At 33.3% G+C, this 1,153,433-nt stretch overlaps 4 protein-coding genes and 1 non-coding gene across 21 annotated transcripts; 2 read left to right on the forward strand and 3 right to left on the reverse strand.

The window, feature by feature from the left end:
* The first annotated feature begins 58,917 nt into the window (after nt 1-58,917).
* Nucleotides 58,918-789,514, forward strand: raskol (Ras GTPase-activating protein raskol). 11 transcript variants are annotated; one of them, XM_085825453.1, is made up of 28 exons: nt 58,918-59,190; nt 291,208-291,347; nt 306,199-306,321; nt 378,282-378,465; nt 718,498-718,601; nt 749,376-749,473; nt 752,563-752,784; nt 754,281-754,382; nt 754,610-754,711; nt 756,916-757,001; nt 757,121-757,175; nt 761,751-761,868; nt 764,133-764,198; nt 764,286-764,382; nt 765,004-765,083; nt 765,553-765,615; nt 765,976-766,091; nt 766,205-766,353; nt 766,582-766,657; nt 767,923-768,013; nt 769,151-769,270; nt 769,377-769,714; nt 771,411-771,867; nt 776,622-776,907; nt 778,572-778,935; nt 781,503-781,611; nt 781,794-781,996; nt 787,359-789,514. In XM_085825453.1, the coding sequence occupies exons 1-28, from the start codon at nt 59,121-59,123 to the stop codon at nt 787,624-787,626; spliced, it is 4,287 nt and encodes a 1,428-aa protein (XP_085681579.1). In that variant the 5' UTR covers nt 58,918-59,120; the 3' UTR covers nt 787,627-789,514. The 11 variants fall into 11 exon arrangements, with proteins under 11 accessions (XP_085681579.1, XP_085681578.1, XP_085681580.1 ...); XM_085825452.1 differs by having other exon boundaries at nt 58,919-59,190; nt 771,408-771,867; XM_085825454.1 differs by lacking the exon at nt 306,199-306,321 and having other exon boundaries at nt 58,920-59,190; nt 771,408-771,867.
* TRNAS-CGA (transfer RNA serine (anticodon CGA)) lies at nt 576,938-577,010 on the reverse strand. Its single transcript has one exon. It is a non-coding gene; the product is annotated as a tRNA-Ser (tRNA).
* On the reverse strand, nt 781,604-826,091 carry LOC118195565 (beta-galactosidase-1-like protein 2). Of its 3 annotated transcripts, XR_004759287.2 has the most exons (3): nt 825,919-826,076; nt 789,972-790,113; nt 781,604-781,884 (listed from the first exon to the last, which is right to left on the reverse strand). XR_004759287.2 is itself a non-coding variant. In XM_035366894.2 (2 exons), exon 2 carries the CDS (start codon nt 805,761-805,763, stop codon nt 803,826-803,828), a length of 1,938 nt encoding a protein of 645 aa, XP_035222785.2. In that variant the 5' UTR covers nt 805,764-805,781; nt 825,919-826,091; the 3' UTR covers nt 803,746-803,825. The 3 variants fall into 3 exon arrangements, 1 of the variants encoding a protein (XP_035222785.2); XM_035366894.2 differs by lacking the exons at nt 781,604-781,884; nt 789,972-790,113 and adding an exon at nt 803,746-805,781 and having other exon boundaries at nt 825,919-826,091; XR_004759289.2 differs by lacking the exons at nt 781,604-781,884; nt 789,972-790,113 and adding an exon at nt 812,757-816,000 and having other exon boundaries at nt 825,919-826,091.
* A 45,472-nt stretch (nt 826,092-871,563) lies between these two features.
* On the reverse strand, nt 871,564-929,697 carry SCOT (Succinyl-CoA:3-ketoacid CoA transferase). 5 transcript variants are annotated; one of them, XM_085825459.1, is made up of 15 exons: nt 929,629-929,697; nt 923,582-923,690; nt 916,818-916,951; nt 904,560-904,652; nt 902,548-902,697; nt 896,388-896,494; nt 896,231-896,291; nt 891,093-891,200; nt 890,008-890,116; nt 888,614-888,708; nt 888,046-888,167; nt 881,126-881,201; nt 876,080-876,256; nt 872,294-872,395; nt 871,564-871,922 (listed from the first exon to the last, which is right to left on the reverse strand). In XM_085825459.1, the coding sequence occupies exons 1-15, from the start codon at nt 929,680-929,682 to the stop codon at nt 871,887-871,889; spliced, it is 1,533 nt and encodes a 510-aa protein (XP_085681585.1). In that variant the 5' UTR covers nt 929,683-929,697; the 3' UTR covers nt 871,564-871,886. The 5 variants fall into 5 exon arrangements, with proteins under 5 accessions (XP_085681585.1, XP_035226638.1, XP_035226636.1 ...); XM_035370747.2 differs by lacking the exon at nt 929,629-929,697 and adding an exon at nt 929,427-929,492; XM_035370745.2 differs by lacking the exon at nt 929,629-929,697 and adding an exon at nt 923,777-924,784 and having other exon boundaries at nt 923,582-923,699.
* A 140,979-nt stretch (nt 929,698-1,070,676) lies between these two features.
* Lsm11 (U6 snRNA-associated Sm-like protein LSm11) lies at nt 1,070,677-1,110,758 on the forward strand. The gene is made up of 3 exons (XM_085825461.1): nt 1,070,677-1,071,023; nt 1,099,505-1,099,627; nt 1,110,072-1,110,758. The coding sequence occupies exons 1-3, from the start codon at nt 1,070,847-1,070,849 to the stop codon at nt 1,110,474-1,110,476; spliced, it is 705 nt and encodes a 234-aa protein (XP_085681587.1). The 5' UTR covers nt 1,070,677-1,070,846; the 3' UTR covers nt 1,110,477-1,110,758.
* The last annotated feature ends 42,675 nt before the right edge of the window (nt 1,110,759-1,153,433 follow it).

A 1,153,433-nucleotide genomic window follows, 5' to 3' on the forward strand; every position in this document is an offset into this window, starting at 1 on the left:
AACCACAAACTCTTAACAGTATTTCAAATTATTTTTATTTATTACCCGATCCCTGAAAGAAAATAGGTTAGGTTAGGTTATTTAATTTCGGCAAAGCCTCGAGGGCTATCTGCCTAAGGGGAGGAATGCCTTCGTGGAGGACTTTCTAAGGGGAACTAGCTCGTATACACGTTACACATGGGGAAAACAACGAAAACACCCATGCAGCCAGCCCGTTCGCGGGATTCGAACCTCGGACCGAACTACCAGTGCTCAGCGACGTTACCGCTCGGCCGCTGGTGGGCGACAGTATTCCAAAAACTGAATTCTGCGAAGGGGTCAATCAGCTGTAAACATGGCAAGTGTTGTATATATTGACAAGGATCGCATAAGTCTTACCAGTATACGATCTATCCTAATAAAATTTCTATAGGATTAACCTTAATAAAACTTTTAACGACAGATCGTAAGTTATAATGAAAATTGACTGATAGATTGTGCATAAGATATTACCAGTATTAAGCAAGTAAAGTACACTATTGTTTACTTGTGAAAATAAGATATTCTGATATTTTAATTCCAAGCTTCAAGAGAATATAGAGTACTAGAACAATACTGCATTAGGTACTGTATGACAGGGGTATGCAACGTGTTTATTCTGTAATCGGCTTTTTAAAGAAAATATTTAGCTGTGGTCCACTTTCAAATTCGCAACAGCTACTGTGATATGATGTCTGTACCGATCAATAAAAAATATTCGAACACAGCAATCAGTTACAAATTGTTTGTAATGGACAAGTTGAAATGTCGGGCCGCGCAGCCAGCACAGTGGCTAGTGACCCTGACTGCCGTAGCGATGGGACCGGGTTCGAATCCCAGTTCTCACTTGCTGTTCTAGGTGCCAATTCTCACTTGCTGCTCGTTTATTATCTAGTTTACTTCTTTATTTTAAGAAGGGGATATTGAATTGCGGATATGGGGACAGCTTTGCTTTCAGTATAAAAATGCTTGAAAAACATGCATCGGAAATGCAAAAAAATAAAATTTAATTTTCATTTCGAATTGTTTAAGACTATACATAATATATTAAGGTGGAAGGTTTATTATTATTATTTGTTTTAGAAAGAAAGCTGCTTTAAAAAAAAAAAAAAAAAAAAAAAAAAACATGTACCCATTACTTAATATATAATGTAGCCATGATTTTTAAATAAAAACCGCACGAATTGTCGAATGCGTGAAGCTATGTAACCTGATATTTCAGCAGCAAAACGCGCCGATTGCAAGTGATTTTCCCCATCTGTGAAAATATGCGAGTTTCATATCTAAAGTTCCCCACGAAGGCATTGTTTCTCAGCTCTCGTATAGTGTGCCTTTGTTAATATAAATTCAAATCCGTATTCAAGAAGTTCACCAATGGCTCTGAATGCTGATACTTCGATACGGATTCAGATCCCGGAGAACGAGCTCACTAGGTGTTATTTTCACAGTTTTTCCTTATGTGTAACGCTACGTAACGTGAACACGAGAAAATTTCCCTTAGAAAGTCCTCTCTAAAGGTATTCCTCCTTAACTTTTGCCTTCTATACCATGACTACCAACTATATAAAAATAATTTCAATTTGTTATTTTTTATAAGATACAACGCAACAAAATGAAATATCAGGTTGAATAGCAAAATAGAAATAATAAAAACAGGCTTTTGTCTTCCTATATATGTATACTTAAAAATATCCCCATGCTGTAGAAATAATAGCATGCGATAACGAAGTTAAGAAATAGTACGAGCAAAATGAGCCATTGTAAAATATTTTACGACGATTTTAATTAATATCTTAATATATTTTTACTACCATCTTTTATTATTTATCCTGATGGGTAACATCAGGATAAGTAATAAAAGATGTTTTTTCAGTATCATATACTATGTATCTCCCTTGCAGAATTTCTTTATAACTCTTCTAGCTCTTCATGATCTGTTCAGAAAGAAACAATCATTAAATTAAACATCAGATAGACTGCATTCGCACTGTAACCTGTTATTATGATTTAAGCCTTTATTATAAATTTAACCTTCTGTTATGTTAATTTAAATACCCGCAAGGTAGTACAAGTTTCTTGTAGCACATACTGTGCCCGTTCTGTTTAATTTAAGACTAAATGCAAAGGTTATTTTAACCTTCAATATTTGTGATTTATTTAAGACTCGGCGGTAACTCGCTGGCAGTCTAGGAAAGTCTGCATGACTTAAATACAAGTTTCCGGTTACAGTAGAACCTTACAATACGACAATTTTTATTTGTATATGTATTTTTTCCCATTTTCCCTAATTTTTAGCAATTTCTCGTCTGAAATGCTTTTCTGACAGCTTAACTATATTTTTGAGTGCACTGCACTGACAGCTGTGTAAAAATTGTCTGTGGTATACAAATTTCTAAATATCAGTTGAAATGTTATTATGCAATAGTGGGTGCAGAAAAAAATTTCCTTCGTTTAAAAGAAAATTGTAACTTCAAGTTCTGAGTGTTACAAACTAGACGGGGAATATTTGGGCTAATCATGTAATTATTCACTAACAAGCAAAAAGAAAGAGAAAAGATACCCCTCGCAATTACACAGCCTCCAGCTTGCTCCAAATCTGTGGTCCCAGATGTTGCATTTTACATTAAGCATGTTTTCGCGTGCCGCCTGCTACCGTGTGTTTCGGACTCATTTAATTTGACGGGCGCCAGTGTTGATGGCGTGGGAGGACCGAGAGGCACCAACACTTCGTCACAGCTTTCATTAACCTGAGCCATTGAGTTGTATCCTGTTTGCCCTCATCCTTGCTCAAGATGTTCTGTAAAAAGATGTCTGCCGTTCGACATTAACAGTAGGTGCCGCTTAATGTGATCACATCTGTCCATTTTCGTACCATTAATCGAATGGCTGTATTACATGATGAGAAAAAATACGAATGGAATTACGAGTGGAATATATTACACGAATGGAATTTAAATAATTAAATATAAACATATAAATAAATATTTTCACATAGAAAGAAAGATATAAATAAGTGTGAAATAAAGAAACATATAAATAAATATTTTCACATCATTTTAATTAGGAAAATACAGAAGATTATACATGAATTGTTCATATAATGTGTTTAATACAAAAGTTAACTTATAAGCAATTATAAGGTATTTTCTCCCTTCTTTCTGCCTTCGTGGTGTAATGATATCACACTCGGCGCGTATTCGAGAGGTCCAAGGTTCGAGTCCCGGCGAGGACACTGCATATATTTCATGTCTCCTGCTTTCAAAAAAAAAAAAAAAAAAAAAAAAAAAAATCTAATGACTCTACAGTAGCGCCCAAACTAAAAAGTGGTGAATGATGATTCTTCAGTACCAGGATTTGGCGACTGGTCCCTCAAACCCCAGTCGCCCTTTAAAAGGGGAGTATATTGTCTCCCTCCTTTCTGCGTACCTTCGTGGTAGCACACTCCGCGCGTATTCCAGAAGTCCAGGTTCGAGTCCCGGCTAGGATATTGCTCATTTTTCACGTTTTCAGCATTAAAAACCTAATTACTCTACAACAGTTCATAACGTTTCTAGAAATCATTTGTACCCCTAATCTCAATATCAATCAACCAAAATATACGACCTCACTTGACAGATTTTATATTTATTTTGACTTCATTTGGCAAATTTATCTTTTATTTGGTGACTTTATTTTAGTTTCAAAAATTTATTCTATAATAGTTTGATCGTATTAGCTCAGGGTTTCTTAAGCATGGGGGATTTCACCTTTCGGGGGAATGCAACCAGCCTTTTATTTACCTGTTAAATATTTAATTTATCAATCTAGAAAATTACTTTTGTTCAATTTTTGGTATTAATCAACATTTTCGATACTTTTTCACGTTTTATTTATAAAAAATCTATCAAAAATAATCCAAGTATATAAATACATGCGTATATTTGTTTTTTCGAGATTTGGAAAGGGAGGAGGGATTGGATTGGATTGGATTATTAAATTATGGCAAAGCACACGAGGGCTATCTGCCTAAAGGGAGGGATGCCTTCGTGGAGGACTTTCTAAGGGAAACTGGCTTGTATACACGTTACACATGGGGAAAACCACGAAAACTCCCATGCAGCCAGCCCATTCGCGGGATTCGAAACTCTGGAAAGGGGGAGGGAAATGATCGTCTAGCAATGATGAAAAAGTTGCATAGGGCAAAAAAGGCTCATTGTATTTACCAAGTTGTTGATCCCAATAAGCGGTGCATTTTCCATGTTTTCGCATACAAGCCCGCGGAACTTCAACAAATCGATAAGAATATCCGACTGATGCCGTGATCACACCAGGATTTGGCGATTGGGTGTGAAAGGGTGCATCTACTAAGGGTGCCTTCTGTATTGTAAATGAAAGTTGCTTGAATTTTGAATTTCGTTCATGTTAATTAACCAGCTATGTTATGTTTTGCATTTGTGCTTTTACTTCTCCCATTCACTTCCCCGCCAGAATGCGAATTTCGTTCGCGTATGTTTAAAGTTAGGGTTTTGAGACTGTAAAGCGCGTTTTATCTCGTGGCCGCGTTACTAAGTTGCTATTTTAGATAAGAGTTCTTGTCTTCGGCCTTGCATTATAATTGCCGATATCTGAATTTCAAGGCTTTAAGCTCTGAGCCAACTTCGCGTTAAGTTGACTGTGTAGACTCCGGCTATTAGTTTATTTGAATTTAAATTTTACATTTGATTTACTGTTACTTTAACTTGGCACAAGCGGTTGCCTGTGTTCTAAGCACAAATTGCGCCTTCTGTTTGTTCTTATTTAGTTTTAAATAAAAGGTCTTTTACACCCTTCCAAAATTTCAGTTGTTACTTTAGACTTACGATAATTCGCTTCAGGTCTACCAAGAGTTTAAACACTTTGTATATATGTATGATAGCCAAACACGTTAAATTTCACAAGCTGAGCTACATCAAAAGCGAGATCATCATTAAAATAATGTCACAATTTCACAGCTATGTCGGAATGGGGAAAAAAAAATACATGTAAACTAAAAGCTTTTCTTTGAATATAACAAACGTGGTGATGTATTTATTATCAGTGCACGCTATAAATGCTGATAACAGAATAATATGGTAAATACCGTCAATCCCGACTGACCGGTTATGGGTTAGCCGAAAGCTTATTAAAAAAATAGTTTTTAAAGTGAAAAAACTGTGAACACAAACCATCACTCAAAACAAAACTACTTAAAGAAAAAATCCTCATTTAACAGCAATGATAGCAAATGGTATCTTAAAAAGTATTTGGGAGCTAATTGAATGCAGAGTAATACATGACTAAATTCTATGTAATCTTAATATATAAACACTGCGCAGTTAAAAAAAAAAGTTCAATGGGAAATATTCTTCCATAATGTCATATATAATTCAATTTCTAATGATATTTATTCTTCTATTATTTACTGGGCACACTTGAGGTCGAGCGGCAAAGGAACTGAACAATGGTAATTAAACAAAAAACTGACTTATAATTAACAAGGCCCAGTCACAAATCCTGACGATCGGACTGGCTGCATGGGTCCTTTCGTGGTAAAGAATGTGTATATCAGATGTGAGCCAGATTCCTTCGGAAAGTTTTCCAAGGCGAATAATAGTCTCTACGTGCTTTGTCATAATCAAATAAACCTAATCGTTATTTGCAGTGGTTTTTTTTTTTTTTTTTTTTTTTTTTTTTTCCAAGTACTGATTTAGTTTACGTTATCAAAGTAACTTGATCTCCAAATTAAATCACTTGAAGCCATAAGTAAATTAATATTCTTTTATTAAGAAACCAGGTACTTTAAATAACTTTAAAAAGACAATTTTTTTTAATGCTTTTGTATTACAAGCCTTTTAAAAACAAATGTTTTGTTTAAAAAAAAAAAAAAAAAAAAGACTGCTTTAAAACCTAATGATTTTTAAAAAAGTTAATGTGGACACCACATGACTTGCTTGTACGGCCTATTAAATTATATACTTTTTTTTTTTTTTTTTGGCTGCATTTCATTTAAGCTTATTTCCTCAGATTTCATTAGAGATATATTTCTCATTCAAGTAATTCAGTTCTCACTTCGCGGCATGGCAAAAATACATAAAAACTCAAAGTATCTTCGTTAAAAATTGTAAAATACAGAGAAACGTAACACTAAATACAGTTAAAATATTTTTTTTAAATTATAATTAAAATTTAGAGTTTCTACCCCAAAGAAGCAATTCACCAGCGGGCAAGAAAGCAGATTTTTCGGTGCAGAAAACTGAAAGTTTAATTTTGGTCCCACTGAGCAAAAAGATACTGAAGGTGTAGAAACTGACTTAATTCACTATTCTACTAAAGAGTTTCAAATATAAACAAATGGTGGATACGTCAGACTTAGTAGCACTTAAACAAAATATGATTAACTAAAGGTATGGAAACCTTAACCGTCATTCATGATGATTTACTGTACCTTCAACAATTTTGTTTTATTTCTTGTGATTCTTCGAGTTGAGTACCTTTCACTGAATTTAAATGAATATTTAATTCAGTTTTTGTACTGGTTTAGTTAGAAAGCTACTTACTTATTTACTAGGATTTAGATTCAGATAGTCTAAGATTTCCAATTTGTTAATGCATAATTTCACTCCGTAGTAAATAGTAAAAATAATGAATTGCGATAAAATTCATTTTCTTATTATATAGATTTACGCTCATATCATATGTTGGCCATCCTAGACTATGCAACTAAGTATGGACCTTGGCAACATCCTTTTATGTGATGCCTTTTCCACTGGAGAAATCGATAATTCCTCGATTATTATACTGGATAGTTTGAATTCCGCTGCTCTTGACAGTTCCATTACCGCAGTCAATTTGGCATTCGCAATTATATGTATTAATCTGAGCTTTAAATCAATTAAGGAGAGATAAAATTCTCATATAAAATTTATTATCAAAGTATTATCTGTGATATGAAAATGCATTTCTCACTTTCAATTTAATTACTGAATTGACGCATTGTTGGAGAAAACGATTTCGTATAAATAAATTTTCCAGTATTTCTTAAGCAAATTAAATTCATTAATTATTCATGTCGGGAGGGGATAACATAAGTATTATGCTTCTAATTATCATATACGCTCGTGTAATGTCCGCGAATTTATTTGCAGTGCGAAATATAAAGGAAAAATATTGACATTAGCATGTTTGCGACTGAAAAATTACCGCATTCAATTACTGCATTTGTGCAAATGTAGGGAAAAGGTTGGTTTGGTTTATATGATTACGGCAAAACCTCGAGGGCTATTTGCCTATGGGGAGAACATTCTAAGGAAAACTGGTTGGTATGCAAGTTACACATAGGGGAAAACCATGAAAACGACCATGCAGCCAGCCCGTTCGCGAGATTCGAAACTCGGACCGAACTACCAGTGTTCAGCGACTTTACAGCTCACCCATTGGTGGGCTGTAGGAAAAAGATGAATTAGATTTTGTGCATTGTATAAAATTAACGGATATTATTAGCTAGGCGGAGTGTATCGGAAAGTATAAAGTAACGGCAGGGATTACATTCAGCTGGGGGTACTTCTCAATAGTGTCCGCTGAAAATGTAGGGAAAGAAAACATCGTGGAGAAAATAATGTAAGGGGAAAACATCGGAGGAGAAAAGATAGCAGGCAGAAAGCATCGCAGTTCCAAAACATCGTGGGTGAAAAGAAAGGGATACAAATATTTTGCAGTTTCAAAGCATCGCTTTACAAAATAAAATGGTTAAATAATGTCATCATCTTACGACGATAACATCGCAGAAGTGCCTTTTCTGATTCTTAAAGTTTCATTTGACTCGAAGTAAGCAATAATTTTACCTCTACAATTCGTATTTTTCTATTAACTAACAAATTTTTACCGAAAACGTTAGAAGGAAACTCAAACTTTCAAAATCTGGAAATTTGTAAGTATTAATTCTATGCATAGCAATTTTAAGCTTATGTTGCTACTAAAAGTCATTATTTAATTAATCTCTATCATAAAGATATATTATCAGATATTCCTTTAAAAATGTAGCCTAAAAAGATTAGGAGAGGAAATTATACAAGTTTAAAACGATATTAATTGCTTACATGTAGCATTAATTTTCACGTTTTTTAGATTTTGAGTGCTTAAATTTTCTTCTTGCTTTTTCAGCAAAAATTTATTAGTTAATATAAAAATGTAGAAATAAAAATGTTATTTATTTCTTCTTTTTCGAAAAGTTGCTTAACTTTTTTTAAGTCTTTAAACTCATGTTATCGTCATTCATATATATAGCTTTATTTTTCACCACGATATTTTCTCTGACAATTTTTTAAAACTGGAAAATTTTTGTACATTTCTCTACTTGTGATGTCTTAGAACTCCGATGTTTTCGCCTTGCTTTCTTTTCTCCGACGACGTTTTGTACCATGACTGTTCCCTCTTGCGTTATTTTCTCAGCGACATTTTCGACAGCCTTGTTTTTGCAGCGACGTTTTCACTTGCAACCCTTCTTAGTTTTTGAGTAAAATTGTAATTCCAGTCGGAGCCCCAAATAAGATGATCTCATGAATTTTACTTTATTATTTAATTACTTGTCATCAGTATAATTTATTTATTTATCTCTTTGTAATTTAGTTAATATTAATTATTTCTTATTTTACTTGTTTCTTTTTGTTTACTTTTTCCGATCGTCTTCACAAGGGTTCGAAGCTTCTAATTTTAAAAACTAAGCCCAAATTAGCAGGCATGTCAAATGCTATGAATAGAAATAAATATGATTTTATTAAGAGCAGGAAGCAATCCCGATCAAGATAGGGGGAAAAACAGTGAAATCGATTAATTACCGCATTACAAATTTTTGAAGGATAAAACTTTATTACTGATCATTATAAGGAATTTACAATATTCTAAATATAAAGTAATAATTTCTGAAAATACTCAATCTATCTGGGAAAGAGCACCTTTTAATTTTTTTGGTCATAATCTAGACACTCATCTTCAGAGCTAAATGAAGAGTCTCTTGAAACTTCTTCTAAATCAGCATCTGAGTTCTAATACAACAAATTGTCCTCTGTACCATGCAGTGAATTACTAATGACACACTTTTTAAATGATTTAACCACAATCTCTGTTTTCACAGCATACCCTAAAGCTCTGACCCATTCACAAACTGAAATGAATGTAATCAAAAACTGAGTATCAACGTGTAAGACGCACCCGATTTTTCAGGCCTATTTTCAAAAAAAAAAGTGCCTCTTAATATACACCGGCAAATACGGTATTTGTCAAACGATGAGTGATGCGAAGAATTGCCGTTATGCATACGAAAACCGTGTATATGTATAGCCTCTACTATTATGATGACGTCAAAAACTGCTTTGGATAATGTGTTTCAAAGTAATTGTTAAAATACTGCCCCATTAAAGCAGTTTTAGATAGCGAAGATAGATCCAGGATCTTTCCAATGAAGAGCAAACGTTTTCAGAGTTTTTGTGAAAACATATTATCAAGTTGCTATGATAATATGTTTTCAAAAACAGACGCCTCATAGAAGTGTATTTACTTAATAAAGAAGAGACTGAATTATTGGAGAATAGTTGTCTATTTATTTCATTGGATCGCTTCTACACGAGGTTCGCGGCAAATATTTTACTCAAGTAGCAACACTTTTTATTTGCTAGAACACGAAATCCACTTACTGAAAACTATAAACACCTCTTCAAGTTATTAAAAAATAGTCGTTGAAGATGGAAATAAAAAAGCTCCTCTTCGAATTAAAATAACAGATTTCGGATTTTTGAATGCACAATTGTACGGATGAAAGGTGTTTGCCATGACCTATTTGACAGTCACGAATTAAAATTTAGTTTTACCGTCACCTGGACTAAAATCAAAAGTGATAGTAATGACATTTGATCTTTCATTCTGTCAGCCGGTAGACATTCGAAATTAAAACACACAATACTTAAGTATTAAATTTCGTTTCGTAAACAATGGTTTATGAAGGCTAAATGTGCTCTGAAAGTGTGAAGCATTGCTAGGCAGTGAAATTTCAAAGAAGGGTTTCTTATCTAGAGTAGGGGGCGGGAGTTTTAATACTTCAAAAGGATTTGTTGGACCTCGGATTGGTAAAGTCAAGCAGTAAGAAAAGGTTCATAACAAAGACGAATTCATACGGCATCACTGAAATCACATGGCATAAAAGGTTCAATGTAAGCCCCGTGGACGAGCAGTAAAATGTTCCGAAACCAAAATTCTCTTTCTTATTTATATTTATTAAATATAACAATAAAAATTTAAATATTAATAAACAAATATAGTGGATCCTCGGTGTAACGTTCGCTTTTTAATATGTCCAACTTGGTATGCATTCTGTCCGGATGCGAAAATTTTTATTTGGTACACATTTATTTGGAATATAACTCAAATTCGATGAATCACAACTACGCGCACTACAACTGCTCACTTCTTTCGAGACAATGCTACGACTGCCCTTGAACATAGGTATGCCTGTTCTGTACACAACCTGCATTATAACTATGAATTTTCAAGTAATTTTGTATTTTTGGCCTAAGTTTTTGGTAAATGCATTAATAATGAGTTTCAGGAAAGTTAATGAGAAGAGTCAAGTAACGAAGAAAATGGTTAAGATTATCATTGAGGTGAAAAGATATTTTTGGAAAATATGAAGATGACTTTGTATCTGGAACTTAGCGATTGCGTACCGTTTGCTAAGTACGATGGTGTCTACGATTGTGAAAAATAAAGACGATGAAAAATTTGCTCAATAAGAAGTTGATTTCCAAGCGAAGATCAGAGACGTTAGAATATGTTCAAAAATTGTTTTTCACCCGGATAACAGAAAAACCGTTATGTACAGCAAGTATCATGTGCAGTGCGTCATTTAAGTTCTGTATATATATTTTATTCACTGCATTTGTGTTTTAACATTAAACAGGGTTATTTTCCAATTATTTCTTATCGGAAACATTCGTTTGGTGTAGGTCCAAGAATCTGGAACTGGTTAATCATATATGCTGAAGTACAACTGTATTATGCGTTTATTAAATTGGTTTGATGTTTTTAACTGTATTTTTGTTTTAATCTGTGTTTTAATATTTTCTTTTTAATTTTAACTGTATTTTTGTTTGTCTGAGTTGGGTGTGCTGTGTTAACCACAAGGCCGATTATTATTGGCTAGGAGGGTTGCAGCTCACTAATATATTACATTACATTACATCAAAAGTCTACCAACAAAATGCCAAGCAACAACTGAATAAAAATAAATGTAATTCATTGAAATTTTTAGATACTCAGAAGTATGACATAAACTACTTCTGTAGAAAAATGCGAAGATAAACACTCAAAAAACAAGCATAAAGGATTTTTGGCGGCGAAAACGCTGTTTAGTGGAGGTCTATTGTACGGATTATGACAACCGCAGTTGGAAACACATGCCTAACAGTGTCGGTTCATCCCCAGAATAAGATCTTGTGGCTGGTGTATGGCGAGTTGGAGTATTTGTGTCTATTCACGGAGCCTCAGATAGGATAGTGGTTAGTTTCGCTGACTGCAGCACCGAAGGGCGCGGGTTCGAATCCTGAGAAGACACAGATATTTGTAAGCGTATATTGTACTGTCTGTCTGGCAAGAAGACACTCAAAATACCCGACGAGGCCATATTCTGTCTAGAGGTTGGAGGTACAGAAAGAAAAGTGTGGGACCCTCTTGGGGTGTTCTCTCTCGGAATTCTGTCCGGAGAGGAAACTTAACAATTAGCAAAATCGGACGATACCTAAATATGCCCGAGAATAGATGCAAAGGTGACGACCTTGCTTCAATCTGTGCCTTACTGCTCACCGAGCAGACAGACATATTCTTAGCTCATAAAGGTGGTTTCGAGAAGAGTCATGGAGAGAAATCAAACGTCTTCAAGACGTGTTCAGTGGAATGCAAATCGAGTAGTCTCGACTGCCTAAAAAGTGTTTCACGAAGCTATATCTTTTCTTTTTCTCGTTCTTCCTATAATCCTTTACGTAACCGTCATAAGATGGTAGTGCCTTTTTTTTTTTTTTTTTTTTTCATTTCCTTATTTCTTTTAAAATAATGCTCATGACTTTTCTGAATCGGTAGATCTAGAATTCATCAGTTTTAAGTGATATATAATACTTTATTCCTTTAAAAATCGAAACTATGATTTGATTTTTAAAAATTTTATTTGCAGGAAGTTTTTTTTAATATGATCATCAGCATATGTAATTATGTTTTTTATTATTTATTTTCAAATTCAGTTTTTAAAATATTTGTAAATGATTTTAGTAAGAAAATTTAATCCACATTAATTCCTCAAATCAAAAGTCTCGGAGCCCTATGGAAGGTTGTTAGAAAAGGCAAACACTAATAAATTTTTAATTAATAACCGAAACTAAATATGTTGGAAGTTTCTTGTGACGGCGCTGAAACATGACGTCATGAAACTCAGCTATATAAGTAGCCATTAGCAAGGTGCTTTCCATATTTTCAATGGCTGCGTTTTCGTTTATAGAGTGCCTTTGGTTTTCTGTTCTGTGTTTCAGTTCCCTCAATTCATACGTTGCGTGCGCGCTTTCTGTATGAGTTTATCAAGTAGTTCTTATAACAGACAATTTGAACAAAGTGATTTGGAATCAGAATACTGCCTGAGTTTGGAAAAAGAAGACCACTTGGTATGCTGAAGCCAAAAAGCCATTTTTCCTTATTAAGATTGTTTAAAGCAGTGGTCTCAAATTTCATGCGAGCTAAATGCACTATCTGAAAACAGATAACAGGTCAATTTTTTTAACAAAATGAAAAGTTTTATTAAAAAAAAATAATAATTATTTTAAATCACTATTAAATTTCGCTTACTAAACATTTATCAAGACATACATAAATAATAGTAATAATAAAAATATCACAAAGGGAAAAATACTTATATTTATTTTCTTTGTGAAATCTAAAGTTTGGTATCTATTAGGAATTTTGGTTGGTTTTACATTTTGTGATTCAAATATACTAACAGCTAAATATTAAGCTCTTTTAGACTGGCATTTTCAAATAATTCTAACATGTTTAATTAATTATTAAGTAATTTTTTAAAAATTTGAACTTAAAATAAACAAATTATGAAAAATTTCTAAGTTTTCAGAGAAAATTTATAAAGTCGGACAAAACTTGAGAGTAAATAATAACAACCTAGTTTCTTTTCCTTATTTATTACATTTTTCTTCCACGCACAAATAAAAATATATTGTTACGAAATGTCAAGGCTCGGTAAGATAGCTTCCCCGCAAAGCAGGTTAGGGTTGCCAGAAAAGGGCAAGGGAAGGCAGGTTGCCATATTCGGCGAGAAATCGCTCATTTGGCGATACGCCATAGACGGATGGAAAAACTTCTGGAATGTATTTTTACTGGTTTGGCCCAGAATGTTCTCGAATATAAGGCAAAAGCTATATAAACCCTACTGGTAGGCGGAGAGTCAGTTCGTGTGGAGTTAATGTCTCGTCTAGCGAGTCGATCAAGTTGATAGTCGGTCAGCGAGTGAGTGTCCCCTAGTTTAGTGCCGAGTTGGTCGTCGAGTGCATCGAGAGAATCTCTTAGTGTATCGTGAGGTAGAACATCGTCGAGTTAGAGTACATCGTCTTAGAGTGTGTTGAGCTCCAGGAACGACTGAACCGAGTCGGGATCTGTATTCTAGTGTATCGTCGACTGCATCATGAGTTATAGCGTGGAGAGTCTCGAGAGTACGTAGAGTTCCGAGAACGACCGAGCAGAGTCGGGAGCTGTACTCTGATACTCTGTGAAGCTGTCTTCACCGTTATAGCCTGATAGTGTAAAGGCTGAGTCGCTAATTGTTGCAGCTTGTTTATAGTAGTTCTTCGATGACTGTAACCGTAAGTTTGGAGCTGTGTTGAATAATACTGGCCAACAACTGTTTCGATACTTCATCAAGTGTCGTCGTTATTCTCTCCAAATCCATGAACTCGTACGTAAGAAAGCGTAACAATATGTTTGTATATAAATAATTGTAAACATTTTTATCACTCACTTCTGTTTAACATTTGATGGCGTTTCGATTCTTATAAAGTTTGCAGCCTTGGAGAAAAATTACTAGAAATTATCTTAATCGCCGTTTGGTAGCAGCTCTTCGGTCAATCGGTTTCTTCTCTTATTAATTTTCAATTGTGAAGAAATCAGTGTTCACATATAAATGTATTCCCAAGCAAAGTGATTATTCTTAGTGCAAAATTTCGTAACTGGGATTATTTTTTGACAAGTATGAATAAAAGTTTGCAAAATCTCTATCTTCCAATACTTGAATAAGATTTATATCACATTGTAAATTAATTAGCTCCATTTAATGCATTTTTCTGGCGCATAATTCATGTTCCTTTTTACTGGAAATAAAAGTAATTACAACTCGGATTTCAAGTTAAGTAAAATCTTCAGATCTTTGCAATACCGTATTTTCTATAAATACATAATTGAAATGCATTCGCGAAGCTGCATGCGGCGCGAAGGCAGCCAGTTCGAGACCACATGTTTAAAGACGTTAAGGATTCTTTGTCGCATCGTGGTTGTGTCATAGCTATAGGTCTCCCTTTCTGATTTTCTCTTCACTTATAAAATGAAATATAAAGAGACAAAAAAAATATAATAAATTAAATTAAATGGATGCGAAATAGTTAAATAATTGAAGATAATTTTATTTAATGCTCCGACTGGAATTATAATTTTATTTAAAAACATTAAATCTGGGTTTCGATCTAATTTAAATGTCTAATTTATTTATACTCCTGTTGTGCTGGTTAGACAATATCTATCGCAAACAGCAAAAGTATGCTGTGTGCGATAATATCTTTTGCTGGATGCTGAAAGTCGAGGAGAAGCCTAGAATCAATAAATTCCTACAGAATGTGAATTACAGCGAAATTTAACATAAGCAAGAGAATTATATTATCACTTATTCTTATTAAATAATGAAGAATCTATATATGTGTATGCATGTTTGTATGTTCCTCGCCTTCTGGGAAAAGAGCGGCACCTAAAGCCACCAAATTTTGATCACACGTGTATCGAAGCCCAATTTTGACTTACGAATTTGTTTTATATACACTCGTATTTCTTATTTTTTGCGAATTTAAAGAGATTTTCATCAAAAGCTCAGCAGTATGAAAGTTTTTTGTTACCACTCGGCGAAACGTAATGTTTTTCTTTGGAATTTAATCGACAGACTTCGTGATTTTAAAGAAATGTATTGCCACTATTTGAGTTAAAATATTTTTGTCTTCTACGCAGCAGTATTTTGTCGTTCAGAAACATAAGATAAGACTTAATTTTTCTTTAAAATTTATTTTGTTACAATTTAACAAACTTTAAACTTGTTATAATCTAACAAAGCAGGTTCATTTCAATTATTGTTAATTACTAGTTGGACCCGTGAAATTTTCTTAGCTGGATTTATGAAAAACATTATATATATTTCATTTTATGATAACTTTTCAGACTGCTGATTGTGCAAGTTAACCTACAAAAAAGTTAATAAATGTATAATAAGCTCTATTATACGTCCAGACATAAACAAACGGTCAAAAGTCGGATTGCTTGACAGAATTCGAAAGACAGCTCTTATTTCTGCCAAATAGATTTGTTTACCAAATATACCATAATGCCGTAACAAAAATTGCTTTCTGTTATAAATATAAAGACCTTTATTTAGGCATTATCTATTTGTATTTGCGGTCAAGTATCTGATTCTACATTTCCCTTTAAATGCAGCTTTTTAAATTATTTGTTTTTGAATTGTTTATCAGTTTCAGTCTCAACCTTCGTAGATTCATTCTTACTTTAAATGCAGCTTTTTAAATTATTTGTTTTTGAATTGTTTATCAGTTTCAGTCTCAACCTTCGTAGATTCATTCTTACTTTAAATGCGGCAAAACTGTAACTGGACAACAATCCGGCTGTGTTTCTTTCCTTTAAAGAATATTTTTCAATTGAGATAGCGATCGCTTATAAGGTCATTCCACAATGAACAAAAGAGAATCAGATAACATTTAAATAAGGAAATTTCGTCAACCTTCCGAAGGCTGAATCATGTTTATTTTCATGTTCTGGAAGTGATGAAGATTATAAAGGTACTTTCTCCATCCTTCCAGCATACCTTCGTGGTGTAACGGTAGCACACTCGGCGCATATTCGAGACGTCCAGGTTTGAGTTCCGGTGAGGGCTTTGCTTATTTTTAACGTCTGACTGAGCGCCGACTGAGATAACCACTGACCTGACTTTGTTGTAAAAGTATCACAGTGTGCTTTGATTATCTCAGTACTTTTACTGAGATAATCAAAGTACACTTATAGTTAATTTACACATTGACTGGATTTTCAATGTCATTTTAAACTGCTTTACAATATTATTTTTATCAAATACATAAAAACTGGATAGTAATATGCTTACATTACGATAGTTTTGCTCTTACAGTCCTGTTACTATTCTACGGAGTGAGCTGTTTTTCTAGAGTTGATTTTCAGTTGTTGTAGTATTTTGATTTGCTATTAAAATTATACTGCGAAGATACAATTCTCAAGGGAGGGGAAAATTTCTTAGTACCTTGCTGAGCATAGCCTGATCACCTCCTCTATCTTAGTTTTCGTCTGCTTGTTGCCGAAGGTATTATCCTCCTATTGCGGCCAGTATTCACTGCTTGGCATTTTTAAATGCAGTTTATGGGTTTGTAGGCAGTTGAAGAGGAAGTGGTTTGCTGCTTTAAAAAAAAAAAAAAAAAAAAAAAAAAAAAAGAAGAAGAAGAAGAAGAAGAAGAAGAAACCTAATGACCATTGGGAGCCCGATCTAAAACGTGGTGAACAGTAATTCGTCACTACCAGGATTTCGTGATTGGAATCCCCAATCTCCAGTTACCCTTTAAAAGGGAGAGAATATAAGGTATTTTCTTCCTCCTTCCAGCATGCATTACTGGTGTAACGGTAGCACTCGAGAGATCAAGGTTTCAGTCACGGCAAGGGGGCATTGTTCATTTTTTCAAGTCTCCTGCTTCCCCCCCCAAAAAAAACGTTCTGAATCTATAAGGTAGTGAGTGAAAGTAATTTTTTAATAAATTTTTTGAAGAAAATAATTGTAATTAAATAATACACAATGTCTCCCAAAAGTGTTCGCACACTTTAAAAATTTGCAGAAAAAGCGCTATAACCTAGAACTGAATTCGAATATAAAGCCCAGCATTTTTGCATATCATCTCCGTGGGATTTTGAATAAAACCAACCTATTTAATTTCTAATACTGACTTATTTTCTTTTTCTAAAATTGACAATGTAAGGAGCCATAGATAACACACGCCACAAAAGTGATCGTACGCCGAAACGTTTTCGAAAAATTTCATAAATAAAATTATCGTCTACTACTTATTTTTATTTTTGAATTTTAGTGACGTTTAAAAATTGTTTGGCTTTATTTTTGCTTGCTTGCCTCGATATTTTTTATTTAATGTTTAAAAATGGATCGTAGTCGCAAGGAAACAATGAACAGCATTCGAAAATTGATCATTTTTACTTTCTTGTACGAAGTGAAAAGGAAGTATTGTAATCGCGAAAAGTTTCAGGCAACATATTTCAACGAAAATATCCATTTTGACCGCTATCGAATGCAATTTAACGATGTTTTTGCGTGATATCTGTGCGTAAGGACAGAATAAAAGACACTTTTCCTCCAAAAAAATTATAAAACTGCTTTAAAATAAATTCTGAAGAGAATTTTTCCTGGCGTCTGTACGAACGTATGTACGTACGTGCGTACGTATCTCGCATAACTCAAAAACGAGTAACCTCAGAACGTTGAAATTTTGCATTTTTTTAGGACTGCTATAACATGTAGATGTGCACCTCGTATTTTGGTTGCAATCGGCCGCACCAAACGTATATAAATATATTTATATATATATATATATCCACTCTGTTACCCGGATCAGTGATCTCAGTATCTTTACTCTTATATGTTTGTAAATTATAAATTTTTTGCTTTAAAAATGACTTAATTATGTTGTTTTTATCTTCCGGTTAAGGTTTTTATGCCTTTCGTAATTCTGGAAGCAATATTTGTTGAATCATCAACAATTTAAAAGCTGTTTAAGTGCGGTTAAGTTTTAAATAACATGGCGGACATATTTGTTTACATTTGAAACAGCAGAATTGTAGATTTGTTGCCAATCTAGAGAGACTAAGCTTCGAAACACAAAAATAACGCCTTCATTTATTATTGCGAATTAAATCATGCTTAATCCTTTCTGCAATTTTTTCGAGGAAATAAGTGTTTAAGATTTACTTCGTAATTTTTAATGCAGATATTTTGAGTTTTTATGTATTTTTGCTTTGTCGCGAAGTGAGAGCTGAATTAATTGAATGAGAAATACTAAATCGTCTGTGAAAAACTGTTTCTTTTCTGTTTTGTTTGCTTAATTTCTTTCACACATCGTTTTTGCTTTATTACAGTATTTGAATAGAACATGTGGCAACGATAATTCTTCAAATGATATAAATTTTGTGCATTCAGAGTGTCGTTATAGTAAACAAATATAGTGAATTTTAAAGAGTGCATTTATTCTATTGTGGTTTATGCGCTGTCGACGAAGTATATTTAATTCAATCCAATCAATTTAAATGAAATTCAAGAAAAAAATGCGTATAATTTAATATTCCGTACAAGGAAGTCATGTGGTGTACACATCAGGTTTTTTATCATAAGGATGGAAATTCGATTCGGGATATCGTTTATTTAATAAATTTATCCCATTATGTGGCAAAATGCTCTAAAGAAGAAAATCGAGTCCAAAATATAGTAAGAAAAGGTTGTCCGGCAAAGAGGACACGACGTGATTCAACGTGATCGGAGATTTATAATTAGAAAATCTGTGAAAAATCTACGTTTGAGTGCTGTAAAGATTTCTACAGAATTTTCTGAAAACTTTTCTACTTCAATTTCACTTAAAATTTTTCCATGAATATCCAGATCAAGTGGATTACATAGGCACTATGCTCAAAAATATTTTTTGGAAGTGCAAAAATTTGAAAACTTAGGCTTTTCTTCTCAAAATCAATGGTAAGTAAGCCTGAAGCATACTGGAATCCTGTCTTTTTTGCAGGTGAAAGCAAAGTTAACATTTTTGGTTCCGACGGGCTTATAACTGTATGGGGAGAGAGGGAAAAAAAAGAAAAAAGAAAGAACGAGGAGTTCAATCCCAAGACCTTGGTTGGAACAGTAAAGCATGGCGGTGGAGGTATTCTTGTGTGAGGGTGCAAGTCAGCATCATTATTAAATAATTTAATATTTATTGACGGCACAATTAACCATACTCTTTATTTAAATATTTTAAAAGCTAATTTAAAATTATGCACCCAAAATTTGGATACTGTTAACAACTTTATTTTTTTTTATCAGGATAACAATCTTAAACACCCGACACCTCAACTTTAGCTTTTTGGGTATCTACATTTGTGCACAAATTCTAAAAATACCACCTCAGTAACCAGATTTAAATCCCACAAAGCACATTTGGAGAGAATTTGAGGTTAGAGTACGACGACACAACATTAAAATAAAAACCGATCAATAAAAACATTAATGATGGAAGAATGGAGGAATATTGATGCAGATATTATAAAGAACTAGTGAACTCTATGCCCAGACGTTTGAAAACAAGATATACTACAAAATATTAACTGACAGAAATACTACAATATTTACTACAATGTGCAAATTTCTTTAAAGCGTAAGAAGACTTTTGTGAGGTAACTTTTCTGTTACTTTTTGATTATTAATTTTCCAAAAAGAAGTTTTAGTATGTTCATAAAATAATTCTTTAGTTTTACTAAGGAAAATTTATAGATGTTATTAAAAAGTTTTATTCTAAAATATTAATTTTTAATAATAAATGAAGCAATATTTCACTGAAACTCGGAAGTGTACGAACACTTTTGGGAGCCACTGTAAATGAATAGTTTTGGCGATTCTAAAAAAATTACGTAAGGCATATAGTGTATCCAAAAGCTAGCACGATTACGTAATTGGTCTTTATAGCTCCAGTCCAAGAAATGAGTCAAACAGCGCATATTTTCACGTTTTGATAATTTTGATACTTTTATATGAAAATGAAATTTTTATGTTGGCGAATAAAATTAATGATTAATAAACAAACTATTTTTCAACGCTAAAGTTTAAAAAAAAAAGGTCATCAGAGAACTCACGTTCATCCAACCAAAATCAACTGAGATATCTTCAATTACTCGTAAAATATTTGGGACTTGCATAGAAAAATATCAGAGCTGTAATATGAGTCTTAAAGTCTTCCTCGTAGAAATGGTACCGGAAATGTATGAAATGCCAGTATTCTGTAGAAGACCTAGGGATTATATATGGCACCTAAGCATTCTGTAAAATGAGAAATGCTATTTAGACAAAGTATGGAAAAAGGTCTTGATAAGGAGATTATTTAAAATACATATATTCCTCAAAAATGCAAATGCTGTTTTGATAAAGAAACAAAAGAGTTAAATTAAAAACTTTTATTCAAAATACGTAAAAAAGAATAAATGTTGTACAAAACAAAGCGTATGCTTTTCTTATTAAAGAAAATAATATATGAAATGTATGGAGTTACTGAATGAATAAATAAAATGTGCGTATTATGTATGAATGTGTAGGATCTGGAAACTAGGTTGAAGTCCTGAAGACTCTGCTAGACAAGTCAGCGAGTTATCGCTACGTCTGAAATATTACAGAGTCCTGAGAAAGTTTTAACATAATCTTTTTTCTATTTAACTTTGAATTTAAAACACAAGGTATAGTTTGCGTGGCTTTTAAATTAACAATAACAGACACTTAAATTAAAACGGTGATGAAGTAGTCTAAGATTACACATTCAATAAACTAAGCCAGGGGTTCTCAACCGGTGGTACTCGTACCACTGGTGGTCGTACGCAAAAGAAAAATAGATGGTACGCAAAGAAGCAAAGTATTTTTAACTAGTAAATTCAAAAATTAAAACCTCAACATCCTGATTGAGGTTTTTCTCTAACACTCCTAAATTTATGCGATCTGAGTTTTGTTCAAGAGTGGCGGTGGTAGTAGTTCTTTGATTGGTGGTACTAAAGGTTTTAAATTTTTTCTTAGATGGTACGCGTTAGTCAAAAGGTTAAAAACACTGAACTAAGCTATAAGCTGACTCAATATGCTACCGGAGCTCAAGTTTAAAACATCGGCTAGCGAGAGAATGCCAAAAGCCTTAATAATCACTCTTAAATATCGCTGGCTGGAAATCCTAACAGCGTGATGCAGTTGTCAGAAGATCTGTGCAAGATAATGATACTAATTATCAACTTGCTTATATGGCTCCGAAGGGAACTTTAAGCCAGATAAGAAAATTACCGACTGATCGACTTAGCTGGCAGGTGAAACTCCAAGAAAGTGAGGTAAAAGTGGGAAGACCATTGTCCTTCTTTACTGCATGTGTGTTAATCTAAGGAAAAGCCAGAGAAGCAAAAATCACGCAGCGCAAGAAAACGAGTAAACATTGGCAGTCAAAGCTAAGTTACGAAGATGTGATCTTTAAAAGCATGTGAGTAACAAATGGTCTGATCAAATTAACTTCTGGGATGATTTGGTAACTAAGACCTTGTGAAAAATTTGCAGTATCACGATTAAGTCTAGTTTAGAAGAAATGCTTATTTAGTAATGTGGTCCATTATAGGGTCGATTTTCAAGTCATCTTGAATCACTTTGTGTCTAATCAAGTAATTTGCATTGATATTTCTTCTCAGAATCTTATTATGTACTACCTAAAGTTTGTGGCAGTCTGCCTTTGAGTTGACGCCGAAGTTCCAGGTACATAGAATAGACTTGGTCTTATAATGTGTAAATATATCCTTCTAATTTTGTTGAGAATAGTCCAGAGTTATTTCAAAGGAGTACAGAAAGTTGGTTGGTGATACCACAGGCTCTTCCTATGACGTGCTTAATATGAAAAATCATGTGAGCCTCTGATTAATGATAATCCCTAGATAACTTACATTACTTACACGGTTCACGATTTCCTCAAATAAAGAGAGGTTGCTCAATGCTATATTCCGAATCTTGCGCGTCCTTAGCAATTGATACTGATTCTCCATTTTGTGCATCAGTCCTCAATATCTGAAACAAAATCCTGGAGTTTAGAGATGACATTAGAGCTTACGGCTATCGCCGTATCATCGGCATAACAAGCTAGCATAGAGTTTATGATCCAGTTTATATCTTGGAAAATCGATTAAGTAAAACTGGTAGAAGATGGGCGCAAGACAGAGCACTCTTGCTAGTATGTGTTTGAAGGCTGAATAAGCAGTTCCTTGCCTGACATTAAAAGTTAGGTCGGTAAGGAAGGAATTGAAGAGAAGACTAATTTTCCAATTAAATTTCAACTTGATCAGTTTGTAGATCAAATTCTTATGCTAGAGGCGGTCGAATGCTTTCGCCAAGTGTAGCGTAAGGAATACCGTGCATTGCTTAAGATGCAGTGCAGCCGTGATAAATTCAGCTAGCCTGACTAGTTGCTTCGAAGTAAACAGTCGCTTCCTGAATCCGTATTGATTGGATAGAAGTAGCTGAAGATATGGATTCATCGTTTTGAAGATAATGCGTTCATAAATTTTGCTGAGATTGAAAAGCAAACTTATAGAGTGAAAATTTTCCACTTTGGTGCTGTCCTTTCTAGTCTTGGCGAGAACAAAGACTGGGACACTCTTCCAATGATTGAGAAAATAATTTAGAATCAGACAAGCATTGATAATTCCAGCGAATTTGATGATAGTGTTGGAAGGTTAATTGCGTAACATGTTGTCGGTAATTCCGTCAAGGCCCGGGTCCCCTTTAACGTCCAACTTACATATTATATATTGAATTTCATCAGGAATAGAGACACGGATCCAAGAATCAACAAAGTCTTCAACTTGTGGGATGAACTCTGAGACCATCAGTGTCACGTTATGGGTGCATTGCTGTTCTAGGTGTTTAGAGAAAGCTGTCACTCTGTCAGTATTTGAGTATGCATTAGAGTTCGTAGAAGTAATAGGCTGATTACACTTATGCTTGTTCTTAAGATATTTAAGAAATTTCTAGAAGGATCCATCATTTAGCTCTATATTTGCAATTTTTTTCTTCTCACTTTTCAGTACAGAATTGCTCAATTTCTTTTTTAATCGTCTTGTCAATGCGATTTAACTCTGTTTTGATTTCCGGATCCCACTTAAGTTTTCATGCCCTATGTAGGCGGTTAATAAGTTGCTTAATGTTTTGGGGAAATTTCTTTATAAAATTCTCTAGTCATGATATTGGTGGCGTCATGATAAGCAGTGTTTAAGCACACGGTAAATTCATCAGTTGTTTTATCGATAAAGATATTTCAGAGACCTTTATTTTTAGGCGGGTTTTTCTTGAGGATACTATGGAAAAGCAACCAGTCTGTATGAAGCTATGATTGTGGAGGGGATTATAAGTGCGTGAAGGGTTTTCGACTATTTGCGTGCTGGTACTCATTTATGACATTCAGAGTGTTTCTCGCAAGTTTTGGGTACATTTTATAAGATATTATGTAAAACGAGTAGCCACGGATATCTGACGGAATGAGATGGAGAATTGCCGGTAAATTGAAAGCAGACCAGTCATAGCGCAGGTGGATATAGAGCACAATGCAACGCCCATTGTCGTCTGAAATTAGTGGAAATAGTTTCAGGGCAGTGGATCCTTATCGAGAACACCTGGACAAGATTGACCAAGATCTACAATGACGAATGAGGATCGTTATTTGGCAGTTTCAGCGCGGCGGCACAGGAGTGCAGCAGCGAGTGCTGCAGCTTCACAACTTTCACGTGACCTGAATGCTACCACTGGAACCCGAGTTTCACAATATAAATTTACACAAAGTTTTCGTAAGATAGGATTGTATGTCAGAAGACCTGTTGTTTGCTTACTATGTAGAGACATTAGCTTAATTCTGAGGCCGAAGCTACGAAAAATTAGCAACGCCTTCGCCGGGAATCGAGACGAGGACCTCTGGAATACACCCCCAGCGTGCAGAACACCATACCACGAAGGCACGCCAAGAAGGTGGGAGAAATACCTTATAACCACTCACTGCAGAATACAAGGCAGCGCGTTTAGTACAGTGCAGACAGTATGCGCCTTGGATCAGACTTCAGTGAATCATCGAGCTTTTTTGCAGATAAGTCGAGATTCAGCATGGACACTAATACTCGACGTACTTGCATCTAGAGAGAGCCTGGAATACGATACCATTCCTTCCTCATCAAGGAAAAGGGTCATTACGGTGGTGGTGGTATAAGTGTTCGGGCAGGCTTTAAGTTGGATGGCTATATACCGCTGCATGTATTTGACAAAGGTTCCCTGACTGCTGTGAGGTACAGAGAGGAGATTTTAGAGACCTATGTTCGACTTTTCATGATCACAGTTGGCCCTGAATTACTGTTAACGGACGACAATGCCAGCCTACATTGGGCTCAGCTTGTCGACCATGACCTAGAAAGTGAGGATGTTTGCTGCACGGGTTGGCCAGCAGGATCTCCTGACCTTAACCCTATAGAGCATATCTGGTACGTCCTTGGAAGGGCAATTTCATCTCGCCATCCCCCCTCCGAGAACCATTTCGGAGTTAAAACTGTCTTGCTGCAGGAATGGGATCGCCTGCCAAGGGACTCCTCAACTACCTTCTGTCCAGTATGCCGTCAAGCTACACGATCTATATGGGCGCGAAAGGGTACCATACCCCATATTAGACTCATTTTCAATTCGATATCACTGCGTGGATTTTGTACATTCCTGAATTAAAAGCTTTACTAATGATTATGCATATATAAAATGATTTTGAATTGTACATCTCTTTCTCTTTTATAAATGTATATATTACGAAATTTCATTAAAATTTGTCCATTACTTTCTCAGAAATTTGATGTAATGGGAAAAATCTCTTAATTTTGCGTACGAGTGTATATACATATTCATAACTTGTTTACTTACCGTGAATGATTAAAAGCTTTTAAACTGAAACTGTCATATTCACTTTACGATATTTGCAGGTTACAAATACAAAGTCACATTTTCTGTCACCCCTGGCCTTGGGATAAATTTCGTAAAGTTCTGTTCGTTATTCGTTAAAATAAAAGAATCGCAAGCAGTTCTGCAAGTTTCTTTTATTTTATCATAATTTCGCAATTTCTACGAAAAATCGGACAAATTAATAGTTAATCCGGGCGATGATTCGGAAATCCAGCTTGTCCGGGTGAAAACAGTCTTGGTGGCAACAATATTCCTAATGTTGAGAATTTTATAGAGTCTCACCTTCTTGAGAAGCATACATTAAGTTCAGACTGTGGAAGACTAAAGCGAGTTATGGCTATATCGTGTAAGAAAACAGAGAACGTAAGAAGGATGTAAAAGACCCTTTTATTAAGAACTCAAACAGTTAACAGAAGGTACTTCTGTTAGGCAAAGGCTACGCAGAAACAGAAATGATTAACTCACAAAGTGGCTGAAACCTATACTGGTGTCATAAGTGCTATTAGCAAGAGTAACGTAACGCAGAAAACAGACTGTTATCTTCGAATTTCCAGTAGTAACGTGGCCTTCGGCAAGCGGAACACGTCCTGTCTAAGCCATTTAAAACTTCTCTTTGAATACTATTTCTTTCTATCTCATTTGAATACGCGCTAGCTAAAATTAGCAATCTAGCAGGAAAAAGGAAATGGAGAATGACATTAAAAATCATAGCGTAACATAACTGGTTAGGTAAAGTAAATAAATACCTTACAACTGTTACAAAATTCAACTCCAATGGAGTTAGAATTTTGTTTAATTTTAAGCATGAAGAAGTATCACCTTTTAAGGTTTAAAGTGCGATTGTTGTAAACGTAATAAAAGACACAACAAATTTCTTTTTATAATATCTATTTTAAAGTAGACGTAATAATTATAATGAGATTCGTTTGTTAATTAAAAAAAAGGGAAAAAGGGGAAAAAATCTCAAATCTTTCATATTTTACATTAAGCCCGTTTCTTTTTATTTACAAACAAAAAACAAGTTTCGAGAGCATTTGGGCAAATGTTGCTTTGGGCTAAGAATCTTTGGAAATAGCATATCTTTAAAATTTCCGATAGACAGTCCCTAACGCTAGAGTCCTCTCCCCCCCCCCGTACAGTGTTGTCACTGCTCGCTTCGAAATCATTCAGTTTGTTAATCAAAAATTCGTTAACATTTTACAAAATATGAAGTAGACAATAAACCAAATTCCAAATTCGGGCTTGCAGGTGCTCATATTCGGGTGGAGGACTACGTTATTTAAAATTTGATGCCTCTAGGTACCGTTGATTTTTCACAGTGTGAGAAACGTACATACGTTCATGCAGATTCTTCATTACTTAATTTCTTTAAATATAATACAGGCCGCTAATGTTTGGTGGCAACAATTTGAAAAGTGATACAGCGCGTTTTCAACGCAAAATGCCATTTCGAGACCAATAAACCCTTCTGTGCTAACGCCCCTTTGGACTAAAAATCTGAAAGTTCTCAGATTTTAACGGTCGCCCAGAACGATTTGTTAAGTTTTTTGTACGCTCTAGCTGAGCTCGTAGTCTACCAGTCTGTTGTTGCACTCACTTCTGCTAACCCATTTATTTTTTTGTCTTTTTAGCTTTATTATTAAGCATCATTATCTTCGCAATTACGTCATACACAATTCAACAGCAAAATTACAAAAATTATAAAAGAAGCATGTGTTTAGAATTCGCGATAATAAAGTGTCGACATACATTTTCCTATTTTTTCCAGAATTTTCTCAGTTGTACAATGTACAGTTTTCTTAATAAGATGGTTTGCAAAACGTTTTTTTGTCTTTTTGTTATTTACGTTTGTGTGTTAAATTTATTAATTAAATATCATGTTCTTCGCACTTACTCCACATAAAATTCAGCTGAATAGCAAAATTACATAATATTTAAAAATAGCATATCTTTAGAATTTCCCATATACAATCTCGCGCGCTGGAGATAACAATGTTTTAATCCGTACAACGTTGCCACTGCTCGCTTTCAGATCGTTGTTTGTTAAAAATTCATTTACGTTTTTCATAATACGAAATACAAAATTCGGGCTTCCAGGTACACATGTTCGGACGGAGGACTACATTATTCAAAACTTTATGTCCCTAGGTTACCGTCGTTTTTTCACAGTGAGTGAAACAGCCATATGTTCATGCATATTCTTTATTTATCTTCGTTAAAAGTAATACAAGGTGATAATATTTCCTGGTAACACTTTGAAAAGTGATTCAGACATTTAAAGTCATTCGCCGCCAAATCCTGTTTTGAGATTAATAGCCTATCGGGCTAACGCGTTTTTGGGTTAACAAATTCGAAATTTACAATTCCAACTTCCAGTTGTACATGCTCGGAAGGAGAACTACGTTGTTCAAAACTGGATGGCCTAGGTACCTTTTTTTTCCCACAGTGCGTACATATATAGTACATTAAGATTCTTCATTATTTAATTTCATTAAAAATAACACAAGGCGATAATAATGGTGGCAACAATTTGAAAAATGATACGCCGTTTATAGTGAACCAACACATTCCATCTCGAGAGTAATATCCAAATTTTGGCTAATAATAACAATAACAATAAATCTGAAAATCTTCAGATACTTGTACCTCAAAACTATAATATAACTGTCTCAAAAGGGCTGTTTTAAATGTTAATAAGTTTTATAGTAGAGATTATCAATAGATATGCCCCATATGGAATAACGAAACTTTTTATGGGGTACTAAATGAATATGTATTTAGACAAACACGGAAACGTTATATATCTTCTAGGTATTTGAACAGTGAAAAAATATGTAATTTTAGTATGTAAAATATTAACTGTTTTAAATTAGATTTATCATGAAATACATTTTGCTTTAATCAATCAGATTAAAAAGCAATAAATAAATAAATAATCTGAAAGGTTTCAGATTTTAAATTACGTCCAAAGGGGCGTTTTTTAAACATTTTGTGTGTTACCTTTATTTATTAAATATCATGTTATTTGCATTTAAACCATAAAATTCAGTTCAATAGCAATGTCGCAAAATAATTTTAAAACGAGCATATCTTTAGAATTTCCGATACGCAGTTCCGCGCCCGATAGAGATAAAACGGTTTCTTTCCTCCGACGTAGAGAGGCCTACGTAGAGCGCCCGAGCGGTAAAGTCGCTGAACACTGGTAGTTCGGTCCGAGGTTCGAATCCCGTGAACGGGCTGGCTGTATGAGTGTTTTCGTGGTTTTCCCCATGTGTAACGCATATACGAGCCACTTTCCCTTAGAAAGTCCTCCACGAAGGCATCCCTCCCCTCAGGCAGATAGCCCTAGTGTGCTTTGCCGTAATTAAATACACCTCCGACGTAGAGTGTTGTCATTGCTGGCTTTTAAATCGTTGAGTTTGTAACTCAAAGATTCCTTAAAGTTTTAAAAATATGAAATCGATAATAATAAAACTTCCAAATTCCAAATTTGGTCTTCCACATACCCATATTCGTAGCAGGATTACGTCATTCAAAATTCGATAGCTGTATGTACCGTTGTTTTATCACAATGCGAGAAATAGACAAACATTTATGCAGATTTTTCATTGTTTAATTTCTTCAAATATAATGCAAGTCTCTAACATTTTGTGGCAACAGTTTGAAAAGTGAAACGGACATTTATAATGATCGCAAAATCACAATAGTCCTTCAGGGACAAAGCCCCTTTGGACTAATAATAATGTTATTAAGAACTGCATTATATTATTAAATTACAGATTATTCAATTTGAAAGATAAACATTATTAAATTTTTAAATTAATTACATTATTAAATTTGTAAGTGAAGTGTAAGATAAACATCTTACACTTTACTGAATGGCAACAATTTCGAATGAAGAGTGAAACAACACAAATCTCGTTTCGAGATTAAATTCTTTTGAGCTAACAAAAAAAAAAAAAAAAAAAAAAAGTAATAAAACATGAATTTAACAAACCATTTTTGAAAACTTTTGTTCATATCTTTAGCCTAATGGTTATGCTTCATTTATTGATATGTAAATATTTGTATTATGATTAAATTGCATATGATGAATCTTATAGGTAAACGTGTAAGGGGGTTGATGAAAAATGAATGGTTAAAATAAACCTTTCTTTTATAAAGTGTCGATGTAAAAAAAAAAAATAAAAATAAAAAAATAAAGAAAGAGGTTAGGAAGTCCCCGATTTAATGAGTAGAGGGCCATTAAATTCTTTAATTCCAAGTTTGAGACAAATTAAAAAATAAATTAGTGGAAAATGACAGGTGGCCGGTTATGAATTGCTACTCAATCAGAAGCTAATCTGATAAGATTAGGCTATCAGTAAAGGCGATAGGTACTTCAAAAACAATAGAGTCATAAAATAATATCAGAGGTAGCGTGAAAATGCTCGACGCACTTTTACAAAATTATAATCTAAATGTTATCGATATAAATATTTATAACGTTGTATTGTGGCTATTTAATATGTTATATGGTATAATTAATATAACGGACATAGATAATCTTATCGCAATCATTTATTATAGGCACATATTTTTTTTTTTAGATCTGGCACGCAAAACGGTGCTTTCATTTAAATACAAAAGAAAGACTTGGTGCTCTTTCTTAGTAAATAAAGTAGTTAAAAGAATAATAGATAAAAAAAAAATTCTTTCAAACATTAAAGCACAAAAAATTAATATTTTATGCCTTTTTTAGTTATTAATATTTTATACATTTTTATTTATTAATCTTTTTATTATATTTTCTATATAATTAATATCTTGTGTATTTTTTATTTATTAAAAATTAATATTTTATGCACTATGCTATTAAACTACAATGGTTGTATTTTGACTTTTACTGAAGGGAAAAAAAATTAATTTGTAGAACAGACACTCATCCTAAAACCTTCAGGTCTCATTTCGGGTTTTCCCCACTTCAGGCTTTCTGGAGGTGGTAACAAAAATCGTGCCATTCCAGGTTTTTTTCCACTTCTTCAAGTTTCTAGATGAAAACATCAAAATCGTAACATTTCAGGCTTTCTCTTTTTAGCCTTTTATTATGGTTCGTGGGAAGACATTGGAGGTAACATTTGTGATTTTGTCTGAGATACATGGTTTTGATAAAAATTTTAAGTTTCTCGGAAGTAAAAGCGAAAGAAGGAAAACCGAAAAAAAAGAGACTTCTTTTAAAGTGCATAAAAAACAATTATTTCGGCTGGAAAAGAAGTCATATCCTTTGTTTTAATATTATATAGCAATTGCGTTCGGAAGATGGTTGTAAAAAATTAATTTTACTATCAATGGCATAATATGCTCTAAATGATAAAAATCAAATTTTAAAAAAATCTGTAAAATAATGAATCTATTTTATTAAAAACTGCAATAGCTGTAGTACTGATAATTTTCACGAAGCACTGTATTTTTAATACAAATTTAATGCTAAACAAATTATCAGAAGTTTTCATTTTTCACTTTCTGTGCTTCGGTTTTTACTTTCAATACTTCTTCTTCAAGATGTAGACTTCTCAAAATATTTTAGCCGCGATTCTACTTCAAGATACAACACGATTCTACTTCAAGATACAACATGATTCTACTTCAAGATACAACACGATTCTACTTCAAGATAATAATAATACCGAACTGTATTCAAATTTTGAAAACATCTTGTTTTATGTATTAATTGTGATCACCAATCTCATTAATGGTTTATCTCAGTAGTGCCTAAACTAAGCTTAAAAGCTAAAACATCGTTGTGACATCATCTTGTAGAGATTTCAAAGTCACGGGACCTACGCTGACCATGAATAAAAAAGCTGAACAGGGAAACGTTCGTACTATCAAAACTGACTGAAATGGCACGATTGCGACGGTAGGTTGCGAGTTGCAATTGGTCTTCTCAGAGCGCCCAGACATGCTCTATAGGATTGAGGTCTGGAGACCTGGCTGGCCAATCCATTCGGCGAATATCTTCACTCTAGAGAAGTCCGTCGGCCAGAAGAGCTCTATGTGACCTCGCGTTATCCTCCTGTAAGGTGAACTCGGGGCCCACTGCACCACGGAAAAGGCGATCATAGGGCTCCAAGACCTCGTCCATATACCTCACACCAGTCACAGAGCCTCCAAAGACGTGGAGAGGTGTGCGGCCATCCAACATGATGCCTGACTAAACCGCCACCGCCATAATTGTTGATTTCGCGGACATTGGAGGTTAGGTAGCGAGTCCCTGGCTCTCTCCATATGAAAGTACGGCGAGAATCGGTGTTTAGGCTAAAACGGGACTCGTTGGTGACCAGAACGGTCGCCCATTGCTCCGTACATCACTATGCTGCTTAAACCATACTAATCGGACTCTCCTGTCCGTAGACGTGAGCGGGACGCAAACAGCCGGTCTTCTGGAAAATAACCCTCTCTCATTCAGTCCTTTGGAAATAGTCACCCTTGTTACACGGGTTCCTGCGGCTGCATACAGGTCTCGAGAAAGCTGAGAAGCTGTAGCCCCTCTGTTACGCCTCGCTAAAATGGACAAATAGCGATCATCTCTGACTGCCTTGGCTCTTGAACTTGCCAGGCTTTCTCTCGATGGATCCAATATCCTGGAACTGTTTTCTTAGGTTACACACGACGCTGGAAGTTAAATTAAACTCTGCATATCTGACTTGGGATTGGCCTGCCTCTAGCCTTCCCATAACTCGCCATCTCATTCCACCATCTAAACGTTGGGGGTTACTCAATTTTACCATTACGATGTAAATTTAACCGATTTTTGCAAGATAACACCAAAAAAAAGCGAACGCACTTTGTCACACCCTCCATGCGCTTATAAAGCTTGTTTTTCTATCGGCTCCACCTACACACACGTGTACACTTACGTATTTGCCGTACAATATTTGCATTTTTATCTAGAAGCAGTGGTTTTTCCTTCAGTTCAGTTCTTTTCATGCAATTCGATAAAATATGCAAATTCTGTACTTCTTTTTATAAAACTGAACTACAATTTCAAGGGAAACAAATTTAGAACTCCTAACGTTTTAGTTTAACAATAAGCAGACTTTGTACTACTCTAGAAATACGAACTTTCCCTAGAAATACGAACTCATGAGAATATGAGACGTTCAAGTAAAATCCCCTCACTCACATGCGGAAACCTTTTCCTTTAAGAAGAGCAATAAATTTGGGGGAGTTTGTTTAGAAAGGCGTAAATTTCTTGCCATGCCTTAACTAGCAACTTTACATTCATCCTTAGGAATCAGATTCAAGACTCATTTTACCTCTAACACACATCCACTTGACAGACACACAGACAAAGCTGATGGCTATAATTATATCAGCAGAGAGCCGAAGTCAAAGAGAACGTTCTATCTCACAAAGATTCCCCTCACTTTTTGTTTCCACCCACTCATACCCTCCCGCCCTCATTCTGTTTCACCCTCTTTTTAGTATTATCTTAATTTTCATCAGCTGTACTTTAAGTATATTTAATTTTTGTAATGATCAGAGCTTAAATTGAGCCGGAGCACACCGGAGCCGTAAATTAGAAGGCTTCGGTACTTTATTTATGTAACTGAATAACAATTTCAGTAGAAATTTTATCTCGAAAATTTTATTTTTAGCAATAAAATTATATTAAAAATCGCTCGTTGAATTTTAATTTATCTCTTTATATTTAATTTAATTATTTAATTACTTTAATCTTAAATTATTTCAATAAATAATTATCAATTAAATTACATTTAATTAATTATATAATTATTTATCGATTAAATAACAATTTATAAACACTAATTAAATATATATTAATTAATTTGATAATAATTTTAAAATTATTAATGAGTTTAATAGTCATTTTATTTATTTATTTACTCTTGCTCCTCTTTGCTGAGGATTTTCAACAGGGCTCCGACACTTCTAATTTTAGAAATTAAGCTCTCTGTCATCGTATTAATAAATAAGGTACATGGTGCAAGAAATTCTACAGTAGAAAACAAATTTATCATTTTATAAAACACAATTATGCTTCATATTACGATAAATTATGCTTGTACTTGGACGCCTGTTGGCCACACTTACATTATACACAAACAAGATTCTAATGCTACTTTACGATAAATATTTGATTGGCTTCTTTAGAAATATGTATGAACTTACCCTTGTAACATTACAAGTCTTCCTTGTAAATACTACTCTATTTTATCTGCAAGAATGTTTCTAAACTTCATTATTATCATAATGATACATTCTCATTATTTCTTAAACCTCATCTGGGATTAAGTTCGGATAATGGGCAATCATGGAAAGGTAAGATAACTCGTAAAGTAATTAATTATTCGTGTTCAAAAGCTCTATACGGGTGGTCCTTTAAATGTCGCATAAATTCTGCATAGCGATAATCCTTGCTCTAAAAGGATAAAAAGTTTCCAAACAACCGTTCATTTACGGTCCATGCTTTCCAACGATTATACTTGAATGCAGAATTAATGATATCACATTCTGTTAACTTTCAGTGAAGCCTCTCAGAGCGACCATTTTTCTTAGACTTTTGCATAGGCTTTTCTTAAGCTTTTGCATGTGAAATGCCTCATATGGATAATTCTTAAGTTCACATAGATATTGCGACCGAGGAAGGAGCTTCGAGGGCGGATTAATGGGCTTCTATTGCTCTTGTCACGTTAAGTCGTCTTTGAAGGATGTTATTTATATTTTGTTTTGTAGCGTCCAGCATGTATTTGTATGCCTTTCAAACACTTTTAACCAGATAGGGAAATTTTCACAGGAAATCTATGATGTTTTAATTATTCTGTAGTGGAAAGCAGGGACAAAAAAATTTTCAACCGTCATGCTTGAAGCCCGGTAAGGGTCACGTGACACATGCGACATGCGACGGAGGACGTGGGCATCACCCCTCTACCAATACGGTTAATCGGTATAGCGCCACGTCCACCTTTATCTAGATAACCATACGTGCTCATTATGCTAATATACTAATACATAAACATGCATACAAATTTGGTACTTAATACAGTGGCGTTAAAGCTAATTAATGTTAGACACTGGATAATACATTGCCATGTTACAAGGTGTATGCAAAAGCATGGATACGTTAGCATATATACATAACGTGTGTACTCATATGTTGAGTGCACTATGATCCTTTGAAGCATTATCATTAGATACACAAGACATATACATACTGAAATATTAGATGCGCAATGTTATGCTGGAATAAGTAATTAGTACAGTGAATTAAAAGTTAGACCCTAAATTAGTACTGCGTGGTACAGTGTCTAGCTACTGAATTATTTGTACTGTTTCCTAAGTACATTAACCCAATGTACAAAGGTATTAAAACACGTGTATTAGGTACACAGTAATTAGTGGATACCCAAGCGTTAGGTAAGTGCTACTTTAACATACATTAACAATAGGTACTTAATACAATGCTGAACAGAAACACGTGTATTAGGTACACAGTAATTAGTGGATACCCAAGCGTTAGGTAAGTGCTACTTTAACATACATTAACAATAGGTACTTAATACAATGCTGAACAGATAATTAGTGCAATTAATTTTAGATTGGGGCTCTAGTTTGATCTTTGCGATACGGTGCCGTGTTACAGGATAAAATGTGAAGATGCATACTTACATTATCATATATACAGAACATAAATTCATATACATATATACAGACATTTAGTGTACAGACACATTAGGTACATGATTATTCAGTGTGTAATAGATGTATATTAACTATACAGTGCCAAGATATGTGATAACGCTAGTAGATACATGGGTACAATTACATATAAACAAGGACATACACAGTTACATATAGACAAAAGCGTATATACGCTTATATTTGGTACATAATAGTCATTGGTGACATAAACATTTGGTACTTACTTCATATACTTACATAAACTCTAGATCCATAAAATAATGTTATAACTAGTAATAGGTGCTTATTAATTTCATAATAGGACACTAGGTTGATATTTTGCCTTACTGTGTCACGTTACGTAGAAATGTATGCGGGTGCATGGGTACAACTTCCTATTTACAATGCTGTACTGTACTACCTATTTACAATACTTATATCATTCGATTCCATAATCAATAGGTACATGGCACATTTATATACATGAGCAGATGGTACATTGTAGAGTGCCGTTGAGGATAATTGATGCAATTAATTTTACAGTATTTTTAAAATAATGCATTTATACGCAATTATAAGGTGCATAATTGTCATTGGGTACATATACATTAGGCGCATAATACATATACATATTCATATATTAGTTTCTTAATACAATGCAAGGGCAAGTAATTGGTGCTGTTATTTTTACATGTTACATGATGCTGTAGGCGATGGATGGATAAACTAATATATATACTAACATACATATACGCAACTTTTAGGCACATAATAATCACTAGATTCTCAGACATTAGGTACATTGTATACATATATATATATATATATAAACAGATGGTTCATAATACAGTGCTATAGAAAGTAATAAATGCAGTTAATTTTATAGTAAGATTCTAGTTTAACATTATGCGAAACGGCTTCATGTTACACGGTGTTAAATACTGACGCATGAACAGTAATATTTCTACTTGTTAATACTATATATATATAAATATACAAATATTAGGTGCATAATTAACATAAGATACATAATTATTAGGTGCATTATGCATATACGTACATAATAAGTGACACAACAGAAAATACTACTTGGAGCCCACTGTCCTTTCTGGAAGCCCATCCCTCGGTTGCGATACCGATGTGCATTTACGAATTATGCGACTCACATTTCAGAAAGATATTGTTACGTGCTTACTGGTTCGTAATAGACTGAATGCACAAGTCCAATAATAGGTTAATAAAAATTAATTTTTATCAAAAGAAATATTTCAGAACTCTGGAATTTTCCACAGAAATATTCGTACAAGTGTTCACAGTATGACGCAGTATAATTAGTAGTTACACTCCAAAGTACTAAAAACGTAAAACACAACGCAATGCAAAGCTTGTCTAAAGAGAAAGCTAATCCGATCTGACGCTGAACTCGCAACAAGAACAACAACAGCTACCTAAACAACTGAGAGCAGATGTTCAGTCTTCGTCCTTAAATAGTTTTCAGCCACTGCGAGATACTTCTAGTACTTTTGTGCTTCTCGAAATTACAAGAAAGCAATAAGAGGATGGAATTACGGTTACAGCTGACATAGTGTTCAATTACATTTATTTAATTTCAATACTTATTACCGAGATACCCATTTACTAAATGTTAAATGCACGTGTCTCTATATTCTTACTTTTCCGGCATAGCTTTCTCTTACAATTTGTCTCGCGCTACATTTGTAAGGATCTTAAGTTTTACTAACGTTTATTTTATTTTAAATCTTTACTATCACTTCTTATTTTCTACTTCCGGCCAGAATTATAAGCGTTAAGGTTTTTATGCAAAGTTTGTCTGGCGAACGCCAAGTATTTAAGTTGTGGCTTTTTGCCAAGCGAGAGAGAGGAAGCAGTGAGTCGAAGCAGGCCGCTTACCTTAGAAGTTACGCAGTTGCTTGTTGCCTTCCAGGCCAGAGGTTTTAATCCTCTTGATAAATTTTAAACGTATTGTAGTGTTCACAGTTCCCTGTACTACATACGCTTCCTGTTAATATAAAGCCAATCTTCCACGTTTATTATTCTAAAGTTAAATTAGAGTTTAGTTTTATTTTTATACTTTTACGTTTTGACCCCAAGTAGCGGGTCGGTGTATTCCGAAGTACGGAAGTCATTGTAAATAGAGAAAAATAAAGGGTTTTGTATACCCTTCTTGTGTATCCTGTTTACTTCCCACAGTTTTGAACATAGCTTTAGTAAGCTCTCTGTTCCGAGTCAGGTCCTTGCATGTTCCCGAAGAAGGTTAGAAGGAACATTGACCCTGATAGTGGCGCCCAACGAAGAAGAATAACCATGGCAGAGTTTCAAGAAGAACCTGTGCTGCCTGCAGAAACGGCTCAGAATCCAGAAATGCCAGCTGCCGCCCTGGAAGGATTTGGTTACATCGTCCAGACCATGCGCGCTTCGATGAAACCAGAAGCAACATTTAATGGAAACTCACCGGTAACCAGTTTTTTGGAAAAATTGGATGACCACTTCATGCTCTACCCCGTGCACGAGTTTCAAAAAGTTACCTTACCTACCAGCGCTTTGAGGGGCCAAGCGCTTAACTGGTTCAAATGTATAGGCAGAAGTCTCTTGGGTCAAGCAGGAAGTCCCACCTATACTTACGAAAATTTCAAGACTGCCCTACTAAAAGCCTTCCCTGTTGTAAGGGATCGAGCGAAATTAGAAACGGAACTTTTTAGTATATATCAACAAAGAATCGAAAACCTCTCAAGCTTTATTTTAAGAAAAATTCACGTCTTCAAGCTCTTGTATGGAAACCGTCCGGATCCTGAGATAATTCAAGTGATTTTGCCGAGGTTACTGCCCCAAGTGCAAGACTTTATTGAATTAAGAAATTCGACTACCCTGGAAAAGTTATTTGAGCTAGCAATCCAGTTTGAAAGTAGAAGAACGGCGGACGTCGAAAGAAGACGCCAATATCAATAGCGAAACCAATTTGGTACGCCAAGACTACAGCAAACTCAAGCACACGGCTACGGAGGCAAAGCGAATCAGTGGGCAAGGAAACCCGAGCATTCAAAAACAGCCGGCGAACGTCGACAGTTCAATAGCAATCCAGGAAAAAAAGTCTCAAGGCCAGGGGAAAAAGAAGGAAAGCACGGAAATGAAAAATAATTTAAACTAAAACGGATTTCTGCTGACGGGAGGGTGCGGAAATCCGAAGGCCAAGAAAACCCCTCTTCCTACAAGTTAAATACAGTAATGGTGAAAAATTTGACTCTTCCGAAGATTGAAGTGTTGGTGAATAATATCCCAGCCACCGCACTCCTGGATACAGGCGCGCAGTGTTCCTGTGTGGCAGAAGATTTTTTTAGGAAGTATTTTCGCAAATACCGCATATATAATATTCGGATAATACGACAGTGTTAGCGGCGCAAGGAGAAAAATGTAAGTGCATAGGTAAAGTACCGTTGTATATCCGTATCAAGGACGAACAAGTAAAGGTGATGTTTTTTATAGTAAAGAATCTGCAAGCACATATAATCTTAGGATTAGATTTCCTTTCAGACGCACAAGCAACACTGGATTTTAATGAAGCGTCCCTTAAGCTGACAATGAAACCAGTGCGTACAGAAAAGGCTGAACCGCCAATGTTAAAACTTGACCACCTCCCTAATGACGAGCAAGGAAGAATCCGACAAGTGGTAAGTGAATTTGCTTCGTTATTTAGTGATATTCCAGGATTTACTCAGGTTACTAACCATAGTATTGACACCGGAGATTCAATGCCAGTTCGCCACAAAGCATACCGGTATGATAAGAATAAGGAAAAAATTATAGAATGGCATATTACCGATATGCTACGTAAAAAGATCATAACGCCCATCTCAAGTAGTTATGCTAGCCCGGTGGTTTTATGTAAGAAAAATAATGACTATCCTTTGACGCATCCAAAAAGGTGGAGATTCGCTATTGATTACCGTAAATTAAACTCCATAACTAAATATCCGGTATATCCGTTACCGATCATTGAAGAAATTCTAAGGAACGTAAAATCAACCAAATTTATGACGACTTTAGACTTAACGACTGGTTATTTTCAAATAGGGGTTAGGCCTGAGGACGTGCCTAAGACTGCTTTTATAACCAAGTCTGGCACTTATGCATTTTTGCGTATGCCGTTTGGCCCTTCAGGGGCCCCGGCAACATTTCAGCGATGCATGGACATTGTGTTAAGACCTGTTCTTGGAAAGTCCACATTTATCTATTTAGACGATATCATTATTACTAGTGATAATCTCGACCAACATGTACAGGATTTAAGACAGGTGTTTTCTTTATTAAATGAGGCCGGTCTAAAAGTTAATGTCGAAAAGTGCAAATTTGCAGCCCCTGAATTAAAATATTTAGGTTACAAAATATCTCAAAAAGGAATCGAGACAGATGAATCAAAAATAATCGCTGTAGAAAAATATCCGACTCCAAACTGGGCAAAGAAGCTTTCTTCTTTTGTAGGACTTTGTTCATATTATAGGTCCTTTATAAAAGATTTTGCATCTATCGCTGAGCCATTGTTAAAATTAAAAAGGAAAAAGGCAAGATTCTCGTGGACGGCCGAAGCCAATAGTGCTTTCGAAAAATTAAAACAAGCATTAACGCAAGCCCCTGTGTTGAAATTTCCTGAAAAGGATGAGAATTTAGAAATTTCAGCGGATGCTTCGGATTATGCGGTAGGAGCGGTACCTTCGCAAAATCAGCAGCCCGTGGCATTTTTTAGCCGAACTTTAAGTCAAACACAAAGAAACTATTCCGCGACCGAGAGAGAGGCACTTGCAGTTCTGTTAGCAGTGCAAAAGTTCCGAGTCTATTTTGGAAAGGCGCCGATAACAGTGTACTCTGATCATGCGGCGGTAACTAGATTGTACTCAGGGAGAAACTTATCCCCAAGGTTAATAAGATGGGCACTCAAGCTGCAAGAATATAATCTGGTAATCAAGCATACCCCCGGAAAGGAAAATATCGTAGCAGATGCCCTATCAAGAATTAAAATAGATGAACAAGGTAATACCGTAAAGGTGGCAATGCTCACAGCATGTACAATAAATTCCCGAGAAACTGTAATAACCGAACTGGGTAAGGATCCTGAGTTTGGAAGCATTTATGAGTATTTGAAGGATCCTGAAAATTTTAGCCACCAAGATATTGTGGCGATAAGAAATAGGGCGGCCCATTACGAACTAATAGATGGTCTATTATTCTATACAAAAACTACGAATTCCAACAACGAATTTCGACCTGTTATCCCAGCTAGTCTTAGATTAAATATCCTGCAGGAGCTCCATGACAGCCCTTTAGCTTCTCATGCTGGTATTCGAAAAACTATCCAACGCGTACGCGAGGCAGTCTACTTTCCTGAACTGCAAAAGTTAACAAGGGCGTATGTCCAGTCCTGCCCAACATGTCAAGCAGTTAATTATATTAATTTCCGCCCGGCCGGGTTTCTAAATAGTATTAAATCCGAATTTCCAAATGAAATAATTGGCATCGATTTATTGGGCCCTTTCCCAAAAAGTCAGTTAAATAAAAGTTGCTATCTCCTTGTTATGGTTGATCGTTTTAGTAAGTGGACCGAAATTGTTCCCTTAAAACGAGCCTCCGCGAAATTAGTTACTGATTCTATTTTAAATAAATATATTTTAAAATACGGGGCGCCCCTAAAAGTTATATCGGATAATGGTCCTCAATTTGTAAGTAATATATTTGAAGACATGTGCCAAAAACTGGGCATACGTCATTTAAAAATGGTCCCGTATCGGCCGCAATCAAATATAGCGGAACGGGTCAATAGAAATATAGTGAAAATTATCCGTAGTTATGTTAAAAATTTTCATAAAAGCTGGGATAACTATGTCAATGAATTTGCTTTCGCCCTTAGGACCGCAAAACATGATACAACGGGCAAAACTCCTGCTGAGTTATTTCTAGGCAGAAAGATTATAACGCCGTTAGATAAATTATTTTATGTGCAACAAAGAGCCCCAGAATTTAAAATGGGTCATATAGAAAAACTAATTAAGGAAGCAAAGAATAATACGGAAGTAGCACACAGAAAACAGAAGCTCTATTATGATTTGAAACGACGGGGAGTAACTTATAAAGTAGGGGATGAAGTTTTAAAAATTAAGCATTCACTTTCTTCAGCACCAGAAGATAAGACTGCCAAATTTTTTCCACGATTTGAAGGACCATATGTTATAGAAAAAATAACTCACGCTGTAGTAGTGTTAAAAGCCAGAAATGGTGAAACCTGCTCCGCAAACATTGATCAAATCAAACCCTACTTCGATCGTAATAAAATGCAAATATTTTCAGATCTTTTGCAGGATCCGGCACGGCAGACACCGCAGGCACAAGCTCCAGATGTGGAAAAACGACAAGTACAAGGGCAAGCCATTAAGAGGCAGGAGCAAGTGAAAAGAAAATTTCCCCGCAGGAAAATTGAAGGTAGCAAGAAAAAGAAGCCGTTCCACCGTCCAGAAAAGAGATTTCACGAACACCCCCAGAATGAAAAAGGGAGAAGGACGACGTATGTGAAGAGAACCAGGAGAAATGACGGCAACTATAACCCGGCTCTAAAACGGAAGATCTACTCATCCGATAGGACTCTCCGCAGCAAATGTCGCCGAACTGCGGAAGGGCCACCAGCGACGGAGGAAAAGTTACAAGGAAAATTTGAACGGCCAGCAACGAGCTCCAAGCAGGAACACGACAGAAGTTTCCCGGTTCCGCCAAGACCAGCTGCCATCAAACGGCCAAGACCACAAGCAGAGGAGAAAAAGAAGGTATTCAAGGGTGACCGAACTGGTGAAAAAAGGAAGCTTCCAGAGGAAGGCACTGAAGGGCGAGCCCGTACAAGAAGGAGGATAAATCAAACTACTATCTGCAATACATTTAAGGACTGGGCCCAGAAAAGGATGTCCGAATATCACAAAGATAAGTAAAATTTTATGTTACTTTGCAAACTTAAGTTAATCTTTCATTCTTACTGCAAGTGGCAGATTTCAAGAAGTTTTACCTCATGCGAGGTCTACCTTTATCGCCAAAAGGGCGAGAAATGAGTTCTTACCGATTTTGGTATTATGTTTTTCAATTACTCGCGCGTAAAACTAAAGTTGATGTATAATAGCGTTGTGTAAAGACTTAAATATTGTAAAAAGTTATTGTATAAATTTTATTTAAAACATTCTAGCAAGAAAGAAGTTTTAGTCTGAAAGACTTTTTCAAATGTATTATTTCAATGTAGAAAGAATTGGCACTTGCTTTGAAAAGAATAATTAACAATGAATAATTAACAGAAGTTAACAATGTACTACTAATGTATGTTTTCAAATGTGTAAAATTAACGGCATGTTGATATGTTCTTATATACAATGTGAACTGTTATTTTAAATGTTAAGAAATACCGTGATATGGTAAAAGTGAATGTTAAAATTTTTTTTATTTGTGTGACTGTAAAAAGTCTAGATCATGGTGAATATGTGTTAAAGGTTGAATGATGTAGTTAGGCTCTCTGACGCTACACTTCAGAGTTAGCCACTTTCAGAATAGTACCTCAGGGTTTAGAGTTGAAATTAGGGTGTGTTAAGAGGTCTTGTTATGTTGAATTTTAACACGTTAGTGTTTTGATTGTAGGAGGAAGTGTGGAACACGTAGACAGAAACACATTCGTGTTTAGTGTTCTTTTACAACACATGTCAGAGAGCACGGGGAGAGATAATTAAAATAGTCATGAATGAAATAAGAATGTTAAGAGAAGTATAATTATATATGTTACTTGCCATTTCATTGTGTAACATTTCATTAAACTAAGGAACCAGATTTGAATAAGAGCTCCTGTTTAGATGCAGTACAGATGAAAAAAAAATTGTGTATCCTGGGAGCTGCTATTGTAAAAACAAATTTCTTTCTTTTAAATTTCTAGTTTCTAGCGAAAAATATTTGTAAAAGATTGGCCTCGCGTTAGATTCTAGAGCTAAAAGTTTTCAACAAGGTCGTTTTAGACCTCAGTTTCAAACTAATTAACTCTGGCGGGAAGTATGTAAGGATCTTAAGTTTTACTAACGTTTATTTTATTTTAAATCTTTACTATCACTTCTTATTTTCTACTTCCGGCCAGAATTATAAGCGTTAAGGTTTTTATGCAAAGTTTGTCTGGTGAACGCCAAGTATTTAAGTTGTGGCTTTTTGCCAAGCGAGAGAGAGGAAGCAGTGAGTCGAAGAAGGCCGCTTACCTTAGAAGTTACGCAGTTGCTTGTTGCCTTCCAGGCCAGAGGTTTTAATCCTCTTGATAAATTTTAAACGTATTGTAGTGTTCACAGTTCCCTGTACTACATACGCTTCCTGTTAATATAAAGCCAATCTTCCACGTTTATTATTCTAAAGTTAAATTAGAGTTTAGTTTTATTTTCATACTTTTACGTTTTGACCCCAAGTAGCGGGTCGGTGTATTCCGAAGTACGGAAGTCATTGTAAATAGAGAAAAATAAAGGGTTTTGTATACCCTTCTTGTGTATCCTGTTTACTTCCCACAGTTTTGAACATAGCTTTAGTAAGCTCTCTGTTCCGAGTCAGGTCCTTGCATGTTCCCGAAGAAGGTTAGAAGGAACATTGACCCTGATACATTAAACAGAAAAATGCAACAATTTTACTTATAATTTTACTAAAATTACCTGTATAAGTACAAATTTCGTAACAATATGCGTTTTTAAAATTATTTTGTGATATTGAAAATGAATTTTATGGTTTAAGTGCGAAGAACATGATATTTAGTTAATAAAGATAACAAGTAATTTTTTTTGGGGGGGACACACAAAATGTTCCCCCCCAAGGGCGTAATATAAAATCTGAAAACGTTCGTTTTAAAGTGGCTACATTGTTGTAAAGCTTATTTAATAGGTATTGGAATAAAGAAGTATCATCAGCTGCTATGTTATAGCCTTGAAGAGTCATAAATAAAACGCAGGTTAAGCCTTCAGAAATCAGCGGATGTTCAGTGTGTACGCCATCTTCATGCAAATTAATGCGTTCAAGGTGAAGTTTGATGTTAAAGTCAAGGACGTTAAGGAGAGTTTGAAATTGCCTCCGAGTTAAGAAAGTGGGCGCTCTCATAAGGAAAGTTTAAAAAAAATGTCTTTTGCTGCTATTAATTATGACATGAAAATTTGACTTACAGAAATTTCTTAAATGTTTCATATCCTTCTCCAACATACAGTAACAACAGAGAAGAATCAACAAATATACCCTTAATGAGAAAATGAGGTTTCATAATTTTAAAGAAAAGATTTATATTCAAGATAACTATTAGAAGAATGCGCAAGTAAAGAATGGTTGGTTCGTTACTTTAATATGACAAACTATACAAGAGCTATCTCTGTAAGGCAAGGGATGCCCTTCCTGGGGGACATTTTAAGGGAAACTGGTTCGCATTTACGTTAAACAAGGAGAAAATTACAAAAAGTACCATGCAGCTTGCCCGTTCGCCTGGGTTCGAGCCCAGGATGAACTATCAGTATCAGCATTCATCAGAAGGCTTTGCATAAGAAGCTAATCAAAGCAATAAAAAACATTCTAATATGCCATTAAAATATAAAAGCAAAGTTAATAAAATTAGTAATTTGCAGTTCTAACATTAGAAGGATGAGATTTTCAATTTCATGCCATTTTATTTCCTACTAAATGCGCGGAACAGATTGTAGATAATTTTACAAACTAAAGAGAATGAGTAATTTAAATGTATAATAAAAGAAAAAGTGTTGGTTTGTGCATTAGCACTGAAGGCATAATGAGTAGGTTTCCTCAGGCGCAGTTTTCATTAAAGAATCATAAGTCAAAAAATTAACTACGAAATCTTTATTTAATAAAATAGGAGAATTTTGCTTAACTTAAGCATAACAAAGAGTAATAATCTTCACAGACATTAAAATACTGAATTATCGAAAAGAAGATAACTTACATACAAATATAAGTCATACATCTTCAAGCATACCTAGTTAGGCAATAAGAAAAAACAGGAACATACTTTGACACCGTACCTGAAAAGAGAAAGTTCTAACTGAATTATACCTTTGGCCGTGATATAAGTAGCTAGGGTGGAAATCGAATATACTGCATTGCACGCGAACTTTACTTTCTCTCGCCAATATATATATATCTTGGCGCACGTTCGTTTCGTATGCCTTTCGAGTTTCATTATGCAAAATACCTAAATTTATGCTAACAAAAAGTGTAACAAACTCGTCACTGGGCGACTCGCAGACTATTCTGTAGTTTAGTTCACCCACTGATGGTAGAGCTCTTGTTGGAAGCGTGCTAGGAAAGTTCCATTCCCATTTTAGGGAAGAAAATAATGTTTTCTAAGATTCTCCGCTCCCGTGTAAACACAGACCTTCCTTCTTAATTAATTATCGAAAACATTCTGTTTTTCTTTTAATTTATTCTATTTTTAATGTACTTACGTATTATCCTATCCGCTGTGAAATTTGTCTACTATCGAACTATGAAAATTTGAGAAGATCCTGAGAAGATGCGGCAATCATTCCTACGGAATTCGGAAGGAAGTGACGCTTCTTTAATAAAGAGTCAATATTCGATATGCTTCGTTTTTTTCCTCTTCGTAAAAAGACTTTCGCCAAATTTCCACTATTTTGTTAGGCTTTCCGATTTTATCGAAAGCTCCGTTTAGAACGCTATGAATACAGACTTCCCTCAGGTAACGGTTTCAATTAATTACTGTTTTGTCGGCCATCTGTAAATAATTATATTGTCTCCATCAGAGCTGTGACTACATATTTTTTCACCTGAGGCAAAGATGTCAATGCGCGCTCCCACATACGATGCAAAGCGTCCAGCCAATTTCCAAAAAATAAAACGAAAAAAAAAAAAAAAAAAAAAAAAAAAGGAGGGAAAAAGAGACCGCACGTACATACACGTATATACATACAGTACAAGTTAAATATTTTCGTACATTTTTATACGCATAATTCTTTCACTGTTATATTTTAGATCATAATAACCAAACTCTCAAAGTAATAATTGATATTATTATTATGAATAATATTATCAATTTTATGAATATTAATATTATTATTATAATTAATTTTATTGATTATATAATTAATTATTAATTCGCTTTTCTTTTTTCAGAAATTTTTTAGCTAATTCGCTAAAGAATTTCTGAAAAATGACAACAATTTCGAAATGAAAAGCTTTTAAAAAATCCTTTCTGATAAATGGCAAATAATATAAATAGTAACGTCACAAAACTTGAAAACATTGCACTTATTGTTTCAAGTGTACATCAGTATATACTTCTTGTACATCAGATTTCACTCGATTACACACGACATCATCACTTACACTAACAAATTCCTCAAAACTAACACCAAGATGTACGCAATGTCTTGTTCATTCGTGATGTTCATTCGTGTATTTCATTCGAGAGGTGGAGTGATATCGTTATCACCGTCTAGCTCATCAACAGGATTAGCATCTTTACGTCTTTAGGTTCTGCTGAAACAGTTCTTGTATGTGTTGCGATGACACGGATTTTCAGGGCTTGGCGATAGCTTTTATTGCATTAAGCACACTCTAAATTAGCGTTTCCGCTTCCTTTTCAGCAGCGCGAATTACAACTCTGACACATCTCCTTGCGATAAAACCTCTTCGTAACTGCAATAATGCCTTGATCCAAAAGCCGAAAACGCATTTGGTGGGGAAAGTGAACCTTTACATTGGTTATGTTCAGATCATGTATGCTATAGGTGTATACCTGTCCAGTATCACAACATGTATTCAATTAAACAAGAAGGAACATTTCTGATCGCATACCTACCAGAGAAACAGCATTGGAAACATGAAAATCTTTGAAAGTTCGCGTTAAATGACAAAAATCTAACGAAACAATGGACTAAAAAAACAGTTCGTAATTTGTGTTAATCGAAATTCGCATTAACCGATACAATTTCCTGTAAGATCACATGCATCGCTGCCGGGATCAAAATTTTGTTCATGTTAACCGAGTGTTCGCCGTAAGCGAATTCGTGTTAAGAGGGTTTTACTGTATTTACAAAAATTCCGTATTACATTTATCATAAACTAGTACATCAAAGTGCAGTACTTTTAATATTTAACAACACAGCATTAATATAACTAACATAAATATATAAAGTTATTAAGAAATAGAAAAGAAGGGAACTTCAAATGTCCAAACTAACTGGAACCATTGCTTATCTGTGTATTCAAAAACTCTGGATAACTTAATTGTCTTTTTCTTTAAAGAAAATATATTTATACAAGAATTTTATTTACCTATCATTGTAGCGGTTAAAAGAATAAACAGATAATAGACCCTTCACAATGCCACTCAACCAGATACGGACGGTCGATAACGAAAATCTATTTTCAACATAAGACATTGTTTAATATAAATGAAGTCAAGAATAAAACTGATAATTAGTTATATCAAAGCCGCTTACTTTGTTTGCTGCTGTATACAATGAAAATATAATATGTAAAATAAACCCAAAAGGGATTCTAACTAAAACACGTTAAATATAAAGTATCTTTTAGCTTCCTTGAGGGCTTTAATTTTTGATCAAATTCAAATAAACGTGGTACCGTAGCTTTTACCTATTGAAGTAGCTAAACTATGTACATAAAAATGTAGTACATAATCCTACACATTAAGACAATTCTTTGTTACTTTAAACTCTGTATAATTAGAATTATAGTGTGCAATTAAAATTCATGCAGTGCGTGAATAAATGATTAAATACACGGATTTTGCATAGACCTACGTAGAAGAAGTTACAGTAATTGCAGCTGTTGTGTGCAGCTCTTTCCTGTTCTTGTCGCTCGCATCATTCAGTCCTCCGATAAATCCTAATTTCAGCTTCTCTTTATCTACCGTAATTCTTTGCATATTTCCTCCTCCCTTTTTTACTAATTTTAAAGTCAGAAAATCGAGATGGGAAACATTATGAGAATAATGTAATTTCTGAGGAACGTGATTCCAGTAAGAATGTAACAAATAAAAAGTAGGCATTGAAAAACTAAAGTAACTAACATTGGTAACTAATATAATATTATTTCTTTAAAAGAAACTAAGAATACACAACTATATTAACATTACAATATCTGACGGGAATTACTCCGAAATCGTTTCGCGGGCTTATTTGCCTTGTGAGGACCAGGAGTACCTTACATGAATGATTCTTGAACGCAGTTCTCAAGAAGAAAATCGGAAGAACTAAGAAGAGGGGATGAAAACAAAACCCGGATTTCGAAAAATCGAACACACGCATTCAGCCGTAGATAATGCCGTGATGAGCTGGAAAGTAAATAACAGAAGTAAGGTGAAATCACACATTTGAAGAGTTTCTTAAGAGTGAGAACACCTGCCGCGTGTGGGTAGCTTAACGAAAAATCTGCATAAAATGCTACGTCCGCCCCAACAACGTCTAATTGCGCGATCATCTCGCGCATTGGTGCTCAAGGAACGTTCCGTGCCACTGACGGCGACTGACTATGACTTAGCTGAACCACTGGTTTCACCAATGGACAACTGCCATATCGTTTTAACAAATAAGCCGGCCGATACTCCTGTTCGACTAACTGGCCTCTTTTAGCCCTATGATGCTGCCCCTCTACATCTTTAGATATCCTTTGTAACAGTATCGTGTATCAAAGCCATCAGGGGCAATTGTAAATACTAGTCACTCGCCGCACCTACCTTTTTGCATTCTACTAGCTGCACAATTCAGATGAGCTTTGTATCACTCTACAATGCTGACTAGCACTGCAAGTTTAAGCATTTACACAACTCACCAAACCACATTTGCATGCCACATTTCGTAGTTGCGGCTCAGTTTTTTTTCTCTGGGTGCATATATTTTTTTTGCAACAGAGTGTACAAATGAATGCACTGAATAAAAATATAAATAATCAAGAGAATGCAATTTATCAATAAAATAGCCCTCAAAGGGGTATGTATAACAGAGGAAAGCGCAAAAAGAGGGGATACAGTAATTATATTTTATGATTCATCTACAGTAGCCTAATCTGCATCTTCATTTACACAAACATCCAGGGCTTTTATATTTTGCATAACAGTGTCGGCATTTGATACTTCAGAACCTCTATCAACTTTCTTGATCACAACGGTATTTTATCCTTTTAAAGCAATATGTTAGCATTTTAATTCTAAATGTAACATATCTTTTAATGTATGCATAACAGAGATGAACTCAACTTCTCTTTCGTCGCATCAGATCAGAACGGATCCAACACTGAAATGAATCGGTATAGACTCACCGCTCACTAATAATAACACTGATGAAAAAATTCCGGAACGAGGGGTGAGTCAAGACCATTTAGTCACGATAGAGCGAAGAGTGGAAAGAATCGAACGAACAGTGGAATCAAAAATGGTGAGTTTGCAGCGAACAGTGAAAAGAATCAAATGAGAAGTGGGATCGGAAGAATCGACTCAATCAGACGCTAACTCTCTGAATTGATTTCTTTCAACTGTAGTTTTGAGATTCCCTAAAACCGTCTTTTTATGAAGATCAAACAATATAATTCTAGAACTAAAATTTGGAAATGATGAAAATTAAACTGAGTTTTAACATAGGAGGATAAACATTCGTAATATATCGTAGCCGTAACATAACATAAGGCTCCAAAAATTTTGTAAAAGCTGCGCTAAGGAAGTTCGTAAAATCAAAATAAATTTGAATAAAGAAATTCATTAAAGTAAGAATTTTGTCTAAACATTCTATGCTGAGCAAATTAAACCCCGAAATACCTCTTCCGGTGTACATGAAACAAACTAATACAGGATGTATATTCAGCAAGGGATGTTATACGTTATTTGCATTCTGCGGAACATCATCTATTTACTTGCCTTTGTCAGCACTGATTTAAACGCTGAAATGCCTTCAAGTAATACACATCATTACAATGATGAGGAACAAACAAATTTGTCTAATTTGGTCTCTAAAATCCGGTCTTTTATTAGAGAAGAATTAAAATTTGTTTTCATTGCGATCACGTTTTTCAACAAGGTCGCGAGGACTGACAGTCGACATGCGACGAGAATTACAGAGTTCCTTAAATTATTCTCTAGATCGTATGTGACAGACGATCGCTTCTATAAAAGGCGAAAAACTAGCCGCAAATGGGTGATAAAAAACAAGCAAATAATAATGCAGGATCATTAAGCATTCGCGATAAGAAATTCGGCCTTAATCCCATTAAAAAAGAATAGACTAATTTTTTAACAGTAAATGCGTTTAGGTGGTTTGGAAACTTGTAATCTAACACTATCAATTTTCATGATTTATCGTCAGCTTAGAGAAGTTTGATAAGGAAATGAATGAAGAAATTTGATATTTATTTTTCAGGTGAGTGTAAATAATTAAATAAACCTGATCTTAAAATAATACGAAGCATTTGAAAGACGGATTAGATTTCAGAATGGAGGGAAACATATGATGCTAAATGGGCTAATACTACAGTAACGCAGGAAAAATATAATGCTTCTATGAGAGATAATTCTCTTTTTACTTCCTTGTACGAAGTAAAATGGAAGTATTGTAATCGCGAAAAGTTTCAGGCAGCATATTTCAACGAAAATATCCCATTTTGAACTTTTTCAAATGCAATTTAACGATGTATTTCCGTGATATCTCTATGTAGGGACAGAATAAAACACTCTTTTCCTCCAAAAAAATTATAAAGCTGCTTTAAAATGAATTCTGAAGAGAATTTTTCGTGGCGTCTGTACGAACGTATGTACGTATCTCGCATAACTCAAAAACGAGTAGCCTCAGAACATTGAAATTTTGTATATAGGACTGTATGTATAGGACTGAACGTTGAAATTTTGTATATAGCATAAATTTTGTATATAGTATAAATTTTGTATATAGCTTAAATTATGTCTTAAATGTTAATTTTGTTATAAAAATGAGGTACAGTATAACATTTGTTATAAAATGAGGTACAGTTCGATAGCAAGCAACATCCGAATGTTATCATTTGGATGTTGCTTGCTGTCCGCCCATTTGCTTAGGAAAACATTAATCAAACATTTAGAATTAAGCGAAAAAAAAAGGAACCTTATTTTGGCGTAGATTTTTGAGTAACTCTGCTCGATTTTTAAGGTAATCAGACACAAGTCTCTCTTCTTTGAGGAAGGGGGGTTCTGCACAATTGTTTCTGTATTTTCCTTGCTTTGGGAGGGGGGATTCATAAAAACATTTACTGAGGATGCTTTTCTTTGCCTAATTACTTCCTTGTACTAAGTAAAAAGGAAGTATTGTAATCGCGAAAAGTTTCAGGCAGCATATTTCAACGAAAATATCCCATTTTGAACTCTTTCAAATGCAATTTAACGATGTATTTCCGTGATATCTCTATGTAGGGACAGAATAAAACACTCTTTTCCTCCAAAAAAATTATAAAACTGCTTTAAAATGAATTATGAAGAGAATTTTTCGTGGCGTCTGTACGAACGTATGTACGTATCTCGCATAACTCAAAAACGAGTAGCCTCAGAACGTTGAAATTTTGTATATAGGACTGCTATAACATGTAGATGTGCATCTCGTATTTTGGTTGCAATCGGCCGCACCAAACGTATATAAATATATTTATGTATATATCCACTCTGTTACTCGGCTCAGTGATCTCAGTTTCTTTACTCTTATATGTTTGTAAATTGTACATTTTTTGCTTTAAAAATGATTGAATTATATTTTTTTTTTATCTTCCGGTTAAGGTTATATGCCTTTAGTAAATCTGTATGCAATATTTTTAGAAATATCAACAATTTAAAATTTTTAAGTTGTTTAAGTGCCGCTAAGCCTAATAATTTTTTTGATGGCGGCCAGTGCTTGTTTACATTTGAAACAGCAGAGTAGTGGATTTGTTGCCAATCTAGAGAAACGTAGCTTCGGAACAACAAAGTTAACGCCTTCATTTATTATTGCGAATTAAATCATGCTTAATCCTTTCTCGAATTTTTTCGAAGAACTAAGTGCTTAAGATTTACTTCGTAACTTTTAATACAGATATTTCGAGTTTTTATTTATTTTTGCCTTGTCGCGAAGTGATAACTGAATTAATTCAATGAGGAATACTCAATCGTCTGTGAAAAACTGTTTCTTATTTATTTTGGTTGCTTAATTTCTTTTATGCATCGTTCTAGCTTTATTATAGTATTTGAATAGAACATGTGGCAACGATTAGATAATTCTTTAAATGATATAAATTTTGTGCATTCTGAGTTATAATATGAACGAAATATAATACTGTTAAGTGAACCTAGCGCCAGAGTGTCGCTATGGTAAACAAATAAAGTGAATTTTAAAGAATGCATTTATTCTATTGTGGTTTATGCGCTGTCGGCGAAGTAGGTTTAGTTCAATCCATAAGTTTAAACGAAATGCAAGAAAATAAGCGTATAATTTAATATTCCGTACAAGAAAATCATGTGGTGTACACATCAGATTTTTTAATTTCTTGTACGAAGTAAAAAGGAAGTATTGTAATCGCGAAAAATTTCGAATATCATATTTCAACGAAAATATCCATTTTAACCGCTATTGAATGCAATTTAACTATGTTTTTGCATGACATCTGTACGTAAGGACAGAATAAAGGATTATTTTTACCCAAACGAATTATAAAACTGATTTAAAATGGATTCAGAAGAGATTTTTTAGTGACGTCTGTAAGTACGTATGTATGTATCTCGCATAACTCAAAAACGAATAGTGTCAGAATGTTGAAATTTTGTATGTAGGTTTGCTATAACATATAGATGTGTACCTCTCTTTTTGATTGCAATGGGACGCACCAAAAACATATAAATAATATATATATATTTACTGCTCTGCATTGGTTCTTGATTCCTTCTATTCACGGAAATATTTGGACTAGCTTGACTTGCCGTTTTGGCAGCAGCTTATTACTTGAGTAAAGGACGTAACATCTTCGTATTTATTTCTTAATTATTGTTCATTGAACGGGAGTTGGTTTGTTCCCCTTGAAAAGTCAACTAATTTCCGATCAATGGCAATGATTACTTGCTTCTAATTTCATTACTTGCTTTTGATTTATTTCTTTTTACAATTGAAATTTTGTTATTCATGATTTAATTCAAGTTCCCGTTAAACATTTTTAACAATTTACATAAGTTACTTTAAAACTGTTTTCGGAATTGAACTTACTAACCATGGATTCACTCTTTTAAGATAATTCTACTAAAATTAATCTTAGGAGATAATATAATCAATATTTCTTTAGTAAATAAATTATTATTAACTTACTTTTCAGCAGTTGCGCAAGTAGTAGAATAACTACTACTTGCACTAAGTGAATTTAAGATCATACAACATTTTATATATATATATACACACACATGTGGTTTATACTCGGCTCAGTGAGCTCAGTTTCTTTATTCTTATATGTTTGTAAATTGGGCATTTTTGCTTCAAAAAAGGATTGAATTATGTTATTCTTATCTTTCGGTTAAGGTTTTTATGCCTTTAGTTAACCTGCATGTTATAGTATAATTATCAACAATTTAAAAGTTGATTAAGTGCGGCTAAGCCTAATTTTTTTACCATAGCAACCATGTTTGTTTACATTTGAAACAACAAAATAGTGAATTTGTTGTCAATCTAGAGAAAGTAAGCTTCGCAACAAAAAGTAACGTCTTCTTTTATTGTTACGAATTAAATTACGCTTAATCCGTTTTGGAATTATCATTTAAGTTATTAAATTATCTCATATATTGACCCAGCATAGTGTCCACAACAAAATAATAAAGTTTCTAAGCCTTCAGTGTCTTTTTGCCGAGTGAAACCAAAAGTAAACTTTCAGTTTTGTGCACCGAAAAATATGTCTTTTTGCCCGCTGGTCGAATTTCTTGTTTTTGCGCAGAAACTAATTTTAATTGTAATTTTTTTTTTTAAAACTGTATTTGGTGTTTTATGCTTTTCTATATCTTTAAATTTTTAATGAAGCTATTTTGTGTTTTTAGCATTTTTGCCTTGCCGCGAAGTGAGAACTGAATTAATTGAATGAGAAATACATCTCTAATGAAATTCGAGGAAATAAGTTTTTCATATTAGCAGAAAATACTTACTGTCACCAGTCTATTTCGGACAGAGTAGAATTTTACGAGTTGTACATGCGCATTAGGTAAGCAGCGCTGAATCATATGTGATAAACTGTTTATTTTTTATTTGTTTAATTTCTTTTACACATCGCTTTAAATTTACTATACTATTTGAATGGAACATGTGGCAACGATTAAATAATTCTTCAGATGATATACAGTGTCTCACAAAAGTGATGGGACACTTGTGCGTTACAAAAGGAAACTGTAGTAAAATAAATTTAAAAAACATGTAAAAATGTTTTGTGGGTGTGTTTCATACTTAAATTTAGTAAAAATATTACATAACATATATGCCGAGGTCAATTTAATAAAACTACAATTGTTGAGAAATATCAATTTAATAAAAATACAATTGTTTAGAACGGAGCAAAAAATGGCTCACATAAGTGATGGGACACTTACTTTTCCATCAAATATTTATCCAAAAATTTTACTTTTTAAAAGATTTTAATGTTTTGTTGGATTTCCTTTTACTTTTAAAACATGATTTAATCTTCTTGGGATGGATTCGACTAATTTTTTTTTTTTTTTTTTTTTTTGTGATTTCACCCCATTCTTCTTGAAGCGCCGATTTTAATTGTTGTTTTGAAGAAATGGTGTGTTTGCGAATTCTTCATTCCAATTCTTGCCAAATATTCCCTATGTGATTTAAGTTTGGAGATTGTGGTGGTGTTTTTATTATTTCAGGACAGTTATACAGCAGCCCGAGTCTAACGTTCAAAGCAGTGTGCTTGGGGTCATTGTCCTGGTAGAATTTAAAATCGTTATGAAGGTTCAATTTTCGTGCTGAAGATTTCAAATTTTGATTTAAAATGTCAATATATTTGTACTGATCCATTATACTGTCAATAAAAACAAGATTACCAACTCCAGCGAACGACATACCATAACTCCTCCTCCACCATGTTTTACTGTTGGCAATAAGTTCTGTTTGCGAAATTCTTCCCTGACTTTTCTCCACACCAAGATTCTACCGTCAGAACCAAATATATTAAATTTACTCTCATCAGCAAATATAATTTCATTCCAGTAATCAGAATTCTTATTTATATTGGATTTTGCGAAAGCCAGTCTGAGTTTTCTATTCTTTTCACTTACAAAGAATTTTTTCCTGGCTGCTCTACCGTGATATCCAGGAGATCGAATTACTCTTCTAATAGTCTCAGGATTAACAATTACTCTATATAATGCTTGTAAATCAGCAGCAACTTTAGGAGCACTCATTCTTGGATTTTTTTAATATTTCGAACGATAATTCGCTTTATTCCATTGGATAGCTTTGATGGTCGGCCAGGTCTTCTTTTATCCTGAATCATATGATTCTTTTTATATCGTTTAATGATACTGAAAACTGTTGAATGACTCAAGTTAACTGTTTCAGCAATTTCTCTAATAGATTTTCCACGTTCAATATGCAAATTTTCGAATTTCAGGCAAAGTTTCTTTTCGTTTAGAATTCATAGCTGCACAGAGCTAAAAACACGAAAATTCCAAAACAAACTGGAGAGAAATACTGCAGACAATTTTATAAATTATTGCCAATTGCTTTTGAGTAAAAATACAAACCCCAAAAAATATTTTTATTGTAGCACTTTGTAGTATCTAATGGTGTCCCATCACTTATGTGAGCCATTTTTTGCTCCGTTCTAAACAATTGTATTTTTATTAAATTAATATTTTAATATTTTGAGAAAATGTATGTTATGTAATAATTGTTACTAAATTTAAGTATGAAACACAACTACAAAAAATTTTTACAAGTTTTTTTAATTTATTTTATTACAGTTTCCTTTTGTAAAGCGAAAGTGTCCCATCACTTTTGTGAGACACTGTATATTTTTTTTCATTCTGTGTTACAAAATGAATGAGATTAAACTCTGTTAAGTGAACGTAGCGCTATAGTATCACTATGGTAAATAAGTATAGTAAATTTTAAAAAGCGCATTTATTCTATTGTGGTTTATGCGCTATCGACGAAGTATATTTAATTGAATTCCGTAAGTTTAAATTAAATGCAGGAAAAAAATGAGTCTAATTTAATTCTGTACAAGGAAGTCATGTAGTGTAAACATCAGATTTTTTAAATAATGGTTTAATCGCAAACTGTATTACTATTATTTTTTAATCAAAAATATTCTTAAACAATTTTTATCCTGTTAATCTTCTTTTGGTAACTGCATAAAGAAATTAATGGGTAAATTTGCTTTTTATATACTGGAAATTATGTTCTGTATGAGTTGAAAGCGAAATGTCGCTTATTAGTCATATAAAAAAAGTGTCAAATCAGACATTGGATGTTGCTTCTTTGAATGCAAATATCCGAGTTTACTGCGAATGTTTATACAATGGCTCGTATTTGTTTGCGGACACTTATATTTTTGAAATCTACTTTCATAGATCTTCTACTAAATATTGAAACATAGACTCCGAATTTTTTGCTAATATTTTATTTTATATCTATTTTATGTCAGGATTATTGCAAAACAAATGTCTTCAAAATATTACGGGTAACAAAATAATTTATCAAATTGCGAATCGCTACAAATTAACACGTTCTTTCAGATTAATTATTCGTCATTTTAAAGATGGCATTCGAAATACTCAAAAAATCCTTGCTTGAAGCCGTCAATTATCGTCGACATTTTAAAATGATAAAAGTAGCGTGGAACTGTTTTAAATGCTTAAAGTCTGGACCACATTCCAAGCTAACATCAAGAAATCATAAATTTATTCAACGAAAAATTAAACAAGACGCAAAATTTAGTGCTTTAAAACTCGCAGCGAATTTAAAAGAAGGTTTTGTAATAAAATTAACCCTGAATTGTTAGAAGAGTCATTATAAGGCACATGAATACAATGGGCGAACAGCAAGAAAGAAATTACTTCTCAACAAGAAAACAAGGAAAATATGCCTAGTGTTTGCAAAATCTATTGTAAGTAAAGATTTATCATATTGGAACAATGTTACCTTTGCAGTCGAGTCAAAATTTCAATTAGGTCCGACAAATTGCTATGTGGCAAAAGCCGAACGAAGAGCTGAATTTGAAAAACCTGTTGCCTACAAGAGCAAGCATAACGTTTTGGAGATGTTTCGCTGCCTTTGGGAATAAGAAACTTAGTGTTTATTGAAAATAACATGGATTAGTATAAATATTCTTAACGAAAACCTAAAAGCATCTGCAGGAAATACTGGAATGCAGAATAGGTTCAAGTTCTATTAGAATAACTATTCTAAATCTGCAGTTCTAAATGCTCCCTTGAGATTAGTATCGTTTGGTAATTGTCAGATCGCCCCCAAATTCTCAGGATTTAAATCATATCGATCATAAATAGAGAGAATTGGAGGAAAAAATAAGGAAACACGATAGATCTTCAAAACGTTCTGCTAGAAGCAGTTCTTAACGGTGACAACCATTGAAATACTGAATATCTCCTTATTTTCATATTTTTATTAAATATAATCTGTTTATACAAAGTGCTCAAATATTTACGTGAATTCTTTTAGGAATAGAAAAATTAATTAGTTAATAGGTAATTGAACGGCTTTATATGTGTATACGCAATGAAAAAGTAAAATTAAAGAGACAGACTTGATTTTTCTTGAAAATTTTATTCTTTTAAAGTATAAGAGGTTGTAATAATAATTAGTAGTTCTTAATTTTCGAAAGATTAAATATTTTTTAGAATTCAAACCTAATTTATACATTCGCTAACTATTTTAAACCCATCACTCTTATTCGCATTAAGGTGAGGCCGTTGGAAGAAGCAGAAATTACGGAAAAGAATACACTTAAAAATAATGTGTTACTTAAAAAATACCTTACAAAGTGTGTTTGCAAAATCTATATTATCAAATTTCATTACCGCAGATTTAAAATTTTGCATCAACAATACATTTTTTATTTAAAGAAAAAATATCTCCACGACTTATTATTATTCTTATATAAAAGAATTCAAGCATTTGGAAAAATTAGAAAACCATCTATCTCTATTAAAAAAAAATCAAAAAGCTTTCAGATTTTATACTACACGCAAAGGGGAATTTTTTTTTTTTTTTTTTTTTCATTTACGCACAAGTTTCGACAGCATTTGGACTAATGCCCCTTTGGGCTAAAAATATTTAAAAACAGCATGTCTTTAAAATTTACGATAGGCAATCGGGCGCCCTGCATATAAGAATGTTTTATTCCGTACAGTATTGCCACTACTCGCTTTGAAATCGTCGAGTTTGTTAGTTAAAAATCCGTTAAAATTTTACAAAATATAAAATAGATAATAAAACTAATTCGAAATTCAAAATTCGGACTTTCAGGTGCCCATATTCCGTGGACGACTACGTTATTCAAAATTTGATAGCTCCAGATATCCCCCCTTTTTTTTCACATTCCAAGAAACATACATATATTCATACAAAGTGTTCATTATTTATTTATTTTTTTTAATATAATATAGGGCAATAATATTTGGTGGTAAGAATTCGAAAAGTGATTCAACGCTTTTAGTGATTCGACGCAAAATGTTTCGAAACTAAAGCCCTTCTGGACTGACGACTGTTTAGGCTAAAAAATCGCTCCTCTTCATAATAAGAATACATTTTTGAAAAATTACTTCTTTTTATATTAAAAATGAATATTTATTTACTTATTTATTTATTAATTTTTTGCTTTAAAATGTTAGAAAAAGAAGCCATCTCTTGCCGACTTTAAAACTTCTTTTCGGGTTTTTCTTCTCTTAATCTTTTTTCCTAGAGACCACATCTTAGCGGCTATTCGCCACTCACGTGCGCAAAGCGTAAAATAAATAAATACGCGAGCGCCACCTACAAGGGGCCGACACACGACAAGCGAGCGGCCACCGCAGACGATTATTGCGACTCCAGCTGAGCTGAAAGGTGCGAGAGATTTGAAAATTCAGTGTCTCCTTTAATATTTTGATGTTCGACTCGTTGGAAAAGAGCCAATGATTCCTTTTGCTCGGGAATGATGATCGGTACACCATAGAACATTCTTGGATATACCACGAAAACATATTTTTCTGTGTGAGGTGCACCAAAACAGTTAAATCAGCATTATGTATTCTCGCAGATCTGGGATGTTATATGAATATCCGACGAGAGTCGAAGGATGGCTTAATACAATCGGTAAGAATTATTAAAACTCTTCCATTATTGAAATTTTATTTTTTAAGAAAAACGTTGGACGCAAATCTATATGATACTCATTGTACGAGAAACCTACTCGACTACAGGCGGATCAGAGTACGTTTTTGACGGCTTCTTCATATTTGACGTTTCCGTACCTCATGAGAGGCGTTCGTTAGGCTTAGCAAATGCTGATGTGCGAGATAGTTTAGTAAATACATAGGTTTAACTTAAATGATCTACATGCAATACATAGCGGTTGAAAACCATAGATTCTTTTTATATGTAAAAAGGAAAGCTTATAGCTTTCGAAGGTCTTTTGATTTAATTATATAATCAAAACTTCAAGAATGATGTAGTTTAGAACGCTGAAAAAAATCGCTTTTTTCTCTCCCCTAAGGAAAATAATTTTGGAAGAACTATGTATAGGAAAGGGTTTATATGATAAATGTTTATAAACGAATATGTCTTATAAAATAATATATTTAGTATAAAAATGGAGATTATGAACATTTAATTTTTAAATTATGAATAAACTAAATTAAGGAAAATATTTAATTGATAAAATAAATAATCATTTATTTCGTATAACAAAATTTCTTGAAGTCTCTCATGCTATTCACATTTCCTGTTTCGAATACTATTAATATATTGTTGTTGACGTATCCATTAGAAGGTTGAAGTCATAAATTCAAGAAATATTTACGAATTTGAACATTTAACTACATGTTTATTTTGATTTGAAATTCTGGCGTTAGGAAATTTGTTTAAAAGTCTTTGTTTATTGAAATATTCTAAATCTGTAAAAACGTGAAAAACTTTGCGAAATCGAATTTACGTTGAATAATTTTAACTCTAAAATTTATATACATGCAGATTTTGATGTTAAAAGTGTCTTTAACGGAATCTTCCCAAAATTTTGACCGTTACGTTCCGTACACAATGTATTTTATAATCCACTTGGAATTATCTCTTAAATTGCAGAAATGTAACAGTTCCAATGTCTTACAGTATTTCCTTAGTAAATATGAGCACTTGTTTCGCCAGATAAAGAAATAGAGATGAACTGTCTCATATTTAAAAAGGAATTTCTTAGAAAAATAATTGTATTCATTTCTTGAGGTAAATATTTACCATACAATATTGGAGTAACTAAGTGAATGATATAAGATGAAAGATTTCAATTTTTTTACCTGGTATTTGAAAAGATCCAAAAATGAATATTGTGAAACACTGAGTTGGGGGGGGTCGGAAAAACAATTTACAGTCTCATTTTCTAAGAGTCCAGTGTACCGGACCATTAAGACCATTTCTATTTGTTTTACTGGTATCTTAAAATTGAATACTGAAAAGTTACTTTTAACAAACAGAAAATTAAACTAATACTTAAAATACGTAGAAATGTCGCATTAAAAAATTTTTATTCTACCTATATTGTGTTGAAATTTTATTCTGAATATTCTTTTATAGATGTGATTAGATGTGGATTAGTTTTTACTCTAGTAAAACAAACAGAAATTCCGATAATACTTCATTGCAAATTTAATAAGCGATTACTTATCAAAGCGTTTAAATACGAACGAAGCCAACACACTTCCGTCGCTTCCTGCTGTGTTTTGAATTACGTAATCACTGGCCAACCTTCATCAACGGTGGCATTATTTTTAAAGAGCTGATTATATTTTCCTTATTTAAACTCCTTGATTTTTATGCTTCGCTGAATGTTAACAACTTTTTGTACTCACAACAGGCCATTCTCTACGCATAGTTCAGAAAAGAAAAGCCATCTTTAACTAATAATAAATTATTAAAAGAAAAATATTTTAATAGATGTCTTGCTTTGGTAATGAAATTCATTTTTTCCGACTGAACGTATTAGTAATCGTTGCTGGACTTTATAATTTTTAAAACCTGCGTATTTGTGGGAAAAAAAATTGATGATTTATTGCTAATAGTTATGTTTCTGCAATTCGTAGTGAGCCATTCATGTGTACATTTCGTCACTGGTCAGTGACTATGAATATTAGCTGTAACAGTATTATTGGTTCTACAGAATATGGACCTGAGAATACAGAAGTCAGCAATTCTGAAAGGATTTTTAAGCCGAGGGACACCCCCCCCCCCACATCGATCATCCGGGCACTTGCTGAAAAACATTCGTCGGTAATGATAGAACATTTTGTCGGAAATGCAACTCTTTTGATTCGTCTCATTGCTGAAAAATTTCCCCAAGATGCATCACAGAAGCTGTAGAAATATTGCAACCGCAAGGACGAGGTGAAAGATACTCACAGGGCTTAATTTATGTAATGGAAAACCGAACATTTGTCTTAGATTTCTACGATCAGGGATGCCCCTAAATCCTTCTCTAATATTTAAAATCTGTAAAATTTTAAATGATTTATTTTTTCAATTGTAATAAATGTATACAGCAAAAAGCAGGAAAAATATTTAAAATTTCCTATTTTAATTTTTGTGTCGTTCTCTCTTCAAAATCTAATGCATGCACTCTCTTACACCCTTACTGACTGATATCTTTTGGAAAAGCATATATTTGTAAACTTAGACTAATTCGTACAATTAATCTCTGTTATTATGTCTACATGATAAAAATGATCTGTGGGCGAAAGTTGTGGTTTTCGCGACTTTTTACTTCCTTGTACGAAGTAAAGGAAGTATAATAATCGCGAAAAATTTTGGCGATCATAATTTCAACGAAAATATCCATTTTGACCTCTATCGAATGCAATTTAACGATGATTTTGAGTGACAAGGACAGAAAAAAGTACTTTTTTTCCCAAGACGGATTGTAAATTGGATTTAAAATGCGTTCAGAAGAGACTTTTTTCATGACGTCTGTACGTACGTATCTCGCAAACACAAAAAAGAATAATTTCAGAGGGTTGAAATTTTGTATATAGGATTGCTATAACATGTAGTTGTGTACCTCCCATTTTGGCTATAATCGGCCACACCAAAAGTATATAAATATATATATATATATACCCGCTGCGTTACTCGGCTCGGTGAGTTCAGTCTTTTTATTCTTATATATTGGTAAATTGTGCATTTTGTGCTTTAAAAATGATGAAAATTAAAAATGATTGAATGTTCTTATCTTCAGGTTAAGGTTTTTTTTTGCCTTTAGTTAATCTGCATGCAATAGTAGAATTATCAACAATTTGTAAGTTGTGTAAGTGCAGCTAAGCCTAAGGAAGCAGTCATATTTGTTTGCATTCGAAACTTGGCAGAATAGTGAACTAAGTCGGTTTCTGCACCTTCTGTGTCGTTTTGCCGAGTGGAGTCAAAAGTAAACGTTCAGTTTTGTGCACCGAAAAAAACTGCCTTCTTGCCCGCTAGACATATTACTTGTCTTTGCTTAGAAACTCTAATTTTAATTGTAAAAACTGTTTTTTTTTTTAAACTGTTTTAACTGTATTTAGTGTTTTATATTTTTCCATATCTTTCAATTTTTAATGACGGTCTTTTGAGTTTTTATGTATTTTTGCCTTTCCGCGAATTGAGAAATGAATTAATTGAACGAGAAATATATATCTCCAATTAAATTCGAGGAAATAAGTTTAAATGAAATGCAGCAAAAAATGTGTATAATTAAATAGGCTGTACAAGGAAGTCAAGTGGTGTCCACATCAGATTTTTTTAAAAAGGATTCCCAGACTATTGATATTCATCATGAATCGGCAACATATTATTAACATAAGACAAGAAAATATACTTTAACATTTTAAAATACAAATTTTAATTATTAAATAAGGATTATGGTTTACATTAAAATAATAAAATACATTCGTCTGCAAATCTTTCTGTAATTTTTTTGCTCTGTTCTTCTCTCCAAGTACACAGCGATCTGTTTTCGCTTAAAAAAAAGGTCAGAAAATTGCGGACTCGACAACGGCGGCCATCTACGAAAAGCATCTCCTCGTTGTTTACCGTTAGAAATTTTATGGCAAAATTTTGTATTCCCGCAGAAATTTTATCACAGTATCTTTCATTGCTGGCAAATTTCACAAGTCCATATTTAAACATTAAAGCAAAAAAATATCACGATTTTTTTTAGTAAAAAACCTTTGGAACTTGGAATATAATATAAAGAATGTATACGAAAATGGTCTATACTTGATTATATTATACTGCTGAACAATTTAATTGCATTACTTTGGCCTTTTTCTTTGTAATTCAATTAATTAAGGTTTGCAATAAACTTAATTAAAATTCTTAAGACTTTTCTCTATACTTTTTATTTAAGCAATTTTAAAAGAAATTATTAGATTATTTTACGAAATTTTTTATTTAATTCGCATCAGTAATGTCTGCTAAATTTAAAGGATAAAAACCCACGAGGTCCTGCTTTCAGATTTTGACCTGGTAAATCGGGCGTTCCATACAGCTCTGCCTTACGCTGGAATCGAACCCACACTTGACTTACGGCTGGCAATCAACCCGGCTTACTATATCATCCAAACCGCCAATACTCGATACAAGAATACGGCAATCACTAAGTACTCAAAATTCGATTCTTGATTCATAAAATTTCAGACTGCTTTCAGTAACCTCGCTGTCTATCGATAATGGCACAGAAAAGCAGAAACAGCGTTAAAAAGGGTCAGTTTAATGAAACAGAATGAAAATATTTTAACTTTTTGCATATTTTACTTCCCTTTTTATCAAATCCATATTAGTATTTATTCGCTTGGTGCAAATCAATTGACCCCTTGCGATCGTTGCCACACGCAATAATACACCTTTAACAACAGATAGAATGTGGCATATATAGATCCCTCATGAAACAGAAGGCAGTTGAACCGAAGTGCATTGAAATGACTAATTAAGGATGCAGACAGATACGAAAGAGAAGAGGAAAAGAAAAAGTATCAAGGTAAGATACAGTTTCAATTGAAGGAAGTAGATAACATAATAACGGAAGCCGCCATTTTGCTTCCAGCTGATAAATGTCAATAAGTGTGGTCGGCGACCAGTAGTTCTCTTTCCCAATGACAATTTAATCATTTTTACAAGGCGGCAGCGTAAATATTTCTGCTTTGCAAAGCTTGAATGATAAGAGGCACTTTACCGATAAAAGGTTTCAAGTGCGTTGAAGTAGCTGGTGATTCTGGTTGCTCTCCACAATATTTTTATTTATAATATGAATTCATTTCTAAAGGTCCAAAAATTCTTTGCTTTGCAGTTTTGCTGTATTCTAAATTCACCAAAATTGAGATTGAAAAACTGAGCTTTTTATTGTTTGCAAAATATGAACAGAGAGAGGTTGTCAGAGAATAAACAGCTAAGCAGATGCTTTGGAATAATTCTGTTGCGCTAAGCATGAAATTTATATTCTTCGAAATGGCAAAGCAGTTTTAGAAACTATAGTAGTCAAGAAATACATTTTTAGTGCTCTAAAATATAAGTTTTTTTTAAAGCTTTTTAGCTTAAAAACATGTAATGAGCTTATGATATTTTCGAAAGATCGATTTTTGCATCATTTTGTTTTTACAAAGGAGTGTTTCAGATTAGAGATAAAAAATTAAGCGTGTTTTCCAGCTTTAATAATATTTTGCCTTCCTGTAACACTGAATTATATTCTCATTTTTAAATGAAATGAATTATTTTACAAAAAGCGAAAATTCTAGAAAAGAATATTTTCAATTCATTTGTCATAATATTAGTCGACTTCGTACTATTCTGCAGCTTCATTGTGTTCAGGTTAATCGATTTATCGATTCATCATAACTGAGCTAACTTCATTATGATTATATGTGCCTCGACTCTATTCCTAGTTTGCCTTTTCGTTTCTCTTTTGTTTTAAGAGAAAGAAATTTAGATATTAGAATTTTGATAAATAGTTCTTATTTACTTAGATTTGCGATACATAATTGAGATAATAACTAAAGATATTGAGATAATAACTATAATAAAAAATAAAGTTCTAGGCAACATATTAGTGAACTCGTACACAACAGATGTATAATTCTGGAACAGCTGATCGCTAAACGATAATTTCATTCATTAATGTTTCTTTATTTTTTATTTATTTATTAGGAAAATATAATTCGAATGTTCAACAAATTATAATGCCATTTTAGTTAGAAAATGGTTTATTTTATTAACAAAAAGGAAAAAAAAATAGATGCATAAACATTTTAAGGAATTCGATTAAAAATGTCATTCAAAAGTTATTTTAATGTCATCATTTAAAATATATTCGATTAAATTCTTTCTCAGATGATATATGTTAGATTAAAAAATACAACAACAAAAAATCTGAAAGCTTTCAGATTTTACATTACGTCCAAAGGGACGTTTTTATAACCTTTTGTGTGTTACCTTTATTTATTAAATGTTCTTTGTACTTAAACCATAAAATTCAATTCAACAGCAATATCGCAAAATAATTTTTAAATGAGCATATATTTAGAATTTCCGATAAACAGTCTCGCGCGCTGGAGATTTTTTTTTTTTCGTACAATTTCGCCATTGCTCGTTTTGGAATCATTGAATTTGTTAATCAAAAATTCGTTGAAGTGTTACAAAATATGAAATCGATAATAAAACAAGTTTCAAATTCCAAATTAGGGCTTCCGGATGCCCATATTCGGTCGAAGATTACATTATTCAAAATTTGATGGCTCTAGGTACCGTTGTTTTATCACAATGCGAGAAACATACATACATTTATGGAGATTCTTCATTATTTAATTTCTTTAAATATAAAATAGAGCAATAATATTTGGCGGCAACAATTTAACGAAGTGAAACGACATATAAAGTTTTCAAAGCAAAATGCCAAAACGATATTAATAGTTCTTCTGGGCTAAAATTATCCACATAATATATCGACCAAGAATTTTAAATTTTACGTTTTCAGTAACGGAAGTGATGATTTTGGAGGAGTCAGAGCTTTTTGTTACTGACAAATGTTGTATAATCTGAAAGATTTTAATTAAAAATAAATAAATATTTGTCGTAACCACAATCTTTATTCCCATCAAAAAAAATTTTTTTTTGGAAGTGTTTGCGTTTTCAAGATTTGTTTCATGTAATTGATGTAATGTGATTTCTCATTATTACGGGTATTATACTCAACCAAATCGCCATAATTAATCGAATAATTCTGCAGTGAATATGACTTAGTATACTTTATCCCTTTTCTTTAGTCATTGAAGCTTTTATTTTCTATCACACATTATACTCAGCCGACTTTGTTCGTGATCACGAATATAATATTCGGCTTAGTTTTTGGTCACATTTACGTCTTTTCACGCGGCAACGAATGCGCTGCGTATAATTGGTTTGGAGAAGCAAACGATCGTAGTCAATAACTTTTACTTTCTCCTTTGTGTAACGGAGGATAAAAAAAGAAACACTTTCTTATTTCCATAATCCTTTGAATCGAAAAAAAAAAAAAAAAAAAGTAACAGCTTTCTGTCTGTTATCTTGAGCTTGTAGACCACCACTAAAGAAGTCGAAAAAGAGAAAACTTTCCTCTCGCTCAAATGAGATAATAATTCACACTTTGCGTCCAGAGGGTGTTGTCTTGCTGTAATTCTTAGTGTGGTGGTTCATCGAGTGCTCGATTCCTTAATCTATTTTTATGCTTTTATTGTCCCGTTTCGTTCTTTTTTCTTTCATGTCTTCCCAACTTTTCTTTATGCTTTTCTGCTTCTTTGGGTTATTATTATTCTATTATGTGAGCTGGTCAGGAACAGGGGAGTATATAAGAGGGCTCTGTATGTCGTGGTAACGTCCCGCATCGAGGGGATATATTGGTTATTTCCGTTCGGCCATTGAGTCGCCTGGAAGGCCATTTTTTTGGTAAATATGATTCATTTCCATTTAGTGAGTTAATAATTTGGGTGCTTCAGATAGTACCCATTTTTGACCTGTGGAATGGTACGATATGTCAAAAGCTGATCAAGTTACGAATGAGAGATATTTCTGCTATTTAGGTGTATTTTTAGACGCTTTTTAGATGTACTGAGATGGAACGAGTCTTAAATTTTCTCGAATCTGAATACTATTAGGTTCTTGAAACCTTTATATGAGAATAATAACTAGAAAAGTAACAAATTACTTCATTTTTTTTTTTTTTAGCTGAAGAAAAAGGGTCTTTATTTAAAGCCATCGAAACTTGTCCTGCAAATTTATGAATACTACGCCCGTTATGTTGTTGCCTTAACACCTCCAGCAACAGCTCTATTTGTTAAGGAGATGAAAATGAAATTTAGAAAATGAGGGGCATATTTCTTGAAACCTAAAGTTCATTTTCTGAGCATTATTTGGAGAAGAGGAAAGTTGAGTAATATTTCAGATTTTTTTTTTTTTAAAATCAAAGAAAGTACAGAGAAGAATAGAATATTTTAAGAAATTACATATAAGTAAACACCAAATATGCAGTTTTATTAAAAAAATTAAACTTGTTTATGTAAACGTTCATGAAGTATCAGAGTACATAATTATTCTAAAAATATATATTTTATCATATTTTTTGTTATATCATGTTTTTTTTAAATTTAAATATTATTTATGTTTATCAGACAAATACGAATTATCTATCAATATAATTTTCTTAAAGGAAACCCGGGTGGCAACATCGTATTTTAGATAGATTTTTAGCAACAGTAAAAAGTGTTGTATAGGAATAGTTTTAATGGAGATGTGCGACGGGCTTTTAAGGTTACTTGTTACGGGTAATATTAGTGATGAAATACCACTAAAATTGCAAAAACTATTTTTTAAAAATTATTTTAGTTTTATTTATATATTTATAGATTTTAAATTTTATGAATGCTTCTATTGAATAGGAAAAAAAAATATCTTTTAAAGGTTTTGAGGTAAAAGGTATCTCTAACCTGTTTCAAGATTTGTGGAATTTCTAACACCCATCTCTGATAAAAACATATATATATATATATATATATATATATATATATATATATGTGTGTGTGTGTGTGTGTGTAACAATCGTTGAACCCAGCCCTGCTCAGAATTTTTAATTTTTGCTGTTTCTGCTTACGGGCATTTCGTTTGTTATTTTTGAATGTTTTACTTAGCATAGAATCAAACATAAAAAAAATAATTCACGAGATGCGTGTAAAATATGGTTTGAAGGAAATAATGTGTACTGTATGATATAAATATAATGAAAATTATCATATAAAAACCATTATTCAATATTTTACAAAAGGAACGCATGCCAAACCATTATTCTTAAAAATACCAAAATTATTTTTCTCGAAAGAGCGAGTTTGAAGTTTCGTTATTTTGGCATGGTGGAGACGATTTTTAGGTCGAAGGAAGCTTTGAATAAATCACATAATTTTTTTTTTTTTTTTTTTTTAACTAAAAACACAACAGGCCAAATCGGTAACAGTAATAACGTTAAATCGTTTCAACAGCTTTTTTTTTTTTTTTTTTTTTTTTTTAAAAAAAAAAAAAGATCTGTTCTTGATAGTTTAATAGATAATTTTGTAACTGTGAGATGACAGACTATGGAGATTCCTATCAGAACATCTCTCGCGCTTTACTGTCAAGAAATGACAGGCGTCTGATATTTCGATCGTATCAAAATCGATTGTCATTTTTGAAATGAAGATGTTGCTGTTTTTAAAAAGTATCTATTTTCGATATGATATTTGTTTTTAGGGTTGCCAGGTGATGCTATTCTTTTGTCTTAACTTTAGCAATGTCTGATGTTCTTTATCCAAGCTGTCATCCTTTGTCTGGTATGACTGTAAAGAATTTCCCTTTCTTTTTCTAAATAACTGTGTCAGTTCTATTTTTTTTTTCTAATTAACTTTCTAACTACCTACTTTTTTTTAATTATCTTTCTAACGAACTCTGACTAATGCCCAACTACTATATCTGTTGGTTGTTTCAAGCTCAAACTGTGTGCGGGTCGAATGCACGATCTGAAAATAGCTGACGAGCTAGAATTTTTTTTCAACAAAATGAAATTTTTTTCTTAATAAAATCAATATTTTAAGTAAATTTTAAATTTCCCTTTCTAAATATTTAAAACATGGATAAACAATAGTAATAATATCGCAAATTTATATTTATTTTTTACCTGAAATCTGAGGTTCGGTATCTGCAACACATTTTTGTTGGTTATATTTTGTAATTAAATTATAGTGAGTTGACAGCTAAATATTAAATTTTCCGATTCACGTTTATTTCAATAAATCCTGACATGCTTAATTAATCATGAAATAGTTGACTTCAATTTAAACTAAATAAAATTATTAAAACTTTCAAAGAAAATTTTCCATATGGAACAAAATTTGAAAATAAATATCACTACTATTTCTCTTATTTATTAAATTTTCTTCGACGCACAAATAAAAATTTCATTCTGATGCCATTTCGATTCTGAAGTTTGCAGCCTTGGATAGAAATTATTTTTCTTTCTAGCGATGGGTAATTCCTTGTTGATTTTAGTTATGAGAACACTTCATGCTAAGCGATGGGTGAAGTGAAAGTAGTAGTAGTTATTAGCTAGTAGGTAGTAGATGTAGTTATTATGAGCAATAATAATTGTTGCCTACAGATCTTTGGTACGGAGTGTAGATGCTCATTGATTCTTTTCTGGTTAATTTTCATCTGTGAAAAAAGTGTTAACATGTAAATGTCTTCCCAAACAAAACGATTATTATTAGTGCAAAAATTCGTAACCGAGTTCGTTTATTTTTTGACAAGCACGAATAAAATTTAATAAAATCTGTGTATTCAAATCTTTCAATAAGATTTATATCACGTTATAAATTAATTACCTCCATTTATAGATTTTTTGTGCATTATTCATGTTTGTTTTTAATGGTAATGTACATTTGAAATAATATTTGTTACAGTTTCTGTGTATATTGTTTAAGACACATAGAGGATATGGACTAATTCATATGTGCGACTGCTGTTGAAGGGGGAAAAGATAGAATGAAAAGGTTAGAGATAGAATGAAGAGGTTGGTATGCTTGTAAGCCGGACCACATGACTAGTATTAGGTGGGAGAATTTCCCACGCTCAAGCCATCAGTAAATTTAATTTGATAACTGGCAGTTAAAAGCGCTTTAGTATTTATTGTTATCGAAAAAAGGTTCTAACATCATATACGTCGAGGTGCAAAATTTTTAAGCATTCAGACGTCTTTGTGGAATTTTTTTCCCCTTCCTAATACTTTACTTTTTTGTCACATTTTATTCACATAGTAATGTAACTTTTAATATTCTGATATATATTTTTAATACCTTATTTTTATTTCAGGAATGAAACGTATAAACAAACTCCAGAGCTTTTAAAATTGAAATTCTTTTTGTCTTGAATTTTAATGTTATTCAGTAAAGAAAGATTTAATTTTATGATCTGTCAAAAACTGATATTCATATAAATGTGTGTATGCACGTAAAATAAAAAAAAATGTGTAAATCAAAATTCTAATTTAAATGTCCAGTAGCCCGCAATTATGAGATGTAAAAGCAGGAAGCAGTAATTGCAGAAGTAACACATCTAATAAAAAGCAGGCTTGGCAAATTTAAGTAATATTCCTTTTATTTTAATTAAAAATTTTGGGGGTACAAATAATTTGGCACGTTAATCGTGCCTGTTCCAGAACATTTAATTTTTTTATATCGTACCAGTGAGAGCGCAGCACCGCAGCAATCTAGTTAGGCCGAGTGGCAGAGGCGGAGTGCGATGTGTTGATGACGAAGCATTAATTCAGAGTGGGTTACTTTCCGTTTCAATACATTCTGATTAGATAATTAATTAATAATGCTCTAGGAATGATATTGGCTATTTTATTTCTGTTTACATCACGAGCGTTATGTAAAAGTCGTGTGATACGGATTAATCTAGAAATGACGCAGTCAGTAAATTTGTTATGAGCAATTACTATTTTTAGAATAAAAAGGGGTAATACTCAAATTAAAACGATGAGTTTAGGATATATTGCAAATATATATATAAATTTAAATCCTTTAAAGTTCGAATTAAATTGGAATCAAAGCAAGGAAATTCTTCAACGATATTATAGGGAAAAACCTACCAAATTTACCAATGGGAAAATGACAAAAAACCTTTCAGTTTATTTTACTTCAATCTTGCTGCTACAGCACGGGACGGATTTAAAATTTTTGTTTTTAATTTTTAGCCTATTATTATGTTTCTTTTTGTATAATAAAATACGATGTCTACGCTAAGAAATGATTGGCGATCTCAAAATTCACTATTCTAGATTTTATGTTCTCCCTCTTAGTTTATCCTTTCTCCCAAATTCGAAATCTTTCCAAATTACATAACACTGCTTGAAAAGGGAACTAAAATCTAAAATTAACTAATCGCAGCTTAGCTGTACATTAGCACTTACCTAGTACAAACACTGCTTCGCGAGAAACGTCGCTTCTGTTTCTTCTTCTGCCATGCAAACCCTTTGCTGCTAAGCTTACTTATCTAAGACGACGTCGTACTTTAAATCCCGTGTACATACAAATTATAGTTAGACAGATTCGACTACCAGAAATTAAATAGCCGGGTTCTTTCTACGCATTAATACATCGTATATGTATGTAATTATGTAAGAAATATGTGCAATTAAGTATATTCTGTAATGAATTTGGAACCAAAACCACAAGGACACGAAAGAAATAAAATTTAAAACCAGTAAAATTCCTAAATCTCCCAATAGAAATGTAAAATAACCCATCAAGTCAGTATTTTAAAACCAGAAGAAATCCCGAAAACAACAGAAATACATAAAAATACATATAAAAGGAATACGATTAAAATTTGTTTAAATGTTATCAAGAGGAGGTAGATCAGATTCAATAAATCTCTCCTTCTAGGAAACCTACTGTATTTCTATTCATCCAAAAATTCCGAATGCCTCCTCTACACAGTCGCCTTCCTGTTATATGAAATAAAAATACAGAAAAACAAATTTAATTGAAATGAATTCAATGCCTCACAAAGCAAATGTAAAATATTTACTATATTAAAATTCAAATTAAAACGTAATACTTTACAAAATATATTTATAATTAACTGAGAGCAAAAATTTTTTATTGCGACATTAGGGATTTTATTGGTTTTAAATTTCATTTCTTTCATGTCTTCGTGGCTTTGGTTCTAAATTTCTTATCTATCTATAATTGATTCATTTTTCAGCAGCATGTGTGTATTACGTAGTTCACTTTTTTTTTTTTTTTTTTTTTTTTAAAATCTTCAGATATAATTTTTTGTTTGAAGTGTTATGTTGTAAACTGAAATTTCCAGATTGCAACCCACGGTCTCTCGCAATTATAATTTACACCATCTGAAAGAAGTTTCTGCGCGCTAAGTGAATTAATAACCAAGAAATTGATTTTTGAATAATCAAGCTTTTCAATCTGTTAGAAGAATTATATTTGCCATTTAATATTGCTCAAAAGGTTTCTTGGTAGATAATAAAATATTGCTTTTTGTCAAAGTTAAAAAAAATACAATAAATTTATATGCATGCATATGACTCCAGATGTTCTTGATTTACAAGCATCGGCATTCGTCTACGAAATATAATTTGATTTACATTGTTCGACATAACACTATTTGAAAATCGTTATAAAATATAAATGTTTGGGCATATTTCTATATAGTATAATCTTTTCTCCCAACACTTTTGTTTTGCTTAAAATAATTTTAAAAAGTTAGACCGGGCAGAGCTAAGATTTAATATATTTCATCGCAGAATGGTTCTGTTTGGTTGATATTAAAGTAAGAAATAATTATGTCTCCGCGCAGATGTTTAGATATTATTTTATTCATGTTCTCTAATATTTTCCTAATTTGCCGTAGAACTAAAAATGTGATCATTGATAGCATCTAACTTTTCTTCAGTTTTAATATTTTGTTAATTTTGGAGGGTATTCGAAAGTGAAAGAAGAAACCCAACACCGGTTTTTCTGCATTCTAAAAACACAATAAGATTAATTCTATCAAGGATAGGGTGAATCTTAATAAACAATGACGTCGAAAGCTTGTTAAACATGCAGATGGTAAATGTGGACTTGTATTCTTTCCCTACTATGCAATTTTATTCCCGTATCTTCCTTAAAAGGTTAATCGACAAAGGTCGAATCTTGCGAAGTAAGCATGTTGCAATACAAATAATGGTTTGGTGATCACATAAAGCTCTTTGTTGTTTTGTCGAGTTGTTCTGGATTTAATATGGTGATTATTGCGTTTAAATTTTGTGTAGTCACTAGTAGATGGAATCTCTGTTTTAAAGCGATGCCTTGTGTTTTCGCAAATATCAATTACTAAATATCAGCCGAATTTAATTTTTCACGTATATTTATTCATCCTTTTTTTAAAATCTTCATGTTTTCGAAATGTGTTGCTCGAATAAATATGAGTAGTTTATTCAAAAAGTTATGAAAATTAACTCGCGTAAGTATCCGGACACTTTGAACTAGTAATTTACATTTAACAGAAACATGAAAATAATCCAATTCAATACCAATTTCGTTCAATACGTTCTTAGATATCCTTTAGCTAAAGTGACACTTTTCATACTCTTTGGCGTGGATTTAATTATTATTATTATTTTTTTTTTTTTAGTGTTTTGCTCTTTCTCTGTAAGTATTGTTTTTAATACTGCTTTCAAAGAAATGTTAGTCTTTTCTCCACCTCACTCCAGCCATGTTTGGTAGGATTTAAGTCGGAAGAATACGGAGGAATTTGGCTAACTTCAGAACAACTATGTAATAGCTACAAACGAACATATACGGCTGTATGTTTAAGATCATTACTCTAATAGAACTTGAATCTCTTTTGTATTCTATGTTTTCTTGTAGATGCTTTCCAGGATTTCATTAAAAATATTAGTATATTCACATTTATCCACATTAATTTCTATAAAAAGTAAATTTCTTATCCCATGCTTGACAGTTGACAATAGTTTTCTCGAATTTCAATTCTTCATTTGGCTTACGGCTCACAGGAACTTGTCCATCGGACCCAAATACATCAAATTTTGACTCACCTGCAAGTGTAACTTTAGTTCAATATGATAAATCTTTTTTTATCATGGATTTTGCAAACGCTGGGCGTATTTTCATTGTTTTCTCGTTGATGAAGAATGTTAGTTTTGAAGTTGATGAAGATGTTAGTTTAAATGTCTGTTCATCTATTTTGGAAGACCTTTAAAATATGAACCCCTTCAGACTTTTTTTTTGAAAGTGAAATGAAGATATTTAAAGTGTTATTGCTCAGTTAAGTCTATTCATATAGCTTTTCTTTGTTTCAATTAAATCTCTTCATATATCGACTTCTTTTGTATATTGTATAATATAATGAAACTTGTTCAAGGTCAAATGGCCTAAAACTGAAAGTTTCTTTTTACAGGTGTTTACCAGCGGCTAAATGGATAAGGACTCTGAACATTAGTAAATCAATAACGATCCGGAACTCGGCGAAAATGCTGGCTGCATAGGTGTTTCATGGTTTCCCTCATGCTCAACATGAGTACCAGCTCCTCCAAGAAGGCATCCCATTTTTTAGTTAGGCCTCCTTTGCCATGAGCAAAATCGAATTTCCTCATGGACGCTGTTTCCGGCAGTAAAATTCATTCTGACGATATACACTGCAAAAAAAAAAAAAAAAAAAAAAAGGGGGGGGGGACAGTTTTATATTTCCCGTTCTACTAGGCCGATTGATAAAATTCAAATTGTTTTTCATGTCTCGAAAGCGCGATTTAGGATAACTGTTAGATTTATATATAGCATTGTTCTAACAGAGGTTTTTTTTTTTTACACACAAATCGGACTTTTTCTGAAATAACATACCGATTTTTTCCATATTTCGAATCTACGACTCAAATTATGCCTAAATATTAAATTTTGTAAAAGTTGGTGCGAAATTTACTTAGAAATTCAAATTTTTATCTTGGCGCAATTTTTTCAGTTTGCGCCATGAAAAATTCACTTGGCGAACTTCTTAATATATGGCAACCTATTTTCCTTTGCCTTCCATTGTGCAGGAGCGGGAAAAAATTCACATCGTTTTTACTTTCAATTAATTTTAACAAAGTGCCTAAACCACATTTGATGTTATTATCGCTTTCAACAAATATGCCAAATTTCAAAACGCGCCAATATATAAATTCACGTATATCTTCGGAAATTTTGAACAAAAAAATTGTAATTTTTTGCAGGTATGTTTAGAAATACATGTACTTTAAGATGATAGTAAAATTTTTTATATATTATAATTCAAGAATTTTTTTCGAAAAATTTATAAAATCTATTTAAAAATGCAAATTTAAAAAATAAATCATATAAAATGGGTGTATTTTATTTGAAATGAACCTGAATTTCGAAATGTGAAAGGAAGAATCAAATAAATTTAATAGAAAAAGAGAGATTAAGAAATACATACCAAACTCAATTAACAATGAGGAGTTAAAATTCTGAGAGCTAATTTTTCAAAAACTACTTGTGCGATTTTTACAAAAACTTATTAGTTTGGCTTAATTTGAGGCGTAAAATCGAAATATGGAAAAAAATTGGTATGTTATTTCAGAAAAAGTCCGATTTTGTGACAAAATTCCTATATTAGAAGAATGCTATTTATAAATCTGATACATATCCCAAGTCGCTCTTTCGAGACATGAAAAAAGCAATTTGAATTTCGTCAATCGGCCCAGTAGAACGGGAGATATAGAACTATCTCTTTTTGGGGAGGGGGGTAGTATACTTGTACTGATAACAGTTTTGGGAGTTAAACTGTAAGGAAGACTTTTGAAGTAGGGCTCCGCAAATCCCTTAGAATCCCGAACAAACTTTTAAAAGACAAACTTATTTCTGATGGGAAAAACTGAGGAATTTATTTTTTAATCTAAAATTCCAGTAAGCGACATGCTACTTAAATAATGCTAACTATTGCAATAATTAGAGTTAATTGCTAATTGTCTTTCATGTCAAATATCCATTTCTAATCTTGTATTTATATTGAGACTGTGAAGCAAAGCAAACAGCAAAATCCAATTAGTAAAATTATGTTTAATTACTGTAATAATTAATATAAGGACGTCATTTGGCATTCTCATTGTTGAAGTGTTAACTACTTTCCCTCCGTCCCAGTTCCGATCCCTCATTTGTAACGGAATGTTATTTTAGAAATAAAAACAAGGGGGGGGGATCTTCAAAGTCACTTGTTTGAGAAACACTACTTCATAAAGTTATATTGTGGCGTGCTACAGGTGCCAAAGCATTCTATTGAAATACCCTCCAGTTTTAAAATTGTGGGATCCAGTCAATTAATTAAAGCGGGGTGTCGATTGTAGAATATAACAAGTTGCCAGTATAATTATCCTAATTACAGTCCTGTGTCATTACTCAAAACAATTAAGAGAATATTTCCCCTCACCCCCACCCCCACCCCCACCCCCACGTATAAGAAGAATGGACCCACCTCCGCGTTGATTGCGATCTCAAAAGATTTTTCTTGCAGGAATGTTTGGATGTTATTATTTTTAACCTTCGCGCGTCTATCGTCTGCTGCGCGCAGTGCGCGATTCTCCTCTTTGTCCGTTGTTCTGTTTTTTCATTATCGCGCGGTTTGTGTTTCTGGTCCGTTGAACACTAGATAACCCTAATGAGGCCTCAGAAGGGAAAAAAATGAAATTATGAAATTATTTTTGTTGTTTTATTTTCTACTATTTGTCTGCCTTGTGATGTTTCGTTTGTCTTTACCTTTGGGCACTGGTGAGAAATTCCATTGAGATTTTGTTTCTGTTCTCTTTCTTATTCTTACTTTTTTTTTTCCTTTTTGTGCATAGGAAATGTTTGATGATAGACTGCTAAGATACATTCCATTCTAAAATAGAGTTAAAAAAAGTTGCTTCAATTTTTTTCAATGCCATTTATAAGATTCTGTTGAAGACATATTGATCTTAATACAATGGAAACAACGATTCAAAATAACCTATTGTATTTTTACACATTTTCAGCTATTTATAATCACTACTTTTCCTCGTTTTAAAACCCGTTAAAGTAAGGGTTTTTAGCCAGGGAGAAATCCCCCTTCCCTGGGGGGGAATGTAGTCAGATTTTTATTTACCTGTTAAGTATTTAGTTCTATTTTCTGAGTATAAAAAAAACCTACTTTTATTCATGTTTTGAAATTTATCAAAATTTTCTATACTTTGTCTTATTAATTTATAAAACGCATTTAAAAAACATATATTTAAATAAATGTATAGGTATTTTTCGAGTTTTGAAAAAGAGGAGGGGGGAGGACGATCGTGTAGCAGTGGTGGAAAGAGGTGCATGAGGGCAAAAAAGATTTGAAAAAGAACCACTGCGTTAAAGGCTTACATTTGATTATTTAAAATGGCAAAGCACACAAGAGTTTTGTACTTAAGAGGAGAGATGCCTTCATGGAGGACTTTATAAATGTCTTTCTTTCGTATTCATGTTACACAGGAGGAAAACCATGAAAACGTACCACGCAGCCAAACCGTTTATCTGGATTCGAGCCCGAGTCAAGCTGCCAGTATTAACGGTCTTAACGATTCGGCCATAGATGGGGCACCCGTTAAAGGGACCGACTTTAATTTCACGGATTAAATTTCTTTTTAAGTCGATTTAAAACTAGCTCCACCAGTGGCTGAGCTGTTAAAAGTGTCTGAGCACGGAATAGTCTGACTCGAATTCAAATCCTGGCGAATGGCTGGCTTCATGGTTGGTTATGTGGTTTGGTTCAGGTATAACATGAATATAAGTCCTTTAATATGCTTTAAAACGTCCTCCATAAAGGAATCCTGCTGACAATGTGCTTTACCATAGTTTAAATAATTTGCCGCCCAGACGGGAAAGTGGTTAGTGACTCTGACTGTCGTACCGAAGGCCCGGGTTCAAATTGTGCAGAACATATGGTTGTATAGAGTCCATCTCTTCATAGGAGGCAACGATGGCCCACCCATTAGGGCCTCCATAATAAAGAGGCCACAGCTTCCGTCCGTAGTAATGGCCAAAGTCTCTAAAAATGGCTAAAGCACGCTATTTGTGTGTGGGGGAGGAGTTTAAATAATTCTAATCATCTAAAAATTTGCCCAATCTCCGCGTAATTTTAGAGCAGCTGAATTTAAGTTCAGTTGCTAAAGCCTGGTTATATCTCTCAATATTGGAAAGAAAAGTCGAATTTAAAGTAACAAATATATTTTTTACTTGCTTATTCAGTGCTGGCCATTCTTGAAGCCAGAAGTACTGGCCATTTGATTGTGGACGCACCTATAGGACGCTACCGTTGCCTCCTATGAAGGGACGGACAGTTGATACCGTGTCTTCTCTGAGACTCGAACCCAGTCCCTTTGGTACCGCAATAGGCTCCCCTATCCACTATGCCATTTGGACAGCAGTAACTAACAAATATATGAGATTCGTCTATTATAAGTTGTATCCGCGTTTATTTGGGATTAACATTCGGGCATTCCAGAAGGTGAGACCTTGGTTTGAATCTCGAATCAGGAATACTTCTTTCTTTTTATTAGTATTGTTACCTCTTTACTTTTTTTTTTTTTTTTTTTTTGCAAAAAATAAAAAGAAAGAACACGGGAAATGAAATAATTTTTTTATGAATATTTGATGATATTATCTCCCACTTTCCATGCAATGTAAATCTTCTGACATTTTCTTAAAATTCATCATTTTGGTAGCTTTATCTAGCCTTTGTGACCCCTAAATGTGTTATGACACATGTCGTTCAAAAATGAAATTGTCTCACTAATGTCAAGTTATTAAAAGTTGCATTCTCCGAATTCTAGAAAATTAACCTGTAAAACAATTTCTAAAAAATTACGTTGTCAAACGCTAAAGAATAAAATTTTTTATTTGCTGTAGATTCAGGGTTTTGTCAAATCAACCCACATGCGATGATATTTTTATAGTTTAAAGTAGTGAGTGGTTATACTTACGAAAATTAATTTCAACGAAATATGCTGCACCCTTTTTATGAATATTTCTAAAACAAAAAATGTTAAATAGTTATTTTTTCTGTCCCCTTAACAGATGAATTTTCTCTAACACGAGCATCCCCAAACAAAATCATCTCGTATCTTTGAAGTTCGTATTAGAAAGAGTTTAATGTGTATATACCTGTATATGCTGTAATATAAAAATATGTAAGATGAAATCCTATCTTTTATTTGTAACAGCCACTTAAGTTTCCTATTTAATTTGATGATTTCAAGCCTAAAAATAGTAACATGCTTATAATATATCGCTTTAAACTGTGGGATTTCAAAATTAATTCACGTCATATAATTTTTACATAAAGCTCATGACGCATGCACTTACATAATGCTTCGGCCAGTAGTAGTATTAAAATTTGAAAACTAGCCAGCAGGATTAGCCAATAAGAATGAAGTCAAACCATATCACTGTATTCTTACGAATTTTGTATACATGTAAATAAATTTAATGACATTATATGTAAATCGTAGTATATCTTGTATAATGTAACGTGAAATGCCTCAAGAATCGAAGCTCCATCGGAGAAATAAGATTACAGGGGATATTCTATTTAACATTGAGGTAAATGACTCTCTCTCCAAATTGGCGACGTAACGTCGAGTTGGTTTGACGACTAAAAAAGATGGTTTTGGCGACAAGGGTTTGGCGTTTCAAGAGGGCTTTGGCGACTAATTTTCGCCGTCAAATTTGGTGAGAAATCACTAAAAGTCGACAAATTTGGCGACATTCTGGTCTGATCCCTATATAACTGTAACTATTCAGACCTATATAGCTGTAACTGTGCATGCCTTCTAGCAGTTTCGAGAAATCGAAGCTATTGGGAAATTTCTCGGCGGCTTGTGGAAAACTGTTTAAGACCGAAGAGAGCATCTGGTTTAGTTTAGTTCAGTAATGAGTTCAGAGTTTAGCTCGGAGTATTGAGAGATCACTGTGCGAGCTTATGAAATTAGCCATTTTATATTGTCTTGTATTTAACGTTATTAGTAGTTTGAACTGGTAACTACTGATTTAGCTTTGTTGCATTGACAAGAGCTGTACGAGTACCTTTTGTGAAAAGTTTTAGAACTGTTAAGTGTTTTCTTTGGAAAAATAAATTTCATTAAGCTGTCATCGGTTCTATGTGCATTCCATCCATTATGTACCCCGCATGTAACAGTATTATTCTTAACCAAAATGATATAGTCATTTCCTACACCATCCGTTTCCCAAATTTTTTATTGCATAAATACTTGCGTATACACCAAAGTTAAATTTCATATTTGCAGAATGATCAAATCATACGTCGTATTCATTGAAAAATCAACGAACACATTTTCTTTGAAATCAAGCCATGAATAAATAATTTTTGTGCTTTTTAGAACTCTTTCTATCTTTAGTTCTGAAAAGGAAGTAAAAAAATAAGATGATTTTCTTGTTCTTTCATTTCATGGCAAGGCTAACAAGGTCATCTAACCTTGTCACAAACTTGTTAGACATATGTCGCTCGACTGCAATAAGATACTCGTAACATATTTTAAAAAGTAATCATAAGGAAAAAAAGTATACTTCAAAGGTTTATCGTAGTAGCGATCTGATTTTTATACTCATAAGCAGTTTGTATACATATACCCGCCAGCAGAAAAGAGTTTTGAATACATAAAAGAAAAGTTAGAAAATCGCATTCCAATTCGCCTTAGGCTGTGTTTTTCACGTGAATATATTTGAAAATCTACATCTGTGTTTGAAAGGGAAAATGCATGGAGTTAAAAATCTGAAACAGGATTACTGCGGAACTTCTTTGTTTCTAAAAAAGCGATCGATTTTCCTAAGACTTTGTTTGTTCCGTTTATGTAAACTCATTCTTTTTCTTTAGCTAGGAAGTAGTTCAGTTTTGTGCTGCTAAGCGTATATCACTGTGTTAAGAAAATATATTTAATTATGAAAGTACAGATACAAACATATGGAATTCTAGCTATGTTAAGAAAGAAAATATGGTAACATAAAAAAATATTACAATACTTGAAAAGGTATTAGGCTAAACAATGAAACCGTGATACATAATATCTACATAATATCTAAGTATCATAAACCGTGAACATGCAAGAATGCAAAAGATGAATTATATTATAATAAATCATCCTTTGAAAACTGCAGTATACAAAAAGCAATAACCTTTTAATAATGTTGTTAAGTTCCAAAAGTATAAAACGATTACTTATAGTCAGTTACTTTAACATAAGAACTTCGTGGTTATTTTCCGCCGCTCGACTTGTTTCGTAACCATGCGAAAACAGATGAAGCAGACGATTTGACTCTCCTAATTTTATTTTTCTCCACTCGTTTTTGTTTACCATGTTTCGTTTCATGAAAAGCGCGAGAGTAAAGACTGACTTAAACATTACAGGAAAATAAATGTAATTCGGTGATGGCGACACGCTTAACGATCAACAGAAATAGAGAAAGAGAGAGCCATGAAGCAACAGCCATTATTAATGGACTATAACAAGGAAAGTTACCAAACTTCTATGGAAGATTCTGTTCTACTTCCCAAAGTTTTATCACGAAATTCGCAGGAGTGATTAAGAATGAAAACATATTTTCAGGTGAAATGTATGCTATTTTTCAATTCTTCATAACTATCAGAACAGGGCGTAAAATGTGACGTGAGGGCCTGTAATAGGCCACTGCAGACAGACATGGTGTCAGTAAGATTTGTTACATTTTGTCGTCAAGGGACTATATACTTCTGAAATTTGATGCAGACTGCGCAAACAAAAAAAGAAATGCGTCAGTTCTGTATCTCCTGTTCTCTACTGGGCCGATTGACGAAATTCATGTTGCATTTTCATGTCTCGAAAGCGCGACTTAGGATATATATTAGATTTATATATACCATTGTTCTAACGTAGATATTTTGACACAAAATGGGACTTTTTCTGAAATAACATACCAATTTTTTTCCATACTTCGATTCTACGACTCAAATTATGCCTCAATATTAAATTTTGTAAAATTTTATGCGAGATTTACGAAGAAATTCAAAAATTTATCTTGGCGCAATTTTTTAAGTTCCCCAAGAACTTCTTAATATATGGCAATCTATTTTCCTTTCCCTTCCATTGTGCAGAAGCGGGGAAAAAGTCGCAGCGTTCCTAGCTTTTTACATCGTGCATGAGCGGAAAAAAAGTCACATCGTTTTTACTTTCAATTAATTTTAACAAAGTGCCTAACCCACATTTGATGCTATTATCGCTTTCAAGAAATATGCCAAATTAGAGCTTTCAACAAATATGCCAAATTTGAAAACGAGCCAATATATAAATTCACGTATATCTTCGGAAATTTTGAATAAAAAAACTTTTGCAGGTATGCTTAGAAATACATGTACTTTAAGATGATGGTAAAAATTTTATAGATTATAATTTAAAATTTTATTTCGAAAAATTTATAAAAAGTATTTAAAAATACAAATTTTAGTAATAAATTATTAAAAATGTGCGAATTATATTTGGATTAGGCTTAAATTTCGAATTCTGGAAGAATGAATTCAGTTTAATAAAAATAGAAATACTAATAAATATATAACAGATTCAATTAACACTGAGGAGCTAAAATTTTGAGAGTTAATTTTTTGAAAACTACTCCTGCGATTTTTTCAAAACTTGGCAGTTTGGCATAATTTGAGTCATAGAATCGAAATATGGAAAACAAATTGGCATGTCATTTCAGAAAAAAGTCCGATTTTGTGTCAAAATACTTATATTAAAACAATGCTATATATAAATATAATACATATCCTAAGTCGCGCTTTCGAGACATGAAAAACACAAGTTGAATTTCGTCAATCGACTCAGTAGAACGGAAGATATAGAACTGTCCTCCCCCCCCCCCCGCAGTGTACGTATGATGGTGCACTCATGCCAATTTTTGTTCTACTATACGGCTAGTCTGAAGGACCGTAACAATGTATTGCATTTTATTCTGTGCTGTGTTGTATCTTGGGCCTTTACAAGCGAATGATTTATATGATTGCGGAAAACTAAACGATAGAACAGCTGAAGGCCGTAGTTTTTTCATTCCTTTTGCCTGGGCGCCAAATTTTAAATACATCTTTTCTTAAAATACAACTTTGCAACTTCAAAATATGAAATTCAACGCTTGTTTGAGGTAAAGAATAAAAAAAAATCTGCTTAAGAAATGGAAAGTTGAAAGAAAGATTAGAACCTGCATCAGAACCCTGACCTGAATTTGCTTGCATTACTACTTCTTTTAAGTTTTTCTTTCACAGAATCCTTTTTCAAGTGGTATCATTTTATCTGGATTGGCAGCTTTTTCTGTGATTTCAGTGTCACTAAAACTGTACAGCATGTTTAACCTATTTTCCTCATTATTTTTATCTGATCCAATGTATTCATATTACTATTAGAATATCAATGACATTTTACGTGCCCTCTGTTGATCATAAATAATGTAAATTTTCTTACCCGAAAATTGAAAGAAAATAATTGTAAATAAAAAAAAAGTACACCGATGAAAAGAATTAGTTGCATTTGGTTTAAATTTAATCATTCAAATTTGTATTTTTATAAATTTATTTTTATTGCTGTTATTTAATTGCTATCTTTTTTTCAATTTTTTAGATGTTCATAATGTATGACTAACATTCCTGATTTGTTGAAAATTCCATAATAATTGATAACTGTATCAGTATCATCCATAATAAAGCTTAAAATTTGCTTGCGAAAAATTTTCAGTATCATCATTTAACGGAAATATCTATTTGGACGAATTTTTTTTTTTTTTTTTTTTTTTTTGGCGTGACGTCCTTACGTCAGGACAGAATAAAAACCTCCCCCCCCCCTTTAAAAAAAATGTAAAATCGATTTAAGATGAATTTTTCTCGTGACGTCTGTATTTTTGACGGACGTACTACTTCGTGATGTATGTATGTATTTTCACGTAACGATTAGCCGTAGAACGTTGAGATTTTATACGTAGGATTGCTACAATATCCAGTTCCGCACCTCTACCCTTGTCGGGCTTAAAAATCCTTACCCAGAATTTATTTTCGCAATCATTGGTCGTAATCATATACTTCTAGTTACAGAAGTGTTTTAAATGACGAAAATATTCATATTTTATCAACATCAAATTAAAAAAAAATATTTTGGACTAATACCGAAATCTAACTTTTAATGAGGCCTCCCAGTTCCTGTACTTATATTTGGGAAAGTTTTATATTCGTTACGAAAAAATAAAATTAGAAGCTTGACTGCCGTACGAAAAAAATCGACCGGGATATTTGGTTTCAAAATCTGCAATTTTGGATCATATTTTCTCGTTGCTTGAAGGATCGGTTAATTGAGTTAGAATAATTCGGAGAAATAAGTCCGAAATGATGTTAAATAAAGTGCTGCAAAAAATGTGTATAATTTAATAGGCCATATAAGGAAGTCATGTGGTGTCTACATTAGAATATTTAATAGAACATTAGTAGAATAGAACATTGTTATAAATAATACAGTTCACTGTCAGACCTTTCTTTCAAGGCAAGAACTATTCAAGCATCTACAGCAAAACTATTCTTACTGAAGTGTTGAAATTTAGAACCTTCATGTATAGAAATTAATTAGGAATACCGTCTTCAGTCTTTTTTTTTTTTTTTTTTTTTTCACATTAACCTTCAAGACACAGTTTGATAAGTGCCTGAATAGCACCCAAAGCAACTCCGTCTGTATACCTTTGTAAGAAATTTTATCCAAAGCCCGTCCAGTAATGTTTTCTTTTCAATATTCTTCTTGCAATGGAAGCAATGAAAGTAACAAGCTTGTTATTGTGTAATCTGGTATTTTCAGGGGTTTTCTTCCCAGATATCATTATCTCCATTCGTGTTATTATCTTCAAACACTACCGATATCCCATCAAACCACTGTCGCTTGTAAATCATCTTGGAAACCATAATGATGCCTTGCTTCACTGAGCTGGTAAGGTAGGTAGTTATTTTATGGCAAAGTCGAGCACTTGATTTTATCATCCATGGTGATTTTTACATTTGGTGCTGCAAGTTCATTATCAACATTCAGAAATATTTTACATGAGCTTCCAAAAAGATCAGTATTTCCTTTCTCGTTATGTTTTCGCTTCTTTGAATCTTGAAGTCAATTACAAAGAGCTTGTGAGGTTAATTTTTATTATAATTTCTTTTGAGAATCAAGTATTTTGCTCGCTGCAATAGAAAGTCATATGCACATACTCTCTTTTAGTTTCTGCGATTTGCATTGTACCTTTTTCGATTATAGGAGATTTCAGTTAATAAATTTCGTAGCCACTGACACATAGTGTTGATAATATTTTTTTATTTTAATTGTAATTTTGGCAGTGTGAGTATTTATTAAGGTTAGTAATCGATAAACTTGCCAAAATAGTTAAATTGTATCAACAATACATTTTAAAGTTCTGGATTATCAGTTTCCAACTGTCTAAAGCCACTGAACACTAACTAGTCGTTTTGACCTGGGCTCTATTTCGGCAACAAAATGGACTGAAGCATAGATATATTTTCGGTTTTCACTCAATATGAATATTTTTCCTCGTAAAATCTTTCTCGTTTTCTCACGTATGATTAACCTAACCTAAATAATACTGGAAGAATTATATGAAAACGCTGGAGAAGTTTCTTACAGAAAGCTTCAGCGTAGTCTTCATAATAGTAACTGCGAGGTAGAGATTGTCGTCTTATCTATCATGGTTTCATTTATCCGCCCTTCCACAAGACTACGAAGAATTATGGATAGGAAAAAATGCAGAAGGCGTTGTTCATGAATCTCTGTGTATTCTGCCAGTGCGCCCAAAATACTTTCTCAGTTTTTGACTTACAATTTCTTCGAGAAACGGTGTTCTCAAATTTTGGTTGAGAATTCCTTCGAAAAGGTGTTTGACGGTCTCGTAATCGTTTTCCACACCACTTATTTACACGGTATGGTTTGGGGTCGACTGATCTCGCACGGATCTGCCCTGTCAAGATATGACAGAACATGAATCCAAGCAAATTGACATACAGACTGTACCTGCTGAGCGATACTGGCGGCCCACCAGCGGCTGAGCAGTAAAAGCCGCCGAACACTGGTAGTTCGGTCCGGGGCTCGAGTCCCGCCGAACAGACTGGTTGCAGGGGCGTTTTCGTGGTTTTACCTATGTGTGGTTAGGACCCAGTTTCCATTAAAAACTCCTCTAGGAGAATGTGCCGTAAGTACCTTACGGCTGAGCTCGTAATAAATTTTAAAAAAATAAAAAAAATTAAAAAAAAACTGGTTGGAACCAATTAAAATCAGCCCTTTAAACTTCTGTTCATCATATTATTTATTCGAATACTTCACACAACGAAATACGGGCTGTGTATGTTACTTAATAACCTTATTTTTTTAAACACTTGCTTCGCCCATTTTTGTTAAATGTTTTTACAATAAATGGCAAATTGCTTGTATGATTCTTCAAATAAAGCGACTTCTTTATAATTTTTTTTAATGTCTGAAAACAAATTCTCAGTAGTTTAACTGTTCAAGAATAATTATTTTAAAATTGTCGTACCATCTCGGATTCTCTCCGTGTCTTTTACTCCTCTCTTCAGTTATTTTGTACATATGTGGAAATGCAGCATTATGAACCGTAACATCTGACTGAATTATAGTTCAGAATAATGCTGAATAACAATAAATAAGGCCTTTAACAACATATAATTCTTTTTGAAGTTGATTTTTTAAAACAAACAGTCCTCCACGAACAGTCCTCCACGAAGGCATCCCTTCCCTTAGGCAGATAGCCTTCGAAGCTTTGCCGTAATTAAATAACCTAAACCTAAATTTCTTTAGTGAACTGTTCTAATAGTTTATGAAATAATTTTCTCTTTCGTCTCTTCTCCCAACTTTCCTCCCAACGGTGAGAAAACTTTGGCACTTACGTACTCTCGCAACCACCTTAGTAGAAGTCACCAAATTTTCAGAATACGCCAACAGGCAACTATGTTCATAACAGCATTTCAGTCAAACAACATCGCCATTCTCAAATACGATCTTTTTACTGTATTCCAAATTCCCACGGTTTTTATAGACAAATCGTGGTGCTTTTTGCCTTCAACTTAATTTTAAATATACGCTTGAGGAATTTGCCAGCAGTGAAAGAATCTGCGGTAAAGGTTCTGCAGGAATGTAACATTTTATTGCAAAATCTTTAAGGGAACAAGCTGAGATGAGTTTGAAAGATAGCGGGTGCTCTAGTTAGTGCAATAATTCTTTGACTTTTTTAAGCCAAAACAAATCACTGTATATATGCGGAGAACAACACCACTAAAAATTAGAGAAGGATTTCGCGAAAAATCTAAGTGTTCTATTTTTTATTATATCAGATAATCCATATTTAATAATTAAAATTCGTATTTTAAAATATTATTTCTTTTGATACATTGATAATGTTTGCGTACTTGCGATAAGTATTGATAGTTTGAGAATTAAAACAAAAAGTCACTAAATTCGCTAATTGCCCTGGATAAATAATTTTTATCTTTTCATTCGTTGACCGCCATATTGTGCTAAGGCTGTCGCGTTAATACGTAAGTACCGAACTTGTACATTGCTGGTTAATGATAATCAATTTTAATTCTTTATGAGATATGATTTCTTTTTTCAAAAATGTTCTTGGATTAAATTAACTGTAAAATAACCATACATAAAAAAGTATCCAAAATAATACTAGATAATTCTCTCTAACGTAATTTTAATTTGAATATGTAACCTAACAATGCATTTTTGAAATTCTTCAATACTGTAAATATCCTAAGTGATTTTGATATTCGCTTCGCATTAAAATTATTAAAATGGTTTAAATTTAGTATATTTTAGAATAAAAAATGTTGAAAACACTAAAATATCACACACGGAAAAAAAAAAAAAAAAAAAAAAATCTGTAACCGCAGCAAATAACACCATTTTGAATTTATTAAAATTAATCCTCGTGTTGTTATGTCAGAAATTATAAGTGGTTCTTAGCTAATGCAAACAGAAATACTGAGGTAATTGATTATGCAAAAGCACACAGGATGTCTTCCAAAAGAAAATAACAATTGAATTTCTCAAGCATTTTTGCTTTTTGTAGTTTATTTTTGGATCTTTGTGGGTGGTTATACCAATCTCTTTTGTTTTTAATTAAATAACTTTTGGAATATCTAGTTTTCATGAATCATTTATGTCAAAAATAAATTATAATTCACATTCGCTGAAATACAGTGTTTATGCATTTTTAGAGCGTTTCGATAAAGAATTAAAAGAAAACATTTGTAAATGGAATAAAAATTTCTGACAACAGCCTTATATTATGTGGAATGAGAAATATCGTCTGCTGCTTTTCAATTTATCCTTCTTTCAAAATGTCGCGCGTAAATAAGTTGTGGAATGAAGGATAAGCTTTATTGCTTTGCAAAGAGAAATATTCCTATTCCATAAATCAAAAACGTTGTGAAATGCTTGGTAGTAAAATTTCGAACTGTAAAATAACCAAAATTATTAATCGGAAAGGGAAAATTCGTCAATCATTACTTCTGAACGGAAAGAAGACTCCAAACGGATACTCGAAAAAGGTATACTCCAAACGAATATCCAAACTCTAAATAGATAGACTCCAAACTGATACCCGAACGACGTGTTTCTAATGTACTGTATCTAACAAGAAAAAATCTGCTGCCCCATATATGAACTTCAGAGTCTTTAAATACATGTGTAGAAACAATAAATAAAATAATAAACCAAGATTAAAAAAAATCATACTTTTCACCAGCTTTTATCGAGGCATAAGGCTGAACGCAGAACAGTTTATGGAACCCTGTATGAAAACAATTTAACAGGAGATAAATGGAAATACCTTTGGACCAGTTGATGCAGCATGAGTTTACCTAAATGTCTGCAACAAAAGAATGTCTATTTATTATCGAAAACGAAGTGAAAAAATGTACCAGCCTGGCTCCGTCAATGTAAAGAAAGTTTCAGTAAAGGATTCATATTTGTCATTGGATTCTCTTACAGTGGGAAACTAAAAACAAGAAGAGTGAGAAAATAATTTTAAATCAACTCAACTACTCTCAAGAAAATGTTTTATGTACGATATTTGCTGAAGAAATTCCATTTTGTTGTCTCAACGGAACTTGAAGACAAAGCCATAAGCCATACTTCGAAAAGTACCATTGCATTCCTCGAAAAAATGAAGACTGATACAGGTATTACAAATATAACTTTTCAATATATCCCTACGAAATCTCCTGACGTTTCATCTATGAATTGTTCTGCCTTTGGTTTCTTGAAAGGAGCTTTTTGTAAACTCAAACCTACCGCCATGAATATGGACTCTGGAAAGTAGTGGAAGAGGAATGGAAGTCAGTACCTCTGGAAATTTTAAAGAAAATCATGATCACCTTCTATCATGGCAATCACGAAGCAGACTAATCGAACATTTAAAAAATACTCTTTACATTTTAAACATTATTTACAGGGCCTCGAAATCGTGCATAAAACATGTAAACACCATTAATAACTGAAAGAAAATGCTCGGAGAATACATATTTTCATTTGTTGAGGGAAATTAACTGTGATGCAGCATTAACGGAGCGTGGGAAAAATTACCATAAACTGAAAACTATAATTAAAATTTTAAAATAAAATTAAGAAACATAAAGTAAATGAATAATATTAAATTCAGTCGATTTGTGCATTATTTATTTATTTTTATTATTATTTGCGTAGCACATAAATTTTGTCAGGTTTAAGGGGCAGAGAAAAAAGCGCAATTTATGTTCTGTAGAACACGACACGGCTCTTTTTGTCGACAAATTATAGCTGCTTGCCTTTCTAAGCTGCCCTCGCATGATTCGGCATTCCAGCACGTGCACACATTCTTTTTTTTTTTTTTTTTTTTTTTTTTACTTTTGAATTTTATTGCTTATTTTAGTTGTTATTTTTATCTGAAATCTTTTTATAACCCTATCACATCTTTGCCATCTTGGCCTCCCACTCCGAACTTTTTTCCTTTCTCTTTTCTTTAAATAAATGAGGAAGGAAGAATTCTTTGAGAATTTTTTTCCTCTTAATTCGTTTTCTAAATATGATCCAAATTCGAATATAGTTAATTGAAAATGTTACGAATTATTGCAAAACTTTCTTTTAATGTTTAACTTGATAAAATAACTGATATCTTGAAGACAAAATATATTCAAATATCATTATGCTTCTTCCCTCCCCCCGAAAAAAACTATTGTAGTTTTATTTATACTGAACTCCAGATAATCCGTGTTATTTAATGCGCGAATCATCCAAAAACGTTTCTGTAAATTTGTAATTAAAACAATGATGTGTGGAAAAAAGTTCACAAATTTAAATATAATTAATTATTACAGAGCGTGTTTGCACATTTTTAGAACGATGGGCAGTTTAATTAATGTTTAAAATGTAAAGAGTATTTTTTTAAATGTTCGATCTGATAGCCTTTTTTTCTGGACTGTAAGTCTGCATCGTGATTTCCATAACAAAAAAGCTTTTCTTAAAATATCCAGGGGTATTGATTTCCATTCCTTGTCTACTACTTTCCAGAATACATCAGTCGTGGTGGATTTGCTCTACGAAAAAGGTCTTTTCCAAAGACCAAAGGCACAGTAAGTCTGTTAATGAAACATCAGGAAACTTTGCAAAAATACATTGGAACGGCATATGTGCAATACCTGAATCAGTAATCATAAAAATATTCTGCTATATAAAGGGTGCAAGTTTTCATTTTTTACACTTCTCTATACATTGCTTCTAAAACTCTACAGTTGTTGTCATTTTCTCAGAAATTGCGAATACTGTTAAGGTCAAAATAGAGGACAGAAATTACCAAATGACAGAGACCAAGAAAAACACCAAGAATCTTGATTTCGATTAAAGGAACTTACAAGTCTTCGAACCATCGGTCAGAAAAGAAAATAAGGAACTGAGCATGCCAGTCTTTTAGTAAATGATGAAATAAAGGAAGATGAAGAATTAAAAATATCTTCAACTAACATAAACTGTGAGGAATTTAACGTTTGTTTAGTTATAGATGAAAAAATTTAAATTACAGAATGAAATAAGATATCTACTAGCCGTCTTTCGTCATTTAAAACACTTTTGTAATTGGAAGTATATGACTAGGAGCAACGACTGAGAAAATAAAGACCGAGGAAGGAGTTTTAAACCGAGTAAGAGGACACATGCGCAACTATGTATTATAACAGTCAGTACACAATTTCAGCGTTCTACAGCTGCTCGTTTTTGAGTTATGTGAGATATATACATGTATACATACGTACGTACAAACATATGTACAGACTTCACGAAGCAATCCCGTTTGAATCCATATTGCAATCCGTTTTGGAAAAAAAAAGAGTTCTTTTCTCTGCTCGTACGTACAGACGTCACCCAAAAAAATCGTCCTAATGGACTCGGGGATGGTCAAAATATATATGATATTCGAAATTTTTTGCGATTATAATACTTCCTTTACTTCGTGCAAGGAAGTAAAAATTAATCATTTTTAGAAAAAAATAAAGGTAAATAAAAGCTTACATTTTTTCAGTTGCTAACAGATTTTTTAAACAAAAAGTAAAACATCTTCTGCCCTGATGCTTTTTTTCCTGTTCTCTTTAATTACAACTATTTAAAATGTCTTTTTAAATTTAACTTTAAAAATTTAGCTGTGGGATTCCTGAAACTTCATATCGAAATGGTAAAAGCCATTGTTGTTCCTTTTGTTTCACGTATGGCATCTCTTCCCTCAAAATACAACTTATCTTTCGTACTTTCTTGTTAGAGTGGGCTGTATGAGGAAGTCATGCTTTAGTTTGTTTTCGTGTAATTTATGATATTTTTTCACATAGCGATGTGTATAATTCCTGCTTATCTTGTGGGCTGAGAGTGGAATCTGACGATAAATATTTTTTCAAAGCTTAATTAAGAATAGTAGGATCACATCCAACTTTTTATTTAGGAACAGTTGCGATGTATCTGTAGTTGTATCCGTAGCTAATTCCAAACGTGCTTCGAATTTGAATTGATATATCTTTCATACGTTGCTCTTAGTTAGATCGGAGAAATAAGTTTTGTTGTGGTAAAAGTATATAATTGTATCGTTTTGTATGCAGAATCTGCTTTTCTTCAACGTTTTTAATTTTCTTTGTTATTTTATTACATTACAATAATGCATAATTAATTATCAAATTTGCCTTACATTGTTCATGTATTAAATGGGCAGTTAAAAACCTTATTTGCAGTTTATTTACGGTATTTAAATTTTCCATTTAATTAGGGAAAACTTAAATAATTACGACCGCTTTTTCTCTTTTTTAAAGGTGTAAAATTGTTTTGAAAGACACTTTTCTTTTATCTATAGATCAAACCTTTAAAATTATTTTTCAGCAAATACCAGGAATTCCATTGACAGTGTCAGCTAAATCTGCATGTTTGATGGTTTATATTGCAGCCATTATTAAATAATATTATAAAGTTATGTAGACAATAGTGTATAGGTAAGATGTTCAGTTCGATATAAACAATAGCAAATATTTTTTTTAGTCCAAAAGGGGGGTAGCCCAAAAGGGCTCCTAGTCTCAAAACGGTATTTTGCCACCAAATATGATCGCCCTGTATTATATCTAAAGAAATTAAATAATGAGGAATCTGCATGAATGTATATGTGTTTCTCCCATTGAGGAAAAACAACGGTATCTAGAGCCATCAAATTTTGAATAACGCAGTCGTCCAGCGGAATATGGGCACTTGCAAGTCCGAATTTTGAATTTCGAACTTGTTTTATTATCGGTTTTATATTTTGTAAAATTTTAACGAATTTATGAGTAACAAACTCAAGGATTTCAGAGCGAGCATGGCAACACTGTACGGAAAAGCATTTTTATCTCCAGCGCGAGAGACTGGCTATCGGAAATTCTGAAGGATATGCTGTTTTGAAATAGTTCATGATATTGTTGTTGAATTGAATTTTATATAATTTAAGTGGGAAGAACATGATATTTAATAAATAAAGGTAACATACAAAACATTAGAAAACGCTGCTTTGGGCATAATATAAAATCTGAAAGGTTTCAGATTTTTTAATGCGAAATTTTATTTAAAATATTAATGCAACAAACGTTTATAAAATCATTACATGGTAATAAACAATAAATAATGTATTAATGTTAAACCTTAAAAGGGCAAAATAATATTAGGAGGTATGTTTTGAAGCGGAATGATATATTTCGACAGCGAAATACATGCAAACTTTCAGTATAAATAATTTGACATTTTGTTCCTAGTAAAATTTATTGTACAGTGCATATATTTTATTTTTAGAAACTGCTCATCAATACGTTTAATGTTTATAAGCTAAGATTTCAGGTTTGTTTGTTTGATAGATTTCTCTAAATTACCTTAATCTCTAAATTAAAAAAAAAATAACTTGAAAAACCAAAGAAATCGCTTTATTAACTGCATTTAAATTTTTTTTTAACTTTCTTATATCATAAACGTGTTTTTAACAACTGCCCTTTCATTCTGCGTTTCTTTTTGTTTTGTGTTTCAAAGATTCTTGCTTTCTGAGTGATTATTTAAATCAAGGATTACCAGACTTTTTCTTGCATTCGTCCCCTTTTAAAAGAATGGTTTTCTTCATCGAGCCCTTACACTTTTCTCTATAATATACAGCATACAACCTAATCATAATACAAATAATTGCACATAAAGAACTTAAGATAGCAGTTAAACTAAGAATATGACCAAAAGTTTTGAAAAATGATTTATTAAGTTTACGGTTCATTATTTTCTGTATCATTTTTATTTTTAATTTTGCAAACACCAACAATTTTTCAGAAATAAAATCACAGGTTTTAATTAAAAAAATCGATTTTAATCAATGTGATAGCTACTCTGAATGTATTGACGTAATTGTTTTTAAATATTTGGCATAAAACTGCCTAACTTAATTTTTAAATTGCGTCGTTCAAAAGTAGTTAACCTGATTCTTGGCTTCCGTCGTAAATTATTGAATTACTAGGTAAGAAGATGGAAAAATCAATGCTGTTGGTTCAATGACAGCTTTTCTTTTGGGATATTTCCCTCGGATGACTTTGAAATTTCAAAATTTAGCGTACCTATGTATTATTGAATACCTTCTTTCAATGCAATCAATTTTCTTGCATCATATTTTTAGAAAATTTTCTTCTTATAAGGAAATTTACTCATCCCTTAATGTTATCATTCGGTTAATGTTAACAAAATACTCATGGATAAAGATGATCACATTAGGTGTATATTAAAGTATCCATTGAATGTCATTGCATGAGTTATGTTTTAAGCATAATGTTTGTTGTAATGAAATTTGTGCTGTATTTTTAATTTTATGGCCTGTATAAAATATATTTATGATTCATGTTATTTTACGAGCTTCCATAGGCTGAGGTTCGTCTGCTGTTGTGTAATAAGGGTTCGAGGGTTCAGCGGTATTTCCGGGAATCCAGTAAGCTATTTCCGGACTCGCCGAAAATATTCGACATTACTTCTGCCATTTTTCACTTGCAGACTGTTAGTAGAAAAATACCGAAATTATTTGTGAGTAAATGCCCTTCTCACTTGAAAATTTAATTGAAAGTTAGTTTTTTTCAAGTGATATGTATTGCTTAATTTATTGAAAAAGAATGAAAAATTATGTGTTAAATATTTATGTGTTAATAATTTTTCAGTAATCTGAAGCATTGTTAATAGAAAATACTTTGTAATGTAAAAATGTTGTTTTAAATCTTAAATATTGTTATATTTCTTTTAATTATGGCAAAGCGTGGTTTATTTTAAACTCAAATACCGAGAAATATTCTATTCCCAAAATGAATATTAGGTTAGCTATTGAAACGAAACAGGGTGTTAAAACAGAAGGTTTAAAAATATTAGATTCGAAGAAGAATACTTAGTACGCGAAACAAAAATTTATAAATGTTAAAACAGAAGGTTTTAAAATTATCTAATTTGTGTATGATAAATAAGAGTGCTTAGTAAACATAGCAAAATATTGATTATGCCAAAAACAGAATCATTACGCTACTGCACAATCTCCATGATCGAAGGAAGAAACATAACAAGCTGTTGCCAATTCATAAATTCTGAATTAGAGTTCAAAATCTAAGTATTCTTTACACATTGACAACGGAGAAGAATGTCATTATGGGTGTGGTGTTCACATTTACGCTTCATTAAGCAAAACACGCTCACGTGTCTCTGACATTAGGAAAGTAAAAGAATGATGTCCACTTTGAAAGTGTTTATTGTTTTACATTCGTTTATTTGTATTTGTATTATTTTATATTCATTTCTGTCATATTATTTTGCAGTCATTTATCATGTTTGTATTACAATATTAAGAAGAAGTAATGTCAATGTCGTATCGCAATTATTAAGTCTGATCCGATTCTCAAAATGTTGCAGATATTTATCTCAAATTAGAAATCTTAGAATATAATCTACGAAAATAATAAATACACTACGTGACATTGAAAATACAGTATCATGAACGCATGCGCAGAGAGTGATGGAAAATCGGCAAAAAGAGGCACACCGCAAATCACAGTAACGATACTCGAATAAAAAGAGCAACTATACAGTATGCTCAATAAGATGTAGAACCTCCGTCGGCGGTGGTACGCGTCTCTTTGCGTCTAGGTACAGATGGCAAAGAGACGCATGTAATGCGGCCTGGCGTTAACCTGCTGGTAAATGTTTCGGCATCCCCTTAAAGAAGGGTAGTGTTACCGGAAGAAGCGCACCATGAATGTTCAGTGTCTCCTAAAGACCATTTAGTTGTACAATCTTCTAACTTATTTATGGCAATGATGAGACATTGGTGAATATTCCTTCTACCCATCATGCACGCCAAAGAAAATCTTCGTTTCCGCCGTGTTAATACCCATCGTCTTCATCATTTGTTTTACATCTTCAACATCTTAATGGTCCGTGATGCAATAAAATGCAATAAATTACGATGATAAGAACTTTATGAACATTTCACGCACATATACGTGCAAAGATTTCCTTCTCTTACTGTACTCATAAAAGCTGCGTGTGCTAAATCTGAAGTAAATATATTTTGTTTATAGACAGAAACAAATAAAATCTGAATTCTCTTTGAAGCTTTTAACTGTGACAATCGGTCATTTTGTGTCTACTATTATATTTTTATTTTGCTGGGTTTGTAATGCAGTTTTGTGTTTGTAAAATTTTATTGGTAACAGAATATTTTTTAGGTTTTTATTAAATCGTTTAAAATAATAATGAATATTCTATTATATATTTAAAATAATTCTAATGAATTCTAATGCTAAAAATTTAATAGTGCTCTTTATTTTAAAATTGTGATAAAACTATTGTTTATTTATTAAAATTGATCTAAAACTGTATATTCTGATGACGCATGAATAAATTTCACTCCACATAAATATTTTATGTGCGTATGTAAACATTATACTTGTTGTATTGTAATTATGCGCTTTGTATTGTAATTCATTAAATTTCATGTAAGAATCTGATGTTTGTCAGTAGATATGCTGCATAAGCAAAATATTATACGTATTAGTTATCGCATTTGAAATCATGCGCTTTTCTGCTGAACCTGAACAAAAAAAAAAAGGGATGTAGCGCATGTAAAAAATATAGCATTATTTTTTTACCTTTATTTCATGCCCTTAAAAGGAATTTAGAACTAAAAAATTGCAGCTCATATAAAAAAATAGAACATTACTTTTCTAATTTTATTTAATGCCGTAAAAGGTCATTTTCCAAACGGATCATTTTTGTTAAATATTTATTTCTCTGTTTCTGAAAGACATTTATAACTGCGCTTAGGTATACTTTCATTATACTTCTTAGAGGGGGGAAAAAGTCTATTAAAATCTACCTCTCTGCGATCAATAAACAGCAGCATTGTTCTTTTCTTTCCCCTCATTCCCCCATTTATCGGAGCGATTCGGTTTCCATAGGAACAAAGTATCAATTGATTACAAAACGAATGAGCTCCGGCATCATGAGCAACTGGCTTTTTGAAAGAGAGAACAGGGATGTCGGGTGACGAACGCAAAGAGGCTCGGGAATAACGGTGGCGAAATGAGCGTGGCAGACAGTAAAGGTGCAAGCTTCGACCGCAAGTTCGTTTTAGATACCGTGTTTTAATTTCTAGTAATTTAGCTTCAATTGCGGCTTGTTATATAAACATCAAAAGAAAAGCTTATGGAAACTAAATGCAGGCAATTTATGATAAGTTAAGAAAAATCCATTTATGGGATCATTCTTTTCATTGAGCTCCCAAGGTCCATCGTTTTGATTCGTAATTATTGCTGTTAATTATCATGCATAGAATTATCTATGTAATTAAATAATTAAATCAATAATTAGAAAGCTTCTGTTCATATGAACAAGCCGGCATGGTGTCAAGTATTTTTTGGAATATTATTTTTACACTATAATCTGTTACTTTAAAATAGGCACTTCTAGATTTTTAGGACTCTCCCTTATTTACAGTCGTTACGCTTGTCATTATCACCGGGCAGCATGTATTTTCTACAACTTATTTCAGAGGGTAGTTCAAGTGAACGCTCGCTTGTGCGCTTTTAACGAAAAGCACGCTGCATGGAAAGGAAGAACAATTATTTGCGTACGTTAGAACAGTTATTGCCTAGGGGATTCGACTTTCTTCCGCAGCTGTCGTTACCATGTTTACGAAGAAAACTAGGGAGAAAATCGCCTTCAAGTGTTTATTTAACAGACTGTAGTGATTAGTCTCATTATTTGCGTAATCATGTACACCTCTTAAGAAAAAAATTAATTATTCTTTATATTTATGCATATAGAAATTAACTATTCTATATGTATACACGTCATTTCATAGCATGGTGACATGCCATTTGCGTAGTTTTGAATTTCTGAATTGGTAATGAACTATAAGGGGAATATGATTTCTTTTCTGGGGGAAGGAAACAACAAAACGATACAACAAAACACTGGATATTCACACAGAAAGGTGTATTTAACAAGGAATACATTCTGTTAAGCGGCAAAATATTAAATTTCTAATATTAAATATTTCCAGTATTTTCTTTTCAGCTAGTTAATTTTTCTAATAAGAATTTTCTAGTTTTTAAATAATATATATAAACGGAAAGCCTCAACTGTCGCAATAGCATAAAGGATGATGGACTAGCAAAAATAATTTTTCGTACGTGAAACAACTGCAAGCTTTTGAAAGTAAATCATTTTTTATGTTTGGGACAGTTTTATACATTTTAATGTACATATGCCAAAAATTAGAATGCAAGTGAATTCTAAAAATTATCGAGTATATTATTTACACCTCTGAAAGCTATCTTTGAAAAAGATTTAACTCTGTGAATGAAAGCGCCGACCTCAGAAATATCATATTATATCGTATTTCAGAGGGAAAACCTATGTACAATAGAGGAAGGAGAAGATGATGAGAATATTTTTAAAATTTTCAAAATCTAGTGCTAGAAAGCTAGGGGGTAAATATGCGAAAATATACGATCTTGAGCAAATGCGATATTGAGCAATACGACGTGTATAGGCAGTCGAAACAATTTATAATTCACGGGCAAGGATGTCAAACTCGCGGCCCACAACAAATATTTTTGCGGCCCGGCCAATATATCGGCAAATAATAATATATAATAATAAAATAACATATCGACGAAGAAAAAAATGAAATGTTTACTGCTAAGTAATTAACGATAATTTATTCAGTGTTGTTAGATTACTCACAGCGAGCTGACACACACACACTACTTAAATTACAAATGCGTGTGAGTAGCTTGCGTTCAGCTACCTTTGGCTTTTGGGGTACACGTGGCAAAATTAAATTCTGTAGCTACAGATGGTGCTCCATCAATGACCGGGAAAAACAAGGGCTTCGTAACATTACTAAGAAAAAAACTTAGTGAAATTCACGGTTCAAACATTCATCATATGCATTATATTATACATCAAGAAGTTCTAAATAAGTTCGAAAGTAATAAATATGGAGAATGTTTTGTCATATATAAAAAAAGTTATAAATTTTATAAGATCTCGAGGTTTAAATTAGCGTCAATTCACTGCTTTCTTAAGTGAGTTAGATAGTGAACATTCGGGTTTGTCTTACTATACCGAGGTACGTTGGTTATCTTGCTCCAAGATTCTCAAACAATTCTGGGATTTGAAAGAAGAAATATGTCAGTTTTTAAAAACGAAAAATCAAGACGTAAGTTTGTTTTACGATTCAATATGGATACAAGATTTATCTTTCTTGAGAAACAACTGGTTGATATAACCAAACACTTAACCGATTTAAATTTATCGTTACAAGGAAAAGATCATATCATTACGAACATGTTTGACATAATTAAAGCATTCAAATGTCAACTAGTTCTTTGGGAAAAACAACTTAAAAATGAAGATTTGACGCACTTCCCGACGTGCAGCATGAATAAATCAAGTTTAGATGATACTTGTTCGTATCAAAAATACGCAGAAAAAATTGCAAATTTAACAACTGAATTTGAAACGAGGTTTAATGATTTTAGTTCCCTCGAAGACTTTTTTTTTTTTTTTCCTGTTTTCTTCGATTTTTCTCACTAAGTATTGACTCAGTACCCAGCCATATGCAAATGGAGGTGATCAAGATTCAATGCAAATGAAATTTGAAAGCAAAATTCATTGAAGTGGGCGTGCCTGAATTTTACAAATATTTACCAGCCAGGTTTGAAAATACTCGAAAATTCGCATATGAAATTATTTCCATGTTTGGTAGCACTTATCGGTGCGAGCAGTTATTTTCAGTCATGAAAGGTAATAAGTCTCCTATTAGAAACCGTATTAATGATGCTCACCTTGGGTCAGCGTTGAAAGTTATCACTGTAAACAAAATTTCTCCCGAAATAGGAAAGATAATAGCAGAGAAGAGATGTCAAGTATCAGGACGTAAACATTAAATTTTTCTTGTTCTTTTCTATATAAATATATATGTTTATTATTGTATTATTCGAAATAAATCTACGTTTCTATGAATATTGATTTTTTTTTTTTTCGGCCCGCCTAAACCTTGTTTGTTTGGCCCAAGTGTACCTATGAGTTTGACATCCCTGTTCACGGGTAATATCATAAAGAGTATGGATGGGGCTAGTTTCACCATAACGCATGAATGAAAGAAAATGAAAAATGGAAGATGGTTTGTCATCCAGAGTGAAAAAAGGAAACAATCAATAAAAAAACTATGTGTCTTCTGCGAGACGTTTTGATGCTCCCGAGAGAGAAGCTATGACCGATACGGATGTTGAACATTTCATTTATTGAACCGCGCCCGTTTCTTCTAGAAAGTTCTGCTTATCACTTATCGTTGGCATCACCGATTATTGCTCTGCATTCGAAATATTTAAACTGAGCTGAATTATGTATACATTCGCTATTTTATCTTGATAGGAATACAAGTCATTTATCTTAATAAATAAAATGTACTTGTATCCGCCATCTAGCTTTCTATATATCAAGATATGTCTTGGATATATACAGTGAAGTTTCTCATAACAACCACCTGCAGAGATCAGTAATATTTATGAGAATATGATTAGTTAACGATACTGAACGCTCTGAACTCCAAGAGTGACATTCTGTAAGGCATACATAAGACCAAAACTGTTAGGAAAGTTTTGCTGTATTATACAGAGTTAAAAAGAAAGTCCGAAGGCATCCTTTTATTTTTGAATGATCGTTTATGTCTTATCGCTAAAAGTAGCCTAACAAAAATTTAGGGATGTTATCAGATGTATTTCTGTACTGAATTGAGTAGAATTAAATGATCGTGTACAAAGTTGTTCCAACTCAACTAATTTTTATTAATATGACATCCAAATATGCACTTAAGCCTAGTAATTACTAATTATATGTAACCGAGTATAAACCAGTTACAGTATGCATTACTTTCATAGTAGCATTATTATCATGGAGGAAATTTTGCCATATTTGTGGATCATTCTTTTTACGCTTTTCTGCTTTTTCTCAGATTCTGCCACATGTGTTAAGCTGATAATCCATGTGTCTCCAGTTACTGCCGTCATGTTGAGATTTAAAATGGCAAAGGCATATCCCTAGACAACTCCAGAATCATTCGAATACAGGTATCCTTCATGTAACATGGTAGATAGGTTCCTAGAAAATACCGTGTTGTGTGAAACTGTGTTACACGAGGTTAACAACTATTACAAAATAGAGGGATATATTCCAAAAATTTTTAAAACAAAATATTTTTTAATTGTTCTTACTGTTTTTGATTTAAGTTAATTGCAACGTGCAACGTGAGATGATTAATTGCAACTTTTTTCAACGTGAGATGCCTTTTCTGCTTTAAACAAATGATTCAAAATTTCTATTTTCGTCTCCCAAAGAAATAAATTGCCTCTTAAAAGTTAATTCTTACTTCTAGACATTTTTTGAGACATATGAACATTAAAGGAAACATAATTTCGCAATAATTAATCCTAAAAACGACAAAGCAAATTAGTAACATGTGCATAATATTTAAAAAAAAAGTATTCTCGAAAATCGCAACTACGTGATTTATGCAATCTATCAACTGAACGCTTGTAGTATAAGATACATAATATGTAAATGATGGGCACAACTCAGTTTCAAAAGAGTTTTGATGAGAGAATTCCCGGAATTTATTTTTTTATTGATTGTGTACGTATATAAATAGGTGGCATAATACATACACACACTGTGGAATAATACGTAATTTAATTGTGTAAATGTTTAAAATAAAAATACTGTTATCGAAGTATAAACATACATAATGTGTTAAAAGAGGTTTTACGCATTTCATAAACGTGTTAACATGAAACCGTGTGGCCGTGCAATGCGAGGGTTTTCTTAAGTTTCTTATCGTGTAAGAGCGAATTCGTGTCAGGGGAGGGATACCTGCACTGGAACATTTAGGTTCCTCAGATCGAAGTAGTTATTAGCAATCTATGCGATAAAATGTAAGGAATATACGCAAGGCCACCGCCAAAGCCGCTGCGCTGGCAATAGAATTTATTCGTGGTAAAATTTCAGGGAAATTTAAATGTAGGAGGGGGCAGCTGATATGGCAAACATGCGAAATAAAGCCTAGCGCCGGCCACTGGATATACAAATCTGTATAAAGTAACATGTGCCATTTACCGTGTCAATCGCGGCGGGGGGGGGACAAATACCAATGGTTATGCCAGAGATAAATGCATTCATTATGCCAAAGATGCTTGACAAGATGCACTTTGAGTCAAGTGCAATCATTATGCCAGAGATGCTTGACAAGATGCACTTTAAGACAAGTGCAATTTGCTAGAGACAGTCCTAACGTGTGAACAGTCTGTGACACCATTCATTTTGAAATGAAAGGAATGCGTCTAGAACTTTATTTTGAATGCTGTATATAGAAGATACAGAATAACTAAAATTTTTCATTCGATAGCACTATATTCTTATGCATGATGTGTACCACGTTATAAGCGGCAAGGTTGTGAGAAAGCTATATGCCATTCTAGTAAGATAAGTGAACACAAGTAGCTTGCGTGGAGTTCGCAACAGGCCGGTTGATTTTTATGATTTTTTTCATGACAATATGAGCCAGTTTCTTTCAGACTTTCCTATATTAATTAACCAATCAGTTAACCCAAAACCGTAAGATTAACAAGGTGTTCGTTTTGCTTAGAACTGTGGGTAGAACATGCAATACGCATATATATTGGCAGCATTATTGTTATCAAATGCATGCAAGAAAACCAGCGGACAGTCTCCGGCGATCTTCAAATCAGTAGATTTTTATCATGTTTTTATCTTTCGGTTATGCCTGTGCAATTACGCGAACGTTTTTGGTAATGTTCAGAAAGACATCATCATGGAGTCAGACATGGAGTAACAATTTATACAGATAAATTGTTACTCCATTACTGAGAGATTTTGAACCTAAATTCTGGATCTCACGTTGGGAGGACTTTTCATCTTCAATCCTTTGAAATCGTTCCACATCTTTGAGATGAGGCGGTCTGTTTCGGACGTTTCTATGCGGTATTCAACAGACAAAGTACCTTTAATCTGATTTGTCAGTTGAGTAACTGTGTTAACGCCAAGAGAAGTTTCATTGGAATGGGTTCAACATATCAAGTCGTAAAGCGTACAATCTTCGATTGGAAATATTTAGGTTATTTTGTTCATCGTTTAACTGAAGAATCTACTAATAGCATAAATGTCAGTTCAATTTTCTTCAGAACATCTCTGCGAAGACATATTGTGCCCACCAGCGGCCGAGCGGTAAAGTCGCTGAACACTGGTAGTTCGGTTCGAGGTCCGAGGTTCGAATCCCGCGAACGGGCTGGCTGCATGGGCGTTTTCGTGGTTTTCCCCATGTGTAACGTGTATACGAGCTAGTTCCCCTTAGAAAGTCCTCCACGAAGGCATTCCTCCCCTTAGGCAGATAGCCCTCGAGGCTTTGCCATAATACACACACACACACACACGAAGACATATTTCGTAGATATGTAGCTTTCGAATGTTCTGATAAACAAAACATTCGGTGAGTGGATTTTGAAAGCTTCTGTTCAAGTAAAAAAGATTAGCGAGTTATAAATGTTTTCGTATTTTGAGATGGCTAAACGAAAAACAAATTTATATTCATGTTTTTAAGTATTGCTATATATGTACTCTTAACGATCATAATCTTTAAATCTATGACTCCATTCCAAAATATAAAATCTAACAAAAACCAAATTTAAAATATAAAATATTTTAGATCTGTTTTATTTTACTTTCCGTTAAACTTTATTGCAGTTTTGCTGCCAAAATGCGACTTACTAAGCATCATTCTCGGTACGTAGAAATCTACAAAGCTGGTTTAGTTTATCATCTCTTCATGTGAGTTTTTCTTGCTTGTTTTACATGTTTAAATACATAATGGTGCTGACGTACTCAGAGGCTAGAGTAAGAACAAAATTTAATGTCACACATATTTAAATGAGAACAGTTCTGCAACAGAAGCGTTAAAAACTTCATGGATGATATCTAGCAAATTAAAGAGATTATGGGTATGTCTCTTAAATCTCGTTTCTTTACATTAACTAAAATGTTTAATTTACAAATAAAATACAGTGCTGCGTTTATTTTTCTTAGAAAATTCAGATCAATTTTTGATTATGCATGTTTTTCTTTTGCCATTTGCATACCCAAGCATTAACGCGGATAATTGGTATTTCAGTCACACGGATAATTGGTATTTCAGTTACACGGATAGTTGGTATAGTGAAGTTTAGGGAGATTAGAAAATTTGTTGTAATACCTGCTGTGGGTTCCGTGACGTCAATTATCATAAAAATAAGTTATTGCCTTTGTTCTATGCAGTTAATTATCACCACCAGATTATTTAACTATCAAACAAAGAGGCACTGAATTAAAACACTTCAAGTTTATTCTACTTCACCTCTTGTGAGTGACTAAATTGAAATATAGAAGCATAAAATTTAAAGAGAGAAGAGAAACACACAAGAGTGAAACGTCAAATTAAGCAAAGCAACAACCATTTGCTTGGCGTAGATTTTAGTCAAGACCTTATCGATTTCGAAGGCAAACAGGTACAGGTTCCTTTTCATCAGGAGTAAAGTCTGCAACGAAGGGAAATCCACGGTTGTATTTACAATCAAAAAGATTAAAGCTAATGAGAAGATAGCGCCATCAGTCGGCAGAAATAGTAACGAAAATTGAAAAATTAAGTTAATAGAATTTTAAAATCGTTAGAAAGGAATAAATTGGATTTAAAATCATTAAAAGCAATCTAATCAGAAATAAGCTAAATCTTTGTGAATGTGAAAAGCTTCAATAAAATCCAATTCGCCAATGGAAAAAGCTTAATTTTTGCAGACCCAAAATCAAAATTTTGATTAAACCTCCAACTATGATTAGCTATGGAAAACTTAATAATTTCGCCTTTTCGGACAGAAGATTCGTGTTCCTTGATGCGAAATTTTAACATTCTTTTATTTTGGTCGATTTATCTCGAACCAGACTATCAAGATACACTATAAATTCCCCAAGAATTAAAGTCAGGAATGGAATCTTTAAGAATCGAACCATGGATTTTATTGATGAACCAGAAAATGACTTGCAAATCGAACTTCTGGACGTCCATTCAATTTTGTAACTGACAGAAGGATGAAATGGAAGCACGACGAGGTTATTAATGCTATTTGTAACAGCGGAATGTCTTCTTTGAGGGCAAAGTGAAAATTTTTAAAGGCTCTATCAATGACCGCGGAAGAAAGTGCTTCGTCAATGGTAAATGTTTTCAATTAATTGAGGTTATTAGCAAGCAGAAATTCTGAGAAACAAACTTTGAGAGCTCAAAATATATAAAAGCAAAAAGAAGCCCTTCTTCTTCTTCTTCTTTTTCTTTTCTTTTTCTTTTTTTTTTTTTTTTTGTTTGCTTTTCTGGTATGGTTTAGTATGGAGGAGCAACAAACAGAAAAGGATTTACGGTAAACCCCAGTTTTGAAGTTCATAGCTGGTTATGAGAATATAATACGCCATGAATCTTATCAGCTAACAATAAAATAATATAATAATAAAATCTGATAGTAATGCAATAATAAAATTTAACAGCGAACAAGGACCTGGTTTCAACAGAAAACGTCGTTTTAGAATGGATGTAAATTCAACAGTGCATTAAATCTCATTCCACTGGAGACTATAAACCGCGATAGAATTTCAAACGCACATTTACCAAACATGATCTAACCTCATTCTAAAATATCTTCGACAAGATCAGTATTGGCTTCGCCAACTAACTCCTTTCTTCAGTCGGCGAAATGCAGACCAAACTCTTAACAATCTCATTCATAAATTTCTACCTTTACACTGCCATTCAAATGTACATAAATTCTGGAATGAGTGAACCTCGTGGCGAAGAGGCAGAGAGGAAAGAAATAAATTAAAATAACATTTCTTTAGTAAAACATTAACATAAAAGCCACAAACTGTCATTAGGTTTTCCATTCATTGAGAAATCGTCATCCCTAACTTCCATATAGTTTTAGGGCAAGCGGTACTTAAAATAATTCTTTATGTTAAATTATGTACTAATATACTATTTCATTGCTTTTATATCCATAAGCATACTTCTTTTGTTATTTTTTCTTTGATTTTGTATATCTCTATCTGTCCTCTCCTTTACTGTCTAGTACTGGTGTCTCATCGTTAGGGTTTTAGATTCAAAACTTTAAATATATCCATCGTAGTTGAAACTAAATTTCTTCCTAGCTAGCTAGTCTCCATTCCCCGCTTGGAAGAGTCAGAGGGTGAGGCAAAGCGAAATTCCCCTCGGGATGCTGTGGATGCGAAAGAGCGATTCCATCCTCCTTCGATTCTTTCCCCACGCACGTGACCTGTTCATTTCTCCCCACCCTCTTCTCAATGAACTTCCACTAAAGATGAGGGGAAGGGGACAGAAGCTTGTCCATTTTGTCATGGACTTGATGTGCTTAACCATCTGACTCAGGGCTGAAAGTGGATACTAATACGAGTAGTAATAATGTATGAATAATATCAGTTAGGGATTAATAGCTGATGTAAATAGTTTTCGTGTTTAAAAATTCTCTTTATGAATAGTTTCGACAGGAAGAATTGGTTATACTTTTTCTATATTATTAAGTTATTGTGAAAGATTTTGCTCTTAGTGAAGAACAAATAAACTACAGTAAACAGCCGCTATAGTTCTGAGTGATACGTGGAAATTCCGGCGCTGAAGATATGAGACTGGATTCGAAGTCCCACTATAATAATCTTCTTGAACCATAAGTCGCATTATAATAATGTTCAATTACTTTCCTGAAAGGATGAGTTTGGTAAAATGACCAGAGCTATCCTTTAATAGTTGTATATATTTATAGGAGTTTATAAATACACTAGTAAATTCCCGTTGCTCTAAGGCAATCGAACAAGCGAACGCGTGAAACTTTGCCCAGAAGCTGATGCCACTACTAACACTGGAAATAATAACTAAAGTAACAATAAATAATAATTAAAGTAAGCAACGCATGCCTTAAAGCTCATTACATCTCATAATATCTTAAAACTAGCATTAAAACAGTTTGCTGAAGGCAAATTATAAAATTGGATTATAATAATAAGGCTTATAATAGCCTATCGATTTTATTTTAATCTCAAAATTCACATTTTCAAATATATAAAAATAACATCTTACCTGGTTTCCAAAATAAAAGTCTTAAAACTTCGGATTCGATTTTAAGTTGATTTACGAATCGTTACCATTCTTAGCTTCAAAGCAAAGAATAATTTAATTAAATAGTTTTACATTTTCTTGTGTTTTCAAATACTGAGTTAGTATTTTTGTGTGTCAACCGCGTGAATAAACTTTCTGAATAAATTTGCCAGAAGAGCAAAAACCAACTAAAACATTAAACCTTTCTTTACAATTCCAAGCAGTAACATTTGTCACAGGTAAAGATATCTGGAGCAAATCAATCTAATAGATAGATAGAAATTATATAACAAATATTAATAAAAGTATGGTAGCTTTTAACACACTCCAAACGTAAACATTTTTTAGCTGAATGTGTCCACGACACTCACAGTTTTTTCCCCTTCACCTTTTCTAATATAAGATTTTAAGTATAATTACGTTTAATAAAGGCGATTGTGGAGTTCATATTTGGTGTTTCGAAAGCAACTTAGGTTACAAAATTTATCAAAATTTGTTTATAATAAAAATGTAAATTTGTGGAATTTAGTCAGGATTTGTTGAAGATCATTATACTGCAATTTTCGTAGTTACTTATATGTGAATCGACACTTCAACTTCTTTACCGTGAAAGAAGTTATGCTGCCATTTTTAATACTAGCGGAGCTTCTATACTTAGATACTTGCTTTTTGTAAGAAGAGAACATAGATATCTATGTTTTGTAGGAATATATCTGAGGGATATTGCTACAAGTGAAATTATTCGAAGGATCTTTTGGTATTTTACACTGTACACATTAGACATATTCACATTGTGTACATAAGACATTAAAATATAGAACATTAATGCTATTTCACTTGAATAATACCTAAAAAATTCTGAATTGTTATAGCATGTAAAACTCACTGTGTAATCATCCAGCCCGTAAAGATTAGGAAAGAGTTTTCCCTGTATTCGATTCGTGTAGCCCATTTTCAAAAACAAGGTCGGTAAAACTTTCCAGTAAAACTAATATGAAGATTTCTTTAGCATGTTTAAAATTTTGAACTATCTCTTTGTGCGCATTATTATTAATTTCAATGACTTTAAATATCAACTTAAGTCTCATAATTATAGAATGTAACATAACTATGATGCAAGGCCACTGAAGATATAAAAATATGGCATGAAAGTAACACATACGGGATTGCCTTTCCCTGAATTCGGCCCTCCCCATTACGCCTAAGATGTCTGTTTGAATTTGGTACGCATTTTAGCATAGCGTCAGTTTAAATAGGTGTCAAAAATTAACAAAAATGTCATATTTTAGTTCATATTTTTCTTACAGTATTTTGTTCAGTTTTCCTATTTTTTCCTTGAAACTTCCGGAAGTACACGATGCCAGTTAAGTTAGATTGAGAATAATGCATCTAACAACAGAGAGAACTGTAACCGCTGTAATCGTTCTCTAATAACGATGCAAAAAATACGATTCATGGTCATACATTTTTCACTGTGATGCGATATGGAACTCACATCAAAAATTTCGATAGAAAAATAAGCTAATTCTCTCTCACGCAGTTTTTAATGATTTTTGTCTTTCTAATCAAATAGTCGTAAAAGCTCAAGATCCATCTAATATTTCTCCTATATTCAATTTTAGTCGATTAAATGTAGCAAAAAATTGATCATAATTGATCAGAAATCAATAACGCGAACAAACAAACACACAAACAGACATTCTTCTTTATATGTATAGATTTTGTAAAACTTACAAATTTCTGATTAACAAACTCTACGATTTGAAAGCGAGCAGTAGCAAAACTTTTCGAAATAAAGCATTTTTATTTCCAACGCCAGAAATTGTTGCCACTCGGAAAAGTGAATACGAAAATTATCGCTTTCAGCGATTTTAATTAATATTTCAGCTGATTAAAGTCGTACGAAGATGGGAATAGTGGAAATGGCTTCCCGCGAATTTATGGAATCGGGAATAATGTATTTAATGTTTGGTAATGCTATTTTTATTTCATCGTAAAACTTAGAAATTTCTTATTAACAAACTCAAGTGTTTGAAAGCCAGCAGTGGCAACAACTTTCGAAATAAAGCAGATTTGCATCTCCAGGTTGCGAGACTGGTGTCACTCCGAAAAATGAGGGCGAAAATTATCGTTTTTCCCAGTTTTTAATTAATATCTCTGAATTTGCCCCCCTTTTTAAAAAAAAAAAAAGTTGACGTCGACCTTTTCCAGGACCCAGAAAAGAATCGTAGAAAGTTTGGCGACGATAGTTATAGTAGTGAATGAGTTATTAGAAGACAAACAAACAGACTTTCTTTTTTATATATAGAGATAAATTAAATTAATAAGGAGACTTTTAAAGTGCTAATTGGGTTTAAAAGGCATCAGTAATGTTCTCTGATCAGGCACAAATATATCTTTGTCTGACCGGGGCATACATATTTCACTTTGCTAAATAAAAAGCAATCTGCAAAAATTTTAATACTGCTTGCTTCCATTTGCATTGTACTTTTCTTCTGCATTGGTTTTTTACTCGCAGTTAAGCGTAATTTTGAGTTAAAGCCAGCTAATTTGTTGTACAAAAGATTTTATGAAGGAGGAAGAACCTTGCTCTAGCAAATGGCTATCGCATACTTGACGGCAGGAAATAAATCTAAACACATTTTTCACTTAACATGTGGTTTATGGTGGGTGGACTACGAACTTCAATTTTTTCAAATTCTATATCATTTGAGTATCTCAAAAAGAATGGCAAAATATTTTTACACTTTCTGTATTGCGCGTTCTTTTATCTTCCGTAGATGCGCTTTAGGTAAAGAAATCTCTAACCGAGCTTATGGTAGATATTTTTTTTTTTTTTGGGGGGGGGGGTTACTTTCTGGCGTCTGCACGTGTCGGTTGCACGGTTATTTTTATGGATTTTCTCTTATGTTCGTAGTTTCTAAATTGTATCCTTTTTTTTCCTTTCAGTCCTATATTATTAAGACCTGTATGCTCTTAAATAGAAACAAAACATTTGACGATAAATTGTCAAACAAAGGGTTCATCTCGAAACAGGATGTAATTTACTTACATCATGTTACATCGTCACCAGACTTAGAAAGAGATAATTCTTTGAGATAACGCAAGCTGCGATCGTTTGAATGAGTAAAATACGTTTTTTCTTTGTTGAATAACGTCACGATTAAAAACGCTGGTCTTTTAAAACTAACAAATGAACAGCTGATCCAAGTTAGGTTTGTTTGCAAACAGACTTTCTGTTTCGCTACATAAAAGATTTCGACAAATTTTCTAGATTTGTGTAGTAGTTCGTTCATACACGCGTCTTTCTTCATTTCAGCTTATTTCTATATTTAAGACCCCCATAAAAACCCCCATTTCTTGCTGTATTTTTGTTTACAGCAATTAAATGTAGCGTTAGTTGAACTTATCATCATGACAATACTATTATAAGCAGGACATTGAGGTGACATGTGCTATGACATTTGCATTCTACCATCTGCATCGTCTTCTGACTAGCATTAATAGAGACTTGGAACACCTGTCAAAATAATCCAATCCGTGCATGGCGTACCTAATTTTACATCTGTTAACTGACGAGATCTGACAAATTGAGGGCACGTACTGAATGAGACGCGGTCCTTTGCCGTCTCGATTTGTCTGGCGGAATCCTCATTTGTTGGCGATCTGCCAGAAATGATTGAAGAATGGTATTACGCATCGACGCCTCTTCATTTATTTGCCCGATTCTGAATGGCAACTGCTTCCCTTCTATCTATTGGAGGGAATTGGTTGTCATCATTACTTCTGGTCTTGGGCATTCACATCGTTTGATATCTTTAACGTTGAAAGTTTTTCAGTAATAAATCGTCTGATATATTTTCAACAAATTTTAGGATTTTGTTTGAGGTTCAAGTAACTATCTAATCTTCATTTCTATAAGAGAGTTACTTAGTTTTACAAGATCGTGCAGCGTTCTCCCTCCTCTTGTATTTATAGGAAGTAGTGGTGTGAGATCAAAACTGTTACAGGTTAATCATACAGCAATGTATCTAGTTGTACATATGCAAAATTTATGTTACTTTTGTGTCGATGAAATGGAAATTTTTAAATTATAAGGCTGTTTATTAATTTTAGTTTTTAAACTGAACTAATATAAAAAAGGACAAAAATATATAAGGTCATCATCGTCTGCACATCGAAACTTTGAGATGGAGCCGTAAAAAACTGATGATTATGTAGGGTACTTTCTTATGAGAGTGGCCGCCACGCTTAATCTCGAACACTGACAAATTTCATCGAATCTGAAATGCAGAAATTTCTGATGTTGCCGAAAGCTTATACGGTTGTCGCTTTAACAAGGAATTACCATATTGAATTTTTTAGAGATCCTGTTTTGAGATAAAATCTGTTTACTTCGAAGAGAGACCGAAAACCCTTGAAATTAGGTGATAGAAATGACTTCACGGAGAAAATAAATGTCAAACAACGCGCTTGGTACTTTTGTTGTTTGAAATTTGAGCAATTGTTTTTAATATTTTAAACTGTACCATCCTATAAATATTTGATTGACTAAATTATAGCCCTAAATTGCAAAAGAAAAAATGTAATTATTCAATATTTGCTTTTTAAATTACAGCATTTGCAGTTTCGTGGGAAATAGGTGCTTACATATTAACGCAACCGCCTTGGCGCAATTTGGCGATATTTTACAGATGAAAAGGTAAAAGCTGCGTATAAAAAAACCGTTAACTTGCACCCGATTTGCGGTTTTTTAAAAGAAGATTCCCAAACTATCGATATTTATTGCAAGCTGGCAGACATTATCAACTTATAAAGAGAAAACAGATTTTAGCAACTTAAAATACAAATTTGAGTTATTAAATAAGTATTACGTTATACATTAAAAATAAAATACTTGCATTTTTCTCCAAATCTTTCTGTAACTTTTTTGTGCTATTCTTCTCCCCAAGTACACAGCGATCTGTTTACGCCTAAAAAGAAGATCTCAGAGAATTGCAAAGATATGGCATTGCACAAACTCCCGGTAACATCGACTATGTACATAATGCATGTCTTCGTTGTTCAGTTTAGAGATTTTGCGTCAAAATTTTGTGTTCCTGAACAAATTTTAATGCAGTTTTTCGTATCGCTAGTAAATTCTACAAGTGCATATTTTAAAATTAAGTATAAAATATCACGGTTTGTTTATAAAAGCCGTTGGAATACAACAAAACGCATGCGAGAATGGCGACGTTGCTTGATTGAAGAACTGTTATGAGTATAGTTGCAGGTTTGGCACATTTTGAAAATTTGGCAACTTCTACTAAGGTAGTTGCGATAACTCGTAAGTATCGGGAAATATTATTTAGGAGCTCAGTCTTATATATTTGATTCTGTGAATGAGTTCTTGGCATTTATGTATGTATCAAAATTTTTAAAGCAGTTACAGACAAAATTATAAAAATACTTTTTAAGGCAACAGTAAGCAAAGATATAACAACATTTGTTTAAAAATCCTCCATTGGTTGGTATGTATTAGATGGCATCCAAAGTTACAACACTCTATCACTAGAAGGTATTGATATAAGACACTAGAGATTTATAATAAATAAGCTGAAATTTCAATAAGGCATTTTATATTAATTTAATTACCGTATTAAATTACAAATATATTAATTCTGTAAGATTATAAATTTTGTTATGTTTTGTAATAATCCAAACTTTAACAAATCTTGGTAGACGTTAAACGAGTTACTGCTAACTCTAAAATAACAACTGAGCCTTGAGAAATGTGTAAAAGATCCATTTATTTAGACTAAGAAGACCAGAACGCACACCTGGTACTTACAAGTTCAGTCAGCACCTGTGGGGAGATAACTTAAAATAACAGTCAAATATAAAATTAAATTCAAGTAAGCTAACAGCCAAACCCTGCACAAATCAGTTTAACATGAATTAACGCGGCAATTATAATGCAAGGCCGAAGACTATAAATCTTATCTGATCTAATTGGTTTTCCCCATGTGTAACGTGTATACGAGCCAGTTTCCCTTAGAAAGTCCTCCACGAAGGCATTCCTCCCTTTAGGCAGATAGCCCTCGAGACTTTTCCATAATCACACACACACACACACACACTTATCTGATCTAGCAGTCTAGTAACGTAGCGTCGAGAGGCAGAACATCTCACCCTTACAATCTACAAACCTAACTATAAGTACTCGCGAACTTGCATTCTAGCGAGAAAACGAAAGGCAGAAGTGGCAGTAAAGGTCCAAAACATAAAATAACTGTTTTTTTTTTTTTTTTTTTTTTTTTAATTTACATAAAGGAACCTTACAAGATCGTTAATATTTTATAATTCGTAAGGGAAGTTTTTGGATTATTATATTTTTTCGTTATATCTTTACAGTATGGATATTAATAATGATATTTGTTGGCAATTTTAACCTACATTTCGAAAAACTTCTATGAGAATCGTAAGAGTTCTTGAGATGCATGTACAGGTAGTAGAGAATTATGGCAGGGTTTACAGATGTTTTTGAGTTCGTTCAGACAGGTGGCAGGTAGTAGGTACTTTTACTTATCGAGAGATAGGGGGCCTTACGGGGTTGGTTGTGTATCATAATGCCTCAAAGTGCAGCAGCCCCCTGCGTGGATATAGATCCATCATACAACAGGTAAAAGGCCCGCTTCAGACTGATGTAACCGGGGGGGGATTAGTTCCAAGCTCAACATCTGCTCTATTTTTTTTTAACTTTTTTGTTGTGCAGCTTTCTTTTCTTTTCTTCCCCCCCCCCATCTCGCCTTTCGGAAGTTTGCGATTTTCCCGTTGGGGTTGTCATTCTACTGCCATTTCTGCGCGGTCCATAAGGGCAACGTTATGCTGAGGGACAGTGTATGAGATGGAAAATGCAATAAAATTTTTTCAGTACATATTAAATCCGTTTCTTAACTCGTATTTTCTTTTCTTTAAGACCTCATATTATGTAATACGAGCTTTGTTTTCATGACGCTCATTATGCATGGCTGACACGGTGGTAAAAGAACAGTTGTGTCGCAAATTGTTTTAGAGTCTGAAGCATTATTAATCTTCAAAATTTCATGGTAGAAGTATTTAAACTTTGCGATAAGTTATAAAGCTTTTATAATTAGTTGAAGCATTTATCTCTTTTTATTGCTAATATTTCCCGGTGTAAAGTAAATGTTCTTTTAAAAATGTGCATCTGCAGAATTTTTAACTGCTCATTATATCTGCATAAAACGTGCGATTTCTAAAGCGAAATAATGCGTTAGTGCCATCGCAGTCGTAAATAGGTTATGCAACACTCTATTGATTGTACTAAAGCGCTGAAGAGCTATTTGGCTAACAGAAAGAGACGCCTTCGTGGATGATTTTCTAGAGGAATTCACTCGTATTCACATTACACCAGGGAAAACCACGAAAATGTCAGCCAGCTTGTTCTCCTGGATTTGAATTCGGTGAAATCATTATTTTCCAGAAGTGTTGCGTCTGGATCACTAGTGGGACGTTCAGCTGGTAGGACAGTGATTTTTAACCATTGCGCCGCGTCACTTTTGTGTGCCGCAAAATTCTTAAAACGTGCCATCAAATTTTAGAAATGTATATAATAAAAATCATAATGGGTTTAATCCGGTACACATGAGAATAATAATAATGGGTTTAATACGGTGCACATAAGAATTTGCAAAATTCGGTTTTTAAGACATTAATAAGCACGCCAGTTGTGGTATCCAGGCCGATTTTGGAGCCGAATACTTCAGCATTTGAATTAACTTTAAACGAAGAGGAAGAACTAATTTCGCTTTCTAATAATCGAGATTTAATTTTAAAATATTCGGAAGAATCAGCTAATTCATTTTGGATTAACATTAAATGATCCCATGATGGCCAAAAAAGCTTTAAAAATATTATTACAGTTTTCTACATCTTATTTGTGTGAATTCGGATTTTCAGTGTTAACCAACATAACAACGAAAAAAAAGATCGAGATTGTTAAATGTACTAGAAAACGATATGAGAGTAGCATTGTCCTTTTCACGACCAAATATAAATGAAAATATCAAAAAACATGTAGCTCAAATTTCTCATTAGAACTATTCTTATTATTAACTTTAGGAAGATGTTAATGCTTGGATTATGTAATTGCCTTCCGTAAAATCTTTAGGCTTAAAGCCCCGTCTACACCAGGAGACATATCTCTGAACAAATCTCTGTCACGGAAATGCCTCCTGACAGCATTTCGTCTACACCGGGAGATTTTGTATCCAAATTGCTGTAAGCTGCTAAACCAAGAGTAGTCAAAACAGATGACGTGATTTGTATCCAGTAGGAATCTCCATCGGTTTCACAATAGACATAATAATTTGTAAAGTTTCCATACCTTTATTTTTCAGGACTTAATTTTAAAAATAAGTCGTAATAATATTAATAATAATAATAATAAACAGAAAGCTTAATACCAGACAGAAAGTAACAGTGCTGGATGCTTTAAAGACTAACAAAAGTGATCGGAGATCGAGAAACGAAGCTTTAGAGATAATGAAAATATAAAGGAAGATGCGCCCTTAAAGTCCCGTCTAAGCAAGACATTATCTCCGAAAATAAGTATCTCTGCACATCTGCGGCACCTTTGCCAATCCGTCCACACAGGGAAACATATTTCCGGCGAATCAGATACATGTCTGCGGCGTCAGATTTTTAAGTTATTTATAAAATAATATTAGCCATGCATATTACATTTTATGCTACATATGAAGTAATCGATTTATTTTCTTCTTTAATGTGAATGAATGATAATATATACATGCATTACGTTTCAAAATTAATCGCTTTCCTTTTTCCCTACGTTAATTTTATTTTTTTAATTTACACTTATTATTTATTTTTCATATTTTGCTCTTTAATTGGCATTTTTAATCAGTTTTGATGTATGCGTGTAGAGACTTGATGTATGATGTATTACTTCATTAATGATGTATACTTAAGCCTCCTGTTTATTATCATTATTAATATTATTGCAACTTATTTTAAAAATTAAGTCCTGAGAAATAAAGATATTGAAACTTCACAAAATTATTGTGAAACTGATGGTAAATGAAACGCTATCAGAAGGCATGTCTGCGTGGAGATTTGTTTGGAGATACATCTTCTTGTGTAGACGGGGCTAATGAGCCACTGCACTCTGCTTGCGCTTCACCGTGTTTCTCACAAACTTTTGTCCAGTATGGTTTGTTTCTGCGTAGGTTTTTAACTTCTTTTTAAAGTGTGGCATCGCATCGGGGTTGGAAACGCTTATACTGTAACTTACTCCTCTTTAATACTTAATATTTAGCTAGCAGTACCTTCGAATTACAAAAAGTATCCAAAAAAAATTTCTTGCAAATACCAACCTTTAGATTTCAGACAGAAAATAAATATAAATAAGAATTTTTTCCTTTATACCGTTACTTTTTATGAATGTTTTGATAAATATTTAGGAATAAAGTTTGTTTAAAAATTTCATTAAAAAGAACTTAATTAGTCCGCGGACTGTTTTTAGATCGCGCATTCGCCTCGCGTGCAATCTCAGTCTGAGAGCTCTGTTATAAGTTATTCGCTGCCAAGTTTTATAAATGACAGGTAAGCAATAGAAAATATTAAAATATTGTTTCCAGAACCCCCCCCCCCACGAGTGTTAATTATTTCGCATAGGTTACTTTAAAATGCTTTGCAAATCACATGTAGCCAGCTTGGCTGTTCGTAACTCGAGAAATCATTCGTAACCCGAGTCTTTTATTTATTCATTCATGTATTTTTTATTCAGATAATTTGTTCGTGAGTCAAATTGTTCTTGAAGTGAATCGTTTGTGATCCGAGGTTCCACTGTATAAAAATGAATGTTTTTTAGAGCAGGGATTTCATAATTTTCTTCAGTAACTCCTTACGTCAGTTTGAATAAAAGTGGTAGAGCTTACACGTGTAGAGATGGATAAGAGGGTAGTGCCCTAATGAATAAAGAATTCTTCAAAAACAACAAAAAAAATTTTTTTTTTGACAGCGTAAAAAAATTTGCTCATATTCTATAATGGACAAGAAAATTGTTATATCCTGCGTAAAAGAATACGGGTGTGGCTTTTATAACCACAATTATTTTAGGATCATATGAATTGTTTATTTATCTTGTAGGTGAAAACTGCCAGTCTGCTGTCAGCAATCAACGTCCTACGTCGGATGTTCTTACACTTAGGATGGGTTTAATTCGAAGTTTTAACAACGGGCGAGGCTTTGATGTGTTGCTGAATTAATTTTATGAATGCCGGTATCATGTCATCAGTAAGTTCATTCTGATAAACCTTTCTGAGCATAACAGAACCAACCACTTTGTCAAGTCATTATAGAAGCCACGTCACTTTAATAGCTTGGTTGAACCTGCAGGATCTCTGTAAGAAGTTGTTGATCTATAAAAAAAAATTAATAATAAAAAAAAAGTAGTCAGCCTTCTTTAAAACGGATGTTTTCGTGTAGTTACAGTTATTACGGGAAATGACTCACATTTGTATTAATACACAATTCGAAACTGCGGAAGTTATGAGTAACCAGTTTCTTCGTTTTGGTGTTCAATTGTATATCAATGATTACCTCATTATGTGGTAATAATTAAATTGAAATGTAAAATGTGGGGCATGCTTACAACTGCGAACTTCTTAAAACCTTATTATTTTGTAATTGTGCAAGTTTTTGCTATTTCGTGTGATGCAGAATTTTTAATTTGTGCTTCTGTTTACAATACGATGGCCACTCTCAAGTTTTCGAGATATAGCTAAATGATGCAAATTAAAATTTAACCAAATCTTAGGTGTCTTCCAACCTCATCGCAATTTGTAGGCGAAATTGCCGTAGATTATATGTATCGAACTATCCATTTCTTGGAATCTATGAAAAATGTGCTTTTATAGCTTCATCAGTCTCATCTTCGGAATGAAAATCTATGGCCACGTTAATTATGTTTTAGATTACAAAATTGCCAAATGTCACAAGTAGCAAGATCAGGAAAACATTGTATATATTATATAATTTTGATGTGGTTTCCTTCAATAAATTCGTGTGCCAGCCTTGCTGTATGATAAAATGCGTTATCGTACTGAAGCATGGATCCCTAATATCCACTTCTTGAGACTTTCTAGAAGACGCTTGATGGTGTACAAGCTAGATGTAACTAATGCTCTGTCCCTTCAAATTAATGGTTTAGACCGTTTTTGTACTTCTGAAGAAGAGCATTATTATTTTTTCCATTGCTCGTTGTTCATAGTTGGGGGTCATCTTCAAAGATCTGTGCTTTACTTTCTTGAAGTGTTGAAAAATCAAAAATCGGCATGTGCATTTTATCAGCAGATGTTAATTTTAGAAATAAAGCGTCATCCACCATCATTAAGTAATTTTAGGGTTTCTTTACTGATTCTGACACTCTCCGGTTTCTGGTATTCTGTTAATTTATGAAAGACAAATAATTTGTTCATATACATTCTCCAACGATTTTATGTGTAGCTGGAAATCCAGTGTTGTTAATTTTCTTCTATATCATTTGATAACCTCGGCGATTATCATAGACTAAGTTTTTCGTGTGGCCGACACAGGACTTCTGTATGCTCTTCATCCGGGAGAGAATTTCGACCTCTGCGAAAGTCTATAAACCATTTGAATACCGTGGCACAGGATGGAGCTTCCTTTCTATGCCCTAATTTTAGATGTTGAAGGCATTCTTCTTGATTTACCTCCACTTTAAAATAATCGAAAATCATCATAGCGTAATAATTCTAATGCGTCATCTCCATTTTCCTTTCTTTCAAAATTTATTATAGTTATTATAAAAAATTATCGTCTGCGAACATAAAACAGTTCAAATTTACATATTTAACAAATTCATTTACAGCGCATATTGTCCGCCCCTTTCTCAGAATTCCAGAGTTGCCTACATACTTATATCATAATACCATGAAACATAGTTTACATCTTTTAAAGAACGAGTACCTCCAAATTTTAAAATGGATTCATCCCAGTAGTGATTGCTTTCGTCACATAAAAGACAAATCCTCGCAATAGATAACACATTTAATAATAATATTTGAAATAATAATAATAGTAAAATTAATAATTGTAGCAATAACATTTGACAATGATTGTAACACTAATTAATATTATTAAGAGTAATAATGCAGGTTTTGTAAGAATTCGAAGTACAGTATATATTCGCTTTAAGTACGTCCAATTTTGCTATTGATTCTTTTTTTTACGCACGCAACCCTTTTTTTACCTCTTTCGAGACAATATTAACAACTGCCCATTAACCATCAGTATGCCTGTTGCTACTATTCAGTAAATAATCTGTGCTGTAACTCTGATTTTCAAATGGTTTTTTTTTTTTTTTTTTTTTTTTTTTGTGTGTGTGTGTGTGTGTGTGTGTGTGTTTGTAAATCTATTACCTATCAGCTTTAAAAAGGTTAACGTGAAAAGTCAAGCGACGAATTTAGGATTAATATAAAGGAAAAAGGAGGTTGTTGAGAAATTTAAGTATGGTATCGGTATCCGGAACTTGGCCATTGCACATCGTACGTAGAGAACGAATTTATTGACGATTGTGAAAAATGAAAACGCTATTAAATCGGCTTAAGTTGCGACAGTATGAATTAGTTTTCGGGCAAAGATTAGAGACTTTACTTTATATTCCTTTTGATCTGAATCACAGAAAAACAGGAGAGCAACCCGGGGGACGGGACGAGTGTCCCATCCTCTTCCCCTAACATCAACCTCTCAAGAGGACTTTTGGCTCGTATAGTTTTAGTGTCCCCATGTTGCGCAGCTAATATACATTTACAAACATCCATGCCTTCTCCGGGATTCGAATGCGGGCGCTTCGGTACGGCAGTCAGAGTCACTAACCACTCTCCCGGTTGGGCGGTTTTTTACTAGACTTCATACTGGTTAAATTTAAATGACAATGCGAGTTTTTATTATTATTATTTATTTTATTAATAGGCACGCATATATTGAGGAATATTAAAACTCTGTATGAAGTTCATATGAAGAACCTTCAATAAAAAATAAATTAATTAATAAATAAAAATAAAAGGAAAGAAAGGAAGTCTGAATGGATTCAGATTTTAACGTCGCAGCAGAGGATTTGTAATAATTTTTTATGCCTTCGTAGAGCTTTCTAGTGGGTTACCAATTTGCTCTTGCACCTAACAGTTTTTTTTTATTTATTTTTTAATTTTTTTTATTGTTGTTTTATTTTTAGGCATCGCTTTCTTCGCACTTGTACCACATAAAGTTCAAGAGTCAAATGACAAAATATTTCAAAACAGCATGCTTTAGAATTCCCTAGTGTTAGGGGTTGCGATACTCTTTTTTATATCGCTGTATAATTTCTTTGAAACTAGCCGCCTTAAAGAGTTATTATAAAAGAGAAAAAAAGTATTTAATGATTTTGACGAGCCCAGTAAGTGTCATTTCATTAAAATATTTAATATTTCTAATTAGACATCTAATGTTTTAATTTCAGTTTTATTTAAATCAATGATATTAAAAAGTAGAAAAGGTGGTTTTTAAGGACTTCGTTTATTGCTTGTCACTTACTCGGTTTGCTACTCAGTAACAGAAAAATTAAATTAGAAAGTTGAATATCTTACTCTTTATTGAATGGCAAAACGTGCGTGGAGATAATAAAAATTGAGTCGCAACACATTGCTTTCAAATAATCAAATTTGTATATTAAATCTGAAAGATAAATATCTTAAATTTTACTGAATGGCAACAATTTGGTTCGCTTGAGATAAAAGTGTTTTATTTGGAACGTTGTTGTCAATTCTCGCTTTCAAATCGCCGAGTTTGTTACACAAAAATTCATTAAATTTGTACAGTATGTGAAATAACAAAAACTAATTAGAAATCCAAATTTCGGGCTCCGAGGTGCCCATGTTCTAGTGGAAGACTATGTAAAAATTCGGTGGGTTTTTTTCGGTGTCATTTCCCCACAATCCGTGGAATATATATACATGTGGTAATTCGCTCCTATTATCAGGTTCAATGTTTCTTCTAACCTTCTTCGGAAACATACAATGACCTGACTAGAACAGAGAGCTTACTAAAGCTATGTTCACTAATTGTAGTAAGTAGACAGGATACAGACGAAGGGTATACAAAACCCTTTATTTTTTCTTTATATACAATGACTTCCGTACTTCGGAATACAATGACCCTCCACTCGGGGTCTAACTTAAAAGATATCAAAATAAAACTAAACTCTAATTTAACTTTAGAATAAGATTGGCCTTATAATAACAGGAAGCGTATGTAGCACAGAGACTGTGAACACTACAATACGTTTAATTTATCAAGAGGATTAAAACCTCTGGCCTGGAAGGCAAAGTAGCAACTGCGTAACTTCTAAGGTAAGCGGCCTGCTTCGAACTCACGGCTTCCTCTCTTCTGCTTGGCAAAAAGGCCACACTTAAATACTTGGCGTTCGCCAGACAACTTTGCATAAACTCCTTCACGCTTATAATTCTGGCCGGAAGTAGAAAATAAGAAGTGATAGTAAAGATTTAAAATAAAATAAACGTTAGTAAAACTTAAGATCCTTACACTATAACTCGTCCGCCTTTTCCTAAATCTGGCAACAGCTACAGTAGGGAGATACTTCTTCAAGCTGCGTGAGAAAATGGACAGACTTGCATTCCGATGAGGTTATAACATGGCGATGGATGTAACTGAATTATGCTGCTCGACGATGTTGATTGATGATATAATTCCGTTTCACGATGAATAGAACTTTTTATCTTACTTCCTTTCACTCTGTACATACCATAATCATGTTTATTCTTTCATCATTAAATACTTCTATTCTAAAATGCCACTGCCTTCCTTTATTTTAATCCTAACCTCATCCCACATGGAGGCTCGTCCGGGATCAGTTTGAACAAGCATGTGCTGATCAAGCAAACGAGAAAACACCTGCTAAAAGTGCAAAAATTCCCGAAGAACAGAAAAATAATCCAAGGAAACTACTTGTTTCTGACATTCCAGTTGAAGCTTTTGAGGCAACAAAGAATGCTGAAATACTTGGAATCAAAATTACTGTTTCATACACCTTATCCGCTTCACACCCAAAAAAACGCAAGAAGAAAGCCTGGAAGTATAAACGAAGAAAATTTAAACAAACTTCAAAGACAATGAAATTGCTGACTTAGCAAGATGATGAAAAGCCTGCATTATGCATTGAAGTTCAACGGAACCTCCTCCATTTACAGCAAGCACATATACGACAGTATAAGAAACGTCGCAAACCTGCCTGCAAATACAAACTTGGACACCAAATGCCAATCCAGCCTGAACTGAAACTTCCACTTGGACTGAATCTTCGACTTGAACTGAAACTTAAACTTAAACTTCGTCCCAAATTCTTCGGTCCTTATGAGACCGTACATCCCTCTGATTGTTACGAAGTACGAAAGATACGCCATGAAGGAACCATTATGATAAGATGAACTGGTGGTGCACAAAGCTAACATTCGCCACCTGCACATTGATTTTTTTTCACTTTCTCTGCTTTTTGTTTTTCTCCTTTCTTTTCAGATCAACCCCCAGGCGAGGACGCCCGGCAAGGCAGAATGGCCGTGTGGTAATTCGCTCCTATAACTCGTCCGCCTTTTCCTAAATCTGGCAACAGCTACAGTAGCGAGATACTTCTTCAAGCTGCGTGAGAAAATCGACAGACTTGCAATCCGATGAGGTTATAACATGGCGATGGATGTAACTGAACTATGCTGCTCGACGATGTTGCTTGATGATATAATTCCGTTTCACGATAAATAGAACTTTTTATCTTACTTCCTTTCACTCTGTACATACCATAATCATGTTTATTCTTTCATCATTAAATACCTTTAAAATGCCACTGCCTTCCTCTATTTTAATCCTAACCACATCCCACATACATACAAACAAATTCTTCATTATTAATTTTTTTAAATATACATAGGATATCATTTGGTGGCAACAATTTGAAAAGTCTTTCTGGCACAAAAGTGATACGAACAAAAAATGAGTTTTGAGACTAATAGCACATCTGATGCTTAAAAAAAAGGTAAGACCTTTTTTGGTGACCCATATACCTTATCGCAGCCACTTCAACTTATTTTTACTCCATAACGTACATGCATTTATATTTGTAATGTGTATTCTCTCCTCCCCCGCCTTGCTTTACGCCTGGCTGGATGTAGACTGCTGTTGCCACTGTCTGATCACAACGGTCTGCGGTAACGACATCCCCCCTTCCCTCTCTTTTCCAACTGCCACACCGAAATTGTTATTGATTTACCGGGTATCGCAAAAAAAGTAATCTTCAAATATCCAACCTCATATGTGTTCGAGTTTCTTATTTATTTATTGTGAGCTATTTCTATTTTATTCTGTGCATGGGAGTTTTAAAATTTTTTCACATTCTATAACAATTCCTTACGCACAGGAAGCTATAAATTTAATTGCATATATTATTAAAACACTACTTTGATTTGCTAGCAGTTTACCTTGGAACAAAAAAGCACTGTGGATTTGGTTAGCCATTGTTTTGCTGAAAAAATAAACACTTTTTTTTGGGGGGGGGTGATATTTCTTCGTTTTCTTAGTAAAAATATCTCCACATACAAGTAATCATATAATGATATTTAGGGAGATTACAAAAGATATCGGATGGGATTTTCACATAAGTCATTTTGGTATGTGAAAAAAAGCTGAAAAAGCTAAGTTCTCGGATAGCAACCAAAATTAAAATTCCGAACAACTAAAGCCGCGAAACGCTGATAGTTGGTTTGGATTCTGTTTGCTGCAGGTGAACGAGCTGCATGAGAATTTCATGGTTTTCTCATGCATAACATGATAATGTGAACAGGAGCCAGTTTTCTTTGAAACATCCTCCACGAAAGTATCTTTGCCTTAGGAAGATGCCCTGTACTTCTTTGCCGTAATCAAATAATTGAGTTCTAACGATTTAATATAAAAGTATGCCAGTTTTGCTAAGTGTGTGTGTGTGTGTGTGTATTATGGCAAAGCCTCGAGGGCTATCTGCCTAAGAGAAGGGATGCCTTCGTGGAGGACTTTCTAAGGGAAACTGGCTCGTATACACGTTACACATGGGGAAAACCACGAAAACACCCATGCAGCCAGCCCGTTCGCGGGATTCGAACCTCGGACCGAACTACCAGTGTTCAGCGACTTTACCGCTCGGCCGCTGGTGGGCCCCAGTTTTGCTAAGAAAGTTCTTCCCTATGAGAAGTAAGAAAGTTCATAAGACAGGTTGCTATAAGTATAAATAAATGATAGTAGATATTGGCGCAACAGCTCGTTATTCATTTGTTAATTTAGAAAAAAAAAAAAAAAAAAAAATATGCGGAATATTGTACTAAAGTACAATAGATTAGTATAATATTACGAAGAAATTTCTGAAATAAGTTCGAAAGAATTTCAGAGGTCGTTTTAATAAGAACAGAAAATATAGTAAATTGATACAATGTAAAGAAATATGTATAATAAATAAAACATAATATGGTAAGCAGAGATTGCAATCAAATTTCTAAAAAATACTTACATACAGGCTGCACAATGTAAAAATAAATAGCGCCAGCTCACATATTAAGTCTAAAATTCAACTCTGTAAAGAATGAAATAGTTCCCAGAAAAAGATAATAAATGTTCTGTGAATAATTTGTTTAATTTGCGAAAGTGTTTGTTGCGGTTTTCTATGCCCAGTATGTATTATCTAAGCTGAAAATTGCTTTACATGATTAATTTTTTGATGAAGCATGGAGTTTTAGTTATGTATTTCAACTAAGAATTCCTGTCACTTGGTAGCTTTTTGAGAACAGATAACGATTTAGATTTACCCGAGCCCCTAGCGGTCGAGTGGTAAAATCAGTGCATACTGTAGTTCGACCCAGATTCATATATTGGCGAACAGACTGGTTGCATGGGAATTTGTGTGTTTCCCCCTTGTGTAACGTGGATGTGGATCAGTTTTCCTTAGAGAGTCCTTCACGTAGGCATCCTTTCCTGTTGGTAGATAGGCCTCTATCTTTTGCTGTAACCCAACTAACAGAATACAATCCGATCGAATATTCCACGTATGCATAGCTCTGAGAAAAAGAGGTTTCTTGAAGGAAGAGAGACAGTGACTTATTATAAATTGATTTATTTAATTAGTATAGAATAACTATTTATTATTTACTTTTGGTAGGAAATTAAAGATCCTTCAATGAGAAAATGTTTCTCCCAGTCTTGTTAGCAAGCGTCTGCGGCAAATTTAAGTAGCATCTAATTTAAATATAATTTTTTGATTAAATAACAACTTATTTCATTTGGTAGGTTTGGCTTGGTTCATTTAAATATAGAAAAGCACACGACGACTGTTTGCCTAAGAGATGCCTGCATTGAGAACTTTCAAAGGGAAAACTGACTCTTATCCACATTACATATGAGGAAATCCACGAAAACGCCCTGTTTACTGGAATTCGAACTCGTATCAAATTACTAGTGTTCAGCGACTTTACCACTCGGCTTCTGGTGGGCTTCAGTTAGTAGGATATCCTTATTACGCTGCTTCTTTAGAGAGCTGGTCAACTCTTTCATTTCTCACTCGACAGATTTGAGCTTTAATTCGAGTAAGTTTGTTTCATGTTAATGTCCCCTAGTTAGATAACTCCAATGAATTTTTGCCATACTCAAGCAACCCATTTAAAATAAAAGAAAGCTAATTTTTTTCAAAATGGACTTTAAGAATGCAAATGTAGCAATCGTCCACAGAGGTGAAAATGAGTGATATATATTTTTACCACTAAATGTTCAGTTCTTGGAAACCATTTTTATGATAAATTTTGTAATATAATAAATCAGTATCTCGAGAAAATTATTTTATTTCAAGGTGAGGTATGATACTAAAAGATTTTTGTGATAAATAATTGAGCAGATGTACCCATTTCGCAGTTATCTAGATGCACCAACTCTTTAAAAAACATTTAATTTAAGAATAAGGAATACAGAGAGCTGTTAGGATACTACGATATTTTTCACTGATAGGTACGCAGGTGTGGAATTACTGTATGTTCAGGTAGATTAAATTTTCTGAACGGTGTTGCATATCTGTTTCTATACCCTTAATGTAATAATGTTTATCAATGATTCTCATGTCCCCTTTTATTTCGTCCCATGACTACATCGTCGACCGATCTCGAACGCACAATTTGGTTTCAAATATTCATTTTTACAATCGAGTTTTTGCTTACTGGGAACATTACCTCTCTCTCCTAATGACACCTTTCTACTACAGTATCTTACTGACCCCGGATCCAATGCCCTGATCCCTTATCACTCCCGAGAGAGGTTACGGTTGAAATGGAAAGCCAATAAGAGAAAACTACCGCGACCGGAAGGGCAGATCAGTGTGGGAAGTCAGAATACCTTGGGAGATGGGAATTGTACTTTAGTTCACCACCGTTGTATTATTTGTGCAGATAGTGATTACGTGCTTACCCAGAGCGTGTGGTTTCATTAAATATTGAATCCTGTATCATGGATGGCGATCGGCTTTTTGCTACTAACTCGGTATACTAGTCGGTCGAGTGCCTCAGGCTAATTTATATATAGTAGGCAATAAAGTTGCTGTTGTGAGTAGAAAGTTTTTCTATAGCATACAAATGTCTTTCAGTCAAAAAACAGAGTTGTCGGAATTGTGTGGAATGTTTAATGAGAGATCAAGAGGAACTTGATACTAGTTGTTATTTATTACTAGAGATATATTTTAAAAAGGAATTTCACGTGACATTAAAATAGAGTGTCCATCGTCGTAAGAAATTTTATAGAATACAGTAGAACCCCTCTTAATCGGCAAGAATAAGACCTCACCGATTCCGGATAACCGATTTTTTTCGGCTAACTAAATATATATTTATAAAACTTACCTGTTTATGTTTGGTGATGCCGTTTGTAGAAACTGGCAGCATGCAGAGTCTGTCTGCTGTTTTTTTTTTTTTTTTTTTTTTTTTTTTTTTTTTTTTTTTAATTTATGAGCAAGAAATAAATAAATAATATTGAAAATCCTACAGATTTTTTAAAATTATACGCATTACTTTAAATCTGAGGAAAACTAATTTGAAAAATATTTTAAAATTACCATATATTCACGTGAAAATTACGAATTTCTTAGTGGAAAGACATATAGCTTTGATTGTCTGCCTGCTTATTTTTACTGAACTTTTAAAAATTCACTTTGTTTACAATGAAACTTGATAGCATTATACATATACACGGATATAGATGAACATTTCTTAGCAAATGTTGTGAAAGTCTGCTGTTCTTCGTCAACTTATTTTCACGTAACTCTGTTATTTTGAGAATTGTCTTCATCTTCATCCTATCCGTCTTCCTCCTTTCTTCTTTCTCAGTACATGCTCGATTATTTCATCGTCATCTTGAAAGACTGTGACGAGAACAGAATCCTCTAAGCTCGCACCTCCTTTTTTTTATTGAAACTAATCTCCGAATATGTAACTAAATCCAAGATGTCGGACACGGCACTGAACTTGTTTTGAAACTAAGAGAACTTTCGTCACTCATAATCTACGGACGAGATCATGGGCAGTAATTTACATCAACAGTGACGTACTATCCCTTACATATTTTCGGGCAAGAGCCAAGGAAAGTATAACATCTTTCAAAGTGAATTGCTTTTGAAAGCCATGAACACTACCTTTAAAATTTATACATGGACGCATAAAAAGGGATCTTAGTTCATCTTCATATTCTGTATAACTCATCGGCTAGATAAAGTGTTACGTTGGGCAGTTGAGACGCAACACAAATGTTTTCTACATTCAAATCTTCGTATTGTTAGCCCATTACATATTTTTTATCTTTTAGTCCTAAATTTCAGATTAAAATTCAGACCTTCAAAAGTGTTATTGACACTGCGGGTTACGAGAGATTTTACTGAATTCTGGAAAAATACCTTTGAGGTAAATCCTTGCTTAGCGATAAATGAGTACAATCAAATACTTCCATTTCAATAATATGATTGGTAGCATGAATTCTGACGGTTTTGTTCTTGTCCGGTGCTTTACAATAAGTGATCTGTTGATGTAATGCAATGATTTTTAAATGAATAACAAGGTATTATATTAATGCTGAATTTATACGACATTATAAAACACAAGAGTACATTTGTCAGAAGTGTCTAGAAAGAGTTTATTCCGTCGTCAAACATTCTGAGTGCCAAATAATCTCTTACAATCTTCCATACAGTATCAACTTCATTTCTTTGTATACTTTCCGAAAAAGCTGCATAAAAGTATAAAAGAAAATTTAAAATACCTTTGTGTACTAATAGTGTAGGTAGTTTGCCATATTTCTATGCTCTGCTTACTGCTCTATCTATTTGAGTTTTAGCGTGGATTTTGTAGTTTCTGTGCTATGTTAAACTTAAATTTACAAGGATTTAAATATACAGTTATACAGCTCGTGTAAGTGAGTTTGCATTTGTTTCTAACAAATGCAATGAATCTTTTTGCTTTTCTGTCTTTAATATTTAAAATTCTATGATTTAAAATCAGTTAATCCCTGTAAGTTTTTACCATCTGCACGCCTAATTATTCTTAATTCAAACATTCTTGCTTCATACTTAATTTGATCAACAAAAAGGTCAGTTTAGGTTTGTAGTAATTTGCTAAATGCACATGATAAAACTGGAAGTGAAAGGCTACTAATTTAGGATGAGTATGGGGGGGGGGCTAGAGTAAGAAATCAACTTTGATGATTTCAGTAATTCAATGGAATAAAAATATCTCAGAAGGATGGCATCAGAAGAATGGAACCAGAAGAATAGAATGGAATATCTCAGAAGGATAAAATGGTGAGGTCCTAAATGATTTACAAGATTTTCACTCAGAATGTTTGCCGACATCATAACAGTGTAAATAATACTTGTATCTTTCTTCAATTTCTTCTAGCTTCTGTGAATTCACAAATTGAATAGAACTGGCTATGAATGGTTTTGAATATCAACTATTCTGGTAATTACAAACAAAGATAATTACCAACCACATTAACAGAGAGATCAACATTATGTGTATTTTTTATGTAGTTGCATGGTGCATGCTGTAAAAAATTCGTTTTAACTTTAAGATAAAATTAAACGAATGCAATATTACCGAGAAAATTGGGTGTGTAAAATGCCAGCTTTCGGTTTGAACCTGGGATATAAAAGATAAGAATCGAAGAAACTAAGTTCACAGCAGCGCATGCGCGTATCTCATAGATCATCACCCAGAATTTTCGATTAGGTTAGTCATTTGAGTAGGCCTAAGAGGAGGGATGCCTTTGTAAAGGACTTCCTAAGCGAAATTGTTCACATTAAATGTGGAAAAATATGAAAACCAATCATGCCGCCAGCTAAATCGCCTAGTATCGAACCAAGAACCAAGTCCCGGTGCTCAGCAGTCTTAACTACTTGGCTACTGGTTGGGGCCATAACTTTGGTTGGGAATGACAATATTTGAGTCAATATCAAAGTCAATATTTGAGGTTGCAATTTTTAACGTAGAAACATTTCTTCCCATATAATCATAAAATTCCCTTAAAATACTGTTGCGCATTTTGAGGATTGAATTTTTCAAATCAGAATTTATGAAAGACTAAATTTCTTCCCCATATATATTCTCTAACTCAGTTTTTAATAACCATATTTATCGAGCGGATTTAAAGGAAGAATAATTCAAGCAGACATAAATTATGCAAATAATTTGTTGCTCATATCTTTAATTTACACCATCATCTACTGTCTCATGTTGCTTGAAAGGAATTCTTTGTTGCCTGCTGTTGAATTAAATATAACCTACTACAAGCTATGCAGGTGCTGAAGGTATTAACACATGCATGACTAGTAGTAGGTTGCTTTTTATTTATTTATTTATTTATTTATTTTTTTATTTGCAAACACCTGCAGTACGTCAACGTTAAGCTGTCTAGTAGCCGATTAAGGTTTCTGGTAGTGAGGAGCATTGTTTGCTGATTTCTTAATATTCTTATCGCGTAATACATCTACAGTCTCTCAATATGTCAGGTTTCGCAACTTCTTATAATGCCTGTTTTAGATTTTTCACACTCTAATGTTTACTTTTGCAATTCATTGTACGTATTTATAAACTGGAGATTATTTGCAATCCATTGTACGTGCTTATAAAGTACACATCAATGCAAGCGATTTCATTTTTAAATTTGTTAAAGATCGTAGATATTCGGAACATTTCATTTTTAGGAAATGTGTCTAAGCCATGTCTGTTAGCTGATATCTGTCCTTTTAATTATAAATAAGTTCACATTTGGTATTTCATTAATAGATACTCTTGTTTGTATTGGAGGACGTGGATTTTTATTTTAACATACCTAATTTGTATTCTGAATCAGCAGTTTCCTTTAAATAAAACTAAGTATATATGAAAGATTGAATAGGTTATATATGATTAGTGATCAGAGTCATTAAGGTAGGTTATGTTATTTGAGAAAACGCACAAAAGCTGTCTGCTGGAAGTGAGAGATGTCTTCTGGTGGACTCTGCGTTACCCATGGGCAAATTCACGAAACCCAGCCATGCAACCAACCCGTTCTCCGAGATTGGAAACCTGGTCAAACTATTTGTGTTAGGCGGTCTTTAACACTTGGCCGCTAGATGGGCCTATTGAATTAGGCAGATGATATAATAATAATATTCTAAAAGATATGCTTAAGTTTCTTGTGGTAATGAACGCTTTTTAAAAACGTTCCATTATACTTTTATTATCCGCTTTTGTATAATTTGTAGCAAATTCAAAATTCAGGTTCTCTGGAACTTCTGAAATATTTTTTTTTAGTATTATTGTTAAAAAATTTTATCAACTTTGTACTATTAAAATTTTTTGATCATTAAATAGATAAGTTCACTTACCTTCTAAATAGGGCTGCCCTGAACTGCCTGCTTTCCCTTCTTGTAGGTATCCGTCTCTATGATGAACTTCGATTCACTTCGAAACACAGCTATAAACTTTTAAGAAATTTTAATTCGTATGAAAGATATCTACAAAATATTTACAAGTTATAATGATTACAAGCATAATTTATACGGAGACGGTCTATCTTTATACATCTGTTAGACGCGTCAGCCATTCAACTGACTACTTTTAGTCTCTTTCGCCAGAGGGCGTTCGTGGAAGTAAAGTTCTAGTAAGCAAACGCGACACTCCCACCTTGAGGTCCAGTATCAACAGAGGATGGACCTCAACTGACCTGTAGTTCAAGTCTTTTGAGATTTCGTCATACGTCGAGTTCTGTACCTCACTTGCACATCTGACTCAGGTGTAAAGTTGAGTTCAAGAGGTATGAGGTTCTTAGTAGGTCTTATAATCTCCCCTTGTGCAATTTTCAGTTTCACTAATCTAATGTGTCCGTCGTGGGATGGAAAAATTTCCACGATTCTAGCTAAGGGCCAGTTTATCCTTTTTTCGTTGTTGGACACAATTACAAGATCACCAACTTTCACAGAAGATGGTTCGCGGATGAATTTTGAGCTTTGTTTTAGTTGCCCTAAATATTCTGATCGAAATCTTTTTCGTAAATCTTTTCTCAATTTGGCTCTGTAAAGGTATCTTTTATTGAGGGATTTAGAATCCAAAAGATCTAATTCAGGAACTCCAGTCTCTGGAATTTCTGTTAGAAACATTGCTGGGGTGAGAGCTCTTAAATCCTTTACGTCTTCTGACAAATACGTGAGAGGACGGTTGTTCATAATGCTCTCGCAATCACAAATGATTGTCAACAATTCTTCGTAGTTCAGAGAAGATTTTCCTAGTACCTTTCGAAGAATTCTCTTTAGTACTCCAATTAATCTTTCCCACCACCCTCCCCACCATGGCGAGGAAGGGGGAATAAATTTCCATTCAATTTTCTTAACTGTTGCATTTTCTAAGATAGAATTCCAATCTATGGTCTTAAACAAATTATTTGATCCAACAAAATTGGTTCCATTGTCGGAGTATACAGTGACAGGTCTACCCCTTCGAGCGATGAATCGCCTGAACGCGTGCAGGAAACTTTCGGTTGATAGAGATGAGACTAGCTCTAAGTGAACTGCTCTATATATTGCGCAAGTAAAAATGACGATCCATGTTTTTTGGCCTCCTTTTAAAATTAAGGGACCCGTCAAATCAACACCAATAATCTCAAAAATTAAAGCATCTCTTATTCTTTCTTCAGGTAGTGGCGCTTGAGGAATCTTATATGAATCAGAGTCGAACCTTCGACATCGTACACAGTTTTGGATAACCTTGCGTACTGTCTTCCTACTCTTTATTATCCAATATTTTTCACGCAAAGCGCACATAACGAATTGTACTCCAGCGTGACTTAGCCTTTCATGTTCAGATTTGATCAGTTTTAAGACTAATGGATGTTCTGAGGGAAGTAAAACTGGGTAACGAAAGTCAGCGTCATCGTCTCTCTGAAAGATACGTGTTTTCACTTTTATAAGGCCATTGGAGTCCATGATAGGTTCTAGAGCACGTATTCTTTTATCTTTCAATCCTTCGAAAGATTCTTGTTGGATGAGTCGGAAAACCACTGTTTCAGCTCCTTTTAGTTCTTCGACTGAAATTCTCCCATGAGTTCTTTCAGATGGTGGTGTTGTAGCATTTTTAACGAATCTAAAGATCCAAGATACGACCTTTATGATCTTTTCGAATTTTGAAATATTGTCAAAAAGGTTAAATTTATCTGTATTCGTGTTATTGCTGGCTGAAACCACAGTTCGTTTTCTCTCTCCATTTACTATATCGAAGTCAGGATGTTCTCCATCTGCAATAGGCCACTCTTCTGGAGGTCGATAAATCCAATCTGGTCCTTTCCACCATTCGGATTTCCTCAATTCTTTTGCAGAGCAACCGCGTGATGGCAAATCCGAAGGATTAAACTTTCCGGGAATGTGATGCCAGTGATCTGGGTTACTCAATTTTCGAATCTCATTTACTCGATTGGCTATAAAAGTGGACCAATTTTCTTTCTGTTTTATCCAAAAGAGAGCATTTGTGGAATCCGTCCAGTAAAAAACTGGAGCCTCTTTTAGTTTCAAGTCTTCTCTTATTGTATAAGAGAGCCTGGCTCCAATAGTGCAAGCGAGTATCTCTAGTCGAGGTATGGTGAGTGCTTTTAGGGGAGCTTCTCTCGCTTTAGATTGTATCAATTGACAAGTGACTCCACTCTCACCGCTGTGTCTAAGGAAAATGCAGGTCGCATACGCGTCCTTGCTTGCGTCCGAAAATACATGCAGAGTGGTACTTTCGTCTATTTTGGGAAGCAATCTAGGAATTTTGAGGTCTTTCAAATATTTTAACTGAGATGACCATGTGAAAAATTTCCTTGCTAGATCATTCGGCAGATTAGTATCCCAGTTAATTTTCTGTTTCCAGCACTCTTGCAGAATCAGTTTAGGCATGAGAGTAACTGGACTAGTAAACCCAATTGGGTCAAAGATTTTACTCAATTCGGAAAGAACAGATCTTTTGCTCAATACAGGGTTTTCTTCATATTTTACGTGACAAGACAAAGTATCGTCAAACAAGTCCCATTTCAATCCCAATACTGACACAACATCTTCATAATCTTTATGAGAAAGGTTTAGAATTGAAGTTTCATTTTTAAGTCTATTATGTTTCCAACCTCTTAGGTCAAATTTTGCAGTAGCCATGATTTCTCTAGATTCTTTGATAAATGAGTTTAATTCTTCAATTGATTCCACGCTCGCTACGCAGTTATCCACATACATGGCTTTCTTTAGCTTTGAAGCTATTTCCTGATGATGTTTTGGTACATTTTCCAAATGGTAGTTAATCGTGGCAGCGAGTAAAAAGGGGCTGGCGTTTACGCCGAATACAACCCTTCGGTGCCGATATATAGTCAGTTTTTCAGGCTGTCCTTTCTCCCACCATAGGAAGCGGAGAAAATCTCGATCCGCTGGATTCACACCTATCTGAAGAAATGCTCTTTTTATATCCGAAATTACTCCATACTTCCCCTCTCGAAATTTTGTCAAAATTTTGGGGATCAATTCAAGATAATTAGGACCCTTTTCCAGACAGTCGTTCAGAGATACCGAATTTTTCTCCTTTGCAGATGCGTCGAACACTGGTCGAATTTTGGTAGTCGAATTTTCCCGAAACACGTGTCTATGTGGCAGATAATGCCCTTTGATCTTTTCTGCCTCCGAAATATCGACAGGTTCAATTATTCCCTCTTCTACCCAATCCATTAAAACAGTTTCGTAGGCTTCTAAGGAATTCTTTGTCTGAAGGGTTTTCACGCAAGACTTCAGACGCTTTTCTGCAAGGATTCTATTATCTGGCAACTCAGGATGAATTTGAAGCCATGGAAGTGATACCTGATACCTTCCAGTGTCATCTCTTTCTAAAGTACGGATGAAATAATTTTCTGTAGCCTTTTCTATTTCTTGTTTTGTTTGCGAAAGAGCTGGTTCAGTTATTCCGATAGAATCAAGAGACCACAAGTCACAAATTTTTCTGTCACTAATGTGTAGTGATAAAAGAATTTCATTAAAATTCTTTCCCTTTACCTTTGTTCTCCCTAATATTGTCCAACCAAGGTGTGTATTCATCGCTACTAAACTCTCCGTTACGTGTATTATTTCCCCTGTAAAGAGTTTTCCGGCATAATCTGCTCCTACAAGCATGTGTATTTCGTTAGGGTGTTTTTCAAATAAACAAGAATTCTCATTAGTTACATCACTGGGAAAAATTTTGTAACCTCTTAGTTTCTTTAAGCATTCCCTATCCTCCAATTTTGGAATATGTGAGCATATGGTTTTTTGGCTGAAAACTTCCATTTCGCATGTGAATCCTGTTTCTGGATTATTTAACTTAATCAGATACTTGTTGTGATTTTCCCTTTTTTCTATCCCTCCAAAAAGCCCATGAGTCACACTTTCCTGACCTAAAGATTTTAGTTTTAATTTCTCCGCAAGAAATGTGCTGATATATGATCTGCTACTTCCGGTATCCAGAATTATTGGTGTAAAATTGCTTTCACCATCTCCGTAAACATTGGCAATTAAAGTTTGCAAGATTACACTTTCATAGGATGAATTATTCGTTAAGGCCTTATTTTCAATTTGTTCTTCCTTAATTTCTCCGTTTTCGTTTTTAAAACACATTATAGTGGCATGTCGTTGTTTACATAATTCACACCTTATTCTAGAAGTGCAAATAAAACTAAGATGCCGTGGGCGTAAACAGCGATAACAGATCCCTTTCGCTTTGCATTTCTCCCTTTTTTTCTCAGTAGACCATAAAGATGCTTGTTTACACGTTATAGACTCGTGATCAGAAGAGTCGCAGAAAACACATGGTGTTTGTCCCCCCCCCCCCGCAAACTTGCGTTCGTTAACTCCGAAGCTGTGTGTTTCGCAATAGGTCTGGGTTCACTCAGTTTGTTATGCTTTTGCGGCGCCGCCTTTGGCTGGACCGTCTGGAATGTACGTTCCCGCGCAACTAATTGCTCAGAAAGAAATTCCACTAGGTGACTCAAATCGTAATTTGATTTCCGAACTGTTTTATTATACTCCAAAACCAAATCTGCGGGCAATGTTTTAAGCAAAATAGGTGTTAATAAAGCTCCATATGTTTCTGGGGTCATATTTAATGATTCAAGACATCGAATATGTTTCTGTATATAATTGAATAACTTACGGAAATTTTGAATGTCATTAGAATCCTTTAGAGGTCTTATTTTCAGTAATTTATCTATATGGGCGTTGATCAGTACATCTTTATTTCCAAATCTTTCTGTGAGGAGTTTAACTGAAGTTTCGTAATTTTCTTCGGTTAAATCGAAACCGTCAATGGTGTTATAAGCAGTACCTCCCAAAAAGGATTTCAAATAATTAAATTTGCTTATAGCGTCAAGCGTTTTATTTTGGTGTATGGCTGATGAAAAAGTGTTCCAAAATGTCAGCCATTCGCAGCTCTCGCCATAAAACTTCGGAATCGTAAGTTTAGGAAGCTTCACATTATGACTTTCGATTTTAACGTTTTCTATAATACTTTCACTTAACTGTTCAGTGTTCCGTAACACATTAAATTTTTGTTGTTCTATATTAATTTCTTTCAATTTTTTGTTAGCTTTGTATTTAAATGTAGTTATTCTTTCACGATATTCGTCAACACCGTTTAATTCCTGGTCTAGATCCTTTATGTTTATTAATTTTTCTATATCGGCATCTATTTGTTTTAACTCTTCGATTTTTCATTTAAGAGTTCTAAAGAAATTTCTAGCTCCTCTGCATTCACTTCTGTTTTTGGTAATTCAGTTTCGATTCGGCCAATTAATTTTGTAACGGCAGCCCTTATGTGGCCGCGTTTCCTTTTCAATGTATCGATGAATTCCGTCATTATTTAATATTCAACAATTCAACAACTATCAGCAATCCACTAATTATTTATGCTTATGTATTATCTATATAACTGATATCAATTTAGACAGTTTCAATAGTTAGGAAAACAGCAGTTACTGGCAGTCCCTGTTCGGGGCGCCATGTTAAAAAATTTTATCAACTTTGTACTATTAAAATTTTTTGATCATTAAATAGATAAGTGAAAGTTCACTTACCTTCTAAATAGGGCTGCCCTGAACTGCCTGCTTTTCCTTCTTGTAGGTATCCGTCTCTATGATGAACTTCGATTCACTTCGAAACACAGCTATAAACTTTTAAGAAATTTTAATTCGTATGAAAGATATCTACAAAATATTTACAAGTTATAATGATTACAAGCATAATTTATACGGAGACGGTCTATCTTTATACATCTGTTAGACGCGTCAGCCGTTCAACTGACTACTTTTAGTCTCTTTCGCCAGAGGGCGTTCGTGGAAGTAAAGTTCTAGTAAGCAAACGCGACAATTATGTTTTGTATTCTTCAAACCGTTTTTCTTCATAAGTCCCTTCATACTGGGATAGGCAGGTAGCCCTCGAGTGCTTTGCCATAATCAAATAAACCATACCAGACCCTTCATTCTGTGCATTAGTCGTAATACGACCTCAAGCCTTTTATCCTATTTCTCCAGAAACTTGCCTCCTGTCCATTCACCGAAAACTGGATGGCATTTTCCACCTCTCTGGCATCGAATCATTGTGGGTGAACAGCATATTCGAAAGAAGAAAAAAATGAAAGAAAAAGCACTTGGTTCTAAGTGTGACTTGCAAAGTGGATAATCCATTTATTTCCAGTCTAAGGAAATTGATGAGAGTAGAATGCAGGCTAGTGTGCGTTGCCTTAAAAACAGTACCACATTTTTATGTGAACAGTTGGTGCTTCTTTTTTAAACTCCAGGATACAAATTTGTACATTCTAATAATATACTTCTGAGTTTAGCTTTCGAAACCTTTTTCCCACAGATAAAATTCCACATCTAACCCCAAACGCCGTATGTATGATCTTGGTAGTTGGAATTAATTGAATTTTCTATTTTAAGGTCTTCGGAGTACCTTCATTTCCTATAAATTTTTTGATTCAGTTGTATAGTTGCATGGGATATTATATTTCATTCCCTGGAAGAATGTGACTAAAATTTGTCACCTTCGTGATAGTATCAAGTTAGTTCAGCATGGCATCAGTTCGTTTCTTATTGTGTTTCTTTTGCAACCAACAGAGAGCACATCTTCCGTGAGTTCAAATCGCTTTTTGACAATATTGAATAGAAATGTTGTAATATCCGTCAAAAGTACATGAACAAAATCCTGAAACCAGCGATTCTTGTGAATTTTTCCGCTTAATAATCATCGCAAAACCATTTTTCAAAAAAGATGTCTTCTCGGTTTCGCTGTAAATCATAAACATTATTGTGACAATCGTTAAATTATCTCACTCATTTTCTCATCTTTGAATCAGATACGAAATATGGTCCATAAATTTCTCAAATTCGACGGCGAATCTCTGCCGGTGACGTGCTTCTGACGTACAGAAGAAAACAACAGATCGTATCTCGTATTTGGCGGATTTTGAGTTCTTTAAGTATTTTAAAATCTAAATGGTATAAAGTATTTTTGAAATTTGAAACTCGGTACAACATTCATGAGCTATGGTGAAAGCACATGTTGCGACACTGTTACAAATGTTAACTATTCAGAAATTAAGTTACTGATGAGCGTCATTCGAAATAATCAGGAAACAGTGTAAGATTATTTTAATTTTTGCTTCGAACTGCTAAAATTCTGATTGTGTGTACTAGCAGCGCTTTAAAAAGGTTGTTATTATTATAATTATTGTTAGGATTATACAGTTATTTTTACGAAGCCTGAAATTCCGATGTAAATAGGACAACATTTCTATATTCAAAATCATGATATATTAACTTTAATATGAGAAAAAATAAGTGCGTTTACATTTGAATATTTTTGTGCTATTTGATTACGGATATCGTATGCACATACCCACTCCAAATTTATTTATTAATTTATTTTCAAAACAAGGTGCAAGTCTGGTCAGTGTGAGAGGGACTTTTTGATATTTTAATTCATTTTGTGTGTTTAAAAAAATCTGAAATCAGAGAGGGGTAGGACGTAAATATAACTTTATTGTTTCATCTTATTATGACAAAGCACACAAGGGTTATCTACCTAAGGGAAGGGGTGCCTTAGTGGAGGTTTTTTTTTTGGGGGGGGGAGAATATGACTTGAAGAAATGAGGCAAAAATCTGAAAAAAGATCACAATAACATTTTATATCTCCTTCATATGTTAACCTATGTCTGTGTTATGTCTTAGTATTATATCACTTTTAAGGGAAAGGGATTTTTCAGAGTCTCAGCATTATGTCACCTTTAAGGAAAAGTCCAAATTTCTGGATCGTAAAGAAATAATTTAAATCATGAAAGCAGTTTTCATCGTAGTCTTTCCTCCTTTATTTAAACGTAATTTCTACGATACTTTCTTTGAATTCTAATCAATGAATGAATAAAAAGAATGAACTCATTTACGGATATCGCAAGAAGTGGTCGGTGTCGTTTTTTTTTTATTAATATTTTTATTTATTCCTAAAACATGCAGTAGTTTTTAGAGTAGAGAAAGTGTGTTCATTTTATACACGCCAATGCGGAAAACTCGGAGAAAAGCAAGGAACCAATCATATAACCTTCCGCAAAAATCATTAATTTTCTCCGTAAACGAGTTTGCGATGCGTGAACTTGGGATTTTCGAGATCGTGGCCTTTGCATCTTATACGGGTCACCCGTGACGTCATCATTCGAAATGTTTGTCGTAGGTGGTAAAAGAGGTCACGCGGAATTTCTGTTAAAGTGCTGCATCTCTCTGCGTTTTCCAAGTACCCGTGAGAAGCAGTCAGCAACTGCTTCTAGGATTACACGGCAATTGCGTGTAGGTCTTTGGTAGAACGGAGCGGGAGAGTCGCTCGAAATGGAGCTGGAAAGCTCTTTGCTTCTGCTTTATTTTGCGGAACACAAAAAATCAATTCTCTGTTTTTGAGTTGATACTCGAGATGTAATGATTATTTCTTTCTTTCTATTTTTGCTTTCTTGAACGAAGTAAAAATGTATTGCAGTCGCTAAAATTTTTCATTAACAGATTTTAACGGAAATTTCCATTTCCACCGTTGCCGAATCCTTTTTGACTATTTGTTTGCCTGACGTCTGTACGTACGGACAGAATAAAAGAACTCTTTATTCCAAAACAGATTGTGAAATGGATTCAAAACAGATTTAAAATGGATTTTTTTCGTGAAGTCTGTACGCACATACTTACATAGGTACCTAGCACGTAGTTACATATGTATCTAATATAAATCAAAAACGATTCAAAAGAGTGGAATGTTCAAATTTTTTATATGAGACTGCTGTAGCATGTAGTTGTGCACCTCCCTTTTCTATTGCAGTCGCAGTAACAAAAGTGTGCGTGTTACACCAAACCCCTTATCTGGCGTAAAATTCCTTACCTGACCTTTAATTTCGCAATCGTTGCTCGTAATCATATGCTTCCAATTATAGAAATGTTTTAAATGAGGAAAATATTCATATTTTGGCAATGTCAACTTTAATAAAAAATTAATTTTGGACAAATAACGAAATCTAATTTTTAATGCGGTGCTTCCGGTTCCCATACTTATATTTGGGAAAGTTTTATACCCGTTATGAAAAATTAAAATTACTCTACGACAAAAAAGGGACCGGGGTATTTAATTTCAAAATTTTCAATTTAGGATGCTATTTTCAACTTACCGTGAAGGATCCGTTAATTGAGTTAGAATAATTCGAAGAATTATGCTTAAATTAAGTGAAGCAAAAAATACGTATAATTTCATAGGCTTTACAAGGAAGTCATACGGTGTCCACATCAGATTTTTTTATTTTGTTGGCCTAAAAGTCAACAGCTAAGTGGATTAATTAATATTTGGTCAAGCATTTCAATTTTTTTCCCCAGTTGAAGTGAGGTATTTGGGTTTCTGAACTAAGTCGGTTGTTTGAGCTGTCTAAGTGTATAGCGTTTGGTTCCACTACCCTTTTGTTATTATGACAAAAATTCCTCTGAGCTATCGTTGATCCACAACTGGACGCGCCGACTAGTAAAATCTTAGCTAAGATATTAATTATTTAAGTCTTTTATTGGTACTAAAATCAATAAATAATATTTTTATTACTCACCCAAATTAAGGAGACCTTTTATCTATTTGTTGACAAAGAACAACTTAAACACACATTTAATGACTACACTGACTACCAATAAGTATTTGGACACCTGTGATATAAAAGAAAAACTAACTTTATTCAAAATCAATAGTTGGTAGAGCATCCACGAGAGGTAATTACAGCGTGGACCCTCCGGGGCATACTTTTCACAAGTCTTTGTATGACAGCTAGTGGTATTTTCTTCAACTCGGCTTGGAGAAGACATAGAAGTTCCTTCACCGATTTTGCACGGGTAGTGCACCCCTGAATTCGGCGATGAAACTCGTCCTAGAGGTTCTCGACAGGGTTCAGGTCTGGACTCTGGGCAGGCCAGTCCATTCGATGAACTCCATTGGCACCATACCTGCCCTTGGTTAACATCGAAACATGACAACTGGCATTGTCGTCCTGAAAGTAACAGGGGTCCAACCCGTAAAACTGCCACAACGTAGGAAGCACATTGTCATCCAAAATAGTGCAGTAGGCATCGGAGTTGAGCTTCCCATGAATGGGGTCCAAGGGTCGCAGCCCATACCAGGAGAAACACCCCCAGACCATAATTCCACCTCCGCCGAATTTGACTGTTGGCACAATGCATTCTGGCAGGAGACGTTCTCCAGGTAGACGCCAGACCCAGACCCTGCCATCCGAACGGTAAAGGGTGAACCTTGATTCGTCACTCCAAAGAACCCGTTTCCACTGATTTACGGTCCAATTTCGATGAGCTTTGCACCACATTAACCGAGCAGCGCGGTTGGACTTTGTGGTCAAAGGCTTATGGGCAGCAGCACGACCATGAAAACGAAGGAGATGTGCTTCCTTACGGATGGTATTCATTGAAACAATACTCCCGGATGCATATTTCACAAGTGCACATCTGTGTAGCCACCGAGGGAGTGGCTTTTAGGATGGACCAATGAGCATCCAGTAATATTTCTGTCATGTCACATGACCTTTCGCATGCTTTAAGCAAGATGGTTGAAAATATTCTGCCACGCAATTTTCTGTACAAAATAATTAAAGCATCGTCGATTGCTTCTGAAACTTTTCATTGCGAGGTTAAATCAATTATAGGAAATTATGAAGATTTCACTACCTGGCTGAAATAAATACAAACACATGTTGGATACTTCGTAAAAATATCGATGTGAAATACTACTTAATAAGGGTAAATAACATGAAGAAAGAAATATGTGATAAACATCTAAGCCCAAATGCAATCTTTACATAAAACTATGCGTATGAGAAAAATATTTACACCAATTATACATGTAAATAGAAGTCAGCACTTTTTATTGCACTCTATATGAAAAAGATGTTCTATAATAATAACCAATGCAGAATTTTATTCAAAGTGAAATTTACTAATTTGCATTCATATACATTTAGTTTGTTACGCATTTAATAACTGCTCCCTCTTAAATGTACTGTCTACACAAGAAAAAACTCATCAAACAGAGTGAATTTATCGTATTCACAATGAGTATTTTCAATTTATTCACATAATTTTTAACGTTAGCAATGAATATAATCAGATCATATGTATTCTGAATCTTACACTTTAAGATCAAAAGAATGCAAGAACTGAAATAAGAGAACACTAGATTCTTTGTAACACTTTCCATCATTCTCAGCTGAATTAAAAAATATATAAACTTGAATTCTCTTAATCCACATAATATGCCGTGAACATCAATCCTAATATTAATGCGTAATAAAAATCGCGAAAGTGAAATGTCAGCGATGAACTCAGAAAAGGAAATCAGCACCAGATTTTCTACTATTACGCCATATATTTATAACTGCGAAACAAATGCAAATTAAAACGTAAACAACATACACTCACACGCACGAAGATTTAGCGTCACCCAAGAGCAATAATAGCTCATTGGTTCATTTTCGAAACCCCTCCCTCAGTGGCTACGCTGATGTGCACTTGTGGAATATGCCTCCCGGATGCCTGTTGAAACTCCTCGCGGATGAGGGCCATCGGATGGGTGCGGTTCTTCCGAATTTCTCTAGACAGCACTCGTCTGAACAGCAACTATCTCCCAATTTCGTTGGTCTGCCGACTCGGGGCACATTTCGACAATTACCGCTCACCTTCCACTACTTAATCACATAGGCCACTGTCGATTTTGGGTCCTTCAGATCGCTAGATATGTCCCTTAAGGATCGGCCACATTTGTGATACCCGATAACTATACCTTTCTCGAAATCAGAGAGCTCCGAACTGCGACGCATCTTGCATGTGACTAAAGCCGATACTGTTTCCTACACGATATATACCGGCGAAGTCCGTGACGTACCTTAGGACCGCAGATATCGTCATTTGCATAGGTGTCCAAATACTTATTGGTAGTCAGTGTATTAGTAATTATGCATACAAGGTCTAGCTAAAATCTAGTCTAGCTAAAAGTCTGATTAAATATTAGCTGTCTGAATATCGCTATGTGCTTGCAACAAACGGAACTGTGTGCTAAAAAAACATTTTGATTCTAGTCTGCTAACCGCGTTAGGATGAATTTAGTTGTTAAGGAGAAAATTATCGTTTGATGTTGAATTTTATTTATATTTGTATTGGAATGGTATTTGGAACAGACATGTGAGATAAGTTTTGTTTTAAAGGTGGCAGAATTGCTAACGAAACGTACCAAATGACGCTTACGGTGAGAATGTTTGTCGCGTTCTAACGTATTCTTATTGTTTGGTAGATTTCGAGATGGTAGAGATGATATAAAAGATGACGAAAGAGCAGAACGCCCTCGTACAAATCAAAGTGGCTTGAACATCGAATTTGTCCGTGCTGCGTTAAATCAAGATCGTGTGCACGTTTTGTTCCGCATTCATTAACAACAGAACAAAAGGATGATCGAATGGCGGCTTCTTAGAACCTTCTTGGCATGCGAAATAGCAACCCAGACTTTTAAAAAAAATTCCTCACAGGTGATGATTCGGGTGCTTCGCCTACGATCTAGAAACGAAGAGACAGAGTGCAGAGTGAGTTGGCCCAAACTCGCCGAAGCCAAAGAAAGTACGTTATCAATTTTCCAAAAATCCAGGGTAAAGACAAAATTGGCAGTTTTTTTCGGAGGATTGATTCACCAGGATTTCGTTCCTAAAGAAAAGATGTAAATGCGTTATCTTATACGAATGTATTGGATCGACTATTAAAACGTATCGCACGTGTACGGCCAGACTTTCATGCAAACAAAAATTGGTTCTTGCTACACGATAATGCGCAGTCTCATAATGCAGCTGTCATTCGCGCGTTTTTTTGGGGGGGGGATTATAACTATATTACAGTCCTCTCCCCAATCCTCCAAGCTTATCATCAGCAGATTACTTTTGTTTCCAAAACTGAAAATTAAAGCTGAAAGACCATCGATTTCAAGATATCAAAACTATCCAACAAAACATTACGAGAGAATTAAGAGGCATTCTAGAATGAATAAAATGAATGAATTTCTAAAATTCTAAAATGAATTTTGCATTCTGTTTTGCAGCTTGTAAAATCTGAGAAAGCACGTTCAGCAGCACCAAGAATGCACAAAATTACCTTCATAAGCTAAATTAGCTATTGGAACAAAAGACAAACACCTCATTCATAAAAATATATATTTCTGCAACCAGAAATTATCGGTGAACGTTGTTGAAATTTAAAAAAAAAAAAAAAAAGCTACATTTAACGTCGTGGCATGATAATATCATATGATAAGCCTAATGCTTATTCAAGATAAAGCATTAATTCTTTCTGAGGTTACAAAATAGACACGTAATTAAAACCAGTTGAAACGATACTCGGTCATATTTCTAACCAACATTTATTGACCGCTGTTGCGTAAGATAAGAATAGAACTTAGGCACTAGAGTACCATTACGAGTCTCTTTGCATTCAGATTTAAACAAATAAAGTCCTGCCCGTCAATATTTATAATTTTGCTAAGGCGTGTATTTTGCTTCTAAGAGCTTCATTATTACTTGTTCTTCATCGCGAAAAAAATATGTGAATTAGCAACTTCGACAGTTTTGTCGGTCCTTCGAGAACAGTGAAATATTATACGAATATTTCACTGTTCGAACGAATAAATTTTTATTCACCATGTAGAGTTCCTCACTTTGTAATTGTAAGTTAATGTTGGAAGTGAAGAATCTAAGAACTTGTAGGGTTTATATTTATTTTAACTAACATTTATTTTAAGTTTAAGCTATCTTTCCTGTCAAGCCTTACTTTCCCATGGAACTGCCAATGCCAGAGTATGTAAATTTTAGTAGAGCGCGCAAAGTATTCAAATTTTTAGCAGAAGTATTTTTGAGTTAAATAGAAGGGAAACGAGTTCGTAAGTGTGCTTTCTTGATTCACGAGCGTGAAGGTTGCTAGGTAGAAATTGAAGAACCCCGCGTTTCGGCCTGTGTGCTTGCTTCGGCAGTTAGTTGAATCTTTCAACTTTTTATTCAGAAAGTTTGCTGAAATCTCAGCTGTATCTTAGAACGCGGTTAAGTTAATCACGTTTAGAGAGCCTCGTAGGTAGTGACTTGTTATTATTCATTTTTAGTTGTACTTTCTTATTTTTATTTAACCGCCGGGTCGGCGTAGTTTTTGAGCGTCAAGTGAACGCATCTGTAACTTCTAAAGTGGAATAAAAAGGGAGTTAAACCCTTCTTAAGAGTTTATGTACTTTCCAGTTCATAGCAGTCACTACTATTGTTGCGGGCAAGTTGGGGGCCACGCAACACTACAAACTGATAAGCGAATAATCGCTTAAGTTCGGTGACAAGAAACAACAAGATAGAAGGGTAACTAACCCTTTATTATTTCAATAAGATTTAACAAAACTCCGCCTGGGAGTGTACAAACAAAGCCCGTACTTTGGCTGGAACTTAAAAGAATAAGAATTAAACTAAAACTAAGATTAAGTAAAGAAATATAGCCGAAGCTATCAAGGTTCAAATCGAGTTGGCCCCTTAACTTATTTGACTACGAAGCTTAGCAAGAGCCTGAGTACGGCCGAGCGTAATAGCAGCTTTGAGAAAGAGAGTGGCCAAAAAGCAGACGCGCGTAAATCAGAAATTCTGATTCTCTCTTCCTCTGTAAGTAACTTCGTGGTTTAAATACCGCTCCTCATTAAATATTCAGCAAAATTCCAAAACTACGTTCTGGCCGGAAGTAGTAAGTTGAAGTTAAGAATTTGACAGGAAAGGAACTTTAACTTAAAATTTAACTGTTAATAAAATTAACATAATCCTTACAACCAGTTGTAGCACTCGTATCTTTTATTTAATGGAAAACTCTGTAGAACCCAGATGGACGCGGTTGCGTGATGAATCCAATCAACGTTTTGTCGTTATCTGTTAATGAATCATTATATATGTATAGTAAAATCAGGATCTCCAAGAATGAATGGAGATATTTCTGGAAGTTCATGTGAAGTCTATGTAATAGGAAATGGACTGAAATGGACTTTTTAAAATTCAGCCCAGTCACCCAGAAAGATTATGCGCATGTGTATATGAATGTCGCCTCATTATGGATAAAACCATGTCCCATAAAAACTTTTATAAATTGTCAAAGTTGCCGAGAATTGGGTGCTGCGAAAATCCACGTGTGATACATGAGTACATTCGATATTTTCGTAAGGTCTGTGTATGAAGGGGCCAAACTTTTTCTTTGATCCTTTCTTCTTCATTGAAATTAATCTCAATTACAATATGTACTTGAACAAGCTATTGATGTTTCTGTTCCTAAAAGCATGCGAATGGAAGTGAAAGATACTGAGATGTTGATTTTTTCAACAAGATGGAGCTCGAACCTACTTATTATTATATTATTCAGTTTATAGAGTATTGATCTGTTATTTTGAAAAATTGTAGGAGTGATACAGAATTAAGCAGAAATATTTTGGAATGCAAATGAAATGGCCCTGTATGGGATCAAATATCGTTAAGGGAAAGATAGAAATTTTTGAATAAAATTAGTTACAACTTTATGCAGCATTTTAACAGAGAAAATAATTAGCATTTTAAATCAGCAGCGTAAATCTTGTGCGTGTCGAGTTGAATAATTAGTTTCCAGGACAGTGGATTGGCGGAAATGGATTATCCTTTACTCTGCAAGAAGTCCTGATCTTCTTCACTAGACTTCTTCCGCTGGGACCTTGCCAATAATGAGGTTTACAGTAAAAAAGTTGATAATCTTGACCACATGAAGGAAATTTACACCACACTCTTTTACAACAGCATAGACCGTAATTGAAAACTCTATGATATCTCTTGAGGTGCTGTTAATGGTGCAAATACTGAAAGTTATTTATTATGCTCATGATCGTTTTCAGTGATTGAATAAAGGCACTTTCAATCCATTCCATGTAATAAATACTTTACAGGGAATTTATAAAATCCCAACTTTCATTTTCGGAGACCTGGTATTTTCTTGTTCAGATCTGAATTCAGTCTAGAATTTGAGTCTAGGGGAATCGTGTCTGCGCCGTACTCTTTTGAGGTAGATAGACTAATTTCTTTTAATTTTTGCATGGATGGTTTGTATTCTCATGCATTTTTCTTTCCTCGGGTTTGGTAATGGTAATTATAGCAGGTTAGTCACTTATCCATTGCCACTCTTTATGGCACCTTTCCTATGGCGAAATAGAAGACAATAAATTAAACAGTCCACGATTTTTAATTTAAACCGTGGGAAGTATTACAGAAATGTGTAAAGATTCCTGTGTGAATAAATTGAGAATAAAACCGATTCTTCGATATTCAATTTGTAGAGTACTGATCTGTTATTTTGAAAAATTTTAGGAGTGTTACAGAATTAAGCAGAAATATTTTTGAATGTAAATGAAATGGCCCTGTATGGAATCAAATATCGTTCAAGGAAAAGATAGAAATTTTTGAATAAAATTAGTTACAACTTTATGCAGCATTTTAACAGAGAAAATAATTAGCATTTTAAATCAGCAGCGTTTGGTATCTATTTCTCGACGAAATGAAATAATAAAATTATGAGTAAATACGAGTACAAAGTAACTCTGGTTAATCAGCGCGTTTTGATAATAGGTACTTTACGAATATAAAACGCGAATGAACAAGAGCAATCTTTAAGGCTAGAGCTTACAGCAGTCGCCGGCGCCGTTTTAAGAATTTTATTTCCTGTTATCTGTAAAGAAAAATCCATCCATTAACACGGCACTGGAACTGCATTTCTATTGCAGCCATAAAATCTCGTCTTTCGCTTACGGTATCTAAAATCAGCGAGTAATCTTTTTACGCGTAGATTTTCAGATAAGTTTAAAAGTAAATAAACGTTCAGGAAAGAAACCAGAAAGCGAAAGAAAGGGTTCAAAAGTTGAAGTCGTGAGGGAATAACAGCATCTATGGTACTTTTCTGTACTGGTAATCGTCATGTTTTCCGAGAAATAGAAATAGTAGCTTGAAACACAGGAGTTTTTAAAGGAGATTTATTCTTTTTTTTTCTATCTTAGGGGAAATACCATTTCCCCGAAAGCGGCGTGGGAAGATGTTTAAGGACTGAGTTTAAGAAACGAAAATCCGTAAAAGTAACTTTTTTCTGTGTCATTTATTTTGTTCTAAGTTTTGAGATTTTTGTGGGTGCTGTATTATTCAAAATGCACTTAATCGATCTATATTCAAGTTGATATCAGGGAAAGCTAGGTGCCAGCTAAAGTATCGCAGTGGTAACGTAACAAGAAGATACGGGTTTGAACTCCTGAAGCCACACTTCAGAGTGGCGCCCGAGTGATATACAAGTTTAGAGATTGATATGGTCCTGTATAGCATAAGTTCCTGTCATGCATTGTCTCGAAACAGATAGCTACTTAAGTTAACTTAGTAAGAGTTAACTTAGTAAGAGTTAACTAAGTTAACTTAGTAAGAGTTCAGTCCAGATTCAAAGTGCCTAGTCGAAGTGGAAGTCAGTAACGCACCAATGGCTTGGTTCGAAACTTGGCTGAAGGCTATATATTTTGTGACTGTAGTGGCTAATCAGCAGTTTGTCAGAAAAATCTATTGGTGTGATAGCGAAACTCTCCGGCACAGTCTCTTGAAGTGCTTTAGTTTTGTCAATGGTCAGAATAATGATGACTGATTTGATGGCTACAGGTGTTGGGCTGTGTCTATCAGCGTGTGGTAAAAATCGGACTTGATATTCCACTTTCGTTTATAGGCTCTTAAATTCATCTATAAACGATCAGATCACACTTTAGATTTGTATATAAGCACATTTCTTCACAAATATAAGCAGCCGACCAGCTGTCGAGCGGTAAAGTCGCTGAACACTGGTACTTCGGTCCGTGGTTCGAATCCTGCGAACGGGCTGGCTGCATGGGTGTTTTTGTGGTTTCTTCATGTGTAACGTGTATACGAACCATTTTCCCTTAGAAAGACCTCCACGAAATATTAATTAATCTTTAGCCACGAAATCATTCGTGTCACATTCAATAATTAGCATTTTAGTAATTAGAATCTGAGAAAGTATCTTCATTACGCCACAACTACTGAAAATTGAGTTTAAGTGATCCAGGCAAAGGCCATCCGAAGAGCTATTTCCATGAAAAGTAGGAATGCGTAGAAGACTATATAAGGAAAACTGGCTCGCATTCTTGTTAAACATGAGGAAAACTACAGAACAATTCACGCAAATACCCCATTCATCGGTATTTTAGTCCTGGTCAAACTACTAGTTGACGAGTTGAGCGATCCTACCGCTCTCCCGTTGGGAGGCTTTAAAAAAGTTTTGTTTCGTTTAATTGTGGTAAAGCACTCGATGGCTATCTGTTTAGAGGTTTAAAAGGAAGAAATGTAAATTGATACATGGACAGCTTTTATAAAATATTTTGCTTTTCCAGGAAAAGTTGCAAATTAATTGGCATGTAATCAAGATAAAAATAATATTACTAATGTATCTAGATATTTTTTTGGTGTACTAATAAATGACTTTAGTTGGAACTTAGAATTTATATCTAATAATTTTCAATTAAGGGTTTTATTTTATTTTATTTTATTTATTTATTTAATTTATTTATTTTTATTTATTTATTTTTTTGTTTGTTTGTTTGTTGATTGAGAGCGTCACAAACTACTCGGATTTTATTGGTTTTAGTTTTATTGTTAGGTTTCGGTTTGCTGTATTTACTGCGAAGGATTTACTATGCTTATGTTCCTTTCTCTAATCATTTGCGCTGCATAGATAAAAGAGAAACCTGCGTTAATAACTTCACAATTGTCGGCAAAATCACATTGCACTGGTCACAGTACCACTTGAGGACTTTGTAAATTACCGTTACAGTTTTTGTTAATTAACTTTTGAAACATTTTTCCCATACTTTCTTTTGTTGAAGTTGGTAGCATTTAACCTAAGCAATCCAAACTCAATTTAACTTACGTACTTTACTTTAGAAGTACATGTAGAGTAAAAGCATATTTATCGTAATGTGTAGGATCTGTGCAACAGTGTATTAAATATCGTCAGTTTTATAAATTTTCTTTGAAATTGCAGTAAAATACGATTTTCCACAAATTGAAGGGAGTTTGGATTAAAAATCTGGGAAGTTTTAAACAATTTATCCCTCTTTATAAATCTGTGCTCTGACTTTTAGATCAACTCTTTCATCGTTCTCTGAACTTTATTATTGAAGAGAGTAAGGTTCACTATCCAGTTTCAGATGCCTTCAGCGATCGATAGGTTGAAGTAGAGAAGCCCCCGAAATCGCGGAATCGATCCTGCACTTCCGGACAATGGGGGAAGAGCAGACTTTTAAAGCTACTTTGCATCAGCCCCCCCCGTCTCCCTCCCATTGTCGCCATTTTGGTCGCTTTTCAAGGCAGCATCCTTTTTCCTCTGCCTCGCCAACTATCTGAAGAGACATTTGAAACAGGAATGAGATTTCTGAAGCTTTTCTGGGAAGGTACAAGAAGGTTCTCAAGGAGTTCATTAGTCCTCTTTTGGAAAGACTTCGTACATAAATTTATAAACATGTTCGGAATGTCTAACTTGTTAACACTATAAATATATGTAGTAGGGGAGTTGAAGATGCTAAATAACAGTTCCAACTTTGTTTTCCACACCACAGAACATTTAATAAAGATAATCAGAAAAGGTACAAATTAGATTAAATACAAGTGCCGTTTGATACAAAGAGGATTATGTATAGCTTTTACCAGTCTTATCACATAACCGATTAGTGCCTACTCGCATTTGCTGATGTATTAAACAGAACAGTCCAATTTACCACCTTCGCGTGGAAAACTACAGTTCCTTATTCTACACCTTCACGTGCAGCTCACCACCTTCGCGTGGGATAACACAAGAGTCTCTCTGTCTATGTCATACTCATCTTTCACCTCGCTGCTGGCGCATCGGTGAGGCCCTCTGGTGGTTGTGTCGCACTTACGGATACTACATATATGTATATATAATTTATTTCCTAAACAGTATTGATTGATTATATTATCTCCTAAGTTTAATTAAAGTAGAATTATTTTAAAAGTGTGCATCCATACTGGTAAATTATATTTTGAAAGATGTTTTGAAGTAATTTGAAAGTAAAATGTTAATAATGTTTTAACGGGGACTGGAGTTAAATCATCACGAAGAATAATATTTGAATTGTAAAAGGAAAAATTAAAACATGTAATCATTGTCATTGATCGGAAATTAGTTGACTTTTCAAAGGGAACAAACCAACTCCCGTTCAATGAACAATAATTGATAAAAATACGTAAATACGAAAGTGTTTCGTCTTTACTCGAGTTATAAGTTAAAGCCAAACCGGCAATTCTAGTCAGGCCAAATATTTCCGCGAATAGTAGGAATTATGAACCAATGCTGATACTCAAAGAACTTATTCTCATGAAGCATTTTAGTCAATTCAATTTGGAGTAAAAATCAATTACTGTAGAGAAATCCTGTAAAACTCGAGTAACCGTCCCCGACACTTTCATCTTTATGCATTTGAGTACTATATTATTTGTAGAAATTAAACATTGGAAATTGTCATTATGAAATCGAATTCAATAATCAATATAAGTTGGATGACTGTCAGTTGAAAGATTTGTATATAGTGTAATTACTCAATTGTATATATTGTAAAAAGCTAATTGTCTTCAGACATATACTGTTACTAAAAAAATGGGCCTATTTCCTGCCTTTAGACTGTCTATTAGCTCTTGGACAGCGAAAATGCCTTTTTCCTTTCTTAAAATTCTTAATCATTGCGACACGACAATTAGCCAGAAATTAATTAATTTCCATTCACTAGTATTTTCAAAAAAAAAAAAATCTTAACAAAAAAATTCTTAACAGACGGTCTCTCTCAGATAAAAACTCCACAAAATACATCCCTCAAGAATTCCAAGTCCCACCCACTACCATAAATTACTTCACCGACTGATACACCGACCATAAATTACCGAAGTCTTACCGACTGATATTATTCAAATCCCCTACTGCCGCTAAGAATTTTCGGACACCCTACACTTCTGAGTCAGACACGAAGAGAACACTTTGGCAACTTCCCCACTAGAAAGAATGTAAGTTACTTAATACCTTTCTGGCCTTTATATCTTCATGTACATTCACTGATCTTATTTATATTATTTTCTATATTATTTTTATATTTTCTTTGATTTGTTTTTACAAAGTTTGCATTATTTATCTTTTTTATAATCTTCTATGTTTATTTCAACTTTACTTTGAATTCGATTTCATAATGACAATTTCCAATGTTTAATTTCTACAAATAATATATTACTCAAATGCATAAAGATGAAAGTGTCGGGGACGGTTACTCGAGTTTTACAGGATTTCTCTACAGTAATTGATTTTTACTCCAAATTGAATTGACTAAAATGCTTCATGAGAATAAGTTCTTTGAGTATCAGCATTGGTTCATAATTCCTACTATTCGCGGAAATATTTAGCCTGACTAGAATTGCCGGTTTGGCTTTAACTTATAACTCGAGTAAAGACGAAACACTTTCGTATTTACGTATTTTTATCAATTATTGTTCATTGAACGGGAGTTGGTTTGTTCCCCTTGAAAAGTCAACTAATTTCCGATCAATGACAATGATTACATGTTTTAATTTTTCCTTTTACAATTGAAATATTATTCTTCGTGATGATTTAACTCCAGTCCCCGTTAAAACATTATTAACATTTTACTTTCAAATTACTTCAAAACATCTTTCAAAATATAACTTACCAGTATGGATGCACACTTTTAAAATAATTCTACTTTAATTAAACTTAGGAGATAATATAATCAATTAATCAATACTGTTTAGGAAATAAATTATTATTAACTAACTTTGCAGCAATTGCGCAAGTAATAATAACTTGTATTCGCACTAAATGGATTTAAGATCATACAATATATGATATATATATATATATATAATAAATATAAAAATAAACAGCTTTTCTTAAAACTAACATCTTAAAGCCCAGAGTCAAGAGTTTGGTTAAACTAGTATAAATGTAAAAAGCTGTTAATCTCCTGCTTGGAGAAATTAAAATGCCAATGGATAGTTGCAATTAATGTACACGATGATAGAAATACAGTGTCTGTATAATAATTTATCAAAGTATTCCACCCGTATTAACGAAGGCACTTAAAGTTTGGATATTTTATTTTTAGACCAAAGGGGCAATTTCCGCAGAAGGGCTGTTAATTTCGTTTTGGCATTTTGCGTTGGTTCACTATAAACGGCGTTTCACTTTTCAAATTGTTGTCACCAAATATTAGAGCCCTGGATTACGTTTAAAGAAATTAAATGTGCATGAACGTATGTATGTTTCTCGTACTGCGAAAAAACAACGGGACCTAGAGACATCAAATTTTGAGTAACGTAGTCCTCCATTCGAATATGGGCATCTGGAAGCCCAAATTTAAAATTTGTTTTATTATCTATTTCATATTTTGTGAAACTTTAACGAATTTTTGATTAAGAAACAACGTTTTGAAAGCGAGCAACGGCAACACTGTAAAGGGCGGGTACATTTCTATCTCCAGAGCCCAAGACTGTGTATTGGAAATTCTAAAGTTATGCTGTTTTTAAATTATTTTGTGATTTTGCTGTTGAATTGAATTTTATCCTTTAAGTGCGAAGAACATAGTATTTAATAAATAAAGGCAACGCACGAAACATAAAAAAAAACGCCCTCTTTGGCTTAATATAAACATTCAGATTTTGTATTCTTATATTCTTTAGCATGTGCATCTTCATGTATTTCGTTATATTTTGTTAAAACCCAAGAAGTTGTCTGTCACGTGTAAGTTTAAAGTATTTGTTAAAGCTAGGTATTAGCTTTTATTCTAAAACGGTCTTTGACGACTACATCATAAAGTTTTCATTACAAAAATTAAAAGGCCTCTTTGTTCAAAAATTAGTTTGGTTTATTTATAAAGCTCTTTATTATGCTTTTAAACATAGACGAGAATAGATATGTCTCTTTAAAGATGTGTATTTGTAGGATTCATACTTTAGACCATTTTTGCGTATACAGCTGTGAGTGGATCTTTCAATAAACTGCAAACGAGTCTATTTACGCAGCTGAGTTCTAGCTGGAGCTGATGACGAAGATTTCTTCAGCAACTAACAACCCATTTCTACTTGGGGGGTCATTGCTAAAGAAGTGAATGAAGTTTCTGTTTATAGCACCGTGCGTCTGTCATTCGGTCTTAAGTGGAATTTTATTTTCCCGTTAAAGGGATTACACGGGATATGTCAGGGTATATACAGTAAAAAGAACCCTCCACCATGAACTTTGTTTGCAATATTTAACACAGCTTGATTTACGGACTGACTTGTGAATTCGTATTAATTCTGCCTGTTATACTGAATTAAATGACTAGAAGAAAAGCAGATACATTATCTCTAGACTTATGTTAAAGAGTCCAGAAAACTCAGGTTGGCTTATCAGTGGCATTTATCTGAGTGGATAAGCTCACTGAACATTGGTAATCTGTCTTGGATTCAAATCCTCCCGAACAAGCTGCTGCATCGGTGCTTTAGTGGCTTTCCTCTCATCTAGTGTGAATTAAGAAAATAGCAAGATTTTGGTTTTATTCTAAAACTGTCCTCGACTGCATCATAACGTTTCTACTTACCAGAATACCTCTTTGTTCAAAAATTGGTTAGGTTTAATTATAGAGTTCCTTGTGATAGGATATTGACGAAAACGGCTTATTTGTCTCTTTAAAGATCTATCTCTGCAGGATTCGAACTTTGGTCAAGCACCTATAGCAAGGTCAAGCACCTATAGCAAGGTCAAGCACCAAGCTTTGCTATATATCCACTTAGCTACGGATCCCTTAAAAAGGTCCTCTACGAAAGCATCAGAATTTTTAAGCGGATTTCCCTCATGTACTTTGCCGTATTCGACGAAAAAAACGATAAAAAGCGGAATAAATATTTCGTATAATCCATGAAATTTCGCAAGTTATTTTTTTATTTTTTAGTTGGAAACTATTAGTTTTAAGATGATACTTATTTCGTGACATTATAGATATTGTTTAATTACTTTGCCAGTTACGCAGTTGCATCGACAGCCGAGTAGATAGGGCTCAGTGAACACTAATATTTGGTCTCGGGCTCGATATCGATATCTGAACGGAGTGGCTACAGTAAGTTTCGTGGGGTTATTCGAGTGAAATATAAATATGAGCTACTTTTCTTTGAGAAGGCTTGATAGGCTTTGAGAAGGCAGATATACACATTCTAAGGTACTGGTCTCTTGAGTATTTTTGAAAATGAATAACCTAACCTATCTTCCGCGAAACTGCATAAAAATTTATGTAAACAAATACCAAAATGTAATTATTAGGGTGTGGTAATGTTGCTGAATTTCTCAGATCTTGTCTCTTGTCTTCTGTTTTTTTGTGCACCAATTTTTTTTTCTTCCCCCCCCCCCTTTTTTTTTTTTTTTTTTTTTTGTGTGTGTGTGTGTGTGTGTGTGTGTCGTAAAACATTTCTAAAAAGAATTGTTGCAAAACATTTGAGAAATCAGTCTGGGGCGAGGCAGGTAGTTAAACTTCAAAACAAAAGCCTCGGCGCAACATTTTTCTTTTTTCTTTTCCAAGTCATTCAAATCTCTAGTATTCGCCACTATTATCCTTCTCTTCCTACTCAGAATCGCAGTCATAAATAGTGCTTCACCCATAACTGTCTGGAAACAAAAAAAAAAATTCATTTGTTTTTGGAAAAGCAGACAGTTAAAATTGGTGTGCCTACCGGATCATTTCGAGCACGAAAACGTGCCCGCTTTTGATCATTGTGCGTGTGTGGGTGTGTTGTTGTGGCATAGCTATTTTTGAGGAATTTTTGATTACGTTATTCCGATCAGACGAAAAGCTGCCAAAGTAGACAAAGGGTAAACCGAAGCGACGCGTCGTCTACCGGTATTCTGCGCGTGCTGTGTGCGATGACGTCATACATAGAAGATCTCCGTTTTGCGCAAGCGGGTGGCAGTGTGCTTGGCACTTTCCCGCATCCGCTTCTACTCACAGCATCCGTTGCGTTGAAATTGACCATATTCGAGAGTTGTACGTAAAGGGGGGGGAGGCAGATATTGCTGTTTGTCGAAGGAACTACTTGAAAGATTGTCGGAAAAAGCTGAAATTAAAAATTGTACTCCGCTGCATGAAATTCCCTACTATTGCTGCATCATGACTGAACTCCGTTTTTAACCCAAATGGGCTATTAGTCTCGAACCACGACTTGCGTTGATTTACTTGTTTTATTCTTCATTTGACTCTGTTGCCATTCTGCAAAATGTAAGATATTTATCTTCCAAATTGAATTTGTCAGATATAGTTTGACAAACAAAGCTACAGATCGTGTGTACACACTTTTAGAACGATTTCGATATTATTTAATTAAAGAGTATTTTATAAATGTCCGATCGGATACTCCTTTATTTATGGACTGCAATGTGATTAATATGATAGAAGGACTTTCATGATAAAAGGCTGTTCTACTATTTTACAGAGTCCGTCAATCATGGCGGGTTTGCAATACGATAAAAGAGCTCTTTTCGCCAAACCACCGGTGAAACATCAGGGAACTTCCCAGGAATAGTTGAAAAGCTATAAATACAGTAACTATATCCGTTTTTATTTTTTCGAGGATTGCAATGGTACTTTTGGAAGTATGTTTTGTTGCTTTTCTTGCTGAAGTTTCACTCTTAAAAGTGATTGGGTTAAAGAAACTGAATTTCTTCTGTAAATATCGGACACAAAATGTTTTCTTGATAGTACATTGAGTTGATTTTAATCTCTCCCCTCCTCGTCTTATTTTTTATTTCACATTCTAAGAGAATCCTGCGACAGTCATAAATCCCTTACTGACACTTTATCTGCATTGACGAAATCGGGTTTATATATTTTTTCCTCTTCGTTTTCTATAATAAATTTCTTTTTATTTTTGTTGTTGCAGCCATTTAGGTATGCCCATACTTCATCAAAGGTCACAATGTATTTCCATTTAGCTTCTGCAAAAGAGTTTTCATAAAGATTGTTCTGCGCTGAGCCGCATGCCTCGGCAAAAGCTGACCCATTAGGTTTTCTACATTTTTTAATTTGTGAATCTTAGTCTATTATTTTTTTTATTGTTGCTACAGATGTACTTAAAACTTTGCAATTGTTTTTTGCGTCAGCATATTTTTTCATCTTACCAGCGATTTAACATAAGAAATATTAGAAACAGTACTAGCTTTTTTGGGTATTCGTTTGGAGTCCCTTTTTCCATGTAAGAGTAATGATTGACGGTTTTTACCTGATAATGTTGCTTACTTTGGACTTCTAAACTTTAATACCATGCTTTACGTTTATGAATTATGGAATAGGAACCATTTCTTCGCAAAGAGCAAAAACATATCCTTCAATCTATAGCTTGTTTAGATGAAATGTTTTGAGAAAAGAATAAATTTAAAAGTAGCAGGCGATTTTGCTCATTTCAAATATTAAACTGTTGCAAGAATTTTTATTCCAAAAACATTTCTTTTTTCTAGTTCTTTATCGAAAACGTTTTGAAAATTGTAAACACCCTCTGTATGTAACAGCCACAGATGCATATTTTAAGAATGTAATTATTTTTTTTTTTTTTTACTTTTGAATCGAACAGACTTAAATAAAGGTGCATTGAATTCATGATATATCTAATTAAAAACTTTCAGTATTTTTATGGAATGACATTATATATTTTTTCAGTTTTAAAATATACAGAAGGTATAGAATGTTCCCATGTTAGTCTAAATCAGGGATTCCCAACCTTTACGTGCATCGATCCTTTTCAAAGAAATGGTTTTCTTCATCTACTACCTTACATTTTTCTCTATATACACAACATAATCATAATAGAAACAACTGCACTTAAATAACTAAGATAGAAATTACAAAGAATATAAACACAAGTTTTGAAACAATGGTTCATTAGATTTACGTCTAATTCTTTTCGTATTATTATTTTTTAGTTTTACAAATAAGCTTTCCGAAACAAAATCACCTATTCTAGTTGCCCAAAAGTGATATACATACATATTTGAATTTAACAAATGTTCTTTATTCGTATAAAGCAAATATAAAATTCAAATTTAATTAAGAAATTTTAATTGCAAAGAAATAAAAATGAAAATAATTATTATTGCTGCGAACTAATTTACAATATCATTTAAATTCTAAGAGCATATGTAAATTAATTGCACTAATCTAAAACCGTGAAAAAATGTTTCAAAAAATAAAAAGTTATTATTCTTAAAAATTGCATAAGTGAATAACTGTCGAGCAGGCAGGAGACAGATTTAACAATTGAAAGTTGCCCCCATACCTAACCCTTCAATTACTCAATACGTGTTTCGTCATCCATATAGGCAAGGGTAAAAGTAAAATCAAATGTTGTGAATTACAAAAAAAGAAATTAAAACTGTGGAATTTTGAGAAAATAGCAAATGAATGACTAGAGTTAAAATTAATTAAATTAATTAAAAGTCAATTAAGAGTAGAAAACCAAATTTTTTAGAAAGCCAAAGTAATTTAGAAACTCTTGCCTACAGGAAACTTTATGTAATGTTGTGCTTTTGGCGGAAGATAACCACAATTCACGTTTAGCCATGGCCGAAAAAACTGCTGCCTAGAGATGACAGGACATCATGGCGTAGTGGATAATCGGATGGAATTTTAGAAGAAGCACGACCAGCTTGATAGTTAAACATCATTTATTCTTGAATGACGAACTTCTTAACACATAACTGTTAAACGTGCCTCATAATTTCAGGTATGCAATTACATTTCAATTAATGGCGAATAGTAAGCAGAGGCTGAGCGGCACGCTGTCAGCAGACAGGCGAAAGAGAGAGACTACGCAGTTAGCTATTTATCCTAGACAGGTGCAGAAAGTATTCTAAGCTATGATTGGTTAATTTTAGCTTTAGTTATCTTTTTCAAGCGGTGTTACGTAACATCTCGAATTTGGGAGAACAGGTGAATTTAGGGGGAGAACATAAAATCTAGAATCGTTAATTTTAAGGTCGCCAATTATTTTCTTAAAGCAGTTATCGTATTTTGTTATATTTTAGATATCCCCCCTCCGTTCGAAAGAAAGGATGGGAGAGCAGGGTGGCGGAAAAAGTATTAATATATTAGCGAAGCAAGAGAGAGTTTATCATATGAGAAAGCCTGCAAGGACATAGCCTGTAAGTTTACCTATGCCCTGTCATTATTTATAACCTTTCTCATAAACAGATTATGAATTACTTAAACAACTAACTTACAATTATTGCAACAGCAATATAACCCGGTATTGCAACAGCAATTCCCGGCACCACAGAGAACGCCTTCTCCGATGGGCAGGCGTTACAGGTACACACCGTACAGGGCGTCGTGCAAACAGACCACCACCGTGCAGTCTTCTGGCCACGGTAAAACGCGATATCGGTCGTCCAGTCGCCTGTGTCGTGTGTCTAGCGATTTCTCCCGCTGTCTGCCGCCTGTTTCTTCTGGCCTGTAAGGCAATATACCGGTCATCTGCGGGGGTGGTTCCTCGTGGACGACCACTACTAAACACCCGGAAGCTGTTCCTGTAGTTTGAAATTGTCTCCAAAGTCGTGAAACGATGCTGTGAGCAATTCCGAACTCTGCAGCCACACTTGTCACACTGCGACCTTCCTCCAACTTCCCAATGATTCGACCTCGGGTAAAAGCATTCAGATGTCATCTAACAGATTGATTATTCGCCATTTCTCTCTGAGGCAGCAACTCGATGTGATTTTAACTGCTATACGGCGTGCAATCTCTTTGCCAGAAATACTGATCTTATACCGACAACATGCTTTATACTACTCAGACACTCCCCCATTACGTCTACCTGCATATCTGCACATGTGCTACCGTACATCACCTTACTTAATCTCCTGATTGGTCTTTCTGTCCGCTCTGCCTCTTCATTCAGCTGATATGCTAATTTTTCGACTTCGCCCTTAATTTTTGCACACCAGTGTAAAAGCGGCGTATTTCCATTTAGGAACAACTTTAGTTTTTATTCATTCTTATACTAATGAATCCTTGTGTGGTACGCATTCATAAATGGGATCACTAGAATATTAATAAATAACTGTATGTATTTATGAGATAGTTAGAGTGTATAAAATTAATGTTGGGTTGGCATAACGTAATGGGAGAAAACGAAAGTTGTAGCAATATTCTAACATCATTAAGATAATGTTTTTTTTTTTTTTTTTTTTTTTTTTTTTTAAAGTTTTCTTTTACTAAGACAAATTTTGTGATTTTATCTTAAGTGAGTGAGTTATATTAAGAAGTGTACTTTATCCGAATATTATCCTTCGTTTTATAAAATATGCAATATATCCTCTCAATTAAAATAGTCTGCACAGCAAAACGAGGCGTAGTCAAGTATTAATGTAAACTTCGACTCGAGTGTAATTTGTAAAACTTTTTTTGACATAACCCTTTTCGGAATACTCCCTTCTAAGTGACAGTGTCTCATTTTTATCGATATGATGTGATATGCAGATTTATCGATTACATTTTCAACTATATAGTAAGAGCACTAAAAATATTTGACTCCGTCTAGCAGCAGCGTGAAAGGTGTCCTAGTTTTGGGCGTATGCTGATGATGTCGTCTGCCTCTATCAGCTTTGACTATCCACCTATTCCATGGGGAGAAATTTTATTCTCTTTCGTCTTCTTTAGATCCTACCCTACCCTAATCTCAAGGACTTTTGCAAAGAGTCTGGCTAGTCTAAAGTGTCCAAAAATAGGATCGTTTTTCATTTAAATGATGTGAATTAAAGAAATTTGTGCGTCCAAGATGAAAGGAAGATTCTGAGATGAATATGCCGCATCCGTTAAGAAGAATCGTTATTTCAAAAAATTTTATTGATTTTTAAAATATATTAAATAATTTTAATGCATTTTCCCTTTATTATTATTATTATTATTATTATTATTATTATTATTATTGTAATCAATGGGGTATCGGTTATGCGATGGTGCAAATTCAGCTTCGACTTCTTAATCCTCATTGATACCGTTTAAATTTTCATCGACTTCCAGGAGGTCAGTACCGACCCCATTGGGAATCTTTGGCCTAATTCTTGGGCCAAAGATTGGCAACATTATGCCCATTGATAATATTTAGTTTTATGGATTTGAGTAATAAAATGGTGATTCTTAAACTCTCAATACCACTGAAAATGTCTTTAGAAAAAAGACACTTGTCATGGGATTTATACTTCTGTGAACTGCAAAATGTCGGCTTTGATTTTCAATCAGAAAAAATCATTGCGGTAAAAGCAGAAAGAATTGTTTGCAATTATGGCTGTTTTCTAGATTTTATTATATAGCTCAGTGGTTGGTTGGTGGTTTAATTCGGATTACCGAGAGTCAGTATTTGGTGACTATGAAGGCCCGCACTACTTCCGATCTTGAGTAAGCTGAGGTACTTGACTCGCACCTGAAGTCCCTTTTAGTGAGCAAAAGCACATGAGCATGGTACCGTCCGCATTGCCTCATTCTTTGCCATTCTGAGGTCCTACATCCGTGACAGTCGCGATATCACAGTCTGTCTTCATCAAGTTAGACAAATTGTCTTCAAGGGAAAGCCATTTTTATTAACTTCCTTCAAGATGGCATTGCTACAAGACTGCTGCCATATCGCTATGCTATGTAGAACTTAAAAGGTTAAACTCATTTGCCACAAGCATTAGTCTAATTCTCTGTGCATGAATTCTGGTTCCATATTTTCTTATCAATACCAAAACACTAAGTAAATACGATAGTATAAAACAACTAAAGATATATATCTTTAACTTCAAATCCAAGTATAGAAATAATACATTCACTTCCGCTTGAAGGATTGAAAGAAAACAGTTATTCATAAGTTGAAATATGGATATATATTCTGTTGAAATAGGCAAAACAATGACAGCATTGATTAATATAAGAAATAACATATTAGTTTAAATAAAATTTGTTATTCTATCGAGATTTTTTCGAACATTACTTAAAACATGATTAAATTTGCTCTGCTGTGTGAGTTGATTCATTATTCGAAGAAAATGTAATTAAAATTATAAACTGTATTATTTTACGAAATGTAATTTCTTAGGGGTAGAACACGTCAAAAAAACCACAGCAATTTGCTTTATCAAAAATCCTCAAATGCCTCAAGGAATGGTAGGGGGGCTAGAAAAATAGTAACATTGCATCCTTTCCTTCATGACCCCCAGAAATGTTGAGTTGGAATTAAAATTCACCCCAGCGAATGAATTTATTGCTCCTCTAATTGAAAGTGGCGTCTTGACGGAAGGAGCTCTTCCTGTCGCCATAGCAACGGATCTCTTCTTTCTTTTTGCCAGAATGTTGGCAAATGACGGTTGGTGGGAGTTGGGAGACGACTTTATTTTCAAGCTTTTTGGCAGCTACTTTTTTTGTTAGTTTGGAATGGATCTGCAACTTCTAAAAGAGAATTTTGTAATTAATGATGAACTGAAATATATATTAGATTCACTTAAAAAAGTGCTTTGCTAATATCGATGTGAATTTTGGTTGAATGATTCCAGTTTTTCTTTTTCTTTTCTTTTTTTTCCTTCTTTTAGATAAAGTATTGATTAATTATGAAGAAGTGTATGATTTTATGTCGTATTTAATGTATTTTCTATGAAACCTTTTTAATTTAATGTTTGAAGATATTCTTTCTTAAAAATATGTAACGTGACGTGAAGTGAGAATATCATTTTATGCAATTTTTTTTTTTTTTTTTTTTTAAAGTAAAAGGCCACACCCACTGCTAAGTAGATATTTTGTCGGAGTTTCTTTGGGAGATAAGATTCTTAAAAGTGAGACTGTTATTAGAATTTCAAGCCTCAAATAAAACAAACGCTTGTGTAGCATGGCAACATGACATCCCATGCAGTTCTTTCGCCGTTGAACCACAACCCCCTTCTTTCCAAAACTGCACAAATAAATGTACACTTATTTAAATTTAATTCTTTTTTAATGTGTTTTATAAATTAAACAAGAAAAAGTATAGAAAATACGTGTAAATATCAAAACTTTAATAAAAGTAGTTTCTTATGTTCATATAAAAATTCATATAAAATTTTGTTGTTATATAAAGTTGTTCATATAAAATGTTTATGTTCATTCTAAATATTTAATAGGTAAACAAAATGCTGACCGCATATGTCCTGCAGACATTTCCAAGACACCATATGGGATAAATAGGCTTGAAATTTAGTGGAGTACATGTCCCAATGGTTTTCTTTGATTACACTGGTACTTTAGTGTACTTTGTATTTTGGCAGAATATTGCTTTTTCTATTTTATTTGACCTACTAATGCCCTAATTTAACTTTTTTTGAAAAGAAAAAAACTGGTTTTGAAAGGGTTATAGCCTGTTAATGCATATGCTTGAAACCTCTCACGGCATTTTATGTGTGTACTATTTCGATAACTATTTTAAACATTTACAAAACTAAATTATGTACTATGCCATTGTGGTTCATACACACTAACAACCTATTTATTTATACAAACTAGAGTAAAATAAATTCCGGGGAATACCCGGATTCTCTCACGTTGAAATTCTTTTGAAACTGAGTTGTGCCCCTCATTTATCTATACAGTATGTATCGTGTACTTCAGGTGTTCGGTTGGTAGACTGCATAAATTAGGCAGTTATGATTGTGGGTAAACCCTTTTTTAGAAACTTTTCATGACTAATTTGATTTGTCGCTTTTAGGAGTAATTATTATGGAATAACATATCAGTATCAAATTATGTCTGAAAATAAGAAAACAGCCTTAAGGGAAAAAAATATTTCTTTGGGAGATGAAAATACACATTTTGAATCGTTTTTAAAAGAAGAAAAGTCATCTGATGTTGCAAAATGCCTAAATTTAAATAAGGCAACAAAACAAACAAAAAAAAATTAAAAGTTTCCGGAACGCATCCCTCTATTTTGTAACGGTTGTTAGTCTTGTATAGTAGGGTTTCACATAACGCGGTGTTTTCTAGGATCCTATCTACCATACAGGAGTAATACGTGTATTATTTTTAACATATATAAAAGTACATATGTGAGATAAGAATATGTAAAGCAAACTTTTAATTTTTGTTTTTGACGGAAATACTTATCAATATCTTTGAAACTATTATATGTAACCAAAACAAAAGTATCAAATGACATATTTTCTGAACTAGAAAAGTTAAGTTAAAAACTTTAATAAATTCCAGTCCTCAGTTTCGATAAATTTGCAGATATACGTAAAATGACAAGACCTCGCCTAGTAAAAAATCTGGAAATGTACTTAATTTATCTTTTCCAGAAATTATTTTTGCGATACTCCGTTTCTCAAAATACATAAGCCATATGTCAATAGGTATGTTTATAACGGAACAGGTATATCTCTAAGGGCATGTAAATTTTTCTTTACCCAAGGAAGCGATTTCGATCATTTCTTCGGACATTTTTTAAACTTTGGGTCTTAGAAGCATTTGTAATTTTGAGGAAGAATTAATAAATTTCTTAATCGTGAAGATGATAAAAATAATTTAAACAGATAAAAACAACATTAAATAACCCTTAAAAATAAATTAAGAAATCAAAAACTCTCACGAAACCTGTAACTTCAAAGCCATTTAAAATATAGAGAGAGGAGACAGAGGAGGCGGAAAAATAGTTAAGAATTTCATTTCTTGTTTTAATTGATTAGTAAAAGTATCCGGATATAGATGATTTAATATACACTATATTGCAGTTGTTAAAAAAGAATATCACGAGAAATTGAAACGTCTGTAAAAAAAAGCTAGCTTCGGAGAATCTTTTTTTTTTTTTTTTTTTTCCTCGCAGAAGTTTCATCTTCGAAAATAAATATAAGCGAGAATTTAAATTGAATTGTATTTGCCTGTCCTTTAAAAATTTTTCCTATTTTATGTCAACGCAAACAGGGGATGCAGACGATTCTATTAAGGTTTGTCTCTCTGCATATCGATTTTGCCATTTTATTTGAGTCATCATATCAGGGCAGGGGGTGGATGGAATGGAAGTGAATGCTCTCTAAATCTCTGCCAGGCAGACGAGCCGAATTCAAACATCCTCGTGTAGAGGGAGAAGAGAAGCCAAATTCGATGATTGATGGTGCAGAAGAGCGATCTTCACGCCCCCTGTATAGTGGAACACAAGTACTCGCTTCTGTTCGAGGGCAGAAACCCCAGGGAAGAGCTTTGTTAATTTTTATTTTTTATATATTTGTTCACTGGCAGCGAAGATTACACTTCTATTTTTCATCGAGTTGAAAAACCATTCACTGGGAGGGCAATAAATAGTAAATGTGGCCAAAATCATTTTTGTATAAGGGCACGTGAATAAAACGTGATTTTGTTTTACTTCGATCAGAAAGGAAGTGTTAAAGAAATATGTGGAAAACGCCTCAGCTGGATATTGTTTGACTCAGTGTAATCTGTGAATGTAGGTGACAGAGATCTATGTCATCATTTTGAACAACTGATTCAGTAAATCCTTCAGTTATAGGCGTTGTAACTAATAGACAGTACTTAAGATATTTTATTTATGTTACAAAAGTGCTTTCCTAATCAACAAAACAGAAGACAAAAGTTTAGAAAGATACTGTCTTCTAAACTTACACCATTTTGCAACGATTGTTAATTTATACATAAGTATTATTAACAAAATATCGCGACTGGAACACATTATAACGGGTCGATTGCAAAATTTATAACTTTATTTCCTGTATATAATATCGTCTGCTTCCAAAATAAAATCTTACGTCTGTGACGAAATTTTGTATTAACATAAGGACTGCAATATAAGTATAAACTACTATCAACTCTGTGTATAAACTTCTTTTCAGTACCAGAGGTGTTATTAGTCCTTAAAACTCACTTTTTATCCGTATCACTTTTTAGATTGTTATGTTATCGAAATATATTATTTAAAAAAATAAAATAATGAAAAATCTGTATGCCTGTATATACTATGTTCTTCACACTGTGAAAAAACGACTACAATTTAGAGCCATCAAAATTTTCCTCCACGCGAACATAGGCACCTCGAAACCCGAATTTCAAATTACAATATTATTTTTGGTTCATTTCATATTTTGCACAAATTTAACGAATTTTTTTGACAGACTAAATAATTTGAATGTGAGCAGTGGCGACACTGTACAGAATGAAACATTTTTATCTCCAGCACGCGAGACTCTCTGTCGGAAATTTTTTTTAAATATTTTGTGATTTTGCCGTTGAATCAAATGATATGTTAGCTAAGTGGGAAGAATGTGATATATAAATAAAAGTTAACACACAAAACGTTAATAATAAAAAGACCAAAAAGAAAAACAGAACACTGATATGTACTGCGAAAAGACTTTATATACATATATATTCACTCCTGCTTATATATAAAACAGGAGTGAATGCAAGACCAGACTAGTAGACTGCGAGCTCAGCGAGGGCGTAAAATGCTCAGCGAACCCTTTTGGGTGACCGTTAAAATTTAAAACCTTTCAGATTTTTTTAAGAGTAGATTTGAATTTTATTCCCGACTAAATAAATTTTCCTCATATGCATTGTTAGCATTTAATTAGCGATTAATCAGTTTTTTTGGCCTTACTGACCTATTACTTTAAACTATTGGTTTTTAGCTGTGATTATAGATTTTCTGCTACTGGAAATGGGAACATGATAAATGTGATTTCGAATTTAACTTATAGAACTAATTTTGATATAAAATAAGATGATGCCATTGCAGCTTCTTCTGTAAATGGAACAGTTACATAAACAAAAAGAAATAATTATTTCTTTTGATCCTAGAGAAGTGTCTTCACAATTGTCATGTAGAGAGAAAATTTATTGTCATTATACCAAACTGAATTCTATTCGCAAGTTTCCTATATCTTCGACGTTTGATAAAACACCCAAGACTTATCTTCAAGTTGTGTCCTTGACTAATTGCGCATAGGTCCACCAACCTGTAAAAAGCAAACGAGCGAATCTCAAGGACATCTCTAGAATCGATAACTGTTATGTTGTCCGTGCCAGCCTATAGATGGAAACAAGAATATTTTCCTCGACTTGCACGAATGTACTATGGCTACCTTGACTGACCTTAGTCATTCATTTTAGTCAAGAAAAGAAAGAAATGAGTAAATGGGAGTGCCAGTCATGATTTGAAGGAGTTGTATATGGGAAGGCAGCTTGACGTAAACGATAAAGATTGTTCTTCTTTAACTGTTACTGTCTTGAGTTCACACTTGAGCTTGACACGAGTGAGAATAACAGCGAATGGAATCTGTTTCCTATTTGAGTGGTTCCGCATTCTGCAAAAGTTTCGAGTTTATTGTTGTATTTTTATCTTTAATTTATTAATTGCTTCTTTTGAAAATAATTTTACGTCTCTGCAGTTAAAAATTATGTTAACATATTTTGCTTCTGTACTTTCATTTGTGGCGCAATATATAAAAACAACTGAGATCACTAATATATTACCGGCAATGTATGGAAGTTTACATGTTATAGAATACCTAGACATTTCATAGAATGCCGAAAATTGGCCGCCAATATATGAAAATATTAATATTTTATATATTTCCTTGTTATTCGGTAGAATGCCAATTCACAAGCTGGCAAAGTATGAAATACATCTCCGATTCGTTTCCATACATTTAATACATTCACACGTAACCCATAAATTTATTAACATTTGATGCATTCATTACATAATTTCATACAATTCATACATTTTCATGCACTGTTTTGCTTAATAAGAATGATATAAATTTTGTTTTATATAATTATAATATATATGTATATATATATATGTGTGTGTAATAATAAAATTCCATAGAGAGTACACTTAAAATTCTGTATGTTCTTTTCATTTTTGATGGCGACGTTCTCTTATTTGAAAGTACGTGGAATTAAATTCACAGCCCCGTCGTCAAGTTGTTTTTTCCGCCTTTTCTACGCGTACAGTTTTAGAATGTTCTCGAAATATTTAAAGCGAACTGGATTGGCTGACGTGGCTGACGTCATTTCTTTGAAGCTCCGCCTTTCCAGAGGCTATAAAAGGACTCCCAAAAGAATATCGGGTGCTTTTTCTTAAATGTCACGATGCAGTAAACTTCATACAAAAAGTTATTAGTAATTCTTTTTATTTACTTCGGATATCTGATTTTGTAACTGCTATTTCTCCTGAATAATAATAAATGGATCCTGTTTTTTTAAACTTATCGTCTGATAATTTAAGCTACGACTAAATCACACATATATATATCATATATATATATATATATATTCAACTAAATCACATATATATATATATTCAACAATCACAAGAAAATTAAACGAGATTCTCGCAAGACCATATTGTTCAAGTTTTTGTAATTTTGATTCATAACGGAACGGATCTCGTACATAACATATTAGACTGAATTATAAACTAAATATAATCAGGTAATCCTAGAAAAAGAATAAACTAAAACCTAGTAAGCCAAGAAAAAATGTTACAAAAAAAATAAATTGTAAAGTTTTGTTTTTATAAACATTTGCCGCAAGGACTGCCGGGAAAAGCATTCAGACGACTGTTAATCACGCCGTCTGATCACATATGATCATTTTATTTTTAACATTCGGCGTGATTAACGGTCGTCTGATCACATAATCATTTTATTTTTAACAACTTTCATTTTCCTTTACGCATTTTGAATAAAAGTTTTTTTATCTCACTCTTTCATTATTTTTTCAAAATAGCAATTGTGTTTTTGAGGTATCCACTTCGCCTTCCTGTTGACAACGTGTCGCTTAGACTCTGCTGGCTATTCTCCGTTATCTAAAATGCAATAGCGTATCTTAAATTATGGGGCGCGTTTATCACCCCTAGTCTTCTACCAGGTATGAAGATATGTGCTAAGAAATTCGTCATCCAAAAATGAATTATGTTTAATTATCAAGTCGGTCGTGCTTCTTCTAAAATTCCATCCAAAAATCAATCATATTAGAATTAGCTAGGACAGTTTCCCTTAAATCTTCCACAAAGTATTCAAAATTTCAAAATTATTTTTTATTTTTTGAAACTGAAAAATTCATTGTATTGTTTCATTATACGATGGTGGATCCCCCCAAAAAAAGGTTTCAAGGGTAATCATTTTTTTTTTATTAATACTAGACAGAAAATACAAAATGGAATTAAAAGGCATACTTGCCTATCATTTTTCCACATAGTCTTCAAATTTATTTAGACATTTATCTGAACACAGGACAAACTTGTTTAACCTGGCTTTGTAGAAATCACGTCCCTGCCCATTGGGCCTGTTCTCAGTGGCTGTTTTCACATCACTGTCTGAAGAGAACCTCATTCCAGATAAATGTTCTTTCACCAGATAAATGTTTTTTAAGTTTTGGAAATAGTCACTGGGCTCTAAATCTGCCCTATATGGGGGTGACTCCAGATTTCCGACTTAAACTTGAGGGGGATGCTGGAGGATGACACCATCGCTCAACATGCCATGGCGTTTGCGTCGGGATGGCTTCGTGTAACCTTGTCTAAGTGGCATAATAACGATCGGCAGTAACGGTATGGTCACCTTCTAGATAATCGAAAAGGACAAAGAATCACGTCTCGCACATCCAAGCGAGACCCCTTTTCTAAACGTCTTGCCATTTCAATCGCTCTGACGCGTCTGCAGACTTACTCTAACTACCCGCGCAACCGCTGTTAGACAACTGGTACCATCTGCCTACACTCTGGAAATAAAGTACTCCCTCCACAATAATTAGTTTTCAGATGCTGATGCTTGTAACCTTTTTTTTTTTTTTTTTTTTTTTTTTTTTTTTTTTTTTTGGATCCACTTACGTAAATAACAGGATAAAAGAGTTTAAGTTTTATCTTACCTTACATTTTAATTCCAGTCGACGAAGAATGAGACAATATTAATTGAATTCGTTTAATCTGTCTAGCAATATACGCTTGCTTTAGAAATAACCATAAATGAAACCATATATATATATATATTCTCCGCTTAAATTATACATAAATACAAGAAGACAATCCTCAAATTAATTGCAAATTGATTAGCAAATTTTACATAAATATATCTAAGATTTCAATTTCAAACATCCTCGCTCAGATCCTGTTCCAACGGGCCTTTGTGCGTCATACTACAAGAAACTGTCTGCAGTTGCGTCGTCATTCTGTGTTCAATTGGTGGATTTTGGAAAGCTTGTTATGGCGAAGTAGTAGTGCATATTAGTGGGAGAAAAGAAAAGAATTACTAAAATCAGGCGTATGATATTTTTATACAAGTTTAGCCTACGCCGCTCGATACAACAAATGTAAATTAACTCCAGTGTGCTGCTTCCAATAATAAATTTAATGTTAGAAAGAAAATAATACATGCACTACTCTAAAACCTCATCTCTTCTGAGAATGAATCAATGTTATTAATTATTCTTTTAATTCAGGTTAATTATTGATAACACAAAACTCCTTTTCATGTTCATCGGTGAATTCCAGAATTGGAAATTAATATTTATTTTTTTAATGAATTTCTAAATTTTCGTAGCTAATTTGGCTCTTCTTCTATTTGTTCACGTGAGGCAAACGCCTCACCTTTGTTTCGGCTCTTGGTAGTACATAATATAACACCTTAGAAATATCTCTGCAATCATTCTGTTATTATTATTTAAACTTTAATTTCAGTTAACAGAATACACAGAATATAATTAAAAGTAAATTCAGAGCTGCAATATTTTACATCTTTTCAAAATTTTCTAAATATGTATTAATGAAGATCAAAATATGTATTTTTAAAAGAATTTATGTCATATGAAATATTGAAAAAGAATTTAATCCGTATTTTATGTATGTACCTGTGGTGTCCCATAATTTTCATGAATAACATCGCAAGTCGAAATCACATTGCGTTAATTAATTACTGTAAATTAACTACTGTACTGTGTTAAAACAAAGCACTCTATCTTTCGTAAGTTAATGTCAGAAATGATGCAGCATTCCTGTAAAAAGCTGTGGTTTTACGGGAATGCTACATCATACCTTTAAATAACAACACATGAAGTAATCATATAGAGGAATACAAAATAAGAATGAGTAAGTATCAAATTTCTCTTAAAAAATAGGACATCATTTTGTAAAAGTTACTGTGAGCCATTGAGAAGTTATTTAGGAGCTTAAATATTTTCGGAGTGTTCGCAACGACTGCCTGATGATCAATACCTTTCGAGTTTAACTCGCATTGAGAAAAGAAACTTGAAACACATATCATGCATCACATTTTGCTTGTAATCAACCTGGGTCAGGAAGACTCACCTAAAAAGCCAGATCTAATATTTATCACATTTTAGTGAAATATCTGTGTAGTAAATAAAGCTCCCCCAAGAAAAAGTTTGACTTCGTTACAGTTCTAAGTTGATATCCGAATTTTTAAAAATTATTGTGACTAGAAGGAAATATAATGTTTTCGATAGAAGCTGTAAAAAGTTCACTTTATAAGAACCCAAGTTTTCTTCCTTCCTCCAGTTATATGATAGTGAGGATTCTAAGTAGAACATGATGAGAATTGCCTCCAAAGGGCAATCGTGTTCTTCGATTCCAGTGGAGTTATTTAAAAGTATTTGTTTTGGGAATTATATGTAGTTATTTTGAAAAGTTTTTGCTCACGAATTCGTAAGTTTCATCTTGAATACTGACTGCAAGGCACGGATCGCTCTTCTACTACAGTGCATCCTGTTACAGGCTATTGACTCTTCATGACCCTTTGGCTTCCAAAGGAATTATTTTGCTTCGTCACCCTCCTCCTCCATTCCATTTCTGTGGCTGGAACTACTTGATGTTCTGACACTAGCACTGAAATTGAAAGGAGCTTTCTTCGATGATACTAAGTTTCAAATGATTTCTCAACGGTGACGGCATTTTTTGCAAGACAGCTTCTGTTCGGCAAGACAGAAACTTTCACAAAAGTGGGACCGTCCTTGTGAAGATCAATTTTTAACTTGAAGAAAGAAACATTGAAAAGTGGCAGCACTTTTATGCCGGGGCACCGCTATGTAAGCAATCCTTTTTATTTCATTGCACAAAGTAAAGGAAGTATTGTAAGCCCTAAAAATTTCGGATGTCATATTTAGACAGAAATATTCATTTTGACCGCTCCCGAACCCATTTGGAAGATTTTTTTTCGTGACATCTGTGCATACGTACGTGTGTATCTCGCATAATTCAAAAACGATTATCCATAGAACGTTGAAATTTTCTATATGAGACTGCTATAACACCTAGTTGTGCACCTCCCTTTTTATTGCAATCGGCAGTACCAAAAGTATCTATATATGTACACCTACACTCTTAGCAGGCTTAAAAATCCTTACCGACCTTTATTTCCGCAATCGTTGGTCCTAGTCATATATTTCTAATTACAGAAGTGACGAAAATAATCATATTTTGGCAATGTCAAATTTTAAAAAAAAATTGAATTTAGACTAAAAACAGAATCTAACTTTTATTACGGTCTCCCGGTTCTCATATTTATATTTGGAAAAAATTTATAATCGTTATGAAAAAATAAAATTGTAAGAAGTTTGACTCCCGTACGACAAAAATATGCCGAGATATTTATTTATATTTAGATTATTTTTAAATGTGTTTCATAAATCAAACAAGAAAAGCTATAGAAAATGTTGATAAATACCAAAATGTGAGTAAAAGTAGTTCTTTTATATCCATAAACTAAAATGAAATACGTTATAGATTAATAAAAAGATGATCACATTCCCCCGTAAAACTATAAAATTGTCTCCGGTTGAGAAACTCTGGTTTATGTAGATGCGCAATCGACATATTTTGATGAAAGTGTACTAAACATCTTCATTATTGTGTAGCTTATTATAAGTGGTTTTGTTACATCATATAATGAAACTAGGGTACGTGTATACGCTATGCCTAGATATTAGGGGGGAGAATTAATGAAAGAATTATACGAGTTTATTTTATTACAAATTAAGTGCAAATAGTTTTTGTAATGTTGAAATTTATTGTCTTGTTTTTAAAAAAGTAAATCACACGCCTTTTACATGTCTGCATTTGTCTAGGAATACGAAGAAAAACAACGAAGATTTACTTTAGAACCAGCGTCTGTTGCTCTTTTTATTAATCCGCACAACGGGGATATTATTTATTAACCAATTAGTTATTTAGCTTAATTAAATTTGAGTAGAACAATAAACACTGCAAGGTTAATCTCGTTCGAGCTGATTACCGATAATTTTTTATCCTTAATTCGGAAAGTGGAACATCAGACAGCGCAAACAGTGTCAATAGTTATATATTATTTTTCGTGAACAAACAATTGTTTTTGCTGGAATGCCTAATGCAGAATTAATTAAAACTTCCTTTTATGAAATTAAACAATAACAAAAGAAGGAATGTGAGATTGTGTCATCCGCTGTAGAAAGTAAATATCCATTTTTTACTTTAATTTGCATTCCTTGTTATTTATTTCTCTTTGCTTTTACCGATTTTTTTTTTAACTTGGGAAGAAGCAAATCGAGAGTCCAATTACAAGAGGAGATAATAATATTCCTCCGAATCATAAACGATCTGGAAACAAATGTTCTGTAATTTATCGCGAGTGCTTTTAACGTTAGCCTGTAAAGAAGAGCTGAGTTGAGGGGAGGCAGAACTGCTGCCTGATAACGCGTTTCCGCCGGCGGGTGATAATTTTCGTTCGTGTTCTTCAACGCTCTGTGGGTAAAAAAAATAAATAAAAATGAGAAATAAAAAAAGAAGTAGACAGGCAGTCTGAGCTAAATAACGGGAAGAATAGGACAACTCCGTGCAGCACGTGAATTCGGCGAAAAAGAGATGCTTAAAAAAAATATGAAAGGGGAAACATTACGCAAAACAATCGTTCCAAAAATGTTCAGTATCGTGTTAAACGGAAGTGGTTAGATATTCGCTCCAAAGCCCTCTGGCGTCTAATTATATACTCAAATTATATATTTGATGATTCTGCGTTAGGAAACCTTTTTTAACGACCACAGTGCTGTTGTAATAATTTTTCTGTTTTGACTGCCATGTGTTTTTTTATTTTACAGCAGTTAAGTTAAATTTTTCGGGTGTACGCATCCGTGCAACATTTAATAAGCTGAACATTTCGTAAGTCATTCCAAATGGTTCTCGAAAGTTCGTGATGTTACAGCTTTTATTCAATGTACCGAGCATGCATAACTACCATAATAGTATTTAGTGCTTTGGAAATGGAGAATTCAACTGATATGATGTGGAAACTGTGACATCTTATATATATACCGCAGCGATTCTTAAGGATTATCTCACACACAATAACTTCAGAAACAAAGGATACTTGCTGTTAGTCTGAACTGAATATTGCTTTGTATAGGAAAATGTTGGCATGTCCTCAGTTTTTAAATTGACTGTAATTGCAGCAGTGTTCGGTATTTTCAGTTTTTGGAGTCGCTGTATAGTTTGTTTTTAATTCATGTGTGTTTTGAACTGAATATTGGCAAGGATATGATTAACTTGAATCTATAAACCGCCACTCGCAGACGTAAGCATGCTATAAGGCAGCTAAAATTGGATAGCAGCCTTGTTTTTATTATATCGAATCCTCTATTAGGACTTGAATTTTGTATCTTGTTGTCTTTACCTTGAACAAGAGCATATTCGTAAACCCTTTTTGCGTGGATGATGTTTGCCGAAAGAAGGTTCGAGATTTACGGATTGCTGTGTTCAAAATCTTGGCAGTTCCAGGTGCCGCTGCTTTTACATAATGTGAGGAACCGTACAAACATACAGATTCTTCATTATTTAATAGTGGAAGTGATTGTGGCCGTCTTAAAGTGTGAATAATGCACTCACTATGTTTCATTTTTTCATTATTATTACGAGTTAACAGCCCCCAATAACCGCTATCTATTAGCATCATCTCTCCTGCCTTCGAGCGTCCTCTTAAGTGGTTCCCTTCTCGGCCTAGGGGCACTATATATCACTTTCGTACGTATTCAAAAACTGAACTGTAGAGTCATTAGGTTTGTCGAAGCCGAAAACATGCAAAATGTATAATCACTCGCAGGGATTCGAACACCAGACATCCCGACTGCTAGCCGGACGTACTTCCGGTTACATCACAAATGCACGGTATGATGTGGCTTATTTGATTATAGCAAAAAATTCATCGAGGGCTATCTGACTAAGGGAAGGGATGCCTTCGTGGAGGAATTTCTAATTGAAACTGGTTTGTGCACGCGATAAGGAAGAAGAAAATGCCTTACAGAACAACATACTTCATGTACACTAGTACAGTTAAATTTACAGTACATCCCTCGAAGTGAAAATTACGCACCGAATGTGTGGAGTCGAGCTGTAAATGAAAAGGGACGAAACAATGAGCTGCAGAAAAGGGAAAGTCACCTTGGGATCAGCACTTCCTGTTTTTTACTAAAACTGTAAAGCCCTAAATAACTTCCAGATGTCTAAAAGCATAAAGATGTGAGAAATAATCAAATCTGAGTAATCTCTTTCACGACTGAGATTATTTATTTAAAGTTTGGTTAAAGCATGAATTTCTGATATTTATAACACATTAATTTCGATAGTAAAATTTCAATATATTATATTATCAATATTCAATATATTATATTATTTTTTTAAAGTTTGGTTAAAGCATGAATTTCTGATATTTCTAACACGTTAATTTCGATAGTAAAATTTCAATATATTATATTAACATCATACTTCTGTTTTCTTAGAAGAAAGGGAAGGACATGAACCGATATTTCTTAAATATTCACCTTGGTAAATGAAAGTGCTTTATCTTAATTTTAACATAAACGCCGTCGGTTATTTTAGTCTTCCAGACTGCATGTGTTTACATCTCACCGAGACCATTTCTCTAAACAGACCTGAATTTGCGAAAGTTAACTTTATATTGCTTTTCCTATTAGATCTTCCGCGGTTGGTGAAGTTAATTATAGCTTTAAGGAAAGCTTTTGGAAACTGCAAGAACCGTGTATGGTGACGTCATCTTGGTCTATCTCCATGGGAACTGCGAGTTCTTTATTAAGGCGCAAATAACCATTTTTCTATTGCGTCGCAAGGCGAAACGGAGGAAGTTTGAATGTCCTTTTGCTCGTTAACTCCTGACAAAGATGACTCTAACGAGCGACCCAATTTTGTGAATAATAATCTTTTATTCTTCTTTCAATTATCTTTTCTGTAATGACATAGGAAAGAATTTGCTAGTTGAGTCCAGAAAGTGATTTCTTATTGAGGCGTATTGTTTCAATACAAATAATTGCTCGGAAAAACTTCTGAGGCGATTAAATTCGGTTGAAAATGGCGCTGTTATCTCGTACTCAAGAGACTGAACCATTTGAACAAATTGGCAAATGATAAGATTATAATATTACTATTTTAAAGCTTTTCTTCGTGTGTGCTAAGAATTAACGCTTTGGAATCTTTCAGTTGAATTAAAATATTTTACAAAAAAATAGTTTTCATTTTCTCCCTGATAAAAGATTTTGAAAAGCTTCAAATTTAATTAAATTTTGAAATCAAAATATAAAAGAGGAGAGGCAGCGTTAATTTAGAAATAACCTCTTCTCTCCTCCTTATGGCAGCAGAAAGAACATTTAGAAAATATTTGCAAAGTTTCCAGACCTGCCGTATTTATGCAATTGTCTCTATTTCAGTAGGTTTTAAAATACAGCTTTTCCATTTGTACTAGCCCACTAGTGACCGAGTAAAAAGAACTGCTAAACACTAGTTGTTGCATCAGGTTCTTCTATTTACAATAAAATTAATGTAAAATTCCTTACCTGCTGCATCTTCAGTGTTCTCGACGCCAGGCTTCTAATAATCACGTTTTCCAGTAAGAGTTTCTATTACAATTAGCAGGCCATCTTGTCTTTTAATTATTTATTGAAATAAAAAGCTAATATACACTATTTACAAGGTAGGTGATAACTATTTTAAGACAGTACATTTTTAGTTCTGAGTCTTTACGCTCCTCCGAGCGGTTCCAATCTCGACTGGTTCTCGGAACTTAATTACAGCAAAAGTAAAGGAAGAGATGCCCGCCACCTAGTGGCAAGAATGTGACATCCTCCCACCTTTTGATTTTACCTCGATAAAATGGGAAAATCAAAACAAAATTTATAATAATCAAACAAAAATTCAAGTACAACTTTCACAAATATGAAAGGTAACTAATGCTCTAAAATTAATACTTACAAAGAAGGATTGCACATCTAAACATTTTCTGCATTACATTCATACCATATCCAGATAACATGTTCCAATTGACTACTGTTAGGACAATTAAATTTCTAAAATACTGAAAAGAAACAAAAATTAGTATAGCAATTTAAAAATATGTAAGAGGTTTTACAGTTTTACGTCCATATCTAGTTTGATAGTTCATATCACTGTAACACTTATCCGCAGAGTTTTTTTATGTTCATGGTGAAGTCACTAAACAAGTTAGGTCTATCAAGTTCGAGAGGATAAATACGTTTCACAGGTCTTAGGAGTTCACCCGTTGCAGTTTTCACTTTGACAACACGTACTTCGTTGTCTTTCCCAGGTTATAGTTCTACAACACGACCCATTGGCCAATCTATTCTCTTCTTGTTGTCGCTGCCGACAAACACCAAGTCATTTTTGTTGATAGTCCGAGTAGATCGTTTAGATGGTTTTTGCACTAGGATAGCTAAATATTCATCACGAAATCTTTTGCGAAAATGTTCTCTTAAGTTCTGCAAGAACTTGTATCTTTTTGTCAGATTAATGGTATCCAGGTAGTCTAAGTCAGGCACTCCGACGTCTTGCACATCTTGTAGAAACATTGAAGGAGTTAGTACCGTAAGATCATTTGGATCTTCTGAAAGGTACGTAAGGGGTCTTGAGTTGATTACTGATTCTGGTATCACAAAGTATAGTCAACATTTCCTCATAAGAGACACAGGACTTGCCGAGAACATTTCTCAACATCTTCTTCCCTGTTTGTACCAACCTCTCCCACCAACCGCCCCACCATGAAGCAGTTGGGGGATTAAACTTCCACTGTATTCTCATACTAGTTGAATTACATTCTATTTCTTTCCAATCTATCGATCTTAAAAGATTTTCAGTTCCAACGAAATTAGTGCCATTGTCGCTGTAAATAATACTTGGACGACCTCTTCTGGCAATAAATCTCCTTAATCCCAAGATGAACGCATTTGTTGATAAACTTTCTATCAGTTCAAGATGTATCGCGCGATAGACCGCGCAAGTAAAGAGCAAGATCCATGCCTTTTTTCCTTTTCGTAAATAAAGAGGACCGGCTACATCGACTCCGGTCACTTCAAACACCAGAGCATCTCTAACTCGATCTTCAGGAAGAGGTGCTGGAACAGTCTCTATATTCTTTGCGCTGTATCTTCTACAGCGAACACACTTCATAAGAACTTTACGTACTGTTTTTCTTCCTCTCAGGACCCAGAATTTCTGTCGAATATTGGCTAGTACGAATTGCACACCAGCGTGGGATAGTCGCAAATGGTAATCTAAAATTAACTTATAAACTAAGTCATGATTTGAGGGCAATACAATTGGACAGAGAAAATTTTCTTCTTCCTCTCTTCTAGTAATCTTGGTCTTTAACCGAATAAGGCCATCTGAGTCAAGAAAGGTACAAAGGTTGCTAACTTTAAGTTCTTTGCCAAATGCTTCTATTTGTATTATCTTGCATATTTTCTTTTCTACAGTTTCTATTTCAGGGACCGTGAGTTCTCCTGATTGTTTAGAATCTGGTCTTCTGCAGTTGTTGATAAATCTGCATATCCAAGCAGTTATTCTTAACATTTTATGGTAAGATGAATATTTCTCAAAAAAATGTTCTACCCTTTGCGTATTTAGTGCAGAAATGACTGATTTCCTTTTTTCTGAATTTACTATTTCCATATCCGGTATTTCCCTTTGTCTAGGCCATTCTTCCTGATTTTTCTTCAGCCAGTCGGGGCCCTCCCACCATCTAACTGCTAAAAGTTGTTTAGCGGTGCAACCTCTTGATGGGAGGTCAGCTGGATTTTTTGTTCCAGCAATATGTTTCCACGTTTTTGGATCTGTCAGTTTTCTAATCTCCCTGACTCTGTTTTCCACAAAGACAGCCCAGACAATCTCTTCCCTTTGAATCCATGTCAAAACTGTTGTAGAATCTGTCCAAAAATGCGTTTCCATATTTTGCCATTGTAAACCATTTAAAACAGAAGAGCATAGTCTGGCACCTATCGTGGCAGCTATCAATTCCAGACGAGGGATCGTAATAGATTTTACGGGAGCTACTCTAGACTTCGATGCCAACAGATGAACTTCAACTCCAGAATTCGTCACAGTTCTCAAGAAAACTGCAGCAGCATACGCATTACTACTGGCATCACAGAATGTGTGAATGCTGCAGAACTTCCTATTGTCCTTGCTGGAATGTATCCAACGTAGGAGGGATATTTCTTTTAAGAGAAAAAGGCTTTTATACCAATTCACAAAATTTTGTTTTGTACTCTCGTCAACTTCAGTCTCCCAAGAAATTCCTGTTTTCCATAGGTTCTGCAACAATATTTTAGGATACAAGAGAACAGGACTCACAATACCAATAGGATCAAATATTTTGTGTGTTACAGCGAGAATTGTTCTCTTCGTTATTATACCCATTTCAAAATCTTCTAGCCAATTCAGATTCAAAGTTAAATTATCTTTCTGACAGTTCTATAACAGACCCAATACGGGTGAAATAGTTTCCTGTTTCAGGTTATCTTCATTATGTAACCAACCTCGAAGATTAAACTTTCCTTCATTCATTATTTCTCGAGATTTTTCGATGAACTGAATCATCTCGGATTCTTTGTCAAAACTGGCAACAACGTTATCTACGTAGAAGCTACGCAAGAGTTTAGCTATTATCTCCGTATCATATGAAGAATTTTTCATGTACTTTTGTAGATGGAATTCTATAACAGCTGCCAAAAGGAAAGGACTACTCTTAACCCCAAATACTACCCTAGTATGACGAAATATTTTCGTTTTCCTTTCTTCCACATCATTCCACCAGAAAAACCGAAGCCAGTCTCTATCTTGAGGCCTTACACTGATCTGTAAGAAAGCCTTTTCAATGTCTGCTATAGCAGCAAACTTGCCTTCCCGAAATCTCAACAAAAGAGATGGAATTAGTTCTATCAAATTTGGTTCACACTCCAAACACTGATTTAGAGAAGGAGACGATTGTTTCCTCGCAGACGCATCAAACACCGGTCGAATTGGTGTTGAGCTATTTTCTTTGATCACCGGTCTATGCGGTAAATAATGTCCATAGTCAACCGCAATATTTTCTTTAACTTCTTCGATCACTCCTAAGTTACACCAGTCATTAAAAACTGCATTGTATGAAGAAAATAAATTTTGAGATAAAAGTTTCTGGGTGGTAGATTGTAGATGTTTCAACGCTAAATCCTTGTGCGTGGAGAGTGGTACAAGATTCTCCGCCCACGGAAGTGCGACTTCATAACGCCCCTCTTCGTTTAGAGATACAGAATTTTCGAACTGCAATTTTGTTTGCAAATCCCTTTCCTCTCTAGCCTTCTTTGTAACTGGATCTGTTATTCCGATAACATCAAGCCTCCACAGTTCTGACAGCGTGGCATCAGAAATATGTAAAGATAACGAAAGCGTGGAAAAGGAATTTTCTATTTCATAATTGTCAGTGTTCGCTTTCCCCATGACTGTCCACCCAAGTCTTGTACTTACAGCAACTAATCTTCCCCAAGGAAGAACTTCGATTTTACCTGTAAATAAATTTGCAGCAACATCTGCCCCTAACAACAAATGAATCTCTTGGGGGTTCTCTTGGAATAATCTGCAATTTTCAAAAACATCACTGACGTAAATTCCTCTTCTTCTAAGTTCCCTAATCCAGTGTATATTTTTGATTTTAGGGACCGAAGAACATATTTTTCTTTCATCCAATACATTGATTTCGCAATTATACCGTTTATCTACGCTACCCAATTTTATTCTATAACGTTTATGTTTTTCCGAAACTTCTATGCCACCGAAAAGTCCGTGGGTTACACTTTGTTTACCTAAGCTTCTTAATTGTAACCTTTCTGCTGCATACCTGCTTATGTATGAGTTTTGACTTCCGGTGTCAATTATCGCTCGAACAAATTGGTTATTCCCTCTTCCATATATGCGAACAATTAAAGTTTGCAAATATACTTCTGAACATCCTGCTTGATTTGAAAGTACTTTATTTTCTATCTGTTCGTCTTTTTTAATTTCCGAAACCTCGACAGAAGGATTTTGTTTATTACACATAATAGTTGCATGTTGTTTTTTACAAATAGAACAAGTTATTTTTGTTCTGCAGTTTTGAGCCAAATGGTGTAATTTTAGGCATTTATAGCAAGCACATTTTCTTTTTAAAATGTCCTTTTTTTCTTGTAATGATAAGCCGGAAACGAAACTACAGTCATAAATCTTGTAGAATTGATTACAGAAGACGCAGTTCATATTTTCCTCTCTGCATTCGGATTTTGTAAACAAATCTGTAGCGCTCGGAATCTTTGGTTTATTATGTCTATTTGAGAGACCATATGCGCTTTTCGTTGCAGGGGGGGAAGAAGACTGTCGCCGATCGGATACTTTTTGCTGTTGCGAAACCGTTGACCTCGTGCGTTCGCGGGATGAAAGTTCTGCGTGTAAAAATGACATTAAATCTTTTATATTATAATCGGTGCGAACATTTTGTGTTCTGTGAAATTCAAGCGTTAATTCTGAAGGCAATAACTTCAAAATCATCGGACACAGCAAAGCGCTGTAAGATTCCGATACAACATCTAACGCTTCGAGACATCTAATCTGCGTTTGTACTTTATCATACAAGTTACGAAATGTTTTTATGTCATTCGCATTTTTTAATGATTCAACATTCAGCAAATTATTCATGTGCGCATTAATAAGAATGTCTCTCCTTCCAAAACGGTCGTGTAAGATTTGAATTGCTGAATCATAATGCTTTGGCGATAACGGAAGTCCTTGAACGCAGCTAGCAGCTGTTCCTCCTAAATATGCTTTCAGGTAATTAAATTTGTCTACTTTGTTCAATGATTCGTTATTATGTATTGAGGACTCAAAACTATTCCAAAAAGTAAGCCATTGACTACTATTCCCATAAAACACAGGAATCGAAAGTTTTGGTAATTTAACATTAGGTGTGTCTTTTATATTTTGCTGAGTGTTAGGTGCATTTAAGTCATGATTAAGTTCCTTAATCCGTTTCTTAAGCCTGAATTTCCATAACGTTATCTTCTCGCGATATTGTTCTGTAATTTCGAATTCATTTTCGAATTCGTCTACACTCAGAATTGGTTCAACTTCTACATCGGCATTAGATAACGTTTCGGTTTTAGCATTAAGCTGTTCTAACAATTCTTCGAGCTCATTAATACTACCTTCAGATTTATTTAATTCACTTTCGATTTTCTTAAATAGTTTTGTAACGGCAGTTCTTAAGATACTTCTTTTCTTTTTTAATTTATCTACTTCATCCATTATCTTTCTTAGATTCAAACATTTACACAAAAAATATACGTCTCATGAAAAACAAATATTTAACTCTTACTTAGAAAACAAAATTATTCTTTTGCTGAATACTTCAAGAACAAGTATTAAAATCTTCAATTTTAATATTCAGCTTTTGAATTCACTTTATTAGAACTTTTCAAAAAACCTGGCGTCCCTGTTCGGGCGCCATAAAAATGTTGCATCAGGTTCTTCTATTTACAATAAAATTAATGTAAAATTCCTTACCTGCTGCATCTTCAGTGTTCTCGACGCCAGGCTTCTAATAATCACGTTTTCCAGTAAGAGTTTCTATTACAATTAGCAGGCCATCTTGTCTTTTAATTATTTATTGAAATAAAAAGCTAATATACACTATTTACAAGGTAGGTGATAACTATTTTAAGACAGTACATTTTTAGTTCTGAGTCTTTACGCTCCTCCGAGCGGTTCCAATCTCGACTGGTTCTCGGAACTTAATTACAGCAAAAGTAAAGGAAGAGATGCCCGCCACCTAGTGGCAAGAATGTGACACTAGTAGTTCAACTTCTATTCGAATCTCAATGAGCGGGTTGGCAGCATGGAGTTTTTCTGGCTTTGTCAATGTTTAGCATGGATGAATATGAATTAATTTCTTATAAAAAGACCATCATGAAGGCATCCTTTTTCAAGGTGGATAATTTCCGTGTGTTTTGTTATGTTAGACAAGAAGAAGGGAGAACCACGATTTTAATAAAGGGCGGGTTTTTCAGTTGTATGAAGGATAAGATCCTGAACATTGGTAGTTCGATACAAGTTCAGGTGAGTGGTCCGCGTGATAAGACATTAAGAACGAGAGAGATTCGATATAGAGGGGAGTAGAAATAAGGATATCTTATTAGATATTGGAATGTAGGTTTCTTTTAAAGAAATAATACCGTGATAATTACCGGTAGTTTATACATGACTACTTCTAATTTGTTATGTTTTTACTGTAACTGAGGTTTTCGGAAATTAAATTACTCTCTGAACTTTCTCCTCTCGATTTTGGGACGATAAAATTAGTTGAGAAAAGGCGGGAAGATATGCAATGAAATTCAGTTTTTATTTTCATCATATTTAAATTTTTGTCGTCTTTCATTTTCATCAACGCCATCGGTTACTTTTGTCTTCCAGACTGCAGAGTTATTAGTTGCCTTCCATTCTGCATGACTGTATGAGGGATTCCGTTATGCAATAGCCCCATGGAGATTTAATAATTGAAACTACTGGGATTAATATTTTTTCTCCTGTTCCAATGGATTTCTTTCTAAGTTAGCCCAAATGGTTTGTGCTCATCATTAAATTCTTTTCTTTAAACGGAATTTTTTTCATAATATTTACTTAGATTTTCCATTGTCCAAAATTATATGCTCTTTGTGGAACTTTGTGGCTGCCGATATGAGCAGTTTAAATTTGTCATATGTCATTATCATATGCCCTATGACACATAGCGTAAAACTGAATGTAAGAAAAACATAAATTGGCATAAAATTTGATTTCAGCAGAAGCGCTTTCAGTAATTCAAAATTGTTTGCGTTCGCACCTACAATCAAAGAAGAAATATAGAACTTGGACAAGAAGACGATGGTGTCTGAATTACTGAAATCTCTTCTGCTAATATAAAATATTTGTCAACCATCGTTGTTTTTCCTCCACTTAATTTTAAATGAGTTTTCTCCGTTTTATGCACAAATGAGCGTATTTTAAAGCTTTAAAAAAATTTAGATTCGTAAGAATGTATTTGATTTAAAATACGCGGTTTTACATATTCCTTTACCAGTTACTTGCGGGGAAAAAATTTCTAACAAAGTATCTTTTGACAGCCAATCCTGCATTTCTCTAATCACGCTATCTGCTTGCGATAGATATGACGTAATCTTTTTGGTTCATCTTTGAAAAGATTCTTTCTCTTTGCTGATAATAAGATTAGTATTTGATTGGAGATGATAAGTGATTTTATTTTATTATAGCGTGCTATCCACTAATAACTCTGCATTTTACCTTGCGCAATAACAGCTTTGTATGTTACCAGTGCTCTTATTTCGATGTTGGATTTCAGAGATGTTCATTGTTGGGAGAAATGAAATTGAGGATTAGCTCTATAACCTTATATTTCCTTTCTTCTTAGTAGAAGTTTTAATGGCTCGCGCTCATGATTTATTTACCGCAAAATCTGAGCGAGATACAACAGATGTATCATTAAATGATGTGATTTAAAATTTTTCAGCTTCGGGCGAGACTGTGGTAACCCACAAAGATAATTTCTAATTTCTCCTATTGAAGAAAATAATAATAAATATTAAAAATATAAATGAGGTTTTATGAGGCGGAAATGTAAGCTTAGGGTTCAACTGCTACGTACATTTACTTTTTTCATTATTATTTCAAGAATATTTAAATTCGTGTGCACCACATAGTATTAGACAATTCTTACAGAGGTAAGTGTAAAAAAAAAAAAAAAATGCAACATAACATAAAGTAAATTAAAGTTATAAATTCACGGCTGAAAATGTAAGAAATAAATATGTAAAATGAAGAGAATATCATTTTATTATGAACACACACATTGAAATGGAAGGAAACTTAATGTTGAAAGAGTTTAAATAAGAAATCAGTTTTTTTCTTTCTTCCGTAAGCATAGCCCACCAGCGGCCGAGCAGTAATGTCCTAACCAGTAGTAGCTCGGTCCAGGGTTCAAAGAAGCACAAGCAGCCGAGCGGTAAAATTCCTAATCAGTGGGTAGTTCGGTCCGGGTTCGAATCCCGATGAACAGGCTGGCTTCACGGGGATAATATCCCTTTAGACAGAGAGCCCACATGTGCTTTGCCGTAATCAACTAAACCAAACCAAACCTTCCGTAAGCTGTAAAGAGCAGAACAACGAATGTTCGACAGTTTGCACTCTTTCCCGAAGCTACAGTAACGCAAGTGTTAGGTAGGCCAAATATCTTGAGATATGTGTGTGTGTGTGTGTGTGTGTGTGTGATTATGGCAAAGCCAGTGCTATCTGCCTAAGGAGAGGGGTGCCTTCGTGGAGGACTTTACAAAGAAAACTGGTCGTATACACGTTACACATGGGGAAAATCACGAAAACGCCCATGCAGCCATCCCGTTCGCGGAATTCGAACCTCGGACCGAACTACCAGTGTTCAGCGACTTTACCGCTCGGCCGCTTGTGAGCCCATCTTGAGATATGAGTTGAAATTACTGAGTCCAGGTAAAAATTTAGTGATTTTAAAATTGCAGAAACATTTTTATTATTCATTCTGTTAGGAACTGAAGGAAAAAAATAATTCAGTCAAACAGGCAGTAGAAGAATTTCTATATAACTTTTTCATCTTACAAACTGTTTATCCTAGTTTTACTTCTTAAAGAATGACTTAGGTAGTGTCATTTGAGTGTTAACTTGGAAGTTTTGTAGTTTGTTTTGCCAACCAATCAGCCCTTTCATTTCCTAGATTGCCAGTGTGACTACATACTACATGAGAGGAAATGACTTCAACACCTTTGTTACTGAGATCTTTAAAAATCGCGGGAAAAGTGAAGTAAATTTATTACAGAAGTTATACATAAGAGAATATAAGGATGAAATAGAATCAATGCAAATAAGAAAGTTACCACTTAAAATGATTAGACGCCCACCAGCGGCCGAGCGGTAAAGTCGCTGAACACTGGTAGTTCGGTCCGAGGTTCGAGTCCCGCGAACGGGCTGGCTGCATGGGTGTTTTCGTGGTTTTCCCCATGTGTAACGTGTATACGAGCCAGTTTCCCTTAGAAAGTCCTCCACGAAGGCATCCCTCCCCTTAGGCAGATAGCCCTAGTGTGCTTTGCCATAATCTCAATAAACCAAACTAAACTAAAATGATTAGATATTTACTTAATTCATTCACTAATGCACACAATAATTCGGCTTGGAAAACACTGCAATTTTCAGTACCTTCCGTTTCTCGAAGTTGCTGAAAGGCATATACTAGTTACATATAAAGTCCGAATATGGTTGCAGTTACATATAGGGATCAGTTACAGTTATTCAATTACAGTTACACAGGGATACGACCAAAAATGTCGCCAAATTTGGCGAATAATACCAGAGAAAAATTAGCGCTAAAACCATTGCCGGCTTGACGATATCTCTCAAATTTAGCAAGATAGCCATTTACCTCAATATTAAATGATTTGCCCCTGTAATCTTATTTTATCGGCGGAGCTTCACCTTCCTATTGAAGCATTTCATGTTATATTATACGAGAGGTACTACCATTTCATTAAAATTATTTACATATATGCATATGCTATTACTTATATACATATATTATTTACATATATTCGTAACAATATCGTTAATATCAGTGATTAATGGGGGCAATTTTCTCGTCAAACAGCAAAAAATCGTGTGAGAGATAAGGCAAAATATTTTTTCACTTTGTTTAAATCCTTCAAATCTTCACCTTTGATAGCTTAGCAGCTTTCCTATAATTCTTGAATCTAAATTTATGCAATCCGCCATTGAATTTAAACATATACACATCATCTCCTGAACTAAGATTCGTTCTGCATTTCACTGTCTATGCACAGAGTAAAGCTCCTTATTTTCGTTGCAAAATATGCATTAAACTTTAAAGAATGGAACAATGGCAAAAACTAGTTATGGGAAGAGTTGAATGGACTGACTTTTCAACTCAATGATTCAACGCTATTTTTCTTCACGATTTCGGTTAAACGAAGTTCGGTTGAGTGGGGTTTTTACTGTACCACCAAACTGGTCGTTTTTATATCGTTATTATATCATTTATCTTTTTTCCCGGAAAAGCGCGCTATTACAAGTAATTTTATAAAATTTCAATTCTTCTTGTCAAGCTGAACAACGAGAGGATAATGGCTCAATTTCTTTCTCATTGTTCGAATAGTATAGAAGTCATTCATGCAAAACTTATGCTTTGTTTTCGGACATGTACCTTACGACTGCATAAAGAAGCGTTATCACTCGCTGATGATAATCGGTGCCTGCGTTCGCAACTTCCCCGGTTAAACTTTATCTAAATATCGTAATGTAGATCATACATCAATATCAGATTTCTCTAAGAAAGCATGGGTGAATTATTTACACTGCAGTGTAGTCAATTCGTGCAGATCGCTATAATCTCTACTCTTTATGTAAAACAGCTGCATTTGAACGGGGGAAAACAGATTTCTCATCGTTGTCTTCTTTTCGTTCGACATCCATTCGATATGCCATAGTAAAGTATATTCTAGTTTTATGTGATGTGTAGGATATTCTGCACGTAAAGCGCTTTCCATCGAAAAGCAGGAAGTTGAAATAAGAGTCTAAATCTGAATGCTGATCGCTCATTTATCTTTACTCTCTCGCATGCCGGCATGCTTGTTTAGAAAATGTGGCTTTTAGAAAGATTATATTGGATAAGAAGCGATGGTAAGTATCATAGGAAATGTATGACGGGTGCAGTTTCTCGATACAATAGACTAAGGTTTATTTGTTATTGAAATTTTTATTTATTTCTTTAGTAGTATGGTTTCCTTCGAATGGCATTAAAGTAAACAGAGTCGTTTCTTGGTTAGCTTTCTTCTTGTAAACTTATGAGTTTTATGTATCAATTTATGTTTAGATTTTCATGTTTACATAATGTTTTCTTCGAGATAAATCCATTACCAAATGCAGTATCTAAAGTTACATAGGTTTTGGGACTATCCACCACAATGAAGTAAATGCACTCTTCACTATACAAAATAATCTGCTTTAGATCGTAACGATAGACATTTCTTCAGTGGAAGAGAAAATGAAAAAACAGTGACACCAGAAATAAAAAAAATTGTTGCTCATTATGCCGAATCTTTAAAGTGTCTTTTTAATTTTAATAATACAATGAGTCCTTTCGACAACGAGTACTCGCAGTTTCAATTCATAAATGCTGGCTTTTTAATGGTGGTCATCTTATGGAAGCGATCACAAGGAGAAGGTACTTTGCAACAGAATAACAACAATGCTGTTAATAAAAGGTAATTACTTTCTTATTAAAATGTGGTAATAAAATAATGATAATAATTTTTCCAGTCATATTACTTTTTTTTATTTCCTAACGCATAGAAATTATGTTTAGCTTATTCATAGTTTAATCGAATGAAGTAAACTCTATTGCTGTTGATTTGTGTAAGCGGCCGAGCGGAAAAGTCGCTGAACACTGGTGGTTCGACCTGGGCTGGCTGCATGGGCGTTTACGTAGTTTTCTCTATATGTGATATGGATACGAGCTAGATTCTTTTAGAAAACTCTCCTCTAGGGCATCCTTCCTTTTAAGCAGATAGACCTAGTGGGCCTTGCCATAATCAGATAAACCTTATCAAACCAGTCTGTGTGTTCGCTGTAGTACTAGCTCTTTAAATTTCATTCCAAAACTTTTTCTTTTTGTTGTTAGCTTGGCTTTTTTTGTTTGAAGAAATTTTTTTTTATTGACTAAGATTAATCATTTCTAGCTTTTGATCTAAAATGAGAAACAGTCTTCTTTTCCTTTGATCATTTTCGGATAAATGTTCTAAACTGTATTTCCGAAAAGTAAAAAATACCTTCAGATAATTCGATTCCCACATAACGTATCGATGAAAGTGGTATCCTTTATATGATTTGTGTTATCGTTTGACAACAAATCGCTGGCAAATCACTAAATATGCCATACCATTTCTTACCAAAACCGTAAATTAATAAGGAACAGCTTCGGTGTCTTATGGAATCTCTTATGGTTATGTATGCCTACTAGTTAATCTAATAAACCTATTCCTCAAATAGTAAGTTATAAGGTATTTTCTCCCTCGTTTCCGCGCGCCTTCGGGGTGTAATTGAAAGCATACTCGACGCGTATTCGAGAGTTCCAGCGTTCGAGTCGCGGAGAGGGCATTGCACGTCTCCTGCTTCAAAATACGAGTAACCTAATGACTCTACAAAGTTTAAGAGCGTTATAAGCTGACGTTTAATTGGCTGTTTGAGGGATGAGATCGGCAATCAGTTTTTGCAGTTTAATTATCATTTAAGACGTCATACATTTCGATAATTTAGTTATGTTAAATTTACGTAAGTAATTTTTTTAGTCGTAATGTTTCAGATATGCTAGAGAAAGAACGCAAATTACTGTTTCGATCATTATTATGAATTGATTGCATTTTTTAAATAATGGAATGAAATTTTTGAAGTGAATGAAAATAATATGCTCTTATCCCTCGTCGTTTACTAATAATTAATTTCGTAAGCTTTCTTTTTAATGTTTTAGATACCTTTTATATGTGCCCAATTAGACTTGTAAGACTATTTTTTAAATTAACCAGTTATTTATAATTTCAGCCTTTGCTATAATTTCTCATTTCCGTTTCCTCACCAGAATGCGAATGATATGAAATGAGTTAGATAGAAATGAGTTAGATAATATTTAAACTGAGTTTTTGGAGGTTAAGACAAAGCGTGTTTCCGGCCTGCTCATGCACGCTACGTTTAGTTCCTGCTAGCTTTGATAGTTGCAGTTATTTGGCTTTGCGTTTTGGGCTGCCAATAAATCGATTTTGATGCTCCGATTAGAGCCAGCTTATACCAGAGCCAGATTAAAACCTTTTCATGCCTTAGAGTTACTTCAGACATAGCTATATTTCGCTTCACATCTAATGGGCTTAATAGTTCCAGATAGAGTAGGACTTTCTAACTGAAACTTAATGCAATATGATTTTTCATAGAAGTGATGCGATTACCTTCTATTTGGAAGGGGTGCTTACGACTCGGTGACTAGGCTCCCTTTTCACCCGTTTTTGCAGAACAGTGTTACAGTTACTTACAGAATTAGGTTTCAGGTTAGAAATAATTGAATAGTAGCCATTGGTTGAACGCTAGCTTTGGAGACATGAGTGCGACATTCCTCTGTTTTAGAAATTTTGTGATTCATTGTCAATAGTAAAACGTTGTATGGAATTAAAAATTTACGGAAAACATAAAAGCGTATTCTTCCTCCCCTCCTCTCCCCCTCCGACTTAGATTCATGTACTTTGATTTTGAACATGTTCGTTGAAACTAATTTGAAAAGAACAATCTATTCTTTCGATAAGAAACATGAATACAATAGATACAAAGTTTTACATTGAGTATCTTTAATTTATCTCTTCAAACATTTTAAAAACCGGTATTATTGAAATGTGGTATCATTTTCTCTGTTATTGCCCCCACTCACCTGATTCTGTCATTCAAGCTTGATTGCAGAAGACTGGATTCACTGTTCTCAAGATGGATAGCTCCCAAGCCATACGTAAACGAAATGTAAGGAGTCTGACAGAAAGAATTATTTGGGGGTGAAATATCCCAAGTGCAGAAGAATATTCATCCTACAGAACACGAATTGAAGCAGCCTCTTTTTCATTTTGTTCCGATTAACGTCTGTGTGCCCCTGACATTTGTCGATGATATCCTGCGCTGTTTTGCGTTTGCGTGCTAAATCAAAGTCACCTACATCACAGTTTCTTTTTTATGTCATTCAGCGGAAAGTGCGGTTTTTGAAACTGTCGATTGTTTATTCGAAGAATCTAGGATATTTTTATTGGCCCATCTTCTTTACTTTTTATACGACAACATAAAAGGATGTTTAGCTTTATAAAAAGCGGCTGATTATAAGACGGCATTAAAGGTTGTCTAACTTTATAAAATAGCAACTTATTTATTAAATTTAATAAATGAGCTTTTTGTTATTTGTCTGACACGGTTAATGGAAAGAATGTGGCTGCGCTGGTATTTTCTTTAGTTTCCTGTGTTCTGTCTTAATTCACAACGCTGTTGTGTTTTTAGCTTGCTCCTTTGTTTGAAGCAAACTCACATCGCTAAAATGATATGGCATTTCCTCTCGATGGGTATTCGGCATTTGAGTGGTTTTTGAATGAAGTAAATCATTTATCATCTACTTGGGCTCCATGAGGATCAGTTTGGGAACTTTAGAGATGCATACAGAATTCAGAAAATTATGAAACAATTAAGAATGGCTGACGTCACTACACAGTACTTCAGTTCTAAGTCTCGATATGCCAATGTATCTTTTAGGGGGAATAATGCAATCTAGGGATTTAAGTTGCTGTCTAACGGGTTTTTTTTTTAAACCTTTTATTTATTATAAGTACCTAGAAATGTTCGCAATCGTTATCGTTATCACTTGGATGCATTATAATTTTAATGTATATCAATTAGATAAACAATGTAAAATAAGTATTAAAAGCACTGTATAAATAAGTATAAAAAAATAAAAATTTTAATTATTAACAAATGCGTATAATTTTTAAATTGTCCAGTTTCTTGATTAACAATAAACTGATTTATATTTAAAAGATCGATTAGAGATCTTGCACTTCACCGAATGGTGATGTTTTGAAAATTCACTATAAATTAAAGATCTTATGTTTTGCTAGGTAGCAACTCTTGCTAAGAGTTGTTTCTAGATATTCCCCCCCCCCCCATCGTTTTGTCTTTCATTTTCCGAGGCATGTTTGCGTGTGAGAATTATAGATTGCCAGGACAGGATTTTCTATGAGAGCAGTATACATCATTCGTGGTATTAAAATAACGCGCAAGCTTTTCTAAGAAAAAAAGTGTAAGTGCTCAATACGTATATTTCTAAGCTTTTTTATAGTAAAACCCAGCCGCACCTTCCCCGCAGTATTTTCACTACGTTCTGACATTTTAATAAAATGTATATCTTTATATATTGTTGCTTTTCTACGGGTTCAAAGATTTGGAATGATTGACGACAATACTAGACGAAAAATCTAAACACAATTTATTCGCCAGTATTTCACAGAAGAGTTCCAAAGACAGGTTTACGTTCATCGAAAAGCTACGACAAGCGCGCTGAAACACAACTCGCAATGCACTCGACGATACAATCGATAGCCTCAACGATGCACACTCTTGGTGCACCTACTCGCGATACACTACTCCACAAAACTGACGATACACTCTCGTGATGCACTCACTCGAGACACTCTGCTACTCCGGGTACAGGGGTGGTTTATATAACTTTTGGCCTGCCTTCGAGAACATTCTAGGCCCACCCGGTAAGAAATCGTTCTAAAACGTTCTGTATCCATCTATGGCATATCGCCAAATGGGCAATTTCGCGCCGAATCTGGAAACCCTGTGTTCTTTTGCCATTTTTTGGCAACTCTAAACCCGTTTAGCGGGGAAGCTATCCTACCGCAGGGAGATTTCGTAACAATATTATTTAAAATTTTTTGTTTTAATTTAGATAAAAATGTATTCATAATTCGAAAATATTTAATTCTTTATCCATATTAAGGAAAAATCTTTGCATCGCAAATTTGAAATGTGAATTAACAAATATGATTAACCCTTTCTTGGAGCCGTTGTAAATGTTATACACTTTTAGGTTTAGGTTAGGTTATTGGAATATGGCAAAGAGCACAAAGACTATCTGCATAAGGAGATGAATGTTTTCGTGGAGTACGTTTCTAAGACATACTGGCTCATATTCACGTCACATATGAAGAAAAACCACAAAAAACAACCATGTAACCAGCCGTTTGCCTGGGATCAAATCGTAGTTGAATTCACAACAATCAGAGGGTCTTAACTTTTCGGTAATTGGTGGGACACTATAATCCTTTTAGGAAAGCACTTTTGAAGTAGTTATTATTATTATTTTGTTTTGTTTTTAAGATTCAGATTGTCATGTTTCTGCTATAGTTAATAAAATTAGAGGTCATTAAATTTCCCGACGTATGCTAAATTTCAAATTATTTGCCAAATTTCAGAATTCTTTTCAGTCACCTTTTAATAGTATAATTTTATTACGTAATATCGAAAAACTCAAAATCTACAAGATGCCGTCTCATTTATTTATCGTATTTTTTTTTTTTTTTTTTGTGTGTGTATATATATATAAGAAAACATTTTATACTGTCAGCTGCCGATCATGACGTCATTAATTCAATGTAAGCATTTAGCACTTGAGGGGCCCTAACCTGCAATTTAATCGGAAGACACAAATTAGGAAGCATTCGAGACCACGCGCGCACACACCCTTTAAAAGCGTTTCTGAAGGATGGACGGCGGGGAAGGTGGAATAGGATGCGCCTGACAGGTTACAACGAAAGGGGGTGGGGAGAATATTCGAAATAGTCGGGCTCGCTACCTGTGGATCATTAACCGAACCGGATGTATAAATACAGCTGAGCATCAGCTCGCCGATCCAGGATGGAAAGTTTTGATCGATTGGCAATTTTTTTATTTCTTTGTTTTATTAACTCTTTTTTTTTTTTTTTTTTTTTTTTTTTTTGTACCTTCTTCCTCTTTCCCTTTCTCTGACCAGCTGTATGGAAACCGGCTGAACTTCGTCCAGGGGTACTGAACCAGTCCTGGCGAAATTTTCCCTCCCCCTTCTTTCTTTCCAATTCGCGTGTAGAGAAAGCATTCGTACTTCCTGCTCCGCTGAGAAATGTCATTAATTTATTACTTAACAACAAGATCATTACTGATATTAAGAAGCGGTAGGTGTGTGTTATGAAAATCGTAGGTTTGCATCGGTAGAGTATACGCGACGTGCTTTGAAATTCAAAAATAGACGTTGCTGTGTCGTATCATCTGTAGTATGTTCATACTGCAAGGTAAATTAAGCGATTGTTATCTAAAAATAAAAAATATTAAGTCTTGTAACGATAATTATTATCATAAATTGTCAAATTGCTGTCACAAATCATCAGCGTAAAACGAAACTTTGTGCGAAAAATACAGAAAGGAAGAGAAAAGTGCGCAGCATAACAGCAATGGTATCAGGGAAGTAATATTATTTGGGAGTTGTTTTCAGTCATCTCTACAGATAATAAAAGAAAGAGTGTGTCTGTGTGTCTTTCAGCTATGCTGCGCGTAAGCTACGATGCAGCTAGATCCAGGCTACGAAATTTGGTACATACATGGTGCATCTAGATAAGAGCCAGTGTACCTCGAAGCGATTTTTTTTTTCAAAATTCGAATCAGATTATTTTTTTTTTACTTTATTTTTTCGAATTTATCGTATCATTTTGAATAGTCTCATTCTTTTAGAAATAAGGTTTTGGTTTTCATTCAGTGCTTTGTATACTGGAATGCTCACTGTTGAAAATATGAGAAAGAAATGCTTTTTTCTTTTAATTTTTTTATTTTTGAACACGCAATACGCACATTGCAATCTTCTTATTCTGACGCGTATGTGTCTCGCGAGGCACAACAGAAAGAATTTCCTTTCCCCCCCCTTCTCTCTCTTTATTAGCTAATGGCAAAGACGTTTGTATACTTTGAATTATGTCATCTACAAAGCACAATTTTGATTGGCTATTGCTTTCTGATGATAGTTTCATTCTTTTAGAAATGTGGTTTTGGCAACAGTTTTTCATTCATTTCTTTGGATACTGGACTGCTGACTGTTTTCTCTTGAAATTATGAGATTTATTGCTTATTTCATTGTAATTTTTTATATTATGTTTTAATTATGTATAATTTTAATTATATAAAAAATTTTGCGTTATTTTTTTAGGAAACAATGTTTTTAACTTTCTTCATACCATTAGAATTCTTAAGATTTTGGAACGGGAAATTGGTTAGTTTATTTATTTGGATAATTAATATTTGTATTAAGGGATATTATTTATTTCATTGTAATTTTGTTATATGTAATACAATTTTAAATTTTTTTTTAATTAAGTTGTTCTGCAGAGTAAAATTCTGCGCAGTTTTTAAATTTAACGTTTGGTGTTCCCTTTAGGTATTTTCCCAGTACATTTAAATGCCAGACGAAGCCGCGTAGCTGCTAGTAACAATATATAATTGAACAATGCTCTGTATGCTTATACTTGATCATGAACCATTAACCCCGTCAGATGTGAAGCGAATTATCGCTCTGTCTGCCATGAGAAAGGTTTAACAACCTTTTTTTATTAAACAGTTAGAGCATAAGTGAACGTTCCCGTGATAATTTTATCAACCACAACTCATAGTGATGTAACTAAAATAATAGTCAAATTTTAAATTTGAAATGTAGAATAGTAATCAAAGACTACACAATTAAATTTTTATCGCTTGCTGAGCTCAATAAGTCTACCCACGTAACAAGTTCAAATATCGGCAACAATAACGCAAAGCCGAATAATTACAAATTTATCAAAGCTGGCAAAGGAACCATCTTAAAATTTTGGTGCTCTGAACATATATCTTCGAAAATTTTGTAGAGTCATTAGGCATATTTTTGGAAGCAGGCATGTTGAAAAATGAGCAACCGCCTTCGCCGGGAATCGAACCACGGACCCCTGGAATACCGGCCCAGCGTGCTACCGTTACACGACGAAGGCACGCTAGGGAAGTGGGAGAAATACCTTATAGACTATCCCTTTTTAAAGGGCGACTAGGGTTTTAGGGGACCTAGTCTCCAAATCTTGGGTGCGGAGAATCATCATCCAAAACCCTTTTAGTTCGAGCGCCACTTGTAGAGTCATTAGGCATATTTTTGGAAGCAGGCATGTTGAAAAATGAGCAACCGCCTTCGCCGGGAATCGAACCACAGACCTCTGGAATACCGGCCCAGCGTGCTACCGTTACACCACGAAGGCACGCTGGGAAGTGGGAGAAATACCTTGTAATTTGACTAAAAACTGCTTTCTGTTATCTGATATTACTGTGTGGAGCTCCACATTTTAGTATAAATTTCTTTTAAGAAGAATCTGCAACAATTTTAGCAGAAGCTCTTTTTAAGGGAATTATTTCTACCTACTTTGAAAAATGATCAGCGATTACGAGCAAATACCAATTTTCATTTTTCTCACTGCGTGGGTAGGAACCTAGTAGGTCATTTCCTATTAATTCATTGGGTAAAGTAGCTTTTATGCTATTTAAGTACCCGCCAGAACTTAATTAATATTATTTACTAACTATTAAATATTGCAGGACTGACAGCGCCATCTAGAATCTATAGGAGCACCATACAATAAAAAACAAAAAATTCGAACTAATTTTTGTTCCCGTGGTTCAATGACATTGTTCAAGTTCTCGTACAAATTTTATTCTGTAATATCATTTATAACTAAGTTTCTTCATTATTAAGGGGATTTGTTATTGCGTTCTTTTTCATTTTGTACTTTAATTTAATTTATGTTACTGGATTAGCTTATTCTACAGTGGTTAAACTGCTTAAAAGTATTGGCAAATTGTCAATAGTAGTTTTTTGTTCATTACAGTATGAATTATTTCTCTTTTGAATACCAGAATATGCGCTATTAGTCTCAAATCCTCCTTATACATAAAGCTAAAAGGATAGAAAGTTAATGATGAAAAGATTAAAAAAATGTAAGTCAAAGAAAGTCAGAATTATATTAAAAATTTATATTAAGAAAATTGAACAAACTGGGAAAAAAAAAAAAAAAAAAAAAAAAAAAAAAAGATCTTCTGGCTGTTGAATTTTATTTGTTGTAAGTGCGGGAAACAAATGATGTTTAAAAGTGAAGTTAAAAAGAGCAGAGACGTTGTGTTAGCAGGAGTAAGTCCAGGAGCTGATTGGTAAACTGCAAGCTTAGCGAGAGCGTGTCCTTAACAAACTCTCTTATGGGATGTTAAAGTCTGAATCCTTTCAGATTTATTATTGTGTCTATATTATTGCATTATTATTAATATTGTACTTAACCTTCCTCGTCCTCGGATTAACCATGATTCTGAATTATCTAAATTACCGTTGATGTCGTCTCGGTATTATTCCAGTGAATTGGAAGTTGACATATTTTCTATTTGGATCATGGATATATAGCTATGGACCTTGGCTCGACGAGAGCATAAAAAACCTTAACCGACTCTCTGATGTGAAGTCTGAATCCTTTCAGATTTATTATTATTACTGCACATACATTACTGTTATTTTGCGTATATTATTATTATTGTATTTTTTATTGTTCTTGGATAAACCAGGATTCTGAATTATTTAAATTACCATGGACGCCGTCCCCCGTATTATCATTTCGGCAAGTTGGAAAATGACGTACGTTCTGTTTGGACCATGGCTATTGCTATGGTTTAAACAGCAATTTTGTTGTAGCCTTACCTCAACCCTTGTGACACCATGCAGAATGTTTTCTTTTCTATTTCTATGTAGAATGTAGTCTTTTTGTTACATGTGGACTTTTTATTTGTTCTTTAAATGCTTGCGTTTAAAGTTTAAATGCTTGCGTTATTATATGCACAAGAAACTTTCGTGCAGTTGTTACATTCTTACCTATACTATCAGTATCGTGGTAATTTATTACATTCTACCATTCGCTTTGTATAAATGTCAAATAATTATTCAAAATAGCCAAAAGCAGTGACAAAAAAGTTTTGATGAAGAAAAGCCGAGTTGATATTTTGAAAAAATATAAGTCTTTCGTAATTCTGCTACAGATTATCATGCATGTACTTTGTTAGATGCGGCTAATTGGATTCGGTACCTACATTATTTAAAAACAGAAGATTTCGGAGCTGTGGATGTAACCCCTTTTTCAGCCACAATGGGATTTTGTGTTCTTGCGACAACACGGAAAGGATTGTGTCTCAGTGCTCCCTAATCTCGTTACCGTACTCTGTTCTACACATCCTTCGTCTTGCGCCAACGTCAAGGTATTACAGAATCGATTGATGGAGGAGAAATTGTCGGCTATACCCTCCAGCATGTACTGCTTAATTCAAGGGAACACGCAACGTTGGAAGCCTTGTCCACCTTAAAGACTTCCATTTCCGTTCGGACTTCAGCAATTTCTGGATCTGGAGGAACAGCCGTATTTATTCATATTTGAACCCGCAATTTCTATATTTGCAATTGAGTTATTCTTTTTCTGACGTTTATTCCGTTACCTTTGTGCGTTCTTTTATCTTTATCGTCCCCATTTTTCGTCCGAAAATTTAAGATCGTATCAGAAAGTACAAAATTTCCACCAGTTTCCGTTAGACTAACTGTCCTTGCATTTTTTACCTTAATTATAACCAACCAACATTGTAATTCCTTTAATCGTCGTTCCTTTAATCGACGTCTTACGTAAAATAATCGATTTTTTTTCCAATCTGGTATTTTTTTTTAGTTGCGTGTCCTTCATGTTGAGAATCATAAAACTGAAAATTACAATTCATGATGATGGTTGCCTAATAAATAACGCAAAAGATTTTTAAATAATTAAATGCTTTCTAAATCACATATTAAAATTAGCTTGCGCATTTATTTAATAAAAATATGTAACATGTATGTATCTGTTGAATGTTTTTATTAATACGTTGACTTATTTAATTTTTTAACACATTCGCGCTAACTTTGACATTATATCTGAAAAATTAAACTTAGCCATTAACTACTGATACCGTCTTTTTTAATATTTAAATAGATGTTTAATCTCACAAAGTCTACCTGAAAGGAGTAAAATAAAATTTGATAAAATTAATTTCTGATTTTGAAACTTGTTTAATCATAGAACATTTAATTTTTTTTTAATTAGACTGACGATAAATAGAAAGGAAATAAGAAATCTGACAGATATGTATCGGCTGTTAACAGCTAAAATCATTTGTTTGCTGTGTTATTGAATTTGGACTTTTGTGACACAACTTTTGTAGTAAATTATAATGTCCCCTAATAATCTTTAAAGAAACTGATGTGGACACGGCATAACTTTCTTGTACGACTTGTAAACGTATGCACATTTTTTGCTTATTTCCTGGAATTATTCTAACTTAATTAACTGATTCCTCAAGGCAAGTTCAAAATGACACCAAAAACTGCATATTTTGAAATGAGGTATTTCGGTCAGTTTTTGTTGTACAGGGGTCAAACGTCTTCAAAAAGTCACAAAGACTTCATTTTACAATCCATTTTGGAATAAAGAACCCTTTATTAGATCCAAACGTACAGATATCAGGTCAAAAAAAATAGTCAAAACGGATTCCAGAATGGATATTTCCTCTAAAAAGTGTTCTTCAAATATACTAAGCAAATAAATATTCTACGACGGGAGGGGAAAAGGGAAATATGTTAATTAGTGCATACATGACAGAAGCGAAAATTAATATAGCATCTTTTCTGAATACAGTTATATTTACAATAAATTGACTACATGTATAGAACATTTCCGCATTCATTCTATAAAACTGAAGTAGATTTTTTTTTTTTAATTTTTTATTCTTTTTATGAAGGTACTCATTTCTAGAAACAGAACTATTAAAATTCTTAACTAAATTAAATGCCTTAAAAATATTTTAATTTAATTTCCTTTGCATGTATTTTATTTTGATGTTCTAGTAATTCTTTTCTCAGACAATTTCTTTCTCTTCTTTTACAGGTAAGAAATTTAAAGTTTTTCTCACAGAAAATTGCCAGCTTGCCCATTTTGAAGAGTAATGTATATTTATTTCTCATAAAATACTATAAGTGAACTGATAATAAAACTGGAGGTTCTTTTCCAAGATACATTTTAATATAAAAACTTTAAAGAAAAAGGGAAAAAAAAATAAATTCATGTGTGAACATTATTTTCAATGCAGAAAATACTGTATTTGTCTGAGACTGTAATCTTCTCAAAAATTTAATTTAAAAATTGCATTTTTAAAATCTTGTACTTTAAATTGTATAAAATATGTTAAAATTAAAATGTATTGTACATTTATATGTTTGAAGTTAACCAGCTTCAGTTTGCGTCTTGTTCAGTTTTGTATCCTTCGTGGAGCCTACTGCCCATCTTCCTAGGTACGGTTATCTTAAAGTATGCTGTAATACCGCTCAGCGTTAGTAATTCGATCCTGGTTTGGTTCCCAAAGGTTCCTCTGCATAGATTTCCGTGGTTTTCCTCATGTGTAATGTAAATACGAACTAATATCTGTAAGAGCGTTCTCCACGACGACATCCGTTCCTTAAAAAAGATAGCCCTCTTGAATTTATAAGGTATTTTCTCCTGCATGCCTTCGTGGTATAACGGCAGCACGCTCGTCGCGTATTCGAGAGGTCCAGGTTCGAGTCCCGGCTAGGAAATTGCTCATTTTTCGTGTTTCCTACTTCAAAAGGCCTAAAAGCTCTGCAGTGGCTCCCGAACTAAAAGGGTGCTGGATGATGATGCTTCAAAACCAGGATTTGGCGATTGGGTTGCCTAATCCTCAGTCGCCCTTTAAAAGGGGGAGTATATAAGGTAATTTCTCCCTCCTTTTTGCATGCCTTCGTAGGGTAACGGTAGCACATTCGGCATGTATTCGAGAGGTCCAGATTCGAGTCCCGGCGAGGGCATTGCTCATTTTTCGTGTTTCCTACTTCAAAAATCCTGACTCTACAAGTTTTGACATAAATCCAAACTCATATTGTCTTGAAATAGCAATAAAAGTTGCAGATTCCAGAGATATATCTATCCCCCAATAAAAGAGGTAAGTGATAAAGAGGTCGTGTCTGGTTCGATCAGATTTCAGATGACAGCGTTGTATCACCTTTGGATTGATAGCTACGTGCATCGCACTTGGTATCATCTATCTCGTAATTTCTATATGAAGACATGAAAAGATGACTGTCAGCTTCATAGTACAACGATATTGTATTAATCCGTATTAATACGTGAGCGAGTTGTTTTATTCGATTGCCTGTAAACAATTTATTATAAGTATAGTCAACTCGTCTTATAATTAACTTCTGTGGACTGGTAAAAGATCACATCCATATAGCAAATAATCGTTATAACAAATGTTACTAGAAAATCATCAGAAAAGAATTTGTTTTCATGATACTCCATTAAAATCAGGTAATCAAATTAGTATTGTAAATTATATGCTTAAATGCAGTTTAAATAATTCATTCAAATTCAAAAAATTAAAACCTTTAAGTAAACAAACTTTAAGCATTATGGAGAGTGAGATACTAGTTAAAAGATCTGGTATTGAGAGTAATCAAGACGAGTCCTTACCACCCAGTGCTAAACTTACAAGAAGGCTGAATTTTAGTACGGTACAAAATACTTTCAAATTCGGTCTTAATTTTATCTAAATAAAACACTTTTATATCGCAGTATGGTAATTCTGATGCGAAATAATTCCAATAGAGATTCTTCCAATAGGAGAAAATTTGGTGTTCAGAATAAATATGTAGAAAATGGCTGGATTTACTTACGTTTAAATAATTCTTCATTGCCTTCAGGGGAAAAAATCATTTCACTGAAGTAAAGAAAGACATTTTATTCCTATATTAAAGAAAAGTCTGACGTGGACACCACGTGACCTTCTTATGGCCTATTAAATTATGCACGTTTTTTGCTGCACTTCATTTAAATTTATATCCTGGAATTATTCTAACTTGAATTACCGATCTTCAAAGCGAGTTGAAAATGACATCAAAAGTTTCAATGTATTGAAATTTAATACCCTGGTCAATTTTTATCGTACGGTAGTCAAACTTTAAGGAAGTAAAAAAAGTGTTAAACTTTGTCAAATTGACGAATCATTATATTGAACAGCAAGTTACACTTGGAATGTTAATGATAAAACAAAATATGTTAATGAAATTGGAAGAGAAAAAAATTAAATCATATTATCGTGAACAGCACACAGGGAAACTGCTGACGCTGTTGAGATTATCTCTAGAATGTGCCACGCTGAAAAAGGAAAGTGATGATTAATCAATCCCCTGTGTTTCAACCCTGGAGTGTCAAAATCACATGTAGTTTGACAGTGATGTATCACGTGGGATGTCTAGCATTAGGTTTGGTTTAACTACATTTCATAATCGCATGAGTTCACTATCCATACCGAAGCAAGCTGTGACAGATACAGCAAAGAAACGGATGAAGCAGAAGATAGTGACATGAATGTGCATTTTGAGAATTTGGATGAAGCGATTTCAACGAAAACTTAGAAGTCTGAACAGCCATCCCGAGCAGTTCTTAGAGGAAAAATGTGATTCTACAGCGTACAGCAGAACTATGGCGATACATTTCAATTAAGAGTAGTGTGTTATTTTATACAGGCAAATGCTGAATGGTAGATTAAGCGTGTAACTTCATTTTTACATTTCAAACAAGAATTGTTTGCCCGAAGTACTGTGATTAGCCAAAACGGCACTGAATATGAACAGCTAGTTATAGACACAGATGGAGAGGAGTATACTGCGGGAAGGGGCTGACCGCCCCGAGCTTCTGATCAGGGAAGGAGTCTCCGAAGAACATTAAGTGTTTAATGTATGTACACTGCGAGAAAAAAAGGAGGGGAACAGTTCTATGTCTCCTGGTCTGCTGGGCCGATGGATGAAATTCAAACTGCGTTTTTCATGTCTCGAAAGCCCGACTTGAGTAACAACCACAGAAGAAGGGTAAAATAAACCCTTTATTATTCGTCAACACAAATGCACGTACTTCGTGCTTACAATAACACCGAAGACTTGCAGTAGAACTTCAGAATAATTTCACAATAAATTCAAAGATGAACAGTAGTGCTGGACTAACAATTTAATTTAAGGCTAACGAGGCTGACTCAATATCCTACCCGGCGATATATTTATTAAATAGCCAAAAGAGCATATCAGGAACTCAGCGTAACAGCAAGAACAACTCGTAACGTGCGCTGGCTAGCGAAATCACGCTCTGAATAAACTATGCATTTCATCTGTTTAAATATTCTTTTCACCTGGCTTTAAATTTGCATCCTGGCGTAGGCAAATGAGAGGTTCAGGAAAGGTACCAAACTGAAAAGAATTTGTTATGTAAAATAAGGAAAACCCTACAGCAAGTATTGTCATCAAACGATGCGAACAAATGTGTCGCCATATTTATAACTCATCCTGTCTACTGCTTGTTAAAACTGCAAAATAAGTTGAAGGGGCTATTGTTTTTGTTAGAAAAAATGTGAGAATTGATTTAATACCGTATTTCCTGGGGTATTTTTTCCTCCTCTTACCTCTTTAATTCTAAAAACATTCGTATAATTTTCCCCTTCCTCAATGCGTTCAGACAATGTTCTTCCGTAAATTTTAAAATGGATTCGTCTACTTAATGATTGTTTTCGTCTTACTAACGTAACAAATCTTTACAAACTATCTGAGAAGTTCATCCCCAACCTTTCCTTTGTAATTGTTGTCAGCCTAATACAAGAATAAAATTTATGCCTATTAATATGCCACATTTAATGCTATTTTATTTGTTAATTTTGAAATTTATGTAAGCCCAACACAAAGACCGACCTATCATAGCGATGCTAACGTAAAGTGGCGTTCAATCTATGATTTTGCCTAGTCTTCTGCACCTTTTCTATATATTTATGAATGATTTGAGGCTAAGGAGTACTAAAAACAACAATAAGAATGGATAATATTCAAATTACAGGGAAGTACAAATTAAGATATCATATTATAAGGTATTTATCCCATCTTCTTAGCATGCCTTCGTGGTGTAGAGGTTTCCACGCTCGACGCGTATTTGAGAAGTCCGTGGTTTGAGTCCTGGCGAGGACATTGTTCATTTTTCATCTCTCTTGCTTTAAAAAAAGTACGTAATATCCCTACAATATTATATATTGTAATGTTAATATATTATGCTACCTGTAGTTTATCTTTGACTGTTTTTATCTTTGACTGTAGTTTATCTATCCTTCGGGAATTAAATGATTCGCATAATTTCCCTTTCTCGATTTTCGAAGATAAAATTAGAAAAAAAAGGGTGGTTATATGATAACTACTCCAAATAGGAAGCAAAATCGAACCGTTCAGTTTATAACAGTTTTCTAGCCTCATTGATAGTATGACAGATTAATGTAAAACAACGAATGCGAAAAAGGAAAGACAACACTATGGACATTTGTAACGATAGTTGTATATATATATATTTATATATTTTCGTTTACAGTAATAATAAAAATTTATGTTTACTATGCTCATCTAATTAATTCTTAATTTTCATGCTTTTTGTGGACGTGAAAGTGAAATTAATTTTCAACATAAGTTAAGAGCAGACGGAGTTGTTTTGCCTCCTTTTTCTGTCTCCCCACCACCTGCGAAGAGATTTGCACGCATTCTAGTAATTTTTCATGTTGTTGACACGTTGCTCGGACTTGATAAATGGTTAAGATCAAATAGATAACATGGTTCTCTTCTCTGGCCAATCAAACCCATTGTACGGGGTATTGTGAACTGTGATTCTCGAAACAAATTTTCGGTTTGTTATCCCCTGCTCTTAACCTTGAACCCCTTTACTCACCCTAATTTTGTAGGCAGACGACGAGGTACTGTACGTTTCCTTAGATAGAATCTCAAAAATTATAGTGTTCATTTTGTTGGGTAGAATTTACATGTCTGATGTTTATTTCTTAGGATGGGGTTCTACCGAAGAAGCGGAACGAAAGTTTTCAAGAAGTTTGAAGAGATGATATATTTTTTTAGCCCAAAAGGAGTATTACTCTCGAAATGGGATTTTGGGTCGGTTCACTATATATGAAATTCACTACAGATGTAAATATATAATTCAATATATAAATAATATGAAATATTCACTATACATTTCGGTCTCGTCAACAATATGAAACTTATTGTTGAAGTGATTGCAAGTATTGTTGCAACACTTTTCATATTGTTGCAACCAAGTATTATCATCTTGTATTATTTTTTAATAAATTAAATAATGAAGAATCAGAATCCATGTATGTATGTTCCTCGCATTGTGAGAAAAACGGTACTTAGAGCCATCCTATTTTGCATAATGTAGTCCACCTGGAACATGTTTACCTAGAAGTCCGAATTTTCTATTTTATACTTTGTAAAACTTTAATGAATTTTTGATTAACAAACTCAAAGATTTGAAAAATGATCAGTGGATATACAGGATGGGATGAGTACTTTGCAGAATAAAAAACATTTTTATCTCCAGTGCGCTAGACTTCCTGTGGGAAATTCTAAAGATATGCTGTTTTTAAATACTTCGTGATTTGGTTTTGAATGGAATTTTATGTGACGCAAGTGCGAAAAACGTGATATTTAATAAATAAAATTAACAGACAAATAGTTAATAATAAAAGGACAAAAGAAAGAGTTTTCGAAGAATTCTAAACATATGCTGATATGCTCCTTTTAAAATTTTCGTATTTTTTCTGTTGAATTGTATATGGCGTAAGTGCGAAATAAATGATGCCTGATAATAAAGCTAAAAAGACGAAAAGAAGTGGGTTAGAGTGAGTGCAACAAAGGACTGCTAGACTGAGAGCTCAGCGAGGGCATACAACACCTTAAGAAATCCTTTTAGATGATTGTTAAGATCAGAAACCATTTCAGAATTTTATTTGTGTTTTTATTTATTTATTTATTTATTTTGTAAATCAAATTATTTTTAACCCTTACTTAAATTTAAAAGTTTGGGTGGTTCTTCTTAAATGGTCGACTTGAATTTCCACATAGAAAGTGATACCCGCATGACTGTGCTTTAATCTCTCATTTTAAATTAAGCAAAATTCGACCATATTTTGATGCTGGTGTTTGGAAGAAGTTTAATGTCTTTCGAGAGAATTAGAAGCGCGTCCTGCTTCAAGAAGCAAAATGTTCCGTTTCCCAAAAATGCGTCAAGTAAATACACACACGCACACAAGCAAACAAACAAAAAAAGAGGGCGGGATGAAAAGATGTAATAATTTTAGCAACTGAATAAAATAGGAAGGAAAAGTTTTTTTTTTTTTAATTACATGCTCCACCATTAGGCCCTATACGGAAAGGGAGGGATGCCCTGTGGAAGGGCTTTTTAAAGGAAACGCTCGTATCCACGTTACACATGGTGAAAACCACGGAAACGCCCATGCAGCCATCCCGTTCGCTGAGACGCGAACCCCAGACCGAACTACCAGTATTCGCGGTTTTTACCGTTTGGCCTGTGGTAGGCTTAAAACATTTTTGAGCAATAACTGTTGATAGCCCAAAAATGAAGCTCACGATTACAGGTTTATCCTAAACTAATATTTCCTATGTATTCTTGCATGCTGATTTCATATAATATGTTATCCTGATTTGTTATGACTGACAGTTTTTGAACGATAACTTTATTATAATCTTTTAAATAATTCGTAAAAAAGCGTAGAAATATCCAAGGTTTAATTCGGCGTTAGAGTTTAGATTATCAAAAATTTGTTTCGATTGCTTTTCACGGTCTTGTTTCTAAATTCTACATTTTGTTTTCAATTAAAGTGTTAACCATCATCGGAACTCGCGCAGTAAAACAATATTACGAAAGAAAAGAAATTAACAGTTTCAATTACTCCCAGCGTATCTTTCTGCGCATTTATTATTATCATTGTTGTTATTATTGCTGTTTTATATATGTTTTATTTTAATTTAATTAATTGTTTATTATTATTTATGTTTTCCTTTTTTTAGCATTTCTTTGAATTTAATATATTTTTGCTTTGAGAACAATCATAATACTCAGAAAGTATGTTAAATCTATTAACTCTTTCTGCTGAATGTGTGATGAATTTGCATTTGAGGCTCAGAAACATTACCAGTACGGAAGAAATCTGTGTATCCTTTTTTAGATCCAGGAAGAAATATACGCTTATATGTTTTTAATGACTGAAAATAATTTCTATTTTCTTTGGAATTTTGCTTAGATACGTATGTAATTCCTTTGAAAAAAGGGACGGCATAAAGAGGAGGAAATTCCTAAAATATTGATAAAAATGAGCATCATTACTAATTTAATGGCATACTTGCACATTTTGAAAAAATGCATTTTCTTCCTCTGTGCATTGATGTAAGACTTATGAAAGACTTTGTCAAAACAGAGGCTTAAAATATGTTAAAATCTACCTATTTGATGGGGGGTTAAAATTTTTATCCAGCAAAATATTTTTTAGTATCGTAAACTAAGATTTTTTTTTTAACATCAGCTCTGTGTATCCAGTTAAAAAAAGAGTGAAGGATAGTTTTTTCAAAATATATATAAGCTTTTTTTTCCCCCCAGAAAGAGTAAGATGGCAGATTTTCAAAAAAATAATGGATGATCTTTTGCAGTAGTTACGCATTTTGTATTCTCACCTGCGCGATTTCTTTCCTGCTAATCTCGGAGCAGTGCGCGGTAAACATGGTAACTGTTTTTCACTCGTAAATTTCTGATAGTGAGAAGGAGTCTAAATATGCATGCTGTCTTTTAAAGAACCTTTTTAATTTTTTGTGGTCAACATATTAATGAGGTAGCTAATCTGGTCTGTCCACTGGTTAAAGAAGACCACTCAGGAAAAAGTTGCGCGCTCCCTCATTTTAGGTAACTTTTTAACTTCACTGCATTCAGATAAATCTTAAATACATGTCCCCCCCCAAACAAAAAACTTGGATTAAATGTTTTATTCAGCAACATAAATACTTTTGAGTTCACATATTTTTAGTCTTTTTATAAAGAAAGTGTAAAATTCTGTTGCTTGATATGATCAGCTGTAAATGATGCACTGTTCCCCCCTCCTCTTCCTGAAGATTTATTTTTCCGTAAATGAAATTTTAATGTTTTTAGCTCAAAGGAGCATTAGCCCCGAAGGGCTATAAATCTCAAAACGACATTTTGTGGCATTTCACTATAAACGTCGGATCACTTTTTAAATTGTTGCCACCAAATGTTATCGCCATGTATTACATTTAAAGAAACTAAATAATCAAGAATCTGCTTGAATGTATGTATGTTTCTTACATTACAAAAAAAATGACAGCACCTAGAGCCATCAAATTTTAATAACATAGTCCTCTACCCGACCATGGGAATTAAGCTCGAATTTTGACTTTCGAATTTGTCTTATTACCTATTTCATATTTTGTGAAACTTTAGCGAGTTTTTGATTAACAAACTCAACGATTTCAAAGCGAGCAATGGCAACATTGTACGAAAAAAAAACATTTTTATCTCCAGCGCGCGAGACGGTGTATCAGAAATTCTAAACATGTGCTGTTTTCAAATATTTTTATATTGCTGCTGAATTGAATTTTATGTGGTTTAAGTGCGAAGAACATGATATTTAATAAATAAAGGTAACGTACAAAACGTTAAAAAAAACGCTCGTTTGGGCGTAATATAAAACCTGAAAGCTTCGAGATTTTTTAAAATTTATTTTTTGCGAGAAAGAAGGGAAAAAATATGTTAAGAATATCCATAACTTTGACAAAGATTTAAAAAAAAAATTGTTCGTTAATCCGGAAATTAAAAAATTCTGGATAACCCAACCATTTCACAAAGAACTATTAAATTTTCGTAATGCATTATAAATCCACGCTGATAAGAAATGCAGTGAATTCTGAAAAAAATTAAATTACAACCTGATATAGTGTTGAAATTTTATTAATGAGTCAGAAAATAATTAAAAAGTTTAACTTATTAAAATTGAATTTGATAACTAATACACAGGGGAAAATAGAATGACAGTAAGATTATTATGATAAATAAAGTGCAAAACATTTTTTTTTTGTGGGTAAGAAGACAACATTTTAAAAGCTATGTCAATAACGGAGATTAAAAAACATTATTAATGATAATAGTTACCACAAACTGTGAAGCATCTTTGAGACGCCAAACTACGGTTATAGATTATTTAGGTCTTTTGTGGAGGTGATCGTCTTTCCGAAGTAACATTCAATATCGATATTTTGGTGTTCAGCAGTAGAAGGCAATTTCTACATAAGACATTCTACATAAGACAGGTAAGTAGCCATATTAGAGAGGTATGTAGAGAGAGAGAGAGACGTAGGTAGTCGTCTCATAGAGGTAGGTGGTCGTTTTAGAGAGGTAATAGAGGTTCACCATAGTTTAATTACGGAGCAAGAGAATATTATGGAGAAAATGAAACATCGGTTTTAAACTGCTGTTAAACTATTTGTAACAACAAAAGAACTCATCAAAATTTCTACAAATGCGTTATTTTTAACTGCTTTATGTATTACATAGCATGGTCATAAAATGTGCTATTTAAGTGAGAAGGTCTAGTTTATTAGACTTAAAAAATTAAATATCGTCTAGTTATTTCTTGTATCAAACTTCTTTCGCAAGTCATTGAAAACATTAACTATTTCATCCTTTTAACGTTTAAATCATTAAAAATTCTTTGATATTCAGCACTATTAATATGGATTGCTGAAATTGCAATTTCGAAATGCTGAAAGTCTGTTTTTATAGGAAAAAAGTTTGTTTATATTTTTTAAAAATCCGATGTAGACACTATGTGACTTCTTTGTATGTTTATTATACACATTTTTAGCTACGCTTTATTTAAACTTATTTCATTTGAATGTGAGATAGTATTCTCCAATTCTTTAATAAAGTGGACAGTTACAAAATTGCTAAACTATTGGTTTTATTATCAAATATTTATATAAACCTAACTGAAATATGAATATATGAAAGTCCCTTTATTACTCTTTAAGTAAAAGTAAGTCTTTTGTCTATCTAATAACATGTTTTATTGTGATGTAGCTATCAACAAATGAGAACAAAAACAAAACAATGGAAGGTTACTAATTTTTAATTGACATTTATAAGATATTTTTACTGAATTTAAAAAACCTTTCGAGTAATACGCCTTTTGCGCATTGACGATTGCGGCCGAAATGATCACACAAATAACCATAATGTCTTAACTAAACTTTTACATCTTATGCTGATAAAATAAAAAATTATTGTGTGGGATTTTATAAATAAAACAGTGACATTTTAAAGAAGTAAGTATGCTACTGTTATATTCATACCTGTTAGAAGGATGGCAAATATAATTTCCCAATGCAGAAAGTAGATTTATAATTTTTCACATTTTTAAGAATTGTAGGTTTCTACTGTAACTGGGGACTGAATGCCTGCAGACCCTATTAGACTGCTAGCGAGTTTTTACCGAATCTTAAACGAATCACAGATACTGAAGAAGGTTAAAATAACCTTTCCTATTTAGTCTTAACTTGAACAGTACTACAACGGACTCCGCTGCCTTGCTGATATTTAAATTAATTAACAGAAAGTTAAATTTCGAATGTAGATAACGTAGTTGGAGACTATACATAAAATACACTATTAAAATGGCTCAGAAGTTTACTGGCGCTTATTTAACACATCGGCTAGCAAGATGCTAAAGCCGGAATACGAATTTAAGCAGAGCTTTCTACATTAAGTAACAGCAAGACGCAGATGCTAGGAGCTGCCATCTAAGCATTCAAAACCCTTAACTTAAGTACGCAAAAAACTAATTTGCATTCTTGTGAAGAATACGGAAGGAAGTTATAGTAAACGCTTGAATCTTAATAATTAATTAAAATAAAATACCTCACAAAATCACTACGTATGTCTTACTTTTAGGTGGCTGTTCTTAGAAGTGTCTGATCAACAGAAAGACAGAGCGAAATTTTTGCCACATTAATTTTCGACATTAATAGATTTTTGAAATGAATTTTAGATTATATTAGAATTAATAGATTTTTCTTTCTAAATGCATTTTTATTTAAAATACATAAAGGAAATAATATTCTTGTGCAATTAACCAAAACAAGGAGGTGTAAGAAAGAAAAATCTTAATATTTATGAAAATTATCCATAGTATAAAGGCTCACTTTATAGTCGCACTGCTTTCTATAGCCTTACTTTATATTATACTAGTGCAGAAAAATGAAATCCTAGTATAAAGAACAGCTTTAGCTTTTAAAATGGAGAAGACGTAGAAAATGAATTAAGAAGAACATTTATTTCCCTTTGTCCAGCTTCTTCCCTTTTCTTAATAAAACCGGCACAGTTTCTTTTCTATATTTAAACACACCTGCTATTCGGGTGATGGAGAACATTGCGTTCTAGATGAGATATTTTTCTGTTTCTGATGTTCGAAAAGTGCGGGTGGAAAAATAAAAAAAAAAAAAAAGTTGGGTTCATAAAAAAAATCAGGCCTCTTTTTAAATCCCTAGTCATTTTAAAGTAACTTTATTGTTCTAAGTTAAGGGGAACATCAAAAAATTAATTTTCTTAAAAATCAATGGAATTGTTGAATTATTTGAAAACTGAATGAAAGTAAGAAGAATAAAAACTCTGTCTTTTAAATTAATACAGTAAACCTTTGTCGGACGCGGACTTGCGCAAAACAATTTCTCTTATACGCGGTATCTTAACTGTTTCTATTTAATTTGCCCAACGCTAGAATTTCATTCATACGCGGTTCAATGTTCAACATCAAAATTGATCACTGGCATCAGTTCTGTCAAGAAGTTACCAGCAATTCTAAAGGATTCCCATCGATTGAAAATGAAGCCAAAAGAAATCGTACAGATTGCAAAAGCAATTGACGGCGAAGGTATTTCAGATATAGAGGAAGAAATCAAAGAATTATTGGGAAAATGTCGAAGGGAGAATCGGATGGTGAAAGCAGCACCAACGACAGTGAAAGCAGTGATATTAAAAAAGAATCTAAAACGTCTTTCAATAAAGCAAACTGTTATAAAAAACACAGGAACTGCCCGATTGTGTAATGGAGATTGAATCAAACGAAGAATGAGAAGCATTGAAAAGCTATGCACTCCTTTTGAAAGCATTGAAAAATATCCTCCTCCGCGAAACTTTTAAATTGCGTCATTTATTGTCCCAAACAAAAAAACCACCAGCTTTAAAATATTGTATCGTGTACCTATTATGCAGTAATAAATATTTTTTCAATTAACATTTGTTTTATTGTTTACCTCTTAATTACAACAGTATTTATGTTAAAATAACACGTCGAACAGATATTAATTTAGAAGTCAATCAACAAAAATCAGCTTAATATTTGCGAATTTTCGCAGGACTAGTTTGGATGGTTTTACCGAACCATCATCCTCAGCTTCCAAAGTGTTTTACATTTGCACTTTGTCAGCTGAGAATGATGGTTTGGTAAAACTATCGAAACTAGTCCTGTTAAAATTTTCAAATATAACGCTGATTTTTTATTGTTTGACTTCTAAATTAGTATTTAGGTTTGTTTGAATTATATATACTTTCTTAATCTGAATTATATCTAACCTCATTTTGTCCATAGAAAGTGAACTTTGCGAAATGCGATTTTATCGTACCCGCAATATATGAATGACCTAACCTCCGCATTTGGCAAAGGCATATTGTAAAAACCGTCAAATTTTTTTTGATAGAAAATAAATTTTTAATGATTATTGTGAAAATATGACTCTGCAAGTGGCTCTCGAACTAAAAGGTGGTGGACGATAATTCATCGTCATCAGGATTTAGTAGTCACTGAGTCCTTTAATCACCATTCGCCTCTTGAAAAGGGGGATTATGTAAGGTATTTTGTCCGGGAGGTCCGCTGTTCGTATCTCGGGAAGGGAATACAAATGTTTCACGACTCTACATCGACAAACTTAATGAATGTACATTTTAATGTCATTTATAGCTTAGTGTCTTCATTCTTAGTGATGATTGTTTCCCATTGTTTAGAATTTTTCCTTTTCATGATGAATATTAATTTAATTTACGTGAATTTATTCTCGAGAATAAACTGCTTGAAATGAATTGTTAAGGGTATTTTTACTTTTATTATAATATGGGTTATTTCTGTTTCCTGTGTTTTGTAACTTTCCCATGATTTAGAGCTAACTGTAAACGTCGTCTACTGTATTAATCTGGTTAAACGGGAGTTGACTGTATATATAATATAGTGAGAACTCTAGAAGAAGGGCATAAAAAAAATTCGAAATCCTTTTGTTCCTCTGTGAAGGGCTCCTTAGGGATATATGTTCGGCGTTACATTTTTTTTGAATGTTTTTAAAACATTAATCATTTTTAAAGATGGTCAGTATCATAAGTTTCGCTGTAAGCCTTTATATCAGGAGTGGACAAAAGCAGGCCTGCGACCAAATGTGGCCCATCTAATTTCTAAATAGGCGTGTTATGAAATCCTCTGCTACTGCATTTTCATCAGCAGGACGAGTGCAGTGTATATGCATGTATAGACGCATGACTATGCCAACGATCAACATAAGCTAAGAACACAAGATATGCTAAAAAGCATGTACATCCGGCGAAGAATATAGTCTCATCTCCAGCAGTTTTTATGTAGAAATTAAACCATAACGTATGAATATGTTGAGATAAAAAATAGTGACCAAAAAAAGGAAACTTAGAGAAAGAAAAATCCCCTCTTTAAACATTTGTTTGAAAATTATTACATATTAACATGTCAATCATTCGATAACCAATAAAGATAGATCGCGTTTTTAGCATGATAATTTTTTAATGCTGTAGTTTTTTAATTATAATTTTAATCTTGTTAAAATTTTAACCGGGAAAGTGTGTTCCCCTACCCTCAAATCGTATCCTGCAAACAGTAGGGGTACCTCAAAAGATCGGCACGAATGTTGCAGTGAAAAGACGTTTTTGGCCAGCGGCTAAAAAGCATTTGCCCACATCTGCTTTAATAACATAGTTTCGGTAGCTGTAATAAAGTAAGATGGCGGTGAACACGCGTGAAGTAAGGTGTGGGTTTCATCAGCTTTGGGTGGCAAAATTTAAATTGCTTCGTCTTCCAATTTATCTTGCACCGTGTTTCTGACAGTTTCGAAGATGCGGATCTTCAGATCCCTCGACACCCCATTCCAAAATCATTTCTCATCCCTGGCATTACTTTAGGCTGTCGTCCACAGAAATGACAGTATTTCCCCGCGAAATGTATTCAAAGGCAACAGTGCCCGTATCCATGGCAACGTCCTCTGGCGATGACTCAGTCTGCCCTTGTGGTTGTGACACGTAATGTGACACAATAGAAATGTCGCTTGTAGTCCCCGGATGGAGATGAGACCTTCAACCCCTATGGATCGAGATGTAGATGTTGAGATATATATCGTTTGTTTACGTTTTGGTCTATCAGTAGACGATTGGAGAGTGTTACGCAATGCAGTGTAGAGGTAGTAATAATCATCCTTTCTCTGTAAGGAAATTCCAACCACAAATTGCGCCTAAAACAATGCTTTAATATAATATATACTTTTTCTCCCATTTTAGTTTAATAATGGAATCCATCAAAATCTCAAATTTGCGAAATTAGCAAACTTCTAAAATTCCAAGTAGATTTTTATTTAAATAAAATAGTTTAAAAAAGTTTTTAAAGAATTTTATATGGAGTAATTTCTTTAGAGCAAAGGTTCTCAACGGAATCGGTATTGATCCAATGAAGGTGAATGGAATTTTGAAGGTGTCAGTAATGATCAGAGGTTCGATTGGAAGTCGATTATTGCTATAAAGCCATATCATGTAGTTAGGAAGAAATCGTATGAAATAAATATAAGGGAGAAATATACAAAAATATTTAATATTTTTTAAATTAATAATATATTTTTAAAATGTATATTTTTATGTGCAGTAAGTGCAATACAGAAAAGGAAAACGTCGGAAGACATGAAAAATAAAGAAATATACGAAGAAAGCAAAACGTCGCAAATATTATTTGTTACATACAAGGACACATGGAAAATTTAAAAGAAGGTTTAACGTTCGCTGACATTGAAAATTTGAATGTGGCAGCATAGCTTGTAGAACGCTGAATGGCGAATGCTCATTATTAATATTATGGTGCAAGATGAGTTGGTTGCATTCAAAAGATGTTCAAGCACAAATCGGAGAAATATGCCAAATTAAAAGCTGTTACAAAAATAAAACTATTGACTTTACCGTATTTTTACCTAATTTAAGCAAGCTTTAGTCAAGTCAGTAATTTACAACAGAAAACAAGAAACTAGTTGAATATTTCTGTACGAGGTGATTTACGAATTAAATTAAGGAATTCTAGGCCAAATATTTAAGAAAACTGCACCAGTACATCAAGCGTAACCATCATGTTATTAAAATCGAACTTTTGTGCAGTTAGAGTACATGGTTTTGGTTCTGATTTTTTTATAAAATTAAAAATGATAATAATTAGAAAAGTAATAAACAATCTTTTTCTAGACTTTCGTTCATATCCTTAATCTGTTACCTTGAAGTTTATGCGCAATTATTTGTATTTTGATTATTTTGTATATTAAATAGTATAAAGAAAACTATAAAGAGTTCGATGAAGAAAGCCATTTTTTAAAACGGTCGATGCAAGGGAAAGGTGTATAGAATCTCTGCTGTAAAGTATTAAAAATTGCTTAAAATATCCTAAAGAGAAAATGTTATGTTCAAGGCTCATTGTCTGGATGCATTTGTCATTGAAAACAATCCCCTACCCTTGGAGAATTCTTTCGAAATTCGTCTTGATTTATGAAACCTGAATTTTTATCAGGTAAGGTATTGTGTACCTAATTTTCATTGAAAAATTAATACATTTAATTCCGAAAACACTTTTTGCTAACTAAAATGTGTTTTGTTGTTGTTTTCTAAAACTGATTTGGAGACTTCAAAGTTTCTACGACCAAGAAGACAGTATTCCAAAGTTGAGAAATTAAAAGTTCTTACCAGTTTTAATTGGAACGCAAAAATACAGGTACATTAAACTTTTCATGTAAAACATAAATATTATTTTAAAATCAGTTCTGCATGTCAAACGGGAATATAGCTTCGAGTCATGAACTTGGAAAAAAATGCTTCAATGATTATAATGAAAGAATTTATATAGGAATAAAAGAAGAAGAGCAACTAATATGTTAATATCAGGTCACCCTTGGTTAAGGGGCTAATTTCCCTGAACACTGGCAGTTCGATTGAGGTTTGATTCCAGCCGTTCCGCTGCATCGGTATTTCCTTGTATAATACAAAATGATACAAATTTCACACTCGGATAAAATTTTCAAACTTATGGAAATTTTAAAATGTATATTAATGGCAAATTGTTTCAGTGGGTACGTTACAAGTAATATAGCACTTGAAATTTCATTTGCAGTTTATGTTGTTAGCTTTAAAAACCATTTCTTTGGTGCAAGATGGAGGTTTAGTTTTCCTAAACGGAATGATTGAGCATTATTTTGCAACAGATAAATTTGTTTGCGATGCCGTCTTTTATGCTATTTGTTGGTGACAGTAACTTTTATTCCTGACTTCATCCATTTTGTTTGAGCTCAGAAGAAACGAACGAACATTGCTGGGCCTTCAAGTGGACACATGCCGTCTAATCAGAACCACATGACTTCGCGGCATTATACGCAGCATTTTTCTAATATAATTACACGATTAAAAATTAGGATTTTTTCTTAATTTTAGTTATATTTCGACGTTTTTGAATTGTAGGGTTCTACTGTAACTGGAAGCTTGTAATAAAGTCCTGATGATCCTACTAAGTTAACAGCAAGTTAACGCTGAGTCTGAAATAATTCACAAAGTACTGTAGAAGGTTAAAATAACTTTTTTATTTGGTCTTAAATTGAACAGAACAGGAGGCACACCTTGTGCTGCAGAAGAAACTTCCACTACTTATAGATATTAACATTAGCATAACAAAAGATGAATTCAAACGTATATAACGTAGTTTTAAATATTAAATAGATTACTTAAGTTGGCTGAGGAATTTTCAGGCGCGTGTTTTAAAGCATCGGTAGGAAGACGCTATATAACTATATAAGCAGAAGCCAGAATATAACTTTAAATAGAGCTGGCGAGAGGAAATAGCTGCAAGATGCGGCTACCAGAAGCTCTAATCTAAACATTCAGAACCTCACCTTAAATACACAAAAGTCTAATTTGCATTCGGGTGACAAATACGGAAAGGAGAAGTTATAGTAAAAATTTAAATCATAATAACTGGTTAGTTAACATAAAATACCTTACAAAGTATCAAAATTATTATCTTAATAAGCAGGTACACAATAATTTCCGTCTCGTTCAATGTATCGCCGTTGCATATGTACATAGTAGTAATATTTTAAGTGTAATTTGCTAAATTTGCCATAAAGTAGAAATTTTTAATTACTCTAAATTTTCTCTCTTTCTTAAAATTTGGATTTATTAAATTTAGATTGTGTATTAAATATGATAAAAGGGACAATAAATACATCAGAATCGTATAGTATCTCAAAAATGTTTTCTTAGAAAATGAATTTTCGCTTCCATTATTACAAACTTAAAAAGCGAAAAGGAGATAAAGAAGCACAACTGAATCTTTAAAGCCTAGAGATTTCATTATAAATCTTATTTGAGTTGGATGGTCTTTTCTTAACTCCCGGGGAAAGATAGTGTCCTTCTCCAGCACCATTAAAAAAATCTGATGTGTACACCACATGACTTCCTTGTACGGAATATTAAATTATACGCATTTTTTCTTGCATTTCATTTAAACTTATTGGATTGAATTAAATCTACTTCGCCGACAGCGCATAAACCACAATAGAATAAATGCATTCTTTAAAATTCATTCTAGTATTTGTTTATCATAGCGACACTCTGGCGCTAGATTCACTTAACAGTATTATATTTCGTTCATATTATAACTCATAATGCACAAAATTTATATGATTTAAAGAATAGAATTATTTAATCGTTACCACATGTTCTATTCAAATACTATAATAAAGCTAGAATGATGTATAAAAGAAATTAAGCAAACAAAACAAAAAAAGAAACAGTTTTTCACAGACGATTGAGTATTTCTCATTCAATTAATTCAGTTCTCACTTCGAGAGAAGGCAAAAATACATAAAAACTCAAAATATCTGTATTAAAAATTACGAAGTAAATCTTAAACACTTATTTCCTCGAAAAAATTCCAGAAAGGATTAAGCATGATTTAATTGGCAATAATAAATGAAGGCGTTATCTTTGTTGTTGCGAAGCTAAGTTTCTTTAGATTGGCAACAAATCCACTAGTCTGCTGTTTCAAATGTAAACAATCAATGGCCGCCATCAAAAAAAGGCTTAGGGGCACTTAAATAGTGCATACAGATTTACTAAAGGTATAAAACCCTTAACCGGAAGATAAAAACAACATAATTCAATCATTTTTAAAGCAAAAAATGTACAATTTACAAACATATAAGAGTAAAGAAACTGAGATCACTGAGCCGGGTAACAGAGTGGATATAAATATATTTATATACGTTTGGTGCGGCCGATAGCAACCAAAATACGAGGAGCACATCTGCATGTTATAGTAGTCCTATATACAAAATTTCAACGTTCTGAGGCTACTCATTTTTGAGTTATGCGAGATACGTACATACGTTCGTACAGACGCCAAGAAAAATTCTCTTCAGAATTCATTTTAAAGCAGTTTTATAATTTTTTTGGAGGAAACGAGTCTTTTATTCTGTCCTTACGTACAGATACTACGCAAAAACGTCATTAAATTGCATTCCATAGAGGTCAAAATGGATATTTTCGTTGAAATATGCTGCCTGAAACTTTTCGCGATTACAATACTTCCCTTTTACTTCGTACAAGGAAGTAAAAAAGGAACAATGTCTTCTTATTATCAGCTTTTTCAATTTTGGAAATGTCTGCTTGGAAACAGATATTTAAAATGTTAGCTGTTTGAAATTTGTTTGCAGTTTGTAGTTAACAATTTAAATCTTTGCAGTTTTAGGGACTTTCTTATTAAGTATTGTATTTGTTCTTTAGAATGTATGTAAGCATTTAAGTGGCTGGGAACAGTTTTTTGAGTGGTATTAAAATAATGGTCTCTAAAGACAGATTGCACCACTTCATGGAAAAAAATGGTCTGTAGGTTACCCCCTTTTTTTTTTTTTTTTTTTTTTTTTTTTTTTTTTTTTTTTGCTTTGTTGACCTAAGTAGGAATTGACTTAAAAATGTTTTTTTATATTACTTGTTTTTAAAATTAAAGGTATAGAACTTTACAAATTGCTCTGTCTTTTGGGAAACCTATGAAGATCTCCTATTGGATACAATTCACGTCATCTGCTTTGACTACTTTGATTGCTCAGAGGGGTTAAATACAAAATAACTATACTTTAACTGTACTGAGGTTTAATTGTACTTCTTTCTGAAATTAATGTTGCTATGGCCGTAATGAACATTTTTCAATTCATGCAAATGACTGACGTTTTGCCTAAGAATCGTAAGCTAAACATCCATCTCCAGTCATTATTGTTTGAAACTTCAAGATAAAATACGTACAAACTTATTGCTATTCTTTGTTCAATTTTCGAATCCTTGACAATAAGTATTCCTGGATCAAAGTAAACGATTGACCCTATGGATCAAAGCAAACGGTTGACGCTATGAGAGCCTTCTCACGATTGACTGATCAGAAACTCTACAGCAGCTGTTCGAAAAAGTGTAAATTACGAACTACGAAATTATGGATTAAAATTTATCAAAAAATACCAAACTTAAGGAAAGTTTGAATCTAAACCTAAACAGTTCTATACTTCAGGACAAACTGCATTCTCAACTTTAAAGATCTCTTTAGATCATCAACGTTTAGGCTCCCGTCTTAGATTTGTTTATCTTTTCAAATAAGGAATACCCTACTAAGATAGTATATAAACAAATATTTACATATACAAACTGCTCTTATTCCTTTCTTTAGAACAGAGTTTAGAATGCGCCCTGAATGAACTTATCATGTTCTCTTCCGACGTAAAATCGGTTGATATTTTTTTAAATACATCCTGATATATAATACTTTGACTCGGTATATATTTTGCTTTGACTTCTTATGCTTTTTCAACTGAAAATGTTACGAAAACAGATTTTTCAAAAGGTTGCGCTTGCATAAGTTTATGTTTTGTAATCATTTATAAACTTAAATGTCGCCTGAGAGAGAGTATATCCTATATGTTAGACTTACGGCGTTTTACCGAAGTAACGATCAGTGACAAAAGATTAGCTACACAGAAAATTATATCCGTAAGCAAACTATATTTTAGGAAAAGCAACTTGAAATTTCTCCATAGTTATAAACTCTTATCGTTTGGTAGGTTTTCTAAATTTAAAAACTGTTTAAAAAAATTAGTTATGAACCTTCGTAGACTGCCTGTGTAGTTTAACTCACCATCAATATATTCCTCTGTAGCTGTCATTCTGTAGCTTTTATCATGTCTGTAACTGTGAAATTATTCCCGAATACTTAGGCTGAATAAGCTAGTTTTTCTATTTTATACTAGAGTTTGAGTTTATGATCTTTGATAGTGCTCTAACGTGGAACAAGGAAATGAAGTTTACTGATTAATTTCCTAGAAAATTTGAGCTTTTAGCATCATCTTTTCATCTATTTTTCCTTGTTGAAGTATGATAAATGTTTCATAATCGTAGCCTTGTCTGGTGTTCTTCGGATTTTTCATTTCCGCGCATTTGTTTGTACGTGATGTGTACTCCTAAATGATTCGCTTGAAAAACCATACATACAGTTTTGTATTTTTCAATATTATGTAACACAGAAGTAAAAATGTGGGAAAAACCAGCTTGATTGATATAATTTCGCAAATTAAATGTTTGCAATTCATCAATTCAAGAAATCTCTGCGAAAGGAGTGGCTTTTAGGAATTGTTTACAATGTTTGATTCTAAATAGGGAAAAGGGGATCCTAAATCCTTTAATAAAATATAATTTAATGAAGGAATGTTCTATGATATTGAATTGTGCATATCTTTAACACTTATAGAAGTGCATGTAATAGCGTAAAATTGCATTAATTAAAATTGATTTTCTTCTGTTACTGGAATAAAGAATTACAGTAATGACCTAAAATTCTATTTTGTATCTTGAAAGTAATATTTACAAATCAGTCATTTTTGCATGCCGCAGAAGGATGCTCTGGTGGATTAAGTGCCTCTGATGGATTAAGTGCCTCTGATGCCTTATGAAACAGAGTTATGATACAGTATAAAGTTATAAGTTAGGTTAAGTTATGGAAAAGCATACAAATGAAAACTGGCTTCACGTTACATATGGGTAAGAGTGCGAGAAATACCCATACAGCCTACCTATTCGGCTGGATTCGAACCGGGGGGGGAGGAGCCTACCTCCATTCAGAGGCTTTAAATAATTTGCCATTGGTGTTTTATCTATAGCTTTGTTCTAAGTTCGTCTAAATTAGGGAAAATTATAAAAAAATCCAAAGGTTTACATAAAATATAAAGTTATTTTACCGAAATGCGCCTGCGTAATTAAGTATTTTTTATAAATTTTTCGAAATTGATTTTGAATTATTATCTATGAAATTTTCACCATCTTAAAGTAGATGTATTTCTAAGTATACAGTATTTCTAAGCATACATACCTGCAAAAAATTACAGTCTTTTATTCAAAATTTACGAAGAGTGACTATTTATATATTGGCGCGTTTTGAAGTTTGCATATTTGTTAAATTTTTAAACTGTTTTTCTGGATCTATTGGGGCTTTGTCGCAATGTGCAAAATCAAACAAAGATTCAATATTTAAAATTTCTACCAAATATTGAGCCTTAATCGCAGTACTCGTAAGTCCACTCTTCATGTAACGAATCAAGAACTTTTCCACTTTTTTTGAAAATTTGATAAATTTTCAAATTTTGCGTGAAAATGTTTAAAACATCGTCTACCTGCCTCTCTTTCTTAAAAGGAATAACTCGGCCAGTTGACAATGAATGGGAATACCTGGTCTTTGCTGTTGGTTAATAGGTATTACCAGATTAAAGACATAGAATAGAGTGATTTAGTGTCTCTTTCCCCTCTCTCACTGTGACATTGTCGCTCTTCAGAATAATTTAACTAGGTGTCCTCCAAAAATCGGCGTCCTTAGACAGTTTCGTGTTCCGTCTATGCTTGGAACTGGATTGGACCTGGATATCGGAAAATCATACGAGTTAACTCGGGAGCAACCTAGTAACAAGAGTAGATACAAAATAAGCAACGCAACTTCATTCAGAATTGGTTGCATTGCTCTGGGTTGACTTGATATAAATTAATCATTGCCGGAGAAGAAAGTCAGAGAAGTTGTTCTTTTTACCAGGTATAATTATCTCGAACAGTCATGCATATTTTACACCGCTGATCCATATTTCGAACGAGACTGCTGCAATATGAATGTACTATGTCAGCGTCGTTTTGAATTGTATAGCATTTCGAATGGATGTGGAAATGTTGCAAGGTGTTCGTCATGTCTATTCAATGGGATTTCATTTGGAGGAATGAGCGAGACAGTGCAGTAGATATATAGATGTCTTCATTTTCAATAACATATCAGCTGCTAAAATGCCATGAGATGTTTATAAATGGTAAACTTGGAATCTTAAGTCTCGGACAGATATAGGGGAAAATGTTTTCATTACAGTTACATAGACGTGGGAAGGAGAACTTTTGTGTTAAAGCCCATTTACTAACAGAAAATGTCAAGATTTCTTCTCAGATGGTTACTATCGCTTTGTCATTTTTGATTGGTGAAGAGATGTAACATAATGTGATTACGTAAAATGTTTCTAGCATTTGCATTATGCAGTCGTATTTTTACTGAGCCGTATCCATTACTAATTTTCGGAGTAAAACCGAAAAGTTGCAGAAGATGTGCTATATCAAATCTGGCTAAAAAGGTAAAACAGAACAGTCGCGTATTTTTTCCCCAATTCATTCCTGACCTGATCGCAAATACGTACATTTTGCTGTTCAATTAAATCTTTAGAATTTCCGATACACAGTCTCACGCGCTGGAGATAAAAAAAGTATTTTTCTTTTCGTACAGTGTCGTAATTGCTCGCTTTTAAATCGTTGAGTTTGTTAATAAAAATTCGTTAAAGTTTTACAAAATATGAAATCGATATTAAAAAAAATTTCCAGATTCTAAATTTAGGCCTTTCAAGTGCCCATATTCGAGCGGAGGACTACATTATTCAAAATTTGATGTCTCTAGGTACCGTTGTTTTTTCACAGTGCGAGAAACGTGCATACATTCATGCAAATTCTTCATTATTTAATTTCTTTAAATATAATGAATGGCTCTAATATTTAGTGGCAACAATCTGAAAAGTGAAACCCTGTTTTATAGTGGACGACGCGAAATGACAAAACGAAATTAATACCCCGTCTGGGAAAATTGCCCCTTTGGGCTAAAAACGCTTTGTAGCTCATCTTACTAAGAAAACTAAACATTGATATGATGATCTGAGAAAAGACTTTAAAAAAATAGAAAAACGTGTGCTAACACTTAACACAACATCGGGAATTCTAAACATATGCTGTTATGCTGCTTTTAAAATGTTTGTGATTTTACTGTTGAATTGTATATGTTGTAAGAGCGAAGAAAACGATGCTTTATATAATAATGCTAAAAAGACAAAAAGAACTAGCAGGCGGGAGTGCAATAGCGAACTGGTAGACTGTTAGCTCAGGAAGAGCGTAAAAATGCCCTAACAAATCCTTTTGGGCGACCATTAAAACCTGAAACCCTTTTAGATTTTCCTTTCCACTAATATTTTTGAAATTTTTAACAGATAGTATAATTTTATAATATTCTTGGCGGATTTAAGATTAGCTGTATCTGCGATGTCGTGCAATTTAATTTAAATTTTCATAAATTCGGCACAATTTTTAGTTTATTCATGCCTCGTGCAACAAAAACGTTTTCGTATTTTTCGTTTTTGATATCTTTATTTTCACAGTTATTTTTATTTTATTTTTTCCCCGCCGCGCAACAGATTCACGATCCTCAAGATCTTTTCGTTATCCCTGAGGTGAGAAATTTTTTGTTGCTTCATTTCTTTAAAATAGCCGATGCGCAAAAAAGCGTAACGATTAAGCGATTTTTCTGCTTTATTCGCCTCATGAAGCTGACGTTAATTATTAATTAATGCTGGCAGCATTCTCTTCTAGAATTGTTCAACTATGCAACATAGTTTCTGTTTCAGAAGTGGTCATCTATCATGTTTAATTTAGAGAAAATTTTTTTGCCAACTTTTTCTCTAATTTCAAGAGGATGTGTTATTTTTTTAATCGATTGCTGCATTTTTGTAATTAATTTTGATGAATGATCATGTATGTGAACGCTAAATAGTTGCGTGAAAATATTCTGTAATTAAACACTTTTTCTGCCTCAGTTTTGTACGCTCAATTAAAAAGAAAAATTCTTTTTCGTAGTTTTTTCTTTACGATTTTTTTACTACGTAGTTGTAAATATCTTGTAAATGTAACAAATAACAGGAGTTCTCTGGCCATGTGATGATAGGCGAACTCAGGCCGTTGTGATGATAGGTTCTTCGGAATGGAATGATGCAGTCACCAGGGTGCCTGTGCATGAGGCACCAACTCTGTCGACTAATTAATTTTTTCGAATCATGTCAGGTCAAAAAATGCCCGGTAAGTTTTGAATCCAAAAAATTAGAAATTTCACACGGTTACGTTTTGATAGTAGATAGAAGTGATAAAAGATAGGTTTGGTTGGCTAATCTTTGGAATATGGTAACAGGCAGTTTGGCGACATTTTGGTAAGGCGATAAAGGTTACTAGCTAGGACTTTAGCAGTGTACATGAATAAAGTCAAGAGTGTGCGCAATGCCATTTTTGTGCAATTCTGGGATGTTTTTTTTAAGTGAAAATAGGTCGACGTGTACATGGATGATACCGTGTATGTGCAATCCTTAAAAATACGGCAAGCAGTGGGCGATTCTGCAGTTTCTCCCAATTTCGCACCTAATCTTCGTCATGATTAAGCACTTTTGTTCCATAAAAGTTCTAGCATAAACGTAATTCGGCTAGCAGATTGTTGGAAAAAAATGTTGAGTAAAAAAAAAAAAAAAAAAAAAGACTTTACTTCGTGAAAACAAAATGGCGTCCAAACAAAAACTAGCAGGTTGCTGTAGCTGGGTTGGTCGCCAAATTTTCGCCAAAAAATCGCCGTTACCATAATCCAAAGATTAACCGTTTGGTTTTATGTAATTACGGCAAAGCCTGGAGGGCTATTTGCATAAGGGGAGGGGTGCTTTCGTAGTGGACTTTCTAAGGGAAACTGACTTGTATACACGTTGAACATGGGTAAAAACACGAAAATGCCTATGCAGCCAGCCCAATTGTTTGATTCGAATCCCGGATCGAACTACCAGTGTTCAGCAACTTTACGCTCGGCCCCTGGTGGTTTAATAAAAGATAGGAAAGGCAACTAATAATTACTGTCTTTAGGTCATATTTACAATGAACATTGCCCTGCGCGGTTTGTATTATAAGCATGACGTATCATATTTATAATTGCTAATGCATTCATTATCAATTTGGAAGATTTTTAAAGGTATTTCTCGGCTAGCTTATAGTATATATAAGGTGTACCAACAGAAGCGCCAGATTTAATATTATCGTAAAAATAATGCTATCATCTTTATGGAAGTCCACAACTATTCACTTAGATCTTCACAGAAGCATCCCGCCATCCTGAAGAAAATTGCGTTCTTCATCGCAGGAACTGAATTTGATAAGGGTACTAGGCACCTTTTCTGTTTTGATGGGCAGTGGCCAACTCGCAAAAGGTGTTGGCACCTTTATTCAAGTCTGCGTTTAAAATCTTGGCACATTTGGGAAAATCAGCTGCGCTGGTTAAAACATTCCCATCCGCTCATGAGTATATGTGTAATTTTCACGAATAAAAGCATATTTAAAAACTCCAGAAGTTTTGAGATTTTAATGTTAGCCCAAAAGGGTTCTTTTAAAGTTTAATATGGTTTCTCGGTTGCGATTCGATAGAGATGGCCCAGGTGGAGTAGCGAAATATTTTAATAGGATACTAGATAAAAATTAACATAAGAACGTTACGTATCTTTATATTTCAAAAGTGAAAATTAGATTACTATATATTTATATAAAAATAATGAACGCTTTTAATTAGATGTATCATAAATTAAATGCATTTTTATTTAAATCAGTCAGATTCAAAAGTAAAAAACATATTCTTTAGCAGACAGAATAAATTTGAAAGATAAATATTTAAAATTTTGCCGAAAGGCAATAAATTCGAATGAAAAGTGAAACAACGCAAAATCGCTTTTAGAGATTAATAGCCGTTTTAGACTAATAATTACATAAAAAATATACAACAATTGTACACAAGTTTAAAAGAAAGTGAAATACAAATACATACAAATTTACAATAATACGCACGTGAACATACGTACAGCAATTGACAAATATCCAAAACAAATGTAGAAGAAGAAGCACAAAATAAAATTAAATATCTGCTGTATTCACTTCAGTACATAACTTACTTTGCCACGGGATGATATTAAAAAAATTTTAACAGAAAAGAAAAGGTCTTAAATAATAATTGAATAAAACAGAACTGAATTTTATTCCACGAGGTGCAAAGCAGTGAAACTTGTTAGTTGGATAAAAAAGATATTTTATTTACACTCTTTTATGAGTTTGACTTTATTCAGCTTCGAGGAAAAAAGGCTTCTCCCCCTGTTCTCTTTCGAATTTCCCTTTATTTCTTCTCTTTTATATACCTACTATCAAGACGTTGGACGACTTCGTGACGTCAGCCTTCGTAAAAAATTATACTGTTCGAGAATCTCGTTTTTCATCCTCCGGAGTAGAAGTATTCTGCCATTCATCCTAATTTTCCTTCTTCCTTTGGATCACGCATTCCTCCCCCTCCCTCTAGTTTGTGTTCCATTCATAAGAAATTATTAACCTTACGTGCATGTAACGTGCGTGAGGTCAAACCGAAAATGTGTTTGTTACTTTCTCTGGGCAACGTTTTTTGAACTCACTGGAAAGAAAGGATGAAAAAATATTTTCTTTGTTACCAAATATTCTTTCTCCTGAATTTTTAATGTTTTTAAACCCAAAATAATAGTGAATCTCAAATCTGTATTTTAAAGAAAACGCTTAAATTATGTCTTAAATGTTAATTTTGTTATAAAAATGAGGTACAGTATAACATTTGTTATAAAATGAGGTACAGTTCGATAGCAAGCAACATCCGAATGTTATCATTTGGATGTTGCTTGCTGTCCGCCCATTTGCTTAGGAAAACATTAATCAAACATTTAGAATTAAGCGAAAAAAAAAGGAACCTTATTTTGGCGTAGATTTTTGAGTAACTCTGCTCGATTTTTAAGGTAATCAGACACAAGTCTCTCTTCTTTGAGGAAGGGGGGTTCTGCACAATTGTTTCTGTATTTTCCTTGCTTTGGGAGGGGGGATTCATAAAAACATTTACTGAGGATGCTTTTCTTTGCCTAATTACTTCCTTGTACTAAGTAAAAAGGAAGTATTGTAATCGCGAAAAGTTTCAGGCAGCATATTTCAACGAAAATATCCCATTTTGAACGCTTTCAAATGCAATTTAACGATGTATTTCCGTGATATCTCTATGTAGGGACAGAATAAAACACTCTTTTCCTCCAAAAAAATTATAAAACTGCTTTAAAATGAATTATGAAGAGAATTTTTCGTGGCGTCTGTACGAACGTATGTACGTATCTCGCATAACTCAAAAACGAGTAGCCTCAGAACGTTGAAATTTTGTATATAGGACTGCTATAACATGTAGATGTGCATCTCGTATTTTGGTTGCAATCGGCCGCACCAAACGTATATAAATATATTTATATATATATCCACTTTGTTACCCGGCTCAGTGATCTCAGTTTCTTTACTCTTATATGTTTGTAAATTGTACATTTTTTGCTGTAGAAATGATTGAATTATGTTGTTCTTATCTTCCAGTTGAGGTTTTTATCCTTTAATAAATCTGTATGCAATATTTTTAGAAATATCAACAATTTAAAATTTTTAAGTTGTTTAAGTGCCGCTAAGCCTAATAATTTTTTTGATGGCGGCCATTGCTCTTGTTTACATTTGAAACAGCATTATAGCGGATTTGTTGCCAATCTAGAGAAACGTAGCTTCGCAACAACAAAGATAACGCCTTCATTTATTATTTAAATCATGCTTAATCCTTTCTGGAATTTTTTCGAGGAAATAAGCGTTTAAGATTTACTTCGTAATTTTTAATACAGATATTTTGAGTTTTTATGTATTTTTGCCTTGTCGCGAAGATAAAACTGAATTAATTGAATGAGAAATACTCAATCGTTTGTGAAAAACTGTTACTTTTTTTTTTTTTTTTTTTTTGTTTGCTTAATTTCTTTTATACATAGTTCTAGCTTTATTATAGTATTTGAATAGAACATATGGCAACGATTAGATAATTCTTTAAATGATATAAATGTTCTGCATTCTGAGTTATAATATGAACGAAATATAATACTGTTAAGTAAACCTAGCGCCAGAGTGTCGCTATGGTAAGCAAAGTGAATTTTAAAGAATGCATTTATTCTATTGTGGTTTATGTGCTGTCGGCGAAGTACGTTTAATTCAATCTAATAAGTTTAAATGAAATGCAAGAAAAAATGCGTGTAATTTAATATTCCGTACAAGGAAGTCATGTCTTGTACACATCAGATTTTTTTTATTTTCGTATTGTCATGCTCTCTTTCAACGCGAAATGCCCTCCTAGTATTAAGATTAGGAATACAGCATCGGTCAAATAATTTGCAGCAGTGATGAATCACATTATGAAATAAACTTTTGTCCATACTTATAAAATAAACTTTTGCTTTAAAAACATTGTGAACAAACAGTTCATAAAAAAATTTTTACCTTTTCCTACTTAAAATACATTAAAAATACAGATTGACGTGTTTTTGATTATATTTATATTAAGTTGGTTAAGTTACATAGCTGTTTTCAAGGACTATCCCCCCCTCGTCGTTTAACGTTACCATTCGGTTACTTTTATCAAAATAGCCACGGATAAGGCCAGGCTTATACTAGTACTAATTTTTCTTTAATTAGTTTAATATCATTTATTAACTAGTCAACTATTTCATTTAGTGTAATTATGTTATTGAAGCACTAATATTTCAATTTTTCATAGAATCGTTTGCCGCTAGCCTCTTATTTTGGTTATTATCATTATTATTATTATTCGTCTTCCCAAATTTTTATAGCTCATTTCACTGTTTCGCCAAAGCAATGTTATGCACCGCGCGAAGACACTTCAATCATGAATTTCTTATATACATTACATAATCATTTATTTAAATTTACATTGTTTTGTACCATGCTATATAAATTGAACAACAAGTTTGGAAGATGCTGATAAATACCAATAAAGTAATTTGAATAAAAATAGTTTTTTATATTTATACACCAAAACTAAATTCGTAACAGCCAAATGAAAGGCTGACCGCATTCCGTCGTCTGAAACTAGGAAATACACTGGTTGAGAATCCTTGCCGCGTAAGTTTTCTGCCTATGAAGAGGGATGCCTTGATGGAAAACTTTCTAAGGAAAACCTTTCCGTATTCGGTCCACATATGAGGCAAAAACCATGAAAAACCTCTGGATTCGAACCCCGGTTCAAACTACCAGTATTTAGCAGTCTTAAACACTTGGCTAGTTGTAAGACTACTTTTTTAGGAATTGCAGCATTTGTCTTGTACACTTTTATGAATTAAATGTAAGCTTAACGAAGTGATTATTCGCAGATGCTGTGCTCGACTCCAGGTCACAGCACAGCGAAATTGTTAGATTTTTCTTCTCTTCAAATCTGCTAAGTTTATCTTCATCAAGTGCTGCAGCTTGTAACTGTGGATCCTTCATTACTGAATAGTAGAGATTCGAAATGTGTGTAGCTGTGTTATCTTAGTTGGCATTGGTCATTTTCTGAAGAGGCTGCCATAGAAGGTTTCATTTTGACGGTTCTGAACATCACCGATAATCCTATTTTCTAAGGCGACCGACCATCTTCACAGAACACCAGGATCGTCTGCAACTGTAGCTGATCGTCTTAGGGATGAATTTTTCACAAGAGAAATATCTTGTAGACAGGTTGATAGTCGTTAAATTGTGTAATTATATGTGTTTAATACAGAATACCTCCCAGAATATCAGCTATTATTTTGTAACGTTAAGTTTTTATGTATCTATGTAAAACTAAACATATATAGTGGTTCCAGTTCAGCGGAGATATTTTTTGATATCATACTCTGTCTATTTGAAGGGCTTATTTAACAATAGGAACTGAAATGGCTTCTCTAGAGGAAATGGGTTCAAGAAAAATTTTTATAGCTTTTTTTCTTCGCAATAAATTCAGCTTCGTTTTCCATCGCTGATCCAGGAAAAACCAAACTTCCACCCACCCACCGTTTAGCAAAAGAAAAAGGGGAGGAGGCTAAGGCATGGGTGAAATATCGCTTTGGGAATAGTTGCCATGACTACCCATTTGTTCCTTCGCCTTCTTTTCTTTTCTCTGCGGAGTGTTGCCATGATCAGGAAAGGAATGTTTCTTCAAACGTGACAAAGTACAGCTATAGAACAAATACGGGAGTGAATAAATCGCCGTTATATCGAATTTTCTTGTTTTCTGTGTTAAATGCATTTGTGATAAAATACCTGCTGCGTTCTGATTTTTTGTAACACAGAATTCATATTTGAAACTACACATAGCATTCGATATGTACTAACCGTAGAATTCATCGTTTGTAATGTTCCAATAAAGTCTGTGAGCAGCAAATGATGAAGGTTTTGAAGGTGAACCTTGAAGTGGTAATAAGCAGAAGCCATATTAATCAAAAATAATTATTAATTCATTAAAAGTCAAGAAACTTAATAACAGACTGTAATTAGACTTTTTGGTAAATCAAAAAGTTTATTATTTATGCTTTGAACTATTATTTGCTGTTTTAAACATGTAATGATAACCTTAATTAGCTATCTGCTCTTTATTGTCAGCGGCCGACCGGTAAAGTCGGTGAACAATGGAAGATCGGCCCAGTGTTCGAACCCCGGCGAACGTGCTGGCTCCATGGGCGTTTTCGAGGTTTTTCCCATGTGTAACGTGTATACGACCTAGTTTCCCTTGCAGAGTTCTCCACGAAGGCATTTCTCTCCTTAGACAGTAGGTGCTCAGTGCTTCGTCATAACCAAATAAACCAAACCAAAACCTCTATTCATTGCCTGCGGAACACTGGTGCTCTGCGAAAAGCCACTACAAACGCTGTGTAAAGAAATTAACCAGACAATAAAAGTTTCAAAAGAAATATCAACACAAAGTAAAACAATTTTTGCTTGAAACTGTAATCAGCAAATTTGAATGACAATGTATGTTATCTGTGATCGTAAACTTAATACATGTCTAATTGCTATGAAAAGTTACGTCATATATTACTAGACCGAGTGGTGTAGAAAACTCAAATCAAATTATATCGCAATGCCTATGAAATTAAATATAGTATTGAATTAAGTAGTTTAAACAGTTAATTACATCCTTGCGCGAAGTAAATGAAGTAATTTGTATGAAGCTGGTAAAGTGAAGGAAGTATTGAAATCGCGAAAAATTTTGAATGTTAAATTTCAACGGAAATATCTATACTGACCGTTACTGAAATCATTTTGCTATTTCTTTGCATGACCTCTGTACGTAAGGACAGAACAAAAGACTCTTTTTTCCAAAATGGATTGTCATACTTTTCAGCGAAATTTTCAAATTTTCTTCTCTTCAAAATTGCTAATCTGCATTCGTCAAGTTCTGCACCTAAATGATAATTCTTCATCAATTTGGGTTAACCAACCAAGGGTCATCGGTGTTTGAATATAAAAATATAGCGAACGTTGAGCCCATACGTTCTTTTAGTGTCTCTTAGCATAGTGTGTCTGTTATTCGGAAATCCTGGGTTCAATTCCTGGCGATGGTATGAGGACATTTTTCAAAACTTTCGAGTTCCCTAAAACCATATCTTTACAACTTCTTAATTTGTTTAAAGAAATTGTAAAATGGATTCAGGAGGGATTTAAAATGGAATTTTTCTTGACGTTTGTACGTGCGTATATTTGTATCTCACATAACTCAAAAACGATTAGCCGTAGAAGGTTGAAATTTTGTGTATGGGCTGCTATAACATGTAGTCATGCACCTCCCTTTATTTATAGCAATCCACAATACCAAAATTTTATATATTCACCCATTTCCCTTTGGCTTAAAAATCCTTAACTAGCCTTTATTTTCGCAATCGTTGGTCGTAGTCATATACTTCGAATTGATGAAGTATTTTAAAAGACGAAAATACTCGTGTTTTAGCAATTTGAAGTTCAGCATGTTGCCATTTAGTAAAGGCTAAGATGGTTTCGAATTTAATCTGGAGCCTTATGGAGTAATAAACTGAGCGATTTAAAAGCAATAAAAGCAATTTCATGTCATACCTTGTTGAGATAGGATTTTCAACGATACTTATTATCGAAAGAAAGGGACGTGAAAGCCTGGAAAATTTAGGAGACGCGTGTGGCTTTATCATTTATTAGTTCAAATAAAGACATTAACCCAAGTGGTCTATTAATCTAGAAACGGGATTTTGCGTTGAATCACTTAATACTTTTCAAACTGCGTTGAAATCCTTTTGAAATTGTTGCGATGAAATATTATCGCCCTACATTATTTTCAAAGAAACTAAATAATGAAGAATCTGCATGAATGTACGTGTGTTTCGCATTGTAAAAAAAGACCGTATCTAGAGCCATCAAATTTTGAATAATGTACTTCTTCATCCGAGCATGTGCACCTGGAAGCCCGAATTTTGAATTTAGTATTTACTTTATAATCTACTTCATTCTTTTGTAAAACTTTAATGAAACTTTGATTAAGAAACTCAACGATTTGAGCGAGCAGTAGCAACAATGTGCGGAATAAAACATTTTTAACACCAGCGCGCGAGACTGTCTATCGGAAATGCTAAAGATATGCTGTTTTTAAATATTTTGTGATAATGCTGTTAAATTGAATTTTATATGGCTTAAATGCGAAGAACCAGATGTGTAATGAATAAAATTAACACACAAAACGTTAATAATAAAAAGACGAAAAAGAGAAAGTTTTCAAGCCATCTTACTAAGAAAACTGAACGTTGATATTATAAACTGAGAAAAGACTGAAAAAAATAGAGAAATGTATGCTGGCACTTAACACTTAATCGGAAATTTTGGACATAGTCGTTATGCTGCTTTTAAAATTCTTATAAGTTTGTGTATGGCGTAATTGCGAAGAAAATGATGTTTAACAATAAAGCTAAAATGAAAAAAAAAAAAAAAACTGAAAGCTTTCATATTTTATATTACGCACAAATGGACGTTTTTTAACGCTTTGCGTGTTATGTCTTTTTTTTAAAAAATATCATGTTCTTCCCATTTAAACCACATAAAATTGAATTCAACAAAAATACTTTAAAAACAGCATATTTTTATTCCCGAACGGCAGTCTCGCGTGTTAAAGATAATTTTTTTTTTCCCCGTACGTTGTTGCCATTGCTCGTTTTGAAATCGCTGAGTTTGTTAATCAAAATTCGTTAAAGGTTTACAAAATGTGAAATCTCTGACCCAGGGCTATGAAATATGGTATATAGGTGCATCTAGACAAGAGCCAGTGAACCTTGAAGCGATTTTTTCAAATTCGAAACAGATTTTTGTTATTTTATCTTTTCGTTTTTATCGTATCATTTTGAATAGTTTCATTCTTTTAGAAATGGGGTTTTCGCAACAGTTTTTCGTTCAATCGTATACTGGACTTCTGACTTGAAAATCAGCACTGTTGCCATTTGGAAAAATGATAGCGATAATTCTGTGTAGTTTTTAAATTTAATGTTTCTCTTGGATACCGGACGTTTGTTGAGAGAAGGCAACGGGAAGTTGGTTAATTTATTTATTAGGATAATTAATATTTGTATTAAGGAATATTGCTTAGTTCATTGTAATTTTGTTATATGTAATACATTTCTTTTAAAATATGTGGGTTTTGGGTGGGGATGAAGTTGTTCTGCAGAGTAAAATTCTGCGCAGTTCTTAAAATTAACGTTTGGTGTTCCCTTCAGGCATTTTTCCGGTACATTAAAAAGCGAAATGAAGGCTGGTCGCGTAGCTGCTCCGATAATAAAACAAATTCAAGCCTCTAGGTGCCCATATACGGGTGGAGTATTACGTTATTCAAAGTTGAATGTCTCTAGGTACCATCGTATTTTTCGCAATGGGAGAAACATGCATACATTCATGCAGATTCTTCATTATTTAATTCAACAGGGCGATAATATTTGGTGGCAACAATTTGAAAAATGATACAGCCGTTTATAATGAATCGACGCAAAATGCAGTTTCGAGACTAATAGCCCATATGAGCTAACTCCCCTTCGAGCTTAAAAATTTATTATCAGGAATGAGTGCAACAGCAAACTGACAGGGGGCAAACTCTTGAGCGAATTTAAATCTGAAACCTCTTAGATTTTTTTTCCTTCTTCATATTGCTCGAAATCCGAAAAGATCGTCAAGCTTATGTTTCTTATTTTGAGTTATTTAAGTGCTCTAATTTTTAATGAATTTTTAAATAAATATGCTTACATCAATCAATACTAGTATTTTATTCTTTTATAAAAGTACCTCTTTGAAGCAGGAGTGGCTAACTTCGGCGCGCACACTTTGCCCGTAACATACCCCTCTAATTTTTTTTCAGTATTAGAGTTATTTTTGAAAGCTGTCCTTTTTCTTTTCATTGCGCCCTTGATGCTGCTGCACTGTAAGTGCTCTGCGCAAAGTAATATCAGAGTTTATTGTTCCCTAATCTCAAAAAAATTAAGAACCAGGGCTCTAAACTATACCTGTTTTGCCTTCCCACCTAAACTACCTAAACTTTAATAACACGGGCAAGCAATAAAACTCAATTAAAAACCTTCATTAAAACTACGTATAATACACTGACTACCAATAAGTATTTGGACACCTATGCAAATGACGATATCTGCGGTCCTAAGGTACGTCACGGACTCCGCCGGTATATATCGTCTAGGAAACAGCATCGGCTTTAGTCGCATACAAAATGTCTTGCAGTTCGGAGCTCTCTGATTTCGAGAAAGGTATAATTATCGGGTATCACAAATGTGGCCGATCCTAAAGGGACATATCTAGCTATCTGAAGTACCCAAAATCGACAGTGGCCTATGTGATTAAGAAGTGGAAGGTGAGTGGTGATTGTCGGAATGTGCCCCGAGTCGGCAGAGCAACGAAACTGGGAGATAGAGACCGACGAGCGCTGTCCTGAGAAATTCCCAACCGATGGCCGCACCCAACCGATGGCCCTCATCCGCGAGGAGTTTCAACAGGCATCCGGGAGTATTATTTCAATGAATACCATCTGTAAGGAAACTCATCTGCTTGGTTTTCATGGTCGTGTTGCTGCCGATAAGCCTTTGATCACAAAGTCCAATCGCGCTGCTCGGTTAATGTGGTGCAAAGCACATCGAAATTGGACCGTAAATCAGTGGAAACGGGTTCTTTGGAGTGACGAATCAAGGTTCAACCTTTACCGTTCGGATGGCAGGGTCTGGCGTCTACCTGGAGAATGTCTCCTGCCAGAATACATTCTGCCAACTGTCAAGTTCGGCGGAGGTGGAATTATGGTCTGGGGGTGCTGCTCCTGGTATGGGCTGGGATCCTTGGTCGCCATTCATGGTAAACTCAACTCCGATGCCTACTGCACTATTTTGGATGACAATGTGCTTCCTACGTTGTGGCAGTTTTACGGGTTGTATCCCTGTTACTTTCAGGACGACAATGCCAGTTGTCATGTTTCGATGTTAACCAAGGGTAGGTATGGTGCCAATGGAGTTCATCGAATGGACTGGCCTGCCCAGAATCCAGACTTGAACCCTATCGAGAACCTCTGGGACGAGTTGCATCGCCGAATTCAAGGGTGCACTACCCGTGCAAAATCGGTGAAGGAACTTCTATGTCTTCTCCAAGCCGAGTGGAAGAAAATACCACTATCTGTCATACAAAGACTTGTGGAAAGTATGCTCCGGAGGGTCCACGCTGTAATTACCTCTCGTGGAGGCTCTACCATCTATTGATTTTGAATAAAGTTAGTTTTTCTTTTCTATCACAGGTGTCCAAATACTTATTGGTAGTCAGTGTAGTACAACTAAAAATTAATAAATACTAGTTACCGCTCACTTAGCCGGGTTTTAGGAACTTATGTATGTTAAAGCAGTAAACCTCTAAATAATGGATTTAACAGTGCTACAGTTATATGTCTAATAGTTGAACATATCGCAAATAAAATACTCTTAGTTATAATTAGTATTCGATGTAATTTAGTTGATTCATCACAGCTGGAAGGAAAGAAATTTTAATTTATTAAAATCCGTACTCTTCCTTTGTTATAGTTAAGTGGTGGTTAATACCGCTGAATACTAGAAACTGCATTCAGGTTCGAATCCAGGCGAACGGATTGGTTGCTGGTTAGTTTTTGCGGTTTTCCCAATATCTAAGGTGAATATATTTAATTTTCCATAGAAAATCCTCTACGAAGGCCTCTCTTCCCTTAGGCAGATAGCCCTCGAGTGCTTTGCCATCTTCGAATAACCTAACCTCAATGTAAGAAACGTATATTATGTAATATTTCAAAGTAAGAGGAAATGCAAATTCACTCACGGTGCATATGTCTCACCAGGCACTTTTTACCTGCTCGTCCCGATGTATTCGAAAGATTACAAAACTCTTTACCTGCTATCATATATATGGTAACTAGTATTTCACGTTGGCGCATTCAAATGCAAGTCGGCAGATTCATTTGTTTTCAAATGAAACGCCTGAACTCGTTTATATTCATCAACAGTAGCACCAAAACGGCAAGAACAGCACACTTCCTTCCTTGCAATTGAACGCAAATATGTCTCGACATAAATCTACGCGAGAGGCGCAAGCAGTTAGCTGTTTGAATTATTCATGAGAAAACTCGCGACTCTTTAAGGATATAAGTGATATGGGTTCTGTATTTTAATGATTTCTGCAATTGTTGTTGCGCAACTGAGAGTTGTCTTGCATAGCAGCCCACTATACTACCAATCGTTGTCTTTCTTTTTGATTAAGGATGTTGTTTTCACTTCAGATATCTATGTAGTACTTTGGGAGTTTGGGAAGTACTGACGTGGAGTTCTCATAAGGTCTTTCACCTCATAGGCCGGTCTGTCACATGCAGTTGGTTCTTCTTTAGAACGGTTGGTAATGGGGTATACATATAAAACACGGCTGTTGTTGTAAATGCGGCTCGCTTCAGAAGTTTCTTTAGTTTTGTAGAATATGTTTATATTTATTTCACTTTTTAAAAAGTAAATGCATGTCTAGGTAACTTTATTGTGCCTGTTCCCTGTATGTATTTGTCTAATGACGTGCTAAACGTTGTAGGATTTTATCCTATCAAATGTTTCTATGTTAATCGGATTATACTATTTACATAATTAAAAAAAAACTAGCAGGGTATCTTTAATTTCTCTTTAGATGGTTTTATAGCTTATCGAATTGCGTGCGTTAATATATTTTAGTTTTCTTATTATGACACGAACTGAATGATATCTAAGAATACTGTCATTCACTTTAGAGAAATTATAATCACTAACCAAATTTTTTTTCTATAATGTGAATTAATCGAGGGATTCAAGTGTGTTACTGTCCCATTATGAGGAGCTAAATGTTCCAGAGGCATTAATTAGATGATCTAAGAACGATGACATCCCACAATGACGATGTAGAAAATGTTTAAGTCTATTTCAATTCTGCTAGGTATTACAGATATCTAGCTTTATAATGATGGAATTAGATATACTTATGACGTACACTAGTTTGCAAAATTTAAGTAACGAATTGATTTTTCAGCATAAACATTGGAATTTCTGAAAAAGGCTTTTCGCGGTTAGTACAATGAAAAGCCAACTTAGTAGCAAAGTGATGCATAAGCAAATATCAGCACCATGACTAAAAAAGGCGAAGTTTTTTTCAGAGGGTACGTCAGGGCATGCAAAACGCCAGGAGTTAGCGCGAGCAGTGCAAAGCAACTTAAAACGAAGAAAAGAAGGCGAAATTCCAGGCATTTTTCTGCAAGTGAGGTTGTTTGTGCAGTGTGGCTAAAAAAAAAAAAAAAAAAAAAAAAAAAAAAAAAAAAACATCAGGACGCCTTTACACGTAAGAGAAGTTTAGAATTGATAAAAATGTTATTTCACGAGGTTGGAAAGCCTTCCAAACGACAGGTACCGTTGTAAGAAAGTTTCACGGTGATCAGCACAGTAAAACAACGGTGACTGATGAAGGACGAAAAGAGATCTAAATGAAACTGCAAGCTCAGCAGTTGCGATAGGCAGTCGGTCTACAGATGTCCTGTTTTACTGTGGCCAGACGTCTCCATAAAGGTGACCTCTTCGCTTGCCATTCTGAACGCTGCATACCCCTGATAGCAGCCCTCGGCGGCACCCTTTACATTGATGCAGGAAAACAAAGACTGGGCACCTCATCAATGTAGTAACGTCCTCTCTACCGATGAGAGTCATTTCACTGACAGATGTTTGATGACAGATGTTTCTCGGCGCTAGATGATATCAAAAGAGATAGGGACACGCTTTCATCCCATAACATCAAGGAAAGAGACCGTTGGTGTACTTCTGGTGTGCTTGTATGGGAAGGCATTACGATGAACGGACGGGCAAAGTTCTAAATTTTCGGTAATGTTTTGATCACTGGAGATCCTTACGTTGATGAAGTTATCTACGTGCGTCTTTTCCGGGGTGCCATTGGTCCGAACTTTGTTTTTAAGATGGCATTGCACGGCCACATAGAATTAATGCTGCTGAGGAGCTCTTGGAAAGCAAAAATATCCACGGAATGGATTGGTCAGCGTTTTCCCTTGATTTAAATCTCATTGAGTATGTGTAGTATACCTTAGGGAGACTCCTGATAGTACAATCGTCCCCTCCAAAGAACAACAGACAACTAAATCGGATGCTCCTTAAAGAATGGAACTCTTGCCCCAAGAACTGTTAGATAATCTGGTACCTAGTATCGACAGACGGTGCAACGCAATCATTACAGTTGGGAGAGGTAATATCCCTTACTAAGGTTCTTTGGTTTGTTGTTCTGCTTCTTGGCCTGACCGTTTCCTGTACCAAGGCCATTCATTTTTGTCTGTACATTATCAAATTAATAAAAAATTCAAAAATGTGTGTTTATTCTCTAAAGTAATAATTGCAAGTACAGTCTTATTATAATTCCAAAAATTATTTTAAGCGATATAATGGGATGGATTCGTTATTAAATTGAGTTGTTATGTTTTTCTATTATATTCATAATAAAAAACCAAATTGTCCATTTCAGTTACAAATGCAGAATACATAGGTTGTAAGGAATTTTTTCCTTCCTTACTGAGTGCCATCGGGGTGTAATTGGTAGTATGTTTAGCTAACAATCTGATGACGCGGTATTCAAATCTCGACAACGACACTTCTAAGTTTTTAGATTTCCTGCTCTAAACATTTAATGCTGTATAAAGTAAAAAGGATCTCTTATTACGCCGTAATAAGAGATTATATCCCCTTCTATATATGCGTTGCGTGAAATTCAGATAAATGTCTTAAGTTAATATTTGTAATCTATTTTATAAGAATTTTAATTAATTATGTAAAATAAAAAATTTATAATGTATTTATTTGCGACTTCTTCTGCTATTAAAAGTATTCATGATTATAAAACATGACCTTCAACTTTAATTATTGAATTAGTTTTCATAAATCAGCATATTCCTGTTATTCTTCGCATTAAGACGTTTCTGTAATGACTTATATTTGGTTCTCAGCCTTAAAAAGAAACATCAGAATCCTTTTTATCTCTCGCTCCGTCTTTCTTCCCGCATTCGCAGATAAAATATGGAATAAATGATTCCATTTCATAATTCCATTGCATATTTTGTAAATTCCATTTCATATTCGTAAATCAGTTATTAGTGTGTTGTACTTTAATTGAAATCTGTGGAAGAGCTCATTGTAAAAAATTTTTTTAAAAAGTTAATTTTACTTTCGCTATTTTAAAATTTCGTATTTACAGGATGCATGATGTGGCAATCAAAACGGGACATCATGTAGTATCATGAAATGAGAAGGATGTCATGCATTAAGATTAATGACTGTTAAATGATACCGCAAGACATTCATGCAACCGCGATTTACAGTCTTGTGTAATTAGGTCCCTTACTGGTCAGTCAACGGACCTACTTATTACAGATCTTGTCTCGATTCTTCAGCAAATTCTTTGGGCGTCTTTGCTGAACCATTAATATTTCTTTCCTTCTGAAGACCGTAACCTTTCTATCCAAGAGATCTACTGCCACGCCTCGGGATTCATTGTTTATTAGGCTGTACGTGCAGGTTTGCGGAGTAGGAGAAGGATGGGGAAGGTGTTTGTGGAATCACGAACGTCAAAGATGAGATAATCATCGGTAGCCTCCTGCCACACTTTCCAACTTATTCTTCAGCTTAGGCGGACGTTTCCCGCATGCTTAATAATCGTCGACACCCGCGTGCTATCTATCACGTGCCATGGGCCCGCTCTTTGTGTGGTGATATGGATATCACGACCTTCTTTCTACTTTTGCGGAAAGAAAGATGGTGAGAAAGAAGAGAATGCCTTTTGGGTGATTTCGAGATGCGAATACCAGAAGGAATAAGTAAGAAGGCTATGTCGTGGTGTTTGCTGTTTGACGAATTCTTAATTTCGCCATTTTTTGTTTTAACAGGTTCACCCCTTACGATATTTATAGTTGGTTGTGGAGTAACTATGTTTCTTGTATAGATAGGTTGTAAATCTTATGATTGGATATGAACTTGGCTATGGAATAGTAGTAGAGTCTGCGGAAATATTGTTAGAGAGTCCATTTAAATCACCAATAAACTCAAATTTATGCTAGAATATAGTTAAAAAAATTAGATTATCTGTTGAAATAAATTTATTGCACAATATTTTTCATACTTTTCTTGCCGTACTTTTAAAGTTTTACCATTCCACCAGTGGTCAAGTAGTTAAAACCATTGAATGCTGGTATTGAATCTGGTTTCGATTCCATCTTAGGCTAACCAGCTGACTCGTGGCTGATTTTGTAGTTTTCCGTTTGTCTAACATTAATACAAGCCAGTTTTCTTCAGAAAGTCTTCCACGAAGGCATCCCTTCTCTTAGTTAGATAGATCTCTTGGCTTTGCCATATACAAATAACCTAATTTAACCTAACCTTTAAAGTGTTACCTAGCATAGCGGTTTTTAATAAATTGGGCCAAAATATGCTTTATGATTAAGTTGCTTTATCGTCGGAAGAGACAAACGGTTCAGAGTTCAACGGTGGGAAGGAAAGTCGCAGTACAGTTCCCTCTTCCATCACAGGAAAATCGGTGGTGTTTTTCCTTTGAAGCTCTGAAATAAATTCAAAGACTCTTTAGGTATCTTGGTTTTAACACAGTGTTTTTTTAATAAAGAAAATAGTCTTTATATAGCGAGTCAGTCTTCTGTGAAAAGAATTATCTGTGAGATATTATATTGAAGACTGCAACAGCCTTTGCTTTAGGCAACAAAAGTTGCAAATTCACATAACGGATTATTTACTTTTCTGCACATTACCCAAAAGGTGTTCAATAATCTTCGAAATTAAGGTTTTTAATTTCGAAGATTATCAAACAAGGTCGATGTTTATCTGATACCCTTTCTTATATTTCAAAGGGAAATCCACGCAGTACTCTCTGGAGAATTATAACCGTAGGGAATCAGGGTTTGGATAGGAATCCAGTCACTACACGATGGGCGTAGGCGTTCACTTATCTGTAACTCAAAATATTCCAAAGCTGCACTATGGAATAGAGTAAATGTACGATAGACGCAAGAGTACACTTATTAATAACTGAATATATGCCAAAGCTGCACTGTGGAATAAAAGTGTACTTCGGTCTCCTGGAGACAGGCATCTCGTAGTTAATTGTATTTAAAATTTGTACGTAATAAATCTATACTACTTATGTCCGAATAAATTTATTATTTGTGTTAAGTTCGAAACTGCGTCTACCTTTTTTGGAGTATGAGAAATAAAGAAACAAACCAGAACAGTCGATATTCACTGTAAATTTGACAACGGATTGTATTGTATGATAAAAAGATTTATTAAATGTCTTGCTTAAGCAGCCGATTGGCTAAAACCACTGAACAGTAGTAATTCGACTTGAGTTCCAGTCCCGACGAATGAGCTGGTTGCAAAAGGGTTTCTGTAGTTTTCCTCTTGTGTAACGTAATAACGAGGTAGTTTCCATGAGAAAAGTTTCTCCGAAGAAGTGCCTTTCTGCATAAAGAGAGGATGCCATTGTAGAATTTTTGTGGCAAACTGTCTCTATTCAAGTTACACAAATTTTTCTTATGAGTAACACGCGGCCGAGCGGTCCGAAACCGCTGATCGCTGGTAGTTCGAACCCCGATCCATGAGTTGATGCCATAATCAAAACAATCCAAGTTAGGTTAGATTAGTTGAAGTTTTCTATATGCATATTTATGTAAAGCAAGGTATGCCTTCGTAGAGGACCTTCTAAGGTAAACTGTCTCTATTCGTATTACTCGCAAAAACCAACCATGCAGCCGACGCGTTCATCCGGCTACAAACTCGGATCGAACTACCAGTATTCGGGGGTCTTAAGTCCCTTGGTCACTGTTGTGATTCAAAATAAGCGGAAGTTTCTAATTGTCTTATGAAGCTTTCCCTAATAAGTAAATGCTGTAAGAAATAAAAAGGTACATAGCTTCAAAAATTTACTGCTTATTAAAAAGATATATTTTTAAATGGATTTTTCACAAAGATTCAAAGTTCTGTTGCGAAAATTAAAACTGCGCGAGTCAAATCTTAAATACGTGAATAAATCATTCCGTTGATTACAATGAATAGCCGAAACGAGGTTTAAGTGATTTTCCTGTCCGCACTTGTTGCATCACGTATTTGTCTTGCCTCAGCTGCGCCTGAGGTTTAATTGCCTTTAATGATCCGTAAAAGTGCATGCACCTTGAATAACTGTAATTGAGGCAATTTGACCAGACACCTTTTATTTATCATTTCTTTCTTTCTTATTCTAGCCGACGTTTCAGCACTTGCAACACCAATAAGTGTTACAGTGAGGTCGATGTACATAAATGCTTTTATCCTCAAAAAAGCTTAGTGATTTCGTAACATCCGTTTATAGTATGCATATTGTTTACCTGAAGACTGATGTATCGAAATGGAAATTATATTTTTATTTATTTGTATAAGTCTGTCAAAAACAATTTTAAAAAAATCATATGTAGAGTCATTAGGTTTTTTGATGTTACAGACGTGAAAAGTATGCGGTGCACTCGTCGGCACTCTAAGGTAGACCTCTCGAATACCCGCCGAGAGTGCTACCGTTAACACCACGAAGGCATACTGGAAAGGCATGCATTAAAAGGTTTTTTTTTCCCCTTGTCATTTTAAGCAATTTCTTAAATTTCTGAATCTTGAGACCTAACTTACTAATTTACTAATAGATAAATTTTAGTGCAGGCGACCCGCAAATTAACTAGCTTAAATAATACAAAACCTTGTAAAATCAAATTATAGTTTTTAAATTTTACAGCTGATAGAACTGTCCAGATTTTTTTTTTTTTTTTTTTTTTTTTTACAATTCGAAGCTTAGGCAGCAACTTACAAAGACTAGAACACAAATTTTCTTAAGCACAAATTTCGATTTCAGTAAACAGAAATTAATCATTAACAACATAAGCTGTGATAATTATATTGACGAATTTGAAACATAACCTAAGGAATGACTAACTAAATTAAGTCTTAACCAATTTAGTATCATATTAACGTATTTAAATAACTCTTCAATAAAATCTACTTGTCAACTGTTTACCTTAGTTGCGTACCCAATCCGGCCCACCTATGGCCAAATAGATGAATCGATAAATACTGGCAGTTTGACCCAGGTTTTAATTTCGACGATTGCTTTCAACGTGTCGGCGTTTTCGTGATTTATCTGAGTGTAATGTGAATAGAAGTCAAGTTTCCTTTAAAACATTCTCCACGACAGCAACCCTTCCCTTAGGCAGATATGCTTGTGCGTTTTGTCATAATTAATTAAATGACGTTCAGCAAATGCATTTTCGCGGCAAAGGCAAGTAGCTTTACACTCTGTCTTTCCCCTGAAGTTCATTTATTATGTTCGTTGAGATCTTTATGTGGGGGGTCTTGGCTCTAATGGAAAGCACTTAAGACAGTCAATTCTTAGAACACTGCGCCGAAGCAACATTTGATCATCTCTCCTTTCGTCCTAAATGAAACAAGAGGTCAGCCTAAAACTGGACAACACTGACCTACTGTGCAACTTCCGACCTAAAACTGGACAGTGGATGATGCCCGCAGAGCTTCAGGCCCGGTTCTGGAGCTCTTAAAATGTAGTCTAAAGATGCATGCGGAACTTCTCTCTGGTGCCTATTATGGGTTTTAAATTTATATGTACAATCTCGCAATTGCTGTCCTTGATTGTAATCGGTAAATACGTTAAATTTGCCTGTACGTTTCAGTGGTTGCTGAGTCTTCTTAAATGCTAGATAAATTTGCATTCTTCTGGAGAGGCATAAATTGGAAAGAATGAACAAATATTAATAGAATTTTTAACAAAAACTGGTGAGACTAGCGTAAAATCCTACAATTTGTCCTAATGGTAGTTAACTTTATTTTTGAATCGTATTAAACCTAACAGCAAAATAATTACAGATTTAATTTGTAAATGCATTTATGAGTTTAACTTGCTTTGGGATCATAAACTAGTTCTAAACTTTTAATAGACTTAGAGCGAATTATCGCTGTATCCGAAGTAACTGCAGTGACTTAAAAAGGTTAAAACAACTTGTTTATTAAAACAAAACTTGAACATACGTAAGTTCACGTCTTGTGCTGACTAAATCAACCATCACTGGTGTCAGTGTAATTAAAGTAGCGATCAAATTCAAATTTAAAACGTGGACTAGTAGCTACTCCTCCAAAGACAACACAATGATATTTAAATTCAAGATGGCTCAGAAAATTCTAACTGGTATAAAAGTTTAAATGCCTGAAGCAAATAACGCAAAGCCAAATAATTAGAAAATTACCAGAGATGGCAGAATTATATTAACGTGGCCTCAAGAGGTAGAAAGACGCTATCTATTACAATCCCCAAAATCTCAGCTTAAATACTATATCTAACTGATTTACATCTCTGGTGAGGAAACGGAAAGGAGAAGTTATCGTAAAGAAGTCTAAACTATGATAATTGTTTAGTTTTAAATAACATCCCTACGCAATTAAAAATTTAAGTCGGTTAATCTATTCAAAACATTGGAAAATTTCGAAATTGTGAAGATTTAGTATTGCTAATAAAAGTTTAGCTGAAATGTGAGTTTCTAATTTACGCATACGTGGCTACGGTTCTGGTTGATTTACTCAATTCTAGCGATAATCGCAAGTGTTTGAAATCAATAACAAAAACAACTGCTTATTCAATGTGAGTAACCTTGGCTGTAGTTACAAACTAAACAGCGTAACGTAGAAGGCTATTTATGACAGCTCGAAATTCGAATAAGTTAACAAAGATCTGAAAATAACAACTGACCACCTCATATAAATGAATCAAGAAATTTTAAGCAGATCTGCTGTCGCGCATACTTGCTCATTTTTCTAAATTAAATAAAGCTCTTTGTGTAATTCTGTATGTAATTCCTTTTTAAAAAATGATATTATGAGTTTTTGTGAGCAAAAGAGCTTACTTTTTTAAAAATAAGAGTTCAAAGAATTAATAAGTCATTAAAAATCACAACGATCCCTCTCATTCATCTTAATTTCTCTGAAAGACTTTTAGAAATATATTATAATCAAATGTTTTTGATATTTACGAATTCTAGAACAAATTACATCAACAATGGTTTGTAAAATTGTAGTGATGAGGTTATATAATTCACTATAATGGGAGAATGCAATGAGACCAATGTCAAAATCGTACTTGCATGAATGTTGACTAAGGATTTAAATTATTTTTCAGCATTGGTAAATGGTCTTTCTAAATGCTCAAATTCCGAACTCATATTTTAAAAAATGCAGGTTAATTTTCGTAACAGAAAAAAAAAATAAGTAGCTCAATGAACAGTAAGTTTTAATTAATGATTTTTTCATTATATAAAATATTCTTTTAGAGAGTATCTTTTAATAAAATAATCAAATACTTATATATCAGATTTAGATGTATATGGTCACAGTTCTTATTTATTAATATATTATATCATTATATGAAAAAAAGGAATAATTGATTTAAAATATATACACATATAAGAAATTCGCTTGCAAATATTTTTAGAAATTATTACATCTATTTTTGACATCTGAAATTTCATTTCCTTTCATCGCTTGTAACTAAATTCTTTTTTACGGATTAAAGAATTACAAAATGGCAAACATGATTCAGCAAAAAAACTGTGAGACTTTGTGCTAATTAACTAATTATTATCATTTGAACATTTCCTATAACTTCTTTTTTCCTTAGTTCTTCCCAGAATGTAAATTAGTTGTGTGGGTACTCGAGACGAGGTTTTGAATATTTTAGGGTTAGAGCTTTTGGGAGTCTTGCTCATAGTTTACGTCCCATCACCAGCTGTACTACGGTCTTGGCAATGGTTGTTTCGCCTTTAGCCACTTTGTTAGCCGATTTTAAAAAGCACACCGTTAAATATTTGAGCCAGCTTAAGTAGTAGTTTCCGACTACGATACTTGAATTTAAATTTCAATTTATGTTATGTTAAATATTGCAAGTGGCGGAGTTTTGTTTTCTAAGCACAAGTGGTACCATCATTTAAATTTAAAGATTTAACAAAAAAGTAATTATAACTTTCTCGGGACTGCCGTGTTAATCGGGAGTAGAGCGATAACTCTAATGTCAGTGAAGTAGATTCTGAAAGACATTGATTTAAGCCTCTCTAGACATAACAATACCCGTATGCATTAAATATCTTTTTCCCCAACGGAACTTTTGCCCCAAAAATGCTTGAAATGTTCCGAAAAGCGTTTGAGGCCAACATATTGTTACAAATATTGTACATAGATAGATGATTTTAGTACAATTATATGTGAAATTGTTGTATTTTTCGGCGTAATGTAACATGAAAAATTTGAAGAGATAAGTTATCTCGGAAACGCAAGAATACAGGGGCAAATCTATTTAACATCTGAGTTAATGGGTCTCTCGGTAATTTGGCGAGATATCGCCAAGCTGGTTACGGTTACGAAGACTTAATTTTTGTCGGTCTCTGTATCACCGTAATAGGTATTGTAATTAAATAAATGCAATTGATCACTATATTAGCTGTAACCGTAATTCGACCCTCATATTGCCTTCCAGTAATTTCGAGAAGCAGAAAATAGTAGAAGTATCTCGGCGGCCGGGTGAAAACTATATAAGGGCGAAGAGATCATCTGTTCTCAGTTTCTGCTACGAGTTGTTAGTTCAGGGTGAGGAGTTTGGAGATATCTCTGGGTTAGCTTTCTCTTTACTTTGTGTGTAATATTCTTAGTAGTTTGAAGTGTACTTCAAACTACTACAAATATTACACTTCAAACTACTAAGTACACTTCAAACTACTAAGAATATGACTGTACTCTGTGATACTATGAACGCCTGTACGAATATTTCTGCGGAAAAATTACAGAGTTCTGAAATGTTTCTTTTCCTAAAATAAATTTTTTCAACTTATCATTGGAAATATGTGCATTTAATCTATTGCGAACCCCTACACACGCAATATCAGAAACGAGAGTTTTTTAGTGGCATCAGATGTTTAGGCGGAAAATGCGTCGAAGATGGATCAACCGCTTCAAATGACGAACAAGACGTCAGTCAAATCAAAGATTTGGCCGCCAACCATCACATGAAGCAAAATTAAGGATATTATTAAACAAATTTCAGTGTCATTGCGGAACAAATTTGAAAGATGATTTGTGCTTACCGCTTGTCACTTTTCGGGTTAAAAAACGATGGAATGTTTATAAAAGCAAAAACGTATTAGGAATGCTTTCTTAAAGAATCCTAGGAAATGCTTTCTTAAGACAAGTTTTTCTTAATGCATTATTATCGGTGGCGAAAACACTTTTTCAAACAAAAACGGCTAAGTAATCGTACGAATGTCGCTCGAAAGGTGAAGCAAGGTTGGAAAAGTACATCTCTGATTTCTATCAGACTGTTAATTGAGAATATTAAAGTGGCTCACACTTGTTTTGAGGCAGTTGTGTTTTTCAGTTTTATTTGAAAATACCACTTACTTCATATAGCGGAAAGACTTTGTTTTCATTTGCGTATACTCATATTTTAAATTTGCGTATTTACGTACGCAACGGCCAATTTATGGATGCACAGTACGTCATCTGCGTACTTGCGTACTGTGAATAAGTATATTGGCCAGTTCAGATTTTTAAATTCATGGCGAATGATCATGATTTAACGGATAATTTCATCATTCCACTCCAAACAAAAAAATTACCACTGTATATATTACTTGGTTGCTGCAAATGCAGTGGCCGATTTTAAGGTCGTGAATACCTGTTTACAGAATACCTGTTTAGTTAATCTCGAGCGGTGTTAATGCGTTGTTACGAACTTGTGACTAAGTAATTTATACTATTTTTGGAAAAATCAGTGTCTCTGGAAATAATAACCCCCCCCCCCCACTGCTCGACAAGTTGATGCATCGTCGGAAAAGCTTTCTTGAACAGCTTAAAGTTCCGTAAGTATAACAAAAAAACAAAAAACAAAAAATATCTGTGAGGGAAATGTCAGAAGTGTGCTGCTGCTAATGATGTCAAAAAATTGTGTATTATTTTCTATCCCAAACTGTTGATTTGCTGTCTCTGCCGTAAACGTTGGTTACTTCAAGCCCAATTTGCCATTCACTTGTCGCACATATGTATAATATCGAGTTGCTGCTGGATAGCATTAGTAGACAACTACTTATATAATATGTATATTTAACATGTTTGGATGCAACATGCCTTTGGAATCTTTCCAAAGGCATTGAGAGCGTCTTTTACTCCCACTCTGTGCTAAGAACGCGTACAATTTCGAAGAATGTCCATTTCTCATTTAGTCACAGTTCGTTGCAGGATCTTTATTTGTTTTAGAAACAGAATACACGTTCAAACGCTTTGCTGAGTTTTCATCTGTGGATTTGTGAGCTCTCTTACTTACTTTTCCTATTTCTATCAAGTGACAAATGTCTTGCGATCTTTTGCCCAGTCTGCCGCGGATCTGATTACGTTAAATGCTTCAGCTCATTAAAATCAATGAACGAATGACGATAGCTGCGTGATTTCGCTTAATAGCATGAGATCTCCTAAGCGAAATTTTTAATATTAGATGCAAACGGATCTGTCATTAGTTGTTTCTCTGTTGAATTAACCCCACCAGCGGTCGAATGGTCAAATATCTGAGCACTGGTAATTCGATCTGTATTCCATTCCAGGCAAAAGGGCTGGCTACTGGGGCATTTCCGCGGTTTGCCTTGTGTGCAACGTGGGTACGAGCCAGTTTTCCTTAAAGCGTCTGGTGAATCCGTCCCTTCGCGTTCTTTGCCGTTACCAATGAAAGCAAAATAAACCAATCCTCCACTGAGTGCTTTAGTGTAGAATTTCCCAATTAAAATTCGCAAAGGAATAAGAATCTTCATTAAATGATTTCCGTGATAGATTTTTATGCCAGCAGTATTCGATGTTCAGTGCTCTTTGAATGAAATAATTGTAGTTGCATCACTCATGTGTGACGTTGTCACATGGCATAAGAAACTTGGATAGACCTGAACGGTTGCTTTCTGCGCAAATAATAGACATCCGATATCATTAAATAATTATTTTATTTGCAATAACCCGGTATTTTTCAAGTCATTTAAATTACTTGATATATTTTCTTCCAATTATGAACCGATGGTCTTCTTATATCCCTACCTATTACATCCTTAATAGTATTGACAGTTAAGTCACGTTGAATATCAAGAACAGAATCCGTTGATTTTAAAGAGTGTTTTAAAATACCAAAAAAGTAGAAAACCTCCAGCAGAAAGATGCCCCCTTTCCTGCGCACCTTCCTATATTTTTGCCTTAATCCGATTTATCCTCTTAAGAAAACTGTACCATAAACTTTTGTTACCAATATAAACATTTTCCAAAATCGTACAGCTAAATGCAAGAGGTAGATATACATTAGTATTTTCCCAGATTTTTCTTAACATAAAATATTATCGGTGCTGGGTTGAAAACATATTTGAAAAGTTCATATGTTGCTTCCCCGAGAATTAGATTAGACTGCGCCTGGAATATGAAGGTTATCTTGTTAGCTTAGGAATAAAAATTCTTGGAACGTACTATAAAGAAAATTCTATGGCGGTGCCGCTTTTTAAAGGCAAGAAAAACGTGAAAACTTTTCACAAGTTCTTTCTTGATGGCGCATATGCTTTTAGATCAAATTAAATTTGCAACATAAATCTGAATAAGATTACCAAAGTCTCTCAGTAAAGGCCTTTGCGAGTATCTGTGAGCCAATGCGTGTGAGCGAAATGTAATTTATTTTCTTGTGTGCATTAGAATTTTAGATAACTGGAACTCCAATTATGCGGATCTGTTGTAGCTGTTTCTCGGGCAAGTGAAATCAAGCTTGTTATTAGTATCTATAGCTTGTTAAAAATGATCGCCACAATACTCATCATTACCCCTAATATATAATATCAATGAACTTGGTTCATTTAGTTAAAATAATTATTGTTCCAACAGTTAGTATTCATACCTTCCCAAAATTAAATTTCTTCGCATACAAAGCATGTAAAATGTAATATCAAGGTTTGATATGAATTAAAATGGTAAAAATCATTATTATCAAAAATCAAATCAAAATTTAATTTTATAAATGGATGAAATGGGAATGAAACATTATTTTTACTTTATTTTCCTTTGTTTTATTTATTAGCCCAAAGGTGCGTCAGCCCAGAAAGGCTATCAATCTCGAAACGGTATTTTGCGCCGAAACACTGTAAACGGCTGTATCACTTTTCAAATTGTTGCCAACTGTTGTCGAAAAACGATTGTTGTCTATAAATCGCTTGGAAACTAAACTAAGAAAGAGCCAATAAATGGGGAAGCAAAGTTAAATACAGGGTCTGTCAGAAAAATGTACACGTTCTTTAAGAGGTAGTGTCTGCGTATTAGTTTCGAAGTTGAAGTGAATTAATTATCTTTACACTACGTAATATATGGTATGAATTGAATTATCTTTACAACATGCTTGCTCAACACATGTCTGTACTCTTGTGACTGTAATATGTGACGTATCGCATGAGAGTGAATCAAAATGGCCTTGGGGGATCTTGAAGAACGACATGTAACGCAGAAAATAGGTTATGTTGTTAAGTTTTTTATCAGGACATTACAGTGGCATGTTCAGCAATCCCTGTACACGCATTGATCAACGTAGTTCAAGCAACCCCATAGCGGGCCAAATATTGCTCTTCTAATTGCTTAATTCAGTTCTTTATGAATCCATTGCAATGCCATTTTCATCTTGTTCATACCTGATTTTGCACGCAGACTACCGAAATTAGCAACATCAGCGCGCATCTATTGTTGCAGTGTATTTGCGCATATATACACATGAGTATTACCAATCAACCTAAGCTAAGAGCACTAGCAGATAACATATGCATCCTCCGAAGAATGTACTCTTGTCATTTTTCACAGCTTTAAATTAGAAATTAAACTGTAGAGTCATTAGGTTATTTTGAAGCAGGAAGACGTGAAAAGTGTGCAGTGCCCTTTCTAGGACTCAAACTTGGATCCCTCGAATACGCGCCGAGTGTGCTACCATTAGGCATGCAGAAAGGAGGGAGGAAATACGTTATATAACTCCCCCTTTTAAAGAGCAACTGGTAATTAAGGTAGCCAATTGCTAAATCATGGCGGTGAAGATTCATCATCCATCACCTTTTAGTTCGAACGCCACTATAGTGTCATTAGATTATTATTTTGATGTCAGCAAACAGAAGAAATGAGCACTGCCTTCGCGGTACTCAAATCCTGGACCTCTCGAATACGCACCGAGTGTGCTACCGTTACAGCACAAAAACATGCAGAAAGGAGGGAGAAAATACCTCCTTTCTGCATGGGGGAAAATACCTCAAAATAGGAATATTGTTGAGATCAGAAAAGGAAACTTACTGAAAGAATATTTCACCTATAAATTTTAATTTGAAAAGGAAAAAATATCAATCATTCGACGATCGATAAAAACAGATCCCGCTTTTGGCATATTTGTAATTTATTTAAATTGCAATTTTTTTTTTAATCAGAGATCAGAAAAGGAAACTTACTGAAAGAATATTTCACCTATAAATTTTAATTTGAAAAGGAAAAAATATCAATCATTCGACGATCGATAAAAACAGATCCCGCTTTTGGCATATTTGTAATTTATTTAAATTGCAATTTTTTTTTTAAATTTTCTACGAGAGAAAAGTATTTCTCCTCTCAAATCCTGTCGTGGAAACAATACGGACACCGCAAAAGATCGTTACGGCTTCTAGAATCAAGTTCGGTTAGCGCACTGTAAAGAATTTTCTTTCTTTAAGATGTGTATACATTTTTCTGCTAGACCCTGTATTTAGGTTTCAAATTTGAAAATGTAGGATCCAGAATAGTAGAAAAACTGAGAGATCTCGATATAAAAAGCTTCAGCTTTAGGTAATCAGTGGGCAGACACCATAAAATATCATGACGTTTAATGATGCGATGATAGTTTTTCTGAAACAGGAAATTTGCCTCCGCTTTTTCATCCTGACTTTCTTTGCTTGTAATTGTTAGCTACGAATCTTCCCATTTTTCTTTCAGTAAACAGCAGACCGTGCCTCTTGACACTGTCGTGATTTATATGCTGATAGCTGTCTGATCTGGTAAACAAAACAACAGTATTTATTTCGCCATCCTTCAAAGTTTTTTTTTGATGGTAAGAGGCCGATTAGAAAGTCTTTTGCCTTTACTGAACCTCTGTCTTCTGAAGTTATCTTTTATTTTACAGAAACTTCACAAGATAGCAGGCAAGGCTAAACGTAATATTCAATAAAATCTCAGTTATGGAAAGCTGAGATGCTGTTTCTGAAAATTTCCAAGGATAGATAAAATAGTGAAAGTTTCTGATGGAATTTTTTGGCAAGAATTTAGCATATACTAGGTTCGGGCCACCAGCGGCCGAACGGTAAAGTCTCTGAAGACTGGTAGTTCAGTCCGAGGTTCGAATCCCGCGAACATCTGGCTGCATGGGCGTTTTCATGGGTTTACCCATGTATACGTGTATACGAGACAGTTCCCTTAGAAAGTCCTCCACGAAGGCATCCCTCTCCTTAGGCAGATAGCTCTTGAGGTTTGGTCGTAATCCACTAAACTAAACCATTCTAGATTCACTACAAGCACAAGAAGATACGTGCATTAAATTACGAAATAGTAGATTGAAGATCCAACTTTAATTTAGATCCTTTCAATTTTATGGATATTTCCTTGTGATTGCACTCCTTGCACTCGTTGGGAGTGTCCTAATTTGAAGTCTAATAAGTAGGATCTGATGAATAACTACAACTCTGGTCTCAGGTCGTAGATTTTAGATAAGCTCCAAATCTCGTAGTATCTCATAATTCAGTTTTTTCGTCTCAAAAACGAAGAAAGTAAAAGTTAAGGCTGTCTGAAAGAGTGCTGTACTTGAGACTCGTAACAAAATACTATTTGTTGCCGCCTTCCAAAACATTGGATACGTCATTTCAAGAGAGTATTGTGTGATCTTTAAAAGGCTAAACCTGATAAAAGTTTGACCTAGTTATTCGACTTTTGACCATGGATTGCTCAAAAGTCTTGGTTTCCGTTGAGAAGATACTTTGTATGCTGTAACTGAAACAAAAATTTGTTAACCTAGGGGTTCCCAACCTTGTGCTCACGGGCACCATGGCGCCCTCCGATCGTTTAACGTGTTCTCACCGATTTGCATTCACAACAAAAATGTTTTAATTTTCACTAAAATTCTATGTGAAAGTTTTCTCATTTTTACTGAAATAGAAATTGCGGTCAACACAGAGACTGACAGGATCTGTGGATTGTAAAGAAGAGAATAAAAAGATAATCTGTAAAATTTCGTACAGGCTGGTCTTTTACGTACTGTTAATGAACTTGCAGTAGACGCTGCTTAATATGATCACATTTGTTCATGACTATTTTTATAACATTAACCGATGAAAAAAATATCCTTCAAAATAGCAACGGAATTAAACTCATTTAATATAGAAATATCAAGGCACATGGAAATAGGAATTTTCACTATATTTTAACGAAGAATATGCAAAAGTTTGTTTATGAACTGTTCATAATATCTTGCTGCAGTTCATTAAAAATTGTTCATAACATTTCTGTAAATTATCTGACCGATAACATGCCCGTAAATATTTGGAAGGCATCCTTCACGGGAAGAGAATATGATAAGGTAAAATTTTAAATCAAACAAAACAGCAGCCTTTTAGTTTGTCGTACATACTGTCAAGGAATATATATATATACAATGAAAATCGTTTAACACGAAACTGGGAGGACTGAAATATTTTTTCGTGTTAAAAGATATTGAAAAAAAAATATATTCGACAGAATCAAGTTTATTAGAGTACATTTTATTTGCATAGATATGTTTATATATATATATGTATTTAATAAAAATTAAGGAAACAAAAGCATCCACAAGAACTTAAATTTAATACCAAATTTTAAAGTTTTTTGTAAAACAAAACATTTATTGAGTTTTTGGAATATAATTTGATATTTTTCTTTGCATTGCCTTTTTTAGCATCAAATTTATAACAAATTGTTCAATGTCGTCCCTTCTGTTATTCATTTTGAGTCTAAATAACTGCACATACTTTTCATTGTCTTCCTCATTTCGGATGACAGGGGAACAAGAGCTGCGTTATTCATTTCATTTTCGTCGTCGGAATTTGTATTAATGATAGTTTTTGAGCTTTGAACAAACTCCAAAATATCTTTGTCTGCTATAATTGGGGCTGTGCACACATTATCATCAACTACTGCAGCAAATTCTTCCGATAATACAGTAGGACAGTCCATTAATACAGAAACTTTCTCAAACATTTCATTAAGTGTCAGCTCAGTTTCAATAGCCTCCTTCTCCTTCTCCATTTCTTTTGGCGCCAAAGAATCTGATACTTTTGAGAATCGTACATGACGGAAACAATTTGATTCGTCCTTGGAGTCACTCACTGAATTCCATGCAGAGTGCAACGTATGAAGGGACAGAGACATGCAGAGTGCAATATACGAAACAAAGTCACTGATTTTTACTCACAATGCGATGATTAGTCGTCACCGAATTCCAAAGCCAACTGAAGAGAGATGAGATGCTTCTGTGGCGTTTGTAAGGGTAAAGGTGAAAGTAGCTTAGATAAACAAAACTAGCGTGTGCCACAGGCTATTCCGAGGGTATTTCAAAGCCAAGTCAGCCTACTTTCCACGAAACATGTGAAACCACCTCTCTTTCATTTCACACTCCGCTTAAATTTCGCCTGCGAGGCCGGTGTTTTCCGTATTTTGTTCATTCCCAGAAAGGATATCTTTTCGTGTTAAGCGATTTTTATTTCATATTAAAAGCAAGTAAATGCATGAAAATACATTGTAGTTTGTCGGGACCGTTGCATTATTTCGTGTTAACCGATATTTCGTCTTAAGCGTTTTCGCGTTAAACGTATATCACTGTACATATTAATTCTGCAGAATATTTTCTTCTTAAGAAGAAATTCTTGTGTTTGATCACCTTGAAAATCGATAGCGTTACGTAAAAATCGATATCGAACTGAGGTTGCTTTCTTGCTTAATTTTAAACGGTTGACTGAAATCAAAACCAAGCTGTTTGGCGATTTAACCTTTCACTTGGCAATGTTTCAAGCTATTTTCACCTTATTTGCGACGTATCTTCAGTTTAAAAAATTTATTCTGTAATATTTTGATCAAATTAACCAAACTGTTGATCGCAAGGAGCGATTATTTTCCAAGTTTTTGTATACAGACGGGTGAGACTTTGCACCATTTGATAACAATATCCGAAAGATAACATTAACCTGGATCACATTAAGCGGCGTCCACTGCATCAGTCCTGCGTTTAACATTTCGCTGAAATCTCTGTTCAAGCTTAGACTGTACGCATTGTCTTATTATATCACCTGTCTTTGAATAAGACAGAGAAACAAACGGTAATCTTGTCTTAAAAAGACTGGACTGTGCCGATGCCAAGATGTTCTTTTCCGCATATTTTATATATAAATGATAAGACATATATTATCTGTATGTACAGGGCAGGGGGTGTTGAAGGTCGTAATTCAGATGTGCTTTGCTTTACGCATGCGTCCCCGAGTCGGGGCGTTGCTCTTTCCCGCAATCTGAGCGTCCGATTTATGAGTCGAATTCTGAGAAACTCACCTAAAAACGATAACGCGCGGATGGTCGACCTCCTTTGAATAATGCTTCTCGCTCTGCCCCCGCTACTTACTTTGCATGGTCGGTGACGCAACACCACAATTTCAGAGGAAGTGGAAATCTCAGTTGTTCCGTTGCCAAAATCAACACGTAAGCCGTTTTATTCTTAACTCCCGAATATTTAGCTAAAGAAGAAGTAAAGAAGATACGCTATTGTTCCGTGTGGTTGAAATATAGAGATGTTTTTTGTAGAGGTAATTTTTTGTTTTTGCAGAAACGGAAACCTTTTCTTGGTAGGTGTAGAAATTCTTTTGAATTGAGTGGTTTAGAAATCGTAAATTTTCAGAAGCATTTTTTAGTTTTATGCACACACACACATATATTCGTTCATACGTGCACACTCACAAACACAAAAACACTCAACACAAATGTATGTATTCGCGTGTGGGGGTGGGAATACTATTGACATGAGAACAAGTGACCGCATAGTATCGTTTATTAAAACTTTGTAGTTACATTAAAATGACAATATAAAACTTCTGTCTACTACAGGGATTTATAGTTTCCGGGGGGGGGGGATTCGGTCAGCCTTTTATCCAACTGTTAAATACTTAGTTTTAGTTTGACGAATAAAAAAAAAAAAAAAAAAACTACTTATATTCAAGTTTTGGTAATTATGAGCATTTTCGACACTTTCTGTAGTTTAATTTATAATACACTTTAAAAAATCATCTAAATTTAGAAAAATATATATATTAATTTTTCGAGTTTTAGAAATGAGGGGGGTGATTTTATAGGAATGCAGGAGGGGACACATGAGGGGAAAAAACATTGAGAACCCCTGGTTTAGCGGTATTAAAATCGAAACACTCTAATAAATATGTAAAGTTAAATCTAAGTAACTATTAAAGTATTCCTATTTAACTTCCCATGCTTTTGACGAATTCTCATCTTCACATTTAACAAATTCTGTCGCTGTTGAAACTCGGCCTAATTCGCTGACGGAATAGAAGTTACAGGGAAGAATTAATTTAAAAATATAATTTGTGCTTGTAAGAGCAAAATCTCAGCTCCGAATATTGTAAATTATAACTGTGTGAATTATAGCCAAATTATAACTGAATGATAAGGGAAATATTTATGCCATGCTCCTGCCTGCTTAATTCTATTTACTTTGTAAACTACTAACAACTACAACGCCCGTCTGAGCTATAACTCACTGTTTTTCTTTCGGTAATAACAAGGATAATTCAGTAATATTCAGCGATAGTAGGTCTTCATAAAGTACAAGAAGTTAAAAAATGCAATTTTTAACAAAAATTCTTTATTAAAAAGTCTTTAAACACCTTGAAAGGTTGTTATTTTTTTATTATTATTACATTAAAGGTACCGTTTCTATTCCTCAGAAATAAAGATCAGAAATGCAAGAACATGTTGTTATCGGTCGATAAGATTTTAAATCCTTCATTTATCTCCCATATTATAAAAGTGTTTCGCACACTAACGTAATAAAATGAATCATCTGAAAGAAATCTCGGCTTCTTAATAACATTTGACATCAAGAATTGTTAATATTATTAATTATTTATAGTATTATGGTATAACTGATAAGAAAAAGCTTCTAACGCCATTTTAATATTTCTAAACTTATTATCTTATTGTAAACTTTCTAATTCTACTTGTTGTATATAATATTTTATACGTAAAAAATAAAAATGTAGTGGTAGCGATGCAATTCATTTCATCTTTAAAGTTAAATAAATTTAATTTTGTTAGCTAGAGACAGTATTTTATTATTTTAAGAAAAGGAACGAAATTTTACAAATATAATTATTTCATTTCTTTATAATTTTGCGAATTTAAAATAATAAGAAAACCCCTTTCAAAGTATTAGATTTACAAAATTATTTTTTAAGCAAAAAATAAATTGTTTTTACGCGTATCAGCAATGTGGATACCTTTTGTCCAATCACAGATCAAAATTTCAACGAAGAACCGACTCTATATATATCTCGCTGCAGCTGAATGCGTTACTTTAGTCTCCCACTTCCCCTTGTTATACTAACTCATAACGGCTTATTGTTGTCTAAAGTCTGAAAATGTAAGCTTCAAAAAATTGTAAAATGCTTATCACTGCTTTTGATTATATGCGAAGAAGAATATGTGTATTAAGAATTAGTTGTCCAGCAACTAATTCTTAATACACATTCTCCTGTCTTGTCTTCGTCCACCTCTATCTATCAATGTCATCTTTGTATCCATGCAGAAAAGCCTTCGACAAGATCTTACTGCACCACTATATGCAATTCATTGTAGCTATCGTTTAGTCATCATGATATTTCAGATTATTTTATATATATATATATATATGTGCTGTGTAAATTGAAAAACAATTAAAGACGAAAAACATTTAAAAAAATGTCTGAAAGGTTTCAAATTTTGACAGTCGTCCAAAAGAGTTTGTAAAGGTTTTTTTTTTACGTTATCGCTGAGCTCCTAGTTCTACCAGTCTGCTGCTGCACTTACTCGTCCTAGCCTTTTTAGCCCAAAGGGCGTTAGTCCAGGAGGGCTATTAATTTCGTTTAGGCATTTTGCGTTGAAAACTTTAAATGTCCATTTCATTTTTCAAATTGTTGCCACCGAATATTATCGCCCTGTGTTAAATTTAAAGAAATTAAGTAATGAAGAATCTGCATAACTGTATGAATGTTTCTCGCAGTGTGATAAAATAACGGTACCTAGAGCCATCCAATTCTGAATAACATAATCCTCCACCGAATATGGGCATCTGGAAACCCTAATTTGGAATTTTTTTATTATGGGTTTCATATTTTTTAACTCTTTAACAATTTTTTGATTGCCAAACTCAACGATTGCAAAGGGAGCAATGGCAACACTGTAGCGCCGAGTTCGTCATCGAGTGCATCGAGAGAGTCTTTTAGTGTATCGCCAATTAGTGCATCGTCGAGTTTCGTCTTAGACTGTGCTGAGTCGAGAGCTATACTCTTGTGCATCGCGAGTTGTAGCGTGGAGAGTCTCGAGAGAACGTGGAATCTCGAGAGAACGTGTATCGCCAATTAGTGCATCGTCGAGTTTCGTCTTAGACTGTGCTGAGTCGAGAGCTATACTCTTGTGCATCGCGAGTTGTAGCGTGGAGAGTCTCGAGAGAACGTGGAATTCCGAGAACGACCAAGCAAAGTCGGAAGCTGTACTCTGGTGCTTTGCAGTGAAGCTGTCTCCGCCGTTATTGCCTGCCAGCATGATGGCTGTGTCGCTGAACGTGTCAGCGTGTTTATAACAGTTCGACGGCTGTAAAAGTGCTTTGGAGCTGTCCTGATTGATATTGGTAAATAAAGTGTGTTTCGATACTTCATCAAGTGTCGTCGTTATTCACTCCAAATCTACAAAACTCGTACGAACGTGAAGGAAGAAAATAACGTAACAACTGGGGTCAGAAAAGAAAAATGCAACAATATTTTTCTCCAGCACGCGATACTGTGTATCGGAAGTTCTAAAGATATGCTCTTTTTAAATTATTTTGCGATATTGCCGTTGAATTGAATTTTATGGTTAAATTCCGAAGAACATGATATTTTATAAATAAAAGTAACTTTAAAAAAACGCCCCTTTAGGCTAATATAAAATCTGAAAGTTTTTTTTTTTTTTTTTAAACTTGTTGTTTTATTATTAAAGCTTTATCGCAGGTACAGCGAAAACGAGTCGAAACCCGTTGCAGGTGTGAAATTATGCAGATGTCATTGCTTCGAGGCGGGGAATTTAAATTTCTGAGTGAAAGAATTGCGGAGGTCGCAACTTTTCCTTCTCCGGTGAAAAGGAAGACAAGTTTCAGGTTAAGGTCACGGGGGTCGGATATCATCTATCTGCGATGTTTATCTTCCACCTGCTCCATCTACGAAAAGATACCCGAGATCTTCACGCGAAACCGTGTATCAACATAACCTCGACACCACTACCATTCAGTATCCTGCTGCTGTTTCAAGTTAAAACGAATTTAGTTTCGTTGTTGTTATATTAAGCTGACTGTACCTGCGTTTCGAATGGATAATCCTTCTCTCTCTCTCTGTGTTTGTGGGTTTTTTTTTTTTTTTTTTTTTTATTTATGTCTAGCCATTTCAATAAAAAAAGTAAAAAGTAAATTTTTGTCTCGTTTTTAATATGAACTTTAAATGAGGAAAAGCTGTAAACTTGTATTCGATCTGTGGACTTTTATCAGATCTATAATTTTGAAGTAGTTTGGTGCATTAAATAAAGAAAATATTCTTGCATCCGAAATAAAATGGGTTTAGAGCTAAGCTTTTTACAATATTAGCGAGTTCATTCCTCTTGATGTCCTGTTTTAGTCTTTCCCATTTCAAGCTTTCTGGAGGTGATAACATAAATCTTGGCATTTAAGTCTTTTTCTTTTCCTTCTGCAGGTGTTTTGGATGAGAATATTAAGAATCACTCTATTTCAGCCTTTCTACCTTTAAGCATTAATTGCAGCTGGTGAGGAAGCATTGTAGGGGGGGGGCAGATTTTCAAAGAAAGGGGATATAATAAATAAAGCCCGCATAATTATTTCATTTAGAGCTGTGCTCAGTTTTAATTATATCTCTGTCAAGGAAAACTCCGATTTATTCATGCAAATGCTGAAACTGAATTTTTGAAAAATTCAATTACTTCATTCTTTATTTTCCAATAAATACTGCACTTGTTGATAAAATACTTTCTCTCGTGATGGGTATGCTTCCAAAGGAGAAATTTAGGCTAAGTGTAAAAATAATAGAAACACCGAAGTTTGCTGTGTAAGATAGCTTCATCAGAGAAACATTCAAGGTAAGATGTTGGCGAAATATGGTTTACCTCGAAAGTCAACATAAAATTTTCATATGGGCTCTGTGAGAGAAAAATAATATATAGAAAGTTAAAACTATGTCGTAAAACATTTTCTTCCATTTTTATCTTTAAATGGTTAACCGTTCTCTCGTTTGTGCTATCCAAATATCTCGCTTTTGTCTCAAGGAAATAGGGTCGACTTATTATGGATCCTAACTAATTACGTGAAACTAAAGACTTTAAAAATATGTTTATTTAAAAGCGATTCAGAATTTTCTTCTCGGTTAGGAAATTTGGCGAAGGCAATTGAGAAATCGGTAACCTTTCAACAGGTTTAAAGACAAAAATTTTAGCATTTGTCAGTAAAGCTGTATCAAATGGATTAAAAAAAGAAAAAAAAAATTCAAATTCATCATGGAATGAAGAAGAGGTAGGCTTACGGAAGACTTTTATTATGGAAGATTTACTTTTTTTTATCATAATGATCGATTTAAAAAGAAATTCTAATGTGAAATCATTTTTATTATATGTTATTATATTTTTATGCTGAGATTTTGGAAAAAAAAAAAAGTTGCTTACACTTTCTTAAAGGTGTTTTGCCAAGAGAATCTTATTTATATGAGCTTGATATATTGGTGTTCTACAGGGAAAATAGGTGAGTGGTCTAAATACTGTATCTTAAAATAAGTCTATAGAAGTAAGTTTAGCGTTTGAAATGATTTTATCTTAATTTCTCAAATTTGGGCTCATTATATTACGCTACCGTAACATTTATCATCCAGGCTACTTGACAAGGGCTTTATCTTTCACATGGACTTGCAAATATTCAGTCTGCAGGGTGTTGTCATTTAATTTCATAATCATATCTTTAATTTATATTTCTGCATGAAAAACTGAGCGACTTATGAATAACGAAAAAAATTTTTAGCAATTTAATATTCCTTTTGTTTTTAAATAACACATCCCATTGATAATGATATGAATTGATAATGAATTGATATGAAATGATAATGATATAATTGACAACAGTATTATGATTAATAAAAGGACTTGCAAGGGTGACACGAGTAATGAATGTTAAAATGTTAATGTTAAATTAGCATTAGGTTTCTGTACCCAATCTTTAGAAAGAAAACAAACATGAGTCATCAAAATAAAAAAATTCTACATAGCAAAAGTCTAAAAAGGTAAACATGCACTACTGTATGAACTAAAAATAGAGACCCAGCCCTCGGCAACTTATGATCACGGGTCACCGAGTAACCCATTTTATAATGTCAAGTGCCCCACTTGAATTCAGAAAATAAAGTATAGTATGTAAAAGTAAATAATAAAACATAAATCTGAAACAAGCATTTCAAGAATACATAAAAAATAAACCTAAAATAAATAAAACACTGATATTTTTGTTTGATTACAAAATTGCAGCAACGAACATACAATTTTATTTTTTTAAATAAAAATTGTAACAGCATTTAAGAAATCGATAAGTTTCGATCGCCGATAGATAATCCATAATTTAAAAAAAAACTTTTTCACTTCGTCAGCATTCATAAATTTTCATTTCATTTCATAAATGCGCCCACCAGCGGCCGAGCGGTAAAGTCGCTGAACACTGGTAGTTCGGTCCGAGGTTCGAATCCCGCGAACGGGCTGGCTGCATGGGTGTTTTCGTGGTTTTCCCCATGTGTAACGTGTATACGAGCCAGTTTCCCTTAGAAAGTCCTCCACGAAGGCACCCCTCCCCTTAGGCAGATAGCCCTCGTGTGCTTTGCCGTAATTAAATACATCACATCACATCATTTCATAAATGCGAGCAAATATTTTCACATATGAAATTTCTTTTAAGTAAGACCAGGAGCTCCTTAACTACCGAAAATTCAAATACACGAGTTCGTCTTAAGACAACTAACTATAAACCAGATTTAACTAAATTGACGTCATAAGTTCAGCATCAGGGGAGCCACTGATATGGAAGAGAAGAGTGAAGTTCGTTCCGCTATATTTGTTTTTATAATATATATATTATGTTTAAAGTTTAAACCGTATTGTAATTGAATTAGAAGATGTCAAAGGGGACTACACGATAAATTTTACAAGAGCAGCAAAAAACTACCCCATTCCTTACAAGAATGTCAGAAGACGTTTAAAAAACGCTGAATTATATAAGTTCTAGTTACACCGATCTCATTGTTGGCATCTTCTAATATTTGTTGTAAGGAATGTTTTTTTTTTTCCCTGTTGTTGTTGTTGTTGCTCTTGTAAAATTTGACTTTTGTCGTTTAGCTCCTTTTTTCGTCTATCCTATTCAATTTTTTTCTAAATAAAACTTATCTTATTATTTCTCAAGGAAGACTTCTAAAATGTAAGTTCCACTGACCCAAAACGCATAACGTCTTAACATTCGTTATAATAATAATCCGAATGTCTTAAAATACACATTTTGTTGATTTTGACCCGCAAACAATAAAAAATAAATAAATAAAATCTGAAAGGTTTCAGATTTTAAATTATGTCCAAAGGATCGTTTTTCTAACGTTTTGTGTGTTACCTTTATTTATTAAATATCGTGTTCTACGTACTCAAACCATAAAATTCAGTTCAACAGCACTATCGCAAAACAATTTTAAAATGAGTATATCTTTAGAATAGCTTTAGAATTACCTTGAGTCTCGCGCGCTGGAGATAAAAATGTTTTTATTTTTCGTACAGTGTTACCATCGTTCGCTTTGAAATCGTTTAGTTTTTAAATCAAAAATTCGTTGAAGTGTTACAAAATCTGAAATCGATAATAAAACAAATTTCAAATTCAAATTAGGGCTTCCACATGCCCATATTCTATGCAAGATTACGTTATTCAAATTTTGATGGCTCTAGGTACCGTTGTTTTATCACAATGCGAGAAACATAGGTACATTTATGCAGATTCTTCATTATTTAATTTCTTTAAATATAAGAAAGGGAGATAATATATGGTGGCAACGATTTGAAAAATGATTCAGCCTTTTAAAGTTTTCTACGCAAAATGCCAAAACGAAATTAATAGTCCTTCAGGGCAAATTGCCCCTTTGGAATAAAAATGTTGCCGAAGCCGATCTAAGCTTTCAAATTAAAATCGGGCTTTTCAAAATTAAAATTTCCATTTCAGTCAAATTTTGTTTAATTCATCCTTCCGGAAAATGGCGTCAAATTCCGCAAATGGAAACCATAAAATTCCATGCTATGTGACATGTGTGAAAAATACAAGAAAAGAAAAGAAGAAGAAGAAGAAAATGAAACTGTCTCAAGAAATGGCTTCATTAACATTTGCATTGGAACCCACCCTAACCGTAACCGTAATTGATTACCTGTAGTTTAGAATAACACATTTCGAGCTCATTCCTTTCTCGTATCGTCTGACACCTACGCCGGCATCTTCGAATTCCCGCTCGGGAACTAAATTAGAAGACGACGACACCGTGTCCCAAATTGCAAGGGCATGGGTTACGAACATTCACAAACTTCCGCAGTCGAATGTCCTCGCAAAAATGACACGAAGAGTGTTTAAATCGCGATTATTACATAACAGAACGTTCATCCGTCACCGGCACAGTTCGTTCTCTACCATCTGCTGCTTAGTGCATGTCGTTGGTATCGTCGGCGGTAGAAGGTCCCCTGCCGATAATGAGACATTTATTTTTAGAGCCGGCTTATTATAACTTTCGAGCAATGAATAAATTTGGGAAAGATGAGATGCGAGAGTGAATTGTGGGTAATTTTTTGCTCTTATTGCCTCGATGTAATGGCGAAGCTTAGTAGATGTTTTCTTCGCAGAAAGTGCATTAACTGTGAAGAGCTCGAGTGTTGAAGGCTTTGTAGGTTTATAACTCATTTCTTCAACTAACAGTTCTTACATTGTTAAGATTAAAAATCTTTTATGTTGTCTTCTTATCGAATATTCCAAAATAAAAGAATTTTTTTTAAATACAAGGTATTAAAAATGATTGCCAAATGATAAAATAAATGAAACATTTTAAGAAAGTCGAAAGAATTAGTTCGAATAAAATTAAATAGTTGATTGTTATGCGGTTAGTTGAAGATTTTTTTTCTTCTTTCTCTTTTTTAAATTTCTAATGGCAGATTACAAACAAACTGTAGACAGAATAAGCAAAGATGAAAGGGAATAGAAAAACTAAAAAAGAGTCCACTTGGTTGCCGTCCCAGTATGTCTCTCAGAGTGGTTTGGTTTGGTTTATTTCATTATGACAAAGCATTCGAGGGCTATCTGCCTGAGAGGAAGGATGCGTTCGTGGAGGACTTTCTAAGGGAAACTGGCTTGCATACAAGTTACGCATGGGGAAAACCACGGAAACGCCCATACAGCCAGTCCGTTCGCCGGGATTCAAACCTCGGACCGAATTACCAGGGTTCAGCGACTTTACCGCTCGGCCGCTGGTGGGTTCTGTCCAGCATTTAGTGGACTCAGAATGTGAGGCACCCATTTCCTCTTGGAGGTTGCACAATTTACAAACTGGGATTGAGATAATGTTCATCGTTTCAGATGTTTTAAAAGGCAATCATGGCCAACAACAGGACGAAAGATAGCAACAGATTTCTTTCTGGGCCATAAAGGAGTGTCAAAAATTCCGTTAATGCATGCTTTACGTCTGTTCCTTTCGGTAACGTCTTTCCAAAAGGCGTCTGCGTAGTAATTTTGTATTACTCTTTTGGCAGTGTAAAAAGGGATGTGGTTGTCAGTTATTTGGAGAAATTCTTTGCCAACAAATCTGCCTTATCATTTCCATAAAGGCCACAGTGTTATGGTGTCTACTGCATGGCAACTTCTTTGCCCTCCTAAGCTAAGTTGAAAGCTTAGAAACTGCTGACATTTCAAAACATCTACAGATATTGGTGACTGAAAAGAAGAAATGGCTTGTAAAGCAGCGTTATAATTAGAGAGTTTGACAACCTTTGAAAAATGTTCAAGTTGACATTGGAGTCGGGATATAGAAGATACAAAGAAAATTAAAATCTTTTTTAGCTGCTAATACACTAAACCCTTGCCGCACGTGGGGATGACGTCATTAATACATTGCGCGCACGGTAAAATCGCGTTCCGCAGATCTCCACTTTCCATGGAAAACATGAGTTAAGTATAACATAGATTACGAAAGTATGCATAATTTAAACAAGCCTAAATATTGTTGTAATTCAAAGGAAAAAAAGCGAAGCAATGTTAACTGAAAATATTTTTATTACTGTTTAATTAGTACGTGGTGCAATTAATTTTGTAAAAAGCTGGTGATTTTTGCTTGGAACAATGACTGACGCAACTCTTTAAAAGTTTCGCGGTTATGAGCGCAGAGTTTTCCAATGCCTCTCATAAAGTGTTTTCTTAGTTCATTTGGACCTACAAGCGGCCGAGCTCGGTCCGGGGTTCGAATCCCAGCTGGCTGTATAGGCATTTTCGTGGTTTTCTTCATGTGCAACTTATATACCAGCATCTTTCTCTTAGAAAGTCCTCAACGAAGGCATCCCTTCCCAGACAGATAGCTCTCGGGTGCTTTGCTATAATTAAATAACCAAACGAAACTTTCTTCATTTGGGTCAGTCTTCACTGCAAAATCAAACAGTTTCTGTGCCTCCCCCCCTTTTTTTTAGGAATCATTTAACTTTTTGTAAGTTAAAGCCGCTTTATCGTCTTCATTAACACTACTTTCACTGTCGGCTGGTGGTTTAAGATCATTCAGTTTTTCATTTGCCATTTCTCAGATTATTAATACATAAACAACTCCTTTCCTTTATTAATTCGTAAACAATTTCTTTCACGTCTCAAGATTCTTCGCCGCCAGTTATTTTTGCAATTTGTACGATTCCTTGTCTTCATTTTCAGTCGATCGAAATCCTTTAAAAATGTTGATAACTTCTAGCCAAAACTGATACCAGCAAGCGTTGATGAATGAGCGTTAAACCACATATGAATGAAATTCTAGCATTGGGCAAATTAAATGGAAACAATCAAGATAATGTGTATAAGCGAAATCGCGTTCCTCAAATCCACCCTCGGCACAAATTTGCTGTATAACATTAGAGTTTGTGAGGTCGGCATTTTACGGTAGGAAAGTTGTAAGAGTTTTGAGGTTCGTTACGGAAAATTCATATTCAAAGAGACGGTCAGAGATATTGATTTTGTATCAGTTTCCTCATTTGGAATATTCCTACGTACAATATATGAAAATATTATAATATTCTAATATTAGGATTAATTAATGCAAAACCTATAACTCAATGAATTTAATAAAGAATAACTAAGTATTTTTTAAAAGAAAAGACACTCTTAAATAATTAATTCAGTTATTTAATTCTAAATTTTTCTTATGAGCAACTTTAGAAACTTGTTCGCAAGTGCGTTATAAATCATCGCCGTAATTCGAGAACTTCATTTATACTTGTAGTTTAAGAATCTGTTGTCCAAAAAGGAGCACTGAACCCTGTTTTGACAAAAGCTTCTTTAAAAGAACCACCTCAAGTGTTTCTTAGAACATAAATGAATATCAATATTTAACGTTAACATAAGATATAAACAACTATAATTGTAGATAGCTTTAAATTTTTTGGACTAAGAAAATGAAAAATACACGGAGTCCTCGCCGGGATTCGAACTACAGATCTCGGACTTAGATAGTGAATCGTGAGGTTGTATATTAGGTATTACTGCAAGTATTCGACATACACCTTAAGAAGGCGACGTCTTTGAATAATTTAAAGCGCGAAGCGTTGGTATGGAAGTGTCCAGTGCCGCCATCTAGCGACACGGAAAGGAGTATCTCTTAGTTTCCATCGATTTGGGCGCTTAATCTACGATCGGGTTCAAAATCGTTGAAAAATACATAGTTCCTTTTTACTCTCGTCTGAAATACGAAATTTCTCCCTGTCTATATATCTTTTCTTTGTACCTAAGCTTAATTTTTCGCTCTGCTAGCCGAAAGACTTAGCGGGTGCAAAACATGACTCTGTTTACTTTACCTGTTTTCTCTTATGCTAGTTTAGTGTGCCGCGAAATCTTGGAAATTGTATAGGACTGTTCCAGCTAGTTATTATTTCCTGTTATTGATTATTAGATATATTTTAAATAAATAAATTAAATGTTCTACGTCTAGGAGTAAATTAATCTTGATGGTCAGAATTCAAGAAGATTTCATCATCTTTCATGATAATGTTAAGAATATCTGTTGGGGGTCTCCTCCTCTTTTTTTTTTTTTTTTTTTTTTTTTTTTTTTTTTTTTTTACGAACAGGGAGGATTTATTAATGAGTTATAAGAAATTAAATTCTGTTTCTTCGATTTTTTTCGGTTTTTTTCGTTTATCACTACTATTGTTCTGGAATGCTTCGCTGTATTTCCTTCTTGGTCGGTTGAAAGTTGATTTTAGCTATTCATGTGAGATCTTCTGCAGAAAATATAGACCGAAGTTTTTTCTTTGGGTATTGGACAATGACCGATTCTATGGTTTTTTGACCATTTCACACATCATGTTAAATTGAAATTTAGATGCTGAGTATGGTCAAATCTTCGATAATTGTAGCATTGCGTTCTTGGGTTTAACCCTTTAATGAGTACGTTAAAGCTTATGATGTTATCTTCTGGAAATATGGCAAGTCCGTCCTTATTTGTGTTCACTTCTAAGAAGTAGATAGGGAGTTTTCTAATTTTTTTTCTTCCGTTTTTCTTTAAGAACTGTTTATTCTGATTATTGGGAAGTACCCTATACTTCCGTGTATAAACGAAGAGTATTTGGAAGTTTTTCTAAAGCTAAATTACGAGAGTCGACTTATATACGAATTCACTATTCTCCACAAGCGATAAAGCTCCAAATATCGCTTTTTTTTTTAATTTATTATTATTTTTTTTCAGCTTAAGTTTATGGGGAGAAAATTTTCAAATGAATGAAATATTCGCTTTATAAAAATGGGTTGTTTATTTTCTCAAGCGTTTATAAGTTTGGTTACGTCATCGCGAAAACGAATAATCTGATGTTAGCGAAATTGGCATCCCGCATTCTCTACTTTCAAACTTATTTTTCATTTACGGAGAAATGCAGATCTGCCATTCTGTTGTTAGAATTTTCAATCAAACGCGATGACATGCAGTTTGAAATTTGCCGTATAAGAATTTCTCTTCTCCCTCATCTTTGAGGCAAAACAAAACAAAACAAAAAAAAAAAAAAAAAAAAAAAAAATGGCACAGAAAATAAGACTAGCACAGATACCCTAAATAGTATACAAGACAACAAATGAATAGAAAAAAATGTTCTAGCTTCAGATAAGGTTTACAAGAGTTAAAACTATCCTCGGTGACGTCTGGCTTTTCCTCTGTGACTTGATTGGAAAGTAAGCCGCCGTTTTGAAGGCTTGACAACGTTTTTGCCCTCATGGCGACATGTTTGAACGTAATAGGATTTCCTCTCAATTTCGGCTTCTATACGGGTTTTGAATTTTGGATAAATTTTTGAAGAATAAATGCACCCTCGCCTTACACGGATTAGCTTATATTCGGAAATATATGGTAAGTGTTCTAAAACCTCTTTAGGATTGTGCGCGATGCTATTCAGAATGGTTTTTACTGTTTTTTCATTTTGTCTCTAGAAAGTGTGAAATAGAATATTCTGACGTCACAGAATCTCCTGAATTTTTTTTAAAGTCACGAGAATTTTCAACTTGGATGAAAATTCGTGATTTTTACATTTCGACTGCATTTCGGTGCATATAAAATATGGTGCGACTTGGGTGCATATAAAATATGGTGCGACTTGGGTGCATATAAAATGAGGCTTTTTTCTGAAGTTCACCATTTTAAATTGCTCTCAGTAATAAATATTGCAGAGATTCTTCCTTTTAGTTTTACTTGTTCTTTTTAGGGTTTAGGGTTTTTTTAGTGTTGCCACATAAGTTGAGAAAGATATTTCACGTAAATATGTTGTTCTGAGTGGTATTAAAATGTTTACAGCTGTTTGAGAAACTTTTAGGTATTCTTCGTGAATCTACAACCAAAAATTTAGTAACTACTTTTGCTTAAACTTGGATTTTACGTCGAATCTCTTGATATGCCGATAAGTTGTTCCCTTATCGTTGAACAATTTTTAACACTGTCATCTAAATGTTATTCATTTTTCATTAGCAAACTGTTAATTTTGCAGAACATTGCACGTCATTCCCTTTGACATATGGTGACCACATTTTAAGTTTTAAAACTAATATAACTAAATATGTGTTTATTAGTCAACTAGTGTGAGTACTTTATAATTTTCTTTTCAAATTTGTATTTTGACTCATGGAACCCTGGAAATTGACTCGCGGAACTTCAGGTTTCCGCGGAGCACAGTTTGAAAACCGCTGTCTTGAACAAAGGTTTAACTGCTTACAGTAAGGTCACAAGTTATCCCAAACGTCCGCCTGTTTCAGATACAGCATTTCGTACCGACTTTTAAAGCTCTCGTTTGTGCGTATCCTATGTTGAGAATCGTTAGTCAATGCACTATTCAATGACTGCAAAGCATGCTGGTTGTCACATGGTCATGTTAATTTATTTATTACTTGTTAAAAGTAATGGTTGTCATCGTTCAAGATACAGAGCTGCTAAGTTCAGTATAAAGAGCTGCTAGGTTTTCCATTAAAATGTCGTCTGTGTAAATACTGTCCTCGTAGCTAAAGTTTCCAGCGCTCGAGGACAACTGAAGAATTTGCGCCCCTTTCTGTGTGACAAGAATGGAAAACATTTCATTGAAAAAATTTCGTAGCATCAATTTGGCGCCCCTTGGATGTTGCGCCCGGGGAAAGGTGTACCCCCTTGCCCCACCCTAGCTACGCCACTGTGTCCTCGTAAATGCGGTTGTAAATAAAATGTGGAACCCGATCCTTGAAAAGTTGGAAGAACTTTCTCTCATTTTTAATATTCTGTCACAAACTGTGGTAAAAGATGCCATCATATATTCATTTTTGAAGTTTGGTGAGCTATAAATGATTGTTAAGAATTGTAAGACACTTTCGTGGCAACTACTTCTCTAAGATGATCATCTCTGAAAGCGAGCGATTAGTGTTTCTGAGATTGAACATTACCTCTTTAAAGTAATTACTGTTCTAAAGGTGCAAAATCATCTGATACATGTATGGTGTTTAAGGAAGATTCACTATATTTAATTCTATTGTTTATCAGTAACTAGTAAACTCCAATTCTATAACGAATCGAATAATGTTTAAAATGAAAATAAAAAGCATTGTAGTATCCTGTCCAACGGTCAGCCCTTTTTTCAGGTCATTTTCAACATTTTTTTTTTTTTTTTCCGTTAATATGTTAAATTGTCGAACGCACGGAGAGAAATAAAAACTTTTAAATGCTGAATGATTCCTCTCACACTGTTTTCGATTACTCTCATTTTCGAAAACTTTACTTTTAAACGTAAACATTGATTAGCTAAGCAAGTCCATGCCGCACACAATGATAGGTCGGTTCGGGATTCGAATCCCGGGTTGGCTGCATGGGCGTTTTCGTGGTGTTCCCCATGTGTAACGTGCATACGAGCCCGTTTCCTTTAGAAAGTCCTCCACGAAGCTATTCCTCCCTCAACGCAGATAGCCCTCGAGTCGTTTGTTATAATCAAATAAACCGAAACCATGCTGCACACATGTTTTTCTCTTCACCTTTCTGAATTGTACATTAACCAAGACACTGATGTAATTACTAAAGCTGAAAATAACACTAAATGAACGCGAAGTAATAATAACTAAAGTAGGTAACTCGCGCGTTTAATCTCATTCATCTCACAAAATCTTAAAAACTAACATCACAACCTTTCGCAGATAGCAGGTAATGGCCGTCAGATTGCAGATCATGATCGCAGGTATCATGGCAGAAATTAGGTGGTCATAATAATAATTTCTAATAACATCTTGTTAATTATATTATTGGAATCTTAATATTCGCACTTACATATAAAAAATAACCTTAACTGTTTTGAGGTCGCTAGACTCTATACTAAAGACAACTTTACAACAACAACAACAACTTTATTTCGTGGACTGTATCATAACTAAAAATCTAAATCGAAAATGATAAATTCCCGACCATACGGGATCAAAAACATGTATGCTACGCTAGGAGTTCGAATCTTAACTAACTAAAATTGCGCAGAAACAATGCGCTGTACATAACTTATATTGCCGCGTAGGAGGCCACATTAACTATTTTCCAAAATAAAAGTTTTAAAAATTAGGATTTCATTTTTAATTCCTTTACAAATCGTGCCCACCCTCCGGTTCTAAACAAAGAATAATTATATTAAACATTTTGATATTTTTTCAGTGTTTTCTAATACTGAGTTAGTATTTTTGTACGTTAACAGTTTGCATAAACTTTGTGAATAAACAGGCCAGAAGTTCTTCCCCCCCTCCCCCCGATCACCCCAAAAAAGAAAAAAGAACCAAAAGTGCAGAACCTTTTTTTACAACTCCAAGCCGTACCAATTTTTACAGGCGAAAAAGATATCAAGGGCAAATTCGTTTACTTTCATCAGTTTACATCCCAATTGTAAATAGTGTAGAGCAGTGTGTCTCAACTGGATTTACCCCAAGAACCGGTAAAATACTTCGGTACGTTCTCGCGGACTTATTAATTCGAAAGTTTCGGAAGTTTATTAATTCGACCCATTGGCACAATTTTTCACATAAATAATTCATCGATCATATTATGTACTAAACTAGTAAATTATTTTTATTGTAATGTAGGTGCTGTTGTAATATCGGTTGTCGGCCGATGACACTTTGGATTTTGGACACATAACTGGATATTTCGCGGACTGGCAAATATTTCTTGCGGACCAGCGGCTGAGAAACACTGGTGTAGAGAATATATGAAAAAGGGTGGCAACACTTTATAATGTATTTCCTCCCTCCTTTCCGTATGCCTCCATGGTGTAATTGAAAGCACACTTGAAGTGTAATCGAGAGGTCCAGTGTTCGAGTCCCGGCTAGGGCATTGCACATTTTGTAAGACTCTTGCTTCAAAAAAAACCTAATGACTTTACAAGTGACGCCCGATATAAAAGATGGTGGATGATAATTCGTCACAACCAGGATTTGGCCACTGTAATTGCTAGTCGTTTCACGTCTCCTGATTCAAAAACGCCTTATGACTCTACAAGTTAACACACTGTAAACATGAACATTGATCAACTGACTGCGTTCAAGGCGCTGGCATTTTTTTATGTTCGCTCTTTCTCAAATTTATCATATTAAAGAATTTTACGTCAAAATTAATCGATGTATAAATAAAGGACTAAAACTAACATTTTTGTTACTAAGTGCCATGTGATTCGAAAGTCACGTACATCGACCTCATATATCATCGGAAATTTCGTTTCCAGTTCATGGTGTTCCCTTTATAAACTGCTTTTTTTTTTTTCTGCAACATGCACAAGAGTTTTTCATAAAGCTGAAGTAATTTTTAGGACCGACTCTTCCTTCGCAAAGTATTCTTACGAAAAAGTTGTTGACAGGTTTCAAGAGTGTTGGTTGTGCATTAGCACTGAAGGCGTAATGAGTACGTTTCCTCAAGCACAGAATTAAAGAATCATAAGTCAAAAAGTTAACTACGAAATCTTTATTTAATAAAATAGGATATAATTTTGCTTAACTTAAGCATAACAAAAAAGTAATAATCTTCACGGACATTAAAACTTGAAGTATTGAAAAGAATAACTTACATAGAATCTTCATCAGTCCTAAATATCAGGCTTACCTATTTTAGGCAATAAGAAAAAAGAAAGCAACAGGAACATACTTTGGACATCGTACCTGAAAAAGAGAAAGTACTACTGGATTAGACCTTTGGCCAGGTACAAGTAGCTAGGATGAAAATCAAATATACTGCATTATTCACGAACTTTTCTTTCTCTCGCCAATATATATATTGGCGCACGTTCGTTTCGTATGCCTTTCGAGTTTCATTATGCAAAATACCTAAATTTATGCTAACATTGCCCCTGTTTTGTTAATGAAACTCGTATCAATTGCAATTCATTCCTGCAAAACTGAAATTTAGCGTTAGGAATTGGTTTAGTCATAATATCAGCAACCATTTGCTCTGTTGAAAGATTAGCAAGTTTTACTATTCCTTTGTTATTCAAGTCGCGTATATGATGAACTTTTGTATCAATATGTTTTGTGCGCGAACTGAATTTTTCAGATTCTACAAGTCTTATAGTAGACTGATTATCTTCAAATACCTTTATCGGTAGAGTTTGGGGTAGATTGAAATCTTCTGTTAATTTTAATAGCCATAATAGTTCTTGCGTAGCTTGCGATAGTGCAGCATATTCAGCTTCTGCTGAGGATAAAGAAACACAAGTTTGTTTTCTTGAAAACCACGAAATACATTTTTTTCCTAATAAAATAACACTTCCTGATGTAGATTTTCTATCTTCAATATCTTGTCCCCAATCAGCATCTGAATAAACTGTAATATTAGGTTCTTCACTCGACGAAGTTTGTAAGGGTAGATTCTTTGTCGTGTTTAAGTATCTAATGATTCTTTTAACAGCATTCCAGTCCTTTTGACGTGGATTATTACACCTTCTGCTGAGTATGTGAGTTGAAGCTGTGATATCTGGTCTTGTGATAGACGATATATACAAAAGACTTCCAATAGCTTGGCGAAATTTATCATTTGAAGTTAGATTTTCTTCCTTGTTTAGGTTATAATAGTTTGTTTCCATTGGTGTGCTAGCAGGTTTCGCTTCTTCAAGTTGAAATTGCTTGACAAGTTGATTTATTTTATTTTTCTGTGATAAGAGATAACTTCCATCTTCCTTGTGATTTATTTCCATGCCTAAGAAATATTTAGCTTCACCAAGATGCGTTATTTGGTAACGTTTCTTTAAATCATTAATTGTTTGAAGAATTAGTCCTTCTTCTGTAGAACTTATTAGGATGTCATCAACATACACTATTAAATTAATTATTTTATCACGAACTACTTTTGTGAAAAGACACGGATCTGCTTTGCTTTGACTGAACCGAAGATTCTTCGATGTATTTTAAATTTCTGCATTCCAGCACCTAGCTGCTTGTTTGAGACCATAAATCGACTTCTGTAATTTACAAACTTTATGTCTTTCTTCCGGAACCACGAATCCTTCTGGTTGTTCCATATATATTTCTTCATTTAAGTTGCCGTACAAAAAGGCTGTTTTAACATCTACTTGATGTACCTTGGCATTATTATACGCTGCCCATGCTAAGAAAACTCTTATCGTAGTGTGTTTCACTAGTGGTGAAAAGGTTTCATCATAATCACTGCCGTATTTTTGAGTAAATCCTTTGGCTACTAAGCGTGCTTTGTATTTTATATTTTTACCAGTTTCATCATATTTTGTCTTAAAGACCCATACTGCATGTTTTCCTGGTGATAATTCTGTAAGTGTGTAGGTTTCATTTTCTTTTAGAGAATGTATTTCTTCTTTCATAGCCTTGATCCAAGCTTCTTGTTCACGTTTTGGTAAGTTTAGAATTTCTTCAAAGCTTTCTGAATCTTTATTTTTAGGTAAGATTGATTCTTCGTCTTCTGCTTTATAAGAGAATCTTTCCGGTGGGACCCCTTTAGTTGATCTGCTAGAAACCCTTCTTTCTACATTTTCTTCACATTTAATTAACTCTTCAGATCTTTTTGAATCTTCTGTAAAATCATCGCCAAGAGATGTTTCTTCATTATTTTCTTCATCTTCTTGCGAGTTATTGAAGTGAATTAATTCTAAATCTTCAGCATTATTTTCTGCATGTTTGTCAGATAAAGATGAGTTTTCTGAAAATTTAACAGTTCTACTTACTATTATTTTCCTTCCACCTACATAAATCCTGTATCTCTTACTTCGTAAATCGTATCCTACGAATATTCCTTCTTCAGCCCTGTTGTCGAATTTACGCCGTTTTTGTTTGTTTACATAATAAAATGCTTTACAGCCAAATACTCGTAAGTGACTTAAGTTTGGTTTTCTACCATTCCACAATTCATATGGTGTTCTATCTGTGGCTTTAGTTGGTAACCTATTTTGAAGATATGCAGCAGTAGCTGCTGCTTCGGCCCAGAATCCTTTCGGTAATTTAGAGTTTATTAGCATAGCTTTTGTCATTTCTATTAAAGAGCGATTTTTCCTTTCTGCGACGCCGTTCTGTGCCGGACAAAAAGGAACCGAAGTTTCATGGAAAATACCAAGTTTCGTTAAATAATTTTCAGTAGTTTTGTTACAGTATTCTGCACCGTTGTCGGATCTGAGAACCTTTATTTTCTTTCTAAATTTATTTGTTGTCGATGCAACATACTGTTTAAGTTTGTCGAATACTTCATCTTTTGAAGTAATAAAATAAATTTGAGTATAACGCGAATAGTCATCAATGAAAGTTACGAAATATCTTTTCCCTCCTAAGCTGTTGACTTCAATTGGCCCCCACACATCTGTGTGCGCTAAATCCAGTGGATTTTTAGATCTAAAACTAGTTTTAGGATAAGGTTTTTCAGTTAGTTTCGCTTTTACACAAGTAGAACATTCCACACTATGAGTGCATTTGCCAAGTTTAATGCCATCTGCCAAATCATTTTTCTCAAGTGTTTTTATGGCATCTATATTTCTGTGGCCTAATCTTTGATGCCATTTTAGGATACAGTTCGTATTAGAACATGAAATATCATTCGCTAAGTATGCATTCTCGTCAATTGAGTTTACGGTCAATTTATGTAAACCTTGCTGAGCGTTGCCTTCGGCTACGAGTATATTGTTGCGCTTTATGTAACACTTATTATTATCAAACGTAACAATGCAACCTTTATTCGTAACAGATTGAACAGAAAGTAAATTACTATCTAAACCTGGTACATACAATACATTTTCTAATTTTTTATTTGTGTAACCTGACCCTTTAAGTTTTGAATTTTAAAATAACCTTCACCAATACCATAAGAATTAAATTTAGCACCATTGGCTATAGTTACTATTTGTTTATTAGAGTCATTTAACTGAGAGAAAAAATTCTTATTACTCGTCATATGAGTTGAGGCTCCTGAGTCGATAACCCATTCTTGCGTTTGCGCGTTTTTATGTTTATTTTCCACTTTTAGAACTCGATTAAACTGAATCTGCGAATTTTCAGTTTCAATACTTTTAAGATACTTATTTTCTTTAAGTTTTGTTACACTTTGCGTATTTGCTATTTGGCATGCATTACTTTTATAATTTTGAGGATAATTTCTTACTTTACTGTTATTTACATCTATTTTCGCGGAAGTTCTAGCGTCGCGTTTTAAATGAAAACAGTCATTTATCGTATGGTTATTTCTCTTACAATAAGTACAATATCGTGATTTATTTTCGCTTTTACTTTTTAAAGCAACTGAATCATATTTTTGAACTTTCTTAGTTTCCACACGTCTACAATACTCATCTATTAGTTTGTGTTTAACATATTCTAGCGACAATTCAGCTTCCGATTTACTTTCTATTGCAGTTATTAAGGAGTTGTATGAATTTGGTAAAGAACATAGTAATATTGCTATTAAGTTATTTTCTTTAATTTCTTCACTTATACTACGCAGCTTTTCAGCCAATTCTAGTACTCCTTTGATATGTCCCTGCATTTTAGAACTTTCATTATTTCTAATGGAATATAGTTTTCTAAAAAGAAATAACTTGTTTATTAAATTTACACGTTCATGGACACATTTTAACTTCTGCCAAACTTCTTTTGCAGATTTACTATGCAAAACATGAACAATTTGCGAATCCGAAATATTTAGGCATATTAAAGCTTTAGCTTTACGATCATTCTTTAACCAAATATCAGTAACAGTTTCCGGTTTTTCTTCGAATACAACATCATCTAAACCTTCTTTTATTAAAAGTTGTTCTATTTTAAATTTCCACACTGAATAATTTTCATCTGTTAATTTTTCTATACAAATTGATTCTTTTAGAATAGACATAATTATTCGTTACAGTTATTCTTTTAAACTTTGTAACTAGTATTTTCAACAAAGAGTTTTAACACTTTATGCCCCTGGAATCTTACAACATTTCAGTTTTTTTAGAAGCATTTCCACAAGGCAATTTTCTCAAGCTTATTAACTTAATCAGTCTCATAATCTTTTGTTGGTTCATTAGCACTAAAGGCGTAATGAGTACGTTTCCTCAAGCACAGAATTAAAGAATCATAAGTCAAAAAGTTAACTACGAAATCTTTATTTAATAAAATAGGATATAATTTTGCTTAACTTAAGCATAACAAAAAAGTAATAATCTTCACGGACATTAAAACTTGAAGTATTGAAAAGAATAACTTACATAGAATCTTCATCAGTCCTAAATATCAGGCTTACCTATTTTAGGCAATAAGAAAAAAGAAAGCAACAGGAACATACTTTGGACATTGTACCTGAAAAAGAGAAAGTACTACTGGATTAGACCTTTGGCCAGGTACAAGTAGCTAGGGTGAAAATCAAATATACTGCATTGCTTACGAACTTGACTGACTGACTGACTGACTGATAACTTATAGCCAGAATACCACTGAGATCAGTAGTTTATCTGGCTCAATCAAATTTATGCCGGATGGGCACAATAACATAGAACTATCTTCACATAATGTCCGCAGTAAGAAGGAGAAAGACGGATAAAGAATAGGAAGACCAGCAACGCAAGAGCTCACTAGCAAGTAACCGGCCCGGTAAAGGCGTGACTAAGTGGGAGTCATAAAATGAGTGTAGAATGTGAATAAAACTAGTGAATTTAAGAAATACACAGTACAATAAATGAGTAAGATACAAAATTAAGAATGCTAATAAACACATTGGGTACATTATTTACAGGTGGGCACTAGGTGGGAAAGTTCGGGTCCCTGATAAGGTGGGCCGCAAGTGGGCACAGTTTGGCGTCCTCATTCAATATTTCGTAGGTAAAGATATCAAAATTTCTCATATGGTCACAGTTCAGAGCTTTCGTGAAGAATTTTCTGTTGATCTTATTCAGGTGCTCTTCTAGAGTGTCCAGTTTTAAGTCACAGTGCAGTGTAGCATCGCTCACAAAAAAGTGAGCATGGGTGATAAGCCTTAAGACTTTGTTTTGCATGATTTGAAGTCTTTTTATATCCTCCTTGGTAGCCATGCACCAGGCCGGCGAAGCATAAGTCATCAATGGCCTAATTGCCGTGATATAAACTAGCCTCTTTTTCCTGAGGTCTAAGCTAGAATAATTACCCAATATAGGGATGAGACTATTTACAACAGTGAAAATTTTTCTTCTGACCTCTGTTATATGATCTCCCCATTTTAATCTTTCATTTAGCATTACTCCTAAATATTTCGCCTTACTAACTCTAGGAATCTCTTCAGAGAATAAGAAGAGCTTGCTATTAATAGTCAACTGTGTATTTTCCCTCCATATCAATAATAATTGCGACTTGCTGGCATTAATAGCAATTCTCCAAGTAGTACACCACTTTTCTTACCACTGGTAGAAGCTCCTGTAATTTCTTGATTGCATGGTGTGCGTTTACGGACTTTACGGCTAATGCCGTATCGTCCGCATAGCACCCAAGAAAGTAATTTCTGCCAATGTGAGTCCTAGGGAAGTCATGAACATAAAAAAAATACAGGACGGGCCCTAAAATGGACCCCTGTGGGACGCCTGCATTCATGGTGCGTAAACTGGAGATGTCCTTTCCAATAGATACAGTGAATTTCCTATTAGTGATGAAAGACATAATTAGCTGAATCAGCTATCTATCCATAGGGAGATTTATAAGTTTATAAGTAAGCCCCTCATGCCAGACGCGGTCGAATGAAAGCTTACGAACTTTTCTTTCTCTCGCCAATATATATCTTAGCGCACGTTCGTTTCGTATGAAGAGTTTCATTATGCAAAATATCTAAATTTATGCTAACCTTCCCGAAGGTTCGTGTACTAAACAAGGCTGTGATTTTCTGTTTGTTTAACTAGTTTCGAGAAACTGAAAGAGTTCACGCATAAGATATTAATTTTTCAAATTTTGAACTTAATTAAAATCTTTTCGTACTAAGTAAAAGTTATTTTTCTCTATTCTCTTTATTATTCTTATACGAAGTATTCTAGACACTGTTAGGATTCGCATTTGGATTCCAGAATATTTAGGATTCGTCCCTCTCGATTAAGATCCATTTCGGCAATCGTACGATATCTTTTGGCTCAGACACGGTCATTATTTCGATCCGTACATTATTCAACCACTTCTATTCAAATTCTTTTTTATAATTACCTGTCAACATTTTATATTTCATGGTTGGCAACACCTGATAAAAGACGAAAACCCCGAGGTCATCTCTATATAGATGTGGTACGTCCTTCGTCGATCTTTTCTTAAATACATCATTCACACTGAATCAAAACATTCAAATTGTGCGTGGGAGGCTACGTATTGTTCCCATCGACAGGTGTCAACGATCTCTGCTCGGGGGGCGAGTTGAAGGGCGTGCCTCGCATAATTAACTCCCACTATGTGGAAAGAAGAGACGGTAGTGATCTCTGGTTATCCCGTGCCTCGACTTCTAATTAGGCCCCAGTGCTTCGTTTCACCTGGAAAAGACCATGAATAGTAATGAACCTTTGACAGTTATTTAACCCTCCAGTTTCTCTTTGTCAAATGGCGCGAGCAGTGCAGGAATAAAGATTGTATTCTGACAGGTTTGGTAGCGGAAAAGAGAAAAGGATACATTTAAACATGTAGACTTAAACATTGTTGGAATAATTTATCTTATTTCTTGAAATTAATAATTTACTTATCTTAGTGAATGATTATATTAAATTTAAGAATGTTTCGATTATATTTATCATTTGAGCATTCATGTAAGTATTCCCCATAAAGATACATATATTTAAGGTGGTCGTAATACTGAGGATGTTTACAGATCTTTAAAAACAATTTCAGTTAAAAAAAAAAATTTTTTTTTCAAATCAATTATTTTGGAATAAAAGTATCTTCCAACAACTTATTAACTGAAGCAAGAAATATCGTCTGCTAATTTTAAGCTTATTCTTCCTTCCAAATGTCACATGTAAGCTTTTGACTGAAGGATATGTTTCTGCGCTTTCCGAATAGAAGTATTTCTATTTCGTAGTTGAAAAACACTCTGTAATGCGTGGTATTAAAATTTCTAAATGCAAAATAAGCAATATTTTTAATCGGAAAGGGAAAAACCGTCAATCATTACCTCTACTTGGAAAGAAGACTCCGAATACACCTAAAAGGTACTCTTTGTTTGTAATGTTGTAATAATATGAGTAAATCCGCTGACGCAGAAATCAATTGCAAAGTTTATATATATGCGTGTGTGTGTAGCAACAATAAATAAAATAATAAACTATGCTTTTTTATATTCCGAAGCAAGGTAGTTATCCAGATGCAAAGATAAATTACTACAAGCTTTTGTCGAGACATGGGGTATAACGCAGAATTATTTGTGAAAAGAACCCTGTATGAAAATTATTTAACAAGAGATAAAATGGGGAAATACATCCTGACTCTTGATGAAGCATAGGTTTACCTAAATGATTGGGGGGAGGGGAAGTCTTTTATTTTTGAAAAACAAACAGCGAAACTAAAAATGTAGTAATCCGGTTCTGTCAATGCAAAGAAAGTTTCAGTAAGGGGTAATGATTGTCACAGGATTCTTTGCAATGGAAAATTGAAAAGTAAGGAGAGTGGAAAAAAAACTTTAAAATCAACTCAGCGTGCTATCAACAGAAAGTTTTACGTCCAATATTGAAAGAAGAAATGCAATTTCTTCTTTATCTCAATGATTTTCAAAGGTTGAAACTTCATCAGCACAAAGAAACAAGCCATACTTCGAGAAGTACCGCTGCATTCCTTGAACAAATGTAGACTGACACAGGTATTGCAAATATACTTTTTCTGTTCTGGCCTCGCCATGGGGGGGGGGACGTATTTCTGCAAAGTTACCTGACATTTCACCAATGGACTATTATGTACTAGTCCTCTAGTTTCTTGAAAAGAATTTTTTCTAAGAGTCACAATTGATGGACTCTGGAAAGGAAAGGAAGGTGAATGAAATTCAATACCCCTGGAAATCTTACGAAAATCCTTTCTGTCATGAAAATCACGATGTAGACGTATGCAGATGATGTGGTTGTTCTAACCGGCGCGGCCAACTTACGTAAAAATACTGGCACAATTTTGCAAGTTGTGTACTGTTCGCCAAAGCACAGGAGTGGTCTGGTTAAAGCCTTAAAGTTTCCTGGCACTTTTATTTTATTGAAATCCATTTCGTTAACTACGAGATCAAGCACCTAGGACAGCAATAAATAATATACTTACCTCAGTATAATTTTTATCATTATAATATTGCAATTATATTTATTTATACATTCTATTTCATCATATATCTAACTAGTTATTGTTATAAACATTATTAAACAATTATTATTAGTTATTAAAGAAAGACCAGCACTTTAATAACTACCATCCGGTAGTTATAAAGAAATAATAGCAGTAAGCGGAATAAATAATTCTGAAGTTTGTTTATTACACTTACTGAAAATTGGTCAAAGCTTACTGAAAGTTGGTCAGTCAGAAACGAAATTTGAACAGCTGAAAGCAGTAAATTCCGGAAAAAGAGACGATTGCTTTTTTCAACTACTAGAATTTTGATATGACGTCACAAATGTGGTAAATTTTGTCATATGAAAACCTTGATATTTAAGGAGCGGATTTAAAGTAATAACATTCTGTTATTGCTTTAATTTCGTTCCTCAAATATCAAAGGTTATTAATGTCCTGTTAGTAAGAGCATTAATAACTTTGTCGTGCTTCCATTTCATCCTTATATCAATTACAGATGCTCCAGAAGTTCAGTTTTCAAGTCATGTTTTCACCTATCAATAAAATCCATGGTCCATATCTTAAAGATTCCATTTCTAACTTCTTGGGGACTTTATAGCATAGCTTGTCATTATGGTTTGAGATATATTGGCCAAAATAAAAAAGCATTAAGTTTCGCAGTTACTCGTGAGCATATACGAAAGCTGAGCGTTCACTCACACCTCATCTGACACTTAACAGACTTAAAAATTGCATTTTTTTAGGAGATAGCAAATATTACGCAGGATATTTTATATCGCGTTATGTCCTGTGTGATGGCAACAAGGCCTAAATTGGCATGCAGGATGTTTCTAACTTTGTAATAATAAAGTAAGACTTGTTTCATAATCCGATACTGAACTATGTAATTGTGTTCAAATGTATTTATTGTGTACAATAAATGTGTTAACATATTTTGAAAATAGGTAACATTAAATACTTTAAAAAAAAGTGCAGTTTCCCCCCCCCCGAATTTGATGTAGGGTATTTCTTCACATACTTTTTCCCGCTAGTTTTTTAGCGTCAGGTTCAGAAAAATTTTTAAATATTCGTGTAATTTTCCCCTTCTACTCAGTGCATTTGGAAAATGAACTTCCCTAAATTTAAAAATGGATTAGTCCGCGTCGTCTTGCTAACAAAGACAAATCGTCGCAAACTATCTGGAAGTTTCAAGCCTAAAGGTAAAGGTAAAGGTAAAAGTATGGGGGACACCAGCGATGTACCATAGGTCAACTGGTAATGCCTTCCCATACTAACTCTTTGAGAGAAAAAAAAAGGGGGGGTTGGGGCGGGTAATTGCAAGTTTTATAAGAATTTGCATAGACCTAAAGTTTGCCTATTATGGTACATCGTGCAATTCCACAGTACGCCCCGCATCCAGTATTTATTAAAAATAATGGTGTAGGGCATAAGTAGATTACAAAATATTAAGAATACAATTTGAGATTCACAAGATAAATTGAACATCTGATTTGGTGCAACAAAAATAGGAGATAAACATAATTAATAAACAAATAAACATAATGAGATAATTATAATTAGTACTGGCAACACAATGTTAAATGAATTGTTATAATAATGCTAAAGAGGTAGGTGTCCATGGGTTATTTCAGATATATTGGTTTATTGCAGTTTATAAAGTTCACGAGCGGATCCATTTTGTCCATAATCACAGCATGTAAAAGTTCAACCTTTCCATTCCAATTGTTGAACTTTATGCCAACTTAACAGACGAACCGACCAGTCACATAGAAACAAACACGAATTGACCGGCTGCCCATTCCCTTTGTTTAATTATTTATTAAGGATTTGAATTCTAAAGAGTGGGAGAAACAATAGTAAGAACAGACGAGACTCAAAAGTTACAAGAAAGTAAAAACAAAAATATCGTATAAGATGATGTATTGTTAATATTCTTTTAAAGAAATAATATTGTGATAGTTACCAATAATTATCCATTACTACTTCTCATTTGTTATGTTCTTACTGTGACCGCATCGTTTGGAAATTAAAGTATTCGCATAATTTTTCCCTCTCAATTTTCGGACGGTAAAATTAGTGAAAAAAAAAAAAAAAAAAAGGTGGGGAATACATGAAGAAACGTAGTATTTCCTTCATGGAAGTTGTTGCTTTGGAAAACTTAACTTGTGTTTATCTTACCTGTGCTTTTCTTGTGCACTAGGAAAGCGGTGAAAACTATTTATTCAGCTACGTCTCCCCAGATCCGAAATTTTGACGAAATTACCGCATTTACTTCAATATAAGCCCCTCTCTAATATAAAATCCTTATATATTTTAAGGTAAATTTTAAGAAATAAAAATGTAAATATTTGGTAATTGTGTGGTCCTGATTAGAAATCACTTCTTTCTGATTAGAATGAGATATAAGCTTCCTAATTAAATACAGTAATTTACCATGCCAAAGAAAGAAAACTTAGTAAAAAATGAGTGCTATATTATTATCTGTTTGTTTCAAATATACCAGTAACCAGAATTGTGAATACAGACCTCAACGCTGTGCTCGATGTGGCTATTGTAATTACAATAATACAGTTTATATACAGCAGTAATACAGTTTATATTGTTGTGTAAAGATTTGTAATGGATTGAATACGCACAGAGCCGATGATAGCTTAATAAATTTTGTTTTCCCAAAAGAAACACTGAACAGTTTTGGAACTTTCCACAAAAGCACTCGTACAGCTGTTCTCAGTACCGCAGAACACAATCGATAGTTATACTTCAGTCTCCTAAGAACGTTAAATACAACGCAATGGAAAGGCATCCAAAGAGAGAAGCTCTCTCGGAGATTTCAATACTCCAAAGTCAGCTCTGAACTAAAAAATGAGAACTGATGCTCTGTTCGGTCTTATATAGTTTTAAAGCTTTCTTCCGGCCACAGAGAAACTTCCATTTAACGAAATTAGTGGAAGGTATATACGGTGAAAGTTACATTTAAGGGCCGGATACAATTACAGTTACGTTTAGGGATCAATTAGTTATTCAATTACGATAGCAATTAAAGTTATAGAGGGACCGGACCAAAATGTCACCAAGTTTGGAGGATTTTGGCGATTTCTCGCCACATTTGGCGACAAATATTAGTCGCAAAAACCATCGCCAACTCACCGATATCTCGCCAGTTTAACGAGATAGGCATTTCCCTGAATGTTAAATAGGCTTACCCCTGTAACCTTATTTTTCTGGCAGCGCTTCGTTTTTTCAAGCAATTCATGTTTCTTTATACAAAAGATACTGCAGTTTCGCATATGATTTCACTAAAATCATTTACATATATACAGAGTTCTTAACAATATGTACGATAACTTATCAGTTTGGTTTAGTATTTAAATAGCGAAATTATGCTACATAATTCGATTATTAAACACCTTTCTCTCATTCTGCGATCTCATTTATCCAATACTCGTTTATAAGACAATGTAAGTGTTCGGTTACGGTATCGATTTAGCCAAAAGTGGACTGAAACATGTTATAAGAAAAGAATGTAAATAAATAATGCTGTAGTTTTCTTCTTGGATTTCATTTTGGGTTAATATGTTTTTGGAAGCAGAAAACTCTACACGTTCACTGCGCCCTGTCCAGACATCGAACCCCTTTACAAATCGAATTATCTGCTGGATATAGCAGTTAGAAGCGCTTATAAAATTGCTTTAGACACTTTAAGGTCATCCCTCCCCCCCACAAAAAAAAAAAACGTGCACCATAAACGTGAGAATGACTGCGGTGGAAAAGCGTTCGGATTCCATGAAAACATCTACTAATACTAAGTTTGCTTTTTTTTTTTTTTTGCCTGATTTGTAATTTTATATTGGCCTGTTGTTCTCTTTCAGTGAGAGATGCCCTCGGAGCATTAACAGCATGGATCAAATAATTCCTAGGAACGCTGCGAACAGTTCTTAAATGGTGTGGTGTGGTGTATTTACGGCAAAGCACACTAGGGCTATCTGCCTAAGGGGAGGGATGCCTTTCGTGGAGGACTTTCTAAGGGAAACTGGCTCGTATACACGTTACACATGGGGAAAACCACGAAAACACCCATGCAGCCAGCCCGTTCGCGGGATTCGAACCTCGGACCGAACTACCAGCGTTCAGCGACTTTACCGCTCGGCCGCTGGTGGGCCCAGTTCTTAAATGACATTTAGCCTTAAAGACATTGTGAACTACCTGATAAACAAGTTATCACCCTTTCCTAATTAAAATACCGTGAATGTACCTACGTACATGTTTCTGGTTATATTTGTAACAAGTTAGGTAAATTCCATTGCTATTTTAAAAGGCATTTTTTATCATATAATGTTGTCATTCGGTTAATATGTAATTTATAACCTGTCCTTCCAAACTATGTTAAGAAAATATGTCAGGGTTCGTAGAATTAAAAATCTGATATCTTTCAATGTTAAGCTCATTTCCAACTACGAAATATAATAAACAAGCTTCAAAATTTTAATTTTTTTTTTCACAAAAATATTATTTTTATTGAATCAGTTTTTGTTGTAAGCAGATAACTGCATTGTTTGAAGAATAAAATAATTTGATGACTTTTGTGACATAATTTAATTCTGTGAAATAATTGGTTTATTTTTTAAAGTGACTAGCCATCAATGTGTTTAAATGATGAATTGAAAAAATGAATTTTCATAAATTTTATTTAAAAAATTCAGTCGTAAAAGATTTAAATTTTGAATAAGGGAAATAACTTGGGGCATAAAATGACGCAGACGAAATTTATAATGCTTTATATATAATACAAAAGTTACGTTTAGTTATCTGGTTTTCTGTCTTAATTTAAATCTTTAAAATAAAAATACATTAATAAAGAAAATTATGTTAATAAGATGCATGTTGATAGAAATTTCGTAATTAATACTTGTTATTAATATAATGTAAACAAATGTATGCATTATTCATTCGATCCCAATGATGTGTACTGTATCTTCATTGGTTGCTGAAAGATGGCAGCACTACCTTCTTAAAGGAGCTGTCTCGAGCTTTTCTGTAATAAATACATTTCAAAATGTAAGAAAAATAAGTGTTTAACAATAATCTACTATCTATAACTATCATAAATTCTATGTATTCGTTTAGCTTTCTTTATTTGTATAAATAAACATAGTTTTTTGTGGGTTTTGTCAGAGTTTAAATTGAGCCGGAGCCCGGCTCCAGTACTTTTTAGTTTTTGTGATAATTATAATTCTAGCCGGAGCGCACTGGAACCCTAAATAAGAAGGCGCGTCTTTTATGTAACTGAGCAATAATTTCAGTAGAAATTTGATCTCGAAAATTTTATTTTTTGCAATAAAATTATATTACAAATCGCTTATTAAATTTTAATTTATTTCTTTATATTTTATTTAATTTTTATTATTTAACTATTTTAATAATAATTAATTTATTTTTAATTATTTAATATTCAATAAATATATTAATTAAATAGTGATTAATTAATTTGGTAATAACTAAATATTTAATTTTTAAATTATGAATGATTTTAATAGTCATTTATTTATTTATTTACTTACTTTTGTTCCTCTTTGCTGACGGTCTTCCGTAGGGTTCCGGCACTTCTAATTTCAGAAATTAAGCCTTTTTTTTATTTATTTATTTATTTATTTATTTATTTATTTATTTATTTATTTATTTATTTATATCTGTACAAGATTTAAGAAAAGGATGAAAAGGATTGTAATTTTTGTTTTAAAATATTTTTCAGTTGAGAGTACTTTATTAACACTTGCGTGAACAAAAGGAAACCACTCCCATACCTACTTTTAAAAAATAATGAATGTATTTATTATTTGTTTTTATCCTTAATTTTGTGTTACACAGGAAATTCACAGATTTAAAAATGTACGTTATTATACTTCTTGTTAGATTTTATGGTTAAGGTAAAGATAATATCAAATAAAAATACATATTAACGAAAGTTTCATTGCAATATTTACTAATGTATCGTTTTAGGATTTTTAATGTTAAAAAATAAGCGAAGAAAATGGATTAGGATGTTTTAAACACATTTTGTTTTAATACATAAAATTATTTTACACAAATATATTAAGAAAAAATTTCTTTATTAAATTTTTGAGCTTATTTTTCGAGTTTATTCAAGATTTTAAAATTCATATTTAAGTATTTATGGTTTGAAAACTAAATATTATTTCTAATTTGATTCCAGCCGCAAAGCCAATTAAATCGTTATATTCCATATTTTATTAGGAAAAAAAAAAGCATTAAGATTTTTCGTTTACATGCTCTTGAAGATATTTTGCTAACTAATTTTCCGAAATGATAAATCTAAAATAATAAGGGTAAAAAATGAAAATTAATATTTCTAATAATATGTTTTGCGCATACATAAAAATTTAAAGTTGTTTATGAACTTACATTGGTTATATTTTACTTACAAGCTCAAAACCATACGTTTCTACCAACACAAAATTGTAATTGTATTTTATAATGCGTCGAGAGAAGTTATGTATTCATTTCAGGTTGTAGTTTTTTTTTTTTTTCATAACGTCTGCAATTGTTACATTTATATTACAATTCAAATATACAAAGAATTTGAAGGTATGAATATCTATTTTGTTGCAGGTATTAATTCATCCTAGCCATTCAGATAAATGGAGGAAAATGAATAAATCTAACTTTCAACTATTTTTCTTGCACATCTAGTTGGCATTTGAACAAAAAAATGTGGCAAGATAAATAATTGCATTATTTTATCATTTTATTTGATGAAAAAGATCTGGTAATGAAACCTCCCAAACAAATATTTTTAACATTTAATTTCGCACATATGCTTATTCGAAAATGCGGGATTAATTCTAATGTAAAGTTTTCTTAAAATCATGTTTTTCTTGCTATTAAATTCTAGAAAGAATTCTTAGTTTATAATATTATTGATTTACGTTGATATGAATTGAATTATTTTTAAGATCATGTGCATTAATACTTTTTATGTAAATTTATTAATTTTTTTAAAATAAAGTAAATATATTTAGAGGTATTTGTTATGCTTTAAATGACTGTTTTGTTTTTTTACAGACAAAGAAGCTCTGGTAGGACGTCTCAAAAATAACAGATGGCGCCACTGCAAATCGCAGCCAATTAGTTGGAAACCTTATTATTGTGTTCTTCTACAAGATGATCGAAGTTTCACTCATTTTCCAACAGAAGAAATGAGCGTAAGTCTATTAAAATTTTCGAATTTAAATGCATTTTTTTCTCTGGATAATCAACCAAATAATGTACTACGCAACTACACTGCGTATTTCAAAACGTCCGAGATTCAATGCTGTGTCCACGTCGTAAACTTCGGGCAACTTCACTATCTGGAAACGTCGTCAGGACTTACTTTAAACTTATGACTTACTTATTGAAATGTTAATTTGCGATCAGGATGTATTCATATTTTCCACCGTAACACCTCTGGGGTGACTGTCGTCGGTTTTCCCGCGACAGCCCCCAATATCTCCCTCTATCTCGTTAGGATTGCATTTCCAACCCTACATTGCTATGGGATTCTGTGTCGTCTAGATGTACCCTATTTCTCCTAGAATTTTATTCTTCTAGTTTTATTAAATCGTAACATCTTGTTGTGTGGTGCAGTATACTGTTAAGTATTCTCGCTGAATCGCTAGGTTTAGCGGAGGGATTCAAGCGGGTAGTACATCTTTAAACACCTTCACGGAACCTAGTTCAGAGTTGCCCCATCTAATATCGATAGAGAAATTGAGGCAGTGTCGGAAATATTCATCTCTTGTACTAGCAGAAAATAATTAAAAATACGGAAACTAAGAATTAATTGCTGTTCGTTATTGCGGAATTCTGGAATTGGCTGATGAGCATAATTGGATGTTAAAAAGAAAAAAAATATTCAGATAGGTAAACTCATGGAAAGTTGCTGTGAATGTTATATTTTGGTAGAGATTTTATTTATCTTCAGTGAAATGAATTCACATCACGTCGCGTGCTTATTTACGTGAAATGGAATAGTAATAGAACCCGAAGCAAAAGCTGTCTATCATCGATCGAAATGTATATTGTGTATTCTTTCTCTTTTTAACTAGGCTGAATTTGCCGAAACATTTTAGTTTAATTGTGTCTTGTCTGTGTATTCATTATTGTTCGGTCCGATATCGACGTTGATTAGTACAAATTGGCAAAGATATTGATAAAGCTAATGATGATCATTATTGTGTATTTCGGATTCTTTTCGCTGACAGAAATGAGAATAACGTGCCCTCTTTTGTCTTATCTAAATGTTTTCGGGCAGTTCCCTTTGGTTTGCAGCTGCTGCTTCGTTACGCAGTCGTTGTTACGTCACAGTTACGTAGTGAATAATTAATTTTGATTTTTTAACATTTCTTCTAAAGAAATGGTAATTTTTTATTTCCTTAATTAATTGTTTTAGAGGTTCACAGTAAGCTCCCCAATTTTCTATTAAATCGAATAAGCGAGCGCGTAAAATTCCTCTCTCCTCGTCTTTTTTTTTTTTTTTTTTCTTGTCCCTTTTGTATCATATTAACCCAAAATCTGATGTCAATGCTAAACGCTGAACATCATAACTAAAAAACAACGAATAAGGGGGGGGGAATGTGAAACGTTCCGGATTTCAGATTTTAGCGATCGCCTAAAATTGTTTGTTAAAGTTTTTTACGTTTGCTGAGCAAGGAGTCTACCAACACGATCCTGGAGGTCTCTTCTTCTACCCTCCTTTTTTTTTTTTTTTTTTAACTATTATTAAGTATTTTTTTTTTTTTTTTTTTTCGTTTTTACACCATATGCAATTTAAGAGCAAAATTCCAATAGCCTTTTTGGGCTAATAATAATTCAAGTAAAAAAATATCTAAAATAGGCAGCTCCCGCCTTAAAACTCATTCATCTCTTAATATCTTAGAAGTAACATCAAAACAGTTTGCAGAAGGCAAATCATAAAATAAGGTCACACTAATAAGGCTTGTAATATCCTATTGATTATATAATTGCAATCTTAAAATTCCTAGTTTTAAGTATGCAAAATTAACATCTTGCCCGCTTTCCATAATAACAGTCTTTAAACTTAGGATTCTATATAAAATCGCTTTACAAATCGTTGCCGCTCTCGGCTCCGAAACAAAGAATAAATATATTGAATATTTTGATATTTTCCAGTGTTTCCAGATACCGAATTAGTATTTTGGGGCGTCAGTTTGTGTAAATTTTGTGAATAGACATGCCCGAGTAGTAAAAAAAAAAAATCTGATGTGTACACCACATGACATCCTTGTACGGAATATTAAATTATACGCATTTTTTCTTGCATCTTATTTAAACTTATTAGATTGAATTAAACCTACTTCGCCGACAGCGCATAAACCACAATAGAATAAATGCATTCTTTAAAATTCACTTTGTTTACTATAGCGACACTCTGGTGCTAGGTTTACTTAACAGTATTATATTTCCTTCATATTATAACTCAGAATGCACAAATTGTATATCATTTAAATAATTATCTAATCGTTGCCACATGTTCTATTCAAATACTATAATAAAGCTAGAACTATGTATAAAAAAAATTAAGCGAACAAAACAAAACAAAAAAAAAAAAAACAGTTTTTCACAGACGATTGAGTATTTCTCATTGAATTAATTCAGTTCTCACTTCGCGAGAAGGCAAAAATACATAAAACTCAAAATATCTATATTAAAAATTACGAAGTAAATCTTAAACGCTTATTTCCTCGAAAAAATTTCAGAAAGGATTAAGCATGATTTAAATAATAAATGAAGGCGTTATCTTTGTTGTTGCGAAGCTAAGTTTCTCTAGATTGGCAACAAATCCGCTATAATGCTGTTTCAAATGTAAACAATCAATGGCCGCCATCAAAAAAATTATTAGGCTTAGCGGCACTTAAACAACTTAAAAATTTTAAATTGTTGATATTTCTAAAAATATTGCATACAGATTTATTAAAGGATAAAAAGCTCAACTGGAAGATAAGAACAACATAATTCAATCATTTCTAAAGCAAAAAATGTACAATTTACAAACATATAAGAGTAAAGAAACTGAGATCACTGAGCCGGGTAACAGAGTGGATATATATATAAATATATTTATATACGTTTGGTGCGGCCGATTGCAACCAAAATACGAGGTGCACATCTACATGTTATAGCAGTCCTATATACAAAATTTCAACGTTCTGAGGCTACTCGTTTTTGAGTTATGCGAGATACGTACGTACGCACGTACGTACATACGTTCGTACAGACGCCACGAAAAATTCTCTTCAGAATTCATTTTAAATCAGGTTTTTAGTTTTTTTGGAGGAAAAGAGTCTTTTATTCTGTCCTTACGTACAGATATCGCGCAAAAACATCGTTAAATTGCATTCGAAAGCGGTCAAAGTGGATATTTTCGTTGAAATATGCTGTCTGAAGCTTTTCGCGATTACAGTACTCCCTTTTTACTTCGTACAAGGAAGTAAAAAAGAATAAAAGATTTTGAAGCTTTTTTACAACTCCAAGCAAAGACAATTTTTACAGGTGAAGCAAATTCGGATCTTCATCAGTTGCATCCCAAATATAATTTGTGTAGAGAATGTCAAAAATAGTATAGCAACACTTTATAAACGTAAGCATTGATTAGATGAGTGCGTCCACGCCACATACATTGTTTTTTCTCTTTTCATTTTCTAATTTATATTAGAAAAGGCGAAGAAAAAATTTCTCCATGACTCAGCTGTGGTTTTACTTCCCAAGTTGTGTTTTTGGTGAATGAAGATTAGCTATAGCATAGTGTTTGCGCATATTGATCGTAGCATCTTTGGGGCGTGGTACGAATTGAGCTTTTTTTTTTTTTTTTCCAACAACAGAGCAACTAAATTTTATTTACAAGCTTACATGAAGGTTTTCAATATGCAGATATTACAAATTTAGCTTGAAATTCCCCATGAACTTTTCAATGAATCTGAAAACGAAAGTTAGTTCCTCCGAGCTTCCAAAATACACTGCTCGTTGTTCTACCTCGAAACATCTACGCGTACAATCTGCTGTTGGTAGACTGCGTAACTGAATTTACTACTTGTAATATAGCAGAGGTGCGCGCTGCACGACAATATGTTAACTTAAATACCAGCCACTTAGCTTTGAAAACTTAGCTTTCCTCCATAGGGCCACTTTTCCTAAGGAAGATAACCGTCGAATAATAAATAACCATACCGTTTACTATAATAACCTAACCTGATCTAAGTCAACTTAGAAATAAGATTTATGTTTTAAGGACTATATTTGATTTAAAATAATATCATTTCGGATCAGTATGTTGCCACATTATTTTTCTAAAAAATGAAATAAAACATGTAAAAATTATCTAAAACTTTGTAAGTGTCACAGGTGCTGGTAGAAGCTAGGGTAGGCGCATTTGTAGTGCCACAGGTATAACTAACTGTTAAACTTCAACTCCTGTTTTAATGGAGTACAACTCGCGAGAGGGGGCCCGCACAAGAGTCGGCCACACCTCTCTTCCTACCATTAGCCTTCGATAGGATTCCTGCTGGCGTGTATTTTGAGTGACCCTTGCCGCATAGGCACTATACGCTTACGAACGTCCATGTCTACTCCGGGTTTCGAACCCGGGTACGGAAGTCAGTATCACTAACAACCAAGCACAAGCTTCTTGCCGTAATGGTTTCAGAACCTGAAACATAACAGGGTTACTCGGCAAGAAGTTAAATGCTGAAATAGATGATAGTGCCAGAAAACATGCCTCGTGTGGGAAATTACTCGAAGTTGAATTCATTTTTCTACATTTGCATTTAGTATTGGTATTAGTAGTAACAATGTTTATGTATTTATATATCTTGAATATTGTATATATCTAGTATTTGTATTACATGGTAACCATTGCATCTTCTGCGTAATATGCACATCCTGCACTTATATTTAGTATTTTGAAATTCAGAGGCTGCGCCCGTGTAATTTCGGGCCGTGTGGTCAAGACGGCTGAATATTGGTAGCTGGATTGAGGTTCGAACCCAGGCTAGTAGACTGACTTCGTGAATGTTTTTCGTGACTTTTCTTATATGTAAAGTGAAGACGAACCGGTTTCCCTTATGAATTCCTCCACGAAGGCATCCGTCTCCAAGCAAATAGCCCTTGTGTCTGTAAAGAATTTTAAAGATGGCTATATGCGCAGACAGTACTTGATTAATGTTTTGATCAGCTCAGTATGTGGAAAGAAACTCTGACTCGTCTTTTAAATAAATGTTTAATTGTTGTGTTTTGAATTTTCATAAACTGGAGTCAATGGCTCATTTATTCATCCATTGCGCCGATTGTTAACAGGCAATAATCTTGCAAAATCCCAGCGGCTGCCCGGTGAGATACCTGGCCCGCAAAGCGGGTCGAAAACGAAGCTCAGCGGAGCGGAGAAAGAAGTCCGCCGGTTAAGCAGTGTGAGTCAACGGCGGGCTTCGGTGGCCAGAGAGTGGCAGGTAAATGCGATGTTGCTATATTTGGCGCAAAATCGCCCATTTGGCGGCGAAATTGACGATATGTCACAGACGGAGTGAGAACATTCTAAAATGCATTTTTAGCGGTTTTCTCAAGAATACTCTCAAAGGTAGGTTAAGGCTATATATTTCTGCCTGTGCGGGGAGAAAGTAATATATTGAAAGAGATTAGCTTGAGGGCGATGGACCGAGTCGGGAGCTGTTCTTTAGTGCTTTGCCGTGAAGTTGTTACCGTTATAGCTTGAAGGCTGTGTTGTTGAGTGTTTTAGCGTGTTTGTTGTAACTTTTCGACGAGTGTAAACGTGTCTTAGGAACTGCCCTGTGTAATATTGCTAACTGGCGAATAAATTATGTTCTGATTCTTCATCAAGTGTTGTCATCAATTACTCCAAATACGCGAATCCGTAGAACGCAACAGTATGTTTGCCTATTGTCTTTTTTTTTTTTTTTTTTTTTTCAAAATTTTTACATTAATAGATTACATAATAATAGTTTCCATGATTTTTTTAAGTAGGACGAATTTTACCAATTCCAGGTCTCTTAAATCTGAAGTTCCGAAGAAATTATATTTAGTGTGCAGGAGTAAAATTAGGACTAGTGGAAAACTGGATAACTCTTTTTTGTATCGTAATTTTATAAAAGCAATAGTATTCTGTTTAAATAAATATTTCTAAAATGTTATACCATTAAGGCCCTTTAAAGTAGTTAACTTGTGAAATCCTTTAAATTTTTCTTCCCCGTGTCGAGCCGGATAGGGAAATAGCGCAACGCATACCAACAGCCTGCTCATTGCTCAGCTCGTATTTAGAGACGAATTTTTCGCTCATACTTTTCTCGTATTTCGAATTTCTCGTATATAGAGGTGCTCGTATCTCGAGGTTACAGTGTACATTGAATACGTCTCAAGACAACCGTCACCCTAAGTACCCGTTACCTCTGAAAGTGATCTTTATTTCTGAAAAACGTAATTAAATAACAGTAATTAATTATCATCATCGACAAATATATCCTCTAAGACCAGCATCTCAACGGAAGTCCTAAATCTTTTGGAATCGTGGATGATCATCTTATGAAGGCTGCATTATTAGAATAAAAACTTGCACAGCAACTAGCTGTTTAAGATATCCAACTCTGAAACTGATTGGTATTTATGAAAATAAAATTCAATAGTAATGATATTGAGCGTGACCGATGTTCTGTAAAGCGAACACCTCTTCAGAAACCAAAGCAGTCTAGGAAATCTTAGGGATGTTTTTGTAAATATATTTTTGAGCATTTTGATTAACATTTGCAAACCGGACAAAAGCTGCGCTAGGAAATACCGTATTCCACTGAATCTGTAGAAAAAAATCGATATATTTCTCCGGAAAAATAAATTCGGGGACAATGGACACTCCGCTGAATTTCTTTCTAACAACGTAGGAAGCCACTCTTCGTTACTCACCGCGGTAATGCCATCCGAGAAGGACTTTCCCCATAAAATATGTCCCTTCTCAAGGCGACCATTAATCCGTTTTATGGTAGGGCTATTTTCTCATCACCCTCACAGGACATTTTTCTTTTATATCCACCGCCCAATAAGGTGTGCAGGAGAATTATCCGTCGCTCTTGTTTCTTCTTTGAAACGTGTTACTTGTCATTTTCCGGTCCACTGTTTTCCAAAGTTCGGTCATGCGACTATAAACGCCTGCGATTTTGGTGGCTTTTAAGTTTTGCCGAAAAGGCGTAAAGATCAGATGCTCTTTCGCTTGGTTTGAATGTCGATGAACGTTGATCGGCTGTTACACAGAAGGAACGAAAAAGTTGGCTGAAGTTTAATTGAATCGTTCGTTGAAGCAAGTGGGCTGATTTTGCTTTTCCGATTTGAAATAAAAAGAGAAAATCTCTCTGGATTCAGATGAAAATTTGTTAGTTTGGTGCCATAGATTTTACTTTCCCTAACCTGGTTCTGGTATCTATTTGATTTCTGTTTAATCTGTGAATGACGTTCTTTGATTAGTAATTGTTGCACGAGTTGTTATTAGCGATTTCTAGCATTCGCGTAAATAAATTTGTAAAACATCGTAAATTAAACTTTTTACCAGTTACAATATGATAAATCATACCTTTTAAATTTTAGAATTTGAGCGACGAAACTAAGAATGATCATCGATGCCTTGCATGTGAAGCAAAGTGAGAGAATCGACTTCATTGTTTGCGGTATTTACAGAAGACATTTTTTTGCTCCTGAAAAAGAGGGACCTGTATTTGAACATCCTCAAAATCGATAGACCTTATTTAAAACCTAAGCTAAACTTTCTTCTTTGCCTAATTTTAAATAGTTGACTAAAATCGAAAACAAGCCGTTTGGCAATACTTTTCTAACACTTGGTAATTTTTATAAACTATTTGAACCTTTTTGGCACTTTAATTCAGTAAATTTTAGATAATGCTTTAATAATGTTAACCGATTTGTTGATTCCAATAAGCGATGTATTTTCCGTGTTTTCGTGTTCAAACGGTCGAAACTTCGGCAATCCGCTAACAGAACTCGAATGATAGCATTACTTGCGATCACTTTAAGCGACGTCTGCTGTGTTACGCTTTTCAGTACAGGAAATGCGAAAAAAAAGTCCCCTCGCCGGAATTCGAACTACGAAATACAACTTCAGTGGACAGCATAAGTCAGGAGATTTGCAAGGAGATTTCCCTTCCATCATTTGTAAAATTTGTATCAGGTCCTTCATAACCAAAGTGATAGTTCATAAGAATTGTTTTTTTATTTGAAATATTATTTTCTAAATGCAAACTAGGAAAAACTTATTCTTTTCTAAATGCTATATAAAATCATGTTAGGGCTAAACATTTAATTTTTTTTAAAAAAAAATAGGGCGTAACGCAGCTGTTTTCTTGTTATTGTAACATTAAAAAATTAAATTATTCATTCATCAATTTCACGAGCTTCTTCTTCCTGTTTTATAATCATGAAGTTAGTGTTACCTTACAGTTTGAATCCTGTGGCCAAAGACCGTAAAGATTTCGTGAAGGTCTTGGATAGAATACAGAAGTTTTATTTCAAAAACAACCCAGGTGGTCATCTATTGTATATCTGCTTTTTTTCTTTTTTTCTCCCAAGAATCATTTGAATACGCCCTTTCTTGAGTTAAGTATTTTGTCATGCTATTAACGTTCTGCTTTATAATTTCAGCAAGGCAGGGGCTAAGGCAAAAACAGTTTTTGCCATGTTTATCGTCGTCTGGAATTAGTTCTTTAGAAAAGTTACGAAAGGGAACCAGTCCTCGTCCGCAAAATCGATTTCACGCGCCACGTGAATTTTTTCATAAAAATGATTGCTTATCCGCCCCAAGGTAAATGTCCTCGCCAAAACGATGATGCGGGAAACATTTACGTTCTGTTCATTGCATACGCCGCCTACAGGATGCTTTTCCCCTTTTTATGTTGTCATAAAACATTATGTAGTATCCAGTTTGTTTTTGAGGGAAAAAACAGAAAAATAATCTCATGCATAACAGAGAAAATCAAATTAAATCAGGAAAACGTGTATTTCTTTTTCTCTCTCTCTTTTGTTATTAATTTTTCATATTTATTTTTATTTAAAGATTTATTTTTTAAACACCGGGGGAAAAAAGCGAGTCAAAGAAGTCTCTAGTAATTAATCAAAGACAGAAAAATAGCAGTAAAAATCCGTTCCTCCCTTTTATTTATTTATTTATTTATTTAAATCAAGTTCATAATAATAAACCTGCATCTGCAAACATTCATACGTAGCTATCTATCTATACTTAACACTACAGCGGTGTTCATGTAAAAATAACACGCAAAGATTTTGTTGCAAAAAAACGAAAGTCAACATTATTGTTGCCATTGAAGTAGAATTTCTTTTATACTTTGGTTTATATAAAAAAATCTGATGAGGGCATCACACTAATTTCCTTGTCGGCATATTAAATTATACACTTTTTTTGTGTGTGTCGGCTGCACTTCATTTAAACTTATTTCCTGGAATTATTCTAACTTAATTAATTGACCTCTCGGAGTATGTTCAAAATGACGTCCACTGTTCCAAAATTTTAAATGAAATATAACTGTCAATTTATGTCGTGTATAAAACTTCTAAAATATAACCTGGAGACCGCATTAAAAGTTAGATTTGGTTATTTGTCAAAAGTTAAATATCCCAATATTACGTTACAAGAGGGGGAAGATCAGATTCAGTTGAATTCCTCTTCCCAAGAAAACCGCTGTTACTGTGTTATTATTTAATTATAATAGTTCATCCGAAATTCTGAATTTTAATTGTATTCCTTTTCCTATTATATGAATTTTCGGGATTTATTCTGTTTTTCCTTCTGGTTTAAAAACACTAAGTTGATGGTTGAGGGACTATTATTTTTGTCTTGCGATTTTGTGTCGAATCACTCTGAATGTCCGTTTCCCTTTTCAGACATAAAACCATTAACTATTATCGCCCTGTATTACATTTGAAGAAATTAAATAATGAAGTATCTGCATAAATGTATGTATGTTTCTCGCAATGTGGTAAAACAACGGTACCTAGAACCACCCAATTTGGAATGACGTAATCCTACTGCGAATATGGGCATCTGGAAGCCCAAATTTGAAATCTGGAATTTGTTTTATTATAGATTTTATATTTTGTAAAACTTAACGAATTTTTGATTAACAAACTCAAGGATTTCAAAGCGAACAATGACAACGTTGTACAGAAAAAAAAAAAAAAAAAAAAAAAAAAAAAAAAAACCATTTTTATCTCCAGTGCGTGAGACTACGTATAGGAAATTCTAAAGATATGCTCAGTTTAAAATTGTTTTGCGATATTGCTCTTCTTGAACAGAATTTTATGGTTTAAATGCGAAGAACGTAATATTTAATAAATAAAGGTAACACACAAAATGCTAAAAAAAAAACGCTTCTTTGGATGTAATTTAAAATCTGAAATCTTTCAAACTTTTATATTTAATTTTTTTGTTTATATATTTTTTTTACATTTATTAATGGGAAATTTAATGATTTTTAAATTTTATTTCTTTCTTGTGTTTGTGGTTTTGGTTCTAAATTTCTTACTATTTTGTCTACATATATATATATAGAGAGAAAATAGTAAGAAATTTAGAACCTAATTCACAAAGGCATGAAAGAAATGAAATTCAAAAACAGTAAAATCCCAAAATTTCCCAATAAAAATGTATCAACTAAGTGTTTTCAAACCACAAAAATTCCCCAAAACAACCGAAATATATAAAATAGCAAAAGATATACAATTAAAATTTGATTCAACGGAGGCGTTCAGAATTTTCGTAGGAACTATTATAATTAGATAATTTAAGATTGGTCATAGACTAATTTTGGATGAACAGAAACGCAGTGATTTTCCTGGGAGGAGGGATTCACTTGAATCTGATCATATTAACTTCGTCTTGATAACCGTTGAATCAGATTTAAATTGTATTTCTCTTCCTATTTTATATATTACTGTTCTTTTGGGGAATAATTCTGGTTTGTAAACATTTTTTTTTTTTTTTTTTTTTTTTATTTATTTAATTTTTATTTGGAAATTGTGGAATTTTACTGCTTTTGTATTTCATTTCTTTCATGTCTTTGTGAATTAGGTTCTAAATTTTTTACTATTTTGTTTATAAATTTTGCTATTTTGTCTATAAAAATAGGTTTTGAAAAAAATAATAGTCCTTTATTCTGTCCGTACGTACAGATGTCGCATAAAAGAATCTTCCAAGTGGATTCGGTATGGTCAAAATGTACATATAATTTAATAATGTACAATAATAATTTAATAATGTTAAAATATGGTAACCGAAATTTTTGGCGATTACAATACTTGCAACTCCGTGCAAGGAGTTAAAAGGGGTAATGCTTGTTATTCCTCAAATTCCGGTTTTACGCCTGAAAAGAACATTTTAAATCAACTGTAGAGTTAGAAATATGTTTTTCGTCTTCTCTCCAGTGTTTTTTGTGATCACTCATCTGTGTCTTTTGTGCACTGTCTTACAGATACAATTATTTATATCTCTTTGCATATCGTGACTAATAAAGATCGAATGTTTCTTTCTGCGATTAGTTAGTTGGTTTAACCCTTTGGCTTATAACCACGAGTCTGACTCGTAGTAAAGAATTTGTGTCATAAACAAAATCCACCAGTCTGACTCTTGGTGGTGAATTTGTTGTGCATAAAATACCGCTTAATATTATTAGAACAAGTTATTGGAGTTATTCTATATCGAATATTTTTCTTTTGATTGTAACGTCGGTATTTTTTTTTTTTTTTTTTTTTTTTTTTTGATTTGTTTCTGACGAAACTGGATGATCTTTTACTTTAGTTCCTCGTAAAGCTTCGTTACGTTCACACGTTTCAAATATAATTTCGTATAAAGAATTAAAAAACTCTTATACCCATCATGCAATTATTTTTGCCAACTGATGAATTGATTATGATTACACCCTAGACGTCTTAAAATTACTATTTTTACCTAAACATTGTTTATTATTTCACAGTTTCTTTCGTTACACTGAAATATATATATCACGAAAAGTATACGTTTCGCACCAGTTCGGGTACACAGTTGAACAAATGAATAGCACTGCGCGCGACCGACTTTCTTGTTTACTATAGCTCGCGCAATTGGCAGATATCGTGTAGGTTAAGGGGTTAAAAGTGCCTTTTCAGAATCTCTATTTTCCATGTTTCTCAAAGGTGCGCTTACTAATTTCCTTGCGTGTAAAAAAAAAAGTATGTTAACATTGGCATGGTGGTCTCTCTGACGCGATACGTTGTTTACCAAATTTTTATTTATAATGCCATAGATGTAAATTATTAGCTTCATTAAATATAATAGCCAACGGAGCCCCTGTTCTCTGATGTATAATAATAATAATAATAATAATAATAATAATAATAATAATAATAACAGGTGCCCTGCGGCAAAAGTTAATAAAATTTATTATTGTTATTATCACGTCTGACTTCAACAAACTGGCGACCTCCGGAGTATTTTTACATGGAATGAATACTTTTGCCATAAATTAATTATTACAGGCACAAGTGGATGAGACACAGGAATTTTACTATAGGGTTGTACAGCTATAGTCCTACCACACTAACTGAGCAGCTGCGCCTCAGTATTCAGGGAAAATACCCCGGGAGGCGTTCCGAGGGTCTCTCATACCTCTTCTCGTACCACCAACCACTGGAGAGAACTTCCGGCTCACTTTGTGTTTTGAATGTTCCCTTGCCACGCAGATACTACAAACTTACAAACATCCATGCCTTCTCTGGGATTCGAACCCGGGCCCATCGATACGGCAGTCTGCCTCACTATCTGCTATACCGTCTGGGTGGCAAATTAATTAGTAGTATTATAAGAAGATTTGGAAATTTTAATGATTAAAAAAATCCATCATAAAGGCACCTCTTTCGTGTGATACTTTGTGGTGCACGAGGATTTATTTTTCTTTAAATAAAAAAAAAAACGCACCTCTTATCTCGGGCAGCTAGCCCTCGTGTGTTGTGCCATATACATTGAATTTAATTTAACCTTGTTTATAGTGTATATGGACCAGTAACTGTTACTCATGGTAAGAATAATTAAATTTCCATTTTTGAAAGTTTACATGCTATGCAAAGATACCAGTAAACACTTTTTATTGTGAAAGAATTCGAATTGGATATTTTGATGGATTTGCACGTTTTACTATAGAAGGGTGGTACTTCGTAAGAATACCTTTCACGTATCAAACTGCACCTGAAAGATCAGATAGCGACTTTTTTTTAAACTTGCTTATTTTTCTCAGCTGGGAAAGTGGGCAGAGTTAAAAACGAACGCTTTGTTTATATTTAAACAATTTGTAATTTGTTTTCCATTTGCAGCGATTAATGTAATCTCTTTTTATCTTCTCCTCAACGTATATGATATAACATGTGTTTAGGCTGCTTATAAAAGAACATTTCGTGTTTTAAAACTTCCCGATGGCGTGCAGTTATCAGAATCTAACAGAGGGCTTTCGGAAGAAGAAAAGAAGAACAGAAAACGAAGTACAATCTTTATATATATATGAGTAAAGATGCGACTGCTAGATATACATCGCCGAAAAAAGCACGTTTCGAATTTCTTTCGAATCACGGTTGCGGTTTGCGTGTTGTATAGAAAATTGGAGCGTGCTTGTGTGTTTTCGAGATGGAAAGAAACGTTCGCGCAAAAAATTACCGCAGGTGTGCATTTTCCCATTGCGCTTTCGAGTGTTGGTAGTTCATCGTCATCGCCATTGGCTTGTTATGTTTTTTCGATGTTTAAGACTGTATGTGTTGCAGCATTTTGATGCGTACCGTTGTTTATTGAAAGTCATTCTAAGAGGCTTTTGCTTCTTTCTTAACTATAACTTGTCTGGAAAATGTCAGGTTATCTTAACTATCGTCTGGTTTCTTTGCCGAATGTCACTTTTATTGGTGCACAGACGTTTTTACAGTGACTTAGCCATCTGCAGAATGAGAATCGGTTGGAATTCTGTGACATCAGGTGACGATCGTTCCAGAAGTCGTCTGCGGGGACGAAGCGGTTTGTTCATAAATCGAAATCATAACGAAATCTTTCCGTAAATCATTTCTGGATTACTTTCTTCGTAGCGAATCTTTTTTTAATATATATCTCACTTAATAGAGAAAGTCCTTATAACTTCATTTTCCAATCGTTGAACGATTAAAACGTAATTTTACTGCAACAGAATAACTTCAGTTCATGGTCAAACTGTGGAATCAAACTGCAACCGCTTATATTGTTGGAGAAAATGATTGATGACACGCTATGTTCATTCTGGAGAATTTTCAATTAAAAAGCAATTGTGGTTGTTGTTTATACAGTATTTATACAAAAAAATATCTAAATTTTAATGTATGGATTCAGTATGGCAGGAAACGAAATCAATTAACGTAACTATTAAAAATCTATAAATTGTAGACAGAGATTAAAAAAATGAACTAAAACTTAACAACTTCTAAAGACTACAGTAGTAATTATGGAACTCGGTAATAAGTACTCAAATTTGAACACTAACACATTCGAATATCAGTCACAATAATTTAAGAATTGACACAAATTAATTAACATAATGCTAACAAATTAAATTGACTTATCGCAGTGTCGACATCCGATTTCCAACTAATGATGCTAACAAAATTAGCGCAGGACTGAAGATTTCAGAAATACCATAGCTTGACATTCCTATCTAGATATTAATTAAATTTGCTTACTTGTAGAGTGGGGTTGAGTTGTGAAGAAAGACGAAAACGTTATTACTGAATTTAAAACAGAAATCGGTAGTTAATTTAAAATCTTTTTCTTCAGTATTGATATTTATTATAGGTGTCTCATATATTCATTAAATAAATATGATGAACTTTTTTAATGCTATATTTTCAATCTTTTCTTGATTCTTCTGCTTTCTCGCCCCTATAAATAGTGATCGCTAAATCTGATTTTAATTGAATTTGTAATTCCGATTGCAGGACTGGAGGTGTAATTTGAGGCAGTGGTCCCCAACATTTTGCCATGCTGAGACCCCTTTTGTGCCAAAGAAAACTGACCAGTCCCAAGCGGTTTTCACCCCCGTCCCGCCTCCAGGCTGCCGTGTAATTATAATTATTTATTTTCTATTTGTCCTTCCCAACTTAAACATTCTTTTCTGATAAATTATTTACTGTATATGTTTAAAAATGTACCCTATGAGAAGTTCTTTAAACTGCATTAATTATGGATTTTATATAGGATAGATCAGACCAACTACTTTAGCAATAATCCTCTTCATGAAGCTGGGATTTTTGATTAGCTTTCGGACCGATATTATACGATTCATGGACTTTTCTATGTCTGTTACTGATCTCTTGAAAACAATTATACAGTTTTGTTTCTGTTTATTTATTTTTATTTTATTAATTTTTATATTTTGACATATATTTATAGTAAATATAAAACTTTTAATGGGTTCTTTGAAGATTTAAAAAAAAAAAAAAAAAAAACTTATTTCCCAATTTTGTTTTTAAAAAGTTGATTCCTCAATTCTCAATGAAATGAAAGGATAAAAATAATAAATCATGTAGTAAGCAAGAGATTAAATAATTCTCTTTACAAAATTCATATACAGATTTATATTACGAATAGTGGGCGCCTAAATGACGAAATCGAATAATCGAATTTCATTGTCAAAAGTATATTGTTTAATTTATTTAATAATAGCAAAGCACCAAGGGCTATCTGCTCAAGGGAATGGATGCCTTCGTGGAGGACGTTCTGAGGGAAACTGGGTCGTATACTCGTGACACATGGCATTCGTTACACTAAATACACTCATATCCTCGTTATACATCACATTCCGTACACGAAAAGGCCTATGCAGCCTACATGTTCACCGGGATTCAAATCCCGGACTAACCTACCAACGACTTTAACGTTCTGGCTCTTGTAGCCCATTTATCTTTATATCTATATAAGCCATTATCTTTATAAACTTATCAACGATAACCCTGGCTTTTAGTATTTGTGATGTAAAATTGTAGAGGAAATTTGTTAAGAGAATTATTTAATATCTTTTTCCCATTAAGCTACGTAACAAGTTACTTTCTCCTTTTTGTTCATTAATCCTCTTATGCTTGGTTCTAAATAAAAACTTTTTATTTATTTATTTATTAGTTCAAAAGGGCTATTACTCTCGAGACTCGTTTTGCTTTGTTTCAATTTAATGCGTTGTTTCACTTTTCATTCGAGTCTGTTATCAATCGGCAAAATGTAAGATATTTATTTACCTTTTAAATTTAATCTCTCTGCTACTGGTGCGCAAACTAAGCTATTTGAAAGCAATAAATGCGGTTTTTAAGAATTCTTTTTACTTTTGAATCAGATTAATTTAAATAAAAATGCCTTTAATTCATTCTAACGTTGCATATTTTTTTATTTTTTAAAAATACAGAAGATATGTAACGTTCTCATTTTAGTCTCAATGTATATTCATCTAGTATCTTATAAAATGTTCGATTTGTATCGATAATCTCTGGTAATAAACTGTGTTAAATTTTAAAAGAGCCGTTCTGGGCGAATGCTGAAATTTGAAACATATCAGGTTTTTTCTAGTTTTATTTATCTATTTATTTTGTATGTGTGATTCATCATTCATCTTTTACGCGTTTTTGTGAGATAATCCATTTTTTTATTTATTTTAAGTTGGGTTTCATTTTGGGTCATAGATGTTATCTAAGCAAAATGAAAATAATGACACTCAGGGCTCTGAAGACAAAAGGTTTTTTTTTTTTTTTTTTTTTTTTTTTTTTTTCAAAATTTATCCAAGTAACTCTGTCTTAATAAAGTTTTTAAAACCATTTGAATTGCCGATATATTAAAGTCAAACAGTGTTTTTTTTGACAGCCATCTAAAATGTGCCTTTTCTAAATTTCTTCCACCTCTGATTCCGGCTTCTCGTCTGGAATTACAACTTTTTATTCGCTACTAAATATCTTCTTGAAAATATATAATTGGTAGTTTTGCTTAAACCGACTATTCAGATATTAGATTACTGCTATTCTAAGAATTGTTTGAGATTCTACAACCTTTCGATGGTATTCAGTGTCTAGGTTAGTAATCTCTATGCCGTGTTCTTTTGAATCAGAAAGCTAGTATTCGAGATAATTTAAATTGACCAAAGGAACCATTTCTCAGAAGAGTTAATTTGTAGTCAGTGATGTATAAACAAAGCAAGCAGGCGTACAAAATATAATTAGGTTCAATTCTTTGTTTCATTTGTAACTATTCTCTAATGGTTTAGCTTCTTTAGATGTATAAGTATTAATTTATGAGTTTAAGAAGAGGCAAATAGAAATACTTAGTGTTTACTTTATAGGGTGCAAGCACGCGTATCTGAGTAATTAGGAGCTAAGAGAGGTTAATATGTTAGAGTGCTTGGTAATCGTTTTCGTTTTAAAAATACTCTTTAAGTAATTGAGTTCCTGGAACCTTGAATAAAAATTATATTTTTGTAGTAATTATTACGCCGATTAGCAAATTTGCAATGTTGTTTGGTTGAAAAATTGCATATAATAAGCCAATTATTATTATTAGTGCTATTTTGAGTTAAAAAAAATTCTTTTCTTTCGTGGATGTCTTATCATATCCGATATACTAGACGCTTTCGCGGTTAGCAGCCTGAAATAGTTATTATAAAGAAGAAACAATTTATTATATGAATTCAACTAAAGTAATTTCAAGAGTCTTACTAAATACTTCGGAATATTTTTGTATGTTACTCGCATTGTGGAAAAACAACATCTAAACCCACCAAATTCTGAATTAGATTATGTAATTTATCATTACCTTTTGCATAATTTTATATGGAAATCCGAAAACAAAATACAGTTGACTATTGAACAACATCGAAATTAGCATCTTCCCCCCCCTCCCCGTCAGCTCGCGCGCTTTTCGAAAACAGACAACCATGCCACTATTCAAAGTCCAACTACTTCCTACACCCGATATTGACAAAATTTACGACCTCACACACTACTCATTATTCATAGTTCAAGTTGAAAAAAACAACAGCAAAAATCTCATACCACAATGCCATAACAGCCAGAAATAGTACCACTCCACCGAAAATTGTTTCCTTGCTGCACTTTGGGTGAAATACGACGGAGAACACAAAACTTCACTCTGCCAAGGACTTATCGAAAACCCAATCTGTGTAAACTGTAGTAATTCACATCCAACGTCATACCATGGTTGTGTAAAATTCCCCAAACCAAAATCAAATACACCACAAACTCCAAGAAAACTGTATTCTGAAATAGTCGCAAACAAAACTCAAAAACCACCAAAAGATATACAACAAACCGCTAACACTAACCAAGATCAATCCACTCAAACAAACACTGTCTCACACATAAAAAACACTAAATCTCCCACAAATATTCACTCATTAGGATTTTTAGAACTTTTTAAAGCCATAAAAGAATTCGAACCTATTTTGGGTATTCAACTTTCGAAACTGATTTACTTAATTAATAAATACCTCGATCAAATCAGAGCTGCAGAAAATGTAATGGAAAAAATGTATATAATATTCTTAATGTTTGAAGAGCTCAATAATACTAATAATAACTAACTTCACTAACCATTTATTGATATACATCTAATCTTTCACGTATTATTAAAAAATAATATATATATATATATATATTCAAAATAAAAGAAATTAAATGTGAATTAAAAAGTCTATGACTTACGCTAAAGCTGCAAAGTAATAAACTAATAATTCATAATAATAAAAAAAACTTTCCATATACCATCTCCAAGGAACACAAATTCAATTTAAAACCATGAATGAAAAAAAATTTTTTTAGTCAGAATTTTAATATTAATAGTAATTTAAATTAGTATTTACAAATTATTTTTAGTCAAAATTTTAATAGAATAATTAGTATTTTTAAATACTAATTTAAATTACTATTAAAATTCTGACTAAAAATTTTTTTTTCATTGTTTTAAACTGAATTTGTCTTCCTTGGAGATGCTTTATGAAAAGTTTTCGTATTATAATTATATATATATATATATAATGTTGTATGATCTTAAATTCACTTAGTGCGAAATCAAGTTATTCTACTACTTGTGCAATAGCTGCAAAGTAAGTTAATAATAATTTATTTACTAAAGAAATATTTATATATATAATAGCTTTACTTATTTATCTCACTTTACAAGATAACAGTGGGCCAAATAACTTTATCCCTCCCTACCCCTTCCCTTACATTCGGCATACTTCAAACTTAGTATGGCAATGAAAAGAGTCCCCTTCCCCTAGCACACTGTGGATCACACTGTACCCAATCACCTACTCCTTAGCAGCCAATAGCGATCCTTCCCTACGACCTGCACCAGCCTTACGACTTCTCACCTGATTCAGCGTCGCGACTTTGTTCATACCGCCAGCACGGTACTCAGCTCCTGCTACTCTCATGAAAGTATATTTTTGTACGGGTCTTCATCGTCATCAATAATGAACACATCCAAGCCATCTTATCGTTCGATTTTCCAATTGCTTATCTTAGGACTTTTCATTCATCTTTCTTAATTCTTTTTAATGCTAGATTAACATTCGATAAGTGCAAAAAGTGTTTTGCTGGTTTAGGGCTATGCCCAGGCGCCCTAGAAAAACTGAACGATAGTTCACCGACGAAAAACCGCATAACATTTATCTACCCCCAAACTCCTCAATCCTAAACCCGTATCCTCAGTTTACTGTGTTCCCCAAAAAAAAAAAAAAAAAAAAAAAAAAAAAAACAAGCACACGATTATACTGTTATCCTTAAAAGTGTCTGTCGTATATTTTGAGAAAGTCTAGAACAATGAAAAATACCGTACAACACAACGTACATTTGTTTGTTTGTTGAATCAATTATCGCAAAGTACATTACTTTAGTCCCTACTAAAGGGGACTTTAGTTTCTTTTAGTAGGGAATATGATCTTCCCTGACTGCTTTGCAGGTTTCACATCATTTGTCCATTCTGAATATGAGGTTGCCAATGAGTTGTTGAGGCATTGCTACCCATTCCTCTTAACACCAATCACAGTTTCGGAATCATTACTGGCAAGTTACGTGCTGCCACTCGTCTTCCTAGAAAGTTCAATACATGCTCGACTGGATTTAGATCCAGAAATCTTCCCCGTTAATCCATGTATTCAATATCCTCACTCTCCAACAGTTTTTCGACAGCAACTGTGCGATGAGGTGGAGCACTGTCATCCATGAAGAGGAACTAAGGACCCAAAACACCTCTGAAAAGACGCATGTAAGGAAAGAAAACGTCGCTACAATAGCAGCGATGACTGAACCTCCTTGGAAGATGTGAAGGTCGGTACGGCTACCAAGCATTATGTTTCCCTAATCGAGAACTCCGCGACCTCCAAAACCGGTCCCTTTTGATTATGTTGAAGGGGTTATTGCATGTTCCCCGCTTTCTCCAAATGTGTATGCGTCTAGAATGGCAACTCAGATTAAATCTGCTCTCATCCGTAAAGAGTACTCGACGACATTAATTATCTATCTAATTCTGGTGCTCCTGCAACACAGAAAAATGCCTTCTCCGATGAGTTCGCGTTAATGGTATACACCATACAGGTCGTTGTGCAAACAGACCACCATTTTGCAGCTTCCTGGCCATGGTAAAACACAATATCTGTCATCCAATCGCCTGTTCCATGTGTCTTGAGATTTCTCCCGCTGTTTGCTGACAGTTACTTCTTGCCTATAGGGTAGTATACCGGTCGTCCGCTGCTGTGGTTGCTCGTAGACGACCACTGCTCAACCGTCAGACAACTGTTTCTATACTTTGAAATGCTCTGCAAAGTCGTGAATCAATGCTGTGAGCAATCCCGAACTCCACAGCCATACTTGTCATACTTCGACCTTCCTCAATCTTTCCAATTGCAGATTCTACCTCGGGTAAAAGCATCCAGATGTCGTCAACAGATTTATTCTTCGACATTTCACACTGATTCAGCAACTCGACGTCGTTTAAACTGATATATGCCGTGGTATAGCTCCCCAAAAATGCTGACCTCCGGCGATTTTTAAACCCCTCCGACACTCCTCCATTATGTCTAGCTGCATATATGTGCATGTGCTAATGTACCTGACCCTAGTCGATCTCCTGATCAGTCTTTTAGTTCGCTCTTCCTCTTCGTTCCACTGATAAGCTAATTTTGAACTTCGTCATTAATGTTTGCACACCAATGTACGTGTTCGGTTGGAAGACTATGTGTGTCCAAAATTTGGTAACTCTAAATGCCGCCACTTTCTGTAGTACGCGAAATAAACATACATACATACATACATACAATACATGCGTGCATGCATGCAGATAGTTTCTTCATTATTTAATAATGGATATTTGTGTACATTTTATAGCAGAAAAATAAAGCACATTATCATCTACATACAATTTACTTGTTAACAATGTACTCTGTTTTTCACTATTTCGAAGTCACGGGATTTGAGTTTGAGAGTTTTTTCACAACTGTGGCAGATTTCTGAGTATTTTTCAGACAAATTCACCGAAAAAAATTCAAAATTAAAGTGCAGTTACTCAGTTTAAACCCGCGTTGTTCAGGAGTCAGCCATAGTTAATTTATCTTGGCACAATGTTTTTTTTTATTATTATTATTGTTTTCGTTTTCTTAGAAATATTTCCGTGGTTTCTTTCTAACATCATGCTCTTCTTTATTGTTTAATTTTACATTTCCTTGTAATTGTTTATTCAAGCACTTAGTATTAAAATTTTACTCCTTTGCTTAATTACTCTCGCGTACTTACTTTACATCCGTTTTAAAGCTCCGTACTTTTTAATCGAAATTTTTTTAATTCGACGAGGTGCGTGAGGCAATTAAATATCACCTGAAACATTCAAAACATAATGTTTCAAATAAATAAATAAATATTCTTTTGAAACGCAATCATAATTATTTATAATTTTTCTTGTTATTATTCTTTTCTTTTTTCTTGAAATGAAGTAATAGAAGAGAATGATATAAAGAAATAAAAGTAATTTTTAAGGAGAAAAAATTATAAATAAATAAATACAATAGAGAGTGAGATTTCGAACGCGCAAACGCCGGGTAGCATTTTTAGCCTATCAGAACTGTTCCCGCGGTGTGACGTCATGCACCTTTCTTTTGTTTACTTTCATCTTTGATCTCACCTAGCCAGTTTACTGAAACATTTAATTTTCATTCAGAGTTCCCTTCTGGAGCTCATTCTATTCGGTTGTGTTGCGCTTGTAACTTTCATCTTAAAAGAATCTCGTGCTCGAATTTTTTTGGTTTACAGTTTGTGATCGATCTCGAAAAAATGACAGTTTCCCTGCAGCCGTATTCGCGAGCATTTGGTGTATTTCGCCGAATCGTCTTATTTTGATTTAATGCTTTTATTAAAGACATTTCTCTTATATTTTCTGAAAACCAAAAAACTGTACGTTTTGTGAACGTCTCGATGAATTTCTAAATTTCGAAGCCATTTGGATAAATTTACAAATCGAATTTTTACTGAATATTTTCGAATGAAAAAAATAGCTAATATTTTTTATTATAATTTCAGAGGAATAGAATTTTTATTGCTCACTGTATATTTGATAAATCAAAAAGAAACTTAAAACATTACTTAATCATCGACTATAAACATTGTGATTAATTTTTAACATCTATAACGCAATTGAGAGTTGACTTTTTGGTTGTTTTTATAAATTTATCTCTTCAGTAAAAAATAATCCTTAAAAACAAACACAATCCTGGATTTATTAATAAATAATAGAAATTAGCTTTTATTATCACGTTTTCTATTATTCCAAAAATTCTTCCGAGAACTTCAAATTTTTATCACATTAAAGTTGCAAGATTTAATTTTTGAAGCACCATATTTATCTTCTTTACAAGATAAATAAAACAAAAAACTAATTTGATTTATTTGGAGAGATAGCTTCAGATTTTGTCTGCTCAGTTGGGATCTGGTTTTTGTTTCCAGTTGAAGTATGGAATGTAAAATTATGCGTTGATGTCTGGTATTCTGAAATTATGATATCATTTTGAAGATCTGGCAACTTATAAAGACTCGACTGCGAAGAATCTCTTTCCCTTTCAACAACGTGATATATTTTACTGAAATTAAAAAAATAATAATAAAAAAGAAGAAACGTAACATCTGCAACATAAATATTACAGAATTATTCCCCATCTCAGATTTTATTTATGGCATTTAGTCGTAGCTTTTTCGTCTCGAATTTAAATGTGGTTTTTTAAGAATGTAATGTCGTCGAAGCAGAAAAGTTCTAAGCTGCTTAAAGAAGTTACTATTCGTTAGTTCATCTGAAATCTAAACAGAGACATAACTAGCATCATGTGCACTTGTTCTGTAGACCTTTGCGGTTTGCAGTGGTGTGCGGAAGATCAAGGTTCACCTGTATTACCTTACGAAAGACCTTCGGAAAAATTTTTAAGCAAACTTTTTCTGCTTTCTCCTCGAATACCGAGGGCACGACTGAAAAAATGGAAGAATCATCGAAACGTAAGTAAAGATCATTATTGCTCATTATGATATGTTTAGAAGTATAATTTTTTTGCTCTTTAAGCTTCTAAAATAATTAATAGCAGATAAATAATGCCTTTTTTTTGTATATGTAGTCTTCTTTTTAAAATGTTGTTATAACTTCAGATAAATTTACTCCGATGATTTGCTTATTATTGATTCAAAATGTATGCAACAGTTGTGGCAGTCTTGCTTAAAAAGATATTATTTATCTTGTGATTCTTAAATTAGTACTGGTATATTAGATCTGTAAAGGATTTCCGATTCCGTACTAAATTCTCTTCGAAATGATGTCCGTTTATAGTGTTTACAAGTAGCATTATTTTTTAAAGTGCCTCAAATATTCTAAATATATGTTCACGTGAATACTTTTCTCTAAGAATTTTTATTTACAGCTTTAAGAAATGTGCATTTTAAAGTGAATGTGTTTATGTAAGTTGTCTCTTAATTTTTTTTATTCTGCATTAAGTTGTTTCCTTCCTTGTTGCCTTCCATACAGAAAGCTCTTGAAAATTAGTCCTGTGTAAATAACCGTATGCTGTTTGTTCTTAGATAAAAATTTGTCAATTCTCAATTTACTTAAGTGAAAATTTTCTTTTATCATTAAATTGGCAGCTCGTTCATTGTTGGTGTAAGTGCGTTAACAACTTAAATGGTCCTGTCGATGATGATATCTAATTCTCGTCTAACAGTACATTATGGTACATTATATCAGCTGTAGACCTACGGCTGTAAAGGCCCGGGGCGGAAATCTTCGTGGGAACTTCCTTATTGGAGTAATCACTATACAATAATTCAACCCAAATATACAATTCCTGTTTATTTAATTAGAATTAAATTGTTAAAATTATTTGGAATTTTTTTAAAAAGCATTTGTGTCAATAAAATTTTTAATAAAAGTTCTAAAAATTGGTCGCCCCCCTCCCGATTTTGCGAGCTCTGACTTTTGAAATTTTATAGCTTTATCAAAATTAATATTTCTAGCTCCTGTATTTTTAATGGTAAGGCCTGTCAAATCGTTGCCTCATTGCTGATCGAGGATAGCTTTCAATCAGCTTCAACTTCTTTCGCTAGAAAGGAAGCTTCTTTCTTCAATTTGTTTCTCTAGCTAGTAGCAACTGAAATACACGCTGTCAAAAAAAAGGTCTTTACTGTAATTATAAGTTAGGGACTGATTCTTGGAAGTCCATTTCGCAATAATATTTACCATTTTCTAGCTCCATCCTTTTTTTGTAAAGTTTCTTCGGAAGCCCTCCCGATCAGAGGCTCGGGTGGTCCGCCTCCTCCCCTGCATCATATAATACAGTACAACAATCTTACAATACAATGCAATACAAATACAGTAACGATTCTGTAATATGCAAACTTTGCAAAATGACAGACATTCATTATATTGTACAGTACTTTAACGATGCTTTGCAATATGTTAACTTTGGAAAAGAATAAAATTTTAATTATGCATTATAATAATTTAAGCTAATAGTGACATATATTAACTATGCAAAATAATTTATTAGCTTTACAACACAATAGATAATTAATTAAGTAATTCACTGTTAATTAACTAAGGACAATACACGATGCACAATTAATCTTTATATACATTGAATAGTCCACTGAACGGCACGGGATGATTTCGCTAAAAAAGCTCAAATTTAACCTTGCATTTTTTTTTAAATTTTAATGCCAGTATATCGAGCTACTTTATATCTGTATTTATGTACTTTTAATATATTGTCTTGATTTGTTGGACATATTTCAAGATGCATGAATATATACTTTCTTAAGGACATCAGAAGTAATATCCTAGAGATAGAGAAATACGAGACTTGTAAATGTTACGTCGAACACTGTGCTAAGCGTCTGTGGATATACTTCACTGTCAGTGTTCGTGGTCTGGGTGGAATATGCGTATTCTGTGAGAAACTGAGGACAATGTCTAAAGTTAATCCAAAATCGCGATTAATCCGAGTTCGGTTAAAAAACGCAGGAAAAAAAGTAACCGAACTCGGAAAACTGAAATAGCGGTGAAAAATAAAACCGGATCACCAAGTCTGAAAACTTACCATCCCTGACTTTTCGAAACGAAGTTATTTGATTATTTCATTATAATACGTATTTTAGAGGTGCATGCACATTTTGCAATGAAAACAAGTAATCTCAGTATATAACTTGCAGCAGTTCTGAACTGTGAAGTAAATTCCTATTTAGAGGATGACTGCAAGTTTCTACATTCATTGATGGATTACGCTATTAAAGTTTTTGTTACACGAAAAGAATTTCCTGGACATCGCTAAATTATCAAAAATGAGAACACTAAATATTTCCGCAAAAGTATAAAAAAAAAAAGAATTTTTCAGAGCATCACGAGTAAATTTTTGCTTTTCAAAGAAGAAATTTTTAAGTGACCATGATCAGTGACTTTAATGATCCTCCGGTGGAGGATTTCTAAAACTGCGTACTTATGTTCAGACGTCTTAAATTCAGGAAGAAATATTTTTTGTAATCGTGTGTATTCAACAGGAAAAGGAGCTTATTTGTTACATGGGGGTTACCTTACGTTTCGTTGAAGAAACAAACGAATCAAAATCAACTGATACACAATTACTAATGATATCGCGAAATGGAGGTGATTAGTAACAAGTGTATTATAAATTCTTGTCGTACGCGGATTTGCAGACAAGGATTTCGCATATCCGTACACATTTATCCATTTAATTTGTCTAACGCTAGAATTTCGTTTTCATTTGCTTCAACGTTTGTTCGTCAACACTGTATGCTTGATGGTACCAGCTCTGGCCATAAATTATCAACAGTTCCCAAGGATTAACAATCGTACAAATTGCGAAAGCAATTGGCGGCGAAAGATTTTCAGAGAGGGAAGAAGTCAAAGATTAAGTCGAGAAATGACGAATGAAGAACTATATGATTTTATGACATCGGCGGACGATGAAAGCAATGTTAAAATAGAAAAAGATTAATTTATTTAATTTTCAAGAAACTAAACGAATTTTTTAAAAAAAGCATAGCAATTGTCTGTTCTTAGTGTGGAGACTGACCTAAATGAAGAAAGCAGAAGAGACTTTGTGAGAGTGGCACCGAAAACCTCGTGATATTTTTGCTCAAAAATCGCGAAATTTTTTAAATGTTGCGTCACTGATTATCCCAAGCAAAAATTGCCGTTTATAACGTATTTATTAAGCAGTAACAAAAACCCTTTGAATTCATTTCTTCCTTTTAATTACAACAATATATAGGCTTCTTTAAGTTGTGCGCGCTTTCTTAATCTGAATTATCACATTTTTCCATGGAATGTTAACTTTGCAGAGCGCAATTTTGTCGTCGCGCAATATATAGTAATGACTCAACCTCGCGTTCGGCAGTGATTTATTATTGTACATAAATAACATTATTAAAAGGTGATCAAACTTATTTGAAATTAAGTAGCTATGGAAATCTTCTGTCATATAGGTGTGTAAGTTTGTTGCGCTTTTTGCTGAGTATTGCTACTCATTTCTAGCTTTAACTGCCAGAAATAGCTACTAAGGGGTAATACGAAATGGCCTCATCCCATTTAATTCGAATAAACCGAGTACCATTTTACATCCAATTCCTAGTAATTTGAAATCCCAATAGAGTCCATTCTGTGACTTCAATTTGAGCCGAGATCACGCCGAAAGTGCTTTAGTAGGAGCGAAAGTAATCAATCCTACGTCGATGAATTGAATGTGGCGTGCCAGCGGGCACACCGCACAGATTAAGTGAAGCATTACGGTTGGGTTTGTGCAAACGATTCGTGTTGGTGCCATTGCTCTAATAATTTTCGGTGTGAAGTGCGATAACTCATTTTTGCTTGCCCTCCTCGACGCCCGATTGTGAAGGCTGTTTTCTTTATTCTGAGTAATGGTTTTTGGAGAGGAAAAGGAAAAGTTTTTTGGAGAGATGATTGTTGTTGGATTTGAAAGTGTATGTTTTTTTCCCCCTCTCTCTTATACTTACCATTTAGTGAAGCGGTGAAGTTATGGAAGGAAGCAGCTTTCAAATTCGATATATTTTCATGCAGTTACTTCAGAACTTCAGAAACGCACTTCAGAAAGATATTATTACACAAATCTTACCTTTTCTAGGATAGAAAGAGAAAATAACCAAATTAAAATGAAAACCTTTGATTTTATTGCAAATTAAAATTTTAACGCATACATTATTTATACATGTAAGAGAATCTGTGGTTTTAGAAAACATGTATCTGTTTTCTAAAACCATTTGTTAAGATAATATAAAATAGTAGATGGCTCATCTTTAATTATTCCTACTATTTAGGAGTTATTTTTTCATAAAAGCAAAATTGCTGAGGAAGGCTGCTGAATGTTTTCCTAGTATACCTCTAATATTAAAAGTATAATGCGAATAATAAACTTGTACGCTACGATTATACCTATTTTGCATCTACATACCTTCTTAACTCTAATTAGAAGATCCTTTATTTGAAAGCTTGTTTTAAAGAGTACGAAGTTGTAAATTTAGACTAATAAGTGCCCAAGATTTAGAGATTCTAGATCGCAGGAACGAATAAAGATACGTCAGCAGATGTATTGGCCGTTGAAGATGTCCCGAGGGCCAGGTATCATGAAACAAGGAGAAAGAAGAAAGGAGACAAAATAAAAAAACTGAAAGGGTACAGATTTCAACAGCCGCTTAAAAGAGCTCTTTAAAATTTAACATGGTTTAGCAATAGAGATTATTGATAAAGATAGCTGAGGTGGAATAACGAAACATTCTATAGGATACAAACGAATATACATTCCAACTAACGTGGGAACGTCACAACCTCTTCTGTATATTTGAAAACTGAAAACATATCTGAAGCCATTTTATACAAATATTGATTATTCTTAATTAGCTATATCATGACTTCACTGCTTTTTTATTTAAAATCATTCCGATTACAAAATAATATTTTTAACAATTGCATCTATTGCTATTGCCAGTTAATCAACAGCAGAGAGATTAAGTTTCAAAGATAAATATCTTTTTTTTGCCAAATGACAACTGACTCGAATGAAAAGTGAAGCAACGCGAAATCGTGCTTTGAGACTAATGACCTTTTCGGACTAAACTGAATGGTACAGAACCGTCGAAATTACAAGAATAGTTTTTCTTTTTTTAGTCCATAGGGCGTTAACCCAGAAGGGCTGTTAATTTCGTTTTGGCATTTTGCGTTGATTCACTTTTCAAACTGATGCCACCAAATATTACAGCCCAGTATATATTATATTTAAAGAAATTAAATAATGGAGAATCTGCCTAAATGTATATATGCTTCTCGCATTGTGATAAAACAACGATACCTACAGCCATCAAAATTTGAATCACGTAATCCTCCACCGAATATGGGCATGTGGAAGCCCTAATTTGGAATTTGTTTTATTATCTATTTCATGTTTTGTCAGACATTAAAAAATTTTTGATTAACAACGATTTCAAAGCGAGCAATGGCAACATTGTGCGGGAAAAAAAAAAATTATCTCCAGCGCGCAAGACTGTCTATCGGAAATTCTAAAAATACGCTCATTTTGAAATTATTTTGCAATATTGCTGTTGAATTGAATTTTATGGTTTATGTGCGAAGGACGTGATATTTAATAAAAAAAAAAAAAAGGTAACACACAAAACGTTAAGAAAAAGCATCTTTGGGCGTAATGTAAAATCTAAAAGCTTACAGTTTTTGGGGGGGAGGGAGCGAGGGTAATAATTTTCATTGATTATATTTACATATTATGTCAAAAAACTATAACTCTGTACTCATATGCATTTGCTCAATTCCTCCTTCAGTTAGATGCCTATTATCCGAACTCGTACTACTCACACTGTGCAGTTGTTCGAACACATTAGGCTCAAACTCAAAACTCAGGTAAGAACGACTTTGGAAGAAGGTGCAATTTTTTTTTTTTTTTTTTTTTTTAAGAGAGGTGAATGGTGGGGGTGGGAGCTATATAATTGTTGGCGAAAATTTCTACGAAGTGTTGAAAGCAAAATTTAAACAACAATAAAGAAAGTGATAAGGAACTGAACCACGTAATAATGAACATCGAGACGATATGGTCAATTAAAAATGGCTTATGAAAAGAATCTGAGAGAATCTAAATTACGATACAAATGAACATTAATGAGTGATTAAATGTCGATTCATATGGTGCTGCATATCAGATTTATAAACTGGTGAGATTATATCATCATATATTAAAGATGAACTAGAAATTGAGGAATGTGATAGCGATTATTGCAGTAATTATTATTCAGACGCACCAGATGCAAATAGATGCCTGTTGCTAGAGTGGCAGGAACATTAATCTGTTTCAAATATGCAACACGAATACAAACCAGTTACCCTTAGAAAGCCCTTCGCGGAGGCATTTTTCTTCTCTTAAGCTGATAGTCGTAATGCGCTTTGCCATAATCAGATAATTCAAAGGTTCTCAAATTTTATAAATTTTGTACCGCTTCAATAAAAATAAAAAATGAATGTACAATCATGTATCAATATATGTGCCAAAAGGGATGTCATTTTACATAAAACTATTGTGTAAAAATTTTACCTCCTAAAATAATGTAATGTACTACTTGGGGTATATGTATCATTAGCTTGAAAAACCCTGAAGTAATCCAGTTCCGGTTCTCTAGCTGAAAAGAATTTGCAGAATGAGCGCAGACAGAATACTATTTTCTTTCAAGCAAAAATAATTTTTAAATGCTTACTAAAAAGTATATTTAATTAAGCTCTCAGTTAAGGGATAGAAACCAATCTATGTTGTTATTTTCGCGAGTGGCCCTTTTCTTTATTGTTTGATAATTTTACATTTGCCTTGTCTTTCAAGTTATCCGGACTTACTCTTGTTAGGTACAGATAATTGACGCTCCTTTATTTCAAATCATCCTTTCGTAATTGTGAATCAGTATTAGAGACAGTTATTCACAAAGTATTAGTCACAAACAACACATATTCGAGAACTCACACGTTTATTTTCCATGTGGAGAGAATTTCTAGTCTGCGATCATCACTAATGGAATTTAATTCTTAGCCTAACGTTTTCTAACAAAAGGTATTCTCGCATCATGTGTCTTCATGTTTTTAATATAACACATATTCACCAGCCCTCCTCAGCAATTTTGCTTTTAGGAAAAAATAACTCGTAATTTGGTAGTACAGTTACTTTTAAGTATCTTGTCATGTAGAGGAACGTGTAATGGTAAATCTAATAGCACACTAATAATACAAAATAATATTTAACGGTTACATAATTAGTGCAAAGAGTGGCTAATAAGTATAATATCGCAGAATCTCCCCAAACGCAGAACAACGAGCAGTATATTCAGCTCTCTTCTAATATATAATTATTTTTGTGTTTTCTCCTTGCAGTTAGTGTTGGGGATATTAGGCAATGATAAACATAGCCGTGATCTTGTGTAGATAGTGTGGCTCCAAATGCAACTGCCGTCTCAAAATCTTCCAGATGGTTGCCTGTAGAATACCAAGCTTGCGGATAGCGCGCTTTGCCGATTTTTTGTTGGCTTACATGCGAATTGTCTGTTAGAAACGCTTGGCGATCTAATGCTCTTGCCTTCATCAGTGACTCTGAAATAGTGGCACTATTGCAAAATGCTTTAGTGACTATATCCTTCTACTTTTGAAATGCTGGGAGAGCTGTGTATGGCGCTTATGACCAGAGATAATTTTAAATAAAAGAAATAGTTTCTTTTCATGCAGTAACCGAAACATTTTTAGGAGAAATAATAAGCTTTTCAGGTAGGATGCAATACATTTCCATATTTTTTTTCAGTTGAATAACTGCGATGAAACGTTCCGAGAACTCTTTAAGTACCCCTTTCATTAATATGTATGATCAGAGAATTTTCAGGCAAGGATTTGTCTCCGTATTTATCCCTTTAGCTGCTTTTATGCTAAAGATGACTATTTGAATAAAAAAATAATTCGGAAGAGAAAAATCATTACAAAGACGGAATAAATCAATTGATTCTCTGAAATATCCTCCAGCTTGAGACTCCCATGAAGTCGCTTACAGCAACCCAACTTGCAGTTTCTTTTACAGGCATGTTTTTACGATTCCCATCAGATACTTGTATAAGAATGCGTAATAGCATGCTTAAATAAAGGTTAGGTAATAAAAAGATATGAACGGAATCATTTCTGCAGCGACCGTGCGTGAGATATATTGAGTATATGCGGGCATTTTGCATGATGGATTCGGGAGACCGCATGCAATGGGGAAGGTCATTCGTGATTTCGAGTAATTCATTATTTTCTGTTTTATGCAGGAGTAAAAATGGTAATAAAAATTCATTCGGGAAGACTCTTGTAATGTAAATGTGGAAAAATATCAACACTTGAAGGAACCATGGATTATAAAACAGTAAATATTATTTGTTATATGTTGCGTTTGTTTTAATACCTGGTCAAAAACAAATCTTTGACAGGTATTAAAAATTTAATTTAAATTAATAGTTTAAATATTGTCATAAAAATATATAATGTAATGCGTTTGATACGTGTTTTACTAATTATACTAATGGTATAGTCATTAATATTATTATTCAGAAATACCTATAGTGTCTTCCAAAATGATTGGATACTTTTAGTTCCTAAAAATAATGTCAAAAGTTTTTAATTTATTAAACTGAAATTATATTATGTAGTTTACTTTGGAATTTCTTTATATGGTTCACTTTTTATGTATTCACTTAGTCTTCTTTTAATGCTAAATACTTTTCTATCTATTAAAAATTAATACTTTCTTCTTGAAACTTCAAATAAAATCATTTTAAGAAACTACTACCTTTAAATTTTTGACATTATTGCACATCGTTGAAAAGTAAAATCAAAATATTCTCGTCTGCTTAAATTTTTTGAGTATATTTTTTTATAATTTGTTTTATTTTAATATTTGTTCTATTATGGCTGCTTTGAAAATAACTGCAATCAGAAATTTTTTTAATTGATTCTTAATTTTGGACCAGGAAAAAAAATCTTCGTTATAGCGTCTCGTGTTTTTCTCAAGCATAAACTAACGAGCCATTAGAAGACCACGTGAGGAATTATCCTCTGATCTTAAGTACGACAAAGTCCAGAGAAGATACAAGGAACTCTTTATTAACTCACTATAATCACAGATAGCGCTGACTCGTGCTTACAGAAGCCAACACTTTTTGCTTAACTCAAAATGGTAACGATGAACTTAAAATTAAATTTAGTCAGTTTAACCGAACGGCTCACAGGATAATTTAACGCGCAGGGTGGTTCTGACTCGTAAAAATCGGCGTAAACAAGCTTAATGGCTAGAATTGCTCAACACCACAGAAATCGAATCGCTAATAAATCAAGATTGCAACGTGGCCTTCAAGCAAGCTTAACGCGTTCTAAAATCACCTTCCAAAAACCTTCCCTACTTTTTTCTACCTCATATGAATACACGCGCGCTTGCTTATTAACATTCTGGCTAGAAAGCGTGGGTTGAAAACGATAATCAAAGGAAAGCTGCTTTAAAGTAACAATTAACTGTTAGATCAGTTAAATGAATCGTCACAACGTATTAGAAAAGTTGCTTGGATGGTTAATTTAGACCATTCACATGTTTATAATCTTACGAAGCAGGTATATAAAACATTAAAAAATTGGCAATAGAAAAACGGCATGGGAAGGCCATCCAATTATGGAATATAGCGTAATTTTGTCATAAATATTAAAATAAACGAAGACTCAGTTCTCAAAACCCTTTTATTTTACTTTTTACGTGCTCCGAGCTTAAGGCACTACACGGAAAGGGAGTTATGCCCCTTGGAGGTCTTTTGAAGGGAAACTAGATCGTATCCACGATATAACCACGTTACACGGGGAAAACCACAAAAACGCCCATGCAGTCATGCCCGTTCGCTAAAACTCGAACCCCGGACCGAACAACCAGTGTTCAGCGCGTTTACCGCCCGGCCGCTGGTGGGCCTTCTCAAAACCTTGAAACAGAAGTTTATTAAGCATGTGGAATACCTGTTAATACAAAATTTGTGACCCCATACGTTTAGTTTCTTCTTTATCATCTTTTCTGGATTTGCTATTCTTTTATTGTGAAGTTTGTAAGGCTAAGTATGTATTCGTAAAACTTATGCATTGTATTTTAATACCTGATGCTCTAAATTGTAAGTTTTCAAACTCTACCTCTGTATTTGTTAATCTGTCAACACAATTAAATAATTATACAACTTAATTAAACCCCCTCCTGGAATGGAAGAATAAAACTCTATATCTTTCTTGTTGAAATTGATTTTATCCAATTCTTTATTTACTGTTAATTTTACCGTATATTTCCGTACGTTAATTTTACCGTGTATATATTCGGTATATATAATTTTACCATATATATATATTTACCATATACCATATTTTACCTCTTTTAATTTTAGTAATTTTATCTTTTGAAAATCGAGAGCAGAAAATTATCCGAATTATTTAATTTCCTAAGGATGTGGTTATAGCAAGAACAAAATAAATGATGTTGTCTCTGCTATTCCTTGGCTTCAGGTCATCCATAAATAGTGTTACAAATTTTGTGTATATGTAAATAATATTAGTGAAATTATATGGGAAACTGCAGTATCTTTTGTGTAATGGAATATGAAATGTTTGAAAAAGCGAAGCTCTGCTGGAAAAATGAGGTTCCAAGGGTAAATTTATTTAACACTGAGGTAAGCGAGCTTCACTGTTTAAACACACTTTGCACTGCGTTGTGTTTAACATTCTTAGTAGTTGAAAGTGATAACTACTGATTGCACTGTGTCAACACTGAGAAGAGCTGTACGAGTACATTTGTGGAAAGTTGTTAACTGTTGGCGTTTGCTTTTGAAAAATAAATTTTATCAAGAAGGTAACTGAGCAGCCGATTCGGCAAAATCGTAGACTGGATGTCTGTTCGTGTTTGCTGCGCTGCGCTGTGATGGGTCAGTTCTTGTATTTAGTTGACATAAATTTCAACATTTCAAAGGGAAAGGTTCGGCGTGACCTTCGCAGGTAGTTTGTGAGGGTTTGTCTTTGTTATTAAGAAGACCATTCTAAAATTTAGGGAAGCTCATTTTTGAAGGCATTCAGGAAGCAGAAAAATACGCAAATATTTTTGAATTTTCCAAACCTGGTGCTAAAAAAGCTATCGGGCTGAAATACGGTATTAGACCATATTTATTATTAGACCTTGCATACCTATTTGCAAATCTAGTATTCTTTCCCCTTTTGACACCTGATAGCAAGAGTCTGTTCACATATTGGCAACTCACGCTGCATTTGCTCTTGTTATTCTTGTATATTTTCATGATATTTTTTTAAAGTGTTTTAACGAGAGCTATTAAATAAAATTTTCAGACCATCTAAACGTTTATGACAGAAGATTTGAGACGAATAATAAAGATGACGTATTTTATATATAAATTTAAAACTCTTTTGGTTACATCACGTGTGGTTGTCGACGGGATTTGCGAAATACCGATTAATGTATATGCTGTATGTTGAGGAAACCTACAACTTTTATGAAACAGAAAAAATAGCGTTTCGAATGTGTGACTTGAACTGTCTTTCCTTTTCCTTTAAAAAATTTGTTTCATTTTCCCCTTCGAACAACTATTTTTGCTTTGTATTTTCCTTATAACTTTTTAATTTAATATTTATTCGCGAGCGACTGGAATCTTGAATGATTCATTAATTAATGACTAAAGTATGCATATTTAAGTGTTCATAACTGAAAATCACACAAGTAAAAGGTCCCAAGTAAGCGAAATGCATAATTCGAGTTAGCAGAATTTAGTTGAAATTTTTATTTTCCTAATTTAAATTTTGAAAAATTGCACAATGTACTACCAGAATGAATAAAGAATGCAAGTCATCTAAAAAAATGATTTTTTTAATTGGGGGTTTTTACTATAACCATTATTAACTAAAACTCACTTGTTATAAATTCCTCACTTATTTAAAAGAAACGTTTTTATGTGGAACCTTTAAGAAACAGTTATTCATTATTATGAAAGAAGAAGGGAATTGTTTTAACTTTGTTACAAATTACTTTCAACAATTACGAATATAATGTAATAAAAATTAATTAAATGTTACGTAGTTAATAACGTAGAATTTAATAAAATGTTACGTAGTTCTGCTGGGCATGCCCCAGTTAATATGAGAAGTAATATTCAAAACAGAGTTACCATTTCATTCATTTAAATTGCATGAAACCACAAATTCACAACGCATTTTTACCTCTCGCGAAACAATGTACTTAAGGGAGATTATGTTTGCGGTCCAAAAATTTGATGGTGAATTTTCAGAGTGAATAACCACGAATCAAGGTTCTCACAACACGTTTTGACTATTTTTACAATGATGTTTGTTGTTTTGTGTGCAGTATACGTTTGACGATTAGCAGGTTTAGAGCCCTTAACATACATGATCTGAACTTAACCAATGTAAAGGTTCACTTTTTCCCCCAAAATGCAACAAGTCGTTTTCAACTTTTGCATCAAGGCATTATAGCAATTATGGAGAGGTCTTCTATCAAGTGATTTGTAAAACCTGCAATTCGCGCTGCTAAAAAGGAGACGGAAACACAAACTTGGAGTGTGCTTTGCAATAAAAGCTACCGCCACATTCTAGAAATCCATATCATCACAACACATACAAAACTGTTTTAGCTGAGTTTGGAGACATTCAGACACTAATCCGATTGACGAGTGAGATGGAAACAACAATACCACTTCGCCTGATGAATGGGAATATAAGACACTGCAAATCCTGCTGTTAGTTTTGAGGAGTTTTTTGTTAGTGCAGATGAAAGTGTTGCAGTGTGTGCTGCAGTGGAATTTGATGTAGAAGCAGTAGGCTCTGAGCTGCAAGAAATGTCACCAGGCAAACGTGAGGAGGACAATATCATTCTCCCCATCTCTCACTTAATGTTATAGGCTTTGAACACAGTAGAACATTTTGCTGCAACATCCAAATTAACTGCTAGTTTTACGGAAATAAAGTTGATTGTGAAATTACTAGGTATTTTCATTCTTGTCCGCGACAGCAAGGTGTACAGAAATTTTTCACCAAAATTATCTGGGAATGCATTTTTTCAAGTTACAATATAGTTATTAATGTAGTACTTTAGGGTTTTGTATAACGACATGCATAATATATTGTAGTACTTACGTAACTGTAAATTATTAATGTGTACAAATAATTGTTCAAAAATTAAAATTTGAATCCCCAGTAATAAGAGTTTTTTTAACACTAGCTGTTGAGTTTTTGCAGTCCCTTGAGATTTGTGTTAAGGAACATTTACTGTATTTGAAATCATGACTGTAACAAAGATCAGAATTTAAGAACTATTTTGCATTTACAAAAACATCTTGTTTTCCTTATAATGATGCATATGAAAATAATAATGTTTAAGTGGAGTATTGAAAAGTTTAGTTTATGAAAAATGTGCTCAGTGTTTAATGTAACACTAATTCCTAAAATATTAGGTTTAAAAAATAAGGGATTAAAAAAGGGGGAGAAAAATTAAAAGAAAAAAAAACTTTCGGTCATTAACTTCGGTCCTAACCAAGCAAAATAAAATCCATTGACAAAATTATGCTACAGAAAATGCCGACAAAAAGGACAGAAAGAATCTGCAAGCAGAACGTAGAAGCCCTTGGCAAGTATTGCTGCTGCACAAAAAAATTCCTTAAGCCTTTAATTAATATTCTACGTACCTTCGCCCATAGCTGATTTTCAAAATGTTACTCGACCAAGCTTAAAATCTTTTAATTTGTGAATCGAATTTAATAAGTTTGGTATTGATTAACATATTGAAAGATTTAAAATCAATGCATGTATTTCTTGGTAATAAAAATCTTTATTTCACATTTTTAATAAGGCATCTAATTGATGTCAATCAAAATGCATTTGATTTGTAAGATATGCGGCAGATAGTTTTTATGAACGTTTGTAGCTTTGTTGTCATTAGTGAAAGATGTTTCTTACGCCATATGTGCTATGTAACTGGTACAAAATTTTGTTAATGATATTTCACTTTTCTTTAAAAAATCTTTGAAATTTTTAATGGTACACGCTTTATTTCTAATCTAAATTGAAGTCTTCACACTGCACTTCTGCATTTTAATTTGAGTATGATGAACTGTTATTCGTAAAAAGTGTTATCCGATCTGGCTTGGTCACAGTTAGTTCGGATAAGCGATATTCTTTTATATGCAGTTGAATGGACACATCTTCACTTTTTATAACGATATTACATACCTTTTTTGGCATGCTAAAATAAATCCTAGTTGCAGAGTTTTGGAATGTAAACAAGTAATAGAAAAGACACTATGTACAGCCGTGTAAGACGTTACCCTTATGCCCATGAAAGCTTCGTAGAAGAGGGGGGCCTACACCAACGGCCGAGCGGTAAAGTCGCTTAACACTGGTAGTTCGGTCCAAGGCTCGAATCCCGGCGAACGGGCTGGCTGCATGGGCGTTTTCGTGGCTTTCTCCATGTGTAACGTCTATGCGAGCCCGCTTCCCTTAGAAAAACCTCTACGAAGGCATCCCTTTCCTTAGGGAGATAGCCCTTCAGGCTTTGCCGCAATCACATAAATCAAACTTTGTAGAAGAGGAAAAGGGTATCGGCTGAAAGTAGCAGCCTTACTCGTTCGTGATTTAGCATTCGCTGATTGTTACGTTTTGATAGATGCTTTTGAACCTCATTCTAACGACACGTGTAGTAAAAGGAAGTTTATTTCAATAACTGCTTTTCCGCCTCGGATTTCAGAGTTATTTCTTTCTTTTCTGAAAGACGAGAATTCAATTTCAAGGAAAGGAAGGAATTTCAAGGATCTAAATGAGGCTGCACTTGCTGTGAAAGCTTCATTGTCACTTAACATTTTACCAGCGTTTCTTAGGTTTTTGATGATACTGAAATGGAATTTGTTATGAGATTTATGCTCAGGTTAAAATTCTGGCTTTTTAAATAATCCGCTTTCCTATCTATTGTTTATTGCCTTTTATTAATAACCTAATTTATAAGTACACAGTATCATGAATCAGCTTACGTATTATAAGGTAATTCAAGACATATATTGTAAATTATCAACGAAAACTACGTGAATAATATTTTTTCACGTTAGTTTTTACTGTTCTAGATCAGTAGTTCTCAAACTGTTTTGCCCCATGTACGCTTTTCACCGCTGCTAGATCATTTCTTTCCTTTCCTTTCCAGAACTCGAAAAATGGATATATCCATTGATTTAGATTTAGAAAACTTTTTAACGGATTTTTATAAATTAAACACCAAAAAGTGTAGAAAATGATGATAACTTGAATAAAAGTAGTTTTATATACTCATAAACTTAACAATTAAATAAAAGGCATTCGTACGTAGGTAAGGGACATGTAGTATACATAGGTAAGGGAGGTAATGTTTTTGGTCCAAAAATTTGATAATGTGTCTTCAGTGAATAAGCGCAGTATTAGAATTTCCACAACACATTTCTACTATTTTTGCACTGATGCCTGTTTCTTTATGTGTCTGTACATGTGTGATGTTTCTTCGTCCACTGTAATACGTATGTCAGACTTCCAAAAATTTCTATTTTCCGAATTTATACTTTCTGCATTCATATAAAGAGTTGATAATATTATGGATAAAATTGAACAAGAAGGGCTACTTAAAGTCCTTAGCAATGTTTTAAGACATCTGGAAGTGGTACTTTACTTGAATCCCATAACAGTTTAGCATCAATAACATAATATTGCTTATGCAATATTATGTTATTGATATATATTAAGGTAACATAATATTGCTTATGCAAACCATAATATATTGTTCGGATTGAACGAGCATTGTTTACTGATACCTAAATATTGTTGGGATATATGTGCTGATCAAGATGAATTTAGAATTTAAAAAATCTTGTGTGGACATTACATGACTTCCTTGTACAGCCTATTAAATAGTCTTTTAGAGAAACAATATACTGATATTAAATATATTTCGATATTTACAACAATAGACTGATATTAAATATTGTTAGATTAACTACATATAGAATCTCTTATTGTATATGCAGCTGGATTTCGTTATTTCTCGACAATTAATATTTTTTTAATTTGGCATTGCTAAATATATGCATATTTTCATCATTTAAAACACTTCTGTGATTGGAAGTATATTATGACTAAACCAACGACTGCGAAAATAAAGGCCGAATAAGGGCTTTTAAGAAACTTTAACAGAAAAAGACGTAGTAATGTTGATGGCGTAGAACGTAAATACAAAATGAAAAGAAATATTGGCAGTCGAGTAAGATTAAATATTCAACTTTATTTTAATTGTCATTTGCAGTCGCTATTTACTTGGCCTTCTAATCGTGTCTATTCAAGAATATCTACATTTCTGATGCTCTTGCAATAGGAAGAGAGCAGAGCGAAATAGCGTCTTAATAGGAAGAGAGGCAGAAGCTGAAGTGCACATTTTTCCAATAGGGAAGCTCACCGGCAGAAAGTTTTGGTTTAGATTGCTGATTAAGAGAAAGGTTTCAGTTCTCGAAATTTTGAGTTCAGGTTCCGAATCAGTTACATCATCAGCGTTACGCAAGCCGTGTGACCTGTGTGTGTGTGTGTGTGTGTGTGATCAGCATTACGCAAGTCATCTAAAAATGACGCAGTTCAGAAAAATTATTACTATTTTTAGAATACAGAGAGGAAATACCCAAAATTAAAAAGGAGGAATTAAGAGGCTACTGCTAAATTAAATTATAAAGCTGATTTTTCCTATTTTTTTATCTTACATACACACACACGTTCAGTACTGTTAATTGCATAAAAAAAGGAGGTGCACATCTAAATGTTATAACAGTTATATACAAAGTTTCAATGTTCTTTCAATATTTTTGAGTTATGCGAGATGCATATATCTACACACGTACAGATGTCTGAATTTTTTTTTTTTTTTTTTTTTTTTTTTTTGTTTTGAATCCACTTTTTAAATACATTTTACAGTCTGTCTTGGAAAAAAGAGTCTTTTATTCTGTCCTCACTTGCAGACGTCATTCAAAAACAGTCTTCCAAATGGATTTCGAAACAGTCAAAGTAGATATTTCCGTTGAAATATGATACTGGAAATTTTCGCGATTACAATACTTCCTTTACTTCATCAAAGGAAGTAAAAAATAAAGGGGCAAACACATATTTGATTATATTGGTATAAATTTAGGAAAAACCTGTTCTGACGCATGACCAATCATACCTGACAAAAGGCAATACAAAATTTTGTATTACATTTCTTTCTTTTTATTGGAACAAGAAATCAAATTTCGTTTATAAATTTAAATAGATATTCGTTATATTTCGTTTTATACGATCAACGGAAGTGGTGCTTTATTTAGAGCTTGCTGCTGTTTTAAACATGGAACTGGTTGGATGTCATATGCTGGTTATATCAGACATTTTTGTAACGTGTTCTTAAAATTATATTATTATTATTATTATTATAATTATATATGACCTTTTATAATGTGTTTTTAAAATGGAAATTGTTAACAATTTCCATTTTAAAATAATAGTCGATTTTCTTTTCAAAAAAAAATCCCACGAAATATTTTCTTTTGAGGGAATTTCAAGTTTAAAAAAAATGTAAGTTTTATGTATTTTCTCTTTCTTTTTTCTCCTTTTCATCTTACGATTTTTTTTTTCCCGTTTTCGTAACCTTGGGTGTTGCATTTGGTTTTTCGTTAAAGTTTCGTTTAACATTTGATGTATTGTTGAAAATCGGGAACCGCTTAAAACTAACTGGGCAGTTTTTTAACGCCCATGCGTTGTCGTAATTAGCTTTTCATCGCAGTTCATACCTCTGTAATTCATTCATTGACTTCTTAATTTCTTTCTTTGAAATCCGGCGCATAAAGTCGTCTGTCTGCTGCGGTAATTAAAACGCGGATAATAGTAACGCTTTTCTATAGACTGTATGCCAGTGGATTTCTTTCATTCTTGTTCCGCTTCTTTTCTACATTTCTTCTTTAAGTAGGAAATGTTTTGCAGACTTCTATTCAAGCTCTCTGCGATTGCGCAAAATGAAAATAAAAGTTCAAATGTCTTTCTTTTTAAGAATGTAAGAGAAAATGTATCAATCTTTTAAAAACATTTCTTTTGCTAAGTACTTTTTGCTTCTTCTAATTGGCGATAATTGCGTATGATTATTTATCAATTTATCATTTTTTTTTTCGTTTGTGTGCTGTTCTTGTTTTTGAACTCGCTTTCTTCTTCGTAACTTTTCCAGCTATTTTAAGGCATTTTCTTTTTTTCTTTTTTACCTTTAATAATATTGGCCTTTAATAATTGGTAGGCATGTAATTTGTTTTCCTCCTTCTTAAAGAATTGTAAAGATAAACGAGATAAATTTTAAAAATGAAGATAATGTGATTTAACAGAGGTCATAAAATTTAACTTGAAAATTATTAATTTATAGTTCTAGTTACTTTAATATTAATTGAATATCGAAATAAGACTTATTTCCTTTTGTTATCGTTGTAGGGAATAGTTGTCCAGAAAAAGAAAATTACTATTCTTAGAATGCAAAGAAGAATAAATACCAAATAAGAAATGAGAAATTAAGAGGATATTGCTAAATTAAATTATAAAGCTGATTTACATATTTTTAGCTTATATATATATGTGTGTGTGTGTGTGTAAGATATAACAAAATACGATAGCTGCTTTTAAAATGATTGGCAACCTCAAAATTAACTATTCTAGATTTGGTGCTCTCTTCCTAAATTCATCTGTTCTCCCAAATTCGAGATCTTTCCATGTTTTATAACACAGCTTGAAAAGAGTAACTAAAACTAAACCAATCGTAGTCTCTACAATTGCTTCTGCGATATAAATACCGCTGGCGAGTTAATTACATTATTCCATTCCTCTCCCTAAATGCTACTCTGCCAACTCCGCACTGCTAAGCTTCTCTGCCTACGTCTTACTTTTAAAATCAGTGTACATAAAAATTTTCGTTTTGAAATATGATTGGATAAATCCCTTATCTACAAAAATAATCTGATATGATGTATAATGGAATAAAATTATATTTTGAAATGGCTACATCTGGAAGTTTGTGGTTTATACATCCGTCTAATTTAACTACATAGACTTCAAGCTGCAACGCACCAAAATATCCATCCCGGCAATGACGACTGACAGATGTTTTATACGTGTTATGCAAAAATAAAAATACAAGAAGTTTTACTCACGTACGACAAAAATTGACCGCGATATTTAATTTCAAAATTTGCACTTTTGATGTTATTTTCAACTTACCTTAAGTTAGAATAATTCGAGGAAATAAGTTTAAAAGAAGTGCAGCAAAAAGTGTGTATAATTTAATACGCCGTACAAGGAAATTATGTGGTGTCCACATCATATTTTCTTATACGTATTTTATTTTCATTTCTTTTATCGAAAATGGTATCGCTTTCATGTATTTATTGGAATCGCTATTCCATGTAATATGTATCAGCCCACATTACGTTATGTGAATTATACATGAATTCTCTGTTTCTTCGGAGCTTTTTCAGAAAAACTTGCGCTACTTCTAACACATTCTGAATACTTAGCTGGAGACTGCAAAGCTTACATTTCAGTGGGAAAGGATTCTACACGAAAATCTAACGTACTATTGAATCGAAAACCAAAAGTTTTGCATTCTCTGTGCTAGGCGTCCAGCTTTTATTGATATGTGTGATATTTCATTATCTTTATTTATTTGGGATTAAGACCAGGTAATTTTAGAATTGCTAACTACACATTAAGAAGTAATTGTACTAGTGACTATTGTCATGAACTAAGAGTTTTTAAAAGGTACTGTATCTTGTTTTATTGTCTCAAAATATCTAAATTTTGTACGTTCTATGTGTTAAAGTACGCTTTCAATCGGAATGGCTGCTTTCGTTGAGCGTCCTATTTTTACATTAGTGTAGCTGCATTAATGGTTTGTTTGTTTGTTTGCGAATGAAATGCTTTAGTGAGAGAACGATTACGACCGTAACCGGAACTTGGCTAGAGGGGACGCAGTTTGCCGTGCATTAAAAATGTGGTGCCAAGACTTCCTTGTGTGTTCATATTGTGTTGTATTCAATTAGCAAATAACGCAAAGGTTATTAAGTTGTTTAATGAAGCAGCACTTTTATCGTTATTTTTTTTTAATATCTGTCGTGTAGTTTTTTTAAATTAATGGACGTAAGTTCTTTTAATTGAATCCCAGACCATTTATTATACATTCCTTCTTATTATTATTACCACCACTATTGTATATTATTTATGATATTATTATTATTAAAAAAGCTTGTTACATCGCATTCATTAATTTTAAATGCATTTTATCCTTTACAACATTTTCTTGAATTTTTCTTACAATTTTGTACAGAACCTTAATTCCGAGAACAATAAAAAATAACGAAGTTTTCATATTTTTTGTAACTTTTGTTATTTATATTTCAAAAACCTTTATTCCAGTGCATAATTACGATTCTTCGAAACGTACAATTGTTCGCAGAATTGTTGATAAGCCTTGATGCAAAAGTTTTTTATCTTCCAAAGCTGTAACAATATTTTGCTTCCCTGATTGTGACAGTACTTTAAATAGCAACCACGTTGACGTATTTATCTTCTCGGCCAGCCACCTAAAACAGTAATTTTAAAGAATGTATGTACAGAGTGATTCTAAGTTGTTTTTACAAATTAAGAGGAGTGATAGTACTCATGGAGATGAGCAATAATTACCACAGAACATAGGGTCGCATTCTACTCTGAGAGGCAGAAAAGAGGAATATTAGAATTTCAACCAGAACTTACAACAGCGTTGGGAAAGCGAATGAATGAGACCAACAGTTGCGCAATCAGTTTAGTGAAAAACTCACAGAGAGTGTACAAAACGGATAAAACTGAAAACTTGGCTTTCGAGTGTTAATTCGAGTTCACACTTTGATGGCAATCACTCAAATGCACATCTTTGGTTGGCAAGGTCTCAACCTCGCAAACGATTGCAACAAGTTAATTATCTATATTATTAGGGAGAAATTATCTATTAGGGGAAAAAAAACTGCTACCTTGATATCAAGTATCAAGGTAACAGTTTTTCCCCCCTTCGCCATCTTTTATCCTATCCTCCTGGACTTACTGTGCTGCGCTCATTCTACTTGAAGCGCCCTTCTATGGGACACGAAGTTATGACAGCCAGAAAACAGCATGAAATTTTCATGCTAATCTCAACATACAGCGGAAGTTGGAGTTAATTGATTATATTCGGCCCTTGATTACATAATTAACTTGTTGCAATCGTTTGCGAAGTTGAGACCTTGCCAACCAAAGATGTGCATTTGAGTGTTTGCCATCAAAGTCTGAACTCAAATTAACACTCGAAAGCCACGTTTTCGGTTTTATCTGTTTTGTGCACTCTCTGTGAGTTTTTCACTAAACTGATTGTGCAACGTTTGCTCTCGTTCACTCGCTCTCCCAACACTATTAATAAGTTCAGATTGGAATTATAATATTCCTATTTTCTACCTCTCAGAGTGGAATGCGACCCTGTATTCTATGGTAATTATTGCTCATCTGAATGAGTTTCTATCACCCCTCTTAATTTGTAAAAACAATTTAGAATCGCCCAGTATATTCTTTATACAAAGGTTTTAGATAAAAAGTAAGATATTTAGAATCAAATCCTCAAATTCCCGAAAGAAATACATAAGTAATCAGCCAAAGGTCATAAGTAGCATTTATAATCTCAAAGAAATAAGACTATTTGATAAAAGAAGAGAATTTAGGATTTCTACAATTAAACTTATAAACTGGAACACCAGCGTCTTTAAAAAAGTTGTAGAAAATACAATTTTTATCAAATTACCAAAATTAAAGTACTTAAAATTGAATAACTACGGCAAGAAATTTTTCTTCTTACTAAATTTTTACAAGAAAAGGAAATTCCGAATATATTCATTAACAGTCTACCATAAAAAGCTATAATACTGTATAGCCTATAAAATTTTTTAATCTAGTGAATATTTTATCTCTAAGTTCAGATAGAGAATGATGTTTAAAATATTTTATAGTATTTTTTATATTTGTATATATTGTATTACTATACAATTTTTCTTGGCTATACTTTTATTAACAGATGAACGACTTAGGATATCCTACTATATCCTAAGTCGTCATAATAAGCTCATGACGTGACGACTTTATTCTTTTCAAATTTTTGTTTGCTTTTTTTTCTTCCTTTCCCTTACTTTTCTAACCTTGATATTGAAAAATAAGCAAAATTATTCATTGGAAAAGAGAAACTGTCAGTCATTGCTTTTACATGGAAAGAAGTCTCCAAACGAATATCCGTAAAAGGCACGCCCTGTTTCTTAGGTACTGTATCTAACAAGAGGAAATCTGCTGGTGCAGAAATCAGTTGCAAAGTCTTAACTACATCTGTGGTAACAATAAATAAAATAATAAACCTAGATTTACAACTTAAAAAACAAAAAACATAAGGTTCACCAGCTTTTACCGAAGCATGTGGCTCAGTAAAGAATAATTTGTAGAATCCTGTACGAAAACTATTTAGAAAGAGATAAATGGAAATAGATTGTGACCCTTGATGAAGCATATGGATTTATCTAAATGATTGCAACAAATAAAGGTCTATTTGTTATAGAAAACGAAGAGAAAAAATGTACTACCCTGATTCCGTCGAAGCAAAGAAAGTTTCAGCGAGGGGTTTATGATTTTCGGAGAATTTTTCTTACAGTGGAAAATTAAAAAAACGAGGAGAGGAAAAAAAGTGTTAAAATCAACGTACTTTCAAGAACAAGTTTTAGTTCCGATATTTGCTTAAGAAATTCCATTTCTTTATCCCGATGACTTTCAGAGAGCGAAACTTCATCAAGGCAAAGTAACTAGTCATACTTCGAAAAGTACAACTGCATTCTTCGAAAAAATGAAGATTGATTCAAGTATTGTATATATTATATATACATTTATATATATATGTAGAATTTGACTTAATTCACAGCATGAGAGCACGAAGTAATAGTTAAATGGTTTATTTAATAGAAAGAAATAAAAGTAAATAAAGATGAAGTTAACGGATTAACATAATGATGTAAAGGCATAACATCGAAAGCACAATTAAAGTTCATAAACTCTTGAAGACGTCTGCCTTCCACTCTCGACCAGGTCTCAGCGCTGTCTGGGATGATTCTTACTGCGCTGGGCTGTGATGCTATACTGATGACGTCATAATCCTGGTATTCTAATTCAGCATTGGACGTTGATGACTCCCACATATATATACCTTTTTCACGTATTTTTGCGAATTTCCCTGACGTTTCACCTATCGACTACTGTGCCTCTGGTCTTTTTTACGTTTTCTAAGCGCAAACCCGGCGTGATTGGTGGAGAAAGTAGTGGATGAGGATTTTAAATCAATATCCTTAAATTTTACTTACTCTTTACGTTTTGCGCATGAATTAAACTACCCCGAAATAATCATTCTAAAAATGCGTAAACATCCTCTGTATCTTACGCTTTGGCAAGTGGCAATAACGCATTGCTTTTATTTTATCGAAGTTGTTACTTAAAGTGTCACTAAATTAGCACAAAATGTGAAACAATTGAGAAACAAGATCGAAATTCTAAATTTGGGCTTCCAGGTACACATGTTTGGCTGAAGGAGTATGTGTATTTAAAATTTGGTGGTTTTAGGTGCCTCTCTATTTCCCCAATGCGAGGAACATGCATACAGATTCTTAATTATTTAATAACAGGGAAGAAGTCTGTAAATGAGCTGTTTCCACTGCATCTTCGAAGCTAAACTCTAGCTAAAAACGAAATGCATTGCTAAATTTTGGAGAGCTTTAATAAGTAGAAAAATATATTTTTTTTAAGTGTTCCTGAATCATTTTTGAAATGATGTTCAGTAAAAATTCCATATAAAACATACTTGAGTTTTATAAGCTCAAAACTCTTTTTATGTTTTTTCCCCACAAAAATTTTTTAAAAAATTATCAAAGCATGCTAAATAATTAATATCTTTTTCAAGTCGCTTGCAATTGTAAGCAATGCATTGTTGTAATTTGGAAATATAAATGAAGTGCTGTGAGAATTGATTGCTGCTGTTTATTTTCGGCGTACGTGTGTTTTTCTGAGCATATGAAATGATTTTTTTAAATAACATCTCAAATAGTCTCTAAGGTGTTATTAATGTGGGTAGTCTTATAGAGATTTCAAATTTGTTTCTTCGATTTTTTTTTTTTTTTTTTTTTTTTTTTTGTGTGTGTGTGTGTGTGTGTGTTACTTTCTATAGTTACCAAATTTTTCTGGAATTCTCTTCTCAGAAGTCCAAATAAAATAACGTCTAAGACCCAGAATGCTGTAAGATTGGCTCAGTGCATAAATCCGGGCCGTTTTTACCATACTATAATTTTCCGTGCCGTTTTTACCATGCTATGATTTTATTAGTGTAACATACACTACAATATACTATAAAACAATATAAAATGCAATAACAAGACATTGATAAGCTACGTCATAAATCACTAATCACTCACTCATTCACTTAGTGATGTAATCACCATCTTTGTCAAAGACCGCCTGCCAGCGTTTAGGTAGGAGTTCAGTGCCTCTTGTGTAGAATTGTTGTAGGGAGAGACCGAAAAAGGTGCGAATCGAAAGGGAGGTAAATGTGTCGTAAGTGTTCATTTTTCTCTGCTTTACACTCTATATTGATTAGCCTTGAAAATGGTCAAAACGAGCTGCTAACCAAAGATAGGCTTCTGCTCGCAACATTTTAAACTCCGAATTGAAGAGTAACGCTTGATTAACGAAAAGCGAAAGTTTCACAACCAACGAAAATTGCCAACCTAATGAAAAATGGCGCGGACTTGCGCACCGACCCAGGATAAGCAGCATTCACGTAAATTCTTATGCATGACTTTTACCCGTGTGTAATATAGGCATAATTGTACTGGATCGCACAGAAAAATCACCCTACAAATCCAGGTCTTTGAACTATCCTCCTTTTTTTTTCTGTCCTTCTTTATTTCAGTTAGAATCACTTTCTGCTTTCTCAATCACAGCACTGACCCTAGACCCTGAAATATGCTGGGACAGCTTCTTTTAAAATTATCGACTCCCTTTCGTAACTTCCTGCACCTAACGATATACGCTGTGCAGCACCATATTTATTGAAATAATCCCAGCTGTTTTCGCGACTTGGAAGAGAAAAGAAAAGAATGAAAGGATGAGACAAGAAGAATGTCCAACCCAGAGATTAGCGCTCTACAACGTAATGGACCATCTCAAGTCGAGGTCAAGAGGTTAAAAACGAGTTAGATGCCTTGGGAACGGAAGTCGAAAAATTCTCTCTGCGCTCTTGTCTGTGTTGCCTGATATCCAGGTGCAATAAAAATAAGAAGAATCGTTTGGTGACTGACTGGCCGTTATTAAAATTTAGCATTTTTTCCTTCCTTAACTTGAGGAAGAAGAATTTTGAGCTCTTCGGTACAGTTTTGTCATTCTAATTTCATACAATTAGTAGCAATTCCAGCTTCTATTATTATATAATTTATTGACTTGTTTACTCTGTAATTTACCTAATCAGTTTTGGCTACGGTTACTTGAAAGGAAATGTAATTAAAGCTGCGGACTAGCTAGTTAGTTAGCACAATTTACCTCTAGAATTTCGATATCTTTATAAATATCGAATAGGTGTCATTTAAATTGTATAATATTCTGCAAAGTCTAAAAAACGTTAAAAAGTATAAATATAAGATTATTTGAAAATTTATACTATTAAAATCTGTGCGCGTCTGTCTGTTTGTTTGTGGCATTATCTCCACCGGAACGGCGGGGAGTTGAGACTCTGCAACATGGCTTGTAAAATATAGATATATTTTGGGTAGATAAATGTATTATACATTTTTTCGCAATAATATACGAATTTTTGAGCCATGCTGCCTGGGAGTGTATATTGGACAACATCAGGACATGTATCTGAAAGAAATGGCACTCTCGATCCAGTCTGTTCAATTTTTCCCTTACTTAATGCTGGCAGTGTGAATTTTTGAGATTCTTGTTAACTGATCACTATCGAAAAGCACTCCATCAATCAGCATTCACATCTTGCGTAAGACCAGATCCTTTTCATCCTATCACTTTGCCGAGATAAGTGGTTGTGCGTATGAAGAATTATACCCATTCGTGTAATCCAAGTCCAGGAGGTTCTGTATCTCCTCTGGCGGTCTGAAAACTTTTTATCTGTATTGTTTTCAAACGCAATGAACCATAAAACAGTAGTGTTCTTGCTTCTTTTATATGACTGATAAGGAACTGGCAGTCTTTCTAACTAGATGAGCTGCTTGGTATGGTGGGTGTAGGGAACGAAGGAAAAGGGTCTTTAGATAATAAGTGATGATCCCCGACTAGACAGATATTCGACTGTTGGAAAAATGGTATTGTTTTCTTTTGTTTTCAAGGTAAGGATGTCTGTCTGAGTTATGGTCTGGTGAATATCTTCCTAGAATTTCGTGGTGTCGTGTCTTTTCACTTTTGCTTTCGTTCGAAGATGACCTGTTACTCTGTGAGATTTAATTTTCCGCACAGTTGAAGTGAAGAAATTTCATGAAAAATTTAACTTCATTGCGTTGCGTGCATTGTTTGATATAAAAAAAAGTTTTAATGCAGAGCGCTAAAGCTTTGTAATGCATGTATTATGTGGAGGCTTATATAGTAATCTACACAAATAACGTTAGTATTCTGATTCTTTTTTCTGTTCTGTAAGGGCATACGGCAAGCATAGAGGTGAAGATGATCACGTAAAATGAAGGTGAACGCGGTAACTATACCAGTTAACCATATGATAGAGGGATGGCAGCCGCGATCTCTCATCACTCCCTGACTCTGTAAGCAGATATAACTGTGGTTAAAAGGCAAAGAAAACATTTTACTTTTAGCAAATTTAAGAGTAAATCTTTTCAAATTTTTAAAACTAACTTGTATAATTTGGTCCCTAATGATACAATTTATTGATTATATAAGCACTATTCCGAATATTGGAGTGTTTTCTCTGAATTTTCCCCAAAATACATTGAACTAAAAATAAAACGCTGTAAAAAGTACATCGTAAATCAAATAATTATTAGGCTGTATTGTAACAGTTAATATTGCAACAGTTTGAATGAATAAAACGAAAACAGAAGCAGTTTATTTACACAGTTATTAATGCAAATCAAAAACTGATATTCTGGTAATTTAAACTGAAAATCTTTTTACTGTTATCTTGAAAGCATATGAACATTGACACTGAAATAACTATAAACATAGATATTTAATTCAAATTTATTAAGCTTTTTAGTTGTATTGATGTATATGCACTTAAAAGTTGCCTAAAATAACTCAAAAAATAAAATGCAAATAGTCCTTTGCATATTACTTTAATTAACGGATGTGTTCCGTACTTGTAACTTTATCGTTTGGCTAACGGAGCACTTTCCCGTCGCATTTTTGTTATTGTGCATTTATTATGTTAACCTGTTACATCTGGCAACGATAAATAATGTAAATGTTTAGTCTCTGATAATTGGCAAATAAGATACATTATTCTTCTACGCAGTAGAACGCTAACGCAACATGTATTCGCTGAATTAACGCTGCCTCTGTTCTCGCTAAGAATAAATAATTAAATTATATTGTTAATTACGCATCTCATTTCTTACTACTCTAAACTACGCTAAACAATGCTCACTACATCGCACAGGATGTTTCAAAAATATAACGTTATTTTGGATGATTTCGTAAAGTACAGTTAAATGAACTAGTTAAAATTACTCAAATAAAAAATAATGCTTAAATACATAAAGCAAAAGTCAATTTCACTGGTAAAACTTTCGAGGAAATTGCTTGCACATTTACCAAGACATTTTTTTCTGTGTAGTGGGGCTCTTTGAGGCACTAACATAATGTTTTTTCAAAAGTTAACCATATCCGCCAATATTCTTACCCTTGACGATAGGTAATTATGCTGCACAGTTAACAAATAAATAAAGTACTCAATTAAATTTTTGTGTTATGATTTATAATTACAAAAGAAGCTGATTCGTGTTCAAATTGCTGATGCTAAACAAGGAATTAACTGAATGTATACTCTATTATATAATATTCCAACACTTATTAATGATTTATAAAATGTACAGTTCCTTCTGTTCAACTCGGAAATATCTCAACAAGGGATTACATTTTTTACATGAATTGTAGAGAATAAAAAGATGGGTAGCGGCAAATAACACAACAACGGAGAGTTACAAACTATTTTAGCAATGCTATCATTAATGAGAAAACTGCCAGATCAGTTGGATGTTCTCCAGAGAGTTTATTTAACAAGAGAAGCAAATAATTTACCTGAATTCAGCGGCGGCGGGTTATCTAAAATAACTTTAAGACAGAAAAGAAAGCTTCATCGAATATCTGGAGAGAAAACACTTTTTTCCGCCGAAGTTTCAAAGTGAAACCGATCATTATACTCTATATGGCCGTAACTGTACGTCAAGTTGTTACATGTGCATGGATTCGTAACAGATTAATTGCACCCAGGACCGATGATAGCTTGATAAAATTTATTTTCTCCTAAAGAAGCATTTTAAAGTTATGGAATTATTCACACAAAAGTACTCGTACAGTTCTTCTCAGTACGACAGAGCATAACCAGTAATTACGATTTCAAACACTAAGATCGTTAAACACAACGCAATGCAAAGCGAAAGCTTGCACGATGGTTTCTCAGTACTGAACTAAAATTAACTAAACTATTCGAGGCTCCATACTCTCCCCGGTCTTATATAGTTTTCCACCATCCGCCTAAAAATTTCCAGTACATCAATCTCTCGAAATTTCATGGAGAATTCGTGAAAATTCATGGAGAGTCGCAGTTACATAAGGGTGGATACAGTAATATTGCACAGGTATCAAACCAGTCACAGTTACACAGAAATCGGACCAAAAGTCGCCAAATGGTCTCCAAGCTTGGCGACTATTGGCGATTTCTCGCAGAATTTGGCCACAAAACGCTAGAACCATCGTCAGTTTGGAATTGGCGAGATAGGCATTTACCTTAATGTTAAATAGACTTGTAAACCCATTTTTCCGGTGATGCTTCACAGTGCGAGGCGTTTCATGCTACATTATACAAGAGACACAACAATTTACATATCATTTCACTAAAATTATGTCTATACAATATTCGTGATAATATTTGACAGTGATAAGTGCTTATATATATATAAATTATAAGGTATTTCTCCTGCCTTCTTAGCATGGCTTAGTGGTGTAGTGGTCAGCAGACTCGGCGCGTTTTCGAGAGGTTCAAGGCTCGAGTCCCGGCGAGGGCATTGCTCATTTTTCATCTCTCTTGCTTTCAAAAATACCTAATGTCTATACAGTGGCACCCGAACTAAAAAAGATGGTGGATGATGATTCTCCACCACCAGGATTTGGCGAATGGGTCCCCTAATCCCCAGTCGCCCTTTAAAAGGGGGAGTATATAAGGTATTTCTCCCGTCTTCTTAGTATGCCTTCGTGTTGTAGTAGTGGTCAGCACACTCGGCGCGTATTCGAGAGGTCCGTGGTTGGAGTCCCGCCCAGGGCACTGCTCATTTTTCACAACTTCTGCTTCCAAAAAATCCTAATGACTCTACAATATATGAAGCGGATTTAGGGGCTAGCGAAATGTTTATAATAAGACTTATTGTTTCCCTGCCTTTGCCTATATGCAAGATATTCGGAAACACTGGCTACACGTTTTGTTTTCGTTAAGCTATTGATTCTCTAACGAATTGGATAATGCTTTAAATTAAAATAACCAACCAACATATCTGAGCCCTGTCTAGCATTGAACTCTTGTTTTCAGTTCCTAATGATCTGTCTGGAAAAATTTCTTAATGTCTTAATAGGTGTTGTTTTGATACTTGATGTTTACTTGTCAAGCGCACGGAGAAAATCAAAAATTTTTTGACTGCTCTCTCTCAGATAGATTTTGATTGCTTCATTTTCGAAAACATTACTCGTAAACTTAAATATTGATCAGCTAAGTGCGTCCGTACCGTATACATTTTTTATCTCTTCGCATTTCATTTCCTTTTACTTTGCAATTTTTTTTCTTTTCGCCTTTCTAAATCATATTAACCAAGATGTTACCAAGAGATTAACCAAGATGCCGATGTTACTGCTAACGATGGAAATAATAGCTATAATAACTGCTAACGATGGAAATAATAGCTAAAATAAATAATAGCTAAAATAAATAATAGCTAAAATAACAATAAATAGTAACTAAGTAGGCAACTTAAAGCTCATTAATCCCATAATAGCTTATAAACATCAAAATTATTCTCAGAAGGCAAACCGTAAAATTATATCATAATAATAAGGCTTCTAATATGTCATTGATTGCATTATTGGGATTTTAAAATTTACAGTTTTAAAGATGTAAAAATAAAGCCTTACCTGTCTTCCAAAGTAAAAGTTTTAAAACTTACAATTCCATTTTTTAAATTGCTTTACAAATTGTTGCCATTCATATCTTAGAAACAAAAAAAAAAATTAAGCATTTTGATATTCACCTGTGTTTTCAAATACTGAGGGTTTTTTTTTTTTTTTTTTTTTTTTTTTTTTTTTTTGATTTAACAGTTCATATAAACTTTGTAAATAAACATTCCAGAAGAGGAGAGGGGGAAAAAATCAGATTTTTTTTTTTTTTTTTTTTTTTTTTACAGCCACAAGCAGTAACAATTTTTGCAGATGAAGATATCCGGCAGTCCTGATACTTTCATCAGTTTACATCCCAAATATAGATAGTATAGTATAGTGAATATAGTATAAAAAAAAAGGTATTGCGCCTTCACTCTTGTAAACGGGAGCATTGTTCAACTGACTGCGTCGATGGCGCACACATTATTTTCTGGTCACCTTTCGTATTATAAGATTGGTAATACATAATTGATTAAGAGAAGGTAGCAACTAATGTTTGCCCTTGAAAGAGTTTGTGAAAATACCATTTAACTATTTATATAATTCCCTTAAAGAACTCCAAATGTTAAATTTTAAAGAATAAAAAAGAAAAATTTCTGCACCATAAAGTGAAAAATTCGCGGAGATGATCTTAAAAAATATTTTTAATGTATCAGCTGCAAATTTAGTATCATGAGCTGCTTTAAAAATTTTTTCAAAAAAAAAAAAAAAAAAAAAAAAACCTAAACTATGTTGGAAATAGCCACTAAAAAGTGACTTAATTCTGTAATTTTATTCACAGATATCTCCAGCTAGATTTAAGGTGGCGGAATGCGCTGTTTTGTAAGCACTTTCTATTTTTCTCATGGGTAATGCAGTCATGAGCAGATTTCTTTCGAAAATTTCCTCAACGAAGGCATTCTCTTTTTAAGCATATAGCCTTTGAGTGCCATCAAGATAAATCAATCGGTCATTTTTATCATTTTAAGCGCGGTATGTATTCATGTAAAGTTTGTATCACATTGAAATGGCTGTTGTGTGAGTTATTATATAGCAGTAAAACTACCGGTTTTCAGCGATCTTACCCATTTCGGCCATTGGTGGGCCAGTCGGAATTAGAACCCGGGTTGAACTGCCGATTTCAGAGAATAATAAAAACCATTTTATCGTTGTATATCTTCATCATTTACGTATATCCATTGATCCTCGAGCTGTCTTTCGAAATTTAGAATTCTGCTTTCCATCGTGGTAAGATAGAATTTAAATTTCAGACACATTCTTAAATTAAAGGAAATACTCATTTCTTTCCTTCTCTCTTTCGGTCTAATTGGCTTTTTTAGAACATTTTAAAAATTCAATTCCCTGCAATTTAATAACTACAATTTCAATAATAATGATAATAATACTGGACAGTGGAACAGAAATTTTATTCATTTGGCGGTTAATAATGAGGTACGGAGAGGACGCTCTAAATCTGCCTTACCGTATATCTATTAGTTTGCCCTGTCGTTCAATTTGTTTCCCATTGCGATAGGGGCGGAGAAAATAACGGTTTACGGTTAATAATTACTCTGAGTTTGGCGTAAAAGAGAGGGAAAGCGAAAGAATAACAACAACCATTTTTACATTTTTTTTTGGGGGGGGGGAAAAGAGAAAACAACATAAAAATTTCGTCCGTCAAGAGGATGCGATGATAACGAAAAGCCATCGGTATAATAAAAGCGCTGGGCCAGTTGCGTTGAACTCTGGTTACGGGGTTGCTGTTGGCGATGGCTCTTCGGGTGTATGGATCAAAACTCGCCGAAGAAATTTCCAAAGTTTGTAGTATTTGTGTTGTTTTCATTGAACATATGATCATGTTTCAGAAACTGACGGACGAGTAAGAATTTAAAAACAGCTTTTGGCAAGTATCGCCAACACGAAACAATTTATTTTTCTTGAGCATTCTCAACTAAGCTGCCTTTTGATCAGTTTGTTACTGATAAACAGACTGAGCCGTTTAAGTGACCTCTTAATAATTTAAATCTTTATATCTTTATTTTACATTTTTAAAGTAAATAATGTAATTGATAAATTAAAACACATTTCATTTGTAATACATTCAAGTGATAATTTTTGATAAATATTTGCAATTTTGTCATCATATAAGTATTATAAGGCGTTTCTAATGTCATGTGTTACATAACTGATAGAGTACGTTTTTCTAAGAACGTTTGTGATGTCATAATACTTTTTGATGGAATAAACAGTATTATAACACCCTCCAATTTTTCGGTTACGGCCTGATTCCACAATGTGATTGTTAGAAATATCTTTTACAGGGATACACCAGCAATTTCTGAATTTGCAAAACGACGGGTTAATAATGCCTTTGGAGTATATAACCAAACGGAAAATATTACCTGTAGTTTTTCTTTGCAAACAGATTAACGTATTGGAAGATATTTTGTTTAAGAGTGTACTAATAAAAATTTTAAATTAAAAGAATATTGAAATTTATATATGAATAAAAGTATCTCATGAAATTACATTTTGTATAAACTGGCATTAACACAGTAGACGTTAAAAAAAATTTTTTAAATGGAATTTGACTTCCCTCCCACTCCTCCACATAGTAAAATTTAAATTTTGTTAAATCTATGTCTCCTAGCTAGCTAAATTATTAAAATTTCCCTACCTGTCTCCTAATTTTTTATTTAACTAGATCCACCACGATTATTTTAAATATTCGAAAACACGTAGGGGCTCGTAATTACGTTACACATCTATAAAACCACGAAAACGCCCATTCATCCAGCCCATTCGCCGGGAATTAAACCCTGGACCGAATTACAGGTGTTCAGTGACTTTACCACTCCACCGCTGGTGGGCCTGAGTAAGACAAGAGCCCTGAAGTTTGGTGTCCCTGAACAGGTAGCTCTACCTCAAGGCACAGGAGTATCCTGCAGATTCTGAATACTGTTCTCAGGCGGAATATGTTTACTGTTCGAAGAGAACACGTCCTCTTGAAACATTTTAGAATCCCTCGAAATATATATTCTACAAAATCAGTATCAATATATGGTCAGTTTTGTTTTAGTTCAAAAAAAGTTCAAATTTGCATGCTTCAGCTGTGTCCATGAAAGAAGCTTCTCTGCGTCTAATTAATCTATCTTAATTAGCTTAAAATGCAGCGAATCCTCTTTAAGACTCTTTAAGGCTTCATATGATTTTGGTTTTCTGCGGAGAGGATTTTCTTTAAAGAGGTCGCCAATACCGACAGTTATCTACTGTCTTATGATGTTACTGGTCGTCTTAAGGAGATGGTAGCCACGGGAGACTTCACTGTACATTTCGATGTTTTTAGCACAGATAATTATTTCGAGACGTTATCAAAGTGAAAGCTGATGTCAGCAGAAAAGTAAAGATTCCATGAAGCAGTTTAAGAGAGAGAAACAAAATTTCGTGTGTACGGTAGCAGCCAGTGGTATAGCTAGAACTTTTGTCTCCCCCCCCGGGGTGGTCTCTGAGTTTGCCGCCTTTACTGATATAAATTCAAATATTTATAAAATATGTCAAAATGACATGTAGGGAGTAAATTAAAACTCTATGTTTATTTTTGATGAAAAACTTTAGTTCCAACATTTTAAAGTTACATTTTTATTTTGCTTTATTTTTGTTCTCAAAACCAACAGTGGCATTGTAGAGGTCTATTAGATTATTCCAATTGACATTACAGGAAGATTTCTTAAATACAAAATAAATAGTTATAGCTCTTAATTACTTCTTAAATGATTTCTACTTAGAAAATGCTTCTAACAATCAGCAGCCCACCAGCGGCCGAGCGGTAAAGATGCTGAACACTGGTAGTTCGGTCCGAGGTTCGAATCCCGCGAATGGGCTGGCTGCATGGGCGTTTTCGTGGTTTTCCCCATGTGTAACGTATATACGAGCCAGTTTCCCTTAGAAAGTCCTCCACGAAGGCATCCCTCCCTTTAGGCAGATAGCCCTTTGCCATAATTAAATAATCCAATACAATCCTAACAATCAGCAACACTTACAGCAATGGAGAGGAAAGTTATAATATTTGAAATATGTAGTGTTAAAATATTTGAAACTTTGTTCTGGAGATTGCATTTTAGAATAAACTGCAAAAATTCAAAATAGCCGCCGCTGCATATTCCCGTTTCGGTTTCCCTAGCAATAACGGAAATAAAACTCTGAAATATTCCTCTCTTAATGAGGAACTCTTCCTAATGAGAGTCACCGTGATCATAGCTTTGTTGATATTCGTAATTGTTTTCAAACGTTTCACTGGAATTAGGAAGTATATAAAAAATATGTAGCTGTTGCAATCATGTGATGTCTGTGAATACTTTATCTTGGAGTAAAAACTATTTTTCTCTTCAGTTTAATTTCGTATGAGAATTTAAAATATTATTATTCTTCACCTTTCTCGACGATTCACATGATTAACCCCTGTAGAACAATGTTTCACTCTAAAAATGTGCCTCCCGGGGAAAAATGCCCTACCTCTCTAGCTGCGCCGCTGATAGCAGCTACGTAATTCTGAGAACGTAAACAAGCATCGAACATCACCCATAGCTATATTATGTAAGGTCAGTTCTAAAAGAAAAACAAAATCACTTGTAACCGTAGTTCTTTGTTATTGGAAGTTTTACAATCTTTTCGAAACTAAAGAAAGAAAATTTTATAATATAAAAGCACAATCTTTTAAGGCATAACATCTCAACCTGTGGTATGCGTCAGGGTTATGCGAAAATTTTATCAGTTATGGGCGAAAAATAGCAAAGCTTTATAATAAATACTAATAAAATCAAAAAACGCAAAAAATTTTAATTTGATATTGAATAGAAAAAAAATCAATTTGACTAATTCCGATGTGAATGTATTCAAAACAATTCTGAAATGTATTTAAAAGCAACGTATTCAATACAATTTATTAATTTTGTGGTATAAAAGTAATAGCATCGTAAGATACATTGCGTGAATACTGCGGGTTTATACGTTCTTAAGGGAGAAGTTAGGCGTACTCTATTAATTACAGTCTTGTCTCACGGAGGAAGGAATCGGTCTGTCTCATTAAGAGGTACACGAAATAATTAAATCTCGTTAAGAGGTATGCGAAAAAAAAAAAAAAAAAAGGTTGGAAACCGCAGTTTTAAGACCTAGTAAAAGACAAACTATCTCTTTTGAGAAAACGGAAAAATACTGGGCATATTTGTCGATACCTTTGCCAAATGCGCGATATTTTGCCAAATGTGTCGGACTCTCGTTTAAGTGATGCCCCTGCAGAGCGAAAGGGGTGATTAGAGCTGCCCAAAAGCCGTGGGAAAGCATCCACCCTCATCAAGGTTTGGTCCCTCGATCTCCGTTTCGACCAAAAGAGGTGGGGAGCATTAAAAAAAAAAAAAGAAAGAAAGAAAGAAATTCTGCATTTTTTTGCCCGCCCGTATCTGTTGCTCTGCACAATGAGATTCACGTATGCAAGCAACAAAGCCACTGATATTCGAGGTCCGTTTTCAGTGATTTATTTCAGGAATCTTATAAAAACGTCTCGAAATCAAAACCTGTATTGAAACTTCAGGCTAATTGGTTGACCATATGGAAAAAAGTTGTTTGTTCGCTTTAATTATCTTTATAAATGTCTGACAGGCATTTTCCAGGAAACGGTAGGAATATTGCATGATTCTATCAATATGCCCCTATCCCTTCCCCCCAATGAATTAAATACGTTTATAAAATACAGCGAACCCTTTGGTAACAACCTTTCGTAACACCTTTGAAAGTGAAAATATTTCTAAGAACAATAAATAAACACTACTTATCATCTCTGTAAATCGACCACCATCACAAAAGACCGTGATCATCAAAACTCAGTGGTCTTCTTAGAGAGGATTTACAGTATATGCCATTTTCTTGGAATAATATGCACTTAAAAAAAGAGACCATTTCGTTAGGCTTTCAAAATTGCATTAAAATGTTATTATTAAACTTAAAAATAGGTGGTGTTTAGAAAATAAATTTTTGTTTTAAAACTCATGAAATAATGAATAAATTAAAAGCTGAAAAAATAATTTATCATATGGTTTATTGCGAACACGAAAATAAATAATTTTCTTAAAAAATTTATCTATAATTTCGTATCACCAATAAAAAACGTAATGAGCGCTTGATAAATTTATAAAATTTATGGTTTTTGACAATGCAATTCGATTAATAGATTTTTTTTATCTAAGCGCGCACGTTTTTATTATTCGTGATATAAAGTTGTAGATGAATTCTGTAAAGAGACTTAATTAATCTTTTCTTCCCACGAAACTATATCACAACTTTTTTTTCATTACATTACAGTGCATTAATTATAAGTTTTAAATAAAAGCTTATTTTCTAATTTTTTTTTTTTTTTTTTTTTTTTTTTTTTTAAATTTTCAGGTTTTTAGTCTCATTGACACGTTATATTTTTCAACAATGAGGAATCACTCTTTTATTTCTAATAATTTTGTTATATCAAATAGTCGGAAAAAGTTCACCGATTTTGCCAAAAACTCCAAAATTGCATCAAAATCTCAAATAACTTTCATTTAAAAGATTTTTCCCCCTTTATCCGATTGTGCGAGCAGTGAGATTCTGAGATTTTTCAGTTTGTTTGTTAAGCGAAGATATAAGCGAAAAATCATTTCAACATTTAAAAACGCTTAAATCGGATTTTGAAAAACCGCTTCGCCACAGTCTTTCACAATATAGTTGATTAGTTACAGGTACAGTATGATCACAAAATTTGAACTCGATATCTTATCAGAAAGTAGTTTAAAAATCAATGACAAACTTTTAACCACAGCGAAAAACATCATGACTGAACTAAATAAAAGCTTATAATTAAAAAGAGGTTCAATTAAGTTAATATAATATATAATTATAATAATTTTTCTAATAATTTTTCGCTTATATCTTCGTAAAGGGATTTGGTGTACAAAAATGTTGAATATGTAACTTCACAATTTTTAGGACTGAATGTTTTCTAACCACTCACAAGGAACCTACCAAACGATAACTGGTGGCAATGGCTACTGTCACATCTCAGTTTGATTCTTGTCATGTTGTTCACTTACGGTAAAAAGTTTTAAAGAAAATTCTTTGATTTCATGTTTTCGAAGTAATTAAAGAACCAAGTAATTCTCGTAAAGCGTCTATCGTCAAGCAATTTATTGTTAAACTAATCCCCACACCCTTCAGATTTGGCATCTGGGAATTGCTTCCAGTTCCCTAAAATGAGATCTTACATTAAGGACACCATTTTGGTAATCATGTCAAAAATGTGAGAAGCGACACTACGGCAACAGAAAGAAAGTACTACAGGTGTTGACTTCTATGAAGCAGTCCGGAAGTTATGTTGAACGTGCCAAAAGGTGCATAGCATTAGAAAGATAATGTATAGGAGGCTAAGCAATGGGGAAAATGTTTTCTTAAGATATCAACATTTTTTAGTAAAATCTAAAAGCAATATTGTAATGTGCAATTTCAGTAAAAGCTGTAAAAAATATCCGCTTCTGTGGATTAACAATCGGTTGATGTAACACCTCCCGTAGACTGAAAGTGACCAGTATTTCTGAGAACTTAAATAAATATTGACACTGAACGTCAGCTTTCTAAAGCCATTGAAATTTTTAAATAAAATATTGGGAATGAAGTTAATTTTAAATATGTGCAGGTTGTCTTTTTATTCATTGAGTTTTTATCCCATAAATTTTTATTTTATGGGATGTATTTGTTCCTCTTAATACAAGTTTAGAATTAAATAGAAATATATTACACAGAAGAGAAGTACATTTTGTTCTGTATCTGGTGTTTCCTAGCTGAAATAACTTTTTTTTTTCAGCTGTAAGCTAATATTGATCGTGTAAAGTCCATTCTTCTGGCATTTCTTTTTTCTTTCCGCTACAATTATTTTTCTTGTCTCTCCGATTATTAACAGCTTACCACACAAAAACTATATTGGGTAACCAACTTTAAAGAATAATTCTTGCATCTATTTTACAGAATAACTTGGGGGGGAGAGAGAAAAGAAATCGAGAAGAAAAAGGTGAGTAGCCTTACTACGTGTTCTCTCGAAGGTTCAGGTTATACATCTTTTAACTGATCAATATCTATTCTTTCCTGACCATTACGATTCGAAACATGCGGCAGCCTAACAGTTGAAATAGTTTACCTCTACAGTTGTAAAACATTCCACAATTATTATTTAGCCAATGCTGAATAATAATTGTGGACTAATACTATGACAAAAGTAGGAAGATTATACCTAAGAGTTGGTTGCCTCATATTTTCTTAGGATGTGGTAAAGGCTTTAAATTCCAAATTTAAATCATTCTCAAATTCCGAATTCTCTCCCCCTTCTTAATATTCCATACAGAACTCTAAAGAAGAAAACGCAAAGTGGGTTTAATGTTATCACCGCTTTATTACGTCTTGGCTGCCGAACGAGTGGTTTAATTCGACACTTGGAGCATTATACAGATAAGATGAATGCGTCTGCAGTTGTGAACGCTGAGGATGGGGATATCAAGTCTGAGTAGATGCAACGCAGCTCTCAAGACAGTAAAGCTTGAGTGGAGGCAAACGGAAGTAAACGTAATTAAGCACGGCAAGAAGAAGAAAGGTATAATTCCCTTGAAGAAATCGCCAACAAACATGTTGCTGTTGATTGTATGTTCTGTAAACAGGATTACTTAAATTAACTTCGCAAGATGAGCACCACGAAATAAATGTTATTGTTTTTATGCAAATCCAAGTATAATCATGAGTGCTATTTATAAATAATATTGTAATAATAAAAGTCCAACTTATAAGCAAGAACTTGACTTACTTGAAAATGGACTAGATTTTTTTCAATTTGATTACTATTCTTTGCAATGTGCAGATAGGGTTGAATGTGCCCAAGAATCCGAAGAGAGAACGAGACAAATTAGGAGCAACGATGTTGTCTACAAAGATTACTGGATCTAAATAATGATGCTCCAAGGCATACTTAATTTTCTTTATATTACAATTATTTACTTTCGTGACATTCTTTGACTGGCATGTGTGACTTCTGAGTCTGAAACTATGCGGAACCATAAAGACTTGTGTTTTCACTAACTGTGACGGTTGTTTTAACTCGAGGTAGATTTAAATATCGTAAGTGTAACTACTAATTGCATTCTTCTGCTTTTCTTTACTGATAGATAATGTGTAGACTTAATTTTCAAGAATGACTTGCAATTATTCGACGCATTTGAAAATACGATCCTGATATAACAGTACTTGTCACTTATTAAAATCAGTTTCCTTCTAAACATATTTGAATTTATGGAGCGGGTGAGTTTAATATACGATAATTTGTATCTTGTAAATCTTGATATCAGTTTTAAACTTTTCAAGTAAAATAACATGTAACAACTAAGTCAATAATTATCCTAAAATGATGATTAAAATTAATGATAAAATTTAACTATTTACTCAAATTCGAAATTCAGTTTTTAATTTTTTATAAAATATTTTAAAAATTACACTGTTGATGAAGTTTCGTTTCTTGCAAACAATTACGTTCCATCTCTTGTTTGTTTCATATTGTTTAACAACAGTTTTTCAATTGTATTCTCAATTTCGTAAAATTGCTGAAACTTTTCTGATCAGCACTTTTCAGTTCAAGAGTTTTTCGTAAAAATTTCTTGTGCTCTTCTAGATTCGTTTGATACAGGTATGCACCATCTTTTTTTTTTTTTTTTTTTTTTTTGTCTGCATCACTTTCGCTGTCAGTTTCTGCAATTCTTTTAACAATTTCAAAGTCAGTTTTTACATTCGTTGTCTTAATTGTCTCAATTTTTCACTTAATTGTCTCAATTGTCACTGATTGTGTCACTATCATAATTTATCTCGCCTGATGTCTGAAACATTAACTATATAAGTCGTAATGCTGTGAAGCATACCTATATTCTACATAAAAACGCCATTTTCGAAAATAGTTTTTAAGTAATTTTAAGAGGTAGCCCCTTACAATGGCGGCCCTAGCAGAGATATCGACTTAACTATCTCCTTCGAAGTGTGTTCTTTTTCACAAAATTCAGTTCTATTCATCATTTTCTGAACGTTTTTGTAATGATAGTTTGAAAGCTTTTGTAATATACCCTAAAATTAAAGGTTAAATATTAGAAGATGCATTTGAAGGAAGAGACATAAATGGTGGATGAACTCCAAAAAGGGAGACTATTGATGAACTGTCGGATATTCTGGCACGGAAGAATCAATCTTTTGCCTATTTGAGTTTAATAAACGGCGGATTTTCTATTTATTAAATGTGCATGCATTTGTTTCAGTTCCTGGGTGAGTGAGTTAGTGAGTAAGATTTTTTTGGCGCAAAACCCGAAATGATTATTATGCGCCAAACACGAAGTAGATAAAAACATGAATGAATGATGCTTTGAAATTGCTTACCAAATCCAGAGGGTGAAGTTATATAAACACAAGGTAAAAACACATATTAAAATACAATACACAATCTTTAAAACAGATTACATTAGATAATAAAAGCCAGTCTCTTTTAAATAATTACAATTGACCTCGCTTCCGATTAAACGGTCAAGAGAGTAAGTCACAGCTATTAAAATATTTCTGACGAAGATTATTAAAACTTGGACGCTCAATTAAAACATGACGGACAGGTATACAAACATTACAATTTAAACAAATAAGCTCATTTTCAGCTTTTAGAAGATAGTTATGTGTCACTCTAATGTGACCAATCCTGAGTTTGAGTTCCTGGAAATTTGAATGTAATAAGCGGCTGAGTTTAATAAATGCCGGGTATTGTATACGTTTATTTGTATCGAATTCATTTATTCAAACTATTCCGCAGAAGCCGTTGTTAGAATGATGTGTATATCTTTTCGCCCAAATGACGTTTTGCTCAATTTTCCTTCCTTAGTAACACCTGCGGAGGGTGTTATTTTGCCCTTTTTTTCCCACTGCCTTCTTAATCTCAGTTCCACGTGTCAAATGGGAGAAATAGATATATCCCCTAATTTTCGTAGGGTTATCGTTGAAAATAAATGGAACTTAAGAAAGCTTCTTTTTATATAGTTTTTTCTCTCTCTCTCTACAGTGTATTTCAAATTTATTGTTAGGTATTGCGCAAACGATTATTCTGTTCCATGGTTTTGTAATATTTGGCGTTAGAAATATATTCTAGACGAAAAATATTTTAAATTAAGCGTAATCTTATTTTTTAACGTGAGAAGCGAGTGTTATCGTAAGGATAACTCCTCCTCTAGGGAAAAGTGGTAGAAGAGTTCTGGGCGTAAGAGTATCAGAGATTTCGATTGTTACCTCTCGTTGGGTAAAGGAATTTTGGGACGAAACGCCATTGAGCGAGAAAGCCTATAGAGGGTTAGAACAGAACGAATATTTTCGATTTATTTATGGTTGCTTATAATTGTTGTGTAACTAATCTCACTTGTCTAACTGAATCAGAGCAATCCCACGAATTTTATCGTGGCAAGAAGTACAAGTTTGCGTTTGTTGCACCATATATATGATAGCCCAACTTTGCTGAGTTCCACCTCAAAACCCGAGACGTTCGATACGGCAGACAGCTGTTGTTTATAATTTCTGAACTGTTGTGAAAATCCGCCTTGAAATAATTATTATAAATTTTTAAACATAAAAAAGGGATATTTTTTTAAAAAGGTGAATTTTTGCGATTGCTTTTACAAATGTGGTTGCTGATGAAATGTGATATATAAATGATGATGTTTCAGAAACGCATCCTATTTTTCTACGTTTCTTATAAATTATAAAATTTTTGAATATCGGTCAAGTTTTCGTAAATGTCGTTTGTACCATGAATTCAGTCAACTCTCTAAACCAAAGCTTCCTAACAGGGTTGGTATTGATCTCCGGTGAGTCAATGAAATTTTAAAGGGGCTTAGTGATGATCAAGGAGCCGATAGGGGGCGACAGCCGAATATGCACCGGCAGTTGATCGGCATAATCAAAATCTTATTGATTACAAAAAATAATAATAAAATTGATGATTAATTGTTTACTCAGCTGTATCATATAATTGGAAAGAAATCATAGAAATCACAAGGGGGAAAATGCACTAAAATTATTTAATATAGTTTTGACATCAGTATTTTTTAATATATACATTTTCATGCACCAAGTGACCAAAAAACGTAAAATACAAGATCATAAAGAAACAATAAAAAATAAGTGCATGTAACGCAAAATTAGAATGGAAAACATGCAATAATATTAGAAGGGATAGGTTGAGGGAGGATATTTTTGAACAAGTGATTAAAAAATTAAATTACGCTATATTATGCGAAATATTAAAAATATTGCATCAATACATCAAACGCAGCTGGTCACATTCATTAAAATCGAACTTTTTTGCCGTTAGAATCTGTGATTTTGTCTCTGATAACTTGTTTATATTTGTAAAATCAAAATAATTATAATAATACAAAAAAGTAGTTAATAGTAATAAATAAGTTATTTATATGCGATTATTTGTATTATGATTATGTTGTATACTGTATATATTAAAGGAAAGTATAATGGGCTCGATGAAGAAAACTGTTCTTTAATGAGGGATCGATGCAAGAAAAGGTCTCTGTGATCTTCACAGAATACCGAAATTATCTGGGAACATGGATGGTCGTCTTAGAGAACAGTCACTGTATGTGAAAAATTCATTCAAGAAATGTGCCCAATGCAACAGTAGCGCTCAACTTCAACACGGAATAAACAAATTCGCTAACCGTCAGCTTGCAGTCGTATTTCATGCCATTATCTCGTTTCTGATGGATGATATTCGAAAAAGAACTAAAAAATGTACTAGCTAAACAACTGGCATACAAGTTTGGATACAAACGCAAATTTTGAACATTATTACTGTCTGTTGGCAACAATTTAGAGAATATACAAGCCATGGTATAGTGTTTGTGTTGTTTTCTATGTATGTACTTTATGAGGTTGGTTTTTTTTTTTTTTTTTTTTTTTTTTTTTTTTTTTTTTTTTATGACTCCTGGGATAATTTCCCTTGGATGAAGGAAGTAAACTCCGATTGTAATTCTATGGTAATGCAAATAAATTCGCAATTTACACACGAGTAAACGACGTGCCCGTTTCCGTAGCAAAACATTCAACCTCGTGAGTGCTTACCGCTAGCGGTTCACCCGAACGAATACGTTCCGATAGAGAAAGGAAAATAGATAAAAAATTCGATAAAAAGAAAATTCGTCATTTCAGAAGTAAACACATTAAAGGGGGAAAGAAATGGAAAAGAGAAGAAACCTTGACGATCTGCCCGTAAATTTGGTTGCGCCCGATGGGCAAGGGCTGGCCTTAACCTTCGATGGTGGAATGTCATTCTGGAGTGACCCTTCCGTGGCGCTGACCGACCTCTTCGCACCAACACCTTCGGAATGGTGCACGAGGAAAGGAAAGGCCCTTTTGGAACGCTGTATTCGAATCGGGAAATGGCTTATTTTGATCGCCGCGATGCAAATTGGTGGAGAAAGTAGCCGAAGCGGAGGCGTTCGATAGGATCGGTGAACACAATGGGAACTTCGGACCTTGTTTGTTTGTTCTTCCTTCTCTTCCGAATCGAATCACGTTGGGCCACGGATTGTGGCCATCATTGAGATATGCAAACAAGGAAGGGCGCCTTGTCATGTTTTGAGTGTACTACTGATTAGAGAATTGATCAAAGTAATGATTTTGGCCGAGGCTTGAACAGGAATGTATTGGATTTTCAGACCCTGCGGGCGTAATGTATTGTCTAGACAAATCATTCCGCCAGCGTCTTGAGTTTGAAGTAGCTTGGCATTCTTCGGATCCAGATTCTATAGAAATTTTATGTTTCTTTGTTGCCCATTCTAGCCGAAGAGAGTTTTACTTTCCTGTTAATTTTGTCTTTTATCCAACTCATCAGTCGATATACTTTATTTTCCGCTGCATGTCTGTAATATACTATATTTTCATTCATTTTCTATCCTTTTTGAAACAGTTGTTTGTTTCTATAAATTGAAATTTGAGAATTAATTTTAGACTGGATTGTTCTCCTCTCAGTTGATTCTGGTATTCTCATGTTTCATAATCTGTGCTCAAAATCCAAAATTTATGTTTTTCATCTTTTTAGGTTCACTTGTTTAACGCGTGTGAGGACTACTTATAAGTACTACTATTGCCTATGGTAATAAGTCTTGCCTCCTCCTTCCTTTTTGGAGGGGAAACGAGTCCTAAAACTTCTGACCCAGTCTTATGGTTTGCTTGAGTAATACGTTGCATTTTTAATACAATGTTGAATTAAAGATGTGTTTGAGATTAATAAAACAGTATGGATATGTGTATGCATCAAAATGTAAAGGAATTGTGATTAAGAAGTGTTTTGAGGTAAATTGTTAATTTCTAAAAGCTTCTTGAGTAAATTGTCAAGCGCCGAAACACTACAGAATGGTGTAGATTGATAATTTTCGCCCCATGCCTTCTTCCCGTCATGTGCCGAAATAACAACCTTTCCCAAGAAGTTTTCTTGATTTAGATCTTGCATTTTAAGTTATATGTAAAAATATAAACTGTACATATTTTATGTTAACATATTACAAAATTATGTATCAATTTCAGGTTTATTATATTAAAAATATTTGTCATTAATGTATTAAATAATATATAAACTATTGTTATATTTAATAAATAGGAGTAAGGAAATGTTTCTATTGAGCCCGCGAGCGCATAACACTACTGGACACTGATCATTCGACTCGAATTTAAATACCGGCGAATAAATTGGCTGCGTGGGTCTGGTTTTCTTGTGTGTAACATGAATACGAACTAGCTTCCCTAAGAATTCTAATGTTCCATAAAAGCATCTCTTCGCTTGAGAAGATATCTGTATTCTTTTCCATAATCAGTTAAGCCATCATCTTCTTCTTTCAATTAAGTTAAATGTACATTCATGAAGAATTAACCCAAGTGAGTAGAAATTAGAGTAAATTGCTATCTATAAAGTTCTAGTTAATTTATGTGTCTTTGGCTACTAGAAATTTAGTGAACTTTAGTTTTCTCCTTAAAAAACTATAAAACAGAAGTCCAAAGAAGGGTTAAAATACCCTTTTATTCACTCAAAGAAACACTCACAGTCGGCCCCTTCTCGGGCTTACAGAAAAGCCTCCACTTAGGCTTTAACTTATGAAAGAAAATAAGGAATTAACTAATTCTAACATACGCTAAACTTTAGCCGAAGCTGTACAAAAATAACTAACCGGGTTGGCCCATAATTAAGCCTCACCGATGAATACCAACGGGCACGTAAAAGTACTGCCCAACGTAGTAAGATAGAAGGCGCGACTTGGCCCGAAGGCAAAACACGCTTTACAGAGAACTTCTGAGCTCCTCTACGGAAGTGACTGAACTTCTCAAATAAATACTAGTTCTACTTCATTTACATAAAACGCGATACTGAAATCACTTTCCGGTAGGGTATTGTAGGTGGAAAACAAGAATTTAAAGGAAAGGGTTTCAAAATTAAAAATAATTATCATAAAATTAAAATAATCCCCACATATCTTTTGCTTAAAACAGGGCATAATTATAAGCCATCATATGAAGAAAACCGATATTATTCCGGCTTCGAGAGCGTGCCCTTTCACTATCTAGAAGATCCGAAATCAGTCGTTGCATTATGGCTTTTTCTGAAATTGGAGTTCAGTGTAGTTTTGTGAAAAAAGCTGGTTAGAAATTCTGAACTACTATAATACTTAGCTTGAAGCATGTTAGTTGGCAGTAAGTACTTGAGTAATCTGAGCTCTTAAATTACCAAATTAAGTTAGCAAATGACTACTAACTAATTCTAATGTTTTACGAAGAGGCTTTTTCTGAAAACCATTTATTATCGACTGGCTCAAATTGAACAGCTGATCCACAGTGCTGTGATGGGCTAGATATGCTGTTTGATAGAAGTGGAATTTATTCTTCCCAATGAGCCAGTGTATAAGTCTGCTGAATGTAAAGCTTAAATTTGATTTCACAGATAAAAGATAATTTCTTTTTCGGGTAGGCTTCGCTTTTAGACCTAAAATCTTTTGATTTATTTGATTTATTTGTTTAAAGTTTTCATTAACGCCAAGAAGATCTGTATTCTGGCCGTTGATCTTAGTACTGGGTTTCCTGATTGCCAATGCACATTCCCTTGCATAATATTCCCCCCCCCATTGCCCAGAAACTAGTCATTAATCCCTGTGATTTTAGCACATAGGGCAGCATATAGGTTTTGGTGATGTTCCAAATGAGCCTTATCCCAAAACGACCTTAACGGTTTTATTCCCGATTTAGCCCGAACCATATCCAGAAACTTATGATTAATCCATATAATACAAATGGAATAGCATATATACGTGCTATAGCATATATTAAGCAAACTTCTTTATTTTTCGACTGAGATATACCATTCATGATATTTAATTGTACTAGATATCCTGTTTCTAGTCCACATATTAAAAATTTTGTAGGATAATTTTTCTATACGCTTTGAAGGAGTGAATTTCAGAATAATATTAGTAACAACCAACCTACATTACGGATTTGTACAATATTTCATTAAATCTTCTGTAAGTATTGATGCGAATATTCCTTTTCAGACTGATAATCTCATCTGTTGTGTCATTCAATTAAACTTTCAACTTACAAAATTTCTTTTTACTTGTCTGAACTTACACATAAGTAAATACATCATTAAACTCTTCAATCTTGAAGTTCATTTTTTAAATAATGCAAACATAATTTGCAAACATATTTGAATAACACTTCAAATTTCAATTGACAGTTCAAAATTAAACAATCGTGCTGAATAGGTAAATTGATGGATGACTTTATTGTGGATGATCTATGGACGAATATAGTCATATTCGCGACGCAATGTATTTATGTACCATACCATGAGTTGTTAGAAGCAATCGAGACCTATTTATAGTCCTATGTCCAGAATTATCGAGACTTATAAAAGTCAAAGTTTATAAAATTTTATAAAGTCAAATTTTAAAAGTTTATAAAAGTCAGTAATTTTCTTTGGTATCATAAAGTGTAACCAAATTTTAGATAGACTGGCCAATTAACGCTAAATCTAAAGAAAAAAACTGAAACTTGAGAAAGGTTTAAAAGACTTTTTAGTTAAAACTAAATAAGAACAGAGGGTACACTTTCTGTTTATAACTTAACCAGCCACTTGTGGTGAGGCAATTAAAGATAACAGTAAGTTCAAATGAAATATTTAAATTCAAATAAACCAGTAACTAAAGGATACGCAGATCAGTTAACGCGAAGTTAGCTCAACTTACCCTTCGTAGATATCAGCTATCGACAATTAGAAGGCAAAGACGTACACTGCAAATGGCTTAAGAATCTTGAAAGACTGTAGATAACAAGCTGCTTTTGTGGCATATCTTAGAACTGTTCAAAGTTAAAGGGGAAGATACACGAGTATTTTTTTGACAACCTTTGCTTAAAAGAGGTTAAAAGCTTCCATTAAAAGCCAATTAAGCTTCCACTAATGTCTTCTAAATAAAAATCTTTTAAGAAGTATTTAAATGACAAAACAGAAACTGAAATTTTTGTGCATATTGTTTTCGTATATATTCATATCACAATGTAAATGACGATAAAGAAGTGTTACGGCGTTGACTGCACTGACTTTGCGTTCTCTTATTTATGGAAGGGAGCGTTAGAACACAAACTGTGTTACAACTCAAATAAGGGAATATTTTCCGATCGGAATGAATTGGGAATAAAATTACTGAATCCTTCCCTAAGGTACAAAATGGAAATAAAACTGTTAAAGTTGTTACGGAAACAGGTTTAATCAGCACTAAGCCGTAGGTTTTTCTGTCTGGTTTGATAAACTGTGAATTATGTTGCCAGAGTGGTACCATTTTCCTGTTCGGTGGCATAGCTAGAGGGAGCGATCCATCCCATACGGCACATTTTTGCGCGCCGTATTTTTTGCGTGAAATATTATTTTGCAAGGGTTGCTCACATGCATCGTCGAGTTAAGGAAAGAATAACGAGATTCTGAATTGTCATACGGAAATAAAATGAGAACTAAAATAGTTTTTACCTTAGGTAAAGTAATTAAAGAAATCCCCATGGAATTTAACTATTGGATACTCTTGTTAAACCGTTTTCATTCCATCGAAACTTTCGAAGGAAATTTACAAATATCAACTTTATTATAACCACGAAGACATTCATAAGGAAGAATTTCTTGTTAAGAGAGATGTATTTCAGGGTTTTATTTCCATTACTGCTGGTGAAGACGAATTAGAGGCGGGTCTTTCGAATTTTTGCAGTTTTTTCTGAAATACAATCTCCAGAACAAAGTTCTAAACATTGTAATTACTAGTGCGAACTTCCTTCGTAGTAGTTGTACTGTTACCAGCTGTCATGAATGTCTTCCAAATAAAAATCTTTTAAGAAGTATTTAAATGACAAATGCTTATTTTGCATTTAAGAAATCTTTCTATACTGCATACATCGCAGCAACTGAAGTAATTGAAGTAATAAAATAGACATCTATATTATTAGATCTCTAGAAATAGGTGGTTTTGCGAGGGAAAAAAAAGAAAAGGAAAAAAAAAAATCCGTACAAGCAAAATAATCATTTTTAAAATGTTGGAATTTAAGTTTTTCTTCAGAAATAAACGTATAATTCAATTTATTTCCCTGTCATTTTGACTTCTTTAAGTTATTTGTTTGTATACCAAAAGGGGCGGCAGATTCAGAGACCGCCTTAGGCGACTAAGTCAAGGACCGACCCGAGCAAAAGCTGTAGCTACGCTATTGTTAGAAAATTACAGTCGGTCCTGTAGAAATCTGGGATAGTACTTTTGAAAATTCTTTCTCTTAAGCGGACGCTCGAACAAACTTCAATATTTGCTTTTGCTAGGTCACTAGTGAATAGCGCAGAACCGTCAATCACTTGAGAATTTTATGTCTGTCATTCTATCAAATCCTTTCCCATGCTACTAAATAGCCAATAAATAATTTGCATAGCCGTCAGTTCCTTCATTGTTAATTCTTTAGACATCTGAAAGCGGCGAACGTTGGGAAATCCAAAGAAAATTTAAGCTCTCAATAAAAATAACAAGAATCTTGCGACTTAAATTCACAGCCACCTCATTAAATTTCAGTGACGTGCAACTAACTGGTTGGGCTGAAATGACGTCCTGTCTCGTTAATGTCAACAAGACAAATACCAGTCATAGAGTTTGAAATCGCTTATTCTTTGAAGTACCGCGATTCTTGCGGAGCGTTTGCCTTCCGCGCTACTTTCTTTTGAACCGTCATGATGCTGTCTACACATGAGCGCACGTTCCAAGCATGATTGCCTTTGGAGATGGTGTGTGACGAGAAAGTTCTCTAAATACTTTGACCACCAAGCTTATTTATTGCAAGATCTACAATAAGTAACTTTGCTTTCAACCGAGTCATCATCATAATTACCAAAATCTTCATATCCTCTTTCATTTGAATACTACGTAGATAATATGAATATTATGTCAGTACCAGTATTATTTCCTTGCACTGAAATAAAAAACAGCTGGTCATTAAAAAAATGATTTTACAGCGCAATTTTGATATTGTGGAGGAGCATTATTTTTCAACCTTACAAATTTTTGCATTACCAATAGAAATCAGAATGAGTTGCCACTTGGTTGGAGCTTAATAACTTTCATTTAATATTTCAAGTTATGAAAATGCATCTTTCATTAATGTAGCAAAAGTGAACAATATAACAGATAATTTTATCTGAACTTTTTAATAATGTTCTTCAACGAGTACTTATAATAACTGAATTCCATATTTAAGACTAAACGTACGTGCTCGCCTGCATTAAAAATAAATCTGAAAATGATATGCCCGAATAACAAAATCAATTAATAGAATAGCATTGTTAATTGTATAAGCTATTATTTTTATGAATTTATCAAGGGCTCGCCACACTTTTATTATTCGTGATATAAAATTGCAGATAAATTATATGAAGAGAATTATTTGACCTCATTTTCCCATTCATTTATATGATAAATTATTTTCCTCTTATAATTCTTTAATATATTAATTATTATTATTAATTCATTAATTATTTTAATAAAAGTTTATTTTATTAAAACTTATATTTTTCAAACGGTAATATATATTTTGATACTTTGATAATAATATATTTAAACCAGTCTTATATAAGATCATTATTATATATTCCAAGCGGCACTGTAAGTAATTAGTTCTCAGGTTGCTTGGCAGAGTATAAGATATTTAATTTATCTTTCCGATCTTAACTGAATAACCTAACAGCAATAAACACACATCTTGATAGCTTAAATCATTATTTAACAATATATCTATTTGATATACTAATAAAAATAGAATGATTGTAATTTTCAATAGTACATCTAACTGATATCACTTAAAGTACATTTAAGTTATAATATATTTTTTTCTCGTTTAGGTAATTTTGTGAGCATTTTCAGCAGTACTAGAAACAATAAAAGATGTTCCTAATAACCGTATGTTACATACCTATAAATTTTTTTTATTGATTTTAAATTCTATTTATCAGTAAATATTGAGTTTTAACAGCTGACAACAAGATATATTATTTTTATATATTTAATGGTAAAATCCCCTTATGGGTGTTACTTTTTAATCTGAAATTTTCAGAATGCAAGTTATCATTATTATTTTTATTTCTTTGAATTCTATTTCTTTATTCGTGAATTGTCAGCAGAAGGGGCTCAAGAGTCATTGATTAATGAGTTGGGGTGTAATATTACTATAATAAATTCATTTTTCTAGGGCTCTGACTTCTTCTAATTGGGACTTTCAAAGTTCGATACTCGGTCGACATCTATTGTTCGAAAAGACAGAAAGCTTCATAAGGGTTCCCGGGGGAAAATGTGCCAGCAGAGTGTTTTCTGCAGATGAGTTTCTAAGTCGGAAACAACCATCTGCATAAAAGTGCTGGCACTGTTATGTCGGGGCATTCTTTTAAAGGTTTCTGTCTTAAAGAACCGTGGACTACTTGCATGGTGCCTCTACTGTGGTACTACACCATTTTGAAGTCGTCCAAATCTGTTAAAGAACTAGGACATACGATTTCAGAATTATTGGGAAATTGTTTTGCATTTTAAGCCCTGAAAATTATTAAATAAATAATAAAGTCTCTAATCTGCTATTATGAAAGGGCCTAATTTTTAAAACTTGGAGATCATACTCTTAAGACTTACTAGGTCTAAGTTAGTGGGAAATTTGTGTGTATTGTAAAACCATAAAAAATAAATAAGTAATTAAACAAATAAGTAAATGGGGTATCGGATCCACCAATAAATCTGCGAGTAAAAGTTTTCCTAGATTTTTAGCCATTGCGATGTTATTTACTATGAAGTTTATTATTATTGTTACTGTTGTTATTATTATTGCACATTATTGTTGATTACATTCCATAAATCAGCGTACATTTTTAATGAACTAGCCGCCTGTGCGGCCAGCTGCTTAAGATAGTTATTATAAAAAAGGAAAAATATATAATAATTTTAATCGGTGCAGTTTTATGGTCCAGCTAGTAATTAATAAGAACATGAATGTATATAATAAGACTAATTATTATTTTATCAATGATATATTGCTTCTAAATCGCTCAATCTGTTAATATATAACAGGCTGATCATATTTGTAAAAAAAAAATTAAATATCTTACTTACCCTTTCCCAAATGACAACGAACTATCTCGTGGAAGATAAAAATATTTTATTTCGGGCAGTGGCGGCACATTTCTATTAAATCGCTGAGTTTTCTGATTAAATTTTGAAGCACAAATATGTTACGATTTTCCAAGTGGCAATACATTTCTTTTAAACCACTGAAGTTCCTCTTTAAATTTGAAGCATAAATATCTTAATTTTTGCTACTGGCAACATACTGCTTTTAAATTGTAGGATTTGTTAAGTCCAATTCATCAAATTTGCGCAAAATATGAAATAAATAGAAATTTTAAGCTGAAAATTTAGTGCTTTCAGGTCAGGGGCGTCGCCCTAGCATTCGGCCAATGGCTATGCATTTAAAACTGAGAAAAAAGAATTATTATTTAACTCAACATACGTCATTTAACATTGATTTAGTATTGGCACATAGTGAAAATCTGATTAATTACTTTCAATGTTTAACCGTGCACTGAATCACTGATTTAAGAGTCAGATATTCAAAACGAATTATGCACTTTCACTTCCTACGTCTTTCTGCGCATCCCATCATCGTAAAAGGATTCTGCATTCTGAAGATCATCAGCATTCAGCTGACTAAACATTACAACAGGCAAAGCGAACGCCTCCCTTCCTCTCTGTAACGAAAATATTATCAAAAAATATCAGAACTACGCCGAAACTACCTGTCAACGGTTGTTCTGCACAGGTTCTTAATAGATACGTATATAAACCTTAATAATAATTAGACACAGTGAGTCTACTATTAGAATATCTGTTTACAATTTCAATATTTATAGAAAAAGAAATAAATCTTATCTACTCGAATTCTGCACGTTTCTTGACGAATAAACATCTTTGTTAATACTTGATATCAGTATTTTCACAGTTTCACAGTAAAGCAGGAACTAGGATATTATTCAATAAACAGAACACAAATACAATATAATAATTCAATTCGTATTCATATCAACATTAAATTCATAGAACACTTCTATCACTAAGCAAACACGGATTAGAACGTGCATGGCAACGCCGAAAACTGATGCCATCCACAAAAAAAGGATACATAAAACTCGCGTCATTAAAACATTAATACATTCAAAGTCTCGTGTTCATTCAATAAAGTTATTCATAAAACTGTCTCGTGGATATCTTCCGAAGTTTATTGACGGCATTACGTAACATCCTTCCACCTTGATTTGCCACCTTCGAGGTAAATCAACAAAGTTCGAAAGTTCAGTAGCCCAGTCTCTTAGGTATCTTGATTACTCTGCTGCTTCTTGACGTCCGAGGAGCTGCTGAAACATCATTCTGAATTGGAATGTCATTCTGTGATGTTGCTGGTGGGTCATTAGTAGTATGTTGATCTGGTATAATGGGATCCCCAGAAGAATTAACCTCTACAGGGTAAATTTTTTTGACTGGACGAACGAGATGACCAAGTGGAGTTTTGACTTTGACGACTCTCACATGGCCGTCTCTCCCAGGATACAGTTCTTCAATCACTGCAAGTGGCCAATTAAGTCTCTTTTGGTTTTCAGAACCAACAAGGACCAGTTCTCCAACTTTGAAAATTTTGTCAGATGTGCCAGATTTTTGCACCAACTGACCTAAGTATTCTTTCCGGAATCGTCGCCTGAATTGTTCACGCAGTTCTTGGCAATAGCGTACTCTCTTTACCAGTTTGTTCCTATCCAAATGATCAAGATCAGCCGTTCTAATCTCTTTAACATCTTTGAGAAAGTTGGATGGTGTTAGAGGCCTCAACTCATCTGCATCGTTGGAGATGTATGTTAACGGGCGGTTGTTAACGGTGGCTTCTGCGTCGCAAAGAACTGTGAGGAGTTCTTCATACGTAACCGACGACTTACCAAGAACTCGAACAAGTATATTTTTCACTATGCGAATTAGTCTCTCCCACCAACCGCCCCACCATGCTGCGGTTGGGGGAATGAATTTCCAGTTAATTGGATTTAGAGTTTCAAGAGCAGCTATCTTTTGCCACTCAATTTGGTTCAATGCACTAGAGACACCGATAAAGTTCGTGCCGTTGTCACTATAGATAACTGTCGGACGGCCTCGTCGAGCGATGAATCTTCTCAACGCGAGTGCACAGCAATCTGCACTTAATGATGTCACAATCTCCAAATGTATTGCTCTGTAGACTGCACATGTAAACAGCACCACCCAGGCTTTAGTCCTTTTCCTAAGAATAAGGGAACCACACAAGTCAATTCCGAAATTGATCTAATTGTTTGTCTAGCTGAAATAATCCAATATTCTTCTCTAATCATTGACATGAGCATTTGAACACCGGCATGAGAATTCTTTTTATGGTATTCGAGCACTAGACTTTGCACAATATGATGCTTTGACGGAAGTAGAATTGGATATTTAAATCCAAATTCATCATCTCTTGCGAGAATCTTTGTTTTCGCTCTTATCAGTCCTATTTTATCTCTGACGACTGAAAGACCATTTATTACATCTCCAGTCTGAGAAAACCTTTCACGTTGAACTAGTAGACTCAAAGTGTTTTTTGAATCTTTTAACTCGGCTGCAGACAAGAATTTTGCTCTATTTACAGATTTTGCCTGACAGCGTCTAATAAATCTTAGAACCCATGCTAAAATTCTTACAATTGCTGAAAATTTAGAATATTTTTCATACCACTTAGATGTATCAGTACTCACGCTAACGTTTAATAGTACAGTTTTCTTTCTGATTTCGGAAGAAATTAATGCCTCATTGGGTTTAATTTCAAGACGTGGCCAACTATCCTTCGGATTCTTTAACCACTTAGGACCCTCCCACCATGAATTCCTTAGAATTTGATGACGGATACAACCACGAGATGGTATATCAGCTGGATTTAACTGGCTTGGCACGTAAGACCACTGATTTTCCTCTGAAAGTGCACAAATCTCTTTGACACGATTTCTTACAAAAGTTCCCCATTGATCATTGCGCTTGATCCATGACAGAGCTGTGGTGGAATCAGACCAGTAATGTTTTTCAATTTCGTCTAAGGATAATGCCTCTACAGCATACTTCGCTAGACGTACTCCTAAAACACATGCTAAAACTTCAAGACGTGGTATTGTCATCTTTTTTAAAGGTGCAACACGAGATTTTGCGATCAGAAAATTTACACATGTGTCACCATTGTTTTCGCAGCGTAAGAAAATCACGGTCGCGTAAGCTTTCTGGCTCGAGTCACAAAAAACATGCAAAGTCCAAGTTTGTTTGTTTCCATATCCTGTTCTGCGGGATATTTTCAAATCTGATAAGATCTGTAATTCACAGTACCATTTCAAAAATTTTTGTTTGACCTCTTCTGACAGTGGAGAATCCCAATCTGCTTTAATAGACCAAACTTCTTGAATCAATAACTTAGCCGGGATAATACAGGAGCTAAGAACCCTAGCGGATCGAAAATCCCCTGTGTTAATGACAAAATCTATCTTTTTGACAGGTTGTCTAGATTTCGCACAGGCTTAATATGAACAGAAAGGCTAGCATCCGTTCTATCCAAGACTGAAATCTGATTCTTAGAAAGAGATTCCGAATTATCATTCCTCGAAATTTTATTAACGTCGTTTATAGTACCGAATGTCCACATCCGTAGGTCCATCTTAGCTTCTGCCAAAATGTCAATTGATTTATCCATAAAATCCTTCAACTCTTCCACTGTGTCAAGAGACGTGACGCAATTATCGACATAAAAAGAATTTCGAAGCTTTTCTTCTACGGGATTTTGCTCCGAAGACACTCGAGACAAATGGAAAGAAATGACAGCACCTAAAAGATACGGGCTGGATCTAACACCAAAAACTACCCTTGTGTGACGATACACCTTTATGAGACCATCCTTTTTCCACCAAAGGAATCTTAAAAAATCTCTATCCTCCTTTCTAAGCTCAACTTGTAAGAATGCGCGTCTTATATCAGCCGTAACTCCTATGCGTTTCTCTCTGAATCTTAATAATAAGGCAGGTATTTCTTCGATCAAATTCGGCCCCTTTACCAAACATTCATTAAGAAAAGGTGCTCGTTTAGATTTACATGATGCGTCAAATACCGGCCGTACCTTGGTGGTAAGACTATCCGGTTTAATAAAAGGATGATGCGGCAGATAATGTCCTTTAGACTTAAGATCGCACACCGAAACTTCCTCTATCACGCTTTCAGCAAGCCATTCGCTAAAAACCTTATCGTACTCTTCAAATATATTCAAAGACTTAAGTCTTTGTGTTGTGCTGAGAAGCCTTTTTTCCGCAATATCGCGGTTTGATGGTAAATCTATGTTATGTTCCAACCAGGGTAAACCAAACACAGTATCTCCCCTCTTCATTTTTACCTAAGCAGCCTAAAAACCGTTCCCAAGCAATATCTTCTTCCGCGTTCTTTGTAGAATTACTGCTGGAATCTGAAATTCCTGTTGTCTCTAAGTTCCAAAGATCGGATACATTTAGGTCCCGAAACGTCAGACTTACATTCAGAGTATATATACCACTACTTTGTGGTTCGAAATGCTCTTTAAATGGACCACAAACAGTCCATCCTAATGTAGTGTCAATTGCAGTCAAACCTCCATCAAGCTGTTTTACTTTCCCTGTAAGAATTGAAGCGTAAATGTCACTGCCGATTAGCATCTCTACCTTCGGGTAACCTGTTCCTATGTCTGAAAGCCATATCTTTTTACACTTAAGTACTTTTAAAATAGGGCCCTTAGGTACGCGTGCTATATTTCCACATATAGCTTCCTGATCCAAAAATACAAATTCCATTTCTTTTCTCATATACGGATTTAGAGAGCGTAGCTTGATCCGATACTTTTTATGTACGTTCGGTTCAATTTTAACCCCTCCAAAAAGCGTGTGAGCTACAGTTTCCTCGGCAATGGGAATTAGTCCTAATTCCTGTACCGTAGACTTCAAAATGTATGATTTTTGTGATCCGCAATCGAGAAGCGCTCGTACTTCTCTCGTGCCTGATTTTCCTAACACATTGACTTTAATTGTCATGAGAGCTACCTCAGTGGAACACATCTGTCCCGCTGTAGTTGCCTGAAAAGTGTCTGGCTCTGTTACCTTTTCCTGCGTTTTTTGTGTCTGCAGATACGGGCAGAGAGAAACTGTATGAGCCTTACCACACACATAGCAACGTACAAATTGTTTACACGACTTAGCAACATGTCCAGGCGAAAGGCACTTTAGGCAACACCTCTTAAGCCTAATTTTATTCTTTTTCTCGTCTAATGACAGAGAGCGTGCTTCGTAACAGTCCTTACTATCATGTAGTTTATCGCAAAAAATACCGTTATTATCTTTCGTCGTAAGGAAACCTGCCGCCGTAGGGACACTCGTTAACTGTTTAGATTTAAATTTGTTTTTTAATTCCCTTTTAGATTTATTACAATACTTGTCTTTTTGCCCAAAAATTTCAAATCCACTCCGCGCTAACTTAAGTCTTTCCTCCCCTTCCACTTCGCATCTTAAAAATTTCATCAAATTAGTTAGGCCAGAAATATTCTGACTTTCCTTTACTTCTCCAAAAAGCGGACTTCTTAGCCAGGCTCTGTGGACTTCCTCCGAGAGGCATGATTCTACCATGGGATATAACCAACAAGCATTTCTTTCCGTTTTAATATCTAAGGATTCGAGAGCTCTTAGTTGTGCTTCAATCTTATCAAATAATTGCGGCAATGGTTATTTTTCACTACTGCCTGTCTTAACATTCGTTACAATCAACTTTACAAGCTCTCTCACGTATACCTCAATTAATAAATCATGATTCCCAAAACGTTCCTTAAGAGCACTAATAGCTTTTGAATAATTTTTCGCAGGCATTGGGTAACTGTCAATAAAGTCTCTAGCGCGCGTCCCTTGTTTCATGCTTTGCACAAGATACTGAAATTTGTCACTTTCGTGCAAATCAGGGTCCTCGTGTATTTTTTCGAACTGAGACCAAAACGGAAGCCAGTTCAATAATTCTCCATCGAACTTCTTAAGCTCTATTTTCGGAAGCTTTAACGATCTAGTATTACGAGGTGAATTACTAGAAACACTACCTTGCGACCTAGTTTCTAAATTTATCTGTCCTAAGGCACCTAATTTCTCACTAACTAAGCGAGAAATGGTAATAAATTCATCCTTATAAATATCTCAGCTTTCCATTTCATCGTTAACTTTTTCAGGCGTTACATCAGTCGAAATTATAAAATTCAAAATCTGCTCGTTAAGTTCCTCAATATCTTTCTGTAACATTTGCAACTTTGTAAATTTATCTTTAATTATACCTGCTGAAAAATTATCCTTACCAATTTCGCTTTTCAAAACATTGACAGTCTTGGTAAAGGAAGAACGCAATCCTACGCGTTTTACAATTAAAGGATTCATAATAAAACGATGAATGAAACCAGCTTTACTTCACAAAATACCATTGAACAAAATAATTCTAACAGAAACCTCACTGCGTCCTGTCGCGGACGCCAATTGTAACGAAAATATTATCAAAAAATATCAGAACTACGCCGAGACTACCCGTCAACGGTTGTTCTGCACAGGTTCTTAATAGATACGTATATAAACCTTAATAATAATTAGACACAGTGAGTCTACTATTAGAATATCTGTTTACAATTTCAATATTTATAGAAAAAGAAATAAATCTTATCTACTCGAATTCTGCACATGTTTCTTGACGAATAAACATCTTTGTTAATACTTGATATCGGTATTTTCACAGTTTCACAGTAAAGCAGGAACTAGGATATTATTCAATAAACAGAACACAAATACGGCATTACGTAACACTCTCCTTTTCACCCGCAAGGCGAGGATTGGATGAATTTCGCGCTCTAGCATGCTATCACGCCTTAGATAAAAGGAGAGAATATTCTATATTATACCACTGAATGTAAAGCAATTTATTACTACTTTTTAGTACGGTAGAGGCAAGTTTTCTGTTTCGAAGTTTGCATTATACAACGCATTTGATTTAAAGCTCAGTTATTACTTCTTTCAAAGTTATAAAAGTTTCATAAAGTTCCATTCATCTCAAAATTCTATATGACGGCGCATTATACTGCAAGACTAAGAGAAGTACCTTTTCTAGAAATTTGAAGCAACATACGCAGTTCAAGAAAATTATTCACTTAGTAGTTATCATGCTAAAGAAAGGTTTATCTCTTTGTGTCTTTTCAATTATTTGGCAGTGCTTGCCTTAAAGATGAACTAACCAAACACACCGCATCAATGACGAAATAATTGAACACATGCTAAATACTACGCCGGTACTTTCTCTTCCGAGGACTTTAAAGAAGACTTCGTATGTTGTTGCCTGGGCATGATTGCGGGTCGGAAAGTTGCACCACAGGCTACTTTGCGTGTGCACACCAATTTAGCTATGTAGGTATTATGTCACTATTTAGCACCGTTTTAGCTATGTAGTTCATTTTTTTCTCTTCCTTAAAAGTTTATTATCACAGCATAATCGAAATTTGATTTAAATTTGTTTAATTATTTTCCAAAGCATAGTTAAATTTTCATGAAACAATGTTTTAAACTTTTAATAGTTAATTTTTTGTAAAAAAACTTTTCAGTAATGGGGGAAAAAAAATGGAATGTGTGATATAAGATCTAATTCAAAAACCATTTAGCCTTCGACCTTTCTTCGGAGGAAAAGGAAATAACCGAAAACGATAGAGCTTCCCTTTCTTTAACCACTTTACGTGGGATTAAAAAAACAGGAATTTGTAGGATGAAAACCAGAATTTATAAGACATTTTCAAGCTTCTCAATGCACGAAAACGAGCTGGTTAACTAGTTGTGATGATAAAGAAAGTTTGTTTGCTGTTTGGAGATGATAAAACAAGTGTGTGGACTAAGAATAGATTTTCTAATTTGAATATATTGTCATGATCCATCAAGATATGAAAATTCTCTTTGTTGTATTAAAGCAAATTTACAACTTTCCACATTTGAATGATCAAGAATAGATCTTCATTTAAATCAACAGAATCAAATATCTACAAAACTTCATAACGATGTTGGAATTAAAAACAGAGAAATTTTAAAATGCTTGATAAATTGTGTAGGTTCTTGGCAAAAAGAACGTTGCCATTTAAAGGTCATGATGAAGTTATAGATTCAATAAATAGGAGAAATGCATAGTTACCATGGATTCATTAAATTTTTGGGTGCTACTTTGGTAGACGGTTGCACGGATTTTTGGCGATTTACATTGGCGCAATTGTTGGCGCGGTTTTTACAGTCGTCAGCCATCTTGAAAAATGCTGTTTTTACGTATTTCACGCATAGTAAAGTATTCGAAACTTTAAAAAAATAAATATCGTTAAAAATAATGGATTAATTTTTTGTTGGAAACGTTGTTTTCATTAAGATGGCTGACAAATGTAAATAAATACGTTTACTAAGAGTATGAAATGCTAAAGTAAGGTTAAATTATTACTTCCATATAATAGAATAAAAACATTGCGCCAACATTTAATTGGAATAAAATATTACTTAATTGAATGTTGAATTGAAAACATCATACCAACGTTTAAAAGAATTAAAATTTTTCAATTACTTAAATTCAAATCCTTTAAAATAAGTTTTATAGGATATAATTATTTAACATTAAAACATGTGGCAATAAATATCTCAGGAAATTAAAAAAAATATGTATTAAATTTTTAATAAAAATTGAAGTATACAATAATAAAGTAAAAGAAAAATATGTACTTACATTTTTTAAGCATTTTACTATACGCATATTGATAAGCACCAGGAAAAAAAAAATCTTCATCTGTTATCCACATTTCTCGCACTTCATTGAAGAAGCAATTAGCGAGGTTTCCTTCAAATATTTTAAATAAATTTCCTCTGACCCTAGTAACAATAAATAAATCTTTGATTAGGGAATCCAGGTTGGCCAAAATAAGGTCTCAAACGGCAATTTTTTTATGCCGATACCAATAATTCTTGGTAATTACCACTAACAACATTCATCTTCGAAACGGAGACACCCATTCGCTTTGAAATCTGAGGAAATCGAAGAGATGAATAATAAAATTTTAAAATGGCGCGGTAATGCACAAATATTCAGTAACCAATCAGCGAGCTGATTACATCACGCCTAGAATTAAAATTATTTAAATAATCATTCATAATAAAATCATATTTAAAAAATGCAAAATTAAATTGTGTTTTAATATTTAACAGCCATAAATAATGTTTAAAACATTAGATTAAATTTATAGATATTAAACATTAGATTAAATTTATAGATATTATAGAATTACTTTTAAAATAATGTGACGTCATTCATTACATCACTCACAACATAAAATTCCATAAAATATCATAAACAATAAAATTTTTATTTCAAATAAAAATGCAAAATTAAATTCATTTTTATTATTTAGAAGTCATAAATAATATTTAAAACACGGAATTTATGCATAATAAAACGCATTATTTTTTAAATAAAATGACAACAAAGTATCGGTTACCATAAATAACTTGTCTAGCAATGGGTTTACCATAAGTCGTATCGCTCGCCAAAAAGAAATCGCCAAAATCCGTGCAACCGTCTACCAAAGTAGCACCAATTTTTGGCTGAATGTAAGTACCATTTTTTGTTTAAAATGTTTTCGCTGATATTTTGCTACTCATATATAGTTTCTGAAATGGCTGTGTGATGAAATAACTGACTTTATTACATACTTTACAAGATTTTACAAACGAAAACCTTTTATATTGCTTACTATGCAAAGGATATCACAAAATCTAAATATGTGCTTACATCAGAGAGAAATAAATGATTTTGAAACGATGTGGGAAAATATCAGCGCACACAAGACGAATGAACTGTCAACAAAAAGAATAAATATAATATTATGTTAATAAATATAAAATCAGGTGACTTTACTCTAAGATTTTTCGTAATGTGTTTAATGAAATATTAAAAAAAGTTTTTTTCCCTTAACTTGAATTCATGACCCTTCTGAATGAAGAGAACTTTCTTTCTTACAATTCTGATTTTTCCAAAATATTGCTAAATGCATTAAGTGCTAGCCAATACTGCAGACTGCTTGATTTTGTAAATCTTAAAAATGAACTATTGCTTTGTATTCTTCCTATGAGTTTGAAAATAAACCTGTACTTGAATTAATACCATATCTAAATATCAACAATATTTATAGCATTATGATTGAAACTTCCGAGTAGTCCTCATTCATTTTATCAAAACCATCTTCAGTTACATCAGCAGAACTATCACTTTCAACACTGAGAAGAATTAATAATTACATTAAGAATAACGCAGTCACAAGAAAGATTAAGTGCACTTAGTAGATTATCTGTAAAGAAACAAAAACAACCAACTTCTGAAAGTTAAAGAATGGCCCTCATTTCATGAAGATGCTATAAAAGAATTCACTATTTAAAGTAGAAGAGCAGAATCCACATTCAAATGATTTTAATTCTAGTGAGTGTAATATAAGTGTTATTTCTAGACTTTTGATTATATCTCAGGTCTCAGGCATATAATTTCATAAACCAAATAGTATGCGTATCTTCAATATAAATTATTTAGATTTCATAATACTCAGATGAACCGAAAACTGGCGAGTTTCAAAATTTTATTATTTGTAATTTATAATTTTATTTATGTGTTAATATCTAAATGAATAACATGCATTATGAATTAAATACTGAATATGACTAAATGCTAATGTTTTTCCACAGTGTGAAGAATATACATGCATGCATATATACACACACATACAGATTCATCATTATTTAATAAAAGATTAATTAACCTTTATAGTGAAGTTTTCATTCGTCCTTCTTAAATAAAAGACTCAAAAAGGCTTCTGTTCTCCCTCTTTTTATGTATGAGAGTAAACGTGAATTGATAATTCTTCTGAATCGTCTAAAACATGTTTAAAATTTCATACTAATGTCTAAAACATCTTTTATTTAATGTCTTACGTATTGGGAAATATAAGACCATTAATGAACGAAAATTACATGTCGTATTATTTATCCTTCTAGATTGGGGAACGCCTTTTTCTTGAGTTGCCCCGCGTGCGGCTAGACGGCGGTCGTCAGGCATTCCGTCGTCGGTGGGGTTATGACATGGGCGTCCCGTCTGTGCCAGAGGAAGACGAAGACAGCAGCGAGCTCTCCGAAACCACCTCTCTTCGAGACGAGAGACTGCTCAGGTTCTCTTCCATGGGTAAGTATTATTTCATATTCGTTCCGATAGATGGCAGCACAGGATAGTTGAAAGCAAATTCATGCCACCTTGTAATTATGCCATTCTGGAGTTATAATGGTGACGGGGCTTTACATAATAAGACTGATTCTGAATTTAATGCTGAGCATTGTAAAGTGTTTTACATATTTTCTATCAGAAATGAATGTTCTAAATAAAAATTTCTTTATTTTGCCGAGGTATAAATTTAGATGTATACATAGATAGATTTTAAAATCTTTTTAAACTTTTCTTTGGACTGGCATAGAGGCTTCAAAAATAAGTAGCCTGTGAATTAATATATCAACTCTATGTTATCTTTGTTTATTATTTGATGGAAGCAAACCCGATTAAACAACTTCGGACCGATTTTAAAACAACTTAGCACAGTATCTTTCAAGAACCCCCAAGCACCTGAAAAGAACACTTCAAACCACACTATTTCTGTGTTTTTATGGACAAAAATTAGTAATATAAGGAATTATAGAAATTATTTTGTAGCCCCTTAAAACATGAGACGTTTAACCTCGACCTTGTAAGGGTAGGTTATAATCAGGAACTAATAAAAACTCTATATTAGTGAAGAGCTTGTAGAATCTATTATAAGATTCGCAATAAATCCCATCAGAAAATTTAATCTGTTTTAGCTTGAACAGCTTATGTTTAAAATAAATTCCAAAATGTTTTGTAGTATTTTCATATAGTAAATAATATTTTGTTTTTCTACACTTCTCATTGTTTTAATAAGCTCGAGGTTAGTAGTAGTAGTAATGCTAAGGTATCTGAGATTTTTTTTAATAATTTGATCGAAAAGCAGGGTTTTCTCAAAACTCTTTAAAATAATAATAAAAATCTAAAATTAATTTTATGAGAGGGATATGAGAAAAACAGTTTGTAGCTTTATAGCATATTGTTTTCATATTATGACTTAATATGTAATTACATATTTCAATAATGATTAAATACATTTTTTAAGCTGTATGATAAGCAACTATGTCGTTTTATATCAAGTTTTTAGTGCATTTGCGTCACGTCAGAGTTTTCAGAAAATGCTCTTTCTCGGCAGCTTCTCATTTTTGGTGCTGCCATCTATCGGCTATTTGATTAACTGGATGAGACAATGTTTTCTTTCGCTCTGTATTGCAGTTATTTACGGATATTTTAATTGAATGATATTCATTAAATGCTAACAAAGTTCAAAGGTACATTATTTTATTATTAGTTTTTATTTAAATATTAAACTGCCAATTCATTTCCGTTAGCCGTATGAAATAATTTTTCTAAGCTGTAACGATTTGTTTTCACGAAGAATTTTAATTTGTACTATTGACAGAAAATTAAGCTGTGTTTTTTTAGAACAAACTTAGGCAGTGATATTATACTAGTAGTTTTTCTTACTGGCTTAGTAAAAAAATACAAAAGTTTTGAGATGAGAAAAAGTTTTTCGATTCTCCTTATTGCCATTTTTATCGTTTGAGAATGAATAAAAATAAATTTTCGAAACTGAAATTTCATAATTATAGTATCTGTTGGTAAATAATGGAACAATTAAATTTACCTTCTAAGTGAAAGTAAGCAAAAGCAAATATTTATACGGAACTAGCTTATTATAAATAATTAATGAATGCTTCCGAATTGAACTGGTTTCGATGCATCACTGACTTCGATAAATGAAGCACGAAGTAAAACTTCGGTAGACGAATGCAATGCGTTCCTAAAAACCGTTGTCAAAAATTCATGAAGTGAGAGTGTTTTCTCCGTAGGAGTTGATTTAAATTACATTCATATATTCTTTGACCACAGATGATTGCTGATTTAAACTTTTACAATAGGGCTTCCTTAGTACTTAAGTTCAACATACAAAACCAATGGAAATTATTGAATCTAACATGCACACTCAGACAACAATATACAAATATATAAAAATTTAATTTAATTTTACCACATATGTGCGAACAAAGTGATAGCTGATTAAAAAAAAAAAAAAAATGATAGGGAAGAAATGTTATTGTTTAGATATGGAATCCCTTTCCTTTAAAACAGCTTACTAAAGATTTTCTTTTCCTTCTTTGCCTCTCAGCTCCGCTTGAAACGCATTTAGCCTTTGTCTTACTAAACGTTTCTGCAATTTAATTTGTGTTTGGTTTATCTTTTAAAATCGTCCTAAAATGAGACATGACACTATCATTGAAAATGCTCAGCTGGTGTATGAAAGTAATATGTTGTGTACTCTGGATTTTTCGGGTGCGGATTATCCGGTTTGCGGATTATGTGTGCGTGACAGTACTCACTCACGCACTCAGCGTTATGCGCAAGAGTAGTAGAAATTAAATCCAGTAACATTGATTCGATCACGGAAAAATATTCTTCCTAATATAGAAGTCAGAGATTAATCTAATTGTGAAAAAGCCGAGGTAATAATTGAAGATGTAATTCAAAAATATGAAAACTTAAAATCCTTCGAAAATGTCGATCGGGAAATCACCGAGGAATGGTTCGATTGCAATTCGACTGAGCCAGGCTTTCGGTCCTTGAGTGATGCGGATATCGTCTGAAATGTCGCAAGAACATAAAATCTATAGAATGACACAGAAAAGACAAACGAAGAAGGTGCTGTCAATTACATTAATCCCTAGACAGCAATGACTTCTGTTGCATAACAATGACTTCTGTAAAAACTCTTGTTGTATTTCATCGATCAAAGGCGGCTTGACTACAATGATAAAATAGCTTTTCGAAAAATACGCAGTGAAATCCGACAAATATTTAACCGTTCTCAAAAATAAGGTAAAAATGCCGATTTAAAAAAAGTAATAAACGCGTACAGAATGCATGAAAATATACAGTACATTGATTAATTTCTTGAAATTTTACACTTTACTCCATTCTGTACACGTTTCGCAAATCAAAGAGCTAACATTATCTATTCTTCCTTCCTACTCTTCTGAAAATATTTCGGTCGTTTCTTTGTTTCTGCTTTTGAAATTGTTCTAGTTTTTCGTTTCTGAGCTCTCATTTCAGGAGAACGTTTTTCCTGTAGTAACTTCTGCATATCTTCACTTTTAACTCCTAAACACGTAATATCATAGGTAATAAAAACTTTTTCAAAGTCTGAGTCTCTGCCTTTAACACGAATCTAGCAACAATTTCTTCCAAGTTGAATTCTAAAGTTCCTTTAAGTAGCTGAAAGTTCCTTTAAGTAGCTAAGCTGCCAGGTTTCGTCAATGAAATTTAAGCAAAGAAGAATATTGAAATGATATTTTTTCGAAGTCTCTGAGTTTGAATTATGTCTTAGAGATGATCTCGAAATACGTTCGCAAATCATTGTTTCTATCTTGTGTGTTCGTTACTCGAGACACAGTTGGCCATTGAGATTTTTTTTGCTTTTGTTCAAAAATTTTGTTCTTGATCCGATTTATTTGTGAGGAGAGGCGTTCCTGACCCGAGTTTCTACTATTACCATTTATTCACATTATGAATTACTAGAATTCGAAGTTTGGGAATGGTAAAAGAGCGTCTTTTGTCTTCGCGTGTAGTTAATATCTGGGAGTATGTAGTGTTCGGGCATAACTGCGTAGCAGAAAGTTGCGCGCGCACCCCTCTGCTTGAATAAGTAAGTATAAATTAAAAGAATGGATGAGCTAACGACGTGACATGTAGGTTCTGAAGAAATTCAAAAATTAAGCCTTGTATATACTTCGTACATCTGAAACTAGTTGGATATACAGATTGGAAATGAAAATGAAGTGGGCCCGGCTACCTGAAAATTTAATATACAGTGGTACCTAGGTGTACTTCATTAGTCCGTTACAGATCCTTGGACGTGTATCAAACATACTTCTCCATTAAGAAATAACGGGAAAATAATTAATCAGTTATTATAAAAAAAATCGCATAGCTCTCTCTTTATAGCATTGTTTAACACTAAAATACAAATGCAATGGGTAAATACTATATACTGTATATAAACAAAGCCCTACGCATGATACTCTAAATAAATGTTTTTCTGCTATCCAGACCAAAAATAATTTCTCAATATGCACTAACGTCTCCGATCTTTCGTTAGTAATCGATTTCACAGCCTTCTGAACGTCAGCCGATTAACGCAGTGAATTTCGACGTCTTTGTTTTTCACGATCGTGGGCACCATCGTTCTAGGTATATGGTTAACGATAGCCCAAGTGACGGATACCCATGCCATTTTTATGCTTTTCAACATTTTCCTTTTTTCACCTCCATCTTTCCTAAAAGCCATTATTAATGAATTTACAAAACATTTACGCGAAGAAACACAAAATCACTTGAAAATTCAGAGACACGGGTTGTGTAGTGACACATGGGTTGTGTAGTGAATAACAGCCGCACTGATGCTCGTGGGCAGTCGTAACATTGTCTCGATAGAAGTTAACAAGGGAAGTGCGCTCAGTCGTGACTCATCGAACTTGAGTCGTAGTCCAAACGTATACCAAACAAGTATTTTCGCGTTCGAACAGGACTATACCAAGTTGGACGTAGTATTTCAAAGTGGGCATGTTCGAAGTATCATTCATTGTATTTAAAATAATTTTCACGTCCGCTATGATTGCATTGAATAAGTATAGCATTATTGTTTTCTTATTCCAGAAATTAGATATAATATGCAACTGTATTTTCATTATTGCTGTTTTTCGATAAGTTTATTATATTTTTTGTTGCTGAAGATCTCAGGTTCAAGTGCCATAGGTAAGAAATGTATCGGGTAAGATGTCGTGCATAACTGTAGAAATCATTGAGATTTACGTTAGATATCAAGCTCTCTACTAATTTTCAACAGTAAAAATGACCTGTTCCCGTATAAATATATTTCCAAATAAAGCGATTATTCTTAACTCAATTCGTAATTGAGCGTTCGTATTTTTTGACAAGTATGAAAAATGTCCATAAAATCTGCACCTTTAAGGTCTTTGAATTAGATTTATACCGCATTGTAAATTAATCAGCTCCATTTATTTTCTTCTGGTGCACTGTTTAGGTTCTTTTTTTAATGGTAATGGACTTCAATAAACTAAAATCTTGAAATCTTTGTAACACCTTATAAGGTATTTTCTTCCTTCTTTCTGAATGCCTTCGTGGTGTAACGGTAGCACACTCGGCGCGTATTCGAGAGCTCCAGGTTCGAGTACCGGCTAGGGCATTGCTCATTTTTCATGTCTCCTGCTTCAAAATAACTTAATGACTACAGCCATAATTGCAATAAATACATAATTGGCGGCGCATGAAATTCGTATTCGCGGGAGGCTTAAAATAAATAGTACGTATTCTCGGGCAGTATAAAATTGCTTCGAGGGACGCATGCGGCCCGCGGTCCTCCACTTTAAGACCACTATATTAGATGAATTAAGGCCTATGAAGAAAAGGATGAATATATACTATATATTTCATAAATTCTTCAATTTAAAATTTTTAATGGCATTTCATGCTTGGCTGTAGTTTTAACTATACATATAACTATAAAAATATCTGGATTTTTTTTTTTTTAAGTATAACTCAGTTTTGTAAGGAGTTTTCAAAACCGTCGCATTCAGTAACAAAACATGGCAGCACTACTGAATTTCAAACTCGACTACTGAATTCGACTGTATCAAATCAGTATTTAGTCGTGCAATTTCGTTCGCCCTCCCCTTCAGCTGGAATTTCTCGTGCTTTTCATGTTTCTTATCTCTATAAATAAAATCACGCGTGCCACTCGATATCATTTGTTTACACAATTAACTGTGTGAGCATGTGTTATCGTGCAACACATCGGTTTGACTATCAGTGAGAAAGTAAACTGTCTGCAATTTCGCTTCAGGGAGAGAGTGATACCCATATCTTCACCGGCGTTTTCCTTTCGGCGGTGCGAATACAGATCAGATCGTTTTCCTTTTTTTAAATAATAAAAAAATATATAGTGTTCAAATTCTTTTCTTTTTCTCTCCTTTTCCGATGACTGGCTTCAGTACGACAGCTCAAATTTTAAACCGCTCAAGGGATCTTGTACGTAATCGTTGAAGAGTGACATTTTGTTTAAAAAGTAACAAACAATCGCGTGACATCTGTATTATGCTTCATGCTCAGTATTGCTTCTTCCTTATAATTATTTCATCGATAATTATCTTCTTGTGAATATTTTTAATTTAAGTGCATTGTGGCTTACGCTATTCGTGCCATCTTTTAGGATGAAACTGCTGTTTTATGTTCATGGGCATTTTTAAAATAAGAGCAGTAGTAATTTCTTGCGTTTCTTTCTTGTTTTTCTTGCGGCATTTCTACACATATTCCTTTTCAGGAGATATAGTCTTTTGTGCACTCTTCGATTCTAGTAACCCCCCTGATTCTCTAATGAATCGAATAATTTTTTAAATTAAAATGACCATGCAATGTACCTTTGTTCTGTTCAACAGTCAACCCTAGTTTTCAAACCCTAGTGATCTGTCTCGAATACATTTTTTTATGTCTTAACAGTGATATTAACTTGTCGAGCACAGGGTGAAAGACTGTTGATTGAATTCTGTCAAACTGTTTTTGATTACTCTCCTTATCGACAGCACTCCTGTGGGCATTGATCAGCTGAGTGCGTCCACACCACATACATTTTTTTGTCTTCGCCCTTCTTTTTCCTTCGCCTTTCTGAATAATATTAACCAAGGTGCTGGTGCCACTGCTAACGCTGAAAATAAACACGAATGTAAAAACAAACAATAATTATAAAACAGGCTGCTCATGCATTAGAGCTATAGTATCTTGGAACTAAATATAAAAATTTTCGAAGAATATAAATCATAAAAGTAAAGCATAATAAAAAGTCTTATAACTTTCTATTGATTGCATGATAGGAATCTTAAAATTCGCAGTTTTAAATTATGTTAAAATAACCTCTTTTCTATTTTGAAAAAAAAAAAAAAAAGTCTTAAAACTATTTCAAAATTGTGAACTAAATATTTTGATATTTTCCAGTGTTTTCAGATATTGAATCAGTATTTTTCTGTGTTAACCTTTCGTAAAAACTGTGTGAATGCCATTTGGGAAATCTATGAAAAACTTACCAGAAGAGGGAAAAAGGTAAACAAAGATTCATAACCTTTTCTATAAATCCAAGCAGAACCAATTTCGATCGGTGGAGATATCCGTAGCAAATCATCCGCATGCGTTCATCAGTTTTCATTCCAAATATAAATAATTGCACATTTTATTATCCTCTACGTGAAATCTGTTGAAATTCAATAGAGTTGCTGTAATTTGTCTTCGCACGCGACGGTTTTTCAAAAGTCGTTTCAAAACTGGGGTATACTACTAAAACAATCTGGAGATATTTTCATAAGTATACGGTCAAAACTAAGCAAGTACATCGCAGCATATACGCTATGTTGAAAAATGTTAGCGTAAGAACAAGCACCTCTGAGGGCCTTTCCACGGAAATGGCTGATACAACAATCGAGAAAAGAACCATTATAAGTTTTTATTAAGTTGGACCATAAATCATATGAAATTTTTCGACCGTAAATCGTATGCAATTTTTCACAAATAGCGTGATTTATGGGATGAACATTAATTATCTCCATGTATGTATAAAATGGAATAATCGTTTCAAATGTGGTCGAGAAATTTTTTATTTAAATTTTTTATTATTTATTTTTTACCATCGAACCAGATTGTTGTTAATGTATCTTTTTATTCCGAAATTCTGAAAAATTTTTGGCGAGTTGTGTAAGTAAGACTAGATTTCGTGATGAGAGGTTGACTCTAAAGCGCGCTAAAGCACCAGTTCATTCAGCGCAACTTGCAACGAAATCTGGTAACTGAATATTTTGGGCAAAGCAAATTCTGACACTCCTATATTCGATTTAGAGTCCAGATCTTGCACCTTGCGAGTTTTTTTCCTTTTCATAGAGCTGAAATTTTCAAAATAAGGACACCGATTTGAGAATTTTGAAAGTATTTAAAGGAACTCGACGATGGCTTTGAACCGCCGAGAAAGGCTGATGCTTTGAGTTGCGAGAGGGGAGATTATTATGAAGGAGCGTGGGATTGATTTCCGATTAATCGCTGATAATATTGTGTCCTAAGAATATTCCTGTCGTTTAATTGCCGTAATTTGTATATACACAGTACGTCTTGTATAGTTTTAAAACTGAACTTATAAAAGAAAATCGAGACTTATATATTAAATTCGGTTAATAACAATATTGGAAATGAGGTTCATTAAAATGTTCTGCGAATTGTTTCGCTCAGTATTTTCTACTTGATTTAATTTCTTACTCACCTCCGCGAAATAAGCCGCATTATTTTCCTGAATGCAATTTAACTCGCTGTAGAATAAATAAATTTCTTTAACGCATTCTGAAAGACTCCTCTTCCAATATATTCAAATCTTCAACCCACAATCCGATCAAATTTCCCGCCCCTCACATTCTCCGAGAAAGTCGCACATCTTGACTCCCCAGACGACTTGACACTCTGAGGAGACCCACTTCTGCAAAAAGTAATGCCTGTAGATCGTTCAAATATCCTCCATTCTTCCACAAGCCTTAACTCTGACCTCTTCGAGCTCAGCTCGAGGCTGAGTTTGGTGTTTTCATGGGCGGCGTACATGAATAAAAATCATCACGCTCCATGAAAAGAGCAGAAAAATCACCAACTCTTGCCCAAAAATGCAATTTGTTATCCCTTAAGTGTATGTAAAAGCTTTACGGAACATCTGCGCCCTCTGGGCACGGTTAGTGTAATCTCCGTTACCTCAGTTGGCGGCTTATTTTCGAGCTTTACGAGCTGCATTTTCGCTATGTAAAAAGGACTGAATATTTTATCATAAATATGTATATGTATGTACATGTATTCCGATTCCTTTCGTAGTCGAAATGGAGCATGAAATAAAAATCTCACAGGAATGGCTTCAGCTGCTTTGGCTGTTTTCATAATTGGTTTTGGAGAAAGAGAGGAGGAATTCTGGATTTATTCAGTTTGAAGGCGGAGAAAGAAACCTGCAAGATTAGGAAAACACTGTACTAGATTTTAGCAAACTATGCAGACATGTCCTTAATTTTGAAAAGTTTCATGCGAACTAGTAAAATGAATAAAAATAAACTTTTCTTTCGCGGATACAAAAAAACTAAACCTGTGCTAATGGATAATTTAATATTTGAGTATTACGTGCCAATGATCGAACTTCATTTATCCAAAATTGAATTAGCCAAATTAGACTAATGAAGTATGTGTTTACTTCTTCGGACGAAGTAAAAGAAGCATTGTAATCGCGAAAAATTTCGGGTGTCGTATTTCAACGGAAAAGGTCCATTTTGACCGTTCCCGAATCCATTTGGACGATTTTTTACTTCACGACTGTACAAACTCTTTTTTCCAAAACGGATTGTAAAATAATTTTACTTATCTATCTCGCATAACACAAAAACGCTGAAAGTTTGTGTATGGTACAGCTGTAGCATCTAGTTGTGCACCTCCCTTTTTTATTGCAAGCGGATGTACCAAACGTATGTATGCATTCCCATCCCCTTACCCGGCTTAAAAATCCTTAGTCGCCCTTTATATTAGCAATCGCTGGTCCTATTCATATACTTTCAATAACAGAAGTGTTTAAATGGCGAAAATATATTTTGGTAATGTTAAATTTAAAAAAAAATAATTTTGGGCAAATAACGCAATATAACTTTTAATACTCTTCCTCGGTTCCTATACTTACATTCGAGAATGTTTGGTATTCGTTGTAGAGGGAAAAAAAAAAAAAGAAAAATTATAAGAAGTTTGCCTCCCTGAAAAAATTGACCGCGATATTCAATTTCAGAATTTGAAATTTTTGATGTCATTTTCAACTTACCTCGAGGTATCGGTTAATTGATTTGAAATAATTCGAGGGAATAAGTTTAAATGAAATGCAGCAGAAAATGTGTATAATTTCGTGGGCCGTATAAAGAAGTCGTGCGGTGTCCACATGATATAACATAATCAGTTTTTTCAAAGATTTTCATCACGTTTTTGCACCACCTCATCATTAATGATAAACGGTCACTCACTTTGTCTCTCATCATCATACTTTAAGATTAAGTTGCAAAGCAAATCTTAATAAGTTAAAAAAGCACTAAAGTAATATATAAATAGTTAGACGTGCTTCACATCATTCTGTCTCTAGACACTAGATTAGTTTGGTAGACATATAACGTTATGGTAAGGAGAGGGAAAACATTCATAGCATCAGAATTTACTGTAGAGTCCATTATATGGAAATTATCATAATTCTATCTATTGAAGAAGTGAAGTAATAGTAAAGTACGCATCCAAACTACTTTAAATGTTGACTCCTCGAACAATAAAAACAGCAGATGACTTATTTCTTAACATCTAGGTAGAATGCAGGGAAACAAACTTCCGATGAAAGCTTAAACTAAATTTATTATTTCCGTATGAGTCTGATGGTTACACAAACAAAGTAAGGTACAGGTACAGTTATAAGTGAGGTGAGACACCAAAAATTCACCGTTGACACGTGTATTTCCGCGGAACTAGCTATTAAGCTTCGTCCAAGTTTTCATGGAGAACACACCATAGAACGGTCTGAGGTTCTCTCATCCATCTTCTACCTCAAACCACACGAAAGGACTTCCTGCTCGCCGTATTTTTGAGTGCCCCCATCACGAAGAGACACTATATAGTCACAAACACCCATGTGTTCTCTGGGATTGGGAACTCAAACCCAATAATATGGAGCACTAACCATTATACAAATCGGGGGGCACTATATAATTACAAGTACAGTCATAAGCAGAGGGGACACCAGATATTTGCCAATAAGAGAAAATCAATCTTCGCAGCTTGCAGGAAACTCAAAAACAAATGTTGAAGTGAAATGAAACTGTTGAACACCTAAGTAAAAAGCCCTATAAACTCTGTCTGAGGCTCTCAAACTTTCAAAAGTATGACTGGCAAGGCTAAAGCCTATTAATGAAATCCAGTTACAGGAAGAAGTAATAGCGTGACGGTCAGTGATAGCCAACAACTTTTTTTCGAATTCAAGAACTCTACACTTAAATACATTAACTAATTTGCATTCTGGTGGGATCAGTCGAAAGTAGAAATGAAAGTTGAAAATATATGCATCTGTAGAGTCTCAGTTTTTAACGGTCTCCTAACTTTTTTTTTAAGCTTTATTACTAAGCATCGTTGTTTTCTTCGCACGTACATCATGTACAGTACAACCAACAAAATCACAAAAATTTTAAAAGCATATGTTTAGAATCCCCATGCAGTGTTAAGTGTTGAAATAACCTTTTATAGATATTTTTTGGCCTTTTCTCAGTTTATCATATCAATTTTCAGTTTTTTTTAATAAGAGGGCTAACAAAAAAATTTGTATTTATTAAATATCACGTTCCTCGTACTTACGTCACATAAAATTTAATTCAACAGATCACAAAATATTTAAAAATAGCACATCTTTAGAATTCTCGATAGAGTGTTAGAGGCTGCCATACATATTTTTATATTCGCTATATTAGTTCTTTAAAAAGTAGCCGCTCGCGCGGCCAACTGTCTAAAGTAGTTATCGTTAAAAAGGAAAAGTATATAATGATTTGAAGGAGTCCAACTAATGTAACTTCCTAAAAATATTGAATATTTGTAATTAGATATCTCCTGATTTTAATACATGTTTATTTAAATCAATCGCATTAAAGAGTAGAAAAATATATTTCTAAAAACTGTGTTTATTGCTTTTAAATCGCTTAGTCTATTACTCAGTAACCTTCCAAATTAAATTTGAAAATATCTTAGGCTTTACTGTAACACAGCGGCGCGTGGAAGACAAAAGTACTTTATTTCCAGCCGAGACAACGTAGCTTTCATAGTGCCGAGTTTGTTAATGATAAATATCTTACATTTTTCCGAATGGCAACAGTCTCGCGTGCTGAAGAAAGTATTTTATTTCGAACAGTGTTGCCACTCCTCACTTTCAAATCGCTGAGTTTGTAATAAAAAATTCTTTAAAGCTTTACAAAATATGAAATAAATAATAGAACAAATTCGAAATTAAAAATTCCATCTTTTAGACGTACATGTTCGGGTGGAGCACTACGTCGTTCAAAATTTTATAGCTCTATAGGTACCGTGTTTTTTTTTTTTTTTTTTTTTTTTTTTTTTTCCCCGCAGTGCGACAAACGTACATGTGTACACGCAGATTCTTCATTATTTAATTTCTTAAAAATAATACAGGGCGATAATATTTGGCGGCAACACTTTGAAAAGTGATACGCTGTTTATAATATACCAACCCAAAGTCTCATTTCGAGACTAATAGCCTGTTTTGGTCTAATGATAGGTAACAGGTTAATTAACATAAAGTTGTACAATAATTAAGAAATAATCTTTTTTACTTCCTCTCTGTTTTATTTTTTAAAATTTTATTATTTTTTTTAATTTATTTATTTAAATCCAACGTATTTATAAGTATTTAATTACCTAATGAATTGAACATAATTGTAGAGATTTTTAATCCTTTTCTCTTTCTATATATGTAATATTTGCATTTTTCCTAGATGTTTTAAAAGTTTCTGTTAATTCCTGTACATACTAAGATTTTTGGTGCCATAGATCATAATGCAAATATTCAAATTAATCTTTTTGATGTTATTATAACGTTGCTTGAATTATTTTTGGATTCTTCTGATTTATATTTTAATAAAAATCGTTGTTTTGAGATATCTTTTCACTGAAGCAGTGACTGACCGTTTCCAAAAGAATTAAGATATAATTTTATCAGTTATTTTTCCTTGCACTTTGTACTCAGTGTTCGGTGAATTGTTTATGTTCTTAATTCTCGTGCTATTATGCTACCTGATGTATCCCACAGAGAGGTCATCTTAGAGATCGGGTTCAAATGGCATGCGATGATAACATCCAATGAATGTGCTTCTATTGGAGATATGGTCAGTGATGTGGGCATTCAAACAATCATTTTATTTCGGATGAATATCTCTGGTGGGGATGAGAAAGAAAACATCGTATAACGAGGTCTTGAGCTGCACCAGCTGCTTTAATAACATCCTTTTCTTGTTTTTTTCTTTATTCCTTTTTTTTTTTTTTTTTTTTTTTTCCTATGATAACTCTTCTTGGACGGCCACGAATCGCTGGATGATGCGGGTATTCCACGCAAACAAGCATTTCTGAATTGCGAGTCGTTATACGAAGTAGCCAACAAGCAAATTGCTATGATCGTTAAATCATGCATGGAGTCCGATTTCATTTTATACAGCTTGGATTTCAATAGTTGAAAGGAATCTTGTTTTCTTCTTTTTCTTAGGTCGAAAATCTTGCGCTTTAATTTATACTGGCACTAGCATTTAAAACATCAACAGTTTCGACACTATCTTATTATATATAATGTTTATTAAACGCACTTTTTGACTTCAGTGGCTGAGTATGGCAGTGTCTATGTAATCACTTCAAACTCAAAATACATGCATTCAAGGGAGCTAATAAACTGAGGTCAAAACACGTAGAATTGATTTTTTCGTAACAGTGACTTTAGAGCTTTGGGTTGCCATGAAATTTTTCCGCAAGTCAAAATCAAGATATGAAAAAATATTTGAATGCCATACGGATTCCAAAATGAAGCATCTAAGTGATGTCTTTTTACTTCCTTGTACGAAGTAAAGGAAGTATTGTAATCACGAAAAATGTCGGGTATCATATTTCACCAAAAATATACAATTTGACGGTTCCCGAATCCACTTGGATGATTTTTTTTTTTTTTTGACATTTCCATCTACGGATAGATTAAAAAAAACTCTTTTTTCCAAAACGAATTATAAAAAGAATATAAAATAGATTAAAAAGGATTTTGTTTGTGACTTCTGTACGTATGTATTATGTATCTGTCATAACTCGAAAACAATTAGCTGTAGAAAGTTGAAATTTTGTATATGGGACTGCTATAACATCTAGTTGAGCATCTCCCTTTTTTATTGCATTCCGCAGTACTAAGCGTATCTACGCTGCCCTCCAAAAGTTAAGAAACTTCATGTTTTTTGTGTCTTATTTGAGAATGAAGCAACATAGAAACAAGAAGTTTACAGGACATGTTCACTAACTAAACAGTTCTTTAATAAATGCGACATAGAATGTTTCTAAAGTTCAACGCAAACATCAATTACAACAAAAAATTGCACTCTTGGCAGAGAAAACCTTTCTTGTAGAAACAGTATATCGCGGTTTTTTAGGAAAAATGGGGGGGGGTTGCTATTTGCAATACATTGGCGGCAGCGACGTTCCATGCTGTGAATTAAGTTAAAATGGGAAAATGGATTAAGTTGAAATGGGAAGCAACCACCAGACACGAAGTAATCTTGTTCAAGCTCATCTAATGACCTTGGAGGAGGACTTAAATCAACAACCTGTCTCTCAAGGTAATCCCAAACATGCTCTATCGAATTCAGGACTAGGGATTGAGCTGGCCATTCCATCCACTCCATACCGTTATAAGGTATTTCTCCCACCATCTTAGCGTGCCTTCGTCGTGTAGTAGTTCTGCACGCTGAGCCGGTATTCCAGAGGTCCGTGGTTCGATTTCCGGCGAAGGCGTTGTTAATTTTTCATCTCTCCTGTTTCTAAAAAATACCTAATGTCTCTACAGTGGCTTCCGAACTAAAAGGGTGTTGAATGAGGTTTTTCCACGCCCGGGATGTGGCGACTGGGTCCCCTAGAGCCCCCAGTCGCCCTTTGAGGGGCAAAATATGTGGGGTATTTCTCCCGCTTTCGTAGCGTGCCTTCGTAGTGTAGTGGTTCTGCACGCTGGGCCGGTATCCAGAGGTCCGTGGTTCGATTCCCAACGAAGGCGGTTGCTTATTTTTCATTTCTCCGGCCTCAAAATAATCTAATGGCTCTACAGTGGGCCCGAACTAAAAGGGTTGTGGATGATGACTCTCCACACCAAGGATTTGGCGATTGGGTGCCCTAAAAACCCTAGCTGCCCTTTAAAAAAGGGGAGTATATAAGGTATTTCTCCCACCATCTTAGCGTGCCTTCGTGGTGTAGTAGTTCTGCATGCTGGCCCGGTATTCCAGAGGTCCGTGGCTAGATTCCCGGCGAAGGCGTTGCTAATTTTTCATCTCTCTGGCTCCGAAAAAAATCCTAATGGCTCTACACCGTGGCCCTCAAGATATTCTTCAGCAATCCGAGCTCGGTGTGGTCGCGCATTGTCGTCCGTCAGAAGAAATCCGGGACCAATAGTAGCGACATATGGGCGGACATATTGATCTAGGATCTCGTCTCGATTTCTCATACCGGTCAAAGTTCCTCCATGAAACACATGCAGATCAATATGTGACCACCGAGAGAGATCTCAGCCCAAACCATTATTCCACCACCTCTTTAACTGTGTCTTTCCACAATGTAATAGTATAGTGATAGTAATAGTAATATAAATAGTATAGTGAATATATTAAGAAAAAGCTTATGAACATTTGACAGTCTGCAAACATAAACAATGAACATGTGTCCACGGTGCGCACACTTTTTTCTTTTCTACTTTTGTAACATAAGAGTGCTATTTAAAACGATACGAAATATATCTGTATTTATAAGTAAAATTTAAATGAAATAATAATTTTGCTTTCATTTTTAGCGTGAAGCATTAGCAACGTTGATATATTTTTTAATCTTCTCTTTCTTTTGTTTTTCTTTTTCTTTCGTCCTTTTAGTTACTTTTCTTGGGATGGCAGGAATTCCATTATAAGGAAAAGTCGCTTTATAGCTTGACCACTGTTTTACAAGAAAAGAAACAACGGTTTAAAATTTACAAAAACCATTATCTTAGAAATGCCATGTTGTTGTCTGTCCATGTATTTCATAGAAGAATGGTTTTCAGAGCCTCAAAGAGGTAGGAGTTCTACTTTCCACCCCAGTTTTGAGGAAGAGCACCCCGGGGATGGGGTTCGAGGGTCTGCCATCCACCAAACCATACGAGAGGATTTCTCGGCTGACTATATATTTAGAGTGCCTTCATGCCGCAAAGGCAGTATACATTTACAAACATCCATGTCTTCTCCGGGATTCGAACTCGGGACCTTCGGTACCGCAGTAGGCTCTCCTAACCACTATACCGTCTTAGGGGCTTATCCCCCGTCTTGGGGCGACTCGTTTGAGAAATTTAAAGTTTGCGATTTCTGTATTTCAAAATCTCATTCTACAGTTTATTACTTTAGAATGGGCAATTCGAGGTAAACCTTTCTGGTTTACCTCGAATTGCCCATTCTAAAGTATGCAACCTTGGTGAAAAATGCTGCGGAAGATGATCGAAAGCTCTAATTTGCTGAAATTCCCTGATTACTCTGTGTACGGTGACGACTACGCTCGTAAATGACGGGAGGGTTGTCACAACCTCGAAGTAAATATTTTTAAGTAACAGACTATAGTAATACGCATCGAAATTTTCTGTCCCCAATATATTTTCGCACACTCGTGGATCATGTACTTGCAAATTTTCAAGTTTCTAAGACTTAAAGGCGTCGAATGTTTTTCCGACAGGGTATCAGAACTCACGCATACGCTATTTTGATTGCATTATAATGTAACAACAGAAGTGTAAATCTATTCTCGGCTGCATATAAATTCGTACTGACGGATGACATCATTATCATTAAAATTACATATCTTGTTTTGATTGATGTCTCGTTTTGATTCTCCAAGTACGCTTACGCTTACATGAACGATAGATTTAGACGTTCTCAAAATGTATCCTATTCGATTGTTGCAGAATATAGCCCAGTTTCAGCACATTTGGGAGAGGCGTAAAGTTATATCAATCTATTGATCAGTCCCTAGATAATCTTACGTATTTCTTCCTGACATTGCTGCTATTAACAAGAAGGTTTGTCAAAATCGCAGAATCCAATACCTTCCCGAAGGGAAGTAGCTGCTCTCTGTCCTTCCCAAAAAAGGTGTTTCATTAAGGAAGCTCGAGATATTTTCAGCTGTCTGTCTGCAAATATCTGTTATTTTGTTAAGAAAAGTTTTCATTTTATTAATTAAAAAAAAAAAAAAAAACTCAGGCCCGTCGGCTGCTTTTTTAGACCGTGCATTCGGCACACATGCAATTTGAGTTTTGAGATCACTGCTGGTACAGATATGGATCATCAATGTCAACTCTTTCATAAATTTCGAATTCAGGAATCGGTTAAAAAAACACCGTATTTTTATCGTCAATGAGAAGTGTTTGTATAAAGCTGGAAGCTATCTAATTTGTATTAAGCTGGATAGTTTCGCCACAAAACTGTAGGCTGCTTATCGTGGTTCAATCACATGACCAGTTTTTACTATATTCAGCATGTTAATCTTTAACAATCTCATTTAGTCCTCACTTTTTTTTTAAAGAGGGAAACTGGTGATAAAGTACATAATATTTTTCAACAAATATTTCAAAATTATTTATTTAATTATGCTTTATATCGAATCTTCTAATCCTAATTGTAAACGGTGAATAGCCAAAATTTCTAGAAATTTGACTGCAGCTCCTGATTTTCTACTTAACATCGCACTAGCTTCATCGGAACGAAATGCAGTTAAATGATTTTTGAAATAATTTAACAGGAATGAATTTATGACATTAGTTATACGGGCATGGATATATTTAAGAGCAGTACTTAAACAAGAGCAGTACTTAAGCAACTCCAAACAAGAAAAACAAGGGGCTGGTAGATTAAACACAAACTTAACAGAGAACTCATGGAAGCCTATTTTAGTTCACTGATCGTATATAAATATGGTATTAAATCTCATAACTGTAAATGAAGCGACTTTTATCTTACGAGAGAAAACAAATGCATGCATATAGTAAGTAAATTAGGTTGCGAGATGCTGGGTTTCAAATTTCTGAATGCAGTATAGTGCCTTTTTGTATAGTTTTAAGTTTGCTTTAAGGTTAAAAAATAATAAAACTAAAATAAAATATTCAGTCAGTCAGAAAAGTAGAACATGTATCATAAACAACTATCATAAATACTAAACAAAGTTGCAAAAGTGAGAAAATGCTTTTATCAGTCACAAAAGTAGAACATCTGTCTTAAGCAACAGCCATCGATGTTTGATAAAGTTGCAGAACTGAGAAAACATTTCATCAACCTCTTTAAAGTACAGGCTTCGAAAAAATTTCATTTGACAATCCAAGGCCATGAGAAAATCGTGAATTTTATACTTTTTATTATCTGCAGAAGATCTAGAGCGGCTTTAAAAATTATCACATTTTTCCTACTATTTAAACCCTTCTTTTTACATCTTTACTAACACAAGAGTCTGGATATTCCCATTAGATGCATATCTGTAACCGTGATAATTTACTACTAAATAAATGCATTCAAAAGTAGCGACAGAAGAAGGATTTATTTATCACCTGATGTTCTTCATGCCCTTTTTTTTTTCATTCGAATTCTGGACGGTTGACAGTTAAAAATATGCACGTACCCTCTTATTTTCTTTATGCTGATACCCCTCTATCATCCACTACGGATGCATCGTTATACGAGGTACTGATCCGATATTTGTGTCCTATTTACTTCTGTTCCTCTCTGCTACCCGAGTTTTTACCTCATCGAACACTTCAGGAACATGACGTGCATGCCTATAAATAAAAACTCCAATAAGAGCAGTTGGTGCTTCTTCTGTAAGTGGGGCAGAGAGATTCTATCGATTGGTTTTTCGCTGCCAACCATAAATTCTGAACGAGATGGAAGATATGGATTTGTTAGATTGACCAACGTCTTGGGATGGATGCTTGTTGGCAGTAATGATGCGAGGCGAGACTGGTACCGGTCTCCCATAAGGTGATGGCCTGCATACTTGAGGCGGTGTTTTTATTTTTGTTTCATTTATTGCAGAGCTGTTTCTTGTTCCTCTCTTCCCACCTCCACTCTAGTTGGTGCACAATATGCCTCCGCACAATTTGTATTCTGACCGCGGATGTGAGTGTTCCCATTGTTTTTGGTCCGGTGAGCTTCCTGCTGGTGGCTTGGGTTCCAAGTAAGAGCGAGCTGTATTTTTAAGTCAACCAATCAGATTTCTTCGCTCTCTCTGGATTGACATTTACCATTACCGATACTCGAATGTTTAATTGCTGTTGCAGGCATCTGAATTCTGAACTCTGGATAAATCCGTAGGTAACAGAATTTTCGGACGTACTTGTTAAATGTTGCTCTGCGTTGTATACTGAATTTCCAGTAACACAAAAGTACACAACTTTTGAAAAGGATTTCTCGTAACAAATTATAAAGAATTATTCAGTAATAATTTTAAAAGAAATTTTCTTAGAAATAGGCATAGTTGTAGAGTTATTATTTTAAATAACCAGTTATTCAGTTTTATTATCAGTTACTCGGTTATCAGTTTCAGTCATCAGTTATTCAATTTTATTATCAGTTCTCTTTACCTTTTCTCACAATAATGCAAATCAATTTTAGAGCATTTAAGTCAAAGGTTTTGGATTGTAAAACAGAGCGTGTTTCTGCCTCTTAAGGCCACGTTATTAGGTTTCGTTAGCTCTGATCGGTTTTGCTTATTGCTGCCTACATTAAATTCTTAGCCACTGAGAAATTTTGAGACACCCTCGCGTTAAATCAATTGTGTAGTCTTTCACTACAAGGCTTAATTTTTGAAATTGACTTTCACTTCTTTCAAGTATTATTTACTTCTAGCGTAATGAATGAGTAGTCCTATCTATAATTTCTAACGGGAATAACGCGTCACATCTCAAAGATTTAAAAATTAATTTTAGTGATGCTATTTCAGCAACTCTGAATTTGATTTTGTGTGAAAAAATTTATTACTTAAAAGAGAAGTATTACGGTTGTACGGTACCTTTCCGTTGAAACAGAAATGATAAAGTGCAAAGCAATTTGTAAACTGCCACTTTTTTCATTTTGGAGACTTTTCCTCAACCTAAACGATCATTAGCTCCCCTTTTCTTTAAGCTGAATAAACAAAGGGATCTGGCAAGCAAAACATCGTTAGAGGGGAAGTGTGGAAGGGTGTCAGTACAGCTTTGAAGCCCACACGGCACTTCCTCCACATTTTGCGTCATGTTTTCTCTGAGAATTTTACGCTTTGTTTTTCTTTATTCGCACCCATTTACTCCGCAAACGACTCAATGCCACACTATCGCGAATTATTTTCGTACCATGTGACCTGCCATCTTGTTTCAGGGTGAGGAAAAATATGGTTAGAGTTCAATAGTTCTTGGGATATAGAACTTGGATTCAGAGTTGCATGTGTCAGCTTGTTTTATTATTATTATTTTTTTTTTTTAATGTTATAAGCATTTTTCTGAAAACTGAAGTTTTTTTAGGAAAATAAATCTGTAATTAATTGAATTCGCGATGAAAAAATTTAGCATTTATTGTTGGCAACGTGCTGTAATAAAATGCACCATGGCCTTTTTTAAGAACTTCCATAACTAGACATCATTCTTGTTGTCATATCCTATATTAGAAAAGACGAATGTGTGTGCCATGGACGCAGTGTTCATGTTTACCCAGAGTGTTAAGTGTTGCCAGTGTTTACAGAGAGTTTTTTTTTTTTTTTTTTTTTTTTTTTTTTGTATTCGCAAGTATCCGAATTATTTGTTCCGGATATATTCACCTGCAAAATTCGTTTCTGCTTAGAGTTGTAAAAAATTTTCTTCTTTCTTTTTTCTTTTCCTCCGCCTCTCTCTCTTCTGGCATGTTTATTCACAAAGTTTAATACGAACTACTAACACACAAAAGTACTCATTCATCTGTATACCTTTCAATTCTGAAAAATCTGGTGGATTTGGTGTTCTTACCTTAGATTTTAGATAACCCCAGAACTAGAAATGCATCAGAGTGAGGTCGAGGGTTCGCGTTGGCCACGAAAATTAAGGAAAATAACTCTATCTATCGAAAATTTGCAATTAAAGTTTTTTCACCCTCTCCTCTAGTATGATGTCATTGGTGCTTTACAATGGTCTTCTTTTCAAATGTTTCATGCCGGCAGTTTTCGTTATACGTATGTCATTCCAACGCTATTTATGGTTTTTCGATGCGCTGATTAATTTGCGGAGGGAAAAAAGTGGCTGTTGCCATTCGAATATATCAAAATGTTTTCTCGTTCAGCTTAAGCGTGAGAGCTGTATTGTTTTAGTTCATCACAAGCTAGAGCGCGTACCTTAAATAACAATTTCTGAAATTTCATTTCGATTGGCTGAGCGGATAAGCCGCTAGGAACTCCTATATCGAGGAAGTTCTTTTATGATCATCCTGTACTTGTTGCGGTAGATCAAAATATTTTATTTCGAGTCGTGGCAAACATTTCTTCTAAATCAATGAGTGTATTAACCGAAAATTCGTTAATTTTTCTCAAAATATAAAATAAATCGAAAACCAATTCGAAATTCAAAATTTGGGCTTCGAGGTTCTTGTTTTCGGATGAAGGGACTTATTATATGTTCAGTAATTCGTGGCTCTAGATGCCGCCTTTTTTCCAGGAACATATACATGCGATGCAGTTTTTGCGGAAGATGAAACCAACTCACTCCGTTAGTCATAGCCGAGAAGACTGTACCGTAGATGATGATTGGTGAGAAAACCCCAACTGGCTTTGATGGACAAAACATTCATTTTTATTTTGAATAAGAAAAATTACTCAGAAATACATGTTTGCTTAAACTTGCATTTAACGCACTACGCATGCTAAACTCTCTTCACAATTTCGATATACGCAGTTTACATTTTAGATAATAAAAGAAGGCGAAGCGGGAGACGTGGTTTATTCAAGCAGCAGCAGGCGAGAAAAAGCAATGCGTACTAACAGAGGTCATATTCATAGCCGGAAAGTCTTTGTGTTAATCCTGAGCGGCGACTGGGTTAAAGATATCGCAGTGCAGAGAAATTGGTGAGGAAAAATGACGCAACATACTCCAGAGTGACGCAAAATGACTCAAGCATATTTTTAAAGCGGGCATATATTTAATTAAAATTTATGAATTTAAAAGGACTTCTGCCAATTAGTTCCAATTAAATTTGATTTTGTTCCTTATTTTATATTTTACATGCATACAAATTCTTCATTATTTAATGTATTTTTATTATTATTCTCTACATCTTGATGCATTTCTGTCACGAAAGAATTTTCTGTAAAACAATAAATTGTATAATGTTTTTAAATTTTACACTGTAATTTTTTTTAATTTCAAATAAAGCCTCTTGTACGAAAAAATAGATTAGGTTGCAAAAAAATGCATTATTGGTAATTTTTTACATGTTTCAACAAATTCTGAAATCTAACTGGCAAATCTAATTGGATCTCGGATATTTTTGCCTGAGTTCTTAATAGTCATCAAAATCACCATCGTACTTATTTACAAAAAGATATCTAGTGCACAGACGACTTTAAGGAGCAAATAACCACTAAATGTTCGATTTCATATATGATTCAAAGGCGAAGAACACTTTTAAGAAAGAATAATAATTTTTATCAAATTAAATAAGTTTTTTTAATTCCTACGACAGTCTTTTCACTTATAAACGAATCAAATGCTGATCTCAAATGTGCGGTAATGATTTTGCTTCGTGATATATTATCAAAGTAAAAAATTAAAACTAAATCTGTTCTGGAGTGCACTGTAATTGTTCACTGTCAGGAAAATGATCCTAAACATACAGCCCTAAATTAAATGCTCGCTTTTGGTTATTATGCAAGTGTCCTGAAGTTAACAAAACTTCTCCGTATTCTTCAGACTTCAATCCTGTGCATGCAGCGAATTCGAGAAAAGAGTAAGAAGACACGATATTTCTTCGAAAAGCTATGCTAAAGTAATTCTTCCAGAGGAGTGGAACGAAATGGAACAAAATGAAATTATGCGAATAAAAATTAGTTGAATCCATGTAAAATAGCGTGAAAGTGTAATTTTATCTTTAGGATATTCAATGAAATATAGAATGCCCCATTATCTTCATGCTTTTATTAAATGTAAAATGTTTGCTCAGAATGTTCGAATACTTACATGAGTTCATTTTCATAAGTTTTTGAATAAATTATTTTTGTTACCAAAAACGTTTTAAAATCTTTTTTTCAAAAGAAGCAGGTTTTAAAGAAGTTGATCAGTAGTGTACACGAAAGAAAACTAAAGTCATTTCGCTAATATTTTTAGTAACCGATATCTGCAAATAAAACTAAAAAACACAACTGACCGAAAAAAAGTGTGAGCCACTGTAAATTAGTTTGGTTCACGATTAAACATTTCGAAATCTACTTTAGCGGCAGAATATAATGAGAATGTGATACTTGTAAGTTTAAAAACTACCTGAATAACTGTTGTAAATATTAAAATAGGTTATTGGTATAATTATTAAGATAAATATATTAATTAATTTAGCTCACAATAAGAATTTCTGGATTTCTAGTTAGCAACCTTTTTCCTGCTAAAATACATTTCTTATTTTAAGATCTTCCATAATTTGACGTTATTGCTATTATAAAAATAAACTTTTCAATTCATAGTCTTCGCAACATCTTGTAACAAAATATATTTCCTTTTTGAAATATGTCGTAGTTATACTGTTAGAATAAATGCGTTAATTATTTTAAGTCATCATCAAGAGTTTCAAAATTTATATTTGGCAACACTTCGTTATAAAACAGCATTCCATGTTTAAAAAAAAAATTTTTTTTTGTAAGTAAACATTAAATGCTACTAAACTAATACTTTAATTAATTTATCTTCCCATAAAAAAATTTCAGAATTTATGGTTGATAGAGCTCCGTGACAAAAACATTTTTCGTTTTAAAAATATTCGTAATAGGCATTAATGTAATAAAAATTTTATTTTGCTGAATGTAAATGTTATGATTATATACGAGAATTTTCGCATACTTATATAGCAGTTTTACTTATCAAAACGCAAATGATGCTTCACGTCCGATTAGATTCACCGAGTCAAATTAACGGTTATTAAACAACTGGATAAGAGGCATCTAATTTTACGTTAAAAACATACTATTCCCGGAGCTTAGCATTCCATTAAACTCATTGATCTTCACGGTCGAAGTGAAAAGAAATGGAGTTGTATTTCCACGCAACTTGAACTTGCAAAAAAAAAAAAAAATCTTTTCTGGAGAATTTCCGCAGCCATGTAATATAGTAATCGAAAATGTCGTTAACCTCGCATTTGTATTTTTTTCACGCGCTATCCCTTTTTATGACTGTTATTAATTTAATCGCATTGACACTACTTGTTGAAATAAGCGTGGGTGAAAATGGCTTCGTCGGTCATCGACATGTTTTTTTTTTTTTTTTTTTTTTTTTTTTTTTAAGTCTCTGAATTCCGTAGTCTTTTTAAATTCAAGTAAAAAACCTTATGCAGCTGGATGTTCTTTTATTTGTTATTGTGTTTTTATCGATATGTGTAAATATTTTAAATTAATGAAAAAAATTCTGATGCGGCCAGTGCATTCCCGCCAGTCTCATATCTGATATGAAAATGATGGAACAGCAATGTGAACCCATTGTAAGATTGTACAACGAAACAACAATTAAACAACGAAAAGTATAGAACAGGTTTTCTGATATAAATGTGTCAGTAAAAAAAGAGCAGAAAACAAAACCTATAATTTACAGTATTGATGACTTTAAAGCAAGAACTCTTTAAATAGAATTAAATTGTGAATAAATTTACAGATTAATAAATTTGACTCCTTAAATATGTTTGCGAATTTACTGTATGCAGTTTTTTCTCCATTCCTCAATGCGTTCAATAACTCGGAAGAAAAAAGTCATTTGCTGCATTGTACTATTTTAGTCTGATAATCCAGCGTGTTTGATAATTCCGGAAGTCCTGAACGTGCAGGATTATTGGATTTTTACTGTGTTTATAATACAAGAACTGTAACTAATAATATCAGTGACTCTACCATTAACATGAACATTTCTAATGTCATTTATTTATTATGTAACTGTACTACAGAGGGTAGTTTTTAAGTTTTCTGTTTATAACTGATGAACAATATAAGTTTCTTCCAGAACAAAACGGTAAACGTTAGTAGAACTGAGTCATTCTTTTGGGTGTAGGAATAACATTTCGCCTCCCAGTTTGTCATCTCACACACACACGCACAAAAGAAAAGAGTGGGTGTGAAATTGCAGTGTTTTTTATTCACCGCAGGATGACTGTAAAAGTTATTGAGAATTTAAGGACTATATTATATTGTTGCGTGCGTACGGGTTCGTTACGAAATGAATGCACAAGTCCAATGAAAAATGAACAAAAATTTATTATTATCACAACAAAAATGCTTAAATTTTCTCAAATTATCATGCAGTATTACAATATCTCACAGTAGTTATCTTTTAACTACTCAAATGTCCAATAGAACGTAATTCAAAACAGCTAAAGAACGCTAATCCGCGAATTCGCTACAATCAACAACAGTAGTTTTCTAAACAACAACAAACTAAGCAACTATTACAAACTGAGATGTTTTCCTCCTTTTATAAGATTTTAAAATCACGCGCTAGAATTTTCCAGCACTTTCTCGAAATCAAAAAGAGATATTTATTTATTTAACGCACGCGCTCTTGTATTTTTAATTTTTCCGGCTTAGCTTTCTTTTAATATTAGTCACGCGCTGCACTGCGCGAGAAATAAAACCATTTAATTTATAATTGAACTAACATTAGATTTTTAAATACCAAATTCGTAACACTGCCCCCTTCCCAAGGACTGCACGTCCCGGGCAGTACAATCCCTGGACAGGAAGCTAAACCTACAACTGTGGCATAAATGCAACTGAGGCATAAACATTACATTACAATATCAAACAATATAAACAATAAATGCAATAACTAACTTAAACAAATCAAATGCTATCAAGTACTAAATACAAAACAAATACTAAATACAAATCAAATACTAAATGCAAATCAAATACTAAATACAAATCAAATCAAATACACATTTATAAACAAAAAGGACCATGGTCTGATACTATTTACAATTATTTACATTACGTACTATGGCCATAGTGTTAAGTTTAGGATTGTGTATCCATAGATCGCCAATAGATGGCGGTAGTGTTTGTTTGTAAAAAGAAACTGTGATGTCAATTATGTATATGTATGTAGAATTTGACTTGATTCACAGCATGAGATCACGAAGTAATATTTAAATGGTTTATTTAATAGAAAGAAATAAAAGTAAATAAAAAAAGTATATAAAGATGAAGTTAACGGTATGCAGGATTAACATAATGATGCACCAACAGTCCTTTTATAAACTCTTGAAGACGTGTGAGCCGTCTGCTCACGTCTGCCCTCCACTCTCGACCAGGTCTCAGCGCTGTCTGGGCTGATTCTTACTGCGCTGGGTGATGCTGTACTGATGACGTCATAACGGGCAATTCTCATTCAGCATTGGACGGTATGATTTCCCACAGCTTCGGCCAGCCTGAAGAGGCATCGTCCTCGATGTCTGTTGAATAGACATCACCATCATGTACCTGCAAAGATAATAAAAAAAAAGAAAGAAAGAAAGAAAGAAAGAAAAAAAAAAGAAAAAGAAAAAAATAGAGTATCAGGTCCTTAGGTTTTGAGCTGATACAAGCATTAAATCAATTTGACCATGGCTTCGTATGATCAGCCGCAGTAGATGTCAAATTTGGTCCTTCATGGCATCCTACTTTCTCGACTTCATATCTATCATTTAATCTTACAGCTATGATTTTATACGGTCCATGAAATTTAGGTCGTAGTTTCAAACCAGTCCCATATTGAGTTCTCTGAATGGCTACCAAGTCGCCAATCTTGTATAGTTTCGGTTTCTTACGTTTCTTGTTGAATTGTTTACGATTCTCTTCTTGTATCTTCAAAATGTTGTTTTTCGCATCTTCTCTCATTTCATCACGTTCTTGCATCAATTGTTTTAGATATTCTTCATTCAATATCTCACTAATTCTCAAATCTTCTTTATTCTTCATTTTCGTGCCTATGAGAAGCTCAAACGGTGAATATTTTGTACTTCTCGTAGTTGTACTGTTGATTATTCTCTGAACATCTGAAACATATTTAAACCATTTCGTTGAATCTTCATGTGATAATTTTGACAAAACAGGAATCAAAATTCTATGAATTCGCTCAATTTGTCCGTTACCTCTTGGAATACCGGTAGTAATTTTGACATGTTCTATTCCTTCTTCAGTACAATAAGCTAAAAATTCTTTCGATGCAAAGGCACTACCTCGATCTGAAATGATTCTGGCTGGATTTCCAAATACAGTCTGTTGTTGCTTCAATTTTGAAATAACTTCTTGTGTAGTTGGTGATTTCACTGGATAGAACCAAGTAAATTTCGTAAAAGCGTCGACAACAGTTAGAATGTGTTGGTATCTCTTGTTCGTCGATGGAAGAGGTCCAATAAAGTCGATATGATACGTACTCAAAGGAACGTTTTCTTTTGGTACAGGATGAAGAAATCCTTCTGCTTTTCCTTGCTTCTTGTTGTACAGTATACATTCTACAGTTAGCAATTACTTTTTCAACTTTACATTTCAGTCTGGGAATATAGAATTCTTGCTCTACAGCATTCACAGTTTTATCTACAGCAAAGTGACCTTTTTTATGTACCTTCTGTATGATTTCATTCTGTAAGGATTCTGGCACTACTAGAAGATCTTTACCATTTTCAAATTTGTACAAAATATCATTTCTCACGAAGAATCCATTTTCTTCTCCCTTCTCAACTAAATTCTTGATTAACTTCACATGTTCATCTTCATTCTGTTGTTGTACTAACCGAATCTTCTCAGTTACATCGGATGTGTATGATGTTAAAATTAAAGCATTTCTACTTAAAGCATCAGCATGTTTCATTTGGCTTCCTGAACGATGTACAATTTCGTAATCGAATTCTTCAATAAACATTTCCCATCTTGCAATTTTAGGAGTTAAATCTTTCTTATCTAAAGTTTTCTGAAAAGCACTACAATCAGTTACAATTTTGAATTTAGTCCCTAACAAATAGTTTCGAAATTTCTTCAGAGCTTCTATTACTGCAAGGGCTTCTAATTCGTAACTACAGAGTTTCTCTTGCTGCGGTGAAGTCTTCTTACTCATATACTGGATTGGGTGATAATTACCATCATCAGACAATTGGAGTAATACCGCACCAAAGCCTTGACTATTAGCATCAGTATGAAGTTCTAATGGATATCCTTGCCTAAATATGTGTAGAACAGGTGCCTGAGAGAGAATTTCTTTCAATCTGCAAAAAGCTTCCTGTTGTTCGGAATCGAACTTAAAACCAATACCTTTTCTAAGCAAGTCACTAAGAGGTTTAGCTATTTTAGCATACTGAGGAATGAATTTACGAAAATATCCCGTTAGTCCTAAAAAGCTTTGTAGTTGTTTACAGTTACGCGGTTGTGGAAAGTTTCGAACAGCAACAGTTTTGGAAGGCGATGGTCGAATAGTTCCGTTTTCAATTACATGTCCCAAAAATTCAATTTTACGTTTTAAGAATTGGCACTTTTTGAAATTTATTTGTAATCCATACTCCGAAGCAGTTTTGAATACTCTTTCTAATTTGTCTAAACATTCAACTTCATCATTAGCCGGTATGACTATATCATCCATATAAATAATTAGTACACCTTCATTTAACAAGTCACGAAATACTGAATAAATGTACCTTTGAAAAACATTTGGACTAATACATAAACCAAAAGGAGCTTTAAGAAATTCGTAAATACCATTATGTGTTACAAATGCGGTATATTTGGTGCAATTTTCGTCTATGTCTACATGGAAAAAGCCATTTTTCAAATCTAGTGTCGTGAAGACTTTTGACTGTTCTAAGCGATCAAGTACTTCCGGAATTAAAGGTAGTGGAAATTTGTCTTTAATAATCTTCTTATTTAATTTCCGATAATCTATACATAAACGTTTCGAATTATTACGCTTGTTACACAAAACAATAGGCGCCGAATAATTAGAATTGCTAGGCTTTATTATGCCCTCTTTTAACCATTCCTTAATTTGATCGTCAACAATTTTTTGTTCCGCGAAAGACATGTATCTTCTATTTTGACAGACAGGAATATCATCGCATAAATTTATTTGCATCTTGAAGTCAGATTGTCTATTTTTCCGAGGCTGGTAAGAATTAATTAAATTACACAGTCTTTCTTTATGTTCTGCATTTGAAATATGCGATAAATCAATCTCGTTGACAGAAATAGCATCCACCAGATGTGAAAGGTAATTAAACGTCGCGCTACTTCCGCTTTCGGGACTTTTGTTTACATTAACAGAGACGCCAGACGATCGCGAAGGATCATAAGCATTCCTCAATGAGATAGCAATATTCAAATTTCCCATAACGCAACGAACGTTAGAATTTCGAGATGACTCAGCAGTTATCAAGTTTACATTACTTTTATTCCGATGAGAAATTATTTGAAGGCCATTCTCAGTAAAAGAGAAGTTAAACTGACTCAATACATCCAAACCTAATACAATTTGATTACATAATGACTTAACAACATAAATTTTCGTACGCAGTGAAAAACTATCAATTGAAATATCAGAAATGAAAAAGCCGATGGGGTACGTTTGCTTTGATTCAATTCCGTTTAATGTGATATCGCTACAATTTAAATTAGGAGAACCAATCTGCTTGTGTAACTCTACGCTGCATATCGTTACATCTGAACCAGTGTCAACTAAACTATCAACTAAATGATTATTTATCTCTACAGTCTTCATAATTCTATCCTTGTCACAAATTCGTTGTAATAAAGCTGCTTGATGTGTCTCGGTGGTCTGATCTGGACAGTCCGTTGAATAATGCCCGAACTTCTTAGATTTTATACATTTTACACCCTTTGATTTGTTTACACAATGCTTAGAATAATGCCCAAATTCCTGGCAATTAAAACATTTGACCTTATTAACGTTAAGATTGATTTCGGTTTGATGACGAAAGCTTACTTCTATCTTTAACTTGAGTGTCTACTTTCGGTTTCGGATTTTTAAACTTATCATTGTCCGATCTCATTTTATCATAAATTTTAAGCCTTTGTTTAAATTCAGATATTGTTCCGCAACCATATAGTATAGTTTTCCTAACCACAGAATCAGGAATACCATCAATAACATATTTAATTAATGAAGCATCTTCAATGTTACCTCGCGAACACATTTCTTTCATTTTCAAAAAATACTCATCTAAAGATTCATTAGGCATTAATTTACGTTTACATAACATTTCATGCAACTCAGCAGAATTAAAAGCTTTACCATATTCAGATCTCAAAAGCTTTTTTAACTTACACCAGTCATTAACTTTAGGTTCACTCTGAATAAATAGTTTCGCTTTACCTTTTAATGATCTTTTAGCAAAAACTAATTTATGCAAGTCACTCAATTTCAAAGAGTTTATAACATCTTCAAATTCATCAATCCATTTATCAACATTTTCATATGAATTACCAGAAAAAGGATTAACAATACTTTCAATATCAGAAAAACTAAGATGAGATTTAAAATGATCTTGAATTGGAAGCTGCATACTGTTATTTACTTGAGACTCATTAAAACCAGGATTGTCTCTTTGATTATCATCAAGCATTACTTCAGAAATTTTATTAATAGTTTCATCTTCAATATCACTATTTTCTTCATGCAAAATATTTTCAAATAATACAGATAAATCACATAGGAAAGAGACAATTCGGGTTACGACTTCCGTTTTTGAACCTTCTGAATTTATGCACAGTACATTGCAAATTTTAATTAACTCATTCAAAGTAAAACTATTCTGCACTGCATCTATTTTCTTATTAAATTCTTCAGAATCTGGTTTAAATATAAAGCCAGAAAATTCACGTAATCTTTTCCGGTTATTTCGATCTCCATCAGTATTAAAAATAAGCTTATGCAAACTTTTGATTTCAGAACTTTTACTGTTCTTTAAAGCTGCTTCCAATTCTGGAATTTCTACTAACTTCATATTGGAAAGAAAGAAAGAAAGTTTTGTACTCACCCGACAGATGATCGTCGTCAATTGGGTAATCACACTTTATACGAGTAATCCAATAAATCGAATAACTTGTGACAACAGTTCACTCAGTTCACAGTTCAAAGCACAGTTCTAGTACTCGCACATTTTGGAATTCGAGGCCGCACGGTTGGTCGCCATATTTTTTTGTAGAATTTGACTTGATTCACAGCATGAGATCACGAAGTAATATTTAAATGGTTTATTTAATAGAAAGAAATAAAAGTAAATAAAAAAAGTATATAAAGATGAAGTTAACGGTATGCAGGTTTAACATAATGATGCACCAACAGTCCTTTTATAAACTCTTGAAGACGTGTGAGCCGTCTGCTCACGTCTGCCCTCCACTCTCGACCAGGTCTCAGCGCTGTCTGGGATGATTCTTACTGCGCTGGGTGATGCTGTACTGATGACGTCATAACGGGCAATTCTCATTCAGCATTGGACGGTATGATTTCCCACATGTATCAGTTCGTCTTTGGTGTTCGTGAATAAATGTTGTGTGGAAGAACGCTCCTCTGTTTATTACTTTAACTGCGATCCAGTCTGATTTATTAGAGATTTACACATATTTTGTTTATGGTGCCTGCAAACCGGGATTATTACGAACCAGAAAATCGACAGACTGAATATTTCGAAAATGGAGGGCGTTCTTGAAAATTTGAAAAAGAAACGATCGGTTGTAAGACAATTAACTACGAAACTGATAAGCAAAGTCGAATCGAATTTAGCAAATAATATTCCGCTAAATGAGAAAATTGAGATAATCTAGGATTTATATGAACAGTTAATTGAGAAAATCAACGAACTGAAAAGTTTAGATTCAGAAATAGAAACGAAAGTAACTTCGGAGGAGATTGAAAATGAAGTTACCTTAAGTCAAGAATACCAGGATAAAACTGTTATATGGAGAGGAAGAATGCAACGATTTTTGAAGAAGAATTCGGAATCTTCTAGAACAGTTCATCAGAACGAAACGGCTAATGTTGCACTTCCAGTTGAAACAAAACCAGTGAAGTTACCACGTCTGCAAATCGGAACTTATTACGGAGATTCGTGTAAATGGTTAGACTTTTGGAACCAATTCGAAAATACAATTCATAATCATGGTGGATTGAGAAAAACTGAAAAATTTGCGTACCTAAAATTTTTACTTGGAGGTAATGCTTTAGCTGCCATTTCCGGTTTCGCTTTAAGTAACCTGAATTATGATTCCGCAGTAGAAATATTGAAAGAACGTTTTGGAAGACAAGATGTTGTTATCACTTCGCATATGAATAAATTATTATCCCTTGAACCAGTGGGAAACATTTCAAATGTTAAAGCACTGCGTAAGCTGTACGATGAATGCGAAGTCAACATTCGAAGTTTAGAATCGTTAAACGTTACTTCTGGAAGTTATGGAAATATTCTCTGTCCTATCATTTTGCAGAAACTTCCAGAGGAATTAAATTTGGAATTTAATCGAAGTCGAAATATGGAAGCAGGATTTGATATAAAGGAACTTATAGAATTCTTAAAAAAGGAAGTTAACTGTCGAGAAGCTGCAAGTTTAATGAACTCTGAGAAAACGAATCGTAAACCATACTTTCGTCAAAATGAACAACGCACGAAAGTTTATCCGAATTATAAACCGAAAGTTCCGACTGCTTCAGCTTTATCAACAATTGGATACAAATGTATATTTTGTGACAAAAAATATCATACGAAATATAAATGTACTGAGGTGAACGCTGATGAGAAACGCAACATTTTGAAATGTACAGGAAAATGTTTTAAGTGTTTTGGATGTAAACATTTAGCTATCAACTGTAAGAACAAACAGTTTTCCTGCAAAAAGTGCCGCGGTAAACATCATGAAAGTGTGTGTGTGAATCCCGCATCAGCTGTCTCCAGTGCAAAAAATAAGGAAACCGAAACATCGGCGGAAATTGTTCAACATTCTTCTGCCAAAACTGGATCTAATATTATGCTTCAAACGGTGTATGCTGTGGCTGAGGGCAGAAATAAGAACTGTATTGTGAGATGTCTTCTTGACGGCGGTAGCCAAATCTCTGCAATTCGAGAAGATTTATCAAGAAAATTACAGTTACCAGTGAAAGGAGAAACTGTTTTAAATCTGCATACCTTCGGTGAAAAGAACGGGAAACATTGGCGGCGAAAGAAAGTTGAACTTACGCTCCGGAATATTAATGACCCTGAAAAATCCATAAATCTCGAAGTCATTGAAATACCAGTCATAACAAATGCCGATATACGAGTAGAATACGAGTAGAAATGTAGAAATCATCGATATACGAGTAGAAATGTAGAAATCAAATCCAAACTCCAAACATTCGGCATCACTTTGACAGACTGTGGTGGCGCCGGTGGAATGAGTCATATTTCCGTTTTAATCGGCGCGGACATTATGTGGAAAATAGCAAGCGAAGAAATAAAAAGGATAAACAGAAATGCCGTAGCGATGCTTGTTTGGGTGGTGTATACAAGGCAAATTTCCTTCATCAGACTTTCAAATCCATGATGCGTGTTTGAACTTAAGTGTAGAAGAGAAACTTCTAAAAAGCGTCGAATCGTTTTGGGATATTGAATCTATAGGAACTAAAAATATTTCTGACGAAGAACAAAATGAAATGGCCATGCAAATATTTAACAACTCGATTACACAAAAGGGTAATAGATACGAAGTTAGACTTCCATGGAAAGATCAGAATGTGACTTTAAGAGACAATTTTAAGAATGCTGAAAGACGATTCTTAAATCTGATCGAACAAGTTAAATCGAACTTGAACTTTTATGCGCATTATAAAGAAGTGATTGACTATCAGCTTAAGGAAGAAATCATAGAAAAGGTCGATCTTGGTACTCCATCTGGGAGACGAACTTACTACATACCTCACCGTGCTGTCATCCGTGAAGATCATAATTCTACGAAACTTCGCATTGTTTATGATGCATCTTCAAAGGAAAAAAATCATGAATCTCTAAATGATAATTTACTACAAGGACCAAATCTTCTTCCTGAACTTTTGAAAGTTTTAATAAATTTTCGACTTCATCGAATTGCATTTACATCAGATATTGAGAAAGCGTTTTTACAAATTTCTGTTGCACCTGAAGATCGAGATTCAGTGCGATTTTTGTGGATTGATGAGAATTCAAGTTTGAGCAATCCGAGAAGTTTATCGGATGTGTCGTGTAATTTTTGGAGCAAAATCAAGTCCATTTTTGCGGAGCGCTTGCATTAAGCATCATATAAAGAAATTTGAAGACATCCATCCCAGAACTGTAGAAATGTTAGAAAACTTCATGTATGTTGACGATTTTATTTGTGGATCAGATACGGAGGAGGAAGATATACAGATATATCATGAAGCCAATGATATAATGAAAAAGGCATCAATGACTTTGACCAAATGGAATTCTAATTCGGATACTGTAAAAAACCAGTATAAATCAAGTGACAACTTCGTTAGCTTTAAATTCCCTGACTGTGATTCCCCCTCAAAGATTCTTGGACTTCAATGGGATACAATTAAGGATATCTTCTGTTTTAATGCACAAGACGTTATTGAGTTCATCCAGTCAAATGACCAAACAAAACGCTGTGTTTTAAAAGCTGCTTCAAAAATCTTCGATCCTGTTGGGTTTCTTGCTCCATATGTTATTCAAGCAAAAGTTCTGTTTCAGGATTTATGGCTGAAAGGTGTTGATTGGGATGAAATTATCCCACCAGAATTGCAGGAAAAGTGGAACAAATGGTATAGGCAACTATGTGATCTACCTAATATCCAGATACCTCGGTGGTATTTTCGTGATGTTGATGAAACGCCTGAAACACTGGAACTACATTGTTTTTGTGATTCATCTCAAAGTGCTTACGGAGCAGCAGTGTACGTGAAATTCCGTAGCTTAAAATATTGTGGAACAAGTTTAGTGATAGCCAAGAGCAGAGTGGCTCCCCTGAAAAAATTATCTTTACCAAGACTCGAGCTCATGGCAGCAGTGTTAGGTGCAAGACTTGTAACTACAGTCCGTGTGCATTTTACTCAAGCTAAGATTCATTTATGGACAGATTCTCTTATTGTGCTTCATTGGATAAAAAACTCACCACGGCGATGGAAAACATTCGTACAAAATCGAGTGTCTGAAATTCAAGACAAAACATCTCCGAGCATGTGGCATCATTGTCCTGGCTCAGATAATCCAGCCGATAAAATTACACGTGGTGTTAAAGTGAGTGATCTTGTAGTAGATCAAGTGTGGTGGCATGGACCTCCATGGCTTCATCAAGATGATATAAATTGGCCTAAAGTGAACGAGCATTGTAACATAGTAGATAGTGCTGAAGAAAGAGTTGTGACTCAAGTTACTAGCAGTGTTCAACCCTTACAACCTGTGTTAAAAATAGAAAACTTTAGTGACTTAGGTAAACTTTTAAGAGTCACGTCATATGTATTTAGATTCATTAATAATTTAAAGGCACAGAATAGAGTGATTGGTCCTGTGACCAAAAATGAAATATGTAATGCTATGTGTTATTGGATTATCTTATCACAAGGTGAGTATTTTTTTGAAGAGTTGAATGATGTTAAATGTAAAAAAGCATTGTCTCATAATTCCAATTTGTTTGGGTTAAATCCAGTAATGGATGAAAAGGGTTGTTTAAGAGTTGGAAGTAGATTGGTAAAATCATCATTAGATGTTGATGAAATTCAGCCTATAATATTACCAAATAATTATTTTTCTCGTTTAATTATTTTGAATTGTCATGAAAAGGTACTTCATAGTGGTGTAAATGAAACTTTAGTCCAAGTAAGAGGGAAATTTTGGATTTTAAAAGCTAGGCGTTTTGTAAAATCTGTGTTACATGATTGTAGATTTTGTAAAAAATATAATGCTAAAGCTGGACACGAGATATCGGCTCCACTTCCAGCTGACCGAGTGGAGAAAGCTCAACCATTTGAGGTAAGTGGCATAGATTTCGCTGACCCTTTGTATTTAAAGGATGGTACAAAAGTGTATATTTCATTGTTTACCTGTGCAGTGACTCGAGGAGTCCATTTAGAATTGTTATCAAATTTAAGTGCAGAGTGTTTCATTCAAGCCTTACGTAGATTTTTTGCACGTAGGGGTATTTATAGAGTTATGTATTCTGATAATGCTAAAACCTTTAAGACTGCTTGCTGATCGTGAATTAAAATATTTGTATAAATTATGTAAAGATATAAAGGTTCTAAATTTCCTTGGTAAAAATGGGTTTGAAGGGAAATTTATTGTAGAAGGTGCTCCTTGGTGGGGCGGATTCTGGGAACGTTTGGTAAGATCTGTAAAAACTTGTTTAAAACGTATCTTAGGTAAAGCTTCTTTATATTATGAAGAACTGTATACTGTTTTAGTTGAAGTTGAAGCTGTTATTAATTCTAGACCTATAACGTATGTATACAACGAACCAAATGAACCTGATCCTCTTTCACCATCTCATTTTATAACTGGATCTAGATTGACTGTTTTGCCTTCACCTGAATCTAAACTAAAATCTACAAGATCTCAGTTGATTAAAAGATGGAAGCATAGGCAATTAATATTAGAACATTTTTGGAAAAGGTTTTATAAAGAATATTTGTTAGAATTAAGATCAGTCATGTTTTCAAAACCTCCAAAGAATTCTCCCGTGTTTAAAATTAATGATGTTGTACTTGTACGAGAAGATAATGTGAAACGCTGTAACTGGAAGATAGGTAGGATTAAGGAATTATTTCATGGAAGAGATGATAGAATTAGATCATGTGAGATTCAGTTAGATAAGGGTGTTGTTAGAAGACCAATTGAAAGACTTTATAATCTTGAAGTTCAATAAAATTGATGCATCCGTTACGGATGCATGGGGGGGAGAGTGTTAAGTTTAGGATTGTGTATCCATAGATCGCCAATAGATGGCGGTAGTGTTTGTTTGTAAAAAGAAACTGTGATGTCAATTATGTATATGTATCAGTTCGTCTTTGGTGTTCGTGAATAAATGTTGTGTGGAAGAACGCTCCTCTGTTTATTACTTTAACTGCGATCCAGTCTGATTTATTAGAGATTTACACATATTTTGTTTACATAGTAATGAGCTAACCTGTCGTAATGAACGACTTTAGGTTTAGAGTTCGAAGACTTACGAATCCGAACCACGACGTCATTCAGCCTTTTTAGGACTGTATACGGGCCATCCCATGGTGACTGTAATTTCGGACAAAGTCCTTTCCGTCGAGTCTGATTCCACAACCACACCTTGTCTCCTTCGTGGAACTGATGTTCCGTAGCTCTTGTGTCGTAGCGGGTCTTCATCTTCTACGTCGCCAAGTTGACTCGCTCTCGTGCAAAGTTGTGCATCACTTCAAACCGGGCCTGGAGATCTTGAATATATTCCTCAGACGATGAAGGAGCATCCGGAGGGCGGCCAAACAATAGATCACAAGGCAGACGAAGGTCACGACCGAAGAGCATCTGTGATGGAGAATAGCCGGTAGTCTCGTGGACAGCACTGCGGTAAGCCAGTAAAAAGAGTGGTAATTTCTTGTCCCAGTCCTGTTGGTTTCTGGAAACCACTAATGAGAGGTTATTAAGGATGGTTCGATTGAACCTCTCTACCATGCCGTCCGACTGGGGATGCAATGGCGTCGTTTGAGTTTTGTCAATGCCGAGTAGTTTGCATAGTTCTTTGATTACTGCCGAGGCAAAATTCCTTCCCTGATCGGAATGTAACTGAAGAGGCACTCCGAACCTGGAAATCCAGTGCTGTATCATTACCTCAGTTACTGTGACAGCCTCTTGATCAGGAATAGGATAAGCTTCAGGCCACTTGGTGAAGTAATCAATGACAACGAATATGTATTTGTTGCCATCAGCAGTTCGTGGCAGAGGTCCCAGGATGTCAAAGGCGATACGTTCAAAAGGCGCCCCTACGTTGTAACGTTGTAGCTTGCCTCGGCTGCGTCTCCTCGGTCCTTTCCGACCTGCACAGGCATCGCAAGATCGGCACCACTTTTGCACGTCATCCTTTGCATTATTCCAGTAAAAGCGCTCACGAACTCTCTGCAAGGTCTTCATTATTCCAAAGTGACCTCCAGTAGGGGTGCTATGTAACTTTTTAAGGATATCAGGAATGCGGGATCTTGGAAGTATAAGTTGCCATCGGAACGTCTTCCCATCATCCGATTCGAATTTCCGGTATAAGACGCCGTTTCGAATGTGAAGTGAATCCCAGAGTGCCCAATATTGTTTGGTTGTAGGACTACAGATAGAAATGTCCTGCCAGGTAGGTTTTCTGTTTGATGACTCCATTAAATCAATTATGGGTTTAATGTCGCGGTCTTCCAGCTGGTCTTTCCTGACTTCATTATCACTCCACGGTTCTCGATCAGCCGATGATGTTGTAATTTGTCTTGCGACCGGAGTCAGCAGCTCGTATTTCGCTTCCACCCTGGAACAATATCGGCAGCTTTCTTGGCAAGGTCTTCTAGACAAGGCGTCGGCGTTTCCGTGTGATGATCCCTTACGATGACGGATAGTGATGTCATATTCTTGGAGTCTCTGTATCCACCTGGCTATTTGACCCTCAGGATTCTTGAAATTTAAAAGCCAGGTCAATGATGCATGATCGGTGCGGAGCAGGAATTTTCTGCCGTATAGATAGTGATGGAACTGTTCTACAGCTTTGACTATGGCGAGCAACACTTTCCTGGTGACACAATAATTCCTCTCCGGTTTAGACAGGCACTTGCTCCAGTATGCCACTACACGTTCTTGGCCGTCTATTTCTTGGGACAAAACAGCACCAACACTTTCATTACTCGCGTCGGTGTCGAGAATAAATGGTCGGTCAAGCTGAGGATACGTCAGGATTGGAGCAGATGTTAAAGCCTCCTTTAAGTTGTTAAATGCATCCTCGCATTCTTTTGTCCACAAGAACTTCTGGTTGCTCTCTGTCAGCTTGTGTAGGGGTCTTGCGATGGAAGAAAAGTCCTTCACGAATTTCCTATAGTAGGTGCAAAGCCCTAGGAAGCTTCTCAGCTGATGGACATTTTCGAGACGTTTCCAGTATTTAACGGCTGATACCTTTTCAGGATCCGTGCGCACACCTTCTGCAGAGATGACATGTCCCAGGTAAGTCACTTCCTTTCGGAACAATTTGCATTTAGCGGGACTCAGCTTCAGATTGGCTTCTTTCAGTTTCTGAAGCACCTTCCTAAGATTTTCTAAATGTTCTTCAAAACTCTTTCCGACGATGATGATGTCGTCGACGAGTGTTGAGGCTACTAGTACTCCTTTTGGGCTATTACAGTTATTAGGATATTCTATGATGCCGTAGCGGAAATTTCTGTTTTCGGCTATGGATCCAGGAAGTAAAATTTCTGTTCTTGCCGGTATTGTGATATTGTCTTGTGCTATGATTTTATGGACAGATTTAACTTCATCATTGACTCCAAATAACGCTATGTCCTCAGATGTAGAATGCAATTCGTTATTTTTAAAGTCCAAGGAAAAATTGTATTTCCTTAGAAAGTCCAATCCGAGTATGCAAGAATCAGTGATCTCTGCTACATATGCCGTGTGATGGTAAGCGGCACTTCCAAACGTGATGTTAGCATTTACTTTTCCTTCGATGTTGATCTTCTCACCGGACACAGTCTGTAGGGTAACGCAGGGCGGAGTCCAGATAAGTTTGCTTCCCAGTTGTTGAGCCAAATCTTTTCGGATGATGGTAACTGTAATGACCTTGCGGATTAATAAGGCACCGTGAGGAAAACGACACCAACATTTATTAAAAAATTAACTTTCAAAGAATAATAGAAAAAAAATTAACATTTAAAGAATAACGGCAAACTCGGAGCACTACCTCGCTCCTACAACATAATTAACCTACCACCTGCCTCCTCTGAGGCTAACATGCCACTGTCCTCTCTCTTACTTGCTGGGCTCTGCCAGGCAGCTGATTGGCTGGCTCACCGCTGCCAGATACATGACACCCCCCCGGTAAGATTGTGCTACGCCAAAGCGAAGCAGAATCTGAAAACTGAACCAGCAAATACAAACTTAAATTGTATACTCCACATACCAAATTAATTTTAAAATATATGAACATGTATACATGACATAATAACATACTTTGAAATAAATGCAATAAACATTCATCTCACAACAGATGAACAGATGGCTTGATACAATACCGGAGTTCTGTAATAAAACATATATGCAATACTATTTCAAAACACACTATTATAATGCAATATTAAATGGAAACCAGTAATTTGATTTTCAAAACAGATGGAAAGTAGCTCTCGTACAATTCCGGAACAAAAGAAAGTAACTAATGCAAAGTTTTAAAACATATTAGTTCATACTTAGTTCACACCTATTTCATTCACCCACTAGTCTTGAAAGACCATCTGCATTTTTTAATTGTGCACCAGGGCAATGAGAAATATGAATATTATAGCGCTGAAGTGCCATTGCCCACCTCTGTAATTTGGCTGAATGCGGTGCCGACTTATACAAATATAATAATGGATTATGGTCTGTGATCAGCTCGATATTCGATCCAAACACCCAACACTCGAACTTTTTTAATGACCACACAACGGCATAAGCCTCGCGTTCAATAGTTGACCAGTTCTGCTGAGTTTTCGAAAGTTTTTGACTGGCAAAGCTGATAGGATGCAAACTGCCTTTGCTGTCTCGTTGTGACAAGCAAGCACCAACACCATATGAACTAGCATCACACTGTATGGTGTAAGGTTTTTCTGGTTCTGGAGTGTACAGTTTTGGTGCTTCACACAGTCGACGTTTCAGTTCTTTAAATGCTGATTCCTCAACATCAGTCCATGGAATTATCTCAGGAATTTTCTTTTTTGTAAGCTCCGTCAATGGGCGAGCTATTTCTGCATAATTCTTTATGTAATCACGATAATAGTTGAATAAGCCTAATGCACTCTTTAGAGCAGTCTTTGTTTTAGGACTTTTTATAATTTCAATGGCATGTAATTTTTCAGGATCAGGTTGATGTCTTCCAGCTCCTATTATATGTCCTAAATACTTTATCTCCGAACGTGCAAAAACACATTTCTTCACGTTCACCGTAAACCTGAGATCACTTAATGTAGTTAGCACAGCATCTAAATGTTGGAGATGCGAATTCCAATCTGGTGAAAAGATAGCAATATCATCAATATATGCTTTGCAAAAATCACTATGTTTTCTTAAGGCATCATTCATCACTCGCTGAAAAGTAGAAGCTGCATTTTTTAATCCAAAAGGCATCACTTTCCAACGATACTGGGAACGATGTGTCTTGAATGATGTTAAATCACGACTTTCTTCTTCTAAAGGTATTTCCCAGTAACCTTTCAAGACATCTAAACAGGTGATAACATTCGCGTGTCCAATTTTATTGATTAGATCAGTCACATTCTCCATTGGAAAATCAACAGGCTTAGTTACTTGATTCAACAACCTGAAATCAATACATAAACGCATACTTCCGTCTTTCTTGGCAACACATACGACTGGGTATGCTATTTCAGCTTCACTTGGCTCAATAAGACCCAAGCTCTCCAATTCCTCGATCTGTTTATCTACTTCAGGTTTCAAAGATTCTGGGATCTTATAGATGTATGGCTTTTTTCCTTCAGCTCCAGGTAACAACCGAATTCTATGTTCACCAACTCTGGCTATTTGGATCTCCCCAGAAAATAACGCGATGTGCTTGAGTAAGAGCTCGTGTAATTCCTTTTGTTTGCTATTCTCTAAATGACTAATATCCACCTCGATGTTCCTTCTAGTTACTGCGCAATCTCCTTTATTTGGAGTGGTATGAATTTCCCCAAACTCAGAATCATCTTCAAATATCACTCCCACAGTTTGTGCTCGAACATAAAATTTTCTTATTTTGTTCACATGAACATGCCTCACACTCCCATCGGGTAATTTAACTTTGTAAGAATGAGGATTTACTCTTTCAACAATTTCACCTGGACCTGTCCACCTAGCATATAGCTTGTTGCTAGAGTCTGGTATAAGTAAATATACTAGATCACCATTTTTAAATTCTTTCAAACTTTTGCGACGGTTAAAATAATATGCATAAGCTTCTTGTTTTTCCGCGGCAGATAAAGAAGCGAGCTCAGATGCTTTCTCTAAATTTATCTTTAATTCTTGTAGATAATCAACTGCTGAATTACTCAGATTAAGAGGTAATGGTATTTCACCGGACCATGATGATTTTAACACAGCTAAGGGACCTCTAGCTTCACGACCGTACATAAGCATAAATGGAGATACACCGGTAGTGCAATTTGGAACTTCACGATACGCAAAAAGTAAATAAGGTATGTGCTTGTCCCAATTAACAGGATCTGTGCGAATTACATGATGTAACATTTGTTTAAATACCCGATTCCATTTTTCCACTGAGCCGTTTGATGCTGGGTAACCAGGTGTCGAAAAACGAGGATGAGTTCCTAACCTATTTTCGAATTCTTGAGTTAATTGTGAGGTAAAATTAGTGCCTTGATCGCTACAAATTATTTCTGGAATACCGGTTCTCATAAAAATATCTAAAAGAGCCTCACAAGTAGCTTTAGCAGAAAGACTTTTTAAAGGTATGACTTCTGGCCATTTTGAATGATTATCTATCAAACACAAACAGTATTTATGTTTCCTTCCTGAAGGAGGTGAAATTTCACCAATAATATCTATATTTACTGTATGAAAGGGATATGGCGCGCGAACAATAGGAGTAATCGGAATTTTATCCGATTGTCTTTCCGGACTTTTTAATTGACATCTCTCGCATGTTCTACAATAATTTTCTACATCTTTGGATATGTTCGGCCAATAAAATGAAAGCTTAATTCTTTCTTTAGTTTTCCTCATACCTAAATGATTTCCGAATATGGAATCATGAGCTAATTGAAGGACTTTATTTCGATAATTCTCGGGCAAAACTAACTGTTGTATGTTTTCCCCACAAATTTTTTCTTTATGAAATAATAATTCGTCCTGTAAAAAGAAATTGTTCTTCCCTACTTCTGCGTCCTTAAAAGAATTTATCAACGTTTGGCAGTTTCTCTGATCGACCTTAAATTTATTCGATTCCGAATAACTGTTTAGTCTTTCATCATTCTGATTCGCAACTGAGCTATAAAAGAGATTTACATTTGACAGTTCAACGGCGCCAACCTCAAGTTGTTTTTGTTTATGAGTTTCCGGTTTCGTCTCGGGGAAGACTGTTGATTCATTCTCGTCTTCAAATATGCGATCCCATACATCTGGTGTAATTAAACATTGGACATTTAGCTTATCTGTCAACGCGAAAAGAGCTTCTACGCGCGAATATAGACAACTGTTTGGTTTTTTGTAATAAATGGGAATAGTTGCTAACGTTGCCTCTATGACGTCGCCAAATGCGGAACTTAAAATGATTTTACCCTTACTTTCTATTTTTAAATCAGGAATTAATGTAGTGTTCAAAATTGGTATTTCCGTACCTGAATCTTTTATAGCTTCTACTTGCTTCCCTGCAATGTAAATAGTAATCTTTTCCAAGGAATAAAAATTAAGTTTTCCGTCGAAACACTCGGGTTTTTGTAAATGTTTAGAATTTACATTTGTAACAACCGCATTGTCCTTCGACTTACTTGAAGTGTTAACTTTCGGTTTGACCGGGAAATTATCGTTCTGTTTATTGGACCTCTCAAATTTATTTCGCCTGTTCGGGCAATCCTTAGCCAAATGTAAACTGCTACTACACACATAACATTCTCGCGGTTTAAACGAATGTTTCTGTTCATTTACCACTAAATCTTTTCTTAGCGCTGGTGGAATATATTTAGAGTTTTTGTTGTATGAATCACGAAAATTAGCGCGTTTTTCACCTCTTATGTCATCAAAAGATTTACCTTTTGCGATGAAATAAGTGTCGCATTCCTTCGCTAGTTCTTCTGGACGTAGCCAACTTTCACCTTGTCGAACTGCAACATGGCACGCTAAATCACTATCCAATGTTTGAAAAAGTTTGTCCGAAATTATTAAGTTAATTAAAGACTCAAAATCATTGACGTTTCTACTTTTACAATAATGGATCCAACATGATCTTAAACGAGAGGCGAACTGCAAATGAGTTTCCCCCGTCAACCTTTGAGCTTGGCGAAAATTTTCTAAACATATAATTGGCGATGGTTCATATTCCTTAAGAATTAAAGATTTAATTTTTTCATAATCTTTCAAATCATCATCTTTAATATATACTAGAATATTAGAGGATTTATCACCTATCAGTTTAAGTAAAATTTCAGACTTAAACTCATTTGGTACGTTCTTATGCTTAAAAGCCCTTTCTATGGAATCAAAAAATAAGTTCCATGCTTCCCCCTTTTTAGGTACAGAAATCGATAATGCCTGTACCCGGACCTAATAATACGACAGCCAGCGTAGCTAATCTAATGAAAAAAGCTTATCTAATGAAAGTGTATTTTCTACGTTATTACTAGATTCGTTGCTACTTTCGATTTGCATCAAACGCAATTTCACAATTACTTCTGACTTTTTCCTTTCTTCAACCGTAGTATTAAGAAATTCAGTAACAAAATCTTTATCTTTCAAATATTCTTTAGAACTTAAAAGCTTATCTTTTAATTCTACAACTTTTAAACTAGAATCGGCTTCTTCACCTAGTTCCTTCAACACCGAAATCAAATCACTTTTAACTACTCCCTTAAACATATTTAGAAGAAATTTTCCTTAAAGTTACAACAAAAATTTCTCACCTTTTCTCCAAAATCCAGTCGGCTTCGTTAGCTCTGATTCTCAATCGAGAGCGTGCTGTAATGACCTTGCGGATTAATAAGGCACCGTGAGGAAAACGACACCAACATTTATTAAAAAATTAACTTTCAAAGAATAATAGAAAAAAAATTAACATTTAAAGAATAACGGCAAACTCGGAGCACTACCTCGCTCCTACAACATAATTAACCTACCACCTGCCTCCTCTGAGGCTAACATGCCACTGTCCTCTCTCTTACTTGCTGGGCTCTGCCAGGCAGCTGATTGGCTGGCTCACCACTGCCAGATACATGACAGTAACGTTGGCTCCTGTATCTATCGTCATATTGCAGGGAACTCCATTAATATATCCTATTATGAAAAGTCCATTACTGCCGCCTCTCACTGCAGAAATCTGAAGCGCTTTAAACTGGGGCTTTTCATGATCTGGCAACCTCCGCCCCGCGAGATGGCCACTAATTAGTTTCCCTGCTGTTTGTTAGGAGCGGTCTTAGCATCCGTGCCCTGGGGTGTTCTGCAGTTTCGTCGTATGTGTCCTTCAGCACCGCAGTTCCAGCACTTTACGGTCGGTTTCTTGTCACCAATATTCTGTCTCAAGGCGTTCAGTTGTCTAGTTAAATCGTCTAGACGAGCAGTGACTTGATCCCCTGGCTCCTGGACTTGAGCAGCTCTGACTGGATGGCGGTCTCGACGGGTGGCTTGCTGGGCTGCCTCAAATTTCATGGCATACACTAAAGCGCTTTTCAGATCTTTAACATCCGCCATTCGCGGTGCTTTCTGTATTTCAGGGTCCCGGATGCCATCGATGAAATATTGCAGGGACAGGATTTCCCTTGTTTCTGTCGGGCACTCCGAAAAGGCGTCATGTGACAGCCTTTCAACATCCGTGGCGAGTTCCTGGAGTGATTCGGTGGGCTTCTGTTGACGGGATTTTAATTGAAGCCTGCTGTAGTCCTTTAAACATTTCTCGCCAAAGCGCAGCTCCAATGCGCCGGATAGAGCTTCGAAGTCAAGTCTTTGGTTTTCTGGAAGTGTCTGCAGGATATCCGCTGCGTCTGCTCTCAGAGAAGCGGCGAGATGACAGGCCTTAGTTTGGGAATCCCATCCATTCGTATCCGAAACGATAGAAAATTGTGTTTTATACACTTGCCAGGATGTCTTCCCGAATCTTCTGGAGAGGATTTTGGTTCCCAAGTATTTTAAGTACCATCATGCCGGATAGACAGTATATACTTACAAACATCTAAGCCTTCATATTCGAACCCGGACCTAATAATACGACAGCCAGCGTAGCTAATCACGATGGCGATCAGGGCGGCTAGAAGGACTATACGAAAACAACTAGGTATATCATCTTAAGGTCGTGGTCAATCCACAGTGTCACAAACCTATTAGCATTTCACAAGAGTACAGCTGCACCCATAATGTACTTCCTTGCCCTCAATGCTTCTGGTACAAGATTATTTCGAAGTTCCAGTTCCTAGTAAAAGATTTCTGCATTCGGATCCTTCTTATATATATATATTGTTACAAATTTGGTATTTAAAAAGCAAATGTTAGTTCAATTATAAATTAAATGGTTTTATTTCTCGCGCAGTGCAGCGCGTGACGAATATTAAAAGAAAGCTAAGCCGGAAAAATTAAAAATACAAGAGCGCGTGCGTTAAATAAATAAGTATCTCTTTTTGATTTCGAGAAAGTGCTGGAAAATTCTAGCGCGTGATTTTAAAATCTTATAAAAGGAGGAAAACATCTCAGTTTGTAGTAGTTGCTTAGTTTGTTGTTGTTTAGAAAACTACTGTTGTTGATTGTAGCGAATTCGCGGATTAGCGTTCTTTAGCTGTTTTGAATTACGTTCTATTGGACATTTGAGTAGTTAAAAGATAACTACTGTGAGATATTATAATACTGCATGATAATTTGAGAAAATTTAAGCATTTTTGTTGTGATAATAATAAATTTTTGTTCATTTTTCATCGGACTTGTGCATTCATTTCGTAACGAACCCGTACGCACGCAACAATTTTTGGTGTCAGAAGTGGGATTTGAATGCCAATCACAAGAGCGATGGAAGAGCAGTTAAGACAGCTGATATCAGCCTTTGCTGCATTTAAGGGAGAAATGAAATTGGGCCAAGATTCCGTTAAAGGAGAGATGAGATCCGTTAAAAAGGAAATGGAAGCCGTTCACGAAAAGTTGGAAGCTGGTCAAGTAACTTTTAAAGAAGATATGTGGATAACTTCAGAGATGGACGAGCAGGCATCGATAAGAATTTGAAACCTTCAGAATTGTTTCCTACCGTCGCTATGCACTTCTTTAGGCTGTCAACTTCTTTGGCGACGGCAGCAGAAACCCTATCATCAATTTGTTGTTCGACGGCAGAAACTCTTTCTTCAATTTGTTGTTGGAAGGCCGAAACTCTTCCTTCGACTCGTTGCTCCACAGCCGACACTCTATCTTCTATTTCATCTTTGACAGAAGAAACCTTTTCTTCAATTTGACCGACTTTATTTTCGAAAGCTCCTATTCTGTCTTCCATAGCCTCAAATTTACTTTCTATTACGCAGGTTATTTCTCTTTTCATTTCGTCTTGACCTGCTTCAATCTTTTCTTGTACAGCTTTTATGTCTTCTTTAAAAGTTACTTGACCAGCTTCCAACTTTTCGTGAACGGCTTCCATTTCCTTTTTAACGGATCTCATCTCTCCTTTAACGGAATCTTGGCCCAATTTCATTTCTCCCTTAAATGCAGCAAAGGCTGATATCAGCTGTCTTAACTGCTCTTCCATCGCTCTTGTGATTGGCATTCAAATCCCACTTCTGACACCAAAAATTGTTGCGTGCGTACGGGTTCGTTACGAAATGAATGCACAAGTCCGATGAAAAATGAACAAAAATTTATTATTATCACAACAAAAATGCGTAAATTTTCTCAAATTATCATGCAGTATTACAATATCTCACAGTAGTTATCTTTTAACTACTCAAATGTCCAATAGAACGTAATTCAAAACAGCTAAAGAACGCTAATCCGCGAATTCGCTACAATCAACAACAGTAGTTTTCTAAACAACAACAAACTAAGCAACTACTACAAACTGAGATGTTTTCCTCCTTTTATAAGATTTTAAAATCACGCGCTAGAATTTTCCAGCACTTTCTCGAAATCAAAAAGAGATATTTATTTATTTAACGCACGCGCTCTTGTATTTTTAATTTTTCCGGCTTAGCTTTCTTTTAATATTCGTCACGCGCTGCACTGCGCGAGAAATAAAACCATTTAATTTATAATTGAACTAACATTAGCTTTTTAAATACCAAATTTGTAACAATATATATATATAAGAAGGATCCGAATGCAGAAATCTTTTACTAGGAACTGGAACTTCGAAATAATCTTGTACCAGAAGCATTGAGGGCAAGGAAGTACATTATGGGTGCAGCTGTACTCTTGTGAAATGCTAATAGGTTTGTGACACTGTGGATTGACCACGACCTTAAGATGATATACCTAGTTGTTTTCGTATAGTCCTTCTAGCCGCCCTGATCGCCATCGTGATTAGCTACGCTGGCTGTCGTATTATTAGGTCCGGGTTCGAATATGAAGGCTTAGATGTTTGTAAGTATATACTGTCTATCCGGCATGATGGTACTTAAAATACTTGGGAACCAAAATCCTCTCCAGAAGATTGATGGGAGAACAAGAATGGGAAACAGTGGGATTCTATCCCAGTGTGACAGACTTATAACTGTCGAGGCCCGGGGCGTAAATCCCTTATTGGAAGGATCCCCATACAAAATGTCAACACAAGTATATATTTAACGTGTATTTAATTAAAATTAATTAATTAAAATGTTTTGAAAACATAAAGTCTTAAAACTAAAGAAAAAACAACTTACGTATACTAAACAAACATATATTAAAAAAGCTTATTAATCTGCCATTGTTGATCATGTGAAAAAAAAAAAAGTGTTTTTAAATTTCTGTCCGTGTAAGCTAAAACTTTTGCGAGCTTTGACTTTTGAAAATTTTTTTATAACTTCATCAAAATTAATGCTTTTAGTTACTGCATTTTCAATGGAAAGGATTCCAAAACCGTTACCTTGGGTCGTGTTGACTGAAAAAAGCTTTTATCAACTTCAACTTAAAGCTTCTCTGTCAAGAAGCAACTCTCAAAAAAATATTTAGTGCCAAATATAAGTTAGAAACTGATTCTTGTAAGTCCATTTCCGCAACAAACTTTTCAAAAAAAAAAAAAAAAAAAAAATACTGATGATCCTACAGTGGCGCACAAACTAAAATATAGTAAACAATAATTTCTCATCACCGGGATTTGGCTATTGGATCTTCGTCCACCCAATCGCTCTTTTAACGGGGGGGGGGGGGAGGTAAGAATGTTAAGCGTTTTCTCCGTCTTTACCGCGTGCCTTTGTGGTGTAATTGGAAAGGACGTCCGGCTAGCAATCCGCTTTAGTTTGAATCCCAGCGAGGGGAATGCACATTTTTCTTGCTTCTTGCTTCAACAAACTTATCGTAAGAATCCCAAACTCTGAACGGAGTTCGACATAAAGTTACCATGTAAATATATTTAATGATCAAAAACGTAGTAAAATGTATAATTATAATGTAGATAATGTAAAACTAGAGGAAAGTGATCTTATATGCAAGTACCGAACACTTCCAGTTACTTCAGAATACACACTCGTATCTTTGGCAATGAACATTTATCTCGGGCATACGCATGCCGGATAATATAATATGGTAATGCGAAACATTTGGTGCCGAATTGCGTGACTTGTACTGGATGTAGCTTTAGAAGCATCGCCCGTAAACGAATTCCGAACGCTTCCAGTTACTTCCAAATGACTCGTTCATAACTTTTTCAGTTAACAGTTATGTAGGATATACGCGTGCCGCATAATCTGGTATACAGAAGCCTTCGGTGTTAGATTGTTGGACTTTTACTGTATATGGTTTCAGAAGCATCTTTTCTCAGTCATTTACCAAAGCAACAACTGTTTAGTGAAAAGATACAGCTCCAAACTCTGTCTTCTACGACAGTGTTTGTCAAGACATCATTGTAAATACATGGAGAATTCCACTTTCTATAAACTCCAGTTCCACATAATGTACGCGGAACTTAAAGTGCAAATTATTGTTGTAATTTTACTAATACAGAGAATTAAATGCCCAATTAAATTGCCTTCTGACCCTGCCCTCAGGATGTGGTTGGCTAGGCAGTAGTTAACTTCTCACTGGCTGGACAAAATGGCTTGAAGCATACATAATAGCACTTGAGCCGTCCAATCAGCGATGGAAGGGGGAATATTCATGAAAATGTTCTGTTAGATGTATTGTAAATTATATCAAATGGACATATTATTAAAATGTAAAATGAGAATAAGATTTATTAAGAACTACGTATATTTTTTTTAAATCATCCTTTTTTACTTCCTTCTAAAAGGAAGTACTGTAATCGTACAGGTACCATATAGGTTCAGGTATCATATTTCAAAGAAAATATCCATTTGAACGATGTTTTTGCATGACGTCTGTACGTACGGACAGGATAAAGGACTTTTTTTTTTCCAAAACGGATGATAAATTGGATTTAAAATGGATTCAGAAGTGATATTTTTCAGCGTTGAAATTTTGTGCATGGGTCTGCTATAACATAACATATAGTTGTGCATCTCCCTTTTTGGTTGCAATCGGCCGCATCAAACGTACATATATACGCACATTCTTTTACCCGGCTGGGTGAGCTCAGCTTTTTTTTATTTTTATATGTTGGTAAATTGTGCATTTTTTTATTTAAAAGTGACTGTAAGGTTTCTATGCCTTTAGTTAATCTGCATGCAATAGTTGTGGAATTGTCAACAATTTAAAAGTTGTTTAAGTGGTACTAAGTCTAATGTGGAAGCAATTTGTTTACATTGGAAAGTCTTAATAGAGCAGTGAATTAAGTCAGTTTGTATACCAACTTCAGTGTCTATTTGCCGAGTGGGACCAAAAGTAAACTTTCAATTTTGTGCACTGAAAAATCTGTCTTCCTGTCCACTGGCCGACTTGCTTGTTTTTGCGTAAAAACACTAATTTTAGTTCTAAAAATAATTTTTAACTGTTTTTTTTTGGGGGGGGTGTTTTAGATTTTTCTGTATTTATAATTTTTAATGAAGGCGGGGCTTTGAGTTTTTATGTGTTTTTGCCTTGTTGCAAAAAGAGAACTGAATTAATTGAATTAGAAATATATTTCCAATGAAATTCAAGAAAATAAGTTTAAATAAAATGTAGCAAAAGATGTGTATGATTAAATAAGCCGTACAAGATAGTAGTGAGGTGCCCGCGTTACTTATTTTTTTATACTAATGCAGGAATGAACTGTTATAAATTGAAAAATAAATTTAAAATCTTCTTGAATGAAACTGGCAAAAGCTTTCATAACTTGCAGTTTGCCGTTTTTATGCCTTCCGAAATGGTAACACCTCTTAGAATGGCAATTTGTTAAACTGCAAACATTTATAACCCACAAAATTGTGGTTCTAATCAGTTATGATTACTCTGATATTTTTTAGCATCCGTGAGTTACCCATGCATACAGAATTAAATTATATGTCTGGTTTCATTTTCTTGCAGTTGTCTGATATTCTTTCAAAATTTAAAAAAAAAAAAAAAAAAAAAAAAAAAAAAAAAACATATGATATTTTATAATTTTTTTTTTAGCTTTTATTACCTTTATTCCTATATCATTCTAATTTGAAAATTACATAATCCTTTTAAAATTTACCTTGCAATTTTTTTTAATCTGTCAATTAAATTCTCTTTGTTTAATCCTCTTTCGGATTTGCACCGCTCTGCGTGCCATTCGAAAACAGCCTGCACTGACATGATAACATAGCAAATGAAAACAAAATGATTCGAAAGAATTCAGATTTTAAGAACGGTAACAAAAATGTCAACTGTTTCACTATAATTTGAGAAAAGGCTGAGGTTGACTGAAATTATTGTTAGGTAGATAATCATCTAGACATCTAGAGACTTCACGATTAAAATCTGCAAAGGTAGTTTTCGTTTCATTCCAGGTGTATGATAAAGTGTTGCTATGACAACGACTCCTTTAGTGCAGCGACGCAGCATATCAAGAGATGTTATCGGAAGGTAGGGTCTGAATATGCCACTATGAGAAATTTGAACTTGATGTTTTTTTGATGATTTCTTTTATATTTGGTCGTAAAAATGACCATGCCATTCTCATATCGTCTTCCACATTTAACGGTCTCGATCTTTTTTTTCGTTTTTATGTTGGTTAATATTGAAAATCCGAATTTACACAAATAAGATGCAGAAACCTCTAATAATATTTTTAAAGCTTTTTTGGCCATCATGGGATAATTGCATCTAATGTCAATCCGAAATGAATTAATTGACGCTTCCGAATATTTTTTAACTAAATCTCGATTATTAGAAAGCGAAATTAGTTCTTCCTCTTCGTTCAAAGTTAATTCAAATACAGAAGTATTCGGCACCAAAATCGGCTTGGATTCCAAAATTGGCCCGTTTATTAATGTCTTAAAAACTGAATTTCGCCAATTCTCATATGTACCGTATTAAACTCATTATTATTATTCTCATGTGTACCGGAGTAAACCTATTATAATTTTTACTATATAAATTTCTAAAATTTGGCAGCATACTTTAAGAATTTGGCGACACGCAAAAGTGCCGCGCCACAGTGGTTGAGAATCACTGGTATAGTGTTTGTTAGGCGTGTAGGGGACTCAAAATAAGCGACGAGTAGAAAGTACTCTGGAATAGTTGAGTGGTAGGAGAAGAGGAGTGAAAGACCCTGGGACCCGTTCCTGAGGGTGCTTTCCTTGAAAACTGGAGTCGAACTACGCGAAGTCCTACTTTAACCTGTATGCTGCTCAAGGTTCATGCGAACGACAGACGCAGTCTTGTACTCTTTGCCACGATAATATTCGTGGGCTTGTTCTGATGTATTCAGACTAGCCACAATAACAGTTCATTTTTGCACAAAAGCTGAAGTATACGCAAACTTCAGCTTCCAACAATAAATCCATTTTCTGACTCGTTAAGCAAAAAAACGAAGCAGTGTCAGTTCCTTTTTCTGAGTTAACTCTTTGTACTTTTTCCAGAAATCGTTTCCATAAAACTTTTCGTCAATCAGCGGCGCTATCTAAATTGAGCTTCTTTTTTATAAGAAAAGTCACTCTTAATCCCTATATCATTCCTTGTTCTCCTACTTCAATTTGCCTGCCTGACGACTTAAAGATTTTTTTAAAAAGTCTTTTGCCTTTTTGTTAAAGAGTTTTTTGTGCATGGTCGGCTCTGAATCTGAAAGTTCAGATTCGGCGAACTTAATTGTTTTTTTTTTTTTTTCATTCTTACTTTTTTTTTCGTAATATGTCGTATGTTCTGAGAAACGGTTTATCTGTTGCTTAAAAATTTTGCACTTCTTGTCATTTTGATATTACTTGTAGGAAGGTGAGTGTTACCCATTAAAACGTTACTATCACAGTTAACTTTAAAGATCTTTAGTTTCAATTCAAAATCATGAGCCACGATCACAAGGAAGAGACTCATCGAATAATCTTCTTTTATAGCAACCACACCTTGTTGTGTATCACAAAAAGAGAAATTTTGCATGCTCTTCATAGACAGCCTGTTGTTACAATTAACTGCATCTGACTTTCGCAAGCTGCAACCGATTAAAGAAGACTGCTTTTGGGAGCTCCAAATTACTTTATGATCTTACACTTAAGTAACTCTGAAAATGGAAAAACTCTTAACTTAAGTAACTCTGAAAAATTTGAACTCTTTTATATCCTCAGACGGAAATTTGTGGCAATAGCTGCAATCTATCTATTGTAGAATAAATTTTGAAAGAAGGAGAATTGGAGCTGACGCGAGAGCATTATCGCCTTACGATTTTCTACATTAACATGACGCTAAACCAAGAAGAAAGCCTTCGACGACTACAGTTAGCACATGAAAATGAAGATCAATCTCGTGCCACTATATTCAGACGGTCTACAGAATTTCACAGAGGTCAAAATTCTCTCTTGGATGAAGAGTGCATATGAAGACTTTGTCAGCTGAAATCCTGGAAAATGTGTCAGCCATACAAAAAATGTTAAGCAGTGATAATCGCCGTTCCTGTCAAATGACGCAGCAGGAAATTAAGATGGCTATTCAGCAGTCATCCACACTAATATTATTCGTGAAGAACTGCACATGAAAAAATTAATTTATCTTTGAGTCCCCATAAATTAACACTGAAACATGGAATATATCAGAAAAAAACCTTTAAACTACTTAATGACGGTGTACACCGCATTATTTTTAATTTAACCGGATTCTAAAATCATATCCGATGATGAAACATATGTACTATTTTTGAGGTTGCAACACATCAAGGAAGTAAATTATGATCTTTAAAGATGACCTAGAATCAATGGTGATGTCCACTTTCAACCGGTAAAACTTCAGCCGAAAAATAAAATAGTGGCCGCAGGTTGAAACAAAACATCAAATCGAATCAATAATGGGGAAAAGATCTCGAGCAATAAAAAAAAAGTAATGTATGCTTTTTTTCTTAAGAAGTACAGAACTGGTCAAACCCATGAAATTATAGGGACAGAAGACAGTTACAACTAAATAGTTCACCACTAAGTATAGGACAATCAAGCTAGATAAATTCTTTAAGAAGTGAAATTTAGGGTCCCTTTGCTTCACCATGATAACGCTTATTCTCATTCAGCAAGATTAACAGTTGAATTTCTTAAACAGAAACACATTAAAGTGGCAGAACAACCACCCTATTCTGATTTTGTTTTGTGTAATTTTTGGATATTTTTTAATCTAAAACAAAATTCGCGTTGCCATCGTTTTCATTCTGAAAATGAGATTGATGAGGCTAATAAAAAGCATATTTTTCATCAATTCTAAAAAATGGTTGAACATTTAATATTTGGAAACTTCGCCTATTAAAATGCACTGATGTTTGAGGGAACTATTTTGAACCCTTCTGAGATTTGGTAAGCTTAATGTATACCATTTAGCTGTATCTAAAAAGTATACATAATATTCAGCTTTTTTTATATATTTTATAGTCTCATATAATATTTCAGCTTTTTTTTTTCTTTTCCCATAAGTGCTGTAACTGGAAGGCTGCCAAAATTAAAAAAGTAATGTAAGTAAAATAAAGTAAGAATTAACACAATATACAGTAAAAATAACAAAGAAGGCTATAGTATTGGCTAAGTCCCGCCTCAGGCTTTTCCAGATACAGCCTTTTGCAAACTGTTCCAGCCTTTTACTACGGAATGGGATGATTCAGAAGGATTTCCCATTTCCTTAACCTTCCCACCTAGGATAATTCAAAAGATTCGTATTTCGTTCCACCTTTCCATCGAAAAGGTCCACACTGAAGTGAAAACGCGATTGGATGCCACTTTAAAGTTGTTGAATTCAATTCAACCTTTAAAAAAATTTTATTTTATATTTCATTGTGCATAATGAAATATAATTAATATAATTAAAATGATATAGCATCATATGAGATATATAAATTTTTGAAATAATAATTCATCTCATATTAATGTAAATATGTTTGTTTTAGGTGATGATAATAATGAGGGCTTTTCATATATTCCCTGTCATTTATGATGCCTTACGTTTACGTAGTATAAAAATCGATATGTTACTTAAATGAAGAAATGTTATTGCAGACTTCGCTTTTTAGTTTTTAGAATGCTGCAGTTCTTTTAGCTTTGCTGTCTTCCCTAGAGTAATTAATCGGTATTTCTGGAAAACCTTAATTAACTTCTATTCCATAATCGCAATTAAACTTCCGTTGCCTTTACTAGATTGAAAATCGTCAAATTAGCTACTGAATTCTTTCAGAGTTTTCGAAAGCTTAATTGCTTTTTATTAAGAGTAATGAATTGGTTGATGATAGAAAACGTCCGATTACTTTTGCTGAAGTAAGTTTAATTACTTGGAAGATTTGTATGTGTGTTTGCGTGCAGTGGAATGGTTTGTATTCAGTATTACTGCCAAGTATAATCACGATGAGTTTAATTAGCCCTTCTTGACCGTACTTAAATCTCATTTTGATTGTTTATCACATAACATCAATATCTATGCTGGTGTTTTTTATTCTAATGCATTTATGATATCTGAGAGGCAATTTATTTCTATTTTCTGATAATTCCAGTCTATAGAAAGTTTAATAACACTATTTACTAAAATTTTAAGTGGTAAAATTATTTTTATTTGATGTCCTTATTTCCAGTGTATGACTTCAAAATTCTTCATCGACCTTCTATAGGACATTCTTAAAACTTCTATTCAAGAAAACGTGCCGCATCTTCGGATCAGACGAAACATATCGTGGAATTTATTGCCTACACATTTAATTATCGTTTCAGTTGAATTTAAAGTAATTGAATTTGAATTGGATGCTGAATAGAAGTTTGTTAAATTTCCGTTATCTACTACCTTCGTTTCGATTGGCTGAACTACACGCAAAATCAACATTTTTTAGTTTGCGAGTATAAGATTACAAATGAGAATCCATTTTCCAAACTGGATTTACGAGAGAATGTTTCTATGAGAAATTATAAATTGCTGTTTGTATCGTCTAGTTTAACAGGAGTTTTCGAATAGATTATCTTCGATCAGACCTCTCTGTCTAAGTTGTTAGCCCAAACCCTTTTGTGTCATGAGCTGCTAAACCTTTTATCACTTTTTTCAGCAAGTGAAAATTTTAAATGTCCACGATTTGGAAATTAACAGAGAGATGGCCAAATGTACAACATATAGTTTCATTTCCCTTCTTAAATTTTCTCGCCTTTGTTTGTGATTTGCGATATCTCCCCCCCCCAATACAAATGGAGCGGCTTAACATGTAAGTCTGTTGAGCTCCGCTGGCGGATTTGATCCGTCTCAAATTAAAGGGAAAACTCCCGGAAATACTACCAAAGATAACTACCGAAACTAGGAGCCTCTGTGCGTATTTGTCATCTTAACAAATGCCATCTACTACCTTCTACTACCATCTACTACCTTCAGGAAAGAGCCAGCAGTTCAGGTGGCATTTCTTGACAATTCTTTCGAAAGGACTTTCGGCTATAAAATATTTTAGTGTTTTCCTGCCTTAAAAATACTGTACACTTCGCATCATCCATGCCTTCTCCGGGATTCGAACTTGAGTCCAAGGCTATGGCAGCCGGTTTTCCTATCACATGCCGAAAGGACGGCCATGATCTGTAACTGAATATCTTATCAAGGTGAATTAGAATATTATTTTTATATTCCATCGTTCTGTCAGTCGAAATGGGGATTGGGCTTAGGGAAATAGCCATCATGTATATTTCTTTAATAAAATAAATCATTCCAATACAAACATTATATCGACAATCACATAAAGTGTGGAGATATTACACCATAAAAAATTCAATAGAATTTGTAAAAAAGGTTAAAAACATTTCTCCTGGTAATTTACTCATGGTTTCTTTTGATGTAAAATCATTATTCACCAATGTCCCAGTGGAGGGTGCATTAAGATGTCTAGAAACCAGACTTCGCGAATTTCATTTCTCTTGCATCGAAATTGATGAGCTAATTTCTCTCACTCAACTCTGTTTGAAACAAACACATTTTGTTTTCCAAAATAAATGTTACAAGCAAACTGAGGGATTAGCCATGGGAAACCCCCTCAGTCCCATCCTGGCTGATATCTACATGCATTATTATGAATCAAAATTGTTTGAAACTTTAAACTTCCCGGCTGAATTTAAGACTTGCAATTCTCTTCCGTTTCTCGACATTCTGGTCACATGTAACACATCCAACTTCAGTACTACGGTTTACCGTAAACCTTCATCGGTTTGCTTTCCACCACACTTTAAATCATGTCATCCGACTAAACAAAAGTTAGCTTCATTCGATTCCTATGTTTCCCGTGCTCTTCAAGTTTGCTCCTCCAAACTAGCCCTTGATGAAGAACTAAATTATTTAAAAGCAATAGCTATTGACAGGGGCTTTTCACCCAACATTATTAATCAAGCAGTTAAAAAATTCTCATCTCAACACTCTAAAAGGCACACTCTTGTTTTAGGAGATTATAAAAATTCTGTTGTCATTCCCTTCTTTCCATCAATTAGCTATAAAGTTGCACATATTTTCCAGAAATTTAACTTTCGGGTTGTTTATTCTCCCATCAATAAAATTCCGAGTTCCATACTTAAGGACCCCATTCCGGATATGAATTCCTGGGGTATTTATAGGATTCCTTGCCAGTGTGGTTTAATTTACATTGACCAAACTAAGAGAGCCTTAAAATTTCGCGTCAAGGAACATGAGGCATATGTTAGAAAAAAGGAAACACAGAAGTCTTCTGTTGCGCAACATTGTTGGTCCGAAAATCACACTTTCAATTTTTCTGCTGCCAAAATTATTCAAAAAACATCTTCCATTGGAGAACTGGATTTTTTAGAGGCATTTCACATTCATAAAAATCTTTCTGTTCTAGTTAACGATCCTAATTCCAATCCAAATTTGCCTTCGGCCTTTAAAGAAATTATGTTTTAGTTCTGGTTTCACCAACAGATGGCGCCACTTGCTTATTCTTGTTCAAGCTTTCTTATCTTATCTAATCATTTTTTCCTATCTTGTTGATTTGCGGTTTTGCAGCTGAGGATGGTGATTCGGTAAAACCATCGAAACTAGTCACTGTGAAAATTTGTGGAGATATCGTTAGGAAATATATATATATATATAATATATATTTTCTAACGAGATATTTGTTTTTATAACTGGCAGAGTAATGTTTTGCTTCTGTATGCACCTTTCTTATGGGAGCTGTATCAACGATGGGTTATATCTGGAAGCTGCTACCATCAATTAAGGGAAATTTTTGTTTACTTTGGAGCATTTCTTTTCTATTCCATCTTCATAAATTCATATTTTATTTAGCGTCACTGTACTTTTTCATAATCCGAAGGTTTTTTTTTTTTTTTTTTGTTTCGTGCTTTTAAAGTCTTCTTTTTTTTTTTTTTTATCATCCCCTAGACGTTGGATGCGGTGTTTGAAATTTGTTTTAAGAGGCACTGGATGCGGTGTTTGAAATTTGTTTTAAGATCAAAATATTAAAGAAAATTGCTTTCAGTTTATTTGGCTGAGTTGTTTTGCTGTTTGGAATACATTTGAGAATCATTTAAAAAAAAATTAATGAAATATTTAAAGGTTTCTCAAGTTATTTTATTTTCGTCAGGTGAAGTGTTTTGACTATTAAATTTTTTAAAGACGAGGATATTCGAATCTTCTGATTAACCAGATCCTATTTTCATCATAAAACATATATAATGCCTAAAATTTGGTGACTTTTTCCCCCTTGTTATTTCAAAAACGGCAAATACTCATTTTGTAGAAAGACACTAATATATTTCCCGAATTTTTTATCACTCTTTAGCTGCATTTTACTTTCAAACATTAAAAATTATATTTAAAAAAAAAATTATGTTGAATGGAACAGAAAAAAAACTTGCTTTTAAAATAAATCAAAGCATTCTTATTTGTATGCCTTCAACCCCGGATGGTTAAAAATTCGTATCTGAGACTTTCTTCAGAAAGCTGAATAAAGGCAATAATAAGACACTAATCTCATAATAAAGGCAATGGTTTTATCGTAGCGTGACTTTCAGTAATTATTTGGATTTTCAAACATTTCATGTGCAACGAATAAAGTCCATTTATTTTAATGTTCCTTTCCCGCTTAAAAAAGTTGTTTTGAAAATGACCAAACACTCGCTATTCTAGACGGTTTAATTTTCTATGGAGGTGATTTCAATACTAATATTTATTAACATTTTCATAAATACTGTTGAGTTTCAACAAGCGTAGAAAAGGTCCGTAAGAGAGTATTTTTCTAATATCTTTTATAAATGTTATAGTATTATCTTTTAAAATTAAAAAACTTAATATCGTCTTCATTACTTTTGGAAAAAAAAAGTGTATGGCAAAGTTTACTCTGATCTGTGTGCAAAAACAGCTTTCAAATAAGAATTTCTGCTTTTGTTCGTTAATTTTGAAAATCAGTTATGTCAACAAAACTGTATATGAAAGATGTAAGCAATAGAACAAGCGATTGTTTTGTGCACAGTAGTCTGCAAAGTTAGAATAAGTCATGAAAACTTTTATATCTGTCAAAGTCTGCAATATTTATGTTATCCTTCGGCAATGAAAATGTTTGCATAAATTTTGGGCATCGAAATTTAGTAACCCATTATTTATTAAATTTTGCCATTTGTCTTCCCGCGCCTTAAAATTACCTTACTCATAATTAAAAATTTAAGAAGGCTATAATAAATTTCCTAATAAATTTATGACATCGAATATTTCATTAACATATTGTCTGATTGCACAAATATTTTCTACATTATAAAATAATTTAAAATATTCTGTATCAAGATGGCTGTTGTATAACTTTTACAGCGAGAAAGCTTTGGCGTGAGCAATGAAAACTGCATTATGCCGAGACGTGATAAAGAAGTTTAATGAGAATAGAAATGTTAATACATCTACATTCATAGAATGGAGTTCGTGTCGTTTGACTCTCTTCTCGATGAGACTACTAGAACAATGAAAATCGTTTAAACAATGAGCTGAAGAATCATTTTGTTTTTCGTTTCTTCCCTATTGAAAGTGCCAGTGTTTGAAACTTAGGCCTCGCGGTTTACTCGTTATCTTCTACTTACTCACGACCTCATCTGTAAATGTCAGAATGCCGTTAGAACAATATATTATTGCTAATTTATTCTAAGTTTTATTACTCTTGACCTATCCAGCTAATATAAAAATTGAATAATAGAAATTTAGCATTTTTTCCGCTGTGTCCACCAATGATAGCAGCACTTAAAAGATGCAGAAACAGCAATGAAGTATAAATTTTGAATAATTTTTGCTACTGCTTCTCACTAATCACTTAACTCTTGGTTGTTATAAACATATATTAAGCTGTATTGTTTTGTCAAGAGTATATATAATAAAATCCCTCGTAATCGGCGACCAGGCAATATCAAATTAACGGTTCTTTTGAAAGTCTAAATCCAAAATTTAGGCTTTTAGGTTTTAAAAAAAACATGTAATGGGCTAACAAATTGAAGATTTAAATGTTAAAAATTATTCTGTTTATGTATCATGTTTTCTTGTCGTCCAGTATATCAAACCTTACTGAATCAAGGAATTATACAGAATGTAAAAATGTGCTACCGATCCCTTTCTAATGCGACTGTGTACGAACTTTCGTACGAACTGTGTACGACTGTGTACGAAGTATGCTGTATTTTCAGAAATAATTCACACTGGAGGATGCCATATTTACTTTGAGTGACAAAGATTCTCTTGTTTTTAAAACACGTGCGGCCCCCGCATCAGACATCTTGGATTTACTTACGTATTCGGAAAAGATCACTGTTAGTGAAGAGGAGGCGCAGGGATGAATATAGACAATTCTGTTCCTGTCGCAGTCTCTTACGATGGCGACAAAAATAATCGGACATGTATTAGGGAAGGAGAAAGACGGTGAAAAGGCATGGAGGTAGGAAGTTTCTTACCTCCATGTGAAAAGGAGTGGGATGAAGTCGACACGCGGAGTAAGAAAGTTACGTGGAAGGGTGCTGACGAAGAATTGCAGGCATTCATAAATTTCCTGAGAAAGATTCATCTATGTCCGTACATTATATTACAAACTTTCAGTGTATACACAGCGAATTTTTAAAACTACGGCGACAATCTCAAAGCTATATTCTATCATACTAAGTAATTCGTATTTTTCACGTGATAATAAATATGGTAATTTTAAAAATGTTGTTTAAATTATTTTTCTGAAATATAAAAATCATGTGCATGTATTTTAATTTTAAATAATATGTACAATTTTCGATATTATTTATTTGATTGTGGCCGATAGATTGAAAACACAATTGACGGATTTAGTACGCTACAATTTATACAGAAGGTATCACAAAAAATGATTGAGTTTTAGAAATAATATTCAATTATCCTGAATCGGATCGGTCCCGTTGCTGTCGGTTAAAATTTATTCTACTATACTTTCATTTAATTACATGTGTTTGCATTAATTACTTGGAAAATTCCAGATAAGTACATAAGGTTATTATTTAAAATACCTAGTTTTTATGATTTTAAAAAAGTCATTACTATAACTTCTCCTCTCAGTATTCCTCACCAAAATGTAAGTGAGTGTAACTAGTATTTAAACTGAGGTTTAAGGAGTTTAAGACAGATCGCGTTTCTGGCTTCGCGTGTACGCTACGTGTTAGTTTCCTTCCAGCTCTGATAGTTGTAATTTTTCGACTTTGCGTTTTATCGCTGCTGACAATTTGGTTTCGACGCTTTGGTTGTTTGGTAAGACAGCTTACAGTAATATTTAATTGTGTACGTTTTGACTGCTGTTCCACGTTTGGTTTAAATCTGGCTATTCTGTTTAGTTGCATCACCACGAGCTGTTGCTGATATTGTTGCGCAAGAGAGTGCATTTATGTTCTAAATTCTGTTTAAATAAAAAGATTATTTTAACCTTCTTTCAACCTTGTATTTACTTCAGGCATAGCTATAATTCGCTTTCCATCTGATAGGGGGTTGGACTAATTGTCATTAACCGATCAAGTAAAACCCTACAAATACGAGGTTCTAAATTTATTACCATTAAAATCAGACTTTTAAACATGCTCCTAATCCGATAATTATACTGTTGACCAGAGAACAGGGGCTCCATTACCTAGCTGACATGATGTCTGTCTTACACGGATTAAAGCCCCTGCCTCCAGAAGCTATTTATTATAACTAAGCAGAATAAGTTTACAGTGGCATACAAGGCCTTCAAGAACACAAGGACATAAGTAACATAGTCATTAATAAACCCTAAAGAAAGCATGTTACAAGTAGTACCTATAGCATTCAAACAATAAACCGAGTATACTTTCATAACTTGTACTGAAAATACGAAATACTTTCAAAACTGAGTCCAACCAATTTAAATAAAAACTATGGTACAAACAAACAAACAAAATATAATACATCCATTACTGTATTATACACAATTAATTTCAATTAGATTCACAATATCAAGAAGAACCATTCAATTTAGAAAAAATGCATAAAGATAAACTAAGACAATAATAAACTGCCAAATAAAATTTCTACATATGAATTCAGGATTAAGAACCAATAACTTTGATAACTGAACGATATTATCATAAAATACACTGAACCTGAGATATTATTACAATACAAAACATGAATTTGGTTTAAAAACAAAACCACTCCAAGTAATATAAAAACTCTACACCAGGTTTGCTGGCAACGCGATAGAAATACAGTACAAGAATATTGCCAACATAAAGATATGAAAAATTTCAAATTCTAAAACCAAATGCATTCAAAAATAAGTCAAAGGAAATTATTATAAAATACTGCCTTAAATGCACATTTTACAATAGAGAACTCGAGTAAAACCAATCAAATTCACAATAACAGGTCAACTATTCAATTCGGAAAAGTGCAAAAAGGTATACAAAATAATTATTCTAGATTAGGTTTGCTGGCATCGCTAAGACAAATGCAATACTAGAAAAATGCCGACATAAAATTTTACAGAATTTCAAAATCAAATACAAAATGCATTCAAGATTAAAACAAAGAGAATTAATATAAAATAACTATCATTAATGCAAATTTTTATAATAGAATGCTCAATTAATGCCTATCAAATTCACCAAAGCAAATCAATTCAATTAAAAAAAGAATGCATTAAAATATGCAAAGTAATTAAAATTGTCACAAAAATTTGCTGTTAAATTTAATTAACAATTGCATAACTGAACAAAATAATCATGATATATATATGATTAAGAACGATTTCAGTACCATACAACAAATACTATGTGCATCACAAATAAAACCGACTATTTGTACAATATAAGAAAGTAATAGGCTACAAGTAACCGTTACAATTTATAAGAGCATAGATGCATTCAATGTCAGATGCGTCTGTTCTACGTAAAACCATTTCTAATTTTAAATAAGTAACATAAGTAGTGGAAATAACAAAACTGAACAATAATAAGCATCAAACACAATAAGTTAAACAATTACCATTATGCAGTAAAAATCTAACAGTCGCTGAAAGTCAATTACTCACTCCCAATAGAGATGATCTGAGAGAATTATTTACAGAAAAATTTAATTCCTGACAGAAAAGCATAATTTCCTTAAATTTCTTACTCTCACTAGAGTTTTTTAATATCAATTCAGCCCATTTTGGCCTGTGTTGACCTAAAGGTTTATTCAAGTGAAGTTTTTTAGTAAATGAACAGTGAAAGATAAAGTGTTCAGGGTCTCCCAACTCCCCGCAAGAACAAAGCTCAGTCGTACGTAGTCCAAATCGAAAGAGATATGTATTAAAAGGTCCATGACCAGTGAAAAATTGAGTATAAAAATTCGATGTGCTTCTTTGACTGAGTGAAACTTTTGGAAAGAAAGAGAAGACTCTTCTTCCTGCGGAGTCATTAGTCCATCTTTCCTGCCATTTCACAAGCAGTGCATTTAAAGGCTTGCTCTTCAAGTGTGAAAAAGGCAATTTCGTTGGATTTTCAATTCTGTTGATATCATTAGCAGCCCATTTAGCTAAAGTATCTGCTTCTTCGTTGCTCAGTATGCCAACATGAGCTGGCACCCAGGTAAGAAGTAGTCTAAAATGCAAAATCCGGCATTTTAACAGTCGTTTGTACTTTCTTCTCTTCCTGTTGTCGTTGCACATACGAAAAGGTGAACCGGCCGTTCTTTGGCAAACGCAGGAAATCCTCTTTGAATAACCCCAGGCACAGGATTTTCGCAGGTACTGTATAATTAAAGTCAAGCTTACGAAGTGCAGTACATCCCTGTACAACGCCATTTTAAACTTCACTCAGGAGTTCGATTACTTTCAGAGCATATTCTCAATTATCTGTGAAATGTTATTTTGGTTCTTAACATTTCGAGCAATAATATTCTGTATTCACTTTAAACGTTTCTCTGGGCGGCCGACTCCAAGCATAGGCATATATACAAGGTGCCTAGAGTGCCGAAATGCGAAAGTTCTCGCAAGTCTTCGCGTTATCGAATAAAAGTACTTTTCATTGTGAATTGTTAATAGACAGTAAGAGACGCGAAATGTGATCACGTTTGTCCACGGCTATTTCTATAATGTTAACCTAGTGATAACATTAAACGATGAGAAGAAATATCTTTTAAATTAGCTATCGAATTTTACTAAATTAATATAAATATAACTAAAAGCATATGAATAGGTTCTTTCACAGCGTTTTAAATAGGAAAATGCGAAAGCTTTTTTTATGAACTGTTCTTAATGTCTTTTACGCCAAAGTTCATTTTTATGAACTCTTCATAACGCTTCTGGAAATTATTAGACCGATGATGTAGCCCTAATCTTAATACTCGGAGGATTTACAGCATTGGTAAAGAACATACGAATTAAAATTTAAAATTAGGAAAAAAAGAAACCTTAGTTTGAAAGGAATATTTTTAGGGAAAAACAATTCTGCGGAATTTTTTTTCAATCCTGAAGAAGAAGGAGCTGTGCCTGATGATAGTTAAAACCGGTGAATATTTATATCAGACTAAGGGTTTTTCCCCCTTAATTTTAAATGGTTGATTAAAATCGAAGCTAAGTTGTTCGGTGATTCAGCCCCCCCCCCCCTCCACTTGGCGACATTTCTCTGTCACTTGACAATTTTTATAATCCATTTCGACTTTATTAGCAAATTTATCTTTTTTTTTTTTTTTTTTTTTTTTTTCCCACTACTTAAATCTAAAATACATGTTGTGCAGTATTTTGATCGTATTAATGAAATTATTAATAACAATAATAAGTGATATATTTTCCTTGTTTCCCGTATACAAACGGGTGGGTCTTTGGCAGTTCGATAACAGTATTCGATGGATAACATTAACTGTGGTCACATTAAGCGGCGTCTACTATATACGTATAATTTATAGGGACTCTGATTGTATAAATTAAATATATTAATAATTCAAAGTAAATAATATTGGCTGCCTAAGACGCGGAAAGAGCCGAGCCTGTTTCTCTGGAACTCTTTTATTATACTTATTTTGCCGCTGTGTTTTGTAATTTCTGGTAACGCGCATAATTTATTAGTTATTAGATAAAAGGTGAATTTTTATATTAGGTATATATTAGGTGAATTTTATATATTAGGTATATATTTATTAGGTATATATGTAACTTCATACATTTCTTTTGAATTCTAATTTCATGGCGATATTGCGAAAAATATAGAACTGAATTATGAAGCCTAGGTCAATGGTCTCAAACTGGCGGGCCGCATGCGGTGCCCGAAGCAGTTTTATGCGGCCTGCAAAGACATTTCAGTAATAAATTTGTTGCAAGTGTTACAAAGATTACAAGATTCTGATTATTTGAAGTACGAGTTTATATTAGTTTCATTCCTATTACAAACTAACGTGAATAACGCATCAGAAAATCCATAAATTAACTTACACTGAGATATAAATTTGATTCTAAAATTTGAAGATCGATATTTGATTAACTTTTATTCGTACTTGTCAGAATATAAATAAGTTCAGTTACGAATTTTTGCATTAAGAATAGCTTTGTTTGGGAATATGCGCACAGCATGTTTTCGCAGATGAAGAAGTATATAAGTATTTAAGTAATATTTAGAAGTTATCTTTAGGTATTAAGGAGATTTAATGTCGTTCCTTAATCCTTACTGCGGACGTAATTATTATGTAATGTAAAAATTAAAGTAATCCTTTATGCCTTACAGTTAATGATACTTAAAATAATATAAAACAACTTACCACCTCTGATGCTTCAGCGACTTCTTGGAACTTTATATTAAATGCTGCATATTAACTGGATTGTATAACTCCAGCAACTCTGCGCGAAGCTACGACGCTAATTGAGTCAGACAGACAAAATGCAAGTAACTTTCTGCACGTAACCAATCTTGCCGAGAGCAAGCCTTCATGTCTATTCTCATCAGCCTCTTTGTCTCTTTCTCTCTTAGCAAGAAGCAACGGTGGCAACAGCCAAGCTTCTATTACGAATTATGCTGATTAAGATCTTATTTCTCATTTTAACCTATGCTGCTTGGCATAAAATTTGAATAAACTTCTGGACTGAGCGTGTACGTGAATGAAAAATATGAATAAAATGGCGCATAAAAGAAAGAATCAAATAAAAACTGATTGTTAGTAAAATTTAAATGTCACTATCTTCTTCCGAATATGTGGTACTATTATACAAATATTTCGAATATGTTGTGCTATTACAAATAATATAGTGTACGTTTTGGGGGAATTATTGCAATTTAATGTCAATTACCTGATAAATTTTACAAAGTTGATGTTACTCTCGAATTTGCTTTATAGTTATGTTAAATATTATATTAGTTTAATAATAATATATCCTACTTACACGTTTATTTTATCTTTAGAATGGTATTATAAAACTGAAGTTCGGATATTAATAATTGCTTTAATTTATTCAATTTCCTTTTCTGATAAGTCCTTAATTGTTTTCCATCAATGGTTCTTAAAAACGTCCTTAAAGTACTTAATTTCAGTGCCTAGAAAAAAAAAAAAAAAATTCGAAAATGTGTGCGAACCCTATGTACATGAGAAAAACCACGGAAAAGCCCATGTATGCAGCCCATTTGTCGGGATTCGAATTGCGTCGAACACCAGTGTTCAGCTGCTTTGCCACTCTATCGCTGACTGGACTTTTCTGAAGGAAATTTTCGAATTTCCAATAGACTGTTTACCAGGTTCATACGTTCAGCCACTGATGGACACCTGTCGGTGATATTGCCGGTATACAGGTTACTGACGCTGACTGTCGTACCGATGGGCTCAAGTTCGAATCCTGGAGAAGGCATGAATTCTGTAAGCATATAGTGTCTGTGCGGTAAGGAGGCACTCAAAATACACGGCGAGCGGAGCGAGTTTTCGAGGGATTGGTGGTAGGTGAAAGAGGATGGAAGATTCTCGGACCACCCTTCCCTGGGGTATTCTTCCTCATAATTTGGGGCAGTTAACTAGGTATTAAACTAGGTAGTTAATTAATAGTTAACTAGGTAGAGCAATACCTCGATCACCTATGGTACTACAGAAATGCTAGCTTCTGCCTGTACCTGTCGATGATATTCTGTATTCATATTTATTTATGTTCTCGGTAAAACTTGACACTTTCAGAGGTAGTTGTCTACGAGAAACGGTTGTCATGACAGGTTCCACTAAACGTGTTTCTTAATAATAATGTTTAAACTATTGACTTAAATGATTTTTAACACTAAATTATATTTTGCAGCTGCGTTTCAATTTACTTATTACAATGGTCTTTAATTCTATGCTTTACTTTTTTTTTTTTTTGGTTGATATAGGATGAAAAACTGCGTTAAATGTAGTGTATCTAACACGATTTAAAACTACAGGAAATTAAAATAACTTCTTTCAGTTTTCCCCTTCTTTTTTCCGCCTTCAAGTGTGTTTCTGAACATTTAAATAATTGGTATAATACCCGATAAGAAAAATTGCCTGCTGAAAGCATTTCAGAGTTTCGCACAAACCAAATTTTGTGTTTTCGCTTATCAAATTCGGTTAGTTATTCGAGGAAATATATATCAGTTCCCTCAAGCAATTCGTGCTTAGCTTCAGAACTTTCTCTCTTTCAGTGATGGTTACGAATATGTAATCTTTTCTATCCCGTCATTTCGAACTAAGTACTCAAAATTTGTTCGTTGTCTATCATGATACTGTCGGATATGTCAATTCTTGCTCTGGGAAAATGCTGCGCCATCACCCATAATAGGCATCGTTTATTTTATTGGGAAAAGGAAGCAGTGTGGCATGTTCCAAATCGAGGATAAAAGTGTTCCACCGCTGTAAATTAAGTTTAATATCGTCTGCTGCAGACGGAGAACGTTACGTGATCGACGCCGAATTCACTGTTGCTTTGAGAATTTTGTTAGTTGGAAGAGCATGGGAACGAGAGGACGTTGCGCCACTCGCGTTTCCGTGTTGCTTGGGAAAAGGAATTAAACCACGTGACCACTTGTATCTTGTCTTCCACTTGGAATGAAGTTCGCCAACTTGGCGAATGTCCGCCTTTGCTTTAAGACGCGAGGTTTAGCATTTTAATTTGCAAGTTCTTTTTTAGCTTGTCTTCTCGTGGAGATGCCTCTGATATGGGGTTCTGCAAAAGAGTCATGATTCAACTCTACGTTTAAGCCAGTTTATTGTCTTTCGCTGTCTATTATTATGAGTAACATGCATTTGAACCGATCTCCCATAGCAAGTCCTTCACGAATGCATGCTCCTACTTAGGCACATAGGAGGTTTTTGCCCGTTGTTGCCACCAGTGCGGTTTTCATCCGGACAACCAATTTTTAGATTCATGATCCGGATTAACTATTAATTTGCCCTGTTTCCACAAAAAATGTGAAATTAGGCTGAAATAAAATAAATTTGCAAAAATATTTGCGAGTACTTTATTTTAACGGCTAATGAATATAACTCCCCCCCCCCCCATTTTTCCCAAGGCCAGGTGTGACAGGAAATGTAATTTTGAATTTGTAACCTGCAAATATTGTAAAACGAATGTGACAGTTTCAGGTTTTTAAATTTTTATTTCAGTTATTGATGGCAAGTCAACAAATTTTGAATAGTTATATGTAAAATTAAAAATAATGCGAATCAAAATTGTTACGATATATATATATAAAATAACACAAAAACCTAAAGAGGCGATGCTTTGCCGGAAAAATATGAATACAGGGGCAAGTCATTGAGTTTAAGTTAACTCAAGTTTAACAATGAGTGAAAGGCTTTCTCGCTAAATTAGCAAGAGAATTTTGAAGACTAATTTTTGTCGCCAAATTTGGTGATAATCGCCAAAAGTCGTCAGAATTGGCTACCGTTTGGCGATATTTTGGTTTGGCCCCTGTATAACTGTAATGGGCATTGTTAATTGAATAACTGTAATAAATCTATATATGCAACTGTAACCGTATCCAGTCCTCACATGTCTTCCATTAATTTCGAGAAGTACTAGAGATTTCTCGGCGGCCGGGGAAAAGTATGTAAGACCGGAGAGAGCATCAGTTTATTAGTAGTTATTTGTTCAGAGCTACATTCGGAATATTGAAGCATCCGAGAGAGCTTTGCCTTTTTAAATGCGCTTTGCATTGCGTTTTGTGTAACGGTCTTAGTAGTTCGAAGCACAATTGCTGATTATGCTGCGTGATACTGTGAAGAGATGTAGGAATATTTCTGTAGAAAATTTCCAGAACTGTGAAGTATTCCTTTTGGTAAAATAAATTTTAGCAAGCTATAAACAATTATGTATGTATTCAATTTATTAAAAACCCATATGCATGCAACAGTATTAATTCATAATGAGGACCTTTTATTCCATTTAAAGTTTTCCATAATGAAGTACAGTTGGACCATGACTAATACAGCCTTCGCTGGCATTCTGCCAAAAGATTTAGAATCTTCTAGAAGCGTTGTTAATTACGTGGCCGCAAGATGAGGGAGTCACATGAGAGTTCGCTCTTCTCCGGAAAAGGGAATTTAACTACCGAAGGGGGGAAAGTCTTCGGAACAAGGACCAAGGCGTACTGGTTATGGAGTACCTTTGTAAAAAATTATAATAACCTCTACATCATCGAAATAAAATTGAAATAAGTAAGAGACAAGCATTAGCTAAAACCGTTAGGGGGAGAAAGAACAACCGTTAAAAAAGGAATTGAATAAGAGGTGACAGTCTTCGGTGACTCTTATCATCAGTTGTCTTTAAGCCTTTGTTTCATATTCGTAGAAATAGACGCGAAGATTCCCATTGATTTGCACCCGTGGAAAGCAAAAATATTAAATTTTTTTCATAATATAATATAGGAATTTTACGTGAACAGTGCATATTTCATTATTACTTTTAAAAATAATGGAACTATATTCTTTAGCAGAAATATTCTTTTTGTAGTTTAAAAAAAACAATAAATAAAAAAAAGGTTAATAGTGTTGCGTTATAAAGTCAAATTGTTGTTCGATTTGGTGTTGGACGGCACAAACTCTTCCTTCTATATGTTCTTTTACAGAAGAAACTCTTTCTTCTATTTCTTCTTTCACCGAAGAAACTCTTTCTTCAATTTCATCTTTTACAGAAGAAACTTTTTCTTCAATTTGTCCAACTTTATTTTCAACTGTGTCAATTCTGCCTTCCACAGCTTCAAATTTATTTTCTATCATGCAGGTAATTTCTCTTTTTATTTCTTCTTGACCAGCTTGAACGGCTTTCATTTCGTCCTTAACGGATTCCTGGCCCAATTTCATTTCTTCTTTAAATGAGGCAAAGGCTGATATTAACTGCCTTAATTGCTTTTCCATCGCTCTTGTTATTGGCATTCAAATCCCACTTCTGACACCAAAAATTGTTGCGTACGTACGGGTTCGTTATGAAGTGAATGCACAAGTCCGATGAAAAATGAACAAAAATTTTTTATTATCACAACAAAAATGCTTAAATTTTCTCAAATTATCATGCAGTATTACAATATCTCACAGTAGTTATCTTTTAACTACTCAAATGTACAATAGAACGTAATTCAAAACAGCTAAAGAACGCTAATCCGCGAATTCGCTATAATCAACAACAGCAGTTTTCTAAACAACAACAAACTAAGCAACTACTACAAACTGAGATGTTTTCCTCCTTTTATAAGATTTTAAAATCACGCGCTAGAATTTTCCAGTACTTTCTCGAAATCAAAAAGAGATATTTATTTATTTAATGCACGCGCTCTTGTATTTTCAATTTTCCGGCTTAGCTTTCTTTTAATATTCGTCACGCGCTGCACTGCGCGAGAAATAAAACCATTTAATTTATAATTAAACTAACATTAGCTTTTTAAATACCAAATTCGTAACACTGCCCCCTTCCCAAGGACTGCACGTCCCGGGCAGTACAATCCCTGGACAGGAAGCTAAACTTACAACTGTGGCATAAATGCAATAATAAGCATTACATTACAATAATAAACAACATGAACACTAAATGCAATAAATAAAACAAATCAAATGCTATCAAATACAAATCAAATACAAATCAAATACTAAATGCAAATCAAATACTAAATACAAATCAAATCAAATATACATTTAAAAACAAAAAGGACCATGGTCTGATACTATTTACAATTATTTACATTACGTACTATGGCCATAGTAATGAGCTAACCTGTCGTAAGAGTTCGAAGACTCACGGATCCGAACCACGACGTCATTCGTGTTCAGCACTGTATATGGACCATCCGAAGGTGACTGCAATTTAGGACTCAGTCCTTTTCGTTGAATCGGGTTCCACAACCACACCTTGTCTCCTTTGTTGAATCTATGTCTAGTAGCTCTTGTGTCGCATCTGGTCTTCGTTTTCTCCGTCGCCAAGTTGACTCGCTTTCGTGCAGAACGGTGCATCCCCTCAAACCGGGCCTGGGCGTCTTGGATGTGTTCCTCAGGCGATGAAGGCGCATCCAGGCGACTAAACAAGCGGTCACAAGGCAGACGAAGGTCTCGACCGAAGAGCTTCTGCGATGGAGAATAGCTGGTAGTCTTGCGTTTCTTTTCGACCCTGGTATGATTTCGGCAGCTTCCCGAGCTGGATCTTTCGGACAAGGCGTCGACATTTCCAGGCGAGGATCCCTTTTGAGGATGGATAGTCATGCCATCAGATGCTGAAAGCAGCTTATTGTTTTTGAAATCTAAGGAAAAATTGTATTTCCTTAAAAAGTCCAATCCGAGTATGCATGGATCTGTAATATCCGCCACATATGCCGTGTGATGGTAGGCGGCACTTCCAAACGTGATGTTTACGTTTAACTTCCCAGTTATGTCGATCTTGTCACCAGACGCAGTCTGAAGGGTAACACAGGATGGCGTCCAAATAAGTTTATCTTTAAACTGGTCAGCTAAATCTTTCCTAATGATGGTAACATTAGCTCCTGTGTCAATGATCATATTACAAGGAACTCCATCGATATTCCCATTGATGGACAGTCCGTTATTGTTGCCACTCACTATAGAGATCTTAAGCGCTTTAAAACAGGGTTTCTCATTATCTGGCAACCTCCGTTCCTTGATATGGTCATTCATTTGTTTCCTGCGTCGTTGCTCAGAAATTGTCTCAATTTTCGTACCCTGGGGTGTTCTGCAATTCTTTCGTACGTGGTCTTCAGCTCCACAGTTCCAGCACTTTGGTTTCTTGTCAGTCCTTTTCCTTCCCGGGGCATTTAATTGTCTGTTTAAATCGTATGCCTTATTTTCCGTGCTCTGGGGAGTTCTGCAGTTCCTTCGTAGGTGGCCTTCAACACCGCAATTCCAGCACTTTAGGGTCGGTTTTGTTTCATCACTATTCCGTCTTAAAGCATTCACTGGTCTTGTCAACTCATCCGTTTTATTATCCGTGCCCTGGGGTGTTCTGCAATGCCGTCGTAGGTGACCTTCAGAACCACGTCTCCAACATCTTACAGCCGTTGTTCTCACTGCTACTCCGTATCAAAGCATCGACTTGTCTGGATAAATCATCTAAACGAGCCATCAATTGGTCCCCTGGGTCGTGGACTCGCACAGCTCTGACTGGGTAGCGATTTCTAAGAGTTGCTTGCTGGGCTGCCTTCAATTTCACGGCGTACAACAGAGCGCTTTTTACATCCTTTACATCTGCCATTCGTAGAGCCTTCTGTATTTCGGGATCCCGGATGCCATCGACGAAATATTGCAGCGACAGGATTTCCCTCGTTTCTCTCGGGCACTCCGTAAAGGCGAGGTGGGACAGCCTTTCAACGTCCGTGGCGAGTTCCTGGAGTGATTTGGTGGGCTTCTGTTGACGGGATTTTAATTGAAGCCTGCTGTAGTCTTTTAAACATTTCTCGCCAAAGCGCAGCTCCAATGCGCCGGATAGAGCTTCGAAGTCAAGTCTTTGGTTTTCAGGAAGCGTCTGCAGGATATCCGCTGCGTCTGCTCTCAGCGAAGCGGCGAGATGACAGGCCTTAGTTTGGGAATCCCATCCATTCGCATCCGCCACTATAGAAAATTGTGTTTTATACACTTGCCAGGAGGTCTTCCCATCATAAGTGGATAACTTCAGAGAGGGACGAGCAGGCATGGGCATGGCTACTGCAGAAACCCTATCATCAATTTGTTGTTCGATTTGGTGTTGGACGGCACAAACTCTTCCTTCTATATGTTCTTTTACAGAAGAAACTCTTTCTTCTATTTCTTCTTTCACCGAAGAAACTCTTTCTTCAATTTCATCTTTTACAGAAGAAACTTTTTCTTCAATTTGTCCAACTTTATTTTCAACTGTGTCAATTCTGCCTTCCATAGCTTCAAATTTATTTTCTATCATGCAGGTAATTTCTCTTTTTATTTCTTCTTGACCAGCTTGAACGGCTTTCATTTCGTCCTTAACGGATTCCTGGCCCAATTTCATTTCTTCTTTAAATGAGGCAAAGGCTGATATTAACTGCCTTAATTGCTCTTCCATCGCTCTTGTTATTGGCATTCAAATCCCACTTCTGACACCAAAAATTGTTGCGTGCGTACGGGTTCGTTATGAAGTGAATGCACAAGTCCGATGAAAAATGAACAAAAATTTTTTATTATCACAACAAAAATGCTTAAATTTTCTCAAATTATCATGCAGTATTACAATATCTCACAGTAGTTATCTTTTAACTACTCAAATGTACAATAGAACGTAATTCAAAACAGCTAAAGAACGCTAATCCGCGAATTCGCTATAATCAACAACAGCAGTTTTCTAAACAACAACAAACTAAGCAACTACTACAAACTGAGATGTTTTCCTCCTTTTATAAGATTTTAAAATCACGCGCTAGAATTTTCCAGTACTTTCTCGAAATCAAAAAGAGATATTTATTTATTTAATGCACGCGCTCTTGTATTTTCAATTTTCCGGCTTAGCTTTCTTTTAATATTCGTCACGCGCTGCACTGCGCGAGAAATAAAACCATTTAATTTATAATTAAACTAACATTAGCTTTTTAAATACCAAATTCGTAACAATAGGTTTCCACCATATTTGAGCAGGATCTTTCCTGATCATAATTGACTTAACATGACATTTGCCAATATAGTAATGTTCCATACGAGAATTTTTCGGTTTTTTTTTAACAAGTTTCGTTTTCCCTCTCTCCGTTAGAATTCATTGTAATAATAATATAATGAAAATTATGAAATAAAATATAATAGTTAGATAATTATAATAGCAATACAATAGTAGTTATTTATTACACTTTATTATAAAGTTACATGTGTGTAGCAAGATTAGGTTTTGGAAACACTCATATAATAATATATATATAAGTACATAAATAAATTACATAAATAAATAACCCAATATATATATATAAGTACGTAAAATAAATGCACAAAATTAAGCACAATGCAATCAAACAGTTAATTAGAAATGATGATCAGCACATTATCTTATAAGTACTTAAAAGTAATCTTCTTCCTTACTCTTTGAACCGAGTGAAAGTAAATGGGGTGTTCATTTAGAATATAGCGACACCTATTGCATAGAGAAAAGACACTCTCATTAGGCCATTGGTTTCGACTTAGGTAACATACAGAGCATGTACCAGTACTTAATTAGTAATTACTGTTAATAAAGTTGTTATTGTTCTTTTATGATGCAGTTCTCTCATTTAGTGTAGAATTACAGAAACGCAGTACATAGAGAAAAATTAACGGAAAAATCCCTGCTACATGAGTCATGTCCATCCACCCTATTTCGTGAAAATATTGGTTCGACTGGCGCATGTGTGTTTGTGTTTATGATCGCGGCTGTCGTAGTTAAACTATGTTAGTCACAATGCGAATATTTAAAAGACATGACTAATGTATTGCTGAACATTCCGAATCGAAGTTATCCGCAGAGTATATAAGGATCATATTCCACATTTTTTATGTTGATTTACTACAGGCTGAAATTCCCTAACGGATGTTTATAATAAAACTAAAGAGTTTTCAAATGCAATTTCATCCTGCTTCCCTTCGTGACAGTTCGCAGTCCGCAATTCAGGTAGTGCATTCGAATATTTTTCATTAATTTTAGGGCAGTTATAAAACAACATTTGCGCTTAAGATGACAAACGTATACAGCATTTAGGCAGTGGATTATTCTCTAATGTTCTAATAATTCGGAAAAAACGAGCGGAAATAGTTTCAAACGGCAGACGGAAACTCAAGGCATTAATCTTTTTGGCTTTCTCTTTCTTTAAGCCTTATTTTCTCTTATAGTTTTGCTACTAACGATAATGATTACTGCGTTAAGTGGGGTTGCATATTTTGGAATGTTTCAAAATTTGCCAGCATATTTTGGAATGTTTCAAAATTTGAAAGAATTAGATAGAATTAGGTAGCGAACATCCTCTTCTTTCCGTCTGACAGGGTGATGGAATTACCCATCAAGTAGGGTCCATTAGCTGGAATGGAATCCCTTTCTACATCCCCCCAGGATACTGCTTTAAAATTCTGACAAAGAAAGTTGTCTTCCTCGGGGAATTATTTGCCGATATTAATATATTTTTGCCTATATTTACTGTATCTGTTTTGCGCGAAGTGCAGATCACTGGAAAATTTGAATTTGAATTTTTGCTCCGTAATTCGATGTTTAACGTTCATATTATCCCTTTCATGGGGCTTATTTTGATAGATTCGCCTAGCAAAATATATCAGACTTTGAATAAATTTTGTCGAATTTACATTCTGCAGTAGAGCAAGAAATGTATCTGAGGCCAGAGGGGGCATTCTATGTAAAAATAATAGTTTTATTGATCTCATCTTTACTAAATTTAACTCCTCCCTCCCAATATTTTAATAGCAATTAATTAGTAAAGTATAACGAAGTGTAATTTTGTTCCCCCTGAATCAAATTTTCAAATAATTCGTTAAAGTTAACCAGTTGCTTGAAATATCGTGCGTTATTAACTTCGATATACGGTTTGGCTATTAATTAATAATAATTTCTTTTAAATACATTAATTATGTTGAAAACGATCAGAAAATTTTCTAAAAAAATTGGATCATATCCCTGTTTCATACGGGGAAAACCACAAACACTGCTCTTCCAGCCACCTCATTCATCGAGTTTCGAACTTGAGTTTAGTTACCAGCATTCAGGGACTTTGTGTTTAAGAAGTTACTCCCAGCCAGAAGATGTGGAACTCACGTCACTCTAGGTTGCTGCCAGCAGAGTATCAGATGAGCAGTGGACGAAAACAGATCTGCTCTGGAAGCGTTAGACAGATTGTTCCACTGGATGAAGGCAGACGAGGCTTCTAGATGTTTAATAGTGTTCAGCCATCATTTTTGAATATTTGAACGTTCTGCCAAAGATGATGGATTACATCCAGCGAAATGAAATTGTGTATGGACTCTCATATTCTTGTGGGGTTGCTTAGCAACTGTTCATTAAATCCTAGCTAGTCAGTTTTCGTATTTAATCACAATAGTTAATAAGTATTTAGTAATGTAGTATAGTTTAAAATTTGTGTTGTACTCTCCGTTTGTACCCCATTTCTGTAGTCTAAAAATAGTAACTTCTATCTGCACTGCGTCATTTCGAGACTAATCCGTGTCATATGATTCTTAAGTAATTTTGATGATGTAAATGGAACTAAAAACTCAAACAGCCAATAGTAATTTTATAGCACTATTAACTATCCAATCAAAAATGCATTGAGAACCGAAACTAACTCAGTCCGAAATAAGATTTCACCCTGAAAATTACGCACTTGCTACGCTTTGCCTAACTTGACTGCAGTCAGTCTGCTCCTTCTTCCTTACTGCAGATTTATCTGAAATGGAAACTTTTTGGAATAGGCACAATTAATGCGCCAACTTGATTGTGGCCGCAACATGTATGCTGAAATAAAAAATGAAGATTTAATCTGCCTTCGCCTCCAATATCCTATTCATTATAGATCAAAACTTTTATCCCATCAAAATTTCTGCTGGTCTTTATTTCTGAGTATGATTTTATCATATATATATATATATATATATATATGGAAAATATATAGGCAGGGAAAGAGAGAGAAGCAATAAACATAAAATAAAAAAATTATATATATAATGGAATTTTTAAACTCTTTCCTTTCCGAATTTCTTAATTCCCCATTAAACTTTTTATTCTTGGTAAAACATTCTTGAAGTAAACATACACCGCAAAATTAGTCTAATATGTGTTATATTTCAGATGTTTACCGCAGTATAATTAGAGTAAGGTTTTGAGAAAAAAAAAAAAAAAAAAAAGGCTGACTACGACACAGAAGTGTGGGAAGAATACAGCAATTACCATATGGATGTTATTTTGAGAATATTAAGGTTCTGGATCTACTTTATGTCTATTAGTTAATTAAGTTTTTGTTTGCAAATTATCGTTATTATGTGGGTAAAAGACTTCAGTTTCACTTTTTCCGTTAAGTAAGTATATGCATCTTGAGCATTATATAAGGATCGTATGACGCGGATTAATTTTGAAATGACACATTTAAAAAAGCTAGTTATAAGCTTAGCTCTAATTTTTAAACAAAAAAAAAAAAAAAAAAAAAAAAAATTTAAATAGGAGGCTTAAAATGGGTCTACAAGTTTTAAGACTGAATACATAAGAAATTGAGATTTGGAGAAAACAACTTGATCATTGTTTAGTCTTACACGTAATTCGTTTTCCTTTCCACGTTCATAGAGTTTCTAGGCTGATTCTCAGATGTCAATACTATATTCCTTCGTTTCTGTACTTCTGGAATGATGCTAAAATGATGTCCTATGTTGTGCGATTTCACCTTAGGAAACCTAAACTAATGCGCAGGTTGCAGATCTGGTGAATAAGTTAGGTATTTATAACCATCTACATGTTTGTTTGCAATAATAGCTGACTGATGAATCTTCAAATTGTGCGAAGAAATCTGTAATTCTTATAGTTGTTCAATCATTAAATCCATAATGACAAGTATTGGGTGCATAAAATGAAACATAGTTTTTCATTCAAATGTTTTTATGGCCCCACCAGTGGCCGAGGGGTTAAAAGATCACTGAATATCACTGAATTTGACCTCGGTTTGAACAACCCAGACGAACGGCCTGGCTGCATGTTTGGTTTTCTCCTTGTGTAGCATGCTACAAGTCAGTTTTCTTTAGAAAATGCTCCCCAGGTCAGTTTTCTCAGAAAGGCATCTTTTCCCTTAAGCCAATAGCCCTCTTTGCTATGGCATGTTCAAACAACCTAATCTAACCAATTATTTTTATATGCATATACAGTATTAAAAGCAGTTTTAAGACACGGTAAGAAACATTATGATCGTTTGGCAGTTTCATTGGTACTAGCTGAAAAAATTCAGTCCTATAACTTGAAGACGCGTTGGTGTCAGAAGATACGTATGTTTGTATTTTAAAGTAGAAATCCAGTTATAATATCATTTATCTTAAAATTCCTCCCTTCAACCGCATTCCCTCCCTTTTTTTTACTATTTTTATCGCCCGAAATTCGAGAAAATTATGCGAGTAATTTAATTTCTGAAGGACACGGTTATAGTTAGAGCATAACGCATGAAAAGTTTTTCATGTATAAACTACAGGTAACAATATTTTTTTCTTTAAAAAAGCGCACATTCCAATAAGAACACAAAGAAATAATAATATTACAATATCTAATAACTTATCATCATTTCTAGTTTCCTGTACCTTGAATCTCGCCAGTTCTTACTGTTGTTTCTGCTAAGCTTTAGACCTCAAATCATCCATAAATAATGAAAGAAGATGAATGTGCAGCTGACTTGGCGAAATTGTAGACGGAATGTCAGTTCATGTTTGCTTCGCTATGATGGGTCGGTTCTTGTGTTAGGCTGGTATATATTTCAAAAATTGAAAGGGAAAGTTTCGGCGAGACCTCCGCAGGTAATTTGAGAGGGTTTATCTTTGTTGTTAAGATGAAAACAATTACTACGTGGACAGATCCATTTTAAAATTTAGTGAAGCTCGCGTCCTCTGAGCGCATTCAGAAAGGGAAAAATAACGCTCTTTTTTTTTTTTTTTTTTTTTAATGTTCAGAATCTTGCGCTAAACCTCTAGGGGAAAAGTTACATTAAGGCGAAACATACGCAAGGAAATACGGTATTTAATGCGCATTCACTAATTAAATTAGACCTTTTATTTTAAAGTAATCGAACGCAGTGAAACTTTTCTAAGACGACTACATACGGTTTCAGGTGTTTATGGTCTTTTGTAGTCTTTGGTATCTATGTGAAATGATACGTAATATCATTGTTTATTTATACTCTAAGAGATACTGGCCACTTTTAGAGGTGACCTTCTTAGGAAGGTTGTTGGCCATAAGAAACTTCACTAAATCCTTTTATTAATATATTCTAATTTATTTGCGTTATTATATAAAAAAATTAGTTACTAAATTTTATAGCTTCCTTACGCAATTTATAAAAAAAATAGACAAAGTAATATTCATTTTGTAAATGATTCGATTGAAATAAGAAGCTGAATAAAACGTGTTTTTCTATTTAAACTTCCACTTTGGAATATCTGATACATAACATTTGTTGTTTATATTACCAAGCAGAGGTAAATGAAATTAAGCAGAGGGAATATAAAATATCGTATGTACGTAGGTATAAGAAGGCTGCGTAAGTATCTTTTAAGAACGTATTGCGGAATTACCTGTAGAAAATTCCCTAGTAATGTCCCCTTAAAATGGCTATACTTCGAATTATTTTAATTTCTACATTTATAACATCTATAACATGCAGTGTTATTTGACCAAAAGAGTGCTCTTGAAAAACAGTGCGAATACGTATCTAAACTGATAATGATGGTTAATCCTTCCTAAATTGATGCATCGATTAGTGAACTTTGTTTCCGGGTTTTCGTGCGGCTCTATGAATGAATGACGTAGGCACAGCAACCAAACACAGAAGATTTGGCGAGAAGTGCATCTTCATTGCAGCCTGAGTACGAAATGTGGCAACCCCGTCTTCCGTTATGCTGCAGCTTGGCAACTCGCGCTGTGTTTATTCATTCAACTCGAGTTTTAGTTCCAGGAGGATTGCCGCTTAATTTTGAAGTTCGAAGAATTCAATATCAACATGGGCAGCAGCTCGTCGATTTTTAGTACTTCATCACGTTTTAGGGTTAGAAACTGTACTGTGGATTTTGTGTGATCTTTGACTTTTGGATACCTCTGACTATTTTTTTTTCTTTCGACCGTATGTTTTTGTACAAGTGCCAAAAAATGAAGGAATTAACTTAGAACGATGCGTCTACATGTATTCAGCTAAGTAACGGCTTGTTGCAGTGCTGGACTGTCTCCTAATAGATAAATCGTCAACTTGAAAATTCTTGTGTGTCATTTGAATTTGAATTATTTTAGATTTTGAAGCACGGTAATGGAATTGTATTGGCAGATCTGATGTCTTGAGAAATGGAAATTTTTATGAAAAAAGGTTAGAAGCCCTTCCAAAGTTATGATTGCTTCGATGTTATGAAACAATTTTTATTAGAACAGTTATCGTTAAAATTGAAGACGTCTGGAACTTTCGTTTAGGATTTAAAACTCTTATCTTACATTTAAAAAAAAAAAAAAAAAAAGAAATAAAAAAGAAAAAGAAAAAAGTTTCTGCTTTTAAACTCTATTTCTATTTCTGGTGGAAATTTTTACGACCATTCCCAAAAGCTGTAAAAATTAACGAAAACAAAGTGAATTTTCGGCAATTATTTTGTTTCTGTATAAAGTGGCTTTGTGTAGGCAGTCTGTAACTCCTGCATTGCTATAAGGTCTAGCGGTTTTGTTCTGGGTATTCTGTTCTAATTCCTTTGATTTCAGTCAAAGAATTTAGATTACACTTGGATTACTTCAAGAAAGCCGTCTTAGGCCTAGTTTACAATTGTCCTTTTTATAAATCCTATTTATAAAAAGTGACATTTCTTTAAGCTTGTAAAGGGGAAAAAAAAAAAAAAAAAAAAAAAAAAAAAAGGAGAAAATTCGTTTCTGACAGAGATTTTTGAAGAAACCAAAATTTTCAAGAAAATAGCTTTTGGAACAAACATTCGGAAGTAAAAAGACCTGTGACATTGAAATAAATGACTGCCTAGTTTTTTTTTATTATCAATATACATCGAAAAGACATAGTTTCAAGTGAAAGACTATAGTAATTTGCTTGCTGCGTTGTGTTTATCGTGATTGTAGAGTGTCAGATATCAAGCTGTTGGATATTAAATATATACCAAGTGCGGCAACTAATAAGGAAGTGGAGCATTCTCCCTTGTCGAAAGAAATGTCTTTGCCGCGTTCTTTTACAAAGATTCTTTGCAGTAGCAGTCGACATGATGCTCAAGGTAAGAATTTTTTCCCGCCTGTTTTTCAATCATTTTTTTATATTTTATCTCAGTGCTTTATTTATATTACGCTTTATTTATATATTTGGTCTCAGTTATTTTTTTCTCGGTGTTCAAACTAGCGGCCCTCCAAACAATTTTATTGCAATTATATATTTGTTGCGAATACGAACTTCTGAAGATTTCAAGATTTTGCTTATTTGAAACCATTAAAAAGGAGCATGAATAATAATGCACCGGAAAATCTAAAAACTGAGTTAATTAATTAACACTGTGAAATAAATCTTTTTCAAAGATTTGAGGGCACAGATTTGATTAACTTTTATTCGTTGTCAAAACATAAGCATACTAAGTTACGATTTTTTTCACCAAGAATAATCGCTTTGTTTGCGAATGCGTTTATATGCGAGCAGCTCTTTTCACAGTCAAAAATTAATAAGACGCGTTTAACCGATGAACGTCTGCAGTCCGCGATGAATGTAACTTCTAGTAATCTTTTTCCAAGGTTACAAATTTTAAACCCGTTAGAAATAAAGAAGTTTATAATTATTTACATACAAACTTCTATTTTATGCATCGAAAAAAAAATTATAATTAATCGACAGAGAATTAGTTGTCATTATTTATTCGTAAGTTTTGACCCTCTCGCGAAATTTTCTATGAAAATTTAGAAAGTTTTCGTAATTTGTTTATTTTTACTTTAAATTTAAGTAAATTATTTAATGATTCATTAAACGAGGGGGAATTTTTTTTTAATAAATATCAGTCTGGAAAGGGAATATTTAGTTGTCAGTGTGTTTGAATTACAAAGTGTGATGAACAAAAAAATTCCTTAAGTTCTCATTAAAGAAAAGGAAAAGAAAATTGTCGTCCCACATGCTATTTGTGTTTGAGACCACTGTTTTACCTAAGATCTCAAAAAGATACTTGATGATGAAATAGTCTTTCGACACTTTTCCTAACATGTCAAAAAAATCTAGCTGAAATTGTAAAACAGTTTCATAACAAATCTCATGATAAAACTATTTTGGTGACTAATAGACGAATTAGTCTAAATTATAGATCAATCAAAAAGCAAAGTTATTTTTTAAAAATCTGATGTGGACACCACATAACTTCCTTGTACAGCCTATACACATTTTTATCACATTATACACATTTTTGTTGCACTTCATTTAACTTATTATTAATTGTTATTATTATTAATAGTTATAGATGAATTATTCTATTTATTTAACCTCGAATTATTCTAATTTATTTAACCGATACCTCGAGGCAGGTTGAAAATGACATAAAATATTGCAGATTTTTAAAATCCCACTCAATTTTCTTCGTACGGGAGTTGAACTTGTGTTTTTCTTAACGAGTCCAAAACTTTTCCAAATATAAATATAAGAATTGGGAGACCGCGTTAAGAGTTAAATTTCGTTATTTGTCGAAAATTAATTTTTTTTAAATTTGATATTGCAAAAACATGAATATTTTCGCCATCTGAAACACTTTTGTAATAGAAATTTATGATTGCGAAAATGAAGTCCGGGTAAGGGTGTGAGTATATATTTATATATATGATGATATAATTTAGTTCATTGCAGTAATTTGATATGAGATGAGTACTAGAGTAAGGAAGACATTACTTTGCAGTCGCGAGAGGATTGAGGTTAGAAGATCACTGAAAATATCAATTACGTAGCAGAAGATGCGGAGAACTTTTAGAAAATCACAGAATCACTTAATAATCCAAATATATGTTTATTGCTTGCCAATTTTCCCTATGGCATAGCACATCACAAGTGGAGCCAGTCTGCACCCTGCAATTTTGATTATGACGCATTCATTACATTTTTAACAGAAGCAGCCCAGTAAGAGACGTCCTTTAGCTAGCAGAGGATTGCAACGGTATTTATAGTAAAATTTTACGTTAATCTGATTGGCAAAACTTATAAGGCAATGCAGAAGTTTAAGATGACATAATGCTGAATTAGTTTTCGGCTATGACGCAGTTTCGAGAAAGTTATTATTAGAAAGGAAATACCCAAATTAAAAATGAGCAATTAAGAGGCTTTTTAAATTATAATTTTGATTTACATATTTTTTTATTTTTCATATTCTCCTCTTCAAAGAGAAAAAGGCTTGTCGAGAAGAAAGCCTTTCTTCCTATCGCAATAGTATCAAAAATGTAAATGTTCTGGAAATATGTACGATTAGAACGTCAAGTGAACTGTGGCCACCAATGTCAATTTAAATAAAAATGGAATTTAAACCTCCTCGATTACCAAGCTCACTTTTCAATATGGATCTACATTCTACGGCATCAACATTTACTCCGTCTTTTTCTTTTTTTCTTTTCTTTTCTTTTCTTTTTTTTTTTTTTTTAATCATTTGTGTGTGTGTTTGGTACTGTTTTTTGCAGTAAAAAAAATTAGGTGCACATGATGTTATATCAATCCCATATACACGATTTCAACATTCTACGGCCAATCGCTTTTAATCGTTTTTGAGTTATGCGATATAAATACATACGTATGGACTGACGTCAGGGAAAAAAAAAAAGAGTCATGTATTCTGTCCGTATGGGGGAGGGGGTTACAGACGTCATGCACAACAACCGGAATGGATATATCCTATGCATTATATGATACTCGAAATTTTTCGCAATTTCCTTTACTTTGTACAAGGAAGTAAAAAAAGGGGGTTCAGATTTTAACGGTTGCTTAAAATGTTTAATAGGATTTGTGAACGGAGATGGCCCAGACGGAAAGATGTCCTTCACCTTGGCCAATAGTGATGTCCCAGGTGGAATACGGTGATATTTTAGAACATGCTAGAAGACTATACATTTAGGCTAACATTGGAACGTTATAACATGTGTTATCGGCAAAGTGTGAAATCCGGCATTCTATACAATGCCTAGGCATTGTATAAAATGCCTAAAACAATGTATGAAACGATTATGTATTTCACACACGAACGGAACGGTTCCTAGGCATTCTATAGAATTCCAAATGACAAACCGGCAAAGTATAAAATACATTTCCTATTCGTTTCGAAGAACCGAAACTACTTACCAGAAGTTAATAAATAATGTAAAAAGGCCAAAATGACTACTAAGAAAGAAACACGGGACTACTGGCCACCGAACCGCTAGCTTGTGATGTTTGTGGAAAACAAAAGTACATTCATTTGTCCTGTTAAAAGAAAGCGTCAGTACTATGCAGTATTGCGTCACGGACGCTGAGTTATTTTCCGTGTTTCATGAAAACTCATTTGAGTACTGCACAGGAACGTGACAGAATCTCGAAAGAACTTTCAACCAATTACAAAAACGTTACACGTAATGATATTGAACTGTAACAACCACCTTTGTGAGCCCTACCAGAAAAACAAAAAGGTATTAAAAAGGGCACTGATGTGAAACTTACGATTGTTTCTGAATTTAACTTCCGTTGTCAGGTAGATCTTATCGATTCCCAGTCTCAACCAGATAGAAATTACAAATTTATTGCACTGTATCAAGATCACCTCACTATTTTTTTTACATATTTCGAAGAACAGTTTTTTAATGGCACTCTTTCATTAATTTTTCAAAATAAAATTTGCATTTTAGATGAATTAGCGTCTTTTAAATAATAGCCTTATCATAACCTTTTTTTTTTTCATACTTTGCCTAAAAAGCGTTTGTCATTCTATAGAATGCCTAGGTATTATATACAGTACCGAAGGGAAAGTATATAATAATTCTCTTATTTCATACTTTGCCTAAAATCAACCGGCATTATATACGATGCCTAGGCATTCTGTAGGCGTTTCATACTTTGCCGGTAACATATTTATGAAAAGTGAAAAAATATATAATGCCATTCTATAGAAATATTTAATGTTTTAATTAGATATATCATGAATTCAATACATTTTTCATTAAACTGAATTAGATTGAAAAATATAATAATTATAATATTCTTGAGAACTTATGTTGTTGTTGTTGTTGCGGCCAATCTCACCTAGCTGACTTTATAAGTACGAGCCCATGAATTTCATCATAGCAGGGAGTACAAGACTGCTTCTGTCGTTGGCATTATCCCTGAGTAACATATAGGTGGCAGTACGATTTTGTCCAATTCCGGCCCAATGTTTAAAGAACTTCCCGGGGGACGGGTCCGAAAGTCTTCTGCCCCTCTTCTGCTATCACCAAACCACACTGGATTCTCACCATATATTTTTGGGCTACCCCATGCTGCACATACACTATACATTTACTGATACCCATGGGCCATCTCTGAGATTCGGAACTCGGGCCTCCTCGGTACGGTAATCACCCTCACTAACCATTATTTCATTATTATTAACACTAACCGGCATGCGTAATTCTTACGCCACGTAAGATATTTTTTAAAAAATACTAAAACATTTATCTTAATTATGAAACTGCGTAGCTGTATCCAGAATTGAGTTTATCTAGCTGTATCAGGGAAAGTTTTGAAGAGGAGGATCTTTAATCAAAAACAGAATATCTGTGCTATTTGTTTCAGTTGTACAATTTGCTTGGACCTCTGTTTTAACCGAAAAATGCCCAATTTTGGTCCGAAAAATGCTTCCGAGTCAAGGTTTTTTTTTTTTTTTTTTTTTCCCCTTCTTTTTCTTAATTATCTGAGTTCTTTTCCCACTGCGAAATTGATTTAATATAACTACACAGACTCTCAACAAAAATTCAAAAAATAAACACTACTTTTTTTTTTACTAATTTTTTCACGTTATAATAGTTGTTATATTGTTAATAAATTATTTAATTTCACATTTTATGTTTTTCTGGAAACCTAATGTTCTAATATATTTTACGTTTGTATCTACTAATCCTAGTTAATGTATATACTATCATTAACTAGGATAATCCTAGTGCGTAAAATCATAAAATGTGCCGTAAAATTATTGGCTCAGCAAGTAAATAAAAATTTTCATGTAATCCATACATTTGTTGATTTTGGCAACCTGCACGGAATTTGCACGGCTGACTACATATACTTACAGCAGGTGTATAATTTCAAATATTCCTTCGTGCTTACGTTTGAATAACTGTACGTTGTTCTTAAACAGGTGTTCCGAAGTCATTAAAAACAAGAAATAATACGGATCTTTGGTTGGGGATTCTAGGCGCGTAGCGTCGATCACCTAGAACTGTCTCATGGTTAATCTTTGGTTCGGTATCAGAATGTGTTCTTTGTTGGAAATCGCATTAAGAAACTGATAAGATAAATTTGTGGATCGATACTTACTAGAGACTGAATGAAGCGGCAGAAATTAAAAGATTTTGTTGAGCGTCACATTCCTGTTACAACGATGTTTTTGAAAATCTTTTTTTTCTGAATTTTAATTGCTGATTCATGGGTCTGTTTTCTGTGATTGTACTTACGGTACGGGAGAAATATTTACCGCTTAATTATAGTTTTCTTCCGCTGATAGGCTGTGTGTTATTTGAAACAGGTTGCTGCCTTCTAGAACATTCATCTTTTTAGATTGTGTCATAGATTAAATAGCAAAACTATTGTAATAGCTGTACACAATACAATAAAATGTATATTATGTTTGGTTAATGTGTAGTTATTTCTTTTTTCCGTAAAAATATGTATTTGTTTCAAATTTTCCATAGTGTAATAATAATCTCATGATCGAACAGTAGCAGTTTTTAAATAAAGTTTTTCTCTGAAAATGTGTTGATTATCTTAATTTATTTTAATAATTAAAGCACATTTGTTAAAAACTTAAATAATTTGAGGAGTAAAGTTTCAATTTTGCAAAAAAAATTAAAAATAAGTAAATAAAATAAAAATGAAATAATGGAAAATTAATAGCCCTCCCAATTATGAAATTTATTTGTACGTTTCATCTTTTAATAGTTTTTTAAATCAAATTCTAGTAAATTAGAAATATGCAGTTTTTTGCATATTTCTAATTTGCAACCCTATAATATAATGCAGTAAATCAGAAACTGAAAATTTCATAAATATTTTTTTCGTAAATTCGTTGTAATGATTATAGATAGTTGTTTAAATATCAGAGAAGGACTTACACCTTAAAAATCAAACATTAACTCATAATATTAGATTCAGCACGAGAGATAAGATGTATAGATTTTGAAACACTACATCACGATTTTTTATTCTTCATGGAGCAGAAATACTCGGCATCGTCAGGGCGCGAAACTGTAAGAACGACTCATGCATGACATCCATAACATCCAGTGATGTTAATTGTAAAGAAAGCATGGAGCTTTCTTTATAATTACATCACTGGTGTCGGCTCTAACGAAAAGTAAAGCTTCATGGGGAAAAAAATGAAATTGTAGTAACAGTAATGTGTCATATAATGTATAGAGAATTTTTAGTGTGCGCAATGCCAAAACTGGTCGTAATGAGGAATTTGTGCAAATATCTGATGTTTTGTGATCGAACCATGAGAGAATTGCAGTTGTTCTCTCTGTGTACACAGCTATCTGTTTTCGCTTAAAAAGCATCGAAGAATTGCTGAACATTGTAAAGCTATTTATGACGCTACATAAGCAGGTTACCACTTCTAGGGCTTTGGCGCATATTTGGCGACTGGCGCCTCATTAACAGAAAAGTACCGTTAAATTTTCCCCAGTTTTAAAAATCGCTTAAGAATTTAGTAAATCTTATATGAATGGATTTGGTCTTATATGAATGGATTGCAAAGAACTCTTTCTGAAAATGACAGTGTCATTCATCTGTTATAGCAAGACAGGTAATGTATCCGAACTAATCTAAAATTTTATTGTGATTAAACGGATAAATGAAATAAGCAGAATAAATTTCAGTTTACTTACATTTTTTTAAAGCTGTTTGTTAATTTAAATTAGCGAATTTCGTTTTCTGGTAAAATAAAAAAAGTACCACTTGAGGAAAATATTTGTTTCAACATCGTGTTCAAACGATCCAAATGAAATAAATAATTAGGTACATTATGAAAGACAGTTATCTATCTCCCGTTCCACTGGGCCGATTGACGAAATTCAACTTGGCACTTTTCATATCTCGAAACCCCGACTTAGGATATGTATTAGATTTATATATATCATTCTTCTAATATAGGTATTCTGACACAAAATCGGACTTTTTCTGAAGTGACATAAAATGTTTTGTTTCCATACTTCGATTCTACGACTTAAATTATGCCAGAATGCCAAGTTTGTAAAAATCGTACGAGTACTTTTTTAAATATTAGCTTTCAATATTTTAGCTCCTCAATGTTAATTGAATCTGATATATATTTATTAATCTCTTTTTTTTTTTAATTAAACTTATTTGATTCTTCCTTTCATGTTTTGAAATTTAGGTTCATTCCAAATAAAATTCGCCCATTTCTTATGATTTATTTTTAAAATTTCTATTTTAAAATAATATTTATAATTTTTTGCAAAAACATTTTGAATTGTAACCTATAAAATGTTTGCCATGATCTTTAAGTAGATGTATTTCTAATCATACCTGCCCCCCCCCAAAAAAAGAGTTTTTATTCAAAATTTCCTAAGATATACGTGAATTTACATTTTGGCGCGTTTTGAGATTTGGCTTATAAGCGATAATAACGAAAATGTGGTTTACGCACTTTGTTAAAATCATTTGAAAGTATGAACGATGACTTTTTCTGCTCGAGGACAATGCAAAAAAGGAAAGGAAAATACGTAGCTATAAATATTGAGAAGTTCGTCAAGTGAATTATTCGTGGTTCAAACTGGGGGGGGGGAATGCACCGAGATAACTTTTTAAATTTTTCCATAAATTTCACACCAAATTTTACAAAATTTAAAATTTAGGTATAATTTGAGTCGTAGATTCGAAATATGGAAAACAACTGGCATGTCATTTCAGAAAAAGTCCGATTTTGTATCAAAATAACTACGTTATAATGATGCTGTATATAAATCTAATATATATCCTAAGTCGCGCTTTCGAGGCATGGAAAACGCAATTTGAACTTCGGCCCAGTAGGTAGAGAACTGTCCTCTTTTTAGTCTAAAGGGGCTTTGTCCCTTAGGGACTATTGTTTTCGTTTTACGATTTTGTATCGAATTACTCTGAATGTCCGTTTCACTTTTCAAACTGTTGTCACCAAATATTAACGCCCTGAATTATATTTGAAGAAATTAAATAATGAAGAATCTGCATAAATGCATGTATGTTTCCCGCATTGTGATAAACAGCGGTACCTAAAGCCATCCAGTTTTGAATAACGTAATCCTACTGCGAATATGTTCATCTGGAAGCCCAAATGTGGAATTTGTTTTATTATCGATTTCATATTTTATAAAACTTTAAGGAATTTTTGATTTACAAACTCAAGGATCTCAAAGCGAGCAATGGCAACGTTGTACCGAAAAAACATTTTTATCTCCAGCGCGTGAGACTCTGTATGGGAAATTGTAAAGATAGGATCAGTTTAAAATTATTTTCGATATTGCTCTTGAACTGAATTTTATGATTTAAATACGAAGAACATGATATTTAATAAATAAAGGTAACACACAAAATGTTTAAAAAACGCCCCTTTGGACGTAATTTAAAATCTGAAATCTTTCAGTTTTTTTTTTTTTTTTTCCCCTTCCCCGCAGTGTACATCTTGAACAATTAAATCTTTCCTTTATTAAATAAAAACGCAAATCTCCACGCGGTGTTAATTTATGATGCATAACATTCTTTATTTCTTACAACAAGAACTGCCATTTCGTTAAGCAGTTATTTTAAATACAAGACTTTGTTCTCTATTAATTTTCGAGAGAATAGTTATTAACGTAGTAATACGCCGTTTATAGTGAACCAACACAAAAATCTCAATTACAGACTAATAACCCCTTTTGAGCTAAAAATCGATATTCTGAATTCAGGATTCGATGTGCACGCTTTCGGATGAAGGACTATATGTATTAAAAATTTGGTGGTTCTATGTGTCACCATTTCACAGATTTTGGGTAAAACTAAAAGTAAAATTCCGAATTTCATTCAAAATCCTTTTTTTTAAATTGTATTTTAGTTTTAATTTTCAAGTCTCAGTTACATGTTATCGATGATAAAATTTTTAGTCATTATTAAAACGCAAGCAACAAATTTGCGAAAATTACTAAATAAAGGAAAATATCTGAACGTCATCAGAGCGAAGAAATCGCTTGGAATATTCAGTTTCGGAAATTGAATGTATTAATGCTGTTACTTAATTCGCATTTTACGTTAAACTAAAATCAGAAAATGAATATCACTAAGTCGTCCTATAAGAAACTCAAAACGAGTTTTACTCCCGTCTGCTTCAGATTGCAACGCATTTTAAAAAATGTAGAAAATCGCCCAATAAATATTTTTTACCATTCTTGTTTTAAAAGAGGGCGAAAAGCTCGTTTTATAATGTTTGAAAATTTGTAAACTTTATTCGATACAATTTTAGGTAGTGAAATTTTAGAATCATAAAGCACAAATAGTCTAAAAAATGGAGACACTTTCAAAAATTTAGAAATTAAGTTGAAACTTTTGTGCAAGTTTCATTGAAAAGGTTTTTTTTCAAATGTATTAAATGGTGCGAGTAGTAAATTTCTGACATGCTTAGTTTATTCGTTAAATGAATGTACGTGCGAAAAATAGACTAAACGTCAAATTAAAAAAAAAAAAAAAAAAAACTAAATAGAATTTTGGAAATATCCCTACACCCCATTGCATTGCCATCGACTTATCAGAAGTAGGTTAAAAATCAATGATAATTCCACACACAGTGAAACACCATAAGCGAACTAAATAAAAGTTTATAAAAATTGTGTATTTCACGATGGCTTGATGTTTAGGCAGCGAACAACTGCAGAAGTTTATCCTTGGCAGAGGTATTTCTTCTCGACATTCAAGAGAAAGCGAGCGAGCATTTTACCTTGACGCTTCCGAGCGCTCGGCAAATAACTTAAATAACTGTATTCTGGGTGTTTGAGCGCTGAGCTCGCGTTCATCGCTGCGTAAAGGTCAGTCGGCGTGTTTACGCGGAAGAAGCGCCAGCGTAAAAACAAAAGGATGCTTTTGCCGCGGGACGGGGATAATGGTGCCCTAAAAATAGAATAAATAAATATATGGTTGATCTGGATTTTCTGGGGATCAACTTTTTAAAAAAAAAGTAATTGGAGAGAGAAAAAGAACAGAATTTTGTAATAACAAAGTTCTTTGATGTTGAAGGTGTGCTGAAAAGCGCTACTGTCAGATTGGTACATCGTTCCTTATGGCCTATTTTCGTCGTATCTACGTCGAGTGACGCTCGAAAAGACCGTTTTCTTCTCAGGGTGTTTCTTGACGTGTTTGCGATTGTTTTTGATTTGAAATATTCAAGGACGTTCTTTTTGTTTTGTTTTGTTTTGGTGGATGCAGTGTTGTAATTTTGAAGAATTTAACTTGAAGGTGACAGTTAAAACGATATGATGTGAGTATTTTATAGGTCTTGAAATCTTGCTTGAGTCTATTACTTATGCTGTTGCTTGGCGGAGAATGTAATTTTTCGGGTTTTATGCACTTTTTACATGTGGTAAATGTTTCTTCTTAATTTTGCTTCGGAAGTTAAATTATTATTGTCCTTTCTTACAAAATCTATTGGTTTTTGAGCCAAAATAATAATGAAATTCTAGTATAAGATTAAATTTAGGCACTCATGACTTCTTTGCAAAAACTGGTACTACAAAATTAAAAATCTGATGTGGGCACCACATTATTTCCTTGTACGGCCTCTGATTCAATTAATTCAATTCTCAAACTCATACGTATTAACTTAAAATCGTAAAATACAGAAAAACATAAACACCAAATGCGGTTAAAAACTGTTTTTTTTTTCCCCCAACAATAGTTTTTTTCCTTATCCATTTTAGAGTTGCTAAGCAAAAACAAGCAATTTAACCAGAGTGCAGGAAGGCAGATTTTTCGGTGCACAAAACTAAATGGAGTAGTATGTGTGTGTGATTATGGCAAAGCCTCGAGGGCTATCTGCCTAAGAGGAGGGATGCCTTCGTGGAGGACTTTCTAAAGGAAACTGGCTCGTATACACGTAACACATGGGGAAAACCACGAAAATGCCCATGCAGCCGGCCCGTTCGCGGGATTCGAACCTCGGACCGAACTACCAGTGTTCAGCGATTTTACTGCTCGGCCGCTGGTGGGCACGCACAAAACTAAAAGTTTACTGTTGGTCCCACTTGGCAAAAAGACACTGAAGTTGCTGCATAAACTGACTTTATTCACTATTCTACTAAACGTTTTAAAGGTAAACAAATAGCGTCTTCGTAGGCTTAGTAACAGTAAAACAATTAAGTAGTTGATAATTCTAGAACTATTGCATACAGATTAACTAATGGCATAAAACCTTAACCGGAACATAAGAACAACATAATTCAATCACTTTAAAGTAAATAATGTACAATTTACCAGCATATAGGAATAACACCCGAGATCACCCAGCCGGGTAACAGATATATAGAGTCGGGTATATATATATGTAAATTTAAACAAATTTAAATTTAAATTTTAACAAACACGTATAAAAGTAAAAAAGCAAATTTAAAGCCAAAATAAAGAAAAAAAAGTCAAAATAATTTTTTAAAAAATGTGCAAACATAAAAAAGATTTAATTCTCGAACTAATCTACAATATCATTTAAATTCAGAAGCATAAGCAAATCAAGTGCAAAACTAATCCATGAAAATAAATTCACTAATTTAGCAAATTAAAATTAAACCAAACAATTTTTTAAAATTGCATAAGTAAATGACTGTTGAGTAGGCAGGAGACGGACTTATCAAGGGAAAGTTGCCTCCAAACCTAACTCTCCAATCATTCAATTCGTGTTTCGTCATTCATGCAGGCAGGGGTAAAAGTCAAAACCAAAAGTAAAAAGAAATACTAATAAAGTGGTACCCTTAGAAATTAACATTTAAGAATTAAAGTTCTAAAAGGAAAATACTAATGAAGTCTTTAGAGAAACAAGTCAAGTATTAAATTAAACTTTTTTTTTAATTAGATTTTAAAAAAAAATAATTTTTTATAAAAAAACAATCTAGAAACCAATGTATTTTATAAACCCTTGTCTACAGAAACCTCCCCGACACGAATATGCATATCAATAAAAAGAAAGTAAAAAAGAATTAGACATAATCCATATAAACCAATAAGAAACAAAAAGAACTAATTCACAATTTAAAAAATATATATATATATATATTTAAAAATATAACTTCATATTTAGAATATAAAAATATATTTCATATTCATATTAAATATATAATTAAAAAAAAGTTTAGTTTAATACTTGACTTTACTTGTTTCTCTAAAGACTTCATTAGTATTTTTCTTTTAGAACTTTAATTCTTAAATGTTAATTTCTAAGGGTACCACTTTATTGGTATTTCTTTTTATTTTTGGTTTTGACTTTCACCCTTGCCTGCATGAATGACGAAACATGAATTGAATGATTGGAGAATTAGGTTTGGAGGCAACTTCCCCTTGGTAAGTCTGTCTCCTGCCTACTCAACAGTCATTCACTTATGCATTTTTAAAAAAATTGTTTGGTTTAATTTTAATTTGCTAAATTAGTGAATTTATTTTCATGGATTAGTTTTGCACTTGATTTGCTTATGCTTCTGAATTTAAATGATATCGTAGATTAGTTCGAGAATTAAATCATTTTTATGTTTGCACATTTTTTTAAAAATTATTTTGGCTTTTTTTTCTTTATTTTGGCTTTAAATTTGCTTTTTTACTTTTATACGTGTTTGTTAAAATTTTTTTAATTTAAATTTGTTTAAATTTAAATTTCATTCCTTGCAGCAATGGCGCAAAGAATATTTAATTAAGTTTGTATTTAATTAAATTCAATTTATTCTTATATATATGTAATATATTCAGGAGCAGTAATTTTGGATTGCGTAGAAGTGATGATTTACAATGACTAGGAAATTGGAAGCGAATGCAGTTTAAATCTTCAGTTTTATTTTCGGCAACATGTTGCGGCTACACACAAGTCGGCACATTAAATGTGCCTGTTCCAAAAGGCTTACACTTTTAATAACTTTGTAGCAAGAAAGCAGCAGCAGACAGTCGGCAATCTAGTTAGGCCAAAGCGTGGAAAGCAAGTGCATAATGTTCAGGTTGAAATTTTAAGTCAGACTGAGTTAGTTTTGGTTCTCAAAGCATTTTGATTGGATTGCTCTACAATTACTATTGGCTGGTTGAGTTTAAGTTCCATTTACATCATCATAATTACGTAAGAATCATGTGACATAGAACAGTCTCGAAATGACGCAGTGCAGAGAGGGGTTACTCTTTTTAGGATAGAGAAGGGAAATTTACGTTGCTAATTTAATCTTTAACATATTCTTTGTTTTTCTTACATATATATATATACACGTTTGGCGCAGCCGACTGCAACGAAAATAAGAGGCGCAAAACTAGATGTTATAGCAGTCCCATATACAAAATTTCAACGTTCTGAGGCTACTCCTTTTTGGGTTGTGCGAGGTACACTGCTCAAAAAAAAAAAAAAAAAAAAAAAAAAAAAAAAAAAGGGACAGTCCTATATCTCCCGATCTACTGGGCCGATTGACAAAATTCAAATTGCGTTCTTCATGTCTCGAAAGCGCGACTTAGGATATATATTAGATTTATATATAGCACTAATATAACATAGGTATTTTGACACAAAATCGGACTTTTTCTGAAATAACATACCAATTGTTTTACATATTTCGATTCTACGACTCAAATTACGCCTAAATATGAAATTTTGTAAAATTTGGAGCGAAATTTACGGAGAAATTCACAAATTTATGTTGGCACTTTTTTGTCAGTTTGTGCCAAGAATACACTTGGCGAACTTCTTAATATATGGCAACCTAGTTTCCTTAGGAAAAAAAGTCACCATCGTTCCTTTTTTCCAAATAATATTCTTTATATTATATTTTTAATTATAACTTATTATTTTAAGTAATTTTTTCTTTTTCGAATTTTATTTTAATTGTTTAAGTTTCACTTTTTTTTTTTTTTTTTTTTCGATTAACTGTTTTAAAAATTTCTATTTACCTATTCGAACTGCGTAAATAAAGGTGCAGCGTTTATTTATTTTTTTTTTTTTCAAATAGTTTTCTTTATATATATTTTTCGTCATAGCTATTATTTTAGGTCATTTTTAAATTTTTATACTTATATTTTAATTGTTTGTGTTGCATTGTCTCTTCAGATAATTGTTTTAAAATTTTCTATTTATTCCTTCGAACTGAGCATTTTAAATATATTTATTAATATCAATTTTCCAGAATTTGATTTTATTTATTTGAACTGCGTTTTTTTCGGAAGAATACTTTGTAACCCAGACTACGATGCGTTTGAAAACTGCATACTATATTAAAAGAGAAAATACAGTACGTCTACAGTTTTACACGCCTTTCAATGTTCCGTTCAGAAAAAATATATATAAATAAGAGAGATGTATAACCGATATTTTAACTTAGGATGACTTGCATACACTGCTTTAAACAGTTTTATCATTGTGCCCATTGCTTTACACAATTTTATCCTACATTTGGTTTCTTAAAATGTTATTCATATTTTAGTCAAATATTTTATTTTTGAAATCGCAAGAATCAAATATCATAAGATTGAAAAGTTTTAAATTTAAAAAAATACGAATACTAAATTTTACGAAAAAATTTATTTTTCTTCTCTGTTTCTTTAAGCATTCTGAAAGTATATTGAAAAGTATCCAACTTTTCGAAACATTTTGGTATTTCTGACAATCATTTTAAATAAAGTTATCGCCTTCCATTTCATAAAGGCCCACAAACGGCCGAGCGGTAAAGTTGCTGAACACTGGTAGTTCACTCCGGGGTTCGAACCCCGGTAAACGGGCTGGTTGCATGGCCGTTTTCGTGGATTTTCTCATGTGTACCGCGTATGACAGCTGGTTTCCCTTAGAAAGTTCTTCACGAAGTATTTCGTCAGAGCCTTTAACAGTCTTTAGAGGCTAAACATTTTGAAGCTATGAGATGAAAGGAAAGACTGGTTTCATCAAAAGGTTTTGGTTTATTATGACAAAGCACACTACGGCTATCTGCCTAAGGGGAGGGATGCCTTCCTGGAGGACTTCTAAGGGAAACTGGCTCGCATAGACGTTACACACGGGGAAAACAACGAAAACGCCCATGCAGCCAGCCCGTTCGCGGGATTCGAACCTCGGACTGAACTACCAGTGTTCAGCGACTTTACCGCTCGGCCGCTGTTATATCAGGAAGGGAAAAAAAACATCTTTAAGTGACATCCACATACATCACTGGATAAACTCCTGAATCTTCAAATAATTCGACTGAGGAAATCATGGGATTCAACATTTAAGATACGATATGATGTTTTATAACGTAATTTACACAACCATATAGTTTAAAACCAGTCGCTCTTCACTTTAATCTGCAATGATATCGTTTTGTCTTTTCTGTTAACACAAGCTCAATTGATGGTATTTGCTGGTGTACTCGTCCAAGTGTTTTCTCTTTGAACACCTAAATTCTTTGAAGTATCCTGAAAGTATATTCGAAAGCGTCCAACTTCTTGAACATCTTAGTACGTCTGACAGCCAAATTTCCCTGCAAATTTTTGCTTACTTTTCTCCCTAATTTTCTTCTTTCCTTCTACAGTTATTTTCAGTGCTCACACAAGAAAATTAAGATTTTTCGACTGCTAGACTTCCATACATTTTGCATTCTTGTCAATTTTTTAAAATATCAATTACATGAATTGCGTTTCAGCTGAAGACAGCTTTTCATTTTCTAGTCATTTTAACTATAAATAAAGTTTAAAGCGAAGTCCAAAGGATAAATATTTTAATTAAAAGATTTTTGCTAAATGACAAAGAAATAAAACAGTCCAGCAGGGTTTATTCTGTACCACCGAGTGACCCGATTCTTATATCGGCTGAAACAATCTAAATCATATTAAAGATCATGTTTTTTTTATACAATTTATAACGCGAGAGAAAAATTGGCTTCTTAAAACATTCTTTCTAAGAGGATTAATATAAAAATTTATATATATATATATATTTTTTTAAAAGTTGGGACTTGAACCAAACTGTCAGACTTTTAAAGCTTTTTTTACATGGTGGTTATTATTAAAGTTCCACTTTGAAATGGTCATAAAAGGAAAACTACCGGACCAAATGTTATCAAACTTGGGAATCGTGTAAAGGAGGTTATGAGAATTTATTTTCGGCGGAAAAAAAAAGAGTTAAAAAACTCACCATCATGGGAAAAATGGCGCTGTATACAATATTGTTAAATGAAATAAGACACGAAAACATCTGTTTAAAATGTGTTTAATATTTTCCGAAACGTGTTACAAAGCATGTTCAATGTAGCGTCCAGCATTTTCCGAAAGCAAGTTTGTAAGGATCTTAAGTTTTACTAACGTTTATTTTTATTTTATACTATCACTTCTTATTTTCTACTTCCGGCCAGAATTAAAAGCTTTAACTTATTTATGCAAATTTGTCTGGCGAACGCCAAGTACTTAAGTTGTGGCTTTTTGCCAAGCAAGAGAGAGGAAGGAGTTAGTCGAAGCAGGCCGCTTGCCTTAGCAGTTTTACTCGGTTGCTGGTTGCCTTCCAGGCCAGAGGTTTAATCCTCTTGATAATTTTAAACGTATTGTAGTGTTAACAGTTCTCTGTACTACATACGGCTTCCTGTTAATATACGGCCAATCTTCCACGTAGGCCCTTGTTTATTATTCCAAATTTAAGTTAAAGTTTAGTTAATATTTTTATATTCTTACGTTCAGACCACAAGTAGTTGGTCTCTGTATTCCGAAGTACGGAAATTATTGTAAAGAGTGAAAAATAAAGGGTTTCGTGTACCTTTCCTGTGTATCTTGTCTACTTCCCACATTTATTGGAGACAGCTTTAGTAAGCTTCCTGTTCCGAGTCAGGTTCTTCAATGTTCCCCAAGCAAGTAAGGAGAAACACTGAACCTGATAAGTTAAATCATGTTACTGCATTCTCAACAGCAGCTCTTAGCATATCAGGTTTGGTTTTGGTTTGGTTTATTAGATTACGGCAAAGCACTCGAGGGCTATCTGCCTTAAGGGAGGGATGCCTTCGTGGAGGACTTTTTAAGGGAAACTGGCTCGTATACACGTTACACATAGCATATCAGGAGGAATGTTATCAGTGTATCACATTTTTCATTTCTGCCAAATTGTTTAGATTATCACCATAAACAGTGCTTTTGAGATAACCTCATAGACAAAAGTCACAGAGGTTGAGGTCTGGTGGGAAGAGGGGAAGCGTTGGCCTATAAGACGTTCATTCGTGAAATGTTGCCTAAGTAACTATGCGATGCTCTTGAGGTGGTGCCCAGCCCTGCATAAAAATCGTAGTATCTAAAATGCCACGTTACTGCAGTTCATGTATCACGAAACATTTTAATATTGGCTCTAAGTGAGCTGCAATCGAGTGGTCCAGGTGTCGACTGCTCTTCAGAAAAAAATGGTTCAGTTATAAAACTAGCTGTCATTCAACAGTAAACGGTGTGAAATGACTGTTATGCAATCGAATGCAGTAGGAGAATGCAGATAGATAACATGAGAGATTTCTTTGGCCCAAATCGATTAAAAGCGTTTTGAATCAGTATCTTCATGTTTTAGTACCGAATTCAGGCTTAATAAATTACAAATTAGCGATCTGTAAGAAAACGATTTCCAGATTGTACGCACTTGTGAGAGTGATTTGCGATCTCACATTTTCTAATCGCTAATTCGTGGTTTTCACGGACGAAATGCACACTTACAGGGATGGCGCACTCGACATTTATCAAATTTAACGTCTTTAAATGGTAATTTGCCTACTCCAAAGTTTCTTAAGGGTATACAACATATTAAACCCATTTAACAAAAGGTTAAGTTAGATTCCGACCCATATTTCTTTTAACAATATTGCATACAGCGCCATTTCCCCCCCTGGTGGTGAGGTTTCGAACTTCCTTTTTTTCGCGGAAAATAAATTCCCATGACCTCCTTTACACGATTTCCAAGTTTGATAACATTTGATCCAGTAGTTTTCCTTTTATGACCGTTTCAATGTGGAACTTTAATTATAACCACTCTGTATATTATTAAATTTTAATTTGAAGCTATGCATTATATGTATACCATATAATGCATAGCTTAAAATTATTTTCGCTTTTATGGAAAAATAAAAAATCGAAGCAAATATACTTAGTATAATGGACCAAAACTGAAAACATTTCCCCTCCCTCCGAAAATAAAATATTGAAATTTCGAACTTGAATTTATTGAGTTATCGAAATATTTAATTTGACTTATCTTCTAAGTCCTAGTTCCGACAACAATTCCGTCAAAAATTCCGAATTACTTAAGCTAAAGTAAAAGATTTAGTATATATTCACTGTATGTTAATAAAGTAATCAGAGTGTAATAAAAATAGATTATAGAATTTACGCTGATGTAACTTTTTGTCTGACTGCACAGCATGTAATGGAAGAGAAGGTTTGTAGAGATCTGTTTTTGACATGCCTCTAAAAGTAGATGTCATATTAATTTTGTCTCTTCAATGTCAAAAAACTTTCCTTTGAGAGGCAACTTTAGTTTTTGAGAAAGAAAAAAAATCACAAGACAAATTTGAAGAACATGCAGGACTATTGAATATACATACTTATTTTCCGAACACAAGCGGTTCTCCGACTGGTTATTGAATAATGAAAAGATGCATTGTCATGCAATACAAAACATTTGGAATACGTTTTCTGGCTGAATAACGTAAATTAAAAGTCATCTGCTTAATTCACATCCATTTACAAGTCAACTACTCGGGCAATTGCAGAATCGTTTTGATCCTGAGCTTGTAAGACAAACCTAATATCACTGGATTTAAACACTTCTTTAATCTTCCGAGAACATTCCTTCTTTAGCTCATATTCCAAGAATATTAGGTGAATACAATTATTGCCAAAGAAATTGAATATTCATTTGCACTACGGCTTGGTAGTTTACTAACGAGTTAACAAAACTTAAATTCTGTTTTTTGTGTCAAAGAATACAACAATATTTTAAATATTTACAAATAAAATATTAAATTGGAGATTTAATTGGAGCCTCATCAGTTGCCTAGCATTTGAAAAAGAAAAGATTGTTAAATACTAATTGTTTGCTGCTCAGTCTAACCCAGGCTGCATGGTTGGTTTTCGTAGTTTTTTAGGTTCTCTTTACAAAGATTCTCTATGAAAGCATCTTAATCAAATAGCTCCCATGTTCTTTCTATGTTCAAATAACCAAATAACCTAGTTTAAGCGCGATTTCCAAGTGAAGTTACTAGTAAAATCCGAATACTCATTAAAAATCATGTATCTAGCCAATCGGGAGTAACATGAAAGATACGGAACCAATAATTGAAATGTTGTTACGGTACGCTGTTTCTTAACTTAGATGGTCATTCCTTAATTAAATAGCCCACCAACGACCGAGCGGTAAAGACGCTGAACACTGGTAGTTCAGTTCGAGTTTCGAATCCCACGAACGGGCTGGCCGCATGGGCGGTTTCTTGGTTTTCCCCATGTGTTACGTGTATACGAGCCAGTTTCCCTTAGAAAGTCCTCCACGAAGGCATCCCTCCCTTTAGGCAGATAGCCCTCGTGTGCTTTGCCATAATTAAATAATCCAATCCAATCCTTAATTAAATATAATTGATTTGTAAATTCTACTAGAACTGACGGTAAGAATTGAAGTGGAAATAAGTAATATGGTGTGCAATCTTGATTAATATAAAATTAAAAATATTTGCATAGAAAAATGTTTGCATTCAGACAGAAAGTTTTTTGAAATATTTGCAATTACTTTATAAGAAGGATTTATTAATAACCGTAATAATTACTTATTATATTACTGATGATTAGGATTTAGTTCTTGACAATTACATTCTAAATTAGAATTTTAAGGATATAATGAAAATACGCTACGCACAAAAATACATTTTAGGAAAAAATGAGTTGATTTTTTATGTTTTAAAACTTCTTAAATTCATTTAGTAAACATCGTATGCTCGTTGTTTATTGAATCCAGAATGTTGGTGTCGTTTATATAATTATTCTTACTTGTCCACAGAATCTGCTGACTTATCCAGCCATTAAGTAGCTGCAGATCATTTCTACATAACCATTGAACTTCCATTAATTCAGTCTCTAGAGGGTTGTATGTTTATATCATAATTTGACTTTTATAAAAAATGATTATTCTAAATATTATGTTTCTATAAAAATATATTGTGCTTTAAAAATATGGATAATAGTATCAGCCGCTCTTTCAGCCACTTCAAAAGCAACAGTTTGTTTAGAAATAAATTATGCAGTTAATGTCATAAAATTCAAATAAATATCAAACGAAAATTCTCAGTTTTAGACAATTGGATTTAAACGAAGTAAAGTAGCAGACGATAAAACGCCGAAGGTAAAAATTTACTCTTTCAAAAACTTACTCTTAAATTTTTTAAAAAAAGAAAAGATACGAGAGAAATTTAAAAAAAAATAGTTAAAAATTTGAATAATATCATCTATAATTTTAAAAAAATAGCCTTTCATATAGTATTAATAAATATTTATTACGCATGATTGAGGGAAAAAATGTCATATAATTAATTCTCCGTAAAATTTTACTTGAAGTTTAAGGTTAAAAATAGCTGTGGCATTTCAGTGTAACAAAAATCCATAGACCACATTTGGCGTTATTATCGCTCAAAAAAAAGGTGCCAAATTTCAAAACGCGAAATTATGTAAATTCGTGTATATCTTAAAAAATTTTGAATAAAAAAGTTTAATTTTTTGCAGATATGCTTAAAAATACACCTACTTTAAGATGATGGTAAAAATTTTATAGGTTGTAATTCAAAATTTTTTTCGAAAAATCTATAAAAATTATTTAAAAAATAAAACGAAAAAAATGGGTAAATGTTATTTGGAGTGAACCAAAATTTCGAAATGTGAGAGAAAAAATCAAAAAGGTTTAATAAAAAAAAAAAGAGATATTAATAAATATTTGCCAAATTCAATTAACATTGAGGAGCTAAAATTTTGAGATCTAATATTTTAAAAACTATTCGTACGATTTTTACAAAACTTGGTATTCTGGCATAATTTGAGTTGTAGAATCGAAATATGTAAAAAAATTGGTATGTTATTTCAGAAAAAGTCCGATTTGGTGTCAAAATTCCTATGTTAGAATAGTACTATATATAAATCTAATATATATCCTAAGTCGCGCTTTCGAGACATGAAAAACGTAGTTTAAATTTTGTCAATCGGCCCAGTAGAACGGGAGATATAGCACTGCCCCATTTTTTTTTTTTGAGCAGTGTACATATACGAACGTACATACGTGCAGACATCATGAAAAAAATCTCTGCTGAATCCATTTTACAATCCGTTTCTGTAAAAAGAGTCCTTTATTCTGTCCATAAGTACAGATATTACGCAAAAACATCGTTTATATAGATTCGAGAGTGGTAAAAATGGATGTTTTCGTTAAAATATGATACCGAAAGTTTTTCGCGACTAAGAATTCTTCCTTTTCCTCGTACAAACGAGTAAAAATCAGAAACTGCTTTTACATTATACTCCAAATTATATATATATATATATATACATATATATTAAAAAAAAAATCATTTTTATAATTAAAAAATTTTATTTTTTTAGTGCCAAGGAAAGAATAATTTGATAACATAGCAAAATTAATGAACAATTAATAAAAAAAAATATTGTTAAAATCTCCTGAAGAATGTACGTATATGTAATAGACTGGAGAACGCTTATTCCGTTGCAGTAACTTGGGAAAATCTTTACTGCGTTGATAGAAGGATGACACTGCAGGCAGATACAGCCGTAGATTCATTTAATTTTTATCATTGGATAAAGTAATTCTTGAGATGCAGGTTTTGATTCACATATCATGAGCACAATCTGCACCCAATCTTCATCACATTATTTGAAATTTACATCTTAAGACATATAAGGTATTTCTCCCGCCTTCTTAGCGTTCATTCGTGGTGTAGTGGTCTGCATATTCCAAAGGTCCGTGGTTCGATTCCCGGCGAAGGCGTTGCTCATTTTTCATCACTCCTGCTATAAAAATACCTAATGTCTCTACAGTGGCGCCCGAACTAAAAAAGGTGGTAGTTGACGATTCTTCGCCACCAGGATTTGGTGACTGGGTACCCTAATCCCCAGTCGCCCTTTAAAAGGGGGAGTATATAAGCATTTCTCCCGCCTTCTTAACATGCTTACGTAGTGTAGTGGTTTGTCCGCTGGGTGCGTATTCCAGAGTCCGCAGTTCGATTCCCGGCGAAGGCGTTGCTCATTTTTCATCTTGCCTGCTCCAAAAAATACCTAATGTCTCTACAGTGGCGCCTGAACTAAAAGGGTGATGGATGACGATTCTCCACATCCAGGATTTGGCGATTGGGTCCCCTAAAACCCCAATAGCCCTTTAAAAGGGGGAGCATATAAGGTATTTCTCCCGCCTTCTTAGCGTGCCTTCGTGGTGTAGTGGTCTGCATGTTGGACGCGTATTCCAGAGGTCCGTGGTTTGATTCCCGGCGAAGGCGTTGCTCATTTTTCATCACTCCTGCTTTGAAAATACCTAATGTCTCTAGAGACATAATATGGATGAGCGAGAGGTAACGATAGCAAACTGTCACGAAGAAAACAAAGCAGACTACGCGTTTAAATAAAAAAAGAAGTGGAAGAGAGCCAAAAGGTTTCGGTACTGTAATAGCAATCTTGAATTGTGATTGGATAAGAGATGTCTGTGTTTCAGGGTTACTAAGAAAGCACGATGTGGATTAATTTTCAAATAACGCAGTTTAAATTGATATATTATAAACATTTGCTATTTTTGGGACAGAAAGGAGAAATATTCAAATTAAAATAAAAAATGTAAGAGGCTATTGCTAATTAAAATTAGAAGTATGCTTTATATATTTTTTACCTTAGACAAGTTAAGATAAAAAAAAAGTTTTTACACACACATATACGCGTGTGTGCGTTTAATTAGTAAAATGCATACCAAATATGTATTATTTCAGTAGTACTAATGAATCATAATTTTAACACAGAGCAATTCCAGTTTCATAATTCTAAAAATTGAATTGACTAGCATTCCTTTCATTACCATTTCAAAACCGCTCTTTTAATTCTCGAAGTCTTAGAGAAGGCCGCTATCTTCAGGCTTCCTGTTCCGCGTATATAAATAGAGAAGTGAAGTTGCAGACGATAACATATCACAGATTGGAAACTCCTTCTTTAACGACTTTTCTTTGTTATTGAAAATATTGGCATTGCGTATCTAGGAAGAAACATTCCATCCTGTCTAAGGCATCAGATTATAAACAAATAACAATAAAATAACATCTTTTTGTAGAATAACGGGAACTGTGAATTACTCCTCGGAGATTAAAAATATAAAAAATAAAGACAACCTGCTCTGGAAGTCACTCTTCAGGATATGCTCATACAGACGGAACTATTCACGAACGCAACATGAATTCTGATGGACATATCCTGAATATTGGTATATAAGACAACAAGAGGCTTTTACACTCTGTAGAAGTGGACATCTCTGCTCCTCTCAGAATCATAAAACATCAAATGTTAACCTGTTACCTTTTCTTTGCTGGACTTATCCGCGTTAGTTATAACAATGTATGATAAATCTGGGTCTGTTTCTCTCGAGGGTGAAACTGCGGCAATTTTAAAATGAAATGTGAAATTAGTCACTAGAGAAAATGACGCTGTCAATCTGAGCCTGTATTATACTAGCGTTTTTCGAGCAATAATGCAAGGGAGTGATCTTAATATACTGCGAAAATTCAAACTGCTACTTTTAAAATTCGTTGCTAAAGGTATTGGCTTAATGGCTATAGATTTCAGATTGCAAAAAAATGTGATATCGGCGAATAGTCAGAAAGTTGTATAAATGTAGTACCAGATTTATAATGTGTTAGAAAAGAGTTTACAAAACAATGTATATTGAATTTTACAGTAAAATTATATTTAGTACAGAGGTTTGATATTTAAATTTTATTTTTCTCATGCTTTTTTTTGTGTGTGTTTGTATATAATATTTTAATGTAGTTGTGTGGCTGAGGGTGAAGGCTTGAAGCAGCAGCTAACAAAACTGAAATGAAGAACCTCCATCTTTATTTTTAGGCACATCAAAAATTATTTCTTTGACAGACAAATTACTTTTCGATTATAGTTGAATACAAATGATTTTTATATACACAGATAAAAAGATACAACGTAAGCATCATAGACAGCATAAGCCGCGCACAGTTGTTTCCATGGCAGAAGTCAGGATAAAGGAAGGCGTACTCGCGATGCAATATTTATAATACGTTGGCGCATATGTTAAGCTAAGTGTTAAGTTTAGGATTGTGTATCCATAGATCGCCAATAGATGGCGGTAGTGTTGTTTGTAAAAAGAAACTGTGATGTCAATTATGTATATGTATCAGTTCGTCTTTGGTGTTCGTGAATAAACGTTGTGTGGAAGAACGCTCCTCTGTTTATTACTTTAACTGCGATCCTGTCTGTTTCTTAGAGATTTACACATATTTTGTTTATGGTGCCTGCAAACCGGGATTATTACGAACCAGAAAATCGACAGACTGAATATTTCGAAAATGGAGGGCGTTCTTGAAAATTTGAAAAAGAAACGATCGGTTGTTAGACAATTAACTACGAAACTGATAACCAAAGTCGAATCGAATTTAGCAAATAATATTCCGCTAAATGAGAAAATTGAGATAATCGAGGATTTATATGAACAGTTAATTGAGAAAATCAACGAACTGAAAAGTTTAGATTCAGAAATAGAAACGAAAGTAACTTCGGAGGAGATTGAAAATGAAGTTACCTTAAGTCAAGAATACCAGGATAAAACTGTTGTATGGAGAGGAAGAATGCAACGATTTTTGAAGAAGAATTCGGAATCTTCTAAAACAGTTCATCAGAACGAAACGGCTAATGTTGCACTTCCAGTTGAAGCGAAAACAGTGAAGTTGCCACGTCTGCAAATCGGAACTTATTACGGAGATTCGTGTAAATGGTTAGACTTTTGGAACCATTTCGAAAATACAATTCATAATCATGGTGGATTGAGAAAAACTGAAAAATTCGCGTACCTAAAATCCTTACTTGGAGGTAATGCTTTAGCTGCCATTTCCGGTTTCGCTTTAAGTAACCAGAATTATGATTCCGCAATAGAAATATTGAAAGAACGTTTTGGAAGACAAGATGTTGTTATCACCTCGCATATGAATAAATTATTATCCCTTGAACCAGTGGGAAACATTTCAAATGTTAAAGCACTGCGTAAGCTGTACGATGAATGCGAAGTCAACATTCGAAGTTTAGAATCGTTAAACGTTACTTCTGGAAGTTATGGAAATATTCTCTGTCCTATCATTTTGCAGAAATTTCCAGAGGAATTAAATTTGGAATTTAATCGAAGTCGAAATATGGAAGCAGGATTTGATATAAAGGAACTTATAGAATTCTTAAAAAAGGAAGTTAACTGTCGAGAAGCTGCAAGTTTAATGAACTCTGAGAAAACGAATCAGAAACCATACTTTCGTCAAAATGAACAACGCACGAAAGTTTATCCGAATTATAAACCGAAAGTTCCGACTGCTTCAGCTTTATCAACAATTGGATACAAATGTATATTTTGTGACAAAAAAGATCATACGAAATATAAATGTACTGAGGTGAACTCTGAAGAGAAACGAAACATTTTGAAACGTACAGGAAAATGTTTTATGTGTTTTGGATGTAAACATTTAGCTATCAACTGTAAGAACAAACAGTTTTCCTGCAAAAAGTGCCGCGGTAAACATCATGAAAGTGTGTGTGTGAATCCCGCATCAGCTGTCTCCAGTGCAAAAAATAAGGAAACCGAAACATCCGCGGAAATTGTTCAAAATTCTTTTGCCAAAACTGGATCTAATATTATGCTTCAAACGGTGTATGCTGTGGCTGAGGGCAGAAATAAGAACTGTATTGTGAGATGTCTTCTTGACGGCGGTAGCCAAATCTCTGCAATTCGCGAAGATTTATCAAGAAAATTACAGTTACCAGTGAAAGGAGAAACTTTTAAATCTACATACCTTCGGTGAAAAGAACGGGAAATATTGGCGGCGAAAGAAAGTTGAACTTACGCTCCGGAATATTAATGACCCTGAAAAATCCATAAATCTCGAAGTCATTGAAGTACCAGTCATAACAAATGCCGATATACGAGTACCAGATGTAGAAATCAAATCCAACCTCCAAGCATTCGGCATCACTTTGACAGACTGTGGTGGCGCCGATGGAATGAGTCATATTTCCGTTTTAATCGGCGCGGACATTATGTGGAAAATAGCAAGCGAAGAAATAAAAAGGATAAACAGAAATGCCGTAGCTATGAAAACCTTGTTTGGGTGGTGTATACAAGGCTAATTTCCTTCATCAGACTTTCAAATCCATGATGCGTGTTTAAACGTAAGTGTAGAAGAGAAACTTCTAAAAAGCGTCGAATCGTTTTGGGATATTGAATCTATAGGAATTAAAAATATTTCTGACGAAGAACAAAATGAAATGGCCATGCAAATATTTAACAACTCGATTACACAAAAGGGTAATAGATACGAAGTTAGACTTCCATGGAAAGATCAGAATTTGACTTTAAGAGACAATTTTAAGAATGCTGAAAGACGGTTCTTAAATCTGATCAAACAATTTAAATCAAACTTTAACTTTTATGCGCAATATAAAGAAGTCATTGACTATCAGCTTAAGGAAGAAATCATAGAAAAGGTCGATCTTGGTACTCCATCTGGGAGACGAACTTACTACATACCTCACCGTGCTGTCATCCGTGAAGATCATAATTCTACGAAACTTCGCATTGTTTATGATGCATCTTCAAAGGAAAAAAATCATGAATCTCTAAATGATAATTTACTACAAGGACCAAATCTTCTTCCTGAACTTTTGAAAGTTTTAATAAATTTTCGACTTCATCGAATTGCATTTACGTCAGATATTGAGAAAGCGTTTTTACAAATTTCTGTTGCACCTGAAGATCGAGATTCAATGCGATTTTTGTGGATTGATGAGAATTCAAGTTTGAGCAATTCGAGAATTCAAGTTTATCGGATGTGTCGTGTAATGTTTGGAGCAAAATCAAGTCCATTTTTGCTGAGCGCTTGCATTAAGCATCATATAAAGAAATTTGAAGACATCCATCCCAGAACTGTAGAAATGTTAGAAAACTTCATGTATGTTGACGATTTTATTTGTAGATCAGATACGGAGGAGGAAGCTATACAGATATATCATGAAGCCAATGATATAATGAAAAAGGCATCAATGACTTTGACCAAATGGAATTCTAATTCGGATACTGTAAAAAACCAGTATAAATCAAGTGACAACTTCGTTAGCTTTAAATTGCCTGACTGTGATTCCCCCTCAAAGATTCTTGGACTTCAATGGGATACAATTAAGGATATCTTCTGTTTTAATGCTAAAGACGTTATTGATTTCATCCAGTCAAATGACCAAACAAAACGTTGTGTTTTAAAAGCTGCTTCAAAAATCTTCGATCCTGTTGCGTTTCTTGCTCCATATGTTATTCAAGCAAAAGTTCTGTTTCAGGATTTATGGCTGAAAGGTGTTGATTGGGATGAAATTATCCCACCAGAATTGCAAGACAAGTGGAACAAATGGTATAGGCAACTATGTGATCTACCTAATATCCGGATACCTCGGTGGTATTTTCGTGATGTTGATGAAACACCTGAAACACTAGAACTACATTGTTTTTGTGATTCATCTCAAAGTGCTTACGGAGCAGCAGTGTACGTGAAATTCCGTAGCTTAAAATATTGTGGAACAAGTTTAGTGATAGCCAAGAGCAGAGTGGCTCCCCTGAAAAAAGCTGAGACTCGAGCTCATGGCAGCAGTGTTAGGTGCAAGACTTGTGACTACAGTCCGTGTGCATTTTCCTCAAGCTAAGATTCATTTAAGGACAGATTCTCTTATTGTGCTTCATTGGATAAAAAATTCACCACGGCGATGGAAAACATTCGTTCAAAATCGAGTGTCTGAAATTCAAGACAAAACATCCCCGAGCATGTGGCATCATTGACCTGGCTCAGATAATCCCGCCGATAAAATTACACGCGGTGTTAAAGTGAGTGATCTTGTATTAGATCAAGTGTGGTGGCATGGACCTCCATGGCTTCATCAAGATGAAATAAATTGGCCTAAGGTGAACGAGCATTGTAACATAGTAGATAGTGCTGAAGAAAGAGTTGTGACTCAAGTTACTAGCAGTGTTCAACCTTTACAACCTGTGTTAAAAATAGAAAACTTTAGTGACTTAGGTAAACTTTTAAGAGTCACGTCATATGTATTTAGATTCATTAATAATTTAAAGTCACAGAATAGAGTGATTGGTCCTGTGACCAAAAATGAAATATGTAATGCTATGTGTTATTGGGTTATCTTATCACAAGGTGAGTATTTTTTTGAAGAGTTGAATGATGTTAAATGTAAAAAATCATTGTCTCATAATTCCAATTTGTTTGGGTTAAATCCAGTAATGGATGAAAAGGGTTGTTTAAGAGTTGGAAGTAGATTAGTGAAATCATCATTAGATGTCGATGAAATTCAGCCTATAATATTACCAAATAATTATTTTTCTCGTTTAATTGTTTTGAATTGTCATGAAAAGGTACTTCATAGTGGTGTAAATGAAACTTTAGTGCAAGTAAGAGGGAAATTTTGGATTTTAAAAGCTAGACGTTTTGTAAAATCTGTGTTACATGATTGTAGATTTTGTAAAAAATATAATGCTAAAGCTGGACACGAGATATCGGCTCCTCTTCCAGCTGACCGAGTGGAGAAAACTCAACCATTTGAGGTAAGTGGTATAGATTTCGCTGGCCCTTTGTATTTAAAGGATGGTACAAAAGTGTATATTTCATTGTTTACCTGTGCAGTGACTCGAGGAGTCCATTTAGAATTGTTATCAAATTTAAGTGCAGAGTGTTTCATTCAAGCCTTAAGTAGATTTTTTGCACGTAGGGGTATTTGTAGAGTTATATATTCTGATAATGCTAAAACCTTTAAGACTGCTGATCGTGAATTAAAATATTTGTATAAATTATGTAAAGATGAAAAGGTTCTAAATTTCCTTGGTAAAAATGGGTTTGAATGGAAATTTATTGTAGAAGGTGCTCCTTGGTGGGGTGGATTCTGGGAACGTTTGGTAAGATCTGTAAAAACTTGTTTAAAACGTATCTTAGGTAAAGCTTCTTTATATTATGAAGAACTGTATACTGTTTTAGTTGAAGTTGAAGCTGTTATTAATTCTAGACCTATAACGTATGTATACAATGAAACAAATGAACCTGATCCTCTTTCACTATCTCATTTTATAACTGGATCTAGATTGACTGTTTTACCTTCACCTGAATCTAATCTAGAATCTACAAGATGTCAGTTGATTAAAAGATGGAAGCATAGGCAATTAATATTAGAGCATTTTTGGAAAAGGTTTTATAAAGAATATTTGTTAGAATTAAGATCAGTCATGTTTTCAAAAACTCCAAAGAATTCTCCCGTGTTTAAAATTAATGATGTTGTACTTGTGCGAGAAAATAATGTGAAACGCTGTAACTGGAAGATAGGTAGGATTAAGGAATTATTTCATGGAAGAGATGATAGAATTAGATCTTGTGAGATTCAGTTAGATAAGGGTGTTGTTAGAAGACCCATTGAAAGACTTTATAATCTTGGAAGTTCAATAAAATTGATGCATCCGTTTACGGATGCATGGGGGGGAGTGTTAAGTTTAGGATTGTGTATCCATAGATCGCCAATAGATGGCGGTAGTGTTTGTTTGTAAAAAGAAACTGTGATGTCAATTATGTATATGTATCAGTTCGTCTTTGGTGTTCGTGAATAAACGTTGTGTGGAAGAACGCTCCTCTGTTTATTACTTTAACTGCGATCCAGTCTGTTTATTAGAGATTTACACATATTTTGTTTATAAGGCTTGATTGGTTAATTTTAGTTACCTTTTTCAAGCAGTGTTATGTAATCTGGAAAGATCTCGAATTTTGGAGAAAGGAGGAACTTAGGGGAGGAGAACGCCAAATTTAGAATAGTTAATTTTAATGTTGCCAATTATTTGGATGCATAGCTATCGTATTTTATTATATATGAATGTATGTACGTGTAACAATTTCTGTAAATATTTTGAGATTCTTTACTGCATACGTGAAATGGTAGAGCTTCCTAGATATATAAAATGCATTCACGGAGAAGAAAAAATTTAGGAGACATGACCGTATATTGAGCCCATAAATTTCTTACTTGATAACTAATTCTTGGAACACATATTCTTCTTTACGCATTATATGGGCACGATATACACCATACACAATTTTCTATAACTTGTCACATCTTTAGACAATGGATAAGGCATAGGGATGGTTTTCATAACCGTTGGTTGGAGACATAAACTTCCAATTACAAAGTATTTTGAATGACACGAATATTCATGTCATGGCATTTTAAAATTTTAAAAAGTCAGTTTTATACAAATTACGAAATCGAACTTTTTATATGCTCCCTCGGTTCCTTTGCTTAGGAAAATGATATACTCATTATAAAAAGGAAACATAAAAAGTTTGACCAGTGTCGTACGACAAAAATTGACCGAGATATTAAATTTCAAAATTCTCAATTTTTACGTCTGGTTAATAAATACTGTAATTAGAATAATTCGAAGTTAACTTCTTTCCCCTCAGTACCATTCAGTGATATTCTTTTTTGATTACGTCTTTCATTTATAATATTTTTACATTTGGATTTATATTTATTTATTTATTTATTTGTATTCATTTTTATGTAATTTATAATTTTTCAAATGATAAAAACGTGTTATTAGTATTCTCGGGATTTTAGAATTAAAATCTGGTAATAGTAAAAAATATTCATTAAACTACAAATATTTTTCATTTTTAATTAATGTGAATGATATTACGAGTTCATTACGCACTCATGCTGAAGCCTGTTAGTGTTTTCTAGAATACGAACTCTGTAAGATTCTGTCAATAAGATTTCCTTTTCAAAAAAATTTATGCTAATCAATATTCGCAATAATCTGCATAGAAATGGTCGTCAAGTTACCCCTTAATATCAGAAACCTTTTCTGAAATGGATATTTTATTTTTCGTTACGAACAAATGCAGATATCCTTCTTAAGTTTGTGTATATCCCCGAATGTTATCTCTGACTTTAATATCGTATATCTCGGGCAGTTTCCCCATGGGAAGGAAGGCACAAATACTTCTGTTCTGTCGTTATACACTGTCTATATACTCTACATTAAAAAAAGAAATTCTAAAATGCCATTTTTACTTTTAACCTCAAGTGCTTCTTAATACCAAGTTACCTCCTTTCTAATCCAAATAAAATACTGTTACCTTTTTATCGTTGCCACCTGTGGAAACAGATGTGATTGGAAAACGTACATTGAACGCATAAGAACCCGGAACTGATGTTGCCAACGCTCAATGAACAAATCCAATTACTCAGCTGTCTCTCGCAGCCGATAAATTTGAGCCTCAAAGAAAACATCAAAAAAGGAACGAAATTCTTACGACTTCTTATAATTGAAACTAGAAGACATGGCATTCCTTTTAACGGACAGTATTACTTATATTAGACGATATTACCATATTTGGATACCGTGAATTATTTGACATACAGTAATAAGAAATAAGAGTTTTATTTTTGTAGAATTCGATGTCTTTTTTTCAAACATGGTTGCATGTTTCATATTCATACATGTATCTCATATTTTCTAGAATAACAGAATATCTATCTGCCTGTCTATATATCGAATATCTGTTAATTTACGTATTCTGTGTACCTAAAATGTATTAAAATATTTACAAATATGAAAGACATTTTATCTTATCATTTTTCCATTAGAATGAAATTATTTTCAATATCTGCAGTTGCATAAATTTGAAGTCAAAAATAAGTAAAGCTGCAGAATGTGTTTCAGTTTTCCTATCCTGAAATTATAATCTGAGAAACTGATAATAATTTGATAAGCAGATTTCACTGGATTGGCATTAAAATAAATTCAGATTCCGTGTTCCTGTCATGTTGCGAAAATATTACTATATTTTTTTTTAAATCTGTTGCCACTTGTGTCTACTAAAAGTTTTATTTTGGAATTATTTCTGAGTGAAATTAATTACAATTAAAATCATTTCAATAACAGTTCTTCCTCTTTGCGTAATTAATTCATTTCTTTTATCAGTTTCCCCTTCAAATTAATGAAAGTTTTATTACCAATAAATAAATGTAATTTATTCTGGTTTGTTTGTATTTTTATAGTTAACTTTTATTAACATCTGAAATTCAGGTGTTATCTTAGCACGAAAGGTGAAAATTCGAGTTTCGGAAAGCTAGGAAATTGATGTTAAGAACATTTTGCATTAGAGTTTTCCGAAGAGAATAAAATTATTTTCATTCGCTGCAAATTAGTAATTAAGGTATGAGGTTTTTCTTTTGATTAGACAAGATTAAGTAATTCGAATATAGAAAAACACACAAGAGCAAAGACAGTCTTGTACAGAAAGCACACAAAGGCTGTCTGCTTAAAGAAAAGGATACCTTCTTGGAGGACCTTCTTAATGAAACTGGCTCGTAATCGAGTTACGCATAGGGAAAACTAGAAAAAACACCCAAACACCCATGCAGCCAGCTTTCTTTGCTTGGGTTTGAGTCTGGATCGAACTGCCAGTAGTCAACGGTATTAACTACTCGGTTGCTGATGACACCTCCGCCCCTCCATATTTTAAAATCGCTGCTTTTCAGGGTGAAAAATAAATTATTTAAAAACAAGATATATTTCTTAATACCATTTTGCCATAAGTGTGATTTATTAGTGTTTATAAAATGAGAGTAATTAAAATAAGGCATTTATGACGCCATGTAATATGCACATTAAAAAAATTCGAATTCTGCTATCATCTGCATTAAAAATAAAATAAAATGATAATGATAAAAATTTTATAGAAAACGTATTGTTACGAATTTTGTACATAGATAGATAATTTTAGTGAAATTATATGTAAAATTGTTGGATATTTTCTGTATAATATAACATATGAAAAGCTGAGAGAAATGATGCTCAGCCGGAAAAATAAGAATACAGGGGCAAGTCTATTTAACATTGAGTAAGTGGCTATCTCGCTAATTTGGCGAGGTATCGCCAAGCTGGCAACGGGTTTGGCGACTAATTTTTATTACCAAATTTGGCGAGAAATCGCCAAAAGTTGCCAATATTAGCGACATTTTGTCCGTGCCCTGTATAACTGTAATGGATAGTGTAATTGATGCTGTGTGTAACTGTAACCCTATTCGGCCCTCATATACTTTCCAATAATTTCGAGAAGCAGGAAATACTAGAAATATCTCGGCAACCGGGTGAAAACTATAAGACCGGAAAACTATATAAGATTAGTAGTTGCGTAGATCAGCGGTAAGTTCGGTGTCTTGTGATATCTCTGTGTGATCTTCCTCTTTAGCGAACATCAGTTTTCTCAGTTATTAGTAGTTGTTTAGTTAGCGTTTCGGAGCATTGAAAAATGTATGTGTGAGCTTTCTCTTTAGATGCGCTTTGTATTCCGTTGTGTTTAACGTTCTTAGAAGTTTGAGGTGTAACTGCTGGCTATACGCTGCGATTCTGTGAATAGCTGTACGACTATTTTTGTGTAAAGTTCCAGCACTGTAAAGTGCTTCTTTTTGGTAATATAAATTTTATCAAGCCATCAACAGTTCTGTGTGCATTCAATCTTTTATGAACACGAACGTACGCAGCAGTATAGCTTACACTTGTCTATACAGTGTTTATCTTGTTATATTGTACTACTTGTAAATGCATATTTTAATAGATGATTCTGTTTTTCTGGTGTGTCAGAAGTTTATGAATCATATAGAATAGCGTTTTTTAAACTGTTCTCAGCTGAATGGCACTTTTATAAATTAGAATGTTCTGTGGGCCACCTCACTTTTGTTCTATTCGAAAGTAATTTTTTTAGTATATATTATTATCAGTATATTTATGTTTTTAAAATAAAGTTAATTCAAATTCATTTAAACTTATATTGATATTAAGTAATTAAGTTAATAGACAAAATTTGTATTCGTATTTAATTATTCAATGCTATTAAAGGTTATTATGTTTATCATAATAACTATAAAGAATGTTGCTAAAGAACTAGATGAGCCTGTTCTATATTTGGATGTATGCTGGTAAGAAGCATCACAGTCGTACTGCTAAAATCCGTGTTTAGCTGCTAGGGTTGGAGTGGGAAAAACGTAGGTAAGATAACAGGTAATAAATTTCATAAAATGTCAGTCTTGAGAGAAAAAGCGATAGACGATTCACTGCGTAATTTCTAGATTCTGAAATTTTCAACCATAGTGCGGTTGTTATACGCAGTTAATTTGAATTTTATTCTTTGTCATATTTACAAATCTAGGAGAACCACAAGGATAGGCTTCGAGATTTATAGCCGAGAAACGCTGACATAGTATTCTGAAGATTTTATTTTATTTTTTCGCCACGCTGAATCTATTGTATTTTTGAGTCATTGCAGTATGATTAACTTTCAGTCGTATAAATATAGGTTGTTCATCGTAATTAAAATCCTAAAATATTATAATGCAATTGAAATTCAGAAGATTAAATACAGTTAAAATAAACTATTAAAGAAGCAAAGAAATTTATAAAATATTGAATCTTACATTATTATATATTTTAAGATGAGGAACTTTCATTAAAACACGGCAACTGTATGCAGCATACGTTGTTTAATGTGATAATGGTTAATATTATCATTCAGATATTTCTATCAAATTGCCAAAATCCCGTCTATTTTTATATAAAAAAAAAATCACGGAAAATACCTCCCTTATTGTGATTAACAATTTGGTTATTTTAATCAAAATATTCGAGAATATATTTGTAAAACTAAAATAATATTGCCGAATAAAAGAGAAAGTCACCAAATAAGGTTAAAAATAGATAAAAATAGATTATAAAAATTGCCAAATGACAAATAAATGTCACCAAGTAAGAAGCTCCCCACTAGGTTAGTTTTGATTTTAGTCTAGGGAAAAGAGCAAGCAAGCTTCGTTTTGAATAATTCTGTCGATTTAAGGCGATTCTGTCGATTTAAGGCAAAACTCTTTTCTATACAGATTCCTTTTTTGTTTAAATTTAGTTTTAGATTGGTATATTTTCTTCTAATGAGAGATGCCCTCCCTGTATTAAGATTAGGGTGCGCCATCGGTCAAATAATTTTTAGGAATATTATGAACAAACAGTTCATAAATAAACTTTTCTTAATTAAAATACTGTAAAACTACCCCTCTTTATATTGACGAAATTTAAATTGCGTTTTTCATGTCTCTCGAAAGCGCAATCAAAATTCGGACTTTTCTGAAATTACATGCCTTTTTTTTTTTTTTTTTTTTTTTTTTTTTTAACTTTAAGGTGATGGCAAATAAGTCGCGCTTTCGAGACATGAAAAAACAAATTGAATTTCGTCAATCGGCCCAGTAAAACAAGAAATACAAAACTGCCCCCCCCTTTTTTTTTGCGCATTCTGTTTAGGGAAAAGCTGAGAAATCAGTGTATTTAATTAAACAATGACTAAATACTTAGTTCTGAAATTCTGTTTATTTTGCAGTGTTCTGAGATTTCTGTTTATTTTAATTGGGATATTTGCAAAGACAAAAAGTTGGTAACAGTTTACTGAAAGATTCGATCAAAAATTCCAGACGCAACGAAAAAAAAAATATTGTAATTTGTTGAAGAGGGGAGATAGTCAAGAATTAGAGCAATGCTGTTTTTCCAAGGAATCTTATCCTTCTACACCCACGTATTATACCGTTAGTTTATTTTAAAATTTGATAAAATGAGATAGTATAGCCTTGCTGCTGTTTTCAAGGTTATGGGGAGGATTTATTGCGCCATTTAGACGTAACGGAATAAAAGGCAAATTTCGCAAACGGTACAGTGCGTGCGTTCCGTAGAATGTGAAGAGTATTTGTTGAAAACTGAATAATAGGCCAGATTTGTGTGCTTAGCTGCTTTATAGCAAAAGCTGTTGTAATTAATTTCTTTGTAGCAGATTAATTCCATATCACGAATGTGAATTCTAAGGCATTTTTGTGAACTGGAAATTGGCAGGGCCACAGAAAAATCGGGTATTTCACTGCAAATTTGGAGTTGCGTTATGAATTTATACGTACTGGCTCATTTTGCGGAAAATTTTCATCAGGGAATAATTTTATGAATCGCTTTTACTTAGGCTTATTCGTAATGCATTTACGCAGTTTCAATATACCTACACCATATAAATGTACGTGCACAAGAACTTAACAATATTTATATTACTATATTCATTACAGTAAAAAACTGCAACAACTAAACGATTTACTTGTGGTTAACGCTGAAAAAAAAAAAAAAAAAAAGAAAGAGGTCCTTCCTCTCCGCCAGTGTACGTGATGGTACGTTTAATCCAACCCTTTGGAAAATTATCATTGCTAAATAATAGAAAACTCTTAGAGGACTTAGTTTATGCTTAAGTACTCGGAAGAATATCTGCCTAAGGGGAAGTAAGTTTTCATGGAGAACTTTCTAAGGGAAACTAGTTCGTATTCTTATTACACACGGGGTAAAAAAACACATAAATTCCCATGCAGCCAGGCCGTTTGATGGAATTTGAACCCCGCAGAATAATTAATGTTTAGAGGTATTATCCACTCAGCCACAGGTGAGCTAATGATAATTTCAAATTCTGAAAATTCCTCTTTTGCACACTGCTTGAGTTATTTAAACAATCTAATGCGTATTTCTACAGATCTCCAAATAACGTAAAATTTTAAACCAAGTACACTAGTAATAATAAAATTATTACTATTAATAAAAAACTATACAAGCTTTCGAAAGACTTAACATGACACTGCAATGAACTGAGACAAAATGCAAACAAAAATAATAGTAACTAAATAAAAACAAAAGAATAAAGCCTATTATACCATAAAATATTAATAAACAAAATCGCAAATAAATAAATAAACGAAAACCAAAAACATGCAAAATAAGTAAAATTGATTGTGTATAAAAAATACCAATAAAGAAAAACAAACATTCGTAAAAAAAAAAAGAAACAGAGGAATAATAAACTAATTAATACAGAAAAATCCGAATTAGTAATTCACAGTATAGTAATAAAATATAAAAAAGTAAACTAATGTATACTTTGCAGCCCCCTCCCAAAAAAAGGGGCAGTTCTATATCTCCTGTTCTGGGCTGATTGATGAACTTTAGCTTGCATTTGTCATGTCTCGAAAGCGCGACGTAGTAGGTTTATATATACCACTGTTCTAACATAGGTATTCTGATACGAAATCAGACTTTTTATGAATTTTCCCCGCTATATTTCGATACTACTACTCAGATTATGCCAAATGCCAAAGTTTAATAAAAATCGCTCTAGTAGTTTTTAAAAAATTAGCTCTCAAAGCTCTTCAGTGTTAATTGAATTTGTTATATATTTATTAAACTTTTTTTTTATTAAACGTGCTTGATTTTTTTTCTTTCAGAGTTCGAAATTTCGATTCATTCCAAATAAAATTTACTGATATTTTTTGATTTATTTTTAAAATTTGTATTTTTAAATAATTTTTATAAATTTTTCGAAAACATTTTTGAATTATAACCTATAAAATTTTTACTATCACCTAAAAGTAAATGTATTTCTAGGCAAACCTGCAGAAAATTAGAGGTTTATTCAAAATTTCCCAGGATATACGTGACTTTATACATAGGCGCGTTTTGAAATTTGGCATATTTGTTATAAAGGATAATAACGCCAAATGTGGTTAACGCAGTGTGTTAGAATTATTTGAAAAAATGAAAAAAGTACCTTTTTTCCCGCTCTTGCGCAGCGAAAAGGAAAGAAAAATAGGTTATCATAAATTAAGAATTTTGCTAAGTGAATTATTTTTGGCGCAAACTGAAAAATGTTCGTCAAGATAATTTTTTTTTAAATTTCTCTAAGTTAACAAAATTTAATATTTAAGCATAATTTGTATCTTAGAATCGAAATATGGGAAAGAAACGGTATGCCATTTCAGAAAAAGACAACTTTTGTATCAAAATATCTGTGTTAGAGCAATAATTATATATAAATCGCGCTTACGAGGCATGAAAAAGGCAAATTAAATGTCATCAATCAGCCCAGTAGAATGGGAGAAAATGGAACTGCCCCATATTTTTCTGGGGAGGAAGGGGCAGAATGTACATATTTACGTTATATAGATTTTTATAAGTGATGCAGCCCCAATGTTTGTGTAGATAACCTGAATAAATTTAATTAGTTTCGCGGTGTTAAACATTGCCAGCATTAAATAAAGTACTTAAACGCGTCACTTTGTATTTACAGTGAATGTACAATGTTGCATTTTTTTTTTTCTGTCTTTGATAGTGTTGCGAGCTACGGCATCATTGACGTTTCTTTATAAGTCCAAATGATCAGGAAGAAAAGAACAATTTATTAGGAAAATAGGCCCAATACATAGTACATACACACAGCGCAAAAATGGGTGGAAGTGAATAATTCAAGAACTTTTTTTAGGGTAAAACCCGAAATGGTAGTTAACCACCAAGTCTCACAGCAGATTCACAACTCATTGACAAGGTTCTCCGACTCGTATTTGTACTCTGCAGCATGGGTTCTGAAAACTCATAGAAGATTCGGTCTTAGTGCTTCGAAAATATGTTTTCGCGGATCTTCCAAGAAATCCCCACATATGTGGCCACAAAGTAGATCAGACACAAAATAAACCATAAAAATTACCATTCTAAAAATAGTAAATAAATAAAAGTAAAACAATGCAATATACTTCAACAATACAGAAAAGAAAAATGCAAATAAAAAGGATTAAAATATTTACAACATCATGTATATTGGTACTACATCTGTATATTAATTGGTATTCCTAATTCCTGTTCAAGATGTATGTCTGCCATGTCATTTAGAAGCCTATTTTGTTTGTTTTTCACCGAAGAGCCTTCTCTTTTGAAAGTTTTCTTTCATATCTATTTAATCATGACTTTTGTTGTCTTTACTGAAACTGTTGTTCTTAGAGGAGTGTTAATTACCATCAATTTATGCCACGTTTTTCCTGTATTCTTCCTCAGTCTCGAAGATGCTGCTATCGCCCTTGACGTCTGCTGTCGAAAACAGCTGGCAGATGTCATGTCTGTGATAAAGTATCAGCTGGCCTAGAACTTTGTAGAAGTCGGAAACCCTGTACATAGTTAGTCATTATTTTGATCTCTGGAGATATCTGTTGCCAAACCAAGTTTAATAAATCACGAAGCCTGCTTGTTCATGATAGGCAGAGTCTGCTCATAACTAATTCTGAAACAGACAGAATTTATTATTTATAAACAGCTAAAATCAGGTGTTACTGTTTTCATTAAGAGAATAGTAAAAATGCTCTTTTTGGGAAAGATAGGAAATAGTTGCCGATCGATAAAGTGTTACATCTTTCATTTAGATTCTACATCAGGGTTTCTTAACAAGGTTGGTATTGACACCTTGCGGGTGGATGGAATTTTAAGAGGGTGAATGTTGATCAAGGGGTCGACTGAGGGTCGATAGGTAAACATGCACCGGCAACCGATCGCCATAATCAGGATACCATTGAAAAGAAGGTATTAATAAAATTCATAATGAATTCTTTATTAATATAAAGCTATATCATGTAGCAAGAAAAAATTCATATAAAATAAGTATAAAGCAAAAAAGAAGAGGAAAGTGTTGGAGTCTGAAAACTTCAGATTACATTTTATCTCCTCCAGGAGATTACTATTAAAGTTTCGAAAATTAAAATGAATAAATAAATTTAAAAGAATCTGAATGGGTTCATATTTTAACGATCACCTAAAAGGGATCTGTTAAAGTTCGATATGGTTTTGTCGATAGAGACTATCATTAGAGATGGCGTAGATGGAAGAGCGAAATATTTCATAGGATATTAAATGAATATGCATTTAGACTAGCATGAGAATGTTCTATGTCTTTTCTCTATTTAAAAAGTGAAAAAATATATAATGTAATTCTGTAAAAATATTCAGTATTTTTAATTATATATAGCATGAGTTAAATACATTTTTATTTAAATAAAAGAGATTAAAAAATAAAATAATAATAATAATATTCTTAAAAACTGCTCGATTGCGTTTAAGTAATTTAGTTTGTCAATGAATAATGGACAGATTAAATAAAAAAGAATAAAAAGAATAATATCTTACGTTTTTAAAATGGCAGCAGACTCGAATAAAAAATTAAACAAGGCGAAAACGCTTTTGGAGAAAAATATACTAAAATCATTCAATATATTTTTTAAATCACTAATATTTTTTTTTAAAATGTGCAAATATTTTATTCACTAAGTGCAATATAAAAAAAGTAAAACACAAGAACATAAGGGAAGAAAAAAAAAAAAAAAAAAAAAAAATTGCGAAAAACGCAAAACTAGAATGGAAAACAAGAAACAGGTTGAATATTTTTGAAAGGGGATTTCAGAATTAAGTTAGACAGCTTTATGCCAAATATTAAAAAATTGCGTCAATACATCGAGCGCAGACATCACTTTAATTAAAATCGAACTTTTGTGCAATTAAAATCCGCGACCTTGTTTCTGAAATTTTTTCAGATTTGTAAAATTAAGAATAATAATAATTCAAAAATAATAAAACAAATCTAATAAGCCTTTTTTTTTTTTCGAAATTTCGTTCATGTTTTTAATGTAACTGTAAATTATTTATGCTCATTTATTTGTATTGTGATTATATTATATACTGAGAAAAACGTAAGGAGATAAATCTAACGCATATTATAGAACAAAATGTAACGGCGTCGATAAAAACAACCGTTCTTTTAAAAGGGGTCGATGCAAGAGTTGAAAATACATGTACCACGATATAAAAATTCATTGTTTAGTAACGTAAGAGAGTGAAATATTGAAAAGCTATCTGCTTTTCTTAATTTCGAATGTACTAGGAAGTATTTTGGAATATGCTTGTATATTTAAAACTTTTATGTCGTCATGATAAAGTATGCCGAATAATAAACCACATAATTTCTAACGCCACCTAAATGTCTCTATTCCCAAAATTTTGTGATCACTATCTTATGCATTGAAAATAGAATGTGATCATAACAATGAAATTATTAAAATCACACTACATCGTTTTCATCCGTTTCGGTATTGATTTTAGTCTTGTTTCAAAAGTAATGTCTATAAGTAATGCCTAATTTTGCTTTTGTATTTTCAATTTGTACTATTTCCCGTTAAAAAAAAATTAGAAACAAAAGGTTCCATTCAATTAAAACTGAATGAACTGAATTCTAATCTCGTTTATCTTTAATGGTAAACTCTTCACCATGTAATCTAAAATTTTCAGATTGTATTTTTCTTCCTTCAAGTTTTGATAATATTCTTTAAAAAATTGCAAGTACAACAGTGTTATCGTATTATATCGTGTAAGGAATAGCTCCTGATGTTATTCAGTTCATTAGACGCCACTTAATCTGATTGCGGTTAATGTTATCATTCAGATATAGTTATCAAATTGCGGAAATCTCGGCCGTTTCTATACGAAAACATGGCAAATACATCACTTATTATGATCAACAATTCGATTAATGTGATCAAGATACTGTATAATAAATTTCTTTAAACTGAAGTAAAGTCACCAAATAAAGTCAAAGTAGATTGTAAAAATTGCCAAGTGACAGAAAATTTCGTCGAGTAAGGAATTAAGACTCCAAACAGCTTGATTTCTATTTTAGTCAAAATTAAGCCAAAAAATCTTAATTTGACGTACGTTTTCGATAACTCTGTCGAATTGTAGGGCGATCAGACCCAAGCCTCTCTTCTTCTGGAGTAAAAAAAAAGTTTTCGCCTCCCTATTCCTGAAAAAGAAAATTCTCGGACATCTACATCAAATTTAGGTTGCTTTTTTTTACGTAATTTGAAATTTTACATTAGTAAGTTCTCTTCTTATAAGGGATGTCCTCCAAGTATTCAGATTAGAGTAAAACATCCGTGAAATAATTTCCAGGAACATTATGAATTTAATTAAACAAGAAATTAAGCTGCATTCAGAACTTTTGTATTAAAGATGTTTGAACATTTCATAAAAAAACGTTAGCATCTTCCTAACTAAAATGCTCTTATTTATATGTTTCTAATTATAGTTATGTTTTGAGTAACATAATTGCTATTTTGAAGGATATTTCTTCTCATCGCGTAACGTTATGAAAATATCCGTGGACAAACGCGATTACGTAAAGCGGCGAGTACTGTATGCTAATATTTTATTTTCTTCATGCTGAGAATATATAAATAAAATAATAAATAATTTTGTCGTAATAATAATTCTCTTTTTTCTTTTGCAGGTAAGAGCTCTGATGTTTATTCTGTATTGAAGCTGTTTAAATGTGTCAACTCTCTGCGTAATGTATAATAATTTTTTTCTAAACATTAATATAATTATGCTTAAGAACATGTACCTTATTATCTTCATTAAGCGGATATGGCGTCCTGTCTAAACAAAAAGCATTGCCATTAAATAAAAGCAATGCACAGCTGTGTCTCTAATAATGAATGTCTGCTTTTATTGCTTTTAAATCGCTTAGTTTGTTAATCAATAACAGACAGAAAAAATTGGGGGGGGGAGAGAGAAATTAAACATCTAACGCATTGCGGAACTCCATCGTACTGTCACTTTCTCAAGTTCTCAGAAAACACAAAACAAATGAAAAAGACAAATTTATAATTCGGACTCGGAAATGTTAGTGTGGAGCACCGCTTAGATTGCAGTGCGGGCCATTAAAATTGCTGAAATATTAAGGCGGCTTGCAGCAAACGTCAAATTTGCTTGAATTTTTTTATTTTTGTCAAATTTGCCTGAAGGTCTTGAAATTTGCTTGAATTTGCTTCATGTATATATATATACGAAATATGTAAATGATTAGCATTCCAGTTTATGCCCATAAAGCAGGTATGTGTAACATAATCTACATTGTATATAAATAAGAAGATGTCTCAGTGGGTTTCACATTTGGAAATGGCAACGTTAGTTGTTTGTGTAAAGATCGTGTAATGCGTCGTTTAAAAGGGAAAAACTCCAGCACTGTCGGAATTCGAATGCGGCAAGATCTTTGCGTATTCAGACTTCAATTTATCATTCTGCTTGTTTTGGTCCAAATCCTATGAATGTCAAGCGAATGTGCAATCGATGGATCTAGGAAAGCCATACAGAACGCCATGCAGATGTGAGCGGCTTCAGGTCATTAACGCTCGAAAGGACTGACATGTTGCCCTCTCTGTGTAGTGGGGAATCAGAATACCGTGCTGGTATGGGCTGCTATTGGATATACATCCCTATCACCTGTTGTTCGTTTAGCTGGTAATATGGACAACGACAATTACATTTCTGACATGGTTGAGGCCGCCTATGGCTGTGCTCCGTCTTCGAGGCCTGCGTAACGTCATCTTTCAACTAAGATAATGCACGACCGTATGCTGCCCGCGCCCTCCTGACTTCCTCGATGCAGAAGATAGTCGGTGATTGCCTTGGACAGCACGTTCTCCAGATACTTCATTGAATGTGAACATCTGGTCGTGGATTGCTGAGAAACTGGAACGCCACTTCGATTTATGAAAATTCGCATAGAGTTGACGCTGCATGGAATGAAGTATCCGTATTTGTCATCCAAACTCAGTTCTCTTGCTGTCCAACCGGATTACAGTCGCAGTTGCTACTAGAGGTTGGCAGTTTCATGTACTGAATTCTGCATGCTGTACGCCAAACAACCTGGAAATATAATTGTGCCTGCCTCCCATTATACTGTTTGTATAGGTAAATAAATAAGATTATGCTATTTGCTTTCTTTCCTAGTCCAGGCCAGTCGAACGTTCAATAATGGAACGCAAATTCACAAAATAGCTGCTCCATCTGTACAAAAATGTCAGTATTTAAGTAATAGTGTAATCATGTGGTACCCATTGTGTGTAAATAATATGAATTAAGTATTAATGTATCACATTGTAACTATTGAATGCGTATCATGTGCATATGAGCAGATTGTATGATTTGTTAATCTATATAATCTATGTTCGAAATCATAAAATATCCAAAGACCTGTACACAACTGTAAACAGTAAATGTTCAATCTGATCAAGTTTGCAATGGTGTAATCTGAATCGTGTACAGCTACGTAAGCAGTAAATGTAAATGCTATACTATAAATGTCCTTAGGTCTGGACATATGACAGAAAAGTCGGTGAAACCGCAAGCTGTGGCAGAACTTGTGATTTCGATTGCATGAGACAACAGTAACAGCTCGGCACCAGAACGGCAACGTAAACCCCAGAGAATTATCCAGACTAGCTACAGTGTAATGGGCCTTTACTTACTAATTCAGAGTAGATAATAGATGTCTCCTGCATTTATACCCAACCTAATTTTCTTGATGGAACAGTTTTAATGGCTAGCAGTGTAGAATAGAGATAAGTGTGCAAGTCTCCACGTAGCTATAATTTATGATGAAATAATATGAGAGCAAATGTTTTTTCAATCCATTTCGCATCGTCAGTCTGAACATTTTTGTGTTCTTTATCTTATTTCTAGGAGAATATTTAACTGTAATTATAAAAATTAATTCTAAGGTTAAATCGAAATCTGTATATCAAGACTGCAAGTTTTTTTTTAATTTAATTTAATTTTTCATAATCTTAGGAATTTCATTTCATTTTTAAAATTATTTATTTATTTTTTAATAGCAAACAGTTCAAAACGTTTGAATGTCACATGAAGTTCAGACTGCAGTTATTTATTTTGTTTTAATTATTTTTAAGATTTCCACGTTTTCTTTATATTTTAATTTGCATATTATACGACTGTGTGAATAGATATTTCTTGAGACAGAAAAAAGTCATTTTTATTAAGTCGCACTTTTTTTTTCACACTCCAAGAACACAAGTTTACGTCTACTTTGAGGTGTTGCGCTAGAATCTGATTTCATGACAGATTTTTTTTCTTTTTTTAACTTCCAGTTTAAAACATGCGTTTCTTCCGTTTTAGTATTCTTCATAAATTATCGATGGCATCTGAACTCATGCGCGATCTGTCCGATACTGTGATAAGTTATATTTTAAAACGTCGGACAGTTGACAGATTTTAAAACGGTTCGATACGTTTAACAATCCAGAAATATGTCGGATGGAAATTTCTAGTTTTTAAAATCAAAATCTGTGAAACAAAACTTTCCGTTAAAAAGTGAGTTATCGGAGAACCGATATATCATTTATTACACCCGAATGATTGTAAATACGTCCAAAAACTTGTCTTTTCTTTTATTTTTAAATTCTTGGTTCTTTGTCAAGGTTGCGTATGAAATCATGTAAGAAAAGAGTTTTAAAAGCCGTTTCGCATCATTTCTTAAAGCACTTCCGCAATAAATTAAATAATAATAATAAAAAAGGTAGTGAGTGCCATTTGTAAGAATAGGTAAAAGGTCGACAAAGTGATTAGGGTTGGGTCCGTGATGAGATGCAAACTTCCTATTGGAGAAGCGATCTGTCAATCAAAAGCATTCTTTTGTCTTCGCAGATCACCGAAAACAAAAATGGCTCTTAATGTTCTTAAAGATGATTGAACGAATTGTAGTAATACAATCGTTCTTTCTCGTAAGATGTCGTTAGCACTGGGCTGTGTAGAATGGTAAATATGCATTTAATCTGCATTGCGTGCAGAAGGGAGTCAGCTATTTTCTCTCCATTCGGCTTTGTGGAGTCATGCTCTATAAAGTTCGAATCATTTCGTTTGCTGTTGAAGGTCATAACCATTGAAAATATGCAAGAGATTTACTTTCATTAAAAGGTCGTTAAACATATTTGTTAACGAGATTTTTAATTCTACTTTATATTTTTGAAATGGCAACAGTTTTATGATAAAGAATAAAATTAAGCTGATGTTTTGTATTATTAGTTTCTTGTTCTTTATAAATAACTAGTAAGCCCCCCCCCCGATTCTCTGACGAACTGAATAAGTGAACGCGGGAAGTTCACTACGGTGTGAATTGCATAGGAATAAGAATTAGAAAGTAAAGAACAAATCCAACTTAGTGTCAGAATAAAAATTAAAGCAAGGTGGATCAATTATTTGATTATTTTATTTTACTGCATACTCAAACTTTGCACAACAATGAACAGTAAAGTTAACAAAATAAATCATAAAAAAAATTATCAAAAACTTCATTATACACCTTTTCTTCGTCTTTTTTTTTTTTTTTTTTTTTTTTTTTCTTTCCTTTTCTGAATTACCTTAACGAAGATGCTGATGTTACTGTAAACGCTGGAAATAATAACTAAAGTAACTTTAAATAATAACAGCAATGAGTAAAATAGATAACTCATGCCTTAAAGCTCATTAATCTCACACTAGCTTAAAAACTAGCATCAAGCAGTTCGCAGAATGCAAATCATAAAATTAGATCGTATAGTTGAAAAAGCTTATAACATCATATGGACTGTATTATTGGAATCTTAACATTCGTTATTTTAAATACATAAAAATATCAGCTTTCGAAAATAAGTCTTAAAACTTAGGATTCCATTTTAAATTGCTTTACAGATCGTTGCCACCTTCCGTTTCAAAACAAAGATTAATTAAATTAAACGTTTTGATATTTTCCAGTGTTTCCAAATGCTTAGTATATTTGTATGTAAATAGTTCGTATAATAGTAAACATGCCCGAAGAACAAAAAAAGTAAAATGTTGAACTTTTTTCACAACTCCAAGCAGTAGCAATTTTTATAAGCAAAGATATTGGATGTGCTCGTGATATCTTCGTCAATTTACATCTCAGATGTAAATAGTGTGGCAAATATTAAAAAATCTGATGTGTACACCACAAGACTTCCTTGTACGGAATATTAAATTATACGCATTTTTTCTTGCATTTCATTTAAACTTATTGGATTGAATTAAATCTACTTCATCGACAGCGCATAAACCACAATAGAATAAATGCACCCTTTAAAATTGATTATATTTGTTTAGCATAGCAACACTCTGGCGCTAGGTTCACTTAATATTTCGTTCATATTATAACCTCAGAATGCACAAAATTTATATCATTTGAAGAATTATCTAATCGTTGCCACATGTTCTGTTCAAATACTATAATAAAGCTAGAACGATGTATAAAAGAAATTAAGCAAACAAAACAAAAAAGAAACAGTTTTTCACAGACGATTGAGTATTTCTCATTCAATTAATTCAGTTCTGACTTCGTGACAAGGCAAAAATACATAAAAACTCAAAATATCTGTATTAAAAATTACGAAATAAATTTTTAACACTTATTTCCTCGAAAATATTCCAGAAAGGATTAAGCATGATTTAATTCGCAATAATAAATGAAGGCGTTATCTTTGTTTCGAAGCTAAGTTTCTTTAAATTGGCAACAAATCCACTATCCTGCTGTTTCAAATGTAAACAAAAAATGGCAGCCATCAAAAAAGTATTAGGCCTAACGGCGCTTAAACAACTTTAAAATTGTTGATAATTCTAAAAATATTGCATACAGATTTACTAAAAGCATAAAAACCTTAACCGGAAGATAAGAACAACATAATTAAATCATTTTTAAAGCAAAAAATTTACAAACATATAAGAGTAAAGCAACTGAGATCACTGAGCCGGGTAGCAGAGTGGATATATATATAAATATATTTATATATGTTTGGTGCGGCCGATTGCAACCAAAATACGAAGTGCACATCAACATGTTATAGCAGTCCTATATACACAATTTCAACATTCTGAGGCTACTCTTTTTTGAGTTATGCGAGATACGTATATACGTTCGTACAAACGTCACGAAAAATTCTCTTTAGAATTCATTTTTAAAGCAGTTTTATAATTTTTTTGGAGGAAAAGAGTCTTTTATTCTGTCCTTACGTACAGATGTCACGCAAAAACATCGTTAAATTGCATTCGATAGCGGTCAAAATGGATATTTTCGTTGAAATATGATGCCTGAAACTTTTCGCGATTACAGTACTTCCTTTTTACTTCGTACAAGGAGGTAAAAAGATATGACAACACTTAACATTCTGTAAACGTGAACTTTAATTTGCTGAGTGCATCCACGCCACACACATTTTTTTCCCCCCCTCTCTTCGTCTGTACTAATGTGACATATCACTGGACCCAAAAAACTGTTCGTGCTGTGTTTTATAAAAATTTCTAAATACACGTTTATGTTATGAAAATTTTAAACTGAAATTAAAAAGCACATGTATTTAAATATTCTTTTTTTATTTAATGTAATTTTTTCTTATAATAAATTAAGGAGGTTAAATAATATTTTTTCTTTGGAACGGGAAAATTAGAAGTGACTTCGGACGCGACTAAGACTGTAAATAAAATCTTCTGGATTAAATAGTATGTAAGGTTATGATTATTTTGCGTCGAAGTAATAAGCAAAAGCTTGCCGTCTGTGTTTGGTGCTCGCTTGCTTATATATATATAACTTATGTTTGGCGCATCGTAATCTTTAGGTTATTCGCCAAAAAATTCACTGCAACTATTATTACCATCATTTAATAAATTATCAGTATTTCAGCTGCTTTCGGTCATATTCAACTGACCATATCATAGCCATTAATACAAACATATTTAATGGCAAAATCTCATAACTTCGAAAATACTCCACTGCTTACTGTTCTGTAGAGAGCAGGTCCCAAATTTTAATTATTGTTATTTTTTTAAACACAAGAAAAAAAAAAAGCAGCGATAATAGTTAATTTATATCTTTGTTTATAAAAACAAAAGGGGCTTATCGAGAATCAGTCGAGGCTACATCAGATGGAAGTACAGATGTTATGTGTGTGTTCTGAAGTCACAGTTATTTATAACTGGCGCTAAATCGCACCGCTAGGCTAAAGTGGATTGGATTGGATTATTCAATTATGGCAAAGCACACGAGGGCTATCTGCTTAAAGGAAGGGATGCCTTCGTGGAGGACTTTCTAAGGAAAACTGGCTCGTATACACGTTACACATGGGGAAAACCACGAAAACGCCCATGCAGCCAGCCCGTTCGCGGGATTCGAACCTTGGACCGAACTACCGGTGTTCAGCGTCTTTACCGCTCGGCCGCTGGTGGGCCCCTAGGCTAAAGTGACCACATTTTCATTGAAACAAAGCGGGGCAAATGGAATGAAACGAGAATTATAATTTAATTATGAAAGCAGGCCAATATTCAAGAAAATGTATTTTATTATATACATTCATATACTTGTCTATAAATATACAAAATATATTTATTGTTAACTATAAAAATATTTCTAAAAACAATAATTTGAATATTATGTTTTTTAATTAATTTAATATTTTATTTTAAAAAGTTACGATTTTCATTCACGGTTATATTTTTTATCCGAGTGAATACTTTGCAACAGATTCGGATCATTTAATATAATGTCGTGAAATTTCTCACATGAATTGGTCAAATTATATTTTAAGATTAATACAGATTTTAAAGTTTTTATGTTCAACTGCGTTTTTTCAATTGTCCATATTTTATTAACACTAGAAAATACACGTTTTGTTGCTGCATGTGTTCCTGGAAGGGGGAGCGCGTGTTCAATTTTCAAAATATTTTCATAAGGAATACTATTCTGTTTAAAATGAAGGAATATCTCCGTCCGTTTTTTTCTTTTTTTTCTTTCTTCTTTTTTTTTTTTTTTTTTTTTTTTTTTTGTCTGCTTCCACATTTGCAGACAACCAACATTTAATTTTTTCATCAGTAATAACGTATCTCTTTACCAATGACACCTCATCAAAAATATCATTTTCTCAAATATTATTTTTTGGAAAATGGTTACTAATATATTAAGATTTTTCCACATAATCCCTTAAAATTTCCTTTTTTAAAGTCAACCAATGAAAATTTTTAATATCCTCGAATTGAACTGTCCGTTCTTCAAGATATTCCAAGCAGTTATTATAAAAATTTCTGACTTCTTTCAGAAAATCTGGTCGTTTAATGGCACTTGTTCTTCCAATCTAGTGATGTCCATTCGAATAACTAAAGGAACGTAATCGTTATCAATTCTTTCTCGCAATTTTGTTTTTAAATTATTGATTTCATTTGACACTTCCGCAACTTAAATTTTGTCCCCTTCAATAATTTTCACAGCATTGTAAAATAATGTAGCTTGGTTGTGGACCAACTGAAGCCAAATTTGTGATGTGTCATTTTCAAAAAAGATCTGCAATATTCTTGGGCATTTATCTTGTGATAAAAAGTGATTTTAATGGTTCGCATATTTTGAAAATATTTTCTACAGCTGGTAAAAGAGCTAACCATCGTGTTTTGTTGTAACCAATAATTCTTTTATATTCGATTTCTGTGCTTTCACAAAAATCCTTCAAATTTTCAACACGCACAGTATATATATATATATATATATATATATATAAATACCAACACATTTTTGCAATAATATTTTCAACATCCACTGGAAGTAAGTCAAACGCTGTTTGAATAGTATTGAATGTGCGCTGCACAACCTACTCGAATAATTTTTTGGTTCAAACATTCTTTAAGTTTCGTAAAAACGTTACTGATGCCTCTTCTAGCTTTTCCAACAAAATTTGCTATAGTGTTATCCTGACAATAGTCAATAATTTTATTGTTCAAATTATTCTTCTTTAAAATAGTACTGATTGAATCAAAAATTATTTATGAAGTTTCACCCGGCAATAAAACAAAATCTAATATTCTAATTTTAATTCCTGTCTTGGGATCAAAAATCTAACACTTCTGGGAAATGATTTTAAATCTTTGTGGTTGGAAGCATCATAATATATGGATATAAATGTGTATTTATCTAATTCTTTCTGCAATTGTGAAAACGAATATGTTGAAAAAACATTATAAATAATTGCTTCGGTTTTTGTCCTTGCACATGCAAATTTTTGGTCGTACAGTGTTTTGATCATTTGCGACGTACAATCGATTGATCTGAAACTATGATTGTGGTTTATGGTGTGCAAAGCAAATAGCCCTTCAGCTAATGCTAACTATTCTTCCGTTGACAATATATATTCCTTGAAAAGACGTAACGACAATGATTAAACACCACCGAGTAAATCTAACTCATTACATCGCCTAATTTAGTTTACTTTGCATGCATTTTATGTGTTTTTTTATTTCTTTATATTCGCAATAATAATTAATAAATAATAGGTAATATATTTTTACAGTACATTTAAAATAAGAAATGCAGATGTTTTCTTAAAAGCGCAACATTTTTAAAATCGGCGGGACGCGGGACAGACCTCCAAAAAGCGGGACTATCCCTCCAAAATCGGGACGTGGGGTCACTTCATGCTAGGCGGAAGTTTCACGATCGACGGGATAACTACGTATGTACGATTTTAGTATTCTCATCGTTTAATGTTACCATTGGATTTACGTTATGACAATCGTGATCACATTAAGCGGCGCCTACTGTACTTTAGAGTAAAAAGATGAATTATTAGGAATGTATTGGGAATTTATTTTCATTACCGTATTCATTTTACCCATATAATAACTTAAGTCCATCCCTTTTTAAGTTTCATTGCAGAAATATTTCCTTGCAATAACCATACATCCTTATTTTTCACGAGCGGAAGTACCCGATGCCAGTAAAGTTAGATTGAGAGTAATGTATTATTTACTCATGACATCATTTGAAAATTCGTATAATAGCATATTACAGGTCATAAGGAATATGATGAGTCATTGTAATGCATAAAAAATGCCAAAGAAACAAAGTAATATTCAATACATGTACCACAACTGACTATGTAATCATAGAACCATATGGTATATATACCCATATCACATATGATTGCCATTTGGGTCAGCATAACTAAAAACAGATAAGTCATTATTTTGAGCAAAAAATACGATTCATAGTCATATATTTTTGAGTTTGATGCAATATGGAACCCACATAAAAATTTCGAGAGAAAAATAAACTAATTCTCCCTCATTATATCAACCAACAATGGGACGCAGCCATTGTTGTTGATATCACTGTTGCCATTGTTGCTGATAGCAACACTGTTCCCACTCGGAAAAATGAGGACGAAAATTAACGTTTAAGAAGCGTTTTTAATTAATCTTTTTTTGTGTGTGTCTGTGAGTGAAAAAAGTGGACGTCGGCCTTAGTAGTGACTAAGTTATTAGCGAACAAACACAAAGACTTTCTTCTTTTTATATAAAATTAAAAACAAATCTACTGAACTGAAGCATTGAAACAAAATAGCATAAAAAGCAAAGGTATTTTCTCCATATCTTAAAGCCAAATCGCGTAATTAAACGAAAAATGGCATTTTAATGGTAATCATTGAATCGTTTAAATTCTTGAAACATATCATTGTTATGTGGGAAAAGAGATACGTAAACTTAATATTTGTAGTGTTATCTCCCGTAATTCTGTTTCGACGTCTTTGTAGTAGTCATGATTAAACTAGGGGTGAAGATTTTCTCTGGGGAAAACTGTATGGATTCTTTCGGTTCTCAAATAAATAGGTCTTTAAAAAGTAGCTTATGTACATTTAAAACAACGATAAGGAAACAAATGTTGCGTAAAATGCAAAATAATTCGTATTAAGAGATACCGAATGTATGTATATTTAAAAAAAAAAAAAGAAAGAAAGAAAAGAAAAGAAACAAGAAGTTATCTTAATCAATTTTTACCGTAAATACGAATACGCGTACTTCGAAGATAACATTTTTCGCATCCCATTTGGTTTTGAAAATATAATGTGTATGGTATGGTAATTTCTCTGAGAAAGGACTTCTGAATTATTTGCTTGAGAAAAGATGCCTCTATGAAGAAAATTTTAAGGGGAATTTGTGTTTCCTGCAACACTATTCATCGAATGAAGTATTTAAAGTGTTATTTTAATTAACTAGACCAGCAGTCTCTAATTGGAGACCCAGATGTAAGTTTATGTGGACCGCGAATGCGTATTTGTTGCAAACATCGTGTTACAGAGATTTCACGATTTCAATTATTTGCGAGTTTACATTATTATTTTTATTTAAATTAAAAACAAACATGAATAAAACGCCAGAAAATCTACAGAAATGGAGGTAACTAATTGGCAATAGGATATAAACCTTAAAGATTCCAAGATACAAATTTGATAAAGTTTTATTCGTACTTGTCAAAAAATAAGTATGGTCAGCTGCGAATTTTTGCACTAAATAATCGCTTTATTTAGAAATACACTTATGTGTGAACAGCTTTCTTTTTCGCAATTGAAAATTAATAAGAAGAGAACCCGATTGACCGATGAGCATTATTTTTATTTATGTGTCGAAGAAAAATTTAATACATAAGAGAAAGATACTAGATTATTTATTCTTAAGGTTTTTGAAGAACGTTTTCACCGAAAACTTAGTAAGTTTTCGTAATTTATTTATTTTTAATTTTAATTTTACAGTTATTTGATAATTAATAAATATATTAGAATTATATGAAATAATGTCAGTTCAAACATTAATATTTAGCTGTCAATATGTTTGAATTACAAAGCTTAACCAAAAAAAAAAAAAAAAAAAAAAAAATGTCTTGCAGGTACCAGACTTTAAATTTCAGATAGGAAATAAATGTACATTATGTTATTATTATTTTCCATTATATTATTAATTTTTTATGTATGTTATGATAAATATTTGGTTAAAATATTTTTTATTTTGTTGATGAAACGTTTTCATTTTGTTTAAAGGGAAATTCTGTCCCGTCAGCTATTTTCAGATTGTGCATTCAGCCCGCATGAAATTTGAGACCACTTAACTTAGACCTCACTGATGCAGCAGGTTTCTAGTTGATTATGGGAAGGAGATATATACAATACTCGCTTGAAATTCACGGCTTCAGCAAATAAACTTTAATGTTTTTCAGGAAATCCTTTTTTAATTTGTTATGGGTGTGTCACTGATGCCAAATTCTTGCCAGAAATATCGTCGTTTTCGTAATGCAGTAACAACGCTGAAATCATTCTTTATAGTTTACGAGTAAAGTAAAAATTAAGTGTTGCTAACATTTCATTTATTTTAAAACCGTTTGTGAAGCTGAGAAGCAGGCGGTTGTTAATTTATGAAACTGACTTTGGGAAGTAGTGCGGTTGTGAAACTGGAGGGAAATTCAGAAATTATTTTTTGATGATACAATATCGTCGGTCACTTGCATACTCAAAGGTCATATGGGGATGGGCGTGCTTCTTTCAGATATAAGATTTTATGTTTTACATACTTTAATTCTGGGGAGCTAATTCATAAACTAATAATAAGCCTGTCATTCATTCTTAGCTGGAAATTTTTTGGCCGTTAAACTAAAATATGCGTACCAAGATCAAATTGCTGTGTCTTTTTAATTTGTATTTATTTATTTTTATTCATAAATTATTTTTTTAATTTATTATTTTAATTAATTATTTATTTTATTTAAATGTTAGTCTGTAATTTTTCAGATACTTTGTATGTGGGTGGGCGTGTGTTTAAGATAAAAGAATTTATACAAATCAAAATTATAATTTAAATTAAAATAGTCCCTTAATTCTTCATTTTAATGTGGGTACATTCGCTCTTTATTCTAAAAATTATAACTTTTTCTGGACCGAGTCATTTCTAGATTAATCCGTATCGTATGATTTTCACATAACGCTGGTGACGTAAATGGAACTGAAACTCAAACAGCTAATAATAATTTTAGAGCTTTATTAACTGTCCAATTGAATGGTATCGAAACTGATACTAATCCATTTTGAATTAAGAATTCATTCTGAACACATCGCATTTCGCTTTTCCTTCTCGTTCTAGATAAAATGCTTGTTGCACTGCTCTCTTTTTACTGCAAAAATCTCAAAAATGTAAATCTTATGCTCTGGAACAAGTACGATTAGTGTGCCAAGTTTTGTGGTCGGAAAATGTGTAATTTAAATAAACGAAGTACTAATTAAATCTATTACGTATGAAAACTTCTTCAAGTATGACGCAACATCAACCTTCAACTAGCCCTTTAAATTAGTAATTTGTACCAATTAAATTTAATTTCTTTATATTTTCTTTCATATTTTTATATTTTACTTATACATATTCTTTATCATAAGAATAAATTGAATTTAATTAAAAAAATTAAATTTAAATACAAATTAAATTAAATATTCTTTGCGCCATTGCTGCAAGGAATGAAATTTAAATTTAAACAAATTTAAATTTTAATTTTAACAAACGCGTATAAAAGTAAAAAAGCAAATTTAAAGCCTAGAAAAAGAAAAAAAGCCAAAATAATTTTTTAAAAAATGTGCAAACATATAAAAGATTTAATTCTCGAACTAATCTACAATTTAAGAACTTCGTTTAAAAAAAAAATTGGGAAATTTTACTTTAAAACTTTAATTTTAAAACATTTCAGTTTTTCTTAATTACTTTAATTATTTGCAATTTTCACACAAAAAAATTTTTCACTTAACGTTTTTTACAATTTTTACACAATTTTTCAACAGAACACACATTTCACATTACAAACAGTTTACATTTTTTATTCACAATACCACTTTATTTTTCTTCAAGCAAACTTACATCTCTTGATTGGCTCAGCTACTTAACTCCCTAAATAATTGATAATTACTACCTTTAGGATTTTTAATTTTTAATTTAATTTTTTTAATATTAATGTTTACAAAAAAATTTTAATATAACAAAGATAGCAGCTTGACACTCAACTTTACCTACATAGCGCCATCTATATAATTTGAAGAACATACTTACTTCTCTTTAACAACACTTTTGCAGACCCCAACACTCATATAGTAGGTAAGTTAGAATTAAAACTTACTATTTACTTGCTTTAAGTATTTTTCAAAAATTTTTTATGTAGTATTTAAGTATTTTCTAAATATGAAATTATATTTTTAAATATATGTTTGTTTTTTAAAAATTGTGAATTAGTTCTTTTTGTTTCTTATTGGTTTATATGGATTATGTCTATTTCTTTTTTAGTTTCTTTTTATTGATATGCATATTCGTGTCTGGGAGGTTTCTGTAGACAAGGGTTTCTAAAATACATTGGTTTCTAGATTATTTTTTATTTTTTATAAAAAAAAAATTTTTTAAAAAATTTAATTTAAAAAAAAAGTTTAATTTAATACTTGACTTTACTTGCTTGTTTGTGACTTTACTTGCTTGTTTCATTATTATTTTCCTTTTAGAACTTTATTCTTAAATTTAATTCTTAAATGTTAATTTCTAAGGGTACCACTTTATTGGAATTTCTTTTTACTTTCGGTTTTGACTTTTACCCTTGCGTGCATGAATGACGAAACACGAATTGAATGATTGGAGAGTTAGGTTTGGAGGCAACTTCCCCTTGATAAGTCTGTCTCCTGCCTACTCAACAGTCATTCACTTATGCATTTTTTAAAAAACAATTGTTTAGTTTAATTTTAATTTGCTAAATTAGTGTATTTATTTTCATGGATTGGTTTTGCACTTGATTTGCTTATGCTTCTGAATTTAAATGATATTGTAGATTAGTTCAAGAATTAAATCTTTTATATGTTTGCACATTTTTTAAAAATAAATAAATAAATAAATAAATAAATAAAAAAAAAAATTCTTTTTTTAGGCTTTAAATTTGCTTTTATACGTGTTTGTTAAAATTTAAATTTATTTAAATTCTTTATCATACATATATATGTGTAAGATAAAAAAAAAATACGTAAAAGATCAATTATAATTTAAATTACATCTGGATTATTTATTATAAATCAAAAATAAGTACCAAATAAATCAAAGAATTTAAAATGATGCAAGGCCATAATTTTTTTATATAATACAAATAAAGAATGTAATAAAATAAAGCATAATGCTTTAAAATAATTTTTCTTCTTTTTAATAAATCGTCAAGATATAATCTACTCCCAAGTGACCTTAAACAAAAATTGCAAAGTATCTTTATACAAAAATACTGTACAATTTTTGTACAAAACGTATTTTTGAAAAAAAAAAAAAAAAAAAAAATGTGCAAACAAATATGTTTTGACTTTGACCTAAAACTTTTTATACAGTATTTTTGTACAAAACGTATATAGTATGAAATAAGAATTGTCGAAACTAAAAAGTAGTCAAATTAGTAGGAGCAACAAGCTAAATTAATATTTTTCAGAACTGCTAAAAACTGTTACAAATAAAAGTCAATCAAAATCTTGAAGTTCAGACTCAAGTATTATATATGTAATGAGATAATTCGGAAACAGCTGCAGTGGATTGGCGATGTTTTTACTGCGTTGTATTAACTTGGAAATTCGTTATTGCGTAAATAAATGTATGACGCTTGAAAACAGGCGTAGTAGTATGTTGTAATTCCAAGTTCCGTATAAATATTGTATAAAACTGAAGTTGAAAGCTTCTTTCTTGTCACCTTTCTTTTTTAAAAGTAAAAATTGTCTTCGAATTTCTTTCGTTAATCGAAAAAGGTTCTAATTTAACTAACTTTCGCTTTTGTGAAAACCGGTTTTAATATTCCTCGAACAGCAATTCAAGTTTTAAAAAAATCTCTATTTAATGCATCATTGTTTACCAAGAAATAAACCTTAAACCTTACAATGACATTGACAATGATCAAGCAAATATTCAGCAGACTTAAGATTGGTGGTATTGAACATTCCCCAACACTTAATTTTACACTGCTACCATACCAATTAAAACATTTCATAGCGTTAATTATACTATTAAACCTCCAACTATCTACCAACGAATAACTAATCTATAACGCCAAAAAATAAATTTGACTACTCAGTAATCTATCTCAGACTGTTTTTGATTTCTGTCATTTTCGAAAACATTACTTGTAAACATTTATGAGCTGAGTGCGCCCACACCTCATTCATTTTTCCCCCCTTAGCCCTTCTTTTTTTCTTCCCCTTTCAGAATCATATTAACCAAGATGCTGATGTTACTGCACACGCTGGAAATAATAACTAAAGTAACAACAAATAATGACTAAAATAGGCAGGTTAAAGCTCATTCATCTCATATTGTCTTAAAATCAACATCAAGACATCAAGTTAGAATGCAAATTATAAGATTTCATAATAATCAGGCTTCTAACATCCTCTTGATTGTATTATTGGAATCTTAAAATTCACAGTTTTAAATGTATAAAAATAATATATTACTTTTTTTTTTCAAAATGAAAATCTTAAAACTTTGGATTCCATTTTAAATTACTTTAAATTAATGAAAATTTAATTAATCGTTGCCATCTTGAGCTTGCAAATAGAGAATAGCAGTTCGTATAAACTTTGTGAATAAACAACCCCCCCAAAAAATAAACAAAATTTCAACTTTTTCTACAACCAATAAGAATTTTTACACATTGCTATAGACATCTTCATTATCCCATATTCTTCATCTAGTTACATTTCAGATATAAATAGTATAAAAGTAATATACACATACATACACACATAAAGAAAAAAAAATTAGAATCAATTTTTCATAAAAACCAAAAAAATGAAATTCAAATAAATAAATTTTAAAAAATCCTATAAATATAGAATTAGAATTCTGTAAATGTTAAAAATGAAATTAAAATAAACCATCACAAGAAGAAACAAAAACAAGCAAATTTTTAAAAAAAAAAAGAAAGAAAAAGAACTTCAAAGAAGAGGAATTCAATCAACTCCAACATAGCATTGTATATATATATATATATATATATATATATATATATATATATATAAATTATGTGTATAGCTAGTATATAATGTGTGGCAACACATTACACTTTGTAAACATTGATTAGGTGAGTTTGAGACACATCTTTTGTTTTTGCCTTTTCCAATATGATATATAAATTCCGTTAGTTACTAATTTTTTTAGTATACGAACTCTTGATATATTTGTTAAATGAATTTAAAAACATACGATTTTGTTCACTTCTAATATCTTTAAAAGGTTTCGCCAGGAGAGAGTGTAAACTGCTGCTGCGCTCACTGCCTAAGCAGTTTTCGATCACTGAATATTATTAAAATGTAGATGAGTTGGGAATTTTACAAAATTTTATTATTTAATTATTAGAAAATTCATATGTCTAAAATAAATAAACTACCATGACCATTTTTATAACTGTAACTTTGCCTTTAAGTTTTCTTAACTTGCTTGTTAAAGCTAGACGATCTCTTTATTAGTCACATAAAGTTGTAAAGTTGTAATAAGTTATCAGATCTTGGAATGCGTTTCTACGTATAATTTAAGTGTGCGTTGTTTACTTAGATAGGAAATGAAACCCAACGTTCCTAAATGCGATTAGTGTCGCCATCTATAGGGCGCTTTGATAATAATAAATAATAAATTTTCTTTCATTTTTCTTTGTTTTTTATCATAAATTTTTCGCAGATTCTCTTTTATTGTACCGAAATATTATTTGAATTAGTTTAAAGCTCTTACTTTTTAAGTTTGTTTTGTAACTTTATGTTAGGTGGTTAATTTATATTTGCTATAAATCATGAAGATTGTCAAGCTTTGGTATGTTAGTTGATGTTGGCTTTAGAAAAGTTGCTATGAGACAGGAAAAGGTTTTGAAATTGACAGAATATTTTTCCCGTATTTTAAGTTAATTAACCTGCAGTTTTTCACTCTATAAATGCAAATAAGTTTTTTATGAAACTAGGATTAATATGAAATTGATTTTCATGAAATTTTAAATCTCATATTGCCGTCTTTCTCTTTCTGTGAATTTCTGTACGTAGCAAAATAGATTTTGGGAAAATAATTTTTTATGAAATGAAATAGTATGGCTTGCAGCTTCGTGTCAAATAAAATAAATTACATGTTCTGATGCTTTGTGTATACATGTTAATTTTAATTCATTTTAAAGTATGCATTGTCCTTTATTAATGTGCTTTCTGTCTATTCTGAATAAAACAGGGTATTTACGTATGAAAGCAAACACCTTGGCTTAATCTGGCCATTTTTTACAAATGAAAAGGGAAAAATTAGTTATCGGATATGAGTTGGTGATTTTGGTGACTTTTTATTTTTAGCCCAAAGGAGCAATTCGACCAAAAGGCCTATTAATTTCGTTCTGGCATTTTGCGTCGGTTCACTTTTCAAACTGTTGCCAGCAAATGTTAAAGCCCTGCATTATATTTAAAGAAATTAAATAATGGAAAAATAATGAAAAATAGAAAATAAATAATCTGGCACTGTGAAAAAACAACGGTACCTAGAGACATCAAATTCTGAATAACGTAGTCCTCCATTCGATTATGAGCATTTGGAAACCCTAATTTGGAATTTATTTTATTATTGATTTCATATTTTGTCAGACAATAAGGAATTTTTGATTAACAAACTCAACGATTTCATACTGAGCAATGGCAACGCTGTATGCGTAAAATAATAATAATAATAATAATCTCCACGCGAGACTGTGTATCGGAAATTCTAAAGTTTATGCTCTTTTAAATATTTTATGATATTGCTGTTTAATTGAATTTAATGGTTTAAGTGCGAAGAACATGATATGTGATAAGTAAAGGTAACACATTAAACGTTAAAAAAACGCCTCTTTGGGCGGAATTATAAAATCTGAAAGCTTTCAGATTTTTCTTTTTTCTTTTTCTTTTCTTTCTTTTTTTTTTTTTTCTTTTCTTTTCTTTTTTTTTTTTTTTTAAATTTTCTTTCTTTATTTTTTTAATTTTTATTTATTAATTTAGATTGCTAAACTATCAATATTTATCTTAAGTCGGTAAATATTATTAACACATCAATAGAAAGCCCACTTTGCAAATTTAAAATACAATCTTTAATTATTAAATATGGATCACGAAATTCTTTTAAAAAATAAAGTGCTTACATTTTTCGCCGTCTCTAATGTTTTAACGCTGTTCTTCTGCCGAAGTGTACAGTTATCTGTTTTTGCTTTAAAAAATGATAGAGAATTGCAAAAATTCGGCAATTACGCACAGCTATATACTAAATGCATAGCATTATTGTTCTCTGTAGCGATTTTATGGCAAAATACTGTCTGCATTCCTGCAGAAATTTTAATAGAGATTCTTTCATTGCTAGCAAACTTCACAAACCATATTTTAGGACTGAGTTGAAGGCAATAAATATAACGATATATCTCTAAAAACAGTGAATATTGAAATACACAAACACACACACACACACACACACACACACACACACAAAAAAAAAAAAAAAAAAAAATAAAAAATAAAAAATAAAATAAAATAATAAATAATAAAAAAAAAAAAAAAAAATCGAAAGGAGCGACGTTGCTTCACTGAAGGATTGTTATGAGTACGGTTTCCTGGAGAATGTTTCTTTGCGCATGATTGCCAGGATCTGGTAGGTTTTCAAAATTTGAGATTTGAAGACTTATATTAAGGTTTTTGCCATGATACATTAGTACCTAAAACAGGGGAGGATGCAACATTTAATTTGTCAAATTATTGAAATTGTTAAATGAACACCTAAAAAATCCACATTTCTTTTCTATGTTTTTAATTTATAGGTAAAGGAGAGAGTAGAACTCTCGGATTTGCTATTAGCCATTGGGCTGCTTAACGATAACCGTTATTTAGTACAAGGTTCTCAACCGGAGGGCGAATAGTTTGAGGGGGAGATGCGGTCAGTGATTTTTTTTTTTTTTTTTTTTTTTTACCTGTTAAGGGTTTAGATTTAGTTTAGGAGTATAAAAACTACTTTTATTCAAGTTATGGTGTTTATCAACCTTTTCTATACTGTTTCTTGTTGAATTTATAAAATGCATTTTAAAATAATCTAAATTGAAATAAATAAATATATAAATTTCGAATTAGGAAAGGAGAGGGGCATGATTTTCTAACAATGGTAAAAAGGTGCATAGGGCAAAAATGGTTAGGGCCCTGAATTAGCAGATAGTCCTAAATTTCCATTCGCGTTTATCTTTGCCCGCTGTAGCTGAAATGAGGAACTGCTTAATTAGTAGCTCCCAGTCTTTCTAAATACACGAATGCCTTTTAAATAAATCGCCATCACACCTAGATGTCAACAAAGGAACTACTGTTAAAGATTATTTTAAGCTGCTGTTTTCTGAGGGCACCGCAAAGCATAACGCGATGGTGATCCGATTGCGCTTATCATCTGCTTTTTTGTACACTTCCAGAAGCCGCTTTGTTTTCTTAATTCATTCACGCTAGCGCCGTAAGTTTATCAACCTCCACTCCCTTTTTTAGTCAATCTTTAGCCTCTTAATGGGTCTATTTTAAATCTAAGAAGAGAAGGGAGCTGGTTCTTCCGCCATCTTGGCCGTTTATCGGTGGTTTTTGATTCCGGAGCTTAAAACGGTTATTTCTGGAGCGTTTGTTTATCCGGCAGAACGGTATGTGCTGCAGCTGACGTTTTCATTAGGTTGTGTACTGAGGCGGGAAGTGACAATTGCATGTTCGAATGTTTTGGTTTAGTTGCTCGGCGGTGACTGCTGGTATAGACTTCCGGACTTTTCGTAACGCGTCTTCTACCTAGCTGTTGAAGAATGTTATTGTTTTCACTTGAGTATATCTTGTCAGAGATCAGTTGGCAAACAAACCTATTGCAAAAAAAAAAGTTGTTGTATTTCTGTAAAACCTAGAATATCCGTATTGCGATACTAACCGTTGAATTATTTCGTCTTATTTAAAATAATAAAACCGATTAATTTCTTTCTAGCGTTCAATAAGCCATTGTCGAACGCGGCGGTTACGTCACAAATACGCAGCAAAATAGCGTTCCACAGAGTTAACTTTTTATGGAAAAAACGTGCTAGTAATAATTCATATTAAGAAAGTATGCACAGTTTAAACAAACCTAAATATTGCTATAGTTAAAGGAGAAAAAAATTTTATTGCTTAATATGTAGATAGGTATCTGATACAAATATTTTTTAAAAAGCTTCCGGTTTTTGCTTGGGACAATGACCGACGCAACTCTTGTAAGTGTTTCCCGGTAAGGAGCGCAGAGTTTTTCAAAGCCTTTCATAAAATCTCTTCTTTTCTTCATTTAGGCCAATCTCCATTGCAAAATCAGACAATTCTTAGGTGTTTTTTAACAATTTCTTTAAGTTCTTGCAAACTCTTCATTTTCAGTGCTTTCACTGACGGTTGGTGTTAAGATCATCGAATTCTTCATTCGCCATTTCTCAACTGTCATTTCATAGTTAATTCTTTAACATCTTCTTCTACCATATCTGAATTTGGAATTATCTGAATTTTAGGAGAGGTTCCCGAGGAGAAAAGTGTTAGGAACTATTGGTTTGCTGTAATAGCAATCCATTAATGAAGCTGTTGAGCCTCGTGGCCCTGTCTTCTCCGTAGCATGAATTATGTTAGTGAGAACCTTTTGGATAGTGTTAAATTTTAAAGATAGAATTGAAGTGTTGCCGTTGCGATTCACCTGAGGATTCCTTTGTGTTTAAGAGGTTAGGAGTGTAAGAGGCATAGTTGTGATTCAGATTGTTATTGTGCCCACTTTCTTTAAGGAAGACGAGCGTGAAGGTGTCCTGCTGTAATTCTTATTAGAATTGTAAATATGAGTAGTGATTGTGCAATTTTCAGTACCTTGTCTTTTCCATGTGTACCAATTTTTTTTCTTCGATTTCCTAAAAATGTTCCTTTATATTTTTAGTTGAGTCCTTGAGGATCTTTGAGCTTCCAAAGAACCAGGTATTCTTTAGAATTTTAATCTTGGATATTTGCTGGTATTCTATATTGTTGCCATCTGTAACAGATCTTTTTCTGTTGAAATAATTAAAGGAAAACTGCAGAAACAATTAACTAATTAATTAAGGCATCCTTCAGAAGTAATATTCATGTCTCATCGCATAAGTCTTTTCAGGCAGTATCGGATTGTAAGGCATCTATGTGGTTTTTCCAACTCAAATCCTGCGAATTAACCTTTGGGTAATAAATTATGAAATAGTTTTGCTTTCTAAATGCGATATTTAGTTACGCTGCTCGTTTATGGAGTATTTTTCACTGAAATTGGATGTTTTAGTTTGCGTGAATATCTTAGTTTAACAGCTCGCAGAATTCATTCTTAAGTAAAAAATTCTATGCAATGTGGTGGGCAAAGTCGTGGTTAAATGTTTTCAGTGTTTAGAACTCAGTGTTGCGTGAATCTCTATCGTCTCTTAACTAAAGTAAGGTCTTGAACTCTTTCATTTTATAATTAAAACTGCTTGTGAGCGAATAACTTCTTACTGTTAATCGATAATTAATTAAGTGTAGTTGTACACTTAAATTAAATCTTAATGGTGAACAGTGAGGTTTACTGACTTTTGACAACGAGGTATACTTAATTAAATAAGACGCAGTTGCTATTAATTATAATTGTAATAATGCTTAGTTAATTACTTCAAATTTAAAAAAAATTCAGTTATATCCTAATTTTATTTATTTTTACTAGCAGTTGTAGCACAAATCTGAAGAGAGGGCGAGATGTATGGGGAAAGACTGCACATAGCATAACGTAATCAGTGTAATCTTTATAGAAAAACTAATGAAATAAAATTGCAGTGTATAATTAAGGAATAACATTTGGCAGGCAGAACGTGAATCTTTAATTTGCACTCAGGAGAAAATCTTTTATTTTTAGAAACAAATCCTTTCATTTATTCATAATCCTTCTTCCCCAGACACGCACTGATAATGCTTGGTTGGATGTGGAGGGGAAAGGAAATTCGGTTGCTTTGAAATAATATGTTATGAAAGGAGGATTTTTTGTTTTTAATTTAACTAATCAAATTCAGTTTATTTACGAACTCCTTCGAATGTTGTTAGAATTTCTTTAATCGAAAGGTGAGATCTCCTCTGAGGAAGATCTTGAAAAAATAATTTATTTTATAGAAACGATCGTATTATTATACTCCAAATATCAATTTAAAATAAGATTTATGTAGTTTAATTTTAATATATTGGAAGAAGATAAATTACTGCAAGTACATGGATCGGTGTATTCAATTTAGTGCGTCCTTGAATTAAAGACAGCAAGTGGAAGGAAAAAGAGCTGTTAGAGGGTCTAGACCTGTTCACAGGTTAGGTACCTCTCTGCCTTGGATGAGTACGTTCTATTACATTTCGGTAGATGAATGTGTATTTATAGCTTCGAAACTAGGTGTTTTATTTTGAAATTTGGAAGGTTAGAAAAGAAGTGATAACTATGTTAAAAAAAAGGTAAAAAACAGTAATGGAAAACTTGCGTAAAATTTAGAAGAAAAGGAACCAAAAATGGAAGCCAGTCGGAAGAAAATTGTCTTAAAAGTCATTTAAAATACTGTCCTGTGTAAGGGCATAGATTAAAATTCTATGTCGCGAATTGTTCAAAATATGGTAATTAGAATTTACATCTTCACATTGCAGAAATGGAAAAATTATAAAAACTGTAACTTTCCCATATCCGTGCTTTCTTAATTTTTGAGGAGATTTCAAGTTATGGCTTCCATTTTGGAAAAATTTGCCACTCAAGACAAGAATTCAAAAAAGTTTACAGATTTATTTGGCCATAAGCATGATAGTAATTCAACATTTTTTATATGAAGAAAAGCTTGCAGTTAAAATTACTTATCCAAAGTCTTTGCAATGACAGTCAGCTTAAACAGAACTTTGCCAAGTCCCATGCAAACATTGCGTCAAGGTCCATTCCTTGTTGATTCAAATGCGAATACATTAAATTTCAATGGTTTAAGTGAAAGAGAATAAAAATTTAATGCTAGAAATTTATGTGTAAAAAGTATACAACTGTTCTAATAAACATTTCAGTTGGAAGACGATTAAAAATATATCTTTTGATGTGTAAAAGTTAGAAATGCTAGTGTGCCCAGATAAGCCTTAAAAAAACTGTTCACACCTTAATCTTTTGTGCTTGCGTATACTCAGTGTCCTTGAACCAAAGAATTATTCTTTGCTTGAACCTTTCTATCTCTGCGCTGCTATTTTACAATAAGGCATTTGTAAGGATGAAAGTGAAAGTTTGTTTTGCTTTCTGGAAAAGACTGCCAGCTTTGGCACCATGGCTGTCATCCTTCCGTGGCATCTTATCCCTCCCCACCTTCGTTATATAAGTACATTTAACTTTTTCAACTCAAAATTGCGTCGTCTTTTATCTTCCGTAAGAGAAAAATCTTAATGTTTTCTTTTGAAAATCCTCGAACAGCATCGGGCGTCACGGGCAGGCTTCTCGTATCCCGTGTAACAGAGGGCCGCCACCTCCACCTTCTTTTTTTGAACGGAAGGTCAGGAGTTGTGACTCTTCTACACAATAGAAGCGGAGATGCAGATGGTGCGTCACCTTTTGTGCCAGGTGAGTGTGGATTTTTGAATGACATCTGGCCGTCTTGTTATGTTGTCGTGATGGCATGCGGTCACGCTGTTGGCTACCGATGCTTTTCTTGGAGAATGTCCTTGCTGTTCTTTTTTATATTTGGTTTTCTCTTCGCCCTCCTCCAAGGGTGTAAATTTTAGTTTTCCAAGATGTCTTCGAGAGCTTCAAGATTTATTAAATGGAATTATTTCAAACTCGTGTATTTATTAAAATCTGTTAGGGCGAATCAAGGCACTTAGAGGTCCTCTGTACAGCTTCTGCGATAAGGTAAATTTTATGAAATCTGTCTCAGATTAAATATAATTTTCTTAATGAAGAGAATTATGTTAATCTCCATCACGTATAGCTTGACTCTTTTTGGCATTCTGCCAAAAGATTTAGACCCACTCAGTAGGATTATGTATTATCTTCTGTACGGATAATTTGACTTTAATTGGCAGTCTGCTAGATCATTTAGACCCTTCATTAGGAATGCAGTAAAAGTATTGTTATTGAGATCTATAACTAGTAATAGACGCGGACCTTTAGATATGAAGGCCTGGTTTGGAAAATTCTCCGGTTCCCCCTTGTTGGAATGATCATCATATAAAATGTTAGGACATATAGATAATTAACATTTATTTAATTAAATAGTTTAAATGATTTGGAAAACAAAAAAATAGTCTTGTATTAATCTGTTAAATCTTGTAATAAACGTAAATTATGCTGGACTTTTCAGGACTAATTCTAAAAATTTCGACGATGTTCTATCGTGTTTTCTGAGATTCGGTAACATTCTGTCGGTGCGATTTGAGGAACTAAAGGGGTAACTCGGTTATTTTAAATCCTACAGAGTTGAGACTTCGCCTGTAGGATGTTGTAAGTGGCATCCTCAAAGGCAGTGTAGCCAAATTGTACGACATTTCCTTAAATATAGGAAAAATTTACTAAACATGTGGAGTTTACTTTCTACACATAGAGCAAAATCGACTACCTGGGCAGCAGCATGGCTAGAGGGGTAGAAAACGGCTCATATCTTATAAAGTTATAGCATAAGACAGTGGTGGCGAACCTTTTTGAGGCCACGTGCCCAAAACTCAACCCAAACCCACTACTTTATAGCAAAGTGCAACAGTCCAATTAAACCTGAAAATTGAGGTTTGGCTTAGCAAAACTACACACACTTGTCTTGAGACTTAAGTAGGAAAAGCAAGAAGAGAGTTTTCAACGATACAAAAATCTTTTTATTAGAGGAAATAGATTGGTTTTGCCTAATTAATGGGATTTTTGCTGTTGTATACATACTGATAATTCTTCAAGCCTTGGCTCATACTTAATTAATTTGAACGCAACACATGCAGCACTGTGTTTTGCTATATTGACAAATTGAATGTTTTTACATTATATTTGTACATTCCGTTTAAGATATTAAATTATAATTATTCATAAGTTACCTCAAATCGATTAGATCTATTTAACAACGAAAGTATTAAAACTCACCGACTTCACCATGTAGCAAGTAATATGATTGCCCAAACAATTGAGACGTCATAAATTGGATCAATAAATATGTATATAATTTCTATGGCGAAATATGAAAATCTCATATCTAAACTTAGACCCTATGCCAGTGGCATTATGTGATAAGTAAGTGAAACGTTCAAGAACAGACTAAAACACTTATTTAAATTACATAATATTATTTTATTGTGATTATTGATTAAGGAAGTAATATTTTGCCGGCTGATGAGGCCGGTTGATGAGGCTCTGCATTCCGACTGTGGCACGCGTGCCTCAGGTTCGCCATCACTGGCATAAGAGCTCCTAACATAAACTTTTAAATATTAATATGGTACATTTGTACGTAATCATTCTCATAGAATACAAAGTCTTTCTTATATATTCCCACGTACAGGTGTAGAGACATTAGGTTATTTTTTAAAGCAAGAGGGATTGAAAAATTAGCAACGCCTTCGCCGGGAATCAAACCGCGAACCTCTCAATTACGCGCTGAGCGTGCAAACCACCATACCACGAAGGCATGCGAAGAAGGTGGAAGAAATACCTTATACAGGTTCATATATTTAAAAATTTAAGGTTTTTCGGGGCCCCCCCTTCTCCTGGACCAGTGGCCGGGGGTGCTCCACCTCCTTTCCCCCCTCCAGGATAATAACAAAATCCGTTGTGGAAAACATGCAACAGACTCGAAAAAGTTGCTGGCCATTTATTTCAGTGAAATACCCTCATATGCGGTCAGGTCGTAAATTTAGAACCCCTTTTTTCACGGGGGGGCTGATAATCTTGCTCCTGCTCTTGAGAAAATGTGGTGGTCGTTTAAACATTTAACTTCTCTACAATCAGTTTTATACAGAGGAAAATACAAATTGAATTCTTCGAATGAATGCAATTTTGTACAATGAAAATGTATTACTTAACGATAAACTGTAAGATAAATAACATCTTTTTTTAAAGCCATAGGTGTAGAAAAACAGATATTTGTTACACGAATGAATTTGTAGTAAATATTGAGTTTTTCATTTCGAATGCTATGTTTCATGTATGCGAAGTAGCTGAGTATGTGAGATGATAGTCATAACCGAATGGCTTTCAACCTTTTCACGGCTAAGGACTGTTTCTCAATTACATTGTGGTCGCTGCTTTTTGGTTAATTTTCTAATGACATATAAACAATAATTGTTTCTATTTGAGACTTATGAATAAAATAACGCAAACTAGACTGCAGAAAATTCTTAAGAATGAAGTTAAATAATATTGAAAAATACATTATTGATGCACTTTTGTGTTTTATATGTAGTAGTATTAACTACTACTATAATCCTTAAATGGAATCCTTAAATTATATATATCTATGTATAGGTATATATAAATGGAACCAAATATAGAACAAGGTATAAAATATCTTTATTATACAATGTTCATTACCATAGGTATATTTACGTAATTTTGAAGATGTACTTATAGTTAGTTTTCGTACATATATAATTAATTTTTATATTTTGTATTTTTTGTATTAGATTCAGTATTGTATACGTATCTGAAGTTTAATTTGTTCTCTTTTTGGGTTACGACTTTAAGTGAGAAAGAATTGTTAGGGCCTTCATAGGGATTACATTATATACAATCAGTTAGGATCCGACTTTTCCTTTCTTTTAATCATTATATATATTGAAATACTACTTGATAAGTATACATAAAATATAACAGTTTTTTAAGCTACTTATTTATATAGCTATTGTTTGGTCTGGTTTGTTTGATTATAGCAAAGCATTCGACGGTTATTTGCCTAAGGGTCAGGGTGCCTCGTGGAGAACTTTCTAAGCAAAACTGACTCTTATGCACGTTACACGTGGGGAAAACCTCGAAAACGCCAATACAGCCATTCCCGTCGATCCGGATTCGAACCCCGGATCGACCTGACAGAGTTCAACGACTTTACAGCTCAGCCGCTAGTGAGCCACAAACACACACACATCCACACATATACATTAAATAGAGATTACATGTCGTTTATAAAGTATAATTGAGTGCAATTTAATCATAAAGAGTTAGAAAATATTCTACGGAATTACTTCACTTCGTAGACTTTTTGTTAAGCTTCACCACATTTCTTAAAGAGAATCTCAATGCTGGTTCCATTTCCAAGCTGTTTATGTACTTTATTTTTCACGCTTTGAATTATATTTAGAAAATTTTTTCACTTAGTTATAGCTGAAAATGCAGTTTTTTTATTGAAGAATTTAAGGGTAAGAAGAGAATTATGCTCTTTTCTAATTATTCTTGAAGCATTTAAATTTTTCTAAAAAAAAGCGCACATTAATACAGATCACTGAACTAAAGTGTTTGATACAGGACAGATTAATTAGCTACTAAATTTTGATTTTCGTTGAGTAAAAATGAATTCATCTGCATTCTATAAGAAAGTAAATATTCAAAAAATGTTTTTTTTTTTTTTTTTTTTTTCCCTATTCTCGCAGTCATAATATTTTTCTTAAATATTCAGCTAATTCATATTCAAATATTCCAATCCATTACAATAAGTAATAAATCGATACAGTAAATAAATTGCCCTATTGCATACATTAGAAATACTTATTCTCGTAATAACAGATACGTATGTGTTATTCTCTTCGTAATTTTCAGTATATATATTTATATTTATAATTAAGAAATCTTTTGAAAGCAGCGTCAAACAGCTGTCAAAATTATATTTTAAAATTATTATTTAGAAATGCGCTTATAATGGTTTTTATATTTACGAAAGATACTTCCCGTTTACTCAGGCTCACTGAATTCAAGTCGATAGGACCAATTGAATAGAAAGATCGATTTGTTAATTCATTTCCAAGTTTCAAATCGGATGAATGGACTCGCGAATAAAATAGCACATTAAAATACGGTCACTAAACTACAGCGAGCAATGAAAATTTTAACAAAGGTTTCGTACTTTATCTTATGAAAACAAAATATCAGAATCTAATTAAATGTTTCACTTATTAGAAAAATAGAAAATATAAATATTTGGGAATAAAAAGAAATTATCTTTAAAAAAATAAAATTTAAATGAAAAAAATAAAAGAATTACAAAATATTGCAGAAATTTCATAAAATAGCGAATAAACTTATTCGGCACAAGCTCACTAAATGTAAAACGGATTGTACCGTCAGAAAGCTCGCCTTGTCCCAAATATACTGTTCATCGGGTTTAAATGTTATTCAAACTAACGAGCGAAGTTCAGTGAGTAACTTGTATTTGCTTTTGAATGTATAAACTAGCCAAAAAAATTGAGCACTTGACAATTAGATGCAAATTTAACAGATGGATTGAAGGAACCCTACTGCAACGTACCACTTTGTGTAAGCATTTTCGTGGATTTCCTTAAGGTATGTAAATATGAGCCCATTTTCCTTAGAAAATTCTCCATGAAATCATGCCTAGCCAACCCTCATATGTTTTGCCATATTCAACACAAAATCATTCTTAAGATGATTAATTAATTAATTTTATGTTAGATGATACGAAGCTTTTCAAAAACTAGGATGCTTTCCGTAAACAATTAGTATTAATAAGCGCTGTTCAACTGGAATTGGTTTGGATTATTTGTTTATAGCAGTGCTTTTCAGCCGACTTACATGTACCTGTTAGTATTGCTCAGAGGGGGGTGGAAGGAAATTCCTGAACGAAAACAATGTAATAATGAAATGTTAATAAACAAATAAATATAACTTTTCGTATCTTATGTAATTTGTCTCCATTCTGATACCATGTGCATCATTTATTTCTGATATACTGATACTGAATGAGACCTAAAACACTTTTTTTAAAAATATATCTCCTCTTCTGATCCCTGACACAGCCGTTTACTTTCCCCTTCCGTAATTAATGTCACTCTCCTGCTCTTGACCGCATTTGCCAAGCCACCATTTCAGTATACATGAGCTATTAAAAGCGCTTAACTTATTAAATGCAAAAGTTTCTCGTGATAATAATCCTGTTTTTCTTATTCTCCCTATCAGAGAGGATTTTGATTAGAACATATTCCCTCGTGTCGCATTATATTTTCGATAAGTTATTTGGAAGGTTAGGGTTTAAGACTATTGTAGACATATTTCTTTGTTTTAACTTTAAGAGAAAAACGCTCGAAACAGCAATTGTACAGAATAAGTAATTTTCGAAAATTTATTTTTGAAAATGATAAACATCAGTATTAGAAAAATATCACAGAAATTTATGAGAGAAAAGGATAATAATTACGCGACGATTCTCATTTTTCCTCAGTTTACAGTTAAGTTGCATATATTTAACAAAAATGTCTAGCTTGTTTACAATGGAGAAGAATAAATATCTGTTAGATGAAGAATATAAACATTAGGTATTGATTGAAAAATATAAATTTTGCATATTAAATAAATAAATAAATTCAATGAAATAAAAATAAAAATATCTAGCTTGTTTACGATGAAAAAGAACGCTTAGTGAACATAATTAATTATCTTTTAGATGAAGACTAGAAACATTACGCAATAGCAAAAGGCTCCTTGATTAAAAAATATAAATTCTTCTAGCTGTTGCCATTTCGTAAAAATTAAATTATAGTGTGTTCGTAAAAACTAAATTATAGTGTGCATAACTTAACTGTTCTTTTTTAGGTATTGCTTTGCCGTAGAAAAAAAAAAAAAAAAATTCCCAAAGTTCAAAATTAGCTAACTTGGGACTCAGTAGGCTGTTAATGTGAGAAAGAAATAGTGTTTCAGCAATCAGCTTCAAAAAATTTAACTTCCTTTTGAAGAAAAATAAAGTTATTCAAAGCGATATTAACATATAAATTATCTATGCATTGTGTAGTGTTTTATAGCTAAACATGGGAAGTTTCTGTTCTTAAGTTATTACAGACGGAAGTAAAATCATAAAAACTATTTTATTCCATCCATTTTGTTTAAAAGTAAATCCATCATTTCAGAATATGCTTGTATGACTTAATTATGTACATTTCTTTCTATTCTTTTTTACTGAAATTTCTAATACACAAAAAAAATATTTACTATTGTGTATTCACAATAACAGATATTAATTTGAATATTAGAAACATTGATAGCATTCCTGTCAAACACTCACAAATATTACCTAACTGAACTGGAGAACTTTAAGTTTCTTTGAGATACGATGCTAAGGGAATGACTTCTCTTTCCAGTAAACCCTTCCCCGAATTTCTCACAAATAAATCCTTGACTCTTCTTCGAAAACCATACTACTGTCTCGAAACCGAACGTGACGAAACTGATTTAGGTTATTCCAAGTATTATGCTAGTCTTAGATTACTGTGTTATGGGCTTTATGGACGATGCGTTGCCATTTTACTTTTATTAATAAATTTTCCAAACGAAGAAACTACATTTTGTGCGAAACTCTCGTAGAAAATCAGTCTGCTCGAAGAAACATTTCAAAGGGAAAAGAAAAGTAGTTTTGATTAAAAAAAAAAGAGAGAGAGAGAGAGAGTGTCATGATATGCTCTAATGCTCTAAGTATCAAAGAAATAAGAATTGGAAAAAGTAAAAATAAAAGAAAAATGATGTATCCACCCAAAATTTCTTTTGTTAGAAATAAAGAAAAGATTTCCCTTCTCGTTCACAGATGGCGCTTTTGGTTTTCTGTTTTCGAAAGTCTGAACTATATTTGGCTTCAAATCAAATGACTTGGCGTTTTATTTATTTTTTTATATTTGTTTCTGAAATTTAAAAATTACAAAACTGGTTGATAATAAATTTTACAATATCGATTTTTAATGAAAAAAACCTTTATTGCATAATTAAATTCATGTTATTGCTACAACGTGATCACATTAATGTGATCACGTTATCCACATCTATTTTGATAACATTAACCAAATATTAAATGATGCGAAAAGTGAAGATAGCAATAGAATTAGACTAATGTAATATAAATATCACCAGAAACATATACTTTTTCACAACATTTTAGTTAAGAAAATGCAAAAGTTTGTTTATAGATATTTCATAAAGACATTATGAAATGTCTTTAATAAATAAATTTTCCAAACATTCGTAGTTAATATTCGTAGTGCGTCCGTCGTTGGAAGAGGACATGCCAATGTAAAATTTTAAATTAGGGAAAAAAGCAACTTTACTTTGTCGTAAATCTTTTCAGACAGTTTTGTTTGAGGGGCTAAGAAGGGGAAAAAAAAAAAAAAATCTGAGAGCTGTCAGAGTTTAGTAATTGCCCCAAAGGCCTCTTTTAAAATTTAATATGGTTTATCAGTAACGATTATCAATGGACATGGACCAGGCGGAATAGCGAAACATTTTGTAAGATATTAGATGAATGTACATTTAAGTTACATTACATTTTACATTACGCCCAAAGGGGCATTTTAACATTTTGTGTGTTATCTTTATTTATTAAATATCATATTCTTCTCACTTAAACCATAAAATTCAGCTCAACAGCAATTTTGCAAAATAATTTTTAAATGAGCATACCTTTAGAATTTCCGATACACAGTCTCGCGCGCTGGAGATAAAAATATTTTTTCCGTACGTTGTTGCCATTGCTTTCTATGAAATCCTTAAGTTTGTTAATGAAAAATTCGTTAATGTCTGACAAAATATGAAATCGATAATAAAAAAAATTACAAATTCAGGCTTCCATATTCCAATATTCGGTGGAGGATTACGTTATTCAAAATTTGATGGCTCTAGGTATCGTTGCTTTATCACAATGCGAGATACATTTTTGCAGATTCTCCATTATTTAATTCCTTTAAATATAGCACAGGTCAATCATATTTGGTGGCAACGATTTGAAAAGTGAAACGGACATTTAAGGTTTTCAACGCAAAATGCCAAAACGAAATTAATAGCCCTTCTGGGTTAACGCCCTTTGGGCTAAAAATAATTTAAAAAAAAAATCTGTGTAATTCCTCCCCCGGCCTTCTGAAGAAAAGACTTTGATCTCAAAATCAATATAGTTATTCAAAATCTACATTAAACTATGGTTACACTTTGCCCATTTTTTAATGATTCACTGAAACCCACACCAAGCTGTTTGGCGAGATATCTCCGTAACATGGAAAATTTTATAATCTATTTTGACTTTATATGGCTTCTTTATTTCAGTTTAAAAATTTTGTTCTGTAATAGTTTGATCATATTAACCGAACTTTATCAGTCACAGTAAGCAATGTACTTTCCATGTTTTCGCATAGGAACGGGCGGGATTTCAGCAATTCAATAACAATATCCGAAAGGCAACATTAACCGCGGTCACATTAAGCGGCCCCTACTGTATTAAATAATAAGAATATTAACAAAAGAAATTATATTTAGTCTTAATAACAAAATGCAAATAAAGGTAGAAATTGACGTAAGTAATTTCTGTTTACAAATTTGAAAGAAATTTTGTGGAATTTGGGTCAGTTAATTGGTGGAGCATAGACGGCGCCGGTAATTTGATAGGTTGAGTTTGAGCTGTTGATCGCAAACTAAATAAAGGATTCAAATTCAATCTGTAAACCCTGATTATTAAGAGACTACATGGCGAAGAGCAGTTGTATCGAATCTTTGCGCCCAATCAGTAGTTGCACCTCACCTTTTACCCTGTTGACTTTCCTCTGATAAATTTGTATTTGCTTTAAGTAGAATTCCTGCAATAAATCTTTTATCGCTTTGAGAGCGTACAGTAGATAAGAAGTTCAGGAACTGATCCTGCATTTTCACACATAAATAAACAAATGATATCTACAAATAATACGAGGGAACGAAGAGAAGGTGTTGGTAAGGAATGCATTTTCTTCCAAAAGATGATTATTGAAAGGTTTTGTATTATTTCCACACGATTACCTGGAAAGGTTTTGCAGCATGAGTCCGATCATCCGGCACGTTCCAGACTTAAGCGATGCCGGATTGTCAATGTGCAGGATTATCTAAGCAAAATTGCATAATGCCGCGAAGCAATTTTTTCCCCACATTAAATGTACTGTAGAATGGGGGGGGGGGAAATCGTATAGTTATTTTACAAATAGCTTAGTTGCTATTTGCCGAATAACTATACGAGTAAAGCTTAGTAATAGTTCCAGTTACTCATGTTTAGATATACAATGAGACATCGGTATACATCATCAATCCGTTTCAGACCTTAGACGTTAACCAAAAAACTTTTTCAATAAAATCAACGATGTTTGGATGCATAATGTTTCGATTTGAGATGTATGCCAAGCAAAAAAGGCAGTATGGAGCCAAATTTTTTATCATAACCAATTTATGCTAACAAATGACTGCTTCTCCAATAGGAAATATTTTATTTAATGCAGAAAAGAAATTAAGAATCTTTGCATTTGATTATGAAAAACATATCATGAGCTTGGGGTAAAGAATAATAAAATTTTCATATGTTTCCAACAGTCTGTCTGATAATTAAAAAAAAATTTTTTTCAGTATAAGAAAATGCGAAAATAATTAGTCCGTTATATTAAACAAATATTATAATAACACTGCTTAATATTCAAATACAAATGCTATGGGCACGCAGTATGGTACACAAATAAAGCACTAAATAAATGCTATACATAAATGTCTTTCTTTTATCCAGATCAAAAGCAACCTTGCAACATGCTATAACGTTTCTGATCTTAGGTAAGTCATCGACTTCACAGTCTTCGCAACGTTAGCCAAATTAAAAGCGTCTTTGTTTTTCACAATCATAGACATCATCCATACTCGGTATACAGTAAGCAACAGCTAAGTCACATATACCTCTGTCATCTTTATACTTTTCAATTCCATGGCAATTCTAACAATTTTCATCGTTATTTGACTGTTCTCATAAAGTTAATGAGAACAAAAACTCATCGTTAATGAATTTACAAAAAGAAAAATAAAATCACGCAAAAAAAAAAAAAAAAAAAAATACAAAAATCAGTTGAAAATTGAAATAATTCAAGTTGTAGCTCGGGTTGTTTACTGAACAACAGCATCAGGCATGCTGATGCTCAATCATAGTACTATCTCGAAAGAGCTAAGTAAGCGTAGCCCGCGCAGTGGTGACTCAACGAACTCCAGTCTTATTCCAAACAAATGTCGTACACGAAACAAAATCTTTCACATCCAAATTAGACGTACTGCAAGTCGGACACATTTCAGAGTAGTATAGACTGAGGTACCACTGATATTTAATAAGTTTTTAATTTGAAGTCATCAGTGTTGTACATGACGTGTTTTCAAATAAAATTCGAATGTGTACTTGCTTTGCAGATTATGCCTTCGAGGAGTAACAGGAATAGAATTTAAAAAAAAAAAAAAAAAGAAGAAGAAGCAGAAAGAAAAGAAAAAGAATGAAAGCATTTTTGCACTGTGTGTGTGTGTGATTATGGCAAAGCCTCGAAGGCTATCTGCCTAAGGGCAGGGATGCCTTCGTGGAGGACTTTCTAAGGCAAACTGGCTCGTATACACATTACACATGGGGAAAACCACGAAAACGCCCATGCAGCCAGCCCGTTTGCGGGATTCGAACCTCGGACCGAACTACCAGTGTTCAGCGACTTTACCGCTCGGCCGCTGGTGGCCCCCCCCCCAAAAAAAAAGAAAAAGGAAGATTTTTTTTTTTTTTTTTTCCCCTTTCCTATTTTCTTTTTCTTTTATATTTTTTTTAGTTTTTTCGGAAAATTATTCGGCTTGAATCTTATTCGTCGTTATTCGTATTTCCTTTTTCTACTTGCGAAATCAACAGATTTTGAATTTTGATGCCATTAATCACCTCTTGCACAGTATAGCTAATGATGTAATAGTTCTCAGCGTTTTTAAATAGCATTCTTCCACGCTTAATTTATTTTTACCATTTTCATTGCATTCAATATATTTTCCCCTGAAAGCGTGTTTAATGGATTGCTCTGATGAAAACTTTGAACTGTGTTTAATAATTAAGAGTGACTGGTCATTGAATCGTCAAAATTTCACAAAATCACAAAAACCGTCTGTCGAATCAGAATTTAGAAAAAGTCTTCAAAATAATGCATGAAATAAAAACAAAAATTAATGTTACAAATTCAATAAAATTACATTACGAAATGAACCAAGTAATGATTAAATAAATAAAAATGAAAATAAACAATATTCTCACTCATTTCTAAGCTGATCTTCGTGATGTTTCTGCGCATGTGCGAAAAAATTTACTAATTCATTTTCAGAAAAGGGGTTTTCAATTTTTTGAAGATGCTTTTGTTTATTTCATAATCTTATTTTTTAAATACCACATGGTACGTAGAAATAACCAAAAAGTACCAAATAAATAAATGAAATAAAATAAAAAATATTTCTTAAAAAAAGAGGTCAAAATGTTTTCAGTAAATAATAAAGAAAGACTGCCAATACATACGTAGGACAGGAAGACTTAGAAACGTTCCTTCATGCAAATCTAACTTTCTTGGCTCACTTCCATCACGATCTCTACCATCGGTCGGTACACTGTACACAAATATGTAAAAACTAAAAGATAAACAAAATTAGTGTGTATATTTACAAAAATTTACGAGAGTACCGTTACATAAGATGTATATCTAAATAAATTAATTCAAGCTTCATAAAGATGCGTACTACTTTTATATTAAATAAATTAACAAAGCCATTAAGAATTTGTATCTAACAGTGAGCTTAATTTTAACTGGCTTCGAAAGAACAATCGAGCTGGATAAATGAATTTCGGTTCTAATTCGTAACCTTAACCCGACGAACGAGCGATGGCGCCTGTAAGTTTCTACGTGTCATCATCACTGTGAAATAAACGATCAACCTAAAATACTGCTTATACACAATTTTTATTTGAGTTGGCTCTTTCATCAATCGTATTTATATAATTTTAAACAAGCTAATGTTGCTTTCTTAATCCTGGATCATGTCTTATCAGTAGCTCTCAAGGAGCTCGGATCTGACCTTGGGTAGCTTTTAAGTGATAAGACAAAACGGATTGCTATTCGTTATGTAATTTTAAAGTGTGTAAACAGGAGTATTGTTTGACTCTTTCCTCTTTATAATTGTTCTTTGTCCTGAAATGATATTTTCTTGTTTGTGTGATCTATCATACGCTTCGAAACGATTCATTTATTCACCTCCTGTTTTTGATATTTTCAAAATCTTTGTGTTCTACTCGGCCATATCTTAATGCATTACTTAGTCATATTTCAATATGTTACCTATTAATAAAACTAAATTAAAATTTAATCGTTTGGTCAGTATTCTTCTAAGCTAATGTACGACAATATCAACGTGTAAGAATACTTTCGAAACCTTTATGATTTCATATTTTTATTTAAAAAGTGTTGTGTAGTCTAGTTTGATGTTAATTGTGGATACCTAAATGTAAGTGGTTAATTACATAAATGAAATAGTATCTAATAACATAAGGTTTGGTTTGGTTTGGTTTGGCGCATTACATTTGATAATAGCAAAGCACGCGAGGGTATCTGCCTAAGAGGACGGATGCCTTCATTAAGGACCTTTCTGAAAGAAACTGGTTCTTATCCAAGTTTCACATGGGGAAACCACAAACACATCCATGCAGCTAGCCCGTTCAACTGGAATCGAAACCGGATCGAACTTCCAATGTTCAGCGACTTTACCACTCGGCCCCTCTAACAACAAAGAAACTTCCCCGATATATCCATCCTATCCCTAGCGGTGTGTCCGCTCAACCATTCGAAATTTAATTAGTGTTATTTGAAGGTATATCATGAAGATTGTGATGACTTAAAACAATTGAGATCTCACAGTAACGGTTACAGTGAAACGATTTCGAAATTTTCAACTGGCAACGCTCATTTTTTTCCTACGCTAATTGCTGCGCATTGAAAAACCATGTATGGCGTTGGAACGATACACGTATGAAGAAGTTGTCAAAGTCCCCACCTTCGCAGACGATAACGTTTTGCATGCGAGAGATTGTCAGCAATAATGCCGAACGTAACATTACAGGAGGAATCTGTGTAACTTCACGTTTTATTGCATCTTTCAATTCTGACAAATCTTGTGGATTTGATGTGTACACTTTAGGTTTTAGATAACCCCAGAACCAGAAATCCATGGAAGTGAGTTTGGGAGATCGCGGTGGCCACGCCGGACTCGAACCCTGTCGAAACCAGGACCTGTCGAATACGCGTCAAGTATGTTTTGAGTTAACCACGAAGGCATGCGAAAAGGAGTGAGAAAATACCTTATGTATTTCCTCTTCTGAAGGGCGAATGGGAATTAGGGAACCCAGTCTCCAAATCCTGGTGGTGAAAAATCAGTGACCACAGTCTTTTAGTTCGGGCGCCAGTGTGGAATCATTAGGTATTTTTTGAAGCAGGAGACATGAAAAATGTGCATGCCCTCGCCGGACTCGAACTTAGGACCTCTCGAATACGCATCGTGTATGTTTCCAGTTACACCACGAAGGCATGCGGAAAGGAGGGAGAGAATATCTTATAAATTAATTATTAATTTAATTTAAACTAAAAATAAATTATGAAAAATTCCTAAATTTTAATTTTATTGTAACATTTTATTTAGAAAATTTACGAAGTAGGGTGAAAATTGAGAACATATAATTACAATTTAGTGTCTCTTATTTATTAAATTTTTCATCTACGCATAAATAAAAATACATATGCTTGTAAATATTTATAAACTTCATTATATTTTACTATAGTCTAACATTTGATGGCGTTTCGATTATGATAAAGTTTGTAGCGTGGAAAGAAATTACTGGAAATTATCATCATCACGGATTGCAAATGCTCAGCGAACAGTGTTTCTTTCCCCCCTTTTTTTAAATAAAAATTTTGAACTGTGAAAAAAAGCTGTTCGCATGTAAATGTACTCCCAAACAAAGCGATTATTAGTGCAAGCATTCGTAGCTGAGCTTATTTGTTTTTGACAAGTACGATTAAAAGTTAATAAAATCAATATATCTATATAAAAATTAATAAAATATGTAATAAGTCTTTAAATTTTTAATAAGATTTCTAACATATTGTAAATTAATTAGCTCCATTTATAGATTTTCTGGTGCATTATTCATGTTCGTTTTTAATGGAAGTGAAAATAAAATAAACTCGGGCTTCAAATAACTGAAAACTTTCAACATCGCATTTGCAACAAATACATAATTGAAATGTCTTCGCGGGAGCCATAAAATTGGCCAGTTTGAGAACCAGTTTGAGAACACCAGTTTGAGAACCACCAGTTTGAGAACACTGACCTTAAAAGTCAGTAGTTATTTCTGAAACCAGGAGATAGTCGGAACTAAATTCATTAAAAACAGAACCATAAAAGTGCGCAATTTTGCAGCAATTTTTTTTTTCCTTATCTAGGTTTGTATTTTCACACAAACAATTGATAACGTAAGGAACAGGATTGGGGAGGGAGGAATTGATTTTCAGATTGAGACAACAAGGAAATAAGTGATCTCCTCCCCCCCCCCAAAGAAAGAGGGTCAGTTTGTGCGCCTGTGATATAGGTCAAGGTGAGTGCCCTGGACAATTTTATGCCTTTAGCCCCATTTAGGGTGCACACTTAAGGTGGATTGTTGGCTGCCTATAAAACGTTTTTAGTAATTTTTAAAATTATTTTAACGTTAAGAAGCAAAGGACAAGGAAGCTGATATTAAACGCAACTAAGTTTCCAATGAAGAATAGGAAAACGTTTAAAATCCAAAGTATTTTTCAACGTGTACGGAATGTAATAATCATTTTCAATAACCGTATAAAAATTTCATTTTGTAAGAAAACTTTAAGCAAAAATTAGCAAGATTACATCGGGAATTATTTATTAAAAAAAAATATAAATGCTGTTGTACTAGCACTTTTTACGATCATTACGTCAAACTCATTTTAACTACATTTCTTTTGCATACTTTTGCAATTATAGTGCTATTTCGTTTAACATAACCTTTATGCATCTTAGATAATTCGCAGGCTTTTTTTTAATAACTATTGATAAATAAGTATACTGGAATTTATTTTAGGTTTTTATTAGGTTTAGAACAATTTTGGAGAAAGGAAAAAAAAAAAAAAAAAAGAAAGAAAGATAACAGACAATTTATAGTGTGTAAATATCAAAATGTCTTTTAAAAAATTTAATATATCATGAATGCAAATGTGTTAGTCAAGTTTTTACCATAAAATAAACAGTAATTCATTATAAAACATTACAAATTGTCCACGTTTAGCACATACGCACTTCTAGACTCACATGGTGCTATGGCCTAAATGAAATACAAAACGATTAAACTGTAAGACTGTAAGATTGTACTGTAACTGTAAGATTATCTGCAGTATTACTGTGTGCTACTGAAACAATTCTGCGACCACTTCCTTCAGCTAGTGTTAGTGTCAGCTCAGTTTCTATGAATACAGAGAACCCTCTGTTGGTGACCACCTCTGAAAAGTAACCAGTATTTTAGAGAACATAACTAAATTACAGTATTGAACATCACCTGTCTAAGGTGACTACCTCCACAGAAGAGCAATTCATCTAGAAACGTCAGCGTTCACCAGAGAGAGTCGTTCACTGCATTCGTTTAAATGGCGCTGTATGGCGCTAGTTATCCCTTTATCACTGCAATAAATTGAGCATTACAATAAAGCTTAGTCTACAGTTCATGATTACTTTTCATCAGGTTTAGTGTATTACAGCAGATTCCAAGTAAGCGCAGCGAATTTTAAATACTATTATAAGTTATAATAAACATTAGCATATTAGATATATTATAATAAGTTGTAATATTTTAAATAATATTATTAAGTTATTTATAAAGCCGGCCGGAGATCATATCATTTGCAGAAGTTTCATAGCATCTATATATAGAGAGATATAAATATCGTAAATTTTTTAAACATTTCATTTATTACAAAACTCTTCAATTTTTTATGTCTAGTTTTAGCAATATTAATGCCGTATAGTATTTCGTAACTTGTTGAGCTATTTAAATGTTAGATGCTGATAGGCAGTCAGCTCGTTTTGTAAACACGCGATCTAAACTTCCGAAATTTTTAAACAGAATACAATATACTGAAAATATTTTCCCTTTCTCATGATTTCCGCTCTTAAAAAATTTCTTTCACTCCAACCCCCTTTTTTTTTTCCTCTTAAAATACAACTCATGTAATTCATAAAGCTTACAAAACATATATATCAATCTATTTTTTATGTTAGCAGTAAAGCTTCCGGTCTACGGTAAGTTTTTAATTGCTAGTGTTTGGACAGTCAGAACTGCGCTAACTCTCTATAACAGCGCTTACTTAAAAGTCAACTCATGGCCGGATTAATACTTTTAGAGATTTATGCACCTTAAAAGACTTTGGTGCCCCCACATATATTTAGGCCAGTTTTTCTTTCATTCCTTGTCTTTCCCAGTTTTTGTGTAAATTGCGCCTTGCATTTCATGGTAGAACCGCCAAAAAGAAATTTCTTGGATACCTAACGACGTCTCTCTTTCATTGTTGTATGTGCTTATACTGCTTACTGGTTATTCCAGCCATGGGTCAACTGTACACAATATATCCCTTTATGATATCTCAGAGTCACGCATTCCATATGAATCATCAGAATTATGACTTTATTTCTGGAGAACAGAAAATAAGAAATTTTCTTTATCCTTTCCTCATGCCTTGGTCGTGTAACTGGAAGTACGCTCGACGCATACTCGGGAGGGGCAGGGTTCGAATCCCGGCTTTGTCTTTTCACATTTCTCACGTTTCTGCGTCGATATAACCTAATGACTCTACAACTGGCTCCCGAACTGGAAAGTTGGTGGACGATAATTCGTCACTACCAGGATTTGGCGGTTGGGTCCCCTCATCCCCAGTTTTCCTTTTAAATGAGAAGTATATAAGGTATTTTCTCCTTTCTTTCCGCATACCATCGTGATGCAACTGAAAGCACGCCCGACGCGTATTTGAGAGGTCCAGAGTTCGAGTCTTCCTGCGCCCATACACCCTAATGACTCTGCATAGTCAATCTGAAAATGTAAAAATTGCACCACCATTACCTTTATTTGTTGCTTCACGGATAGTTTTTCGCCAAAACCTTCAAATGCTTGGTTTATTTCTTATTAATGATTTACTTTATGGTGCTATCTTCTGATTAAAAGTAAGAAACGATACTTCCCTCGCATTCGACTTTTAGCGATTGAAAAAGCTAAGGAATTTTTATAGTTTTCCCGTATATAACATAATTGTGGCACGTTTCTCTTAAAAGGTCTTCCACGCAGACTTCACTTTCTTTAAGCCAGGAGTTGCCAATGGGCCCCTTGGGGGTTGGTGAGTTTCATGAGGGTTAGTGGTAATCAGGGGTTTGACTGGAAGTCGATAGCCGAATATGCACCAGTAATTGATCGACGTAATTAAGATCCCGTGGATTGAAAAAAAAAATAATGAAAATGAAATTAATGACTAATTCTTTATTGATTTATAAAACTGTATCATATGGAAAGGAAGAAAACACATTAAATAAATATAAGGCTTAATGTAAAGTATTTAACATATTTTTAAAATCAGTTGTAATTAATAGAATTCTAACTTAACTACTTTATTTTCCAAGGAGATAATATAGTCAATAATCTAATTATTATTATTATTATTATTATATAGGTAATTTTTTATGTAGAGAGTGCAATACTCAAGAAAAGCATAAGAAATCACGATAAAAAAATTACGAATAACGCAAAAACTATGAAGAAAAAACGATGAGTAAAAATTAAATAGGGGAAAATATAAGGTTGTCAATGAAGAGGGGGGGGGAAATGGTCGATTGGGGGGGGGGGAATTGGGAAGTCCAGTTTTAGGCAGGTAAAAATGTCACGAAGTTACGGTTTTAAAGCATAATAGATTTTCTTAACTTTGTAGTTACATGCTGTTGGAGTTATCTATTATAAACATATTGCACATGAATGGATAAATGCGAATGGTAAAAAATTAAAATTAAAAAAAAAAATCAATTTCAGTCTTGCATTTTAAACCGAAAATTTCTGACACACTAAATCCTGTTTCATGTGATGCCGCTTTCGAAATTTTTATGGAAAAAAAGCGTTTAACCATTTCTGAGAAATTCGTGCTCATATCAACTGAACAACTTATACATTTAGTACATAAAAAGCGAGTGCTTTTTCTTTGAGCACTGAATTTTTGTTAATTAGGCAGTTCTCCCAAAAAAGAAAATCGTAAAAGAATTTTTTTATTGCCGTGGACAAAAATATACAGTGCCATCAGGCCTTTGGCCCAGAAACACTAGTAAGATAAGACACGTTTTTTTAAAAGATTTTTTAGTGTCCCTTTTGGCGACGGCGTTGCCGTTTGGCGATCGAAACAAAGCAACCTCTTTCCATTGCTGCCCGTCGCCATAGCAACAAGCGGGAAGTGGGTACTCATTGAACAAGTTTCTCTCGGACTCTTTTGAGAGAAAAGTTTTTCTTTGTGATCACTTACGGCGTCTCGGCGTGGGTCCCCCAAAATGGGCGAGGGCATATGAAGCGTTTACGAAAGTTAATTAACGGAGTGTTAATTCTGATGTTATTTCGTTGAATACGAACCTTAGCATTATCCTTGTTTTTGAAATTTTTTAAGGGATTTATGTCTGAGCAGAATTTTAGTGTACCCTGTGGATTTGGATTTAAAAAATAACGGATTACGTAGCCAAGAAGTTGAATTGTTTTGCAACAGCAGATTCAGGAATTCTCTTTGGATAAAAGCGAAGCTTTTTTCATAAAATAGCATGAAGAAAGTTATTGTTTACTCTTAAAAAATAGAAAATCTGTATAATTAGCCTGGAAGAAGATAATAATTAAGAAAAAAATAACGTAGAATTTCGCAGTGGATTAAACGTTTCACATGTTAAGCAGCCAAGCGAGATCTTTAAGCTAACCTAGCAGACGTCGTCGAAAGGAATTTTACTATTTTTACTCTTTTTGCACAAATACGGAAAATACCCCCACAACGGTTTTTTGCACATTCGACTGAAGCGTTTCGCCGCACAGCGCATGCGCATGATTAGCAGTTGCAAATGCTCACCTGGACTTCGTTCCGCTGCTAAACAAAATTTGGTCGGGAATATTGGCATTTAAAACTGGAGGGAATTTCTGTGCGGATGATTCTTCCTTGTTGGCTTTGTTGTTGACATTATGTGTATTATTATCCACTGTAGATGGAATAAGAATTTGCAAAAGCTGTAAATTATTAATCAATATTGCTTGGAATAAGATATTGTTCCTTCTTCTGTTATCATAAATGTGCTGCCACTTTAAAGAATTAAATTTTGTAAAGTAATTAATTGCGTTTTAAGATTAAGACAAAATAAGGAATAGCTTGACAGGTATGAAATCTGTTTTGACGTCGAAAATACATTTCATCGTGCGGTCCAATAATTAGTTACGTTTTCAATTGATGAATAAAGTTTGTGTTATAGTATTATGAAATGTGATTTGTGAAACACTGATGAATCAAGAGGCAAGTGTTATTGTGTATAATGAAATGACCAGATATTACGATGTCAGCGATCGTCAGCAGCTCGTGTGAAGACATTGTTTCTGAGGACAAAAACCCATTTCGTGGACGATTTGCTAGAGTATTCTTCAGTTCGTGCATGGGTATACCACGTAATGCAGCTCATGCTGCCGATAAAGAGTATGAATGGGATAATATATCAGGTAGGTTATTTTTGTTTTTTTCCCTGGTGGTTAAATAAAAGTTTGTTTCGTGTGGCTCTGGAGCGATATTTTGGTCGCAGCTCGAATATTAAACGACAAAAACCTCATGTGGCTCAAAAGCATGTGTTTTGTTTTGTGGACGGATCTATTCGTTATGTACAGATTACTTTTTAGTCTTATGTTTGGTACATGTCATTAATAGTGGGGATTGTATTCTGGTACACAAAATACTTATTCTGGTACATAAAAGACATTAATAGTGGGGATTGTATTCTGGTATAACGAAGTTTAGGGCAATTTGCGTTTTATGGATAATATCTTTCGCTTAGTTTATATGTTTCATAACTACTCATTTTTGTATATGCAGTTTCACTACTTTTAATCTGCTATTATATAAACATTAATCATTCATTGGACTCCTAATTTTCCATACGAGAAAAATGAAGAAACGGTAAATAAAGGTATTCTTTTATAGTCCTGTATTATTAAATAAGAAAAGATCTATGTATGTAATGTATGTATGTTCCTCACATAGTAAAAATTTATGCATGTATTTTCCACTAGAATGTATGTATGGAAATGTATGTATGAATGTATATTCATCGCATTGTGCAAAAACGGCGGCACCTAGAGCCATCAAATTCACTGTACCCCAACATGTGCACCTTAAAGCCCGCATCTGAATTTTTAAAAAAATTATTTCATGTTTTGAGCGCATTAAATGATATTCTGATTAACAACTCAACGATTTAAGAGTAATCTGTTGCCACGCGGTAGAGCGTAAGAGATTAATATGCTTCAAATTTAATCGGAAAACTCAGCGATTCAAAAGAAATGTGTTGCCACTCCCCGAAATAAAACGCGCCAGTGTGCTGCCGTTGCGTAATGATTAATAGATTGAATTTTTCTTTAACATATAATCTTCTTTTATTGATAAAAGAATAAAATATTATAAAGCAATAAATGCGATTTTTCATCTCTGCTGGTATTAATTCCTAGTTCTTAGACCCTTGAAATTAAACCAAGCAAATTCTTAAAATCTTCATTTATTTTTTTCTTTTTTATAGTAACTACTTTAGGAGAGTAACCACAAGCGGCTAGTATTGTAAAAGTTTCAAAATAATAATACTCTGTTTAAAACTAGAATTGCCTGCACATTATTATCATTGGATTTGACTTAGTTATTTACAAAATTATTTTGATGAGGTGAATTGAAATCTAATAAGTATACTTTAAGTAGGCATAAGTGACTGAACCTTTGATAATGGATATATAATTTAAGCGTTTTTGGGGACTATTTCCTTTTGTTTGTATCAAAATAGTTATAGTTAGGAAGATCAAAATTAAAGAAAACAAAACAAAATTTTAAAAATCTGAACGCTTTCAGATTTTATATTCCGCTCAAAGGGGCGTTTTTTTAACGTTTTGTGTGTTACCTTTATTTATTAAATATCACGCTCTTCTCACTTAAATCATAAAATTCAATTCAACAGCAAAATCACAAACTATTTAAGGAGAGCATATCTTTAGAATTTCCGATACACAGTCTCGCACTCTGGAGATAATTCTCCCCCCCCCCACGTACAGTGTTTTCAATGCTCGCTTCGTTGAGTTTGTTAATCAAAAATTCGTTAAAGTGTTACAAAATATGAAATAGATTATAAAATAAATCCCATATTCGAGTGTAGGACTATGTTTTTCAAAATTTAAAGTCTCTAGGTACCGTTGTCTTTTTCACAGTGCGAGAAACATACATACATTCATGCAGATTGTTCATTATTAAATTTCTTTAAATATAATGCAAGGCTCTAATATTTGGTGGCAACAATTTTGAAAAGTGAAACGGCGTTTTATAGTAGACGACACAAAATGCCAAAACGAAATTAATAGCTCTTCTGGGCAAATTGCTCCTTTGGGCTAATAATAATAATGCCATTGAATGTATCTTTAGGTGCTGTATTTGTCGCACAAATTATTTTAGTATGGCTTTTTCTATGTGTTCATAAACAGTGTTAAATCTTAAATGTAATAATACAGCAATGTTTTTCGTTTAGTAATTAACTAGTAATAATTTGGGCAGTAACTTTATTTCAAAGTGAACTTCTATTGTTTTAATGAATTTCAGGAATATTCTAAGATTTCCCCAATGTCACATTTTGCACTAATGTTGAATAATCCGAATCCGACATTATCAAATTGTTCCTATCCATTTTGAATGTTTATTATAATTGAGGGATAATATTACATTTAAAATAATTTTTATACTATTTTCTGGTAGAATTTTTGCAGAAATACATTGCAAAGTAACATTGAACTTTGGTGTTTGTTTGGGTTAATCAAGTAAGCGAAGTACACGAGGGCTATGTGCCGAAGGGAAGGGACATGCAAAAAAGCAAAGGAAAAAAAAGTTCCACAGGGGTGTTTCCATTTTTTTACAACATATAAATTATCATCATTTATCAGAGGTTTATTTCAGATAGAAAAGGGTTATATTCTTGCGGTATCGCTAAATTGTTTTCAGTGTTTTATTGCAGTGTTATTTATCATGTATAATTTTACAAATATTAATTTATTAAGTAAATAAATTTAGATGGAATATTTCAATATCTTAAATTTTATCACTTAACGACATTACAAAATGTAATGGGATAAAAATTTAGAATTTTTAGTTATTGATGATTTTTTCGCACCCCGTCCGCAAGATCAGGATGCTTTGATAACTGAATGAGTAAAATTAGTTTCATTAAGCTAGTTTAAAAATATATAAATCAAGAAATTAAACAGTAATAGGAATTATTTATAGAACTAGAAATTATTTAAAGGATTATTATTATTACAGTTATTTAAAGGAAAATCGAAATATAGGGTTCATTTTTCATCAATCATCACCTTACGTATGACGTAAGATGAAATTTATTTTGATATAACGCACTGAGTTTGTCAAACAAAGAACGGCATTTGCACTTTTCGTGGTAGAAATTTGTTATCTGGTTTTCTATTGAAAGACTGAAATCGTTAAATTGCATAACTATAACTCCGCAGTTGTTTAACTACATCGATGTTAATTTAAATCCATTGTTTTCATGTGTAGGAAACAAAAAAGCTTTATTCTCACAATTTCAGAGCCTTCATTATTGTAATTAACTTCAAATTGTCGCATAATATAAGGATTCTTCATTCATATAGTTCCGTTGCCCTCGTGTGTGGGATCTTCTGTGAAACCTGTTCGCTGAACTGGGGCCTCTCAGTGTCCAGACGAACAAAAGCCACATTCAGAAAGACAAACCAACCCACGCCTTGTGAGCAAAACAATGAAAGTGGCTCCACTTCGCGACCGCCGAAATGACCGTTAAACAACCAATAAGAAACGTTCCCATGCAATTTTTGCAACGCTCCGTGAAGATCGTCGCTTGAAGAGAAGTGTGCGTTCTTAAGAAGTGAAACCGTTTTCGGAAGGAGGGAACAATGCCGACGTTATCGTTTGAAAAGTTGGCAGTGTGAACGGATATGCGAAATCCAATTTCCTGTATCGATTATGGGCAGTGAAATCATTTCAAGGACATTCAACTTTACAAATAGTTCAACCTATCATAATATATATTCACCGTCTAGATTTTATCGGTTAATCGCCTGTTGTTCATGAAAACCCGATTTTAGAATTTATGGCGTTCTTTATTAATGTGCTTTAATGTCCGTCAGTCGGGCTAAGAAATTGCGAAAATTTCATATTCAAAGAACCGTTTTTGGAGGGAAAAGTAAATAAATCATCCAGCTTTAATCGTTGTTCGTCTCTTAATTATTCTTTTGGCTTTATTTACGTTTAAATGACTCCCAGACTATTCCTCATCTGGGGAATCAGATTGCCGTGAAACTTTTATTCATCAAAATCTGTTAATGATTCCAATTACGATTTTGTTCTTCCTAAAGTGTTAAAAAACTTTGTTTCATAATTTTTAAATTTTTTAAATCTCCTATACCAGCAGATAGCGGCACAGTTGTACAGCCGTTGCTTTCTTTATTGCTGAATTTTTTTTTTTTTTTTTTTAATTCAACTCTCAGGCGGCTGTGAAAATGATGGATAATTTTCTTTTTTTATTTGTTTGTATTTGTATCTTTTTGTTTATATTATCGTTAGCTCCGATTTTGATCTTGATTTCATGGCATCCTCAACGCTTTATTGTACTTAGTAATTTAAAGTGGAAGAAGACTTTTTTATATTTTTGCATCAAGTAAGCTTGAAGTAATAACTATTGTCTTTCCAAAGAAATTGGCCACCATGAGTATTAACATGCATGCTCAATTCGAACTGGCATATTTGCTAATGGAACGCCTTCCTAACGGTGCCTCATCATAAATGTACCAGCATATTCTTGCAAGTTAGTCGTTGAAATAAAAATTTCAGTGGGTCCCGCAGTAAACAGATGCCCATCCCCTTATGCAGATCAATTTCTGACTTAAAAAAAGCAACTTCTATAAAGGCGTTGGAACCTTTATGACGGAGTACCGCTAAGAATGTGGTGTTTTCATTTGCTTTGCTACCCAGAGTAGCAGGCTAAAGCTCTACTGACATATAGGTGCTCCAACAATAAAGATATTCGCATTTTTTTATGAAGGTTACTTTTTTCAGGTTAGAAATTATGTTTTATAAGCCTACATATTTCTGTCTTTTCGAACAGTTGCCGACTTGCATAAAGGGACTCAACACTTTTATGGCAAGTGGTCTTCCAGGATAGAGGGATATGGCTCTTATGATAGGGTCATTTTTGGCACCAGGTATGCTAAAAATCTCGAAACTGACTTTTCAAATTGTTGCCACCAAATGTTATACATTATTTAAAAAACTAAATAATGGAGAATCTATGTGTATGTATTATGTACGTTCCTCGCATTGTGGAAGATCGACGGCACATAGAGCTACCGAATTGTAAAACATTCAATCCTGCACTCGGACGTGGGCACCTCGAAGCTCGAATTTTGAATTTGTTTCGATTTGTTACATATTTTGTACAAGTTTAACGAATTTTTGTGTAACAAACTCAGCGATTTGAAAGCGAGAAGTGACGGTAAATAACAATCGAAATAAAACTCTTTTATCTCCAATGCGCCACAGCGTTGCCATTCGGCAGAATATAAGATATCTGTCTGTCAATTTTATTCTGTTACTGAGTAGCAAACCATTTGATTGAAAAGTAATAAACACAGCTCTTAAAAGTGCATTTAAGTCATATGTGTTTAATTAGAAATATTAAATATTTTTATGAAATGACACCAAATGGACTCATAAAAATCATTATATGCTTAATTTTTATAACTTTTTAGGTGGCTAGTTTTCAAAGAAATAATACAGCGAATAAAAAAAAAAAAAAAAAAAAAAAAAAAAAAAAAAATATGGTAACCCCAAACACTGCTTCGGGATCCTAGGGATATGCATTTAAAATATATTTTGTGATTTTGATCTTTAATTTTACGCCGCAAGACACTTAATAATAAAGCTAAAAAGACCTCCCCCCAAAAAAAAAAAATATATATATATATATATCAAATGTTGTATGCTCTCTCTCTCTCTCTATATATATATATATATTATATATTAGCAGAGTTGAGTTCAAGAGCAGATATTGGTAACTGCGAGGCGAGCGAAAGTAAGAAAAGCTTTCAGGTACGACGTTAAATATGAATCCTTTCAGATTTTCTGTCTTTCTTTTCCAAGTTTTTATTATTTTACATAGTACCCGAGAAGCCGATAATGGGCATCTAAAAGGATTTAGCTATAAAAAAAATTAAAACCTTACAGCTTCAGTAAATTAACTAATAAAAGCCCATTTTTGAATACCCTCGGGCATCCGCAACTTCTATCTACCATGCCTTAGTTAGACCGGTCTGATTTTCAAAGATGGCAACGAAGATTCATGCGGCTTAAAGCCAATCTGTTATAAAATTAAATACAATTTATTTAAATTCGTGGGACGCTGGACGAAAGGATTCTTTAAGTAGCCATTCCTGATAAGAAAGTAACTTATAATACAAAATTCCATAAAAAATGCAAGCATAAATCTGTTATTTGTGTGTAATAAACTAGAAAGCCTCTGATTTTCTAATGAATCGAATAAGCGAACGCGGAATCCAAACGGTATGAATTGCATGGGGTTGAGTATGAGAAATTAAAAGGTAGAGAATAAATCCAGCTTTCAAAGTTGTATGTATCTTTCTAACTAATAACTGAAGTTGGCAATTCATGCTTTAAAACTCATTCATCTCATAATATCTTAAACCTACCATCAAAACAGTTCGTAGAATACAAATGATAAAATTGTGTCATAATAATGAGGCTTATAACATCATATTGACTATGTTATTGGAATCTTAACCTTCATAGTTTTAAATATATAAAAATAGCATCTTACCTGTTTTCCAAATTAAAAGTCTTAAAACTTATAGGATTCCACATTAAATTGCCTTACAAATCATTGCCATCTTCAGCTTCAAAACAAAGAATCATTAAACATTGTGATATTTTTCCAGTATTTTCAAATAGTGAATTACTATTTTTTGTGTGATAACAATTCGTATAAACTTTGGGAATAAACATGCCGGGGGCGGGGAATTGGATTCTCTTTTATAACACCAAATAGTAACAATTTTTACAGATGAAGATATCCGGAAACTTTTATCTTTTTTCATCCCAAACATAAAGTATATAGCCAATATTAGAAAAAAAGTATGGCAACACTTAACACTCTGTTAACGTTAACATTAATCAGCTGAGACATCCTTGCCACATCTATTTTCTCCTCTTTGTCTTTTTCTAATGACGTCTTCGTCTACTATGAAGATGCCTATCTGTATTGTACATTTTATGGCAGCATCTAACGAAACGTTCTTCAGTGACTTTTTTTAATTTAAATTTATTTCATTTAAAAACATTGAGGTAATTTTTGACTTAATTTATGTTTCATACTGTAGATCAAATTAATATATTTAAATAAAATTTATTAACAGGGTTTTTATTTTAATAACTTTTTCAGCTAGGATTTCCCCATCTTCTTTATGCATCTTCTTTATATTCAGTTTCATTTTTATGCAAGAAATGTGTTGTTTGGCTTTTGTTCAGAAATTTTCTGGCAAATGTCTCCCATCCATTAGAATTAACGAATCTTAAATGTTTTTCCTCGCTTTTATTTAATTTAGAAAATCTGGTGTGGAAATTTATTTGAGGTTGACATTTTATTGAAATAAACTGGTTGACATCAATTTGTCTGCAAAAACGCTCACCAAAGAGCTTTATTTGTTTGTTATTTTTGCACTGTGTGGCGAAATTTTCGGAAAGTGCATGCGTTATCATAAGATAACAGCTGTTAACTTGTTTGGGGTCTTGATAAGTTTTTGATTCTGTTATTTTGTTAGGGTAAACTGAAAAACTTTTCAAAATGTTGTGTTTGGTAAATTGATTTTAACATTAGAACATCATTCTAAAAGCATTTATGGTCTCTCTAATACGCAGGATAGTCGTGCTGTTTGGCAGAACTGTTGCCATTTCTTCTTGCATAAAATATTTATTATATCTTTAAAAAATTGTAGTCTTTTTCCGGATAGATTATCAAGTTAACAAAGGCATACATTAAAGATGATCATTAGTAGATGATCCGAAACTCAGCAGTCAAAAAATGTCTATATCGGTGAATTTGCATCGCAATTCTTGCAGAAAAATTATAAAGTTTTGGAGCAAGAATATAAAAAAAAAAATTTATTGTGAAAAATTTTCTGTTACAACCATTAGACGGCATTTTGTACCTAAGAACTCTGAATCTATATCTGCGCTTTTAAGTTATCACTTCGAAATCAGGGTTACTCTGATCTTGCAAAACAGGAGGTAAGTAAAAAGGCAAGCATTGAATCTTTTGCAGTTTGATGCTGAATTGGATATTTCATCTTACTTCTTTGTTAAATTAACTCGTAATTCTCAGCTTTTAGATTAAATGGAGTGCAAAATAATTGTCAGATGGAATAATTCAAGACCGGCTTTTCTGTATTTGGAGTCCTGGGGAATAATTTTTTTCGGCGCCCTACTCTGAAAACCAAAAGTAGCGAAACCATGATAAAACGTTTCCCAAAAGAGGCTGTGAAGTTCTTATCTTAATTAACTAGTTATTATGATTTTGATCTTTACGATTTGATTCTTTACGAATTTCCTCACCGAAATGCAAATTTGCTTTGATCATTTTCAAGCTAGGGGTTTTGAATCTTAGAAAGGGAGAGGGTCTGGCAGTCGCGTCTGCTGTTGGTTTTTCGCCAGCTATGTTTAAAAGCCATATTCCGGCTTTGGCATAGCCGATGCTCTAAAATTCTTAAAAAGACTTGATTATTCGGTGCGACATTCCTCTGCAACTGGCGCCCTAGCCAGTCGCACTACCCTCTCCTAAAGCCATTACTGCTGTAATCTCTAGATCTACGTGTTTTTTGTATGTTGGATTGAAGTCATAGCTATCAGAAGTCAGTACCTCACTGGTAATGTTAAACGATGCTGTCTGATGACATCATACATATTCTTTCCTGGGTGTTTTGTCTAGATTCTCTCTAAAATAACTTAGCGAAGGAAAATGAAACTTAAACAACACGTGATTCACATGATTGCAAGAATATGTGCGCTGTCAGAAATTCCACTACAATCCGTTCAGAGTTTGAAATCAAGTTTGTAAACTCCAGGATTTGAAACTTAAGTATAGCATAAAATGATATGGGCTATAATAAAACTCCGCTGCGTACTACTAACATTGAAGTTTGTAATGAAGTCTGGAAACCTCGTGATAAAGGAATTTGAAACTTTGCAAGTGACAGGCATCGCGAGCTCTTTTATAAAATGCCATTTCTATTTACTTTCCAAATTAAAGTTTTCGTTTGGAAAGAATGGTAGGCCAAGTAAAATCATAGAAAAACCAACGATTTCAGCGATTCAGAATACACGAATCCAGCACTGTCCTTCTTCATTAGCAGTTGAAAAGGCGATAATGTTGAATCGCTGAAAGCGCTTGTGCTTAAATAAAATCTTCACCAATTATTGTTTCTTATAATTAGTGTAGTTTTCTCTCTGCTTTTTAGTCCAAAGGGGCTATGTCCCTGATACACTATTGTTTTCGTTTTGCGATTTTGCGTTGAATCACTATAAATGTCCGTTTCACTTTTCAAACTGTTGCCACCAAATGTTAGAGTCCTGCATTATATTTGAAGAAATTAAATAATGAAAAATCTGCATAAATGTCTCGCATTGTGATAAAAGAAAGGTGCATAGAACCATCGAATTTTGAATGACGTATTTATCCTACAAATATGGGCATGTGGAAGACCAAATTTAAAATTTGTAATTTGTTTTATTATCGATTTCATATTTTGTAAAACTTAAGCGAATTTTTGATTAACAAACTCAAGGATTTCAAAGCGAGCAATGGCAATACTCTACGGGGGAACAAAAAATATCCTTTTATATCCAGCGCGCGAACTGTGTATCGGAAATTCTAAAAATATGCTCATTTTAAAATTATTTTGCGACATTGCTATTGAACAGAATTTTATGGTTTAAATGCAAAGAACATGATATTTAATAAATAAAGGTAACACACAAAACGTTAAAAAAACGCTTTTTTGGACGTAATTTAAAGTCTGAAACCTTTCAGATTTTATTTATTTATTTTTCAGATGCGTCTTTAGAGAAACATTGCATACTTGTAACTATTTTCAATCTCTGAAATCTGAAACCTTTTTTTGGTAAACATTATACAACCATACCTCGGTTACCTCCGCTTTGAAATACATCCAAGTTGGTATACATCCTGTTCGGAAGCGAGAATTTTTGCTGGGTATACGACATTTGTGTGGAATATGACTTGCGTTCGAGTCACGACTGCTTGGCTTACACTTGTTCACCTCTGTCGAGATAATGCTACCACTGCCCATAAACATCATGCCTGTTGCTACTATTCAGTAAATGACCAGCGCTACATCTCTGGATTTTCAAATGGCTCTTTGTTTCTTCTCGTAAATGTTTTGTTAATTCATTAACAATGAGCTTTAGGAAAGTTGATGAAAAGTATCAAGCAACAAAGAAAATGTTTAGGATCGCAATGGAGGTGGAAAAAAGAGATTGTTGAAAAATATGAAATTGGCATACGTATCCGGAACTTGGCTATTGCGTACTTTATGCCGAATACCATGTTGTCTACAATTGTTAAAAACATACATGCTATTAAATCAGCTAAAGTTGTGAAAAGGGCGAAATTGATTACCAGACAAAGATCACAGATGTTGCAGCATGTTGAATTACTGTTGATCTGGATGTCAGAAAAATGTATTTACGTACAGTAGGATGTGTAGGACTTCATTTATGTAGAGCATATGTCTCACTCACTGCATTTGTATTTTAGTGTTAAAATGTGTTATGAGAATAACGAGGGAATTTTTTTCTGAGAATGGATTAATTATTTTCCCTTTATTTCTTATTGGAAAAGCTCGTTATGTCAATGATCTGGAACGGATTGACGTATACTGAGATAACATTATATTGTATGGTAAGAAATTATTATTGCTGGAATTGTTACTTTTTCAACGAGTTGCGTGCTCATACGTATAAATTATCTCTTCAGAGGTGTGTTGTTTCATGCATGCTCTTCCTTCTCTAGGTAGGTAACGATGGCTACGGCACTCAGCATTTGAGTTCTTTTGCAAAAAGCAGCAGTTTCTAACGGGAAAAAAAAAATCAATTAACAATTGTAATGTAAAATACTGTAAAAACATTATAGAATTTTGCTACGCAATTTTTTTTAAAATATTCTTTTATAATATCACCATATTATTTATGAATTTCTAGTTATATTAATATTATAGTAATATGCACAGATATGCATTTTTTAAAAGTGTTTTATTAACTTTTGGATCATCCTATAATCCTTAATTTCATATCGATATTTTTATGGCAACAATAAGATAAATACACTTGTTTGAACGATAGTTAATAAATCTCTTGAAACTTCGGCTGTCGTAGTAATTTCTCACAAACTTCTACTCCGTTTATGTGATAACTGGAAAAAAAAATTCTTTGCAACGCATCTGAGCTGAAAATTTTATTTTAACTCTTATTATATATTTTAATTAACTCTTATTATTATATTTTAACTCTTAGTGTATCATAGCCATCAACACGATGTTGTTACAATTACATGTCAGATTTATTCTTTATTTCAGTTTAATTAATTTATTTGCAGATCACCTCTTTTTATTTGATTCAATTTTTTTTTTTTAATTTTATTTTTGTGTGTTGTGGATATACCTTTTTTTCAGCTTTTTGTGGACTGATTTATCGTCTGTTCTGGAATTAAGGAAAAGAACTGTATTTCTCTGCTGGGGAAGAAAAATTGCTTTCGAATTCGGCTTTGCTGCCAACTAAGAGAAAAGAAAAGTTACGGCTGTAGAGGCATTTGAAATATTACAAAATGAAACAAACTGGTGCTGTAAACAACCATAAAAATTTCCGGAGAATACGAAAATGGAGTGCTTCTTTAGGAGGAAAAAAGTATTGAATGTTTGCCAAATGCTTCTGGAATTTGAAAATCGTCCAAAAGCTGTCAAATGTCAAACACATTAACGTAAAGGACGCCTGCTTGGGTTAGGTTATCTGCCTTCTTCTAGAACATCGTGTTTTCTCTTTCTTTTGCTTGCATTCTTTGATAGGATAATGTTACAAAATCTTAAAAATGCTAGTCTTTATGAAGTCTAAAATATTTAAATGTCTTGTTAGTTATATCAAAAGAATAGGCTGCAGTTAAGCAAACAAAATATATAACTTTGAGTGTAATTAATTCTCTAAATATGGGTAAAATATAAGTATATCATTATTATTGTTGTGACATTGGCTTTTGCTAATATTTTTGCAGAGGAATTTCGTAAGAAGAGTCGTTTCGTTGCGTTACATAATTAAAGAAAATTTCCTTTTTTAAATTGAATAAATATTAAAAAAGCAGAATTATTTTTAAATGAACTGATATAGAAGGCTAGCTAGATATAGAAGGGATATTTTTAATGTCTTCAGGGTGATGGAGTTAAGAACAAAAAAGAGCTTTTTGAAAATTAAGAACGCCTAGGATATTTGACTTTAGAATCTTGCTTAGGCTACACCTATTTGAAATGGCAAAATATTTTAGCTACATTAGAAGAGCAGAACTGATTTGGATTGGTTTCAATAATTCAGTGATGGGAAAGCGTGTAAATGCATACCTTAAAGGAGTAAAAAGCAGAAGCAAGTGATTTCAAGAACAGATCTGCGAATTTAAGAACTTTGCTTCGTATCCTGATCATTTAGGTGTGTAGTATTTAATCGATTAATTAATTATTTTGTCAGGACATTTAATAGCTGTCTACCTAATGTAAGTGGTAACTTTGTGAAGGATTGTCAAAGCGAAACTGTCTTGTATTTCCATTATATGAATGGAAAAATCTGCGAAAATTTTATGCAAATCCGTACCTGTAATCAAACTTAAACATTTGGCTTAGCCAGTCGTAAATGTCGCCAGTTGCTGAAGGTGATAAACCAAATTCTTTCGGCGATTATACTCACGGGATGCATGAAAGTGATAGAAAAGCTATAAATATAATGTCGCATAATGTGATAGCGGTTAATGTTATCATTCGAATCTTATGGACTTACGGAAGTTCCGCCATTTTGTACCTGAAAACATGGAAAATACAAAGCTTATTGTGATCAACAGTTTGGTTAATGTAATCAAAATATTGAAAGAATGAATTTTTTAACCGAAGTTAAATTCACCAAATAAAATATAAAATCAGCCAGTACTGTTGCATTACAGCATACAAGTTGCCCAATGGCAGAGAAATATCGGCATGTGAGGGATTAAGTCGTCAGATAGCTTGGTTTTGATTTAAGTCAATCATCTCCAAAGAAGCCACCCCTACACCTAAGGATGTTAGAAGTTACTATGTGTCTTATTTTGTCATTTTAGTTGCTACAACCTTCCGAAGTAAGGTATTTTCTCCCTCCTTTCCGCAGTAGTTGGAAGCATACTCGACGGGTATTCGAGAGGTTCAGGGTTCGAGTTCAGGCGAGGGCATTGCATATTTTTCACGTCTCCTGTTTCAAAATAACCTAATACAGCGTAATGACTCTACAATCTTTTAAAATTTATTCATTTTTATGCCCTCTCCACCCCCCGTTAACCAAGCTATTGCGATATTAAGTGGCAAAGGAGCAAACATAGTTATCCGTGTTAAAATTACCAGTCCGTTTCCTGCGGAGAGGGAGAGGATATATCCGTTTGTTGTAACTATTATTTTTTTAACAATTCTTTCAGCTAATTTCGTAAAGTTTTTTCAGCCCAAAGGGTGTTAGCCGAGAAGGGCTATTAATTTCATTTTAGCATTTTGTGTCGAAAACTTTAAAAATTTAAATGTCCGTTTCACTTTTCAAATTGTTGCTGCCAAATATTAGAGCTCTGTGTTATATTTAAGAAATTAAATAATGAAGAAGCTGCATGAATGCATGCTTGTTTCTCGCACTGTGATAAAACAAAAATACCTAGAGCCATCCAATTTTGAATAACGTACGTCTCCAACCAAATATGGGCATCTGGTAGCCCCAATTTGGAATTTGTTTTATTATCAATTTCATATTTTGTGACAACGAATTTTTGATTAACAAACTCGACGATTTCAAAGCGAGCAATGGCAACACTGTACGGGGGGGAAGCATTTTTATCTCCAGCATGCAAGACTGTGTATAGGAAATTCTAAAGATATGCTCTTTTAAAATTATTTTGCGATTTTGCTGTTGAATTGAATATATGGTTTAAGTGCGAAAAACAAAATATTTAATAAATAAAGGTAACACACAAAACGGTAAAAAAACGCTCCTTTAGGCCTAATGTAAAATCTAAAAGCTTCCAGATTTTTTTTTTCTTTTTTTTCAAGTTTTGTTTTGCATTGAGGATATCAGCTGTAATGCAGGTCTAGATTAAAGAATCAGAAATATAAATATTTAATTTCTAATCCCTTTCTTTCACTTAATTACTCAGGCGTTTCAATAAAAGATATATAAACCTTTGACTTTTGAATAAACCTTTGAAAGCCTCAGTAAAATTTCAAGTTATTAATGAGGTATTCTTCTTTACTGAATTTAAAAGTAATTTTTAGCCGTCCTTATTACTTTCTTGTAAAAGTTAGGTAATTAAGCTTAATAACTGTCGTTAAGGTTTCGAAAACAGTGTCGATTTAGATTAGAAATGTAACTCGCGTGGCTAAATTTGCCGCCTTCATTTAAGGATGCGGCAAATTTTGCATCGTTAGCTATGGGATCGTTGGATTGTTTATTTGATTGCGAACATCATCCACATTGTAAGAGTACGGGCATATATCTGTAAGAACGGGATAAGATTCGTAATTAAATTTTAAATTGTGTTATTAGCTCAGATTTTAATTTTATAGGAATAGACTGGTTTACCCATTCTGGATTTTCTTTAACGGGATTTCAGTTTTTAGCAGGTGGGTTCAAAAGATATTTTTCCATTTTCTTTCTTGCTTTTTTCCCCTTGGGGTGCGGTTCAGACTGCGTATTTCACGGTTATTCTTTCGGATTTAAAATATGTCTAAGCATAGCTCTTTTTGTTATATGCAACTAGAAATTTACTTATAAAGGATATGATTTTGATGTCTAGCATAGAAATGCAACGCATAATAGAGATTTTCTCCATTATTAGTAGATGCCAGGACACTTTTTCTCTGAGAATCGAATGAGGCAATATAACGGCAAGTGATCTTTGTTCTAACCTCACTTGTTTGAATCTTGTCTCCACTTTCATTGGTTTACTTTGTATTTCCGCCAGGTGTTTTATATTACTCATCAAATAGTTACGAAATACCACTTTTAAGGTAGCAGTTTTCTTTCGGATGTCTCATCATAAAAACAGATTTGTAATTATCTCACACCAGTGTTTGCACATGGATTGGTTTACATGCGTTTGTGGAAATTATTTTGTTTTCAAGTTTGTGCGGTATATGCTGTAGGAATAATCTAGTCGAGATCCTTTAAGAAATGTGCAATAAGTTTTAATCTTGCAAGTTGGTATGGCATCAGGGCTTAATGAAAAGCAGCTAACACGGCATTCTTTGGCGCCCTCTTTCTGAGATTTGGATTTGTTTTAGTTAAAAAAGTAAAAATAACAAAAGAAAAACTGCACTTTTTTCTTTACTGTAGAATAATTATAAGGCCTCTTAAAATTTGGAGGATATTTTAAAATATCCAAGGCATCTGGATAAATAAGGAGTCAGGTGCCTTGGATTTGGGGATATTTCAAAATATCTCCAAAATACATACACATATGTTCTGTAATTTTCGAAACATCATTTTATGTCGTCACCCACCCTTTGTATCTTCCAGTTTTCCTTTTAATACATCTCTGCATTGTCACTTTAAATTTGCATAATCAAAAACTGCCGATATCGATATAGATTGCGCATGATTTGGCTTTGCAAAAATTCATTTTACGCAAGTGTTCTGGAAAGAACTGGGGAAATGATACGAAAGAATTACTCATAACATCGTCAGAGCAGGAATGTTCACTGCTTAAAAGGTATGTCAATAAATCATAAGGCTGATCGATTGTTTCTGACAGGCTGTGCGAAAGTATCACTTGTTGTCCGTAGCTGTTACACCTGTTAGAAAATTTCATGTTCCCCAGGGACGATATGTGTAAATGGCACTTATACGGAACTGCCATGTGTGCAAGTGTCACATCATAAGAGGCCTAATGCCATAACCTTTACAGACGAAATCAAAATTTATCGTCAATTATACCGATGCTGTCATTGTCTAAAGTAGATTAAAAGGAGGGGGGGGGGAAGTATTTTCCTTGGCTTTGTCTGCTAGGCATTTGCTGCAGTCTGTATAATGTTATCCATGATTCTGCCACACATCCGGATAAAGCTCATTTACGATATTCTTCGTTTTGTATGTGATAAATCTCCGGACATTTAAAGTTTTAGGAATAATACGTCCTATTAACGTTAAATAAACTTTACATTTTCGCGGACTTATATCCAAGTCACATGGATATAATTGGAATACTTAAAATTATTCCAATTATTTACTGATTATTTTGAATGAAAGAAACGTGTCATTATAATATAATCCGATTTTTAAAAGAAACTGTTTCTCTTCTATTTTAATAGCACTAAGAAAAATTCTAACAGGCTCTTGTATTTCGTTGAAAATAAATCCTCGTTAAAAGTAGAAATTTGTTTCAAAATTTACTTTGAAATGGTAAATTTATTTTTTGAAGGGAAAAAAAATGTTTGCAGGTTGTAAGGCAAGTTTAAAAACAAGTACTTTATAACCGAACGGCTGAGTAATTATTTTTCCGCGCAAAGAAACAGTTGCGTGGGGGATACCTTGTGATTCGGACAAAATTTTTATTTTTATATTTTAGGGTTGGTCACACTTCTTTGTGTGAATAATCATTGTTATTTTCTGGAAAAGGAGTAATGGAATCGATTTGGCCTTCTTTTGTTTTATGCAATCACTCGAAAATGAAAAAAATAAAATTTCAGTACTAAGCTGCCGAAAAAAGGAGAACGCTTTTAACGGTGGTAGTAAATGCTTTTTATTTTAACGAAACCGTTCTGCCCGAAGTTACATTTTTTTTTTTGTTGTTATCGGACCATTGCAACTTAGCTACTACTATTAAGGTTTGTTCATTAATTACCTGCGGATTGCATTAATTTCAGTTTTCAAATTGCGGTTGCAAATCCAAGCAGGTATATTCGAAGGTGACTGGTGTATTATTCCAGCTGATTTTCATATAAAAAGAAGGAAAAACAATTCAAGGAAATATCGACCGCCAACAATATGAGATGAAGTTTTGAGTTAAATCAGTTACATCATGGTGTTATAAAAGTTTTGGGCAAAGTAAAATCGGCCACATGAGTACCGATGTTAACATTATAAGTTTAGACTTTATGACTGTGTAAAGTCTTCTAAGTTTGTAAAATCCTCCTAGTCCCAAGTAGCACGGCAACGTCGTAACGACGTTGCAAACTTGTCACGGATGTCGTTGCAAACACGTTGCAATATGTCGTCTTTAAGACGCCCAGATATCCGCGAAACTCCACTGTTTTGCAACCGTTGCAAAGACGTTTTTATTACGTCTTTGCAGATGAGGTTTTTGTCGGGCAGACGTCGTTATTGCGTCTTTCTTAGGTTATATTTCGGTTGTGAAAGCATCGTATCACGACGTCTTAACGACGCTTAAACGTTCGCAGAATTCGACTTTTTTGCAACAGTTGTGAAAACGTCGTTATTATACCCTTGTGTTACATATTGATTTATGCAGAAAAATAAGCTTAATAACTAATCTATTTTTCTTCTTTTTTAAAATTTTGTATTCCTTGTACTTTTTTTAAGTTTAAATATTTTATCATTTCTTGGAAACCAGAAGATAATATTTTTTTTTCTCTTTAGCATAACTATGCATAATTAATAATAGCCTTAATTATTTTCAGTACTTTAAACTATATTTTTTAAATAACTTAAATTCCAAGTTACAATTATTTAAGATTTCATCATTGTTTTTTCCTTAATCCTTTAGTATGTAAGTGAGAGTAATTATGAAAGTGGTTATTATAAGTATATAATAATAATTATAGGTTTTAAGTAAATAAAACTCAATCAGACATAAATAAAAGTAAAGCTATATATGTGGGTAAAAAATAGAGCGTTTCTGATTATAACAGCATTATCACATTTATTTCTGTTAAATCTCAGAGACAATGAAAATTGCCCCTGCCATGATAAATAAGGAAGCGTAAGGTAACATAATCAGTATTTTACCTGAACTCAAGTATAAATTTATTCGCGTTTCATGGTAAAAAGAACCTAACAAACAACATACATGACAGCACTGTTTAAGAAAAAACATGAACTAGCAGTGTTTGAAAGTATAAATAGCAGAAGGAAAGTAACGGAACTAAAATTTCCAATTAATAAAAAATTAGTATTTTTTAAATAATAAGCACTTAAAAATGCAATAATTATGAATTGCAGTATTTACTAGTAATGCTGGTGTTTCTTAACACCATTTCTTTCGATCATTTGTTAATGTACTTACTTATTTTTAGTTTCTTACATTTTAGAATAGTCGTAGATTACAATGATTAAGTACGTTAAAATAAGCTAAAATAAGCTACGTCTAAGTAAGCTAAGTACGTTAAAATAAGCTCTTAAATAGCACACGATGAAACGTTTTGTTTCTATTTATTATGAATTTCTTTGTTATCACAAGCAAATAAAATGTAAGCGAAGAAAATAGAATTTACTTAAATTTAATAAAGAACAAAACCTAATTTCTAACATTCATTTATTGAGATAATCTAATAGACATACATAACGGCAATATTTAAAAAAAACGCGAATTAACTGTGTTTGGAAGAATAGATACCAAACGACAAGTAATAAAACTGCAACTTGCAACCAATAAAAAAATATTTAGTGTTTTTTAATATTACACAATTAAAATTACAATATTTCATAGTAGTGCTAATGTTTCCTTAACACTGTTTTTTCGATCATATGCGCAAAGTCTGAGCACTAACCTGTCATCATGAACACAATAATTGGTTAGTATGAATGATATATGATATAGCACTTAGAACGTTATAACCGAATCCGTGTATCCAAATATTACACCGCTGAAACCGCTGAAGATTGGAGAAACCACCATATAATTTTAATCACCGGAAACACATAAAACACCAAAAGAGAACACTATTTTACTGTATGGACGATTTTAGCACATTGCAAGCAGATATTCACAAACAAAATAAGCAGAAATTCGGCATTACCACGATGGTTTCTCTTCAATGAAAAAATAAATTGCCATCATTATATTCTTGTACATCGTTCTCTTCATGTTTTGAAGCTCTCCAGTATTTAATTCCGACAGTGAATTACAAAAGCGTGAATAAAATATTCCTGAAATTAAGATGGAGTCTGAAATTATTGTGCAGTTACTTACTTGTTCGAATTTGGCAGCTAGCCAAAGCGCGCAAGCCTCAATCTCAAATGTTCGTTTACATAATCATCCAGTAAATAATATGCATGGAATGTCAATCGGTCGAACAGCAATTCAGTGTGACGTGCGATTTATACGATAGCATTAAATCTTTCGATGGTTCTTCTGATAACTTAATAGAATTTTTTTTAAAATGGCATAGAAGAATTATTTCAACTGGATAGAATTACGAACAATATTCACAAGATTATATTTACAAAAAATATTTATCGGGCTCGTTAAAACATTTGTAATGTCAATGTCGCCAAATCCCGAGTGTACCGTATACTAGAATTAAACCAAACATTTTTAAATGCATGGAGATGGACAAAAACGTAAAAAGTAGCAAACAGTTCATCAGAATTTTTATAGGTAATGAATTTCGTATTTTTGTTTACAGTTTCTCTAATTTTGATGTCAACATTTATTAGTAATTTATCAAAGCCATTAATATTGTCGTTTTCCATTATAAGTGTTAATATTTCTTTCTCCCTTTCCATTAATTTTTCCGTTCTGCTTCTCCTGACTGTCGGTGAGTTTTCCGTCAGGTATATTGGACAGCAGTTAAATGTTGCATGGATATGCAACGTCTTTTAACATTGGACGTTTTCTGGGAATTCTTAAAATCGCCCCATTTTTATCCGTGAATACATCTTCACGCATAATCCTATCTTCGTGAAAATTGTACTTTTTGCTCTGTATGCGGTAAAATGTTTCATATTATGTCAGCATATTAATTCAAATAAATTCGTCCTTACTTCAAAAATAATAAATAAAGTCATATTTCAGCAGTGAAAAAATTGCTAACATGCGATTTGAATTGATTTCGGAAATATGATTTTTAAAATATATGAAATGCATAACTTAATAACTTACTTTATAGATTAGTTTCATTTTTAAATGTTTTGTTGTAATATTTATAAAAATTTTAAGTATTAATTATTTTAACAAAATTTTAAACAATAATTTAGCACGTATTTTTAGTACTAATTAAATTTAATAATTCAAGTATTTATATTAAATTTATATTTCATTAGATGAATCTACCTTAGATTAATATATTTAGATGAAATAAAGCAATGAAACATTGCAAAATAAATCTTATGCTGACTTCAGATTCTGGAAAGGGCAGATTTAGTCTCTTTTCATTCTAAAAGTAACGCTGATGAACCATGAAAAAGATGTTAAAACGACTACGTCTAAAAGCGGTCATATCATGACGTTTCAGCAACGTCGACAAATTGCCAAGATGCAACGGCAACTATTTTGCGTCTTCGCAACGTTGTAAAGACGTCGTAAAAGTTTTCACGACCACTTTGCAACCTCTCAGACCAGTTTGCGACGTCGTGTGCTACTTGGGCTGCTTCTGTGTACGGCTGGAAGTAGAGTAGGAGGGATGTGATAAAGAATGTGAATAGGAGAATTCATGTTCTTTGGGTATAAAACCCTTGCATTCCATTTTTTGGGTGCTCTTGGTCAAAATGAGCGTAGAACTTCGATAAGTAGCCCTCGTGTGCTTTTCTTGAATTAAATAAACTGTTTCATAAATGTTTGAAAAAGCAAACAAAAAGAGAAAGCAATGCACCTATTTAGTCAAATTAATTGCCAGCTTAATCTGTACTCTGTTGCCATCACGACGATAGCTTTATTACTCCACATCTGAAAAACTCCTTAAGACGAAGAACTATTTAACCTCATAACGACTCATGGGGAAAGCTTTTATCTGTCAGGAAACGATTTGAATGCCAGGAACATAGTATTCCATTGGCGAAAGATTTGATTGATAAAGAGGATGAAGCACGTTTCTAATCGAAGCACGTTTTAAATCCAAACGCGATGCTTTTTCGGTCAGTTTTCGAACAGACCTGGGTTGTCTTGAAGCAGGAATACAAAAATGTCCATTTACTAGTACTAGATCCTTAATGCACAGTTCTTGTACATATGACATATGTCTACAAGTCCTGTCATGGTTTGAAAGGAGTGAATAGTAAATAATAGCAGAAGACCCACGATTCGTTAAAGCTTTACTTTCTTACGGAGAGACTACCCTCAACCATTGACTGCATCTGCTATCTTAATACAAAACTTATTTTCGTTAATACTCGCAATATATTGAGTAAATCTTTACTATCTGCTCTTATTCAGGAAAGGAAAAACACGCTTTGAATTGCCATGATGTGTAGAGATAAGGGACACAAGAAACAATTGGGTCTCACATATCAAATTTTCTTTCTTATACCTTATTATTAAGGTGATGAAAGCAGCTGAACAGTTAACTAAGCGACTGTTTTTATTTGGTTTTGGATCCGATTCAGTTTAGTCCATTAATCTGATAAGATTAATACAGGAAGAGCAATGGCATAGGACGCATTTTGTGTATTCATATTTTCTTACCTAAGTACGCGAAGCAATGCCGAGGAATTTGTTTGCCATCAGTTCTTCCACTGTTCTTTCTGGGTGAAGTTCTTTGCAGAATTGCGCAATACTTACGAAGTAAAAGGGTCCTGTGCTTGGTTGTTGTGGTGGTTCATTTTGTTTCAACAATTTTTGGTGTTTCATGTTTGCTAGTACTAATAGCTGCTATTGTTTCATCACCGACACTTCAAGTGTTTCGTTACTGTAAGAAATTTGAATAAACCGCAGCTATCGCTTTCTGCAGAATTCGTTGTACCATGCGTCAGCCGTTTCATTTGCGACATAGTCAGTAGATTTCTTTTATGGCTTTTGCCCACGAACAGTAGATCCATTTGTAGCCAAGTAGTTAAAACTATATAAATTTGCTTAGTAGTTCGCGGTTTGACTCTTGGTAGAACGGGTTGACTACATGGGCGTTTTCTTGCGTTCCCCGTGTGTGACGTGAGGTGATAAGACAGAGAAATCCATGAAACTATTTTTTTAAGTAGATAGATCTCACTCATGTTCTTCACTTTAAACGCACAATAACAGGGATTTCCAAAGGGGTCGGTATTAATCATTGGGGATCGATGAAATTTTTAAAGCTGTGTATGATAAATAGACAGCTGAGTACGGACACACCGATCATGATACAGACAGATGACACATACACCTGGAAGCTGAATATGTATAATAATTGCAAAGACAATGAAAATTTGAATATGCCAACATAGCTGATAATGAAACTGCGATGTATCTCATCCTGTTATTGTTACAAGAATAGTTGATTGCATTGAAGGAGGAGGTCCAAGCACAAGTCTTGTACGCTTTAGAATTTAAAAATCATACGAGAAAAATATCCCAAAATAAAAAGTTGCTAGAATATTTCCCTCTTCTTTTTTTGTAGAAGCAGGCTTTAGTCATGTCAATAATTACGAAGGAAAACAAGAAATTAGTTGAATATTTTTGAACAAGGTGATTTTAAGAATTAAGCAAATTTATGCCAAAATATTACAAAAATTGCGTTAATACATCAAGATTCTACATTAATTAAAATCGAACTTTTGTGCGCTTAGAATCTGTAATTTTTATTTCTTAAAACTTGTTTATATTTGTGAAATTAAAAATAATAATTATACGAAAAATAATGAAAGAAATATGACAGACTATTTTTTCCTCAAAACTTATTCATATTCATAATCTAATAATTATCTTCAAGTTATTTATGTACTGTTATTTGTATCATAATTATGTTGTATGCTGTATATTATAGAGAAAAATGTGAGGGGATCCATGAAGAAAACCATTCTTTTAAAAGCGGTCGATGCATGAAAAAGGTTAGGAATCTCTGCGCTATAGCATGTAATATTAATGTTATAGATTCGTAAATATTCGAATTATAGTTCGAAGCATGCAGTATCTCAGTATTTATTATACGTAAATTAGAAATAAATTTTTGATCAAGTTTTTTTTAGAAATGTACTGTAAAAATATAAAAATGTAAGGGAGCACTGTATAGTTAGGTTCTCCAAGGACGATTACTGTCTGAGGAATTTTGTATTTTTTTAAATTACCAATTAATTGCTATAATTTTCTTTGTGAAAACAGCATATTCGCATTTTATATGGGAATTGTTACGGAAACTGAGAAATATATTGGCTGCTTTACAGTTTGATGTGTAAATTTAATCCGTATTTATCCCCCTTTCCGAGCTGACTGAAAGCGACAGCTCAATCTATCTATCTGTACAACAAGCAGATAATGATGAGTGTTAATCACGATTTGCCGTTAATAGGTCACTGTTATTTGTGTCGATCGTTTGTTATGTTGTGTAGGCTGAGTTTTACTGAGTAGGTTTCTGTCCACTTAGACAGAACAGGTTCGTTGACCGTATGTATTTCTATACTATATTTATCTGTTAAATGATGTACTTTGTTCTTTTCTCATGGGTACTTTGAAAGTGTTTGTTGAGAACTTGAAATGTTGATTAGATTACGAAAGGGCAGCTGGCGGAGTTTGAATTGGGTTTTGGGATCTTTTGCAGGGATTGGTTTAACTTCTGTCATCGAGGTCTCCAAAAGATTCTTCATTTCAGTTGTTTCTTTATTTGCAGTGTTTCCTGCTTGTGAGCAGAAGTGGAATTAAAACTTGGAACGGAGAAGATATTACTTTCTTTAAAAAAATTCTTTACACATTCTTAGAATGTAATACTTTGGGCAGATTGCTTATTCCTACAGCCAGTTAAATTCTGATGTTCGGGGGGGGGGGGTACACGAGCCAGTTTATAAAATTCGCCATAACTGATTTCAAATTTGATTCGATTTAAAGTTAACCGAGATTTGCTCTTTCATGATCTGTCATTATGCTGCAGGGAGTGTTGGGAAAAAGGTTTCTACAGGCTTCTTCTAATTTCGATATTAGACACGCACAAGTACCCATCTTATAACACGGTTTCGTTCTTACAGTATACGAAAATGGCAGGGAAACTCTCGTGCAGCATGTCAGCGCGGTTTCATTCTGTCATGCTAATGAATATGTGTCAACTTGTACAGAGAGACATTAGGATATTTCGAAGCAGGTGAGATGAAAAATGAGCAACGCCTTCGTCGGGAATCGAACTACAGACCTCTGGAATACGCGCCCAGTGTGCAGACCACTACACTACGAAGGCATGCTGAGAAGGCGGGAGAAATGCCTTATAAACTTTCTTATAATATTTATATATACATAGTTCGATAACACGATTTTTATTCTAAACATGTACAAACTTGAGTTACGTACTATGCCATCTTGCATATAACCTGTTACAGTATGCATTTTGTACTCCAGATGTTCATTGGTAGATTGCATAAAATTACATAATTGTGGTTTGGAAAAAACTTTTTAGAGTATGATTAACTACTCTAAAAAGCTTTGTCATTTCTAGGAGTAATTATCGCGAAATAGCTCAGTCCCAAACTATGTCTGAAAGTAAGAAAACAACTTTTAGAAGATAATTTATTTCTTTGGATATGAAAATACAAATTAGGCTTCTAATGGTGCAAAAATTCTAAATTTAAATGAGGCAAAAGTGAGAACCGCTAAAAAAGTGTTTTGTTCTTCAAAGTTTTCGGAACGCATCCTTCTATTTTGTACTAGTTGTTAGTCTCGTATAACACGGTTTCACACAATACGGTATTTTTCTAGGAATAAATCTACCGTATGATAGGAGGGCGTACCTGTACTTAGATTACAGAATTGATATTCGCTTACATTTCGGTGGGGACCGGAATTGTTATGCGGGCCATTTTTCGGCAGGTGTGTGCGTGTTCGCTATACGGGATGTTCCTTATGGGAAGCATCATTGGAATCGTTATGTTAAGACTTCATACGGTTTAGTGCGCCTTGATCTTAAGTCTTTTTACGTCATTGCTTTAATGTTAAAAACTAATGAATAAATCGTATAAATTTTATACTACATTCTGTGTGCATTGCTTTGCTATTGAAATTTAATTATTTAAAAATCGCCTAGATCTTGAATTTGTTGTCAGTATATCATAAATTTAAAATAATCTGTTAATAAAGGTTAACAATTCGCAATTATTTCTCATAAAGATCCAAATTTCCAATAAATATTGATTTCACAACAAATTTCCATTAGATAGTGCTCACAAAAGCTTGCAGCCCGATTACCCTAGATTAATAAAGACCCGTAAAAGCGACCATGAACTTAATTTTAATTTTTATCTTTCCAGTGTGAAATATATAACTTGAAGGAAGAAAAATATTATTCATGTTGTTATTTAATAATGAGAAATAACTTTATTCACTTGCATATGTGATATATAGAGATGCGGATTGAAATAGGAAATTATGGCTACGTCTGTAAGGTATTTTTCTCCCTCCATACCGCCCGCCTTCGTGGTGTAATTAGAAGCACGTCCGTAGTTCGTAGTTCATATCTCGGCGAGGTAGTGCGAATCTCTTGCATATTTCTGCACGTTATCTCGTTGTCAAAATTCTAAAGAGACTTTAAAGTGGCACCCGAACTAAAAGCTGGTGGTCAAGGTCCGACGAGGGCGTTGCGCATTTTTCACGTCAGCTGGGTCCGAAATAAAACATTTAAATAATTCTACATGTTGATTGGTAACTTTTCATGTTTTGATATTACTCCATCATTTCTTTCTGTCGCATAATGAACCACTACCTTATACTCCCAGATGGGAATAAAATCAAAGAGAAAAAAATTATGTGTAGCGGGGACACACTCAGCTGATCAATGTTATAAATATAACTTTATTATTAATATAATGTTATAATTAAAAACTTCACTGTGCACAATGTTTCGGGTAAAAACATTGTGTACAGTGAAGTTTTTAACTTATCTCATGAGTTGATTTATTGTGTTAACTTTACTGTTCGTTCTTACGCAAAATTTGAGTTATGTTATAAAATAAACAGTAAAATAATGGAGCCACTTTTATTTAATTTTTAATTATATTATTTATTTATTGTTTAACCTTCGTTTAACCGTATTGCTAAGTCTCAAAATGTATATGCAACTTTAAAGTTGGATTTACACTTTTTTATTCTCCCACACTCATTCCAATGCAATACATACCGTAGCGAGCTGACAAGTTTGCTAATTCGATTCATTAGAGAATCGGGAGCTTACTGGTATAACATAAGCTGCAAGATGCAGGCAACGTGCTATTCTGTCAGCGGCGGGAAACAAATATAAAATTACTTATATTTAATTTAGGTGTTTCAAATTTATAAAGATTTTTTATCTAAATTTCGATTTACAGTTCAAGTATTAGAGTGCTCGAATATTCCGATAAATCATAGCTGTTAAAAACGAAATTCTAGGTGGATTCAAATTCATAATCATGTCTGCAAACAAAATATCTCTGAAGCTTATTTGGCCATAATTCTAGCATAATTATTGTTTTTGTTAAAAACTGGGCTCTTTACAAATGCAAAATAGGCCGCCAGTAGCGAAGCGGTAATATCACTAAACATTGGTAATTCGACCTTCCCCCGGGTTCATATAAAAGACTGCATGGGATTTTTATGCGTTTTCCTGTGTGCAATTTTTCCTTTAAATTCTCCACTCCCTTTCCTTAGTCAGATAACACTCGTATCCTTTGCCGTAACCTCCTTACCCAAATAATCCAATCAATCCATACAAAATAAATACTTCTGCCGTGGATAATAGTTAACACAAATGATTGGTAAAGTTTTCGTTTCAAACCAGTATTTAGTTATAGATATTTGAAACATGTGTACCTATTTTTTTAATATTTAGAAACAGAGTGAGGATGCAGTGCTATTCAAAATGTGTGTATGTGTATGTGTGTATTTTAATTACGGCAAAGCACACTAGGGCTATCTGCCTAAGGGGAGGGATGCCTTTCGTGGAGGACTTTCTAAGGGAAACTGGCTCGTATACACGTTACACATGGGGAAAACCACGAAAACACCCATGCAGCCAGCCCGTTCGCGGGATTCGAACCTCGGACCGAACTACCAGTGTTCAGCGACTTTACCGCTCGGCCGCTGGTGGGCCTGCTATTCAAAATGTAAATCAATTTAATTTCATTGCCTGTTATTATCTCTCTTAATTTTTCATAAAACTATGAGGGGTTTTAAAAAATATGTCTAATGTTTCTCATGTTTGATTATTTCGGAACAAATAGCGAAAACTTACTCGCAGTTATGTATCGTTGAAACTTAAAATTCCGCTTTTCTTAGCATTTTGCTTCCATGTGAAGTCAATGTTTGCTGTTATCGTATTTATTTGCGTAATCCTCCTCCTTTTTATAATTAATTTAACTCTTGATAATCGAAAGTGGGAGATTACACGGTGTAAATCATTTCTGGAAGAAAAGTTTAATTAAAAATCATGGCATACTGAAAAACGCAATTATATAAATATAGATTCTTTTCTGTATTTCAAAGAAATCTGTAACTCCGATATTTTTATATTTTTTTAAACATTCTTATTTGTGGGTACGTTTCACGTTGTTCTCATACAACAGAAGTTTCTAAAGTATATGTTGAAAATGGTAAAAGAAAAAAAAAAAAAAAAAAAATCACAAGTAAGAGAAATATTCCAATAAATACGATATAGTCATCCTGGACGGTCCCGCTCTCTCATTCCCAGACCTTGTCTGTTCTATTGACCCCTTCCTTGTAAAGCATAGTCATCTTCCCTCTGGCAACCCTTATGGATCTCGAGCACGCTATGGAACTCGGACAGATTTTACAAGGTTTATTGATAACGTAATTGGGTGTATGGATCTTGTTTTCCATTAACAGAAATACAGTCAAATATGGATCATTCGAAATTGACGACAGAATTTGTTAAATCGAGAGTTGCTAAAATAAACATAAAAATATGGAATGAAGCTTTAAAAATTATGCCCATTATCTCATTCAGTAGGAAGATTTCAGTCGATGAAATTTTTGTAAAAAGCCCCTCGAAAAATACTTCGTTGTTTAAAAAAAAAATCACTGTTATTTCTAATATCTGTTAGTGACAGTGTAAATTTACAAAATTGTTCATGCCATGAATAAAAGTAATTATACTGCATTCAACCTATGTGAGGGGGGGGGAGGATATTGTAAGAAATTGTACATGATTAGCAAATAGTAGAGTAATGTTGAGCCTGTAGAGCGATGTCTACAGCCACCTTTACTCTCGTAAGGAAGTGCTGTTGCTTATGTATTTGTCTGCACAAGAAGCAGCATCTCCTTTTGAAGCTGAAAAGTCATCTTTATGGTAAGCTAAAAAAAAAGTTATCGTTCACTGTTTACACTTTTTATATAGGATAGGACTGAGCCCTGGTACCCGTCTTCATGACTTCGGCACCTGACCGAAAAGAGTCATTCTCCAAAAAGGTTAGGCTGCTGACTATTATTGTGCAGAATTGTGAGAATTCATCAGGAACACAAGCAGTCTGCATTGCGTTGTATTGTCTACAAAGAATGCGTGAATTCTTTGAACAATGTTCTCTTCCTTCAAATTGTTCTTACAGAGGATTGATACTTTTCCACAATCGAGATCAACTCTAAACAAAGAAATTCTGCAAAGATATGTAGACCACTTAACCGTTTTCTGCACGTTACAACCATGTGAGTTTAACCTTGCGATCCAGGCTTTCGCAGAACTGTGAGAAAAGTACTTAAACGCCAGAAGGAAATACTTTGACGGCTAACTTGATTATTGGATGGGTCGATTTGGAGTATTATAGTATTATAACTGGGAAAAAATGTTAGTTTTTGGTCGCCTCCGGTCACTAACCGGTTACTGTTATTTATTTTGTAGAGGCATTAGGTTAATTGGAAGCGGGAGAGATGCAAATGAGCAACTCCTTTGCCGGGACTCGAACCACGGGCCTCTCGAATACGCGCCGAGCGTGCTGACCACTACACTACGAATGCGGGAGAAATACCTTATATGCTCCCCCTTTAATCGGCAAATCTTGTTGTCTATTATCATCCACCATCCTTTTAGTTCGGGCGCCACTGTAGAGACATTAGGTTGTTTCGAAGAAGGCGAGATGGAAAATGAGCAGCGCCCTCGCCGGGACTCGAACCACGGACCTCTCGAATTCGCGTCGAGCGTGCTGACCACTACACTACGAAGGCATGCTAAGAAGGCGGGAGAAATATCTTACAAGTTATTCATTCTTATATAGCTTTATTTGAAAGTGGCGAGAGAATTATGATTACATTTAACAAAGACGCTAAGTGATTTCTCTTTTATATCATTCTTTAGTTTCAGTTGAAGTATGGAGCAAAAGATACATCTTTTTCATTTTTAGACTTCTTCGTACACAAATTAGAAACGCTAAAGGTGATCTCGTTCAACTCCTTCCTGCTGTTCCCAAAGTTGATGTAACATCCGTCAGTCACATCCGCAACTGACACTGGTACAGCAAATATTTCTCGGAGAAACAGTGATTGCAAATAGTTACAAATTATTGAAGAATCGAATTAAGGTTTAGAATGTGTTCCGTAGATATTGTTACGTTATTTTCTTCCTTCACGTTCGTACGGGGTTCGTAGATTTGGAGTGAATAACGACGACACTTGATGGAGTATCGAAACACACTTTATTTAGACAATATTAATCAATACAGCTCCAATAACACTTTTTATAGTCGTCGAAGATCTACTATAAACACGCTGTAACAATCAGCGGCACAGCACTGTCAGGCAATAACGGTGGAGACAGCTTCCTGCAAAGCACCCGACTCTGCTTTCCGGAGTACAGCTCCCGACTCTGCTTGGTCGTTCTCGGAACTCCACGTACTTTCGAGACTCTCCACGCTACAACTCGCGATGCACTAGTTCAATCGATCCCGGAGCTCAACACGCTCTCTCGACGATGCACTAACCGCGATAGACTAACAGGCTCCTTCGGTGAACTCGACGACCCACTCGGCACTCGCTGGCCGGCTGTCAACTCGATCGACTCCTCAGGGATTGACTCGCTAGACGAGACACCAACTCGATACTAACTCGCACTCTAGATGAGGCACACACACACTCGCCCTCTCGATTAAGCACACACTGACTGACTGCGGACCAGCAGGGTTTATATAGCTTTCGGCCCGTGTTCGAGAACATTCTGGGCTAAACCGGTAAGAATTCCTTCCAGAAGTTTCTCCAACTGTCCATGGTATATCGCCAATTGCGTCGCCAAATGTGGCAATTCTGCCCTCCTTGCAATTTTATGGCAACTCTAAAACTGCTTTGCGGGGAAGCCATCTTACCGCGCCTGTACATTTCGTAACGATATTTTCGAAAAGTTTTCCTTTAAACACCATTTTTATGATGGAAATTTGGAGATATTTATGGCTCTGAAGTTCTTACTGTGAGGAATTTACTAAATATTTTGAAATACTTCTTGGGTACTTATTTTCATTTCATTATTTCTGTATTCGTGTTCATTTATTAGAAGGCGGAAACCATACTCCTCCCTTAAACGTTGTCGTTCTGTACCGCTATGTACCGTTTTGTTATTCATGGAAACCAGAAGTCTACCATTCTGCAAAACAATTCGATTTCATTTGTAGATTTGATGTAGTTTCTTGTAATTTTAAAAATATTGAAGATGTAAAATTACTCTGAATATTAGACGTGCAAGATGAATAGAAGATATGTTTAAAATTTCTCTCTTTTTCAAGTTTTAAGCTGAAAATATAACTTGTTTAATTGCGGCACGTGGCTGAACAGTAGTTATTATCTGATTTATCTATCTTCTGGCTTGCGTTTTATAAATGTTTCATATGAATGATTTGTTTCTCGTTTTAGTTACAACACTCACTCGTGGATGTGAATTTATATTGCGTTAGAATAGCAATTGAAATATTATCCATTAAATTCTAAAACCTCGCTGTTTATTCATGCCCTTGAACTGGGTGGTAGAACTCATCAAAAATTGTCAATGCCCTAAAATCCAGATTTTCAGCGAAAGTGAAAATAATACGTTTCTACGTATTGAAGCTTAATCGATTCTCAGCTATTGTAAACATCGTGTAATAATCTGCTTCTTTCGAACATTTGTGTCACTAGGCTGATAAAACATATAGGTGCTGCAACGGTTTTCCAACGAAACTTTCTCTTTCAAAAGTCACTCAAGCGTTTCTACTGCTGTTTGGTGTTATCTGCTTTGCGCATTTTGAAAGAAGGGTGATCAATATTGGGTTGCCAGAATGTCTCCTAGACCTCTCTCCTAGACCTCCTTGAAGATATAAGCACTTATTCTTTTATGATTCTTTCGGGTTCCTCAACCGCCACCCTTCCAGAAGATACGAAAGCCGTCAGCCTTTGCATGTCAAGCAGTAACTGTCCAATTCTTTCTTTGTCGAACTCCGATCCTTATCGTGGCTAGCACTTCTTCGGAACTACATTCAAGGGTGCAAATATCAAAATATCGGCTTTGAGCATTCACGGATCAGTGATTTCTGAGTGAGTGGGATTTAATAGTAAGCGGGTTTGAAGGATGGTAGAGACGCTCTAAGCTATTCATTAAGTGGATTTGACAAATAATAAATTTCATATTTGAAGGTCTTCTTTTTATTATCAAAACTTGTTTGAATTACTTTAAGGTTTGAAGTGTTTTCTTGTTGGCAATACGATTCCAAATTATTATTATTTACCTTACTTATCATCCGAATTAATTATTTCCCATGAAACATCTGTTTGTTTTTATTCATTATATCTTTATAATACCTTCTTGGAATGATTAAACAATGTGTTCAGTGTAATCCGTATTATTTATTTTCATATATATGCATGCTACATAGATATTCCCTAATTAAAATTCTACTTTTGCGAATAATTATAATATAGTATTAAAACGAAAGTAAAGATATTAAATCTAATTAAAAAATTCCTCACTTAACAGCTGATGGAATTTCTTGTTAAAGAAATCACTGCTGCTTCGGGTAATTTCTACGATTAATTTGAATGCCTTTAAGGTATTTTATCCCTCCTTTCGGCATCACTTCGTGGTGTAACCGGTAGCACTCTCAACGCGTATTCGAGAGATTCAGGTTTGAATCCCGGCGAGGGGATTGCTAATTTTTAAATCTTTCAGCATCAAAATAACCTAATGTCTGTACAAAGCGATCTGCGAATTTTGTTGTTAATATATAAGGAATCTATGTATTACCAGAAGTTGATCTGTCAGCACTATCCTTATCTTCAGGGCAGATGTTTTTATTTTATTTGGCTTATAATTCCTTACTAAATGTAGTATTTCATCTCGATGTACTCCGTCTTTGATATGATTTAAATCAAGTTCCTCGTCATTATAATTCGCTTCCTATAGTGAAGAAAGTGGCAGAGAGGTTATTGAAAACGAAAACATTTCGATTGACAAATTAGTCGGTATTCTCGACACAGCAATTATAGGACTTGAACAGCGGAACTTTGTAACTAAGCAAGAAATTATGTCTGTTTAATAGAATTAAAGAGAAAGTATTATCACATGAAACGAAGCAACTTAAACAACTTACATTGAAAGAAATGTTTAATAAAGTAAACAAATAAATATTAAGGTTTTTCTTTTTGTAAATTTTGATACCCTTTAGATCATAATTGTTCTTTATTTCATAAATTACGGTTTCATATTTTTAATTTTGTAATTTCTGCATGCCATCTTACCAGATTTAAACTGATGATCTATAATCCGGAAAAATGTATAATCCGGAATCGCCGAAGTCCCGACGAGTCCAGATTAAGGACTTTTGACTGTATTAACACTTTTATTCATCTTGGCACGAATTCATGACGAAAGAAGTTGTCGAATTTCAATAAAATTTAGTATTTTATCCGATATTTTCTTTTTCCTAATAAGTGAATAACAATGACAGTTTAGAATCCGTAAAGCGTTAGTAAGGTATCTGGTTTAATAAATCTTGTTCTTTCTTTACCAAACTCACCATTAAACTGGTAGATTGGTTATTGGGATATTGCAAAGCTGACAAGGGTCTGTCTAAGGAAGAGATGCCTTTGTGAAGGACTTTTTAAAGGAAACTAGCTCATATTCAGGATACGCATGGAGAAAGATCACTCGGACACTGGTAGGGCCCCTTAATCTGGTAGGAGTGGCAGAACTGAACTCTCGTTTTCATTCATAAAAGTGCTTCTCTTATTTCATTTCCGTTCAATGGAAAATTTGATTTTAAAAATTTTATTACATGTTCAATTTTTTTTTTTTAAATTTCAATAAAACTTAATAAATAAACTATCTTTATATACACATTTGTGGAATTGTAGTTTGAAAACTAGTTTAATTTTTTTGTTCGTTAATCATCGAAATATCAAATGATGAGACATTGGTGAGTTTAAGAAATAAACATGTGTCATGATGTATTTTAAAAATAAACAAAAGCTTAGTGCAGATACTTTTCTTTATTTTGCACATAAGCTGACAGAGAAATGTCATTATTTTGCAACATGAATTGCATGTAGTCAAAGCCATTTCTCCGCATCCACTAGCAACTGGTAGAGTTACATTGGGACTTTTGTTACAGTGATGAATTTCTGACTGCCAGAAAGATATATGTATATAAAGAAGGTGAGTGTATGAATGATGATCCCAACGGAAAATGATGTAATCGGTTCCAGAAGACTGATGGTTGAGGTTAATCATTTGTAATATGGCTACAGCTTGTAAGGGTCTTTCTCTATTTCGTTGGCTGTCAGCAATAAAAATGGCTGTGGAGGTGGCTTATTTATTCTCAATCAAGTATAATGTAATTCATTGCTTATGTTAATGACTAAAGCTACCTAAGCCGTTGTAGTTGGCTAGTAAATAAATAGTCATTGGTTATATGAGATTGTCAGTACGACTTTACTGCTAAATAAATATATTTTTAAAACCTGATTCTGGTTTAACACACCAGGTACAAATATAGTATGTATTCGCGTGAAAGTAAGTAAAGAAATTTTAGTTTCCTAATTAATGCAAATAGGTATATTATGTGCTGTATGTAATGTTATTATTATTATTATTTTCGTAATAACTGTTCTCTTTGCGTAATACTGCATTGCCCAGTTAAATTTGTGCAAACATTTTTCTTAGTTTAAGGACAAAGGCCTTTAAATTGGATGTTATATTTTTCGAGAAGCACATTTAATGTTCCTTGGTCCTATAAGGGTAGGGGGAGAAAAGAAATGGTAACTTGAAAATTTCCCATTGCAGGTCCAATACCTCAAAAAGTTTGTCGTTAAAGTTTCGAAATAAATACGGAAATAAATAAATAACTAAAGATAAATAACATAGAAAAATAAATAAAATTTTAAAAAATAATAATTTAACGTAATGTAACAAATTTAATTAAATACGAATTAATTGAGTAAATTAAATATCATATAAATATAAAATAAATTGCTATCCGATCTTCTTACGTTGATTCCAGTTTTAACGCATGAAACAATTTTAGAGGGGTCACGATAGGTTTATTTATTTAAGAATTACACCTCAAGACTCATACATATCGAGCCGTATAGAGTATAAAATGATAGATTTAAAACGAGCTATTGAAAGTGGTAACACCAAACTTGCTATTACATCATTCCATCCTAAATTTATGCTGGGTGAAGGACCTACGCACTCATGCAGTAAAGAAAAGTCTTAATTATTCAACTCTTTTTTTTTTTTTTTCCAATTCATTGCTGTCACTCGAACCTTGCAATAACTATTTCTTCCTAGCGAAATGCCAATGTTTTCTATTTTAACAGGATACTATATTTGCCAACTAAAGACAAAAAACACTTCAAAGAGGTTCTCTTCGAGGAGTTTTAATAATAAAGTCGAGCTGTTTGCTAAGGAACACTCTATGAAAGTTTCATTCTTGATTAAAGAGACAAATAATTAAGTGCCTAGATTCATTGTAAATTTGACTGTCAATTAAATTTACCATCTTAATGTGCATTTTAAAGTAGAAATCGCATAAAAGTGGATGATTGTTGTTCACAGATTAATAAAAGTACCAAGCAGATTCATACAACTTTTCCGAGAACTGTTTGTCCGAAAGTAGGTTGATATTTTCAATGTTGTTATGTATGAATTAGTTATTACTTGTAAATATTAAACTCTGATGCTTTCTTCTAATCTGTTGAAGCTGGCTAGGCAAAATGTAAAGTTTTAATTAACTGCAGTTCCCCCCTCCCCTATATCATTTTCTAGTATTTAAGCTCGTAAGTGTGATAGTGCAAAGAATTACAGTAAGAAAGGCAATTTAATTGGCAAGTTATGAAATCAAAAACCACCTGACCTAGGTGTTTTGTTCACAGGATATAAGCATTTCTGAAAATTATTACGGTATATAGTATATATATATATATATTGTGGGAATTCTAAATTTAACTTTATGGAATTTCAATATTCTGTAGAACATCATTTGGGAATTTGGGATACTCTAATACAACGCAAAACACTTTCTATTTCCTTTATACGTTTATTTTCTTCCCCCCAATCCACCTCAAAAGTGAAAATTTGTCATTAATTGTGATTAGTTAATAATTCAATTTATAACTGCATAGTAATTTAATATATATATATATGTTACTACTTTGGAAGTATAAAAATGAAGTCCAAATTTTTTCCATCTGAAATTCAACATTGATGAGGTTATCAGCGATGCTGTCTTTTCAAAACTGCTGAACCGCACAATTTTTTTATTATTTTAAAAAATTTATAGCGAGAATGAAATATTTTTTTATTTATATTTTTATTATTTTTATTATATTTGTTACTATTTTAGAATTAATTATTATTTTTATTTAGTTTTTGTTTTTATTTTTAGATTTATTCTTATTAATTCGGGAAATTTATTACTACTTTACTACTATATTTATTTATTTATTATATATTAAAAATTGAATTTATTAATTTTAAAATTATTAAACTGCTCTGTCTACTTTAATATTTGCTGGTTACAAATTCAAAATAACGCATTTTCTGTCACACCTAAATGCTCGCAAATAGTTTTACAAATTTGTGTTATATCTTCATAATTTTACAATTTCTTCGAAAAACAGACAAATTAATGAAATTAATTAAATTCGTATCATTAATCTCAAAACCGGCTTGTCCGAGAGGGAACCGACTTGGTAGCAACAGTGGAATATTAGCATTAAAAATCATTTCGTATGACGATTTAAAAAAAAAATAAATAAATAAAAAATAAATAATTCTGAGATTTTAAATTACGTCGAAAGCGGCATTTTTTTAACATTTTGAGTGTTATCTTTATTTATTAAATATCATGTTCTTCGCACTTAAACCATAAAATTCGGTTCAAGAGAAATGTCGCAAAATAATTTTAAAATGAGCGTTTAGAATTTCCGATACAGTCTCGCGCGCTGGAGATAAAAATGTTTTTTTCTGTACAACGTTGCCATTGCTCGCTTTGAAATCCTTAAGTTTGTTAAAAAAAGTCGTTAAGTTTTACAAAATATGAAATCGATAATAAAACAAAATTCGAAGTTTCAAATTTCAGCTTCCACATACCCATATTCGCAGGGGGATTACGTTATTCAAAATTTGATGGCGTCGTTTAAAAAAAAAATGATAGTTTTGTTTAAGGATGTAAAAGTGATCAATAAGAGTATTTTATATTTGGATTATATAAACATGAATTTGAAGCAGTTCATTACCACAGACTATCTGTTCGCCCGAAAATACGTATTTCAAAGTTTATTCTATACTTTGCTACATTTCATGGTAACAGAAGAATCGCTCATTAGAGTGATAAGTGCGTCGTAATGGCAAACCCCTCACTTTTGTCGTAGGCGAAGTGCAGTCAAGAGACAGCGCGGCACTCATCATATCCGCCCAATTTCCTCCGCATCGCTGTTTCCGATCGCGTTTCCCACACTTAATTCCGTCCGGCGGACTCCTTCCTCCCATTTAAGCCCCCTCGAAATTCATGCATGCAGTACGGAGTTTGACGATTTTGTGGGAGAATTGTGGCCCGAAACCTATTTTTCCCCCTTCGCTCGTTCTTCATCTTTTTCTGTATGAACTTGTAACTGTTTCAGTCTGGCTTTGGACGAAAATTGAAGTGCGCATGCGTACTTAAAAATGAGCCTTAGTTCTCGCGAAGGAATTCAGGGTCCAAGTAAATGTTTCTTTTGAAAATTAAACAATGTTAATTAAAAAATCAGATTAGATCAGCAACACAGTAAACACAGTAATGTGAAATTTTAAATTAGACAAAAAATCAAGATCTGTGTATGATCGCCTTTGGAATCGATTGCATTGTTCAAAATCTACTTGAACCTAACATTACTTTTTTTTTTTTTCCTAATCTTTGAAAAGAATAACTCATGATTTATTTATATATCTTCCATTTAAGGATTTATCAAAAGTGCGCTATTTATTTATTTACCTTAATGTGTTTTTCTGAGAAATAATCTATTGCATTATGAATAAGACCTGCGGTTAAAAGCTTTCATATTCTTTGTTTTGTTTTATTGGCTTATTTCCGTAGCAAAGGGTCGTTAACAGTGAATGACTTCTCATTCACTGTTAACGAACGTTGTGTCTGATTTCGCAATTTTGTTGCTTGTTGCTTTTCAGGAACGTGTACTAAATTGTTATTTGAATTTCAGACAAAGCTGAAAAAAAACCTTAATAAAACTTCCCCGAAATTTATAGAGGAAAGATAAATAAGTAATTTAAAAGTTGAAAATATGAAACCTTTCAGATTTTATATTACTTCCAAAAGGGCGTTTTTTAACGTTTTGTGTGTTACCTTTTTTTTATAAATATCATGTTCTTTGCACTGTAAACCATATTCTTCGCACTATAACTGTAAAATTCAATTCAACAGCAGTATCCCACACAGCAGAATCTCTCACACACACACACACCCCTTGAAGATGCACGCGATGCTAATGTTAATGGAACTCTTTAAAATCGTTGAGTTTGTTAATCAAAAATTCGTTAAGATTTACAAAACATGAAATAGATAATGAAACAAATTCCAAATTTGGGCTTCCAAATGCCCATATTCGAGTGAAGGACTACGTTATTCAATTTTTCACAATGCGAGAAACATATAATAATGCAGATTCTTCATTATTTAATTTCTTTAAATAGAATGCAGGGCTCTGATATTTGATGGCAACAATTTGAAAAGGGATTCAGACTCTTATGGTGAACCAATGCAAAATGCCAAAATGAAATTAATAGCCCTTCTAGCCAAGTTGTCCCTTTGGGCTAATAATTAAAAATTATAATGAACCATAACTTTTTAAGTACAAACACATTTTAAATGCCCATGTTTTTCGGTATAACATTTAAAATAAATTGCATCTAATTGACAGTAGTTAATTAATTTTTGCAAGAATATGCGGTTAATCCTCTGTATCGGCGATTTACAACGGCAGAATATAGAAAAAACCGTTAAAGAGCCAGTTAAAAGTTGGCAAAACAGAATGAAAACCCTCAAATAAAACTAATGCTGTCATCCCACAGTAGTTATACACTGACTACCAATAAGTATTTGGACACCTATGCAAATGACGATATCTGCGGTCTTAAGGTATTTCACGGACTCCGCCGGTATATATCGTGTAGGAAACAGCATCGGCTTTAGTCGCATGCAAGATGCCTCGCAGTTCGGAGCTCTCTGATTTCGAGAAAGGTATAATTATAGGGTATCAAAAATGTGGCCGATCCTTAAGGGACATATCGAGCGATCTGAAGTACCCAAAATCGACAGTGGCTTATGTATTTAAGAAGTGGAAGGTGAGCGGTGATTGTAGGAATGTGCCCCGAGTCGGCAGACCAGCGAAACTGGGAGATAGAGACCGACGAGTGCTGTCCAGAGAAATTCGGAAGAACCGCACCCAACCGATAGCCCTCATCCGCGAGGAGTTTCAACAGGCATCCGGGAGTATTGTTTCAATGAATACCATCCGTAAGGAAACTCATCTATTTAGTTTTCATGGTCGTGCTGCTGCCCATAAGCCTTTGATCACAAAGTCCAACCGCGCTGCTCGGTTAATGTGGTGCAAAGCACATCGAAATTGGACCGTAGATCAGTGGAAACGGGTTCTTTAGAGTGACGAATCAAGGTTCACCCTTTACCGTTCGGATGGCAGGGTCTGTGTCTGGCGTCTACCTGGAGAACGTCTCTTGCCAGAATGCATTGTGCCAACAGTCAAGTTCGGTGGAGGTGGAATTATGGTGTGGGAGTGTTTCTCCTGGTATGGGGTGGGACCCTTGGTCCCCATTCATGGTAAGCTCAACTCCGATGCCTACTGCACTATTTTGGATGACAATGTGCTTCCTGCGTTGTGGCAGTTTTACGGGTTGGACCCCTGTTATTTTCAGGACGACAATGCCAGTTTTCATGTTTCGACGTTAACCAAGGCTTGGTATGGTGCCAATGGAGTTCATCGAATGGACTGGCCTGCCCAGAGTCCAGACCTGAACCCTATCGAGAACCTCTAGGACGAGTTACATCGCCGAATTCAGGGGTGCACTACCCGTGCAAAATCGGTGAAGGAACTTCTATGTCTTCTCCAAGCCGAGTGGAAGAAAATACCACTAGCTGTCATACAAAGACTTGTGGAAAGTATGCCCCGGAGGGTCCACGCTGTAATTACCTCTCGTGGAGGCTCTACCAACTATTGATTTTGAATAAAGTTAGTTTTTCTTTTCTATCGCAGGTGTCCAAATACTTATTGGTAGTTAGTGTATATCTCTGTGGCTCTTTCGGACCAGTGTTACACCCATCGGTAGCCGAGTGGAAAGACCTTTGACCACTGGTTATTGGCCTGGTTTTGAATCCCAGCAAACGAACTAGCTCAATGGATGTTATCATGATTATTTTTCTTTTGTATCGTGAATACAAGCCGGTTTCTCCTCAGAAATTCCTGTACGAAGGCATTTTCCCCTTAAACAGATAGCCGTAGTGTGCGTTGCCGTACGGGTACATGGAGGGCAGGCGCTGAGCATTTTGCGGCCCGTTGCAGTTCTGTGACTTTAAGGGTGATCAGGTACATACATCTTTTCTTCAGGTGAAAAACTTTTTTTTTAATTCAGGAAGGGGGGAAGTTATCTTATATCAATCCCAAACTAAGTTTGCTTTTGGCCTAGTTTTAAATTTTAAATTTTACAGGCAGAAGAAATTTTAAGACAGAAGAAAGAATCGTAAAGTAAAGCATAAAATTAGGCAAAGCAACAACTATGTGTTTGGCGAGTGAAGACTATTTTAAATCAAACTTGATATAGAGGGCAAACAGGTACAGGCCCGTCTTCAACAGGATCAAAGAAATCTGAAACGAGGAGAAATGACTCTTATAAAGATTCCATTTATGATCTTAATTCTAGGGGAATTTATAGCATATCTTGTTAGTGTGGTTTGAGATATATTGGCTAAACTAAAAGAGCGTTAAATTTTCTCCTCAAGGAGCACGAATCTTATGTCCGAAAGGCGAAATTAACAAGTCTTCGACAACTAATCATAGTAGGAAATTTAATCACAGTTTTGAGTATGGATCTGCAAACTTTCATTAATGAATTGGATTTTATTGAAGCTTTTGCCACATTCGCAAAGATTTACCGTTAATGACTTTAATTCCAATGGAGTCCTTTTTAGCGCTTTTAAAATTAATTGTTTTTATTTTCGTTACTTTTTTTGCCGGTAGATGTCACTACAATTTCGTTCGCTGTACTCCTTTGAGGTATAAATACAACCGTGTCTTTGAGACTTGGCTTTAAAAATGGAAAATATTAGTAAATGGGGGCAAGACCCAAGCCGTTCTGTTCACGCACGCACACACACACACACACACACACACACAAAAAAAAAAAAAAAAAAAAAAAAAAAAAAAAAAAAAAAACATCTAAAATTCTATTATACCTATTCCCTGGGTTAAACAGGTTCCTTATCAGGGGGTGATCCTCAGTAATTCTCTCACATGGACCCCCACACATTACATCTATTATTAAGAAGTTTCGAGCACGTAAAGCGCAACTCTTCCCCTTAATTGCTGCTCGAAACAGCGTTCTATCTATTGACAACAAGCTACTCATTTACAAATCCATCCTGCCCCCAATATTATGTTATGTACGTCCTGTAAGTGCTTACTCTTGTACTAATAGAAAGGAACTCCAAACGGCACAGAGCGTCAGATAATAGACTCGCCATGGTACGTACGAGACTTCACCAGGAACTGAAAGTCGAACTACTAAGAACCTGTTACTACCGGCTTGCTAAAAACTTTTTTGAAAATCAAAAACAGATATATAATCCTGTTATCAAAATCTGTCACTACGATGTCAACGACCCTCTGAACTGTTAACAGACCAATATCTATTCTAAACACGAATAATGATTAATTACCGTCCGTAATTTTGTCTGCTAGTTATGTATATTTCTGCTTTCTCTGCCATATCTACTTTCAAGTCATATGATTAGATATTGTAAGTTCACCCATACCTTAATTTATTTTAAGTCTTGTCTCATACTACCTTACTTGAAAGTACTAAAGTTCTTGCATCTTACTTGTTAATTATTGTTACATGTTTTCAGCAATCAACACCAGTTCGAAGGCTTCCTGGTTCAACAGGTCTATTACACCTCTTACTTTCAAAGTTCATTTTACTTATTATTTCAGCTCACATATTATTTTTGCTAATTTATTCTAAAAAAAAAAGGTTCTTATATTTTGGATTTAGTTTATGTTTTTGGTATCGAGTAGGAAAGTATCTCGCACCCAGGTTCCCTGGTATGTACACCGTTCCACAGAGGCAGTATTTTCGTTACAGGTTTCTTAGATTTCTTTACTCCTGATGAAGAGGGATCTGTACCTGTTTGCCGTCGAAATTGATAGAGTGTTGACTAAAAAATCTACGCTAAACACAAACTTATTGCTTTGCACAATTTTATGTTTTACTGGCAGGTTCTCTTCCAATGACGGATGCCTTCCGTATATAGGATAAGTGGTACAGTATCGCCCAAATAATTTCTAGAAACGTTATGAACATTTCATAAACTAGCTTTCGCAAATTAATAATTAAAATAATGCAAGTACCTATTTATATATTTCTGGTGATATTTCTATTGAATTACTTAAATTCCACTGGCATTTTGAAGGATATTTTTTTTTCATCGTTTATTGTTGTCAACATGGCCGTGGACAAATGTGATCACATTTAAGTGGCACATATTATAATAACATACTGAAAAAGGTACTGTAAGATAAAAATGATTCAATTGTTAAAAGGATCAAAGGAGAATTTTCTAAAATTGATAGTCTAGTATAATATTGACAGTATAAAATTTGTATATCGAAGATAACAAAAATATACTCGTGTAGAGATGAGTAAAATTAATGCATGCAACTATTCGAGAATCTGTATAGTTCTGTTTTTATTATAAAAATGATCTGACCCGTGAATAATGCGATTTTAAACTGAGCGGCTGCACTCATATACTATGCGACTGGAAGTATTGGAAACGTTTAAAATTTTCGACAGTTTCAAAATTTTTCCCACGAACTGAAATAGAATCTTAGAACGTATTAAAGAAGATCACTTTGAAATATCGGAGTTGCATATTTCTGGGTACTGAATCAGAGGATATGGAAGCAACATTCTAAAACTGTGCTGTCGTGGGCTGAATCTTAGACGTTTTCACTAATGCTTCTCTTTTGCACGTTGATGGCTTCAGAAAATTAACTATTCGATACATTCACGACATTGCGTAACCTTAAGGAATATTAGAAAAAACACTGAGCGAAGGCACTCTTATACCTAGCTTATACTATCTTTTAAACTAAGTCCAGTGGCGAGGAAAACCATACTTGATAATGTACCATTCTTTATTTGGACTACGTGAATGCTGTGAAACCTTTCATGGTGACCATCTCTGACGGGGATCAGTATTCTGAGAACAGAAATAAACTTGATAAATAGAACATTTTTTCACTAAGGCCTCTTAAACTTTTTTTGCTCCATGCACTCCTTTAGCCGTTGCTAGAAGATCATTCCCCCTAACTTTCCAATACTCGAAAAACAAGTATGTATATTTGTCTAGATATAGATGATATTTTTAAAGTGTTTTGTAAATTAAACAACAAAAAGGGTAGAAAATCTTGATAATACCAAAACATGAATAAAAGTAATTATTTTTATATTTATGAAATAAAACTAAATACTTAGTAGCAAATAAAAAAAGCTGACCGCATTCCCATCTCGTTGAAAATCCGTGCTCCAGGCCTACCATTACCGCAAAAGACCAAAATCATCTGGTACTGTGGATGATCGCCTGGATAGTAGGTTTCACTGTATTTTTTGGCATTTTTAGTCCATTAACGAGTGAATTCGCATTTCATCGTATGTTAAAATCTTACGTTTCGTACTTTGAGGTTAGGTAATTCGAATATTGCAAAGGGCTATCTGCCTGAGGATAGCGATGTCTTCGTGGAGGACTTTCTAAGGGCTCGTATCTACTTTACACATGGAGAAAAAGCACGAAAACGCTCATTCAGCCAGCTCGTTCTTCGGAATTCGAACCCCGTCGAACTCCCAGTGTTCAGCGACTTTACCGCTCGGCCATAATGTAGTCTTGATTGTTTTATTTAATTATTTAATCCGAATTAATTCGAAATTTTCTGAATGTTATAGAAATATGAAATTTCGTTAGAAATTCAAAATATTCGTGATTATCTCTTGTCTTATGTTGTGCATATATCTGAAATTGAAACCCATGGTGGCCACGTCAGTATATGGTAAAATCTTTCTAATATCGTAAGGAATCGTTGCATTCCCCCATGCATGCTTTCGTGTTGTAAGTCTTGCTGTTGAGGATCCATCGCACAAATCCTGCCGAGAGCATAACTAATTTTTGATATATCTTGCTCTGAAAAAAACCTAATGTCTCTATAATGTGCCCCCCCCCTCCACGGTGATTTAACGGATTTAGGTCTTCTGTAAAGATTAGGTGATGCTCATTAAATATGTTTATCTTTGCTGTCAGAGGTACTGGGTGCTTTCAGAGATGGCCGTCTTCATGAGGTCGTCATCATGAGAAATTTCACTGCAAATTTCACTTTGATAAAAGATACAATTCCTTATTTAAATCTTTTGAACCGAGTAGTGCCAATTATGCCAGGTGATCAAAAGGACTTTAAAAAAATTGTTGAAATTCCACAAGGATATTATGACAAAATGTTTCAATGGATGAACTTCTGTTTTGTTTACAAATTACAAGTATTAAAAGCCTTGGGATTGCAGTTGGAGTTTATGTTGTTAGCTTTCAAAATTATTTATTTGGTGCAAGATGGATGTTACATTAGATTATTTGAACATGACAAAACTACGAGGGTAATTTGCCTAAAAGAAGGAATGCTTCTGTGGAGAAATGTTTGATGGTAAGTGGCCCGTATTCACGCTACACAAGGGGAAAATCATGAAAACCAACAATGCAGCCAGCCCGTTCACCTGCGATCGAACTCAAAGCCGGTAGAACTGCCAGTATTCAGCAATCTTAACCACTTGGCTACTAGCGGAGTAGTTGCAAGGTAGAAAAGTTTCTCCAAGCAGAATAAGTTTTTATGACTAAGCATTACTTTGAACACATTCTTATTGGAAAAAAATGTTGAAGCATTTAACGAAACCTTCTCAGAATTTTCGTAATTCTAACAAAGACGTACGATTTTTTAATTCTTGGTAATCAGATTTCGGACAAAATGAATGAAATAAGGAATAAAATGTTGCAATCACCAGCAAGAACGATTGGATAGTTACTAAATATATGCGTTGCGAAGTAATCCTCAGTCATAAAAATTCGTTTTGCTTGAGGAAAACTCTTCCAGTATGCGGGTTTCATCCAGTGAATCAATTTGTCATTAATATCCATCTTTGAACTTCCACGGTTTTTGAACTTTTGATGTGCGGAACTTTAGGATCACTCTGTATAACTTCAATTTTTCAAGAAATGTAGATTCGTGTGGCCTAGATTTCTGTTAAATTTTACAGTTTGTGTAATCGCCAGTCTGAAAGTTGCGGATCAGTAAGTGGCTTCATTTCTACTAATCTTCATTACACTGTATTATAAAATATTAGTTATTCTTTTTCTGATGAATCTCCATAATTTTTCTGAGTATCGTAATAATTAGATCTGTTTATTATTTTATTATTTGTATTGTCATGACGAATGAAGATAACATGATGAACTTGTGACATTTTGAGCACAGCAGTTAATTCAATAAAAGTAGTCAGCGCCCACTCGTCTAGCCGAAGCAGTGAGGTCCACTGGAGAGACTGTCATGTGAATTAATAACTGCAGCTTCTGAGCCACGGGAGACAGGCGTGTCTCTTATGTTTTTGCATTAAGAGCATTAGGTCTGTTGGATATACATAGAAAGTCTTCACTTCCATCACTTTCATTTCGTGAACTGATTCCCTATTTCACAGTATTAATTCATTTTTTGTCTTACTTCTGAGTTCTGAATATTATTATATATTGCATTTATGAGTATCTAACATAAAGTTGTTTAGAAGCGGTGACGCAAAAAATTTCTCTGGGTCGTATCGAGTATCATATCGGTAGGAGAATTTTTTTTTTTTTTTTTTTTTTTGTGTGTGTGTGTGTGCCTTTCTTTAAAAATCAGTTACTAGGCTTTTAATTTACTAAAACATGCAATATAAAAAAGAATTAGATTTTAAATTGTAAATTATTAAATTACGACTTTTAATGAGCGAAATTAATTCTAAAATTATTTTTTAAGATGCTTACGATGTATAGAAATGCTTCTGAATGATTGGTTGGAATAATGATTGGTTTGGAATAATTCTGTCGGTTTTGGGGGCGATTAGACCTAAGTCTTATTTCTCCAGAAGCGAAAAAAATTCCCGGAAAACATCTACTACAAACTAAGGTTGCTTTCTTGCTTGAATTAAAATTTTACTTTCGCACGTTCTCTTCCTATGAGCGATGCGATGCCTTCCGAATATTATGATTTGGGTCAAATAATTTACAGAAACGCTATAAACAGTTCATAAACGAACTTTTCCGTTAAAGGTATTATGAACAACAGTTCATCAACTAAAGTTTGCATTTTCCTAATTATAATGTTGTGAAAGTGCCTATTTATACGTTTCTTGTTGTATTTAAATTAAATTAGTTAGATTATATTGCTGTTTTGAAGGGCATTTTTATCGTCGTTTAATGGTATCAAAGATAGTCGTGGATAAACGTGTTCACATTAAGCGACACGTACTGTACGAAAATTTCAAATTCCTTGCATCTCAGTTTGGAATGGTTGGATAAAACTATTGGTTTTCAATTCAGAAAACCATTGACGACTCTACAGTATGCATCACAGTGCACATTACATATCGAAAACCGTAGAATTGCCAGCCATCCTGTAAAAATGAAGAAATATGTTTTACACAGAACATACTGACGCATCGCAGACAGTTGTTTGTTATCGTTTCTGAGAGGAAGAACAAAACAGAACATACAAAGCTTGCACCTCGAGTACAGATTCTGACTTTATAACATAATGTTCTGTCTAGCCGTTACATTCCCATTCAAGTGTGACCAAACTCTCGTCAACAATAATGAACTGCGTTGTTTCTGACCACGGTCATGTTTGCGTGAGCTACCATTAATCCCCATTGTTGCTGACGGCTTGTCACGCTCCGGTGGGTATCACCTTCAAAAAAGTTAAATCATAATTCGTGCAGGAAAGTCGGAGGAAATAGTTATGAGTATTCACGGAAAAAAGGCTGTGGACTGGCAAGACGATTCATTTTTTGTGATGAGAGAATGGCCAAACTTCTGCACTTGAAAGCCTTTCTCATATAGCTGGCTCATTTGCATATAATATTACGTACTGAGATTTTCTTGTTCCTAAAAAATATCAAGAAAACTATGAGGGTTAATGTAACACTTGGTTAAGCTTAAGAAAAAAAAATTAAATCCATGTGTGTGAAACTTCGTGACATTAATCTTTCTAGACGGCATTTACACGATACCAATTGTTTGTAAACCTGGAGTCATTTCCTACTCTCATTTTTATGTTTTGATAGAATTGTTGACTTATTTTTTGCATTTATAATGATAATTTGTTTGCTCTCTGCTGAGATTAAAAATGGCTTTTATAGTAATAATAGTTTTCTTTTTCTTTTACAGGTAAGAATCAAATGTTTGTTCTGTCTTGGAAATGCCAAAATTTGCCCTCTTTCTGAGTAATGTATTATAATTTTGTTTTCGAATATTAACATAATAGTGCTGTCAGAACGTGTACCAGGAGTTGTTCTTAAAAATTATTATTTTTTCCAGGAGGTTTATGAAAATGCTGTTTTTCTTAAAAACTCATTTAACGACAGATTATGCAAGAAACTATTCATTTAAAGTACGGAATGTGCAAAAAGTAACAACGGAATTTATTTATTTCATTTATTGAGCTGTTATCGAAAGTGTGTATCTGTATGTACTGGAGCATTTTTGCCATCCCCCCAAAAACAGCGAGATTGGATGTTGTTTCGATAGCATATATCAGTAAAGTATCATGTAAGTTTAGACACACAGGACTAGAACTACAGTACTTTAATTATAAATTCAAACCAAAATATATGCCGCCCCCGTATTCGGATGAAAATCTACCCCTCCAGGGCTCCTTTTATTATATTTCCTGAAATTAGTTGTTACGTCTTCGTAATACAATGTTAGAGAACGCAGAGTGATAACTGCAGTCAGCGACGCTAACCACTCTACCGGTTAGGTTGCTACAGTAGTGGCTGTAGTGGCTTTTTAATAGAAAAAATAACAGTAGAATTTAGTTCTGTAGACATTCTGCTGTTCTTTAGTGGAAAAATTAATGATGGGATCTCATAACTATTGCCAACAATAGTATGTAGTTAATTATACATACTGGAATATATTTGCCCAAAACGATAATGGTCAGGTTTTGTGTTTCTGTTATTGATAAAGCACCTGGACATACTGGACCTTTTTTTGATCCAAAAAGCTAATAATGACATTTCGTGCTACTGTTTATGTCGTTATGTACCTAGACACTGGATCTTTATTTTCTTATATCTCGGATATTGAAGAATCTGATCCATCATTTCCGAACATATAGAACACCGTCAAAATTTTCAACGATGGTGTCAGTTGTATTTGAATATGCGTGTTCCAAATTGCCGGACTAGATGAAATAGATTTTTTTTAAGTAGTTGTTTTTTAGCACGCGAATCCCATTGCTTGGCTAGATGAAATAGATTATTATTATTATTATTATTATTATTATTATTACTATTATTAAGTCTGCGAGTCCCATTTTTTACCGCATTGAAGTTTTTTTCGGGGCTGGGAGGATCATTTGGAAAGATTTAGAATCTTTTCCATCTGTAACAAAGTAATTATTACAGCATGTGTAAGCGTTTAGGATGTTCTTGTTGAAACAGGAGTCAAGATATCAGAGCTTATTGCACAGTGTTTTTTACCTTGATAATTAATATTAAATACCGATATTATTTTTCGCGTGCTTTTTGTATGCGAAGAAATTTAATTTTGGAAAGGTATAAAAACTAATTGTTGCAATAATAATTTCTTGAACTTCACTTCATTGATATTATGTATTAGAGGTGATAATGAATCTAATGAAAAGTAATTGGTGATAATTTTTAATACTTTTCGAAGCTTTGAATTTGTAAATATATTCATTGTTCATAAATGCGCACAAGTTCATAAGTGTTTATAATGAGTTTTCCATTGATGGTCCAACCGCTGAGGAAATGATAGGCCCAAAAAGCTATAATAAAACGATCAGTTCTATTTCGCAATTTTAAAATTATCATTTCTGTTATGAATTATTTTTCGAATAGAGTCCGGTTAAATAGGTATAGTCTGTTACTTTAAAATAAACATTTCAAGGTTTATCAGCTCCTCACTCATTTACAAATCTAATACACGTTGTTATCACCTCATGAAGTATGTTAGTTATTATTTGTATTGAATTAGTTAAATTCCCTTGTTATTTTTAAGGACATTTTTCTTATCGTTTAATGTTATCAGTCTTGAACAAACGTGATGCAATTAAGCGTCACCTATTGTATGTGAAAAATATGGTTTGTGGAGTATCTGATGAAAATTAAATGGCTCTAAATTATTGATATGAACTTGTATTAGTGGGAATTGTTATATTTGCAATAATAATCATCATTTAGCTGGCCATATACATAATAAAGGAAAAGAGAATTTCTGTAAAGGTAAATTATTTTCGATATTTGAAAAATTTAGATAATTTTAATGTTTAATTATAAAAGGAATGTTGATTAATAGTAAATAATGCTTATTGATGTAATATTTATTACCTGTATGAAAGAAGGAATTCTAGCAGGTATTAAAATTAATAAATACAAAAGGCAAATTCGTAAACATTTCAATTTCATATAATATTTTTTTCCCATATGTCGGAGATGTAGTTAAAAACGCGCGTCAAGTATCAATTTTATTAAGAGCCCCGCTTCTGACTTCGCTGATTTTCAGTACGCGGTTATGCACTTGTCCACATTAAAATAAATAAATAAATAAATAAAAGTGCTATTTAACGGTCACAATCGAAGGTGACCTCTCCAATTCATTTTTCTTCTTTTGATGTTTACCGAATGTTTCTCTGCGATAAACTGACGCTATAGGGAAGTCTGTCTATTCTTTTTTTTGTTTTTCATTTTGTTGATAAACTCGTGGGGGTTGGAGTTGACATGAGGCCAACGGTAAACGCCTTTCGGCGTAGGCCGGTAGGTGTAACCTCTATTTCTTTCAAGATAAAGAAAAATAAATATATGTTTCTTCCCCGCCCCCTTTCCTCTCCTCTCTTCGCGCCGGCTTGTTTCAAAATCAGATGTGTTTACCTTAAACCTTTAAATATTAATTGCTTATTTCTTAATTTCGAACTCCGTTTATCCGAACTAATAAGAGCGAAGTCATTTCGGACAATTCACTGTCAGAGTTATTTTCACTAACAGCTAGCACACCAGTGGCCGAGTTGGTGTATATCTCTGAACACTATTCGAATTCGAATTCAAGCTCTATTCGCTTGTAAACCAAGCTATTCTCTGAGCTCTATTCGAATTCGAATTCAAGCGATGTATCGTGATTTTTTCGATGAATACACGGAATTAATTTCCCTTGAAAAGTCCTTCGCGGAGGCATCCCTTCCTTGCAAACGAGAGATGTAGAACTGTCTTTGTTCCCCCCCCCCAGTGCAGACTGTACAAAAGGACGTGTGTAGGCGTTCGATAATGGCGACCCATTTTGCATTCTAAAATGGATATCACAGACGCAGTTTGATTAAATTTGAAAACTGGTCACATTACAGATCTCTTAGTATTCTTATGTATAGAAAAATATATATAGATAATATTGTAAATAAATTAAGATTCAGGTTTCCAGCCAGAGCATGATAAATATCAATTATTTTTTTATTTTGTAGTATTTAGATAAAATTTCACGTACTTGTACATGACATTTTACTAATTTTCATGTAAATTATTCACAAAGAACATGGTAACACGAGATTATAGAAACTTTAGGGTAATTTTTAACGGACCTAAAGCAGCATTGAGCTCCAATAATTTGTAGTAAGTTGAAAGTACAGTATATTTTCTTTAAAACAATAATTTAGACCTTTTTCCTATATATTCCGCGACAATAATACTTTGTTCTGTAATGTTGCTTTTTTTTACAATAAAAATTTTGCAATATTTTTCCTTTTTCTTGTACAATATCCCTTTTTTTTAATCGGGATTATTTCTTTTGTTTATTTTGTTGCTAATTTGTTTTTATTCTTTGATGCAATAAAATTTAATTTAGTTTAATAGTTAGTACTGCTGTAATTAAGTACTTAACAGGTAAATAAAAGGCTGAGCGCATCCCCTCTGAAACTATAAAATTCCTCCCTAGTTGAGAACCCCTCGTCTAGTTCCATACGTCATTCTTGTGATGTATGGGGGCTAATGATGTTACATCAGGGGGGATACTTTTAGTGCATCGTGCGGAAACGATGTTTTGTGGTCCCTCAATTGTTGGATGGGGATGCGATTTGGGGAAAGGAAGAAGAACCTTTCCCACGTAGAAATTTTTAGAAAAAATTACTATTGCTGTAAAAAGATTACAATTTAAGAAAATTAAAAATACGCCAAAAACAACCTCTGTTCCTTTTGGTCATCAAATAATTAACATGTATTCTGTTTCAAATAAAAATTTAGAGGTGAAATAATCTTTCTTTTTATCTCAACACTATTCATATTTCATTGTTTAATTTCTAAATTAAAACTGCTAGAAATGAGAAGACTGCGTTCTTCGGCGGATGTTGAGAATGATGAACCAAAGTTGAGAATACTAGATATGCTTTTTAGCATATCTAGTATTCTCAACTTTGGTTGATCCCGATTATAGTTAAGCGTAATGCACGTATGCACTGTATCTATAGATACGCACTCGTACTGCTGGTTTCGGTAATTTGCGTACGCGACGTGGTAAGGTATACATAAAAATATCGTTGACAGGATTTCTTAACCGGATTAAGCAATTAGAGGGACCGGCTAATGCCTATCTTTAGTATATATCATGTGCTCTTGCAGTAAGTAAATGGCTTATTATTTTAGTGTCTGACAGCTGATAGATAATGACGTTTAAAAGAATACGTATAGTCGAGTTTTCATTTCCTATATAAACATGTGTTAGACATTTATTTATTTAAATGAAAAAAAAAAAAAAAAAAAAAAAAAAAAAAATAGAATTTTTGTAATTATTTTACCTTCACCGTACATTTTCCGACATATAATGTGATTTACATATCCACCATCATTATCAACATTGCTAACGATTTTAGCTTCTTTTCGGTAGTTTCGTTTCCTTTTGTTTGAGTTCATTTTCAATTAATTAACAGAATAACAAGAGCTAGCGGGAAATGTGTGCTCGCGAAGTGTGTGCCTGCAATCCAAAAGGCAAACAAACGTTAATTGAAGCGTTAAGTTCGGGAAGCTTTCAACGTTGTGATTTGCAATGCTTCTATTTAACTGTACTTTTATATGGACGAACTAATATGTTGTCCTCGAGTACAGTGCAGTGTACTTTTTCGTAGAAGTGCCAAATGAAATTTGATTCGCTGAGCGCGCGAATAACCGGTCGATTGAAACGAAGTCTAAGAATATAAGATGTCTGGTGTAAATACCCTTTGATACCTTTCGTATTGCATAAATTATGCATTCGGGCTCTAAATAATGAGTCTTATGGTTTGTACACCCTTGGGATTCGTCTTTTTTTAAGTGCAAATATAAGCAGTATAAAGAAATACTGAAGTGTAAGATGAAGAAAAGTACATTACAGAGTAAAGCATTTTGAATGAAGGAAACGTCTTATTGATCTCACGTATTGTCTATTTAAAATTAATAGCATCTTATAATTTGTACATTCCAGATTATTATTAAAAAGAAGGCTTGCAAATGCAGTTATTGTAAATAAATTTTGAATTAATCTTTAGTAATTTTTAGAGGTAAGAGAATGGTAAGATACAAGATAGCATTTAAAAAATTCATATCAAGCCTCCAGTTATGTCGACTAAATTAAACACATATAAGATATTTCTCCCGCCTCCTTAGCGTGCCTTCAAGATGTGGTGTTTAGCACGCAGGCCCGTATTCCAGAGGTCCGTGGTTCTATTCCCGGCGAAGGTGTTGCTCATTTTTCATCTTTCATGCTTCCAAAATACCTAATGTCTCTACACACATAACATGTAGATAAATGTAAACTTTAGTGAACTTATTTGTTCATGTTTTTTGTATTCACCGTAATGCAAATGCTTAATTTAACTAAATTGATGATAATGTAAAGCACATATTAATGCAGTCTATTAAACTTGCACTCGGGAATAGGAGAATGATGTTTTACCGTCTAAAATAAAAAACTTAAAAATTTTGCAATTGAAAAATTTCAGATAATGAGACTGCCAATGACCGTTATTTTAAAATAAGATTGAAGATAACTGGTTTCCGGATTCGCTCATTTAGTGTTATTATTTTTATCTCCTGTTTCTGTTAAGAATAATTTTGCTGTATTATGAGTATTTTTCTTTCTTCGAAGGTTTCATAAGAGCCCAAATAAATAATATCCGTTTTTTAGAACTATATTTTTTTAAAAGCCTCTCGCTTGTTTTATTTTGGAGTATAAAAATATTAATGTTAAGTATTTTCTTTTAAATTAAGCTCGTTCCAGTTCAGCGGCGACCAAGTCGTTAGTTTTCTGTCCTCGGATGTATACACTGTTCTTGTTTTTGTACGCAATTTGTCGCCTCGATTTTTGTGTTCGACGTGCTAAAAACCAATGTCAATCCATGAGCTTGTTGTTATTCTTAGAATGCTGGAAAATAACATCCGTCCGTGTTTTTTCCCCCGTCTTCTTTCGAAGTTCCGTTTTCCGTGTTAGACAAATTTATGAAGATATTTCCACATTAATTTTTCTGTTCATTTTGAAATCCATTAATGTGACTCTTTACTTAGCGTAATATTTTCTTAAAGCATTCAGAACAAACAGGAATGTTGCCAGTGTATTTCGGATTCATTTAAGATTTGTTATTATTATTGCTGCTCCTAAAGTTAATGGATTTGAAGAAAATGGATAATTCTAACCTGAAACTGAAATTTATAAGTCTTATCTTCTTGCCCTGAAATACCCTCCCTCCCACCCCCCAAAAAATGCTCTATGAAATGGCTCTATGAAAGCAATATGTTGTCGCGGCCGGAAATAAAATACTTTTATCTTCACGCGTCAGCGTGTTGCCATTCAGTAAAGCGTAAGATACTTTCAAATTTAGTCTTGGAGGTTGCTGAATAATAAACTAAGCGATTAAAAAACAATAAACGCTGTTCTAAGGAGTATTTTTTCCTACTCTTAAATGCGATTGATTTAAATAAACATGTATTAATATCATGAGATATCTAATTAGAAATATTCGATATTTTTATGAAATTGCACTAGCTGGACTTTTTAAAGTCATTAAATACTTTTTTTTTAATGAAAACTATTTTAGGCGGCTAGCTTTTAAAGAAATAGTGTAACGAATATAAAAATATGTACGGGAACCTCTAACACTCTATCAAAAATTCCTAAACTATGCCGTTTTAAAATATTGTGTGATTTTACTGTTGGATTGAATTTTATGTGGCGTATGTGCGAAGAACACGATATTTAATAGATAAAATCAACATATAAAAAGCTAATAATACTAATTTAGCTATGTTAATGAAAAAGCTGAGCATTGATATGATGAACTGAGAAAAGACCGAAAAAAAAAATATAAAAATATACGTCAACACTTAACTCTTCTTCGGGAATTCTAAATATATGCGCTGTGTACCTTTTAAAAATTTTGTGACTTGCTGTTGAACTGTATGTGGCGCAAATTGGGGGGGGGGGGAATGCTTAATGATAAAGCTCCCTGGGAAAAAAAAAAAAAAAAAAAGAGGAAATTGGGACTGATAGACTGCGACCTCAGCGAGAGCGTAAAAACCTTAACAAACCCTTCTCCGTGACCATAAAAATCTGAATCCTTTTAGCTTTTTTTATTTCATTTTTTTCTTCAATTATATTAAAGTCTACTTTGTTTCTAATATTATTTGCATTCCTGTGAATTCCACGAGATATAGCATCCAAAATGCTTTGACATTATACGTGCATTGTGTACATTTAACAGTCTCTGCAACATTTAAACTCTCATGCAATGTTAGAACTAAGGGAGCATAATCTCTGTTAATAACTTCAAACTCATATTTAAAGAAGAGTACTTCAGAGTCTCATTAAACGGAATTATTTGGGACTCTGCTTTTCTGGGAGAGTAAACTGTGCCGAGATTTGTTTTGATGCATATGTATTATTCTTAAAAGCGCTAATTTTTTCCAACAATATTATTTTTAACAACTTTTACAAAACTTTTATTATAAGACATTTAAAAATAATATGCATCGTTAATTTTTATTAAACCGTTCACTTTTAAGCTATCAAACGTGTATCATGAGTACGATAAAAATTAATTTCAATATAGTTTTAAAAAAAAAAAAGAAGTTTTTTTTTTTTTTTTTTTTTTTTTTTTTTTTTTTTTTTTTTAATGTGTACCTATGTGTGTCTTGAAAATTTGATTTGGCAGAAAGAATATATCACATAATTTTAGGTTCTGGAGAATTTTCTAAAAAGACAAAATTAATTGCAGGCCACTCAGCAAAGTATTTAAGTATAGCATTTTTAACAAATTTGAGTTATTTTTGTATTTCTTTGAATTAAAAAAATAATGAGCGTCGTAATCCGTCGTAATCGGATGTCTAAAATCATTTTACTCATGCGTAACTGCACAATTCATTTTTGGACACAAATGAAAGATTTGGTACTTTTGTAATAGATTAATTAAAATTTTACTTTGGGAGGGGGCTAAAATGATTAAATAAATGGGAGAAAAAAAGTGTTCTTAAGTTCCCCCGGAGAGTTTCGTAGTAGACTTCAGAGGCTTTTTTTCATTTATGTCATTTTTTTTCCCCCTTAAAAAAATTACTCTTATTTTACTGAATTTTATTTTTTCTACTATATTAATTAAAACAATATGACTTAATATGTTTTTCGGTCCCATGTATATGTTAAGTCGTTGTGGAATAGTGACATCATTTAATTTCATGAACATTCTTTTTATATGAAGATCACAAAACAGTTAGTATAATTTCAGCTTCATCTTCGTTTATTTGTATAATTTGTTTGAAAGATAAATTAACAGTATAGTATTTTAGAAATGGTACTTCATTTCGCCTGACATGTGCTTGATAATCTAACAGTTATATAAGCCGCGTAATGTCCGAGTGGGGAAAACGCCGAAGCTGCAGAATCCCCAGCTGCGCTTCAGTAATCCTGGTAATAAAGTAGAATAAGGATGAGGTAGTCTTTTCCACCTGTCGATTGACACAGAAAATCGGGAATAAATAATGCCTGCTAATTTCAAGTATCATCCCCCCCCTTGTGCCATAGTTATCCACTGCCATCCGATTTCTTACCCCAAGCCGACATCCGGGAAGTGTAACCTTGTTTGTTAGAAGCGGCGGAATGCATTGTGTATATGTGTCTGAGGAAATAAACTGGAGGTGAAGGAGGAAGTGACGGCACGCGTTCGGATGTATCGTGGAATGTGCCAACTCTTTAGTGGGTGTCGTTCGATTCTGTACTTGGCTGTTGTTGTCTCGAAATGGACGCCTACCTTTCTCTGTTTCTTGCCATTATCCAGTACCTTGTAGGTAGCTTGGATGAGTTCACACTTCACTAGTAGTCGTATGGCTATGAATGAAGGACGCAGCATTTATTGAGAAATGGAAGTTATTGAGCAACTGTTGTTTGGAAAACAGCACCTGTGTGGTTCAAAAAGTAAAACTGTCTAGTGGATGGCAGACGACCTTAAGATTGAGGTATTTAAATGAAAAGCTGTTAGTGAATATTGTGGTGTATTGATAGGTAAGAAAGTAACCTCAACTGATAGCTATTCTGTAATCAAGCAAGATGAAAAGTGGTTTTAATCTGCATCTAAAGTTAAGAAAGTTGACTGACAGCTGTGCGTAGTGAAACTGATATGTGCCTGTATTGAACAAGATTGTTTAAGTGAATGTGCTTTGGACGTTAATGCAATCAACGAGCTTGAAATTACTGTGATCACATGGGCAAGCGTTAAAAGCAATGCGTGATATTGTACATGAAGCTGCCTCTGTAAAACTACTTACTGATGGAACTATGACAATCTTCTAACTATATGGTGTTGCGATTTTGACAACAGTTTTAATAACATTTTCTGCATATTATAAAATTATGAGTTTCATATTTCATGAATATCTGTGACCAAGAACATAGCATCCTATCACTGTGGATACCGTCATATTCGCGTATTTTAGAAATGTAATGCAAACAGGATCATTACCAGTACTTGTCTGCGTATTGCCTAGCAAAGATGTTGCGACTTTTGTACTGCGGTTTTCGTCCATCTGTTTGTTGATTTGTTTGAATAGTTAAACTGGGGAGTTTGTCGCCTCTGAGGATATACTCACGAACCTGATTTATGTGAATTTTAGCAAGTGGAAAATTGATATCCATTCTCTTTAAAATGGCATCTTTACCTCAGAGGTACCGTCATTCCCATTACCCGCAGTACCTCCACCCTAATATAGTACCTCAACTGAGGTACCGTAAGAATCGCACTTGGGATACACGATATCGTGGCAGCGGATTGATTTGGACGTCAAATTCATCACTACGTAAGTTTTTTTTTTTTTTTTTACGTCTTTAGTGACATATATGACTTTTTAATTAGTTAATTATTTTCTCTTACCGCAAATAGATAAAGTTATTTTTCACAGGTGGTGAATCTACCTTTTATTCATTTCTTCCGTGTGAGTTATTACGCGGTTGGAAAAAAAATGACTAATGTGCTTATTCAAGGGCTACAACAGAGATTTAATTAAAATAGCTTATTATTTAATTTTAAGCATTTACTTCCCGAATTCAAGGCTGTTCAATTTTTCTTTATTTTTTTTTCATGCTATCATATATAGAGAATAAAATTATAGTTATTATGAGACTCCATTAAAAAATGATTAGTTTATAGACTAGATGTAATTGATCCTAAATGGCGGAACATCCATATCTAGTTTTTTATTAATGAACATAATTTTTTCACCCATATCGATTCTTTTCACATCTAATGAATTTTTTATACTTACTCATTAGCTGATATCAACTATAGCTACAATTCTGTAGGTTGTAATTAAAGACTAAAACATCGGTTTCATTGTTGCAACCATAATTAGCCATATCTGTACAAGCCCCAGCGAATTCCAATGGCAATTATAAATGTTTTAAAACATCTTTTAAAGCAGTTTGCATTCCCATGGTTTATTTGCGCTTAGCTGTGTTTCACATCTTGCACAATGTTTTTCTCAGCGAAGTTTAATCTAATTTTATCGCATAGGAAAAAAGTTATGTCTTTTTGGCATTGTGCTTGGTTAGGTCAGTTGAACCATGGATGTAGGAAAGCCATGACCTTCCTACCTCCATGAGTTGAACACGGCAAAGCACACAATGCCTTAAGGAGAGAGATGTCTTCATAGAGCACTTTTTAAGTGAAACTTGTAAGGATCTTAAGTTTTACTAACGTTTATTTTATTTTAAATCTTTACTGTCACTTCTTATTTTCTACTTCCGGCCAGAATTAAAAGCTTTAACTTATTTATGCAAATTGTCTTCCTAACGCCAAGTACTTAAGTTGTGGCTTTTTGCCAAGCAAGAGAGAGGAAGGAGTTATAGGAAGCAAGCCGCTTGCCACTGTAGTTTAACGAGTTTTCACTCTGTTGCTGGTTGCCGTCAAGGCCAGAGGTTTAGCCTTCTTGATAATTGCAGACGTATCGTAGTTTTAGAAGCTCGGCGTACTACATACGTACTTTTCTTTAAATAAAGGCAGTCTTAAATTAGTGTACAAGTGCCTAGCACTAAGTTAGTTTTTAGTTAGTAGTTTTTATATTCTTACGTTTAGACCACAAGTGGTTGGTCTCTGTATTCCGAAGTTCGGGAATACCTGTGAAGATAGAAAATAAAGGGTTTCGTATACCCTTCCTGCTTGTGTTGTCTATTTCACACCTTCCTGAACATAGCTTGAGGAAGCTCCCTGTTCTTATTCAGGACCATTCATGTTCCCAAAGCAAATCAAGAGGAATACAAATCCTGATAAACTGACTGGTTTTTTTCGCTACACGTGGAAAAACCAACATGGTTTCAAAGTACCAATGTTCAGCGCCACTGCGCTGAATCACTCGTCCACTTGTGAGGTTCAAAGAAAAAATTAAATCTGCAGTTAGCAAAGAAATTTTACGATTGAACTCGTTGTGACAGCTAGTCAAATATGCATTATTAAATTATCATGATTCGAATCTCTGGAATAATTAGCAACTTAATATCCTGAGTTTTTTAATGAATATGTGTTTTTATTTCTGTGGTTGCCTCATCATTTCAAGATTTTAAACGAAATCAAGTATGCCTCATGTCATATTTCATTTTCTGTGTCAAACGACTTTTTTTTTTTTTTTTTTTTTTTAAATGTAGAAACAGTTTATTTGTTCAGTTTAATAATTATTTCCAATCAAAAATTCTACAGCTGAGCGCTTAGGATTTAAATGCATAAGATTATAAAATATTCCTGCATCTAAAAACAATAGTCTGCTAGAAAATGCTTTTTCCTTGTAATCAAATTTAATGTAGGAAAATAAAAATTTTTTGCACACTCTGACTGATGCATAAATCAGTGATGAAACAAGCTCATTTTGTTTTTCAGATTTCGTGAGCATAAATCAGTTTTGCACAGCATATTCGTTTGAAATGGAATTGGTTGATGGAGAAATTCATATGCATAGATTGTAAATAAGTACTTATCACTGTGCTCTGTACCTTTGCTTAGTTTTCTGAGCGAACTGTTTAAATGAGTTGTCCTAACGTTAGCTTATTAGTATTGCTATCCCGGAAGACAATGCAGTGTTGTAGCCAAACCACTTTTATTAAAAAAAAAATCACGGTTTCGATCTGGTTGTAAGAGCTCAATGTAGTTAGTTTTAGGTAAGAAAAATGATATTGTGCTTATAGTGGGTGAAAAGCTGATTGCAGCATGGATAGCGTTTTGTTTCTCTTTATAAATGAGCGAAAACGAGTTTATTTTTCAATCAGTTTAAGAGTTTTAGTCATTAGAAAAGATGTCAAAATTCATCTGCTTGCTATATGTAATAAATAAAAAATATTACATTATTTATTTTTAAAACAAATTATTTTACCTTAAGTAAATTTTAAATAAATGAACTGAGAAGTAAAACACAATAAAATTTTTATGGTATTTTTCCTAAAAGCTTAGATAAATTAGTTCTCCTCAAATAGACACAGTTTTTCGAATTTTAAATAAATATACCTAAAACTATGATTTTTAAGGAGTCGAAGAATGTAATTTTTAATAAACAACTATAGAATAATACTTTTGTGATAAAATATTCAGACTGATATTTTAGACGAAGGTATTGCGTTTAAAAAATGAAAACGAGCATGTTTTTCTAGAAGCTAATCATTTTGTCGATTATTTATTAAAGACAGATAGAGGATCAGATGAGATATTCTACATCGAAAAAATGTATTTTATTCAGGGTGGCCCTTTTTTTTTATTATTATTTTTAATCTTAGTTCATTTTTTCCGAAAAAGAAGCATGTATTGAATATCTTTCTTCAAAATGCGTTGCTGGATAGTAATCATTAAAGGATTCTCGTGACTGCCGAGAGCTCTTCGCTAAAGATAACGGTTAAACCGCAGTCTGTTTTCCCTCCCTCGCTTGCTGCGGTCCCAGTCTGGTTTGTGAATTTTAATATTTTTATTTATTTATTTACTTTTTTTTTTCCAGAAAAGAATTCTGGATGCTAGTGTTATCCAATTTATTTCTTACTCGTACGTTTAGTTGTCCAGTTCTAGTTTTGATCTTGAAAGCAACGCTCCTGTTGCAACTGTTCTTATCAGTAACGAACAGTGCCCTTCTCTTGCAAGATATGTCTTCATTAATAAGTATGTAAACAGTATGAGAAAGGATTATAATTTAACTATGCAAAATCATCAACTTAAATGCGTAGTGTAGTGAGTTTAAAATTTAAGATTGCAGCGTGGACTGAAGCTGCAATCTTAAATTTTAGAACAGCTTCTTAGTGTAAGCCATTTCTGCATACATGGATTAAGCAACTTTGCTATTTTTAATTTTAAATGTTAAAATAATAATAACTAATAAAAAATCTGAAAGGTTTCAGATTTTAACGTTTGCCCAGAAAGGTTTGTTAAGGTTTTCTATGCTTTTGCTGAATTCGCAGTCTATTAGTCTGCTGTTGCACTCACTCCCGCATTCTAAGGAATAATCACATTCATATTCCATGTGTTTTCATTATGTAAGTGGTTAGCACGTCTAAGTAAAAAAGTGAGATTTTTGGCTCGAATCACGGCAAAGGAATGGTGTTGACAGTGGCTCCCGAACTGAAATATGGTGGATTGTAATTCGTCACTACCTGGCTTTATCAGCTGCGTCTCACGCCTCTCCCGACTCGCCCTTTAATTAAAGTGGAATATGATAAATTATCGTATTCCCACGTATGTGTTCTCATGGTGTAAGGCTGCTAACACACATCTATTTCTTTCAGGCGAACAACTTATCGTTGAAAATAAGACTCGCGTTCACCTCCCTCCCCGTTGTGCCCACCAGCAGCCGAGCGGTAAACTCGCTAAATACTGATAGTTCCGACCTGGCTTCGATTCCAGGTCAATGGGCTGGCTGCATGGGCGTTTTCGTATTTTTCCCCCACGTGTATACGAGCCAGTTTCATTTAGAAAGACCTCTACGAAGGCATTCCTTCCCTTAGGCAGAGAGCCCTTGCATGCTTTGCTATAATTAAATAAACCAAATAAAACCAACACCCCCTCCCCGGCTTCCTTACGCAAAAAAATTATAAGTTGTTCGTTTTCAACAGCCAATCAGCTATCGGCATCGAGTCGCCCGCAGTCATCAACCATTATTCGCAAAAAAGAAGTAGTTTCCCCGTTAAATGGAACCCCAAGTTATCAGTGGTGATTGGCTGTTTTATATCACGTGACAAAGAAGGAAAAAAAATAATGCTAAGCACTTTTTCTTTCGAAATATTTTGAATGTGTGATACGACTTTAAAAGTTCAGTTAGATTTGGAAGATCCATGATTCGAAATCCGGCGAAGGCATAGCTGATTTTACGTGTTACCTGCACCGAATACCTAATAAGCTCTTCAGCCATGCAGGCTAGATACGCTATCCTTGATTCTGTTTCTTGAATGATGTAATTTTAAAAGGTATATAAATTCAGAATTCTGAAGGACGATCTTCTTTTAACCACTAGCACTGTATTGCCACTTTGGTTTTCATTAGAAAATTCATTCAACATTTGCCTATTTCTCTACAGTTATTGCTTCTGTCCTGCATCTTCTGAAAGCAAAGTTAGGCATTGCTATTAGTAATTGGAATCTCTATGAAAATTCAGACGCTTTTTATATGTATAGCGTCTGTAGTTTGTTTGCCAAGTCGGTGTTATCAGAGGAGACCGATTCGGATACCGTGAGAGTCCACTGAAGATGACGTCATAAGTTTCCTGTGTCGTAAGACGATCGGATTGTTACGTCTAGAACTATAATAGTTGTTGCCCTGAATATGAAGAGACTTACTGATGAGCGACGCAAAGCAGCAAAAACTTTGGACATCAGGTATGTGCTCTTCTGTTACATAAAGAATCGGTATTCTTTGGATGTTATATATGTTTGTCATTATAATTAGGATAGTATAAGGTATTCATTTTCCTTTCAATTCGTTAATGATGCAGCTGAATGTCTTCAAGGAAGCGACAGATCTTAAAAGATGCAAGAAGAATTATTAATCCATGAAATAATTTGTCGTATGTGAATTAGGATTAAACGGATACAGTGAACCGGGGATTTCCGACTCTTTTCTTACATCGACCCCGTTAAAAGAATGGTTTTCTTCATCGAACCCCTTTATATTTTTCTCTATATGCATTACATAAAATAATCATAAAACAAAATTTGCGGGTAAATAATTTAAATATAACAACTGAACGTAGAATATAAGCAAAGGTCTTGGAAAAGAAATTGTTTTAGATTTATCTTTTATATTTTTATATAATTATTATTTTTAATTTTACAAATATAAAAAAGATTTCAGAAACAAAATCACTGATGCTAACTGCGCGAAAGTTTGGTTTTAATGAATGTGATGGCTGCGTTTGATGTAGGGATGGAAATTTTTTTACTTTTTTTTTACCACTAACAACTTTTAGTTGGGGATATTTCTATTCCCAAACCTAGCAAACACATATTCAACATTTTCCTTCAGCGCAATCAGTTCTTGCATCACCAGGTTTCCTTTATTTTATATAATTCATTTTTACTGTGCGTGCGATGTAGTTTTATATTAATAAACAATTAATTACCAATTTTATTAATGCATTTTTATAATACCAAAGAGATCTTGAAATTATGTCGATCAATAGCGTTGTATATTTGCTATCGACCTCTGGATCATCAATGACCCCCCGAATCATTGCATTGACCTCCCCTAGGGAACAAATACTGACTCCGTTAGGAACCCCTGCTATAAACAGGAAACTGTAATTTTTATCCATGAACTAGTTTTGGTTATATTAGAGGTTAAAAAATCACAAAAGGCTGCTTAAATTTTTACTTAATGTGTAAATACTTAGATTCAGATAAGATTTTATATATCTTTCAAAGTTTGAATGGTGATTAAAATTTTTATATTGTAATGAAATTTGCGATCATCAGGTCTTCGAAATTATGTTTTCCTGCGATTCAAGAATTCTTTCGGAGTAAGAAAACCAAAGGAAACTAAAAGTAATTTTTCTTATAAGGAAAAATAACTTGTTACGTTGATTCTCGTTTTTATTGAAATAATAATAATAAATATTCACCGTTAACTAAAACCTGATCTGCCGTTTAACAAATCTTAAGGTTTGTTAATCCTACATTTTCAAAATTAGTAGCGTTATTTTATTTCATTGAAGTATTGTAAAATCAGAATTATACATCATGAATAGATGCCTGTATAGTATTTCTTCTCAATATTACTGGATTTAAAACAAATTTATCGCTACACGTGGTCGTCAGATGTTTCGTATAACATTAGAAAATTGCGTTTAACTTAAATCACAATAAATTACTCTTAAAACAGGAAATGGTATTATTTCTTATCTCGACGCTGTCCAAATGGTTAAAACCGCCGGACCCAGAGAGTTTCAGCCTGGTTCAAATCCTGGTGAAGAATCCTGCCTGCATGGGTTTATTCTACGGTTTTCTCCGTTAACCAGTTTTCTTTAAAAGATCCTTCACAATGGCATTTGTCTCCTTAAGACAGATAGCTGTTATGCTCTTTCCCGTTTTCGGTTTAAAATAATAATAATAAACAGTATTATTAGTAATAGGGAAAATTCATCTATGTACTGGCATTGAAATAAAAATAAAAATGATTGATGTTTAAGATAAAGAGCAAATAAAGATTGCTTTTGTCCGCTTCGGTGAATTTCCTAACTCGAAAACATCATTTGCCCACAAATATATTAATTTAAATATATCTTAGTTTAACTGCAATCGCGCTTTGCGTACACCCATTTATAGGCAATGAAACCGACTCCGATTTTATGCGGCCCGCAAAGACATTTCAGTTACGTATTTATAGCAAATATGATATTGCAGCCATTCAAGATTTTAGTTATTTGAAGTTCGAGTTTATATTGTTTTCGTTTGCATTAAAAATAAACATGAACAGCGCACCAGAAAATCTATAAATGGAGCTAATTATTTACACATGTGATACGAATTTTATGCAAAGACCTGAAGGTACTGATTTTATTTACTTTCATACTTGTTCAGCTGATTTACGAATTTTCGTAATTAGGAGTAATCTCTTTGTTTTGGAATAGATTTATAAGGGAACAACTTTTTTCCAGAGCTGAAAACTAGTAAGAAAAGAAACCGATTGAGATTGACCGATGAGCATCTAGGAATAAAGTACCGTCTTCAGGTACCAAACTTTAGATTTCAGATAGAAAATAAATATAAATTTGAATTTTTTTTCGTCCGTCATATTATTATTATTTTCGCTTTATAATTAATTTCGTTTTCAGTTTATGTTGTTTTGATAAATATTTTTAGTAAACTAATTTAAAATTTACTTAAAATATTTATTATTTTGTTAATAAAAAAAAAGTCTGGCCGTTCAGCTGCTTTCAAATCGTTTATTCGGCCTGCGTACAATTCGAGTTTGAGACCACTGCCTTAGAGAACACGAAGAATCGGTGATGTTCTTGGCCATGTTTATTTATATCATAGATATTGGTCGCTTTCAGAGATATTTCGAGCATGGAGGTGATTACGATGAGAGGTTTCGCCGTAGTAGCATTAAATTCGAATCGCAGCAGTCATTTGAAATGCTTTTAGTTTTCATTATGTCCTAAGTCCTATAGTAATGAACTCGACGATCAGAAGTGTAACAATCGAAATTAATTTGAATCGATGCTAAGCAGTAGCTTTGTTGACTATTCACTGCTCCTAGCAATCAGACAGATAAGCATAGCCTACATGAGTATGTATATGTGTAAATCTGATTTACCTTGTCATAACTTCATACTCAGGGTGCCTTTCTAATTTGCTAATTAGCAAATTAAATTGGATTATTTGCACTGCGCACATGCGTAGTGGAGGAGGGATTGTCTAACAAAAACTCGTGTTTGTAGCACTTCAGCATTTCAATTAGATATAATAGTAAAGTAGTAAAGACGTTTGTTTTTACTTCCTTGTATAAAGTAAAGGAACTACTGTAGTCGCGAAAAATTTCGGATACTATATTTCAACGAAAATATCCGTTTTGACCGTTCTCGAATCTATTTTATCTTTCTTTCTTTCTTTCTTTCTTTTTTTTTTTTTCCCTGACATCTAAACGTACGGACAGAATAAAGGAGTATTTTTTCCAAAACGGATAGTAAAATGGATTCAGAAGGGACTTTTTATGACGTCTGTACGTACGTACATATCTCGCATAACTCAAAAACGATTAGCCGTACAGCACTGAAATTTTGTACATGTGACTGCTATAACATCGAGTTGTGCGCCTCTCTTTTTTGTTGCAGTCGACCGAACCAAACATATATATATAAGATTTTTATGCCGTTAGTTAATCGGCATGTAATAGGTGTAGAATGATCAGCAACTTAATAATGTAAGTTGCGCTAGGACTTACATGGCGGCTCTTTGTTTGCATTTGGAACTCTTTGTAGTATAGTGAATAAAATCACTTGATGCACCAACTTCTTTCTGCCCAGCGGAACTGGAAGTCAACTTTAAATTTTTGAGACAGTAAAACCCCGTCTTTCTTGTTTTTTAACTGTATTTTTTTTTCCCCAGGTTTTTCCTTATTTTACAATTTTTAATAAAAATGTTTTGAGCTTTTATGATTTTTGCTTTGCCGCAAAGTGAGAACTGAATTGACTGAATGATAAATGCATCTTGAATGAAAGTTTTAGAAGTACGTTTAAATTAAGTGCAGCAAAAAAATGTGCATAATTTAACAGGCAGTACAAGGAAGTCATGAGGTGTCTACATCAGATTTTTTTTAGCATATAACAGGAACTGGTTATCTTAATATTACACAACCGTTTGCGTGGTATGCAGCCTAAAAAAAGAAAATATGTGTAATGATTTTAATGAGCAAAGCTACTGTCATTTCATAAAAAATATTGAATATTTCTAATTAGATATCTCGCAATTAAGATGCATTTTTTATTTAAATTGATTGATTTAAGTGAAAACATATTCTTAAGAAATACATTTATTACTTTTAAATCTCTTAGTTTGTTATACTACAGCAGACAAGTAAAATTGAAAAGTTAAATATGTTACGCTTTACTGAATAGCAGCACGCTGGGGCGTGGAAGAAGATAAAAGTAGTTATCTCAGGCAGTGGCAACACTCTGCTTTTAAATAGCTGAGTTTGTTGATTAAAGTATAAATACTGATATCTTACATTTTACCGAATTTCAACAGCCTTACGCGTTAAGAAGACAGAAATGTTTTATTTCTAACAGTGTTGCCACTGCTCAATCTCAAATCGCTTAGTTTATTAATAAAAAATTCATTAAATTCTTACAAAATATGAACTAAATAAAAAATAAATTCAAAATTTAAAATTCAGACTTCAAGCTGCACATGTATTTGGAAGTTTTAGGTGTCGCCGCTTTTGCGTAAAGGAAGGAACATGTAAACATGCATTAACATAGTAAAGCTACTTAATATTTTATATTTTGCCGAATGGCAACAGTGTTGCGCATTGGATATAAAAATGTTTGATTTCGAACATTGTTGCCGCTGCTCACCTTCAAATCGCTGAGTTTATTAGTCAAACATTCGTTAAAATCGTACAAAATATGAAATAAATTTAAAAAAAAAAATTGAAATTCAGAATTATGGTTTCGAAATTGGGGGGGGGGGAAATGTACGGATGGAGGACTCCTTGTATTCAAAATGTGATAATTCTAGGTATCGACGTTGTTCCGCTAGATGAGGGCCATACAAACAGATTCCGTATTATTTAATAGTAGAAATTATCGTTCTACTATTAAATAATAAAGACTTCTGTAAGCATGTTTTATTCGTATATTTTGAATAAGGATGTTTCCATTTAACTGCATGAGGTTGAAATCATTTGCAAAGGACATTAGGGAAATGTTGCAGTCCTTTCAACAAAAAGGGTTCATTTATTTGAACATCCTGTTAGGCAAAAAGATCTACAACCTTCGTTTGAGATGCATTGAAGGTTTTGAAATAGAATGATAACTGCCTGGGAGGAAGTGACATCACTTTTCTTCCCGTTTATTTTCATTTTGACATTTGCTGGGTACACGTGAAAGCTGCCTAACATGTTGGGCAACATCTAACCGGAACAAACCTCCCATATGAGTTCTCTCGTTCGTATGTTCTAATTAATTAATATTCATTATTAGTATGACTCATTTAATATAATGTGGTGTGTTGTGGCGGTTAAAAGATTTATACTGAGATTGCATGTAAACATTTCGGTATTTGAATGACACTAAGGCCTTACTTTGCATTTAAGTTTTTTATATTTCATTTAAAAAAAGTAATTTGGCTGTTGTGTTTCTTGCGAAACATGGACTTTTCCATAAAAGGAAGAATTCGACTCTTGAAATTAAAAAAATATTGCATTTGGAAGCTTTAAAGAGGGTTTATAAGAATACAGACCATAAATAAAAAAATGTGCAATGCAAATACGCATGTAATATGTATCGAAGTATAATATCGAAGATGTAATATTATTGATGTAATATTACCGAAGTTTCCGCAGATGTTTTAATTAAGACATTTATTATTTTCTGCAGGTGTTATTTATACAGTAGGCTCCGCCTAATGTGATGACTTAACATTAAATGATGAAAAATTATCCTTCAAAATATCAATCAAATTTAACTAATTTGATATAAACAGAAGACAGAAATACTTTCACAGCACTTTTAATTAGGGTCAAAAGTTATGAATAATTCTTTGTCTATAAAGCTTTATCCCTTAGATTAGCGACTCTCGAACGGTTAAAGATAGGAGAAAAATAGGTGATACGCAAAGAAACAAAGTATTTTTTACTATTAAAAAAAATTAAAGACATTTCAAATAAAGCTATTAAATTTTTATTCCCTTTTTTCACAACCTGTTTGTGTGAACAAGGATTTTCTTCCATGTTATATTGGGGGGGGGGGAGGGCAGAACAAAATTAAAAGTGGATTCTAATTACGGTAAAAGCTAAGTGAAATATGACCAGACATAAAAAAATATTGATCTCTTTTAAACAGAACCAAATTTCACATTAAATTTTAGAATTAAAGTATTATAATTTAAATTTTGATAGTTAAAATGGTAACCAATTTATAATCTAATATTTTTTGTGTGAGCGTATTTAATACAAATAGCCAACAAGTTGTGCAAATGGCAATATATATATTTAATATTTCTATTGAGAATTTGAAAAATAATCAATTGTAAAATGTAGTGGTGGTACAAAAAGGTTTTTCAATTTTTGTTTAGATCTCGTTAGTCAAAAGGTTGAGAACCGCTGCCTTAGATAATTACTCCATTTGCTAGACTCCACGATAAAAATCGCTAAACAGAATAAAAACGAATACTACCGGTACCTAAACGAATATTAATAAACATGCACCAATCAAAACGAGCGAAGAAATATTTTGCCTCGAAAAAGCTCGGTAATGTAGAATTCCACTTCATTAAACATTTTGGTCGAGTTGTTGTTTGGCCTTTCTTGTATATTGTTGCGTTAAATCAAAATCAAACTGCTCGGCCACTTAATTCCTTACTTAGCCGTCAATTTCTGGTCTCTATTTGGACCCTCTTCGGCGATTTTATCCTTTATTTGGCGACTTTACGTCAGGTTAAAATAATTATAACGCAATCATTTGATCACATTAACCGAATTGTTGATCACAGTAAATAAAATATTTTCCATGTTTTCGTACACAAACGAGCGGAACTTCAGCAGTTCCATAGCAATATCCGGATGATAACTGTAACCGCGATTACATTAAGCGGCGTCGACTGTATTATTATTAGGAGAGAATTTTATTAAGCATTATATTTGCAGGTAAACTACTTTCAACATTACGCATATTGCAGAATCCTGAAATTAATCTAAACTTTCCCACATGAAAAAATAACTCTGAATACTGTTTTTTTTTTTTTTTTTTTTTTTAACTCTGTGTGCCCATAAAATCATTGAGTGGCCTTTATTTTCGCAAGCGTTTGTTGTAGGCCTATACTTTGAATTATAAAAATGTTCCATAATTGAAAGGCAAATGTTTCTTTGGCATTTAAAAATTCTAACTTTATATAGAGTCCCTCAGTCCATATTGTTATAGTTAATAAAAGTTTATATTCATTCAAAAAAAAAAAAAAAAAAAAAAAAAGGCTGACACTCGTACCACAAAAATTGACCGAGCTATCTATTTAATTTCAAAGATTGAGAACCATTTCTGAAAATTCAGGGTTCGTACACAAGTTAAGAGAGAAAGTTTTAAATTTGTGCGCAACTAAAAAGAAATATCAATTTAGAGGAAGAGTTTCTGATATTAATAGATTAAATCAGTCGAAACAATTTTATGCGGCCCGCTTAGACATTCCAACTACGAATTTGTTGCAAATGCAATGTTAGTAAGATTTAAATTATTTGAAATCCGAGTTTACATTATTTTCATTACTATCAAAAGTTAACATGAATAAGACATCAGGAAATCTATAAATAGAGCTAACTAATTTACAGTGTGGATATAAATCTTATTCAAAGATTTAAAGATGTAGATTTTATTAACTTTAATTCGTACTTGTCAAAAAACAAAACAGTTACGAATTTTTGCTCTAAGAATAATCTATTTATTGGGGAATACATTTATATGTGAGCAGCTTTTTTTTTTTTTTTTTTTTCCCACAATTGAAAACTGATAAGAAAAAAAATCTGATTGGCTGGCGTATAATCCGTGAAATAAATAAAAGAAATTAAATAATGAAGGATCTGCATGAATGCATGTATGTTTCTGTGAAAAAACGACGATACCTAAAAACATTAAATTTTGAATAAGGTAGTCCTCCACGCGAATATAGGCATATGGAAGCCTAAATTTCGAATTTATTTTATTATCTAGCTCATATTTTGTAAAACTTTAACGAACTTTTGATTAACAAACTCAACGATTTCAAAGCGAGCAGTGGCAACACTGTACATGGAGGGGGGAGGAGAAAGAAAAAAGAAAAACATTTTTATCTGAGACTGTGTATCGGAAATCCTAAAGGTATGATTTTTTAAAATTATTTTGTGATATTGCTGTTGAATTGAATTTTATGGTTTAAGTGCGAAGAACATGATATTTAATAAACAAAAGGTAACACACAAAACGTTAAAAAAAACGCACCTTTGGGCGTAATAAAAAATCTGAAACACTTTTTTTTTATATTATTGAAATTTAAATTTGAAATAAAATTTTTCTGCAAGCGGATATTGAAATTAAGTTTGGGATATATATATATATATTTGTACACATGCTTATTTAAGGCAGTTATTCATAAATTAATTTTTATATCAGTCATTTGGATAACATTTTATCCTAATCTGTGATTTAAGTTTTAATTAAAATATAGTTGATGTAAAATATTTAATTATTTCATGTTTTCTTGATTAAAATTTTTGCCGATTTGGGGGTAATAAATTTTAACTTTTATTTTTTTCTTTTATATTATTGAAATATAACTCTGAAATAAAATTTTTATTCAGACGAATATTGAAATTTTTTCTTGGAATGGGCTATATTTATTTTCAGAGCACACACGGAAGTTATTCATAAATTAATTTTTATAAAATTTTTTATATCAATCATTTGGATAATATTTTAATTTTATCTTAATATTACATTAATAATTTTGAGATTTAATTTTAATTAAAATAGAGTTGATGTAAAATATTTAATTATTTCGTGTTGTTTGATTGAAAGTTTTTAAGACGACAAATTTAATAACAAAAAATAATCATATTTATATAAATATTTTATCTTTTTGTATGTCTTGAAATGAAATTTTTGGGATCTTTAGTTCATTTTTGGTCGTACGTATTGGTTTTCATTTTTCAAATGAATCGCATCTTGAAATGTTAACTTCGATTCTCTAGTTACTATTTTGACCAACAGATGGCGGCAGCTATCCATTAATCAATGACATCTCGCCGTTACGTAGGAATATTTTCATCCCGATTTTGTCATCGGCGAATCGTGTAGTTTTCGTTCCATTGGCTTGTCCCGAGCAGAAAGTAGTTATTTGGTCCTGCATTACACTTAGAAATATCGAATATTATGTGCTTGAGGAGGGAAGAGTACTGAGACTAGCAGATGGTTCTGCACCGGACATCTTCATTGGTGGGTTCCCTCGTGACACATCAGGTCCCCTGAGGGTGAGGCACCCCAAATTCGGGTGCTTTTAGCAATCTGAAGACTTTAGACACCAGCTCATATACCCATAGCTCTTGGCGATGGGAAAAAGTTCCAAAAAATGCGTTTGAATCGATGCCACATTCATTGCAGTTGAGTGTTATTTGAGCTGAATCATTGTTTTTGTTTAATCTGATTATTTATTTCTGACTGTCGTGGGAACTTGGAGCCCTGGACAGGGCGCATGAACTTTTGTTTACGTTTGATTTGCCTTAAAAATAGCCTGTTGGATTATGTAGTGACTGGGGAATGTCTAATATACGGTTATAGAAATGATAAGCTTTTCTTCTTTTAGGTAAGTTTGACTTTCATTTGAAGTTTTATCTTATTATGAAGTTATTGTTTGGTTATTTAAAGGTATCCAAGGGTTTTTCTCTCCCGCTCTCTTGCTTGCAGTTTTTAATTTATTTATATGGATTATTGCAAAATACTGTGAGTAATTTGTTGAGGAATTATTGTAAAAAAAATGTGTTTTTTTCATAAAAAATCTTTTAAAATAAATTTGTTCAGGAGATTAAGTTATACCCCTTAGACAAAAAGCTGACAATCTTTCTGGGTTTTTTTTCGTACATTAAAATGATACTAATTAAAAATTCAAACAATTTTAAGTATTAATTATGTCGTTATATACATATATTTTGCGCATACTTGACGAAGTCTCTTTGTTACTCAAAACGTTGCTAATTATTTGATTTGCTCACAAATACACCCTTTTCGGCCGGATACACCCCTGTGGTGGCGAAATGTTACAGAGGGTCAACAAACTAAAGCTCACTGATTTCTTTGATTTAAGTTTTATTAATTTGTCTATGATAATTCCGATAGAATTAATAAGTTTATAATGATATTAGTAATAGATTAATAATGCTGTTAATTATTAATATATTAAGAAGAAATCATGTTTATGAAATTAAGAATTTAATTTAATGATTTTAATTTTTTGTTTTTGTAAATTGTTCATTTGTTAAGTTTTAAAAATAGTTTGAAGTTTTATATCCGAAAATTTATTTTATTATTAATTTTTTTTTAATTAATGCTTTTGATATCTGAATCTGGTGAATATCTGGTTACATAAGTAAGACATATTTATTGATTATTTTATTCTGGGTTGCATTTATTTTTGTATTAAAAAAATGACATAAGATTGTGTGAAGGCTATCACCGGAAACTCCGACTGGTCGGAAATAAACAGAAGATGAAATTAATTTGTAAATAAGTTAAAATAGACGCCTTAGAAGATTAATTTAATTTATATTATGTTAATTTTAGTTAGAATTTAAGCTGAAGTTTTCGTATTTGCCTATGAAATTGGTATTCGTCTGTCACTTGTTTGTTGCGTATAAAATTTGAATTTGAAAGAATCTTAATTTTATAGGATGCTGATAGAAAGTAAAAACGTTAAGAAACTTTTAGAGGGTATTTTAATTACTTTTTAAGGAAAAAAGTAGAAAAAATATCAGGTATTTACTTACGTGCGATTATTGAGTTTATAATATATTTAATTACGTGCGCTTATTGAGTTTTATAGCATTAGAATTTGAAAAACTAAATATCAGGATTTATTTGCCCATTAACTGAAGGGAAAGGAAGTCCTATATCAATTTTTGGCTTAAAAATAACAAAAAATAAATTATGGGTTTAAAATTCACATTCAAAAAAATTTTAGACTTTGTATTCAGAAGTTTGCGCAAGCTTTTACTAAATGATCGCAGATTTCCTTTTTTTTTTTAAGAGGTTACATCAAAAGAAGATGAACTTATAAATTTCTAAACCCATGTAATATTTTTTTCTTTATTTATTTATTTCTCTCTCTCTCTCTCTCTCTTTTTTTTTTTTAAATATGTGCGCATTATTGATAATCTTGTTTCGTGTTATACGGCATTTTGTGTTTTAGAAAATTCTTATGTGTAGCAGTGAAGTATAGATATAATTTAATAAATTTTAAGTTGCAATTTAAAAGCTATTTAATTAATATTAAAAGAGCATGAACCATAGAAAACAGATAGGCCTTTAAAAAATCCATGAAATAAATAAATGCCTGTGATTGGTAATAAGCGAGGTATAATAATACCGCGCTATCGTAACGTCAGTCGCATATTACTTGGGTGGGGGTTATCGACACGATCAAATTCCGTGCCTAATTGAGGTGTAGTCAACTAATCAGATGTTAACGATAGTGAAAAATGCCCTGCTATTGGATGGTTAAAATGATTTCTTGTTGTTGCCAAATGAGGCTGTTGGGAGTTTGTTATATCTCAGCAACGCAGCGGAGATGTCCGAATTAAATGATTATGGGATTGAAAAGCTCAAACATTCTGCAATATTTATTGACGCTTGAAATCTGATTTTTTTTCATGTTTGGAAGAACTGTAATTAAAATTGTTTTCTTTGAAGTTTCTGAACTTGTTGTTGTCATTGGTTTTGAAGATATGGATTTCTAAATTCCAGACTCTTAATTCTATGCCATTTTATTTTGTTTGGTAACTTTTTATGTATTTAATGAATATTTAGACTAGCGTCATATTCCTGCTTATCTGTTCCGAACGCATGTTGAAGAATGCTTCTGAAAACATACTAAATGGAAGGTATACCAAAATAGTTTTTTTTTTTTTTTTTTATTAAGACATGCTAAATGGAATATACGTTATATATAAATATAACTTTAAGCATGCGTGTTTGAAAATATATTTGAGGATATTTCAACGATTGTAAAGAGATGTATAGAAATTTTCCTGTAATCGCACTTGCCTGATATAGTGTTATAAAATTCTGAGCACGAAAGAACTTTTTTAAGGCATTAATTAGCACTCATTAAATATCAGATTGAGGAAGCGGTCATTAAAATGAAAGGAAATTATTTAAATCATATTTTCCCCATTATATTTATTATTCTTAACTGAAGATTCTGATGTTTCATACATTGTAGCAAATTCGGTTACTTTCGTTTTCGTGCTTACAGCAAATTTTTAGAAACTTCTGTCATAATTTTTGGTATTTTCCTTAAAAAAACGAATCTGTTTTAATTTTAATGAGCTGTTTCTCTCTTTTTTTTCCTCCGATTTGATGAGCCTGGATATAAACACATTAATGACGTCATGATTATGTTATATTTAACATGCGTTATTTTTTTACGCCCATTTAAATCTGCTCTCCGCTAGCTAAGTTATTTAAAAATAAAAATTTGCATTTCGCTTTAAACTGTGCTGAAAGTTTTGCTTGTGTTTTTATTTAGTAATTTATACTTCACAGAAATGAAATCGCTAGATAATTTATCACGACTGTAGTGTCTGCATGTTGAAGTCATTTTCACCTCTTTTCTCCCTTACCTACCCTTCATGCACGTATGTGTGATTTTTAATGGAGGTAAGCTTGTTAAACGCGAAGCTGCAGTTTATATGATGCTTCAGTAAAAAGTGCATATTTTTATTGTATTCTTGACAGAAGAGAGATTGTATAAAAATATTACCAATTTCTTTTCTTACTGGGCACAGTTTCGTTGGCTTTCTCTTCTGCATTCTTTTATTTTTCTTGCAGAATTTCGTTTTTATCTATTCGCAACGCATTTTTTTTTAGTGTTAGAACCAGCTTCAGACTTCAGGCATGACGTGTTTTCTTGCCCAAGGTCTGATGCTTGCATATACATGCGCTTTGGGTTGATTTGGATTTTACCTGCTCAGAACTGGAATCTTTTAATCCATTAAATATATATGCCTACAGCAGTGATAACCGAACCTAAGTTCTGAGATCTACCTTTTTTTTGGGGGGGGGAATCTGCTCTTCCTAGAAGAACGGTTTAATTTCCAACCGAATTTGTGATTCTGACAGCTATTGTAAATTAATAAAATGATACTTTCGAGTGTGTTGCTAAATTTTTCTGAATGTGAAATAAGGCTAAATATTTTTTGTCCCTCCATTTTCATTAAAGCAGCGAGAAATTCATTTTGTGCACCTGTCTAGTATTATTGATATAGCGCTACATATTTCTTTGGCTGCAATTTAATCTTGTATTTTCCTGTTTTTATGTTAATAGGAGCACTCATACTTCAATAAGCCGAAATTGAAAACCGTAGAAAAAAACGTTTGAGTAACCGAAATGCGTGCAAACATATTTCAGAAAACCCGATGATAATGTATTACCTACTTTAACGTTTAATTAAAAGTTATTTATTATTATAAATTTTGGCAATAATGCTATTGCAAATAAAATAACGAAAGCAGTTCCGGAAAAATATGATTATTAAAATATGATTAAAAATATCAGGTATTTAATTACGTGCGATTATTGAGTTTATAATATATTTAATTACGTGCGCTTATTGAGTTTTATAGCATTAGAATTTGAAAAACTAAATATCAGGATTTATTTGCCCATTAACTGAAGGGAAAGGAAGTCCTATATCAATTTTTGGCTTAAAAATAACAAAAAATAAATTATGGGTTTAAAATTCACATTCAAAAAAATTTTAGACTTTGTATTCAGAAGTTTGCGCAAGCTTTTACTAAATGATCGCAGATTTCCTTTTTTTTTTAAGAGGTTACATCAAAAGAAGATGAACTTATAAATTTCTAAACCCATGTAATATTTTTTTCTTTATTTATTTATTTCTCTCTCTCTCTTTTTTTTTTTTTTTTTAAATATGTGCGCATTATTGATAATCTTGTTTCGTGTTATACGGCATTTTGTGTTTTAGAAAATTCTTATGTGTAGCAGTGAAGTATAGATATAATTTAATAAATTTTAAGTTGCAATTTAAAAGCTATTTAATTAATATTAAAAGAGCATGGACCATAGAAAACAGATAGGCCTTTAAAAAATCCATGAAATAAATAAATGCCTGTGATTGGTAATAAGCGAGGTATAATAATACCGCGCTATCGTAACGTCAGTCGCATATTACTTGGGTGGGGTTATCGACACGATCAAATTCCGTGCCTAATTGAGGTGTAGTCAACTAATCAGATGTTAACGATAGTGAAAAATGCCCTGCTATTGGATGGTTAAAATGATTTCTTGTTGTTGCCAAATGAGGCTGTTGGGAGTTTGTTATATCTCAGCAACGCCAAACACACGAAATCCATTTCACGAAGGAGAGGTATGCTTTGGTGGATGACTTTCTGAGCCCTTTCCCTCGGGCAAAAAAAAGATTTCTTTGCATCTTGGTAACAATTTTTTCCTATCGTTAGCAAAAAATAATGTGTAAAAAACATGATTATAACACTACAAAAAAAAAAAGAAGAACATATTAAGAGACGTTTTGGATTCTTATAGAATAATGTGTGTTAAGTATAAATATGATAAATGCTTAATATGTGATAAATTTGGGGACACCAGGCACTTCGTCGATGAATGTACGCTAGAAACAGCAGTTTATAAATTGCAGTTTTCTTTTGTACATTTTTAAATGCTCATAGAGGCAAAGATGTGATTATTTCTGGGGATAAAATCAGTTACGTCATATGGCTAATTACTTTGCCTTTAAGGTATGGGTATGGGGTATGTTTAGATTTGATATTTAAATCGGATTCTCAAGAAATAAAAATGTATGAAATAATTTTAATGCCTTTTGACGGAAGTTCGGCGTATCGAATTTTTCGAGTTAGATAAGTTTGGCTTATCGATATGTTAAGATTATTTTTAATGCCTTTATTTGTTCAAATCACCTGTTCATCTTACCGAAAATTTCGAATTACTGATGTTATGGGTAATGGGAGTTCGACTGCACGTAAGTTGTTTGTATATTTTGGCAACCGATTAAAACTGCTTACAAATTCATCGGGGGGGGGGAGATGATCGTGAAGTTAAAAGCCACATCTCGATCAAGAATTTCCAGATCTACAATCAATATCTAGAAAAGCCTGGAGAAATTCTAAATGTTCGATATTTTTCTTTGCTCTTCAGCTTCCTGCATTTAATCAGCAGTTTAACCACTCAAAATTTCAATCGTACCTGAAAATTCATGAAGTTTAATTTTTTCCCCCTCTCCGACTCTGTTTTAATAATATAAGAAATAGTACAAATGCGGCCGTGTAAATTCCCAGTTTTAAGAATGAAGAATTCTGCAGTCAGAAGTAAGTATTAATGAACTGAACACATGCAAGCTCGCAAACGCAGTTGTGAATATGTGAATGTGTTATTTGATTATAAATGGTCGCTGAATATTGATGATCAAGATCTTCAATAAGAATGAATATGGTATACAAGAAATGTAAAAGTTTAGGCGTGTTTGAGGATGCGTGCATGCAGGGAAATGGCGTTTAGAGGAAAATCTTAAAACGCAATTCAAAAGGGGGAAAAAAAGAGATTTCTGTTAGATTGCTTGTTGTTAAAGTGTAGGATATTGCATTAAAAAAAAAAAAAAAAAAAAAAAAAAAAGTTTTTTCTTCGTGCATTTGAGACAGCAGTTTCAGCCGGTGAAAATGATGAATTTTCCTTTTTGGTAGACATCGGTCGTTAATCGTCATTTGTAGAATAAATAGCTTTGTAACCGTAACCTTACAAATTTATCACTTTTTATTTCATGATGATGTGTAGTTCTAGAAAAATGCGGAAGTGTTTAGGAATTTTATTGTGTGATTCTGCCCCCCCCCCTTTTGTTTTGAACAAGCAGGACTATATCATTCAAAATGATGGATTTTAGGTGTCGTAAAACCAGGTCCACATTCAGGGATGGTGAATTAAATAATGCAAAGAAGACAGATTGTTGTCTAAATAATAGTAAAAGATGTGAAATTAGCCGAAACTGTTTTAAATATAAAACTATTCAATAACAGGCTTAATTGACCATTTCCGTGTTTTAGCGAAGAGGTCGACTGAAGCATAATTTTTCGCTATTTAGCTGTGCAAATTTGTTAATAAAACTACCCTCAGCTCCTCCCCGCTTTTCTTTTTGAATGTACTGTTATATTGTTTGACAGTAAAACACACGAGGACTGTATGGAAAACCTTGTATATCTTTTCTAAATGTAAATTTTTGGAGAGATAAGATATTTTAATTACCCCACTATCGGCCTAGCGGTCGCTGAACACTGGTAGTTTGACATGGGTTCGATTCCAGGCGAACGGGCTGGCCACATGGGCGTTTTTCCCTATGTGTAACGTGGGTACGACCCAGGTTCCCTGAGAAAGTACTCCAAGAAGGCATCCGTGTCCTTAGTCTTCATGTGCGTTTCCGTAATCAAATAATAATAATAATAAAGTAATTTGGTAGAATAAATAGCCAGATTTTCAAGATGTGTCAACCTCTGGTAACCATGCGCATAAACATTCTTCATGCAACCAATGCAGTTGACAGTCCTTCATTCAAGCAACGTCGTCGTTTTTATATGCACTATTTTTGTTGGAAAGTTCCAACACCTTTTTACAGACAAATCATGAATTTTTATTGCCTTAAACTCAATTTTAAAGTATCGCTTGTTGAATTTACTACCGATGGAAGAAATTGGGCTAAAAATTATGCAGGAATACTGTATTTTATCGTAAAATCGCTAAACTGAACAGTGATGAGATGCGTTTGGTGGATAGCCGGTGCGCAGGTTTTAATAATTCTTTGATATTTCTAAAGCGAAAACAGATTCAGATGTGCATAGGAAGAAGAACAGCGGTAAAAAATTTGAAAAGAATTTCGTGAAAAGTGTGAGTGCTTTATTTTTTAATGTGTCATATAATGCTTGATTAATAATTTAAATTTATATTTTTAAATTTTAAAGAGCCTTTTTCTTTTGAAATGCTGATAATTTTTGCCAACTTATGATGAATATCGATAGTTTGGGAATATTTTTAAAAAATTCGTGGAGATCTCCGACTTGTGCCCCATAAGTAATTTTTACCTTTTCGTTCGTAAAAAACCGCCAAATTGCGTCAATGTTTAGCGTTAATACGGGAGTACCGATATTTTTTCGGAATATATTTCTTAAAATTTTGCAGTAGGTTATATTGTTGCCAGTCTGTCATGTGCGAAGTAAATACGAGCCTGCATAACTCAGAAAATCCTCCACGAAAGCATTTTCCCTTTAGGCTGTTCGCCACCAATGCTTTGAGTGGCCATATAAAGCGATCCAGTCTGTTGTCAATTAATTCCTTTTGATATCTTCATTTTTATTTCATTTTTTGCACCTAATCAAGTAAGCTAATGAAACTATTTCTTATCTGTTCTGTTAATATGCCATGAATGTAAATTTTGCACCAGAAGTTCGACTAAGTTTGTATCGATTCTAGAACAGTTCTTTGAACTTTTTTCTTAACTTTGCACTTCTGAAAGATGTTTGGTATTTTTCACGTCTCGTACAAAAATAATAATGTTACGAATTTTTTTTTTTTTTTTTTTTGTATACATAGTATATATAATATAATAAAGAAGCGAGACACTGCCAAAAAAAATAATAAATAAATAAACAAATAAATAAATAAATAAGAATACAGGAGCAAGTAGTTTATTTAACATTTAGTTAATGGCAGTCTCTCTAAATCGGCGATGGTTTTAACGAAAATTTTGTCACCAGATTTGGCGAGAAATCGCCAAACTTGGCCACGTTTGAATCCACTGTATAATGCATAACTGTAATGGGTATTGTAACCGAATAAATGTAGTTAATCCCTATATGCAGCTGTAACCGTGTCTGACTCTTATATGCCTGCCAGTAATTTACAGAAGTACTAGAGATTTCTTGGCGGCTGGAGGAAAACAATATAATAACCACATAGAGCAGAAGTTTGGGAGCAGTAGTTGTTAATTCAGACCTGAGTTATCGGAGTATTGAGAAATCCGAGACAGATTCGCTTTTTAGATGCGCTTTGCATTACATTGTGTTTAACGTTCGTAGCACTTTGAAGTTTAACTACTGATTGTGCTATGTGATACTGAGAAGAGTTGTACGAGTTCTTTTATAGAAAGTTTAAGAACTATAAAATGCCTGTTTTAGTAAAAATAAATTTTATCAAGCAGTCATCGGTTCTATGTATATTCAAACTAACACGCATGCAACAGTATTTTTTAAGACTTCTGGAAAAATTTGCTTATTGGTAAATACTTGATTCATTTACTTACAGTTGAAGTACAAAGCAAAATTCAGACCTTCTTCTGAAATAGAACTCGATAATTTTATTCTGAGAAAAATTCCAATATTCCCCCTACTTTCATACTTTCTCCTTGAAGTTACTGCGAGTTTTCCCTTTGGAGAGTTTTTAGTTGAGAGCAAATCTTTATTACATCTGCGCTTTTGAAAATGGGTATTTTCCAACTAAGAGGAAGCCCTCTCAATGGTTTGCAAGGGAAAAATATTTGCTGGGTCGCGGTGTGCACCATTATGGAACACCTGGCTGGCGGCCGCCGCCGTCGTCCTTGCCCTGGGGGTACCTTACCCTGCGGGGCAGATGGTGGTCTGGAGCAAGGCAGCTGACGATACGCGTGACATCTGACGCGTGCCAGCTTCAACTATTTCCTCCCTTATCCCCCACTTTACGAAGATTATGCTTTCCATTCTCATCCTGAAGACACGGTTGTTGGGTTTTTATTGCGTGTTTGGGTAGGAATTTTCCTTTGCGTTATGGTGCCTTATTAAGAAAAGTTGGTGGTTATGAGTTTATTTCCGGCCATGTATTTTTTGACCATCTCCGTTGTGAAAAATGGTGGGGAATCTTAAAAGTGTTTTGCAAATAAGCAAACTGATGACTGTGTGTGCCGTTCTTTCATGGATTTGTTATTAATCGGACCTTGGATTGCGAGTGATAGAATTGCAAGGTATGTCTCTGTATTTCTAAATAAGGAATTTAAGGATGTAAAAAATAAATTAGTGAATAAGAATGAACTTTATCGTTAGTTGCATTTCATTTTTTTCATCTCTCGTCATCTACGGGAGAGAACAATACTTTGCATAACATATCGTAAATAGATAATTATGCGTGTTTGTAATTATGAAAGATTATTTAAGCAAGGGATGTAGGTTAGCTTTAATTATAGTGATTGGCAAAATACGGCCTTTCTTTGCTGTTGAAAGCATATTTCAAAAGAAATATGGTGCTTTCAAAAGCAAACACGGTCGAATTTTGACGATTATTAACTATCATTTTAATTTTTAAATTAAAGGTTATTTCCCATTGCTTTGTAATATTCATTTGTGTTACTCTTCAACATTTCTCAATAAAAGTGAAACAGCTGTAGATTATGTTACTAATTATGGTTGATATTGTATAAATTGTACTATCGTTATGGCATAAGCGAGAACTAGTCAGCGATATGACGTTAAACCACGGTACGGACTTCGTGATTTGTGACATAGAAGTGAAAACGTTGATATTTTGCCAAATACGAAACACATAATTCAATTGCGACTAAAGTAGCAATGTGTGTGATTGCCAATTCGGATAAAGCTGAAAGTATCCCCCTCCATTAGTGGATTTTTTCTCCGCAAACGAACAAGTGGCTGTAGTTTGGTATTTTATTTTGTAAAACCTGCAACCGTTAAACTGCTACCACACATCTATTTGTTTGGGACAAATATTTCAGTTTTTTTTTTTTTTTTTTTTTTTTTCCCTCTGTCTGCCTACCATTGAAAGAAAGACGCACATTTTTTTCTTTCCTTTCGCAAAAGAGGTTCAAATCTCGCGAACGGACTGATTGCATGGACGTTTTTGTTGTTTTCTCTCTATGTAAAATTTTTACGAGTCAGTTTTGCTTAGAAAATTCTCTACGAAGGCAGAAAGTCCTCTAGTGCTTTGCCGTAAACTCATGATCCGTAAATCTGCCGTAACCAAATTAAAGCTTTCGCAAAAAGTTATAATTTGCTCCTTTTCGACACCAATCAGCATGAGCGTCCAGTCCCCATATTTGTAATGCAGGACTAGTTTGCCCTTTAAGTGGTATTCCCAAAGTGATCTGTGGTGATTAGTTGTTCTATATTATGTGACAAATCAGTAAAATCATTTTGAACAGTTGTTCTTTCGAAATGTTTTAAATCTTGATACGGCTTTTAAACGCTTTGCTGTGATAATAGCATATTTTACTGGTTGTAAACAACCATCGAAAACAAATAACCGATTTTTAGAATTCATGCGAGGAATATGTAATAGATTTGCATGGGTGTTAAGCATGTGTGAGTTAATCTTGATACGGCCTTTAAACGCTTTGCTGTGATAATAGCATATTTTACTGGTTGTAAACGACCATCGAAAACAAATAACCGATTTTTAGAATTCATGCGAGGAATATGTAATAGATTTGCATGGGTGTTAAGCATGTGTGAGTTAATCCTTCCATGACTGGCTGTTCCTGAAAATCTTCATCCTTGAAGTTTTTTCCAATGCAAATGCTCCTTAAGGCCAAAAAAGAAGTCCTAGTTCCCCAAGAAAGTCTTTCGCAAAGGTATCTCATTCCATAGGCAGATAGATAAATAGATCTAGTGTAGGTGCTGCTTAATGCGATTTCTGTTTAATGTTATTATTCGGATATTATTATGGTATTGTTGTAGTCCAGCCGATTTATATACGAAAACATGAAAAATACATCGCTTACTGTGATTAACAAGTCGATTAGTATAATCAAAATATTATAAAACAAATATTTTAATCTGAAATAAAGTCGCCAAATAAACGATAAAGTCTCCAGATAAAGTCACTTGTCCAGAAGAAAGTGCCAAATGACAGAGGCATATCGCCAAGTAAAGGGTTAAGAGGCCAAGCAACTTGATTTTGATTTAAGGCAGTTATGCACAAAGAAGCCAGGACTGTTTATTAGAGTGGAGTTCTAGATGACATTTTTCGCGTCAAAATGTTTCGTTGCTTCTTTTGATCAGTGCACTTTCATGAATATTCTATTTAGAAAATACACATTATTTTATTCTGCGTAGTGATTTTTATTATGGAGTCTGTCAAAAGGCATAATGATCAAAGGGATAAAGTTGATTTGTTAACCGCTATGACCAACCTATTTACAAACAATCAACTATTAATGACTTTTACCTTGATTAAAAATGCTGTGAAAGTACCTATTTCTTACGTTTGTTATCATATTTTATTAAATTAGTTCAATTCCGTCGATATTTTGATGGATATATTTCTCCTCGCATAATGTTGTCATTTCGTTAATGTTTTCAAAACAGTCGAGGACAAACTTGATAAAATTTAGCGACGTTGCTGTAATGTTAATGTTTTGCCATAATCGGTTAATCAGGTCAATCTTACATTTGGTAAATAAGCTTCCATTTCATTTATTGATTGTAGATTTCTGAAGTTGATGCAGCAAACCAAGTCCATTAACCGTGGAATGTGGATTTTTCGCAGTGGTTTAGCATTCAACAAGCACAGATCACTTTTAATCTTACTTTGTTTCGATAGCCGATATGGCACGAATGCGTTTTACCCAAAATTTTGTGTGTTTGTTTCGTTTATGACGTAAACATAAACGAGTGAGCGTTACCTGAATTGAATCAGAATTTTCGTTTACCGGTACATGTTCTACTTCTGAAACTGCGTATCCGTTACAGCTGTTTTCTTTCCTACCTCTTCCCTTGAACATCCATCTCTTTCCTTCACTGCATTTGTGAAAATTTGCATTGTATATTCATTCTGAGGTTCTCCTCGCCATTGTTTTAAGTAACACGATTTTAAAAAACGGTTTCTCATGCCACTAAATGTTGTTTTTATAAACTGTGGTGTGGAGGATCAAACCGTGAATATTTAACCATATATTCTAATAAACGTTATGAAAAGTAAACATCTAGGCAATCAGAAAATAAAATAGCGCGAATAAATTACTTTCTTAATAAGTAAGTTTACTGTTTTTGCGCGCGAAAAATTGTTGTTCATATTCTGCAGTAACATTAACAAAAACCAAACGAAATGACTCCTTTCTTTCTTTTTTAATAACTGTGCGGTCTGAGCTGCTTATTGGTACATCTTGTTAAATCTTCGCAAAGTTGAAACAAATACACTTCTTTTCCCCTTCCCTTTTTCTTTTTCCATATAAATTTTCGATGGGAACAGATAGGCGCCATATAAATTTTTGATGGGAACAGATGCCAGAAAATGCGCGCCCTTGATGTTGACATGCATTGTTTTAATACAGGTATCCCTCTTATAACGCGTTTTTACTCTTACATGATAAGAAAATTGCAGAAACCCTCGTATAGCACGGTTTCATTCTATCACGTTAGTGAATATGCATAAACCCTTTATAACACCTTATGTATGTAGTACATATTTCGATAACACAATTTTTATTCTAAACACTTACAAATTAAATTACATACGATGCCATCGTGTGTAGTACACAATAGCAACCTATTTATTTATTCGCACAAAAATTGTATGTAAATCCTGCAAACATCCGCATTTACACAGTATGTATCTTGTGCTGCAAGTGTTCATTCGGTAGATTGCATAAAATACGTAATTGTAATTTTGGAAAATATCCTGTTGAAAACATTTTGGGTATGGATTACTAATTGGCTTTATTGTTATTGCGAAATTATATTTCAGTTCCAAACTATGCCTGAAAATAAGAAACGACCTTTTAAAAGAAGACTTATTTCATATAAATTTCGATTCGTTTGTAAAGGTTATATTGATGCAGAAATTGAAGCAATCCAAATGCTCGAACTCCAGACCTCCCTAATATGTGTCGAGCGTGCTTCCAGTTACGCCACGAAGGCATGTGGGAAGGAGGGCGAAAGTGGGGGCGGGATCTCGTCTTTCTACACATTTGTGACCATTTCTGGCGCATCGGTTGGAAAAAAATGCATTGCTGCTTTAATTTTTAAACCATTGCAAATTACAAATTGCATTACTGTTTTGTTGCTGTGGAGAACATCTACGAAATACCGAAAATAATACCTGTAATGTCAGATAACGTAGCTTTCCGACGGCGAGAAGTGAAAAATAATTCTTGCTATGCCGTGGAATTGAATTATGATGGCAGAATGTGAAGAATAATTTCTGTAATGCGATTGACCATAGTTCCTCATTCGCGAAACCTACAAAATAATTTATGCAGCACCATTAAATTGTTCCTCATTCTAACTAGATGAGAATAATTTCTGTAGCGCCGTGTAACAAGATTACCTTTTTTCTGAGACTAGGTAATGGAATATTGCAATTTTTCATTTTTCTGCTGTAATTTTATGACGCCATGGAATATTTTTTTTTTTTTTTTTTTTTTTCCGATTATCGCTCGGAAATTGAAGAAAATTTAAAATAATTCTATAGTAATTCGCCCTCTGTAATATCTAAAATTGAGGAAAATTAAATTTTCTCATCTTTAAGGAGAGAAAATGCTTGTTGGACTCTCTATATTATATATAAAATAGTAGTTATATATTTCAACGATAAGCGTTCGTTAGTAGTTTGTTGTCGTTATAATAATAGTTTATTGTAGTAAGAAATAATTTGTCATTGTAGTAATAGTTCATTAAAGTAGTACTAATTTTATAGTTAACGATAATTGATCGTTGCATTGTGTGCCCATTTTGATACTTCCACAAATAAACTGTAACTTAAACTGCCGTCACATTACGGTGTGCTTTTTACTTACTGCATTAGCTAGCTAAGCGGCCTGCTAATTGCCAGTTCTGAAGACCGCTGCCAATCCACGCCACATGATCATTTTTTAATTTTTTTTTTTTTTTTTTTTGTCTTTTATTCGCAAAAGTAATCTGTTAAAAACATACGCAATTATTAATATTACGTATTAGTAATGTTTATGCTATTAGTTTAATTAATAAAAGACGTTTATAACGCCATAAGGAACATACTTTCGGCTGTAGAAGTTTTACCATGGGTGTCAGCAATTCAGATATGTGTGGAATTTTTCCTGTCGACGAATTACTCTCGGAATTGCTGCCGTCCAGTTCTCGCCGACATTGACTGACAGCTTTTCGAATCTATGATTTCCAACGAAAGGGGCATCTGACACGGAATTGGAATTTCGGTCGTTTTAAAAGATATTCGAGTGACGCAAATGAAAATGTGCACAGTCAGCTCGACGTGAGGGAAATGAGACATTGAATCGAATTAAATTTGGATGGAACTTTCATTTCTGTCTTAACGAAAACTTGCGCATTTCGTTTTTAGTTGTCTTATAAGAAAGCTGGTTATAAGTTTTTCTTTAGTCCACTCATGGTTTTCACTGTGATTAGAATTTTGTCATCGATTTTTAACTTACTTCCCGATAAACTAAAACTATCGCGTTCACATTTTCTACAAATACTGTTTGGGGATGACTATGCAGTGGGGTTAGAGGATGTTTTCAAACTTCGATTTAGATTTTTTTTATTTGACGTTAACGATTTTTCCCACATATCTCCGTTTGACGAACAAACTAAATGTATTATATTTTTACTGTTTGCATCAATAAATAGAGCGGGAAAAAAATATTTTCAATGAAACTTGTTTGAAATTTTTAACTTAATTTCTGAATTTTTGAAAATAATTTTTGTTCGATTTTTTAGACTGATTGGTGTTTAGATTATAAATTTCCAACATTAAAAATATATCAGATATAAAGTTTTGAAATTTTAATGCTTAATAACTCAAACATTTTGCCCTCTTGTAAAATGAGAATCATAAAAAAAGATTAATTGTACGTTTTCCTATATATATATATATATCTATATATATTTTTAAAAAATATGTTGCAGTCTGAAGCAAATAGGAGCAAAAAGCGTTTCTGGCGGAAAAATAGCTTTTCCGTTTGCCATCTTGGCCTACTTAATTATGAAGATTGACATCTTGGCGTTCTTAATGACAAATTGGCAATTTTAATTTTTTCATTTTAGCTTCAAGTAAAATGCTCGTAATATTGTTATCATATTTAATTTTCGAAATTGAATATTCTCCATTTCAACATTCTCCATATGACGTTCAGGTCTTTTCTTTAATTCAGAATGGTCTTATAATTTACAGTTTGCGTTTTAATAATGACTAAAAATTTCAACTTTGATACCTGTAATTCAGACTAAAAAACAGAAAATAAAATACAATTAAAAATTTTTTTTAATACAATAAGCTTTTATTTAAAATAGGTATGGTAATTAATGCACTAAAAGGAAAAAATAATTTATCATTCAGTTTAATAGGAATAATAGACTAAATAATTCTATTTATAGAATTCATCTACAGTTTTATATCGCACATAATGAAAGCGTAAGTAACGATATCTATTAATTTAATCTTCAAATAAAGCCATTATCTTAAAAATTTTTGTATGACTAATTGCAAAGTTAAATGTATAAGCCATTATTTTTTAAATTTATGATATGGGCCGCAGTCTTTTTTATTCGCGATACGAAATTGTAGATGAATTATTTAATATATTATTCCCGTTTAATTGTGTGATAAATTATTATTTTTTAATGCAATTATCATATCCGTTTTAAATAAAATCTTATTGCTTAAGAGAACTCTTCTTCAATTGTATTCATTTTTCAAATTAGTCGATCTTTTGTTTTACAAACATTTATATTTTATTCCTACTTTCCGTCTTCTCTGTCTTTAATTTCATACAAATGACTCAGTCCAGCTTTAGAGCAGTCTTCCTTTGCATTTAAAGAAGTTATTTTCTCGTAAGCTGTCGTTATTGCTTTGTGGGTGTAATGGGTCGTTTTATTTGCTGCCTTATTTTCTGCAGTTTGTATAAAGCTGTTAAGATCTTTGGCACTAATTGAACTGACCCAGTTTTTATGTACATCGGTTGATCTTAATTTCATTGTTGTTGATTTTGATATAAAGCGTATTCATGGTCTTGCTTCATAGTTATGGGTTTGTTATCTTAGAGGTTGTTTATTGGCTTTCCTCTTTTATATTAGGAGAGCAAAGATATAATTAACTGAGAGTTCAGTTAAAAAGTATGAAATCTAGAACTGCTCTTGTTACTGCGGGACTTCGGATTGGGTGAATCTAGTTGGCATTTGCACACATCCACCAAGGTAATCAGAACAAATGCGCATGTGAGTTTGACTTTGGAATGTTAGAAGACCTTTCTACGACTTTCGTCCTTCACTTTATGTATATATATACCTTTACATCTTTCAGATTCAAATTTCTTTAATGCACTTAAAGAATAGAAAAAGGGGGCATGAGAATACAAAAACTGCCGCATTCCTGTTTGTGTTGTCCAGTTGTCAGAGAGTATGTTGTTGTAAGATGTTTTTGTGTTTTTCATTTTCAAAAAATACTGAAGCACTTCTTAAATAATTGATTTCCCACATCACTCGTTAATGCGAAATCAAGAATAACACAGATTTTGCCTTGCTAGATGAGTTATCGTCGTTCATTTTAGTATTCGAGTAGGGTAATGAATTCTCCAGGACTCCTAAATAATCGTGATGGAATTCACTTACGTATAATTATTTGTATTTTGTCCCTGTCTTCGCAGGTTGAAAAATACAGCGAATATTTCCTTCGCTGTTGTATTTCAACCGCTATAAGTCTCTTAACCGACCTTTTTTTTTTTTTTTTTTTTTCCATTTACTTCCAAAGACCCACATTCCCAGCCTCGCTGCGACTATAAGCTAAGACTAAGATAGCACGAAGTCGCATTTAAATTCCTGGACGTACAGACGTTATGTATTTCCTCTCTCCTCTCAGGTTACGTGGATAGAATGCAAGAATTCTGCCTATTATATTTACTGTTTGGATGCTCGGTGTGGCAACTTTGGAAAACCTGTCATTGATCCTTAATGGCCATGTCATGCTGTGATTTAAGCAGACGCCTGTCTATCTATTCAATAATACGTCAGTGAGTTAACGACGAACGTTTTCATCCTATAAATGTTTTCAAGTTTTAGTTTTAACTAATCAGTGGAAAAAGTTTCTTGATTTATTGGTTATTATATGATTTTGTAGCCTTTCTTACATAAATATTTTATAATATACGTAAATGGTCTAGGTTATTTTTCTATGAAGACTGTATGGCTTTTAAATGAATGTTGTTCTTTTTGATTATCCGAATGTTTTAAGTATTTAGTTATCAGAATGGTGTAAAGAGTAATCTTAGGTGAGGGCAAGGGGTTTGCCATTAGTTTACCGAAAGCCGTGGAATACCAATGGTAATTAGAAGGATTCTACCCAGCTGCACACCATCTTTTATCGAACGCATGTCAGGTTAGAGAGGAATGTAGGAGATTCATTCCATCTTTCTTTACTAGCCTATCACGTAGCTTCCGTTTTAAAAGACTTTAATTGCCGATACTTGGCAAAGTATAGATGTCTATGCCATGTGAAAGATTTAAATCGCTTACCTTCGGTCAACACCAGATTGCTGTGGTTGGCAAATTAATTGATGACTAACTACACTGGCGTTTAAAAATAATCAGAATAAAACTGTTTACTTTCTTTGGGAATATTATATCAAATATTGTTAAAAAATGTGTGTTGTGTCATGAGCTAAAAACTAAACCTGAAAAACAATCTATCCTGCCCTTTTTTAAAAATTTTGTATTATTTTTTAATGCGATTCTTTTCCTTCTTTTTCCTTTTATTTTATTTTTTTTTAATACATTTGAAAGAGCTAGTAAGGCCAACTAACTAAATCCAACTTAAGAGAAGTAGTTTTAAGAGTAACAGCAATACATAAACTTGTGTATTGTGCTGCTGAGTGTACAACTGAGTAAATACAAGCTATCGTAATAAATAAAGAATAAATATTTATTTAAAGAAAAAAAGCGGTCCAAACATCTAGCAACCGTTTGGTGTTGAACGCGAGCCAAACAAAAACAGTTTTCTTGCCTTTTTCTTTTTTGAGTGAATCTATTTCTGGAGCACATCGTCGAAGATTAACTATCCGGTAGGAAAGAAATAATATATTTTTTGTAAGTTTATAGCCATGTATCTTTTTATTTCTTTCTTTGAAATCTACCTCCCGTCTCGTCTCCACTTACGGAATCATTGAAGGGTTTTCTGCCTGGGATACAGTAGAGACAGCAGTGACCTCTTTCGGAGGTTTACGTGACCAGATCGTGTTGCTTGAGATCTGTCACGAAAACGTTTTTTAAAAATAATCCTGGTCCGTGCTTTACTGTACCACAAGAATCAGGGTAGAAAAGTCGTAGAAACTGAGGTGACAGCCCACATCCCGATGAACTTTTGTCTCTCTGCACGTATTCTGACCATCATGTCTCCGGGTGCGTGTTTGCATGAAATAATGATATTCGCCTATACTCTCCATATGTGACACATTTTCGAAAAGATAGATCTACATTTATAATGCTGCTATACAGTGGCGTAGCTAGAATTTTATCCGTCCTGGGCGGTTTCTGAAATTGCCACCTGTCTTTGATATACAAACAAATAACTGGAAAAAAAATTTAAATGAAATTTAGGGAAATAATTAAAACTGAATATTTATTTCTGAAGGAAAACTTTTATTCCAACATTTGTAAATTATATTTTTATGCCTGTTTTTCTGCTCCCAAAACCATCGATGGTATCGTAGAGATCTCGTTTAGTTCTTAAATATTTCTTAAGTAATTTTTATTTAGAAAACTTTTCTCGCAACCAGCTGCGCTTATCGAAATTTTGAGCAAAGTGCGCAACATTTGGAAGTTTGTTCTGGAGAATTTTAGAATAAACTGCAAAAATTCAAAAAGACTGCTCTTCCCCGTTCCTATTTCGTTTTTCATAATAATAACGAAAATAAAGCTCTGACATATTTCATTTTTAACGAGGAATTCTTCCTTATTAATTGAACCGTGATTATAATGTAGTTGATATTCGTTTCATTCAATAGTTTCTAAATAATAAAAAAGCTACAGTAAGAATATGTAACTGTAAAATCTCATGCTAATTTATTTCAGTACTTTATCTGGAATAAAAACTATTTTTCTTCCCAATTTAATTTCGTATATCAATTTAGAATGTCATTATTTTTCGACAGTATTTCGACTGTCTCGAAAATGCACATGAATAGCCCTTATAAAATAATGTTTCGCGCAAAAAAGGCCGCCCGGGCCAGACCCCCCCCTCCCGCTTCATTATAGCTACACTACTACTGGTATAGTATAATATTTAGAAACTTTAGCTTCCTGTTTTGGCGCTTAAGTAATTTTTAGTTCAGGAAAGTAATTATTATGTATGTGAAATTCTATTTTGTGATCCAGAAGATATCTGCTATATGTGGTTAGTAACCTTGCCAATCGATGATCACGGGTTAGAAACGGTAAAACTTTGATCATTATCATCATAATTTCTGGGGGGATATAAAACTTGTGGGGGCTTATAAAATTTGTTGGTGCAAAAGACCGCTTGTATGGCTAGCGTCAAAGTAAAAGAAGCTACAGGCTCGCTGATACTGTCTTCCATATATTAACAGACATTGAACTGTAGCTGTAAAACTATGATGATCGGTGCCCAACGTAATTGCTTTTATTCTGGTTTGCAAAATCATCGTCTATATACCACAAGGCTCCTTTCAGAAGGGGGGGGGCGGTATAAATGTCATAAGTGGTTTAAGTCGAGCTCCATTGCTAGGTAACCTGACCTTGCTATGTTACAAAAACTGGTTTAGGGGCTTTGGCATAAAGGTTGAAGTTTCCAAACTTATGCCAACGTAATATAAGAGTCGACCAATCAGAGCGAACGCGGGAAAACTCAGACACATCCACTCATTGCTAAAATAACGCTTATACACTGTCTCGCAGGTGTGAACGGAACTCCTGCATTTTATGCCTTGTGACTAAGCTTCTGTGGCATTTATACCACCGTCTGAACGCTTCTTAAAGCAGCTATTCTGAAGCTCCGCGGAGCTTTCAGAATAGCTGCCTCATGGCATATAGTCGAATAAAAGTATTCTTTCTGCTTCTGAAAACATTTAAACTAATGTTTCCTAATCAGTGCTCTTGAAAAGTTAAAGCTAGAAATTCAGACACATTAATTAATTTTACCATTTGTTAGCTTGTCCATTCAGTTCAAGCATGTAACAACGTTACTGCGTTTAATTGCACTCGCAGCTGCTAAAAACGAATGCGTGCTTCTCTTATCAGAAAAATTTATCCTAGAACAGATTTTAAATTCTTAAATTTTTAGTTGGATAATACGCGATTAGTTTCCTTTAAGATTAAAATGCTACCGTACAGGAAAAGTTTGCATAAATTACAAAGGTATGTGTGAAACTTTTAAATGTTTTGGATTATGGTTTAAATGCACAATCACAGCCTTATTAGCTGATTTATTTGAAGTCTGGATTAATCGAGAAGTTTTTAAATGCGAGAGGGGGAGATTGTTTAAAAATGCTTTCAACTACATAGTTGTAAGTGTTTTTGTAACTTCGTGATATTTCTTTTTATTATTACTAATTTTATGCAAAATGTTATTTGTGCCTGCTATTATTCTTTTAAAAAGTCTTATAATGTGGATTAAATCATATGAAAATAGCGTATAATAAGAATATGTGTAGTGTACAGTTTGTGTTTGTTGTTCGTGGTTAGCGGCCCATCCACCAGTACATTTGTGTATCTGACTGACTCGGTGATATTTGGAAATGCTCAGAGATCGTTTAAAATTTACCTCGTTGTATTTTAACAGTTATCTGTAAATCTTAGGCACCTGCTATTAGTTTGATTTATTTAGGGGGTGATGCGCTTGCTTCCCAAGAAAGATATCGCTAAAAAATCGCTCCCATCAGGTACTGACCCGATCTGTTTATCGATCAAGCTATGACACAACGTATAGCCGACGTTAATGTTCCTATTATCATTCTTTAGTTTGGACCATGGGTTTTACTTCGCCATAACAAACTATCCAAAGTTTACTGAGTTTATGTATTATCGCAACGGCCTAACCATTGTTGCAGAAGACCTAAAGCATAACGTCCGAATGGAATAGCATCGAAAGAATCAAATGACGATGTTTGCAGATGAAATGTACCATATTATCTGGTTTTTCTTTTGTGTAAAATTTGTTGTTGAACGAGATCAATGGTGCGAGGTTGTGTCTATAGCGAATCTGCGACAGAACAGTGCAGTTGATTGCACTCAGGATTATTTCTGAAACACATTCCTGGACCTATTAAATGAATCGTGTATTAGGAATACAGATATATCTAAGATAAGACATGACTTCTTTCTCTTTCTTTTTTGACTTGTTTTATTATATGTAATGAAATTAATTTAGCATCATAAAATAGAAAAGGAGGTTGGAAGATTTAAGACAAACCATTGTGTCTAATTTTTATATAACTGATATTGACATTAAGACACATGTTTCAAAAGTTTAGTTCCTCTACGTTGATTATAAGGTAACCAGTATAAAATATTAAAGAAAAACTGTTCTTCTAAAAGGAATTGTAAGAAATACAGTTTTGGAAAGATTGAAATATGAATGAAGGGAAATAATGAATGTGATAAAGCCGTTGATTTAAATATTTGAAAAACGGGGGGGGGGGGGGGGAATCAGTTAGACCAGATTGGCAAACTTGCTCATTACTGCGAATGAAAATTACTGTCAAAGCACTTAAAATTTGCAAAAGTTCACACATTGAAAACCGTTAGCTAAATGATGAATTGGATAAAAGTAAGGAACTAAATCTTATTAATTTTAAATCTATGCTTATTGTAAGGGCATCTTAAGAACGACAATCTACGAAAACATCATGCAATTCTTTCCTGGTACTACGAAATTCTCTCCAAGGGATAAATCTCCCTTGTTTAACAACCTCTAATCCTGGACGTGACTTTGCTTAAAAAAATAGAACCCCACATTTATATCTGTTTGCGATAAAATAAGTCTATATTTTTATAAATTAATAAAACAACCATTTTGGATGAAATGCAGCCTGGTGTATAAAATTTTCCTTCGTTGTTTGCTGTATTTTTCTGAGCGTTAGTGAAAAAGGCCATTATATTTTTGTGACTGAATTTTATTGGATCAACCATTATGTTTGTATCCAGATCATTTCCTTGGTTTCATAATCTTCAGTTTTGTAAACCAACAGCAATTCCTTTCTGGTCGGTGGATTGACTATGCTTATGTGCTTCAACGATTTCTGTTATCCGAAATTTCTCACCGCTTTCACTGATTACAACATCGCCTAATCCTCCGTAAAAGGCGTCTGCCCCCTTACCCCTTCTGTCCATCAGCTTCCGAATTCGCTCCAATAACCTTAATGTTGGCGTTTAATTTCTGCGAGAATTGGGCCGAGGAAAATCATGCCTCGTCGGAGAATTGATCATAATCCTGGACGAGTTCATTACCCTCCATTAGTTGCTGAAGATGTAAATTTAAACCCTGTTTGCAGTGAATGCTTTCTGAGCACAATCTGTTTAAAATACTTACGTAGTAGTTAGTTACCAGGAAATACTTTCGTTTATTCATTTATTTTTGACCAGCTGATTATTAGATTTATTGCTAATATTAGAATCATAGAGAAAATAATATTTGTGGGTGGATTCCTGCTTCAGTTTTCTTGAAAGATTGTTTGTCAGAAGCTGTCATGTCAAACCTGGAAAGGTTGATCTAAATTTATCGAGAAAAGGAGATACATAAATGCTTCGTAAATGTAAAATAAAAAGTGTAATGCATTTAAATATAAGAGCATTTCTTTTTAATGCAGTTTTGAATATGTAAAGATCATGTTTACTTTATTGGATGGTGTATATCATTTAACTCGGTCAGTCCTCGAATATGTCAGAAGTGCGAGGAAACGTAAGTACATTTTGATATATTTCTCCTCCCAAACGAAGCGAAAAATTATCTGTTTAATAGCCGTAAAAAATTAAAGGAAAATATTTAATGATTGTCGCTCTGTATAATTAGTATATTCATTTTAGGATTTTTTTTTTTTTTTTTTTAAATTGAAACTCTTCATTTCAAATGTTTGCGTTTTGACTTTCAAGCAATAAACTAAGAGCTTTCCAATATTTGAGCTCAGTGTTACTTATGAAAATAGTAGAATACTCATTGAAACGTTAAATTATCATAGGTTCTCCATTGCTGGTATCAGATACTGCCCGGTATGACTGAATGATGATTTAGTCAGAATTTAAATAGAAAAACAAGCTAAGCGTAACTGCCTATAAGGTAGTAATGCCTAGCTTGCAGAAACTGTCATGGCGGATCTTTCAGGAGCGTCGATACTATCGTGGCATTATAAGATAGTATTTATACGGAAGTCACAACTTTCGGCAATACGGCAATATACCCTAAGTGCCTAAAGGGCAGCTGCAAATACCCACTTCATCATCTGAGCTGCTATGTATCGAAAATCATACTTGTCAGCATTCGGAAGTTGTTGTGGCGGATTTTTCAGAAGCGTTTGATATTACAGTGATATGTAAAGTAATTTCTGTATCGAAGTCTGAACTTAAAACAGCCTTGATCTGCCACTTCTTATAAAGCAGTCGTGTTTATTGTTTTAACAAAGGGAAAGGGGGGAATACTTAATTTAATTGATTTGCTTCTTACTTGTTGAAGTTTATGTTTACTGATGTTCTTAGGCCAATCGCACACTATTTATAGTCCATTATACTTGTACTTTGAACTCTGTGTAAAATGTGCGTAAATTGCAAAGTATGCTTACAATTTGACGTTTGATCTAAGTTACTTGATTTTTCTTATTTTTTTAAAAGGAATTCGATTCCCCGCCCCCAATAAAGACACCACGTGTCTTATTATGCAAGAACAAGTGAAAGCAATAAAAATCAATTTTTAGCAGCCATTTTAAGCAGGTCATCGATTGTTAAGTGAGATGAATATATCGATTTATACAACTGCTTTCGCATTGAGCAAAGTGTTTTGATTATTTCAATTTTATTGAAAGCTTCCAGTCGAAGTCTGGTGAGATGAATATATTAGAATTTAAAAAAAAAATCCCTACTCAATTTTTAAATATGAATGGAAGAAATCCTTCGTCTTTTTTAAAAAGCTGGCTTCTAAATGAAACGCAAGCACATTTAAAAATAAATTGTATTTTCTCCCTCCTTCCCAAGTTGGAGTAACTGGATAGCGTATCCGAGGTGTAACTGGGAGGTAGGTTTCGAAGCCCGGTCAAGGCATTGCATGTCTTTCACGTCTCCAGCATCTATCTATAAACCTAATGACAACAAAATTTCTGAAAGGGATTTAGACACGTTAGACAGAATTAATAATTCTCATCATCCGATTTTGTCTGCTTACTTGAAATTAAAATTTAAAAATAATTAATTAGTGGTACAAGTTTAATTCGTTCGATTTCTCCATGACATTATGGATTTATTTTCAAGTGAATTCGAGAACCTATATTTATTCTTTGTTTAATTACATCAGTATTTTGGTTAATAGTAAATTTGAAGTAAATGCTTTATTCTATTGTTGAAACTTGGAGTTAACTAACAGTGCCATGAATTCTATAAAATAAAGGCTAAGCTTAGTTCGAGCAAGAGTTCCAAAGTGTAATAAACATTTATAAGCGCATTTCGAAAGTTCTTATTTCTTTGAATTGCCTCCCTCCTAATCTAGGAGTTCTGAACCGTATGCGAACTCTTCCCATGGAGGAAGGAGATTGGCATATTTTCTGACGGAGGATTAGTTCGATCTTAAATTCATTGATTCAGACTGTAAATTATGAAGCGGTTGAGGGCATTAAGGGCATACATATATGTTTTGGAAAAGTTAGTTATTTTCGTCATGTAAAAGCAGAAAACTAATAATTTCTTATTCATGTTTATTCGATGTAATAATTACGTATTAATAAAATGAAAATAATACATATAGCTATTAAATCTAATTAGTTTTGTGTAAATATGTATTGTTGTCGACTTTTTGTTTGTTACAATTCTTATTAATATATTAAAATGAAATATTTTCAGTTTTACAAATTTTGTTTGGAATGCAGTACACCAGGGTAGTCAACCTTTTTATATCTACCGACCACTTTGTAGGTAGGAAATTGATGATAGCATAATAAAATAAGAGAAATACTTCACGGTTCTGAAACTTTCCACAAAAATAGTCGTACAATTCTTAACAGTATCACAGAGTACAGTCAGTAGTTACACTACAAACTACTAAAAACGTTAAACACAGCGCAGTGCCAAGCGCATCTAAGGAGCGAAGCTAACCCGGAGATATCTCAGTACTACAACTCACGCTGAACTAACAGCTAACAACTTAGAAACTGATGCTGTCTCCGGTCTTTCAGCCGACCACAGAGATATTTTTAGTGATTTCTGCTTCTAGAAATTACTAAAAGGCATTATGAGGACCGAATACGGTTACAATAACACAGAGCATCAGTTACAATATCCATTCTAGTTGTTCAGGGACCGGACCAAATGTTCGCGAAGTTAGACGACTTTTGGCGATTTTTCGCCAAATTTGGCGACAAAAATTAGTTCCGAAAACCTTTGCCAGCTTAGCTATATCTCGCCAATTTAGCGAGGTAGACATTTACTCAATGTTAAATAGTTTTTGCCCCTGTATTTTTATTTTTTTAGCAGAGCATCGTTTCTTTACACTTTCATGTTGCATTATTAAAAGAAAAGTAATTTTTCTTAATTTATCTATATATGTACAAAAATCGTAACGATATTTTCCAATGAAAATGCCTTTGATTAATTTATGTATCTCAGTATGTTTTCGAATCAGACAAATTAAATACTGATTAAAGAATAACAACTAATTTGTGCGATATTAGAGAAAATCCGATTCATATTCATTACGCTTTCTTAAAGAACAATGCGTTTTTGTTCTGCTTCTAGCTATAAATTCTCTTTAACAGGTTGAAAAACCTTTAATGTTTCTGAATAAAACTACTTAAGCAGATAGGAGTTTCATAATATTCAGTTTGGAATTGTTTGATTTTCAAAAGCAAATGGAGAAAATTTGTTTCAATGTATTGCAAGTTAACGCTACTAAAATTTTGAAATAAAAGACCGAAATGGATGAGACATGTAAATACAAAGTGCGTTATAAAGTTCTTATGTATATAACTTATGTGTATTTGTTTCGATGATTGATAAACTCGGGATGGTCTCTAGTGGTTTATTTTCTCTGCGATTTTTGTTTAAACTTTTCTTGTTATTTACATTCTTTTTGTTACCTTTCAGATATTCATTTTTAACCCGAAAGTGTATTGTGTGCAAATGCGCATCTCGTAAATTCAGCATCTATTCTATTTCTTTTCTTAACTATCGTTTGCAAATTTGTTTCTTGTCATAAATTCTGGAAATTATTTTCTTTCTATCGTAAATACGAGAAAGAGAATGTTTTCTAGCGTACAGTTATTTATTTCTGTCTGGAGCATTATTAAATGGGGAAAAATATGTATTTTTTCTCGCGTTTGGGGTACCATTACGTTATTTTTACGCACTTCCACTTTCATCCGAATTGCCTTGTGTTTGAATAATTCTCTTTTATAAATATTATAGAAGTTTTTATTGTAGTGTTATTGGTACCGATGCCGAATTTTCTTTCTCTTTTAATGTTTTTATGGTGGCAACATTACTTTTTTCACCGCAGCTTATGATAATCAAATTTTTCGAAATTCAATAGGAAAGAAATCCTTTTTTATTCATACTTTTGTAACAGAAGCAGTATGCTGAATGATCTGTTTTATGTAAAACGACAATACAATAAATAAGTTTTTCCTCTGTTAATTTTGTTTTTTGAGTTAAAACTTTATATGCGATAGTATAGAATTTCGGTGAAATGATGAAGAAAATGAAAGCGATACTGGAGCCTAATCATTATTTTTATTTTAATAAAATTTCTTTCAGTAATGAATAAAACATAGCAATATAAGCAATAGACAGATGTATCCTGTGTTCAACAATTTCACATGTAGCTTTCACATATGCAGCAGTGACGATTGAGAGAAAGAACAGCAGCAGATTATACATGCATATAAACTTTTATATATTTAAAATTTTTCGAAAGACGTGGAAAAGCTTCTTGACAATTTTTACAGTGCTGCAGTTTTCTAAAATCGTTATTAGTTATATGAAATCAGATTTAAATAATGAAAAAGAACAATTTATTTTTCGTGTGGCCACTAACTTTCATAAAAAGCATAATATAATACATTGGTTTCAAACTGGGAGCTTCCCCCCCCCGGAGCAGTGTTATGCGACCCGCGGAAGACATTTCAGTTATGTATTTATTACAAGCTCGGTGTTGTAAAAATTGCCAGACTTTAGTTTTTTTTGAAGTTCGAATTTATATATTTTCATTTCCGTTAAAAATGAACATGAAAAACGCTCCACAAAACTTATATATAGAAATAATTCATTTAGAATGTGATAAAAGTCTTATTCAAAGAATTCAAGATATAGATGTTATGAACTTTTATTTTTACTTGTCAAAAAAAATAAGTAATCTAAATTACGAATTTTGACTAAGAACAATCGATTTGTTTATATATGATTATTTGTTATGTTACATTTATATGTGAACGTAGTTTTTTCACAATTGAAAATCAATAAGAAAAGAACCCGATTGACCATTAAGCGTCTACAATCCGTGATGAAGATAATTTCTAGTAATTTCTCAGCAAGGTTACAAACGTTTAATAGAATCGAAACGCCATCAAGTGTCAAGCTGTAGTAAAAAATAAAGAAGTTTGTAATTATTAACTTACAAGCATATGTATTTTTATCTATGCGTCGAAGAAAAACATAATGAATAAGAGACTAAATTATTTTATTATCAAGTTTTATTCTTTTTTAAATTTTCTATGAAAATTTATTTATTTTTAGTTAAATTAATATAAGATGTTGAAGGATTAATTAATCAAATAAGAATTATTTGAAATAAATGCTAGTGTAAAATTTTAGTATTTAACTATCAATATATTTGAACTAAAAAGTTTAACAAATAAAAATATCTTGCAAGTGCTAAACGTTCAGTTATAAAACAAAATATAAATTTGATATTTTCTGCCCTTTGCTTGTTATTATTTAACTTTATGTATGTTTTGATGTATATTTAGTGCACAAATTTTTAAAGTTATTAAAAAAATTATTATGTTGTTAATAAAGAATTTTCGTTTTGTTTAAAAAAATCTGATGTGGGCAACAACATGACTTCTTGTACGACCTATTAAATTATACATATTTTTTACTGCACTCCATTTAAACTTATTTCCTAGAAATTTCAGTAGGGATATATTTCTTATTCAATCAATTAAATTCTCACTTCGCGACAAGGCAAAAATGCATAAAAGCTCGAAACAGCGTCCTTAAAAATTGTAACATACAGAAAAACCTAAAAAAGTGAATGCAGTTAAAAATAATTAACAAATAATTTTTGCTATTAAAATTAGTTTCTACGTGAAAGCAAGCAATTCGTGCGCAAAAATTTTAAGTCGACCTTCGGTGCCACTGGGCAGAACGACACTGAAGTTGGTATACCAATTGACTTAATTCATTATACTACTAAGAGATTCAAATGTAAACAAATAGACATCACACCAGGCTTAGCTGCTCTTATGCTGTTAAATTGCTGATAACTCTGCAACTATTGCATGCATTGTCCCGTTAAAGGCATAAAAACCTTAAACGCTACATAAAAACAATATAATTCAATCACTTTTAATGCAAAAAAGGCACAACTTAATAAGAATAAAATGACCGAGTAAGGGGCTAGTTGTATATACATATTATCAGAAAAATTTTATACAAAATCAAAATTATTCCAAGTATTTCCGCGCAATATGCTGCTGAAAATTGATCAGTATAGACAAAAAGTAAGAAATTTAGAACCAGTTTCATAAAGATCCAAAAGATGTGAAATTCAGTACCATTAAATTTCAAAATAGCCTATAAATATGTCAAATAAGAATTAAAAAAAAAAAAGGTCAAGTACTAAAACCTAAAAACTACGAAAACCAGAAAAAATATAAAAGAGGAATTCAATCAAATCTGATATAATGTTATCAGGAAGAGGATACATCAGACTCATTTGCAATTCCCTTCCACTTGAAAACCACTATGTTTCTGTATCCAAATTTACCTGACGAACCATTCTAAAGTATTTAATTATAACAGTTCACCCGAAAATTTTGACGTTCTCCCCGACGCAGTGTAAATAAAATGTTACACTTAAATACAAACATTATACAAAATTTCAACGATCTACGGAGTTATGCGAGCTACATATACACGTACGTACAGAGGTCACAAAAAATCCCTTCTGAATCCATTTTACAATCCGTTTTGGAAAAAAAAGTCCTTTATTCTGTCTGTACGTACATATATCACGCAAAATAAATAAATAAATAAATAAATCGCCCAATCAATTCGGAAGCGGTCAAAATCGATATTTTCGTTGAAATATGATAATCGCGATTGCAGTACTTCCTTTACTTCGTACGCATTTATTTATATATATCTATAAAAAAAATCTGGCCTGTTAGCCATAAACACACTGTATTGGACAATTCTTTTTAGCATAGAATGATCTGGGTATGTTTGATAAATAAATACATTGTAACTAAGGATTTGAGTACATCTATGAATGCGTGTCCACATTAACCATTGTGCTATGAAACATTTTTCGAATATTTTCAAATAAAAAAATCCTAAAATTAATTTTTGATACGTAATTTATTTAAATTTTATTTGATACTATATTTGTTTTGTTTGGTAAGTGGATTAGTATCCAGATATTTCGTCAGAGAATTTCGAAGGCTATTTTATATTGCGGGTAAGACATTTTGTGCGGAAATGAATTTGACGGTACCCGTTACCCCTCCGTGCTCACTAAATATTCTTTTGCGCATGAGTAGACTGTTGACTTCATCACTGCGGTTGAAGCAATGAGTCATACATTTTTCTTAAGCCGGTCGTAGCTTTAAATGTAACCGTAACGGAAATTTCCTGTTCGTGTTAATCATTTTTTGGAATGCTAATGAAGGGAACGTTTTATGTTGTTGGAGAAGATATAGTAAGACCTTTAGATTTTTCTTAATTTAGGTATCCGGCAGTAATACGCTGATAGTAATAAAATTATAAATGCCTCGGAAGTTTCATTGCTTTCTTAGCTGTGTGTAATGTAGGATAGTGAACCTACATATTTCTCCTTTTAAGTTTTAAGGATAAATTTTTGTTTTCATTTTATTTGGATCCTGGAATTTATTTTCGCTATAACTTAAAGAGAGGTGTATGAAAGTAATGTGGGATTTATTTACCTGCTTACTACTTAGAATATCTGTGCGTTTCTTTTTTATTTAAGTGTTAATTTTCTTTTAGTAATGTTTGATACGGGGGTTATGATTTTTTTATTTGCACGTTTTTAAACTGAAAAAAGAAATATAGAAATCAAAAAAGTCTGAAAGGGGTACCGATTTTAAACTGCCGCAGAAAGGGCTATTTTAAAGTTTAATATGGTTTATAGAAATTATCAACAGAGTTGTCCCAAGTGGGAATAGCGTAACATTTTAGAAGATAAAAAAGAAATATAGAAATCAAAAAAGTCTGAAAGGGGTTCCGATTTTAAACTGCCGCAGAAAGGGCTATTTTAAAGTTTAATATGGTTTATAGAAATTATCAACAGAGGTGTCCAAGTGGGAATAGCGTAACATTTTAGAAGATACTAGATAAACAGACATTTAGAATATGTTTGTTTATATAGTATCCTCTAAAACATTATATAGCTTCTGCGTATTTGGAAAGTGAAAAATTATTAAGTTCATTTAGTAAACATTAAGTAATGTTTTTAATTAGGTATATCATGAAATAATGTATTATTTAAATCATTCAGATTAAAAAGTGAAAAAAATAATACTAAGAACTGCATTCGTTGCTTTTAAATAACTTAGCTTGTTAGTCAGTAACCGACAAGTTCTATCTGAAGATAAATATCTCACATTTTACCGAATGGCAACAGACTTGATTTGCCGAACAGCAACAGATACAATAGTTTGGTTTATTTGATTATGGAAATGAACGTGAGGGTTATCTCTCAATGAGGAAGGATACCATTTTGGATCGCTTTCTAAGCGGAACTGGTTCGTATACACATTACACATAGAGAAAACTACGAAAACGCCCGTTCGCCGGAATTCGAACCTCGAACCGAACTACTACTGTTCACCGACTTTACCGCTCGGCCGCTGTTGGGCAGCCTCGAATAAAACAGTGCATTTATAGTTAACGGCATTTAAGATGAACCAACGCAGAGTCGGGTTTCGAGACTAAAAATGACACTTTTGAACTAAAAATAAGTTTAAATAATGATTTTTAAAGTTTATATATTTAAATATATTTCTGAACAAACCGATTAAAGACGACTTATTAAAAAGTTTACATTCTGCTTCAAAGAACATATAGAATAGCTTTTGTGTAAACATTATCCATTGCTACTAATTGATTTTGATTTTATGAACTTGTGTAAAGAATGTTCTAAATAATTATAGCAGAAATCAAAGAATTAAGTTGATAAATTTTTATTTGAAAACATTAACATTCATCAATGCAAGTTAGATGTTTGATGATAATTTCCAGTTGTAAGCTTGAACATGACCTCCGAGCGGTAAAAGCCGCTGAACACTGGTATTTCGGTCCGGGGTTCGATTTCGGGTGAACGGGTTGGCTGCATGGGCGTTTTCGTAGTTTTCCCTATGTGTAACGTGGATACGAGACTTCCCTTATAAAGACCTTCAGAACACGTAATAAGTTTAAAAATAAATAAACGATTGAATATGACATATCGCTTCCCCCATGCTCATTTACACGATTTTATGAGAAATATTACACTGGCTTTTGGGACATTATATATGGGAGTAAAAGAAATATGTACTCCTTAAGTTGTATGAAGAAATAAAAAAATATATATTCTTCAAATGAAATCAATACGTTTAAAAACAAAGTTTCTAACTTTTTTTTTTTTTTTTTTTTTTTTTTTTTTTTTTTTTTTTTAAAGCTTGCTGGATGTGTTATCAGCGATGTGAAGGAGGAAGAAACTTCTGCCTCTTCTTTCAGTTTCTTTCTTTCACTTTCGTGCTATCTACTCCTCCTCCCACCCCAACTTAAAATAAAGTAAAATTCCACAATAATCGTAGTAAGAGGATGCAACCGAAAAACAATTCTAGCCTTCCAGCGGGAGGAATTCCAGTTCCCATTTTCCCTGATACTATTCCCTATGACGTAATACATTTACCGGTCGTTTTCGAACTTTGATATTTTTCGAAGTACTTTTCCTCCATTCAGCTTTACTTTCTTTCTCACTTTAGGGCCCACCAGCGGCCGAGCGGTAAAGTCGCTAAACACTGGTAGTTCGGTCCGAGGTTCGAATCCCGCGAACGGGCTGGCTGCATGGGCGTTTTCGTGGTTTTCCCCATGTGTAACGTGTATACGAGCCAGTTTCCCTTAGAAAGTCCTCCACGAAGGCATCCCTCCTCTTAGGCAGATAGCCCTCGAGGCTTTGCCATAATCACACACACACACACACACACACACACACACATTTCTTTCTCACTTTTTGAGAGATTGGGCGGGAGCGGGGAGAGGAAAAGGGAAAACGCTTCCTTCCGAGTTCCGATTTGTTTGCGAAGGAGTGGTGCTTTGACGTTTTCAGTATTTGAAAAATGCGCTTATCGGGTTTACAATGTATACAATTCCATGCGTCCCCCCTTATTCTTTATTCTTTTATATATTCAGAATTCGATTGATTCACTATTTTGGAATTGAGGAAATTCCCCCAACACCGCCATCATCAAACTTCTTTGTACCGGAACAATTTTAGACTGCTCAGATGTGTTTGGAATTTTGGCGGGTGCATTGTAATCGTACAATAACATTGTTTGGAATGATCTATGTGTTGGAACTATACATACACGCATACATATTCCGTTGTTATTCAAGGGCTATCTTATTATACACTATGGGGATGCAACCTTCCATACGTACATAGCTTGTTTTAATAAGAGGCTAAATAAATAAAGCCTTTAAAGTAGGAGAATTATGATTGAGTTTCAAATAAAAGAAACAAACTGTCAAATTCAACAATTAAAAGTTTACTAGCATAGAGTAAAGTAATGATGATAGCAATAACAACAAATGGAAGAATGATTGAGAATAAATACTGAATTAATACCAGTTAACGTATCTTACTAATATTCAGCTCTTAATTCAAGTAATGTTGAACTGATACTAATTAATGTCATGTAATCGATGCTTGTAAATTCTGGGGAAAAGGTTAAGAACCATTCATCTATTAAATTATGGTTTATGCAGATCAGAATACTTGAAGAAGAGAGACTTTTGTCAAATTTTCTGGAAATCGCAAACCATATCCCTAAAATTAATACCTGATTTTGATTTAATTTTGAATACACGTAATCTGTTTTAAGCGTCTGTTTGCAAGTATCGAAAATGTAAACTTAACGAGAGTTAAATAACGTAAGTATTTCTGTAAATTTTTCGGCAGTATTATTTTTTAAATCCATCAATTAAGAGGAAAAGTGAATTTCCTTGACGTCTGCTTTATGTCATAAAGAGACTAAGCAAAACAGCTACGTTTTTCTTCTTCGTCGTCATTGGAACATTGATGTTTTATTATTATTATTATTACATTACGGCAAAGCACTTGAGGGCTATCTGTCTTAAGGAAGGGATGCCTTCGTGGAGGACTTTCTAAGGGAAACTGCCTCGTATACGCGTTACACATGAGGAAAACCACGAAAACGCCCATGCAGCCAGCCCGTTCGCGGGATTCAAACCTCGGACCGAACTACCAGTGTTCAGCGACGTTACTGCTCGGCCGTTGGTGGGCCATTGGAAGTTCTTATTTTCCTCGTCTAGGACAGTGGTTCCCAAACTTAATGCGCGTGGGCCTTAAAACAAAAAACTGACCCTGAACCCTTAAGTGAAATAACTCTATGTAAGTGCATAATAGTAAAAATGACAAATTGAACTTTGATGTCTTGAATGGTAAATGGTGTCGTAAAAATGCAATATAAATAAAGCATTTTGATCTTTAAAGCAGTAGTGATTGAAATTATAACTTTTGTTTTAAAATACAAAAACATACTTTTCTCCCCCAATGAGATGGATTATATGATGTGATGATATGAAATTATTAATGTTCGGCTGTATATTTGTGATTAACATTCATATGTTTCTAAGCACCAACAGTCAGTTTTTCTGCAGTGACTCATAATGCAGGATATAAAATTGGTATTTGTGTTTGCAAAAAGAATATGAAGTATCTTATTTAACATTGGTTTCAGCTCTTTATTTGTAAACAATTCAATAAATTTCTCCCGTATTAGTATGCATTCATCTGAGGATTGGGGTTTGCTTGTGAAAGGATCTATTAATTAAACGGGAATAACCAAGTGAAGAACGTTTTCAAATCTTTGGCTGGGGTCAGAATGAAGAGCCTGCTAAGTGTTGACAATAAGCAAGGAAATAACTCTTATTTTTGTAACTTCTCATTTTTGAAGTTTTGAAAAATCCTCTTTTCTTCAGGTGTATAGAAAAGTTTTGCAATGACCACAGATATTACACTTTAAATTTTGATTAAATTTCATTGATCACCTTATAGCTTCAATTTTGCAGTTCGCTAAATTTGGCAAATGTATGATATAAGCTAAAACATTTTTTGTATTAATTAAACTGAGTCGCAAATCATTTTCTATCATTTCCAGGAATTGCAATATTGTGTAGAGACATTAGGTATTTTTTTGGAAGCAGGCAAGATGAAAAAGGAGCAATCACCTTCGCCGGGAATCGAACCACGGACCTCTGGAATACCGGCCCAGCGTGCAGAACCACTACACTACGAAGACACGCTAGAAAGGCGGGAGAAATACCTTATAATTGAATTTCAAAGATTGCATTATATCGATCCAAACATGCATGTTTATATAACCAACGAACTTCTGAGTAGTAAACTAATCTTCATTTTCGAAACAATATTGAATACTCTGTCATTTAAGGCGTTCCTTTTGATTTTATTATCTACTCAAATCACATGCAAGCGTTCATTAGAATGTTTAGTGACAAAATGTTATCGATGAAAATACTGATAAAATGCATTCGGTATAGCTTGTTTTAGGTATGCCAAAACGCCTCGATATCATCCTACCATTACTGGAACACTTTTTTTCAGTAACAATTAGCAGAATATTACTCAAGGGTATAGCTTTTGCATCTAAATTTTTTTTTAATTCATTAAGTATTGTTTCACCTTTCGGATCAGTTTCCAAACATTGGATAAATAATTCTTGGGAAATTTTTTATCTTTTACAAATCCCACATAAGCTAAAAGCAAAGCTTCGTTTCCTAGAAACTTTGACTCGTGCGCAGCTGTATAGGAATTAAAAATGTTTTTAAGTACTCATACAAAGAATTTTCTACACACTGAGTCATTTCATTTGTATTGTATTATTACTCAGTAGAATTCTTATAATATCAAAATTGATTTACGCGGCATGCTACATATTATTTCATTTACACCTGGTAGAATAAGTTCTTCACCGATTGTGCGGCTTTCCGACTTTGCAATCACTGAAGGTATGTTACAAGAACCACGCACTACATCGTCATCTCGCTTAGATGCTGTTGCAGTGACGGTGTTTTCAAATATTTTCCTTCAGCTAAAAAAATTAAATCTTTATCTTTTTTGCTACCTCGGACTTCTGATAAATGTTCCTTAAGCTTCATTTATTCGTCTGACAAATTTTATTGTACATAAGGTACTTAGTATCTTGGTGATGGAAAATAAAGCCATATTTTAAATATTCAACGCACCGTTGTTTTTTTTTTTTTTTTTTTTTTTTTTTTTTTCTTCGGCTCGCTCCTATCTATCGCTCCTATCCGCTATCTGTTAAAAAGGATAAAATTTGTTTTATTTTAATCATGACGTAAAAATTGCCCCCAGTTTATTTTAATTTTCACAGTAATAGAAATGGGTGGGAATTATTTTATTTTATATTAGTCCATTCGTGGATCCCGCCCCCTCCCTTCCCGACATTATCCACACATCTCCAAATTAATTTTAATTTGCCATAGAGCCTTTTAACGGTCATAAGGACTTCTCGGAATCCGTAGAAACCGCTTTGGGAACCTAGGTCATAGAATCGTAAAAACTAGGGATGAGGTGCTCGAATCTTACGAATCTTGATAAGGATTCAGATTATAAAACTCGAATCAATCCGTTGAGGCGTTTAATTGAAAGCTTAAGAAAGAATAGTTTAATTTACATCATTAAAGACGTTCATTAAGAAAAGAACCCGAATATCATAATGCCAAGCACGTGCAATTCTGATTGTGATAATCGCATTCTGGAGAGAATTTAACATTCCACGTTTAATGCTTATCTGTATTAGTTCTTGAAACAATCATTTATCCTCTTTATTTCGATTTAAAATGATTCTGGAAATATTTTAAAGAAAGTATGAGTTAAATATTTTTTTTGGAATAAACCGTTTAAGCTCTTGCGAGGTAAGGAATTCTTTCTCCTCAAATACGCAAGATATCTGCAGTGTCGTAAATTTGTAATGCGAGCTGTGTTCGTTTGTACCCACTGCGGTTCGTAATTGGAATGCGAGCATACCTCATTGATGACCATCAAAAGGTTAAGGAAACGAACTCAAGTTTTCAAAGTTTAAACACGTACTTCATTTACGTAATTTCATTTTACTTTTTTAATAACTAAAAGTGTATTTTTACATCATCGTTTTTCTAATTATCATGTTTGTATGGAAGTTTCCAACGATTCAAAAACCTTTTAGGATTCTAAAGTCCAATTTCTCAGGAAATCTATTCCTTGGCCACTTATTTCCGATGACTTTCTTACACCATGGTTAATAAACCCCACTGTAAGATAATTAGTGAACAACTCCAAAATAACCGGCCTTTTATTAGGATAAATATGTATATGTGGATAAACGTTTTATTCTTAGTATCAGGACAATTCTTGATAAAGTCTGAGGCTACCGAGAAGTATGTGTTGTTGCAAAGATCCATTCTTCCATCCATGCCGTCTAAACATATGTGGAAAACCTTTGCTGTCACTATGTTTTGAGAAGGGAATAAAGTGTAAACACAACTACTTGTTTTACCAGTTGTTATAACAAAGGAAGGAAACAATTATATTTATTCTTAATTTCCTGTTGAAATTTTCCTTCTGCTACGTTTGCGTGTTCTTATTCTGAGGAAGGGAACTATTTTTTTTCGCTCATGACGAGCCGAAGAAGATTGACTACGATACCGGAAGTGTGTGGGAGTCCATTGTACACCGCAGGGGGTCATTTAATTTTCATATTTTCCTGTAAGAGGTAGATGCTTCATTGCTTAACCAGCAGAAGTTGAGGGAACGCATTATTTTGCTTGAAATCCGCATACCTAACCGAAAACCTCGTTTTAACCTCCACTTTGAACTGATATGAGTTTTCACAATTGCTATCTCATCCAGTTTTCCTATAGATCATTGTTTCATAACGTCGTGCTACAAACTTCATGTTATCTTTGAAAGGGAATGTTATTTTGAATGCGTACTGTATATTGCTTTTAATCTTTATTAAAAACAATGTTCCTGTGGTATCAGCCGTCCATCTTACCTTTGGATGCGTGCCTATCTAGGTGTCTTTAATCCATGTCGTCCTACTGGCCTGATAACTACTAAAGAAGATCACGTGTCGGTAATTATCTGTAGTTCTGAATAGAAGAAAGCCAAGTGTCGCTTTCAGAACGAATTTATCTCTACCATCTGTAGTTTTTTTTTTTTTTTTTTTCCCCCTCATCTGGCTAATGTTGACTGATGATAGTTGACAGTATTTTTTAAATCAAAACGCTTGCGGGTTTTAGCACAGACATCCCCTTTCATGTGAGAAGCTTTCTGGAAGAATTGTTTTTTGCGACAGTTACAGCTATGACTTACCTGTAATTAGGGATTTCTGTTACGGCAGTGAATGAGATTGAATTTCGCTTTGTCGCAAAACACATGCGATTTGTGTTTTGTGTACAATTGTGTGAAATGTGACATGTTTATTATTAATTTAATTAATGAGAATTCTGAGTATTCAGAATAATCAAGTATGTATTTTATAAATTTTATTTTTATTTAAAAAATATTTCATTTCAATATTGGTATACCATTCCAATTCAGTTATCTTCCTTAGTTCCCTCTATATCATTCCGCATTTACATTTTATATCAAATTAATGGATTGTATGGAATGACTTAGATTCATTATGTGGAAGAAAACACATACACAGGATTTACTCAACAATAAGATTTCTTTTCCCTCCCTCCTATACTTTTGTTCTAAAATTTGATTCTTCTTATCGGGTATTCTGATAAATGAAATTGCAACATAAGAAGATGAAACTTAATTTTCGTACTACATAAAATAAATACAGTCTTTACATGTTAAATAAACCTCTTAGATAATAGTTTTATATGCGGAATGCATAACAATAATTACAATTGCTACATCTCGTTAAATGGTTTCAGTTTTGGTTTCAGTTTTCAGTTTTGGTTCAGTTTAATCCACTATACTGTATATAACGCCAATATATATAACGCCTATTATTATTATTACTGGTAATGACTGAAAATAAATAGCTAGCAATATATTTCTAACTTAAGCTAATTTTTCTTTCTGTACTGTTGTTAAATATTGTATTTAATTAGGGAGCTTGCCTATCATTCTGATCAGAATAGAATATTCTAATGGGAACCATACTGTCATCAAATAATCAACCGCATTTTTATTTTTTCAAATTTATTCTGAAGGGTTGTTTTATATACCATTAAAAACGGTATTTATAATCCTAAACTTATATCTTTCATCGAAATTTTTGCATATCTATCATTGTGTTCGTTCAAATTTAAAGGAATGTTTTATATAACCATTAAATACGGTATTTACAATCATAAACATATATCTTTCATCGAAATTGTTGTATATCTATCATTGTGTTCGTTTCCAATTTAATTCTTGAGAAAAATCGAGCCTATATGTAAATCAGCAGAATTCAGAATATAATGTACTTTAATTTAATGGAGCCGCCCAGACGGTATACTGGTTAGGGGAGCCTGACTGCGATACCGAAGCGCTCGAGTTCGAATTCCGGAGAAGGCATGGATGTAAAATTGTCTGAATGTTTGCAATGACTTTCAGCATTTGTGAGTACTACATAGTACGCTATGTAACATGTACGTAAAAATGTTGCCTTTTCATTTTAATTAGTTAAAACCTCATTTTCTTTAAAAAATAGTTTTTTTCCCTCCCATTTTCAACATACAGTACATGCAGTAATTAATTTAAATGTACGTAGACCCTTTGTTCGGAAAAAATCCAATTATCCGAATGGGGTCCGGTCCCAATTGATTCGGATAACTGGAGTTCTACTGTAGCATTATTTCTTTCCTGAAATTAGTTTTCACCCATGTAGGTGCATTTATCGAGGTACGATGAAAGTTAATCGGATTAACTGATAAGTTCTGTCGAAGATTCTTCGAATTGAATATGCAATTAAAATAGATATTTAGACACATTATTAATTCTGCAGTTTGGCGAAATTATACTGTATCATCGTTTATCAGAACTTTGTTTTGCAAACGTTTGGAACCTCTTTGGAATTCTTTCAAAAAACTGCAAATTTTTCATTTGCACAACGAATGTACTCAAATCTTATTTTATGAACCTCTCTGCAACGAATACTGCATTCGTTGTATTTCTTCTAATAAGCATTTGAAACGCTTTTAAATTCCGGTTTTCCGTTGATGTTTTGCGACACGTCGTGTAGTTAGGGAATTGCTACATCAGTACATTGAATATTAAATTAAATTTAAAATTGCTTTTTAAATTAATGTAGATGTTTTTTATTGCGTGCGTTTGTGTGGTTATTCACAAACGTTGCAGTTCTATTATTCATTTTTATGCATATTATAGGTGAGTGAGATTTGAAACGTTTTAAAATCAGTTTAGAATGTATCGGGATCTTCGTTGCGAATCTACGTAGAGTTTCGTTAAGTTTTATTTCAATTTAAAATTGGTTAAAATGCAGAACCGCTAGGACGAATGTCACAGTAAATACGTATTTTTTTAATATATTTTGTTTTAACACTAGTTAGATATATCTAACTTGTGTTAAAACTTTTTTCTTCAACTCTGTTTTAATTTCGAAGCTGTTTAGAACTGAAATGAAATAAATAAAAAAATAGCCCTTCTATAATTCTTTAACGTAATCGATAAGTGCTTTGTAGATATGTTATCGTTTATATATAGTATTAAATAATGAATAATCTGTTTGTATGTTCCTCGTACTGGGGGGGGGGAAAGGCGACATCTACCACATTTTCAGCATACGTAGTCCTCCACCCGAACATGTGCAACTCGAAGCCAGAATTTTGAATTTCTGATTTGTTTCTGATGTATTTCTTATTTTGTACGAATTAAATGGATTTTTGATAAATAAACTCAGCTGTTTGAAAGCGAGTAGTGACAACACTGTTCGAAATAAATCATTTTCATCTCCAACGCCTATTATCTCTGTTGTCATTCAGCAAAATGTAAGATATTACGCCTTTCAGTTTTAATCAAGAAACTCCACTATTTAAAAGGAGTGTGTTGCCATTGCCCGAAACAAAATACTTTTATCTTCCATGCTCCAGCATTTTGCCATTCATTAAAACGTAAGATGTTTAACTTTCAGATTTAACCTGTCTGCTGTTATATAACAGATCAAGGGATTTAAAAGCAGTAAACGCAGTTTAATTTTTTTTTTTTTCTTAACCTTTTAACCACATTGATTTAAATAAAAATGCATCTAAAGCATGAGATGTTTGATTAGATGAAATGACATTGGCTGGACTCGTTAAAATCTATATATTTCTCCCTTTTTATGATAACTCTTTTAAAAAACTACCTGTCGTCGTGAATGACTTCCAGCTGTGTAATTTCTATAATAATAAATTTTCTGAAGAGATAAGTTGTACTTTTAAAAAAATGACATAAATGAGTTCTCCTTAAAAGATTGTTTTTAAAGCGAATTCACGTCGTTTTCGCAGATAAGGTGGAGCGTCGATGAGACTTTGCCCACACACGCAACCCGATGCGTTGACATATCGTGTGATAAATAATCGATGCCATATCTTGTATTGTTGATTCTAGAAAAGATTTTATTGATACTCCATGCGTAAACTTTTCCTTGTGCTCCTTACATTGTCGGAGAACAAAAAAGGAAGGAAGATATTAGCGATAAAAGTGCAGCTGTTGTCGTCGTGTGTTGCACGAATTTTCTCTCCAACGTAAACATTGAGTACGTTTGCCTTTTCCGCTGTTACATTTTCATCCGCTTCATTTTTCTATTATTTGTTCTGTTTTAATAAAAAAAGAGGATCATATGTTAGTAAACTACTTATTATCTAGATTTAAAATATTTCCTTCAAACACGGTCATTGGCGATGGGAGCCGATCACTGAACTCGACAAGTTTTTAAAAGGAAAGTTTATCCCCTCCCCCACCCTGAAAACATTTTTCTTTGGAATATGAAAGGCAATGAGTTAGTAATTATTTCTTTTTATTTCAGTATGGATAACCAAGTTTAGAAATACAAATTTAAATACAACTTACGATCAAAACTAAAGCTCTAGCGGGAAATGTTTTTATATTGGAGTGCTTTACTGATTGAAATCTCAGTCCATCATTGTAGTTTGTATTTATTTTTCGATTTGTTTTAATTAATTTGCTTTTTGTTTCAGATATTTGAGACTGGGTTGTTATGTTGGTTAACGGAAACTGCCAGTGCTATGTCTGGTATCAAGCTTGGTTTTATATTATATATGTGTGTGTGTGTGTGTAATGTCATTGGGGAATAGGGACACTAAAATTTATTCTAATGTGGTACTTCTTGGAATTAACATTTATTATGGATTAGCATTTAATTTTTCAGGAATAGCGGATTAATGACTGCTATTCCTAAAAAATTAAACTGAACTTTTTGAATTGAACTATAACTTTCACTAGTTAAAGTCACGTTTTGTTTACCTGATATGCCACCTTCTGAGCTCGCTTAGCTCGAGAGAACCAACGACTTCATGTACAGTATTATATCTCGTTGGGAAGAGCCCCTGCTATAGTCAGAAAACTATTCCTTTTGCCTGTGAGCTGGTGAAAGTGCTATCAGGAAAGGGAGGATGACTTACGATGTCATTCTATGAAGTAACACTTCTTGAGTGTGCGCCGTTGACAATGATAAGTGAGTTGTCAGTCAGCGAGATTTGGCATCTATTCTTACTTTTATGCCTCTGAGCAGTTCTTCTCTCTTGAAGCTGTTAGTGTCAAAATGGTCGCAGTGGTCATTATCAGAAGGCTAATCGCTTGATGGGAATTTTTATATTCCTATAGGACTTAGGTTGTCAGGTGGAATGGTAATTGTAGGAGAGTGCTGAAGTGGTAAGCACTGTGATGTCCGCTTTCCAGTCAGTTGTGGAGCTCTTTTCTGATGCGTGGTAATTTATGATTTAGGTAAATTCATGTTGCAAATTTTTTCAGTTCACTGATCTTTCCATAATACCATTTGCAAGATCCGTTTTTCTGAAGCGATGAAGCTAATTCGTGAAAAATATGAAATAAATCAAAAACAAATTCAAAATTCGGATTTCTAGTTGCATATGTTCGGCTCGAGGACTGCAGAGGGTTTTTAGACATTTTTAAGAAAAATTCGGGGATTTTAAAATTAATGCAAAGAATAGTTTTTTAAACGTTTCAATCTGACAGCCTTTTTTTTTTCCTGGACTATGCGTCTGCATTATGATTTCCATGAGAAAAGGGCTTTTCTAAAATTTCCAAGGGCACTGATTCTTCTTCCACTACTATCTATCATTGTGGGTCTGCGCTTAGTAAGAGATCTTTTCAAGAGGTCAGAGGCACAGTAGTGTATAAGTGAAACCTAAGGAGACTTTGCTAGTATACATTTAAAAGGTAAATATGCAATACATGTATCAGTCTTCATTTCTTCAAGAACAGACCTTTTTTTTTTTTTTTTTTTTTTTTTTTTTTTTCAGACATTTTGGTAAACCCATGCTTCATCTAGTGTCGAAGTGTATTGCCTAGTGCCATTTATCTGCGGTTAAATAGTTATCATACAGAGCTCTACAAATTTTTCTGCGTTGAGCTACGTCCCTTAAGATGACAAGCTGATGAGCATTATATTTTTTAGCTTTTTTAACTTGTAAATCTTGGTTTATTATTTTATTTATTGTTTCTACAGACGTTTTGTTTCCATGTAAAAGTAATGATTGCCGATTTTTTCCTTTCCGATTAATGTTATGGCTTATTTTGAAATTAGAAATTTTAATACTATGCATTTCACAACATTTTTGAAATAAAAATTTCTCTTCGGAAAACGCAGAAACATGTTTTCGGTCCACAGCTTGTTTTCATGCGACATTTTGAAAGAAGAATAAATTTAAAATTTATTATTTAGCTTTCTCATTTCAAATAATAAGATGCTGCCAGACATTTTTATTCCAAAACATTTGATTTTTTTAAAAATTCTTTATCAAAATCGTTCAAAAAGTGTGCAATTACTCTCTATATATGTATTCAAAATTTGGTAGCTCCAGCTGCCGCCGTTTTTCCACAGTGCGAGGGTATACGTACAGTTTCTTCATTACTTAATGGTATAGATCAGGGATGGGCAAACTACGGCCCGCCGGAAGCTTCTATCGGGCCCGCTAATAGAATTTTAATTTGCCGGTCCGGGGTAAATTAAAAAAAGTATATATCTATTTCCTTTTCTACTTTGTTTAAATATTTTTCCTCCCTTTTTTCCAAAGAACTGTGATCTTTTTACTTTCTCTATTTTTGTTCTACAAAACATAAATCGACGGAAATTGCAAGCACAGACAGCTTTCAATCGGTAAAGTGTTAAAAGCGGAAGTTCTTCGATAGTTATAGCTGTAAATTTGCGCCAACAAGCGTATTTCTTTCTCGGGGAGAGGACATATGGGAATCCAATATAGGTGAATTAGACCTTTTAGAAAAAACTTAATCTTAACTTAAAACTTAATAAAACTTAATCTGTTTGCTGAGCATCTAGCTAAGAACGACGTGTCTCATTTCCCGATGTTAAATTCAGTACCCTCAGTAAATGAAGAGAAACTTAAGAATTATGAAGATGGCTTGAAAAAACTGCATTTTGAGTTCGGACGCAGATTTCAGTGCCATTCAAACAGAATGGATATTTTTACCATGGCTTTCAACGTAAATTGTGAAGCAGTGAGGTCATATTTGCAGCTTGATTATCTCAAGCAGTTGTTTCTAAATATGCCAAAGTTTAACAAATCATTATCGAAAGTAATTTTCTCAAATTTAATATCTCACACCCAGAAAATCAGGGCTATGTTTGCTTCATATTGGTAAATAAAAAAGAAAAAGATTAGTTTTTTTTTTTTTTTTTTTTTTTTTTTTTTTTTTTTTTTTTTTTTTTTTTACAATTAATTTTTTTTCTTTTGAAGCACAATACAAAAAATGCCGCTAATCAGTATGAGAGAATCAATTTAGAAGTCAAACAACCGAAATCATTGTTTGACTTCTAAATGAGTATTTTTTCGGCGTGTTATTGTATCTTAATTATGAGGCAATTAGTTATACTTAATTAATATGTATTACGACTTGGCTTTCTAAAATATCTTAAGAATTCTTTCTAATCTAAAATATCTTAAGAATTCTTTAAAAAAATACTGCATGGTAGAAATACTCTTCTATAAAAATACTTTTTATACTCCGTTGTCGAACCTAATGTATATTGTCTTACTACTCCCTCCTTTTCTGTTTCCTTATTTATGCTATGCGATCTTGCCTTTTTCTGTCATTCCGATTCCTCGATGCAAGAGGAAAACCAACCGTGGGTTGCTCCTGAAACTTTAATGTGGGTAACACGAGTCAGTTACATTATAAATAAGCAAAAAAGTACGATAGCTTTGGCTTCCGACGACTGCTGTTGTTTGGGGATTGTTGACGTTTAGTGTTTCCATGGTTATCTATGACGTCATCGGTTACGGCGGCTGGCCTACGCGGTTTTTAGTGGAACCTACTAGCGCACAAATTACGTGGAAGTAGTAGTAGTAGTGCTTTTCGATCTGATGCAACAGCCCGTAGTTCCGTATGTGTATTTTTTTTTTTTTTTCCCCTCTTCGTTCCCAGGCAATTTTCAAGTTCGGGGCAATTTTTTGTGGTCGACTACCCCCTCCCAACATTTCTATATGATAGAGGGATTAGACAGATAACAGGAAAAGGAAAGTGGGTAATAAAATAAAGGAAAATGAGGTAGGTTTTGTTTCGTTGGATACTCCTGCTACCTCTAGTACAAAAGGTATTGAAAGTAAAATTGTTGGTTAGTTTGTTATTAGAGGTTGGTGCCTTTTTGATGCTAATGCAAACGCGGGTGGTGTGGAAATGTTTATTTTTTATTTTATTTTGTAGCATCTCAGTATTTAGTATTGCAGAGGGGAGGAATGGTGCATAACCTGTCGAATTTAAATTCGTTAATATTCATGCGTATCAGAATGTAGCACTGCTTTAACACAGTGGTCTAAACTGAAATCGCATGCGAGTCAAATGCACTATCTAAATGCAGTTGACGAGTCAGATTTTTTTTTAAACGAAAGGAAAAAAAAAAAATATTAAAAAAATGTATCTGAAATAAATTTTTAGTTTCGCTTAGTAAACATTTATCAGAATATACATAAAGAATAACAATAATATCTCAGAAAAGAAAAAGAAAAAAAAAAAAAAAAATCTTTATATTTATTTTCTATTTGAAATCTTAACTTTGTTTCTGTAAGACACTTTTGCTGGCTACACTTTGTAATTTAAATAAGTTAGCATCAAATTCTTAGGCAGACATTTCATTAAAACAATTGTATCATGTTTAACTTATTTTAATTTAAAGCATTAAATAATTTATTTTAATTTAAGCTAAAAATAACAGATACTTTTTAAGTTTTCTGAGAAGATTTACAATGTGAGACAAAACTTGAGCATTAATAATAACAACTCAGGCTGTTTCTCTTATTAAATTTTTCTTCGACGCATAAGTAAAATTACGTACGTAGGGAGATAACAAAAAAACTTATTTATTTCTTAATCTAGCATTCACTTGATGGCATTTCGAGTGTGATGAAAGTTTTAAACGTGGGAGAGAAATTACTCGAAATGATCGTCATCGCGGATTGTAGACGCTCATTGGTCGATTTAGGTCTGTTTCCGCGATTCCTGTTTCCGCGTTTTTAAAAAAATCTTCCTGTTTGCGCGACATCGGGGAGTACAGTCCCCCTCCCAAAGTTCCTCAGGGAATGTCAGGATGAGTCATTAAGAAGAGTTGGGCAGTTTCTTTGTGAATACAAGCGTCTAGCCCCTCAGATGCTAGTTTCCTCCATAGACCTGTTATATACATTGTTATATACATTACAGCTCTATGGTTTCCTCCCTGATCTTTTGCGCAGATTCACGCGCAGCGTGTTTTCTCCAAGGAACTCGGCGTGTCAAAGCCGATTTTTTAAAACGCCACGCGTTTAGCCAACACCTCCTAGAACTAACTGAAGGCCACGGCGCGTTTCCCAGGAGGAGGTGTGACGTCAGTGTCAGTAGGGATTGTATTTCATTTAACTCTCCCCACCCAGGACTGTGGTGGGTGGATTTCCGGAGTTTTGACGGTCACTTGGTCAGAAATCGTCCATAAGAACAGTCGACATTTTCTTTCTTTTTTCAGATATTTCTATATTATAAGTATTCCACTTTATTATTTGTTTTTCAAATTTTTGATATGGTTTACACATGCTGTGTACCTAACTGTAAAGGGAACTATCCAAATGGTCCAAAAGTACAGGTTTTCTCTTTTCCGAAAGAGAAAGAATTCTTAAATAAATGGATAAAGGCGATTCATAGAAGCAATTTCAAGCCAACAAAATTTTCGAAGGTAAGTTGCGTTTTTTTTTTTTTTTTTTTTTTTTTTTTTTAATGAATAAGTTTATACTTATCTGTGCTTTAAAAAGTGCTTCTGTGTTAAGTATGTTATAATTATCATAAACTAAAGCGAGTACATACATTTATAGAAAGTAAACATATTTAATCTTATTGTAAGTCTAATAGTGATTATATAAGTATGATGATTTAATCATACTATGAATTTAATTTATAGCAGATAGTACTGTTTATCATCATGCTAATCGTTCAATCCATAGCAGATGGCATTCTTTATCGTCATGCTAGTCAATTTGTAGTAAATAGCATCATTTACCAAGTTAAGTAAATTAAACAAATGTGTGACTTAAAAGTAGGATTAGATTAAATGTAGGATTAATAAAAATTCAAAATTGTAAATACATTTTGTATGTTGCAAAATGCTTGCATTTAAATATCTTGATACATTTGTCACAGGAACAGCGTATTTATTAAAATCCGAAGACCTTGAAAAATCTTGATAATATCTCTGTAACTAATACCAATTTTGTTTCTGATGTTAATGCGAAAAAATACGCTATTTAAATTTTTGTGAGTTCATGCCTGATATTCTCAAAATTCACTTAATATAACATAAATAATTAAATATGAAGTTTTACAAAATCTTGTATTTAATTCTAGTTTAGATAATTAAATCCGATTATAACAATCTTTGCATGCAAGTGTTTCGTATTTTTTGTAAGTAAATAATTAAATTTATGCAACACTTTATTTGACAAAAGATTTTTCTATCTAATTAGACATTATTCTTCAAAACTAGTACCTGTTTCACTTTATACAATTAATAGATAAGTATGATTTTCTTTCTATTAGTCGTGAATAAACATTAACTTATATTATTTTAGTGGCCGACCAGCGGCCGAGCAGCGGTTAAGTCGCTGAACACTGGTAGTTCGGTCCGAGGTTCGAATCCCGCCAACGGGCTGACTGCATGGGTGTTTTCGGGGTTTTTCCCATGTGTAACGTATATACGAGCCAGTTTCCCTTAGAAAGTCCTCCATGAAGGCATCCCTCCCCTTAGGCAGACAGCCCTCGAGGCTTTGCCATAATTAAAATAACTTAACCTGTATTATTTTATGCTACAAATTTAATGAAATTTAATAATGTATGCTCAGTTTAAAGCCGAAAAACTTAATGTATACAAATTCTTGCTGATAGGTTTGTGCCCTTCATTTTCACCCTGAGGACATTTCAAAATGTACAGAATTCGTTGATGAAAGGACTGGAAGGAAGGTGACTGCTTCCTTATCGAGGTACAAATTAAAACGTTTTGCGATTCCTAGTATTTTCCCAAACTGCCCAAAATATATTTCAAGGGAATTTATCGTGAGAGAAAGCCCAGATGAACGTCGTAAAAGGCTAGAAAATAAAAATCTTCAGTGGGCTGTAACTGAAAGTATATCCCAGTTTCAGACGAATGAAAAAGAAAAATCCTTTTCTTCTTTTTCTGAATTTTTAGATAAGACGGGAAAAGGAAAGCTACCTGGCTTGTGGAACTGTATTAAAAGAGCACGGGAAGCTATCTTTTTAATTATTGAGCTAACACCGTGCCCTGAAATAAATATTTCAGCATTAATAAACGAAAAACTTGAACTTTCAGTTTACATTGGGTAAACTGAACTTAAAAAATTTAATAATTTAACTTTGCCAGCATCTGTTGGCAATGTAGATGAGGTAATTTCTATTTTAAACGCTTTGTTGTCATATGAATTTAAAAGTGATGTGCAGAATTTAAGAATAAATTCTGTTTGTGAAACTTTAGAAAATATTGAAGAACAATACGATGAAAATAAGCAGAAAGCCATACAATTCATTAGGGAGCAATTAACATTAATTAATACATCCAAAGAAAACTTACGGTATTCTCCAGAGAGTATGATACTATTCAGTATTTTATGTACAATTTCACCCCATGCTTATAAATTTTTAAGGAGTTCTGGGTGTATTTTGGCTCCTCACCCTCGGACAATTCAAAGGTTATGATCATCTTTGGTAGCTAATTGTATATTTTGTATATCAGTATGTCGAAGCAATTTTTTTTTTTCCAAAGAAATCGAATATATTGTCATACATATATACGCATGCATATACATACGTATGGAAATAAAAATGTATGGCATGATATTTCATAAAGACTACAATTTAAATTCTTTCTAAAGATAGAAATGTAGTCTTTATGAAATATTGTGCCATACATTTTTATTTGATGAAATGCAGTCTGTGATAAAAAAAAAAAAAAAGCAATATTTATCGTTCCCCGTTTACAGACAGTTTTGAATAATTCTGAATTGACTGCAAAGACAATTTCGATGATTTTCTTCTTTTCCTCTATCCTTCCTCTTTTTAGTTGACTGATTGAAAACAATCCTTCCTCTTTTTAGTTGACTGATTGAAAATAAGCATATACATATTATCTAAAGTATTTCTGTATAAATTGTTTCGAATTGTAATGTATAATTTAGTGCATCCTAAGGGCATTTATATGTTAGTAATTTTATTCGGCAGTAATAATGCAATGATAGTTGTGTTTTTCATTTGTTGTGTTCAATATCCCAGTTTAGGATTTGTTACATTTGCCTTCCACACAATACTGCTAAACCATGTTATAAAATTTCCCTGTAAAGATCAGAGGTTAGCTATTTAGATCTATATCAGACCTCTATCAGAGATTTGATATTTGCCATTTAAAATGCAAAATAATATGCAATTCTCTCTGTGCACCTAATGTCTCAAATAATTATAAAAACTTATTTAAATCGTTGCAAGCTTAGCGTTATTTGTTTCAAACATGAGTATTTATTATTATTCGGTAACATATGTCAAAAATAAGATATATTACTTATACTTATCAAAGATGTTTATTAGTCAAGGCATAAATTGTTGTAAGTATAATTAATACGACCCTTGACCAATAAACATCTCTGATTAATTATATTTGTTTTCAACTAACGATTTTATGTTGCTACATGATTCCAGGTAAATTAGCTTCATATTTTAAATCAGTTAGAATTTATCTCAATTTTTTAGGATCTATATCCTGCCTTCATGTCTTAAATTGTCTTTCTGTTTAATTATTGCGTACAAATAAAATTCCGATTCATTAAGTGTGAAGTTTCTTTCGTTAACAAGAGTTTCTCAGCGATTAAATTTAGTAACATCAGTAATAACTTTTAATGGAATTAAAAATTCTAGTTATTCGTATCGAAAACATTCTAAAAATAAAAATCTCGGTTCTTCACATTCTAATGAAAGCAAGGTATTTTCCATATTTATAAACGATAAGAATTAAATATAAAAATTTCAGTTTTTATATAAGCCTGTCAAATGGATATTTAAGAAGGCACCCTTAAAGTTGGCGAGGACGAAAGTATCCCTACTGCAGTGACGTCACGAACTGCGCGCCGTGGCCTTGAGTTAGTTCTAGGTGGTGTTGGTTTAGCACGTTACGAACTTGGTGCGCATTACTGAATGTAAATTCATTTCTTTTATTAGTTTTTCTGAAATAATTTTCTTTTAATTGGTATACATATTTATTTGTTCAGATGATTTATTATAAATCTATACATAAAGGAAGAATTCCTGATTTATTCATTTATTCATCTACAGATCATCGCCCAAAGCTATTAGAGATACAGATGTCAAAACTTAAGAGCTTATTCATTTTGTACTGAAGATGTCATTTAAGAAGCGATTTTTTAAGATTCGGCGGGCAAAACGTGTTTTTATGTTTTTTCATATAAGGAAGAAACAGATGTACATAAGATTCTTGCTTTAAAATGTATGGAATATGAATACCTAAAAACGAATTTCAAACGTTCTCAAAATTCGGCCTCAAAGGGGTGGGAAACGTGTTCTTCACATATTCCTTCATATCTCAGATATACATAAGACAAACTTATGAATTATTGCTGTAAAATGTAAGGAATACGAATAAATGCTGACATCAACATGTGTGGGGAGGGGGACCGATTGGCATAAAATACAAGTTTACATAATGTACAAGTAAGCCTTATTAAAGGTACACACCAGGTATGTAAAGCTAGTTAGTAAAAAAAAAAACTTTGATCAATTGATAAAATTGATAATTTTAGTTATAAGGTATTTTCTACCTCCTTTCCGCATGCCTTCGTGATTAATTGGGAGCATACTCGGGCGTGTATTCGAGAGGTCCAGGGTTCGAGACTCGGGGAGGGCATTGCCTATTTTTCACGTTTGCTGCATTGATTAAACGTAATAACGTCACACTGTAATCAAATTTATTAAATTTTCTAATCGTAGCATGCATTTTAAGGGATTATCAGAGATTTCGAAAGCACGAATTTTAAGGTATTATCAGAATATCGCAATATTCGACGAATACTGAATTCTCCACTTTTTAAATATCCATCGTCAGAGTAAACTAAAGTCGCTTGATATTTGTATATAAAGTACAATCAGAAGCTGATTGTACTTTACTCTTTAGTTACAACTGCTGAACCAGTGTTTCCGAAGTTTTTAATATTGCCACCATAGGAATGAATTAAATTGCGAATCGCATTTACAATTGAAATTACGCGGAATTGAAAGTGACTCACAAAGTACAGTTTCTCTTAAAAAAGAAGCTAGATGAATAGGATATTTAGAAAAAGAGCATTAATAATTAGCAATTTCCTTATATACAAATACAGATGTGTATATAAAAATAAATGATTTAAAATATACTCTTTAATTATTTATATTTACTGTCAATAATTACTAACAAGTATATACACATAATTAATTATTTTAAACTAGTATGATAAATATATACAATCACTGCTGAATCGTGCTCTATGCTTCTGGAATTTCTGAATTAAATCTTTGAAACTAACAAATTTACCTTTGACAATTAATAAATTTATCAATGGTTTCTATTAATGTATTTGGATATTCCGATGAATGCAAGTAAAGCAAGTCCATTCAATCGTGATTCAGATGCTATATTTCTGAATTATGACTTTGACAATTTACAGCTAGGAAAAAAAAAAGCATCTTTTGGCTAGGACAAAGCTTTCTCAGAATCTGCCTTGATATTCGATGTATATTTTCTTCTCATCTGCCTTTCTTTTCGCAACGAATAAATATTCTGAGATTTTATTATAATTCACCTTTATGCAAAATTTCGGGAAAATACTGTTTTTACTTTAGGAAACTATCTTTTAGTTCATTGTCAAAATCATCGCAGAGTTGGAACATCTCTTACCTTTTAAATACAGTACTTCATTTATGCAAAGATATACAAAGACTCAGACTTCGTAAATATCTTTCGATTATTTCTTTTAAAAATTATTTTTTTAAATCTAACAAATTTTTGCTTTCCTACATTTCGGAAGAGGCCAACGCCCAGTCGGGCCCCCATTATGGAACCCCTTTGGAAGGGGGGTAATGAAGATTGATGATTTCGCGCAAACAGGAACGTTTTTGACAACCGCGCAAACAGGAATCGCGCAAACAGGAAGACACCCATCGGTCGGGTTCTTTTCTTATCAATTTGCAGCTGTGATAAAAAGCTATATTCCCAAAAAAGCGATTATTCTTAGCGTACAAATTCGTAGCTGAGCATATTTATTTTTTTAACAGGTGCGAATAAAAATTTATAAAATCTGTATCTTGAAATCTTTGAATAAGATTCATGTCACACTGTAAATTAATTTGTTCTATTTAACGATTTCCTGAGGTGTTATTCATGTTCATTTTAGTGGAAACGAAAACAATAGAACTGCAGATTTCAAATAGCTGAAAATTTTGTAATCTTTGCAACAAATACATAAGTGAAATGTCTGCTCGGGCCGCATAAAATTGCTTCGAGGCCGTATGTCGTCCTGCCGATTTGAGACTACTGTCCTAGCGTCAAGGACATAGTAACAAGAACAAACCCCCTAATTATACATTCTTGTTTCTTCAATAGCAGTCGGGCACATAAGTGCAGTCCATATCGTTATGTCTCTAAAATTGTAAGCGTCATATTTGCAACGAAAACATAATTTCCTCACGCTTGCCGCAAGTTTGAAACTTCTGAAATTTGCGTGCTATTTATTTTAAGTTGCAGCGATAAACGAAATAATTGACTAACGGAAATTAAATCAGAATTAAAAGGAATAATATATAAAGAAAGAAGTGGGAGATATTTATGGAATTTCAGTGACCTACCGCTATAAAAAGCTGAGGACAGCATTCATATTTTAAAATACATCATTTGAGGAACTGAAAGCAAATGCGTGCATTTCTGAAGAATGAAATAGTCCAGTAACTTAGAAAATGACTAGCGCTGCAAGCCAATTTAGCTTAGTCTTAAAGGTTATCGGGTTGTCTATTGCTAACTTTGTACCATATACCTCGCACTTTGCTGAGTCGTAGTCCTTATCTCCCATTTCGCTTGCTGCTGTCGACATGTGCTTCGCATGGCTCGGTTTTATTCATTGTTGAAAGATATAAATAGCTGTATAAGTTTGTGAAGTGCATAGTGCGCCCATAATGTAGATGTGTGAACCTATTTATGTTCATCAAAGCTTACTTTATTACGAAATAAAACTATGTTGAATTCGGCCACGTGTATCTGCAAGTCCATCATTCCATCTACGCATTAAAACCTCTTTAAGTAATTAATTAAGATGCAGATACATATCTAATTTCTAACAGCTAAACCGCCAGTCATCTTATTGCAATTAATTTATGTGAGATATAAAATATGAAAGAAAACTATTAATTTTAAATTAGCAATAGTTCTTTGAATTCCTCATTTTAATCTGGCCACGCCATCTTTCTATCACAAAAGTGCTAATATATAAATCTAAAGTGCGTCATCTGAAAATGAATCCACACTATTCTTTTATGTAAGAGTAGCATTTCCGATATTTTTTATCCAATCACATTTCAAAATTTAAACAAAGCAACCTATTGTATAACTACAGCTTTGCTAAAATACACGCTTAAATTCCTCCTGCTCGCTGTGCCGACATGTGCGTTTCTTAGCACCGCTTTGTCCATCGTTTAAAGATGTAAATAGCTGTATAAAAATGGAGTACCTATCAGCAAAGTGCGAGATATTTAGTAAAAAGTTTCTTTAATATTGTGGGGTTTATTACACTTGCTCTGGTAATGAATGCTCTTTAGTCCAATTATCCTAACAAACATGAAGCGAATTATCGCTGTCTCAAATGATGACAAAGTCGTAAGAAGGTTAAACTTTTTTATTTAAACAGAATTTACAACACAAAATCATTCTCTTCTGCTACAATATAACCACAAATCGTGATGATGCAGTTAAACAGAAGAGTCAGATTTCAATCAAATGTTGAACGGTAGTCAGACTGCGCAATTAATCACTGTACTAGAAACTGCTGCTTACTGTACCAGAGTGTCAGAATTAAAATGTTGGCAACGAGAAAAAGCAGAACCGAATAATTACAACTATCAGAGCTGGCAGGAAACTAACAAATGTGCGCACAATGCGAAAAGCACGCTGTGGCTTAAAATCCAAAAACTTCAGTTTCAGTTTAAATACTTATTATTCATTTGCGTGAAGAATACGGAAACTTAGAAGTTATAGTAAAAGCTGGAATTGTAAATAATTAATTAATTAAGAGAAAATTCCCTACAGTATGATTTGATAAGAACCGAGTGCATTAATGGATTAATTTGGAAAGATCCCAGAAAGTTGTTATAAGTAATCTGTCCTTAGGACAAAAAAGGAAGGATAGGCAAATTGAAATATAAAATAAAAAGAACTAATTCCAAATTAAAAGCAATAATTTTCTTCCGTATTTTATGTCCTACATTCACAGACACACGCACACATATATATGTATAAAATAAAAAATATGTAAATGAAAATTATAATTTAAACTAACGATAACTCCTTATCCTCTCAATTCTAAGAAAAGTATCATCATTTCTAGATTAACCCTTATAATATGACTTGCGTAATGCTCATGACGTAGTTAAATCGGAACTTGAACTCAAAATTTTTAAAACTCAAAACCTTCCGTTAGGTAAGGTAGTAAATCGCAAACCTTCTTGATTTGATTTAAGGCAACATTTAAGTTTTAGAATCGTTTCTCAGAAAATACAGTAAAGAATTGTGTTAAGGATGCCAGCCTGTCAATAAATAATAAAATAAAGGAAGATGAAGAACTAAAAACATCTGCAACTAATATGAATTGTGAGGAATTTAACGCTGGGATTAATATTGATAAAAAAAAAAAACTCGCTGCAGCTTCAAATATACCTATCTCTTTCTGAAACAAATACAAGGTCATTAAATGATAAATTGCTTAAAGATGATGATGAGAAATGAATTTTTATTGACGAATTTGAAGATGAAAAGTGAATTTCTTATTAATCCTGGTATGAAGGATGTCCCATGAGCATTATGAATATGCGTATTCAGTTCCAAACAACCAACAACTGATAAGCTTTTTTCTTAATTAAAATGCTGTGAAAGTAAGTATTTATAATATGCTTAGTGTTATTTCATAGATGAAAATATTTATGGACAAACCCGATCACATTAAGCAGCGCCTACTGTATTGAAAATCAACTTCCTACATAATATATAGTCAAGAGGTGTTTTTTTTTTTTTTTTTTTTTATGTTACTGCTTTTTGTAGCGCTCCTTTGATTCCTTTAATACTGCTATTCATTGCGATTCATATAATATTAATTTTTAGCTGTACATGTGAGGTTATTGATGAAAAGAACTCAGTGCCGCATCTTTTCTATGGTGACGTATAATTCACCATAGAATCTGCTATTCATTCTTTTTGCGGCCGCATCGTAATCCTGTATTTCCCATGCTTTGATATAAGCTTACTCAAAAGGGTCACGCGGGGTTAAGGCGGGATTTTTTCCCGCCAAAAAACGACCGATACCTGTCTGACCTTTTTAAGTGATACAGAGGAGAGGGTGGTTGGGGGAGAGCACGAACAGCGGCCTCTTTTGCCCCTCCCCCAGAATGAGGATGCCAAGGTCATAAATCGAGAGAGGTAGTGCCTAGTTAGTTTTAAATATCCTTGTTTTTTTTCCTCCTATGTAAATAGATCGTATAATCAAACAAAAGTCTGCAGAGTTATTATTGCCGAAGAATTGGTTATCGCATGATTTTAATATTTTAAGATATCTGTTTTTATGTACGACCTTATTACGCAGGTTCCTGCAGTTTTAAAAATAACTGTAACTGGTGGTGCACTAATAGTTGGTAGTTTAGAACAGTGGTCTGAAACTGGCGGTCTCCGAAGCAAATTTACGCTCCCGTAAATTAATTAGAATACATTTTCCGTAAATTAATTAGTATTATTATGGCATTATTTATTGAGGCAAGCGTTTGAAGGAAGGTTTAAGATTTAAATTTCTAAATTTGAGATTTTGAGTGTAGTTTTATATTATTTTCATTACCATTAAGGATTAAATTCAGTAGCGCCCCAGAAAATCTACAAATTCAACTAATTAATTTACGCAGTGACATAAATCTTATTCAAAGAGGATAAAGATTTGATTAACCTCTTTTTCGTATTGTCAAAAGATCCTCACTTTTTTTCAGTTTCTGCAGTTAGGGTAATCGCTTTTGGGAGTATATTTACAGGAGAAGATTCCCCCCCCCCATTACTGAAAATTATTATGCGTAAGAAAAGAAGAACCAGGCTGATGGATGAGCATCAGTAATTCTTTATATAGTTTCTAGTTCTCCTTCAAGAGTTATAAACTGGGAGTCAAATATCGAAAATGAATGCAAAATGAAATACCATGAGATGTAGCCGAAATCTGCAGTAAGAAATACAGAATTCATAATTACATGTAAATACATGTATTTTTATACATGCGAGAAAGAAAAATTTAATAAATGAAAGAAAGGTTGTCATTATTTATACTGAAGTATTGTCCTAATTGGTAAGTTTTTGGTAATATATTTTAGTTTAAGTAAATTAGTGGTTAGTTTTACGCATTAAAATTGTTTAAAATAAATGTCAGTCTGAAAATTTATTGTTAAGCTGTCAGTACATTTGAATTACAAAGTGTAATCAACAACAATTTCTTGCAGATCCCAACTTTTAGATTTCTGACTAGCAATAAATATAAATTGGAAATTTTCCCTTTCCAACATTATTATTACTGTTTACATATGTTTTCATAAATATTTAGTAAATACAGTTTAAAATATTGTTAAAAATATTTGTTTTTATAAAACAAAAACTTTTCATTTTGGTTTAAAAAAATCGGCTCGTTAGCTGCGTTTAAATATGCATTGGGCTCGCATGTAATTTGAGTTCAAGTGTAAAAGTAATTGGTTTGCTTGTGAAACTTTTATATGCTGATGATGATCTGTAGGACAAAAGAATCTGTTTTTTAAGAGAAAATTCCTAAACATGTTATGCCTCTGTTAATTTTTTTAGTGGAGAGCAATATTAAAAATGTTCAGAATTATAAATTCTGAGGTGCAGCAATGGAATTCTATGTTACTGTTACGTTTAGCGTTTCATTCATAAGTACGTATTTGTAAAGCACGATTAAATTTTTTCTATTTCAGTTTAAATAAAATGAATAAATAGACTCTAGATTTATCGGATTTAATGATTTACCGAACAAAAATCATGAAAATTAGCGCCGTTCGTTTTGTTTTGTGCGTTTTGATTATGTTCATCCTTCATATACGTAACTGTGACTTTTATTTAGTTATAAATTCGTAATGTGTGCCATTATTTTAGGCACAGAGGTAAACGAGTTTTAATGTAAATATAGTAACTTGAATTTTGAGCCTAAATTGGAATTAATTGAGAAGATTTTTAAAAATACTGCTAATCTAGTTTGAGAGAGGTTTGTATTTATATAAATGCAGATTCTTGTAATAGGTTCATTCGATTAGTATTCATATTTTTGTTATGAAAAATGCACTACAGAACTTTCGGGTTTCTGTAATTTTAATATGAGATTATTGTTCTATTTTTTACTAGTTTGATAAATAAAATTAATTTTATTAGTTTTATATTGTAATTTCATTTAATATATGTGATTTCATTAAAAATATTTCATTTAATTGCCCTGCCATCAGTAAGAAGCCCTTCTTTTCCCAAGTTCAGGTGAAGCTGAACCTGCATTGCTTAGATCCACCTCTGCATAAGCAATGAAAATCTTGCAAAAACTGTTTTAAGGCAGCATGCATCCACATCTGACCATGACTGGTCACATTTTCTACACTCATTGAAATTAACGCTGAATTGTATTTCCACTTTTAATCTTTCTTCGTAAAAGCGAATAACCTCGTCGGATTTCGAATTTCAGGTATCAACAAGACGTAAATATTAGACAATTATTTTTAATTGTAACGGTATTTTCTCCTTCCTTTTGAGCATGCTTTCGTGGTGTAATGGTAGCACACTCATCGCGTATTCGAGAGGTCCAGGTTCGAGTCCCGGCAAGGGCATTATACACATTTTTCACGCCTCTTGGTTTTAAAAAAATACTAATGACTCTACAACGTAAATAAAATTTAAGTCCCAAAGTAATTATAATAATTCATCAAGAATAATTATAAGCAAAAAAGAATATCAAGTATTGTTTTCGCAAACTATAGAATTCTGTTCTGCACAGTAACAAAGATAGCATGGCCGTCTTTCCACCAGTTATTGAAAGATAATTCAGAAATAAAATACGCAGAAGATTTTCTTTCTAATTCTTTAGGTGTTCTTATCAAAAAAAATGTAATTTTCTGCCATATTATGTCCGTACTGATCAAGTGACCAAGTAACCCATACCAAGGGCGACCAAGGCCAAGGTTACTCTATGCCTCATCATCATCTTCATTTCCATCTATTTACTGGGCGGATGCTCTGGAAAAGCAGGTTTCTCAAGTTGTGCCTTCCTTTCAGAAAGAGCTCCGGGCTCTCATTCCTCTTGAAGAGAACGAGTTGGTTTTGTTTTCCACAATATCCGTACTGTTCCCGTGGCCGACAAAGGCGGATTTGACTCAGTTTGTTACAAAGTTGCCCGATGCCGTGCTCACGTTTGCAGTGTTCTCTCTCGGAGAGACTTTGATGTGGTTTCAGCATGTGTAGAAAAGCTCGTTTCTTATTACTCGAGATATTTTCCCACTTAAACTCGAAATTATCTGTGCTAAGAAAGTCAATGAAAGCCATTGTTCAAGTGTATGGATTATTGCGAATTTCTGCTTAGTGCTGGGTAATTATGATTCGTGTCTGATTGTTGAAGTAACTTAGTATTTATTTCAGTGGATTGTGAAAGATGTAGTGAACCAGAGTTGAAAGCGCTTCAATTGAACGTGTTGTTAATACTTTCTTCAGGCGTCATCATCGGAGTAAAAGATATTTCGCATTGTCAGTACATTTTTGGATATTCATATGAAACATTAGCATTGTTAAAGTGAATAGCGTACCTTTTGGAGAAGCATTCTTTGTAGTTATCCTCTCATACTGTAAGCACCGATTCATTCTTTTCTGTGTTTCCTCTTATATTCTTCTTCGTGCACAAAGATAGGAATATGACGAATAAATGTATGATGTAATAGAAATTTTGCAGAATTATGTGATGGTTTTCATTCCGTTCTCATAATCAAGTACAAAGTTTACATGAAATCAGCAGGTGTTAGTAAACAGTGATTCTGAAAATTAAAGTCTCTTAAAAGGGAGAATTTAAGCTATGTATGTGTTGCTTTAATATGTGGCATCTTTTCAGCAAATTAAACTGCCAGTGATTTTTCTGTACTTCATTTGTGATTACAATTTCATAGGTGTAAGCTGTTCTTTTGAATAAATCATTGCGGAGAACAAATATATTTCGTAACTGGAAAGAATCTTCGAATTTGTTTGTTATTCTTGGCATACTTCTGTTAAAATAGTTCTGTTCGAACGCGGCCAATCTCAGCTGGTGCTAAAAGAAAACCGATAATAATAATAAAAATAGGAACTGATGCAAGTATCGAACGCTTATGTCTTCCAAACTTTGAGGCGTGACTGGCAACTTTGTATTTGGTGCATTCGATCTAAAAATTATCGTGGGTGTCACGTGCCACTGGGATAAGAACTTGTCTTTCCACTCTTCTTTCTGCAGATTACTCTCATCCAGACGTCAATATTTTCATCGCGTGCTGCCTGGATTCGAAACGCTTTCCGAACTACTCCTTTTATTACGTGTTCAGTATATGCTGCGTCATATCTTGCTAATGCTTTTGGAAAAGAAATTGAGCCATTTTGTTTTTCGAGATATAAGATGGATCATTACCCTCATCTTTTAGATTCGGCGTTGATGAAGAAGCGTTTTCTTGTTGCATTATAACCCAACTGTTCTAATTGCCTTCGTATCTGGTTTGTAAGTTGTCATTTACGTACCAAGAAAACTTGTGTGGTAAACTCAGATTTTTTAACGACGCAGATTTATTGCCTGAGGTAGGATATTTTCGAATCAGGCATTGATGCTTTTAATAAAAAGTTCTTATCAGTTAGAAATATACTCTTGAAATTTATTGCGGTCATGCTGATTATTATTCTTTGTTTTCTGAACGATGCATTAAGGTAAGGAACGATGCATAAGAAGAGTCTGAAAGCATTTTACTTCGATGTGTATATTGCACGTCTTATAACTTAAGAACTCCGAAAAAGTTGCGTGTTACATGAAGTTGCACCTTGCTCAGAAGTTATATTTAAAAACTTCTTCATACGTGAAATAGCGCATTTAAATTGATTGATTATTACTACAGATAAATGATTTAAGATATTGCGCCTGAAATAAGCTTCTTTAAAAAAGATTCTGGAAGTATTATTTTCTTCATTATAGAACATATTATATTCTTCTTCATATTAGAACATTTAAAAACATTATTCTATACCATATTATTCGGTAGTTTCATTAATTTTTTGTTACTTTATTTCCAGTTTACATCTCAGTCCAAGTAACCAAAAGAATGACCTTTTTAGTCAATCCTCGAAGAATTATGGAATGATTAAGCTTGCGAAGTGTTTGTTATTCTTTTGTCAAATGTAACCTTGATATTTTAGAAGGGTAATGTTCCAAAGCCATGATAGATACCTTAAATACACATTTGACTTTTTCAACCATTGGTGGATTACCGAACTACTGAGCGTGCCGGGCATCTACAAATCATCTCTTATTCTCAGAATAGCAAAAGAAAAAAAAAAAGAGGGAGTATCGTTTCTCCATTGGAGTATGCGCCATTATGTGCAAATCGACTTGCAGTTGAATGGAGGAAAATGTCCTCACGACACCCTGGAGAACGCGTAGAATGATGATGATAATATCTCCTAGGCATCTCCCCTCTGCTCTCCCTTTTATGTCATTCCGATCCGCATGGTTGGTTAGCATAAAAATCGGCAAGTGTTTTTAAAGGTCGTGTCTGTTTTTTAATTGGACTTCGCAACGTACGCCGTATCCACCTCTTCCCCCTTTGCAGGTTTTCGATTTTTTGCGCCTTATTCTTGCCGTGCTTTGTTCTGCCCATGATGTGATACTGTTATAAGAGGAGAGGTTTTGGTGTGATAACGAAACATCTGTGCTTCGAGTGTCGTTGAAGGCCTGATAGTGATCGTGAAAGCGACTTAAATATCACGTAGTTCTTTTATCAAAGGATTATTCTTGTGTGATCTGGATTTAAAGAGATATTAGTGTTGTGTATATGCATAATACGTTGCTATTAAGGAAATTAGCTATCTGCGAGAGCACTGTAAGATATACTCTGGTCAGTTGGTGACTATTTGCCTGCAGTAGATTGTTACAAATCATGTGTCTTGTAGCTGGATGATCAGAATTTAGAAACATTAAAGATTTTATTACAGTAATCTGGATTATAATAGAGCTTTTGCTCTACAATGTTACATCTAACTTGATTCGTATTCAATGCACTAGAGAACTGTTCTTCCGAAGAATTAAAGCAGTATGTCATAATTTTTCGTCATAATTACTGTTCAGGATTAAATATATGGCTTCTGCGCAATGTGGATATGTAAATCCGGGTATTAAGTTGAGTGTTAAAAAGTAGCCATCTTGTGATTGGTTCATCGTATTGAAAAATGATCATGAAAACTTTCGTATATCGTCGGCGCAGCCAAAGATCCCGCGTCCGAAGAAAGTCCAAGTTAAGAAGAGGTAAATTTAAATTATATATATATATATATATATTTTGGGGGGGTCATTTGTATTTATAATACTGTTCTGGTCATTTCTACATTTTAAATCACTTAATGTACTTGCTGTTCTGGTTCCCCCGCTTCTTCTTCTTCTTTTTTTTTTTTTTTTTCCGCGTCATTTATTCTTTTTAACGTATAGTTGTAAATAATTTGATTCATTGGCTGCATTAGTATATTATTATTATTATTATAAGGACACAATCAGTAAGCAATGACAATCTCGAAACACAATTTTGAACTGTAAAGCTATTCAAAAAGTTAAATACCGTAAGATTATAAACGGTAATTTATTATATAAAAAAAATAATAGTTACAGAATCATTGAGTAAATTTAAATGTAACAAGATACAAGGTATTTCATAATAAAGGTTTCATAATTTTCAAGCTTATTAATCATTGTAATTGCTTCCAGTATTACTTCCTTTTTGCTCTTCAGCGGAATACAGCAAAATATTATTATTTAGTGTGCAGTTTAAGACGCTGAAAAATTTACCAAATGTCTGCTAAATGGTTTACTAATGCTGGTGAGTTTTATCATGTAATGTTTTTTGTAACCTCCCAGCCAGTGTGAATATTTCAAGTGAAATAATAATATTGTAACTCTGACTTCTTTATTACATTGTAGCAAAGTGTATGTAATTTCGGCAGCCTATCCATTTGTCCAAGGTTTTAATCATTCGAAATTATTATCCCCCTCGGGGGGCAGAGTAGAAAACCCTCATAATTTTCTAGCTTTTAATCAAGCTTTTCTAATTCTATTGTGTAACTTTTTTATTGTTCGCTATTTGAATTTTTATAACTATTAGAATATGATTATAATTTTTTTTTTATTGATTGAGCTTCAGTACAAAGTTGTGGGATGTTAGCAGTGGAGAAGTTTGAAGTAGTCAAAATTAATGCATGAAAATAAATATATTAAAGCTGTTTCTATTAAATGGTGCCTTGAAGTGTAATTGTTGTCATCCATCTTACTGACGACGTGACATATTTTAACTTCAATTCAGGGGATCATGTAACTGCTGTAAATTTTTACGTAATATGAATACGTAGTAGTTCGATCGTTGTATGCCTCTCTTGAATTTTATCCTGTGTTTGTTAAACTCGTTAAAAAGTTTGAAGTTGAAAAAGACAAGAGTTATATTTGGATAATGACTTCGATGAGAGATTTTTCTGTTTAGTTTTTCTGCACTGTGTTAATCAAGCTGTACTGATTTGTCTCTAGAGCATAGCAATTCTGAGGCAGTCGAGATGGTATTTGAGAAATGTACCAATGAATGTAACAAATTCTTGGAACATTTTCACGTGGTGGAGGATTCAATCTATCATTTTATATGTACTTCCACCCCCCCCGAATCCAAAAATGATACTTGATTGAAACTCTTGAAATATAAAATGCATTTCTCTGTCTCGAAGACGGATCATTAATAGTAATTTCGTATTCAAAGATCGTACACTGACGCCTTGTTTTAGGGTTTCCCAGCAAGGCCTGAAGCAGGTGTTGCAGTTTCATTCAAGGAAAGACAACAGTTGTAGAAGAGGGACGCTAGTACTTAGCTGAATACAGTTGTACCTCGGTATACGTCATTAATAAAAAAATTATCAAATTTATTTCTCTCTTTTCTGTCGCGTTTCTTCTGTCTGGTCTTTACTTGAACTTGACTGTAGATTACCAGATCTGACTTTTACTAAAATTCTGTCCTAAGAACTTTGCTTCTGCCTTCTCATTAACATGTTTCCGATATCTGATATTGTTTGGTCATTCTAGACATGCTGTAACGGTTTGTTGGACCTTTGTTGGGATGGGTCTTCTCTACAAAGCTTTTGAATCCATTTATTTGGCAAAGAATTTAGCATCAGATCGAGCATCAGAGGTTATCGTTCATTTATTACCCTGTTTTTGTGCAAAACTGTTTGTAGTATTATTTGGAAGAGGTAAACAAATGTAGTGTGAACAGTCGTCATTTCGTCGAACTCGAGTCGTATTCCAAATGTCATATGTTAAGCAACGATTTTCTCGTCCAAATGGGACGTTTACCAAGTTGGACGTATTCTAAAGCCGACATATACAGAGGTATCACTGCACATTAATTGGCTTCTGTGCTTTAATGCGGTATTTTTAATTCCAATATATGTAACGATATGATAACACGGAACTGTGGGATTCTATTTTTAAACGGTTGTCGTTACGTTGTCTGAGAGGTTAGATTAGTCCTTGCTTTTGGTTCTACGTTGTGAAGAATGCAAAACAATTTCGATGTCAATAATTTGTCTGTGCATTTTATATCTTTACTTTGATTTTCTTTCCAAGTGAAGTTCTTTATATATTTTGTGTTATCTTTGCTAGAATAAATAATACTTTAAAATCGTTTCACTGTTTCTCTTCAACAATATTTCTCTCGCATAATTCTCAGATTTTCATTAACTGTTAACCTTCCCTCCCCCAGTTTTTAGCGCTAGGTTTTGGAAATTTTAAAAATATTTGCGTAATTTTCCCATTTCTGTATTGTACTTAGTTTTCCTTTTGAGGTCTAGTTTATTGGTAAATTGTATCCTATGTATTCAATTTGTATTTGCATTTTTATATTAGCATTTCATCCACTTTATTTTCCTCTGCATTTACTATCTGAGACGTATTTTCTGCAGATTGTTCGTTAAGCTACAAATGCTCTCACCTTTTAGTAGAACCTTTCCCAACATGTAATTCCCCCTTACTTATATAATTTACGTTTCAGCTCATTGTAGCCTTTTTTACTGCTGACGGTTCGATTTTTCGAATTCGTTTGCCCCCTGGTTTTTCTTCATTCCTCCAATGTGGTTTTTGGGAACTGTAATGAAGATTCATTCATATGAGGTGCTCCTGGGGGTTTTATAAGGTGATTCAGTGTCTCGCTCAGTTACTATCAGATATTGCCTCAGTATCTGTCAGATAAAGTAATGTTGATATTTCTATGTATTTCTATTGGAATGTATGTTTCTTTAAAGAAATAATATTGTGATTAAAGTTACCAGTGTTTATCCATGACTACTTTACATTTGTTATGCTCTGAATAATCGAGTCCTTTGGAAATTAAATTACTGCCATAATTTTTCTCTCTAGATTTTCGGACGATAAAATTTGTTACAAAAAGAGGGGAATAGGGTAATTCTGATCTTACATGGTGGTTTTGCTCAAAAAAATACAAAATTGGCAGTTCCTGTTACCGAACGCAGAATGCATTCAGGTCGAAATAATTCATCTATCCATCTTCCTTTTTCCCCTTTTTAAAACTGTTCTTCCCATTTACTAAAAGTAATATTAAAAGGAGCTTTCTGTCATCCATTTTATCATTCTTCACAAAGAAAACTTGAGCTTATTGGAGCAGTACTTGAAGTAGAATAAAACAAACAAAGGAAGTTGACGGGTGTCACATCTTCAGAAAATTAAACACTTAGTAATATAAAAATTAAGTATGAAAGTTAAATATCTTACACTTTATTGAATAGCAACACGTCGGTGCGTACAGGTAATGAGTGTTCTATTTGAGGCAGTGGTCACCAGTGGTTATAGATATGGCACCAGTCGTTTTGTTATCATTTATTTTAACAACTAGTTCACCATACAGCAATTAATTTTAGCACCTACTGAGCTACAAACGACATTCTATCTACCCCCCCCCCCTCTTTAATGTGGTCATTACGATGATACCTGAAAGAAAACGAATAAATCGGTATAATATCTGGAGTCAGAACGGTGTTCTTTAACATGACCCTTTCTCATCCATGTAACAACAGCCAGGGATTCCCAAAAAAGATCGCTTGCTCTAATCAAAAGCGGGAGACGATCATTAACCGTTTCCATTTCTATTCGCCCCTTCTCTTCATATTCTGGATTGCCTTCGACCCTTCTGTTGACCCGTGTGTAATTACTAAGAGCTGGCAACGGTCTGGAACACCCCTATCGCCCCACTGCTGCTACTTCTTCCACTACCACCACCTCCTTCTTTAGGTTCGTTCTATTCGCGACCCACAGACGGACAACAGTATTCTGCTTCTGCCGTTATTAATGAAACTGACCCAGAAACCGGTGGAGTTTAGTTCCTTCGAAGAACACGTGCCGGGTATGACGTCAGATGATTTCTTCTATTCCCATTGCCCGTTCTTGTTATATCGAACTTCCTCGTTCAAAGAGAAGCTCGTTATCTGCGAGTTCTTTTTTTAGGATGAGAGCATGGAGAAATATTATATTTTATAAACTCAACAAAGATCTTGCATGGCCACACAAAAAAGGCAACTCAATGAGGAGGCATCTAGCTGTACAGTTATAAATAGACTGTGAAACGAAATAAAATAAAATTTTAAATTCATGTAATGAAAGAGACTTTGCAATTTACATTTTTGATACTGTTGTGATAGGAAGAGGACAGCGACGCAGTCAGTGTCTCAGTAACAGAAAAATTAAATATGGAAAGTTGTGTGCCATTCAGTAAAGTGAATATCTTACACTTTACTGAATGGCAACGCGTCGGTGCGTAGAGGTAATGAGTATTCTATTTGAAGCAGTGCCAAAACATTTCTTTCAAATAACCGAATTTGTGGATTAAAATTGAAAGATAACTATCTTACATTTTGCCAACTGGCAACAGTCTTGCGTATTGGAGATGAAAATATATTATTTCGAACAATATTGCCACTTCTATCTATTAAATGATGAGTTTGTTAATCAAAAGTAACATACAAACGTACAGATTCTTCATTATTTAATAGTAGAGATTAATTAGGAGCGTATTTATTGATTATAATAAGCAAACACATGCCTGTAAAAATTATCAGTTAAATGTATTATAAACTGTAGTAAAGTAGAGATTTAAATAGTTAAGAGATACATATAATGCTTTAAATCGCTTTTTCAAGTTTTAAAGATAAATATCGTATAGCCTTGTCGAATGACAACATCTGGAATTGGTAATTTGCCAGCTGCTGTGCATGTTAAATAGTAACATAGCACTAAAAACAGAGAGAACAAGTTATAGACATTTTAACGTCTGACACATACTTTTTGGTAAGATATATATGGATTTATCTGGAGAAGTAGGTGTTAATGGGGGAGCTTTGCAATTTATCTTGGAAAGTACGACCTAACTTTTTTTACGACTAAGTTTTTTTTTTTTTTTTTTTTTTTTAATAATTATTTTTACATCTCTTGTGTCATATTCAAAACCCTTGTTAAGAACTTATAAGGTTAGTGACAACAGCTTGTCTGACCTTAGTCTCAACAAGCCCACAAGATTGCATCTGTCGTTGACAGGAGCGTTGACCAAAGGTACGACTTTAGGCCGTATTGTTTCTGTGTTATTTGTCTTAGAAACGGATGTAACTGTACCTGCATGTTACTTCTATTTTAGAAGCAGATGTGTTCGTTAAGTTCGTTATATTTCTTAGGTTGTTACTAAAGCACTTCCACCTTTTAACCCTGTGGTTATGTATGGACACTTAATGTACCAGTGTTTGGTAAACGAAGTGTTACTAAATTCCATGGTAATTAAATGAAAGACAATTAAAATCTGTCCGTGCAAAGAATATGCTATATTTTCTCTTTCCTGTCACTCTGCGTTGTTTTTATCGACGTAATCTTCTCCTTCTAATGTTGTATAGAACAGTTTTCAAAAATGTAAGCCGCGCAAAAATTTTCTGTCGGAAAATTACCATGCAGAAGACAACATGAGGCCTCTATCTTTACATACAAATCACCTCCATGCCTCTTTTTTTTTCTCCTGCTTAATCCATACAATATTCTCCATTCTTTATGTCTCCTTTGCGCAAAAGTTTTCTGCTATCTTTTCGAAGATATCTTCACGAACGATTTACTTTGTCCCTCCGCTGCCGCATCTGGATTTAATCACGGCGTGTGCGAACGTTCCCCACGGCCATGGACGTCGGAATTTTTATGAAAAATATCCCTTTGCGAACATTACTGTCGTTTTCTTTTCCTCCTCTTCTGTTGTACGTAACCGGCATTAATGATTGTTTTTGTTGGCTATCCGAGTAAGCCTTGACAAATGGTGATCCGGAAGCATTGTAAGAGCATCGTTTATCATACGAGATGGTTTACCCCCCTTTATCCTTATTATCTGTGCGGGAAAACAGCAGTCTCTTATTAATATCCTTGTACCGATTATTGTAGCTAAGGAGATGGAATAGGTTTTTATTTATCGTCTGCCAACCCCCCGCGTTCGTTGACGAACTCAGAAAAATGGGGCCATGTGTAACAAACTCTGCAGTTCGTTGCCGAACTGTGTTGCTAGGTCATTACATTTGGTCGGAAGGAAATAATTTTTGTAAGATTACGCCATGTATTACATACATCTCTGACTGCTCGAAAGGCTTAGTAGCAAAATGGCAATGTGTGCGTTCGTTCTTAAAAGATAAATTTCGAACATGAGTCGATGTCATAGAGCATCAAAACAATGCATTCTTTGTTCTCAGATTCACTACTCTTGCTTGTATTGTACTAATAGCGAATAGAAGTAGTTTATTATTATTATTATTGTCATTTTCAAAGAATATAGATAAACTCACGAGTTATATGTACTGAAGAGAATCTTTAATTCTACAAAATTAAAAAGAGAAATTGTTAATTTTTACTAGCATGATTTAATAGCACAGGGAACTGCATCAGGGATTCCCAAACTTTTTCTTGCATCGACCCCTTTTAAATAATGGTTTTCTTCATCGACTTGCTTACATTTTCCTTTGCAATGTACAGCAAACAACGTAACTATTATAGATATTGTTACGAATTTTTTACATTTACGCATAATTTTAGTAAAATTATATGTGAAATTGTTACCTTTTTTTGTGTGTGTGTTGTGAATGTAACATGAAAATCTGGAAAGAGGATGCTCTGCCGGAAAAACAAGAACACATGGGTGTCTTTTAAGATTGAGTAAATGGTTATCTCGCTAATTTGATGAGATTATCGCAAAGCTGTCAACGGTAAATTTGGAGAGGAATCGCCAAAAGTCTCCAAACTTGGCGACATTTTGATCCAGTCTCTGTATATTGAGAGGCCCACCAGCGGCCGAGCGGTAAAGTCACTGAACACTAACACTGGTAGTTCGGTCCGAGGTTCGAATCCCTCGAACGGGCTGGCTGCATGGGTGTTTTCGTGGTTTTCCCCATGTGTAACGTATATACGAGCCAGTTTCCCTTAGAAAGTCCTCCACGAAGGCATCCCTCCCCTTAGGCAGATAGCCCTCGAGGCTTTGCCGTAATTAAATAACCTAACCCAACGTAACCTCTGTGTATTGAATAATTGTAATTGATTTCATGTGTAACTGTAACTTTATCCAGCCCTCATATGCTTTCCAGCAATTTCGAGAAGCAGAAAGTACTAGATATATCTCGGCGGTCGAGTGAAAACTATTTAAGATCGGAGAGAGCATATGTCCTGAGTAGTTGTTGCTGTGAGCGCTTATTTCAGAAGCGACTTCGTAGTACTGAAAGCTTCCTCTTTTAGATGCGCTTTGCTTGCGGTGTGTTTAACGTTCTTAGTAGTTTGAAGTGTAACTACTAATGGTACTCTGTGATACTGTGAAACCTGTACGATTATTTCTATGGAAAGTTCCAGAACTCTGAAATATTTCTTTTGATAAAGTAAATTTCGTCTACCTATCATTGGACATGTGTGCAATCAGTCTTTAGAATACGTACGAACGCAATAATACAATTTCATATAAATAACTTAACGATAACAATAACAATAATTGTAAAGCAACAGAAAGAGGGGAAAATCATTAATGTCGTTGCGGTAACAACTTTTATTTCGGGATATTTCTGTCGGATAACTTATAAATTCTAAAACTTAAATGTACACAAGTGTTTTGACCAAGACCCGTGCTTGAACATCCTCCTTCAATGCAATCAACTCTTCTTGCATCATAACATCAAGACCAGATTATCATATTTCAGTCGTTTTATGAATCTTGCTGGTATATTCAATGTCTTGAAATTCTGCAGATGGCTTGTATATCAAAGCTCTGAGGAAATACGACCATTTTCAATAACGGACAGGCGCAATAAATTATCGAAGTAATGGAATTCTTTGTTGATATAAACAAATTAGTTTTAGAACGAAAACCAAAGATAATAAAGTTATAGCTTTATAATATTAATAAATAATTATCAATTTAATTAATTTTCTTAATCAATTGGAACTTTGATTATGCCTATCAGTTGGCAGTGCATATTCGGCTGACGACCCTTCTATTCATCATTGACCCATCATTGACTTTAAAATTTCATCCACCGCAAGGGAGTGAATATCGACCACGTAGGGAACCCCTAGTTTACGCGATAGTAAAGGTGTGCACGATATATTTGCCATAATTTCACTCTTTATCTTTAAGGGCATTTTAAAATAAAAATAGATTTTTCAATAATAATAATAACGATGTTCAACCTTTATCATAATTATTATTATAAAATTCTCAGTAAACAATGTTACACTATGTTTTAAATTATTTTTTGTGAGGCATTGAAAAGAATGTTCTCCAGTAATGTACACTATCATAAAAATGACACTATATGTTATTTTAATAGTTGTGTAGTGATAGTAGTGCGATGAAAGGTACAGCAGTGATCAGGTGATTAATTTTATGAAGTGAAATATTCTTTTATTGCGAAAATTGGATGCAGTATGACTGGTACATACGGCGATTAACATCCCTTAATGTGATCAATAATTCGGTTCATACGATAAAATTATTATAAAATTTTTTTAACTAAAAAAATGTCTAATATAATTAACTAACATAAAGTAAAATATAAATTACATAATATAATAAGTAAAATACAAATATGTATTAATTAGTTAATAATATATTTTAACACAATATATATAACAAAATATATTATAGCTTATAGCTGTATAATAACTATCAAAATAGATTATAAAAATTGCCAGTTGAGAGAGAATGTAGCCAAGTGAGGCGTTAAGTCGCCGTACAGCATGGTTTAGATTTCAATCAATCGTTAAAATCAGACAAGAAAGCAACCTTAGTTTGACGTAGATTGTGAATAACTACTCGATTTCGAGAGACATCTGGTAGTCGTTCTTTTTCAGGAGAACAGAAAAAAAAATATCTGCATCTGAAAACATCTACGATGAACTAAGTTGTTCCAAAATAATATAGTAAATATTATATAGTTTCAATTTAAAACTATAATTCTTTAATATAATTTTTAATTTCTATTAAGTTAGTTTCAATTTAAAACTATAATTCTTTAATATAATTTTAAACTATAATTTTTAATTTCAATTTAAAACTATAATTCTTTATAGTTTCAATTTAAAATTATACATTGGCATGTTCTCATCCAATGAAGGATGCCCTCCGATTATTAAGATTAGAGTACAGCATCTGTCAAATAATTTCCAGAAACGTGATGAACAGTTCTTAAACAAACTTTTGCATTTCCCTAATTAAAATGCTGTGAAAGTACCTTTTTATAAGTGTCTTGATATTTTTATATTAATTAATAAAATCCCTTTGCTATATTGAAGGATGTTATCAAAATAGCCGAGGACCATCGTGATCATCTTAAGGCAACGTCTACGAAAATTCATTATTTCGAATAAAAATATTCGAAATGTGCTTGATTTTAAAATCGTCTTTCCTAATCTCTATTAATTTTAATAGTGCTTAAAAAGATGGTCTAACTTTTAAGTTCAGAATGTTGGTGATTGAGAAATTTTTTTTCAACACATTATTTACTCTGTTTGCAAAATCTGGCAAATTTATGCCTATGGATGCGATAATTTTAGTTATGAAACTTCTCTGGATTTCAGCTAATATATAAATGCTTTTCTTTTTCAAAAGCAAATGATTTTGACCTTCATAAATATTACTTCTGTGGGATGTATTATGGCCTGTATTTGGGAAATACATTTGGAGCAGGAGGAGAAAACACACACACACACATATATTTATATATATATATATATATATATATATATATATAACGTTGTCTGTAAACACTTTGAAATAGTGAGACTGACGTTAGTGCTGTAGCTAGAGCTTTTGCCGCCATTCTATTTACATTTGAAATAAAACCTTAATGTCAACATTTTATTCCACAAGAGTAATTATCAAATATTCGATAAGTGTTATTTTGTTCGTTTTCTGTTTTAAAAATTATTGACGATGTTCCAGAAGTTTGTTTAATTACTCAGTTGCTGTTCTGCAGATAATAAAGTAAGATTTCTTAAGCGTAGCATACTCACTTTTGAAAGTTCTAGCTGCTTCTTAATAATCGGTTAGTGTGAAGAAAAATTCCTTCACAACTAGTAAAGCTTAAAGCAACTGTTATTCAAATTTGCTGTAGATTTTACAAAATCTGAAACTAAATTCGGGAGACTGTTTATTAGAGCATAGCTAACCGTATAAAATTATATTTTCCCAAAAATGTATCGCTCAAGCGACCGCTGCCTTTTATAGTCACGCCACTGTACTTCGTTCGAGTAAAACAGTGTGTTTGTAAGAAATTTTATATGATTAATTGAGTAAAAATAATTTGAATGAATTCAAAGTTATATGCATGCAAGTGATTATTGATGATATAATTTAATTTTGTAAGTCTGACCTTACTTTCGTAGAAATAATTTAGACACCTGTTTAATTTTTTGTTTGCTCTGAAACCTCAGTTATTCAACACTTGATGATTACCATTATTCTCTATGCAGTTTTTTTCCCCTTATTTGGGAAAATAATCTTTCGTTCCTCACTAACACTTATTGAGTTGACTACATGACAGTTTTTGTAGCTGTTTGTACGTACAGGAACCCCAATTTCAGCAAAAGTCAATTGGTACAATCTTCAATGGGTAGAAACATCTCGGTCCTAAGTGTTATGGGCGAAATGCATCGATATTGGCGACAGATACGCTAGAGTTTTCTAGGAATAAAACCGATGTCTAAAATTTCTGTCAAAATAAATAAACCTTTTAGATTCCCATGTGTTCATGTGGTTCATTTAGTTGCAAAAGCATCAGAAAAATAAATTACCCAACCTTTTCTCTATACACAGTTTATATTTTTGCTGAATCTTCTGCTAAGCTGCCCAAGAACAAAATAATTCTCTCATCTCCCGAGAAGGTGGAGCAGCCTCTGATTAAATAAAGTAGGGTCTGGTGGGGATACGAGAAGGGAGATATTCGGGAAATACCGTAAGTGCACCCATCAAAGAGTGAAGAGGAGATGGCCGAAGTTACGGTTGCTAAGCGACACCAACTCCTTTCAGTCCCACGGGTTTCGCAGCCGTGTAGAATTGGTAATTGACTAAATTTTCTTTCAAGACACTCCCGTTGCAATTTTCTAATAAAAGTGCTGTTACTTTAATGCTGCCTTTCCACGGCACGAAAGATCACGATAACTGATATCAAGACATAATCTTTCGTACAAGGAAATAAGAAGTTTTATTCTTTCATACGCTTATTTTATAAGGGTTTACATTTTTAACTTGACCTTGAAAAATTGAGGTTAAAATGTATGTTTTTGAGTGGCTATTTAACCATAGAATTTCTTTAAGGATTTCAAACAGTGTTTGAATTTTATTTATTTTTTTCCCCTCGAGGTTAGAGGATTGTTAACTCATTGTGGAAGTAGATTTTTTTTCGTTGCGTGCATTAGCAAATGAGCTGAAATAAAATCGACACGTGACATAAAACTATACCGTTTGATGGAAATTTCTTACTAGTTTGCTAATTTAATTTTGGACGTTACGTGATCAGTTTTATCTGTGTTTTCATTAGCGGCTAGGATTATCCTAAATGCCAAGAGGTTTAAATTATGGATCGTTTGGCATCGTTGGATTCTGTGTGGCTTTTAAGGAATTTCTAACATGGGTTTTAAAAAGATGGTCTAACTTTTAAAAGTTCAGAATGTTGGCGATTGAGAAATTTTTTTTCAACACATTATTTACTCTGTTTGCAAAATCTGGCAAATTTATGCCTATGGATGCGATAATTTTAGTTATGAAACTTCTCTGGATTTCAGCTAATATATAAATGCTTTTCTTATTCAAAAGCAAATGATTTTGACCTTCATAAATATTACTTCTGTGGGATGTATTATGGCCTGTATTTGGGAAATACATTTGGAGCAGGAGGAGAAAACACACACACATATATATATAACGTTGTCTGTAAACACTTTGGAATAGTGAGACTGAATTTAAAATAATTTACTGAAATTGATAATTCATTTTTTATTTTTTGGAAATGGAAGGCTTGATTTAAAAATTTTAATTCATTAACTCAAAACGTTCTTTTGGATGTATAAGCAGATAACGGGAAAACGCTTGGTGAGGATTAAATTAATTGCTGCACAAAATAACATACATCTTTTCTATCTCTTAATACGCATCGAACGTTTTCAGTTGTTACTAACTCAAAATAATAATAATAATAATAATAATAATAATCTGAAAGGATTCAGATTTTAACGGTCGCCCAAAACGGTTTGTTAAGGTTTTTTACTCTCTCAGTAGGCACTCCGTCTATCAGTCTGCTGTTACACTCATTCTTACTACTCCCCTTTTTTGGTCTTTTTATCTTTATTATTATGTATCATTTTTTTCACACTTACACCTTATAAACAATTTATCAGCAAAATTACAAAAAGTTTAAAAGCAGCGTATCAGTATACGTTTAGAATTCCCGATGCAGCGTTAAGTATTCGTATGCTTTTTTTTTTTTTTCTTTTCTTTTTTCTTTTCTTTTTTTTCTTTTTTTTTTTTTTTCTTCACGGTTCATATTATGAAAGTTCAGTTTAACTGAATGTTCAATCTTACTAAGATGCTTGGCCTTACAAAACTTCTTTTTGCCTTTTTCTTATGAACATTTTGTGTGTTAACTTTATTTATTATTACCTTCTTGGCGCTTACGCCGCATAAAATTCTTTCAACAGCAAAACCACAAACTGTTTAAAAGCAGCATATCTTTAGAATTTCCCACAGATAGTCTCGCGCTGGAGATAAAAATATTTTCTTCTTTACAGTGTTTTGCCACTGCTTGCTTTGAAACTGAGTTTGTTAATCAATAAGTCACTTTTACAAAATATGAAATTCATAATTAAACAAATTCAAAATTTGGGCTTCCATGTGCCCATGTTCGGGTGGGGGAGACTACCTTTTTCAAAATATGATGGCTCTAGGTACCGTTGTTTTTCACAGTACGAGAGACATGCGTACATTCATGCATATTCTTCATTATTTAATTTCTTTAAATGTAAATACAAGGCAATAATATATGGTGGCAATAATTTGATTAAGTGATACGCCGTTTGTGGTGATTGAATCCAAAACGCCATATCGAGACTAATATCCCATTCGAGGGTTTAAAAGAAAAAAGGTTATTTGTGTTCTATCTGTGGAAAAGTTATTGAGTTTTTTTTTTTTTTTTTTTTAAAATCTTATGCCGCAGTTTTGGGGTTGCCATAAAATCGCAAAGAAGGCAGGGATGCCTCATTTGGCGACAAAATTAGCGATATGCCATGGACGGATGGAGAACCTTCTGGAACGAATTCTTACCGGTTTAATCCAGAATGTTCTCGAACACAAGCCGAAAACTATATAAACCCTGCTGGTACGCGGAGAGTTAGTATCGAGTGTCTCGTCTAGCGAGTCAATCCCTGCGGAGTCGATCGAGTTGACAGCCGAGTGGGTCGTCGAGTGCACCGAAAGATTCTCGTAGTGTATCGCGGTTAGTGCATCGTCGAGAGAGCGTGTTGAGCTCCGGGAACGACTGAACCGAAGAGTCGGGAGCTGTCGTCGAATGCATCGCGAGTTGTAGCATGGAGAGTCTCGAGAGTACGTGGAATTCCGAGAACGACCAAGCAGAGTCGGGAGCTGTACTCCAGTGCTTTGTCGTGAAGCTATCTCCACCGTGATAGCCTGATAACCTGGAGGCTGTGTCGCTGATTGTGTCAGCGTGTTTGTAGTAGTTCATCGACGACTGTAAAAACGTGTTTTGGAGCTGTCCTGACAATACTGGCCAATAAAGTGTGTTTCGATACTTTATCAAGTAGTATTGTCATTATTCACTCCTAATCCTCACAAACCCCGTACGAGCGTGAAGGAAGAAAATAACATAACAACTGGTTTCAGCGAAAAAAAAAAAAAAAAAAAAAAGCTACAATATATATATGTTTATTTTATTCAACTGTTTAAGATATGTGTTTATGCTGAGCTGTGTATTGCAGAAAGCAGACTCTATTAATTGACGGCTTTGTATTTTATTTTGGTGAAGGGGAAAAAAAAAAACTGTTTACCTAGTTCTTTTCGTAAGTGAACATTTTCCCTTTTTTAACATTTTTTCTACATTCCATCAAAAGAGGGGAGAAAAGTGAGAGAACGTGAAAGAACACAAAACTTATTTTCAGAGTTGTGATCGAACTCCGATAATGCTCTTTTGACTTGGATAATTCTTCAAAACATTGGCAGAAATCCAAAGTAAAAATTCCCATCACTTCTTCCTTTTTACTTTGCCTTTTTCCATGATGCGAGCTGTCAAGAGTTTGGGGATGCTTTGAGAAAAAAGGAATATTCGACTGCATTATTTTTCAAATCAGAATGTTCCGTCAGCATAAGGGATTTATTTGTTTTTTTGTTTGAATATAAATGAAATCGAATAAACATAAAGCCACGTAGTCTGTCTTAAAAGCAAAATAATTTGGAGAATATTTTAAAACGAAAGTAATCTGAGCTGGAGAGTGTTCGAACTCTGGTGCTTTGCCCCCCCCCCCGAAAAAGAACTCTCTCTTACTTTCTCGTATTTTTATTCTTTAAATTTAATCTGATTTTCTATTTTCCATACTTACTTCAGTTTGAATTGCATTTAGCAGTAACTCAGTGGAATTGGTGTGGAATCAAATGAGCAACTAAAGATTTCAGATGGAATGCATCAGTTGCATTTTTGCTCTCAGTTAATTGCAAGATAAAATAAAAAAATAAAGCCTGATTATCATTTAAAAAAAAAAACTTTTTATCTCCAGCGCGCGGAACTGTGTATCGGAAATTCTAAAGATATGCTCATTTTAAAATTATTTTGCGACATTGCTATTGAACTGAATTTCATGGTTTAAGTGCAAAGAACATGATGTTTAATAAATAAAGGTAACACACAAAACGTTAAAAAAAACACCCCTTTGGTAACGTAATTTAAAATCTGAAACCTTTCAGGTTTTTTTAAATTTATTTATTTACTTCATTTTTTTTCTTTAAAAAGAGGACGAAGGGACGAAACCACCTTCTGGAGCATTCTTAAGTCGTAGCATGATATGTTAAAAAGGCAATTAGCAAATTGTCTATTTATATTTTTAATCATTTCTTGCTTTCAAGGGAAGCGGTGGGTTGCTTTTTTAAATTGTGAAATTTAAAAGACAAAGCCATACATATCCCCATCAAATTTATAAATGTTAGAAATATAATGTCCGAAAAAAATCAGTGAAATTATTAAAAATGTATAAATCTCATTAGAATCGCCAATGGGGCTCAGTCTGAAATTCAGGGGATCATTAATTAGTTCAGTTGGTAGCAAGGATATATGTAAAGAAATAGCTTTCAGTATTAAATAAATAAATAAATCGAGTTTTGGATAAAAAGGGGAGGCACGTGTACTTTCTTGAAAAATCTGTGCTGAAAATTTTTAGCTTTTGAGTTTTATTTGTTAACTTTATGAACAGACCATGAGACATGCCCAAAACACCCAGAGAGAAAACACTTTCTTTTATAGTTTTGCCGAAGTTTAAAATTTATTGATGTCAGTGCAACGATGAAAAGTTATAGAAAATTCCGAATGTGTGAAATTTCGTTAAAACAGTGCTAGTTGCTGCCTGCGCCCCCTCCCAATTTTTTTTCCCCTGCTTTCTTTGACTGACTGAAGAAATCATTTCTTCGTTCATTCTTTAAGCAGGAAAAGGGGGTATGCATTACGAAAGGGGGAAGGAACCGAAATTGCGTCGGAGACAGCTAATTTCCTTTTGCTAACGAACCGCGGTTGCTGGGATGAAGATTCCTAACGGTAACCTTGAATTTCTGACGAGAGATCTCTATCAGTCTTTGTATTATTCTATGAAGGATCGACAACGGTATATCCTTGAACTCGACAATGTTGCGTGTGCCGAGTTGGCGTTTTCATTTTTGCCTTGCGTGGTATTCATTTCAAGCGTGTATTTTCACTGCTATTAAATTTTGATCTCTCCTGCTGCTCAGTTACTACACTGTAACTATGGTTCCGTCGTGAAGGTGAAACTAGTATTTAATTTTCTTTTCTTTTTCGCATACAGTGTCCGGTCAGCGTGCAGATAAATCAGGCTTATATGACTCGCGAAAAGGGAAAAATGAATGGAGAAACACATAGTCATGCATAAAAAGTTAGACAGTTAATTGGAGATAAAACTGTTTCACAAACTTTAGCAAGCAACTCGTAGTTTTTTCATCGTGACATCTTTCATTTCTTTGTCATGGCAAGTGTTGGAGCTTATGTGGAAAGCTAATTTGCAGGTAATCTAACCGTTTCATCAGATTAGCTCTGACGAAATATAGAACTCAGTATAAAACTTCGTGTTCTGGCATGAGGCAACAACGATTAAAAGAGTTCAGATACTTTTAAATCCGAGTCACTTCCAACGTGTTACACATAATACGTGCTTCACAATCCTCCGTATGAAATAGGATACTTTCGAGCAAACTGTACCGCGTCGCTAACGTAAGGAAAAGTCCATTCTCGTGATTAACATTTGCTTAAATGTCCGTCGTAAGTGTCACCGCCTGCCCACCGTGTCATATTTGATACGCTTTTGAAATTTTAAATCCGCATAAATGATGTCAGAATGCGGTGAAGCTTAACTGAATTGAATCTTTTGAATATTAGCCTGGCTGTTATGAATATTATTTATTATTTTATTCCACGAATGTAAAACATGCGATCCCTACAACACACTTTCAGAACTTCAAAATGTTTTAGGCGGCTTGTTTGCGTATATGTATAGAAATAGGATATAATAGACACAGATATTTCAGTTCTTGAAAGTTTTCTATCTCCTTATTGTGCGAAGGTAATTTAATTAAATAAATATAATCATTATCACTAATATTTCAATTTATTTATTTATTTTAATTGCAAATATTAGCGTTTTCTGTTTCGTGCTTTTATATTGAAATTCGAAAGTTAACTTATTAGCGTAGCTGTGTATATGTTTAAATTTTAAGAAGGTAATGTGTTTACAAGTTTTCGAGAAAATTTTACTTTTCAATTGAGATTCTCCCTCATCTGCCAAAAAATATAATTTTCCTGCTTGTGTGCATGATTTCTCTGAATTAGTCGATAGGAATTTTATATAAGAACCAGTTATTGTGCTTCTAACATAAGAACTTTTAGAACTATAATTAAATTTGAAATCAGTTGCCCACCATCGGACGAGGGGTAAAATTGCTGAACAGTGGTAGTTCGACTTCGGCTCATTTTCAGGCGGAACGAGCTAGCTGCATGAGCATTTTCATGGCTCCATGTGTAGCGTGAATATGAGCCGGTTTTGCTTTGAAAAAGCCTCCCCGAAGCATCCCTACTTTTAGGCATATAGCCCTTTCGTGGCTTGCCGTAATCAAATAAACCACACCAAACCAAATTTGAAAGCTATAAAAATTTCGATTCGTCTCTTTTCACCGTCTCGATTAAAATTGTGATGATTGTGTATACGTACCATTTAAATATATGCAATCTCAATTTTTACCATATATTATTTTTTATTCCTTTATTAATATTAAGCAAATAACGCACACTTACAAAATTTGAAGGCTTAATTATCTTAAAACTAAGATTTCTTAAAAATATAAACTTCCTATTTGCGCATATGATTTCTCTTAAACTATTGCTCAAAATTTTAAGAAATTTTTACGAATTGTGTAAACCTCACATGAATGCAAAATAATCAGCTGTTATGCTTCTTTCATAAAAAAATACAGAAATTACCATTATTTTTATTCTGAAAAATTGTCTACTTTTGGGATCATCTCAAAAAATGTTTTATAAATATATATGAACCGATTATTTTTAAAGTAAGTCGTTTTAGTTATACATGTATATATATATATATTAATTTGGAAACAAAAATTCAACTAAGCTTAATAATTTCTGTATTACATGAATATTTACAACTGTTGACATACTTAATGGTTAGGAATATTGGAAATATTTCCATTTCGTTTATGATTAAGTTGAAATTGTATGCATTTTAAAAGTTTATGTTCGTATTGTCATATTTCAAAAATATTTTCGTTTTCTTAATTTGACTAATAATTATTTTTTAATGTTTACCTGTACTTGCTTCATTTACACCCGAAAAATTAACTCTGTCGATGTTCAGAATCAATTAACTTTCTCGCTGCTTCCGTCGATAGTTTTGCGCTAACTTGAGAGGAAGATGATCTGAACTTCATTAAAACTCGGTTAATGAGGCCGAGTTTTAATAACTTACGCCAAATCAGGCGCCAAATTACGCGAGTAAACTTTGTTCTGTCTTTAATAACTGCAATAAATATTCGACAACAATGCTTCTTTGGGTGCTTACATACTCGCGAAGTAGGGCGGGAGGGAAATGGTGATTTGCTTTCATTTTAACGACGTTTTTTTCACTTTTTCTGTTTTAATTTCCATGGAAATTCTTCCTCGTTTCAATTTTTTCCCCCTTCTTTGTTTCAACGGAAGTGAAGTGAGCGATTTTCGTAATTAACTGTCCTGCGAAACATCGCGAAAGTGTGTGTGTTCTGCGCAGTTTTTTTTTTTTTTTTTTTGTTTATCGTCGATTGGCTGGCGCCGAGGTTAAGACGGATGGGTCTTCGTACTTGATTGGACATAACTTATTACGTATCATTCCTGTTACTCGCATTTCAAACGTAATTTCTTTCATTTACAAGTGGGCTTGTGTTTTTATTTTGTCACAGTGGGAGATTTCAAATAAAGCTTGGTACAAATTTTTCGCAAATAAGCTAATGACCGCATCGATCATTTCTAAAGCTGTCCGGAGAGCGGCGAAGTTTTTATTATTGTTTTCTCATGTCCTTAATTTCTTTTATTCACTAATGTGTTTTTGAGTTTGCTGTTATTTAAGTGATAAATGCTCCTTTCAATTAGCACCAACGCATGGATTAATTTAAAGAGTTGCAATAGCATTTATTAGAAATTGCGATGAAAAATTTTCTGTCAAAAATATATCTTATTTTTGACAGTAATATGTTAGTTTTTATTTGTTAGTTTGTTAGTAGTAATATGTTAGTTTTTATTTGTTATTCTATGAATTAAATGATTTTTTTATTAAGAAACTTTAAAAAAAAATATTTCAAAGGAATATGAATTAACGTACAAAAAATACTCAGACTTCAAGATAATTTCGGTTGAAATGTCATCTTCTATTAGAATTCTACAAATCTGCATTGTAAATAATCAGAAGAGACAGTGAAATATATCCGTTTCTCGTAAGAATAAGTGAACCACTAACGACAGTTATTGAGGATAAATAATGAGTTTTTGGACATTTTGGAAGAATCTACAAAAAACATGGGGACTAGGAATTCAAGGATCATCAGCGTTAGTACATTTTATATTAGTTCTGAAACAAATTTCTCAAAAATGCTGTGTTAAATTAAATTTAATAGAAATTGTATATGCATGAATGAAGTTTGTTTAACTTATTCCGCCTACTAAAAAACTATTGTAGGATAATTTTGAACAAATCTCAAAAACCACTAAGCCTCACAGTGGCCTAGTAGTTAAGACTTCTGAAAACACTAAGAATTTGATTCGGGTTCGATCCTAGGGAACGACCTGGCTGCATAGTTGGTTTTCATGTTTTTCGTATGTGTAACGTGAAAACAACAAATATTTCATAGAAAGTCTTGCACGAAGACAACCCTCCCATTAGGCAGATATCCCTTGCGTGCTTTACCATATTCGAATATCCTAGCCAACCTAATCTTAAAAATACTAAACCGCTGATTGTTGTGACAGTAAATTGTGTGGGAAAGTGAATTGAACTGAATCATCTTGTCGTCTATCTCGACAACAGGAATCTCAACTGGTCCTTGGTTAAAAGTGAAGCTCTAGTTAAACAGAAATAACACAACATAAAAGAATAAAATGAAGTATTACGCGATATTTACGCATGCAATTTCATATAATAGTTATAGAACAATCGTTATTACGTTGTCCGATTGTTCATTATTGTAAAAATCCGATTTTGGAGATATTTCGAAGGCAGATTTTGAACTGAAAAAAGGTATTTCTTAATTTCGATTCATAAACTGCGGCTCGCAGACCCATGGGGGCAGAAGAGCTGATAGTCATGGGTCCGTGGAATATTAAAATAAGTTGCAAAGTTTTCCCAACACAAACCGATCTTATGAAAGACTGTATCAATAACTGATGCAGAGAACATCATCAGATTTTCAAGTTTACTAGTATCGAAAACCCCGGAGATTATCAGAAATAGATCAGCATTTGCCGAGCGCAACTAAATCAAGTAGCATAATAGCCCACCTCTGCCGTATCTTCAATTAATTACGAGATACTGGAAATTTTTCTATGGGTGCCTGAATTTCAAATTTCATATCTTCTATACAGAACAGTTTTTTTTTTTTTTTTTTTAATGACTGTCTGATATGTTTTTCAAGTAAAGAATGCTTTCTCGGCTTAAATAGGTATTCTTCAGCTACTTTAAAAAGCTCTCTTTTTTAGTTTTTATTGTTTAACACACAGTTTGCATTATTTGTCTGGGATTATTTAAAATCTATGGATTTTATTTTTGAATTTCGCATTTGGAAGCATACAGGAGAATTTTTTCCTCACTAATAAACATTTTATAGCCAAGAAGCAGAACAGATTTAATGTGCAGAGAGTGAAGTTAGTTTGATAAGCACATTATATAATTTTAAATTAAATAAAATGCTTTAAATTTTTAAGGGTAATTTACTTCCTCACTAATAAACATTTCGTAGCCAAGAAGCAGAACAGATTTAATGTACAGTGAGTGAAGTCAGTTTGATAAGCACATTATATAATTTTAAATTAAATTAAATGCTTTAAATTTTTAAGGGTAATTATTTGTAAAAAAAAATTTATCCATGATCTGAAAGACGCGATTTTTTATGTTCTTATAGAGAATATCTGCAGAATGGATGGAAAAAAAAACTTGAAAAGTTACGATTTTTGTTGCCGCTTTTAGAAAGCCTGAAATGGGAAAAGGTGGAATGGGACATCGCTGTTAGTCTTAAATGGCGGGGTGGAAATAAAAAAAATAAATGAAATTTGTTAAATAGGTATGTCAAAGTTTTCTCATTGTTGCAACAAATGGCAGTTATGTATGTGTCTGCAGAAATGAAGGTATAAAATTATATTTAAATTTATATTTTTCATTTATGGTGTTTCATTTTATGTTTTTTATCGATAAATCTACAAATTAATTTTCATTGAACGAATTCGTTTGTACAGTTTTTAATCATTGTTTTCCAATCTGATGTTTATTGTATGTCTTCCCGATATTAGACATCGCAGCCAAAAAGAATATTAATAGAAAGCTCGGTGTGAACTTCAAAGGCATCGGCGTACAAAGTTCGCCGCCCATTTGTGATGCTAAGCCGTCTGTGTTTTTAAGGCTAAATGCTTATGAAATCAATTTTAAGTATGTGTGGCAGATAATTAGTTTTCTAGTATCCATAGTATCGGAGTGCAGATCTGTCAAAGAAAGGGATTTAATTCTTTTTGAAGTTTTACCTGTACTTGCTTAAAAATGCGTAGGATGAATAAGTAATTAATAATATTTATTTATTCCGTGTAATTTAATCAGCGGTTTCCTCTCCCTGTATCAGTGGATTTAAATAATTAATTCTGAAATGTTTGGAAACGCCGTTGGTAGAAAACTCAAAAGTGTTTCTGTGCCGCTCAACGAGTACTACTATCTTGTCATATTACTAAGTTTCGAAGCAGTGTAGTGTCGGCTAAATCTGGGTTTGATAAATGAGTTTCGTACGGAATGAACGCCGCTGTCTATTCTGTTACCGTACGGAGGATTTAAGGGGACTGACGGGTAATCAGTCATTTTACGTAAACTGAATTTAAATGCTTTATTATAGAAACACAGATTGTTTTGATAATGTATCCCGCATAGTGGCTTATACGTTACAGTTTTCTTCTAGTGTCCTGATTCACCATTAAATTCTTTGCCAAAATGTATACGTTTAGATTCACATGATATCGGCAGAAGAAAGGTGAATTTAAATAAATAATAAAATATTGTTACAGAATATTGAAAATAAATGAAATATTTTATTCTTTACTATCTGATGTCAGCTTTCTATTTCATAAGAAGACGGAATTTTCCTTTCAAAGTATGAGCCTTAATATATGTAACAAACTTTTCAACGAATAAATATATTTATTTAAAAAAAAATCTGAAAGCTTTCAGATGTTATATTATACTCAAAGGGGCTTTTTTTAACGTCTTGTGTGTTACTTTATTTATTAAATATCTTGCTCATCCTTTAAACCATAAAATTCAACAGCAATATCACAAAATAATTTTAAAAAATCATATCTTTAGGATTTCCGATACACAGTTTCGCGCGCTGGAGATATTGTTTTTTTTTTTCCTTTCCCAAACATTGCTTGCTTTGAAATTATTGAATTTATTAATCAAAAATTTGTTAAAAGTTTTACAAAATATGAAATAGGTAATAAAACAAGTTCCAAATTTCGACTTCTATATGCCCATATTCGATTTACTAAAATTTGACTACGTTATTAAAAATTTGATGTGTCTAGGTATCATTGTTTTTTCACAATGCGAAAAACATAGATACATTCATGAAGATTCTTCATTACTGAATTTCTTTTAATTTAATGCAGAGCTCTAATATTTGGTGGCAGCAATTTGAAAAGTGGAACCCCGTTTATAGTGAACCAACGCAAAATGTCAAAACGAAATTAATAATCTTTCTGGGAAAATTTCCCCTTTGGGCTAAAAATATTTTTTATTAAAGCAATTTAAACAATTGAATAAGAAATGTGAAAAGTAGTTCCCCCCCTTTAATGTGAATATTGTGTATGTGTGTTTTTTTTAAAATGTAAAACCTTTCTTTTTTGGGGGGGGGGGAATACGTTTTATTTTTTTTATTTATTATTATTTGTTTTTTAAACCTGTTTATATTGCATGTTATTATTATTGTTGTTATTAAATCTCAAAATTGTATATACGACTTTAAAGTTGGATTTATTCTCTACTTTTTAATTCCCTCATTCTCATTTCCTTGCAATTCATACAGCAGGAAGTTTTGCGCATTCGTTTATTCGATTCGTAAGAATATCGGGGGCTTACTAGTTTTATATAATCTATCGTTTTGACCATATCATAATATATCGGCTTTGTTTCTGAATAAAATTATCATAGAGGAGTAATTGTTTGTTTCTCTTCCTTCCTTTTTCTTTTTTTATTATTCGAGCTGATAGCCCCCCTTTTTTTGTCTGAGCTGTAAGTCTGTGTCGTGATTTCCATGATAGAAGGGCTTTTCATAAAATTTCCAAGAATGTTAATTTCCATTCGTCTCCCACTGCTTTCCAGAAGCCATCAATCGCCACGATTGATGCCTGCGCTTACAAAGATCTCCTTTAAGAGACCAAAGACACAATAGTCCATCGTTGAAACGTTAGGGGAGTTTGCAGGAATACGTTGAAAAGGTACAATACCTGTATCAGTCCTCATTTTATCATGAATGCGGTGGTGTTTTTCGAAGTGATCTTTTTACTTCGTGTTGATATTCATCATTTCACTCTTTAAAGACGGTGGGTTAAAGAATTTTTTTTTTTTTTTTTTTTTAATGTCTTTTCTTGACGGTGAATTGATTTTAACATTTTTTCTCACTCTTCTTAATTTTTAATTTCTAACTGTAGGAGAACCTCCTACTTTCATTTTCTTTGCATTGACGGAACTAGGCTTGTACGTTTTTTCCTCTTCGTTTTCGGCAATAAATAGACCTTTTTTTTTATTGCAGTCATTTAGGTAAATCCATGCTTCATCAAAGGTCACATGTCTTTCCATTTATGTATTACTAAATAGTTTTCATATAGAATTGTACAAGTTGTTCAGATGCCTGATAAAAGCTGGTGAATGTCCTTTTTTTTTTTTTTTTTTTCCTTTTTTAGGTTGTAAATGTTGGTTTATTCTTTTAGTTATAATTAGATATTGTAGTTATTAATCAACCTACCAAACAGCTGAAATCGGATTATCTATTTCTTATAATAATTGCAGTAAATTGAAAAAAAATTGTATAGTTTTGTTAATCAGCGACCGAAAAATATTTTTTTGACATCTGTTAAAAAACTGTAGTAATAACTAATAATAAAAAGAATTAGTTTGATAAAAGCTTTGCTACTCTAAATATAGTCGATGACGTATTTGCGAGCTTGTATATCAATTACTGGCTGACGGTTTTAGGCACATTTGTATCTACATGATAGTGCATGTTTTCTCTTGAAAAGGTTTTTGAATGAATATTCGTTATATAATAACCCCCGTATTGTTCTTTGTGCTCCGTGGATTTGCTCTTTCTGTCTGCGCATGTCCGAGAGCGTGGAAAAGTGCGGTAAAAATTGCCAACTTCGTCATCTTTCGGAGGAGATTAATGATGTGGTTTCCGGCAGTCTCTCCGAACTTTGAAAAGCATCTGGTAGTCTGCCTGCCGCCTTGCGTATGTTGCAACTCCTCGTGGAACCGACAGCTGTTTTCAATTTTGTTCCTTCGTTGGCGTGCTTTCAGTTCTTGGAAGGCTTAATTTTGAATGGGTGTCGCTTTGTTTAGGAGATTGATTGGTAACGTTCCCTTGGAATGCAAAAGCCAGAACTGAGTATTTGGATTCTTCTTTCGTTGAGAAACATATAGCCGAGCAAACATAATTTTCCTCTCCTCTCACTTTTGATTTCACTGGCCTAAAAATGTAAAAGAAATCGTATGTCTTATTAATCTCCATTAACAGAGGGTAAATTTCGTATGTCGTGAGATTTTTATTTATAAAAATTATTTATTTACTTATTTTCAAAGCGCTTAAGTCATGCATCAGTTCATCTATTTACGATAAGATTCTCTTAATTTCTTAAAATCATGTGGAGAAGTAAGTCTGTACGTACTTTCCAAATAGCAAGTGTATAGTATGTGTTTTGGATTTGTGGCTGTGGCACTGTGTGCGTTCAGGTAGTCTAAGGTATGAAGTGCCTTTTCTATGGTAATTATTTATTTGAATCCTTAAATATGTCCATTGAGCATGTGTACTTGGCAAATCTTGAATAAATATGAAGCAGATAATTACGATTCTTAACTATTACGTTTTATATTAATGTTAATAATAATCCAAACCTAGGAAAGTGGCTGCATAAAGTTTTTGCTTTTTGGTAGCTGTATTCATATACCTTTTTGTGTTTTATTGCTTAATATTTAGGCAAAAGCACTCGAAAGCTTATGCATAGGAAAGAATACCTTCTTAGATTCTGTGAGGAAAGCGTTTTTACATTACGAACTGGAAGTAGAATATTCAAGTCTAGAACAGTGCGGACCCGTGGATTGCAGTTAAGAAATTTGGCTTGTAGGATTTTACGTGTCTTCTGATCCTATTTGACTGATAAGCGAGTTATTCGCTGAGTTAAAGTGACGAAGGTTAAGTTATCCATTTTAAGAATTCTCTAAATTTAACAGAAGGCGCCACTATTTGAAATCTAAGGTGTGAGAATTGAAAGATGCCATAAAAAGTGAAGCTATACAGATTCCACCTACGATGTTACGTTCGTTATTGTTGTCTGCATGCAATGCGCTATGGTCTGCAAATGTGGGCACTTGTAATTCCAATGAAGTTTTTTTTTTTTTTTTTTCCTTCTTTTCCTCTCTTGTATTGCCATGGTCCTTTACAATGCTCTCCTATGCAAATGTTTTAAACCGGCAGTTTTCGTCATATGCGTATCATTCCAACGCCAATTATGGTTTTTCAATCCACTAATCAGTTTGCGCTGAAAAAAGTGGGTGTTGCCATTCGAAAATCTCGAAGTTTTTTCCACTGTAACCGTAACCATGAGTAACTGTAACCGTAACCATTTTTTTCCTTCTTTTCCTCTCTTGTATTGCCATGGTCCTTTACAATGCTCTCCTATGCAAATGTTTTAAACCGGCAGTTTTCGTCATATGCGTATCATTCCAACGCCAATTATGGTTTTTCAATCCACTAATCAGTTTGCGCTGAAAAAAGTGGGTGTTGCCATTCGAAAATCTCGAAGTTTTTTTCACTGTAACCGTAACCATGAGAGATCTACTGTTTTAAATCATCTCAGTCTCGAGCGCATATATTCAAATAATAATGCATGAAATTTCATTTCGATTGGTTGAGCGGAAAGGCCGCTAGGGTTTCCTATATCAAGGAAGTTTTTTTATGACCACTGTATGTGCTTCAATATGTATTTCGATATTGTATGCAATATAATGCAGTCGTATTTATGTTGCATCTTATTTAATGTAAGTTCATTTGGAAGTATTGTAATCGCGAAAAATTTCGGGTATCATATTTCAGTGAAAATATTCATTTAGACCGCTCTCAAATCCATTTGAACGATGTTTTTGCGTGACATGTGTATGTACGGTCAGAATAAAGAAATGTTTTTTTCCAAAACGGATTGTAAAAGGGATTTCAAAAGAGATTTTTTCGTGACGTCTGTATGTACGTATGTATGTATGTTCAAAAACGAGTACTCACAGAACGTTGAAATTTTGTATATTGGACTACTATAACATGTAGTTTTGCACCTCCCTTTTTCGTTCTAATCGTCGCACTGTTACCTGGCTCGGTGAACTTAGTAGTATTTGTTCTTATATATTGGTAAATTGTGCATTTTTTGCTTTAAAAGTGAACGAATGATGATGTTTTTATGTGCCGGTTAAGTATTTTATGCCTTTAGTTTGGACGTCATTCTAGTAAAATAGTGAATTAAGTCAGTTTGTGCCCAACTTCAGTGTCTTTTTGCCGAATGAGACCAAAAGTAAATTTTATTTTGTGCACCAAAAAATCGGTCTTCCTGCCCACTGGTCGAATTGCTTGTTATTGCGTAGAAATTCTAATTTTAATTTTAAAAAAATTTTAAATTGTATTTGTTACTTTATGTTTTCCTGTATTTTACAATTTTTAATGAAGATGTTTTGAATTCTTATGTGTTTTTGGTGTGCCGCGAAGTGAGAAATAAATTAAATGAATCAGAAATTTTTCTGTAATGAAATTCGAGGAAGTGAGTTTCAATGAAATGCATCAAAAATCTGTATAATTGAATGGGCCGTACAAAGAAATCATGTGGTACCCCACATCAGATTTTTTCATTACTTTTTTGAGTAGTTCGAATGCGGGCTTATGAAATATGCGCCTGATAGCGCATTCACTTCATTGCACCAAGAATTTCTGCCAATAATGCTACAGAAAATCTTTCATCAGTAGATTCTGTGTAACATTATGCTAAAGAAGAGAAAGTGTAGGGCTGATGAATATTTGTTTATATCCGTAGCCCAATAAATTTTCGAGGAGTCTTAATGACCGACCTCGAATTTAGCTGTTCACGCCCTGTCTGCGTCCCGTTATCTCGTTTATTAACAAATGACAAATGTCTGGCTGGCCTCCATCAAGATATTAGACTTCTCAGCCTGGGTGGATGTTGCGGCTGTAATCCGATCTGCATCCTTTCGTTTGTTTTTGCCTTTCATCTACACGATCCAATGCTGATGTACTCGACGCTTTCCTAATTTAGGTTTTATGGTCCACGGGCAGTCGATTTGATCTCTCTCTCTCCTGTCTTGCAGCATGTGCGCCATCTACATTTACCTTATTTATTTATTATTATTTCACTTTTTGCGGTTAAGGACTTTTTTTTTTCACTTTCCTTGCGAGAAGGAAGTTGACTGTTGCAATTTCTAATGTTATTCCTTATTGGTAAGGGATGCCTGCTGGATTCGTATCCAGTGCAGGATTTACATATAAGGCTAAACAAGCTATAGCTTAGAGCCCCCGCTTTTTGGGGGGCGCCAAAAAACCCTCTAGATAGCCAACATATCTAGAGGGTTTGGCACTGGCTTGTAATATCTGAACTTATAAAGGGCCCATATCTCAAATAGCACAAATACCTTATGAAGTCTAAATCCGGCCCTGTTCGTAACAGCATAGCGCGATGACGAATAAACAAGTAATTTTTAGAAAACTTAATAGAAGTGCTTGTGACTCTGTAATTTAGAACTCTAACCTTTATTTTTGAAACTGATAGTTCATTCACTTAGTGCTGCAAAATATAGTATATCGGAAAATATAATCTTGAATGCACGTGCCCTCGCTCTGCTGGCAGTTAACAATGTTAAATCACTTGTTAATCTACAAACATCCAGAAATACGAAAGTCCGTTGCTGATCGAATAGACAAGACCTAAGGATAAGACCATCTGATAACGGCTAGGGAATTGAGTCCTCTTCCTCTAGTTTCCTGTTTCCTATCTGCTGGTAATTTGTGCTTTGACCATTATTTTCTTGACTATTGTTGCCAGATCGTGGGATTTTGCGAAATTTTTGCTGCTCTGCCATTTCTTTGTGCTACTTTTTGCGACTTTAAAAATTTTTTAATGCATGGTAAAACGCTTATATGTTAAAATAATGTATTTGCTAACCTAAGTTTATAATAAATAGATAAAAGATATTTAGACTTAAAAAATAAATTGGCACCTAGCAATCCTAAAATCAAAGAGCAGGTGCAAACAGTTTTCAGTGCCAGTGGCTGTTGATTTCATGTGCTTAGTTGATTAATTTGTTTAAATTTCAAGCAATGCAACTATAGATAAGTTATATTCAAGAGTCACATCGACCAAAACCAATAGATACTCGAGTTGTTTGCCTTCTGTGTAAGGGCAATTAAAAATTTTTTCTTTGAACTTATGGAGCTAATAGTATATTGCATTGATAGATAGGAAAATTCCATAAAGCAATAGGAAAAATATTTCAAAAACATATAAAACAGAGTTATGCATGTACATAAATACCTTAATTGATGATTTTATTTCTTTGCAAATATTAATTTTAAGCCAGTTCCCCCCATTTTTAAGATGATAACGAAGCGATTTGTAGCCTGAGCACCATATATTGGGTGAAATGTGTTCTTCTGGTTATAATATTGTTCAGAACTGAGTAATCAAGCTGACTTAAAAATCAAAGTAAAATCAGTTTGCTAAGTAACAACACAAATAAATTTAACTGTGAAAGAACGGGGATTTTATTAGTAATCAGGATCAGTTAAAGTGAAACTAGCAGAAAGGAAAATTCACTGAAAAGTGTTAATAGTAAAAATAAAGTAAAAAATAATGAATTAGGAAAATGAACTGCTAACTCAAATAAATTAGTACAAGCGCTAACAATCCAAAAGAGAGGAAGCACTTAACAATGAATATAAACAAATTCATTTTAAAATAAAAACTTAAATTAAATTATAATTAATTAATAGAAAAAACTAAATGTTTAAACAATGGATAATTAGCAATATAGTTTTAAACTTTTCGTCAAAACTAAGATACGTATTACGAACCTGACCAATGGCGACTGAACATGGACCTTATAAGAGATAGACTAACCCAGTGGGCGGGGCGCGCGTCACCGACATGTCGACAAGAAAGAGTAGGGACGATCTGGTTTACTTTAACACTGAAACCTATGGCGTTTGTATCACAAACCTCTTTTTAATTATTTAATGTGATACGTTATATAGTGATGAGATTATATAAAAGCCACAGTTGTTTCCAAATAGGATTTAATATATCTCATTAAAGCACTTTTTACTGCATCTCGCCCATTTTTTTCACGCGTAATTCTTCTACAAACATCTTTACTTTGGTAAAACGGTAAAAATTCTAGGCACAAAATTTATGAGCTTAATTTTGCGTAAAAATAAAGTAAAATTAAATAAGACTGATTGCACGCGATGCTTTGAAATAAATAAGATAAAATTAAACAAGATCTGATAATTTTTTAAAAATTTAATGAACATTTTCAGGCAGTGATTTTCCAAACCATAATAACATTTCAAAACGATCATATTTATTTGATTATATGATCATTAAATTATTAACATTAAAGTGGATTAGTTATTTTAATAATTCATAAAATTCGGAGCATAAAATTTTCTGAGCATAATGAAGGAAAAAAAAAAGATAAAATAAAATCTAGAAGCACTCTTTTTTTAAAGTTTTGTGTATTACCTATATTTACCGAATATCATGTTCTTCGCCCGTAAATCACATACATTTGAAAACAGCATATCTTTAGAATTTCAGCACCGGAGATAAAACTGTTATTTTCCGTACAGTCTCGCCCTGAACTCGTTGAGTTTTACAATATATGAAATAGATTAAAACAAATTCGAAATTCGGACGTTCAGATGTCCATGTTCGGGTGGAGGATTACATTATTCAAAATTTGATGGCTCTAGATATTGTAGCTTTTGTCATAGTGCGAGAAACATACATGTATTTATGCAGATTCTTCATTATTTAATTTCTTTTCATATAATATAGGTCGATAATATTTGGTAACAACAATTTGCAAGGAGACACGGACATTTATAGTAAAACAGTGCAAAATGCCGCTTCGAAACTAACAGCCTTTCTAGGTACCCCCCTTTCGGCTAATAAATTAAATTAATAGCAAATAAAAAAATCTTATGCAGAACTAACAATAAATTAAAAAAATAATCACTATAAAATACAAGCAAAATTAATTATTACGGTTAAATACAATTTTAATATTAGAATTAAATGTATAAAAATTTTTAAGGAGTCAAAAGCAGAGTTTAAATTGCGGCTTTGCCCACCGGAGCCCGGCTCCGGTACTTCTTAGTTTTTGGGATATATTCTAATTCTAGTCGGAGTGCACCAGAGACCTAAATAAGAAGGCTCCAGCACTTTTTTATATAACGGAACACTTATTTTAGTAGAAATTTGATGTAGAAAATTTTATTTTTAAAAATAAAATTATATAATAAATCCCTTATTAAATTTTAATTTATCTCTTTACATTTTATTTAATTTCAATTATTTAATTGCTTTAATTATTAATTATTTTAATAAATAATAATTAATAAATATTAATTATTAATATCAATTAAATAATTATTAATTAATTTGATACTTATTAACTATTTGATTTTTAAATTATTAATGATTTTAATAGTTATTTTATTTATTTATTTACTCTTGTTCCTCTTTCGTGATGGTCTTTCATAGGGCTCCGGCACTTCTACTTTTAGAAATTAAGCCCTGGTCAAAAGTGTTTATCACTATGATGTATTATGAAATATAATTCCTTTTTAGATATTGTGCTATAATACTCATCTATAATTTTAAAAAAGCAGCACAATTTAGAATTTTAAACAAAACTTCAAAAATTCGATTTTATATATTTTAGTATTTTTTACTTATTTACACCAATAAAAAGCATAAAAATTGCAAAAGAAAATTGCTTGTTTGAAATTTTCTATTAATTCAGATTTAAAATATTATTCTCTAAAAGAAGTAGTTACAAATTTTCTTACAGCATAGGAAAAGCTAAAAAAATATCCAGTCCTGAAAGCATGCAATAGCTTTATAATTATTTGGAACGCTAATGATGCTTGATAAATATGCTAAATTTTTAAAAATCACTCTCTTCAAAAATAAAAATATATATAAATTCTAATTTGTGAAATGAGACGCTACAACCAATTTTTTCTTGACAATTATACACGCTGCAATAGGCAAACACTGTTAAATTTCTTCAAGTCGTCCCTACTCCTCCGGATGTGATCAAGGTGACAGTCGGCAACGCCTCAGACGAGGGAGAAAACTGGTTTGGATTAGTCTATTTCTTATAAGGTCCATGCGACTGAATTTGTGATGTCAGAGGTCATGTGAATATACGATGTGTCACGAAAAGCACGTGATCTCTGACGTCATGTGCTACTTTTTGCGACTTTTCGATTCTTCTCTTGTTCCTTTAGTTGAAAAATTTCTGGCAACATTATTCTTGACAGCTGGATGAGCTGACTTCGTATTGGTTTGGCGATTTCTTCTATACGGATTTAAAGAGTAGCTACTTTTCTTTAGAAATCTTGCAAGTGGACACTCAGGCTGTGCAGGTAGCCCTAGCGTTTTTTTTGGCAGCTCTTAATGTGTACCTATTTATTTACCGTAGTCTAAAGCAGGGGCTCTCAACCAGGGAGGAATTCCCCCGCTTTAGTTTTGGGGGGATGAGATCCGTCTTATTTACGTGTTAAATATTTAGTTTTAGTTTACGAGCATTAAAGACCACTTTTATTCAAGTTTTGATATTTATCAGCATTTTCTATACTTTTTCTTGTTGAATTTATAAGACGCATTAAAAAGTAATTTAAATTTAAATAAATGTATATATATATTTTTCGGGTTTGGGAAAAGAACGGGAGGAATGATGGTCTAGCAGTGGTGAAAGGGGTGCATGGGACGAAAAAAGGATGAGAACTCCTGGTCTAAATCTTCGAAAAACTTAAAAGTGTAGCACATAAATTGGCTTGTAATTGTCTAGAATGTTTTTACGGTAAATTGATGGGTAATGTTTGTGTGGTAAATCATCTAGCCGAAACATAGTGGGCAAAAGGCCATGGCAAAACACATCGCGACCATAATTCCGCAGTTTGGTTTCATTGGTCCATACTTGTTACACTAGATGTTGCGCGCAAATAAATTGTGGAAAAACTGTTTGTTGGTCGCATAATATAAATGTTGTCATTTTCGTATAGCCAAATTAGCCTAATATTGATATCAGTAATTCCTGTAATGAAGGATCTTCAGAAAACTTTTGCTGGATCTCGAAAAGTTTTATGTTCTCTGTATATAATTACGTGATATTATTTGATATGATGAACGAGAAATCTGTTACCTATATATATTATTAAAATATAATTTCTCTTTTCCCCCCTCCCTAAACTAAAACATTAATTTACTAAAAATTCTCAAAATTTTTGTTGTGTAGTACAGAGGAAAAGTACGTACTTTATTCGATTAAGCGAGTGAAAATAAAGATTTGCAATAATAAGCGAAAACATGCGTTAATTTCAGTTTATAAGCTTACTTCAAGTGTGATTGGTCAAGATGTATGTATTATTCGAACGTCAAGATATAAAGATGACTGTTTAAAGTAGTGATGCCACTTTTGTCTTAAAAATGATTTTGACGTTTGGTAAAATATTTATGCCGTTTGGTACACAAAGAAGTTGGTTTGGCAAAGTGAGCGAAAGTTATCTGTCTGCCTTTGGAGAAGGCTGCCAGTGATTGTTATACGGGATATAGGTAATCATAGGCAATGGGTTACATTGATGCAATATTTCAAGAGGCACCCTGGTAGAATTGTCAGTATCCTGTAGTTTTACCTTTGCAGTTACTATATAAGGTTTTTCTGCCTCCTTACCTTATGCCTTAGTTGTATAATTGGAATGAATATGATGGACGATAATTCATCTCCACCTTGATCTGACGTTTGGATCCTCACCTCCCCAGTTTTCCTTTAAGTAGGATTTCTTACCTCTTACCGCACACTTTTGTGGTATAACAGATAAGCACGTTCGGCTAGCAGTCAGAAGGTCAGTTGATGGAATCCCGGCCAGGGATTTGCTCATTTTTCATGTTTCCTGCTTTGGCAAACCTAATGAGTCTACAGCTAACCGACCTTTATCTAGCATAGTACTAAATAAAAGCCACGAATGCTGTTTGTTAACTGAGTACTGATATGCAAAAAACACATTACATATTGTATAAGTTTCACATTTTTATAATGTTCTTCATTGAAAGAAGGCAAGGAGTAATTTTTAACACTATATAACGCACAGTTATGTATTAATTAAAATATATTAGAATACAATATTAGAGTTTTTGAATAAAATTTCTGTATAAAGATCAGCTTACATTCCAAGACAAATGATTATTGTTTTCCTCCTGCAAATACTACTTCACTTATGTAGGCAGGATATTGTGAATCCGAACTTTTCGTTATGAGCTGAATATACGAATGCAAACATAACCTCAGAGAAACATGACGTACTTATCCCGAAGTTATTATCTGGCTTCATCTTTGCTTACAATTTATTAATGCGCCGATCCATTAGTCTGGGGAATGGAATAGAATGAAATCAATACTACCATTCGGACGATGGAAACAGTCACTGATTGGTGGAACCTAAGTAATTTCGTTTTGCTCTGAATGCTAGGGATGAAGAGTTTGCTACGTGAAGTTTTCATCAGTAAGCCAGTAACTTTAGCCCTTAATATTGAACGTTAGCGCATGAATAAGAAATAAGTGTTTATGTTTTAGAAATAAGTGTTTCTCATTTAGTCTTTAGAAATAAGTGTTCCAAAACGGAACTGCCCGATTTCAGATCGAGTTAAGGCTTACGTATCTGTGGAAAGTTACTTTCTATCTTGAAAATAAACAGTTGATAAAATTCCAGGCTTGTTTGTTTCTGATATTTTGTTTGGAAAAATTTGAATATAATATTTCAAGAGGCAAACTAGCCCATGTTGCTCAGTGTTTCCGTTTTTCCTAAACAGCAGGCGTTGCAAATCTCTTGTTTTATTTAAGCCCTTGGAATCAGTGCACGCGTGCTGAGTTTTTTGGTATTAAAGGAAGGGAAAATACTGCTTATTTATCTTGTTGAAATGCATCGAGTTTTTTCATTTGACATAAACGTCAAAACAACTTAGTCTATTCTTAATTTACTCAGCCCACCAGCAGCCGAGCGGTAAAGTCGCTAAACACTGGTAGTTCGGTCCGAGGTTCGAATCCCGCGAACGGGCTGGCTGCATGGGCATTTTCGTGGTTTTCCCCATGTGTAACGTGTATACGAGCCAGTTTCCCTTAGAAAGTCCTCCACGAAGATATCCCTCCCTTTAGGCAGATAGCCCTCGTGTGCTTTGCCATAATTAAATACACCAACACCAACTTAATTTACTCATCGATGTTGTAAAAAGAATTGACGAATTGTAAGAGGTTGATAGTGCGTACGAAAAATAGTCGATAGCTGAAGGAATTGAAAATTTTTATTAAACACAGTACTGTCGGTTATCCGGGCTAATGGTGGGGAAATAGATCACGGAAAATGAAAATGACTGTTAATCCAAACTATCAGTTCTCATGCATATTGTATGTATTTATTTTTTAAAGAAATCATAATTTTATTTTGTTTTTGAAAATATTAAAATATTTGTCGAATTTTACCGCGTATTTTTCCGAATGCTATTTTATAACTGTGTTGTAATCCCCCATTGGTAAGTCCAGTAGAGTTTCAGCAGAAGTCATTTTTGTGTCTGGACTAATGTAATTAATTGTCATTACCTTTTTGGCTTGGACTTTCAGTATCTCTCTCTGTCTCTTCTGTTCTTGTGACATTTGAAACTATATTCGCATTACTCAAGCATTGAAATCCTGGCTCAATCTAATCTCCATTTTTCACATTTTTCTTTAAATGGTTAGAGAGTTTCTTTTATGATGCAGAGTTCACAGCTTTTAAAGAAATCTTCCTGTCTGTAAAATGAAACAAAAATTTGATAGAAAAACGTTTTAGCGGTATTCTCCTGTTTATGAAACTAATCTAATATGTATGAAAATAATGTTAGCTTTTGACAAGGTGTGTAAATTGTCTAATTAAGTTGTTTGTTATGTTAAAATTATTCGAATTTATGCTGCAGATAAACTGAATCTTTTATTTTCTTTCTTTAGAAACGTCTTATGAAAAGGCGTGCTCGGACCGCAGAGGAAGTGCCCCGGCAACGCCGGTGCTGGGCATCCGGACGATGGATACTACCACACCATCCAGGTTTGCGGTAAGTAGTTTTAGAATACATTTCATGGGTTTGACATCGTCATTCTTTTTGATTTCAGCACTAAAAGTTAATAATGCTGCATCTTAATCTAACAGAATATCCATATAAATGCATCATTTTTATCTATGCGTTGTGAAACAGCAAAAATAGGAGCTGAATTTATTGAGCACCGTATTTCCTGGTGTATTTTTTCTCGAAAATCGAGAGGGGGGGAATTACGCTATTCTTTTAATTTCTGAAGCAGGCGGTTACAGTAAAATACACCAGGAAGTGCGGTATACATTTTAATGTATAACAAAAATATTTTATGATATATTTAAAAAAGGTGATTTGGAGCTGAATGATCTTTGTCGGATATAAAATACGATAGATGAAAAAATTAAATTTGGCCTATAGTGGTGGTAGGAGCAGGAGGGGAATCGAATTTTTCAGATTTGTCAACTATCTGATGGGCTGTAGTTCAAGTTAAGGCTAGATATTTATTATTGAGAGCTCTGCATCTTTGCAAAGTTAAACATCTTTTAATGCACAGTTGTAAAAAAGTCGCATTAAACTTTGTAAAATATTAGTAAAAGATGTAATATTTAGTATAAAATATTATATTTAACATAGACTTTATTGCGAAAGTAATAAAGAGCGTAGCAATAACTTTAGAGAAGGAAAACCACTTTGTTTTAGGCAACAAATGAGACGGATGTTAACCCCTTTTTTCAGAATTAGCATTGTAGGGTTTTATTGTTATTAACTAGTTATCTTTTCATTTTTGCTTTACTATCACTTTTCTTTTCTTTTCCACCAATAATGGGGCATCCATTCACCGGGTTTAGTTCGCTTTCAGTCATAGTCGTACAATTTTATTTATGCTTGTGTCTTAGTTTGTCTTTACGATGCAAACCAAATATGAGCATCTAAAGATGGAAACTTGTCGGCCAGTTAATGGTAATACATCTATCTAGTAGGGAAGGATGACACGCAGTGGGGAGACAGTTCTGTGCGTTATATTATTTGCGTGCTCAGAAGGAAACAAAATGATTAATACAGTACACGTACATACGCTATTATAAAGGTACTAAAACTATTATATAGACACAAATTTTAGCCGAATCCCTAGTGATGAAATACGGACATGATAATATTTGCATAAACAATTCCCATATGAATACAGCTGAGAGCACTTTCTCTGGCAAATTTCATATTTTAATACCTAATTTTACTTTTATTTTGTTCCTAGTGATCTTGCAAGATGCTAAGACTATTTCTGTCGTTCCACGGGTTGTGCATCTGTTAGACTAACAAGATAAAAACGTGTATTTAAACTCTCTTCTATGTGACCGAGGTGAAGAAGGAGCGAAAGGTATCACGAACCCAGAGAATTTAAGGTAGTTACCAGAATTCCGAAGCCCTTGAAAGATTTTGGTGCCTCCACATACATTTACGTCAAATTTTCTGAGTTCTTTCTGTCTTGGTCTAGTTGCATCATACATTCCATGGTAAAGCTGGCAATGAAATTTTTGTGGTACTTCCTTTCCTTAGTGCCTTTTTGTGGTGCCCCTTTTGATCAATACCTTAAGCACGTGCTCATTTTACTTAATGGTTAATCCAACTCTGGTAGTTAAGATCAGTGCCGTCTTAACACTTGCACCCGCCGGACACTTGCCGGGAGGCCCCACAAGCCTATGGGTCCTATGCTAATCTGTGTATATCACTCGACTTGGCATTAATGAACTGGTGATTGCCATAGGAACCTCAGTACACTGGGCCCTATGACAGTATTATGCATCCCTGAGTAGGATCCATATAAACAAAAGCAGCTAATTCATAAAGGCAAGTGAGCAATAGCGTGAAGTATTCTTCATCCTTTTCTGATTTTCATGTAAAGATTATAAGAGTTTTCTTCCATACTATTATGAAAATCTATTCTTTTCACATTCTGTTGTAGAAAGCGATGAGGACGGCGAAACAGCAGGGAAAGTACCTATGTACTTGAATTGTGCTTGCTTTCTGGAGCCAGACTTGTTTATGTGCTAAGTGGATAGAGCTAGCTGGATTTACGTTGATCTTTTTTCTGATAAATTGCTTGTGGGTATTTATTGCTATTAGACACCGCAGCGAATAACAGTATTTACAATTTCCTGGGTTAAAAGAATTCATGAGATTATGAAACCGCATTGCCTTTAGCTAGGCCAGTCACTTACCTTAGGGTGATTCTCGACTATAATGTTTCATGGTCCCCACACATATACTTCGTTATTCACAAGTTTGCGGCACGTAAAGCGAAATTCTACCCCTCAATAGCCCGAAACAGATTTTTATCAAGTGACAGCAAGTTTTTTTGGGGGGGGGGGACAAAACTTTCTTGGCTTTGTGCTTTGTTACGTCCACTCAGTCTGGGCATACTCCTGCCGCACCAATCGGGGAAAAAAAAAAAAAAAAAAAAAAAGGTATAAACGGCTTAGAACTGCATCTTGAGACAAATATCTGGCTGCCCGTTGTATGTCAGAAGTAATAAGATTCACGAGGAACTGGGTATTACCCAGGTACGTGCCTATTATCATACAGTTTTCATTTAAGCCTTCGGAAAAATAGCAGTAGCATTATTTCAGTATATAACTATTAACTACTGTTCCCCAGAGACATCAAGAGATCTGTGGCTTAATAACCTAACTAGATGCCATGTCATTTATGTAACTGTCTGACATTTATTTTTCTATATTGATGCATTTTTCGGTTGCGTGTTTTGAATCAGTTTACCTTATATGGTCATTCTTTCTGTGTCGCATTATTCCTTCTTCAAGAGCTCCTCATACATGTTTGCTGAACTTATGAATAATTATGTTTTACAATCAGTTTCAACAGAGGTTGGGATCCGAACCAGGTTATTACTCCAATCAACTCCCAGTGTTTGGTAATTCATAAAATCGATTTAAACAGGCAGTTTTTGACAGCCAGTGTACTTTTTTTGTGAAGGAGCAAATAGTAATTGAAGGATTCGATAAAAGGTCAAGAAATCCCAAGAGTCAAAAAAAGTATTTGGGGACTTTAGTGGTAAACAGAATATTCTCTCAGTGCATTTGGAATAGAATTTACAGCTGAGGTGGCAGTTTAATGTTCCCCTATCTCCTGATACTCTCCACCTATTTTCCACCCCCGAATTTGCAGGGAGCGGGGTGGAGCGGAGCCGTCTGTTTTAAAATCCATTTAGACAAAAGAATGTTAGAAAAGCGGAGCGGGAGTGTGCGAGGAGAGGCGACGCATTTGAATTTCAGCTTAGGGGATAAAGTGAAATCTTTGTTGATTCCTTTAAAGAGGGAAAAACTTAATGGAACATTCTAGAAGTATATGCAAATCAAGTTTTGCCAATGGTTGTGCGACACGCATGTGAGCATCCTTATTTGCGTTAAAGTGTTACCATAGAAACGAAACGATATTTCCCATCCCCTTTTTCTTTTACCTCTGCATGTATTTGTTTTTCTAAAATGGTTGAGGGAAGTTTCGAAGAAGTACCTAAAGTCGATTTGATTATCCTTTTTTGAAAGCTTTTATCTTGCATCTAAACTCAGCTCAGCATTAGAATATGAGTGTTATTTTAAACCGTGTTTTGGTGTCTTTTAATTGTATGCTACCCTCCAAAAAGTTGTTTTATTGTACAACTAGTCCTATTTTGAATATTTGGAGAATCTTAATGGCTTTAAAACATAAGTTGTCTTTTTAATTGGCTTGTATAAATAAATAATTTTTCATTATTGAGTGGTATTAGCAAATTTAAATGGTTTTAAAGTGCAGGGTGTGTACGGATTTAAAATCTAGGTAAGCATGGATAATAAAGAGTTTTTATGTTTCCCAAACTTCTGAATGTTTAAGAAATCTAGATGAAGCTTAATTAATAACACAAATGGTGCATTCTTTTAGTTCGGTAATATTTATTTAGAGAGCAGTATTAGGCGGGTTAAGTTCTTGGAAATTTTTTTTAATTATTTCGTGCACTAATTAAGAAAATTTTGAAATCATTATTTTTACGAATTTACCTAATCACTGGATCTAATTTAATTTTTTACAATAATAAAAGAAATTTAAGGAAGTTTACTCTTTATTAAATATATAGCATTTACAGATAAATAGTAGTTAAAATATGTAAAATTAATTATTTCGTTAAAAATCGATTATTTGCTGCTTTCCATTTGGAAATTAATTTATTTAATGAGTCGATAATTTCCTTCACCCCTCCAATTTTAAAATTATGAAAAAAATTCATTTTTTTGTATCTCCTGATTCATATTTGATCTGAAAATTGTTTTATTATTTGAAAACCATTTGATCGAAGTCTGTCATCATAAACATCATGAGGTTTTTTAAACTTTCGGTCTTATCCATATATGTAGGCTGTTTCGAAAAGGCCACATTTTCTTAAATCTTGTTTCTAGATAGGCACTTCCAAATACAGATTCCTCGAAATAAAATTGAAAATTATTTCAATTTTGGGTAAGGAGGGCTCTAAAGAAAAAATAAAATATGCATTATGCTTTAATGCATTATACGGCAAATCGTTTCGTGTACGTTTCCGTGTGAGTTTTGTTCAAAACCATGTGTATGCTACGTCGACACATCGATATATTAATCTAGACGACTTATGTTAATTGATTAGTGGTACATTCAAAACTCACCGACACGGATTCTATCTACTCAGCATGTAATTTAAGGCTAATAACGTTTGGACATTAATCAAACGTAAGAATTCGTTTTTAAATATATCAGATAAACAATATCTGTAATTTTTGTACCTGCAAGAATATACTGCACTTGTATATTATGGAATGTTAAGAATATATAATAAGTTCTTTTCTTAGTACAATTTCCATAGTTTTATAATTATTATATTCTTGCGTGATGCAGCTTTTAGCCTTTTTGCTTGCATTATGAAATTACTTATTTATAGGACAGAAATGCAATTTCGTTTCCATCCATCATTTTTGTTGAAAAAGTCGCAGATTCTTGATAAGCTTTTATAGCCTTTGGGATCAGTCATAGGTAGCGGAGATGTTCCCATCTAGTATATCCTCGGGCATGATAATATCATTTCAAGCCATGAATTCTTCAACAACTGTAGTAGTTGATAGCAGGGCGTCGGAGAAATCGAGCTTCTTCGTCTTCATATAAAATACTTAGTTGCCTCACATGAGATATTATTTTAATTTTTAACACGGATATCCTTTGTTATTCCGTCGGAATAAAATAAGTTTGTTTAATCTCGGAGAGTAGAATTTGTCTTTATTTGGTAGTCAATTGTAATTTGCACCAACACCATCGCGCTGTGCACTTTCATTTTGTTCCAAATCCCTTCATTTCATTCAGAAGAGAAAAGAGATTCTTCTTTCAACGGTGGATCAGCACGGTAACTTAACTGTAAACTTACCCCAAATCTCTCCGGATAAAAAAAAAAAGGAAGAAACAGAGAAGCAAAAAACGGGATTTCATTAACATGTGGGATGAAAAGAACTCCCCGCAGAGTTTCTGCTTCCTTTAGCAATCTGTTTTTTTACCTTCCCTTTCTTTGTTGTGAATATTTTCTTCTGCATTTCTTTATTTTAGCCTCTCCTTTTTTTATTTGAATTGGAGCTGTGGCATCACTCGAGCTTCGCAGACGATTTGGATGGAAACTGGAAAAACAGTTCAGGCGTTGGTGTAATTTTGGCGAAGTAAAAGAGTGTCTCATTTTCGCCATTTTTCCTCTCTTCGGTTTCAGGAGTTTTTTTGATTTCTGAATATGCTTGCGATGGTGTGAATACGCGTTCTAAATTTGCGTAATGAAGATCGACTTTTCGTTCCGAAGGGCGATAATGAGAATTGCAATTAACTCGCCTCTCCTGCAGCGTTTTAATGAATTTTTTTTTTTTTTTTTTAATTTAAATCCTGACGTCATACTTTTAATGCGCTCAAGTATTTGTTTACTTCGGAACTTTGAAACTTTTTTTTATCAGTTATGTAAGCTAGAAATCCTCCCTTCTAAAACTAAAGGAATTTTAAAAAATCGTACTCTACCCACCCCTTAAAAGAATAAAGTCTCTCACCCAAGGCTAGGAAATACTCGAAGAAAGATTGTGAAGAGAAAAGTAGGAACACACATACACGGACACATGCACAAAAAGAAAAACGGGGGAAAAAGAAATAGGGAAAGCGAAAGAGAACGGCATATTTTAAAAATAGAAAAAAGAAAAGTGAAATAAAAGTAACAATAATTCAGTTGTCTTGAACTCAAATTTCCTTAGCTTGTCCATTGGATTGTAAAATGATTTTTTTAATTACAAAATATATTAATGTAAGCTCCTTATGTTGAAATACAAGTTGTATACTTGATCTGTATTTATCCTATTATTTAAATTTTAAACTAATTAATATGTAGAGGAATATGTTTATAACACAGAGATTTGTTATTCGTATGTAACAAAAGAATTCCCTTTAGTAATTCGCATTTCCTTTTTCAGCAGTTTTCTGTAGTTGTATTTTAACTATTCATTCAACGAAATCTAATTCTATTTCAGGCATGGTTGGTTATTTATATAGTGATTCAGAATCTGTTTTTATGGAGTATATCCTGTTGTAATTGGGCCAGTTTTGCAAGGAAATAATCGCAAAGCTCTAGGCTAAATCACTTCATCTTAAATATATGGTGTCCGTAAAATAATGATGGTGATGTAACTTAGTAATGGAATATTCAGGATTGTGCGTATATAGATATGATAGAATTTTCATGTCTGGCATGAAATTCATATTTGATAAAATTATTCCTTGGCAGTGTAAGGATATTTTAAAGAAAATTGGAGAAATTGAGTGTAGGAAAACAGAAGCGATGAAAGGCTGCAAGGTTCATCAGAGTAAGGTATTTTTGCTGCAGCAACATAAGTATAATTAAATAAAAGAGAGGGAAGGAGAAGAGAAAGGGAAAATATAATGGAACATTCGAATATAAAGGCAACTTTTATGCAACAGAATTTTTTTAGAATAAAAACTGAAAAGCCATCTATGAGGATCACTTGATAAGCTGATAAATTCCTATGAGATGGCATTCTAATATGTTACGTGATATCGCAGTTAACAGATACCGATATTCAGTCTAATTTAGGCTTAAATTTTCGCCAGTAACGATATGTAGTTGACGTTTTGCACACGATTCAACTAAAGCATTTGGTAGTTCAAACAAAAATGTGAGAGGGAAGAGATTACAGAGATTTTGTATCAGAATTAAAGACCTCATGTTTCTGATTAAAAAGGTTTAAATGTGATTGAATATGTATATGTACGGAATATAAAACATGCTGTAGATAGATACTAAGCTTATGTTGGAAAGAATGATGCATCGGACTCAAGGTCCAGCTCCCATCGAGAAATAGTCATGCGAGCGTAACAGCAATAAAGGTTCAGCATACTTAGCTGGAGTTTTAAACCTGACATCGTTTAAAATATCCGTGGTATCATTATGGAAGACCATCTGCTATTATTGATTGTTGATCAAAAACGCCTCCTACATACATGTATGTAGGAGATACTGACAAAAGGAGATTTCAAAGCTGTGTTTAGTTATAACTACAATCAGTAGGCCTTTTTGCTTTGATTCATTATTGTAGATTAAATAGGAATGCTTCATTATGTTTTGTGTCAAAGTATTAGACAACAAATGGCGAAAATGTCTCAGATGAAGAAGACAGTCAGTTTTGTTGCTGGATATGTGATAGCTTTTGTTTTATTTATTTATTTATTTTTAAGTTTCCAAGGCATCATGCATCATTTGGAAGAAGAAGAACTGTGATACAAATGGCCGAGATTTGATGTACAGAAATGTACGTTTTCACCAATATGCTATACCCTCCCTCAAATCGGAGGTCGAATCGGCAAAATGTGTGAATTACACATAGTATCTATTTCTTATTCACCCTGTTACTCAGATTTGAACAGAGGGAATCCGTATCCACAAACTCGAAACATTTGGTTTAGGAAGAAATTCTCGTCGAATAATACTAAATATCATTGGTGCAAAGCTTCTTTTCCGACTGGATGGAAAATTTGCAGATACGCTAGTGTGAATGCTATCAAAAGATTATCATAGATTTTTATTATTATTTCTATTAAATAGTTTTTTAAACAACATGCTGTAGATCATTGAGTAAAATTATCGGAGGAATTGAATTTTTACTATATACAGAGACGCCTTTGGATTATCCATACATGAAGCCATGCATTAATTAGAGGGGTTATTTGAAGTTCACTGTAATTAATAACATACGAGTACTCCTATTGATAACACATAGGGTACGCTTCGATGTTTTTTTCTTTCGAAAACTTTAACCTTAGTTCTGCTTCAAAAATAACAATTTTAGTTAAGCGTTATTCCTTCTATAAATAAATTAAATTGGAGCTTCATGTATTGCATCACAATTTCTAAAGGGAGAAGTTATTGTTATGCAGAACTCCTCTATCAATACACAGTGTGATGGCTTGGTTGAATTCTAAACAGGTCAGCTTATCTATTTGTTGAGCACTAGCTAGCTCTTTTAATTAATGCATCCAATAAAATCTCATAACCTTTATGTAGCAAAGGTCAATGTAATGTTTCTTTCATGGCGAGGCGGCTTTTCTTTTTCCTCATTATCCGAAGTTCATTTCTCACATCGCCGCTGAAACGATATCTCCCCTTCTGAAAGCGATCTCCTTCCTCATTTGGGAAAAATGCAGTGAATTGAGTGGGGGGTGCTTTTGTTGTCTTCCGATTCGAGCTGTTGATGTTAAGAACAATTGGCCGCGGTACCAATTATGTAAAGGGTTCTTCCTTTTTTTGTATGCATCGGAATGATCGTTGAGTTTTCTAAGTGTGTGTTACATGTGTTGGTGGGGGTAGAAGGGGTAATAATGCGACAGAAAGTACACGAGGACGTGTATTGTTATATATTCTTTTTTTTTCCCTGCGATTTCGATATACTCGTAGTAATATGCGCTAAAAGGAAGTCATTTGATTCACATTTTTGCAAGGATTTTTTTATGATTCTTCTGTTTTTCTAGGTTATAGCATTTCCGCCCCCCTTTTTTTTAATCTTTTCAGTCCTGGTTCATAAACTTAACTGTAGAAACTGGTTTAAAAATATATGTTTTTTGAAGGCCTTGCAAAAGATGGCATCACAGTGGAGAGATTATTTGGTAAGACCAGGGATTCCCAATTTTTTCTTGCATGGACTGCTTTTAAAAGAACGGTTTTCTCCATCGATTCCCTTACATTTTTCTCTATAATATGTAGTATACAATATACAACACGATCATAATGTAAATAATTGCTCATAAATTAAGAAATGAACAAAAGATTTAGAAAAAAAGGTTTATTAAATTTATGAGTAGTTATTTTTTGTATTATTATTATACAAATGGGAATAAGTTTTCAGAATCAAAATTGCAGATTCTAATTGCACAAATGATCAATTTTAATTAATATGATGTAGTAGTGGGATATAGTAATGGATTTTCTAAAATTTGGAATAAAACTGTTTAACTTTTAAAATCATCTCATTCCCCCCCAAAAAAATTCTTTCCCACCTCCTTATTACGTGCTACGCCCATAGGCACTACACGGAAAGGGAAGGATGCCCCGTGGAGGTCTTTTTAAGGGAAACTGGCTCATATCCACGTTACACATGGGGAAAACCACGAAAACGCCCATGCAGCCAGCCCGTTCGCTGGGACTCGAACTCCGGACCGAATTACCTGTATTCAGCGGTTTTTACAGCTCTGCCGCTGGTGCGCTTCAAAAATTTTTAACTTTTTTTCTTGTTTCCCATTGTAATTTAGCATTCCTTATTATTTTTTCCCCCCTCTCTCCCTTGTGTGTGTTTTCTTATGCATTGGTTTCCAAACACATGAACAGCTCGCAAATAAACTTTTTCATTAAAGAACACTAATAAAACATTAAAGAAAGAACATTACGAATCTGGAAAATGCGTTAAATAATATTACGAAACGTTACGAAAGTTCATTAACAAAGTTTTGCCTTTTGCTATTTAAGAATCTGTGAAAATGCTTATTTATATGTTTCTTGTTATATTTATAGAAAATTCCACTGCTGATATTTTGAAGGATATTTTTTCTCATTGTTTAATGTTATCATTCGGTTAATGTTATCAAAATAGCCGTGGACAATCGTGATTACATCAAGCGGAGCCTACTGTAAGTGTTATCAAGTACATGTTGCCGGAGAATAATTAACTGCATTTGTTTATAAATGTTAGCAAATTCAAACGTTGTGTGGCAGGCTATGGATTTGAACGAGTCTCTTCTGGTTTGTCGTTACTCGTTCCCTTGACAACCAATGTTACACCAAAGAAAGGTCATGCACAAACACCTTTGGTGCCTTACCTCCAATCGAACGGAACAATAGAACTCTGCTGATGGAACTACACACTAGAACGTTGTTCCGGTGTGTGGATTGATCGGCTTTCCATGTTGGCTAACATTTAAATGAGGTTGCTTTTCCTCTTGATTCATATTTTACGTTTCAACAACTCCGTGGAAAAAAAAAAAAAAAATCTTGGGAGACTTGTAATCCTAACCTGATATTCTTGGGCGCATTTTGCATCGTTGTGTCGCATTGTGGGAAAGTCACGAGGGAAGGTGGACTATTTCTCATAATATGCGAGTCATCGAAGGATAAAGAGTTGTTTTAGTAAGTTATGATTCGCCCCCCCCCCCGATAGAGAGTTTGATGATATATGGTTATGATTGTGGATTTGTGTTTGATCCGTATCTCTTGAATGTTTGAATTTATGATTATACGATTTTATGATGGGAGAGCATTTTGTGAACTTCCTGTCTAGGCTGTGGTAATGCGTCTAGAAATTATCAAGATTTCTGGCTACCTTTTTGCAGTTCACGGAACGGTGCTGTTTGAAATTTAAATGCGCATTTTTGTCTTTACTTATTTAATCTCCCTTCCTGTCCAGTTGAGTATGTTATTTAATTGTGCAATCGATATTTAAAATTACATTTTAGAGGTCATTTTATAATCTTGAGTCTGAATGATTTTTTATGCCTCTTTTTCAGTTTCTATTAAGATAACAAAGCAATTTTGTACTGCAGAACAATGTAAAAATCTGCTGTAGAAAGATTCCCGGTCTTTTTAAGATAAACCGTATGCAAATTGCGTAAAACATTTTGTGTTGCCTTCTGAACACGTTTGGACGTTATTTAAAATATAAAATTTTTGGTGTAAATCAGTTTTAGTGGATGTTAGGTTTCTTTAATGCAACTTAATTTTTATTGCCATTTTTAGTTTCAAAATATTGATGTGGGCCTCTATAGCCGCGCAGTAAATTCGCAGGATACTGGTAGTTCGACCAGGGTTCAAGTTTCGGAAAACAGCTAGTTGCGTGGAAGTTTTCGAGGTTTTCCCCATTGACAAAACATGAATATGAGTCAGTTTCTCTTATAAAACCCTCAACGAAGGCATCCTTTCCTTTGTGAGCGTCACCATAATAAATAATAAATAGAGATATTTTGCTATTGTTTTCGGGTTTTTAATTGTTTATATTTCTACCTTTGTACGTTCCAAAAGCGCTATTAGTATTCCAAAAAATGCAGGAGAAGGGCGTATGTGCATGGGGGGTCTGTCTTTTTGAAGGGGCAAGAGTGTTTTTGAATAATATGAATAGTCTAGAATATTTTCTCTTTTTTAGTAATTCTTCATAGTGCTTTTGCTTCTTGAAGAAGACATACTCGTTTTCTCATACTCCATTAAAATGTGTAAATTTTTTAATGCAAAACAAAATAATTGTATTTAAAAATTTTACTTCATTTTAAATTTATAAATTTTTATGTGAATTATGATTTGCTGTGGAATTCTTATTTGAAAGTCTAATTAGTTTGCTTATTTCTGTGTAGTTAAGCATTCCTATGTATAAATTTTAAGTTTAGGGCTTTGAAGGACGTATTTGTATTATTTCCTAATTTCTCAAATTCAGATGCGATTCCAAGGAAATCATACTACGAAACTAAATTTCATAGGCCTTGTAATTGGTTTTGTGTTTTCATAGTAAATGAATAGAGAAAATAATGCCACAGATGTATGAAATCACAGCTCGCTGTTCGCTATAAAAGTAACTGTGTGAGCTATAAAAGTAACTGTGTATAAAAGTAACTTCAGTTACGGAACTTCAACTGATTATTGTTTCGAGAAAGCAGATCTTCAAATGATTTATCTATGTGGAAATTTGGGATTTCCTTTATGCTTAAATGCTTAGTTGCAATTTAACATGCTTAATTGAGGACACTGTGCTACACGATTCTTCTGTTTAATGCGACATATTGTGTTTGATTTATCAGTTAAATCTAGCCCATGTGGGACACCGAGGATGTTAAAGTGTTATCATTTCACAGGCATGCCATCAGAAGCTGATTTGCACATATCCGAGACAAGAAGTGCAAGCAAAACAAATATTTTGACTAACATTTCTTCGCTTCTAAGAAGAACGATTTGTGTCTGATCTTTCTCGATATCGATGGAGGTTTTTTTTTCAAAATCTACATTTAAATTAGTTTGCTTTTTTTGCGTAATTTTAAACTGAGATGGGATTATTAGGAACAGTGCCATCTCAACAGCATTACTGGCTTTTGGGAAACCAGTATATTGGGACTCCTATGGCAACCACTCACAGAGCTGAAATTTAAATTAAATGTAAATGGATTAACGTGTTGCTCTGGGCAAGCTCCAGCGGGCCTATGCGTTGAGACAGCCGATATTACGAATACTGCTAAACAAGCTCAAAAGCAGATTAGCACGTTGAGCGCGGCGCCGAATTTGCTGTCCTTTCCGTTCAGCCGGCATTGAGCTAAGCATTATTTTTGTTTAGAATGTTTCAATACATTTCATTAAAACTAAATTTGATCACATTTCATTGAGACTATATTTATTTTTCAACCTTAATACTGTCGGTCGCGTGGACCGACGCGAGCCAAACGAAAATTCTAGTGCCCGTCCCCAGGGACCGACGCTGGCCACACGGAAAGTTCAGCGCCCCGCTCAACGTGTTAGTATAAGAGTTAATTGATTGAATAGAGGGAAGCCACCATGTTGCAACTTATTTTTTTTTTTTTTCCTTACATTTAACAACATCGATAAGTGAAATTTTGCTTACCTTTCTTAATGAATATCCACAGGAACGCTTGGAATTCCTTTTCATTTTTATCACACAGAAGCTTTATTTACAGCTATGTACAAGAATTGTATGCTTACATTAGAACATTTATCATACTTTTTTAGTTGCCACTACATCTATCTCAAAAATCCGCAATGCGGTAAGAAAAATATAACAAGCTAAAAGTAAAAAACGCTGCGCCCTCTCGTGGCCAGCTACATAAACTGTAACACACCACAAAAGTCAGCCTCTGTGTCTCTTTGAATGAGGTCCCACCAGCGGCCGAGTGTTAAAGTCGCTGAAGACTGGTAGTTCGTTCTGATGTTCGAATCCGAACCAGCTGGCTGCATGTGCGCTTTCGCGGTTTCCCCCATGTGTAACGTGCATACCAGCCAGCTTATCCAAGAAAGACCTGCACAAACGCATTCCTCCCCTTAAACAGACAGCTCTAGTGTGCTTGGCCATAATCTATCAAACCAAACCAAATTTTCGAATGAATTTAGTTTAGCTCTTTTTTACATCGTGAAAGAATATTGTAATCGTGGTTTGAATTATCTCCCAAACTAATTTAAAAATACGCCAACGACGTTTGCAAGAAAGTTACCCAGCAGATTAAAAATTTTAAACATATTCGAAGCAGACACTTAAAAAAATTTTTTTTTCTCTGTTCCGGAATCTTTTTGCACTCGAGGATGTCTAAGTGACAGTTTATTCAACTTCTCTAAAATGTTTCTCAGCAGTGTGTCTTTTCTTCATTTTTTTTTTTTTTTTTATATAGTTTTTCTTTTCTTCTTTTTTTCTTTCCAGTTTTTCCTGCAAATTTTTCCTGTTGAAGAAAGATAGCCTTAAACTTTTTGTTACATTGCTAAAAAATGAATTACGGTTTTTCTTTTGCCGTGTTTTAGTTTTTCACTTAGTTTATTTTATTTCCTCAGTGTTTTGAGTTGAGAGAGGTTTTTATTTTAAAGCTATTTATTATATGAATGTGTATGCGGTTTCCTATAGCGACTCCACAACGTTTGTTATTTATTTATTTATATTTCAAAGATTATTTATATTTATTTTTATTTATTTTATGGCGGATTTGTGTATTTTTGTGTATTCTTCTTGTGCGGCTTTTTCAGCAAGAACATGCATTCTTTCGCTTTATTTCCTTCCATCCTCTCAATAGCCTGAAAAATCATAAAAATTTTCAAATTCAGGATTTTATGGACATGTTTAACCGATGCTGAATTCGATTTATTTGACATTTTTATGAATATATGTATGTGTATGAAAATCAGCTTTCTGCAAATTGGAGCGTATCTTTTCGATAAAATTTCGCGGACCTTATCGTTCTTTAGTAACTCTTCAGGCTGTTAGTAATTTTAATTAGATTAAATTATTTATTAAAATGATTATTTGCAGAAGTTACAGAATTTTTGCCAATAATTTCTAGAGTCTATTAGGAATGGTTAAGAATATATAAATTAAAAAAAAAAAAAAAAAAAAAATCTGAAAGCTTTCAGATTTTATATTACGCCCACAGGGCCTTCTTTTTTTATTTTTTTATTTTTTTTAATTTTATTTATTTATTTATTTATTTATTTTTTGTGTGTTACCCTACTTATTTAAATATCATATTCTTCGCACTTAAACCATAAAATTCAATTCAACAGCAATATCACAAAATATTTAAAAGAGCATAACCCTTAGAATTTCCGATATACAGTCTACAGTAAAAATTTTACGATCTAAACGTGACAAAAGAAAGATGTTTTTACATGGATTTATCTACAATGAAATTTCATTCCGCTTAAAAAGTCTTCTACAAAAAGCTTCTATTTTCATAGGAACTGTAAGTGCTTTATCATAGTCCAATCTAACTTGATCTTACATAAAATAACTACTCAAAGGCTATTATAAAAATGGTTTATGAAGAGATTATGCAAAGCCTTTAGCAATTTTAAATGAACAAATCCTAATATTAAAAATGTTTTAAAATAATATTTATTAATTAGAATTTAAACCAAAAATAATTAGTTATAGATGCCGTGTGATAATGTGTAATGGGATAATACATACTAATATATGTAATGCATCGTTGATAATTAAAATATATATGTATATATTATAAATTGAAATCACAGTAGAATCAATATATGAATTAAAAACTGCAGTGCTGTCTGTGTGTAAGTGAAAGTTTGAACTGCGACTGTGAGCTATGAGCAAAAATTCCGTGTATGTTGGAGGAGGGGGGGGAGAGAAATACAGAAATAAGAAATAGAACTCCCCTTATAAAAATTTTCTAAAGTAAACGCTAGATGGGGAATCCCTTGTTTATGCGGCTGGTATGGTGCGCGTTTCTTAACCTACGTTTGTATTCTGTTTGCAATCTGAACATTGCAATCTAAACATATGCATTTAAACTTTTACGTTCTCAGACTACTGTTTTTCGGGACAAATGCTATAAATTCGGGACCAAAAAACGAATTATAAAAAATCGGGACAGAAACTTAAAATTCGGGACGTATGGTCACCTTACTTTGATTTGAAGTAAGGTGACCATACGTCCCGAATTTTAGTGATAGGTAGTACATTAAGCGGCGACTGAAAATTAGTTATTCAGTCTCTTAAAGACATTCTGGCCTTAAATTACTCCTACTGTATAACAAATGCTGATAAACCCGACTACGGAAACTTTTCTCGTGCATCACTTTCGTATTGTATATAGTTCATAAATTGCGTGTTTGAGTTTAGTCTTGAGCAATTTAATCGCTTTTACTAGTTGCATCTTGAACGGTTAAATTTCAGAAGTCTTCTACGGTAATTTTGCATAAAGGCCCACATCACACGGCGTTTGTTTAACACGAACAACTGTTTCGGACAATTTTTCTGTCTGGTTTACTATTGAAAGAAAGACGTGCGATTTTTCCCTGCCTTTCCAAAAAAATCGCAAGTTGTTCGTTTTCATTAATCTAGCAACTGCAATAAAACTGAAAAAGATTTTTTAAAATTGAAAAAGATTCGTTAAACTTTAATTTCTCTCTTCCTTTAAAAAGGAACTTTCTTAGGCGCTTAACAGCGTCCTTTTTGGCTTTTAAAAACCGCAATGAATAGCGGTCAAAAATGAAACTTCTCCCTCCCAGCTGATCACTGACAGAACTACTTTTTCGACCTGTAAACAGGTTCCCCCCTCCCCCCACCTCGAAGAACGCCATGGAGGTAGGAAGTAAGAAGGAGTCGCCCTAAACAAGTTTCTCCGTAACCTGCTCTGAAGCACCGGCGATCCCTACGTGGTGACCAAAACATTGGGTCATTTACCATTGAGTTCTATGGGATTTGACGCGTTCGGGTGTAAATATTTTGTAATTACGTCGCAAATATACATATAAATGTATATACTTTCTTTTTCTACAACACTTCAGAGTCCTAAGTATGTGAAAACAACATATTTTTAAACAACATTTCATTCTGAACGGAATTAAATGCTATACTTTTCACAGGACAGTTTTCTCAGAATGGTTTAATTTGAATGAAATATTTTCACAAGTTTTCGTTAATTACATTCGAAAAAAAAAATTAAGGTAATTCGATTTTATTCGGTAAAGATACAAAAATTAAGATCAAAGTTTATTGTATTATTAACATTAAAATTATGCATTATTTCTTTTCTATTTATAGAGCTTCTTCCTAAAATACTTTCTTAGATATGACATGATTTTTTGACTTCTAAGGCATCTTTTAAATCGAAAAATGTAAGTCAATTTATAATTAATGCTCTATTCGGTTCATTTTAAATTAGAGAATTATTAGGAAAATAGTATTTGACTTTCTCTGAACATTTCTGAAAGGGAATAAAATAAGTTTTTTTTTTTTTTAAGTATTATTTAAAACTTGTAACTGAGTTATTATAAAATGTAAAGGGAATAATTCTTTTAATTATACTTATCAGATTTTTTTTTTTTTTTTTTTTTTTTTTTTTTTTACCCTTCATTTCAACAATACATATTCCAAAACTCTTTATTACGTTCTTAAGTGCGCATCTCATAGCATTTGCTTTACAATACCTTTTAACAGATTGCTTTCCAATACGAACAATTCTTGCTTAAATAGTTTTATAACGTATTTGTCAACAGGATTTCAATTTATGTTTACAATTCAATATTAAGGTTATTATATATTTAGATAACATTTATAATCATTATAAATTAGATACATTTAATCATTAGATTTCTTCACAGTACTATCACAGTTGTTTATAAGTGAATAAATTCTTCATTTCAAATACATTTATAAATAATTTAATGAATATTTAAGTATTTTGTCAAAGGCAGATACATGCTTTTTGCAAGCACATGCATAAATACCCATACATATTTCCTATTTATCATTTCCGTCATGTGCAAATCTTTAATTTCTGTTCATTCACTATATTTTTCGTGTAAAGTAATTTACACTAATTTAGCATACACCCGAAAGTTTTACATAAAAAATATATATGAATATAATTTGAATGAAAATTATAAGTATTATTTTTAATACCCACTCAAAGGTCAGTTTTTCTTCAAAATTCCCCCACGATGGCATCTCTCTCTTTAGGCAGAGAGCCCTTGCATGCGTTACTCTATTTAATAAAAACTTAATCTGACCTGTGTGCCTAATTACAAATATTTTAACATACATAATTTTATATTTACATTTAGCCATCAAGTTTCAAACTTTTCAAATCTTCTAGAAAATAAATTTTGGCAGATCTCTTTTAGCAATTTTCTTAAAATCTATATTTTTGTAGTGCAACAGCTTAGAATTTTATAAAACAAATTCATAATCAAAATCGTTGTTGTTAGTTATCGAAAAATAACCAAGATGTGATTTTTGCGTAAATGTCAGTAAACTATACAAATTGCTATTATCCATCACACTATGAATGTTTCTTTCATGCGAGAGTGTCCCTTTTTCGATTTCTATGGAACTGTCGTGTGTCGAAATACTATCAGAATTTTGTCAAGCGAGCTTCTGAATGTAAACAAAAAACACCCCTTCTGGTGACCCAAGCTTCAAAACAGTGCTTCACTTCTAGCGCGGAATGGCCCCTCCTCCCTTTCCTACCTCCATGAAGAACGCGCATCGGAATTCCCCTGCGTGTCCTTCATCTGACGTATGCAAAGAAAATGATTATCAAGGTTCAAGGAAACTTCACCTTTTCTTTTTCTAGTCAAAATTTTTCTGGCTGCCCCTATCTAAATTATTATGGCCCTTTTTCGGCGCAAAATTAAGACCTTCTGAGTTTTTTGCCTTTTTTGACTCAGTGTGAAGGCACTTACTCCAAGTCATTCGGCTTATCAAAATTTTTACCTTATTTGACAATACCCTCTTTCGGATGATTTAATTTCCTTTGAAGATGTGGAGGTAAAGGCGTAATTGCCTATGAACTCCGTAAATTGCACTTCCTTGATCCTTGATTGTTCGTTTTCAACCAATCAGTTCGAACGCTATCAGCTTGTTTGTAATGACGAATCAGTTTTCCCTGTGTTAACCTCAAAGCGATCTATGGTGATTGGCTCTTGTGACAAAGCAGAAAAATTGTTCCAAACAGTTGTTCTTCCGAAACAAAACGACGTGTGATAGCAGCCTTTAAAAACGCTCAGTGCCATGGCAGTGTGGCGTTGTTGCATCTTCATTATCGCTATATACGGAGGTCTTTTAAATAGTTCTGCAACTGGATTATAATCTTGATAATTAAAAAAAATTATTGCAGCTTTAATATGTTATATAGCCATGAAGCTGTCAGGAGCTGTTTTTAAGAATTCTGTGTGGAATTTATCTTGACTACTCCCAGAAGGGGGGCTCCGAAGAACCTTAAGTTTTCAAATACATGTACCTATATACGATAGGAATTCCTTGTATAGGAATATATATATAATTAAAGAAAAGAGAACAAACTATAAAAGACCTATGTGGTCAAAAACTTTGCGCATTGAGCTGTATAATTTAGAAAAAAGTTAAAAGAAAATTCCTAGTTCGTACGCTAAAAAGTTGCTTAGATATTGTGATTCCGTGAAAATATTAACATAACTAAAAAAGGCATATTTTAAACATTAGAATTAAAGTGCGACAAAAAACTTAAGCAAAAATACAAAAACAAAGAAGCGGTAAATGGTAGATTAGCCTAATTTGAATCTCATTAAGGCTCTTCAGGGGAAATAATTTTAATGATTTTCGAATCCAGCTAACTCCATATCGCGTTTCGCCGTAACAGACAATTGAAACTGTGCACGCAAAACTTTTTATAAATTAATTGAAAAAACTTCGCCATAAACTTTAGTCTCAATTCTCTGTTCCAATTTCCCAACGCGTCCGCTTGAAGAAACACATTAAGGTGTAATAATAACTATAGATAATGGACTGGTAATGCCAATGTACAAAATAAAGTAAATAGCGATTTGCTATTAGTCAAAATATACAAGATTTTTATGGGAGGACCTACTAGTTTATAGAGTTTAAACTTTGTAAAAGTACCAAAAATTAAATTTAAAATTATAATAAAACAACAATTTCTAATTTATATTTGGCACTAAAGTTTTTTTGGGGGACAGTTGCTTGCGAGAGAAGCTTTACAAAGTTGAAGTTGATTAAAAGCTTTCTTCAATCAGTGAGCCAAGGTAACTGTTTGGCAATCCTTTCCATGTAAAATGCAATAATAAAAACGCCAATATTGTTAAGGCTTTTGCCTTAACAAATTTCAAAAGCTCGCAAAAGACAATTTTTTTTAGCGTTAATTTTTCTTGTCGTCAACTTGCAGTTTGAATCGCGTACATTTAGAGGAAATTAAAAAGTCTGTATTCAAGCTGGTGTTGTTTAAAATTATGATAAAATTTGAAGATTCATCTTTTTGCCTGTATTTATGTAATGCATATCAGCGTATTCCGAAGCAAAGGACAGACTTCTATTTTTGAGTTAAAAAATATGCCGCCGGGGCGGATCGCTCTTCCTCTAGCTACTCCACTGGAAGTGGTATTTTTTTATAGGAATTGGCAGCATTAATCAAGCATTTCGTAGGATTGCGAAACATAGGAAAGTTTGGCAGTTATTGAAATCAAGGATAGGAAAATGGTAAAAAGAGCGCAGTGTAGGTCAAAAGTAACATTATAAATAAATTTATGAATATGCTATTGTGTAAAAAATATAATTGAGGATGTTACTATAATATCATTAGTAAGTAATCCATAAAATAACACTATTTGGGAGCTCTAATGTCATTATTTTTTCCTAGAAAGTTCTCCCAGTTTGAGAAAGAGCTGTAAGGAACATTAGCTTTAGGTCTTCTAGATAAGATAAAGCTACCTCCTTTCAATACTGTTCAAGGCCATAAATCACAGAAAAACCACCCAGAGATAAAAACTCGCGTAGTTATATCTTTTTCTTAGGTAGTATGCCTAAGAACTGAAACCACAACAGTTGAGCCAACGCCACCTAGACCAATTGGCTACACGTAGTCTAGGTGTCTTTGGTTGAGCTGGGTGTTCCTCCTTTCACGGTGGAACTTGTTTGTTAAAATATTTGAACTCCATTATTTGGTTTACGGTATGTTAAAGAATGTATATAGTTGGGGTGGCCAAACTTCATGTTAGTAAGAGCCGTATGTTGGAAATTCGGGAATTCAGGGGCTGTAACAAGATTTCCCCAAACTCTCAAGTCCATGTTTACATCATTTTAAAATAGTGAAACAATTTTCAAATGGAATGAAACATCTGATAACTTTGTAAAAAAGAAATAAATTAATTACGTTTTTTGGGCATTTAGTGGTCTTAGTTTACCATATTTTATACATATATATTATTTGTGTACAAACCGCACTACTCGCTGGTGAGAGCCTTTCTATGGGCACCCGTTTGCTCCAAATGGAATTTGGGCAAATTATAAGTATTCAGCGATCTTGCCGAATTCATCCATTGCCTGGCAGAATCAAAGTAATTCCGTTGAAATTAGCACCATGTAAACTTTCATGAAATTCTCTTAAATAAGCTGAGTAAAGTCCTATACTATAAAAAGAAAATAAACTGCAAAAGAAAATTAGTGATGCTTTATCGAGAACCCTGATATTTGATGTTAAGAGGCACCCTTTATTAAACGCAATAATGCTGAAAATGTACATTATTGTCGGTTGGAGACACGATAAATCCAGGATTGGATTTGAATTGTGGCAAAGCACACGAGGGGTGTCTGCCTGAAGGAAGGGATGCCTTTGTGGGGGACTTTTTAAGGGAAACTTCTTCTTACCACGTTATAAATGGGAGAATGACAAAAAAACTTACATGCAGCCAGCTTATTGGCCGAGATTTGAAACCTGGTTGAACTATGTTCGCTATCTAACTCAGTGGTTCTTAACCCGAGGTAGGGAAGGAATTTTATAGTTTCGGGGGAGGTGGGAATGCAGTGTTTTATTTAGCTGTTAAATATTTAGTTTTAGTTTAGGAATATAAAAGTATACTTTTATTCAAGTTTGTTATTTATCAACATTTTCTTTCTATACGTTTTGTTGTATAATTTATGAAACACATTAAAAATAATCTAAATAAATGTATATATGTATTTTGTGAGTTATGGAAAGAAGAGATAAATCCTCTTTTAGCGATGGTGAAAGAGGTGTATGAGACCTTCAGCAAAATGAGGTTTTTTTTAATTAAATATTTTCGCTTATCTTCTTATCACCGAGAATTTAAACTACGAATTTTATCTTAAAACAATAGAAGACCAAGATTTATTTTCTATGGTATGCAAAGTGGATCTATAGTATATTAGTTACTATAAGGAAATTTTTTGAAGCGTGTCTTAATTCATAAATCATTTCCGATTTTTTTAAGGATAAAATGAGATTTTTAAATTTAGAGAAAAAAATACCATCAGTGGACCTCATTTTTTTCCTTGCGGAATTGCCAAAAATCACTTCAGTCACGCTTTCGCGATTGAAACAAGTGGCCAATTCATTTGATTGCTTTGCTTGGAATAACTACTAGAAATAGCAGATGGCGATGAACACAGTCTTGCCTAATTGTTGCTTTCGTGTATTGCATAAGAACAAAAGCTCTTTCATGGTTTGGTTGCTGTTTAGTTGCTTTTTCTTTTGACCTTCTTTGCTTTGGCGAATTCGAAACATGTCCCGTAAAATGACTGCTATAATCAACTCGTTTGCAAAATGAACAACTTGTAAAAATCCTTCGAAACTGAAAACATTTTGTTTTTCGTTTTCAATAGCTGATAATTGCTGAATGCATAGTTTAGTTTTAGATTTCATATTTCCTGAAGTAGAACCCGAACTTAACCCCGAAAAATGTGCTTATTCTGGAATGCGATTGGTATTGACAGTTAAGAGTAAATTTGATTTTTATTGTTAATTTCTGTGTTACCTTTATTTATTAAGTATCATGTTATTCGCACTTCAATTCAACAGCAATATCCATATCTTTAGAATTTCCGATACACAGTCTTGGTGCTGGAGATATTCCCCTCCTACAGTATTGCCATTGTTCGCTTTGAAATTGTTGAGTTTCTTAATCAAAAACTCATAAATGTTTTACAAAAGATAAAATTGGGTGGGCTCCACTGCGCGAATGTAAATCCCACCCCGCGGTCCCCTGCTATAGTACAACTGCGGGAATCAAAATTTCTCCCCTCCCTTGCTTACAGGGTTGCAATTTAGCTTTTTGAAGCCAATTGTAGCCAAGAGGAAAATAAAAATAAAGAAATAGAATTACATATCACAATCACAAGAAGAAGTAACAAGCAGGCTAATTACTTGAATAACAGTAATGCATGCAAGAGCTAACAAGGAAAATAAAAGGTATTGTTAAAACATACATATTAGCATTACAAACATCTTTCATTAATTACAATATTAGAGCAAAGAGTATTATAATAATATCATAAATTAAATAATTATAAAGCATACCAATTATATTTTTTATAAATTACATCAATAATAGTCAAGATGTCTGAACTAGACTGGGAAATTTAATATACGTAGTTCACTGGTGTGCAAAAGATTATTTCGTATCAAACTGTGTTAAAGTATGCTAGAAATATTTTTCGTTAATTAAAGTGATTATGTAAATGTTTGCAGTTAAATTAAAAAAAAAAAAAAAAAAAAAAAAAAAAAGCTTGGAATGAAATCTATTATAACAACATTAATATGCGTTTGGAACACTGACGTATAAATTGTAAATAAATTTAAATTATTATGCTAAGAAGTTTTTTCTAAAATTTATCTAGAAGAAAAGAATTAGGTAAACAGTACTGCAAATTAATATAATCAATCAGGCACCTCAATAAATAAAAGCTTAATTTTTAAACCAAAAACTAAAAATTTTGATGCAAAAGTTTGTGTATTATACTTGGAAATATCTGAACATATAATTAATTTAGAAACGCATAATTAATTTAATAACAAGCTAATTAACATTAAGTTTATTTTAATTCAATCTAAAACAAGCAATCGATCAGGAGCTTCCCATAACTGAAGTTTTATTGCTATTTTACGTAAATTTGCATATAAAATAAATATTTCAGCTTGTGAAACAAGTGAATAAAGTACTGATAGTCAAAAGGAATTAAAATACAGTGTTTAAAATTATAGCTATTTTTCAGAAGAAATGCAGAGCTGTCATAGCGAGAGATATTGAATGATTATAGAAAACTCATAAAGTTAAACGCTACAGTGTGAAAAGAAAATTCTGTAATAAACATGTTAAGAAAATTAGATGGAGAAATAATCCTTAATTTAATGATATCCATATAAACTCTATGCTTTTGGAAAAGATTACATATAATTTGCATCGATGTATCAATCGACGAAACCGAGTTAATTTCTTTCCTTATTTTTCTTACTAGAGGGATTTGTAAAAAAAGATATGTTAAGGTAAAGGTGAAAATTTTTGCAATATTTTTAAAGAATAAATTAAAACAGTATTTTTACTTCATGAACTGAAATTTTTAATATACATTTTTACGCAGTAAATAAGTATTAAAAAAAGAAAGTGCTGTAGGATCTCTGGGATTAGAAACTCGGGTCGAACTACTGATGTTTAAGTGACTTTTCTGCTTGATCCTAAGACCTTAAGCTGAACAATATATTTAAAAAAAAAAAAAAGAAAGAAAGAAAGAAGATACAGCACACGTAAGAACAAAAGTGGGCTGAATTAGAGATTTACGTGTTTGGTGAGTAAGTTAAACTTATCTGTGTGCCATTATGAAATATTAGAAATGTAGCATAAAAGCATTAGTGAAGAAAGCAATGGCAATCTAAATCATTGTAATCTAAATGTATAACATTATCAGTATCTGCTATTAATTTCAATACTGCTGAAAAAATTATAAATGAATTATATTATAAATCACGTGAACTCCTTGCATTATAAATTACAACAGTTAGAAATATTATTAGCGTTATTTAGTCACTATCTTTGTTAACAAATAATTTCAAGAAATTAATTTTACAAATTATTTAGTCTGAAACTAGGTTGTAAAATAAGCTGCATGCTGACGATTAAGCTTTATCAAGGTGTTAGAAATATCTTTTGTTAACTTGAGTTATGATGCAAGAATTTGTAAAAATTATCATTGAAATATAAAATTGGCATAAATACAATACAAAATATATAAATTCTACATACATAAAAACTTGAATAAAGTGCAACAATATGTGAAAAAGAAATCGATAAAAAGAGAAAACTGAAAATCCCAAGATATGAATATAAGGCAGTTCGAATTTTTTTTTTGTTAATTATGAAAATTCTGCAATGCTCATAATTATCAATTTATTAATTAAATGTGTATTAGAAATTAAATGTATGCCAAAATACATCAGGTAATGTAATTGGAAAACAGAATAAATGTTTAAACGTTTCTTTCTACTATTAAAATATGGAATTTGTAAGAAAAAGTTAAATAACCTTAAAATAACTTCAATGACTAAAAATGGAAAGCTTAATACGGCAATATATTGCAATAATATTAGTGTGAATTTAGAACCACTTAAGAAATCCAGTTTTTAGATTGAATAAAGAGAATTGTATAAATTAAGTTAGAGCTAATTCAGAAGTCAAACAACAAAAATCAGCGTTATACCTACAAAATTTTGTAGGTATAACGCTGATTTTTGTTGTTTGACTTCTGAATTAGTATTTATTCGGCGTGTTATTGTGTCTTAAGTTAGAGCTGTTTACCTAAAAGGCTAAATTTGAAAGTTAAAGCCATTCTGCTGTCTAAGAAGCTTTGTTAATATTTATCTAGACAAAACTCTTATTTAAGATTCGCTACAAATCCGATATTTGATAGGTTGATCAAGTATCAGTTTTGTGTATGTCCCTAATCTATCAGTTTTATTATTCAAAACTGATGTATATACACTAAAGAAATATTGATTATATTATCTCCTAATATAAATTTAGTAGAAGTATCAAAAAAGAGTGAACCCATATGTAGGAAGTTTAATTCCGAAAAAGTTATGTTTTAAAGTAACTTGAATGTAAATTATTAAAATTGTTTTACGGGGACTTGAATTAAATCATGAAAAACAAAATTTCAGACTTTGAAAAAGAAATTAAATTAAAAGCAAGTAATTTTCGCTATTGATCAGAAATTAGTTGACTTTTCAAGGGGAACAAACCAACTCCCGTTCAGTGAACAATAATTAATAAATCTGTTCAATGAAATATAATTAATAGAACAATAATTTTCAAACTAAGTGAATTTAAGATCATACAACATTTGATTTATATATATATATATATATATTTATAACTTAAAAAGTTTTTAATTCTTACAGAGAATAAAAAGGATCTGGCTCATAATTCTTTTAAGCATCATAAAACTTTAAATGAGTGTAAAAGAAATTCATTTTTACTTTATGCACAATTTTTACAATATTGAGAAACGAAAATAGAGGCTTGCAGTCTCAATAAAATGTCCCATTAATGAGGATAAATGACTTTTTGTAGCACCAAATTTTCTTCGGAATTGAAATATAATATTATCAATTTATTAATCTGCACTCAAATATAGATGTCTATATTTGAGTGCAGACATACCTTATTCAAAATTTGATGGCTCTTGTTTTATCACAATGCGAGAAACAAACATGCATTTATGCAGATTCTTCATTATTTAATTTCTTTAATAGGAAACTCTAATATTTGGTGGGAACAATTTGAAATGATTCGCCATTTATAGTGAATCAACGCAAAATGCCAAGACAAAATTAATAGCCCTTCTGGGCAAATTGTCCCTTTGGGCTAATAATGTTTTAAGAAAAATATGTTGGTATAATTTTTTGAGTAAACTGAACTTTAGTTTTAGCTTTCTGATTTGAAATCGGTTTAAATTTATGGATTCCTCCCCGTGTGTTTCTTCTGAAGTTTTGAGAGGAGGTTGCTAGGAAATGGTAGAGCTTCAAACATTTTTCAGACACATATATTCCTATATATGTATTCTGTATGCATTCGATGAAAAATGTATTTCTCTGAATAAAATTTTTATATATACTAATTTCAATGAAGGCACGTATAGTTTAAATATTTTTGTGCACGCATCAGTTTATATAACCATGGAACCGTTAATACATTGAATGATTTCGATTTTTTTAACCCATATTCTTATATAAAGAAAAGAAAAGAATTTTTTTTTTTTTTTTTTTTTTTTTTTTTTTTTTTTTTTTTTTTTTTACTTGCGATTAAAACGTGCGATAATGATTTCGCACCTGTTTTATCTAGTGTGTCCTTTCCCTTTTAATTATTGGTTAACTTCTTTCGACCAATCACTTAGCTGCCATAAGCGATCAGTGTTCTACCACACGTGGGCTCTAATCGAGTCTGTAGTTTTGCAGACGTTTCTTGTTGAAACTTTTATCTGCAATGCTACTTTACTTACCATATGTGTCTGTATTATTTGATAAACATTAAGGTCTTATTTTATAGATACTGTTTTATAAATATAAACAAGGCACATGATGGATTTTAATCACCCTAAGGTTTCATAATTTTTTAACACGAACGATGAAGTTGTTATTTATTTTCCGTAAAGCAGTTCGGAGAACACAGGCAAGTAATTTGCATACCTGTAATTTGATCTTAGACCTAGTCTTTCAAATATATATACTTTAGATCTCGATTATACTCATTATCAATTGTATTTGAAAGTGAATGTGATATCAAATCATTGTCACATTATTGTATATTACTATTACTGACTATTTAGCATTTTTGATTAAACGTGCAGTTGTTTTTTTTTTACTATTATTGACTATTTAGCATTTTTGATTAAACGTGCAGTTGAGCTTCTTTATCAAATTAATTAATTTCTTCTCATTAGTTATTTTAAATTTTCAGAATTTAGTAAATCTATTCGATTTGAACCACCGATTTAATACAGCGTCCACATAGTAATGGGAAATGACCGAGATTTTCATTTTTTAGCTTTTAAAAAATAATTTAAAGTTGCTGTTTAAAAAATACTTGTAGCAAGTAATGAATTTGTCTTATGTATTTTTAAAATTTTTGTGGGAAAGAGTGATAAGCATTATTTATTAATTTTTTTAAAAAATTATTCTGGCTGATATTAGCTCTTTGCTAATTTTTATGTAAAGTATTAAATTTTAGGAAACAACTTATTAAAAATGGGCATTCAGAATATTGTAATTATCTGTGTTTTGAAATATTGTAAAAAAATTGTGCAGGTTGATGTGTTTGACATTTTTTCCATTTTCAGTGTTTTTCTCATAAACTTTGTCAATTAAAAAAAAAAAAGCATACCATTTCTTAGATATTATTATGCTTAATTATATTTTTTCTATGGAGGTAGTAAAGGAAGGAGGGGCCAGCCGGCACTAGAAGTGAAGCACTGCTTTGAAGCTTGGGTCACCAGATGGGGTGTTCTTTGTTTACATTCAGAAGCTTGCTTGACAGGGTTCTGATAGTATTTCGACACACGACAGTTCCATACAAATCGAAAAAGGGATACTTTCGCATGAAAGAAACATTCATAGTGTGATGGATAATAAATAGCATTTGTATAGTTTAGTGACATTTACGCAAAAATCACATCTTGGTTATTTTTTGATAACTAACAACAGCGATTTTGATTATGAATTTGTTTTATAAAATTCTAAGCTGTTGAACTACAAAAATATAGATTTTAAGAAAAATGTTATGCTTAAAGAATGAAAAATACCTTACGGTGCATTTAAAATTGTATACGTCTTTCGATACCCTCAATAGAGTATTAGCTACTTTTATTTTACTTTCCATACGCCAAAATGTTTTAAATAAAACAATTTTTTTTCACATCAATTAGTTGTTTTAACTTTTAAAAAAATGAAGCTATTATGCAGAGTAAGGCAATCAAGATTGCAATCTGATGACAATACGGTTAATTATGTGAATTGGATAGTTATTATATATTATATAATCAAAGAATTATTAAACTGTATAAAATTGCTGAAAGAGATACTGAGTGCTCTGCCAAAATTTATTTTCTAGAAGATTTGAAAAGTTTGAAACTTGATGGCTAAATGTGAATATAAAATTATGTATGTTAAAATATTTGTAATTAGGCACATAGGTCAGATTAAGTTTTTATTAAATAGAGTAATGCATGCGAGGGCTATCTGCCTAAAGAGAGAGATGCCATCGTGGAGGAATTTTTAAGAAAAACTGACCTTTGAGTGGGTATTAAAAATGATGCATATAATTTTCATTCAAATTATATTCATATATATTTTTTATGTAAAACTTTCGGGTGTATGCTGAATTAGTGTAAATTACTTGACACGAAAAATATAGTGAATGCACAGAAATTAAAGATTTGCACATGCCGTAAATGAAAAATAGGAAATATGTATGGGTATTTATGCATGTGTTTGGAAAAAGCATGTATCTGCCTTTGACAAAATACATAAATATTCATTAAATTATTTATAAATGTATTTGAAATGAAGAATTTATTCACTTATAAACAACTGTGAAAGTACTGTGAAGAAACCTAATTATTAAATGTATCTAATTTATAATGATTATAAATGTTATCTAAATATATAATAACCTTAATATTGAACTGTAAACATAAATTGAAATCCTGTTGACAAATACGTTATAAAACTATTTAAGCAAGAATTGTTCGTATTGGAAAGCAATCTGTTAAAAGGTATTGTAAAGCAAATGCTATGAGATGTGCACATAAGAACGCAATAAAGAGTTTTGGAATATGTATTGTTGAAAAAGGGTAAAAAAAATCTGGTAAGTATAATTAAAAGAATTTTTCCCCTTACATTTTATAATAACTCAGTTACAAGTTTTAAATAATACTTTAAAAAAAAACTTATTTTATTCCCTTTCAGAAATGTTCAGAGAAAGTCAAGTACTATTTAAAGTATTATGCTAATTCCTAATAATTCTCTAATTTAAAATGAACCGAATAGAGCATTAATTATAAATTGACTTACATTTTTCGATTTAAAAGGTGCCTCAGAAGTCAAAAAATCATGTCATATCTAAGAAAGTATTTTAGGAAGAAGCTCTATAAATAGAAAAGAAATAATGCATAATTTTAATGTTAATAATACAATAAACTTTGATCTTAATTTTTGTATCTTTACCGAATAAAATCGAATTACCTTAATTTTTTTTTTCGAATGTAATTAACGAAAACTTGTGAAAATATTTCATTCAAATTAAACCATTCTGAGAAAACTGTCCTGTGAAAAGTATAGCATTTAATTCGGTTCAGAATGAAATGTTAATTAAAAATATGTTGTTTTCATATACTTAGGGTTCTGAAGTGTTGTAGAAAAAGAAAATTTACAAAATATTTACATTCGAACGGGTCAAATTCCATTGAACTCGATGGTAAATGACCCAATGTTTTGGTCACCACATAGGGATCGCAGGTGCTTCAGAGCAGGGTACAGGAGAAACTTGTTTAGGGCTACTCCATTTTACTTCTTACCTCCGTGATTTGTTCCTAGGAAGTTGTGGTAAGTATTTATTCAGTTGATTTTAAACAAAACTACATTGCAATGGCATATCACTGTGCAATGGATTTCAGTGATTATATAATATTTTTTAATGTTGTAAAAAGTGGACTTCATCAACAATTTTTATAAAAAAATGTTTTCTGTGTGAGCATTTATTTGATCATAAATATAGATCTTGGATAAATCACTTGAAGTTTTGTCCTAATTCTTTACCTTGATCATGAGGAGTTTGACTGACATATTTTTGTAGTTTATGGTTATTTATAGTGTCAAATGTCTTGTTAAAAAGTTAGTTTTCAAGAAATGTTAGTTTTTGTGTTGGGTGTAACAATGTTCATATGTAATGCTTGTTGTATCTTAGTGTAAGAATACTTTTAAAAACAAACTTCGAGGATAATTCAGTAGTAATACACATAAAATATCAAGAAATTGTGTAAATATAATTATATATTAAATCATTCATCATTATCATAAATTTACATCAAATAATTCATAATACAATACATTAATAATACATTAAATAGTTCAATCATAATAATATACATTAAATAATTCGTCATTATCATAAGAAGCTATTAAAGAAAACTTCTTTATTTTCCATTGCAGAATTTCTTCTCAAAGCGCTCCTTCAAAAGCAATCCTTTAAAGCGTACTAAGAGTGTGACAAAACTTGAGCGTAAACGATGTACCATAGATGGCGACAGGTAATTTTCATTCTTTTCCTATAGAATAATACAGTTTAGATATTTCTGTACCATTTTAGCCAATTTAAAAGGCTTAGCTGAAATTTGTTTGGCATAGCAGACAAACTTCTGCTATGCCTTTTAACAAACTTAGGCTTCAAGTGGAAGTTTGTCAAAAGGCATAGCTGAAGTTTGTCTGTTTTGTCAATTTAGCATAGTTTAGAAATGTATAATTTGTCTAGTATTAAGAATTGTAGCAATGGATTGGAATTATATGTTTCAATATTTGCATTAATTGGGTACACTGACAAATAGTTCTAAATATATATTTTTATTATTATTTAAGGGAATATTTTTTATCTTGCATTGTAAAATAAAAATTTCTCATTAGAACTGTAATTTAATATTCTGTTTCTGTGCTTTTAATTTCACATTATTGTTGTACAGCCAAAATTTAGACGTTGTCATTTGTATTACTACTGATACTGAGTTTCAAATAATTTAACAATCAGTTTGTTACAATGGTGAAAATAATATTTACTTACAACTTCATGTGCTGAATCATACTTTTTTTTGTTTTGTTTTGTTGTTGTTGTTAAGAACCGTGAACTTTAACAAAATATTTAGTATAATAGTAGTAAAAATGGATAAAACTACTCACTTTAAGATTTGTCTGTTACATAATATTTTTTGTTCTTTTGTAACCAGTACTGAGCTGTCAAAAAACTTGTAATAATATACATATGCAGACATTTGTGATATGTAAATAAATACTATCATTCAAACATTCGACCAAACTTAATGTAGAAATAGAAGATATAAATTATTTTAAGAAGTGTTTATAAGGAACAGTGTGTATCAACTAAATTATACCACTTATTACTAATTTCTGTATTTTACAAAATTTGGTGTCAGTTTTAAAAATGAGTCAATTTAAAATCTTTTTTACAGTACTTCCTATAATACACTCTTTTGCAAAACAATCGTAGCCCCACGAAAGAAGTGGTTGTTTTTAATGAAACTGAATATGTGTATAGCTCATATACAGATAATAAAATGATAAAAAAGGTCCATAGTACCTGTTCACGGCTCACAATCACCCATTGATTGTTCAAATTAGTAGCTTTTCGAACCGCCCCTGGCGGCAACACATGCTTGAATTCGTCAAGGCAAAGAGTGGTGGAGGTTCCTATTGTCATCCTGCGACACATTCTGCCAGGCATTCATCAGTTGTCGCTCCAGATCTGCGATATTTTCTGGTGCCAGATTCTGGTGGCCAACCATGTCCCAGACATGCTCCATTGGTGAAAGGTCTTGTGACCTTGCTGGCCAAGGAAGAGTATCAACCGCACGGAGACATTCCAGAGATATGTGAGCGGTATGTGGCTTGGCATTATCTTATTGGAAAATGGCCCTAGGATGACGTGCCATGAAGGGTAATAATGCAACCAGCCACAGGATGGTATCAAGATCTTGTTGAGCTGTTAAAGATGTACGGAGGATGACTAAAGATGATCTTCTGTCATAAGAAATAACATCCCACACCATCACACCAGGGGTTATGGCTGTATGCCTTTGTAAAAGAAAAGCTGATTGGACCGCTGGCCCTGTCCTTTCCAGACATGAACAAGATGAACATCTGCTTCAAGAGTGAAGTGGGATTCGTCTCTGAACACCATATGATGCCAGTCTGATGGCAGCCATGATGATCGACTGTAACACCAGACAATTCCACCCATGTTGACGACTCCACCCATGTTGTGGGGGTCATAAGCAAACGTCTTAAAGGCTTCTGTCAGCTTAAGCCCGCATCAGACAAGCGCCCTGAGATGGTGGATGGTACCACAGGAGGTATAGATGTGGCTTTAGTGCGTTGAATAGTCGACAAATATACTGTTGGGGCGGTTCAGGCCTGGCTGACAATCATCCTATCTTGCCTCGCATTTGTGCTTCTTGGCCTTCTAGAGCCTTGATTTTGTCGGCAATTTCCTTGCAGCAACCATTGCTGCCAACATCTTTGCACAGCAGTGTCTGCACCCTGCAGGTGGCAGCCTATTGCTACGTATGACAACCCATCTTCATGCGACCATGTTAGAAGTCGTTTAGTTGTCTTTAGTGTCTTCGATTTTGTCATAATGGCATCTTTAGTTGTTTCTTTACAGAATTTCAATGGCAGCAACAAAAAAAGATAAATTTTCTACTCTGTTACCAGTTTTATTCTTTGCGAATTGCGCAGTGCTATGATCGCAATTCCTGTTCATTTGCCTTGAAACTTTGATCATTTTCATGTTTGATCAAGATGCTTTTGCATACCAAATTTAGCCACAATTGCAAAAGTCCTTTTTGTTGCTTTGATTTTTTTGCAACAGAGTGTATTTCTTTTGGTATGTATTTTTAATCACAAAAATGTATCTTAAGTAAGAATAGTAGATATAAATTATTTTATAAAGTGTTTATGATGACCCAGTGTGTATCAATTAAATTCTACCACTTTATTACTACATCCTGTATTTTACAAAATGTTGCCAGTTGTAAAAATTATATGAGTCAATGGTTAATCTTCGGATTATGGTAACTTGCGGATTTTTTGGCGAAAATTTGGCGACCAACCTGCTAGTAGTACGCCATTTTGTTTTCACAAAGTAAAGGCTTTTTTTTTTTACTCAACATTTTTTCCAACAATCTGCTTATATTAGAACTTTTATGGAACAAAAATGCGTAATCATGATGAAGATTAGGTGCGAAATTGGGAGAAAGTGCAGAATCGCAAAGTACTTGCCGCGTTTTTAAAAATTGCACACAAATGGCATTGCGCACACTCTTGATTTTATCCATGTACACTGCTAAAGTCCTAGCCAGTAACCTTTATTGGCTTACCAAAATGTCGCCAAACTACCTGTTACCATATTCCAAAGATTACCCAAGTCAATTTAAAATCCAGTACTACCTCTAATATTTCCTTTGGTATAAATTTTTTTAATCACAAAAATTTATCTTAAATTACATAGATTTTGAGATTGTAGCATATAATGAAAGGTTCATTTTTGATGTGAAATAAATATCCAAGATTAATTTTTGTAATAAACAAATATGGTATATCTTTTATGCAGCGTTACACCGTCAATGCTTCGGACATCTAGGTCTCATGAATCATTGCTCCAGTCTAGTCCTGGCGTCTTGGCCACTCTCGATCTTTCGCATGGTGATGTCCAAGTTGCAGCTCTTCACAGTAGTTTGATTGGTCAAGAGAACTGCTTCCAGATGATTTCAAATGGAGGCACTCGTTTTTACACGTGCCGTACAAAAGAAGAGCGTGATCAATGGCTTTATAGGTATTTACTATTATTTTTTTTAATGTAATACTTTATTAACATTACACATGGATCTTGCTTTTGAAACTGTTAAAATTTCTAAATTTAAATTAACTATCTTCAAATTAAGTAGTAAATATCATTTATTGCAAGCATTTGTACATATTTAGGCATAGCATTAGTACATATTTAGGCGTAGCATTATATCAGTATTAAGGAAGAAATAGAATTTTATATTTAAATAAAATAATACATGTAATATCTTTTAATATAAAAAGTAAATTATAATTATTAACTTCGTTTTTCTTTGAGGAGAGAGGATGAATGAGCTAATTAATGAAAAATGGATTGAATTCATTCTCTTAAACATCACTAATACCTGTATATTTTTTTTAATACTGCTCAAGGAAGACAAGATAAAGTTTTTTTTCCGAAATTCATAGTTTTTTCCTTAAAACAAGGTTCTTTTTATATCCATAAACTATTTATGGAAAACCAATATTTCATTTAGTGTCACAGTAGTCTAAATGCTAATATTGAAGGAAACTGCAAATATTCTTTTTATGTGAAAGTGATTTTTTTTGAAAGAATATTTTATCATTTTTAGACTGAGTTAATAGATTCTGTTTTAATTCTAATGAAAGCTAATGTTATATACCTTCCTCATAACAAACTTATGTATGAAATAAATGTGTGTGTGTGTGTGTATATATATATAATGAAAATGAATGCATCTTGTGTTTACATACCGTATTTCCTCACATCCCCCTTTTATTTAACTAATTTAATTGTCCAGAACTCATGAAGAGAAAATTATGCGAGTATTATAATTTCTGAAGAATGTGGTTACAGTAAGAACATAAAAAGCAGTCGTGGATAAATTACTGGTAATTATCACAATATTATTTCTTTAAAAGAAAGATACATTCCCATTGTAATACATAGTAATATTAACATTACAATATCTGGCGGATATTGAACTAATATTTGATGATAATTGAGCTGGACACATCATGCAGAGCATCATGTATTTGTCCCTGTTACCCTTCAACAGGGGTATTTCACATGAATGAATTTTGACCACAGTTCCCAAGAGGGACAGTGAGGGAATGAAAGAAGAGGACAAACTTAAAAACCAGATTTCTAAAGATCAAATACATCAGCAATAAAGAATAGTAAGCTGGAATGTAACTAATAGAAGTAAGGTGAAATCACATGCTTGGAAAGTGTTTTAAATATGAGAACTTCTGCCACATCCAAGTAGCTTAAATGAAAATTTGGCCACAATATGTTTCAAATAATAAATGCAAGGGGAAGTGAAATGAATGAAATGCTAATACAGATTAAATACACTGAATAAAAATAAAAGTAATAAAAGAAATATAGTTCATATCAAGTATTGTGTAGTTGTATATTAAACATCTCTATTATGAATTTTTGTTTTAGAAGTTTCTATCTAAATAACAGTATGAGTATAAATTGCATAGATCTCAGATATTAACTGACATGTATCTCAGTCTTAGACGGACAATTCAACCAAATCAAGATAATGTTCGTCGGAAAGAAAATTCTCTACGTATATGGATTCTGGAAGCAAAAGGAATGTCAGCAAAAAAGAGGTGATTTAATAGTTTTTCTTGCATTGTTGTTTTAATGGATAATTAGTTTTGGTACTTCATTATTATAGTGGCCCCCAAGATTGAATCGCTAATCAAAGAAGCTATCTCGCCATGTTATACCCCATTACATGTTACATCTTGGTTGATTAACGATTATTTTGGGGGCCGATATAATGAGCAAGTACCTTAGTTTTATATTATTCATGAAGCATCTTTTTCATTTATAGTAAATATTATTGTGAATTATGCTTGGACAAAACCTTGTATGCAAGAACATCTTCTAAACAAAAAGGTGAAATGTGTTTTTGGGGAGAACACTTTGAATTCAAGTAAGTTGTCTACTTTCTCACTATTTAGTTTTAATAAATGTGTTTTATTGTGCCTAAAATACTGTCAAGTTAAGTCAAACATATATTTTCTTTCTTGACTCATATTCCCTATATTTTAAATTATTGTTTCTTTATTTGAATTTTCTGCCAGATGTTTTATAACAATGGTGTGTAATTATTTCCTTGTGAGAAGCAATTACATAAATTTTTGGAAATTTTATACCCAAATATTAAATGGTGCTAATTACTGTTTCACTAGTTTTATTTTATATAAAGCCAGTTCAACCTATTTTGGGGCCCAGGTTCTATATGCAGAAAGTTTTATGAAGTAGTTTTAATTTCATTTTCTTGTCTGAATACCTATTTTTTTATTAAATTTAAAATTTAAAAATTATATTTCTTATATATGTCTATAAAATTAGCCTATTTCATTCTGCTTTATTGTATGTAGTAAAATGCCCATTCAATGATATTTCAAAAGCTGTTCAGTAGCTGATAATTTCATTATGCATTCTAATCAGAATGCTGTAATTAAACATGCATTTTTATAATTTTCTTGAGTGTGACACGAATGCAGATTGGTGCTTCTTAGAAAGTTGTTCTAAGGCACGGGGACTTTTCCTGAAATAAATTACCTTCTTACCTGAAGGAAAAAAGTATTTGTAAACTACTTAGGCAACCCAGAAATTTTGCTTTCTATGAGAAAATAATCATATCATCATATATAATACGATACCAGATATTAAAGCAAGTCTTTGTATTCTCGAACAGTTCTGAAATATTTTTAATTAAAAATAATGCATTATATTGAACCTGTGTGAGAATGTTACATTATACAGATTGCAAGTATTTTGAATGTAGTATATAAAATTCAGTCCAGATATTCAGTTTAAGTTAAATCTAAATTTCTTTGCCAAACTTTCATCTCGGAAGTGTGTGTATCCATATTCTGCTTTTTAAGTAGTAGTTATGAATCTTTTTCCAGAAATGAATTTCGGTGACAGCTTCATGCGAGGTTCTTGTGAATGAAATTAATCTTTTACAGTTTTGAAAAAAAAATTAGAAAATGAGGAAAAAAGTTTAATTTCATAATGGCTTTCATTTTTATCTTTATTATGAGAATGATAAATTTTATATCTAATTTAAAGAATTTTATCAATTTCTGCATTGGCTTTTGCTTAGATTCATATTTCATAGTTTCCACAAAATCAAAATCTGCAGAATCTAATGATTCCATGTTAAGAATTTTATAATTTTCTAACATTTTGGAAACATTTTAAATTGCCAACTTTCTAATATCACATTTGTTTATTGACATTTGTAGGCTGTAATGTTATGTAAAATATTGGCAAAGATGAAAGTATACTTTTTATATGAAATGCAGATTATTGACATTTATGTATTATCAAATTCTTTACATCTTATTTTGCTTTTTCTTTACATAGTGAATTGCATTTAGTATTATTAAACATACTATTATTAATTCATGAAAGGAATTTGTCTATTAATAAAATATATCCCATGTTTATTCCTGTAGTTATCAAACTACTGTTTACTTTCTTTAATATTTACTTTTAACTTAACAGTTCAAAGGGTTGAAATGATCTTTATTGTAGCTTAGCCTGTTGTATCATAGTTGTTAAAAAATTCTTAAATTGAAAATACTTAAATTGAAATTTAAAGTTTACGGTGTTACAATCCAATGTCTTTTTTATATGCATGAGAAAGTAAAAAAAAAAAATTTTTTTTTTTTTTTTTTTAAATGTCAGAAAAAACAAATTATGCACATGCTTTATGATTTATCTAGCTCCAAATTATCCTTATTTCTTTTAAATATTACTCCATTCTGAACTTTATCCAAGAGAGAGGGAGGGATAAAAAGCATTGAAACCCTAGTCTCTTGACTGTTTACAAATGTATCTATGTATCTATTTACAAATGTAAATTTGTACTATGTAAATTTACTGTTTTTTTTTTTTTTTTGTGTGTGTGTTTGTGTGTGTGTGTGTGTGTGTGTGTGTGTGTGTGTGTGTGTGTGTGTGTGTGTGAAACTAAGGGAAGTTGGGTGTTTTGGTCGTAACCGAATCAAATGAATGTTGTATCCATTGCATAAGGATAAATCTAAAATATTAGTGTATATCAGAAGTCAGTAAAATTCATTTTGAAAAGGTGGTTATTAATCCTTGTTCTATTTTTTATTTTAGTAGTCTACCAAGTGTTGGAAGCATTTATGTAAATCTCTATAGAGAAGCTGACAAAAAGAAAAGAAGGGATAAAAATGTTTTAATTGGTAAGTTTATTTATGACTCATTTTATATTTATTAATTTTTAAAATTTTAATAGTGTTTTTATTCTATATGGGATAATGAAATGTGTTTGATTTTAATGTCATTTACTTTTTATTCCTAGGCAGTGTACATATTCCTGTTTCCAGTATAAATGGGAAACATTTATTAGAAAAGTGGTAAGTATTTATTTTTGGAAAGATAGTTATTTAATGTTGTTCATTTCTTAAAATTTTTCCCATAAGTATTTTAAAATTAGCCAGAGTAGCAGGTTCTTTGCAGATATAATTTATTTAACTCTTTCCCAATAAGTCGCCCATACATTCGGACATCAGCAGGTCGCTCGAATCCCTTGTTTATTTTCTTTCTGGTGCATATCCCCCATCACATTAGTGCATGGCTCATTGGTTTCATGAGTTGTTAAATGCCATGCCAATTATTCTTTTGAAGCAACTAAAATAGCTCTCTTAGTTGAATGCATGATTGCTCTCCTTTGTTTAGCCTCAATGCTCCCAGGAGAGATAACTGGTGTCTAGATCGCTCATTTTACTCCTTCCTCAGGTAATGAAAGCATCTTGCTCTTATTCTGTAGATTCATTTCAAAATGTTCAGAAGATGCAAGATGTTAATGCAAGACGAAATAAATGCCTATTACCGTATTTGACGACATATAAGACGCACTTTTTTCCCTAAATTTGGTCTCAAAAAAGTTACCTGCATCTTATATGTGAAGGACACAGGTTAACTTTCAATACTGAATGCTATTTTTAGCCCGGATAAAGGTCTAGACACACATAACTTTTTCTACATCTGCCATAATTATTTTGCGCATGCGTGAAATATCTGTCGCCCAAAAGTGCCAAAGCTCGAAGCTGATGTCGAAGTTCGAATAGGTTCTACGGTCACATTACGTCTATGGAACCTTTCCTTCTTTGCATAGACTTTCTTTGACTCAGCCGACACACGTGTCGGTATCGGTACTGGTTTTGAAAGTGATTAAAGTCTAATTTCATGATAGGCAATGTTTTCCTTGAATCTGTGTTTTTTGTTGTTTCTGCTTTATTTTGTATTATGTTTGATTGCTTGCCATTCATTCATTTATTCATTATTGAAATTTACATATCATATTCAAAATAGCCTGTCGTTTGTTAATTTTCCTTAATAAAAATATGTTTGGTAATTGCATTCAATGATTGTTTATTTGGCTTTTATGAAACGTGAGAATTAAAAGAAACCACCTTTTAAGTTATTGTGGTATCGCGCTGTTGCATCGACTATTGAAACTTTTTTGCCTTGTGTGTGGCCTATATGTGCGTCTTATATGCCGTCAAATACGATATTTGGAGAAACCGACAACTCTGATTCTATTGAATCCGATGAAGATAATGAACATGTAAAATGTATTTTGATTTATAATGTGGATGATGAAATTGAATACGGTTATAATTTAGAACAATCTGTTTTACAAATTATTGAAAATTTGGACTTTTCATGTGATACCTTCGACTCAGACTGTAGGAACAACATAAATAACAAGGACATGAAATTTGGATCTCTCTTTTCCTCAATTGGATCATCTCATGATTAGCTTTAGCATCTGCTTTAGATTATTTCAAATTACTTGTGCCAATAAGTACTGCAAAATGCAGAGATTTGTAGGAAAACAAAAATAATGGTATTGAAGATGGAAGCTGGCAGCCTATACTCTCCATAAATGATATATGAGCTTTTATAAGTGCTTTTTTATACATATAATGAGTATTTTGCATTTACCTAGAATGAATGATTACTGGTCCCAGAATCCTATACTTGGTGACGAAGTGGTAAAGAAATTAATGTGTTGAGGTAGATTTTTAAAAGTTAAACATTATTTTCACATCTCTGATGCAGAAAAAGAGGTAAAGGAAAATGATAAATACTTAAATTTTTTGAAAAAATTAAAGCCTATTATTTCTCAGGTAAAAGGGCAGTTTACAGATTGTTTTAAGCCACATTAACATCTTGCGGTTGATGAAGCTAAGAATTGAAAGGGTATGTAGGAATTCTACAATATATGCATTGAAAACCAGATAAGTGCGGGCTTAAAATTTGGATGTTATGCTCATCTCATTTGGGTTATACTGTGTATGGAGGGAAAAAAGATAAAATTATGAAGTCAGGCAAAAAATTGGGGCACGATGTTCTCATACATTTCGTAAAATCCTTAACAAACAAGGAACGTGAACTCTATTTTAACCAATTTTTTACCAGCATTCAGCTGATGGTTGATTTATTGAAATCTGAATTTATGCTTGCGGAACTGTTATGCCGAACAGAAAGCATTTGCCAACTGAAATTAAAACGTTAAAATTGAAATCTCAAATGAAAGACTTTTCAGAATCAAAACTTTTGAAATTTGTTATGCACATCTTGAGTAGACAAAGAGCAAATTTTTATGCTATCAACCAATACAACAAATAAGCTGTGTCATGTGAACAGAAAAAAAGGAGCAGAGAAAACTGAAGACTTTTTCCGACACATACATGGGAGGAGTATGTGTATACATTCACAATATATAACACATACATGGGAGGAGTATATCTGGCAAACCAAGAGATATAAATATTATACAGGAGAAAGTTACAGTAAACAGTATGATACAGTTGACAGAAAAATCGTCCAAAGGTGGATGTATGCATTTTGGTTTCTTTTGGACATCACCATCAACAATGCCTATATAATTCAGCTTATTACAAATTATCCTCATCAAAGACGATCAAAAACTTTGTAGGATTTCAAGCTAGAATTCATACAAAAATCAGCAAATGTGTACTCACACAGAAAGCACACTTTAGCATCATTTGAACCCACTTTGAGTCATTTTCATAAACAAAGAAAAATTGAAGGACCTAAAAGAACTTGCGTTACATGTTGGCAGCCGAGAAATAAAATATCAGCAAGAAGTTCCATCCAAAGCTCATGGGAATACGAAATCTGCAAGATGATCCTTTACAAAGGATGCTCTGATGAATAGATATTCCAGTCTCTCTTACTATCAGCATGCAATGTAAAAGGAAAGCTTTTGTCTGCTGTCTAAACCTAAATGTATTTAAAGAGAAATTGTATGATTTTGGTACGAAAGTTACTGAAAATGTAAAAGGAAATTTTCCTTATTTCACATATTATTCAAATATTCCTATATACGTATGTGAAGGGGGAAAAACCCATTTAACTGTCCTTTGCTTTATATCTTTTTGGATCCTACACAAAATTTCAAGGAAGTTTGAGGGTTATTTTAGTTTGAATAATTATGAGTGTTCCTGCTCATGCATAACTATAACTTATGTTAAAACTATTTATAATATCTCTGTTAAAGTATATATTTCTTTTGAAACAGGAATTTTAAAACAAACAAATATGTATGGTTAATAGTTGTTTCTCAATATATAAAAAAGTTTACTTTCCTACTAAGTAAAACTTTTTTATATAATGGTTTATGAATTAATGTAATCTTAGCAGGAAAGTAAAAGCTTACTTTCCTGCTAAGATTACATTAATTCATAAACCATTGATAAAAATATATTTAAATTAACAAAAATGTTAGTAAATGCTTATTGTTAATCCTGTAAATGGATGCAAGTTACATGAAGGGATTTCAGTAATAAGATAATGGAGAGATACAATTTTTATAGCATTTTTTTATATAAATTTCTATTCAGCAACATTAACTTCCTGAATGAATTTTTTTTTATTTAGTAGCATAAAATTATGGAATTATGAGACATTTCTAATTTTCAGGGTGAAAGAACTGGTAATATTTAAGTTCTGTCAAACCACCATTTATCAAATAAACTATTTACACTAAATACGTTTTTTCTTCCTGCAGTGACAATAGATATAAAATTACTATATTGTTCCACTTTTATTTAAGAATCAAAGAAAATGTTACTAAATTTAAATAAATATAAATTCATGTACACCAGTTCTCCTTATATACGTTCATTTATTGTAAGAAACACTGCACTTTCCTTTAAAAGACTTATTGATCACATAAGTATATATAATTTTTCCCCTCCAAATTAAAGCTATCACTTCTTAAAGCCAATTATTTTAAGAAATATAAAGTACTCAAATCATTAAAAATACTGAGGAAAAATATAGAAAGCTATCTGATGCTCGCAGTTGCAATCCTATCCTAATGGGAGACTGCACACAATGGGTGAAACCGCAAAAGAAAACCCAAGTGAGGAAACAGTCATTTGACTGAAGTAGATTATTGTTAATGTTGTAGCAACTTACTAGACAGGGGGGGGGAGGACCATTCCAGGAGAAATTCATATACATGGGCGATTTTGATGTTTGAAGGAAACAGATTTGGTCCTCTCTTGATTCGAAAAAGTTAAATATCTTATTTGAAATTCTGGACGAGTTCAGTTTCAAAATATTTTTTAATGCAAGTCGAACATCTAATGTGAATCATTATTTTAAGCATATTTTATGTGTATTTATTATTTGTAAGTAGGTTTTAAAATTGTCTAAAGTATACTATATTTTTCTACAATAATACAATCTTAAAAAAATGTATGTGGTTCAGCTTACTGGTGACTAACATGAAAAGAGATTACTTTTCTTCTCAAAAGAAAAATGTAAATTCAAACTTGATTTACAAAAGAATATTTATCAATTTTTATTGGACTTTTTATATTTTTGTAATTTTACTTAGTTTAATTAGTTTGCAATTAGTTTTAAGTCATATAATTTTCTTTGAAATATAGGTATCCTGTAACTCCTGAAAAAGGGGTTAGTGGGAAAGATACACCTTCAATTAGAATCAAATCTCGTTTCCAGACTGTTGAAGTTCTACCTCTTATTGTGTACAAAGATCTCTTGCAGGTAAAATTAAATATGATTTTTCTACATGAATACATTTGTTGTTGCACTATCATCAGATAAGTCTATGCTATAATGCATTGTAGAAATTTCAGAACTTTTTTTAAAATATAGTTTAACATGTTGGCTGTATGGACCAATCATGAGTCACATCTTATTGATATTAAAATGCCCGAATCCTATTCTGAAAACTATTAGGGATTTTGTAGCATAGCATTAAAGTTGATTCAACATCAGGTACTAAACTGTGAGGTAGAGGGAGTTCAAAGCCAAAACAATATTTTTTATTCTTCAGAGTAATGGAACAGGACAAATATGTTGAATAATAATAATAACAATTTTTAAGTAATCCTACACTAATGGTCTTATCTCGATGTTTTCACTGGTGTTTAAATGCCACCAACCTAAGCAGGACAAGTTCTAGGCTTTTAGATGTGAGGTGCAACTTTTGCGGCTTGTAATTCTGGTGCTGTTTTGCTGCCCCACAATACTAATGCCCAGTGTGGCCACACCAGCTGCTCAGATCCAGAACCTAGTAGGTTCTGGATCTTTCTCAGTGTGGAAATGCCATTATAGACTGTTTGCATCATTGTCATTATTAATTTTTTTTTAAAGCCTGGGCACTTAAAAATTAATTGCATTGAGGTTCAGAAAGGAAAAAAGATGTGGCAGTAAATTATAGTTAAGTTCTCATAAAGTTATGTAGCAGGTTATATAGGTCATTATCTGAGAAATGGGTATCTGTAGTGAGTAAAATTAGATCCAGAATTTTTTTAAAGTCAAGTAAGCACAAGAATATCTCTGAGAAATTGACAGTATTTGTTAATCTTTATTTAGCTTTAGCTGTTTATCACTGAATCACATGGTGATTGGGACCCATGTGATTCAGTGATAAACAGCTGTCCTGAAAATGGCCTAGAATTTGCCTACAGGTGCAATTGCTTGAAATTTTTTAGTTGTTGAGCATGAATGCTTGCTCTGCTTTGACACATATTTTGATTCTAGGATGAAATAAATTCATCCATGTTTTACAAATTAATGTCCAATCAAGAAAATAATGCTGTGCCTTGTGAAAATGTTCCTCTAAAATACTGGCCACTTGAAATCTTTTTCTTTGGTTGAAGTTAGAGGGCTATTTAATTTTCTGCCATTAACTTTCTGAAAATTATAGTTGTTAGTGTCTTCTTAGTTACTATTAGAAATGCGATACTTTTAGAGATCTGTTCTGCGAGTTAACAAAATGTCTATTGAATTTTAAAGTTTAGGAGCTCCACTAACTTAACATAACTTCTGGGAAACAAATGACCGTGGTCGATTCCAAGCATGTCACCTGAGTTGTCTTTGCACTCATATGCCTGTTTGCATATGCCTGTTTGCATTAATTAGATATTTTACTGTAGCTAAGAATCATGTAACTTTAGTTACTTGTAACTATACTGTCGTCTATATCAGTTATTTTTATGCTTTTCTTCACAGGAAGTTTCATCATTTTCTGTTCTATATTTGCACTGATATCTTATTTAATGCATAACTATTGTTGCCACACAGTGTTGCATGTCACATGCCATGTAATAATAAACAATTCTTTCTTGATAGTATGACTAGCTATGTAAAAAGATTCTGTGCAAGTGCTTATGACACCAAAAGTTTTTACCTTGAACCTCCTTGCTTATATTGTAGCTTGTGTTTTGAGTTAGAGAAAAGAAGGGCTAGAAAACAGTGAAGGCAAATTTTTCAGTTACATAAAATAGTAAAGCTATGCATTTTTAAAAGATGTAATTAACATAATTTACATTCTAATTTATGAGATGTAATTTTTGAAGATATTACATTATAATTTTGGGGGAAGTGCAAAATCATCCACTTCTTGGCGCATTTTTAAGAATTGCACATACTCGGTATCCATGTACACATCGACCTATTTTCACTTTAAAAAAAATCCCAAAATTGCACAAAAATGGCAATGAGCACTCCCTTGACTTTATCTGTGTACACATCGACCTATTTTCACTTAAAGAGTAAATTAAAATTGACAAAATTCCAATTCTTACTCTTGTAAAAGGTGCCAAACAAATAAGTGGGCGATTCTGCACTTTATGATTCTGCACTTATTCTATGATTTTGTTATTAAAAAACACTTTGAAAAATATGCCTGACGAATATGCACTTGTTATTTGCATCAGTAATAGAATTTAATTCTTGTAAACTTTGAGTGAGAAACTTTGTTCTTAAGCTAAACTAACAGCTTTCAATTTTTGATTTTTCAGTATATAAAGACTGAATATAAGACATTATGTGAGATGTTGGAGCCAGTTATTAGTGTTAGAGCAAAGGTATGTCTCTTTTTGTTATTTTGGTAGCTAAAATATTTTCAAAAATCGCTTTATTTCTAGTGGTTAATTTTTTTCTTTTCTTTGCAGGAGGATGTTGCTACGACCCTCATAAATGTTATGCAGAAAGAAAATATGGCCAAAGAATTCCTTGCTGAACTCGTTATGTCAGACATAGAAAAAATCGGTATTATCAATAAACATAAAATTTAACTATGATTTCATAGTTCTCCATTATCATCTTTTCATAATTTCTCAAGTTTCACCAAATTATTTGCTCATGTATTGCCCAAAAAGCAAAGTAGTTGAATAAGGTTATTGGTTACTTTTGATTGAATCTATAAAACATTGATATAGCTTGCTATTCTTGTTTCATTTTTAATATATTTCATTTGTTTCTGCAGTTACTTTACAAACAATTTTTGAAAATTTCAAAGCTAAAAATAATCATATATTTTTTGTTTTAATTGCCAGTGAGATATTTTAACTCTATGATCAGTGTTTTCGCAGACAGAAAGAAAGAAGCTGTTTTTCAGTTCAGTTTTTAAATATATGGAAGGATTTTATTAGTGAAAAAATTAAAAACTAAGTGCAGGTTAATTTAGTTTAAAGGACTTTTTTTTAAAAATTACATGTACATAATTTTATTTTAATAAATATTTGTAATTTTTGATTACCTTCTAAAAAGTATTTGCATTTAGTTATATCAATTTTAAGATTCTTAGTCTGTATTGCGTCTTAATAATTTTCCTTTATGTATTTATTTGGTATGTGTCTCCATTTTTACTTTAAATATTCTAATTTTTAGGTGATCTTCATCTGACTTTCAGAGGAAATTCTCTTGCAACTAAAGCTACAGAAGCTTACATGAAATTGTTAGGTGACAAAGTAAGTTCATTTCTTTGAATGATTTTACATCATTTCATTCATTATTTTTTTTTTATCACATGGAGTAACTGTCCTTTCTCTTTCATTGCAGAGATACATTTTTGTAAATAATTTAGTAACATTAAAAGATATTATTTTAAGCAATCAATTATTTCTTGAAGTTATTGAACTATGTGTAAATACTGCAAGTTTTCTTTACTTTTTTAATGTGTATGAAAAAAAGGTTCTCTTATTTATAGGAACCAAATTCAGAAATGTATATATACGTGTATACACGTGTATGTAAGTGCATATATGTGTGTGTATGCACGCACATACATATATACTTGCATATACGAACAGATACATCCAAACATACATATGTACATTTTTTAATCCGGTCCCGATGACAGAAGAGTACCAAAGCAAGTTCTATTTTACTTATATAGTTTTATTATTCTGGTCCTAATTTATCATTATGTACTTACAGTATTTGCAAGATACTCTTGGAGTTTTTCTGCGAATGGTTTTGGACTCAAATGATGATTGTGAGGTCAGTTTTTTTATCATTTGATAGTGTTTATTTGTGTATTCAGCCTTTATTAACTTATATGAGATTACTGGTTTTGTTTACGAAATAATTTTTTGTAAAATATTTTTTTGAAGCATTCAAAATGTTTTCTTCTGTTAAATTTTGCATTTCTATAATAATATCTCTATATGTAAACTGTTTGTGTAACAAAAAACCTTGTTATAAGCAGTTGATGTTGCATTTGCAACAAATCCCTAAAGTTACTAAATTATTCAATTAAATAATTGTGAAAATGTAAAAGTTTTCTTTCATTAAAAACCTTTCTTTCTTATTGTTGAGCTCCTGTGAATTAAATTTTCTTGTTTACTTGGTTTATTTTAGGTTGACCCTATGAAAGTTACAAATAATGCTACCCTCCTGCGACAGCAGTCACATCTGATGACTTTCGTTGAAATGGTTTGGGTGAAAATAATAAATTCAGCTTCTAATTTCCCTAAGTAAGCCACTTAATCATATTATTTTTAATATTTTTTAAAACATAATGTTAAGTATATGTGGAGAAAACATGAATAAATTACTGATGTTCTCATAACTTTTTAATGATCTACAGTGAACTTCGGGAAGTATTTTATGAATGTCGTAAAAGGCTGACTGCTGCTGGGAAAGATGAGCTATGTGATAATCTGATAAGTGCTTCAATTTTCCTAAGATTCTTGTGCCCTGCAATTTTATCACCCAGTCTTTTCAATTTATCTCAAGGTGATTTTTTTAAAATTTGTTTTGTTATGTAACTTATATTCCTTCAATTTTAATTTAAACAGTAAGCATTCTGAATTACAATCATAGAATTAAGAAAGACTATAATGTAATTTGTGTTTTTGTACACAAGGAATAAAGTTTATTCTACCTTCAAGAACTGTGTTAAAATTCTGAATGAATATATTATTCTAAATTAGATTAATACTTTTTTTTTTTTTTTTTTTCCAGAGTATCCTCAAGGTAAATCTGCAAGAAATTTGACTCTGGTTGCAAAAACCATTCAGACATTAGCCAACTTCACCAGGTATAATTTAAATTTTAGTTTTTGAAGCTTTCATTTGTAAGTTTTTTAAGATTTAATAACGAGTTAATTCAAGTTTTTCTTATAGACTTATACATTTTAATGTTAAAGAAAATATAAGTAAAAGTTGTTTTCGATTGAAAATGGAATTTATTATTTTTACATGTTTGTAGTATTATTTTAGTGCTAGCCAGTATGTCATTACATGATTTCTTTCAAAATGAGGAAAACTCAAATTTTGACATGAGTAGTTCTTTTTTATAAATGATATACCAATATAGTGAAAAAACAGTTCTTTTTTATTAGAATAACTATTTATTGGTATATCATTTATCAAAAGTGAATCTACATTATATGGCATAGTGTTAATTCACTTGTAGATATATAATGCAAAATATTTCTAATACCTGTCAAAAGGTGGTTGTCTTCTCAGTCATACATTTTGAAAATCTTAAATTTACTGAATGAAAATAATTGACGCTGCTGCAGTCAAGCAAATGACCTCAAATAAGAGATTTAACTGATTAAATATATTTTTTATTAGGTGAAAAATAAGTTGTTTATATATGTATATTGCTATTTCAATGCAAGGCAGAATTATCAAATTATTCTTTTAACATGATTTAAGCATTTTAAGTCTTGTTTCAATTAATAATACACATTTGTACACTAATGTGATGTTGATTAACATAAAATATTTGTTATAAAGATTAGGTATAATATTGGAATATTTTCATTTTCTTACATCTTTTATGAATATTAACAGTATTAAAAATGCATTAAAATATAGAACTGATAACTAGTACTGATCTTCTGTAAGTGTATCTGATAGCTTTATGAATTGCAGAGTTATACATTTAAAAATTATAAGAAATTGCAAAATATTTATTTTGCATTTATTTTTTGTCTTAGTCTGTGGGGAAAAAATGAACTAGCAGCTAGAATTATGGGATCGCAAATTGTTTCGTGTAAAAATCTAAAGAAACGTGTTTGATTCTACTTCTTTTGAAATAATTGATTGTTTCGATTTGATTTTTAATTGTAGATTTAAATAAAATTACTTTCAGTTCAGTTAGTATGCCATTAGTTCTTATTTCTAAATGTATTAAGGTTTATTTATTATTTTTATGATACTGTTTTTGCATTCTGTAATAGTTTGTAGATCTGAAAATAAATGTTACAGAAAGTTTTGTTTTATTGTGCTTGTTACTAATATTAAGTGAAATCTAAAATGAGTCTAAATTTGTCCACTTTTTTTTCATTTGTAGGTTTGGTGGTAAGGAGAGCTTTATGGAATTCATGAATGGTTTTGTTGAAAGAGAATGGAGTACAATGAAAGCATTTTTAAGACAGATATCTGTAAGTAGGATTGACAGTTTTGAAGCCGTTATAATTTTATTGAAAATTGTGATAAAAAAGGTTGTAACTTGTAAATAAACAATATTGTGGCCCCGCTGGGTGGCAGAATTTAAGGGAGGTAAATTCTTTTAGAATTTAGAGAAACAATCCAAGCAAGAAAATTAATAGATAACAGAATCTTTAAAATTTAGGAAGGAGCTTGGCAGCAGAATTTCGGACCCACAAACTGCATCGGGCTGCAAAATGTCAACTGCCCGCTCTGGATATAAGCCATAAGTATAACTGGTAATTTATTTATTGGAATTGTAATAACCCTGATGCTTGTGTGGGAAATAGCTATTAAGTGTAATAAATAACTAAAATAATATAATTCGTATTTAACGTTGTCAGCATGCAATAGATGAAAGAAAATATTTATTGGAATATGTCTTGCCAATCTCATGATACATTGCTAATAGTTTACAGCGAACACTAGCTAAGCTTTATGATGACAGCCACAAATTTGAAGGTTTTTTTGGAAAGGAAATTTTCCAGTTAATGGAATTTTGAAGAAGTGGTGATAAATGAAGGTGATGGTAATGAGTTTTTTTCTTGTGATGTCAGTGTCCTAAAGATCAGTCAACTAATAGACAGTAAAATCTGTAGTATGGTTCTAAATCCAGAAAATATTGTTATAGATAGTGACAAAAGTGATAGAGAAGTTGTTGAGAATGAAAAAATTTCGTCAGGGGATATTTAGAGGCAGTTCTTGATGTTGCAATTACATGACTTAAATAATGGAGCTTTATAACTGAGCAAGAAATTATGTCAATCTGTGGAATTAAAGAGAAAGTATTAGCACAAAAAAGAGGGGAAGAAAATTGAACAACTTGCATCAAAAGAAATATTTGAATAAAAGAAAAAAAAGTATTGATTTTTTTTTTCAAATTTTGATTCTTGCAAGATCATAAATGCTTCATTATTTCATATCTTTAATTTTATTACTTATACATGTTGTCTTATTTGATTTAAACTTATGATCTAATATCCCAAAAAATCCCAAATGAGGATCTTGAAATTTATTTTGCATTTGTTGTTATTTGTTTAAGAACTGAATTGTAATATTAGTTTTTTTTTTTTTTTTTTTTTTTTTTAAAGAGTCCTCCTACCAAAGAATTTAATAAACGGAATGAATTTGATGGATATATTGACATAGGGAAGGAACTTGCAATTTTCCATAATTTAATGACTGAAAATTTGCCTAGAGTCAATCAGAAGGTAAAAAAGCAAAAGCTATTGTTTTAATTGATAATGAAAGCACTTGAAAATTCTACATAACCTTGTTAAAAATTGATTAGTCATTCATTCTTTTTTTCATTTACAGTGTTATTATAATCATATTGATACATTACAACAAATACTTGATGGCATTTCTGCTGCTTTGGGGCATACTTCTGTTTCCAAAAATAATTTGACACCATCCTCAAGTTCAAATAACTGTCACACGGACCATAATAGCAATTCTATCAACAATGAGAATTTGACTCATAAAATGACCGAGCATACAAGTCTGAAAAATTCTCAGCGTGAAATTGTGCAAACTTATATTATGAACAGTGTACGAAATAGACGTATGGAAGTTGACTATCATTCCTTGACTACTGTGAACCAAAAAGCGACATCTCCAGTGACACCTTTGAACCGGCCTTCTACCCTTCCTCGGTAAGTAGAATCTTAATGTGAGCTATTTCTATGTATTGAATTTTGGGGAGGAAAAAGAAAAACATATATACCTTATAACTGACTCCTATTTAGAATTCATTGTTTAAACCAGTGGTCTCAAGCTGGTGCCCCCCTAAATAATTTTTGATGGCCCATGAACATGTTTTCCATAAATTATTTAACGTTAACTGTACAAGAATTCTAAGAAATTTTTGTGATTTTAATGATTTGGAAATCAGGTGTATTTTATTTTACTTTCATTCACTATATGCGCAAAATTCTCGATATGATCTATATCCATAGTATTTAGGGGCTTACTTTTTTCAGTTATATTAATGTCGAGTAATTCATTGAAATGCTTAAACTAGCTAATCTAATAAAAAATCTATCTCCCTTTTATTTGTACACTGAAAGTTTTCTTATATGTATCATAAAACCACAGCAAAAGAAAGATTTTGGAAACCATAAAAAATTATTAATATTAAATAATAATTCTGATTATGCAAAATTGAAAGATAGCTCTAAATGTTTAAATTTGCTGTCTCATTGGCTGATGGCACACCAAATTGTGTGATGAAATGAACTGAAAAGAGGTGGCATTATCCGTTACAAAACTAATAACTAAGTAACAAAATTCAGTTGTTCGCCAGTTACGACAATACCGAGTTTTCATTATAAGCAACCTAAAATATCATTTTAAGATAAATGTTAAACTTTTTTTCATATAGACACATTTCAAAACGAGTAATTAGTAAGCATTACAGCAGATACCATTTTATGTTATTGAGATACTATTATTAATTTGCTGAAGTCTACCCTGTCTGTACACAGAAACATGGAAAATACATCACTTTTTGTGATTAACAAGGTGTTTAATGTTATCAGAATATTATAAAATAAGTTTTTGAAATAAATTCTCTATATATAATCAAATGACTAAAAGTAAATTTTAAAAATTTCCAAATGACTAAAAAATGTCATTAAGTAAGGGATTAAGTCATCAAACTGTTTGATTTTTATTTTAGTCAACCAATTAAAATTAGATGCCTTCTTTTTTTTTTTTTTTTTAAGTTTGGTGCATTTTTTGAATTGCTTTTTATGATTCTGAGGCAATCGGACATAGCTCTGTCTTCTTCAGATAGAAGATATATGCCAGTGGCTTTCTGAAACAATTGTAATAAACTTTCTAAAGAACATAAAAGATAAAATCGGTAAATTTCCTATAACTGCTGATATAAGAGTGTCCTGTGAGTATTAAGATTAGGGGCACAATATGGGTCAAATAATTTCCAGAAATGTTAGAAACAGTTCATAACTAAATTTTTGCATACAATCTACTGTTAATGATGTTTATTAGTTAAAATATTGTGAAGGTTAGTATTTAAGTTTCTTCTTATATATTAAATTAGTTAAAATTCATTGCTAATTTCCATTGTAGTGTTACCATTCGATTATCGTTATCAAAATGCACAAACATGATAACATTAAGTGGTACCTTCTGTACTATCATTTGAGCTTGAAAAATATTAATGAGATATTTGGCTGAAGATTATATGTCATTATTTTCTGCTAAATGATGCCTTAATTTTAAAATCATTGTTTTTAATATATTCCCTGTTGTGATAGTGACAATATACTATTTATATCTAAATGTGTAAAATTATTATAATCTGAATTATTTTCTTTTTTGCAGCAGTGCTTATTTGCTGGGAAGTGGAAGAAAAGCTGCTCCTGACCTGACAACCTCTGACGACTACGTACTTTGTAGTGCGTTTGATGCCGACAAGGGTCTCGTTTCTAACAGAAACAGTGTGGATAATGAAGAGGATCAGCAGTATCAGAAGGATTCTGTGTCACCTCGCCTCACAAAGTCTTGCATTTATGGGGAGATTAAGAGGGATGATTTTGGAACTCCTAATCACAGAATAAACATGTCCAATTATTGTGATAAAAAAACCTCAGATTCCAGTAGGCCTAAGAATGGCCCAATAGTGAATGGAATTTGTTCTAAAGTATCACCTCCAAGCAAAGATCGAAAAGAAGCACACAAACGAAATTTGCATTGTAATGGCCAATCTAGTGATGAAGCTGCCAACACATCAGGAGAAATGGAAGTTTCCAATCCCAAAGGCAGTCAAATCTCTATCAGCCAAGTAAGAATTATAGCATTTTCAATAATATGTAGAACATATCTTGAAAGTAATTTCCCACTTCTAGTTAGAATTCATTTTTGGAATACTGTGCATGCTTACATAATTCTCTTCCCTTTCCTCCTCTTTTTTGTGCTTATGCTTTTTTTATAGCTTGAAAATCAAAAAGGAAAAATTGCATAGTTATAAAACATTTCTGAAGGGGTGATAAAGAAAGAATTTATATAAATAAAAATTATAAGTTGCATTAAATATTAGCACTTTTGTCTTCAGTATTCATTTTCTAATATATTGTTATTCATATTTTGGACTGTGAGTGGAAACAGAATTTCTTATGAAGTTTAATTTTAAATTTGAAAGTTCTTATTATGGGTAAGGCCTTGTAATAATAAATTTTCGGAACTCACAAGGGGGAAAAATGAAGATTTCAGTTATTTTATTATCTTATTGTAATTAGTGACTAGAGGAAGAGAGAACTTACAGTGGGAGAGGAGGGGACATTGTATTGTTAATTGTGCTTTCTGGATGGAGAGGAATGCACAGTACTTCAATCTTCATTAACACTTTTGCTGGCAATCATGCATAGGTGCATTATGTAATATTATTATCTAATGCCTAGTCATGCACCGATATATAAGTATGTTAAGGCTTTGTTTTTATGTCAGTGGGCTTCTGGTGAAATTTTGTATAACCTACCTTGGCAGTGAATGTGTTAACATGGCTAATAGAAGTTCTTTGTGAACATCTGAAGATTTTATCTTCAAGGTATGCTATCTCAGAAATTCTTTACCAGTATCGGTTGCAGATTCAATCGCCAGAAAGTGCTTGCTGCCTTTATATTATGTTATCTTAATTTCCTTTTCTTTAGCTGTTGGGAAATGTATCTCAATAGTACTTTGATTAGGATTTTGAAAGGTTGTATGAAGGGCTTTAGATTGCACATGCAAATAATACTAATCTAAAAAATTCCAAAGACTTCTTATTCTTGTGGAGAAATTCACTGAATTCAGGATTTTAAATTGAAAATTATGCAAATAAATTGAATATTTCTAAGTGATATACAGCAGTGCTCCGCAACCTTTTCTCACCTGCGACGCACAAAAAATCTTTCTGGAATTTCGTGGCACACCAAAAGCTAATGTATATATGTATTGATTTATAAACAAAATTTACAATAAATTTTTGTTTTTAATTTGAAAAATATACAATTATAAAACCATAACATATTTATTTATATGCAATCATAATAATTATCAATGTGATACCTGCGCTTAAAAAAAGTTCTATATTTTTTAGTTCCAAGTTATCAAGGAAGTGCCGAAAAAATTCAAATGCTGACACACTTACAATCACACACACAACCACACAACAGTGAAATATCTAAAAACATTTAAAATAGACATTATTAAGGAAAAAAAATTGTCATTGTGTATTAAATACATGATAAAAAATTGCAAAATGTCAAATATATGTATTTGATTGCGGCACACCTATATCCTACTCATGGCACACTGGTTGCGGAGCACTGATATACAGTATGATAAATTATGGCAAAATGCAGTGAATTTATTCTAAGATAACTAACTACCATAGTTATAAGCGATTTTGGTCTTCTGTGGAAAGGTAAAATTCACTATTGATGTTTGTTTATTCTCCAAAATATTTCACTCATTAGTAGTAGTTTCCTATATTTAAATGGTAAAATCACAGCTTTCTCCTACTTTTAAATACTTAATATTTTAGTGAGTTTAGTTTTTTTATTCATTTAGTCACTTTTTTATGTAATTTTGTGATATTCTTGTTTTATATTAATTGAAAGGGAAATTCTATACTATGTGCTTAAATATTTAAGTGCAAATGAAGTTACTGATCAGTGACTTTTTAAAGTTTGAATTATTTCAGATCAGCAGTCAAACCCATTAAATATCAGCAATATTGCTGAATTCTGGAATTAATCATATTTTGACAAATAATTTTAATTTTAGAAAGCAGGCTTGAAGATGAAAAATGTATGGATTGAGTTAAATTTAGTCATTTAATTGTAAATGGATTAAAATGCATTTATAATAGTGTAAATTATTTGATATGTTATTATGAAGCATAATTGTAATTAAAAAAAAAAAAAAAACTTTTCTGTAGACAGATTTTAAATTCTTGTTACTGTAAAAAACAATATTCATTAGTTTAAACATTTTTCTGATGCTGAAATTATAGATGATAATATAAGAGTTAATGTTGAAAGAATTTTCTGGCAATTATGACATGTTCGTAGGGAATCTTTATTGACCATACTTGCAAGTTGTCCACCCTTCAGAATTATTAGTTGTATTTAAATATATCAGAGTCTAGATTGGACCCAAAAGAATTTAAAGTATTTATGGGATATCCTTAGTCTGGTTACTGGTCATGGATCATCCTTCTTTTAAAATTCATTTTCATTTTGATGCTAAATATTTTACTTAGATTTCTTTAACTATGTATTGAAAAGAATAAGACAAGACATATATTTATACAGAAAAGGGGAAATATATAAATTATAAAAATATCGAATACTTAAAATGTACTGTTTAGTTCCCCATTTTTTGCAGAAGGAAAAAATCCATTAAATTTTGAAAATAAAGAGTATGAAATTTAGTTGTAGACTTTTACATCACACAATGCTTGAAAACTCGCTGAAACATGTTCTTCAGTTATTCATACTATAGCATGAGCCATTTCATAGTTTCAGAGACATTGGCTATTAAAGAATATCAGAAAATTATTTTTTTTTTTTTTAAAAAAAAAAAGGTAGTTGCAGAATTGATGATGGCCTTTGATAGAAAACTATTTCTTATTTTGTATGATATATTACTGGATATGCATTTTCGATGTGTGTGCAATTTTTTTTCACTTCATTTCATCCACTTCAGAGAGTATGAAATTGGAGCTGAATTGGCCGAAGTATATGTGTAATGATGTATGGTTTTAGAAAAGGGTGGACATTTTTTTAATGTTGTTAAAATAATTTTTGTGATTACTTAGCATGCTTTCAAGAGTTTTTCTATAGATACAGTGGCTCCCAAAAGTGATTTTCATTAAAATAGGGCTCTATCCATTAATTAAAAGTAAACTTTCTGAATGAGATTTTAACAATAGGATCTATAATCTATTTGTAACAAAATTACATGAAATATTTTTTAAATATAGCAAAACTTTAAGAAATAAATAATAAAAAAATTTCAAACACTTTTATCTTACAAAAGTCTCTTCGTACACTGAAATATTTTTGGATAAAATCAAAATTAGAATTATCGTTTGCTGCTTTTTTTAATTTTTGCATTATGGTGGCATTTAAAAAATCGTTTGCTTTAATTTTTTATTGTTTACTTTATAATATTCTATTTATTATTGAAAAAATGGGTCTTAGTCATAAGGAAATTACAAACAGCATTCGAAAATTAATAATTTTTCACCATAGTAGTGCTAAATTAATTCGAAATATCACTAAATTGGTTAATTTATCCCATTCTACAGTGCAGTATGTTACAAAATGCTTTAAAGAAGAAAATTGTATTGAAAATAAGGTAAGAAAACGTCGAACGAGAAAGTTAACTAAACGTGATAAGAGATTTATTATTAGAAAATTTGTGAAAAACCCACGTTTGAGTGCTGTAAAAGTTTCTGCAGAATTTAATGCAAAGTTTTCTCTTTCAATTTCACCTGAAACTGTTCAACGAGTTCTCGGAGAAGCTGGTTACATGGGCGTTCTGCCCGTAAAAATTTTTTTGTTAGTGAGAAAAACAGAAAGCTTAAGCTTTCATTCACAAAATCAGTGATAAATACACCCGAAACGAAGTGGAATAATGTCCTATTTGCTGAAAGCAAATTTAACATTTTTGGTTCCAATGGTCGAATAACTGTATGGAGAAGAAAAAATGAGGAACTTCAGTCTAAGAACTTGGTTGGAACAGTTAAGCATAGCAGTGGAGGTATTTTTGTGTAGGGGTGCATGGCAGCATCAGGACTAGGTAATTTGGTATTTATTGATGGCATAATGAATCATTCTCTTTATTTAAATATTTTAAGAGACAATTTAAAATTATCAGCCCAAAATTTGGGTATTGGAAACAACTTTATTTTTAATCATGATAACAATCCTAAGCAGACGGGCTCTCAGCGTTCGTTCGCCTGTGGTGTGTCTATAATTGTCCACAGGTTTTGAAAACACCACCTCAGTCGCCAGATTTAAACCCCATAGAACACATTTAAAAAGAACTGGGGTTAAAGTATGAGTACGACATCAAAAGAAAAGCGAACCCAAAACAGTCATGATGGAAGAACGGATGAACATTGACACAAAAATTACAAAAAAAAAAAAAAAACCACTAATAAAATCTATTCCCAGAAGTTTAAAAGCTGTTGTGGGTGCTAAAGGATATCCTACTAAATATTAATTTAATGAAAAATGAAAATATTTACTAATATGTCAAGATTTTTTTTTGAAGCGTATAAAAACTTTTGTGAGATAAAATGTTTGTCATTTTTTTATTATTAATTTCTTTAAAATAAAGTTTCGCTATATTTTAAAAATATTTCATATAATTTTGTTACAAATAGATTATAGATCTTATTATTAAAATCTCATTCAGAAATTATACTTTTATTTAATGGATAGAGCCCTATTTCAATGAAATCATAAGTCTACGAACACTTTTGGGAGCCATTGTATGATCAGTGCTTTAATTTTTTTTTTTAATATTATTAAATGTCTTTTTCAGTTATCTAATGTTGCTTCATCTGGCTACCAGTCTTTCCCATACAGTCAGTCCAGTTCACCAGTAGATCCAGAGCTGCAACAAGATAAAGCACAGCCAACTACTGGAAATGGATCCAATCCTCCTCTGGCTTTCAATAATCCTATGTACCATTTTCCCACACCAAATACTGGCATCAGCTGGGATCGTTGCAATCGTCAGATGAGGAAGCATCTTCGTATCTCCCATCTTAGTTCTTTTAGCAGCCTTAGTGCTGAAGATATATCAGTGTTTGGGCCTAGTTCACTGGGTAAGAAAATGATGTTGCAGTACTTGTAGTATATTAAGAAATATGAAACCTGCCAGTATCAAAGTTCAAAGGTAATTTGTGATCCAACTCATCAAGTGTTGGTGGTTCTGGATATGGTCCTTGCTAGATTGACTAGCCTCAAGGATTTTTCGTGACATGTAATATAAATATTTGCTTTTCATATGTCTTCCATAAAACCATACCTTCCTCAAGTGCTGAAATGAGTGTTGATTTGATCACATACAAACCTTCTGTGCTTTGTTATAAGCAGTTAACTAGCCATCTGAGTGAGAATAACTAGAGTGTTTAAAATAGAATATGTTTTATCATTCCTGTTTTTGGGAGGATTGATAAATTTGATTTAAACTTGCTATTTAAGTAAAAGTTATATTCATTCAATTTTTATTCATGGTTTGAGTTTTAACAGAAAGAGTAATATTTCACACAAGATTTTATATCCTTAAGATGCAAGAAATCAGGTTTTCTGTAAGGGCATTCACTGAACTGAAAGCAGTTATGCTTTGTTGTAATCTATTACCTTGTAAAATTTAACCTCTAATTGAGCATGTACAGGTCTACATCATAGCCTAGTATCTCAATTAATTCATGTTACAGACATTTTGCATTCTTTGGTTTGTGTTTTTTAGAATTAACCCTTGATTTTTTTTTAAAAATGCAACCTGAACATTTAAAAAAAATTTTGCTATGCTATATTTTGGAAAAAATCAAAATATATTTATTTTTATATATAGGTAAAAAGGTTTTAATATATAGATAAAAAGCTTAAGGAATTTTAATTTTTGATTGTTGATAAACTTTCATATCTTGTCCATAAATTAAAATGCATAATGAACTTGAGAATTTTTGAGCAGTTTGAAAAAGTTGCTTGTATTTAGTGTGAGCCATCAAAAAAGCAAAATGAATTCCTCTGCACTTGTATCAAATTATTTTGCTTTAAATACATTTCATATAAAAAATGGGGATAACATTTTGTGGAAGAGAGTAAAATTTCATCTTATAAGTGTATGAAATGGCATATATGGTTATAGATGGAATAAATAATGTAATATAAATCAGTGAAAGTTTTGAACTTTTTCCCTATATGTACGTATATATGTGGCTCAGCATGTAGGGGATTAGTAGACAGAACAGACAAATATAAATTGCTAGATTATTTAATGGAACTACTTGTGATGTACTTTGGTGGTTGTGGTTATTTACGATGAAATATTACCAGATAAAAGTTCACAATGGAGGTATTTCATCTTTTAAATCGTCATCGTTCTTCCACATAATCTCTCTTCTTAACTGAAGTGTGCGCCCACCTTCAAAACCTGTTATCCTTTTGTCTCACGCTCTCTGTCCAGTCATGTTACGCTGTATCACTTCTGATATTTGCATGTATTTGTCATGATCTTTAAGAAAGAGAAATTTTCAGACTGCTGTACTGAAATAAATACTTACTAAACAATGTTGACATTTTTTATATTACGTATACTTAAGTGTGTTAAAAACTCTCTTTTGAAAATTTATTCAAGAACATTTGAATGGATTTTCATTGGAAGAAGTAAACCAAATTTAATTATGTATCCTAACATGTTTTAGTATTGTATTTATCTCTCATATGTGATTTAAGAATGTTTAATTTTTTGTAATGTGTATAGGGAATGCTGATTCATCACTCATCCTATCTGTGGATGGTTGTAACTGCCATTCAAGCTCATCCTCATCAGGTACGGCCAGCTGCAATTCGACTCCACCAAGGGAGCGCAGAAACAGTCAATTCAAATCAACAGCACCTCGAACTAATCCTAGGTATTCAGGAGGCGGTACACAGCATTTGTGCTGCAGTGCAACTATAGCGTGCTCTCCTCGTCTAGCTACAAGAGCCTTATCGCATCCAACAAGATCTTTGCATCATTATCATCACCATAAGCAGTGTTTCTCGACAGCTTCATGTCTGCATCGAAAACCGAAAAATTTGAATTTAACTTCACAATCAAATAATAAAGATAAACTAAATGTTGTGTAAGTTTCTTTTATTATTAGAATTTTAGTTTTGCAGTACAGTTGTCTGAGTAACATATTTAATGACTTTTTTAATAATAGTCGATGAATTTGGTACCAGTAAATTTTTACTGGCAGTGGGATATTTGAATTATCAAATAACATGAATCTTGAAAAGAATTTAGGATTAGAAAATATGCATCTTGACACTTTTTCTTGTCATTTAAATCTTTTGAATCCTTATGTCTGAAAAAAATTAAATTATAAGGTTTAACTTTATAGACATCCAACAGAAATGGTCATTAAATAAAAAGAATGAGATTCTTGCAAATTCAGTTAGTTCAACAGTTCCATTACCTCCAGTGTGTGAGACTCTGTATTGAAAATTTTAAAGATATGCTCTTTTAAATATTTTGTGATATTGCTGTTGGATTGAGTTTTATGGTTTAAGTGTGAAGAGCATGATATTTAATAAATAAAGGTAACACACAATGTTTAAACGCTATGTGTGTTAACGTTTGAACGTTTGTGTGTTATGTTTTTTGACGTAATATGAAATCTGAAAGCCTTCAGATTTATTAATATTATTTGAAAAGCATAACTTTTGGAAGATTCCCCCCTCCCTTTCAGTGACTAATTTAACTACAATCATTAAAATCAGAATCACAATGGGAGAGATTAGTTTGATAATTCATATGCCTTTAATTGTTATTAACGTAGATGCGCAATGCTTTCTTAATTCAGTATATCTGTTATATGCTCATTCATGTAACTATATTATGTTTGAAGTATAGAATTGATTGAGATATTTATAACAACCTTTTCATTGAAAAATTGTCTATTTCTAATTTGTTAAATACCTCTCTATATATATATATTGGTGTCAAGGCCCGGTGGCACAGTGTCACCTCAGATCTTGTGCTCGATACCTGGGTGGGAAAGGGTTGACTCTTTTTTATCTTTTGAGTGAGTTGATAAAATGAATAGCAAATTTGCTTGAGGACTATACACCAGGGGTTCTGAGACAAGCTGACTACTTGTTCAGAGCATATGTTCATGCACCCAGAGGCTCACAATCAAGAACCAGATATCAGGGCACTGCAGGCTATGGTTAAGGGCTGTTGCACCACTGATTTTATATAATAAGTGTCAGAAATAGGAAAAAAAATATTTAAAAGTTAGCCTAGCCAGTAGATAAAAATGAGTACTTAATTAAGTGCTAACTAATAAAAATACATATGATGATTGTTCCTGCAGTATTCTTCTAACAGTTCTGTTTTCCTTTGTATCTTCATATCTTCATTTCTGATTAGACTTGCATATGCTTATGAATGTATTACTGGAGTTATATTTTGCATTAAAAAGGTTTTAATAGTGCATATAAATATAGAGTCAAAACTGCTGAGAGTTTTTGTCGATAAAGGTTTGCAGGAGCTACTCAATATTGTAGAATGTTTTAGAACAGAATGTTTACTCATATTTGAGACATTCATATTTAAAATAATATTTGCATAATGACTATGGATCAGGATTATTATAAGAGAAATGACTTTATTTGTAATAACAGTATACAAACAAACAATTCAGCGTAAAGGAATATGATATTGCTGAATTCAGTTCTGTTTAGACTCTCCAGCATTATCAATATGTTGTTACTGTTGGTGCTTGCAATAAAAGTTATAGCATTATATATAAAATTAATTAAAAAGTAGAGGTGGGGCTGAGAAATTTTTTCCATGTATTTTAACAGTAAGTAATAAGGTAGAAGCTACATTATTAAAAAAAAATCTAATGGAGAAAATATCAGAAGTTCCTAGAAAATCAAATTAATTTGTGAATTGGTCTCAATAATAATGGCAGCCTCGATCTTGCCAACCTGAGATCAATCTATGGAAGTGTGAATAACAGAATCCTTCAGAAATTGGAAGTTACAATTTTTACCTAACAGTGGAATCCTAACTATGGTGAACTTTTTCATTTCTGTGAATACTTGACTTGTTCAACTAAATGTAGACATCTGCCCCTTGATTGCTGATTCCAATGTGAATTTAAGTTGATATTTCCAGTATGAATTTAAGAAATAATATGAATGTATAGATGGATATTCGTATTAGCCTGAAACATTCATATTTAAGGAAAAAGTATTATTCATTTACATTTTGTGTTTGTTCAGAAATTTTTCTCTTAAAATATCTGTTAGTTACATATTTCAGTTTTCATTCTATTTGATTGACCTTTGCTAGGTGCAGTTTTAAGGAATTTGTGACTAGTTTGTAATACATCCATAGTCAGGAAAATTTTTGCTTCTTGATACCTATTGAAATTCTTTTATGTAATAAATTTTAAGGAAGGGAGGGTAGAGGTAAATAATCAACTAAAGTAAAGAGCTACTAATCATTTCCATTTTTATTTCATAGCTTTTTGATTATGTAATTATTTTGCATTATTTTCGCCTCTCCCCAATTTTTTTTAATGGAATTTGTCTTAATATTTAATGTTTTTCTGTATTTTATGTTGCATGTTGAATAAAAGTTCTGTTTTATTTACTTAATATTATATAATTCATTTAAACATTATTCTCTCAATAGAACTAATTCAGCTGATATTGACAACAGCAATGTCCAACCAAATGAAACAACTATTACAACAAATTGCAATACTTTAACAGATAATAATAATGGAAAATCTGTGGAAGAGGTAAAGATTTTTTATTTATCTGACATTTATTTTTTTTTCTCTTTAATACCTTACATTTACATAAATTTAAAGCCAGTTTTCAGAACTTTAGTATAGGTACAATATTATTTAACTCATGTTAATCAAAAATTGAAACAATATTTGTCATTTAAAAAAAATTATCAATTTTTCCCTAAATTTAGTATGAAAAAGAAGTTGAAGAACTCAAGCATTTAATGTCAAGTATGCAGAGCAAACTCTCTGAAGCTGAAGAGAAACTGGCAAAGCAGGAATCTGTAACAGAGAAAGTTGTGGCTGATTGGCAAGCTCGATTAGAGGCTGGTGAAGAACGAATACGTAGGCAGCAAGATGAGAAAGATCAACAAATGAAAAATATTATTACAAGGTACATATAAAATAGTTCTGTAAATAGTATATTATGGCTATTTTTTCAACTGCAAAATTACTTTTATTTCATACTTCACAATATATTAAAATTTAAAGTATGAGCTTCAGTTTGGTACTTAATGGATAATAACAGAAATTTCATAACTAAAAGTTTGGATTTCCACATAAGGAGTTACTATCTTCATATAAAAGCAAAAGTTATTTTATAATTTTACCATTACTTTGAATGATAATTAAATATTTGCAGATATTTGAATTTTTTAAATTTTAGTATAAACTTTCTGTAAGGAAGAATAACTGCTTGTAAAAGCATTTATTTAAATATGAGCTAACATAATTTGGAGATTCTGGTTTCACTACAGGAGCTGCTTAATGTGATCATCCTTGTACACGGCTATTTGATGAAATTAATTTATGAGCTTAAAAAAAATATATATATCCATCAAAATAGCAATGGAATTTAACTAATTTAATATAAATATGACTAAAAACATATAAATAGGTATTTTCACAGCATTTTAGTTAGAAAAATGTAACAGTTTGTTTATGAAATGTTCATAATATTTTTGAAAATTATCTGACTGAAACATTACTTCTATCTTAATACTAGTATGGCATCACTGAAAGAGAACTTGCTGAAGTAAAATTTTAAATTAGGGGGAAAAATAATTTTAATTTGGTGTAAATGTTTTCTGAGAATTTTGTTTCACAAAGGGAAAGTTCTGCAGAATTTTTTTACTCTTTAAGAAGGACCTGTGTCTGATCAACCTCAAAACTGTTAGTTATTAAAAATCTCCATAAACTAAGGTTGCTTTTTTTTTTTTTTTTTTTTCTTAAATTTAAGGGATTAACTAAATTGAAATCAAGCTGTTTGGCAACATTTCTGTCATTGGTAATTTTTATAATTAGTTTTGAATTTATTTGGCAACTTACTTCAATTAAAAAAATTCTGTTTTAATCATATTAACTAAATTGTTGATCACAGTAAATGAGATAGTTTCCATGTTTTCATATACAAACATATGAAACAAGTGGGACATTGGTAACAATATCTGAACAATAACATCAGTAAAATTTAAGTAATGTCCACTATTGTCAATATAAAGCAAAACAAAAATGTTTTGAAATTCTCTAAAAATATTTATACATTTGGGTTACAGTTATGATCTTGATTGCATCATTTATTCTAAAAGCGTTTTAGTGAATTTTTGCAGCATGTTTTCAGAGGAGCAACAGATTAGTGAATTTTATTTGGAATCAGTAGAGAATAAATTATTTAATCTAAAAAAATAATTATATAAAATTTAGTATAAAAAAAAGTACAACAAATTTACTGAACTTTGGGGATAGTTTTGATTTTTAAAGAAATTATTTTAAAATGCATTAATTTGACTTTATAATAATAATAATAATATTACAGTCAAAAGTCGTTAATCCGAACTCGTCGGGACTTCGGCGATTCTGGATTATCGATTTTTCCGGATTATAGATCATCAATTTAAATCTGGTAAGATGGCATGCAGAAATTACAAAATTAAAAATATGAAACCGTAATTTATGAAATAAAGAACAATTATGATCTAAAGGGTATCAAAATTTACAAAAAGAAAAAGCTTAATATTTATTTGTTTACTTTATTAAACATTTCCTTCAATGTAAGTTGCTTCATTTCATGTGATAATACTTTCTCTTTAATTCTATTAAACAGACATAATTTCTTGTTTAGTTACAAAGTTGGCTGTTCAAGTCCTATAATTGCTGTGTTGAGAATACCCACTAATTTGTCAATCCAAATGTTTTTGTTTTCAATAACCTCTGGGTCACTTTCTCACTATCCGAAGGGGAACTTGATTTAAATAATATCAAAGACCAGATGAAATACTACACTTAGTACAGAATTGTAAACCAAATAAAATAAAAACATCTGCCCTGAAGATAAGGATAGTGCTGACAGATCAACTTCCAATCCCCAGGGTGAAATTGATAAACAGATTTCGGATTTCAAAACATACTTTCGCTTTGTAGATACAAATTACATATTAGTAAATATATATCCGAAATTCTATTTGACATAATCTTTCTAATCTATCATAATCTAATAATGACGTTTCTGCCCCCCCTGCTGCAGAGCAGTGTGAAATTGATAAACAGATTTCGGATTTCAAAACATACTTTGGCTTTGTAGTAAATATATATTGGAAATTCTATTTGACATAATTCAAGCTTACTTTTATAAAATTGCTCTAACAGTCTGCAAAAAATAATAAGCCGCAATCTGCAACATTAACTGAATTAGATAACTTTAGCTTAGAGTGCATGCGCACCGCTCGTAAACGCCTGTGCGCATGCGTGATGCGAGGCATGCACAGAAAGTTTGTAGCTTTGAGGTCCGGATTATTGATCATTCCGGATTATGGGTGTCCGAATTAACGACTTTTGACTGTAATACCAATGGTGGTAACTATATAATTAACTTTTACTAAAAATATCAACTTTCTATAAAATTTGTTTGAGAACTTTTGAGGCTAAGAAATTACTATTTTCTTACTAAAAAGACGTTTTCTATGATGAGCTTATGAACTAAAACATTATTTTGTTATAATTGTAAATACAGTTATTTACATGAGCAGAACAAAAATGTCAAGCAGTTATATACAGATAGATTTACCACTGCAAAGGAATTTTCATGTTAATTTCTTATGATTATTTCATAAGCAGATATATCCTTTCGGACTATTTAATTTTAATAGCCCAAGGAATAGACTTTAACTAAACTTAAATTCTGTGTTTTATATATAGAACTATTCCTGAATATGATATTTAAGTTTTTTAAGTGTTGTGTAACTCATCAAAATTGAGTTTGGCAATAAGAATTCATATAAGTAAGACTCGTCATTTCCTTGTAATCAGTTAATTGCATTTTTTTTAAAGGTAACTAGAGGGATTGAAAAAATAATATTTATAATACTAATAATGTCTGAATAATTTACTGTAATGAGAGATTGAATATTGATTTGGTATCAAAGCATCTAATTAGCTAGGCCTGGCTTCAACATTGTCTTTACCTTAAGTGATGAGTGCAGTTAGTACCCTGTAGAAATTAAACATATATGCATACTACTTAGATGATGCCTCCAAAAAAAAAGCACTATAGGCAACTGCTTATATCGCCTGTTTTGTCCGCTAGCTTTGCTAAGATTTTCTACTTCAGTTGAAAAGAAAATAGATGTGGTCATGTTCTCTATATTTGTATCATGTTGAGATTTTCTACACAGTGCTTTAAATAGTTGATATTTTAACATTGATGAATAAAATCTTGAATTAATTAGAGATATTTTTTTTCTTCTTTAAAGAATTAATATAGAAATATACATATAGAAAAACCAGAAAATATTCTGCATTCAAATTGCGGCATAAATCCTTAAAGAAAACTTTGCCACATGACAGCGCATAGACAGATAAAGCTTCCAGACGGTCTCCTGTTGTATTTCTTGCCAAATTTGCTCCAGTTGGTCGAGCTAGGTCGTCAACATTCCCTGGTAGATGCAGTCACCTTCCCATCATATCCCAATGAGAAAGATCTATCAATCTGGCTGGTAAAAGAAGTGTTTGACAAGCTGTAAGACAGTTTATAGCAACATGTGCCATATGTGGACTGGCATTATCTTTTCTGCCTCTAATGATGACCAAAGGAGTCCAGCTATTAAGGGAAATGGCACCCCAGACCATAACTCCTGGTTGTGAGGGCCTGTCTGGTGTGCAATAGCGAAAGCAAGATCGGCACGCTGCTCTGACTGTCTCTAGAGACGTCTTCGATGATTGTCACGACACAGTTGAAAGTGGGATTTGTCATTAAAGACTATATGACACCCAGTCAGCATCATTCCAACTTGATCGAGCCAAGCACCATTGTAATCTGGCTCGACAGTGTGCTGGCATAATGGTCGGTACGAGCATAGATTTCACTTTATCAGCCGTCTGTGAATGGCCATGGTGGACACTCACGTGCGGGTCACACATTTGATGGTTGATGGTGATGAATCAGGCACTGTGACAGCTGATCTGACAATCACTCTGTCCTCCCGATCTGTTGTGGTCCTGTGTTGACCACTAGCATCATGACGCTGATTGTCCACCCATTTTTGCCAGCATCTTCTAATCGCCGCATTGCTTCGACACATATGACGAGCGATTCTCCGATTCCTGCCTCTTTCAATCCAGTGATATGACCTCTTTCAAACTCTCGCAGTTGCTCGTAATGAGCTCGAATCCTGCGGCGAGGCATTTTTTTCGGTCGTTGAAATGTATCCTAAATCACAATGCAACAGAAAGTTTTGACAACAATTCCAAGAACAGGTTCTTATATACATCTGCTGGATGTGCAGTTCCAGTGCACTGGAGATCGCACTATTCATTCATTGGTCACCAAATTTTAATCATTTGCATATTGGTTCAAAGCATTTACGCATACAAAATTTCAAAGTAATTGGATGATTCCTTGTTTGGTACGTCAATTTTTTTGTTATAGAGAGTAATATTGATGTTTCAGTATCTTTTATACTTATTTTTATAAATCCCATTCCAAACTGTAGGTAAGATGAAATGCAGTAGAAGTTTTTCAAGAAATTTCTGTCCTCCCCTTCGAATATTCTTATTTGTTGAGAAGTTGAATTGTACAAATTTGATAACTTATTCACACTAAAAATGCCATCATTTATTCTTTTTATAAGCAAGCTGGCACATTAACCTTCCTCTCTATCCTAATGCCAGATTTGTGAAACTTTTATATATATATATTAAAACACAGGAAACATTTAGGGAGGAGGAACCTCTTTTCCCTAAAAAGGTTTAAAGGAACCTCTCCTAAATGAATTATTCTGCACTGAAGTTATTTATTTTTCAACGTATGTCAAAACATTTCTGCTGTGAAGCCAGATTCTCTGTAATCTAATCCCTAGCTTGCTTCCCAACATGCATGCTTGGTCACATCAACCACTGTTTGTTTTCCAGGTCAAATAGCTCTCTGTATCCAGGACCCTGTCACTAGCACTTTGATTGTTCCATAGCTGCAATCTTGAAAAATGTCGTAGTTATTTTTTAATTTCTTTTGACGAGTTTATCTTTCTTTTCATGCACAATTTTGTATTGGAAATTATTTGTGTTAATGAAATTTTAAGCTGATATGAAAATATTTTAATTTGAAAAGAATTTAGATTTCCATTTTTTTAATGGCATATTTAGCAGTTAAGTTCCCGAAATGTGATATAATTTATATCACAGAAATAACAGCCATTTCATAGATAACTCAATATTTATTATTGTTCTGAAATGTAATTAACATGAAAAAATTCGTATTGTAGGTTAATTACAGTTGAAGAAGAATTACGGCGTGAACAACAAGAAATGCAAGGTGTTATTTTAGCAAAGCAAAAGGTTATCGATGCACAAGAAAGGAAAATACAGACACTTGATGCTGCAAATACTAGGCTTTTAGCAGCTCTAGCACAGCTTAAAGAACGGTATCAGTTGCAAGGACGGAATGGCACCATCTCATCGTCACCTACCTCACCTGCTAAATTGGCTGTCCTTGAAAATGGGGACACCCGATTCAAAAGCAGTTCATGCTGACTATTTTTTGTGTGTCATCCCATGTGACCTATCTTGTACAAAATGCTGATTCGACCAAATAATGCAATGATTCATTGATACATTCTTATTCATCTTAGACACTTTTTGAAGTGTAAGTTGTTGTGAACGGGTACAGTTCTTGTAAACTCTCACTTGAACAGAATTTGTTCATTGTTGTATTATCATATAAATTTAGCAGTGCATATATGAAATATTTTGTGTTTTTATGTGTGGAGAGATCTATATGTGAAGTTGTAACATGAAAGGCATAATAATTTTTGAAGCATGCCTAAATTTTAATCCAGTTTTCTTTTAAGCAGTACTGCTTGCTCACTAGTCTCTACCCCTCTGAAATTAGAATTTTTCTCTGGATTAATTTTCAAAATAGCGATGTTAAAAATTTTGTATATTTTTAATTTGTGATATTATGACATATTTTCTTATCTATTGTTAAATATATTTTTATGTAAAAATTTTGGTTACCTGATTATGTATGTCATTGTTTGGCTAAGTTTTGTGGTTGTGAAACAAAATGTACATAACTCTGATCTGACTTCCTTCCTCCTCCCCTTCACTTTATGTGAAATAATGTGATTTTGATTATGGTATTCTCAAAATGTAATTATCTGCAATAAAAACAGCAGGTTGTTATTATGAAATTCTTATTCTAATATAATTTTAACGTGCATATTTTGTAAAAAAAAAAAGCTTTACGTTTTAAGATTGGCATTAAAAATGATAGTTCAACACGTTTCATTGTAGTTATTATGTATGGAAGTATATTTTGATCTTAACTGATATTAAAAAATATTCATAGTGTAAAAAAACATTTATTCATATCTACATTGCATTGTGTCATTTCAAGTATAGTGTCTTCATTGTGTAAATAATTTTCATAATTTCTCAAATATTGATGGTTGCACTTTTAAAGAGTGAGTGTTTGTAGTTTTCATTAAATGTGCATACTGTATAGTACTTCATCATACGCTAAAAATATGATTAAAAGAAATCAAAATCTAAGCAATGTAATTAATCTTTCTAAACTCATGTTTAGTAAATTTTTCAGCTTACAAACTTCTGTGCAAAACTGGGCATCTATGAAATTTTATAAAAGTAGGAAATTATGAATTTCAAGCTTCAAACACTGTTTACTACCATGTGACACTGATATGAAAAATTGTGCTTTCACTTGGAAAGGCCATGTAAAAATTTTTATTTAAAAATTTATTCTGAAAGTTTGAAACCAAACATTTATATTAAACGATATATATATTTTACTTGTCTAGTCTGCTTTTTTAGTTCTTTCTCTCTGTCGAGACATTTTGATATTCATGTTTTTCTCAGGTGATCTTTTTTATTATAAATCACATCATAATAATATATATTAAGAATTAGACGGCTCACAAAGCCCTTGAACATATTCTTGATTTTGTAATTCATATAATTAATTGCAAAAATTGTTTTACATATTCAAAATTTTAAATGTATGTGCAGAATGTGAAATCTAAAACATTCTTTTTGAAATGTTGAATTGCATGTGAGTATCTAAAACTTTCTTTTGTATTCAGTCATTTTATAACTATAATTTCTGAAAATGAAAATAATTATATTAACCATAACTGAAAATTATTAAATAAATCATTGCATGCCTAGTTTTAATAATAAATTTTAGAATATTGAATCATTCATTTATACTATTAGCTTTCTATTTTCTAAAATTGCAAACAAGCCAAAAAATGAACATGAAATTGCTTGTATAAACAGAACCATTTGATTTGTATGCTATCTGATGTCTTTTTTTATACAAATCTTGAGTTACTGTCCATAAATGAAGTATATATGTATAAATATATATTATAAATACTGAAATAAATCTTTTTAAAATGTTTATTTGGTTTCTGCTTTCTTTATCTTACACCAGTATCTTCTGAAGTATACTTTGCTTAATAATAATGACTGATGGATTACTTTCAACAAAGCATAAAAATATATAATAAATTTGGTAATTTCTGCATAAATATTTAAGCAGATTTTTCAGCTAATTACTTGCTATTATAAATACATTCTGAATCTCATTTGTGTTTATTTTCTATTTGGCAGATTTCTTAACCTTGTTGGTATTCTTCCTTTTTAATTTAAACATAGGATATGAGGAATGTCTGAATATTTTTACAATAAAAATTTTAGTTGTTAAAGTTTAGTATTGCACAAAGTTGGGTTTAGTTTCCTGCCTTCCATGTTTGCTTTATGTTGTAATGTAGGTATTGGAATAACTTAGATACCATCCTACAGTCAGAGAGAAACTATAATATATTAATTCATTATGAAGTTGATGATCTTTTTACCATTTAACTTCCTAGCTATTGGATTCATTACTCAGGTTTCTAGTTTTTTACACCCTTAGATCTTCTCTCTTCTCTGAGGCAAGTCGTCTATGCCTTATTTTTGCAGGGAGTAGAATATTCAGCTCATCTTGAAAGACTGCATCTGCAATATTATAGAAATGGTTGATTGTTAAGTTTTCCCACTTATGCATATGTGAAATAAGTATCTTTTTGACAAATATTATTAGTGATTAATTAAAAAGGTGGGCTGCCACTACAGTTGACAGATAGCATGAAATGCAAATGTATAAAAAAATAAGCAATTTCCTATACCCTATTATCAATATTCTGCTAAAAGAATAATCTCTTATCCAGCACTGGTAGTATACTATATACACACTGCTGAAGTTTTGTAAACTGTATTTAAAACTTCTTGCTGTCATCATTTTGAATCATCATAACTGCTAACCTTAAAAATATGAAAAGGGATTTTTGTGCAGCACAAACGATGTTATTTCAAAAGAATTCCAAACTGACTTAAAATTCACTTTATTTTTGTGTTATTCAGGTTATTGAACTATTTATGATTGTGATGTAAAACATATTTTTATTTAAGTATATTAAACCTTTTGTTCTTTTGATAATTTAATTTGGAATTTTCTTATAATTTTATACTTCGAAAATACAAAGAAAGGATTACTTTTAAATACGATGGCAGAAATAATTATAATTGATGTACATACTATCCTATAGATAAATTTAGTAATGTACTGTTTATTGATGTAAAACAAATATAAACTTATTGCACATTTCATGAAGCTTCTGAAGATCACTCGAAGTGTAGGAATGGATTTACACAATTTAACAAATTTCATATATTGCTGGGGAATATTTTCTTTAAAGGTTAAAAAGTTAAAAAATGGGGTGATTTGGTTAATACTATAAAAGTTGGCAGCCATGTCAAAGATATGTATGTCCTTTCATAAGTGATATGTATCCTCCTCAGAAACAGGTGATTGTGGTTTGGATAAAGGCAGAATTCCAAATTTTTAAGCTTCTGAAATTCAGATTTGTGTAATGTGGACTTATCTTTCACGCATTTTCTTTTAAAAAGAACATGCTCAGGTTACATAAATTTGAAACATTTTTAGATTATTGAGAAAAATCAGGCAGGAACTAAAATATAAAAAAATATATTAAGCTAAAAGTAGGAAGCACCAAAACTGATTAAATATGTGTGAAATTTGTTCCCAAATACACTGCACAATAACAACAAAAAAAGACCGTTCTATTTGGGCTGATTGATGAAATTCAACTTGCGTTTTTCATGTCTCGAAAGCACAACTTAGGATATGTATTAGATCTTTTGACACAAAATCGGACTTTTTCTGAAATAATATATATATATATATATATTTTTTCTTCCCATATTTCGATTCTACGACTCAAATTATGCCAAACTGCCTAGTTCTGTAAAAAATCGCACGAGTGGTTTTTAAAAAAATTAGCTCTCAAAATTTTAGTTTCTCCATGTTAATTGAATCTTGTATATATTTATTAATATTTCTTTGTTTATTAAATTTATTTGATTCTGCCTTTCACATTTCGAAATTTAAGTTCATTCCAAATAAAATTCACCCATTTTTTATTGTTTACTTTTAAAATTATTTTTATGATTTTTTTTTATAACCTATAAAATTTTTATCATCATCTTAAAGCAGATATATTTCTAAGCATACCTGAAAAAAATTAGAGTTTTTATTCAAAATTTCCTAGGATAGAGTGAATTTACATATCTGCGCGTTTTAAAATCTGGTATATTTGTTATAAGCGATAATAACGCCAAATATGGTTTACACACTTTGTTAAAATTATTTAAAACTATGAACGATGACTTTTTTCCCGCTCATCTGCAATGAAAAAAAGGTAATAGTTCGCAAACAGAAAAAAAAATGGGCTAATGTAAATTTTTAAATTTCACACCAAATTTTACAAAATTTAAAATTTAGGCAGAATTTGAGTCGTAGAAGCGAAATATTTGAAAAAAATTGTGATTTCATTTCAGGAAAAGTCCGATTTTGTGTCAAAATACCTATGTTAGAACAATGGGTTCCCAAACAAAATCACACGACAAAAGCCCACAAAAAAAAAAAAAAAAAAAAGCCCACTATGATAATTTCCCACACAACAAATGCCCACAGCAATGAAAGCGCACATTGATAAAAGCTCACATAGATATAAGCTCATGCTGATAAATGCGCACATAATCAAAAGGGACTCCTATTTTTTATTACTGTAAAATGTATTTATAATTTTAATTATAATAAATGGAGTATTCAGATTTGAATTTTAATGTCTCAAATATATGTTTGCTTGTATATTTTATCACTACTTTATTTGTTTCATTTATTAGGTTGAAAGCAAACTTTCTGCTCTCTGATTGATTAGCTATAACATTTCGATGATAAATCTGAAATTGCATTTTATTATTTATTAACTTTGGTATGTGTATGTGAAAATGAAAAATATCATAGTTAAGTTTCTCACTTGCTATTTTTAAGGTAATATGACTGAGATTAAATATAATTATGTTTTATTATTAAAACTATTAACTTTTTAATTAAAAAACACTTTGAATTTTATTTTCTTCCTTTTTAGTTTGGTAATATTAAAACAGTTAAGCACAATGAAAACTTCGCTAAGAGATATTTTATTCGTTACTTTAGACTGAGCTTATTATCAAAGTTTAAACATATTTCTCATTGAAAGCCCTGTTGAATGTAACAAGTATAATTTGGCGATTTTCTAAAAATATTTTCTTTCAGATTTCTGAATAAATTAAAACTGTCAGCTGGCACCCTGTCAGAAAATGAATTCCAAGTGTAACCTCTTAATCTTTCAACTACAGCAATTTGGAATAGTGATTTTAATTTTATTTATTTATTTTGGGGGGGATGGAACAACTCTTAGAAGTCAACATATCTACAAATTTAAATAGTACAATCATCTCAATCTAATGTAGCATTTTATTAGAGTTTATGAAGATTACAAAGAACTATGCATATACCATCTAATAAAATTTTGTAACTACATGAATATATACAGTCATCAGATTCAAAGTTTATTGTTTTAAGATGCTAAGTATACATATTATATAAATTCATCATTCATTAATAGTATTATGTATAGTAATAGAAAATTAATATTAATGTTTCAAATTGCAATTTTTTTAATAATTTGTCTTGCATTTCCTGTATATTTGTTCAAGATGTACGGATATCAGTTATAAAACATGAAAAATACACATAATCTTATATAACAGCTGATTGTAAAAGAAAAATTACAGTGCTCTTAATTACAGTTATTGTGCTTTTAAATCTTCCTATTGTAAATAGCCGTCTTCTAACTGACATTAGATTAAATTAATTCCATTATCCATTAGAAAATAATTATAGTGAATTATATCTATTGAGGATGTTTCTAAGAGGTCGCCTTTTGAAAGAGACCTGTATTTTTTGTGAACATTAACAAACATTGCAGTGAATATCACATTTCTAAGACCATCATATCTACAACCAAAATCCTTTAAAACTGTGAATGGTTGCATTTAAAGAGGACTCACTATATTTTTAATAAAACATGTACATCTTAGATACACTTGCTGCATTTTGATTTTCTGTCAAAGCAGAGGAACAATAAATCTATTTTGTTAGAAGTATGTGATGACAAAAATGGAATTAGATTCAAAAACACACCTCTTGAACATGCCTGAAATTGATTATTCTGCTCAGAATAAATTTATCTAAAGGAAATGTTTAATAAGTATTAGAACTCAAAGGTTAATGTAGTAAGGGTCATTTCGTCTGATTATATCTTTTCTTAATCATAAAGTGACTTTTCGAACAGCGAATGAAACAGGAACAACAGAATAAGTGAGGATGGCAGCGGACAAAATTACACTATTTCGAACTCGGCATGAAAAGAGAAAGGACGAAATGGCACTAAGTCAAAGGAAGGCATGCGTTCGTGGAGGATGTTTTAAAGGAAATTTGCTTGTAAACATGTTACGCAAGGAGAAAACCACGAAAGCGCCCATGCAGTCAGTCTTTCCACCAAGATTTGAACCTTGGACCGAACTACCAGTGTTCAGCATTTTTACCACTTGGTCGCTGGTGAGCCTTGTGCCTACATGAAAAGCTTAAGAATTGGATGAATGACACTTTCTTAATGTACAGCTTTTATTTCATTTTTTTATTAATTTTTATTCATCTAACTAATTATTTATTTTTTTCGATATTTGAACTTTTTCTCAGATTTACACTCATGGATAAAAAAATTAGTGCACCAAGAAGGAGTCGTCAAAATGAAACGAAATTTTACATATATAATGACTACTTTGATATAAGTAAATGATAAGAAAATCAAAGAAAAAGGATAATTTATTTCGGAGAAAAAGGCAAAAGAACAGAGGAGTTAATACTCTGTTGGACCCCCTCTAGCGCGAATGCACGATGCGATACGATCAGGCATTGAGTCATACAAGTTCTGTATGATGTCTTGAGACATTTCATTCCATATTTTCTAGTTCGTTCAAACTCGTGGGATGCCCATTTCGTCGTCCCAAATGACCCCAGATATGCTTGATTAGAGACAAATCTGGGGATCGGGCAGGCCAAGGAAGGGTAGTAACAGTGCGGAGACCTTGTGACACCCTTGCCGTATGAGGCCGAGCATTGTCTTGTTGAAAAATGGCTCCTGGGAGCCGTTACATGAGTGGCAATACATGTGGTTGCAGGATTTCATGAACATACCACTGGTCTGTCATGGTGCCACGGAACAATACTAGGGGTGACCGTGTATTGTAGGCAATGGCACCCTATACCATCACACCAGCTGTGGGAGCGATGTGTCGCTGTACAGGCTGTTGCTATACAGGATTGAGGCGTTCACCACGGGCTCTCCACACACGAAAATGATTCTCATCACTGCCAAGATTGAATCTGGATTCGTCGCTAAAGACGACCTGGTTTCATTCTGCTGCAGTCCAGTTTCCTCATGCTCAACTCCACTCCAAACGGAGGCGTTGATGGGTGGGCATCAAGGGCAGCACACATAATGGGCTCTCCGATACCAACTGTCCTTCAACCACACGCCTTTGTATGGTTCGAAAAGAAACAGGGCCCCTAGTGAAGGTGCTACCTGTGCCTGGATGGGGGCCGATGAAGCAGTTGGCTGTACGCGTGCATTTCTTACGATGTGGTGGTCTTCTCGACGACTGGTCTGTGAAGGGCGTCCTGAGCCTGGTCTTTGTGTACATGACATCTCTCAGGTCCACTGGTCCCAACACCTCCTCACAACACAATCAGAGCGGCCTAATTGACTACTCGCCTACCTGACCACCCAGCTTTCATCATGCCGATGATTCTCCCCCTCTCAAACTGCAACAACTGCTCATATTGTCTTTGAACATGACATAATGGCATGTCTACTACCTCAGCTTTTCCTTTGTAAATGATTCAGGACACTTAAACAAGCTTTGGTTACCTGTTTTATACTCCACAGAATATGATGTTTACTGCTTTCATTTAAATATTGTTGTATAGATGTGCTGATACTTTAGCTATTCAGTACTGATGAAGGAGTTGCTAAAGTATCAGTGCAACCATACAACAATACTTAAATTGTTGTATTGATATTTTAACAACTCAATTGACAAAATATTGAGTTGCTAAAGTATCAGCACAACTAATAAACTTAACATTTCAAGGTAACAAATTAAATAGAGGAATTCAAGATTAGCCTAATAGGCTTTCTCAGACAAACTTACTGGCACACTTAATGCAACGGCTGTAAATGGCTAAACCCTGACAGCAGAAGTCGACGTAGCCAATTCTCGCATTCCCTTTCAATCTCAAAAGCTTCGCCTTAAATACTCTTAACTCATTTGCATCCTAAACACGTTTACTTACAGACTTATTTACATTCTGGCCACTTACAAACTTATTTACATTCTGGTGAAATGGAAAGTAGAATTGACAGTACAGGTTGAAATAATACATAACAGGATAGTATTTTCTTCCTCCTTCCAGCATGCCTTCGTGGTGTAATGGTTAGCACACTTGGCACGTATTCGAGAGGTTCAGGTTAAGAGTCCCAGCGAGCGCATTCCTCATTTTTCACGTCTCCAGCCTGCCGCCCAAACTAAAAAAAAAGGTGGTAGATGATGATTCTTCCCCACCAGGATTTGACGACCGAGTCCCTTAATCCCCAGTCATCTTTAAAAGGGGGAGTATAAAAGGTATTTTCTCTTTCCTTCGTGGTGTAATGGTTAGTACAATCGGCGCATATCAGACTAGACTAGTAATTCTCAACAGTTTTCCCCTCATGTGCCCTTTTCACCATTGCTAATCGATCATTCAACCTGTCCTTCCCAAAACTTGAAAAGTACATATGCGTTTGTTTAAATATGAATTATTTTTAATGTAAATTAAAAAAGTATAAAATATGTTGGTAAATACCAAAATTTGAATAAAAGTGCTTTTTTATATTCACAAACTAAATCTAAATATTTAATACGTAAAGAACGGGTTTTCTAAATTACTCTCTGAAACTGTGAAATTCCCCTTAGGGGTATTTCTCCTGATTGATGATCCATAGTCTAGACAGAATTAGTTTTTAATAGTGACTGAATGTACAGATAATTTAATTCGTCACACTTCTCTAAGCTAATTTTTGTTATATAAAACTTCAGATTATGTGCTTGTTTTTTAAAAATAAAAGTTAAGACACAAATTTAAAAAAAAAATATGTTTAAAATACTGAATGCTTTTGATGCTGAATTCAAAAACGTTTATTTGGTAGCCAGACCTAATAAACCTAAGTGATCAAATTTGAAGTATACCTTACTTTTACTAACTTCTGATTAATGAATTATTCTTAGGAACGAACCTTAAAAACTGGTGAAACATTTCATGCTAGAAAACAAGATATTAGAAACTTTTGAACTCATTCAATAAGGGGAAAAATTATTCAAAACGTAGCTCCATAATTATGCATTTTTTCTACTTGATCGCCAACACACGAGGTTTAAAAGAAATATCTCCTACAAGTTATGTGGCCACTATTTCTGTATTGTCAGAATCTGAAATTTGTATAGGGAAAACAATGCATTTCGAGGTGAAGAAAATGACCTTAATTTGATAGTTCTTCTAAATAATAAATTTTTAAATGTTATGTGTTTCTTTTTTTTAATTTAAGCCAGTGATTTTCAACCTTTTTTTGTCACGGCACACTTTTAACGATTTCAAAATTTGGCGGCACATAAAGAAAAAGGTAAGTTGTTTACTTACCTATAATACACTGTGTAAAACAGATTATGATACTAATTTTGAATGTAAAATAAAATAATATGTACTACCACAAACAGCAGTACATTTATTAAGGGATTAATTACAAGTTAATAATAAGAATACTTTTAATGTGAAATTTGAGCTTGATGTTTTTGATAATTTCATTTATATTTGTTTGTGAAAATGACAATGCTACACTCATATCGTTTTCTACATTTAACAGGCTCGATGTTTTTTCGTTTTTATGTTGGTTAATACTGAAAGTCCGGCCGCCCAGTCTGTATAGTGGTTAGGGATGCTGACTGCGATGCCAAAGGGCCTGGGTTCGAATCCCGGAGAAGGCATGGTTGTAATTGTCCGTCTCTTCATAGGAAAGACTATAGTGGCCCACCTATTAGGTGCCTCCATAATAAAGAGACCACCACATCCGGTTTTGTATAGGTTAATGGACTGGATTACATTTGTAATTGTTCACAATCTGCCATTGGAAAAAAAAAAAAAAAAATACTGAAAATCCGAATTCACACACATAAGATGTAGAAAATTGTAATAATATTTTTAAAGCGCTTTTGGCTATCATGGGATAATAGCATTTAATGTTAATCCAAAATGAATGAATTGATTCTTCCGAATATTTTTAAATTAAATCTCGATTATTAGAAAGCGAAATTAGTTCCTCCTCTTCATTCTAAGTTAATTCAAGTACAGAAGGTCTTCGGCACCAAAATTGGCTTGGATATCACAATTGGAGTACTTATTAATGTCTTAAAAGCCGAATTTTGCCAATTCCCATGCGTACCGTATACTAGGATTAAACCCATTATAATTTTTACTACTTGTGTATACATTTTTAAAACTTGGCGGCACACTTTAAGAATTTGAGGTACACAAAAGTGCCGCAGCACAGTGGTTGAGAATCACTGATCTAGGCGAAATAATATTTAACATGTAATGACAGCATAAAACCCACAAAAGAAGTGTACCAGAATTCCAGTGAAATTCAGTTTCTAAATGCTCTTTAAATTTATTTCACTGAAAGTTTTTGTATATAAATAATTACGGTAAATTAAAATGAACTGTTTTTTTAGCGCTTACAGTTAATCGAGTAACATAATAGTTTTTGTTGAAATAAAATTTATTTTTAATGTGCAAGATTACTTTTCTTACAACGCTTGGCTCATACTTCTTAAATCCTCTTGTTCTTGAGTTCAGAAACTTTCGTTATTATTATGATTCGAATAGTTAAATGCGTTTTCAACCGCCTGAATAGCCAGCGGCCAGTTAGAAAACTGCATGACAAAAGACCACAAGACGAATGCCCACTTAAAAACAGCACACATTTTCAGCAAATCCAAAATAGCTATGAATTCCTGAAAAATTTTACGAACAACAATTATTATGATTAAAAATGAAATTTCAAGTGAGAATGAAATTAATTTATGTAAAATCCAAGTAGTCAAAATTTAACTAGATTATTTGAAACCGTGCTTTTAATTCACTATGAAAACAGTATTTGTGATAGCGCACACAAATGTTTTCTTAATCATAATAGAATATGGTACTTTTATCTTTCTCGTTGAAATAAAAGTTCAGCTTTAATTCTCCATATTAAATTCATTATTAATTAAATGAACTTATTAATTAAATGAAATTCATTATTAATTAAATGAACTTTCAGCAATAGGTACACTGCTGGGGAAAAAAAAAAAAAAAAAAATAGATCTCTATCGCAAAATTTTCTGCAGTGTTAAATTATTGAAATTAATATTATTAAAATTAATATTACATAAATTATTCTCTGTATATGATGAAAATTTACATACCTTTTATACTCCTTATAGTTTTGTAGAATTAAAAGAAGCAGTGTGGCTAGTATTCCTTTTCACCTCCCTTTGTCGGACTTATATGAGGGCACTTCCATTTGTAGCATAAATATAATAACAAAGTTACACATATATGTATATGTTTATAATTACATTATTTTGATTGACTCTCTTAATTCACCCGGAGCTCAAAATGAAATGTGTTCCTCTACTTAAATTCATTGTTCAGTTATTTGTTATTAATTTATTTTTTATTTTATCTTTATTCATGAATCTATTTTGTGCAGCTGAAGAAAAAAGGGGGAAAATATTCATTCTAATGTGGGTTTTTGTCAGTGTGGGCTTTTATCAACGTGGGCTTATACCTATATGGGCTTTTATCAATGTGCGCTTTCATCGGTGTGGGTATTAGTCGCGTGGGCAATTATCCCAGTGGGGTCTTTTTTGTGGGCTTTTGTCTGGTCACGGAACAATGCTATATATAAATCTAATATATATCCTAAGTCATGCTTTCCAGACATGGAAAGCGAAATTTGGATTTCGTCAATCAGCCCAGTAGGACGGGAGATAGAGATCTATTTTTTTTTTTTTTTTTTCCCCAGCAGTGTACCTATTGCTGAAAGTTCATTTAATTTTATGAGTGATATAATAACAGAATGTAGAACAGCCTTGACCATTGATGGCCTAGATGTTGGGCGGACCATGAAACATCGTTTATTCTCATGACACAAAAATACACTCATGTCCATAAATTAAGGATAATGCAAAATCAGGCAAAGGAAGAGTTAGAAGCAAAAAAAATTTGACTTATTTGCAAAGCTTATTTATTAAACAAAAGGTAAAGAAAAAAAAGATGCTATATGTTTGATATTATTAAAAAAAATTAGCGATTTTTTTCTCCCTGGTGCAAATTACAAAAAACACCTATTTACAAAAAACCAATATTACAAGGTTGGTATGATTGTTAATACATTGTATGTCTCCCAGACAATGCAAAACAGTCCGTACAACGCCTAGGCATGCTGAGTATCAAATTATCGATCTGATCTTGAGGGATATTACACCACTCAAAAAGCAATGCTCTACGAAGTTCTGGTAGACATGTAGGAGGAGGTTGACGGGCTGCAACTCGTCGGCCAAGCATGTCCCACACGTGCTCTACTGAATTCAAGTCCGGTGAGAATGCTGGCCAGTCCATACGGGTGAGATCCTCCGATTGAAGGCATTCGCTTACGATGTTTGCACGGTGAGGACGGGCGTTGTCATCCATAAACACAAATTGTGCGCCCATGGCGCCCGAAACAAACGTACATGTTGTTCCAGAATGACATCCCGATAGATTTGGCTTGCCATGGTTCCAATTTGAACGTGCAGGTCAGTTCTGGAACCCAGAATAATTTCACCCCAAACGAGCACTCCTGCACCACCGTAACGGTGTCATTCAATGATGTTTTCTTTGTGGTAACGGGTACCTGGAGCTCTCCATATGAAAGTCCGGCGAGAATCAGACTGCAAGCTAAACCTGGACTCGTCAGAAAACATCACACAAGCCCACTGTTGCGGTGTCCACAATGCATGCTCTCTACTCCAGGCTAACCACAGGCGACAGTGAGTTGCAGTAAGTGGAACGCATCTGACAGGTCTACGAGCATATAGACCAATCTGCCCTAAGCGTCTGTACACGATCTGCCTTGAAATTGTCGTACCAGTGGCTGAAGAGAGCTGACGAGACATGTCTGAGGCTGTGCTCCGCCTGTTTCATTTGGCAGTAACTGCCAAATACCGGTCATCATTTGGCGTTGTAACTCTGGGGCGACCTGTGCTGTAACGTCTACTCACATTCCATCATCTTGGAATCGTTGCCAAAGCCTGGAGATGACACTCTGGGCAATTCCAAGTTCATCTGATACTTCCAGTTGGGTACGCCCACATTCCAGACGGCCGATAATTCTATCACGTAAAAATCATCCAAATGCGTCCTTTGTGTCATAACTATTTGGTTATTGCACTGAAATGCTTATAAAGCGCCTGCGAACAATTTACTTCTTTGCCTGTATTCCTTATATATCACTCTCGTCATTGTGACGTACCATCGGTGTCATCTGGTTACTTCCTGAAATTTGCATATGATTCTTGAAGATGTATGTAGTGATTTTACAGGTGATATATTTATTTTAGAGTTCGATTTCCACGTGACTCTGAATTATCCTTAATTTATGGACATGAGTGTGCATGGAAAGCTTTCTCGGTCATAATTAGTGATTAACTAGGTAACTTTACAAATCAGTAAACTATTCTCTTCTTTGTACCAAATTCTCATCTCCAGTGCATGTTAATATGCAAACTTGAAGTTCTAATTTAATATCTGATGACAAACGAAAAGCCAAATTATCACAGAACTTTCAGTTGTTAGCAAAGAAAAATATTAATGGAACAGTTTCAAGAAATTAACCATCCCCCATCAAAAAGAAAGCAAACTAAACACAGCAGTCATTTTTTTAAATATTGAGAAACCAAAAAGGTAGGCAAATGTGTGAAATAATTTTGTGAAACAAATTAATTTTTAAGAAATTTATAAAGTATAATATTGCTTCATTAATGAAATTGTATAATAATATTGTATCAAGATAATTATTTGAAATTATGTCAGATTTTTACTTTATGGTTTGTTAAATGGGGGTTACTGAAACTATAATCAACTAGAAACTATAATCAACAATAAACAATAATTCACTCAGGGAAAATATTATTTTACAAATAATGTAGACCTAAAATTATAAATATTAAATCAGCTTTAAAAATCAGATGAGGTGAAATTCAGAAAATAAATTCTTGCTACCAGTAACTATAATTCCATTTCAACACTGGATAAAATTTTGAAAATATAATTTATTTTCAGTAAAACCATTTAAAGTTAGTACATGTATGCATCCAACAAAGTACTGTATGCCAGAGTTATCTGTTTCTAGAATAGGATCCTTTTATAAAAAAAAACTCTGTATGAGGTGTATTTGGAAAATATGTAGTTTAATCATGCAGATTGTACTTTTTTCCATAATGCAGCGATTTATTTATCTTGGCAGGCTGTATCATTCTGTAAAATTTATATTATGGACCTTTTGGCCCTGCTGATGCCATTTGCCACATTCAAATGTAGAGATATATTTCATCAATAATAGAGACTATTTTACTATTTACCATCAGAAGTCTCATCTGGGGGCTTGTTCACATGTGTTTTCTCACTCGTGTTGTGGATATTTGCTTTTCCATGTTATTTGTGGAATAATTTCATAACAGGAACTTGTTAATACATTACAAGGGATTTTTTTTCTAACACCCATAAATAATATTTTGTAAACTATTTTTTTCTACCTCTAAAAAATTCAGGATTGGAAAGAGTTAAAAGAATAGATCAAATAATGAAACAAATGAAGGTACTCCTGTTACCGGGACCACATTCAGAAATGTACGCATGCATGTATGTATGCAGGTATATATGGATGTATGTGTTCATGCATACAAATTTTTATGCATGAGTGTGTAGAAATTGGTCCTAATAACAGAAGAGTACCCAAATGAAACACATTATCAAATCTGATGTTTATGAAAACAGTGCAATTTGTGATAACATATGAAATTGGATTTTTAGTAAAAGAGGATTGTTAAATTGCAAAGTAGTTTGAAATATCATTTAATACATAAAATCAAAGACATTATTGAGGTGGGAATTTTATAATTTGTTTACAATTCACACTCTGTTAGAAATCATTTGGGTTAGTGAAATGAAATTGTGAATGTATTGGGTGTAGCAGCACAAGAAACTAGATCCATGTGCATATACTAGTGATGGAGAAATTGAAACGAGATACTGAAGAAGTTTAACCCAAGCACCAATTTGACGTTAACAATATTTAAAATTAAAGAGACAAATAAAAAAGACAGAAGTCCTTTTTATAGAAACTATCTAAGAGTATGTGGTTTCCTGATATTTATGGTTGTGTGAATAAGTAGGCATGCAGATTCTGCAATTTTTAAAATCAAAACTATGTTTTCTAAACTGGCATGATATAAATGAAACTTTAAGAACTATTTACTAATTCAGGAAAATGAGTCTGAGATAAGCATTATCATTATCCATTAGAGCATTTGGAGAATTAATAAAGCAACTAAAAATAATCCAAAGTTTGAGCAGTTTCTTTCTAATTCATGTTATGAATCATATAAGCAATTCATTCAGAGTTAAAATTTTTTAATAACTTCTAAATTAAGAAAAGGTGTTTAATCTATTACTATTTTTAAAAAAGCTTCTTTTCATTTTAATGGTAAAACAGACTTCTGAGAATAAAGCAAAATTGGGGAAGGGAAAAAACTAGAATTATTTGAAAAGGAAAAATACATTTTTTTTTAATACACAGCTTTATGACTAATTTAAGAGTAACACCATTTTAAAAGTATGATTATGTATGACACAAACTCAATCTTTATTTTAGTATTAAAAAATTATCTTTCAATGTTTATTGGAGTATATTTATCATCATATGTTTATTAGAGCCTAAAAAAATCATACAAATTTAGGTCATCATCATTAATAAATCACCAAAATATAACATTCAGAATAAAAAATTAAATATCAAGAGCTTACTTTAATAGATAGCAATATGATCTTATATTCAAAACATACTTAATAAAAATACATGAAATAGTTAGATAGCCCAATTTATACAAGTATTAAGATTGGGAGAATCTTGAAATTGAAGGAACTTCACTGCACTGTTCAATTCGAAAACAAATATTTCATTTAATCCTATTTTAAGGAGCTGGTGAGGTATAAAGAGAGTTTGCTGAGGTCCAATGTTCCAATATCGGCCAATGTTGAATCCATTAACTATTACTACGCCTTTAGACCATGATGAAGAATACAAAAAAGTGTCTTTTACATCATTTAAATTGAAAGAGGCTGCATAAAGACCTATGCATTCTTTATTATTACTCGACTGATCCACTTCCTCCCAGTTTATTAGATTTGCTCTATTCACTAGACTTTCATTTATATCTAAAGGAAGTATTTGCCAATTTTTCAGTAGTTTTCCGCTTAAAGTTACATTTCCATACAAACCTCTTCTTTCATTATTAAGTATTTCTTTCTTCTCTGAAAAATTTACTCTACCTAAATTTTCAACCAAGATATCAAGTATACTCTGTTTTAATTTTTCATTATGTGCTATTTGAAGCTTTTGGACTCCATGAGAATTTTCTATGTTTGCAACATGAATGCTATTCACTAATACAATAGATCGTGTTCCATGAGTAACACGAAATTCCAGAATTCCACTTTCTCTAAATTCAGTCTGATAAAGTGTAAATCCAAATCTCTGGCCATATTCATGAGGACCAATCATTTCCATACAGACTGGAATTTCACACTGGATTTTATCGTGTATAATATGTACGATTTTTTTAAGGGGCAAATACCTCTTAATAGGTATTTTTTTCACAGTTAGAAACTTGACATCTGTGGTCGTAATTTCTCTTGGCCGATGGTACTGCTTTTTCACAGATTTTAAAATCCAGCAAACAGCCCTGTACTTTTCAGTACACCTACCATCTTCTGTAAGTAGAGCATCATAATCGTAGCTAGTTACAGTGCTGCAATAAGGACTTTCTGAATCAGGAAATCCTATATTAGCCCCATTACAGAACCCGAAGTTTGTACCTCCTTGAAAAAGGTATATATTAAATGACGCGTTTTTCTTTAAAATAGTGTTCAGCGATTCTGTTAAGATAACAGTCGGCACGTCATGATGGATTTCACCCCAATGATCGAACCAACCTGACCATAATTCAGCAACCATCAGCGGCTGATTTGGTTGTTGCTCTTTAAGTAATATTAACTCGTTTTCTGCATCGGTTTGAAAATTTGCTGTCATCAGAACATCTTTTATGGATCCATGAGTTAAAGCTATAGACGGCATGTCACATGTGAAAAGTAATTCTCGAATTCCGAGTTCGCGCAAAGTGTCTCGAAGGAATATCATGTAGTCAGAGTCGTCTCTATTCTTTAGCGTATTTCCGTACGATCCGAACTCATTTTCCACTTGCAATGCTATAATAGGTCCTCCGTTTACAGTAAACTGGTACTCATATATATAAGTTAATAATTTTTTAAAGTAACTTTTAACTGCAGCCAAAAATGCCGGATAATTAGAACGCACCTTCATATTTTTATCTTTCAGTAACCAGCTGGGCAAACCACCAAAATCTAATTCCGCGCAGATATATGGTCCGGGCCGTAAAATGAGGAACATATCTTGTTTTCGAACAGTTTCAATAAACGATTTTAAACCCAATAAACCAGTAAAATTGAAATTGCCAGGCTTATCTTCGTGTAAATTCCATGGTACATACGTGCAAACAGTATTCAAATGACAATATCTCATTTTCTTTATACTTTCCTCCCATCTTTCTGGTAGAATTCGGAAGTAATGTAAGGAACCGCTGAATATCTGGAAGTTTTTATTGTTCAGAGTGAAATCCGATCCTACGGCTTGCAATCCAGAGGAAACCACATCACCAACATAATACTTGTACAATGAAATTTCACTATAGTTGTCATCTTGGCTCTTCACATTGTCTTTATCCATAATGCAGAGCTAGCTGTACTAAAAGAATGACAAACAATCCACTTATAATAAATACACCAACTATCAAAATTACACCAGAAGTTTGCATTATGCAATATGCAGAATTAAAAAAAAAACAATACTTTTAAAGCAAAATATCCGAAATTCTGTTTCTTCAAAGCAGACCTGTAAGATATTTATTTATGCATATTTTAAGGGGGGGAAAGAGGGGCATCGTTTTCTGACAAAGTTGTCCAGACTACTAAAATCAGATATAAAAAATAAATCTTACAGAAAACTTTATGAACAAACGGAAAACTTATTGCCAGATTATAAACTGAAGAAACGATAATTTCGGAACATTAATAATTTTTTATTTTTATAAAAATGTTGTCTTAAAAGAAATTTCTTTCTATCTAAATCATTTTTATTTTCTGTATGTTTATTATATTTATTGGAATGAATATTTCCATTTTGCTATTTCCAAACATTAAGCTCCCTGAAAGAAGCAGATATTCACTGTAATCTTTATAATTTTCCTCAAATTACTGGCATATTTATGCTCTATGGTATCATTTTCGAATTATACTTATCTTCATTAAAATATATTTGACAATTAATGATCTGATGTTTCCTACAAAATTATTTTGCCGTAATTAAGGTAACTGTATATGAAATTAAAAAAAAAAAAAAAATTGATCTCCATAAGAAAATATGTCGTATCTTTATAAAATGCTCACATCATCAAATATATATATATATATATATATATAAAGTCATCCATGAAGAAGAAATACTTATTAGGTAGTTCGGTTAATCTTCTGTTAAGGCAACTTCAAATTTGGCAACTTTTGGAGAAACATGTATTTGATGACAATCATAAACATAATAATTATAGAATATGGTAGCTTGCTTCAATACTGAATGAGGAAACTCGTCCCTAATAATATCCAAACGAGCTAAATTCAACTTGCATTAGCAATTGAAGATTCATCGAAATTTCATTTATTGAAATGATTTATTAAATTTATACGATTATCAATAAGTGACACAAAAGAAGAATTAAACAGAAATTTTAAAATAGTATGATAATTCAGCTACAAAACTGCAGTCCATTATAATTCTCACTTGTAACCAAATGCATTTATTCTAGTTTTAGCAATGTATTTAGTTAAAACTGGAATCTGCTTGTTTGAGACTTGCCTTTGTTGTACAGTTCACCGCCCATCCCTCGATAAAACTTTTTAAAGACAGAAACTCTGGGGTTCAGATCCTGGCGAAAGGGCGGTTTCGTGGATTTCCCCATGTGTAACGTGTATATGAGCTAGTTTCGCTTAGAAAGTCCTCCACGAAGACATCTCTCCCCTTAGAAAAATAGCCCTCGAGTGCTTTGACATAAAAATATAAACAAAAGACAGAAATTTCACATCATCATCTATTAAACATACTGTAACTCCTTTAAATCAAATATGCTCATGAATAATGTTTTAAAAGTAGACTTCATTTAAGGTGATCTAGTGCAACAGGTTTTCTGTTATATTACATTGTATTTGAACATTACAATACTAAAATATTACACGTATTTCAGTGCATTAATTAAAGAATTATACGTAGCGTATTCGGAAACTAAGTACTGTTTCATTCTAGCGCCGTCGCAGCGCTGTGATAGGCATCCCGCGCATGCGCACTAGTCTTTCTTGTTCACTGACTTTCAATTGTCGCCATTTTGGTTGTTCTATGTTGTGTTTTCAGTTTGCTGTGCACATTCAAAATGTTTAAGACAATTAGTTCCCCCGCTGACTGTCAGATTCGTGCCGTAATTAAATTTTTGAACGCGAGGAATGTTAAACCGGCCGAAATTTATCGTCAAGTGACAGAAGTTTACGGTGAATACGCGATAAGTGATGGAATGGTGAGAAAGTGGGTAAGAATGTTTAATGCATGTCGAACAAATGTCCACGCCGAGGCTTGGAGTGGTCGGCCTTCTGTTGTCACTGATGATTTGGTAAGGAAAGTTGATGAATTCATGAGAACAGACGCTTCACAATGACAACTCTTTCAGAGGCATTTCCACAAATTTCACGTACCGTTTTGTTCGAAATTGTGTCTGACCGCTTGAATTATCGCAAACTGTGTCCCCGATGGGTTCCAAAAATGCTCACTGATGTTCACAAAACAAAGCGACTTGGTAGTGTGCCCTGACATTTCTCACGCGGTACAGAGATGAGGGGAAAAATTTTTAAACCAAATTGTGACAGGTAATGAAACTTGGGTGTGTCATTTCACACCAGAATCGAAACAACAATCGATGGAGTGGAGACACACTCATTCTCCAAAAAAACAAAAGTTCAAAGTGACAATGCCATCACAAAAAATCATGTGCACTGTCTTCTGGGATAGGAAAGGCGTTTTGCTTACTGAATTTCTTCCCAGAGGTGAAACCATTAATGAGGCACGATATTGTGAGACTTTAACAAAACTAAGGCATACCATTCAAAACAAACGAAGAGGAATGCTCAGTAAAGGAATTGTGTTGCTCCATGACAATGCTCGGCCCCATACTGCTGGTGTCACTCAATCCTTAATTCAACAGTTTCATTGGGAGCAGTTCGATCACCCGCCGTACAGACCGGACTTGGCGCTGTCCGACTATCACTTGTTCCTGCACATGAAGCGCGAGCTTGGTGGCAAGCGCTTTGAATCTGACACGAAAATGCTGTGGAGTCGTGGTTATCGAAACTAGCAGGGAGTTTTTTTGACGATGGTATACAAAAACTGGTCACCCGTTATGACAAGTGTTTGATCATTGGTGCAAACTATGTTGAAAAATAGTTTAAGATATGTATTTTCATGTAAAAATAAAATTGGATTCGAAAAAATTGTTTTACTATTTTTTTTTTTTTTTTTTTCCAAAACGGTACTTAGTTTCTGAATACACCTCGTAATAAGCAAAACTTAGCAGAAATATAAAGTAATAACAGAGGGTTTTTTATGAAAAGTTATATGTCAAATTTGGAATAAAATTTACCTAAATAACATATTTTTTAATCAATTTGAGAAGCTACCAATAGATGGTGCTACAAGTTAAAATTGTTCTACTTTTGTAAAAATACAGAAAATAATTAATTTTGAGACCAGTTACAAATTATTTTCATTTACAAACAGCAATAAAATACATTAAGAAGCTTTTGATATATTTCTTTACATTCTTAACAGTCTGAAGTTTGTAAAAACAGCTGTGTCAGTCAGTGGAAAGAATGTTTGTGGCAACCCTAATTCATCGCCGCTGCAAAGCTGTTTGTGTACATTAGTACAATCTGTCTATAACAACAAAAAAAAAAAAAAAAAAAAAAAAAACCTCTCGCCAGTTAGTCTGTTGCCGTAGAAATGAGCCTTGGCCCATTTTCCGTAGTGGTGTCTTGAAGACGAATGATAGCTTTTTCCCCCCATCCAACAGTCTTCAAAAAGAAAATAACAATAAAGCAACACTTGGCTCGCCCCTATTGAAATATACTAGTCCTGTTGCTATAGCGACCGCCACCCACCAGACACTGTGGTGGAAGCTATTCTTCTCATAGATAGACAGTACACATTTTTATCAACAGTTCTTTGATTGTTATTTACCACTGAAGACAACTACCGTATTTACACGAATGTAATGCGCATCGTTTTTGGCCAAATGTAATATTCAAAACTGGGGTGCGCATTAGATTCGAGTGCAAAGTTCGCCGATGACGTCAACCAAATTTAAATCGTAACAATGGATTACTGTATTTGTCGACTAGATTTACCGTTACATTTATCGTTGACACATTATTGCATAGAGGATGCAAATTGCAGAGTACGTAGTCACGAAAGGGAGGGCAAACAGAGGAGAATGTCATATGACGCTACTTTCAAACGTAAAGTAATTCTTTATGCTGAAAAAAATGGCAATAGAAAGGCAGGGGAGAGTTCAACGTAGCTGAGAGCAGTGTTCGCTTGTGGCGGCAACAGAAATTGGCACTGTTTGCAACTAAAGCTAGTAGAAAGAAATTCACTGGCTCTCGCAAAAGAAGACACCCTAAAATTGAAGAAAAAGTTTTGGAATTTGTACGTGAAAGGAAGAAAAATGAATAACCTGTGACTAGTGACACCATAAGAAATAAAGCAAAAGAGGAGGCTGAAGTTCTTGGAATACTGAAACATGAGTTTAAGGCTAGCCGTGGATGGGTGGATCGGTTTATGAAGCGGATGGGCTTACCTCTAAGACGCCGTACAACAATATGCCAAAAGCTTCCTGCAGATTTTGAGGGAAAACTATTAACATTTCAGCGGTATGTCATCACACTTCGGAAGGAAAAGAATTTTTCAATGGGGCAAATTGGCAATGCTGATGAGACACCAATTTGGTTTGATATGCCTCATAACTACACCATTATGGAGAAGGGGACTAAGGAAGTTATCATTAAAACTTGGGGATGTGTAAAACAACGCGTAACAGTGATGCTGGCAATAACAGCAGATGGGTGCAAACTTCCCCCTTTCTTAATCTTCAAACAAAAAACAAAGCTTAAAATCCCTAAGAATGAAAAGCTGTTCCCAGATGATGTCCTGATTCGGAACCAAGAGAAGGGGTGGATAACGAAATCATTAATGCTTGATTGGCTCCGAAATGTATGGGAACGCCGTCCCAGTGGGCTCTTCAATCCACCATCAATGCTTTGTCTGGACGCATTTCGTGGTTATCTCCCTGACGACGTAAAAAAGAACACGCGCAGTCTAGGCAGTGATATTGTAATCATTCCTGGAGAGATGACGTCTGTGTTACAACCACTGGACGTTAGTATAAATAAACCTTTTAAGAGGTACGTTCAGGCGGAGTACGAAAAATGGTTTTGTGAGCCAAACCGTGAATTGACCCCAATAGGAAAAATTAAGCGTACTGCACCGCACATTGTTGCACACTGGGTTTCTGCTGCCTGGAAAAGCATCGAAGATATAATGATTGCGAAATCTTTCAAGAAATGCTGCATTTCAAATTCATTGAATGGCAGTGAAGTTGACGTACTCTGGAACGCCGAGGATGACGATGATGAAAGAAGAAATGAATCTGCTTCTGACGAAGAGAGCTGCGAGAATTCCAGTGATGAAAACATTAGTGAATAAAGACGATTACTATTAATCACGGTTTGTAGAAACTGTTAGCTATAGAAATGTTACGATTTATTTCATGTTCATATTTTACGATAGGTACCGTATATACGGTAGTGGTAATGAACAATGATTGTTTCACATAACAATAGCCCACTAATAGGTTAATTCTATGTTGTGCTACTTTATGTATAAATCCATTGTTGTATAAAATATGGTATCTAAATTTAAATAAAATTATCATACCATTGATTGATAGTTTATATACAAATCCATATTTGTATAAAATAAGATTCAATAAATTCCTCATACCATTGATGCGCATTACATTCGCCGACAAACATTTTTTTTATTATTTAAAGTTTTAAAATGGGAATGCACATTAGATTCGCATAAATACGGTAATACTTTAATATCCTGCAGTACTTAAATGCAAAATGTTTAGCAATGTTAGTAATGTTAAAAATGTTAGTAAATACAAATTTATTGCATAAGATCAGCTTTAATTCATATAAAATGCAGGACATTGATCTCTTTCCTAATCACAGTTACGTAACCAAAGTTTTTTGCATTCTAAAGAAATATTTTTACTGTTGCCACATTATGGCAACAGGACTTCCAGTTCTTCACGTGTTCTAGCCTTTTAATTGACAGTTAATTGATAGTATTAACTTTTCAATAGTATACTGTTAAATTTAACTGCTGTACAAGAAAAGTATTATATAATATAGAATTGCCGAGTCAAATTATATAATATAGAATTGCCCAGAAAAATCAATCAAATGTATACAGTGAAATACAATTAACGTGAAAACACTTATTAATATTGGTTAACATGAAATAATACAATGGTCCTGACAAACTACTATGTACTTTCATGCATTTTGTTTCTCTTAACACGAAACAAAAATCGCTTAGTATGAAAAGATTTCCTTTCTGGGAATGAATAAAATATGGAAAACACTAGCCTCGCAGGCTAGATTTAAGAGGGGTGTGAAAGGAAAGACAGGTGGTTTCACATGTTTCCCATAGAAAGGAGGCTAACATGATATTTTTTTTATTTTGAATAAACTTCAAAATGTGTTTGTCTGCCGTAATTAGTGACAAGTACATCGCAGTGTGAGTAAAAATCTGTAAGTTTGATTCATATGTTACACTCTGCATGTCTCTGTCTCTTCATACGTTGCATTCTGCATGGAATTCAGTGACTCCAAAGACGAGTCAAAATTGTTTTCGCCATGCACGATTCTCAAAAGTATCAGATTCTTTGGCATAAAAAAAAAATGGAGAATATTGAAACTGAGCATAAACTTAATGAAATTTTTTAAAAGTCTCTGTATTATTGCACTGTCCTACTGTATTAATCGAAAAAGTCGTTGCAGTAGATGATGATAATGTGTGTATAGCCCCAATTACGGCAGACAAAGACATTTTGAAGTTTATTCAAAATAAAAAAAATATCATTGATGCAGATTCCGACAATGAAAATGAAATGAATAATGCAGCTGATGTTGCCACGTCATTCAAAGTGAGGAACATCACGAAAAGTATGAGCAGTTATATAGACGTACATTCCAATGGTGAAATTAATAACAAAGTTGACATTAATAACAATATTGAACAATTTGTTAACAATTTGGTGCTAAAAAAGACAATGCAAAGAAAAATATCAGATTATTTTTCAAAAACTCAATAAATGTTTTGTTTTTCAAAAGACTTGAAAATTTTGTATTAAATTTCATTAAGTTCTTGTGGATGTTTTCATTTCATTGATTTTTATTAAATACATGCATATATGTAAATAAAATGTACTCTAATAAAATTAATTTTGTTGAATATATATATATATATATATTTTAAATATATCCTTTAACACAAAGTTCTTTTACCACAAGAAAATATTTCAGTCCCCTCATTTTCATGTTAAACAATTTTCACTGTATTTAAATTTTAATAGTCAGTCAGCCCCAGTTTTCTTGCAGCTTTCGTTTTGAACCCAAAGTTAATCACAAATGGAACAAGTTACTTTAAATTCAGCAGATTTTAAAGATGAGTTTTTTAACACAGAAAAGACATTTGAGGATAGAAAGAACAATTTATTTTATCAATAAGTATTCTCTGTTCTTTCACTATTGGTGATCCCAGGCAAACAGGATAGCTGCTTGGTTAGAGTTTGTGGTTTTCCCTATATGAAACGCGAATACGAGCCAGTTTCCTTTAGGACACAGTTTTTCAAATTTTTCTCATCTCAGAACACTTTAAATTCTACAGTTTTTAAGGAACACTCAGCAAATTTGGGATTTTAGTTATAATAAATGAGAACACAAATATATTAGATAAAAAATAAAATAAAAAAGCATTTATTCCAATTCTTATATCATACATATAAAAAAATTCAGCTTCTAGCATTGCAAAAATAAAATAAATAATACAAAAAAAAAATCAAAATATTTTTAGTTTTTAATGACTTTGATATCTTTGATTTAGCAAGGTAAAAAGTGAACATGAAATAACACATGAAATTCGATTTTACTTTTATACCTCTATCCTAGTGAAAACTACAATATTTATTTTTTAAAACAATAGTATTTTTGATAATTAAAAATATTGCACTTATTATTTAGGAGAAATTTTAGATTTTATTACCAATTTTTTGAAATTGGTAATTAAATCTAAAATTGATGAAATATATATCATTTAATTTCAATGATGAAATTTAATGATATATATAGTCCAAGGAAAATTAACATTTTTAAAACAATAAAGTGATACTGAAACACTTTACTTCTCAGCACAGAACAGAAACACTACTCGAAATGCATTCTGCATTTATTTCATTGGCAAGAACCATATGGTGTTGTGTATAACCCTAAATTTATAATGGGTATGACTTAAACCCCTTTATGTTCTTTCTTTAAATTCCTTTTAAGATTTATATTAAATTATATTAAACACATAAAAGCAGACAATGTTTCATTGTTATCTCACCACAGTTTCATAATTTTCCATAAAACATTAGTGACTGTTTTGAGAATACAGTTGGGAAAATGCTGTCTTTGAAAATTGTCCATTGAGGCATCCCTCCCTTTAGACAGATAGACCTTGTGTGCTATGCCATATTTAAATAACTTAATCAAACCTGACTGCCAAAGACCACAGAACATTTTACTGCTCCCAAAAACTTGGTATTCCCCTCCACCCCAATTTAACTAGTTTTCATCATGCAATATCTTAATAACTAGACATGAAACAATTAAGAATATTTCAAATCATTTCTTTGATAAACAGTAGGTCTAGTTTTTTTCTTTATTAGGCATGTGTAAAGAGATTGCATTTATGTGCTCTAATTTTCTGAAGTTTCATTTCTTACATACTTAAAACTATGTTAACAAGATGGTGGTTTTTGTGAACACCTATTAAAGTAGATTGTTATTTTTATACCACATACACAAAATTACCAATTTTCATCATCTAGGTCACTATTTACATAGTCCAAAATCTGGACGTCCAATATCCAGAATGATGCAAAATCCAGACCTCTAGATCACCAGCAACATTTTTTATGTTTTATGCCTGCACATTTGATATTTTTTCATAATACAACATGTAGAGCGACTCAATTCTTAACTTCACTTCAAGACTGATACCAACCTGCCAAATCTTTATTTATCATTTTTTGCTTCCATCACTGCAGTAGAAGAAATGACTCATGCAGAAACATCTAAATAATTTTTAAATATTAGTGTAATATAATACTAAAGAGCATGGTAACCTTTTATGTTGACATTATGCTTGGCAATGATTATAGACTTCAGCTAAATCCACTGCAAAGTGTTGACAAAAAATTTACCAGTATTTCCATATGCAAAAAATAGATTTTGTAAATGATACTCACAGGCCAAAATTTTACAATTAGTGCTGTTTGAATTGAGAATAACTGATTTGTTATTCAGCTAAGCCCATGATGGTGCCACAGCTGGTGTGGCTGCAGCTGGTGGCAGAATTTAGGGAAGGTAAAACTTTTAGAATTTAGAGAAGCACCGAGTAACAAAATTAAGAGATGGCAAAATCTTTAGAATTAGAAAAGGCACTGGGATGCAAAATTTAGCAGTGGCAAATTTTTTTTTAATTTAGGGATGTGCTTGGCAGCAGAATTTCGGACTGCAAAATGTCTAGCACAGGCCTTGGATAAGTATACATGGGAATTTATTTATTCGGAACTCAGATAAGCCTTAAGTATGTGTGAGAAATAGTTGTAAGTATAAAATAACTAATATAATTCAGGCTTAATTTCAACAAGCGACAGAAACATGACAAAATGTAGCGAAACAACATGTCTTTAGTTGTCAGTAACATGATACATTGCGGTTTCGGCTGTGTTATTCTGATAAGTTCAACAGCATATGTGTAAATGATTGTGTGTCTGTATTACACAGTTTTGTACTATTATACAACAGAAGAATGACTACAGGAATATTGCTTGCAAACCTGTTTCTGAAGTTTGTTTCTTGCATTTGGTCGAGTACTTGTGACCATGCAAGCAAGCATGGATAATATTTTTCAGTAATTTGACTCTTTTGTGTTAGATTACAGGGATATTCATGTACTAGCAGCATCATTCTAAACATAACCACTTATACTGTCATTTTAGATTTAATAGTCGCACATATGAATACACAATGTGGTACCTTCTTATTATTATAACCCCATTTTTGAAATGCTAAGTTGGTGGCAGGATTATCACTAAGTTTCATGTTTACTTCTCACATACACTTTGTGGCTGCCGTGTTTCTGCAATTGCTTTTAAGATGGCATCAGAAGCATTTTCTTGCCCCAAGGACTTTTGCAACATGAACTATCCAAGATATGAGTCACGTTCATGATGAATCATGCCTGCTTGATTTTATTCTTATCACTTGAGCACCACAGTCTTTCAGCATTTTGTCCATAAGCAACTGTTGTTGGATCAACAGAATGAAATTTATGGTTTACAGTAAAATAACTTGAACCTGTTTTTTCTAGCTCATCTATTTCGCATGCTCAACAAAGTCTGACTAAATTGTAATCTCTCTTGTACCCGAGCATCAATTTCTGCCATGAACGTAGTTGCTTTTTTGTTGAGAACCTGAGGGAAAAAAGAATTCATCAGTTTCACAACATACATAACCTACCAATTATTCAGTATTGCAGGAGAATTCTGATGGCTTTGGTTTTTCCATATACAAACAGATTATATCCATAACTTTTTCAGGCCCACCTAATCGCATATTTCTTTGTCAGATTAGATGTAGAGAATATGCATCTCATAAAATTGTTTCAATCAACTGTTGTATTTTTGTAAAGCTCAGTAGCTTTTCCCCCAGTTTAATGATGTAAGTTCTCCTGCCCAACAATAAATTGATTACTAAAAAGAGTATTCTCAAACCACTGAACCAGTTTTTAACAAGTATGCTCTTTCTTCATCCTGGAACATTTTTCATTGCATTACTAAATGTTATTATGTATTTGCACTGACATGTAGGTTTATTTGATGACCACTTCTATATATTCATACAGGAGGAAAACTGCTTCTTTCTTGGAAGATAAATAGACACTTATATATTTAATCCAACACACTGTGTTAGATGTACCGGCAATCACCAATCTACTGACCGTCCTTTAAGATTTTCTACTAATTATACACCAAAATGTGTCCTCTGTTTACGAAATGTTCAGCTGCAGAAGACTCCCGCAAAGTAGGTTCAGGGTTGCCAGAAAATGGCAAGGGAAGGCAGGATTGCCGTATCTGGTGAGAAATTGCACCATTGGGGACATGCCATAGATGGATGGAGAACCTTCTAGAATGAATTCTTAGTGGTTTGGACCAGAATGTTCTCAAAGGCAGCCCAAAAGTTATATAAACCCTGCCAGAACATGGAGTAGCAGTCAGTCAGTCAGTGTCTCGCAGTCTATCGAGTTGATTGGCAATCTAGTGTAGAGTTGGTCATAGACTGTACTGCGAGTTGGTGCATCAAGAGTGTGCATCGTTGAATCTATCGAGTGTATTGTTAAATGCATCGCGAGTTGTAGCGTGGAGAGTCTCGAGAGTGCGTTGGGTTCCGAGAATGACCTAACCGAGTCGGAGCTGTACTCTAGTGCTTTGCCGTGAAGCTGTCTTCACTGTTATAGCCTGAAGGCTGTGATGCTGATTGTTTCAGTGTGTTTACAGTCTTTTTTTATGACTGCAAATGTGTTTTTGTAGCTATCCTGAGTAATAGTGGCTAATAAATTGTGTTTTCATTCTTCATCAAGTGTTGTCGTCAATCACTCCAAATCCATGAACCCATAAAGAATGCAACAATATTAAAGCAACCACCTTGGTGATATCTTACACAAGAAAAGGTAAAAGTTACAGAGTCATTTGGTTAGTTTAAGCAGGAGATGTGAAAAATGTGCAGTGCCCCACCGGGACTTGAACCTGGACCTCTGGAATATGTGCCAAGTATGCTACCAATATACCCAAAACCATGCAGAAAGGAGGAAGGAAATATCTTATAAAGTAACTTATCAGGTGCAAGTTAGTGGTTTTTGTGACATTTTTAAAATGATTCCCAAACTACTGAAATTTATCATAAGTCATCAAATATTATCAACATATGAAAAGAAAACATACTTTAGGAATCTAAAATACAAATTCTAATTATTAAATAAGGATTATGTGATACATTAAAAAATGCAGAAAGGAGGAAGGAAATATCTTATAAAGTAACTTATCAGGTGCAAGTTAGTGGTTTTTGTGACATTTTTAAAATGATTCCCAAACTACTGAAATTTATCATAAGTCATCAAATATTATCAACATATGAAAAGAAAACATACTTTAGGAATCTAAAATACAAATTCTAATTATTAAATAAGGATTATGTGATACATTAAAAAATAAAATACTTAAATCCTTCAATCTTACTCTAATTTTTTCTACATTATTTTTCTTCCCAAGTACACTGACTACCAATAAGTATTCGGACATGTATGCAAATGACGATATCTGCGGTCCTAAGGTACGTCACGGACTCCGCCGGTATATATCGTGTAGGAAACTGCATCGGCTTTAGTCGCATGCAAGATGCCTCGCAGTTCGGAGCTCTCTGATTTCGAGAAAGGTATAGTTATCGGGAATCACAAATGTGGCTGATCCTTAAGGGACATATCTAGCGATCTGAAGGACTCAAAATCGACAGTGGCCTATGTGATTAAGAAGTGGAAGGTGAGCGGTGATTGTCGAAATGTGCCCCGAGTCGGCAGACCAACGAAACTGGGAGATAGTTGCTGTTCAGACGAGTGCTGTCTAGAGAAATTCGGAAGAACCGCACCCATCCGATGGCCCTCATCCGCGAAGAGTTTCAACAGGCATCCGGGAGTATTGTTTCAATGAATACCATCCGTAAGGAAGCACATCTGCTTGGTTTTCATGGTCGTGCTGCTGCCCATAAGCCTTTGATCACAAAGTCCAACTGCGCTGCTCGGTTAATGTGGGGCAAAGTACATCGAAATTGGACCGTAGATCACTGGAAACGGGTTCTTTGGAGTGATGAATCAAGGTTCACCCTTTACCGTTCGGATGGCAGGGTCTGGGTCTAGCATCTACCTGGAGAACGTCTCCTGCCAAAATACATTGTGCCAACAGTCAAGTTCGGCGGAGGTGGAATTATGGTCTGGGGGTGTTTCTTTTGGTATGGGCTGGGTACCTTGGTCCCCATTCATAGTAAGCTCAACTCTGATGCCTACTGCACTATTTTGGATGATAATGTGCTTCCTACGTTGTGGCAGTTTTACGGGTTGGACCCCTGTTACTTTCAGGACGACAATGCCAGTTGTCATGTTTCGCCGTTAACCAAGGCTTGGTATGGTGCCAATGGAGTTCATCGAATGGACTGGCCTGTCCAGAGTCCAGACCTGAACCCTATCAAGAACCTCTGGGACGAGTTGCATTGCCGAATTCAGGGGTGCACTACCCGTGCAGAATCGGCGAAGGAACTTCTATGTCTTCTCCAAGCCGAGTCGAAGAAAATACCACTAGCTGTCATATAAAGACTTGTGAAAGTATGCCCTGGAGGGTCCACGCTGTAATTACCTCTCGTGGAGGCTCTACCAACTATTGATTTTGAATAAAATTAGTTTTTCTTCTGTATCACAGGTGTCCAAATTATTATTGGTAGTCAGTGTATATAACAACCTGCTTTTGGCTTCTTAAGTATTATCAGAGAAATACAAACTCAACATTCTACCAAACTCAATCGCACCCACTATCTACTAAATGCATCTCCTTGTTGTTTTGTACCCAGATTTTGCGGCAAAATTTTATATTCCTGCTGAAATTTGACCTCAGTTTCTTTCATTGCTTACACAAGCTCATATTTTAATACTATATACTAACAACTACACACTATAACTAATGATTATAACACTATAACTAACAATGTATTTACAAAAATCATTTGAACTTGGACTACAGTGAAAAAAATACATATAATAATGAGGGTGCTATTGACTGAAGGATTATTGTCAGCATGGTTGCCTGAAGAATAATTATGTTCATGGTTGCCAGATTTTGGCACATTCTACAAATTTGGTTACTTCTACAAAGGTGGTTGCAATAATACCAAATTACCCATTTGATTTACAATAAGATTTGGAAAAAGCCTCACCATGGAAAGCTAGACAACTGTCATACAATGGCCAGTTCTCAACTGATATCCAGTTCATCCAAGGGGATGAAAATACTGTTGCTTTACTTCCACATAGACACCATTTCTACGCCCTCTGCAATAGACTTATAAAACTATAGCCAATTCTCAAGATGAAGATTTGGAGATACTGAGAAGCAACCCAGACATAAAAATCTTACAAATCCCTATGCTGGAGAGCAACAAGAAAATCTACTGTGACACTTCTATGGTCCATACATACCTGCAGAAGTTCAGCAAAAATATTTTTATCAGTTCATAACTTATCTTCTCCTGAAATAAGACCCACAATAAAATTGAGGACAAAATGTTCAATATGGCCTAATATGAATAAAGCCTGCTAACTATGGAGTATGTTTATCATGCCAAGTCTAAAGTTCATAGATATACAAAGTCAGTTTTGAGAGAATTAAAAATACCTCCACACAGATACCAGCATTTAAATATAGAATTTTTTAGTTCATTATCTACTTGCACATAATTCAAATACAGTACAAAGTACGTAATCTGGACTCGTCTGGACTTCGGCGATTCCGGCTTAGGGATTTTTCCGGATTATAGATCATCAATTTAAATCTGGTAAGATGGCATGCATAAATTATACAATTAAAAATACGAAACCATAATTTATGAAATAAAGAACAATTATGATCTAAAGGGTATCAAAATTTACAAACAAAAAACTTAATATTTATTTGTTTACTTTATTAAACATTTCTTTCAATGTAAGTTGTTTATAGTTAGAAAACTTCTTCGTGGGAAATATTTAAGTTGCTTCGTTTTTTGTGCTAATACTTTCTCTTTAATTCTACAAACAGACATAATTTCTTGTTCAGTTACAAAGTTCCACTGTTCAAGTCCTGTAATTGCTATGTCGAGAATACCGACTAACTTGTCAATCGAAATTTTTTCATTTTCGATAATTTCTCTGTCACTTTCTTTACTATCGGAAGCACGCATGTGTAAGTTTGTGGCTTTGAGGTCCGAATTATAGATCACTCTGGATAATGGATGTCTGGATTACGGACTTTGTACTGTACCTTATACTATTGATAATTATACATGATAAATTGAAACAATGCTATTAGAAGCTCAATCAGCAAAATCAATCGCCTGGTTTTCATGCTTTGGAATTCCAAATGGCTTACCATCTGACCAAGGTCAGAATTTGATACCTAACTTTTTCAAGCCTTGGGAAAATACCTTGGTTTTCATATCAATACTATATCTGTGTATATCATTCGTAGGCAAATGGCTTGATCGAAAGACAACACAGAACTTTAGAAACAAGCCTAAAATAGCACCTGCTGAAATAAAAATAACTGAAAGCATTGCCTTTCACTCTTTTAGACATCTGCTATCAAAGAAAACTTCAGTTGCTTATCTGCAGAACTTGTACACAGAGTCGCCCTAGCACTGGCATGAGAATTCTTTTTAACAACACTTCACATGAAACAAAGTAAATTTTGAATTTTTCAGAGTCGTAGCCAGGGTTTTCAGCACCCAGGGACAACTGAAGATTTCGTGTCCCCTACTGCTTGCCAAGGATGGAAAACGTTTAATTCTAAAATGTCATAACATCAGTTTGGCACCCCTTGGATTCTGCGCCCAGGGACAGATGCCCCCTCTAGCTACGCCCCTGGAATTTTTGTGTCTGAATTTCCTCAAAACCTTTGGAAAAATAGTAAGAGATATGAAGCCAAGGCCTGTGGAAATAGATTAGTCTTTATTTCTAAACAATTTTCCAACTATTTTGACATACTCCTATAGAACAACATCAGCAATTCTTCATTACAGTCCATTTATCTTGGACCATATCCTGTACATGCAAGATAGGATAAGGATTTCAATACTGAAAAAAATCCAAGCAAAAGTTATGAGTTTCAATCAACACATATTGAAGGATATTCAAAGACTCAGAATAAACCAAGACTACCAGAACTTGGTAATTTTTAAAGTTCCCTAGTCACTTTAAAGATTATCTTCCGTAACAGATGTAAATCCGAAGGGATTTTGTAGCGTCGCTTCGGCCACATTGATTTATTGTGCTATCATCAAGTTTCTGATCAAGTTTAAAAGGAGTGGCAACATTAAGAAAATACTATAGGAAATTCTGACTTTCATTTTTTTTTAATTAAATCAATAATTTATTCATAATCCTCAATGTAATGAATTTAGATCTGGATCGAAAATGGGAGAATTACCGAAGCGTACTAAACTCATTTTGGATCTGATTCTCAGTAAAATGGAATTTTAAACTTCTTCTTTCATTTTACAATAATATGTATATTTAACATTCAACTAACATATTATAATTTATATAAAAAAAGGCTAAACATGATTGAATGGAAGCATAAGAGTAAATAACTATTTCAGATGATTTTTATAATTTATATAAAAATTGCTAAGCATAACTGAATGGATGCCTGCATTGCAATTTTGCTACAAAGTTATCGCTAAAGCATAATTTCATCTCATTGGTTGTTCAAACATAATTTTCTATAATGAATGATGCCTTTTCTATGAAAAAATTCTCTGTAAAGTGCAGAATCGCCCACTTATTTGTTTGCCGCTTTTTACAAGGGTAAAAACAATTGGATTTTTGTCAATTTCCTTTTACTTTTTAAGTGAAAATAGGTTGATGTGTACATAGATAAAGTCAAGGGATACATACATAGTCAAGTACATAGATAAAGTGCCATTTTGGTGCAATTCTGAGATTTTTTTTTAAAGTGAAAATAGGTCAATGTGTACATGGATACCGAGTACGTGCAATCCTTAAAAACACGTCAAGCAGTGGGTGATTTTGCACTTTACTCAAAATTCTATTGCAGACTTTTCGTCATGGTCAATTCCAAATTGTTAAATCCATAAGATATCAAAAAAGGATTTAAAAATTAAACTAGTATTTCAATGGTGTCTTACGAAATATAGAACTATATAAACTTACGCAATCTGAAATCAGGACGTACGCTAGATTTGGCGTACTGTTAAATGGGCGTGTTTGCTAGATTTGGCACTTTTGTGCATACATTTTAGCTGCAATTTTTTTACGGCCTCAAAATAGAATAGTACCGACATTTCTTATATATATAAATGATCTTTAACGTTTTTTTGTGGTATAATTTTTTATTAATTATAACTCTAACCATACAAAACTCTTCATTAAACATAATCTGTAAAAATTACTAGAATACTGAAATTATGGTTTTTAATTTTCAATTTATATGTAACCTATAAACACAGCTGAATTTGTAATCAGAAAAATGGGAACTGACTTGAAATCTCATAAGTTACTTTTCTCATACTCAAATTTGTTTCAACTTTGTATTCCAAAAAACATTACTTCGTACTTTTGTCATACTCAAATTTCTTTCAATCTTTTATTCCCAAAAAATACTACTTCGATATATTTAACACCTTCACGCTGATCGGAAGCACTTTCGCAAAGGATCCGATAAATGTAAACATCGCCAAAAATGGCGATAAAAGTTCAAAGCTGGTAACACGGCGAAATGGTTTGTCGGAGGCAGACACCTGGTTCGCTCTTAGAGAATATTTCTCATCTGTTTCTGTATTTCTCGTCGGGGCTCCGTTTTGCCGCTGTCTAGCGGTGCGTCACTACCAGGTGAGGTTGTGAAAATTGGCGGTGTATATAACATGGCTTTTTAGAATAGTATGGCTGTGTTCTTACATAATTTTTAAAAGTCTTTAAACATGCAGAACCACAGGGCTCCTAAAATATTATGATTAATGTGGGCCACAATAATATACGTTTTAAATAATTTTTAATTTTATTACTGTTATTTTTACTTAAAATAATAAGAATTAAATCAGTTTTCATGCTTAAAAATTTGATATATTTTTAATGCATTTTAAAAAATTACTTTTCAGAGGATGCTAGGTTTTTATATACAACGGATGATTAGAATAAAAATAAATTATTATTGGTTCTCTGATATGACAAAATACTTTTATGTATTCCCAGGGTCATCAAATTTAGTAAACCACTGCTTTGAGTAATTAATCAAAGTTTGAATGAATCTTGAAAGATAACAAGATGCATAATGTTTATTCTAGTTTTATTTACAATGCTACTTTAAAGGATTTGAATATTATTGAAGATACTTGGCATTATCAAATTTATTATGAAAAAGACAACTGTTTCAAAATAAAATATTTTAAGCTATCACCAAGTAAATTCAAAAAACAACTTTGAAAATTTGCTTGTGTAAAATGAATGTTTTAAATGTATTATTTAGTAATGAATCCATTAATCTGTTAAATGTACAGTAGCACTAATTATTAAACATAATTTTGAGAATATCAACAAGCAAAGCACTTAATGAAAAAGACCCTTTTTACTAAAAATATTAGTATTCTGTATGAATGACAGAGAATATATGTAATGAATACCATGGCCAAATACCTATATAAAGAAAAAAAACAAACAAACAAACAAAAAAATGTAGTATTCTCTGCCTCGAAACTTGCAAAAGTAATCCTGCTATGCAACACACAGTTAATTTCTGATTACATGATATTGCAAGCATTTTCTTCAGATTTTTCCTGCAACTGATATTGAATACTGGTAGTTTGATCTGGTTTCATATCATGGTTGATTTTTCTAGTTTTACTCAAATGTAATGCAAATACAAGCCAGTTCCCTTAGAAAGTTGTTCAAGATGGCATCTTTCTTCAGGTCCATAGCCGGTATTCTTTGCCATATTCGAATAACCTAAACTTTCCTTCAGATTCTACATTGACATGATATATCTGTTGTAAGCAGGACAAGGATCATTCCACCTCTATCCGTGTAGCAGGAGTGTATTTAAAACATGTCAAAATCATGGAATTCATAACAAAATCGACCATGTTTTAATCTTTATAAATTTTCCCGATTTTCTTACGTCATGGGTTTCACTAACAAGACATTCATACTTTTCTTCAAGTTCACAAGCAGTTGAGCAATACAATAGCTGAATACTGGTAGTTTGACCCAAGTTTGAATCTTCAGTATTCAGTATCTTGGGCCATCACACTGTCATGCCCCCTAAAGTTATTACTGCTTGGCATTGCATTCAAAAATAAAAAAACACAAATGTCTCATAGAAATCAATGATTCCTAGTCATCTGAAGAAAATGTAAGTACATTCATTTGTTATTAATTTTCAAATTTAATCCTAGTATCCAGTGCACACAGGATTTGGCTACTTTTAGCGACTTTATGATGAGCAGTAAAAACGGGACATGTACGATGAGTAGTAAACAGATCATTCAAAGAATATATATAGTTATATATAGTATATATTATGTATGTACACACATAGCATATAGTGTATGGTATATAGACGTTCTTTGGATCATTTTTGGTGTTGGCGATAATTTTCAAAACCACGCCAAGGCTGCACCGTATACTAAGATTTTACCATTAACATTATTTTAAAGTTATTTTATATAATAAATGTTGCAATTAATACAGAATGCATTATTTTACTGAATTGTAATAATATGTTTCATTTGTATGTCATTTAATTGCGACGCGCGTTCTCGTGTTAAATAATAATACATCGTGCATTCTCCCGGGTTAACTATACACCGCTAAATGTCATTATCAACCTATGCTAAATATCTTATAACTTGACTTGTACACCGCTAAAATCATGGGTAAAATCCTAGTATACGGTGCAGCCTTGGCGCGATTTTGAAAATTATCGCCAACACCAAAAATGACCCAAAGAACGTCTATGTATATACTATACACTATATATATTCTTTGAATGACCCGTTTACTACTCATCGTATATGTTTCGTTTTTACTGCTCATCATAAAGTCGCCAAAAGAAGCCAAATCCTGTATGCACCGGATACTAGAATTAAATCAAATCATGACTCCCATATGATAAATATCTTGCAACTTAAATATACCAGAGAATGTATAACAATACATATTCTTTGACTATACACTGATAAAATCACGCCCGATTAGCCATTGGTGAGCTTGGCGAATAAATACGATCGGAGCCAACGGATCCTTTGTGGAAGAAAACCCCGCTGAACTTTTACAGCGTTTACATTATATTTCGGTAAAAGTATATTTACAGGTACCCCTTGGCGAATATTGGCGGTACATGGATACCGAGTTTGATAACAAGTCAAAGAATTGCACAAACTCGGTATCGATGTACACATTGACCTATTTTCACTTAAAAACCATCACAGCATTGCACAAACTAAGCACTGCGCACTCCCTTGACTTTATACATGTACACGTCGACCTATTTTCACTTAAAAAAACATTAGAGAATTGTACAAACTTGGCATTGCGCACTCCTTTGACTTGGCGATAAATGAAACAACTTCGCGATAATACAAGGGATACCCTTCAGTCTAATCTAACCTAAATTTCTTCGCTTACTTAAAAAACAACACACTAATATACAACACTCACTGACAGACAAACAGACAGACAAAGTAGACAGATGTCTTGTTTTGCACCCGCTAAGTCTTTCTGCACCGATGGGCGAAAAATCAAGCATAGGTGCGAAGGAAAGGTATATAGAAAGAGGGGCAATTTCGTATTTGAAGAGAGTAAAAAGGAACTTCGTACATTTTTTACGAGTTCAAAAGGCCAGAAAGAAAAGATGGGACAAAATAAAATTTAAAATAAATGGCCCAAAAATAATGGAGGAGAAAAAAAAAGGGCCTATAGAAAGAAAAGGAAAAGAAGTAGAAAATATCCTAAAATACGATTGTGTCCATGAGTGTAGTTAAGGAGTTCATCTGCAAAAATTAGTGTCTTTAAGAAGCAAACTTTAGCTAAGTTTCAAAAAAAAAAAAAAAAAAGAATGAATTCCTACATGGTAATGTGTATGCCCTTATCTTGAGACCTAACTAGAAAAGACATATATCATCACAGAGATGTACATAATATTTTAACTAAAGTAACATTAAATATTACCGTTCCCAAAAAATTCATGTATATTTCAGAAAAACAGTAATTGACAAAATTATAAATCCATCATACACAGTGTGAGAGCATTTCAGCAAAAATAAATTATACAGTTTATTTTTCTTAAATATTAGTTAAATATAAAATTAATTTATTAATTTAACCGTTGAAATTTATTATAGTACAAGTTTAACAAATTCCGTCACTGTATTTTTATTTGCTCATAATTCTAAATTTGAGACCTGAAAAAAAAAGTCGGGGATCTTTGTTACAAAATTCACAATCTATACTCATCGATGATCAAGAGATCCCCATTTTTCCCTCACAAGAAATTCCCAAGCACGAAAAGGAGGGCCTCCAAAGGGTGTGAGTTGCTGATAAGAACGGACTACTGATAAGGAATGTGGCGTCTCTACGGAATAGTTACGAAGAAAAGAACCACATGACCTGCTACTATTACCAACTATTGTATAATGTTAGAATCTTATGAAAAATAATAAATAAAGAAATTTAATGACAATCTAGTGATAGAGAAACAGATATTTTATAGAGAACAGAATGTTACTTATCTGAATATTCCGTGTCAGGGCCTCTTTTGGATTTCTCGTGTTCATAGTGAACAGCTAACAAAACACCTGAAGTTTCCTTTTTCAATTTGATGAATGAGACATTGCATAGGAAAGGTGCATTTAACTATTTTAGAGAGTTGAAAACATTTTTGAAACGCTTATTTAAAAAATTTCGGAGCTATGTTTAGACACTGCCTCCAGCTTTCGTGATCGCAGCCACATGCAATGTTTACTTTTTCATACAACACTCACTTCTTTGTTTACAAAACAAACTTATAGCGGTTAATAGTGAGAAAACCGCAAGTGTCTGGATGAAGTTCAACGGCAGCTGCGAATCTTACTGAATTTAGTTACTATATGCCATTAATTTTCAGTACAGATATAGATATTTCATATCTTTTCCTTCATGGAAATAGGAAGAGACTCAAAGGCTATAAATTTCGATAAAAAATTGATGTAATTTAACATTAAAAGAAAAGTGAGAGAAAATTGACTAACCAAAAGGACAGACAGACAAACAAAGTAGACAGATCATGGAGGTTCTAACCAACACCGTGTTGTTCTACGCAGTGGCTAATCGCACCGACGGTGCGAATAGTGAAGATAGATGGTAATCTAAAATGGTGCCAGACACCAGGGTACCTGGGTATTACTAACCCTACCCATCATCGAACAAATTATAGTGTAGTTTCGAATATATGTGAATTATAACTGAATGCATTAATGAACATATCTTAGGGCCCTAGTCTGGACACCGTCGAGATAAAAGAACGGGTCGCTTTTTGCGATCTACTCGACCGAGAGTGAGTCTTGTGTCATCGTCTCGATCATTACAGAGATCGACGCGTCGGAAATTTTTCCGTCAGCTGGACAGCTACCGTTTAAGTTTCTTACTGTCAGACAGACAGACAGACAAAGTAGACAGATGTCTTTTGTTGCACCCGCTAAGTCTTTCTGCACCGATGGGCGAAAAATCAAGCGTAGGTGCGAAGGAAAGGTATATAGAAAGGGGGGCAATTTCGTATTTCAGAGGAGAGTAAAAAAGAACTTCGTATATTTTATACGAGTTCGAAAGGCCAGGAAGAAAAGATGGGACAAAATAAAGTAAAAAATAAATGGCCCAAAAGTAATGGAGTGGGAAAAAAAATTTTTTTTTTATTTATAATTAAAAAAAAAAGGCCTATAGAAAGAAAAGGAAAGGAAGTAAGAGAATTTTGTTAAAAAAAATCCACGATTGTGTTCATGAATGTTAACATGAATGTCAAAGTTGTTATCATTTACATTAAATAGAGTCTTCCAGGTGTGTGTAATGAGTGTGTTTTGTAAAGCTGAACAGATGTAAAGATGGGGGAAAATTAATAATAAAATAATAAATATTGGGGTTCCAGTCACATAACAGTATAACTCAAGTTTAGAAGCTAACTTTTGCTATAACAGGGAAACTAAAATTTAAAAATTTTTTAATTTAAACTTTTATTTTTTTAACAATATTAGCCTCTACCTTGAGACACAGTAACTGAAGACACATAAGATCAAGATACATATAATATCATGCAAAGTTATACATTAAAACTAAGTAACATCATCTATTGCGGTTTCCAACATATTTATATACTCAGAAAACACCATCAGATAAAATCATAAATCCAAAACAAGGCGAGAACATATCAACAAAAATAAATAAGTAAATAAATTACGGAGTTTTTTTTTTCTATTTTAATATTAATTATTTTTTAAATAAGTATTTTATTTATTTATTAAATTAATGGTCATAATTTATTATATGTGTACTATTTTATCAATATGAGGCACACTGTATTAATATATGCTTTTAATTTAAATAGATAGGAAATATAGATTATATAGATAAATATAGAAAGGAGCAAAAACTACAACTCTATACATTCATTGAGGCCCGAGATCGTGTTTTCCCTCTCGAGAAATTCCTCAAAGGGGCCCCAATGGGTAGCGCTAACACTACTGATAAGGGCTACTGATAAGGATAGCGTCCCTACGAGATGGTAACCAAAAAAAGAACCACATGATTTAAAGCAATTACTAAGTATTTAATGCCAGAACATAATAAAATGAGCATAATAATAATAATGAACATAATAAATAAATGAATTTAAAGGTACTTTAGTGACAGATATTTGATTTAGCTTAGAGAAAAGAAGTTCTACTTATCTGAAAGCTCCGTCTTGATGCTGCAAAAGATTGCAAGGAAGACAAGACCCCCAGGTACAGAAGAACTCCCGGCCTTGAGAACAAGACAATGCAGAGGATATTCGCGAAAATTTTCTTAAATAAATGAAGATTTTCTGGAAAACACCTTTGAAAATTCAGGAGCTCTTCCAAGATCCTGCCTCCCAAAATATTACAAACTACATTTAATCATATGATGGGTCTACTCAGTTTCTTACTGTCGTTTTAGAGCTAAACTGAGGACAGCGGAGGTCACGGATTGTTTTTGAAAGTGTACGTTATAGATATTTTAATTTCTTAAGATTGGTGAAAAACTCGAGTATTTCGCTATAAAAATAACGCATTTGATGCTGACGATTCTACATTATTTATTTATTCTACATTACCAATGCCTTAATTAAATTTTAGTGAAAATAATATATTTGGTGTTTTCCTATTTCGCATATAAAGAAGGGGTGCATACTTTTAATTTAAAATTGTAATTTTTAAACTAATGTATATATCAATGTACTTAATTTCATGTTTTGATGAGTAATTTATAAATTTTGAAATTTTATGTTTTGAATTATAATGTATTTCCCTCTACTTTTATTTGAATTTGTAGTGTATAAAAATGTAATACATTAGACATGCATTAAAGAATATGCAGTATATAATTCAAACTATGCACATAATAAATTCAACATTTACATTAAATTGCTTTGAATTAAAAAAATTATTTAAGTAGTTTTAACTGTACCGATATCAATGTTAATTTCCAATAGTTTCTAGAACCTCCTGTATAAAACAAGTTAAATTCCTGTATAATTTTCGGTTAAATTCTTGTCAATATTATAATGCAAGATTTATAATTAGTTATCAGATTTTTAATGGGGTCTACCTTTAGATATTACATCAGTTTTATGTATATTTATTCAGATCAAAAAAGTGCTTAGTTTTGGTTTTATGTAATTACCGCGAAGCCTCGAGGATGTGCCTAAAGTGAGGGTTGCCTTCGTGAGGACATTCTAAGGAAAACTAGCTCGTATACACGTAACACATGGGGAAAACCACGAAAACGTCCATGCAACCAGCCCATTCGCGGGATTCCAACCGTGGACCGAACTTCTAGTGTTCAGCGATTTTATCGGCCGCTGGTGGGATCGATTTAAAAAGGGTATAAATACATATGTACTGCAATTTCTTTCATTGCATCTGTTAATATATTTATACAGTTATATATATATAATGTTGTATGATCTTAAATTCATTTAGTGCGAAAACAAGTTACTATTACTTGCGCAATTGCTACAAAGTTAGTTAATAATAATTTAATTCCTAAACAATATTGATTAATTGATTATGTTATCTCCTAAGTTTAATTAAAGTAGAATTATTTTAAAAGAGTGAATCCATACTGGTAAGTTATATTTTGAAAGATGTTTTAAAGTAAATGATAATAATGTTTTAACGGGGACTGGAGTTAAATCATCATGAAGAACAAAATTTCAATTGTAAAAGGAAAAATTAAAAACATGTAATCATTTCATTGATCGGAAATTAGTTGACTTTTAAAGGGGAACAAACCAACTCCCGTTCAATGAACAATAATTGATAAAAAAATACGTAAATACGAAGGTGTTTCGTCTTTACTCGAGTTATAAGGTTAAGCCAAACCAGCAATTCTAGTCAGGCCAAATATTTCCGCGAATATAAGGGATTACGAACCAATGCTGATACTCAAAGAACTTATTCTTATGAAGCATTTTAGTCAATTCAATTTGGAGTAAAAAGCAATTTCTGTAGAGAAAGCCGAAATAACTCGAGTAACTGTCCCTGACACCTTCATGTTCATGCATTTGAGTTCTATATTATTTGTAAAAATTAAACATTGGAAATTGTCATTATGAAATAGAATTTATATAATCGAAATAGAAATTGTAAAGCTAACAAACAATGAGACAATGACTTAAAAATTTTTTGCGCATAATGCTGCAAAAATGTATGAAATAATAGGTAGAAACATTGCAGCGATCTTGCTAAAAAGTTACCAGGAGCTGTAGCTCCACGAAATAGTTCAACGCTGTATTACTGAAATATTAACAAAAAAATTTCTTCTTCGTTAATATTTTAGTAATACAGCGTTGAACTATTTCGTGAAGCTACAGCTCCTGGTAACTTTTTAGCAAGATCGCTGCAATGTTTCTACCTATTATTTTATATATATATATATATACAGTTATATATATATAATACTATAGTGAACTTTTTAGCGAGCTCACTACCATATTTCTTCCTATTATTATTTCATATTTTTGATGTATTTTGCGCAAAAAATTTTTAAGACCAAATAGTTCTTACAACACATTGCTTATTAGCTTTTCAATTTCTATTTCAATTATATATATATATATATAACTGTATAAATATATATTTAAAACAGATTTTCTGTGCCTTAAACTTCTATGCTTCTGGAAGTTACCAATGATATATCTGTCATTACCAATGATATATTGGTAATGACAGATACATTGATAATGACGCCCATGTGTCCAGCCCGTTCGCGGAATTCGAACCTCGGACCGCACTACCAGTGTTCGGAGATTTTACCGCTCGGCCACTAGTGTGATCGACTTAAAGAGGGCATAAATAGGAATATGTACTGCAATTTCCTTTCACTGCATATATTAATATATTTATAATACATTTATATATACATATAGTTATTTATTTAGAACAGGTTTTGTATGCCTTAATTTTTTATACTCTTGGAAATTACGAGAAATATGTTGGTAATGACAGACATATTGGTTATCAGAGATATGTTGGTAGTACAACAAACCGTTCGCAGTATTTGGACCTCGGACTGAAATACCAGTGTTCAGCGATTTTACCACACGGTCACTGGTGGAATCGATTTAAAAAGGGTATTATAAATAGGAATATGTATTGCAATTTCCTTTCACTGCATATGTTAATATATATATATATATATGTGTGTGTGTTTTTGTGTGCAAGATAATATGTTTTATGATTTAACCTATAGTTATTTATTTTATTATTTTTTTTTTCTATTTTTCTTCCTATTACTTTTGTGAAAAGTTTGTTATATTTTTACTCACTGCTTATTGGTATCTACGATACATAGTATATTTGTAGCTACGTGATAGGTATAATTCCTGAATAAATAAAATTATTGATATAATCATGGGTTGCTAAAATTAAATTTTTTTATTCAAATTCATTAGGAATATTAAACACGCGTACGCGGGGCTATATTTCAGTGATTTGACTTATGACGTTGCATAACCTTTTCAGACAAAATAATGTATTTTAATCATAAAATTCCTGTTAACAAATCGTTTACAAACATGTAACCTTTTAGAAAATTTCCATTTTGCAAAAGATCATACGTAAAATTATGTTTACGTTTCTTCACATACCTGAAGTTTTGAAAAGGCCATTTCATTCTGCGTTTAAAATATTCATTAACATTCCCCATTTCTTTTTTCCATATTCTTTACTAAATCCAGCAGCGTAGTTTTTCGAAAAATTTCACCATTAACTCGAACTCGACTTTTTTTTTTCTATCGCCATTCTCAGTAATAAGCACGTGCGAAACAGTCCCTTTGAGAACAAACTACCCCCTTCCCCTGAGCCTGGAGCAATGTAGAGGTGGGATAGACTGGTTGCTATGCAATAAACGTCACTTCCGCACGGAATTTCCACTTCACTTTCCGCCGACGAAATTTGAAGGGGCCAGACTCGCTCTCTCTTCTACTGTCGAGTGGAAAGAGAATCCCGACTGGTTTTCCGATATCGATCTCGACCGGTGTCCAGACTAGACCCCTTAAAATGTTCAAGATATACATAATTATCAGGTAATGGTACATAATTTTTGACAGCATATCTCCTAACGGTAACTTAAAGCAATAATCTGGATAGAAAGCCGGTCAATCACAGAAGCTGTCGAGTGGTAGAGCTGGAAAGAGAACATAGACAAACATGGCAAAACAAAAGAGGTAAGTGCGCTACTTTGGTGCCGCTAAACTGACAACATGCATGATACTAAAAAATAATATATAATACAATAACAGTACAGAAATTTGTAGATTATATATGTATAATAATAATCAGTCATTACACACAGAAATTAAGGTAGGTTAACACACATAATGGCCGCGGGTGCTTAATATTCATAGGATTATTTACATCATAGTTATACTTAGTTATCGCAGGATTGCCAATAGCCTCCTGCTTGTCATAAAAATTCTGCGATATGCGGCTGTAATAATCCTTGAGTTCCTCAAGTTTTAGCTCCTTGTCGAGCTGTCTATTCCTAACATACCAGGGGGCATTGCACATTTGTCTAATTGCCCCATTCTTTGCTGCTTGCAGTCTTTTTCTAAGTGATTTACAAGAGTATGCCCATACGGGGCAGGCATAACTCAGAATAGGACGACGGTGCCAATAGCTAACAGGCTATTCACACCACCTACGTTCGCGCATGGGCACAAGCAGCCCAGGTACCAGCATTTTACTCCGATTTCCGTAAGGCAGGCGGTAGTGAGAGCGAAGGTTGTTAACACTAATTCAGAAATAGAAAGGGTTGTTAATAGTTCACCAGCAAGAGAATAACTTGCAAGTAATAATTATCAGTTACAAAGACGAGGACAATCTATATACATGATAATGTTCAGGAAATGATTAGATAAAATAGGGATTTAATGATGGTTCTAATTGCAAGCGAGGACGAGTAATTAGTTAAAAAATCTTTAATGTATTGACAATAAGGCTACAGTAATTACTTAAATTCTTTCATTTAACTGAGGAATTTTTATGCAAACTTAGACCCTATTCTTATGGCATAGGACTGTCAGAATTTATTATTCAATAAGAAAACTTACTGAAAACGATAATATTCTTATATATTCATCACTTTTTCAGTATCCACACAGGTTTATAGGTTCAAATGCCATATTTCAATCAAAGTTATTTATGAAATAAAACCTTGCAAAATCTGATAAATCATTTGTGTGTGCAAATTTTTAAATCTAAATCTCTTACATTAAATTATTTCTGTCTTTTAAATTACATCCCATTATTTATTTCAATTTAATTGATTAATGTGTTTGTACTAATATTTCAAACTTATTTGAAGCACTCTTTGTGTCCTGAAAATGCCAAGTATTTCCATAAAAAAAAAAATAAGCAGGCATACAGAATAATTCATTTAATAGTTCATATAATCGCTTTTAACTGATTTCATGTCTAAATTTTCTACACAGAAATCCTCTGTCTAATTTTTAGTATCTTTTATCGGACGAAATTTTTCAAAGAGGAATTAATTAAAGGCTTGATTGCGCAAAACACATCTTTATAGCTAAATGTATTCTAAGAAGTACAAAAAATGTCAACACGATTTTGCCCACCCCCTTCAAATCAGTCATTTAAACTATTCAAACCGTTCAGGAAAAGGATAAACATTGCGAACATAAAAATCTGCGCTTTTTTAATATATACTTTAATAAAAGAAAATGTGTTATTTCTTTTTATAAGAAAAGAAATCAATTTTCCTCTCTAAACTTTTGAAAGTCGCCAGCGCTTAAAAAATGATAAATTACGCCAAGGTAGAAACCCGCCTTTGACAACTCAATGCACATGCGTGTTTAATGTTGGTGCGAATAGCTTAAGCGGCTAATCGCACCGGTGGTGAGAATAGCATCGGCCGTTGTTCTAACCTCCTTAATATATGTAACAAACTTACAGTAGATAGTAAATATTACAGTAGACAGCAGAGTCGTAGCTAGGATTTACAGCGCCCAGAGACAACTGAAGATTTCGCGCCCCTTACTACTACTTGCCAAGGATGGAAGACATTTAATTCTAAAATATCGTAACATCAGTTTGGCGCCCCTTGTATTCTGCGCCCGGGGACAGATGCCCCCCTTTGTCCCCCTCTAACTACGCCCCTGGTAGACAGATAGTAAATTGTTGTGTGTGTGAATTTAATTCTTCTGCTCCCCAGTTAACAAAAAGTGTTCTTCCGTTTATATACAGATACAAGAACAGATATCTAGCGTGGAAAAAAAATACTGTTGTCATAATTACATGTGTAACAAATTTGCATTTGCGTGGAGCTGAAAAATATTTTATCATAAAATTTCAGTTTAAAACTGCAGGGAAATTTCAATGAGTCAATAGTGGATCGGGATCCGAACTGCGTCAAGGCTGCGTTCCCTGCTATTCTGTTTCAGTGTCTCAAGCGACGTTGAAGGTCGCGTTGCTTGAATGCAGACGTAATAGAGATACTAGGAATAGGAGATAATGCTAAAGTCAATATTAACTCCTGTCTTCAGAAGTATAAAACAAGAGTTCCTGAAACTCAGCGTTGTCGTGGTTATGCGTATTTGTGTTTAATGACTGCCAAAGAGCTCGTCTTCGTTTTTTACCTGTGCAGGAAAAGAAGCTAAAGGACTCTTTTTGTTATATTATGCACTCGCTTACTGCAAAAAGTATTAAGGTAACTAATGAGGTGAATGAAATTTGCCAACAGGAAATTTACGACTGAGAATAAATATTTTAACTGTTTTGATATGCAGAAACTTTTACAGTAACAATATATCTGATCTCTTTTAGATAATACAGAGATGTAGAAAAAGATTAGATACAAGGCGTTCCGAATTCTTTACGGAAGCTTTAAAGCAAAGCCTAGGATGCTCCTACATAAACTTTTTTCCTTAGCCCCCAACCTCTCCAATTTGTTGAATCTTTGTGAAAATTGTATCTTTCAAATATTTACAAACGTAAGTTATTGTTTTGTTTATATTTTATTTTTATCTTTGAATAATGCGTGCTGAATTTTTTTGACGTGTTTGTAACTGCGCGATTTTTTAGTAGTAAGGATCCGGCAATAGTAAAAAATATTGCTAAGTCTATTCTATTCTTTTTAATTTTAAGAGAAATTTATGCTGTGTTCTTGAGTTATAAGAAGAGAAGGCATCTTTTTGTGATATTTAAAGATGCATATATTGAGTTTCGATGTGCTTACGTCTAATAAATGTGTTTTATTAAACAACTTGGAGTTTTAATGAATCCTTATTGACTTTGGAGTATTTTTGAGAGGCAATTATTTGTCAATCTTATTACCCTCATTGGTAAGCTATAGGGGACTCACACTAGAGATGAACAAATCCACTATTTTATGAGATCGGATCGGAACAATGCACTCAAATGAATCGATTTTTTTTTGACTCGCTGCTCACTTAACAATAATGTCCATAAAAAAGATCTGGACGCCTATTTTACGATCACTGAGCTCGTCAACTATTTGAACGAACAATATTGACTAAAAAAAGGGTATTGACAGCCGTCTTCAACTTAATGGGAAAAGCCATTCTGTGGTCTTCAGTTGATGGGCGGATGGGTCCATTTAACTTTATTGAGAGGGGACAAGGCTTCAACGAGACTTGTAAACAGATGAGTGACGAAATTTATAGCGCGCTGGCTGAAGTTCTAGAAATATTCTCCCATTATTTCACTAACTCATACGCTGCATTCGTAGTTGGAAAAAATGACACTAAACAGTAACAGTAACAGTAACAGACCAAAACACAGCAGTTATGTAGGGGAAAATCCCTTTTTTTAGGGGAAAGCTAACACTGGAATTTAGGACTAAGGAATAATGGGAGATGTGGGATACCATGAAAGCAAGGGTAAATAGATAAGAGTAAATGAATTAAGCTTACTTAAAATCTAAATAAAAAAAAATTTTTTTGGTACTTTTCCGTTTCGCAGGCGCAAATCTCGCCAAGCAGAATTTATTGTCTACAACGTATAGTATAAACATAAAAAACGTTAACAAATGTTAGTTCTAAGAACTTTTTATTTTGAAGGCATAAAGATTTTAGTATTGTTTAAAATTTTGTAAAAAGCCAATAAATAAAGACAATAAATTTGTAAAAAGACATTAATTTAAAAATTCCGTATGCTTTCATGGTTCAACATCCTGATTCGCCGGTTCACGTGATTCGTGAACCGGCGTGATCACGTGACCCCAAGAGATCTCATCTCACGTAAACTACGCTACTAAAATCTAATTTTCTCAGTAATTATCTACATTAATTGCAAGTTAAATCTTAATTTGGAATACAAGTTTAAATGCAAGAATTATTTCAATTCGTACGTATAGCTTACTCAGAAATTATGTAAAACCGCAGTGCTTTACTTCGCTAGTCATTAGAATTGATGAACCTTGACTTTGCCTTTTCTATATTTTCGTCTTCGGGTGAGCGGTGTGATTGCATCTTTATTGATTTAATTACCGCGAATGGCCTTAGAGCACAAAACTGAACTATGTGTTAAAAATTGTACGTAATTGTATGCCAGTATTGAAAGAAACAATCAATCTGATGAGAAATGGCTGCTACTTGTTTTGAAAATGAGGCGTAAAAGGTTACCAGAGAGTATATTCCGTTTGGCATCAGTTATAGCATTATTGACGACTTTATCGCCTGCGCCGGCGAAACGGAAAAGTACCAATTTTTTTTTTATCTGAAAGTTTTCAGAGTTTATATTACGCCCAAAGGGGAATTTTTTTATCATTTTGAGTGCTACCTTTATTTACTAAATAAATATTTTTGTGGAACATAATTTAATGTTTTTATATAATTATTAAGATTCACTCGTGGCAACAAGGAATTCAAAGAAAAAAGTTGTTACTTGGAATATTCCATGATAAGCGTTACGTTCGCTTGTGTCAACAAGGAGTTCAAAAAAACGTTGTTAGTTGAAGTGTTCCATGATAAGCGTTGCATAAGCCTTATTTCTTAAAAAGCTTGTTATATTATATTTATGTCCCAAAAAAGTAATATGTTGCAAACAAGTATGGAAGTTCTATAAAAATAAATATGCTGCTTTTTTAAGACCAAAGTAAGCATTTATTTAAATTATGAACTGCTCTGGTTGTTTACTTTCGATTTCGTTTTTTCCATCAATATGCCCAATATCATGTTCTTCGCACTTAACCATAACAGCACTATTACAAAATAATTTAAAAACAGCATATCTTTATAATTTCCAATGCACAGTCTCGCGCGTTGGAAATGAAAATTTTTTTCCCGTACAGTGTTGCCATTGCTCCTTTGAAATTGTTAAGTTTCTTAATCAAAACTCATAAATGCTTTACAAAATATGAAATAAATAATAAAACAAATTTCCAGTTCCAAATTCGGGTGGAGGATTACATTATTAAAAATTTGATGGCTCTAGGTACCGTTGTTTTATCACAATGCGAGAAACATTCATAGATTTATGCAGATTCTTCATTGTTTAATTTCTTTAAATATAATACAGGGCGATAATATTTGGTGGCAACAATCTGAAAAGTGAAACGCCACAAAATGCCAAAACGAAATTAATAGCCCTTTTAGGCTAAAATTTATTTAAAAAAGTATCACACTAGTAGTAATAGTAGTACTGAAAAAATATTATAAAACTATTTTATAGTTTTATAATATTTTTTTAATTTCATTTTTATTTTACAGTAGTGTGAATTTCGCGCAATAAGGAACGGCATTCCTTATTGCGTTCACAGTATTGTTCGTAAGGTATTCCACTGTTATATTTTAAAATAAACTTAATTCTTGCTGTACATAATCGAGTAGACTCTTCTCGGACATCTATATTATTATTAAGTGAAGAAGGATTATGTGCTAGGTAAATACTTATTATCTTCTACAAATTTAAATTATATAATTACAATATATATATATATATATATCTATATATAATTTCAGGAAAAGTATAAATAATAGGGTTTTATACAAAAACCTTCTTTTTTGAGAAACCGGTTTTCAAATTCAACATTTCCATAAAACCGGTTTCCGTATTTCTGTCCCCCCCAAAAAAAACTTATATAAAATAACAAAAAAAGAAATCAATATCAAAGTCAAAATATAAAAGAAATAAGGATTACATATACATATTACACAAAATAACGAAATCAATATTAAATCAAAATAGATAAAAAAAATTAAGGATTACATGTACACATTACTTACACATAAATAACGAAAACTCAAACAAAAATTTCAATAATATTTATATTATTTTCACTAACTTTAATTTAAAGAACTAGGATTTTAAAAAACATTAAATATTCATTGAAGGGTGGCTAAGTCTTGTTCTTATTTTTGACACAATATTGAGTGAAATTGAAAATACTGGTTCACTAGCTACTGAGCTTGGTTTTGTACAAGGTCCGGCGGCTCTAGTATTGAATTGGGTGCCCCTTTGATTAGCGATAATTTTATTTTATTTATTTTTTTTTTTAAATTTTGGCGATGAAACCTCACTTCTGGTTACCATGATGGTTTTAACTGTGTTTTAGCTTCCCATAACTGCCAACCTCTAAAGATAAAAATTCAGAAGATTTCTTCCCCAAATTCAGAAGATTTCTCCAAAATTCAGAAGAACCCGAAGAATTAATATCATGCTTTGATATTAAAAAAATAACAATTTATACGAAAAGAAAAAAGAAAATTGTACTTACATTAGTAAATCTCAATTAAGTAGTAACTAAAAAATTACATTAGTAAATCTCAATTAAGTAGTAACTAAAAAATTTATTAGGAAACATAAAACAAGAACTTAATGTTACACAAAAAAATTCTTTGGAAAATTTCCTGTCATAACAATTAGTTTCCTCATAACATTTAGCAATTAAAATGTTTTCTAGAGTTTTTGGTGAAATTGAAGAACGAAACATAGTTTTGTTTTTCTTCACAACACTGAAGACTCTCTCGCACTCAGCACTACTGTGTGGAATTACGAGAATAGCACATAATTGCTTGCTAGTCTATCATATTTTAGTGTTCCATCAGCTCTTTTTATTCTTTTTAAGGTACCAACCAACGAGGACATCAAATCCATTTTCTCCAGAACTGGCAAAGTCTTCAAACTGTGCAGCAGAAAATTGGTTCTGTAGTTCATCTAAAGCATCATTATGGCATTCATTTTCTTTAATTGTTAACAAAAATGGAAATTTATCAATAAAAAAACGAATCTTTTCAAAAGATGAATTTTCAATTTGTTTCAAATTTGCCACTTCAGCATTTAAAAGAACTTCATTTTGCAATAGAAACTTCCTTACAATGTAATCACAAGCTGAGGAATAGTACTTTCTAACACATTGAAAAAATTCTTTTTTCTCATGATCTTTCAAAGAATTTACAAGTTCCCTGGTTTGATTTCCAATTATAAGATCATTGTCATCCTTTTGATTTGCCAAACTATTATAGGCAACACGAATCAACACACTGTTTTTCACAACGGACGGTTTTACAAACTTAGTATAAAGTTCTTTCAAAAGATCATTAAGAATTTGGATAAGCAGGGGAGATTTTGGCGAAGCTGATTGTAGAAGGGTATTTACACTTTCAAAAATCTTAATGGTACTTAACACAAAACTACAATATGCTTTGTTCAAATCCGAAGAAAGAAGATAGAAAAATCCTTTCCTCTCGGCTAATAGAAGACTGTTTCTTCTTCCCTTCAACTTCTTTAACAAAGTTGACCTTTGAGGAGTCTTCTAAGCATTTTCTTTTTAAAGGGTTTGATTCTGTGTGTTGGCTTTTCCTTTTAAAGCATTTTTAGAAGCAAAGTTGGTTTTCGGAATCTTATATGCCACCAAATTTGATGGGATCTGTGGTTTCGTTTTGGTCTCTTCGTGAAAATATTTTAGCAATGCATCCCACTGTTCAATAAACCTTCCTAGCGCTCTGCCTAAGGATAACCATCTCGTGCATACATGTTTCAGAATTTTTCTCGTTTCACCAGAGCACAGTTCTTGGAAATTCTTTAGGTTTTCTTTCCTTTTTACATTTTTTTCCAGATAGAAAAACACATCAATCAGAAGCTGGTCCATATTTAATGGTAAAGCAGCTGCAGCATTTTATGCTGCCAAATTAATTAAGTGGCATGGGCATCCAATAACAATTAATTCATTTTGTTCTTTTTTGAGGAAAGAGGCTACACCCTTTTTGTCACCCACCATGACATGAGCATTATCTGCACCAAATGAAATGCAGTTTGATATTGGGATGTTAAGTTTTTTCAACTCATTAATTACCAAGGAGGCAATATTTTCCCCCGTAGCATCTCCATTTAACAATGGAAGACGCAAAAGATGAGTTTTCATTTCATTGGAAACATGTGACAACAATGGGGTAAAGCTTCCAATCGCTGTCGTTGCTGCCATCGATTGACACCGAAAATGCTGAATTCTGGAGTGCAGCTATCGTTTTACTTTGTGCATCGCAAGCAATTCCGTTCACAATAGAAGATTTTTTCGTGCGAGCACAAGCATATTTCTGAGCAATCTTGGAGTCGGGGAAACATCCGTCTGAAAAGTTGACCTTCGTGATCGGCAGCGCTTAGCGGCACGTTGTGTTCGATGAGGAATGCAGTAAACAAACACTCTGCCAAAATGACATCGGCATCCGAATTCGTAGCCGAATTTGAAAAAAAATCATCCTCTTTCTTTGACGTTGTCGAAGCCGAAGCATTAACTTCATGCTTTTTAGACTTAACATGCTTCACAATGTCGCTTTTTCCACCGTGACTTATTATGAAGTCACACACGCACACGTTGCAAAATGCATAGTTATTTCCTTTGAAGGATTCTTTAATTGTTGGAAATTCGGCTTTGTAGGCAGGCCGAAAATATTGAGAATACGGTTTTTTTGAACTCATTTCGTAACAACGACGTACTAAGAAAATTCGTAGCACGTGCAAACAAAAAAACAAACAAACAAACAAAAAAACAATAATAAATAATCTGGCGCCCACAAAGAAAAGAGTGGGGGAAACAAGTTGCAGCAGAAAATTGGTTCTGTAGTTCATCTAAAGCATCATTATGGCATTCATTTTCTTTAATTGTTAACAAAAATGGAAATTTATCAATAAAAAAACGAATCTTTTCAAAAGATGAATTTTCAATTTGTTTCAAATTTGCCACTTCAGCATTTAAAAGAACTTCATTTTGCAATAGAAACTTCCTTACAATGTAATCACAAGCTGAGGAATAGTACTTTCTAACACATTGAAAAAATTCTTTTTTCTCATGATCTTTCAAAGAATTTACAAGTTCCCTGGTTTGATTTCCAATTATAAGATCATTGTCATCCTTTTGATTTGCCAAACTATTATAGGCAACACGAATCAACACACTGTTTTTCACAACGGACGGTTTTACAAACTTAGTATAAAGTTCTTTCAAAAGATCATTAAGAATTTGGATAAGCAGGGGAGATTTTGGCGAAGCTGATTGTAGAAGGGTATTTACACTTTCAAAAATCTTAATGGTACTTAACACAAAACTACAATATGCTTTGTTCAAATCCGAAGAAAGAAGATAGAAAAATCCTTTCCTCTCGGCTAATAGAAGACTGTTTCTTCTTCCCTTCAACTTCTTTAACAAAGTTGACCTTTGAGGAGTCTTCTAAGCATTTTCTTTTTAAAGGGTTTGATTCTGTGTGTTGGCTTTTCCTTTTAAAGCATTTTTAGAAGCAAAGTTGGTTTTCGGAATCTTATATGCCACCAAATTTGATGGGATCTGTGGTTTCGTTTTGGTCTCTTCGTGAAAATATTTTAGCAATGCATCCCACTGTTCAATAAACCTTCCTAGCGCTCTGCCTAAGGATAACCATCTCGTGCATACATGTTTCAGAATTTTTCTCGTTTCACCAGAGCACAGTTCTTGGAAATTCTTTAGGTTTTCTTTCCTTTTTACATTTTTTTCCAGATAGAAAAACACATCAATCAGAAGCTGGTCCATATTTAATGGTAAAGCAGCTGCAGCATTTTATGCTGCCAAATTAATTAAGTGGCATGGGCATCCAATAACAATTAATTCATTTTGTTCTTTTTTGAGGAAAGAGGCTACACCCTTTTTGTCACCCACCATGACATGAGCATTATCTGCACCAAATGAAATGCAGTTTGATATTGGGATGTTAAGTTTTTTCAACTCATTAATTACCAAGGAGGCAATATTTTCCCCCGTAGCATCTCCATTTAACAATGGAAGACGCAAAAGATGAGTTTTCATTTCATTGGAAACATGTGACAACAATGGGGTAAAGCTTCCAATCGCTGTCGTTGCTGCCATCGATTGACACCGAAAATGCTGAATTCTGGAGTGCAGCTATCGTTTTACTTTGTGCATCGCAAGCAATTCCGTTCACAATAGAAGATTTTTTCGTGCGAGCACAAGCATATTTCTGAGCAATCTTGGAGTCGGGGAAACATCCGTCTGAAAAGTTGACCTTCGTGATCGGCAGCGCTTAGCGGCACGTTGTGTTCGATGAGGAATGCAGTAAACAAACACTCTGCCAAAATGACATCGGCATCCGAATTCGTAGCCGAATTTGAAAAAAAATCATCCTCTTTCTTTGACGTTGTCGAAGCCGAAGCATTAACTTCATGCTTTTTAGACTTAACATGCTTCACAATGTCGCTTTTTCCACCGTGACTTATTATGAAGTCACACACGCACACGTTGCAAAATGCATAGTTATTTCCTTTGAAGGATTCTTTAATTGTTGGAAATTCGGCTTTGTAGGCAGGCCGAAAATATTGAGAATACGGTTTTTTTGAACTCATTTCGTAACAACGACGTACTAAGAAAATTCGTAGCACGTGCAAACAAAAAAACAAACAAACAAACAAAAAAACAATAATAAATAATCTGGCGCCCACAAAGAAAAGAGTGGGGGAAACAAGTTGCAGCAGAAAATTGGTTCTGTAGTTCATCTAAAGCATCATTATGGCATTCATTTTCTTTAATTGTTAACAAAAATGGAAATTTATCAATAAAAAAACGAATCTTTTCAAAAGATGAATTTTCAATTTGTTTCAAATTTGCCACTTCAGCATTTAAAAGAACTTCATTTTGCAATAGAAACTTCCTTACAATGTAATCACAAGCTGAGGAATAGTACTTTCTAACACATTGAAAAAATTCTTTTTTCTCATGATCTTTCAAAGAATTTACAAGTTCCCTGGTTTGATTTCCAATTATAAGATCATTGTCATCCTTTTGATTTGCCAAACTATTATAGGCAACACGAATCAACACACTGTTTTTCACAACGGACGGTTTTACAAACTTAGTATAAAGTTCTTTCAAAAGATCATTAAGAATTTGGATAAGCAGGGGAGATTTTGGCGAAGCTGATTGTAGAAGGGTATTTACACTTTCAAAAATCTTAATGGTACTTAACACAAAACTACAATATGCTTTGTTCAAATCCGAAGAAAGAAGATAGAAAAATCCTTTCCTCTCGGCTAATAGAAGACTGTTTCTTCTTCCCTTCAACTTCTTTAACAAAGTTGACCTTTGAGGAGTCTTCTAAGCATTTTCTTTTTAAAGGGTTTGATTCTGTGTGTTGGCTTTTCCTTTTAAAGCATTTTTAGAAGCAAAGTTGGTTTTCGGAATCTTATATGCCACCAAATTTGATGGGATCTGTGGTTTCGTTTTGGTCTCTTCGTGAAAATATTTTAGCAATGCATCCCACTGTTCAATAAACCTTCCTAGCGCTCTGCCTAAGGATAACCATCTCGTGCATACATGTTTCAGAATTTTTCTCGTTTCACCAGAGCACAGTTCTTGGAAATTCTTTAGGTTTTCTTTCCTTTTTACATTTTTTTCCAGATAGAAAAACACATCAATCAGAAGCTGGTCCATATTTAATGGTAAAGCAGCTGCAGCATTTTATGCTGCCAAATTAATTAAGTGGCATGGGCATCCAATAACAATTAATTCATTTTGTTCTTTTTTGAGGAAAGAGGCTACACCCTTTTTGTCACCCACCATGACATGAGCATTATCTGCACCAAATGAAATGCAGTTTGATATTGGGATGTTAAGTTTTTTCAACTCATTAATTACCAAGGAGGCAATATTTTCCCCCGTAGCATCTCCATTTAACAATGGAAGACGCAAAAGATGAGTTTTCATTTCATTGGAAACATGTGACAACAATGGGGTAAAGCTTCCAATCGCTGTCGTTGCTGCCATCGATTGACACCGAAAATGCTGAATTCTGGAGTGCAGCTATCGTTTTACTTTGTGCATCGCAAGCAATTCCGTTCACAATAGAAGATTTTTTCGTGCGAGCACAAGCATATTTCTGAGCAATCTTGGAGTCGGGGAAACATCCGTCTGAAAAGTTGACCTTCGTGATCGGCAGCGCTTAGCGGCACGTTGTGTTCGATGAGGAATGCAGTAAACAAACACTCTGCCAAAATGACATCGGCATCCGAATTCGTAGCCGAATTTGAAAAAAAATCATCCTCTTTCTTTGACGTTGTCGAAGCCGAAGCATTAACTTCATGCTTTTTAGACTTAACATGCTTCACAATGTCGCTTTTTCCACCGTGACTTATTATGAAGTCACACACGCACACGTTGCAAAATGCATAGTTATTTCCTTTGAAGGATTCTTTAATTGTTGGAAATTCGGCTTTGTAGGCAGGCCGAAAATATTGAGAATACGGTTTTTTTGAACTCATTTCGTAACAACGACGTACTAAGAAAATTCGTAGCACGTGCAAACAAAAAAACAAACAAACAAACAAAAAAACAATAATAAATAATCTGGCGCCCACAAAGAAAAGAGTGGGGGAAACAAGTTGCAGCAGAAAATTGGTTCTGTAGTTCATCTAAAGCATCATTATGGCATTCATTTTCTTTAATTGTTAACAAAAATGGAAATTTATCAATAAAAAAACGAATCTTTTCAAAAGATGAATTTTCAATTTGTTTCAAATTTGCCACTTCAGCATTTAAAAGAACTTCATTTTGCAATAGAAACTTCCTTACAATGTAATCACAAGCTGAGGAATAGTACTTTCTAACACATTGAAAAAATTCTTTTTTCTCATGATCTTTCAAAGAATTTACAAGTTCCCTGGTTTGATTTCCAATTATAAGATCATTGTCATCCTTTTGATTTGCCAAACTATTATAGGCAACACGAATCAACACACTGTTTTTCACAACGGACGGTTTTACAAACTTAGTATAAAGTTCTTTCAAAAGATCATTAAGAATTTGGATAAGCAGGGGAGATTTTGGCGAAGCTGATTGTAGAAGGGTATTTACACTTTCAAAAATCTTAATGGTACTTAACACAAAACTACAATATGCTTTGTTCAAATCCGAAGAAAGAAGATAGAAAAATCCTTTCCTCTCGGCTAATAGAAGACTGTTTCTTCTTCCCTTCAACTTCTTTAACAAAGTTGACCTTTGAGGAGTCTTCTAAGCATTTTCTTTTTAAAGGGTTTGATTCTGTGTGTTGGCTTTTCCTTTTAAAGCATTTTTAGAAGCAAAGTTGGTTTTCGGAATCTTATATGCCACCAAATTTGATGGGATCTGTGGTTTCGTTTTGGTCTCTTCGTGAAAATATTTTAGCAATGCATCCCACTGTTCAATAAACCTTCCTAGCGCTCTGCCTAAGGATAACCATCTCGTGCATACATGTTTCAGAATTTTTCTCGTTTCACCAGAGCACAGTTCTTGGAAATTCTTTAGGTTTTCTTTCCTTTTTACACTTTTTTCCAGATAGAAAAACACATCAATCAGAAGCTGGTCCATATTTAATGGTAAAGCAGCTGCAGCATTTTATGCTGCCAAATTAATTAAGTGGCATGGGCATCCAATAACAATTAATTCATTTTGTTCTTTTTTGAGGAAAGAGGCTACACCCTTTTTGTCACCCACCATGACATGAGCATTATCTGCACCAAATGAAATGCAGTTTGATATTGGGATGTTAAGTTTTTTCAACTCATTAATTACCAAGGAGGCAATATTTTCCCCCGTAGCATCTCCATTTAACAATGGAAGACGCAAAAGATGAGTTTTCATTTCATTGGAAACATGTGACAACAATGGGGTAAAGCTTCCAATCGCTGTCGTTGCTGCCATCGATTGACACCGAAAATGCTGAATTCTGGAGTGCAGCTATCGTTTTACTTTGTGCATCGCAAGCAATTCCGTTCACAATAGAAGATTTTTTCGTGCGAGCACAAGCATATTTCTGAGCAATCTTGGAGTCGGGGAAACATCCGTCTGAAAAGTTGACCTTCGTGATCGGCAGCGCTTAGCGGCACGTTGTGTTCGATGAGGAATGCAGTAAACAAACACTCTGCCAAAATGACATCGGCATCCGAATTCGTAGCCGAATTTGAAAAAAAATCATCCTCTTTCTTTGACGTTGTCGAAGCCGAAGCATTAACTTCATGCTTTTTAGACTTAACATGCTTCACAATGTCGCTTTTTCCACCGTGACTTATTATGAAGTCACACACGCACACGTTGCAAAATGCATAGTTATTTCCTTTGAAGGATTCTTTAATTGTTGGAAATTCGGCTTTGTAGGCAGGCCGAAAATATTGAGAATACGGTTTTTTTGAACTCATTTCGTAACAACGACGTACTAAGAAAATTCGTAGCACGTGCAAACAAAAAAACAAACAAACAAACAAAAAAACAATAATAAATAATCTGGCGCCCACAAAGAAAAGAGTGGGGGAAACAAGTTGCAGCAGAAAATTGGTTCTGTAGTTCATCTAAAGCATCATTATGGCATTCATTTTCTTTAATTGTTAACAAAAATGGAAATTTATCAATAAAAAAACGAATCTTTTCAAAAGATGAATTTTCAATTTGTTTCAAATTTGCCACTTCAGCATTTAAAAGAACTTCATTTTGCAATAGAAACTTCCTTACAATGTAATCACAAGCTGAGGAATAGTACTTTCTAACACATTGAAAAAATTCTTTTTTCTCATGATCTTTCAAAGAATTTACAAGTTCCCTGGTTTGATTTCCAATTATAAGATCATTGTCATCCTTTTGATTTGCCAAACTATTATAGGCAACACGAATCAACACACTGTTTTTCACAACGGACGGTTTCACAAACTTAGTATAAAGTTCTTTCAAAAGATCATTAAGAATTTGGATAAGCAGGGGAGATTTTGGCGAAGCTGATTGTAGAAGGGTATTTACACTTTCAAAAATCTTAATGGTACTTAACACAAAACTACAATATGCTTTGTTCAAATCCGAAGAAAGAAGATAGAAAAATCCTTTCCTCTCGGCTAATAGAAGACTGTTTCTTCTTCCCTTCAATTTCTTTAACAAAGTTGACCTTTGAGGAGTCTTCTAAGCATTTTCTTTTTAAAGGGTTTGATTCTGTGTGTTGGCTTTTCCTTTTAAAGCATTTTTAGAAGCAAAGTTGGTTTTCGGAATCTTATATGCCACCAAATTTGATGGGATCTGTGGTTTCGTTTTGGTCTCTTCGTGAAAATATTTTAGCAATGCATCCCACTGTTCAATAAACCTTCCTAGCGCTCTGCCTAAGGATAACCATCTCGTGCATACATGTTTCAGAATTTTTCTCGTTTCACCAGAGCACAGTTCTTGGAAATTCTTTAGGTTTTCTTTCCTTTTTACACTTTTTTCCAGATAGAAAAACACATCAATCAGAAGCTGGTCCATATTTAATGGTAAAGCAGCTGCAGCATTTTATGCTGCCAAATTAATTAAGTGGCATGGGCATCCAATAACAATTAATTCATTTTGTTCTTTTTTGAGGAAAGAGGCTACACCCTTTTTGTCACCCACCATGACATGAGCATTATCTGCACCAAATGAAATGCAGTTTGATATTGGGATGAGAGTGGGGGAAACAACAAACATTGGATTGGCTGGTTAAGCGGCGAGTTGGGAGAAACCGCAGGTTACTGGATTCGAAGTAGTCGGTAGTTGGCGGTAAAACACGATGCAATTGGCAAAAATCGCTGAATTGGCGAAAAATTCTAAAATTTCGACAAAAATCATTAAAAACACTTGAAAAAGGAAAAAAATCGTAAAAAATGGATTACGATCGTAAAATCGTAAAGACAAACGCATTTTCGTAAAAATTACGAAAAATTCGTAAAAGTTGGCAGGTATGGCTTCCTGATTTTATTTAAATGAAAATAGATTGATGTGTACATGGACAAATTTAAGGCAGTGCGCAATGCCTAGTTTGTGAAATTATAGGATGTTTTTTTAAGTGAAAATAGATCGATGTGTACATGGACACAGAGTTTGTGTAATTCTTTGACTTCTTATTTTGGTTTTGTGTAGCGGCCATCTTGAAATTGTGCCTTCCTGGTGTCGATATTGGCATCAAAAAAGAATCGCCAAGAAACAAGGGGCACCCAATTGTAAACTTTTACCGGTCCGGCTATTAATTTCCAGGACTCATGGAATAACTCAGAAGAAAAAAAGGTTAAACACATAGCCATTTAATATGGTTCAAAGTAATCCCCTTTAGCCGTAATGCACGTCTGTACAAATTTCGGGAAGAAGTTTTAAAGTCTCTTTAATTTTTGGAATGCTCTTTAATAATGACTTTACAGTTTTCTTGATGGCTTCAATATCCTGAAATCTTGTTCCCTTCAGCGAATTTTTCAGCTTAGGAAACAGGAAAAAGTCTGCGGGTGCTAGGTCTGGAGAGTATGGTGGATGCTGCATTTCAACGACACCATGCTGGGCTAAGAATCGCCTCACAGGCAACGCAATGTGTGGGCGGGCATTGTCATGTAGCAGCAGCCAACTCCCGTTTTGTTGAAAATGAGGCCTCACTCTACAAATTCATTTTCGAAGTCGGTCAAGAACTGTCCATTGATAGTTATGTTAGGAGGAAGAAATTCATGATGAATGAGTCCATCGCAATCGAAGAAAGCGATTAACATGATCTTGATATTGATAACACCAAGAATCCTCTCCCATGACTATCCTATCCAGGAACGCAGGGTCAGCATCAGCGTTGTCGATAAGTTCGCCACATGCGTCCAGTCTCAACTGCTTTTGTTCGTCCCTTAAATGGTAAGGAACGAATCTGGAACAAATCTTGCGTTTGCCTAGGTCTTGCGTCAAAATTCGCCGAACCGTCTCTTTGTCCATGTTCAATTCATTGGCGAGCACTCAAATAGTCAATCGACGATCATATTTCACCATATCGCGAACTTTTTCAATTGCTTTCGGCGTGCGTACGAACGGACTGCGGCCGACCCGTGTGTATATCATCTTCGACGCTTTCGCGCCCGTCCCGAAAGCGTTTAAACAATTCAAAAGTTCTTGAGCGGGATAATGCTTCCTCGCCGTAAACTTGTTTTAACCCGTTAACCGCCAAAACTACAAGGAATGTTTCTTTTCTCATGAAAATAATAACAAATATTAACTTAAGCATTTATAACATAAATTTACAATGAAAATTAAAAAAATGCTCTTACCTGTGGAAAAAGCGAGTGTTGCGTTTGCGCAACGTCAGCGGAATAAGACTACGGATGTTTAGTGAGTAGGATTGTACTCGTGTGATGTTTCTTTTGAGTGTAGCGCAGAATTACTTTTAGCTGTATAACGTTTTATAAACAAATCACTTTACTTGTAATTAATTTAATATTAAAATATACATTGTATTTCTTTTACAAATACAGATTATTTCATTTGAAAGATTCAAGCATGAAAAGCTTGATTACAATCATGATGTAAAGCTACATTACATACTTTGCATCTATAAACAGTCTGACTATGCTGCTCTGTACAACAAAGTCTTTTGTTATCAACGGACTTTACGATAAAATGTCTACCATCTCCATGCAATGGTTATTGAATGCCGAATTTACTAGCTCTTCCTGTTGCTGATCTATTTCTGGCTAATTCTACACTCTGAATAGGAGTTTACAAAAGGAATAATGCATTCTCGCGTCTGAAATCTAAAAGAGACTTTATATTTCCAGTAGTAAAAAGTAGTGATATTTAGTAAGTTTAGATACGGTCTTACCTCATATAATTTATCAGCATTGTCAATTTGACTATTGTCAAATGCAAATTCTGCTTCATATTCCTGTACTGCAAACGTGATATCAATTTTCGTACAACAGGAACAGAAATGTCCTTATCAAAAGACCAATACATTTTTTCTTGAGGTAAAAAATGATATCCTGTAAGCAATAATATTCCAATAAATCTTCTCATATAGGCTTCAGATGCAATAAATTCTGAGCCTCTTTTTTTTTTTTTTTTTTTTTTTTTTAATTGCTGAGCATATATATTTGTCTGTTCAACGAGAAGAGAGTAAATGTCTAAACCAAAAAGAAAATCGAAAATCTGTGCACTAGTTTCACCTTGTGTTTTGTCTTTTATGAAAATCGAAAATCTGTGCACTAGTTTCACCTTGTGTTTTGTCTTTTATAATTTCTCTTCTATCTCTTTCTTCATGTTCTTCCTGAGACATAACTAACAGTTCCTTTTTTATCCACTTCAAGATTTCAGTCTTCTGCTTTTTAAACTTTTTAGTATGACCATAACTGCTTTTAGAAGGCTGAAACTTATTGATTACGTGAATTTCAACTCCCCAGCTGTATCATTTGGTAAAATATCTTAATCATTATTTAAAACATTGCCATTCCTTTCTTCTTCGTCACTAGCCTCTGCAATTTCTGGGACAGTTTCATTCTGGTCATTATTAACATTATCATTATCTGTTTCTTCATCAAAAAATCTTTGAAGGGCTTCTTCTAATGTAAGACACCTCGTTCTAGGCATTTTTAAACAACCAGAATATCGAAAGGAATGAGTGAAAAAGGAGATTGACTACCCGTTTCCTGCTGACGTTGCGTCAACGCAACACCTGTTTTTCCTTCCTTCCCAACACAAATATAAACATCTGATTGATGTAATGTTCTGATAAACGGTGACGTTGACTAAAAATAGATCATTCATAAAGACAGCGATTCTTTCCTTAAATATTTTCAGCAAAAATACCCCGTCGAAAATTTTGCTTAAAGTATGAGATTAATTATTATAAACGAAATGATTGTTGAAGGCAAATATTTTTTACAGATATAATCTTCATAATATTCCGTACACAAAATCATCTGTTGGTATAAAATATCTTAGGTAGTTATACGCGTATATACGCGTTTATTTTAACCGTTGCGTCAACGCAACACCAGCGGCTAATGGGTTAATTCGTAGGTTTTCGCAGCCGTCTAGCCCAATTTGAAGCAAAAGTTAATGTTAATTCTTTGTTCCATTTTCATTTCGACAATAGGAATTTAAGAGCTACGTTTTAATGCGCCTTTCACGAGAACCACTTACTTCAGAATGGCGGCGATTGCATTGCACATGCGCAAGAAAACGCTCTTCAATATGCAATCATTAGCGCCATTTTCCGACTTTTCGTTCTCTTACAGTTACGTCAGACCTGGAAATTAATAGCCGGACCTTGTAGTTTTCAGAGCATCAAATAACAAATCTAAGTTTTTGTTCTTTTATTCGTTGCCTCAAATAATGAAAATTTAGGTTTCAGTGTCGTTGGATTTGTAAGTTTTTCTTCAGGTTCTTCAAGAAACTTATGAATTGACTTTTTCCATGGCTTCTTTTAAAACAGCATTACTCTGATGGGTAGTTTTTTGATTTGCTCTTCATCAGAATCGGACTAGAAATGTTTTGTGGATTTTGCAAATACAGCAAAAGAGTTGATAATTCTACTTGTCTTTTTTCTTTAATTCGTTCTTCTGAAGCATATAATAATTTCAAACTTACTTCCGTGTTTAAATTCTTTAGTTCATTTAACAGATATTCAAATATACCTTCACTTGTTAGTAAATTAGCATCTCGTCGCTCTAAACCTTTAGCTGCTAGATGAATCGGTCCCAAAACTTTATGAAGTTCTAAAAGTTTAGGATATTGAACTTCATTTCTCATATAAGAAGAACCGGATATTCTTCAAAGAACAGCCTTGATGGCACCAATTTTGCTTCTTTAAGGATATGAGCGACATTTCATTACATCATACGAGGAATAGGAGCTAGGGAGAAAAGGATTAGGATTATTCAATTATGGCAAAACACATTAGGGCTATCTGCCTAAAGGGAGGGATGCCTTCGTGGAGGACTTTCTAAGGGAAACTGGCTCGTATACACGTTACACATGGGGAAAACCACGATAACGCCCATGCAGCCAGCCCGTTTTCGGGATTCGAACCTCCAAAGGAGAAAAGGAAAATATATGGGGAAAAGCGGGATTAAGATGTGTTTGTATTTGTTTGGTCACCGCTATTCTTCGAAGAATATCCGAAGAACGAATATCATTCAATGCTAAGACAACACATTCTTTTACTGCCAGAAATCTTCCAATCATGTTATGTATTCTACTTTATTTTTCAGTCAAGTATTAAATTTAATTCCTTTCCCCCTTTTTTGATATAATTTTGAGGAATGTTGTTTCTTACTGGAGATTTTCTAAACAGCTTACAATTTTTGTTTTTAATTGTCAGACAAAATAGGAATAGAATGTTCTCAGTTACATATATTATAAAGAGAATCTTCATAATCGTTATATTCGTATTCGTCTTCCGATTTCTCACTTGAAACATTCATTTCAGCTTCAGCTTCAGCTTCAGCCATTTCTCTATGTTTATATAACACATCAGTAACTGCCAAGTGGATAGCGTGTGGATAACGTAGTTGATTAATTCTAGATGATAATTTGCCAATTTTTTTCATAATCAGCAGTACCATCATTTGTTGCAGCAACTATGTCAGTTTTTAGATTCAAGTTGAAATTTTGTAGCCTTTCAGATACCAATCCTATTGTTCTCTGAGCATGACAGGAACCATTGGCACTAAACCCAAATTGAAATCTTCTGCCAAGTGGCGTATGTGAATGTTTAAATATCTATAATTTCTAATTCAGAAGTCAAACAACAAAAATCAGCGTTATATTTTCAATGATGATTTATATAATTTAAAAATATAATGCTGATTTTTATTGTTTTACTTCTGAATTAGTATTTGTTCGGCGTGTTATTGTGTTTTAATTATCTATAATTTCTTTTGCTAGTCTACTCATTTAAAGTTACAGAGAATTTTTTCTTATTCTTTTTTATTCAATTTAATTCAATAATAGTCTCACGTTTACCATTGTCATAAAACGCATGAATGAGATCCATTACTCTAGAGTTGTTTCTTGTAACGAATATCCTTGTTGTTGAAGACACTCGTATGACCGAACTATATTTGTAACGATATTAATAGAAAATCCATCCATAGCTGCAAGTTTGGATATGATTTTTTTTAAACTACTCCTTTTCATTTTAATAAAATTTAGAATATTCGCTTGTTTTGTGAAGAAGAGGAATATCCAGGCGTTTCTTCTTCGCCGATCGTTTCCGATTTCTTTCCGATAATGATTTAAAATAAGCTAACACAAAAGGAGGAAATAATGTGTGGTAACTTCCAGCACAGACTGTTTCTCAAAATTAAATTTACTCATTTTTTTTAGAGGATTTTCTGTGATATTTCATGAGTTTTTTAATCTTAATGAATTTTTTTTTAAATTAAAAATTTTCTTTGTCCACACATAATTGAATTGAAATATATGTATGTTGCTACATATCCCAATACATATTGAAAACAATTATGCTTCCGTGTTTAGTGAACTATTTAAACATAACAGATACGCACCAATGGATTTTTTGAAGTGAGCAAGATAACCTATGTGTTCTTTTGGCCTCTCAGTTTTTCATATGATTCCTCGTAACTACTTTTTTCGGTGTTTTATGATTAAAATCCATCAAAGTTATTGCATATATGCTGCCTTTATTCACCACGCTACAATAATTTCAGCAGCATACTGTTGAATTACATTCTCTAATTGTTGTATAGCTAGAGAGTATGAGACATTTTACTGCTTTGAAGAATATGACTTATCAGAGATGTGCATTAGAATGATTGACAAACTTCAATAATCTTACTGTCAATAATGTCAATTTATCACAGATAGTATACATAACATGCACTACAGTCTCTGTGCTTTTGAAGTCCCTATGTTGCACAGTAATTGTTAGAGTGTTGGACATTACATTTTTGTGTTCAACTTAAAATATTGCAAAACAAATTTTGAGGCTGAAGGGGAGGGAAGAGATAGAAGATGTTATGATGAAAAAGAATTACATTACCCCATATATTATTTGAGTAGCATATGGTTTCTGTAATTGGAAATACAGATGAACAGGGCCTGAAAAGTTTCATACATCAACATTATCACACAGGTAAAAAAAAAGTTACCGTAAAGTGCGTTTTCCTGAATTTACTTTCACAACTGCATAATAACTGCTGTGCCTTTAAAGGGCATGTTGTTTCTCTTTAAACATACTGTTTTCTTTCTGATGACAATTGAGAGTTGTTTTGGGTTAGTAAAGAATATATAATATTTCTGCAATTAAAAAAAAAAAAAAAAAAACGCCGCTTTTTTGTTTATTTGATCAGGAAGCATAAATAAAGATGTGCCAAAGTAAGCAATAATATAGGCCCTGTGGATCCTTAAAACGGCCTTACATATTAAGCGGTACCATATTAGGTGACTAGTATGATACTATATATTAGATATTAAGTATGTTTTACAATATAAGAAAAAAATTTGCACGCAAGAAAAATCTGCTCCTTTTTAAAACCACCTAGCTCATATTAGATATACTGCAATTAGATGAGATACTTAGTACAGAGGTATTGACAGAAAGTAAGAAACAATAGACAGAAGCCTGTCTGTAATTCAGAGTCACATTTTGAAATTTACAATTTGACTTCAAAATCATTTGTTCAAATGAGTAAAACTTCATTAAAATATTTTATCAATTTTTATAATGAAAAATGTCTAAGTAATTACTTTTTTACCCAAGGTATGAAAATTTCACCCATGATTTTCTACCCTGCCTTGCAAACAAATAAAAATACGGTATTTTCAACTACACTCATGCTCTTTTTCCTTAAATGCAATAAATACATTTTTTTTTTGGCACAAACATTTTATGCAAGTGTGCAATCAGCTTTTCAAAACTCACTGGTAACAATTTAATAGCAATGTAGACATTATCAGCACTGATGGGTACTAAGGAGATTTTGGAAGGGTAGGAGCATAATGCTCATCCTAGATGTTTTGAGGGAAAAAATGTGGCAACCCTACCCTCCTTTGCCATTTTATGGCAACCCTTAAACTGCTTTGCGGGAAAGCCATCTTACCGCGCCTGTACATTTCGCAACACTGCCCTTTCCCAAGGACTGCACATACCGGGCAGTACAACCCTTGGTCAGGAGCATAATTCGATACAAACAAAAAGTTCTAAAACAAACAAACAAATAACATAACTAAAGAACCAAATATTTACGCTATATACACAAATTAGATACATAACAATTTTAAATTATATACATTAAAGTTCAGAATGAATTGCAGTCTCAGTCTGTGTAAAATATACCCGGGTCAAATACTTTTCCACTGCAGTTCTCAGATGCATTTCTGTTTTGCATATCACAGTATGAAGATTCAGTTCTTTGAGACTTTTCATCTACAGAAAGATCTGAAACAATTTGTTCACCACTCTGAAGTTTGTTCGTATCATGTGTACAGTTCACCTCGGTATTTTCAGCAGCTGGTACATGCACATTTTCCTCCGTTTCCTGAGAACCAGCTCCAAATTCTGCACCAGAGTCATGAACGGAACCCGATACTTTACATACGCAAGTATCCTGGTCTAAAATTAAAATCAAGTCCTTGCAAAACCTGCACTATGAGACGCACACATAGTTTGCAAAGTGGGTGGGTTTTCTTGCAATACTGGAGCACACTGCTGAAGCTGCACATCAACACCTCTGTCATCTCTGCATCACATGCATTTTTCAGATGGTTCAATATTCGCGAACTGCGACTTCATAGCTTCACTATCAGTTTCGACGAACTTAACAATCACATTTTCACTTTCTTCCACTTTAGGCACTTGAGAATTAAAATCTACTTTCCCGCCTTTTATTACTTTATGTTTTCGTTCTTTATCTTTAATCCCATTAGTTGTTTCATCTTTCATTTCTTGATCTTCCTAAGACAGTTTATTAGCTACTTTCTTCATTTCTTCATCCTTTGATTCTTCAGAAGCCACTTCTCTCATTTCCACATCGTCTTTTATGGCTCTAGTTTCTTCTGTAAACTCCCCTTTACGCACCTTTTCTTGGCCGACATTTCATTCTTCTCGTTGGGTGTGTAGCTCCTTCCAGTGGTTCCTTTCATCTCCTTCAGTCCGGCTTTCAACTCCCCTCCTGACACCAGTTGTTGCGGTTTTCTCTTCTTCTGACACCAGTTGTTACGTTATTTTCTTCCTTCACGTTTGTACGGGGTTCATGTGGATTTGGAGTGAATAACGACGACACTAGTTCATGAAGTATCGAAACACACTTTATTTACCAATATTAATCAGGACAGCTCCAAAATCGCGTTACAGTCGTCGAAGAACTACTATAAACAAGCTGACACAATCATCGACACAGCCTTCAGGTTATCAGGCTATCACGGTGGAGACAGCTTCACCGCAAAGCACCAGAGTACAGCTTTCGACTCTCCTTGGTCGTTCTCGCAACTCCACATACTCTCGAGACTCTCCACGCTACAGCTCAACACGCTCTCTCGACGATGCACTAACCGCGATACACTAAGAGACTCCTTTGGTGCACTCGACGACCCACTCGGCACTCGATGCCCGGCTGTCAACTCGATCGACTCCGCAGGGATTGACTCGCCTGAAGAGACACCGACTCGATACTGACTAGACGAGGCACACTCACTCGCCCTCTCGATGAAGCAACCACTCGATACTGACTCTCTCGCACTCTATGCCAGGCACACACACTAAATGACTGCTGACCAGCAGGGTTTATATAGCTTTCGGCTTGTGCTCGGGAACATTCTGGGCTAAACCGGTAAGAATTTGTGCCAGAAGGTTCTCCAACTGTCCATGGTATATCGCAAATTTTGTCACCAAAACGGACGATTTCCTGCCAAATGTGGCAACCCTGCCCTCCTTTGCATTTTATGGCAACCCTAAAACTGCTTTGCGAGGAGGCCATCTTACTGTGCCTGTACATTTCGTAATAATACATTTGAAACATTTGGTCACCTAAATATTTTGAAAAAAAAAAAAAAAAAAAAAAAAAAAAAAAAAAACCACTTAAATGCTGATTGGATTATACAGTCAAAAGTCGTTAATCTGGACTCGTAGGGACTTCGGCGATTCCGGATTATCAATCATCAGTTTAAATCTAGTAAGATGGCATGCAGAAATTACAAAATTAAAAATATGAAACCGTAATTTATGAAATAAAGAACAATTATGATCTAAAGGGTATCAAAATTTACAAAAAGAAAAAGCTTAATATTTATTTGTTTACTTTATTAAACATTTCTTTCAATGTAAGTTGTTTAAGTTGCTTCGTTTCATGTGATAATACTTTCTCTTTAATTCTATTAAACAGACATAATTTCTTGTTTAGTTACAAAGTTCCGCTGTTCAAGTCCTATAATTGCTGTGTCGAGAATACCGACTAATTTGTCAATCGAAATTTTTTCGTTTTCAATCATCTCTGCCACTTTCTTCACTATCGGAAGCGAATTATAATGACGAGGAACTTGTTTTAAATCATATCAAAGACGGAGTACATCGAGATGAAATACTACATTTAGTAAGGAATTATAAGCCAAATAAAATAAAAACATCTTCCCTGAAGATAACGATAGTGCTGACAGATCAACTTCCAATTCGGCCCACCAGCGGCGGAGCGGTAAAGTCGCTGAACACTGGTAGTTCGGTCTGATGTTCGAATCCCGCGAACGGGCTGGCTGCATGGGTGCTTTCGTGGTTTTCCCCATGTGTAACATGTATACGAGCCAGTTTCCCTTAGAAAGTCCTCCACAAAGGCATCCCTTCCCTTAAGCAGATAGCCCTTGTGTGCTTTGCCATAATTAAATACACACACACAACTTCCACTTCATTGCGCGCCGCGGCGTTCCCCCCGCCGAGCAGCGTGAATCTGATAAACAGATTTCGGATTTCGAAACATATTTTCGCTTTAGATCCTTTACATATCAGCAAATATATATCGGAAATTCTATTTGATATAATCGAAAGTTCAAGCTTACTTTTATAAAATTGCTCTAACAGTCTGCAAAAAATAATAAGCCGGATGCAATTCGAAGATTAAGGAACAACGCAGTCTGCAACATTAACTGATTTAGATAATTTTAGCTTAGCTTATACCGTCCGTTATACATTAAACGCGCATGCGTAAACGTTTTATGCGCACGCGCACACGCATATTCGCAGCCGTAAAGGTCTTACGTGTTGGCTTTAGTTTTCCACATGCAAATTTTAATTGGAGGTCGATCGGCGGTAAGCTAACATGGTTGCCGCTGATTGGCCGATGACGTCAAGATCGGCGGGTTGGCCGAGTATTATATATATGTACGCCGGTATCAGCGAATGTTCTTGTTCTCTTGTGTTATTATCAGTTAGCATAATGCTAGTTTGCTTTCAATCAAATGATTTTAAATGTAAAGGCTACAGTGTTAGCTCTTTTATTTTAATTTACGGAATAAAGCATGAATTTTATTTAGATTAGTCCTAGCTTTATTTAAGGGAAGCAAAATATGCTTTGCCTTTTATCACCACTGCCAACAGGGTTATGGGCCCAGCGCCAACAGCTAATCGGTCATCCAGTTCAACTCAGGATTGAAGGAATGTAGGTGAAGAGGGCCGTTATCCACGAAAAGAAGCTGACCAGTCTTAGAAGTTTGTTCAAGTCGTTGTGCTCACACTGAATTGAAGATGTCATTCTACCTGAAGGTTTTGAGCTGTTAAACCATGACAACTGGGATCGATGGAAAGTCGACATGAAAATGCTGTTACTGGATAGAAATTGTTGGAGCTTCAGAGAAGACAAAGAAGAAGAATTAGATAAAAGTGCAACAAGGCGTGAAAAGCAGGAGTTTACACTGAGAGAGAACAGAGCCTTCACTACATTATATTACGGAATTAAAACTGAGTTCAGGCCGCTGATACATGAATGTTCAAGTGGTAAAGAAGCGTGGGAAGTTCTGCAGAAGCAATTCGAACTCAAAACAAGAGCAAGGACAATTCAGTTACTGGATGAATTTTTTAGTATTAGATATACGCCAAATGAAGAAATAGGATTATTCATCGCAAGGATAAAAATGACTGCAAAGAAGTTGGCTGAAGCTGGTCACAACTTGGCAGATCTTTTTAAAGGATTTCAGGCAATAAGGAGATTACCCCCGGAATACTTCGGCATTGTACAATTGATCTATAGGTGGAAGGACGAAGATTTTACGCTGGAAAGAATTGCTGAAGAACTGGTAAGGGAAGAAAGCCGACTTCGCCAGGTAAACGCCGATTTAGAAGACAGCAAGGTAAGCGTGTTTAATACTATTAGTTTAAACGCGGGGAAAGATAGAGTTGAAAATAAAACTAAATCTAAGAAAAAGATGGGGAACATGAGAATAGGACCTTATTTCAGATGTCATAAATTTGGGCACTTAATCGCTCAATGTAAAGAAAATGTAAGTAAAAATCAGAAGTTTAAAATAGACGATAAAAATGGACAGTTTAAAGATAAAGAATTAATGTTAGTAGAAAATTATGTAACAACTACAGATAAAGGAGGTTAACGCAGATAAATTTAATTGGGTCGTAGATACTACAGCTACAACTCATTTCTGTAATAATAAAAATTTAATGACAAATTTTGAAGAAATAAATGATATACGTATGTCTTTAGCTGTAGGAAATTGTGAAAGTAAAGTACTAGGAAAGGGTACCGTCAAATTTGCAGTAAAAGTAGGCAATCGAATGAATTGGATTGAGTTAGATAATGTGTTATATAATCCAAATCTAAGGAGAAATTTATCGGGAGCAAGGTTAGAAAAGGCAGGTGCTCATTTTGTGATTTTAAAGGGAAGATGTGGATATACTTTAATAATTGGGATAGATTACGCTATGCTAAACGATATGACGGACTTTATCACGTAAAACCATTTAGATATGCAACAAATAAAAGGGAAGTTGGTTACGGTGCAGAAATTGGAAAGTTAAATAAAGTAGACGATGCAATGCTATGGCATCGGAGATTTAGCCACGTAAATTTTGATTATATTAAGAAAACTAGTAAGAACCAAATCGTGAAAGGGTTACCAGAAATTGAAAAACCAATAGAGAGGTGTGAATCGTGCATTATTGCTAAATCTAGTAGAATAACTTTTAAAACTGTTCCAAAGAGATCGGATAAACCATTGCAGTTGGTTTATTTAGACGTTTGTAGTCCACTACCAGTTCCATCTAAGGGTGGGAGTAAATATTTCCTTGCTATTGTAGATGACTATAGTAGATTAGTAACAGTGTATTGTATGAAAAATAAAAATGAATCGTTCTACAACTTTAAGAATTATCATAGGCAAATGGAAAGACTGACGAATAGAAAATTAATAAGCATACGCATCGATAACGGTGGGGAATTCTGTAACAGACAATTCGAAGGGTACTTAGCCGAAAATGGAATTAGTGTTGAACGCACAAACGCGTATACCCCAGAAGAGAACGGTGTGTGTGAACGTTTTAACCGAACGGCATTAGACGCAGTTAAAGCTATGCTTAATGATGGTAAAATGGAAAAAAAGAATGGTGGGCAGAAGTTCTTGGCTGTTTCGTGTTGTTTATTTTAAAATATTTGGTTGTAAAGCCTATGTTGGCGTGCCAAAACAGATTAGAAATAAATTACAAATGAGGTGCAAAGAAGGAATCATGGTAGGATATGCGAAGGAAACTAGGGGTTATAGGATATGGCTGCCAGAAGAACGCAGATTAATAGAAACCTGTAATGTGAAGTTCGATGACAAACTGTATGCAGCAAATGGCATCCTGGAACAGAAATCAAAACCTAAATTTAAGAGACTAGAGGAATCTGAGCTATTAGCAGAATCAGATGTAGAACAGGAAACTTTTGAAGAAGAAATAAAGTTGTCAGAAGACAAATCTACTCCGAAAGAAGTATCAGACTTAAACTGGCAAAGCAGTTAAAAGCAGTTAAAAGGCCAGATGGAACACGTACAAACATATATTATTATGTAGAGGGAACAGACACCCGTTTTAGATCTTATAATGATATTGAAAAGTATTGTGAGGCAAGAAATATTAAATTTGAAAAAAATAAGTTTGATTTTAGTGGAAAAAACGAATACGCGGGGAAAGTTAATTTTGTAGAACAGGAGACTAGCTCCGTGTCTGAAGAGGCAAATTCCGTAGAAATTGTTATCCCACAAAACTTTAAAGAAGCACGAAAATCAGTAAATGCCGAAGAATGGGATAAGGCAATGAAAGAAGAAATTGACACAATGAAGAAAAGAAAGGTTTGGGAATTAGTCGAAAAGCCAGAAAATAAAACTATGATAGGAAACAAATAGGTCTATACGCTAAAAAGAAATGAAAAGAATCAAGTGGTTAGATACAAAGCACGTTTAGTAGCACAAGGATTCAGGCAGAAAAGAGGTGAAGATTTTGATGACGTTTACAGTCCTGTAGTAAATTTTTCAATCATAAGAATATTTTTCACTATCCTGGTATGTTTATATGGATGGACTAATTGTCAGTTAGATGTAAAGAACGCATATTTATATGCAAACCTAAATGAGAAAATACCGGGTGATTAAAAAGTCAGTATAAATTTGAAAACTTAATAAATCACGGAATAATGTAGATAGAGAGGTAAAAATTGGCACACATACTTAGAATAACATGGGGTTTTATTAGAAAAGCAATAATTAATTAGAAAAGCAATAATCTGATCAGAAAAGCAAATTAGCATAACAAATTAAAACAAAGCAAAGATGATGTTCTTTACAGGAAATGCTCAATATGTTCACCATCATTCCTCAACAATAGCTGTAGTCGATGAATAATGTTGTGAACAGCACTGTAAAGCATGTCCGGAGTTATGGTGAGGCATTGGGGTCGGATGTTGTCTTTCAGCATCCCTAGAGATGTCGGTCGATCACGATACACTTGCGACTTCAGGTAACCCCAAAGCCAATAATCGCACGGACTGAGGTCTGGGACCTAGGAGGCCAAGCATGACGAAAGTGGCGGCTGAGCACACGATCATCACCAAACGACACGCGCAAGAGATCTTCCACGCGTCTAGCAATATGGGGTGGAGCGCCATCCTGCATAAAAATCGTACGTTCCAGCAGGTGTTATGTTACAGAATGGCATCGTCCCCAGCCCGATGCCATTCTGTAACATATCGGCGTACCTCTCACCCGTCACAGTAGCAGTTACAAAACCAGAATCACGCATTTCCTCGAAGAAAAAAGGCCCGATAACAGTAGATGTGGTACATCCAACCCATACCGAACCATTTTTTTTTTTTTTATTCTAATAAAACCCCATGTCATTCTAAGTATGTGTGTCAATTTTTACCTCTCCATCTACATTATTCCGTGATTTATTACGATTTCAAATTTATACTGACTTTTTGATCACCCGCTATATATGACCCAACCAGAGGGACTTATCGAAGAGGAAAATAAAGTATGTTTATTACACAAGGCCATTTACGGTCTACATCAAAGCGGCCGTGAATGGTTTTGTGAATTTGAAAGTACTTTAGAAAATCTACATTTTAAGAAAATACAATGGTGTAATTGTGTTTATAAGAGTTCAAATGTAATTCTCTTGTTATATGTAGATGATATTGTGATTTTTAGTAAAGATCAATATAGTGTAGATAAAGTAATTTCACAGCCGAGTAAGTTTTTTGATCTTAAAGTATTAGGCAAAACTACAACGTTACTTGGAATTGAATTCTTAGAGAATGAGAATGGGGTTTTTATACATCAGCAAAAATATATCGAAGAAATTTTTGAAAAATTTAAAACATTTCCAGATACCAATAACTTCACTTCCCATAGCTAAAGGCACTATTCTTACAAAATTAGATTGTCCATCTACAAGTGCAGAAATTGCGGAAATGCATACATTACCCTTTAGAAATCTGTTAGGATGTTTAGTTTTTGTAGATAACAGGACAAGGCCTGATATTATATATGCAGTGAATATCTTATCACAATTTCAAGAGAATCCTGGAATTAGGTATTGGGAAGCATTGTTGAAATTTCTTGGTTATCTCAATAGTACTAAATTATATAAGTTAAACTTATCGAAGATTAAACATCTAAATTTATATTGTTATTCAGATGCTGATTATGCAAGTAATAGAGATGACCGCGTGTCCATGGGAGGATTTATATTATATTTAGATGAAGTACCGGTAATCTGGAAAACTGTTAAACAAAAGTGTATAAGTTTATCAACCATGGAAGCGGAGTATATCACCTTATCTGAAGCAGCGAAGGAATTAATGTGGACGAAAAATGTCTTACAAGATGAAATTTTAAAGTTTAATTTAAGAGAGTGTAAACTATTTTGTGATAACAAGTCTGCCATTGATTTTTCTAGATCGCCAATAGAAAATCGCCGAACTAAGCACATAGACGTAAAATATCACTTTGTTAGAAGACTAGTAAATGATGGAGTGTTTGACCTTGAATTTATCACCAGTAAATTAAATACTGCCAACTTATTTACAAAAGCAGCCACTGCTATTAATTTAAGAAAGTTTTGTTTAGATGTTTTCAGTGTTTAAAGACAATAAGTGTTTTCGTATAATAGAATTGAACTATGAACTTCTGTGTAAGTTTTGTTTTTGTCTTTGCATGAGGAAAAGAGGGCCGTTTGTTGGCTTTAGTTTTCTGCATGCAAATTTTGATCGGAGGTCGATCGGCGGTAAGCTAACATGGTTGCCGCTGATTGGCCGATGACGTCAAGATCGGCGGGTTGGCCGAGTATTATATATATGTACGCCGGTATCAGCGAATGTTCTTGTTCTCTTGTGTTATTATCAGTTAGCATAATGCTAGTTTGCTTTCAATCAAATGATTTTAAACGTAAAGGCTACAGTGTTAGCTCTTTTATTTTAATTTACGGAATAGAGCATGAATTTTATTTAGATTAGTCCTAGCTTTATTTAAGGGAAGCAAAATATGCTTTGCCTTTTATCACCACTGCCAACATTACGCGCACACGTAAACGCCTATGCGCATGCGTCAACGCAGAAAGTGTGTAGCTTTGAGGTCCGGATTATGGGTTTCCGAATTAACGACTTTTGACTGTATCAATAGAACGAATAAACAAACCAACATACATTTTTACAAGAAACATACGAGTCACATGAATAAAACTAAAATATGCTGTTTCAAGTACATGTAAGATAAAAATATGCAAAGCAAACTCCTGATTTTAACTGGCAATAGTCCCTTTTATTATACATTTTAATTTGGGTACTTCCACTTTCTGTCCTAAAAATAGTAACTATTGATAATATATATGAACACAAAATGCATTATATCAAAATTAATTCATATATAATCTTACATAATGCTGCAATACAAGTAAATTTTAGTTAATCAGATTAAAGATTTCAGTTGGAACCAAATCATTTTTTTACTTATTCCAAGGAATGTGTTTGAGTTTTAGAGTATGTTATTTTTTATTCCACAGAAACAAGAGAAAATGCAAATTACAAGTTGTTTAAATACTAAAAAAATTTTTGACAGTCTATAATTGCAATGATATCCACTGTATAAAAATCAAAAGATTTGCTCCCAGTTATAATATAGTTTGAGCAAACATAAACTGTAAACAAAATGCTAGTTATCCCCCCAAAAAAATGCCAGCAGTTTGAATTGATTTTATAACCAACTTGTTTTAATTAATAATTTGTTAGTTTAATAAATCAATAAATAATATAGAAATAAAGTTGATTCATTCAGAGAATTTACTGAAGGTTATAAAATGTACAGTTTATATGAGAGATTGCTGTGACAGTTTAATAAAACAAATGTACGGTCACAAGGATATGAAGTGAATTTGTTATAAATGAAGACTGTTATTTCTATATTCATATTTGAACTACACATATTTGAACATAGTTATTTTGAACTACTTGTAAAAATGCAATTTAGAAAATGGAGAATTGAAATTTTTAATCCTCTAAAATTAATAAATGAATAATAAAATCAAAATAAGAAATTTCTGACTTATTGTCAACATCTAGGTACCCATCATGATCATAATTATTAATTTCAATATCTAATAGTACACAATTTAAAATCAACTGTTTATTATTGATCAGTCAAAATTATCACTGCAAAGAAAACTAATTAGCTGATCAAGTAGTTGAAAATTAAAATTTAAAAAGGCACATATTAAGATTGCAAAACCAAATATCATTAGTATATTCAGCATTATGAGATAAACCTAGCGAAATTTTCTACAGCTTAGTTAAATGTAAATTTACTGAAGTCACAATTTTTTGAAAGAAAGGAAGACAGATTACAAAAATCACAGCAGAAGTTTTAGATTACTGCAGAGAAAAATATAGCCAATAAAGACAGATAAGTAGCATCACACTATGCCTGAAATTCTCAGTAAAATAGTCCAAATATTTCTTATTTCATTCTGTGTAATTTTAACTTATTTTAAAAATCACAGCAGAAGTTTTAGATTACTGCAGAGAAAAATATAGCCAATAAAGACAGATAAGTAGCATCACACTATGCCTGAAATTCTCAGTAAAATAGTCCTAATATTTCTTATTTCATTCTGTGTAATTTTAACTTATTTTACTCAGATTAGTGTACATTTAAAAACTGTTAATTTCATTTTCTTAGTTTCAACTTAGCTTTTTAAGATTAAAAGGGACAAAAAATGTATGAACAACTAATACTTAGAAATTTTGATGATAGAGAATTTTATCTAAACTTTCTGCTTTAAAAAGAATTTTAAAAGGGAAATAATCGTCAAAAGTTTTTAAACTTTTAAGAGATTATTTCACTTTTTATTTTCTTTGTTGAGGACCAATTTACGATTAAAACAGAATATACAGACATTCTGATTATTTCACGAAACTGGAGAATATAATGCTTCAAATACAACATAACAGAATGGAAGGGGGACTCATATTTAAAACTGTAGAATAAAATTCCTTATTACATAAAGAATGGAGATGGCTCATAAAGATGAGAAAACATGCTCTAATTTAAAAATAAAATAGTGTGACTATAGTCATCACATAGTCATTTTATGAAGGTAAAGAATACAGAGGTTAAAATTCATTTCAAAAGAAAAATCATATTTAAAAACTGCTCAATGGAATGACTGCCTTAGTTTTGGTTAGAAAGATGCCAAGAGCAGCAAACATCTAGGCTACAGGACAACTTATCTAGAATTATTTAAACATATAGTCAACATGACATATAGCTAGCTCACAGACCAAGCAGGTCTGAATGCAATTTTGTGTTGCCGAGCTATCTAATTAAAATTAATTGTATGAAGAATTTTTTTAAAATTAAATTTCAATTATTGTCACAATTATGTTTTTCTCAACACATCTGTCAATTACATAAATGATATTTCTAAGCGTTCAGATTATTGAAATGGAAAATGGGATGGGCATCAATGTAAAATTAAAAAACAAAAACAAAAAACCGAAAGCTTTTAGATTTTAAATTACACCCAAAGAAACCTTTTTTTTTAACATTTTGCGTGTTACATTTATTTATTAAATATCATGTTCTTCCCAGTTAAACCATAAAATTCAGTTCAGCAGCAATATCGCAAGATAATTTTAAAATCAGCATATCTTTAGAATTTCCGATACACAGTCTCGCATGGTGGAGATAAAAAAAAATTTTTTCTCCCCTGTACAGTGTTGCAATTCCTCGCTTTGAAATCATTGAGTTGGTTAATAAAAAATTCTTTAATGTCTGATAAAATACAATGCTGACCATTAAAATTACAGCACCATGAAGGAAAGTAAATACAAAGTGATATTATATGTAAACAGTATGGCATGAAGACAAAATGATTAAATTTATAAGCAGTTTGGGGGTTTACCAGGATGCGAAATTAATAGAAACAGCTGCCACACCTGATGCGTAAAACACTTATCTGGTTAGGTATGGAGTTGAAGTGGGCTTGGATGACAGAAACGGGCAACACATTCCATGCTGCTTCAAATTTATGCTACACTTCATTAACTGTATAAGCTGGAGAGGGGTGGCGGGTCGGTCCTTCAGCAACCCATCACTGGATGTTTTCAATAGGTGGCAGATCTGGAGACCATGCAGGGCAGCAATCGGATACCCTGTGTATCGGAGGAAGATCAGAACAGAGCATGGAACATGTGGTTTTGCATTATCTTGTTGGAAGATGGCATTTGGCAGGCCTCGAAGCTGGGCACAACAACTGGACATAAGATGTCAGAAATGTACTGATCTGCGTTCAAATTATCATCGATTCGAATTACAGATGTGTGTGTCGTGTAACCAACGGCTATCCAAATCAATACACTAGGTGTAGGGCCCCTATGCAGATATCGAATGCAAGCAGGCGACATGCGGTCCCCTCAGAGCCTTCAGACGTATACAGTCATCAAAATACTGCATGCAGAATCAGGACTCATCTGAAAAGACAACATTGTGCCCCTTCAGTATCCAGCTTTGTTGTTTGGTGCACCAGAGTTGCCGTCTCTATGCTGTATTGTCAAGGAAAGCCAAAGGAATGGTCGCCGTGCTGATGGTCCATGCACTGTACAAGTGGATACTTGGGCAAGCTGCAAACATGCCCATTTCCTGACTAATGGTCTGACTAATGTGCATGTTCTCAGGCAATAGTCATGGGAGGGCACTGAGATCCTGCATGCTGTTCAGTATGACCCTCAGTAACCCATTCATTTCATATTCGCATGACAATAGTATGAAATCGACCAGTGCGATGGGTTATATCACGGAATGATAATCCACATTCTCGAGAGGCAACGATCCTGCCTCTATCGAATTCTGACAGTTGCTGGTAAGCATTTCTTCTTATTATTATTCGAGATATAAAACAATATTTTGAGCAAATTCCGATCTTACAAAGTGCTTTCCAAAGGAGAAAACTACTATACAACTTTTCTTTCATGCAGTGCTTCAGATGCCATTTCTCCTTCCTGCCTCATCTAAATGTGCTGAAATACTAATCATTTGCATATAACAACCTCTTCTTCCTTTTATGTGATTTTGACGTTTGTCAGATCATTCATTCCTTCCTGGTGTTGCAGTTTTAACGGCCACCACTGTATGAAATAGATAATAAAACAAACTCCAAATTAGGGCTCCTAGATGCCCAAATTCGGTGGAGAATTACGTTATGCAAAATTTGATGGCTCTAGGTACTGTTGTTTTATCACAATGCAAGAAACATACAAATATTTATGCAGATTCTTTATTATTTAATTATTAATTTCTTTAAATATAATACAGGGCTTTAATATTTGGTGGCAACAATTTGAAAAGTGAACCGACATTTCAATGCAAAATGCCAAAACGAAATTAATAGTTTTTCTGGGCAAATTGCCCCTTTGGACTAAAAAGCTTATCTTGGCAAATGTTTTAAATAAAACTGTATTGATTTTGAAACCAAATTGACAACCAAGTCTTAAACCAAGTCTTTAAAAACAGCAGAAACATTTTTCAGTTCTCTAAATCAGAGTTTTATTTAAAATCTACCAGGCTAAGAACGTTTCTTGCACAATTTAACTAAAAATACTTCAAAGTTTTTTTAACACTACTGTCATTACAGCAGATCAATGCATTTTAATATAAAAAATGCTAATAAATCAGTATAATATGTCACTGCGAATTGTTTGTAAACAAAGAACATTTGACGAGTAACAAAATTTTCATTTTATGATATTTAAGTAAACTTTTAGTGTTGTTATTTATAAGCACAGTACAATTTTTTTCATATAACTGTTTATAAGTAATGAAGATTATAATTTTAATTGAATCTTTTACAGGACATTAAACTATATAGATTCATTGTTTATTATACAAGGCTATTTACAGACAATAGAAATGAATTTTTATTTCAGTAACTATTAAATCTGAATTGTAGGTTTTTATTAAGCAAGATAAAATGCCCTAGCCTCCTAAAGTTTATTTTGTTAGATGACAGTAACAATAATTTGAGCACAAAATATAATAATTTAGGTATAAAATGTTTATTTGAATAATTATTTTTCGCTTAAAAAACTGCTTCATAAAATTACATGCTTTAGTAAAACAAACTGGATTTTTTTCCCATTCAGTATTCAATCATAAATAACACGTATTTAACTTTTGCTTTAAAAATACCTTAAATAAAAAATTACAGTTGCCTGTATGTCTTAACCGCTTCCCTGATTATCCCGAGTTATCTTGGGTTCGTATATATTGCAGTTAATTATTATCCCGAGAAAACTCGGGCGAAGCAGAATTTGTTAGTACGATTTCTTTTATCACGGTTTTACTCGGTCTGGAGGAAATGAAAGGAAATATTTAGCTTTGATTGGCAGTTTGCCAAATTTTGTTGGTTGCACGGTTCTTTTGGATGGACTGGTCGCGTGTTTCTCTATTGTATAGTATATGTTGGCTTGTGGATGAGTAATGTATAAAGAAAGATGCATGTGTTGGAAAAAAATAAAATAATGGCGATGATGGAAGATAGCAAAAGCGATGATTTTTCAGATAGTGATTATGGGTTGGGGGAAAAAAAAAATCAAATCCAACAAGACAGTGTACTCTGTGCTCCCGTGAAAGAGATTCCAGCGATAAGGCAGTAAGAAAAGAGACCAGATACAAGTGTAGAACGTCAGGTACCACTCTGTGCTGTCCCTTGTTTCAAAAACTATCATACAAAGATTAATATTTAACTTTTTTTCGTTTGCCCGAGATAACTCGGGATAGTAAACTAATATTAAAAATAAATGCTTTTACACCTTCAAAAAATTAAAAATTCAACTTAAAACCTACATATTTTGATTTGTTTTGTTTTGTTGTATTTAATAATAAAATAAAAAATGTGATGATTTTTTGCAATTTTTTTCAAAAAAATTTGTAAGGGAAGCGTTTAATAGAAGGCCTTAATTTACTTTCCTAGTTTGTTCTGTATTGATGTATTTCAGAATCCAAGAATAATAAAAATTTCTAAAAACAAGATTTTTTATTCTAACATAAATAAGCATGCATTTATGATGGCAATAATTTCACCTTTTGATTTGATTTGAAAAATTATCATTGAAATAGAAAACTGATAAATTCATAAACTCATTAAAAACTGAAATCTAGAAAAATGCAGTACACAGACAATAAAAAATATAGATAAAATTATAATTTAATATTTTTCAATTTTACACAAAACGTGTTATACACATCTGGTCATCTCTGAATTATAAAAATATACAAAAAAACATTTTTGCACCTTTTTTTTAAACTTAGATTCACATTTATTACTGGGTTTTGACTTCAGAACAGAAAAATATATTTTATGGCAACAAAGGTATTTACATGCATCACACACATTCTAAAAATATGCATTATTAAAAATGCACCTCTTCACACATTTAATGTACAGAATATTATAAAAAGACTGGATTATGATATCAGTTCCATCATGCGGCTGTTATCTCTTTCTTTATTTTAAATTTGTCCCATAGGTTTTAAACCAGGAGATATCTGAAAAATATAATTTTCCCAAATCAAAATGGATTTATATTATTTTACTACACCAGCATACTACCACAAATCCTTCCTTGAAAATTAAACGTTTATAGGTAAATTATTCATACATCACAATAATTCTATTCATTAAATAAGATATATATTCATATAACAAGTTTTCAAATTTATAGATACATTTAAAGACAATTTAAAATTAATATCTTACTTCTTAATTTAATATCAGCCAAATAATTAGTTTTATGCAAATTTTTGCATGATGAAGCTGACTGAAATTACTGTCTTGTGTATTCAAACTAAATCCAATACATGTGTTCTAATTTTTAATTTTAAAATTAATAAGTATAATTAAAAATTTTTATTTTTACCTCAAACTGGCAAGCAGTTGTAGATATAATGTCTTCCACAGTTATTCCATCAGCAATTTCAACTAAAGTTAATCCATTTTCTTTATCTACATCAAATACGCCCTAAAAATAGAATAATCAGAATAAATACAATGATTTTTAAGCAGATTGAAATCAGAAATAAGGCACACTTCACAAGATCACAATGAAACAGTAAGAGATCATTATGGTATTTGTTTACATAATGGCTATGTGGTGTATCGAGAACTTAATCATAATTGGACTTTTATTGTTTCTTTTATAGAACTTAATCATAATGGCAAAGTGCCACGCATCGCAAGCACGCGAAGTACTTGTAAACCAGAACTAAAACCGGAATGAGGGGAGTTACAGGATACATGTGTAAGAGAGGATGATATCTTTTGTATGTAATAAAGTAGCATGCAGTTTAATACCGTTTCTTGTGAAATAATTACCTACTAAGGATACACAACATCTGGGCGATGAGGATTTGCAAATAATTTCCCGAGACCCAGAAGTGAGCAGGAAATTCAGTTTTTTGGGATTGGTTAATTTTATGACAATTTTTGCCCTAAATTAGTGACAATTGCAAATCCCTTATACCAATTAACTAAGAAAAACTCAAAATGTGTCTGGACGAAAGATTGTCAGGAGGCTTTTCTAAGCATTACAAACAAATAGTGTTCACAAAAAGTTTTGATGCATTATGATCCAAAATTGCCCTTAACATTGGCAACTGATGCATCACCAGTAGGGTTAGGTGCAGTACTTTCTCACAAACTTCCTGATGGAACAGAAAGGCCAATTGCATATGTTTCTAGGACACTGACTGAAACTGAGAAAAAATATTCTAAAACCGCTAAAGAAGCTTTGTCAATCATTTGGGGAACTAAATTTTTTTTTTTTTTTACTTAAAAGGCAGAAAATTGGCATTAATTACAGACCTTAAACCTCTCGCTGCAATTTTCGGTTTAAAGAATAGCATGCCAGTTTTGGCAGTAACAAGACTTTTGCATTACACTTTGGCTTTACAGTCATTCCAATTTGACATTATTTACCGTAAAAGAAAACAAGCATGATAATACAAAGTCCAAAATCCAGACTCGTTGGGACTTCAGCGATTCTGGATTAGGGGTTTTTCCGGTTTATAGATCATCAATTTAAATCAGGTAATATGGCATGCAGAAATTTTTATGAAATAAAGAACAATTATGATCTAAAGGGCATCAAAATTTACAACAACAACAACAACAACAACAACAAAAAAAAAAAAAAAAAAAAAAAAAAAAAAAAAAAAAAAAAAAGCTTAATATTTATTTGTTTACTTTATTAAACCTTTCTTTCAATGTAAGTTATTTAAGATGCTTTCACAAAAAATTTAAAATGTTCCTTTTTCTTGTGTCATATATAGTGGACTTTCCAATGCCATATTTCTCATATAATTTTGAGATGGATAGGCCTTTACCCATTTTTTGCAGCAATTCCACTTTTTGTTCAATGCACATCGAAACATGCTTTCACTTTGTAGATCCTTTGGCAGCTCCAGAATTGGAAACTCTTTTTGATATAATCGAAAGTTTAAGCTTAATTTTTATAAAATTGTTCTAACAGTCTGCAAAAAATAATAAGCCGGATCCAATCAGAAGATTAAGGAACAGCACAATCTGCAACATTAACTGAAATGCCTTTTTTTAGCCTAGCTTATACCATCCATTATACATTAAACACATAAAGTTTGTAGCTTTGAGCTCCGGATTACAGACTTTGTGCTGTACTGACCTTCTATCACGATTATCAACGAACTCAGAGCAGCTGTTTATTCAGGATGATGTAACTATTTTTTCAATTACAACAGATTGAAACTTTTTTGCCAATGATTTGGCCAATTCATTGGCTATGTGTGTGTAAGTGATGTGTGTGTAGGATATGTGTGTAAGTGAGGATATCTTTTGTATATAATAAAGTAGCATGTAGCTTAATACAATGTCTTGTTAAATGATTGCCTACTAAGGATACACAACAGGCTATATTCTGTGCCAATGATTTGGCTAAAGAAACTGAAACTGATGCAGAACTCAGTCCTCTCCTATGAATACTTCAAAGCGGCGGTGAATTAAAAGAAAAGGAGATGGAGTATTGTCTCCAAGATGACTGTATAATGTATGGTCAACATGTCTGTATTCCAAAACAATACCGTGAGGATGTCTTGAAAGAGTTGTACCACGGACACTTAGGGACTGTAAAGATGAAAGCAATTGCTAGATCTTACGTGTTTTAGAATGGTATTGTTAAAGATATCGAACATACTGTTAAAAACTGTTCTGAATGTGCAAAACATAAAATAGATCCTAAGGTAAAAGTTCATCATTGGGAGTACCCAAGCTCTCCAATGGAACATATTAATATCAGTTATGCAGGACCAAGTTTAAGATATTTCTACAGAGTAATTGAATCAAACACAAACTACAGCACCATTTAAACCATTTAGTAATGGAGAGGCTAAACGGTATGTGTTTGCAGTAAAACAATCTTAAGAACCATGCAAAGTTATCCGGGAACTTTGAAACAAAAACTGAGTACATTTTTGATGCAATCTAGGAAAGCATCGAATTTAACTCTCTACAGAGCCCTGCAATGCTAATGCTGAAGAGGGAAATTCGAACAAGAATAGATTTATTGAGACCAGATCTCAAAAGAAGGGCGGAAGAGAGAGTTCAAAAAGGAACCTGCAGATTTTCAGACCAAGGATTTAGAGTTGGTGATAAAGTGGCAGTAAGAAATTATCGTCAAGGTGACAGACGATGAAGATTTGAAACCGTCCAATCCAAGGATGGGCAACTTCATTACACCATAAATGTAGATGGTCAGCTATGGCGATGACATATTAATCAGATGCATGATGGAGGAACTATAACAGATGAGAGGTTCATACTTCCACCTCCAGCTCCCGTGATTTCCAAAGAGCCTGATAAGAGTGGAGTTCCAGAACCATCCAAAGTTAATAGCCACTAGGTAAATGAGTCTGCGTCGTCTTCCCAACCCAAGGTTGTATCAGATGTTCCATCCATTGGACCTGCTGCTGAAATAATCAGGTTACCAAAGAAACCTGCTGTGCCGCAACCTTTGCATTGGTCCAGTAGAGTTCGACTTCCCCAGATGGACTGCAGTTATGATAAAGGGGGAGGGATGTGATATATCGAAAGTTTAATCATAATCAGATTTAAAGCTGGCGCAGTGCACCAAGCATCGCAAGCATGCGAAATACTTGTAAACCAGAACTAAGACTGGAATGCAGGTAGTTGTAGGATATGTGTGTAAGTGAGGATATCTTTTGTATATAATAAAGTAGCATGTAGCTTAACACAATGTCTTGTTAAATGATTGCCTACTAAGGATACACAACAGGCTATATTCTAAAAAGATTGCATTATCAAAAAAAAAAAAAAAATCTTAAAACTAAGAAATGTTTAAATAAAAATTTCAAGTTAGAAAATTCACATTTTTTAAAAATATTACGGAATTATCTACAAAAAAATAAAAATCTGGCTAAACCTCTTCTTAAAGTTTTATACATTTCTGTAAACTTCGAAACCCTAAATTTACCATATGGCTAATCCACAATCTAGAATGAGTCTGGCATGTATAAAATATTTTTTTTTAAAGATGACTAATCTAAACTAGTTAAAATATGTTTATTTTTAAAACTTGTTATATCATTTTAGTTAGTATCTTAAGAAATGTCAATTTTAATAAGAACATATTCTAAAATCATTCCTAAAAATTTACCTTTTCTGTTATAATCATATCTACACACTTTTTCCCTGTTATAGGCAAGGAACAAGATTCTACAATTTTAGGTGCATTTCCTTTTGCAGTGTGTTCCATAGTCACAACTACTTTTGTTCCCATGTATCTACTAGCAACAAGATCCATTGCTCCTCCCATACCTTTGACTAGTTGGCCCTGTAAAATATAATAGTTCTTTAACTAAGTAAAAATTTATATACACATATTTTGCAACAAAATACTTAATAGGGGAGGCAACAAAACTAATCTGAAAGCTGAAATTGCCTTTATATCGGTAAAACTCTACACTACTTCATAACATCTTAATTTAGAGGGTTTTCTTAAAATTTGCAATAATATGTATGCACATATAGTTCTCTAAGAAAAATCCTCATATTCTGAGAAGTCATACATATATTTATTTTCAAATTACAAACAAATTATTGTATAATATTCTCACACATGAAAATCAAATAAGTGAACTTTCTCAAATTAAACATATTATAACTATATTTTTCCTTTTTCATAATATTAATAAAAGAGTTCATATAAACATGTGCACATACATGAAACAGGACGGTGATCTGGACAAAAGAGAAAAAATAGCTACAAATTAAAGACAGTCCTATTAATCATAAGCAAGCCAAGATCTTTCAAGTTGTACAAAGAAAACATTACAAATCAACTTTCATAATTTTGATATTTCTTTATCACGATTTTTAAAACTGCTTTACACAAGAAAGGTTACAGAAATATATTTACATTTTATAAAAACATTAATAGCAATTGTCTTAAAATCAAACTATCAGAACCAGTATCAATATTATGAGATTAATTTCTTGGTATAATATGTACTATGAATATTGTACAAAATGCTTCATGGAAAGTACATTTACATTTTTTATAAAAGCATTAATAGCAAGTGTCTTAAAACCAAACTATCAGAACCAATGTCAATATGATGAGATTAATTTTTTGGTATAAAATGTACTATGAATACTGTAAGTATTACAGTTAAACATAAAAACACATGGGAAAATATCAAAATAATAGCATAATAATGTGTAAAATCATGATCAATAATAAATCTCTCTTAAATTATAGGAGTTGATCAAAAAGTAATGAGACAACGCTGTTTCTTTTCAAAATACTCTTCTGTACTACTGTACAAAATATTATACAAAATCCAGACATCCAATATCTGGAGTGATCTAAAGTCTGGACCTTCAGATCACTAGGCCCAGATTCTCTCTTTTTTTTTTTTTTAAATGCTTTATTGATATTTCTTCATAATAAAACATGTTGAGAGTCCGGAATTTTAATTTCACTTCAGCACTGCTAAGTTGGTAAATCATTATTATTTTCCGGTTTCATCACTACATGGCTATCAACACACTGCTGCTTGAGAAATAACTCATGCAGTGATGTCTAAACAACTCTTAATATTGGTTATTGAACACCAAAGAGCATGGTAACCTTTAATATTCACATTATCCTTGGTGATAATTACAGATTTCAGCTAACTCTACTGCAAAGTTTTGAGTGTGTTGACAACAGAAATTTCTTTACATATGCAAAAAATAGATTGTAAGTGGTACTCATAGGCCAAAAGATTACATTTAGTGCTGTTTGAATTGAGAATAACTGATTTATTATTCAGATAAGCCCAGAGCTGGTGCTAGAGGCTAATGCGGCCTCCCAAGGCAGGAGAATTTAGGGGAGGCGAAATTTTTATGGAGTTCAGAGCACACAGTAACAAAATTAAGGGGTTGCAAAATCTTTAGAATTTAGGGAAACCACAGGGAGGCAAAATTTTTAGAATTGAGGGAGATGCTTGGCAGCAGAATTTTGGACTTGCACAAGGCTGCACCAGACTGCAAATAAATAGTATACATGGGAATTTATTTACTTGAGACTCAGATAAGTCTTAAGCATGTGCGGGAAATAGTCATAAATATAATAAATAACTAAACTAATATAATTTAGGCTTAACATCATCAGCATAGGATATAAGCAACACAAAATTTAGCATAGCAAGATGTATTCAGTCACCAATCTTATGGTACATCATCAACAGTATATTGCGGACACCAGCTAAGATTTATAATGATAGCAAAGAATTTGAAGGCCTTTATGTATGACAAATAAAAAGCGAAATTTTCCAATTACTGGGATTTATGAAGAAATGTGGAGAAATGGTAATTAATGAAGACGATGTAATGGAAGTTTTTTATAGTGATGACAATGCCACAGTCATCAATCAACTAATGGACGGCAAAAACTGTGGTATGGTTCTAAATCCAGAAAATACCACTACCGATGGTGAAGAAAGTGACAGAGAGATTGTTGAGAATGAAAAAATTCTGATTGACAATTTAGTGGGAATTCTCAATATCGCAATTACAGGACTTGAACAATAGAACGTAGCAAATGAATAAGAAATTATGTCTGTCTATGGAATTAACAAGAAATATAAAAAACAATGTATATTAAACTGTCTATGGAATTTACAAGAAACATAAAAAAACGATGTAAATTAAACAACATACATTGAAAGAAATGTTTAATAAAGAAACAAATAAATACTGGGCCTTTATTATTTTGTAAATTTTGATTCGCTTAAGGTCATAAATATTTCATTATTTCATATTTTAATTTTATAATTTCCACATGCCATCCTACTAGATTTAAACCAACGATCTAATATTCCAGAAAAATCCCAAATCTGGAATTGATGAAATCCCAATGAGTTTGGATCTTGGACTTAGTAATGTATAAGATTTTTCAGAATTTTCCAATATGAGGCTTTGCATTCCCAAGTCAATTTTTTGCTGTGACCACTTCTTCTGAATTTGCTGATGTAAGTCTGTAAAACATTCAAATACACTGCCCTCCAAAAGTTAAGGAACAGCATGTTTTTTGTGGCTAATTTGAGAATGAAGCAACATAGAAACAAGAAGTTTACAGAATATGTTCACTAAACAGTTCTTTAATGAATGCGACATAGAATATTTCTAAAGTTCAACATAAACATGAATTACAACAAAAAATTTAACTCTTGGCAGAGAAATCTAGTCTTGTAAAAACAGTATGTCACAGTTTTTTGAAAAGAAAAGGAAAAAAAAAAAAAAACTGGGGTGGTAACATTACAAAAATGAGTTCTAATCAGGTGTAGTGAACACGTGTTTCGGTGAAGCGTTGGTAGTTGCTAGCTCGTGTCGCCATCTATTAACACTAGTGAGAAGTGCAGCATCACATGAGCGAGCTCGAACTGGGTTGGTTATTTATGAGTAGAATTCTTTACCTCTAGCCTAAAAGAGCTCCGTTGCGCTAGTTTCAAGAATTCCAACTCTTTCAAATTAAGCGAACATTGAGATGTTCTTGAGATCGCTACAAAGGAATGTGCCCATCCCTTGCTACAATACACTGGCGGCAGCAATATTCCTTAAATTGTCGGTCAGTGAAATGGGAAGCAACGACCAGACATGGAGTAATCCAAGTTCTAGCTCATCTAATGACCTTGGAGGAGGACCTAAAGCAACAAGGTAGTCCCATAGATGCTCTATCAGATTCAGGTCTGAGGACAGAGCTGACCATTCCATCTGTTTCATACAATTACCCTCAAGATATTCTTCAGCAACCCAAACTTGGTGCGGTCGCGCATTGTCGTCCATCAGAAGAAATCCAGGACCAATAGCAGCGGCATATGGGTTAACATATTGATCAAAGATCTCGTCTCAATATCTCCCACCGGTCGTTCCTCCATGGAACACATGCAGGTCTCAGTGTGACCACTGAGAGAGATACCAGCCTGACATATATGATATAAGCCTGACAGAAAGATGAATTCATAGATAGTACTTTTTTCCTCAGAGAAAGTAATGTAATATGGGGTTGAACTATAGCCTAAGAATCTTTTCTCTGTAGTTAGAATGACAACAGGGTATTGAAATGCATTAAGTTGTTTATTTTTATTATATCCATCATCATCACCATTCACTGTAGGTGCTAAATAGAAATTTGAATTTAATAACTCAATCTCTGTTATTGGTTAATGTTATATGCCATAGATTTATTTGAAATTAACTGAGTTGCAGTACTTTGCAGTTATCAGAAAAAATAGTTTTAAACTTACATTTAAATTAAATCCCTTACAACAGCTTTCAAAAAGTAATATCAAGCACTATAACACATGTAAAAATAGTTTGAAATAATTAAAAAAAGAGGAAGTATTGAGTTAGAATTAAAATAAGAAGATCTGAAAGTTATAAAACTGAAAAATAGTTAGAAAATAGGTAAAACTGAAAAATATAAAATATGTATGCACATAAATACACACACATGCAATTTGGCTTATTTCAAAAAGTCAACTATTGTAGTTTATTGTGCAGATTCTCTATAACAGTTCTTGCAAAAACTTTAACTTCAAAGTTTAATATAATCAGCATGAAAAATGTTTAATAAATTTTGGGAACTATATGCTAATTTTGAAAGACTAGCTACTTTTAATGATTAAATTTTAAAGCTTTGAATATAATTTTTTATTATCAGGAAATTCTGAATACACACATATTTTACAACCCAGATTCTCATCAGAAATTGGATTTTCAATAAAAATTCAGTAGGCATTTAATCATTGATCTCTATCCCAGATTTTTTTTTTCCCCCTATTACAAACTGAGAAAAATACAAATTCTGTTTTAGCTTTCTGTTTATCTATGAACAGATATGCTAAGAAGAGAAAAAAAAAAAAAAAACACCTGCTTGACATATTTAGTGTAACAGTAAGATAAATATTCTGCTAGAGTAAAATAAGTAAATAAATAAGAAAAGTAGTTTGAAACTGATATTTTAAATGTAATGTAATTTTCAAACTTTTTAATGGTTAAATAAACATTAACAACAATGATATAATTTAACACGTTGTTCACATATGCTCATATGATATTATTTTTACTGCATATAACAGAAAGGGTCATAATATTTAGAGGTATGACTGGAAAAAAATTAATGCCTAATAAATACATATTAAAATATTATGCTTACAGGTATCATCCAATTAGATAAATCTCCATATCTTGATACTTCCATACCACCTAGCATAGTCAACTGAATATGACCCCTACGAATATAAAGAAATAATCAAAATTATACTTACATTACTTTCTTGCCATTTACAATTTATCACATAAGTATTTCATTTAATATAATTTCAGATTCATTATTTAATTAGTTTTAGCATTCCTGCAGAAATACAATTTCACCCTCTCCTTACAAACAATGTGTCAGAAAAAAAAAAGTGAGGGGGGAAAAAAAAAACCCGGTTACTCTCTACCTTTCCTTTTAAGCAATTTATTCAAAATTGAACCTATAATAATACCAAAACCAAGATCACTAAAACAATTGGTTGCCTCCTTTTTTAAATATAAACTTATAATTAAATTTTTATGAAATCAACTATATATGTATGTACCCTAGTAAATAAGTAAGTCAAATGCATTATGAAGTAGAATAAAAATAATTTGACTTATTTCTAGAGAAAGACATGAAGAATATGAGGAATTTAATCAATGACATATGTAACAATCGGTCATAACAATAACCAAATAATAAACACAGTCTGATTTATTTTAAATCAAACTTAGTGATAATGCACATCATCAAATTTATGAAAGCTCCAAGACAAGACAATTTTTTTTGTTTTCACTGCATTCATATAAAATATCTAAAATCAATACAGGAAGTACAGAAAGTTCTTCCTATGTTTACATTATTAACATACATAATAACAAATGTTTCTGTGTCATACTACATTTAAAACAGTAATTTGTTGCATTTATAATACATAGCAGAGTAAACCAAAAGCTGAATATTTCTATATTTCATCAAATCCATTAATACAAAACACCTAAAATCAAATTTGTAGGAAGTACAGAAAGTTGAAGACATTAACATACGTTATAATAAATGTTTCTGTGTCATACTACATTTAAAACACTAATTTGTTGCATTTATAATATACAGCAGAGTAAACTGAATGCTGACTATTACTATGCATTTCATCAAATCCATTAATTTTTGTATGCTTAGTCACAGACATTGAATTCTCAATCATCCAGAGATAGGTTATCTGCCAAGCAGATTGTCTTGTCTTGAGTTAGCAAGAGGGAGTTTTTGCACATGAAAATGAAATATTTGTGAGCTTTTGGAAGAAACTTGTGAGTTCTGATGCAGTGAATTTCAAAGCAAAAACTAAGAAAAGTTGAAAGCTTAATGCTATTTATTTCATGCATCTGGGGAAGGAAGCTGATTCCTGCTATAATAAAGCAAGGATTTTCTGCAAATGAAAGAGTGACAGCACTCATATATATTCATTGAAAACATTACTTGTGTTTAAAGACATTCAGATCTTAAGAGAAGAAAAAATAGCTGTAGGAAGAACAGAACAGTGAAGATTATAAGATATTCCAATGTTAAAAAATTCAATAAAAACCACTAAAAAGAGTGCAATGAAAAAAGTGAAGGAACAACAATAAATCATTGGAATATGCAGACTTTTTACTAGTTTACTGTTATTCTTTCATTTTTTTCACTTTTTTTAGTAGTTCTTATGACATAATTATGACATCCAAAACATTAAGAATTTCCAAAATGCAACCAATATCTGAATAAATAAATATTATTCCTATGTTCTCCTTTGTTCTTCTTAAGTAATTTAAAAAAATTCCTAACATTTTTTTTAAAACTATTTTTAAGAATTGAGACAAAAATTTAAGGGGAAATTTTTTTTTTTTTTTTCAATGTGCAAGTGTGCGAGTGAAAACTTCAATTCTATTGAAGTCCGTTAGTTTGAAATTGCAAGATGTCATTACATCATTACTAGATTAAGAAAATAAAATGGAATTCAAATTTAGAGACTTCATGACACTGAAGCTTCCAACATTAAGATCACAGCAAATAATGACATTTTTGGAGCAAAATTAAAAATATAACAAAGAATGCTACATAAGGATCAATGCAATGATATCTAAGGGGCTATCATGTTTACCTGCTAGAATGAAGTTTTATATACATGTACTTGCTACAAAGAAATGACTGCCAATTACTAAAACAAAAACAATTTAGGATTAACATGCTCTAAATGAAGAATTTCAAATATTTGAACGATAATTTACACATTAAACTGATAAAAAATTATTCAGAAAAAACTATTATGATGCTAATATATATGCATATTAGTCTTTTTTCCTACAAGTCTAATACAAGTCCTATAAGTCTTTTCTATTTTTTTAATGAAAAATGCTTAATCCAAACGGACTTGGTAATTTTCATTCACACTGTCAAGATTCAAATCTCTCTAATGAGCAATTACAAAAGTAGGAGTTAAGCATTGTTTTCATTACTGGGGTTTTAAAAATTTTTTAAGGGAAAAAAACTATTATAAATTTTTATGCAACATAAATTAGTTCAGAGATCTTTGTGGAACTGCAAGAAAATCCTAATAAAGATGTTACTGTTGTTTAGTTGATTATTACACCACTTCAATATGCAACAGTTACTTATCTTAGTGAAGTATACTTTTATGCCTTTTGTGAGAGAAACCCTCTTATATTCATATTACACATGGGGGGTGCTATCAGAATCTAGTTTAACCAGTAATTTGCCGAGACTCAAACATAGTGTTCAATGGTTTCACAAATATTAGTGTTCATGGTCAACATTAGTTAAAACATTAGTGTCCTCATTGTTAGACTCAAATGTTTGAGTACATTAATGTTAGTGCTCAATGGTCAGTGCCACAGAGACATTTCAGAATGATAACGCATACATTTATGGAAAAAGAGGTGTAGCAACAAAATACTGAAAGCTTTCAACTTACATAATATGCAACATATAGAAGGTTTATAGAGTAACTCACTGACACCTATTTATTAAGATGGATCACAATTATTGAAAATTCTGAAGCTAAAAATAATGAAAATAAACACACACACACACACACACACACAAAAAAAAAAAAAAAAAAAAAAAAAAAAAAAAAGAGGCAACAGAGTTTTGGCTAGATAACCGTATTCCTTTCCCTGGCATTTTAGTGCAAGGTGCTGGAAATTTAAACAGTACTCAATTTTTTTTTCCCTCTTCAATTAAGAGAACGAGCTCCTCTAAATTAAAAAAATGTATTTATCTATGTAGTGACTATTTTTATCCTATTCACAAAGAGAAACCATTGCAAACTACCTGCAAAGATCACATAAAACCTTTCCTGTTGAACCTGTTGAACTTTATACCACCCTAATACAAAAACTGACTCATCATCATGAAACAAACACAAACAAACAATCAGTCTACAATTTCCCTGATTCGCCTGTACATTCACTTTCTGTAATTATTTATGGATTATTTGATGTCCAAAGAATAGAGACAACAATAACAAAACACGAGATTCAAGTTATGGGGAAGTAAAAATGAAGATATCTTATTAGATATTGTAATGTAAATGTTAGTATGTGTTCTTATTAAAATGTAGGTTTCTTTCAAAGAAATAATATTATGATAGTTACCTGTAGTTGATCAATGACACCTTTCAATTGTTATGTTCTTATTTTAACCATGTCTTTCAGAAATTAAATTATTCACATAATTTTCCCCTCTTGATTTTTTGATGACAAAATTAATAAAAAAAGTGGGAGGGGAAATATGCGAGGAAAATCTGGTATACGTCAGATCACATTTTTGAATGCATAAAAAACAAGATTCTAATATAGTTAACTTCTAATATAGTTTATAATCTCTCTGAATTTATATTATAAAATTAATGATAATTTATATAGCTTCTTATTATTCAGATTATTCCTTTGTATATTTTTTATTCATTAATTTATGTAAATATTACTGAAAAATCTATGAATGTTGTAAAATATAATTTTTTGTATTGTAACTATATTAATGTGAATGTTACTGAAAATCTATGAAAGTTGTAAAATTAAATTTTTGTGTCGTAATTTTATTTATTTTCCTATATTTATTTCTTCTTGAAATTCCTTGGAAAATTCTAGATATTTTATTCTAGATATCAGTTGCGAATTGCGCTAGACTTTATGTTTTTTCCCATTTGGTTCCACCACCTGCTATCCAGTTTACTTTTGAAGTTGAGACATCCAAGTCTCTTCCATTCCTTGACATCTTGGTTACACAAAATACATCTAATTTTAGTACTACTGTATATTGTAAACTTTTATCTGTTTGCCTTCCACTACAGTTTGAATCCTGTCATCTAATTAGTTAAAGTTTTAGTTAATAAAAAGAAGTTAGCTTCTTTTTATTCTTTGTTTTCTAAATACTTCAAGTTTGTTCCTCTAAGTCAGCTATTGATCACGAACTAAACTACTTAAAAGCTATTCCTTTGACAAAAGTTTCCCAACTGGTATTATTGAATAAGCAGTTAAAAAATTCTCATCTCAACACACACACAAAAAAAGCATTGTCTTATTTTAGAAGATTATAAGGATTCTGTGTCACTCCCTTGTTTTCCCTATAAAAGTGGACACATTTTACAGAAGTTTAACTCTCGCATTGTTTTTTCTCCCATTAATAAAATTCAAAGCCTCCATACTTAAAGATCCTAATCTGGATACAAACTCCTGGGATACACAGAATATTCCAATGTGGTTTAATGCAGATTGGTCAGACTAAAAGAGCCTTAAAATTTTCCACTAAGGCATATGAAGCATACGTCAAGAAAAAAGGAAACAGAAATCTTCTGTTGCTCAAGAAATTATATTTTCCATTTTTCTGCAGTCAAGAAACGCAGAAATCTTCTGTTGCTCAAGAAATCATATTTTCCATTTTTCTGCAGCCAAAGTTACTCAGAAAGCATTTTCTGTTGGCAAACTAGAATTTCTAGAGCCATTTCACATTCATAAAAGTCTTTCAATTCTAGTTAATGATCCAAATTCCAATTCGAATCTAAGTTCTGTACTAAAACCTTCAAAATTACCACTACAAATTCTAAAACTTAATGTGGATTACTGTTGCTTGAACTTCTAATAAATATATGGCACATCTTTAAAAGCCCTGAAAATTTCACTTTTTGCAGTTTACATGACCAATTTGAATTGCTGATATTTTCTGATAAACCATGGATACCCACAAATTAATCAGCATAAGTAATTAAAAGTTCAACGCATTTCCTTATAAACCTCAATCATTCTCAAAAATGATTTGTTTTACCAATTCTTCAAATAACTCTTCTGTATACATTCTTTAACACAAAGAGAAAATTTTCGCAGAACTTTTATTCAGTCTGAATATTTTCTTCAGTTCTCTCATGCAGGTTCCATAAATTAAAAACAATTCCCTCTTATTTCACAAGTTCTGTACACAAATAGCAGCAGTTATTTGCTATTCCACTTTGATAATCTTTGCCTATACAATTTATAAAAACTATTCATATTTTTATATAAACTATTTTCTTTAATTAAAGTGATATTTATTAAGCCCCGCTAAGTTTGCTGTTATTAAGCCTGTGTGTTATATCACAGACAAATTAACATTCAAATTTTTGCATAATAATGTGCAATTTAATTTTAATGCACCTAAAGGGATATTGTCATCTATTATGTTTCTTTGTTTTTCTAATACAGTCATCTATTATTTGCTAGCAAGAACAAATTGCTGTTGAGGAACACATCACTTTCTACAACAGTTAATCATCTAATACAATTGTTAATGCTGATATTAATGTTTACAAATAGGTAGTGCCGTGAGCTATGATTGTTGTTCACTGCATCTAGAGTGAGGACTAAACTTGAGTACATTACAGTCATATATGATACTTTGGATGATCAAACTAAAAGCCTGCTCTTATCTCATGAACACTACTAACAAATAAAAAAAAAAATTATTCAACACTTCCAATTAACAGCACTCCAAGTCTCCTCTCATATGAAAACTAATAAGATTTTGAGGGGAAAAAAAAAAGGAGTAAATTCTCTAATGTATTTAAAACTAAAATTAAATATCAAAATGGATCACATACTATCTATACCTACTATCATGAACTATATAAATAACTATATCCACAATAATCAAAATATATCCCCCCCCGAAAAAAAACAAAAACTGAAAGGTTTCAGATTTTAAATTACGTCCAAAGGGGGAGTTTTTTTACATTTTGTCTGTTACCTTTATTTATTAAATATCACGTTCTCTGCACTTAAACCATAAAATTCAGTTCAAGAGCAATATCGCAAAATAGTTTTAAATTAAGCATATCTTTAGAATTTCCAGTACGCAGTCTCACGCGCTGGAGATAAAAATGTATTTTCTGCTCGCCTTGAAATCCTTGAGTTTGTTAATAAAAAATTCATTAAAGTTTTACAAAATATGAAATCGATAATAAAATAAACTCTAAATTTCAAATTTGGGCTTCTACATGCCAATATTCGCAGTAGGATTATGCGATTCAAAATTTGATGGTTCTATATGTACCGTTGTTTTATCACAATGTGAGAAATATACATACCATTTATGCAGATTTTTCATTATTTAATTTCTTCAAATATAATGCAAGACTCTAACATTTGATGGCAACAGTTTGAAAAGTGAAACGGACATTTATAGTGAACCAATGCAAAATCGCAAAATGAAAACAATAGTCCTTCAGGGGCAAGCAAAGCCTCTTTGGACTAAAAAAAGAAATAAAAAAAGGGTAGTTAAAAAAGGATAATTGTTTTATTTTTGTCTACATCTCTCACTGGATTCTGCAAAACTATTTCAAGCTCTAGCATGGAAAACACATCCATCACACATGACATAATAGATTTAAATAATAAAATGGAAATGAATTTTTTGTCTTAGTTTACCTTTTCATGTGTTGTAAAATCCATTAATGTTTATGTTAGTAGTGTCAATATGAAAATCAAAACATATAACAAACTATTTCGGCAGTCAGGAATATTACTCACCCTCTGATCATTGCAAATGATTCTTCACTTGGAAAAAATGATGCCCCAGGGAGAACAGTGACAGTTTCTTTCCCTGCATTTATCAAATCAGCATCTTGTTCATTTTCCAATGGATATGGGCCCTAAATTATACATTTTGATAAATATATGTTCTGATTTTGCGACAAGCCTTATATTTAAAATTACACAAATCCGAAAACTGCATAGCACATGCTAAATAAATTCTGGGGGTTAAATAACAAAAATTTAACAATAAAAAAGTTGGTGTGCACAGTTAAGCAGATATCATATAGTTATAGTAACAGCATGTTACACAGCTTTGTTAGCTTGTGAGGTTCAATTAGAATTTTGCATTCTGTTCATATGATACAAGAGCCAAGTCTTTATTATCACTGATCAGTAATAGCAAAGCTCATAATTGAGCAAGCTAACAAGATAAAGGGAATGCTATTGTGAAAAGCATTACTTAAATAATTAAAAATAATATTTCATGGTAACTTTTATCTATCTACTAATATTAACTATAAACCGTATTTTCTAAATTTTCAGTCTTGAAAAATCAACTTACCAATCCTAGAACACCATTTTCACCATGAAGATGAACTGTTATACCTGGCGGGATATAATTACTTGCTAAAACTGGAATACCAATACCAAGATTAACTTAATCAAGTTAAGGTACGTATAATCATTTTAGGATAATAGGAAGATCACAACTATAGTTGGTTTGTTCAGAACACTTTGGAGTTTAACCAGTCAGTGACCAAAATTTACACACATTAAATAAAATGTAGGAAAAGATGTAGAGAGATTTAAAAAAAAAAGGGGGGGAATTAAATGGTTTACTAGTGGTATTTTATAATAGTAAGATACACTACAAAGAAACTTTAGATATTTTATGAAAAACTAAAAAAAAAAAAAAAAAAAAACATGTTTAATTAAGAGAGAAGGGAAGCATGCCAATGTAAAATCTAAAATTATGCAAAGCAACAAGCTGGTGTTTGGCACACATTTTAATTAAGACTCTATTGATTTTGATGTACAGGTGTCTTTCAGATTTCTTTGCTCCTGATGAAAAGGGACCTGCATCTGTTCACTATTGAAATCTAAAGAATCTTAATTAAATCTATACCAAACACAAGGTTGCTGCTTTTCCTAAATTTATGAACATCTGAAATGTTTACTTTATCACTTACATGCATTACAAATGAAATAATAGAAAGAATATTACTTTGAGTACTGCAAGTAAACAAATACAATTTAATTTGAATAAACACATTTCAACATACCACATGATTCACACAAAGGAAACACCAGTGTTAGAGCAAGATAGTTAAATAATATGCTTAATGAATTTCCCACCTTAAATTCGCACACGATGAAAGCACGGAACAATTCAATAGCTAATTACAAATGCAAGGCTCTCTGCATATACAATGGTATTGCCCTTCAATATTGCAAGACAGTGCACAGCAAGTGGGCAGTCAAATTTAAGGGTGGTGAAATGATTATCAAACAAACTATATTTCTATAAAAAGGGGCAGGCCAATTTTAATTTGGATGCGTGCGACCAATTGTCTGGGATCGGCACTGTCCAGGTGGTATGAAATGAGTCACTGACCACATATCCCTCAGAAAAATGTGAGCTCAAAGTAACAATTATTTCTCTGATTTCATTCCTAATACTTGTAAATGGTATAAGTATTAAAATTTTTTTAAGGTTTGTTTCATTAACAGATTCTTGTACAGCATTGTACCATAAAGAGCCTGTTAACAAGAATTTTCCTCCTCCTGCAGAATTCTTTTTCATATTCTCTGAATAACGCAGATAAATTTTGGTGACAATTAATATTTAAAACTACTAAATTCTCTGAACAGATTAGACCCTTAAGTATTTGGTTATAATCAACCTGCATTTAGAAATAAATAAATAAATCCAAGTTCCTTGTATTAAAAGGATACCATACATTCCATCCTTTAATTCTAATGCCGCTCTTTTTATAATTTTCTCCCTTTTCTTCTCAGCTGGTGTCCTTGCAAGAGTATTTCCACTTTTATGGAACTTTAATCTCTATTACAAAGTAACAAATTACAAATATTTAAAAAAAATGTAACATATTAAATTAATTACTTTACTAAAAAATGTACATTTTTTCTTTGCATTTGGATAAGAACAGGTCATTTTTAACAAAACTGATTATCCTGAACATCAAAATAACAGTTAAAAATTCATAATATTTTTCTGTGAAAGGAGAGAGATTATTCTGGCAAAAGAGATAAAACTATTCTAATTCTGCTAATATATATTTTTAGTTACAAAACTAATATACTTAGATAACTATGACCTTTAGTCAGATAATACTTTTATTCATAACAGAAGACAACATAGACTACAATAAAAATGACTACTGAGGCTCACTTTTGAATTATCAATTGTCAAATATTCAAGCTTCATTTATATGATTTAGCTAATCAAATCTAGCTTAATTGTATATTGTTTATGCACAATGTAATGTATACTGTAGCTTATGTAATATATAATGTAGTTTATGTAATATGTAATGTATATTGATTATGCACAATGAAGCTATTATGCTTAATTAATTATGCACACTATATAATGTACTATAATATATACTACCTTACTGTAGGTTAAAAAAAAAATAGTATGTTCTGACATATATAAATTCTTTCATGATTTTCATACGTGCATCAAGAGGGAACCAGATATACATGGACTAATAGAAGTTGGATCAGAACATATGGGTATTATTTGTTTAACAGTAATGTTATACTTTTTATTATGCTAATTAATTTCTAAATAATTTATGTGAAATGTAAATATTTCCAAAGCTTTTTACTTTCATTTAAAATTAACATAACATATAAAAATTAAAGTATGCAGGTATTTTTAAATTCAAACCTTGTCAAAAATATATTCAATATAAACAAGACACAAAAATACAGGTACTTAATATGTGGTAATAATTAGTGTCCAGCTTATTAAAAGACAGTACAATAAACTAACAAAAGCATATTAAGCTTACCTCAATCCTTTTTTCAAATGCTTTACCTAGTAATACTCTTTGCACATAAATGCTAGGAACATGAATTTGCTCAGGAGGTATTTCACCAATTTCAACAATTTCTTCTACCTAAAAATTTTGACACATTTTTAACAATTGCTTATGTGTTTTGAAAAATTTAAAAATAACACTTTTGTGAATTTACTTTTACAGAATTATTAATTGTGCTACTTTTTGTCACTTAAGTTGAAGAAAACATTCCACATGAAAATGATAACTATTACCCCCCACCTAGGTATGAGCAATCATGCTCCAGTTTTTTTAAACATGAATTTTTGCACTTATCAAAATTAAAAAAATTATGAAAGATTTTTTGGGGGACGGGTGAGTAAAAATAGGAGGATATGATACTGTTAGGAGAAATATCAAAATAATATTACTATATATATTTTTTTTACTGTAACTATATACTACTTAAAATGAAATGCTAACATGTTCCACGCAATATTTTAATCTTTATATCTGGTTGTAATGAAAGTTCTCTGCCAAAAAACGTTCTTAATAAAGTTAGGGGGGAAATGAAAGCAGTACCTTTACTGTGAATAGTAATCATCAACCAAATCTATAATTTTTTGCCAAAATTTTGGCAGCTTTTCAAAGCTTTCGGGCCAGAAACTTGGCGGCCATGAATCCAAAAACAGATCAACCTCATTCTGGTTGTCCTGTGCACCAGCAAGATGTAGCTGCAGGTGTGAAAATAGGTAGAATTCCGAAGGAGCAATGTTCAGGATATATGATGGGTGTGGTAAAAGATCCCATTTAAGTCCGTACAGAGTCCAAACAGTGAATGCAGACACATATTGTCTTGCATTATCTTGATGAAACATTACCTTTTTGTGTCGAAACTCAGTTTGACATTTTCCCTTGATAGCAGTGTCAACATGGATTACCGTCTTGCTATACACCTTACTGTCAAGGTTTTACCTTTTTCCAGATACTCTTTGTGTATAACACAATGGCAATCCTACCAGGTACAAAGCACAATCTTATTGTTAGTCAAATTGTGCTTTGTGACACTAGAATTTTATCCTTGTGTTGATATTTGAGCAGATTAGTACAGGCCTGAGCACGTCTGTTCTTATCTGCTTGTGTCAGCTCATGCAGCATCCAAAGATTGAAGTTGTACGTCAAGTTTATGTGATGTATAGCATGACTAATGGACGTGGTACTAATGTCTTAACTCCTTAGCAAAGCTCTCGAGTGGTTGCATATTGATTTTCTTCCACAAGTTCTTACAGGCGGGATTCATCAACATTAGTATGGCAGCCAAAGTGCTCTGCTTCTTGGATGTCATAGTCCTTGTTTTTGAACTTCCGGTACGAAACTTTCACAGTAACAACATTAGTATGTATCATTAGTACACATCATTTGGTGACATTCTATAGCTAACTTTTTGCAAGAGAACTGGAAGTAAATTATGTTTCTAATTTGGTAACGTGATAGTTTCATTTAATGATAACAATATTTTTTTTACCAATTTAACAACACAGTGTCCTAAAGAAAGTCTCTTTCAAATGCCAAAAATCGTTTGGCAAAATATGATTAAACATGCCAACACGAAATATTTACGCAGATGATACTTGCTGTGGTGGGAAACTTTCATTACAACACAATGTACTACGATAACTGAAAATGTCTGAATGCCTATTGTAAAAAATTTAACAAAAAAAAAAAAAAAAAAAAAAAAAACTAAGGTAAAGACTAAAAAAAAAAAAGTGTTATATAGTCACAGAACTGGATGTATTCAAATTATAGTAATCCGTACTTTTTAGAGCCATGGATAATCAACATGGCTTCATCAATTCAATCTCAAACGTGATTCATATAGGAGGTGTTACGAAGAACCATCAGATAGATAAATCCTACTAACAGAGAGAAAATAGTAAATAAGGTGACACAGTAAGTGGATTAGATGATATGAAATTTCTCTTCAACTAGGAGATGGAGTTTATATATAAGCGGGTGGATATATATATAGATCATGATTAATTTTTAATACAGTCAAAAGTTGTTAATCCGGACTCGTCGGGACTTCGGCGATTCCGGATTATAGATCATCAGTTTAAATCTGGTAAGATGGCATGCAGAAATTACAAAATTAAAAATATGAAACTGTAATTTATGAAAAAAAGAACAATTATGATCTAAAGGGTATCAAAATTTACAAAAAGAGAAAGCTTAATATATATTTGTTTACTTTATTAAAAATTTCTTTCAACGTAAGTTGTTTAAGTTGCTTAGTTTCATGTGATAATACTTTCTCTTTAATTCTATTACACAGACATAATTTCTTGTTTAGTTACAAAGTTCCGCTGTTCAAGTCCTATAATTGCTGTTTTGAGAATACCGACTAATATGTCAATCGAAATTTTTTCGTTTTCAATAACCTCTGTCTCACTATCGGAAGCGAATTATAATGACGAGGAACTTGATTTAAATCATATCAAAGACGGAGTACATCGAGATGAAATACTACATTTAGTAAGGAATTATAAGCCAAATAAAATAAAAACATCTGCCCTGAAGATAAGGATAGTGCTGACAGATCAACTTCCAATTCATTCCCCCCCCCATCCGCAGAGCAGCGCGAAATTGATAAACAGATTTCGGATTTCGAAACATACTTCCGCTTTGTAGATCCTTTACATATTAGTATATATATATCGGAAATTCTATTTGACATAATCGAAAGTTCAAGCTTACTTTTATAAAATTGCTCTAACAGTCTGCAAAAAATAATAAGCCGGATCCAATTTGAAGATTAAGGAACAACGCAATCTGCAAAAATAACTGAATTAGATAATTTTAGCTTAGCTTAAACCATCCGTTATACATTAAATGCGCATGCGTAAACGTTTTATGTGCACACGCACATGCATTTTCGCAGCCGTAAAGGTCTTACGTGCACGCGTAAACGCCTATGCGCATGCCTCAACGCGACGCATGCGCAGAAAGTTTGTAGCCTTGAGGTCCGGATTATACATCATTCCGGATTATGGGTGTCTGAATTAACGACTTTTGACTGTATATGTTTTCTTTTATTTCTGTTTTTTAGTGCTATGTTGTGAACGTCTTGATTCACTTATTTGATTATTCTTGTTACATTTAGGGCTGTACAAAAATGCATATAAAACACGTAATTTTTTTTAAAATATAGTTCTAAAGTACCATTAAGTACCTACAACATAAAATAAAATTTAGAACTTCGTCAAACATTAATAATGCTATGTGAATATTGAAGTGTTTTTCAAACAGGCTTTGTAATGAAAATCATTTAATCAAAAGAAGTTGCAAGATTTTTTTCTCAAATAATTTCATACCAAATAAAAATACAAGAAACTACCTTTTAATAGAGGTATAACGCTTACACTAAAAAGGAAAACAAACCTTGTTTATAAGTGTTGCTAAACCAAAGACACAAAAATCATTTCTTTTCTCCATATTTTTTTTTTTTTGTAAATTGTAAGGCTATTATTAAATTGAAAACTTTTAACCCCCCCCCCAAATGCAAATTGAATTCAAACACTCCTATGTCTTAGGTAATATTAACCATATGAGATATTTTTGTAAAGATGCCTTTGCTACGCATCGATCCACAGGGCCACTAATAATAATAATAATAATAATAAAAAAAAAAAAAAAAAACTTTTCTATTGCGGTATTGCTGGCTCTGCCATGAATTTTGCTGTCAAATGAAGGATATGTGTAAACAGTAGACATTAATGGACATTGGACCAACACACTGTGCACTAACACTGTATTTTTCTTAAACTATTTTATGCTATCGGGAAATTCGGGACTTAGTTTGATTTTTCAATAACTATTTAAAATTGAGCATAGTTATTTGACTTATTATATGTTTTATTTTGAGTAATTCATAAAAAATTTTGCTTGATTAATAGAACTATATTCGGACGTCCCTTGTTTTGGCTGCTTGCATGCAGTGCATGCTCTGCATAGTTCAGTATCGCCCATTCTATTAGTCCAACTGATGAAATTCACCTTGCGTTTTTCATGTCTTGAACGCACCACTTACTATATATATCAGATTTATATATATATAGCATTGTTCTAGTACAGGTACAAAATCGGACATTTTCTGAAATGACTGCCAATTTTTTTTTTTCATATTTTGATCCTACGCCTCAAATTATGCCAAAATGCCAAGTTTCATAAAAATTGCCAGGGGTAGTTTTTTTTTAAAATTTTAGCTCTTCAATATTAAGTGAATTTGGTATATATTTATTAACATCATTTTTCACACAAATTTTTGCCATCATCTTAAAAGTATTTCTAGGCATGCCTGAAAAAATGTATATATACAGATGAATTTCCAACAATAAAATAGTGAAGAAGATATTCTTTTGTTGCTCTGATAAAAAAAAAAATGCACTTAAATTTTTTTCATGTAATTATTAAAAACTATGCATAGCTACTGCTTTAAAACATTTCATTATAAGTAACAAAACAATGTAGAAAAAGCAGAAAAACAAATGACAAGATCTATATTTTTGGATTCCACTCATTTCACATAGACTACAGCACCTTCTACAGCTATTTGTGCGATGTGAGTATGAAAAATACGTTCACATTAGCTTTTCAGTTTTTTAGTAGCATTGCTGGGCCTTAAATCAAAAATTTATCTCGAGTACTGCTTATAAGCTGATGTTGCCATTCAATATATGAAATGGAAGTTTATTAATGTTTTAAAATTGAAAAACATAGTATTTGATTCAATTAGGTAAAATGAAAATATGTAATTAGATTAACTATCATCAACAGACTATTAATGAAGTTTATTCTCCTTTACCATTTTATTTTTATGAGACATCATTTTACCTTAATGCTGCAACTCATTGCTGTTTTTTTATATATAATTTTAATGCACTAATTCTTCATATTAGTAATCTGGCTAGAATTTTTTAAAGCTTTAATATTATTAAATAACTAATAATAATTTCACCTTTCATTATGCTAACTAAAATTTCATTTAGAAGGTCTTCATGTTTAAATAGATATTTAAAATCTTACTTTTTCCAAAAATTTTAAGCTCATATTAGTTATAGATATTTATCAAAATGAATTATTTAATATAATACCTCAGCAATAGTAACTCTGCCAGCTTTGCACATGGGAACATTAAAATTTGGTGTTGATCTCCTATAAAAAACGTCACCGATAAAAATATAATACTTAAAAGAGTTTAAAATATTTATTTAAAAGGCCATACTCAACATTTACATTTAAAATTCATACCTAAATATTAAATTTCCCAATTTATCAGCTTTCCATGCTTTAACTAATGCAAAATCACCTGTTATTGCCTCTTCAAGGATGTAAGATTGTCCATTAAATTCTCTTACCTGAAAATTAGACATTAAATAATTGAGTCAATATGATTATATAAATACAAAAAAATTATACAGTACAAAGTCTTTAATCTGGACTCGTCGGGACTTTGGCGATTCCGGATTAGGGTTTTTTCCGGATTATAGATCATCAATTTAAATCTGGTAAGATTGCATGCAGAAATTATAAAATTAAAAATATGAAACCGTAATTTATGAAATAAAGAGCAATTATGATCTAAAGGGTATGAAAATTTACGAGGGAAAAAAAAAAGCTTAATATTTATTTGTTTACTTTATTAAACATTTCTTTCAATGCGCGCATGCGTAAAGCATAATTACGCACACAGTCAAAAGTCTTTAATCTGGACCTCAAAGCTACAAACTTTCTGTGCATGCATCAACGCATAATGCGTTAATGCATACGCATAATACCTTTACGCATGCACCTAATACGTTTATGCATGCACGTTTAATGTATAACGGACAGTATAAGCTAAGCTAAAATTATCTATTTCAGTTAATGTTGCAGATTGCGTTGTTCCTTAATCTTCGAATTGGATCCGGCTTATTATTTTTGGAAGACTTTTAGAGCAATTTTATAAAAGCAAGCTTGAACTTTCGATTATGTCAAAAATAATTTCCGATTCTGGAGCTACAAAAGGATCTACAAAGCGAAAGCATGATCCGATGTCCATCATACAAAAAGTTTAATTGCTGCAAAAAATGGATAAAGGCATATCCTTTGATTCTCTAATCATTCCGAAATACGTTTATCAATTTCACGCTGCTCTGCGGGGCGAGCGGGGGGGGGGGGGCGACGCGGCGCACAGTGAACTGGAAGTTGATCTATCAGGACTATCCTTATCTTCAGGGCACATGTTTTTATTTTATTCGGCTTATAATTCCTTACTAAATGTAGTATTTAATCTCGATGTACTCCGTCTTTGATATGATTTAAATCAAATTCCTCGTCATTATAAATATCATGAATACAAATCAAATAGTTTTCTGGTTGCAACATTCTTGACAAACAGGAGGGGCTATGAAATCTTCATCTGACCCTGACACTGGAAACCTTAGGTATAGCTCAAACTATGACACAAGTAGAATTTTCATTTATTTTATTTATCAGAACTAAAATTTTATCGTCATAGCAGTGCTCGTGTATGAAGATACTCATACCATTATGATAGTTGCTTATGATAGTTTCAAGTTAGAAACTGATCTGCATAAAGGTGCATATACTTTTATGTTTAGCACAATTATGAGGGTTTCTGTCTTTTTGAACAGCAGTTACCTACTTGCATAAAAGTACTAGCACTTTTATGAAACAGTTCCTTGTATATGATAATTCATCAAAGTGCTCCAAGGCATCGTAGAATACTGAATGTTGTCTGTCATTGAAGCTCAACCAGTCTGCCATGGTATAACAGTTAAGCCTTTGTTTAATAAATAACTTTTAAATAATTTCCAATTTTTTGGCAGGTTTCAACAATTTAGTAAATTCTTTTTGAGCTTACAATTCAATCAAATGTTAAATTTATTTTCAATTATTCCAAAGGCATTATTAGGCAAATTTATCATATGCAATCAAAGAATATATAAGTTACATAATTTTATCCTCTACTTTATTAAAATGGGTTGCCACTCAAACATAAGAATGAAATTCCCTGACTTCTTCAGCTTTTCTGGGTGTGTTTTAGAAAATTCTAGCCTAGCTATGGAGTATGCACCAACTGTGATGAGGGTAAATTAATTATGGTACCACATGATAATACAAAAATTTGCCAATTACACATGACTTTTATAAATAAAATGATAAAACCCCCTTACTTCGAATCCCCAGAGCATTACATTAGAACTATAATAGAAGCTGTTCTCAATAACTTTTAAATTAATTTTTTGCCAAACTAAGAAAATTTGCTACACATTATTTGCATACTAAACCACCATTCTCTTCAAAAATCTACTGCATCACAAAATTAGTTAAAGTCCAAATAAATTCCATTTTTAATTATATGAAAAGAGTACATAATGCCTGGAATTATTGTTAGAGTATCTGAAATATTTTCAGGCACTGACACTGAAAGTAAAATGCTAAAACATCAGCACAAAATGTCCAAAGGGATACATTTGCAAAAGAAATGATATACTTACAATGCAGCACAACTCCAATTATCTGAACTTTAACTATCTGAATTGCTTTCAGAATTTAAGAAAAAAATTAAGATGGAAATGCAGTGTTAAAAAATAGATAATTTCAGACATTAAAAGGAGCAAACCTACACTTTTAAACTTTGTGTCACTGCTTGAAAATGAAGATGGAAGTTCTTCAAGAAAATCAATGAAGGCAGCATCAAACAAATATTTAGAAGATGTCGTTTTCAAGTGGCTTTTGCAGCAACGTTCTATGGGAAATCCAATTTCAGGTTTGATTCTTTGTGAAAAAGGTAAGATCTTAGCTCAGAAACTTAGTTGTTCATCCTTTAAAGCAAGTAATGACTGGCTAAGAAATTTTACGCTTAATTTAACCAAGATATTCAGCAAGCAATGACTTTAAGCACTTGTAAGTACTGTACAGTATGCTATATAACATGCACGTAAAAGCTCTGCCTTTTTATTTTAATTAATAAAAACCTCTTTTTCTTTAAAAAATAGTTTTCTTCTCCCATTTTCAACATACAGTAATTAATTAAAATGTACGTAAACCTTTTCTTTGAAAAAAATCCAATTATCTGAATTTTGGATTATCCAAATGGTGTCCAGTCCCAACTGATTCGGATAATTGGAGTTCTACTGTACATTCCATTTAAGTAATAAACGAAATCAGAAATGAAATTCATTGATTTTTTAATGCAACAGTTAAATTTTTAAACACTGGATTTTTCCACCATTAGTGTAAAAATTATGATGTCATGAATGACACAGCATTATAGTTTTTAAATTTTAAATGGTCAAAATGCAGTTCTTTTTCAACAAACGTTTGATGAAAAACTTTTAATATGAATTAAATAACACAAATTAAATATAATGTTTCATAAGAATTGATGACTCCCCTCCCCCCCAAAAAAAAAACACACTGATACATAGATAAGAAAAGTATGTTTCTAATGGGGTGCAGGAATGACATTTAGAATATTTAAATGAAACGTTAATAGATAAAACAATAAGAAAAAAATCAGTGCAAAACCAGATTTATTGTTTTAATTCCTACTATTTGTGAGTCAACTGAAGAAAAATATCTGATTAAAAAAAATTTTTTTTTTTACTCTGAAATTTTAATCTGTGCTTTGTGTCCTCTGCTTTCTTTTTGTCCAATAATATTTTATTATCTTTACTATGATACAGTTTTTGCCTTTGACGACTTGATGATACACATCACAAGCAGAATTGCTACATCGTAACATATTAGGAATTATGTTCATTCACCCCACCTCCATTTATTTTTAGAGCATCATAAATAGTTTGCACTGCTGTTAAAGAATTTCCCTGAAAATTTTCCACCAACATATCATTATTAACCGAGAAAACACTTTTTATTGTGGCACTGTCATGTGATAAAATATAGTTTTACAACAATCCAAAGTTCTTCAAAATCAAAATCATTAATTAGGTCTTTATAAAAAGAGATCAAGTAGCATTACAGAATACACTCTTACTTCTGAATAACAATTCCTTAAACTTCACTTTTGATTTATTAGCAGTTGCAGAACTCATCCATTAACTTTCATACACAGAATATGCAGCAATACTTTTATCACATAAAAGTTTACTAGACGTAATGAGCTTAGGATCTATTGAAGAAATGTATTTGACCAAACTATATTTGAATGGGCTACTTTAAACTTACTTACTTAAATTATTATTGATATAAGCTTAACCAAAAAAGGTTCCGCAATGAGTTCTGAATTCTCTTTTCTTTAGACTGGAAACTCCATTTTTAGCTAAACTCACACCAGCAAGAATACCCATATCTATATCTGCAACATTTACAATTATTGGTTAGACCCAGAATATCTGTATTTATCGATTTTTCAGGAGTTTTTGCTTCTTGTACTAAATATCACTTCACAAATTGTTAGAAAAGCTGATTAACATACTATGGAAAGTTATATGTAAAAAAGAGCAAGCAGTACCAGCTTTCTGAAAAGATTTTCGAAATAAATGTAAGCTTCCACAGCAAAAATAAAAAAAAGATACTTTTGTCAAGAGAAGCTTACCTGTAACAGCTTCCTACAGTCTTTCAGTTGGCAGTTTGGATGATTTCATATATTTTTTCACATGAGGAAAAATATCTACAGCTCTCTCAGCAATAGGCATGTTTTCACATGATATTCACAAAATTTTAGCAGAAAAGTAGTACAATTAGTTATACAATACAATCTGCTCACTGAGCAGAATTATCTTTAAATACTCTATGCATGTCTTTAAATAATGTAATTAGATTCCAGTCAGTAGCTCTATGTCCAGTTCTTTAGACACTGTGAAAGACTTGCAAACCATAGGACCCAATAACTAATATATGATACGAGTCATTATTATTTGCTAAATTTTCTTTCAAATCTCTGAGGAATTTAAAATTTACGTTTGGTCCATCCAAGGATATGTGCAGCAATTTCTTTTTATCTAGTTCTGAGGTTCTTCCAAAAAATCTTCTCAAAGGGCAGGCAGTAGCATGCTCCTAAAAAATTGATTTGAGGTATCTTATGGTCACTTAATTCCTCAAATTGTCCAAAAAAGGTCTATTTGAGCTCTCTGGACATTCTATTAAAAGCTTCATCAAAGCATATTATGAATTAAGTTTACTTAAGATCAGAAATGGACATGTTTTTGAAATATGCAGCTAAACTGAATGACCCTAAATATGACAATTTTTTTGTACATCCCAAGGTCATAGTTTTATTTTCTCATTGACCCTATGAGTATTTACTTACTATCTTTCCCCTCCTAACTATTTATAATTTAATTATATTCAGTTTTAGTCATCACTGTCATTCCAAATATAGTTCAAATATCTACTTGCTTCACATATACAACACATTTTTTTAAATGCAGAATATGAATATTCTCTGATATTACTTTTCTTAGTTTTTCAGCAAATTTCACACCTGTGTTTAGTGCTTCACCAGTTTCACAGTAAGTGATCTTGGTTGAATCTTCATCACTCACTAATTCTTTTATTACCAGCAGATTTAACACATTCTAAATAATGATGTCATCACTTAACTTTTCCACAACTAATTAATTTTATCACATTTAATAATTGCCTTTTCTGAAAACATGGTTAATGGACTGTTCAAAGAAGCCATCTAACTGCTTGTTAATAGATGTAGGTCATTGGATTATCCATACTTTCACTTTGTTCAACAAAAATTTGCTTCTTGGCATTTGGTCAAAATTTTTGTTATGCTTTTCACAATATTATTTACATAGCATCTGGGAAAGCTGCATTTTATATACTGAAATTTTCCTACAGCTGGAGAACTATCTCATGTTTCTGTTTATTCTTTTATCAACATTTTTATCAAATTTTGAAAATATTCTAAATAATATACAAAGCAAACAATTTATAGGCACAAAATGTTGAACAAAAGATTAATTGAAAATTGCAGATGTGAAGCACCTGCAGAACCACTTTTCAAAATTTCCTTGGAGTAACATCAGTAAAAAGGATTACTGGATGTCCAAAACTATTAAGTGGCATATTTTACACTTTTACTAAACTATTATTTTTATCAGAAATACTGCTATACAGCTCGAAAAGGAGCGGCCACAAATTTCTGCATTCTTCCCTCTATATGGCTTCTTAACACTTTCTCTTCTTGAAATCATTACATTTCATTTTTAAGTTTTAACATATGGTTCAAAGAACATCAATCAAATCAGAATTGTAATTTTAAATTAAAAGGGGAGGAAAAAAACCTACAGATGTTTTAAACTTATAGCATGTGCATATTAAAAGAATGACAGTGAATATTTTTTTTTTTTTTTTTTAAATCACGCTATATTTGTTAAAAAATTATTTTTTCTTTCAATTTTAGTAGATACGAAATGAATATCTTCACCTCTTTGGCTTCACTAGCTAACGCTATTGAGCCATCACTATTGTATTTGACAGGGGCTCCACCTTCTTCAACTAATGTTCCATATGCAGTAGGAGTGTAAAAAGCAGGAATGCCAGCACCACCTGCTCGAATCCTCTCAGCTAATGAGCCCTAAAAATTTTGTGGAAAAAAATCAGAATAATAGCAAATACAGAGAAACAATATTTATTTCAATAATTATAAATGCCCATATTCAATTAGAGATATATTACAGATAACTTTGAAGCAATAGAATGATTAACAATTAATTCTCTTTAAATAATAAAAATGATCTGTTGTCTGAAAACTTTCACACAGTCAACCTGACTGGCTTTTATCATGTCAGGATGTCAAAAAAAAAAAAAAAAAAAAAAAAAAAAAAAAAAAAAATAATAATAATAATAATAATAATAATAATAAATAAATAAATAAATAAATAAATAAATAAATAAAATAAAATAAAATTTTTAGAAAACATTTAGAGGAAATAAATTTTAAAAGAAATATAAATATTTAAAAAACTAAATAAAACCAAATTACATAGATTTTAGTATAAAATTCTAAAAAAAAGAAAAAAAAAGAAAAAAAAAAAAAAAAAAAAAAACAAGTGCAATTTTTCACGATAATAACAGTAATTTAATAATGGAATAATATTACAGTAGTTTTCTTCTATCATTTGGCACTCCTATTTCGAACAGCTTGATTTAATTATGTGGTTTTATGTTTTGAATCTTGAATTCCAATAAGACTGATTTTATATATTCGTTCACCTTTATGATTTTTATATTTTGCTTATCTTTCAACTATTTCTTTAATCTTTTTAAATTTTTGATGATGAACTCTTTTTCAGAGACTACAATCTAAGTTTTCACATTACAATAAAAAAAAAAATAAATAAATAAATTTATTAGGTTTAAACTCAAACTGAAGGGACAATTTTAAAAATAACGCATTTATTCATACAAAAAGTTTTTTTTTTAAGGGAACATCTCAAAATAAACACAGAAACATGCAATCGCTTTTTGAATTTATTTGATTACTTTCCGATTCCCCATTATTTAATCTCATTTCAAAGCATCTGCTATTAAATAATAAAATATGATATGCATGATGATAAATCATAATATGTGCTTGCAACCAACGATGGAACATAAAATACCAGTCTTTTCTTCAGCCTCAAAAGCTTGCATTTCAAGGCATGTTTTCAAGTTATTTGGCCAAATGATAATTAATATATAATTTTGCAAATAATTCTTAGTTCTAGTATCTACTGAAAACATCTCAAGGCCAATAAGACTAGGAATTTGAAATATGTGCTGCTGAATAGCATATAATCTTCATGGGTACAGACAGGAATACATAGGCAGTCAAAATTTCCTCTGGATTCCTCTGCATTTCACTAAAATGGGAACTTGAAATTGAAATTAGGTAATGTTCGAAGTATTATAAAAATCTTAAATGCTGTAAATGATTTATATAAAGGCAGAGTACAAGCACTTTCCTCATTTTTGATGACTTTTTTCCCTTAATTTAGTACATCAGTCTATATATGAAAATTCTGTGGCCTTCACAGCCCAAATGAGGACTGCGAACCCACCAAGAAGCTGTGAAAATGAAGAATAGCCATAGGTGATAATATTATTAATATTTATGCTGTTTTGTAAGATTGTCTTTGCTGAAACCAAGATTTTCCATTTAAATATTATTAACTGTTCTTCCCTCAATACCTAAAATTATAATTAAAAAATTTTTTTGTTTTAATTTGTTATTTTGCCTAATGTATTCTTTAAGCATGCATAATCATGCCTTTGGAAGAATATTAAATCATTAGCATCTGCACAGCAACATTAAAACACAGGCACATGTCTGTTCTGATGGCCTTAGTTACAGCTGTTCCAGTCACATTAAACTGCAAGAGAAACCTATCACATTTCAGAGGTTTGGCTGCAATTTAATAAGCACCAAATGTATATTATAGAAATAAAAACATTTACTTGAGGCACAAACTCTACTTCCAATTCTCCAGATAAGTACTGTCTTTCAAATTCAGTATTTTCTCCTACGTATGAAGCTACCATTCGTTTAATCTAAAAGTTGAAAAAATGACTACCATAAATACAATAAAACAATTAATATCTGAATATTAGAGCAAATCTCAATGATGAATGAAAAATTAAATATGAACTTAAGACAAAGTAACACAGCTTAAAGTTAATGCAGAAATACTCCAACACACAAATAAAATACTCCATTTATTTATAAATGTATTTATGGTATTTAACTATAAAAACACTAACCACATTTATGACGAGTATTTTGGACCCAAACCATAAAGAATTATTAAATTTATTCTGCATAAAATAAGAACACTATGGCATTAAATATTCTGCCTGATTTTCGGTTCAGAAATCACATAAAAATAATAAGAGTCTGTTAACCAGGAATATTATATAATCTGTAATTATACTTTCTTATTAATAGACTTACAGATTAATCCCTTCCACACAAGGCATATATGTCCATATATTCTGATAAGCTGAAACTATAATACAATACAAAGCCTGTAATCCAGGCTTGTCGGGACTTCGGCGATTCCAGATTAGGAGTTTTTCCGGATTATAGATCATCAATTTAAATCTGGTAAGATGGCATGCAGAAATTATACAATTAAAAATATCAAACCTTAATTTATGAAATAAAGAGCAATTATGATCTAAAGGTTATCAAATCTGGATAATGGACGTCCGGATTACGGACTTTGTACTGTATCAGCGATAGATAAATACATGTAATATGTAATACATATTCCTAGCTACTATGAAAAAAAAAAGAAGAAAAAATTGAAATTTGTTCTTTGTTTGGTAGTTAGGGTTTGTGATATTCTATTCATATATAGCACTGTGTAGTCTATGGCGACTTGCAAGTTTCCTATTTACTTTAAATTATGCTTCCTTGCTAGGCATTTTTATTTTACTAGAATTATATCAGACAGAAAGAGTGATTATTTGTGAATTTTGATTAGAAAACAGAGAATAATGATAATTTAGAATAAAATGAAAATAAAAGTGGTGGTTCCTCTTGTTAGCTTAGTGTTGCCGCCCTAATCAGTTTTGTGATTAGTGATGTTGGCTGTTATATCGATGCGCCTGTATTCGAATCTTGGAGAAGGTATGGATGTTTGTAAGCTTGCTTAGTGCATGGCACTTAGTGTAAGTAGCGTAAGTTTGTTTAGTGTATGGCACAGAGGCATTTAGAGCACTATCCACTCAAGTGGTTTGATGATAGGGAAGAAGGATGGGAAATTCTCAAAATGTTCTCTATCAAAAGTGGAGTGCAGTTGCCCAGTTAGCACAACAGGACTATACCCATATGACCAACAGTGAAATTCTAGTGTTTGTACCTGTGAACCTTTCATTGCAGAGGTAAATTGAAAATTACTTCAAATCATTTTTCTGATTTATAGTCCTAAACCTTTACTTGAAATAAAATGTGATTTTTAATTTTTGTTACTACTATTAGAAATCAACATATGTCATAGGAATGTTTTAAAACCTTCTTTAAAGTAGTTTTTTATTTAAACGAGTCTATAAATTTCATAATCCACAAAATAAGGAACTGCTTTTAAATATAAACATATATTGTGGTAATAAATGAGTACATAAGTCACCAAGACAATAATTAAAACCTTCCTCAGTTCCGGAGAAGTTTTTTACACATGTGAATGAATGAATTTTTGAAATGAAACTGATTAACACTTTCAAAGTCCGGGAAACTAAAGAAAAATTTGCAGACTGTTCTGGAATAACAGCAAATCTTATATATATGCGGTTTAAGTGTTTGTTGGCGACAGTTTATTGGTTGCTTGCGTAACTGTAAATTATTTTATTCCCCGTGCAGTGCTGCGCGTGACGAATATCATGAGAAAGCTAAGCCGGAAAAATTAAAAATACAAGAGCATGTGCATTTAACATTTAACAAATAAATTTAACATCTGTTGGTTGCAAATAGTTTATTGGTTGCTTGCGTAACTGTAAATTGTTTTATTCCCCATGCAGTGCAGCGCATGACAAATATTATGAGAAAGCTAAGCCAGATAAATTAAAACACAAGAGCACATGCATTTAACGTTTAATAAATAAATTTAACATCGATATATAATAGAATTCAGAAATATGCAACCGGCAACGATGAAAAAACAAATAAAATGAAATAAATAAATATCTTTATTATATGCGGCTTCAGCGTCTGTTTGTCGATGATAGTTTATTGGTTGCTTGCATAACTGTACTAGCCAAAATGGGGTGAAGTTGCTACGGCACAGGGTTGCCGTTTCATTTGAGACATAGAAGACAATTTCCTGTAAAACTTGCCTATGACCATCAATAAGTCCCAGGGCCAAACGCTTAAGCGTGTTGGCACTTTTTTACCTGAGCCTGCATTTGGACATGGCCAACTATATGTTGCCTGTTCAAGAGTTCGTGAAAGAACGGACGTAAAATTAAAAATAATTGATGGTCCTCTGCAAGGCGAGCTTAAAAATGGTGGAAAGATCTACACTAGAAATGTTGTGTACAAAGAGATCTTTCACATGTGAATTAACATTTTATTGTTTAAATCACCTTTATTTATTGAGCTAGCTGTGGCTCTTAAGAAATGTACTGCCAGTGGTTTCCTTCATTGCACTCTACTTTAAGCAATTAAGCAAGTAGAAGGGGGAATCCTCTAGGCAAGTAAGCAAAGGGGCATCATTGCCACCTGCCCTAGGTAATTCAGTTTGAATTAGCAGAAACCTTTGCACAAATCATTTTAATTACAATTTATAATATCTAGAACAGCGATCATTTCGTATGACCGTCAGCATTTCTAGTAAGTAAATAAGCAACAATTTTAATACTTACTTCTCACTTATTATTTTGATCATTTATAATGAATGACGAAAATAACAATTTAGCCAGCAAAATTCCATTTTGTAACATAATACCATATTTGTAATAATACCATATTTTGAACATAATACCGTATAATGCACATCTGTAATTTCAAAGTGCATTTTTTAAATTTTTAGATACTGAATATCATTTTTCTGATTTATTGTCATAAACCTTTACCTGAAATAAAATGTGATTTTTAATTTTGTTACTACTATTAGAAATCAACATATGTCATAGGAATGTTTTGAAACCTTCATTAAAGTAGTTTTTTATTTATACGAGTCTATAAATTTCATAATCCGCGAAATAGGGACTGCTTTCAAATATTAACATATATTGTGGTAATAAATGTATACACAAGTCACCAAGACAACGATTAAAATCTTCCTCAGTTCTGGAGTAGTCTTTTACATATGTGAATGAATGAATTTTTGAAATGAAACTGATTAACACTTTCAAAGTCCAGAAAACTAATTGTGGTTATAAATATATACATAAGTCACCAAGACAATGATTAAAACCTTTCTTAGTTCTGGAGTAGTCTTTTACAGACGTGAATGAATGAATTTTTGAGATGAAACTGATTAACACTTTCAAAGTCCAGAAAACTAAAGAAAAATTTGCAGATTGTTATGGAATAACAGTAAATAAGTAAATAAGCAAAAATTTTAATGCAGTCAAAAGTCGTTAATTCGGACACCCATAATCCAGACTTCAAAGCTACAAACTTCCTGTGCATGCGTCAACGCGTAAGACCTTTACGGCTGCGAATATGCGTGTGCGTATGCGCAAAATACATTTACATGTGCGTTTAATGTATAACAGACGGTATAAGCTAAGCTAAAATTATCTAATTCAGTTAATGTTGCAGATTGCGTTGTTCCTTAATCTTCAAATTGGATCCGGCTTATTATTTTTTGCAGACTGTTAGAGCAATTTTATAAAAGTAAGCTTGACCTTTCGATTATGTCAAATAAAATTTCCGATATATATTTACTAATATGTAAAGGATCTACAAAGCGAAAGTATGTTTCGAAGTCCATTAAACAAAAGTGGAATTGCTGCAAAAAATGACCTAACCATTTCGAAATATGTTTATCAATTTCACGCTGCTCTGCGGCGTGTGTGTGTGTGTGTGGGGGGAAATGAATCGGAAGTTGATCTGTCAGCACTATCCTTATCTTCAGGGCAGATGTTTTAATTTTATTTGGCTTATAATTCCTTACTAAATGTAGTAGTTCATCTCGATGTATTCCATCTTGGATATGATTTAAATCAAATTCCTCGTCATTATAATTTGCTTCCGATAGTGAAGAAAGCGACACAGAGGTTATTGAAAATGAAAAAATTTCGATTGACAAATTAGTCCGTATTCTTAACACATCAATTATAGAACTTGAACAGCGGAACTTTGTAACTGAACAAGAAATTATGTCTGTTTATAGAATTAAAGAGACGGTATTATCACATAAAACGAAGCAACTTAAACAACTTGCATTGAAAGAAATGTTTAATAAAGTAAACAAATAAATATTAAGCTTTTTTTTTTTTTTTTGTTGTTGTTGTAAATTTTGATACTTTTTAGATCATAAGTGTTCTTTATTTCATAAATTACAGTTTCGTATTTTTAATTTTTTAATTTCTGCATGCCATCTTACCAGATTTAAACTGATGATCTATAATGCGGAAAATCGATAATCCAGAATCGCTGAGGTCCCGACGAGTCCGGATTAACGAATTTTGACTGTACTTACTTCTCACTTATTATTTTTATGAAAATAACAAGTGAGCCAGCAAAATTCCATTTTGTAACATAATACCATATTTGCAATAATATCATATTTTGTAACATAATACCGTATAATGCGCATCTGTAATTTCAAAGTGCATTTTTTAATTTTTAGGTATATATGCTGAATATCATTTCTTTGATTTATTGTCCTAAACCTTTACCTGAAATAAAATGTGATTTAAAATTTTTGTTACTACTATTAGAAATCAACATATGTCACAGGAATGTTTTGAAACCTTCTTTAAAGTAGTTTTTTATTTATACGAGTCTACAAATTTCATAATCCACGAAATAGGGACTGCTTTCAAATATTAATATATATTGTGGTAATAAATGTATACATAAGTCACCAAGACAATGATTAAAACCTTCTGGAGTAGTTTTTTAACACATGTGAATGAATAAACTTTTGAAATGAAACTGATTAACACTTTCAAAGTCCAGGAAACTAGAGAAAATTTGCAGATTGTTATGGAATAACAGTAAATAAGCAAAAATTTTAATACTTACCTCTCACTTATTATTTTGATGAAAATAACAATTCAGCCAACAAAATTCTATTTTGTAATATAATACCATATTTGTAATAATACCGTATTTTGTAACTTAATACGGTATAATGTGCATCCGTAATTTCAAAGTACATTTTTTTAAATTTTTGGATATATATGCTGAATAACGTGCACCCTTATCTTTATGAAGGAACCTGAAAGATATAAGTGCAACTTTATAAAGCATTCATTTGAAGATTTTCCCCAAACTTTTGAATAAACATTCCAAACATTCTTCAGCTGAATGAAACAAATACAGTACTGGTTTCAAATGCAAAGTAATTCAATTTGCAAAAGAAAATGGAAATCATACTGCAGCAAGAATGTTTGATGCTGGTGAAATCTCCAGACATAAGTGGAAGAAAAATAAAATAAAATAATTAATATGGCAAAGAATAAATGTGCTTTCCGTAAAGGAGTAACAAAATGGCCTATTCAAGAAAAAAGTGTTACAAATTGGGTCCTAGAAAATGACCGGAATGGATTAATTGTAACAAGAAACAGCATATGTTTATTTGCTTGAAAAAGGAAAAAATAAATAAATAAATAAATAAATGCAAATAAAATGAACACAATTAAAGTAAAAACTTTAAACTAACTTTGAGTTGGTGTTGTTAATTTATGGCATGGAATAATTTAGTTCTATGAGAAAAAAACAAAAGTTTTGCAAAGGTTTCTGAAAGATTTGGACAACAAATTGATAAGTTTCCAGAAGTATGTTATTGATCTACAAAGGCAAAAACATTTTATATTGTTACATACTGGAAATATGGATGAAACTCCAGTAATGTTTACTACGATAGAAAACAAATAAATGATGTGAGAGGAATAAAAATAGTTCACATAAAACAACGGGTCATGATAAATCTTACCTCACCACAGTGTTCTGCTGCTTAGAAGACATAAAATTAAAACTCCTAGTTATTTTCAAAAAAAAAAAAGACAATGCAGAAATGTAATTTCCCGAATGGTCTTTTCATGTTCACGAGAAAGGATGGCTCAATGAAAATGGTGAGAAATTATGGAATATCATAAAAACAAATCAGTACCTCTAACAAGTTTAAAACAAAATGGAATGAAAAAGCAGAATGATGACATGTTCAGATGAAAGAAGTATATCGAGCTTAGACAATGACTTCTTCAATAAATAAATGTTTTATATTAATAAATATTAAAAAAATAAAAGAATAATATATTAAGCAACATTAGGGATTCTATTAATTCTCCAACAGATTCATGGATAAAGTTTACCTCTCCAATATTCAAACATAATACAGAAAATTATGGTGTCTGGTATGAAAGGAGTTAAAGTAATAAGTACGGTGATATTAGTAAAGTTTAACTCTGTTTCTGAATACATCCTACCAAAAATTAGAAAGCAAAACAAACTCTGTTTCTGAATACATCCTACCAAAAATTAGAAAGCAAAACAGAGTCCTGTTTACATGACATAAATGGCAATAACTAATAATAACAAAATACAAAACTATAAATGATCCTAAAGTACATTGCTGAATAAAAAACAACACTTTAGAGTAGTGTTGGTGGTGCATTTTTTGGTGATAACTTGAAAGGCTATAATGTGCCAAACTTAAGTTATATATAAAAACAAATCAGTACCTCTAACAAGTTTAAAACAAAATGGAATGAAAAAGCAGAATGATGACATGTTCAGATGAAAGAAGTATATCGAACTTAGACAATGATATTAAATCTAAAAACTGTGTTAAAACCACAAATCTTGAATATACTAAAATACAAAGTGTTAAAATACCAGCACATTACATTAAAACAAAAACAAATTAAATAATAAAACAAATTTCTTTCAGGTATTGAAATAAATTTCTAATGACTCCTTTCCTACTTACTTGGACAAGATTTATGTCACAGTTGCTAAAATGCTTCATTCTAAGTCTGTTAAAAAAAAGGATACTCAAATAAAAAATGACACATGAAGAGAAATAGATTACATTTGGAATAAATTGGCTTTCACTGCCTTCTCAGAAGAAAACCATGAGTGACCGATTCTAAGTCGAGTAAGCAGTATTTCCTCCTTCCTGTTCCTAGAAGTATCCCAGTATTCGTCTTTAGTTTTCTCACTTTTTAGCTTATTATCAAGCTGATAATTCCAGAGTTTCTGCCATTTATCTAAGATTTTCTATTTGATGAACCTGTTGATATCATCAGAAGGGACAAGCCAACTGGACAAATAGATTGCAGACTTTGCTGTGGCATCTTCTAGCTTGTTACCCTTTATGCTCACATGTCCAGGTATCCAGCAATACAGGAGCTCGTATCCATGATTTCTTAATTTTAAATCGAGAATGAGGATATCTACTATGACAGGATTCAGGATATCAGAAAATGATTCTAATACATTAAGAGAGACAGTACATGTTATAAATTTTTTCTGGCTTAGCATGAATATAAATGACAGTACACAATATATAGCAGTTAATTCTGATGTGAGGACTGAGCAAGCGTCGGGCAGACATCTGCCTAATTTGTGGTCTCCAGTAATGATGATACACCAACATATCCTGCTGCATTCAATCTATCAGAACATAATCACTGTGCTCAAGAAAAAGTTACCTATACACCAATATGTTAGTATCTTTTTTGTCAAGATGCTGGAAAATATCAAGAAGCTGAAACTAAACTTCTCCCAGGATGCTATTTCAAAATGCTTCACTGCCTGGGTGCTTAATTGTGCCATCTAATATTCTTGAATTAGTGAGAGAACCATCAGAAAGAAAGCACATAAGAAGGTCGAGCATCAAGCAGATGCTCATACATATGATCTAATAAAAACAGCTTACAAGGATGATCAGGTTATGATAATATCTTAATAGCAAAAAGAGAAAACTGCTCACGTCTTAACTTAACTGGAGGTTCATAACAGTCAACATACAGACTTTACACTGGAGAACTTCCGAAAGCTTCAGAACAAACCCACAATGTCTTATGGTGAACAGGATCTAGTCTCAATAGCACAGAAGGCCATGTTGATCCATAAACAACTGAGCCGTAATCTAATTCTCTAACAGAAAAGGACTCTGTAAATGCAGAACACTGAGCCACATTCTGCACCCCAAGTGGTATTCGCCAGTACCTTTAAAATATTCTCGGTCAAATACCAACCCTAAAAATTTTATTTCGGGTACAACTGGAAATTGTGAACTTTTAAGATGAAGCTCTGGCTCAGGAAGGACTCACTTTCTACAAAAGTGCATGCAAGTGGTCTTCTGTTCTGAAAACACAAATCCATGTTTCCTTGGCTACGTCTGGATCCTGTTAAGAGAGATCCGGAATTCTCTCTCCATATAATTTCATATCTGCCCCTTGTCAACTTATCTGGAGATCATCAACATATAATGAGCCTGAAACAGTTGGAGGAAGTTCCTTTAGAACAGAATTTATTTTTAAACTGAAAAATGTAACACTTTGAACACAGCCTTGAGGCGCACCCTCTTCTTGTGCAAAGGCAGGACTTAAAAGAGAAGGGCTAGCTCATAGAGCTTTTCTCCCTGGAACAGGCAGTGGGGAGTGATGACGTAGCTATGATGACACTGAGCGCGGAGATGCAATTGACAACATAGAAATTGGCGTTTTAGATCTAAAGAACCAGCGTTTAAAATGAGCTGTGTGTGAAAGATGGCTACAATTGAGAAGAGACAATGTTACTGCAGTATGCATTTTACACTGAACATTAAAAAATATAATAGTACTTACTGAATTTTAAAATAACAGATAAAATGCGCTACTCTTAGCATAAAGTTCCTTTTTTTTAAATTTGCAGGGATTTTTTTTTTTCTTTAAATGCCTGTTTATTTCTAATCATTTCTTTATCTGCATGCTAACTAAGAGAACTGTACTACTGCTTCTAAGATAACTATAATAACAGCTATTTAAAATTAATCAAAAAACAACCTTAAATTGACATAGTTTTCAAAATTTCTGCTAATTTAAGTTTGAATTTCAGCCTAATTGTAAATTTTACATTGGCATATTTTTCTCCCGATTCAATATAATAACACATGATTTTTTTAAATAATTTTGTAATTTAGGCTTACATCAATATTACATTTAAATAGATGCATGTAAGATTGTTATCTTAATTTAGACAAAACAACTTTACTCACAGTACCTAAAAAAATTATTTAATTTTTCAAAAGTAGGGGTTAAGAAGGCAGGTTTTCTTATGCCAATTACTTTAATGTTATACTATTATATTTTATCTAGAATGCTAAGCTAGTACAAAACTGAATCAATAATAACACAGGATACAATAAAAATAACTTTAACAATAACTTAACAAAATTAGTTCTCATTTGAAATATGCTTTATGCTATTAATTTCTAAAATGTCATCTAGAAATATTTCAAATCAAAACATATTATATATGCTTACTTGTACAGTCACAATGCAACTACAAGTTGTTGAAATATTATTTATTGGCTACCACATTCGAAGCAATCCACTTTTTTGCCTTTTGGGTTGCTTTTCTTTGGGAAAAAACATATGCATTTCTATTTAAGAAACGTATTCTACAGAGCTCTTATGACAATGCAACGTGAAATATCTTCACTAGTCCACCTGATTTTTTCCTTCTTTCCTTTTCTTTTCTCTATTTTACAATATTTTATTACAATTTTCTAAGGATATTATTTTGTTCTTCAAATTATTAATATATTCTTGTTTATCTTTACACTTAGGTCATTCTGGGATATTGTCACTTAGGGCATTGTCACTTGTAAATTTTATTTCAAAATCATTCACATTTGATTTATTATTGTCAGCTTCAATTTCATTCTTGGCCTCAAAATAAATTTTCTTTGGGCTTAATTCATGTAGTCTTTCAAAAGCACTCTACATTAGTTTTCTTTTCAAATGTCTCCGATTTCTTGGTGTTATTTCGTTTACTGCACACGATAAATTTATTTTCGGCACAGTATTGCATTTCAACAGTTTCTTTTGCGCAACCCAGGCAAGCGATTTCTCATGTCATCTTCATAATCACTGCACAGAAAATGTTTGCTGCAAATTCTTGCGTTTTTCACATTAATAGAATCATGTCTTCGACATTTATGTATCCATTCTTTCGACAAAAGCAAATTGTCCTTTGGGAAAGCATGAAATACAATATCTCTTCCTTTCGTATTTCTATAAGTGTTACGGCACGTTGCTACAGCACAAGAAGCCATATTACATAAAAGATACTTTAAATATAGAATTTAAAAGGGAAACTGACTAAAACTATATATACATATACACACACAAATTATTAAATATTTGCATTATTAGAAAACAAATATGTATGATTAAAATTAATTTGGGATATGCAACCTCCAGAAAATCATCTTGCAACTGAATGAAACTACAGTTTTAAACGCGCGAAATCAGAGCAGGTTCAACACAGACACGTCAGATTACTTCCAGTTAACCCCTCCATGAGGCTCGCGTCGGCGAGAAGTTGAACAAAGGAATGACCTAGCCCTTCTATTTATCCCTGGTGCAAAGGTATCTGATAAAACAAAGCCAATTGTTACTTCAAAAGTCTTAGCCTTCAAGAAATTCTGTATGAAAATAAGTAAGCCACTAGCATGAATATCGCATAAAACACCATATCCCCATGCCCTAACGTTTTTCAATGTCAAAGAAGACAGAAATAAAGTGGTCTCTCCTAACAAAGGCTTTACAAATAGTGGTTTCTTAATAATAATAATCAAGTTGGCGTCAGGAATATAAATTATTCAGCAAATGTAAAATCAACAAATGTTTTGATGCAGAATATTTTGGCTTGAGATACTATGGAGCAAAAAGGATACTACGGAGTCAAACTTTTAATCATTCAGACTTATGCTAATAAATAATATTTTCTTCAGTATGAAGTATTTAATTTACAGCTGAAGTGAAATTAAGAATCAGGACGTTCTGTGCTTTACTGGGAAAAAATATTAAATGCACACATGAAAGCAAAATTAGACAAATTTCTGAGGAAAAAAAAAAAAAGTTTGGTAATGGTCCGGATTCAAGATCATTTTAGAATAAAGTGCAAAAGTTCAAAAGGATTACCCTTCCATGTTCCTATTTCATTATCTCTAATGGTAAAAAAGCTCTTGAAATACTTCTCTTAACAAGGAATTTTTCATAATGAATGTAATCACAATCATAATTTAGTTAATATTCATAACTGAATGAAGTGAAATTCAGAATTAGGACTTCTGTGTTTTACTGAAAAAAAATATTAAATGCACACATGAAAGCAAAATATGACAAATTTCTGAGAGAAAAAAAAGTTTGGTAATGGTCCAGATTCAAGATCATTCTAGATACTGGACATCCGGATTTCACACTTTGTATTGCATAACAATATTTTTAACTTTGTTCTGGAGACAGTATTTTAGAATAAAGCGCAACAGTTCAAAAGGATCACCCTTCCATGTTCCTGTTTCATTATCTCTAACAGTAAAAAAACTCTTCAAATACTTCTCTTAACAAGGAATTCTTCATAATTAATGTAATCATGATCATAATTTTTACTCAAAAGTTTTGATGGAATGCAAAAGGTATGCAGCAGTTGAAATCTCATGTTGATTTCTCTCAATACCTGAAATAAAAACTACTTTTTCCCCTCCATTTAACTTGGTATGCAATTCAGAACTTCATTATTCTTTAAGTGTCTTGACAATTCACATGATTAACTCCTATAAAATAATATTTGCTGTGAAAAATGTCTACCCTAAAACTGTGTTGCCTGGAGAGGACTGTTCCCTCTATCTACACCACACCCGCATGGTCATCATCTTGTTTCAACAACACAGCATCGCAATGAATATTGCGAATGATTGAACAAGATTTAGGCAAAATTTCTACAGAATTTGTACCAGTATTGGCAAGATTCTATGCAAGATTATTAGCTTTCAAGTTAATACTGATAAGGAATTTATACATATATATATATCATACATAACTCACCTGCTTTGTTTGAAGCAATAAACCCAATCCAAAGTTATCAACACCAGCATTGTTACTGACAACAGTTAAATCTTTGATACCTTTCTTATAAATAGCTGAGATAAGATTTTCAGGAATTCCACATAATCCAAAGCCTGTAATACACATATTAAGTTAATTTCTATCGAGAAAAATAAATTAGAAAAAGAGATTATGAAGTTTAAAATTTAACACTCAACATGTGATTTCTTTCAGAAAAGACAAAATATAAATACCCCAAACTCTTATTACTTGTGCTAATAATAAATGGATACGCAGGAATAATTGAAATAAGAATTGTGTAAAAATGTAATTAATGCATAGGAATCTGAAAAAGCATACTTTTCAGGGGGGTTTAAATAAATAGCACACAGTGAACTGCTATTATAGGCTTTCACTAAAAAAATAATAGCAAAATTTACACCTATTTTTTAGCTATCTTTATGAAAAATCTATTATAATATTCCTTTTTTTTAACAGTCATGTTCAAATTCTTTCAGACAATATGGCAAACATAAAAAGTCATAATACTATTTTAGCTGCTCTTAGTTTATTCATTTTATAATTTGTCTATTTCAATATGACATGCCCACTTTTTTTTTTCTTTCATCTTCATATCCCCTTTGAATTTCTGTATATCTTCTTCTGTATTAATCCTATAGCTTCACGAGTCACATTTCCTCCATGCACATTAATGTGATAATCTTTGGAAAAATGAAATAGCTGACATGGAATTTTTGCATACAAGAGAAGAAAATTATACAGTAGATTCTATGCTCTAGAAAAGCAACATTTTTTGCATTAGGCCAGAAAGGGCTTGATCCCCTTTCACATGATGAAACTACCATCAACATTTGACTGAAAAATATATACAAACAATATTAATTATCTTATTTTTTATATGATGCAGACTACTTTCTACTTATTAAAGTGGATATGTTAAAGGACACAAGTTTCATGTGGCATTTAATAATTAACTATAGGAAGAGAATGATAAAAATTTCTAAAAGCTGCCTTCAGAAGCAATCAGAAGATCTATTAAAATTATATATATATATATATATAAATATATATATATATATATATATATATATATATAAATATATATATATATATATAAATATATATATATATATATATATAAATAAAGGCTAAATAAATAAATAAATATATAAAGAGCATAAAATGGAACCTGTATGTGAGAGCTTAAACAGCAATACAGTTGTTTCATTCTAATATCAGTTTTCTACAGATTCAGTCAAAAAATACTTTTGTTGCACAACCTGCATATAAATTATCAATACACATACTAAATAATATATTAGTCAACTATTTGACCAAACTTGATTGGTCCACTGGCTGTAAATAATTGACCATTATGTTACTAATACATAATGGTCAAACTCATCATTACATATTAGTTTGGGCTAAGCAATCTGGTCAACTATCTCGAGAAACGAAATGCAGATTTTCATGATTGATATGATAAAGATAAATGGTATTTAATGAATGATAATTTTGCTGTGAAATCTCATATCCAGCAGAGAGTGATGAAGTGCGCACACTTTATGTTGGTACCAGCAATTTAAGCTACTGCAGTCATTTTAACCAAGCAGGTAAGTCTTTTAACATCTGCATTTATTGATCACACAAGGTCATTACCATCTCAGTATCTACTATCTGTTTCACTATCTTTTTTCTACTTTCCATAGATATTAAGAACAGAGTCTTTAAATACCCAATGAGAAATGCTTCAGAAAGTACCCTCAATCCTATCTTTGGGCTATCCAATCTAACCTTTTTAACATTGCTTAAATCAACAGTCTTCTCCATTACATACATATATAGTTAACACAATAATGCTTCAAAAAATAATCCCCAACTGCCTTTACAATAATATTTCTACCTTGCCCTGTCCCTCTACATCTTTCCAGCAAGTGCATTCCAAACAGTGCGGTAGATGTTATCATAATGTCATGGCTGATCATTTGACATATACATATGTTGGGCTTATGTACATTACGTTTTCCCCAATTATACTGTATAAAGTTACTTTATTGCAGTAATTCATTATCCAATTCTTTTTTAACTCTGTAAATATCTTTCATTATTTAAATTATGACAATAATAAACAATAATTCAGACAATACGTAATCTTGTCTCACTCCAACACTGATGTTAAAATTCTCAGATAGGGTTCATTTATCATAATGGTCAAATACATAATGGAGCATATACAGCCAACAAGTAATTTCCTGATGATGCTTATTATTTTCTCAATTAAATAAATTTTTATTATCCTGGGCTACCAGAAGGAATCTTAGAAAATGCTAGCCAATATGCAATTTTCTGATGATGCTGATTATTTTCTCAGGTACTGCACAAGTTTTCAATATCCCGCCTTAGCAAAAGCAATCACAAATGCCTACAAACACTGTCAAAAAGCAATCTCAGAGAAGCTCTTGAATTAAGTGATCAGCTTTTGACAGGCCTTTAAGAACTAAATAGTTTTGCTCCAGTCAATATTTATCATGAAAAAAGAAACATACTTCACCATTTTATAGGGAAAATTATTCATAATTACTCAGTGTTTAAAATTCATGCAGTCCTATGATTCCTATGTCAATCTGTGTTTGTCTCTGACATGCATCATTTGTGTTTCAATTATGATTCTGGGTAAAAAATTTGATTAGAGTTGACTTTAAGGGTACCCCTTGTATTATTGTGAAGTTGTTGTTTCATTTATCGCCAAGTTGTTGTATCATTTATGGTAACCTGAGTAGTTGAATGTTATGGAAACCCTATTGTATGATGTAATCGCTTGCATTATTCTGGGAAATTTTGAATCATGGGATGTTTTGCAACAGCTTTTGTGGTGTGTGCTGCTTAGGAAGTGCATTGCTTGTTTCATTGTTTAGGCAGTACAATGGCTGAATGTAGTAGGATTAATTTGAAGTTTCTGTACGATTTCGAATGAAAGGGGAGAAGTGCATTAATTGACTGGTGTGTAAATGAAGGTTTACTTAGTAGCCACAGTCCGGAACTATGTAGTATACTTTTGACCCTTACTTTTGTGAATTTCTGTGGTGATGCAGATATACGGTTTGTAGTTCAGATAATTTTAGGAAGTTTTTGTATGCTGTTAAGGAATTTTGTGTGCCACAGACTGAAGACGAACGAATTTCTAAATAAGGTAAGAGGATATTTACTTTGTGTAGTGCTAAAATACATAACAGGTTTTTCCTTTTCTGTGTTATTTTATTGTTTGGTTTAAAATGTAGTTTATTGAGATTATGTAATTTTTGATTGCCTCTACTGTAGAATTGGGTGCTCCTTTGACTTATTAAGTGAAAATATATCGATGTTTACATGGACAAACTCAATGGAGTGCGTAAAGCCTAGTTTGTGCAATTCTCTGATGTTTTTTTAAGTGAAAATAGGTCAATGTGTACATGGATACCGAGTTTGTGCAATTCTTTGACTTGTTATTTTGGCTTGCATAGCGGCAATTTTCGTGCCAAAAATCGCCGCTACGCAGGCCAAAATAACGAGTCAAAGAATTGCATAAACTCGGTATCCATGTACCGCCAAAAATCGCCAAGGGGTACCCTAAAATATACCAAAAATTTTGCTTAAAGTAAAATTCATTTCTAAGATGAAAATGAAGCATCAAAATAATAATAATACCTGAGACAAATAAAAAATTTCTCAGAATAAAATAAAATACATAAATAACCAATGTAAAATACTACAGATAAAGAAAACATTCCCCTCTTCCTCCCAAAATAAATAAATAAATAAAACTAAAATTACCAATTCAATGTTATATAAATTTTAGTGATTTTGAAAGTTTATTTGGATGTTTGTAATTTAATCATTCAAACATTATCTGACTGATCTTACATAAAATTTTGCACGTAAATAGGAAATTATTTATTTAGTGCACAGGTCATCAAACATTTAAAATTTAATTTTGTTCTCAAAGGATATCAAGAATACTGTACAAGCCATACTAATAAAAACATCTATGAATTTTCATTAATGACAACAAATGGTGCACATTTTTCACATTTACTACAGAGTAAGGTTAACATGAAACACAAGCAACATTAACAGTATTTAAATAATAATATATAAACATGTAGATAGATAAAATATAAACATGTAGCATTTTAAATTATTCCAATATTGACTTAGTATATTTATATATATTTCCTTTTGTGGAAAGGGGGGATTAAGAACTATCGTAAGATCATTCAGAGATTTTAAGATTTAAATGATCAGCGAATGGTAGTGATATTCTGATTTGTGCCCCTATAGAACACCAGGCAGAATCAAGTAATACACCTGATTTTCTAGAAATTATAGACATATCAAAATTATATTAAAATAATTATAGCCATATCAAATTTTCACATCTGGAAAGTATAATGCATAAATAACAATGTTTTATAACATGTTTATATATACTAATACTTTATAACGTGTTCATATACTACAGTCAAAAGTTGTTAATCCAGACTCGTCGGGACCTCGGCGATTCCGGATTATAGATCATCAGTTTAAATCTGATAGGATGGCATGCAGAAATTATAAAATTAAAAATACGAAACTGTAATTTATGAAATAAAGAACACTTATGATCTAAAGGGTATCAAAATTTACAAAAAAAAAAAGCTTAATATTTGTTTACTTTATTAAACATTTCTTTCAATGTAAGTTGCTTCGTTTTATGTGATAATACTTTCTCTTTAATTCTATAAACAGACATAATTTCTTGTTCAGTTACAAAGTTCCGATGTTCAAGTCCTATAATTGCTGTGTCGAGAATACGGACTAATTTGTCAATCGAAATTTGTTCGTTTTCAATAACCTCTGTGTCACTTTCTTCACTATCGGAAGCAAATTATAATGACGAGGAATTTGATTTAAATCATATCCAAGACGGAATACATCGAGATGAAATACTACATTTAGTAAGGAATTATAAGCCAAATAAAATGAAAACATCTGCCCTGAAGATAAGGATAGTGCTGACAGATCAAATTCCAATTCATTGTGCGACGCGGTGTTCCCCCCCCCCCCCCCCCCGGCCGCAGAGCAGCGTGAAATTGATAAACAGATTTCGGAATGGTGAGGTCATTTTTTGCAGCAATTCCACTTTTGTTTAATGGACTTCAAAACATACTTTCACTTTGTAGATCCTTTACATATTAGTAAATAGATATCGGAAATTCTATTTGACATAATCGAAAGTTCAAGCTTACTTTTATAAAATTGCTCTAACAGTCTGCAAAAAAATTATAAGCCGGATCCAATTCGAAGATTAAGGAACAACACAATCTGCAACATTAATTGAATTAGATAATTTTAGCTTGGCTTATACCGTCCGTTATACATTAAACGCGCATGCGTAAACGTATTTTGCGCATGCACACACGCATATTCGCAGCCGTAAAGGTCTTACATGCATGCGTCAACGCTACGCATGCGCAGAAAGTTTGTAGCTTTGAGGTCCGGATTATGGGTGTCCGAATTAACGACTTTTGACTGTATTAGGTTATAGTGATAAATCTTAAAAACAACTAGAAAATACATTACCTGTTATGTATTTTAAAATTTCTAATATTTAATAACTACATATATTACTTTAGTTCATTCATGTACATTTAGATAATAATTAAGTGATGATAAATATCAGATCAATGTACATTTGAAAGTATTATCAGTATCACTACACAATTTTAGATAATACTGCTTCATAAAAAATTTAACAAGCCAGATCTGACAACAACATAGGGCTAGCTGTCTAAGCCAGATTAAGGTTCGATCCTAGCAGAGTCCACACCCTTGGCACCCCCACTTATATGGTGCATATCAACATGTACATGGACAAAATCAAGGGAGTGTGCAATGCCAAGTTTGTGCAATTCTCTGATGTTTTTTTAGTGAAAATAGGTAGATGTGTACATGGATACCGAGTTTGTGCAATTATTTGACTTATTTTCAGGTTGGCAATTTTGAGAAACGTGCGACGCAGTGGACATTCTGCACTTTCCCAGTTTGTCACCAAGGGTGCGGGCTCTCCTTGGATTTTACCAAGATTAAATCTGAGGCTAAAGTGCAGAATCACCCACTTATTTGTTTGGCGTTTTTTTACAAGAGTAAGAATTGGATTTTTGTCAATTTTCTTTGACTTTTAAAGTGAAAATAGGTGGATGTGTACATGGATAAAATCATGGGAGTGTGCAGTACCATTTTTGTGCAATTCTGGGATTTTTTTTAAGTGAAAATAGGTTGACGTGTACATGGATACCGAGTACATGCAATTCTTAAAAACACGCCAAGCAGTGGGCGATTCTACACTTTCCCCAAATCTGAAATTTATTTATTCATTAAAATTACATATCTTTGAAAGAACTGGATCAAGGTGATGTAATGCATATCATGTTGATGAATGGTGTAATAAATGTAAGATTTTAAGTTAATAAACAAAATTATTATATATGATTACAAACTTTATTATAAATAACAAATAAAGTTAGCAATTTTAAAACTTTTTTCCAACATAAATCATTTTCACAATCAGAAGGAAACTGCCCAATGTTTACTTTCCATAAAAGCATAAATACTAATATATTACTGTTTATACCCATTAACGCATTTATTATTACTTTATAAAACATCATAAGTAAATTTCCGTTTTATCACAGTACGAGATTTCAAAAATCAAATATTAGTCTCACCGCCTACTAAAAGCCTTGCGTTATCCGGTATATCTTGGATAGCTTCAGATGAATTTTCAAAAAATTCAGCCCTTGTACCATAACTCAAAGAAAATCTAGCTTTTGATACCTGAAAGGACTGTAATATTAGAAAATGTATTATGACAATGAATATAATTTAAATGAGAGAATAAAAAGTTTCTTTAGCCAGACAACCTTGATATGACTTAAATAGACTCTGCTAAAACGTAACCACGGGTTAATTCCATACATTTTAAAAATATCAAATAGAGCATGAATTTAAAGTTTTAATTTATCTCCCTACGATCGACATCGCGATAAAATACATGCGGTATCTTGACTCAGTTCATATCTTCAGTTTTTCCCTCTTTTCCCTTTCTCAGGTAGATATACAGTCAACACAGGAGAAGCTAAATACCACACAAAATCTTTCAGCCATAGCCAATAGCCAATGAAATACACACTGTAGCAATCTTGCTTTTGAGCAAGAAGAAAGGAGATGAGGACTTTGGCGAACGCGTATTTTTACTTCCTCCTAAGGAAACGCAACCCACGACTAAATTTGGCGATTTATCGAGTCTTGGCGAAATTGTGACACCACGCGCATGCGCACTGTCGGTTTATGTTTCAAATTTGTGATGGCCGCGCGTATCTCAAACGAAGTGTGAAATGAATATTATTTGATTGATATTCCTACGAAGTAGTGTCTTCCATGTGTGTCAACATGCAAGACTAAATAAGAAATAGGCTAGTTTCAGAAATAAAGAATGTTTAGCTGTGAGAATTTAAAAAAAATAATAAGTATACAAGATGTCGTGACGAGTATGTAAAAAAGAATCTCTACTCTTCGATTAAAGTTTCATTTCGGCATGCACATCGATGTGATGTTGCTGAAGCGTGGAATTGCTTGCGCCCAATTGATTGGGTGAAAGAAGTGTTCATCAACTACTTTCGTGCCGATAAAATAACAATTAATAATATAATATTTTTATTCTGCTATACATCCACAAAATTCAGCGTTCGTAAATACCGTCAAAATGGTGACGATAAAGGCAGTCTCATAAACATGTATCTGAACATAGAATTGTTCTACTTAATGGGCAATATGTTTATTACTTTTCGTGATATTCAGTACCTCATATTTCGTACAATGAATTTTACTTAAGATATCGGCATTATTTTAATTGCTTTGAAGGCATTTTTTGCAACAACTGAAAGCACATTAGATTGCAATTGCTTAGATTATCCATTACATTACGGAATGATGAATAAATTTATAATTTCTATATGTATATTGAAATAAAAGCTTCAGAATATAAAATTATTCAGACACGATATAAGGAGAAATCACTTAACTAATTGATTATTTAATAATAAATTAATTGAATTTGAAGCAATTAATAACACATAGTAACTTTTGATGTAGTTAAATTCTAAATATAATCACAGACTCCTCTGATAGTAACATCAAAAAACATCTACGAAATCATTGACCAAGAGTGCACTTGGTTATGTCTGTCATTAGTTTAAACCTTGGACACATTATAGGTGACGATATAAATTTGCCCAGCTCTATCTCATTTTGAAACAATGACCAGGAGATAGATCCAAAGATCATCTAGCCCTCTTCCGTTCCCATTAACTCTTGAGGACTTATTGTTCCATGCTATATACCAGGGCTTAATTTATAAAATTAGAAGTGCTGGAGCCCTATGGAAGACTGTGACGAAGGAAAGAAAAATTAAATAAATAATTAAAATAGCTAATAATTAGATAATAAATTTAAATTAATTAATTAAATTATGAAAAATGTAAAGATAAAGAGAAATTTAATAAATTATTAAATTAATTTTGAGTAGTTAAATAGGAAAAAAGTATCGGACCTCGTCTTATGTGGGGCATTGTCCGGAATTACAATTCCACTTAGAGGCTAAGAAGCAGCTCAGCTAATCTCCGTCTGAGTTTAAACCCTGCTGATTAAACATTAAAATGTACTATTCCAAGGGATGACAAGTATCATTCTTTTTTTGTAGCCCCCCAAGGAAAAAAGATAAAACGATTAAAGCTCCACTAAGGAGAAAAGTGAGAATTCTAGAAAGATTATGAGGGTATGGAAAGCAATTTAACTGAAATTAGCTTTGAAGATAAAGAGGGAAGAGTTCAAGACTACCTGATTGCGATGCCCTGTCGATATAATTCTAGCCATCAAGCAGAAATTTTCCCTGATTACTTTTCCTGAATACAACGTGAGAATAAATATATAACTTCTCGGTACAAGTGGCAGCCCCCCGTTTGGTTACATAATTCAGAAAGTCTACAGCTCTGCAGAAGGAAGTCACTAGCATAGAATGTCCACGACCAGGGTGTCACTTAGTTCTTTGAGGGAATACAAAATTTACCCGCTCTCATAAATTCATTGCATATCCTGGAGAATAAGCCTTTGACATATAATTGGAGGCTTTTCTTTCCTCAAAAGTCTCAATCTCTGTGCAAAGCTTGAGTGCGATGGAAAGACAGGCTTGCATTCAGAAGTTAGAATGATTTTTAAGACATGTTTCCTATTAAAACAAAATTTCTGTGTTAAAATTGTAGTTCACTTGCATAAAAAAGTGCCTGAGCCCTTTTATTTAGGGCTCCAGCTGAAATTATAATTTATCTCAAAAACTGAGAAGTATTGACGCAATTTAAGCTCTGCTATATACACAAATGCCACAAAGTGAAGTGAAATTTAAATGCCACCAACTTGCACCCCTTTAATTCTCATTCTAAACTTTTCAAAATAAATACAGATTTATTATATGAATACAGTGCATCAAAACAAAAATATATGTGGTCAGTATAAAGCCATGCTATACAGGATATAAAAAATTGCAGTGACAGTTTCTTTTTCAAGGATGTTCGTGGTCTGAACAACATTTTGTTGTTTAGGAAATGCTGCTTAGCACAGCCAAAAACAAGTTCAGCAAAAATTAAATTAAATCGATGGAACATTGTGCATAATTTTTTTTAAATTTCTGTGGCATATGCTCAGAATGAGAATGTCAAACAGGGCCCGATAAATAGGTTCTGCATGCTTTCATAGAGAACTGGGAGATAAAATACATCTATTTTGAAATGACATCAAAAGGAACAATTTTTAGATTTCATTACAAATGCTTTATATATTGCAGGCCAATGCACAAAGACTATGTTTAGTATTGGAAAAATGCACAACCCATGCTGTACGACATGTAAATTATATTTATTTAATGAGAATATAAAAGTGTAATAAACAAATAAATAAGACATAAATATTTGGCTTAGTTCACTCATAAAACGAAGATGACTTAGCTGATCACATTGTTGCTATCTTGAGCAAGTTATCACATATTTTAACACTGTTTTTTGCAGTTCCCATATAACAGAAAAAGTACCTACATTTCTAATAACAGTTTTTAAATGGAACACTATCATTATGAGTTATAAAATATACTTATGTCTTATTAGAGCAAGTTATTAAATTATAAATTATAGAATTTTTTAAAGTTTGAAAACTAACAGTCTCTTAATGAAGAAAAAGCTACAGAAATGATAATTACTTATGTCAAAGTAAGAAAAGATATCTTTATAATTTATTTAAATCTTTTATTAAAGGGATAGTAATAATCAATTACTCAAGTATATGTTAAAATCTAAAATAAACCTAACACTTATAAATGTAATAATTACTTAACATGATCTTTCAAAATATATTACCTAACTATGTTACTTCTGATTAACATTTCTTATATGATAAAATATTTCTCAGATTGAATTTTTCTTTAAAACTTAAATATATATTTCGAATATAATGCCACTCTTGATATGTCCCCATATATAGTGGCTCCCAAAAGTGTTCGTACACTTGCGATTTTCATTGAAATAAGGCTCTATAAATTAATTAAAATTAAACTTTCTGAATGAGATTTTAATAATAAGATCTATAATCTATTCGTAACAAAATTACATGAAACATTTTTAAAATATAGCGAAACTTTATTTTTAAGTAATTAATATTCAAAATATGACAAACATATTATTTCACAAAAATCTTTGTATGCTTCAAAAAAATCTTGACATAATAGTAAATATTTTCATTTTTCATTAAATTAATATTTAGTAGGATATCCTTTAGCATCCACAACAGCTTTTAAATGTCTGGGAATAGATTTTACTAGTTTTTTTGTAACTTCTGTATCAATGTTCATTTATTCTTCCATTATGACTGTTTTGAAACGCTTTTCGTTTTAATGTCGTGTTTCCGTACTCTAAACCTCCAGTTCTTTCCAAATATGTTCTATGGGGTTTAAATCTGACAACTGAGTTGGTGTTTTCAAAACCTGTGGACAATTATAGAGACACCACAGGCGAACATTGAGCTTAGGATCGTTATCATGATTAAAAATAAAGCTGTTTCTAATACCCAAATTTTGGGCTGATAATTTTAAATTGTCTCTTAAAATATTTAAATAAAGAGAATGATTCATTATGCCATCAAGAAATACCAAATTAGATAGTCCTGATGCTGCCATGCACCCCCACACAAGAACACCTCCACCGCCATGCTTATATATTCCATGATTAAAAGTTATTAGAATGAAGTTTCTCATTTTTCTTCTCCATACAGTTATTCGACCATCAGAACCAAAAATACTAAATTCCGTCTTGTCGGCAAGTAGGGCATTATTCCAGTACATTTCGGGTGTATTTATCATTGATTTTTTGAATGAAAGCCTAAGCTTTCTGTTTTTCTCACTAACAAAAACTTTTTACGGGCAGAACGCCCATGTAATCTGGCTTCTCTGAGACTTGTCGAACAGTTTCAGGTGAAATTTAAGTAGGAAACTTTGCATTAAATTCTGCAGAAACTTTTACAGCACTCAAACGTAGGTTTTCACAAATTTTCTAATAATAAATCTCTCATCACATTTAGTTAACTTTCTCGGTCAACATTTTCTTATCTTGTTTTCAATCCAATTTTCTTCTTTAAAGTATTTTATCACATACTGCACTGTAGAATGGGATAAATTAATTAATTTAGCAATGTTTCGAATTGATTTACCACTATTATGGTGAAAAATTATCAATTTTCAAATGCTGTTTGTAATTTCTTTACGGCTGTGACCCATTTTTCAATAATAAATAGAATATTATGAAGTAATCAAATTAAAGCAAATGATTTTTTAAATGCCACCACAATACAAAAATTTTAAAAAGCGGCGAACGATAATTCTAATTTTGATTTTATCTAAAAATATTTTAGTGTACGAAGACTTTTGTGAGACAAAATGTTTGTCATTTTTTGATTATTAATTTCTTAAAAATAAAGTTTCGCTATATTTTAAAAATATTTCATGTAATTTTGTTACGAATAGATTATAGATCTTATTATTAAAATCTCATTCAGAAAGTTTACTTTTAATTAATGGATAGAGCCCTATTTCAATAAAAATCATAAGTGTACGAACACTTTTCGGAGCCACTGTATATATATATATAAAGGAAAATATATCTCATTTAGTAAGTGTTTGTATATGTTACAAACTAGACAACAGAAGCAAAGGAAGATGAAATGAGTTAAATAAAAACTGTTAAAATGAATAAATTATTAACGTTTATACATGTACTTGATATTTTATAAGAAACAATACATATCTTAACAGAATTATTTAATAGGTAAATATATACATGTTATAGTTACAGAGTTATTAATACTGAACTATATAGGGTAAACTAAGAATAGTCATTATTAAATTAGGAAAAAATTATTATTATTTTATTGTTCACTTTCAACCAAATATAATCATCATTAAATATCATGGTTTACTAAATCCCAAAAATGTTCAGGAAAGATGTAAAAACACAGATGCTGAGACATGAGCCTTCCATAAGCCGAAAAAAAAATATTTCCCCCCCCCGTATATACTTAATATATATCTTTATTATAATGCGGCCACGCTAATGCAGTGCTAGTAACTGCCAATAGCTCGACACCATAGTCAAGCCATAAAAAATAGAACCGTAAGTACACTGTTGAAAAATGCACCGCCATTTTTTGGTACAGCTTGAGTATAGGACCCCATTGGCGAGTTTTGGCTTGGCGCACTTTTTGGACGCTTGTTTTTCTGGTAAACCAGTAAATTCTAGAATACTCCACATCGGCAACCCTGTCGCATTCCCGCGTGTTTTAAACTGGAAAGTGTCATTTTCTTCGAAGGAGCAAAATATTGATGTATTCAACATATTTCTAGAAATTGTAAGGGACATAAATTGAGCAGACTATAGGATTTCCTTGTAAATTTACCATAATTTTGTAAACTTTACTAAATTTGTAGCATTTCTTTTATTTTTAATTTAAACATGTATTCTGGACTCCTGTTTTCAGTTTTATAACTTAAAATTTGCATTTTTAATATTGCTGCTGAAAATATCCCTCCATGTACTTGTGCATTTTCAAACTTTTCTTTACTTTTAATTTAAACATGCATTAACTCCTATTTTCATATTTTTAATTTAAACATGTATTCTGAGCTCCTATTTTCAATTTTACAGCCTGTAATTTGTATTTTCAGTATGACTGCTAAAAATATGCATCCAATTATTAATTTATTTTCAGTTTCAATGTTTAAATATACATTCTAAATTTGTATTTAACATTTTTCTTGTTAAAATGCACATTGTAACATCTATTTTCAATTTTAACTGCTTTTACAAGGCTTGTATTTTAAATATTAGTACTTAAAATATGCCCCTACTTAATTATGTAACTTCAAATTTGCTGTTTAAACATATATTCTAAAATTTTTTTCTGGTTAAAACGTGCTTTCTAACTTGTGTTTTCAATTTTAACGGCTTTTCCATGGTTTGGTGACATTTCTGGTCACAAAGCCAAAAAATCGCCAATAGGGATCTATACTCAAGCTGTTCCCCATTTTTCTGTATTTAATACTCTCCCACTAATCACATATGAAGTTTGCTGTTTCAGTAATTATGTTTGACACATGCACAATTAAATATAAGCTTTTCATTACGAAATATCGGCGATCAAGTATCACGCTAGAAAATACGACATATCATCACGATAGTTCGTCCATCTCTGCGCATGCGCTAGCCACACTATTTCGCCAAGACCTCATAAATCGCCAAATTTAGTCGCGAGTTGCGTTTCCTAGGGAGGAAGTAAAAATACGCTTGGCGAACGCCGTTTCCTCCAGTCCGTGAGGCTCGGTAACAACGATATGTATACTGGTAGAGAGAGCTTATTGCAACTTCCAACCGGTTCCGACATTAGTGTCACGTGATTGCTGGTCGAATTATATGAAGTCGTTGCTCGGTAAGTTAGGAAAAGTTGGCGAGTAAACGACCCAACTTCGGAATTCTTAACTAATTCTGCAGGAAGGAAGTATTGAATGTCTTCTTTATCGCAAAATTTGGCGATATATTTCCTTAGATGATTGTAATTTTTACACTCATTCAGTCTGTGCTCAAAATCATCTCGTACTTTGCAATTTACGCATAAAAAAAGGAGTGCTTGAAAGTTTTAACTTGAATTTAAGGTAGTTCGTGAGGATACTTCGAGTGAGGATTTTGTTAATTTTACATTCCAATTTCCTTGAGTCGGGCCAATTAATATTTAAGTATTTGGTATTTAAAACATTTTTAAAATAACAATAATATTTGGTATTTAAAACATTTTTAAAATAACAATAATATTTGGTATTCTGCCAGTATCAATTTCCCCCTCCTTGTCTTTCTTAATTTCTTTTTTGATATCCTGCCATGTATATATAGCGAGGACTGGAGTATTGCGTGAATTTACCGCCTGTTTAGCCAAAAATCTACCCTCTCGTTGATCTCGATGCCTTTGTGACCAGATTTCCAACAAATTATAATCTTACTATTTGGCATGTTTTTGTAAATTTCATATCGAATATTCTCAATTATTTTTTATTTGAATCTTCGAAGGAGGCAATAGCTTCTACTGCCACAAGGCTCTCAGTGAAAATTATCGTCGCTTCGGAAAGGTTAGCTAGATATTTCTAAGTGTACTAAATAGCTGAAACTTCCGCGGTGTATATAGAAGCATTTCTTACAATCTTGATGGCTCTGTTAACGGTATTTTGTAGATTTGTTATTCCAAAAGCAGTTCCGTCCAAGTTTTGGGAACCGTCTGAGCCCCATACGTTTTCTGCTTTAACATCCGCAGTCAAATTTTTGATAAAAGGAACGTAATCAGTGACAAAATCGTGAAGATTCTTTAAATCGGTGTTCCAAAAATTACTAAAGTTTATTATCTAAAATCCATTTAGAATCATGGCTGTCAAGAACTTAAATTCTTTCTTTCTTAAACCTTCCGCCTCTAGTGGCGGGAAAAAACTGAGCGGCTGCCCGAAATTTCTGTTTTATGATGGGTAATGTTCTTTGCCATTTTTTTAACTTATTGTAATGCGGAATAGTTGCAATTCTCCTAATAACGTCGTTGGGAGCAAAATGGCATACCCCTAAGGCTTTTCTAATCGCTTTATTGATATATATATCGTACTTGTTTTGGGAGGAGAGATATTCTCCCCACCTGGGGCCCTAGTCTGGACACCGTCGAGATAGAAGAACGGGTCGTTTTTTGCGATCTACTCGACTGAGAGCGAGTCTGGTGTCATCGTCTCGATCATTACAGAGATCGACGCGTCGGAAATTTTTCCGTCAGCTGGACAGCTGCCGTTTAAGTTTCTGACTGTCGTTTTAGAGCTAAACTGAAGACGGCGGAGGTCACGGATTGTTTTTGAACGTGTACGTAATATATATTTTAATTTCTTAAGATTTGGGAAAACTCGAGTATCTCGCTATAGAAATAACACATTTGATGCTAACGATTCTACATTACCAAAGCCTTAATTAAATTTTAGTGAAAATAATATATTTGGTGTTTTCCTATTTCACATATAAAGAAGGGGTGCATACTTTTAATTTAAAATTGTAATTTTTAAACTAATGTATATATCAGTGTACTTAATTTCATGTTTTGATGAGTAATTTATAAATTAAAATGTATTTCCCTCTACTTTTATTTGAATTTATAGTATATAAAAATGTAATACATTAGACATGCATTAAAGACTATGCAGTATATAATTCAAACTATGCACATCCTAAATTCAACATTTACATTAAATTGCTTTGAGTTAAAAAAATTATATAAGTAGTTTTAACTGTACCGATATCAATGTCAATTTCCAATAGTTTCTAGAATCTCCTGTATAAAACAAGTTAAATTCCTGTATAATTTTCGGTTAAATTCTTGTCAATATTATAATTCAAGATTTATAATTAGTTATCAGATTTTTTAATGTGGTCTACTTTTAGATATTACATCAGTTTTGTGTATATTTATTCAGATCTAAAAAGTGCTTAGTTTTGGTTTTATGTAATTACGGCACAGCCTCGAGGGCTATCTGCCTAAAGTGAGGGTTGCCTTCGTGGAGGACATTCTAAAGAAAACTAGCTCGTATACACGTAGCACATGGGGAAAACCTCGAAAGCGTCCATGCAACCAGGCTGTTCGCGGGATTCCAACCTTGGACCGAACTTCTAGTGTTCAGCGATTTTACCGGCCGCTCGTGAGATCGATTTAAAAAGGGTATAAATATGTATGTACTGCAATTTCTTTCACTGCATTTGTTAATATATTTATACAGTTTTATATATATATATATATTTATATTTAAAACAGATTTTCTGTGCCTTAAACTTCTATGCTTCTGGAAGTTACCAATGATATATCTGTTTGACAGATACATTGGTAATGACGCCCATGCGTCCAGCTCGTTCGCGGGATTCGAACCTCGGACCGCACTACCAGTGTTCCGAGATTTTACCGCTTAGTCACTAGTGGGTTCGACTTAAAAAGGGCATAAATAGGAATATGTACTGCAATTTCCTTTGACTGCATATATTAATATATTTATAATACATTTATATATGCATACAGTTATTTATTTAAAACAGGTTTTGTATGCCTTAATTTCTTATGCTTTTGGAAACTACGAGAAATATGTTGGTAATGACAGATATATTGGTTATCAGAGATATGTTGGTAATGTAACAAAGCCGTTCGCAGTATTTGGACCTCGAACCGAACTACCAGTGTTCAGCGATTTTACCACCCGGTCACTGGTGGGATCGATTTAAAAAGGGTATAAATAGGAATATGTATTGCAATTTCCTTTCACTGCATATGTTAATATATATATATATATATATATATGCAAGATAATATGTTTTATAATTTAATCTATAGTTATTTAATTTTTTTTTATTTTTCTTCCTACTACTTTTGTTAAAAGTTTGTTATATTTTTACTCACTGCTTATTGGTATCTACGATACACAATATATTTGTAGCTACGTGATAGGTATAATTCCTGAATAAATAAAATTATTGATATAATCATGGGTTGCTAAAAATTAAATTTTTTTATTCAAATTCATTAGGAATATTAAACACGCGTACGCCGTGCTATATTTCAATGATGAGTGACTTATGACGTTGTTGCATAACCTTTTCAGACAAAATAATGTATTTTAATCATAAAATTCCTGTTAACAAATAGTTTACAAACATGTAACCTTTTAGAAAATTTCCATTTTGCAAAAGATCATACGTAAAATTATGTTTACGTTTCTTCACATACCTCAAGTTTAGAAAAGGCCATTTTTTCTGTGTTTAAAATATCCATTAACGTTCCCCATTTCTTTTTTCCATACTCGTTACTAAATCAGCAGCGTATTTTTTCGAAAAATTTCACCATTTACTCGAACTCGATTTTTTTCTATCGCCATTCTCAGTAATATGCACGTGCGAAACAGCCCCTTTGAGAACAAACTACCCCCTTCCCCTGAGCCTGGAGCAATGTAGAGGTAAGATAGACTGGTTGCTATGCAATAAACGTCACTTCCGCACGGAATTTCCACTTCACTTTCCGCCGACGGAATTTGAAGGAGCCAAACTCGCTCTCCCTTCTGCTGTCGAGTGGAAAGAGAATCCCGACTGGTTTTCCGATATCGATCTCGACCGTTGTCCAGACTAGACCCCCTGATTTCACATCCGTATATGAGTTGGGGAATCATGATTTGCTGGATGATCTTTAGTAAGTTTTTTGTCTCATTCCTTGAGTTGGGTGGGAGAGGATTTTGATCAAGTTTAAAGTGTTATTTAATCTTTTAACTAGATAAGCCTCGTGTGCTCGCCAACTGAGGTTGTGTTCGAAAATAACGCCAAGTATTTTATGCTCTTTTTTCCATCCAATACTGACAGCACCTAATCTGATGGGGGAAGAGTATTTCTTTCTTCCTCTTGAAAAGTCAATTAGTGTTGATTTCTCGAAGGCGAAAGCAACCTTGTTTTCAGCAGACCAGCTAAGGATCTTCTTGAGAATGTCATGTAAGCAGGAATACTGGCTGTCCTTCCTAACAGTAACATGCGCATAGATATCATCAGCGCAAATGAAAAGCTTGGTACTCCTATCATTCAGTTTACAAAAATCCAACATGAAACAATTGTAGAGGAAAAGCGATAAAATGGCTCCTTGTGGAAGGCCCTTGGACATGAACGTTTCTGTAGATAGGATAGATCTCCACTTTACAAAAATAGTACGATTAGTAATAAAATTGTAGATCCAACGCACCAGGGTAGTGTTCATGCCCATCTTTTCCAGCCTTTCAATCAAAATCTCATGTTGCACAATATCGTATGCACCTTTGATATCTAAGCAAATTAAGTAATTTTGCAGATTTTTGCTTCTGGCTGACCAGATAGACTCATAAATGTCTCTAAGGCAGTCAGTTACGCTAGTGCCTTTTCTAAAGCCATAAATATTTGAAGGAAAAATATTTTCTGTGTCAGCCCACCACTCTAAGCGCCGCAGGATTATTTTTTCAAGGGTTTTCCCAATGACAGACGTTAAAGAGATTGGCGTGTAATTTACAATCTGTCTCCCATTTTTATTCGGTTTTAAAATCGGAACAACCCAGGATGTTTTCCAGATTGTTGAAATATTACTTGATTGCAGACTTTCATTATACATCTCAAGAAAGCTTTCTGCGTATATTTGGAAGCGACCCTCAGACTTTTGTAGGTAATTCCATCGGGACCCGGGGAAGAGTTTTTCCTACTCCTTAGTGAGTACATTAATTCTTTGGCGGAAATTGGCTCAATTTTAGCCGAAGGAAAGTCGATAGGAGCCGACTGGGTAGTATTGTCATCGGCGCTGTAATATTCCGCGAAAATATCCGCCTGAGCAGCCTTGCCTAATACATCTGCGTTGGAGTGAGTGATCACAAAATTTACCTCCAAAGGAGAGACCAATAGATATTTTTTAAGGTTTTTTACATTTTTAAAGACTTGCTTGCAAGAATTGGATTCATAGGAAATCTTTTCTCAGTACTTACTTTCTGCTTTTATCCACTTCACCGGCGAGCAAAACTTCTATATTTTGTACCATTTTTCTCTTCCAAAGGTAAACATTTTGTGTCTGAAATTTAGCTCAGTTAACGAGAGAAATATTTCCTTCCCCCTTCCACTACCTGTGAGGTCTATTGAGAAATTCTATTGAAATGAACCTGAACCCCGTACTTGTCACACTCAAGGACGTCAGTGACAACCCCATAAAGGCGACCATCGAACACAAAAGCTGGTACCTCGTAGAGGAGATATTATCAGCTTTGACCACACTACCATTTAAGACCAAGCTATGTCGTCCCTGGAAATCTGTTTTTATAATTATTTTAAATATATGAATAATTTTAAAGTGTAATATATCATATATCATTTTATAAATAATAAAACTATATTCGTACGAAATATTCCTAAATTAAAAATCTTACATAAAAATAAATAAAATATCTTAATATCTTATATAATATAAATGTGTGTGTGTGTGTGTATTCGGGGTAATGATGTGATGATAAAACGTGTTAGAAATTCGCATCCGTCTCATCTAATGCTATGCATTTTAGGACTTTTCGATTTGCATCTGATAATTAGTAAGAAGAGTAAAATCGATTGAAAGTTATTCAAATGCAAATGCCATTTTTGATTGTGAAATAAAAGCTTTGTTAATTAAAGCAAAAATCAGTATATTTGCTTATTTGAAATAGCTATAAATAATATTTTGCTACTATTTTTCTTAATGCACTGTAATAAAACACGCTCGAATTACTTCTCATATATTTTCATACATTTAATTATTAGCCCAAAAGCGCTATTAATCTCATATCGGGATTTTTCGTCCTGTCACTTTAAATGTCTGAATCATTTTTAAATTGTTCCCACCAAGTATGTTATCGCCTTGCATTATTTTTAAAGAAATTAAATAATGAAGAATCTGCATGTATTGTGAAAAAATGATGGTAGATACAACCGTCAAATTTTGAATAATGTAATTTTCATGCGAACATGTGCACCTGAAAGCACAAATTTTAATTTCGAATTTGTTTTATTATTTTTTCATATTTTGTAATACTTTAATTAATTATTAGTTAACAGTCTCAAAGATCGGAAAGCGAGCAGTGGCAACACTATTCCAAATAAAACATTTTTTATCTCCGACTCGCGAGACTGTTGCCATTCGGAAAAAAATAAGATATTTCTCTTTCATTATCAAATATTTTGTCATTTTGCTGCTGAACAGAATTTTATGTAGCGAAAGTTTATATTTCATAAATAAAATTCACATACGAAAACTTAGTAATAAAAAGAAACAAAAAAGAAAAGTTCTCTAAGCCATCTTATTAAGAAAACTGAGGATTGGTATTATGAAATGAGAAAAGACTGAATAAAATAGAAAAATATATTGCAGCATTTAAAACTGCATCGGGAATTCAAAAAATAGGCTGCTTTTAAAAAAGTTGTGATTTTGCTGTTGAACTGTATGCGCGATGAAAGCGATACTTAATATTAAAGCTAAGAATAAAAAACAAAAATGGGTTAGCAGGAATGAGTGCAATAGAGACTAAGGACTCAGTGAGAGTGTTAAGATACGCTATCAAATCCGTTAGTTGACCGTTAAAATCTTAAAACTTACACATTTTTTTTTTTTTTTTTTTTTTTTTTTGTCTTTTTAATACTAACTTTTCGTATGTTAACTTTATTCATCAAATATAAACTTTCGCTACATAAATTCTATTCAGCAGCAAAATCATAGCATATCTGATACTGAAAGACATATATCTTACATCTTTTTCCGAATGGCAACAGTCTGGCGAGTTGGAGATAAAAATGTTTTATTTAGCCACTGCTTGTTTTCAATTAATTGAAAATGAATTAGAGTTTTGCAAAATATGAAAAACTAATAAAACAAATTCGAAATTCAAAATCCGCGATTTCAGGTGCACATGTTCGCGTGAAGGATTGTTTTATTCAAAATTTGATGGCTCTGTGTAACATCGTTTTTTCACAATCCATGCAAATTCTTCAATATTTAATTTCTTTAAAAATGATGCAAAGAAATAGCATATTTTGCGGCAACAATCTGAAAAGTGAAACGGTCATCTAAAGTGATTCGACGCAATAAAGTGATTCAAAGCAAAAATTCCGAAACGAGACTAATAGCTCTTTTGGGCTAATAAATTTAGATTAAAAAAAAAGTCTAATATGTATTAAAAAAAGAGCAAATAAAATAACATGCAAAATGATAATCCCAGATTGTGGATAACATCAAGTGATTAGAAGTCTTGTGGAAATCAAACTAAAACGATAGCTTGTGCAGCCTGGTTTGAAAAGCGACCAGAGCCTGTTTTTTGCAGATGCAAGAATTTTTCTTTTTACATTTTGCTTTTCCACAAGCAAAAAGATTCTAATCTTTCGATTTTATTCTTATTCTGGGATTATTAATTTTAATATGAGTTTATTTGCTGTTAGACATCTTTTTGTTTATATTTATTTACTCTATTTTTAATTATTTAATTGTACTTATGTACTTATTTATCACTTTTATATTAATCCTCTGCCCTCTTATTTCTCTTCTCAAGAGATATTGACCACTCTTTGCTGTAGTCCTAATAAAGAAGACTTAGACGCTCCAGAAGGATTAAAAAAAATTTTTTTTTTATTATTATGGATATAAGAAGTAGTCATTTTAGTTCTCTCCCTACAAGTTTTCCAACTTTTTTTTTTTTTTTTCTGAAATAATAACCAAAGAAGAATAAATTAAGATTTATTCTTTCCAAAAATAAGTTAAACTATTGACCAAAAAATGAAAACACCTCGTTTATTTTTGTGAGCCCACCAGCAACTGAGCGGTAAACTCGCTGAAAACTGGTAGTTTGGTCTGGGGTTCGAATCCTTGCGGAGAGGCTGGCTGCATGGGCGCTTTCGTTGTTTTCCGATTTGTAACATGTATACGAGCCAGTTTCCCTTACAAAGGCCTCTACGAAGGCATACCTCCTCTTATGCAGATAGCCCTCGAATGCTTTGCCGTATACATCTAAACCAAACCGAAATACTTTGGGGAATGAACAAAAAGAAGAATAAAAAAAAAACTGATGTGAACACCACAAGACGACTTATTTACATCATACATATTTTTTTCTGCGTTTCATTTAAACTTATTTTCTCGAATGATTTTAATTAACCGATCCCTCATGCAAGTTGAAAATGAGACGAAAAATAGCACTGAATATCCCGGGAAATTTTTGTCGTGCAGATGTCAAGCTTCTTGTAACTTTTTTTTTTTTTCATAACGAGTACAGAACTAGCCTAAATAGGCATGGGAACCTGAAGAACACATTGAAAGATAGATTTCAATATTTATCCAAATATTTTTTTTTTCCTTTTAATTTGACATTGTCAAAACATGCATATTTTCATCATTTATAATACTTTCATAATTGGATATACATGACTACCACCAAAGATTGAGAAAATAAAATAAAAGCCGTGTAAAAACATTTAAGCTGGTAAGGGGCAGTATATATATATATATATTTGGTACTGCCGATTGCAATAAAAAAGAGAAGTGCACAACTAGATGTTATAGCTGCCCAACATACAAAATTTCATTGTTATAGGACTAATCGTTTTTGAGTTATGCGAGATACATACATACGTATGTACGTACCATACAGATGTCAGGAAAAAAAAAATCTATTTTGAATCTATTTTACTGTTTAACTACCCATTTAAGAAAAAATGACTTCTTTATTCTGTCCGTAAGCACAGTTGGAAAAGGATTGTAAAAATGGATTTGGGAACGGGCAAAATGGATATTTCCGATGAAATATGAACCCCAAAAATTTTCGCGCTTATAAACTTCCTTTACTTCTCACAGTAATAAAATAAAACAAAAGCGAATACAATCACTTCAACTAAAAAACAGCCAAATAACATGAAAAAGTGGTACGTTTTCAAAGTGAATTCATTTCTCTACATTAAAAAAGTTAAAAAAAAATTCTTCAAGGAATCAAAATTAAAACAGAAAATATTTTATTTATACTAAGTTAATCATGAAGGGGTAAGGGAATTATTTCTATGCGAAATTCTTATTACTTCAGAAAGAGTTCAGAGTATACAGTGTATGTACTCAAAAAAAAAAAAAAAAAAAAAAAAAAAAAAAAAAAAAAAAAAAGGCCACGTTCGGATTTGAAAGGATAGCATTTAAAACCTTCAGACTTGTTTGTCAGTTAATGGGAAGGTGTGAATTGTTGTGCATCTCTCGAAATCTGTGTTAAGGGGGATTATTCCCTAGGAAAAAGCGATCCCCCGTCGTTTGCTTTTCAGGTACAATCTGTGGAGTGAGTCTGGTCAATTAAGCCATCAATCACTTCTTTTCCTTTTCGACTGGTACTGAGGGGTAGGAAAAATAAGAAGCGTCGAATCTCTCTCGGGGGTCACGGTTCATGCCAAATTTCACCTCGACGATAGTCTGCCGTCGCTGACGGTTAAATAAACATTTCAAACTGACGATACTCTATCGGGGCAAATGGTGAAGTGGTTATTAGCTCTCTTTTGTATTTAGCGTTTGCACCCTTATACTCCACCTAGTAGCTTGGATTAAGTGATCTCAGTGCCCTCCTTTTCAAATTATCTCTAAGATGTTTGAATTTGGCGCACTCCAAACTGAACCATGGGTTTTTTGGCTCGACCTTGTAGGTGATTTCTCTGGAGTCTATCTTGATAGCGCTGTTAATTACAGAGGTATAAGCATTAACTTTATCTTCCATATTAACAGCGTGGCTCACAGGCAAGCGTGACAGTGATAGACTGACATCTCGCCAATTTGTATAGCTTTTAATTTTTCTAGGTCTCTTCTTAAAACTATAATTAAAATTAAGATACATAAGGAAATGATCACTTTGACCCGTATCATCAAGTCTCTCGAACGACAGCTTGGACGCGATATTGACATTTGCCATACAAGGGTCGAGGATTCCTCCTTGTTGGCCGCAACAAATATGAGTAGATTTCTTATTATTTAGAATTATCATATTAGAGTCAATTAGCCAATTCATGAGCTTTTGACCGCTGGGCGATGTAATACTATCTCCAAAATTTCTATGGCGGGCGTTAAAGTCGCCAACCAAGATCATGAAAGGATCCTTAAAGGAATCCAATATCATTGAGTCTTCTAGTTTAAATCTTCCGGAAGGCCTATAGCAATTTACAATGGTAAATGTTTTACCTTAAGCATGCACTTTGATACTTAGAACTTCCATGTCAGATTTAATTCCAGTATCTGGAAGTTTCGAAACAGGTAGATTTTTTAACACAAAAATGGCAAGGAAACCGCCTTTACTGGGAAAAATTCTTTCCTTTAAAAAACTATTGTAGCCAGAAAGGAAAGGAACCCTAGGGTTCTTACTCCAGGTCTCCTGAAGACACACAACAGAAGGTTTTAACCAAGAAACAAAGAAACAAAAGAAGACAAGAAACTTAAGTTCGCCTCCAAACCTCGACAATTCCAACTAATGATAAAACACATGAAATTAGAAAGTATCATCATCAGTTCGAGGAATTTCCTCTTCTTGAAGCATGTCTGGCTCATTATTTCAAGATATCAAAGGACTAGCCTGATGAATAGTACTCAAATTTAGATGCTCTGTTTGAAGATTTTCATATGCAAGGCAGGTCTTTTCAAGATCTTTCTTATATTTTTGGATCTGCTTTAGGGAGTTTTCATACAGGCTTCTAAGTTGTGTATTTTCAGTTTTAAGTTTGTTATTGACTTCCTTAAGATTTAAATTATCTACATAAAGAGAATCAATTTTTCGTTCGAGATTTTCTAATCTTGCGACTATCTAACTTAAAACATTTTCCCCTAACTTCTCCAATACCGAGCTTTTAGTATATATATTTGTGTGGGTGTTAGTAGCGTTTTATTCTTCCTCTTTCTGGACAGCTTCTGCCTAGGAAGAATAATTGGAAATCTGGAGAGGTTTCTTCGATGAACATTCACGCTTCTGACCGTTCGCTTCCCTTTTTTTGATATTTATTTTTGGGCAAGATTTGTCTAAAGCGTTATGCTCACCTCCACATCTAAAGCAACTGGTATTATTTTTACATGTGTCGTTGCAATCATTTTTACCACAGTTCGCACATCTCGCTTTGCTTTTGCAGAGTTTCGACTTGTGGCCTATATTACAGCACTTGTAGCATATTATGGTATTTTCAATATATTTATTTACCGCAAAATTTATTTGACCTATTTTGATATCAGACCGATTACAGAAACCCTTTTTTTAATCAGAATTATTGGCACCTTTTCGTCCGACATTGGCTTAGTGAATACATGAAAATTTCATTTCATTTTCTTCTAGGCCGGCTGCTATGTCTTCTAAACTAAGTTGAGTATCAACATTTTTAATTACATGTTTAGTTGTGTACGTATCTTCAATTATTGAGGCCTTTACTCCGACACATTCCAAGGATTTTAATTTACAGACTTTTTCTATAGTTTTGATTCTTTTCGTGGAAATGATGATTTTTTTCCTCTCTCGTGATATAAATATTATCTTCTTTATCAGTAATTTCGTTTAGAATAGAACCTTTTTTGAACAACTTACCAACCGGGATACCAGATTCAATTCTTTTCAGAACAATTTTTACCTCTTTTGTGCCATTTTTAAAAGCTATTTTGACATTGTCAATAGCGATTGTGTCCGCGCTATAAAAGTTCCCATTTGTTTTCCTCTCTTTATTGCTGCCACTGTCCATGTCATTATCTGGTTTACACTTTAGTTCACTAGGCATAATCCCAAACAATTCTTCTGGAAACAGTATACATTCGAATTAACTGAATTACCAGTAGAAAATATATACAGATAAACTTATCGCCAAAAGAAAACTTTTCCGTATCCATAGCACTGAATTTCACAAACAGCGAATTCCGAACGCAACCCGGTAGCCGCTTTCAGTTTTCGAAATACACACTGACAGACAAAATAAACAGATGTCTTGTTTTGCACCCGCTAAGTCTTTCTGCACCGATGGGCGAAAAATCAAGCTTAGGTATAAAGGAAAGGTATATAGAAAGAGAGGCAATTTCATATATCAGAGGAAGAGTAAAAAGGAACTTCGTACATTTTGTACGAGTTCGAAAGGCCAGGAAGAAAAGATGGGACAAAATAAAATTAAAAATAAGTGCGCCAAAAATAATAGAGGGAAAAAAAAAGAAACGACCTATAGAAAGAAAAGGAGAAGTAGAAAATGTTCTAAAATAGGATTATGTCCATGAGTATAGTCAAAAGGAGAGGAAGCTGTGTTCATTTACAATAAATAGTGTCTCACAGGTGTGTGTGTGTTGAGTGAGTTTGGTATTGCTGGATAGATGTGATACTGGGGAGGGGGGGAATAGGAAAAAAAGGGACAATGTTTAAGATGCTTCGTATCAAGGTATTTAGTACGGAATGCAAAGTAATATACATGCTTGAATCTTAAGACACAACAGCAAAAGACCCATAACATCAGACAAAAGTATATATTAATTTAACTAAAGTAACTTTAGCTATTTTCGTTCCCAACATTTTCATACATTTTTCAAAAAACAGCAGCAGACAAAGAACATAGAACCATACACAAAACAAGACCACAACACCACAAATATATATATATATATATATAATTGAAAAAGAAAAAGTAGAGCTATCTGGTAATTAGACATATATATATATAAATTACGGAGTATATGTATTAAAAACATAAATTAAACATAGTATTTATTAATTTAACTATCATAATTTATTACAAGTTTAGTTATTTTACTATCATAATTTGTTACTTGTTCATTAATGCTAGTTTAACACATTGAGGCATACTGTTATTTATATAAGCTCATAATTCTAAGAATTTATTTAAGGCAATGAAGAAATCCATCCCTCACATTTGGACATTTAGCAAAGAACAGTATAAAGGGGGAAAATTCGATGAGGTATAAAATTTAAAGGCGACAAAATATTTAAGCTATCTTGAAAAAAGGGAAACAAAAAGATCGGAGAGGGAAGTAACGCGATGCCTAAAATCCCCAATTTTCCCTCTGAGGAGATTCCTCAAAACAAGATAAGTGTGGCTTTGTAGGTGGTGACAGACATGAACTGATAACGTTGGCGTCTCTTTGGAATTGTTACCACAAAATAAGCCGGTGACAGACGTGAACTGATAACGCTGGTGTCTCTTTGGAATTGTTACCACAAAAGAAGCCACAAGCAATGAGCAATTTCAAGTATTGTTTAATGCTAAAAACTGATGAAAAATTAAAATTAATTAATCTAAAGACACTTATTTATAGAACTTTGATTTAGTTTAGATGAAAGAAGGATATTTATCTCAAAATTCCAGGCTTTCGTAGTATATCCTCACATTGTCTGCTGTTTCATTCTTATCAACATCGGAGCTGAAAATCTTTGGAAAAGGTGTAGGTTTTCTAGAAGGAACACTATTTCAAAGTAATTTAATTGAAAATCACTAAGGGTAAAGGAATGTTTTTCACTTATTTACGGAGCGCTGCGAACGTACGGCCGCTTGCCTCAGTGATCGCAGCGTTCCCCTGAAATACACACAGATGACGGCAGCGCTCACATGTTTTAATAAAGTTACCGTAAACAGTAGGCGAAGGTAGGCAGATTAAACGATTTCAAGATATTTTAAAAGAAAGGAAGAGCCCTAGTCATCAACAATAATAAAATTATAGAAAAAATCCAACCACAGGGATCATGTTTGAGCAATGATTTGTGGAGAACTTTAAACTTAATAATATCTCTAAAAGTATAGCACGTGACGCAGCATGTGGCAAATCCAGAAACCAACTTTAGTCTAGTACAAATGAATCACTACAACTTTACAAAACTCAATGTGCCAGACCTAAATTAAATATCAACGAAGAAAACTCTAGAGCAGCGGTTCTCAACCTTTTGACTAAAACGTATCACCGAAACAAAAATTGAAAACCTTTAGTACCACCACTACATTTTACAAGATTGTTTTTCAATTTCTAAATAGAAATATTAAGAACAAAAAGAATTTGAAAGCTTTCAGATTTTATATTACACCCAAAAAAGCGCTTTTTTTTTACACTTTGTGTGTGAAAAACATTAAATATCATGTTTTTCGCACTTAAACCATAAAATTGAATTCACAGCAATAACACAAAATATTTAAAAGAGTAAATCTTTAGAATTTCCGATTCACAGTCTCTCGCGCCGGAGATAAATGGGTTTTCTTTTTTTCGTACAGTGTTGCCATTGCTCGCTTTGAAATCGTTGAATTTGTTAATCAAAAATTCGTTAAAGGTTTACAAAGTATGAAATCGGTAATAAAACAAATTCCAAATTTGAAAGGATTACGTCATTAAAAATTTGATGGTTCTAGGTACCGTTTTATCACAATGTGAGAAACATAGATACATTTATGCAGATTCTTCATTATTCATATTCTTCAAACGTAATACAGGACGATAATATTTTGTGGCAACAGTTTGAAAAGTGAAACGGACATTCAGAGTGATTCGACGCAAAATCACAAAACGAAAACATGAACACTACTAACAAATAAAAAAACACATTTATTCAACACTTCCAATTAACAGCACTCCAAGTCTCCTCTCATATGATAAATAATAAGATTTTGAGGGAAGAAAAAGGGAGTAAATTCTCTAATGTATTTAAAACTAAAATTAAATATCAAAATGGATCACATACTATCTATACCTACTATCATGAACTATATCAACAACTATATCCACAATATGTGCACAATAATCAAAATATATCCCCCCCCCGAAAAAAAAACTGAAAGGTTTCAGATTTTAAATTACGTCCAAAGGGGAGTTTTTTTTTTACATTTTGTCTGTTACCTTTATTTATTAAATATCATGTTCTCTGCACTTAAACCATTAAATTCAGTTCAAGAGCAATATCGCAAAATAGTTTTAAATTAGGCATATCTTTAGAATTTCCGGTACGCAGTCTCACGCGCTGGAGATAAAAATGTATTTTCTGCTCGCCTTGAAATCCTTGAGTTTGTTAATCAAAAATTCATTAAAGTTTTACAAAATATGAAATCGATAATAAAACAGATTCCAAATTAGGGCTTCCAGATGCCTGTATTCGTTGGAGGATTAAGTTATTCAAAATTTGATGGCTGTAGGTACCGTTCTTTTATCACAATGCAGGAAACATACATACATTTATACAGATTATTCAATATTTAACTTCTTTATATATAACTCAGGGCGATAATATTTGGTGCCAACAATTTGAAAAGTGAAGCGGACATTTAAGTTTCCAATTATTCAACAGCAATATCACAAAATATTTAAAAACATCAAAACAGCTTACCTTTAGAATTTTCGATACACAGTCTCGCGCGCTGGAGATTAATTTTTTTTTTTTTTTTTCCCCGCACAGTGTTGCTATTGCTTGTTTTGAAAGCGTTGAGTTTCTTAAACAAAAATTCGTTAAAGTTTCGCAAAATTTTAAATACATAATAAAAGAAATTCGAAATTCAAAATTTGGGCTTCCAAGAGGCCATGTTGGGTTGGAAGACTACATTATTCAAAATTTGATGGCTGTAGGTACCTTATTTTTTTCATAATGCGAGAAAAATTCTGGGGATTCTTCATTATTTACTGTTTCTTTAAATGAAGTACATGACGATAATATTTGGTGGCAACAGTTTGAAAAGTGAATCAACGCAAAATGCCGTTTTGAAATTAATTTTACCATTTGCACAACCTATTGGCTATTTGAATTAAATCTGCGCATATAAAAATATTAAATTAAAAATTGGTTACTATTTTAAATATCAAAATTATAATATAATTATAAATTATAATATTTTAATTTTTAGTGCAAAATTTGGACTTGTTTAAAAGCAATCAATTTCTTGAAATTGTCTGGTCTTATTTCACTTAATTTTAAAAGCGTAAATTAGAATCCACATTTAATTTTGTTCTGTATTTGTTTTTTAAATATAACATGGAGGAAAATCCTTGTTCACACATATAGGCCATACAAAAAGGCAATAAAAATTTAATAACTTTATTTGAAATGCTTCTAAATCCTTTTTTTAGGTTAAGCCAAAAGTTAATAAGTGTGTCATTTTTGAAATCTTCAGTTAGAGTTCGAGATCACAGGAAATTTCTGCCAATTGCTCTTTTTCTTCACGAGATAAAATTTCAGGTATATTTGAACAAAATGGATTTCAAATCCAATTTTATTTTTCATAATCCTCGGGAAAATACATGTTGAAATTATTTATAAATGAAAAACAATGATTTTTAATGTTCGATGCTAATTTTCTTTCTATTTATAAATTATTTTCGGTTAGAAAACTTCTTAAAAGGTAGCAAAAAGCTTGAAATATTATTATCCAATTCTCTGATCATTACTTCGAGTTTTTTTATCGTTGCCTTTATTTTATCTTTAACGATAAATAAATTAACATTTTGTTCTTGTAATCAGTTCATTTCATTTTCCAAAAATATCAGCTAAATATGCTAAACGTGCCAACCATAATTCACTAAATAAACATTTTTAGGTACTATTCGGTTTCGAGGGCCGTAAAAAATCATCAAACTATTGTTGATGCCAATGCTGCTAAAAATAATTGCGGCAAGAAAGGAAGTATAATCGTAAATAACTATTTAAGATTGATGTTTTAATTTAGATGAAAGGTTAATTTCATATAATACTTTTTTATTATTATAATTTATATGAAAAAGGCTGAATGGAAGCATAAGAGTAAATGACTATTTCAGATAATTATTATAATTTATATAAAAATTGCTAAACATAACTGAATGGATGACTGCATCGCTATTTCGCTACCGACTTATAGCTAAAGCATAATTTCATCTCGTTGGTTGTTTAAACGTAATTTTCTATAATGAATGATGCCTTTTCTTTGAAAATATTCTCGGTAAAGTGCAGAATCTCTCACTTATCTGTTTGCCGCTTTTTACAAGGGTAAAAACAATCGGACTTTTGTCAATTTTCTTTTACTTTAAGTGGAAATAGATCGATGTATACATAGATAAAGTCAAGGGTGTGCGCAGTGTCATTTTTGTGCAATTCTGGAATTTTTTTTTTTTTTTTTTAAGGGAAAATAGGTCGATGTGTACATGGATACCGAGTATGTGCAATTCTTAAAAACGCGTCAAGTAGTGGGTGATTCTGCACTTTACCCAAAATTCTATTGCCGAGTTTTCGTCATGGCCAATTCCCAAATTGTTAAATCTATAGGATATCAAAAAAGGATTTAAAATCAAGAAAGTATTTAAAAATTAAACTAGTATTTCAATGGCGTCTTAAGAAATATAGAACTATATAAACTTATGCAATCTGAAATCAGCGCGTGCACTAGATTTGTTGCGCTGTTAAATGGGCGCGTTTGCTAGATTTGACGCTTTTGCGCGTACATTTTCGCTGCAATTTTTTTACGGCCCTCGAAACCGAATAGTACCCATTTTTGCAATTCAAAGTTTGAATCACAGAGGAAAATTTGAATTCCTGATCGAAGTTCAAAAAGACTGTATTTCCTTTCAATATTCTTATTGCTAGTAGATTTTCCTGGATCCATCACCTGGATCGTCACTTTTTCTCTTAGACAATCCTAGCCATTTTTCAATTTTGAAAATCTAGGTTTGTTTTATTATTTTTTCACAAATATATAAATGCACAATATATTACGAGTTCTTCAAAAACAGACGACGATATTCTCAAATCGCGTAGAAAAGTGCAAAGCAACAAGAAGACAAAATACCTACTGTTAGACACAGCAGACCGACGTAAAAATGATTCTTATTGAAAATGGAGCAATACGAGCACGGAAATGGCGAAAGAAAGTGCTGACATGCTAATACATCGATAAACTCTAAGAGAATTAATGAGAAAATATTATATTTTTCATAGAAACTTATTTTTATTTCCTATTAAATACAGTATTCATTTTTGTCACTCCTTTTGAAAGCATTATTTATAGCAAATTTTGTTATGTGTACGGCTAAAAGAATATTTCTGAAACGTACAACATGGAAGAACCACGAAAACTGCTATGCAAACAGATCCTTCGCCTATTCCTAAGGCTATTGAGCATGAACAAAGCTCAGATCGTATAAATTCACGAGTATTAGAGAAAAACCTCAATCAGGATGTTATGGTTTTAATTTTTTGGAAAGAATTCATCTCACTCTGATTCCAGTCCTGTCCAAATTATTTATAGATGATCCAACCAAATGGTACAAATATGTTGAAGATGTACAACGGATCTTGAACAGCACTAACAGCAGAAACACAAAGAGTTCTCCATTTGAGCTCCTCACTGGTTTTAAAATGAGAAATCGAGAGGACTTAAAGATTATGGAAATTCTCGAAGAAAAAGAAACAAATATTGTGATGAAAGATCGAGAAGGTATGGAAGAGGAAGCAACGAAAAACATTCTAAAAATTCAGGAAGAGAATAGAAAAACGTACAAGAAGAGAAAAGAGGCACAGGTATACAATGTGAACGACCTAGTTGCCGTACAAAGAATACAGTATAGAGGTGGTCTAAAGTTAAGGCCAAAGTTCTTTGGTCCGTATCGTGTAACAGCGAGGAAAGGCCAAGATCGGTACCAGGTGGAAAAAATAGGACACCATGAAGGTCCTGGCTGTATCACTACAGCAGCTGATCACATGAAGCCTCGGACTGTTCCTGTTTAGGACTGTATGTGGTTCTTCCGCACTTCTATCCTTTTGTTTTTTTGTCCTTGTCTTTTTTTTTTTTTTTAATTTATTTTCAGGGACCATCTTGATGAACCAGCGTCGCTGATCCGTGTTTTCGAGGGCGAAAACAGAGTCAAAATCTCTATAACTACCTCCGCGCTCGCTAAGTAAGAATAACTCTCTCTCTCACCGAACTTGTTTCCTTCTATTTAAATCATACTACTTCCGCTGATAATTTGAATGCTTGCGCGTTCTACTCAAATTTACATATTCTGGCATTGGCAGTTCCAGGGGAAAGTAAGGATTGACAGGAAAGATAGTTTAAACTTAAAATAAATGTTAGTTAAAATAAATATAAACCCTACAATATGATAACGAGCGCGAGTAGGCGCCAAGCAGCTATTTAAAATATGTAAGAGTGAGGCAGAATTTTATTTGTATCCAACAAGCGCAACAGCACTGTGATTCGATTCAATCTGTACCTTTTCTGTTAATTTCATTAAATGTCTGTGGTGTGAAAGACATGTGGAAATGTTATTTACCCTAGGATATCATTGTCTACTCCCCAACCACATTACTATAATGTTTTTTTTTATTAGAAGTAGATAATTCTTAGAGAATATTTCCAGTTCCAGTCCTGTTCCGGTTCCAGTCCTGTTCCGGTTCCAGTCCTGTTCCAGTTCCAGTCCTGTTCCGGTTCCAGTCCTGTTCCGGTTCCAGTCCTGTTCCGGTCCTAATCCAGTCCAGTTCCAGTCCGGCCGTTTAAGTCCAAAACACGTAGGAGCGGAAGTCTGAATCCAGCGAATGGAGATAGATGCCGAAAGGGCTAGATGGATTCTGTCTTTTAAAGGAAAGTGTTCTTCACCGTGCCGGCATAGTTGTTACTTTAAAGCACTTTGAATGTTTTCCACCCAAGATGTTAAGTTTTCGTTTATGATGTTAAGTTTTCATCAGTGTTGAAGTTCCAGTTAAATAAACCTTAAAGTTTTAGACAAGGTTTCTGTGTTCATCAGAAAATTTTAGATTCGAAGTCAGATATATCACATAGAATTTAGCGGAAAAATCAACATTTGGCGCCAAGCGACAGGACATTGTCTGCAAGGTAAGCGACTTTTTTATTTTTGAATCATGGAAGCATTAAAGTTAGCACGAACTCAATACAGAAGATTATTCAGTAAAGCGTGTAATGAATTTGACAATGAAGAAACTAAATTTAATCAGGAAGAAAAATTAATTAAAATAAAAGTTATTGCCGAGAAAGCTAAAGTTTTGTTTGATACTGAAATGAAAATACGAGAATTAATGTTTAAATTACAGATGAGACTTTACTTATTAAGGAAATGGATGAATCTGAATTATATTTTGATAGGTGGAGACTTATGGAAAGTAAACTAAAAGATCTTACTTCTGGTACCCCGAATGTAACTTTAATTGATCCATCCTTTGTTCAGAATAAAATGTTACATTATCCGAAGATTAAATTGCCTATCTTTGACAGCAACGTGAAGAAATGGCTAGGATTTTGGGGGCAATTCTAAAAGATTGATAAAGATCCTACATTAGATAATAATGATAAATTTGCTTATTTAGCACAGGCTATGGAGAAGAATTCTCCCGCAGAGGAAATAGTTAAAAGCTTTCCGCCAACTGGCGATAGTTACAAGAGCGCAATCGAAGCATTGCAGACGCGTTTTGGTAACAAAGAATTACTGAGATTTATATTCGTGATTTGCTAACCCTTGTTATTCAAAAACAAGGTACACACTCTTTGCGGAAACTATACGATGAACTCAAATCTAATCTAAGAGCCTTGGAGATATTGGGAATAAATAGAGCTAAATATTGCGCGATATTATATACGTTGGTAGAATCAGCATTGCCGAATGAAGTCTTAAAAACGTGGGAGAGACTTAGGTTTTCGCGTAAAGGATCAGAAAGTTTAACCGGCGAAAACGCCGAGTTAAGAGAAAGGGAATCTGACCTTGAGCGCCTTTTATGTTTCTTGCGCGGCGAAGTTGAAAGTGAGGAAAGAATTTCTTTAGCAGCTAAATCTTTCAATGTTTTCGATCGATTGGCTCACGGTAATGAGAAAGGGAATTCGGATTTAAAGATAAGATAACCTCACTTGAAACCTACGGCAGCTGAACTGTTTACTTCTTCTCATGAAGCTAGAAAAGGCTGCATATTTTGTTCCAGTATAAATCATGGTTCTGCGGAATGTTTTCAGGCGCGTAACTTATCGTTGTCGGAAAGAGAAGTTTTGGTCCAAAAGACACGCTCTTGTTATCTGTGTCTGAAATCTGGACATTCTGTCAGGAGGTGTAGATTAAAAACAGTTTGTTTTACATGCGGCAAAAGGCATCATATTTTTCTATGTAAGGGCCATTCACAAATGAGTGAGACAAGGGAAACGGAACAGCCTCCAAATCAGGCTGAAACACTCGCCAACATTTCTTCTAGGTCTCCTAAACTTTGGCTGCAAACAATAAGAGTAATAATTAAAGGAGATAAAAAATCTCGTTCGGCTCGAGCTATGGTTCTCAAAAGTCATATATTCTGCAAAGCGCAGCTCAAGATATGGGTTATAGGTATACGGTAAAGGAATACTTTAGCCACGCATTATTTGGCGGTACGACGACCAGTTTGTGTGAACATAAAGTTTACAAAATTCATTTATCTAATACGTCTGGCTCTTACAGTTGTAATTTTGATACGTTAAGTCAACATGTTATTTGCAATAGTATACCTTCTATTGGACAAGGAATATGGCTTAAAGAGCTTGCTGACTGTGGAATAAGTCTAACAGATCGTTTAGAAAGACCTATAGAAATTTTAATAGGAGTCGATGTTGCAGGACGATTATTAACGGGGAATCGTAAACAAATTTCAAACGGTCTTGTAGCTATTGAGACAAAGTTAGGATGGACGGTTATGGGAAAAACCGGGGAGTTGAATAGTGAAGGTTCAACATTCTTAGTTACTTCAATGTTGAATAAAGCGGCTTGTATTTCTGATTTATGGGCCCTCGACTCGCTTGGTATTACGGACCCATCCGAACAAAAGACTAAATTGGAATTGTATGAGGCTACCAGGCGACATTTTCTTGATACTGTAAAAATAGAAGATGACCGCTTTGTAGTGTCTTTGCCTTGGTTGGAAGGGCACCCTTCCCTGTCGGATAATTTTGAGTTATCGCTTAAAAGGTTGCACGGTACGATTAGGCAACTTGAAATAGATAATCTTCGCCAAGAGTATGAAAATATATTCCATGAATGGCTCAAAGAGGGCATAATAGAGGAAGTACTCGTAAATGAATTGGATTTACCCCATCATTATTTGCCACATAGACATGTTGTTAAGGAACATAGTACTACGAAGTTACGGCCAGTATTTGACGCTTCGTCTAAAGCAAAGGGTTCTCAGAGTCTCAACGATTGTCTTGAAAAGGGATTAAACCTTATTGCATTTATTCCTACAATCTTAAATAGATTTCGCCAAGAAAAAATGGAGGTGATTTCTGATATTCGTAAGGCCTTTCTACAAATTGGCCTGAATTCTAGTGACAGAAACTTCCTCCAATTTCTTTGGATAAAGGGTGAAGATGGCTTGAAGCATTTTCGCCATTGTCGAGTCGTATTTGGTGTAACCAGTAGTCCATTTTTACTTAGAGCTGTTATTCAATATCACCTAAATTCAATTTTAGAGAAAAATGATCCAGATGTAAAATATCCTTCCAACATTATTGTTAAATTAATGAATAGTTTCTATGTTGATAACTGTGTAACAAGTATCGGAAGTGAAGATGAATTAAAGTGCTTCATGAAAGTATCTTCAGATGTTATGGCAGAACGAAAATTTGAATTACGGGGTTGGGAATATACCGACTGTAGTTTAGGAACCGAAACTATTGCGAATGTATTAGGTTTGTTATGGGAAAGACAAGGCGATACTCTTCAAATAAATGTTGCTAATTTACAAAATCTTTGTTTCGAGAAAGTTACGAAAAGAAGTATTTTGGCAATAGCCCATAAAGTATTTGATCCCATCGGTATAACATGTCCAGTCCTTATATTACCTAAGATGTTATTACAGCGTACATGGGAAACAAAAGTAAAATGGAACGAAGAAGTTAACACTGAAATTAAAAGTAAATTTTTGAAATGGGTAAAAGACATTTCTCTTTTGAAAAACATTAAAATTCCAAGGTGGATACGATATCAGCCAAAACAGTGTTCAATCCATGTTTTTTTGTGACGCCAGTCAAGCAGCGTATGCGGCAGTAGTTTTAATTTGTGTAGAAGAACTTGAATCAGTTAAAGTCCAGTTGCTTCAGGCTAGGTCTAGAGTTTCCCCTTGTGGTAAAAAGGAAACGACTATTGTAAGATTAGAATTGTTAGCAGCAACTATTGCATCTCGTCTTGCTGCAGACGTTCTAAAAGACTTTGAGGCCAGAAGTACATTTTTCTGGACAGATTCAACTACTGTCCTTGCATGGATAAAAAGGGAAGAACCATGGGGGACATTTGTAGAAAATAGAGTACAGTAAATAAGGCTTTTGACACGCGTGGAGGATTGGAGGCATATACCTGGTCACCTTAACCCTGCAGATCTTCCAAGTAGAGGGTGTTCAGTTCGCCAACTCTCTCGGTCGAAATGGTGGGAGGGTCCGAGCTGGCTTTTAAAATCCCAAGAAAATTGGCCGAGTGCCGAATTTATAACTGATGAAGCGGAAATAGCCAGCGAGAAAAAAAGGCAGTGGTTTCATCTCTAGTGTCTACTGAAAGGTTTAGTTTGAGTGAGCGATTTCCTAGCTATCGAAAAACAGAGTTGTTGGTTGGATTCAACGATTTTTCTTTAATTGCAGAAATAAGAAAAAAGGGAAAGGTGAACTCACTGTTGATGAAATAATTTTGCAGAAAAGGTTGTTATTCGCTTGATTCAATCGGAATCGTTTCAGGATATAGAAGACTCACGCTTACGAACTCTTAGTCCATTTTATGATGCGGGAATTCTAAGAATTAAAACTGGTGCGTTTCGAAGAGATGACACGTTAGAGTTTAGAACACCTATAATATTACCAGGAGAACATCCATTAGTTAGGAATTTAATTATGAAAGAACATAGAAAGAAAGGACGTGCAGGTGTACAATATATACTGAATACCTCAAGGGAAAGGTTTTGGTTGTTATCTGGCAGAAGAACTGTGCGTTCTGTTTTGAGTAAATGCATTACTTGCAAGAGATATTCTGCTGTACCTGTTGACCACATATCAGCCCCACCGCCCATAGAGCGAGTAAATGATTCAGCAGTATTTCAAGTAACGGGTATAGACCTGTGTGGTCCTTTATTGCTGAGAAACAAAGGAAAGGCATGGATTTGTGTTTTTACATGCGCCGTTTATAGAGCGGTCCATTTGGAGTTGCTGACTTCTCTATCTACAGAAGTGTTTCTTCAGGCTTTTCATTGGTTCGTGTGGCGAAGAAGTAAACCCACAACTGTGTACAGTGATAATGGAACTAATTTTGTAGGAGCTTCAAATGCATTCAAATTAATAGATTTTGAACAAATTAATCGGCAGGCAGCCAATGAGCGAATAACATGGAAATTTATTCCCCTGGTGCTCCCTGGTGGGGTGGTTGGTGGGAACGTCTGATCGGAATGATGAAGCAAGTCCTTAAAAAAGTTCTTAAACATGCTTGTTTAAATTATGAAGAAATGTACACGATACTGTGTGACTGTGAAGCAATTCTTAATGACCGACCGTTGACAGTAATTCCTTCCGATCCTGAATTTAAAGCTTTAACTCCTGCCGACTTTCTAAAAGAAATTAAAACTAGTAGTTTGCGGGATATAAAATACGGTATTAAATCAAGTAATTTACAAAAAAGATTTCAGTATATTCAAACTGTACGAGAAGCATTTAAAAATAGATTTCGTAAAGAATATTTGGGAATTCTCAAAGTTTCGCATAAAAGAGCTGAAAGGAAAGTTACTTAGTAGTGACAAAAGACTTTTTTGGCAACTTGGTCGTGTCATAGAACTACTTCCAGGACCTGATGGAATAAATCGGCTTGCAAGAGTAAAGACCCGAAATGGAATTTTGCTTAGCGGTTCGAACTCTGTATCCTTTATAGGTAGCGCAAAATGATGTACCCGTGAAGCTGCAGAATGAAAAACGAGATTCGTTGTCTGAACTTAAACTCAACGTAGATGATAAATTTGTGAGACCTGTAACACGATCTGGTAGAACTGTAACTCCGCCAGACAGACTGGCATATTAAGGCTCTTTACAATTGTTTTACTTTGATGTGAAAGTTCACTTTTTTTTTTCCCTTAGGTGGAAGGATGTTAAATATTTGCATAATCGCCTGTAGTAACGGCAACCGCCGGCAATAAAAGGAGGTGCTTTCCTTAGTGGCACCGCAGTTCATTTTAGTTCGAGCCAGAATAGACCTGCCCGGGGGAGAAGCCAGGGGATGATAGATTCCGGTTCCCGTCCTGTTCCGGTTCCCGTCTTGTTCCGGTTCCAGTCCTGTTCCGGTCCTAATCCAGTCCAGTTCCAGTCCGGCCGTTTAAGTCCAAAACACGTAGGAGCGGAAGTCTGAATCCAGCGAATGGAGATAGATGCCGAAAGGGCTAGATGGATTCTGTCTTTTAAAGGAAAGTGTTCTTCACCGTGCCGGCATAGCTGTTACTTTAAAGCACTTTGAATGTTTTCCACCCAAGATGTTAAGTTTTCGTTTATGATGTTAAGTTTTCATCAGTGTTGAAGTTCCAGTTAAATAAACCTTTAAGTTTTAGACAAGGTTTTTGTGTTCTTCAGAAAATTTTAGATTCAAAGTCAGATATATCACATAGGATTTAGCGGAAAAATCAACAACCAGAATGGAAAACATGTAAATTTTCATATTTGTTTCTTTACTAACGTGTACACGAATGCCCACATTTAATAATTTAATGAGTATTTTCCTACATGAGAAATAAAATTTCGAACAAAATTTTTTAAATCATTTCATGTTCAATAAAATTTATGTATTTGTGATGTCGTTGCCTTTTCGCAAAAGTTTTGAGTGTGCTCTCGGTAGTCTTTTGGACACTTCGAAACTGTTTTCTCTTTGCTATTGGGAAGTATTGTATCTTTGCTGTTGGTATATACCAAAGAATTCTCTTTCTGCCAAAGAATTCTCTTTCTCTCAAAGAATGCTTTCACTTTTCTTTTACCTTCAGTTTATGTGTTATTTACATATTAAAAACATATTTGTAGAACGTCTATGTTGACATCTATGATAGATTTCTTGGACTTTTTTGGAAAATGTATTTATTTTATTCACGTCAATGAAACTGATGTTTTCTTAAAATTTTATTATTCAGAGTAGTAGTCAATTATGACAGAATGCCGGATTTCTTTCCATTATTCAACATTCATATGAACTTCGGTATTCCAAATCTCTCATGTAACTGTAATTTTTCCTATCAGTAATAAGAAGGCGAATGGAATAAATGCAGGTTATACAGACATAAGGTAAAAATCTGGAAATAAACGAAATTCTTTAGATCTAGGAAATACAGTACAATGTACAAATATTCTTCTTATTCGAAGCTTATTTTTGGAATGACATGGCTTATTTTTGGAATGACATAAAATGTAAATTTACTAAAAAGAGATATAATGAAGATCAAGTACTCTGTAAAATCTGGACGATACTTAAACAAAACTAGTTATATGGAAGATTTCCATAAAGTGGTTCCAGCAAAAAAAATATGCCAGCAATCCCTTGAAACTCTAAGTGGGCCTTTGATCTTCGCTCTTACGCAGAATATACAATTCTACTTAACTTTTGCAAGAGCAAAGATCAAGTGCTCACTTAAAGTTTTAGGAGACTGCTGGAGTGTTTGCTTCGCTGAAAGCATTTTACGGAAATCTTCCATATAATTAGTTTTGGTTAAAGTTAAAACTAGTTATATAAAGCATATTGAGTGTTTCATGCGCACGGGTTCGTAATGTATTGAATACACAAGTCTAAAAAAAGTTAATAAAATTTATTCAATACACAATTCTACAAAAAGTTAATAAAATTTATTCTTATGCCAAGAAATAAAACAAAATGCTGAAATTTTCTCAGAGATATTCGTTCAACATCGCAATATCTCACAGTAGTTATATTTTAAACTACTAAAATATAAATAGAACTCAATTCAAAACACAGAGAAAGTCAATCCGATCTCATCGCGAATTCGCTACAATCAATAACAGCACTAAGTAAACAACTGAATTGAGATGTTTTGATCTGGCTTTTATAAACTTTTTAATCATGTATGAGAACATTCTGGTATTTTCTCGATTTTTCTCGAAAGCAAAAGAGTACAATTACAAGATATCTATTTATTAAATGTTAAACGCGCGTGCTCCTGTGTTTTTACTTTTTCGGCGTAGCTTTCTCTTAAAACTTGTCACGCGTAGCATTGCATGGGCAAATAAAAATAATTAATAAGAATTCCATTAAAAATAGCAAACTAAATACAAAAATCGTAGCAATATGTTGTTAAACGCCCAAAATCTATTTATCGCAATGCATACTGGGGGAAACTGTAAACATGAATATATTTTTATAAATGCTTACCTTATTCTAATTTACATGTACAACTGCTTGCTTGACTTTGCCACTACTGATTCTTTCGCCTTCGGGGTGTGGTGCGTAGCACCTTAACGTTTACGTTAACGTTAACCTACCGTGAAAGGTCTTAGGGCGCATTTTGGTTTACTGGCAAAATCTCAAAGTTGTTCATACCAGCAGCAAGTTATGATCCATGATCCAGCGATTCGTGTGTTCGTACTAGTTCACGACATTCGCCGTGTTTCTCGCAAAAGTTGTGTAAATTCTAGAAGTTATCAGGTAAAATGAGTAGCCATGAACCTATGGATGACAGAATGCGATGGAGGATTGTCGGTAGATTTGAGGCAGGCCAAACACAAGCACAAGTCGCCACAGAGTTCAATATAGCGCCCAGTGTCATATGCAATTTGTTGAAACAGTTTAGAACGTTGGATCTATATCGAGAAGACCTGGACAAGATCGACCAAGATCCGTAACGACGAATGAGGACCGTTATTTGGTCCTTTCAGCGCGGCCGCACAGGACTGCTACAACTTCACAATTCTCATGTCAGCTGTCTTATGCCACTGTAACCCGAGTTCTAACGTTTTTCAGTTGCCAGAGTTTGAAAGAGTGGGGTGGACTGCCAAGTGACTCTCAATTGCAATCTGTCCAGTATGCCGTCACACTGCACAACCTGACTATTGGTGAGAGGGATCCATACCTCATATTAGACTCATTTTCAGTTTGATATCACAACGTGTATTTTGGAAATCCCTGCACTATGAGCTTTAACGATAATCATGCGTACATAAAATGACTTTTGAATGGCACATCTCTTTCTCTGTTACAAATGCGTATTTGTGCCAAATTTTATTAAAATCGGTCCATTAGTTTCTCAGAAATTTAACATTCTCTTAATTTTGTACACGAATTTATATCGGCCAAACTGAGAGAGCTTTGAAATTTTTTGTCAGGGAGCATGAATCGTGTGTTCGGAAAGGAGAAATAAAAGTTTTGATAACTAATCACAGGTGGCGCATTTAATCTTAATTTTGACTTTGGATCTACAAAAATTATCCGTAAAACTTCTTCAATTAGTAAAGTAGATTACTTTGAACTCTTCTGCATCAACGAACATTTTTCGTATTTAGTTGATGGCATTAATTTTTCAACTCTTTGGAATAGAGTATGAAATTACGTAATTTACAATTTCTTATCTCCTGCTGCCATCTGTAATGCATAATTTGAATAAGAAGTCTAAAGTTCCTACATAGATCCGGCATAAGTGAATGTTTAATGTACAAATTAATTAAAATGAAACCAATTATAATAAAATTGAATTGCTCATCATGAAAATTTGAAAATTAAGAATCATTATGAAAAGTATTCACTTACACCTTTAGAAGCAAACTTTATAAAACCAAAACAAAAATCATGTTATGCAAGCTAGCGACAAAACAATCGCCAGCTTGGAACTATTGTCGAGATAACTTATTTACTTAAATGTCAAATGAACTAAAATTGTTTACATACATATGAAATTCATAACAATATTTTGACTTTTGAACCTCCTTTTCAGAAAAAATTAATATTCAAAATTCCGTACTCCACAAAAACTTTCTTTTCACATTGAAAATAAACAATGAATTTTGAAATTAATTTAAGATATGAGCTGAAGAGGCAGAAGCCTCGTTCCTATGAAAAATTTCTCACTACGCTTCTGGCATACTGGCAAGCTTATAAGGTATTTCTCCCACTTTCCTAGCGTGCCTTAGTGGTGTAGTGGTTCTGCACGCTGGGCCGGTATTCCAGAGGTCCGTGGTTCGATTCCCGGCGAAGGCGTTTGCTATTTTTCATCTTGCCTGCTTCCGAATAAAACCTAATGACTCTACAGTGGCGCCCGAACTAAAAGGGTGTTGGATGAGGTTTCTCTACACCCAGGATTTGGCGATTGGGTTCCTTGAAAACCCTAGTCGCCCTTTAAAAAGGTGAGTATATAAGGGATTTCTCCCACTTTCCTAGCGTGCCTTCATGGTGTAGGCCATTGCTGAGCAAGCGATTGTTATTATGTTTACAATAATTAAAAATTGGCGGGATAAAACTGTCAATTTATTGATACTTCTTTGCGTCTGCCGGTTTTTTTTTTTTTTTTTTTTTTCTTTTCAGTGATATGGAAATGTGAAGCTTTCTGTACAAGAAGGTAAGATTTTTGTACTTTTCATGTAATTTTTCAATGTGAACGAAATACGTGTAGTTTGCTGATTATTATTGTATAAATGTTTTTACCTTTTTTTTTTTAAATTCATATTAGTGGTCCGCCAAATATAAAATTACATATGTACTGGTCCATGAAGTTCTAAGGATTGACGACCGCTGCTGTAGAGGACGTGTTTAAATAAGGATCCCTTCAGGGGACGTCTTTAAATGAGGACGTTTTAAATCTTTTAGACTTTTGGAGATCATCGTTGTTAATTTTCAGGTAAGAGATGATTGAAGAAATTTTTTTTTCTCCTGGATACATGAAGCTATTCGACATCTTCGAGTATAAAATGTAGGCGGCTTTCTAAATGAGATCTTGACAGCTGGTGAAAGTGGCGGGGGAGAGAAACATTCCTAAAGCCAGTTTAGACCCAAAAGTTTACCTTTGGACCAAGGACCAAGGCGTTATATTACGGAGTACCTTTGCAAATTAATGCAATAACCTCCACATCATCGTTATTAGAAATGAAACAGTTCAAAAAGAGCATATGCTAAATCAAAAGGAAAGAGAGCCGATGGGCTAAGAAAGAAATCGATAAGAAAGTCCTCCATTACGGACAAAGAAGCATTTACCTGCTGTTAGCCACAATGAGGAGCGCCGCATTAACACAGGTAGTAGAAAGGTAGGGAGAAAAGCAATCCGGCACGCGGTAGCGTGAATGGATGCAGGAAAAACCAGGGATAAATAGAAGGGCTAGCTCATTTCTTTGTTCGACTCCTCGCCGACGCGAGCCCATGGAGGTAGGAAGTAAGAAGGAGTCGCCCTAAACAAGTTTCTCCGTACCCTGCTCTGAAGCACCGGCCATCCCTACGTGGTGACCAAAACATTGGGTCATTTACCATTGAGTTCTATGGGATTTGACGCGTTCGGGTGTAAATATTTTGTAACTACGTCGCAAATATACATATAAATGTATATATTTTCTTTTTCTACACCACTTCAGAGTCCTAAGTATGTGAAAACAACATATTTTTAAACAACATTTCATTCTGAACGGAGTTAAATGCTATACTTTTCACAGGACAGTTTTCTCAGAATGGTTTAATTTGAATGAAATATTTTCACAAGTTTTCGTTAATTACATTAGAAAAAAAATTAAGGTAATTCGATTTTATTCGGTTAAGGTACAAAAATTAAGATCAAAGTTTATTGTATTATTAATATTAAAATTATGCATTATTTCTTTTCTATTTATAGAGCTTCTTCCTAAAATACTTTCTTAAATATGGCATGATTTTTTGGCTTCTGAGGCATCTTTTAAATCGAAAAATGTAAGTCAATTTATAATTAATGCTCTATTCGGTTCATTTTAAATTAGAGAATTATTAGGAATTAGCGAAATACTTTAAATAAGTATTTCGCTAATTCCTAATAATTAAATAGGTATTAAATAGTATTTGACTTTATCTGAACATTTCTGAAGGGAATAAAATAATTTTTTTTTAAGTATTATTTAAAAAAAATTATTTTATTCCTAAGTATTATTTAAAACTTGTAACTGAGTTATTATAAAATGTAAGGGGAATAATTCTTTTAATTATACTTATCAGATTTTTTTTACCCTTCATTTCAACAATACATATTCCAAAACTCTCTTTATTACGTTCTTAAGTGCGCATCTCATAGCATTTGCTTTACAATACCTTTTAACAGATTGCTTTCTAATACGAACAATTCTTGCTTAAATAGTTTTATAACGTATTTGTCAACAGGATTTCAATTTATGTTTACAACTCAATATTAAGGTTATTATATATTTAGATAACATTTATAATCATTATAAATTAGATACATTTAATCATTAGATTTCTTCACAGTACTTTCACAGTTGTTTATAAGTGAATAAATTCTTCATTTCAAATACATTTATAAATAATTTAATGAATATAAGTATTTTGTCAAAGGCAGATACATGCTTTTTGCAAGCACATGCATAAATACCCATACATATTTCCTATTTTTCATTTCCGGCATGTGCAAATCTTTAATTTCTGTGCATTCACTATATTTTTCGTGTAAAGTAATTTACACTAATTTAGCATACACCCGAAAGTTTTACATAAAATATAATTTGAATGAATTTCTATGGAACTGTCGTGTGTCGAAATACTATCAGAATCTTGTCAAGCGAGCTTCTGAATGTAAACAAAGAACACCCCCTCTGGTGACCCAAGCTTCAAAGCAGTGCTTCACTTCTAGCGCGGAATAGCCCCTCCTCCCTTTCCTACCTCCTTGCGCGAGCCTAATGGGGGGACGAAACAGGCAATAATCTGACGTCACTGTGATGCCACCTGTCCTGATTTCCCGAGTTTAAAACAGTAGTAGTTTCATTGAGCTGCGAGACGATTTTCTAGAGGTTACATATCCCAAATTAATTTTAATAGTATATATATATGTTTTCTAATAATGTATATATTTAAAATAATTTATATATATGTAATTTTAGTCAGTTTTTATTTTAAATTCTATATTGTAAAGTATCGTGTGTATCGTACTTTTTGCGCTACAGTAACGTGCCGTAGCACTTACAGAAGTATAAAAGGAGAGATATTTTATTTCATGGAACCAAAGGATCCAAATGAGAGTTTACTTTTGACGAAAGAATGGATACACAAATGTCAAAGAGAAGAGTCTATTAATGTGAAGAGCGGAAAAATCTGCAGCGAACATTTTCTATGCAGTGTTTTTGAAGATGATATGAAAAATCGCTTGTTTGGATAGCCACAAAAAGAAACTGTTGAAATGGAATGCTGTGCCGAAAGTAAATTATGGTGACAATAATAAATCAAATTTTAATGATTTTGAAATAAAACTCAGAAATGAAAATGTAGATCATCCTGAATGTTTAAGGATAAACAAGAATGCATTGATAATTTGAAGAACAAAATAATATCCTTAGAAAATTTTATTAAATTGTATTAAAGTATTGAAAAATGGAGAAAAGAAAAATTTTAGAATGTTTGTTCAGCGACAAAGAAGGTGGACGACATCTAGACAGAAATTGGTATCAGAAATTAAAATCTCAAATAGCGAAATTTGGGGGGGGGGGAGCACAAATCGGAGAATTTGGAAAAATGTCTAAAGCCTATTTTTATAAAGACGCAGATTAATGCATTACTGAAAAAGAAGAAAAAAATCAGGTGGACTAGTGAAAATATTTCACGTTGCATTGTCATAAGAGCTCTGTCATCTTAAAGCTATGATTTTTGGAAAGAAAAAAAAATTAAGAAAAAAATTGGAATATCTTTACCTAGTATTATCAAATTAAAGAAATGGTGTTTATTTTATTTTTTAGTGTTTTCTAAATTTTAGTGTAGTCCAAGAATTCAAAGTAATGTTCTTACTCTAAAGAAGGAAAGAGGCAAATATTTGTATTGTGTAGAAAAAATATGCGTTTTCAGTTTCGACGAAATGCATATAGATTGAAAACTCTGCTATGACTCTAAACTGGACTAAGTTGGTTCTTTTCAAAATGTGCAGTTTGTTTTAATCAGAGGTCTCATTTCGCGCTCTGCCTCAAATTACTGAGAAACCGCCTTTTAGATGGAGGATTTGTTTTAGAAGATGTAACTGTTTTAAATTTTGATATTATTAAAGAGGTTTTAAATAGAGATTGAAAAGAAATCAAATTGTGTCACAAACTAAAATCAAATTATTTAATGGTCAAAGGAAACGAGAGACAAAAAGTCGCTCCAGAGAAAACATTATTTTCAAAAAGTATCGCAAAAGTATACTCTACCCCACAGGAAATCAGAAAGCATCTGACTTCTATGAGTTAATCGATAATATCTTCGGTATTATGAATAGTACCAAAATAGTACCAACAAGAATAATAAGTATTTAACAAACTAATTTTGTTAAGTACTTGTTAAAGTTATTCTTATTGTATCCTTTGTAACTAATTATTGATTAGATTTTATGCTAGATTAGCATTCTAGATAAAATATAATAGTATAAAACATCAAAGTAATTGGCATAAAAAGACCTGCTTCCTTTACTCACACTTTTTAAAAATTAAATAACTGTTTTAGGTACTCTGAATAAAGCTATTTTGTCAAAATTAAGGTAACAATCTTATATACATTTATTTAATTGTAATATAGATATAAGTATAAATTACAAAATTATTTAAAAAATATCTATTATATTGAATCGGAAGAGAATTATAACAATGTAAAATTTACAATTAGGCAAAAAATCAAACGTAGGTTAGCAGAAATGTTGCCACATATGTCATATATGTTTAAACCTATGTCAATGTAAAGTTGTTTTTTGAGTAAATTTAAATAGCTGCTATTATAGTTATCTTAGAAGCAGCATAAAAATTCCCTCAGTTAGCCTGCAAATAAAGAAATGATTAGAAATAAACGTGCATTAAATAAAAAAAACTTTCAAATAAAAATTAAAAAAAACCACTGAACTTTATGTTAAAAGAGTAGCACATTTTATCTATTATTTTAAAATTGAGTAAGCATTATTAAATTTTTTAATGGTTCAGTCTAAAATGCATAAAGCAGTAACATTGCCTCTTCCAAATTATAGCTATCTTTCACACACAGCTCATTTTAAACGCTGGTTCAAAAACGCTAATTTCCAAGCTGTGAATTATATTGGCGCGCTCAGTGTCATCATGGCTACGTCATCACTTCTCACTTTCTGCTTCAGGGGGAAAAGCTCTATGAGCGCTAGCCCTTTTAAGTCCTGGGAAAAACGATATCAGATGGAGAACGAGCCGAAAGACTGCTTCGGGCAAGGTAATTCAGGTTCTATCGTAACAGCGTTTGCTAAGAGCCTTGATCACTAGCGGCTCAAAACAGGGATGGCTGTGAGCGGCTCCTTACGGAAGGCCTGTTATGCGCATGCTCACGGACATCCTGAAATGTATTTATTTTCAAATGATCATTGGGCTACTACATTTGGCTATTATGCGCCACTTGGCGTTGTTTCTATCAATTATCGGAAAATTCGAATGTGAGAGTGGTTCCTTTTTCACTTTATATATAAATAATATTTTTCACGCATATGATAACTGTTTTAAATGCTGAAAATGAAAGATCTGCTATTTAGACATAGTTCATTGCGAACAATGAAAACTGAACAGTTAAATATTAAAATTCTTTCCGTGAAAACATTCACGTTCAGTTTCCGAGCCATCACTAGGCAGAAGAGACATTTTTCGAATATTATGATAGTGCTTCTGAGAACAAAATAAGAGAAATTCCTGTCATAAAAATAAATATTTTGGGTGCTAGTTTCCCTAAGAAAGGTCCTCCGTGGAAGCATCCCTTCCCTTAGGCAGATAGTCCATATGAAGTTAACCTAACCTGAAAGTAATAATTTTATTATGGATTGATTTGAAGACATCTTTAACAAACTGGGAAAAAAAAAAAAAAAAAAAAAAAAAACCTACAAATTTCAGAATTTTTTCTCTAATAACCATAATCATATTTATTTAGTTTTGGAATAATTATTTGAGTATTTTCCATTCATATATAACTTTAATGCTCATGTAGATTACAAAAAAATATTTTCCTAAATTTTAAAATGTTCTATGGGAATCAAAGCTATTACATTTAAAGAGGTTTGCTAGTTTAATTGAGAATGATGAAATGTGTGCTAGCTATCTAACAGAAGGAATACCTTCACTGAGAACTAAGGGATTAGGATTATTTGGATTATGGAAAAGTATTTTACAGATATCTGCCTTAAGGAGGAATGCCGCACGACCAACAATAGAAACTTCCACAGAAGCTCTAGGGTTATATCAGAATCTCCTTCTAAACAAACCTTCCAACTTCATGACTGAAATTCATTGTTGCATAATATAATAAAATTAACTTTCTTACATCAGATTTCAACCGCTTTATATACCTATTATGCAGTCATTTTATTTCTATCGTTATATTATTTATGCCCCATTTTAGAGAATTTTAAAAATGAAAATTAAAAAAAAATAATAATAATGAAATAGTGGCAATACATATTTACTGACTTTCGTAAATGTTTCTCTTATGTAGTGTGATTAATTGAGTATGACATATTTCTTCATTTATGCTTTAATCACCTATAAATTTAGATTTTAGAAGTATTAAATGTTTAAACATTATTTGTAATAAGATGTTCTTAAACGAGTTTTGTAGTTCTTAAACAAGTTTTGTGATTTCATAAAGTAAGAAAATTGCACAAATCAAAAATAAATTTTTATTTTACTAAAAAATCAATTATACTGCAGAAAAATTTCATATAGTATTCTAACACTTGAAAAATAAGGAAATGTAAGGACTCAATAACAAGTTTTAATAGAATGGTATAAAGAAAAGTACATAATAAATTACAAAAAGGGAAAAAAGAAAATTATCTTGCAGTTTCAGATACAAAAATTTTATCATAAAATGTTTTTACTCGATTTTCAGCTACACCGCATACTAATAATAGTAGCAAGTAATAAATTTCTTCAGTTTCATTTTCAAATAAAATGACTTAAATCAAACATCTGAATGTTAGACACATAATTTGAAAAGGTTCTTTTTTTTTTTTTTTTTTTTTTTTTTTTTTTTTTTTTTTTTTTGCATATAACCATAACTTGATTTTTAATGCTGAGAACAAGCATAAAAGATCTAAATTATATATCCTAACTTGTTATACGATTACACTTAGATAAAGCAAACTTTGTAATACTAAAGACATAGTTTTTAAGGTTTGAAATAATTTTAAAAGCAAAAACTTCAAACATTCAACTTTTAACACAAATGCGAAACACTTTATATTAGCTCTACATACAATAGTAATAAATAATTACCTAGGTTTGAAATACTTTTTTCATGAATATAAATAAACAGGTATTTAATGTTTTGATGTCATTTTCAGGAACGGCATGCATGAATAGATTCACATAAACTCTACATTAAATAATAGCTACATTATTTGAAAGAGTATTAATGCTATTAGTCAATATCCAAAACACTTTCTTCAAAATTAGAAAAACTCCATATATTAGAATCAAACTTGTGATTAAATTCACATCAATTATGCATTTGGACATGGCAGATACAATCTGAAAAGGGCCTAATTGATTTAAGTGAATAACCGCAGCCTTGTGTCAAATGATATAAAAACCCTTTACATTCAAATTTTGTCAGAATCATACAACATTTTTTATAATAATTATATTTACATCAGAGTTCTATTATTACCTACATTTGAAATTACCAACATATTTATAAATAAGGAGGATAACAGTTTTCTGATTTTATTCTCAGAAACATAATGTACATGAATAGATTCATATACGCCGAATCTTGAACACACTAATTTAAAGAACATTAATGCCATTAACTAATTTCCAAAAAATTTTCTTCAATACAGCAAAAAATCATGAAACACTCAGATCAAAGCAGAATCAAATTTGTGATTGAATTCACATAAATCATGCATTTGAACCTGACACATACAATTTGAAAAGAAACGTCATTGTTTCGACTGCTATAAAGGCCCTTATATCCAGATTTTACCCGAATCATGAAACATTTTTCAAAAGTTATTATTACTTGTATTAGAAATATATCTTCATGAATACAAATAAGCAAGCAATCATTTTTTTTTTATTTCACTCTTAGAAACATCATATAAATAAATAAATTTTTATTAACAAACATTTTAAACTATAAATATACTGCTTTGAGGGATTTTTAATTCTATAAAGTTATAACAAAAGCACTCTTTTTCAGTAGAGAAAAGCATTTTAAACCCCACGATTTTACAATACTTATATATATGATTAAGTTGACATTAACTAATTATTTTAAATTAGACATAAACTTTTGAAAAGGGGCCTTATGACTTAAGTAAATAACTGCAGTATGTATTTTTATAGATACAAAGGACTTAAATAACTAGATTTTCATTTAAAAATACGGTACAATTCCGTTATAGGGACCGCAAAAAATCGCCAAAACTATTGTTGATACCAAAATAATTATGGTAACCTTAACTCAAGAAAAGCATAATAATAAAAAATAACTATCTAAGAGTATTATTTTAATTTAGATGAAAGTTTACTTTCATATAATACACTTTATTATTATAATTTAATATAAACAAACGGCTAATTGTAACTGTAAGAAAGCATTATTGTAATTAACTATCTAAGATTATTAATTTAAGTTGATAGAAGGTTAACTTCATCTATTAAACTTTTTTGTTAATTTAATTTATTAAAAAAAAAAGGGTTAAAAATAAGTGAAATTAAACGGGAGGCATAAAATTTTTAAGATCCTGCAACATCGCAGAAAAAAATTTCAGTTTTTTTTTTTTTTTTTTTTTGTGTGTGTGTGTGCAAATGTCTATACATAAACTCGGACAAATAAGAATTGAAATGTGCCCCGATGGTGTTTATTACGCCATTTAGCACTGCCCCACAGTCGCTGTATTGTTTGCGTATGGTCCCCGTTTCGGGGTCCACAAAATTCTAGTTGTGGTTGACAGTAAAATGTTCAACGCCGGCATATCGCAGCTCATCCGACTTGAACTCTCATTTGATTTCTAGCAGTCAGTATAAATAATGCTTCCTTCTGTGACATTTTCCTTTATGCTGTTCGAACATCAGTAGCCGAGCGATAAAGTCGCTGAACACTGGTAGTTCGGTCTGAGGTTTGAATCCCGCGAACGGGCTGGCTGTATGGACAATTTAATGGTTTTCTCTATGTGTAACGTGTATAAAAGCCAGTTTCCCTTAGAAAGTCCTCCACGTAGGCCTCTCTTCCCTTAGGGAGATAGCCCTCGAGGCTTTGCTCTAATCACATAAACCAAACCAAACCTTTATGATGTTTCATAAGGTTTTCACTGATCGATCTGGAATAGCGACTAAAACATTCTTTTGATTCTCTGCACAATCCACCGAAAACCCATTGTGGCAGAAGAACACGTCCAATGTTATTCTTGCTTCTACTGAAAAGGCTTTCGTCTGCTTCATAATTTTTTCCACATCCGCCGAATTTCAACTTAGGCTGAGAAATTAAAGCTATGGCACACACCTCACGCATATCTTCCAGTCTACAGTTGTATTGTGATTCATCTTCAGTTGGAGTTCACAAAATTCAATAGATGTCATCTCTTGATACCAAAAATAGGTGAGCCTGCCTATCAGTTATAAGGAAGGGGATTTTCGTTCCTTCGATCCAATATCTGACTTCTTAATCCTTTCTTCAGAATACAGGTTCATTCCTGCACCTCCATTTCGCTATTGAGTTACCGATAAAGCATAATTTCATCTCGTGGTTTTTCGATTATAATATTCTATAATGAATGTCTTTTCTTTGGAAAAATTCTATTGCAGACATTTTGTCATTGGGCAATTCCCAAATTGTTAGATCCATATCATTATCAAAAAAGAATTAAAAAAATAAACCAGTATTTCAATGGCGACTTACAAATATTCCCTCCCCCCAACGGCGGGCCTTCAGCTTGGCCACAACTAAGGCCAGGTGGTGGTCACTTTATTATGGAGGCACCTAATAAACCAATAGGGGTGTGCGGAAAAATATATGAAGGAACCAGCAGTTATAACCATGCCTTCTCCGGAATTCGAGCCTTGTAGTATCGCAGTCAGCTTCCCTAATCAATATATCGTGTGGGCGGTGACTTACAAATATAGAACTATTTAAATTTACGTGGTGTGAAATCGCCTCTTTCTCTAGATTTTGCGCATATATTTTTGCTGCAATTTGCTACGGCCCCTATAATGCAATTATACCACAAAATACTTTTATTTGAATTGTGATGTTTTATACGATAAATAACACTAAGATTGAAAAATTCTTAAGCATACAAGTCTTGCACAATGAAAATATTTAAATTACCTTTACAAATTCAGAAGTCAAACAACAAAAATCAGCGTTAATTTACAAAATTTTCACAGGACTAGTTTCGATGGTTTTACCGAACCATCATCTTCAGCTGCAAAACCGCAAATGAACAAGATAGGAAATAATGTTTAGATAAGATAAGAAAGCCTGGACAAGAATAAGCAAGTGGCGCCATCTGTTGGCGAAACCAGAACTAAAACATAATTTCTCTAAAAGCCGAAGGCAAATTTGGATTGGAATTAGGATCGTTAACTAGAACAGAAAGATTTTTATGAATGTGAAATGCCTCTAGAAAATCCAGTTCTCCAATGGAAGATGTTTTTTGAATAATTTTGGCAGCAGAAAAATTGAAAGTGTGATTTTCGGACCAACAATGTTGAGCAACAGAAGACTTCTGTGTTTCCTTTTTTCTAACATATGCCTCATGTTCTTTGACGCGAAATTTTAAGGCTCTCTTAGTTTGGCCAATGTAAATTAAACCGCACTGGCAAGGAATCCTATAAATACCCCAGGAATTCATATCCGGAATGGGCTCCTTGAGTATAGAAGTTGGAATTTTATTGATGGGAGAGTAAACAACCCGAAAGTTAAATTTCTGCAAAATATGTGCAACTTTATAGCTAATTGATGGAAAGAAGGGAATGACAACAGAATTTTTATAATCTCCTAAAATAAGAGTGTGGCTTTTAGTGTGTTGAGATGAGAATTTTTTAACTGCTTGATTAATAATGTTGGGTGAAAAGCCCCTGTCAATAGCTATTGCTTTTAAATAATTTAGTTCTTCATCAAGGGCTAGTTTGGAGGAGCAAACTTGAAGAGCACGGAAAACATAGGAATAAAATGAAGCTAACTTTTGTTTAGTCGGATGACATGATTTAAAGTGTGGTGGAAGGCAAACCGATGAAGGTTTACGGTAAACTGTAGTACTGAAGTTGGATGTGTTACGTGTGACCAGAATGTCGAGAAACGGAAGAGAATTGCAAGTCTCAAGTTCAAAAGTGAACTGAATAGAGGATCAATAGAATTCATTGTTGAAAGAACTCTATTTAAATCATCTTTATTACCTTCAAACAGGGTAAAAATATCGTCTACGTAGCGGAACCATGCCGGGAAGTTTAAAGTTTCAAACAATTTTGATTCATAATAATGCATGTAGATATCAGCCAGGATGGGACTGAGGGGGCTTCCCATGGCTAATCCCTCAGTTTGCTTGTAATATTTATTTTGGAAAACAAAATGTGTTTGTTTCAAACAGAGTTGAGTGAGAGAAATTAGCTCATCAATTTCGATGCAAGAGAAATGAAATTCGCGAAGTCTGGTTTCTAGACATCTTAATGCACCCTCCACTGGGACATTGGTGAATAATGATTTTACATCAAAAGAAACCATGAGTAAATTACGAGGAGAAATGTTTTTAACCTTTTTTACAAACTCTATCGAATTTTTATGGTGTAAATGTTATTGTCTAATAGAGTGGAAAATCTAGAAACTAAATATTTAGCTAATGGATACGAGGCAGTACCTAAATTTGATACAACAGGGCGGAAAGGAATACCACTTTTATGAATTTTGGGAAGAGCATATAATCTGGCACAATTCGCAACAGATGGGATAAGCGAATGTTTTAAGTTGCTTGAAATGATTTGCGAAGATTTGATCGCAGTTTTTATTTTGGATAAGTCCGAAGGTGAAGGATCTTTAGGGATCGGATTATATGGTCCTTCGTTTAAGAGTTTAGTGACACCATCGATGTAAGTGTTTTTATCCATGACGACTATCTGGCCACCTTTGTCGGCCTTTGAAATGACAATATCCGGGTTAGAATGAATCTCGCGCATTGTAGCTCTTTCTCTCGCAGTTAGATTTGGTTTCAAAGGTTTATTATTGAATTTCACATTATGAGCGATAAGATGCCTAATCATTTCTTTCTGTGAATCTGAAACTTTACTGAACTTGAAAGCTTTTTCGATAGGAGCCAAAATCTTTGGAATCGAGGGTTTACAGGTTTGTGAGAAGTTAAAATTATATTTTAGAATTCTCTCTTGTTCTTCTGAAAGACTAACATTAGAAATATTAACTATTGGCTTGATGCTTACAATGGGAAGATTTTTTGAACTACTTGAACTGGAAGACTGTAAAAGAAGTTTTTCGAATTTAACTGCAAGGGTGTTTTTATGACGGTTAACTGCATTCTCCGTTCTAGACCAAAAGTTTTGTTCAAGGGCAGTGAATTTTGGATATGTTTTAGCGAGTTCCAGATGAAGCTTATAGAGTTCATGTTCAATTTTGGACAATTGTTGACGTGTATCCCTTATCACGGACCGAAGTAAGGCAAGTTTGCAATTTAACAGAATTCTTGAAACGCGACTCGAAGGTTTTTGATTAGATTTGATTTGAATAAAATTGGGGATCAATTTTTTACATTTACATTTAAGTAAAAAGTCAAGATGATTCAGGAATTTTTGCCGTTTCAGGCGTAATTTAGTGAAACGATTAACGGATGAAGGCATGATAAACAATGCAGAAATTCAAACTAAATTAACTGAGCAATAATAAAGTACACACAAAATGGCAGAAAAATCCCTCACTGAAATGAATAGAAAACAAAATGTTTGTAAGCAAAATGCATGAAATCAGACAAGCAAAGCACAATATCCAAATGTACAAAACATAAACATAACTTGAAAATTACAAAAATGTACTCACCGAAATTCCTACAATCACAAAATGGCGGCCACACCATGTGCAAAAAAGAAAGCAAAATGTAAGCCTGTTTGGAGCTTCTATAATTAAGACACAATAACACGCCGAATAAATACTAATTCAGAAGTCAAACAACAAAAATCAGCGTTAATTTACAAAATTTTCACAGGACTAGTTTCGATGGTTTTACCGAACCATCATCTTCAGCTGCAAAACCGCAAATGAACAAGATAGGAAATAATGTTTAGATAAGATAAGAAAGCCTGGATAAGAATAAGCAAGTGGCGCCATCTGTTGGCGAAACCAGAACTAAAACATAATTTCTCTAAAAGCCGAAGGCAAATTTGGATTGGAATTAGGATCGTTAACTAGAACAGAAAGATTTTTATGAATGTGAAATGCCTCTAGAAAATCCAGTTCTCCAATGGAAGATGTTTTTTGAATAATTTTGGCAGCAGAAAAATTGAAAGTGTGATTTTCGGACCAACAATGTTGAGCAACAGAAGACTTCTGTGTTTCCTTTTTTTCTAACATATGCCTCATGTTCTTTGACGCGAAATTTTAAGGCTCTCTTAGTTTGGCCAATGTAAATTAAACCGCACTGGCAAGGAATCCTATAAATACCCCAGGAATTCATATCCGGAATGGGCTCCTTGAGTATAGAAGTTGGAATTTTATTGATGGGAGAGTAAACAACCCGAAAGTTAAATTTCTGCAAAATATGTGTAACTTTATAGCTAATTGATGGAAAGAAGGGAATGACAACAGAATTTTTATAATCTCCTAAAATAAGAGTGTGGCTTTTAGTGTGTTGAGATGAGAATTTTTTAAGTGCTTGATTAATAATGTTGGGTGAAAAGCCCCTGTCAATAGCTATTGCTTTTAAATAATTTAGTTCTTCATCAAGGGCTAGTTTGGAGGAGCAAACTTGAAGAGCACGGAAAACATAAATTCATTTTATTCCTATGTTTTCCGTGCTTTTCGTACATACTATATTACAGAAATAACTGAGATGAGCCTCAGTTATTTTTGTAAGAAGCTGATGGTGTAGATGAAATGCTTTTCGTACTTTTCAGATATAGTAGTCTGTAAAAGTAAATATGCAACTGATATCAATGCCACCATATTTTCTGTTGGGTCTTTGAAACCTTCCAAATTTTACGGTATCAATATATACATAATTTGTTTCCACTAATGTTCCATTTTTTCCGCCAAGATGCAGAAATCTATGCAAGCACTTTAGTTAGTTTCAATATTACTTGCACAATAAACAGCAATTGTATGTGAAAACTTCTGCAACAGTGTCTGAAACTGCAACCAATTTCACTGACCATTGGAAATAATTTCATCGATCAATACTTTTATGAACTTCTTTTACATCTGAAACTTCTGTAATAAACTGTTTTAGAGAGATGTATCGATAGGAATTAGAATGAAGCTGAAGAATAGAATTACATAAAAATTAGAATTAAATTTTTAAAGAATAGAATTAAATTTTTTTTTTCTTTTATATTCCAGGATTTGCTGTACTGAAATATAGTAACTGCCTTCAGACATCTGATGAAAATCTGTACTCAAATTTGTGAGTTTGAAATTTACACGTTAAAATTAATTTTGACCTAATTACTAAAAGTTCTTGAATTCTATTGATGATAGCATATATAGTGTGAAAAAGAGCAAAAAATATTTCCTTGCGTAAACATTTGAAATGACTTTTTTTTTATTATCGTTGTTATTAATCTCACTGACAACACCTACGCTAATTCAAAATGAAACGCGAAACGCTGGCGAGAAATTACAATAGGCTTACCATCATTTGTTGGCGATAAAAAGAAACGGCGCATGCGCAGATCGTTCAAAAGATTTTCTCATAGGGAGCCGTTCACAGCCATCCCTGTTTTGAGACGCTGGAGAGCAGGAGGACTCTCTTTCTTACCTCCATGGCGTTGAGGGAAGAGGTCATTGACCGAAGAACCAGATGGCGAAAAGTTCGGGAGCGTTAGGGGTGGGGAAGAGCTTCAGCAAAGACTGCGGTGAGGCAAAGTCAGTTTATTCTACAGAATTCGTGTTGAAATTAAAGCAGCGTTTGCTAGAGTATAAGTAAAAATTAATTTAGAAGTTTAAATCCGTATGAATTAATTTAAGTGGAACACTTTAGATAAATTTAGATGTAAGGTTAAACTAAATTAAGATTAAGGTAATTAAATTTGTAAAGATAATTAAGATGTGCAGTACGCACTTAAAGTAAGCTTTAAGTTAGGTGAATTACACCATATTAAGTTGCTAATAAAAGTTAAGGTTGTCTGGCGTGGTGGAGATGTCAGAGGAGAGGTCTAGGTAAAGGGCTATGAAAATATGCTTAGCACGGGAGTAGAACCGATTAACATGGCTAGATTAGGTCTAGCGGGAAGTAGCAGTTTAGATGGTTAGCGGGTTAGGCCCGTGAAGTGGTGGTAATTTGGATAGAGTCCTAATCAAGCAAGCATATTTGTTTAGGCTTCATAGGGAAGATGTTAAAAGTTTACCTTTGGAGGGGAAAAAAAAAAAAAAAAAAAAAAAAAAAAAAAACGAAATAAATATTTGAGTTTTGTAAAACGGCGAAGAGGTTAAACTTGTGAGCACAAAACTACGAGCAACATGAGAGCAAATTGTTTAACAGCATCATACACTGTTATTAAAGTTCTTACGCGTCCTTTATTTTGACAACTATTGGTCGTAGACATATATTTTCATTTACAAAAATATTTTAAATAAGGCAATTACTATTCATGTTTAGTTATTTTAAAATTTAAAAGAACCTATTTGAAAAATTGCGAAATTTAACTTTTTATATTTTCCTGAGTTTCATATAGTTATATTCAGTAATTATTATAATTATTCGAAGAAATAAATTACAAAAAGTTTGTTCCCGTACTATAAAAAATGATCCAGATATCTATCTATACTATTAAAATCTGTGTGCCTCTGTCTGTTTGTGTGTTTGTAACATCATCTCCTCGGGAACGGCTGGGTGTAGAGCTTAGCGGAAGGTACCGTTGGATTCAGAATGCCCGTGGCTCGCCGGATAGACCATCGGCATCTTCGTGCGACTTTAATTAGCCGAGATATTAATTAAAAACTGATTTTCTCCCTACATTTCCCTACGTTTTGCACTTTCTTTCACGGGTTTCCCCTATTTTAGGGATTTGGCCGAGTGCCAAATTCGTTTTTCTCGAATATCTGCGGAACGGCTCCGAGTTGCGATTCGAGACGCATATCCCCGTATTCGAAAAAAATCAACGAATCCATCGATACCGGTCCCATCTTCGTACGACAATAATCGGCGGAGTTATTAATTAAAAACTGCGAAAGCGTTATTTCATTTTTCGGAGTGGCAACCGTCTCGGAATTAGCTGAGATAAAATTGCTTTTTCGAAAGCGCCGGGGGGATGACAATTGCTTCCGCTCGAGATTTGTGCTGGCGAAAGGTCACGTGTCAATTTCTTTTTTCTTAAATATCTATGGAACGGCGCTGAGTTGGAATTCGAGGCAGGTGTCTGCGGATTCCAAAAAATTCTACGAATCCAATGATACCATTCTCATCTTCGTAGGACGTTAATCAGCTGAGATATTAATTAAAAACTGTGAAAACGCTAATTTTCGGGCTCATTTTTCCGATTGCAACAGTTTCTTGAATCGCCGCAGATACAAATCAAGGTTATATTCTAAAGTTGAATAAAGCACGCGATTGCATGTTACCTAACTGTATTTTAAAAATATTTCGTTAATGTAGGCATTTTAAATAAACAGCTGCTTTTCACAATTTTTTTTTAATTTCAGGTTAGGATGATTGTCACGTTAATTCTTTTATTGATATTGAATAAAAGTTATTATATTACATTAAATTTAAATGATGACGTTCTTGAAGTTGTACAACTTTAATCAGCTGGGATATTAATTAAAAAATCTGAAAAAGCTATTTTTTAAAAATATGTTGTTATTTTTTTAATAATAAATTTGATTTTTTGGAATAATATATTTTTTTATGTTATTAGATACGTGCACTTAATTTAGATATTATCTTTTAATGCAAATGATATTTTAAATAAGTTCGCACCAATAAAAATGAAATTCACACTTTTTTTTTTTTTTTTTAGATTAAAGATTTTTCTTTGCTCCTTTGAGATGGTATACGGTAACTTTCGAATCCCGGTGAGCAGGCAGGCTACACTCATGTTTTTTGTGATTTTACGCATATCTGTTGTGTATGCAGTGTCTTCTGGATGCATAAATGAATAAAGCTGAACTTTGGCAGTTCGGTCCTAATTTCGAATCCCGGCGAACGGGCTGGGTCCATGGGTGTTTGCGTGATTTTACGCATGTGCCTCGTGTACGCAGCATCTTCTGGATGCATAAGTGAATAAAGCGGCCGAAATTCGCTGAAAACCTCTGATTACTGGTAGTTCGGTCCAACTTTCGAATCCAAGCGACCGTGTTGGCTCAATGTGTGTTTTCGGGATTTTTCGCATGTGTAACGTGTATGCGGTATCTTCTGCATGCATACTTGAATAAAGCGGGAGCAGCCCGCGCAAAACTACAGAACACTGGTAGTTCGGTCCAACTTTCGAATTCCGGGGTACTGTACATAAAATTTGGTCGCATACGTGAATACAGCGCGCGGATACCGGGTAAAACCGCTGAACACTGGTAGTTCGGTCAAACATTCGAATCTCTGCGAGCGGGCTGGCTGCATGGGTGTTTTCCTGATTTTCCGCATGTGTATAGTGTATAAAGTGATTTCTGGATGCATATGTGATAAAAGTGGGCGCAGCCTGCTGAAAACCTCTTAACGCTGGTAGTTCGATCCAACTTTCGGTGTCGGCGAACGAGCTGGCTCCCCGGGTGTTTTCTTGCTTTAACTCATGTGTATCGTTTATGCAGTATCCTCTCCATGCTTATGTGTATAAAGCGGGCGCAGCCCGGTCCACAAAATCGCTGAACACTGGTATTTCGGTCCTACTTTCGAATTCCGGGGTACTGTATATAAAATTTGGATGCATACGTGAATACAGCGCGCGGATACCGGGTAAAACCGCTGAACGCTGGTAGTTCGCTCAAACTTTCGAATCTCGGCGAGCGGGCTGGCTGCATGGGTGTTTTCGTGATTGTTCGCATGTGTATCGTTTATAAAGTATCTCATGGATGCATACGTGAATAAAGCGGGCACAGAATACTGGTAATGCGGTTCTGGTAATGCGGTAATTTCGAATCCCGACGAACTGGCTGGCTCCATGGGTGTTTTCGTGATTTTACGCATGTGTATAGTGTATGGAGTATCTTCTGGGTGTATATGTGAATAAAGCGGGCAGAGCCCGCGCAAAGCCACATAACACTGGTAATTCGGTCCAACTTTCGAATACCGGCGAACAGGCAGGCTCCATGTTTGTTTTCGTGATTTTACGCATGTGTATCGTTTATGCACCATCTTCAGCATGCATACGTGAATAAAGCGGGCACAGCACGCGCAAAATCGCTGAAAAATTGTATTTCGGTCCAACTTTCGAATCGGAAGCGGGCTGGCTGGAGGGGTGTTTTCGTGATTTTACGCATGTGTACGGTGTACGCAGTATCTTTTGCATGCACACGTGAACACTGTTTTGGGCGGGCTCCCGCCCAAAAGCGCTGAACACTGGTATTTCGGTCCAAATTTCGAATACCCGCGAAAGGGCTGGAAGCATGGGTGTGTTCGTGATTTTCCGCATATGTATAGTGTATGCGGTAACTTCTGGATGCATAGGTGAAAAAAGCGGGGGAAGCCCGCGGAATGACGCTAAAAAATGGTAGTTCGGTTCAACTTTTCAATACCGGCCAAATTTAACATAGGATATCTTTTAAAAACGAACAATGATAAGCGGGCTTGCCCGCTAGTCTATACTATTAAAATCTGTGTGCCTCTGTCTGTTTGTGTGTTTGTAACATCATCTCCTCGGGAACGGCTGGGTGTAGAGCTTAGCGGAAGGTACCGTTGGATTCAGAATGCCCGTGGCTCGCCGGATTGACCATCGGCATCTTCGTGCGACTTTAATTAGCCGAGATATTAATTAAAAACTGATTTTCTCCCTACATTTCCCTACGTTTTGCACTTTCTTTCACGGGTTTCCCTGTTTTAGGGATTTGGCCGAGTGCCAAATTCGTTTTTCTCGAATATCTTCGGAACGGCTCCGAGTTGCGATTCGAAACGCATATCCCCGTATTCGAAAAAAATCAACGAATCCATCGATACCGGTCCCATCTTCGTACGACAATAATCGGCGGAGTTATTAATTAAAAACTGCGAAAACGTTATTTCATTTTTCGGAGTGGCAACCGTCTCGGAATTAGCTGAGATAAAATTGCTTTTTCGAAAGCGCCGGGGGGATGACAATTGCTTCCGCTCGAGATTTGTGCTGGCGAAAGGTCACGTGTCAATTTCTTTTTTCTTAAATATCTATGGAACGGCGCTGAGTTGGAATTCGAGGCAGGTGTCTGCGGATTCCAAAAAATTCTACGAATCCAATGATACCATTCTCATCTTCGTAGGACGTTAATCAGCTGAGATATTAATTAAAAACTGTGAAAACGCTAATTTTCGGGCTCATTTTTCCGATTGCAACAGTTTCTTGAATCGCCGCAGATACAAATCAAGGTTATATTCTAAAGTTGAATAAAGCACGCGATTGCATGTTACCTAACTGTATTTTAAAAATATTTCGTTAATGTAGGCATTTTAAATAAACAGCTGCTTTTCACAATCTATACTATTAAAATCTGTGTGCCTCTGTCTGTTTGTGTGTTTGTAACATCATCTCCTCGGGAACGGCTGGGTGTAGAGCTTAGCGGAAGGTACCGTTGGATTCAGAATGCCCGTGGCTCGCCGGATTGACCATCGGCATCTTCGTGCGACTTTAATTAGCCGAGATATTAATTAAAAACTGATTTTCTCCCTACATTTCCCTACGTTTTGCACTTTCTTTCACGGGTTTCCCTGTTTTAGGGATTTGGCCGAGTGCCAAATTCGTTTTTCTCGAATATCTTCGGAACGGCTCCGAGTTGCGATTCGAAACGCATATCCCCGTATTCGAAAAAAAATCAACGAATCCATCGATACCGGTCCCATCTTCGTACGACAATAATCGGCGGAGTTATTAATTAAAAACTGCGAAAACGTTATTTCATTTTTCGGAGTGGCAACAGTCTCGGAATTAGCTGAGATAAAATTGCTTTTTCGAAAGCGCCGGGGGGATGACAATTGCTTCCGCTCGAGATTTGTGCTGGCGAAAGGTCACGTGTCAATTTCTTTTTTCTTAAATATCTATGGAACGGCGCTGAGTTGGAATTCGAGGCAGGTGTCTGCGGATTCCAAAAAATTCTACGAATCCAATGATACTATTCTCATCTTCGTAGGACGTTAATCAGCTGAGATATTAATTAAAAACTGTGAAAACGCTAATTTTCGGGCTCATTTTTCCGATTGCAACAGTTTCTTGAATCGCCGCAGATACAAATCAAGGTTATATTCTAAAGTTGAATAAAGCACGCGATTGCATGTTACCTAACTGTATTTTAAAAATATTTCGTTAATGTAGGCATTTTAAATAAACAGCTGCTTTTCACAATTTTTTTTTAATTTCAGGTTAGGATGATTGTCACGTTAATTCTTTTATTGATATTGAATAAAAGTTATTATATTACATTAAATTTAAATGATGACGTTCTTGAAGTTGTACAACTTTAATCAGCTGGGATATTAATTAAAAAATCTGAAAAAGCTATTTTTTAAAAATATGTTGTTATTTTTTTAATAATAAATTTGATTTTTTGGAATAATATATTTTTTTATGTTATTAGATACGTGCACTTAATTTAGATATTATCTTTTAATGCAAATGATATTTTAAATAAGTTCGCACCGATAAAAATTAAATTCACACTTTTTTTTTTTTTTTTTTTTTTTAGATTAAAGATTTTTCTTTGCTCCTTTGAGATGGTATACGGTAACTTTCGAATCCCGGTGAGCAGGCAGGCTACACTCATGTTTTTTGTGATTTTACGCATATCTGTTGTGTATGCAGTGTCTTCTGGATGCATAAATGAATAAAGCTGAACTCTGGTAGTTCGGTCCTAATTTCGAATCCCGGCGAACGGGCTGGGTCCATGGGTGTTTGCGTGATTTTACGCATGTGCCTCGTGTACGCAGCATCTTCTGGATGCATAAGTGAATAAAGCGGCCGAAATTCGCTGAAAACCTCTGATTACTGGTAGTTCGGTCCAACTTTCGAATCCAAGCGACCGTGTTGGCTCAATGTGTGTTTTCGGGATTTTTCGCATGTGTAACGTGTATGCGGTATCTTCTGCATGCATACTTGAATAAAGCGGGAGCAGCCCGCGCAAAACTACAGAACACTGGTAGTTCGGTCCAACTTTCGAATTCCGGGGTACTGTACATAAAATTTGGTCGCATACGTGAATACAGCGCGCGGATACCGGGTAAAACCGCTGAACACTGGTAGTTCGGTCAAACATTCGAATCTCTGCGAGCGGGCTGGCTGCATGGGTGTTTTCCTGATTTTCCGCATGTGTATAGTGTATAAAGTGATTTCTGGATGCATATGTGATAAAAGTGGGCGCAGCCTGCTGAAAACCTCTTAACGCTGGTAGTTCGATCCAACTTTCGGTGTCGGCGAACGAGCTGGCTCCCCGGGTGTTTTCTTGCTTTAACTCATGTGTATCGTTTATGCAGTATCCTCTCCATGCTTATGTGTATAAAGCGGGCGCAGCCCGGTCCACAAAATCGCTGAACACTGGTATTTCGGTCCTACTTTCGAATTCCGGGGTACTGTATATAAAATTTGGATGCATACGTGAATACAGCGCGCGGATACCGGGTAAAACCGCTGAACGCTGGTAGTTCGCTCAAACTTTCGAATCTCGGCGAGCGGGCTGGCTGCATGGGTGTTTTCGTGATTGTTCGCATGTGTATCGTTTATAAAGTATCTCATGGATGCATACGTGAATAAAGCGGGCACAGAATACTGGTAATGCGGTTCTGGTAATGCGGTAATTTCGAATCCCGACGAACTGGCTGGCTCCATGGGTGTTTTCGTGATTTTACGCATGTGTATAGTGTATGGAGTATCTTCTGGGTGTATATGTGAATAAAGCGGGCAGAGCCCGCGCAAAGCCACATAACACTGGTAATTCGGTCCAACTTTCGAATACCGGCGAACAGGCAGGCTCCATGTTTGTTTTCGTGATTTTACGCATGTGTATCGTTTATGCACCATCTTCAGCATGCATACGTGAATAAAGCGGGCACAGCACGCGCAAAATCGCTGAAAAATTGTATTTCGGTCCAACTTTCGAATCGGAAGCGGGCTGGCTGGAGGGGTGTTTTCGTGATTTTACGCATGTGTACGGTGTACGCAGTATCTTTTGCATGCACACGTGAACACTGTTTTGGGCGGGCTCCCGCCCAAAAGCGCTGAACACTGGTATTTCGGTCCAAATTTCGAATACCCGCGAAAGGGCTGGAAGCATGGGTGTGTTCGTGATTTTCCGCATATGTATAGTGTATGCGGTAACTTCTGGATGCATAGGTGAAAAAAGCGGGGGAAGCCCGCGGAATGACGCTAAAAAATGGTAGTTCGGTTCAACTTTTCAATACCGGCCAAATTTAACATAGGATATCTTTTAAAAACGAACAATGATAAGCGGGCTTGCCCGCTAGTCTATACTATTAAAATCTGTGTGCCTCTGTCTGTTTGTGTGTTTGTAACATCATCTCCTCGGGAACGGCTGGGTGTAGAGCTTAGCGGAAGGTACCGTTGGATTCAGAATGCCCGTGGCTCGCCGGATTGACCATCGGCATCTTCGTGCGACTTTAATTAGCCGAGATATTAATTAAAAACTGATTTTCTCCCTACATTTCCCTACGTTTTGCACTTTCTTTCACGGGTTTCCCTGTTTTAGGGATTTGGCCGAGTGCCAAATTCGTTTTTCTCGAATATCTTCGGAACGGCTCCGAGTTGCGATTCGAAACGCATATCCCCGTATTCGAAAAAAATCAACGAATCCATCGATACCGGTCCCATCTTCGTACGACAATAATCGGCGGAGTTATTAATTAAAAACTGCGAAAACGTTATTTCATTTTTCGGAGTGGCAACCGTCTCGGAATTAGCTGAGATAAAATTGCTTTTTCGAAAGCGCCGGGGGGATGACAATTGCTTCCGCTCGAGATTTGTGCTGGCGAAAGGTCACGTGTCAATTTCTTTTTTCTTAAATATCTATGGAACGGCGCTGAGTTGGAATTCGAGGCAGGTGTCTGCGGATTCCAAAAAATTCTACGAATCCAATGATACCATTCTCATCTTCGTAGGACGTTAATCAGCTGAGATATTAATTAAAAACTGTGAAAACGCTAATTTTCGGGCTCATTTTTCCGATTGCAACAGTTTCTTGAATCGCCGCAGATACAAATCAAGGTTATATTCTAAAGTTGAATAAAGCACGCGATTGCATGTTACCTAACTGTATTTTAAAAATATTTCGTTAATGTAGGCATTTTAAATAAACAGCTGCTTTTCACAATCTATACTATTAAAATCTGTGTGCCTCTGTCTGTTTGTGTGTTTGTAACATCATCTCCTCGGGAACGGCTGGGTGTAGAGCTTAGCGGAAGGTACCGTTGGATTCAGAATGCCCGTGGCTCGCCGGATTGACCATCGGCATCTTCGTGCGACTTTAATTAGCCGAGATATTAATTAAAAACTGATTTTCTCCCTACATTTCCCTACGTTTTGCACTTTCTTTCACGGGTTTCCCTGTTTTAGGGATTTGGCCGAGTGCCAAATTCGTTTTTCTCGAATATCTTCGGAACGGCTCCGAGTTGCGATTCGAAACGCATATCCCCGTATTCGAAAAAAAATCAACGAATCCATCGATACCGGTCCCATCTTCGTACGACAATAATCGGCGGAGTTATTAATTAAAAACTGCGAAAACGTTATTTCATTTTTCGGAGTGGCAACAGTCTCGGAATTAGCTGAGATAAAATTGCTTTTTCGAAAGCGCCGGGGGGATGACAATTGCTTCCGCTCGAGATTTGTGCTGGCGAAAGGTCACGTGTCAATTTCTTTTTTCTTAAATATCTATGGAACGGCGCTGAGTTGGAATTCGAGGCAGGTGTCTGCGGATTCCAAAAAATTCTACGAATCCAATGATACTATTCTCATCTTCGTAGGACGTTAATCAGCTGAGATATTAATTAAAAACTGTGAAAACGCTAATTTTCGGGCTCATTTTTCCGATTGCAACAGTTTCTTGAATCGCCGCAGATACAAATCAAGGTTATATTCTAAAGTTGAATAAAGCACGCGATTGCATGTTACCTAACTGTATTTTAAAAATATTTCGTTAATGTAGGCATTTTAAATAAACAGCTGCTTTTCACAATTTTTTTTTAATTTCAGGTTAGGATGATTGTCACGTTAATTCTTTTATTGATATTGAATAAAAGTTATTATATTACATTAAATTTAAATGATGACGTTCTTGAAGTTGTACAACTTTAATCAGCTGGGATATTAATTAAAAAATCTGAAAAAGCTATTTTTTAAAAATATGTTGTTATTTTTTTAATAATAAATTTGATTTTTTGGAATAATATATTTTTTTATGTTATTAGATACGTGCACTTAATTTAGATATTATCTTTTAATGCAAATGATATTTTAAATAAGTTCGCACCGATAAAAATTAAATTCACACTTTTTTTTTTTTTTTTTTTTTTTTTAGATTAAAGATTTTTCTTTGCTCCTTTGAGATGGTATACGGTAACTTTCGAATCCCGGTGAGCAGGCAGGCTACACTCATGTTTTTTGTGATTTTACGCATATCTGTTGTGTATGCAGTGTCTTCTGGATGCATAAATGAATAAAGCTGAACTCTGGTAGTTCGGTCCTAATTTCGAATCCCGGCGAACGGGCTGGGTCCATGGGTGTTTGCGTGATTTTACGCATGTGCCTCGTGTACGCAGCATCTTCTGGATGCATAAGTGAATAAAGCGGCCGAAATTCGCTCAAAACCTCTGATTACTGGTAGTTCGGTCCAACTTTCGAATCCAAGCGACCGTGTTGGCTCAATGTGTGTTTTCGGGATTTTTCGCATGTGTAACGTGTATGCGGTATCTTCTGCATGCATACTTGAATAAAGCGGGAGCAGCCCGCGCAAAACTACAGAACACTGGTAGTTCTGTCCAACTTTCGAATTCCGGGGTACTGTACATAAAATTTGGTCGCATACGTGAATACAGCGCGCGGATACCGGGTAAAACCGCTGAACACTGGTAGTTCGGTCAAACATTCGAATCTCTGCGAGCGGGCTGGCTGCATGGGTGTTTTCCTGATTTTCCGCATGTGTATAGTGTATAAAGTGATTTCTGGATGCATATGTGATAAAAGTGGGCGCAGCCTGCTCAAAACCTCTTAACGCTGGTAGTTCGATCCAACTTTCGGTGTCGGCGAACGAGCTGGCTCCCCGGGTGTTTTCTTGCTTTAACTCATGTGTATCGTTTATGCAGTATCCTCTCCATGCTTATGTGTATAAAGCGGGCGCAGCCCGCTCCACAAAATCGCTGAACACTGGTATTTCGGTCCTACTTTCGAATTCCGGGGTACTGTATATAAAATTTGGATGCATACGTGAATACAGCGCGCGGATACCGGGTAAAACCGCTGAACACTGGTAGTTCGCTCAAACTTTCGAATCTCGGCGAGCGGGCTGGCTGCATGGGTGTTTTCGTGATTGTTCGCATGTGTATCGTTTATAAAGTATCTCATGGATGCATACGTGAATAAAGCGGGCACAGAATACTGGTAATGCGGTTCTGGTAATGCGGTAATTTCGAATCCCGACGAACTGGCTGGCTCCATGGGTGTTTTCGTGATTTTACGCATGTGTATAGTGTATGGAGTATCTTCTGGGTGTATATGTGAATAAAGCGGGCAGAGCCCGCGCAAAGCCACATAACACTGGTAATTCGGTCCAACTTTCGAATACCGGCGAACAGGCAGGCTCCATGTTTGTTTTCGTGATTTTACGCATGTGTATCGTTTATGCACCATCTTCAGCATGCATACGTGAATAAAGCGGGCACAGCACGCGCAAAATCGCTGAAAAATTGTATTTCGGTCCAACTTTCGAATCGGCAGCGGGCTGGCTGGAGGGGAGTTTTCGTGATTTTACGCATGTGTACGGTGTACGCAGTATCTTTTGCATGCACACGTGAACACTGTTTTGGGCGGGCTCCCGCCCAAAAGCGCTGAACACTGGTATTTCGGTCCAAATTTCGAATACCCGCGAAAGGGCTGGAAGCATGGGTGTTTTCGTGATTTTCCATATATGTATAGTGTATGCGGTAACTTCTGGATGCATAGGTGAAAAAAGCGGGGGAAGCCCGCGGAATGCCGCTAAAAAATGGTAGTTCGGTTCAACTTTTCAATACCGGCCAAATTTAACATAGGATATCTTTTAAAAACGAACAATGATAAGCGGGCTTCAGCCCGCTCAGCTGGCGGGCTTGCCCGCTAGTCTATACTATTAAAATCTGTGTGCCTCTGTCTGTTTGTGTGTTTGTAACATCATCTCCTCGGGAACGGCTGGGTGTAGAGCTTAGCGGAAGGTACCGTTGGATTCAGAATGCCCGTGGCTCGCCGGATTGACCATCGGCATCTTCGTGCGACTTTAATTAGCCGAGATATTAATTAAAAACTGATTTTCTCCCTACATTTCCCTACGTTTTGCACTTTCTTTCACGGGTTTCCCTGTTTTAGGGATTTGGCCGAGTGCCAAATTCGTTTTTCTCGAATATCTTCGGAACGGCTCCGAGTTGCGATTCGAAACGCATATCCCCGTATTCGAAAAAAAATCAACGAATCCATCGATACCGGTCCCATCTTCGTACGACAATAATCGGCGGAGTTATTAATTAAAAACTGCGAAAACGTTATTTCATTTTTCGGAGTGGCAACAGTCTCGGAATTAGCTGAGATAAAATTGCTTTTTCGAAAGCGCCGGGGGGGGAGAAACAGCTTGCATCCGCTTAAGCAATGTGTTGGCGGAAAGGTCAAAGTTCACGGATTACCACGTGGAGAATTATTTAAAAATTAATATCTTTGCTTCTAATTAACTTACCGACTTGAAACAAGTATCAACATTTAGATTTTTGCGATTTATTTAATGTTTTGCTTCTTATTTTTTTTTTAAGATCTATTCATTCGTGTTGTATGTTTCTGTTAATGTTCCTTTAAAAATTGCATTCACATTTTACACATTTTCAATTTTGTGAGTGATAAAATATAAACACTCTCTTCATTTAGTTGTTGTTAATTGATTGTAGATTGGTTTATCCCATTGATAAGTGGTTTAAACTGCTGTCAATGACAATGGCTACTATTTTTTTTTCAATATTTAAATTTACTTTTGATTTTTTTTTTTTTTAGATTAAAAATTTTTTATGCAGATATTTAAACAAGAAGTTGAAATTACTATTTAAAATACTTATTTTAATTTTGACTAAACATTTTTTTTCGTTCAGGGTTTTAAATTGAATATGTGTTTCTTGGAGATGGTATATGGAAACTTTTCTTATTATAAATAATTATGAAGTATTAATTGCATTGATATATATATTGATACAATTTTGCGTCTGATTATGTCGAAGTTTATCAAAATTTCAGTCAGGGATTTTAATATCGAATCTAATGTTTGAATAATGACCGCGAATAGTGTCTCGATTACGCTTTCTACAACGGCCCATTAACGGCTGAGCGGTAAAGTCACTGAACACTGGTCGTTCGGTCAAACTTTGGAATCCCGAAAAACAAGCTGCCTGCATGGGCGTTTTCTTTATTTTCTGTTGTGTAACGCGTATGCAGTATCTTCTGCATGGATACGTGAATAAAGCGGGTGCATCCCGAGCAAAACCGCTGAACACTGGTAGTTCGGTCCAACTTTCGAATACCGGCGAACAGGCAGGATCCATGGGTGTTTTCGTGATTTTACGTATGTGTATACTGTATGGAGTATCTTCTGGATACATATGTGAATAAAGCGGGCGCAGCCCGCGCAAAGCCGCATAACACTGATAGTTTGGTCGAACTTTCGAATACTGGCAAACGGGCTGGCTGCATGGGTGTTTTCTTTATTTTCTGCATGTCAAATGCGTATGCAGTATCTTCTGCATGCAGACGTGAATAAAGCGGACGCAGACCGCGCAAAACCGCTGAAACCTGGTAGTTCGGTCCAACATTCGAATCCCGGCAACCTGGATGACTGCATGCGTGTTTTCGTGATTTTCTGCATGTGTAACGTGTTGGCAGTATCTTGTGGATTCATACGTGAATAAAGCGGGCGCAACCCGGGTAAAATCGCTGAATACGGTAGTTCGGTCCAACCTTCGAATCCCGGCGTACTGTCTAGAAATTGCGAATGCATACGTGAACAAAGCGGGCGCATATACTATTAAAATCTGTGTGCCTCTGTCTGTTTGTGTGTTTGTAACATCATCTCCTCGGGAACGGCTGGGTGTAGAGCTTAGCGGAAGGTACCGTTGGATTCAGAATGCCCGTGGCTCGCCGGATTGACCATCGGCATCTTCGTGCGACTTTAATTAGCCGAGATATTAATTAAAAACTGATTTTCTCCCTACATTTCCCTACGTTTTGCACTTTCTTTCACGGGTTTCCCTGTTTTAGGGATTTGGCCGAGTGCCAAATTCGTTTTTCTCGAATATCTTCGGAACGGCTCCGAGTTGCGATTCGAAACGCATATCCCCGTATTCGAAAAAAAATCAACGAATCCATCGATACCGGTCCCATCTTCGTACGACAATAATCGGCGGAGTTATTAATTAAAAACTGCGAAAACGTTATTTCATTTTTCGGAGTGGCAACCGTCTCGGAATTAGCTGAGATAAAATTGCTTTTTCGAAAGCGCCGGGGGGATGACAATTGCTTCCGCTCGAGATTTGTGCTGGCGAAAGGTCACGTGTCAATTTCTTTTTTCTTAAATATCTATGGAACGGCGCTGAGTTGGAATTCGAGGCAGGTGTCTGCGGATTCCAAAAAATTCTACGAATCCAATGATACTATTCTCATCTTCGTAGGACGTTAATCAGCTGAGATATTAATTAAAAACTGTGAAAACGCTAATTTTCGGGCTCATTTTTCCGATTGCAACAGTTTCTTGAATCGCCGCAGATACAAATCAAGGTTATATTCTAAAGTTGAATAAAGCACGCGATTGCATGTTACCTAACTGTATTTTAAAAATATTTCGTTAATGTAGGCATTTTAAATAAACAGCTGCTTTTCACAATTTTTTTTTAATTTCAGGTTAGGATGATTGTCACGTTAATTCTTTTATTGATATTGAATAAAAGTTATTATATTACATTAAATTTAAATGATGACGTTCTTGAAGTTGTACAACTTTAATCAGCTGGGATATTAATTAAAAAATCTGAAAAAGCTATTTTTTAAAAATATGTTGTTATTTTTTTAATAATAAATTTGATTTTTTGGAATAATATATTTTTTTATGTTATTAGATACGTGCACTTAATTTAGATATTATCTTTTAATGCAAATGATATTTTAAATAAGTTCGCACCGATAAAAATTAAATTCACACTTTTTTTTTTTTTTTTTTTTTTAGATTAAAGATTTTTCTTTGCTCCTTTGAGATGGTATACGGTAACTTTCGAATCCCGGTGAGCAGGCAGGCTACACTCATGTTTTTTGTGATTTTACGCATATCTGTTGTGTATGCAGTGTCTTCTGGATGCATAAATGAATAAAGCTGAACTCTGGTAGTTCGGTCCTAATTTCGAATCCCGGCGAACGGGCTGGGTCCATGGGTGTTTGCGTGATTTTACGCATGTGCCTCGTGTACGCAGCATCTTCTGGATGCATAAGTGAATAAAGCGGCCGAAATTCGCTCAAAACCTCTGATTACTGGTAGTTCGGTCCAACTTTCGAATCCAAGCGACCGTGTTGGCTCAATGTGTGTTTTCGGGATTTTTCGCATGTGTAACGTGTATGCGGTATCTTCTGCATGCATACTTGAATAAAGCGGGAGCAGCCCGCGCAAAACTACAGAACACTGGTAGTTCTGTCCAACTTTCGAATTCCGGGGTACTGTACATAAAATTTGGTCGCATACGTGAATACAGCGCGCGGATACCGGGTAAAACCGCTGAACACTGGTAGTTCGGTCAAACATTCGAATCTCTGCGAGCGGGCTGGCTGCATGGGTGTTTTCCTGATTTTCCGCATGTGTATAGTGTATAAAGTGATTTCTGGATGCATATGTGATAAAAGTGGGCGCAGCCTGCTCAAAACCTCTTAACGCTGGTAGTTCGATCCAACTTTCGGTGTCGGCGAACGAGCTGGCTCCCCGGGTGTTTTCTTGCTTTAACTCATGTGTATCGTTTATGCAGTATCCTCTCCATGCTTATGTGTATAAAGCGGGCGCAGCCCGCTCCACAAAATCGCTGAACACTGGTATTTCGGTCCTACTTTCGAATTCCGGGGTACTGTATATAAAATTTGGATGCATACGTGAATACAGCGCGCGGATACCGGGTAAAACCGCTGAACACTGGTAGTTCGCTCAAACTTTCGAATCTCGGCGAGCGGGCTGGCTGCATGGGTGTTTTCGTGATTGTTCGCATGTGTATCGTTTATAAAGTATCTCATGGATGCATACGTGAATAAAGCGGGCACAGAATACTGGTAATGCGGTTCTGGTAATGCGGTAATTTCGAATCCCGACGAACTGGCTGGCTCCATGGGTGTTTTCGTGATTTTACGCATGTGTATAGTGTATGGAGTATCTTCTGGGTGTATATGTGAATAAAGCGGGCAGAGCCCGCGCAAAGCCACATAACACTGGTAATTCGGTCCAACTTTCGAATACCGGCGAACAGGCAGGCTCCATGTTTGTTTTCGTGATTTTACGCATGTGTATCGTTTATGCACCATCTTCAGCATGCATACGTGAATAAAGCGGGCACAGCACGCGCAAAATCGCTGAAAAATTGTATTTCGGTCCAACTTTCGAATCGGCAGCGGGCTGGCCAAAGGGGAGTTTTCGTGATTTTACGCATGTGTACGGTGTACGCAGTATCTTTTGCATGCACACGTGAACACTGTTTTGGGCGGGCTCCCGCCCAAAAGCGCTGAACACTGGTATTTCGGTCCAAATTTCGAATACCCGCGAAAGGGCTGGAAAGGTACCGTTGGATTCAGAATGCCCGTGGCTCGCCGGATTGACCATCGGCATCTTCGTGCGACTTTAATTAGCCGAGATATTAATTAAAAACTGATTTTCTCCCTACATTTCCCTACGTTTTGCACTTTCTTTCACGGGTTTCCCTGTTTTAGGGATTTGGCCGAGTGCCAAATTCGTTTTTCTCGAATATCTTCGGAACGGCTCCGAGTTGCGATTCGAAACGCATATCCCCGTATTCGAAAAAAAATCAACGAATCCATCGATACCGGTCCCATCTTCGTACGACAATAATCGGCGGAGTTATTAATTAAAAACTGCGAAAACGTTATTTCATTTTTCGGAGTGGCAACAGTCTCGGAATTAGCTGAGATAAAATTGCTTTTTCGAAAGCGCCGGGGGGGGAGAAACAGCTTGCATCCGCTTAAGCAATGTGTTGGCGGAAAGGTCAAAGTTCACGGATTACCACGTGGAGAATTATTTAAAAATTAATATCTTTGCTTCTAATTAACTTACCGACTTGAAACAAGTATCAACATTTAGATTTTTGCGATTTATTTAATGTTTTGCTTCTTATTTTTTTTTTAAGATCTATTCATTCGTGTTGTATGTTTCTGTTAATGTTCCTTTAAAAATTGCATTCACATTTTACACATTTTCAATTTTGTGAGTGATAAAATATAAACACTCTCTTCATTTAGTTGTTGTTAATTGATTGTAGATTGGTTTATCCCATTGATAAGTGGTTTAAACTGCTGTCAATGACAATGGCTACTATTTTTTTTTCAATATTTAAATTTACTTTTGATTTTTTTTTTTTTTAGATTAAAAATTTTTTATGCAGATATTTAAACAAGAAGTTGAAATTACTATTTAAAATACTTATTTTAATTTTGACTAAACATTTTTTTTCGTTCAGGGTTTTAAATTGAATATGTGTTTCTTGGAGATGGTATATGGAAACTTTTCTTATTATAAATAATTATGAAGTATTAATTGCATTGATATATATATTGATACAATTTTGCGTCTGATTATGTCGAAGTTTATCAAAATTTCAGTCAGGGATTTTAATATCGAATCTAATGTTTGAATAATGACCGCGAATAGTGTCTCGATTACGCTTTCTACAACGGCCCATTAACGGCTGAGCGGTAAAGTCACTGAACACTGGTCGTTCGGTCAAACTTTGGAATCCCGAAAAACAAGCTGCCTGCATGGGCGTTTTCTTTATTTTCTGTTGTGTAACGCGTATGCAGTATCTTCTGCATGGATACGTGAATAAAGCGGGTGCATCCCGAGCAAAACCGCTGAACACTGGTAGTTCGGTCCAACTTTCGAATACCGGCGAACAGGCAGGATCCATGGGTGTTTTCGTGATTTTACGTATGTGTATACTGTATGGAGTATCTTCTGGATACATATGTGAATAAAGCGGGCGCAGCCCGCGCAAAGCCGCATAACACTGATAGTTTGGTCGAACTTTCGAATACTGGCAAACGGGCTGGCTGCATGGGTGTTTTCTTTATTTTCTGCATGTCAAATGCGTATGCAGTGTCTTCTGCATGCAGACGTGAATAAAGCGGACGCAGACCGCGCAAAACCGCTGAAACCTGGTAGTTCGGTCCAACATTCGAATCCCGGCAACCTGGATGACTGCATGCGTGTTTTCGTGATTTTCTGCATGTGTAACGTGTTGGCAGTATCTTGTGGATTCATACGTGAATAAAGCGGGCGCAACCCGGGTAAAATCGCTGAATACGGTAGTTCGGTCCAACCTTCGAATCCCGGCGTACTGTCTAGAAATTGCGAATGCATACGTGAACAAAGCGGGCGCATATACTATTAAAATCTGTGTGCCTCTGTCTGTTTGTGTGTTTGTAACATCATCTCCTCGGGAACGGCTGGGTGTAGAGCTTAGCGGAAGGTACCGTTGGATTCAGAATGCCCGTGGCTCGCCGGATTGACCATCGGCATCTTCGTGCGACTTTAATTAGCCGAGATATTAATTAAAAACTGATTTTCTCCCTACATTTCCCTACGTTTTGCACTTTCTTTCACGGGTTTCCCTGTTTTAGGGATTTGGCCGAGTGCCAAATTCGTTTTTCTCGAATATCTTCGGAACGGCTCCGAGTTGCGATTCGAAACGCATATCCCCGTATTCGAAAAAAAATCAACGAATCCATCGATACCGGTCCCATCTTCGTACGACAATAATCGGCGGAGTTATTAATTAAAAACTGCGAAAACGTTATTTCATTTTTCGGAGTGGCAACCGTCTCGGAATTAGCTGAGATAAAATTGCTTTTTCGAAAGCGCCGGGGGGATGACAATTGCTTCCGCTCGAGATTTGTGCTGGCGAAAGGTCACGTGTCAATTTCTTTTTTCTTAAATATCTATGGAACGGCGCTGAGTTGGAATTCGAGGCAGGTGTCTGCGGATTCCAAAAAATTCTACGAATCCAATGATACTATTCTCATCTTCGTAGGACGTTAATCAGCTGAGATATTAATTAAAAACTGTGAAAACGCTAATTTTCGGGCTCATTTTTCCGATTGCAACAGTTTCTTGAATCGCCGCAGATACAAATCAAGGTTATATTCTAAAGTTGAATAAAGCACGCGATTGCATGTTACCTAACTGTATTTTAAAAATATTTCGTTAATGTAGGCATTTTAAATAAACAGCTGCTTTTCACAATTTTTTTTTAATTTCAGGTTAGGATGATTGTCACGTTAATTCTTTTATTGATATTGAATAAAAGTTATTATATTACATTAAATTTAAATGATGACGTTCTTGAAGTTGTACAACTTTAATCAGCTGGGATATTAATTAAAAAATCTGAAAAAGCTATTTTTTAAAAATATGTTGTTATTTTTTTAATAATAAATTTGATTTTTTGGAATAATATATTTTTTTATGTTATTAGATACGTGCACTTAATTTAGATATTATCTTTTAATGCAAATGATATTTTAAATAAGTTCGCACCGATAAAAATTAAATTCACACTTTTTTTTTTTTTTTTTTTTTTTAGATTAAAGATTTTTCTTTGCTCCTTTGAGATGGTATACGGTAACTTTCGAATCCCGGTGAGCAGGCAGGCTACACTCATGTTTTTTGTGATTTTACGCATATCTGTTGTGTATGCAGTGTCTTCTGGATGCATAAATGAATAAAGCTGAACTCTGGTAGTTCGGTCCTAATTTCGAATCCCGGCGAACGGGCTGGGTCCATGGGTGTTTGCGTGATTTTACGCATGTGCCTCGTGTACGCAGCATCTTCTGGATGCATAAGTGAATAAAGCGGCCGAAATTCGCTCAAAACCTCTGATTACTGGTAGTTCGGTCCAACTTTCGAATCCAAGCGACCGTGTTGGCTCAATGTGTGTTTTCGGGATTTTTCGCATGTGTAACGTGTATGCGGTATCTTCTGCATGCATACTTGAATAAAGCGGGAGCAGCCCGCGCAAAACTACAGAACACTGGTAGTTCTGTCCAACTTTCGAATTCCGGGGTACTGTACATAAAATTTGGTCGCATACGTGAATACAGCGCGCGGATACCGGGTAAAACCGCTGAACACTGGTAGTTCGGTCAAACATTCGAATCTCTGCGAGCGGGCTGGCTGCATGGGTGTTTTCCTGATTTTCCGCATGTGTATAGTGTATAAAGTGATTTCTGGATGCATATGTAATAAAAGTGGGCGCAGCCTGCTCAAAACCTCTTAACGCTGGTAGTTCGATCCAACTTTCGGTGTCGGCGAACGAGCTGGCTCCTCGGGTGTTTTCTTGCTTTAACTCATGTGTATCGTTTATGCAGTATCCTCTCCATGCTTATGTGTATAAAGCGGGCGCAGCCCGGTCCACAAAATCGCTGAACACTGGTAATTCGGTCCTACTTTCGAATTCCGGGGTACTGTATATAAAATTTGGATGCATACGTGAATACAGCGCGCGGATACCGGGTAAAACCGCTGAACACTGGTAGTTCGCTCAAACTTTCGAATCTCGGCGAGCGGGCTGGCTGCATGGGTGTTTTCGTGATTGTTCGCATGTGTATCGTTTATAAAGTATCTCATGGATGCATACGTGAATAAAGCGGGCACAGAATACTGGTAATGCGGTTCTGGTAATGCGGTAATTTCGAATCCCGACGAACTGGCTGGCTCCATGGGTGTTTTCGTGATTTTACGCATGTGTATAGTGTATGGAGTATCTTCTGGGTGTATATGTGAATAAAGCGGGCAGAGCCCGCGCAAAGCCACATAACACTGGTAATTCGGTCCAACTTTCGAATACCGGCGAACAGGCAGGCTCCATGTTTGTTTTCGTGATTTTACGCATGTGTATCGTTTATGCACCATCTTCAGCATGCATACGTGAATAAAGCGGGCACAGCACGCGCAAAATCGCTGAAAAATTGCATTTCGGTCCAACTTTCGAATCGGCAGCGGGCTGGCTGGAGGGGTGTTTTCGTGATTTTACGCATGTGTACGGTGTACGCAGTATCTTTTGCATGCACACGTGAACACTGTTTTGGGCGGGCTCCCGCCCAAAAGCGCTGAACACTGGTATTTCGGTCCAAATTTCGAATACCCGCGAAAGGGCTGGAAGCATGGGTGTTTTCGTGATTTTCCATATATGTATAGTGTATGCGGTAACTTCTGGATGCATAGGTGAAAAAAGCGGGGGAAGCCCGCGGAATGCCGCTAAAAAATGGTAGTTCGGTTCAACTTTTCAATACCGGCCAAATTTAACATAGGATATCTTTTAAAAACGAACAATGATAAGCGGCCTTCAGCCCGCTCAGCTGGCGGGCTTGCCCGCTAGTTTAATTTTAAAATTTGAGATTCTGTTTCCTGAACATTCAGAGGTCGTATACAAATTGATAAACAAATTGATGGATTAGAATTCTTCGGCTTGCATTGTAGCTGCAACATTTAAATTGTTACGCCGGTAAGAAGTTTTAGCCAACTTCGCGTTAAATCATTTGCGTAGTCCTTGGCTACTAGACTTTAGTTTTAAATTTGAATTTGACTGTTAGTTAGTTACATCGCCACAAGCAGCGGCTGATTTGCAAGCGCGAATTGTGCATATCTGTTCCAGTGCAGATTGAAAGGTAATAATTAATTTCATATGAAAAGGTTTGTTAAATCTTCGAATTTCTTTTCAGACAGAACGGTAATTCGCTTTATTACGTCTGCACGGAGTTTGGACTTAGTTTATTGCTACCAAAGTATACCAAACTCTATAAATGTTTTTCGAATAAATATGATTTTTCTCGAAGTATTGTATATATTTGCACATTCTTCCTTTACTTTATTAATTTTATCCAAAAAACGAGTGAGGAAAATTATGCGAAATCATTTGATTCAAAAAATCTGCTTCGTTAAGTGAAAATTAAATGAAAAAAAAATCATTTAATTTTCGATGGACGTGGCTGCAGTGAGAACTTAACAAATGTTAAGTAATTAAGGCACAACAATATAAAGTAACAAATGTAAATGTAAAGTAGTCATGGATAAACTACAGGTAACTATCGCAATATTATTTCTTTGAAAGAAACCTACAGTCTAATAAGAATACATAGTAATATTAACATTGCAATATCTAACAAGCTATCTTTATTTTCTACTTCGCTGTAACTTTATTCTTGAACGTTCTCTGCCATTCCTTAGGTCTCTAATCATCCATCAATAATTAGAGAAGGTATGAATGTGCAGTGGGCTCGACGAAATCGTAGGCTGAATGTTAGTTCGTGTTTGCATCGTTGTAATGGGTCGGTTGTTTGGTTAGACTGGCATAATATTCAAAAAGAAGGAAAAGGTTTGGCGTGACATTTGCAGGTAGTTTGTCAGGATTGCTTTGTTAGTAAGAGGAAAACAGTCACTACATGGACGAATATGCTTTAAAATTTAAGACAGCTCGTTCTCTGAGTGCATTAAGGAAAGGGCAAATTACGGGAATGTTTTTAAAATTTTCAGAACCTGACGCTAAAAAAGCTAGAGGGAAAATTCGTGAGGAAATACGGTATAACTGTAGTGTCTGGTAAACCATATAAAATTTAGAAGTCGTAATTTTTAACTAATTAATTTTCGAAATTTAAAAGTGCTAAAATGTGAAAAATTTCCTTCTTTAAAGCATTTCTTTCATTGGAAATATATTTATTTGTCTACGATTAACGGCTGCAAAAATAAAGGGCGCAAAAGGACTTGATAGACACAGCGTCTATTTCTCTGAAAGGCTCGTTTTTCTTTATGACTTTATATGTAGCTACGCAATGACGTCATTGTGGGAAGGGTTGTGACGAAAGAGAGTATAAATTACTTTGATTGTTTGGAAAGGGCTTCGTATATGAAGCGGGCACCTACAAATGAACCAAATTGCAACTTTATTGATCCTGTTCGGGAAGCCATATGTAAACCGTTGAAATGCAAAAGGGAGAAGGTAATGTCTGCAGACCATTGTCCGTCACTGTCTGCATTCCTACCGAATCAAATTCATATTTTGAATTTACAGGAATTCGTGCGTATTATGGGGGTTGATTGTATGAGAAGAGGCAAATGTGTACAACAATATAAAATGAAATCGGGAGCTTTCTGCCTAAAATTAAGCTGTACCCATTGTTAGAATTTCTATCTACCGTATCCCCTCACAGGGCTACGTTTTAAAAATTTTTTAAATGTACGCATAATTTCTCCTTCCTTTGTTCACATGGTTTTTCCACTCTAAATACTAATTTATTAGTAAATTATATACCTTGATTATTTTGTTTTATTCGATGTATTTCAATTTATATTTGCATTTTGATATTAGCCTATCATCTATTTTATTTTCTCTGGCATTTATTATTTGAAACGTGTTTTGTGCAGATTCTTCGTTAAGCTACGTGATCGTGGCAGGTATTCTCACACTTAAGTAACTTCCTAAACATGTGATTTCATCTTACTTCCATTATTTACGTTCCAGCTCATTGTAACCTTATCTACTGTTGATGATACGTTCGAACTTTCGAAATCCGGAGCTTTTGTTCAGCTTTCTTCTCTTTCGTTTTTGCGACATTCCTCTTAAAAAACTCATTAATGTGAGATGTCCCTCGGGTTTTACAAGATAACTGAGCCAGCGCGACGTGTCCGGCTCAGTTACGTCAGATATTGTGATTTTAATATTATTATATATTCTTATTGGAATACAGGTTTCTTTTAAATAAATAACACTGTGATAGTATTAGTAGTTTATCCATACACCATATATATACGTGTACATGACCACTGAAACGAAAAATTTGAGTGGATTGCCTGATTTCATTCAAATTCTTCGACTCAGTTGTCTGACACAACTCTATCCAAGGCTGACACTATGGTGGAAATTTTGAAATTTTCGTTATCTAGGGAGAAAGAAACTGGTGAAACATATGAGTCCTCAGAATAAGAGGTTTTGCATTCTTTAGATCTTTTGCAAGACGTAAGCTATCTTATATAAAACTTATTGAATCTTTGTGCTGCAAACAATGCTTAAATTGCGCCGGAGCCCGTCTTCATCACTTCTAAATAAATCGTAAATTTAGCCGGAGCGCAGCAGAGCCTTAAATGAGAGGGCTCCGACTCTTCTTTTATGTAACTGAACCACGATTTTAGCCAAAAAAAAAAATTGTCTCGAAAATTTTATTTCAATAATAAGTAAGCCTTAAAATTTTATCTTTTCTTCCGACACAAATCCTAGACGGACGTTGAGATTTTTAATGAAATAAAAGCCCTCATCTACATGTCAAGGCTTTTATTCTCCAGGAAGTGCAATGAGTTGATGAAAGCGTGTAAATTCTTCGTTTCTGAGAGCACTAGAAGTGATCACTTTGGTCGTATACGTCCAACACTAGTGACTTCCCACGATAAGACAGACTTTTTGAAACCTTGTAACCAAACGGGGGGGGGGACGAAAATTGTCACTTATACAGGGCCTTGCTTTTGTTAGGTCCGAGGCTTAACTAACCTTTAAATTCGGCAGAAAACCTTTTAACCTGTCACATTTTGCTTGACAAGTAGAATTACATAGGCAGGGTCTCATGGTCAGGAAGTGTTAGACTCTTCTTTCTTTGTTTTCATACCTACACAAACCTTGTTAAAATTTCCAACATATTCTCTTACTGTTTCTAGCCTTATAAGGTATTTCTCCCGCCTTCTTAGCGTGCCTTCGTGGTGTGGTGGTCTGCACGCTAGGAACGGATTCCAGAGGTCCGCGGTTCGATTCCCGGAGAAGGCGTTGCTTATTTTTTTCTTGTCCTGCTTCCAAAAAATACCTAATGCCTCTACATTGGCGCCCGAATTATAAAGGTGATGGATGATAATTCTCCACACCCAGGATTTGGCGATTGGGTCCCCTAAAACCCCAGTCGCCCTTTAAAGGGGGGAGTACATAAAGAATTTCTCCCGCCTTCTTTGGGTGCCTTCGTGGTGTAGTGGTCTGCATGATGGGCGCGTATTCCAGAGGTCCGCGGTTCGATTCCCGGTGAAGGCGTTGCTCATTTTTCATCTGCCCTGCTGTCAAAATACCTAATGTCTCTACAGCTTTCTCTCTATCCTCATTGGTTCCGCTTTAACATTTTGACCCTTTTTCATTGGTATGCTGGAAAAAGAATGGTCTTTATATCTATCATTCCTTGAGGTAGTACATTATACTGTATACCCAGGCCTTAAATTCAGCCGGAGCTCAGATTCGCTATTACTTAGTTTCTAAATTGTAATTCCAACCGGACCCTCAAATAAAAAGAGAGTTTATTATTTCACACTATTCATTATTGATGTAACGATTTATTAATTTTTTTAATTAGTTAAAAATGCAACTTTATTTTAGTTTAAGCCAGCAAAATTCTTTTTGTTCTAGAAGAAGAGAGGACCCGTATTCTTTCGCCTTCGAAATCGATAGTTTTCTTCAAAACCTACACCAAAGTAAAGTTGCGGCTTTGTTTAATTTTGAGTTTTACATTGGTGTGCTTCTCTTTAAATTTTATTTGTTTCTTACATTTTTTTCATCTCTTATTAAGCTATTTAAGACAAAATTCGCAGCGAAGTTAATTTGACATAAAAGAAATGTTAAGAAATTAAAATATTTCAAATATGTTTTACAGAATTTGAGCATTTAAAAGGCGTATCGGATTTTAAGAGAGAATAATTTTTTTTTTTTTTTTTTTTTTTTTTTTTTTTTTTTTTTTTTTCAGTGAACACCGATACTGAAGAAATGGATTATGAGTTGACACAATTTATTTGAATGGTGAGAAATCAAAATTTGCGAAGCCCAAATATTACGTATGAGTTCGTAAGGAATAACAAACAGCATTGCATCTTCTTTTCCTAATGTTGAAATACTGTTAAGAATTTATTTAACTATGTCTGTAAGTAATGCAATAAGACAGATATCTTTCTCTGAGTTAAAACAGGTTAAAAATATTTCAGAAAATCAATAACACATGAAAGAGTGAGATCTTTAGCAATGCTTGACAAAGAGAAACAGATATTCTGGATTGCAAAGATATTGCTGATCAGTATTTTGAAATGAAGATCCCAAACCAAAAAGTTAGAATTTTTATAAAGCCTGATTAATGACTGTAATTGTAAGCAATTTTCGTTATCCGAGAAATTCTTTTTATTTACACAATTTTTATTGTATAAGTTTTTGTGTTCTTTATTACTAAAAATTATCAAGTGATGTGATTTTAGATTTCATTAAAAGTAACTTATTTAAGTACGGCCTCAATATAAATTTTGTATAGGCCTCGCTAGAGGCTGGCAGTTCAAAAACGGCCACACTTGAAATGGATTTTCATTTGACGACAAAATTTTAAATTTCGAAACATTTCCGCATTCTATAAATTTAATTCTCAAAAGCGTATTTTTTTAAGAGCAATTCTTTCAGATTATACATTTCTGACACCTACTGCTTGTATACCTCGCAGTGTGGCAGATGAAATAAGGGCACAGCGAATAAATAAAGGGAATCATCTATTAAAAATTTCACAATTGAGTCAATCGAAATTGTCGTAACACGAATTCTGCAGCAGCAGTTAGATGAGTTCAGAATTCATTTTGATGTAATCCGCTCTGGTATGGTTCAACGATAAAATAAATCATTTATTTATTTTTTGATTTTGTAGTCAATGTTACTTAGAGTGAAACTTAAATTTCAAACAGTAAATCAAATGTGCTAAATATACGAGAAAGAATATCGCTTGAAGCTAGTCTACCGTCGTCAACCGGACGAGGTCGCTAAGCACAGATACTTCGAATCTCGACGAATGAGCTGACTATTCTGGTATTTTGCACTTTTTTATTTGTGATGTGAATGAGCATCAGTTTCCATCAGAATGCCTTTTACAAAGACATGTAAATAGATACAACTCTTGCAGATTTTGGCTGATATAATTAAACAACATACAGAGCAGCTTGCTATCTATTTATTACTATCACTATAAAATTTCATTAAAATTATTAATTTTTATTTTAGATGCAGACTTTTTTCTACAAAATGTTGAGTAAAACAGATTGTTATAATATCGAAGATAAATGCAAGATCTATATCCATTGTCGATCGGCAGCAAAGAGATAGGGGAAAAAATACTGGAAAAAAACGGGTTTTAGCATAAATCCGATATCACATCGGTTATCCTCAACTATGTGTACAAAGAAATTTTCGCGAATTTTCGCTTTCGTGAATTTGGAAAGGAGGAGACCTAGGCCTCAAATCCTGGTGATGACAAACTATCGTCCACCAAATGACTCTACAATGATTCTGTCTACAATAAATGACGCTATAATGAAGCCCGAACTTTTAGTAGAGTCATTTACATTGCCCTCTCTCGATGTCAGGAAACGTGAGAAATTCGCAGTGCTCTTGCCAGGATTCGAACTCCGGATTTCCCGATTGCTAGCCGGACGTGCTTCCAATTACACAATGAAGGCATGTGGTAAGGAAAAAGAAAATGCTTTACAATTATTATTAGGTTATTTGGATTATGGCACGCAGAGGCACAACGATGACTATGTGCCAGAAGATAATGGATATCTTTGTGGAGAACACATTAGGAGAAACTACCTCCTATTCACCGATAAGCAACGGAGAGCGGCTATATCTTCGGGAAACGACTTTTTCCTCGTATTCTAGAAGTCCAGTAAAATTTAAGGGACAGTCTAATCCCGATTTACCGGTATGATTGCCGCAGTTAATTCAGAATAAGAGTTGATTTTATCGCTGTTTATAAGTATAAGAAAAAGGAATCATTTAGACAGTACCATTAATAAAAAAACAGTATATATTGACAATTTACTTGTGCATTCAAGCACAAGTAAATTGAATAGTTTAAACTGAATAAGTTCACTTAATTACGTAAATTAAAACCAGTATTGAAAACAAAAAGAATATGCGGGATAAAATTAATTATAAATGATTGTAACATCCCCATCCGCTATCACTGATGTTATCCAGTTCATTTGTTAATCCCCCCCCCCTTTTTTTTTTTTTAACGTACACAGTTTTGTCACAATTTTTTTTTTTTTTTTTTTTTTTTTTTTTAGACAGGGTCCGGTTAATTGGGAAGTAACTGAAATTTCCACTTTAGTCTTCTAATTTGGAATGAACTGGATTATTTTTACCGGAATTATCACGGGAAGTAGCATAAAAATTATTTAAATCTTTAATAGAAAAGGCAAAGAGTAAGGGGGAAATGTCTGTGGAATAGCCTTCATTCAGCTGGTGGCTTGGCAAATGCGGTCAAGAGCAGGAGACTGACGTTAATTACGGAAGGGGAAAGTAAACGGCTGTGTCAGGGATCATAAGGGGAGATATATTTAAAAAAAAAAGTGTTTTTAGGTCTCATTCAGTATCAGTATATCAGAAATAAATGATGCACATGGTATCAGAATGGAGACAAATTACATAAGATACGAAAAGTTATATTTATTTGTTTATTAACATTTCATTATTACATTGTTTTCGTTCAGGAATTTCCTTCCACCCCCTCTGAGCAATACATACAGGTACATGTAAGTCGGCTGAAAAGCACTGCTATAAACAAATAATTCAACCCAATTCCAGTTGAACAGCGATTATTAATAATAATTGTTTAGGGAAAGCATCCTAGTTTTTGAAAAGCTTCGTGTCATCTAACATAAAATTAATTAATCATCTTAAGAATGATTTTGTGTTGAATATGGCAAAACATATGAGGGTTGGCTAGGCATGATTTCATGGAGAATTTTCTAAGGAAAATGGGCTCATATTTACATACCTTAAGGAAATCCACGAAAATGCTTACACAAAGTGGTACGTTGCAGTAGGGTTCCTTCAATCCATCTGTTAAATTTGCATCTAATTGTCAAGTGCTCCCATCTGTTAAATTTGCATCTCATTGTCAAGTGCTCAATTCTTTTGGCTAGTTTATACATTCAAAGGAAAATACAAGTTACTCACTGAATTTCGCACGTTAGTCTGAATAACCTTTAAACCCGATGAACAGTATATTTCTGTGACAAGGCGAGCTTTCTGACTGTACAATCTGTTTTACATTTAGCGATCTTGTGCCGAATAAGTTTATTCGCTATTTTATGTAATTTCTGCAATATTTTGTAATTCTTTTATTTTTTTCATTTAAATTTTATTTTTTTTAAAAGATAATTTCTTTTTATTCACAAATATTTATATTTTCTATTTGTCTAATAAGTGAAACATTTAATTAGATTCTGATATTTTGTTTTCATAAGATAAAGTACGAAACCTTTGTTAAAACTTTCATAGCTCACTGTAGTTCAGTGACCGTATTTTAATGTGCCATTTTATTCGCGAGTCCATTTATCCGATTTTAAACTTCGAAATGAATTAACAAATCGATCTTTCCATTCAATTGGTCCTATCGACTTGAATACAGTGAGCCTGAGTAAACGGGAAGTATCTTTCGTAAATATAAAAACCATTATAAGCGCATTTCTAAATAACAATTTTAAAATATAATTTTGACAGCTGTTTGACGCTGCTTTCAAAAGATTTCTTAATTATAAATATATGTACTGAAAATTACGAAGAGAATAACACATACGTATCTGTTATTACGAGAATAAGTATTGCTAATGTATGCAATAGGGCTTGAAAACTCATTTTGATTCACCTTTCTTTTCTTTATGAATGACGAATATCTGTTTGCCATACACGTGATCAAATAGGGAATAAGTGTTTAATCCGTAAGATTATATGTATTGATTAACATTTCCTATAAATACTTCTAATTGAGGCTTTCTAAGAGCAACCCCCTTTATTTTGACTCATAGCTTTTAATTTTAGACTAGAATATGAGCACAGAATCTACCTTTAAACAATGGGATTTTTTTTAAAACACTGTGGCATGACAGTGCCTAGTAATAATAGTTTTAGCGTCGCTAAGAATCATTTTCTGGATTCTCATATTGATTTTTTCCCCAAAAGATATTAAAAGCTGCAATTGACGAGTATGAGCAATGCATAATACATACATATATAACGTAAGCATACCATAAAGAAAAATGAACCCCAACAAAAGATGATCGACTGCTATTGAACTCTAAAGAGGAGTTTATCAGAGGGGAAATGGCAATTAAAATCAATTAAAATTCCATTTAATTGATTTTAATTATCTATTTACTGTATCGATTTATTACTAATTGTAATGGATTGGAATATTTGAATATGAATTAGCTGAATATTTAAGAAAAATATTATGACTGCGAGAATAGGAAAAAAAAAACATTTTTTGAATATTTATTTTCTTAGAGAATGCAGATGAATTCATTTTTACTCAAAATCAAAATTTAGTAGCTAATTAATCTGTCCTGTATCGAGCACTTACGAGATTAGTTCAGTGATCCGTATTAATGTGCGCTTTAAAAAAAAAAATTAAATGCTTCAAGACTAATTAGAAAAGGGCATAATTCTCTTCTTACCCTTAAATTCTTCAATAAAAAAAACTGCATTTCCAGCTATAACTAAGTGAAATAATTTTCTAAATATAATTCAAAGCATGAAAAATAAGGTACATAAACAGCTTGGAAATGCAACTAGCATTGAGATTCTCTTTAAGAAATATGGTGAAGCTTAACAAAAAGTCTATGAAGTGAAGTAATTCCGTAGAATATTTTCTAACTCTTTATGATTAAATTGCACTCAATTATACTTTATAAACGACATGTAAATACTATTTAATGTATATGTGTGGATGTGTGTGTGTGTGTGTGTGTGTGTATGTGTGTGTGTGGCTCACTAGCGGCTGAGCTGTAAAGCCGTTGAACTCTGGCAGGTCGATCCGGGGTTCGATCCGACGGGGATGGCTGTATTTGCGTTTTCGAGGTTTTCCCCACGTGTAACGTGCGTAAGAGTCAGTTTTGCTTAGAAAGTTCTTCACGAGGCACCCTTACCCTTAGGCAAATAACCGTCGAAAGCTTTGCTATAATCAAACAAACCAGACCAAACAATAGATATATAAATAAGTAGCTTAAAAAACTGCTATATTTCATGTATACTTATCAAGTAGTATTTAAATATATATAATGATTAAAAGAAAGGAAAAGTTGGATCCTAACTGATTGTATATAATGTAATCCCTATGAAGGCCCTAACAATTCTTTCTCACTTAAAGTCGTAACCCAAAAAGAGAACAAGTAAAATTAAACTTCAGATACGTATACAATACTGAATCTAATACAAAAAATACAAAATATAAAAATAAATTATATATGTACGAAACCTAACTAACTATTTATATTGATATTACGTAAATATACGTATGGTAATGAACATTGTATAATAAAGATATTTTATGCCTTGTTCTATAATTGGTTCCATTTATATATACCTATACATAGATATATATAATTTAAGGATTTCCATTTAAGGATTATAGTAGTAGTTAATACGATTACATATAAAACCCAAAAGTGCATCAATAATGTATTTTTCAGTATTATTTAACTTCATTCTTAGGAATTTTCTGCAGTCTAGTTTGTGTTATTTTATTCATAAGTCTCAAATAAAAACAATTATTGTTTATATGCCATTAGAAAATTAACCAAAAATCAGCGACCACAATGTAATTGAGAAACAGTCCTTAGCCGTGAAAAGGTTGAAAGCCATTCGGTTATGACTATTATCTCACATACTCAGCTACTTCGCATACATGGAACATAGCATTCGAAATGAAAAACTCAATATTTACTACAAATTCATTCGTGTAACAAATATCTGCCTTTCTACACCTATGGCTTTAAAAAAAGATGTTATTTATCTTACAGTTTATCGTTAAGTAATACATTTTCATTGTACAAAATTGCATTCATTCGAAGAATTCAATTTGTATTTTCCTCTGTCTAAAACTGAATGTAGAGAAGTTAGATGTTTAAACAACCCCCACATTTTCTCAAGATCCCAAGCGAGATTGTCCGCTCCTTGTCAGCTCTCCCCTGAAAAAAGGGATTGTAAATTTACGATGATCTTACAAGGTCAAAGGGGGAAAAAATCTTCTCTGTTTCTCCCCCGCAACATGAAATTTTCCCGATTTACTTGTGATGGGCGTATGGCATTAGGTGCATGCTTTAATATTTAAACATGGCGCAATTTATTATTACGTTTAAGACATTATTTTTAATGTTTAACGATGTTCAACGAAGTTTCTACCCAAAACATTATGTACAGTGAAATTTTAATTAATTTCCATCAGTTGATTTATTTTATTTACTTTACTGCTCATTGTTGCGCAAAGTTTGAGCTATGCTATAAAATAAACTTCCAGACAAGTGTCCTTAGACAAGTTCTCGCCAGTGGAGTATCGAGCATAACTGGCGCCCAGGGCAAAATACCTTTTTGGCACAACCTCCCCCCCCCAAAACAACACAGTGATATGCTGAAAATCTTGTTTGGAGACCATTTGGTGACCCTCTGCGAGCGGCGCTCGGGGCGGCCCCCTTGCCCCTCCTCGCTATTTTGCTGGCTTTCGCAAACAGGACACATAAAATTCGGATATGGGCCACAGTTTAGCTTCAAGGCACTTATAAGAAGTCCATACGATTTCCAAGTGCTCCTTCGTTTGTATTGATTCTATCTTGGATCCATGTTTTATTTTTCTTATAAAAAAATCTCGTACTTCATATTTCTGATTAATATCTGAATTATGTTAAGATTTTCCTCATGTGAAATATGCAATTGAATATATTAAAAATATATATTGAATATATTAAAAAGTTTTTTCTTTATACATGTGTATAATGAGAATAATTATTAATTCTGAATGCGTATGCCTGAGATTCGAATTTCGCTCTTTTGTCTCAAGTATTTCTTTCTTACCGAGCTACATATGTAATTTAAACTTCAGGAAAAAGATTTAGTTGTAAATTATAAAATAGTATATCTACATAACTGAAAATCAAGTCTTGATGAATTAATCCGAGTTGTCAAGTTTTCACAAAGAAGAAAATTTTTGAAACATTTCTAAACAGATTTATTCTTTAGCCTCAAAAATGAAATGGGATAGAGTATACCAGTGGCCTCAAACTGGCGGTCAACTGACCGCACGCAGCCCCCAAAACAATTTTATGCTGCCCGCGAATGCATTTCAACCATGTATTTGTTGCAAATGCGTGCTGTAAAGATTTCAAGTTTCACCTATTAGAAGTCCGATTGTACACTGCTCAAAAAAAAAAAAAAAAAAAAAAAAGGGGACAGTCCTATATCTCCCGATCTACTGGGTCGACTGACAAAAATCAAATTGCGTTCTTCATGTCTCGAAAGCGCGACTTAGGATATATATTAGATTTATATATAGCACTATTCTAACATAGGTATTTTGACACAAAATCGGACTTTTTCTGAAATAACATACCAATTTTTTTTTCCATATTTCGATTCTACGGCTCAAATTATGCCAGAATACCAAGTTTTGTAAAAATCGTACAAGTAGTTTTTAAAATATTAGCTCTCAAAATTTTAGCTCCTCAATGTTAATTGAATTTGGCAAATATTTATTAATATCTCTTTTTTTACTAAACTTTTTTTTATTTTTTCTCTCACATTTCGAAATTTAAGTTCATTCCAAATAAAATTTACCCATTTTTTGTGTTTTATTTTTTAAATTTCTATTTTTAAATAATTTTTATAAATTTTTCGAAAAAAATTTTGAATTATAACCTATAAAATTTTACCATCATCATAAAGTAGGTGTATTTTTAAGCATATCTGCAAAAAATTAGACTTTTTTATTCAAAATTTTCTAAGATATACACGAATTTACATATTTTCGCGTTTTGAAATTTGGCATCTTTTTTTTGAGCGATAATAACGCCAAATGTGGTCTATGGATTTTTGTTACACTGAATTGCCACAGCTATTTTTAACCTTAAATTTCAAGTAAAATTTTACGGAGAATTAATTATATGAAATTTTTCCCACAATAAGGCGTAATAATTATTTATTAATACTATAGGAAAATCTATTTTTTAAATTATAGATGATATTATTCAAATTTTTAACAATTTTTTTAAAATTTCTCTCTTTCTTCCTTTTTAAAAAGAAATAAGAGTACTTTTTTCCAAGAGTAAATTTTTACCTTCGGCGTTTTATCGTCTGCTACTTTACTTCGTTTAAATCGAATTGTCTAAAACTGAGAATTTTCGTTTAATGTTTATTTGAATTTAATGAAAATATTTTATGACATTAACTGCATAATTTATTTCTAAACAAACTGTTGCTTTTGAAGTGGCTGAAAGAGCGGCAGATACTATCATCCATATTTTTAAAGCACAGTATATTTTTATAGAAATATAAGATTTAGAATAATCATTTTTATAAAAGTCAAATTATGATATAAACATACAACCTTGTAGAGACTGAATTAATGGAAGTTCAATGGTTATGTAGAAATGATCTGCAGCTACTTAATGGCTGGATAAGTCAGCAGATTCTGTGGACAAGCAAGAATAATTATATAAACGACACCCAACATTCTGTATTTTTGTATTTAATGTCAATTTAATCTGTAAAAATGTATTTTTGTGCGTAGCTTATTTTCATTATATCCTTAAAATTCTAATTTAGAATGTAATTGTCAAGAACTGAATCCTAATCATCAGTAATATAATAAGTAATTATTACGGTTATTAATAAATCCTTCTTATAAAGTAATTGCAAATATTTCAAAAAACTTTCTGTCTGAATGCAAATATTTTTCTATGCAAAATTTTTAATTTATATTAATCAAGATTGCACACGATATTATTTATTTGCACTTCAATTTTTACCATCAGCTCTAGTAGAAGTTACAAATCAATTATATTTAATTAAGGATTATTTAATTATGGCAAAGCACACGAGGGCTATCTGCCTAAAGGGAGGGATGCCTTCGTGGAGGACTTTCTAAGGTAAACTGGCTCGTATACACATTACACATGGGGAAAACCACTAAAACGCCCATGCAGCCAGCCCGCTCGCGGGATTCGAACTTCCGACCGAACTACCAGTGCTGACCATCTAAATTTAGAAACAGCGTACCGTAACTGCAATTCAATTATTGGAGCCGTATCTTTAATGTTACTCCCGATTGGCAAGCTACATGATTTTTAATGAGTATTCGGGTTTTGCTAGTAACTTCATTTGGAAATCGCGCTTAAACTAGGTTAGTTGGTTATTTGAACATAGAAAGAATATGGGAGCTATTTGGTTAAGATGCTTTCCTAGAGAACCTTTGTAAAGAGAACCTAGAAAACTACGAAAACCAACCATGCAAAACCCTGGGTTAGACTTCGCAACAAACAATTAGTATTTAACAATCTTCAAATGCTAGGCAACTGGTGAGGCTCCAATTAAACCTCCAATTTAATATTTTATTTGTAAATATTTAAAATATTGTTGTATACTTAGACACAAAAAGCAGAACTACCAAGCCGTAGTGCAAATGAATATTCATTTTTTTTTTTTGCAATAATTGTATTTACTTAATATTCTTGGAGTATGAGCTAAAGAAGGAACGTTCTCGGAAGATTAAAGAAGTGTTTAAATCCAGTGATATAAGGTTTGTCTTAGAAGCTCAGGATCAAAACGATTCTGCAATTGCCCCAGTAGTTGACTTGTAAATAGTTGTGAATTAAGCAGATGACTTTTAATCTTACGTTTTCAGTCAGACAACGTATTCCAAATGTTTTGTATTGCATGACAATGCATCTTTTCATTATTCAATAACCAGTCGGAGAACCGCGTGTGTTCCGAAAATAAGTACAGTGGGTAAAAAACGTATTTGCACACCTACATTTTTGTTTGCAATTCATAAAAAGAAGCATTAAGAAATAAAAAAATTGGTATTGCCAAATCAGAATAAGTTTAATCATCCAAAACAAACAGAAAAATTACAATAATATAAATAACAAAGCTTTTTTGTAACAAAATTAAAATATCTCGTATCAAAAAAGTATTTGCACACCTGCATGAATACAAAAGAAATAAAATATATAAGCAAATTTCAAATAACTAATATTTAGTATGCATGCCTTTAGCATCTATTACTGCTTGTAATCTTGCTGGCATTGATTTAATTAAATTTTCTGTAACAGTAGGCTCAGTATTCGGTCACCCTTCAATAAGGGCTTGTTTAAGGGCAGAGTTGCTTGAAATCTTCCTTTTTCTTATTTTTAAATCCAAAGAATTCCACAGATTTTCCAAAGGATTTAAGTCTGGTGATTGTGGTGGAGCGGCAAGTTTTCTGGGTACATTATAAAGCAACCACATACGAGTTATACCGGCAGTGTGCTTGGGATCGTTGTCTTGCTGAAAATAGTACGAATTACTGTTACCCAATTTTATTGCACTTTGTGGCAAGTTATCTCGCAACACATCAATATAGGTTCGAGCTGTCATATTCCCATCAATGAAACACAAATTACCAATTCCTTTGCTAGCCATGCACCCCCAAATCGTAACAGAACCTCCTCCATGTTTAACTGTAAGTAACACATTTTTGGTATGAAAAGCAGCACAAGGTTTTCTCCAAACTAATTTTCTGCCATCTGATTTAAAGATATTGAACTCACTCTCGTCGGAGAATATGACATTTTTCCAGAAATCGATTGGCTTATTGATATATTCCTTAGCGAATTCAAGTCTCTTCAGTCTGTTTCGTTCAGTTAGGAGAGGTTTTTTCCTTGGTGATCTCCCATAAATGTGTGCATCGTGTAGGACATTTCGAACACTTTGGGCACAGATTTGAACTCCAGATGTTGAAGCGACATCATTGGCTAAAGTAATTGCACTAACAAATGGATTTTTTGATGCTTCTCTTATGATTTTTCGCTTCATTCGCAGTGAAAGTTTCTTTGGTCGTCCAGAGCGCAAGTTATTTGATGTAGATCCTCTTTCTTTATAACATACCAAATAGTAGAGAAGCAAACATTTACTTTTTTACCTATTTCTTGATAACTTAGGCCATTTTCACGTAGAGAAAAAAAATTTTCTCGCAATGAAATCGACAATTCAGATTTCTTAGGTGCCATTACAATTTGAATCGGCAATCAACTGATAACGTTTCGACAACACCTCCTTTTATAGTCGTCTTACATATATTATTTACTGCGGGATGACTGTCAAATAATAGCATAAAATGCAAATTTGCTAGAGTTGAGTTGAGTGTGCAAATACTTTTTTTGACATAAGCTATTTTAATATTGTTGCAAAAAATGTTTTTTATTAATATTATTGTATTTTTGTAATTAATTTAAATGAATAGGCTTATTCTATTTTTTAAATGCCAATTTTTGTATTTATTAATGCATTTTCTTATAAATTGTGAACAAAAATGTATGTGTGCAAATACTTTTTGTACCCACTGTATGTGTACTCAATCGTCCTGCATGTTTTTCAAATTTGTCTTCTTGTGATTTTTTTTCTTTCCCAAAAACTAAAGTTGCCTCTCAAAGGAAAGTTTTTTGATATTGAAGAGACAAAAGGAGTATGACATCTACTTTTAGAGGCATGTCAAAAACAGATCTCTACAAGCCTTCTCTTCCATTACATGTTGTGCAGTCAGACAAAAAGTTGCATCAGCGTAAATTCTATAATCTATTTTTATTACACTCTGATTACTTTACTAACATACAGTAAATATATACTAAATCTTTTACATCAGCTTAAGTAATTCGGAATTTTTGACGGAATTGTTGTCGGAACTAGGACTTAGAAGATAGGTCATATTGAATATTTCGATAATCCAATAAATTCAAGGTCGAAGTTTCAATATTTTATTTTCGGAGGGAGGGGAATTTTTTTCAGTTTTGTTCCATTATCCTAAGTATATTTGCTTCGATTCTTTATTTTTTTCATAAAAGCGGAAATCTTACGCATGGTATACATATAACGCATAGCTTCAATTAAAATTTAATAATATACAGGGTGTTTATAATTAAAGTTCCACATTGAAACGGTCATAAAACAAAAACTACTGGATCAAATGTTACCAAACCTGGTAATCGTATAAAAGAGATCATAGGAATTTATTTTCCGAGAAAAAAGGGAAGTTCCAAACCTCACCACCAGGGGGAAAATGGCGCTGTATGCAATATTTTTAAACGAAATATGGGTCGGAATCTAACTTAACCTTGTGTTACACAGGTTTAATATGTTGCATACCCTTAAGAAATTTTGAAGTAAGAAAATTACCATTTAAAAGCGTTAAATTCGATAAACGTCGAGTGTAAGTGAGAAATTTGTCCGTGAAAACCACGAATTAGCGATTAGAAAATGTGAGATCGCAAATCACTCGCACAAGTGCGTACAATCTGGAAATCGTTTTCTTACAGATCGCTAATTTGTAATTTTTGAAGCCTGAATTCGGCCCTAAAACATGAAGATACTGATTCAAAACGCTTTTAATCGATTTGGGCCAAAAAAATCCCTCATGTTATCTATCTAGTTCCATTGCATTCTCCTACTGCATTCGATTGCATAGCAGTCATTCCACACCGTTTGGTGTGGAATGACAGCTAGTTTTATAACTGAACCATTTTTCTCTGAAGAACAGTCATCCTCTTAGGCAGATAGCCCTAGTGTGCTTTGCAATAATTAAATACACCACACCACCACCTGAAGAACAGTCGACAGCTGGACTACTGTGATTTCAGCTCACTTAGAGTCAATGTTAAAATGTTTCGTGATACATGAACTGCAGTAATGTGGCATTTTAGATACTACGATTTTTATGCATGGCTGGGCCCCACCTCACGTGTGTCGCACACTTACTTAGGCAACGTTTCACGAATGAACGTCTTATAGGCCAACACTTCCCCTCTTCCCACGAGACCTCAACCTCTGTGACTTTTAGCTATGGGGTTTTCTCAAAAGCACTGTTTATGGTGATAATCTAAACAATTTGGCAGAAATGAAAAATATTAAACACTTACATGTCCGTAACATTCCTTCCGATATGCTAAGAGCTGCTGTTGAGAATGCAGTAACAGGATTTAACTTGCTTTCGGAAAATGCTAGACGCTACATTGAACATGCTTTGTAACACGTTTCGGAAAATATTAAACACATTTTAAACAGATGTTTTCGTGTCTTATTTCATTTAACAATATTGTATACAGCGCCATTTTTCCCCTGATGGTGAGTTTTTGAACTCTTCCCCCCCCCACCGAAAATAAATTCCCATAACCTCCTTTACACGATTCCCAAGTTTGATAACATTTGGTCCGGTAGTTTTCCTTTTATGATCATTTTAAATTGGAACTTTAATTATAACCACCATGTAAATTAAAATTTAAAAATTTTACAGTTTGGTTCAAGTCCCAGCTTTAAAAAAATATATATAAATATAATCTTTTATATTAATCCTCTTAGAAAGAATGTTTTAAGAAGCTAATTTTTCTCTCGCGTTATAGATTGTATAAAAAAACATGACCTTTAATATGACTTAGATTGTTTCAGCCGATATAAGAATCGGGTTACTCGGTGGTACAGAATTAACCCTGCTGGACTGTTTTATTTCTTTGTCATTTAGCAAAAATCTTTTAATTAAAATATTTATCCTTTGGACTTCGCTTTTTTTATTTTTTATTTATAGTTAAAATGACTAGAAAAGCTGTCTTCAGCTGAAACGCAATTCATGTAATTGATATTTTAAAAAATTGACAAGAAAGCAAAATTTATGGAAGTCTAGCAATCGAAAAATCTTAATTTTCTTGTGTGTGCACTGAAAATAACTGTAGAAGGAAAGAAGAAAATTAGGGAGAAAAGTAAGCAAAAATTTGCAGGGAAATTTAGTTGTCAGACATACCAAGATGTTTAAAAAAGTTGGACGCTTTTGAAGATACTTTCAGGATACTTCAATGAATTTAGGTGTTCAAAGAAAAAACACTTGGACGTGTACACCAGCAAATACCATCAACTGAGCTTGTGGTTAACAGAAAAGACAATATGGTTTAGACTATATGGTTGTATAAATTGAAAAGACAATATGGTTTAGACTATATGGTTGTATAAATTTAAATTACGTTATAGAGCATCATATCGTATCATAAATGGAGAATCCCATGATTTTCTCATTCGAATTATTTGAAGATTCAGGAGTTTATCCAGTGATGTATGTGGATGTCACTTAAAGATGTTTTTTTTTTCCTCCTGATGAAACAGCGGCCGAGCGATAAAGTCACTGAACGCTGGTAGTTCTGTCCGAGGTCCGAATCTCGCGAACGGGCTGGCTGCATGGGCATTTTCGTGGTTTTCCCCATGTGTAACGTGTATGCGAGCCAGTTTCCCTTACAAAGTCCTCCACGAAGGCATCCCTCCCCTTAGGCAGATAGCCCTAGTGTGCTTTCTCATAATTAAATGAACCAAAATCTCTTGATGAAACCAGTCTTTCCTTTCATCTCATACCTTCAAAATGTTTAGCCTCTAAAGACTGATAAAGGCTCTGACCAAATATTGATGAAATGGATTGAATTGAATTATTAAGTTACGCCAAAGCAGGGCTATCTGCCTAAAAGGAAGGATGCCTTTGTGAAGAACTTTCTAAGGGAAATCAGCTGGGCATACACGGTACACATGAGAAAATCCACGAAAACGCCCATGCAACCAGCCTGTTTACCGGGATTCGAACCCCGGAGTGAACTATCAGTGTTCAGCGACTTTACCGCTCGGCCATTTGTGGGCCTTTATGAAATGGAAGGCGATAACTTTATTTAAAATGATTGTCAGAAACATCAAGATATTTCGAAAATTTGGATGCTTTTTAATATACTTGCGGAATGCCTAAAGAAAAAGAGCAAGAATAAAGTAGAATGAAGAAAAGAGCAAGAATAAAGTAGAATGCCTGAAGAAAAAGAGAAGAAAAAATACATTTTACGGTAAAATTTAGTATTTGTATTTTTTTTTAAATTTAAAACTTTTTGATCTTATGATATTTAATTTTTACGATTTCAAAAAAAAAAAAAAAAAAATATATATATATATATATATATATATATTTGACTAAAATATGAATAACATTTAAGAAGCCAAATGTAGGATAAAATTGTGTAAAGCAATGGGCACAATGATAAAACTGTTTAAAGCAGTTTATGCAAGTCATCCTAAGTTAAAATGTCGCAATCCTAAGTTAAATGTCTCTCTTATTTATATATATATTTTTTTTTCTGAACGGAACATTGAAAGGCGTGTTAACTGTGCTTTACTGTATTTTCTCTTTTAATATACGCAGTTTTCAAACGCATCGTAGTCTGGGTTACAAAGTATTCATCCGAAAGAAACGCAATTCAAATAAATAAAATCAAATTCTGGAAAATTTGTATTAATAAATATATTTAAAATGCTCAATTCGAAGGAATAAATAGAAAATTTTAAAACAATTATCTTAAGAGACAATGCAACACAAACAATTAAAATAAAAGTTAAGAATTTAAAAATTACCTAAAATAATAACTATGACAAAAAATATATATAAAGAAAACTATTTGAAAAAACATAAATGCTGCACCTTTATTTACGCAGTTCGAATAGGTACGTAGAAATTTTTAAAACAGTTATTCGAAAAAAAAAAAAAAAAAATCATGCAACTTAAACAATTAAAATGAAATTCGAAAAAGAAAAAATTACTTAAAATAATAAGTTATAATTAAAAATATAATATAAAGAATATTATTTGGAAAAGAGGAACGATGGTGACTTTTTTTTCCGCTCACGGGAAAGGAAACTAGGTTGCCATATATTAAGAATTTCGCCAAGTGGACTATTCTTGGCGTAAACTAACAAAAAAGTGCCAACATAAATTTGTAAATTTCTCCGTAAATTTCGCTCCAAATTTTACAAAATTTCATATTTAGGCGTAATTTGAGTCGTAGAATCGAAATATGTAAAAAAATTGGTATGTTATTTCAGAAAAAGTCCGATTTTGTGTCAAAATACCTATGTTAGAATAGTGCTATATATAAATCTAATATATATCTTAAGTCGCGCTTTCGAGACATGAAGAACGCAATTTGAATTTTGTCAATCGGCCCAGTAGATCGGGAGATATATAGGACTGTCCCATTTTTTTTTTTTTTTTAGCAGTGTACATAAGTTTCATTAGCATTTAAAAAAAAAAAAAAAAAACCCCGTGAATAACGCATCAAAAAAAAAAAATCTATAAATGTAACTAATTAATTTGCATTGTTATATAAAGATTATAAGGTATTTATCCCACATTTGCCTTCGTGGTGTAGTGGTTCTGCACACTGGGCCGGTATTCCAGAGGCCCGTGGTGGTTGTTAATTTTTCATCTCTCCGGCTTTTCCAATTAACCTAATGTCTCTACAGTGGCGCCCGAAATAAAAGGGTGTTGGATGAGGATTCTCCACACCCAGGATTTGGCGATTGGGTCCCCTAAAAACCCCAGTCGCGCTTTGAAAGGGGGGAGTATATAAGGTATTTCTACCACGTTCTTGGCATACCTTCGTGGTGTAGTGGTTCTGCACGCTGGGTCAGTATTCGATCCGTGGTTCGATTCCCGGCGAAAGCGGTTGCTAATTTTTCATCTCTCCGGCTTTTCCAATTAACCTAATGTCTCTACAAGGTTATTCAAAGATTTGAAAATGTAGCTTTCATTAACTTTTATTCGCACTTGTCAAATATAAGCTCAGTTACGAATTTTTGCCTTAAGAATAATCGCTTCGTTTGGGATCACATTTATATATGGACAGCTTCTTTTCTTTTTCTCTTTTTTATTTTATTTTATTTTATTTATTTTTATTTTTATTTTTTATTTTGTACTTTTTTTTATAGCGGCCCCCAACCATCTTTAGCGATTTTAGATTAGCACCGAGGTTTCGGCAATCATTTCGCCAACCTCGTGAAGCGTGACTGTAAAAATAAATAACACAATATATAATAATTACAGTACTACACACATGTCGTTTCTCAAGAATATTTTTAAGAATCTTTATTCTTCTTATTATTATTTTATCCCATATAATTGTTCCAGTCAAATGCAGTACTTTCACGCATATACAGCTGTTTGTTGTCCATTTGATGGACTCAGCGCCTCTGCCCAAAAGATCTAACAGCAGTGGTGAACGATATTCTGGAACCGTTGAACCGATTTCCAACACAGAGGTCCTTCTTCTTTTTTCAATTTTTAACATTGCACCTCCAAATGGCTTCATCGTTAACATAAAGTTTCATGTTGTGGCCATTTTTGCGTACTCGTTTGTCAGGTAAAAGACCTTTTCTTGAGAAAATGATATGGCATCCTCTTCCTTACTCAGTAAATCAAAGACTGTTAACGTCATAGTCACACAAAAAGCAACGAATGTATTTTTAAGTAAACACTGCCATTTCGAAAACCTCATCAAAAATGAAAAATATAACAACACGTGGCGAAAAGCAAGAATGCAACATGTGCTAATATACGACTGCGTGGCGAGGTGTAAGCAACGTAATATACGATAACGTGTCGAGGTATAAGAACATGCAGCCGGATTTTGGCGAGATATCTTGGTTGATTGGCGATTCAATCTCGGAAGCCGCTATAACAATGAAGTACTCGTTTTTTCACATTTGAAAATTATTAAGAAAACCAGATTGACCGAATAGCATTTACAGACCGTGATGAAGATAATTTCTAGTCTTTTTCCAAACAAATAATAACTGATAAAGTTACAAACTTTATCGGAATTTCTCTGATAAAGTTACTTTCAGAATTTTTCTGATAAAGTTAATTTCAGAATTTTTCTGTATCAGAATCTAAACGCCATTCATTGTCAAGCTATAGCAAGGTACAACGAAGCTTACGTCATATGTAGAAGCAGCTTACACACAGACGTGTTTTTATTTAAGCGTCGAAGAAATATTTAATAAGGGAAAGAGTGTAGGTAGCCATTATTTTATTCTCAAGTGTTGTCTAAAGTGGAAAGTTTTTCATAATTTTTTTTAAGGTTTAAATTAAGTTATTTAATGATAAAACATATTTTAATTATTTGAAATAAATATGAATCTGAAAATTTAATATTTAGCTGTCAGTATATTTAAATTACTAAGTGTAACCAACAAAAATATCGTGCAAGTACCAAACTTTAGAATTTAGATAGAAAAGAAATATAAATTTAAATTTTTCTTTGCGATATTATTATTGTCATTATTGTTTATGTATGTTTTGATAAAACTTAAATTTAAAATCCAGTTAAAATATTTTTTGTTTTGTAGACAATAACTTTCCATTTTATTAAAAAATATTCTAGCCCGTCAGCTGTTTTCAGATCGTATATTCGGCCTTCATGCAATTTGAGTTTTGAAAGCCCTGCAGTCTACTATAATAGTATGCAATACGCGCCAGTCAATCTGATCACGTTTGTCCACGGCTATTTTGATAACAGTAACTGAATAAAAACATTAAACGATGAGAAAAAAATGTCCTTCAAAACAGCAATGCAATTTAAATAATTAAATATGAATATAACTAGAAACATAAAAACAGACTATTTCACAGCATTTTAAAAGTTTGGTTACGAACTGCTCATGTTTTTAACGAAATAGTTCATTTATAAGCTATTCATAACGTTTCTGGAAATTATTTGATTAATACTATAATCTCTAATCTTACTCTTCGGAGGGCATCCCTCATTCATGGGATGAGAACAGCAGAGCCTGAGTTAGACTTGAAAAGGCCCTTTAAGCTATTTGAGATATGGAGCCCTTTATAAGTCTATTATATTTTAATACTATTTACACTATATTTTAATTTTTGGCGGGCCTCCAAGAAATTGGGGGCCCTAAGCTATAGATTGTGTAGCTTATACGTAAATCCGGCCCTGGAGAACAGGCAAATTAAAATTTCAAATTAGACAAAAAAAAGCAAACCTTAGTTTAGTGTAAATATTTTCATAATTGTTTTCCTTCAGGGAAATTTTATGATTTTTTAAATGATTTTTTAAGGGGGGAATTCCACACACATTTCATTGCTTTTGAAGGAGAGGACATGTGTCTAATCCTCCAAAACTAAATTCAAAGTTATTGAAATTTTACTATAAATTTCGGTCCTCCCCACACACACACCAATTTTAAATGTAGGCTAAAATTGAAACCGAAATGTTTTTCGTTTCCACCCCTTACTTGGAGACACTTCCTTGTAACTTAACAATTTGATAATGTTTTTTAAATTTATTTGGCGACTTTACTTCAGTTTAAAAACTTAACAATATTTTAATCATATTGACGAGTTGTTTATCGTAATAAGGGATGTATTTTCCATGTTTTCGTATACAAAGGGAGAGGGATCTCGGCAATCCGATGATATATCATGTCCAAATGATAGCATTGTCCGATGATATCATGTCCGAATCCGATGATATCATGTCCGAATGATAGCATTAATTGCGATCACATTAAGCAGCGTTTACCATAGTTATCAGTCTCAAAGGAAAACCAAAATGAAATTTGCACAGCAATTATTCTGCTGCCAAAGCGTGGCTTCCCGTTACAGTTATTGTGAAATGGGAAATAGCCATGTGTTTCACTTCTACGCAGCAGCAAGAATACCAATTTTTGTTTTGTTTTGTTTTGTTTAGGAGGCCCCCATATATGGAATACCACTGTAATAAATCTCATATCGTTCAGTTTTCTCAGAATTCCGCCTCAAAGATTTCGGGTTCATTATAATTTTAACAAAGGAGACGAATCGCTTTTCGCTTTCCATTTCAAAGCCATTAATGCCATGTGTAGTCTAAAACTGGTGATTTATGATTCCACTATTCATTTAAACTGAAGTTCATCTCTTTTCCTCCTCTGCTCTTCTTCTTCTTTTTTTTTTTTTTTTTAAGGGCACACATTTTTGTTACCAGGCTTATTATGCACGTATGCACGTACTATGAATAAACTAATCAAATTCCAGCGTCGTTAGTTCGGAATAAAACATAATTGGCCAATTCGAAAAATTTGATCTATTAACATTTTCATTTCTGATCAAATTCTGTTGCCATATTCTTCTATGTCAATCGTCTTCAAATTTTGTCAACTCATAGAACTTTTAGATATCGGAGAACCCCATCCCACCCTCACAAAAATTTATCGATATTTTTTTATTAGTTATTTACGTGCTGCGCCCTTAGCTACTATACGAAAGGGAGGGATGCCTTCGTAGAGGACTTTGTAAGGGAAACTGGCTCGTATACACGTTACACCTATGAAAAACCACGAAAACCAAAAAAACAAAACCAACATGTAGCCAGCCCGTTCACGGGAATCGAACCTCAGACTGAACTACCAGTGTTTAGCGACTTTACCACTCGGCCGCTGAAATATACCGGTAGCGTAATGGCAAACCGCACATTGATCAATGTTAAACGAATTTCGCTAACTGCGCATGCCCAGAATAGAATTTGGCGCAATTACAACTTTGGAGCAATTTTAAAAGACGACAGTTTTAACAGTTCCGGGTTTTAAAATTTGTTAGGTTGTAAGTTGCTTCATTACTTAGATTATAATTACCGATTGTAAACTACGCACATTTTCGTTTAAGAAGGATTACAAAACAGGAAACATTACAAGATATATTACCTGAATGCTTGTTGATTATATTTCTGAGGAATAAAAGCAATTGAGCATTTACTATACGTTCCTTTCGTATATACTATAAAGGAAATTATTATTATTATTAAGGAATAAATCCAGTTTAAATTACTGAATTAAAGTCAAATAACTGATGTTAAATTAAATGTTTATGAACAAAATAAAACAGAATTAAATGAAACATGCAATAAGCACACTCAACTTTCTGTAGTACTGCAATTGTAAAACAGTAAAACCAACATGACTAACAGGCTTGTGTAGGGTTGCCCCCCTTAGTCGCCAGTATTTCCTCCCACGCCAATGGTACACGACTGAGCATGTGCACTAAGCGAAATTCGTTAACATTGTTCAACTCAATGTGCGGTTTGACATTACGCATACCGGTACTACTTGCTTTTTACGGCCGCGGTTATCAAAACGACGCCAAGACTATCGCCAGGTTTAAACTATTCGCACGGTTTGTGGATGACATTATCTCTGTGATTGCTTTTAATACTGCTTCAAACGACTTATCTTTCCCAGAGAATTGCTGCCACATGGATTCCGAAAAATACGTCTCTAGATAATGTCGAACCGTATATATATATATATTTTTTAGACATTTAACAGAGTCCCGCAATCTTTCCACATTGTGTGCTTGAGCACCTGTTGTTGGATCAACAAAGTTAAATTTGTGATTCACAGTTAAATGTCTTTAATAAGCCCTTTCAGTATCGTCTATTTTATAGTCTCGCCAACAAACTAAATATATTATTGCGTGCGTACGGGTTCGTAATAGATTGAATACATAAATCGGATTAAAAGTTAATAAAATTTATTCTTATCACAAGAAATCTAACAAAACGCAGAATTTTCCCTCAAAGATATTCGTACAATATAATATCACGCAGTAGTTATATTTTAAACTACTAAAACGTTAAATAGAACTTAATCCAAACCGCAGAGAAAGCTAATCCGATCTCACCGCGAACTCGCTGCAACCAACAATAGCAACTAAGTAAACATCTGAGCTGAGATGTCTTTCTCCGGCTTTTATAGCTTTTTAAATCGGCGGCGCCAGACAGTTCTAGCAATTTCTGGAAAGCAAAAAGAGTAGAATTACGGTTACAGCTAACATAGTAGTCAATTACATTTATTCAAATTAAATATCAATTACAGAGATAAACTTTTTATTCAATGTTAAATGCACTTGCTCTTGTATTTTTACTTTTTCATCACAGCTTACTCTTTAAATTTGCCACGCGCTGCATTGCAAGGGGAAATAAAACAATTTTAATTGTAATTCTATTAAAAATATCTAACTAAATACAAAATCAGTAACACTGCCCCCTTCCCAAGGACTTCACGTCCCGAGTAGTACAATCCCCCCCGGACAGGAAGCCAAACTTGCAACCAAAGCATCAATGCAATAATACATATCACAATGTAATAACAAACAACATAAACAATAATTCCAATAAGCAACTTAAAACAAATCAAATACTACTAAATACAAATCAAATCAAATACAAATTTAGGAAATAAAGACCATGGTCTTATAATATTTACATTATATACACTGTGTACTAGGGCCATTGTAAGGAGCTAACCTGTCGTAATGAACGACTTAGGCTTAGAGTTCGATGATTTACGGATCCGAACCGCGACGTCGTTCAGCCGAACAGAAGCACCTCGAGCGATATTTGGTATAATTTTGTCAAATTAGATTAAAAAAAAAGGAGGAAATGCCGGTATTGTCAGCAGACAATGTCCTCTTCTTTGGAATTTGCTTCCAATCTAAAAATTTATTTTTACACTGTGCTTTATAGTAGCAGCAAAATATCACTTATACTAATAAAATAATGTAATCTCTAACAAAAGTGAGTTTAGTTTGAAATCAGTCCAGAGAGTAAGCAGTTTAGTAGTAGCGTTGATTCCAGAGATCCCAACCCTTGTTTAATTCTTCCTGCTTTTCCCCCATCTTGGCACACTGCTCTTGATTCACACCTGTTCCGAGCGCATTCCTCAAGGTCATTGTTAGTGAGCGGTGAATTGTTAAAAAGACTTGATGCACTTTAGTGAGCGAAAGGCTTCGAGCTGATCCCTTAAAGGAGCGGTTTCGTCCATCTCTAATTTATAGTGAAACGACGCAAAATGTCGTTTTGAGAGTAATAGCCCTCCTGGGCTAAAAATTATGCAACGTAACTCAACTTTTACGCAAAAACTGAAGCAAAAGACACGTAATATGTTACATTCCCTTTTCAAACATTTTTCTTTTATCGCTCTATGCTTTTCTAATGGGCCTTTGCAGGTCTGCTGCAGTATTGTACGCAACTGCGTCGCCGCCAATATTCACTTCGTAAACTATGGAAAGCATGTTATATTAAAATACGAGCTACTTATTCTAAAATCTAAATAAGAGTTACTTTATTGATTTTTGTTGTTTGACTTCTAAATTAATATTTGTTCGGCGTATTATTGTATCTTAATATCTTAATTAAGAGTTACTTATTTAGAATATTTACTTATTCTTAAATAAGAGCAACATATTCTAAGACTTATTGTAACTTACTTATTCTAAAATAAGAGCAACATATTCTAAGATTGCAAAGTATCTTCAATACAGAATTATTAATGTTGACAACATGGTGATTTTTAAGTAACTTTAGTTAATGCAACTCATTAAAACAAGCATAATTTAAGCTTCGGTACATTAGTTCTAACAATAAATTTTGATAGTAAAGAACCATACCTATGGTACTGTAAAAACTCAGCGTTTTTGAAAAGAAATTAACATTATTACAGTAGGTGACGCTTAATGTAATCACGTTTGTAGACGGATCTTTTGATAGCATTAACCGGATGACAACATTAAGCAATGGCATAAAATATCCTTCAAAACAGCAAAGGAATTTTGCACGTATGTAAATAATTATACTAAACGATATGTGAAATTGTAATATTTTTTTATTATTATTATTACTATATAATGTAACATGAAAAATCTAAAGAAGGGAAGCTTTGCCGGTAAAGCAAGAGTACAGCGGCAAGTCTGTTTGACATTGAGTACATAGCTCGCTTAATTGGCGAGAAATCGCCAAGCTGGCGACGGTTTGTTTGTCAACAAATTTGGCAAGAAATCGACGAAATCGCTACACACAGCGACCACTTGGCGACATTTTGATCCGGTCTTTAACAACTGGCATTGGTATTGTAATTGAATAACTGTAATAGGGTTAGAGTTACATACTTGTATATATGTAACTCTAACCCTATCTAGCACTCATACGCTTTCCAATAATTTCAAGAACTACTAATTTCTCGGCGGAAAGTATTGAGATAGCTTCGTGTGAGCTTCGCTTTATAGATGTTCTTTGCATTGCGTTGTGTTTAACGTTCTCCGTTGTTTGAAGTGTAACTACTGATTCTACTCTGTGATTCTGTGAAGAGCTGTGCGAGGATTTTTGTGAGAAGGTTTAGTAACTGTGAAGTGTTTCTTTTGTTAAAATAAATTTTATCAAATTATCGTCGGTTCTCTGTGCATTCAGTCTATTACGAACCCGTACAAAAATACGAAACTTAATACAATACGAAAACGAGATATGAAAATTAGATACCTATTTCCGTAGCATTTTAAGTAGGAAAATTCAAAAGCTTGTTTATGAACTGTTCATAATAATGTTACAGTTTTTGTATTTATTTAGTTTGCTATTTTAATAGAATTTGTTGTTAAATTTTTTTTTTTTTTTTTTTTATTTTCCGTGCAATGCAACACCAGACTTATTTGAAGAGAAAGCTACGCCAAAAAATAAAAAATACAGGAGCACGCGCATTTAATAAATAGATTATCTCGTAATTGTATTCTTTTACTATCCAGAAAAATCAAGAAAATACGAGAATGTGCTCGTGCATAATTTAAAAAGTTTATAAAAGCTGGAGGAAAACATCTCAATTCAGTTGTTTTAGTTTTAGAAAACTGTTGTTGTTTACTGCAGTGAATTCGCGGCGAGATTGGATTAGCTTTCTCAGTTTCGCTGTTTTGAATTTAGTTCTGTTGAACGTTTTAACAGTTTAAAAGATAATTACTGTGAGATATTGAGATATTATACGAATATCTCTAAGGAAATTTAAGGATTTTGTTTTTATTTGTTGTGATAGGAATAAATTTTATTCACTTTTCATCGGACTTGTGCATTCAATTCATTACGAACCCGTACGCACGCAACAGTATCTTTAATGCATAAGTTCGTTTATAAACAGTTCACAATGTCGTTAATGCGAAAGTTCATTTATAAAACTGTTTATAAGATTTCTGGAATTTATTTGACCAGTGTCGTATCCTTGATCTTAATATTCGAATGGCATCTTTTGGCTTTCTTTTTGAGTGGAGAGTTAAATTGCACAAAGTTTTCTCATAACAGATGAGCGGAACTTCGGCAATTCGATAACAGTATCCTAATGGTAACATTGACCACGATCATATTAAATAGCCTTTACTGTTAATCCATGTGTTAATTCAACTGTGTTTTTCAAAAGTACTGGGAACTATGTATTAAAACAATATGCATAAGGTATCACAGAAACCTGATCGCGGTAAGGGCATAAAATGAGTCAGTTAATTTATAATTAAATTATTTTGCAGCTTGTTTACTACAAGTACATTGGCACTACGCTGCTTCAGACATAAACTGAGAGGCGCCATCTTGACCGAGAAGAGATATACGAAAGAAAGTTAACGTAAAACAGATAGTTGGGCATATAGCACAAAGTTTAAAACAGTACTTAAGAATATGCTTTTAGCTTCTTCTAAACTAGGGGTCTTCAACTCGTGGCCCGCTGAAGGCATTTTAGTAGCCCACATTTGAATTTGAAGAAAAATTGAAGAAATTTAAGAAACTGATTTCAAGAAAAATTGCTTTATCAGCTATTTGTTTCTCTTATTCTTGATATTTAAAACATATTACTGACATGCCTGATATTATCTGAGGTAAAATTTTCTGAAAATGACAAATTTTTTAAAAAGTTCACTTTATATCTTATGTAATTTTTAAAATAAAAAATTTGACTACGCATAAAAACTCAATTCCAGAAAAAGGGTAGATACTTATCTCTGTGATAAAAGGGGTTAATTTCATTCGGTCTAATATTTGTTGACTCAGATTCATTTTACAGTGCGATAAAATGTTTTTTTTTTTTTTTCGAGACTAAGATTCTGCTACCTATCGTAATTGAAACTGTACAAAATAAAATAACAAATGATTCTTCCTGTTAACTATTACGTAGAAATCTGATGAATTTTTGATATAGGCTGAAAATGAAACTATTTTTCTTAACCGCAATTTGAAAACTCTAAATCACGGATACCCAGCCCTTTTCTTACATCGCCCCCTTTTAATGTCCACCACCAGCCGAGCAGTAAAAGCCGCTGAACTCTGTATTTCGGTCCGGTGTGCATATAAGCATTCTGTACCGCGCCACGTGCATAGAGAAAAATCCGTGCTTGTGATCGGACATACTTTCCCATGACATCATTTTCTCTTGGCTTATTGACGTTAGGTGGGATTCTTACGTTTTGTTTTTGTTGAACGACGCCCATGATTGACACGGAAATGTTAAAATTATCGTTTGTTTTCTTTTAACAATAATGTCAGAAGTTTTGTTGTTTTTTTTAGGGTTAGGCATGAGAAAGTTTATTTTCCCCTTGAACGAGATTGTAATACAGACAAATATGATGTCATACAGTGATTGCAGCGCCCTCACCTGAAGTAAAAGCTAGTTAGATACAAGACGGAAATGGCGCATTCCTTTGATTTGTAGAATTTTCATATGCAGATTTATTAACTGATTAACTGTACATATTATAAATAAATATTTAACTTAACCTTGTCGAATATAGATCAATCATAGATACGATGTTCTTCATATAGAAACATAGATTTTAGATACGGTAGAAGCTTCGACTTTGAATAAAACCCCTTTCGCAATAGCCATAAACCTTTGGCCAATTTAAAAATTTGTGTTTTTTAATTTCGGATTAGCACTTTGAAGTGTGCGAAGATTGCCAAGGTAAGCCTGTATTTCCTATTTTTGGTATAATGGAAGATCTTATTGCTAAACTGAAATCGAAATGAAAGGTATTGAGGACCGCAGTGTCTAAGATATTAAAGAAAATCGAAACTGAATTGAGTAAAGATGATAGTGGTATAAATGTAAATGTATTAGAAGAAATTTTAGTTCAGTTAAACGAAAAATCAAATCCTTGCGAGATTTAGACGCTCAAATAGAACGAGAATGGAAAGTCGAAGCGGACGAATTTGAACTTGAAATCACATCCGTTTTGGAATATGAAGAATAGATTGAAGTGTGGCAATTTAGAAGAAAGAAAAAGGTGAAGGAATAAAATAAGCTCGAAAATTCGGACAATGCAAGTAGGGGTATTTCTAATGAAACCGTTACAGATTCCAAAAATGAAAATAACAAATTCACTCGTTTTCCAAAATTAACCATCTCTGAATTTTATGGTGATTCTTTGGATTGGTTAGAATTTATAGGTCAGTTCGAAAATACGATTGATAAAAATTCGAATTTATCAAAAATAGAAAAATTAATTTACTTGAAAAGCTTTTTTAATGGCTCAACCGTCAAAGCTATTTCTGGTTTCACTCTTATCGAAAATAATTACGAAGCTGCTCTTGAACTGTTACGTTCCAGATTTGTGCAAACCAACATCTTAATTAATTCGCATTTAGAACAACTCTTAAGTATTTCACCTGTTAGAAATCCTAATAATGTAAACGGATTAAGAAAACTTCTCGATCACACCGAAGTACAGATAAGAAATCTTGAAGCATTAAAAATAGAGTCTGATGCGTTAAAATCTTTTAACGCCTTTACTTTTGAAATTTCTTCCTAATGAATTCATTCTTGATTATAGCCAAAAAATTAAAGACAAAAATTGGGATTTAAAAGGTCTATGACTTTTTGAAGAACGAAGTATTCAGTAGAGAACGCTCTTCTGTTAATTATAACTCTAGAGAGAAATATTCGCGATTAGAAAACACACTGCCCTTCAAATCTAAACATTCTCCCTCCATAACAAGCAAGCCGTCCACAGGTGAATTATTAGCTGCGTCAGCCGAATCGCAGTGTCTGTTCTGCGGAAACGAAAGTTGCGTTTTTGTTTTGTTGCGTTTTTGTTGAACGAAAGTTGCGCTCTGCGGGAACAAAAGTTGCCACAGATTACGAAATTTTAAGTGTGGAAAAGAAAAAAGAGATTTTGAAAAAGCAAGGAAGATGTTTCTTATGTTTGGATAAAAATCATCGAATTAAAGACTGCAAACAAAAAATAAACTGTGGCTTCTGCTATAATAAACACTGGAAAGCCATTTGTTATTCATTCCATCAGAAAAAAGATAATGATAAACTTGAACAGAAAGCGTGGGATTCGATCGTTATTTCCGCTCTTTCTTCATATAACTCCGATGAAAATAGATCTAATAAAATATTATTACAAACTGCTTCTGCATTGATTCGAAATAATGATAAATCTGAAAATGTGAGAATTCTTTTTGATAATGGCTCAATGAGATGTTTCATAACTAAAGATGTATCTAGTAAAATGGAGCTTCCGATTGTTAGGAAAGAATCATTTTCTGTTTATTCATTTGGAGATAAAACCTGCGTCAAAAAGAACCTTTAATGTTGTTAAAGCAAAACTAGAAAATGTTAGCGATCGCAATCTCTACATATAATAAAAGAAAGAGTTTGTCTGTGTGTGTGTGTGTGTCTTTCGTTCGCGCTGCGCGTAAGCTAATAGACCCACGGCTACGAAATTTGGTACATGGGTGCCTCTAGACAAGAGCCAGTGCACCTCGAAGCGATTTTTTCGAAATTCGAATTCGAATTTTTTATTTTATGTTTTGTGACGAAATCGCGTCATTTTGAGACATAATGGGCTATATGAAAGTGAGATTTTACTCTACACACTCCATTTTCACATCGTCATGAAACGTAGGCACTTAGCTATTTTACGAACTTAAAATAAATTTCGTGTTTTAATAAATCGATTAAATACGAATTTATTTAACAAAGGGAGCTTAACAGCTTTTCAACTGGATTTTTTCTAAAAAAGTTCATTTTAAAAAAATGTACAGTTTATTTTTATTTGATTTTTGGACACGTTAAACTTTTATCCTTGCGACTGCTTTTACAAAAAGAATTTTGGAAAAATTATAATATTTTGTATTTTAAAAAAAAAATTTAAATGAAGCTTCCGAGTACACTTCTCACATCTTTAAAAATGTGATTTTGGAAACAATTTTCCTGACTTATTGTTGTTGATAGATTTTTGATGAAATCGCATCATTTTGAAGAGTTTCATTCTTTTAGAAATATGGGTTTGGCAACAATTTTTCATCATATTTCTTAAGTCACTGTTTTTAAAAGATTGGCATATTTCATTGTCATTTATATATATATGTATATAATACATTTTTATTGATTTTTTTTATATATAAAGTTGTTCTGCAAAGTAAAATTCTGCGCGGAATTTTATGTTTTTTGAGTTGCTTTCATGTTATTTTTTCCTTATTTCACTGTTTGTAAGATATTGAAAAGTTTTACATGATTTTTTTTTTCAACGGAAAGATGGTTAATTTTTCTATTAGGATAATTAATATTTGTATTAAGGGATATAGCTTATTTCATTGTAATTTTTTTCTCTTGAAAATATAAGATAAAATATCATTAATTATACTTTGCTTTTCAGAATTTTTTGTTTTTTGTATTCTTTTATGTTATTTAATGCTCATTTCACTGAAGAGTTTTGAAAAGTTTTGAATTTGATATTGAAAAGTTTTGAGTGATTTTTTTAGGAAGCAAAGTTCTTAACATCCTTTATACCATTTGAGTTCTTAAGATTTTGCAAAGGGAAGTTGGTTAATTTATTTATTAGGATAATTAATATTTGCATTAAGGTATATTGCTTATTTCATCGTAATTTTGTTATACGTAATAACTTTTTTTTATGAAGTTTTATGTCTGCAGAGTAAAATTTAATGTTTTAAATTTAATGTTTGGTGTTCCCTTTAGCCATTTTCCCGGTACATTTAAAAGCCAGACGAAGGCTGGCAGCGGAGCTGCTGGTCTTAATATATATATTGAGCTTCTTGAAACCGAAAATATATCCAATATTGTTATCTCCCCTCCAGATTTGAACTTTGCTAAGGAAAATAAAGTTTTACAAAATTTACAATTACTAGACTGTTGTAGACGAAGTGACAATATTGATATTCTCATAGAGGTAGATTTCTACCAGTCTATAATTACTGGTAAAATTAAAGGAATTTCAAGAAATGTAGTAGCCACAGAATCTTTATTTGGGTTGTGTTTGCAGGGTAAAGTAAATAATGATCATAGTGAATTGTTAACTATGAAAGTAATTGTAAATGAAAATTTGATATCAGATCAGTTACAACAGTTTTGGAAGCTAGAAAACTTAAGCTTAGAAAGTGATACTCAAATTAACAAAACTGTTGATTTAGAAATTATGAAATCTTTCGAATCTAATATCAAGTATAAAAACTGTAGATACCAAGTAAAATTACCTTGGAAACCAGATTCAAAACATTTGATGGAAGATGATAGGGATATAGCACTTGAAAGATTTAAGAAATTAAGTATCAAATTTAAAATTCATAACCTTATGTTTGTTCCATATACAGAGATTTTAAAGGATTACGAGTTAAAACATATTATTGAACCAGTTCAGGAAGGCAATCGAAATAAGACCCTATTTTATTTACCTCATAGGGAAATCATCAGAAATGATAGAGCAGCAAGCAGACTAAGAATAGTTTATGATGCTTCAGCCCATAAACCAAGGACACTTTCTCTAAACGACTTCTTATATTACTGGTCCGAGCTTATATCTTGATATTTTTGATTTATTGATAAAATTTAGACAAAATTCGATAGCCTTTACGGCTGGCGTTACACAAGCATTTTTACAGATAGAGTTAAATGAAGAAGACAGGGACATTATACGATTCTTTTGGAAAGATGATCCTGACGAAAATTTGAAAACCTTTAGATTTACAAGAGTTTTGTTTGGACTAAAATCTAGTCCCTTTCTGCTGTCTGCTACTATTAAATATCACCTTGAAAATATTCAGAAATATATCCTGATACAGTAGAACTCTTAAACAACTGCCTGTATGTTGGCGACATTATTGGTGGTCAAGAAAATTTAGAACAAACCCTGAAAACAAGTTTAGAAATTGTGAACGTTTTTAATGAAGCTAGCATTTCACTACATAAGTGGCATACTAATTCAAAAGAACTCAAAGACGTTTGGCATCACAGAGAATTTTCGATAAAAAAATCTCCTGAAGTTGTCCCGATCAAAGTGTTAGGAATTAACTGGGGTACGGATAATGATAATTTTTATTTTGACACTCAGCACTTGACAAATATCATTTCCTCCTCAATTAACTCAAAACGTTTTCTATTACAAACCGTAGGCCGTATTTTTGATCCTGTCGGATTTTATGGCCCTTTCACTATAAGAATTCTGTCTGAAAAGTGTCTGATTCAGAAACATTTGGTCTACAAAATTGATTGGAAAAATAAACTGCCACCTGATATTACAAATGGAAAGCTTGGTACGAAAAAACTAAAGAACTGAACCACCTCAGGATTTCTCGTTACTATTTAAAGGGAATATTAGATGTGGATGTGAAACAAATAGAACTCCATAGCTTTTCTGATGCTAGTTTGAAAGCTTATGGATGCGTGGTATATCTAAGATATCTTTAAACAATGGAACTTTTGAAACAGTTTTTGTTGCTTCCAAGAGCAGAGTTGCACCTCTGAAATCACTTACACTTCCTAGATTGGAGCTCTTGGGCGCGCTGTTATCAGCCACACTGAGTGATAAAATCGCAAAATGTTTAAAATACGAATTAATCCCTTCCATTGGACTGATTCTCAAATAACTAACTTTTGGATTCATGAATCTCCCGAAAGATTTAAACATTTTGTCTAAAACAGAATTTATGAAATTCAGAAACTAACTGAAGGCAATAACTGGCATTATTGTAGTGGGAAAGATAACCCTCCGATCTCATATCACGAGGAACTACTGTTGCTAATTTAAGAAATTGACAACTTTGGTGGCATAGACCACCCTGGCTTTTACAATCTTCAGAATTTTGGGCCCTCTGGTTATGTAGACGTTGTTGAAGAAGAAAATTTAGACTAGAAAATTTTTCGATGGCTTCTAGACGATTTGTATCAAGAGAAGGACATTAAGACACAATTTATTCGGATAATGCCAAAACCTTTCAAAAAGTAAACGAACAATCCGAGCAGTTTTCAAAAATACTGAAGGATTCCAAATTTTCAAGGTTTTATTGCCTGTAAGAAGATAAGCTGGAAATTTATTGCAGAACGTACTACATGGTGGGGTGGTTTATACGAACGTTTAGTGAAGTCTGTGAAGGACTGTTTAAGAAAAATACTTGGAAAAGGCCTATTAAATTTTGAAGAGTTGACTACTACTTTGACAGAAGTTGAATATGTCTTTAACTTACACTTACAATGACTTGAAAGAACCAGGGCCTCTCACACCAGCACACTTTTTCAACTTTGGTCGAAAAAATTCATACGTATACACTTCATTTTATCGAGATAATTGACAAGAATTCGAATAGAAGTTATCTGATGAAAAGACAAGTGTACCAAACTACACTTTTAGAACGTCTCTGAAAACGTCAGAACGTCAATTATTAGAACAATTTTAGAACGTCAATTAATTCAGTTCTCACTTCGCGACAAGGCAAAAATGAAGGCGTTATTTTTGTGTTGCGAAGCTTAGTCTCTCTAGATTGGCAACAAATCTACGATTCTGCTGTTTCAAATGTAAACAAATATGTCCGCCATGTTATTTAAAACTTTAACCGCACTTAAACAGCTTTTAAATTGTTGATAATTCTACAAATATTGCTTGCAGATTTCCTAAAGGCATAAAAACCTTAACCGGAAGATAAGAACAACATAATTCAATCATTTTTAAAGCAAAAAATGCACAATTTACAAACATATAAGCGTAAAGAAACTGAGATCACTGACCCAGGTAACAGAGGGGAAATATATATAAATATATTTATATATGTTTGTTGCGGCTATTGCAACCAAAACACGAGGTGCATATCTACATGTTATAGCAGTCCTATATACAAAATTTCAATGTTCTGAGGCTACTCGTTTTTGAGCTATGCGAGATACATACGTACGTACAGACACGACGAAAAATTCTCTTCAGAACTAATTTGAAATCAGTTTTATAATGTTTTTTGGAGAAAAAGAGTCTTTTATTCTGTCCTTACGTACAGATGTCACGCAAAAACATTGTTAAATTGCATTTGATAGTGGTCAAAATGGATATTTTCATTGAAATATGCTGCCTGAAACTTTTCGCGATTACGATACTTCCTTTTTACTTCGTACAAGGAAGTAAAAAGAATGCGCTTGGATGATGATTGCGAATCGTCTTCATTGGAATAGTAAGTAATTTTCTTTTCTCTACATTTTTGTGTTTAGATTTTGAATCCGGAGTATTAATTGAATTACTGATATCAATGATCTCAGATAATATTGCTTCGTGCGTACGGCTTCGTTATGAAATGAATGCACAAGTCCGATGAAAAATGAACAAAATTTATTATTATCACAATAAAAATGCTTGAATTTACTCAGATATTCGTGCAGTATTACAATATCTCACAGTAGTTATCTTTTAACCACTCAAACGTTCAAGAGAACTAAATTCAAAACATCTAAAAAAAGCTAATCCTCGAATTCGCTACAGTCAACAAGAGCAGTTTTCTAAACAAACTCTTAATACAACAACAAACTAACTAAAATCACAACGAACTGAGAGGTTTTCCTCCTTTTATAAGATTTTAAATTGCGCGCGATAATTTTCTGGAACTTTCTCGAAATCAAAAAGAGATATTTATTTATTAAATGTTAAATGCGCGTGCTCTTGTATTTTTAATTTTTCCGTCTTAGTTTTCTCATAATATTCGTCACGCGCTGCACTGCACGGGAAATAAAACAATTTAATTTATAATTCAACTAACATTAGCTATTTAAATACCCAATCCGTAATAATATATCTAATATATTGAAAGCAAAGCATAGACGAAAGCGTTAATGTAATATTTTTCTTTCTTCTAAACTTTTCTCATCATGAAAAGAAAGGTACTATTTGTTGCCTCGTATAATAAAATGAATTGCATCAATTTTATAAACTCGCGCACTCTCTAATCATTTGGAATGAAAATACTAATAAAAATATTTAAATAATAGCAATAAAACATGTTTTTATTTTTCTAAATAACTTTTTATGATTTGGAACCTGTATACTTGATGACCAAATTTTGAACGGTGATAATGTGCTTTAGGCCCCTGCTTGGCGATTTTTTGAAAATCGCCAGTAAAATATCAGAATACGTTACATAAACAAAGTTGCGAAGGCGGAGCTATGTGACGTTCATAAATGGGTGGGACTAAGATTGTGACGTCACAATGTATTCTCTACAGATATAGAAATAAGTATACTAAATTTTTTGTATTTCAAACTACTATAATACGGTGAGTGAATTGTAACAATTATTAAAACTGTAAACAACGTCGCAGTCTCTCATATAGGGTGAATATTTTTAAGCTTTAGTATTTATACAAATAAAAACAGATTTTTTTAAATTTTAATTTCATATTGCGGAACATTTTAACTTATCATCTTTACAAAATTACCTTATTGCTACGTAACGACACCATCTCTTACATACTAGTAAGTAAACAATCTTCATTATTTTCTAAAACTTTTTAAGCTTTACATTAATAAAAAAGAAAAATATTTAAGATTGAATATCAACATCATACACAGCTTTCATTTCCCTGTTTCTTAAGTTCCTAAACCACATTCTATACTCTCGTATTAGAATTCTACACATTAATACATTTAAAAAATCTAATTTCTCACAGTGAAAGAAAATAAGAAAATATTAAAAATAAGCAATTTTAAAAAGAAAAATTATTTTCACTTACCCTTTTCAGGAAAATAAAAAGTCTTTTTGAGGGTTTTTTTTATATATATATATTTTATTTTTATTTATGTCGGGAGAAAACCTCCCGAAACACCGTCTTTAAGAAAATTTACTCAGTTTTATGGGCCGTTTCCGGCGGATAAATCTTTATGATTGCCGCTAAAAAGGCACGATAATGTTCATCACTTAGTGAGTGGTTGTGCCATTTTCGCCACATATATTCCGCTAAATATGAATCAAATTCGTCATCTACGTGGTTTGTATTTCGACGTAAATGACGTTTGATTCCAGACCAGGTACCTTCTATGGAATTAATGTGCGCACCCGACTCGGGATCACTGAAGTACAGACTGTGGTTGACAGTCAGATGGCTATAACCTAAATTTTTTAGTCCACCATATGCCTTCCAGCAGTCTGAAACCACAGTTGATCCCGGCAACACCCATTCAACTATCACTCTCTCCTAACTCTCCTTTGATCTATTCTCAGCCTCTCTAAAAAAAACATCTGTTCGTTCCTCTCTCTATACCACCAATTACCCAATGACCGTCCACAGGCTTTCCTCTTCCATACTTCATTTTCCCGAATTTGCTCTCATCCACTTCAACTATTACTTCTTCACCACCAATTGGAACACTATCATTTATCACAGTCGTCATACACACTTCTCTGCAAAACATAAACCAATCAACAACAGCATGTTCATGCACTTTCACTTCTTGAATCACAGATTCATTTCCCATTTTCGAAAACCAACACCTCGTAATTCTCAAAATATCACATATACTCAAATGGCTATGACTAAACCATGAACCTTTCCTTATACTCCTACAAACATCATGCGCATTCACTTTTCCTTGCTTTCTACATCGCCATTCAAATCCATCTATACTTCCCTTTCTCTCACAAAAACGCATATTTTCACCACATTTCGAACAAACAAAAAAAGTAGCAATCAAACCAACTTTCATACACCATTCAATGACGGCACGTTTCCCTTGCACTTCCAATAAAGTAATAAATTTACATGTACAATCACTCACGTCTCTCAGCATCACAGATAAATCCATAGCGACTGTTATTTAACGAAATATATGCAGAAAAATGTTAAAAACACACAGATAAAACCACTCGATTGATAACTACCAAATAACATTCAAACGGCAACTGAATTAACTGCCCAAATTACGAAGTAAAAATTCCAAGAGAAATCGTCTGCTTGGAAATTCTTTTTAACTGCAAGTATATATTTTTGAAAACATAAATTATCGTCTGCTACTTGACAATTTGTCTTCGGACATTTGTGCTCTCTCCGAAGAAATTTATTCGTATCTAGTTATTAAAAAACGCTGTGAAAGCCATGGCTTTTCGATATCTAAAGCTACGATAAGTAATATTGTCAACGATAGGAAATTAAAAAAAGACAACAAATATAATGAAATTAAAAAACAAAATAAAATCTGAAATTTAAGTTTAAAACACAAAATACCATTAGTTTCGCTTAAACGCTACGTGTAATTCACAACAAATGCGAGAGGTTTAAACCTCGTAGAAATTTACAACATTTTCATTCAAACATGGAAGTTATGCATGATTCATGCGATGATTATGCATGATTCATGCGATGCAAAATGCATGATTCATGCGAAGGATTCATTTGTTAAAATTTATTTGCTTGCATACATATTTTCTTAAAGAGATATCAGTCACTATGCATACCAGAAACAGTTTACAGAAAAGCCTGCTATACAATTTGAAGTCAATTAAATAAGATTAAAAAATTCAGATAACTACACAAACTTGGCATTGCGCACTGCCTTGGCTTTGTCCAAGTGCAAGTCGATCTATTTTTACTTAGAAAACATTAGAGAATTGCACAAACTCGGCATTGCGCGCTACATTGGCTTTTCCCATATACACATCGATCAATTTTCACTTAAAAAAACATCCCAGAATTGCACAAACTCGGCATCGCGCACTACATTGGCTTTGCCCATGTGCACATCGATCTATTTTCACTTAAAAAAATTCCAGAATTGCACAAACTCGGCATCGCACACAACCTCGGCATTGCGCACCACATTAGCTTTGCCCATGTGCACATTGATCTATTTTCACTTAAAAAAAAAATCTCAGAATTGCACAAACTCGGCATCGCGCACAACCTCGGCATTGCACACTACATTGGCTTTGCCCATGTGCACATCGATCTATTTTCACTTCAAAAAAACATCCCAGAAGTGCACATACTCGGTATCGCGCACAACGTCGGCATTGCGCACTGCATTGGCTTTGCCCATGTACATATCGATCTATTTTCATTAAAAAAAACATCAGAGAATAGCACAACGTCAGCTTTTCCAATCTTCTAGGATTGAGCCAAAAGGAAATACAAAATATTAAAAATAAGCAACTTTAAAACGAACCCTACAAGAAAAATTTTTTCCCTTACCTTTTTCAAGAAAAATGTAAAGTCTTTTAGAGGGGTTTTATATATATGACTTTATCTCAGGGGGAAACCCTTTTGGATCCCTCCGCATCTTTAAATAAATTTACTAACGTTTTATACGCCGTTTCCGTAATATATGCAGAAAAAAGGCTAAAACCCACAGGGGGGGGAACACTCGATTAAAAAAAGAACCACCGCATAAGAATATTCAAACCGCAACAGAATTAACAAGTAAAAATAAAAATAAATAAATTTTAAAAAATGAAAGCTTTTAGATCTTACATTAGGCCCAAAGGGGCGTTTTTTTAACGTTTTGTGTGTTACCTTTCTTTATCAAATATAATGTTCTTTACACTTAAACCATAAAATTCAGTTCAACAGCAATATCACAATATAATTTTAAAATGAGCATATCTTTAGAATTTCCGATACACAGTTTTGCACTCTGCACGTAAAAATGTTTTTTTTTTTTTTTTTTTTTTTCTCGCATTGTGTTGCCGTTGCTCGCTTTGAAATCTTTGAGTTTGCTAATCAAAAATTCGTTCAAGTTTTACAAAATATCAATCAGATAATAAAAAAATTCCAAGTTTGGGCTTCCAGATACCCATATTAGTTGGAAACGTATGTTATTCAAAATTTGATAGTTCTAGGTACCGTTGTTTTATCACAATGCGAGAAACATTTATGCAGATTTTTCAATATTTAATTTCTTTAAATATAACACAGGGCGATAACATTTAGTGGCAACAGAATAACAACACAGCTTCAAAACATCGGGTTAGCCATGTTGGCGCGTTTATTGCCCGTTGAAAAACAATCGCCGAGCAGTGGACTAAACAGCATTTTAACCGTATTTTTCTAGTAGCTATCCGGAATATAATCCAGCATCCAGAAAATCATCAAAGGGGGTAAGTCTTGAAATTGATTAAGCCCTTATATTAATAGATTTAACATAAATTGGAGTAATTTTATTTAAAAGACACGCAATAATTTGCAACATTCTGATATAATTGCTGCAATAAATTTAATAATAAAAATCTTTTTTTATTTGTATAAATTCTAAAACTGAAGCTGTATGAAATACAAATATGTGAGACTGCGACGTTGTTTACCGTTTTAATAACTGGTACAATTCACTTACTGCATTATTATAACTTAAAATATCTATAGAGAATACATTGTGACGTCTCAATTTTAGTCCCACCCATTTATGGACGTCACTTAGCTCCGCCTTAGCAACTTTGTTTACGCAACGTATTCTGAGATTTTACTCAGTAAATTTCAGTAGTGGCGATTTCCTGAAAATCGCCAAGCAGTGGACTAAAGCACATTTTCACCAAAAATACTAATTTCTTCTTTTGTGAATGATTCAACGTAAAATAAATCACACACATGATTTTGATTTTTTGGGGGGAGGCGGAGTTATATTGACGTAATATTATTTACATTTTTAGTTTAAAAGGATAATCATTTAAAGAACAATATCCGATTACAGCCGATTAAAAAAACTACCAAAAATCGAGTTCAAGTTCAAAAAAAAAAAAAAAAAAAAAAAAAAAATGCTAGTTCTACGGTTTTCGTCTGGTTTCTCTCTGTTGCCAATACGCTCGAATCAAAAACTATTTCCAACTCTTTTTTTTTTCTTTTACCGAAGTAGTTGCCAACAAATTTAAATTCATATTATCGAACATTTTAATTTATCATTTTTACAAATTACTTTGTTGCTAACGTAACGATACAATCTCTTAGGTATTAGTAAGTAGACAATCTTCATTATTTCCAAAAAAATTTTTATCTTTACATTAATAAAAAAGGAAAAATATTTTTATTGCATATCAACGTCATACACAGCTTTCATATCACTGTTTCGTAAATTCATAAATCACGTCATATTCTATAGTCATACTAGAATTCTACACATTATACAAATAATCTAATTTCTCACAATGAAAGAAAATAAACACTACAAATTTGGAACACTAAGCAATGCTTACACACACACACATTATCAATGAACTCATATTATCAAGTGCAATTGCGATAGCAAATACTACGTATTAAAATAAAAACAGTAAAAGTTATTTATAGGGTCAAAGTTTACAGTTTTGCTACTATTGAGTATATCGTCGGATTATCGATATTTTTCGGAAAGCATTATCAACGTATCAAAACCAAACAATTAAAAATACAATAAAAAATTATGTCTAAAGTATAACTTGCAATTAAAACAACAATGCAAATTTAAAATACACAAACGATACATTAAATATTGCATATAAAATACGTTACATTACAGCTCGGTATAACATACAGTCTCACTTTCTTCATGTGCACAACGATCTGTATTCGCTCGAAAAACTTCAAAGAATTGCAAAAACTTGGTGTCGATGTACACGTCCATCTATTTTCACTAAAAAAAAAATCAGAGAATTGCACAAACTTGGCATTGCGCATTGCCTTGGCTTTGTCCATGTGCAAGTCGATCTATTTTTACTTAGGAAACATTATAGAATTGCACAACCTCGGCATTGCGCACTACATTGGCTTTGCGCATCAGCACATCGATCTATTTTCACTTAAAAAACATCCTAGATTTGCACAAACTCGGCATCGCGCACAACTTCGGCGTTGCGCACTGCATTGGCTTTGCGCATGTACACATCGATGTATTTTCACTTAAAAAAATCAGAGAATTGCACAAACTCGGCATCGCGCACAACCTCGGCATTGCGCACTGCATTGGCTTTGCCTATGTACACATCGATCTATTTTCACTTAAAAAAACCAGAGAATTGCACAAACTCGGCATCGCGCACTGTATTGGCTTTGTCCATGTACAAATCGATCTATTTTCACTTAAAAAAACATCAGAGAATTGCACAAACTCAGCATTGCGCACTGCATTGGCTTTGCCCATGTACAGATCGACCTATTTTCACTTAAAAAAGTCAGAGAATTGCACAATCTCGGCATCGTGCACAACCTAGGCATTGCGCACCGCATTGGCTTTGCCCATGTACCAATCTATCCATTTTCACTTAAAAAACATCAGAGAATTGCACAACCTCAGCTTTTCCAATCTTCTAGGATCGAGCCAAAAAGAAATACAAAATATTAAAAATAAGCAACTTTAAAACGAACCATACATGAAAATTTTTTTCACTTACCCTTTTCAAGAAAAATGTAAAATCTTTTTGATGGGTTTTATATATGTATATTGAATTTATCTCAGGGGGAAACCTTTTTGGATCCCCCCTCTCATCTTTAAATAAATTTACTAACGTTTTATACTCCGTTTCCGTAATATATGCAGAAAAAAGGCGAAAACCCACAGGGGGGAAAATAATGGATTAAAAAAAGAACCACCGCATAAGAGCATTCAAACCGCAACAGAATTAACTGCTCAAATTAACAAGTAAAAATTTTAGAAAAAAATTAAAGCTTTCAGATTTTACATTACGCCTTTACATTTAAACCATAAAATTCAGTTCTTTACACTTAAACCATAAAATTCAGTTCAACAGCAATATCGCAGATTCTTTACACTTAAACCATGAAATTCAGTTCAACAGCAATATCGCAAAATAATTTTAAAATGAACATATCTTTAAAATTTCCGATACACAGTTTTGCGCTTTGCACGTAATTTTTTTTTCCACGTACTGTGTTGCCGTTGTTCGCTTTGAAATCTTTGAGTTTGTTAATCAAAAATTCGTTCAAGTTTTACAAAATATCAATCAGATAATTAAAAAAAAAATCAAAATTCCAAGTTTGGGCTTCCAGATGCCCATATTAGTTTGGAAACGTATGTTATTCAAAATTTGAGGGCTCTAGGTGCCGTTGTTTTATCACAATGCGAGAAACATTTATGCAGATTTTTCAATATTTAATTTCTTTAAATATAACACAGGGCGATAACATCTAGTGGCAACAGAATAACAACACAGCTTCAAAACATCGGGTAAGCCATGTTGGCCCGTTTATTGCCCATTAAAAAACAATCGCCAAGCAGTGGGCTAAGCCGCATTTGAACCAACACGGATATTTAGCATTCACATTTTTTGCAAGTAATGATAAGTATCTTAATATTTTACTTTTACTGCTTTAAACTAAGCTCTAAAAACTGTATCTAATTGTGTTTCAGTTAATGAAATATATCACTTAAAACATTTCCTAATTTTGCCTTGTAAACAGTTTGGGACAATGCTTTTAAACTTTTAATATTCACTTATTACAGTTAATGAGATTATGTACAGGGAGTAGAATTTAAGAAAATTGTATTCGAGGAAAAAAAAGAACAGCCAAGAGTGGAGAAAACCTTGGCCTCTTGCTGTCCAGATGTAGTGATTTCAAGAAAGTAAGCTATATTTCCATGTCTTCTTTAAAACATTGCATATGCTTTTTTAAGGAACCTTCTTCAGCATCCAAATCATATAATTTTTTTCTATTTTTTTTAAATGGATTTATTTACAATGAATTATATATCAGAGTGCTAGAATAACATTTTTTTAAAAGTATAATGTCGATTATTAAGCCCTTATTTTAAGTTTGTGTTCAAATGTAAATAAACTGGCGAGACAGATAAGATCATCACTATTATATAGTAGTGCGCTTAAATTCATAAAAATTCAGCTTTTCATTAATAAAAATTTATGTCTTTTGTTTTTCATACGAATGTAAAAAGCGCGAACTTCATTGTCTTTACGCTAAGAACGACCTGTTTTCACCTGTTCCCAAAGCAGTTGTGTTGTAGACATGTTATTAATTACTGTTCATAGGTGATAAGAAATTTACTTGTCTATCATGTATTTTGGGACGACACATTTTCTAATGATGCAAAAATTATCACAAAACATAAATCTACTCTGTATGTTCGCATTGGTGTAAGCATGAAATAGTACACTCATTGTTTAAAAGGGGAATATTATATAATTTTTAAATGATTAATGATACACAAACTAAGATACAATGTCTTTTAATAGCCTTGTGCTGTTTTTGAGATAAAAGAGTTTTAACTAATTATTTATTCTTATGATGCCCATTAGCTTAAATAAAATTATTTATTTATCATTTATTATGCTATGATCATTTTGACTTTTTCTGTTCATCCAATTTTCATAAATTACTTTACAGCATATTAAACATTATTGTTTATATTATATTCAAAATATAATTTTCCCGGTCATAATGACCATTTACTTCAGATGACTATATATGACTATATATGACCAGTATTTCTGAGAACATATATAAATACCACTACTAAGTTTCATCTCTCAAACACTATCATTACCAATGTCTATACATGGTCGTTTGGAAATGATTATACTTTTCTTCGTATGTAGGCCCTTTCGGTAAAAACTTCACACCACATGCTAACTACATGGGTATTTTTCATGGTTTAGCCCAGGAGTCGGCAACCTTGTAACTGTAGTGTGCCAAACCAGTCTACCAATGTGATTCATGATGCCATACAGTAGGAAATATTTAAAGCAACTTGATTCCCGCAGCAATGCATGCAGAGTTAGGGAACAGAAGACGAGAATACAGATTTAGAGTTTTATTATGTATTATTTTAATCAAAGTTTTCATTAGAAAAATTAAGCATTGTGATGAAATTTTGACAACTAAACTTTCCTGACGGCACAGAAAGGAAATACAGGGAGATTTATCTTTGATAACTTTGTTAAGAGTGGTGTATTGGTACCACTGAGAATTGTACCACGTACCATAAGTTGACGATGCCTGGTTTAGCCCACGTCTGATGTGAATGCAAGCCAGTTTTTTGTAGAAAGTCCTCTAAAGAGGCATATTCTTTTGTTAGCCATCATGTGCCTAGCAAACACATGACGTCATGTGTATGGCAGGTAAATAATATATACCAAAGAATTCATCTGCTTGTTTAAATCTTAACACATTTCTAAAACAAAACTAAATTTCTAAATATAAGGAGAAAGAAATCTATTTAAAGTCATAAATTCAAGTTAAAATTTGATGAAAATTTTTTTGAAAAATAAGAGCTCTCACTAAAAAATACTTTTAACTCGGTTATCAAGTTCGCTTTTTGGTTCTCTGTTTTACAAATTTTATTCAATGATTAAATGCATAATTCATCTTTAATATTTTTATATCCTTTTTTTTACATGTTCAACTAAAGATTAATATTTATTCCCATTAATAATAAAATAATCATAGTTTGACTAAAATAATTTGATACCCTGTTTTATGCATTTAATGGCATTGTTTTCATTGCATTAATGTAACCAATTGCAGAATTTGTAACAACAGAATAACTAACATATGAAATGAAAATTTTTCTTAAAAATTCACTTTTGAGTATTTAATTAATATTCATATAAAAAACTCTCTCTTGGGGGAATATGAAACATAGGTAGCAATGAAGTTTACTTTTTATGTGACTTTATTTCTAAACGTTGAATTAACAGGTCAAACATAACGATGGCCACTGGGCTTAACTCAGTGGAGAACTGATATGTCAATTACCGTATTTGACGGCATATAAGATGCACTCTTTTCCTAAATTTGGTCTCAAAAAAGTTACCTGCGTGTTATACGTGAAGGTCACAGTCTTATACGTGAAGGTATTTGCATTCAATAATTGTTTATTTAGCTTTTACGAAACGTGAGAACTAAAAGAAACCACGCTATTGAAACTTTTTTCCTTGTGTGTGGCCGTCTAAATAAGGGTGCGTCTTATATGTCAGTGCGTCTTCTATGCCGTCAAATACGTTATTTTAAATGAACTTCCGTTAATGCTGTTTCTGTGTTAAAAATTGCCAAGCCAAAGGACATGAAAATTTCTCACCTTTATTAAAATTAAATTCTTTTACACCACCAGTTGTAAAACATGTTGGGAGCAAGGACTATGCACTCATAGACTATGCACTTAACAGAATGTTAGGTATACCCAGAAATTATTTAAAATTAATTTTGCTTGTTGCTAATACCATATCCAAGAGTGTCATGGTGTTTTCTATTGATGACATGAAAGTGTTTTTGCTTCTAACTACCATACAAATTGAAAGCTTTTAGAATTGTTTCCCCTTTTACAAAATTAAAATAATTTGTAAAATGAGACATTTTTTTTTTTTTTTTTTTTTTTTTTTTTATTGCAGAAAAATCACTAATGGTTTTTGGATGAGGAGATGGAAGAAAATAGGGAACCAAGCCTCAATAGTTCTATACATACTCAGAATTCGACTTGAGTGCCACTGTTCCTTTTGATGACGATTTGAGTGTCACTGTTCCTTCTGATGACGAAAGGGATGTCACCGATTTAGAATGTCTGTCAATAATGACAGAAGGACAGAGGCAATGGCAAATAGGGTCGATTTTAGCAGCGAAGCTGCTATGACAGGCTCCAAAACATCTGCATTAAAGAATGGCAATTTAACATCTGACATTATAATGTCTGCACTAAAAAGAGGAAAAAAGATGCACCAGATGAAATTCTGGTGAAGTACTACTTCCGTACTGACGGAAAAAGACGATGATGATCCCGACAGAAACTTCCTACTGACTATGCTAGCGGATTTTAAAGAATTAAGCACAGAGGCCAAATACAAAGCCAAAATAGGTTTTCTGAGCTTATTGCAGGAGTTGGGAAAATAAATAAAATAGCTTTAACTCTTCCATGCCCATTCACTTCATTTTTTATTTGCAACATAATATATTATTTGCGAAGAGAAAATTTCCTTTTATTTTTTATTACAGAATGTTACTAATATGCAATAAATATATGAAATTAGCTTAAATAACACACAACATAATATATAAATTTACATACAAAAAGAAACATATAAAGAAAGCAGAAAAACTGAATAAATTTGTTTTATCAGGGAACAGCTCCTTCTTCATTAAAAAAAAGAGCATAAATCTTTCTCGAACGGCAGCTGTACATTCGGGGGGATAATTGGCATCTTGGTCAACCAACTGATTGTAACTGGCACTCGTCTTGCCGCCACACGCCTTCTTGAACACATCCATCTTCAAACATGGAATATGCGTAACCAATTGGGCACTAATTCTTCGCAGCCTTACCAATTTCATTTCTCATGAGAAAAATTATGCAAGCAAACACAATTCTATCCGCTTTGTCTGGCTGAATGTTGAGAGTGTTTCGAAGTACTCTCCATCGAACTGTCAAAATTCCAAAAGCATTTTCGGCGCACCTCCTTGCCCTTGCCAGACGATAATTAAATATTCTTTTATTCTGAGGAAGAAGTTTCTCTGGAAATAACCGCAACATATTTGTTTTCAAGGGAAATGCTTCATCCGCAATGAAAACAAATGGCAAAACCTTGTTACTTTCAGGAAGCAATGCCGGCTGAGGTAAAAAATCCGAGTTTTGTAACTTCCGCCATCTCAGCCATCACTAATTCATCCAAAATTTCCAATGTCCACATACAAAAATCTATAATGAGCATCAGACGCAGCCATTAAGACAACACTGTGGAATCCTCTTTAATTTATATAGGACGATCCTGCATTCGTGTTTCCCTATAATGAAAGGGAAAAAACACTAGCAGTAAAAAATAGTTTATAAAATTTCATCTTTCTAGAATCTTTGTGAATATGTAATAAATACATGATAAATTAAAATTATAATTATTTTCTTTTCTATTAAGAAGAAAATTTTAATGTTGAGAAAAGATTATCAAATGTCATTAAAAAGTAACACTATATTTTGTCATTTATGGTGTTAATCTAGATTGCCAAATATCATTAATTGAAATGTCATAGATGTAATTATATATTCAACAGCATTTAATTAAATAAACTGCAAGGGTCACTACTTTATTTCAAAAATAAAAGGTATGCCACTAACCATCAACTGCACCAACACAGTTAGGAAAATTCCACTTGTATGAAAAACTATCTGCAACTTCAGTCCAATGGTTTCGTGAACGTATTTCAGGCAAACACAATGGGTCTAAAGTCTGACAAATTGCTTCACAAGTCTCATGTATAATTTTGCATACTGGTGATTTGCCAATTCTAAAGGGAAGATCTCATATGTTCCACAAATAGCTAAAAACCTTTAAATTATATATATATAAAAAAAAACTCAACATCTAGCAGTATCAGCAAGAAATAATACATATTTATTATGAAATAAAATATCTGAAAAATATAACTGGTTTGCCATTGTACATATGAAAAAAGAAAAAAATTGAGGTAATATTTGTTAAACATAAGTTTGTTTTGGTAATTTTAGTTCATAAACTGTTTGTTCGAATATTTATGCGAGTCTATTTTCAAAACTTTTATTTGTTTACTTTTTTTACTCAAAATGTGTTTTAAATAACTTTTTATTAAAGAAGCACGTTTTAAAAAAAGGACCAATAGAAAATATATGATAGAAAAGTAAACTCATTTTGCTTATATTTAGTAATAGATAATTGCAACTATAATTGTAAAACACAACTTTTCGAAAACAAATATCAGCTATTGTATACTGGCACAAGATGTGCCTGATATTTCATACGCATATTATTACAGCAATTAGAAGGGTAAAAGTATATTTACGGATACTTATTGCCGATTTTTGGCGGTACATGCATACCGAGTTTGAGCAATTCTTTGACTTGTTATGTTGGCTTTGTGTACCTAAAATCGCCGCTACACAAAACCAAAATAACAAGTCAAAGAATTGCACAAACTCGGTATCTATGTACACATTGACCTATTTTCACTTACAAAAAAAAAAAAAAAAAAAAAAAAAAAAAAAAAAAAAAAAACAGAATTGCACAAACTAGGCATTGCGCACTTCTTTGACTTTATCCATGTACACGTCGACCTATTTTCACTTAAAAAAACTTCAGATAATTGCACAAACTCGGCATTGCGCATTCTCTTGATTTTGTCCATGTACACATCAATATATTTTCACTTAAAAAGTCAAAGGAGCACCCAGTTCTATGTAAAAGTATACTTACGGAACATTCAACTACACAGGTTACCATAAATGAAACAACGGCTTGGCGATAAATGAAACAACTTCGCGATAATACAAGCGGTACCCAGCAGTCTACTCTAACCAATAGAAGCCCTGATCAAGAAATTGACTGTCCAAAGGCAAGCATGAGAAAGAGTGAACATCATGCTATTTTGGAATGGCATAGTTAATTTCTGAACATAAGGATATAGTATTGCTTGCTACTGGTTATGCTAACAGTTTCAGTGCAATTATAATCTGATAAAAGATTTTACTTTCACTTCTGCCAATATCTAAGTACATGCCTCATATATGAAGAATAAGTTGAGGATTAATTTTGAAACAATGTATTTTAGCATACTCAATACGTTTAGAATAAGAGGGAGAAATAAATTAAAAAGTACACATTAAGAGGTATAGCAAATACGTTACAATCTCATCTTACATACACACATTTATTTCATCTTATAAAAGTAAAGAAACATAATGTATATATGTATACACATGGAAAATATGTGTGTGTACATATACACAAATTTTCCTTTACATAATTAATGGAAACCACAGAGGTTATTGAATTTATGAGTCTTTACTTACCTCAAACAAAGTGCCAGTCTTTCTGATGGAGAAATTGACTTTCTTAAACGAGTCGTCTTCTTTTCGATTTACTTTCCAATCAGGGAAAGCAGTTGATCAAAATGATTGCCCTATTATTTAAATATAAATATATGATTTAGGTATAAATTAAAAAAATTTTTTTGGTTAATCTTCAGATTGTGGTAACTTGGCGATTTTTTGGCGAAAATTTGGCGACCAACCATGCTACAGCAACCTGCTGGTTTTGTTTTGGATGTCATTTTGTTTTCACGGAGTAAAGACATTTTTTTTTTCCTTTTTTTTTTTAATCAACATTTTTTTTTTTTTTTCAACAATCTGCTAGCCGAATTACGCTTATGCTAGAACTTTTATGAAACAAAAGTGCTTAATCATGACGAAATTGGGAGAAAGTGCAGAATCGCCCACTGCTTGCCGCGTTTTTAAGAATTGCACATACACGGTATCCATGTACACGTCGACCTATTTTCACTTAAAAAAACATCCCAGAATCGCACAAAAATGGCATTGCGCACACTCTTGAGTTTATCCATGTACACTGCTAAAGTCCTAGCTAGTAAACTTTATCGCCTTACCAAAATGTCGCCAAACTACCTGTTACCATATTCCAAAGATTAGCCGTTTTTTTAATTAAAGCTTAAACATTTGTGTATTTTATTTATTTACCTGAATTTTAATGAAATCTTGAAACTGAAATTTAGTAGCATTTAAGTTTGTTTTAGTCCAATAATTTTATATACATGTATTAATCCTGTCAATATAACATTTTTTATGATAGTGTACATTTCAGCTTTTTTCGTTTATAATCAGTAATTTTTTTCATGAGAGTAAGAACGTACTTATAAAAAGGTCACTGAAATGAAATGAACATAACGTAGTTCTACACGATTAACTAAAACTCATCGAATATTTAAGCTACTATTCTAGAATAGAGAGGAAGCTTGAGCAAAAGATAAAGAATAAACATTTACGCATTTATTTTATGATGACAGTGTGTATTTGGAATGTTTTGATCATACCTTAATAAAGCACTGCTAGACTTTTATTAATTCCATAAAATGCTTATTAAAATTATATTCAGTATCTATTCAAGCAAGTTATTACAAAGTATACTTACGCACACAATTACTAACTTTTGGACAACTCAGTATGGGTTACAGCAGAATAAAAGGGGAAAATAAAAATGTATACAATTATTAGTGTTGTTCTGATCTGCATGGCTTAATCTAATTTCGCTTTTCTATCGTACAGTCATTAATATACAATGTGCACGTGACAGAGGGGAAAAAAACTTCTTTAACATATATATTTATTAATAAATATTTCCATACTTTTTCCTATAGTTAGGGTAGTTAACTCCTTTTTACTTCCTTGTGCGAAGTAAAAAGGAAGTATTGTAATCGCGAAAAGTTTCAGGCCACATATTTTTCGTGGCGTCTGTACGAACGTATGTACGTACGTGCGTACGTACGTACGTATCTCGCATAACTCAAAAACGAGTAGCCTCAGAACGTTGAAATTTTGTATATAGGACTGCTATGACATGTAGATGTGCACCTCGTATTTTGTTTGCTATCGGCCGCACCAAACGTATATAAATATATTTATATATATATCCACTCTGTTACCCGGCTCAGTGATCTCAGTTTCTTTACTCTTATATGTTTGTAAATTGTGCATTTTTTGCTTTAAAAATGATTGAATTATGTTGTTCTTATCTTCCGGTTAAGGTTTTTATGCCTTTAGGAAATCTGCAAGCAATATTTGTAGAATTATCAACAATTTAAAAGCTGTTTAAGTGCGGTTAAAGTTTTAAATAACATGGCGGACATATTTGTTTACATTTGAAACAGCAGAATTGTAGATTTGTTGCCAATCTAGAGAGACTAAGCTTCGCAACACAAAAATAACGATTCATTTTTGCCTTGTCGCGAAGTGAGAACTGAATTAATTGAATGAGAAATACTGAATCGTCTGTGAAAAACTGCTTCTTTTCTGTTTTGTTTGCTTAATTTCTTTCATACATCGTTTTAGCTTTATTATAGTATTTGAATAGAACATGTGGCAACGATAATTCTTCAAATGATATAAATTTTGTGCATTCAGAGTGTCGTTATAGTAAACAAATATAGTGAATTTTAAAAAGTGCATTTATTCTATTGTCGTTTATGCGCTGTCGAGGAAGTAGATTTAATTCAATCCTATCAATTTAAATGAAATTCAAGGAAAAAAAATACGTATAATTTAATATTCCGTACAAGGAAGTCATGTGGTGTACACATCAGATTTTTTTATTATTGATATCCCATCACTACCAGTGACAATAAAAATTTGAAATAGAGGAAGTTCAAAAAAAAGAAGGAAGAAAAATCAAGGCAACCTTATTTATCGAAATCAAGATAAATTTTCTGTTTCAAGTAAATGAAAAAATACTAAACTTACATTCACAATTTGGGCTAGTATAATATTTTAGGGTGCCCCTTGGATTATCGCCAAGTTGTTGTTTAATTTATTACCAAGTTGCTGTTTCATTTATAGTAACCTGAGTAATTGAATGTTATAGAAACCCTATTAAGACATGATTGGTTGCGTGATTGACCGATTGGGAAAATTATTTGTAGGAATTTATTTCTGCGTTACATGTCGATTAGTTCCTTATGTGCCGCAATTATCGTGTGAAAAAAAAAAAAAAAAACACAATGTGTTGAAGTACGTTGCGTATTTTGTGTTTCTGCATGGTAAAATGGCTGCCGGTGGTAAACTGTGTGTTTGGTGATATAGTACAAGAGAGCAGAAAGTGGGTTTTTTTTTTTTTAATTTTTTTTTTATTAAGTGTTTGAGAACAGAAGAAATTAAACTTTGTTGGATGTAATTCAACGGAATATTTTACCTGAACAATGATCATATCCAACTGCTGGAAGTCGTGCGATTGTCTTTTTGATAATGGCTTCGTTCACCTCTCAGTAATTCACGCAGTGACATTTAAGGATCTGGAAACCGGAGCTCATATCAACACTATCGAAGGTATGTGGAATGTAATAAAAAGACATTTTCGGAAGAAATACCACGAACAGTCCGGCACTACGGAGGATGTTTTTTACTCTTATTTTTGTGAATTTATGTGGCGACGGCGGTATGCATATTCTAGTTCAGATAATTTTAGAAAGTTTTTGGATGCTGTTAAGGAATATTGTGTATCACAAACTGAAGACACAGAAATTTATAAATAAGGTAAGTCGATATTTCCTTTTTTATGTTATTTTTCATTGTGTGATTTAAAATGTAGTTTATGGAGCTTCGATTGGCTATAAATTTTGTTCAATTTTCGCAATGAGTATCTTTTTTTAAAACTTATATAACGTATATGACTCATTCCCCTGATTTTTTTAAAGTAAAAACAGATCGATGTGTACATGGACAAAGTCAAGGCAGTGGGCAATGGCGAGATTCTGCAACTCTCTGATTTTTTTTAAGTGAAAATAGATCGATGTGTACATGGACACAGCGTTTGTGCAATTCTTAACACTCTTCGGTTAGCAAACAAGCTAAGCATTTTCATTTTACATTGCAAATCTTACTTTAAAAGAAAATGACAAATAACTAATCATCCTTCATAATAGCACTCTTTTTCTTTATGCATATTTAAATTCTCAATGTTTAAGAAAAAATGTAGAAATTGCAATTTTTAATTTATTGTTTTGCAAGAAGCAGAAAATGTAATCTCCTTCATTGATTTTGATGTCTAGCAGGCTCTTACTAAAACATGGGGAGCATGGATTACAACAAAACTGTATATTAAAATTTGAAATTTTGGGAAATGCTACTATACCATAACTATATTATTGTTATATTGAATGAAAATTGTACTTACCGACATCCTTGTAAAATTGAAGAATAATTCCTGATAATTCTCTCGTAGATGAGTTAGCAAAGCAGAATGATATCCATGAATTGCTCTGCAGGTAAATGGATTTCACCCACTCACTTCGTGGCTTTTTCACTAAAGTCTTACATAATACATATGCTGCAAGAAGAAAACTCCGCAACAAAATGCATTTTCGTTGTTTTCTGCTCACCACATGTTTCGGTCGAACCATTTTTTTTTCTAAAAAGGCACTCAGTTTTCGCTCTATCGCTTAAAGATTCATGGCGGAAGACTGTCTGCTACGAAATGTAAACAAATGAAAACGCGCGCGATCTTCTACTCGCTTATGGGCTGTCGCTAGTGGGCACTCCCAATAAGTGTGAACGAGCCATGTTCCATGCGCCGGTTAACTCCGATAGCGTCGTTGAGTATCAAGTGTGAACGGCCCTTTAGGTACAGTCTGTCTATCATATATCATATCTCGCATGCTAGTCTGTAGCTGTCTGTTGCCGTAGAAACGAGCCTTGACCCATTTTCCGTTGGTGTGTCTTGAAGACGAATGATAAACTCTTTTCCCCTCAGCCAACAATCAGCAAAAACAAAATAACAATAAAGCAACCCTTGGTTCGCCCTGTTTGAAATATGGTAGCCCTGTTACTCTAGCAACCGCCCACCGCCAGACACTGTGGCCGGGCTGTTCTTCTCGTAGACAGACAGTACGTATTTCGTCAATAAAATCGGCTTCTATTTCTACTGTCCACGATCTTACTACTCCAGCCATCGCCAAACTGGAAATTACCCGTGCTTCTTCAGAAGCAGAACTTTCGTCTGATTAGTTGATCTGTACCCGGGAGAGAGTTGCAGACAAAACATTTTCAAACAATGCCCCTTAGCCGGTACATCGTTTCCGTATCCAGGCTTGACTCCTTTTCCACCGGAGATAATTAGGTGCCTCCATAATGCATTTTTTCCTCAAGCGCCTCTACCGTGCGAAGGTACCCCACTTTTGACTACTGGTGTACGTTTCTGAACGCTTGTTTATCTGTTAACATCGTGCTCTGATTATCGTGTGAGCTATCGATATAGATTATTTAACTGTGTTTATAGCTTCGCATAAGTGGATTACATCGTTATTTATTTACGTGATATTGTGTTTGTGTTAGGCTGCCGCGCGGTTAGCCCTAACACGTGCTGAAATGGCCGATACGGAGTTTCCGCCGTTACGAGTTAAGGATACGAAAAGTGTGTTATGTGAATTAATACCTGGAATTACGGCGGATATATGTGTGTTTGCGGACAATATTCTTGATTCGAACTGGAGTGAACTCCTGCGAAAAGAGACTTATACGCTTCAGGAGTACCTTAATGCGTTACAACAGATCCATACTTTGGAGATCGCTGTTAAAACAAGCGAACTTAATGTCATGCGGAGTATTGCGCGTGCAACTTCCGAAGAGGAAAAGTTAGTGCATAGGAATGATATCAATACTCTTAAAGGCATTACTGAAGGATTGATGCAGTTATATAAAGGTAAGGTATATAAGGTAATTCAAACCTCTTTTGGTGCCAATAATGGTGTTAGTAATTCTGATTGTCAGGTTATGTCTGATAATTGTGAAAGTAATAATCATGTAAATAATGAAAATGTTTCTGATAATGCATGTTGTTCTACTGATAATTCTGATGTTATTAAACCTAGTAAAGTTAAGAATGTAAATGCTAGTGCTAGCGTACCACGGCCTAAGCGGCCCTCTAAGAAATCTAAACGTAGTTCAGAAGAGCTACAGGACGCCGATGGCTTCATTCAGCCGCGTAATGCGGCCAGGCCATCAAAAATTGTTAAATGTAATAGCGATTTGCCTGTTAATAACAAATTTGATAAATTAAGTGAGAATAATAGTAATGTTAATAATGTGAATGTCAATACAGATGGTAATAATATGAAAGTAGCTGATGAGGATGAAATCGTAGAAATAATGCAGCCGAAAGTTAAACTTATAATGGTTAAGTCGGCTATTAAATTCTCTGACTTCCTTAAGAAGCTCAGAGATGATACTAAGTTAGAATTTACAGGGAAAGACAACGGAGAATTTTTAAAAGTATTTCCCTAGTCAGAGACGGATAGATCCATAACTAGATATTTAGAGGATAATAGTGTTGATCACTATATAATTACTAGAAAAACTGAGAGGCCAGTTAAAGTAGTCATAAGAGGACTGCCAATAGATTGTCCCCCTCAGGACATTTTTGAAGAATTAGAGCATATGAAGTATAAACCACGAAAAGTGTTTCAAATGAGAAAAACTAGATCTAGGGCCCCGATGCCGTTATTTCAGGCTCACCTCGATAACATACCAGGGGTGCAAAGCATTTATGATGTAAATAAAATATTATGTTTTTATGTAGAAGTACATCCATACAAGGTGCGTGGAGGTGTTGTGCAGTGTCACAACTGCCAACACTTCCACCACTCTAGTGAGAATTGCAAATTGCAGCCCCGCTGCGTAAAATACGCGGGTGCACATAAAACTACAATGTGTAATGTTAAAAAATTAGAAACGCCAGTTTGCTGTAATTGTTTATAATCAGGGCACACGGCAAATTACCGTGGTTGTCCTAAATTTCCAGTACGACGCACGGCTGGCGTTAAGTCAGCTAGTACAAATAATGTTAAAAACGCTGATGTCAAGGCACCCAGTGCGCCTCAGTCTGCTATGGTGGCCCACGGCCGAAGCTACGCTAGTGTGGCCAAAGGTTCAACTGTTAATCCTGCTGCGGGTTCCGTAGCAAAACAAGATGTTGTAAAAAATGTAAATAGTATTAATCATATTAGTACTAGGACTGTAAATAACAACAGGACTGATGTGGCTGCAAGTAGCAGCAATGTTAATGCTTTTACGGATATTTTTAAAGTGTTTAAAGAAATTTTTGACATGTTCAAAGGAACTTCCTTTGTTACTGTTTTAGCAAAAAAACTCCGCAATAATGCTTGAGTTAAGGGCAACGGAGAACACTATTGATAAACTGTTCATCTTGTTTAACGTGTTAGATGATGTTTTCAGCTCTTTAACTGCTTAATTATGAATTGTACTGTATATAGATATTTAAACATAATTACTTGGAACGCGAACGGATTGTATCGTAAAATCAATGAACTCGGGGAGTTTGTAAATGAGCACGCCCCCGACTTACTTTTCCGACAGGAACACAAGCTTGACCCAAAAATACCAATTAATGTTGCGAATTATAGCACCTACAGATCTAATAGAAGTGCGAATGCTTTACGACCGAGAGGAGGAGGAACAGCGCTCCTTATCAAATGCTGCATTCCCCATAATCATGTAACAATACCACAGCTTTCGGTCGTTGAGGCCACAGCTATCTGCATCACAACAGACACTAACATAACATACACGTTTGTTTCCACCTATATACCACCAATGAAACCAGTGGCTGCTGTTCAGGAAGACCTTGAGACGTTACTGACACTTGGAACACATATTGTCATAGGTGGAGACTTAAATGCACGACACCGCGCGTGGAACTGTTACACCTGAAATGCTACAGGCAAATTAATTTACAGTTTAGCCGGTTCGGCTCGATTTAATATAGCAGTTCCAAAAACCCCAATACGGTATGCTGCTATGTCAGCTGCAATAATTGACTTCTTCCTGCTCAGAAACACTAGCAGTCCGCTGGATGTTTCTGTGCTGGATGAATTGTCATCTGATCATAATCCGGTCAGAATTATTATGGACCTCAGCAGTTTTACTACAACAGACAGAAGAGCCTTTCGCACCGACTGGCAAATTTTTGCCAAAGCTCTAACCAACATTCAGTACACGATTCCAACGATACATTCGGGGGATGACATTGATAGTTTAGGTTAAGGAATTCACCTGCCAAGTTCAATCTGCTTATGAGAAAGCAAGGATAGAGGTTAAACCTGAGAAAGCCTTCAAACCGTTAGAGTTACGTCTATTGTTAAAACAAAGGAATGCAGCCAAAAGGCAATACCAGAGAACAAGGCACCCACAAGACAAACGGCACTTCAACCAACTGTGTGAGGCAGTCAAGTCTCTTACAAACAAACTTGCACAAGATCGCTGGACCAGCTACCTGGGATCCCTTTCCTGTGAGGATAGCTCATTATGGAAAGCTGTGAAAAGGTATAAAAAATGCTAAATGTTCTGTATGAACAACATTTCAGACAACAACACAGATCAGCTTATTGCTGACTTTCATCACAATTACACAACAAGCTCATACACCGACGAGATAATCTTAGTCATGCCGTCGGAGGTCTGCAGTTACATCAAAAGGCTGAGAAGGAAAAAGAGCCCTGGGTTGGATGGTATTTCCAATCAGATGATCAAGAATTTTCCACCGAAGACCATATGTTATTTCACCAAGCTGGCTAACTGCATCTTACAGTGGCAACACTTTCCAGCATGTTTGAAAACTGCTCAAATTACGCCAATATTGAAACCTCACAAACCAGCCACTGCACCTGAGTCCTATCGTCCCATCAGCCTCCCGAGCTCTGTCAGTAAACTAATGGAGGCAATAATATTGAGCAGATTGAATAAATATCTTGAGGAGCATAAGGTCATCATTCCATACCAATTCGGGTTTCGCCAGAAGCACTCAACCACCCACCAGCTTTATAGAGTTGTGGAGATGATCAGTGATGGCTTACAAAGAAGCAGAGTGACTGGAGGTCTGTTTCTAGACATTGCTAAGACCTTCGACCGTGTGGCTAGATGCCCTCACATACAAGTTACACAACCTGGGGTTACCAGGCTACATCACTAACACGATCAAATCCTACCTAACAGGTAGACACTTTGTCGTTCACGTTTCTGGCACATTATCCACCAGCCGCCCTATAAGGGCTGGCGTACCACAAGGGTCCCTTTTGGGCCCCACTCTATTCAACATTTATGTGAACGACATACTCACTACACCCAACACGACACTCGCAATGTATGCAGACGAAACTGCGATCCTTACACAAAGCGCATTTGTTGGGTCAGCTATACAACACTTACAAGAACACATCCAGGCATTAGAGGCTTGGCTTGTCAAGTGGAGAATTAAGGTTAATGTTGAGAAAACATATGCTATATTGTTTACAACAAAAAAGAAATTTCCAGTCTGCCTGCAGATGTATGGAGAAAGCATCCCCTGGGTCAAGCAGATCCCTTATCTTGGGGTGATCCTCACTAAATCTCTTACATGGAACGCACACATTACAAATATTATCAAGAAGTTTTGAGCTAGTAAAGCTTCACTCTTCCCCTTAATTGTTCGAAACAGCGTTCTATCTATAGATAACAAGTTGCTCATTTACAAATCTATGTTACGCTCCATTCTGAGTTATGCCTGCCCAGTATGGGCATACTCTTGTAAATCACTTAGAAAAAGACTGCAAGCAACCCAGAATGGGGCAATTAGACAAATTTGCAATACCCCCTGGTATGTTAGGAATAGACAGCTCCACAAGGAGCTAAAACTTGAGGAACTCAAGGATTATTACAGCCGCCTATCGCGGAATTTTTATGACAAGCAGGAGGCTATTGACAATCTTGCGATAACGAAGTATAACTATGATATAAATAATCCTATGAATATTAAGCGCCCGCGGGCCATTATGTGTGTTAACCTACCTTAATTTCTGTGTGTAATGACTGATTATTATTATACATATATAATCTACAAATTTCTGTACTGTTATTGTATTATATATTATTTTTTTAGTATTGTGCATGTTGTCAGTTTAGCGGCACCAAAGTAGCGCACTTACCTCTTTTGTTTTGCCATGTTTGTCTATGTTCTCTTTCCAGCTCTACCACTCGACAGTTTCTGTGCTTGACTGGCTTTCTATCCAGATTATTGCTTTAAGTTACCGTTAGGAGATATGCTGTTAAAAAATTATGTACCATTACCTGAGAATTATGTATATCCACAACATTTTAAGATATGTTCGTTAATGCATTCAGTTATAATTCACATATATTCGAAACTCTACTATAATTTGTTCGATAAAGGTTAGGGTTAGTAATACCTAGGTACCTTGGTGTCTGGTATCACTTTAGATATACCACTTTTCCACCGGAGATGTTTCTTTTAGGAGTCCTCCCGTTAAAACCAATGCTACCAGAATCTCATGTCTCAGAAAAGTTCCGACTAACAGGGACCGTCGTTAGATGTGATAACCTCTTTAAATGACTGCAGTGAAATGAGATCCATTTATTATCCTCGCAGAGGAGAAACAAATCGTAAAATATGGTTAAAGGAATTTAAAGAATGGTTTTTTAAGGGATTTATGATAGTTGCTGGTTTTTCATATAACGGCAAATTGAATATAAAGAGAGGGGAGAAAATGTTAAGATCAACTCTACATATTATCAGAAACATATTTTATACCCAATTTTCAGATATGAAATATCCTCTATTTACACACACTCTTTACACCCAGTAGAACTGCATTTAGCAAAGCAAGCAGCGACACTACTGTTAATTTCTTGAAAAAATGCATCAAGAAACAGGTATCAAGGCCATACCTTCACTCATATCCCTACTAAATCTCCTGGTCTATCACCAAATGTATTTTTGCACTCTCGGACTTTTAAAAAGCGGGTTGTCCAAACGTCGACCTACAACCTCTTTAGACTTAGGAAAGTTAAGAAGGTAAGATACCTCTTCTGATCCTCAATGGGATAAAATACCGCTTCCGATACTATAAAAGGCTTTATTGCCTTGCAAATGACAGTGTATAAAGATACTGAAGAATAAGGGTTATCAAATAGAACATTTAAAACGTAAAAATTTCTGAATTCCAATGAAAATAGTCCAATGAAAATAGTCTAATAGCGAACGGCCTCTATACACGACGAAGTCCTGAGAAAAAGAGGGAACTTTATAGAATAATTAATTATCAGTTTTAATAAGAATTTTTTTTATAATCAATGGGAATTTGGTTAAGCCAATTAGAGGTAAATATTCAGCTATCAATTCCATGATCATCTTTGAACCCCCTTAAAATTTCGTTGACTTCCTGAATATCAGCAAAGACCCTTTCGGAATCCCTGTTCTACAACAGAGAAGTCTCATTTTTATTCTTATTCCGTTTTAATTTGAAGCAAATATACTTATTTATTTTTGCAAATTAAAATTTTTATCGTACACAACAACATGCTTTTGCGTTCATAAGCTTAATTATTAAGCTTTTTAAGAATAATTTTTATGAGTATTCTGTTCTAGGAAATATTAAAGAAAACAATTAAATAAAAATATTAGCATTACTTTATAGTTAACTTCGTATTAGTGTATTTTATGCTATTGCGATTACCATTACCTTCTCAAAAAGTAACATGACCGGTTGCCAGAAATGAAACTATTTGCAGTTTTACGTATTTGTTACTCTGATGATAAGCTAGCGGTGTTAAAATTTTTATCCATCTTACTACCCCACTATAAATTTTCCAGACTCCAAATGGTATCGCGACCCGTAGTTTGAATACAAGGGATAAAGTTGGCAGGTTAAACCACTGTGATCCAGAACTAAATTAGCGTAATTCTGCTCTCAAATGATATATATTTCTGAACTTCTTTTATACAAATTCTAAGATGAACCTACGACTATAAATATTAGGGATATAGCATCGGTTTCGTAATTTCCAGAAACATGAATATGAACAATTCATAAGTGAACTTTTGCATAACAGTTGCAAGCAATCTTATTATTAATTTTTTCATAATAAAGTATTGTGAAAGTAGACAGTTATATGTTTTTATATTATATTTATTGTAAATTTGCTGCATTTCATTCATATTTAGTACGATATTTTTCTCTCATTGCCTAATGTTATTATTTGGTTAATGTTGTAGGGTTTATATTTATTTTAACTAACATTTATTTTAAGTTTAAACTTTCTTTCCTGTCAAGCCTTACTTTCCACTGGAATTGCTAATGCCAGAATATGTAAATTTTAGTAGAACGCGCAAAGTATTCAAAATAGTCAGCGGAAGTATTCTGAGTTAAATAGAAGGGAAACGAGTTCGAAAGTGTGCTTTCTTGCTTCACGAGCGTGGAGGTGGCTAGTTAGAAATTGAAGAACCACGCGTTTCGGCCTGTGTGCTTGCCTCAGTAGATAGTTAAATCTTTCAACGTAATGTTCAGAAGTTTGCTGAATTTGCAGCGGTATCTTAGAACGCGGTTAGGTTAGTTACGTTTTAGACAGCCTCTTAGGTAGTCACTTGTTATTATTCATTTTTAGTTTCTTATTTTTATTTTACCACCGGGTCGGCGTAGTTTGTGAGCGTCAAGAGCACGCATCTGTAATTTCTAAAGTTGAATAAAAAGGGATTTAAACCCTTCTCAAGACTTTGGGTACTTTCCAGTTCATAGCAGTCACCAATATTGTTGCGTGCAGGTTGGAAGCGCGCAAAATTACAATGTTATCAAAGAAGTTCTGGAAAAACCTTATCACATTAAGTGCGCCTACTGTATTTTATATTTTACATATATCTTAATCTCAAATATTAAGTCAATAGCCTAAAAACTCTATGAAACTTGAAATACAAAGCCTCAAACAAATCAAGGAACTAGCCAATATAGATGACTGTATTTAGGTGTATTTTTAATTACGGCAAAGCACACTAGGGCTATCTGCCTAAGGGGAGGAATGCCTTTTTGGAGGACTTTCTAAGGAAACTGGCTCGTATACGCGTTACACATGGGGAAAACCACGAAAACACCATGCAGCCAGCCCGTTCGCGGGATTCGAATATCGGACCGAATTACCAGTGTTCAGCGACTTTAACCGCTCGGCCGCTGGTGGGCTATAGATGACTGAGAATCCCATTCCCGGGGAAGTCAACCCAGCAGACTTGCTTACCAGAATTTGCGACTGGTCGGACCTTCTGCAGAATCAATGGTAGGAGGTTGTGTAAAACCTGGTTGTATGGAAGGGAAGCGTCTTAGCCAATACCGTAATTATCTGTTCCAGAGGAAGCACTTCTGCAGACAGTTGTCACAGATCTAGTCACAAAGAAGGAATAGAAATTTTACGCCAGACTTTTTTACTTTTCAAGCTACAAAAGAATTCTGCACGTCATTGCTCATGTTTGGAGATTTTGTAACATCAAAGTAACAACAGAAGTTGAAAGTATCGTGTAAAAAGACTGAAAGGGCAGAAAACACTGTGATGAAAATCATCCAGTTTGAATGGACTTCTAAATCATTTGAAAATTATGCAATGCAGTTTTACATTGAAAATGGAATGCTGAAGGTTCCTACAAGATTCATTTTCAGTCGAGATCTAGAGAATTTTACACGTCCTATAATTTTACCAGATCATTCTCTTCTAGAGAGATTGATATTGCCTACTCATAGTTCTTTGACACGTGATGAAGTATTAACGATACTAACACAATTAACAGAAAAATTCTGGATTCCCAAAGGACGGAGAATTGTCAGAAGAGTTTTACGACAATGCAGACAGGGCAAATTGGCTTCCAGAAATGGTAACCCATATTTAGCTCATTTTTCTCTTGAGGGAACACAAAGAGTTACTGCATTTCAAGTAACTGGTGGAGATCTAAGGGGAACGTTTTTCCTACTCGGAGGAAGCAAAAGCATACATATATAGTACTTTTCATAGGTGCTTTCTATCGAGCATTTCATCTGTAGATAGTTTTCTCCCTGTCCACTGAAGCATTTATGCAAGGCATTACGAAAATTTCGAGCAAGAATAGGAAGATGTTCTATGGACAGAAGACTTTTGGCTATGGGGTTATCTCAAAAGCTGATGGCAAAGTGGTGATAATCTAGACAATCTGGCGAGTTGAAAAATGCGATACACTGACATGTCCGTAACATTCCTCTTAATATGCTAAGATTTGCTATCGAGAAGGCAGTAATACTATTTAACTTTCTTTCGGAAAATATTGGATACCACATTGAACATGCTTTGTAATATTTTTCAGAAACGGTTAAACACGTTTTAAACCGATGTCTTCATATCTTATACCGAAAATGGCTGAACTTTATAATAGCAGTACAATAGTACTTTACAATTACTTTCTTTAAAATTTCTGGAATGATATTTCATTCAAAGGGAATATGCTTTAATGAAAATCAACTGAATATTCAGTTCTTCATCTGCTCCCATGGTATAGCGGATTTGGGGAAAGAATGCTTCGTTGTATGTAAGAACTTTTCCGAAAGTGTTCGGAAAAATCCTTTGTCATATATGAAGAAATGCTGACTTTTCTCACTGATTGCAAGGCCACTATAAATGGACAACCGCTAACATATTTGTCAATTGATCCTAATATATTGAGATCTCTTACGCCTGTCCACTTTATTCAAGATTTAGGCGAAGGAAACACCAATTATTTGGATTTAATTCACTCTCAGTATTTACGAAAATGTGTCCGTTAGCTTTACCTTACGGCTAAGTCTTAGACAATGTTTCTATAAAGAATAGCTTGAAGAATTGGTAAGAAGTCCCAAGTTATCTTTACGGAGAAAGCTGATTTCTCCAGGAGAGATCGCCCTAGATGGGTCAAAGAATCCAAACAGGATAAACTGGCCTTTAGCACAGGTAATTGAACTGTTTCGTGGCAAAGTCAATATTGAACATCACAAAACTATGAGTAGCTGATGGCGAAATCATACCACTCCTTCAGCTAATTTATTCCTTGGAGATTACTTCTGTCAACAGCTTCATTAAAGCACCGCATGAAACCGAGGTCACTCTGAGATGCAGACCCTAGTGACAACGCGGTTCCGGAAGATGTTAAGGTAACTCGAAATGATCGCCTGTGAAACAGGTAGATCAACTGCTATTGACGTTTTCCTAGTATTTGATAATTGTCATGTCATATTGTGCGTTTCTTGTTCTTTAATGTTATATTCTAACGTTTATAGTTCATATTTCAGTTTCATTTCATATGTTACAATTTATACCTATTATGCAAGGTGGTATAATTAAAGTTCTACTTTTAAATGGTCATAAAAAGAAAACTGCTTTATCAAATAAAAAGAAAACTACTTTATCAGATGTTATCAAACTTTGTAATCGTATAAAGGAGGTCATAGGAATTTATTTTCTACGAAAAAAAAGTTCAAAAACTCCCCACCAGGGAAGAAATGGCGCTCTATGCAATATTTTTAAACGAAATAAAGGTCAGATTTTAACTCAATCTTTTGTTACAGGGGTTTACCATGTTGTATATCCTTAAGAAACATTGACCTAAACAAAATTACCATTTAAAGGCGTTAAATGCGATAAAAGTCGATTGCGTCATCCATGTAACGGAGAAATCCGTCCGCGAAAACCACAAATTGGAGATTAGAAAATGTGAGATCGCAAATCACTTGCAAAAGTGTGCGCATTCCGGAAATCATTTTCTTACAAATCGCTCATGTTATCTACACATTTTCACTGCATCCTCATTTAAGTCACCGTTTAGTGTGGTATGACAGCTAGTTTCGTATTTGAAGCATTTTTCTTTGAAGAGCAGTCGACAGTTGAACCTGTTACAAGCACTGTGACTACAGATTGCATAGCTTCAAAGTTAAGACGTTTCGTGATACCTGAGCTGCAGCAACGTGGCATTTTAGACACCACGATTTTTATGCAGGACCGAGCCCTATCTCCCATTGGTACATGTGTCACGCAGTCATTTAGGCAACATTTCACGAATGAACGGATTATAGGCCGATACCTCCCTACTTCTTGGTTACCCCGGTCACCAGACCTTATATCTAAAGCACTATGGTGATAATCTAAACAATCTAGCGGAATTGAAAGACGCGATACACCGACATGTCCGTAACATTCCTCCTGATATGCTAAGAGCTGCTGTTGAGAATGCAGTAATACTATTTAACTTGCTTTCAGAAAATGGTGGACACTTCATTTAACATGCTTTGTAATATGCTTCAGAAATGATTAAACACGTTTTAAACAGATGTCTTCATGTCTTATTTCGTTTAACAATATTGCATACAGCGCCATTTTTCCCCGGTGGTGAGTTTTGAACTTTTTTCGCTGAAAATAAATTGCCATGACCTTTTTTACACGACTGCCAAGTTTTATAACATTTGTTCCGGTAGTTTTCCTTTTACGACCATTTCAAAGTGGAACTTCAATTATAACCATCCTCTATATGTATATTTTTCCCTGTTTCATTTTGTATTGTTTTAAGGTAAATTTGCCGAGAATGCAAAAGAGAGAGGATGTTGCCACTCCTATTAAGTTTAGAATTTCCTCATCGGTATTGTTTATTCATTTGTTCTGCACATGGAGTATAAAGAAAGAAGTGAAATTGCGAAGTAGCAAAAACGGGTCCAAAAATGTTGCTGTCACTAGATGACGCTATAGTTGTCTTTTGGCAATTCCAAATGTAAATATTTATAACCCTTGGCAAGAAGCTAAGCTTCGGTAACGGAAGAGGAAATGCTTATGTTTTTATGCGATGGATTATGTTTATAATTTTGTGCGCAAATTTTTAAGTTTGGGGGATAAAATTTTATTAAATACATATTGGATGCTGTCTACTAATAAATATAATTTATTCTTTAAATTATAAAATATAAGTTATGACTTTTATGGTTAAAGGATTACTATAGTACTCTTTATGAATGATTAATTTGCAGATCTTTTTCAATCCTCCTAGAACAATAATCATATTACTATTAATAATACTTAATGTCTATGTGTTGAATTTAATTAGGTTCTTCCCCTCACCACATTGTAAAATGTTTATATCTTAACGCAGTTTGATATAAACTGTAGCGAAATTTAATAAACATTATAGAATTTTGTGCTTCAGTCAGTAAATTTTCTTTTATGTCATAATGAGTTAGTCTTAATTATGAATCAAAAGTCAATCTTGATTTTTATCTTTTTCTTTTAAAAATTTCCTTCCTTTGCTATTTTAGAAGAACCCCAAATCAGCAAGAATTAAATTACATTAGTTAATATATATGTGTAGAAATATTAACAATCGATCAAGTGCTTGGATTCTGATGGCAGAGTGTAATTTACGGATGGTTCTTGCTATCTAAGAAAGCTTGTCAGAACTATCCAACTTTATACAAGACTTTTGCATCAAATGATACATATAAGGATTTTATATATTACATATGATATGATACATATAAGGATGTAAAGATTGCCTGCTTTCATGCACGAAATGCAGATGCACGTTAAATTCACATAAGTTATGTGGAATATTTAATTTCCGATTTAGTACTTTTTTATTAGCATGCAGTAAATATCCCCTTTTATTTACTAACAATTCAGACGTTCTGATAAGTCATATAAATTCGTCTAATTATGATTAGGCATAAAACATTGGTTATCATTAATTAAGTAAAAATAAAAAAACTGACGATTACTCAAAAATTATATGTAGGATTTAATGAAACTGACCCACTGTACGCAACACATAGTGAGGTATAAAATAACATGAAAAGAAATTGCTAGATAATTGTAGTGTTATAGAAATTAGCATATATATAAAATGAACAAAGCGGATGCGTCAGTTTAGTAAAGGAAAGTGATTTTAATATGGAGTATGTTCTCCCTTAGAAGCAAACAACGCATACAGCAATGTGCGATGTTATCATTTATGCCAGTCTATCAGTTATATATGAAGTGAGAGCCATTGCTCTTGCAAAGCAGTTGCAAGCGGGGCAAGGGTCTTAAATGGAAGATTGAGAGCAGTTATCTAAAGCATCCTAAATACGCTCAATAGGATTCATGTCTACTGATCGAGCTGGGTCCCTTCGCTGAATTTTGCTGCTGAAGATAATCATCCACGATGCGAGCCCTGTGCGGATTAACGTTGTCGTCCTGTAGCAGGAAATTATCACCTACTGCTCCGGCATAAAAGCGCACATAAGCATCTAGGATGTCATCTCTATAGGCCTGAGCATTCGTAGTTACACGTGGTAATATACGGAGGTCAGTCCTTCCACCCAGAGAGATACCACCCCAAACACAGACACTGTCTTTTCCGTATGCATCTCTTTCACAGATGTTTGACAGATGATAATAGGTTCCAAGTTTTCTCCAAATTAAATAATGCTTACTAACGATTCGGAGGTTAAACCTGGACTCATCCGTAAAGATAACAGCCCCCTAGATTCATCAGCTGTCCAGTGGACATATTGACATGCCCACCTCAAACATTCTCTTGTATGATGCGACGTGAGCGGCACGCAAAGGCAGGCTGCCGCGCGAACAAACCTCCTTTGTGAAGCCTTCTACCCACGCTTGACGTTGACACCAACCTTCCATTGGCTGTAGCAAGGAAGGATCTGAGTTTAGCTGAGGTTCTATTCCTTCGTACGCATAAGAACAACTATCAGTCGTCAGCGCTCGTCGTAGGGGTTAGCCGTTCTTGCCTGAATCTCTTGGATGCCGAATCTATGATTAGAAATTGTTACCAAAGTCTCTGAACCACAGAAGGACTCACCTTTAGCCATCTGACCACTTTTGTCTGACTTTGTCCTGCCTTTAATCTCCCAATAGTTCTCCACCGCACTTCTTCAGGCAAATGATACCTGGAGATCATCGTTACAAATTAGCTATCCCAGATTCCTTCTCTCAAAATCACAGCGAAATTTTCAGGCTTGCTGTGAAATATACTATTTTATGCTCTTCGCAGATGACATATTTTGATTTCAAAGCCATTAATTTGTTTTACTCAGGAATTCCTACTACAGTTTACTACAGTTTTACTCAGCAATCCTTATTTGACAACATAGATTGACAATTATTTTTGAACGAGTTATCTCTATTTTTGTGATTTTTTCAAACCACTGTATAAATACTGCTTAGCTTTGGAGTTGTAAATAGGCTTCATTTTTTTATTTTCAAGTTCTTGTTTCTTCACCTTAAAGTTCTATATCCGCTGTTGCATCCAGGAAGGAAACAGGTTGCATTTAATGGCTTAATCATAATGAAACTAGCTATTAAATCTGTGTTTCCACCATTATTGCCTATGTAAAATACTATAGTAACGTGAACGGATGATGACTGCAGCGCCCTTTATAAATAAGGCGACAAAATGTGGACCGTTTTTGGAGAAAATTGGTAGTAGTCTAGTCTAATCTGTACTTTTTAAAGCCGGGATATCGCGCAAGGCGCAACGTATCCAGTTGAATGAATGAAATGCCGAAGAAGGCCAGTAACGTAGATTAGTCTTAACCAAGTAATTAAAAGAGTAAAGGTGAAGAGAAGGGGGTGGCCGTGTATTACAAGTCTCGAAGATCCAAACAGCGGCCGATGCTATTCACAACAGCGGTGCGACTAACCGCTTAAGCTACTCGCACCAACATCAACCACGCATGCGCATTAAGTTGTCAGCAATCGAAAAGAACGGATTCTACGTGGGTTAGTGAATCTTTTTTTTTTAAGGCGGGTTACTTACTACCTTGGCGTAGTTTATAATTTTTTAAGTGTTGGCGACTTTCAAAAGTTTAGAAAGGAAAATGGGTTCCTTTTCTTATAAAAAGAAGGAGCACATTTTCTTTTATTAAACTATATATAAAAAAGGCCAAATTTTTATGTTCGCAATGTTTATCGTTATCCTGAACGGTTGGAATAGTTTAAATAACTGATTTGGGGGGAACAAAATCTTGTTTACATTTTTTGAACTTTAGAATACATTTAGCTTCAAAGATGTGTTTTGCTTAATCAAGACTTTAATTCATTCCTCTTTGAAAATTTTCGTCTCAGAAAAGATAATAAACATTAGACAGAGGATTTCTGTGTAGAAAATGTAGACATGAAATAAGTTAAAAGCGATTAAATCAACTATTAAATGAACAATTAATCATATGATACTGGTTATTAACAATTCTGTATGCCTGCTTTTTTTTTTTTTTTTTTTTTTTTTCTTATGGAAGTACTTGGCATTTTCAGGAAACAAAAAGTATTTCAAAGAACTTTGAAATATTAGTACAAACACATTAAAAAATTAAATTGAAATAAATAATGAGATGTAATTTAAAAGACAGAAATAATTTAATGTAAAAGATTTAGATTTAAAAATTTGCACACACAAATCATTTATCAAATTTTATAAGGTTTTATTTCATAAATAACTCTGATTTTGAAATATGGCATTTGAACCTATAAACACGTGTGGATACTGAAAAAGTGATGAGTAAATATAAGAATATTATAATTTTCAGTAAGTTTTCTTATTGAATAATAAATTCTGACAGTCCTATGCTATATGACTAGGGTCTAACTTTGCATAAAAATTCCTCTGTCAAATAAAAGAATTTAAGTAATTTCTGTAGCCTTTTTGTCAATACATTAAAGATTTTTTAATTAATTACACGTCCTCGCTTGCAATTAGAATCATCATTAAATCTCTATTTTATATAATAATTTCCTGAACATTATCATGTATATAGATTGACCTCGTCTTTGTAACTGATAATTATTACTTGCAAATTATTCTCTTGCTGGTGAACTATTAACTATTGCTGAGTTAGGGTTAACAACCTTCGCTCTCGCTACCGTCTGCTTTACGGAAATCGGTGTAAAATACTGGTACCTGGGATGATTGCGTGCATGCGCGAACGTAGGTAGTGTGAATAGCCTGTTAGCTATTCGCACCGTCGGTGCGATTAGCCAGTGCGCTTTTTGCACCCTGTCTGCAACTTTCTTAGCTTTTTGTTCCAATTTGATCTATATTCGTGTTTTATAATTTATTTCTATTATTATGTGCGTTAAATATATTGTTTTATTTATGCTCTTATTTATTTAAATTTCACCCCGCAAAAAATTTTGAAAATTATATAGCTATTCGCACCGTCGGTGCGATTAGCCACTGCACTAAACAGCGAACAATTGAGAGGCTAGACGAGGTGAATCTGAACATTTTTTAGAGATGTGAATGAATGTGCAAAGTACAATGTGAAATAGAAGACAAGACAATAAGTAAATTAATTACAAATAAGGAGTGGTAATAGTTATTTCACTTCCTTCTTTATACTCAGTGGTTCTTCAATTTTGTTTCATCTATAAATCTGGCAATCTAGGTTTTTTTTAGTCCAAAGGGATTTGAATCCCGAAGGACTATTAGTTTCGTTTTGGCATTTTGCGTCGGACTCATAAATGTCGGTTCACTTCAAGGAGGTTAGAATAGAATAATCTATTCTAACCTCCTTGGTTCACTTTTCAAACTGTTGCCACAAAATGTTAGAGTCCTGCATTATATTTGAAGAAATTAAATAATGAAAAATCTGCATAAATGTATGCATATTTCTCGTATTGTGATAAAACAACGGTACATAGAGTCATCGAATTTTGAATAACGTAATCCTCCAACGAATATGAGCATGTGGAAGACCAAATTTGAAATTTGAAATTTGTTTTATGATCGATTTCCTATTTTTTAAAACTTTGACGAATTTTTGATTAACAAACTCAAGGATTTCAAAGCGAGCAATGGCAACGTTGTGCAGAAAAAACATTTTTATCTCCAGCGCGTGAGTCTCTGTATCGGAAATTCTAAAGATATGCTCGTTTTAAAACTATTTTGCGATATTGCTGTTGCACTGGATCTTATGGTTTAAGTGCGAGGAACATGATATTTAATAAAGAAAGGTAACACACAAAATGTTAAAAAACGCCCCTTTGGACGTAATTTAAAATCTGAAACATTTCAGATTTTTTTTTTAATTTCTTTAATGCTGTTGTTGGAAAATTTATTACCGCTAAAGCTACGTAGCGTTCAGTTTACGCTACAGAAAATACTGAATGTTACTCATCATTAAGATGTACAGATGATTTGATCATTGCGTTAATGTAAATAGTTTCATTAATCTTTTTATGATTATGAAGTGAAAATGAATGTGATATTAAAAGAAGTTGGAATACCGACTCAGAACAAAAATATTATTTAAACTGGAATTTACTAGACTAGAGACTAGAGACTGAAAACTTTTCCTGCGAATTACTCGTATACTTTATTTTTTAAAATTAGTTTTATTGTGTAACTTTGAATGTGGCAGCTTTAAATTTGCAGTTTATTTTATGTCAGAAATCTGGCAACTCTTATCCATATCGCTTTCCTAGACGCTTGTCTTTCTTCCACATTTAGTGGTAATCGTGTGCCGTGTTGAGTTAGAGGTTTGCAGTTGTTTGCGGATTTTTCGGTTGTTGTGTGCGTCGGTTTTTAGCATCGTGTAACGTTTCTAAAAGATTTGAACTTTCTTCGGTTAACATGAGCTACTACAGCAGTGGCAGGCGTTCCCCCGGCCGTGATTCAAGTCGTCATAGCTCAAGCCGGCGAGCTATGAGTCCACCACGACGAAGTAGATACCAGCGTTCCGAAAGTCCAGGACCAAGCCGAAATAGAAGTCCTGTTGATGAAAACGCGTTGCCTTCGCAATTTGGACGAGTATGTTTTTTTGTATAAGTTATATGTATGCTGTTTAATCTCTTTTTGGTTCGTTAGAAAAATTTATTGGTCGTCTATTGTTGGTTTGCTGGCTTTTATGTATTTTTAACTTGTACACATAATTTTTTTAGTCTTATACCTTTTTACAGTTAACATCTCAGTTTAGATTAAACGTTAGATGTAAAGGCTGCTATTACTTTTCTTTTCGCGCCTATGTATTCTTATCCGCCATTTTGAATTACCGGTAATGTTTGACACTATAAGAATTTGCTATGAGGTTCGTTCATAAGTGTTTTCAACTGTTATGATTTAATTTTTTCATTCTTATATTCCGACAAAAGTGAAGTTGCATTTCTCTTATCTTTTTTCAACATAATTGACGAATTCTTGATTTCTTGAGCGAATACGGGACGCATGCGTGGAAGATAATGTTCTGTTTTTAAATTGGTAACTGCTTTTTTTTTTTTGTTTGTTTAAATTTTTGTCATATAATCTATGTATAAAATGTTTTAAGTTTTTATTGTCTTTATGGGAAGTTTAGGTTATGGTGGTTTATCGGTAAGCTTTCACCGCCTGTTCATTTCTTTGTTCCAGTGTGAAATTTGGCTAATCAAGTTTTCGCCGCTTGTTAATTTCTTTGTTCAAGATTAAATTTGGCATATCTTTTATCCTGTATGTCTAAATAAAATCCGTGTTGCCCATGTGGTGTTTAGGAACAAAAACTAGCACCTTAAAATGCTTAAAAATCTCAGTGTTTCGTTTTTGCATGCTGTTTTAACTCCCGTCTCTGATTTATTTCGTTTCATTCATATTTGTTAAATATTGTTTCATTCTGTATGTTTAATCATCATCCAATGCAGGCATGCAGTCTTTTTAATGAACTTAAAAAATACTTTAGCATTTCTGCATCCAGCATGTAAGTTAGCGCCATTTTCCAACTGCATGCTTTCTTTTTATCACCTGTCATTTTCAAAATGTATTTATTTGAGATGAATCTTACCTCTCTTATTTTGAATGTCTTGCACATAGATATGGTGAACACTGATGCACTTTAATGAATACACAAAAGTGCGCTAGAGTTGTACGAGACAAGTATAATTTTTATATAAACTGTAAAATCACTTTTCATGTAGCTTATTTTATTGATATTCATTCTACTGTAAATGGGCTAAAAATGACTGCAATATCCTGAACTATGTCTGTATGCATTCTGCTGAAAAATAACATTTTCCAAGAACATTGAAATTGATTTATGTTTTTTGTTTAACTTGACATTTACTCGAAAATATGAAGCTTATTTTTTAGTATATTTCTTTTGATTTTAACATTCAATCCAGTATTTATTGTACTCGTAATTTTTTTTGCTTTTATCTAAGTAAATGTGGAATGAAAGTATTTTTTTCAGTATTTAACTATACTTTATAATGTATATGTGTAATATGTTTAATGTGAAGTAAGTAGAGCTTGTAAGGTTGTATATGTGTAATATGTTTATTGTGAAGTAAGTAGAGCTTGTAAGGTTGTATATGTGTAATATGTCTAATGTGAAGTAAGTAGAGCTTATAAGGTTATAAGCATAACATCAATCTAGATTGTATTAAAAGAAAATCCAAATAAAAATGAAGCGTTTTATCATGGTTTGTGGAATGGAAGATTTACAGTGTACTCTCGATTATCCGTGTGTTGCTGGCCAATGTATATACACTTAAGGCTAAATGTGAAAGTGCATTAAAAAAAAAACATGAATGAGTCTGAGCGTGTTCTGAATTGCATCTTTAGATTTAGCTTCAGTGATTACCTGGTACATTTCAAAGTTCTGGAAAAGTAAAGAATTTAATGAAATTAAAAAAAAAAAAAATAAAATAAATAAATAACTGTATTGGATGCCATGTAGCAAAAGCTTGGTTAAAATTAAAACCAATAACACTAAATGATGGAGAATATTCAGCAAAAGTGCAGAATCGCCCACTTATTTGTTTGACGCTTTTTACAAGAATAAGAAGAATTAGATTTTTGTCAATTTTCTTTGACTTTTTAAGTGAAAATAGGCTGATGTGTACATGGATAAAGTCAAGGGTGTGCACAATACCACTTTTATGCAATTCTGGGATTTTAAGTGAAAATAATTCGATGTGTACATGGATACCAAGTATGTGCAATTCTTAAAAACGTGCCAAGCAGTGGGTGATTTTGCACTTCCCCCAAAATCATAATGTAATATCTTCAAAATTACATTTCATAAATTAGAATGTAAATTATGGTCATTACATCTTTTACAAGTGCATTGCTTTACTATTTTATGTAATAAAATTTGTCTTCACTGTTTTCTAGCCCTTCTTTTCTCTAAATTAAAACACAAGCTACAATATAAGCAAGCAGTTTCAAGGTAAAAATTTTTGGTGTCATAAGCACTTGCACAGAATCTTTTTACATAGCTAATCATGCTAACAAGAAAGAATTTTTTATTATTGCATGGCATGGGTCATGCAACACTGTGTGACAACAGTAGTTACTGAAAATTACTGATATAAATGACAGTATAGTTACAAGTAAGTAAAGTTACAAGATTCTTAATTACAGTAAAATATCTAATTGATGCAAACAGTTATGGGCATATGAGTGCAAAGACAACTCGGGCGACATGCCTGGAATCTTGTTAACTCGCAGAACAGAGTCCAGTATCGCATGTCTAATAATAACTAAGAAGACACTACTTTATAAACACCTACAATTTTCAGAAAGTTAATGGCAGATAATGAAATAGCCTTCTAATTTCAAGCGGCCAGTATTTTAGAGGAACATTATCACAAGGCACTGCATTATTTTCTTGATTGGAAATTAATTTGTAAAACATGGATGAATTTATTTCATCCTAGAATCAAAATATGTGTCAAAGCAGAGCAAGCATTCATGCTCAACAATTAAAAAATGTCGAGCAATTGGGTACTATTTGGTTTTGAGGGCCGTAAAAAAATTTGCAGCGAAAATGTATGCACGAAAGCGAGCATAGCAAATGCGCCCATTTAACAGCATGCCAAATTAGCGTATGCGTTGATTTCAGATTGCGTAAGTTTATATAGTTCTATTTCTTAAGATGCCATTGACATATTAGTTTAATTTTTCAATCCTTTTTTGATATCCTATAGATTTAGCAATTTGGGAATTGGCCATGACGAAAACTCGGCAATAGAATATTGGGTAAAGTGCAGAATCACCTGTTGCTTGACGCGTTTTTAAGAATTGCACATGCTAGGTATCCATGTGTACATCGACCTATTTTCACTTTAAAAAAAAAAATCCTAGAATTGCACAAAAATGTCACTGTGTGCACCCTTGACTTTATTTATGTACACATCGACCTATTTTCACTTTAAAAAGTAAAAGAAAATTGACAAAAATCGCATTGTTTTTACCCTTGTAAAAAGCGGCAAACAAATAAGTGAGCGATTCTGCACTTTACCGAGAATATTTTCAAAGAAAAGGCATCATTCATTATAGAAAATTACGTTTGGACAACCAATGAGGTGAAATTATGCTTTAGCGATAAGTCAGTAGCGATGCAGGCGTCCATTCAGTTATGTTTAGCAATTTTTATATAAATTATAATAATGATCTGAAATACTTATTTACTCTTATGCTTCCATTCAGTCATGTTTAGACTTTTTCATATAAATTATAATAATAAAAAAAGTATTGTATGAAATTGACCTTTCATCTAAATTAAAACATCAATCTTGGGTAGTTATTCGGCCCATAAACGGCCGAGCTGAACACTGGTAACTCAGTCCGAGGTTTGAATCTCACGAAGGGGCTGGCTGCATGGGCGTTTTCGTGGTTTTCCCCCATGTGTAACGTGTATACGAGCCAGTTTCCCTCAGAAAGTCCTCCACAAAGGCATCCCTTCCCTTAGGCAGATAGCTTTCGAGGCTTTGCCATAATCACACAACACACACACACTTAGATAGTTATTTACTATTATACTTCCTTTCTTGCCGCAATTATTTTTGGCAGCATTCGCATCAACAATAGTTTGGCGATTTTTTACTTCCCTTGAAACCGAATAGTACCAACAATTGCACTTGTAGGCAAATTCTAGGCCATTTTCAGGACAGCTGTTTATCACTGAATCACATGGTGTCACAATCACCGAAGATTAACAAATACTGTCAAGTTCTCAAAGATATTCTTGTGCTTGCTTAACTTTCAAAAAATTCTGGGTCTGGTTTTACTCATTATAGATACCCATTTCTCAGATAAGGACCTATATAATCTGCTACATAACTTTATGAGAACTTATCTATAATTTACTGCCACATCCTTTTTCCTTTCTGAACCTCAATCTAAATAATTATTAAGTGCCCAGGCTTTTAAAAAAAATAATAATGAGAATGAGACAAACAGTCTATAATGGCATTTCCATACTGGGAAATCCCTACTAGGCTCCAAATCTGTGTAGCTGGTGTGGCTACACTGGGCATTAGTATTGTGGGGCAGCAAAATGTTGAATTACAGCACCAACATTAGAAGCTGCAAAAGTTTCACCTCCATCTAAAAGCCTAGAACTTGTCCTACTTAGGTTGGTAACATTTAAACACCAGCAAAAACATCGAGATAAGACCATTAGTGTAGGAATACTTAAAAATTATTATTATTATTAATCAATATATTTGTTCTCTTTCTACTCTGAAGAATCAAAAATATTGTTTTGGCTTTGAACCTCCTCTACCTCACAGTTTGGGACCTGATGTTAAATCAACTTTAATGCTATGCTAGTGAATATCGCAAAATCCCTAATATTTTTCAGAATAGGATGCAAATTAAAATTTTGGGCATTTTAATGGCAATAAGATGTGATTCATGGTTGGTCATGCAGCCAACATGTTAAACTATATTTAAAAAAAGTTCTGAAATTTCTACAGAGCATTATAGCACTTATCTGATGATAGTGCAACAACCAGTGTATTCATGTAAAAAAATCGGTAAATATTTAATTTTACCTTCAAGATATCTCTGTATACAATAAGAGGCAAAAATATAGAAAAGGCAAAGTCAAGAGTTAAATTCACCAATTCTAATGAGAATGCTCTAGCGAAGTAAAGCTCTGCTGTTTTACATAATTTATGAGTAAGCTATTTGTACAAATTGAAATAATTCTTTCTTTTAAATTTGTATTCCATAAGATTTAACTTGAAATTAATGTAGATAATTACTGACAATTAGATTTTTGTAGCGTAGTTTAAGTGAGATGAGATCACTTGGGGTGATGTGCTATGAGTTGGTGAATCAGGATGTTGAACCATGAGATCATAGTAAATTCTTAAATTAATGACTTTTTACAAATTTTTGTCTTTTTACAAAATTTTAAATGATATTAAAATGTTTATGCTTTCAGAATAAAAAATTCTTAGAACTAACATTTATTATTTATGTGTATACTGTGTGTTCTCGCCAATACAGTCTACTTGGCGAGATTTGCGCCGGCCAAATGGAAAAGTACCAAATAAACATCAATATGTGTGAATACTGATAGTTTAGATTATCAGTATTTTTTTATTATCTGTGACTTGTTTTCCTGACATTAGGCGGGGTAATCGAGAGTACCCTATACAATTAATAGTAATTGGTGACGTACAGCTGTTACATGTCTGCTATACATAGTTATGTTGTTGGTGATGGTGAGTGTGCTAATATGTTTTAATTAAATTGTGGTATTTTAAGTGCAATTAGTTTTAATAATATCCTTTTGCATCACTTGCAAACTTGCAGTCCTGAAGAATTTTATTTGACAGTGCTCTGAATTACCTGATACCTGTTCCGACTTTATAACAAAGTGCACTATATTAGAGCTACTAATTATAAGTTGAAGGAAAATGAAGTGCTATGAAAAAAATTTTAACTTTAATAAAACTTGTACAGATTCTATTTTTTGTTAAGTAATTTTTGTCATTTTTATTTCAATCCCAGGTGCTATTTTGTTAGAGCGGTGTTGGTTAAAAATACATCACTTTTTGCCATCAATTGTTGCCTAGTGTAAAATGAAAATTATGAAACAGTGAAATATGGAAAAAATATAATTAGCGGCAATATTTCTAATAAAGGAAAATCTAAAATAATTAAAAATTTGAATTTTTCAGTTATTTCCTACTGTGCACCATCCTGAATCATATTGGTAGACTGGTTTGTTACACCATGGCAATAAGGTTGCCAACCTCTGGTCTACAAACTTGCAGATGAAAATGGATATGCTTTCAACATGCATGTGTATCTGAAAGGGTAAGGTTTGGAAAAAAATGTTCTGCACATCAAACTATCATTGAACTTGTGGAATGCGTTCAAGGGAATGTACATAAAGTTTTTCTGGACGGTTTCTTTTCATTCCCACAGCTGTTTCTCGCCCAAAATATGAAAGAAACATCTGTGGTACCTTTAGGTCAAATCGAAAACATGCAGAGAATTGTTTTCTCAGGGTATGGTAGCAACATGCTGGAAGGATAAACAAAAGGTTTTTTTTATATTCTGAGCAACGTGCATACTCCTTCCAAAAAATTGGAAACTGGATCTGAAAAGCCAAAAGTAGTAGCTAGTTACAACACCAATATGGGTTATGTAGAACTCGGCGGCCGTATGCCTTTGAGAGGAAAATTCCGAAGTGGACAAAAAAAAATATTTTTTCACTTATTAGACATGTCTTTTGAATGCTTTCATTTTGTTCAAAATGAAAAATTCTGGGATAAAAAATAAAAATTTTAGAATTAAATTTATCAAATGGAAAGTTTTCCTCAAGAACCAAAAATGTCATCGCCTAGAATTTCTCAGTCTGTTGAATGTTAACTTTCAATGAAAACCACAACCAGCACTCTCCAGTTCAAATCAAAATTCAGAGATGCTGTGTGGTTTGCACTGAAAATGGAATTGGGAAAAGAGCTACTGTTTCATGCAAGAAATGCGATGTTGGACTATGTATAAATTGTTTTGAAATTTATCACACTAGCAGCCTTGAGACAGATACACAAGTTGAATTCAAGTGCACCTGTTGTGCTCAGGACTTATCATATTAAATATATAAATTCGGAAAAAAAAAAAAAAAAAGGTTAAAATTTGAAAATCGTCTATATTCATGAGTCTATACATGTATATTTATATAGGTGTATATAGGTACATAAATATGTATATGCGTGTGTAATGTATATCCAGACACATGTATAAGATACATATCCACATGTGTAAATATGTCAAGCATGCATACTCGCATACCTGTACACATGTACGTATGTGTAAGTACCGTGTATGTATGGTAACTGTGTACATATATATGTATGTAATTTATTTGAAAATCGGATTTATATTCAAATATTACATTAATTTGTATTTTTTTGCATTTGAAATATCAGTTCTATTTGAAAATATGAAAGAAGAGAACAGAATCTCATTTGAATTATTGATGATTTTATGGAGATTCGTCTTGAAACTTTGGATCTTTCTACGAGATCAGGAATAACTGACCTTATATTTTTCGTGGTTTGAATTTCCTTTTTTTCTTAATATTTAAGTTTCATTAATTAAATTTAATATATTTTCCAAATTTTGCTTTCCACAATTTTACAGCTTTTGCCAAGGCCATGCCTCTTAAAAAAGAGGCATGGCTGTTAATATTGAAGCTGTGAAAATGATCTTGGCAGCACCAGCACTGTGAAGGTCCCGTCCTTCTTTGAAATTTTTCAATCTTGATTTTTGTGCCTAGAAGGTCACTTCATTGGATTTAAGGCTGTTGTAGATTTATAGGTGGAATAGAGGCATAAGTGTGTTGATCTTCCTCCTTTCATTTGAGATGTTTTTTTAACTTTGAACATATTTTGATCGTGGTTTGCACAGTGCTAATTGGCATGTTAGAGGACAGCCCTTGTATGGCAGTTTTTAAGGGGTCTTTTCGTTTTCAGATTATAGGATATATGTTGTTCAGTTTTGTTTTCAGCCAGAAATGTGAAAATACACATTAATCATTTTCATTAGCAGTTGTAAGTTCAGGAAAGTTGATGTCTTATCTGGACCAAATGTCCTCCTTAATTGTAACAAGCAAAAAGGACCATTCTGCTCTTGATATGATATGGACTGATGGAGGTAGTTGAACTCTTGGCTTGTGATTTTGGCCCAGTTGTGGGCTGAGATTACTCATGAAATCTAGCGTTCCGTATAAAATCTAGTATTAATTTGTTGGAAGAGGATTGTTATTAAGTGGTTCATCGGTATTTAATTATAGTTTTTTAGAAATTAAGTGCTTTGGCAGAATAATAAATTTGTCAGCATCAATGTTTCTCTCTTTTTTTAAAAATTTTATTTTTATTTTGTTTTATTAGTATCACTCCTTTAGCTTACTAGGTATAGGTTTTGATTTGAAGATGGTCTAGGTGGTGAGTGTATTCTTTAAATGTAATTTCTGCTTGTTTTTAGTTAAATTTTATTAATTTTGGACAAAAATTCTGTTTCAGTAACAGGAAGAGTAGATTAAACTCATGCCAAGGATTGTACAAAGTGATGCGAGATTATTTAAAATATGTAGACCCTCATTGATGAGCTGTTGGATCATTTAGTCCCTGCTGAGGGCTTGCTTCTCCAGTCTCAGAATATCGAACTGGAGATCCATGTGTCTTCTTTTTAGCTGGTAGTTTTCCTAGTTCTTTTGATAAAGTCACTAGGCGTTGGTGGAAGAAGGAAAGTGCAATTGATAAGGGATATAGGCCCTAAAGGCTGAATATTATCATGCATAGTTGTAAGAATGCTAACTGGCAATGCTGCACTTGGGTACCAGTGGGTCTCAATGCTGAGCTTTTAAGTGAGCGAACTTCATTGTTTACATTAATAACATGAATGATTTAATCCTGCTTTTTGTATTTTGAGACTGCCCTGTATGTGTAACCGATCTGGAAACAATGGGCTGTACTCATTGAAGAGCATTGAAATTTAACTAGCTGATGTCGAACAAAGAATTAAGATCTGTAATATGACATTTCATACTTATTTTTTTTTGGTCAGACAATGTGGTGTTCTCAAGTTTCATCTGCAGCTATAATTTTGGAGTAAAATCCATTCCTTTTTGTATACGCTGAAACTTGAGGTAAGTATCCTTTTGCTCGATATGTCATTTATCTTTGTCATATTCCATTATGAATAGAGAATAATAAGCATTTATTTTACTCATTTACGCTTTTGCAAAATTTTCTGATTTAGCGGTTCATCCTTATTATGACAATAGTTTAAATTTTTTAAAGGCAGATTTGTGAGTATCTCCATGTCTTCTGTAAAATTCACTTATTCAGATACTGCTCTCCTGAAATTGTTCATTTTGTGGTATGTCTTTCATAAAATGACACTGGCTTCACAACATCTGTTAAAAACCAAACAATTCTTCTCTGAACCTCTTTAGAAGAATCTAAGTATTTTGTATGGTCAGCCTGTTTTAAAATATGTAAAAGCTGTATTAATACTCTTATATATTTTGTGTTATCTATGAGCACACATGCAAAGGTTAATGTGTTAATTTTATACCAATGACTTGTATGGGCAACAGTTGTATTTGATATGGTGCCTGGAATAATTTGTTAAAAAAGGACCATATTTATTATTAATGTATATTGATTGCCTAACAAGAGCTGAATTTGAAGTTAAAATGTTTGATCCCAAATTATTTTGCATTTAACTAAATTTGTAAAATACTGTACAATCTAGAGTTGGCTATTATTTTTTGTTGACTATTTAATCCATTGCCTTTATAGTATCCTCAACTAAAATGTATAAGAACTACTCATATTTCTTATTCATTGGTAAATGAATTTTTGAGCTTTTTAACATAATTCAATTTGTGGCATGAAGTATGGGTATATAAAAAGTGTCAGCTGTTTTGTTCAATATCATTTAGTAGTATAAACTGTTAGTATGAGCTAGTGGTTTGAAGTAATGTCAAAAACTACTGAAAATTTTTTTATGATCTTGGAATGCCTTCTTATGGAGTAAAGAGAGGGGTTACTCCAAGCGGCAGGGTCGTATATATATATGGCTTAGAATATTTTTGTGATATCTGCAAGAACGTATATATATACGTCAAAGAAATTAAGGCAATGTATCAAAAGTACACAAATCCAGGAATGAAATACCAGGAGAGTTTTTACATTAAAATAAAATAAAAGTTCTCATAGTAGTTTTGGGAAATTTGTGCTTTCTTAGTGAAAACCCTGGCCGCTCAGAGGGTTAAGGTTAAAATGTTATGGGCCGTATGAATACTTTTCCGATTTTTCTGTAGGCAGTGGTCTTCTACTTTCAAGAATGCCTCCAAATCCTGTAATATTTAAAATGTGTACAATTTCAATCCTAGGTCTTAAAATATTTCAGTTTAGAAGCTGAAATGGAATTTAGAACTTTATATTTCACAGCTGCCTATCTTTAGTTTTCCATCTTTCTTTTTCTAGTAGGACTGTCTAGGAAAAAAAAAAAAGATTCAATTTTAGCCTTTACCAAGGAAAATGATTCCCTGTGATTAATTGTAATTAATGAAACTTTTGCAAATCCCATTCTGTCAGCGGCAGTGGTTTTCAGCATAATTTTTCTTATTAAATTTTATTTTGATTTAAAAAGCTACAGAAGGTTCGAATAATGTATAATCAGTTTGATTTTCCTTTGCATTAATAAATAATACATTGCTAAGTTTATCCTTCCTGTTTTAGTGGGCTGATTGACAACACTTAATTTATGTTTATCATTCCTCGAAAGTATGACTTGAGATAAAATTTTGTTCGAACAGAGGTATTTTGACAAAAAATTAGAGTAAATGCCAGTGCCCCCCCCCATTAATTCTTTGCTCTTCTCCCCCAAAAGTTTTGGGGATTTTGGTTGAAAAAAATTATTTACAGAACACAAGGTAGATGAGAGACTTTAAAAGTATATTTTTTTGTATTAAGGTTGCACTTTGATGCTTAGGAAAATGATGCCAATCAAATCTTTATTAGACTTAAATCAACATATTGAGCCTGCACTTCATTTAGCTACAGTGCTGTGGGAGCGACTGGTGACGCAACCAATAGTAAAAAAAAAAAATACATAAATATCGATACTGATAAATTTTGAAGTGATACCATTGTTACTATAGAGTGATTCCAAATTCGTGGTACAGACTTGGAAAATACAGAACAAAGATATGAATAATATTCACATAGGAAATCCATGTTGCAATCCATTTATTTGGTCATTAATACAAGAAAATAATGAAATAAATAATATTGCCCACTTTCAGCTTGAAAGAGTGTATTTACAAGGATTCTTCAAAAGATGATCTTGCAAATTCAAAACTTGTACTTGCTGAAAATGGAAGGGGTATAAGCAGTTTTTGTTTAATACTCCAAATGGTATGTCAACTCACCTTTTCTGTGCAACAGCTCTTGTACTTCACTTGGGTCTATCAGCATTTTCATTTAGGGATGTTTTCTTCAAATCTTGTTAAAAAATGTTTGAGATGCTTTCTTCAAATCTTGGATTGCATACAGTTCATCATCAACTAGCATCCAATATGGTGGCATTTAAAGCACCTGTTTCACAAAGTTGACAATGTACCTGCTGAAACATTCTGTGATCGTAGCTCAGCTCTGGTGTTATTGCTTGTATGGCCATACATGTAATTGCATGTCTGTTTTTTTCACATAGGTAAAATCTCCCATCACTGATGACAGAACAATTGTGAATGTCGTCTTCCCCTACTAAGATGCAAACCTTCTGCACTCTACCGACAGCAGTGTTTTTTTATGCAAATGTATTTAGTGATGCAGTTTCAAACAAGATCTTTTTAAATGAGTGATAAAAGTCTCTGTAAGTGCTGTTATTCGTATGAAGTATTATGCAATCTCAATCTCGTTTCAAAATTTTACAGTAAATACATTTGGAGTTGTATTTATGACTAAATAAATGGATTGCGACCATGGTTTCCTATGTAAATATTGTTCGTACTTTTGTTCTCTACCTCCTCCAAGTTTATACCATGAATTTAAAATCATGCTGTGTAATGGTTTGAAGAATAATAAATTGTACAAATAGTCTACAACAGCTCGAAGGTCACTGGTGACCCCTTACTGTTAAAAACTCATTAAACACAACTATGTGTAATACATAACACGACAATATTATATAAAACTCTCTTTAGCTTCTGTAGATAATATTTCAGCATAATGTAGATCACGTAATTAAATAACCTTTTAAAAATTATTTTTAAGTTCTGCAAAAAGTGATGATAATTACACAATAATGAGAAAAGATAATATGCGTTAAAATATTTATTTGATCGTAGTGAATTTCTCAAAGTTGACGATATTCCAAAAATTCAACGAATTATAAACTGAACTTTTTCAGTCATGATTTGTAATGTTTAATCTTGAATTCTGCAAATTTTAGATTTTTCAAAGTTTAACATTTTTACATCCAAATTATTTTAATATTTATATTTAAAATCAATGTAGTTCAGCTTATTTAGCTTACTTTAATATACAGCAGTACATAGTGTTTTCCGTCTGGCATTATATGAACTTTGTAAATATGAACATTTATTAATTGTAGTATCCCCTATTTATTTATATTGCAGGTAATCACTTTGATGTATCTAATGCATTTTAAGATATTTAAGTATGAAGATTTGAATAACATTAAGTTTATACTTTGTGTTGTGCTCGTTAACTGTATATTGAGAATTTCTCTACAAATTGGTCAAAATATAAATAAAAAAATTTTTTAAAAATTTGTTCCCTTTCTTTTTCAGCATAGCCTAGCAAAAGGATTAACAAAATTAATTCTTGAAGTCTTGATATGATTTGACAATATTTGGTCATGCATTATATATGTTTAACCTTCCAGCACATGCGCGTCATATTTTTTACGACATCCGTTATTTTACCGTTTTTGGCACGAAAAACAACAGAAATGAGTGAATATTGAATAGTGAATAATAAATTTGTTAAGTAAAATATTAATCTTATTGCAAAATACAAATATCACATTCAAATATAAGTAAATTATTTTTAAGTTCTTATGTTAGTGAGATAAAAATGTAATGATCTCTTTCATTATAGAAGGTTTTAAATTTATTATTTAATAATTATATTTTAAAATTGAAACTAATTTTAATATTCATCAAAGGCAAGTATAGACAAAAAAGGAAAACATCTTGGTAGGGAAAAAGTAAGTTTAGCGTTACTTATATATGCAAGGAAGTTTACTTCTTACTGGTTACAAAAACGCACTTTAAACTAACTTTAATGTTTTTATTTATTTTTAAAAAATAGAAATAAAGGAAAATAAGGAATGGAAATCGCTGTTGTTCTATCCAAAGGTTTCCTTGTCTTCCTTTTCTTCATCAGATAATTCTTGAAGAATGCGAGCAAAATCAGCTGGTTGCACATATTTTTTTGCTATGAAAACTGATATAAAATTTACAGTGCCAAATGTATTCAAATTAAAATAATACACGGCAGTTAATAACACAAAATTACAAAATATTTGAGGAAAAATATTTTCCGAATTTTCACCCACGAACACATGAGTGTCCTAACTTTTATAAAAAAGCTACCACGTAGTGCACAAATGCCCAGCCCCCCCCCCAAAAAAAGTCAAATGACTTCCTGTTGGCACATTCCATGATGTGGGGAAGGGTAGAAAGGAGGAATAGAAATGACATTTAGATGTCTCAGCTTCGATATATGAAAAATGTGCATTAAAAACTGAATTTGTCGTAAATTTTGCGCATGTGTGTGCTGGAAAGTTAAAATGGCATTCTACACAAGAGAAAATAACCCACTTTTCATACTTTTCATTTTTAAATTTAAAAGTATCTTCTGTTGCAGTTTTATAATTCATAGCTGTGTAAGAACTATTAATGGTTGTTTGCTAATTTCTCAAAATTCCACTTGTTTAAATTTCTTTTTAGTAATTCAGGGCATTTGGTTTTGAATTTTACTTTTACCCTTGCCTACATGGATGACAAAACACGAATTGAATAATTGAAGAGATAGGTTTAGAGGCAACTTTCCCTTGATAAGTCTGTCTCTTGCCTGCTCAATAATTATTCACTTGTGCATTTTTATAATTTTTTTAAATTGTATAATTGTTCATGGATTTTGATATTTGACTTGATTTACATATGCTCTCAGAATTTAAATGATATTGTAGATTAGTTCACAGCGATAATTAATAATTTGTTTGCAGTTAAATTTCATTAACTTTTAATTAGTTGAAATGTCCCCAAATTCTCAGAACCTGTCAAACTGGCAACCATATTCATAACAGTTCTTAAGCAACATTGCTATGTTATATATTTTTGTTTCAAATTCCAGTGGTTTTTGTAAATAGGTTATGTTATTTTTTGTTTTCGACTATGTGCTTGTGGAGTTTGCTAGCAAAGCAGAAGCAACTGCATTAACATTTTTGCAGGATACAGTATTTTTGCCGTAAAATTGGTAGAGGGAATAATAAGATAATTTGGTAGATGACTTATACACACCATAGAGTTAGTTCAATTCTCTGATATTTGTTTTTAGCAAAAGCAAATTCTATGCACATAGGTAGAAGAGCAGCTTGAGAAATAGTTACTTATGTATTAGCATAAACCACCTTAGTAGAAGTTGTTAAATTTTCAGAATGTGCCAGACCATGTGGCAGCCATGTGTATAGCACCTCTTCAGGCACTCGCATGCATAATATCGGGTCAGTCCATAAGTTTGTGCGCATAAAGAGAATGCGTAGAATTCACTATGACACATTTACTAAATACAGTTTTGAACCTGTTGAAACATATTATTCAGTTTATCATCAACTTTCGTAAATATTGAATGCATTTTAGTACCCATAAAGATGAATATAGATAATCAGTACAAACGTGCTGTGCTACATTTTTTATTTTCGTGTGGTGAATCTACCAGGTTTGCAGCGATAAAAATTAATACAGTCAAAAGTCGTTAATTCGGACCTCAAAGCTACAAACTTTCTGCACAGGCGTCATACGCATGCGCGTAAGACCTTTACGGCTGCGAATATGCGCGTGCGCAAAACACGTTTATGAATGTGTGTTTAATGTATAACGGATGGTATAAGCTAAGCTAAAATTTTCAAATTCAGTTAATGTTGCAGATTGTGTTGTTCCTTAATCTTCGAATTGGATTCGGCTTATTAATTTTTGCAGACTGTTAGAGCAATTTTATAAAAGTAAGCTTGAACTTTTGATTATGTCAAATAGAATTTCTGATATATATTTACTAATATGTAAAGGATCTACAAAGTGAAAGTATGTTTCAAAGTCTATTAAACAAAAAGTGGAATTGTTGCAAAAAATGGATAAAGGCATATCCTTTGTTTATTTAAACTTTAACGTTTGTTTATCTAAACTTTGTTTATCTTTAACGCCCCTACGCGCAATGAATTGGAAGTTGATCTGTCAGCACTATCCTTATCTTCAGGGCAGATGTTTTTATTTTATTTGGCTTATAATTCCTTACTAAATGTAGTATTTCATCTCGATGTACTCCGTCTTTGATATGATTTAAATCAAATTCCTCGTCATTATAATTCGCTTCCGATATCGAAGAAAGTGACAGAGGTTATTGAAACCGAAAAAATTTTGATTGACAAATTAGTCGGGATTCTCGACACAGCAATTATAGGACTTGAACAGCGGAACTTTGTAACTGAACAAGAAATTATATCTGTTTATAGAATTAAAGAGAATGTATTATCACATAAAAAATGAAGTAACTTAAACAACTTGCATTGAAAAAAATGTTTAAAGTAAACAAATATTAAGCTTTTTTTTTTTTTTTTTTTTTTTTTTTTTTTTGTAAATTTTGATACCCTTTAGATCATAATTGTTCTTTATTTCATAAATTACGGTTTCATATTTTTAATTTTATAATTTCTGCATGCCATCTTACCAAATTTAAACTGATGATCTATAATCCGGAATCACCAAAGTCACGATGAGTCCGAATTAATGACTTTTGACTGTAGTGTACATTATTTGTGTAAGGACTGCCCAGAAATGTAAAAAATTTAAAGTTGGAAAAAGCAGCATTGATGATGAACCCCGTTCAGGACGTTTTGAACTCTTAGAACCAAATCAAACGATTAATTCAGAAGTTTATAGTGAATAACTTTGCCGTCTAAACTCAGGATTGATCAAAAAACGCCCACAATTGGTGAATATCAACAAAGTGTTTTATCATAACGTTAAACCGCATATGGCTCAAACAACTCTGCAAAAAATTAGTGAATTTAATTGGGAGCTTTTCCCACATCCTGCTTACTCCCCGAATATTACCCCAAGTGATTTTCACTTATTTCGTGCCTTACAAAAATTTTTTACTGGGAAAAAAATTAAATTATAAATAGGATATACACATTGAACTTTCAAGTTTTTTTGCATCAAAACCAGAGTCTTTCTACAGCAATGGCATAAAAAAGTTGCCTGTAAGATGGTGAGACATTGTAGATAATGGAGGAAAATATATAATTGATTAAAATGTTTGTGTTTTTTATATTTAAGAATTTACCAAAAAATATGCACAAATTTATGGACTTATGATCATGTATTTTATCAAGCGAGGTCGCCATTTTCATATGTGTTCTTTTTGTTGCATTTAAACTTTTTTATAAAAAAATAGTGGGAATGACAATTGTTTCGTTCTATTCTTAAAGCGATTGCAGTGAATTACTACCAGGAGAAAGGAAAATAAAATCTCTGAAATTAATTTTATCCATTGATTTTCATTATTATAATATGCTTAATATATGTATAATTTTGCAATAAATATTTTTCAATTAAAAGACATTATTCTTTTTAGAATATATTCTAATAGGCATAGGTTATCATTCTTTTCTTCTGTAAAAATTTGCCAAACTATACCTTGCACGTATATTTAAGTTCCAAAAAGTATAGAAATTTGTGGAAAATGTTTTAATTTTTTAATGTGTCGTGTAATTTTTTTCAATAACTGAAGTTTGTATATTGAGTTAAAAGGTTTTTTATTTTGATATATTGATGTTTGCTGACTTATGACAAGATAGTTTGGGAATCATTTAAAAAACATCCTGAAAGTTGCCAAAAACACTGTAACTTCTACTTTTTTAGTTGTTAAAAAAATTTGTGCGAAGATAGTTGTATTAATAATAAGTACCAATCTTTATAAATGGTTTTGCAGAGAAAACAAAAACCAAAGAAAAAAGGTAAGATTACCTCCAAAATTCAAAATGTTATTACAATACTTTTTACAGAAAGTATTTATCCTTAAATTTTAACACGAAATATAGTTCCGGGTGTTGAGAACATTGTGAATGCATGGACAAATTTACTCGAAGTTAATTTTAAGTGGTATTGATGTTTCTCCCGAAAATAGTTTCAGGGTAAATTAAAAGCGTAAAAATATGCATTCATTCAGATTCCTACAATCAATATTTGATAGCTGCTTCCAAGGTCACTGAAAAAGAATTGAGTCGGCCTCTCAAGTGGCCATTGTTATGTGCTATAAGAAGTGCTACTTCTGATTTTCCAAGGATACTTAATGATCCAAATAGTGATAGATTCCATGTGTATCTAGAACTATTATATAGTACCTTAGGCAGTATTCAGCATTATTTAACCATGAAGTAATTCATAGAACTAAAGTGTTTCTATTCAGAAGAGAATTGTTGGAATCAAGTAAATCAGATGTCATCACAATAGATACTTCAAGTTTGTGTGCTCAATCCTTAATAAAAGTACAAACATAGAAACTGTACATTGGCTTAACATCTAGGAAACTAACTATTAGGAAGAATTGACAAGCATAGAGTTATTTACAAACTCTGCTCACTAACATATTAATGGAAATAGCATATCTTTGGTTAAATACTTTTGGGAGTATCTATACTTAATAGTAGATAAGACAATCTCAAAATTTTCATTAGATCCCACCATAAAAGCAGCCTGGAAATCAGTAGCACTAGAAATTGCAAAAGTTTAGTGGCAGTAGAGACCTTCCTGTTGATTCTTTTCAGAATACAATAAAAGGGGACTAGATCAAGCCATTCATTCCACTTCAAGCTGATGAGGTAGATTTGTCGGTCATCTTCAAAAGCTCCCATTTTAGTTTAAAAGTGGTTTTCAGTCTGTCAATCTGAAACATTTTATTTAAATCTGTTATTTAAATATAGCAGTTATAAGATATTGGTGAATGTAACTTGCGCTTCAGCAATTTTGTATGTTAGATCTCATCAGGATATTTAAGGACTTCTTGAGTATTTTCTTTTGACATTTGGGCACAAAACTTGTCATAAACAATTATTTTATTTTGGCATTGGCTAAAAATTGACGTTTTAACCTATCTGCTTTTTAATATTTTTGCATCTGAAAACTACCAACATTTATTAACAGGCAGAAACCATCTGAATTGGATTCTAGCAGTATCGAAAAAAAAACCACTTTCTACTTATCTGCCCAACCAAAAAAGAATTCACCCGGCAATCCACTATATTGCCAAAATAGACAACCCATGACATGGGTAAAATTTAGGCATGCTCATGCTCCCAGCAGACGAGTGGTGTTTCCAATTCAACTTTGCCGTTTCCTTTAGTTAAATTTTTTATTTGTAACACTGTGGAGTTTGTGCACTGATAAAAAAGAAAGTGTTCAGTTCCTTCAGAAATAAGTCTTGCCCCATATGGAATGTAATCATTCACGTTTCATAAGATGTTCTTTGTAACCAATAAAATTTTATGGAGCCAAATTTGTGCATTTCTCCGAGTAAGTGAAAACAAATCGCTGTATACATGGAAAGAACAAAACCACTGTGTACACAGGGAGAACAATAAGTGTGCACAATGCAAAATTGTCCATGATGAGTTTTCTGCAACAGTTTGGTGTAAGCTAAAACAGATTGCTGTGTATATGTGGAGAACGATTTAAAAAAGTATTCTATTATAGATGTTTCTTTTATTTTTTATTTTGTTAATTGGTTGCTCTTCTATGTATATTCTTAGTGTGTCATCATTTTTTAAAATGGCTATTGTCTTTTGTGCCTAACATTGTTGAAAATTGAGTTACCTGGAGACATCTGTGCCTTTACTGGGATTTGAATTTGTATCCAAATCTCAATTATTGTATTATAGCAGAGATATTAATGCAGGATATTTCGCATTATAGCAAATCATTTGATAAAATTCATGTTTTCAGGCAGGAAATTTAAAATTGTAATATTGGAATATTTTAAAATTGTACTATTTCTAAATGAAAAAGAAAAATCCTGCCTTAAAAAGTCCAGTATTTCTTTTAGGCCATTATAGCCTTTTGCTATAATACAATAACTGAGTTTTAATATTTTCTCAAAAATTCCTTATTGGTTAATGTTTTGATAAGTGTCTTGAATTATATGGTTGGTTGCTGTTCCTTTTCTTTGTAAATAATTCAAAAGATTTGATAATTTATAATGTATTATCATTCATTATAGTCTTCAGCTTTTGCAGTTTGTAATTTATTCCCATAGCGTAACTAACATAGACAATCTTACCTCGTGCATCTATTCATGTTATAATTTTTTCTTCTTGCACTTCTTTTTGATTTGGTATGCTCTTTTTACAGCTGTGGTCATAACATTTAATGATTTTCTGATGTGGTTGAAAATGCATGATTAGGGATATTTGAATATTGGTTACTGCAAAAGAGATAACGTGTAGTAATGGTGCTAATGAATTTTCATTTTTAAAGAATTTCTCTTTGAAAATTTTATCACGATCATATATATAAGTGATTATAAAAAGAGATTTCTTTTTCCTTTGCATGAGGTTTTACTAGCATTTGATCTGTTGGTATTAGTTATATATTTTATTTTGCAGCTCACTGCTAGTTGCTGTAGATAATTACTAAACTCTGAGCTTCATTCTTGGTAAGAGAATGGACTGGTTGCTTATTTGTTTCCCATGTATCCTTGTGCAATGTTAAAATTCCTCCTGTATTTCTGTCAGAATTTCATTTGTCATATCTGTCTTCAAACTGGAAGTAGAACTCTGACTTCAAATGCTTTTGGTATTCTTGCTTTTTCTTGTAATCTGTTCTAATCTATCTCATCAAAATTTTGACCATCAGCGACTTTGTTTTCCCGTGCCTGAGGTATGAAATAGTTGTATATATTAATAAATGATAAACAGTGGTTTTTTTTGCAAAAACAGCTTGTGATTGCTGATTTCTGTTATGAAGGTTATTTTCAGTCAGGCTTCAGTATTCTCCACTAATGTTTTTATTATGTGGAGGGCTAAATTGAGGTCTTTAGAGGCCCTTGAGCACTTTAAGGATTTTGGTGCCCTCACATATTTCTTCTCTTTCTGGCTTAGTTAACTGCACCATATATTGCATAGTAAACCTGGCAATGGAAAATTTGTGGTGCCCTCATTCCTGAACCCTTTGGAAGCCAATCAGGACTTATAATTCTGTTGTATATTATTATTTTAAGTCTGTTTGCTTTCCATATTAGATGCATGTTTTATTTCTTGTCCAAAACTGAACTTTATGAAAACATTGGTGTCAAATGAATGGATTCTCTACAAGTTGCAGAAATATGCACTCTGCAATAATGCAAACTTATTTGAACTTTGACGATTTCATTGCTATCATAAAGAGTGAATTTCTCTGAAAAACTCTATCACTTTTTGAATCAAATATAACTCTGAAGGCTGGGAACAAAAGAGAGAAAAGCTTCTGTTTTGGAGGAAGAAAAAGCTTTTCAAAGTTAATGAAGCCAATCAAAATATATTAGTTTTCAAATACGATATTTCAGTAATCCTTTGTTTTGAAATGCATTGAACAAAACTGAATAATGAATGAATGTAAAAAAACAGGATGATGAGTATAACCAGAATGCAGAAAATTTGATAATTAAAAGGCAAGCTTTTGTTGAAACTGAATGACATTGGGATATATCTCAGAAGGCAGTTTTCTTCGTCTTTATTTTTAACAAAAAATCTTAACCATATATGAAGATTAACATAATACTTTCATCAGCTGCAATGGAAATAATGTGAACAAGATGAAATTTCAAAACGTTAGCCCATTACTATTGGATTCTAAAGAGGGATCAGTATATTAAATACAGAGAACTAAAACTGTAAATGAAGAATATGGAAACTTCATCAGATAGGAGTAGAAATAATATGAAAGAAAAAAAAATTCAAAATGATAGTCCACTATTATTGGATTCTGAAGGAGGATGTACCAGATGCAAATTATGAAGAAAATTGACTGTAATTACATTCTAAGGTAATTTTCACTAATTGTAATCACTTTTTTATGTAAAATTTAGTTTTAGAAATTAAAAAAGCCAATTATTCAGATATTTAACAATTTTGTATCCAGGTTTTAAACTTGTATAAAAAAGTTATAGTAGTTTTTTATACAAGTGGTTTCTAAAATGAAATTTTATTTCTGGTTTCTTCCCCCTCTCCCCAAAAAATTCAGTTATATGAAGTCTGATAATCTAACGTATTTGGAAATTCTGGATTATCTGACTTTATAATGCTTTAGAAATGATCCTTAATATTACTTAAAGTAAAATGAAAAATTTGAAACACAGCTATAGGTGCATTAATACTATGAATGTATTTATTGATTGAAAATACTGAAATAAGCTGCATAATTTAACATTTTTACAGAATGTTTTAGAATTTATTGCATTGTTATTGAAGCTCTCATAAATTCAGTATTTATATTTTCTGGATGCTATAGTAGCTAATTTCATCATTTAAAACTCTGAGCAGTGGATTGTTTAAAGGAACATTGAATGATATTCCACATTTCAGAATAGGTGATGAGTATTTTCACCTTTTTCAAATGAATTTTGCTTCCTTACTTTTGGTGATAGCTTTTGTCAAACTTTGTCGAGTTACTCTTCATATGTTATACTTCGACCGCCTCATATGCGACCATGAGCGCAAACAAACATGCTATTCGGACTGAATTATTCTCAAAATAGGGTGGAAGGATGAGGGACTTTCATTCCCACCAGCATCTCTCTTTGGGGTGAAGAAAACACTTTCACGTCGCAGCAAGTAACAACATCCCTTTTGGACGAGTTTATGTGTTTTTGCAGAATGCCAGCCAGGGTTGCATTTGAGACGGTTGAACTATACCAAGCAATAATGGCAGATTGCAGACTAAGCTTGAAAATTTATTATTGCAGCCATTATTTAATGAATTTGTTCCATCTGCCTGCATGTCCATTTAAAGTTCTGAATAACTTCTTCGTCCATAAGCTGAATCAAGGATATTATATTTGTAATTGTATATTGTCAAAGAATCATTTGGTGAATTCAGAGGTTAGAGAAATGAGTTGTTTAAAAAGGAAATGCTGTTTTTATTGAAAAGCCAAAAGTGAGTTTAGTCACAGTTCTTGAATGTTTTAGAATATGATGCTAATGTATAGTTTGCAATATCATTTTATCTAATAATAAATTCATTTGTAATATATATGTGATATAACTTATTATAAATTATATACTTAATAATTATATAAATTAATTACTTATTTTGATTCATTTTTAGATGTAATGTGGCATTGCAGAAATATTTTTATCTCTATCACAGGTCTTGTGCTGGCACGTCATAAAATTCTGTTTTAAAGGTTTAGTAATCAATGTGGTACACATACTTTATTACCTCTTTTAAATCATATTTCTTATAATAAGTCATCATATAGACAATTTCTATGGCACAGCATTATCTATCAACACAACATCACATGACCAGCAGCGAAAGTATTAAAATTAGGTCTTGGGGGGGGGGGGGTCCAAGCCCGGGAGAGGAAAAAAAAAAAAAAAAAGACAATAGTACCTTCAACAAATCGGATACATGTCCCGGATATTGGATTTGATTGTAACTACCAAAGTCAATCTACTTGAGGATATTGGCAAGAAACATTAATGTTGTTAATGCTCATTTAAATTGCAGTTCTACTATTCATCTATATGTGTCACAAAGAAATATAGTTAACTGATGAATATTAAGCAGCTGGAGTTTACAAAACAATTTGTAATTGATCAATCACGTTCAAAAGCTTTTTGTAGTTGAATAACTTTGATATTCTAGGAAACTGTATTTTAAGAGATTTCGTACTTGCCTTTAAAAAAAAAAAAAAAAAAAAAAAACATTTTCTATTATTATTTTGATTGTTACATGCCTTTCTGTTTATATTTGTTGAAGGTACTATTGTCTTTTTTTTTTTTTTTTTTCCTCCCGGGCTTGGACCCCCCCCCCCAAGACCTAATTTTAATACTTTCGCTGCTGGTCATGTGATGTTGTGTTGATAGATAATGCTGTGCCATAGAAAGTGTCTATATGATGACTTATTATAAGAAATATGATTTAAAAGAGGTAATAAAGTATGTGTACCACATTGATTACTAAACCTTTAAAACAGAATTCTATGACGTGCCAGCACAAGACCTGTGATAGAGATAAAAATATTTCTGCAATGCCACATTACATCTAAAAATGAATCAAAATAAGTAATTAATTTATATAATTATTAAGTATATAATTTATAATAAGTTATATCACATATATATTACAAATGAATTTATTATTAGATAAAATGATATTGCAAACTATATATTTCAGAATCTTATTTGTGTATGATCTTTGCGTGAAATTAAACTTTTTTCCATTCCAAACCACGTACAACTAGTTTATAACCTTCACTCCATGCTTAAGCCAGCATACATATTCAAAATATAAAGCCAATTGAACTTGAAAATAAATGAGTGGTTGCTTTTTCCACTCCAGTACGTGACTAGCACCTGAGACATCACCCTAACACTACATGCCAGAGCTTGATTGGCTGTTCAGCAGTAACTCCAATCACTCTTGACCAGCAGCGAATGTGTTATACATGTGAAATATTTATTCATAGGTTATTAAAAGATTCCAATATAATATCAAATGTAAATTATGTGGTTGTAGCCGAAGTTTTCCAAAAAAAAAAAAGTTCGTAATAAAGTTAGGAAAAAAAACAAACAGGAAAGCAGTAGGTTTAGTGCAGGTAGTAATCACCACCCAGATCTGTCATTTTCTGTCAATGTTTTAGGAGTTTTTCTTAGTCCTTCAGCCCAGCAACTTGGTGGCCGCGAGTCCAAAACAAATTAACTCCATTTCGGACATCCTCTGCAAATGGAAGATAGCACCAGCAAGATATAGTTGGAGGTATGAAAAAAGAAGTCTAAAAAAGTGATGTTGTGGCTATATGGTGGGTGTGGCAAAACATCCCATTTGAGTCCGTATAGAGTCCAGCAGGTGAATGCACACGCATCTGGTCTTGCATTAAATCTTGATGGAATATCACCTTTTTGTGCCAGAACTCATTTCAGTGTTTTTCCTTGAATATCATCAGCACGGGCTAGCATCTTGCTGTAGACCTTACTGTCGACGTTTTACCTTTTTCTATTACCCTCACTGTAGATAATACTACAGCAATCCCACCAGGTACAAAACGTGATCTTTTCGTTAGTCAAATTGCGTTTTGCGATGCTGCTGATGGGCACACTTGGTGCGGAGCAACACCTTTTTCAGGTTTTGTTGAAGTAAATCCACTTCTTGCTTTGATACTCGAGCAGATTAGTGCAGGCCTGAACACATCTCCTGATTTGTTTGATTCAGGTTATGTGGCACCCAGCGATTGAATTTGCACTATTTGTTGTATAACCTTGATGTGCGACTAATGGACGTGGCAGTAACGTCATAACTCTTGAATGGTTGCATTCTGATCTCTTTCCACAAGTTCTCACTGGTGGGCCTCATCAACATCAGTAGGCTGGCCAGAGCACTTTGCTTCTTGAATGTTGGCCCTTTTGTGTACGCATGAGTTGGTGACACTTTGTAGCTGACTTTTTGTAACTGAAGTGGAAGTAAAGGATGGTTCTAATCTGGTATATTTGTGATAAAGGGAAACTTTTGTTAAAACCAGATACAGATTTTAAATGATATTTTTATTTGCATAAATAATGAAAATCACACTATACAAATTTACATTAATATATTTTATTTTTCTGGAGGGTTATGTTGGCTTGTGCACTGGTCATCAAAATTAAAGGATAATGACAGAATGAAACATAACTGGTATGTAGTGAAAAAGTGTTAATAAAAATTTGTACAAAAGCATTAGTTAACATAAATTAGAATGATGGGCAATTGATAATATCTGCAGAATGTTGAAATTAAAACCAAATTTATGGAGAAATTGGAAAATAATGGAAACATATAGGTCATCTTGGGCAGATATGCCCTTCACATCTTGATTTGGAATTGCCTGCCCACTCTTCAAAAGTGCACTTTTCAGCTTCTAGAGCGTTCGGGGAGGAATTCGGTGTGCTGAAATTCGCCGCTGTGAGGCATCCGACGCATGCTCAGTCAGGTTCATGTTGGGTGAGTAAAGTCTCCAATCTATTTGAGTGATATCTTCCATTGCAAGTATTCGGACACTTGAGACCAAGCTTTGTCTCTGGGCCAGCAGCATCCCTAAACAGTCTTAACTTGGGGTTCTAAATAACTCATAGAGTGGTTGCAGAGCCTCCTTGAAGGATATGCAGCTAGGTGTCCAAGACATTGTGAAAACGGGACATTCTATGGACATGGGAAGGTAAGTTGCATGCTTCTTCCTCTCCAAACCAAAACACATATAGAATCGCTGTTCAGCTGTATTTGGATTTGTCGGTAAACAGGACTCAGGCCCAGTCATCTTGGCTCCATTGATCATGATGATATCATCATTTTGTACACTCTGAAAGCTGGATTGAGTGGGACACAAACCATTCGTTTTCTCACATGCAGTCCAAGCTGAATAGCCTTTGTGCAGCAGTTGAAACAGCCAAGAGTTTCTGTGGCAGCCTGATGGTTTAAAACCAATTTTCTTATAGTCACTTTGCAATGTTATTGACCATGAAACAAAATTGTCGTCTGATGCAGTTGTTGCTCTTGATCGCCCTTCACCGGGCTGTCCATCAGCTGATCCAGCACTCAAAAAACAGCTCTGAACTTTCGATATGATACTTTGAGTGAATATTCAAATCTTGGGCAACCTGCATTTGTGTTTGATCTTCCTCGATTCTATCAGTTATTCACCACTTTTGACCTTCACTTAAAATGATGCCTTTGAGCCATAACAATAGAAGACTAATCACACTTGGAAATCATATTCACTTGACCAGAATTCCAACATGCGTCTGTTGCACATCATTGTCAGTTACTGAATTTGGACATTTCCAGCACTAAGGTATGTGCGGAAGTGCAGTTTTGTGTTCACTTCTATTGAGATAAAGAATGACATTAGTTGCAATGCTTAACTTGGTGAGCATATTTTGTCTTTTCCTTTAATTTTGATGACAAGTGTACCTATGGAAACATAGTTCACTAGAACATTACAAGCATTGATGTACAGTCTGATTACTCGTTATAGTATAAAATGACTGCCTCAGACAGGCTTGACTTTTTCTAAATTAGTTGGTGCTTAAATAAATTTCTGTAAAACTTTTGTTAATAGATTAATCTCATCTTAAAGGTTCCAAAAATATGAGGAACTAACTACCTGTGAATTTCTAGACTTAACCTAATGACAGTAGTTTATTGTAATATTATTAAATATATTTTGTCATGAAACCACTAGTTCATATTGTTGATCCAAAGCTTTTGTTCAACCCAGATGAAAAATGCTGGTATGAACTGTGTATAGCAGTATTTCTTGTTCAGAATAAGCAAAAAGTGTTTCAATTATAGATCCGAGATCTGTATTTTTGTTTCAAAGCTGGGAAAAACTTACATTGTTTCCTGTGTATGAAAAATAAATCTGAAATTATTAGTTATTCATTTAAAAAAAATCAGAATGTCGGACAGTATCAGGAGGGGGGGGGGAACAAATCTGTCTTTAATAAAATGGCAGACAAAATCAAAACTTTTTGAGATACTAGGGGGTGAGTTTATAAAAAATACGGTTACACATCAGTTTCTAAGAAGCTTGTTTAAGATATTCTAATTTTTTCTTGCTGGAAATATTTTATTAAAAATCCTTCTTATAAATTTGTAGTTCTCTTCATTTGCATGTCATTTTCTTTAGAAGTGGAAGTGTTTTTATCACATCTTAGAAATCGTAGCACTGTGTGTTTGCAATTTATATAGCTGGGCACTTCTAAACCAGTTCAGCTGTATTTTGAAGTTCTGTAGAAATGCTCATTATGAGTAAAATATTGTTTTAATCTCTTTGCAAAAAAGAGATTTTTCAGAATTTCTTTTGAACACATTATTATTGATGTATTTTTAAGTATTTTTTTTTTAACTTCCTCTAATTTTCTTATGCTTACAGTAATGAGTTAAATTTTAATTCACAAAAATATTCAGTCAATCCTATTTAATTTGATAACAATTTTATGTTTGGGGACATTGAAAGCTGAATAACAGCAAGAATCCTATTCACTAATAATGTTTATAGTTATGGATGTTGGGTATACAAGCCAATATGTCCTATAATAGTTGCACTTTTTGTATGCAGATTATTGTCACTCATTACATTAAAATTCATCTGATAAGATTAGAAATAGTTTGTTGTATATGAATGTAAAGTTTAAAAATTAGATAGAAAAATATGCATGTGCAATTTTTGAATGGTGTATAGCGAAGATTTTTACAAACAATTTGTAAAGGATGCTTTTCTGAAGCAATTTAAACTATGAAATAACTGTCACGCTATCACCTTTTAAAATTGAATTTATGAAATAACTGTTAGTTGTAAATAAATTTGTGAAAAGTACAGTAAAATATATAATTTATTGCATTTTGTTTTTCTCTTATAAAATATATAAAGAATTACTAATGCTAACTTAAGAAGACATTGCTGGCAGTTAGATTCAAATTGCAGCCTTCTCTGTCAAAATGTTAGTTTGTCAACCTGGTTATTGGTATTTGTAACAATGAAGAGGCTTGAATAACAAGAAAATTACTGAAACTTTTTTGTGTGTGCTCAATAGGTAGTTTTCTGGGAAAATTGTTCTATATGCTTGTTTGTATGTTTACTTGGAAATTTTTAATGACGAAGGTGGGAAGGACAGAGTAGCAGTTACAGGTAACTAGGCTGTTGCTCAAAGAACTTGAAACTAACTTTGCATGAGTCTTCAGAACATAATGTTTGATATCCAGCATGAATACATTGTTGTAAGAAAATTACTTTGCAATAGTTTAAAAACAGAAAAAATATATTTAAGTTGTAGGTTGGAAGGTTTTAACAGATGAAATACTAAGCATTCTTAAATATGCTGAAGAAAAAAATCTTGCAAATGGAGTCTAGTCCATGATACTTCTGTAAACTGATTTGAGTGTAATAAAAGAAAGCATGCTATGTATTTAAAATATGTGTAAAAATAATGATGAAGAAGTTATACTTAATTTTTTATTATTGTACTAGAGTGAAGAACGTAAGGATTTGCGAGATGACGACCTGACGGTTCTGCAAAAGATGAAAACTGCCTATGTGAATTGTCCACTGGCTCTACTGAAGAAGTGTCTGGATGATAAACAGAAGTTAAAAGTTAGTATTTCTTATTTTTTTAAAATCTCCGAAAGGTATGTGTTTTAATAATAAAATCTTGTCTGTTGTTTGAAAACTGATATCCAATATTCTTTTGTCTGCATATCAATCTGCAACCTTAATGTACTGTAATAAGAGTTGATTTTTGTTGCAAACCATGTGTTATAAATTTGGAAACATTTAAAAAGCTGCAACTAGGTATTTGTTTTAATTTTTTTTTTTTTTAAATGAAAAATGTACATTGTACTAAAACTTTCCAGATAGACCTAAGTATTTTCTTCAGATTGCTTTTTTTTTTTAAACCTGTCATGATATTAGTAAAATTAAATTTCAAAGCACATGGTTTGTTTAGTAAAATAGAAAGAATTTTATTGAAAATAATAGCAACTATAATTTTAAGAGACTATAATTACTTCTGTTTTAAGAGACCTAAAAATTTGTTTTCTGCAAGTATTTGGAAATTATACAAGACAGGCAGGTTGCAGTATGTGCTGCAAACAAATGTTCTAAGATTAAGTTGGTATAATGCATTTACTATCGTATTTATTTGCAGCACAATTTTAAAAATCAGTATTGATCAACACACAACTTTTTGTTATATATATATTTCTTGGATGACATGCTGTTTTTTAATTCAAGCATGTTATATTGGCAGGGGAATGAATTAAAACAACTAATTTTAGTGTCTGTCTAAAAAATAGCTAAAAGTGTTAGATCACCACATATTACCAGACTAACAAAACTACAGTACTCGCTGCTTATTAAAGTAACCTCTTCCAAACATACTTGAGTTTAATAGATGGACATTAGTGAACTGTAAATTGTTACCACCTTTAAAACATAAGATAACTATTCGTAAATTTAATACCTAAAGTAATAAATAGAAAATTATGCTAAAATAAACTATTTGTATAATTTGTTAATTACTAAAAATGTTTTTGTGTACTTGATAAAATTAACTTTTACGAGAAACTTTTATTCATGTTGCGCATCAAGTTTTTCAATTATGTATGCAGTTTCCTAAATCTTGGTCTCTCTCTCTCTCTCTCTCTTTTTTTTTTTAATGAGCACCTTTTAGTTTTGAGTTTTTCTTAGAAACCTTTCTAAATTTGATTAATGTTGGCATGTCCTCACTTTCACTCTTAGTTTCTACTGTTCTTTCAACACCATTCGTATTACAGTCAGTTTTTACATGAGTTGTCTAAAAGTTGTGTGTTGACATATATTCTAAAAATGGATAACTTCTGTCACTGATATCTGAAACATCAGCATTTTCTACATAAGTTTGCTTTTTGCAAGATTCAGTTCTATCATTTTCTAAACATCTTTACTGTAGACATTTGAAAGCTTTGTAGTTTTAAGTAATGTGAATCCATATGCAGAAGACTACAATATGCAGGAAAAAACTTGAAGAAGGAACTCTATGAGAGCAAGTTGCTGTAACTGCTGCTGCTTTCCATATGTACACTGCACACACGCACACACAAAAAGATAGTTCTATATCTTGCGTTCTACTGGGCTGATTGAAGAAATTTAGCTTGCGTTTTTCATGTCTCGAAAGTGTGACTTAGGATATGTATTAATTTATGTATAGCATTGTTCTAATATAGTGTAAAGGCCCTTATTTTCACGAGCCCATCATAATCGCAAAAATTTAAGCCTCGTGAAATACTTTTTTTTCCCCGCCTCTAGTAATAATAAAAAATCAGAAATTTTTCACTTACCCAAAATTTAATGATTTATTGCACAGTTACAAGCTTTTTCTTGACAACTTTCTTTTTTATAACTATTTTTTGAATAATATACAACTTGAATATAAAACAATAAAATTAATAGAAGGCAGCTCATTCACTTGGACTACTATTTATACTAGCTTCTTTGAAGCCATTCAAAATTATCTCACATTTGGCTTCAATACCATTAAATATGTGCACAAGCCAAGAAGTGTGAATCGGTTTTATTCTTTTTCCCCTAGAAATTGTAGTTTTCCCCATGTGTAACGTGTATACGAGCCAGTTTTCCTTGGAAAGTCCTCCACGAAGGCATCCCTCCCCTTAGGCAGATAGCCCTCGTGTGCTTTGCCATAATTAAATACACCACATCCTCTAGAAATTGAAGCTCATTAGAATACCACTCAATAAACTCATTCTTGAGCAAACGCTTGAACTCTACATTTAGACGGGAATGGGGGGGGGGACTAACTTTTCGGACAAAATGAAGTTTCCTAAAATAATTTATGCAAAAGATGTACTTTTGGAATTTTTCAACTTTCTCAACTTTTGAACTTCAACTTTCTCAACTTTGGTACTTTTGAAGTTTTTCAACTTTCGGTTATGTTCATATAAAGTTTGCGAAATTTTCAGCTCGTGAAATCACTCATATATTGATTTTTGTGAAAATTGCAGCCTCCGAAAATAAGGACTTTTACAGTAGGTATTTTGACACAAAATCAGACATTTTCTGAAATGGCATGCCAATTTTTCCCCATATTTTGATTTAGCGATTCAAATTATTCCAAACTGACAAGTTTTGTAAAACTTGCGCATGTAGTTTTTAAAAAATTACTTCTCAAAATTTTAGCTCATTAGTGTTAATTGAATTTGATATATATTTATTAATATCTTTTTATTAAACTTGATTCCTCGTTTCATATTTCGAAATTTAGATTCATTCCAAATGCAGTTTGCCTATTTTTCATGTATTTTTATAAATTTTCGAAGAAAAAATTTATTTGTAACCTATGAAATTTTTGCCATCTTCTTAAATTAGATGTATTTCTAAGCATACTTGCAAAAAATTGGTTTTTTTATTCAAAATTCCCAAGACATGCGTGAATTTATATTTTGGCACATTTTGAATTTTAGCATATTTATAAGCGTATTATATATTATAGCGTTTAGCATATTTATAAAATGTGGTTTATGCACTTGGTTAAAATTATTTGAAAGTAGGAAATCAGACTTTTTCTGAAATGACATGCAAATTTTTTCCTCATATTTTGATTTTGCGATTCAAATTATGCCAAACTGATAAGTTTTGTAAAAATGGCATGGATAGTTTTTAAAATTTTAGCTCATCAGTGTTAATTGAATTTGATATATATTTATTAATATCTTTTTATTAAACTTGATTCCTCCTTTCATATTTCAAAATTTAGATTCATTCCAAATGCAGTTCACCTATTTTTTATGTATTTTTATAAATTTTCGGAAAGAATTGATTTATAACCTATAAAATTTTTTGCCATCTTCTTAAATTAGATGTTAGATAACACATAATGGGTGTATTTTCCAAGCATACTTGCAAAAAATTAGTTTTTTATTCAAAATTTCCTAAGATATACGTGAATTTATATTTTGGCACGTTTTGAAATTTAGATAAGGAATAATAACGAAAATGTGGTTTATGCACTTAGTTAAAATTATTTGAGAATATGTATGATGGCATTTTTCCCTGCTCATGGACAATGAAAAAAAGGAAAGGAAAATAGGTTGTTTATAAAGAAAGAAGTTTGCCAAGTGGATTATTCTTGGCACAACTGAAAAAAATGCGCCAATATAAATTTTTTAATTTCTCCATAAATTTCTTGCCAAAAGCTACAAAATTTAATATCTAGGCGCAGTTTGAGTTGTAGAATCGAAATATTGAAAAAAATTGGTATGTCATTTTCAGAAAGAGGTCCTGTTTTGTGTCAGAATACCTATGTTAGAACAATGCTATATATAAATCTAATATATATCCTAAGTTATGCTTTCGAGACTTGAAAAATGCAGTTTTAATTTTGTCAATGGGCCCAGTAAAACAGATGTAGAACTGCCCCCCTTTTTTTGTGCAGTGTACAAGGGTGCATAGATGACATTACAACACTTCAAAAGGAAATGAAGTTTCAGTTGTTTTGAAGGGTGCAGATGGCGTCCTCCATCAAACAGAGATATTGCCTACTTTGTATGGCAGAAAATTTTTAATAAAGCTGAAATATTTCATATTGAAATGTTTTTTTTTAATACATTGGCTTTTCAGATGTACTTAGAATTTGTAAATTTTCCTGTGGCAGTCTGCTTTTCTGGCAGGCTTGCCTGGTTGTTTATATATTTTGTTACATACCAATATTTGATAAACTTATTCAGGGTCCGTACGGTCCTTAAGAGTCCTAAGTTTTTTGGAATCGATTTTTAATCCTTAAAAGTCCTTTTTCCATTGCCATTTTGAGTGTGAATTAGCGTTCTGGAAGAATATTTTTCGCAATTCGCTGACAAATATCCTTATCTTTTGAATGGGTAAATTTGAATGGGTTATAAATTGTTCCTATTTCTAATATAAATGGTGGGATAGAGTTTCTGAGTAAGAAGTGCAGCACAAGCATTTTGAAATTATTTCATTTTTTCTAGTGAAGAGCTTTTAAACAACTTTTTGCTTATGGAGATATGAATTCTTTTATTAAATTGCTCTAAATTTGGTGACTTAGCAACATTTTAGTGATTTTAAGATAAGTTTCTATAGGAAATTTTTAATTCTGAGATCTGGAAATTTTTCGACGATTTTTTTAGAACATTGCAACATAATGGTAATTTATTGTAATTACATTGAGAAATAGCATTAGAATTAAAGCATTTTTATTTTTTGCTGTTGTATTATAAAGTTATATTTTGGCCACTTGTTTGGCCCTGCGTTGGCAACACTCTTTTGAGATTTGTCATTCATAGAATTCGGTCGCTAAACGCGTAGCCGTCCTGTAACTGTTGTAATTCTTATTTTAAAGCTTATCTGTACTCCTGAATTATTATTAAATGTTTACGTGTGAATGTTCTATTATTAAATGTATTGAGTTTGATTTAAATAGACTAAGAGTCGAATTTATTAAGGATATTTAAAACCGAAACTGCGTCATCCAGTTTGGCGCCATTCTAATACGAGGAACGTAAACACCACTTATTCAATATTTTGAATCTGAAAAATAAGCAAGGTCACTAGACACAAACATAAAATATCAAAAATGCGTCTTATCATATGGACAGGCATTATAGAAAAGAATTTTTTTATTAATGAAGAAATTGAAAACTGACAATTTAAATTATTCCTCTGATATGTCTTAATGCATCATATACAGGGATGGCACTAGGCATTTTTCCACCTAATACAATCTCTGTGAATCCTAAATTCTGCTTCCAATGCCTGTTCTAAATTCTAAAATTTTTACTTTTCTAGATTTTTGTTGCTCGATGTGTTATTAAATTCTAAAAATTCTGTCACAATAGCTCTGTAACCGGACCTTACCATATATATTTCATATTTCTTCTGAATGTTTATATTACTAAAGAAATAAAATTAGCAGCTTTCTCTATACATTCTAAATGCATTTAGTGTTTTTAGAATAACAGAAATCTTTAAATCCAAAATTCTAAAATGGAAAGGAAACTTGGAAGAAACTGAATACATTAAGAGAAAGGGAAATTATTCTTCAAAGATATGTACAGATATTATGTAAATTACCCATCTGTTTACAATTTCAGCCTTTATTATAATTTTCCATTTCTATTTTCTCACCAGAATGCAAATCACTTAGTTTTTAAACTGAGTTTTTTGGAGTGTAAGACGAGTGTATTTCTGATCTCCACTTGCTCCCTGCATTAGTTCCTGCCACCTCTGATAATTTGTAATTATTTGTCTTTACATTACCGTTGCCGACATTTGAATTTGTTACGACGATAAAGTTACTGAGCTTAAAATGAAATGAAATTGTTATAGTCTTTGATCACTAGTCCATATTTTTAGTTTGAATTTGATTCTTCTTGATTAATTACATCATTACAAGCTGTAATTCATTTATTTAGCATTATAACATGCCTTTATGTTCCGAGTTCTTTTTAAATAAGAAGCTTGTTTAAATCTTTGTAGCTACTTTCAGACATAGTGATAATTTGCTTCACATCTGTCCAGAGGGTTTTGTACTATTTAACTTTTACTGGGCCAAGTAAACCCTCATATGTGCATTTTGGAGAGGTTGACAGGTTAGGAGCAAAAACACATAGAAACTAGTGAGAACATTGTCTTGTGTATTGAAACAAAGTTCTAACTGTTAGAAAAGATGCTTAAAGAGAAGGAAATTGATATAAATTAGCCAAAATGTCTGGGAATGTTCAAATTAAAAAGACGCATAAATGTTTTGTTGAGTGTAGTTGCTACAAAACACAAATATTTTGTAGCTTTTAATGTATAATTATCTTAATATCGTTTTGATTCAATGCCATAAATTACATGTATTTTAAACAGTGAAATTTTATTGGTACTTATTAACGCAATCAGGCCAAAATTCGCATAAATCGCCAAATTTGGCGACCCTACTTACGACAACCCTATGTGTTATATGTAGTTTTTCATTAAGAAATTATTTTTCTTACTGGTTAGATTGAATGCCCTGAAATACTTTAACTATTTGGATATTTGGGATCTGCCTGCGAGTGAAAAAGATACAGTTGAATTGTTGCAGGGATATGGAATTATACCAAACGAACGTACTTGTAAAAATCCTCATAAAATGAAACTGTATTTTGGAAAGCAAATCTTCTGGAAATGTAACGTCGAAGAGTGCAATCAACATTTGGGTGTGAGAACCGGAAATTGGTTTGAAGGTAGCCGAATTTCATTTGTGACAGCAGTGCGCTTCATTTATTGTTGGTGTAAAGAGTTAACCTCAATTAAATTTTGTGCAGAAGAGATGGGAATTGCTGACAAAACTGTTATAGATTGGAATAATTACAATGGCGAAGACGGTTTTCAATCAGTGCTAAAAGCAATAGCCAAAAGATTTTCGCCGAAAAAATAATTCTGCAACTTATTCAAATTCGAAACCGGAAGGGTTTAATTGCTATTTATATTTTAAAACAAAAATAATATAAAAAACTGTTAAAAATTATCTGTAATTAATAAATGTACATTTTCTTTCTATTCATACTTTTTTACTCAAACTTACAAATCGCGCCAACCTGGTTGAGATAATACGCAAGTACCATTTTATTCAATTGTGATTTAATGGAGCCTTTTATTAGCAAATATTGTTAAAAAAATTTAATTTAATTGTGCCCATGTAAATCCATAGTTATGAGGTTATCTAATACCTAATTTAATTACCAGGACTGTGGAGTCGGTAGGGAAAATGTCTTAACTCTGACTCAGAATCCCGGAATTTTAATAACTCCGACTTCACATATATGTGAACATATACATATGTTAACATACATTTATTTATTATAAAAGAAGTAATAGATGCTACAGAAAAAAAATTGATGCATAGCAAATTTTTTACATTAATTAGCATTTATTATGAAATGGAAAAACTGGCATTAGTAATTTCTAAGAAACAGTAAAACTTAAACTATATTAACTGAGTTATAACCCCTGGTTTTACTAATAGTTTTATGTTGAAAAAAAATCAACATAAAACTATTAGTAAAACCTAAATAAAATGTCACTTTTCTTCTTTCAAATATGTTCAATTATTATGAGTGTAAAATATTTAATGCTATTTGATAAATTTCAGAAAATTTATTTTATTCTCAAACTTTTTATGTTAATAAGTTTGTATGTGTACCAGACACAAATTTCAAGTACACATGCTCCTTTTATGCTCTTTTTCCGATTATACATTGGTATACAAATTAATCAGTTGTTTAGAATTTTAGACTTTACTATATAGTTTTCCCTTTCCTTTCCTTACCATAATTCAAATCGGATAGAGATTTTTTGGATTGTAAGACAATGTTTTTGCCCTCCATTTGGATGCTGCCTTAGTTTCTGCCAGTTCTGATAATTTGTAATTATTCATCTTTGCATTATTGTTGCTAATATTTGAATTTTGTTACTCTGATAAAGTTACTGAGCCACCTTAGATTAAATTTAAATTGTGTAGTCTTTGACTACTAGTCCACATTTTTAGTTTGAATTTGACTGTCCATCATCACAAGTTGTAGTTTATTTTGTCAACATAAGAACGTGCCTGTATGTTCAAAGTTCTTTTTAAATAAGAGCTTGATTTAAATCTTTATGTGATGCGGTAGTTACCTTCAGACAATGATTATTTGCTTCAAGTCTATCAGAGGTTTTGGATTATTTAACTTTTACCAGATCACATAAAACCTCTTGGCAAGTTAGGAGATAAAGCACGCAGAAACTAGTGGGAACATTGGTTTGTGTATTTAAACAGATTTCTAAATGTTTTTAAAGAGAAGAAAATTTATATAAATTAGGCAAAATGTCTGGGAACACTTAGAATTAAGAAGACTCATAAATATTTTGTTTTGTAATTTTTAATGTGCAGTTATCCTAATACTGTTTAAGAATCAGTGTCATAAATTACATGTAATTTAAACTGTGAAGTGTTATTAGATTGTGATTTTAATAGCGGTTATGTAAATCTATAATGACTAAGGATATTTAACTACCTAATTTAATCATTTATAACTAACTGCTCATCTTTTAAAGTTATCTCTGCGTATTAAAGCAAGTTCTAGCTTTTCATTAATCATTACTGTAGCCACAACATACAGCACAAAAGTGTAATTCTTTGCATATAGTGAGACTTATTCTTTGCATATAGTGAGACTTAATATAAAACAACTTATCACCTCTGCTGCATTAATGCCTTATTGGAACCTTAAAATATATTAACCAAGTTACAAGCCCAGAAACTATATGAAGGTACAACACTAAATGCTTCAGACAGACGAAGCACAACTAACTTTCAAAACTTGCCAACCGTGCCTACATCAGGCTTTCAGGATTTTTCTGATCACCAGGTCTCTCTCTCGGCAAGCAACAGCTAATCTTCTGTTACGAATCATGCTGATTATGATTTTATTTCTCATTTTAACTTATACCATTCGACATAAAATCTACCTGCTATTTACTAAACCTCTAGATTGAGTAAGTACATGGCAAAATGAGACATAAAAGAAAAGATCAACATAAATCTGTTAATAAAATGTTCTTAATCTTCCTTCAGATATGTCCAACTATTATATGTGTAAAATATCCAGTGCTTCTTGATAAATTTTATAAAGGGGATTCTATTTTCAAATTTATTTTATAGTTATTTTAATAAGAATGCTTCCTATTTACAGATCTATTTTATTTTTAGAATGTTATTACAAAAGTGAAGTTCAGATATAAGCTGATTGATTTTAATTTATTTAGCTCTTATTTGCTGATAGGTCCTTAATTTTTTTCATTAATGGTCCTTAAAAGTCCTTAATTTCCATGTGCAGAAATGTGCACAAACTCTGTGTGTACCTAATGTCATTTTATCAATCCAGGTACTGCACCAGTGTGATATGAAGAATCCAAGCTTCTAACATTCATTCCTCAGTCTTCCACTCACGAATATGTGATTTTGATGTTGTGTGCAAAAGCAGTTAATCAGAGATGCCATTAGGCCATTGTCTCATTTAATGTATCATTGTAAGCCCTTAATTTCAGTAGTATAGCATCAAGGGAAGCCAAAATAGTGATTCCCTTTTTGATGATCCAGGAACCTCTGAAAGCATATGTGCAGATACTTACTACTGTAAAACATATTCAGTTTCATAATACATGATGTTAGCTGTGTAATGACTGATAACAGTGCAAGCAATTACTGATAAGTCTTGTTAGACATTGATGAGCAAGAGTCTGTTGAAATCGTGCATGATTCTTTGTATATAGAGGTCAGAAAAAATTTCTTAGTTTCTTATCTGAAAAAAGTGTTGAAATTTTTGTGTAGTAAGAATAAACTTTGTATGAGTAAAGGTAGATGGAGTGAATTACTTGCATAACTCGGAATTTGTGTAATAGCTAAAAGATTTATTTGTTCTTGGTGCATATATGTAAGAAAAGTAATGTAAATCAAAATTGTAATTTAAACTAGCAGTAATCCCTTAATTCCCCCCCTCTCAGTTTGAAAAATTGTAATAACTTTTCCCGACTGTTTCATTTTTAGATCAATCCAACTTGCATAATGTTGATGACTTGGCTAACTCGGAACCTGAACTCAAAATTTCAAGAATTGAAACTTTTCTAATCTAATCCAATTCAAAACCTTCATATTGCCTTCATATTGGATAATTGTTCACTTTAAGCTGCAGCTCTCCTCCATACCACTTCGCTCTGTTTGCTTTGTTGTGCGACTAACTATTGTGCCATGATACTGCATGCAATGTGTATTGCATGCATGATCATGTGTGATGAATAATGTTTTTTATAATTAGTTCGTATCAACCAATAAAAGTTGTATTCAATTCGGCGATGTCTGTCTACAAGTTTTTCCTTTGAGTGTCATCTTTCTAACTATGCAGTCTCACCAGGATATGACGCAAAGAACCATCATCAATCTATTTTGTATGGGGAAAATGTATTATTGTTTAATTTAGATAATATATTTGTAGCATTTTTCATTTATATTTTCTTTTAATAGGTTTGGACTCGCAACCACAAGGAGGTTCGAGGGATTTGTACATGCAGGCTTATTGCATTTGATAAACATTGGAACCTTCTTGTGCAAGATATTGATGAGGTGTACATCAGACCAAGAAAAACTAAAACACCTTTTCTTCGGGATATTGGCCCAAATGAAAATATTCCAGAGATGCAGCCGAAGGTGCCTAAGCAACGCACACAGCCTAAACCAGATGAGGAAACTACTGTTAAAGCTGACTCTGATAATCAAAATGCTGATAAATCTGGATCTGAGAAGAAGAAAAGACGCAAAAGGAAGAAGCCAGGACCTATTTCTGAACGGCGTCATTTTCCTAATTGTTGTGTTATCAGAGGTGATAATATTGTTATGATTTCTCCTGTGCTTGGGGTGGTAGAGGACTAATGAAATTTGGATACACAAATTTCATGGCTGTAAATTCCTGTCCTCTCATCATTTCATAATCATTTGATGTCATGTTTAGGCACTCATGCCTATTTTTTTACATGAAAAGTTTTAAAATATTTGATATCAGTTTATGTAAAAATTGAGTTATTATTGTCATCGTTGCATCATTTCAGTAGAATTTTTTTTTTCGTGTATGGTTTATTTCATCTAAGATAATGATGAATATAATATTGTCTTTTGGATTATGAAGCCTTTTCAATAAATGTTTTTTCCTTTTTAGTTTTGCCTATTTATTAATATGAACTCTTAAAACTAATACATTAATATATTTTATATCAGGGTTTCTCAATTGGGAGGAGGGGTGAGGTCAACCTTTATAAAATCTTTTGAAAAGTCTGAAGTAAAGAAAGAATAAATCGATAACTGCTAAGAAAATAGTCTTTACTAAAAGACTTTGTTCACCTTTCCCCCTACAGAAAATATTTTTATCTACCTTATATCTGATACAATTGCATAGTTCTACAATTGACATCCTAATAATGGACTGCTGCTTTCCCTTTTGTATAGAATTACTTTTTTGTCACTTTTCTTTGATAGCAACATGTATTATCAGGAGTGTCCAGTTTTCAGGTGTTTGAACATACTATGCCCTTTCACCGCCCGCTCAGCCACATATCGTCCGAGACACCGGCTCGGTTTCGGCCGAGATTGACGCGGGGGAATATGTGCACTTTTCTTAAATTCTGGTAAAATTGTATGCTTCGTGTTATTGTAGGGTAACAAAATTTAATAAAATCTTTTACTTTAATCATATTAGTGTTAAACAATATTTATTTTATCTATTGCAATCGTTTTCAGTTTTATTATTTACATAAAATATACCATAATCCATATAACAATATTTGTCAAAAAAGGAAGTTGTTTAATATTTTTTAAACTATGATAGCGCTCGAAGCAGTCACCTTTGTGTAGTGGGATGTTGCAGTATTTGCAAGCGAAACCTGTTCTGCTTAGTTTTTTTTACTTGCACAAACTCTGCATTGTTGTAGGGGTTTTTTACATTGACCGCTGGTCACTATATTTACTAGTTTATGCTTTCCGAAATTTGCCTGTCTTCCGGGATGTGGTTCTTCTGGGTTCGGAATTAGGTAGATCCTTACCTTGTTCTTCAATTTCGCAGTCTTCTATCAATGAAAGTACCGCTTTGTGCAGAAAATTTTTATATGTAATCTTCTGTCCGTTCAGAGTTGTATATACTTTAAAGGAGTTAAAAAGTGCACAATTGATGAAGAACATTACGACACGTTTCGTCCATTTTTTGTTTTTCTAAAAATGGTCCTAGGACAGATATTGATCTGCGCGATCTACGCCCTTCATATATTTATTATTGAAATAGGCTTCTGTATGGGGTAATCTGATGTCCTGCTTCTGTTTCTAGATTCCGCCATTTGTGCAGAATGTATTGTTGATATCATGTTTACATTTCTTTTCCCATTATTCCATACTTGTAATAAAATATTGCCATTTCTAAGAAATTGATGTTGGCATCTTGAAAACTTGACTATTTGAAGTATTTGAGGAAGACCTCTGTTCTTTCGAATCGTCCCGCACATTCGCAATTTATTAAAAAAAAAAAATTTTAGCTATGTTGACATTATTAAAATAATTATCTTGGTATATATGGTGCCACATGTTCTTATACGGTCCAATGACCGATAATACTGTCTCTTCTAATTTTTTTTCATCAGCGGCATACACACAAAAGTTGGATACATATCCTGTACGAGCTTCAGACAGCACTCTAACCAGTATTCCAGATTTTGTAATTTTTGCCAGATTATATGTTTTGATTGACAGTCTACCTCTCCACGGAATTAAACATTCATCTAGAGACAATTGTTGATCTGGTTTATATACGTTGTTAAATTTTTTCTTGAAATAATCAGTGACAGGCTGGACCTTCACCAGCCTGTGCGAATTGGGAGAAATATCGTTATTATTACAAAAATGCCAGCTTTGCATTATTTGTAAAAATCTGTTCCTACTCATAACCTTTGAGAAGAACGGCATAAATACCATATACCTTAATTATTGCATTTAAAAGTACTTTTGTAAATAAATGCTTTCCTTTATGTCTGAATTTTCTCTGTATAAAAGCATAAGATAATAGTCTAAGAATATAAAATTCTCAAATAAATGCTAAAATAAATCAGTTTGGCGAACCTTCGAAATGTGTCGCCACGCAGTATGAAAAAACGGATTTTCTACAAATAATCTGGTGTTCAAGGTTGGCAGCTATGAATTGTCATTAATATGTTGTGTGCATGGCAAAATTGGATGTTGTAATACTTTCTATTAGGAAAGTATTAGATAGCATTCAAATGTGATTTAAGCAAACGTAAATATTAAAATAAAAGGGAATTGAAAAGGTTTTTATTACTACTATGTTATAGCTGCTAACTCTCAACATTCTCCTCACAGATGGCCAATTCAAATAAAAATCTTAATTTTAAGTTTTACCAAGTTTCTTCAGCTATAAAATAAGTTGCACAAATAAATTTGCACATTTTTAAGTTTGATTAATAAAACTTAGGTAGTCTAAATTCCATTCCTATGATCTTCAGCATAATGTATTTTATCTGAACTGTCCTAATTTGTAATACTTTGAAGATTCAGTGAATGTTTAATCAGTAAATAATTATATTTCCTTCTATACTATGAAGGTATGTGGAAAGGAATGAGAATGTATCTTGCAAATATGTTAGCACAATAGTATGCATATTAATTAATTTTATCATATTTTAAAGTATTTTGATAAAGCTTTCTTTTTCCATTAAAAGTTTTTCTCTGATACGTGTGACATTTTAGATCTATAAATGAGCAGATTTGCACTTGAAGTAATTTAATAATGCATTTCCCTGAAAAAGCAAAGTAAGTCAATCTTTCAAATATCGAAAACTAAGGGCAAACTTTTATGCTTATCTAATCCACATTAGAAACTTATTATGAGTCATAATCCCACTCCTCAATAGAAATCCAAAAATTGAGGTTCAAATTGGTTTGCTGTTCCTTTATCTGCAGAACCAGCTTGTCCCAAAATTTTACACTGTGAAAATGCTGAAAGTTGTCAAGTTTACGTTTTGGCTTTCTTGAAAAACCACTTTCCATAATGTTTGGTCATCTTTATTTGAAATGAATCTAAAGCTTGGGTTTTGAAAAGGAGTTCTATCTAGCTTGTTTAGGGGATCATCAGTGTATGCTATTAATAAATTTTCTATTTTTTATAAGTGGGGAATTTTTTTAAATTTGGCATTGTTTTGCACAGTTGCCAAAGTATCGCCTAAAGCTTTGTAATAAATTCTTGTTTGTTTTCCTATATTCTTGTACTTGTTTGCAGCTAGTTCTCTTGTAATCTATGAAATACCATTTTCCAGCTTGCTAAACTTTCAGTTTTCTGAGATAATGTCCAATTATCTTGCTGCTTTCTCATTTCTATTCTTTCTCTGGGATGTCGTATGTTTTTTTTTTTTTTTTTTTTTATTTTATTTACTTTATTTATTTATTTATTTATTTTAGAAATGCAAAAGGAAAGGAAGATAAATGTGTTTACAGCTATGCTAATGTGAGTGAAATAATTACAACTAAGCTGGATTACTCGGTAGCTACTAGATACTAGCCTGTGTAGTGTCTTGTAGAAAGTATGCTGCTATGGCAGTGCTCTGGAGCATAACTATGCATGAATAAAATTCTAGCATTGCACAAAATTACGTGGGAGCAAAAGTTATTGTAATATAATTTTGAAGACTTATGCTATAGTATAACGGTGAAAGCTTGATTTAGTGGGAATAGCATATTTCCATCGTTAATCTTAGCTCATTTGTAAAAGGAAAAAATAATCGATTATAAAAAATGCTGTTAACAATTTATCAGATTTCAAGGAACTTTAATCTTACCTATATTAAACCAATATTTAAAACAACAAGGACTATTCAGTAGAAATAAAAGTAGCATTGAAAACAGTATTTGCAAGGGAGCTTGAAACAGTATCACGAAGCCTTGTTTTATATTTTAAATTGATTTAAGACGTGGTTTAGTGATAATTAATGTACTGTTGTGAATAGAGACAACTCTTAAATATTACAGCATTTATTATCCCATGGATGTTTTGTATTATCCAGAGTTTTGTGCTGAGAATTACTTTTATAGCCATTGTTTCACAATAAAATTTTTTAAGAGAGCCAAGTTGATTGCTTGTTCATAAGTTTTTCAAACTCTTATTATTTTTAAGCTCTTCTGTTTTTGAAATGGTTGTATGATTAATATTTGTAGGAAGTTATGAACTATTTTAAACTTTTTCAGAATGAAGTCTCTCTTAAGATTTTGTTTATTGTGAAAACATTACATGGCATTACAGAGGCTGTTTGCACATTTTTTTAGACATCTTTGCTATTAAAAAAATTGCTTGCTTGGAAAAAAAAAATTTTAACTGCAACAACTATATATTTGAAAATGTAAATCCTACTTGTAAAGTGTAAATCTATGCAAAGTGGCACTTTTAAAGAAGCAATAGATGGAAGGCTATGTTTGTGCTCTTTCTGAAGAAAAATTATTAGTATTTAATTACCGTATTTGACGGCATATAAGACGCACTTTTTTTCCTAAATTTGGTTTCAGAAAAGTTACCTGCGTCTTGTATGTGAAGAACAGGTTAACTTTCAATACTGAATGCTATTTTTAACCCGGGTAAAGGTCTAGACAAGCATAACTTTTTCTACATCTGCCATAATTATTTTGAGCATGCGTGAACTATCTGTCGCAAAAAAGCGCCAAAGCTCGAAGCTGATGTCGAAGTTCGAACAGGTTCGACGGTCACATTGCGTCTATGAAGCCTTTCCTTCTTTACATAGGCTTTCTTTGACTCAGCCGACACACGTGTCGGTATCGGTGCTTAAAACTATTTGTTTAAAAAAATTAGCCTGGAAAATATGACTACATTAAGCTATACAATTCAGTATAAACTAGGAGTGCTAAACTATGCCAAAGTGCATGGAAACAGCAAGGCATTTCGGTCCACCACCTATTGAAAAAATGATACGTACTTGGCGACTGCAGGAAGTTCAATTGAAGACTTCTAAAAAACATAACCTTTGATGCCCAGCTCCATCTTGGCCTGAACTTGAAAATGCTGTAAAAATGTGGGTGATAGATCTTGGATAAGTGTTTCAACTAAAATGATAATCAATGAGGCCAAAGGATTTGCAGAAAAACGTGGGAATCAAAACTTTTCAGGGTCTGAGGGCTGGTGCTACAGGTTCATGAAAAGGCAAGACTTATCGATGTGCACAAAATCAACTATTGCACAGAAAATGCCAGCAGATTATGAAGAAAAAAATACTAGCGTTTCATAGCGAAATGCCGCGGGGCGCAATGAATTGGAAGTTGATCTGTCAGCACTATCCTTATCTTCAGGGCAGATGTTTTTATTTTATTTGGCTTATAATTTTTTACTAAATGTAGTATTTCATCTCGATGTACTCTGTCTTTGATATGATTTAAATCAAGTTCCTCATCATTATAATTCACTTCCGATAGTGAAGAAAGTGACACAGAGGTTATTGAAAACGAAAAAATTTTGATTGACAAGTTAGTCGGTATTCTCGGCACAGCAATTACAGGATTTGAACAGCGGAACTTTGTAACTAAACAAGAAATTATACCTGTTTAATAGAATTAAAGAGAAAGTATTATCACATGAAACGAAGCAACTTAAACAACTTACATTGAAAGAAATGTTTAATAAAGTAAACAAATATTAAGCTTTTTCTTTTTGTAAATGTTGATACCCTTTAGATCATAATTGATCTTTATTTCATAAATTATGGTTTCATATTTTTAATTTTGTAATTTCTGCATGCCATCTTACCATATTTAAACTGATGATCTATAATCCGGAATCGCCGAAGTCCGACGAGTCCGGATTAATGACTTTTGACTGTATATGATAAACAGTATTTTCTGAAGCATTATTTTGTGTTGTCATTTTTAAATAAATTGCCTACATATTCAGAAGGCTGCTGAACTATGTTCTGGTGTTTTTAATTACTTTAATTGGATGTGTATATGTCAGTGTAATTTAAAAAATTGTTGTTTAAACTGGCCTTGATCATTTTTTAAAATGTACTTTGACAAATTAGGGTTATGCAAACAGATCCGATGGATAAATGAAAGAAATATAGACAAAAATGAAAATGCCTCCCTTTTTGTGTGTGTGTGTTGAAAAAACATCCAAAACTCAGAATGTTGTACTTTCTTCTTTCATATATGTGGTGAAATATTTCATACATTTAAAAGAGTTTCTTCAGTCTTGTACAATTATTTCAGTAAACAAAAATGATTGTAAGCTTGTTTTACCTCATACTTAATTGACAGCATGTTCTAAAGTTATGTTTGAGTATGAATTTGCAGTGTTTTTATTGAAATTTTTGTTAAAATGTCATTAATATTAACTTATTTGCGCCCACCAGCGGCCAAGCGGTGAAGTCGCTGAACACTGGTAGTTTGGTCGGAGGTTCGAATCCTGCGAACGGGCTGGCTGTATGGGTTTTCGTGGTTTTCCCCATGTGTAACGTGTATACTAGCCAGTTTCCCTTAGAAAGTCTCCATGAAGGCATCCCTCTCCTTAGGCAGATAGCCCTAGTGCGCTTTGCCATAATTAAATACACCATAAACTTATTTGCACACTCTACACTTTAACTGTTTTCCCATTTGACACTATTGAATGAATAAAATTCATATCGTATTTAAATTACTCTACTAATTAAACTGAAACTTCTAAAGCATAAGTTGTTTTGAATATGCTTTACAAAATATACATGAAATTTTTATTTAACGTAGACAAAATTCATGTATTAATAAATTGAGACATTGATAATTAAATTGAATAAATCATTAAATTGGTTTGAATTGCAGAATTTATCAAAAAATATTCTGAAATATTGGCTGTGTAAGGTACTACTGTAGGTCAGCCTGCGATACAGGGACACTTGAGAGTGTGTGCTGGTTTAATCAGGTATGTGAAAGTTATCAGTAGTGGTGTAAAATAACAGTGTTATGACAAAATGTCGATTTAAAAAAGTACTCAGCAAGTTTAAATATGCCATCGGATAATTACAAAGTTTTAAGATATGGCCCTTTTTCGACCGAAATGTGCAGAAAACTAGCACACTTAGTTGTAACTAACTATTGATATTCCTTAAACTGTTACTTGAAAGTTATCTGGGAATCTTAATCTCTGTTGATTTAATGTGGGTCAATGATGCAAGTGAAACATTTTGGTCTTAGTTGAATACATAGAATCCTGCAGACATACTTAGAATTATATACCTGGAGTAGGGGGGAAGATTTTTTTTTTTCTCTTAGCGTCATGTGTCGCTAGAATAATGATCGCTTATACATCACATGTAACCAACTTCTTTTCTGCTTATAGGTTCTGAAGAAGTTGATTAGAGGATTAGGGTACTTGAACGAAAAAAAGGTTAGTAGTTGTTCTTCCATGTAAGTGAATCATCAGTTAGCTCTAGTAACAAAGTTAGCTTTATAGTATGCTGGGCATTGACCAGCTTGAATTTCACTACCTTGCAAAGCCATCAAGACTACATGGGGAGTATAAATTATAACCCTATTTATGTAGCTTATTTTTTAAGAAATGTTTCGTTACTTGAATTGTGCTTACATTTAGTTGCACTCTGTGCTTCAATGGAAAGATATTCTTTCATCGGAACTGGCAAAACGTTTTCACGAAATTCATCTATAAGAGTGGATTTGGTGCATTTATAATAACTACTGCAGTATCTCCTGTTAGGCATAATTAAGTTGATCCCTATGAATAGGAATCTTAATGTATTTACCACTTATTAAGAGACACTGAAAATTAATTTAAAAATAAGATAGGAGTGTAGAGGAATAAACAGAAATACTCTTTATTAGCAATCGTTTGATGTTTCAAAGGAAAACTTGTGCCAGTGAAAGATTTGTGACAAGGGAACAATAAAATGAAAAGGTAGTACCTCTTTTTTGAAAACTGCTTTTCATTACCGAAAGGGGAATAATACTTTCGGAAAAAGCAAGTGTGGTGCAATCAAAAGCATATTTCACATTCATAGAATTAAAAATCCAGTTATTCTTGCTACAGTTATCAGTAGGATGAAGAAAACAAGTAACTTGGATTAAGGGAATCCAAGATAGGACCAATGGGAAAGAAAATGTGAGATGACAAGGCCACTGCTAAGGAACGGGAATCTCACAATGTGGATAGAGTAAAAAAGTTATCATTCGTATTTTTTGTTAGGATTGTGAAGGGGAAAAAAAAATATGTAGTTTTGTACGTGTGTGCTATTTTTACATACATTAACTAGCATGGCTTCAAAGAGAAAAAAAATATTAAAACAAAAAGTTGTAATTCATATAGGAGAAATTGAAAAACTTAGTTTGAGAGATTTAGGGTGAAAATTTGGAATGAGCAAAAACCAAGTAAGTCATGTTCTAAAAGATTGAGAAGAAGGAAACATGTTTTGGATTACTAATTCAAATGAACATTACAAGACTGTAAAATTAAGAAAAACTGAAGCACATGAAATTGATATACAGTCAAAAGTATTTAATCCGGACTCGTCGGGACTTCGGCGATTCCGGATTATAGATCATCAGTTTAAATCTGGTAAGATGGCATGCAGAAATTATAAAATTAAAAATATGAAACCGTAATTTATGAAATAAAGAGCAATTATGATCTAAAGGGTATCAAAATTTACAAAAAAAATTTATTTGTTTACTTTATTAAACATTTCTTTCAGCGCGCACATGCGTAAAGCATACATTACGCATAGTCGAAATTAGAAATTTGCAACCAGAAAACTATTTGATGTGTATTCGTGATATTTATAATAACGAGGAAATTGATTTAGATTATATCGGAGTACATCGAAATGAAACACTACATTTAGTGAGGAATTATAAGCCGAATAAAATAAAAACATCTGCCCTGAAGATGAGGATAGTGCTGACAGATCAATTTCCAGTTCATTGCGCGTCGCGACGTTTTCCCCCCTTCCACAGAGCAGCGTGAAATTGATAAACAGATTTCGGAATGGTTAGAGAAACAAATCACCTCTCTGTCACTTTCTTCATGTCTTTATCCATTTTTTGCAGCAGTTCCACTTTTTGTTTAATGGACATCGAAACATGCTTTCGCTTTGCAGATCCTTTGCCAACTCCAGCATCGGAAATTCTATTTGACATAATCGAAAGTTCAAGCTTACTTTTATAAAATTGCTCTAACAGTCTGCAAAAAATAATAAGCCGGATCCAATTCGAAGTGTTATTTCTATAATGCATAGTTCTGTTTGGGAGAGCTTTCGATTTGTATATTCGATTCAAATCACTACTTCAATTAAGTCTTAATGACTTTTATTTACACACATCTTTTATATTACAATATATACATAATTCGAGATTAATTTCAAATCAAAAGATGGGGATTATCCCGCTTCGTATCAAATTCTATCAAGAGAAACCGAGTGAGCGACCTCTCTCTTCGAAGTTTGTTTTTCGACTCCTCGTTGCCAGTGGCAAAAGAGAAACTTTCGCGTTCGAGTTGTAACATTTCTCTCACCTTTTGATTTTTGACAGAATATGAACAAATCAAAACAATTGTGAAATGAAAATTGAAATACGAATATAAGATGAGTAATTTAAATCTTAACAAAATCAACAATTTTATCTAGGCGTAACAAAGATCTTGAATATTTTAAACTTACTTAATATTCTGCAAACTTACATTCTTTAAACAACAGGCAAAAAATTCTTTTCTGAAAAATACTAGTTAAGAGATTAATTCACTAAACTGAAAAATCAAATTGTATACAAATTTAAATTCAAAGAAAGGAATAAAGAAAACAAATAATAGTGGTACTGAAAACAAAATTAAACTAATTAAAGTTCTTTAGTTTCACAATTTTTCTGCCATATCTACTAAACTGAATGTTTTTATCAGAATTTTCAAGTTCACAGTCTTTGGTATCAATTACTAAATCATTCCTTTTACCAGTATTTCTCGAAGATGTGGATGATTCAGTAGTTTTAAGCTCGAAGGTAGATTCTTTATTGTCTATCTCCATTGGAAATACTCTTTGAACTGGTCTTAACAGTTCACCACTAGAAGTTTTTACTTTCAGCACTCTGATGTCTTTTCCTGGGTATTTTTCGATCACACGACCCATAGGCTGGTCTGTTCTTTTCCTTTTATCGTCCTCTACAAACACTAAATCACCTTTCTTGATGGTTCACGAAGGTACAGTCTTCGGTCGATGTACTAACATACTAAGATATTCATCTTTAAATCTTTTACGAAATTCCACGCGTAACTTTTAGTGGTATCGCCATCTTTTCGATAAGTTGATTTTATCCAAACTATCCAGATCCAAAACACCTTCAGTTCGCACATCCTGAATAAACATACATGGAGTGAGTGCACATAAATCGGTGGAATCCTCTGACTCGTATGTTAATGGTCTGAAGTTGATATTTGCTTCTGCATCACTTAGGATAGTTAACATTTCTTCATATGAAAGTAATGCTTTTCCCAGGACTCTTCTCAATAATTTCTTGATTATCTGAACCAGTTTCGGCTGGTGGATTTAACCTCCACTGAATTTTCATTATCGAAGAATTTCTGATAATTTGGTTCCAGTCAACAGATCAGAGCAAATTCCTTGCCCATTCCTTCCCATAAAATTTGTGCCATTATCGCTGTATGCTACTCTAGGCCGTCCTCTTCGTACTATGAATCTTCTAAATCCGAGAAAAAATCCATTAGTCAATAAGCTATCAATTAATTCTAAATGAATCGCACGGTAAACTCCACGAGTAAAAAGCAAGATAAAAGCTTTTCTATTTTCTTTTAAATAAAGTGTTCCTGCTACATCAACACCTGTCACCTCAAATGCATAAGTATCTTTGACTCGATCTTCTGGGAGAGGACAAGGCACTGTATCAAGAGCTTTCGCCGAGTGTCTCTTGCACCGAACGCACTTCGATATGACTCCTTGTACTGTTTTTCTTCCTTTTATTATCCAAAATTTTTGACGAATATTGGTCGAAAGAACTTGAGTACCAGCATTTTAAAGTTCTAAATGGTAGTCTTGTACCATTCTTTCTACTAATTCATGTTTGGCTGGAAGTACAATGGGGCACCGGAAGTTTTCATCGTCATGTCTTCTCAAAATCTTCGTTTTCAATCTTATAATCCCTTCTTCATCTCTGAAAGTAAAATGTCCCTTCAACTGTTCTTCACTAGAGAATGCTTCTTGTTGATCGAGCTTCACTAATTTCTTCAACACTCAGGGTTTGAACACTCACACCAATTCTTCAACACTCAGGGTTTTGCCATAATTTCTTCCTCCATGTCTACAATTATTTATGAATCTTAGAATCCAAGAAATCATTCTCATAATTTTAAAGTAACTTGAAAAGTAAATCGGATACCATTTTTCAACTGTGATAGTAGCCAAAGTAGAAATAATGTTCTTTCGCTTTTCTTTCATAATTTCTTCTTCGTTAGTAATCACTTCACTAGTTGGCGACTCTTCATCCTTTTTCATAAGCCTTTCTGGCCCTTGCCACCAGCGAGATTTCACAAAACTCTTCATCGAACACCCTCGTGATGGTATATCTGCTTCATTCGAATTTCCTGAAATGTGACGCTATTCAGATTCCGATGACAATTTTCGTATCTCTTTTACTCTATTTGCGACAAATGGCGCCCAATGGTCAACTATTTGGATCCAAGTGCAGTACTCGAATCTGTCCAATAGTTCCTTGGAACGTTGTCTAATTTGAGTGTCTCTAAAGCAAGAGCTGCGAGTCTGACTCCTACACAGCAGGATAATAATTATAGACGACTTATGGTCATTTTTCTTAATGGACTCACTCTACTTTTAGCTAGAAGAAAATACACTGATACATTTTCACTTGTTTCTTTTCTTAAATAAATCACACATCCATAAGCTTGTTTACTTGCGTCACAGAACGTATGTAGACTAAGACTTTCATTTCCATTTATATCTCAAGCCCTTGGAATTCTAATACTGGATAAAAGTGACATCAATCTACGAATAGAACTCTTTTCCTAAGTCTTCGGATATATTTGTACCCAACCGATTTTTAACAAGCGTGTCTTTTGTATGAGTAGTTTAGGTGTTAGCGTTATAGGGCAGAGAAAACCCATGGGGTCCAAAATGCGATGTACCACAGACAATATATTTCTTCTAGTAAGATTCACTGGTTTGTAAGTAGCAGTCTTCACCTCACAGAAAAGGCTATCATCTTCCTTATCCCAAAAAATTCCCAACACAGGAGTAGGTTCTATACTGTCTTCAGATTTCAAAAGAGAAGTGTGCTCCTACCCTCTCAAATCGAATGACGCAGAATCTAATATCTGTTTCGATTCCTCGATGAATCGCGTAAGTGTCTCTTCATCAGGAACAGATGTAATGGAATTATCTACGTAGAATGATTCTTTTAAATTTTCCGCTGTTTCAGGATATTTAGACTAATTTAGATCAATGTGGTGGCTTAATACAGCAGCCAATAAAATGGGACTGCAATTCAATCAAAAAACAACGCGTTTATGTCTAAAAACTCTTAAGTTCCTCCTTGTTAAAGTCTTTCCACCATAAAAATCTAAAGAAATCTCGATCACTCTTATTCACTGACACTTGCAAAAAAGCCTTTCTTATGTCTGAAATAACTCCTATTCTATTCTTGCGAAATCTTAAAGTTATAGGAATAATTTGTTCCAGCAAATTTGGACCCTTTTCTAGGCAATCATTAAGTGAGCGAGAATTTTTGTCTTTACAGGAAGCATCAAAAACCGGTCGCAATTTCGTGGTCGATGTATGTTTGAATACTCCTTTATCTGGGAAACAGTGACACTGATTATTCATTTCGTGTTCAGGGACTTCCTCTATAACTCCTTCATTTAATCAATCTGTGAGAACATTTTTGTTATCCTCGAATTTGCCCTTTTGTATCAACCGCTTTGTCGTACTGTTTAATCGCTGTCTAGCAATATCGAAATTTTGACTTGAACAGTCCTTTTCTGCTACGCAAGGCATTTGAACCTCATATCTTCTCTCTTTAAAGTTAACAGTTTCGTTGAAATGATTCAATGCGGCAATTTCCATTTCCTTTCTGCATTTTGTTTCAACAGGGTCTTGAATCCCCAATAAATCTAATTTCCACGAATTTTCAATCTTCGATGTGTGAATTAATATAGAAGTCACTGCGAAGGCATTAGTTACATTTTCCTTATCGTTGATATGGTCAGACAATTTTATCATTAAAATCCAACCCATTTTGGTTTCCATTGTAACTAATGTTGAGTTCAAAAGTTAAATTTTGTCTCTTACTAATTTCCAATAATTATCAGCTCCAACGAGTAAAGATATGTTGTTATCTAAGGATTCGTGATGAACATCCGCTAAATTATTCCCCTATCTTTTAACAACTCTTTAATATTTTGCGGAAGATAGTCTAGCTCAGCGCTCGCTATTTCATCAGTCTCTAAAACCTGAATAATTAATTCCTGGTTATCGAAAATATTTTTCTTTTTACTTCTACTAGCGCACAGTTCTGTTTGGTAGGCACTTGAGATCCGAAAGTATGAATCATTATTTCTTCCCTTCCCACGACTTTTAAGCCCAGTTGTTTAGACAGACGTTTCTGAATATACGAGTGTTGACTAGCACTGTCAAATAAACAACGAACTAATTTAATGCGTGACCTACTTTTAAGTTCTACTGTCGCCGTCTGTAAAAATATTTTATTCCTACCGATGCTAATGTGATTGCACGCTGAATTTTCTACACCTTTTGATTACGATGTTTCGGGTTTTTCCTCATTTTTGTAACAAAGGGTTGCATTATGTTTTTTTGGCAGTATACACAAGAGTTTTTTCTCAGAACAATCGAAAAATCGATGACCTTGAGCCAGACAAACATAACACCGACCTTGTAATCTCAGTACATTTCTTTTTTCATTTATACTCATATTACACTTTTCACTATTATGTGTGTTATTTTTGCAAAAAATACAGTTTTCTTCTTTTACAGGAGCTAATAATTCTGCCGCCGTCGAGGGGTTAACTTTAGAGTTAAACTTATTGTTTGTGTATTTATAATTACTTTTGTGTTTGTCGAAGTGTTTATTCTTTCCGTTCAATGGAACAAGTTTCGGTTCCGGTTTGTTAACTGCGTACGTTTGTTCGCGGAATTTAATTTCGTTTTTCAGAAAAGCAATTAAACCTGTAACATCAGATTCCTCTTTTGGATCACGCTTTCGGTGATATTCGAGAATCAAATCATGAGGCAATAATTTCAATAATATCGGATTTAACAAGTGTCCGTACGAACCTGAAGTTACTTCTAAATTACTTAAGCTTCGAATGTTTATTTCACCAGCGTCGTGTAATACTCTTAGTGCATTTAAGTTAGAAGAATTTTTTACCGGTTCTATGTCCAAAAGATTATTCATATGTGATTTTATGATTTTCTCTGGTTTTCCAAAGCGTCCTTTTAAAAGTTCTAAGCACGAATCGTAATTATGTTCGGTTAACTGAAATCCTTCAACCACATTATATGCTTGCCCTATCAATAACGATTTCAAGTATACGAATTTTTCAATCTTGCTCAACGCTTTGTTCTGATCAATCGCAGCTTGAAAACTGTTAAAAAATTCTAACGATTTTCCTGCATCTCCTGAGAATTTTGGAATATTTAACTTTGGCAATTTCATAGCCGATGACGATACATTTATTTCAGAAACAGAAGTGTTCAAAGAATTTGCATCTGATGCATTTTTCACAGACAAATTTTCATTACATTTATTTAATCTTATTTTAATTCTAAACTTTGCAGACATAATTTTTTTATTGTATTTATCACTTGCAGAAATACCTTTTTTAAATTCTTTAGCATCTTTTAACTGAGTTTCGATTTGTGAATTCAACATTTTCAACGTGTTTTCTCTTTCGGGGATTGTTTCATTCATCTCCTGCAATTCCTCAATGTTTGTGCTTTCGATATTTTCTGATAACAAAGATTCTATTTTTGTAATTAATTTCGTAACGCTACTGCGTTCATTCGTACGTTTCTGCTTCAGTTTGTCTAAAGCTTCCATGTTTAAAATTGACTAATCACAATATTGAAATTCAGTTTTTTTCAAATTTTAAAAGAAAAAGGAATTGCTTACCTGTTTACAGGTAATCCATCTGCTAATCTTCGAAATTCTAATCCTTAAGTCCCTTGGTGAAGGCACCAGTAAAATATGTTATATCTATAATCCATAGTTCTATTTGGGAGAGCTTTCGATTTGTATATTCGATTCAAATCACTACTTCAATTAAGTCTTAATGACTTTTATTTACACACATCTTTTATATTACAATATATACATAATTCGAGATTAATTTCAAATCAAAAGATGGGGATTATCCCACCTTCGTATCAAATTATATCGAGAAAAATCGAGTGAGCGACTGCTCTCTTCCAAGTTTGTTTTTTGACTCCTCGTTGCCACTGGCAGAAGAGAAACTTTCGCTCATTTCGCGTTCGAGTTGTAACGCTTTTTCGATTTGTATGGAACTGTCGTATGTCGAAATAGACTAAATGTCGTATGTCGAAACATTGAGGAATCAGAACACTCTCAAGCGAGCTTCTGAATGTAAACAAAGAACACTTCATCTGGTGACCGAAGCTTCGAAGCAGTGCTTCACTTCTAGTGCCGGTTGGCCACTCCTTCCTTTCTTACCTCAATGGAGTTAAGCTAGATCGAAACACGAGAGCTCCCAGGGTTGACTCTCCTCAATAGTATAATTAGCTGTAATCCGTCCCTCCCCTGAGTTCAGCCACTTAGTTTGTTTTTCAGCTCAATACTCAGAACTAAAGCTTCAAGCATCAGTTTCCGGATAAGTTCCGAATAGCTTTCATCTTGCATTCAGTTTCCAGCCAAACCCTGATTCTCAGTTCACTTTCAAAACAAATATATATTACTATAGATGAAAGAAAAGTTTCATTTTATAAATAAAACAATTGAATATAAAAAGCGAAACTAAATCATCTAAAAATGAACGAGTGAGCGACTTCTCTTCCAAGTTTGTTTTTTGACTCCTCGTTGCCACTGGCAGAAGAGAAACTTTCGCTCATTTCGCGTTCGAGTTGTAACACGAAGATTAAGGAACAACGCAATCTGCAACATTAACTGAAATAGATGATTAAATAATTTTAGCTTAGCTTATACCGTCCGTTATACATTAAACGCGCATGCGTCAACGCCTATGCGCAGAAAGTTTGTAGCTTTGAGGTTCGGATTATGCGTGTCCGGATTAACGACTTTTGACTGTAGTAGTATGCAGTTGGTTTTGTTCTGTAAGAGCAAACAGTATTCCTGCACTGTTACTTTCTTCACTATCGGAAGCGCGCATGAGTAAACGCTCTACTGACTTTACGCGCATGCGTAGCGGACGCTTTACGCCCATGCGTAATTTTGTGGCTCTGAGGTCCAGATTATAGATCATTCCGGATAATGGACGTCCGGATTAGAGATTTTGTACTGTATAATTAAGTGGAAAGTGTTCATGATTAGTCAAGATACTTAAGCATCTTTTCTCACTTAAGTTGAGATTAAATTATATGTGCATCCCTTTAAAATCTGGATCGTTCTACTTTGCTTGCGAAAGAGTCAAACTTCTTTCCAACAAGAATTTCAAACTATCAAAGGAAGTCTTTAGTTCAAAATCAATGATTTGATTTGCAGTGGCAGACTTTGCCAATCTATCTGCTAACTTGTTACCAATAGTTCTAATATGACTCTTCGTCCAAAAGAGTTTATCTCTGAAAGCGCTAAGAAAATTGAGCATATCTTTTATTTGTTATAATATTATATGTGTTATAATATATCTTTTATTTTTTATATTTGTTGCATATCTTTTATTAAAAGCCTTATTCAATTGAAACATTTAGCGATCTTTGGTAATGATACACCATCAGTTGCTATCGGTTTCAGTATTTAATTAAAACACAACGATCACTCTGAACCCATCATTTCGCAGGAAAATCGATCGAATCAATATGGCAGCTGTGTTGTTTTTACGTTCCTAGAGCAGACAGCATTCAAGTGTGCCAATATATTTAAGATTCAGGGGAAATCTTTTAGATCTACCGGATGACCGTATCAAAGTACAGGCTGTGCCCATCGTCATTCGTGGATTGCGGTGAATAAATAAAACTGTGCCTGCAGTGATCTACCAGGAGCTATTCTGTGGAGTTACGGGTATGTTTTTCAAATAATTTTGCATTTATTAGCTTGCTTCATTAATTTCCATTTTATTATTAATTGCGCTATCACTGTTAAGAAATGTAACGCAGATTTTAAGACTGCATTTAATGTTATAAAGAATGTGACCTGAAGTGCTTAAAATTTTAAAAAGTCCATTTTATAATACTTGCAGTGTATTAAAAAAAAAAAAAAAAAAAAAAAAAAAAAAAAAAAACATTTTCCTAAGTTTTCTTCTGTTAGGATATATTAGTGACTGATACTATAATTGTTTCAGTATTTAAAATCTTTTGACCATACAACTTTTGTCTGCATTTTTATGACCAGAAAGTTTGCACCTCAAAACTGTTCTTTTATTTAATATTGAAATTAATTTATGAATTGCATTCTGAATCCAGCGTTTTTTTTACATTAAATGCGAATATTCATTGTATATCTACAGGGGTTGGACAAAAATATGGAAACACCTTTAAAAAAACATGTTTCTTTGCTTAATATAGTGTAGGAAACCCGTTGGCATCCAAAACAGCTTGCAGTCTTCTCGGAATGGATAAATACAGTTCCTGTATGTTTGTCAAGGGAATATTATACCATTCTTCTTGCAAAACGGTGGCAAGTTCAGATAATGATGTTGGCGGTGGATAACGAGAACCCACTTTCCGTTCCAATGTAGACCACAAAGGTTCGATAGTATTCAGGTCTGGTGACTGTGGTGGCCAGGGGAGATGGGACAACTCATCCTCGTGCTCAGAAAACCAGTCCTGGACAATGTGAGCTGTGTGAACAGGGGCTTTGTCGTCTTGGAAGACACCATCACCATCGGGGAACAAAGTTGGAACTTGATCGGCCAAAATATTCACATAAGTCTTGGCAGTCATGTGCCCTGACACAGTTATCATGGGGCTAGCAGAGAACCACGATATGGCTGCCCAAACCATAACAGAACCCTCGCCATGTTTCACTCTTGGCAACAAGCAGTCTGTATTATAGGCTTGAGATGGCGTTCTCCAGACGTAAACTCGGCCAGAAGTGGGAAACAATGTGAAAGAAGACTCGTCAGACCATATTACTCGCTTCCATTGCTCCATAGTCCAGGCTTTATGACTTAAACACCACCTTTTCCTGTTACGGGCATTAGCATCACTGATGAGTGGCTTCTCAATTGCAGCACGGCCAGCAATTCCCTGTTTATGAAGCTCCCTTCTAATTGTTTTGGTACTCACAGGGTTCGGTAACACAACATTCATTTCAGCAGTAACTTTTGTAGCTGTGGTCTTCTTATTTTTCGTCACAATTGCCCTTAATGATCGTCTGTCACGATCACTCAGGACACACTTTCGTCCGCGCTGTGATTTAGCAGATGATGTTTTTCCGCTTTTCAAATATTTGGAATAAATCTTCGAATACAGTACTTCTTGAAACACTAAACACCTCGGCTCCCTTGCTTACGGAAGCACCTACCATACGTGCTCCAACAATTTGCCCACGTTCGAAGTCTGTTAACTCTGACATAATGCAATGACAACCTCACATAACAGTGCTCCGACAACAACTGAACTGTTTAGCATATTTACGAAGTTGTATAGGTGGCGCCAGTAGTCAAAAACGCCAGCGCCACCTACATTTTTCATTAAAATCAATCTTTCTTTTCAAACATGCATTTCACAAGGTGTTTCCATATTTTTGTCCATCCACTGTATGTAGTATGTAATCAAATTAATGAAATGTAAATGCTCCCATCAAAAGTGCAAATTTAGCCAAAACTAGGAATTTCAGTCGGAAGTCAATTTCCAGTCAATCTCCAAATAACTTATTATTTAACTTTTTATAGCTACTTTTTGCAAACTCGCAAGAGCATTCTTACCCACTTATGAGTTGTCATTGTTTCACTACTTTTCAATTATTCATTTTTCTGTAAAATTTCTGAAATTTTCATTTGCATTTCAATTAAAGTTGCTTTACCACTACTATTAGCTAATGCTTGACAGGCAGTTTTCCTTTTGTTTCCATTCTTCACTTCATGTGTATTTTTCTTTTACAATTTTCTTTTTTAAAATTCTTTTCAATTTCTTTATTTTTATTTTTTGTACTTTTTGGAATTGGTACTTAAATTACGTAGTTGATTGGAAATGATGTTGATTTCAAACTGAAATTCCTAGTGTTGTTTCCAAGAAAATTTACAGTCAAGAAAAACCCCAAGATATTTCATTTGCTTTACCACAGTCAAAGGGGTGCCATCGAGAGATAACTGAAATGCATCATAACAGATGTTTCGCTTTTCAATAATCATAACCCTGGTTTTATCAGGATTAAAATCTAATTTAAAACCTTTTGACCAGTTGGAGGCGAAATTTAAAGTCTCTTGTGCCTGTAAAAAAGTAGCAGAAAGGTCCCTACTCTGGAAGCAAAACAAAACATCATCCGAAAAGGCTATAGTATCACAACAAGCAAGATTTTCCAGTTTTAATAGGAGATCATTAATAATAATATTCCAAAACGTAGGTCCTGAAACAGAACCTTGAGGGCAACCCCTTTCAAGGTGACGAATTGCAGAAGCCGAGCCCAATTGCAATTTGGCCGCCCGATCATTTAAAAAATCAGCAGCAAGTGAAAAAATATTCATTGGAAGTTCCACTTTTTTGAGAAGATTGAGAATACAAGGCCACCACGCATAGTCGAAGGCGCCCTTAATATCCAAAAAGACCAAAATAGTGTGCAAGTTTTTCTTTTTTCCTCTCTGAACAATTTCATTCAAGCGTAAAAGAGCGTCTTCAGAACTTTTTTGAGGTGTAAAACATACTGATTACCAGAAAGAAGGTCTCTATGGCGGAGATACCAGCAAATTCTGTTAATAAAAAGTTTTTCCAAGCACTTACCCAAAACAGGAAGTAAGCTTATACACCTAAGGTTATCTAGGCAAGGAATCCTAGACTCATTTCCTTTAGGAATAAGAATTACTTGAGCATGTTTCCAAACACGTGGGAAAATGCCAACATTTAAGCAAACGTTAAAAAGTTTATGGAGAAATTGAGGAAACATTAAATGAAACTGTTTAATAATCTCGTTCGAAATAGAGTCAGGACCAGGTGATTTATTTGGTTCCAGCATAGAAATAACTGTATTAACTTCATCACAAGAAAACATAGGATCTACAAAAAAAGAATAAGCAGTACGCGCAGCTTGACGGTATTCCTTATGCAAATCATCATCATTTTCCTCTAGATCCGAGGGGAAAGATTTCTGAAGCACAGCAGTAATTGTCTCTTCTAAAGAGTTGGTTGTCTCTCCAGTGGAAAGACAAATACCAGTTATTTCAATTTTTTTCATGAAATCTCTTTTAACTCCATGCGTGTAAATCTTTTTCCATACACTGCGAACATCAATGGTCGAAAGAAATGTTTTCCAAGACTGAGATTTAGCATCGGCAAGCTTTAGATTGTAAACTTTTCTATATTCAAGATATTTACTTTTATAAAGTTCTCTAAGAGGCGGATTTTTACAACGCTGAAATCTACGCCTAGAGGCATTAAGCCTTTTTCTCATACAAAAAATTTCGGCAGACCACCAAGGAACATTGTGCTTACCATGATTCCTAACAGGTATGGAAATTTGAGATGCCTGGAGAAGAACAGAACTAAAATTCTCAACAAGAGTATTTAGTCGAGAACCGTCAGTACAGTCGTTAAGAATATCAATGAAACGGGTGATGCGAGAAGAACAAAATTTTCGAAAACGATCCCAATTTGCTTTCCCTGTATTGAAGATTTTAAAAGGAACATTTGAGGTGTCTCGTAAGAACGTAGAAAGACAAAATTCAAATTCAATCATCATATGATCAGAAAGGGATTCTTTTTCAGACAGTCGCCAACTCGAAATATCCTGGAGAAGATCTAAACCAATAACAGTAACATCAATATAACTAGAACCCTGAGTTGCCTGAAACGTAGGTCCATAATCTTCATTAATAACAAATAGGTTGTTGGCAGAAATAAATTCACTCAGTTTATCTCCACGAGAGTCAGAATAGGAACTAAACCATAATTCAGATTTGCCATTAGAGTCCATACACCAAACCACTCGATTAAGATTTTTGGACATAAAGACTTGACTAATTTTATGAAGATCTAAGTCAATGTTTCTTGAGGGTTCAAAATAGTATGAAAAAAGAGTGAGCACAGTTGAGCCAACAGTAATATCCAAGGTAACCATATTATAATCCGTATTTTTATAATCAAGAAATGTTGATAGATCACGTGATCGAATAATGATTGCCGCCTTTACATTATCAGAATTAGGATCACAATAAAATCTATAAGTGCCAGGATATCCTGGAAGAAAATTCTTGTAATAATGAGGTTCCTGAACCAAAGCACAGTCAATATCATCAGCTTCCATATTTAAAATTAGCTGTTGTGTCGCAGATTTGGATTTATGAAGATTTAACTGCACACACTTTAGAACGCGTCTAACCATAATCAATTCGAGATTGAATGTTCTTTCTCATAAATTCATGAGTAGGACAGCATTCTGAAAAAGGTTTGTGATTAACATTCACTTTTTTATAGCTGTTATTTGTTTTATGATTGAAGCGGATGCAATTTATACAAGCTACAGCATTCCTATTCGAACAATCCCTTGCCTTATGTTCTCCAGAACAGTTAAAACAGGCTGTTCGCTCACGACATTCATCAGCACGATGGTTGTACCCAAGACACTTAAAACATCTATTGATGATAATAAAATCGTCAGTTTCACATATACTCCAATTAATTTTCAACCTGGCTTGATTCAGAATACGTTTACGAACCATGGGGTGTGTTTTGGCCTCCTCGGTGATTGCGGTGATTTGTGCCCAGAGGGCGCACCGCACAAAAAGTTAGTTGCGTTACAGAACGTAAGGGAAGCGGACACGCCAAAATGTCGGGCGTATTACCGCTAATTGAGGTAATTGCATCGTATCTGTCAGGTGGCAGAAAACTAATATGATGTATCAATTCACATGCCAGGTGGCAGAATATGTCTATCATGTACATGCCAGGAGGCATAACGCTTGTAAACATGCCAGGTGGCATACGACTTGTAAATAAATTGTAAATAAATGTACAGTAAAATATCTTGGTGCAATAGATCAAGGAACAAGCATCAACAACCTTCTGATCATTTGGATACGTACATTTTTTCTGGTGACACCGGACTTGATTTGTGGAGATGAAGAATGGACGAAGAAAATTAGTGAGTTCATGACTGAAAAGCCAGGATTTAACGCGAAGAAATTCGAGGTAGGCCCTTTTTCATTTTTCCAGTTTTGAATAGAATTGTTGAATAAAAATCTTGGTGATTATTATAGTTGATAGACTCTAATGGTAAAATGGAGGCTATAAGGCAAAGAAGTTGCGTACGGTGACGCGTAGCTTAACTACTAAGTTGATGAGTAAAATAGATTCTGCATTGTTAGAAGAGGGTGAAACCGCGGATGAGAAATTAAAAGAATTACTCGAAATGTTACTTGAAAAATCGCAGTTGTTGAAACAATACGATTCTGAGATTGAAAAACTTATAATTACGGAACAGGAGTTAGAAACAGAAGTAATTTCCGCGCAGGAATATCAGGAAAGAATTATAAGTTTTAAATGTAAAATTCAGGAAAAATTAAGAAAAAACGCGTGTAAAGTTGAATCTAGAAATTCTGGTGGGAAAACTATATCTCCGAAGTTGAAAACTTGTGAAGTTAATACTTTAAAATTGCCAAAATTAACGATTACAAAATATTACGGTGATCCTTGTTCTTGGCTTGAATTCTGGAATCAGTTTAGTAATTCCATTCACCAAAACGAAAGTCTCAGTTCGGTTGACAAGTTTTGTTATTTAAAATCGCTTTTGGGAGGTTTAGCTTTAAATGCTATTAGTGGATTAACATTTACTAGTGAAAACTATACGGTGGCTGTTGATATACTAAAAAACCGTTTCGGCAGAGATGACCTGCTAATTAATGCGCATATGAATAAATTGTTGAGTTTAGAACCTGTAAAATATTCCGGAAATACGGCTTCTTTGAGGAAGCTTTATGACGATATAGAAATACAAATAAGGAATTTAAATTCTTTAAATGTTACTAGTGGTTCTTATGGACATTTATTATCCCCTATTTTGTTAAAGTTAATACCCGAGAATTTAACTCTAGAATTCACTAGGAAAAGAAGTGATAAACAAAATTTCGATGTTAATGAACTACTAACGTTCTTGAAAACTGAAGTGGAATGTAGGGAAACATCAATGATGTTAACGCGTTCTAAGAATTTTGATGTAAATGAAACATCAATACGAAACAAAAGTTCCCATCAAGGTTATCAAAATAAATCTTACATGCATTCTAAAAGAAATGATTACAATACGAATAAGCAAGGTGCTTCGGTATTATCTAGTCAAAGCGAAACTCCCTCTAAATACTTTCAAAAATCACATTTTAATCCAAAGCGAAAGTTCTCTACCCCGCCTAAGAAAGAAAATCAAAATGTCTGCATATTTTGTTTATCTGCTTGTCATATGAATCATGATTGCGCACTTGATTTAAAGGCTCGCCGAAAGGCATTAATGGATCGAGGTTTATGTTTTATTTGCTTTTCGAAAGGGCATCCAAGGCGTTTCTGTGCTCATAAAGATGAAAAATGCAGACTGTGGAATGTCCAAGGTTTACATAATTCGTTAATATGTGACGCCGCATCGAAAGATTTAGAGACGGATACTTCCAATCAGACAAAACAAACGCCAATCCCTGAAGCTTCTCTTTCGCTCTTATGTAATGAAAATAATAACAAAATTAAACTACCGACTTCCGTTCTTTTACAGACGTTTTCGGCAGCAGTTAGGTGTAAAGGGGGGAACGAAAAGGTATTACGTTGTATGCTAGATTCAGGGTCAACAAAGTCATTCATCTTACGAGAAGTGGTTGATTCACTGGGGTTGAAAATTATTAATAAAGAAGCGCTTATTATTTTCACATTTGGATGCAAAGATGCAAAAGAGAGCTTGTATGATATCGTAGAAATCATATTGCAAAATGTAAGCCATCCCAGTAAAAAGATAAAAATTAACGCAATAGTCATTGATTCTATAACACTAGGGCAAGTAAAAGTTCCTTCTCGGTGGATGCGAAAGATGGCGTTTGAGAAGGGAATAGAATTAGCAGATGCTGGTACGAGTGACGAAATTCAAGTATTAATAGGTTCGGATTATATTTGGGAAATTTTAGGAGAACGAAACGTGAAGATTTGTAAAAAATTAGTCGCAACAGAAAGCACTTTCGGTTTTGTGATTCAAGGCAAGGACGAAGGATCAAAGTGTAAGGACGCAAGAGTTAATCATATAACCGTTGTAAATGAGGACTTAGATTATGAAAGAGTTAAAAAATTATGGGAATTAGAAGCAATTGGGATAAGTTCGGATAAAGAAATATCTCTATCAGATAAAGAAATTTTAGAGTCATTTGCACGAAATACAACTTACAAGAATAAAAGGTATGAAACTCGATTATTGTGGAAAGAGGGTGTTGAAGGTTTAAATAACAATTATGAAATCGCGAAACAGCGTTTACAATTTTTAAATAATAAGTTTCAGAAAAATAGCGAGCTATATTTAAAATATAATGAGATAATTAATGAACACTTGAGAGATGGTATAGTGGAACGGGTAGATACGTATTTAAATAGTAGTTTGAAAACGGGGTATTACATGCCTCATCACGCGGTAGTGCGCGAGCAGAAGGATTCTACAAAGGTTCGAATAGTTTTTGACGCTTCTTCTAAAAGTAAGGGAAATTTATCACTTAATGATTGTTTGGAAAGCGGACCTAATTTAAATCCTGATTTGCTAAAGATTATCATTAAATTCAGGGTACATTCAATTGCGTTTTGTGCCGACATTCAGCGTGCATTTTTAGAGGTAGGCTTAGCTAAAGAAGATAGGGGTTTTTTAAAGTTTTTGTGGATAAATGAAGAAGGGTCAAATCTCGATCACAGTAATTCCAACTTACAAGTTCTTCAACACAATCGAGTTTCTTTCGGGGTCAAGTGCTCACCTTATTTATTAACAGCTACAGTAAGACTGCATTTAAAAAAGTATGAAGATGCCTACGAAGAGGCATGCAGTATGTTAAAAGAGCTTTACGTATATGATTTAATTTCTGGGACAGTTAATGTAGCAAAGGCCTTACATTTAAGCAAGGACATGATTTTCATTCTTAGCGAGGCCAGTATGAATTTACGTAGATGGGTTTCAAACTCACCTGAGCTGAATGAACTATGGAAACTTGCAATTGACTCTCGTGAAACATCTGAAGACTCTTTGGTACCGTTGAAAGTTTTAGGTCTTATCTGGGACAATGTCAATGATAATTTGAAAATAGATGTATCTCAGTTTGAGAAGTTACAAAATCTCAAAGTAACTAAACGCATCATTTTAGCAGCATGTGGTATGCTCTTTGATCCCTTAGGAATTATGAATCCATTTACTGTTCGAATTAAACTCTTAATGCAAACTATGTGGGAAAAGGGTATTCAATGGGACGAAAGTGTTCCCCTTGATACAGAATTCATATTTCAGGAATGGTTAAAAGAAGTTGAAAAAATAAAGTTTTTCGAAATTCCCAGGCAGTATTTCAGTGATATGTGTTGGAAGTTTATAGAAGTTCACATATTTTCTGATGCCAGTCCCAAGTGTTATGGTGCCGTAGCATATTTTAGATTTAAGAAGAAAAATAAATGTAAAACAAGTTTCATAATGTCGAAATCTCGTTTGGCTCCATTAAAAAGGGTAACGCTCCCTAGGCTTGAACTTTTGGGAACATTAATTTCTGCAAGATTAGGTTCGTATTTGCAATCGATATTTCCGCAGTTGGATAAGGGAAATATATTTTACTGGACTGATTCCCAAATTTGCATTCACTGGATCAAGGGATCTGCCAACGAGTGGAAACAATTTGTTAGAAATCGTGTGGTAGAAATCAAGGAGAAAACAATTTTAAACAACTGGTACTTTTGCAGTGGGAAGACAAACCCTGCTGATAAACTTTTTGTGCGGTGCGCCCTCTGGGCACAAATCACCGCAATCACCGAGGAGGCCAAAACAGGGTGCGTTTCAATCACAACGTGCCTCGTGAACTGGAAGGTTTTTAAAGTAAAACGAACTCTACATATACTTCTGTTTTCATCAGATTCAACAACTTCGGGATTTTGTTCAAAAATCACTTTCAGAAGATCTTCATTAGGTATTTCATTTGGCACATTTTTTACAAGTAAAACAGGATTCCTCTTTTTTGGTAAGGACGTGTTCAATCCCGGAGACTTTTCATTAATCTCGGCTTGAAGTCGATTCCGATTATTTTCTGTCAAACACTTAACCAAGACTTTATCTTTTCCAATATTTTTCAAAGTATATACACCTAACTTAGCTTCTAATGGATTAATTTTTAGTTTAATAACTTTCTTAACATCGTCAGAAGAGCAGTTTTCAGAGTGTACAATTAAACAACAATCCGAAGAAATCAAGGATTTTTCATTAATCCTTGTAACATCAGATGGCGCCACCATACTAGCATAACTAGGTCTTGAAAAGGTGTCTTTCAAACTTTCCTTACATGCATCCATAAATTTAACAGCTTTGATACGTTCAAAATTCTTATAAATAGAAGATTTCAACTCACCCAAAGCCTGCCTGGCCTCCTCGCGAACCTGTTGATTCATATTGCATTTAGATTGAAGTGCTGATTCAATAATTTTACAGTGTTTTTCAAGAGCAGCGTAAAACACGTCATCCTCCGTAGCAGCCACTGCCGTGCATGCCTTTTACCTTTTGAATGGGTTATAATTTGTACCTATTTCTAATATAAATGGTGGTATACTCGAGTTTCTAAGCAAGAAGTGAAACATAAGCATTTCGAAATTCATTTTTCCTAATGAAGAGCTCCTAAACAACTTTTCGCTTTTGGGGATTTGAATTCTTTTATTAAACGGTTCTAAATTTGGCGACTTATCAACATATTGGCGATTTTAAGATCAGTTTCTATAGAAAATTTTTAATTCCCGAGATCTGGGAATTTTTCGACAATATTTTTTAAAACATCAAAACATTGATGAATTTCATTAAAATAATGGTAATATATTGAAATTATATTTAAAATATAACATTAAAATAAAGCATTGTATTTTTCTCTGTCATATTATAAAATTACAGCCGAAAACATCGCGGGCAAAAACACTGTGGACGAAAACGTCGTGGAGAAAACAACGCAAGGCGAAAACGTCCTACAAAACATCGCAGTTCTAAAACATCGTGGAACAAAATATCGTCATCGAAAATAAAGCGGTTAAAAAACTTTGCAGTTTTAAAACATTGTAGTCGAAAATATCGTGGGAAAAAATAAAGTATCTACAAATCATCGCATGACGATAACATCGCACACATGCTATTTTCAGGCTTTAATAATTGTAAATGGATATCCCCATGATGATTTATGAGCACAAGATGGAAAGAAGGATAATTTTTAACTTAAGCTTTTTTAACTAATTACTTTTAATTAATAACTTAAGCATAGAAAATTCATGCAACTTATAGCACTTAATAGAATGTTAAACCGACATACAAGTCTTTAATTCGGACGTCTATAATCCGGTATGATCTATAAGCCGGACCTCAAAGCTAAAACTTTCTGCAATGCGTTTACGCATGTGCATAATACATTTACGCATGCTCGTTGAATGTATAATGAACGGTATAAGCTAGGCTAAAATTGTCTAATTATCTGTTTCAGTTAATGTTGCAAATTGCGTTGTTCCTTACTCTTCTAATTGGATCCGGCTTATTATTTTTGGCAGACTGTTAGAGCAATTTTTATAAAAAGTAAGCTTGAACTTTCGATTATGTCAAAAAGAGTTTCCAATTCTGGAGCTGCTAAAGGATCACAAAGCGGAAGTATGCTTCGATGTACCGCTTCCGTTAGTGAAGAAAGTGACAGAGAGGTTATTGCGAACGAAAAAATTTCGATTGACAAGTTAGTCGGTATTCTCGACACACCAATTACAGGACTTTAACAGTGGAACTCAACAAGAAGTTATGTCTGTTTATAGAATTAAAGAGAATGTATTAGCACAAAAAACGAAGCAACTTAAACAACTTACATTGAAAGAAATGTTTAATAAAGTAAACAAATAAATATTAAGCTTTTTTTGTAAATTTTGATATCCTTTAGATCATAATTGCTCTTTATTTCATAAATTACGGTTTCATATTTTTAATTGTATAATTTCTGCATGACAACTTACCAGATTTAAATTAATGATCTATAATCCAGAAAAAACCCTAATCCGGAATCTCCGAAGTCCCGACGAGTCCGGATTAAAGACTTTGTACTGTATTTGTTAACTAACAAAGGTCATTAATAAATAATTTTTTATAAAGTTTTTACTGGTAATTTTCATGAAAAGTATAATCTAAAAAAAGATTAGAAAAAGGAAGGTAAGTAACTGCATGACCTTAAATATGAGTAAATTGCTAAATTATGAGATTATATTCTTCACTTTTGTTCTAATCTAATACTCATATAATGAAAATTATTTCTTGTTTTGTTTCAGTTTATTTTTGCAGCGTGCAGTCAGTTGCTTGAATGTCGATTTGCTCAGTAGTGTTTGGATTTATTAGATTATGCCAAAGCACACTACGTCTATCTGCTTAAGGGGTGGGATTCCTTTGTGGAGTACATTTTCAGGAACTGGTTCATATGCACATTATACTTAAGGAAAATCGTGAGAAACTTCTAGCACTTTAAAAGTATTATTTAATTTTTCATATACGTTTTATTCGAAAGTTTCATAGTTGCTTATTGAACTTACAGTGACCAACTTCCTAAGACAATTTTTAATGTTTTTCATACCGTGTTTCTTAGTTTTCAGAATGTTTTAATTTATGCACTCCAGAAATGTATAGCGAAATTAAAATTAATATTTCTGAATTTCTGAGTGACATTCTATTTTATGGCGATTCTTTGTCGTCGGAATTCTTTGCGTAGCAACTTTGAAGTGACTAATTTTTTCTTGTAAATTAAACATAAAATTTAATGAAATAAAAACTTAATCAAATTTCCCTTATATAATTTTCAAGGATAAAAACTGCACATATTTTACATTGACTTTTATTTTCAGTGACTGAAACGTTTCAAGTACAGTTTTTTTGTATTTAAATGACAAACTGTTTGGAATAAGAAAATGCAACATTTTTATGTATCATTTTAAATGCCTTAGAAACATATCATTTTGAATATCAATCATAACTAAATTTTAAAATCCAGGTTCTCTTCGTTGCATGATTATTTTTTAATTAAAGTAATCAAAGAATACTTTTTCAATAAAATGAAATTATTTAGTATTTATTATTAAATTCAACTTAAAGTATCTAACACAGTTGGAAAAAGATATCTTTAAAGAAGACATGTTTTACATAGTTTACGTTTTAAATCAACCAGAAATATCTTTTGTCATTTTTATACTTCATGCAGTTAGCCATTTCTTATACTTTGATATGCCTTCTCTTTAATATACATGCAAGGCTTAATTAGTATGTTGGTTGTGATTCATACTATATATTAATACTTGTATATACTCGAATCACATGCTTTTTTTTGGAGCACTGGTTTGCTCAGACTCCCTCTTTTTCGTACATTTAATTGTTGCAACATGTTTAATTTTTATATATTGGCCATGGTGTGGGAGTTTAAGTTGTATATAGTCCTTATTTATTTTAAATATTGTCCTCATTCATCTTTGTAGTCTTTATTAAATTGTACATTGTCCTTATTTATTTTGGTAATAACCGTGATTTCTTACTGATCCTGTGTCTCAATTATTTTAATGCTGTTATATGTTAGTGCATATTTCCTATTGAAAATATATTATAAAACTCTATTAATATACGTCTTCATATTAAACATCTTTTGGATGTAAGAAGCACGATTAATTGAAATAGACTCATGAATCTATGATTTTTTTATGAGCAAAAATTTATAATTTAACGTGTGATATAGTGCAGAATATCAAAAATAAGAATGTACAAGTTGTCAAAATATAAAATTTTTAAATGAAAGGGAAAATACTTTTTTTGAGGAGTTAAATGCATTTAACTAATGCGTTTGAAGAACATTGTTTTGCTGCTTTAAATCTGAACAACTAAATACTGGAAAAAAAAATAATAATCTTAAATTGTTCAACCCTTTCAGTCCCAATTTATTTGTTTGTTTCAACTGACTTGATTTTTTTTTTATCTATTCTTGGTAATTATCACAAATGACACAAATGACATTGACAGAAATTGACAGTCTGTAACTAAACCTCTATAAGAAGAGGCGCGTAACAATTTTGTAGTGGAGATGTTAGAAATGATGCCTAATTCCATCTATGCTTCTTTAAACATCTACTGGGACTTGTACAACCCATTGGGACTGAAAAGGTTAAGGGAGAGAATTAAATGCTATATTTCACCGCACTTAAAATTTTCAGAATATTGATTTATGAGTTTTTCAAAAGTTCATTTTTAATAGATGATTTAGTTTCGCTTTTTATATTCAATTGTTTTATTTATAAAATGAAATTTTTCTTTCATCTATAGTAATATATATTTGTTTTGAAAGTGAACTGAGAATCAGGGTTTGGTTGGAAACTGAATGCAAGATGAAAGCTATTCGGAACTTATCCGGAAACTGATGCTTGAAGCTTTAGTTCTGAGTATTGAGCTGAAAAACAAGCTAAGTGGCTGAACTCAGGGGAGGGACGGATTACAGCTAATTATACTATTGAGGAGAGTCAACCCTGGGAGCTCTCGTGTTTCGATCTAGCTTAACTCCATTGAGGTAAGAAAGGAAGGAGTGGCCAACCGGCACTAGAAGTGAAGCACTGCTTCGAAGCTTCGGTCACCAGATGAAGTGTTCTTTGTTTACATTCAGAAGCTCGCTTGAGAGTGTTCTGATTCCTCAATGTTTCGACATACGACATTTAGTCTATTTCGACATACGACAGTTCCATACAAATCGAAAAAGCGTTACAACTCGAACGCGAAATGAGCGAAAGTTTCTCTTCTGCCAGTGGCAACGAGGAGTCAAAAAACAAACTTGGAAGAGAGCAGTCGCTCACTCGATTTTTCTCGATATAATTTGATACGAAGGTGGGATAATCCCCATCTTTTGATTTGAAATTAATCTCGAATTATGTATATATTGTAATATAAAAGATGTGTGTAAATAAAAGTCATTAAGACTTAATTGAAGTAGTGATTTGAATCGAATATACAAATCGAAAGCTCTCCCAAATAGAACTATGGATTATAGATATAACATATTTTACTGGTGCCTTCACCAAGGGACTTAAGGATTAGAATTTCGAAGATTAGCAGATGGATTACCTGTAAACAGGTAAGCAATTCTTTTTTCTTTTAAAATTTGAAAAAAACTGAATTTCAATATTGTGATTAGTCAATTTTAAACATGGAAGCTTTAGACAAACTGAAGCAGAAACGTACGAATGAACGCAGTAGCGTTACGAAATTAATTACAAAAATAGAATCTTTGTTATCAGAAAATATCGAAAGCACAAACATTGAGGAATTGCAGGAGATGAATGAAACAATCCCCGAAAGAGAAAACACGTTGAAAATGTTGAATTCACAAATCGAAACTCAGTTAAAAGATGCTAAAGAATTTAAAAAAGGTATTTCTGCAAGTGATAAATACAATAAAAAAATTATGTCTGCAAAGTTTAGAATTAAAATAAGATTAAATAAATGTAATGAAAATTTGTCTGTGAAAAATGCATCAGATGCAAATTCTTTGAACACTTCTGTTTCTGAAATAAATGTATCGTCATCGGCTATGAAATTGCCAAAGTTAAATATTCCAAAATTCTCAGGAGATGCAGGAAAATCGTTAGAATTTTTTAACAGTTTTCAAGCTGCGATTGATCAGAACAAAGCGTTGAGCAAGATTGAAAAATTCGTATACTTGAAATCGTTATTGATAGGGCAAGCATATAATGTGGTTGAAGGATTTCAGTTAACCGAACATAATTACGATTCGTGCTTAGAACTTTTAAAAGGACGCTTTGGAAAACCAGAGAAAATCATAAAATCACATATGAATAATCTTTTGGACATAGAACCAGTAAAAAATTCTTCTAACTTAAATGCACTAAGAATATTACACGACGCTGGTGAAATAAACATTCGAAGCTTAAGTAATTTAGAAGTAACTTCAGGTTCGTTCGGACAGTTGTTAAATCCGATATTATTGAATTTACTGCCTCATGATTTGATTCTCGAATATCACCGAAAGCGTGATCCAAAAGAGGAATCTGATGTTACAGGTTTAATTGCTTTTCTGAAAAACGAAATTGAATTCCGCGAACAAACGTACGCAGTTAACAAACCGGAACCGAAATTCGTTCCATTGAACGGAAAGAATAAACACTTCGACAAACACAAAAGTAATTATAAATACACAAACAATAAGTTTAACTCTAAAGTTAACCCCTCGTCGGCGGCAGAATTATTAGCTCCTGTAAAAGAAGAAAACTGTATTTTTTGCAAAAATAACGCACATAATAGTGAAAAGTGTAATATGAGTGTAAATGAAAAACGAAATGTACTGCGATTACAAGGTCGATGTTATGTTTGTCTGGCTCAAGGTCATCGGTTTTCCGATTGTTCTGAGGAAAACTCTTGTGTATACTGCCACAAAAAACATAATGCAACCCTTTGTTACAAAAATGAGAAAAAACCCGAAGCATCGCAATCAAAAGGTGCAACAACAACAACAACAAACTCTTATAACCGCTCCTGCTACTGAAAGCAACTGCGGTGTTTTGTAACTATTCTAATTGCTACAAAACGATTGTTAAAGTGTAACGATGGGAATCCAAGTTTCTAACCACTCCGTTATCTCACTTCGGATTAGGCAGGAGGAGACAGGTGCTAACTACCAAAGTGGGCAAAAGCCAATAGGCTAAAACAGGGCAGAGCAAAACTAAGCAAAAGAGCTTATAAAAAAAAAGCAGGAAAGCGGCTAAAAGAGCAGGGGTGCCTTTCGGCTAAAAGGAAAGAAACAAAAAGCCAAAAACTAGTCGAAGAAGGGGAGAGCTATTAAGGCTAAAAAGAAGGGGAACAGGCGAAATGAAGCAAAGCTTATTGACTAAAAGGGGCTGAGAGGAAAGGCTAAACGGCGAAAGGTAAAGAGAAAGCTTTGTAAACTTAAAACAAAAAAGGGGGAAGTCATGACGGCTAAAACAGGAAGTGAAGGGACAGCCAGTGAAGTTGCAATGCTAGCGTAATTTGGAGGGGGGACTTTTCACATAAATGAACAATTAATTAAAGCAGAGTAAAATTTAAAATAAACATATATACAAACAAAATAATAATCATAACAAATAAAATAACAATCATAATCATAACAAATAAATAATCATAATCATAACAAATAAATAATAATAATAACAAAAATAAATAATAAATAACAATAATAACAAAATAATAGAAAAATTCAAAGAAACTTATAAACAGATATACAATTTCCTGCAGGTGTATACACTATACCACTACAGTAAACACTGCACTACAGTAAACTCTACAGTGACTAAATAAATGAGCATTACATTGAAGTGAATGGAAGAAAAAATAATAATCAGAATGACATAAACATTGTAGGATTAACGATAAACAATAAAGCCTGAGTCATTTTACATGTATAAGTTGCATAATTGATTTCATGAAATTAAGAGTAGAATTGCATTTTGCCAATATTTCCAGTGAATGCAATAGCGATGGTAAAAGAGTTGTTCTTTCTTTTACTGTTATTGGACAAGACGTGATGTAATGGGGAGCTCCTGCAAGCTCTCCACTTGTCCCGGAGCCACATCTTGTTGTTGTTGTTGTGGGCGCAGCCCCGACTTCCCTAGCCGATTCGTATCAGCCATAAGGCCACAAGCCACATCTTGTGTTCTTTTTATGAAATCTTTGCATATATTGCGGAAATTTACCATGATTTGTCAAGACTTAATTTAAAATGTGATCTGATTGTATACGAGAGAGAGAAATTTGTGGAAAAAAGGCATAAGTCGAACGTCCTGTAGAGTCCTCATCCCATCTTTGCTGCCATGTTTTAAGCGATTCTTGCAGGATTTGTTGTTTGGCCGAAATCTTTGAAAGTGGCACTTCAACATCTATCTGATCTTGTTATGTTGCTCTTTTTGCTTAGGAATCTGCTTTTTCGTTCCCTGCGATTCCAATGTGAACTTTAATCCAATTAAGCTCTAGAGAATGGGAATCTAAAAGAGTTTTTATGATTTCCTTTAAGCTAAGAATGCTTCTTTTCGTAATTTTATCACTATTTAAACTTTGAAGGGAACTATGACTATCTGTAAAAATACGAATAGGAATGTTGTCAGTTATTGTGGAACCTATCCAGGACGCCTATTCTATGATCACTGGATCTGTCTACAACTTAAGCGAACAATATTGACTCAAAAAAACCGGTATGGACAGCCATCACAACTTATCGGAGAAAGCCATTCTGTGGTCCTCAGTTGGTGGGCGGGTGGGTCCCTTTACTGAAAGGGGACAAGGCTTCAAGGAGCTTTAGACCAATCGCAGTACAGCACAGCCAACTCTATAATGGCCTTGAGGCGCAAAAATCACGTGATTCAGATGGTCGAGGTGTTTTTGTGGTAGTATATGATTGCGAATCCGTGGTCGTCAATTTTTTGGATATATATTATGCCAATAGTGTTATGTAAGTAAATTATTTTGCTATTCTAAGTGATTTTAAATAACTTAAGCTTTATGCAATGGTAAATAATAGTTTTATCTATATTTCGGTTTATATCATTTTAATTTTTAGATTTGTTTGGGAAAATTTGTAGCTCTTCTCAAGCCTATCCAAGTGTTTCGTTTTAGCATCGAATACATTTACTCTAGTTTTAATATTTTGAGTAGTATTAATTGGAATATTTGTTTGGTATACTAGATTAGGAATTCTTTATTTTGATTACGTCTTTCTAATAACATATTTGAATACAGAATGCCTCGACACTGCAGTGTATTTAGTTGCAAATCCAATTACGACAAAAACGAGAGTGTCACTGCTTATTCTTTACCTAAATCACCTAAAAGAAAAGCTGAATGGTTAAGGAAAATTCCGCGAGATTTAAGTAAATTAAAAAACCCGTAATTTGTATAAAGCATTTTTATGAATCACTGATAATTATTAGAAAGTGAGAAGAAGCTTTGTTTTACATGTAATATTATAATTTCATCATCAAACTTGTCAAATAATGTTAAATAATTATACATAATATAAAAATGACAAAATTAATATAAAATGTTCATATAAAAATGTTAAAAATTTTACCAATTAATTTCAGTTAATAAGTAACAACTGTTTATTTTTATGTATGCTTCTGCATAAATTATGTAAGGTGTAGGATGCGTGTATATGGTACAGCTTCAAATTTTATAAATCTATTTTTGATAGTGGAATAGGCCTGTAATTTGGGGGCACCACTTAAAAAAAAAAAAAAAAAAAAAAAAAAAAAAAAAAAACGAGCCTAATCACTTACCTCTTAGGTGGTTTGGAAAAAGGAAAAAGTGATATAGCATGAAATTGGAGCTGGCACAAATAGAAGGATGTCCTTTTTTATGAATGTAATTAGCATTTAATTTTTCGAAATTTTCTTGAAAAATTTATTTATAGCATAACATGCATGTAAGTTTATACACAAATTTTCTAGCATTCTAGAAATTCTAGAAATTTTTAATTCATTTCCGTGTTTTCTTAGTGAATGAAGTGATGAGAGATGACTTTTCTTAGTGAATGAAGTGATGAGAGGATATTTGCCTTCTAAAAATTTATGTAGCTGATGCGATGGTAGCGGCATGGATTTTTACAAAATATTCTGCCCTTAATATTTATTTTAGTATTAAGAAAATCTAAATAAAATTTACATCCATAAAATCTATTGAATTTTTCCCGTTTTGTGGATTTTATATTATTTTGGGAACAAATTTGATTTAGATTACATAAATGGATTCCATTTTTATTAAAATTGCATAAATAAAGTTAGTATGTGGTGATTCTCAATGATATTTTTAGTTACATAAACAAAGTATAATTGTTTTAAAATTATTGAAGATATGCATTTTACCACCTGTGAAAATATTACACTATGAAAAATTTAATGCAAGTCATGCGACCTACTCACGTTTATTAAATTTACTTATATTTATTTTAAGAAAAAACTACTGTTTTTGACAAGTTAAACTTCACGATCATAGTGAAGAGAAAAAGATCGACTATTTTGATCACGTGACCTTCCGAAACTGATTTCGCTTCAAGGCCATGATAGAGTCGGCCATGCGGCCTTCAAGACGAGTGACGAAATTTATAGCGCGCGCTGGCTGAAGTTCTAGGAATATTCTCGCATTATTTCACTAACTCACACGCTGCATTTGTAGTTCGAAAAAAATTGCACAAAACAGTATTATGATCAACTGTGTTATGTGAAGGAAAATTCCGTTTTTTAAGGGGAAACTTAACGCAGGAATTTAGAGCTAAGAAATAAAGAATGATATGGGATACCACGAAAGCAATGGTAAATAGATAAGAGTAAATGAATTAAGCTTACTTCAAATCCTTTTAGAAATAAACAAGTTTAATCATTTAAATTTATAATATGATTAATTTGCATTACAATCTAATAGCAAACTAAGTTTTTTTTTTTTTTTTTTTTTATCCCCATGCTTACATTAAAATTGTTTTTCCGCAATTTATTTTACAGTTACTATTGGAAAAATATTTCTTTACATAAGAAATTAGAAAGAAAATATTTCTTTCTTAATATTTCTTCTCTTTCTTTATTTTCTTTTACTATAAAAATTATTTCTTTCAGGAAAAGAAATAAAATTCATTCGCTATTACAGTATGGCCGATTGATGCTGCATTCAACTATCACACACGCATCAAAATGCTTTATTTTAAATAATTTATTTTATAATTAACATGAAAGAAAATATTTTTTTCAATATAAAATATATAACCTAAATTAAACTAATCTATCCTGTATGTGTGATTAACTCGTTTTGCAATTTTTGTCACACAATTACTAATACCTTTTTTTTAATATTACATTGCTGTTATTTGAATTTTTTATATATATAAGAACTGCTCAGTTTAAATATTCTTCCTTCTCAAAAGATTTTAATCTGTGAAAATAATTAAAAGATAGTAATATTTTCACAGTGCAAGTACTAAAGTAAAAATAATCAGTGTAGGTCTGCAGTTGAAGTCCTTGTCAAATCAGCGTTTCGACACATTTTAAATAGAAAACTAATAATAATCAATATCTCTTTTACAATACAAAAATGAGAATGCTATGGACAGTGGTTTTTTTTTTTTTTTTTTAATTTGCAAAGGAACAATAATTTTTTAATACTATAATAGGTTACAAAGTACTATTCCATGAACAAACCCTCATTCTTATAGCATTGTTACTTTATAGCATAATACAATAATAATGCAGTATAATTCTACTAACAAGCTCACCAGCCGCCGAGCGGTAGAGTCGCTGAACGCAGGTAGTTTGATCCGAGATTTGAATCCCGGGAACGAACTGGCCGGCGTTTTTGTGGCTTTCCCACATGTGTAACTTGTATACGAGCCAGTTTCCCTTAGAAAGTCCTCACTTAGAAACCAGTTTTAAAACGTAATAAAATTACACACACACACACACAATAATAATAATAATAATAATAATAATAACAATAATAAATAAATAAATAAATAAATCTGAAAGCCTTCAGATTTTATATTACTTCCAAAGGGCCATTTTTTTAACGTTTTGCGTGTTATCTTTATTTATTAAATATCATGTTTTTCGCACTTACACCATAAAATTCAATTCAACAGCAATATCATATAATTTAAAAAAAGCATATCTTTAGAATTTCCGATACATACTCTCGCGCGCTAGAGATGAAAATGTTTTTTTTTTTTCCTCTTTTTTTTTTTTCCCCGTACAATGTTGCCAATGCTCGCTTTGAAATCGTTGGGTTTCTTAATCAAAAACTCATAAATGCTTTATAAAATATGAAATAGATAATAAAACAAACTCCCAGTTCCAAATTTGGGCCTCCAGATGCCTATATTAGGATGGAGGATTACGTTATTCAGAATTTCATGGCTCTAGGTACCGTTGTTTTATCACAGTGCGAGAAATATTCATACATTCTGCAGATTCCTCATTATTTAATTTCTTTAAGTATAATAGAGTGCGATAATACTTGGTGGCAACGATTTGAAAAGTGAAACGCCATTTATCGTGAAACGCCACAAAATGGCAAAACGAAATTAATAGCCCTTCTGGGCTAAAACTGATTTTTAAAGATATCACACTAGTAGTAGTACAGCTACTGAAAAAAATATTATAAAGCTATTTTATAGTTTTATAATTTTTTTATTATTATTTTATTTTACAGTAGTGTGAATTTCGCGAAATAATGAACGACATTCCTTTTTGTGTTCACAGTATTTTTCGTAAGGTATTCAACTGTTAGATTTTAAAGTAAACGTAATTCTTGCTGTACATAAATCGAGTAGAAGCTTATCGGATGTCTATATTTGTATTAAATGAAGAAGGTTTATGTGCTTAATAAACTTATTATTTTCTACATTTTTAAAGCATACAATTACAATTTATATCTATAATTTCAGGAATAGTATAACCTTTCTTTCAGTAGAAATTGCGTTCTTGTTTTCTGAATGTGGCTCCAAATACTTTCTCAGTTCATCGCAAATTAAAATAACTATAAATTTTGGCAATCTGAAATACGCAATGAAAACATCTTTTGGTAGAGCAAAAGCATCAACATATTTTCTATAAATTCGCCACCGATTCAGAGATCTACGACCGTATTCTTCGTTTAAATATGAAAAAATCAGCGGCGAAAACACACACAAAGCCATTGTCTACTTAGTACGTCAACTGCACAACCCTGATTGACTACGCGGTAACACTTTTTCACGCGCTTTCGACAACTTCCGCAGTCAGAGAATATAGGATGTCGGCCAGACCTGGGTTTTACTAGCAGCGACATCTGGCGGCCCACAACTTGCTGTCGACTCTCGTAGCGTAGAATAACCGTCCAGAGATGAGTGCTTTTTTTAAAGCAAGAACCTCTGCTTGGAACACGGAAGCCGTATCATTTAATCTATAAATTTCTGAATGAACTTCGTGCCCATTGTTGTACATAACGAAAGCCGCACCTACATGTTTACCAATCTTAGATCCATCTGTAAAGATTTCGATATTTTTCTGTGTTGGAGTATTTTAATGCCAGGGAATTATGTCTTGATGAGCAGGGTGCGTGTGGAAGTGCGGGACTCTTTCTTCTAAGGTATTGTACCATATAACAAGATTGCTTATTTCCAAGTTTTCCTTATAATGAATTAGTCTAAAGAATTTTCTCTCCATCTCAGCTTTTATGTCTAAAGGCATAAGGCCCGAGAGAACTTGCAGAGCTGATGTGGGAGATGTTGAATAACACTTGGTAATACATAAAAGAACTGACCTTTGTATTTGTGAAAGTTTTTGCTTTTGGTGTACCCGTTTGTGGTTCCCATGAACCACACGGGACACCCATAAAGTATTAATCGCTCGATACTCTGAGATTTTAAGTAATTTTTCTTTCTTGCTCCAGTTTTGAGAAATGATCCGATTTAGTTTATGAATTAAATTTTGTGTTTTCTCCTTTAAATGTACTAAGTGTGGAATCCATGTGAGTTTCTGATCAAGAATAAAACCCAAATATTTTAATGTAAAACTTCTTGAGATGGTAATGTTGTCCCACTTAATACGTGGAGGCGATCTATGTAATTTAGTGCCTATAGGAAACAAAATTAATTTGGTTTTATCAATACTAAATTTAAGTTGATATTTATTGCTCCAGTGCTTAAGTTTTTCTAAAGCTCTATAAGCCTTTTCTTCAATTCGCAGTCTGTTGCTACCAGAAATGATGACTAAGAAATCATCAGCATATGTTTGAATTTTTACGCCTGGGTCAAATTCTAAATTTAAAGCTGTATCAGCCAAAATATTCCATAAAGTGGGCCCTAGGTTGGAACCTTGAGGTGCCCCTTTCTGATAAGAATGTGAGATATTGACTCCATCTCTTTTATATTGTATTTTCCGGTTACTCAAATAACTTCGAATTATGCGAAAAAGATTTTTTGGACATTTGACTTCATTTAACCTTGATAGCAATCCAGGCCACCAAAGGTTATTGAACGCTGATGCAACGTCTAAAGAAATAACACAAGTATGAAGATTGTTTATTCTATTGTTATGAATTTCATTAACTAGGTTATTTACTGCATCAATTGTGCTACGACCCGTTGTGAAACCATATTGTTGGCTATTGAGTATTTTCTTTGCAATCAAAAAATGAGTTAGTCGCCGTGCAAAATCAAAAGGTGCAGAAAATTCAGCGTGCAAGCACATTAGCATCGGTAGGAATAAAATATTTTTACAGACGGCGGCAGTAGAACTTAAAAGTAGGTCACGCAATAAATTAGTTCGTTGTTTATTTGACAGCGCTCGTCAACGCTCGTATATTCAGAAACGTGTGTCTAAACAACTGGGATTAAAAGTCGTGGGAAGGGAAGAAATAATGATTCATACTTTCGGATCTCAAGTGCCTACCAAACAGAACTGTGTGCTAGTAGAAGCAAAAAGAAAAAACATTTTCGATAACCAGGAATTAATTATTCAGGTTTTAGAGACTGATGAAATAGCGAGCGCTGAGCTAGACTATCTTCCGCAAAATATTAAAGAGTTGTTAAAAGATAGGGGAATAATTTAGCGGATGTTCATCACGAATCCTTAGATAACAACATATCTTTACTCGTTGGAGCTGATAATTATTGGAAATTAGTAAGAGACAAAATTTAACTTTTGAACTCAACATTAGTTACAATGGAAACCAAAATGGGTTGGATTTTAATGATAAAATTGTCTGACCATATCAACGATAAGGAAAATGTAACTAATGCCTTCGCAGTGACTTCTATATTAATTCACACATCGAAGATTGAAAATTTGTGGAAATTAGATTTATTGGGGATTCAAGACCCTGTTGAAACAAAATGTAGAAAGGAAATGGAAATTGCCGCATTGAATCATTTTAACGAAACTGTTACCTTTAAAGAGGGAAGATATGAGGTTCAGTTGCCTTGGGTAACAGAAAAGGACTGTTTAAGTCAAAATTTCGATATCGCTAGACAGCGTTTAAACAGTACGACACACCGGTTGATACAAAAGGGCAAATTCGAGGATTACGAAAATGTTTCCACAGATTGGTTTAAACGAAGGAATTATAGAAGAAGTGCCTGAACACGAAATGAATAATCAGTGTCACTATTTATCACATAAAGGGGTATTCAAAGAAACTTCGACCACGAAATTGCGACCGGTTTTTGATGCTTCCTGTAAAGACAAAAATTCTCGCTCAGTTAATGATTGCCTAGAAAAGGGTCCAAATTTGCTGCAACAAATTATTGCTATAACTTTAAGATTTCGCAAGAATAGAATAGGAGTTATTTCAGACATAAGAAAGGCTTTTTTGCAAATGTCAGTGAATAAGAGTGATCGAGATTTCTTACGATTTTTACGGTGGAAAGACTTTGACAAGGAGGAACTTAGATTTTTTAGACATAAACGCGTTGTTTTTGAATTGAATTTCAGCCCCTTTTTATTGGCAGCTGTATTAAACCATCACATTGATCTAAATTTTTCTAAATATCCTGAAACAGCAGACAATTTAAAAGAGTCATTCTACGTAGATAATTGCATTACATCTGTTCCTGATGAAGAGACACTTACGCGATTCATCGAGGAATCGAAACAGATATTAGATTCTGCGTCATTCGATCTGAGAGGGTGGGAGCAAACTTTTGTTTTGAAAACTGAAGACAGTATAGAAACTACTTCTGTATTGGGAATTTTGTGGGATAAGGAAGATGATAGCCTTTTCTGTGAGGTAAAGACTGCTACTTACAAACCAGTGAATCTTACTAGAAGAAATATATTGTCTGTGGTACATCGCATTTTCTACCCCATTGTTTTCTCTGCCCTATAACGCTAACACCTAAACTACTCATACAAAAGACATGGTTGTTAAAAATTAGTTGTGATACAAATATACCCGAAGATTTAGGAAAAGAGTTCTATTCGTGGATTGATGTCACTTTTATCCAGTATTAGAATTCCAAGGGCTTGAGATATAAATGGAAATGAAAGTCTTAGTCTACATACGTTCTGTGACGCAAGTAAACAAGCTTATGGATGTGTGATTTATTTAAGAAAAGAAACAAGTGAAAATGTATCAGTGTATTTTCTTCTAGCTAAAAGTAGAGTGAGTCCATTAAGAAAAATGACCATAAATCGTCTAGAATTATTATCCTGCTCTGTAGGTGTCAGACTCGCACCTCTT

Source organism: Stegodyphus dumicola, chromosome 10, assembly GCF_044657685.1.
Source record: "Stegodyphus dumicola isolate Sdum_Otavi_A_Nest chromosome 10, ASM4465768v1".
Taxonomy (NCBI): domain Eukaryota; kingdom Metazoa; phylum Arthropoda; class Arachnida; order Araneae; family Eresidae; genus Stegodyphus; species Stegodyphus dumicola.

Coding starts and splice junctions, on each gene's coding strand:
- raskol (XM_085825452.1), top strand. CDS start 59,121: ATGTATTCTCGCAGATCTGGGATGTTATATGAATATCCGACGAGAGTC. Junction 754,383..754,609: donor GGAATGTCAGCAAAAAAGAG/GTGATTTAATAG, acceptor TTTCATTTATAG/TAAATATTATTGTGAATTAT. Junction 764,199..764,285: donor TTATTAGTGTTAGAGCAAAG/GTATGTCTCTTT, acceptor TTTTCTTTGCAG/GAGGATGTTGCTACGACCCT.
- LOC118195565 (XM_035366894.2), bottom strand. CDS start 805,763: ATGGATAAAGACAATGTGAAGAGCCAAGATGACAACTATAGTGAAATT.
- SCOT (XM_035370745.2), bottom strand. CDS start 923,833: ATGTATGGAATTAACCCGTGGTTACGTTTTAGCAGAGTCTATTTAAGT. Junction 891,201..896,230: donor GCAGAGTTACTATTGCTGAG/GTATTATATTAA, acceptor CAAAATTTTTAG/GTAGAAGAAATTGTTGAAAT. Junction 888,168..888,613: donor AAAATGGTGTTCTAGGATTG/GTAAGTTGATTT, acceptor TGTATAATTTAG/GGCCCATATCCATTGGAAAA.
- Lsm11 (XM_085825461.1), top strand. CDS start 1,070,847: ATGAGCTACTACAGCAGTGGCAGGCGTTCCCCCGGCCGTGATTCAAGT. Junction 1,071,024..1,099,504: donor TGCCTTCGCAATTTGGACGA/GTATGTTTTTTT, acceptor TTATTGTACTAG/AGTGAAGAACGTAAGGATTT. Junction 1,099,628..1,110,071: donor ATGATAAACAGAAGTTAAAA/GTTAGTATTTCT, acceptor TTCTTTTAATAG/GTTTGGACTCGCAACCACAA.